The 959,902-nt window shown below is 37.3% G+C and overlaps 7 protein-coding genes, 1 long non-coding RNA gene and 2 pseudogenes across 44 annotated transcripts; 5 read left to right on the top strand and 5 right to left on the bottom strand.

Moving 5' to 3' along the window:
- Positions 1-21,769: 21,769 nt before the first annotated feature.
- On the bottom strand, positions 21,770-62,691 carry LOC106977398 (V-type proton ATPase subunit S1-like protein). 2 transcript variants are annotated; one of them, XM_015074910.3, is made up of 8 exons: positions 62,389-62,691; positions 58,903-59,214; positions 38,838-38,881; positions 38,521-38,582; positions 36,748-36,983; positions 30,707-30,757; positions 28,106-28,346; positions 21,770-23,731 (listed from the first exon to the last, which is right to left on the bottom strand). In XM_015074910.3, the coding sequence occupies exons 4-8, from the start codon at positions 38,560-38,562 to the stop codon at positions 23,429-23,431; spliced, it is 873 nt and encodes a 290-aa protein (XP_014930396.1). In that variant the 5' UTR covers positions 38,563-38,582; positions 38,838-38,881; positions 58,903-59,214; positions 62,389-62,691; the 3' UTR covers positions 21,770-23,428. The 2 variants fall into 2 exon arrangements, with proteins under 2 accessions (XP_014930396.1, XP_014930395.1); XM_015074909.3 differs by lacking the exons at positions 58,903-59,214; positions 62,389-62,691 and adding an exon at positions 45,932-46,335.
- Positions 62,692-62,739: 48 nt separating this feature from the next.
- On the top strand, positions 62,740-64,617 carry RPS23 (ribosomal protein S23). The gene is made up of 4 exons (XM_015074913.2): positions 62,740-62,974; positions 63,425-63,584; positions 64,180-64,300; positions 64,426-64,617. The coding sequence occupies exons 1-4, from the start codon at positions 62,755-62,757 to the stop codon at positions 64,570-64,572; spliced, it is 648 nt and encodes a 215-aa protein (XP_014930399.1). The 5' UTR covers positions 62,740-62,754; the 3' UTR covers positions 64,573-64,617.
- A 3,910-nt stretch (positions 64,618-68,527) lies between these two features.
- ATG10 (autophagy related 10) lies at positions 68,528-496,505 on the bottom strand. 16 transcript variants are annotated; one of them, XM_053224540.1, is made up of 12 exons: positions 496,294-496,505; positions 495,059-495,123; positions 412,642-412,778; positions 325,794-325,860; positions 321,077-321,182; positions 305,062-305,181; positions 273,111-273,194; positions 260,099-260,206; positions 164,489-164,627; positions 149,745-149,842; positions 77,374-77,471; positions 75,300-76,717 (listed from the first exon to the last, which is right to left on the bottom strand). In XM_053224540.1, the coding sequence occupies exons 6-12, from the start codon at positions 305,167-305,169 to the stop codon at positions 76,618-76,620; spliced, it is 735 nt and encodes a 244-aa protein (XP_053080515.1). In that variant the 5' UTR covers positions 305,170-305,181; positions 321,077-321,182; positions 325,794-325,860; positions 412,642-412,778; positions 495,059-495,123; positions 496,294-496,505; the 3' UTR covers positions 75,300-76,617. The 16 variants fall into 16 exon arrangements, 14 of the variants coding, with proteins under 14 accessions (XP_026894705.2, XP_026894719.2, XP_053080515.1 ...); XM_053224550.1 differs by having other exon boundaries at positions 495,063-495,123; XM_053224556.1 differs by lacking the exon at positions 273,111-273,194 and having other exon boundaries at positions 496,294-496,483.
- Positions 220,564-222,937, bottom strand: LOC106967945 (transcription factor BTF3-like; annotated as a pseudogene).
- Positions 496,506-496,969: 464 nt separating the features above from the next.
- On the top strand, positions 496,970-806,224 carry SSBP2 (single stranded DNA binding protein 2). Of its 14 annotated transcripts, none has more exons than XM_053224507.1 (19): positions 496,970-497,261; positions 585,246-585,318; positions 598,118-598,179; positions 612,258-612,342; positions 665,959-666,050; positions 666,269-666,341; positions 715,975-716,064; positions 737,407-737,466; positions 749,255-749,321; positions 750,056-750,126; positions 756,764-756,855; positions 763,017-763,065; positions 773,693-773,728; positions 775,532-775,586; positions 778,858-778,928; positions 781,913-781,991; positions 784,499-784,527; positions 798,501-798,599; positions 805,605-806,224. In XM_053224507.1, the coding sequence occupies exons 1-19, from the start codon at positions 497,200-497,202 to the stop codon at positions 805,632-805,634; spliced, it is 1,275 nt and encodes a 424-aa protein (XP_053080482.1). In that variant the 5' UTR covers positions 496,970-497,199; the 3' UTR covers positions 805,635-806,224. The 14 variants fall into 14 exon arrangements, with proteins under 14 accessions (XP_053080482.1, XP_026894799.1, XP_026894787.1 ...); XM_053224492.1 differs by lacking the exons at positions 496,970-497,261; positions 665,959-666,050; positions 666,269-666,341 and adding exons at positions 603,778-603,865; positions 605,493-605,616; positions 636,165-636,229; XM_053224490.1 differs by lacking the exons at positions 496,970-497,261; positions 665,959-666,050; positions 666,269-666,341 and adding exons at positions 603,778-603,865; positions 605,493-605,616.
- On the top strand, positions 525,077-527,278 carry LOC106967951 (suppressor of cytokine signaling 2-like; annotated as a pseudogene).
- A 27,699-nt stretch (positions 806,225-833,923) lies between the features above and the next one.
- ACOT12 (acyl-CoA thioesterase 12) lies at positions 833,924-887,688 on the top strand. 7 transcript variants are annotated; one of them, XM_027039044.2, is made up of 16 exons: positions 833,928-834,398; positions 841,526-841,595; positions 850,067-850,127; positions 853,655-853,756; positions 859,517-859,652; positions 868,038-868,194; positions 870,224-870,343; positions 871,191-871,341; positions 871,995-872,050; positions 872,361-872,424; positions 873,104-873,187; positions 878,122-878,255; positions 880,483-880,611; positions 882,195-882,321; positions 882,582-882,708; positions 887,326-887,688. In XM_027039044.2, exons 1-16 carry the CDS (start codon positions 834,272-834,274, stop codon positions 887,331-887,333), a joined length of 1,653 nt encoding a protein of 550 aa, XP_026894845.1. In that variant the 5' UTR covers positions 833,928-834,271; the 3' UTR covers positions 887,334-887,688. The 7 variants fall into 7 exon arrangements, with proteins under 7 accessions (XP_026894858.1, XP_026894839.1, XP_026894852.1 ...); XM_027039038.2 differs by lacking the exon at positions 887,326-887,688 and having other exon boundaries at positions 833,926-834,398; positions 882,198-882,321; positions 882,582-883,139; XM_027039031.2 differs by lacking the exon at positions 887,326-887,688 and having other exon boundaries at positions 833,929-834,398; positions 882,582-883,139.
- On the bottom strand, positions 884,620-892,101 carry ZCCHC9 (zinc finger CCHC-type containing 9). Its single transcript, XM_015064268.3, has 6 exons — positions 892,006-892,101; positions 890,482-890,891; positions 889,623-889,773; positions 889,297-889,389; positions 887,074-887,142; positions 884,620-885,807 (listed from the first exon to the last, which is right to left on the bottom strand). Exons 2-6 carry the CDS (start codon positions 890,863-890,865, stop codon positions 885,689-885,691), a joined length of 816 nt encoding a protein of 271 aa, XP_014919754.1. The 5' UTR covers positions 890,866-890,891; positions 892,006-892,101; the 3' UTR covers positions 884,620-885,688.
- On the top strand, positions 892,099-936,466 carry LOC113593581 (uncharacterized). Of its 2 annotated transcripts, XR_003413836.2 has the most exons (4): positions 892,099-892,341; positions 893,934-893,996; positions 933,948-934,301; positions 935,337-936,466. It is a non-coding gene; the product is annotated as an uncharacterized LOC113593581 (long non-coding RNA). The 2 variants fall into 2 exon arrangements; XR_003413835.2 differs by having other exon boundaries at positions 892,103-892,341; positions 933,948-936,466.
- On the bottom strand, positions 922,614-959,135 carry CKMT2 (creatine kinase, mitochondrial 2). Its single transcript, XM_027039076.2, has 10 exons — positions 958,985-959,135; positions 941,726-941,903; positions 940,101-940,299; positions 938,654-938,749; positions 938,058-938,279; positions 935,867-935,952; positions 934,873-934,996; positions 934,062-934,196; positions 932,828-932,953; positions 922,614-922,872 (listed from the first exon to the last, which is right to left on the bottom strand). The coding sequence occupies exons 2-10, from the start codon at positions 941,881-941,883 to the stop codon at positions 922,753-922,755; spliced, it is 1,266 nt and encodes a 421-aa protein (XP_026894877.2). The 5' UTR covers positions 941,884-941,903; positions 958,985-959,135; the 3' UTR covers positions 922,614-922,752.
- Between the last annotated feature and the right edge of the window lie 767 nt (positions 959,136-959,902).

Raw genomic sequence — 959,902 nt, 5'->3', positions numbered from 1 at the left:
ATTTAAAAAAAAGTGATATGACTCAAGACCAAAAAGCAAATAACCCAATTTAAAAAATGAGCAAAATACATGAACTGACATTTCTCCAAAAAAGACATACACATGGCCAACAGACACACAAAAAGATGCTCAACATCACTCATCATCGGGGAAATGCAAACCAAAACCACAATGAGATACCGTCTCATACCTATCAGGATGACTGAAATAAAAAAAACACAAGAAACAACAAGTGTTGGTGGGGATATGGAGAAATAGGAATTCTTGTGCACTGCTGGTGGGAATGCAAACTGGTACAGCCACTGTGGAAGACAGTATGGAGGTTCCTTAAAAAATTAAAAATAGAACTACCCTATGAACCAGTAATCACACTACTTGGTATTTACCCAAAGAATACAAAAACACTACTTCAAAAGGATATATGCACCCTTATGCTTATCACAACATTGTTTACAATAGCTAAATTATGGAAGCAACCAAGTGTCCATTGATAGATAAATAGATAAAGAAGATGTGATACACACACACACACACACACACACACACACATTCACGCACACTGGGATATTATTCAGCCATAAAAAAGAATGGAATCTTGACATTTGCAACAACATGTATGTATCCAAGAGTATAATGCTGAAAGAAATAAGCCAGTCAGAGAAAAACAAATATCATATGATTTCACTCATATGTGGAATTTAAGAAACAAATGAACAAAGGAAAAAAGAGATAAACCAAATAAATAGATTCTTAACTATAGAGAACAGACTGATGGTTGCCAAAGGGGAGGTGGGAGTAGTGGATAGGGGAAACAGGTGGAGGGGATTACAAATACACTTATCTTGAAGAAAACTGAGCAATATAAGGAACTTTTGAATGACTATATAGTACACCCAAAACAAATATAATGCTGTATGTTAATGACAATGGAATTAAAATTTTAAAAATGGGTTAAAAATTTAAACATAAGACATAAAACCATAAAACTCTTAGAAAAAAGCATAGGGAAAAAGCTGATCAACATCAGTTTTGGTGATGATTTTCTGGATTTCAGATGAAAAGCACAAGCAACAAAAGCAAAAATAAACAATTGGAATTACATCAAACTAAAAAGCTTCTGCATAGCAAAAGAAACAATCAATAAAATGAAAAGGCAACCTATGCAATGGAAGAAAGTTTTTACAAACCATATACCCATCAAGAGATTAGTATACAAAATATATAAAGAACTCATATAGCTCAACAGCAAACATAAACAAAAAACAACAATAGCAACAACAAATAGCCAGAGTAAAAAGTGGGCAAAAAACCTAAATAGATATTTTTCCAAATAAGATATACAAATGGCCAAGAGGTATATGATAAAGTGCTCAACATCACTAATCATCAGGTAAATGCAAATCAAAACCATAATGAAATATCTCCTCACACTTAGTAGGATGATTATTATCAAAAAGTCAAAATATAACAAGTTTTGGCAAAGATGTGGTGGTGAAAAGGGAACACTTTTACACTTTAGTAGGAATGTATTTTGGCATAGCCTTCATGGAAAGCAGTAAGGAGGTTCCTCAAAAAATTAAAAATAGAACTACCATATAATCTAGCAATTCCATTTCTGGGTATAAATTCAAAGGAAATAAAATCACTACTTCAAAGAGCTATCTGCACTCCCAGGACACAGGAATTGTTTACAATAGATAAGATATGAAAACAACCTAAGTGTCTGTCAACAGATGAATGAATAAATAAAATTTAACACACACACACACACACACACACACACACACACACACACAGAGTGGAATATTATTAAACTTTAAAAAAGAAAGAAATGGTGTCATTTGCAACAACATGGTTGAACTGAGGACATTATGCTAAGTGAAATAAACCAGAGAGAGAAAGACAAATACTGCCTAGTACCACTTATAAGTTGAACAGAACTTTTTACAGAAGCAGAGAGAATGGTAATTATTCTAGGCTGGGGGGTGGAGAAATGGGGAAATGTTGGTTAAAGGGTACAAAGGCTCAGGAATAAGTACATGTGGGGACCTACTGTACAGCATGATGACTGTAGTTAATGGTAATGTAATGTATACTTGAAATTTTCTAAAAGAATAAATCTTAAGTATCTTGCCACACACACTTTGTGGTAATCATTTCACAGTATATAAAATTAACACATTCTACTTTAAATATATACTTTTTATTTGTCAATGATACCTGAATAAAGTTGAAAAAAACAGGGGTCCAATAGGGCAAAACATGAAATAAAAAGTAAGGAAAGGAAAGAAAAGGAAATAGACCAAAAACCCCACCAAAAAAACTCCCCAAAAACATGAGCTATGAACCACAAACTTGTGAATCTTCCCTTTGGTTCAGTGGGTCCTACCATGGTCTCCTTGGCAAGGGAACACTCAACATTTTGAGAACTGATCAGTCTAGGTTCAGCCTGGAACGGAAGCTAAGACTGCCTTATTGAAAAAAATACAGAAACAGCCCAAGGGCTGCCATATAAGCTTAAAATCCATAATTTTGTGACATAATTTGTGCACATAAGAGAAAGTATGCCAGAAATATGAGTCTCAAAGACCAAGAGAGAACAAAATTATTCTGGGTAAAAAATAATTACATTTTGGGGCTTTTTAAAAATGTTTTATTTATTTTTGAGAAAGAGAGAGAGAGAGAGAGAGAGAGCAAGCAATGGAGGGGCAGAGACAGAGAGAGACACAGAATCCAAAGCAGCTCCAGGCTCTGAGCTGTCAGCACAGAGTCCAACATGGGGCTGGAACTCATAGGCCATGGGATCATGACCTCAGCCGAAGTGGGACACTTAACCAAGTGAGCCACCCAGGTGCCCCATTAAATTTTAAGTTTGTAAAAATCCACAATAATTCACAGTAGACTAAGATAGTCAACTTTAAAATAAAGAAACCAAGATCTCTTTTAAAGTAGCAATAAGGCTGACACATTCCGAACCTGGCTGAGTGACTAAATCCATTAATCTAAACCTAAATCTGAGTCAGGGCAGGAAATGTGGTATCATGAGGTCTACAGACTATTGAAGAGCGAGAACAGCTGCAGAACTGCCCGCCTGTTCTCCAGATTGAGGTCCATAACACTCTTCAAATCACATATAAAAGCTGTGAAAACAAGAAAATGCATTAAGAAAAAAAGTCAGCAATCATTATATATTAAATGGGTTTAGTGTATCATCTTTGGATTCATCCTGACTTCTATTTCTACATCTTCTAGAAAAGGTAACAGTAACTATCACTAATCCCAAACAGCCTGCCCTAAGAATTTCTATGTTAGTTTGTGCACAAAAAGGAAGGAAGAAAGACAGGGAAGGAGGGAGGGAGGGAGGGAAGATAGGAGGGAGGGAGGGAGGGCGAGTGTCACACCAGATTTGGAGCATTTGAAGAATTACAAATGATTGGACTGGCTATACAGGGCTTTATCATTAGACTGTGTACTTGAAAATCAGAAGATGAAAAACGTAGAGGAAAGCTGAGTAAAGACATAAAAGGCAACTAAGAATGGTTTATTTTAGGATATAATCATTCTTATGGAATGAACTGGAAGGCGGGGGGGGGGGGTTAGATGGAAGAAAGGGTGAAGAAATCCCAGCTAATTGATTTTGATATTTTAAAAAAATTTTTACAGTTTCACCACTAAATGTCAAAGAAATTTTAAACTGCCCACACTATTCCCAAACTATTTTATTCATGTTTCATCATTTGGTGAATTTAATCAGTTCCATAAAGGAAGCAGAAATGATGGTGAAATGAAAATATAAACTTCAAGAGCTTGGGAATCATCATTGAGGAGCCCTGCTTCTTCCCAGTAAGCCTGATCAGCTGTGGGCTTGGATAGAATGAGAACCTCTTCTGAACTTACATAACCTTAAGTCAGAAGATGAGAAGTGTCTAATAGGAGACAGATCGAAAAGGATGAGCTCTCAGTAATTACTCAGCCAAAGTTTTTATAGAAAGTAGCAAGAAAGGTTTCATATATTTCACACTTTTCCCTAGAATAGGTTTTACCAAATTTTAGTAAAGACACATGGAAAGATTTCTTTCTGGGCATTAACTTAAATCTCATTTTCAATTCTTATTTTTAGACGTCAAGTCCTGCGGTTGGCATTACAGAAGTGTTTCTGGAGGGTGGCCATGTTGCTGATGATTTTTAATGGATGCCAAAGAAGAAGAAACATTCCAACTTGGAAGGAATAATTTAGGCCAGAGAAGAAAGCACAGGCAGTCTAAACACAAACCATCTATGTTAAACAAATGCAGCCATCCTGAAACAATAGTTTGTACTTCAGACAAAAGAAAAAAAATATATGTATATATATACATATATGTATATGTATATGTATATGTATATGTATATGTATATGTATATATATATAGTGATACTCTCATGGGTTACAGAGAATCATATAAGAAATATTATAGAAATGATCCTTTTTGGTACTAGGAAAAATTAGAACATTTGCCTCAAATATTGTGCTGTGGTTAGAGACCCATTCCTAGCCCCAAGGCCCTTTCTCTTGCCAAACTAAAGTGGATAGACACATGAGCAGGAGGAGGAGGGGGACCAGCCCTTGGACACTTAGGTATGTGGGAAAAAATTGGATTAAATAATGTGAATATCACACAAGGAATTCCAAAGACCTGGGGTCTAGTTCAAAATCTGCTATTTACTAAATACGAAGCATGAATAGGTATCTTATCTGAGCCTCCATTTCTCATTAATAGAAATGGGATGATAATTCTTTATCTTTCAAAGTCCTTGGGAAGATCAAACGCTGTATCAGGTGCAAGGTTAAAATAAATTTGGGGACTAATCATAAGTCCTTGTAAACTGAAATTCCTAAGAAGAAAACATGTTTTTCTGGCTTAAAGAAGCAAGACGGAGCTTTAACTTTTCAACAAACTGTAGCAGAACAAGTAGGAGAGGTATCATAGAGTACCAACTAATGTTTAAGAAATGCAAGATAGGGGCATGTGATGGCTCCATCAGTTGAGCGTCTAACTCTTGATTTTGGCTCAGGTCATGATTCCAGAGTTGTGGGATCAAGTCCCTCCACACTAAGCATGGAGCCTGCTTAAGATTCATTCTCTCTCTCTCTCTCTCTCTCTCTCTCTCCCCCTTCCTCTGCCCCTCTCCCCCACTCATGTGCGCTCTCTTTCTCTCCCTTTCTCTCTCTCAAATAAAAAAAAATAAGTAAAAACAAAAAGAAAAAAAGACAAAAAAGAAATGCAAGATAATAAAAATGAAACTTTAATTTGATTTTTGGACAGTTCATTAAAGTTGCTTTCATGCCCAAGGCAGTGACAGGTAGTCAATTCAGCATTTAGGCATGCCCACAGTCACTTCTGGTCTCATATAGCATCACTCAATGCCATGTCACAGACTCCCAGTCAACCTGAGTCTTTCTCAGACTCCAACCTTCTCAGTGTCACTTGGATAAAGCTCTCAAAAAAAATGTCAGCTTATCTGACTCCAATAGGGTGTTAAGTTCCTCATGTCAGAGCTCTACAAGTAAGACACTATTCTTAGCAGGGCTTACTTGAGAAATATTTAGCAGTGGTTGTTAGCTATTCTAGGAATGACACTGAATTTGGATGGGATCAGGTTGGCGTCTCCACTAGAAGAATGTCTATTCTGGTAAGGAATGGAGCATAGGGATTGTAATTTCAATTAGAATATTTTAAACCATCTTGTGGGTAAACAGAAGTTCTTGCAGCCAATTCCTCAACATAATTCACCCATGGCTCTGAATTTTCTCATGAAAGGTGAGGGGTACTTCTAGTCAGTATTATCACCTTAACCATCATGGTAATTGGTTACATTCATATCTTCCATTGATAAAGACAGAAACTAGATGCAAGGAAAGTCAGTAGACCCCTTCTCAAAACACATCCAAGGTATCTCCCTGAATAGTTCACCATAATTTTTGGCACCCAATACTGGCATCATTGCATGGTCTAAGCTGGTGTTTCAGGTAGAAAAACTCAATCAGGAAACCAGAATGAGGCACTTGAGAAGGCAAAAAACAACCTTAGGCTAGTTGATATCTGAGGGCTGAATAACATGTGAACAAATGTTGCTTACCTGACAAATTTTCATAGACTGGGCTCTGGACATGAAAAACAGTGTATCACAGTCCATTTCTAGGCTTTCGTGTGTTCACAGAATATATGCAACCTTTTATATTCCCTCTGTTCAAGAAGGCTTATCTACAAAAGTTCTTCCTAAATGCACTTCCAGGGGTGCCTGGTGGCTCAGTTGGTAGAGCATCTGACTTCAGCTAAGGTTATGATCTTGCCTTTTGGGTTCAAGCCCTGCATCAGGCTCTGTGCTGACAGCTCAGAACCTGGAGGCTGCTTTAGATTCTGTGTTTCTCTCTCTCTCTCTGCCCTTCTCCTACTCGTACTTTGTCTCTGTCTCTCAAAAAATAAAACGTTTAAAAAAATTAAACAAATAAGTAAATAAATGTACTTCCAATCACTGGGTCATTTAATCTAGATGAATATAGGAGCTAGTATCTATAAAGGACTTAGAAAAATCCCTGGCACATAGTATTATCTATATAAATGTTTGTTAAATAAAAAATTTAAGCGTTTAGTACATCCATTTTTAAACAAGTCAACAAAATTATAAACTCCTTGGAAATTAAAAAAAAATTCCTTACAGTCCTATCAGAATTTTGGGAACATACCAGACATGTAATAAACTGTCTCCTTTCTAATATTTATCATCTGTCAGGTTATCCAATAGGAATTGAACACTTTTAGAGACCTATTGTTCAGTATCTTGTATGTGAACATGCAGAGAAACCAATTTGTAAAGAAACCACTGCAGTTTCTTTACTCTTGCAGATGCTCATTATGCATCCTGCATGTCACTTGGCAGGCCTCAAACCTGCATCTAATTCATTTCAGAAGCTGTGTAGCAGCACACCGTCATTGGCAGCCTTGATGCAGTCCTTCATGCCATCAGATTTGAGAGGATGAAGGGGTCAGAAGACAAGGTTCTTGACTTACCCCAAAAGAAGTCACATGGTGTGTGATCTAGGAGGTCAGGAGGCCACTGTTCCTGAGATGTGTACGGGGAAAGCTCTATATGTGGGACCACATGGTGGATTCCTTGATCCCTGATAGTGTGTTACCTATCATGTGAGCTACAATAGCCCTCCTCTTGAAGGAACTTTACTCTGAGTCTTAAATGCTGTTACTCTTTCTCCTTCTTCACATACTTACCCTATTTAAGGTACCCTATTCCTCCTGGGTGGTGGGGGTGCCCCTATTTTCATCTTTAATTCTTCCATTTACTTGTTTCTTTGAAACACTTCTCACTTTCCCCATTTGAATTGCTTCCTTCTGAAACTTCTCTCTGTCCATTTGCTCTTCTTGGGAAACAAGGTTCAGGTTAAAAGAGTCATTTTCCCAGTACATATAGTTTGCAATTCATCAGTGTCCACATAAGGAACAGCTTTGTTGTCCAATTAATTCATCAAATCTTATCCTGCCTTCCCTCTTCTTCAGATGAACTACATTTTCCAAAAATTATTTCCCAAGCTTCAGACTTTGTTGTCTCCCTGTGCTCACTGACACTAAAAGGCTTTCCTAATGTGACTCTTTACCCAGTATCAGTTACATGCTATTGACTTCTTTCACCAAATATTTCCAAAGATGTTCAATAAGCCTGCACCTCAGAACCTCTTTAATGACTGAGACATCTCTCTACAATGGAGTGGACATCTATGTAGTCTCAGACCTCAATTCTCATGGTCTGTTTCCACCCATGGATCAGAAAGTCCATACAACTTAACATATCTGTAACTCACTTAATAGGTGATAGTTCATGAAATCCCAAAAAGAATGCTGCACTAAAATCTAATCAAATAATCTCTCATTACTCTCTTTAGTCCTGTAACATATCTTCTGTACCAAGGACGGTTCTCAGCATGTCCAAATAAGTTGCTCACTTAGAAACACAACTATGTGCAAGACTGTTACTCATTCCTTTAGTGGCAAGCCCAAGGAATTCCAGAGATGAGAGAGGGGTTACCGCATGAATTCCCTTCAGAAAACTGACTTCCTTTATTTCATTGCCCTCAAGGAATCTCCTTTACTCCTCATTCCATGCAATAAAGAGATCTCAGAGGAAACACATTTTTTAGGCAAGGAAAGAAATGCAAAGACCTCAAAACAAAAAGACCTCAGAAGTGTTTTTCTGGAGTTGATATTTTCCAAGCTGGTGCTGACTTTCCTTCAGTCACTGAAAGACAAGGATATTTGAGCTTTGCTTTTCATTAATCTAAATATGACTAGCACCTTCATAGTACCCCTCACATATATATAGCTACCTTCACCCTTCAACAAAAATAAACCCATTCCTACCACCAGCAGCTACCTACTCTTTCACTAACATTGTCATCATGTTCCCTTTCACAGCCCTCTGCTCTCCGGGTGAAAGGGTGTGGGCAAGAAATAGGAAGACTTTCATCACTCTAACACCAGTATTACAGATTCCACATTATAACTGAATAGCTGTTAGATTCATGGATTAGAAAAATTCTCAAGGTAACTGGAGATTAGATGCTTAATAAATGTTACTTACTATTCCACCAGACTCTAGGCAAGGCCTGTATCTACATTTTCTCATTAATGTGTCTCAGCATCTACCAGAGTATTTGATGTATAATAAGTGCTTAATATCTATTTGTTGAATAAATGAACAAATAAATGAGTAAATGAATGAATGAGTAAATGAGAGATCACTTATTACAAATAAGTATTTTAAGGATGACAAATGCTATGTCGCATTAATAAGACATTTCATATTTACTTTGTCTTATAGCATTTGCAGTCTTAAATAATATAAAACTAATTTAAATGACTTGCTCAGTTTCTCATACTTCTAACACCAACTTTTTAGTGCTCTTAAGCTCAAAAAAATGTTGTATCTGGGAAATCAGCTCCAGCAACAAATTATTAAATATAATAATAGGGCCATGTGAATCTCTATGAGCTTATAAGCACAGATACTGAAATCAAAAATGTGTGTGATGTTAATAAAATATATGAATATTAATAAAATATGAGTATAATTTATGATATGAACTATAATTTAGATACTATTTTCCTACTCAGGCATTTGATAATCCCTGACTGCATAATCAATATCACCTTGACATTAATAAGAGAATGCCAAGCTGATGACAATTTTGATGGTTGATCAATGTTTGCTGATGAAAATTTTGCTAGTTGTTCAATATTGATAATTTCTTTCAAATTAGCTATAAAAGCAAAATGTCCTATGGGAAAAATACAAATTATGGGGAGACTAAAAAAACAGAAATAAGATGTTTTTATATCAGCAAGTGAAACAGTTATATCTATTTCAAAATTGCAGGGTTAGGTTCTATATCCACTAAAGAACAAAGTAGAGAATTTCACCAATTATCCAGGTATTTCAAAGGAGGAACTGTGTTTTGCTTAGTCTACTAAATATCTCATTTTAACTGAGGGCCGGTTTTGTTTCACATGATCTCAGAAATAGCCCCAGTTTTCTCCCAAAAAGCCGGTAGTTAGGTGTCATGGGCAATCTTTATGCCACGGGAAAACTTAGTTTTAGCGTGATTCACTGGTCTCCTATGCGTTGCATTTATTACAAATGGGTTGTATTTTATTATATTACTAATTAGAAATTAAAAAGCACATATAATGAACATGTTGATCTAGAGACAGGAAGGAAATAGCACTGCTTATTTACCCAAATATTACATAAGTATCATTTCCTTGACTCTAAATACAATGAGTCTGCCTTATTCTAGCTAGTCTTTGTTAATTGTCATGTGGACTTTAAGAAATCCACCATCCACACGATGGAGATAAAGTCTGCTTCATCCTGCTCTGAAACAAGTACTACCTGATGGAAAAGCAATGCATCATTAACTTAGTTTTCTCTGAGTAAGGAAGAAACAGATTGTGTGTGTTAATCCATCTATTTAAAAGGGAAATATTCTGAAATTTTTTAAAACAAGGCTTGGATCCCAAAAACAAATAAATGCAAATTTAGGGGAATCATTTATAGGAAAAGACTGGGTGTGTCTACATTTTCTGTACTGATGACAACCACTTAAATGATTTAATTGGCAAAACTTGTTAGTAGGACAAAACTGGAAACAAATTTACTTATTCTGACAAGTTTTCTATTAGAAATATCAGGAAATAACTGATGTCTCTTGGAAAGGACTAAAGACACACACCCTCTTTGGCAATCAATTGTGTCGCCTTTTGTTTGATTTTCCCTGGTTTTCCCATGGCAAACAAAATTTGCTTAAAGACACCTCACCCTAATCTGTCTTGTAATCTCCATGGGAATCAGAGCTCCTTATTTGGTGATGGGTCTGGTTTCCCACAGCAAAAGCGAATGACATCCTGAGACCTATTAGGCCTGTTCCTCCAGGGCAATGGGCACTTGAGTATAGGAACCGTAGAAACAAAAAAGGTCTTCTATTCCCGAAAGCAAATACAGAAAACCAGAAGAAAGGAGAAACCTTTAGTTCTGTGGTTGTAGAGGTTTGTTGCAATAATATCTGCCTTGTAAAGAGCATATAATGGAGGACACAATCTTTTTGTCTCAATGGCCATCTCACAAGGCCTACACTGTAAGGTCCCAAAGAAACTGTGAGTATGAGAACACAGGGCAGAAGCCTAATTCAGTTTCAGTTTTGACATTCAAACAAAGAAATGGGGCTGTCTGGGAGAACTTTCCTGACTACAAAGGAATCATCTGGGACTAATTATGACATCCAACCTTATTTAAAACCATCATTTCATTTTGATTTTGAATTCCTCTAATGTAGTTAGTTAAGGTTTCCCCTATCCCTACCATAATCATATACATATATTTCATAATCATATATATTTCATAATCACATATATATTATCTCTATCTATCTATATCTCCAAAGCATTTGTAGACCTGTGTCAAGATTCCTGCTATGAGTGGCAGAGAGTTGCAAAATTCTCCGTGATTTTTTAAAACTGTAAGTCATTTTCTAAGTCTTGTTCAACAGACAACAATAATAGTTCCAGGACAAATGAATGGGTTACATCATTGGAGCATCACATCTGGACACCACGAGTGCGATGCACTCTTATCCTGGCAAGCATGTGAGTTCTTTGCATTCAGGAAATACTGCAGATCCAGATTAAGTGAGGCCCTGCCCCCCCCCCCGCCCCCCTGTCTACTGAAAACCTGTGCGGAAGCCAAGAGTCACTCCATAAAGAGCATGTTTATCATCTCCTCTCCCAAAGGGTCAGGGACTGAACCAGGTAAAATAAAAACCTTCTTCTTGCAGGCTACTAGCTAGAAGTAGATGGTTCTGTGGTGGCATTCTTCCCATTCAGCTATATTTCAAATCTTCCATTCTTTAGAGAATAGCTTTAAAAGGCTTCAGAATTATCTGAAAACTGTCTACTTCTTTTTTCAGTTATTAACTGAAAACTGAATTTGGAAAGGAGTTAACATGAATTTTGGTGGATGTTCATCTATTAAATCATAAGGTAGGGCAAGACACCTTACCAAAGGAGTAGAAAGCTCCCACATATGAGCTGTAGTCAACATGTTGAGAAAATCGAATGACCTTTAGATTTGTGAATAAGTCTTTTGATTCTACCCTTCTTTTCTGCTGGCCATTTCTCCACCCCAGACTCTGGCTGAGCAAGCAGGGGAGAGAAGAACAACTGGACTACTTGTGGATCTCTGGCAGGTTTAGTGAAGAACAAGGTTCAACTTAACTTCTAAAATAACTTTTTCAAATATTATTTGGTACAAACTCAGCCTGTTCCCCATTACCACAGATACCAGGAATTAACTGTAATTTTGCTTCTATGTGATTCCCCGTAGGGACAAAACCACACTTTTAATGCCAACACATGCACATTCTAACATTACAGTAAACGTTTTTCTGACGCATTTGCAGATTCACAAAAAAAAAGAAAGATAAACTGAAACATTTGGCTGAGGCTTAGTTACTTCAGAGAGAATCACTAATATTTCAGAAAATGGTGAAATGTAGAAATTACTAAATCTATTCTTTGAAAACCCTCAGGTTAGAGTTTGAATTACTAGAAAAAGAAAGAAATGCAAATTGTTTATTGTTTTCACATGTACAGTAAATTCAGAAACTCATACTTCTTTACAGAACCATATGGGAGAGAGACTTTCTTTTCATCAGGAGTGGTTTTGCTTGTTGTGCCAAGAGCTAAAAAGATGTTTTTAATAGCCAAAGCTAGTTTGTTATACAATCTGTCTGGACCTTGCTTATAAGAGACATGAAGATCCCTTGGGTAGGAAATAGAGGGTGATGAGGGAGTTGTCAGAGATGACAGAAAAGTTGTGCAAAAAAAAAAAATAATAATCCAAAGGGAAGAATCTTTACCACAGAGTTGATAGAAAAATTGGTTTGCATATTTCATTGAGGAGCCATGGGAGGTTATGGAAACTCCTTTTGTAAATGTGACCATTTACTCTAAGAGGGGGAATGTGGCAATGAGCTCAGTGTTGCAAACATGTCTCCCAAATTCCTAAGGTTGGGATCCCAAGTGAAGGATTCACCCAACAGCTTGAGAAGATCTCAGAGAACATGACTGCTTCTTTGAGCATGACTTTGAAGCACGGGTAGGTCAGAACCCTACCTCAGAGTCTAGGAAAAAAGCACTCTGAGGAATGAAAGTGATGCTAGGGGATCACACAGACATATTTGACAAGACCAGGGTTTTAAAAACAGACATGGTGTTAACTAACTGGACTTTAAATAAAAACTTATAACAAATGATATGAAATGAAATGAAATGAAATAAAAATTGTTTAAAGACACATCAAAAACTAGCACCATATATGAAGAAGTTTTCATGGTCCATCATGAAACAAGAAAATTAAGGAAAGTATAGTACATTCTTCATAAAGCTAAATAAATTCATTATAAAGGCTAATCCTTTTTTCTAAGATTATATCCTTTGAATAGTTTTCAAGTTAAAATATGATTTCCCATATCACACTGAACCACAGGAAACTGCCAATATTCAACCATTTTTGACCTATAAAAATAGCAATTTCCTATGTTTCAATCCAACATTAAATGATGATGAGTGAATATGGGAGCTTGTAATGACCTTATGTGGCAAAATATAGACCTGGTAACCATATGTCAACACCCAGATTTATTTTTGAAAAATTTCTAGTCCATAAAATCTACGTAACCATAAACTGCCGCTAGAGAGTGTGTCAATCAGCGGCCTTTTAGATTTTGACTGTTATAAAACAAAACAAAACAAAAATAGAATAAAAAAAAGACAGACGCAGGTGCAGAATAGAACATTATAGGCACTAGAAGCTAGTTTTATACGAAGGAGAGGCTATAACTGCTGAATCTTGGGAGCACCAATAAATGCATATGAGGCAGGGTGCTGGGCTAAGAAAAGTGTTCTAATCCCTGCCCCAGCCTGATTAAGAAAGGAAATTGCGGATCATTAGCATTCATATTCCACAAAGGAAGGATACAGAAGTTGATCTTCTACTCAAAGACAAAGGTAAAAATCTATTGGTGACTTGCAGAAAAGGAGTTCCAGAAACTCAGGGTGGTGACTCCTGCCAGCTGTAGACATTAAGTAAAGAAATCCAATCCTCTGGTTCTAACAAAAGATGCTTGCCTGCCCAGTGTCCACAGAAGGGTATTTTTATTGGCCCTGCCAATTACTGTTTAAGCATATGTAACTGGACCACAGAGAACCAACTGGATTTTCTCTGGGAATTTGAATTTATGGAAAGTGAGCTAAAAGGTCATGAAGACTTGAGGCTGAGGCTGCTATTTCAGAATAGGCATGTCAAAGCTATGTGCAAGCAGAGAACTGAAAAGAGAAAAAGTGAAACAAATGGGCAGAAGTGATGCAATATCTTCTACCAAAGAGAAAGAGATGGAAACACCGCAAAGCAGAGGAAGCAGCTTCCTTGATTCCAGACCATATGCCAGTCCCAGGTTTAGTCATTCAAGACAGCCTGGCTAGGTCTTGGGATCCAGACCCTTGAGATCCATGAGATACCCCTGAAACTAAGGTACTTAAGGCAGGGTGGGAGTTTCTGAGTCTTATAAACAAAAGATTTCTCCTGCATTGTAAGGATTTAGTGGAAGAAGAAACTGAATTATAACCAGAACGGGCTGAGAGTAATAGCAGCCTGACTATATGTCCTTCTTTTATCTCTCTTCTCCTCCATATATGCTTCATCCTCTGTTCTTTCTTTCCTTTTATGTGGTAGGTATGATCATTCAGACATGGATTTAACTCCTAATTTGAGAGCACTTCTAGCCTTGATGACAAATTAGGAAGTTTTGGCTGCATAACAAACCACTCCAAGACATAGTGACTAAAACAACCATTTTCCAGTTCACAATTCCCCAGATGGGCAATTAGGTAGACTTCATTCAGCTTGGCACTTCTTCAAGTCTGTTAGTCTCACTTAGACATCTATGGTCAGCTGCTGGGTCAGCTGGAGGCTGGTTAGTCTAGCATGGCCTCAGCTCAGATGGCTCACCTCTCTTCCAGGTGGCCTCTCATTCTCTAGTAGGCTCTGCCCCATAATTGTTTACATGGACACTGAACAGGATTCCAGCAGAACAAGTGGGTGCTTAGGCTCAGAATCAGCCCTGCATCACTTCTGCTGCTTTCTATTGGCCTAGGTAAATCATCAGGCCAGGCCAGATTCAAATGATGGGGAAATAAATATATTCCACTTTTTAAGGGAAGAGATATCACAAGGGATAGAGATGAAAAGAGGGGAATAATAGTGGCAATTTGCAAACAATCTACTACAGATAGCCTTCCCGGCCCAGGGTAGGGTCTATTAACAAAAGAGATGGGGAACAGCAGCTTAGTACATCTCTGCTCTAAGACCTAAGGAGAAGATCTATTTTCCATTTCCCTACTGGCTTTCTGCTGTCACATACTGAGTCACAGGACACAGAGGACCAAAATCAGGGCATAGACTCACAAGGCTGACCTGTGTACTGGGAGGTTGTGAGACTGGAGGCTAAAAGCTGGAAAAATAGACACAGCTGGTTTTAATAGTCTAAGAGAAGACTTCACTCAAAGAGCGTGGGGACCTAATGCACATGTTTATTATAGCTAATAATACTATATTATATACTTGAAAGTTGCTAAGTGTTTTTATTCTATTTGTTCTCACCACAAAAAAACAAATGGTAATTATGTGACGTGATGGAGGTGTTAGCTAACACTATGGTGATAATCATTCCATAGTATGAAAGAGTACCAAATCAATACACTGTATACTTTAAACTCACAAAATGCTATATGTCAATTATATTTCAATAAAACTGAAATAAAAGAGAGAGTAAGTACAAAAAAAAGTATCTCTTTTGTGTACTATTTCTCTTAAAATCCCTTGGCTATAAAGATGGAAGTTCATCTTCTTTAAGTACCTCTCCCATTCCTGCATAAACTCACAGTCCTTCTAGAGACATGATCACAAACTCTACTTATCCAGGATATCCAGTCTTGAGACCAGCAACACTGCTTTGAGAGATATAGAGCATGGAGCAGCTGAAAATGTCTCACTGTCATGTCTCCATATCTTCAGAGTCAAACAAACTACACAAGAAAACTTAGTCATTTCAATGGGTGGTGGATCCTAAATCATATCCCTAACACAAGTTTGTACTTGAATGACACAAACCTTTGAAGATTTTGTAATCTGCCAGACCCAACAACAGGAAACATTGGTGGGCATCAGGGATAAGCAATAAAGGTCAGATAATGTCCTGCACATAGATTAGCATCCACCTGATGTAATTTGATAGCTTCAAAATTCCTAAGATTGGCCTGCCACAACACTGACATTTCTCCCATTAGAGTAATTCTTTATAAGGCTAAGACAATATGCAAAAGACAAACACTACAAAAACATAAATATGTTCTAAATATATTTTAAAATGTAAGTCACTGCTTCATTAATTAGCAATCATTTTTCCATTAGAGTTCAAATCCTAAGCAATACAAAAAAATTAAAAAGGAAGCTTGATGAAAGAAGTTGATGGGACAAAGGGACCACTTAGTAGGGACCTCAAGTAGCCAGGGGTTTATGTAAGGACACAGGGCACAGAAGAAGGGGTAGAAGGAAAAGACCTGCAATGAGGACCCACTCGCCATCCTTCATTAGTTTTCCTAGAGCCAATCTTACGGAGAATGATGGAGACTGGGGAGGGAAGGAAGCATTCACGGTGAGAGATTGAGAGAGAGAGAGAGAGAGAGAGGACTCTGCTTAGGCACTTCATTTTCTTTTGGGTCCAGTTTCACATCAGAGTTTTCTACTGACACTGTGACACAGTGCCACAAACTCAGTGGCTATAAGCAATACACAGTTATTATCTGATGGTTCTGGAGGTCAGAAGTGCTAGAATCAAATGCATTTCTTCTGGAGGCTCTAGGGGAGAATTTGTTCCTTTGCATTTTCCTACTTCTAGAGTCCATCTACATTCTTGGTTTATAGTGCCTTTCTTGTATCACTCTAACTTCTACTTCTGTTGTCACATCCATCTCTTCCCCTCTCTTTCCTGTCTCCCTTTTCCTCTTAAAAGAACTTTTATGGTTACATTGGGTCCACCTGGGATAATCGCCCATCTTAAATCCCTTAATTACATCTGCAAAGCCCCTTTTGCCATGAAAGCTAACATACTCACAGGTTCTAGGAGTTAGAATTTGGACAGCCATGAGGGAGAGGCATTATTCTTCTTACCACAGGGTCTACTTCAAACATACACACACCGAGTGTTTAGGGATTATGTACTCTTCCCCTAGAACTAAATATAATTAACAGTAACAAGGAGCAAAAGCGTCAGTTTTGTGATGTTGTGCATAAAGAATCTGCTCAAAGTGTCAGTGGTGGAGAGGCATGTTGTATGGAGCCTGTGACAGGCCCCTATTAGTGAATCACAAAGAGGACCCTTAGAATTTTGCAGCAGAGCCATGCCACCCTATGAAGATAACTACTCTCCTTTTCAGAAACAGCTTTTGGCTTTTTTACTTTCTACTTGACCTTAGTACAGATTGAACATCTGACCATGGGCCACCAAGTTACTAAGTGGCCTGAGGTGCCTATCGTGAAATAAATATCATCTCACTCACCAAGCCCACAAAGCTAGACATTCACAACAGCAGCAATCCATCATCAAATGAAAGTTGTATATGGAAGGCAGGCTCAACCAAGCCTTTGAGGCACAAGTCAGCTGCATGAGGAAGTAGCCTGGATGCCCATGCCCCCACTCTTACTAACTGTTGTCTCTCTCTGTCAACTCATACCTATGGTCTAATGGGCATTCCTCTCTGAGAAGCTGCTAAGGAAGAAAAAAACTCAAGCTTGGGTTACAGATGGTTATACTTAATATATGCAGGCAAAACCTGAAAGTGGGAGGCTATAACACTAACAACCCATGCCAAGTTAGCCTTGATGGACAGGGTAAAAGGAAATTCTCCCTCTGGACAAGACTTTTAGCAAGGTACCTGGCTGCTCATTTTGCCTGGAAGGAAAATATAGCTAAGCTAAACTATGTTTCCCAGAATTAATTTCCCTGTATGTTTCTGGTTAAGGTGGGCCACATTAGGAAGACCTATTTGCATGATTTAGAAGGTTGAAGTGAAGCAGCAGCCATATTGTTTTTAACCTCCAAATGGTGGAGTCAAGGTACGTTTGTAGCTCAAGCAAATTATCATTTACCTGCTGGCCCACCTTGGTGGCACACGGCAACACCCAGGCTGGCAAGTCCTCCAGCTTCTTGTGGATCTTTCTTCAACATCTTCAATCCCTGCGCCATTCATTCAGCTCTGGGCCATTGTTTTGACAAAGGACACTACTTTATCAACGTTGGAGGCAGTGAAAACGGACACAGGTTCCAGTTCATTCCTACAGTTCTAGCTCCTCTTCATGGATTCTAGCTTGTCCCTGCTCTCTACCACTTTATATCCATTTTCCCTTTCCAAGTGTCTGCTATGCAAGTTTTAGCATGCAAGTTGGTGACAACAAGCTCACACAGACTGGTTAGCCAGGGTCCACCATTGTGTATGAGGTCAAATCTCTGTAAAAATACACACACACACACACACACACACACACACACACACACACTCATTTATATAGGTCTCTTCCATGGCCCTGGAAGGGTTCTTGGCATTACATTCTAATAACTATGCTTTTTTTTTTAAAGCTGTAAAAATAAGCTATTTTTCAAATGCAGTCAACTTTCCCTGTTTGCCTATTACTGCTTGTCTTAGTTTGGATTTTCTGAGAAGCGGATCCTGAGACAAGGATTTAAACACAAGTAGCTTATTCTGGAGGTAATGCCAGCATCATTAGGAAATATCACTATGGGAGCAAGGAAGTAAGGCAAGGAAGAGAAGGGAGTTAATCAAGTGAACATTACCAAGCACGATATCACAACGGGCAAAAGAGCTAAGTCCTGCTGTGGCGCTCTAGGAAATGGTGTAAAACACACCCTAGAATTATTCTAGTCAAGGGACAAATGAGCTGGGGTGTTTATTCACAATTCCTGAGAGTCAGTCCATAAGGGCTGCCCCTGGGAGAAATTAATTCTTCAGCACTTCCAGCCTGCCATGAACACAGGGAGAGTAGCCTCAGAGGGCAGTAACTAACAATGGAGAGATGGGTCAGGATGCAATACAGGAATATGGGTAGGACACTGAAAGCTACATTTCCAAATTTCTAGTCCAGACCTCTTTATTTTGCCCCAGATTCATATACTAAACTGCCTGCTTGGACCTCTATTGTAGGACCTTGCCTACAAGCATCTCCCATCTCAAACTCCTACCCTCTGCTCTTTCTCCCTGATTGCAGAAATTGGTATTACCATCCACTCAGCACCCCAAATAAGATACCTAACGTCATTTGTGACTTTCCAATTGGTTCCCAAGATTTATTGAACCAACTTCCTAAATACCTCTTCTTGTTCTTTCCTCTCACCCCATTGTCTTAGTTTAGGTTCTATTATTTTTCATCTGAATGATTCCAGTTATCTCCTAAATGGTGTATGTGTCTCTATTCTACCCACACTTATATGCCACACAACCCTCTTGCTTCATATCTTCCGAAATCCCCTCAAGGGCCTCTCCATCGCCTCAAGATTGTAAGGCTTTAGTTGAGCACAATGACCTGTTCCCCCTCTTCATTTCCAGCTCCATCTCTCTTTCACTTGTTTAAATACATTCTATGTGCCTGCCCACAGAAATTTAGTCATAGTTCTCCACACATGATAAAGTCCAGTCTTTGCATATATGTTTCCTTCTGCCACATCTGTCCTTCCCACATTACCTTCCCAGTCAACTCCTACTCAGGTCAAACATTGCCATATTGTTCCAGACTTCCCAGAAAAACCAACATCTCTTAGGCTTACTCCTGCAGCACTAACAATTACATGGCAATAATCACATACCTGATGGGTTAATAATAAAGATATCTATGGAAATAGCATAAGTTCTTTACCTGAAGTGATACCAAAAAAAAAAGGCACCTAATGGACAAGCATAAAATTATTCATGATAATGCTCAACATTAGATATGAAACCAAAAACCCTTTTTAAGGAGGTCTCTTCAGTTAAGAGCTATCTAATTGAGTCATTACCAGACTCAACTTTGGGAATCCACCATGATGGGTGAAATAAGGCATTTTTATATGAGGATCGATTTTACTATGATTATACAGATGAATGAGTACTGTATGGGCTGCCCTGCTACAGGTGTCATAGATCACTTTACTATTAATAAACATGATCTAACCTGAGTAACATTCCTGCCCTACAGTCCCTTAAGGTTGCTATGTTGCTATCTGACCTCTGCCACTCCAGGATCCTAGCATCCCCACTGAGACTAAGGAATCACGAAGAGTAAGTATCTCTTACCTTCATCCACAGCCTGCAGAGGACAGCCACTAGAGCACTTTTCAAAAATGCTAGTGCTATGTTCCCAATGTATTTTTCAGTTCACTGCTATGACAACAGAAGTATCCTCTGGGCCTTCACAGAAAATAGTTTTGGGGATGGAGAGAAGGACATGCATGATAAATCCATTCCCACATCCCAATTCTCTAAATTGCTAAATTTATTTTCTTCCTCTATATTATACTGATAAATTTCTGGTCTATTTCACGTAGTGCATGTCACTGTTGAGTCCAGATTTTAATCAACCAGATGAGTAAAATGTTAGAAATACTCCCAGCTGCTCAAACCAGAATATTTAACCCAAAATTCGGTAAGAGAACCTATTTAAAAAGTTCAGCCCAAACTAAAATTATACACTTCCCTCTCTGAGCTAGCACCTGCAGAATCCATTCCCCTCATGTATTCCTCCAACTCTTTCGTTGAATAAATTAGAAAAACCTTGCGACTTTTATTCTCCCATATTTGACTTTGCGATTGGTTCCCTGGGATATGCTAGAGTGTGACTCCTATTGCCTACAGACACTGAGGAAAACTGACATCCCCTGGCAAGGTAACTATCTTTGGTGAAGTCAGAATAGCTTCATTTCACAGGATTGTTTCTGCTAGCAAGAAAAACTTAGTGGAATTTGGAATTCAATATCCTTAAAGATGTTTAAGTTCTCCCAAAGTTAGCGTTCTTATTTCAATTTTCTTCTATTTTGTAATCGATGTGCTCATATTCATTAAGAGACCCAGCAAGGTGGCTGTGAATTCCACCCACAAGGCAGTTTACCAATGTGCAGAATCAGACCTGTGTGTCTGATCTGCAATATGTCAGTTCTTTGGTAAGAGGTAAGAGATCCTTGTAGATCAGTCACAGAAACTCTCTGGCTTTTTTTTTTAACTATGCCTTGAGCTGTGAATGTTTTGTTTGTTTGTTTATTAGTAGGCTCCACACACAGCATGGAGCCCAACACAGGGCTTGCACTCACAACCCTAAGATCAAGACCTGAGGAGAGATCAAAATCAGACACTGAATCAACTGAGCCACCCAAGTGCCCTGAGCCGTGAATTTTAAATCTTAAGCTATTATTTTCTTTCTGTAAGCCCTCCAGTACAGTTAGAAAGAGACAGCTTGGGTGCCTGGGTGACTCAGTAGGTTAAGCATCTGACTTCAACTCAGGTCATGATCTTGCAGTTTGTGAGTTCAAGCCCCGCATGGGACTCTGTGCTGACGGTTCAGAGCCTGGAGCCTGCTTCCGATTCTGTGTCTCCTTTCTCTGCTCTTCCCCTGCTCATGCTCTCTCTCTCTCTCTCTAAAAATTAAATAAACATTAAAAAAATTTAAAAAGAAAAAAAAATAAAAGAAAGAGCCACCTTACCTTACAGGGTATCGCCCTGTATGGTATTATTATATCTAGGGTGACTATTTATCCCAGTTTGTCTAGCACCATCCTGCTTATATCTGTTACACTGGAATTGCTAATGACATTTTCACTTTTAAAAGTGTCTCAGGGGGCACCTGGGTGGCGCAGTCGGTTAAGCGTCCGACTTCAGCCAGGTCACGATCTCGCGGTCCGTGAGTTCGAGCCCCGCGTCAGGCTCTGGGCTGATGGCTCAGAGCCTGGAGCCTGTTGCCGATTCTGTGTCTCCCTCTCTCTCTGCCCCTCCCCCATTCATGCTCTGTCTCTCTCTGTCCCAAAAATAAATAAACGTTGAGAAAAAAAAAATTAAAAGTGTCTCAGTTGAACCATAAGTTATGTTTACCCTTCAAGTACCTTTGGCCTACCACAGCAATCATTTCTACTACCAATGGACACTCAAAGCGACCACAATGAAAATTTCATTACAGAATGACATGATCTTTCCTTTTCCCACTCTCTAATGCTAACAGAGTCCCCAATGGTTTTAGACTAAACAGATAAAATAATCAATCCTAGATTCCTATGTTCTTGAGGGTGTGTTCCCTATGATCAACTTTGGTATAAATAAGTACATGAATCAAGATTCTTAGTTATAGACCACAGAATTGACTGTAAACTCATTACCACAGCTGCCCAAAAGATGCAATTTCTCTGTGCATGACCTCTATCCCACATAGTTCCCATCAGCTTTCTAAGTTTTGCGCAGATCACATATGGAACCCTCTTTAGGGAAATGCAATTTACTCTCTATACATGATATCTCTTTAATATACAAGGCATGTTAGGGAAGCTTTGGTGAAAATCCAGAGCAAGTCAATCTTTAGTATCTGTCAAGAACTGGAAAAGACTATAGAGAAATCCATACGGAAAAAGGTGGTTGTAAGAAGAGTAGTGGTAACTGCAGAATTTCTATTAAAGAAGAGTTGGAGGAACACTATTTCATTGGAAGGGAGTTTACGGGATTTGCCTTGAAGCTGTTTGCATAGCAAGCACCCTGTTCTTAGCTCAGTTGTTTATTTCAGGTGGTACCTAGGAGGGTTAATGCAGGTCTGCACCAGACAAACGAGACAAGCCTGGCCACCACAGCCAGAAGGAAAACGTAAGAAACTCCAAAACTATTACCCCTCCTTCACAAATTGAACTGGACTGCCTCTGAACAGCAAAGTAAAATGACAAGACAGCCTTTGAATAAAGTGTTCTACCATATTGACAATACTCTTCCCTAAAAATCTCTGTAAAAGAGACTAATTTTTAAAACAAAATTGGGATATAATTTCTAAAAATACAAACTGTGACAGGGCGCCTGGGTGACTCAGTCAGTTGAACATCCGACTTCAGCTCAGGTCATGATCTCACAGCTCGTGGGTTTGAGCCCTGGTGGAACTCTGTGCTGACAGCTGGGAGCCTGGCGCCTGCTTCGGATTCTGTGTCTCCCTCTCTCTCTGTCCCTAACCCACTCGCATTCTGTCTCAAAAATAAATAAACAGTAAAAAAATTAAAAATACAAACTATTACAAAATGCTTAAAATTCAGAACTTCCAGATAACCTTTGTTTTTATTATTTCTGTACTTAGCACATCCAAACTGGCACAGACAAGGAAGACCAAATTTGTTTTCCCTGCTCTAAATGGCATCATTGGTTTTGGGTTTTGTTGCTGTTGCTGTTGCTGTTGTTGTTGTTGTTGTTTGGGTTTTGTCGTGGTTTTTTTTTTTTTTTGTCTTAATTTGAAATACCCCTTTGCTTTCAAAGTACATTTGGGGCAACAATCATATTTATTTCTGTGGGGTTCCTGGGATAACTTTTTCATTGCTTCAAGTAGGCCAGCGGACGCTCCAAAATGTATTTTTTGCATGTATTTCCTTTTTTTTTAAATCAAGCCATAAGGTAAAAATTTTATATCATAAGTCAAAGAGGACACAACAGAAATCGCTCCTTTCATTGGCCATTGTGGACTTCGTGAGGAAGAGTGGTCTGTGCTGTTACACATAAATTTTGCAGATCTGCTGGCTTCTCAGTTCATAGCACTCGACCCCCTGGCTCCTCAGCAGCTCCTTCTCTTCTGCGGCATCTCGAGGTTTCAAGTGGGGGAAGTGGGCCGGAGAGGTGATGAAATCATAGTGCTGCTCCAGATATCGCAGGTAGATGAGCATGTGCAGAGCGTAGGCTAGCACCAGCAGCAGGATCAGGGACATGGCCAGGCCAATCAGAATTGCTGGTGAGAAGGAAGAGGCACAATCTCGGGCCTTGGCAAACTGCTTCCCCTTGATGGTAAAGCCTTGGATCTGTCAAGGAGAAAAAGCTGAAGTGACATACTCTTTCTCTCCTAAGATCTACTTGTCAGTTGGGCTGAAGCTTCTGGGCTCCTAATTAATCAAATTTAAGGCACTGGAGCCATACTTCACTGAATGCTTTGAGCACATGATCCAACAAATGTGAGTGTGCTAATGGGCACAGTGAAACAATTTTTAATCAAAACTGACCCAGATACTCTGCGATGTATGTTTACCATAATTAAGAGGCTCAAGAAGTTCAAGGCTCTGAAATAAAACCTCTTGTCATCTGATCCTCATAAATACTCTAGTTCATCTAAAAACATAACTTAGTGGTGTCACTAAAATTTAAAGTGCACTCAAAATTTTATAAACATTAGTTATAATTTCACAAAGAATAATGCATCTCAGTTCCTCTGCCTTTGATTCTGTTGACAGGATGTGGACAGGAAGAATCTCTTAAGAGTAGATATTATGATTCCCAATGAGGCAAAATATAGCTAATAGTAAAGGCTAACAGTTACTGAAGATTTTTTATGTATTAGATATTGCCCTAACTCATTTAAAAACCACAAAAGCCTATGAATAAGTTACTGTTTCATGGATGAAGAAACGAAGGCACAGAAAAGTTAAGTAACTTGCCCAGAGTCACTCGGCATTAAGTGGAGTGAAGTTATTTTTTATTTATTTTATTTATGTATTGATTCTTTTAAGTGCAATGAAGTTATAATTCGAACCCAGGAAGTTTGACTTCAGAGTCACTTCTCAGTTTACAATTCCACAGCTCCTGGTATGTTCTGTCTCTTCTTCCTCCAGACGCTACCTCCCCCTCTTTATCAGTTGTACCATACAGACTTGGTATTGTTTTTGGAAGTGCTGTATACCAGCCCTTGTTTTACATCCTGCCCAGAGCATGGAAAGAAGAGCTTTCTCACATGTGCAGATGAAGTGGCTCAAATAGTTGGAACTACAAGAGGTTCAAATCGACAACTGGCTCTGTATCTAAATACTGTCGCAATGAAAGAAACTGGGCTACAGACTACTCTAAATAAGACCAATCTTTCATGGAAGGCAGCTCCCACACTTAGCTGGCTTTTGAAAAAGAATCCTACATAGCATCACCTCAGTCACCTAGTTGGTTTTAAAGGGATACATCAAAAAACTGAATTATCCATGAAGGCTTTAAGTGACAATTCATTTTTATGACTTAAGTAGGTGCTCTTGCATATTTTCATGCTGAAATCACTGTAGCCATAGACTTTAGAGGCCTTGCTTGCCCAGTTATCTGTGCACTAGACTGAATCTAAAACAGCTCCTGAAGGAGACTTTTGGCCTGGTTTCTGGGATCCCTGGCCTGCCTTTCTATGACGAGGCAAGGTGAGGGGCACCTGGGTGGCTCAGTAGGTTTAGGGTCTGACTTTGGCTCAGGTCATGGTCTCACAGTTTATGGGTTTAAGCCCCACATCAGGCTGTCTGCTGTCAGCATGGAGCCCCCTCTGGATCCTCTCTCTCTCACCCCAGGTGCGTGTTCCCTCTCTCTTCTCTCTCTCTCTCTCTCAAAAATAAATAAATAAATAAATTTAAAAAAAAAGGAAAGAAAAGAAAGAGGCAAAGGGTCCTCAAAGGGCTAGTGCCTGAAGAGTCAAGCTCTTGACAAAATGACAAAAGATGGTAACACTGAGCCTGCATTCCAAAGAAACAAAAATTAGCCCGTGTTGAATAAATACACTCCTTGTGATGCCGGCTACACTTTAGCAGTCCTTCAGTTTGCCATGCACGTGACATCACTCTGTACTTCTTAGAATAAGTCAGATGGGCAAAGCCACGTCTGTGGAATGCAGCCTTTTGTGTACGTACTTTAACCACTATGGACACCGCCACCTCTCGCCTGCACTGAGCTCTCATTCCGCCATCTGCTTACATTCAGGATGGCCTAGAAAGGCCCACCTCTGACATCCACTGCTGTGTTAACCATAGACTGCTGAAGACACTGGCACATGCGGCCCCAGACCAGGGATGAAAGTGCTCCTCGCAAGCACATTTTCAGTAGTCTTACGGACCTCAAGAACATGTAACTGAGCGATTCCTTCATATACTAGATGCTCCAAAGCTTTAGAGCCAAGTCACTGTGCTGCTTCTAGCCAGGTCAGACAGATGGCCTCGCAGATTTGCGTAATGGCCTCACTGGTGGCTGTAACTAATCTTTTCTTCCTTTTTCTTAAGCCCCATGTCTTTAACCTCTTTTTTGTTTGTAAAATATAAGTAACATAAAATCTACCATCTTAACCATTTTTAGGTGTACAGTTCACTGGTATTAAGTCCATTCAGATTATTGTGCAACTATCACCACCACCCATCTCCAGGACACTTTTTCATCTTGCAAAACTCAGCCATTAAACACTAATTCCCCATTCCCCTCTTCCCTCAGGCCCCTGCAAACACCATTTTTTTGTTTCCAAATAGGACTACTGTAGATACTTCATTTAAGTGAAATCATACAAATATTTGTCCTTTTGTGTCTGCTTTATTTCACATAGCGTAATGTCAAGGTTCATTCATGCTGTTGCCTGTATCTGAATTTCCTCCCTTTATAAGGCTAATATTCCATTGCACATATACACTAGGCTTTGTTTTTCATTCATCCATTGATGGACATTTGGGTTGTTTCCACCCATTTTTTGGCTTTTGTCAATGATGCTACTGTGAATACACAAATATCTATCTGTTCAAGCTTCTGCTTCCAATTCTTTTAGTAAATACCCAGAAGTAGAATTGCTGAGTTACACAGTAATTCTGTTTACTTTCTGAGGGAATACCATACCATTTTCCAGAGAGGCTACACCATTTTCAATTCTTACTAGCAATGTACAAGTTTCTAATTTCTCCACATCCTTGACAATGTGTGTTATTTTCTGTTTGGGGTTTGCTTCTTTTTGTTTGTTTGTTTGTTTTTAAATAATAACCATCCTAATAGGTATGAAGTGGTTTGTACATTTTTCAAAGTTAATTTCCGTACAGTGTTTCTATAAGTCACCTTAAAAGTCACTTCTGAAACAAGGTAGAGGTATAAATCAGGCAATTCCTCTGTTCCAATCAGGCAGGATAATGTGTGAATTATTCCATGTGTTCATTATTACTTCCTGCCCTTTGTGCCTGCTTCTTTTTCTAAAGGGCAAGTGAGAGAAATCTATATAACATATACTTTATAAACATTGATAAATACATCTGCACTATGTATGCTATAATGTGCCCTTGAAGTCAAATAGTCCAGAATTCAAACTCTGCCTCTAACGTTTACCAGTTATATCACTTTGAGAAATTATGCAACCATCAGAGCTTCAGGCATCTCGTTTGTAAAACAGGGATAATGACAACAATCTTGTGACATTATGATGAGGTTTGAAAACAAAGTATGTAAAATAACCACAACAGTGCTGGCAGACACAGAGGACTCAAAAGTAGTAGTTACTGTTAATCCAGGCCTGACACAGTCCTGGGTGTTGACACATATCTTAGGCCATGATTTCTTTACATCCGTAAAAGAAAGGTCAGAAATTAAGAGGGTGAAGTAGCTGACCCAGGTAGGTGACAAGCAATTTGAAACCAAGACTTGCTTTCAAACGTTAAAATGCAAGCTCTTTCCCTATCCCAAACTGCTTCTCAACACCACCCGTCTCCAAGCTGGGAGGAGAGGAAGTAAATCTATTTACTTTTGGAAAAGATTGGAAAGTGTCCACAAAAGGGCAAGCAAAACCCTGCCTATTTCAGTGAGTTGGAAGAACAAGGGAAGTTTTTTTAAACAGGTAAACAGGACAGAGGAAGTTGACAGATGTCCCTAAGCCTTTCCCCATGCCTTTCCCCAAGTACTTTCAAGAGGATCTTCTGGGATAGTTGTGACTCCCTGGCTGACAGTTCCATTCCTATGCTAACTGCCAAAGCTGTCACTCAGGCTACAAATGTACTTCTTATCTGTCCGGATAGGATCACTGTTCCACCCCCAGAAGGAAATAAAATCATTGCCCAGCAGCTCGTCTCCCCAGAAGGGCCTCTCCCTCCAGGAAGTGTCAGTTACGGGACTTCACACCACAGCTTCACTCCACTTTCAACTGCTGGCGTTCCTCATTGGTAGTTATTAGTGACTGCATAAATGTGAATGTAAAGGCAAGTGGGGAGGAGGCATAGGCGGTGGGTAGTGCATAGGGAGAGGAAACATTCTATCCGATTCCATTTCAAAACTTAGAAGATAAAGAAAAAAATACCAATATTATTTTAAAGGTATCCATTCCTCTCTTTTCCCTAAACATGTATATTACAGGTGTTTTCAAACACTGAGGTTTTTTGGCACCAAATATACAGGTGCACTGAGCACCTGTTTTAGTTTATTACCTGGAAATCAACAAAAGTGACCTCCCACAGGCTTGAAGTATCATCCACGTAGCTGGGCAACAAGAGGGCATCATAACGCTGCAGGCTGCTGACATGCTGGCAGTGGTAGGAATAACTCGATGGAGCATATATGCCAGTGGCATTAAAAGTTGCTTGGATCGAATTATTGAAAATAATCTCAACTCTGTGCAAACTAAACCAGCTCTGGATGTACCACTTTTTGTAATTGGTAAGGGTGAATCTGAAAAAGATTACAACAGTATCACTCCAGTATCACTCCTAAAGCACTTGATTTTTGCTACACAGGAAATCATCTATTAACAGAGCAATTGCACCCTCTTTTGTCAGGTAGTAGAACTGGCTCAGTGAGAGTTTACTTCTAGTTCTGGAGAAGAGTTTCCTGATGGGTAGGAATAAAAGTGAATGGTACAAACTCCTTCAAAAAGAAAAACACAAAGAAACCTGTTTTATTTTCTTTTGTAATCAAAACTTGATTTTACTTTGCAAAAGGTTGAGGAAAACTAAATGGACAATAACACAGAATTAGTTAAATAAATAAGGGTCAAAACTAATAATAAAAGCTTTTACTGTGTCAAGCACCCTTCTATTATTTAACATGAGATACACAATATTATTACCCTCATGTCATAGGTGATGAATCAAGACACAGTGGAGTTAAGGAAAGAACCTGTGCAAATTTACTCAGAGATTAGGTATGGGAGCAGAGCTTTGAATCCAATTTGAGACCAGAGCCCTTACTCTTAGCCATTTTGGAATGGAATACTCTCTAGCAATCAAAAAGTTATAATATGTCATGATCATTTCTTCATTAAAAAAATGTATGACTACACAGAAAAAATTCTGGAAGGACAGAGATCAAAATATTAATGATTACAAATGGAGGTTAAATTATGAATAATTTTCACGTTCTTTTCATAGATTAACATTTTCTGATTTTTCTGTTTTCTGGACATGTATTGGGCCCCTACAGAAGCAGACCCTGAGACAATGATGTGAATAGAAGTATTTGGGGAGGTGGTCCCAAACTTATTTGGCAATTTAGTCACTCAAAATATGTCAAACAGGAAAAAGAGAAATGACAGAGTAGAAGGCACCCCAAAAGGACACATTGTTAAGCAAGTTTCCACTATGGGCAAGTGGGGTTTGATGCCCATGGGGTACCCTGGGAGACAGGGTAGTTCACATGCCTGTTATCTGATCTGAGGGTGAGGGAGCTGGGGTGTTTATACACTTCTTTCAGTCACTGACTGAGAGCTGCTGAGGTAGGGATAAGAGGCAGTGGACCTCTCTAACTAAAGAAAGCTTCTAGGTAAGGAAGGGCTGACAATTCAAAGTTGAGCTGGTGGACTACAGTACTCTCAAATGGAAATGCCCAAAGCGACACAGCTAGGGTACTGACAGTGTCTGCCACATACCCTTATCATCAGAAAAAATAAGCATCATAAAGCTAATTTCCTTTTGGGGAAAAAAGGTGCTATTTGAATAAAAACTATTCCTCATTCCTATATGAAACAGATATGTGTATTTGGGTTTGTATATATGTTTACTCACCTTGTGGGATTCTATTTTCCTCATAAAGTTTCTCTGAAATATGATGATATGTATTTTTTAAATTATGATCAGTGAAACACTAGTGTTCCATGACATGTAGACAAATATTCTGAGGAAAGAGCTTTCCGAGATAAACACAGGAAACATGAGGTTAATCAAAGTTACCAAGTGCAGGAATCTTCCTTAAGAGCATGTCTTCATAGTAACGTTAATTTTATACATTAAATTTAATAAATTTAAGTTTAATACAAATTTATAGTGTCAATCTCCAAGAGGAGGACATGGAGTGCAGTCTTTCTCAAACACATCTGACCACAGAACCCCTTTCCTAGGAATCTTGTAAATATTTTTACAGAGCAGAAGTGTTCCATGGAACACAGCTTAGGAAAGACTACCCTACCACATCCTGCTGGTGTTTCAAGTAATGTTAAAGACACGGCTGCTTGTATCCATGAAAAGGTTGGTCCTATAGAAATGGAAACATTTCATTATTATAAGAAAAAGTATATAATGCCTTCAAATTGTGCCCCACTCCTGGAGCAGTTCCTAACTGCTTGGCAGATATATTCTTCCATACATAAGCAGAGCAAGATGTAAGCCTGTGTTGTCTGCTGGGAAATTCGGCTAACAGAGATTTTTTGCTATTATTAAATGACGTGTGATTCACTGTAAGGTATTATATAGAAAATAACTTCAAACCAGAGTCACAGCTTCGGAGCTTTACATATATTTTAGTCTTTGCTCAGAAGAAAAAGACTATTACATTCTCAGGTTCATGTGATTTCTAGGTCTTAACTGAGGAAGGAAAAACTACACAGATGCTTTGGTAGAAACTGAAGAAAGCATTATGATAGGATCCTACCATAAAATCACTGACTTTGTACAGTTAGTTAAATGTGGCATTTCATGTGTCACAGTGCTTGGCACATACGAGGTCCTTGATACTTACTACATGTTGAATGAGTAAATTATATGGAACTAAACTGGAGTGCTGAATTTATGACCTTTTAAAGTAGTATCCATACTTACCTTATATCAAGACCTTTGGGACTTTCAGCATCACCAAACTTCATAGATAAACTAAGAAAACAGAAAGAACATAATCTATCAAAATACAAATAAAATTTACATAACATTCTACTACAAAATTACCTCAAAATGGAACAACTAAAGCTATAAAACTTATAGAATAAACATATAGCAGTTTTGGAATCTTGGGGTAGCCAATGGTTTCTTGAAAAAAAAATAGAAGTATGAAACATAAAGAAAAATTGATAAACTGTACTTTATTAAATTCAAAATTTTACTCTTCAGAAATACTCTTAACAGTGTTAAGAAACAAAAAAAGGCAAGCCACAGAACAAGAGAAAATATTCACAATACATATACACAAAGAACTAGTATCCAGAATATAATAAATAACACTAACAATTCAATAATAAGAAGGCAACCAACCTAACTTAAAAATGGTGAAAAGACAGGCACTTCACAAAGGAAAATACACAAATAGCTAATAAGTACATGAAAAGATGCTCAGCACATCATTAGCTATCAGCAAAATATAAAATAAGACCACAATAAGATAAAAGCACCATGATACAGTAATCGAAATGGCTAATTTTTTTTTTTTTTAAGAACCGACTCTTAAGCTTTTAAAATCCATATTTATTCACACTTTTGTAAAAGTTAACAGGAGATTTCTGGGAGCAGAGACAGATTATTACTAACTCATAGCAATAACCATATTGGTTCCCCTTTTTTCTTAAAGAGTTTTTAAAAAATATTTACTTATTTTTGAGAGGGGAGGAGCAGAGAGAGGGAGACACAGAATCAGAAACAGTCTCCAGCCTCTGAGCTATCAGCACAGAGCCTGATGCGGGGCTTGAACTCTAGAGCTGTGAGATCATGACCTGAGCCAAAGTCGGACACTGAGCCACCCAGGTGCCCTGATTCCCCTTTTATCCGAATTCTTCTGCCTTAGAAACATGATGAGAGCCAGATATCATCCTGTACATACTGGGATTTGTAATACAGATGAGGAACACCAAAATTATGAATCTGGGTATATAAGAGGGAGACTGTGGTACCCCTTCATCTCCTGAGAGAGGAAGAAAACATTTGCTTCCATAGTGTCAAAAACTGTCCTGGAAACATGAAAAGAGAAGGGTACTAGTTACCTACCTCACAATGTAAGCAGATGAGTTTTATTAGCCTTTGAATGGGAGCAAATAGCTCATCTTAAAGGAGACAAACGGCTGCATGTCTAATACCCATGAATGTAAATAATTATTTCTAAGAGGAAGACAAGAAGTCTCTCTGGGTTTCCAAACCCTGCAATATGTCTATGGTCCTGAGGTTCAGTACTCCTGACAGGTAAACACTTTCTTCTAAGGAGATGAATCTAACTAAATTACTAACTAACTCCAAGGCTTATTTTTTAACCCAAGTCCCAGTAAAATTTGTCCAGAAATTGCTAACCATGCAGAAACAATAAAAATATTTTCTTTACAGTCTTACATTGACCATTCCAAGTGTTGGTGAGGATGTAAAGCAACCAGAACCTCCTCACACAAAGCTGGTGGGAAGGTAAATGGTACAAAAAAACAATTTGGTGGTTTCTTAAAAAGCCAAACATACATATACCATATGATCTGACCATTCCCCTCCTAGGTATTTATCTAAGAGAAATGAAAATATATGTTCGTATACAGACTTACACATGAACGTTTAACATGACTTTATTTGGAAAGCTATCTAAAAACTGGGGCAAAAACCAAATTTCCATCAAGAGGTGGATGGATAAATAAGTAGTGGTATATCCATACTATGGAGTACTTACTACTCAGCGGTAAAAAGGAACATAACTTTGACACATGCAACAAAGCAGAAGAATATCAAAATAATTATGCTAAGTGAAAGAAGCCAGACTAAAAAAGAGTATACACTATATGAGTATGTTTATATAAAATTCTAGAAAATTCGGGGCGCCTGGGTGGCTCAGTCGGTTGAGCGTCCGACTTCGGCTCAGGTCACGATCTCGCGGTCCGTGAGTTCGAGTCCCGCGTCGGGCCCTGGGCTGATGGCTCGGAGCCTGGAGCCTGCTTCCGATTCTGTGTCTCCCTCTCTCTCTGCCCCTCCCCTGTTCATGCTCTGTCTCTCTCTGTCTCAAAAATAAATAAAAAACATTAAAAAAAATTTAAAAAACATTCTAGAAAATTCAAACTCATCTATAATGATAGAGAGCAGATCAGTGGTTACCTGGAGGGGTGGGAGTGGCAGGAGAGAAAGATCACAAAAGGGTACAAAGAAACTTTTCAGGGTGATGAAAATGTTTGCTGTTTTGATTATAGTCATGGTTTCATGGGTGTACAAACACATCAAAACTGATCAAAGTGTATACTTTAAACATGTGCAGTTTAGTGTATTTTATTATATTTCAATAAGGTTGAAAAATAAAAATGAGAAAAAGCTAAATAACTGAAATGAGAAAATGTGAAAAATGTAAATACAGAAAGGATGGTGCTGCATCCTTTTATATATTATATATTATAAATATATATTATATAAATATATATAAATATTATAATATATTATGTATTATATATTATCTATATAATAGACATTATAATGTCTAGAAGTTATAACACCTCAACATATGCCATAAAACCAAAAAAGCAAAAGTGGGTAGCCATAAAATGTAAAATTACAAACTTGAAAAAAACCCACAAATATAATCTCATTAATTTGGTCCTACTTATCAAGAAATAGAAATGTCAGTGATTGAGCTAAAGTTTATCTTCATACTATCTATGGGGTAAGGGATATTTATAAAATAAACCTGGTAAATAAAGTCACTAAGAGAATTATCTTTATTTCCTAACATTATAAGCTCAGGCACCTTAAAAGCACTCATTTATAAATACTTTATAAGGTAATTTACTCAGTTAAGCAAGTCTCCAAAAGGCCTTTTTCTAATAATATTCTAATAGTTAACAAATTACTTAAAACTTCTAAGAAATAAATTGTACTCCTTGAATAGTATTTTATGAATTTGATTGGTCACTTACTCTAACAGACATTTCTCTACTTCTTCCAAGGAATCAGAATAGCTTAGTTATCTATAAACTGGCTCTGTAGCTGATGAACTAAAATTCAAAGCAAGGCCACACTGAGCCCACCCTAACGGCTTCCCCCTTCTGATGGAGCAGCTCAATGGCCTCTCTATGCTTCTGACCCTGCAAGAGTTCTCTCCAGCAGTCCTGGTTTTGGTGAAAGCTGTTAACATGCTCTGCTGCAGAGTAAAGAACATGCTTGATTTCAACAAAGCAAATTCGACAATCATTCAGTGAGGCTCTTAACTGCCAGCCACAGCACCATTACCTGAGAACACAAAGGAGAAATACAATCTAGTAAGTCACTCAAAAAAGAGCTGCTTTTTCTCTTCCAAGCGCCCTAACCTCCCACATTTCAAACGGACTCTGAATTCTCCAGACTATAATTGCCTAAACTCAAAATACACACAGATGCTCAGATTATGCTCTATTTGTAGGGCTTTCACTATTTAAAAAGACTTCCGTAGCAAATCTGTCTGCCAACAATTCGCCTTTCCCTGAACATTTTGTTTCCAGGCACTAAAACAAGGTCATATTTTTTTAATCTGTGCTTTTGACCCTACATGGTTATGTCTTTACTTGGGTTTGTTCTTTCAGTCACTCCCTTTCTGGTTCTTGAGAATAGAAGATTTCCTTGCCAGCACAGCAAATGTCCACTAATGTCCACAATTCACAGGAATGAGGGACGGACTCAATATCTGGTCCCTGCATGCTTCGTGTACTGGGAAGCCTCCCACTCATGCCCTTGGGTGGGCTGTCCTGGATGTGGGCACACTTGCCTGAGCAGTACTCCAGGAGGTGGGGGCTATTCACTCAGAACTTGTCCCAGTAGAATTATTACATTGGTGGCCAAGAAGAAAAGTCAGGTTCCACCCAATTATTCCTTTGTGCATTATGAAAACCAAAGCTTCCCTAAGTCCTTCCACCAGCAAACTAGGCACTATTTTACTCTAGTTTATCATTAGCATGTTAGGAAGATAATACTATCACTTTGAGTAGCCCCTGACAAGTTCTCATGCATACAATTCCCCATTTGATTTTAATGGTTTTTTTTTTTGAGAGAGAGAGAGAGAAAGAAAGAGCACTCACATGCAATCAGGGTAGGAGGAGGAGGAGAGGGAGAGGGACAGAGAGAGAGAGAGAGAAAGAGAGGATCTGAAGCAGGCTCTGCACTGACAGCTCAGAGTTAAAAGCGGGGCTCGAACTCACAAACTGTGAGATCGTGACCTGAGCCGAAGCTGGACATTTAGCTGAATGAGTCGGTAACTGAGTCACCCAGGTGCCCTTCCCCATTTGATTTTCATGATGCTATGAGATAGCGCCAAGAGAGAGGAGGTAAAATGCCACTATTAAAAACATTGTAGACCTCAGCTCTACTAGCAAACAAGCTGTATGATCTTATCAAATTTCCTAACCTCTACGAAGTTTGATTTCAGAATGTAATGGTCTGTGACTCAGGGACTTTTTCACAATAGTATTGTAAGGAATAACAAATATTGTGCCCGTGAAGTCCTTGCTCTGTGCCTGGTCCATGGCAAATGCTCGAGGCCTGTTACAATTAATAGATGCCATCACCTCCATTCACAGATATGATCCTATGGCAGCTCCTATTTGTAAAGTCACAAAGCTCACTGGCAGAACTGGGCCTAGAAGCCAAGTTTTCATTTTTTCTGTTTCTGGGTTCCCAGTGATCATTAAGATTTCTAAAGCCCAGCAAAAAAACTGTGGTGCTCTGATCTCCCCCACAAATATCCTGTGGTCAGAATAAATGGAATCAAGAAGGGCCAGTCAGCCACAGACAGGCAAGATGATCCCTAGGCAATCAGCCTCTCTCCAGGCAGCTGACCACAAATAAAGAGCCCTGTAGGGAATTAATTAGAGCCCAAGGAACAAGTCCTGAGCTCTCAGCAGTGCTGGAGTCTCTTTGGTAGTCTGTGCTGTAACAGAATAAACAAACCTGGGAGGACTCTGGATGCTTATACTTAGAATCCTCTAATTCTCTAATAAGAGACAATCATTCTGAATGGCAAGATGCTTACTAAAACTTGTAATATAACTTGTAATACTAATACAATCCATTTTCACCCATCATTAATAATTTTTAAATGAAATGTCAAGTTCTGGAGTAAAAATGCCACACACACACACACACACACACACGCACACACACACAAATACACAGTACACATTAGCATTCTGCCCATCTCAACCAGGCCAGAACAAATGCAGACAATCTTCCAAAAGCCTTCATTATACCAGCAAATGTTGAAAGCAAGGAGATTTACAGAAAGCAAGTGGGACATGCCAGACTTACTCCTTCTTGACCAAAACAAATACAAGCAAAAAATTTTTGCTCAGATGACTAAAAGCAGAGAAAGGTACAGGACATTGATTTCCTCCTTAAAAGGGATATTTGTTTAATCTGCTTATCTCAAATCAAAAGCAATTATTATAATCATTTTGAAGAACTGTTCTAAAGAATTCTCTGAAATTTGGCCATTCAAAGATACCCCTGCAAACTGGCAACGTTCCACAACTTCAGAACACTCTCTAGAATTGGGACTCTTCCTTGGCTAGAGTCAGCCTTCATGGTTTCCCCCAGTAGAAGACGTAGGACTCGGCTTGCTGATACACGATTTCCTCCCTGCTGGGACAAAAGTAGTTGGACACCTCACATCTGGAGTTGATACCAAGCCTGGGGTCCTCTTCAGTTTTCAGAATGAGTTTGGAAAACCTCCTCTTTTACAACTCTGATTTTCCTTGAGGTATTATAACAAGAAAATAGCTAGGAAAAGTAGTTTTTAAATTAATTTCTGATTTTTCTTTCATTGTAGATGTTAAACATTTCCTCAGAGATGTGTTTCAAGTTAACTACAAATGAACCTACTTCCATCTTCTGAAATGTCAGAAAACTCGAATGCCCAGTTAACAGACTACAATACTCTAATGGCAACTTACGTGGCACTTTCTTCACTGCAATTTGAGTTGCTAGTGTCCACTGCTGCCTTCTGGCCAAAAGCTTCATCTGTAAAATCCAGCCAGGTCTGATTCTTAAATTTTATTGTTATTCTTTTGGCCCAGAAAAGAATGCAAGGAATTCCATCCATAGAGACATTAACTGGGCTATGATGGCTGACTGCATTCCAAGCTTCTTTTTCCAAATGTCCTTGTCTGCTCAGCGTGTACTTGAGAGTCTAGTTAACCAAATAAACAAAATTTAAGAGATGGATTTGTTTCCATGGTACAAAAGGCTTCTCAGAAGTAAAAGGATTAATTCACAACCTATTGAAGCTCTGATCTCTCCAGCTCCAGAGTCCATACTACTGTGGGACAAAGGAGACAAGTAGACCCATCTTAATCATAACAAGCTAAAATGACAGGTATGTCTGAAAAGTATATGAAACTAGTTCCAAAAAGCACCCAAATTGGAAAGGACCAGATTGTTAAAAAAAAAAAAAAGATCCAATTTTGCAAATGATAATATTAGCAATATAGACTTTAAAAAGTCACCAGGCTGGGAGAGAAAGTGGGGATGAATAGGTAGAGCATAGATTTTTAAGGCCATGAAATAATTATTCTGTAAAACACTATTAACAGTAATAGATAACATTATACATTTGTCAAAACTCATAAAATGTACAACACAAAGAGTGAATCCTAGTGTAAACTATGGACTTTAGTTAATAATAATCTATCAATATTGGTTCATCAACTTTAACATACCAAACTAACACAAAATGTTAAATAAAGGGGAAACTGGAGTGGGGAGGGATTGAGAAAGCATATAGGAAACTTATATTTTGTTCAGTTTTTTTCTGTAAACCTAAAGCTGCTCAAAAAAAAAGTCTAGTAATTAAAAACAAAATTCAACATGCCATGAAAATCAGAACCTAAATAACACAGGACTTTAAAATAAAGAAATTAACATGTTAAACAAACAAAAAAAAAAACCAACAAACAAGAGGCTTCTAGATACCAAGCATAATTCTGCAGACCATTAGTGCCCAATAGAACATTCTGCAATACTGGATGTGTTTAATATCTGCAGTGTCCAGCGCAGCAGGCCCTAGCTATATGTAGCTCTTATGGCACCAAATGTGGCCAGTGCAACTGAGGACATTAATTTTTAATTTTACTCAACATTATTTCATTTGAGTTTAAATTTAAATAGCCACACGTGGCTAGTGGCTACTGCTTAGGACAATGCAGCTCCAGATCATTTAATATACATAAACTAACAGGGTATTCTAATATCAGTCTTCATTTTATGAAACCCTTGCTGATTTCTAGGAAGCTCAAGACAATGCACTTTGGTACTTGACCCTGGAAGTCACAAAGGCAGGTCTATATCTGAAAGAAGATCTACTTATCTACATCAACTATTTCATACCAATTACTCCAGGATAAGTACAGATAAAAGAGAAATTAAAGAAGCAGCAGCAATCCAAGCTTACTAGTAACCAAAGATAAACCGTTACTATAGTGATCCTGCCTAGAAAGTAACAAAAGTAAAGCTGAATATTGTAATGAAAATATACAAGAGCAAGTAAAACTTTAGTTTTTTTCTTTACCATAAGACTATTGTAATGCATTCCCCCACCCAAAGCTTAAGCAAGAATGTTAGTTATTAACAGAATTATTATTTATATTTTCACAGTGGCTCCGACCTGATTGAAACGTGTTTAATTTTTTTTTTTTAAGATACAATCTAGTTTCCTAACATATCCATACCTGTGTGATTGGTACTGTTGTACAATTCTGGGTTTGTTTCATATCTCCATTACTCTGCTGATCTGTCAAATAAATGATACGAATACAAAGGCTAAATGTAACTTATTTATTAATATAACCGAATGACAATAAAATGCTAAGCAATGTGAAATATACCAGGCTTGAGCCTCTTCTGACTGATAATTTAGAATATACTAGTTTAAGAGATTTTACATAAGAGACTGCTGTTCCAATCACCAGTGTTCAGGGAAGCCATGACAGACAATAACCTTCTCCTCAACCCTTCAAGGAATCATAAGGACAAATACAGATCTTACCGTTTACAACCACTTCTTTATTTGAAGATGTCTGAGAGATGAAACTAGAAAAAAACAAAAAGATGCTGAATAGCTAAATTTCGGATTTTATAAGAAGTTTTAAGGAGGATATCTCAGTTTATGATACATCAAAGTAGAAGGCAAAGTACCTGTCAAAACTGTTTACTTTTCCATAGCAAATTTCTGATTTTAAAAAGTAATACATGTTCTTCAAAGAAAACATGAAAAATTCAGATTTTTTAAATTTGTAAACATCAACCCTAATCCTTATCCAGTGAATATTATTACTGAAGGCCTACTATGTGCCAAGCAGTGTGCTAAACACTGAGGTTTAACCAAAAATAACCAAATAATAAACCAAATAGTTAAACAATAAAACATAATAAAATATTTTACCATGAAATTTTATACTCACTGTACTCAGTATATGAAAGCAAAAATATTCCATCATTTTTATTAAAAAAAAAAAAAGATGCACTGGGAATGCCTGAGTGGGGTTTGGGCGTCAGACTCCTGATTTCGGCTCACATTATGATCTCACCATTCGTGAAACTGGCCTCCATGTCAGGATCCACACTGAGTGTGGAGCCCATTTGAGGTTCTCTCTCCCTCTCCCTCTCTCCCTCTTCCCCACTTGCGCACTCACTAGCTCTCTCAAATGAAATAAGCACTTTAAATAAATAAAAATTTAAAAAAGACCCAATTGCCAAAAAGCTATTTCTGAAAATTATGAGGATGTAAATTTTTTTAAGTTTATTTTATTTATTTTGAGAGACAGAGAGAGAGTGTGTGCATGCAAGAGAGGGGCAGAGAGAGAGGGAGAGAAGGAATCCCAAGCAGGCTCCATGCTATCAGCACAGAAGATCCAGATGTGGGCTGGATCCCACTAACCATGAGATCATGACTTGAGTCGAAATCAAGAGTAGAATGCTTAACTGACCGAGCCACCCAGGCACCCCTAGGATATAAATTACAATATATATCCTTCTGTTGTTTGACTGTACACACACACACACACAAACACAGAGATGCACACACACAACACATATAAGTTACTTTTTATAATACTTAAAAACAGTGCAAATTTTTTCCACTTAAACGTATATCACAAATATTTTCTCATGTAATTATATATTTTTCTTATGTAATTTTTAAGTTTTTATTTTACTTCCCATTAGGTAACATATAGGGTCATATTAGTTTCAGATGTACAATATAGTGATTGAATAATTCTATATCACCCAGTGCTCATCATGATTTTCTGATATAATTTTGAATTCCATGTTAGTATTTATATCATACAAATGTATCAATTTATTTGACCAAATTCCTTTAAGTATTTAGATTGTTTCCAATTAATAAACAGTACTACACTGAACATTATTGTAGATTGTTTGTTCATATCCCCAAGAAGTTCCTTAAGATAAATTCCTAGAAGTGAAATTGCTAACTTAGAAAATCTACACATCTTTCTAACATGGAATACTATAAACACACATAAATATAATCATGGAATATTGAGAGCACACACATACAAACAGAAAAACAGAAGTCCTCTTCCCACCCGCATGTACTTGTACCCAACATCCAGCTTTAATAATTATCAAGTATAAGCAATCTTTTTTCACTTATGAGTTCACCTACTTCTCCTCTGTGGTATTATTTTGAAGAAAATACCAAAAATTATTTGACTTAAGTATGGATGTCTAAAAGATAAGGACTTTTAAAAATAATAGGCCAGTTATATCTAGAAAATATCAATAATTCTTTAACATTAAATATGTCGATTGCTTAAATCTCTAATTGTGTCATAAATGTTATAAAAAATTTTAGTTTATTGTATATTTAAAATTTTTCATAACTTGAACCTATAGTATAGGAGAGTGCAGATTAAACTCTATACTTAAGAGACTGCTAAGACCTATATGTATATATGATATTACATAAACTTAATATATTTACAATTAGGGATATATTACATATCATTATCCATATGTAAAACATAATTTTAGCTAAAGAGTTACTAAATCTGTATCACAGTAAAGTGCTTTAAAATGAATTACACGGAACCAATTACAAACTGAATGTACCATTCTCCTGGTAAGACAGTCTCTATTAACTAATGAGAATTTCTAAAGAGGACAAATAACTGACCATGATATGTACTCATTGCTATTAATAAATTCATGCATATATACAACTTTTTCTCACTTTATCAAGTTTACTGAGGTATAATTTAAGTACAATAAACTACATTCACTCAGTGTGTACAATCCGGTAAGTTTGAGCATATGCATACCACCATAATAAAGGTACAGAATATTTACATCACACAAAAGTTTCCCTATGCACTTTTGCAGGAAAGAGATGTTCCCTCCATTCTCAGCCACAGGAGAACTAAAGACTTGGTGTCACTTTAGATTAGTTTTGCATTTTCTAGAATTATAAATAGAATAATACATATTCTTTAGTGTTTGGCTTTTTTCAATCTTAACACAATGATAGGGATTCACTGATGTTACATATGTCAATATTTCATTCCCTTTTATTACTGAAAAATATTTCATTGTATGGATATACCACATTTTGTTTGTCTGAGCATCCACCAATGGACAGAGTTAAATGAAAGTAATAATGTAAATAATAATATATTGGAGGGCTGGAGGGGATAAAGAAAGAAAGGTGAGGGAAGTGTTGGAGACTAAAACTTTGTCAATAGTAATTGGAAGTTGTTAGATAATGTCTAAAATGTATTATTTGAGAAATCCGCTATGCATATTTTAATACTGTGGTAGTATGGTGGAGTGTATGATTGTTCCCAACTCCCTGGAAACAATCCCAGAGATTTATATATCCCTGCCCTTGGCCATATACCTTGCAGCACCTCCCTGTAGGTGGAGAAGATTCCCTGCCCCAGAGTTAAGTCTTGGCTATGCATCTTGGTTGAGACAGTGGCATATGAATGGAAGCAATAGGGTGCCAGTTCTCTAGAAATTTTCAGAGGTATTGCATGTGTCTGCCACCTCTTGCCCTTTCCCTCTGCCATGACAATGGCATGCCCAAATAGGGGTGCTCTTTCAATCTAGGTCTTGGAATGACAAGACATGGGAAACAGCTAGAGCAGGGCTATGACAGCCCACCTGTAGCTATCAACATGTAATATGAGTGAGAAATAAATGTTTGAGATCATGAGATTCTGGAAAGCTGGAGTTGTTTGTTACTAAAGATAAACTGACTAAATTTGTCTAATTTAGTCTTTTTAAAAAGATGCCTTCCTTTAAAAATTTATAAACTTGTATTCTGATTTATAGTAACTCTCATTTGAGTAGGGTTAGCATGAATCAGTCCTCTGAGCCCAATTACACCTAGGACCATTAAGAAATTTAATTTCCTGTAAATTTACTTTAATTTTCCAATCAGTAATCATGTAACCACAATACAGATGTGCTTTAGCTAAAAGATCTCTATCTTACCTAAACTCCAAACTCTGCAGTGAAAGTTACAAAGTAACTGAATATGTGAAAGAAACACTAATACCCAGGCAATACTGCTTAAAGAGCTTCAAGCTTTCCAATAACATCATCATACACAAACAGACTTTAAAATTTAACTTGAATCTCATTGATCAAAAAATCATATATCATGATACAGGGTTAAGTACTCAATCTTAAAATGTCTTAACGAACAAAAACTGAAAATTCTGAGATATAGTTTACCTAAATGAGACAAAAATGTATTAAGTCATTGTTACCAAGTCACTCGGTTCTCGTCCCAGATGCATCAAAGAACTGGAGACCCAAGACCAGACTGGGGAGATAGAGTTTCCTGAGTAGATCCGTATAGTACACTTTCAAGAGTGAAAGCAGACCAGAGCCGGAGCAAGACTGGCAATGGCACCAAGAAGCCCTAGCTGCATCCTTTTAAGCCTGCTTTCTGCACATGTAAGTTTGGCTTTGATTGACACTTTAAAAAAATGTTTATTTTTGAGATAGAGAATGGGAGAGAGCAGGGGGTGGGCAGAAAGTAGGGGGACAGAAGATCCCAAGCAGACCCCATGCTGACAGCAGTGAGCTGACATGGGCTTCGAACTCACAAACCATGAGATCAGGACCTGAGCTGAAGTCCAAGGCTCAACAAACTGAGCCACTCAGGTACCCCTGATTGACATTTTTGATTGACCGCTGGTGGTTATATCGTATTTTGGCTTCTGCACATGCACCTACCCATGATACATTCTGTGATAATTGTACTTATTTATGTATTGTATATTTACGAGTGTGTAACGAGTTTTTGCTCTGGCCTTAAAGGTTCTAAGGGGCAAGTTACACCTTTTGTGCTCATGCTCAGCGCTTCAAAGTCCCCTTATGGCTTTTGAGCCAGCACTGTGGCTAGGCCTTTGCTGTTGTGTTTAGCCCTTAGACTTGGCTCTGAATTTGGTGTTAACCCTCAGGGGTGGCTCAGAAGGTGTGGCCAGCATCTGCTCTACCTCTCCTAGCTCATGCCTAACTAACTGCCTAACAATTTGTAAATACAGTATCTGGTTTGCAAAACAGCTTAATATTCCTGAATAAAAGTATATGAATGAAGGAAGGAAGGAATGCATGGATGGATGGATAGATGAATGGATAAGCTACCATACTGATAATATGCTTGGCTTGACACTTTGCTCTACTCATTAAGAATTTCCATGTGTTCGCAAATGAAAAACTTTTAGAAGACAACACAGGCTTATTTTCATTTCGATGAATCTATGGTCGTGAATATACAATAACACTGCTATACTTCTTTTTTAAAATGACTGTAATTTAGATATGCCTTTCCCATACCCATAAGACTAAATTAATCAGGATTTATGGGATACCATAATCTCAACTAAAGATAAAATCTGCATGCATTTTCACATCACTACATAATCTCTTAACTAAAATAAGAGCTAAAGAACTACTGGTTAAAGTTACCTATGTGAATAAATTGAGAGATGCTGGTTAAAAAGAAATTTAAAAAATAAAAAAAATAAAAAACCTACACTGTCTCTAAAATATTCAGATCCTTGTCCAGTAAAAGAGATCTCTGCAATACCTTTGAAAAGTAATCAAGAACCCTAAGTTTGTGGTGAGTGGCTGGTGCCATATTTTTGATACATCATGAGGCTGCCAAGAACGCCTTCATGAAAGTGAAGGTGAAGCAGCCCCATCATGGTTCTATTCAGGAGGAAGACCACATTCCCACCATGACCTCTAAGGCCCTGAAAGACCTGCTAACTGTGCTCCCCTCATTTGACCTATTCCCCTGACTGTTCTAGCCAGACTAGCTTTCTTTTGTCGAGTTCCTTGAATGCTTCATCTTCCTTTCTTCTCTCATAAAAGTTTTAGCCTTGTTATTCCCTCTACCTGAAATGTTCTCTATCCTCCCCTTCCCCCTACCTCCTGGTAGTATCCTCCACATACTGCAGATCACAGCTTAAATGTCACTTCCTTAAGAACACTATTCTTACCATCTCAGAGCAGTTCAGATCCCCCTATTTATATGTGCTCATAGCCTCCCATACTTTTCTTTCACAACATGACTCACACTTGATTAGTGAGAGAACCTCCCCCACTAGACTTAAAGCTCCATGAAGGCAGGGGCTCTACCTGTTTTACCCACCACTGTAGACCCAGAACCTGGCACAGTGCCTAGCTATTTAAAAGCACCAAGTGTTAAAAATATATGTGTTACATATATGAATAAACTAACAGATTGATGAATGAACAAAGTCTGACAGGGAAGGGGAAAACAGGAGATCACACAGGAAGCTGTGTGAAAAGAAAAATATTTCCTTTTTGTTCAAGGAATTGCTTAAACCCAATTTGAGGAAGCGATATGTAAGGGAAGAGTGGTGACTCCTAGTCTCTCTTAAGCTCAAGAAACAAGTACGAAGCTTAAAATACAATCAACCTTCCTAGAGATGTAAGAACCTTGAATTGACCCATAGGACTGAAAGGTATTTTAAATTTCAGATCCATGATTTGAAAGACATTCATAAAACAGCAAGTGTTGTTTCTTTCATAATGAATTAATATGCTATATTTTTAGATTCAAATGATCATTGATTAATGTGATTTCTAGGATCCCTTCTGAAGCTAAGATTATTTAAACCTAATAAATTTGCTTCAGAAACAGAATTGGGACTTTATAGTACTTGCTGTACATTTTACCAGTGTAATATAGAAATCAGTCATTTCTGTATAAACAAGGTAAGGAAACATTACTAAGCTTTAACAATCTAATGAGTACAGGTCACCTATTATTTGAAAATGAACTTAAAGCACTGATTTATAAACAATGGGGAAAACGAACAGAAAATGCCTGTACTTCTAGTTTTTATTAGCTGGTGACAAAGATTCTTTAACACAAGTTCTGGCAGACCACCCTGCGTGGCAGTTCACACTAAATTCCCTGATGTATTTGTTGGGATGGCACATAATAAGCAATTAGGAGATTTGACATAAGTTAACTGCTATTCAGATTCTGAATATTCTCCCTTATATATAAATCTCTATAGTTTCCCTTATATGGTATGGAAAGAGCCAAAGGGACAAAGGAAACAGAAATAGAAATTTTGCTTGTTAATTTTAAACGGTATGTAATCTAAACAATTACCATCTCCTACCAGCTAAAATGATTCAACACCTCTTCTTTGAAGGACAGGTTATATATTTCTGAGGTTTTTAAATTCTTCCTTGTTCTATTCTCTCATAATAATGGCAGGAGAAAACCACGAAATCAACATTTACTTGTAAGTGTAAAAGAAACCTGAACACTGATTTGAGTCATTTTCTCATAGATACATACTTTGATACACAATACAAATATTTCTTGTGCATTTTGAATAACTCTTGCCTCTTATAATAAAGATTATATTTTCATCTCTTATTTATAAACTCTGGTTCAATGATTTTATTAGCTACTGAATGATCTAATCTAATATATCCAATTTGAATTATAAACAAATATAGCTATGCTACAATAAAAAGAAATTACAGAACCATCTAGTTCCACACTTGCATCGAAGTTAACAGATGCACTGAACTTAAAAATGTGCAATTACTCACCTTACATTCTTCCTGGCAAGTATCTGGTCAAAAGTTGCAGAAAATCCCATACATAAAAAAATGAGTGAAAAACTAAACAAGATTTTTCTTCCCATCAAGAAATTAATCAGTTTCTTCTAACCAAGCACATCTCCTAATTCATAAATGCAAACAGGGCAGAGGCAGTACTTTCCATGCCTTGTGACTGACAACATATCCAACCAATAAAAAAACCACGTTCCCAGGATGTATTATGTGGGGGAGAGGGTGGAGGGAGGGTCCTGATACTGCTTAATTTAGAGTATAGAGTGAAATCAGTGGGTCTATTTAAGATGTTTGCTTTTTCATGAAAAATTATTGGGGAGCAGATTTTCAATTAACCTCTTTTCAGAAACTGGCATTGCTTTGATACTCTAACTCTTAATAAGAATCTCATACTGCTTTTCAGGTAGCTATTAAATTGCCCTCAAAAAATCTATATGATATACATTATTACATGTATTTTTCAGGTGTATAAGTGAGTAAAAATCTCTGAAACTTATCTAATTTTACACGTGTCCTAGTTCACAGTGTACTGTTAAATTCATGATTCTCCATGTGCTGAGAGATATGGAAGGTAATGGTAAAGAGCACTGACTGTGGAGTCAGACAGCCCTCAAGTGCATTCCCAGCTCCAGTTTCCTCATCTGCTGAGTGGGAACAAAAGTACTTAACTCAAAGAGTTGTTGTGAAGATATACTGAGGTCCTAAATAGACAAATCTATCTTGGGAAGGAACAAAGCTGGATGTATCACACATCCTATTTAAAAATACATTGCAAAGCTACAGTAATTAAAATGGTACAGTACTGCCATTAGAAACTGACATAAAGACCAACAGAACAGAATACAGCACCTAGAAACAGATTCACACATACAGTTAACTGCTCTTCAGCAAGGGTGCCAAGAACACACAATGGGAAAAGGACAAATGGTGCTGGGAAAACTGGATACCCACATGCAAAAAATGAAATCAGGGCCTGATTTCACACCAGACAGAAAAATCAACTCAAAACAGATTAAAGACTTAAAACCTAGCTGAAACCACAGGGCAAATCTTCATGACACTGGTCTTGGCAATGATTTCATGGATATGATACCAAAGCACAGACAATGAAAGCAAAAATAGACAAGCAGAACTACATCAGAATAAAAATCTTCTGTACAGCAAAGGAAACCATCAACAGAGTGAAAGGCAACTCACAGAATGGGAGAAGATATTTGCAAAACATATATCTGATAAATCATTACTTTCCAAAATATTTGAGGTACTCTTACAACTCAATAGCGGAAACAACACAAATAACCCAACCTAAAAATGGGCTTGAATAGACAGTTCTCCAAAGATGACATACAGATGGCCAACATCATATAAAAAGGTGCTCAAAGTCACTAATCATCAGGGAAATGCAAATCAAAACCACAAAGAGATATGACTTAATGCCTGTCAGGTTGTGGAAACAACCAAAGTATCTGCTGATGGCTGAATGGATAAGGAATATGGAGTATATACAAACAACAGAATATTATGCAGCCTTTAAAAAAAGGAAATTCTGTAATATGTGACAACATGGATGAACTTTGAGGACATTATTATAAGTGAAAGAAGCCAGTCACAAATACTACATGATTCCATTTTCATGAGGGTTCTAGAACAGGCAAATTCATAGAAAGCAAAGACTGAATGGTGGTTACCAGGGGCTGGAGGTTGAGGAGGAAGAAATAGGTAGTTGCTAATCAACAGGCATAAAGTTTCAGTTAAGCAAGATTAATAAATTCTAGAGATCTACTGTACAAGATTATACCTATAGTTAACAATACTGTATTATACACTTTAAAAATTTGTTAAGAGGGTGGATCTCATGTTAAATGTTCTTACTACAATAAAATAAAATTTTAAATAAATAATACAATAGACGAAAGCCTTTCCTTACTTCAATGCCTGGCTAAATAGAGAATATCTAGAGGTGCCTGGCTCAGTCAGTTGAGCATCTAACTCTTGATTTCAGCTCAGGTCATGATCCCAGAGTCATGGGATTGAGCCCCGCCTAGGAGCTTGAGATTTCTCTCTCTCTCTCTCTCTCTCTCTCTCTCTCTCTCTCTCTCTCTCTGTCCCTCTTCCCAACTTGCCCGCTCTCTCCCTCTCTCTCTCTCTCTAAAATTAAAAAAAAAAAAGAATATCTATGGTTATTCTTTCCTTGCCAGCCTCCACTTCCACTCCCTTGCCACCTAAAAAACATGGAAAAACACAAACCAAAGAACAAAATCCCTAAGAGTTGTTTTACATTTTAAAAAATACAATTAAAATGCCACAAGAAAGAAAATCTTCCAAAATGAACATGTCAGCATTTTCAGCACTTAAGAACCGTGATCACTTTAATGGCAAAGTACTGGTAGCTGAAAGGCATCATATTTTAAGTGACACTTCAGGGATGATGGATTATAGGAAAGCTGGGGACTTGACCCTGAGGACATGTACTTTGTACACACACCATCCTCTAACATGGCTCTAGGAAGCCCTATAGAGAAGTGAAGAAGAGATGAACACACAACTAGGGATGGGGGAGGGGGATGGAGAAATAAGGAAGATGCTAAGAAATATTATAAAACAGAAGAGGTCATCACCATCAATGTGTCCTTTCCATGCTCATTTTATTTCTACTTCCAATATTTCCTTTTTTTCTCTGTTCTTTCACTCTGCCCAACTTCCACTCCCTACCTCTCCTTTCACCTTCCTGTCTTTTTCCTGATTTTGTGGAATTTCTGGTAGTAAGATGGGCCTGGACAGGAGGAGTTTAGTCGTAGGCAGGCTGGCCAAATAATACATAGGACACCCGGTAACAGGTGAATTTCAAATAAACAATAAATAATTTTAATAAGTATGTTCCATGCAATATTTGGATATGCTATATTAAAAAATCATTTGTTGTTTATCTGAAATTAAATTTAACTGGACATCTTGCATTTTTATTTGCTAAATCAGGCAATCCTAGTCTTAGGGCTCTGCTACTCAACTCTGAACATGCATACAAATCACATGAGATTTTGTTAAAATGCAAATTCTGATCCAGTCTGGGGTGGGGCATGAGATTCTTTGTTTCTAACAAGTTTCCACATGATGCTGATAATGCTTGTCTGTGAGGAGCAAGGACCTAGAATAGCACTCTTCAACAGAAATATAATGAGAGCTATGTATATAATTTAAAATTTTCTAGTAGCCACACTGAAAGAAGCACAAACAGGTGAGATTCATTTTAATAATATATTTTCTTTAGCCTAGTATATCTATAATACTATTTCAAACATAAAAATTAATAAGATATTTTACCTTCCTTTTCTGCTCTAAGTCTGAAACCTGGTATACAATTTACATTTATACACATCTCAATTCGAACTAACCAAAATTTCCAGTGGTTAGTAACCACATGTGGCTAACGGTGATCGTACTGGCCAGTGCAAATGTAATACATTGCCTCCAGCTGCCACAGCAATAGCTCCTAGTCTCCCATGGCAGCATCAGTAGGGTCTGATCCCAATGCTCCTCAGATCCTTGGTCAGGGGGAGGTAAGAGGCCAAGCCCATGAAGACCCCTGTACTGTGATAATAATGGTTCAGTTAACACTCAGAGACCATAGTGTTACCTCCTTGGTGCTTACTATGTAAGTTATATTTCCAGTTATATTTTCAGGTGCACAAATGTATACACAATTTTTATTTTTAAATCAAGTTTCATTTCAATATATTTTATGTCTTGATTCCTACATTTTTAACACAGCATTCCTTCTGTTGTTGAAATTTTCCTCCACTTGGTGAAGACTTTTTAAGGTAGAATAATTAGTAGCTAGTAGGTTTCACACATGTATTTTAAAATAGAAGTCACACTTAAGATGTGATTGTCAGAGAATAGCTCATCTGTAACGTTAGAAAAGCAATGATAAAAATGTTAATGTGATAATTTGCAGGCTGCAAGGCACTAAGATATCACCTGCTTGGCATTGTACCTTCCCGCTGATATGGCTGAAGGGTCCTTGTCCAGAACTGTGAAGGGTCTGACATTTTACCCAACTGATAAGCTAACAAGTCAGCTTGTTAGTTTCATGGATTCTGGCAGAAGACACAAGACTCCAGGGCCAGAGACAAAGAAGTTTATTACTCACCACATAGCAAGGAGCATAAGCATCAGTATATTGTGACAATACCCCTTGCCCATAGAGCAATACATCTAGGCCCACATGGACGTTTGTACACACAATGGGTTTCATTTCATGAGACAAATCCTGAGTTTCCAAGGCTGTAAGTAAACCTGCCCTTTGTAAGAGGAAGACACTATTTCTACCTATCAAGGCTGTTCACTATACATGCATCCTAAAGATAATCCAAAACAAAACGCAGTTTTGGATCCTAAAGATAATCCAAAACAAAACGCATTCTAATATTTGCCTGAAGGAACATCGAGCATTTGCCAGACCACAGTTTCTATTCATCCAAATGCTCTTAAACCAAAAATCACTTTAGTCAAATGTTCAAATCAATTATAGTAGTCTTTGCTAAGTTTGCAAACTGATACAAAATCTAAATCCATCCACCTCCTACAGTCTTGCATGGCCTGGCCCTTGCTGGTCTCTCTTGCTTCATTTTATGCTAACCTTTCTCCCGACCATGCTCCAGGACACTGGCTTAGATTCAGCTTTTTTCAACACCCTCCACATGCCAACATTTTTACACCTCAGTGACTGTACATATTGTTCCTTCTGTGGAGATTACCTCATCCCCTCCTAACTCTCCCTGCATTCTGTTCACCCTCATCATAACATATATCACATTTGTACTGAGATATTTACTTTCTTGTTACCTATCTATGGTGTGTTTCTTCACCAGAAGGCCTGCTCCATGGCAGCAGGGACTGCATCTAATTAACTGATACACCTAGAGTCTAAGGTGCTGCTGGTCCAAGATGATGCTCAATAAGATGTATAGAGTAATGAATAAGCCCAGCAAAAATGTCACATAATTAATTCTCACTTTGTGCACATGGTTGTGACTCCCAGAGCTTGACTATCTAGGCAACCATAACTAGAAAATCAACTAATTCAAGTATTTAATCAAATTCAGTAGCTTGAAATGCAAATATACAAAACCCAAGTTACATCAGTTCATTAGCAAAATACCAGAGTAGTACTTCTTGCTCTGTATAAGGGAGTGTGACTCTCTAATGGTTAATACATGTCAACTTGACTGGGATACAACGTGCCCAAATATTTTGCTTAACATTATCTGGCCTTGTCTCTGACAGTGTTTCTAAATGAGATTAATATTTGTATCAGTAGACTGAGTGAACTGCCTTCCCTAATGTGAGTGGGCCTCATCCAATCCACTGAAGGTCTGAGTAAAATAAAAACGTGGAGTAAGGGAGTTTTTACTTTCTCTACTTGTCTTGGAACAGAGAATTCAGTGTTCTCCTGCCTTCACATTTCCTAGGAATGGAGCTATACCATTGGCTCTCCTGGGTCTCCAGCTTGCTGACAACAGATATTGGGATATCTCAGCCTCCATAATTGCACGAACCAATTCCTATAACAAATCACGTATAGGATTACTTTCATATATATATATATGTATATATATATATATGTATATATATATACACACACACACACACACATATATACACAAACATACACATATATATGAATTTCATATATATACATACACATATATACATTCTATTCATATACATATATATGTGTATATATATGAAATTCATATATGTATGTGTGTGTGTGTGTGTGTGTGTATATATAATTTTTCTGGAAAATCCAGACTAATGCAGACTCTTCATTAAATTCAGAGTCCAACTGTTGCCATGATTTCTACTAATTTTCATCAAATCAACTTCTGAGTTGATTAGAATCAGATTAGTAAGTGAAATACTTACAAGTGCTTTTGATTTAAAATGTTAATTTGTCTTACTTTTGATTCCCCATTGACTTCTTGGAACATAAGTGATATACCAAATTAGTGGCATATATTTCTGTTCTTGGATCTCAAGCTTCACTGAAACAATAGTCCTGCTCTTTCATAAATTTGTCCATTAGACAAATATTGATTGCCATATGCTACCTGCCAGGAATACAAGATGAACAGGACACTGTCCTGATCCCCATGAGACTAGTAGCTCAGTGATGTGCAGAAATGTAAACAAATAATTGCTGGAGTAAACACCTTAGGGATGCTTCACATAGCAAACCAATGACGTCCACTGATATTGGCCACAACTCCACTCCAGGCAATGGCTGATAAGGACTGGAGGAAGGCAGTTATTTAATAGACTAGAGACAAGAGATGAGACATAACTCTTTTGAAAAGCTGAAGCAGCTTTCCAGTTCTTGACTCTACTTTCTTATGAGGTCAGTGTGTATCTCTTGGTGCTGAAGTGTGTGAGTTATCCCAGTGTCCTCCCAATAACTTGGCTTTTGGTCTTAACACAGCTTGGAATGGGTTTCCGTTACTTATAGTGCAAAGGAAACTTTATTGGAAGGGTTTGCTAAGTACTAAATTTACTGTGATAATTAGAGGCATGGACTAGGAAGGGAGGTCTAAGTGTTAAGAAGGACCTAACAGACCTGGGTTCTAAGGAGGAGAAGGCCTCCACCACTTGAAAAATGCTCTCACCAGGAAGATGCAGGACCCACCTTGACAGAGATAGGGTTTTAATTCACTAAGTAAAACTCATATTGAAAATATGTGCCATTTTGATGTTGCCATATACTTCAGGCCATCATTTATAACAGGCACAAAATAGATTCTTTGGACAAAAATTAACCAGCACACTTAGTTTCTAAGAGAGTATAGTATACAACCACCTGGTACAAATCCAAAATGTTTTCTGCTAAATTAGTTAATATAAATTTATAAATTTTAACTGAAAACCTATCTGAGTAAATTTTAGATATTCACTGGCACATAAGCGCATTATTCCATACTATGAAAAATGATACCCATGGTGGGGTTCTCGTTTAAGATGGTAATATTCTAAGATCTTGAACTTCTTTCCTCCCACAGACATGCTGAGTGTACCACTACATATGAAACAATTTCCTATTAAAAAACTTAAAGCCTGGCTGAGTCATGGTTACACATCAGGCAAATGAAAAGAAAACCAAATCAAAGTGGGTAGGAAAAGCTGGGACACAATTTCACCATAGACCCTACCACAGGTGTGGCAACCCACAATCAGGAGGGAACTCAAACCCAGAGCTTCCTCCTGAGTGGTAAAGAGTTCAAAGTCCACATCAGACACCTCAACTTTTAAGATATGTACTTGAGAGATGAGCCCCCAAAACATCTAATTTCGAAAACCAACGGGGTTCCTGTTTGAGATCCACAAGACAGCAGCGATCTAAGAAATGTCTCTTAAACGGCCCTCTCACTTGGACTGACTCACTTCAGGGCCCCCGGCTCAGAGGCAGCTGATCACCTCCGAACTTAAAATGAAGGAGACTCACCTGCTTATATTAAAACCTCGACGTGAGGGGCAGGCATCTGCTTTGATACACACATCTCTCTATGTTTATATATATTTGTTGATGGAAGGTTTTTAACTATGATGGATAAATGGATAAAGAAAATATGGTATATTTATATGGAATATTATATAGCCATAAAAATAGTGAAATCTTTCCATTTGCAGAAACAGGGATAGACCTCAAGGGCATTAAGCTAAGTGAAATAAGTCATAGAAAGACAAATGTACATGGAATCTAAAACACAAAACAACCAAATTCATAGATACAGAGAACAGATTAGTGATTGCAAGGGGCAATGGGTAGTGGAGGATGGGGAAAATGGGTAAATTGTGTTGTTTGGGTTTTTTAGTTTCAATAAATTTAATAAAAAATCCTTTAAAAATGAAAAAGACCATATCTATGAACTGGTTTCAGATTCATTCATTTGGATTATCTTAATAATCAGTAATGGCTGTGGCACCCAGGTGGCTCAGTCAGTTAAGCATCTGACTCTTGATTTCGGCTCAGGTCATGATCTCACGGTTTGTGAGATGGAGCTCCGAGGTGGGCTCCTTACTGTCAGCTTGAGATTCTTTCTCCCTATCTCTCTGCCTCTCCCTTGCTTGTGCTCTCTCTCTCTCTCTCTCTCTCTCTCTCTCTCTCTCTCTCAAAATAAATAAATAGATAATTGTTGTAGACTCTAAGTCTAAAGTTCTTTTTTGTCTAGCAAAAGAGTGGGACGCAGGATTGAAAGCGAGAGATGGCTAATGTCCAGGAAAAGACAAGAGCCCCGAATAAGGGTCCTTTGCCCGTTTTTATTAGGATCAGAAGGCTTACAAACATGGCGATGGACGTGCACAAAGGGACAATGAATCTGTGATCATTAATTTGTGGACATGAGGGAAAGGGAGTCTTGAGGATATTTGTGGTTAGGGGTTTGGGTTAATACCAAACAAACTCCGGGAGCTGGGCAGTCAGGAGGAAGGTTGTTTACAGCGGACATGAGGCAGCAGCTCTGTTTATCTTAGCTAGCCTAGAGGATGAGACAGATAGGGGAGTAACCTCAGGGTTGACAAGGCACCTTTTCTTTTGTTAACCATCTCCACTCTGGGCTGCTTTGCCTGCAGCATAGTGGTCCATAGTCTAATTCACCAATTTACCTAACCTGGCCCTACTGTCCTGTGAAAGCAGCTTTTCTGCTATAGTACTAAATTGGGAGTGCTTCCACCCTGAATATCTAATCTTGTTTATTTCATATACCTATGTATTGGGCACCTTTGCATGGTTTCTATTTCAGGCCTTTGCCTCTCCCTCTTTATTTTGGGGGCTCTGCACCCCCTCTCTATTTTGGGGTGCCTTTGCACCTCCCTATCCTAGAACCTTTATGCCTCCCTATTATCAGGGTGTCTTTACACCCCCCTATTCTTGGGGTGCCAATCTGATTTTCCCAAACTCGGTGTGAGCATTTTATAGCTTTGTATTTCTTTATGCCTTGTTAACCCATTGGTGTGAGCCCTGGGGATTCCTAAGCTTATCCCCCACAAATAATACATACATACATACATATGAACAAAGAAGCTCTTAACAATCAGTACGGACTGCTAGAACCAATAAAAAGTAGTATCAGTGGAAAAATTACTCTTGTCCTTTTCTTCCCTCATTTCTTTTCTTCCTCCCTTCCTCTAGCTCCTCACTCCTTTTTCTCTCTTGTTATTTGTTCTTTCAGTTTAAGGGGTGGTGGGGGGGAATCCTGTTTTACCTTATTTAAAGTCCTTTAAGCAATAAAGTCTTAGTGATATAAAATGCACATTTACTTTTATAGGAGTTTTTATATTTATATTATAATAACTTATATATTACACTTAAGTAATCTAGAAATAGTCCTAATGAAATTTCATTTTACTGGGGAGTGCGAAGCTGAAGAGTAATCTCTGATGACTCCCCATCACCAAAGATCAACTGGTCTTCAGTGAACTCACAGAGAACACAGATCTGGCCCACCTGACAGACTCTTTAAACCTCTCCAGGGAATGAGATTCTAAAACTTAATATTCTAATGAGTAAAAGAAATTATCTTTCTTTTCCTAGTGAGAGAAATGATCCTTTAATGTTTCTTACAACTCAAAGGTCTCTGCTGAAATAAAAGTCTATTTTCTTTTGTTTTGTTCTCAGCCAAGTTAGAGAATACCTGGGGAATAACTTCCAATATGCAGAGTAAAATAACTCCCTTCCAGGAACTTCACAAAGGACATCAAAGAGCAGTGTTGTCAATTCCCCCTTACCCTCTTACCCAGAGGTTTAATTATAATAACAAGATTTTAAAGACCAGGCCTGATTACTGTTAAGATTATATGATAACACACACATCTTTCTTTAGTTCCACCTTGAAATAGATAGGAGAACAAATATTAACTGCACCGAAAGTAGTTAGAATGAGAGGATAAGAAATCTCATTCATTTTGGATAAGAGAAAAATTGCATTTAATAATTTAATCAGGAAAAATGAAGCACTCAAAATTCATCACTAGTAGTTACACAGAGCAAGTAATCATTGGTCTTATTCTTACTGCTTCTTCTTTGTCACTTAAAGCTGTTATTTCAACTTGTCACATTTCCATAGCAACTAATACCTCAATTTTTATAGTTAAAACACTTGGAATCATTTCTAACTATTCTAAATGCTCCAATATATTGTTAAAACCCTTGGCTGCTCTTCCTAAAAAGCCAACTTCTCTCTCATATGGTACAAAGAATCAGCATCACCCTTGACCTAAATAAACCTCATCAACTGATCTAATTTTTGAAGACCAATCTTTTTTCTTAGTTGGGAGGGTGGAGGGACTCTGAGATAAGTCAAATAATGATATCTTTCTGCCCCACCTGAGTGCTACACCAGCTGAGAAATAAAACAAGGGGTAAGACAAATGGAGACCAAAACGCCACCTTCATTACTGTGAAAGGCCAAGATGCCAAAATTTAGTGCAGGAGCAAAATTAACTGAAACTGAACCCCTCCCCACAGAAGCCAGATATGACTGCCTGTCACGTCAGCAGTGGGTTCTCAACAGGGAAGAGAGGGCTGGTGCAGAAGAAATGGGAAAGGTCTATTCCAAGGGGAGGCTGGGTCTCAAAAAGGAAAGAAGGGCTGAACATACCCAGACAATTTTTCCTAATTAACCACAGATGTCATCCTTAGCTGGCATGGAATGAGTAAACTGGCAGAGAAATAAGGAGTTACATTAACTTAACTCCTTCTACTTGCAAGGGAATACTAGAAAAGGGAAATACTTACTCTTTTTCTTGCCCTACTCCTCCAACATTTCAAGAACTACTAAACACCATTCTTTCACAACAAAGTGCCTATCAGTTTGCACATACCTCTGGTAACCTACAGATAGCAGGTTGCAATTTATAAGAATACTGTAATCTTAAGAATTGCACCTCTTATTTTTCCCGATATTTTTCTGGCTAGAAAATTGTTTTTCACCATTGTGTGCCTTATTTACTTAACATGCATTAACATTTTTTCTGAACTACTTAAAAGTCAAAATTTTACTTTGTAACTAATCTGAAAACCAACAAACATGCTATAGTTAACTTAAGTCTTAATTTCCTCTTTGTAAAATGGTGTTAATAATAACACTTACCACACAGGTGTTGTTTTGAAGATTAAAACAAATTAGGCATGTGAAGTCCTATGCCTGGCACCTAAATAGTGCTCAATACCTATTAGAGATGGTGGTGGTGGTGATGTCATGATTTCACTCTTCCATCACGGTTTAAGTCCAAATTATATTCAGAATTTTATGAAATCTTCTCATCTCCAATGCTATTTCCTACAATCTCTTATCTGTGCTATTTCATCAGCCCCCTCCTTGGATAAACCGACTCCTCTCTTGCCCCTTCATAGTGCCCTTCCATAGCAAGCACAGTGATTTTTTTAAAAAGTAGATCAGATCTTGTAACTCTCTTACTTGAAGCCCTCCAATGGCTTCTCATTGTACCCAGAATAAAGTCCAAACTCCTTATCAGGGCCTACAAGTTGGACTTGAGCTGGCCCTGTCCAACTCTCTAACCTCATCTTCCTCTAGTATCCTGCTGACTGTCTATGCTTCAGCCATGGTAGCCTTCTTTCTTTCCCTCTAATTCCTCAAGCTGATTCTTATTCAGGGGGCCTTTTTAAGAAATTTAGGCCCAAGGTTGAGGAAAATTCTTTCCATTTCCAGGCTTCAAATTAAGTAATAAGCTCTTTCTTTATCAGAAAATGAAAAACTCAAAGCTCCAAAAACAAAAATTAAATCATTTTTTTTCTTCTCTTAGCTCTAGTAATCAAAAGCTTTCATTCATAACACACTGTGACCATTGGTTCATGCCTTGTTATTTGCTTTTCATAATAATATAATAATTAAACACAATACCTAAAATAAACCATAACCCAACATCCAACTATGACCTTCCCACATCCGCCCTCATCTCTCATCACTATTATCACCCTGAATACAGAACACAGAAGACCTGAACAGCACTATCAACCACTTTGGGCCAATGAACATTTATAAAACATTTTTCCCAACATCAGCAGAAAACACTTTCTTTTCAAGGTTATAAGAAAAATTCACCAAGAGTGATTATATTCTGGGCTATAAAGCAAACTACAACAAAAATTTTGTTAAAGTTCTTAGACCATAATGGAATTACACTAGAAATGAGCAACACAGATATTTGGAAAATCTCCACATATCTGGAAATTAAGAAACATAATTCTAAATAATCCATTGTTCAAAATTAGTAAATGTTTTGAATTGAATTAAAACTAGAATGTAACCTATCAAAACTCAAGGCATGCATCAAGCAGTGCTTAGATATTTATACCATTAAATACACAGAAAAGAACAAAAGTCTCAAATCAATGACCTAAGCTTTCACTTTGAAAAAACTGGAAAAAGAAGAGCAAATTTAAATCCAAAGCAAGCAGAAGAAAGTAAACAATACAGACAAGGCCAGAAATCAATGAAATTAAAAACAGAGAAACAGAAAATCAGTTAAAGCAAAAACTGGTTCTTTGAACAGATTAACAAGATTAAAAAACTTTTAGCTGACCAAAAATGGAGCGGGAAGACACAGCTACCAGTGTCAGGAATGGAAGACGAGACATCACTACGCATCTACAGATATTAAAAGAATTATAAAGGAATATTACTAACAACTTTATGGCCATACATTAGACAACTAAGACAAAATGAACACTTTCCTTGAAAGGTACACAACCAAAACTCACTCAAAAAGAAATAAATAACCCGCATAGTATTATACTTCCTAATGAAGACCTCCCAACAACATATATTTTTATAACATTCTTATGTTAATGCGTAATAGAAAGTCTGAACAGCTTTACGTAGTAATTATTAAAACTGAGATGAAATAGACAAACTCTTAGAAAACTGACTTACCAGATATGAATCAAGAAGAAATTGCAGTTCTATGAATGGTTCATTAATTATTAAAGCAATTTAGTCTGTATTTAATATCTTCCCACAAAGGAAACACCACATCCAGATGGCTTTGCAGCATGTTTTACTAAACCTTCAGGTACAGAGCATCCCAACTTTAGATGAACACTTCCTGTAAATATCAATTCAATTTGTAACTTCTTTATGCTTTCTTTCAGGTGTTTTTGTGGAGCACAGTTTCTTAATATGGTCAAATTAGCCATTCATTTCTTCTTATCCTGCATAGTTCATGAAGATATTCACCTTTGTTACCTATGAAGAAATTAAAAAATTTGTTGTTGACATGTAGGCCCTCAATCTGTCTGGGGGTGATTTTTGTTTTCAGCCTGACATGGTGATCTAATTTAATGTAAGTAACCAGTTTTTGTGCAACTCCACCAGTCCTTCCTTTATACATTGATCTGACATCTAGCTCTGTTATTTAATAATATTCTATATATAGGAGTCTCTTGCTGGCCTCTCTATTCTGTTGATTGGTCAATTTATCTACTTCTGTACTAAAACTGCACTATCTTATGTAACTTCATAGAAAATTCTCATATCTGGTAGGGCCAGGTCTTCAGAAGTGTTCTGACTATTCCTAGCTCTTAACTCTTCCAGCTTCAATCTCATGGTTCACTATGATCCTTGCCTTGCAAACACTCTGAACTCCTTTGCCCTTCCTCTGTCACATTCACCTGACTAGACCACACTCCCAGTCCTATTACCCAGCTCTCAACCTACTAAGTCACCATATTGAGTGTGAAGAAAACACAAAACCTAATCCCCAGTGTGATGTTATTAGTAGATGGGTTGTTTGGGAGCTGATTAGGTCATAAGGGTGGAGTCTTCATGAATGAGATTAAGGCCCTTATAAAAGGACCCCAATATGTCAATTATATCTCAATAAAACTGGAAAAATATGCAAATAAATAAAACAGGCCTCCCCGCCCCGAGAGCTACATTCGCCCTTCTGCTATTTGAGGTTATATTAAAAAGGGATGGATCAAGAAATGAGCTCTCACTAGATATCAAATCTGCCAGCATCTTGATCTTGGATTTCCCAATCTCCAAAACTGTAAGAAATAAATTTCTGTCATTTATAAGCCACCCAGTCTATAGTATTTCTTTAGATACCAAATCTGCCAGCACCTTTATCTTGGACTTCCCAATCTCCAAAACTGTAAGAAATAAATTTCTGTTATTTTATAAGTCACTCAGCCTATAGCATTTCATTATAGTAGCCTGAAACGACTAAGGCACTATCCCTCAGTATAACAGGTATAATAAAAGTGTTCACATTTTAGTGTTATTAGAATTAAGTAAGTTAATAAATATAAGTCACCTAAAACAGTATGTGGCACATAGTATTATTTAATACTAGTAGTGTTATTCTAGATGATGATTTCATACTCTATCCTCTCTCCTCTGTCTTTTCCCTACTCTTTCTCTGTACTGATGACCTTAGTGGTTTCATTAAGGAAACAGCAATCAAAAGAGAAGTTCCACATTTTCCCACCAACAAATCTTCCAATTTACTTGTAGTGGTGCCCCTATAGTCTGCCTTCTCTATTACTATAGATAAATTGTTATTATTCCTAAGGTCAATTCCTCCACTTGGGGACCCTTCTAGTTTCCCCAAGGACTTGTTCACGCAATTATCCCCTTTCTCTAATGAACTATCCATTTTTCTTCTCTATTGGAACAATCTCCTACAAAAATGTCATACAGTCTGCCATCTTAAACAAACTCATCCTCACTCCACATCCTCCTTCAGACAGAACCCCTTTTCTCTGCACATTATAGAAATATGCTCTCCAAAAATATGTCAATAACTTCTGTCTACACTATTTTATTTCCCGTATTGTCTTGGCTCCAATCCAGATCAGGCTTACATCTTTGCAACTCCATGGGAACCCCACTTAACAAAATCACTAAAATCCTCCACATTGCCAAATGCATGACAATTCTCAGTCCTCATCTTACTTTCCTTTCACACTTGCTCACTTCTACTTAACTTGGCTTTGATGAGAGTACAGAATCGGCCACTCTTCAGGCTATTTTGCTTCACCTCCCTTTTGTATCCTAAGTTTTAATGTGCCCAAGGCTCAGGTCTCCAACCTTTCTCTGTTCTAACTACAGTCATTCCCTAAGTGATAATACTTATGGCTATGGCTTTCAATACTGTCTATTCACTCACTGATAATTCCCTTGAACTCCCCCACATATATCCAACTACCTACCTCCCATACCTACCTAGAGGTCCAAAAGGCATCTCAAACTGACACATCGATAACTGAACTCTTAATTTCCCCTTCTAAATCTGTTCCTCTCCCAAAATATCCCACTTAATAAAGAACACCACAAATCACCCAGTTGCTCAGGTTGAAAATCATAATTCCTCTCTGACATCCTACAGTCTTCAGCAAATCTCGCCAGCTCAACCATCAGTGTATCAAATCCAACACTTTTTACCACCTTCACTGACAGTCCAAGCTATCATTACATGTCTCAACTGGACTATTATAACACCCTCCCAAATGGTCTCACAGATTCATCTCTTAGTTTTTTTTATAAGTGATCCTATATTTTTATAGGATCAAACCTGTAATATCCTATCATTACTCCCCTGCTCAAAACTTTTCAATGGCATTCAGTCACACAAAGAGTAAACAAAGCCTTTACCAGGATCTACAGGCTTCACAATTTCCTGTGCACCTTCGACCTCATCCAGTGCCACACTAGTCCTCACTCACTGAGTTCCCCCTCCTTGATTCTTCAGTTCTGAAAAAGTGCCCTCTCATTCTCCTCATTGAGAGCCCCTTTTCCTGAATGCTCCACCCCATATACTTTGTCTAACTGGTTCCTTTTCTTTAGGATCTCAGTTCACATGTAATGTCCACAGAGATGGCTTCTTAAACCCATTCCAGAGTAGCCACCCCCATCCCCAAGTCACCACCACCTGACGAACTTTATATCCTCTAGAACACTTATCAGTATTTAAAACCTTCCCACTTAGGAGTGCCTGGGTGGCTCAATCGTTTAAGCACCTGACTATTTGGGCTCAGACAATGATCTAAGGATTCCTAATATCACGATGGTGGTGGGGGCTTCCGGCTCACAGCACGGAGCCTGGTTGGGATTCACTCTCTCTCCCTCTGCTCCTCTCCCGCATCTCTCCCTCTCTCTCTCAAAAACTCTCTCAAAAAAATAATAAACTGCAAAAAAAACTTTCCCATTTATCTTTAAATACACTTCTATATTATTTCTGCCTTCTTGTACCTAGAAAATATTTTTTTTTAAGAACAGATAACTCTCCTGTACTAATGCCTGGCACGAAGAAAACAACTTTAAGAATAGTCATCTAATGAACCAACATCCCGGAGATCTCTCAAATCTATTTCATTCTACAGGAGAACCTTATGTTTAAAAAGTTAAATGAATCACCTAAAATGGCATCAGTTAAGTGACAGGTTTTGTTTTAAGGCTTGGTCTACTTCCAAATGTCGGTTTTACAATAAATGGCTTCACTGATTTTTTTTTTTTTTTTCCAATTTACGATGCTGCTTGAGTAGGGTTTAAAGCTCAGAGATCTAACTTTCCAAACTACAAGCGTTAAGGCCTCCACTCTACCACAAACAGCCACAAACCAGGTACCTCCCTTTAGTCCGACTCAACTCCACTAAATCCCGCCCCTTCCTGGGTTTGCCAAGAGCGCCGGCGCCTCCAGGGAGTCTCCATGCAAAGAGTTCTGGGATTGGTAGTCCACTTTCCTTCTGTCTCCAGCCTTGACATAAAACGAAATAAACAGCAATGCAAGTTAGGTGGTTCAGAATTTCCCACAAACTGAATAAAACTCAGATTCTGGAAAGTGGTGCAAACTTGTCATTTTCAAAGGGTGCCAGCTTCGGATCAGGCACCGCGCAGACAGTTGCTTGGGTCCTTGGCTGGGCGGAGCTTGTTCGCAGTGGCTTGTGGCTCCTTCCTGTGCGCCTTCCCTCTTTTGCTCGGGCCCGTGGTGCTGGCAGGATGGGTGAGCTGTCCGGGTTTTGGCTGAGGGGCCTGCAAGCTGAACTCGGGGGCTCGGGGACGGGCGGGAGAATAGAGACAGAACGGTGAGGACGCTACCGAAAGGCCCGCTGGGGAAGGCCGGGAAAGCGCTGCTGTGGCAGGCACATGGCCGGGTGCGGAAGGAGCCCATGCGGCGCGGAGCCCGCGGAGCTCGCCTTACCGACCGGCGTTGGGTAGCCGGTGCCGCTCTGGAACTTGACAAGGGGCTCATTCCTTTGGGAAAACGCACCAATCGGAGTACTTGTGTTCACCCTTTGTTGGTCCGAGGGATCCTTTGAGGTTGAGGTTTAGGCCATATGCTACATTGTAATGAAAGAGCCTATTGGCTTGTAGTCCAGGTGAGGCTAGGGTTTTAGAAGATGTAAAATGACTGGAGTGCTTGCGGAAGAACTCATAGGATTTTGAATTTTAGGCAAGTGTCGTGGTCTTCGTACTGCCAGGAAGCTCCGTAGCCACCGACGAGATCAGAAGTGGCATGATAAACAGTATAAGAAAGCCCATTTGGGCACAGCCCTGAAGGCCAACCCTTTTGGAGGCGCTTCCCATGCGAAAGGAATTGTGCTGGAAAAAGTGTAAGTGAAAGTCCACACTTTTTCTTCAAGGTTTCTTTTACTATGGTAACGCGAACCAAATACATCTGAAGTTAATTTTAGATATAAATTCTAAAGTATTTGGGTAGAATATTTGTCTGGAAGTTGGTAACTTAGGGGTTAGGTAACTAAGGGTTTTGAATCTCTTAGGGATGGCATTGGAGGGGGGTGGGTAGTAACAAGGGACGAGCTGTCTTAAGAAATTGCCACTCAACCATTTTATTCTTAGCAATCGCATCTTTCTAGTTGGGACAATTAAGGTAAAGAGAAGTTTCTTGCCTGAGGTTGAGCTGCATGAAGGTTGACTTTACAAAATGATAATTTTTAAGGCACTAATCAATGCACTGCCAGTCAGTAGTCTTTGTATCTCTTATTTTTGATTCATATTTTTTACAACTGGTAAGGGCCTAGAGATTTTCCCTGAGGGAAAGCTTGGTTGAAATCACAGGAGTTAACCAATTTAGGATTAGACCGACTAGGTGGAAAGAGCATAATGTCTAATGAATTCTCTGCCTAACAGACTAAAATGTATGCCTTCTCAGAAAGGCACCTCACTGCTGTGCTCTTTATGTTTTAGAGGGGTTGAAGCCAAACAGCCAAATTCTGCCATCAGGAAGTGTGTCAGGGTCCAGCTGATCAAGAATGGCAAGAAAATCACCGCCTTTGTACCCAATGATGGTTGTTTGAATTTTATTGAGGTAAGTGTTTTAGTCTGCTGTTGCTTCTGTTTCTGAGATGGTTTTGCCCGGTTTTTTTATATGAAGAACGGGTATTTTTAGTGATTGCCACTCACACCAGAAGTAAACTGTTGATTTTATTCCAGGAAAACGATGAGGTTCTGGTTGCTGGATTTGGTCGCAAAGGTCATGCTGTTGGTGACATTCCTGGAGTTCGCTTTAAGGTCGTCAAAGTAGCCAATGTCTCTCTTTTGGCCTTATACAAAGGCAAGAAGGAAAGACCAAGATCTTAAGTTTTGATGATGAAAACGTGACAATAAATTTTCATATACCAAAAATATGTTTTGTGTCTTATTTTCTTTAGTACAGAGATGCAGTGTATACCTTTCCATTTAAGGAGAATGGGAATACCGTTAATTCAGGATTCTCTACGGTAAATGGGATTCATAGTTTTTTCTACTCTCTATGGAATAAATGTACAGTTTTCCTGTATAGAGAGAGGGCTTCAAAAACTAACTGCACTTAAAGCAGGAATCATGTTGGGAAACCCTAGCAGTGTACTTTCTGAGATCCATCTCCCTGGGGACCCAGTATGATAAACGCCCTCAAGTTGCTCCCTGCTCTGGTGTTTGAGTATCTAAAGGTTCAAGATCCGTGTTGTAATTCTGTTTATGACAGCAAGAAAGGCACTAGATGATTGAGTGGAAGTGTATGCCTGGCAAATTGAGACATAGAAGAAAAACTTGTTTGGGGCTCCTGGGTGGCTCAGTTGAGCATGACTCTTGATTTCAGCTCAGGTCATGGGATCGAGCCCTACATTGCATCAACCTCCACACTGAGCATGGAGCCTGCTTAAGATTTTCTCTAAAAATAATTGTAAAAATCAAAAGAAAAAAGCAAGAATGTTGAACTATAGAATGATTAACCTCAGTGTTCTTTGTACTGACTGTCAGTAACTGATAGTTTGACCTTGAGGTTTATTTCATGGCACAAAGTAGAAGTGATCAGTTAGAAATGATCTAGAAGGATTGTAGCTTGATAATTGAAGCTGGGTATTGGGTACATGGGACTTTTTTGTCCATTCTTTCGGATTTTTATTCCGGTATAGTTAACATACAGTGTTCTCTTAATTTCAGGTGTACAGTCTAATGATTCAACACTTCCATACATTACCTGGTGCTCCTCACAAATGGACTCCTTAATCCCTATCACTTCACCTATTCTACCCCCTACTTCCTGTGGTAACCATTAGTTTGTTTTCAGTAGTTAAGAGTTTTTTGAGTTTTTTTCTTGCAGCATGGTGCAGTCTGTTAAGCAGCCAACTTCAGCTCAGGTCATGGATCTCACAGTTTATGGTTTGAGCCCCAGGTCAGACTCTGCTGACAGCTCAGCCTGGAGCCTGATTCGGATTCTGTATCTCCCTCTCTGTCCCTTCCTCGTGCGCTCGCTCTTTCTCTCTCTCAAAAGTTTGTTTCTTGGTAGTGTCCTTAACTCTTGTTTCAAAATTTCCATAGGAGAAAAATAATAAAATCTGTCTAAAATGAAGCTTATTAGCTTTCTCAAATTTTATTGGAGGAACTGCTGTTGGCAGCATTAGTAAATGTGAATTAATTTGCTCTTTGAATATAGCCTAGTGTTAGGTTATGTTTAGGATCTTGGAAAATGAGAATTCTTTGGCTTTGAATTTCCCATAAGACCAAAACCATGGTCCTTTCCACAGTATAGCAGATCGGTGTTTTGTCTGGTCCTTTCCTCCTCCAGCAGCAATGAACTCTGCCTTGCTCAAACTTGAATTTCCCAGGCAGTTTCAGGAGACCCTTCACATTCCACCTGCTGCTTCTCCCATCTCAGACCTCATTGATTTCCAAATACATCACACATCACACTTGTGTTTATGCTTGTCACAAATGATTGTGTGATTTGTCTTTCCACAAGAATGGGGAGTGGCTTTTTTTTTTTTTTTTTTACTGAAACACAAAGTCTGACATTTAATTGTGTAAATTTAATAAGTACACATATTAATTTGATACATTTATATGTGGTAATAAGACAAAATGGGCTATCCTTTATTTCTATTTCAGGGTTTACTAATGTGTGTAGTTGCATAGGTATCCACTAAGTCATTCTCAAAGGCTGACCAGATGCTTTCCAGTTGACATACTGACCCAAGCAGGGAGATCTCTGGGTCTTGTCTACCCGGCCTGAACCACAAGAAGCCACCAAGGGCCACAAGATCTCATCCCTGTGGTCAGGTGCAGTGTAGGGAGCTGGGAGGTGTTGCCTGGCAGTGCAGGAGGGAGGAGGCTTGGGGAAGGTGAGAAGGTGGGTGGCACTGACACCTACCCACCCCTCTGCAGTGTGTCCTTTTTTCTGCCACGTTGAGACCTCGGCCAAGTCTATAGAGAACACACCTGGGAGTTAAGACATTCTGTGACAGTGGCTCACTCTTGTCTGCTGGGTGCACCAGGGATGCCTGTTCTATAGCTAAATGACTGACAGACACAAATCCACCTCATGTACCTCAAACCCCAAGTGTTTGATCTGCTTCCTTCTTAACAACTCCTGCCTCCTGTGTATTTCTCTCACCCATCCCTCACCACCTTGTGACCCATACTGCCCTTCTTCGATCCACCTTGAAGTGTGTGCCTCGTCTGTGCCGCATGTGTAAGCTGTAGGGTGAGAGAAACGAAGCACTCACCTTGGGTGCAAAACTTAAGCAAAATCCCAGCAGATTTTTTTCCTGTAGAAATAGAAAAGCTAATTCTAAAATTTATATGAAAAGGTAAAGGAACTAGAATAGCTAAAACAATACTGAAAATAAAGAATAAAGGGTGGAGGAATCACAAAACTTAGTTTTAAGATTTAATTTATAGCTGCAGTAATCAAGAGGGTGTGGTATTAGAGAAGAGGTAGACAAAGATCACTAAAATAGAATCCATTAAAAGACACAGGTAAGACAAACTGATATTTGACACAGATACAAAAGCAATTCAATGGAGGAAGGATAGTTTTTACAGTATACAGTATAGACTTTAATTTGCAAAAAAGAACAGACCTCAACTTAAATTGCACACCTTATACAGAAATTAATTCAAAATGGGTCATAATATATGAGTGTAAAATATGAATGTAAAATATAAAACTAAAACTTGTAGAAGAAAAGCCTTAATGACTTACAGTTAGGTGAAGAGCTCTTAGACAATATATCAAAAGTACATTCCACCAAAAAAAATAAAGAATACACTGGCCTTTTTCAAAATTAAAAATTTTATTCTGCGAAAGATCTTGTTAAGAGGGTGGAAATATGGAAACACAGGGGTGCCTTGGTGGCTTAGTTAAATGTCCAACTCTTGATTTTGGCTTAGGTCATGATCTTGCGGTCATGAGTTCGAGCCCTGTGTTGGACTCTTCATTGGGCATGGATCCTACCTTAGATTCTCTCTCCTCCATTGTCTGTCCCTCCCCCACTCCCCCACTCCCTCCCTCTCCAAAAAAAGAGAAGAAAAAAAGGGATGAAAATACATATCAGAGACAAGCCAAAAATATTTGCAAATCATATACCCAACAAAAGACTTGTATCTAAAGTATATAAAGAACTTTCTAATCTCAAAAGTGATGAAACAAGCAGTCCTATTACAAAATGTATGAATTCCCTTTGTTTCACTCTAGGAACATGTCTGGTGGCAGGATTTGGTCATAACAGTCATGCTGTAGATAACACTCCTGCAGTCTGTTTCAAGGTTGTCCCAGTAGCTAACGTTTCTTTATTAGCTTTGCACAGTCAAGAAAAGAGACTGACATCATAAATTACATATTATGATAAAATTTTCACTAACGGCAGCTTGTATAATCTGTATTTTAACCGATAAAATCTGTTTCAATGGATCATTCAAGTTTCAACTCACATTTCTTATGACACTACAGTTGAGGGATTGTCTTAGCAGGTTGTACTAAGCATTCTTACTTTCTAGCACTGTCCATATTATTTGGTTAAGTGATGTTATGTTTGTTAGTATGTAAGAAAGATGAGTGGATTTCTAAAGCTTATTGTCATGATAATATGACCATAGGAGTTCTAGACCAAAGCATTAAAACATTAAAGCCGCATGATTTTATGTCTCATTAGGAGAAAGTCATTTTTAGAGTGACACATTTGAAGGGACCCATGACCACAGATAACCAACATTTCCAAATATGCACACACCCAGTGGCCACCTCATTCAGGTTGTCATTCAAGCCTTTAATGTCTCCAATGTGGTGAGGATCTGTGGATGGATTGTCCAGTCTGCAGAAATTACAAAATGTACATTTCACCTTCTGCCTTGATGGTACCAGCTGACCTCATGGAACAATGGGCCATTTTAGAGAAAAGTTCTCCAATATCACTGGCAAAGGCATAATCAGAAAAAGGGTGCAAAGCTTCACCTCAGGAGTAAAAGCAGAGGATAAGAACCCAAAGGTGTCATAACATGTAAGACTGCAGTAAAACTTGATAGAATAGATCAAATAAAAAATGTTCAGTATGCACCTGTAAAAACAAATGACATAATATCTGTAATTTTCTTTAAACTATCTGAGCAAATATAAAGTTTAAAAAAGGTTAAATGAAGCAAATATGGCAAAAATCTTGGTAATTACTGATTCTGCTCTATAAGTATGTGAGGGTTTATTATATATAGATTTTTTGCAGCTTCTGCACAGCAAAGGAAACAATCAACAAAACTAAAAGGCAACCAACGGAATGGGAAAAGATATTTGCAAATGACGTATCAAACAAAGGGCTAGTATCCAAAATCTATAAAGAGCTCACCAAACTCCACACCTGAAAAACAAATAATCCAATGAAGAAATGGCAGAAAACATGAATAGACACTTCTCTAAAGAAGACATCCGGATGGCCAACAGGCACATGAAAAGATGCTCAACGTCGCTCCTCATCAGGGAAATACAAATCAAAAACACACTCAGATATCACCTCACGCCAGTCAGAGTGGCCAAAATGAACAAATCGGGAGACTATAGATGCTGGAGAGGATGTGGAGAAACGGGAACCCTCTTGCACTGTTGGTGGGAATGCAAACTGGTGCAGCCACTCTGGAAAACAGTGTGGAGGTTCCTCAAAAAATTAAAACTAGACCTACCCTATGACCCAGCAGTAGCACTGCTAGGAATTTACCCAAGGGATACAGGAGTACTGATATGTAGGGGCACTTGTACCCCAATGTTTATAGCAGCACTCTCAACAATAGCCAAATTATGGAAAGAGCCTAAATGTCCATCAACTGATGAATGGATAAAGAAATTGTGGTTTATATACACAATGGAGTACTACAGGGCAATGAGAAAGAATGAAATATGGCCCTTTGTAGCAACATGGATGGAACTGGAGAGTGTTATGCCAAGTGATATAAGCCATACAGAGAAAGACAGATACCATATGTTTTCACTCTTATGTGGATCCTGAGAAACGTAACAGAAACCCATGGGGGAAGGGAAGGAAAAAAAAAAAAGGAGGTTAGAGTGGGAGAGAGCCAAAGCATGAGAGACTCTTAAAAACTGAGAACAAACTGAGGGTTGATGGGGGGTAGGAGGGAGGGGAGGGCGGGTGATGGGTATTGAAGAGGGCATCTTTTGGGATGAGCACTGGGTGTTGTATGGAAACCAATTTGACAATAAATTTCATATATTAAAAAAAATATACATATATATATAGATATATATATATATATAATATACATATCCTAATTGTTTAACTCCAGCTTTCTGGTTTTATTAGAACCAGTATATGGACAGTCAGCTCTGATGGAAGCAAAACAGAGATTTGGGGCAATTAAATGGACAATAAAAAAGCTGGAAAACTAACTCTAGCAACACTGAGAAATGCACAGCCTACTAGAAGAAGTAAGCTGAGAATCTATGCAAAATTTAGCAAGACATAAAGAAAAAAAGGGTCAGCTCAGTAATAAAAGCAAAGTAAAATAACATTATTTTCAAAGATTTTAGGGAAAGTAAAGCACAGACTACTGCTGGGAATGTAAATCATATAGCCTTAGTAGTGAAAAATTTAGGGACATGAATCAAAAGTCTTAAGACATTTCATATTCTTTGATCTGTTCATTCCCTTAGTAACAGTATAACCTAAAGCAACTGCTTCTGCACACATTTCTTACTGCATTAGATCTCTGAGGGAGGGGCTTTGTCTACCTTACTGACCACTATATCCCTAGCACAGGTCCTGACCATGCAGGAAGTATGTGCTTAATGAATGTATGTTAAATAAACAGAGAAGAATTAGAAACAACCTAAACGTCCGATAGAATTATTTGGTACATTTTGATACAGAAGATATACTAGTCATTGTAAGTTGGTTTTTCAAAGGATATCAAATGACATGGGATAATGCTGTCAATATAATGTTATATGGGAAAAATAAGAATGTAAAATTATATATGGAATGATCCTAATTAAATATGTCCAAACTAGTATGAGGAAATACAGCAAAATTTTAATTGCAGTTATCCATGGGTGATTTCCACTTAAGCACATTTGAAATGTTCGCCTTCAAATGTTTCTGTGGCTTCCAAGTTATTCATTAGGACAAAAATCTTTTCTAAAAATGAATTTTAGGGGTGCCTGGGTGGTTCAGTCGGTTAAGTGCCCAACTTTGGCTCAGGTCATGATCCTGTGGTCTGTGAGTTCAAGCCCCATGTAGGGCCCTGTGCTGACCTGTGAGCACCTGGGTGGCTCAGTTGGTTAACCGCATGACTCTTGGTTTCAGCTGAGGTCATGATCTTGTGGTTTCCTGAGTCTGAGCCCTGCATCAGGGTCTGTACTGGCAGTGTAGAGCCTGCTTAGGAGTCTCTCTCTCTGCCCCTCCCCGACTTGTGCTGTCTCTGACTCTCTCAAAATAAATAAACTTAAAAAAAAAAAAAGCATTGGGGCGCCTGGTGGCTCAGTCGGTTGAGCATCCGACTTTGGCTCAGGTCATGATCTCACAGTTCATCAGTTCCAGCCCCGCGTCAGGCTCTGTGCTGACAGCTCAGAGCCTGGAGCCTGCTTCAGATTCTGTGTCTCCCTCTCTCTCTGCCCCAAACCCACTTGCTTTCTGTCTCTATCTCTCTCAAAAATAAATAAACATAAAAAAAATTTGTTTTTAAAAGCATCAAAGTAATGCAAGAAATCATAAGTCAGCCATAGGATTTATTTATTCTCATGTAAAGTATATTTCAGGGTAGGAAAAAAATGTGAGTTTCCAGTTTGTTTTTTATAATTTATAAAATGGGACTTGGTGATCTGTAAAATCACTTTCAGTTTTAACAGCTTATAATACAGGATACTTGCAATAGGGCTCTTTTACCACTAGGTGCCGCTATTGACAACACAAAAGTTAAAAGCAAGGGCTTTATACACTGCAGTACTGCTTGAAAGAACACTACAACATTTAAGAATAAAAATGTGAAAGCACTTTTACAGACAAGCCCTATAAAAGGACCTATGTGCATATTTAAATAGCTCAGTTCCATGGGCACAATAGTAGTTAAGTACTGCCTATTTCCTTCTGGAAAAACCTTCAGCAACTTACTGGTCAGCAGTATAAGGGGGGAATCAGAGGGTCTTAGAATTGGAAGGGAGCTTATTTGTCCATTAGTTTTCAAATCTCTGTTTCCTGGAGTTAGAAATATATTTCCTTGCACGCGCAGAAATACACACCCATATAAACAGATTATATGTATATATAGCTGAAGCCAAAGTTTCACCAAACAGTAATATCCTTACCATGTGCAACCTATTTTTTCCATATATTTGTAAAATAAGAGAATATATAAATATTTAAATATATATATTTATTTATATATCTGCCCCCAGTTCTGGCACAGAGCTCCTAAACCCTTGTGATTTCTCAAGTGATGAGAACATGAGGAGCATTTCTTCTAATACTTGGTCTTTGATTCTGGCTCCCGACACTGACTTCCTAAATCCCTTGGAATTTCCTGGGTGATAAGAGTGTCTTTTGATATAAGGAGCTGACTCTTGGTGGGCTCTTGAACAGCTTCAGGATGGGGGCTGGTCACCAGAAAGACCAAGGTCTGATTCGAAGCTTGGGGCTTTCAGACCTGTTCTCCATCCTCTGGGAAGAGGGGAAGGGCTAGCAGTAGAGTTCGTGATCATTCATGCCTTCATGATGACGTTTCCATCAAATCCCACAAGTACGAGTTTGAGAGAGCTTCCAGGTGGACAGAAGCTCCTGCACCTGGCACTCTCCAGGCCTTGCCCTACGTAGCTCTTCACCTGGCTGTTCATCTGTATTCTGTATCATATCCTTTGTTACATAATCAACCGGTACACCTAAGTGTTTCCCTAAATGTTATGAGCCATTCTAGCAAATTATTGAACCCAAGGAGGAGGTCATGGCAACCTTGGTTTATAGCTGGTCAGTCAGAAATATAGGTGACAACCTGGGACTTGTGACAACCTGGGGTCTTACATGGGGAGGTCTTGTGGTGCTAATTCCAGGCAGATGGTATCAGAACTGAACTGAATTGCAGGACACCAGTTGCTACTGCAGGATCATTTGATGTGTGAAAAACTTACGCATCTAGAGTCAGAAGTGTGGTGAGTGTATAGTATGAGAGTAAAGAAGATAACACAGGGAATGTTTCCCAGACATATTCTATTTCATAAAAAATATACATATATACTAGTCATAAACTAATAACTAATTAGTGATCTAATACACTTCCTTCCATTTAATACATTAGGAAAGAGAGGCTCAGAGAGGTGCAGTGACTTGCCCCAGGTAACACAGCCAGGAAACAGGCATTCCAGGCACTGGCAGGTTTGGTTTTGTAAGGTCCTGGGTAAAAACTGAAAAATATCCTTGGCATACCCCCAGCCCTTTATGCACTCCTACCTTCTAGAGCCTGTGGGCCAGTACCTGCTTGTGATAAAAACTGACAAAGTAGTTGTGTGACTAGTTATATACAATCATCATTTAAAAAATACAGGATCTTTCCAAAATGCAAGAGTGATCATTTCAACTCTTCTACTTGCATTCCCTCAGTGGTTCTTTCTGTTTTTTAGGCCAGATACAAATTCTCAGTGTGGCAATAAATCTCCTCCAGACCTGGCCCCAGTCCTTTGAGCCAGCCTCACTCTTTGCCAGTTCCCCATGCATTTTCAAGGTCTTTCCTCCATTCTTGACCTGGCTAAATCTTAGATTATTCACAGCTCCACTCACATTCCTCTTCTGCAAACCTTCCCGGGCGCTGGCTTTCCACACCTTTGCCACAGCACACATCCTACTGTCCCTGAGTCTTCTTCTTGTCTGTGTTTTTCACTGGACTGTGGCATTCTTATGAGCCAGGGTCATGTCTTTCTGTTTGTCATCCCTGGCCACTAACACCGGGCTAGGTACACAAGAGAAACTCAGTTGGTATCCGCTGGACTGATTATTTGCATATTCTTATTCTCACATTTTAATCCTTAAAAAACCCAACTCACTGGAATATCAGCTGTTTGAATTATGTAAGAGCTGGTTCTGACAATGCAGATCTCCATTTTCTAATATCTTGAGAGTATGAATAAAAACTATACGTATCTCAGGAAAAATGGATGCAAAAACCCAGTTTTAACTTCCTTTACTTTAATACATCTTTATTTTAATACATCTGTGTTAGGAAGATGGTTAGTTTGGGTTTTTTATCCCCCAGTCTGTAGGCTATAGTATCAAATGATCAACACAGCTGCTGGCCCAATCCCCAGACTGAGAGCCTTCCCTGGATCACTTACAAAGGGCAGACAACAACTCTCATGTGCATGCTACCTTATAACATACCAAAGAAAGTGGGTAAGTTATTTTATTATCCATCATTAAGGAGGCGATCAGAGTGAAAGGGAGAAAATTAAATGCTACTATGACTAAGTGCAGTGAGTAATGAAGGGAGAGGTTGACCAGTGGGAGCTATGGTGGTCGGAGATGGCTTTGTAAGAGTGAATTATATAGACTAGGCTGAGAATTGAGTAGAGAGATGGAGAAGGAAGCATTTCCAGGTGGGAGCCAGCAAGAACAACACTCAGATAAGGATGTGGGTGGAGACAACTTGCCTGATGGGGGGGTGGGGCCCATTTGTGTTGGGAAACAAGGTGGGAGGGAGGGAGGGAGAATGTATGCTGGCTGACACTGGATAGGAGCTGGGGCTAATTATCCCAGATCACCCTTACTCTTGTGGCGTTATGTTGGTTATGAAGCACATTCAGGTTGACTTAGCATTTTGATCTCCTTCCTGCTCTTGGTAGGTGAGTAGGATGGATGTTAATGGGCTTTTTAAAAATAGAAATGGCAAAAGCCTAAAGGAGATTAGGAAATTTAGCCCAAGTCACACAGCTGGCAGCTCACCAACCTCACAGTCTAGAATTCAACACTTCTATTTCACAGACCAAGAATTACAGTCGGTCTCACAAATCACATAGCTGAGGACCAAGGAGGTGAAGTAAGTGTTCCAAGGCTACACAAAAGCAGTTTAGGATACTGTTTGGTAGCTTTAACCAGCACTATTTCTGATTGAAGGGGTTTTGCATTATATTAACTGGAGAAGAAACCCGGAGGAAAAATCCTCATATTGCAGAGAAAGAGCTGTTACTTTGACAAAACAAAATATTTTCTAATGTTTTATAACTGTTGGGATAACAGTCTGTTATGTAGCTGCATTCTTAAAAATGGAAATTTTTATCAATCAAAAATTAAGTTTTTTTAAAGCAAAAACTATTCTGAAAAGAAATAGAGCTGCCTGAGCAGAGATATCTATCTGGGGGGAGTGGTCTCTACAACCTACAAGAGCTTTTCAGAATTATTTTCTGCCACTGATGAATTTTAAGGTCTTCATCAAGCAGACCAAAAAAAATTAACTTGAAAACAACTCTGACACCAACAAAAACATTGTCCCTATGTGATTGATACTATCCCTCACAATCTGGTAGCAAAGGATAACTAATATTTCCAAACGAGTACATCATCCAGATGACACATTATTATAATTTATTTAGTTTTTTTACCCCAGAAATGACATGGTCTGAGAAATGACTTGCTGAGAAATCTGTGTTTACATTAGGGAGAGTGGATGGGGCGGGGGGGGGGGAGCGGTGGGTGATGAAAATCCCTGCAGAAGTTGAAAAGATGTTAAGTGGTAAATACCAAAATGCCCAGCAAGCATGTAAGCAGGCTCTCATCCCAGCATGAATATGTGCAGCTCAGCATTTTAAAATTTACTTTTAGCTTTTCTAGCAGTTTGAATTAACCCATTCTCTACTTCCACTCCCGGTGTGAGAGCTCAGCCTCGAACCTACAGACTATGAGTGCAGGCACAGTCTACTGTGATTGGCCAGTAGATAACCCCCTCACCCCATGGCTTCCTCCAAGTGGGCTGTCTCATGAACAAATGTCTCCTAGATGTTCTTAACAACCAGGAGGCCTGGAGCAAAGTCCAGACAAATGGTAGGAAGTAAGTCAGGCTTGCTGGAGCTCATACAGAACTGGAAAAGGCCGATTGGGAGACCAAAACAATACAAATAAATGCCACACTAAAGGTACGTCCAGATCAGAGGTTCTCCAGAAGCAGGTGGGTCAGAACCACCCCAGTGAGGCTGTTTCAGAAGATAGCCCCAAGCATTCATAGTCATAAAAGATCCACAGGTGATTCTAAAGTACATTCCTCATTAATAGACACCGATCTAGATTGTCTGAAGAGACAATTACATTTTGTCTTAGTTTCAACCCCTGGGCAAGTTAAAATGAAAAACAAAACAAGCAAATCCAAACCAAAAATTCTTCCAGATTAGGTATACAGTATATCAGTTACTACAGACATTTGCTTCCAATAGAAAAAATAATCCATGTCAAAGTCTTGGTGAGTCGAAATATTGCACGGTATTTGTCCTATTAAAACCGGGCTGGCCAAGTATACTTTTGGTGTCCTTCATGCCACAATTTTCTAAGTTCTTTGGCTCAACAGAAGAAAGTTAAGAACAAAAACAAAACAAAAGCTAAGAGAATAAAAGAAAGTTAACTGAGCAATAAAGAATTATTACAATTCTGAAATAAAGCCATCCACTCCTGTGTTTGGGTGAGTGTTATTGTAGCAAAGTCCAATGCTTCCTAAACGATGGGGCCCTGCCTGGCTGAAAACCTAAACAAACAGTCCATGTTCAGCCTATTAAAGATGAAAGAAGACTTAACATTTGATGGGGCCAGTGAAGACCCTAAGTGTAACAGAGATAACAGGGTCTTTGTCTTGGCAAACCATTCAATGCGGGCTTTCCTTTTTACCTTGTTGATGGACATTTCATTCATCCTCAGAAGCTGCTCTGGCATAACTCAGAGGTAGATTTAGCCCAACAACTGGCCCTACAACGCTCAGCCAAGATGTGATGTAGTTGACACTCCTAGGAAACAAGTGAAAAAACAGGAAACTCTCATGTTTCCATTGTAGTTGGGTGAGTGGTAGAAAATCAGTTACCAACAGAAGAGATGAGCTGTCTTCAAAGATATGTGCCCACCATGTGGAATTCTAGCATTTCCAAATATCAGCTCCATTACTTGACAGGAACTTGAGGTCCAAAGGGACTGAGGATCCCCAGTAAGGTAGTTAAAAGGGGAGTCAAGGCACTGGGACTCCTGACTCCCCTTGATGATTCCAATTTTACACTTAAAATTTACAGCATTTGCTAAGGTAGCATAGTGCAGTGGTTAAGAGCATGGCTCTGAGGCACAAATGCCTGGGTTCAAATCCCAGTTCTACCATCTAACTAGCAGTGTGAACTTGGCCAAGTCATTTAATTCCTCTGTGCTTTAGCTTCCTCTTCTGTAAACTGGGTAAAATAATGGAAATTAGCTCATGGGGTGTTATAAAAATCCAATGTCTTAATATATCTAAAATACTTAGAACAGTACCTAGCACACAGTAAAAATCAATAAACATTAGCCATTATTATTATTACAAAAAATATTTCTTTTTTAGCTTGGCTTTTAGAGTCACATAAAAAGATTTACACTTTTAAAATAAGAGTAAAAGCCAGTGTATCTTGATGGTGTTTCTTACCTATTGATTTTTTGAGAATTCTTTAACACAGGAGTCATGAATTCATCCGTCTTGCAGGGATGAAGTACAAAAAAAGGCTGCCCAAGTATTGGATGCTCCTGTAGGAATCAGAGTTGGTCCAGGATGCCAGTGTGAGTTACTTTGAAAAAGTTAAAACGCACAATCTGGTTTGTTAAAATAAAAGTTTGCTTTAAATTCCAAGTTACTAAATTAAGATACAGATCAATTGCAGTTTTTGAAATATAATTCATAATCCGCACATGATAAGAAGTTATGAATTGATAAAGTATAGAAGGGTACACAGTTTTCTTTACACAATACCAACTGTAGACAAATTTTATCAGTTTCCTCTCTTTGTCAACTAATGTTACTCTATGGCCTGTAATTATTCTCTGGTTTTTCCTCAAGGCTGTCTGTGAAGCCCAGTAGCCTGACCACGTGAACAACGTATTTCATTCGCCTCATTGTAAGGGAACCAAAATCTTTCACACTTTTTTTTTTTTTTAACATAAACTTTGCCAATGTGTTGATTGTTTCAAGCATCACTGCGGTGCCAACAGGCACATGTTCAGTGGGTAGAATGGTAGGGGAGGGGAGAGGAAGCAGGAGAATGGCTTGCATTATTTAAATTGTTGTACTTCTGTCTGTCTCTTTCTGAGTTTCCTCTGTTTATCTGTTTCTATCCTTCTGTCTCTCCCAAGCTTATTGGGCCATTTCTGTAAATCAAAACTCACTTGATGCAACGCCACTGCCTTCATAGGAGAATGACTGGATCCAAGATACAGGTCAGACCGCTGCCAGTGTAGCGATGTGGACATAATTTGGCCAACAATGGGGAGCCCTAGGAGATTTCTATGTAGTGAGTGATCCACGCACAAATTGTACCAATGCAAAAACAATTATAACAATAAATTTATTGATCGTTTACATTGTAGATTCACAACTACTCCAAAGACTGCAAACTCAAATACTGTTATGGTCTGAATGTTTGCATCTCCCCATATTCATATGTTGAAATCCTAAAGCCCGGTGTGAAGGTATTACAGGAGGTTGGGCCTTTAGGAAGTGATTAGGTCATGAGGGTAGAGCCCTCAGGAATGAGAATTTGGACCTTATAAAAGAGATCCCGCCCCCTAATTGCTAGTTCACCCCCTTCTGCCATGTGAGGACACAAGAAGTGTGTGACCCGAAAGAGCGTCCTTATGAGAACAGGCTGGTATACTGATCTCAGACTTCAGAATTGTAAAAAATAAATTTCCGTTGTGTGTAAACTACCCAATCTGTGGTATTTTGTTATAGCTGGCCAAGCAACCTGGGACAGATACCTACAAAGATCACACAGGTAGTGTGAAGGAGCGAGGTCAGTTAAATACACAAGCAGGTGACAGGGACTGTGGGGAAATGGAGAGTGTGCCCAGCCAAGGCTAGGCTTGCTACTCTGCTCCAGCCAATTGTGCCATGTGGGAATGTAGGTTCAGTGTGCCAGGTCTTCCCATTTGTCAAAATAACCTAGCAATCCAGATTTTTATGTAAAATCTCCTAAATTTAAATTTTGGCACTTTTTTTTTTTTTTTTTAAACATAGAGTGGGCCAAATAAAACAAGCCTGTTGGCTGGATTTGGACTAGGGGCCTAGCTTCTTCTCCTGGCTTCTTCTCCTCTTGTCAGCCAGTCCAAGGAGAAGCTGAACTCAGAGCATCCATGGAAAGAATTACGTGTGGTTGTTGCTGCTAACTCTACCCTCCAACCCCAAAACACTCATGTTGGTGTGCATGTGCACACACCTGCTCACAGGAAACAGAGGCACCATTCCACCATGTATTGGAGACGCTGGGTATGGATATTTGGGGATGTATGTGTGTGCTGAGGACTGGGGTATCCACTGGGTATGGGGCAGTGTATGTCTCCTGAGACTCCACCTCCAGAGTCTGCCTAGTGGCCTGACTCTTACAGCAGAGCCTGGGCTCCCTCTTTCCTGCTCTCTTCCCACCCCTCCTTCCCATTCGAATCTAAGCAGAGCCTAGGGTCAGAGCCCAAATGTGTTATGCCTATAGCAAGTCTTCCCGTCCAGCTTGATTCTGGCTCTCCTTATATGCCTTAAACTAGTATTTATTAATTCAACACATATCTACTGATCATGTCTTATGTGTCTGCCAGGAACAGTTCTGGATATAGTAATAGAGATCACTGTATTGCAAAGATAAACAAAGTCCCTGATCCCAGGGAACTTTCATGCCAGTGCAGGAGACAGCCAATAAATTTATAGAACAAATAAATAGACAAAATAATCCAGAAAATAATAAGCGTTATGAATAAAATAAAACAGGGTCCCTTGATTTTGAGAGCATTTAGAACCGAAAAGCTCCTTTTTGTTGTTAAATAAATCCCTTAAATATGTTGCTAATCATGGCCACTCTTCTAGCAGTGTGTCAAAAGCATCCATAATCACTTCCATGGTTAAACTGTATATGGCCAACACCCAATGCTTTCTCAAGTGTGTCAGCTTCTCTTAGTTGTGGCAAACTAACCAAACCATTAATTACTTCTCAGATACGGATGGAAAATTAATTTTTAAAATACTCAAAAATCCTGGCTTCTAAATATATAAGACTACTGAATACAGGCCTTAAGTCATTATGAATATAATAATGATTATACAATATAGAAAAATATAAAGTTTCCCCGATGTGATTAGAATTCATATCTTCCCTCATCGTTCACTTAGCAAATATTAAGTCTTCTTGTCTGACAATTTTATAATGACTTAACCCTAACTAACGGCAAATCTATAGTTTTAAAATGTGGCTAATCTTAGCAATATGTTAATGCTGCAGAAGTGACAGAATTCAAAGTGAGCCTTATGACCTGAGCTGATACTATTTTTTCAGTATCATTCAATCAGCTAATCTTGCAAGCCAAACAATTTATATTCAAAGTTACGGTAGAGAATTTACAAATAATTTGAAGTGTCTTATCAGTGTAGACAATCAATCTGGATAATATTCTCCAAAAGCCATTTTTCTGCACTGGAGATTTTTTAAGGTTCATGCCATCAGGAAACATTATCTGCATTTTCTACTTTCTCCTTCAGACAGCCAGAATCAGAGATGAAAGCCGTCTTTCATTTTTAGTTTAGGAATTACGAGCTAGAGTTCAAAAAAATCTAAAACCCTACACCTTATTTGTTTAACATACCATTTTCAGAAATGGAAGAACATCAAAACTGTCAGGATCTTTTTAGTGACATTTCTTAGATCAATTCAGAAGGTAAATTTGTGTGAAAGTACTACCATCTGCTGTCAGTACTAATGAACTGATGCAAATCTGCACTGAGAAAAATGTCAGTGTGGAAATACATGCAGCCAGTGAACTGTGTTAGGCTTACAACTCAATAAACACTTCTACTGGAACAAAGTTCTGCTAAATGGTTTTCCGTGAAAATAGAAATGATGGGTCAGATTTCTATCTCTGTAACTCCAGAGGAGTTATATAGGCACATTCTCCTATGAAATTTAATTTAGCAATGGTTAAATGTCTCATAAAATAAGTCTGACATGAATACTGTGAATTGGTTTCAGAACTATTAGATATGACTATCACAAGGAAATGATAATACTGCACCTTCATTCTTACATCTAATAAAGGAGATGAATTTCTTGGTTCATTTCTTAATTTTCTTGGCTCTCCAGGAGGGCACAAATATAATTTCACATATGAAGCTTTCATCCAGTTGCATATTCCAGACTGATCGAATTTGCCTTCCACTCAGGGTATATTCCTTAGAAATGGAGAGGGATATTTCCCTAAGCCTGCTTCCTCAAGCAGGGAAAGGAAAACGGCTATTGAACGTCTGCAGTATGAGACACTGTACTAAGTGCTTTGCACGGGGTCACCTATCTGAGTAATTCTTTGAGGAAAGCTTTATTGTTGCCACTTGGAGAACGGGTTCAAAGGGATTACACTTAAAGTCATCCATGTAGTAGGGAGCGAAGGACCTCTGAAGTGTGGTCTTACATTGCACCTTCCCACCCCACTGACCAGAGGTGTTGTCAGGGACATTTAATCCTCTCTCTAGTCCATGTCTGCAAAAATCTACTTACTTTTATTTCAAAATAATGTGTTTTCATAAAACTGTAAGGAAAATACATACAGAGAGCTCAGAAAATACAGAAAAGAACAAAGAAAAAAAGCAGGATAACCTAAGACTGACCAACTCAGATTTAATCACGATTTGGTGAATTTCAAACCTTTTCATGTACACACGTTTATAGTCTTCTATTGCTTTTTATTCAATGAACAGAAAGATATGTACCAAGTACCCACTATATGCCAGTCCTGCCATATGTGTTTTTTGTTGGTGTTCTTGAAGTTTCTTTGTCTTTTGTTTTGCAGATTTCTATACTTATTTTTTTTCCCTGTATATATTTTGTTCTGATTTATTTTGTTGTTCTTGATTTTTTAATTTTGCATGGGTACTTAAAAATATGCATAAAGAATATGTAATCTTGAGTTGTTGGCTAGAGTGCTCCCCATGTGCCACTAGATCTAGCCAGGTAATTGTGCTGTCCATGTTTTCTAGATTCTTATCTGTTTGATCTACGAATTTCTAAAAGAAGTTTAAATCTCTCATTAAAATAGTTGATTTGTCCATTTCTGCTTGAAGTCTGTCAATTTTCATTTTCTATGTCCTGAAGCTATGTTATTTGAAGGCACATATCCAGAGAATGAGGCTTTAATACAGTGATCATACTTATCTCTGATTATGCTTTCTTCCCCCAAAAGAACTTTTATCTGCTATAAATATAGCCACACCAACTTTCTACTTACCTAATGCATTTTAAAAATTATTTGCTTTTCAATCTGTGTCCTTATGTTGCATGTATTTCCTATAAAAATAACATAGATTCTTTAAGAAATCCACCTTAATAATCTATCTCTTAAATGGAGTGTTTAGTTCACTTGCAGGCTTTGTGATTACTGATATAATTTAATTTTATTTTTTCTATTTTAGACTTTTTTTACTTATTCTATTTTTAATGTTTCTTTTCCTTTTAATTTTTATTCCTCTGTTGCTTTCCTTTAGATTCAGTATAGGTTCAAATATTTTTTCTCATTGTTTTTTTTTTCTCTTTTTATTAATTTGAAAGCACAGGCTGTATTCCTAAACTTCTAATAGTTATCCCACAATCTTTAAGTAAATGTTTTACTTAATAAAATACAATTACTCAATCTATTTGCCTTTTCCCCAAATAATTCAAGTAACTTGGAATGTTTAACTCTGATCACTCCTTTCTGATTCCTGTACTACTGTTGTATTTCAGTTGTATCTTTGGCTTTTTTAATCCCATAAATTTTATATTATTAATTTTTGAACTCAGCGTTTGTTGAAATTTACTCACATTTGACTATTCTTTTTGCTTCCTATTTTTTTCCTAGATCTTCAGATATTCATTCTGGGATCATTTTCACTATCATTGAACTACATCCTTCAGAGCACCTCTTAGTGAAGATCTGTAGGTAGTAAATGTGCCACATTGTGAATGCTTTATCTTGTCTCCATTTTTGAAAAAATGAGTGTGGGTATAAAATTTTAGGTTACAATTATATTCTCTCAACACTTTGAATATATAATCCCATTTCCTTGTGGCTTCCATTTTCTTTTTTCTTTTCTGTTTTGAAGTGAATTATCGATTCTAATTGTCACTTCTTTTAAGATACTCTCTTTCCCTTCAGTGTTTTACCATAATGTGTCTATGTGTTGATTCCTTTTCATTTATCCTGCTCAGATTCACTGAACCTTCTGAATCTGAATATCAGAGTCCTTGCAACAGTCCTGGAAAATTGTCACCAACAGCTTTGTGAATATTCACTCTTCATTCTCTCTAGGCCCTCTTTCTGGAGCTACTATCAGACATGTGTTTCTCCTCCTCTCTCCCTAGTATCTCTTAACCTGTTATATTTACCATCTTCCTTTTAGTTTTTGCAACAATGTGTATAATTTCTTCAGAGTCTTCTAACACATTAATGCTTTCTTTAACTATCTTTATCTGCTTTCTAGTTAGGCCTTCTAATTAGATGCTTTCCTTTCTGAAGTTTCTATTTGATTGTTTATTACATTTACCTGATTATTTTTGATAGTCTCTTCTTCCTACATTATACTGTCAGTATTTCCTTCCTTTTAAAGAATCATATTCAACATATTTATTTTATATTTTGCACCAAAATTTTTTAACATATGAATTTGAGCATCTGATACTACAGTTTGTGGTTTTTGCTACCTCTCACTTTTAATGGCTTCTTATGAATTCTGTACTTTTTAAACTGTGACTGGGTTGCCTGGGTGGCTCAGTTGGTTAAGCATCTGACTCTTGATATCGGCTTAAGTCATGATCCCAGGGTCATGGGATCGAGCCCCACATTGGGCTCCATGCTGAGCATACAGCCTGCTTGAGATTCTCTCTCTCTCTCTCTCTCTCTCTCTCTCTCTCTCCCCCCCCCCTCCATCTGCCCCCCTCCCCTGCTCAGGCATGTACACTCCCTCTCTCTCTCCAATAAAACATTTTTTTAAATAAAAAAAATAAATTGTGACCTGGTAGTAGAACTATAAATCTAGTATTTCTTTGATGCCTAGGATTAAAAATGCATCCTTCCAGAGAAGTTTACATATGCTTCTCTCTGGTGCCTAGGGATGGAAAGGGAATAAAAGGGATCCTAATTCCACACTCACATGTTTAGGAATTTTCTGGGTCTACATCTTTCACTCTTTTTATATGTTCTATACAGAGTAAAGCAGAAAGGGTCAAATGGTTAAGAGAAAAAAAAAACTAATATATAGAGAATAATGGGGAGGCATGCTATCTTATGTAAGTTGGTGAGGGACGGCTTCTTTGCAAAGGTAACGTTTCAGCAGAGAGCTGACCAAGTAAAGAGCAAGCCATGTAATTCTTTGGGAAATGAGTATTTTTGGCTTGGGAAGAACAAATGCAAAGACACTAAGATTCTAGTGAGGGAGAGTGCTCGGAGTGTTCCAGAAACAGCATGAAGACCAATGTGGCCAGATGAAATGTAGGGTAATATTGGCAGAAGTAAGACTGGAAAGGTAACCAAAAGGTAAGATCATGTAGGGCCTTGCAAAGCATATAAAAGATTTGGACTTTTATTCTGAGTGTGATGGGGAGACATTGGGGGATTTTGGAAAAAGAAGCGACATATTCTGATTTACAGTTTAAAATATCAGTCTGGATATTGTAGAAGGAGAAGGAGAAGCAGAAGACCAGCTAGGAGGTGTTGTAGTAACTCAGATATGGTGGTAGCCTCTACTAGGTGATGGCAGTGTGGATGGGGGAGAATGGTCAGGTTTGGGATTTACTTTGAATAGAGAGCCAACAAGATTTGCTAAACAATTCAATACGCTGTGTAAGAAATAGAAAAGAACAAGGATGACTCCCAACTTGAAGTGTCTATTCATGTTTTCTTGACTATTTGTCTAGTGAGGTTTTGCAGGGGTTTATTATTAATATGTTTTAGCTCTTTTGTACCTTTTGAGGACACTGATCCTTTTCATTCACTCAACCATCACCGTGAGTCATGCAATGGTTCAAATGTTAGAAATATAGTGGTCCATAAACAGGTAATACCTGCTCCCATAAAAGATGCTGAATTACTAAAAATAATTTAAATTTCCAGATTTCTCATTATCTTTAAGTTTTATTCATGATGATTTATATGGGGAATATAACATTAGATAATTTAACATATAATTTTTCTTTCATTTCTTTTATTATTTTTGTGTTTAAAAATCCTATTCAGAATTAGAAAACTAGATATTTACTTATATTTATGTACAGTTTACCATTAAATTACTTGCTGTTCCCCAAACACTATTTTTCTTGCCTCCAAGCCTTCGTACATGAGGTTCTCTCTGTTGGGAATACCCTCCCACCCTTTCCTACCTACTAACGTCCATTTTTCTCCTACAGATCTCAGCTTTCTTTAAAAAAATTTTCTTTCTTTATTTTGAGAGAGAGAGAGAGCATGAGCAAGGGAGTGGCAGAGAGAGAAGTGAGAGAGAATCCCAAGTAGACTCCATGCTATCAGTGCAGAGCCTGATTGGGGGCTCAAACTGATGAACTGTAGATCTCAGCTTTCTTTTACCCCAATCGTGCATCAGTTGCCCTCCCTCTGTGTCCCCACTGCACCCCATGCTTAAGCCTACTGCTCAATTCCACACCATTCTGCACAGGTAATCGACCACTTACAGGAGCCTTCTGTTACTATACTGTAATTTCTTGAGGACAGAGAAAGTATTCTCATTACTATTTCAATCTCAGCATCCATAGCAGTGCCTTTCACCTAGTAGACACTCAATAAATATTAATGGAATGACTGCATAGACAAATACATGCTACTGTACCAAGATAAATTATTGGCATATGCAACCTATTCTGTAAAGGGGAATGTTTGTGTGGAATGCACCAGTGGCCTCCAATGCCACTGTAGGGATGTTAAAGGAAAAGAAACATTCTTTCTCTTTGTCACAAAACCAGGGGCAGAATCTTCTGTACATTTATAGGAGTCTCCAGATAAGATAAAATCTTCACTATCTGTGTTCCCAAATATTTCTTCCAAAGTACATCTAAGAACAAAGGAGAGGGTCTGAAGGCATAGTCAGGAATAACTCTCCATAGAAACTTATGTAAACTATGCACTATATTCTAAAATCTATCTATTGGCTTCCACACAAAAGATAATATCCTATATTACTACTGAAAAGAAGTGATGCACCAAGATGCATATTTTAATTCCCTGAGTTAGCCTATGCCCTGCCACACCACAGTATCCCCCTAAGGTGTGTTATCCAGACACCTTAAGAAACTAAGAAACACTACTAAAATGTATAATAAACTCATGACTTTCTACTTAACTCAATCCCATATTAGTTCATGTGTTTTTCTTTTCTTTTCTTTTTTGCTTCACTAATGCATTCAATAAACATCACTGAATACCTCCTGTGGGTAAAACTTTTGCTAAGTATTCATCCATCTATCCATCTATTCACCATTCATTTATTCAACCAATATTTGAGGAGCATCATTCCATACGCCAAGCACTGTTCTAGGCACTAGAGATATCAGCAGACTCAAGACAGAAGCAAAATCTACTCTCATGGGGTTAATAGTCTAGCTTTAGGTACTACAAAGATATCAAACAGCATCCCATTATCTCAACTCCTGGGGTTTACAGTCCAGCTGCACCCCTAGCACTAAAGTCCTGAGTTGCATCTCTAGGGGAGAGAATTCCAAAGGTCAGTAAGTTTTTCACCACTCACTCCCCTCTACTTAGGATTTCTAAAGAGAATGGAAAAGCAGATCCCTAGGGAGAACAGAAATGTCATTTGGCCTGATGGTGGGGGGTGAATCGTAGGACTTGTGAGCAGAAACCAGAAAAGCTGGCAGAGAGAGATGCGCTCTGTGGGCTGGGTTTTGTTTCATTTCATTTCATTTTATTTATTTATTTTCATCATTTGGAGAAGAGGCATCAGGAGGCTTCCCACCCCGGAGAAGATTGTGTGGGGTTCTCAATGACACTAGCAGAAAATGAGATGTTCCCCACTGTGAGATTGAGGGTATCCTGAGGAAGGCCTGCAAGTGCTGGAGGCCAGAGAGGAGGTCGCCAATAAATGAGAATGAAACCACGCTGCAGAGGCGGCCCAGCTGCGAGAACCCATGGATGGAAAGACTGTTTGTTCCCTGGAGTGATACTCATGGTGAGATCCCGATGCCTCCTCAACTCCTCTTGTCATTCTGCAGATCTAATGCTTGCTGTATTGTGAGGGGTTTCCATGACACTGTGTTGGGTGCCATGCAGTTGGAAACACCAGACTGTGCATGGGGTATGTATTTTCATGAGCTAAGAGGGACCTTGAGTCAAACTGAATAGGACATCTTCTCTTCACTCCTCATCTCTCCCCATGCTCATTAGGGTATCCGCAATTCAAGGGTTACAGAAATCACTCTCATACACAACAGATTATGTACCACTCAAAAGGTACAAATCCAGGAATATGGGAACTCAGACAAAGGAGAGTTCAGTTCTGACTGGTGGAGGAGGGGCAGCGAAGATTTCCTGGAGATATGGCACTTCATCTGTTCCAGGCCTTAACAGTGAGCAGGACTTGGAGAAGCCTGTGGCGGTAGGCTCTAAGACAGAAAGAGATCACCCCAGGTTTAGCGGAAAGGAAGTTAAGTAAGGGACACACAGATTTCCATCTTTTAAGAAAGACTGAGAAGTGTGGTTAGTTAGAGAAGAAAAAAATATTTATTTTTGTTTGTTGTGTTGGTGACATTGTTAAATAATTGAAGCGATCCCTATAAGATCCAAAGAATGCTCTGGAAGTAATCAACACCTAGACAAGGCAAAGAAGCAAGGTTTGAAGTACAAACAATCCCCTCTTATAGTTTTGAAAAGAGATTTAAAAAAAAGGTGGCGGGGCAGGGGGGAAGAGGTGGGAAATATCCCAGGACAGACTTCTCCCCACTGAGTGTGTGAGGATAAAGATACAAAGACAGTGAGAGAATATTTAAAAATAGATATATGTGGGAAAGAAATGAAAGTCTTGCCCAAGTACCCTGAAAGTCTCCTCAGTTCTTGGAGAGGCAGAGGGAGCCCAGAGAAGCTATGCTTTGTTCAAGTTGCACCTGTTGATATTTGTTGGCCAGTTAATTAGGAATAAAATTCTAATGATGTTTGGAAAGTCAGATTTAAAAAAAATAGGAGGGTTCTTCAAATTCATATGCTGCACAAAAGCCACCAGACTTCCCAGAATTTTTATTAAAAATTACAAACATCACAGCAGTAGTTCTTAGACACCACCTCGTCCGCTAACAAAAAACTTTCCTTTCATGGCTCCAGAGGGAGTCCAGAAACTAATTCTCCCACTCCTGCCTACATCTACAAAGGGCTCCCTCCCTAAGCTGCTGACAGTCCCAACTCCAACTCCTGGATTAGAAAGCAGAGTTTGAATATATTTATAGACTCTATACGGGTTGTTGCTTTAAGCAACACCGTTAATATGCCAGAATTCTGAGCTCCCAAACTTATTCAGTTATCAATTTGTTGTACATTATTTAATCTCTCAGTATTTTGATATGCAAAATAGAAATAGCACTGCTGGTACTTCACAGGGTGAAAGGAGATAACCAACAAGACCATTATGAAGCTTGCTGGGGGAAAAAGAGCTTATGTAAATGTCTATTAATTAAATAGGAACGGCTGCACAACTAGGTCAGGCATGATGATAAGACTGAACAACCCATCCCAGCCACCAGCATCAAAAAGAAGAAATGAACATTTAATCTGGAAAGCACTTGTTGGTTGCATTTTATAAAGAATATTAAATTGTAATATTCTGTATCATAACACAGAGTAGAGTATTTCAGACCATCCTCAAAGAATTCTTTGATAGAACAGAAACTTATTAGAGACAACAGCCAAAAACAAAAACAAAAAAGCAAGCCAATTACTAATGAAGAACTTGTAAAAAGCTAATCAAAGCTCTCATCCAGAGAAAATGAGAAAATCTGAGGCTCAGAATGATTTTGTATATTGATGAGATTTTTATATAGCGTCACAGAAAGAAAAATAAAGCAGATTTGAATGAAGACAAAAAGGACTCTAAGTCTCTGTTTAAAAGCCTTGTTGTGTTCCCAATCAACGTTTTTATTAAAATGTCCTGTTCCGGTAGAGACATCCATTTTTTAAAAATACCTGATCAGTGATGGTGTCAGTAGAGGACACTGTCAGTGTGTCTCTCTCTAGTCAAACCCCTAAGTGTTGCAAGAATGTTTATTTGGCCTCCACCCATTTTTGTAGAAAATTACTCAGAGGGGTGGCTTATCCAAGGTCATGACACTCAGAAATGATAGAGCTGAGACTCATGTCCAGATTCCAGAATAGAACGTAGTCTCTCCCTGCCATTGCCAAGCCTGCTAAGGACTAAATGTAGCACTTCAGCATGAAACAACTTGCAGGCATTACATTTATTCTATTTTTGTCTTAAAGGAAAACAATTGGGAGCTTGTTCTTTCCAAGCATTAATTCTTTTTTTCCCACTTCCACTACATTACATAATGGTGACCATTTTTGGCTTACCGAGTCTATTTCTGAGATACTCACTAAAACAGTGACCATATTTTAGAGCTAGGTATGTTGGGGCATAATAGAAAGGTGAATCAGCAATCACAAAATTCAAGGATTTTCAAGAACAAACTTAAAAACAACCTAATTCATTGATAATCAGATATTAATGTATGGCAACTACCATCCAGGAAGATGTTTTATGAGCAATACAAAAGAAACTAGCAGTCTGTTAGTTTTTAGAATCACTTTTTAGAATGGTGCCAAATAGAATTTTAAAGCAATGAAAAGGCATACAGATGAATCTTTAAGATGATTTCTTAATATCACAATGCTCTCTTCAGATAAATATAATCAATATAAATTCCTAATGAAAGCACCCTAGTTTACAGCTAACATTTATGTATTTCCTTCCTGCTTCTTATACAACTTTGGTAATAAAAAGATTCCCTTTACTCCCAGAAGCAGATTTCCCAGTGATTTGAGTTAAAATTAGTTTTTCTTTTTAGAATATCTCTCAAAAGAGACTACCTGAAGAAAATTCCTAAGGAGGTGATAAACCCATTATAAATCTGTTATTACTTACCTAATAATGAAACATGTTAGGGGAAGATATGACCTACAAAAATTTAGCTACTACTGGGGCACCTGAATGGCTCAGTCAGTTGAGTGTCTGACTTCAGCTTAGGTCATGATCTTGCAGTCTGTGAGTTGGAGACCCATGTGGGGCTTGCTGCCCTCAGCACAAAGCCTGATCCAGATCTTCCATCCCTCCCTCTCTCCACCCCTTCCCTGCTTGCATGCACATTCTCAAAAATAATAAATAAATCTTTTAAAAAATTATTTAAAAAATTTAGCTACTATGAGATATTTTTCCCACTTTTTAGACTACTAATAATTTGAAACTAGGTAACAAAAACAATGCTACTAACAGGCTATAGTATTAAGAAATTATACTCCTCTATATAAAACTGTAATCACAGATTTTCTTCAGACAATAATTGCATCCTGGTATTTGCAAACATATATTAGAGAGAGAAATAAACTGGTACATATGGGCAAGAATGGCAGTTTCTTATTTTTAAAGATATTTTATTAAAAATGTAAGCAATGTCAGGATAAAACAAATGTATATTTTAATCCAATTTCCCAACCAAATCCATTTTTTTACATTTCTCCATAGTAACTTCTGTTGGAATTTTAAGAACTGATTTTTATAGCTTGGATATAGTTCAGTATTTTCTAGACAAGAAAGTACAGGACACAAAAAAGAGAGTCTAAAACTGAAAAAGAAAACTGGTACTGGGAAATTCACAGGCTTTCCACATGGACTTAAGGCAGAGCTCAGAAGTCACTGTTATTTTCCCACATGTCCTCTCACACCAGCAGTCAATGAATCTCATGATTGCTTCAGACTCAGTCATCCTTAAGTTTTTGTTCTTCCTTTTTCTTAAAGGCTGACTGCTTCCCAAATTTATTGATATCTATCCTTCTACCTATCTTTCATAGTTATGTACACCGTGTATATATAATTTTGTGATTCATTTTTTCTTCTTACCTTGTAACATTATTTCATATATACTTTCCTATATTTTGCATACTCCTTTTAACTTTCTTTTTAGGTATATAATATTCCATCTGGTTGATATAATAGACTTTACAATTATTCCACTGTTAAATATTTAGACCGTTTTCCAGTTTTATACTATTATACATTGTGCATGCATGCATGTGTATTATGGACTACAGATTATTTCCTTATAATCAAATTTTAGGAATGAGTAAAAACAGTGGGGATGTCAATATAGCTGTTGATCTATATTATCACATTTCCCTCCAAAATTATAAAACTAATATAATTGCCACCAATACAAACTACTTGACTAATCCCTCAATGTTTTAAATAGCAATGTCTTAATGTTAGAATTTAAATCCTCCTTGGGAATATTTCACAAAAACATCGCACAGACTTTACAAAAACTCTAGGCAACTAGCTTAGGATTTATGCCATTTTGGACTTGGCCATAGGATGCAGCCCTTGGGAATTAGTGACTTGGTGAAGGACAGTAAATATATGGAGAAGGGTTAGGGCTCAGGGTGGGGTTTGGTGACTCTCTCAAATGCTTGTAAACACATTAAGTTCCTGGATGCTGCTTTTCCAGATTGGCTGGGGCAGGGTCAGCAACTTTTCACAAGCGGCATGCCAAAGTTCGATGTCTCAGAGGAGGCCTGCATTATCTGACCTGAGTCTCCAACAATTGATACCTGGGTCTCAAATGGCCATTAAAATAGGCCATAACAAATTACATTAAGTAAAGTTCGTGCTCTCCTCGGATTTGGTGGCAGTTGGTATAAATATGACTACAGTATTATCAGATCACTCCTCTAAAAGCTCTGGGCTTTCCTTGGCAAGGGTCTGGAAAATAATGTTAAGTGTAAAAACCCAGCACACAGCCTTGTATATTCATTATGATTACAACCATGGATATGCAGACACAAAACTTGCACACTAAGAAATTGGCATCCAAACTTCCATCTTGAGGCATGGCACGAAATAAGAATGTCAAACTGATGTAACTATAATCGTCAATAAACACACCTGAGGGAATGTGAATTTTCTTCAACACCTTTTTTTTTTTTTTTACATTGAAAACACTCTATTTTGAGCATGTTCCTCATGAGGCCCATTCTTTTTTTTTTTTTTTTTTTTTTTTTTGGTCTTAGCTGGTGGTCTTCCAGTAGTAGTAACAGCTGCTTTTCCAGCATGATGTAAAAGTCTCAAAGCATTCATCCAGCAGAAGAGTCTCCCCATTTTGGCCTCAGGACAAGATCCACTCTGAAAGAGCCCATTCTACAACTACAAACAGATCAAAGGACAAATCCAGCTTCCCCTTCAAAGGAAGGGCCCTCTCCCATGCGTCACATACTAATCAACTTGGGAGTGCATGTGTTGTCCATACACTGACCTTCTCTGTGAAGCACTGGAGATATTCAGCCGCGTTAGTCCACATAGAGTCAATTTGACTTTCTGCCAGGAAAGCCTCAGAATTCTAGAATTTTACTTAGTTTTCTAACTTGATAAAGGAGATGGTATTCTTTTTTTTTTTTTGATGTTTTAGTATTTATTTTTGAGAGAGAGCATGAACAAAGGAGGGGCAGAGACAGAAGGAGACACAGAATCCAGAGCAGGCTTCAGGCTCTGACCTATCAGCACAGAGCCTGTCATGGGGCTCAAGGATATTATTCTTAATACCTATGTTCTTAATACCTAGTGTTCATAAAACAGAAATTAAAAAGGTAATTTTATAACACTACTTTCACTTACATCTTTACTCCTACAAGTCAGTGTCTTATCCCAATGTCTGTGAACATCTTTGCTTATACACACCTACTCTTAAAAAATATATATCTTATAGGGGTGCCTGGGTGGCTCAGTTGGTTAAGTGTCCAACTCTTGATTTGGGCTCAGGTCATGATCTTGCAGTTTGTGAGACTGAGCCAGGCATCAGGCTCCATGCTGATAGCACAGAGCCTGCTTAGGATTCTCTCTTTCCCTCTCTCTCTGCCCCTTGCTTGCTCGTGCTCTCGCTCTCTCTCACTCTCTCTCAATGTAAAATAAATTGACTTCCAAAATTTTTCATTAAAAAGTTGCAAGTGGTATAATTTCCAGTATATTGTAAATATTCACCATTTTAAATATATGCTATTATACATATACACAATTGTAAGGATTATCATGTCACTCTCTTAAATGTAATCAAACATAAATGCCACAGCATTATAATACCCACTATCATTCATTTAAAAAAATATATGAACAATTGGATATTTTACATTTTTCTCCTTGAATTTATCTCCATTCTGCTTCTGTCAAAGAATTTTACCCTAATGTATATTTTATGCTTAAAAGCTTTTTATTGATCCTATTCTTGTAAACAAAAGCATATAGACAGAAAAGAGTTCATTTTCCAAAATTTCCCATGACCGTTCTCCTCTAAGTGCTAAATTAACTAAGATGTCTGAGTTTTAATTGTAATTATTAATATTATTTAGTTAATCAAAACTAAACATTTAAAATTTGGCAAAAAATAAAAAGGGAAATATTTTTGGAAATCATGATAGCACCACTTAGTATGAACTACAGGTCATACTTTTTTCATACATGTATGAACCCACTTAATCCTCACAACACTCTACTATTGTTATCTCCATTTTATAGATGCCAAAACTAAGGTTGAGATAGCTTAGATGACTCTTCTAGGTCGCAGAGCCTGGATCCACACACAGACTTTCTGGCTCCATAGTCCAGTCACTTATACACTGTCCTATACTTCTTGGCTCGTAAAAATAGAGATTGAGGGCAGAAGAGGGGGGCTAAAATAAAGGCATGGTCCAGTTGCTCCTTTTAGTGCCCCGGCTGAGCCATATGCCATGGTAAGGGATGCGATGGGTATGAGGCATGCCTTTGTTTTGTACAGTGGCAGAAAGGCAAAAAGGGAAAGTGGGAAAGGAAAATCTTGGCCACAAGTGCCTTTTCAGACAGATGGATTTTATGAGAGGGTGCATATGGAAGTAGAAGATCTGGAAATTAATTCCTTTAGAACTCTCCATAACCCTCCCCCACTACACACACACACACACACACACACACACACACACACACACACCCTTTGGGAGGTCTTCGTATACACCCAGGGGTACACATACTCCAGTTTGAATGCAACTGGTCTACTCAGTCTCTGATACAATAAAAATAAATTAGAGGTGGTGTTTTGTGAAACATTTTTAATGCTTTAGAAACAAAATTTAATTAAAATTTAAATTATTGTAACCCTTGAATTTTATTTTAAAATGGCAGTTAATTTTAATAATTTGGAAGGACACAAATGTTAAAATGTAACAGTATAGTAATAAGCATAACTATAATCTACATGGTAGTTTTATAATGATTAGATGTAATGCATGAAAAGATAGCAGGTCAGTAATAGAGCCATGCATAAAACCCTCCTCTCAAAATCTTTATTTGCATTTCTATTACTGAAATCATTTCCTAATAATGAAGTTGCCATGAGAGAAGCTCCATTACTGAGGAATCACTGTTACAGAAACAACATTATTAAAGCATTGCTAGGTACAGGAACTTTTATTAGAATGATACAAGTTGTATATCACTGTAATAAAGCTTCCATTATAATCCTAATTGCATAAAGCTGTGTTTGAGTATACCAATGCTAGAGCTATAGGACTTTTAATAAAGTATCAAAATAATGCTGTGGTAATAGGATTGTTTAGCATACTAATACTTCAGGGAAGGCTGAACTGACTAATGGATGATGTTTACGTCACTGATTACACACACTATACCAAGAATTAAAAAGAACTCTCATGTACTTTAGTAACATGCAGCACAGAAATGTATGTGTTGAGGTATACATACCAGCTCTCTTTGATATAACAACTCAGTATATCTAATTCACCTCCTGGTACAAAAGCAAATTGCTAAAATGGACGTTTGTAACTGTGATACTTAAGAGGTTTAATGTTCAGATCTACAGAGAGCTGCTTATCAAAAAGTTAATAATAAATTATATACACCCACAGACACCCAAACAGGCATATCTTGAGAACTGCCTGTTAAAAGAACTATTGGAGAATTTGAGTTTTTGTTGGTGGAAGACAGAAGGTGGGAGGGGAGAGGGAGGGAGGGAGGGAAGAAGAGAGAGAGATTAAATATTATATGGATAATTCACTCTAAAATGCTACTCTATATCATACATAAATGATACTATGATCCTTCAGAGTTACAACTAGAAGTTACTATCAGACTTAGGTTCATACCAGAGAATTTTAGTTTATTTGTACAAATGTTTGTTTTTGTGTTTGCTGTAATGGAGTCAAGTATTCGGCGGTTCCCTCTAGAAGCATATATAATATTCACCACCAGAGACCACCAGAGAGCCATCCAATCACTCAGTAGGCAGGGAGATTCTCCTTTATATACCTGCTGTGTGGATACCAGCAAGGAAGACACCAGGCCATCTGAAAAGGGCCTCAGTATAGGCTACAGCAGCAGAGGCCTGAAGGTGGCTCTGACAGTCATATTCAGGTAATGGGGCCAAAGCCATTTTGGTTTTGAGATCAATTTTGGCAGACAGATTGATCTGGAGTCTGCTTGGACAGCAAAGTACTTAAACTTTTGAACAGTGTCTCCTTTCCATAGCTCCCCCTTGACCTCTGCCTTACCGATGTCATAAACTGCAAACAGTTGGGTGAGGTTGACTCAAGGGCCCAGAAAGTTAATTTTCCCTACTGACTCAGGTGATGAAGCAAAATGTGAACATTCCCATAGTGTGATGCTTCCCATATCTTTGTATCACCTGAGAGGAAGGTACATGATTTTATTTTTTACTGTATGGTCAGCTGGGATATGTTATTTTTTAGGATTCTAATACTTTCTGATTAAAAATGATCAACCCAAACTAATTTGCACTGAAACAATGAGACACTGTTTCTAAACATTTTTTTTTTCAAAAAAAATTAAAATCTCTTGAGGCAGGAGTGTGTGACACAGACATAAAAGGGCTTAATTATCCAACTGGTCAACTAAACACTTGCAAAAACAGAAGTAACCTAAATATTTGAAGGTATTTCAACTTCCATGAATCTAACCAGAAATTTGAAATCAGATAACTTTGAACCAAAAACAAAAACAAAAACAAACAAACAAACAAAACCCCACAAACTTTGAATGTTGGCATTCATGCGAGTTTGCAGCTTTCAATTCACTGGTGTCCTTATTTTTAACACATGGGGGGGCATCCCAATCTTTCCAATCAGGCCTTGCAAGGAAGAGCTAAACTCTCACTGAGAAAAGAACAGATCCTTACACAAAAGCCTTACATCAGTGTGGCGAAGACTCAAGAGGCTTGAATAAATAAATACTGATTGATTGATTTCTTTGGAAACTGATTCTAACTTCACCACCTCCCATTTCCCAATCTTCTCCACAAACATTTGTTAGTATACCCCAGAGCATAGCTTTCCTTAAACCAACCCCTCTCCCTGCCATTTCCTCTATCTCCTTGAAGACAATCCAGTCCCACATACCACCTGTCTCCCTCTAGCCTGCCGCAGCCTCTTATCTGGTTTCCTTTGCTCCCGTCTCTCCACTCTCTCACCTTGCACAGACACTTGATTCATCACTCCAATTACCAATTTTACGTCACTCTCTTGCTCAAAATTATTCCTCATTACTCACTGCCTATTAAGCAAAGTTAATCCTTTTGGGGGCATGAATCCCTTTCAATATCCTAAAAGGGCCGTGGACCTTAGAATAATGCCTAATGCACACCGCTTTTTGTCTACAATTCAAGGGGTTCTCATACACTGGAAGCCTGGGCGGGGGGGTTGTGATCCTGAGATAAGAAATCCAAAACTATGAAGCTTGAACTATGTGGCCTTCTATTCGGTTTCCCTGCAAGCTGGCATCAAACTATCTTTAAAGCCTTCTATTTTATCAGAGAACCCCTGATCACAGACAAGTAGAGTGAGGTCTGCACTGAGCCCCCACCACATGACAGGAACTCCTCTTAAGCCCCAAAGACATACAGCAAATGAAACAACAAAAGTTCTTCTGTTGCTCATATTCTAGAAACCCAGTTATCCTGATGTGTCTTGTCACACCTTGCTACTACTGCATACCCTCAAAGGCACAGAATTTCTAGTTTTAAAACCTGGCTCTTCGTGTATCTCATACTCCTTTCAATCAGGTTTGTTCTCAACTCTCAGTATACCTTGTGTTTCCTCATCTCTGTGCTGATGCCCATAGAATAATCCTTCATCTTCCTCCCCATCTACCAAATAATCACTGACAATTTCAAGCCCTTCTCTCTCTCTCTCTTTTTAGGAAGTTTTTCTAGAACCATTTCAGCTCACAATAAATCTCTCTTCTTATAATCTCTATCAGTAATCTTGTACTTTTTCATACACTGCCTATAGCACCTCTTTAGAGCTGTCTTATTATAGAACTTATTATTGATTAATTCTGCTGTGTAATCTGTGAATTATCACCCCATCTTTGGAAAGGGAGACCATGCTGTAGATTTCTATTTCCTGGCCACTGCTGTCTATCACAGTGCTTCTCACACACACCACCACGAACTCTCTATTTGTTGGTTATTGCTGATTGATGGCAAGAGAAGACATCGCTGAGATGATAAAACTTCTCTCTAACTTTCAGGGGTGATCCAGAGAAATTTCAGAGAACCTTTATCTGCTTGGGGATGGATAATATAACCAGAGTGATGCACAACTTAGCAAACCAACCCAACCACTGTTATTCATCATTCTGACTGTGAGCCACCTATGTGCAGTCATCAGCATGCAGACAATATGTAATAAGGTTGTTTATATTCTAAATAATAATTTGCTTTTGCCATCTACATATGGCAGAGATTGGATGCATTCTTATCTGACCTAACCTTCATGTTAATACCTTAATCACAATCTTTGAAGGCAACAAAAGGGCATCTTCAAACAAACAAACAAACAAACAAACAAACAAAAAACCAGATAGCAGATGATAATGGTGTACTGAATGCAGTCTTGTTTGGTGCTATTAGTCACTGTAAATGCATTTGCTATCTCTGTCTGCATCTATAACTCTCACCATCATTTCCTCGCAGAGTAAACAAATGTTGCTTATAAACTTCATCGTACAGCCTGTCTTTGTAGGATTTTTAGCCTACCAATGTGCTTAACAGAATCAAATGCCTTGTTAAAACCAAGTATATGGCATACAAATTACAATGCTACTCTTAGGACTGTATCAGAGATGGTGTGACTAAATTTCTTAAGCATGATACTTGTTTTCTTTGAAACCTGAGAGAACAATATGTCTTGATTGTTATCCTGGGATGTACAGTTCTACCCCTGCCCATGCAACTGCATGGCTGATGTGCCTCTGAAATCCTGAAGAGTATCTTCTACCTTCCAGAGCCCAGGGCTATCTCCATGTGGGGTGCTATTTACCCCAGTGGCAGATATCCACAAAGCTACAATCACCAAATGCTCCACCAAATGATGATCGTTTGATGGCAAAAAAGTATGAGTGTATCTCTCTATAAGTATAATGTTATTTGTGATTTGATCTTATGTCCTATACTAACCACATAGTAGTATTAATTTTGAATTTGCTAAAATTGTTAATGGAGACTATGTTTATCATCAACTTGAGATAGGATAATTAACAACACTAACAACTAATATTTATTGTGTGGTTGCATACTGTGTGCAAGGACCTATTCTTTTATTTTTAATGTTTATTTATGTGTTTTGAGAGAGAGAAAGCACACGAGTGGGGTAGAGGGAAAAAGGGAGAGGGATAAAGAGAATCCCAAACAGGCTCCACGTTTAGTGCAGAGCCCGATGTGAGGCTCAATCTCACAACCATGGGATCATGTCCTGAGCCTAAATCAAGGGTCGGACACTTAACTGACTGAGTCACCCAGGCACCCACTGGGACCTATTCTAAATATTTTATATTTATTATTTTATTTAATCCATGCAACAACTCCATAAAGTATTGTCACTATTTTCCAGATGAGGAAACTGAGGCCTACAGAGGATCTGTCCCTTGCTTCACGACTAGTTTGGAAAAGCCAGCATTTGAATACAAGCAGTTTGGCACTAAATCAATGTTCTTAGCCACTATGTTTGTTATACTATGTTAGTGCACTTGACATCTGGCCTCTCATTTCCTTGGTTACATAATTGGTTCCAAATTGGGAAGCAGAGGTAACACTAACTCTACCTGTTTTTGCCATGTCAAAGGAAAAATGGTGTTAGATATTTATCATGATTCCAAACATATTGTGTTCAATGGGCTGGCCTATAGATGGGTGTCTAGTATTAATAATTCTGATTTTTCCTCCAAGAAACCTTTACCTTGACAACAAAACATGTTCCATGCAAGTGTTTTTATTATTGACTTTATGATGACCAATACTTTGTCTGACTAGATGGTTCCAGCTAAAAGAAGCACAAAATCACCATGAATGTTTCTGTTCCTTCTGTAACACTGGGGAGAGGGTACTAGTCAAACCATCACAGACGTTTTCTCTGATAGCCTCTGCTTCTCTAGCACAGGAAGAGATACACTAATCAATATCACATTTTGGTCTACTTCAAGCATGACTTTTCATGCAACTCTGATACAAGCTTCTTTGTTAACACCATTTACTAGAAGAGTAGCTAAACATTTATCTGGTGAATATTCTGATTGGAGTGCAAAATCAGGGTTTCGGGATAGGAAATAATGCTGAATTTGCTGACTACATACTCAAGGACTATTGGCCTTCTGTACTGCCTCTATATTCCTCTAGCATATATTAGTCTGAATCATTTATTTGACACTTAGTATTTACTTGCTGCTATTATTAATTTTACTCACTTGCATCTACATTTTTGCATGCCTACATCTTATATTGTCAGCATCAGGTCCATGAACCTTCTCCACAGTGTGGATTCAGTCCAGTCAAACGGCCCAATCAGTGTTGCCTTGGCTCTGGCTTCTTTGTTGGAAGAGCCTCAAAGTGAACAGACACTAAGACAAGTTGCCGGTGTTGCCCCATTCCTGTGATAATCAGACATCTGGGTGGTTTCTAAATTATTAGTGCACTTGGCATCTGACCTACAATCTGAAGGTAAAAAAATGTACGTACATAATTAAAAAAAAAACTCTATCAGATCATTTCATGTTAACGAACATTTATTAGCCCTCAGTTATACAAAAGTTACACACTGCTTATGCATGCTACAAAATAAAGTAAAATATAGCCACTGCCGTGGAAGCGGTTGCACTTAAGTAGGGAGCGTATATCTTTGAACAGTTTCCAGTTGGTATTGTAAACAGAAATGCAGCGACATCAGAGGGCTAGGCATGAAAACTCAGAAAGGATCACTAGGCCAGGTGGGAAAGTGCTCCAACTAGAGAGGAACAAAGGCTCGGAGTTGCAAAAACAGCCTGGTGTAGAGCAGGCCACAGAAAGATGGAGAACATGAGAGAAAAAAGTCACGTGTGTGGGGAAAAGCTGGATCATGTATCTCCTCAACCAGCACTCTCAGCCTCAGCCCCTTCACCGATTCTTACAAACTTTCCCTCCTAATATTTCCCTCTAACATTATTTCCCTCCTAATATTATTTCTCCATCCCTATGATTATTAGTCCCCTTGAGTAACCTTCTAATCAAAAACACAGGAATGCTAGCATTTCAAAATGAAGCTGGAGAATCACTGCATACATGTTGCAAAAACAAGCCTTCCATGATAGAGCATCTGTTCACTTGTCCTGCCCCATCTCTGACTTTCTCCCCTGTCCTGCACACATTAAGGAATGATTAGAGCCTGTTCCCGGCCATGGCTTTGGGATTCTGCACACACTGCTTACTTCCTTTTACCCTGCCCCCCTTCCCCATGTGTGTGACTAATGAACTCCTATTCAGCTCCATCTAGGAGGCCTTCGCTCATCCTCACAGACAGGAAAACTGCACTTGTTCCTTCCCTGTCTCTTTACACACTATCATGACGACTCTTAACCTACTGTTTTGCAACTGCTGTTTGCAGAGTCATCTCTCCACCAGAGTATAAGTTCTTCGAGGGCAAAGACTTTGTGTTAACTATGTCCTAACCTCAGCACTAACCATACCTCCTTGCTCATAATAGGTGCTCATTTAGTATCTGTGAATGAAAGAAAGAGAAAAAATGAATTACTGCTACTCTCTCCTCAGATTCTAATATTAAGCCCAGAAGTAATAAAGCATGTAGATCAAATCATATAATTTAAATCAGCTGTCTAGAAGTAATGTTCCCATGTGAATTAAGCCTTCTCTATGTGGCCAGGTAGACTCCAGCTAATAGCATGTTGGACTGTTTTAAGTGATTAGCTCAACAGTCCACATGGGATAGTGCACTGACTTGATATTAGGCTGGTAGCCTGACCCCCCAGGAACATAAGGCTCAGTGAAGGTGACTGGTGAAAATCTCTTCACTATCTACAATGACACAGTTGATCAGAGAGAACTATTTGGATTATAAAACCATTACACAACAACAACTGTAGAATCTAGTAAACAGTCAGTGCCTATTAAATGTTGACTACTAGTACAGTCCTTTCACTAAAAAGTAAGAGAATCAGTGGAACCATGGTTCTACCATGCTAATTAATTCTCTGTGTGAAAAGAAATGCTAATCTCCATTTTAAAACATCAATCATGGAAAATAAACTGAAATGTGACCAGATTTTAAAATGCTACTTGTTCTAAAATCAGATGTAAATTAAAGCTTCCAGGATTCTGTAAGAGGCGATTTTATGGTGCTAAGAAACTCCATTTAAACTCAATCTTCTAGGAAACTTTAAAATACTTTTTCCAGTTTGAAACTGTTCTCTAATATCACCCTTTATATGCTTTCCTTGTCTAAGAAGCTTTGCTCTATAAAAATTTCTCCCAATTTCTAAGTGAAATATTACAGGATTTCCCAGAAGCATTAGCGACGGTTTCTTAGCAACTGTTGATATGTCTCAAAACAACCTGAGACAATCTTCTCTGAGACATATAGTCTCTCCCTCTCTCTGCTAACAGAATTCCACAATATGGCACAAAAGATTCGTGTGGCTAAAAATAACTGCCGACACACATTTTTAAAGTTGACGGAGTTTTAATGATTTAAGTCTTCCATATCACAGCTTTGGATAGGTGTGCCTCAACAACAGTATATCAAAGGGTTCTGAACAGAGAGATTTTAGAATCTTTTTCTTTTTTAATCACACCATTAACACCCTTGACATTTCAGAAATAATGTTTATCGATTTTGGTGTTAGCACTCCCATAAATTAAGTGATGTAATGGACGGAATTATTGTGGTACTATAAAGAATGTGTCATTCAGATTGTTAACTACATATTAGAAAAAGCACACAGTCTAGATTCATGTAAAAATAGCCCCAGATCTGGGTAGTAAATAGGAGATGAAGGAAACTGACACATTCCAATGACTGATGGGTCTATCTTCACCATTCCCTCCTGGCTGTTGTACCAAAAACAACTGAATTTGTTTAATAAAAGCAAGCTATAATAGCAATGATCATTCTGCACACACATACACACACACACACACAGATAAAAATAAGACACATAAATTCAAGGTTATTCACCCCAAAGAAGTCACTATAATGAAAAGTATTAGGAATGGAGAAAAAAAAGCATTTAGAACCAGTAGCAGAAAAGAACCACATGGTACAGAAAACAAAAATGTCCCCTAATAATCTGTGAGACTACAAGCTTTCACAAGGAATTTGTGTCTTTCACTAGAAGAAAGAGTCTAACCAAATTCTGTGATTATGGTTCTGAGGTAGAGGTAGGTAAAGTTGAAAATGGCAAAATCACCATGTAATGGGCATATTGAAAGAATTTCACTGTGAGTATGTGTATGTGAGTGTGTATGATATGACATACATAGGATATGAATTGCATTTACACCTCCTGGGATTATTATGTGGAGTAAACAAAGTAATGCACAGAAAAATAACATAGTGCAGTATATAACAAGTGTTTAACAAATGTTAGCTGTGATCATCATCATCATCATCATTACCACCACCAACACCATCATTTGTCCCATTTTATATAGGAGGACACTGAGTTTCCAAGGAAGTTAAGTAACTTACTCAAGGTCACACAATTATCAAGGAACTAGGAAGAGACTGATGTCTGCCTAATTGCAAAGCCCGTGATCTTTCCACCTTCACCACAGGTCTAAATATTTTGCTTCTATGAAATGGGTTGCAAATAAAAACAGACCATAAGTTGCTGCTATGATCTTTATTCTTATAGTTGTAAACTCAAATAAATCTAGTAAAAACTCTTAAAAGCATGAGTTTTATTGGCTAGGCATATTAGAATAATCTATTGCTAGGCTAAGACATTTCCGGGTCATAGGTTAAGTATCTAGAAGTGGCTTGGGCTGAAGTATTGCCAGGCTGTCATTGATCCCCCCATTCTATACATATCCAATTAGCACTCTTGAAGTCATACGAGCTGCTGAGGTGACTAATTTGATTGCGTTATTTCAAAACAATAATAGTACTGTGGATATAACGAATAATTTTATCAAAATCCATTCACTCAGGAGTCCATCAAATAAGTCTGGATATAAGTTAACAATATCTGTCTATGTTCTAGTTTGAATATAGAGAGTGAAAAGTATTTGAAAATAAAAGGGCAGAAGGTTTATTTTTAGCCCAGGATATACTGAAGAGTTAATAGTCCTAAACCAGTGTGGCTCAGGGCCAAAGCAAAATTCACTAATTTGAATCTCTTTTTGTTGCCCTTCCTCTCTGCTCTCAAACAGACAAGCTAATAAGCATTGAGGACATATCTAGGAACTACAGAATATTTCTGTAGTTTCTATTTTCTAAATCATCAAGCTGTTCTTTAGTTTTATGGAGCAGTTTTTCAATTGTTGAGGATCTTTCTGCAGAAAGGCAATTTGATTTCTATCCTTGGCTTTTCGATTTTACATTCCATCATCACTAAACATTGATTAAGCTTGCTGCAATACACTCCCTTGTATTTGGGTCTTCAAATACTCTGAAAGTCATTATTTATTACAATGTAACAATCTGGAATTATTTTTAAAGTATGCTTACTGCAGGTGCTGTATTTATCAGTGATAACCTTTGTTTTTTTTGTTGTTGTTTTAGGAAAAAATGAACTGCTGTTTCTTAACAAGTATGGCACATTTAACTCAAATGTTTTTAAAAAAGGATATATAAAAATTAAAATTCTTTTACTGGGAATATCATTTAAAAAAAATCTCAAGGTCTGGTAGGCAGCTTTCTAAAATGGCTCAATAATCCTTATCTCCTGGTATTCATTCTCTTGTGCAATCCCCTCTCCCCACATGTGGGCTGGACCCTATTACTTGCTTCTAATGAGCAGAATATGGCCAAAGTGATGGGATGTCACTTCCACGATTAGGCTGAAAAAGGCTGTGGCTTCTGCAGCACTAGCACTCTCTCTCTTGATAACACTAACTCTTGTCCTCTCACTTCCTTACTCTGATGGAGCAAGCTGCCATGTTGTGAGGTGCTCTGTGGAGACTCATGTGGCAAGGAACCAAGGGAGGCCTCAGTCTAATAGCCAACAACCACGTGAGTGAGCCAGAAAGTGGATCCTTCCCAGTTAAGCCTTGACATGACTGCGGCGCAGTGAGAGACCCAGGGCTAGAGGACCCAGCTAAGCCATGCCTGTTTTCCTTACCCACAGAAAATGGAAGTAATAAATATTTTAAGACACTAATTTTGGGGGTAATTTGGTATACAGCAATAAATAACAAATAAAATCTCTAAAATGCATAATGACATCACTCATACTATTTATACATTTGTACTTATACATTTATAAGAGCCCCTCATGTGCCAGGCACTTGGCTAGGTTCTAGGAATGCTGTGGAGAATGAAATACATGTGGTCCTTGTCCTCTGTGCCTGGGAGAAGACTGCCCCGTTAGCCTTTCCCTGTCAGTTTGCATTTGGCTCTCCATAGGTACTCTGATGAGTGTTCACCGCATGCGATGAGAGAGGCCCCCTGCCTCAGAGATGCACTCTCCCTCAAAAGGCTGCCTGGTCTGAACAACCACCCCCTGCACCGAGGGGCTGGCAGTCCTCTTCTCAGGTACAACAAGAGCCCTTAATAGGCACGTAGTGACACTTTCTTACTCAGATTCTTTTACACATGAAAGGTAAGAACAAGCCTTGAATAAATTTTTCTCACACTAAAACAAACAAACAAACAAACAAACAAACAAAAAACTTAACCCATTAGTCTAATCATAATAGTAATTATAAAGAGAACCCAATTATAATTGTTGCAACAACAATGCGACTTCCAATCTTTTGTAAATGAATAGTCTTCATCTGCTTCTACTAAATTATTCCTATCAGGCTTATGGAATTTCATACACTTAGCTCATTGTCATGTCTATTTTGTTGTTGTTGTTCTAGTTTTACCTATCAAAAAAGCCAACTATATTCACATTGCTTTCAGATTTTGTGGCACAGTTTTTTGGTGGTAAATCTGTATTCCTGAAGATAAATTACATTTTTAGAAACATCTGAAGTCATTCATATTTAAGTATGTGTGGATTATGAAGTAGTGTTCAAAGATTACCATGTGGAAGTCCATAGGTATGAGCAGACATCTTACTCTTCTAGCTTTGAGAAGTATAATTAGGACAATGAGTAGGTTAGGAAGTACGTGGAAGTGACAGTGAGGCAGAGCCTCATAATCAAACTGTGAAATCAGCCCCAAATGTTTGGGATCAAACGTTTTCAAAAGTTACCTTAAAAGACAATATCTAAGGCCCAAAGTGGAGAGAACGCACTCCAGTGCGAATAATTCATAAGAACATGTCAACATAAAAGAGAGAATTAGCAGAGATCAGAGAAGAGGGGAGTCAGAGAGCAGACTTTGGCCATGTTCATATAGTACTGTCCAGGACAGAAAATTCTGGGAGGATTAATCCATGAGCTAGGCACTAGCCCTAATGGGGAGCACAAAAGATCTGGACTCTGCTATCACAAACTCTACATTTTAGAAGGGCAGATGACTAAGTGACTATTCTAACTGTTGGAGAAATGAATAAAGTACTGTGCCAAAGATGGCCAACGGGACTAAAACAAGTTCTGGTCTCTGGCTTAGAGGCCTCTCTTCTGGGTTCTTCTTGCCCTGTTTGCCATGCCCACGAATACACCCACAAATATGGAAGCTGACAACTATAAATTACCCTTCCCACTTGCATTTGGGGCTCAGATCTTTGGAGAAACAGTCTCCTCTGAGCCTGCCGGTGTTAAATAAATCTCCAATCCACCAAGATCTCCGAGTGCCACTTGGTTTTTCTGCCAGTGTTCCAGCGTGGTTCTGTAACATATTTGGTTCCCTGACCAGGAAATCCAACTGCACTGGCCCATTGTTGCCACCAGTTTGGGAAAACAGCAAGGCGGTGATGGAACGAGGGATTGTAAAGGAGAAGGCATGCCCTGCCTGAATTTTGGCAGTCTCCCGCTCGGTTGCCTCGGGCCAGCCCCGCTCCATCATTCCCACCGGACTCCAAGAGACCTGGTAGGTGAGGACCTGGACCTGATGTTGGAACTGGTAAGGCCGGGGCCCCAAAGTTGTCAGGCCCACCCAAAAGGGTGGAAGGGGGACCTGATCACTCCCCAGAGACTTTAATGGTCTCACAGGTAGAAAACTTTGCGGGAGGGAATGTAATAGACTCTGGTATGTGTGTTTGTGTGTGTGTGTGTGTGTGTGTGTGTGTGTGTGTGTGTGTATGTGAATGTGCAGCTTGGCCAGGCTTGCTAGTCGAGTTTGAGTGTGTGGCTCCATAGACAGGCACCCTTACGGTCCCCAAAAGTCTATGGAGTCTGAGTGGGCTCACCTGTGTCATGGTGACAGGCATATGGTCCAGAGCAGCATCAGATTAGACTCCGATTGCAAGTCACAAAGCTGAGGCCACTACCGCCAAACCTCACCTAAAGTTCCCCTCTGGAACGCAACCAGAGGAGTATCTGATTGATCCTCTCATCCTAGGGGATACCCTCCCTTTGTCTGTCTCCACCACATCGAACATGAGAAAGGAATTAATAATGGGATCAAAACAGAGTAAGCCTATGATTTTAGAGGTCATGCTCAAAAATTTTAAAAAGGGATTTTCAGGTGATTATGGGGTGAAAATGATACCCAGGAAGTTAAGGACCTTTTGTGAACCAGATGGCCCATATTCAATGTAGGATGGCCTCCAGAAGGGACATTAGATGCTCAAGTGGCACAGCAGATTTGGCTGATAGTCACTGGGAACCCAGGTCACCCTGATCAATTTCCATACATCAACTCCTGGCTTGAAATTGCCCAAAATCCTTCACCTTGGGTGCGATTCATCCATAGCAAGCAGAGTCAGGCAAAGGTTTTAGCCGCCTTATTCAGAGCCTCACACAGGGAACCAAAGAAGCAACCACTGCTCCCCTAGTGTTTACAGGAGGCCCGGAGGAAGATCCTATCTTTCCGTCACCTTATGACTCACCGGGCTCCTTACCCCCTGCCCCTGAGCTTGAAACTCCTCCCCATCTGTCTGTCCTCCAGCCCCGGATGTGCCGCCCATCTCTCCTCCCCTCCCGGACCTGGAGAACCCTCCCTGACAAGGGCCAGCAGCCAGACTGCACCCCAGACTCAGACCTAACGCTTTCCAAATGCCTGTAAGGGAGACGAGAGAACCTGAAAGACAGAATGAGTATGGAACAGTCCAGCCCAGACGTTCCATGATGTATTATCAACCTTTCTCTACAACCAACCTCCTCAATTGGACACACAACATTCCATCATACTCTGAAAAGCCAAAAGCAATGGTCGACTTGATGGAGTCCCTCTTCCAGACCCACCAACCGACTTGGGAAGATTGTCAACAGCTACTCCGTACTCTGTTTAATACAGAAGAAAGAAGAAGAATGAGAGAAACACGACAGTATCTAGAAGATCACGCACCTCCAGGGATCAATGACCCTGCTGTCTGGGCTCAAGTTGCCATGCCTGAAGAATGCCCAACATAGGATTTCATCACAGAAGAAGGACAAGCCCACACCCGACGATACCAGGAAGCCCTCTCTCAGGGAATCCGAGCTGGGGCCAACAGGCCCATGAACATGACTAAACTATCGTCAGTCACACAGCAGCCTGGGGAGTCTCCCGGAGACTATGAAAGACTATGTGAAGAATACCGTGCATACACCCCGTTTGACCCTGAGGCACCAGAAAGTCAACAAATGGTAAATACCTCCTTTGTGGCACAGGCTGCCCCAGGTATCAGAGGAAAACTCCAGAAACTGGAGGGCTTTGCCAGGATGAATATCACTCAGCTGATAGAGGTCGTCAATAAAGTTTTCATGAACAGAGAAGTTGCAGCCAAAAGAGAAGTGGAGAGAAAACTAAAAAAGAAAGCCACCCTTCTCGCAGCAGCACTAAAAGAAACAGACACTGCAAAGATGGGAAGACCCCAACTACCAAAAGGGGAGAAGCCCAGAGCTCCCTTAGCAAAGGACCAATGTGCATACTGCAAAGAGAAGGGACACTGGAAGAATGAATGTCCCAATCGGAAGGAGCCCTCAAAACCCAGCCGATATTGGGAGGAACCTCGAGGCAAGAAACTTGTTGGTCTAGCCAGGATAGAATCGGACTGAGGGGGACCAGGCTCTTTCTCTCTTGGCCCCCATGAGCCCACGGTCGCAATGAAAGTAGGGGGCCAAACAATAGCTTTCATGGTTGACACTGGGGCTGAACACTCGGTTGTTACTGCTCCAGTGGCCACTTTCAGCCAAAGGACGGCAACCCTACTTGGGGCTATTGGGACACAGGTGATGCAACAGCCCTTCTGTCAAGCTTGACAATGTGAACTTGGGGGTCACAAGGTCCAGCATGAGTTCCTCTACTTACCTGACTGCCCAATTCCTCTCCTGGGACGAGATCTGCTCTCCAAACTTGGGGCCCAGATAACTTTTGAACCCACTGGACACACTAGCCTCCAATTAAACCCAAGGCAGAAGGAAACCCTGGTCTTGGTGACTACCCTGCCAAGGAAAGACGAATGGAAACTATTCTGCACCCAGGCCTTACCCTGTAGCCCCTCAGAATTCAGGCTTACATTCCCCTCCTTTTAGGCTGAAGATAACCCACCTGGACTATCTTGGAGTCAGGCCCCCATCATTGTTGACCTGGTCCCTGCAGCCCAGCCTCAGAGACAAAGGGGTACTCCCGCTTCCACTCGAGGCTAGAATGGGTATACAAGAGCACCTGACCAAGCTCAGAGAAGCAGGTATTCTAATTGAGTGCCAATCGGCTTGGAATACCCCGGTCTTGCCAATCAAGAAGCCAGGAGGAGGATACCAACCATACAGGATTTGAAGGGCATTAACAAAGTGACTGTTTCTTTACACCCAGTGATTCTGAACCCGTATACCCTCCTCAGCCAAATTCTAGGGTCAGCCAGATGGTTCACATGCCTTGACCTAAAGGATGCTTTCTTCTGCCTTCGCCTGGTTCCTCAAAGTCAACCATTGTTTGCCTTTGAATGGACTGAGCCCATTACAGGGCACCAGATGCACCTGACCTGGACACGACTTCCCCAAGTCTTCAAGAACTTGCCCACTCTTTTTGGGGAAGCACTAGTTGCAGACCTCGCCAACTTTCCGAGGGAAACCACAGGGTGTGTCTTCCTCCAATACATAGACGACTTCCTCCTTGCCAGTGACACCCAAGAAGACTGTATGAAAGGTACCAAGGCCCTCCTGCAGCTCCTGTCCTACTCAGGGTACCAGGCCTCTTGGAAAAAGGCACAGATTTGTCAGCAGCAGGCCCAATACTTAGGTTTTCCTCACAAAAGGAAAAAGAGAACTAGGACCAGAAAGGAAGAAGGTTATCACTGCACTGCCACAGCCCCAAACAAAACGAGGCTTGCGTGAATTTTTAGGGGCCATAGGGTTCTGTTGTATTTGGATTCTCGGATTCTCAGCCATAGAGAGCTGCTCTATGACCTGTTGGGAGGGCCAGACCGGGAGCCCCTCACATGGACTAAGGAGGCAAGGGCTGCTTTCACAGAAATAAAGTTGGCTCTGGGACAAGCCCCAGCCTTGGGTTTGCCTAACATAGATAGGCCCTTTAGCCTCTTTGTACATGAAAAGGACAAAATAGCCCTTGGAGTGCTCACTCAGAGCATGGAGCCTTGGCAGCAGCCAGTAGCCTACCTGTCAAAAAAACTTGATCCTGTGGCTGCAGGATGACCACCTTGCCTCAGAGCACTGGCAGCCACAGTGCTGCTCATCAAGGAGGCAGACAAACTCACACTGGGACTAACACTTAATGTTTAGGTCCCACACGTGGTCATGTCCTTCATGAGCACCCAAAGATATCATTTTCTCTCCATTTCTTGGTTGACACAATACCAACGCCTTCTCTACAAAAACCCAAGGGTCACTCTTGAAAACAGTAAGGACACTAAACCTGGCCACCTTCCTTCCCATGGAGGAGGGAGAACCCGACCATGACTGTTCCGAAGTGGTGGATGTAATCTATGCCAGCTGCCCGGACATCCAAGATCAGGCTATAACAAGCCCAGAGATCACCCTGTGCAGCGATGGGAGCAGGTATTTACAAGAGGGCAGCTGAAGAGCAGGATATGCGGTAACCACAACCACCAAAGTTCTGGAAGCCAAGGCATTGCCAGAAGGATGGTCGGCACAACGAGCTGAACTGTACGCCTTAACCCGAGCCCTCATCTTTAGCAAAGGTAAACAAGTTAACATCTCTACTGAATCTTGGTATGCCTTCGCTACTGTGCATATACATGGGGCCATTTATAAAGAAAGAGGCCTCCTTGCTGCTGCAGGGAAAACTACCAAAAACAAGGAAGAAATACTAAAGCTTCTTGAGGCCGTATGGCTGCCAGACAAGATAGCTATCCTACACTGTAAGGGACATCAGAAAGGAGACAACCCCATAACTCAAGGAAATCGCCTAGCCAACAAAACTGCCAGAGTGGCCACCTATGGTCACCCAGGTGAAGCTCCTACCTACACTATGACTCTTGTGCCCCAGAGGGAACCCTCCCCACCCCTGTACACAAACAAGGGAAGAAGCTGGGCCTCAACAGAAGGAGGCACACTAAGCAAAGAGGGATGGTGGGTCATGCCAAATGGGCACATCTTTGTCCCGTCGTCTATGGGAAAGCACCCAGTGAAGGAATATCACTCACCAACTCACACACCTAAGGAAAACTGCACTAGAGGCCCTCCTCAAAAAGAACTACTATATCAGCCAGATGCTGGCATTACACTGAGCTGTCAGTGAACAATGTGTAATGTGTGCCAAAAACAATGCTTGGTCTGCCCCGTGGCCCCCGCCCGGCACACAAAGGATGGGGGCCACCCCTTTCGAAGACAGAGGTGGACTTTACCGACATACAACCAAATAAAGGATTCAGGTACCTTCTTGTAATTATTTGCACATATTCAGGATGGGTCGAAGCATTCCCGACCAGAACGGAACGAAGTCGCGAGGCGGCCAAAGCTCTTCACAGGAAATTGTGCCTCAGTTTGGTCAACCCTTAACCATACATAGTGACAATGGACCTGCATTTGTGGCAGACATTATATAAACCCTAACAAAGTCCCTCAACATTACCTGGAAACTGCACACTGCTTATTGACCCCAGAGCTCAGGGAAAGTAGAGCAGATGAATCGTACCCTCAAGGAAACCCTGGCTCAGTTTCACCAAGAGACTAATCTCCCATGGCCAGATTTACTACCACTGGCCCTCTTGCATGCCCGATGCATGCCTGGGGCACTAGGATTCTCCCCTTTTGAGGTATTATATGGGAGACCCTCCCCCTCCCCACCCCCCATGTTTAGGAAAACTCCCAGGAGACCTACACCAGATTGGAGACAAGGGAATAAGAGAACAGCTCCAGACCTTGGGGGCAGTCCTAAACAAATTACAGGGATACACCATAGAGAGGGCTCCAACTTCCTTAGGGACCCCCATTCACCGCTTTCAGCCAGGAGACTCTGTGTGGGTCAAAGACTAGAAGAGGGAACCTCTTAGACCATGGTGGACTGGGCCTCATACTGTTATTCTAAAAACTCCTACAACCCTTAAAGTTTCAGATATCACCCCATGGGTCCATCACTCCAGAGTTAAGAAGACCAACTCAGAAGAACCCGCAACCTGGCAAAGTGATCCAGATCCAGTCAACCCGCTTAAACTAACCCTCAAAAGGGACACTGGCGCCTGAGACCTCCAGCCCTGCTCCAGCCACACCCCGGAAGCTAGCTGGCCTGCGCACGGCAGAAGCTTGAGGAATCAACGCATGCACCAAGCCCAGGGGTTCGGATGCAACTCTGCCAGCCCTTGCCCTTTGCTGGTATCATAGCCCTGATCTTACTTCTTACTGTTGGGCTGATAGAGACTGTACCAACAAGCTGGACATGGGATAAAAGATACATGCTGGGTCTCACATACCTCCTCTGGATGGGAAGATTATTAAGTATTGCTTGTATATTATGATAACCTCTCTCACCTTCACAACTGCCACTTATCCACTTTGCCCCCAGGATTGTTATATGACAATAAGGGGGTAAAGGGCATTCAGCGCCTTCTCCTCCCTCCACAAAGATTGCTACAAGGGAAAAACACCTGCTTTCTGTCAGTTACCTGGTGCCCCAAGGACTAAGTATTAGACCGTAGAGATAACCCAAAATATTAGGAACCCATGTCACAACAAGGGCCTCCAGAAAGGGAAGTGGGCTTGCTATACTCACCTTCCTCAATGGGGAATCTCTGACGGGGGATGGATGCAAGACAGAGCCCTTCAAAAAGTTACAAAGGATACCCATGATAGGGTAATACAAGCCATAAAGGCGACTACTCCCCTGGCAGCCTAACAGGGTTTGAACCTTTCAGCCCTCAATCAGATGCTTACCAATTCCCCACTCCAGCATTGGGCCAACACTACTCTACAAGTCCTCCATAAAATAGATAATCACACCCAAACCTGCTGGATGTGCTTTCCCCTCAGCCAGAGGCCTTACTTAGCCACTCCCATCCCTTTGACCTGGGAAACTCCTGAAAATCTCAAAACCAAAACTTCTGTCTTAATTGGACCCCTGGCCACTGGGGTCTGTCTCACAAATGCTGACAATCTAATCTGTACAGTCCCTGAAGGTATGAATGGTACCTCTCTATGCGGAAGAAATATAACCTTAAAGAGGAGTACAACCCTATGTTCAACCTCTGGGGTGTTCTACCTGTGTTCTAGTTTGGCCTACCAATGCTTAGAGGTCAGCTGGATTCAAATATGTTATTCTGTCTTCCTAACCCCAGAGATATCCATATACACTGAAGATCAGTTCCTAACAGCCTTTAGCCCCAAGTCCCTGGCTAAATGGGCAATCCTGCTACCTGTTCCGATAGGAGTAGGAATTGCAACAGGAATAGGAACTGGAATAGGGGGCATAGGTTCATCTGTAGGACTATACCATGGACTATCTCAAGAGCTAAATGAAGACACAGAACAGGAGGCAGATTCTCTGATAACCTTACAAAGCCAAATAAACTCTCTGGCAGCAGTGACCCTCCAAAATAGGCTCACTTCAGAAAAAGAAGGGACTTGTATCTTTCTGGGGGAGGAATGTTGCTATTTTATAAACAGTCAGGAATAGTTACAACTAAGGTTAAGGAGCTCAAGAAAAGAATTGCAGGTAGACAACAGGAAAGTATCAATCAATGGAAAGGATGGGATCTCACAGATTGGGCATCCTAGATTCCTGCCCTGGCGGGGCCCCTCCTCTCCATAATTTTACTGGTATCCATTGGCCCCTGTATACTGAATGCCGTAGTATGTTTTACTGAAAACACTGTTGCTTGCCAAACTACAGCACATATCTTAGCCTTCTGAGGGTACCAACTTGTAAAACTAAAAAGTGATGCCTACTAAAAGTTTTTTTAAGGGCATCAAAGGGGGGGGAATGTTGGAGAAATGAATAAAGGACTGTGCCAAAGTTGGCCAACGGGACTAAAACAAACTCTGGTCTCTGGCTTAGAGACCCCTCTTCCAAGTTCTTCTTGCCCTGTTTGCCTCACGTAAAAACCCGCCGTGGATATGGAAGCTGACAACTATAAATTACCCTTCCCACTTGCATTTGGGGCTTAGATCTTTGGAGAAATGGTCTCCTCTGAGCCTGCCGGTGTTAAATAAATCTCTGATCCACCAAGATCTCCAAGTGCTGCTTGGTTTTTCCGCCAGCGTTCCAGCCTGGTTCCATAACATAACCAGCGGGAATGTGCATGGTGGAGTTGGCCACACCAGGTGGATGTTGCCTTTAAAATCATCAAACTCTGCTTGCTGTGCTTCTAAGCTCACTAGGTAATACACTCATTAAAAGATGGCTTCCAAGAATCTTCCTCTATGCTGATCAGCTAAGATGAGCTTTCTCATTCATCTGCCACAGTTCTAACTTATTACATTGACATCCTAAGCTTTCCCTATCAGACACTTAAATGATTAGAATTCTCTGAGTTTTTCCCAAAGAACTTAAGGAATGTGGTGGCCAGAGGTAAAAAGGTCACCAAGTAGGACTGGGAGAACCACTTAGAAGCAGCCAAGGTGGGGAGAGATGACAAGCCAAGACCATGATCAGGAAGAACCAAACCCCTAGCCTGTAAGATGATAACTTGTTTCAAGTCCAAAGGAAAAGGCTGAAATAGAAATTGGAGAGTGAGAAGCAAATTCAATGTCTTTGAGTTAAGATAAGCTACAAATAGAAAAAAGCCAAAGAATAAATAAAGGCAAAAAGTTCAGGTCTAAATGTAACAAAATATGTTACTAGTTATTTGTTTGTTTGTTTTCCTGAGAAACTGAGAGAATAGTGGAATCATTTACGGAAATGAAAAATGTTTGGTGAGGTGAGGAGTGGACTGGGGAGGAAGAAGGAACATCAATCCTATTTGGGCCGCTTCAAGTTTGAGATGTCATCAAACTATCACATAGACTGTTTAAATAAGTTAGTCTGGAATGAACAGGAATCTCTGGGCTAGACTGAACTTGAACCTCTGTCACATAAAAGTTACTTTAAAGACACAGAACTGGATAAAACTCACTTAGGAAGAGAATGCAGACACAGAATGTCTCCTAAGCCCTGGGGGGCACTCTAGCACTTGTAGGTCTAATACAGGATTAACCCCACCAGAGGGAATGATGGGTCAAAGGGTATATAAATTTAGTAATTTTTCTAGATGTCATCAAATTGACCTCTAGTGCAGTTGTACTTATTTGCTCTCAATAGCACAGTGTAAAAATACCCTTTTTTTCATATTTGCAAATGACATATCGGACAAAGGGCTAGTATCCAATATCTATAAAGAACTCACCAAACTCCATGCCCAAAAAACAAATAATCCAGTGAAGAAATGGGCAGAAAACATGAATAGACACTTCTCTAAAGAAGACATCCGGATGGCCAACAGGCACATGAAAAGATGCTCAACGTCGCTCCTCATCAGGGAAATACAAATCAAAACCACACTCAGATATCACCTCACGCCAGTCAGAGTGGCCAAAATGAACAAATTGGGAGACTATAGATGCTGGAGAGGATGTGGAGAAACGGGAACCCTCTTGCACTGTTGGTGGGAATGCCAACTGGTGCAGCCACTCTGGAAACCAGTGTGGAGGTTCCTCAGAAAATTAAAAATAGACCTACCCTATGACCCAGCAGTAGCACTGCTAGGAATTTACCCAAGGGATACGGGAGTACTGATACATAGGGGCACTTGTACCCCAATGTTTACAGCAGCACTCTCAACAATAGCCAAATGATGGAAAGAGCCTAAATGTCCATCAACTGATGAATGGATAAAGAAATTGTGGTTTATATACACAATGGAGTACTACGTGGCAATGAGAAAGAATGAAATATGGCCCTTTGTAGCAACGTGGATGGAACTGGAGAGTGTGATGCTAAGTCAAATAAGCCATACAGAGAAAGACAGATACCATATGTTTTCACTCTTAGGTGGATCCTGAGAAACTTAACAGGAACCCATGGGGGAGGGGAAGGAAAAAAAAAAAGAGAGAGGTTAGAGTGGGAGAGAGCCAAAGCATAAGAGACTCTTAAAAACTGAGAACAAACTGAGGGTTGATGGGGGATGGGAGGGAGGGGAAGGTAGGTGATGGGCATTGAAGAGGGCATCTTTTGGGATGAGCACTGGGTGTTGTATGGAAACTAATTTGACAATAAATTTCATATAATAATAAAAAAAAGCTACCACTATCAACCTAAAAAAAAAAAAAGAAAATACCCTTTTTTCCCTGTATTCTTCTCAAAACCATGTGTTTTCAAACTTGTATATCTTTGCTAATATAGTAGGTTAAAAATGGCATTTCAGTATAGTTTTAATTTTCGTTATTCTTTATATAAGTAGGCTTGAATATCTTTTCAAATATTTAAGATGCTTGTTTATACCTGTCTATGAACTTTCTGTTCATAATCCCCGTGGCAGGACGACAGGATGATGTAAGAAAGGAAGGGCATTACTGTGGGAGCCACATCCCTGAGAAGGAAGAGGATCCAGGGCACAAGAAGGGGCTGTTGGTTAGAAAGGGGCAGGTCCACTTTCCCCACAGTAACAGTAGTAAAAGTGGAGTGTGTGGGTACAGATGTCAGTAGGCTGGAGCACAGGTGCTGAGAAAATGAGGTGGCTCTCTCCTGTTAAGTTTATTTTCACTACAAGGTAAGGGGGTGGTGTAGGGAAGAGGAGCTTGAGCCATGAGAGAAGAAGTTGTGAAACAGGGGAGTAGGAAGGTGAATTTAGTAGAGGAAGGGCATCATATGATGTGGTCACCTTGCATGCTGTGGTCATCAGTTTGAAGTGGGCTTCAACAACATGGCTGTGTGACTTTTTCTCCAGAGATGTTCAGATTACTTGGAGATGGGCACAACATGAGAGAGATACAGGATATTAAAGGGTTTGGAACAGATGATTAATGACTTGGGTCATAGACTGTACACCAGGTACGGAGAGGTGTAAGAACATTGAGGTAAGGGTGGTGAGTATAAAAAGTAAAGGGGTAAGAGGACTGAAGCACTCAGTGCAGCCAGGGTCTGCTGGAGTGCAAATACAGGAGTACATGAGAGGCAGTACATGAAAGCAATCAGGATAGTGGGCAGTGAGCCAGTCGTGGCCACAAGGTGCTGTAGATTTTACAAAAGGCTGAAGGGGTCATGAGCCTCACGTGGCCATTTGAGATGTTCGGGAAAGAGAAGCCTACAGGGAAAGAGAGAGCCAGATTCAGTTAAAGACAATAGTGGAAAGGCTTGGAATAAATGAAACTTTCTCCCCCATGGAAGAGGAATTCTGACAGCACGGTGGAAAGTATGGCATGGAGAGAGAAGTGGGAAACAGAGTCGGGGCACAGAAGGGACAGAAGCGAATGAGTCTGAGGATCCAGGAGAAGTTAGATGAGTGGAGGCACTTACATCATGGGTGAGAATAATCCAGGATCTGTAAATTACATATAAGAAATAATAAAATCATAACACATTGATAAGATATGAAGAAATGAGCCAGGTTCCATAAATGTACTCTATGTAATGATCCACAGCAGATAATATTTCAACTGGTTCCCTTTGGACTTAAGATTTTAGAATCCCATTGTGCACTATGGAAAGAAGCCGGTTCAATGTTTTACAACTGGAAGCTATTGTGCTGAAATTAAAACCTGGAAGTTTTCTTCATGATGATATCCTTATCTCTACAGGTGAAATTTTAAATTCTAATTAAACTTATAAATTAACCTAAATGGAAGCCCAGCTCATTTAATAGAATTTCAAATTATCCTAGAATTTCAAATTATATGGAAACTTAGATGTCATCAAGTTCAAACAACTCATCCTAAAGAAAAAACATTTATATTGACCCTCCCCTCCTCTAAACTTTCCAACTTTCTCAGCCTCTTCTCAGCCTATATCCTTTAACTTTTGTCCTCACTAAAATCTGACAGCCCCTTAAGACTCTGTTTGCCTTGCAGCGCCTCTCAAATAGAAACTCAGTGCCAGGGCCGGGGCGGGAGTGGGGGGCTCTTTCCTAATGCCAGTTCCAAACAGCCCCCACCTAACCTTCTTCAAAAAGTCCCAGTTCAAACAAGTTCCCTGTCCAGCATGGTTCCCACTAGGAACTAGACAAGTTGGAAAAAATTTAACACCTGTTTGAAGGCATTTAAAAATTACAAAAACATGGGATTATAGGACAAAGAATCAGGAGAAGGAAGCCCAGCAAAGTGAAGTTGGAATTGGGAACTGTCTTTTGCCTTTGTGACTCTTGACTCTGAAAGTTCAGAGTCTACCAATGAAGAGGGCTCCTGGTAAAAACATACAGATTTTGGATGGGATTTAGAAGGACTACACTTCAAAAGTAAGGGTTCTGGAAACAGATCAGTCTTTACAGCAACTGAAACCCAGCTTTGATACATCCCAATCTTTAACTGTATCAATGTGATCAGAAATTGCTAGTGCCCCTAAACTAGCTGCCTGCTTGAAGCAGAAATAAGTCCTCTCTGGAGATAAATAACATTTTACAGAGCCTTACATTATCTCTGTAAGTTTTATACATACAACATCTGGATCCTAATAAAAAGAAGCAATTAAATATATAGATATATGAAAAGACTTGACCAAAACCCAAGAGAAAAAACAGACAATAGAAACAACCCTGTGATCTAGATAAGAATTTTGCAGACAGGGACTTCAAACTTCTATTAATATATTCAGGACAAGCTTGAGCATTTTGGTAGGAAACTGGACTTTTTTTTTTAATGAGCTAAATTAAAACGCTAGACCCGAAAATACTATAACTCAAATTTAGATCTCAATGAAAGGCTTTCATAGCATATTTACACAGATGAAACTGGAAGATAGGTCAGGGGAAAAAAAAAAAAAACTAGAATGAAGCATAGAGAAACAAAAATGGAAAGGAAAAGAGCATGAAAGATATATGATGTATGGTAAAGAGGTCTAAATACCTGTAATTGGAGTCACCAAAGAGAGCATAGAGAGCCTGGGGCAGAAGCAAAATATTTAAAGAGAAAATGGCAACAATTTTCAAAAACCAGTGGAAAACAACAAGCCAAATATTCAAAAGGAACCAGAATTTCAAGAAGGATAGATATAAATATGATAGAGAAAAAGAGGATAAAATAGGCAGAGAGGGAAAGGTTAAGACCTGAGGTCCCTGGGTGGGGAAAAACACATATTTTGGAACAATGCTAGGAGTGTCTGACCACAGCGAATTCCCTCAGGCTTAAGGTTCCTCTTAAAATGTAACAGACACACCCACTACCCCTCAGGTTCCCCTCAGGAATTTGACAATCAAAATCCCTAACCAAATAAGTAACCCATAAAACTTATGTTATATAAGGGACAGTATGACCATAGTCTGATTCCTCACACAATGGAATCGAGCCAATCAGGAATGGACAACCCAGCACCTAGAGTTATCAAGCCAATAACGGTAGAACCTGAGAAGAAACAGGGGGAAGGGGAGGGGAGCGCCAACCAAAACCTTATAAAACAAAGTCCCTTGCTTTTGTCATAGACATTTACTTTCAAATGCCCCCTCTATGGAAAGAGAGCTTTCACACAATTCTTACTTTCTAATCTTATACTCTAAATAAACTTTTGCCTGCTGCTTATTTTATTTTGTGTTCACCTCTTCATTCTTTGAAGCGGCAAAACAACAAATCCTGGGTACTGAGGTAAAAAAAAAAAAAAAAAAAAGAGAAAAGAAAAGAAAAGAAAAGAAAAGAAGAGAAGAGAAAAGAAAAGAATAGAAAAGAAAAGAAATCCTGCAACATAAAGACTAGAAAACATACATAAAATGGCTAAAAAGCAAGAAGTTAATCCTGAAGACAGCCAAAGAAAAATGAAGGATTACATTCAAAGAAGCCATAATTAGACTGATAGCTAGATAGTACTATATCTAGAGAAGAAATCCTATCTTTTGTTAAAAACCTTCCTATGAAGAAAATTCCAGATCCACGTGGCTTCATTAATTCTCCCAGATATTTAAAGAAGAAATAACATGGGGCACCTGGGTGGCTCAGTCAGTTGGGTGTCTGACTTTGGCTCAGGTATTGATCTCACGGTTCATGGGTTCGAGCCGCAAGTTGGGCTCTGTGATGACACCTCAGAACCTGGAGCCTGCTTTGGATTCGGTGCCTCCCTTTCTCTCTCTGTTCCTCCCCCACTTGCACTCTCTCTCTCTCTGTCTGTCTCTCTCTCAAAGGTAAATAAAGACTAAAAAAAAAATTTTTTTTTAATAAAGAAGAAATAACACAAACATAACATAAGCTCCTTCAGAGAACGGAAAAAAAAAAGATCCATTCTCAACCCATTTTCTAAAGGTAACGTAGCCTAAAACTGACAAGAAAGAAAAGAAAGAAAAATTACAGGCCAATTTCTCTTATAAATATGAATGAAAATGTCCTACAAAAAATATCAGCAAACAAAATCCAGAAATATAGTGAAAGAGTAGTATGTTTAAACCAAGTTGGATTTTTTCTCCAAGAATGTAAGGTTAATTTAACATTTGAAAATCAATATAATTTACCATATTAAGAGAGCAAAAGAGAAAAATCATTGATTATCTCCAAAGATGCAGATAAAGCATTTAATTTAAAAAATCAACATCTCAAAAATACCAAGTAAACTAGGAATAGGAGGAAATTTCCTTAATCAGATAAAGGATATCTACAATAAAACCTAACATAAACCTCATACCTAAAGTATTGAAAGATTTCCCTTAAACTGGGAGTGAGATGCCCACATCACCACTTCTATTCAATAGTGTACTAGAAGCCGTAGACAAAGCACGAAGCTAAGAAAATTCAACAAAAGATATGTGTGATCTATAAGTAGAATACTCTAAAATGATAATAAAGGAAAAACTTAACTAAATTAGTGGAGGGATATACCATATTCAGATTGGAAGAGTCAATATTGTAAAAATTTCCACTAACTCCAAGTTGATCTCTAGATCCAACTTAATACCCAAATCCCAGAATGATTTAGTGGAAATTGATAAGCTGCTTATAAAATTTAAATGAAAATTATGAGACAAGACTAGCTAAGGAAAAGAAGAATGAAATTGTTCAGTTTTTTCTAATGGATATCAAGACTTATTATAAACCTATAGTAATAAAGACAGTATGGTGATGACACAAGGACAGACAAACTGAATAAACAGAGAATCCTGAAACAGACCTACTCACATGTGGAAATTTAACATGCAACAAAGGTGACAGAACAGTGTATAAAGGGCAATCTTCTTGATAAATGATGCTGTGCTGCCAATTGGCTATTCATATGGAAAAAAAATGAAATTTGAACTATACCTCATACCATAAACAAACACCAGTTCCCAGTGGCTCACAGAAAATAATCTGAAAGGTAAATTAATAAAGCATCTAGGTAATACAGCTGCCCAACAGCACAATGAACAGGCACATGTGACCATTTAAATTTATTAAAGTTAAATAAAATTTAAAATCCAGTTCCTCAGTCATACTAACCACATTTCTAGGGCTCAAGAGCCACATATGTCTAATGACGACTGCATTGGACAGTACAGATATAAGCATCTGCATTTTGGATTACATTTCTATTGAACAACACTGGACACAGACTACCTTCATGACCTTAGGGTACACAATTATCTCAAACAGTCTAAAAAAATCACAAACCATGAAGAGTCATAGATTAGACTACATTAAAACAAAAACCTCTGATTATCAAAAGACACCAGCAAGGAAATCAGAAATCAGACTACCACATAGGATAAGCTATGTGCTACACATACATCCACCAATGAACTCATATCCAAAATACACGAAAAATTCCTACAAGTCAGGAAGAGAAAGACAGGTGCCCAAAAGAAAAATAAAATGGCAAAAGATCTGAACAGACACTTCATAAAAGAATGTATCGTCCTCATTATCAGGGAAATAAAATTTAAACCACAATGAAATACTGAAACAACATCCACCAGAATGGTTAAATTTTAAAAGAATGATAATATCAATATCAGAGATCAGAAGATGGTGCAACCAAAACTCCTTTGCCGCTGACAGGAGTGTTTATTGATACAATAGTTTCGAAAACTGGTATTACCTACTAGAGTTGAACATATTCATACTCTATGACCCAGCAATTCTATTCTTGGTATATAACTCAGAGAAGTATATATGCATCAAAAGACATGATCATAGAATGATCATAGATAAAACTTGGTGGTGGGGGAGTCATATGTCTGCTGACAGTACAAAGACAAATAAATTGTGGTGCAGTCATATAATGAAACACTGTACTACCTGGCAATAAAAATCAATGAATTCCTGCTATATGCAACAACATGGATGAATCTCATGAACATAATATTGTGCCTAGGTAACCAGAATTAAAAGAATACAATACACGGTATATGATTCCATTTGTATTTCAAAAAACAGGCAAAACTAATATAAGATTTTAGAAATCAGATAATGGTTTTATTTATAGAAAAGGGAAAGAAAACGATTGGGAACAGGTATGAGAAGGGGATTTCTGAGATTTCAGAAATATATTTCTTGACTGAATCGTGGCTACATAAGTAGCATTACTATGTGACAATTAATATCTGTATATATCAGATTTGTATACTTTTGTTAATGTATGTGGTACTTCAATAAGAAAATGTTAAAAAAAAATCAGCTCCTTTGATGTATATGCCATCAGATTCCAATACCTTCCACCTCCTCTTCATTGTTCTTATTTATTAATCTGGGCTCTAAAATTTTAGGATTTTATTCAGTCTTTCCTTCTGCCTCAAGTCCCACTCTCATCTTAGGTGACTCTACATCCATATGGATGCCCCAAGTAACACTCTGGCCTCTGTCTTGAATTCCACTTCAGCTAAGTACTCCAACAGCCTCACCGAGGAATTTATCCACATCAAGAGTCACTCCTCCTCTAAAACCATTGCCAGACCAACAAAATCCTATCTTTTCAGATCTCTTAGAAGATCCCCAAGACTTCAGTTCTTTAACTTAATGGGAACCTCTGGCCCACATTTTCCATGAACTCGCCTCCTCTCTTCCTACTTAAACTTAGATTCTATTCTTAGTCATTTCAATCACTTTCTTACCAATAGTCTCAATTTCTTTGCCTACTGTCTCTCCATTTTAACAACCTGGCAAAATCCCACTTTGGCCTGATTCTTTTGCACTTGCACCCAGGTTGCCGAGCACTGCTAGAGAAGATCATATAACTTGGCTTGCCTCAAGTGGACCCTCCATGCCTTCTCCTTGTCCTGACATGTTTCTCTAGTCTACTCTTCCATCCCCCATGGAAGGAAGTCAAATCTTCTCCATTCTTTCTAAAGCTATGAAATCCCTCTCTGTCAGCAGAGGAGTTTGCTTCCAACTTCACAGAAAATATAGAAACCATAAAATATCCTTTTCTTGCCAAACTAAAAATACATCTGAATCCATAACCATATCTTGTTCTTTATAACTTCTGTTAAAAAGGAAGAGCCGTCTCTTATCCCTCCATCGCCCCCAGCTTTTCTGGGACTTTGTTCCTTCAATTCTCTTCTTCCTGTATCTTCTCTCTCCTTTGGCTCTTCCCTATAAGTTTCTAAAATATCCAAGTCCTTTCCATCTTAAAAAGAAATCAATTACAGTGAAAAATAAAATCCTCCTTCCCTTCCATTTCTCTCTCTCTAAGAATCATCCTATCTTCCTTTCCCAATTAATGACAAGATTATTAATTTTGTGTGTACTCCCTCAACACCCTTTCAGGCATCACACAACACTCTGTTTACTCACTATAGCTACACAAATGGCCTGGCTGTTGCTGACCCAATGGGCACACTTCAGTGTTTCTTACATGGCTTCTCTGAACAATTTGTATGTTCACAGTGCTGAAACCCACCCCTCCCTAGGCTCCAGGGCCTGAGTTTCCTGAGTTTCCTCCTATACTTCTGGATCCCCTTTCTTAGTGCTTTCAATAGACAGTGTTCTTCTCCCCTCTTAAATGATGGAATGCTTCAAAATCCTCTTTTAGGCCATTTTCTCTTTCCTTTTTATATATGCTTGGATGACCTCATCTACTCCCATGGCTTCAGTTACTATTTACTGCTGATAACTTCCAAATCCATGTTTCTATTTCTGGCATGTCTCATGAGGTTCAGAGACATGACACTTGGATGTCTTGCATTCTCTGCTCTCTAAACTTAGGATCTTGAAAACTGAACTCAACCCATCCCTCCTTTGTGAGTGGTGTCATCCATCACCCATGTTCCCCAGCACCGTAAATCTACCTCCTAAAATATAGTTTCTCTCTCTCTCTCTCGTATCATCCTTTATTTCCACATGCCTCTACCCCAATCTAGGCCATCGTCACATTTTGCTCAGGTTACTTCTTCTTGCTCCTAATTGGCCTCCTTCCTCCAGTCCTGTTCCTTACTATCGTCTCCTTATAAGAGCCAGAGTAGGTAACTGCTTATTTAAACATTTGTCTTCTCATTAAATTGTAAGATTCATAAGAAGAGAGACCATGTCTATCTTGCTAACCTATCAATTACTGTAGTGTGTGGTGCAGTGTGAAACTCAAGAAATATTTGTGAAAGAGATAAACAAATTGGTATCATGGACTTCAGTAATATGGAAATAAGGTAGAAATAGCCCTAAAGAATTAATAGGGATGCCACACCTGTTTTTATTCTCCACTATACCCCAGAGTCTAAGGCAAGTCTGGCCCACATTTGTTGAATCAATGAATAAGAAAAAAAATAAAATATGAGAAATTAACTTGCTTTTCAAAATGATATATAAAGTGCTAAACAAGGAAACATACAAAGAATAAAGCTGTAGTAGTTCTCATGCAGAAAAAAAACTCTCCAGTTTACAACTGCTACCTCTACCCTATGACTGTTCTACCTAGCCCATTCCCTGCTTTATTTTTCCCATAGCAGACTATGTAGTTTACTTATTTATTTAGCTTATTAGTATCTTGCCCAGTACAATGTAAACTCCATTAGAGCAGTAATTTACATCTGTTCTGTTATGGAACACATACTAGATACTCAATGAATAGTATTAAATTAACTGTATCTGGGAATGTGCTAATTATGTTAAATATCTTACCTTATTAATCTTTATAGTAACACTCTAGTTAGATTCCTTTATCTCCATTTTAGAGATTTAAAGAAGAGTCTCATAGAAGTTATATCATTCCTTAAGATGTACAAGAATACTACAGGAAGAAACAAAAAGGTAAGACAAACAGGCACAAAAACAATGTAGGAAAAAATGGAAATGTCTCAGTCATCAAAATAAAAGTAAACAGATTAAACTCTCTGGTTTAAAGACAAAAATTATGGACTAGACTCTTAAAGTACAGTAATACTGGAAAACACACATAAGGTACTTAAACACACGAACACTCTAGTTTTGGTGCGAGCCAACATGAAGTAAGCCCACTAAGGCTATGTCTCTCATCAATTAAAACTAAAAAAACAAAATTTAAAAAGCAACTATCCTAGGATTCTGAAAACATAACAAATAGTAGCATATTAGAAAGAGTAGCAAACTTGAAGAAAAACTTCTGTGGGAGTAAGTTTCCTAGTTTCTCTTCTTCTATCTCCTAGCTTTGTCCCAAGGGTTGTCCCACTGTGGAATTGTGTAAGAAGCACAGACAACAAAAAACACTGGGATCAGACCCTGTTTAGTCAGACAACCAGGAAAAGGGGTCTCTGTGAGTTAAAGGTTAAAGAAGATGGGGAAAGATCCTCTGCTTTTTTTTTTTTCTCTTTCCTTCTTTTTTTTCTTCATAGTCCTGCCCCAAGGATGGTCCCAGTCATGGACCTGCACTGCGGTGGCAGCCTAAAACTTTGAGGAAAACAAACAATTAAATCCAAAAAACACGTTTCTGGTCAGCGCAACTGGAAAAAGGACACACTGTGATTTGAAGCCTGTGGAGGAATATACGTTCAATTGTTTGTTTGTCTGTCTGTTTTTCTTCTTGCTTTTCTTCCACTGCTTTGTCTCAAGGGTAGTCCCAGTCATATGGAACTATGTGCACAGCAAGAGGTTAAAACTCCAAGAGAAGCCCTGTCTTTCTAGGAAGAAGACCAGGAAAGGGAGCCTCTGAGATCCAGAGAGCATGCAAGAACTCCTGGATCATAGAGAGTTGGAGAAATGGATCCCCTCCTTCTGTATACAAACAGATACAAGTCCCAGGCTAACCCCTAAGCTGTGAATGTCCAGACAGATCCAAACCAGCCTAGCAAAAACTCTGAGAACTGCAATTTAAAATATTGCCCAAATCTCAGAGTAACCCCTGAGAAGTGCAAGCAAAGGAGAGATGCAAAGCAACAAAGCAAATGCTTAGAAAATTAAACTGACATTGGAAACACCACATACAGAAGATGAGACAGAATGTGCAGTCTGAACCTCATGAGTTGACAGCCTGCTAAGATACACAAACAACAAAATCAACGTTGTCTTCAGAATTTTAACAGGACCCAGAATTTCATGACTTAATGGTCAAATGACCAGGATATAATTTAAAATCATTTGGCAAACCAAGAGCCAGGAAAATTTTACCAATTCTCAAGGGAAAAGACAGATGCCAATTTCAGAATGTCCCAAATATTGGATTATTAGACAAATATATTAAAGCAGTTATTATAAACATGCTATAGGAGGTAAAGTTAAGTACTCTTGAAATTAATGAAAAAATAGAAGTTCTCTACAGATACACATAAAAAAAAAAAGAACCAAGTAGAAACTCTAAAAAATACAATTATTTGAAATGAGAAATTCATTGGATGGGCTCTCTGAAAGAATGAATAAGACAAAGGAACACATTAGAAAACCTGAATATAGGGGCCCCTGGATGGCTCAGTCAGTTAACCATCTGACTCTTGATTTCAAATCAGGTCAAATCAGCCCTGAATAAGGCTTTACCTGACAGTGTGGAGCCTGCTTGGGATTCTCTCTCTCCCTTTCTCTCTGCTTCTCCCCTGCTCTCTCTCTCTCAAGAAGTAAACAAAAAACTAAATAAATTTCAATAAAGAAAACCTGAATATAGACCAATAAAGAAATTACCCAATCTGAAGAAGGGAAGGAAAAAAGATATAAAAAAATTGAAGATCTATATAAAAAGGTCCAAGACTATTCATGTTCCCAGAAAAATATCAAGGAAAAAAACTGTTAATACCCTTCATGAAAATGAATATAAAAATTAAAGCAAAAATATATTAAAACGATAATATATCATGACCAAGTGCAATTTATCCCTGGATTGCAGACTTGGTCCAATATTTGAAAATTAATCAATGTAATTCACCATATTAATGGAGTAAAGAAGAACAATCCTATGACCATTTCCATAGAAGCATAGAAAGCATTTGACAAAATTAAACATCCATTCATGATTTTTAAAAAATTCTCATCAAGCTAACAAAGGAGGGAATTTCCTTAAGAAGCATCTAGTAAAGGGCATGCACAGCTAACCTTTTATTGAATAGAAAATACAATTAATTACATTTAATAGAAAAATATTGAATGATTTTCTTCTAAGATCAGGGAAAAGGCAAGGGTGTTGTCTGCTGTACTAATTAAGGTTCTCCAGAGAAACAGAACCAACAGGATGTGTGTGTGTGTGTGTGTGTGTGTGTGTGTGTGTGCGTGCGCATTGAGATAGAAAGACAGACAGACAGATAGATAGATAGATAGAGAAAAATTTATTTTAAGGAACTGGCTTACATGATTGTAGCAGGTTTGGCAAGTCCAAAATATGCAGAGCACACTATCAGCTTAGAGACCCATGGAAGAGTTGCATTTAGAATTCAAAAGCAGTCTGTTGGCAGGACTTCATCTTGCTTGGGAAAGTCAGTCTTATCCTATTAAGTCCTTCAACTGATTGAATGTGGCACATGCACATTATGGCCAGTAACCTGCTTTACTCAAAGTCTACTGATTTGTATGTGAAACTCATCTAAAAAGTATCATCACAGAAATATCTAGAATAATGTTTGACAAATACCCTGGTACCATGACCTAGTCAAGTTCACATATAAAATTAGCCACCACAACTCTCATCACGCTTATTCAACGTTATTCTGGAAGTCTTAGCCAGTGTAATATGGCAAGAGAAAGAAGAAAAAAGCATACAGGTTAGAAAGGAAAAAATAAAACCGTCTTTTTTCACAGATGACACAATTGTCAACACAGAAAAGCCTCAAAATTACAACAAAGTTCTTAGAACTAATAAGTGAATTTAGCAAGGTCTCAGGATATATGGCCAATGTATAAAAATCAACTGTATTTCTATTTCTCTATAATAGCTATGAAATTTTTAAAAACACTAATTATAATAGCATCAAAACCTGAAACATTTAGGTAAAAATGTAATAACTATATAGAAGATCTGTATGCTCAAAACTATAAAAAACACTGATGAAAGAAAGCAAACAAGACATACAAAAGTAGAGAGTTACACCTTTTCACATATTGGAAGATTCATTAAGATGCTACTTCTCCCCAAACTGAACTATATAGATCCAAAAGAATGCCAATTAAAATTCCAACTTTTGTGGGTATTGACAAGCTGGTTCTAAAATTTATATGGAAAGGCAGAGAAATGGCTGACACAGTTTTGAAAAAGAACAATGTTGAGAGACTTACACTCTGATTTTAAGACTTAATATAAAGCTACAATAAGCACGACAGTGTGGTATTGGTGAAAGGACAGAAAAATAGATCAATGGAAAAGAAAAGAAAGCCCAAATATAGATCCACTCATATATGGCCAATTGATTTTTTACAAAGGTACAAGGTAACTCCATCAAAAAAGAATAACCTCTTAACAAATTTTGCTGGATAACTGGACATCCACATGCAAAAAATAAAATAAAATAAAATAAACCTGAACCCATACTCATACCTTACACAAAAATTAACTGAAAATGTATCACAGATAAATGTGTAAAAATTAAAGCTTTAAAATATCTAGGAAGAATCTTTGTGATCTTGGGCTAGGCAGAGTTCTTTGATACAATACTAAAAGTACAGTACAAAAATATTTTTTGATAAACTGGATTTCTTATTATTTAAAAACTTTTGCTCTTTGAGAAACACTATTAAAAGAATAAAAAGAGAAGTCACATACTGAGGAAAAGTGTCTGTACATCACATATCTGGTAAAGGACTTGTATCTGGAATATATAAAGAACTTTCAAAAACCAATAATGAGAATACAAAGCATCCACTTAAAAAACGGGCAAAGGTTTGAAAAGATATTTCACCAAAGAAAATACAGGAATGGCAAACAAGCACATCAAAAACATATTCAAGGGGCACCTGGGTGGCTCAGCTGGTTAAGCATCTGACTCTGAATTTTGGCTCAGGTCATGATCTTATGGTTATCGAGCCCCACATCAAGTTCCAGGCTCTGCACTGACAGCATGGAGCCTGCTTGGGATTCTCTCTCTCCTTTTCTCTCTGCTCTTTCCCCACTCATGTTCTCTTTCTCCCTCAAAATAAGCTTTAAATTTTTTTTTAAATTAAAAACAAAACAAAAAGATACTCAATACCATTAGTCATTAAGTACATGCAAAATAAAACCACACTGCGATATTATTCTACACTAACTGATATAGCTAAAATCAATTTTAAAACCGACAATGCCAAATGCAAGTGAAGATGTGGAACAAGTGGAACATTCAGATTGCTAGTGAAATGCAAAATCGATCTGATACTTCAGAAAACAGCCTAGTGTTTTGTTTCTTTTTGTAAACACTCACCATATACACTAGTAATCCTACTCCTAAGTTTTATTCAAAAGAAATGAAAACTTATGTATGTCAACAAACAAACCATGTTAATGAATGTTTATAGCAGGGTTATTCTTTTTAGAAAATTTATTATTGGAGTATAGTTGACATACAGTAGTGTTATTCTTAAATGATAAAAAGTAAAACAACCCACGATCCTTCAGCTGGTAAATTAATAAATAAAATTGTTGTACTTTCATACAATGGAATACTATTCAGCAATAAAAAGTTAAAACAATCAATATATACATCAACATGAACGAATGTCAAAGTTGTGCTAAGTGAAAGAAACCAGACTCAAAACCCTGTACAGTATTCCCCCTCCCTTATCTGTGGGGGATACACTCCAAGACCCCCAGGGGATGCCTGAAACTACAGACAGTGTCAAACTGTATATGTCATATTTTTTCCTGTACATATATATCAATTATAAAGTTTAATTTATAAATTAGGCACAGTAAGAGATTAGCAACAATAATTAGTAATAAAATGGAATAATTATAATAATATTAAAAAGTATGATTGTGATCTCTCTCAAAGCAGAATTTTGTACTGTACTTACCTTTTTTTTTTTTTTTTTTTTTAGTATAGTTGACACACAACATTACATTAGTTTCAGGTGCACAACATAGTCATTTGCCAGGTTTATGCTGTATGCCATGCTAACCACAAGTATGCTATGCTACCACCTATCAACATACAAGCCTATTACAGTGTCATTGACTATATATCCTATGGTGTACCTTTTATTCTCGTGATCTGTTCGTTCTGTAAGTGGAAACCTGTATCTCCCTCTTACCTTCACTCATTTTGCCCATCAGCTCTCTCCTTCTCCCTTCTGGAAACCAGCAATTTGTTCTTTCTATTTACATATCTGTCTGCTTTTTGTTTGTTTATTCAATTTTTTTTTTTTTAGATTCCACATATGAGTGATATCATAAGGTGCTGGGAAAACTGGACAGCTACATGTAAAAGAATGAAAGTGGACCACTTTCTAACTACCATACACAAAAACAAATTCAAAATGGATTAAAGACCTAAATGTTAGACCTGAAACTAAAAATTCTAGAAGGGAACACAGCCATAGCAACTTCTTTCTACATAGGTCTCCTCAGGCAAGGGAAACAAAAGCAAAAACTAACTATTGGGACTATATCAAAATAAAAAGCTTTTGCACAGCAAAGGAAACTATTAGCAAAACAAAAAGGTGACCTATTGAATCAAAGATGTTTGCAAATGATGTATCCTATAAGGGGTTAATATCTAAAATATACAAATAACTTATACAACTTAATACCAACAAAATAAAAAATTTAAAAAATTAAGAAAATAATAATATGATTAAAACTGAGAAGAGGATCTGAATAGATTTTTTTTCCAAAGAAGACATACAGATGGTCAACAGACACATGAAAAGATGCTCAACACACTAATCATCAGGGAAATGCAAATTGAAACTACGATGAGCTATCACCTCACACCTGTCAGAATGGCTAAAATCAAAAAGACAAGAAATAACAAGTGTTGGCAAAGATGTGGAGAAAAAGGAATCCTCGCACACTGGTGGTAGGAATGCAAATTAGTACAGCCATTATGAAAACATTAGGGAGGTTCCTCAGAAAATTAACAACAGAAATATCACACTTCTGATGATACAGTGCTTATGTGATGAGATGAACTGAGGTGAATGACATGGGCACTGTGATGTACTGTCAGGTTACTATGACCTTCTGAGGACCTGTCAGAAGGAAGATCATCTGCTTCCAGACAAAGTTGACCAGAGATAACTGAAACCTCAGAAAGCAAGACTATGGACAAAGAGGGACTACTGTATATTGTATAAATCTATAAATGACATTCTGGGAAAGGCAAAACATAGGCACAGAGAACAAGGGTTGGGAGGGTAAAAGGGTTGACTACACAGAGAGGTGCCTGGAAGTCTGTGGCAGGAGAAGGAACTGTCAAGTATTCCGATTGCAGCAAGAGATACACATCTCCACGCATTTGTCAAAACTCACAAAACTGTACACCAAAAAAAGTCCATTTTACTATACATAAAATTTTAAAATAATTTTCCATTAGAAAAAAATAAACCAGAGAAAGATGAATAATTAAAAAGGTAGAAAAAGAGGGGCGCCTGGGTGGCTCAATCGGTAAGCGTCCGACTTCGGCTCGGGTCATGACCTCACAGTTTGTGAATTCGAGTCCTGTGTCTGGCTCTGTGCTGACAGCTCAGAGCCTGGAGCCTGCTTCGGATTCTGTGTCTCATTCTCTCTCTGCCCCTCCCCCACTTGTGCTCTGTCTCACCGTCTCTCAAAAATAAATAAAAATGTAAAAAAAAAAATTTTTTTTAAAAAGGTAGGAAAAGATTTATCAGACAAATACTGCCCAAAAGAAAGTTGGTGTAGGGATATTAATGCCAGGCAAAATAATTTTTGGGTGACTTTTGCCTGAAGACATACAGCTTGTAAGGGGCAGATCCAGTCTTCAGTCCAACTCTTTCTTGCTATAAAGCCTATGCTCTTTCAGTTTATCTTAATGTCTCAGATTCTTGAGTTATTAAGATTCAGTTACTAAGACTTAGGAAGTTTATTCATTAAAAAGAAAGTTGGAGATAATCCTTCACAAGCACAAAAATTTCACCATCAAATAAATGCAGTTTTCATATTTTGAGAAGAATCAGTAAATATTTTTCCAGAAAAATATTTATTTAACTAATATTGGTGATACTGTTTTTGTTTGACGTGGAAAATTTTCACTTTGTTTTCTTTTAATGATAATAGAAACTATCTATCTCTCCCACCCAAAATTTCAAAAATTTCACCAAGTTCTTTCTTAAAATTTTTTTTTCTGAAGTTGACTTTTTTTAAAGTTTATTTATATTATATTTATTTTGAGAGAGAGAGAGAGAGAGAGAGAGAGGGAGAGAGAGAGAGACTGAGAGAGAATGCCAAGCAGTCTCTGTACCATTAGTAGAGAGCCCAATGTAGGCTTAAACACCCAAACCGTGAAATCATGATCTGAGCTGAAATCAAGAGTCAGAGGCACAGCTGACTGAGCCACCCAGGCGGCCCTCTGAAATTGACTTCTAAAAAATAAATCAATATTAGCATTTAGAAAAAAATCAATATTAGCATTGAAAAATCCCTGTGGCTGAGATAAATGATCAAACGAACCTGCCTATTTTTAATTGAAACATATGCAAGAAAAACTAGGGGAAATTAGCTATGTAATATATCCATGTGAGAGCTGAATGGGCATATGTACCTGATAATGTTTGGGGCACATCATGCTCCTTACCAGAAACTAAGGTAAATTGCCATATTAAGTAAACACTTCCACTAACAAAATTAGGATGCTCAGTGTTTGGAACATTCAATATGAAAAGTCATGCAAAACAGCAATTAAATAAAGTTTCAAGCAAGTCCCCAAATCCCAAAAACCTATTCTAGTACTGTTCTCTTCTGGGATTTTTTTTTCAACTAAAATACAATAGCTGCCCATCCTTAGAATATTGCAAAGTGAGACCAATAACCTCTCAGACCACAGAATCAGGTTGTGGAATCTCTGCTTTTGAAAGCGAATTTAAAGTTGAGGTCAAAACTATGGAAAACATGTAGAAAATGTGCATCCTAATCCTAGACTTCTATTTTGGTTATTAAATGCAAACCTGGTTTATTTTGATCACCTATAAGTGGTCTAATTATACTTAGAATGTCTCTGAATAAAATCTAGAATTGGGCAGGTGAATTAAATGAAAACCCCAAGGGAAATACACTGTATTATCAGCTGAATCCCCTTAATCAACCTTTCCTAGGCCCATTCTTTCCCTGTCTCCCAATTTCCCTCATGTTTTCACTCTAAAAAGTGAAGTCTTCTCTTTTCCATGGACAGGGCATGTAACATCACACAGTTATCAGGACCTGGACAAAACACTCATAGATCAGGAAACAGACCTTATTTCCTGCTAAACACCACCCCTTTGCAAGAGTTCACAGGGCACTCAGACTCAGCTGAGGTCAATCACCTGAGCCCCTGAATGTGAACTTGGTATGGGTGCAAAAATAATTTTATTTATAGAGACAGACAGATAGACATAAAATAAGGGGACTTTGGGGTGCCTGGGTGGCTCAGCTGGTTGAATGTCCAACTGTTGATTTCAGCTCAGGACATGATCCCAGGGTCGTGGGATCCAACCCCACATCTGGGTGTGGAGCCTGCTTAAGATTCTCTCTCTCCCTCCCTCCCTCTCTCTCTCCCTCTCCCCTCCCCGCCTCTGCCCCTCTACCCCCTCGTTCTCTTTTTCTTTTTAAAAAGATAAAAATAAATCCATAAATAAATAAAATAAAGGGCCCTTAAAATTTCCAAACTATCAAACCATCACCTGGAAAGTCATCAGTGATTTTAGACAAACCTCCCATCTCAGAATGACTGGTTGGTTATGCTACACTTCAGATTTCTTTAGTCTTCATCCAATCCTGGTTGAAAAGAGTTTGGGATGGTTAGGAAGATCCTGACACATTTGTTGTTTGTGGGCCAGAAGAAGAGAGAAATTTTCTTAAGTAGCATAGGGAGCCAAGACCAAAGCCAATGATGGCAAGAGAGAGCTAAGGTTTGTACACCAGGAAGATCACTCTCAAATACCAAAGTCGTGGGACCAGAGGGTGTCATCATTACAGTTACACAACAAAATACTTGAAAACAGGCAGGAATGAGACAAAAGTAAAAGCAGACTTTGCACAAGACAAGAAGAAAGGGCATCCTGGGTGATTTTCCTGAGCTATGTTGGTCTGCAGATTGGCCATCGTATCTAAAGTACACGTGGGCTGAGTTAGCTGAAAGAAAAAAGGAGACACTACTGGCAGCTATAGAAACTGAAGATCCTCCATTTCCAAAGTTAACCGGATACATTTTTTTCCCATTATTCTAAGGGAGCTCCACACATACCCAAGGGGCCAAAAGTCTGTGCCTTGTGAAGTGGCAGGATGGCCAATTAATTCAAACACTCTGATCATCTTCCTTCTGAGTCATATCATTAGATGCTAGAAGTCATTTGTTTGACAGAATGAACTCTGTAACATCCAAGGCTATGGAATCTAAGAACGATTTTTATTCAATCACTCCACAAAATGACTTCAGCAGATGCAAAGGTAGGCCTGGCCACACTGATTTCAGTTAAGACGAAAAGGCTTTTATTTTCTGAGCAACCTGCTAGAAACAATATAGGCTTACATATTCCTGACTTGACTCTCTCAAAAGACAGACCTGGCATGTCTCAAAACTAAAATTCCCCTTGTCAAGGAACAGGGCAAGGTTAGTTGCCTAGCTTTAACTTGACAATTGTTTGAATTATATCTATGCAAAATATCCTCTAGCTCAGATGTTTTTGAAAATTTTAAAGCACCAGAACACTTTTTGGAAATAAAACCTTACAATGACCCAAAAAAACCCAGAAGGTGGCATACTTTGACTGAAGTCAGGTGGCAGTTTCCAAAGATCTATCTTGTTTACTTGGCCTCTCCCACATATGGCCTCTCTTCCCCCATGCATTCTCACAAATACTGTAATATACACAGAGAATAGCCCTGAGATAACCCCATTCACACAAGGGAATTTCCAGAAGCCAGTATGAAACACAAATTAGCTGACACAATAATTTCTGGAGATCAGAGTACACAAAATGATCATGATTTGATTAAAGCTTCATCAGTAGGAGAAAGATTTGTTTTGAGATTGTTCTATAAGGTTCACACCTGTAGGGACAGCTGTTTTGATCAATGGTCAAATTTGCGTCAAGTTATAGCTTAATTCTTCTAAATCAAAGTCCATGGGGAAACATCACCCACATATTCAAGAGACCAGCACTAATGATCATTTAGCCTTTCCTGGTGGCAACATTGATGTCAAACATGCCTGTGAAAAATTTAAATAAAATGTGGAAAAGAAGTGCATTTTGTTGATCTTTTCTATGTAGGAGATGGACTTTGAAGGATCAAAAGTGATCATTTTACAGGACTCTTAAATATATTTTCTCCTTTATCAGCTGTTTGAAATTAATTTGATTGTGGGACAACCTGCAAATCACGTTGGGGGGAGGAAGGCTTTAGGAACCTTTTAAATGGGTTATATAAGCACTTCTGTGATCTAAGGTGTATACTGTTCTGACCGCCCTTTCATGGACTTCCCCACAGGCTGCATATTAACAAATCTAAATTTGAAAAACCTGCCTTACTGCCGTTTGAGGATTTGAGGGACAGGCCACTACATTCTTGGTTATTAACGACTAATTGAATAAGGCTGGGGATGAGCAAGTGGATAGGGAGAAAGCCTGACAGAAAGGGTCATATTGATTAGAGGAAGCTACTTAGACATGTATTCAATTCACCTCCTTTTACCAGCAAGTGGTTTAAAAAATTGACGACAGTATCTATAGTATTCAATTTTAGATGTATTGTAGGGTATGCTAAGATATATCTATGTCTCAATAGGAAGCTGTAGGCTTAGCCACAGGTCCAATAACAACTACAGATTTTAGAATGAAGCTGCTCACATCATGGCTCAGGGAGAAGCGCTGTGGAGATGAGTTCTCACAGGCCCAGATGGGCTGCTTCTGCTCTCACAGCCTTGGGACACTGCTCCCATGATGTGTCAATCCCATCACATAAAATACAACACACTGAAATAGCTGAAGTTCTCTCCTGAGGAAGGAGAACTCTTTGAATGCTGTTTTGAATGAGAACTACAAAACTCTTTAATTTAGTTGACTAAGTAAATACAACTCCTAAGTACTCTAGGCAGCTCCTTTCTCAATAAACTATCAGTTTGTGCCTGTGAATATACTGCTGTAGGAAACTTGACCACAATTATCCTATTGACTATTGCAGTGCTATATTTTACACAAATCAGAAATTATGTCCACTACTTTTCTTTTTCACAGTATTAATGGATTAATGGCAATAAGAACTCACATCCTTAGTATCAACTATATGCCAAACATTATGCTAAACAGATCACATGCATGAATTCACATAATTCTCACAACAACCCAACAAGGTAGTCCTTATAATGGTCCCCATATACAAATAATCTCCCATTCTGAAAATGAGGAAGGGGAAAAGTCTAACAATTTGTTCTTGGTCACAGTGTTAATAAGTAGAACTTAAATAAGAATCCAAGTATTTCTGACTTCAGAGCCAAACTTCCAACCTGTTGAAAAAAGCTATCCTCAGGTCCAGCTATACATTACTGTAGCAATCAAGGTTCAGTTGCAACAAACATCTGACTAGCTGAAACCCTCATTGGGAGGGTTGAAAAACAAATTCTAAATGACTTTCCAAGAATAATTTCCAAATCCATACTGGAGAATTGGACACCACGGGACCTACTGCTTCTTTTCAGATCAGGAATCCGTCATTCTAGAATCACACCTCCACTCCCATGATCAGAAACTTGCCTCTACTGTGGCCATTGCCAGGGCCACACCACACCTGTTGCAATTCACACCAGCAAAATGATTGGCCATCCTCTCCCTCTTGACACACCCAAAGTTAGTGACCAATGCTGGAGCCATACAGAAAACCTCTGCAACCTGCAGTGTTTCCAACAAAGTGCAGCCTCCAACACCTCTACCTTCCAAATCCGGCACAAATGCATCTAATATGATGAACCTAAATCAAATTCAGACACCTCTCCAAAAAGGAGATGGAGAATCATGTTTCAGCTTTCCAATGTCTGCAGTACAGGAAGGGGAGAAGAGAAGCAGGATAGGGTGAATGTTGAGTTCTAATCCACAATGGCCATTACAAGTTCCAAGGATTTGGATGTCTTGTTGAGGGGTTTGCTGATTAGGGTTGCAAAATACTATATGTCTAGGAAAAGCCTCCAGAGTTTTCATCAGATTCTCACAGAGGCCCATGACCCAGAAAGGGTTCAGATCTACTTTAACATATCTTCAATATGATAACATCTTGAGAACAAGATTGGCATTGTGGGAGAAACAAAATAGTCATTAACACATGAGCTCTCTAGGTCATAAGCTCAAATTCTGATTCTGTCATTCAGTAGATGTTTGACCTTTAGCAGGTTATCTTATGACTTTGTGCCTCAGTTTTTCCTTCTCTAAAGTTTGGAGAATAGATTCAGCCTGTTAGGAGAGTTCAGAAGATTAAGTGAAATAATATGTGTATTCAGAAGAATGCCTGGTACTTGAGAAACTCTCCATAAATGTTAGCTATTATTACTAGAATAATCTTTAGGCAAGATAAATTCTAATCTTAAAAGGTTGTATAATAGAGTTCCATTCATGCCCCACACATAAATTTATTTCCACTTTCATATGGCTTTTAGAAGAATTGAATACTTGATTTCCTGTGGCAGGAAACAGAGAGACAAGCACCCGTCTATGTGGTGATGACCTTGTTCTATTTAAAGAATACATTAATCTAGCAGCTAATTATTGCCAGGAGGAACAGTTTAAGCACAACTGTGCCAAAATCAAATTTTTCAGTTTGGAAGATGTTCTTTCGAACCTAAATGGATACTACTTTCAAAGTATTCAAAATGCTAACTTTTAATTGTTTGCAGGGCAGTGTATTGATAGTTACATCACTTGGCAGGCCCCTTCAGATATAGTTTTACTCAATTACATACAATCTTGTTAAATGGGTACAGTGGGTAACTGATAATTCTTGCTGGCAAAAATCTTGCTCTCTAAGATCCTACCTTCCATACTTAAAGGAGCAAGACTTACAAGTTTCCATGAATTCTGTTCAATCATTTGTGCAAATCTAATAAGGCTTACATAAAAATAGAAGCCTCAGCCTTGCTGGCAGGTACTCCTGTGAGCTGCCTCTGGACAGCAGAAACAGTGCTCAGTGTTGGCAAGAATGGAAGTCAGACCCTTTAGTTACGACCTTATGTCAACTTACCTAGTGTCTAAAATGTATGTGCCAGTGAATTGCAAGAAAAATTCACATTTCAGCTATTCATCAGTAACTCAGGGTTCAAGTACAAGACTCCTGTCAGAAGCCTGGTTGACATCAGATTGTACCACTTTAAGAAGAACAATTGTGACCAGTGTCAGTGAGTACTTAGGACAATTAGTTCTCTAATATACTACGGGTAGTAAGAATTAGTACACATGGGAATATTTAACAAAATCTTTAAATGTGAATACTTACTGACTCACCAATTTGACTTCTAAGGATTTATTCCAAACAAATAATCTGACAACCACACAGATTATAAATACAAGGATGTTCACTTAGGAATTGTTTATAAGACAAACAATTGGAAAATAACTCAGTTCAAAATATAAAATAGGTTAAAATGATTATGGCATTGGCCTTAGAATTATACATAGTTATTAAAAGGAAAATTTAGGGGTACCTGGGTTGCTCAGTTGGTTATGAGTCTGACTCTTGATATTGGCTCCGGTCATGATCTCACAGTTTGTGAGATTGAGCCCCATTTCGGGCTCTGTGCTGACAGGGCAGAGCCTGCTTGGGGTTCTCTCTTTCTATCTTCCCCTCCCCTGCTCACACATGCATGCTCTATCTCAAAATAAACAAAATCAACTTAAAAAAAGGGAAAACTTAGATGTATTTAAGTATTGACATAAAAAGATGTCTGTGATGTAAATTTCAAACACCAGGTGCATAGTATAATCTCATTTGTATTTGTGTATGTTTATATATAATATATACATATATGTAAATATATATATTACATATGTATATATTTAAAATTTTTTTAATGATTATTTATTTTTGAGAGAGAGAAACAGAGCGCAAGCAGCAGAGGGGCAGAGAGAGATGGAGACACAGAATCCGAAGCAGGCTCCAGGCTCTGAGCCGTCAGCACAGAGCCTGACGCAGGGCTCAAAGTCAAGAACTGCGAGATCATGACCTGAGGTGAAGTCAGTCACTTAACCAACTGAGCACCCAGGTGCCCCCATATATATACATTAGAAAGCTATGCACTGAAAGGTTAACAATGGTACCACTGAATGTTTGAGATTATGAGTAATTTTTCATTTCTTCTTGCTATTTTGTATTTTGTTAAACATTATCAGTATGTATCACTTTTGTTAATCAGACAAAAACAGCCATTATTAAAAATGCAAGCCCAGGTGATAGCACTTTTATCTGAGGACAGTCCAAAATACATACCATGATTCACAAATTCAGAATCATACAGAATCTCTAAGATGTTTCTTTGCATCTTGTATCAATGTAGGAACAGGCAAACACAAATGCCTTTAGAAAACAGGTAGGCAAAGTAAATAAGCGTAGACAAGGTATGAAGCAATAGGGAGGGGAAGTGACCATGGTTAACTACAGAGCACATATCCAGTCCAAAGGCATTCAAATTCAAAAAAATTTCAAAGCACTCAAAAAACATCTGCAGGCTGACTCTGAACAGTAAGCTGCTAATAAGGGCCTTTGCCATATATATCCAAATGTGCAATATAGATTACTGTAACTCTCAGAATACCTCAACTTGACTTCATTCTCTCCCCATCTCCTGAAGTTGGTTTATGTGGTATCTATAAAGGAGACTAATTTTTCATATTTGTAAAATTATCTTACTAAAATTTAACACAAGAGAATTTTGTTTCTCCTGATAAACTTGTCTGCATCCTTCCATAACAGAATAAAAGCAACGGATTTAATTGGCTTTCCCTTTTTGTTACTTGTTGTTCTAGAAAACTCAGAAATCACCCTTAGCTTAGATGTTTCTGTCCCAAGCGTCTTTCCCCCTCCATCACTGAGTTCTTATTCACTTGCTTTGATGGCTATAGTATATGCATTATTATATTAGACTATATGTGTATATACCACTTGAAATACTTCTGAAATTCAGATTGGATAGAAGGAAGTAGAAATGAATTAATATACTGAAAAGATAATATTACATAATAATTGTAATGATTTGTACACCTGCTTTATATACTTTGGTATTATCCCTATTTATTGGCCAAATTTTAAACTATAAAATATACACTGCAAATAAAATATGGAGAATATAACAGCTCACATGGAAAAGAATCAGGAAAACAACAGGTGAAAAAAGAATCTGTAAAGGGTAGGAAGTGGAATAAAAAATGTGCAATAATTACATGGTAGAATATGTGTGTGCAGGCACCATGGCGTCAAAAATAAGATAAAACATGGGGCGCCTGAGTGGCTCAGTTGGTTGAGTGTCCAACTTCGGCTCAAGTCATGATCTCATGGTTTGTGAGTTCAAGCCTCACGTCGGGCTCTCTGCTGACAGCTCAGAGCCTGGAGCCTGCTTCGGATTCTGTCTCCTTCTCTCTCTGCCCCTCCCCACTTGTGCTCTGTCTCTCAAAAATAAATAAATGTAAAAAAAATTTTTTTTAAAGATGAAACAAATAGCATCTTTCTTAGGAAGCTTATACCCTTACAGGGGACTCAAAACCTACCTGTGAATATGTGTGTCTGCACAGTCCACCTGCCATCCCCCCTCCAGGTCTTGTGCCTGCTTTCTGCTCCCCCAGGCTTCTCTATCTACCTCTAGCTGCTTCTTCCTGCCTACCCACCATTAACCTCTTTCTCATAAACCGGAAATGAGAATACAAATGTTCCTCAAACATAAAGTTTTAGAACTAAGATGTTTATTAAAAATTAAAAATTGATGGTAATTATCAAAATGAAATGTGCTAAGATTAGTATTAAAATTAATTATAAATATTTTAAATGGCATTTTGTTTTTACATTTATGAGCTGCTCCTTTTTTAGAAAGAGAAATTTCAAGGATCAGTGAAATGCTGGCAAATTCCTTAAACAAAGTCTTATATAAAGTCAAGGCATGTGCTGAGTCAAAAGTGCAACTGTGATGGTAAAAAGCCAAGCAATATTCTGCTTAATCAGATATACATATGACAAAGTACATTAACCAGTCTCTTGTTTTCATTGCCTAGCGAAATAAATTTCAATTTAAAGAAATAAAACCCAAATATACCAATATAAGCTGGTTACTTATTTAAAAAAAAGCTTTCCTTGCTTATTTATGTGAACTCTCATTTAAATGGAATAAAACAAAACATCTTAGAAATTAATTTAGTAAGACAAGGGTCTTACATAATAAATCACACCTCCCCCAATTCTACTTAGACTATTCTGAACACTTAATTAGTGGCTAATGGCCAGAAAACTTTAAAAAGTAAAAGTTGGATGAGAAAATAATATCATACCAGTGACTAAATAGCATCTAGGATAAAGTTAAGGCTTTCTAAAAACATTTCAGGGTGTAAAATCAAAGAAAATTGTGAGAGAAATTAATTATTTAGTAAAAGATAAAGAGAACAAGGTTTCATATACTTCTTAATCTAAGGAACAAGCAAAACTTATGAAAATGTGTTTTTTACCCCACAAGAAGAAAAGCACAGTGGAGTGTAAGTGACAATGGATATTTCTGAATTGATTAAAAAAATGAATATGGAAAGTGAAGTACAGCATCAGCATTCAATAAATATTAAAAGTCACAATGCATGTGCAGACTGACAATCTAGAAATAATTACTAATAGAGACAGAGAAAAATAGCACTGTCATCATTATCTTAAGATACCAAAGAAAATGAGATACAGTGATGAAAGCATATTCTACTCTCGTAAGATAGTACGGTGTGGTAGAATCATTGAGTACTGTGAAAACACTGGAAAGTTTCTACAAAAAGTCTGCAAGCTAGATGCATTCACTACGGCACTATAAAACCTACCCACTAAAGTTACTTATGAATGTCCAGAATGAATACCTAGAAACCCAGAGTCAACAAATTAGCGGCAAATTACAGAGAAAACAATCACATGGTGTCTGCAGTGCCATTTAAATAAAACTGCATCATGAAAGAGTCTGCAATGGTGCTGGCAGTGATTTTGAAGCAGCAGCAACAATCCATAAAAGGCTTCTTAATTTTCTTGTCATTTAAGAATTAAGCCACTTCCAGTGCACACAGATCCTACCAGGTGCACTAAATTGATGTCATTATGAGCCATCAGGAAATACCCACAGAGACCTGTACCAACATCGAGAAGTTTTGTTAAACAGCTGTGTGTTTTAATTGATTTGTATTATTTAAAATAGGAACAGTTAAAAGTCAGTTATCGGATGTTGTGTAAAAGAGATGCCTAAAGACTCCAGGGAGACTGAGTTCAGAAGAAAGCCAATCACTGGAACTTCACTTGAGCACTTAAGATTATTACTAGAGGAAGCACAATTAAATCATCAGTTTATCAGCCATCATTATAAATCACGAGGCAACACATCAAGCTTCATTATTTAAGACTCCTTAACCAGTGACTTCCTGCATCACCGAGAGTCAAAAGCAATCTCTTCACCAAAAGGTGTCTAAGGAGTTTTGTTTTTTGTTGTGTTTTCTTTTTTTTTTTACCCTGAGAGATTATCATGGAAATACAATGAAAACTCACTGAAATTAATTACCATATTTTTGCATGTTTTAGACATGATGAAGTCTTCAAAATGAAATTAATGGTATTTGGGATATGTAAAATGTGCATTGCACAGGTTCCTCTTAACTCTATTTCCTGCCAATATTTAATCCAGTTCTCATATACTTATAAGGGATCACACAAGGAAACATAACGAGTTTCTTTCCAACTTTATCTACCCAATCCCATTCATTTATTTGTACTCACTCAGCCTTCCCCAGACATGTGGGATCAAAAAACAAAGTACCTCAAAAGTTTTGGTTTCCAAACTTAAAGTACACAGTTCAGATGTTAGAAAATATGTGCAAGGAGATATGGCACAGGATGAGTTTTGTATGCAACCCTCTTTCTTAGTCTTCCCAACAACTCTTGGTAGATGCTGTCATTATCTTTAATGGAAAAATAAGACACAGAGAGTTTCTGTAATTTGCCCAAATTCATACAGCTAGTAAGCTGTGGTATTCACCCTGTCTGGCTCCAGCACCTTGATAAAGGCTCTGAAAGAAAGCAAGCCTCTTTTGCAGATGGGGGGGGTTAGTCTGGGCATGAACTGCACGACATGAATGGGCAACCAGCAACAACTTTTCAAACCAAAAAGCTACTTGGGTTATATCAAAATAACTCAGGGGCCAACTTAAAGAGACTTTCAGTGGCCAAACATGAGGCAAATCAAGCAACCATAAAGATAATTACTATAATGAATTGAAATGCATAAAACATTTACATCCACAAGTCCACAAAGATACATAAGAAAAATTTCTTGGTCACCTTAGGATGCTAGAGAACCAGCTCATTATCTTAAATGCTAGAACATTTACCCTGCATTTTCTATACGAAACATACCTCAAGTAACTAAGCTGGTGAAGGAAACTGCTGTTATAAAGCAGTCCAGCTCATAAATAATGGATGATAGAAATAGAACATCACTATTTTGCAACCCCTAATGAGTTAATGGATCTAGGCAATAATCATGAATGGCTTCTAACAACACAAAAAAGAAAGATAACCAAACATTATGTGCCTCTTGATAGAAGTATCCAGAATCATCTATGAAGTATTCATGCCCCCAAAAACAAACCTGAATCTGATCAAGCCTCCAGGTCTAACTACAGGTTTAAGGAAAACGCAGGAAGGAACACACCAAACAACATCACAGAGATACAATCAGAAACAAAACAAAATAAAACAAAACAATAACAACAAAACAACAGACTACAAATACTACAGGACCAAAAACCTTGTTTCTCCAACAAAAATTTGTGAGGAAAAAAAGAGAGAGAGGGGAATGAGAATCTTAGTTTCAAAAGTGTTAAGGGTTGTTAAACATTTTAATTTATAAGCCTTATTTGAATCCTGATTCAAAGAAACTATAAAAAAACAATTATGAAAATTTAAGCATCAATTGCTTACTTAATATTAAGAAATTATTAATTTATTTGTGATAATAGAAATGTGGCTATGTTATTTTTAAGAGTTCTTATCTTTTTTTAAACTTTTTATTTTGAGATAACTGTAGAATCACATGTAGTCATAAAAATGATACAAAAAGATCATTCATGGGGCACCTGGGTGGCTCAGTTGGTTAAGTGTCTGACTTCAGCTGAGGTCATGATCTCACAGTTCATGGGTTCAAGCCCCACGTTGGGCTCTGCAGTGACAGTTCAGAGTCTGGAGCCTGCTTCAGATTCTGTCTTCCTCTCTCTCTGCACCTCCCTAACTTGTTCTCCCTCTCTCTCTCAAAAATAAATAAACATTTAAAAAAAAAAAGATCATTCATACCCTTCACCCAGTTCCCCAGTGGTAACATCTTATATATATATAGTACAATATAGTACAATATCACAACCAAGATACTAACATTGATGCACTCAGTTACAGGATATTTCCATTGATACAAGGCTCCCTCGTGTTGCCTTTTATAGCCATACCCTCTTCCTTCCCAGGAAGACCTTCTTCTCTAACACCCAACAACCACAGATTCATTCTCTAATCTATAATTTTGTCACTTAAAAAATGTTAGATTAAATGGAATCATATACTATGCAACCTTTTGAGGTTGGCTTTTTGTACTGAGAATAATTCTCTGGACACTCATCCAGGTTGGTCAGCATATCAGTAATTGGTTCCTTTGTATTACCTAGTAGTATTCCCTAGTAAGGGTGTACCACTTTGTTTAATCTCCATGCTCTGAAGGACATCAGAGTTGTTTCCATTTGTGCTATTATGGATATAGCTTCTATAAACACTGGTGCAAAGCCCTTATATTTTACAGATACATACTTAAATTTTTATGGATGAGATATCATATCTAGGATTTGCTTTAAAAAATTCCAGATTGGGTAAGACACTAAAATAAATAAGATTGACCATTAGTTTTTAAATGTATTATACTATTACCTCTACTTTTGTATATGTTTATAATTTTCCATAATATAAAGTTGACAAACAAGAAACTAGTACAAAACAATTACTTATCTGACCACTTACACACACACACATACATAAACACACACATCTTCAAGTAAAATTGAAGGTATACTTTCTTATATTATGACTTTTAGTCTGTGCCAAGATCACAGGAGTTCTTTACCTAAAACAGCCCACACCTATGAGTGATCATTATTGTAACATTCATTGTACCAATTTGGGCAGATCCAACCTAGGCATCTGTTAACTTACTTTCAGAAGTTCTTTATTAGGCTACAGGGTTGAGATAATAGGTAATTCGTAATATTGGACAAAAGCAGGTAAGTAATCACCATAATCAAATGTATGAGATTCATTAGTGGCTTGTCGTCAAAAGAGAGCATTCATGTCTGACATGAACAGGTCCTTATCATCAAGACAAATGCTGAGAGAACAGAAGTGTGATTACTAAAGATGAAGAGCAACAAACTATATGAGCACAATCAAGCCTTAAAATGAAGTGAAATGCATTTTATATTATGTGAGGGCTGCTTTTGTCTTTAAGCCACTCTGGAGGACAGGATATTATTATCACGTTCAGTCTGCAAGCTAATGGCTCTTTAGTATAATTCTGCAAAACGCTATTTACCATTCAGTGTCGCCAATCTTCTATCAGCTCATTCTCCCCTAGTGCTGCATCACACCATCCCCATTACCCTACTGAGGACACCCTACTTTTTCTCCAGATGGGCTTTACAAAAATGAAGACCCACTCTCTCAAACATCTCAAGCAAAAAAAAGCATGCAAATACCAACTCATTAACAAATCTAGGATTAAAAGCCAAGACCTCCAAAGGAGATATTCATGATGACTTTCACATGTCAGGAATGCAAAGGCAACAAAAGAGTTTCCCTGGCAAGGTCTTTAAACACTGGACATGCACCGTGACAAGCAATTCTAAAGCTTAAACAAAGTTTGTTGCCAAAAGTGGGATACCTGTCCACAGATCAATCCCCATAAGACAAGTTCCAAAGGAACAACTAAATATTACAGTTGTGCCGTACTTTGGTGATACCAACCATCCCTCCCATTAAGTGAGCCCCACGCTTGGGTGTTAACAATCAGCGCTTATTGTGATTTCATCATTACTACTATACTATGACAGGTAGGAAAAAGATGGTCTGTTAATAAGCTGTCTATCTGCCACTTAAGTATCCACAAATGAAAAGATATTAGTCAATTTCTTTAAAAACAATCCATGTACAGATTGGTTCATTTGGCTGGTTTAGCAACTTAGGATTCTATCAATAGAAAGAAATCTGTTGGTAAAGTGGTATTAGGAAACTAAGAAAATACAGTTGAGTCCAAAGTCTTGTTCATAGGTCACAAGTCAGAACAGAGGCACATAGAATTAAAACCCAAAATGACACAGATCACCAGGAATTGTGCTATGGTCTTGCACTGAGATTAATAACAGGGCTGCTAGTGGCAGAAAAAGGAAAAGGATAAGAATTGGGCTCAGGAACAAAACGCAAAATGGAAATTAAAAGGAACAGACAAAAAAGGCACTAAAGTGAAATACATGTGTGTTTCGGGATCTTTGTTATCTATCTTTTGCCTCTACTTTTTGCCATCTTCCTGGACTCTTGTAACCAAACATTTTCTGGGTCCTGTGGATTCTGACACTACAGTATACATTTGGAGACAGTCTGTGGTCACTAGCAGAACAATGGAAGTTGAAACTCGTAGCACTCAATACTTAAAGGTTAATCTAAAACGCTTTGCATAGGGGCATTTTGTGGCTCAGTCAGTTAAGTGTCTGACTCTTGGTTTTGGCTCAGGTCATGATCATGGTTCGTGAGATCAAGCCCCATGTCTGGCTCCAGGTGTGGAGCCTGCTTAGGGGATTCTCTCTCTCTCTCTCTCTCTCTCTCCCTCCCTCCCTCTCTCTGCCCCTCCCCCACTTGTCCACACACTCTCTCTCCCTCAAAATAACCTTTAAAAAATAAAAAAAATCAGGGCGCCTGGGTGGTTCAGTCGGTTAAGCATTCTGACTTCAGCTCAGGACATGATCTCACAGTTTGTGGGTTCGAGCCTGGCATCAGGCTCTGTGTTGACAGCTCAGAGCCTGGAGCCTGCTTTGGATTCTGTATCCCCCTCTTTCTCTGCCCCTCCCCTGCTCATGCTCTGTCTGTCTCTATCTCTCAACAATAAATAAATGGTAAAAGAAAAACAAATTAAATAAATAAAATGCTTTGCATAAAATAAAACACTCTTGCCAAAAATCTTTATGATTGGATTTGCTTATATAACTCTTTATCCTTCTTCATAGCAACCACCCATGCCTGGTCTACACTACTGGAATTTCAGAGGGGGTCACTTTTGTGAGCTGAAGTGGTTTCAAGAAAGAAACATGAGAGAACAAAAAGGAAATATAAAGATAGAAAAAGGCAATAGGGAAGTCTTTAAGTCTGAAAAGAATTCTAAGAACAAAGTGCACAGAATAGCTTCTGGAAAATGGAAAGCCTTGTTCAGAAGGAGCTGAGGCTATATAGAGTGGAGTAGGAGTAGAAGATCAGCTCAGAAGGGTAGGAAGGAGCCAGGGGATGGCAGCCATAGAGCCCCAGTCAGGCATTTAGACCACATGGCATAGGCTTTTGGAAGCTACTGCAGGTTTACACATAGGCAAGATAAGTGCACCATGGTTAGGAGGATGTGACTAATGGTAGGAGCAGGGAGGGAAGGAGCAGACCTGAGGTTCAAGGGCTTACTAATTGTTCCAGGTGAGGCCACAGGACTAGATCTATGTGTGAGTGCAATGATGGGAAGGGAAAGGAAAGGATTAATTTCAGGGACTGTGTACTTAAACCTAGTTTTGTCCCTAATTAAAACCTACAAAATGGTCCTTTGGAGTCACTGTCAAAGAACTACTTACAAGATACTAAGGATTCTTATGCTGATTGGAAGGTAAACTGTCGTTATTATGATCAAACACATAAGAGAGCATAAAGATTTTAATGGCTGATAAGGTCATTTTTAAAGGAGGCTTTGATTAAGCTTAACAGAGGCTGGGAAAAAATAAGATTTTTGATATAAGTAAAAATCATTTTTAAGGAGACCATGATTGGTTGCAAGGTGAGGAGTATTTTTAAATTTCTAAAATAATTAACTGCTGATTTTAGCAAGGCAGTAATAATGACTTATATGATTGACAGATCTATTTTTCTCTACTTTTACAAATCTACTTTTTATATCTACTTTTGCAGATGCATTTTCTCTACTTTTTTCAGATCACTTATTGCAAACCTATTATTAATCAAAAGTTAATTTTTTGGCAAACGTACCTATGAGTAAAACTCTGAAGCACTGTAGATGACACAAGCTAAATCATGTACTTCTTAGTGAATATGCCAACTTAGTTTCTATTCTCATTTCCTTCATACATTTTTATTGACCGCTCGCTATATGATAAGTACCGTATCAGTGCTAGGTGTACCATAAAGAGAAAGAAAACAGGGTCTGCCCACATGGGAGCACACGGTATAATGACAAAGAAAGACATTAATATGTTTTTTAAAAACTATCCAAATATATAATTTAAAATTGTGATAAGCACTATAACGGAAAATTATAGGATGTTTTGAGAGTTTATAACAGGAAGGCTAAACCAACTCTGGATCTGAGAAGGTGTTTTAAAGGAAACTGTTTCTGAACTGAAATTTGTAAGGATATAGGGAAATGAAATAGGCAAAAAGAGTAGGGGAGAGAATACGAGAAGAAAATACGAGCAGAGGGAAAGAATGACATATAATAAAATAAAAATATTCTCTAACCTGTTGGGTAATAGCGTCCCATGGCTCCTGCAGCAGCCTTGTCTTATAGCACTCGTGGATTCCTTCCCATATGTCCTTCAGAGCTAAAGGTCTTCCATCTGCAAAAGTGTATGGTAAAGACTGTCAGTAATCCATTTGACACAATTGTGCTTGGTGTCTATCTAAAACTACTAGAAGAATATTATATTTTTTAAAAAAATCTTTGCTAGTACACATATTACTTATGTATCAAAGAGTGCTATAGGAATTACTATTTTCTTCCTGAGGGAAATTTAAACAGTCAAGCTTCTCTCCTTTGTAAGCATCTAGCAGTTAAATTATCTGCTCATTCATTGCCTATAGGAATTCTGAAAAATAAATAAAATCCAAATGTATTTTAGAGATGACTAATAGATACAAGCATAGGAAAAAGACCAGGTAGACAGACTTCCATATTCACAAGGGTGCACTACGAATACCTCTGAAATCTTAATACTCCCTCTAGTTCTTAAATCAAAGACCATACACATGCTTCATTCACTCTCTCATTGACTAAATATCTGTAATGTTCAAATCACACTGCTGAGTACCATGGGGAATAGAGAAAAGGAAAGCACACAGTTTCTCCTAGTAAGAAGCGTACCATTTGCTAGTGAAACTATGACAAAGTATATCGAGAGTATATTGATACTAAAACACTAGGTAGAAAGAGGTCACTGCCAAGACGAAAACTGCAATTCTCAGACAGTCCAGAGGAGGGAGCCATTAACACCCAGTGTTTGTGACAGGTGGAGAAGGAATAGTTAAGGCTGGAGGGACATGAGAAGGAATCAGTATGAAGAGATTAAGACAATGTCTAGTGAACAAGAGTTCTCTCTTCCTTTCTTTAAACAGCTTTGACAATTCACCTATATTCATAACAATCCAAATAATTTATTTTATGAAGGCCACTATGGCATAAGGTTAGTAGAGAAATAGGTGTCTAAATTGGCAAAATAAAGTAGTAAGAGAAAATTACCTAAAGACCTTGAAAGCACAAACTGCTGGCAGAAGGTGGTCTTACTACTAGAATTTAATGCTACTGTCCCACTCAGAGCTATCAAGTCCTCAGAACTTATGAGTGTGCTCCCTTCTTTAGGCAAGTGGAAAATAACACTTAAAGAAAGCTCATCAGTACGTCAAATCATTAGACCTGAAGAAGTATTTGGTCATCAGGTTACAATAAAACTCAGAGAAATAATCTACTCAAACCACACCCCCAAAAGCAAAAGGTATTTCATTCAGACTTATGGAGTTTAAGTAGAGATGGCGAAGTGTAAGAGAAGATCTCTGGACTTGGGAGTCCAGGCTGAGTTTGAATTCTGCTGTTGAATTCTGTTGTTGAATTCTGAGTTTGAACTCTGCTGTTTGAATTCAGCACTCTCTATGTGACTGCAAGCTATCTGGCTTTCAACCTTACCTGTAAATGAGGATAATTATCCTTTTCAAATTCTGTTCACGTGAACAGGTGTGCATCAGTGAACACACCTGGGACTGGGTCAGGCACACAGTCAGAGCTTAATACATAGTAGGTATCTCCTCCTAGCTCCCACTGAACGGCTCCAGTAACTTTCACACTACAAAGCTAAGGGATTCACTTAAGGGCCATTATTTCTTAGAATTTTCTCATGTTCCTACACCATGCACATTGTGTTTGATGATATAATACATTAATACCATAGGCAGGGCATTTCTCATGTTTGACCTGAAAAGTTGAACTTTTCCTCAACCTTTATTTTCAATAAATAGCAATAGAATATTTTGATACATTTTCAATAAGTATCTTCATCTTGGCATTTATCTGGCGGCAGGAGACCATTATCTTGTGATAAATAGTTTTATTTCATTGACATTTCCATGTCTGTAAAATGAACAAGATTTATTCATCCAATTAACATTTGAATGTCATGTTTAGCTACAAGTTAAAAACAAGCTGCCTTCAGTATCTGTGTTATATTGTTTTCTGAACACATTTACAGAGCAGGGCCAAACTTTGCCCTTAAGATAAGCACTACACATCTTCAAAATATGTATGTGCACACGTGTGTGTGTGTGTGCGCACTGATGTTCAAAGAGGGGAATAGGATCTTAAGTACTTCAATGTTAAAAAGTAAACCAAATAATAAAATTATAAACAGATGACATGCTTTTAAAATAATTTTCAGATGTCAAAGTTAGAAGAAATCAAGTCGTAGGAGAATAAAATGTTAGAGCTGGTATAATTACTCAATTTATCAATAAGGCAACCAAGGTCTTGGGAACCATACAACAGCCAAAATTATGCAGCCAGTTCATGACTGCACTGGAGGTGGAAGTGCCCTTCCTGCTGTTCCCTCAGACTCTGAGGGCGGAGACCAGGTTTATTCTTTCCCCACTATAGTCCCACAGTGCAGTTCCAAGCCCCATCACTCACACATTGCAAATGCTTTATAAATATTTACTGAATAAATGATAAATGAAAGGACACCCTACTTAATCTTATTTCCTCTAAGACAGAGAAAGGCTTTGCAGACCTAGAGAAGAATGCTGGGTTTAATGTCAATAACGATTTTAATTTTACTCCTTAAAATATTCCACCCAACAACCTAAGGATGGGGTAAGTGGTTCAGATATTACCACTGACAAAAACCCACATATTCTGCTGTAACCATTCATACAAAATGCAATAATCAGCAGCTAGCAGCAATGTGGAAAGACCCAGAACAAATGGTATAAAATATTTTCATCAGATTTGATGCTAGAATTGAGGGTATGTGACATAAATTTTCAGACAACTCCAAATTTACAGGGAAAAAAGCTAACATATTACAACAGAGGAATTAAAAAAATGATCTGCTCAACTTAGAATAACAGATAATTACAGAGTTAAAAATAATAAGTTCAAAGCATAAAAGGATGCATGATACTCCTATATGCATGTTTGTAACAGTGCTACCTACCTGCTAGAAAGAGAACAGTGTTTTTTAAGTGAATAGATGTGATTAAATCCTCTAACGCATTTACAGACTGTTTAAAAACACACGTATTAAGACGCCTGGCTGGCTCAGTCATTTGAGCATCCGACTCTTGATTTCAGCTCAGCTCGTGATCGTGAAGGTATGAGCTGTGACTGGGCACATGGTAAAGGCTTAGAGAAAAGAACCCACATCATATTTCATTAACTCATTATTGTCTTATGTGTATGTGGGAGGCTTGTGGGATCAAGCTCTGTGTCGGGCTGCACGCTGAGCATGCAGCCTGCTTGAGATTCTCTCTGTGTGTGTGTCTCTCTCTTTCTCCCTCTCTCTCTCTCCATGACTCATGCCATCTCTCTCTAAAATAAAAAAAAATATATTAATAATATGCTTTAAAAAAACATGAATTGGGTGCCTGGGTGGCTCAGCTGGTTGAGCGTAGGACTTTGGCTCAGGTCATGATCTCATGGCTCGTGAGTTCAAGGCCCATGTCGGGCTCTGTGCTGACAGCTCAGAGCCTGGAGCCTGCTTCAGATCTTGTGTCTCCCTCTCTCTCTGCCACTCCCTTGATCACGCTCTGACTCTCTCTCAAAATAAATAAATATTAAAAAAAAAAGGATTAATGATGCTTAAATGAGTGCTTATACTAGCTACTCTGACAAGAGTGCCAATCTCTCCAGCTTCTGCTGACCATTTCCACTGCAGATGATTTGGGAAATATAGCTTTGCCTCCCGCATACACATATGACAATAATAACTTAATGAATTATGATGTGGGTTCTTTTCCCTAACCCTTTATCATCAATGTGCCCAGTCACAGCTCTTACCCTCATGATCAAAGACATACAAAAGTTAGTTTTATGATCTTTTATGCAAAAACAAAAATTTTTGACCTAATCATAAAATATATTCAAAATATTATTGTGACTCTAATTATTTCAAAACCAAATGGAAACTTCAGAAATTCCAGTGAAACCATTAAACTGAGATCATCAAATAGATTTAAAAAATCATGTCATAGAAGTAGAGCTTAAATGTTACAGTTCTTTAAAGAACTTTGTGATTTTTTTTTAAATTTTAGACAGAGCATGCACAAGCTGGGGAGAGGGAGAGAGAGAGAGAGAGAGAGAGAGAGAGAGAGAGAATCCCAAGCAAGCTCCATTCTCAGTGCAGAGCCCAACATGGGGCTCGATCCCATGACCCTGAGATCATGACCTGAGCTGAAATCAAGGGTCAGACATTCAAATGACTGAGCCACCCAGGTACCCCTGGACTTTGTGATTTTGAATCTATCTATTTATGAAAACCAAAGACCTGGGGCGCCTGGGTGGCTCAGTCAGTTAAGCGTCGGACTTCAGCTCAGGTCATGATCTCGCGGTCCATGAGTTTGAGCCCCACGTCGGGCTCTGGGCTGATGGCTCAGAGCCTGGAGCCTGCTTCTGGTTCTGTGTCCCCCTCTCTCTTTGCTCTGTCTCTCTCTGTCTCAAAAATAAATAAACGTTAAAAAAAAATTAAAAAAAAAAAAGAAAGAAAACCAAAGACCTGAAACTTTAACTTAACATAAAATCGTGGGCATAAGTAAATATTTAGTTAAGCTCATGAAACACATTATAATGTGCCTTCATGTTCAGTTGAAGGTATCTTCAATCAGAAACTTTAAATCATGCTAAGAGGGTCTATTTTTTCTGTCTGGCCTCAGTCAGATATGACATAAGCATACTCAATCAACAACTCCCTAGTTTTAGACCTAAGATATTCGATAGCACCAATTTTAACATGCTTAGAAATCTCATTAATCACACTGAGGCTGAGAAGCTCAGTAAAATCCCTTGCATACTTGAAAAATTGAAGTAGAAGCTGAAATAATTTCAGCGGCAACCTACAAAGCAAGCATGGTAAATTAAGGTCATTTATTTAACAAGTGTTAATAGAGTGCCTACTGTGTGCCTCTATCTCCTGGAATGACAATACACATCTGAGCTAAAGGAATATTCTGTCAGCAACCTAGAATGTCAATGACAAAAGAAGAAGAGACATTGGATGAAAAATAGAATAATTAAAAAGTACAATCTTTAGCAACTGCCAGTAGCATTTAATTTAACAATTTTCATATAAAATCTCTCAATTGAATAATAACCTACATGTCAAGTAATCTATATATTACTCAAAATGTGCGGCTCTCTAAATTAAATTTCTCAGGGCTATTAGTTTTCATGAATCAAATAACAGCATGAGATATTTCACCGGCACCACCTAACTCTAGCACAAGCACGCAGAAGTCACCTTTATCCTATTGTGCATGGTTTCACTAAAATTTCATAACTCCTAAAATGAAGATTACAGAGAGTATACATTATTTACAGTAAGTTGAATAATAATGTTCTGAACGTGGTCACTAGAAATAAAAAGGAAAGGGTGTATTATTCACAATGAAATCTGTCATTATTCAATATACTGTCTTCAAGAGAGGTTTGAAGGATATAAAATTCATGTCATACTCCACAGTAAGGCAGAGATGATGCTCCACCAAAGGGGAAAATTCATTTTGCTTCAGTGAGAAAATTATATTGTGATATGAAATGAGTGTTAATTGTTCATGTACATTCATACCAGAAACTATGCTGCCTAATTCTGTAATTTTTATTTATTCCTATGTACATTTCTATCATTTTGTGTCTTTATTAATCTCAGGAAACCTAAAAAAAATATTCCAAAAATACAGATTATGGAAACTTCTCTTTACTTACATACGACATCAGTTAACCTACATGTTTCCTAAATTTTGGTTACTGCATCATGCAGTAAAAAATGAGCTAAAGAGTTTGAGTCTCAACCCCATAATTTTCTATGTACCTTTGAATAAATCATTTAACCCCTCCGAGCACTCAGTTTTTATGCATGTGCACAAGGATAATACCAGCTCCTATTTTACAATGTTATTGTGAGGATCAAGATACACACCACACCTAGCATTATTTTTTTAATGTTATTTATTTATTTATTTATTTATTTATTTATTTATTTATAGCCCAATGCAGGGCTCAATCTCACTAACCACCATGAGATCATGGCCTGAGCGGAAATCAAGAGTCAGAAGTTTAACCAACTAAGCCACCCAGGTGCCCCAACACAGCTAGCATTATTGAAAGGTACTACATGCCAAGCCCCATTTCATGTATCAGCTTACAAACCTCAAAACTCTATGAAGTAGGTATTACTACTATGATTATTATTATCTCAAAAAAACTGCAGTTCGTTAGTAGCAGAGCTAGGAATCAGAACCAATGCTTTCTGGCTCCAGACCCTGCACTTTTACCGCTACACTCTGTCGCTACCCAGGAGCTCTGTGCAAACCATAAAGCAATGCACTCATATTGGTCATGCTGTTGTAGTTGTCACTAGTGGTCTCCACTAACACTGCCTAACCTAGGAGTATCTAGAATTTTGCCTTTCCTGGGTTTCTTACTAGGCTGTCCTGCTCTTTCACTCATCACTGCATGGACAAATCCCAAGTCCAGCCAAGATCTCTCTTAATCACTCCAGCTCAAGATAATCTCTGCTCTCTGAGCCCTGGTAGCAGTTTTCCCCCCAGCCTTACTGAGATATAATGGACATATAAAATTGTGTAACTTTAAGGTATACAACATGACTTAATATATGTATATATTAGGAAATGTTTACCACAAAAGGTTAGTTATCACATCCATCACCTCGCATAGTTAACCATTTGTATGTGTGTGGTTAGAACATTTAGAATGTACTCTCTTAGTTAACTTTCAGGTGTACAATAAAATATTGTTAATGATAGACACCATGCTGTATATTAGATCCCCAGAACTACTTATCTTATAAATGAAAATCTGTACCCTTGAGCCAACATTTCCTCATTTCCCCTACTGCCCAGCCCCTGGCAACCACCGATCTACTCTTCGTGGTGGCAATTTTTACCTCTATTATGGCTATTAACATATTGTCCTTGTTAGTGAATTTCAGACCTGTCTTGTTTCCCTCACTAGACCATATGCTCCTTGAGGGCATCATCCATCTCTGATTTCCTTTATTCATCTCTGTATTCCACAGACACCTTCATGCCTTGTGCACAAATATTTTTGAATGGTTGGATAGATGAACATTCAACATTATTCCTACAGCAATTAGCACAATTACTACTAAGAATAAAGACTGAACAATCATGATAAAAAAAATCACAATTTATATTAAAAAAAAACATGCTTGGGGGCACCTGGCCAGCTCAGTCAGTTCAGCGTCCAACTCATGATTTCCACTCAGGTCATGATCTCACGGTCATGAAATTGAGCCTTGCATGGGGCTCTGCACTGAGTATGGGGCCCGTTTGGGATTCTTTCTCTCTCTGCCCCTCCCCCATGTGCCTCTCTCTCTCTCAAATTAATTAATTAATTAATTAATTAATTTAAAAAACATGATTATATAAATCTATAGTATTAAGTAGATGCAGATAGAGTGGATATTTTATTTTTCAGTATCCAAACATACTTGCAACTTGGGAGAGAAATTCCAAAATAAGTAGAAGGCAGAGCCCCACTTCTCACCACTAAAGCCAAAGGAAGGCACACATTCCTGTCATTCTAATGCATTCAGATAACTCTAAGTTCTACCTTTCCAAGAAATCCTTTTTTGTTTATCATGGTCAGCTCCAATTATTTGCAACCAAGTATACCTAACAAATATAGCCCAGACAAATGGTTTAAAAGACTTGCTTAATCATTATGTATTTTTAAAATTACCAGTGCAAATTTTTTAAATGTTATATATTTGTCTAGTAATTTGAGTAGAAAACAAATATATCTTTCAATTACATGAGAAAGTGTATGTATGTTGCAATCTATTTTTATGAGAAATATGGCCAACAGGACAAAAAGGAGTAATTTTTTAATGTTTGTTTATTTATTTATTTATTTATTTATTTATTTTTATGTAGTTTTTTAATGTTTACTTTTGACAGACAGAGAGAGAGATACACACACAGGGCGAGCAAGGGAGGGGCGGAAAGAGAGGGAGACACAGAATCTGAAGCAGGCTCCAGGCTTCGAGCTGTCAGCACAGAGCCTGACATGGCGCTCCAACCCACGAACCACAAGATCATGACCTGAGCTGAAGTTGGATGCTCAACCAAAGGAGTCACTGAGACACCCTAATGTTTATTTATTTTTGAGAGAGAGAGAGAGAGAGACAGAATCCGAAACAGGCTCCAGGCTCTAAGCTGTCAGCACAGAGCTTGACACAGGGCTTGAACTCATTAACTGTTAAATGGTGCCCTGAGCTGAAGCAGGACACTTATTGAGGTAGGACACTATTGAGCCACTCAGAAGCCTCCAAAAGTACTGATTTTGAGTCACCATAAACAGTCCACATATTGTGTTAAAAACTAGTAATAATGCAAGTGATGCTATAATCTCTCATTTAAATTAAGTTAAATACTTACCTAGTGGAAGTACATACAAAACCTTCTTGAGGAATTTCTTAATCAGAAAATGTCCCAAGGGAAGCAACGTTGGATCCACAACATACCCAAGATACCGATTTTGAATTGATACCTACCTATTCATCAGCACTCCAAGGACCAAATCACCAGATGAATATCTACGAGGTTAGGTCTACTAGTTCTGAAACAGAAGGCACTCTACCCAAAGTGTTCTGAGGCTTTGATTCCAACCTCATGGTCCGGCATCCCAGTACTCAGCATTTTGGACTCCTGTCTCTCTTCAAACCTCGGTACCTCCAGCACTTGGACCTACTATGCTGTATAGAAGTACCTTGAGTATCCATCTAACTTGATCCTCTCCCTACAGAAAAGGCAGTCTCCACCTTCTTAGCATAGCACCTAATATATGGATTTAAAGAACTCTGCTTTGATGACTTTAAAGAAGGAGGAAAGCAATAACCTAGCTTCAAATTGAACAGTGGTATTTTTTCACCAGATTTAGAAAATAGGCAAATGAGTTTTTGTGCTGTGCATACAGTATGCACTCATGTATGTTTTTAAAGGCTGTTTCACATAGGACCCATTTGCCAAGAGTAAGCAAAGAAATATTTCTTCTTTATGGAGCACAACACAAGCATCCACCTGTCTAGGAAAGCTAAAACATAGTCTCTCACAGGTAAGAAAATAAACTTACCTTTTCATGTCTTCTTTTCATCTCTGGATCCACTTAAAATCTGTTGCTTTTTGTGAATGTGGTGTTTTGTACTAACACAAGTTAGAATGAACCTTTTGGCTAATTAGCTCTCCCTGTAGTTTTGTTTCACATTTCTCTCACATTTTTTTCTTTAATACATTCTTAAACCAGGGCTTGATTTTTCAATGGGATTCTATTCCCATCATATGTCCTAAGCCAGCATCTTAACTCCCCATATTGTTTCAAGCATTTACATGGTTCAACAAATAATTCTTGTTAAACATCCTCTATTGTTTGGATTTTTCAATTTGAATATCTTTGTATGAGTTAAATAGTTTTTCATTATTTCTTAATAACTTTCACTGTTTGCTCTTTAAATTTCATTTCAATCCCTAGAATCTCTTTTCAACTTACTAAAATTCATGTTCCATTCCATTATCATGGCTGTGGCTAGATTTACTAACTTATATAAATACATGAACTTCCTTAAAGATTCTCTGCAATCAAATAAGACTCTAAATTATGTCAAATAATTTTCTAGTTTCTGCTTATTGTAAATAATTAACTAGAATCATTTTTGCCTCGATCTTTAAATACCTCTCTAATCCAACTTTTCTTTACTGTTCAACAAGCTGCCTTAGCTCTCACTGTGCTGGCAACCCCTTCCAACCCATTATCTCTGTCATAATTTGACCTCAACATATCTTTAAAAACATTTCTTCCACAGCTCATCCTAAGGAAACCTGTACTTCAAACTGGTCTCTCACTGTTCCCCAAATATGCCATCCTCTCTCCAGCTCTATAGCTTGGCACTCACCCTCCTCATCTTCTCCAATGTTTTTCCCAGCCTCTTCAGAAAAACCAACCTGTTACCTTCCCTTCCAAGCTGTTGGACGGAGCTGTGGATATTTTACTTTTATTCCTCAACGTCCTCCAACTCCATCTTTCTGTTTTCCTGCTATTCTCTTCTATGGAATGCATAGAAGGCTATTCTCTTCTGTGGAATGCATTCCAAAGATGACTTCTTGTTCCAGACCATGAACAAGCCTCTTACTCTTCTTCTTTGATGATTTACACACTGCTCTAAGTCCAAACTTTCCATTATTCTCCCTTTATTCTGGCCTTTATCATGGTTTGGTTCATACTGCCTTTGAGAGTGAATCATTCTTTGGCTATTCCTTTCTCCCTGTTTCTCAATAAGCATCCTTTAGGCGTATAACAAGTAGACAAATCTTCCACATGAAATATCTGGGTTACATTTTTAATTCTATACACTTACTCCCTGGGCCAATAATAGAATGGATCTCCAGAAAGAACAGACATTCAGTTGCTGAATGGAGGAAATGTTTCCTTCCCTATTCAAAAGCAGCCCTACTGACTAATTAAAGAAATATGTCAAAACAGTTCCCAAGAAGAACCCATATGTCAGCCAAAGAATTAAATATTTTGAAAATGAGAAGAACCACTTGGTCTATTTTTCAATAGAGATTGAGAACAAAGGAAAAGAAGAAAGACAGAGCAGGAATAAATCAGAATTCAAGCTGAAATAAATATAGAAATCTCTAGTTGTAATGAAAAGGAAAAGTATGTAAGCTTAGGACTCTGGTGAAGCCCTAAGACATTATGTACATGCCTAAGGTTTTCACTACATTTCTAACACTTGCCATAAGCTTTTGACCAAAACCAAGCCCTCCAAAAGGAAAAATGGGACACAAAAAGGTCCTGAAATGATGGGCAATACACAAAGCCTTCTGCATGATATAAATATTTCTCTACCACAACGTGCTTCAAAAATAGTGGTGGCGGGGGGAGGGGAGTGCCTGGGTGGCTCAGTCGGTTAAGCATCTGACATCATGGCTCAGGTCATGATCTCATGGTTTGTGAGTTTGAGCCCCACGTCGGGCTCTGTGCTGACAGCTGGGAGCCTGGAGCATGTTTCAGATTCTGTGTCTCCTTCTCTCTCTGCCCCTCCCCAACGTGTGCTCTGTCTCTCTATGTCTCTCAAAAAATAAATAAACATTAAAAAAAATAGTAATTGGGGGGGCCGTTAGTGAGCACTTGAAAATGTCAGTGTTTTTCTAAGAATGGACTTCATAAACTGCCAAGCACTATTTGAATGTACAGTATTTATTATTACTACACAGAAGGGCAGTTACCTCTCACCCACTGCTGGGTAACAAATGTATTAAGTGTGTTCCACTGCCCCCTCCAAACTTAAAATTGGAAAAGGAGTTAGAAAAAGAAGAATACTGGGAAGGACTTAGTTCTTCTCTTAAACCCATGTTACCCCCTAGGGAACTGGGATCCTAAATGCCCAAGTAGTAGGAATGAGAGGTGCTCACTCAGCAGCAGAATGTGTCATAATTTGGCTGTCTGCCTTCAAGGAGCAAATAAAAAATATGTGTTTAAAGAAGCAGGGCAGCTGCCCAGCGAGTTTGGATGCCCACCCCTTGAGTACTCAGGACTCTTTTTTCCTTAGTCAACCACTCATGCAGTCTCTGAGACGCATCAGACTAAAGAGTAACGATATGTAGTTGTTTTGGGTCCTGAAGTTCCTGGAGACAACAGCATCACTCTCTTCCTTATAACCCTCCAGAGCAGTTCAAATAAGACCCCATCACAAGGTTTCCATCTTTGGGTTGTATGCAGAAATGGTTAGAAATTCTTCATCATTGGTTCATTCAATAATACTTACTGATACTGTATCACAGTTGATACTGTGGGTATCAAAATGAGTAAGAGAAATAACAAATGTCATATATGTATTACACACATGCACACACACACACACCACTGCTATGAATAAAGCTTATCACTTTGTAGGTTGTAGATACTCACTATCAATTTCCTTCCTCCCTCTTTTTACCTTACAGCTCCACCTTCTAACTTATTATTTTACAGGGGACAAGCAAACAAATAGTTCTGTTACAGTGAAACCTGTGATATTATATATGATATGATGTGAAATGATATGACAATAAGTGACCAGAGCAAGTGGCATGTTAGCTGAGTCCTAGGCAATAGTTGGCATGGTGGTCATTGGCCAGTACAGAGGAATAAGAAGTATTCCCATTCACAATTCAATGTGTCTGCATTTCAAGAAACACAATAAATATTTCTTCTGGAGTCTAAACCATAAAAGAAAAGGTCCTATCAATTTAAATGGGAACTATTACTACTAACTGCTTTACCTAAAAAACAAAACAAAACAAAACAAAACACAAAAAGAAATATCAGAAGAAAATTCAGATCAGAGCAGAGAAACTAATTTTTACTAACAATCAAATGGAAAAGAAATTCTAAATATCTGTGAAAAACAAGGCTAAGTGAACTATTTCTGAAGCAACAAAAAGACCCCTGAGCAAGAAATTTTATAATCATCCTCTTTCTAGGTCGGAACTCTCTCAGAATGAGACAAAGAAAAATCTGGACCTGGAATATGAGGAATACATTAGGAATCCATTCACCACACTAACAGACATTTGTTTAACAAACAGATGGAGGGCCAGAGTAATCAGATGTAACAGGAAATGGGAATGGAATAAGGGGAATACATGAAAAATTATGACTCTAGAATAAAGGGCGAAACATTTTTAGAATGTCCATTAGGTTACATTAGCAGAGAAGAGAAAAGAAATTCCTAGAATATGATAAAGGAAACAACCATTTTTCATGTTTCTCTACAGGAAAAAACCCAGTATGCTTTGAAAAATTAAATTTGATATTTTAATGTACCTGAATAAACACTAAACAAATTCTGGAATTTAAAAATTCCTGGGGCTCATTCCACACAACACAGAACAGGGAGGAAGGAACAAGGAATCCTGCTGTATGAAACAAATGACTTGTTTTGGCTTTCTTTCATTAAGCATAAATAAAGGGTGTCTTAAAAGTATATAGGTAGGATCCAAGAGAGTTAGTGGGATTTTTGTTTGTTTGTTTGTTTGTTTTTGAAGAAAAAGCAAACCATCATAAAGAAAAGATCTTGGGAAGTACACAAATTTCATTAAAATATAATCGCACTTGCAGGAACAATTACTGTGCTGTACTGTAAGGGGAGCTGTTGGCACATAAGAGCAAAGTGCACATATGAGCTCATCCACCAGCCTCGGCAAGACCCACTTCCAGCTAGAAGCAGTCATGTTTCAACACCTCCGATTCCCTAATGCTGACAAGCTAAACAACTTGTTTTGTCTCTGGGAGCTCTTCTCTGGTGATTAACTGCTTATGGTGAATACTAATTATATGAAAGTACAGTATTGAAGAAGTGGTGTCCTATTTCCTCTACCTGCAGCCTTGATATGTCTTTGAATCTAGAAAGGTACTGGGTAGAGACACTGCAAACCAAAAACAAGAAAAATATTTCCCTCCCCCGTGGTAAATGAATGTATCCCCTTCTACTTTTTAGTATAACAGAGTTCACTGACAAGAACCCTCCTTTAATGTTTGGACTCCAAACCAAACAGAATTACAACATAATAAAGTGGATGTTTTCAAGGCCTTTAATAATCATATGGATAAACCTGCAGCAAGAGTTCACAAATTAGTAACTATCAGTGTCCTCAATTCCCCATGTCCCATGTTGAAAATTTACCCCAAATTGTCAGTTCTTAGGAAGTGCACCTCAGATTAAAATCTTCTCACCAGGGAGTCTATGAGAATTTGTTCTTGTGTTTTAAATCCTAAGTGCTTGTTAAACCGCCAACACTGCAAAATTAGAGACCATTAAACAATATAAGGCAGCAAGTGATTAAATCTACCAAATACACATTCAAAGCAGCTTAAGCTACTTTTTAATTAAAAATAAAATATCACTGGCTAAATGCAGATGTCTTAGCTATCCAGAAAAAGTTAGAAGGCTGTTCAAAATGCAAAATGCTGCAGATAGGCCATATAGAAAAGGAGAAATAGGGGAAAGGGTAGGCTGGGGAGGCAGAGCCTTGCAATGCAGATCCGGTTTAGGCAGAGGACAAGAAGGGGGAGTCCTCATGGCACTATGGGGGGAGGACTTCATGTGGCTGCTGATTAAATAAGCTTTATCAGCCAAGTCCTCAGAGGAGACAGGGTGTTTCACCTTCTTTGGCAAGGAGAACGAGTTGAGTAACAGCATCTCAGAAAACTTGGGCACTGGAGATGTATAGATGGTCTAAGGAAATGTTAGTGCTATTTTTAAACATAGCTTGAACTAACTGATAAACAGTTCCTGAAATAATTATTAGCAATTGGAAAAGGAGGCGTGGGGGCTTTTGAGTTAATGGAATCGCTTACATTGAAAGAAATTTTTACTGTAAAGTTAGAAGTATATAAACATTGTAGCTTTAAGTTGTTCCTACTTGTTTAAAGAAAAGAAAAAGGGCCAGGGGGGCTTAGTCAACATTGGGCAAGAGGCCAAGAATCTGAAGATCAGACTTAAGGCTGGGATGATATCATTCACTCTGAAGTCTTGATACTCTTTCTAAAGCATGAGAAAATTTACTGGTAAAACCTTACCTCACCCACACTTTTCTTATTTTTAACTCTATTTTTTTTCCTCTCAGGAATAATTTTCTAAATCTGCTTTCTGCCTTACATATAAATGTTATGAATTTACATTTAGCTTCCGACATGGTCTTACCTAAAAAGCTTGCCCTAAAGTAAAGCACAGGCACTTGGTAGCTACAGGAGTATAAAACATGATATTCATATTTAATCACTTGGCTTCCCGTTGTGGTCTCAGTCACTTCAGAATCATCCAGGGGTAGTTCTAAAGCCTCCTGAAAAAGAGAGAGAGAGAGAGAGAGAGAGAGAGAGAGAGAGAGAGAGAAAATGTGTTTGTCATTTAAAGAAAAAAAAAAGTACATTAACACAGAAAGGGAAAAGAGGAGGTTTTCTTCTGGCAAAATAACAGTTAAACAAATATAGGACTATGAGGTAAGGAAAAGGGAGTTTCCAACATTAATGTTTAACATTTGAGTCGTGGGTAAATAGTAAAACCAGAAAACATTAGCATTAAGTAATTCCAGATTGTTTTTGAGAGACAAAGCAGCTCTGGGTAAAGAAACAAGAAGGGGGGAAAAAGGCAAAAAGATCTATTGCAACAGCAACTCTGAAAAATCTTTACTGTACAATTTTAGCAACAAGATGATGGCTATACAAGCTACCTTCTTCCCTACCTGTGAAAGCTAAAAACATCCTAACAATTGAACAAGAGGCTGTGAAATGTCCCTAAAGATTCTATTGTACTTGCCAAAAAATGATTCATTGTGTGCTGAACAATTCCCAGTTCCATTTTGAATAAGAAAGTTATTTTGCAAGAGGTTGAGTTTGTTAGGTACATTTCAAAACCTGAGATGAGTCTGTTTTCTTTATTATTGTGCTATCGGTGGTATATTTCTACAATAAATCTTGATATTTATAACAGAATAGATGGCAAATATTAATGTCAACTTAAATACAGTTTTTGTAAGCATAGATGGCTCTAGCCAGCTCACTTCTCACTAATCATTCCTTACTGGTGGATTTTTTATTATTTGTGAGTGTTTCTGAGGAATTTATCTTAATGTTTGGAAGCAATTAATTGGACATGTTGAGTCAGAATCTGGTTCCATCCACACTCACTTATTTATTTGGACTGAAGAATTTCCTTTGAAATTAAATTAGTAAAAGGAAAGAAGCAGGTTGGTTTGGCTCATTTCTACCTCTCATTAAAACAGTAACAACAATGAACAATTGGAAAGAGTTACAGGAAAGATTTCAAACTTTATCAATAAGAAATAAGGTTTCCTGTGGAGATAAGTAAAGCCACAGACTGCTCTCCAGATCCGTATCTGCTTTACTAATTCCCCACTCACAGTCAATGCATGGGGGGAGATATTACACTGGATAAATCACAACCTAAGATACGTACAAAATAGTTTTCACTATACTCCAGTAAACACTATCAATTAAACACAATGAATTAAATAACCAGAGACAAATCACTGAAATATATATTCCAGATACAGAAAGTTAATCCAGTAGCAAGAAAGAGGTTTTTCTGTTTGTTTATTTGAACTGTCATTAGGCAATGTTACCTGTACCTCCTTTTAAAGCAATTCTTCAAACCAAATTCTTTCTTTTTGGTCAAAGATTAGGTTGGTCAGCATTTATTTATAATTTCTTTTCTTTTTTAACATTATAAAGCATCATGTCTTTGTGACAAAAAAAATAATTGCAAACACTGCACAAGTACATAAAAAAAAAAGGGAAATCTCCGTCACCCTAGCCCTTCTATACCCCAGGTATGTAATAATTTTTAGCAGATTAGTGTATACTTTTAGAATTTTTTCGCCTACAAACACATTCACACACATACACCCACTCACCCACCCCTGATTGAATCACAACACATACACATATTCATTGATTAAATCATGGGCATCCTAGCATGTCCGCCATGTCAGTACTATAGATTTTGCCCTTTCTTTTGATGGCTTCACTGTATTTCAATACATGACTGTGCCATAGGTTGTTCAGTCATTTGTTTTAGTATGTCCATATTGCTAGATATTTTAGGCTGATTATAATTTGCTGCTACTACAACTAATAATTCAATACATATGTTAGCACATATATCCTTTTATACCTCTTTTTTCTGTGGTACAGATTCCGAAAGGGGGCATTATTTTAAGAAAGGGTATGTACATTTTAAATTTCAATACATCCTGCCAATCTATCCCCAGAAAAAAAAGGCTGTATCAATTTATATTCCCAGCAAGAATGTAGGAGAATGTCTTTTCCATATCCCATAAGTACTTGAACATTATTTGTTATTAATTTTGCCTATGTGATGAATTTTTATTTTTTTTATTTTGTGAGAGAGAGAGAACGTGTGAAAGCAAGCAGAGAGAATCTTAAGCAGGCTCTCCACACTCAGTGCAGAGCCTGACGTGGGGCTCGATCTCACAAACCATGAGATCATGACCTGAGCCTAAATCAAGAGTCAGACACTCCACTGACTTAGCCACCCAGGGGCCCCTGATGAATTTTTAAACATCATTTTTTGGTTGTAAATTCTAGATTCGTGATTACTAGTGAAAGTGAACATCTATTCATATGGTTATTGGCAATTTGCATTCTTCTTTGATTGCCCTGCTCTTATCCTTTTGCCTATTTTTCTGATATCTGGTTTGCATCTTTCTTATAAAATTATATATACTCTTTATATATTAGAAATAACATTATTGGATATAGATATATCTCTCTGCATCATAGAAAAAACAAAGGTGTGCAAGGATATGTGCGATATGTAGAAGTACATATATAAATATGTACATATAACATTTTCATTCAGCTTTCTTTTTAACCTTGTTTCTTATATATTTTATCCTGAAGATTTTTTTTTTACTTTTATATAGTAGAATCTGTACATTTTCTCTTTGCAGCTTCTGAGTTATCTGTCTTCATTAAAAGGCCTCCTACTTAGGCAAACCATAAGAGCCTCTTAAATACAGAGAACAAATTGAGGGTTGATAAGGGTGGGGAGGGAGATGGGTTAAACAGGTGATGGGCATTAAGGAGGGCACTCTTTAGGATGAGCACTGGGTATCATATGTAAGAGATAAATCACTGGGTTCTACTCCTAAAACCAAGGCTACACTGTATGTTAACTAACTTGACAATTAAAAAAGAAAGGCCTCCTACTTCACCCCCACCTCACTCTCAAAAATTACAAAAATGTTAAATTTTATTCTGCATACAAATACATGTTTTTAAATTTCATTTAGATCATTAATCCATCTGAATTGTGTTTTCGTGTATGGTGTGAGGTAAGGATTTTTTCCAGATGATTTCTAATAGTGCATTATTTCCCCCATTGTTTTTTAATGCCACCTTTACTATAAATTAAATGTGTGTGTGTGTGTGTGTGTGTGTGTTTATTCCCTATTCTTCTGTATTGAACTATTTCTCGTCTTAGACCATCATTGTCCAATTCTTAAACAAATACTGAATTGGGTTACTAATTTCTACATAAAACTTCAGATACAGACTGTCTGAGACTCAGTCCTGCTAGGGAGGATGAAATTCCTAGAAAGAAGTTTCCTTCACCTAAATTCAAATTCAACACTCAGGTATGCACTGGGGCTGATGCCAGATTACATGCCAGTAGTAATCAATTGGGCATAAATCCAGTTTCTCTGGAACAGTCAGGAGACCCAAGGAATAAGAGAGAGGGGACAGAACACACTTTCTGAAGAGCCATGAGAATTCTCACTGTAACCACTATTCTCATCAGCAAGATACCTCTGTGGGGATTGAAACTTGAGCACTCTCCTCATTGGGAGTGCTGCTATGTCTCCCAGTGCTGCTCTAGCTGCTCTGGGCAGCTAGCTATGGGCAAAGACATTTTTGCATCCTTAACTCATATTAAATGAATTTCAATCCTTGACCTGTGTCTGCTAGGATCCTTACATCATTCACAGTCACTGTTATGACGCCCATGAAAGTGTCATGCAATGTGGAAATCTCAGACTTCTACATCTTTTCTGCTTTCCCTTCCAAAAGTACCAAATGGTTGTAGACTACGGTTCTTGCCTTATTCATCTTTGTATTCCCAGAGACTCTAACACTGAGTTGAGAACCACAGTAAACAGTACTTTCTAATTCAGTAGCAAATCTGTTTCTTCCCATCTAAGTATTCTACAACACACTTCATAGATAATTCACCAGCAACACTATCCCCACAGCAAAGTCTGAAAAGAAGTAAATGGAGGAGTAAAAATGCAAAAGATCACCAAAAAAATAATAAACAAATGGCAAATAAAGATGTTTAACATCATTAGCCATCAGGGAAATGCAAATTAAAACTACAATGAGATATCACTGTGTATCTATCAGAATGCCTAAAATAACAAATAGTGACACCTTCTAATGATGGTGGAGATGCAGAGAAACTAGATCTTTCATACACTGCTGCTTAGATCATAAAATCATATGGCAATTTCTTATGAAACTAAAGATATAACTACCATATGACCCACCAATGTACTCATGAGCATTTATCTCAGAGCAATAAAAAAACTGTACACGAATGTTCATAGCAGTTTTACTCACAACAGCCCAAAACTTGAAATATTTCAAAGGTCTTTCAATAGGTCATGGTTAAACAAACTCTGATACATCACACTACTCAGCAATTAAAAGAGCAAACTATTTTGTTTTTGCTTTCACTTTTGTTAAGTTTTTAAATTTTAATTCCAGTATAGTTAACATACAGTATTATATCAGTTTCGTGTGTCCAAAATAGTGATTCAACAATTCTATACATTACTCACTGCTCTACATAATAAGTGTATTCTTTAATCCCATCACCTATTTCCCCCACCTCCCTCCTGGTAACCATCAGTTTGTTCTCTACAGTTAAAAGTCTATTTCTTGGTTTGCCTCTCTTTCTCTTTTTTCCCCCCACTTTGCTCATTTGTTTTGTTTCTTAAATTCCATATATGAATGAAACCATATGGTATTTGTCTTTCTCAAACAGGCTTATTTCACTTAGCATAGAAGTCTCTAGCTCTATCCATGTTGTTGCAAATGGCAAGATTTCATTCTTATGCAATCCCTATCAAACTACCAACAGCATTCTTCACAGAGCTAGAACAAACAATCCTAAAAATTTTATGCTATTACAAAAGACCCCAGAAAGCCAAGGCAACATTGAAAAAGAAAAGTAAAGATGGAGGCATCACAATTCTGGACTTCAAGTTATATTACAAAGCTGTAGGTTCAAAACAGTATGGCACCAGACAAAAATAGTAACACAGATCAATAGACCAAAAACCCAGAAATGAATACACAACCACATGACCAGTTAATCTTCAACAAAGCAGGAAATAATATCTAATGGAAAAAAGACAGTCTCTTCAACAAATGGTGCTGGGAAACCAGGACAGTCACATGCAAAATAATGAAATTGGACCACTTTCTGACATCACACACAAAAATAAACTCAAAATGGATTAAAGACCTAAATGTGAGACATGAAACCATAAAAATCCTAGAAGAAAATAGAGGTAGTAACCTTTTTGACATCAGCTATAGCAACTTCTTTCTAGGTATGTCTCCTGAGGTAAGGGTAACAAAAGTAAAAATAAACTAATGGAACTACATCAAAATAAAAAGCTTCTGCAAAGTGATGGAAACAATCAGCAAAACCAAAAGGCAACCTACTGAATGGGAGAAGATATTTGCAAATGTTATATCTCGTAAGGGGTTAGTATCCAAAATACATAAAATACTTATAAAATTCAACACCCAAAACAATCTAATTAATAAATGGGCAAAAGATATGAGTAGATGTTTTTTCAAAGAAGACATACAGATGGCAGACACATGAAAAGATGCTCAACATTACTCACCATCATGGAAACACAAATCAAAATTACAATGAGATATCACCTCATACTTGTCAGAATGGCTAAAATCAACAACACAAGAAACAGCAGGTGTTAAGGAGGAGGTGGAGAAAGGAGCATCCTCTTGTACTATTGGTGGGAATGCAGACCGGTGTAGCCATTCTGGAAAACAGTATGGAGGTTCCTCAAATAGTTAAAAATAGAACTACCCTACAAGCCAGTAATCACATTACTGGGTATTTACCCAAAGAATACAAAAACACAAATTCAAAGGGATACATGCACCCGGATGTTTATAGCAGCATTATTTACAATAGTCAAATTATGGAAGCAGACCAAGTGTCCATTGACTGATGAATGGATAAAGGAAGATGCAATGTGTGTGTAGTACACAATGGGTAGTGCAAACATTTTAACAATATTTGCTCTTCCAACCCATGAGCTGGAATGTCTTTCCATTTCTTTGTGTCCTCTTCAATTTCTTTCAGCAATGTTTTATAATTTTCAGAGTACAGGTCTTTCACCTTTTTGGTAAAATTTATTCCTAGAAACTTTATTTTTGGTGCATTTGTAAATGGAATCATTTTCTTAATTTCTTTCTTCAACTTTGCTATTAATGTATAGAAATGCAACAGATTTCTGTACATTGATCTTATATCCTATGACTTTATTGAATTCATTTATCAGTTCTAATAGTTTTTTGGTAGAATCTTTAGGGTTTTCTACATATATATCACATCGTATAGAAATAGTGAAAGTTTTACTTCTTCCTTACCAATTTGGATCCCTTTTATTTCTCTTTGTTATGTAATTGCTGTGGCTAATATTCCCAATAGTATGTTGAATAAAAGTGGAGAGAGTAGACATCCTTGCCTTGTTCCTGACCTTAGGGGAAAAGCTCTCAGGTGTTCCCCACTGAGCATGATGTTAGCTATGGGTTTTTCATATAAGGCCTTTATTATATTGAGGTATGTTCTCTCTAGACGTATTTTCTTAAGGGTTTCTATCACGAATGGATGTTGTACTTTGTCAAGTGCTTTTTCTGCATCTATTGAAATAATCATATAGTTTTCATCCTTTCTCTTATTGATGTGATGTATCTTGTTGATTGATGTGCAAATACTGAACCACTCTTGCATCCTGGGGATAAATCCCACCCACTTGATCATGGTGAATGATTTTTCTATATACTGTTGGATCTGCTTTGTTAGTATTTTGTTGAGGATTTTTCCATCTGTGTTCATCAGAGATATTGGCCTGTAGTTCTCTTTTTTTTTTTTTTTTTGTGGTGTCTTTATCCAACTTTGTATCAAGGTAATGCTGGCCTCATAAAATTCCTCTTCTGTTTTTTATAACAGTTTGGAAGAATAGGTATTAAATCTTTTTTAAATGTTTGGTAGGATTCACTTGTGAAGCCATCTGGCTCTGGACTTTTGTTTGTTGGGAGTTTTTTGATTACTGACTCAATTTCATTGCTGGTAATTGGTCTGTTCAAATTTTCTATTTCTTCCTGCTTCTGCTTTGGTAGGCTATATGCATCTTAGAATTTATCCATTTCTTCTAGGCTGTCCAATTTGTTGGCATAAAATTTTTCATAATATTCTTTTACAATTGTTTGTATTTCTGTGGTATTGGTGGTTACTTCTTCAAAAGAGCAAACTATTGATACACACAACTATCTGGGTGACTCTCCCTGGAATCATGCAAGTGATAAAGCCAATCCAGAAAGGTTACAGACTATTTAATTCCATTTATAGGACATTTTTGAAATGATAAAATTTTAGAAATGAACAAAGAACAGATTAGTGTTGGGGGGTGGGCAGAGGGAGGTGAGCTATTGTTACAAAAGGACAACATGAGGAATCCTTATGGTGATGGAAGGGTTCTATATCTTGACTCTGGTAGTGGATACATGAACCTACATATGCTAAAATGTATAGGACCAAAAATATACACACACAAACACAAAAAAACAAGTAAAACTGGGAATTTCAAATAAGATTAATGGATTGTATCAATGCCAATATCCTGGTTGAGATATTATATAATAGATTCACAAGATATCACAAGATTACCCACAGGAAAGTGGGTATAATGTACACGGGATCATTCTGATTATTTCTGCATGTGTATCTACAATTAACTAAAATGTTTCTATTAAGAAACGAAAAGATAGTGAGGCAATTTGAGTCTTGCTAAAAATAACCCAAAATTTCTAAGACCTCAGGTGCTAACAATACAGATGGCAGAGGGATCAGGTTAATAAAAACAGGCTAATGTCTGGGATTTGCTTTACAATAACACAGGAAAGGGGTCAGTGGACAAAGGTATGAAAAGGGTATCACTGGCCATAAGGTGGTAACCACTGAGGTTGCTTATTGAGTTTATTGGTATTTATTAGTATATCATTCTGTCTACTTCTGTTAATATTTTAAATTCTCCAAAATAAAAAACAAAATAACAAAGGTTTTTGACACCATGTCGCAATATAATGAATCACAGAACTCTAACAGTGAAAGAAACAAGAACCATTTCATATAGCCTAACACTCATCTTGCAGATGGAAACAACAAATCCCAGAAACGTTGGTAGTTTACCCAATGTCACCCCCAGTTAGAGGCACAGTTAGTTATAACCTATGTGGAAACACTGAAACCACTGCTCTTTGTACTGTAGTACGCCACTTCTTAACTATTAGCATACTTAAATTGGACTGATTTTCTGGGGAACATCAGATTAATATTAACATTTGAGTAAATTTGTTAAAATTTTATTACTTTCTTTTATTATGTTTTTAAAAAGGGATTTGGGTATATTTAATTTAAGAGTTACTAGAAAAAGAAGTCACATGCACTTTTATTTTCTTCAAAATGTTGCTATGTCATTATATTAGAAGATACCTGTGTTTAGAAAATTACATTCATTCAAGGAGCAAAAAGATTAAGTGGTTCACGTTAATTATAGAAACCTTGATTTTATTGAATTCAATTAACAGTAAGTTTACAGTGATCTCTCATTTAGAAAATCTGATATGAATTAAGCTTTACAACTAAATCCCATTAAAGAGGGATCATGGTGAAGACACTTCATAGATATTTTATTGAAAGCAAACCCAAATAGTGTGTTGGGCTTAAGAAATGAGATCCATATCTCTATTTAGCCTACAGGAAAAAGTAATTGAAGGAAGAAAAACTTTTCTTCTATCACTAAAAATATCTATTACTATTACTGAGCAAACCTAAGTAACGAGCTTTATTCGTAATGTCCCTTGAGGAAAAGAGAGTCTATTTGTTTATCTTCTACCAGTCAAGTTTTTTATTCAAACCTAACATTAACAAGCCAGAATCACAGCCAAGAAGCCAAAGAGTGACAAGGGGGCAGTGCTGGTTTAGAGGCAGTCTGTAGCTGTATCCATCAGTGGACACATAAGCCATCTACAATGGAAAAATGGGCTATGTAACAAACTTCATTTAGTTTCCTTCCTTCTTCCTTCCTTCCCTCCTTCCCTCCCTCCTTCCCTCCTTCCTTCCTTCCTTCCTTCCTTCCTTCCTTCCTTCCTTCCTTCCTACCTTTCTTCCTTTCGGAGAAAGCACACATGCAAGCTAGCAGGGGAGAGGGGCAGAGGGAGAGGGAGAGAGAGCATCTTAAGCAGGTTCCACATGGAGCCGTGAGGCAGGGCTCCATCTCACAACCACAAGATCATGATCTGAGCCAAAATCAATAGTTGGACTCATAACTGACTGAACAACCCAGGCACCCCTCATTTGATTTTCTTGAGCCAACGGCTTTTAATGTCGTCAGAAGTGATAAAAGCTGATGAAAGCTTTTTAACAAACCACTGAAAAGTCAATTCCTTAAAAAAGAAAGAATTTCAACTATTAAAACATTTAAAGTGAATTATAAAAATAATCTAGGTGGAACTCTAAGTAAAAGCAGGCCTTTTTTCCATTTCACTTGTTTTAGATTGGGGTGATCTTTTCACTATCTTCACTCCTAGAATGACTTTTTTCATGATCTCTGTGGCTTTTGAGTGACTCACAACAACCCTTCCAAGTGATGGCATTTTTTCAACAATTGTAAATGTAGTAAGTGCTGTGCAAGAAAGGGTTAAACACAAGGCAGACATCTGTCTTATAGTACTCAGGGTGAACAACAAAGGGTGGTCACCAAGATGATCCCAAGAATAGCATCTCAGTGATGCTCCCCCTGTTTCTAGGTATATTATCACTACTACTCCTGATTTTTTTTTAAAGGGAAAAAAAATACATGACTCTTTGCTCTTCCAGCTTCCACATAGGGGAGAGAATTAGCATCAGCATGGCCAATGTGGGTTCCTACTGAGATAAAGAATCTGTCTCCTGTGTGGGATGAAATCCTCCTCTGCAGCCTGGCGAGCTAAAGGGCAAGGCAGGAGGGAGGGGACCCAGAAACCCACCAAAGCACATCTGGCAGCTTTCTGCATGCTTACAGTTGTCTCCATAGTGCTTCTTAGGCCCTATTTCCTTTAGGACTGTGCAGGAGATAGCAAGGCAGCTTGAGCCTGAAGCTGGACAGCTAGCAAATCGGATGAGTTCAAGGCTGTCTCTTAGACTCCATGCCAGAGAACACAGCTCCCCTGGGGGGAGGGAAGAGTAATAGTGTTTAATAGCACCTATCATATGCCAATGACAATTAGCCCTTACATCAGAACAATATACAAATAACATTGTTTTCTGAGGAAAAAAAAATCAGAAGGGCTTACAAGGACTTCTTTAAAGAAAAGGATGGTTCTTCTCATCTACGTTTTAGGATTGCTGAGCAGCTACAAGCAAGAAGAGTTAGCAGGATAAGGGATTTTAAAATCAGAAATCCCTAATGGCAATCATGACTAAACGGAGAAAGGGAAAGACTTTCACCAGTATTCTGAGCTTTGGATCAGTCTAACATGTTCAGAGTTTCCCCTTTGCATGTTACATAAGAAAAACCAGCATAAGAGGCACCTGGGTGGCTCAGACAGTTGGTTAAGCGTCCGACTTCAGCTCAGGTCATATCTCACGGTTTTTGAGTTGGAGCCCTGCATCGGTCTCTGTGCTGAACGCTCAGAGCCTGGAGCCTGCTTCGGAATCTGTGTCTCCCTTTCTCTCTGTCCCTCTCCCGTTCTCTCTCTCTGTTTCTCTCTCTCAAAAGTAAATAAACATGACCAGCATCAGGTTTTCTGCTTCACTCTTCAAGGACCATCAGATCTGGGGCGTAGGGAATGTTATTAAACATTTGTGTTCTCAGGCGCCATCCCCACACTGTACCTTTGAACTCAGCACTTCTGGGATGGTACTTAATAATCTACCTTGTTTACCACATTCCAGGTGATGCTAATGCAAGTGGTCAGCAAACCACCCCAGTGGTTGCCTCACATATACATGAAGTGCCTACTTTGGGATTCTTTACTTTTAGAGTCTATGGGATTACAGTGCCAAGAAAGCCCAATCACCAAGACTCAAAACTGCAATAAACCAGCTTGCCTTCACTGGCTGCTCATCTATGTCTTAGGGAATATCACTAGCTCATTGGTCTCCTTTCAGTGGGATCCTATGCACCTCTGTTAAACTAAGACATCAGTTTATCACCCCCACTCAAGGTACAGAGTCTCTGGCCTTTTCCTTTATCTCCTCCTATCCAAAAAAAAAAAAATCCTTCAGTTTTTCCTTTTTCTTTGAATTAATTCTTGCTAAAAATATCAATGGCCATTAATGGCTTAGTATGGTACTCTTTTATTAATTATTACATTCAGTTGCAGATCTGTGGCTGATAGCCTTAATCACAAGGAATCTTTACTAGTGGAATTTGGGGTGCTAAAAGGAAGTAAGTTTTACACCATGCATGTAACCACCAATGTGTAAGATGTGCCTTAAAAGCCACTCTATGTTTTAAATCTAGAGTCAGAAAATTCTTCCCTGTGCTACAGGGTAAATCAGTTTCAACTAGATTTACCCTTGCAGAGAATTAAGAAATAAGAATCATCTTTTATATAATATACTCTCAAAACTATGAACCAATGTATTGTCTTCAGAATTCTCTTTCCCATATTAAACAAACCTAGTTCTTTTCCTTTTTTTTTATATCCCTGATTCCAGAGGTCTGCAAAAGCTTTCTTAAAGAGTCACAGACCAAATATTTTAGATTTTGTGGGCCATAGGTCTCTGCCATTGTAGCGTAAAAGCAGCCATTATCAGCATGTAAACAAAAGGACTGCAGTGAAAACTTTATTTACAAAAACAAGGTATGGCCCATAGACCTTTAGTTTGCCTACCCCTATGAGTCCCATCTTAAGGCCTTCTTTAACTTCATTTTATTATACTTTTATAATAGTAAGCAGAACCTTATTAAAGGAGGTATATCTCCATTTGGTGAACTTCCTCCCCCCCCTTTTCTACCTTCTTTTCCTATCTTAGGATGTTACATTAGATGTCCTGTGGGGATAAATTCTGAGCCTTAAAAGAATGATGATAATTGAATCCAATAGGCTGAAGTTTGGCTGAAGCCATTTTCTAAAGCAGAGATAGCACTACTCTAATTTAAAGAAGTGAGATTTTTAAATGTCTTGATGAATAAACTGCAAATTCCTTCAGCATATGAATGAACTTCTATACTCAATTCCAGAAATGGGTAAATTTCACTGCCAAAGGGTGAAAATGATAAGGTCTTGATAAAGAGTCCCAAAGGCAAGCATTGTAGTAATTTCAGAGGGCTGTGCAGGCTCTCTCGCCGTGTGCACAAGAAACAGCACATGGAGGAACATGCAAAGATCTAGTCTGCAGGACCTCCCAGTAAGCCAAGAGCTCATTCCACTTCTTCAAGACCGTGTCTGGGTTATGTGGATGTGAATACGGCTCTATTTGTTATTTTTTGTTTTTGTTTTTGTTTTTGTTTAACCAGGATAATCCTTAAAAAGTTCTACAGGTACCTGCACCATGTGCCAAGTCCTGTGATTGTGCCAGGACAAGTCGTGGGGTCCCTTGTAAATAATATTATTTCAGTAGCAATGAGAGCACAATGAAAGTTCTCATCTTTCTACTGGGGTGTAAGAATATATTCAAAATCAAAGATAAAAACACCAGATATTATGGAAACATAGTATAGTCAAATGTGGAAAAGGGTATGGAATTTAAAATTAGATCTGGATTCAGCTCCTGGCCCTGCCACTCAAGGGATAGACAGGTCCCTTAATCCCTCTGAGCCCCAGGTTCCTTACTTGATAAATGAAGGCACTTTCCTCCCACTTGTCCCTTGTTTGAAGTACATTAAACAAGACAGAATGTAAAAATCTGACACATAGTAGGTGTAGGGATTAACTTATTCATTCATTCATCACCAAATGTTAGAGAGTATCTTCTGTGTTCTAGATCAAAAGTCAGGAAATATTTTCTTAAAGGGCCAGTTGGTAAATACTTTAAGCTTCGTGCACCACATATCTCTGTCAAAATCACTCAATTTCGCATTGTAGCACGAAAGCAGCCTAGACAATATGTAAATTTGAGCGTGGCTTTGTTCCAATAAAACGTTATTTATGGCCACTAAAATTTAAATTTCATATAATTTTAATGTGTCATGAAACACTATTCTTTTTTCTTTTTCAACCATATAAAAATGTAGAAACCAATCTTAGCTTGTGAGCTGTACAAAAATAGGCAGCAGGCCATAGTTTGCCAACCCTTGTTCCCATACTGTCCTAGGATCCGGGAAGAGAGAGGAGAACAACAGATACTGTGCCCTAAAGGGAAGAAACATGTTAAACAATCACACAAATAATAATAAAATTATCATCATAATAAATACTACTAGAGAAAATGCTCATAGTCCCCAGAGTGCATATAATTTTACCACATCTATAAATTCAGTGTGTAAGATTTTAACCTTTTTTTGTTTCAGCTCTTTGAAGTATAAACCAATTTATGTAGCACAGACTTTTTAAATATCCTAATCACTATTTCCCAAGGTTTACTTTTAGTTCAATGACCATACCATCCACCTAGATAGATTTTTTAACCTTTTTTAAATGTTTATTATTTATCTTTGAAAGAGAGACAGAGTGAGATCAGGGGAGGGACAGAGAGAGATGGAGACACAGAATCTGAAGCAGGCTCCAGGCTCTGAGCTATTAGCACAGCCCGATGTGGGCTCAAACCCACAAACTGCGAGATCATGACCTGAGCCAAAGTTGGATGCTCAAATGACTGAGCCATCCAGGCACCCCTAGAGAGTAGATTTTTGTCCCCACATTCACCAGACTGCCTTATCACCTAGAATGTGTCACCTCTACCCATCCAATCTTCTTCCTGACAAATTCTTCTTAGAGCCTACTAAAAAATCTCCTTTGCTCAGTCGGTTGAGCATCCAGCTCTTGAGGTGGACACAGGTCATGTACTCAGGGTCATGGGATTGAGCCCCGAATCAGGCTCTGCACTGATAATGTGGAGCCTGCTTGGGATTCTCTCTCGCCCCCTCTATCTCTGCCCTGCTCACACACACACAAATGCTCTCTCTCTTTCTCAAAAAAAAAAAAAAAATCTCCTTTCACACTTCATTCTGCACTTCCTCCTGCCCTTAGCAATAGTTTTGACAATGTCCTGCACATTTTTTTTCTCAGCTTTACACATACTCACATATATGTGCACACGTGCACAATGTGTGTGAACAGAGCACATACACATTCACTCACTAGTGATTACTAAGCAACTACTATGTGTTAGGCATGGTGCTGCCACTGGAAAGATGTTGGTGAACAAAACAGACAAGGTCTTTGCTCTCAAAAGAGTTTATAACTACAGGAATTATAATTATTTCATTAAAGTCTTGCAAATATTGTAAGAATGTAAGAAACCATCTTGGGGCCTTATCTGGTCTAGGGTCAGGGAAAGGTTTCTCCTGCCATGGCACGCACACATCCTTTGGAATGTGAGTGCTTCATCGAAGGCAGGGCTTATGCCTATCTTGTTCACTCAGGTATCCCAGGCATCCTGAACAACACCTGGCAAATAAGAGACTTCCAATAAATATGTTAAGTGAAACAAATGAATGAAATGAGTAAAAATGTTCCGTTGTCATTTCCATCCTATAAATCAGAGGGCTCTACACTTTTTTTGAATGTGACTCCAGCACTCAAAAAATGTAAGCACTCATCTTTAAGATGTGCATATTTACCTTGTGATCAATTATGAACATTTGTTTCTGTATAATATATTACGTATATTATAAAACACATTAAAATTGAAAACCTCAGAAGACAAATATGAAGGAGAACTATTTTTCTAATAATTATTTTACTTAGGAGATGATCTGGGCACTGGCAGAAGCAGCTTTCCCACTGTGTGCTTCACTCTGAGCATCAGAGAACTTTCACTGGCACCCTGCTCTCACCTCCTCTTTGTACTGCTTGACCATTTGGCACTCAGCTTTCTGGGCCAGTGGCTGCGGCCGAATGAAATTGCAGAAATGTTGATTTTAAGGTACCAGTTGCAAAAGTTAGCACCTTATAATGGTCGCACACATAAACAGCAGGCAAATGAGCACACTGTTCCTTGCCTTTCATTGGGCTCCTGGCTCCAGAACCAGTGCTGTTAAAAAGCCAGGAACCAATCCCGACAGTCCTGGACAATCAGACAGCTGGACCCCAAATGGCCAGATGTCACCTGCCCAGCAGTCCTGCCTCTCTCTCCAGCACTGGGGGCACTGCCTCAACTCAAAACTGACTCTGAAGGACCTTTCTCTTCATAAAGAATCCCATTCTAGTCTGCACATAAACAAAGAGCCCTGGGTTCCAAAAGTATAATCAATACAATAAACAAACTGTTCTAGAAAAATATAGTTATTTTATTTATTAATGGTGCAAACACCTTTTTTGCCAGTAATATTTTGATAAAACCAATTTGATTGAATTTGTTGCAGTTGTTTTATTTTGTTTTGTTTTAAATCTTAATTGTGATATGGCATTCTAAAGTTCTGGCTTCAGTTCTTTTTCCATTTTTTTTGGATAGGTGATTTTAATAACTGCAATAGCTGAGGAAGATGTACAAATCCATGTGTAAGAAGTTCAGCAGTCCCCCCTCATCCACAGGGGATATGTTCCAAGACCCCCAGTGGATGCCTGAAACCTAGATAGTACTTAAACCATATGCATACTACAGAGTTTTCTCCTATAAATACATAACTATGGTAAAGTTTGTTTTATAAATTAGGCACAGAGATTAACAACAATAACTAATAATAAGTAGAATAATTATAACAGTCTACTGTAATAAAAGTTATGTTAATGTGGTCTCTCTCTCTTAAAACATCATGTGGTACTGTTATCACCCTTCTTGTGATGACAGGAGATGAAGCGAGGTGAATGACATAGGAACTGTGACATAACATTAGGCTACTATTGACCTTCTGAGGATCTGTCAAGAGGATCATCTGCTTCTGGACTGTGGCTGAAGGAAACCAGACAAAGCAAACACCAGATAAGTGCAGCTTATCCTTAATGACTGGATGTACTTCATCCATGACACTGACATTTCAATCTCCTCTAGCTTTAAAAGGTTTGTCTTCATGTTGTAGATGTTTTTCCGTGAGTTGCTAATCAACACAAATAGCTTCATACTATTGGCAAGCACAGCATACAGATGGGTTGAGGGTCATCTTTAACAACAGTGAATATAAACCCTATCTCAAGTAATCTTAATTTCAAATTTGGACAGCTAATTTGGATCTGATATAAGATCTGATCATATATTTTTTTACATACTGCCAGGGTTTTTTTTGTATGTTTGTTTGTTTGTTCATTACAGTTTCTTTGCAGGAATCTGTAGAGCCCCTAGTCTAACAAGTAAGAGATGTGTTAACTGAAACTGGACAGCATCATCCTGGTAAATCGAGGGCACAGAAAACTGAAATGTACAACAACACCTGAAGGAGTGAAGGCAACCACTATCAGCTCTTTCCTATCGTCTGGCTCCCACTATGCCTTTTAGTGTCTTGAGAAACATACAACATCGAGTCTTCTGACACACAAATTGTATGAAGACTCAGCATGAGGCCATGCTCAAGTATTATAAAGCTTCATTAAAAAAATAAGTAAGTAAAAGTAAATATAAATAGCAGTTCAAACGTTATTTCCTACATCTCAATGAACTGTTTTTGCACACTCTCTGGGGTGCATGCCTCCACTTAAAAAACTCTATGCTGGTGACCTAACCCAAAGTTAAAGAAAATATAAAGAAGACAAATTTTATCCTTGGCATCCTCTACATCTAGTTTTTCATGGCTTTGTTTTCCTCTTTCAGCACAAAGCTCCCAAATTCAGCCCTTCTGATTGGATCTTCAGAGCAAAAGAACCTACTAAATTTACCAGTAAATGTTTCAAGCAAGACTTGTTAATCCAACCAAGAGGCTTTGCCTTTGAAGAGAAGTTTCCCTCAACAGGGGAATCTTAATGAATCACCATTCACCATGCAGTTTCGGTAACAGAGAACATGACACGGGGTGGGGGGCAATGATGGCTTCCCCGGCACCTTTCAGAACACAGCCTGCGAATGACTGCCTACTGACTGAGAACACCAGCCCTGCCAAGGACCATGCAAAGGGGCATGTGGGCATCACTAGTGATCTGTCTCTCAGGCAACAGAAACTGCTCTGGGAAGGAACTATATACATTTGACTTCTAATTGCTGGATCCCCATTTCTCCCTGTTATCAAGCCTGGGCATTCAACCACTTTTTCCATTTGCAATGGTAATAATAAATCAACATTCAACAGAAGTTTCCAAAGAAGAAAATAAAAGAAGCTTAAGCTGGTAATACTGAATTAATGTATTTTCCTGGTTACTTACAATGGTAAAGCATTATTTGCATAGTAAGAAAAATGCTAATTTTATTAAAGTGCTATTCGATAAGGCTTTCAGACTAACTTGCAGAACCCTAAAAAATTATACAGGGTGACTTGATTTGTCAATTCTAACCTCTTTGGAATCATTTGCCTGCACAGTTGCCACACTTGGAAGAAAAACCAAATCCAGAACTGACTTGTTTCCTAAATGAATTGGGAAGTTGTCGTTAAAAAGCATCTGCTACTTTACTGCATTCATGTAAAAGCATTCTTGTGCGGCTATAACGGACTATTGAGCAGATGTTTTAGAGCACTCTACTCACAGCAATACGTGTATCATAAAAAAGATAAGGAGCTACAACATAATTAATGATTTCAGTTCCTCTATAAATGCATTTCACTTTTTTAAAAAAAATGGATTTAAAGTTGTGTCAAGAACCTCAACTTTTTACTCAAGCAATTCACTTGCAAGAAAGTGAACACAAAATCATTTACAACAATAAATAACGAATGGTCAGACTCGGCCTTATACCCAATGTGATGAAATCTGAGATTATAAGAAAGGCTTCTCCAGACCAAATCACCCTACGACCTCCCTGGGGATCAGCCAGATAATTAGCCACTGGGTATCAACTTCTTTGTGTTTTAAATGTCTTCAAGTCAGGAGAATATGTTTCTTCAAGCCAGAAGAATATGCAACACTTAAAATCATTATGAGCTAATTTTTTAATCTTAGCCAAAACTTTCAAACCGACAGTTGGCTCACAGCATGGCCTGTAGAAGCAGAAAACTACAGTATCAGGAAGGCCAGGGCTGTGTATAAACTTCAGCCATGGCAGTTATAAACTGGTAACCTGTTCCTCTTACTCCAATAAGATCCTCTAAGTTATGAAATTTAAAAACATGAGAAACAGTGGTTAACAACTACATCAAAGTCTGTAAGAATATTCTTCTTCAATCCAAGTTCCAGGCTCTATTTGGAGTCCATGTCTTAGAGTGGATTATTCCCAGAGTAGACCTTGAGAAGAAGATTTGAGTGCAAGTAATCTATTTGATGAATGATTTGAGGAGCACCAGTAAGGGAGTAAGGAAATGAGGCAGGATGGGAAAGAAAGCAATACAAATGTGGGCACTGGGGCTCATTCGAAATGGAAACATCTGGGGGGCTGTATGGAACACACTGCACACTTGTCCCACCTAAGAGGGTTCAGAAGTTGGGACGTGTATTCACCAATGCCTACCTGTTACTGATTGAGGACTGCTTTAGGGTGCTAACTGCTGGAGATGCAGGGCTACCTCACATTGGAGCCGAACATGCTCCTGCTGCCACAGAATGCCCTCAGGCAGAGTTACAGGTGCATTCAATAGACAGTGAGCACACAGCAACAGTAAGTGGCATGGGGATATGGACAGGGCTGGTGGCCACCACTGTAGATCTGGGCAAAAGCCCAACAAGTGCCCAATCTCTTATCCACAATTCTGAAATTGAAAAAGTTCCGAAAGATTTTAAAATACATTTTTTTCATAAATTTGGCACCCAAACTTATTCGGCGGCAAATTCTTACCTGAGTGATATTCTTATATTGTTTATTCATTGCACTTTGTATGAATATTGTTTCACTAAAGGAATACTAATACCACTGCACATGGTGTGCTACTCAGACACCAATGAGAATGTAACATAATACAGAACTTACTTTTATCAAATTATATTACTTTTCTAAAATTCCCAAAATCTGAATTCCAAAACACTTTGGAGCTCAAGGATTGTGGGAATATAGCTTTCTGGTTGCCTTCCACCTTACTGTTAGATTTGTCTAGAAGATTAACAAAACAGTACAGACAGAAGCATGTTGACCTCCTTAAAAGTCATTGAATAAATTCCTAGTCAATTACCACATTAAGAAATCTGAAAAACAGGGGCACCTGGGTGGCTCAGATGGTTGAGCGTCCAACTCTTGGTTTCAGCTTGGGTCGTGATCTCTCAGTTTCATAAGTTCGAGCTCCACGTCAGACTCTGCGGTGATAGCACGGAGCCTTCTTAGGATCCTCTCTTTCTCCCTCTCCACCCCTCCCCAACTCATGCTACCTTTGTCTCTCTCAAAATAAATAAGTAAACTTTAAAAAAAGAAATCTGAAAAATAAAAAAAAGAGAGAAAAGGAAATGAAGGGGAAAAGCATAGGAAGAGGAAGGAGGTATAGAGGAAAAGAAATAGAGAAGCATACTATGATAAAAAGCTAAAGGCAGCAATAAAAAGTGAGAGCTAAACTAAGACTGAACATAACAACAACACAAGCAAGTTTCATGCTGTTATTCTCCACTTATGTTATTGCCAAAATATAGTCTCCAAAACTGTGATATAAAAAGATAAAGGAGAAATAGACAACAGAGAATATATACATGGATGAAATACAGAAGAACTGCTTGAAGAATTTGATTATAGACAGCTATCAATATTCAAAAGAAAATCACAACCCACACATCCAGTAGAAATAATTCAACTCTCTGTTCCATAACCACCACTGCATTCACCAGCTGAAACTTTGCCTAACCCAGGTCTGCAAGAATGGTCTCCCTTCACCATGAGAACACAAGCTTCCTCCTTAAGGAATTTTGTCTTAAAGTTCTTCTGTCCTAGAACATCTTCATTGATTAACTCTATCAATCTAACGCTGACAAAATCTCCTTAACAGTGAAATTTTGCAATTATTATATTTGTATGTGCAAGTCTCTATGACCTGGACTTATTATGGAATGGCAGTTATGGTTCCTAGTAAAGCTTTTCAGCTATATGAGTATTTTTATTCAGCAGGATTCTTGTAACTTTCTCTTTACCACGGTCCACTGTGTTGAATAGTCTTAAACTTCTCATTTCAAATATTAAAGCTTTACATCTTCAAAACCTATCCCAGGAAAATAAAAACCCAACACAAAGGTAAAGATTTCAAAATATGAATATCAATAAAGATCTCAGTATTTTTAAAAAGGTGATCTAAATGAAAAACTCCATGTAAAACATTTAGTACATTCCTTAGCAAGTAAGAACATAATGTTAGATTATTGTTATCATTATTAGTTGGGTGGTGTAGTAATATGAAGCTTGGCTTTAAAAAGAATAATCTGGAAATGAACTAAAACATGGATAGAAACTTACAGAAAACATGGTAAGATGTGTTAGAACTAAATTTAAATTCTACTCAAATTCTATTCAAATAGAATGATCCTCAATAGAGGTCATATGAAACAAAAAAAAAGTTGGGGGGGGCACCTAGATGGCTGAGTCCGTTAAGTGTCCAACTTCAGCTCAGGTCATGATCTCACAATTCGTAAGTTCAAGCCCCGCATGGGGCTCTCTACTGTCAGCACAGAGCCTCTTCAGATCCTCTGTCCTCCTCTCTCTCTCTGTCCATCCCCCTCTTGCATGTGTTCTCTCTCTCAAAAATAAATTAAAATTTAAAAAAATAGTTGGAACCATATTGGGAAAGAGAGAACAAATGAGAAAGATGTTCCAAGAGAGTAGTATTTATTTGTGTAAGCAAATTACAGTTGAATGTAAAGGGCACAAAACAAGCCCATTCATTTAATACCAAGGTTTTGAGCCTGGATAACTGGGAAGATGATGGTGTCATTAACAGTAAAAGAGACATTAGCAGAAAATACTACTTTTGAAATGCCTATTTAAGATATCTAGGTCCTATGGGCCACTGAGTTTGTAGGCAAAAGTCGAAAGAGAGATGGGGACTGCAGAAATGGCTTTCATAATAGTTATCACTATTTGATCATTAACTACGTTATATGTATATGTTATATGCATACTATATGCATACTATAAGCATAGTTATATGTATAGTTATATGTATACTATATGCATGCCAATGTGCTAAGCAACATTATGAAATAAGGCATTTTTATTTTATCCAAATTAATAAATCCAATTAAAAAATCTTAGCTATATAATATGATCAATTATTAAGAGGTAGAACTAGAATTCTGCCTATGTATACAATTTAAAGCTTGGTTATATTTTGAATTTGAGTCATCAGTGTAAAAACAATAGCTGGAACAATTGTAGTAGATGAAATTTCTAATGAAAACAACAACAACAAAAAAAATAAGGTCAAGGAAAGATCTTGAGGAATGCCATCTGTCAGAAAGAGGAAAAGCAGGGAAGCTAGCAATACGAATAACTTTACAAAAAAGAAAAAGATAAAAATTACATGGAGATTATAGAAGGAAAAGCTTCCAGCAGATCATGGCCAATAATCTTGGATGTTACAGAAAAATAAAGGATAGTCTGAATAGGCAATTTGAACTGATGTTACAGTTGTCACCGCAGTCTTTTAAGAGAGTAATTTCAAAAACATACTGGGAAAAAATGCAAAACTGGAAAGAATGGCACGAACCTGTGTTGAGGAACTATAAGTATCGATAATACATAACCCTTATAAGAAAATACATAAAAAATAGAAAGATAACATATAGGTAGCTTGAGGGGATATCAATGTCAAAGTAAGAGCTTTAAAAAAATATATATGCCTATCTGGGCTTATCTGTAGGCTAAATGGAATAAGTCATTGGAGAAGAAGAAAGTTAGGATGCTAAGAGAGCTGCAAACTTAGTGACAGAACCAGAAGATGTGTCAGCAATAAGTAAGGAGTAAGTGCCTAACAGAGTGATCATCCTACAAATAACATGCATACATTCTAGGTGGAAAAACCTATAGGAGACTCTGGAGAGTTAACAAAAGTAGATTTCGGACAGGAGTCAATATCTGGAGCAAGTGACTTGGTTTTTGCAGTGTTTTTCCTGGAGGAAACTTCATTGGCAGTGGTGGTGGCAGAAGAGATGAAGGAGGGCAGTTAGCTAAAGTTCTGCCACCTTTCTGACTGAAGAGAACCACTGCTGGTAGAGAATAAAGAGATGCCCCAGAAAAAAAGGGAGCTAGAGAAGGAGAAACCCCAAATTCTATGTTTAAACTTAGGTTAAGTCTCTGGCTGACTCCAGAATCAGTCATGTGTGAAACAGACTGAAAGCAGCTTACAGTTAAAACTTAAAGAACTGAACAGAGATATAAGCCACTGCCCACTACACACATGACAGTTGGCATTTCAGATCTGACCAAGTTAACTAAATGATGAAAGGAAAACATCAACACTCTTTGGAAGAGTACCAGAAGTCAGTTGAGAGAGAGAATGGAGAAGAAAAATAATATATAAAGAAATAGTGGCAGAAAATGTCTCAAATTTGGTGAGAGAAATAAACTTACTGACTCAAGTTTAGAAAACCACAATCTAACACATGCAAATAAACCCACACACATAGGCACATTATAACTAAACTGATGAAAATCAAAAATAAAGAGAAAATATTAAAGGGAGCTAAAGAAAAACAACACATTACATACAGTGAAATCATGATGACAATACAATACTACATATTTCTCATCAGAAACAATGTAAGCCAAAAGGCAATAAGACAGTATTTTTAAAGAAACCTAGTCTGGTGAAAATACCCTTCAAGAATATGGATGAAATAAAGATATTTTCTGATAAAGAAACACTAAGGCAATTTATTATCACCAGACCCACACTACAGAAATGACAAAGAAGTTCTTCAAGATGAAGAGAAATGATACCATAGGGAAATTCAGATTTTGAGGAATGATTGAAAGCACTGGAAAAGGTAAATATTTGGGTACATAATAAACACCGTAATTTTATCTTAAATTTTAAAATAATACACATATTGGAGTGCCTAGCAGGCTCAGTTGGTGGAACATGCAACTCTTGATCTCGAGGTTATGAGCTCACCACATTAGGTGTAGAGATTACTTTTTAAAAAATCTTAAAAAAAATAATACATGTGACAGTTTTTAAAGCAAAAACTATAACAGTGTCACGTGAGGTTTATAAAGTAGATATAATATATATGACAACCCTAAAATAAACATTGGTGAGAGGGAGCAGCCAAGATGGTGGAACAGCATGGAAGTTTTGTTTGCATCTCACAGTCATGAAATACAGCCAAATCAACATTAAACCATCCTGCACACCTAGAAAACTGATCTAAGGATTAACACAACAATCTGCACAACCTGAACCACAGAGCTCAGCAGGTACGAGGCATGGAAAGGTGAAATGGAGGAGAGAGAAGCCAAGTAGGGCAGAGAGCTGTTTTTGCTTACAGATGGAGGACAGAGATGGGGGGACTACGGGAAAAGCACCCCCTCCCAAAAGCAGCTGGAGAGAAAGTGGAAAGTGGAAACAGCTGCAGAGACTGCACTAAAAAGGAAGAAAGGAGAAAGGAGAGGGTTTAAATACCCACTAAGACTCTATAAATAGGGGGAGCGCAGAGCCTGAAGTTCTGCACCTCAGTACCCAGAGGTGCTAAGGTGGGAAGGACAAATCCCCAGGAGCGGAGTGGGGTCCAAGAGGTCCTCAGGCCCTACGGGAGGAAGCAGTTCCACTGCTGGAAGGATATTTGGTAGAGGCTGTGCGGCCACCTGGTCCCAGCAGACACCAGAGAATAACCACATTCACTGGTGCTGGAACGAGGAAGTTAAGGGTGAAGCCTGGTGCCAGATGTGTGTTGTGATTTTCCATAATCCATGAAATGCTGCTGCTACAGGATCGTGTGAACTTTTTCTGGGGTGGGCTGGCACCAGACACAGTCTCTGGGCATTGGCAGCAGCACAGTCCCATGAACGTTGTTGGGTGCACTTGCCACCCAGCCATTGCTCAGTGAGACCCTCCCCCAGAGGATCTAAGCAGGTCAAAGCCGCAGTACCTCAGAAGTGAGGGGTCTGGAAACACAGCCACATCTGAGATAAAACTCAGGAGGGAGGTGCCCCCTGGCAACATGATGGCTTGGTCACAGACACTGTAAAAGCAGGGAGTGGACAGAAAGCACAAAGAATGGGTGCGCAATTGCTGGTTGGAGAGAGCACAGAGTTCTTATACTAGAAGATGGGTAGATGGGAGACTCCATTTATACTCCTCCTGCGCATATGCATACACACCTACAAGTGCCACAACAATCCACCCCAGTAAGCAAGGCAGCACCATCTAGTGGAGAACAGAGCTGTTACACTAAGCCCCACCCAACTGGGCCAACCTCATTCTTCAGGAACACCACAAATCTTTCCGACTGCCTAGTGTGCGGACTATAAAGTGCTTCATAGTATCACTTCTAGGGGAAAATGATGTAATTTCAATTGTATTTCAGTCTGTTCACAGGTCCATCTATTCAATTTTCTTTTTTTTTTTTAATCTTTTTTGTTTCTTTTCTTTTTCTTGAATACAGAAAGAGAAAACATTTTCATTTTCAGTTTTTATTAAAAATATTTTTATTTTTTTCTATTATATATTTATTTTTTGGTAAAATTTTCAAATTCTACCTTACTTCCATCATTTCATTTTATTCTATTTCATTGTATTCATTTTCTCAAATTTTAAAACGTTTTCCTTTTTTTCTTGTTTTTCTTCCCCCTGCCCCTTTTTTTCTATAATCTGTCAAACTCCTTTCAATAACCAGACCAAAACACACCTAGGATCTAGCATCATTTATTTTATTTCTGTGTGTGTGCATTGTTCTTAATTTTTTAATTTTAATTTTTTTTACCCTAATTCCTTTTCTTCTTTCAAAATGATGAAACTTAGGAATTCACCCCAAAGGAAAGAGCAGGAAGAAATGACAGCCAGGGGCTTATTCAACACAGATACAAGCAAGATGTCTGAACTAGAATTTAGAATCACGATAATAAGAATACTAGCTGGGATCGAAAATAGATTAGAATCCCTCTCTGCAGAGATAAAAGAAGTAAAAGCTAGTCAGGATGAAATAAAAAATGCTATAGCTGAGCTGCAATCTCAAATAGATGCCACGATGGCAAGGATGTATGAGGCAGAGCAGCGAATCAGCAATATAGATGACAAACTTATGGAGAATAACAAGGCAGAAAAAAAAGAGGGAGACTAAGGCAAAAAAGCACGATTTAAGGATTAGAGAAATCAGTGACTCATTAAAAAGGAACAACATCAGAATCACAGGCGTCCCAGAAGATGAAGAGAGAGAAAAGGAGGTAGAAGGGTTATGTGAGCAAATCATAGAGGAAAACTTTCCTAACCTGGGGAAAGACACAGATATCAAAATCCAGGAAGCACAGAGGACTCCCATAAGATTCCACAAAACCCGACCATCAACAAGGCATACCATAGTCAAATTCACAAAATACTCAGGCAAGGAAAGAATCATGAAAGCAGCAAGGGAAAAACAGTCCTTATCCTACAATGGAAGACAGATCAGGTTTGCAGCAGACCTATCCACAGAAACTTGGCAGGCCAGGAAGGAGTGGCGGGTTATATTCAATGTGCTAAATCAGAAACATATGCAACCAAGAATTCTTTATCCAGAAAGGCTGTCATTCAAAATTGAAAGGGAGAATAAAGTTTCCCAGACATACAAAAATTAAAGAAGTTTGTGACCACTAAACCAGCCCTCAAGAAATTCTAAGAGGGACTCTCTGAGGGGAGAAAAGGCAAAAAAAAAAAAAAGACCAAAAGCAACAAAAACTAGTAAGGACCAGAAACTCCAACTCTACAAGAAACATAATGGCAATAAACTCATATCTTTCAGTACTCACTGTAAATGTCCATGGACTAAATGCTGCAATCAAAAGACACAGGGTAACAGAATGGATAAGAAAATAACATCCATCTATATGCTGTTTACAGGAGACCAACTAGACCTAAAGACACCTTCAGATTGAAAGAAGGGTGGAAAAAAAGAAAGAAAAGAAAAGAAAAAAAGAAAGTAAGGGGATGGAAAACCAAGATAATGGGCGACAAAAAAAAGGCCCGAGTAGCCATAATTATGTCAGATAATCTAGACTTCAAAATAAAGACTGTAACAAGAGATGAAGAAGAACATTAGATCATAATTCAGGGGTCTATTCACCAAGAAGACCTAACAATTGTAAACATTTATGCTCCAAATGTGATAGCACCCAAATATATAAATCAATAAATCACAATCATAAAGAAACTCATTGATAAAATACCATAATAGTAAGGGACTTCCACATCCCACTTACAACAATGGACACATCATCCAAACAGAAAATCAACAAGGAAACAGTGTCTTCGAATGACACACTGGACCAGATGGACTTAACAGATATATTCAAAACATTTCATCCCAAAGCAGTGAAATATATATACTTCTCTAGTACACATGGAACGTTCTCCAGAATAGATCACAAACTAGGGCACAAACCAGCTCTCAACAAGTACAAAAAGATCGAGATCATACTGTGCATATTTTCAGACCACAACATGAAACTCAAAATCAACCACAAGAAAAAATTTGCAAAGATAACAAATACTTGGAGACTAAAGAACATCCTACTAGAGAATGAATGGGCTAACCAAGAAGTTAAAGAGGAAATTAAAAAGTTCATGGAAGCCAATGAAAATGATAACACCACAGCCCCAAACCTCTGGGATGCAGCAAAGACGGTCCTAAGAGGAAAGTATATAGCAATCCAGGCCTTCCTAAAGAAGGAGGAAAGATCTCGGATACATAACCTAACCTTACACCTTAAAGAGCTGGAAAAAGAACAGCAAATAAAACCAAAAACCAGCAGAAGACAGGAAATAATGAAGATTAGAGCAGAAATCAATGCTATCAAAACCAAAAAAAGAGTAGAACAGATCAATGAAACCAGAAGCTGGTTCTTTGAAAGAATTAAGAAAATTCATAAACTACTAGCCAGTTTGATCAAAAAGAAAAGGGAAAGGAACCAAATAAATAAAATCAGGAATGAAAGAGGAGAGATCATAACCAACACAGCAGAAATAAAAACAATAATAAGAGAATATTATGAGCAATTATATGCCAATAAAATGGGCAATCTGGAAGAAATGGACAAATTCCTAGAAACATATATACTACCAAAACTGAAACAGGAAGAAATAGAAAATTTGAACAGACCCATAACCGGTAAGGAAATCGAATTAGTAATCAAAAATCTCCTAAAAAACAAGAGTCCAGGGCCAGATGGCTTTCCAGGGGAAGTCTACCAAACATTTAAGGAAGAGTTAACACCTATTCTCTTGAAGCTGTTCCAAAAAATTGAAATGGAAGGAAAAATTCCAAACTCTTTCTATGAAGCCAGCATTACCTTGATTACAAAAGCAGACAGAGACCCCACTAAAAAGGAGAACCATAGACCAATCTCCCTGATGAACATGGACACAAAAATCCTCAACAAGATATTAGCCAACTGGATCCAACAATACATTAAAAAAATTATTCACCACGACCAAGTGGGATTTATACCTGGTTGCAGGGCTAGTTCAATATCCACAAAACAATCAATGTGATTCATCACATCAATAAAAGAAAGGACAAGAACCACATGATCCTCTCAATAGATGTAGAGAAAGCATTTGACAAAATACAGCATCCTTTCTTGATAAAAACCTTTAAGAAAGTAGGGATAGAAGGATCATACCTCAAGATCATAAAAGCCATATAGGAAAGACCCAATGCTAATATCATCCTCAATGAGGAAAAACTGGGAGCTTTCCCCCTAAGGTCAGGAACAAGACAGGGATGTCCACTCTCGCCACTAGTATTCAACATAGTATTGGAAGTCTTAGCCTCAGCAATCAGACAACACACCGAAATAAAAGGCATCCAAATCGTCCAGGAGGAAGTCAAACTTTCACTCTTCACAGATGACATGACACTCTATATGGAAAACCCTAAAGATTCCACCAAAAAAAACAGCAAGAACTGATCCCTGTATTTAGCAAAGTGGCAGGATATAAAAGCAATGCACAGAAATCAGTTGCATTCCTATATACCAACAATGAAGCAACAGAAAGAGAAATCAGGGAATCAATCCCATTGACAATTGCACCAAAAACCATAAAATACCTAGGAATGAATCTAACCAAAGAGGTGAAAAATCTATACACTGAAAACTACAGAAAGCTTATGAATGAAATTGAAGAAGACACAAAAAAATGGAAAAAATATTCCATGCTCCTGGATGGGAAGAACAAATAGTGTTGAAATGTCAATACTACCCAAAGCAATCTACATATTCAATGCAATACCTACCAAAATAGCATCGGCATTCTTCACAGAGATAGAACACACAATCCTAAAATTTGTATGGCACCAGAAAAGACACCGAATAGCCAAAGCAATCCTGAAAAAGAAAACCAAAGCAGGAGGCATCACAATCCCAGACTTCAAGCTGTATTACAAAGTGGTAATCATCAAGATAATATGGTACTAGCACAAGAACAGACACTCGGTTCAATGGAACAGAATAGAGAACCCAGAAATGGACCCACAAATGTATGGCCAACTGATCTTTGACAAAGCAGGAAAGAATATCCAGTGGAATAAAGACAGTCGCTTCAGCAAGTGGTGCTGGGAAAACTGGACAGCGACATGCAGAAAAAATGAACCTGGACCTCTTTTTTACACCATACACAAAAAGAAACTCAAAATGTATGAAAGACCTAAATGTAAGATAGGAAGTCATCAAAATCCTTGAGGAGAAAGCAGACAAAAACCTCTTTGACCTTGGTCACAGCAACTTCTTATTCAACACATCTCCGAAGGCAAGGGAAACAAAAGCAAACATGAACTACTGGGACCTCATCAAAATAAAAAGCTTCTGCACAGCAACAGAAACAATCAGCAAAACTAAAAGGCAACTGAGGGAATGGGAGAAGATATTTGCAAATGACATATCAGATAAAGGGTTAGTATCCAAAATCTATAAAGACCTTATCAAACTCAACACCAAAAAACAAATAATCCACTGAAGAAATGGGCAAAAGACATAAATAGACACTTCTCCAAAGAAGACATCCAGATGGCCAACCGACACATGAAAAGATGCTCAACATCACTCATCATCAGGGAAATACAAATCAAAACCACAATGAGATATCACCTCACACCCATCAGAACATTAACAACTCAGGCAACAACAGATGTTGGCAAGGATGCAGAGAAAGAGGATCTCTTTTGCACTGTTGGTGGGAATGCAAACTGGTGCAGCCACTCTGCAAACAGTATGGAGGTTCTTCAAAAAGTTAAAAATAGAACTCCCGTATAACCCAGCAATTGCAGTACTAGGTATTTATCCAAGGGATACAGGTATGCTGTTTCAAAGGGGTACATGCACCCTAATGTTTATAGCAACACCATCAGCAATAGCCAAACTATGGAAACGTCCAAATGTCCACTGACAGATGAATGGATAAAGAAGATGTGGTATATATATACAATGGGGTAATACCAGCAATCAAAAAAATAAAAAAAGAATTCTTGCCATTTGCAACTATGTGGATAGAACTAGAGGGCATTATGCTAAGCGAAATTAGTCAGTCAGACAAAGACAAATATCATATGACTTCACTCATATGAGGACTTTAAGAGACAAAACAGAGGAGCATAAGGGAAGGGAAGCAAAAATAAAATAAAAACAGGTAGGGGAACAAAAACATAAGAGACTTAAATATGGAGAACAGAGGGTTACTGGAGGGGTTGTGGAAGGGGGGATGGGCTAAATGGGTAAGGGGCATTAAGGAATCTACTCCTGAAATCATTGTTGTACTATATGCTAACTAACTTGGATGTAAATTAAAAAATAAATTAAATAAAAATAAAAATAAAAAGTTGGTGAGGGATGTGGTAAATAGATGTTTATATCCGCAGTTTCTACATTTTATGTGAAGTGGTATAACATTAACTTTAAATAGGTTGCAAAAAGTTAAGGATGTATACTGTAACATAATCTTTCATAAAATAATGCAAAGAGATATCAAAAAAAGTCAACAGATAAAATGGGATTCTAAACATTCATCCAAAAGAAGGCAAGGAAGAAGAAACAGATGATCAACAACGACAACAAAAAAGGAGGGGGTAACAGAAAAAAGTTAGATTTAATCAATCATATTATCATGTTAAATATTAATGCACTAAACAATTCAATTTAAAAGCAGAGATTATCTGAATGGATTTTTTTAAAAAAGGTAGTCTTTGCCAACAAGAGAAAACTAAGTAGGTTGAAAAAGATCATATGAACAATAAACAGGAAGTCTGCTGTAGATATATAGTACATATATTAATTCAGATAAAAGATACGCTAAGTTAAAGACAATGACAAAGAGGGATACTTTATATTGATGAATCTATTTTTCAGACAGACATCACTCATAAATGTATATGTACCTAATAACAATTCTTTGACAGGATTAAAAGGAGAAATAGAGAAACAATCATAGTTAGAAACCTTAGCTCTTGTTTCTCAGCAACTGATAGAAAAACTAAACAAAAATTTAGTCAAGATATAAAAGTTTATTTAACTTACATTTATAGAATCATATACCCCCATAAGAGCAAAACATCAATTATTTTTAAGTACACACAGTACATTGACCATAATAGGCCATATGCTTGGCCATGGAAGAAATCTCAATAAATCTAAAAGGACTGAAATCATAGAGTAACTCTGACCACAATGAAATTAAATTAGGAATCACTGACGATGAGATATTTAGGAAAACCCCAAATATTTCAAATTAAACAACACATTTCTAAATAATCCATGGGTCAAATTAAAACATCAGAAAGGTTATTATAAAATATTTCATACTTAAAAATACGACAAAATAATATCTGTGGAATGCAGCTAAATCAGTGCTTAGAGGAAAAACTGTAGCTTTTGTAGCTTAAAAAAGAAGAAAGGTCTAAAATCAGTGACCTAAGTTTCAACATTTAGAAGAGCAAGTAAATCCCAAGCAAATAAAAGGAAGGAAATAACAAAGATCAGAGCAAAATCAGCAAAATAGCAAACAGAGAAACCGGAGAAAAAATAAGGCAAAAATTAATTCTTTGAAAAGATTGATAAAATTGATATACTTCTAGAGAGACTGATCCAGAAAAACACAATAAAAACAATCAAAACCACAAATTAAAAAGCAGTTATCACTAAAGATCCTAAAGACATTAAAAGGATAATAAGAAAATGTTATGAACAACTGTATATCAAAAATTTTATAATCAGATAAAATGGATAATATACATAAAAGAGCTGTTACCAAAGTTCACTTAAAAAATAATACTTTATCTAAAGAGCTCTACATCTTTATACAAACTGGCCATCATTTAAAATCTCACAAAGGAGAGGTGCCTGGGTGGGTCAGTCGGTTAAGCATCCGACTTCAGCTCAGATCATGATCTCGCGGTTTGTGAGTTTGAGCCCCGCCTCAGGCTCTGTGCTGACAGCCTGGAGCCTGGAGCCTTCTTTGGATTCTGTATCTCCTCTCTCTGCCCCTCCCCTGCTCACGCTCTGTCTCTGTGTCCCTCAATAATAAATAAATATTTAAAAAAATTAAAAATAAAATAAAATCTCACAAAGGAATTCTTTATATTTTCTTAAATATGTATATTGATTGTGTAATTACCCCATAATAAGAATTTTGGATTATAAAAATATATATGAGAATGATCCTTAAGAGAGAAGAGACTAGCCTGAGACAAAGAAGGAAATTCCTGACTCTTAGGCATAAATTTTATATAGTCATTATTATTTTCCTTTTTTTTTTTCTTTAGCCTCAAGTAAGCTACATTTGCTGGAATCTCTGGGCATTTTGCCCATTTTAGCTTTTTTTTTTTCTCATCTGTTCAATATTTTTCTGCGTATATTGTGACTAATACTTTTAAATGAAAATTTAGCATTACTTCTTCATTTTTATGCCCCCTTACAAACTAGAATTATGACTGAGATTAAAAGAGGGCATTAAGAAAGAACCATTTTCTGCACAGTCCACATATATTTTATGTAAAGGACACATCAAAGTTGAACACTCAAAAGCAATTTACTTAATTAGCTTAATTAGTAATGACTGTGCTGAAATCAAGTGTATCAGTTCAAGAAACCCTGTACAGCATAATAGGTTTCAATAACAAAAAAATTTTAATTACAGGTTATTAATTCCTATACCCTACTCTAATTTCAATCCTCATTAGATGGCTTCAACTTTTGTTCTCACCAAAATAAATCCCAAAATTCAAATAGTAACATTCTTATTGATAATACTTTCTACAAACATGCCAAAAAATTTATCTGCTGGATATACTAAAAAACATCCATGAGTATAAAGGGAATAAAACAAGAATTAGATAGTTTATTTTTAACCCAACCATTTCCTTTCATTTTAACAAGTGATTTGGGTTGGATTAGGTTCTACAAGCTCCACCTCCAACTTCTAAGTATAAAAAGCAGTCTCCATAAATCAAGCAAAGATATCCAAAGGAAACTTGGTGTAATTCACAGCTTTGCAAAAGGCCCACTCTATGCTTCAGGTTTAACTGTGAGCAGACAAATTAGAAAATGTGTGAAGAGGGCATTTGTGTTCTATGTCACTCTCTCAGTGGCTCCTGTTGGCAGGAACACAGTACTGAAGTAATCTACAACCACGTTAGGAATTTCCAAGATCTCTCCCCTGCCAAGTTACAATTCCTTTTACCAAGCTGAAGAATTATCTATTAAAGAACTGGGGGCATGACCTCTTCAGGAAAAGTGCTCAGGAAAAGGTATAACCCTTACTCTTAGGTCCATGTTAGGGTTATTGAACTCTATTTTGCTGAATGCAATTTTATCATTTCACTCATTTAACAAATATTTTGAAGACTTGTGAGCATAGTTCATAAGATTTTCAAACAAATTCAGGGTAATAAATATGGATCTTCCTACCAGAAATACTGTAACCTTTTAAACCTAAATGGGCAGATAACACTTACACTCTCAAGCCTGGCTCAGGCCACTTGACCTCCATACAATCTTACTGACTCTTGTCCTAAATCTTGACTGAGTTTCAGTCATTTCTCTCAGCCAAGTACTTAGTTTTTTGTTCAGCCATGGGAGATAAAAATGTTGCCTAGAAAAGAGTATACTATCAACAAAGAGTGAAATTTGTTAGAAGAAAGAGGTGGGACTAATAAAAACAAAACAAAGAGAAAATGTGAAAGCAAAGATTCCCTTTCATCTCTTTTATCCACCACCAAAATCATCCTCCATCAAGAGACCCTGGCAAAGGTGATTAGATGAATTCCCCTTAATTGAGTCATTTCCATCATATTCAAGATTTGCCTAAATTGAAAACACAAATACTCTTTCTACACTTTTCCCAAACCTAAGTCCTAGATATGTATTTAGTTATTTTGTGACTATTTTGTGACTTTTTCCTCATGCCTCAGCTTTTTCCACAGGCTCCAAAAGTTCCTGCTGGGCTAATGTTCCCTGGGAAGACTGCGGCATTGAATACGTTCCCACAACCTGGCCAAAAAACATCAGTGGATCCAACCTGACTACCAATTATCCAGGTTAGCTTCTACTATATAAAACAACTAATGGAGAATCACTAGGCTCTAGATTTTGTGTAAATTGCAATGAGTCAAACATTTCTGAAACATTAGGTAATTTCTAAGTCTTGTCAACAATCAATCTTTCCACCTAAACTTACTGATCATCTAGTGGGTGCACACTACAATCCTGGTGGAGTCTATTTACAAGGAAATCTGTCATACTACAGGAGTAGCAGCCCCTCCAATCTATGAATTCAGAGCTATCAAACAGCTCTTCATGAGGACACACACACACACACACACACACACACAACACACACACACACACACACACACACACACACACAATAAGCAGTAAATTCCTGAAGCCAAATAATTCAAGTGTTTCTGTTTCCAAGGAATTTTTTTTTCTTTTTCTTTTTTGGTCTGTTAGTTCTCTCTGACTACTTGAATGTTAAGGGACTATTCTATTGTAAAATAATTGTTTTTCCAAAGAAAATCATGGGAATAAAATAGTGATCTTTATTGTTTAAAAAAAGTCACAGTAACTCAGAAAGCCTTACAAATCAAAGAATCACAGCAACCCCATTCTACCACACACTGTAGTATATGCACAAACATTATAATAATATTCTTATGCATTAACAATAATTTATAATGGCTAAAAATTCATTTGTCTTTTAATTGCTTTAAAAGTATTATCACAATTGAAAAGTAAAATTTATTCAAGTGAAAGGAGCACTGGTCCATGAAAATTTGAAGAGAAAATTAGTTTAGGACATATATTTCATCTAAAATAGAAAGCTCCTTCCAAATTTTGGTCTTCTCTTCTTGCAGTTTATAGTCAGGTGACAATCTTAAGGCTTTATTAACTGAACAATACCAGTATTGAAGGAATTTTATTTGAATTTCATATGCATAACGTAGCTCAAAGTCTCCACAATTTAGAGTCAGTAATATGATTATCAATTAAAGAGTTCAGACCTGAATTCTAAGGCGAAACAAAAGATAGAATACTTTAGGAATCCATGGCCTTCCTAGAACTCTTCGAGGGATTCAAATTTCACTAATACTGCATCCCAAGACATATGCCTCCTTGAAACTCTCCCCTCTCTTCCCTTTAATGATAACCCTACCCCCTGACTTTTCTCCTAAAACTATGGACATCCTTCTCACTTGCTTTAGTTAACTCTTTTTTTCTCTACTTATATTTTAAATATTTCTTTCCCCCAGATTTCTGTCTCCAAACATTAGTATGCTTCACTTTACTTACTCTTTCTATTAATCTCAAACATTCCATGACTTCAGGTTTTTTTATATCCAGATATGAATCTCCTACCAAGATCACTCTTTTGAAGTTTAGATAAATGCACATCTCCAACTGGATGTCCCATGGCATCTCAGTTCAGTGTGTCCAAAATACAACCCATTATCTTTTCACTGAAACTGCTCATCCTCATATCTTTCATGTCTTAGTTAAAGGTGTTAAAATTCATCTACAAGCATGTCTGGCATTCAGAAGAATTTAAATTTGAAAATAAAAATTTACTGAATTCATGAAACTGGTCAGCTGGTCAACAACTATTAATTGAGTCTATTACTATAACCAGGCACTATGCCAGGTGCTGGGGAATATAGATATAAGCATGAAAGACAAAGTCCCTGCCCTCATGGAGATTAGTCTAATGGAGAAAACAGCCATTAAATAATTACAAGTATAATTAATTTTTTCCATTAATTATACTTGTAATTACAAGGAAAAAAATAACCTGTCCAATCACCCAAAGCAGAAAACTCAAAAATTTCTTCAATAGTTTTCTTTCCTTCAAATTCAATTTCTAATTAGTACCCAGATCTTATTAGTTCCCTCCCTGAAATCCATCTGATTTATACCTTGCTCTCCACCATTACTATCTTGCTCAATTCAAGCTTCATCATCTCTTTCCTTTAACTGGTCTCCCTGACTGCAACCTCTCCTCTTTCTGTTCTAGTAATGACACTGTTATCTTTACACATTATAACTATGATGGTGTCACAATCCTCCTGAAAACCATTTATGGGTCCTATTTAGCATGAAGATTAAAGCCCCAGATCCGTGGTTTTCGTGATTCTCAATGTCCAGCCTTCATCTGCCTTTCCAAACTTATTACATCTTTCTCAATCCCTCATACCCTGGTCTCTAGCCATATCGCACCTACATTCTCTCAGAACTTCTTTTTCAAATACTCAATCTGTGAAAAATAAAATCGGCTGGAAGACACTGGATTCCTGCCTTTAGAATCCTGGCAAAATCATATGAGTAAAATTCCCTTTTCTTGATGCAAGAGGTCAAGGAGGGAGATAGTTACCAAAAGTCATGTACTTTGAGAGTACCAGGCCAGATTAAGAGTAGACAGCTCAGTGGGGCACCTGGGTGGCTCAGTCAGTTGAGCACCGGACTCTTGACATCAGCTCAGGTCATGATCTCATGGTTTCATGATTTTGAGCCCTGCACCGGGCTCTGCGCTGACAGGGTGGAGGCTGCTTGGGATTCTCTCTCTCCCTCACTCTTTACCCCTCCCCCACTCATGCTGACTCAGTCTCTCTCAAAATAAATAAATAGCCTTAAAAAAAAAAGACTCAAAGCTCAAAGTCAGGTCAGTTATCTAAAATGAATATGATGTCAACCAGGATATGAACAATAAAACCAGACTGGACAGACATCAAACATTGTAGAAGAAAAAGTATCTAAGGCAGACAATGGGAAAATGAAACCAAAAGTAGTAAGTTCAAAGCCAAAGGTAGATGACATCAATGGATTTTGTAAAATCTGATTCACACAGTTGCCAATATTAGTATTGGCAATTTATTTTTTTAATGTTTATTTATTTTGAGAAGAGAGCACACACACACGTGAGCAGGGCGGGGGGTGGGGGTAGGCAGAGAGACGGGGAGAGAGAGAATAGGCTCTGCAGTCACCAACTGCGAGACTGTGGGGCTCGACCTCACCAAACACAAGATCATGACCTGAGCCGAAATCAAGAGTGGGACACTTAACCGACTGGACCCCCCAGGCACCGCACTATTGGCAATTTGTTCTTCAAGATTCCTCTCCATGAAAACCATCTGTCACCCAACCCCATTCTGTTCCCTAGCTAATCCTTTTCTCCACAAGGCTCCCAGATTCCTTTGTATTTGCTGCCATTATGACAATCAGCACACTCGATCACAATTACTTGCTTACAGGTCTGTTAACTCAGGTAAAATATTAGCAACATGAGGGAAGGGGCTATGTTTTATTCATCCTTTCATCCTCAATGGGAAGACACAGTAAGTTTGTTAAATTAATGAATAAATATAATGAAGTTATTAGTGAACAAATAAATGAGTACAGTAGTCCTAATTTAATGGTACCTAATAAGTACAAATATCTATTAAACTTAGAAATTGACTTTAGAAGCTTGTTGCTCTTGATTATAGAATAGTGTGGATAGAGGAGAGAAAAAATACTTTTTCTTGACTTTAACTAAAGAATTCAGAAGTGAGACTCAAAAAGAAATGTTCACATAACTCAAGAAAGGTGCAAGTAAATACAGTTAGAAAATTATCACAATGTCAATATGAAGTGCAAGAAAGGTGCAAGTAAATACAGTTAGAAAATTATCACAATGTCAATACGCTGCCGTTCAATAATGCCTTGTTTTGCTTTGCTTTTAAATAGTTATATCCTAGTGAGGCAATGATATAACACACATTCCACTCACTGGTTTATTCCTAAGCATTAATGGCTTAGTTGCTGAAGCCACCCTCCCCCTCAACATTCCTGGCATGAAATATAAAACACAAACACTTGCAATACACATATAAAATGTATACACTGTGGCTATTCATTTACTGATAAGAGAAATCCTTGCTTACCATTAGCCCTGAGACTAGAAGCATAAGTGTAAATACAATTCATAAATTATATTTCATAAAACAAATTTTATTTTATAAATAAATAAAATTATTCTTCTCTACTTTAACCAATAACCAATTTTAACCAAATATCTGCATCACTTGAATAATCATAACTACTATTTACTTATCTCAAAATCTTCTTGCAAACATACACAACTGAAATTTTATAATCTTTATGGCACATAATTCAATGCCAACTACCCTTTAGAAATGCAATATGAATTTGATAATACTTAGAAATAAATGGGTTGGATTAGATGACCTCAACAGTACCTTCTAGATAGATTCCATATTATTTTTTTAAATTTTTTTAATGTTTATTTATTTTAGAGACAGAGCGAGCACAAGCCAGGGAGGGGAAGAGAGAGCCAGAGACAGAATCTGAAGCAGGCTGCAGGCTCTGAGCTGTCAGCACAGAGCCCGACGTGGGGCTCAAAACCATGAACCGTGAGATCATGACCTGAGCCAAAGTCGGACACTTAACCGACTGAGCCACCCAGGCACCCCTGATGGATTCCATACTATTACAATTATTTTATATTAAATAAATAGAGACTATCAGGTAGAGCGGAACAGGCATTTTACAATCAAGAATATCAATCTGGCTATATGCCAAGTTAGCAAACCTGCCTTTAAACTACACAGCCGTGTACCAGCAAGAATTATCAGTCAGCACCCTTACTTTTTGTACATGTTATGCTCTCAGTCTTTTGCCTGGTCCCATCTTGTACCCATTCCAAGTCTCTTAGGGAGTCTGACCTTGCTTATTCCTCTCCTGGATCTGCAACTGCTACTGCTCCTCTGATGTCCCTCCCAAACTAGTGTCTGTACTTGGCCTTCAGATCTGGATCCAGTAACATCCCAACCTGATCCAATTTGCCATGAAAGACTCTACCCTCTCCTGATCTATGTGACCAGCTCTATGACTAAATTTGGCCTTACCTACCCAAGAGGGAAATGTGCAAGATAACTTGTCAAGGGTCACAGAGTAGGTGGGATGGAGAACCATGTATCTAAAATATGATGCAGTGTGATGTAATAGAAAATCAATAGAACTCAGAGCTGAAGGACAGATTTGAATCCTTACTCTGCCTTTAATGGCTGAGGACATGAACCTGGACAAAATGTTGAACTATATGACATACAAAGAGTTCTCCCTATTCAATACAACTTACTATGAAAACTTTTTATCATATACAAAAGTATAAAACCAGTAAAATGTCCTTGAGCCATCTGTAGAACTATGAACACTGGCCAATCTTGTCTCATCTACTCCCCCAACAATACTTTTTTCCCCTAAAGCAAACTCTAGGTCTCATTGTTTATCTGAAAATTTCATTTTTGTATATTAATAACACAAATCAATTGTTATTATCAAATCTAACAAAGTTAACACTAATTCCATAAAATCACCTAATGCCAAGCTACGTTTAAATTTCCTAAATTGACAACAAAACTAAAAGGCAGCCTATGGAATGGGAGAAGATATTTGTAAATGACATATCAGATAAAGGGTTAGTATCCAAAATCGATAAAGAACTTACCAAACTCAACACCCTCCAAAAAAAAAATAATATAGTGAAGAAATAAGCAGAAGACATGAATAGACATTTTTGCAAAGAAGACATTCAGATGGCTAATAGACACATGAAAAGATGTTCAACATCACTTATCATCAGAGAAATGCAAATCAAAACTACGATGAGATACCAGCTCACACCTGTCAGGACGGCTAAAATTAACAACACGAGAAAAAAGAGGTGTTGGCAAGGATGTGGAGAAAGGGGAATCCTCTTGTACTGTTGGTGAGAATGTAAACTGGTGCAGCCACTCTGGAAAACAGTGTGGAGCTTCCTCAAGAAACTAAAAAATAGAACTACCCTACAACCCAGCAATTGCACTACTCGGTATTTACCCAAAGGATAAAAAATATACATTCAAAGGGATACATGCACCCCAATGTTTATAGCAGCATTATCAACAATAGCCAAACTATGGAAAGAGCCAAAGTGTCCACTGACTGATAAATGAATAAAGAAGATGTGTTATATATATATAATGGAGTATTACTCAGCGATCCAAAAGAATGAAATCTTGCCATTGCAATGATGTGGATGGAGCTAGAGTGTGTTATGCTAAGTGAAATAAGTCAGTCAGAGAAAGATAAATACCATATGATGTCACTAATATGTGGAATTTAAGAAACAAAACAGATAAACATTTGGGAGGGGGGAAGAAAAAAAGAGAAAGGGAAACAAACCATAAAAGACTTTTAAAATATTTTTTAATGTTTATTTATTTTGGGGAGAGAGAGAGAGAGAGAGAGAGAGAGAGAGAGAGAGAGAGAGAGAGACAAAGCACAAATGTGGGAGGGGCAGAGAGAAATGGAGACAGAATCCAGAGCAGACTTTAGGCTTGAACTGTCAGCACAGAGCCTGACGCAGGGCTCGAACCCATGAGCCACGAGATCATGACCTGAGCCAAAGTCGGACGCCAAACCACTGAGCCACCTAGGAATCCCTAGAGACTCTTAAAGACAGAAGACAAACAGCATTGATGGAGGGAGGCGGGTAGGGGATGGGCTAGATAAGTGATGGGTATTAGGAAAGCACTTGTTATGATGAGCAACGGGTGTTGTTTGTAAGTGATGAATCACTGAATTCTACTGCTGAAACCAATATTGCACTGTTTGTTAACTAACTAGAACTTAAATAAAAATTTAAAAAAAATTCCTAGATTGAACACCAAAAATGCAAACAATTCAATTAAAAAATGGTCAGGGGGCCTGAACATTTTTCCAAAGATGGCCAACAGACATGAAAAGGTATTCAACATCATTAATCATCAGGGAAATGCAAATCAAAACCACAATGAGACACCACTTTACACCTGTCAGAATGGCTAAAATAAAAAAGACAAGAAATAACAAGTGTTGGTGAGATGTGGAGAAAAAAGAGCCCTTATACACTATTAGTGGGAATGTAAACTGGTATTGCCTCTGTGAAAATAGTATGGAGGTTCCTCAAAAAATTAAAAAATAGAAATACCACATGATATAATAATTACACTGCTGGGTATTTATCCCCCCAAAAATGAAAACACACATTTGAAAAGATAAATGTATTCCCATGTTTATTGCAGCATTATTTATGATAGCCAAGACAAGGAAATAACCCAAGTGTCCATCAATAGACAAATGGATAAGAAAGATGTTAGGCACACGTGCGTGCGCACACGTGCACGCGCGCGCGCACACACACACACACACAGACACACTGGCATATTAGACAGCCATACAAAAGGATGAGATCGTGCTAGGTACAATAACAAGGATGAACCTAAAGGGTATTATGCTAAGTGAAATAAGTCAGCCTGAAGAAGACAAATACTGTATAATTTCATCCATATGTGGAATCTAATAAAACAAATAAACAAACAAACAAAAAGCAGAATTAGATTGATGGTTACCAGAGAGGAGGGGGTTAGTGGGCAAAATGGATGCAGGGGAGAGGGAGATACAGATTTCCACTTTCCAAATGAATAAGTAACAGGAATAAAAGGTACAGCATAGGGTATACATCAATGACACTGTAATAGGCTTATGTGGTGATAGATGGTAGCTACAACTGAGGCAGGCACAGCACAATGTATGAACTTGTCAAATTGCTATGTTGTACACCTGAAACTAATGCAATATTGTGTATCAACCATAGTCAATTTAAAAATGAAATCATGGATTGTCTAAAACTTTTCTTTTAAATTTTTCATAGTTTGTTTTTCCTAAATAGGATCCAACTAAGAGCTACACATTCTATAACATTTTCTATTAGACAGTAAGGGAGAAAGCCTCTAACAGGCATTAACTTGACTTGTTAAATCTGTGATTTGTTATGAAATTGAGGACTTCACTCATCAAAAATCTCTAGATCTATGCTGTTCAAAATAATAGCACTAGCTACCCGTGGTTACTTAAATCAACTAAAATCATGTAATATTAAAAATTCAGTTTCTCAGTCATACTAGCCACATTTCAAGTGCTCAATAGCCACATGTAGCTAGTAGCTACCATACTGAATGACCAAGCTACAGAATATTTCCCCCATTAGTAAGTGAATAGTCATATGATATCCATTTTACATCACTGCAGGAAATTTGATTGGGTTATGCTGCACTAGTATCTGAAGAGAAGACATACCTATGCACCAATCATACTTTCACTTCACAGAACTTAGAAAACAAGTCTCAATATAAACCTAATGTGCAGAATTATTGAGGGCTCATTAGAGTCATTTAAGACCAACTAGACCATTTCTGGTCCAGGGTCCTTAGATGTGGCTTCTCAAAAAGACTGACCACCACAAAATAACCTACAATTGGGCTATGCCTCCAAAGTTTACTTGTAACTTCTTTTGAACTTTAAATTATTTTGTTCAGGTTCCAGGCTACTGTTAAAATCTCAATTAACTCAAAACATGGTTGGGACACCTGGGTGGTGCAGTTAAATGTCTGATTCTTGGTTACTAGTCAGGTCGTGATGTTGCAGTTCGTGGGATTGAGCCCCATGTGGGGCTCTGCACTGACAGCACAAAGCCTGCTTGGAATTCTCTCTCTCTCTCTCTCTCTCTCTCTCCTTCTCCTCCTCCTCCTCCTCCTCCCCTACTTGCTTGTGCACTCTCTTTCTCTCAAAATAAAAAAAATCAACTTTAAAAAATGGTTGAGGGGCACCTGGGTGGCTCAGTGGGTTGGGCATCCGCCTTCAGCTGAGGTCATGATCTCACGGTCCGTGGGTTCAAGCCCCGCGTCAGGCTCTGTGCTGATAGCTCACAGCCTGGAGCCTGCTTCGGATTCTGTGTGTCCCTCTCTCTCTCTCTGTCCTTCCCCCACTCATGCTCTCTCACTCTCTGTCTCTCAAAAATAAATGTTAAATTTTTATTTTTAATGGCTTAAATTTTATACAAAGAACAGGAGGAAAAAAACTATTATTGGTTGCTATTGTGGACTAGCCTGGAAACCTAATAATTGTGTATAATGTAACTTCAGTTTGTAAAAGTGCCCTGCAAGGGGGAGAAAAGACAGTGTCATTGGAAACATGTATCCCTCTCCTTTCTCCCCTTCTTCCACAGTGAAAAAGTAGAAACAAGGAAAGCAGAATGTTGGAAGACGTTTTATTTGGGAAAAGCCCTCCCCAGGCTGAGGTAAAATGGCTTGTCATATACATGGGATATATGTAAGTTAGGCATTATAAATAACAATCACAATTTCTAACAAAGGTAATCCCTTATAATTTATTTAAACTAAGGAATATAAAGGCTTTGCCTGATTATTCCCTCCTACACCACAGTCTCAAAAGAAAATTTCTTATTATGTAGGGTTAGTATAGGCCTTTCAAATCTTAAAAAAGATAGAAATCTTAGACTAAAAAGATTACTAGATTTGACTATACTTTTTCAATTATCTATGCCAGAGGTGCCTGGATGGCTGAGTCCGTTAAGCGTCTTACTTCAGCCCAGGTCAAGATCTCATGGTTTATGAGTTCGAGCCCCATGTCGGGCTCTGTGCTGACAGCTCAGGGCCTGGAGCCTGCTTCGGATTCTGTGTCTTCCTCTCTTTCTCTGCCCCTCCCCACTCACACTCTGTCTCTCTGTCTCTCTGAAAAATAAAATAAACATCAAAATAAATTTTAAATTATCTATGCCAAAAAAACATTGCAAACCAAGTTAAAATACAAAACCCAGGCAAAATATTTGTGACGTACACAACAAAGTGCTAACTAACATCCTTAGCAAATAAAGAATCTCAAACCAGCCACAAGTGAGTACCTTCATAGCAAAATGGATGAAGAACAAGAATAAGCAATTTATAAAGCAAAAAATACAAATGGCTAAAAAAACAGAAAAATTTTCTAACTTCACTGATAAACCAAGAAATACAATGAAAAACAAAGAGATACTTCTTTTTCCTATTGAACACACAAAAAGAAAAACTTGATTTTAATTGGTAATCTCTAGCACTCACTAGAAGAGAGAGAGCTGCTAGAGAGAGCAGAACTACTGGCACCTCTAAGGTACAACTAGTGTCTTTCTCAGCCCCTAAGAGAGTATAATACACTTGGAAGTAAGTCTTCACCCCAGTAAAAATGCAAAATCCATCACATCAATGTAAAGCATCATTCTCAATAGTTATGGTGGAGAATTTTATTAAGGGAAGGGGCATGAAAAACTTAAAAACTTTACTTTTTATGTAATATTACTTTATCTCTATTATATTTCACATTAAGGCACTTGAAAGCCCTTTTAGTCTGCTAGTCGGCATCTTCTCTGCAATGCTTCTTGGCACTGACTCATTAAGTATTCTTCATCTGATTCAAGGCAAAATATGCTTCTGATCAAATATGCACTCACATGCTCTTTGGCAAGCTACAAACCAAATTAGAAAAATCATAAATCTGGTGCTAAATGTTCTGGAGGGATGGTATATGCTATACCTTCCTTATCAGAAAAGCACACATATGGATTGCAATATGTCAACAAACCCCGTCTGTGACTTTTCTCACTCCTAATTTTAAAAATCATAGATCAATAAAATAAACTATATTACTATATTTGGATTAATAACTAACAAACCTAACTCCTTACTTCTCAAATGGAAATCATTCAAAATTACTTTGAAAGACACTTGAAATGTACTTGAAATGTACATTTCAATAACTAGATCTGCATAAAAGTTAAAAATAAATACATTTGATATCCCAATTTTAATATCACTAACCACTTATACATATGGTTCTCCAAAGAAAGTTTGCTGTTAAATAGTCTATAAAATCATTCTATCACTGTGAATATGCCCTTTCATTTAAGAAAACCTTCAGTTTCCCAATTTACATCAATAAAAGAACATAACAAAAATGAACATCACTAACCTTTAACCATATATGCAAATGTGCATTTTCATGCCAGTTTTGTCATGCCAGTTTCATTTCACATGAAAATCATTTTAAAGGTTTTTCAATAATTAAAGCATTAGTGTCCAATAAACCATGTACATGGTAAACAAAATTCTTTGCAATTCATAAGGAATCAGGCAGGGTCTAAAAATACAATTCTGTAAATGATCATCTGGTAAAATGAACAAAGACTGAATTTTGCAAAATGAGACTTAGGTATATACTTATACTGCAAAAGAATGAATCTTTCAATTAAAAAATAAAATGCATTAATCAAAATTCTGCAAATAAGACTATCAAAAATTACTTTAAAAATATATATAATAATCTATGATCATTAAAGTGTCTATACAAAAGATGCTAAAACCTCTCAAATATATTTCATAAAATAATGGTTATCATCAATTTTAGAAAACTCATTACAATTATCATTCAGTAAATATTCACTTCAGGACCTCTACATGCAAAGTTCTGAGCTATGCACCATGAAGAGCAGAGAGATGGTAAGACATCTTTCTGGGACTTGCCCAGGAGAAAACAATCTAACAGTAAGGATAAGACATAAATATCCTAGACCCATGGAATTCACAGCTCAAGAGAGATGTTCAAGTTTATTTAACCCAATATATGTAACTACTCATGAAAAATCTTGTGTTCCAAACAGGAAAATTTCTTTCTGATTTGTTAAAAGTTCACTTTATGCCTACATAAAATAATCAGAAGCCTTCTCTTCTCTTGAATCAATTATTCCACATACCCTTTACATGCTTACCTTTTATTATGTTGATTTTATCTTGAACAAAACACACATACACATACAGCAAATATTTATCATCCATTATTTGTTGTGAATATTTTACCTGCTACAATTTTTCCTTTAACCTTATTCATATTTTGCTATTGTTTTTTGTTTTGTTTTGTTTTCTCTTTTTGATGCAGGAAAATCTACAGATCATTTCTTCATGGTTTCTATCTTGAGGCCATTCTTAGAAAAATTACAGTGTCACCAGTGTTTTCATCTACTAGTTATATGGGTTCATTTAAAAACTGTGTAACTATTCAGTCCATCTGGGGCTTTATTCTCAGGCATACTGTGATATAAAGGGTTCAATTTAATTATTTTCCACATGCTTATAACATTAACACTGAATAGAAGATAACAAAAATGTTTTTTAAGGGAAAGAGAAAAGAGAAGAAAAGAAACAATGAGAATCATGTCCAAAAACAAGAACAATTAAGCTAGCATCAGATTTCTCCACAGCAACTTTCGACAACAGAGGACAAGTGACCAGTGTTTGCAGAGTTCTGAAGAAAAGAAATTATGTCCCAAGAGCAGTCTGCCTAACCAAGATGACTACACAGGATAAATACAACAAAAGACATTCTCAACATGAAACAGCCACCACTGAGACCTTCATAAAGAATTCTGCTTAAAGGGGTGGCTCAGTTGGTTGAGCGTCCAAGTCTTGATTTTGGCTCAGGTCATGATCTCACAGTTCATGGGTTTGAGCCCCATGTCGGGATATGCACTGACAGCATGGAGCCTGCTTGAGATTCTCTGTCTCCCTCTCTCTCTGCCCCTGCCCCACTCTCTCTCTTTCAAAAATAAATAAAATATTTAAACAATTTTAATATAATTTATTGTCAAGTTAGCTAACATACAATGTATACAGTGTGCTCTTGGCTTCAGGAATAGATTCCCATGATTCCTCACTTACATACAACACCCAGTGCTCATCCCAAAAAGTGCCCTCCTCAATACCTATCACCCATTTTCCCCTCTCCCAGCCTCCCCATCAACCCTGTTTGTTCTCTGTATTTAAGAGTCTCTAAATGGTTTGCCTCCCTCTCTGTTTGAAACTACTTTTCCCCCTTCCTTTCCCACATCGTCTTCTGTTAAGTTTCTCAACTTCCACACATGAGTGAAAACATGATATCTTTCTCTGACTTATTTCTCTTAGCATAATACCCTCCATTTCCATCCAAGTTGTTGCAAATGGCAAGATTTTATTCTTTCTCATTGCCAAGTAGTATTCCATTGTATATATAAACCACATCCTCTTTATCCATTCATGAGTTGGTGGACATTTGGGCTCTTTCCATAATTTGCCTATTGTTCATAGCACTGCTATAAACATCAGGGTACATGTGCTCCTATGAATCAGCACTCACTCCTATATAACCTTGGGTAAATTTCTAGTAATGCTATTGCTGGGTCATAGGGTACTTTTATTTTTAATTTTCTGAGGAACCTCCACACTGTTTTCCAGAGTGTCTGCACCAGTTTGCATTCCCACCAACAGTGCAAGTGGGTGTCCATTTCTCCACATCTTTACCACATCTGTTGTTGCCTGAGTTGTAAATTTTAGCCATTCTGACCTGTGTGGTGTGGTATCTCACTGTGGTTTTGATTTGTATTCCCCTGATGATGAGTCATGAGTATCTTTTCATGTATCTGTTGGCCATCTGGATGTCTTCTTTGGAAAAGTGTCGATTCATGTCTTCTGCCCATTTCTTCATTAGATTATTTTCTTTTTGGATGTTGAGTTTGGTAAATTCTTTATAGATTTTGGATACTAACCCCTTATCCGATATGTCATTTGCAAATATCTTCTCCCATTCCATCAGTTGCCTTTTAGTTTTGCTGATTGTTTCCTTTGCAGTGCAGAAGCTTTTTATCTTGATGAGGTCTCAATAGTTCATTTTTGCTTTTATTTCCCTTGCCTTCAGAGATGTGTCAAGTAAGAAGTTGCTGTGGCTAAGGTCAAAGAGGTTGTGGCCTGTTTTCTCCTCTAGGGTTTTAATGGTTTCCTGTCTCACATTTAGGTCTTTCATCCATTTTGAGTTTATTTTTGTGTATGGTGTAAGAAAGTGGTCTAGTTTCATTCTTCTGCATGTTGCTGTCCAGTTCTCCCAGCATCATTTGCTAGAGACTGTCTTTATTCCATTGGATACTCTTTCCTGCTTTCTCAATGATTAGTAGATCATACATTTGTGGGTCTGATTCTGGGTTCTCTATTCTATTCCATTGGTCTATGTGTCTGGTTTTGTGCCAATACCATACTATCTTGATGATTACAGCTTGGTAGTAGAGGCTAAAGTCTAGACTAAAAAAATTTTTTTATTAAAAAATTTTTTAATAATTCTAATAACAGAAACTAAAATATAAATCAAATGTAAAATTCAAGGGTTAAAACGTCAAGGAAAAAAAATCATAGTGAGTACTGAATTCTAGTTAATTATATTCCAGTTAAATACAGAACTAGAATTAAACAACTATAAACCTTAATTACAAAACAGAAGGTAAATGTTATAAAGCTCAAATAAGTAAAAATAATGTGTAACAACCAAAAATAGGGAGAGGACAGGAAGGTAGAGTATATATGCACATCTTTCAAAACAGATCACATATAAAGTCTAAACAGAAATTTGCATCTTAAAATCATGGCTCTAACCTCATGTATCCATAATCTCTTTACAGATATTCCAAAATATATACTACCTCTTACAGTGAAGTACATATTTGGAAGTTCAACAATTATTTAAGTACTTTTAGTATCCTTTCTTTTTTATAAATTAAAGTGAAAATACATTGAATCCTTTTTATTTACAGTAACAGACATAGTATGATCAACAGATCAATGGGTTACCCCTTTTTTTTTAAGATTTTAGTTTTAAATAATGCCTATACCCAACATGAAACTTGAATTCAACAGATCAATGGAAAGGAAAGAAAAAGGGAAGGACGAGGAAGCAGAGAGGGAGGAAACTGTATTTCTCGCTATCTAATGTATTATGGTGGGTATCTGAGGGGTGATTTTTGAATTTCTTCTTTGTATTTTAATTTTTTATAATGAACTTACATCATTATACAAGGATAACAGTGATTTTTTTCCCTGTTATAAAAAATCAAACTAAAAGTAGACATAAAATAAAGACAAATAACCAAGATTACAAGGGTATTACAATCTTCTGGAAGCTACAAAATTGTGTTTGATACATAAACAACAAACCTGGATATCAAGATTATAGTTCATACATTTGAGCCAAGAACCTCTCAGATTTTTTAACTTCTTATATACAGAGTTGTGAGGTAGAAGTCCACTTTATGGGGTGCCTACGTGGCTCAGTCAGTTAAGCCTCGGACTCTTGATTTGGGCTCAGGTCATGATCCCAGGGTCATGGGATCAAGCCCTGCATGGGGCTCAGCATTGAACATGGAGCCTGCTTGGGATTCTCTCTCTCTCTCTCTCTAGGCCCCTCCCTAGCCTCAAATTAAAAAAAAAGTTTTTTTAATCCTTTGTATTTTAGGACACTACTAAAGCTCTGTGCATATTTAGGAAGCCTGATCACCTGAGTAAACAAACCCAGTGACCTCTGCTCAGTCCCATCTCCAACCGTCCTCTGCAACAGTGGACTCTGCAAAGACACCCTCCTTTACATTCTGGACAGTGCCTTGCACACAGCAGCCACACAAACATTGTTAAGTGACGAACGGGGCATTCTCCTGACTGCTCTGATCTTTGTCAGTGTCTCTGCAGGCTTCTGCCCACACTTCTTTCTCTCCTTGCCCGCCTACACAGAGGCGTCCCCCAAGGGTGGCTCTCACTTCACTCCTCTTCTCAGTCTAGTTTCCCTGAATTATCGCATCCACTCTCAAACTCTAGGTCTGGCTCCTCTTCTGAGCTCCAAAACTAAAATGGGAAGTTTGTGCTAGACATCTCGACAAAGATGCTGTCCAGCATCCTGAATTTGACACGCTGAGGTTGAATTACCTTTCACCCACCCGCCCCTCCCCCTGTCTATCTCTCATCCCATTGCCAACCAGCGTCTCCCCTTAAGTCTCAAATGGGGGCAGTGGCAGCATATTCAGCTTCCTGGTCACAGAGAATGAGAACCTGGCGGCTGTTTTCAACCCGTCCTTGTCCTGTGTCCACTCCTTTTATACCTCCATAATGTCTCTCACACACATTCCATCCTTCCTGCCCACACTGACATCATCTAACAAAAGCAGCACCCTATGATGAAAACACTACCAGGTCTGGACTCAAAAGACATCGCATTTGAGTACAAGCTTTGCCCTGAATTTGCTTTGAGACCTTGTATACACTGACTAACATATTTTTAGTACAAATCTTTAAATCACAGGATAACTCTGAAATATCAAGTTATCTCCAACCTTAGGAACAGTAGTATTGTATATACTATATGTGTGTGAATACACACACACATATATACATAGATGGCTATAGAAACACATGTGCACACACACAAACATGTATGATATCTATACAAACACATGAAAAGCATTATTATTATCTAAGCTGGTATAATATCTCATCTGATCTTGCACAAAAATGTTCAGTTTTAATCTCGGTTCTCCAGGCAACCTTTTACCCTGAATGAAGGATTATTTTATTAAAACATCATTTGCTTCCTTTTAATGGTCTGAAATTTGTTCTCCTTTGCCAAAAGAATAAAACCAAAACTCTTTATATAGATTTCATAGTGCTCCTTTATCTGACCCCACCTTAGCTTTCTGACCTTATCTCCCAGTACACCCCCTCTATCACCCATGTTCTATCAAGACACAACACTATAACTTCCTTTCCCCAAATACACCCTGCGTTTATACTGTTCCCTCCAGTCTAGAATTTCCATTTTAGGAAACCTCTCCTTCAAGGTCCAATTCAGATATCACCTTCTCAATAATATCTCCACAGATCTTCATCAAGATAAGTGGCCCATATTTTTAACCTTGTAAATAGAAAGATCTTTATAATTCTCTCTTCAACTAGGTTATAAATTCCTGAAGGACCGAGACTATGGCATATTCGCCTTTGACTCCGTTGCTTGTCGAGTCTAATACAGTTTATTATGCATTTAATGAACGTGTGTAGAATGGAAATGCACAAATAAGGCTCCTTTAAGTCTTTTAAATTCAAAGAATTAGAAGCATGTAGAAAGTTAAAACTATATTATATAGTGAAAATGTATAATCAGTAAATGATTAGGTGTACATATCTTTTTTAATGAAAATGGTGAAAAAATTTTAAAAATACATCATTAAAGCTTCAAGCTAAACAAAAAGATTGTTTGGTGCTCCCTCTGCTGGCTTTGCAGCAAGCTAAGAATATTGAACAATAACACTACAAAGAAGTAAACACAGATTCAGCTCATCTGCTCCCAGTATATACCTCCTACAAATAACCACAGTTGAAATTTTTAATTGAGTTCATTTGGAAATAACCCTATCTGCCAAAAAGTTGGTCTAAGAAAATTGTTTAAAAAGAGACCAAACCGATCTTATGATTTGAGTGGTAATAATTACTGCCAGAATTCCTGTTCATACCTTTGTTTTTTAACTAAACAACCTACTTTATGTATAAGAAATTTTCAAATTTAGCTGAAACTACTGAGAAACAAAGTAATTAATATATAGTGTTTAAGAACCGATGAGGAGCATAAAAGGTTAAATTCTCCCTGTGTTTCTAAACAGAGTTATTCTGAGTACCCTGAAGGCATTTAATTCCAAAACAGGAAGCCACATAGAGGAACACTTGGTTACACTAATGTTATGCAGATCTTTTGGAACATACTTTTCTAAACACTTGCTGAAAGAACCTTTTCTATACTGCACGCTATCACATGAAGTTGGAGAAGGGTCCCACGGATACTGTAGTGCACATACTGCTCAAATTGCCCTTTGTTACTTCTCTGTTTTCCTCCACTTTTCTTACTTTAAATGGTCTCCTGCTTGCTCATAGAAAGAGCGGTAAGAAAATCAGGTTGGGGTCAAGGCATGTTTATTCACATACCACAGTTCTGTTGTTTTGGCATATACGTGGCATAAGAGCTATGATACGGCTTATGGCGGTCAACTGTTTTAAAAAATGATTTAGAACTGGTGTCCCAGAAAGATTAACCTGAAACTAGCAGAGACATCTCTGCTAAAGGCTAGTGTCTTTTCTAATAAATTCGTGTTTCCTGTGCTTAAGGTTACTATAAAATCTCTTTAATCTAAAACATGTTAAATGAGACCTTACCCTTGTCGTTGAACAAAGGATAATAGTAAACCATAGGTGAGGGACACAGCAGTGGATTTATGTAATTGAGTCGCATCGATGCTGGAGCTACCTCTGTTACAAAGCAAGCCACTTAACATGGTAGGCTCCATTTCCCTACCTTTCAAGTAAGGGTTAGACTACTAGTGACCAGAAAGATACTACTTGTGATTCTGTGACTAAACAAATGAACTAGATCCTAGGTCCACTTTAAATTACAGGTATAAGGCAGAAAAAAAAAAAAAAAGCTGAGTGCATTTTTCATATGCCATTTGATCTCACACACCATTTCAATGCCATCCATGTTTAAAAATAGCTCTTTTTCTTAGTTTCTATCCTAGTTTATATTCAGTTATGTTTTAAAGAAAGTAAATGATCACTGAGCAATTATCCTTCTGTGTTGGAAATTAAGGTTTCATGCACATTCTTGATTATCCATAAAAGTGAAATGAAGTTAATATTAAAAGCAGCAATATTAAAAGTCTAGTCAGAAGAAGCCCAATAGAAAAAAATAGTCAATATATTTCGATCTGCTTATACTTACTTTCAATGAATTTATGAAAATATTTATTCCATTCATAACATTTAGGCAGTAAGAATTTTGTTGAAATCAGCTATGAGAATGTCAAAATAGTATTTTTAAGCTATTCCACAGAGATTGGAAATTATTTTTCCTTAAGAAATCTCCATGTGAACAAGAACAAGGGTTTTAGCCATGACAGTGTACTACTGACAGCATTCTTGTGCTGGGTTACACAACATTTACCCCCACCCTCACTGGGATTGCAGAGATAAGAGACTGGTTGGTGAGTGGGTACCATCCTGTTAGTGCCTCAGGACAACAGCAGCCAGGCCTAGAGGAAGAAGCAGAAGGTCAGAGCACAGAGGATATTCCCAGGCTCACTGTGACTCTGTCATCCAGTGCATGGCAAGTTCTAAAATGCTGAGCTGCTGTCTTTTGAGCAGGGCTGTCAAATCATTAGATTTGTTTTTGGAAATTCAGCTCATGAATATGTCCTCTAATGTTCAGAGGGCATCCCTGCTAAAATGTACAATTACATATAAGGCTATAGCAAAGAAACCCTTACAACCCAAAAGATTTATCAGCAATTCATCATACGGTGATTTATTTCACTTTAAATTATTGAATGCTCTATTCAGAAATGATACAACAAGGTTTCAGAGCTGTAAATTAGCTGGCAGTTAGACAATATCTTAAAAAGCATTCTGAAGTGTAGAAGAAAAATATTCAGAATATGTGATTCATTTTCATTTAACATAATATATATTCAATGTTGAATGAACAGAGGAAACATGATGTGGTTTGTTGTAAACTGGAAACAGTAATATCCAATAAACGTTACGCTTCTTTCATTCCTTATGGTAATCCATTTACCCTATTAGCCAATAGCAGTGCAGTAAACTATTGAACAACTTGTGAACATTTCTGTAGAGAAAATTTCATTCCTGAACGAAATTACTGACATTTTCTGCAGAGAAAATGTCAAGGAAGGCCATTTATCAGGCTCCAGCTGTGTTGATGTCATTATGTGCAAGTGTGTGACATCAAACACTGATATTATAAGGTGTTCATCATAATAATTCAGCCCCTTCTAGACTCCATGGACGCAGTATAAACTGATAACAATCAACTCATGTTATGTCACATTTATTTCATAACACCTACATCAATAAATACTACATATTTTGAAATAAAAATACATATAAACAAATATAACTTTATATCCTAAATGTTTTTCCTATGGAAAATAATAACAAAAGATTTTATTAATGATGATTCACTATAATTTCACATAGAACTTCAGTGATAAAACTTAAGTTCTATCTCCCGTTTAAGACCAGCAGGCCTCTAAAAGTATACTTCCTTAGACTCTTGCTTAAAAGTGAATTTAACGGGCGCCTGGGTGGCTCGGTCGGTTAAGCGTCCGACTTTGGCTCGGGTGATGATCTCACAGTTCGTGGGTTCGAGCCCCACTTTGGGCTCTGTGCTGACAGCTCAGAGCCTGGAGCCTGCTTCGGATTCTTTGCCTCCCTCTCTCTGACCCTCCCCTGCTCGCTGTCTTTCTGTGAAGAGTAAATAGACATTAAAAAAAAAAAAGTGAATTTAAGAAAATAAGGGTGTTTAAGAAAAAAAATCAGTTGTTGTTTTTTTTTTTTTTTAAGTAGGCTCCAAGCCCAATGTGGGGCTTGAACTCACAACCCTGGGATCAAAGAGTTGGAGGCTCTACCAACTGAGCCACCCAGGCATCCCCAAAACTATTAGTTTTAAATTGTAACTCTATTCTATTGCCTTTAGCTAATCTCAATATGGCAGCCAAAACTAGTAGAGTAACTGGTTAATTTACATCACTATTTAGTTTGACTGCAAAATCAAATGTTAAATCAGTTTCCTGAATATTATACAGCAAAACAGGTTACTTTCATTTAATTTTTTATATTGATATTTTGTAAATGTACAAAGTTAGATCCAAAACCAATAGAAAATATTTTAGTATTATCTAAAAACATGTTGCTGAACAAAATAAGACAGATACAATATGCACTATGTGATATATTTATATAATGTTAAGAAAAAAGAGACAAGGGCACCAGGCTGTCTCAGTCAGTGGAGCATGAGACTCATGACCTCAGAGTTGTAAGTTTAGGTCCCATGTTGGGTGTAAAGACTATGTAAAAATAAAATCCTTAGAAGAACAAACAAACAAACAAAAGAGGCAAAATGAGTCTAGTGTAGAAGTCAGATTAGTGTAACGATTAGACAGCAAGTACTGACTGAAAGTGTCAAGAGGGGGGTCCTGTGTTCTGTTTCTTTATCTGGGTATTGGATACATAGGTATCATCACTTTGTGATGAACACTCATTGAGCTTTAAACAAAACAAACTAAAACCTGTAGGCAGAAGCAATTGGGGAGTCACTGAAGTCCACCCCAGGCATACATACATGCACTGTAGTTTAGTATGGATGTCTAAAAGAAAGATGAATCTTTTAGGAGGGAAGCAGGACAAGAGAGACAAGCTGAGGAACGGACCTATTAACAAGCCACAGATATGTGGTAGAAAAAGAAAAAGAAAGGGGCAGGCACATTTATGTAAGACTCAATCCCAATCCCCTAAACACAGCATGCGATAGATAAACTGAGAGGTTCATGGAATAAGGGCTGGGACTATGGACTCAATGGGGTCCCTGTTATATTAGGACCTCATTTTAGAATGCACAGGGAATCATACTTGTTGATCTCCATGTACCAGATACTGTGCTGAAAGGTTTACAAAGAAATTATGTTACCATTTACTAGACCAAGGATACAGAAAGAGCTCAGAAGATGTTTACTAAATTTAATTGCCATAATCCTTACATAACAGATATTATTATCCTTGTCTGCAGATAAAGAACTTGAGGCCTGATGAGTTAGTTATTTGTGCAAGCTTTTAGAAAAAACAGGTGGTGGAAAAGCTCCGTCCTTTTTTCTTTGGGAGGAGTTGGGAAGAAACAAGGAAAGTGGCAAAAGTAACCGACCCTTCCATTTTAATTTGATCTTTCTCCCTGCAAAACAAGTCATGATCTTTAGAAGGCATGGTGCAAGTCAGTTCAACACAGTGCCTATCATATGAGTTAAGGATTTCATCTGGGGATCAAATTAGGATCCCTCAAATGAAAAGTTTTCAAATTGAGCGTGAGATAAGGCCTAGAAGCCAAGAAACAGGAGGACCAAACAGCTGGGATCCAATAGTTGCTTTCCTGAAGCAGAGCTGAGCTGTACACCATCTAACACATATCATGAAAGGGCATCAGTTAGGCACTGTGGAGGACCGTCTCCCTAAGAGCTCCCCGCAACCCTGTCCTTCTATGCCTTGAACCATATGAACGCTAGGTTGAAGCAAAATGCTTTCCAAAATTATTCACTATAACTAAAATGAATAGGTACAGATACAGACACAGATATAAATAATCAAAACTATGCCTTGAAAATATGTATAGATAGGCCAAGTGTGGGCAGTGTGTTTATATTCTGGAAAATCCATTTAAGTCTCTAAAAGACCACAATCTAACAATGTCTACCAGAGTACTGTTAACAACATTTGATTTACCTGTTTGGAATCTTGGAAACAAAGTTTCTTTCTTGTTTTCTTTTCTTTTCGTTTCTTTCCTTTTCTTTTCTTTCTTTTTTTTTTTTTTTTTTGCTAGGCAGAGAACTTTACTAACCTTGTTTCAAACTTTATTCTCAGGCTTCTTCAGCTTAATTAGCTGCAAAGAATGAATTGTGTATAAGCAAAAACTGAAAAGAGCTGCAGTGTCCAAGAGACTTGGGCTTAAAAATATTAGAGATCTAGATTTTATCAGATCCATGAACAATATTTTAAAAAGCAGTCATAATATAAAATAGCTCCCAGTAACTCCTTCAAGTTTTATCTTCTTCAGAAGGTGCCTCTATTCATTTGCTTCATGCTTTGAAGCTTCATCCAAGTTTTCCACAACATCTGGAAAGTCATCATCGCCCTCCTCTCCGGTAGCAAGCGGTACCTTTCCATCCACACACTGTGTGGGCAGAGCTTCAGCCAGTCCTAAACTAGTCAGACTGTCTGCCCGTCTGCACCAAGTTGGTTCAAGAAACTGGGTAGCATTTCTGTCAGCTGCTTTGTCTCAGCGTGACCTGTAATGGTGAAAGTTTTCGCTGCCAGGGATGCCTGAACTTTAGGGTTCTTAAAGTGGACCCCTGTTCCTTGGTTTGTGAACATATTCACTTCTTCAATACCAGAGATATTGTTTACCCCCAACTTCTTTAAGGAGAACTGAATTTTTTTTTTATCATCTGCTGTAGCTGTTCTAGGAGCCACCTTCTTCTTTGCGTGAACAGTTCCCTTCCCACCAATGCGCACTTGTGCTTGCAGTTCAGTGAGTTTCTTCTACTTCAGCTTCTTTCATCTTGTTGGAACAGAAATGGGACCGCGTGCAGGGGATGTTTGCACTCGGGGTGCAGGGGGGATTCTCAGGTGGACCAGCTGAGATTAGATACACACATATGGGGACACAAGAGGATACTAGAGCCAGAGTTTCTTTTTTATATGACATTTTTCTAATCTGGCAAGCAATAGATTTTCTCCTTCTGTTTCTAATGGAGTAGGCATCCAATAACTATTGTGTCTAACTTCTCAATCTTATCTGTGTCAGCGAGAATGAGCACGGGCCTAGACATACTAGTAGAGTGTGTTCAGTCTACCTCCCACAGACTTATGGTGCAGACAGGGTAGTATCGTTTAAAATTACAAAACTCATAACTTTAATATGTTAGATCTCTTAATTATACAATTGTGAATACAAATCCAAAACACCTACCACATTAATATCTTAATATTTTCTAAAGAAATTCACACAATTCAAATACCAAAGGAAAATAAAAATCCACCACAAACTGAAAGATACTATACATTTCATGTGTTACAAATCTTATATCTTGTATCTTGTGATACAAATGTATCTGTCCTATAGCTATATTGAATGAAATCTGCTTTAATCAATTGATCAATACTTCCTATAGCAAACAAATCAGTAAGAAAATTCATAAGGCATAAAACTTCAAGCATCAGAAAGATTGCTAAGTGTGTGGGGTCATTATGTGTCCACAGAATACTATTTCACTAGTGCTTTCCATTAAAAGAAAATGCTGGCTTCTGAAAAACATGAAAACAAGACTTGTGTAGTATTTACTTTAAGCAATATTTGTCATTATTGAGATGTAGTAAGTAAAAATCTAATTTTATCAAAATCTCTCATAAGAAAAGTTAAACTAAAACTCAGTATGGCCTGTGCACACATATGTTGAAATAATCCTGGCACATCGTATCAAAAGGAACTGTACCTATCACGTCTCTCCCTAAAACATCCCTGATAGGCAATTTTCTAGTTTGTTTTTGAATGTTCAACAACAGTTACATTGGTATCTCTAAAAAAGCCCATTCAATTTGGGGCACACAAAACTATTAGGAAATTCTTCTCTATATTTAGTAAAATTTGTCCTTTTTAAGCCGCCTACTGCTACCTACTGCTTTTATTCTGCCTCCATGGCAGCCAGGTGTGGCCATAAGACTAAGTTGCCAAAAAAATGTCAGTGCAAATTCTGAGAAGGTTTCTTAAAAGAAAGAAGGTGTGGCTTTCCCCCACACCATACTCATCATCTTCTTGCTGTCTGGAATAGGGATGTGACTACAGGAGTTCCCGTGATTTACCATGAGGTGATCCTGAAGATGGAAATAATCATTCGGTGAAGATATTAGAGTCATAGTCCTCAATGACTTTGTGGAAGTGTTGCTCTAGCCCTGGACTATCCATCCCCAGACTTCACTTACACAAGGGAATAACCCTGTGTGTGTATACTCATAACCCAGAACTTAGTTAGGAACTTAATTCCTACTCACACACTGAGTCTGCAGATATGTTTTCAGTATTTGAAGAACAACATCACATTCTACCTACATTCTCCCTACTTTAAACTTTCAACACTTTCAGCTTCCTCATCATCTAAGTTACCCTCTTCTATAAAGATTCAAGTTTTTCAGACTTATTCTTAAAAGTTTCAGAACAGAACTCAATGCATCCACCAGATGTGAGCTGACCAACAGAAAACAGATGGATTATTAACTTCCTTTGTTGTCTTTATAAGACATAAGATGCATTAGCTTCTTCAGCAGTCCTCAAGACTAAAGATTCATACCGTGGTTACAGGTAGCCAAAAAAAGATCTAGTTTTTACTTTGTTTTGTTTTTCACTGCAAGTACTATTAACCAGACTTTCCCTACTTTGTATATGTTTAGTAATTTGTTTTTTCTCTTTAAGTGTAAAATTTCAGATTTCTCCTTATTACATTTCTTCTTACAGTCCATTACTCCATGCAATGCAAATAAACCTTGAACCCCAATTTTGAAATTCCACCTAATTAACTATCCTTCTCAGTTTCCATCTTCTGCTTATTTAGTTAGCAAGGTTTCTCTGTCCCAACCAAGTCCTTGGCAAGAACTTGACATAATCACGGTGAAAGAAAGAGCCCTTCAGTGATCCACTGAAGACTTCTCTGCCAGTGGACAAGCAGCAAATGATCAATACTCTAGGGAGGCTGGTCCAACCAGCTGAGTCCCAAAGGTCCATTCCTTCTTTCAACAACTCAGACTCAAAGACAGGGCCATAGGAGGCCACAGGTGGCGCTCAGGAAGCCTGGAGCCTGACCACCACCACATAGAAAGAGACTGGCAGCATGGGCTGACTCACTGTGCTGGCAGGTAAGTATGAAGAGGTAGAGGCAGGAAAAGCTGTAGCACTTGTTTATATAACAAATAAAAGGAAGTCTCTTTCTTTAAAAAGAAAAAAAGTTTTCTCCTTAAAAAAGAAAAAAATCTATGAGTATATTGAGTGTAGGGGGGAACTTGACTAGTGATTGATTGACAAAGCAGTGTAAATTCCATAACTACCGCATTTGCATAGATATTGATTGCAGTGGGCTTCAAAAGACTGATTATGCGGCTTCTTAGATTTGAAATGAGTGTCTTATACCTTAGCCCTACAGAAAAACCAAGAAGCAAACATTAAAAAACTTAAATATGCACATGTGAAAATGTATTTATGATTAATGATAATTTATTAAGTGCAATACTGTGCTAAATTAATATATGCAGAGTAAGACTGACTTGTGCTGATGGAATTATCTTGTTTATGATTACCGTTATTGACTTTAAAAGAGATACACCACTATTTTCTGAATAAGAGGTATAGTCCAACATACACAATATAAAACATTACATATTTACTCTACTGTCACTAATCATTAATTTGATGTAGTCTCAGTCATTGTAAATTAAAGGTTCCTGTATCTATAAATGTCATTCCACTTATAGAAAAAGAATATACATAAATGATATTTAAATATACACTTATTATTTCTGATTCTGTATGAGAAACATACATAGTGAATTATAATACTTTATCAATTCATAATTACACCACTATCCCTTAAATACATTTCATCTTAACTGAAATTACTCAATATATGTAAGCACTTACTGTTTTTAAAGTAATTATTAAATATTGGTAGCAATTAAAATACTTTTTAAATTTATTACACTACCATGAAATAGAGGACAAACTGCATCCACTCTTTTCTCTGGGAAGTTATACTTTTTTTTCCAATTAAATAACATATTGAGGTTGGCTGACAAATCATTTAGATTTTTCTTGTTTTTATGGTGTTTTTCCAATGAGTAATCTAAGAAAATATAAATCTAGATAGGTTGCAGTTTGAACCACTACTCAGATAGCTTTTTATTTTCCTTTTGGTGAGGGAAAGAAGATCTACAAATTAGTATTGTTTTGTCTAGTTTTTGGTCATGGTTCAGGTCAGTTTTAAGTCCCTACTTAAATCTAAATTAAATTAAATTCAAAATGTAATGCTGCTTTATTGCTCTTATAGATTCATTTTTCTGTTTTACTTCAATGCTGTCAACAAGTCTATGTGTTGTGGGTAGGATGAACAAAGTTCCATGCAATTTGGTCAGGGTGGCTTATTGGGGACCATTTAAAAGAGAACTATCTATTCAGTTCTTGTTAACTCATATTGTTCTTGCAGCTGACTAGGACTGTTTGAATAAATATAATTCTTAAAGGACCTAAAAACTTTTCATTGATCCCACTAGCTAACAGCTTTGTCTTTAGATAATCAAGTATGGAAGTCTAGAAACAATGATCTCTCTTGATCTGCACAATGTTAAAACTAACATTAGCAAATAATTAAAAAGAAAAGGCGGAGCTCAATAAAAATAAATTAAGTTCACTATTACCATATATTCTATTTCTTTAGATATTAAAATACTAAACCTAAGGAGAGACTAAATGTTTCATTCTTCTGTCTCAAAACTAATTAATTAACCTAAACTAAAAGTATTTAATGCCTTTACCTGATGAAGTTCTGGAGTGATGGGGTTCATGGGGTAAAGAGCTGATGGCCAAGAAAGAATTCTTGAAGATGTCTTTGGTGCAAAAAAAGTGATTTTATTAAAGCAGGGGGACAGGACCTGTGGGCAGGAAGAGCTGCAGTGGGGTCATGATGGGTAACTCATTATAAACCTCAGGTTGGGAGGGAGTCAGGGATAGAGTTAAGTCTCGAAGGAATTTTGGAAGCAAGGTTTCCAGGACCTTGAGGGGCTAACTGTTGCTAGGGAAACACCATTTTTTACCATTTAATAAAACCTCAGTCATGAAACCTTTTAGATGTATATGGGGGGGGGGGGGCATAAGCTTAGAGTATGATTGCTAGCATATATCCTGGGGCAGCTGAGATAAAGGAAGTAGACTTACAGGATCCTCAAGGTTGGGATAATGTTAAGCTAAGGTTCTCTTTTGCCCCTAGCAAACTGTCATCATTGAGGCAGCTGATCTCCTAGAGGGAGGTCACTCTGCTGGGTTTCAAGGACTTATCAGTGGGCTGTAGGCAGTAAGGGAATTTAATTTTTCATTTGTCTTTGTTTCTACATTACCATGGCAAGCACTTAAACTAAACCCCTTTCCTTTGTTCTTGGGTAGCCAGGAGTATTTGAGGAATATCACACATATTCCACCTGAGGGGGTGCTGGTGGCAGTGGCTGTGCCAGCCTGTATTTTGCCCCTCAGCCTGCCTCACACTCCCTCATCATACCTGGACTTAGCTTCTGAGAGCCTAGGCTGAAAGACAACTTTCCTCAACATCTTGAATGAGACAATAAAACTACTGCAGAATCTATACTGAATGTCACAGTGGGAAACAAGATTTCTTTAGAGCAACAATTGATTCATTTCCATATGGTAACTTTATGGGTTTTTGTTTTGTTTTGTTAAACCAGTGTTAAAATGTCAATTCTCTTCCTTCTAGTTCTCCAGATCCATACACCAATTTTCTCCTAGGCCCACAATACTGTGAACAGGGTATAATAAACACCATCCCAATTTTACAAGATTGGTTTGTTTGGCTTTGTGAGCAACATGAATGACAGTTAAGGAACAATAAATCTACTAGAGTAGAAATATGCCTATTATTTTACACCTTATAAGTCTGGCATCTTCAACTATTAAAATGGAGCCACTATCATGGGAAATTATTTGAAATGTATTTTTAAATTAAATGAAGAAAATGATTCAAGTTTCTAGTTTGGGTTTAGGTTTTAAAGATGGCTACCTTGTTGCTGAGGTTAAAATTCTTGCAGAATGAATCTGTTGTAAGTTCTCTTGAGACTTCTTTGGGCAAATATTTTGTTGTAATTGGAGATGGTCCTAGATCTTTCGATAAATCTTTTCACCTAATTTAAGCAACTGTAAAAAAGACTTTATAAATACTTTGATATTTTACTACTGAATCATCACAGCTCTGTGACCTTTGATCTTTATTGATGAATGTTTGGGTTTGGCAAAAGGTGTTTTTAAATTTTAATACTAATATTTGGAGGGATAAAGGTCATTAGCACCCATAACAACAATAAAAATGCTTTGTATTTACATGATATTTCTTCCTCAAGAAAGAAAAGAAAATTCCTTCTTCAAAAAAAAAACAATGTTGACTGGAAATTTTGTTTTACAAATTTATAACAACTTTAAGATATTTTAAATATAACTGGCTGTAATTTTGCAGGGGATCTAATTTTGCTATATGCAAAAATAAAATATATTATTGCTTCAAAAACCGTACACAACTACCAAGCAAATGGAGCGAATTTACCTTAATCTTGAGGTAACTCATAAGATTTCTTTGTATGTAATTCATAGGTATCTCTTTGTATGTATTTTCTAAGTATAGTTGAAGACATATATATATTTATATATATGTATAATAGTATGAATATTAAAGACAGTAGTTAGAAGACAGAAGATATTATTTGATCTGATTATTTTACAACAAAAATTGGGGCAGTGGGGTGTGGCAGAGCACAGTTATAAAAGGATATGGAATTACTAATTGGTTATTTCTTTTGCTAAGGAAGTCCATTAGTCTATGTAATGTGTTCATAGAAACCTCCACTTTAGAATGAAATGCTAAATTACCAGGCCTGCTCACAATTCTCACTAGGATGCTAACATCAGCTAACAAACTTTGTCATATTTTAGATAGATGAGTCTCATTATGAGCTCTCAAGACTTCAGTAATAAAGTTGGCCTAGTGAGCCCACAACCTATAGACCCCTCCCCTCGATGCCTCAGAACCTGGCACAGGCACCCACCAAGGAAATACAATAATGGAAAGGAGAGCCAAAGGGCTAGAGGGCAGCAAAACAAATTGCAAAGCAGTGTCGATACCACGAACTGGAAAAGACTGTGAGGTATTAAAACAGCAATATTGCAACAGGGGAAGGGTTCCATTTTGAGCTAATTTTGGATTTAAGTTATTCCACAAAAAACATATCAGAGAGAAAATAGGCTACAAGATTTAAGCTGTTCTAAAATAAATATGAAGTTAGACTTATAAGAGCTACCTTTTAAGCTCCTCTACTAATAGCAAAAATGGCTGAGATTGACATCTGCAGAAAATTTAAACCCAAATCATATGACAAAATAGACAAATCTTAGAAATAAATGTGCAAGTGCACCCGCTTTTCTCACAGCAGAGCATAAAAATATTCCAAACCCAGACAGACTGTAGAAGTGAAGCTTTAGGAGTCTTTATTGGACTATAGAAATGATATCCATGTGAACACTAATGTGCCAGTGTTTTCATTTGAAAGGTCAGTAATATCTTTGATAATAAACCCTGGTTCCTATTGTACAATATTAGTGGCAAGCCAACTACATCTAAGGCAAAGGAAAGAAGCTGACAGAATGCTTGTCTCTGCAAAGTTTCAAGAGTTGGTCTGTCATAAGGGTGCACAGAGATAAAGAAATGTAAGAGTTCAAGTTCATTAATGTCTGTTAATTTTCCCGCTAAAGTAATACACCTTATTGTAAGAAACACAAGATTTTTTCTTTAGAAGACAGGTTATATCTAGGAGTAAAGAAGTGGTTTAGAAACTGAGAGAAAGCTGAGAGACTCTCAGGGGGAAAGGCACCAAAACACTGGCCCAACTTCTTCAGCAGTGATATAAACCTTGGTGCTTCCTGTCTAATGCCATCCCTCCCCAGCCAGGAGGAGCCAAGCAGGAGCCACGGTGGGCTGTGACGTGCTGGGGGAAAAACAAAATACTGGCTGCAAGTATATATACCACTCCTGGTTAAAATAAAACAAAATAATCTGCAATTCTTTATTTTTTCTTTTTTATTTTTTCTTAACGTTTTTATTTATTTTTGAGACAGAGAGAGACAGATCATGAACGGGGGAAAGTCAGAGAGAGAGGGAGACACAGAATCTGAAACAGGCTCCAGGCTCTGAGCTGTCAGCACACAGCCTGATGCGGGGCTCAAACTCACGGACCGCGAGATTTAATACATCTATACATAACATCATCTATACATAATAGTTTATAACTTGTCTTCCTCACTTAATATGTTGAAGACATCTTTTTGTGTTAATAAATATCTATCTACCTCATTGTTTGCAATAGACTAGTCATAATCTGAATGTATATACATACCTATATTTAACAACTGAGGAAAATAACTGTAAAAAATTATAAAAATAATTACTGTAGGATTTAAAATAAATAATTGCATATATAAAGATTAATCACTTGACTAATAACTAATACTCAAGTTATTTCCAGTTTTTATCAGTAATTCTACAATAAAATTTTTTGCTTATAAATTTATGGGATTATTCATTAGGACAAATTTTGAGAATTAGAATTGCTAAGAAAAGTAACTATTTTAATTTTCATACATATTACCAGATTGCATTCCAGAAAGGCTGTACCTGTTTTGTCACCAATGCATATCACCATTTGTTTTCTTCCTTGGCAATATGATAGATGAAAGTGGTATTTCTGTGTCATTTCTATTAGTATCTCTTTGATATTATTAGAACAGAAAATCTTTTCACATATTTATTGGTCATTTTAATTTGTTCTTTTGCCAACTGCCCACTAATAAAAGCAAATAAACAAATAAAAATATCATTTTCATTTTTCTATTGGGATTGTTCATCTTTTCCTTATTGATTGACAAGACCTGCTTATATATTAGAGCTATTAATCCTTAGCAGGGTACGATAATTGCAAATGCTTTCCCCAGTTTGTCATTTGTCTTTCAACTTTGTTTACAGTATGTTCTATAGCATTGTTATTTACTTTTAATGTAGGGAAACACAAATATCACTAGGCAAGAGGAAGTAACAGAGAAGAGATTTATCTTGCCACCTGAAACAACTAAAACACTTAACAAAATATATGAAAGAATGATTTTTCAAGACATTGGACATCAAGCAGCAAAGACATGGGATCCCTGAGATGTGGGAAAACAAGAAAGTAAGTCCTAAGATTGTTCCAGCTTATTGCCTAGAGAGAGTTTTCAGGCCACAGTGCAGGGAGGCATAACTCAGGCCGAGCCAACCAGGCTTCCTGACTGTAGGAGATGGAACTGAGAAGCCAGGGAGGCCATGATCGTTAAGAGCTTTCAGGGCAAACAATCAGAGAGGAGAGAGCAGCACAGAAAAAAGAAATCCCTCACATCTTCAGCTGAGTATGGATTAGCTCATATGTTTGAGGAAAAAACTCAGGTCAAGAAAAGAGCCATCCAAAAGAATTAGAGAAAACTGATACCTGCATAGGGCTGAGAATAATTTGGGGTCCTCCTAGCCATAATTCATGGGGCACTGGATAAAGTCCTCTGAAGAGATTTATCTCATTAATGAGCAAAATCAACCCCACACAAAAGGCTGCTCTGGTCCCATCTAACAAACCTTAACTTTCAGATTTGAAAAGGATCAAACTGTTTCCAGATAACCTAACTGTATCCCAGAACAAGGTTAAAAAATATTTAGAATAAAACAAAAATAGGGGTGCCTGGGTGGCTCAGTCAGTCAAGTTTCCAACTCTTGGTTTCGGTTCAAGTCATAATCTCACAGTTTTGTGAGTTCGAGCCCCATGTCAGGCTCTGTGCTGGCAGTGCGGAGCCTGTTTGGGATTCTCTCACCCTCTCTCTCTGCCCCTTCTCAGCTTGTGTTGTCTCTGTCTCTATCAAATAAATAAATGCAAAAAAAAAAGAAAGAAAACAAAAATACCCAGCACATACTAAGTAAAATCCACCAAGTCTGCCATCTAATTTAAAAAAAAAGCATGTAAAAAAGCAGAAAACTACAAGTCAAAATGAAGCAAAAAAAAAAAAAAAAAAAATCAACTGAAAGTAACCCAGAAATGATATCACTGATAGAATTAATAAACATAGCAGAACAGTTATTATATGTATTCCACCATTATGTTCAAGAAGCCCAGGGGTCAGATTTTTTTTTTCTTTGTTAAGGGCAGGATAGTACATAATTTAGGTTTTGCAGGCCATACAGTCTCTGTAACAACTACTCAACTCAGCCACTGTAATGCAAAAAGCAGCCACAAACAATATGTTAATGAATGGACATGGCTGTGCTTCAATAAAACTTTATTTACAAAACAAATCTTGTGGGCCAGATTTAGTGTATGGATATCAATTGTCATCCCCTAAACCAGAGGAAACATTAAACATGTTTAGTAGATTTTCAAAAAAAGACCTTTGGAACATGAAACTCATAGAAGAAAGCATAGGAATAAAGCTCCTTGACATGGGTTTTGGTAATTATTTTTTGGATATGACATCTAAGCACAGGCAACAAAATTAAAAAAAAAAAAAGAAACAACAGATAGGACTCCATCAAACTAAAAAGCTTCTGCACAACAAAAGAAACCAACAACAAAGTGGAAAGACAACCTACAGAATGGGAAAACAGTATTTGAAAACCATATATCCAGTAAGGGGTTAATATCCAAAATATATAAAGAAGTGATACAATTCAACAGCAAAATATTAATAATAATAATAATAACAACCCAATTTAAAAATCGGCAAAAGACCTAAAGAGACATTTTTCCAAAGAAGATACACAAAACGTGAGACGATACAAGAGAAGATGCTCAGAATATATTCATTAGGGCAATGCAAATTAAAACCATAATGACCTATCACCTCACACCTGTTAGAATAGCCATCATCAAAAATACAAATGATAACAAATGCTGGTATTGATGTAAGGAAAGAGAACTCTTGTGCACTGTTGGTGGGACTGTAAATTGGTACTGTGGAAAAAAACATACAGGATACTCAAAAAATTAAAAATATAACTATCATATGACCCAGCAATTCCAATTCTGGGAATATGTCTACAGGAAACAAAAACATTGAAACAAAAAGTTTCTACACCCGCATGTTCACAGCAGCATTATTTACAATAGCCAAGACATGGAAACAACTTAAGTGACCATCAGTGGATCAATGAATAAAAGTTGTAGTATATATAATGGAATATTATTTAGCCATTAAAAATTAAATCCTGGGGTGCCTGGGTGGCTCAGTCAGTTAAGCGTCCAACTTCGGCTCAGCTTATGATCTCACAAAGTGTGGGTTCTGTGCTGACAACTCAGAGCCTGGAGCCTGCTTCGGATTCTGTGTCTCCCTCTCTCTCTGCCCCTGCCCTGCTCACACTCTGTCTCTCTCTCTTAAAAATAAATAAATGTTAAAACAAAATGAGGAAATCCTACCACTTACAATAACACAAACAGACTTTGATGGCATTATGTTAAGTGAAATAAGCCCAAGACAAATACTATATGATCTCACTTAAATGTGTCATTTTTTAAAACTCATAGAAAAAGATCAGACTTGTGATTACCAGAGGTGGAGGGTGGGAGAAGGAGGAATTAGAGGAAGGTGGCCAAGAGGTAAAACTCTAGTTATAAGGTAACTAAGTACTGTGGGTGTAATGTACAACATGCTTACCAGAACTAACACTGCTATATGATATACAAGAAAGCTGTTAAGACAGTAAATTCTAAGAGTTCACATCAGAAGAACAATTTCTTTTTCGTTTTTTCTTTCTTTTCTTTTTATTTTATCTATATGAGAAGATGGATGTTAGCTGAACCTATCATGGTAATCATTTCACAATATATGTAAGCCAAACCATCATGCTATACACTTTAAACTCATACACTGATATATGTCAATTATATCTTGATAAAACTGGGGATGAGGGAAGGGAGCAGGAAGACCCAAACCAAATTTATAGAGATGAAAAACACATCTGAGAAAGATCAGCGCAGAAGAAAAGATCGGTAAACATGAAGACAAAGCAATGAAACTACCCAAAATAAAACAGAAAAAAAAAAGACCAAATAAAGAAATGAACAGCACACCAGTGAGCTGGGGCAACTTCAAGTAATCCAATATGTGTGTAAATGAAGTCCCCAAAGGAAAAGAATGGGGTCGGGGGAGATAAGTAAATACTTACAAAGCTATAAACCCACATGTATAAGAAGCCCAATGAATCCCAATCACAAGAAACATGAAGAAAACTATACCAAGGCAAATCATAATCAAACTGCTTAAAGTCACTGAAAAAATTATTTCAATTATGAATAAGGGTAGTACAGATATGGTTGGCAAGTTCAAAGAATAAGGCTACCACATAATCCAAACCTATTTAGACCTTAAATTGTAGAAAGTAAGCAGTAAATGTTCAGAGGGTAAGGGATATATCTAAAATTTTACCCAAATCTACTTGGTTCCTGTTTTCAGGCAGTGTCTAGATAGCAAGAGATATACTGGGGGAGATCATTATAGTAATGGATACCAAAAAATTATGCCTCATTATGGCCATGTTACTTTGTAATGAGATACTGCTACTCAGGAAATGGAATCTATTTACTTACCCCCTTATATCTGGTTGACCTTGCAACTTGTGACCAATACAATGTGGCAGAAGTGTGACTTCTGGAGCTTAGGCCTCCTAGGCCACCTAGGATGGGTTCTGCCCCGTACCTTCTGATTTACTTCCTCAGGACCCAGCCACCATGTAGAGAAGCTTGGGCCAGACAAATGAATAAGACACAACAAAGAGGGAGATATTGCAGCCTCTTAGACCCTTCAGCTCCAGCCAATCCACCAGACAAAAGCAGCCTCATAAATGAGTCCAGGTGAGACCCTGGAGCAACAACCTAACCAATCTACAGATCTTAAGAGAGATACAATCACACCATTGTTTTCAGTCACTAAGTTTCAGCATGGTTTGTTACATACCAATAGAGATCAGTAACATATTTTTTTTGTTATCAGTGTCATGTTTAGAAAGCCCCTGCCTCTTCATATTATAAAAATATAAACCTATAGTTTCCCTTTAGCACTTTTATATTTGAATGTGTGCATTTAGCATATGATGTTTTGGCATATGATATGAAGATGGTACACAATCTTGTTTTTCCAAGTAGTCATCTGGCTATTCTAATAACATTTAATACATAACCATTCTTTTCCTCCATTGGTTTGATAATTACTTTTACCATATACTAAATTTAGAAGATAACTTAATGGGACAACCCAAAATAAAAATGTTCAAACTGATACTCAAATATAAAAGCTATTTAATCAAATTTGTAGCATTTCTATAAAAATTCCATATTTCCATTTTAAGTATGTAGATGCATCTATTATAAATACAATTATTTTTACATTCCAAGAAGAAAATCAGACAAATCCAAACATTTTGTTATGGAAATAGTCTTATTATTCAGAAAGCTTTTTAGTATTACATTCTCTATAATATGATTTCACTGGTACTAATTAACCCTGGCCTTATAATGTGGTTTCTACAGCTCCCTGACTATGTATTAACCAAATGACCTTAAGTCAGTATTAATACAACTGAAAACACTTCTTGAAAAGCCTTCACTGCAATCTATAAATAAGAGATATATAATTCAAGTCAATTTTGTCCACATTACAAAAATATGGGAAAAATAGATCTTGTTAAATTTTAGGTAGAAGTTTGTCAACATGCAGGTATCCTGGGAATTTCTTAGTTCACACTAAGGTATGAAATCTGTAAGAAGACATTTTATGGAAATTATTGTAATAGCAAGATTAAATCCTATCTCCCTACCAATAAAGCATGCTAATAATATTAAAGGAGAAATCCAATTCCTAACTTCAAGTGAAAAAGTATACATTCAAATGATCACTCCTGAGTTGCATCCTTCTAGTGCTACTCCACTGTCAAATTCTTCCTTGAATGTCATGGAAGGCAGAGAATTGAAGGAAGGGAAAAAAAGGCTTAAAAAGGCATGGGGCACCTGGGTGGCTCAGTCGGTTCAGTGTCTGACCCTTGGTTTCAGCTCAGGTCATAATCTCATGGTTCAAAGAATCGAGCCCCATGCTGGGCTCAGCACTGAGAGCAAGGAGCCTGCTTGGAATTCTCTCTCCCTCTCTCTCTGCCTGTTCTCTCTCTCTCTCTCTCTCTCTGTCTCTCTCTCTCTCTCTCTCTCTCTCTCAAGATGGATAAATAAGCTTTTTTTCTTTAAGCCTTAAAAAGGCAGTCTGCAAAAACAGTATGGAGGTTCCTCAAAAAACTAAAAATAGAACTACCCTATGACCCAGCAATTGCACTACCAGGCATTTATCCAAGGGATACGGGTGTGCTGTTTCAAAGGGACACATGCACCCCCATGTTTATAGCAGCACTATCAGCAATAGCCAAAGTATGGAAAGAGCCCAAATGTCCATCAATGGATGAATGGATATAGAAGATGTGGTATCTATATACAATGGAGTATTACTCGGCAATCAAAAAGAATGAAATCTTGGCATTTCCAACTACGTGGATGGAACTGGAGGGTATTATGCTAAGTGAAATTAGTCAGTCAGAGAAAGAAAAAAATCATATGACTCTACTCATTTGAGGACTTTAAGAGACAAAACAGATGAACATAAGGGAAGGGAAACAAAAATAATACAAAAACAGGGAGGGAGACAAAACAGAAGAGACTCATAAATATGGAGAACAAACTGAGGGTTACAGGAGGGGTTGTGGGAGGGGGTGTGGGCTAAATGGGTAAGGGGCACTAAGGAGTCTACTCCTGAAATCATTGTTGCACGATATGTTAACTAATTTGGATGTAAATTTAAAAAAATAAAAAATAAAACAAGTTAATTTAAAAAAAGGCAGTCATAGCAGAAAAGCTGATTTCTAAATGAGGTCCCTAGAAAGAACACCTGCCTATATATTACTCCCTCCCCCAAAAATGTCCTACATTACTAAGATTGCTCCACTTGATCTGGTCATGTTGCCTGAAATCACGTGAATTAGAGATCCGTTTCAGTCAACAAGTTTTCTCTTACTACAATATAAAAAAATTCTAAGATGTTAAGTGCCTATTAAACATCAGCATATTTGTGTTAATTTATTTTCATTGGATTTTTCAAATAAGTTCTGGAAACCACCCACATTAAAGGGATGGGATTTTCCCAGTTATATTAAAAAGCACCTTCATTCTCCTTTTTATTAACTTTGAAATCTAAAATCATTTTTTAACTAAACTTTTAATCTTAAAATGATTATAAAAACACATCAGATATACATGGATTATAAAAAAATAATACAAAAAGTCTATCCTTTACTCAATTGCCATCAACTGTTATATCTTGCAAAAATAATGCAAAATTAAAACAAGGATATGAACACTGATACAGGGAGGATACAGAGCATTTCCATCATCACAAAGATCCCTTGTGTTGTACTTCCATAGCCACACTTCTCTCCTTGCCTTCTCTCTTGCCTTAACTGGCAATCTGTATTCCAATCTATAATTTTATCATTTTAAGAATGGTATATAAATGGAATCATACATTACATAACCTTGGGGGACTGGTTTTATCTACTCGGCATATTTCTCTGGTGATTCATCTATGTTGTGCATATCAGTACTTTGTTCGTTTTTATTGCTGTATACTGTTCCATAGTATGGCTGTGCCACAGTTGTTGTTGTTTTCTAACTATATACCCGTCAAAGGGTTGTTTCCAGTTTTCCATTATTACCAATAAAACTGCTATAAAAATGTGTGTGCAGGTTTTTGGATGAACATATGTTTTCATTTCTCTAGGATAAATGCCTAGGAGGTAACTGCTGCATTAAATGACAGTTGAATGCTTAGTTTTTTAAGAAACCACGTATCATTTTACATTTCAACCAGCAGTTGTATCAGTGATTCTCTTTCTCTGTATTCTTGCCAGCTTTGACGTTGAAACTGTTTTTCTGTCTATTTAAAATTTTGTCTTAGCCATTTTGATAGGTGTGTACTGATATCTCATCATGGTTTTAATTTGCATCGTTACATCCTCTCCAATGTCCCTTCATGTCTTTTGCCTATTTTCTATTGGACTGTTTAAGTTTTGAGAACTCTTTATATATTCTCAATAAAGGTCCTTTGCTGGATATGTGGTTTGTAAATAATTTCCCAGACTCTGGGACTTTTCTTTTCATCCTCTTTTAAAAAAAATTTTTTTTTAACATTATTCATTTTTGAGAGACAGAGACAGAGTGCAAGCACAGGAGGGGCACAGAGAGAGAGAGCAAGAGAGAGAGGCAGAATCCGAAGCAAGTCCAGGCTCTGAGCTGTCGCACAGAGCCCAATGCGGGGCTCGAATCCATGAACCATGAGATTATGGCCTGAGCCGAACTCAGATGCTTAACCGACTGAGCCACCCAGGCGCCCCTCTTTTTATTCTCTTAACTGGGTCATCTGCACAGCAAGAGCTTTTAAGTTTGAGAAAGTCCAAGTTACCAATTTTTCTTTTTATGGAGAATGCTTTTGGTCTCAAGTCAAATAATTTTTTGCCTGGTCCTAGATCCCCCCAAAAATCTCTATTTTCTTCCTAAAAGCTTTATAGTTTTATATTGTAGTTTTAAGTCCATGATTTATTTTGAGTTAATTTCTGTATGAAGTGTAAGATGTAGGTCAGGGTTGGTTTCTTACCTCTGGGAGTCCAATTGCTCCAGCTACATTTGTTGCAATAGCTATCTTTCTTCAACTGAATTGTTTTTGTATTTTTGCCAAAAATCAGGTGAACATATTTATATGGGTCTATTTCTGGAGTCTCTATTCTATTTCACTGAGAACAATGTGTCTATCCCTCCACTAATACCACAAAATCTTTACTATTGTTGCTACATTAAGTCTTAAAATCGGGTAGGCTGATTCTTCCCATTCTAGTTCATTTGATTTTTCAAAAAAAACTATAGGACAATATTGTCTATATCTACAATAAATCTTACTGGAATTTTGATAGGAATTGTGTCAATCTATATGTCTAGTTACGGAGAATTGTTATCATCTCTGTCTCTAATCTTCCAATTTATGAATACTTTCTATCTCTCCATTTTATGTAATTTTCTGTTATTTCTTTTATCAGCATTTTATGGTTCTCAGCATATAAGTCCTATTAACATTTTATTAGATTTATACCTAAGTATTTTCCAATTCTTTAGAGCAATTATAAGGGATATTTTTAAAGTCATTTCCACACATTCATTGCTAGTATACAGAAATACAATTGACTTCTGTATGTTTTCTTGTATCCAGTGAGCTTGATAAACTAACTTATTAATTCTAGGTTTGCTGCATTTTTAAAAATAAACTTCTTAGGGGGCACCTGGATGGCTCAGTCAATTGAGCATCCAGCTTCGGCTCAGGTCATGATCTCATGGCTCGTGAGTTTGAGCCCCATGTCAGGCTCTGCACTGAAAGCTCAGAGCCTAGAGCCTGCTTTGGATTCTGGGTTTCCCTCTCTCTCTCTTTGTCCCTCCTCACCACCCCATCTCAAATATAAACATTAAAACATTTTTAATAGATTTCTTAGAATTTGCTACATAAAAAATCATGTCATGTCATCTGCAAATTGAGACAGTTTTGTTTCTTCCTTTCCAATCTGTATCTTTTATTTCCTCTTCTTGCCTTATTGCACAGGCTGGACTTCTATCACTATTTGAATAAGAATGGTGAGAAGAGATAATCTTGACTTGTTCCCAGACTGAAGACAATAGCATTCAGCCTTTCACCATTAAATAGAATAAAAACTATACATTTTATCAAATAAAGAAAGTTTCCTTCTGTTTCTATTTTTCAGTTCGTATCAAGAACAGGTGCTGAGTTTTGTCAAATGCTTTTTCAGTGTTGATTAATTTGATATCATTTTTCTTCTTTAATCAGTTGACATAGTGGGTTGTATTAATTTATTTTTCAAATATATAAACTAGTCTTGCATCTCTAAGATGAACCACATGTGGTCATGCTGTGTAATTTTTATATTGCTGAATTCTTTGTTAATATTGGTTAAAGATTTTTCCATCTGTATTCAGAAGGGATATAGATCTATAGTTTTATTTTTTGTACTATCTTTGATTTTAGTATCAGTATAATAATATTAACTTCATAAAATGAACTGAGAAGTGTCCTTCTTCTTATATTTTCTAAAAGAGCTTGTATACAACTGGCACTAATTCTTCTTCATATGTTTGGTAGAATTCTCATATTTAAATCCCTTTTTCTTACACGTCAGCTCTTTCCCTTATGACCTAGGTAACCTAGACACATTACTCAACAGTAAAATGAAGACAGTAAAATTTACCCTACACAGTATTTTTCAGTTAAAGGTAAAGAGCTTAGAACAATATCTGCACAGTGACAGGTGTAATTATGATTATGATTATTTCCTGTATCCAATCAGTCACTAAGCCCTTCAATTTTCCCTTTAAATATCATCTCCAGAGTGAAATCTAGGATGAGATAAGAGAGGCGCCTAGAGCACAAAATTTAAGGAGGTACTCATCCTAGGTGGGTATGCCTCTCTTGCCTCACCCTAGTACCAACCCTACTCTTCTCCATCACTTCTTTCTACTCCTGCAATCAGTCTAATTTGCGCCTTTATTCACCCCTGTGCTTGGACATTTTAACAGCCTTCTAATGGTGAATCTAATTCAATCTCTCCTTGTTCTAATCTAATAAGACATCTCCAAATCTTCTTAAAAATAAAGCTCTCTGTTCAAAAATTGCCAAGAGTGCCTTACTGATTACACAATATAGTTCAAATCCTTTAGGAACCGACATAGGTATACAATACTGTCTTAAGGTTCACTGGCTGCAAGCAATAGAAACTGATTCTGGAGCTAAACTAAACAAAAAGCAATTTATTGAAAGGATAGGTGCTAGTTCCTAGAATTTAAGGAAAAATTTATCTCTGCCTGGGGAAAGACAGGAACCATGTTAGCTCTGGGGATGTAGATAAAAAGATCTAATAGACTCCTCAGGGCATCACATTCAGAATGAGTCTACTCCATCCATTTTCCATCCTTGGGCCTCTATTAGGTTAGTCATATGCTCACCCTAGGCCGGGGGAGGACAGGACACTTTGATTAACTGTCTTAACAAAACAATTCCCAGTTGGGGAACGTAGGGGAAGATACCTAAGGGCTAGGTTTTGACAGTGAGATTCACCACTATATCTCTAGCATATAGAACAGTGTCTGAAATACAGTATGAGCTCAGTAAATATTCGCCAAATGAATCAGTTGGGAGAAAATAAAAGTACCTAATCAGAGAAGTGAAAAATGAGTGGTGAACAGGGGAAAACAACAGATATCAATATAAAAGCTCTCTGCAATCTAGCCATACCTTACATGGATGTCTTCCATTCATTTTGGGATGGATCTCCTAAGTCCCATTAATAACAATTGCTATTATTACATAGCACTTTTCAAGATATTGAGTGATTCTACATACTTGAGTTTACATCATCCTTGGACTTTTCATTTGCCCAAAATTTCACCCAGTCTTCAGTCTTTAGCTTAGTTTCAATTCTGTTATGAAGCCTTTGTAAATAATTTCAAACCATATTTATCTCTCTCTTCCTTGAAAACTTATGTCACTGCTGTGGGTTACTATTTTACTCTTGATGTGTTGCCCTTGCCTCAAAAGCTAATATTTGTTTGAGTTCTGGGTCTTGTAAAGTAGGATCTTATAATTCCCTGTATTTTTCCCCTAATGAATTGGGTAATACTCTGCACCCAGAATATATTCAATATATATTAAAATGAAAACATTAGGCAAATATTTTTGTAAGATTTATTTTTCTCAATGCAATTAAAACCCTTACTAACCTACAGATGAATATATAATTCAGCCATAAAATATTGTTCTTTATAAAATTAGCATGAATTTTAATTTTGGAAGTATGCTGATATAAATTTTATCAAACATATGATGCTTATAATGCACTTATGAATGAATACTACACATTGTAGTAGCTCCTCCTTCCTCTTTCTCCTCCTCCACCTCACAATAAGCCATGTCTTCTGAGTACATACAGGCTCCTGTGTGGTTTCCTGCCTTTGAAACTGGGAGATCTGAGACTCATTTCTGACTAAGACAATGTGAAAAAAGTGATGTTGCATGATATATAAGGTTAAGGTTGTAAGAAGTCCTTGAGGTGCCATGTGGGTCTCTTGGACTCTGTGTCCTAGGAGAGAAGGCCAGAGGTAAAAAGTCTACCTACTCTAAAACATCCATGCTAGAGGAAGCCCAAGCTAGCCATGTAGAGAGAAAGAGATGTCTTGTCAGCCTCAACTATTCCAGCCATTTGAATTAAGTTGTCATACATGTGATTGAAAAAGACATCTTGGGTGTGTGGTCCACTTGAGACTTCAAGTGACACTAGTCTCAGATTGTTACTTAAAATCATTACATTTTGCAGGGCACATGGGTAGTTCAAGTAAGTGTCCCCCTCTTGGTTTCGGCTCAGGTCATGATCTCACAGTCCACAATACTGAGTTCCACATAGGGCTTCTCACTGACAGCATGGGGCCTGCTTGGGATTCTCTCACTCCCTCTCTCTCTGCCCTTCCCCTGCTCACACTCATGTGTGTGCACTCTCTCTTTCAAAATAAAGAAACTTTAAATAAATAAATAAAATAAGTAAATAAAGTCACTATATTTTGCAGGTACTTTTAGGCAGAACATATAATCAAAATACAATCTTAAAACATAATCACTCAGGCACATGCAAAACAGTATTATAATATACATATATTTTGTATTTCAGTTATATCCCTAAAGCTATTACTATTTTGTCTATTGTTGTTTTTCATGGTTTTATTTGTTAATTCTATTGCCACTTTTAGTTTTATTCCATTATTTAATATTATGAATTATAATTGGCTTATTAATAACAGTAACATAGTAACAGAAAATATTTTCTCTTTGTAGAATCCACTCAAATGTTTATTAAGATATGTAGCTTTTAAATAATTTTTGAAAGTAGGAATAACGTCTTGATTTTTCTTTATACTAAGTAGTACAAAGTAGTTATCCAATAAAAGTTGAGAACAGAATTGATGAGTAATGGGAAAGGATCCTTTGGTGAAAAATTCCTTCAAACGCCTTGTAATGAATCCACCACTGACCCTGTTAATTTTTTTTAAAGACTTTTTATGTGACATCCATAGTCACATCTGTTTAAAATTCTTAAGTTTTTATTCTAATTCAATAGTACCCATTCTAATTCATTATTACTCCAAAATGCATATTGTAATTAACCAACAATCAATTCACAAGTAAAAATAAAATATTTTGACATTTTAAATGCATTTGAGGGCCTAATATGAAATAATTAGAAATAAATACAATAGTCCTTTAACACAGCTTTTGAACAAAGCTAGAAACACTTTTCTAAAAGCCTTTCTTAAACTTTTTATCAAAGTTTTGCAAATGTCCATTGTTATTTTATAAACTTAATAGAGCAATAGTTTCTTAGAAATTAAGTGAGTACCTATTGCAATTCTCTTTTCTATATGTACCATTAATAAGTTTGAATTTTCTGCTATAACTGTTTATATACCTACTTTACAAAATCAGTCTCTAAGAAAATCTTGATTGTGACTATCTGGAAAAATAACAAATATATCTCTATTTACTAAAACCTCAGTCTTCCATACTTACTGATTTGCTTTCTAGTTCATGAAAGTAAATAGATTTCCAACCATTTCAGTAGTTTAGTTAAGAAAAGAAAGAAAAATCACTAACAGTTGTATAAAAGGCTGAGAACTTATTTATCTCAGTGCATTCACAGTGTACTTTTAAAAGAGAAAAATCTAGATGTCCATCAGCCGGAAAATATATTATATAAGGGACTGAGAATAAATTAAACATGTGCAAAGATTCTCAAGAGGGTCTTCAAAATGAAGCTGCCCATGAGACATGATGTTAATCAAGTAATTGAAGGAAAAAAAAAAACAGGCTAGCTAAGTACCTATTTACTGAGCTATTTCTGGGTTCAACAAATTGGGAAGATCTAAGAGATAAGTATTTAGGTATTCCTAAATTACACCTCTCATATTTTTACTACTGTCTTTAAAATTTCTCACACAGTCGCTTTACAGAATTCCTGGAGATATGGATTGCTACAGCCAAGGGGCCTGGGGGGCGGGAAAGTCTGTTTCACCCTTTTTTATCTTCATAAGACAGAAGTTTAATGATTAGGACTGGAAGTCCATCAAAAAACCTGACTGATTGGCTTAGTTCGGATAGAACCATACAGCATCATATCAAACTGCAAAACAAAGGAAGAAACACCAGGAATTTGAATCAAACTACAAGGGCAAGGTCAAAAATAAATGGAGATTCATACAGGACCAAGTATAAGGAAAAGCAGAATGGTGGGCCAATCAAGATGCAAAATTCAGTGTCAGGTTAGGAGAAATAGGTCAGGAATAACAAATTCAGATCCCAAAGTGGGAAAGTGAGGCACTGAGGTTTGGAGTCCTGGGCTGAACCAGGCTCCCTGGTAGAGAGGAGAAGGTTCCAAATGATCTCTTCAATACACCAGATTGTACTTGATATGAGTTACACCTCTACCTATCCGTAATGCATAGGTTAATTCCTAAACACCTAGCCCCAAGGGTCCCAATATAGCCTTTACACACTTTCCACAGCCAAATGTTAAAGAATTTTCTCCTGGCGTTCCTACAGCAGTGGTCACAGCAGACAAATGAATGATTACACCTTTGCATGATTCTTACTTATAACTGCTTATGTAGGAGATGACCAAGTAACTCTGAAGAGGTAAAATAATCATTTTATCATCTAAGATTTCTAGTGTTCTCTTCTTTGGATATAAAAACGTATACTAAAAACCTACACTGGACATTAAGGTAAAAACTAAAAGGAGGGAAGCTATCAATCTAAGAAAGTACAGTGGATAGTGGCTAGACAGAAATATATATCCTTTGAATAATATAAATCATAAAACCTCAGTATTAAAGACCCTCCAGCCAACTGAGATGCATGGAAAGATTATGATGGAAGAAAAATTATTGTATTACACTCAAGTTAGAAAGTCAGTATTCTTCCATTCGTAAAAACTATGATCCCAATGCACCAAGACCTCACTCCCTAATAATAATTGATCAAAGGAGAGTGATTTCACTGCTTACTTGCACTGTAGTCAGTGAAAGATCAGAACCTATAAGAACCTGCCAACAAAATACTCCAGACAAGTGCAAAAATCTATGAAGTGTAAGGAGTATAGCCCCCACACTATAAAGAAAAGAAAATCTTACAGCTTTTTCTAAAGCATCAATCAAATCAGAACGAAGTGCCACAGAGAGGATTTTGCTTTATGAAGTGCTGGCTTCCTTCAAGGTCATTCATGACCGTGATGCAAAGATGTCTGCAATACTGTGCTTTCAGTCTCCGCACCAGAGGAGTGCCTAGGGTCCTTACTTAATGAGTTTACTAGCTGGGCTTCATCTTAATAGAAGCAGTTGAGTTCTAAAATAAAATTTTTTTAATCTCAGCTCAGTGCAGTCTAACAGCTACAAAAAAAATAAACAATACTCTTATTATAAAATAATGCAGAGTAAAATAAATGTGACATCCAAAGGGTCACTAAATATTGTCATTACTAACCTCCGTTTCTCTCATTGTGCTCTCTCATTATTCATCACTGTGCTCAAAATCTACAAAATATTTACCTTTTAACATCAAATTTCATAATTGTTGCTCTCCTTTCTCCTGAAGACACTGTTCATTTACTAAACTTCAAATCTTTAAAAGATAATCCAAGTTGCAAAGGATATAAAATGTCTAAACCAATAGATTGTGAAGTAAGATTAGAATTAGGGAGCAGATAAATCTGAAAATGTGTGGACCTAGCATGCAAATTTTTTTAACAATCAGAATGTACTCGTACTTCCACATTAAAAAGGAAGGAGGAGCGACTGGGTGACTTAGTCCATTAAGCAACCAATTCTTGATTTCAGCTTAACTTATTCTTGACCTCACAGTTGTGGTGCTCAAGCCCTGAGTCCCACTCTACACTGACAGTGTAGAGCCTGCCTGAGATTCTCTCTCTCCTTCTCTCTCTCTCTGTTCCTCTCCCACTCACACATGTGCAAATGTGTACTCTGTCTCAAAAAAATACACCTAAAAAAAAAAAAAAAAAAAAGGAAGGAGACCAGTGAGTACTCTCTATACATTTAATATATTATTCTATCCCTATCTTATTGAAGGTGTCCAATTTAGTCTATTATTCTATTAATGTGTTTTACTTGATAATGCCATCTGGCCTTGTAGTGTTAGAGTCATCACTGATATTTACTAAGTCCTCTGGTTATACTTAAGTAATTCCATGGTAAACTAGCTTCTCTGAGAATATTATTATAATCAGAGGCCTTCAAAAGGATCACCAAATTTTGCTTCTCCACTGAGATCCTCCTATCACACTCAGCATATAAGAACTGAATGGCCAGGAAAACCAGGTAAATTCCAGACAGGTTATCAATGAGGACCCTATCCAGGGTCATAAGAGGAGCCACAAAATTCTAGCTGTATTTTTTTTTAATTTTTTTTAACGTTTTTTTTATTTATTTTTGGGACAGAGAGAGACAGAGCATGAACGGGGGAGGGGCAGAGAGAGAGGGAGACACAGAATCGGAAACAGGCTCCAGGCTCTGAGCCATCAGCCCAGAGCCTGACGCGGGGCTCGAACTCACGGACCGCGAGATCGTGACCTGGCTGAAGTCGGACACTTAACCGACTGCGCCACCCAGGCGCCCCTCTAGCTGTATTTTTAAGTCTATGTCTATTAAAAACAATCCAAATAACAGTGCTGAAAAGAATTTTATAATTTAAAAGTGCCATAAAAACTAAAGACAACAAATAATACAGTAATCAGTACAACAAATAATAATATTCAACGCTAACAATGAAGAAAACCTAGAAAATCTAACACAGACCATAAAATGCCAGCAAAACTATTTTCATTTTCCAAATTCTCCTAAGAAATGCATCACTACCTCCTAGGAGTGCTTTATTTCTTTTGGTACCCTTTAACACAATGCCTGGTGCTCAACAGATATTCAAAAAAATATTTGTTGAACAAAGCAGTGAATGAAAAAAAAAAAAAAGTAAATTAAGTAAACTATAGGCACTAACTCCCTGAGGTTAGTCAAGTACCATTTAGTACGTGGAAATAATCTTTCACAAATTACTTAAAGATAACCAGAGAACTTAGCATACATGGATTAGTCGATATTCAAAGACATTTTTGTTTTGAAAAAAAAAGTATTTCACTGGAAAAATTTTAATTTATTAACTTCAAAGTCACTTCTATTACACTAAACAATAAACCATCTAACAGAAAGCAATATCTGTAACTAAACATTCTTTATTAAAATATAGATTAACAAATTCTAAATCTACCAAATTTCATATATAATAGAGAATAAAACCTTCCAAATGTAAAGCAAATACAAGCTAAATAACTTCTCTTAATAACCTCAACCATGTTGAAAACATGTAATCCTATTATTTGACATGGTTGTTGGATATCCATTCACAACGTCCTTTAATTTCTCTCACCTGCAATGTTTTCAGGGACTGAAAAAACCCTAGTCCAACCTCTCTATGTTCTCCCATGCAAGTTCTTTATATCTTGCCCTCATGGTATTTCCAACTGTCTGCCTTAAACAAAGAGTCCTTGCTGGCGTTGGCTTGTTGCTAGTCAGTATTTAGCTCTCTCTTTCTGTAGCTAAGAGAGAACAACCATCTGCTTCCCACAGCTTTTCATCCCTATGATAGCTTTCTGCTCTTTCCTCTTCCAACTCAGAAACAGAAAGCAAGAGATAAAACAAAGCGTCTTAAGTCCACAACAAGATGCAGAACACCCAGGAGAGTTCCCTCCCAATCAGGAAAATGCTTCCTTAGCAACCAAATTACTAAGGCTAAATAACCTCCTTTCTCTATCAATATTCAATTTACATTAAAGCCCTTTTTGGGTAAGCCCTTCAGTTTTACAATGAGCTTTCTGGCTGAGAAAAAGGTGTTTCTGTCTTAAAGGAGCCGGGCCTTTTCTTCTGAATGCCTGTAAGGGTGATTTGAACTTAACACAAGCATTAGAGTATTTCTTAATGTGATGGAAGCGTCTGAAAACAGAAATGTCAGAGAAATTAAGTACAATCAACCAACATATGCCTAACGTGAGACTGAGACATTTCAGAGCAAGTAGAGACTGGACACCGTGGAAAATAAGACATAAAGATGCTTTGTAGCTGCCATTGCTTCATACTTGCCTTGGCTGATTTATATCCCTTTCCATGACCAACAAAGCCCAGGTTACCACTAAATAATCACAATATCAGTACAACTTCAGAGAAAAAAATGCATGGAAGAGAGGAGCACAGACAGTATAGAGACCAAGAAATTTCATTTCAGGTGAGAAAGTTAAAAATTGGAACTAGCGAGGAAACAGCACTTCAAAGTCATGAACTATTTCAGAAGTAGTAAAAACTATAACACATTTAAACAAAAGGAGGTGGTTTTAGAACCATGTACAATTGTACAATGAAAATTCTCCCCTCTCCAAGACTTCATGCAGTGAGATGAAGGTTAAATTTTTTTTTACCCTCACAATTACAGTAATATACTGTATTCCGGTTAAGGTAAAGAAAATTTCACAAATATTATACAAGAGGTAATTAGTTGTCTTCTGATATTCATTTTCCAGGTCTTGATGAAGTAAAATCCTTTGTTGACTAATTTTAAAGTTTCTTTAAATTCTACACATGATGTAAGATGGAACAACTTGTATACAGCAATTTATAATGGGCTCTGTTATAAATCATCCTTTGGCAGCTTTGGTAGCAGCTCTCCAGTATCAACACACGATACCACTGTATTTCAAAATAATCCTTGCTGCTAACAGTCACAACACAACACAGAAATTCAGCACCAGTTTTGTTTCCCAGTGTTGTCAATTAACCTTGTAGAAGTCTATCCACTTGCACACATTTACTCTGAAACAGTAAAGCTGCCTTAAGTTGCATTAATAAAAATTAACATTTGTTAATCCTTGCACCCATTATCCTATTTGATCCTCATAAACCACCCCTTGAGGCAGGGACTGTTACAGTGCCCTTCGACTGTTGATATGTTTGATGTTGAAAAAGAGCGGAGAAAGGAATATAAACTTTATGAAGCACTGTGTTTTATTTTCACAGCGCTGGCCAGTTGTTTCTTCCATGATATCATTTAATGCACACATCAACCCCACTTATGCTCAGCCCCCAATTCCCCACCTCCTGACTCCCTTAAGTATTTGGGGCCCAGGTTTACAGATGAGGGATTTGAGGCTCAAAAAGGTTCAGTAACATGTTCAAAGTACACAGCTAAAATGAGGGAAGGTTGGGATTTAAAACCAAATTTGCCCAACTCCAAAGCCCTTGCTCTTTCAACCATGCCATGCCACCTGCTACCCAAAGCCCACGGCGGCCCCATTACACTACTCTCAGAATCCTTTCAACTAACATTAGCAATCACCAAAAGTCTAGGCAGTATTTTCCAAATAAGAGTCATAAGCCATTAGCAGGTTCTGAAATCAAGTGGTGGGCCTTGACGAGCATTTTTTTAAAAATTAAATACAGCAGAATAACTAGTAAAACAGGCTATATTTTTTAAAAAAAATTGTTTCATAAGCCTTGGTTTCAGGTATGTGCATATGCAATATACTGGGTCCTACTATAAAATGCATTTCTTATTGTGGGTTTATATCAAAAAGTATGAAAGCCACTGGTCTCAAAGGATGCACACATAGACACAGGACAGGGAAAGACTTACCAAGGGACTGGAAACTATTCAATGCTCAGTTCTGTTCACTTAAATAACATCAGGAAACACAAGACAGGAAGCCCCTTCTCAGACAAGGCAGAAAAAGGATTACCTAGAATCAGCATAGGAGGAGGATGCTGATTATATAATTACACACCTCCTTCACAGTAGCTCCAGTCCATCAAGTAGATAGTATGGTTTATTTTTTATAGCACTAATTATGCAATTATCCATAACATTAAATCAGTTCCACCTGGTTCAGTCTAGCACAGGTTTCCTGAAACATTCATTTGTTTATTATTTTTAAAAAGAGCACTAAACTACCAATCATACATACAAGTATGGAAGCTGTATAAACTTTTTTCAAAAAAGATCTTCTGTCGAATATGATATTTTTGGTCTTTTTGGAAAAATCGAAATTTCATGTTAATATACTTTGGAGCTTCTATAAACAACATATTTCAGACAAGTATATTCTCACTTTTTTTTACCTTTTTATTTCACAAAATACCTATCATAGAGCAATAATGCCACACTGGATATTTTCACAAGAAAAGCCTTTCTATAGAATAAAACTTTCTATTGGTAGTTCTTTATAATATTTTTTCTGGTAGACCCCTCATTCAAAATGATTCTCTGAGAAAATGCTACAGGGTAAGTTTAAGCTATGAATCCTATGCTCAAAGATTTGAGCAGTTGAGTAGGGGGATAACACTAGACTACAGCTTCCACTAAGTTGCTTCCTATCACCTCTAAGCAAAGATATAAATAACCCTCAGCTACCAACCAATATCGGCAACAGCTGTAGAACATCCAGAAAGACTCACCAGATACCCTCAAAGAAACAATAGACTAAAACAGGGAACACAGACAAGGACCAGAGCTAGGAGAAAGCACATTCAAATTATAGAACTCATCTGATTCTCCTACCCACATATTCACACTGCCTTTTGACTCCTCCTAACTCTTTAAACTTGTCTGACACACTCAAATACTATTCATTCGTGAAATGCAAAGAAGATCCAGCACACTCCAGAATGGCTGAGGCAATCACTCATGTCCTCCTTATTCCCCACCTAACCTTACTGCAGTTTCATCTCTGCCTAACTTCAAACCAGTGACACCATCATTCCCTCTAATTTGGGGGGAAATGTTTGTACTACTCTTCTTGGTGTTTGAATCTCAGCTTTCATTAATAGATTCTGACTTGGTCTGTCTCTCTGTTTCTCAGTCCTCCTCATTAACTTGCATGGAGATCCCAGATTCAGGAACCTAACAACGTACCAACAATCTGGTCAAGGCCCTAACACAGACAGCCTATTGCTCCTCAGAAGAGGAGATTTAGTCAAACCATATTAAAAACTCTAACTACTTCTCAAATCATCTAAAGTCTCAACACTCACATGTGCAGCCCCAAATTACTTTTAATGCAGAGCCACTCTTGCTTACCAACATTCCCTTCTACACTCACCACCATGTAGATCTCCGACAGCCATTCCCCAGAACCTGAGACGTAATAAGTGGTTAAAAAAGAAAGAAGGAAAGAAAGAAAGAAAGAAAGAAAGAAAGAAAGAAAGAAAGAAAGAAAGACAAAACAAAACAATCAAAAACAAAAACAAAAAAATCCCCAAGATACTAGACTTCCTGCCAGGTCAATTCCAACACCTTGTGTCACCAAATGAGTATGATTTGGAAAAACATTTTGGAAGTTAGTATCACACTTCAAGAATGTCCAGCATGTGCTACAGCCTCTTCCCTAAATATTGAAAGTCAGTGTAGAAACAAAGATTGGTCAATGGGTTCATAAGGCAGCCAAAGGGACAGAGGAACAGATGGAATCCCAGCCCTCAAGTTTCTTGTTGCCAGATTCCACCCATGTGTTTTTAAGTCAGTCTGATTTGTCAAAATGCCAGCTGTCAAACTGAAAAGCTATGGGCACTTCAGCTTTATTCGAGGTAGTTGCCCAAGATCCTCTGATTAGTTCTGTAGTCATGACTCTTGACTTGGCTTCTCATTTTCACCTCCACCCTGCCCTCTGGATTCATCTTTGTTTGTATGAGTTGACCTTCAGCACTCCCCAAGGATTCTGACTTCGGGAAGATATTAGCAACAGAATAATAGTGATAATAAACTGTTAGAAAGAGAGAATAAAAAGAATACTTTGTCACCAGTGTCACAAAGTCAAAAAGGAGAGAGAATTTATGAAGACAGGTCTTAGTCAATAGCGTCAAACGTTGCAGTGTGGTCAAGGGGGAAAAGAACACTAGATGTGGTGATTACAAGGTAACTAGTAACTTAGAAGAAATCAATTTCCATAGCTTGATTTTGATAGAAGTCAATAGAAAAAGACTTGAAGTTGAAATGAGTGACAAGAGTGAAGGTATTACAGATTGCTTATTCAAGAAATCAGGTAGTGAAGGAAAGAGGTGAGACAGGATTATAGAAAAGAGAAGTGGAAACATAAGTGTGGCATAAAAATGTGGGACCATGGAACTTAGGTGTTGTGGGCATTACTGAGACGGCAAGGTCAAGACTAAGTAAGAAAGCAAGAGAAATAAAAAAGGGACTGATATCATGGAGGGTCTTGAGACAAAAACACTGTACAGAGCACATTCAGAGGGAGAAAAGTATAAATATAGTTAAAAATAAGTCTATAAACAGGAGAATTACATAGTTTGAGATCATCATGATATTTTTTCTCTTTTGTTTCACATCTAACAAACCCAAAGTGATGCTGAGGGTGAACTACTTATTTCAAAAATAGTTACTGGAAAGAAAGCATTAATAATAGAACTTCAAGATTAGTCAATGGCCATTTTAACTCTCTCATCCAAGAGTCTTACAACTTTCAGATTACAACTTCTCTTCCTTCAAAATATGCTGGGGATGAGCAACAAGAGAAGAGAGACCACATTTAATTACCCAGGCTGCTGTACCCTCTGACCCACCAGCCAAAGAAGGCATTCTTTTAGGCATCCATCTAGACATTCTTTATGTAGCACTGCCAGCTTGATAGCCTTCTTACTCTTTCCAGTCCATTCTAAACTATAGCTGAGACAAACCTGTACTCTGCAACTAAGACTCCTTTGACGTCAGCTAGAACTAGATGTAACTTCTCAATGCTTATCACAAATACAAAAGACTAACAATGCGCTAAGAGCAAAGAATACCTCTAAAATAACAAATTTGCAAGCACCATATGGAAAAACATTATTGAAGTTCCCATGTTCCATTTATGCAATCAGAAGCAATATTGTTAAAAGCACTTTGATGCCTTATTCTTAGTTTTTCCTCTTAGCTTTTCACTTTGAAAACCTGTAACAAAGTCCAATACTTCATTTTTTCCACAGTCTACTACCTTAGGCACATAAATCCAGAAATAAACTTCAATAAATATTCCCCAAAACTTTGTAAGTTAATAATGATAAAATATTTATTCGAACAGTGCGGCCTTTTAGTTAAGTTAGCAGTATATTAGATGGGAAATTCTAGAGAGTTCAATCTACAAAAATTAAAATACAGGCTATATTAGTTTCCAGCATTTATATGCCAGACACTGGGCTAGATTGTAAGGACACAGTGGTGATCAGAGTAATCTAACCAGATCAGTGCTCAGACTTCAGCAGTAGGGTTTGGAACCACTAACCCAATTTGAAAATGTTTTGCTCTCTCCCTGAAAAAAAAAAAAAAAAAAAAAAAAAATCTATCTGTGTTTTTAATAAAGCTCTTTAATAGTGGGCATTTCAGGTACTAGTGGGAGAAATATGGGGAGCTATAGAGTCCTACTATGTAAGTAGCCATCTATATGCATAACTGTCCCTAGTTCTGAGCAATGGTTCCACAGTAAAATAATATTCTGTACAACAGTTAATCTTTATCTGATAGTTAAAAAAAATCCCAACAAGTAACTAATTTCACTCAAGCTACCAAGAAAACAACCCTCTAAACATCTAGAAGATTACAGTTCACCATGAGATCACACATTTCCATTGTAACATTCAATTTCTTTAGAGTATATGACAACATTGTTTTTGAGCCCTGCATAGAAAATTATGCTAATGGATATTTCTTTTACTCCAGAAAATAATCTTTTAATTAACTTTTTCAATTTAACTAAGGGAAAAAAAAGGATTTTAAATATAATTAATAATTCTGAAAACTCAAATATTTTAGATTCTATTTAATCTTTTGTAAGATCAAATCTCATTGTAATATATTCCAAGCAATGTATCCTATCCCCAACCATACACTGAGTTTCCACTGGCTTAAAAAAAAAAATTCTGGGGTCCCTGAGTGGCTCAGTCAATTGAGCATCCAACATTTTTTTTTTAACTTTTAATGTTTATTTATTTTTGAGAAAGAGAGAGAGAGAGACAGAGTCTGAATGTGGAAGGGGCAGAGAGAGAGGGAGACACAGAATTCAAAGCAGGCTCCAGGCTCCGAGCCATCAGCAGAGACTGATGCAGCAGGGCTCAAACTCACAAATTGTGAGATCATGACCTGAGCCAAAGTCCAGGTGTCCTGAGTGTCTGACTCTTGATTTCAGCTCAGGTCATGATCTCAAGTTCATGGGATCAAGTCCCGCAAGAGGCTCCAGGCTAGGCATGGAGCCTGCTGAAGATTCTCTCTCCCTCTCCCCTTCCCCTGCTTGCACTCATGTGCACTCTCTTTCTCTTGTTTAAAAAATGAAATTAAGTAAAAATTTTTAAAAATCAAAGGGGGAGAAAGAAGTGCAAAATAATGGTTTCACTTTCATTTATTTTAGATTTGACTGTAAAATCAAGATATCCTGCTCAGAAATTCTCCATGAGAAAGTACCCAAATAAAGTTTGAAACCCTCAATCAATCCATTAAGTATATTTCTTAAAGTATTTCGTGGAAAGCATCTCAAACTCATTATAAGAAACAGTAGGAACATACAATTAGAACAACTAAAGTAATACATTAAGTGTCCTTCCTCAGAAACAATTGCTTCCTGTTAGACCTTTATAACTGGACATAAACATTCCACATTGAAAGCTTGTCAGATTTTGATACAGAAATACCAGTTCAGGGATGCCTGGGTGGCTCAGTCAGTTAAGTGTCTGACTTTGGCTTAGGTCACGATCTCATGGTTTGTGAGACTGAACCCCACGTGGGGCTTGCTGCTGTCAGCTGAGAGCGTGGGGCCTGCTTCGGATTCTCTCCCTCTCTCTCTCTCTCTCTCTCTCTGCCCAACCCACAACCCCCACCCCTGCTCGCACTCTATCTCTCTCTCTTAAAAACAAACATTAAAAAATTAAAAAAAAATATATCAGCCCAGTATTCTCTCAAGTACACATCTATGGCTAGAAATAACCTTACTTTTGATTTTTAAAAAGCCTCAATATTAGAGCTATACATAAAGGAAACTTTCCAATATAACTTGCTGCTGAGATAAAATACAATGGCCATGCCAGGTGCCTTTACAAAAGCTTTTCTACTAACTTGATAAATAGAAAAAAAATTAGTTATCTACCTGAATTGACTCATCTTGATTTCTCTCAAAAAATAGATTCTCTCTTTGCCAAGGAAAAAAGAGTACAGAGAATTTCCAGCGTAGAACTAACCTTAGGAAGCCATTTAGGGGAGCGGCTGGGTGGATCACTTGGATGACCATCTAACTTCAGCACAGGTCATCATCTCATGGTTCATGGGTTCAAGCCCCACATGGGGCTCAATACTGTCAGTGCAGAGCCTGCTTCAGATCCTCTGTCTCCCTGTCTCTCTCCCCCTCCCTCAGTCTCTCTCTCTTTCTCTCTCTCTCTCTCAAAAATAAATCATTTTTTTAAAAAGACATTAAGGCTATAGGTTCTCAATTAACCTAACACACTCTGAATTTTGCAAAGTAATATTCATTCAGGTACGTAGGGCCTAGAGAAGAAGGAAGATTCAGGAAAGTGAAACATTTCCCTGTACGACTCCCTGGCTTCACAAGAGAACACTAAGTTGCTTTAACACCCCTAAGATTTCATTAGATCAAGCAGTTCTAGTGCCATATCTTTATACGTACTTCCTGGCGAGTATTAAGAATAACTTAACAAACATAATTTTATAATAAATAATATAAAATATAAAATATTTTATAATATAATATATTTTATAATATAAAATTTATAATTTTATAATAAATACTATATTTAGTGTAATAATCCACAGTTTAATTACAGCTGCAAATCCTAATCGGACCTGGTTGGTTTTGAGCATATCCTATACTCCCCACTTTCAAATACCACATCACTCTATGGCATATTTACACTCTAAATAAAATAAAAATTTGCTTTGTCTTTTAATTTTATCAAAATACTTCAAGAAAAACACAAGAGTGCAATTGGATCTGCTGTATTAATAGTTATTTTCTTTAACAACCCATTTATCTATCAGTGTTAAATTCATCATATCAATAAATAAAAACTGACTACTACACATGTGTCCATTTGTATCAATGCACATTAAATATAAAAGGCTTTCTGGTATTCTAACATTGCTTTAATAATTACATCTTCAAATACTAAGGGTAATCATGCTTATTACTCATTAGTTACATTTACCAACAGGTCTATACTTTAGTCTAAAAATAGCAGTTGCTTTACAAAGAAATTGTTAATACTGAGAGCCGTTGCTTGTCACTTGTTCCATTATTAAACACACATACACACAACATTATGACATAGGAGTCTATTTTGGACATACAAAATAGAACTCATCCTAGAAGCCACTTAATAAAATCCTTAGGGCAAATGAGTATATTTGAAGACCTGGTACCTCAGAAGATCATCATTCTCTTGAATATGTTCTTTTGGCAATTGAGATCATCTCCAGTTACTGATTCTCGGCTTTATGCTTCAGGGAATTTATGATAGGTTGTTTTTGTTGAGGGCTTTCTATAATATTCTACCTGCCCTGGACTAAGGAAAGTCCCAGTTAGTGAACTACAAGGCCCTAGGACAAAAATCCTTTCTCCAGTAGCATGCTATTGCTATCTTTATGACTCTATCATTTTCATAGTTTTAAAAAATGTAATCTGAAAGTACAACCTGAGGCTCTAAAGTAATGAAGATAGTAAATGAATAAATAAAATATGCTCCACACCTATCTCTGACACCATTTCAAGAGGAAAAATTCATTTATATCAAAGATTTTAAGTTGAGGCAATAGATTTCTTTTGGTGACTGCTAAGGAAAATACCTTGCTTAAAAATTTCCAAAGTCTTTGTTGTTATTTCACAAACTCAGAAATGTCACAAGCAAATCATATTAACTACTCTCAACAACAAATGTCCTTTTTTTTTAAAAGAGAGAGAGAGAGCACAAGGGATGTGCAGAAGAAGGAGAGAAATCTTAAGCAGGCTCCACACTCAGAGTGGAGCCAAAGCAGGGCTCAATCCCACAACCTTGAGATCATGACCTGAGCTGAAATCAAGAGTTGGACGCTCAACCAAATGAGCCACCCAGGCACCCACAACAATAACTGTCTTATCTAATATGACTAACCTATAAGAATTCCTATTCCTCAAAGCCGACTCTAAACAGCATGCCATTATATTTCAGAGAATTGTGTATACCCTCTCGTTCTCTTAACTACCATTTTGAATTACATTTTAAAAATTTCAAAAAGGATATAGATTGTGATTTTCTCAAATTACTTCACTTATACATTCCATTATATTTCACTTTGATTTTTAAAATCCTATGATTATATACATACCATTGGAGATAATTTTGTAGTCATAAAAATCATGAATCCAGCTATCTTTCTACAATCAAGAATGCTGGTTCTGGTTAGGACAAGGAAGTGAGTAGATTTTCCACATCATACATGGCCAAAATAAAAACAAAACAAAACAAAACTGAAGCAACTATTAGCAAAGTCATTCCTTTAAAAACTTTTAAATCAGAAATGTACAGATTTGGAACTTTTGGGCTTTAAAATCTAAAGAGAACTTAGCAGTCCCCTAGCTTAGTCTTCTATACAATAAAAGACTTCTTTCTATAATAGAGGCTAGGTTACATGCTGGTGGCCTGAGGACCATGTGCAGCCCATAGGTATAGTCTGTGTGACCTGCACAATTTTGTTCTGTTTTGTTTTCTTTTGTTTTAATTAAGCCAACACACAAAAATCCAGGTCTTTGCCTTGTCTTGAAAATCCACCTGGAGCTGTATGTCTGCTGCCCCTATTGGACGAGTCATGCCATGTCCACTTCTCCACAGTCCTGCCACTTTTGATACACCCACTTCACTCATTCATCATCTGCCTGGTGCTTTAAGCATCTCAGCATTTCAGTCAATGACCACTCACTATTCCAGACAGAGGGTTATCCACTCTGTTGCTGAATATCTCCACAAAAGGAGAGGGAGTATACAACTCTGCAAGTTGACTGATTTCACTGTAGGCAACACTAAACATTAGAGAGAATTATCTAGAATATTTTACAAACACAAACTAGTTCTATCCTCAGAAGCAGAGTAAATTTACTCTTTCTTCCACAGAAGAGGCTTCTAGGTATCTGAAGACAACTAACTTGCCTAGGCCTTAATTTGCAGTTTAATGTCTCCAAAGCCCCAGATATTCCTCATAGTAATCTTTGCAAGCTCACCTGTGGCCCCTGAGATGCTTCTCTGCATGGATGAATTCTATTTATGATTTATTTGTTTTAACTCTTACTTGTGTATTCATTTATTATACATTTTAGTTATCAGTGTTCTTCACATGTAATAATGTAATAGTTCCTTGATCTAGATGAGTGGTTCTCAAGCTTTTTGGTCTCAGGATCCCTTTTCATGTTTAAAATTAATTGGAGATCCCAATGAGCTTTAAAGAAAGTTGTTATCTATTGGCATTCACTGTATTAGCAACTAACACTAACATTATTAAAAAATATTATATGTATTAGTTCATTTCAAATACATGTTAACATAATGGCATATTTCTATGAAAAATAAACACATTTTCCAAAATAATATCATCTCCCTGCTTTCACCTAAATACAGAACTTATATAAATATTTCGCTGTAGATCCCATTTTGTTGGTTTCAGGTTACTCTTTGGCAGTGGACACTGCTGAGGCCCCACCCACCTCCCCTTAAGGCCAGTGTACCCATCCCCACTTAGCTGTTTTGATTGTTGGCTGATAACACAAAGCAGAATACCTAGTAACACCGGAGACACCCTGCTTGGGAAGCTATGTCTACCTCTACTTCATCCAATGAATGACCGACAAGCCAATAATTGTCACAGAGTACAAAAAGACCCATCCCAATGACACAAAGCAGAAGTAAATCTAGGTGTAGTTTGTGCTCCAGAGCTTCCCATGGGGTCAGACCCAAGCTAGTTTCTAGCTGAGAGCACATTCTTCCTTAGCTTTTATCCCTTGTCCTATCCTGCTTCTGTCACTCACCCCCTTCTAAAAGTTATCCCTAACAAATCAGTGAATAAGCACCTCCATCTCAAGCTCTGCTTCTGGTGAACCCAACCTAAGATATCTCTCATCTCACCAAGATTACTGCAATATCGATGCTGTCATACATCAGTTCAACTAACCATCTCAGCTGCGCAGCATCTCAATATGCTAGGCATTCTATTATAGAGCAGTGCACTGGTTCTCAAAATGTGATTGCTGGCCCAGCAGCAGTAGCAGCATTCGGGAACTTTTTAGAACTGCAAACTCTCAGGCCCATTCCAGGCCTACTGAATCACAATTGCCATCACAGAGATGTGCCATAATTAACCAATCCATTATTGTTCTGTATTTCCGCAGTTTCCATTTTTTGCTAGTATAAATAATGGTGAAATGAATGTACTTGCAGTTAAATCTCTGTGTACATTTCCAATAATTCTATGAATATTTGTCTTCAATTTACTTTGAGGTAGAAGTATTAAATTAAAAAATAAAATGTACTGATAGATGAATAGAGGGACAGACATGTAATAAAGCAAGCACAGCAAATGTCAATGAAAGACTCTAGGTGAGGAGTATATGGATGTTGACTGCTAAATTCTTGCAACCTTTTCATGTTTCAAATTTGTTAGAAAATGTTGAAAAGATTTCTATTTTATGAGGTTAATTCCTAGAATTGGAATAGATTTTTCGTAGTATGTGCCTGTCTTTAAGCTCTGTGAAGTTAAAACATCAACCAGAAAGTGTCAGTTCCCTCACACTGTCAACACTGCTTTTTAGTTCTTTTCAAATCTCCGCCAACTTGTTAGGCATAAACTGGTAATTCATCTTTTAAATCACCATTTCTGTGTGCATTTTTTAAGTTAATATATAATGAATTGAAAAGCTTCCTAATGCGATGTTGGTTATTTGAACTACGAAGCAGTAATCAGGATTTGAGCGCCTACCCAGGGGCACTTAGCTTATTACCAAGCACAATACCCTCAAGAATAACTTGCAAACTGAATTATATTGGCAAGAGTTACTTCTAGGCCAGTGTCATACACAGGCAGTGGGGAAAGAGAGGTGGGAGTCTAATGCCAGATTGCCAAATGGGTCTGACTTAACAGGTCCTAGGAAATGGTTCTTTCTTCCTTCACAAGAAAATCGTAATCTCGCATTTTACCAGAATGCTCAGAATTCCAAGCATTAGTATTTTCTTCCTTTGTGTTGAGGCAATTAGATCCCCATCAATTCTATTTTATAATTCAAGTACTTTACTTCAGAATGGGCTCTACAAAATTATGGTGTATCCAAAGGATGAAATGCAATGAAGCCATTTAAAGAACTATGGAATTCTACATTTACTGACATGTAAAGAAGTCTATGATATATTACTTGTGCATTGAAAAAAAAAGAAAAGTATGTACATGTCTGTACGACAGAAAATTTGTGGAAAGATATTTATTATAATAGTGGCTACATCCAGTTAAAGGACATATGGCAGTTTTTGTACTCTTTACATATTTCTTGTTTACTTTTGCCATAAATATATAAAAATTTCTTTATTAACAATAACAATATAAGAAGGCTATTTGCATTTTGATAAAAATAAAATTGAAAGTATCCCAGAAAACCACTAAGCCATCAGCACCTTATTAAAATTTAATTTAGGAAGATTTTTAAGTCAAGGTTAAAGTGCCCTAAGGAATGAGACCCAGATCCAGCATAGTTTAAAAGGCATAGAGTTTTAAAGGGAAAAGAGTTAAAGGCAGACTAGGCAAAGAAGTCTCCAGCTATGTATTAATCAGCTAAGGGACATGTCTGTGTTGTCCTGGGAGGATTTCACTGGAGAAAAATCAATAGGCAATGGAAGTCATCTGTGGTCTTCAGATCCAAGAGAAACCAAAAGGGTGAAGGCTCAGAGTCTGTAAGGACTCAGTAGATCTTTACACTACCACAATTCCTGCTTTCGATATTATAGAAGAAAATACTTCCTGACCAATGATATTCAATTTTTGCCTTATAGCAGGCCCAGGATCCAATGCCAGTTAATGTTTTCAAATATATGTTTAAGATTTAAATTGTTTCCTTTATACTTCAAAAAGACTGAAAAGGAGAATAAGACATATTAAACCACTTACCTCAATGGGTAGACATGTCTGTACACAGGCAGATGTTCCCGAATGTGACATCAGAGTCTCGGATTTAATTTGAAAGTGTGTTTTGCACATGTAGCCTTCAGAAGAGTCCTGTGTTGCATCACCAAAGAATACATAAGAAAATGCCAATTATTTTAAGAATTCATCATTTTAAGCACTATAGTTTTCCATAAGTTTCAAACTGAGCAATAAAAAACTAAATACATTCAAAGAAATGAGATAATATGGATAAAGAAATTCATCCAATAAACCCTGGACATAGTAGCTACTCATTGAATAGAAGTTTTAATCCTCTACCATTCTCACTTATTAATGATGTTTCCCCCTTCTCTTAGATCTCCCTGCTCCTTCCTAAGCAGTCCATAGCACATAAGTCATAGAGCAAAACTTCTGGTTGGCAGCTGTTAAAAAGCATTTAAACTTAAAGAAATATTTCATCACATATTAATATTGATTTCATGGCCTATATAAAAAAAATTTAAGGAGAACTTGCAACAGATCTTGAAGTTAGAAGGGACCTTCCATTTTGACTTCTTGTTTAAGACAAGATCTCCATTAAACGTCACAGGGAAATAATTATGCAGCACTTGCCTGAGCACTTCCAGGAACCCACGCTTTACTCACTTACATGACTACCGCCTCCATTTTCATACATAGTACATTGTTCATTGAGAAAGTATTATACTGCATTGAAATGTTTATCTTTAACCTTAACTCAATGGTTTCAATTCTGCTCTCCAGAGTCTAAACTCTTTTCTACAAAGCCATTCATTCTTTAAAACCTTGATGACAATACCACCATTTTCAAATGTTCCATGGGGAAGATGGGACTTCCAAGCCCTTTACCAATTTGTACTGCTAGCCTCTTTCTTATATTTGCTCTTAAATACAGTAATGGATAATGTTTATCTAATTGTGGTCAGTTCCATTTTTTTAAGCAAAATTTGGTTGAATTCAATAAGGTCCTGTATATGGGGCGCCTGGGTGGCTCAGTCGGTTGAGTGTCCGACTTCGGCTCAGGTCATGATCTCGCGGTCTGTGAGTTCAAGCCCCGCCTTGGGCTCTGTGCTGACAGCTCAGAGCCTGGAGCCTGCTTCGGATTCTGTGTCTCCCTCTCTCTCTGCCCCTCCCCTGCTCATGCTCTGTCTCTCTCTGTCTCAAAAATAAATAAACATTTAAAAAAATTTTAAAAAAAAAGGTCCTGTATAAAAATGTTAACACCTCATGTACAAACATACCTACATATCAATGAATATTATTAATTCTCCACCAAACTATCATACTAACATTCACATTTTAACAGAAATAGTTATAATTAATGAAGATGAGATTACTGATTCTGACGCAGCAGTTAAAATACAGAATAGCATTCCAACTAAAACAATTCATAATTCACTTAAATACTTTTACTAAGATTCAAAAATCCAGTTTTTATCTATAAAATAAGAAAAGAAAAATTTTATAGTACATTTTAATATTGCTTTTTTTTTTTAAATTTTGTGTCATGCCAACAATGTAAGAGCATTGGATTTTAGGTACCTGAGCTAGTTTGAATAATGTCCCTTCTAAATTCATGTCCACCTGGAACCTGTAAATGTGACTTTATTTGGGAAACAGGGTCTATGCAAATGTAATAAAGTTAAGAGGAGGTCATACTGGAATAGGGTAGACGTGAATCCAATGCAACTGGCATCCTTACAAGAAGAGGGAAATTTGGTTACAGACACACAGATACACAGTGGAGAAGGCCACAGAAAAACACAGGCAAAAACTGAAGTGGTGCATCTACAAACCAAAGAATGCCAACAGTTGCCACCAATCATCAGAAGCAAGAAGAGGCAAGGAAAGATTTTTCTCTAGAACTTTTAGAGGGAGTGTTGCCCTGCCGACATATTGCTTTTCAACTCCCAACCTCCAGAACCATAAGAGAATGTACTTGTTTTAAACCATTCAGTTCATAGTACTTTCTTATGGTCGCCCTAGGAAACTAATACAGGAACTATATTTTCTGAGAAATCTGGCGGCACCTTTACAATGCCTCCCGGTTGCCTGGGCTGACACTTTACCAGCACTCACAAAAGAATGCTGCTGTTTGGTCCTGATCAGCACCAGTTCTAATTGGCTGGATCCAACTTGTTATGATTGGTTGATACCACTGCCGCAGGTTGTTAAACATTTTGAATATCATTCTTCCCTGTAAAGTAAGCTATTAGGTATCCAATATAATCACCTTTTATTATTTCATTCAAGTTATACATTTTGTAGAATTACTCATTTTTTTAAATTCTAGTTCTGCATCATCTAAACGCAAAGTACTTCCCCGATGTCCTTCTACCACTGAAATCTCTATATTTAGACAACATAAATGACATTTAATATTGGTTTAAATTGAGAAAGATATATGTAGTGAGTGTAGTTGTTGTTGCTGCTTTTTACATCAGGTATTTATTGCCCCATCTTCTGGAAGAGTAGTCAATTATCTTCTATGGAAGCATTCCCTACTTCCCTGTCAGTGTGGACATGGCCTCCCAACTATGAGAATGATCAAAGAACTCTGATCTGGCCAATAAGGACATCAGTCCTGCTGACCTCAGAAACTCAGACGGGCAGTCTACTCAGGGCCAATGAAAACAGTTCAGGACTTCAGTTAGGGGACGGGGAACGGTATTCTCTTTTCGACTGGATTTCAACCAGGAAGACAGGCAACCTTGGCAGTGCTGGCAGCCATCAAGTAATTAAATGGAGCCTGAGAATGAAGCCAATGCAGAGGAAAGCAAAGCCATGAGATGCAGAAAGACCAGATCCTGATTACACTATTTACACCACTCATACTTAAAGTTAGTTCTACCCTCAAATTTTGCAATTACCCGGCTTCAAAAAGCCCCTCCTTGGCTTTACCCAACTTGGATTGGGCTTTCTGTCACTTGCAACTAAAATAATCTTTCTATAAAATGACCTATATTGTGTTTATTATGTTAAAACTAGATGAGTTTTCCTGCTGTTGAGAATGGGCCTCCTATAACCACAGAAAGAGGCTCCTAAATCATGAAATAGTTTGACTTGAATGACTAAACTAGATGGTTTTCTACTATATTGTATGATCACCCTCATTATACTAGATAATCAATAGTTGATTATATAAAAGATTTACCAAATACAGTAAAACCATAATGATACGTGTTTGTGAGACAGAAAGTACTGGCAGTCTGCAATTTAAAAATAATCTAGCTATAGAGGGAACAAAAAAAAACCCTTTAGACATTCAGAGAAGAGTTAGAACTGAACTGTGTGTACTGAATCTGATTCATCAAATGAAGGTAACTATTCTGTTTCATGAGGGCTGATCATACAACCTCTTCTTACGGCAAATTCTAATACAAGGCAAAATACATCTCCTTTGACACCAAGAGGTTAAGTCAAAAATTCCTATACACCTGTGTTATAAAATCTAAATGTATTATCTGATCTCTTAGCCGATGAATTAAGATAGAGAGATGTGTCATTTTTAATATTACTTGTAATTTAAGGGATGTTGTTTCTATTGTGGGTACTTTCTGATACTACTTATTGGTGTCTATAAGGAGATACATGGGATTTTTGACACAGCCTATATATACAGTAAATTTCTTTTCAGTATCAATCTCTTAACAGTCAATTAAATATAGAAAAAAAGAGTTTATAGAATATTAGCTTCCTTTCAAACATTTACTTTCACAGAAGTAAATGTTCTCCTATGCTGTTTTAAGGCAGAAAAATATGTTCTCCTCTTCACTGTTGAAGGTTGCTTTTGTAGAGACAAGCAAACATAAAAGCATGAGGAACTGCCCCCTGAGCTAGTACTACAGTCTGTCTGGCCCAATAAATGATAATTAACTCAAATCTCAACTGACTTTCCTGGTAGACACTCAACTCTAGCTTCCTTGCATTCGTTCTGTAGTTATGATAGCTTACAATTCAATGTCAAGTTTTCTTTAATTTTTTAACATGTGTTAGTTTTATTTTCCCTAAGCAATCCAAAGTTAAGACTAGGCCCAGCCCCTGGGGAAGAAAGGGTCCTAACTACAGAGTCTGCTTGCACATAAAACACTGGTTCCTTGTCTCCACGGAGTCTGAAAACACTCTGGACCAGAACAGGAGAAGGCAGGAACAAAGGAAACCTTGCAGTTTATCCAACTCAACCCTATTGTGTTAGAGATTAGAGGATGAAGGACTTAAGTACTTTTAAGAGATCTGTCTTACAACTAATTGGGGGAGCCACTGGAACTGGAAAACAGGCCATATGACCCCAGTGCTCTCCATACCACACTAAGCAATTCTGCCAGAGATCAGCATCATGGTAGAAACATGCTTACTGACTGTTGTGGAGTGGTGAAAGCCCAAACTTTGCACACTGAGTAACAAGCTGAAGCACTCAAGGGTGATCTGGGAACCAGGAGCCTCCTTGTCATCTGGGAGCTTGTTAGACACACAGAATCTCAAGCTTTGCTCGGGAACCTCTGAGTCAGAATCTGTATGTAACAGGATCCCAGATAATTTGTGTGCACTTTTGGAGGCACTGAGGCAACATGTACTGCAATCCCTGATTCAAAGGGATTGCAGACTGATTACATTAAACAATGGTTCTCAACCTTAGCTGGGGTTCCCAGTCACAACTTCCCTGTAGTCTGTAATGCAGCATCCAGGATTGAGAATTACTTCACTTAATTCATTCAAGTTCCCATTTGGAACTCTAAGAACAGAGTCAACCAAGTAATCTGTAGCTGTCTCAAGGGAAATGGCCACAAACAACTCCCAACCTTTAGGAATAGTATGCTCACTTGGAGCTCTCCATATACTAAACTGGCCTCTGCAAACACTCATCTTGAGCTGTGACAGTGCTGAGACTGCTTTTTAAGTGGTCTTTACTACTACCTCAAACCTTACTTTCTGGCAATTTGCCCAGCCTTAACCTAGGCCTCTGTAACTGCCATTAATCTCATAACTTAAAACTGTCACTGTCCTGTATCTAACTACACTTCAGCCATCAGAACTCCGTGCTGCCCATCTGCCACAAAGCAGGTTGCTTCATTCCATCACTGCAGAAGAGAAACTAATAGAATGTGTCCAGGTGCTGTAAGCCAAACACCAATTAAAAAGAGAACACTTCCTCTGCACAGTCAAAACTCAAGTTATCTCCACAGAATGCCCTTCACTTTATACCAAAATAAGGAATAAAGACTTAAATGAGAAAAAACAATGCCATAAATGTGCTAGATGAAAACACTAGAAAATATATGTAAATGATTTTATATTTGTATGTTTATATATATATATATATATGTATATACAAAGATATTTTAAAAATAGACAAAAACTTCACAGTCATAATAAAATATTGATAATTTCCACTCCACAGAAAAAAAAAACCTAACACCATAAAATCAAAAGACAAACATCAAAATATGAAAAATAGACTTGCAGCCATATCATAGAAAAGGACTAATTATGTCAATATATAAATAGCTTTAATTTCTACAATGTATTGACAGTTCCAATAAACCAATAAGAAAAAGACCAGCAACTTAATAGGAAAATGAGTAAAGGATATAAACAGTTCACTGCAGAGGAAGTACATAGGGATATTAACCATATAAAAATAGGTTTAATGTTTCCCATAAGATAAATGCAAATTAAAACTGTGTGATACCATTTTTTTACCTATCAGATTGGCAAAGATAAAAAAAAGCATGAAAATATAGCGGGTAGATAAAGATATAAATAAAATGGTAGACACTGTCCTATGTTGCCAGGGCAGGGTAAATTAGTATAATCTCCTCAGGAACAAGTTGGCAATACCTATACACATTAATAATGCACGTGTCTTCCACCCAGAAATGCATCTTACAAATAGAGTTGCACATGTAGGAAACAGACTTCATGGAATGATACATATAAAGTATTGCTTCAACAGCATAAAATTGAATATAACCTAAATGCCTATCAGTGAAGTTAAATAACATTGTGGTATATCCAAATAATGGAATGTTATGTAGCCATAAAAATTGAGTAAGTTCTACAAGTAGTGATATGGAGTAATAACTAAAATAGATCTTTAAGGGGAAAAATGTGCAGAACAGTATGCGTGTGTGTATATTATGTCATCATTTGTTTAAATACAAATGCATACGCTTTTGTGTGTACTGAATATATCTGGAAGGACACCCAAGACACTGATATCAGTGGTGACCTCTGAAAGTGTGGGTGAAGAGGGTAGTAGGGTTAGGAAGGAAACTTACTTTTTTAGTATACAAAGCCTTCTGTGCCTATAAGTAACAAATACTTCATTGATTGTTAAACAAATCCTTCATTGATTGTCCTTTGAACATATGTCTCCAGGCTATCACACTGCTGTAATAAATCCCAATCTTGAACTTCTAGGGAGAAAATGTCTTGGAAGCTGTATAGAAAGCTATAGAGACAAGTTTTCTAGTGTGGTTCTGATTGTGTATTGGAAGGGGATCTAAAGATTTCTTAACAGAACATGTTTGTGTCTGCTTTCTCACAAGTTGCCATGGGCTATGCCACCCAGAGAGCTGTTATGCCTTTTGGAATCCAGCTATCCAAATAATTATAGGGCTTCTGTTGTTGAATTTTAATAAGGTTTTAATGGTCTCTAGCAAAACACTGCTATCTAAAAAAAAAAAAAAAAGAAAAAGAAAAAAAAAGGTGGTTACCTAAGGACCTCAGCTCTGCTTTGTAGTAGTCTTGCACATAGGACTCAAACTCAAGTTAACAGCCCAGAATGGCAAGGTTGCTGGGGAGGAATTAAGGGATGCAGAAGTTTCTAGGTCACTGCCAACACTGATCAAACAGTCCCTTCAGGGTCAGTGGAACCCTGAATAACAGGCCAAACCTAGGCCACAAATCTCAGGTGGTTATTCTTTCCTTCTGTAAGAGATCAAATCAATACTACCAGTAGCTGCCTATAGCTGATTAATCTAAGGGGTGAAAAAAGAAAGTAAAAACTGCCTCTGGAAAACAAAGATTATACTGGGTAGATCAGATGTTAAACTAGTACCTGTCCATTTTTTAAAAAGCCAAAGTTGGTGTAGGAAAGTAGTTAAGGATTTAGAGATCCTCCAGAACACAATTCTAAAAATGTTAATGTGTCCCCACCTCGTGCCCACCCCTCACACCCACCCAATCTTACTAACTCTGGTTCAATTTCTGATATCATTATACCTTCCAAATGCATTTGGAATGCATTTCCAAAAATTTCAAAAGACCAAAAACTCAAGAAACCAAAACCCAAAAGTAAAAATGAGGATATAACATATTTCAGCTTTGAAAAAAAGCTTTGTACATCTCTAATTTTCCCTGGTCTTTTAGTATTTTGGAGTTTATTCAACATAACACAGTAATTTATTAAATAATCTACCCTTACCTCAAAACTTTCTAGGGCAGAGGATTAGAGATGTACCTCAGCTCCAGCTAAGGAAGCTGGGGCTGTCCTTGTGGGGGAAAAAAAAATTCTGGCTGGGTCCCATCCAATATAGGCTGATACCCCCTTGCTTCACCATTTTCACAACACAACCCATAATTATTGCTTTTTTCTGTTTGACCTAACGTGTGAATGCCTACTGAACATATTTGTTCATTCGCTGGAAATCAAACAACAAAACACACGTGACCACAGGCCCTTGACTGGAGACTCTCTGATTCTTCCCAATTAAAAGAGCTTTCTTAAGCAAGGCCAAGGTATGAAAAGAAAAGATAATCTGTAGGAGTTTGACTGAAATATTCTCTCCAAGGCAGCAGCATATCAGTGGGTTATACTGCCTTCTATCACAATACCTAGTTCAGCAGTGAATCTTGCCTACATTAGCACACTCACTATATACTTTTATTAGATTTAAATTCTAATCCATCTGTAAACAAGACAAAGAGAAATAATTACATTATTATTAAATATAATAAACAAAATCTAAATATTATAAATCTTGATGATATAAAAATAATAATATAATTTAAAAAACAGAAGTAGAACAGGAAGGAATGTGGGAGATAGTATAAGCACATTTAATTCTTCATCTATCACAACAGGAATCAATTTTTATTGTCCAAAGATGAGAAATCAGGAAGCAGATGTACATTATTTAAGGTTAAAGGGATAACTATGAAAATAACACAGATGTTCAATAACTCACAACAAAAGATGCCATGATATAGTATTAGGTGGAAAAAGTAAGTTACAGAACAATGATCCCATTTACATAAATATATTATAAGTGTGCATTCATATATTTATATTTACATAGAAAACAAACTACATATCTGAAACAGAGGAAAGAAAATATTTTCTTCTGTATTTTATATATCTATGTATTATAAAAGTTTTTACAGTGACCATGTACTGTTTTTCCTTGTAAAAATTAAAACAAATAAAGTAAAATAAAGATCCAACCCATGTAAGAAAACACTATTCTAGGAAGACTAAATAAGGAAAGTTTTAAACTTTCCTTCCACTCTGAAATCAAAATTATTCTAAAAACCACAAATGTTTTTACATATACTAATTTTTGTTTTTCTCTCCTTTTTAAACTAACCCTCTAGTTGGTAAACCAAAACAAGGTCAATACTTCTTTCCTAGAATTCTAGCATATCTTTGGCAAACATCTTTTTGGCTACTTAAAATTCCAATTTTAAGGGTCTTCAATTCTTTGTTTCATTCAATGAAGACATACCGAGAGGCCTGTCACTCTGCTCATTTGCCTAAAAAGTTGGTTTTCTAACAACAGCTCTGCTCCCTTTTCCTGGCAGGACTCTCAGACCTGCCAAGTCCCCCCTCTTTTCACCTCCAGCCCATTCCTGACTTCGCAGATGAGCAGGAGAACACACTACCCTCCCCTTCCCCAAATGCAGGTCAAACACAGAAAAGCACACTGGCCCCAAGAAAAAAAAGGCAAAAGAAAACCAGCTACTTGTCAGACCAGAAAAGGTTACTGAACCAATTTAGTGACCTTATCTGATGGAAGCATGCATTTCTGTGTTTACACAGACCTACACAGCCTGCTTATTTCACACACGTTTTTAAACAATGATTACAGTTTAAAGGATGCTAAATCCCTTCTCTTTCTTGGAGCCAAAGCACCAAAAAGTAACTTTAAATCACATCAGTTCCATTTTCCTTTTTAACACTTTCAACAGGTATCTGTACAATGTTAAGTTTCACTATAAACCATTTTGTGGGATTTCAGTCTCTTTTTCTTCTTTTGCTTTCTTAATAATGTTTGCAGGTTTTCCAACTTAGCCATTTGGAGTTTTCAATTTTCAGATCATAGATATGGGACCTCCATCTGTGCCTCATACTTTTTTTATATTAAACAATTTGGTTTTGCCTCCTAGAGCATTCCGGCTTATCTGTGCCCAAGGAATGGCCAACAGCTACTATAAGTGATTAGAGGGGATGTGGGAAACCTGGTGCAGAAAAATATTTTTTTTCTCTTTGCTTCTACTTCCAATTTAACTTTATAGAGATTTACCATATTTTGTTCACTCTAGTTGAAATCTTCTTAAAGTTTTGTCATTGCTTTTCTAATATCATAGAATAAAAAACAAACATATAAATGACACAGGTTCTGACTTTCCCTGTCTTGATTTCTAGATTTAAATTTACTCCAAATCTGATTTCTTTCATAAATAATTTCTGTTTTATAACATTATCTCTTCTAAGCAAACCATTCAAGAGAATTAAGAGTACTGAAGTTATTTTATACTGAAAAGTAAACTGAAAGAAATGTGATAGTCTGACACTAGAAAATTATCAGGGTAGCAAGTTGTCACTTTGATTTCAAAGCATTATTCTTGCAAAGCAGTACAAACAATTTGTTAACTTTACTAGTTTCTCACAAAATAAAATGTGCCTGACCTTAAGCAGTTTAACTCAGAGAAGGCTCCTGCTGTGAGGGTGGGAGGAAGAGAAAGGGAAAGTGAGAAAGGTCTTCCTTTTGTATAGGTGCCATACAAAGTACTACAAAATGGGTAGCTTAAAACTAGAGATATGTATTATTCTCTCACCATTCTGAAACTGGGGGCTTGATGTCCAAAATCAAGGTGTTGGCACAGCCATGCTCTCTCTTTAGGCTCTAGGGGGAGAATCCTCCCTTGACTTTTCCTAGGTTTTGATTGTTGCCAACCTGCAGATGCATCACCCCAACCTCTGCTTCTGTTTTCATGAGGTCTTCTCCCTGGTGTGTCTGTATCTGTATGTCCAAATTTCCCTGTTCTTATAAGGACACCAGTCATAATGTACTTAGCACTCTAATCCAGTATAACCTCATCTTAACTTGATTACAACTGCAAAGACCCTATTTCCAAATAAAGTCACATGCACAGGTTCTGGGTGGACATGAATTTGGGGGGACACTATTCAACTCAGTATAGATAGCAAAGCAGAAAGAGGTGAGTGAAAGGCAGTCACACAGCTGCTGCACAGAACACAGAGGCAGCTTGCCCAAAAGAACAGCCAAGGTAGGACAGAGTCTATGGTTAGTATTTCAGAAGCTGTTCCAACCTGAGCACAATAAGCCAGATTCTCACGGCTACTGCTGAAAACCAAAAGGGTTTTGACCAATCATAGGGAAGAAGATACTGACAGCTTTTAGAGAAGGCTGCACAGTACTAGTACAATCACTGCTTTTTATACATGAGGCCTGAATACTGTGAGATTGAAGACTTTACTAAAATCATTCTACTTGCCAAAAAGAGCATTCAATATCCACTAATTGGATCAATATCAGGAATGTGGCAAACTCACACTGACAGAAAAGAGGGAAGAGGAAGAAAAAGAGGGAAGATGTTATCCTCTCAGTCTTTTTTATTAATGTAACAAAAGTTTCCTGACATATTTCCCAGAATGAGTCACAATCTCTGCCCTCATAGTCATCTCCATTCCAAGCCTGTGCATGTTTAAAGCTTTTCTACTGAATGCCCTCTCCTTCTGTATCTTCTATCAGAACTCCTGCTTCCCAGAGCATGACATGAGCAAATCTCAGAAGAAGAAGGAAGTCTGTTGCCTCTGTATCAAGGCAAGAGCTATGTGAAAGCTGGGCCAACACAATAGCCCACAATGCGACAAATCTTAGGGAGACATCTTTTAATACCTCTTCTTCATTTCCATGAGTTAATCATGTTCTCCCACTGCTCTGCTGCCAATCTTGGTTTGGAAACAGAACAGTTGAACTGATGATCATATATATCTGATAATATCTTAGGTTAAAATCTATATTTATTAAATGTAAATGTTTCATATAATGGCAATACACACTAATATCCTTCAAGAAGTTTTGCATTCTTCTGTTTCTTTAGTAGTTCTATAGAATGGAGACTAGATTTACCCTCCCATCTTAAGCAACTAGAAAGCTAAACAAAAAAACATGAAACCAGAATTTTCAGATACTGGGACACAGGCAGTGCAGGACAGTAATCTCTAAGAGATTGGAAATATACAAGGTGAGGTCTACAAGTGTCCCAACTCATTGTCTGGAGAAAGTTCTTATAAAAGAAAAGATAAAATGGCAGACGGTTCCATGGTGTGCTTAAATAATCTAAAGAATCAACAGAAAAAGTAATAAAAATAAATAAGAGAGTTTCAGAGAGTGTCCAGGAAGATCAACATATAAAAACAATAATTTTAGGGGCACCTGGGTGGCTCAGTTGGTTAAGCGTCCTGCTTAGGTCATGATCTTGCACTGACAACAAGGAGCCTGCTTGGGATTTTCTCTTTCTCTTTCTCTCTCTGCCCCTCCTCACTTATACTCTCCCTCTCTCACTCTCTGTCTCTCTCCCCCTCCCTCCCTCTCAAAATAACTAAACTTAGAAGAAAATTTTAAAAACCAATAATTTTACAAATATAGTAGTAATCAATTAAAATCATGAAGATAAAATACACCATTCCCAATATGAACAAAAACATGTCAAATACCCAGGAATATATGTATCATGTCAGGAAAACTCTACAACTTTACTGTAGACCATGAAAAAAATCCCAACAAGTTTTTTATGAAACTTGTAAAATGATTCTAAAATTTATGTTTAAAAAATGCACAGGGTAGTTGATTTTTTTTTAAAAGAACAATGAATGGTATATTTATCAGTTATCAAAATCAACTAAAGGGCACTAGTAATAATTAAAATCTATGTAATTGTGACAGACAAGTAAAATAGATCAAGGATTAGAATATGGAGTGCAGAAGTAGACTCATATGTTGGAATTTAATATATAAGAAAAAAATTGGATCATAGATGGAAGAATGGATGAGTCAATAATAAACATGAAGTCATCTGGTTCACCATTAAATAAAGTAAACCACATTACTATCTCACACAATCTCCAAAATAAATTCCAGATGGATTAAATCTCTAAATATAAAATAATAATAAAAATAACGGTCTAGAGGAAAATATAAGAGAATATTTTCATAATTTGAAGTTAGGGAGGATTTCCTGAGCAAAACAACCCAGAAGCCATAAAGCAAAAGAAGGCAGATTTGTTAAAAATTTAAAACTCCTATATGACAAATGACACTATTAACAAAGTTAAAAGAGAAGTGGCAGTCTAGGAAAAAATATTTGCAATACATATAAGAAATGAAGGATTGATAGTCATAATATATAAGTTACTCCTACAAATCGATATTACAAAGATAAACAACCCTACAGTAAAACAGACAAAGGACATAAACAAAAAATTCCTGGAAGAAATACCAGTGACCAATAAGCATATAAAAATATGCTCAACATCAGTGTAATAAGGAAAATGCAAATTAAATCAATATATCATTTTTTACCTTTTAGAATGAAAAACTTAAAAAGATCAGTAATATCTAATTTTATAGAGTAGGAGATAATGGGGATACTCATATACTTTTTGATAGGAAAATTAATTGCTACAGTATATTTGGAGAGAAATTTTGTCTATGTTTTCATTCATTCAACAAATACTATTAGCACCTACTTCATGCAATATATTGTACTCAGCCTCAGGGTTACAGTAGTGAACAGAAAGTGAACAGGTTCTTTTCCTCATGAAGCTTGCATTCTGGAAAACAGGGAGCAGGGTAGAGGAGATAACAAATAACTAAATATGTAAAGTAGGTGGGATTAAGTGCAATAAAAGTAAATTAGAGTAGGGATGCCTGGGTGTCTCAGTTGGACCACTGACCATCTCTTGATTTCGGCTCAGGTCATGATCTGACGGTTGGGATGGAGCCCCCCGAGGAGTCCTATGTGGGATCAGGCCCCTGCTTGAGATTCTCTCTCTCTCTCTCTCTCTGCCCTTCTCCCTTCCTTGCTTTCTCTCTCTAATAATAAGTAGTAAGGGGGTGCCTGGGTGGCTCAGGCAGTTAAGTGTCTGACTCTTGATTTCGGCTCAGGTCATGATCTCACAATTTGTGAGTTTGAACCCCACGATGGGCTCTGCTCTGATTCATGGAATCTGCTTGGGATTCTCTCTCTCCCTCTCTCTCTGCCTCTCCCCTGCTCCAGTGTTCTCTCTAAATAAATAAATAAATACACTAAAAAATTTTTTTCTGTTAAAAAATAAAAATAATTAAGTAAATAAATAAATTTTAAAAAGGGGTAAGGGGGACTGAGTGATAGGATTAGGAAGATGCTATTTTACATTAGGTAGGCAAGTAGTAGCTCCTCACTGATATGGTGAGCACTGATCTAACAAAATAAGGGAAGAAGTCATAAAGCTATCTAAGAGAAGAACACAACAGACAGTAGGAATGGGAAGTGCCAAGGCCCCATGGTGTAAATGGCAGGGATATTAGTATGGCTGGAGCAGAATGAAAGAGTGGGGGAATGACAGAACTTGAGACTAGGGAATAAAGGGTGTAAGAACTGATTGGACCTTGGAAGTCATGAACAAAGCTTTGGATTTTATTCTAAAACTGAAAGTCATTGGAGGGTTCCGAGCCACAGACTTATATGACCAGACTCACATTCTTACAAGACCACTCTAGCTGCTGTTTAAAGACTAGATTCTAAATGGGCATTAATTAGGAAGCCACTGCAACAAGCCAGGTGAGAAATGATGCAGCCTGGGCTAACGTGGTGCAGTCAAGGTGGTGAGAAGTGGTAGATTATGGATATATTTTGAAGATGGAGTTAGGATTTACTAAAGGACTAAACATGGATGTAAGAGAAAGAGAGGAGTCAAAGGTAACTTCAGGCTCTTCTCCTGAACATTTGGAAGCTAATATTTATTGAGATAGGGAAGTATGTAGAAGAAGAAGAAGGTTGGGGTAGAGAGGGAGAAGCTTTAATAAAAATGAATTAAATGTGCAATACCTTGTACACATTAAAATGGAATGTCAATTAGGTTGCTGGAAATAAAAGCCAGAAGTTCAGGGACATGATAGGCACTAAAAATACAATTTTTAAGAGATATCAGTGAATGTATAGTATTTACAGCCAAGGAGCTGGGTAAGATATCCTAGAGAGGGAGTCTAAATGGAGAAGAAAAGAAGTCCAAAGAATGAGCCCTGGGGCACTCCAGTGTTCAGCTGTTGATAGATGAGAAAGAACCAGCAGAGGAAGCCAAGAAGAAACAGTCTCAAGGTAGAAGTTAACTGACAGGTTTATGTCCCAGATGCTAAGCAAAGAGTATTTCAAGAAGAAAGTGATAATTGTGCTAATTTTGCAGTATCCGTCAAAATGCAAAATGAGCACACTCTCCCATTCAGCAATTCCATTTTGAACTATTAATTCTACAGATATATAAGTATATATAAAAATTGTTCTGCATGGGTATTTATTAAAGTATCATTTGTTATAGCAAATTAAATGCTCATCAATAGGGGACTGTTTAAATTATGGTGTATTGGACCTAATGGTGCAATAGGGGACTGCTTAAATTATCTTGCATTGAACAGGAGAATGAAATGCAATAATTTGAAAAAATGGAAGAAGTAAGTTACTGAGATGGAATGACCTCTGAATATTAAGTTAAAAAACTACCTGAAGAATAATCATATGGAGTAATTGATTCTAGACACAGGGAAAAGAAAACATATATGTGTGTGTTACCTGCAGAATAGGAAGAATAATGTGATGAGAGAAAACATGAGTTCCAAATCACACTTCCTGGGATATAAATTTGGCTTGTCACCTTGGACAAGTTTCTTAACTTTTCTTGGCCTTCCTTCCTCTTTCTATAAAATCCCTCAAGGGGAGGTTATCTAAGGATTAAATGAATTAATATACAAAAAGGATCAGTGTCTGATACATGGCATTCAGTCAATAAGTGTTAGATATGAATAATACCTTAATAATGTACATTATTACATATAATAACCACACATATAAATTCATAGAAAGAGATTTTAAAGTTTACTCTCCACACTGGTTTTCTCCGAAGTTTGGGACTGGGAGTTGGCAGAGAAGGTGAGAAGTGGCCAAAAACACTTTATCATATATATGTTATATTACTTGAACTGTTAATAATAGACTAATGCAAATTTTTACAAAAGTAGATATGCACTCCTTGTGAAAATTTTTAACTTTTTTTCATTTAAAGAGGAAAAAACTAGTAGGAATTTATGAATCTTAATGGCTATTTTTGGTGATTTTCATTCAATAATTTATGGTTCAGCTGACACTAATAAGATAAATCAAAGAATTAGGATAATGTGAAGCAGGCAACTTAACATTTTCTAGTCATTTCCAAGAAATATACACAAACAAAAGATAAACAACAGTGGCAATAAAAATAGAAAAGACAGAGAAAAAGAGCCTGAATAAAATGAAATAAAGGGAAGAGAATGAAATTGAGCACAAATTCATAGACTCTGAGTCTAACCATTCAGGCAAATCAAAAACCCTATCTATCACATTGGAGAGAGGCAGTCACACAGCATCTCTGACACATTTCCAGTGGCATGTATTATTAGTCAGTTATACTCTATATTAACCAAATGTAGTCTTCTGTTGGTCCTACTTATCCCACCTGAAACAACACAGAATTAAGACTCTCTCTTCACCAAGACTGACTTTTGGCTACATATTCTGGCTCCACTACTTTGGATGGGACCAGTCCTGTCCAATGTGAGCAGAGAGGGCATTCCAAACAGCAGGTTGCTACAGTTGCTCCAAATCTAAGGCAAATATAACAAAGATTCTTTCCATTCATTGATACCAACAGATAGAACTGTTAAGACAATGTGGACGTACAACTGCATGACTTCTGATTTTGACTAAGTTCTGCTTGGAGAAAAGACAGGTATTTGCAGGAGGCAAATGTTAGAGTATGCTCTGTGCAGACTCAACCCTTTTATACATAGCTCAAAGTCTTTATTTCATTACCTCTTTCTTTGTCTTCAATACAAACCCTTCACCAGTTCTTCCCCAGACCTTCCCAAGGTGGAGCTCACCACTCCATGTATGGCTCTGCCTCTAATTACTATTTACTACATTTGCATGTGTTTTTTTTCTCATTATAATGTCATTAGCATGCGAGGGAGCCTGGTTGCCAGGGCAACCAGGAGTGGTGAATGCACTGCACAGCCTTTAATGAAAACTTAACCCTACTTCATTTAATTCCCACTGTGTTTTTTGGCTCACTTCACTTTTGTGGTTGCAAGAATGAAAATATCCTGTAGTTACCCCTGCTTATGTAGAGCTGCCCCAAGGTCTGGGGAACTTCATGTGTTCCCCTGAACATACTAACAACACTTTATATTTATCGTAAGTAACCTTGATAGCCTCCTCTGATAACAATAAATTATCATTCTGATCAACACTGCTCACTCAACACAGTCCTTTGAATTTCTTGAACAGTCTATTTTTCTCAGATTAAATAGGTTTTTCAAATTTGATATGATTTTTGCAGTCCTTATTCACCAAACTGCCAGCCCCTGAAAACAGTCTAAATGATTTGGTTGAGATCAAACTCACTACTTCCATAGCATCCTGCCCATCTGGTAACCGTCTCAAAACAAAACAAGAGATTAGTTTGACATGACTTTTTTCAGCCAACCTACAAAGGTATGCTTATCAAAGCTGGGTATAATAATAATAATGATGGTTTCTCAGCTGATCAAATCCACATTTAATTTAAAAACAAAGCAAAACCTCCATTACGACAGGCAAAAATGAGATTATACTCAGTATGAATAATAATCAAATCCTAAAATTGGGTTCAAAAATCCAACTACACACCCATAGGAGCTCTTGCTTATTAACAGTAATGCACACTTTTAAGCCACAAGAGCTAAGATGCCTTCAAGTTCAACAGAAGCCAAAGTGTGACAGGCTGTCATGTACGGATTTCTTGGAACACAGTTTGTCATTGTTATACTTGCAAAGTAAGGTAAAGGACAGCAAGGTCAACAGTATTGTAGCACTGTTTTAAGAAAGCATATCTTGTATGAACCAGCAACTAATGACCATAAAAATCTTTTTTATTTTCTGGTATCGCTGTCTTTTACAATATGAGGAAAGACAGTGGAGCCAATCACTGAAGTAAGGCAGCCTGAGGAGTAAGAAGCCAATAGGAAATGAGCTCTCACTTCTTATGTAGCTGACCTGGAGAAGAGGAATGCTACTGTCCAATGAAACCAGCTGTGATGACAGAAAACTTTCTTGTGCTGTGCAAAATGGTAGGCAGTAGCCACTTAAAGTGTGGCTTGTGCAACTTTAAGGGAACCAAGTTTTTGATCTGAGTTGATTTTACTTATTAATTAAAATTTCAATTTGAATTGCCACACGTAGCTAGTGGCCACCATATTCTAAAGCATAGCTACTTAATAAAATGATGGGGTATTGCAAAGTAAATGTTCTGATGACATCTTAATTTTGGACTATATTCATCAACTTTCCCCCAAACAAGCAACTGAGTCATAATGTTAAGAGGAAGTTCTAGTATAGCATCTGTTGTAGGCCACTTCCTCCACAGGAGAAGGTCCAGGATATGAGAACAGTCTGTGTTGAGGTCAAGGGGGGAAATTTAGGAGGAGAAAGGTAGTTAGATACACTACAGATTTGAGAGGCAGTGTAGCATAGAGACAGGTACAGAGATTCTACAGCCAGACTGCCTGAGTTCATGTACCAGCTCTACCATGAACAGGAGTGACCTTAGCTTCCTCACCTGTAAAATGAGAATCATAATGGTACTATTACCAGCCAGTGTAAAATTAAACTGAATTAATACATAGAAAACACTAAAAATAGAACCTGACACAAAGTAATTACTAGTATTTTTTTCCAAAAAGTAGGTTTCTCCTTCAAAAGTTGACTTGTTTTGATCAATCCCCATGAGTGAGTTATAGAAGGCTAAGAAACCTATTTCTCTACCCAAGCCTTTATTCTTCCACATAATTCAGAGACCACCAGAACAGCTATTTGGCTTTAGTCCAGATGAGTCTGGTTCATCATCTTCTTGCCACCTACCCATCCCACTACTGCTGGTCCTTATTCCCCACCTCAGTAAGACATAGGTGACAGCAGGCTCTCCCCCATCACACTTGCCCAGTTAGTAAATGTATTTCCTGAAATCTTACCCTCTCCCAGTCTTTGCTTTGTACTCTATTCTCCGAAATCATTTAATGACTGATTTTGAGACCTGTCACAGTTAACATTCTTGCCTCAGCTTTCCAGACTGTTACAGCTTTCAGTCCAGTGCTTCCTAACCCTTTCAAATCATGACACACATAAAAATTCATATTTGAACAGTATAATGGAGTAAACTTGATGGGATTTGGTGGTATCTATAAGGAACTCAGTGAAAAAAAATCTTAAATACATTTTCTTTATATTACAAAATTATTAGTCAATCTCCACCCCTACCAGCAGCCCCAAGCTACTTTCCACCTCTACACAGACAAATGATAGAAACTCCTTTCTCATCACTAACTAGAATTTGGATAATTCAAAGCTAAATTGTACTTCAAAATTGTCATCATTCAGTAAATCAAACAACTCTTCCTTTACTTTCATCAACAAGTGTAATGTGAAAATTTCTTAGGATAGCATAAATTGTGAATACAACTGAAATCATACACTTAAATCCATGATGCCGCTTTTCCTTAAGTATGCAAGATGTTGCTCTACTCGTCTTAATGATCGTTCTTTACTATTGAAACCATGCAACAAACTAAACGCCACAAATGAATCGTTTTTAACCCCACGTTTCTGAGGCCAAATTTTTGCACTAACTCCATAAATTTTATCAGCACATGTGGAGACATTATCATGAGATTCTGGCAATATTCTATTAGGTTTATTCACTCAGCTAATGAAGCTATTTTTTCAAGCCAATAACTACTTTTTAACAAATCTTCAAACAAGAAGTGTTTATAGAGCAAGTCTGAATTCTCCTTCTAGCTCATAAACTTTTGACAGAACTCTTCTTTGGACATATACCATCCAGAGTATGAAACAGTGGGAAGCTTATTCCAATCCCATTTCTTCACATGCAGCTAAAAACAGATGTGAATAAAGCAGTTTCAGGTATATTGTATTCTCCATTTAGAATACACCAGACTATGTGAAATTCATATGGAGGCAGACTTTTACAACAGAGCTTCTATGAAAAGAAAATATCGTATTATTTGAAGCTCAGTATTTTCCCAACTTTTGGTGTGCAGCCATTACATCCTCCTGTCCCTGCACTCACTCCATCAGTATACAAACCCAAGCATGTTTCCATAATACCTTATTTGTTTCAAAGTATGAATTCACAACCTTCAATATTTCACCCCCAGTAATTTCTTTTGGTATTTCTTTATAGAGAACTGATATTCTTCCCAGCATTTCTCTTCAGGAATTCTAACTGTTCCAGAATTTGGCAGTTTCTTAACAGGTGTTTATTTTAATAATAATCTGCATTAATAATTTCTTTGTACCATCTGACATATCATCAACATATTTACAAGTGTTACTTGACAGTACCACTGTTTCCATCTCTTTTGCTTTCCTGGCCTCAATTTCTAGACTGACGGGTAAAATGAGGGCTTCTATCCATCCTACGTTGAGGCAGTTGGCTTTAGCTTCGAATGGGGTGATCTTGTAACTGGTTTATTTAGCTTTATCCTAATAAACTGTAAAAGTTTACTGTTCGAACCAATCTCAAAAAGTTTTGGTTTTTTGTATTACTTGTGCAACACTTAAAGATGGTCCAGTCTCTTCCTGCCCGGGATTTTCTGCAGTGAGGTGCCAGTGCAGTTTGCTGTGTACCTTGTCTTTGCAATCATTTTCCTGCCAGTAAGGCATTTAGGCTGAGGGGGGAAAGTTACTAAGCACACATATCCAAGTTTGAGATAATTTTCATTTCATTACCTAACTAGTAACTTCAATTTATTTTTTATGTGAAACTGAAGGCTTTTCCGCTTTAATGAAAAGTTATCCATTAAACTGATATATTTATATCAATAAATATATATTTATAGATATAGATATTGACAGTATCTGTGAAATTTAAATATTTTTCAAATATGAAAAACTAACGTGGCCTATGTAGACTTTTACGACTACATGAAATCTATTTACAGGAATCAGGAAATTTCTGTGTTCATTAAAATTTTTTTAAAACAAATTTAATAAAAGTTCAAACAATTCATCATTGATTTTTGTTTATTCCAAAAATTAAAACTTTGACATATTCACATAACATATATAATATGTAAACTGATGTGGGATTAAAAATATTTTCACAAGGTATTTTATTTTTGAAAGCTAGAAAGCTTTTTAATGAATAAACTTAATTAAATTACATTCAATCATTACTTGATTTTTAAAAAAAATATTTTTTAATTTCTAAAAACAAATAGTAATTACTAAATTCTATCAGGAATGTGACTTTGGCTAACTATTAACACCAAAAGCAAAAACTAAGTAAGTAAATTAATAAATCAAGAAGTAATAAAATCAATGTTTTATTTAGCAACACTCACTATGAGAAAATGGTAATAAAAGTAATAAAAATAATCATATATAAATTCAAAGTCAGCAAAACTATAAAATAATGCCAATGGTGATAAACTAAACTGAAATTAAAATACAAATATTTTACATAGAGTGAGAGACAAAATTTTTAACGACAAAAGCAATCCAAATATCCATCAACAGATGAATGGATAAATAAAACATCATTTCATCATATATACATATATACACACACATACAATGAATTATTATTCAGCCTTAAAAAGGAAAAAAGAATTTGAAATGTACTATAATATGGATGGACCCTGAAGATGTTATGCTAAGTAAAATAAACCAGTTATAAAAGGACAAATACTATGTAATTCCATTTACGTAAGGTACCTAAAGATATCAAAGTCACAGAACAAAGGAAAGGGGTGGTTGTCTAAAGATGGGTGGAAGGGGGAATGAAGAGTTGTTTCATGGGTACAGAGTTTCAGTTTACTAAGATAAAAAGTCCTGGAGAATGATGGTGGTAATGGCTGTATAACAATGTGAAGGTACTTAGTACTATTAAAATGTTTTACTGAATTGAACCACTTAAAGAGGAATTAAGATGGTAAATTTTGTCATGTGTTTTTTACCATAATTTTTTAAAAATTAATTTAAGTGGTTAAAATGGTACATTTTATGTTATATATACATACATATTTAGCATAATTTTAAAAACTGAAAAAAATACTGATGACAAGTATATCATAAATATATAATCAGACATACTGGGATGATTCAAGGTCCAATGTCATGGGTATATGCTATATGACAAGGCTACTACAGAGAACTTGCTGGCCACAGGTGCCACATCTGAAGTTTTTTGGTCCAAAATAACTGCTTAATTTAGGGAGTTTACATATGGAGTCATTTAAATAGCACTCAAATATAATTTCAACTACTATAAATTTCTGAATTGTTATAAAAGACATTGTTAATGAATTATGACCATCAGTATCTTAAGCCCGCTTGTAGCTGTTCAAGTATTCAACTTCCAACTGTCTCCCTGATCAGCCTTTAGTCTCTCTCCCAAGCTCAACATATTATTGGATAATCCAATGGGTAAGTCTCATTTTAGCTCAAATAGGGCTTGGGATCTCTAATTCCTGAAGGCTATCTCAGGATATCTCCCTCCCAGCATCATGGGCATGAACTCATACCTCTAGTGGCTACAAAAAAGCTGCCTTACGAGAAGCAGTATCTGGAACAAGGTGAATTATATGACCTTCTACTCTAAACTTCTATTTCTATGACTTATGAACATTTTTATGACTCAAGGTTATATAATACATAAATCTCAGCTTTATATTCTGATTGCTTGTCCAGGTATCAGCAATGGATAAAATGCACACCAAAGAAGCATCCCTTATCATGATTTTCAGTAGCATTAAAATCAACTGGGTAAAACTGAAAAGTAAATTAAACTTGCTATGGATGCTTTCCCGTTTCTACCACCATTTTGTTGTCAAGGCCCACATATTATCCCATGGTGGTTCAAAGTTCCTAACCCTTCAAAAGTACCACAAAGTATATAACTCAGCTTTCTCTGTTCTTCCCTATCCTCCACCTAAAACTTTGCCCTAATTTTTTAAAATCTCAATTTGGCATTAGCCCACCTCCATTTGGACACAAATCCTGGTCAGGCTTTCTGATTTTCTTATGAGAATGTCAACACCAATTCCCACTCAGTGGTCACTAGAGCATATGAACCTGTCCTTAATGGGGAACACAGAATATCTCCACTTCAGGTTCTACATCCAACCCTTAGCTCATTGACCATTTAATGTCATCAGGCGGTTTGGTTAGGGTACTGAAATTATAAATGATAGCCTTTGATTTTTATTCAAATTTTAATATGTAATGGTATGTAACGGGGCAAAGGAACATAAATCAACATTTGAAAATCTCATCCTAGACCAAATGCTTTTCAAACCATCTGTGGTAAAAGATCAGGAATTTTATTTCCAATCTGTCATAGACATGCTTTTGTGAAAAACACTAAAATGAATTACTAGGAAAAAAAATGAAATAAAAAAATCCAAAACATATAAAATAGAAGTCCCAATTTAGAAGAAGGAGGAGGAGGAGGAAGAGGAGGAGGAAGGTGGGGGAAGGAGAAGAAGAAGGGGAATTATTTTATTCTTTTAGAGCAGTTTTAAATCCACAGCAAATCTGAAAGAAAGGTACAGAGTTTCTCCCATATGCTCCCTGCCCCCACACATGCATAGCGCCCCCCCACTACCAGTTTCAAATTTTAAAAATTATATTTCACAGATATAACATTACTCATTCACATTATTTACAAGCTTCTAAGCACTCATTTTCAATTTCTGCACTTACCTGCCTGCACTGGTACCAATCTAGGACCACACTTTGGAGTAGCATGGCCTCTCACATCCCAACCCAAATACCTACCTCTACCCTATCACCAGAGTAAAAAACAACCCTCTCCATGAAAGAACCGGGAAGACACAGAATGGCATATGCTATGGTTAGTGAAAAAGCCACTGGGGTACATACCCATCTGCCATCTATATATTTCCAATTCATGGAAGCTGATCCTTTTTCATAAGCTATGCACCAATCTAATACATGTTCAAGTTTATGAGAGTAACAGTGTACAGGAGTCTCATACATGCCTTTCACTTGGAAACCTCTTATTTTTTTTAGGGTAATTAAACCCCTATTCTGGTTCTTGAGTATTTACATAATAAAGATCTATTTAAATGCACACGCACTACACCCTCCTGAAGCCAGCAGGAGGTGGACATGAAGATCTGAGACCAAACTTCTCTGTATGTGTGCAAAGCATGTTTCCATTGTGCAATCACTTTACAAATAAGAAATAAGTACTGGGTTTATAAGACTTGGAAGAAAAGGTTTATAGCTTTGACTGTTTTCCATTACTGGAAAATTTACATGCTGAAAAGTAGCAAAAACCAGTGCAAAAGAATAAACAGTGGGTGCACTTCAAGGGCTTGTTTCTTTCAAGGATCAGGAGTAAAACTGGGTTTTATTAGCTGTTTCATTAAGTTTTACTTTGAAGAAAAACAAACAGTGAAGGCATATGTGCAACATCTGATGAAAAAGGATTTTATTCTAAACAGTCTCTGTACAAAACTCATTAATATAACATTAAATGTGAAGACTTGTCTAGCAATTTTAGGATAATTTTACTCATTTTAGTTTATTTATAATTTCTGACACAGTTTATTTAACATACTCTAATCTGTAAATCACCATGTGTACTAAACTAATATATTAAATCTGTCTTTTCAATGACATTTGCAATAAATATCTACAGCAGCTGTTAAAAGCAATTAGTATATGAAGTTTGTTTCAAATTTAACACCTAAAAGTAAGATAATACAGCTGGATATTGATAACTTGGAAAAGTAATGAAAACAGATCAGTTCTTCTTAATCAAACTCCTAATTATAAATACTTGCCTTATACAACAAGATGCTACAAGTATACTTTTTAAGAAACATCTAAATGTATGTGCTATTATAATCCAGTATCTGGAATCTAAGCATCTCATGTATCAATGTATTAAGTAAAAGTAAATATTTTTTCCTCAGAGTAAATTTGGTGGTAATTTATTCCTCAGAGTAAACATGGTGGATATTCATCATATTCCCACTGGAAGAATTTACTCAATCGCTATTTTTCCTTCTCAAGACTAAATGTTAAGAAGCAACTAAAGTTTGTTAGTAGGAAAAAAATACATATATCCTAGTTCCATTGTGGGGGTTATATAATAGTGTGAACCTCTGGTATGGAGAAGATTAAACTTCAGCTTCAAACTAAGTGAATGAATTAAATATTAAACTACAGGTTAGGAGTTAAGATCATAATCTTTGGAAGCAGACACACCTTGGTTCCAATCGTGACCCTGCCTCCTACATAAAAGACTATGTTAACACTGGCTGGACAAGTCACTTAAATTCTCTAAGCCTACACATCTCATCTGAAGTAGAAACAATAATAGCTAACTCATAGGGATATTGTGAGGATTAAATGAAATCAAGTATATGTAAATAACAGGACGGTGATGATGCTATGAAAAAGGACTTTTCTTTTTAAAAAAATTATTACTCATTTTAATCAAAGTAATATAACACACTGTGTTAAAAGTCAAACAGCACTAAAATGCATCCATAACACAAAAATCATCAGTGTCTTTCTTAGCCCCCCCCCCCCCCCCCCACACACACACACACTGTGGTCAGTCGACCCAGAGGCAACGGCAACTTTCCTTGTTATATCTTCTGGCATCCAAATTCCATACATTTTATGTATACAGCTTTCTGCTGATAAATCAAATTTAGATAATATCTGTTGACTTATTATGTAGACTATATATATTCAAATCCAGGGTAACCCTCAGACTAAACAACCATAATCATTAAAAAAAGATTTCTGTTAACTTATACATTGGAAAGAACATATAGAAGAAACAGTCTGTATCTTAGGAGCCTATGTAGTCCAAATCAATTGTATCCTGTGATTAAAAGGTCTCTACTCCTCAGAGTACAGATATGAAAAATTTTCCCCCATAAATGCTCATAACTCTCTTGTGTGGAATCTCCTCTCACATCTGGTAAGTGTAGCAGACTGACTGCATTAATGACCCCAATTTTTCAAGGCTCCCTATATTCTAACCCTTTGGTAGTGCTTTCTCACAATGACTCTGAGCTTGGCTCCCCAAGGAAAGTTTAATTAGAGGTCTTAAAGAGAGCTTGAGTGTTTCTTTTTTCTGTGTTTGGACCCTTACCACCACCATGAGAACAAGAACAGGCTACTAGCCTGCTAGAACATAGAACCAAGTTGAATCATCCCAACTGAGGCCATCTTAGACAAGCCAGCTCCCAGCCAACCCTCAGCTGAGTGTAGATACATACACAAGCCCTGCAGACATCAACTAAGCCTGTCACAGAATCGCAGAATGGTCTAGCTAATTATAAGCTTCTCAGAGATAATAAATGGTTGTTTTAAACCACTAAGTTTTGTAATGATTTATTATGCATCAAATACCTAACGGATATATCAAGGATCCTTAAACAACAACTTGGTGCCACACCATAACTTCTTAGGTGCTTTCAGTTATTAGAACTGTATCTTTCAGATAATCAGAACTCAAACTTATTATTATTTTTATGATTTTGAAGACTTCAGACTCAAAATCTATTTGAAGCTCTTTTCTCTCTAGTTCAATTCACACTCTCTGCAGCTTGGAATGTAAAAGTGAAGCAGAGTCTTGCTTAGAGGAACCTGTTGTCCCTCACTACTTCTTCCAGGAGCCCATGGCTTAAGAACTGGAAGTAGGAAGGACTGTCATCCCCTGGCTTAAGTAGATGGAGTCACAGTACCTTCTTTGTTATTTGCTCTTGCTTCTCTAGCTGATACTGACCTTGTATATGACAGGCAAGCAGCTGCTAGCTCCCTCAGAGGGTGACTGTATGGGCTCTTCAGAAGACCCTGCAGAGAAACCACCTCCTGGACACTTACCTAATATGGGCAATGACCTTGTACCCTCTACCACTGCAAAGGTCCTTTTACTTCCTGGCTTGAGGAGGACAATAGGAAAACAGGCCAAACCTAGCTACTCTCTGAAGTGACTATATTAAATAGATTAAATAGTGTCCTCCACCTTTGTAGTATCATCCTCAACTCTATTTAGCACTGTTCTAACAGAAAACGGAAGACTAGTCAGTCCATAGCTAAGCAAATGCTCAATGAGACAATGAAATGACCTTCCTCTTGACTTGAAGGCATCCCGTACTCTTTATAAGCAGTTCCTTGGACAAGGAAACGAGGGGAGGGGATTGTTTCTCATTACAGACTCTGCATTTCTCCTCTGCTAAATCTTATTCTCATGCTGGGATGGGGTTCTTCAGGAATGGTCTCTGAGAACAGTCTCTACAGGCAGCATTCTGGTCCCAGTGGCTAGTAGATTATTCATAACAATCCAAATACAGAAAATTAGTTACTCAGGGTATTTTGTCTTCAGCTTAGGGCCTTAGCTGCAATTCTGGAACAAGATAAAAAGGTCCCACTCAACATACTGTTACACGGTTATTTTTAAATCTAAAGTATGCATTAAATTCCACTATACTGCATATCATTATAGAAAAATTCCATTTTTACAGAAATGCCAGTTTTATTAAAAAGACTGCCCTGAAGAGGTTATTTGAATGATACTTATTAACTTTTTATGTAAATTTTATGGTGTTTTCATGGATCCTAATTCACCAATTAAGGGATAAAAGAACATTGGCATTTTTAAAAATTTCTCATAATTTTTCAAATAACTTTTCATCTAATTAAGTTCTTCAGAGAAATTGTGAATTTTTATTTTTTATAGAAAACCAGATATTCAACCATTAATTTAACATTATTTGTTTGTGTACCTACTTTATATTTGGTGATATCCTAGTGGCATTGGGCATATTAGCAAACAAAACAAAGATCTCTGTCCTCATAGACTAAGCCGGGAAAGAGAGACTTTAAACAATAAACATAATAAAAAAGTAAATTACAGAGCATGTTAGAAGGTAAATAGTGTGAGAAAAAGAAAACAGCAGAATAAGGGAAGTCAAGAGTGAGGGTGGCAGGTAGGGGCCCAAGTGTCTCAACATGTTGAAAATATGGTCAGAAAGGCTTTATTAAGAAGATGAAAAGTGAGCGAACACATGAAGGATGGGAGGGATGGCAAGAGGACGGTGGTCAGCCATATCTGGAAGAGGACTGGTCTAGACAGAGGGGCCAGCCAATTTAGAGGCCCCAGGCAGGAGTTCCTGTCTAGTGTTTCTCTAGTGTGTCTGAGGAACAGCAAGGAAGTCAGTGTGCCTGGATAGTTGTGAATGAAAGAAGGGAATTAGGAGGGGAAGCTAGAAGAGTAAGAAGTGAGGAAGGAGCATATCACACAGTTTACAGTGTATTATAAATGTTTTGGCTTTTACTTAGAGTTGAGAAGTGACACAGTATGACTCGCATTTTAAAAGGGTTACACCATAGAAAGGCAATGGTGGAAGCAGGCAGATAGTTAGGAAGGTAACCCTAGCAAGAGTAAATGGTTGTTTATAGCAGAGTGGTAGCAGAGGAGATGATGAGAAATGGTCTGATCCTAGATATTATGAAGGTGGAGGCAACAGAATGACCTAATGGATTGGACACAGGGTATGAGAGAAATAGAGAAATTAATGTAAACTCCAGTAGCTTGAACAACTGGAAAAAATGGGGTTGCCATCAATTGAGAGAAGGTCAGTTTGGGTGGTACTAGGTAAGTTTGGGAGGAAGAAGACTCAGAGTTTAATTCTGGACATGTTGACTTCAGGATCTGAGAGGAGACATTCAAGCAGAAATGTCAAATAAGAAGTTGCCCTTATGGGGCGTCTGGGTGGCTCAGGAGGTTGAGCATCTGACTTTGGCTCAGGTCATGATCTCACAGTCCATGAGTTCGAGCCCCGTGTCGGAGTCTGTGCTGACAGCTCAGAGCCTGGAGCCTCCTTCAGATTCTGGGTCTCCCTGTCTTTCTGCCCCTGCCCCCCATCTCTCTCTCTCAAAAATAAATAAACATTTAAAAAGTTAAAAAAAAGAAGTTGGCCTTATGAATCGAGAATTCAAGAGGGAAGTGTGGGCAGGGAATATACATTGGGGAGTAACTAGCATTTGATGCAATTTAAAATGATGACATTCAGGTTCATAGACAGCACAGTCACTAATATTATGAGGCTGTAAAAAAGGAGACTGAAAAAGAGTGAAGAGTAATATAGGAGGTATGCACAAAAGTGAGAACACCAAATGAAGAAAGTATATCAAGAACACAATGATAAATCCTGTTAACAGCTACTAAAAAATTAAATAATTTACCAATGAGCTTGGAAGTAATGAACTAAGAGTTCACTGACATCATTACATAATAACATTGTATCCAATGGTTCATTCCACTAAAAAGGAGTTTTGCTATTTAATGAAAATTCTTCTCAAACAAATAGGTTTTTAAACACTACTCAATGACCCACTTATTTCAAATAATTCATTTTACAATGAAATGAAATACAATGACATATATATATATATATATATATATATATATATATATATATATATAAACCTGGCCAAACTCCTTGCAATTTATAACATTTTAACTCAATTAAACAAATGCATATGGAGTATTTACTATGCTAATCACCAAGGATATAGAAGCGAGGATATAAAAACAAACTCCTGGCAGTCAAGCTTTCAGACTACTATTGGGGAATCAGGCAAGTAAGTATACAGATAATCACCACACAGAATTGTGCATCAATTATACGGAAATACAGAGAAGGGGGAATCTAAGTCAAACTTAGGGGTGACAGGTGCCTATCTCAAGAAGGTGATGCTTAAATTTAATCTCAAAAAAATATGTAGCAACTATGTACAAAAGTCACAAAAAAGGTATCAACTAATAAACATATGAAAATATGTTCAAATAAACTAGCTTTTAGGAAAATGCAAATTAAAGTTACCATGTGGCCTCCGGAGGAAGGACTTCAAATACTCTTCCCCAAAAAAATGACTTTGAAACTGTTCAAAATTGCTAAAACCAACCATTTCAGGAATCTGGCAATTAACCAAACTTAAATAACATATTAAGAGGTACTTATTCATGAAACACTTGTTGAAATTCGTTCACGAACGGTAGAAATCTGTGGCACTCCTGCTTGTGGCTACTGCCATCCCTTCCTAGTAGTGGTCAGGGTGAGCGTTCTCCCTGGACCACAGCTAGGATAGCTTTAAGGACAGAGAGGCTCAACTGATCCAGAGCCGAAGGTGAAAGAAAATATGCCATTCAGCGGTGTCTCCACTGAAAAAGCCCTCCCACCAGTAAGACTGAGGTAGCCATCCCATTTAGGACAAGCAACCAACCAGCAACATAATGAGAAAGGTAACAGAATGATCCTGGTAATAAGAGACCCACAGAGGGACCTGAACTCTGCAAACAACCTTCTGTCTTCCACCCACATGCCTTAAGGAAACCAAGCTGTCTTCATGTCCTGAGCTGATGGTGAGGCTGCACACATGCACAGAGGACACAGGAGAAATTAAACTTTGTGTAAAATCTATTGCTTAGAAAAAGATAGCTGCTATATGGAAGTATGGAACTGTAGTGGTCTAACACCCCAGGGTCTTGCTCCAGTTCTAGCTCAAACTTGGGCATATCAATTGCTTTCTTGGTTCTGAAGTCTATCATTTATTCAAGTTGGATACAAAATGAAGAAAATAAGACTGCCCCATATACTTACAAGAATGCCAAAAGCATAAAAAGAATGCTGCAAAACAAGAATACATTTGATTGCTGCTATAACACACAATTTGTTCTGGAAATTGTAACTAATAATATGACCAAAATAAAGCCATAATAAATATTGGAAAAGAAACGATATTTTCACTATGTCAGATGACCTGAAAGCACCATATAATTATTTTTAAAAGTACTAGAAGTAGGGGGTCCCTGGATGGCTCAGTCGGTTGAGTGTCTGAATTCGGCTCAGGTCATAATCTCACAGTCATGAGTTCGAGCCCTGCATCAGGCTCACTGCTAGCAGTGTAGAGCCCACTTCCTCTTCTATATCCCCCTCTCTCCCTGCCCCTCCCATGTGCTCACCCACTCTCTCTCTCTCTCTCTCAAAAATAAACAAACATTTTTTAAAAAATAAAAGTATTAGAAGTAGAAGACAGTTCATTTAGGTAACCAATTCCAGAAGATACCTAGTAATATCAATCTTTAAAGTGAAAACTTACTGTTTTCCTAAAAGGTAAGACAATGTTACAGATATGTAAGTTCACTCCAAATTTATAAACTTAAAAGAACACTCATTAAAATCCCAAATGGGAAATATACATATGAGGGAAATTCACCGAAACAATCACAACTGTACTAGGGTAGTATGATTTTTTATTATTTCTTTCTCTATATTTTTACAAACATCCGTGATCATAATAATATTGTCTGTAGTTGAAGGCCTTTTCCAAGGCTTTGGAAATAAGCATTTTTCAAATTGAAACATGAAATTAACTCATAATAGGTCAGAGTACAGATATCTAAAAAGACAGAATGTCTCCTCAGCCAACAAGATTTGACTATAATCCTATGACAACCAAAAGAGACTGGTCAATCATTACAACTTAAAAAAAAAAAAAAATGAAATCAGTGAAGGAAACGTCAGCAGTGTCATTACACTGTTCAAGAGAAAGATTCTTACTCTACAAACCTGAAATTACAACTTGTCCTCAATGCTCTTGCAGAGCAACATGTGTGCCACTCTTAGATTATGCCATTAAATATCTCACTTATACAACTACACATGAGAATTTGTACTCATTCTGTGCTCATACAATTGTGATTGGCCCACCCACAAAACAGAAATGAATCGTCATGATGACAGGAGCAGTCTAGTTCACTTGATAATTCTATTTATTATAAATTAATAAATTAGATTCTAATCTATATATGTTTTGAACCTCAGGGTAAGATTCTGGGCTTTATAAACTAAATACTGTAAAGATAACTCTCCACAAGGATTTTTGAAATACAGCCTGACACCCTGCCCAGTGAGCCCAAACATCACTGTTAGCTGAGAATGTACTTTAAATTGTTAAGTGTGCATAATTACTATCACAATTTAAATTTTAATTTATAAATTTGTAAAGTATTATAGTTTTCCTTTCTCTGACACTCTTGATAATCTTTAAAAATGATGCTCAAAAATATTTAATTCATAAGTGATACAACCTGTTCTTCTTGAAATGATTGCTTAAGATTTGCATATGCTTAAGTGACAAATCATATCATAACACACAATAAATTATGAATGAAAAATCTAGTATAACTGACTATGATTCAATGTTTATTACAAAAACACAGCATGCTGCTCCAAGTGCATTTTTCTCCTAATTGTCAAAGATAAACTTAAAAAAAAAATAAAAATCTACTTTAGTCTAATCAAGAGACTACACCAATACAATATATTTAATCTTTATCTAGTGACATTCAGGCCCATAAACAATATTTCATTAATGTATACTGGATGGCTTAAGTAAATATAGCATTACACCAATTTAATAGAAGTAATATGCTCATAACTTCCCTAAAAAACAAGTATTAATACAGGGATATATATATATATTTTTAAATAAGCTGGAGAAAAAGAAGAAAAGTTAAGCAAAAATTAAGTATTTCAAACCAGCAAATGTATTTTTTACTGACATAAAGCAACATATCTAAGAAACCAGTGAAAAATGTCTTTTAGTAAACATTAAAATTGTCATTTAACTTTAGCAAAGAATCGATCGAAGCATATTCTGTACACAGAGATTAAAAAAGTAGGTATTTAATATTTCACTTTTGAAATAAAAATAATTACTTCCAGCAACTCAATGTATAAATATCACAAAAGTGAATGGGTAAGCAAAGTAACAGTAATTAAGATACTAATTCCATTATTTACTCTCTAATTTGATTATGTTTCTGATAGAAATATCTAGTTGAGCTTATATATTATCAGCAAATTTGAGACATAGTGAAGAACTAGTCTTGTCAAATATACATGGAAAGCATTTTTAATCTCTCTTTTTTTTTTAAGTTTATTTATTTATTTTGAGAGAGAGAGAGAGCACAAGTTGGGTAGGAGCAGAGAGAGAGAGGAGGGAGAATCCCAAGCAGGTTCTGCACTGTCAACACAGAGCCCAATCCAGGGCTTGAATTTACAAACCATGAGATCATGACCAGAGCTGAAACCAGATTCTTAATCGACTGAGCCACCCAGGTGCCCCTAATCCTCTTTAATAATGATGCACCTCAGAAATAATAGAAGTGAAATCTCTTTAACAGAACGAGGCTCTGCAATTCAAGATTTCATCATCTAATAGAAATTCACTCCCAATTGTCTGTTTAGCTCTCCACTTCATAAAAGTCTAAATCAAAATTTGTAGAAATAATGGATAAACTTGGAAGACATTATGCTAAGTGAGAGAAGCCAGTCACTAAAAGACAAATACTGTATGATTCCAAATTCACAGTAGCCAAATTCACAGAGATATAAAGTAGAAGAGAAAGTATTCCAGAGGCTGAGGGAAGGGGGCAATAGGAAATTAGTATTTAATGGGTACAAAGTTTCAATTTTGCAATATGAAGAGTTCTGGAACTTAGTTGCAAAACAAGATGAATGTACTTTACTGAGCTGTAGCCTTCAAAATGGTTAAGATGGTATATTTTATATATATTATGTACTTCATAATTTTAAAAATAAATTTCAAAATTGTAGAAATAGGAGCGCCTGGGTGGCTGAGTTGGTTAAGCATCCAACTCTTAATTTTTCTCAGGTCAGGATCAGAACCCCAAACCCCCTCACACTAGGCTCTTCTGTGCTGACAGTGTGGAGCCTGCTTGGGATTCGCTTTCTCCCCCTCTCTCTCTGCCCCTCCCCTGCTTTCTTGCTGTCTCTCTCTATCTCAAAATAAATAAAATGAACTTTTAAAATATTAGAGAAATAATATTTTATGTCTCTAGAATCTTTTCCTGAGTTCGTTCATTAATTTTTAATATATAATGATAAATAAATTTAGAGTGGACTTGAAGTACTGATAATTTGAAGACAGATGGGGAAAAAAGAAAGCCAAGTTAATCATTTATTTTTTACTTTTTTTTAATAACCTACTGTTGTATTTGATTCTCATTTAGTGAGCATACCTTATGTTTCTTTTCTTTTTATGAACTTTATTGTCAAATTGGTTTCCAAACAACACCCAGTGCTCATCCCAACAGGTGCCCTCCTCAATGCCCATCACCCACTTTCCCCTCCCCCCCCACCCCTCATCAACCCTCAGTTTGTTCTCAGTATTTAACAGTCTCTTATGGTTTGCCTCCTTCCCTCTCTGTAACTTTTTCTCCCCCTTCCCCTCCCCCCCTGGTCTGTTGAGTTTCTCAGGATCCACATACGAGTGAAAACATGGTATCTTTCTCTGCCTGACTTATATTACTTACCATAACACTCTCCAGTTCCATCCACGTTGCTACAAATGGCCAGATTTCATTCTTTCTCATTGCCAAATAGTATTCCATTGTATATATAAACCACATCTTCTTTATCCATTCATCAGTCGATGGACATTTAGGCTCTTTCCATAATTTGGCTATTGTCGAAAGTGCTGCTATAAACATTGGGGTACAAGTGCCCCTATGAATCAGCACTCCTGTATCCCTTGGGTAAATTCCTAGCAGTGCTATTGCTGGGTCATAGGGTAGATCTATTTTTAATTTTTTGAGGAACCTCCACACTGCTTTCCAGAGCAGCTGCACCAGTTTGCATTCCCACCAACAGTGCAAGAGGGTTCCTGTTTCTCTACATCCTCGCCAGCATTTATAGTCTCCTGATTTGTTCACTTTAGCCACTCTGACCAGCGTGAGGTGGTATCTCAGTGTGGTTTTGATTTGTATTTCCCTGATGAGGAGTGACATTGAGCATCTTTTCATGTGCCTGTTGGCCATCTGGATGTCTTCTTTAGAAAAGTGTCTATTCATGTCTTCTGCCCATTTCTTCACTGGATTATTTGTTTTTCAGGGGTGGAGTTTGATGAGTTGTTTATAGATTTTGGATACTACCCCTTTATCCAATATGTCATTTGCAAGTATCTTCTCCCATTCCATCGGTTGCCTTTTAGTTTTGTTGATTGTTTCCTTTGCAGTGCAGAAGCTTTTTATCTTCATGAGGTCCCAATAGTTCATTTTTGCTTTTAATTCCCTTGCCTTTGGGGATGTGTCAAGTAAGAAATTGCTGTGGCTGAGGTCAGAGAGGTCTTTTCCTGCTTTCTCCTCTAGGGTTTTCATGGTTTCCTGTCCTTTATCCATTTTGAGTTTATTTTTGTGAATTATGTAAGAAAGTGGTCTAGTTTCAACCTTCTGCATGTTGCTGTCCAGTTCTCCCAGCACCATTTGTTAAAGAGACTATCTGTTTTCCATTGAATATTCTTTCCTGCTTTGTCAAAGATGAGCTTGCCATACTTTTGTCGGTCCAATTCTAGAGTCTCTATTCTATTCCACTGGTCTGTGTCTGTTTTTGTGCCAATACCATGCTGTCTTGATGGTTACAGCTTGGTAGAGGCTAACGTCTGGGATTGTGATGCCTCCTGCTTTGGTTTTCTCCTTCAATATTACTTTAGCTATTTGGGGTCTTTTGGGGTTCCATACAAATTTTAGGACTGCTTGTTCTAGCTTCAAGAAGAATGCTGGTGCAATTTTGATTGGGATTGCATCAAATGTGTAGATTGCTTTGGGTAGTATTGACATTTTAACAATATTTATTCTTCTAGTCCGTGAGCACAGAATGTTTTTCCATTTCTTTGTTTCTTCTTCAATTACCTTCATAAGCTTTCTATAGTTTTAAGCATACAGATCTTTTACATCTTTGGTTAGTTTTATTCCTAAGTATTTAATGATTCTTGGTACAACTGTGAATGGGATCAGTTTCTTTATTTGTCTTTTGGTTGCTTCATTATTAGTGCATAAGAATGCAACTGATTTCTGTACATTGATTTTGTATCCTACGACTTTGCTGAATTAATGTATCAGTTCTAGCAGACTTTTGGTGGAGTCTATCGGGTTTTACATGTATAGTATCATGTCATCTGTATAAAGTGAAAGCTTGACTTCATCTTTGCCAATTTTGATGCCTTTGATTTCCTTTTGTTGTCTGATTGCTGATGCTAGCACTTCCAACACTATGTTAAACAACAGCGGTGAGAGTGGACATCCCTGTCGTGTTCCTGATCTCAGGGGGAAAGCTCTCAGATTTTCCCCATTGAGGATCGTATTAGCTGTGGGCTTTTCATAAATGGAAAGCCAAGTTAATTAAATTGAGATATGTTACATCATTTTATATATGCTAGGGGTGCTTTAAAACAGTCTGTACCTGGCTGTGACTTGTTAATTGTGGGAGCTAGGTGATAGGTACATGCAAATTCATTACACTATTCTCTTTACTTTTGCACCTTGAAATTTTGTTATGGTAAGACATTAAAAATAAAAACAGCTGTGCAAATAAGAAACGTGTAAAATTCAGGAGGGCAACAGGATTGATCATAAAAAGATCATAAAAGCCATTTATGAAAAGCCCACAGCTAACATCCTCACCGGGGAAAAACTGAGAGCTTTTTCCCTGAGATCAGGAACACGACAGGGATGTCCACTCTCACCGCTGTTGTTTAACATAGTGTTGGAAGTGCTAGCATCAGCAATCAGACAACAAAAGGAAATCAAAGGCATCAAAATTGGCAAAGATGAAGTCAAGCTTTCGCTTTTTGCAGATGACATATTATACATGGAAAATCCGATAGACTCCACCAAAAGTCTGCTAGAACTGATACATGAATTCAGCAAAGTTGCAGGATACAAAATCAATGTACAGAAATCAGTTGCATTCTTATACACTAACAATGAAACAACAGAAAGACAAATAAAGAAACTGATCCCATTCACAATTGCACCAAGAAGCATAAAATAGCTAGGAATAAATCTAACCAAAGATGTAAAAGATCTGTATGCTGAAAACTATAGAAAGCTTATGAAGGTAATTGAAGAAGATATAAAGAAATGGAAAGACATTCCCTGCTCATGGATTGGAAGAATAAATATTGTCAAAATGTCAATACTACCCAAAGCTATCTACACATTCAATGCAATCCCAATCAAAATTGCACCAGCATTCTTCTCGAAGCTAGAACAAGCAATCCTAAAATTCATATGGAACCACAAAAGGCCCCCAATAGCCAAAGTAATTTTGAAGAAGAAGACCAAAGCAGGAGGCATCACAATCCCAGACTTTAGCCTCTACTACAAAGCTGTCATCATCAAGACAGCATGGTATTGGCACAAAAACAGACACATAGACCAATGGAATAGAATAGAAACCCCAGAACTAGACCCACAAACGTATGGCCAACTCATCTTTGACAAAGCAGGAAAGAACATCCAATGGAAAAAAGACAGTCTCTTTAACAAATGGTGCTGGGAGAACTGGACAGCAACATGCAGAAGGTTGAAACTAGACCACTTTCTCACACCATTCACAAAAAGAAACTCAAAATGGATAAAGGACCTGAATGTGAGACAGGAAACCATCAAAACCTTAGAGGAGAAAGCAGGAAAACACCTCTCTGACCTCAGCCGTAGCAACCTCTTACTCGACACATCCCCAAAGGCAAGGGAATTAAAAGCAAAAGTGAATTACTGGGACCTTATGAAGATAAAAAGCTTCTGCACAGCAAAGGAAACAACCAACAAAACTAAAAGGCAACCAACGGAATGGGAAAAGATATTTGCAAATGACATATCAAACAAAGGGCTAGTATCCAAAATCTATAAAAAGCTCACCAAACTCCACACCCGAAAAACAAATAACCCAGTGAAGAAATGGGCAGAAAACATGAATAGACACTTCTCTAAAGAAGACATCCGGATGGCCAACAGGCACATGAAAAGATGTTCAACGTCGCTCCTTATCAGGGAAATACAAATCAAAACCACACTCAGATATCACCTCACGCCAGTCAGAGTGGCCAAAATGAACAAATCAGGAGACTATAGATGCTGGAGAAGATGTGGAGAAACGGGAACCCTCTTGCACTGTTGGTGGGAATGCAAACTGGTGCAGCCACTCTGGAAAGCAGTGTGGAGGTTCCTCAGAAAATTAAAAATAGACCTACCCTATGACCCAGCAATAGCACTGCTAGGAATTTATCCAAGGGATACAGGAGTACTGATGCATAGGGGCACTTGTACCCCAATGTTTATAGCAGCACTCTCAACAAAAGCCAAATGATGGAAAGAGCCTAAATGTCCATCAACTGATGAATGGATAAAGAAATTGTGGTTTATATACACAATGGAATACTACGTGGCAATGAGAAAAAATGAAATCTGGCCATTTGTAGCAACGTGGATGGAACTGGAGAGTGTGATGCTAAGTCAAATAAGCCATACAGAGAAAGACAGATACCATATGGTTTCACTCTTACGTGGATCCTAAGAAACTTAACAGAAACCCATGGGGGAAGGGAAGGAAAAAAAAAAAAAAGAGGTTAGAGTGGGAGAGAGCCAAAACATAAGAGACTGTTAAAAACTGAGAACAAACTGAGGGTTGGTGGGGGGTGGGAGGGAGGGGAGGGTGGGTGATGGGTATTGAGGAGGGCACATTTTGGGATGAGCACTGGGTGTTGTATGGAAACCAATTTGACAATAAATTTCATATATTAAAAAAAAATCAGTTTAAAATTTTAAAAAATTTTTTAATGTTTGTTTATTTATTTTTGAGAGACAGACAGAGCATGAGTGGGGGAGGGGCAGAAAGAGAAGGAGACACAGAATCCAAAGCAGGCTCCAGGCTCTGAGCTGTTAGCAGAGCCTCATGAGGGGCTCAAACCCACAGAACTGCAAGATCATGACCTGAGCTGAAGTTGGACACTTCACCAAATGAGCCAACCAGGTGTCCCAAAAATCAGTTTAAATTTCTAAGAAGAAAATGAAATTGCAAAATTTTACTCTATCTAAATTAGGAAATAAGCCCTTTCAATCAACTATTCCTGAGCTATAAAGAAAGTAATTAAAATATTTCTAGTGTGTTCCTATGTAAATTTCAAAATATAATCAAGCAGGTTTAATGAGAGATGGGAATTAATGTTGGTGGGGAGGCCCTTTAGTTCTTCTTCAACAATAACATATAAAATAGTATTAACCGTATAAAATCCAATCTCAAGATTAGGTAGAATGGTATTTTGTCTGCAGTATCTGAATATCTCTCTTGCTATTTTTGTTATACAAAAGTGAGAGAAGAAAGTTGGAAACCCACAGGAAATTATTTTATCAATAACCTGTGAAAGGTCAAATCACAGAACTGAGGTCCTAAACTAATGTATTCCTCTCTAGCAGGTAAAAACAGAAAAACAAAAAATTTAGAAGGTAAGTTGCTTTGAAGTTTTAAACTCTGCACAAATACACAAAGGGGGTCTAAATCTAAGATAAGGCTAAGTACAGTAATTACTAACAAAGTTTAGGGTAAAGAGTAAATTATGACAAGATAGAAGAAAAGGAAGCATATATGGAACCTACATAAAAGTAGACAAAATAGTACCAAATTCAAAGCTATATATACATTACCCATACTCAATACATATTAAGATTTTGCCTCATTTGTTTCATCTATCCCTGGTTTGTTTTTTATTTTGCTAAGCTAAACTGGTATCATTTTATACTTTATTCCATAATCAAATATCCCTATCTTTAAAAAGGCCCTTTTACAGTTGATTTGTTTGAGTCAGGATCACAAATTACATTAGGTTATGTGTCTTGAATTTTTGAATTCCAGAGTAGTGCTGCTTCAAGTGTGGTCTGAATTGGTGTCTGTTCACGTACTGATTATTGTTAGTCCAAAAACTATTATCAAAATCCTCATACTCTTTGCCATAGGTCAAAACGATAAATTCAGAAAAGAAAAGTAAAGACTTAGAAACTTTCATAGCAAGTTGACACTGTCAAAACATCCAAGTGCATGGTCAGTGGACCTGTGACCCTGAACCAGGCTGGTGGTCGTCACTGTCCCATAGTGACTCACATATGACCTAAGCTACATACTAGTCTTGCACATGGGGACCACTTACTGGTCACTGCCCAGAAAGGATATTTTAATAACAAACTTGCTAGATAGAGATGCAATCCTCTCTTCACTTCTTTATCCAACCATTAAATTTTTAAGGAAATTGGATCAGCTGTCCTTTAGATTTCTGTGTTTCCCTATTTGTTTCCTGTGATATCAATTAACTTGGTTCTCTATCAACTGACTTCTTTAATTGATTTCTATTCAGGCTCAACATTTTGAGCAAGAATATTTCATGGACTGTGCTCTGTGATTCAAGTTATAAAACTTCAGCAAGTATGGGGCGCCTGGGTGGCTCAGTTGGTTGGGCAGCCAACTTCAGCTCAGGTCATGATCTCACAGCTCGAAGCCTCGTGAGTTCAAGTCCTGTGTCACGCTCTGTGCTGACAGCTGAGAGCCTGAAGCGTGCTTCCAATTCTGGTCTCCCCCTCTCTTTGTCCCTCCCCTGCTTGCTCTCTCTCTCTCTCAAAAATAAATAAACATTAAAAAAAAAAAACTTCAGCAAGTATATCATATCTGGATGCACTATTTTTAGTAATGTCATAACTAATCACTAGGTTCACGTGATCAATCCCTCCCTCCTTTCGAAATTCCCCATCAACTTTTCACCTAATAGTTTCATCCAGTGATTACTATCACTTAATTCATTTCATTAGACATTGAAAAGTAATGATTTTCTAATTCTACCATCATTTCTATGTTTATTAGATGGAATTTTGAAAAAATAAAAGTTCCCTTATCACATTAGTCTATTTAGTTACCATGAAATATAGATCATACACAAAAAGTAAGATAAATGTTTATCTCTTTCCTTTTGACTAATAATTTTCTAACAAAAATCTTGATGTCCTAGATTCTCCCAATAATGTTCAATGGAGACTCTTCTACTCTATTCTCTCCTGTGTCTGTTCATTCTATCATTTTCTCTCTCTGTCTCTCTTTCTCTTTTATGAACTCTTGGATTTTGAAGAGACTTGTCTTTCAAGCTGTTGCATTCATTGTTATTTGCCATCTTTTGCACTTCCTTATCCTAGAAGACTCAGAATAATATACCAAGGCCAGTACAGTTGGTGCTAAATACACTTAAACAGAACTTTGTGAAAAGTTAACTGCAATTTCATTTATAGCATTATTTCTGTAATAAAAGACACTGAAAATTTCAAACAACTAGCTAAAAATTATAACCATAATTTGGCTTTTCATGTGCCAGAAACAGTGCTAAACTCTTTGAATGTAAATCTCATTTAATCTACACAACTACGATGTTGTATGGTGGGTATTATTTTTATTCCTATCTTACAAAAAAAGAAAATAAAGGGTACATAGGTGGCTCAGTTGGTTAAGCGTCTGACTTCGGCTCAGGCCATGATCTCACAGTTTGTGGGTTTGAGCCCTGCATCGGGCTCTGTGCTGACAGCTCAGAGCCTGGAGCCTACCTCAGATTCTGTGTCTCCCTCTCTCTCTGTTCCTCCCCAACTCACACTCTTTGTCTCTCAAAAATGAATAAACATTAAAAAAAATTTTTTTTTAAAGAAAAGAAGTTTGGAGACGTTAACTAACTTGGCCAAAATCCAGCTAGTAAAGGGTAAAGGAAGGATTTATAGCCATGTTTAAGTCTAAAGTTAATGCTCTTAAATTGTATCTTTAATATCTGACAAAACATTCTGTTAAACAATGGCTCTCAACAAGAGTGTACCACCTCCCTGACAGGTTTGTAAATGTTGGGGGTACGGAAACAAGAACAGTCCTGTCCAGATGCCAAGAGCATGCATTCCACTGAAAAATAATGACTTAGAACTATTCTCCCTATTCCACATACCTTTAAAATATAAAAACTGAAACTATTTTGATGACTTTAAGAAACTGTTTTATTTTTAAATTTTTAAATTATTTAGATGTTTCATTAATTCACACTGCTCTTCTCATTAACTTTGCAGGGGAAGTAATGTTTTGCCTTATCTGTAAAGTTGAATTTAACCAATTCTCTAAATATTGTCATAATTCTTTTAAATTTAAGAAATAAAATGGATGGTGCCAAATCTATTTATAAACAATCCTGAAGGTATGAGTGACAATATGGGTACTCCTTAAAGGAGACGCTCTATATAGGGATAAACAGGATTCTTCTTAAAAAAAATTTTTTTTAAATATTTATTTACTTTTTGAGAAGAAGAAAGAGAGAGCATGAGCAGGGGAGGGGCAGAGAGAAGGAGAGACAGAATGAAGCAGGCTCCATACTCTCAGCTTTCAGCACAGGGCCCGACACAGGGCTCGAACTCATGAACTGCAAGATCATGACCTGAACTGAACGAAGTAGGACACTTAACCAACTGAGCCACTCGGGCACCCCACCAAGATTCTTCTTAAATATAACTTGCAGGAAAAAAAATAATGGTTTTTAGGGGTGGAGGGAGGCATTACGAAGGTATACAAGGATATACAAGGTGATGTATATGTTCACTCTCTTCAATGTATTGAGGGCTCATAGGTCTATATACACATCAAAACATCAAACTGTGTACTTTAAATATGTTCAGCTTGTTGTTTCCCAACTATACTTAAAGACAACTGTGTTTTAGCAAAATAAAAATAAACTTCTGGAGCCTATAAAGTAAAACAACAGTGTAAGTATTCTCCTCAACAGTCCCACAAAAAAAATGAGATATAATACATATGTAAGGTTTGAAAGAAATAACCAAGTGACTGATTCATAATCTACTTCATAAAACTAACACAAAACTGCAGAAATTAAGTGGCAAAATACTAACATCCCAAAATTCAGAAGAAAGGTATGTGCTTTGCCTAGAGCCCCCTTTACTAAGATCAACACCATGCACTGAGGCAGGGCGAGGTAAGAAACCACAGTCCTACCACACACACACACCCAATCCCAGAAGTCATCAACTGGCCACACATATCCTACATACTATACATCACCGGCATGTTGGATTTGGTCCTGACTTTGAAAAGTCTTTTTTAATTAGTTACCAATATTTGAAAATTTAGAGATTTCTCCCCCCTAGATCTTTTTCACTTTTCTTGGAAGATCTGGTAACCCCTGGGTCCATGTTCCCAACCTGGCAATAAGACAAGCACTCTGATCAGCTACAGGCCATAGGATTCAGTGTCCATATTGTCTTGTACCTAGCAGCTTGACCCTTTTATGTTACCATGCCCAGATTTCAAGGCTTTTGAGTTTGCAGTTCTTGCCCTAAGGCTATAAAGATTTTCTCTAAACAGTGTTTTGTTTTCTTTTGGTACTATCTATGGGCTCACCCCCACATTAAAGAAAACTGCCCTTAATTAGAGATGCAATTCTCATTCCAAGGGTAGGGAACTTTCCTAACTCAGCAGGCAGTGGCAACAAACAAGGAGCCAAACACAGCCATCCCTATCTATTTCTGAAGCAGAGGCGAGACAAGAATAAAAACAAATCCTGGAAACTAGTTTCTGATGCACTAGTTTCAACAAATTCAATGAGGAAATTTCGAACAGGTATTTAAGGATTATTTTACGAATCTCCCTCCTAGAGACCTACCCCAGCACCCCCCAACATGTGCATGCATGCAAACACACACACACACACACACACACACACACACACACAAACACAGTCCCAGCTCCCTCCCTAACCGATTCAGGTCACTGAAATGGTAACTGGAGTATCTATTATTCTACCTCCAGCTTAAGACAAAAGAAAATTTCTTTTTAAAAAAATCTGGTGAGGGACACCTGGGTGCCTCACTGGGTTAAGCATTGACCTCTTGATTTGGGCTCTGATCATGATCTTGCTGTTGGTGACTTCAGGCCCCATGTTAGGCTCTGAGCTGACAGTGTGGAGCCTGCTTGGGATGCTCTCTCTCCCTCTCTCTTTCTGCCCCTCTCCCGCTCATTCTCTCTCTCTCAAAATAAATAAATAAACTTTTTTAAAAAATCTGGTAAAAAGGAAAACTTTCAAAGAAATAACCATCAAATTATTACAGGTCAAAAGAGGTCAGAAAGCTATACTCATTCAATGAATAAACAACCAGCACTTTCTAAAATCATTATATATCAGAAACAATGATATTAAAGTTAATGAAGGAGATATGTTATTATTATTACTTATTTTTCAACTCAATTCATAAAATAAGAGAAATATTACAAAGAAGGCAACAAAAATTCCTCATTTGCAGATGACCTCACTCTACCTTAGAAGTCACAAGAGAAATCACTGACACTAAAAGGAGAACTCAGGTGATGGTATGGTTACAAAGTTGACATACAAAAGCAACTCTTTTATATGTCAATAATCACAGAAGAAATAAGATTAATAAACTCAAAAAGAATAGCAAACAAAATTATAAAATACTCAGGAAAAAGATTAATAATAGGTGCTAATAATAAGGTCATGTTATCCTGGAGCAGGAGATGCCACAGAGGCTTAAGAACTGTCCAATAGGGCTGGAGTCTCCCCTGACACTCCCCACCCCAACCCCCATGAAAACTTAGCTGGCATATGACCCAAAGGAAATCATGGCTTCTCTCTCCAGTGGCACTCTAGACTGAATCAAGACCTGGATTTCCCTGGCCTAGTTCTGAATCATAGGAATCAGTTCAAAACTATTCACATTTCTCAGAATTCATACAGAAAACAGCCAATAAGCAAAAAAACAGGAATCACCACTTTTTTAGGAATGAGATTAAGGCATCAAGCAAAGGAAACATCCTCTCTGAAAATTATCTCAATGAACTCTTTAAAAGCTTGTGGCAGAGAATCTTAACTAAATGTCTGTGTGGAAATAGATAAGTACACAGAACTTTCACACTGTTATTACCAAACAGAATCAAAAGAAAGAATGTTTTGGAATGTGTTTACGATATTAAGAAATTCCCAATTAATTCAGTTCTCAGTATTTCAGAATTTGTGATTGTTTGACTATGATTTGGTTTCAGGATTATCTTTCCACTCTCTGGACAAAAGTACTTTCCTAAGAAAATTAATAGTGTAAATAAATGGTTTGAAGCACCACAGAAGCATCTGTTTACATTCAGATAGTTAATATGCTAAGCATTCTTATCTATTAAATTAAAGCAGGTCACCTAAGGACTTTTCTAGATAATACTTCATTAGCTTAATTATAATGAGTATATATAGTTGAAGCAATAAAATGGACATCTGTTTTAAAACATCTTCAATTCAAGCCTTTTACTAAATCAAACTAGCTTTCACATATTAGTTTCAATTACTGAGGTTTACATGGTCAAAAAAAAAAAACCTTCATTTATATAGAATATAAAAATTTCTGTTCTTACCTTCAAAGTTCTCCATTCCCAGCCATCACCTATCTGCTGTGAATGTCTAATGAACTCTGCACAACAATGCTGGAATGTTTTTTCTCCAAAGAACTCATCTTCTTCCATACTAAATGATAACTGCAATATAAAAACTAAGTATAAGCATCAGCTGTGGAATGAATGCTAAAAGTAATTCTGCTAAATCACTTATTTCTTCAAACCGAAATTTGGGACACTGAACGGAAAATATTCTCAGAGCCATTCCAAAAAAGTGTCACATTTCCATCTTTCTCAGTCTATCCCCATTTTTTAATCAGGAAGAAAATGTGGTCAACATGAAAACTGAAAACCTAGATTTATGGGGCGCCTGGGTGGCTCAGTTGGTTATGCATCCAAAAGCGTCCAACTTCAGCTCAGGTCATGATCTCTCAGGTTCATGAGTTCCAGCCAGGTATCAGGCTTTGTGTTGAGTAGAGCTGAGCTGTTCTTCACACTTATTAGAGTTCACCTCTCTAACAAATGATGTTCTAAAGCCTGAAAGTATTAGTTCTTCAAGGTGTAAAGTTAGGATCACCTTAGTAATTACCTACTTTATAGAATCTACAAATGTGACAAATCAAGGAATAGCCACATATTTGTTACATAAGTATGTCCAAAACATAAAGTATTTATAAAAAGAGAATTTTAAAGCTAGAAAGAAACTGATACATTATGTAATTCAAGTCCCTTAATGAGAAAAATTAGACCAAGTGAATTCCCATGGTCTCCTCTTTGGTGAAAAGCACCATCAAGAAAATTAGCACTTGTTGACTGCTTACTTTGCCAAGCACAATGCTAAATACTTTAAATTCCCATTTAACCCTCACACAACCCAAAGACTATTGTTATCCTCATTCCCCAAATGAAAAGGAGAAAGTAACCTGCTCAAGAAATGCAAATGAGAAAGGATTCAAACCCCAGGAGGGCTCCAGGGCCAATGATCTGTCTATACTAGCTGATTCTCAGTGCAGTATTCTTTCTGATTATTCAAATTTAGTATGACCTATACAAGCATTTGTTCACTCATACAACAAATATATACTTAATATCTATAGCAGGTACTGTGTGTGGTGAAGGTTAGATATACAAAATGAAAAATATGTATATATACAGCCCCTGCCTTGTATGAGCTCACACTGTAATAAAGGGAGATAAGCAATAAAAAATCGTTACAGTAGAAACTCCCTTAACCAACTTCCATTCAACCAACTTGCCAGGTTAATCAAAATAGTATCCATCCCCTCAGTAAAACACTGACTGGTGTCTACAGCATTCTGATCATGAAGCACCTCCCTTCCCATCAGTTAAGTTTATGTTAACAAACCACATGTGTATATTATAAATACTACTTTAATTAAATACTCCACAAACCAAACCAATAAAATATAGGTAAAAAAAAAATAGTAACTCTTATTTCTATGATTTAATGCCTCAGAAAGACTTTATAACAGTAAGTCTCCATAAGAAAAAGAAACTATCATTGAAGTAGGTATGGACAATGTAACCAAAAAAATCGGTGGGGGAAAAACCAAAAAAAATGGTTGGAGGAAAACCATACAAATCTAGGATTCCATGCTCAGATTGCTACATGAATGGCTTGAATTCTTTCTTTTAAACCAAAATTGGAGGGGCTCCTGGGTGGCTCAGTCGGTTGAGCATCCAACTCTTGATTTCAGCTCAGGTCATGATCCCAGGGTTGCAGGATTGAGCCCTGCACTGGGCTCTGCACTGAGCTTGGAGCCTGCTTAAAATTCTCCCTCTCTCTCTCTCTCCCTCTCCCCTGCTTGTGCTGAAAAGAAAAAAAAAAAATGGAAATATAGAGGATGCATTCTGGGTTCCAAATTCATGAAGGAAGAATGAATTCCAACCAATTACCCATACTCAAAGAAAACCCCTTAGTCATACATGAGACAACTGGCAAATGAATGTATTTCTGTTCTAAGTATTTTTCTTAAGTATTTTAACTCTAGCTTTAATCAACGTCTTCAATTAATTGCTCAACTCTTAATTCTGACAGCACTGGAAAACAGGACTTCTATTTAAAGTACACACAAATGATGGAGTCCCTTATAAAGAGGGGCTAGTGTGGGAGGGTGCGTGGGTGGGCGTGAAGATGAATCTTTAAGGTATATAAGAGTTTTTGTAGAGCAGATTGTCAGTGGGTGAAGCACAAGGGTTAGAACAGTAGTCTAAGCAGGAAAAATGGTATGAACAAAGGCAAGTTAGGGTGTAGAGAACACTAAGACTGATGCCAGAAACATGATGCAAGAAGTATAGAAGGTATAGGGAGATAGAGATAGTCTAGTCATATGCAAATTAAACTTGGCTGCCCTCTACTGGGGCTGAAAGACAGAGTGAAGGCCTCAAAGATACAAGATGGAAGAGTTCTAAACTTCTTGAAGGGAGGTTTGTGTGCCATGCAAGAGTCTGGACTACAAGGTGGTTGTGATTACCTTCAGCAATAATCAGTTCACCACATATGGGAACCAGCAGGGAGCTGCAATGGGCACACATGCAAAGCTAAGGTTTTGCTGGGTGGATTCAGTGTATGGATACATATAGAAGAAGGAATAGAATATGCTAGTGAGAATAGTTCAGAGTTTAGGTAGGAAACATACCAAAAGAAGACTGAAGGGGCTATGAAAATATGGTAGTATCAAAGAGTATTAAACACAAAAAGGGCTAACAACAACCATAGTGAAAGGAAGGAAAAGGAAGCCTAGGAAGACTATGAGACTTTAGAACTTCAGGAGAGCTTACCAAGTATATAAAGTAACTTAGAGAAGAAGGTCACTGGATCTCAGTAAGTTTAGATAATTATGAGAATTGAAGTGCCTGGGTGGCTCAGTTGGTTATGCATCCGACTCTTGATTTTGGCTCAGGTCATGACTCTGTGAGGTCGGGCTCTATGCTGACAGCACAGAGCCTGCTTGGGATTCTCTCTCTCCTTCTCTCTCTGTCCCTCCCCTGCATGCTCTCTCTCTCTCTCTCTCTCTCTCTCTCTCTCTCTCTCAAAATAAATAAATAAACATTAAAAAAAAGAAAACTATGAGGCTTATGTTTGCTGTTTTCCACATGGATACTGAAGTTACTTAGAATTATTTGGAGAGCTGGTGGGGTGGAGAGCTCTTTAAATAAGGTGGAAGATCAAATGAAAAATTTGTAAATGACAAGGGACAAATGGTAGGAAATGGAAGAGCACAGAGATGATAAGTGATACATGGTGTATAATCCTGAGTTCATCAAGAATAAGCACTAATAAACATACATGTGATCCTGATGAGTTAGAACACAGCCTTGGATTCCTCCTCAAGATGGTGGTAAAAGTAGCCAGTAGGGACAGTATGTAAGGAAAAAAACAAAAACAAACAAACAAAAAACCTAGCTTGCTATGTCTGGTGGAGCTGAATTTCATAGGATACGAAAGTCCTCAAAAAGAGCTTCCAAGGAGCCTCAAAGGAGCAAGGATATTGACAAGAGGCTAGAGAAGCAGTGACCTAAAATTGGCTCTGGGGTAGGTAGTGGAGGCTACCAGCAGTCTCCATACCCTGAAATTTATAGGGTGGAGGAAGCAGCAGCTTCCACTCAAAGAACTTCAGTTTTTGTTTGTTGTTCTTTGTTTCAAAGCCAAGTTTCCTTTAAAACTAGTTGTGGAAGCAATGACCTATGAAGATGTTAATGTCATGTGATATGTAAGTGTGAAAACTGATCCACACTACATCCACTCGGCACCCCCACCCTAGAAATTCACAATACACACTGTGGTGGGGAAACTACTAACTTGGGGTTTCCTGATGCTTTTAACCATAAAATTCTTTTTCTGGGAATACTTAATTTACTTCACAGAATGTAGTAAAGACAATAATGGGTTTAGGATTTATATGTTTGTTTATTGCAGATGTGTGCTCCTGAAATCACAATGGAAAATCTGAGAAGGTAAGAAAACAGTGGGAGAATAGGTTTGGGAAAAGAAAGCAGCAAGTACAGGAATGGAAGTACATAAGAGACAATAAAGTACCAGTACTCAGTACTTCTACTGAGGCAGTCATCAAATGTTTCAGGTATGGATGACAGATCTCCGGGTTACATACCAAATCCCGGTTAAGGAGCTTCAGTGCATACACAAGTTGAGAAAGTGATACCTAAGAAAGAAGACACTAAAAGGAAGAACGGAAGCCAACTTAGCAAAGGAGGGAGGCAAAGGAACAGAATGCACAAAAATCTGAACGTAAGGGAAGGTCTGGTAATCGAAGAACTCTTGCTTAACTGAAATACAGACGTAGAAGAGAGGTACTGAGAGAACTACTGCTGATGAAGACAGAAGAGCCTGGTACCCTGAGGGCTCAAAAGGGTGTTGAAAGTGGGGGGAATCTGATCATATTTGCATTCTGGCTTCCAGGAGGGACTACAGGCTTTGCCTGACTAAATGAAGACCAGTTGATAGTCTCTAGCAATAATCCAGGAAAGACAAAATGATGCTAAACAGAGCCAAACACTGGAGGTAGGGTAGAAGAGGGAGGGATTCAAAAGACATTTTGCTGGTATACTCATTACAACTGGTGATCTTGATATGTGAGGGATAGATGAGAGAAAAGATTTAAGAGAGATTCCCAGCTCTTCACCCTAGGTAGTGGTGCACTGAGCAAGAGCAGGTTTGGGGACTGAGATGGGCTTAATTTAACCACACTGAGCTTGAGTTTAAAAAGCCTGTGGAATAACCACGTGAAGGGAATCTAGCAGGCATTTGGAGATGGATCTGGAATTCAGAAGCAAAGAGAGATCTGGGCCAGAAATATTGATTGTAAATCAACATTACGTAAATAAGAGAACACATATGATCACTCAGAGAGAGGATACAGAACTAGAATAGGGAGACCAAAAAGGAGCAGTCAGAAAATTAGGGTTTTTTTTTTAACTATATAATGACCGTGGCATATATTGAGATACTGAATCAAACAAAAATTGAATGTAATTCATTTAAAAAAATACTAATATATTTTGGCATATTTTATAAATTCCAAACAAACCCTTATTTAACAACAAAATTGAACTAAAGTAAAAACACTCCATTCCTTAAGCCCCCCCCCCCCCCAGTTACTTGAGGTTTACCTAACTATTCAAAATGTTAGTTGAAACATAAAATTTCACTCAATAGCCATAGTTTATCTAATTAACAGCTCTGTGCCAGTAGCAAGATGACAGCACATCAAAGCACCAATTAATATTCGGTTGAATACTTTTAAAATTATCTAAGGACTGGGCTTTGCTGAAGGATGTTACATATAATAATACATACACTTATGGCTTGATTACAAAATTAAGAACTATATTATATTAAAATGATATCCATCTCAATTTGAATCATTATATCATAATGAAATATCACTGAATAATTATTGTCTCTTTGCTCAAGTAAGAATATTTCAACTTTCTAAAAATGAAAACATAATACAATCAACATTTTTATATACACTTTTCAAGCTGTAATACACTGGTCTCTACCAAGTTTATAGACTAGTAGAGGCAGAAATGAGAATATTAGAACTTCCTACTATGAGATGCCTAAAATTATGGCCAAAAATGGAAATAACCACAACTGCAGCTTAATAAGCAAAAATGGCAAGAATTTATTTTGCAAATATAAAACCTTAGACATGTGAACTTCCTCGGTTTCCAGACGTAAGCTCAAAAATAAATTCAGACTTGGGGCGCTTGGGTGGCTCAGACGGTTAAGCATCCGAGTTCGGCTGAGGTCATGATCTCACAGTTTGTGTGGTCAGGCCACACATCAGGCTCTGTGCTGACAGCTCAGAGCCTGGAGCCTGCTTCAGATTCTGTGTCTCCCTCTCTCTCTGTCCCTCCCCCACTCGCACTCTGTCTCTCTCTGTCTCTCAAGAATAAATGTTTAAAAAAAATTAAAAAGATAAATAAATAAATAAATAAATTCAGACTAGAGGTGACAACAGAACACAAGTGAACTCTCTCTCAGTAAAAAGACTAATTCCAATTCTCATCTCATCCTAAACAATGAACCTCTCATTTCTTATTATAAATAAAAGTTAGAAGGGAGTCAGAGCTCTTTCGTGCCATAAAATGTAGGTTGTTAATACATCTATTTTGCTGGAGTCTTACTCCTGCTGGAAAGCTATTTGATTTTTTTTTTTAAGCTCAAATAATCAAAACCTTTTTTTTTAACTGCTTCAGCAGAGGCTAAAGATTGGGAAGGTAGAATAATTTTTCTCCCCATCAAGTGAAAGCAGTCTTTCTAAACTAGAGGTTAACCCTAAGACTAGACAGTGTGAAGAAGCTTATTCTGCTGCTATTAAATATCTTTTCAGAAAAACAGCCCCTGTGAATTCTAATACTGCATATAATCATTGCTCAAATGATCCTTTTTAGTTAGAAACAATTTTTTTCACTACCATTCTCCACTTTTTTCATGTGCTTTTTAATCTAATGTGCGGGGAACTGATTGGTTTTAATTTATTTTATTTTAGTTTTAGTTTATGTCAAAGACATTTCTTTTGATGAACCTATAAATCAATGTACATTAGAATCAAAGTGAGACTAAAACACTTAAAGAAATATAACTAAGTTTCCCCAGAACTCAAGATCATTTACAAAAAATGTGATTATAACAGAATATACCATGAATACCTTTAAACATTAAAGATAATTTTTAATACTAGGAAACCTCCTCTGTATTTGTCCCTCCCTGCAGCAATACCACATTATTATATAGATTTAGATTTAGACTCTTTCCAAAAACAAAACAAACAAACCAAACAAAAAATACATGTAATTACTAGATAGGGGTGTTAAACTGAACCCAATACCATTATAAGAATTTGGTTTGAATTCATTTAGCTAATCACTTACCTAGCAAGGCTCTTGGGCAGTGGTCCTCAAATTTCAGAGAGCAAAGAAGCAGTCAGGGTACAAATTTAAATGTGGAATCTAAGGCCCAGATCAGGGAGATTACCTGATTCTGAAGGCCCCCAAACACACATTTGTAGTTAGCACCAGAGATAGTTTCCAGGAAGAAGTATGTTAGGAAATTGAGACAAAAGACGGATTATTTTGATATGGCTAGCGAGTGTCCTGGATTTCAAGGCATTTGACAGCCTGGCTGGAGCACAGCAGGGATAGCCCTGGTAATCCAATAAATAGCATGGGGAAGCAGCAAAAGGGAGAAAGTTTGGTTCAGTCACTGACCAGTGACAGCCACTGACCAGTGAGCCCAGCACTCCCTTCCTGCCATCCCACTAAAATATGTATCCCAAATGAAGTTCAAACAGGATACAACATTATACCTGGAATGTAACTGAAGGATGTTAATCGGTATCTGATGCTGGCTGTGGCCTCTAGCAGCAGGAAGTCCAGTTAGGAAGAATATAAAAAAGCATCTCACTCTACCTCATTCTGTATTTCCTCAAAAAAAAAAAAGAGCGTGAGGTGCCTCCTCCACTACTGGTTTCCAAGCCCATTAGTGATTCTCTCTCAAGGCAGTTTTCTCTCAACAATATAATGCTCATGACCAGAGCTGGAAGGTAAAGCCAAGTGGAGCACTGCATGCTATGGTGTAAAGTCAGCCCTAGGTAGCTGTGGGGACAGGAGGAGCACTCAGAAGAGTGCGACCTTACCACTATCACTTCCTCTGCAAAAACTCAAAAAACAGTAAACCATTTCAAATCACACAAAATCACTCCCCTTGTTATACACACAGGACAGAAAAATGAAAGAGTAGGAAAGGAAGGAGTACACAAAGGAGTACACAAAGATCTGTCATTCATTAATTTGACTGTATCTTTGCACACTCTCCTACCTCACACGTAGAGGAAGAGTGCTGCCTTACCTAGATGTAGGGAGAGTGGTGCAGAGAGCTTGCTCACTCTGACCAGAGTCAGACAGTCCCTACACTAGTCCCTCTTCTGTCAAGGTAAGAAAATCAAAAAAATCAATAACAGTATGGGACCAAGGTGACGCTCTTGCACTGTAAGAAAAAAGAACACTGCCATAAAGAGAAAGAGAGAAGGGCACCTGAGTGGTTCAGTCAGTTAAGCATCTGACTTCAGCTCAGGTCATGATCTCACAATTCGTGGGTTCGAGCCCCACATCAGGCTCTGTGCTGACAGCTCAGAGCCTGGAGCCTGCTTCAGTCTGTCTCTCTGTCTCCGCCCCTGCCCCACTCATACTCTGTCTCTCTGTGTCTCAAAAATAAAATAAAAACATTTTAAATAATCAAGATGATTGTTAAAAAAAAAAAAGAGGAAGAGAGAAAGCTTGCTTCTGTGTTGGGCTTACACTGGGAATCTGGAGAAAAACTTGGAAATTATCTACTTTACATTCCCAATTGAAAAAGAAAAAGGGAAAAGAAAAATACAGCCTCCAAAAGGAAGGGATGAGGGAGGGGAACAACAGCTGAGAGTGTAAAAGAAAGTGGATAAGAAAAAAACCAGGAGTTCAAATATATAATAATAGTAGAGATTTAAATTCTATATGAGAGGCAATACAGAGAAGTACAGAAGCTGGAAAAAATCTAATTAGTATTTTAACATATACATGTGAGTTGATCTCCTAACACAGAAGGAAAAGGACCAAGATGTAAACAAAGCATATTGATAGATTAGAGGACAAAGACCACAAATCCAACCTACAAATAACTGGCATTTCTGAACTGAAATCATAGGCAAACATACCACTAAAAAATTACTCCTGAGCTAGAAAAAAAAAATCAAACATATTTACTTTTATAAATTGAGAGGATTCACTGTGTTTCTGAGAAAACTGTTGGGGGGAAATATCTATGCCTAGAGGTAGCAGAGTGGAATATCTTATTTTAAAAAAATAAAAAGGAGGGGCACCTGGGGGCCTCAGTCGGTTGAGCGTCCGACTTCGGCTCAGGTCATGATCTCACAACTTGTGGGTTCGAGCCCCACGTCAGGCTCTGTGCTGACAGCTCAGAGCCTGGAGCCTGCTTTGGATTCTGTGTCTCCCTCTCTCTCTGCCCCTAACCCACTCGCATTCTGTCTCTGTCTCTCAAAAATAAATAAACATTAAAATAAATAAATAAATAAATAAATAAATAAATAAATAAATAAATAAAACAAAGATGCGGAAAAAAGAGTTTATCTACACAGGAACAAAAATTAAAGTAGCCTCAGCCATCTCCTCCACAGCAAGGAACACCAAAAGTCGATAGAGCAATGTCTAAACATCTGAAAATTTCTGACTTACAAGTTTGCATCTTAGCACCTATAACACAGTCAGGCATACTGTAAACAAATAAAAGTTGCAATGAAGAAAAGAAAATTAAAAATTTAAATGAATTTATTTTATATATCTCTACCTATTGTACCCTTCTTTTACTTTCAAGTTTATTCACCAATTGGTCTTTTCCCATTCAAACAACAGATTTATATGACATCTAATCTTTCTGATACCAGTGTCATTTTTATAAGAAGATTATCATATCTTTATATAAAACAAGACTTTTCTGTAAGCACACAAGAGAAATTGATCCACCATTGGTGATGATTTGAGCTCTTTGTGTTTTTGAATACTGAGTGGGACTTGTAGAGACTAACTTGTCTGCATGTATGCTAGTTAGGCCAGAACCAGGAACTAATGAGTCTGACCAAAGTTATTCCACAAATAAGAAGATACAGAAAAAGTCTGTATCAGAAACTATAGACTCTGCTATTCTGAAAATAGATGATAAAGCCATATATTTTTAAAATATACTACCAAGTGCCATTAAAAAAATAATTGGTGGGGCACCTGTGTGGCTCAGTTGGTTGAGCATCTGACTCTTGATTTCTTTCCATTCAGGTCATGATCCCAGTGTCACGGGATGGAGCCCCATGTGGGGCTCCACAGTGAGCATTGAGTCTATTTGGGATTCTCTCTCTCTTAAAAAGAATTAGTGTTCAACATTTTTTAATGAAAGAAACATTCCCTTTTTCTTCACAAAGTCTTCATTAAAAACTAGATGGGGTAGCTGGGTGGCTCAGTCAATTAAATGACCAACTCTTGATTTCGGCTCAGATCATGATCTCACACTTAGTGAGATGGAGCCCTGCATGGGCTACTAGACAGTGTGGAGCTTGCTTGGGATTCTCTCTCTACCTCTCTCTGTCTGCCCCGCCCCCGCTCACACATGCTCATTCAAACGCTCTTTCTCTCAAAATAAATTAAAAAAAAAAAAACTAGAGGGGCACTATGTGGCTCAGTTGGTTAAGCATCTATCAATTTTGTCTTGGATCATGATCTCACGGAAGGTTCATGAGTTTGACCCCATGTGAGGCTCTGTGTTACTGCAGAGCCTGCTTGAGATTCTCTCTTACTCCCTCTCTCTCTGCCTCTCCCCCACTTGCATGGGCTCTCTCTCTCTCCCAAAATAAACTTAAAACAAAAAACTAGATTAGCATACCTTCTTACTTCCACAAGCTTTCACTCATTCACCTGGCACCTGCAATATCCCAGCACTTTGCTGTGTGTGTCCTCATAGAAAGGAATGTCAAATGTTTCCTGGGAAAATCAAAGACTCTAAAAGAAGGAGTCTAGAAGACTTGAATCCAGTTCTTAAAGAATTGAATTCTGATACATGAATGAGGGCTTACCAAGTAGAGGCAAAGTCATGTCAAAGAAATGGAAGAGCTCTTCAACAAAGGGCCTGAAAAGTTTGCTAAGTTTTAAAAATAAAGTGCCAATACATGTGCATAGATTGGGTAAAGCATAGGCTGATATGGTCCAATGGTTCCCAACATTGGGAGGGACCATTCTCAAAGAAGTTGTTTGGAAATGAGTGAGAACATAGTTGTCACAAATAGGAGGGTGTGTAGTTTGCTATTGCAATTTAATGCTCAGGGAACAGATACAAAGAGCATCTACAAGGTATGAAGCAGCTCCATAAAAATGCCAGATGAGCCCCCATTAAGAAACACTAGGAAGTGGGTTAAAAGTAAACAAAGCCTTGAGGTGCCTGGGTGGTTCAGTCAGTTAAGCATCAAACTTCAGCTCAGGTCATGATCTCATAGCTGGTGAGTTTGAGCCCTGCAGTGGGCTCTTCACTGACAGTGCAGAGTCTGCTTGGGATTCTCTCTCTCTCTCCTTTCGCCTCTTCCCCTCCCCTACCTCTCAAAATACATAAATAAACTTGAAAAAAAAATTTTAACGAAGTCTAGAAAACTAACCATAGTGTCTCTTAGCATATTTTTGAAATCTGAGATCACAACCTGCATTTCTGTCAATAAATATTTACCTCTCAGAAAGCTGTGTTTTTCCTGAGAAGTGGTATGCTTCTTTCTTTCCTTTGACCACCATGAAGATGAGAACTTAGTCTACAGGAAGGTCAGGCAGTAGGGGAGTGGGGGGGAGGGAGGAAGGGAAGGAAAGCAGTTTACAGATAACTCCAAAACTCTATGAAGAAATTCCATTTAAAACAGTGAGCAATCAGAAACCACTGTAGGTTCTTGAGCTAGCATAGAGATTATTTTAAAAGTTTTCTCTGAAGGCTATTACATGACAGTGATATGAGACAACCCTAATCTCAAAGATAAACTTGTATTAGTATGTTCCTGGGTTCTGCAAGCCTATAAGATCAGCTCTTCAAGGACTGAAGTACCAAGCTCTTTAGAGGTACCTCTGGTTTTACAGTTTTCAGCAACCTTTCCCTATTCTGGATGCTTTTAGGTAGGATTTATTCTCCATTCCCCTACTTTCCAATCCTTTTATACCCAGTCTGCTTGGCCCCTGAAGACATTTGTTTTCAACACATAATCACTAAATAATCTCTATGGCACTTTGTTGTTGTTATAGTTCCTGACTGTGTTTATGATTCAAACACTGCCTCTAGGGTCCCAAACATCTCTAGGCTTCAAAGATATTAAGAATCAAATCAAACTCAGACTCGAACAATCTACTTATATAAAGCAGACATATTTTTCCTTAAAGAGTTGCTTATCTTTCTCAGAAATGTATAAGCATTAAGACCTGCTATCAATTTAGAATTTGTCATAAAACGTTATGGCCATCTTGATTGCCTCATCATGTAGCAGTGTCTCATTTAATCCTAAATAAAGGGGGAAAGGAACTGGCAAAGGGAGAAGAATGTAAGGAGAAACAATCCTGTAAGTCTACCTATATCCAAATGAAACCAGGGTAGAACCAGAAACTGTTTCCACTAACTTCCTCAATTAAAATAACAATAACAATGTTTAATTCTTGGAATTGCAATCTCTTAATTTGCATTTCTCAATATTCAACATTTCTTTTGAGATCAAATTTTCATTTTGTAAATGTTTCCTTTCGTCCATATTCAACTCTTCAGAAGCAAGAAGTAAGGATTCTACTTGGGGTCCAATAATGTTGTTGAGGGACTATGTTTTTCAATTCTGAAAGTATAAACTTAAGCTTTTGTCACTAAAGAGTGAGGCCACTGTTGACGCGCCTGGGTGGCTCAGTTGGTTAAGCCTCCACCTTTGGCTCAGGTCATCTCAAGGTTCACGTTAGGGCCCCATCACAGGCTGGGTGCTGACCGCTCAGAGTCTGGAGCCTGCTTCAGATTCTGTGTCTCCCTCGCTCTTGCTCTCCCTCTCTGCCTCTCCCTCACTTGCACTATCTCTCACAAAAATAAAAACATTAAAAAATAAAATTTAAATTAAAAAAAGAGTGAGGCCACTATTAAATTTTAACTTTTTAAAGTTATAAACATGATTCACACAAAGTGAGCCTGTGGCAAAGATTTATTGAACTCATGAAGGAGCAAGCTGAATGGGAAAAATTATAAAAATCTTGGAAATAGGGCAATAAAATCACAACCTTCAGGAGTACTTTTTCTACCAGTAAAAAATAATTTGCATCTCCATTAGACAAAAAAAAAAAAAAAAAAAGTAACTGCTGAGCCTGGGCCCTAATCAATAACGGTCAAACAACGGTATAGTCCGCTATATAATTAATTCATCTTCAGGTGGGCTTCTTAGACAAGGTTTCATTCTGAGCTATCCTTTTGCTTTTGCTAGATGTTTATAATTTTTGCCATCATAAACGTGTATCTATAAACCAGTTAACTACCCCATTCATGATTTGATATTATAAGCAGATAATTTGGGAAAAGAAAAATTGTTGGCTATAAATATTAACTTATTCCTCCTGATCCTTAATGAATATGAAACCCCTTCAAGTTAAGTGGAACTTGGACATTGAAATCACTGGTAATTTAAGACCCTTTGTTTCAAGGTCACACGGACAAAGACTTGCTATCCCCGCGCAGGCTTAAACACATGGTAGTAACCACCCACGTTGTCCGTGAGGGCTCTGTAGTGGCCAAAGAGAGCAGGTCACACTGGGTGCGCCCCCTCCTTCCCACTGCGACTCCCCACGCCCAAACAGAAGCTCGTCCCACCACCGCTGGGACGCGGCCTGCATTTCACCAGCAAGCGCCCCGCTTCCCAGTCTTTTGTTCAGGGCTGGGCTGTTAGCCGCCCACCCGCACCCGCCCTTCCACCCCATCCCAGAGTACGATGAGAACCCTACGGTAAGCAGAGCCGGGAAGAGGCGGCCAGCCAAATGCTGTGGGAATACTCACCCAGCTCCGCTCGGCCCCTGACCCCGTCGCCCAGCCCAGGACGGGCGGGGCAACGGGCATGGGGGAGGGGAGCCGGGGTGAGGTGCCCATCGCTCTGCCCGCTGCCGCCCAACCGGCGGCCTCAAGGAAGTGAATAATGGGCTCCCGAGGGCTACGGAGACCGTAACAGACGAGCAGAGCCCACGCGCACAGAGGAACACCAAAAGAAAGGCCCAACCCTCCCTCGGCCACCGCTACCGAGGCGACCGAGTCAGAGCATGCGCACCAGCACCTCCCGCGCACCATGGGACCAAGCTCGCGCCCGTGCCTGACGTCGCCAGCCGCGCGCTCAGGGCCCGGGCCAGGGGGCGTGACCTCCCGGTTGCCCACTGCCACTGGAGCCGAGGCCCCGCCCCTCATCTCACCGGCCCGGGGAACCGAACGGCTGCTTTGCGCTCCGCGTCCACAGAGGCTGCCCACTTGGGGAGGCGCGGCAGGCAAACCCAAACCTGAGAGACGGGTGCCACATGTTCTAAGGGTCGTTCCACCCCTTCTTCCAACAAATAGTCAAATATCTGGAAAATAAAAGGGTAACTAATGGAGAAAGGGTCGAGCAAGAACCTTCACGGAGGTTGGGGAATCAAACCGACTAACACCCTGACATACATACACACACTGTAAAACTACTGTAAGCGTCACAATTAAGCACAGGCAGGACTACCTCCTTTAAAACGGAAGACCAAAGTAGAAGTTAGCAATTCGAAAATTGACAATAGTACCATCTGTGATACATATCTTAGGGAAAAAAAAAATCTAGCAGCAGAATTAAATTGGGGGTTGGGGACGGTGGGATAAAGAAAAGACCACAGAAAGATGTATGAGTAACAGGGGTGATCGAACTGAAATACTGAAAATGCAACAGAAGACATCTGAGGGAAAACTAGCATCTGCTCCTTTTAACACAACAGAATTAAATTCGTGTGAAAAGAAGAGAGTAAATACAGGCAAAGAAGTGAAAGGAAAACCTGCCTTCAAACGTACAGGGAATGGTTATGATCTTGTACCACAGTTATGTAAGATATCACCATTGGAGAAAGCTAGGTGATAGGTACATGAGATTCTGTACTATTTTTGCAGTTTCTTGTTACTCTATAATCATTTCAAAATAAAAAGTTCTTAAAAAGGGACAGAACACCCATCAATAGCGATCAGGAAAAGGAGTTGACTAAAAAGGAGCTTGAGGAAATTTTGGGGGGTAATGGAACTGTTCTATACCTTAATTGTGTTGGTGATTACACCTGTTGTTTTGTTTGCCAAAACGCATAAATGGGATAGATTTTACTATATGTAAAATAAAACTCAATGTAAAAAAAGATACTGCCAAAAAAAAAAAAAGATACTGCTCATAAATGAATTTCCTAACATACTTGAGCAACTGTGGATATAAATGAATAAGATAGCTGCCAATTAAAAGTATTCACTGGCTTTTTTTTTTTTTTTTAAGTATAGGGCAGTGAGTTCTGAGTGAGAACTTTAGTGGATGGGTGTCGCCTTCAGCTTTAAGCAGTTATTTGAAAAACATAAAACTTTCACATACAAAAATAAGAATGCATTGCTTGGCACTGTATTCAATAATCTAGACACACTTTCATGCATCAACAATACCATGTTAAAAAATTATGCATTTGAGATTTTTTAGACTACTTTTAAGTGTTTATTTATTTATTTTGAGAGAGAGAGAGTGGGTGCACAAGAGCGGGGAAAGGCAGAGGGAGAAGGAAAGAGAGAATCTTAATCAAGTTCCACGCTCAGATGGGAGCCCCACTTGGTGCTCGATCCCCTGCCCGTGAGATCACAACCTGAGCCAAAATCACAAGATGGACACATAACCAACTGAGCCACCCATGCGCCCCTGCATTTGACATGTTTTTAAGTTTCATAGTTCATCTGCCAAAAACAAAAACACAAAGCAAAGTAAATCAGCTAACTTTGATATACTTCCTTTCATCTTATCACTCTTGGCAAGGAATAGTACTGGCCTGTTTGTGTTTACCCTACAACACTACACAGTGCTTTAGGGCGGAGTGTGTCATTGCATAGCCAGCCTCTAACAGAGTTCCTCACTAGTAATAAGTATTTGCTGAATAAAACAATGAATTAATCACAAAGAGAAGGAAACTAAAATTCATTGAGAACCCTCCATAAACCAGAAACATAGTTAACTGTATGATAACTACACAAAGATACCCATTTTATAGACATGAAAACTGAGACTAATGATCAAATTCCTTTCACTCCTTATTTCATTGGATTTCTCCACTTCATTTGGACATGTTGATCACATCTAGAAAGTCTTGTTTCCCTTAGCTTCCATAAAACTACAATCCCCTGAATCTCCTCCGGCTCCCTTGACCTTCCTTTACTTACCTTCACAGGCTTCTGGTTGTCCACTACATTTTAAACCCATGTTTCCCACAAGGCCTCATAGAAGTTAAGCCTTCTGGCTTTTTATTTGTTTTGTTTTATTGAGACACTGTAAAGTAAAAAAAAAAAAAAAATTCAAAATAAGTTTATCGAAGCTTTGCATTTAGCGTTTTCCTTTAACCAATGAATATTTTTATTACCAAAAATTACAATGCAGTATAATTGTGCCTTTCACATTACGGGAATTATCTTGTAATATTAATTCACAATATCCTTAAGGTAGTATGGCCCAAGAATCAGACACAAGTATAAAATTGCATGGGAAATGTCTTATTTTCTCAATCTTACAAGAAAGTACAATCATATCACTTGTACATAGTCTTTCGGCTCATATCCCACAGGCCACACCAAGATACAAGGAAGGTGGAAAATGCAGTCTCTCGCTAGGTAGCCAAGGGCTCAGTCAAAGCTTGACAGAGTGAGATTGTTTTATTATTAGAAGAAAGAAGGGCAGAATGGATACTGGGGAGAATAGCTCTCTCTGCCACCGTGTGTAGTAGGCAGATCTCTTCCACCACCCTCCAGGAGGTCCTCAGGAAAAGATAAATTATATAAAAGAAAGAGTTAGGAGAGGCAATCTGATTGGATGGCAGAGGTAAGAAACATAAACCTGTGTGTACATAGCACTTACCCAAAAGAGTGAGAGAAAAAAAAACTGTAGTTGGCAAAACTATAGAAACAGTAAAAAGATCAGTGTTTGCCAGAGTTTGGGGGAAGAGGGCAAAAAGAGAAGGTATGAATATGTGGAGCATACAGCATTTTTAGGACAACAAAATTATCATTTTGACACTAATGGTGGATATATGACATTATGCTTTTGTCAAAACCTATAAATCTATACAACACAAAGAATTCTAATATAAACTACGGACTTTAGTTAACAACAGTCTATCAATATTGGTTCATCAGTTATAACATATGTACCACACTAATGCAAGATGTTAATAAAAGAGGAAACTGTGACTGGCATACATAAGAATTCTCTATTATCTGCTCAGTTTTCTGTAAACAATATTTTCTAAGAAATAAAGTCTATTAATTTTTTTTAATGATACTGAAAAAAAACCGCAATAGTCATTATTAAAGAATGGGGTTTCAGAGAATTGATAATAATTACAGCAGGGTGATTCAAACTGCCCATCATGCCACTTCTTATTTGTTACCTTTTGTATACCCACAGCACATACATATTGGGGGGGGGTCTTTGTTTTATTTTTATTATCAACCTTTTTGAATGTAATTTATATAAGATAAAATGCTCCCATTTTAACTCTACAGGTTAGTACATTTTGACAAACAGATACATCTACGTAACCATTACTACAATCAAAATATAGAACACTTTCATCATCCCAAAGAATGAACTACTACTCCTTTGCAGTTCATCACTTCCTTAACTCTCAAAGCCTTAGTAACCACTCATTTCCTCTAGATTAGTCACTCTAGTTTCGCCAATTCTAGCAAGTGGTATCATACAGTACATACAGTACCTATGTGTCTGGCTTCTCTTACTTGGCATCTATCTGAGATTCATTGATGCATTTATCAGTAATCAGTTCTTTTTTATTACTAATCAGTATTCCACTGCATGACTATACCACAGTTTGTATATCTAGTCATCTAGGAAGGACATTTAGGTTGTTTTCAGCTTCTAGCTATTATAAATAAAGCTGCTATAAATAATCATGTACAAGTATTTTTGTGGACATATATTTTCATTTCTCTTGGGTAAATACCTGGTAGACATATTTTTTGGGCTCAGTATAGAAATACAAATTGTGTTCTTTGACTATAATTCTGTATTGATGACATTCCTTAGCTTAGGGCTTGCCTTATTTCATATTCTAATTTAGAGAAACTTTTGTTGCTGAACTTAAGTTACTGTATGTTTCATTTGATTTTTAGTAGTAGGCATATGTACTCAGAGTACCTAAAGTTGGGGACTGTGGCATGACACTCATGGATTCAATCATTTGTATGGAAATAGCAATGGAAAATTGTCATTTTTTTAATGACAATCTGTAATTATATCTGTGTTTCCTAAGAAAACTTTCTTAGAAAATTTCTGAAGGTTACTGAAAATTAGTTGTAAAAGTCTTGACGATAGCAAAGCATAAAGTTAACACAGAATCACAGCAACAAGGTACTACAGCTAACAATGGATAGCAGTAGGATTGGATAGCTGTGCTCGTATTTTGAGGATCTTATCTTTGAGGGTCTAGTTTGTATTATGAAAGGTATATATAACACATTTCAGGAAATAAGCCAATTTGAACTGTCTGAACAAAGGTTGGAATACTGTAGTGCATTTTGTTATTTGTCTGTCTTTGTTTTATAATATTCTTATTTGGACATTTCTATCTTTCAAAACACTTGAGGACATTTCAGAACTATACATTTGTTTCAAATTTGTCAGAGGAATTCAGAGTTCTAAAAGCATCACTCTGGCGGTGATCTGATATTACTCAGGTTGCTGGTTTTTTCCCACTGAAATTGGTTGACAACGCCCTTTGTTCTTTTATTTGGGGAGGGGGTCAGAAAAAACTCTGCATATCTCTAGCATATCCTTCTGGGTTATCAGATTCTAGCCTTGTTCATTGTCTGTAAGCAATTTTGCTGTTCTTTGTAAATTGTAGGTTATATAGATATATATAGATATATAACTTCTGTCCTGCCTGGTAGTGATTTTAATTGATTCCCCCATGTTACTCATGGAAAAATCAGTTCTATATCATTTTGCCTGGTTCCCTGATATCATATGAGTAAAATGAATTCTTTAACATATATTCGTTTTTATATCTGCATGAAAGGCATGATTTTATCTTTCTCTAAATGTTATATTTTAATAGAGGCCTAGCAATTTGTACCTACGAACCCCATAGGAATAAATTCTTACTGTACACTTTCAGTCCCAAGTCTCACTGAAATGCTCAGTAACTTTGAAGGGAAAAGCAGTCCAGAGTCCATAACAGGGTAGCTGCCCAAGCAAACCAAAACCTTGACCAAGATAATATGAGGCCCAAGAAGAAATAAATTAGGGGCGCCTGGGTGGCTCAGTCAGTTAAACATCCTGCTCTTGATTTTGGCTCAGATCATGATCTCAAGGTTTGAGATAGAATTGAGTCCTGCCTTGGAGCTCCATGCTGACAGTGCAGAACCTGCTTGGGATTCTCTCTTTCCCTCTCCTTCGGACTCTCCGGTACTCACTCTCTCTCTCTCTCTCTCTCAAAATAAATAAATAAACTTACAAAGAAGAAGAAGAAAGAAATGAGAAAGTAGATAAGTAGCAAACCATGAATGTGCCACACCTTTAGACTACGTGGGGAAAAAAGATTCAAACACAGTATTTGCAGCACCCTGTATCCAGAATGCATTGATTTGTAAAGCAATGGGTAGAGAATAAAGAAGCAACTACAAAATCTCAAATTCTTCAGAATTTTTGGTTCAAATTCCCTCTACCTTCTAGGCCATAGGTTAGATTCCTTTGAACTACACAGCAAGATATTCTCCCTTGCTAGACTTTCCACACATCACCCAGCAAAGAACATACCAGGAGGGTAATGAGACAAGATCAATGTACTTACATAGGGTCTGCCTTTTTGCTCACAAGGACTTGAATGTCCTGGTTCAATAATGACCTGTTTCTTTTAATGTTCTATGGCTATGTTTACAGATCAGGAATTTATTCTGATTGTAGTATTCAATTGCATATTGATATATTGGTGTGTTATAATGATGTTTTGCATTAAGACAAGTTCAGCCTGCAGCCCTGGAAGCCTTTGTGCAGTTTTAATTCACGAAGCTGCCCTAGATTCAGACCAAATCAGAAGTTGCTCCCAAGGCAATAATTCTCTTTAGACTGCCTCTTAAAATAAATAACAGTAATGTGTGTTTCCTCGGCCCCTTCATCTGCATTATCTTATTAGAGAGATGACAGGCACACTGTGGAAAGGGTACCAATGTGGCATCAAGAAGTCATAGAGCAAGCTTTATTTCTGCACTCACTTGGTATGTAGATTTCGAGCAGTCACTTATCCTCTCTGAACCTTAGGATCTATGTATCTACAAAATGGAATTAGCAATAATTCCACCTTTGCAGGGGTGTGAAGAACAAAAAGATATACATTTTCAAACTTATGAGATTGATACATAAGAGTAATAGAATAATACAATAATTAATATAATCATGTTTTCTAACATAGAAAGAAGGCCAGGTACAAAACAATATGTTAAAGTATAACTTCATTTATAGTCCTATAGAAAAATGATAAAAGGTTACAACCAAAAATTAACAATGGCCATCCCTAGGTAAGGGAATTAGGAATGATTTTTCTTCATCATACATTTTTGGTATTTCAGATTTAGAAAAAATAATGTATCATCAATGTGTTACTTTTTATAATAAAAATAAAGAATGCTACCTCCAATAAAAAAATTAAAATTGATGTCTGTGATTTTTAGATGGGAGCAAATGATATTAACTTTACTGAATATATATATGACACAAAGAAAAGAATGTTATTGATATAAATTATATCCTGTTGTTCTGTAAAGGAAATAACACTAGAGGCAAAAAGGTCAAATTTAAAGGGACAAAAAGCCAAAAGGTGGTGACCAGCAAAAGACGATAACGGGACATTCCAAATGTATAATTTCTTACCTTCTGCAACCCAGAGTTGGCCACAGAGAATGTCCCTTCATTGTTCAGTCTTCCTCAAATCAAGGAGCTAATGGAATAAATACATAGGCAGAGATAGTAGAAAGATACAAAAAGGCATCCTTATTCTATATGTACTCAAGACATGTCAAGAGGCATATTACAAAACATGAATAATGACAAAAAGAAAGAGGACAAATGTTAAATGTCGAATGAAATAGGCCACAGTTGAGTAGTGTTGCCACATCTTTGATGTAATGTTTGACTGCTTTGTATTATGATGCTTTTAATTATTTATGCTGTTTGGTATGTGTGATAAAGAGGAGGTAAAGCTTACTGCCATACAGATTTGTCTCTGATATTGGTTCTTAATACACACAGCACACACCCTACTTATAATAGTCAAATGTTCATTATGGTCAATGAGGAAATTTCACTTGGCTGATTGGTCATGATAGCCTCATGAGGATGGTCTGTGGAGTGACGTAACAGCCACTGGGTGAACTACAGCACTTTAAAAGGCCAGTAAAGAATTGCAATGCCTTCCTAGATGCTTATGAATTCCACTAGTTTCAATAAAGCTGTTTAGCTGGAGGTTACTGGCTTGTGTGATACTTGGCTTGGAGATTCCACCAATTGGCAGCTGCCTAGGGCTCTAGCGAGGCTGTATAATGCTAGAAGACATCTTCCTGGAATAAGAACATCAACCCAGAGGATGAAAACACTCTACATGTGAGCTATAGCCCTGCCACATCACTATATCCTTCTAATAGGTGCCTTTGCTAAGCAGCATATGAGTATGTCATATATCTTCAGCTCTCAGAAATCTAACTAAAACAATCTGGATTGGTGGTATATCCAAAAGGGGATATTTGATAGAGAGGTCGGGCTGAAAATATATATAATGGATTTATCTCCTATATCTACTTAACTTATATTAACTCTGCTATATGTGTTTGGCCAAAAAAAAAACAAAAAACAAAAAACAAAAAAAACCCCACACTTTTCTTATAACATGGACCCTAAATGCAAGCCAACAACTTCATCTGGTGTTCAACTCAAGAAACAACCTTCTGTTCCAACAACAGAGGAAAACTGGCTGTGTACGATTTCTTGACTGATAGTATACACACTCAAAATCATGTATACAGTGTTCTAGAGATTTTTTTAATGTAATTTTAACTCTATTTCTGCCTTTCACACTGATTTTAGGTCCTAACCCCTTTAGAAAAAATCACCTCCAAAGCGGTATTTGGGTGTCACTGATAGTTACAGCTATGGTCACAGAAGACACACTATTCAAGGAAGACTAGATACCGTGAAAACAAAGTTCTGAGGGTGGAATCCTAGAGAACATGAATATTTTAGAAACAGGTAGGAGAGTCCATGAGGATTCTAAGAGAATTAGGAGGAAGACAAGAAAGAATAGATAATAAAACACCAAGAAGAGAGTTTCCAAGGAGTGCTTAACAGTATCAAATAAAAAGCAAAGAAATTAAGGAATATAAATACTGAAAAGTGACTATTGGATTTGGAAATTAAGAAGACACTGATAACTTAGCAAAAGCAGCTTTCATGTTATGGTAGTGGTCTCTTTCTGATGGATTGCAAAGTGGATGGGTCTTTAAAAAAATAAATAAGGGAATCAAGGAAGTAAGGACTCCAGCTTTTCTATGAAGAAAAGAAAAAAGATAGAGTGGCCGGTAGCAGAGAATCAGAGGCAAGGGAGGGTATCTTAGTATTTCACTTTTAAGTGTGTGTGACTTGATCCAGTCTGCATGCCAAGCACAAGAACCAAAAGGAAAGAGGAGACAATTGAGGTACCACAGTGCCTAAGGAAAAAAGAAGTTGAATCCCAAGTACTAATCTGTATTATCTGGAAGGAGGACAAAGGAGACAATGTAATGGTAGGAGTAAAAACATACATCTTTTTTATTTAGGAGAGAAGAAGTGCAGTGGAGTAGGACTTGAGGAAAGTTCATTTCTGATAGCTTCTGCATTCTCTGAAATGGGAAATTAGCAGAGCCATTTCTGAAAGTGAGGAGAGGGGCTTAAAAACACAAGTAAAATTTTGTAATTGTCTTTAAAATAAATAAGAGAAGGTGAGAAAGAATATATATGATTTGAGGGTCTAGCTGAGACTGGATTCTACCTTTGTGTAGCTACTACTTTCTACACTTTGTGTGATTGTTTTTTGTTTTTTGTGTTCCTTCAGTACCATTCATCCTGCTTGTGTGAAGAAGTATAAAAAGTAGCCGAAAGAAGAGTGAATGAATTGCAGGCTTGCAGGGTGCTGAAGAGATCTATTAGGGTAGAATCAATTAAGGCTGCTGGTACAAGAGTAGCAGAAGTGAGGGTCTGATCAGGATGATAAGGAAATGATGATAAGGGGACATCAATAGAGTTGGAATAAGGAAAGAAATCAAGGGACTAAAGATTATCATGGTGTCATTAAGAGAGTAGGCTTATGGAGACAGAAGATGACCAGCAGAATAGAAGGGCATGTGTGGAGAAGAAGAGATGGATGTGCAAGGTTTCAGGTGTATGTATCAGTGAGTCCCAGGTAAGGACAAGGCCCCTGAGGTCAATCAAAGGTAGACTGCTGAAGTAGAATGGAAGTGAAGCCATAAGCATTGAATAGACCATAGTAGTCAATGGGTCATTCATGAAGGCCTGGAAATTTCTGCAGGAGTTGTGTTGGAGAGAAAGATAGTGAGCCTGGTACCAAAAATCTAAATAAATGTGGACCATTAAGAAAAAGATGGTGATGAGGAGCATAAGAAAGGGTACAGATGGGTGGGTATAGAACCAACTCAAGAAAAATTTTCCTTTATAGGAAAGTAAAATGATCTGGATTTGGCACTTTGGAGCTAGGATAATACTACCATTACTTGCAGGCTATGGGTAAAGGAGCCAGGCTAAAGAAAAGTCTAGGGCTCAAAGAGATACGTGTTTCAAATGGGTGAATGTATTAGTCAGGGTTCTCTAGAGAAGCAGAACCCATAGGATACATATAGATATGCAGAAGGAGAATCATTATGAAGGATTGACTTACAGGATTATGAAGGCTGAGATGTTCAATGATCTACCTCCTGTCAGCGAGAGGCTCAGGAAGTAGTTGAAGTTCAAACCCAAAGCCTGAGAACCAGGAGAACCAATGATGTTGGTACCGTCTGAGTCCAAAGGCCCAAGAACTGAGGGCTGATGACCAAGATAAAGATGAATGCCCCAGCTCAAGCAGAGAGGGCACATCACCCTTCTTTGACTGTTTTGTTCTATTCAGGCCCTCAATTGTATGAAGCCCACCCACATAGATGAGGGTGACCTTTTTTACGCAGTCTATGGATTCAAATGCTAATCTTTTCTGGAAATACCCTTACAGAACCACCCAGAAATAATTTTTATCAGTTATCTGGGCATCTCTTAGATCAGTCAAGATGACATATAAAATTAATCATCCCTGTAGGTCTACATTCATACTGGCTCTCTCTCTGTGGAAAATAGAAACTGTTAAGCCTACTAACATTTATCCATTCTTTTCACAAACTTATAGAGAATCTAGTGTATGCCAGGCACTGTGCTAGGTGCTATAGAAATACAAGAACAAGACAAGCAGTGCCCCTGCCTTAAAGGAGTTTAGAGTTTTTAATTAGTAAGATCTCAGTCAAATAAGCAGAAAAACTTCTCAGCCTGACCATGTTATGAGGCTCTGTAGATCTGGTGGAGGAATGTTAAAAGCTAAATCAACCAAAGGATTCCTGAGAAAAAAGATATGCTCACAATCTGTCAGGCACTGACATCGATAATATTGATAAGCCTGCCCACATCTTTGAAAAAGTTACTGATAGAGCTGTTTACTAAAGAGCAAACACTAGTTTGCTGTATCTTTAGGGGTTATTTACATTACAGCAAGGCATAGAATCAATTGATATGGAAATCAGTTAAGAATGTTTTAATAGCAAAACAACCACAGAACTGTATAATCTTATTCGAAAACATAATACCTAAGAATCACATGAAAGCTAAATTTAAATGTTTTATGCATGCAAGATGGAACATTTCTTAGATGCTTTTAGAAACATCTAAAAGCATGCTGATAGATTGCTATTCTGAGTACCAAATGATAAAAGCTGTGAAAAGAACTACATATGAATTATAGGTAGATAATATGTGGCTTATATGTATACTACATGTAAAATCATCATTCCTTTGACATTGGCAAGCTTTACCCAATAATAATACTTCAATTACTATCAGCAAATTTCAGAAATACTCAACCATTTTAGATCCACTTTGAATAAATTTTCTTATATCACCAAATCTACAAATATAATCAATATATGAATAGTTTTTGATTAAAATAAAACCAATAATGGGGCACGAGGGTGGATCAGTCGGTTAAGCGTCTGACTCTTGATTTCAGCTCAGGTCATGATCTCACAGTTTGTGAGCTTGGCCCTATATCAGGCTCCTCACTGGCAGCATGAAGCCTAGTTGGGTCTTCTCTCTCCCTCTGTCTTTGCCCCTCCCCTGCTTGGCTCGTGCTTTCTCTCTCTCTCTCAAAATAAATAAATAAACTTAAAAAAAAAAACAGTAGTGTCTTGAAGATAAAAAGTAAACTAACAATGTCAAGCTATCAGAGACAAAACTTTCCTTTAAATAAATGTAGTAAAAGGATAAGATATAAAATTAAAAACAAAAAAAAATCATCAGAACATTTAAAAACAGATGACTTGTGCTGTGGAAAAGGGGAGAGAATAAAAAGGAAGAAGAACGAACATAAAGCAACAAAAACTTTTCACAATACACCCGTATTCCTAGAGTACAAAAATGTTCAAGCCTCAAATCCTGAAGCCAACAGCACTCTTTAGCCTTCTCAGCACACCCTCACAACCTGAGGCTTGAGCATAAGCTTTTAGGGCTGAGTAAAGCCTTTGGGAGGCTTGCCATCTCAGGTTTCACTGTGGATAAGGCTCAGTGAACAAATACCAGACTGAAACACAAGCTGACCTTCCCTTAGGAGGAGGGATTTGGCTTAGGATGGGTTTAGGGATTTCAATCCTGTGTTTGCTTTCCCAACCTCCACGTGATCGCGCCAGAGGCCCCCTACCTTTCTGCCACACTACAAATCTTTCATTGGTATCACTTGTCTCATAGAACACATAAATTCCAGAAAATGTTCCTTAATATTTAATAAAATAACTGTTCTTCTGCCATATGTTAAATAAAATCAGGATATGGTCAAACAGAAAACATGCTTGGGCAAGGTGTAAAACATGAGAGTCACCTGGTCATTCAACTACTGATGCAGTAAGCACAAAACACTCTGAACAAAGCATAAAAAGAAGCTCTTGATCACAAGCAATAGAAACTGACTGGCTAATTTTAGCAGGAACTTATGGGCAGAATATCAAACAGCTCATAGAATCAACAGGAGGACTGAAGAACCAGGCTGGGGGGAAAAAACAAGCAGGAACTAACAAGGGCAATCAGATAGTAAGAACCACAAGGTCACACGCAACTTTGGTTAGGATACTTCTGCTAACCCCACCATAGGTAGACACTGCTAGATACCATGCCAGAACCATTGGCCACTGGGAACATACTTTAACCATCCTTACCCACTTAAATGATTCACTTGAGATTCAAATTCCCAAATCTGCTTGGCCAAACCCAGGTTTCATGATCATGCCCTCTCTGCTGGGGTTGGGAAGAAGGGAGATCTCACTAATTGGGCTTTTAGAGAGCGAGTCAGGGCTCTAATGCTCACCAAGACCCACAGAGGGGAATTTCCCTCAAATCAGAAGAGAGTCTAGATGCTCCATGCCCAAAGGAATTGTAAATACTCACTTCAATCCACAACTTTGACCATTCAACATATACTTTTGCCCCCGTACTTCCCCAAAAAGATGCTGTGGGCATCACTGCTACAAATTGTCAGTATGCCATATTTTTCAAGGGAAGTAGGGATGATCTACCAGACAATATCTCATTATTGCCTCCCCTGACCCTCAGAAATTAATTTGTTCTCCATAGAGACAACTACTGAGCCTGTTTTTGAGGTAATATTAAAGTACATTTTCTATAGAAGCATCACTATTGAGGGGGAGGGGATTATAATGAGTTCATGCTCCTAGTAGTAAAACGATCAATTTTAAAAAATGCATTTTGGGGGCACCTGGGTGGCTCAGTTGGTTGAGTGTCCGACGTCGGCTCAGGTCAGGATCTCACGGTCCGTGAGTTCGAGCCCCGCATCGGGCTCTGTGCTGACAGCTCAGAGCCTGGAGCCTGTTTCAGATCCTATGTCTCCATCTCTCTCTGACCCTCCCCCATTCATGCTGTCTCTCTCTGTTTCAAAAATAAATAAATGTTAAAAAAAATTTTTTTAATGCATTTTTTGGAGCTCCTGGGTGGCCAAATCGGTTAAGCGTCTGACTTCAGCTCAGGTCATGATCTCAAGGTTTGTGGGTTCCAGCCCCGCGTCAGGCTCTGGGCTGATAGCTCAGAGCCTGGAGCCTGCTTTGGATTCTGTGTCCCCCTCTCTCTCTGCCCTTCTCCCACTCGCACTCTGTCTGTTTCTCTCTCTCAAAAATAAACATTAATTTTTTAAAATAAAAATATAAAAATAAAAAGTGCATTTTTTCAAGGTGTTGATCCATAGTGGAAAGGCAAACCCAAAATCATACAATAAAAAGAGTATCAAAGGATACTGGTACTAGCATTGTGTTAGAATTGCAAAAACAAACAAGAGACGCCTGTCCTCCAAAAGCTTAGAGTAGAGCAGAGTGACAGACATTTGAAAAGACCTTTGGAATGTAATGTGAAAAGTACTATAATAGAAATATATGCAGAATTTGATGGAAGAATGTAGGAATGACCCTAATCTCAAATGTGGGGAACAGGGTGGTAAGGGTGGCAGGGAAGACTCCCTGGAGGATGTGAGGACATGACAACTTGAGCTATCTCCTGAAGAATGAGTAGGAGTTAGCTTCTATCTTGTGAGCGTATTTTATAATCAGGAGCAATAAATCACTCAGACAGCAGTTATGGTGCATTTTTATTGAGAGCACTTCCAATAGTGCCCTTTATTTCACCTATCATAATACTTATCATGCTGTATTGTAACCACCTGTGCTCTTGTCTGTCTCTCCACCAACCTTTAAGTGCTGTGGTGACAGGGACCATGCCGGTCCTGGGCATAGCTGCATTTTGGGCTTCCAGCACAGTGCCTGGCCCAGGGAGATAAATATATGTTTGCCAAAGGAAAGAACAACATCAAAACATTTTACATAGAGAGATAATTCTTGAAGAAACACCCTTGACAATTAGTTAAGGTACTATTAAACTTTAGATGCAACTTGAATATAGCTTACTTTTAGTCAGTACTTATGACAGCAAAGTCATAAATCCAGGGTTATATCTTTGATCTGCTGTAAAAGATCCAAAGATTCAACTACTGCTCACTAAATAAAAATGCAAAAGAGATTAAGAGTAATGGTGTTCATCTTTTTTTTAAAAAAAGAAGGGTTAACTTCCAAACTCTTTCCTTTGCCATTAAATTAAATGACAGGGGTTCTTTAAAAAACCAACAAAAAACAACCCAGATCTTTAAAGGGAAGTAATACTACATACTGCAGCATAATAGGAAGTTGAAGTTGAAAGGGAATCTAATATTCCTGTCCTAGCTGGAGAGGCAATAAATTTAAGCTTGAGGGTTAATGCTTTACGACTCATGAAAACTAACTATGGTCACATGGAAAACAACACCCCACTCCGTAAAAAACATTGGTGTTTGCAGTAAATTGAATCCTAAATAGTTGATACCAATGGTTCTCAGTTAGGGTGCATCAGAATTACCCAGATTATTAAAACAGAGATTACTGGGCTCCATCCCCAGAGTTTCTGATTCAGTAAAGACAAAATAAGGCCAAGAATCTGTAAAAATATGATCATACTAAAGATATTAAAAATCCAAATCATATTTTCAGGAATGAGAAATTATAGAAAAGAAGAGGTTGATTTGAAAAATAGTATTTTAAGAAGTGAGAAATACTCACTACAATTTTTAACAATGATGGCTAAAGAGAGAATTAGTAAACCAGAAGAAAGATATGAAACAATTACAGAGAATGCAGCTACTATAGAGACAGAAAGTATGAGAAGTTACGAGTAGGGTGACAAACCATCCTGTTGTGCCCCGGGACTTTCCTGGTTCCAGTACTGAAAATTCCACATCCTCAGAAACCACTCAGTTGTGAGCAAACTGGGTGCCTGGCCACTCTAGTTATCAGATATAAAGAAATAAATGAGAAGGACCAAACACAGGAATTCCAAGACGAAAGATATTCCAAGAAATTAAGGGTCACCTGGGTGGCTCAGTTCTGTTAAGCATCCAACTCTTGGTTTCGGTTCAGGTCATGATCTCACCATTCGTGGGTTTGACCCTGTGTCAGGCTCTCTGCTGACAGTGTGGAATCTGCCCGGGATTCTCTCTCTCTCCCTCTCTCTCCTCCTCCATCTCCCTTAAAATAAATAAATAAACTAAAAAAAAAAAAAAAAAAGAATATTAAGAGTGGGAAAGAGGAAGTACATAAAGAGAAGGTGAATGTGAGTTTTCCATAATTTATGAATATGAGTTTTAAGAATAGAGGAATAAGAATCTAAGATCCAGGGATCACAGACACCAAGAAAGATTGAAAAAAAAAAAAAGAAAGGGGGCGCCTGGGTGGCTCAGTAGGTTGAGCGGCCGACTTCGGCTCAGTTCATGATCTCTCAGTCCGTGAGTTCAAGCCCCGCGTCGGGCTCTGTGCTGACAGCTCAGAGCCTGGAGCCTGCTTCAGATTCTGTGTCTCCCTCTCTCTCTGACCCTCCCTCGTTCATGCTCTGTCTCTCTCTGTCTCAAAAAAAAATAAACATTAAAAAAATTAAAAAAAAAAGAAAGAAAAAGAAATATAACCAGATGAATCATAGTTAAATCTCAGAACATCAAAGACAAAGAGCAACTATTCAGAGTTACCACAGAGAAAAAACAGATTACCTACAATGGGATAAAATGTAGACTGACAGGACAAAATAAGAATATTATATAGAAGTCCATATGATAATAGTTTTAAAAGCCTGAGATGAAATACCTTGCCACCAAGGAGTCTATACCCAGCTAAAAAATAAGACAATACCTGCATTCCCACCCCATGAAAATCTAGTCTCACACTCAACTATCATAAAGGGAGGGTTAGGAGTGCCTCAATGGATCAATTGGTAAAGCATGTGACTCTTGATCTCAGAGTTGTGAGTTAAAGCCCCACAATGGACAAAGAGTTTACTAAAAAAAAAAAAAAAAAAAAAAAAAAATAGAATAAATAAATAAATAAATAAATAAATAAATAAAGGGAGGTCTAGCTCCGCAGTGTATCCTTCTACACCCCAGACTAACCTTGGCTCTTCACCAGATAGTAAGAGATTGGGGACCTATATACCTGCTGAAAGCCTTTGCCAAGTACTGTTGGTGTTCACCTTGAGACTCTTTGTACGACATAGAGAAATTCACACTTGATCTTAGCCAAAAGGCCAGGAAGCAACTGTACAAAATAGGGAAATCCAAAGTAACCAAAAGTGAAAAGAAAGCTGAAACCAGAATGATAAGGAAATCACCACTGGCTAACCTGAGAGATCTGTCAAGAAAAGGAACCTAAACCTTCACAGTGAATAGTAATGTAGGAGACAGGAGAGGATACCTTGAACTACGGGGTGGAGAGTCAGGATTGAGGCCTTTACAAACATTAGCCAAGATCTTGGAAAGGCTACAGTGAGAGGATGAGAGAAAAAAAAATCTCTGTTGGGAAGAAGAACCATTAAAGGAAAACTGTCTTGCACAGTCCTCATCATGCAGTGAGGTGGGAGATTTACCTGGTGAATTCATAAGCACAAACCTGCCCATACTGGGTTTGGTATGCACATTAATTTGTGTGGTCTAGGAAAGTTTGTTCCAAATGCTTCTGGCTCAGTAATGCCCCAAGGCATCCGGCAGAAGCAAAGGCAATTCCTCACTAGAAAAAATGTACCTTCAATTTGGGTTTTGCCATATTCAGTTCCACCACAAAAAATATAAATGTGACTGTGTGTGTGTGTGTGTGTGTGTGTGCGTGTGTGTGTGTGTGTTTTATTGATGTAAGTTAATAGCTCTTCTGATGTGTATTATGGAACTTTGTTATTCAAGCAGCTCAATATATCATTAGTGCTAAAATTGAACTCCTTTTAGAATTCAATAGTTGCCAGCCTATTTGTTCAGGTGTACATTCCCGAAATCTCTTGCTCCACATTTTATAAAGGCATTATATGATGTTCAATGAACTCCCTCATTTGTGATAATCAATGTTTGACATTCTAAAAGTTTAAGTCGTTTGATCTATAGTTAGACTTTAATAAAATTATACAATTCCCTGGATCTTTAATTATACACTTACCAAGCCATATATAGCCAATCCTTCTAAAAGGCTTCTTTTATTCAAAATAATAGCCTTCTTTTTAGTGTTTCCTCAACAACTACTAGCCTCTAATAAAAGTTGTCATGACTGTTAGGGTTTTTAAAAAAATTATAATCTGATCCCCCTTTTAATACCTGGCATAGTATGAATTATGTGATGAATTATTTAATGTCTATGTGATTAGAAAAAGAGAAGGGAAGAGGAATTCAGGATATGAATGCAAGTAGAGAGAGGTGGTTGTTTTGAGTATTAAGCATTAGCTTAGCTCCTGAAATTTTTTGGAAATGTAAACCAAATGTCCCAGGCGTCATCTATGTGCCTTTTATAACTGTGGGACCTCAACACCTTGCCAATACCTCCCTCTGCCTGAAGTCCTTCTGATAGCCCCTGGGGTGGTAGTGGGGGGGGTGGTGGTGGTGGTGTTTCCAATATATTCAAGAGCCTGTGCTCTCCTACTTTTACATCCAATCTTCTCTGTACAATCACCATGTCTGCAAACTCCTGTGGGTCCCACAACCTGCACTGGGATGCTTCTTTTGCTCCTTGGGAAAGAAGGTGACCTGCCTAGAGTGCCATCTCCTTCAGCAAAGCCTTCAAGGTATCACAGTAACACCTTCAATCCTCCCTATATTGGAGCCAAGCTCCTTACATGCCTTTTAGATGTGGAAATGGGGAGAATGAGAATTCCACAGGGATTAGTCCTGGCCTCTGGGCAGGTCTGGATGATCAGATGCCATCTTATACCCTCCATCTCATTGTTGCTTTGGCCCCTGGCCCCGAACACACAAAAAACTTCTCTACTCTCCACTCCAATCACTTAATAAATTGGTGTACACACTCCAGTTTAGGCTCAACTGGGACATCTAGCTACGAAACGTTTTCTTATTCATTCATAAAACATCTATGGAGTACCTCTTATGTTCAGGGTGCTATGCTAGAAGCTGTGGTAGACACAAAGAGGAAGTAAAGGCAGCTACTTGGGCATGAGACTGACATGTTTCCATCTAAAACAGATGGCCAAGGAGTCCAGTTGTAGTGTCTTCTCTTAAAGAATCTCACCAATCCTAATATCAACCATGCTACATTTTGAAATTTGACATTTAAAAATCTGACTTAGGACAATGGGAGTCAAAGTCAAATAAAGAAAAGCCTACATTGCTCCCAAAGAGTAATGAAAGATGGTGAATTTTATTATTCAGAAAATGAATAAAACTTCAAAGCAATTTGAATCAAATACATACCTGATTATAAAGAGCCATTATCTCCTGGTACCGAAGCTCCCACCAAGTCATTAGATATTTTTGGAAGCTGTACTAATTCTCTGGACAGTGAAGGGCTAGGGTTGAAAAACATGGCTCCTCTAATTACCATATGCCTTATCACCTTGTCCTGTAATGGCAGATGGCAGCAGTTCTGCATCACTGTGGAAAAACAAATGATTCCTATCAAAAAAGACATCTAACTAACTGTCAGGAGGAACTTAAGGCATAATGATGACATCTAAGAGATGCTTACTACCACAGGGAGAAAAAACATAACAGAAGTAGTTTCCTGCTATGTGAAAATGTATGGATGTATTTAATATGATAAAAAAAAATCTACATCCCGGATTTCTCTTCCCTCTGAAACTGGGACTTATAGTCAGATATGAATATTTTAGACCTGTGCTATCTAATACACTAGCCACCAGCCACATGTAGCTTTTGAGCATCGGAAAGGTGGCAAGTCTGATTTGAGATGTGCTGTAAGTGTAAAATATATGCCATATTTCGAAGACCTATTAAAAATAAACAATGTCGGGGCGCCTGGGTGGCTCAGTCGGTTGAGCGGCCGACTTCGACTCAGGTCATGATCTCGCGGTCCATGAGTTCAAGCCCCGCGTCGGGCTCTGTGCTGACAGCTCAGAGCCTGGAGCCTGTTTCAGATTCTGTGTCTCCCTCTCTCTGACCTTCCCCTGTTCATGCTCTGTCTCTCCCTGTCTCAAAAATAAATAAAATGTTAAAAAAAAATTAAAAAAAATAAACAATGTAAAATATGTCATCAATATTTTAAAATATTTATCACATGTTGAAATAAATATTTTAATTTAAGTAAAGTATATTAAAGTAATTTAGGGACAGCTGGTGGGCTCAGTCGGTAGGGGATCCAACTTTGGTTCAGATCATGATCTCAGAGTTTGTGAGTTCAAGCCCCACGTCAGGCTCTGTGTTGACAGCTCAGAGCATGGAGCCTGCTTCGGATTCTGTGTCTCCCTCTCTCTCTGTCCTTCCCTCTCTCACATTGTCTCTCTCTGTCTCTCAAAAAAATGAATAAATGTTAAAAATTTTTTTAATAATTTAACTTGTTTCTTTTTCATTTTTAAGTGTGATCACTAGAAAACTGTAAATTACATTATAGCTTGCATTATAATTCCATTGGATAACACTGCTTTTGACATAGCTGTATTTACTGTATGGAGATAATAACTTAGAGCTGGCCCTTTGGTGTTTAGATAAAATGTCCACTAATACCACTTCCACGGGGTTATTCTCATAAGCAAATGTCACTGCTCAGTATTCTCTGACACAGATAAACAGTAACTTGTGCCTTAGATAAGATCAACGTTATCTCACTGAATTCAAAAGAAGGCTCACCATGATGAAGCCTACAAAACAGGACCTTTTCATATCGTGGCTTCAGCTAACATGAGCTAGCATAAAAAGTTAAATTAGATAAAACTAGAGATTATCCCAACAAGACCTTATGGCCACTAAGAACTCATACTATTTGGCCCAATTTGAAAGAAAACTTCTGGGGAAATTAGTAGAATTTATTTGTGCTTCCCAAAGCTGGGGGACTGAAAAGTCAATGGCACTGAAAGCACCCTTGTATAGACTGAATTTTGTCGTCTCCATTCAAATGTTGAAACCCTTACCCATGGCGTGACTGTATTTGAAGATAAGGCCTTTGTGGGGTAATTAAGGTTAAATGAGGTCATAAGGATGGGCCCTAATCAGATACGACTGGTGTCCTCAAAAGAAGGGGATGGGACACTAGACCAGACCTCTCTCTTCCCACCATGATCCTCAAGTGAGCACAGAAGAAAGGCCATGTTAAGATACAGTGAGAAAGTGTCAATCCACAAGCCAGGAAGAGAGTCCTCACCAGAAACTGAATTTGCCAACACCTTGATTATGGACAAGCTTTCAGAACAGGGAGAAAATAAATGTCTGTTGTTTAAACCAGACTGTGAAATACCACCGTCTGTGGTATTTCATTATGGCAGTCAGAGCAGACTAACACAACCCTTAATGGGAATTCTGGAGAAAAAGTTTATAAAACCACTTTAGTGGGCCTTTTACTGCCTTTCTTTGTTGCTGGTGTGACGCCACATAATGTAGATTGGGTCCTGATGCCTTAACAGTGACACATCATTACTGAAGAAGTCAGCAACACAGTCAAAGGTTCAAGAGTGGTAACTTTCCCATCCCTGAGAGGATATTTTGAAAATTTTAAATTCTGCAGAAAGACGGCTGAAATATCTGTATGTTCCATGGGACCTTTCTAAAAATTTTCTTGCTGAGAAAGTACCTCAGAAATTTCAAGAGAAGCATAAAATCCTTGCTGTAGATGTCATGCTAATGAATACCAAAGAGATTTTTATCTTGTTCTTTTATCTTGTATTCAAACTAGCCCTTAATTTAAGACATCTTCACCTAAGTAGTTCTCATTAATAAGAATATGCTCTAAAATCAGGCCATTATCTATACTAAATTAATGCAATGGAACATTTATTTTAATTCTAGACAGGTGCGTATCAAACTTTTCGGGCGTTAAGAATCATGTGTGAAGTTTGTTAAAAATACAGATTCTGGGTTTCCATTCTCTGGAGATTTTCACCAGGGAGGTTTTGAGGGTGTGGCCAGACATTTAAGTTTACATTTAAAATACACCCCAGGGAATACTGACTTAGGTAGTCCCTAGAGGACACTTTGAGAAACACCATTCTAGGTGTCAAGCAAATTTGAACAACTTACCCTAAATTTAAATGGAAATACACATAATGTTTTCTGCATGCTTGCCATGAGTATAATTATACTTTGAAATGCATATGGGTCCTCATTTTTTCACTCTCAGTTATATCCTCAACAATGGCAATTTTAATGAAAGGATTTTGTGCATTAGTTTCACTTACTGTTTCACACACAAACTATGAGCTAAAAATCATGTCAACACTCCCATCTGAAGGGGCATTTTTAAAAAGGTGTAAAGAATATTTGCATTCCACAGTAAAGTTTTGATCTAAAATGAGCAATGAAAGGAAAAGAAATATATTTATTCATACAAGTATATATTGGTGACAATATCAGTAATACGTATCCATTTAGGCCACAAATACATATGTGCTTTGTGCTAGCACTGGGGGAGAGGCAAAGATGCATCGGAGAGAGACCTGTCCTCAACGGGCTTACAGTCTAGTAGAAGAGCTCAGGCGTGGGCACAGGCACCGACACGGAAGATAAGTACTATCACATAATAAGTACAAATGAAACACTATGGGAATTTAGGGGAAGGCGTATTCAGTATGATTGCAACAAAAGCTGATGTTGAGAAATGGTGAAAGATGAAGCAAGAGAGTGATGGGCAAGAGACAGATCATGAAGAGTCTTGTGTGCTAAACTAAGGGCTGATATTTATCCTAAGAGATATGAGGAGGCATCAGTAGATTTCAAGGAAAGGAATAACGTGTTCACTCCTCCAGTAATTACTGAACACCTGCTACATATCCAGCACTGAGTGAAACTGCCAACCAGAGTCGCCTGTGAAGTTTTAAACCGTCTGTGGGCCCAGACCACATTCAGACCCACCCAGTTAGAACCCCCAGGGCTGGTGAACAATATTGTGCTATTGAAAATCTCTCTCAATGATTCTGATGCATAGCCAAGTTAGGCAACCACCATTAAAGTAGGTATTTGAATACATATATGAAAAACTCTTTGCCCTAAGGTGTCTTCACAGGAAGAGCATTTGAGCAAAGGAACTGAGCTAGTGATAAAATCACTTACGTGGCAGATGTTGCTGAAATCAACAGGAAGCAGTGAGAGGGAAGCTGGGCAGGTAAGGTAGAGGTCAATTGATTGGGTCACTTACTTCTTGAACAAGGAAAAGATGGTCTGAAAAAGTTATTTTAGGAAATTGTTTTGTCTGTGATGTCCAGAATAGATTAGAAGAAGAAAGTGGAGGCAGAGACCCAAGAACTGCTGATCCCAGTAATCTAAGCATAGGATTATGGCAGATGGCTAAGGTAACAACAGAAGTGATAGAGAAAAGTGGATGAAATGAGTGACAGTGCTTGGAAACTGCCACATGATTTGTAATATGTCACTAGTGAGAAACGAAGAAAACACAAAAAAGTGGGAGAAGGAAATAAGCCTGATCAAAAGAAAGTGGACCAGATAGTGATGAAACTTGCATTGCAGAAAAGATATTTGGGTCTAGAGATGTAAACTGCTAGCTGTTTGTACATACACAACCTTTAATGTAAGGTATCTGAAACTTTACTGAAAGTTGCCACTTCGCAGATGGAAAACTGAAGCATAAAATGACAAATATTCCAAAATGTCAAGTAAAGGTGGCAACTTCTTTTGAGACTCAGACTTGAGGTTTATTATTGTTTTTACTTTAAAAATAAATACTATACCTGCAATCTTGCTACTGTTTTTAAATTATTAATATAAATGATTACTATTTATAGATTAATTTTTTTTCATTAAAAACCTAAAACTACCTCTCTGTTCCTCTATCCCTTGCCTTGTCGAGGTATCTCTCCTCATGCCCACGCTTTGGTTGGAAGTCAATTATGATAACAAGGGTGAAAAGGGAGTAAGAAGCATCTTGCCAGGGCCTCCTGCCAGGAACAGATGCACTCGCTCTCTGTTGCTTCCTGTGCACAAAGGATGCTTAAGCTTTAAACTGAAAGCTTGAAAGAAAACAAGGCCACATACATGTGTGCAGGCTGTGCACTGCACAGCTCTGGAGCGCTGTTCACCTCTGAAGATTTGTATATTTAATTTCCAGCAGATGGAAATCAAATGTTTGAGGGAGGGCTGCCTTTATCCAATTCTCACTAAGGCACTATAGGTGAGAAACAATGCTAAAGAAATCCTCTTTTATCAATGTTTCTCAAACATGATCTTAGGACTAACTGCATTAGAATCCTTCAGGAACTGACTTAAAAATAAAGATTTCTGGATCTCACTTCAGACTACTAAGAAGGGCCTTGGAATCAGCATTTTAAACAAACTCCCATCAGGCAATCCTCACATTTAAACACAGCTTTTCACTTACATTTCAGTGGCCTCATCTTCCTTCAACAAATCATAGTGACATAAAGAACTATATATATTTTAAACCATTTTACTATAAAAGAAAAGAGCCAGCACACCAGTTCCTAACTGCTTTTCTGTTTTAGAATCAAAATGTGAGAATGAAAATACAGAAGAAAGGTCACAACTTCAAGTCAGAGATAAAAAGAGGTGCCTCAAAATGATGTAGGAAATGCCATACTAGGTCATATGTCTGATCTGCTCAACCCAAAATGTCAGATTTATCTCTCTCTATGATCCTAAAAGTCAATATCAAGAGTATCCCTAATTTGTCCATTATGGATCATTGATCAATATTTATAAACTCCCATCAAACATATTTATGTTCTAAGTCTATACAACCCATGAAACAATACAGGTATTGTTTATTACTTAATGTGTACATTTTCACCTACTTTTCTGTGTGCTGAGAGGAGCTTTGTCAAGCTCTAAGTAGCACTCTTAGTGGCTACGCCACGGGACACGAGGGACAAAATAGTACTTGCCCTAGCCTTCCCATTGCTTCTTGATTTACAGGCTGCAGTGAGCCCCTTGCAGAAAGAAGAGCCATAATCTTTTCAGTCTATTCTTGTAATAAAAACCACCATTGCCTTTTGGTCATTTTCATTATCCTTACAAGGATATTCTTTTGTTTTATCTGTACTGTCTTTTTTAAGCTTTGGTGACCTGAAGTATACACAGTTGTCTGTGTATCTATATATACACCAACATTTTCTCATAAGTATAAATCATGCATGTGTTGCTTCTAATATAATTCCTCATCATGACATCACTTTCTGACCTTTTGAGCTACTGTTTGAGATCTAAAAAAGCCATCCCAGATATTGAAATATCAGATATTGAAATTTGATAAAAAATGGAAAATTACCCAGGTAGAAGAGCCAGGATGAATTGAACAACATTAGCCACCTGTTTTCCCATGAGCAACATCACCTTCCATCTTACCTAGACTCACCCTCAGCTGCTTGGCTTCCGCCCAAGACCACAGTTGGGCCAGGAACATCCAAGGCAGGAAACAGTGCTGCAGGGACATGGTGAAAGGGAAACATCCAACAAAGCATCACCTGGACAGTGATGATACTGCTTCTTCCATATGCCTCATGATTACTTAAAAGATTTCAGATCCTGACCTCCACGAGCATTCATCCTGTGGCATGCAGGTATTGATAAGTCGTTCTTTGGGGGAGAAATGGCCTAAAGAACAGCACAAAAAGCTCAAAGCTGAGCATTTTTGTGCCTTGCTTTACAGCGAGGCACAGACTTATGTGCCATTCATGTTGAAGGTTACTGCGTGTTTTGCAGTGATCGTGCAAGCCAGCTAAGACAGCAGCAGTGGCATCCTGAAATCCGTCACTGGGGTACCAGATCTTTCTGTCCCACTTTTGATCACCCACTGTTCTGATCTTGGATATCAGTTCTTCAGACTGGCTTCTCTTTAAATAAACCCTCTGGTTCTTTATTTGGTTTCCCCTTTCAGACCCCCATCTGGGATGACTTAGGAGACCTTCTTACATGAATACCCACCCAGGCCCCCACTGTTTGCCTCAGCTGGTGATACCCAATTCTCAAACATAGCTTCAAGAGGAAAAACATACTACCTTCATCCACTTAGCGGGCTCCATTTCTTCTGGGTTTATTTGCTCCTGGATATGACATTTATATGCTATCTATAAACCAGGAAGCTTGCTCTTACCAGACACCAAATCTGCCGGCACCTTGATCTTGGACTTCACAGCCTCCAAAACTATAAGAAATAAATGTTATTTTTAAGCTACCACAGACTAAGATGGATGCTCAAGGCAGAGGATTCAGAAAATTAACCTAATGTTGGGGGAGAGGTAGAATCAGAAGTAAGGAGATTCAACAGTACATAAAAGCACCAAGGCAGTGAATTAAGATAAGGGCAGTGGGAATTGTAGGCACATTTTAAAAAGACCCTAGGGATGAGCCCCATGCTACAAAAGCAGTACCTTTCAGGGTTAGACTTCAACTTTCTTACAGTCTGAGTTTTCAATCAGCCTTGCACACTGTGTTCTCATTTATTCCTGATGTCTTCAGCAACAACTCCTTGCCTCATTGTCTTTGTATACCTCTTTCTCACATTTTGCTCTGATCCTGATCTCTGACTCTCTCCATCAGTTCACATTGGTCCCCATGCCTTACCCAGCTGAGCATCTTCTCCAGAACAGCGAGGCTACTGCTGAACAGCCTCAGCTCAGGCTACTGTGACAAGCATTCTCTCTGGGTCTGTGCTGACTTCAAAACCAGAACTCAGTTGTCTGACAAACTGGTCGGGCATGAGTGATAAGACATTAGTAGGGAGGCTATAATCCTGGAATTTAGGATCTGAGGCGGAGGATTGGTTGAATGGAATTTCTTTATATAGAAGTAGAAAGGGAAGGAAAAGCCCCTTGTCCCGGAGATAAAGTGAGGCAATCAGTTTTCACACACAAATTAGAGGTGATAATGGGACATTCAAATGGAAATGTATGACAAGCAGTCTGACTTACTGGGTAGTCACTAAGGAGAGAAGTCAGGACTAGAGTCATAGCATACACTCAGGCTCTGCATTGCCTACTCCAAGGAGTGGCATTCACAAAGACTAGGATGTACATGGCACCCCCTAGAGTTGTACAAAGCCACGATCTTGGTCATGGCAAGGAATTACCACATGGACGAAATTGATGAAGCCAGGACATAATAACACTAAAGGGAGAGAGCAAACAAAGAGAAAAGCACAACACAAGGATTGCATTTTGAGGAAAATGTAGGAGGCAAAAGAGAAAGTATGTAAAAGGATATAGAAAAATGAAGTAGCATCATGAGTTTGGAGGATTCCAAGGAGGAAATAATAATTGCAAATGCCACAGGAAGGTTGCAGAAAAGAAAACATAGAAAAGAATTTAAGAAAAACTATACAGTAGTCCCCATCTGCCAGGATATGTCCAAGATCCTCAGTGAATGCCAGAAATGGCCAATAGTACTGAACTCTATATAGACAATGTTTTTCCTATACATGTATACCTATGACAAAGTTGAACTTACAAATTAGGCACAGTAAGAGATGAACAACATGGGGTGCCTGGATGGCTCAGTGGTTAAGTGTCTGGCTTCCACCCAGGTCATGATCTCATGGTTTGTGAGTTTGAGCCCTCTGCTGTCATCACAGAGCCTGCTTTGGATCCTCTATCCCTGCTCTGTCTGATGCTTCCCTGCTCACATGCTCTCTCTCTCTCTCTCAAAAATAGTAAATAAACAAACAAACAAAAATAACTAGCAATAGAACAATTATAACAAGATACTATAAGGTAAGTGATGTCAATGTGGTCTCTCTCTCACACACAAAATATCTTGTCGTAATGTACTGTAATCACCTCCTTGTGATGAGTGAGATGATAAAATGCCTGCCTTATAAGATGACACGAGGTGAATGACAAAGGCACTGTAACATAGAGGTAGGCTGCTATTGACCTTCCAAGTAGTCAGAAGGAGGAGCATCTGCTTCCACACAGGTGTTCGCCATAAGTAACTACCCTGTGGAAGGTGAAACTGCAGGCAGGTGGGGAAGACTGCAATGTGGTGAAGAGGATTGACCTGGAAGTGAGGAATCAGGCTTCCAGTCTTGGCACGTCGTGCCTTAGGTAGGGATCCTCACATCAGTGAGAACTTTTCTTGTCTGTGGGTTGTTATGGATAAAATAATAATATTCTGGGGCTCCTGGGTGGCTCAGTAGGTTAAGCATGGGGCTCTTGATTTTGGCTCCAGTCATGATCTCACCGTTGAGTGAGTTTGAGCCCCACGTTGGGCTCTGTGCTGACAATGCGGAGCCTGCCTGGGATTCTCTGTCTCTGTCTCTCTCTCTGTATCTCTGTCTCTCTCTCTCTCTCTCTCTCTCTCTCTCTCTGTCTCTCTGTCTCGCAAAATAAATAAGTAAACATTAAAAAAAACTACTTAAATTTTTTTTGTTATAAAAATAATAATAGGGGCAGGGCAGAGAGAGGAGAGAATCTCTCAAAATAAATAAACATTTTAAAAACCCAACAATCTTCAATTGAATGTTTCTATGTGCCAGGCACTGCTATAAGCAGTGTCCATATTAACGCATTTATTCCCCACAACACCTTTGTCGTAGGTTTCTGATATTACCCCCATTTTGCAAGTAAAAAACCTGATGCACAGAGAGCACTGAAATAAAGCCTAAAGTGACACAGCCAGAAAATGGCAGTGCCATAATCGGAAAAATAAGATGGCTTGGCCAGGTGGAGGAGGATCTTCTATCTAATATATACAAACTAGAAGTTTCCTAGTGACCTTCCAGGATGTGTTCTGAAGAGAGGTGAGAGAGAGAGAGAGAGAGAAAAAAAGCACAATGATAATGAAATAAAGGATATGTGGTGATAAAAAGGAGAAAAAGGATTTCGAGCATTAAAAGCAACAGGGTCAAGTAACAATTGTTTCAAGAAAGATGAGACCTGTGTACAGTGTTGCTTGAGGGAAAGGAACTAATGAAGAGGAAGAGATTGAAAATGCTGGAGACTGAAGAAGAATGACAGAGCAGCAGTCTAGAGAAGACAAGTTAGCCTTGAAAAGGGAGAGAACATCCAAGATGGCATAGAGAGACCAGCATTTAGAGGCAGGGAATGGGAAAGATGGGAAATTTCAAATCTGATGTCCTTGCCTTAAGGAAATAAGGATTAAAAGAACAATCAGCTAAAAGTAGACATAGGCTCTGCGGGATTTTTTTTCATATTTTATTATTATAGAAGTAAAATGTACTCACTGTAGAAAATTTATGAAAATTGCAGAAAAAATAGAAAGAAACATCACCTAAGTCCTGGGAAACAAAGATATCACTAGAGTATATTTCCAGACAACTGGGTGCTTTTTTCTTCTCCACATATTAACATTAGCAATTCTAGTTATTATTTAGCTTTCATAAAGCTCACATTTAAAGGTCATTTAATATTCTACCAAGTGGATGTACTATAAAATCCTTAATCATTTCCCCCATGTTAGCTGCTTCCAATATTTTATTATTTTATAAATAAAGCTGCACTGAACATCTTTGCACATAAAATGTATTCTATGTTTAAAATCATTTACAAAAGATAGAACCCTAAAAGTATAGCTACTAAATCAATGACATTCATATAAATGCAAACATCTTTAAGGCATCTGACACTTCTTATACCATTTTACATTTTGCCAACATTGGGTAAGAATACTCAATTTTCCTAATCCCTTGCCAGAATTAACCATTTACAAAACAAAAACAAAAACAAAACACTCTGTTAATTTGATAGATGAAAAAGTAGTACTTATTATATGACATTTCTTTACTAATAGTGAAGCTGATTAATTTTTCATATCTGTGGTTTTTTTTCCTACTTTGTGAAGTGTTTATTTTTGTCCTTTTTACATTTATCTTTTAGGTTCATAGTGTTTTAAAATTTTAGGAGTTATTTGTATAATAAAGATATTAATAGGTTTCCATTTTAAACATCTTAACTACTAGATTTTAACTTTAATCATTCGTTTTATAAAATTTATTAATTAAAATACCTTTTCTTATTATTATAAAAAGTTGTATTCTGAGCCTGGTTCATCAATCTCCCTTTAATCAAATGAATTCCCCCATTTATTTCTATTCAGTTCCCGTTTGGCTCAAGTTGGTCAGAGTTGGTGTCTGTGGGTTACAACAAAGAACTCTAATAAACCCAGCAATAATCAATTAAGGACTGCAATAAAAAGAAGCTGATATATGTTAGCAACCAGAACCATAAAATATCCAGGAATAAATTTACGAGCAAGCATGTTAGACCTCCAGGAAGAAAACCATAAATCTTTGCTGAGGACATAGGAAAAAATCTGAATGGAAGAGGAGCAAATTCTTTTCCTGGTGAGAACTGATTGTTATGAAGACATCAATATTCCCCCAAAAGGTTGTGTAAATTCAATGCCATTCCAATGGGATTATTTGGAATATGACAAGTTAGTGTAGATCTTAAAAAACTAGTATGTGAGAGTATCCAGAAACTTTTTGAAAATTACAACCTAATATAAGGCAATGGTTAATACAGCACCTTGTTTGTGCTTAGGGCAGAATAGGCAGGTAGAGTAGAAGACTCTGGAGATAAACCTGGCTAAACATTTCTTTTTTTAATATGATAAAAGTGGAATTTCAGATCAGTGGGGAAAGGGATGGGTTATTCAATAAACTGTATTTTGGAATTGTTGCCTCATGACTTCCAAGACACCACACTCTCGAAGCTTTCCCTGTAAATAATTGGCTGGTCCTTTCTGTCTCATTTCCTGGCTTCTCCTTCTCTTTGTACACCAGAACTTGAACACGGACCTCATTATTTTCTTTTTTAGATCTACCTTAACTGAAAATCTGACTCTAAATACCAACTCTGTACCTATGAGTCATAAATTAGTCTCTCTAGCCCTTACTTAACTCCTAAACTGCCTATTTGACATTCCACTTAAGATATCTAAAATTTAATATTTCTAAACTACCCCCTTCCACTACTACCTTCCCCACCACCATTACCAAACATATAAACACAGATTATAGTATAGATTATAGTTCCCCTAATATTTCCTATCTTAATAAAGAAACCACTATCTACCAAGGTCATCAGTGCAAAAGCTTGAACCATCTCTGATTTCTGCTTTTCTTTCAACCTCCAACATTCATTCTACCAACACATCCAATGGTTTCTGCTTGAGAGAGAATAAAAATATTGCTTAAGCACATGAGCCCTGGAACCAAGCTATCTAGGTTCAGATCCTGGCTCTATCATTGACCAATTCTATAACCTTGGGCAACCTACATACACTTGATCAAGTTATCATCTGTGAAACAAGGATAACACCATTACCTAAGCCATTGGGTAATGGTTGGGATAATAAATTCTTAGGAGATTAGCACAGTAGCTGATGCATTGTATGTGTTCAATAAATGTCCATTATTATTATTGTCTCCAAAATATACCTTAAATCTGTACAATTTTCTCCATATTCATGTGTACCTCCTGAGTTCAAGCCACTATTATCCCTTATCTACTGCCCTACTATAATCTGTTCTCCACATCATAGTCATATAGTCACAGCTTACATGTTTTCAAATATACATTGGACCAGATGTTCTATTACTTAATAACTTTCACTGCTTTCTTTAATGTGGCCTGAAAGTCCCTGCATGAACTAGCCCTAATATAACTCTCTGCCTCATTTGGTGAAATTCTATATCTCACTCACTTCACTCCATCCATAGGGGAGTTTCATTCTGTTGCCTGAATACACTAAGCTTACTCCAGCCTCAGAACCCTTGTCTGTGCTTGCTTGCTCCTCTACCTAGAACACTTTTCTTGGATCTTCCAATGGCTGGATCTTCAACACAAATGTACTATCTTAGAGGAGCCTTCCCTTACCATAGCATCTAACAAAGCTCTATTATTCTCCATTACATCACCCTGCTTTATTTCCTTCATTGCACTTCTAGCTATCTGAAATTACCTTATTTATTTTATTATTTAATTTTTTGTTAACTTTTTCTTTCACATAAGTTAGAACAGGGACCTTGTCTGTTTTTTAAAAGTTACATTTATAATGCTTGGAATGGTGTTTAGCATTTTGCAGATGTTTAATAATTTGGTTGAATGAATTTTAATAAGTTGTTGAATTACTAAATGACTTTTAAAAAATGGACCATTGGGTCTTCACCTTATAGCTTGTATAAAGATAAATTCCCAATTGATTAACTCTCTACACATAAAAAAATAAAATAAAATAATTATTATATTAAAGAAAACTATAGGCAAAGAGTTTTATGTTCTTGGAGTAGGAATGATCTTTCCCAACAAGAAAAAAAATACCATGAATCCATAAGGAAGTACTGACCAGTTCAGTTGCATAAAAGCTAGAAAACTTTGCACTGCTAAAGACATAATTGGCAAAGTTAAATAGACAAAAAAGGCTGAGAGAAAGCAAAAGATAAGAGGCCTTAAGATGTAGATGCAAAAATCCTCAAAATACTAACAAACCAAATCTAGCAATATATAAAAAAGATTATATACCATGACCAAATGGAATATACCCTAAAAATACAAGATTGGTTTAACATATGAAAATCATTCAGTATAACATGCAATATTAAGAGGATAAAAAACAATAAACATACATTCAACTAATTAGACATTTGACAAAATTCTATACATATTCATGATTTTAGAAAATACAAAATCTATTAACCATCTTGGAATAGAAGAAAATTTCTGCAACCTGACAAAGGGCCTCTACAAAAAAATCTACAGCAAAATCATTCTTTATGATAAAAGACTGAACACTTTTCCCTATAATGAGGAATAAGACAAAGATGACTGCATTCACTTCTTCTGTTCAGCATAGTATGGGAGGTTCTAGCCAGTGAAATCAGGCAAAAAAATTAATCTATCAATCAAAGTCATCCAGATTGCAAAGAAGTAAAATTAGCTCTGTTATAGCTGCAACATCTGATCTACAGAAAATCCTAAGGAATCCACTAAAAGACCAATAAACAAAAAATGTTCAGCAAAGTTTCAGGATATAAGATCAATATAAAAATCAATTTTATGTCTATACACTGACAATGAACTGCCCCAAATAAAATTGGCCTAGGCAACCACAAATCTACTTACTGTCTCTATGGATTTACCTATTCTGGACATTTCATATAAATGGAATTATACTGTATATGGTGATTTGTGACTGATTTCTTTGACTTGGGATAATGTTTTCAAGTTTTTCCAGTTTTGTAGCATGAATCAGTTCTTCAATTCTTTTTATTCCTGAATAATATTATATTGTATGGATACAGCACATTTTGTTTAATAGTTCATGAGCTGATAGACTTTGGGTTTTTTCCACTTTTTCGCTACTATGAATGATGCTGTTATGAAAATCCCTATACAAGTTTTTGGGTAGACACACATTTTCAACTCTTTTGTGTTTATACCTGGAAGTGGACTTTCTGAGTGATATGGTAACTTTATGCTTAACTTTGTAAAGAACTGCCAAATTGTTTTCCAAAGTGGCTACACCATTTTACATTTCTAGCAGCAGTGTGTGAGGTTTCCAGTGAGGTAACCAAAACTTGCTATTATCTTTTTTATTAAACCCATCTTAGTGGGTGCGACATGGATCTCACTGTGGTTTTAATTGTATTTCCTAATGACTCATGATGTTGATCCCCTTTCACCTGCTTACTGGCCATTTGAATATCTTCTTTGAAGAAACGCTTATTTAGAAACTTTGTTCACATTTAGGTTGTCTTTTTTGTCGTTGTCAGTTCTCTATTTTATCACCTATATAATCTGCTAACATTTTCTCCCCTTCTGTGGGTTGTCTTTTCACTTCCTTTTTTTTTTTTTTTTTTTTGGTCTTCTGATAAAGAACTTTATTTATCTGATGTGATAGTTATTTTTTTTACCATTTTTTAAAAATTCAAGTATAATTAACATACAGTGTTATATTAGTTTCAGGTGTCACTTTTCACTTTCTTGATATCCTTTGATGCGCCAATTTTTTTAAATTTTGATTAAATCTAACTGATCAGTTTTTCTTTGGTAGCTTGTGCTTTTGGTGTCATATCTAAGAAACCATTACCTAATCTAAGGTCACAAAGATTTGTTCCTATGTTTTCTTCTAAGACATTTTGCTCTCACTCTTCTATTTAGATCTATAACCCATTTTAAGTTAATTTTTGCACATGATGTGAATTAGGAGTCATATTTTATTTATTTATTTTGCATGTGGATACCTAGTTGCCTAAACACCTTTTGCTGAAAAGACTTCTTTTCCCAATGAAGTGCCTTGGCACTCTTGTTAAAAATCTCCACTTTAAAAAATATGGTATTTTGTTTTAATAAAAAGTAGTAGGATAACAAATGGGTGTTCTTTGGCCTCTTGGTGACTTGTGACATTCAGTTGAACACTTGTCACAGGTGTCATCAATATCTGTAGATGGTTTTCATCTAGAGAGACTGCCAATCCTACAACTCATCTAACTAAAAAGGGGATTTTAAATGGAACTCTATCTCAGTTTCAACCAGGGCTCCAAGACAATAGGTGCCTGTGCAAATCAGCAAAAAAGCAATCCCAGTGGGTAGGTGAATTATAATAAAGTGCTCCTTCTGGTATCCTGTGTTGCTAGAGGAGCAAGAGCTGAAATTCGGCATTCACTCATCCTCTTAACTTAATACCTTTGTGTAGGCTACAAACTGCATAATCACTTGCAGTTGTCTTGGATTTTATCTACAGCAACTTTCCAAAGTGAGTTTCAAGACCATCTAAGCAGGACTTACAGAAGAGTTGGTCAAAACTGCTAACTCCACCCTAAAAAAGAGGTTAGAGAGGCCAACAGACAAGGTATCTTTGGAGACAGTTGTGCTGAGACTCTAACTCCCTTAAAGGTTAGGTGGGGTGGGAGATACCTCCTCACTTCAAATGTGAGAGGGCCCCTTCTGGGACCACCCAGAAAGTTTCCCATGTATTCTCAATAGTATGGGAACTGCATGTCTGACACAGACTGGAAAAATATGTACTGGCCCAAGATTCTGTTAGCTACAGAGTAGAGGGGAATCACTATAGTAGTATAAGTGACATCAGATCAGCATTTTGTAGACCAGATTAAGCCATGAATGAACGAGTCAGGCCAGAGCTGTCTAAGGATCTTCCCAGAAGGACCACCTGGAAAGGTGAGGACAAGCATAAAGGGGTAAAGGTTTTTTCTAGATACTCCAGAGCTAATGGATGCATAATAAAAGACCAACTGGAGAAGACATGTTTCTATTGTTAAAAAGTCCCTTCCAAGTAAGAGATCCCCAATGATTTGGGAGAAATCAATCAATCAATCAATAGATGTGCCCATGAGAGAAAAAGTTGGGCTTAAACATTCACCAGTTCTGAAGAGGGCCAACACTAGCTCAGGAGGGTACTAGTCAAATAAACCTTTGCCTGTTTCCTTACCTCTTTTTTTCTCCCTCACTCACATCCCAACCCTGGAGGGGTCAGAAGTCACAGTGTGTGGCAGAAAAGAAAAGGCAGAATAAAGAGAGAAGTCAACTTCTCCCCATTTCCCACTGGTGGCTCAAACTAGGAAAAGATACTTAACTTTAAGTCAATGTTTTAACTATTACATGGGATTAGAATTAATTATTAACGTAAGGCTTGCTTTAGGTTAAAAGTGTCCAAAAGACATTTTGTTAGCTAAATGTGTATGTATGTATGTATTTATGTGTGTGTGTGTGTGTGTGTGTATATATATATATATATATATATATATATATATATATATATATATATATATAAAACCCATCCCTTATGGTCCCTCTCCAAAGGCAAGGGGAAAACTACCTTCACAGAGTGGATTTGAATAGGCAGTGTGGGAGGAGGGAGGAGAAGTAAAATTGTATTTGTGTGCACTCTAACAGTGCCACTCATTCAATGTATTCATTCCTGAACTTTCAGAATCAATAAACTACAATATGAAAAGTAGCCATGTCTCTTTAAATCAGATAATGTCATTTTAAGAATCTCTGTAAAAACAAACAAACAAACAAAACCTTGTTTCCATTCAAACAATACTTTAAGTAGTTCCCTAAAGAAATAACTGTACTGTAATGTGGGCATTGATAGCTGTAACACGATTTAAACACGGCTTTACTTTTTTGTCTTAATACGATTCCACCCACTGCATCCTTCTGTGCGTTGTTTTGATGATCCTGTCACTTAAGGCTCTTTGAGCTAAGTCTTAAGGAGTCAACAATGAATGAAATGAATTCAGCATTGGGATACATTTTTAAGAATTCTCAACATAGTTTGAAACCTTCCTATATAATTCCATCATACTTGATTATAACATGAATGGAAATAAAAAAGCTAATCATGACATAGAAGCAACTTCATGTCAAATAATATCCATGAATGAGCCAATTTAGTAAACTCTGAATTTACTTAGCCTATTTGAACATCCATAAAGAGGACTTAGCAACAACAGTATTTCCATATGCCAGGTGAAACCCTCAGAGGGAATAGGCCTCAGTTTAATAATGAAAGAGAAGGGAAAGGGCTGATAATTATTCTGTCTAAACAGTGTTTTGCGGCCTAACATTGATTGTGTCTTGAAATCTCCTTTGGGAATGGAACAGGCAGCTTTTCCTTTGCTTTCACAAACCTCATGCAAATTATTTAAACATTTTTGCAATTATTTTCCTGAAACTGAGTTTTGGCCCAAAGCCTAGAAACACTGAAAAGTGACATCACACTGTACCCAGAGATGTAGGTTCCAAACAATTCTCTGGGGATCCTCACAACTAACTGTTTGGAGGCCTATTTCCATATCACCATGTAAACATGGGAGTCTATTGGTACTTCTGCCTTTAGAGAGTCTCCAGATAAGGATACCACAAGTAAGCAAATGTTTAGGCAATTTAATTCTAGTTATCTTGTGATAACTTGACTGTATGTGCAGTTTCTTTTAATGTCCTTTCTAACTCTGTGTGAAAAAAATATTTCTGTTGGCACTTCCTTAAATCCTTGATGTGTCTATGACTCCCCTTTTAAATGTTAACCACAGAAAGAAGCCTGCTCCCCCCTTTTCTCTATCCCAGACCTTATATCTGGTTATTCATAAGGATAATTTTATAATTAATGCAGATGACTGGCCTAAAAATGATGACCCTCTTTTGTACTATTACTTCATGCTGAGGACAAAGAGGATACAGGAAAATTACTCCTTGGCCCAGGAAGTTTATTAAAATGCTAAATGAAGGTCTGGCGGCAGCTCAAAGAACTTTAAATAACCTTGTGGTGGAAAACCTCCAAAACCTCTTTTTACCGTCAGCTTAAACTAGGCTGGCTGTGACAAAGAGTAAGAAAATAAGTAGTTTCAAGAGTGCAAAAACACATCTATTTTTAAAAGGTAGGTTCATCCAATGGTTGTGGGCAAATGTGACACAGTCTTCTGAGGAATGATGACGATAATTTATCGTACTGTGGTTTTACAGGGTTCACAACCAGTCCTGGGAAGATTCCACGTGTCAGTCGTGAATGAAGTCATGCAGAAGGAAGTCTAATTACGTCGTGGTCAATGCAGCATTCTCTCTTGGTAGTCAGTGCAAAACATGCCACAAACACACTCTCAGCAATGTTCTTGTGGATAAAATTCCATGAAGTGAAAACAAAGCTACATGAAGTAGAATGACAAATGCTACTCCAATGAACTCCACTCTAGTACCTGGGGGCTCTAACTCCACATGTACTTTGTTCTGTGTTGCTGTGCTGGATCCTTCAAACATTCAACAAGTTGCACACCATCTAAAGGATAAGAATCTGCAGGCAAAGTCATTGAGACATGGTATCTGTAAATTATTACTTGGGCATGTAAAAACTGTATTAGAATTTTCAAAAAACCCATGGGGATCAAGACACCTTATATAGGTGTCAGTTGAGTGTCCGACTCTTGATTTCAGATTAGGTCATGATCTCATGGGTTGTGGGCTCCAGCCCTGTGTAAGGTTCTGCGCTGACAGCGTGGAGCCTGCTTGGGATTCTCTCTCCCTCTCCCTTTGTCTCTCCCCCACTCATGCTCCCTCTCTCTAAAAAAAATAAAAATAAAAAAAATAAAAAAGACACTGTATACAAATATACAAATTGAAAAGGAAGAGAATCTGACTTTTTAATGTGGTCACAGGGAGAACAAAAGAGGTAAGCTTCCACAGCCTCTGAAGAGCCAACAACGACAGAGAGAAGGCAAGTTTTTCTCAGAGCCTCCATATGGAATACCTGTGTGCTTTCTTTCCAGTCTGACTTCCTGACACACAGATGCACAACCTCAACTAACAGGGCTTGTCTTCCATGGCCTTGTTCTGAGCCCCTGAAGCTGTTCTTACTGGGAATCCCCGGGCCCTGTCTGTGACTTAAGGTAACTGAGCCCAGAATTCGATATCATGCTGCTGGCCAGCTAGCACAGGATGTCTGCTTTAGTTCTGATACCCAGGCTTGTAAGACCTGGTCCTACCCTATTCACCGGTCTTGTAACTGGGCCCTGCTATGTTTCTTGTCCTCCTTTTGGTCACTTATCTATTATGAGTTTTTCTAGAACTAAAACCCATCTTGCTTGCAGCCCCAGGCTGCTCCTGAATCTCAGGCCAAAGGCTAGAATTCTCAATCCAAGACTATCAACAGCTTCCAGATGGATTCTTCCTTCCCAACATGCTCCAAAGCTGGCAGTCTCCTGACTGAACTACTACCAGGTTAGATATAGAGTTCTCTTCCTTTTGGACTGAACTCCCATTCAGCTCCTGCTGCTGGGCCTGTGCCCCCACTGCCTGCCCCAGCCTAGCAAGGCAGAGGCAGCTTCTGAACCTGTCCCTTCCAGTCAGTCCTGCCTCATTCAGGTTAACTAGGTCATTTCAGGCAGTGCCCCAAGATATGAAGTCAGCTCAAGAGGCTGACTTCTCCCTGCAGAGTGCTAACTAAAGGTAGAAAAATAATTCAGGTAGCTCTGTACTAAGATCGATGCTTCTACCTTTGTAACTGCCATGCTTTTCAAGCCTTATTTAGGATAGCTAATATCACATATGCTATTTACTGATCAAATCAAGACTGTTATTATAGAGTCACTGGAAAGTCTTAATTTTGGAAAATACTTCATGTTTTAGGAAAATAGTCATGATTTAATGTTTGAGAGAAAAGCAGGATACAGAGCTATATAAAGCTGTATGAGCTCATTGTGGCAGACATCATGTGTGATTTTGGCTGCTCAGCATCTAAACTCCCATCCCAAGTTTGGGGAATTTCCCACCATGTGATTCTTCTTGTGAAGAAGAAGATGCCTTCAGTGAAGGCCTCTTACCTTTACAGAAGCAAAGGATTAAGAACCTACATGTCATTATTCCCTGATAGCTGGAGTAGGCATATAACCTGAACTTGATCAAGCACCCAGACTGACCCAGACTTGGAATTGGGGGCCAGTGACCCCAGGAGCAAGGATGGCAAAAACTCCATTCCATCAGTGAGACAAAACACTTTCTGGGGCAGGAGGGCCAGCAGGACCCCCATCAGTGTCTCGACCGGCAGTAGCAGAAATATTGGCTTCAGGGAAAGATCTTTATCATGGCAGCATGAGAGCCTCCCCAGAATAATTCTATTGTATTTTCTGGTTATCAACCTCCCTTGGTCACTTCTCCTCCTACTCTTTTCCAGGACTGGTCCTCCAGGCTTTCTTGTGAATTTCTGAGCTACCAAATATCTTTTCAATAAATTCCTTTCTACTTAAAGGAGTGACTACTCTTTCTGTTGCTTGCAGGCCAAGAATCCTGATTAGTATACCAATGTTATTTAAAATACAACAACAACAAAAAGATGTACACCAAATGTTAACAACGGTTATCTTTAGGTGTACGCAATCACAGATAATTTTAATTTTCTTCTTTCATGTACATTTTCTAAAAATTTTAGTAAAATGGTATTACCTTAGTAGTCAGAAAATAAGTAAATTTTAAAATTTGAGATTGCTTTCGATCTCTTATGTCTTTAATTGGTAGAAAGCACTTAACTTGATTACTCAGATGGAATCCATTTTGCTTCTGTCAGGGCACCCAGGGCATCTGGGTGGCTCAGTTGGTTGGGCATTTGACTTTGGCTCAGGTCATGATCTCATGGTTTGTGAGTTCGAGCCCTGTGTCAGGCTCTGTTCTGGCAGCTCGTAGCCTGGAGCCTGCTTCTGATTCTGTGTCTCCCTCTCTCCGTCTCTCTCTCTCTCTACCCCTCCCCCACTCACGCTCTGTCTCTGTCTCTCAAAAATGAATAAACTAGGGGCGCCTGGGTGGCTCAGTTGGTTAAGCGTCCGACTTCCGCTCAGGTCGTGATCTCGCGGTCCGTGAGTTTGAGCCCCGTGTCATGCTCTGTGCTGACCGCTCAGAGCCTGGAACCTGTTTCAGATTCTGTGTCTCCTTCTTTCTGACCCACCCCCGTTCATGCTCTGTCTCTCTCTGTCTCAAAAATAAATAAACATTAAAAAAAATGAATAAACTATAAAAAAAAATTTTAAATAAAAAAAGAATAAGGTACCTGATGACTTCCACATTGACTGAGGCAAATCATAGGTACTGGGGTAAGAGAAATGCCAATATATTTTATTAAGAAAAATTCCTGAGACCAGTTCTTATTTCTCAATTTTGATCTACACATTGTTTGGCTTATTTGTTTTAGAATTCAACAATCCTCTGGAGGGTGGCCTAAGAAAAATGGACTGTGTTTAGGGAACTTTAATATAATCGGAAGCCAAAAGGAATTTCTTTTTAGCAATGATGTTCACAAAAGTGCGTATAAGCCCAGAAATGCCACTTTTATGATTCTTTGTTGATTTCCGTTAAACAGACACCCCAACAGTTTTATGAATACTAAGAATAACAGTCTAGAATACTAGGGTATTGGACCTATCAGTAATTTATGCAGTGTTTACCAGCAATTGTGTGAGTAGCACAGAGGAAAATATATAATAGTGTCATTCCTTAGAACAAAATCCCAGCTACCAAGAGAAAACACAGACCACCATTGTTAGGAAGCAATGATAGTCTCATTCCTCCACGTAAGGGCACACAGAAGTTTTCAGTACCCCTCACACTACAGACTGCCTGCTTTGGACCATGAGTAAAAGATCAGAATTACATGGGATAAGGGTCTCTTGCCCTTCCATCAACATTACTGAGAAACGAGTCAAGAGAACTCTGTGAATCTGAACAAGTTAGGGTCAGATGTACTGATCATGTCAACTGAAGCAGCAACACACAGTAGAGTGAAAGGGATAAAATTTAGTCCAACAGACTTGGCATTAGATCTCAGGCCAAACATCCATTAGTTGATTGCATGAGTTATTTGACCTCTCTGAGCCTCAGTTTCACCACAGAATGCAGATAGGAGAAATATCTCGTGGTGTTAAAGGAAATAATGTACATTAAACTCCCAGCACAGTTTCTGGCTTATAACTGGTAGCAGCAAATATAAGTTCTCTTCTATCTAAGAACTTGCCCTCCTTATTTTTCTGGGAAAATCTTTACCTTTTTACAAATTTACAAAGACTGAGTTCAGATGTAATTTTTGCATTAAGAAAGTTATTTTTTTTAAATCTCCCAAATGTGGTAAAGGCTATGGTTACTTTTTAATTATTCCTTGGAAGGAGATACCTTGCCAAACCATTAAAAGTTATTGGTAAAGGGAAACATTCTCAATTAGCTGAGTAAATTACCTATGCCAATATCACATGTGACAAATGGATCATCATTTAACATGTAGGAATCAGAATGAAAATTCAGGAAAAAGGTATTAGAGCACACAAGGTTAAATAGTGTAACAAAAGAAGAACTGAATTTGCTTGGCAAGCGTGCCAAGCTTCAATAGATAATCAACATGTTCTTCTGCTTATTGAAGAAGATAAATACTCCATATTGAGCAAAATGCCTTCATAAATTGTTTAGGTGTGGCTAATTAGCTTGGACATTAAGATACAGTTTCCCATACTCTTCCAAACAGGATTTTCTTGCCAACATGTGAATGGGACTCCATTCTCTGAGAAGGTGACTCAAGAATAGAAGTGCATAAAACAACGGAAAACCAAACTAGAAAAGAAGCTCTGTACAAAAAAAAAAAAAAAAATCAATAATTTTGCTACTGAGAAATTGCTACCATCCTTACCAAGAAGGAGTGGAAAGGTCAGACTAAGCTAACTTGCATGATAAATGAGTTTATAAAGTAGCCTATATCAAGAGACTAATTTAATTGGCTGCTTGAAGTGTGATAATATAGAGTACTTCCTATAGATATTTTCATTTATTAAAATCTTAAAATTAAACTAAGTATAAGGCACCAACTGCTGCTGGGGCATAAGTATTCAATAATATTATTATTATTATTATTATTATTATTATTATTATTATTAGCAATACCTACCCAAAATATTTTTTAAATGAGATATTTTTTTCTTCTTGACATTAGACAATTGCAAGTCATACAGAGACAAAGAAAATATATTTTTGCTCTATCCCCCTGGGATATCACTAAATGCCCACTGTTGTTACTCCCAAAATGCAAATTAGAGACTTAAATTAAGGAGTTTTGACTGTATATACTTACAAATACCTACATATGCATTCTCAGGTTTAAAACTCAATTTCCCTCGGGGCACCTGGGTGGCTCAGTCGATTAAGCATCCGACTTTGGCTCAGGTCATGATCTCGTAGTCCGTGAGTTCGAGCCCCACGTGGGTCTCTGTGCTGACAGCTCAGAGCCTGGAGCGGGCTTTGGATTCTGTGTTTCCCTCTCACTTTGTCCCCTCCCCCACTCGTCCTCTGTCTCACTCTCTCAAAAATAAATAAATGTTAAAAAAAATTATTTTTAAAACTTGGTTTCCCTCATCTCTACTAGTTGTATGTTATCAACGTAATTCATATTCCACTGGTTGTCACCCTCAATGTTGAGAGAATAAGGTATTTGGGAGATGTAATTTTAAACATAATTTTACACAAGTTCCCCACCTTTTTTTTATAAGAATAACTGGTAGATAGAACAGCTCTGGATTAGGAAAACCATTAAAAACACTATAGAACAATGTAATCTAGGCAATATTTGCCTCCTAGAATGATAACAGAAGGGATAAAAGACAGTGTTAGGTTAAGTCCTCATGAAGTCCTCATGAAGAACTGTGTTGGTGCACTCAGTAAATGATCTGGGCTTAGAACCTGAAAACCTAACTTTTATGTGTAAGGGAAATAGGAATGAGAGGGAAAGATCTAATATAGTATTAGATCATGTTTTCTGGGGATAAGTGATAAAGATGGTAATAGATATTATACAAAAGAACCATCAAAAAGGAAGAAGGTCAGGGGTGCCTGGGTGGCTCAGTCAATTGAGCATCTGACTTTGACTCAGGTCATGATCTCATCGTTCATGAGTTTGAGCCTTGCATCAGGGTCTCTGCTGTCAAGACAGACCCTGGAGCCTGCTTCAGATCCTCTGTCCCCCTCTGTCTCTGCCCCTCCCCTGCTCACTCACTTTCTCTCAAAAGTAAACATACATTTAAAAAAAAAAAAAAGAGGAAAAGGTCAACTACAACTAAGGTTAGGAAACTGTTAAATAGGGTGGAGCAGGTTTTTCCTCTCCTGTTTTTTGTTTGTTTCTAATTTCAATAATCTTCTAAGCTTCTAATAAGTAAAGATGCACTGAAATTTTCAAAAGGGTAGCAACAATACTCAATAATGGTAAAGTTCTCCTTGTGCAAGAAAAAGCTAGGTTAACATATTAAATGTAAATCATATTACAAAATAAAACAGGTAGCCTGCTGAACATTTCCCTGAATTTCCCAAGCTTTCTATAGTGAACATGTATTAAAGTTTTCATTAGGGCAAAATAAAAAACTCTCTCCTTTCTTCACTCTGATATTCAATCCAACAGTAAGTCCTGTCAGCTCTACCTCTAAAGTGTATCCTGACTCCAACTACTGCTTACTAGCTCACAAGAGCACAACCCTAGTCAAACCCCATCTTCTTTCTCCTCGATTGATGGAGCATCCCCCTGATGTGGTCACTGACACCACTTTTGTCAACCTTCAGTCCATCTGATTCCTCCATAGAGCAGCCAGCTAGAGGAGTATTCCTGAAGCATAAATCAGACTACTTTTCTCCTGCTTACACCCCTCCAAAGACCTCTCCCTGAACCAGAATAAAATCCAAACTGGGTCCACAAAGCCTTACTGATCTGGCACCAGTCTGTCTTTCTGTTCTCACAGCTCACCCTGCTCCCTTGCTCCTGTACTATAGTCACAAGGGATTCTCCCTGTCTTCATACAAACCAAGTCCATTCCACTCTTGAAGCCTTTGTTCCTGCAGTGCCTTTTTACTAAGAATATGTTTTTGGGGGGCACCCTGTGTGGCTTAGTCGGTTATGAGCCTAATTCTTGGTTTCAGCTCAGGTCATGATCTCATGGTTTGTGAGTTTGAGCCCCACATCAGGCTCCATACTACTGGTGCAGAGCCTGCTTTGGATTCTCTCTTTGTCTCTCTCTCTCTCTCCCTCTCCCTCTTCCTGCCCCTCCCCAACCTGGGCACTCTCTCTCAAAATAAATAAATAAACGTTTTTAAAAGCAATACGTTTCTCTGGGAGGAGACTGGGTGGCTTGTTGGTTAGGCATCCAGCTCTTGATTTGGGCTCAGGTCATGATCTCAGTTCCTGAGTTCAAGCCCCACATCAGGCTCTGCATTGGCAGAGTGAAGCCTGCTTGGGATTCTCTCTCTCCCTCTCTCCGCCTCCCCTGCTCGTGATCTCTCTCTCTCTCTCTCTCTCTCTCTCTCTCTCTCGCTCTCTCTCACTCTCTCAAAATAAGTAAATAAACATTAAAAAAAAGAAAGAATAGTTTTCTCTGGATCCTCACCTAACTTCCTCATGTTCATCATTCAGATATCAACTTACAAGTCAGCTACTCAGAAAGCTTCCCCCTGACAACTCTACCCATTTAATCCTCTTCATTTGCATCTATTGCAGCCTGAAGTGATCATATTTACCCTAGCGGGTTTATCATCTCTCTTTCTTTACAAGAGTATGATCTTCTTGAGAACAAGGACCCTTACTCAACAATGTGTCCATAGTGCTTAGAATGAAGCACAGCACATTGTAGGTCCTCAATACATCTCTGAAAGGGAAGATTCAGAGAAAAGGATATTTACTGTACCTCCTATGATACAGCGCTAAAAATCTGATCCTTTGCATAGAGGATTCTCATTTTATAGAAAGGAAAACTAAGATTAAGAGAGGTTAAGCAACTTGTCTAATGGCCCATTAGAGTTCCTGTGTGTTATACCAATAATAACTGGGGAGAAGATGTAGCTATTTCAAAAATTTTACTTCCTAGCCCCCCCCCCAAACCTTAGCAGTATAAACTCTCCAACTTCTAACAACTACTACCACAACAAAGCCTGCAGCTTCACTCTTTATTGCTATTGCAAAATATATTGATATTTCACTTACAAGGCTCTTGACTGTTCTAAACAAGTGAATTTGTCAGATAACTAAAGCTTACCTTTTAAATATCAAAATCTCATTTATTTACATCAGGTTTGGCAAGATGTTTCTAAAGGTACTGTATATTTCTCAGTCTTCTTAGAGAATATTTAGCAAGATTTAATGTTTTCTGAATAACACACAGTAATTTTTAGAAATATCAGTTATTATTCTGAACAAAAAGAATTTTCTAGTCATCAGAACAGAATTGGCTACATAATGTGCAGAGCCCAGTGCAAAATACAAATGCAGAGGCTCTTGTTCAAACTTAATAAGTATTTGAAAATGACGGCAACAGAACATTATATACAGGGCCCTGTACGACTGTACAGGATGCACACCACGAAGCTGGTCCTGCATCATACCCCACATAGTATCTTATACATAATAGGGATTCATAAGCATCTATTGAATAATGAATAATACCTTTAGGGTCTACTGAGTGGTATAGGGCTCATTGCTCTAAATGAATCCAAATGTGATAAAATAGTAATAACATTAATTGAGGTATGTGTCAAGCATCATGCTAAGTGTTTTACATTTCTTTTTCTATCTGATCCCCAGAAAACCTTGAGATTCATTTAGGATTTTATGGCTGCATGTAATGAACACAACTGGAGCGGCTTAACAAAATTAGTTCTATTTTCATATATTTAGTAAGGATCTAGTATCCAGAATATATAAATATAGAAAGAACTTTAACAATTTATATAAGTCACGGTTCTCCAGAGAAACAAAACCAATAGAATATATATGTGTATATGTATATATACATATATGTGTGTACATATATATATACACACACACATACACAGTGTATGTGTATAATGTATATACATATGTGCTTGTATGTAATATACAAACGTACTTACATATATACACATGTGTTATATATATAATATGTATATATAATACATGTATATACATACTTATATACAAACACACACATACATATAAAGAGATTTTTTTTAAGGAACTGGCTCACATGATTATGGGTCTGGCCTACAGGCTAGAAACTCAAGCAGTACTTCTAGCCTTGAGGCAGAATTCTTTCTTCTTCAGGAAACCTCAGCTTTTGCTCTTAAGACCTTCAACTGATGGCATTGAAGTCCACCACTAATATCAAGGGTAGTCTCCTACTTAAAGTCACCTGTAAATGGGGGGCTCCTGGGTGGCTCAGTAGGCTGAGCATCTGATTCTTGATTTCAGCTCAGGTCATGATCTCATGGTTCAGTTTGTGGGATTAAGCACCATGTCAGACTCCATGTTCATAATGTGAGGTCTGCTTAGGATTCTCTCTCTCTGCCCCTCACCTATTCATGCACATATTGTGTGTGTGTCTCTCTCTCTCTCTCTCAAAATAAATACATAAACTTAAAAAAAGTCAACTATAAATGGTAATTATGTCTACAAAATTTCTTTACAGCAATATGTAGACAAGTGTTTGAGTGAACAATTGGGCACCATAGCCTCTCCGCGTTGGCATATATAATTCACGATCCACAACTCAATAACAAAAAGACAACCCAATTTAAAAAATGACAGATGACTTGGCAATAGACATTTCTCCAAAGAATGTTTACCATGTAAAAAAGATGCTTAATATTGTTAGCCATCAGGGAATGCAAATCAAAACTACAGTGAGGTACCAAGTCACAACCACTAGGACAGCCATACTTGTTTTGTTGTTGTTGTTGTTTAAGGAAAACAGCAAGTACTGTAGACGATGTGAATAAATTGGAACACTCATACAATGGTGATGGGAATGTTAAATCAAGCCACCACTTTGGAAAACAGTTTGGCAATTTCTCAACAAGCTAGCTATATATAGAAAAACCATATGATCCAGCAATTTCACTTCTAGGCATATACCTACAAGAAGTGAAAACAGATGTTCAAATAAAAACTTGTACACAAATGTTCAGAGCAGCTCTATTCACAATAGCCAATAGGTGGAAATGACCCAACTGTCCATCAACAGATGATCAGATAAACAAAATGCAATATACTCAGACAATGGAATATTATTTATCTATTTTAAAAAATGATGTACTGATGCATGGTACAACATGGGGAAACCTTGAAAACATTATTCTAAGTGAAACAGACCTGACACAAAAGGTCACATATTGTTTGATTCCATTTATATGAAATATCCACAATAGGCAAATTCATAGAGACAGAAAGTAGATTAGTAGCTGCCTAGAGATGAAGGGAGGGGAGTAAGGAGAGTAACAGCTAATGACTTTGGGATTTATTTTTGGGGTGATGAAAATGCTCTGGAATTACATAGTGCTGATGGGTGCACAACAATGTATATAAACTAAAATTCACTGCATTGTACACTTGAAAGATCAGATTTTATGATATGTGAATTATATTTCAGTAAAGCTGCTATAAAGAAGAGTCAAGGGCCTAAACATTTTGATAAATTTGGGAGTTTAGAAGCCTTTTTATTGCTCAACTTCTGAGTACAACAAATAAGCCAATTGATTGATGTAACCACATAAGGGGGCTCCAGATAAACAAATTCTTTCAGAATAAAAGCAGGAAATTCAGACAGAAGGGGCAAGGGAAGAGGAGAACAGTTCCTCATGCTGGAGTCCTTGTCTCTGCTCCTCTGATTTCTCTAATGACCTTTCCAAGTCCTAAATTCAATTTGAGAAGCACTAGTCAAAGTTCTTTGGTAAAGCCAAGATAATGCGTATCAGTGCCTCATATTTAATCCGAAGGACTGTAACGGGTCATCTGAAAGTATTAGGAAGGGTCTGGAGTGCTTTGACACTCTTGTTAGAAGCCTAGTGATACAGAAAGACACGTTGAAGAAATCTAGTTGCCTAGAGGTGTTAAATGCTTTTGTAGATAAGTATCTTGGTTCTATACTTTAAAAATAAAACAACTTGCAGTCATTCACAAGCTTTATAGAGAAACTTGAATGAACTGAAGCCCAGTGATATTGCTAGAGACTCATAGCAAGTGAGGAAACAGAAAAGCTCTTTTTTCATTCCATAAAAAAACTCAGAAAAGCTTATAATAAGCAAAATCTTCTACACCAAAACCAAGGTCAAGGAGAGAGACTTGTGTCATCAAGAAGGGAGGAGGGGAAGAAAAAAAAAAAAGTTAGAGAGGGAGGGAGCCAAACCATAAGAGACTCTTAAGAACTGAGAATAAACTGGGGGTTGATGGGGGGGTGGGAGGGAGAGGAGGGTGGGTGATGGGTATTGAGGAGGGCACCTGTTGGGATGAGCACTGGGTGTTGTATGGAAACCAATTTGACAATAAATTTCATATTAAAATAAATAAATACATAAATAAATAAATAGGTTGAAACTAAAAAAAAAAAAAAAAAAAAAAAAAAAAAAGAAGAGAGATGTTTAAAGGTCTTCTTCTGGATGCTTACTTCTACTGCCCCAGCAGAAGAGACTTACTTCTGATATAGGGCAATCTTGATTTTTTTGCAAATTAGAATTAAGGCAATTTGAAATTATGTGATATAAAATAAGCAAGATTTCATGCCCCAAATGGAGAGAATACAAATTCTGAAACTGCTTCTACATTTATCAAGAACCTCAATTTTTCTTTTTCTTTCTTTTCTTCTCTTTTTTTTTTTTTTTTTTAAGAATCTCAATTGCAAAGCTAGTATGTATGAGATTTATAAATTGGGTTTAGGCTATCACTATAGTGGTGCTACCTTGAGCTGATAAGTAGGAATACCCGTCCCTTTTTGTCATAATTAGGCTAGAATTAAAGGAGCATTGGATTATACAAGATCTTTAGAAGTTCTTCCTTCCTGAAATGCTACTGCCTGATACCTCAAACAAGAGACTAATCATGGGAATTCTAAACTCTTGGATCTCAACAGAATAATGATGAAAGAGGAAGTTCCACAGAGACCCTTTTATCAAATGCAATAAGGACAGGGAATTGGTTGGCTAATAGAAGACATTGGTTAAAGAAATGAATCATAAAAAAAATTGTAGACACATACATTGAAATTTTTATTTTAAATTAAAGTAACTGCATTCTTTTGCCAAGTTTTTGATATAAAACCCAGGCTTTTTCTTTGAAAGTTAGTCAGTTGACTGGAGTTTGGCCTAATCTTTCTGTCATGAACCATGCCCATTATACATCCTTTACTATTTCCAATGATAATTTCTTTAAAAGGAAGCAAAAACATTTTGTTGGGCAAACTGAGTGCAGAGTCCTTCTAGATTTTTATAATTGCTTTTCTACTTTAACCATTGCTCAGCAACTTATTTTCATTGAATCTTTTCAAAATATTCAACCAAATTCATAGAAAAAACTCCTTTTTGCACTGACATGTTGTATGTTTATGTAACATTTAATTTAGATTATTAATAATAATGACAAGTTTAACTGGCACAAGGCAGGCTGAGGAACAAATAACCTGGGTCTGGGTAGGTACAGAACTCGACAAATGGTAGCTTGAAGGGCATGGGAGTTCTAGAGAATGGCCATCTGGCTGTGGCAGCTATCAGTTGGTATGTTTCCCTGCAATATGGGGAACACTCAGTAATATGTCTCAGGGACAAGTGGAGCTGCTCTACACCACCACCTCTGCCCTGCCCCACTACCTCCCTCTTCCTCACTACTTAAAGTTCATCTGCAAGCTCAGGGACCTCCTCAAATGCCTTAGTGATGGCCAGACCCGCCATGCTCAGTGCCTCCTCGAGATCAAGGCCTACGGAGTATATGACAGCATGTGTCCATTTGCTGGTCATCATCATGGTGTTGTGGTATGACAGTTCATGTACATACCCAGATGTTAATATATTATCTGTGGATGGTTTGGCCACATAGCTCTGTAACAGAAGAAACTGTTTCTGAAATCTGAATGGTCCCGCAAGCCCAGAGCAGGTTTAGCCACCATATAAAGTAATTTGGTTGGAGTCTCAAGATGACATGGTAGAGGGTACAAAATGCAATGAAAGCCTTCTTTTGATGCTCCCCCTGCCTAGCAGACTTCACATCCTGTAGAGCTGACCCTCATCAGCACCCTAATACATCTTCTGTGGTGGAACTAGGGAAAATAGATGCACATTCATTGAATCATGACAAACCTGATATCATCTCTTATCTTCATTGACAACTGTATCATTTAAATTTGGAAGGGTAAAGTCAATTTGCATAGTGTTATGTGACAGAGTGTATGGCCTCAACCACCCTGAAACCCTGGGATAACCAATTCCACAGAATACTAATTTCTTTTTCCCTCCTGTCCTAATCATCTTGCTGGTCAGCTCTCCTAGATTTTTTTTAGGGGTGGAGGTGGTAGGGTAAAAGATGGGAATACAGTTTTTTAAAGGTTTAATGTGAACACTAAGGGAAATGGGAAATCAAAGGATGTGTTGGGCCAGAAAATTCTTGAGAATCACTAATACTAAAAATGGAATCAAATTTCAAAGTGATGTGTGTATAGTAGAAAAGAGGTTACACATACACAGGAGTTATCCATTTCAGAATTTCAGAGAAGAAATAACAGACTTTGAAAAAATAACATTTGGAAAATGTCTATGAAATAATTAAACCAAAAAAGGAAGGGTTACTAGGCAGATAACCAAGTCAATGGATCCTGAGGGCTCCATCCTCCATGGTGACATAAAGAGAACAGCTTCCAGGTTATAGGTTAGGGTGATGCTTCTTTCAAGGCTTCAGGTCCTCTTTCTATGTTTTCCCTTTGTCAACTTTATCAAACCCTTTTCAAATTACAGCATGATTTCTATATTGTCCCCAAAAAGGTAACACTACATTGGATTTGTACTCATACTCATCTCTTATGTTCCCAGAGAATACTCCCCCCAAATGTTCAGGTACTTGTCCTTCTAAGGGCAACCATTTCTTCCTCTGGATCGTTTTGATACTAACAAGCTACAACCTCCCTAGCCCTAATGTTCCTAAAGGTTTTACCTTTGTCCCTGAGTGAAATCCCTCCAAAAATGTTCCTTCACACAATATTTCCCTTCTAGCCTACCTTGAGCTGGACTAGACTCCTTGGGCCTCATCTGGTGTCTTTTGAGGACTCTCCTAAACCTGCATTGCCAGCATACCTCTGTGACATGTTTGAACAAAGTAATTTCCATTCTCTATCCCAGTCTTACATACCTACAAATTCCCCACTAATTGCATAATCCATATAGCAACTGTCCCTTTCTGTGCATGGGATAATTTAGCGCAGATTACACTGATGCAATGGTCAACCCTTCCCTCAGTAGCTTCCAGGAGTCTGCAAGCCAGCACAGAGTTCCCTCCTCATACACTGCCTCTACGCCCAGGCTTTACTAGCTCTATCCTCTAGTTATTTTCTCCAGCTTGCAACCAGGAGCTATTTTCCCCAGCTTACAACCAGGCCTTGAGGCTGCTTTCTACCCTACTGTGGTCTTAAAACATCTTCCCAACAAAGGCTGGTCTCTTTCTACAAGGCAATTCTCTCCTGGCAGCTACTATGGGAGAAACAAAATTGAAAACTTCATACCTCTGATTCTCACTGGTTGCCCAACTTCTGCTTTGCCCACAACTCTTGATGGATGCCTGAAATGAGGTTCTGTTGCTCCCTCTGCTGCAGCAACCCATCTTCTTTTCGGACTTCTGATTTTTGGCAGCTGTCTTTATAGGCCTACCGTGACCTCAACCCAACCTATCACATACTGCTACTTTAACACATTCTGCTACAAGAGTTATCAGCATTAAGAACTATCACTCAAACAGGACAGCAAAGCAATTCTCCAGGGGTGTCATTCTTGGTAACAAAAGAAACTGTTTCATTTATTTTGCAATAATTAGCCTTTCCACTCCACCATCATGCAGGTTATCTCCAATGTTCTCCTTAAGCTATCTTCTGGGGTGGTCTGGTATAGTTCTAGATTTCATCCTGGTTATCTGGTTAGATTCTTTAACTACCTCAGATTCAACTGAATCCTTGACCATTATACATCCTAAGAAACCACAGTGTGATTGTTCTAAAACGTTAGGCTGCACAAGAATTTCCTGGAGAGTGTGTTTAAAAGGCAGGTGTCCAGGCCCCTCTGCAATTCTGCTCAAGTAGATCCAGGAAGCTGCCTCTTCCTCTACTACACCTAAGTGATTGTGAAGCCAGTATAGGAGGAACATATTCTTTCCCAAAGTGGGCCACTCATACTGTGGTGGCCCAAGACATTTTAATAGTTAGGTGTTTAATTTACATTTTTAAAAATCCATAGAATAGTAAAAACATGATTTCATAGACACTACCTAGGAGGCTAAGTAAAAACAATGAGTTAATTTAAAGGATTACTAGTAAATAATGAGTAGAACTCATGTGGCAAGAAATGTGGAAATGGCACATGATGAAGCCAGAGAAACACTGTGTCAAGGATTAGGACTGCTTCTCTGAACCCTCAACATGGTTATTTTTTAAACTTCCAGGATATTTCTTTGATATATAGCACGTACTTTTTTTTTTATTATAAAAGCTACATTTTCACTACAGAAAGTTTGAAAACTTCACAAAAATAGGCAGAAGAAGGTAACAATTACTGCCATTGAGAGATTACCACTTACATCTTGAAACTGCCTTCCTGTCTTTCCTCTCTCGGGCTTGCTCATGCTTGCTTTCTCTCTCTGAGTCTTGCTCAGTCTCTCTTTCTCAGTCTTGCTCAGTCTCTCTTTCTCAATCTTTTATTCTTCAAGCTTTTAAAATTGGGGACATGCTGCACATACAGATTTGCCACTCTTCTTAATTTTTTTTAACACTTTGCTGTGCCATTAAATAGTCTCCAAAAAGATTATTGTAATGGTTTAATAACATTCCAGCATGGAGTAGTCAAGAGCACGTGGGCCAACCTGCCTGGCTTCAAACTCTGGTTCTACCTTGGGTACACCATTCAATGGTTCTATGCCTTCGTTTTGCCATTAATGATAAGGGAATAATAGCACACCTAACTCACAGAATTGAAGTAAATGAGATAGAATACTTAGAACACAACAATACTTGAACAGTTTAGATATTATTAACCTACGTGTATTACCATATTTAAAGCATTTCTGTATTTTTTTTGATGTTTTATATCCTTTAGAATGTTTGTGATTCCTATAGGCCCTAATCCTAGGGTCACAAAACCCATATATACTAATGTAGGTGGAGCAACAGCTCATATGCTCATGAATTTCCATGGCCTGTCTACTTTGGCTCTTTGGTTTTTATACTTCTCCTAACACTGACTTTTTCTGCATATTCAAAATATCTTCCCCTTCTAGGTTTAAGCAAATATGACCATTCTTTTACACCACAGGTAGGTGGCTCTGTTGCCATCATATACAGTTCTTATTACTTTGATCCTATGACTACAGGATAAACCAACATGGGGGGATTATTGTCTCGAATATAATTTGTTTCTGCATTTTCTCTTTGACTAACAGCAAAGAAAGCTATGTGTTTGAAGAAGAGACTTACTACACACAAACCTAGTCAATCTCTAAAACAGTCATTCTCAGTTATTCTGCTTAAGAGCTGGATGTGTCTCAATCAACCTTGTAAACAGAAAATCAGCCTTAGCCTCTCTGTTATACCTTCTCTCCTTTGTGAATGTTCTGGATTGTGGTTTGGACTGTACCTTAATGGTTAGCGGGGATTCTAGCAAGCACCCTTCAGGCCCTGTCAAAATTCTGCTCTTCTCCATGTCCTCCCGCCATGACCAAGTTTCATTACAATCTAATTTACTTAAAGATATTGTGGCTGCTTCTGCTTTATTTTGCAAGAGAAAATCCTTAGATACCATTATGTATTACACAAAAAATCTTAGTGTTTTGCTATAGGTAGTGGCTTTGTGAGAGAATGAAAATCACAAAGCAAACTTATTTCTAGATGACAGAGGACAATTGTGAAGTCTGCACTGAATGGTCCTATATTGCATAGATCTGTGTAACAGCAAATTAGGAAGAGCAATACCTAGAGCTCTGGATATACCTTTACTTCCCTCAGCTTTTATCTAAAAAAAATTACAAACCTGCAGAGAGTTTCTAAGAAGAGTACAATGAACACACATATAACATTTATCTAGGTTCCCTGATTATTAATATTTTACCACATTTGCTTTGTCTGTCAGGATATGTATTTGTTTATATATGTGAGTTAAATAAATATATATGTGTTTATATATATACACACATAAATATATTATTTTTACCATTACTATTTTGCTGACATCGTACCCCTACTAATAAAGATATGCTCTTACATAACCATAAGACTGAAAACATTTAATATTGATAAAATACCATTATGTGTTACACAGGCCAAATTCCCCAAATATCTCTGTAGTGTGTTTTAACCTAAATTAGTTCCCAGCCCTTCTTTCTCTTTTGCAATATTGATAGGCATATTTTGTTGTTGATGATGATGTTTTGTTTTACAGAATGTTTTTCAATTTGGATTGCTTTGATTGCTTTCTTATAATTAGATTCAGGTTAAATTGGGATTTGGGGAGGTGGGACAGAAATACTACACACATGACCTGGCGTACATCAAATAAAAACCTCATGATGTCAGTTTGGTATCTCATTGGTGGTGCTAAGTGTGGTCTCTTGGTTAAGGTGATATTCATGAGATTTCTGTATTGTTAAAAGTGTATTTTCCTTTTTTTTAAATTTTTTTAACATGTATTCAATATTTTTTGAGAGATAGAGCGCAAGCAGGGGAGGGGCAGAGAGAGGGAGATACAGAATCCGAAGCAGGCTCCAGTCTCTGAACTGTCAGCACAGATCCAGACATGGGGCTCGAAGCCACAAACCGTGAGATCATGACCTGAGCCAAAGTTGGCCACTTAACCGACTGAGCCACCCAGGTGCCCCAAAAGTGTATTTACCTTTTGTGGTAAATATGAATGCATGGGATTAAATTATTTGAATATCATATTCCCCAATGTTCTTTCATCCAATGGTTTTAGTATCCGTTGATAATTATTGACTAAATAATTATAATTACTACGGTGGCTGTAAAATGATAATTTCCTATGTATATTATACGTTATACATATATTAATTGGCATCTTTCCCAAAGAAGAGCTTTCCCTTCTCCTCTTCTTAAATTTATTTCCTAACCTGTATGAATTCATAGATATTTTAAAAATTCAATGTTCACTCAATTTCTGTCGTTGTTCATTCTGATGCATGGGTTATTCCAAATTTGGCCAGAGGGAACCCCTTCAAGTTGGTCAATATGTTTTTTATGAAGACTCTGTACTCAAAGTCTGAATTTTGGACAATTATACTCAGGAGCACAAGGGATAGAGGGGACTAAAACTCATCAGCTCTATGGTAAACACTCTACACATATTGTTTCACTAATTCTTACAAAAGCCTATGAAGTAAGTACTATCTATAATTCATTGAGATATTTTAAAGTTCTGTAATTAACATAAAAGTCCTGATACATAGATATTACAGCACAGATGGACATTCAGGATAAAACTCAAGGATATAAACAGGTAAACAAATGGAAACTCTCAACAGAGCCAGAACAATGCCTTTATCCACAACTGATGGAACTATTTTTGCTTTTAGGTATGTGTTTGTGTGTGTTTAACCAGTTCTCCAGTGATATTAATTCAGAATCACATAGCATATTCTGGGTAGTTAAAAACACATAATCTAACTCCTTAGCTAACTTTATACAGTACAAGCTCTTAACTACTTACACTTAACTAACTTGCCAGATCCACAGATGCTCTTCCATTCCCTGCAAACTGAATTTTCTGCTACACACAACATGTTGAGCACTTGAGGGCAGTAACTACTCTTCAATACACCAAGGACTTCTTTCCTTTTTTAAGTGTATTTATTTGGAAAGAGAGAACACACATGTGCATCCATTGGAGTAGGGCAAAGAGAAAGGAAGAGAAAGAATCCCAAGCAGACTCCGAGCTGTCAGTGCAGAGCCCAGCATGGGTCTCGATCCCACAACTGTGAGATCCAAAACCAAGAGTCTGACACTTCACTGACTGAACCACCCAGGCACCCCTATACCAAGGATTTCTGTTCCCACCCTGCTGTAGTTTACTACCCCAGAGTTAGTTGTATTTGTTCCCAAGCCTGTTTGGGTTCATTAGACTTGTGATTATAATATTTTAATTAAATTAAGCATATTTTAATTAAATATTATGAAAATTGACAAACAAGGAGAGCAAAGAAGAGAGTACTTGTTATTCTGAAAATGAAGCTGAGTGCTTGGGACTCAATGATTCCAAGTCACTTTTAAAACAAATTACTAGCACCATGGGTATGAGCAAGAAAAGTTTCGGGTGCCTGAGTGGCTCAGTCGGGTAAGCATCTGACTTCGGCTCAGGTCATGATCTCACAGGTTGTGAGTTCAAGCCCAGCATCGGACTCAACGCTGACAGCTCGGAGCCTGGAGCTCGCTTCAGATTCTGTGTCTCCCTCTGTCTGCCCCTTGCACTCTGTCTCTCGCATTGTCTCAAAAGTAAATAAACATTAAAAAAAAGAGAGAAAAGTTTCAAAGACTGCAGTAGGAATCATGAAAGGCCTATCAGGTTCCAGATTTAGGTTGCCTCAGAAATGTCTGCTTTAGCTTAAATAAATTGAAACTAGAAATAGATGCAGTATAAATATGATTTATGCAAGAAAGTCTCCAAAATACAGATCTACACTGGGGGGGGGGGGAGGGGCGGAGATCTGGACTCTACATCAAAATATTGTCAAATGAGGAATCATGCTTTATTATTGCATTTTTTAGGATTCCAGGCTTTAACTGAATTTTTTGATTAATTGACTCATTACTGCTTTTGGTCTTACCAAATAAGAGTTTCTACATTCTACAAGGGTTTCAGTCATTTTTATTTAAGATTTCTATGTCCTTAAAAAGTCTCAAGTTAAAGAACCATTTTAGGTTCTGTTAAAAATCAGTATTTGGTCAGCGTGCCTGGCTGACTCAGTCAGAAGAGTATGCAACTCTTGATCTAAGGATTGTGAGTTTAAGCTCCATGTCAGGTATAGCGATTACTTAAGTTGAAAAGAAGAGAAGAGAAGAGAAGAGGAAAGGAAAGGAAAGGAAAGGAAAGGAAAGGAAAGGAAAGAAAGAAAGAAAGAAAGAAAGAAAGAAAGAAAGAAAGAAAGAAAGAGAGAAAGAAATCTATTAGGACTACAGGGACCCAAATGACCACTGCAGCCTAGCCTCTGATGCTCAGAATGGATCCCCCAGTAAGGTGGCGTCTAAACAACATTTATGTCTACTGAACATAACCAAGCAGAAAACCTATGGAGTCTTTATATACTATCTAAATATCACATTATATGTTGTATATTTTTTATAGGTTAAAGTTTCTACTGAACATCTGTCTTTCAGGAATGGCTATCACTTCTTTTGAATCTCCCTAAACACCTAAGGCTGTTCCTCCTTTTCCTAAATCAGATCTTCAGAAAAATTAGCTGAGAATATAATGTCCAAACGGGGTGTCTCTTGATCAGATGGGGGCCTCCAAATGTGGGGCAATGATTGCATGGAACTCAAAGGCATTGGAGGTGAAAGAATTCATCTGATGCAGAACAGAGGAGAGAAGTTTATAGAATACACTGCAAGGGAGTGGCAGGCAGGATAGCAGAGAAGAGGCTGTGCGCCATGAGGTAGTGGGAGAGGGCTGTTTTTAAAGGGGGAACATGAGGAGGGATGGCAGTGTTCCCTTTTTTGGTAACCATGCCTAGCTGTAAGTAGCCCATTGGTTAGTTAGGGCCTATGGATATTTTGAGGTGGGTCACCTGATGGCCCTGTTTATATTCAGCCAGTTGCTGTGGCCCTTTCTATGTCCCATTGTTCAAGCCTATTTGCCTAAAAGCAGCCTCTACAGAGAAGATATTATATAATAGTACAGCATTCAAAGGCAGTACTGGAAATGGCCTATCTACTGGGTGGACCATCATTAAAATTAGCCCTTTCCTATATTGACGTGAGTTCAAGATTTTATTTGACTTCTGGCTTTGATTGCTAATTTATTACCAATCTAGAGCAGGGCAAAACTACTGCTGGTCATGTAGGAGGCCCTTAACAAATATTTATGGAAGATAGTGTTTCTGTCTTTCACATCTGAAAATATTCAGGAGCTCAAATGATGCCTAAATAGCCAGGACACAAAGGCCACACTCAGCAGCTACACTGTCCCTGGGGGGGAAGGAGGAACACACCCAAATGACCCTTACTGTGCTCTGCCCTCTAAATAAATCTGTAGTACAGAACCAATCTCTCCCACAAGGGCTGGAGAACCAGCCTCGGCCTTTCAGAAACAGAATGAGATGAATACAAAAGCATGGGCATTAGAGCATAAACAGAGCAGTGTCATCTCACATCATGTCACATTGACTTGGATAGAGCCCCACTGCTGACTGAGTCTAGTCCGGACTCCTCAGGCTGACATCCCACCTTCCCAACTTTAGTCCCTCAACTCCCATGGTGTACATACACCATGTTCCAGCAAAACAGGAAACTCTCTTCTCAAATGAACCCTGTCTTTACTTGAATTGCTTTCCCCACCCTATTCAAACCAACCCATTTCTGCCTATTGAAATCCCACCCATCCATCAAGATCCCTGGTCGCAAGTCACTTTTCCTTGAAGCCTCCCTTGATTTCTCTACTCATGGTTATCTGTCTCCTTTGAACCTTTAGGCCACTGAGCATATTTTGCACCATCTTATGATCATTTTTTTTTACTTTACCTGCTATGCTCCTTGGGAGAAGACACTAGGTTTTACAAAATTGCATTTCCTGCAGGACCTTGCCCAATCGGAGTCTTGCACATAGAGTTGTTTAACCTCTAAATAAATGTTTGATAGCTGTTAGTTGAATTGTATAAGTTCTTGACTCTATAACCAAGCAGTGTGGTGCTGGAAAAGTTTAGGACATATTTTTAGGAGGTAAAAGGCACACAGATTTGGAATGAAAATAGTCTACTCAAACCATGAAATCCTCTGAGCTGAAAAATAATACTTAGAATTCAGATAGAATATTTGACTTCCAGAGATGTTCCTTTACCTATGCTATAAATAGATTGTGTTTATTCTAAGGCAATTTTTATTTATTGAACACTAGGAAAAATATTACTTCTATTTTCTTGACACTTCTAAGTTCTTGTCTTCAATATTTTTTACAAGTTTGATTATTAATTATCAAAATATCAATAGCCTTAAAAAATGATTTAAGACTGTCTACTTTTTTTTGGCATTGAGTGGTCAAATATACAATCCTAAAGACTGATACTTCAAATAAATACAGGGAACTGCTTCTTATATATGTATAAGTCATCTTTATAATTTATTATTGATATATTCTATAATGACATATCTATTTCCTCCTTGCTTTTCTGCCACAGAGTTGGGTGGCAGGCAGCTGAACAAGCACTAAAAAACTTCCCCTATTAACTTTATTCCGCTGTTCAGGATGGATTGTGACATTGACAGCATTATGGATCACTCAGCATCCTCTCCTACCCTTTATTTTTTTCTAGTACTTTGTTCTCTTGGGGCTGTGGGGCATTTCAAGGTGGGTTCAGTGCATTAAATATGTGTTTGGTCTTATACAGTACCAGGATGGTATACACTAATGATCTCATTCCAGATTCTGGCTTCATCTTTATCTCTCTGTGTGCAATGCACTCAGCTAGATCATGATCAGCCAGACACAGTCCCAATTCCACTCATCTTGCTTATTTGCTAAAGGGTTTCCACATGTGCCATCCACACCACTGTATTTCTTAGATTTGGGGGCAAGTTCCCTTAAATGTGGTCACCAAGTACAGATTTGGAGCATCTGAAAATGAAATAAATGGATTAAAACTACAAAAGAGAAAAAGAATTATATTCTCTTGGCTTTAGCATGATGACTAGGCTTCATTGCATAAATGCAAAATTGCCAGTCTCTGAGTGATAGCAGAAAATAGTTTAGTAACCTCTGTCCAAAATTTTGGCCCCACAATGATCTATAAAAGGAGATCATGTTTGGTCAAACTCAATACTTATAGATAAACGACTAGAGGTTCTGAATGATGTATAAGAGATGATCAGTCATTTTTTGGCTAAGTGCCCCTTTTCATATAAATATGGGAGTTTAAGTCTTAAACCCCTCACTTTTTGTCATCTCAGGGTTTCCAGAGTTTTCATATAAGACAGAAGGCTTTGTATTTGCTGTTCCTTTTGCCTAAAAGTCTCTTCCTGCAAACATGCACATGTCTTGTTCTCTCATCTCCTTCACGTCTGTGCTCAAATGTTCTCTTCCTTCTCAGTGGGAGCTTATGTTATATATTGCAAAGATTATATCTCTCTTCCTTCCCTGCTGTACTTTCTCCATATAGCACTTACTACCACCTGAATGATTATACACAATTTTGTTTATAGGCTGTCTGTCTCCCTCCACCATTGGAAGGGCAAGAATTTTTGACTACTGCAGTGTCGTATCCCCAGTCCCAAGAAAAAGCCTGGCATATAATAAGTACGCAATAAATATTTGCAAAGTAACAGTGAGTAAATTTAGTCTTTTCTCCCTTTCATTATTTTAATATCACCTTGCCAGAACATAAATCCAATCATGTTACTCCCATGCTTATAAACTTTCAATAGTTCCTCATTACCTACAGAATACAATTCCAATGCCTTTCCTTGGCATAAAGAATTCCAACCCAACTCTCCAATTTTTCCTCTTAGCACTTCACCACTCAAGATTCCCCAAACCTGCCTTGACCCTTGTATCTCCAAGCTTTTGTACACACTGTTCTTTTCATCTACAATGCCTTTCCCACTTTCCTATTTGGACAATTCTTAATCATTCATCAGGATCCAGCTGAAATTGGGGATCCTCTAGGAAGCTTTCCTCATCTATTCCAGGCAGAATCAGCTTGTCTCTTACCTGGTTTCCTACATTTATTATAGCACCAATGACATGAGGTTACAATTATTTATACATCTGTGTTCTTCTATTAAAGTGTGATATTAGCTTTTGTCTTTCTTAGTCTCAGTCATTAATAAGATTATATATATAAAGCTTTGCAGACCAGTTAAAATGCAGTTGGTGTTTAATCTCTCTTCATTTCTTTCTTCCTGACCATGCCTCAAAACTGAGCCTGCTTAACATGACATATAGAGTCTTCAAGAACTGTAAACATTGTATAATAATCTTTGAACCCTAGTGAGTTCTACAGAAACTGACATTTTACAAGATTTTTGAATGGAATAATGGATGGAAGGATGGATGGATGGAAGGATGGATGGAAGGATGGATGGAAGGAAGGATGGATAAATTGATGATGGATTGATGGATAAACAAATGGGCCTCCAGAGGCCAAAGTTTCAGGTCCTTTCTATGACCTCATGGTTTTTGTTTTTGTTTTTGTTTTTGTTTTTTGCAATACTACTTTTCTTCATAACCACTTCATTACCATCCTTTTCATATGTGCCCAATTAGGTGATTCCACATATTGCGGGGATATAAATGGTTAATTGCAATCTCAAATAATTCACTTTGGAGACCTAAAATATATGTTAAAAAAAAAAAGGTTCATCTGAGGCCAGGCTGAAAACCTGGACAAAAAAGTTAAAGGTACTGTGTACAAAACAGCAGCTTGCAATTTTTCAACTTCTAAATGTATTATTCAGTCTTTGGGGAATAAACAATGAGCAAAGAAAGTTAGAGCTGAATGCATTGGAAATTGTTTTATACTTGATTCCAAAAAAGGATTAAAAGGACTTGACATAGAATAGAGCGATTTTATCAAGGCAGAGGACACTGTGGAAGAAAGGTCATAGAATGTAGCTGAATACAGCCATAAATCACGTTAGCAATCAACACACCCAGTGTTCTATGCCCACCAGCAGTGGCCTGTATTTGAAAGAAAAGTGTAAATCCCTCACCCAGCACTAAGTTTTGCAATCCTAAACTGTAAAAAACCGCTTCTTTCTAAACCCATCCAGGGATCAGAATATGACCTGATAAAGAGCTTCATTTTATTTTAGTTATAAAATACATGGGATGGGAAAAGCAATAGCATCAACAGTGCAGGATCATGTGACAACAGCCTTCTGTACCAGTGGTTTCTACATGTAGGACTTATAGCCCTGTGTTTTCTATGTCTCTTTTATTCTGGGAATCTCATCTATCATTACTCGACTCACCAAGCCAATTCCTGCCCAAATCCTACAATAATACCTTGAACATCAAAAGCACTCTCTCTAACCACAGAGTTCTATCTCTTTTCTTCTATCATGCCTTCCCTCCTACTGAACCCATCCTCTTCAGGACCTCTTGAACCTCACTTTGGAAAGACAATAAGAATGCCAGTTTTCCTCCAATACTCCCTTCTCCACCCTCAAAATAATAGAAGCCCCAAATTTTATCAGGGCACATAATTGTTCACAATAAAGGCTACCTTTTCTTGCTTTCCTTGCAATTAGATGTAGCCTTGTGACTAAGTGCTGGTCAAGAGAATGGTAACAGAAGTGACAGGGGCAATCTCTAAGTTGTTCCTTAAAAGGAAGAGAGTGTGCCATCTTGCTAACTAGAATATGGACATAATGGTGAGTTATTCTGAAGCATGTGAATGAGAGCAAAGCAACAGGATAAAAGGACCTTGGGATTCTGACAACTTTTCAGAGCAAAGATGCCATAAGCTCAGTGTATAATATAAAATAGAAATAACTTTTACTGTGTTTAAGCCATTGGTATTTGGGACCTCTGTCATAGCAGTCAACTTATAGCCCAACTAGTACAATCCTTCACAAACTGACCTGTCCACCAAACACATTTTTCCACCCTTGTTTTACAAAGTTTTCCATAACCATTGGTAGTTCTCAATGTTGGCTGCATATTGTAATTACCTGGGACATTTTTCAAAAATCTTGATACCCAGGGCTTACTTCTAGATCAATGACATCAGAATTTCTGGGAAAGACTCAAGCATCAGTATTTTTGATGTTATCCAGGTGATTCTAATGTACAACCAAAGTTTAGATACTTTAGATGATCTACTGGTATCTTGAGAAGTTGGAAGCTGGTATCTTTGAAGTTGGAAAAAGTAAAGAAGGTAGTAGAAAGTATATAGAATGAGGATTCATCATGTTTTTTTTTAATGTTTATCTATTTATTTTAAGAGAGAGAGTGGGTGGGGAGAATCCCAAGCAAGATCTGTGCTGTCAGTGCAGAGTCCTATGTGGGGCTCAATTGCACAAACTGTGAGATCATGACCTGAGCTGAAATCAAGAGTCTGATACTTAACCAACTGACCCACTCAGGCACCCCTCCTCATATCTTTTGCTGAAAAACTTGATAGAGCTACCCATTATCTTGCTGGAAGTTTTGAAAACTCTCAGTTTACCACAATGGGAACTAAGTAGGAAATACATTCCAATTAAAAATAGATCTACTCTACGACCCAGCAATAGCACTGCTAGGAATTTACCCAAGGGATACAGGAGTGCTGATTCATAGGGGCACTTGTGCCCCCGTGTTTATAGCAACACTTTCAACAATAGCCAAATTATGGAAAGAGCCTAAATGTCCATCAACTGACAAATGGATAAAGAAGATGTGGTTTATATATACAATGTAATACTACTTGGCAATGAGAAAGAATGAAATCTGGCCATTTGTAGCAACGTGGATGGAACTGGAGAGTATCATGCTAAGTGAAATAAGTCAGGCAGAGAAAGACAGATACCATATGTTTTCACTCATATGTGGATCCTGAGAAACTTAACAGAAGACCAGGAGGGAGGGGAAGGGAGAAAAAAAAGTTACAGAGAGGGAAGGAGGCAAACCATAAGAGACTCTTAAAAACTGAGAACAAACTGGGGGTTGGCGGGATGGGGGAGAGGGGAAAGTGGGTGATGGGCAATGAGGAAGGCACCTGTTGGGATGAGCACTGGGTGTTGTACGGAAACAAATTTGACAAAAAATATGTTTAAAAAATCATTCAGTTCAATAAAAAAAGGAAATACATTCCAAAGCAGTGTTTTGATAACTCTTTTATTTACTAACCTTGATTTTTTTCCATTTTTTTCTTTCATTAGTAATATAGAATTGAACCCCAAATTAACATCTTGCAGAAAAGTGCACAGATAGAAAACAGGGGCCACAGGGGAGCACCAATCACCAAACACCGCACTGTATAAAAAAAGTAAAGTTTAGCCCAAGGAATGACTTAGGTACTTGGTAGAATTTTTCATTCAATGTTTAAAATACACAGACCACTTACTATATTGTACACCTGAAATTATATAAACACAGCACTGTATGTTAACTATACTGAAATTAAAATTTAAAAACTTAATAAAAATTAAAAATAAAAACTAAATTTACAAAATACACAGACCCAACAGTCACCAGGCCTGAGAGATTTGTAATCAAAAAGACAGACAGAGAGAGAGAGAGAGAGAGAGAGAGAGAGAAGAGAAGGGGAATGTGGTGAGGGGAGAGAGACTGAGAAAGATGGGGTGGGAGGGAGAGAAAAGACAGAGATAGTGGCAGAGAGACAGACAGTTATAGCTCTTGAGGGGCCATTAAGGTTCAATTCCCTTGCCACACACCTCTCCCTCCATTCACTCAGCTCCTGTAAATGACTTTTCTGATTTACAGGGCAGGGAAGGGGTTATTCATTTCCTGTGTATTATTCCGTTACTTACTAATATCTGAAACCAGACTGAAAGATGGTATAAGCTGAATGGGAAGAGAGGTTGGGGGAGAAGTTATAATTGTATGAATTATTCTTTTGGATTTCTTTCTTTCTTTCTTTCTTTCTTTCTTTCTTTCTTTCTTTCTTCTTTGCCAATGGGGCTCATTTAATCTGATATTTGGTATGGCAAAAATACCATTGTAATTTACTTAAACTATGAAGGAGGGAAAGGCAAGATTTTTTATTTTAAGTGCCAAGGAAATAGCCCGTAGGACTTGATCACTTTTTAAAATTTAGTGGAGATCCAAAGTCTGAACTAATACTCATTGTCATCACCTTTCTAGGCTGTCCTTGGCTAATGTTCCTTTTGAAACTAATGTTCCTTCTAAGAGGATATTCAGTGGGAACATGAAATAGTGTGTCTCTGGCTAGATCTAGTGGGGGCTCAAAAGATGTCATTTATAAAAAAGCAATTTGTCACAACTTAGACCTAGTTTTAATGAAACAGAGCAATGACATAAAGTCAGCTATCAATGAGATATAACATGGAAAGAAGGCAATTTGCAATAGCCTTCATTTAAGTTAGAAAGTAGGAGTTGGTTCTTAACTGTTTCTGTTTGTATCATCAAAGCCCAGCTTAGGTTAGGAAACTAATTTTTAAGTGGCTTAAGAGAAAAGGCTGATAACTTGACAAGAGCTGTATACCTTGTAATTAATCACAGAATTTATACTTGGGTGGATAAGAACTTGTTGACTAAAACATTAAAATAATCATTTCAGAGGATCAGTACTTCACAAAAGAGAAAACAACCACTGAGTCATAGATTGGACATCCTTCAGAGGGGATAGAGGCAATTGGCTTTTAATGTGACTTTTTTTTTTTTTTGCTATACTATATAATATTTTACTTGCTGACCTACTGGGTTTTTTGGTTTGTTTGTTTTACCATAACCTTACAATTCAGACTATAGTTTTTAGAATCTCTCTTTTAAAAATCAAGGATAATATTTCTTTTGTATAAAGTCTAGCTCGTGAACTATTTTTTTAATGTTTTAATTATTTTTGAGAGAACACATGTGGGGTAGGGGCAGACAGAGAGGGAAATAGAAGATCCAAAGCAGCTCTGTGCTGACAGCAATGAGCCTGATATGGGGCTTGAACCTATGAACCATGAGATCATGACCCAAGCCAAAGTCAGACAGACTGAGCCACACAAGCGCCTCTCATTAACATTTGTATATATACATTCGAATATCTCAGAGCGATACCATCAGGGAATTTTCCAACAGTCTCCCCATCCTCCTTTATTCTAATTTTTAAAATGCTGATTTTGTTCGGCCACATGAAATGAACCATGATTGGTCTAAGATTCTTATGGTACAGCAAGGACCTCTTTTGCTGGCTATTTATTTTCTCAGCAGTAGGTGGTGACCATGTGATCCAACTCTTGTCAATCAGATGTAAGAGGGAATCTCCAGGGGCCTTCTGGGTAATATTTTGCTTTCTGACAAAAGGGATGGATATTTAAGGAGATTTTCTTGGAATGTTGCTATTCTTCCTGTCTGCGATATGGATGTAAAGGCCTGATGCTTGGCACTGAAACATACATCTAATTACTGACTGCCCACGAAGCAAGAGCATGACAGAAGATGAAGATAATGTCAAAGATACTGAACCAAGCCCTAACACTGCTTTATAGTTACTGTTGTTGTTGTTTTTTGAACTTTAATATTGTTGAGCCACTGAATAAACTCTGGAATTGCCTAAAACTAGGCTCTTATTAAATAAACAATAAAGGGGCGCCTGGGTGGCTCAGTCGGTAAAGCGTCCGACTTCAGCTCAGGTCATGATCTCACGGTCCGTGAGTTCGAGCCCCGCGTCGGGCTCTGTGCTGACAGCTCAGAGCCTGGAGCCTGTTTCGGATTCTGTGTCTCCCTCTCTCTCTGACCCTCCCCCGTTAACGATCTGTCTCTCTCTGTCTCAGAAATAAAAATAAACATTAAAAAAAATAATAAATAAATAAATAAATAAATAAATAAATAAACAATAAATATCCCTTTGATAAACCCATGTGTATTGGGTCTTCTGATATTTGCAATCAAAAACATCCCAACCAACACAGTTCTTCTTCTTTCAGGTCATGAGGTTTTATTACTTTGTCATATAGTTATGGAGATGATTCTTCATTAGTTTCCCTTTTTGGTTTATTAATCCAAATTTCATATAACCGGTAACCTCAAGAAAAGAAAGAGAATCGTTCTTTCCCTGAAATCAAATAATTATTACTTAAAAATATTAACTAGCTATATGGTTAACCATTAATACACAGAATTGCAATCATTTCCTGTTGAGAATTTTGACAAATTTGACAAGCATTCATCTGAAAGGTTAGTACTATGACTACAATAGTACTGTTTCCATGTTGAATGGACATTGTTGTGCATTTGCCATAAAGAAGCAATTTTTTAAATTTATATTTCATTTGAGAGAGAGCGCACATGAGCTGGGGAGAGGAGCAGAGGGAGAGAGAGAGAATCTCAAGCAGACTCCATGCTCCACACAGAGCCCAATGCAGGGCTCAATCCCATGAGCCTGGGATCATGACCTGAGACAAAATCAAGAGTTGGACACTAAAATGATGGAGCCACTCAGGCATTTCAAAAAGTAATTTTTGGTTAGATTTCAAAGTTTACAGACTAGTTCATATTTCACATATTAGCTCAATTGATTTTCACAAAAACCTCACAAGGCAGGCATTATTTTTAGCTTAGTTTTACACCTAAGGACACCAAGACAGAAAAACTAAGAGAACTGTTCCTGCTAACTCAACTAATACCTGGAAGAACTTGGATTTAGAGCAAAGACTATGTTTTCCACAATACCATGCCATGGGGAACAGTCACTTGGACAGTTCTGGGGCTCTCAGCCATCAGCCCAAATATTCCCAGATCTCATGATGTGTTATTAGTATTTATATTGAACTTTATAGAACTTAAGAATAGATATATATCTGCCATTCCCATATAATTGCTAGCCTAATGTAAGTTTTGGTAGAACTTACCAAAGTTGGCTTAAAACAAATTTTGCAAAGTCCCAAGAGGGTACCAGGGTGATACCTTCTTCGGTTCACAATGGGGTTACATCCAATAAACCCATTTTAAGTTGAAAACATCATAAGTGAAAATGCATTTATTATGTCCAACTACTAAACATCATAGCTTAGACTAATGTACCTTAAACATGCTCAGAACACTTACATTAGCCTACAGTTGGGCAAAGTCATGTAACACAAAGCCCATTTTATTATAAAGTGTTGAATAGCTCATGTAATTTATTGAACACTGTACTGAAAGCGAAAACCAGAATGACTGTATGGGTACAGATGGTTGTAAGTGTATTGGTTGTTTACTCTCCTGATTGCATGGCTGATGGGAAGCTGTGGCTCCCTGCCACTGCCCAGCATCGTGAGAGAGCAAGTATTGTGTCACCTATTGCCAGCCCAGGAAAAGATTAAAATTCAAAATTCAAAGTATGGTTTCTACTGATACTGAGTGTCCCATCCTAGAGTTGAAAAATTATAAGCTGAACCATTGTAAGTCAGGGACCATCCGTATTTACAGGCATTCCTTCTCCTGACACTTTCATAGTAATTTTTCTTGCTATTATAATCTTAGGTCAAATTACAATTAATATGTAAGCCCATCCAGGGCAAAGACTCTCGACTGGTTGTTTTTGTCTAGCATAGTGCCTGCCACATAATAAGAACTCCATAATATTTATTTTTTAATGCTTATTTATTTTTTTTAATGTTTATTGAGAGAGAGAAATTGCATACACATAGGGGAGGGGCACAGAAACAGGGAAATAGAGGATCTAAAGCAGGCTTCACATTGTCAGGCAGAGCCCAATGCGAGGCTGGAACCCACAAACTCTGAGATCATGACCTGAGCTGAAGTTGGACGTGTAACTGACTGAGCCACACACGCACCCCCTCCATAATATTTATTTAATCAACAATGAATTACTAATCTAATTATGCATAGAGAGTGAAATACTTTCATCTTTTCTTTCTTAAGCATGTTAGTGTATTGTCTCAAAAATTTACTTTGGAAATACAAAGCTCTCAGCAGTTTCAGGAAAGAAACCATTATAAATAGAAGCAAGGTGAAGTTTCTTCACACTTTGTCCTTCTTGAACTGGTGCAAATATCCAAAAACAAGAGGAAAGCAATTAGTTTTTTCCAGTAGTAATGGTAGTTTCTAGAAACAGCTTATCCATCTTCCATTGGGACCTGTCTTCTTTCTAATCACTTTCTTCTCATGCTGGATTAGTTTAGAAACATCATTGCCAGAGTTTAGTCCACGCCTTTGGGTTTTAATATTGCAGCCACATCACCACATGTAGTGAAGTAAAACAGCTGGATTGAGGAAAGTTATACATCTCTTAAAGTGTCAATGGAGCGCATTTATAGCTCCAGAAAATCTCAATTCTCTGTGAAAGTTAAAAAAATTTTAAGGAATGGGGCACCTGAGTTGCTCAGTCTGTTGAGTATCTGACTTTGGCACAGGTCATGATCTTGTGGTTCACGAATTCGAGCCCCACATCGGACTCTGTGCTGACAGCTCAGAACCTGGAGCCTGCTTCGGATTCTGTGTCACCTCTCTCTGACCCTTCCCTGCCTGTGCTCAGTCTCTTTCTCTCAAAAATAAATAAAAACATTTAAATTTTCTTTTTTTAAGTTTTAAGGGAAATGAATGGTATTTTTGAAATGCGCTTCTGTTTTCATAGAACTTAATTGCTCTAATAAAGGGAAGTTCATAACTGGAATTCAAAATGTTTGTGAATTATCACTGTGCAAACTGAGTTTGTCCCAATGGGGAGAACAACCACTCCAAGAAATATTCACACTTGGATTTTGTTTTTTGTTTTTTGTTTTTTAATTTTTTTTAATGTTTATTTATTTTTGAGACAGAGAGAGACAGAGCATGAACAGGGGAGGGGCAGAGAGAGAGGGAGACACAGAATCTGAAACGGGCTCCAGGCTCTGAGCTGTCAGCACAGAACCCTAAGCGGGGCTCGAACTCACGGACCGTGAGATCATGACCTGAGCTGAAGTCGGACGCTTAACTGACTGAGCCACCCAGGTGCCCCAGGATTTTGTTTTTTTTAATAGTCTACTCAAATTTATTTTGGCAATCAAAGTCTTTTTAGAATTAAGGACAGATGAAATGAAATGAATTTTTCAATGAAAATTTTCACACAACAAATAGTCTAAATTAACTTTGAAAATATCAGTTGATTAGAAAGTCAGAAAGCCTATAGGAACTAAAATATATACCATTCCATGACCCCAGGAAAACATGGGTAGCTATAGTCACCATAATATTAGAACGGTGACTCTTACTATATTAATAGCAATATGCAAGGAAACTGAGGAAAATGTGTGCTGTCAGTAATTAGCTATTAATCAACATTTGCATTCCTAGAGAAGAAATTCTTGAGAAGGAATAAACTGTGAAAATAAATGTTCCTGCTACATAACAGTATGAATCTCACAGGTTTCTAGCCATTTATGTACCAATACATCAGGTTCCCACAAGGTGACTAGGGTGTCAGTTATTAGAAACCTAAACTTGCTTGTTTTTTATTTCATCTCAAGACATCCACCATATTTTATTTCTCTTCATTTTGAAATAGCTATGTAGCATGGTGGCAAAGTCAATGAGAAGGCTGCTGATGGTGAAGACAGCAAAAAAAAAAAAAAGGATTTGATTCAGTTTATCTATATCTCCATCTTTATCTGGAGCAACATGTATGATGTGTTTCCTTAAAGAACTAATTTAAATAAAAATATATGAAATGAACATAATTTATAACTTCATACTAGTATTGAGTAGTTGCTACAGAGAAAAACAATTCAACCACCATTGGATGGATAAGGCATGGTTATCAATTTTTTAAGTACGTATGTTTTAACACTGGGATCCTTTTCCTTCGTTTAAATTTTTAAGTAGAACTGCAATATTTAAGATGTTCAAAAGTAGTATCGTTCTAATTGAAGAAGATAAGGAACAATCAACTCTCTCCCCCCAGTAGTTTTAACACACCTCCAGAGACCCCTAAAGCTCCCAGATAGACAGTTGGAAAATCACTGGGAAAGTAGCTAGACTTTAAAGCCAGACCCTATATCTGGCTCAATCACCAGACCTATAGGACTTTGAAAAAATTTTTTTGCTCCTTTGGGCCTCAATTCTCTCACAGAATGAATGATCTCTAAGAGTCCTTCCAGAGCCAGTATTTTTTTCTGATTACTAAATATAACTATTCACATTAAAAACTTGCAAAGAAATCTATTGGAAGTAATACAGGAAGAAAGGCACCCATGATTTACATTAGCATTAAAAGCATGTTGTTCTGAAATATGGTGTACTTATTTACTCTTGAAAAATACAACAAAAAGTCATCCAAACCCTTAGGGTCACATTTCTTGATCTACAATCATTATATTCCATCTCCAGCTTAAACCATAGCACATCACTACACATCAGAGAAAATATTTGTTACCTCACATGTCTACAGCCCTTAATGTCTTACAGCCTTTAAGATTACATATGTAATATTTTCAATTTCACATTAGCAAGTTGGCAAGTATCTCATTTTCACTGGGAAAAGTTGCCATTATCATTCTATATGAACAGCATATGATTTGGTCAGTGGTATTTGCTTGATTGGTCACCAAAGTAATTACATATTTTTATTCAAAAAGTCTACACTCACCTTATAGCTTTCTTCACAAGTTGATTTTTTGTTTCTCTGCACAGCTGTTCTATATTATGCAACTATGTTGTGCAGTATTTCACATATAAATAAATGTTCAAGTACACCTGGTAAAATTAGAAATGCTGTGGGTGTCGAGGAAGTTGTAAGGGCAATGCTGAAGTGATTGCCCAGGCTGGGTAGAAGATAAATATAGTCATAAGGAATTGGTAGGCTAGATAGAGAGGAAGGAAAGTATCAAGGGATTTTACATCCTAGTGTTATTCAAGAGCAAGGAGGAGGGTAGAAGGGATGGTCAAAGGAGAGAAAACCAAATGTCTGGTTCTCAAAGGCAGAGAAGAGCTGAGCTATGAGTTCCAGGTATAGATTCACAGGTTCATTGTTGAAAGGGAGAGAAGGAAGAGACATCTGAGGTCAAAAGAAAGTGAATGCTAGAGACTGAATATTTGTATCCCTCCTCTCCCTCCAAATGTATATGTTGAAATCCGAATGCCCAATGTGGTGGTATTAAGAGGTGGGCTTTTGGGGTGATTAGGTCATGATGGTGGAGCTTTATGTTTTGAATGCGATTAATGCCCTCATAAAAGAGACCCTTCCTTTCCCCATGTAAGGATACAGTGCCAGCTCAAGCTATGAACCAGAAAGAGAGCTCATATCAGGCCACAACCACCCTGATCTTGGTGCCTGATGTGGGACTTCCCAGCCTCCCAAAGTGTGAGGAATAAATGTCTATTGTTTATAAGCCACCCAGCCTATGGTATTTTGATGTAGCACCCTCAACAGACTAAGATAGTGAGTCTGGGGGTGTCATAGATCATCAGGAAGGATCTAAAATGGTTGAGGCATAACCTCAGAGTCCATACATGGAAACATTGCCTCAATAGTTACTACCACATCACCCAAAGTGTTCAAGCATGTCCAGATGGCCACCAATAGGATGTGTTTTTCACATCATGTGGGAGGTTGAAAGGATAATTCTCATATCTCTTTCTTAGCCCTAATATTCCATTATTTCCACCAGCAAAGTAAATTAATTAATTAATTAATTAATAAGTTAACCTGATCTTGCACAAAGATAAGCATTTATGAGTCAAATTATTCAGCATATATGGCAGTTAACTAGAGATATAAATAAACCTTTAAACTGATAGAAGCTGAGAGATCCTAAAGTCCTGTTTCTCCATTACACAGAAGAGAATACTGAGGTCCAGGAAGAACACATGATTTGCTTAAGGTCATTAGACAGGTTTGATGACTCTAGACTCTGGATTAATCTCTTTTTTTCCACTATATCATGTTGCTTTTAAGCCATTTAAATTTTGTGCTGATTTGTGAATTGAAGATAATAGATGCCATTAGCTGGCCAGATCTCTTTGAACAAAGAGAATTGAAGATTTGAGACAACTATGCAGATAATTTTGCTTCCCAAGATGTTATAAAATGTTTTAATGAAAATATCCAGATAATTGAAACCTGACCATTTTATTTTAAAAGTATTTTTAAAAATAAATACCCTATTGTCCACTTCACTTTACTAAATGCTCAATGAATGGAGATATTGGTCTCATCTCTCTGAAGTTCCCATAATAAATGATTCACTTGAGAAGTGCACTAAAAGGGAGGTAGACAGAGACAGAAAGAGAGAGGGAGAGGGAGAGAATTGATCAAATTTAGCATCACCATTAATGGAACAAGTTTTTCATGTTCTGTACTAGGAAAATATCTCATGTAGTATTTTTGCCAAAAATGTTTAACCTGAATCCAACCATAAGGCAACTATCAGATATATACTGTGGGACATTTTACAAAATGATGGGTCTGGATTCTTCAGAAATACCAATGTCATGAAAGTTTTTAAAAAGCAAAGGGACTGTTTTAGAGAAAGGAAGACTAGAGAGACATAACTAAGTACAATGCACGATTTTTGATAAGATCCCAGTGAGAAAAAAAAAAAGCTAAATTAGACTTAGGACAATTAGGGAAATTTGAATATAGACTTTATATTAGATACTTTTATTGTATCAATGCTAAATTCCTTGAGTATGACAATGATATTGTGGCTGTGTAGGAGAATGTCTCTATTCTTAGGAGATACATGTGGAAGGATGAAGGGATGAAGGGATGATGTCTGCAACTTATTTTCAAACTGCTCAGCTATAAAAAAGTGTGTGTGTCTGTGTATGTGCGTGTGTTCATGATGGGGAAAGATAGAGGGAAAGACTCTGTGTGTGCGCGTGTGTTCATGTTGGGGAAAGATAGAGAGCATATGTGGCAGAATGTTAATGATTGGTGATCTTAGGTGAAGGGTATGGTGAGTTTTCACTGTACTTGAAAATTTTCAAAATAAAAAAGTTGGGGGGGGGGAATTGAAGGCTCTGTAAGCTGTTTTCCTTTATACAAAATATATAGTAGGAAATGAATAAAATTAGAACCTTTATACCTTGTCCAGTAAATTATTACTTGCCCTGGGCAAGCATCTATTAACAAGGCTATGATGAAGCATTTTATAATACTTGATAACATGCTAAATAAATGACAGATCTAGTTGTGTATATTTCCTTAAGAGAGTCTCTCTCCAGTTATAGGAGTTCAAATTTAGTAACCATGCATTTCAGAAATGATGTAGATAAGAAAATCCAACTTCTAGAATTGCAGATCACCAACATTCCTCAGTCACAACTAATCAGAGGCAATGAATATGGCCTTTTCTTCCCTTTAAAAAAAATCCCACCATACCCAAATAGGTCTACATTTAGCATGTAACAAGTATTTCTCCCCCAAACTGTACAAATAACTATAGAAAGCATCATCTAGTACTCAAACATTTTTGAGTTATTCTTTGACAAGAATTATAATGGTTAGTGTAGAACAGACAAATCAAGACTCATCCTTTGGAACTGGAACAAAGATGGATGCCAGCTTTCCTTCAAGCATATATCTTTATAGAATCATGTGGATACCTGAACAAAATTGGAATTCTGTTACTAAGGAAGAAGACAGGGAGAACATTTGTTGAACAGGTGGCCATCAGTGTCTATTACAAGGAGCAAATCAATTCGGTAAATATTTTGGAAGACCAACAAAGTGTTGGGAGGTGAAGGTCAGAAGACAAAAATGGTACTCAAGACTTTAGGCTTGCATCTCTGGAAAATCATGGCACTATGAACTGAGATAGAGAATATAGCAGGGAGAGCAGACTTAGGAGTAAGATAATAGGTTCTGTTTTTGTTAAGTTGAATTTGAGATGCCCTTAGAACATCAAGATGTAAATATATAGCAAATATTTGAAATTCATTTCAGTGTCATCAGTATATGGTAAAAATGAAAATCATGAAGCAGTTAGATTACCCAAGAGAGTATATAGCATGAAAAAAGCAGTGGACAGAAGAATAAGTTATAAGAGAATAGAAAAGGAGTGGCTAGGAAGGTTTTAGGGGAACTAGGAGAGAGCAGTGTCTCATCTCAGAACCTAGGCCAGAGAGATGGCTTTGAGAAGTAAAGTGAGAGACATTGTCAAATGTAAAAGAGAGGTCCAAAGATGTTAATGGACTTGCCAATATGAAACCACTGGTGACCTAAAGTGACTGGAATATGAAAACAGTATGCAGAGAAGGGAATGGAAGTGGAAGTAGAGAAAGTGATGTAAACTAACCCTTTGAAAAGTTTTGGTGAAAAAGGAAAGATAAAGATGGAACATGTTAGAGAAGGGTTGGAAATTAGTGCATTTTAGGCTAAGAGTAAAGAACAGAAGGAAGAGAGCAGTTGGGGATACAGGAGGGGGGCAAAAGGGTAGGGAGTGAGCCTTGAACCAGGGGGTGGCATTCATTTTCTGGGCCAAGAAGAAATGACATAATATTGAGAAATGTACTGATGAAGAAAATATCAAGGAAAGAAGTTCACTGTCCTTCATTTTATCAGTGATTAGGAAGTATCGTAGTCAGGACCTTTTCAACTGCAAGTGATACAAACCAATCTCAAAGAATTTAAGAAAAGAAGGACATACATTAGTTCACATAACTTAAAAGGAGTATATGATCATCACCTGTAGTTAGAACTAGATACTCAAGTAGTAGAATCAAGATCTGTCTTTTTCTTGGCTCCCTTGTCCTCTGTTGATTATATTTCATTTCCAGGCAGGCTATGTCTACTTAGCACTACTTAGCAGCAATAACATCAAGAAAAGAAAATGTCTCTTTTACATTCATGCTTCTGAGGTCTTAGGAAAGGTTTTGATTGGCTTATATTGGGTAAAATGCCTACCATTGAAACAATCACCATGGCTAAGAGGATATGGCCATCCACATAAACCAGACATGAGAATGGTGAATGGGGCGGGGGGGGGGGGAATGGGGAGTGGTAATTAGCAGAGTAAAAGGGGCTTGGACAGTGAGCAAGCAACAAAAGATGTCCACTATCAAGGTCATTTGCCAATGGCAAGGGTATTAGGAGTTGAGTAAAACACTTCTAAAGAATAGAGATTTGGAATAGTCCTAAAAACATAGATGTGAGCTTAACTTTGCCAAGTAATAAGACTGACAGGCAGGAAACATTGAGGATCCACCTGAAGTTGATTAAGTCAGTACAGACAAGATTTTCTCCAATAGTGCTTAGCTCTCAGGGATAAACAAAAACAATAATACTATGTATGTGTGAGGCATTTCTCAGAAAGTGCATGTACTGACTTATTAAATCTTTATAACAACTCTCTGAGAGTGATGTAGGAATCAGGTTGTATGTGAGTAGAGGAGGCTGATCATAACACTGAGATTTCACTGATGGATGCAGTGAAAGTAGAAGGCTCTGAGGGAATCAATCCTTTGTGAAAGCTAAGGACAGAAGTGAGGCTGGAAGGAGGCCAGTGGATAAAGAGAGTAAGAAGTTGACAGTCTCTGTGAGGCTGATTGGGATTGGGAGTGAGAGAAAGACAGACTTGGAAGAACAAGAAATTGTGGTCAGAGAGCAGAACATTAGAGTTTGAGATTTTAGGGGGATTTCAGATTCATTTCTGCCTTTCATTTATATCTGTAATCTACAAAAGGAGAGTCTTAAAAATCATCTATACCTATGTCTGATTGAGTCCTGGCTTTACATGAGTAAGCTTGAACAAGAAATTTAACTTTTCTACACAAAAAGTAAAGAGAAAGGAATACAAACATAATACTAAAGAAAGCCACCAAATAAAAAGAGAGAAACAGAAGAAGAAAGGAACAAAGAAGAACTACAAAAACAACTGAAAACAAGAAATAAAGTGGCAATAAATACATATCTATCAATAATTACTTTAAATGTAAAAGGACCAAATGCTCCAATTAAGGCATAGGATGAATGAATAGATAAAAAAAACAAGATCCATCTGTATGCTGCCAACAACAGACTCACTTCAGACCCAACGGTACATGTAGACTGAAAGTGAAGAGATGGGAAAACATACACCATGCAAATAGAAGTGGAAAAAAAGCCAAGGTAGCAATACTTATATCAGACAAAATAGACTTTAAATAAGACTGTTGCAAAAGATAAAAAAGAGCACCACATAATGATAAAGGAACAATCCAACAAGAGGATATAACAATTGTAAATATCTATGCACATAACACAGGAGCATATAACTGCATAAAGCAATTATTAACAGACATAAAGGGAGAAATTTACAGTAATATAATAAGAGTAGGGGACTTACATTAATGGATAGATCATCCAGACAGAAAATCAATAAGGAAACAGTGGCTTTGAATGATACAACAGACCAGAAAGATCTAACTGATATATACAGAAATTCCATCCCTAAACAGAGGAATCCACATTCTTTTCAAGTGCAGATGGAATATTCTCCAGTAAAGTTCACATGTAGGCCACAAAAAGTCTCAAAACATTCAAGAAGACTGAAATCATATCAGGTATCTTTTCTGACAATAGTATGAAACTGAAAATCAACTACAAGAAAAATTCTGCAAAGAACACAAATACATAAACGGTAAACAATATGCTACTAAAAAATGAGTGAGTAAACCAAGAAATCAAGGAGGAAACCAAAAAAATATATAAGGACAAATGAAAACAAAAATACAATGGTCCAAAATCTTTAGGTTGCAGCAAAAGCAGTTCTAAGAGGCAAGTTTATAGCAATACAGGCCTACCTCAAGAAACAAAACAAATCTCAAATATAACAACCTAACCTTACACCTAAAGGAGCTAGAAAAAGAAGGGGAAAAAATCCCAAAGCTAGTAGAAAGAAGGAAATAATAAAGATTAGAGTCAAAATAAATGTGAAATAGAGACCAAACACACACACACACACACACACACACACACACACACACACACACACACACACATACACTCACACTAGAAAAGATCAATGAAACCAGGAGCTGGTTCTTTGAAAAGATCAACAAAATGGATAAACCTTTAGCCAGATTCAAGAAAGAAACAGAGGACTCAAAAAAAAAAAAAAAAAAAAAAAACAAACAAAGAGAGAGAAGAAAAAGAAAAGAAATTTAAATTTTCTGAAACTCCCATTTTTCAACCATAAACCAGAAAACCAGAGGTGATAAAATTCTTACCTCATAAGTTGTGTGAAAGTCAAGTGAACTGATAAATATACCTACATTTTATTGTATCTGATTTGCCATAGATGCTAAATCTACTCTGAACATTTACTATCCCTTTTACATTATCATCATTGTCATCAGCTTATACATAGTTAAGAGAAGCTTTAAAGAACTCATAAGAGCAACAGTCAGTGTCTTATTCATCATGTATTCTTAAGACTTAGCACAGTGTCTGGCACACAGGAGGGACTCAATGAATGGATATGGAACCCAAGTTATCTGCTGCCTTCCATTTCAAGGATCACCTACCTCTAATGCCTTTGAAGAAAAATAGTTTATTCTCATATCTGCTTCTGATTCAGTCCACACCAAAACTTGCTCTCTGCCTGATTTTATTGAACAATTATTTGTTGAAACCCACTTTGCATCTGGCACTAGGAATATAATGCTGCAAAACAGCTCTCATAAAGTTTCTGACGGCAGGGGAGGCAGACATTACTGAGATAATCTTACATATAAATGTAAAATTATAACTATGATATGTGCTCTTAAGGGGAGGCTATCGATAGCCTAGGAGATTGACCTAGTCAGGGAGGTTGGGGAAAGTTTCCCAATGTAAATGAAACTCGAGTTGAAGATGAGAAAGAATTTGATGAAAGGGAATGGAAGAGCTCCTTTACACAAAGAAAACAGCGTAATTTCTGTAATAAGGAGGAGATGAAGAATAAGCCCTGTATGATTGGAGCAGAGAGAAACAGAGGATATGTTGTGTTAGATAATGCTGGAAAGGAAAAGTGGTATCTCCATTCATTCTGCCACTGGTGACCACATGGAATTATAGGACACCATCTAAAAATGAAGAAAATGTCTTACTTCACTATACTCTTTCCCTTAATTTTCCATTCACCACTAGCCCAAGACTCCTCTGAAGAGTAGAATTTTTATACAAAGTTTTGAAGTAAAGGAGGGGGTAACATGATATAGCTTAGAATAGAGGACAACTGAAAACTGGATAGACATTATTAGTCTTAAAGTGTTCCAAGGCCATCTTTCACTTCAAAGTCAGCTAGGATGGTAATTCAAGGCCATCTACTCTGGGTTCCTACTCCTAGCAATGCAATTGCCGCCATTGTTTCTGCTGGTGTTTTTTCTCTTCAGCCTCTCCAAAGTCAGGCTCTTAAGCCTGACTTCCACCACTACAGATGAGAAGAGACAGTATGTACATTCGTGAAGGAAGGTTCATTTCTTTGAGTTTATTTCTTCCATCACAGTGAATAACCAAGAACTCCTAGGTTAGCACACTGAAAACCAGTCAGATGACTTTGTACAAGCAAATTCCCTTTAACAAAACAAAAAACAAAACACAAAACAAAACACACCAAAAAAACCCCAACCTGCTCCACTTACAACTTGCCATTCATTTAACAAGCATTTATACAGCACCTAAAATGTGCCACCAAATGTGCCAGTTTCTGACATACACAAAGATGCATAAATCGTGGTCCTTGGCCTGGAAGTGGTCACAAGACAAATCATTTCAATATAATATCTTACGATGGTGCTATAATGGAGGTTTAACTCTGTGTTGTGTAAGCACCCAGGAGAATGATTATCTCTGGGGAAATGGGATGGAGGGACTTCATGCAGACAGCAACATTTGAGATGTGGCCTTGAAAAATGAATTGGGGCATCCCAGGAAGAGAGAGACGTATATTCCATCACAAAGAACATGTGGGAAGGCGTACTGGATGTGTTGGAAAGTCTGTCTAGGGAGATGAACCAGGCAAGGTAGACAGACTTTATGGCCTTAATAAAGCAATGATGTAACCAAATCAATTTCTTAAAATGGACTTCAAAGCTCTGGAAATGCCATGTGGCATCATAGCTGCTTTAAGAAATTTTCCTTAGATGTTGTATACATTAGTCAAGAAAAATTCAGCCAGTTATCCTGGGTGTTTAGAAAATATTTTTAGATTCTATCCAGATTGGCATTAGAAAAGCCAGCAATAGATTTCTAGCCTCTCTGTGGTTTGTTCACCTCCCATTTACTGTAGTCCCAAATCAGAGCACTGGACAGACTAGGAAATAACTTTCTTGTACAAAATAAGGATGCAGTAGGTATGCAGGTGAAATTAAATGTAATCCTGAAGCTGATTCAGAAAGTCCAGTCAATTACTGGTTATCTCTGTGTGGATTATCCATTATTAGATTTACTCCATTACTTGGTAATAGTAAAAGCGATAATTTATTGAGTGACTATTAATGTGTCAGGAGCTTTATTTATGTTAATATGTAACACACATACCTTCTTGAGGTAGGTTTTGTCCCCATGATAGACACAAGAAAACTAAAATTTATAAAGATTATATAGCTTGCTCAGAGCAGAATGATTAGGAGGAGGGACTCTAATGCCACAAGTTTGTGTTTTAAACCTGGCCCTGCCACTCATCTTGACCTTGGGAGAGTTGCCTGACCTCTCTATGGCCAAGTTTCCTCATCTGTAAAATGGGGATACTTACCTAAGCACTTAGAAAAGTTAACGTCTTCATTTACCTTCATGACTGAGGATAATGGAAGGATGACATTATTCTTGAGCTATATGACTGTAGCTCTCAAAATTCAGCATGTATAAAAATCACTAGTGAAACTTGCTGAAGCTTCAGATTCCCAAACACATTCTCCCCTCCCCACCTAAAGATGCTGGTTCAGGAGGTCTGAAGTGACTAGTGCGTTTCACTGTCATGTCTTACTTAAGTAGAGAAAAAAAATATGCTTTTGTATTTTTGTGTTTTTCTTTCTGTTAATTATATAAGCCACTAGCTGAAATCCCCTGTTATTAACCTGAAGCCCATTTGGATTTCTGCAAATCCAAGGCTTCATTCTCTTTCTTGTTCTTTTGGCCCCAACACAATGCCTGGACTCCCCAGCGTCCAGAATTCTTTAATAAAGCTCAGAACTATTTTGCCTTCCTCTAAGAGTATGGAAGTGGCACTAATTTACCAACTTTTAGCCCTTAAGAAATAGCTGTCGTGGTTTAACACATCAAAAATACGAGTCTACTATCGTAACAGGATGGGAATTGATCACAGTCCTCAATGTTTATTTTTCTTATAAACACGGTAAGCACTAAATAGAAGGAATGAAATAAGAGGCTAAGAAAATTTTGCTCTTCACCTTACCCTTTCAAAGAAACTTCTTGAAATAAATCCCAGGGTAAGGAAGTTCTAATATTTTACAGAAATTATAAAGTGTTAGGACTCACTCTCACAGCCAAGACAAAGCTGGCCTGGGAATTATAAGTTGATGAAGGGTTTCTCTCCAGCGGGGATATGCCAGACCTCGCCTCTGTGCCTTCCTGAGCTGGGTCCTTGTGCACTGCATACTCCCTGGACTCAGTCCCACCTCCACCAGCCCCCCAGGCAGGAGGAAAGCCAGAATCTGCTCTATCCTGGGTTGCCACTGACAACTAGAAACTGTAGGCCTGGGAGACAGCCTCCTGGGCAGCCTGTTTTTGCTCTTTCCCAATCTGTTCAACTCAGTTTCCTGCCGGCAGGAGTGTTCTTTTTGTGCCAGCTTTAAACCACTGAGTGCCCTGGGCATGGGCCCGGCCTCTGGAGCCTCGCCCAGTGCTTGGCCCAGCTCTTGGCCCTCTGCCCAGGAGTTGTCAAGTGTCTGCACCGGTTATCTGTCCCTTCAGTCGCCTGTCCTCCAATCTTCTCCTTGGAATAGTGGGATGAGAAACATCCATTCTTGTCATTTTTCCAAGCCTACCCAAAAGCTACTTCATGCCCTTGTTAAGGGAATGGGCCCAGTGTGGTTGCAAGCACTGGCTAAATGAGAAGGGAGCGTGCTGGATTTTTAAAGGCATTTGGGGATTCCTCTACAGACCCCAGGGATCACAAAACATTTTAAAGGGCCTTTGGGCCCTGGACTGTGGATTCTTCAGGAACCAGAACCTGAACACAGCCTCAGCTTACAGGCCTCTTGTAGAACTTCTCCATCCTTCAGATCCTTGGGCTAAACATAGCCTTTTAGAAGAAGGGAGGGGGAGCGGACCCTGGCTAATTTTAGCCTTAAAGAGCTTGTATGTGAGGTTAAACCTGTCAAGCTATACCCCTAGGATGTTATACAGCCATTCATCAGCTGCCTTCTGGGTGCCCCAGACAGGCCCAGTGGGTGCACACTGGAAGGGGATGGCCTAGAGGGAGAGAAGAGTCAAGTGTGTGGGATGGAGAACAAAACATGGACTTGGAACAAAGACTGACATGAACTGGAGTCAAGGCTGGAGGCTCTTGTGCCTTCAGAGTTTCCACACCAGGTTCCTGAGCACAGAGATTTATGCCATATTTAAATCTCCAAAGTCAAATGGGTTCAGGAAATTGTAGGAAAGTAAACATATTATTTAACCACTAGGTGGGTGGTCATCACATATGTTACATATCTGAAAATTTAAGTCAGAACAGCTTGAACCTTTCCATATCTAATTCCCAATAGTAGTTTAGCTGAGTTAGTCTTGTTTATTAACAAAACCAAGGCTTCTTCTTTCCTCCTACAAAAGGCAGCCCTTTGATATAAATCTATATATAAAAAAAAAATAACCCTTGGTTTCCAGAATCGTAAGAAAGAGAGCCAATTTTTTTTTTCTAATTCAAGATTCTTTGTTTCCACGTGTAAACAGAAAAAGATGACTATCTTGATTTTCAGAAAGCAAGTTGAGTTTGCAGAAAAGGCAGTTGGAAAAATCTCATTTGTACCTTTTTATACAGAAAATTTGGAAAAAAAAGCACCGGTGGACCAAAAGTCATATTGAGTGCTAAATGTGATTGTCATGATGACCCTGACTATACCCACAATCGAAAGATATTCTAAACTTTAAGCTCACAGTTTAGTTGATCACTTCTTTTTCACATCTACCCATTATATAACAAGTCATAGAGTAAATGGTCATTTCAAGCACTATTTATCAAATTCCCACATTCACAATAGCTGGACCTACTTTCTACATTCCACTTTTAAAAAGTCACTAAAAATTCTTTGGCTCACAGGAGTAAAACTAAACATCCTGCCATGGATAATGGTAAGTGAAATTGCAATCTGTAGTCTTAGGTGTAAAGATTAGCTTCACTCCAAAGCATTTCCAGGTAAAATAACTTCAAATGATAAATTTTTCTTTAATATTCCTTATGGACAAAGAAATTCCATAATAACTTTAGAAAAAAATTATACTTCCATGCAGTATTAAAATATTAAAAATATTTTTATCCATAAAACTACAGTTATTATCAGGGGTTTACTAAACCATTAGAATTTTAGAGTCTTTACTGTCTAATTTAACATAACTTTTTGGCTAAACACATAACCTCATAATATCAACACAGAATTTTTACAGCAGTAACAACAACACTCCTAAACATGTAAAAACATGTTACAGGTTATAAAACAGCACAAGATTTCAACTGTAGTCAAAGTAATCTTAGATTAAAACTGGCATTAAGTTCTTATAAGCACATTCACTTACCATATAACACTAGAGATTGGACTGACTATTAAAAACAACGAAGGAAAAGAGAAGTAGGACACTAGAGTATAGTGTGTGTGTGTGCATTTAAACATGCATATATGTATATTTATACATGTATATGTGTTCATATATATATATGTGTGTGTATATATATGTATGTGTATATATATGTATGTGTGTGTATATATATGTATGTGTATATATATGTATGTGTGTGTACATATATATGTATATATATGTATATATACACACATATATATGCATATATATATATATACATATATATATATATATATATATTTTTTTTTTTTTAGTAGAAAATTCCAACCAGCCCTATGGGGAAGCAGGAACACCTCTCTCTCTCAGAACTGCTTTCATTTTGACCCAAATTTGCTGGCTTGCTTGAAATGATTCTACCTTTTGCATTACAAATTCATTTGAAGTAAAACTGTTGAATCTTAGAAATTTAGAGCATCAAAAATTATTTATCTTATTGAATGGATGCCATCATTATTTAATTTTTATATACTATTTCTTTTCTTTTTGTCATTCATTTGTTAAATTTTGTAATTTTAGTTTAATGCCAATCAGTAATCTGCCTGGGCACTTGCCTTAGTAGGCACATGTCCAGATCAAAAAATAGCCTATCTTATGGAAGAAATGTACGCAAACATTTACACATCATACAAAATAAGGTTGAAATGGGTAGGGCCACTGGACTGACACCCATTTGTCACTTTCATTGCAAAATGCTGTGAGCAGCTTTCAATATGCTTGGACAAATTTAGATGAATGGAAGTGCTGACTAATGATGCCATTTTCTATATACCAAATATATATGAAGGCCTGAAAATCCTGAGTCATTCATGTGAACTACTAAAATGACAGAGGAGGGGAACTTAGAAAAATGATAACAAAATATCATGAGATGGCAAATTAATAAAAAGAAATAGCATTCAGACATGTAAAAAGATAAAATATGTTTAGTTTTGGGGAAGAGATCTAAGTCTAGTAAACAAGGCCAAGTCTTATTAATTGCAAAAATTGCATTATGTACAAGCTTTTTAGCAACAAAACTATTTTAACCATCAGAAACTAAGGGCTGTTATTTTAGGAAAATGGAGTCAATACATTTGTTTTTCCTAAGGCAGGCAGGGGCAGTATTGTGCTATTCATGAACTTCATTAATATTCATTAATTTTTAAAGCAGTTTGGTTAGCTTTGGCCATTATCTATGCAGATAGTTTGCCTTTAAATAAAAATAATTTCAAGAACATCATTATTTAAAAATGTAATTAGCATGAAATTTGAAACCTATGTTTTCATTGGCAGATATTATATATTGAAGGGTATATATTTTTCAGAAGGATATGTTTTAAATGAATTCCTGGGGTAAATTCTAAAAATCATAGTGACCAAAATAACCTAAATGTAACCAAAAGTAAACTGGAAATACTTTTTAAAATTATTCAAATTAATTCCCTCTTTAAAGAATACCATAGTTGACCCAATTAGCTCTGCAAACCAATTCAAAATCGGGTGTTTTAGCATTTCACAGTAGAGTATTTTCACCCGTCCAGCACCTTAGATCCCCAAAGATCCCAGTGCACATTTAGTGATATTTACCTTATGAAGTAACTAAATCCAGATGAGCGTAGCGCTCACATCACTGTAAAAAGAAATTGTTTCCTCATGCTTATGGCTCCCATTGGGGAACTAGAATCTGAAAACTCTGAAAATTATCTTTGTGCAACCAGGAAATTATGGACAGAAATGGAAAATAGTTTTATTTGTAAAGAAGTCCAACCATAGAAACCATACACTACTTTGTTCTGCAAAAGTCCTCTAGCCTTTGTAAATCAGGTTTTTTACACTATGACAGATTAACAACCAGGGCAAATAATTCATGCATGTGGAGTTGGAAATGGAATCCTCCACGTGTCCTTGTTGATTCATGTCCACACAGAGGTATAACAATGTTGAGGAGCACTTTGTGGATTACAAAAAATGAATAAATTAAAATTAAAATGCCACCCGAAGAAAAGAAGTCTAAATAATGCAGGGGAAATTTTGAGGCATGGCCAACAGGAAAATTCACTGTAGGGAATAAACTTTCAAGAAAACACATTTCTTTGTGTGGGTTTGTATTACATTTTATTTTATTTTATTTTATTTTATTTTTAAGAACTGCCTGCTTCATAAGTGTATTTGAATCAGTTTGATTTGTGTTTGTCAAAAGTATCTTCCAGTCCCTGAGAAACACCTGAATTGCATTTTCTTTAGATTTTGTTTTTGGCCTTCTGTTTTTGTTTTGTGTTTAAGGTAAGCTGGTCCCTTGGGAAGGGTACAATTTTTTTTTTTTTTTTTTCCCCCTGTTAAGGACATTTTGAAAAAAAAGAAAAACTGCCTTCCTTCTTGTTATCATAGATACATGACTGTAGATATAATTTTTCTAAAAACATGGTTAAAAACAGCCAACGAACAAGAAGAGTAAATCAAGTGTTTAGCTTCCTAAATGGATCAAACTTGCCTCCCCACTCCCCCACAATATCCTAGTGGGATAATGGGTAATAATCTCTTCAGAGGCATTCACTTTGACTTATTTTTGAAGAGTAGAAAAGAATTTTCCTGCACCCATAAATGGACAGATTTCCAATTCAAGGGAGCAAGGTTGGGGTTGCCTACTTTGGGTATACTGAACCCTCTCAGCCACCCATTGCAGACTTTAGGTTAGGTCGGGATACAGCAATTCTCTTTCTGATCTCTCGGCACTGAATGCCCCTTATGTGATCTTTCAAACCAGATACAAAGTTACTATCACTGCCTGAGGTTCCAGCTCCTCCTCGAAAACCTGTGGCCCTCAAGTGGCACTGCTTCGTGAATGCGTAGGGTCACAACTCTGCAAGTCAGGCCTTGTCCTCTCCAGCAGTCTGTGAAGGATTGATCAGTCCAGATAAAAGTATGGAATGGAAAGGGTTAATCAGCATCCCCTTCTTCCCCTCCTCCCCAAAGCTGGGCTGGGGGGGTGGGGGGGTTGGGGGTTGGGGACACACGCGCCAGGAGCACCTCAGCGGGGAGCAACTGGAAACCATGAACACCCAAACTGGGTAGCAGCAACTTGAACTAAACCTGGAGACCTGGCTTAGGGAAAGGAGTTAGTTTAGACCGAATGGTTTAATCAAGATATCAGAAGAGACCTATTAAAGACAGAAAAGGTAGTACACCCCTGCCCTCAAATCTCAAGGATTTCTTTTATGTAGCAGTTGAAGCCTCAAAATACATTTTATGACCCTAATGCCCTTTATTCTGAAAGATCCCAAGAGGTGTCTACAAAAATGTCCTACAGGAGTGTAGAAAGAGCAGTGAGAGTGTAGAAAGCTCCCCTCCCCCGGCGTCTTTACTTGTCCAGAGATTCCAGGTAACCTTTGTTGCCGGGTCTGGGGACGCAATGCAACAACCTTGGCCCCAGTCGGTGTAATCTCCAAAACAACGGCAGTCGAGACACTGCAGGACCAGTTCTCCAGCCCCAGCCCTCCACCCACCTACCCAGCGCTCAGCTCCAACCGTCCCGCAAGCCCCTCCGCAGCCCCTTCCCCACTCCCCACCCTGGGGGCCGCCCCTTATCTCCCCCAGAAATCCGCAAGCGCTCTTAGCACCCACCAGCAAATTTCTAACAGCCCCAGCCTTCCAGGAAGGGGGAAAAAAAAAAAGACCATGACATCACGGGCAGGTTTATTTGGGTTTGTTTGTTTGCCTGTTGGCTCGATTAAATACTCGTGGAAGGTGAACGTACCCCACACAGGAGAAGTTTGATGTTGACAAACTTCTGGTGGCAGCGAGACTGTGTCAGCACAACTTCCGGGATAATGAGAGCTGCTTTGCAGGGAGCGCGGCAGCGGCGGCGGGAGGCGGCCGCAGGACGGAACAGCAAATGCTATTCAGCCCGAGCAGTTTCAAGCCGCCCGAGCTGGGGAATTACTGTAGTCGAGCTACGGCTCTTACCACCGGCGCTGGATCTGGGCGCGCGTTAGGGGGGGAAGCTGCAGGCACAGGGCGCCGAGAGGGGAGCTTTCAAGTTACTTTGCTCCATCCCTGCACCCGGCAGAGGCTTGCAGGCTGCGTAGTAACTGCAAACATCTTGTTCCCTGCTTCTTTGGGCGGCCTCCCTGGAACCAACCAACTTTTCTCTCCTCAAAAACTCCCTCTTTGTTTCAAATAGGACTCTCCAAAATTTATTCTTGGGAAGACTGACAGCCGGGGTCAAGAAACAGCTGTTGAAGTTAATGTTTCTTCCTCCCACTTCGTCTGATGGTTGTGCCCTGCCAAGACAAAGTGAGAGGCACTGCCTGGTGGCTCTTTAAACAGACATGCATTTAGCCAAAAAAGGGTGGGGGGAAGTTGTTGAGGGGGTATATTTTCCTGCTTAACATACAATCTGATCAGAAATGCGACAGCATGTGCCTTTCAACTTGTGCTGATTACTTGCTGAAAAGATGTTGCAGCTTGTAGTTTTGAACACTTTGAGCAGTGGGGGCAGGGATGGCGGGAGATGGGGCTGACACTTGCCATGTTTTGATAAAGGGGTAAAAATTTTAAACCTTCCTGAAACGCACCTCGCACCCCCTAAGAATAGTAGAATGGCCTGCGGGAGGGAGAAAGAGTTGCATTCCTTTGCAGGGTTTAATTCACATTTCAGAATTCAAGTCATTATGCAGAACAAGGGCTTGCCTAGAGCTAGGCAAATTGTTTTTATTTGGGGACCTAGGCCAAACCTGGCTGGTGCTACTAGCTTGGTGTCTTTCTTTTGGCCTGCCTCCTCTCCCCTTCTCCAACCCAAATGCTGTGCCTTTGCCCAGAGGACTTACTCTGGGGAAAGCTACCTTCTTTCTGCTGCTTGCTTCATGAAGATTGGTTAGCACAGCCCTTTCCCTGCTTGCTCTGCTTTTTAGAATGCCCTGTGGACTGCTGAGGGGCCCCTTGGGGCTGTCCTCCTGAGACTTCAGCCCTTGACTGAGCCCTCCCCAGGTATCCAGGCTCTGCAGTGGGAGTAGGTGGATGGGAACTCTGTTCTTCCACATCAGAAAGCTTAACCACTGTTCCAGCTGACCCATCTTCCTTTGGGAATGCTCCGATCACCTGGCCTCTCTCAGACACAATCCTATGAAGACATAAAAGACCCTCCTTCCTCACCATCAGGTTATCCTGTCACCACATCGCAATGCAATGCCATCACAAAGTAATATTGCATCAGGCCCGTGGATATTTTAGGAAGCTCTCAAGCTAAGTCTAACAAGCCTTCCATGCAGGCATCAGGGCCACACTGCCAAAATCAGGGCTGTGGAGCTGTCGGACAGGTGGCAGTGATGCCCTCTCTATTCTAAGCTCCATTACCCACTTGCTCCTCCATCCTCCAAACCAATCAGATCCACTTGGTGGCTTCCTCACCCCTCTCTTTGCCTAAGTCCCAAATGCCGCCACCTTTGTTTTCCCTCATCTCTCTTTACAAAGTATTCAGGTCCACTTTCTGATGCATTTCCTGTTTTTCTGCCTATCATGGTTATTCACTGAGATCTTAATTTGTATCAGTTCTCACTATAGATCAACTGAATTACACATGGAGTGGCACTGGCTGCTACACACACAGCCTCCAACTTGGGCCAACTTGGGGGTCTGCAATCCTTCCTGTGGCTTGTTTGACTTGGGTGAACTTTTCTCATTTTCTCAGACTCTGGATACCCCAGCTGGGTTGGCACAATGGCAGCAGCCAAGAGTCAGTGCAACACCCTCAGCCAGTGCCCCCTTCTCTAGTCCTGCTAATGCAATCCAGCAGCCAATTGACTTAAATTCCTTCTGCTTTATTGTTCTCTGTCCTCAGAGAGGCCAACTCTCAGCATAGAGCAAGGCTGTGAGGCAGACCTCCGCTGATCCTGGAGTTGTAATTCCCCACTGCTGGCTCCTGCAGTTTTATTACGGCCTCCTTTTTTCTGAGATTGACAGACGTAAACCTCCAGTGTAGAGGCCTGCAACAGCACCCTTAAAAGGCTTCTTTGTGTGGAAATGTAACCTTAGGGCAAAGTCTGCCCAACTCCAGGAAAGGCACATTATCCTGCTACAGGGCAGCACTGTGCTGGGAAAATGCCAGATTTCTCCTTCTGGATGGCTACCGGCAGCCTCTCAGGGACAATTTTTTTTTTTTTTTTAAGTTGGGGCTGGGGGGGTGGGGATTGGAAGTACTGTAAAGTGGAGACCTGTAGTGGCTGTCCAGGGAACTCTACATGCAATCAGAGGAGTCAGATGTCTTTCCTTCAGTCAGTGGGTCTCTAAATACAACCACTCCTCAAGGACCCACACACTATCCAGGTCAGGATGTCCTCTGGTGGGGTGGCAGATAGCACCATTTGCTCTACCTTGCCTAAATGGAATGCCTTTGGATTGCTTAGAGAATCTGATCTATTTATGCAGGTGCTGGGTTAGACAAATTACTCCAAAAAGCAAGGGTGAAAAGATACAGAATCTTAATTTATCATGCAGGATTAAAGTCAGATTTAAATCAAGTAGAATTATTAAGGGATTTAGAGCCCCAGTCTTTTTCCAAAGAGGTAAAAGGAGTAAAGAATCCTCTTTGTTGAAGTAAAGTCAGGAATGTAGCATCTTATTTTTGGAGTTTTTTTTTTTAATCTACCTTTTAAATGTTCACTTCTATTTTCAGTCAACTTGATTATCAAATGCATATGATTAGGCATTAACTATTCCATATAGACAAGTACTAAAAAGGTGAGATGAAGGTGTGCGCTTGTCATTACAGAGGGTTCCCTGTAGGAACTGGGACAGTGCCTGGATTAAGGGACAGGTAAGATATAGCTAGTTAGAGAAGATGAATTTGGAATCAGGGAGAGGTTGGAAAAATACCAGTATAGTTCATATGGAATCTAGTTGAGATGTTCAGTCCTGTAGCCCCAGGAGCTGGAGTTATTAGGATTGAGAGTTTAACACAATGGTTTTAGTCAATGTTTTTGAAAAATATATTCTCAGAGTCAAAAACATGGATAGTGAAGGAAATGGAAAAAAAGAGATGTCCTTAGATAGTGTCTGAGATTACAGAATGTGGACAGAAATAAAAATACACAATGCAGTTATTTTCCCCTTTCCATTTTCCTCCTAAATTTAGGCAGTATTTTAATTTAGAATTAAAAGCTTAACTGATCTAGCTTCTCCTCTAGTTATCCCATCCACACTCCAGTTCTGGTTTTGGGCAGAACTACAATTGTCCTTTGTAAGGAATTGCATGATCTCCTGTGCTGGGTTTCTAATGTGGGAAAATGTCTACTAGGGAGGCTAAGACCACCAAACTAGTTTCATTATGACCCAAGGTACCCTTAAATCCAGCCTTTCAGTGGTGGGCAACTGGCCCAGCCCAGTCTTCCTCTATAGGGCTCATTAAAATGCTATTTACATTTTACAGTATGGTCCTAAGCCATAAGTTGGGATTTTATCTTGGCAAATAGAAAAAGAATACTCTTGTGATATCTGGGCCTGCAAAGTTTTAACTTCTACTATGGGCCTGCTGGTGATTTGCAAACAAGGTGGTAGCATATGAAAAAGGGATCTTCCATTTTAGTTCAAAGGAGTTGGCAGGTAAGTGAAGAACAAAAGAAAAACCCATGATCACAAAATTAAACTTATTAGCCAAATAAATTTTAACTTTTGCCTTCCTCTTAAAAGTGAATTTAATGTTATCCAAAAGTATGCAATCAACAACTCTGAAGAAAGCAAACTTTATACTTTAGTCCTGAACCTACTGCAAAGGCGGTGAGCGCATCTTCATAACTAACCTCCATCTCCTTGCCTTGGAACTCTCATTCATGTGACCAGAATTATTCTAGATCAAAAACAGTATCATTAATCCCACTCACTTTTAGGTGAACCAAACTGTCTGGATTCTTACCTCAACATGCCAAATTAAATTAACATTTTAATGATGTGTTTCTGGCATTGTTCAGGCTTCATAAAGAGTAACTCACTTTATCTAACTCAAGGCAATAAGACTAAACAAGTGATTCAAAGATACGAATCTTTTCCAGGTTTGGAAATTACATTTCCTTGAGTTCTTCTGAGACAACAAAGATTCTTCAGAATCTACAAGTCCAACTATATGATGCTACCACCTTTCCACAACAACCATTAAGAATTACAGTTAAATAAAAACTTAAAAAAAAAAAAAGAATTTCAGCTAGAACCAGTTATGAGAATGATGTTTTGCAACATCCTCATGAAGGCCAAATGAAAATCAGAGGTCATCTCTCAAATGGCATTAGGCCAGAAATCTAAGACCTCTGAAGATGCTTGACATCTTGCCATGTATCATCATAATCAAATCCTGGACAGGGTATTCTCATCTGAGTTTCACCGACTACCAGTAAGGGGCATGTGCAGAATAATAAGTGATTCAGCTTCAATCTCCAGTTAGAACCTAACATACCTAATAACATGGCATAAAATATAAGCTCTTCACCTATCAACAGCCTGGTGATATCTGCTTGGAGAGCCATCTTAATTCTGTGGTTTATAAAATTCTAGGATTATTGTGATTGTTATGTGGAACTCTCAGTTAAAAACAATGAGCCCTTTCTCAGCTGCAGAATGGTGAACAAGGTCAATTACAGAGGGTTTTTTAAAAGCAAAATTTAGAGGAAAGCAACTACTTCATGGACCTAAGAGAGCATTTGTTGACAAACACCAATCTCAGACCCTGGTAGTTATGTAGTACATTTAGGTTCTCAAGGAGCTTATCCCCCAAAAGATCACAGTAATATAATATTTTCTTTTTTTTTTCTAACCAACAGGTGAAACCAGAAGGTGTCTTCCCATCTCTATTTACAGAATTCATGTGCCAGTCTGCAGAGAAATGCCTGTATATGCAGGGAGACTTCAAATTTATAAGTATATCAAGAGGCCTCCAATGTCATGCATCTAATTACAATATAAATATAATCTAAATATAAATATATTTTTAAATATAAAAAATATGATAATGAAAATTAATAAATGCCATCATTTTTTAGCAGTGCACTGGCAGTTGACTTTCTTTTCAGGGCCATTTTTACAAAGAAACAAAGTTATTATCTCTTCTCAGGATTTATTGCAGATGTGGCGATTATAGAGAACCGTAAGATCTTGCTTAAGCTGTGAATACCAGGTGGATGGCTGAGCCCACTCACTAATCAAGTGATTTGTTCTCAGACAATAATGTTTGGGATTCTGATGCTTGCCTCAGCAAAACTGCAGATTGTTTTTTTTTTCATAGACCTTTGAGGTTGTCCATAAGTCATTGCTATGTTCAATGCCAACTCCTCACATTCTCAGAGATAAAGAGGGCAAAGAAGAAGAGAATGTGTAGCTCATTATACACAAGTTATTTTCCTATTGTTTAGGATGTTGAGTACTTTTTAGAAATTTTTCAAGGCAGTGACTCCCAGACATTTTCCATTAGAAGGGGGTATTTTTGCATTTCACATACTAGTTTGTTTTCACTCTGCAACAAGGGAAGCGACCTATATAATTTGTCTTCTATTTTATAATGATCACAGTAGTGAACTAAAACCTTTTTTTCTATATTCAATTCTTCTATGATACTATTTTTCAAGGTAATACATATAATAAACTTTTCCTAAAAGATCAAATGATTTTTAAAATTTTTTTAAATTTTATTTATTTATTTACTTACTTACTTACTTATTTTTGAGAGAGAGAGAGAGAGAGAGAGAGGCAGAGAGAGAGTGAGGGAGACAATCCAAAGCAGTCCCCATCCTGTCATCAGAGTGCCTGATGCTGGGGTCCATCTCACAAACCATGAGATCATGACCTGAGTTGAAATCAAGAGTCAGACACTTAACTGACAGAGACACCCAGGCGCCCCACAAAGGATTTTTTTTTTAAATATACAGTTTTTTTAAGTTTTTAACTCTCACTCTAATAAGGTCATACTTTCCCTGTATTTTGAAGAGCTGTAAAGAACAAGTTGGTACAATAAAGTGGTAAATACTACAGCACACTACATTATTGCTATATGTTATATAGCACATATAAAGCACTTTTATCCTATATATTGAATATGCCATACAAAGTGAGTCTGTAATTGAAGTGTCTCAACAGCATATTTTTCAAAGTGAATTTTGTTGCAACTAAATTGAGAATCCAAAGAACTGCTGATTGTCTACTGCTTAAGCAGAAGAGAGGCAGAAGAGAAAGTATTACTCTGTTTATGTGCTTCAACTCTGCCCTAAATGGATTATTTCCAGGAGTGAAAAGGAAGACCAAGTCTACAGAAATCTTGCCAACTTCTTATCCAGGAAGACTATAGAGATTTCATGGATCTTGTTGTTGTTTACAAGGAGGTCTTACCTTTCTCCAAATTCCATCCACACAGCTGGTTTTCTCTTTTCTCCTGGGGTAAACTTCCCAGTAAATATACACATTGATCAGTGCCATGCCAAACATCTCTTCCTTCCACAAGTAGCAGGTGACAATTAGACTATAACCTGCAATGAGAAAGGAATGGATTATAAAAATTAAGACAGCAGGCTCTAGAGTCACAAGTGCTAGGCTCAAATCCTGATTCTGTCCTTAGCAGCAGCGTAACCTTGAGTCAGCCTCAGGTTTCTCATTCATAAAATAGGGCAGAAGAGTAAAAAAATAAATACCCTCCCCCCCTGTTTACCACCTCATTTCAGTATCCCCATCAAAAGCCCCCTGAAGCCTTCACAAGATCTGAATGGAGCTCTAACTGGTCTTTAACAAATCTATGAATTTCTTTTCCCATGGAGAATGAAGAAACTGCATTCTTCTCTGAAGATGAGTATCTATGCTCAATTCTGACACTCACCCAATGCTTGGGCGCCCAGAATTCTAGGCAGCAGCAAAGGCTCTGAAAACTCAACTAATCACTGTCTCCACCTTGGCACAGGTGTACCATCTTGCTGAGACCTTGGGTCCTGGTGATCAGGTGCTGTTGCCTACTTCGTTCAGTCAGGAGCCTCTTACCAAAAAGGTGTCAGCTTTTTGAGGACAGGCTCCAGTAGTCTTATAGATCTTTGTATTCCTCTGAGCGGTTAAGTGCAACGCAGTATCATGAAAATAACAGATTCTCAGTAAATATTTGTGGCTTGACTATTGTGAGAATGAGTTCTGGGGTGTTTATAACAAAACAGGTTTATATTGAAGAATCCCATTATGCCCCTTCAAAATGGGTCCGCAAAAGCTCTTTCTAAGACTACACTCTTTGGACATTAATGTAGTGGCAGCCCATCTTTCTTTTCTTTTTCGTTTTTTCTTTTTTAACCTCTGGACATTTCTAAGCTGTATTAGTTAAAAATATTTTTAATTGGCTTTTATCAGATTTAAAAGTGTAATAAATTACTCATTAAAAATAAGGCCACCAAGATGAGCTTTCCTCCCTGCCCCACACCTCTTGGAAATGACTGCTAATACAGTATACTTTTCTAAGTTGTTTTATTTATTTATATTTTTGATGCATACGCTAACCTTTACTATTACTATTTCATGGAAATATTGTTATGCTATTCGTATCCTTGGAACTTGCTCTTTTCATTTAACCATGCATTGTGAAACATTTTTCCATGTCAAGACACAACTCATTCCTTTTTAGTGCTGCATAGTAATTTCTTGTTATCCAGCTATTCATTATCATTATCTGAATCACTAGTTGCTAAGTTGTGTAGGAAAGCAAAAATTGGTCATAACAGAAAATATCCATTAATAAACTGACCACTTACTAAATTAGTCTCTACTTAAATAGTCCTCCTGACTTAATACCAGCATCTATCCCCACCCAGTCAATTTTACTGATGGTAGATATTATAAACATCTAACAATACAATGTAAATAAAATGCATTTCAGTGGCCACGTAAGATTGCTAATCTTGCAAAAGATGCAGAATTTTATGAAGTCATTGAAAGTGATTTTGGAGAACTGTTCCATAAGCAAATGAGTATCTGGCAGTGTTAGACCAGTTAACAATTAAAGATGAGAAAAACAACAAGGATGATAAGAGGATAAATTCTTCAAAAGGAGAATTATTTGAATATCAAAGGATTAAGAGAAGCTCTCAGGAAAACTGATGAAGACTTCACATCTTTTTTCAAAATGACCTTTGTATGATTCTGCTCTAAAAGTCAGCATGAAGTGAAGAGTGTCAAAATTTGCTATCATACAATTTTGCTGGAAAAATTATCCCCCTAGCCAAATCAATACTTGATTCATTTTTTTGTTTATTCTAAAAATTAGAGCATTGTTGCAATTAGAGTTGTTATCTGTATGTCTTCAAAGATAAATCACATTTAAAGATAAGATAATCTTTACTTTTACTTTTTTAAAACAAGTCTCAATCAAACCTTTTTTTTTTAATCTTTATTTTACAATGCTAGACCCTATTTATTACTTTTGCAGCTTTCAACAGTCATATTATGGCAAACAGAAGCAACAGACGCTGAAAATAAGGCTTGTAATAAACTAATCAAATTCCCTAGTTCTCTCTCCATGAGGCATTTAGAAGCAGGACTGGCCACTTTGCAAAGAGTAAAGCCTCAGGGTGGTTGTATAATTAAGGGGAGGGAAGAGGCCTTAAGAAAGGAGACAGGCAGTGGACTTCCTCTGGCACTAATCGGGCACATAGATGTTCAGGCCTAATAAAATTTGAAAAAAAGAGAAACGATGTAACCTTATTTGTGTCCAAGCTGTTAAAGCAAATTATACCAGTTAAACGTGGGTATATCAGGAATTATTTTTACCAGTTACCTACTGACTGTTATTTGGGTTGTTTCCAGTTTTTTGCTACTATAAGCCATGTAGCAATGCACAACAGTGTACAAATATATATCTTGGTGCACTTGTACAAGCAACTCTGTAAAAAAAATCCCTAGAAGTGAAACTCCTGAGGTTGGAAAAAGGTATATTAAAAATGTTAACAAGCAGTAAGTAAAACCCTCCTATCATGCCACCTACAGTATCTGAGAATGTCTATTTTCCCACACCCTTCACAATGAGACTACTACCTTCCCAATCTGATTGTTGTATACATTGTTGTTTTCATTTTCAATAACATAAATTCTTGATACACAAGATAAATATTGTTCACTGCCTGCTTAGAATCTTTAGGAAGAGCCTCATTACAGACTCTGGAAAATCTGCATGATAGATACAGGGGGAGATCATCTCATCCCCTGTAATGGGTAGGGTAAGAATGCAACTTAGCTCAACATGCATTCTTCTGCTTAAAAATCCCTCTTTGAAACAACTATAGTCATTGCTTACACAAGCTTAAGTGTTTATAGTTGGTAGTGGAAGATGGAGATAATTGTTTTTGCAAATTCCTAATTTCAGGACTGTGAGATCTTTTACAGATTTCAAAATATGAGAATTAGTAAGGTCAGTAGATCCTGAAAATGAATGCCTGGTGTCATATAACACCACACTCTTTCCATCAGGATTCTGGTTACAGAAAATGTCAGCATTCTAACTGAAAAATTCTTACATATATTAAGGACCTAAAAAAGAAACAAAAAAATATCCACTAGAGTATGCATTTGCCACAACCCATCAAACTGTAGATTAAGATGTGTGTATTTCACTGTGTGTAAATTTTACATAAAAAAGAAACCATAGAGTCCTCAAAAAATTATATATAGAATTACCATATGATCTAGCAATTCCACTTCTGGGAATATACCCAAAAGAAGTGAAAGCAGGGACTTGAAAAGACATGTGTACACCCATGTTCATAAGAGCATTATTCACAATAGGTAAAAGGTGGAAGCAACTCAAGTGTCCATCAGTGGATGAAATGGATAAACAACATATACTATGCACATACAAGGGAATACTATTTGGCCTGAAAAAGGAAGGCAATTTTGACATACGCTACAACGTGGATGAACCTTGAAGACATTATGCTAAATGAAACTAGCCAGTCACAAAAGAATAAGTATTGTATGATCTCATTTATATGGGTACCTTGAGTAGTCAGATTCACAGGGACAGAAAGGAGAATGGTGGTTGCCAGGGGCTGAGAGGGGAGTGGGGGGTTCTTGTTTAATAGATACAGAGTTTCAGTGAAGGAAAATGGCAAGCTCTGGAGATGGACAGTGGTGATGGTTGTACAACAGTGTGAATGTACTTAATGCCACAGAACCGCATATTTACAAATGATTCGAATGTAATTTTTTTATGTTACACATATTGTACCACACCAAAAACATTTTTAAACCCATAAGCAAATATTGAACTCTAATGATATGCATGCTGAAGTGTTTGGGGGGGTCGGATGCACCGATGTCTGCAACTTCTTTTGAAATGTATCAAAAAATGAATGTGAAGTGATAGGGTGATAGAGGAATAAATGTGTATGTGTTAAAGTAAATATAGCAAATGTAAATCATATAATCTGGATGGTAAATGTACGGGTATTCATTGTGTCATTCTTTCAACTTTTCTGTATGTTTTCTTGGGCACCTGGCTGGCTTGGTCAGTACAGCATGTGACTCTTGATCTCCCCATGTTGGGTGTAGAGATTACTTAAAAGTAAAATCTTTAAAAAAGAAAAGACAAGACAAGAAAAGAAAAGTTTCCTTAATAAAATGTTGGAGGGAAATGACCCAAGCTAAAAACATTACTAGCAAATGAGAGACTCTTTTTACCACAAATTCATCTTTTAGCTTTTGTTAATTATGGGGAATAATTGTGCTGTGAAGAGATTTTCAAGCAGAATTAAGGAAATAGGACTGATTTTTTGTTTGTTTTTAATAATGACCAGATAAGAACATTGATTTCACAAGTATCAAATAGGTATTCATTTACAAGTGACTCCATGATATTAAAAATGAACTCAGTATCACCAAAGTTGATAAGTATCTCTCTCTATATATCAAAGGCCAGTGTCATGGTTCAGGCTTTTCTTCCATTGGTAGGATTGGAGCATGTGTAGAGGGGAAGAGTCCCAGCCTACTCAATCCAATGAAAAAACGACACAAATAGACTGGCTATGATGGCATACAACTTTAGAGCACTTGAGAGACTGGAGGTCCTCCTAATAAATATCACCTCATTGCAGAAGTAGACTATAAATAGCAGCTCTTCATGTCCTCATAGAAACATTTCAGAGAGCTTTACATTTTTTCCTTCAGTTCATTAAAAGGTAAACAGAGAGAGATGGCCTTCATTTCTGGGATCTCTACATTGTAGGCGTGCTTAGGCAGTTTTTTATAATTGTCAAAGCACATGATCATCCTATACCAATAACACTCTTATTGCACTGGAATAAACATCCAGAGTTTCAGAGGTGCAAACTGAATGCACCCAGGGGCAAGGAAGTAGCCCTAGTGAGTAACACAGGCAAGTCCAAGTAGGAATTGTGGTCTCTTGGAAAACCCTTATCCTGACAGAAAGAGGAATCCATAACACTGTCCAAGCCAAGTGACACAAGATAGCCAGATATGTCAGTTTTCTAAGAGCAGTCTGAGACCTGTATTTTTATATAAAATCTTCCAAGTTTAAATATGGGCAACAAATTCAAATGTTTTTCAAAAACACCGTATGGGTTAAAGGAAATACCTTTGTTGATATTCTGGGGTCTATAGGATCCCTGTGTGTGACCTCTAATGTCTGTGTGCAGGATGCAATGGTCCAGCTTTCTTTCATGTTAACGTCCAGTACAATTCAGATTTAGCATTGTTTCAACTCTTTGGGATTACATGTGCATCTCCACCGTCCCCAGTTTCTCCCCTGTAAATATGAAATATGTTCAGGTCTTTATCACTTTAAACAAAAAACAAATATTTGATCACTGCAATGTTTGCAATATTCATGCACTAAGTGTGTTTTAAAAGTCTGTTTTGGGTCGTGGACCTTTTGCAAAGAAAAGGTAAAACAACAAAAACATAGAATTCATGGAGCCCTCAATTTATTTACATTGTAATGATCCCAAAATATATATGTTTGGAACTAGGAACATATTTTTCCATACAATGACAGTTAATGAGTGCCACCTCTGGATCATGCACTGTGTAAAGCCCTGTTTAATTCTCTATCATTATCTTGACTGTACAGATGAGGAAAACAGGCTGGGAACAGGTGCATGACTTGCCAAGCTAGTGACTGCAGAGATGGAAATCACACACACGTGCGGGTCAAGCTCCAAGGCCTGTTTTCGTTCATTCATCAGTACAGCGCCCGCAATGCAGTGCTGGGCCTGATGTTAAGGCTGTCAGGACAGACTATGAAATACTGTTGTATCCATAGTGTACTTGTAGAACTATATTCCTAATACTCTGCTTCAAAAGAACCCACACTCAGGTACAATTATGCTTCTTTTTTACCCCTCTTGCTTTTACGTGGGAAAATACGTTTAATTACCCAGGTGATACATAGATACATTCTCAGTGTGAAATATCCTAACAACACAGTAATCTACAGGGCAGGAAGGAAAATTCCCCTAGGCTTCTTCCCCCACTCCTAATCCCACTCCCTCTCCTATTTCTGGTTCTACCACTATCAACAGTATGGCTTGTTCCTTCCAGACTTTTCCTATGCATTTACATACATATATGTACATACATAAATATGCATGGAGCTATGTTTCTATGGTAAATACATTCAAAATTCCACCTTGGGATGTCAGAACACTTTTCTGTTGTGGCCCTGGCAACTTCCCCAGCTCCAAGCCAATGTGGGAGGGTGGGGATGAAGGCAGCTTTATTAGTTATCTGTTGCTACGTGACAAACTACCCCACAATTTATCAGTGTAAAACAATGAACATTTATTAGCTCACATGGTTTCTGAGTGTCAGGAATCTGGGAGCAGCTTAGGAGGATGGCTTGAGGTCAGGATCTCTCATGAAGTGGCATTCAAGACATCAGCTGGGACTGGAGTCGTCATTTTGAGGATTCACTGGGGCTGGAAGATTCACTCCCAGTTTGGCTCACTCGGTCATTACTTGCTGGAAGGCCTTAGTTCTTCACTGGCTGTTGGCAGGAAACCACACTTCCTTGCCATGAGATCTTCCCCATAGGGCTGTTGGAGTGTTCTTATGGCATAGCAGCTAGTTTCCCCCAGAGCGGGCAGTCCACGATTCACAAGACAGGACAGGGAGGAAGCTGCAACCTCTTTTAGGACCTAGTCTTGGAAGTCCCAGACCATCTCTTCCACCAAATTCTATTTAATAGGAGCAAGTCACTACATCCGGCCCACATCCCAAGGGCGGGGACAGTTAGGCTTCACCTTTTGAAGAGAGGAGTGTCACAGGATTTGTGGACATATTTTAACACCACTACTAGAGCCATTTTGTGTGGGAAGAAAAATGAGCATGGCAGAGTCTAAGATCAGAGCAAAATAGTCTCAGTAACAGGGCGGAGGGGAGAGGTGCAGAGATAATGAGTTAACAGGATAGTGAGAGGTAGAAGAGCTGGGTTGGCAATCCTGGCTGCACATTAGAATCACCTGGGGAAATTTAAAAAGTACTCCTGCCCCCAGGCCCCACTACAGATCAATTAAATCAGTATTTCTGGGATTGAGGCCCAGGTATCAATATTGCTCAACAGCTCTCCAAATGATTCTAATGTGCAGCCTGAGTTGTGAACCATATAAGAGCAGAGGTGCTGGAGTCCAGCCGTGCCTGGGCTCAAGTCCCAACTATGTCAATTAAGTAGCTGTGTGATCTTAGGCAACTTAATTAGCTTTTCTGTGCTTCATCTGTAAAATGGGGGTATTAATAGTACTTCCTTATAGGATTGTTGGGAGAGTCACCTGAGTTAATAGCCCATGTAAACTGCTTTGAACAGTTCTCTGCACAGTAAGTGCTGCGTAAATGTTACTGTTGTGATGATGAGCGGCACTGCTGGACTTTTCCTCCCTCCTGCTGCCCCTTTCCAAGTGCCTAAGCCAGGATAGGAGTGTGGCTTCCTATGCTCCACCTCCCTCCCTTTTCCCTTGAGAAGGGTACTCTTCAACACTCTTCTCAGTCTCCGCAAGCCTTGCCAGCCTTAAGGCAGATAAACTGAGAAGCTGAGCTGTTGCCACTGACACAATGGGTATAGCTGCAGAAGGATCTTCTGCATCTTTAGAGGTGGTGAGACAGAATAGCACCTGGGGGTAGTGACAGGAAGGGAAATCCCCCTTCAGCCTCAGAGAGAATTGAGGACAACCTCGTATATATCAAAGGAGCAGAATCTGCACATACGCGTTGCAATTCCTTCAAGAAGCCTTTCCTTATCTATTTCTCCGAACTCGTATACTATGAACATGGCCCCTAAATTACCTGCTGCCTTGTATATTTATTTATTTACCTTCTATGTTTCCTCTCCTTCAGATAGTAAGTTCTTTTAGAGGCAAGGACTGTATCTTCTGGGAGAAGTATCAGTAAAAGCAAGGAGAGGAAAATGAAGGAATAAGGGATATCTTGTTTGGATTATAGATACCACTTTAATCCTTAAAAATGTATATATGTGTAGTAGAAAATGACTCTGCTTCTTTAACTGCCTCCCCCTCTCCCCCAGATTACTTTATCCCTAAAACACCCCTAACCCTAACCACCATTTTCATGAAAAAGAGCGTGAGTGTTACACTTCTGCTTTTACAGCAGAGGTTAATAAACTGCCACTATTACAGGGTATTCCAGTTGATATTGGTGATGCAGGTACAGAAATAAGTTAATGAGTTAGTTCCTATAAAGAAATGTGTTTCCTGCCACCCCCCAGACTTTTAAATACGGAGAACAAACTGGTGGTTGCCAGAGGGGAGATGGGTGAGGGGATGGGTGAAATAAAGATTAAGAGTACACTTATCTTGATAAGCACTGAGAAATGTATAAAATTGTTGAATCATGATGTTATACACTTGGAACTAATATAACACTATGTGTTAATTATACTTGAATAAAAAATAAAACCTCAGTAAAAAAAAACAAAACAAAACAAAAAAGAAATGTGTTTCCCAAGCATAAATGCACAACTCTGTAGATTTAGCTTTTTTAAGCTTACTAGGATAGACGGGGTGGGGAGGGGGCATGCAACAAATAAAATAATTAAACTATAAAACAATTGCTGACAAAATTTCTACAAAGTTTTCTCCCTGTTTTCCAACATTAAAATAATAATGATGTGGGGCACCTAGGTGGCTCAGTCACGTAAGAAGCTGACTCTTGATTTCAGCTCAGGTTATGATCTCAGGGTTCGTGAGATCAAGCCCTGTGCTGACAGCTCAGAGACTGCTTGGGATTCTCCCCCTCTCTCTCTCTCTCTCTCTCTCTCTCTCTGCTTCTTCCCCACTAGAGACGAGACAGAGACAGAGAGAGAGAACCACGCAAACTTCAAAAAAGTCACAATGATCTGAACAGACTCTATCTTTTTTCTTTTTACCCATATTTCTGCAGGTTTATAATTTGCATCCCAAAAAGTTAAAGATCTTTTTAATAAAATGTATTAAGCAAAAACATATTTGGGGCTCAGCTGGTTAAGCATCCGACTTTGGCTTGGGTCATGATGTCACGGTTTGTGAGTTCAAGCCCTGTGTCAGGCTCTGTGCTGACAGCTCGGAGCCTGGAGCCTGCTTCGGATTCTGTGTCTCCCTCTCTCTCTGCCCCTCCACCGCTCATGCTTTGTCTCTCTCTCTGTCAAAAATAATAAACATTAAAAAGTTTTTTTAAAGCATATTAAAAGCTCCTGCTGTTTATTAACTTAGATAACATGGTTTTAACAGTTAAAATTATGACAATAAAGGGCCTAATTTCAATAGCACTTGAGCTTAGTTTTAAAACACAGAAATGAACATCATGGCTAAAAATTCCATGTAGGTGGGGCCTGATCTCATGTACATCAGTGGTGTCAAAACATGAAGCTATCTTGTTAGCAAGTATGTAGATGCCAGAAAGGGGTCATTCTAGATTCTGATTTCTCCTGGCTGAGTTCATTCATTTCTGCCAAAGAAGGGAATCCTGAATTTTAAGCCTTATAAGCTAGAAATAAAATTATCCTTAAACCTAAAAATTATTGTAGAGAAATATGGCCTTGGTGGTTGAGGTTACTATAACTGTTACATACATAAATAGCTTATTTTATTGGTCTGATTAAATGATTCCCATGCGTCCTTCTGAAACTTTCTGCAGTCATTCCTCATTGACTGCCATCTCAGCCAGAAGAAAAGAAAAAGTGAAAAACTCAAGGCTTCTTCATCAAAGAGCTCAGTCAGTAAGCCAATAGAGAGTTCAGTAGGCAACACTGACCTTCCCAGGAAAGCTACCAGCATGAAAACTGAAGAAACATGGCACAGAAACACAGCAGTAAAATTCAAGAGACTAAAATAAACTCAGTGAGCCTGCCTGGTCGCTAAACACTGAATACATTTAAGTGCTATTTTGACAAGAGAGCATGGCGGCTTTTTAAGAATTTCATTTTTAAAACTCTAATACGATTTTGTTCTTCTAACAGCATCATCCTGTGTCTGTGTTTGTTCCCAGTGAGGTCATTATTAACTGAATTGAATTATTGTTCTGTTCAAATGACCTGTGCATTCAACGTGCGCCGAGCTCTAGCAAGAAATGTTTTATGTATTATTGGGAGATGGCCATCTGGGGCACAAGCCGGGCCTCCTAACATGCAGAAATGTGGGGAGACAGTTTATGTTCAGTCTTATCTATGATCAGAATTCCATTTATAAGCTTTTTTCATCCACTTGTCAACACTGTTCACTATAGCAACACTGAAAATGGCCAGAAATGAACAGATTTATCAGAACAATGTGAGGTCAGACTGTATGTTTCAATTACTGTATATTGGATTTTTATCATACATTTTAAATTTTGTCCATAAAAATAGTAACAATGTAATAAAAAGTAAAAAGGGAAATAGTTTTCTTTGATCAACTTCCAGTCAGTGTAAGTTACAAAGTGAATAAGATAGATTTCATGACTTTTATTAGATAATGGGTCTCACATTATATATGTATATTTTAAATATAACATTGGTTGTCCATGCCAAGAAACATGGATTAATTTTTTCAAGTCTGAAAAATACTACTCTTCCCTCTCCTGCATATTTAATGAAACAGCATGGCAGTATGTAAAATTAAATTTTAAACTTGAAGATTATATTTAAGCCACATCCTCCCAACCTTTTCATATATTTTTCAAGTGAACTTTTGATAATGCTAGAGGCATGCTGGACCAAATGAATGATTTTACATTATCTTACATAAGGTCTCTGCAAGATATGATTTTATACTATCTTGCATAAAGTATATATCTTACATAAATATACCCAGATATTCTGTATTACAAAATGAAAAGATTTTTAGGTATCTTTTTCTGGCTTTTTGTTGTTGTTATTGCACTGATACATCAATTAACAATAGGAATCAATCTCTTTTATAACGAGGTATAAAATCTTAAAAGGAAAAGACTTTTACAAGTCCTTCCTTCTTCCCTTCCTCCCTCCCTCCATACTCTTTTTTGCTTTCCTTCCTTTCCTCCTTCCTCTCTTTCTTTTTTAAAATAAAAATCTTCTAAATTGTGTAAAGTAGTATTCACTTGGCACATATAACTGTATAGTTTAAATATATTAGGATTTTAATTTTACTTCTAAGTGGGAGATGTTTGTTAGAAAATGACTAGTATCAGCAAACAGGTAGAGAGATAAGCTTTGTTCACAAATGTATCCCTGGAGTCATATTACACTCATTCACCTTGAAAATATTATAATGAAAATGATAATGATGATGATGATGATATAGCAATGATAACTAGCATCCAATGAACACTTTGTGCCTGCAACTAGGCTAAGTGTTTCACAGGCATTGTCTTATTTGTTCTTCATAAAAACCCTTTGAAAGCCAATAATGTCATCTTTAGATGAGGAAACTAAGGTTTCAGAATCTAAGAAACTTGCCCACGGTCAATTCCTAGAACCCCACTCTAGATCGGTGTGACTCCCCCACCACCCCCACCACAACGCCAGTTTTTTGGAGAGATGGGGGAAAGGGAAGAACATGTGGAGGCTATCCTCATTTTCCACCAGTCAGAGAGTAGAGGTCAAGCCAAGTAGAGGCCAGAGACTTTGCTGTGGCTGTGAGCAGTCTCAGCCTTCTGCACTTAGAAGTGTCCACCCTGGTCTTGCTTTTTCTAGGACCTGAAGCCTTTGGCTCTGACCCAGATCACTTTAGCAAGTCCTTGACCTGTATCTTCCCCATACCCACCTCTCTGGTGCACTTTCAATGTTCTGTTGCAAATGTGTTTATTTAATATTTGCTTGATGTTGCATGCCATGATTCTTCATTCCTCCTGTTTTGGAACACACATCTCCTACAATGGACAAAATGGAGTGTCTGCCTCCTCCTAAATTCCCCAGCTTTTTTATTATTGTTCAGAGGAAGGTTCTGATGGGACTAGAGGTTGTGCCTCACCCGGAGAGGTTGGCTGGCCACCCACAAGTGGTCAGGAACAAGGGGCCCTGCGCAATACGAATAGCAGCGTCACTAGCCGACCTCCTGGGATTTGGACTGGAAAACTGGCAGAGTACGGCTCAAGAGGAGTAAATGGAGAATGGAACAGACACTCCGAGAAGCAGCAATGACATGCAGAAAAGGCTAGAAGAAAGAGACCTAGAGAGTAGCTGGTCCTAAACCTGTCTCAGCTTTTTGGTGGCATTCCTCTTTCAGTCTCTGCATATGTGTAAGTGGACTTTCTCTTAAGGAGACCTTGGTGAGGCTCTGCTCCTTGTAGCTGCAAGAGCCTGGCAGTCTGTGTGAGCATCCTATCACTAACACCCTTCTGTGCCTCTTCCACCTCTGTCCTTCAGAGTTTAATTAAGAGGGATAATAGTCAGGATTCTCCCCTTTGCAAGTGACAGAAAACCAATTAAAATCACTCTCAGAAAGAAACAGACAATAAACCAGGGTGACAGTAAGGAGATGAGAGTTAGAGAGACACTGATGAAGAAATTGTTGCAGAACCCAAATAGCTCTGAGCCCTTAGTGACTGACTAGGTGCAAAGATTTATTGCTGACATGGTTCACTTCTCTTCTTTCTTTTTGACTTTTGTCTTTTTCATTCTCTTGAATATTCTCCATGGTGGGCCATATGGCTAACACATTTGAACATATTTGCAGAGTTCTGCACAGAAATCGAGTTAGAACTTTCCTGACTAGTAAAATGTACAAATTCCTGAGGAAGAACTCTGATTGGCTAGACTTTGGTCGTGTCCCACAGGAATATTTACTAAGGGAAGAAGGTTATGCACCCACATTTATGGCCCAAGAGCCTAATGCTCTGATTCTAAGCCCACCAGAAATGAGTGACTGGAGTGGAGGAAGAATGGATCTGCAAGGGAGCAGGAATGCTGCTTGTGCAGACAAAACAAACAGGATGTATGAAAAGAAAAGAGGGGTAGCTATACAACTTTACTTTACCATTTACAAAGAAGGAGGAGAGCACACTGCTCTCTTTGTCTAATTTCCCAAGGTCTTCGTGCAGACCTATTCCACACTCCCTGCCCCATCTCAGATCGCTGGCTCATCTTCATTACTTGAAGGCATTCACTCATCTCTACCTTGCAGTCAGCCTCACCACTGGGCCCAGCAACTTGAATGAATTTGAGGACCTCAGAAGAGAACAGTGAAGGGTCTCTTTCCTTTAGGCTCTTAGCGTGTGATCCCTGGACTAGCAGTAGTACTTGGGAATTTGTTAGAAATGCAGATTTTCAGACTTCACCCCAGGCATGCCAAATCAGAAACTCTGGGGATGGGGTCCAGGAATCTGTGTTTTAATAAGCCTTTAAGTGATCCTGAAACAGGCTGAAGTTTGAGGATTTCTGCTTTAAGCTTTCAACAGCCTCTTGTTCAGACGGTTTATCCAAAGCATTCCTGAGTGAAGACTGTTGGGTCCAAAAATGTTGGCCTATCATCCATCACCACATGTATTTCAGCAGATCTCTGTGTGTCCACTGTGTGGTGCCACTAGGCACTAAGCTACTACTATTCATCCATTCATTGCCACCTGGGTCATCCACATAGATCCCAAAGAGAATTTGAAGGATACAGGGAGGGCATACAATAACATTCTATAGGGTTCTCTCATATGGCTCATTCATGGAAAGGTACACTTTCCATGAGGATGTGCACTTTCCTGTGTGGATACAAACACATACATCTAATGTATACTTGGGGGCACTACTTTGTGTCAGCTACACAGGCTCATTATGGGCCCCGAGACTTTAAGGGTGGTTTCTTGGAGAAATGTCATCGTCATCTCATGCATCTAATAGGACTTGCTTAAGAAACCTCACAGGCTTAAAGAAGAAAACTGAACACCAACAGTCTTCCTGCCCTATTTTCCTTTTCATATTATTAGAAACCTGAGAGAATGTTTTTTCTGCACTGTGAACATCATTATAGTATCTTGTAAGTGCTATGCATACAATGAGTGTGAAGGAGATAAACTCTGGTGGCCCCCACTGCTCTTGCTTCAAACCAACTCTGCTGGTTTCTGGCCTCTTCATTTGGAAATAGCTATTTGCACATTTTAAAGTTCCTAACATTAAAATGTCCCTACTTACTACTTAACTAGAAAATATTGCTAAGATTTAAAACAGTTTTATATTTAGAACATGACGTTATCAATATGTACAATATAGACCCATGTTTTGAGCAAGTAAAATTATTCAAAAACCCGACGATCGTAAGTACAAAAAACAAATGAGTTTTAATTTTTGTCCTTAGGGTGCAAGAATTCTTGTACAAACATCTAATCCACAATTTCACCTTTAAGCCGAAACTGCTTCTGCCAGGAAGGAGTTCTCATCCCAGAGTAAAAGGATTTGCAAGCAAGGATTCATAACCAAAGTGCCATTTCAGCCTTATTGGTGGGATTGCAAAGTGATAATTTAATTTAATTACATGATAATTTAATATCCCCCGTGTTTCCCTGTGAGTACTTTGAGGACAGTGTTTGGAGTGGCAGCTAGGTCTCTGACAGCATAGTTACACGAGTCGAAGGTGAGATTGTACCCATAATTCCTAGCTAGGTTTTTTTTTAATCTCAATTTCTGAAAACATCTAGCTCATGTTAACTAATTTTTTTAACATAAAATAACAACATTATTTTTCAAGGTCATTCATTTTCATTCTTATAAACAGAGTTAGACTTCCAGAAAATAGTTGAGAATTTATTTGCCTGACGACCACTGACTCAACCTTTCTTCTCTAAAAGAGAAAAAAAAAAACAAAAAACCCAGCACCTCCTCATTCCTTAGTTATATCACCAGTTTCCAAACTGCCTAGAAATCTGTTGTCTTGGCTTCTTCAGTTAATTCAGGGAGTAAAAGACAGATAGGATTTATGCCAGATTTCATTTTGTAGTGAATTATTTAAAATTGTTTAAAAGGATAAATATGCTGGAAATTAAATGTGACAGACTGTTAAAAATCGCCCAAGGCAATTTTTAGAAATCTTCAGATTTCTACTCTACTACCTTGGGTAAGGAAAAATGGTGATGCTGATTACAAAGAGAGGAAAGTCAGAAGAAAAATTTAACTTGTTAAGAAGAGACTGAGTTTAACTCCCACGTGGTGAATTTGTGGTATAATTCAGGGTAGTGGGCTTTATGGTGTGCCACCTAAATTCCACCTTCAGGACCTAGGCACTTATTCTCCCACCTATTAGGATGTTACCTGTTGATGACTCAGAGCTGAGTCCCTCTCTAGAAATGGCCCTCAGCCAAAAAGAACGGTCTTGCCCAATGTTATGTTTCTTTCTGCAGAGGTAGCCCACATCCCATGACTGGTGGATGACAGGCAGCAAGTCCAGGCTCCCTTGCCTCAATCTGGGGATCTCTCTCAGGGGCAGTCCACATTCAGACTTCAGGGATTGGCCGCAGGCTTGTCGCAACAGAATCACAGTTCAACTTTGCCTTCTGCTCCATCCTGCTTCCCTCACCCACTTACAAGTGTTGTTTTCCAAAGCACATCCTGATAAAGATTCTCGCACACTTATTTTCATTTGTATCTCCTGAGGAATCAAATCTATGATACCCAAGAACTAAACAAAGATGTTAATATAGGAGGAGGGGGCAAGTATAAGGAGTTACTCCTTCAATTTTAATAAAGTAAAGTTCTTTTAAGTTATAAGCTTTCAATTTGTAGCATCCTTTAGGACTGATTTGATGTATTAATGTGAATAACACCAGTGTAAATCAGTCAAGTGTTTACTAACCACCCATAAGATAAGTAGTTTCTGACTGGCAATCTCCATTAACACTGTAATATAGCAGTGTAATTTGCCTATAATACAATATAATATAATTGGTACTATTCAGATGATTTTTCAGTTTTGATTATAAGCTCATTTTATTTTTTATTTTATTATTATTATTTTAATATAATTTATTATCAAGTTGGCTAACAGTATATACAGTGTGCTCTTGGTTTTGGGGGTACATTTCCATGATTCATCGCTTACATACAACATCCAGTGCTCATCCCAACAAGTGCCCTCCTCAATGCCCACCACCACCCATTTTCCCTTCTCTCTGACCCCCACCCCTATCAACCCTCAGTTTGTTCTCTATATTTAAGAGTCTCTTATGGTTTGCCTCCCACCCACTCTGTTTATTTTTTTCCCCTTTCCCTTCCCCCATGGTCTTCTGCTAAGTTTCTCAAGTTCCACATATGAGTGAAAACATATGACATCTGTCTTTCTCTGACTGACTTATTTCATTTAGCAAAATACCCTCCAGTTCCATCCACATTGCTACAAATGGCAGGATTTCATTCTTTCTCATTGCCAAGTAGTATTCCATTGTATATATAAACCACATCTTCTTTATCTATTCATCAGTTAATGGACATTTGGACTCTTTCCATAATTTGGCTATTGTTTGTTGAAAGCAAGTAAGCTCATTAAAAAAAAAAAACTGCATAGATTATAAGACCTTGTGATTCAAAGAGCATAAATGTAAATTGCTGACCCAGTGTGGACCTCATCTGATAGTTCCCCATAAGCAATCAAAGCTATGCACATTAGCTCCTCATGAAATCTATTAAAAATATATTTTTTTTTTGTTTTTTAACAATATAATGGGACAAAGTCCAAGGTCAAAGTCCTCCATGTAATGATTACATCCAGTGTGATGAAGACATATAGTTCAGTTTTATAGATAATATTGTGAGAACCAAGTTGGATTCATTGAAAGGCAAGTATCTGAATACAGTACCCCTCATCCCCATGCTTCTTCCTCATTAACACTCATTCCAGGGCAACAAGAGCTGCCCTACTGTTCTACTGTTACCTATGCCAGTGAGAACCCAATGCAGGTGGCCCAGCAGGTCTAGGGGAGACCACAACATTGACGCCCACAGCATACAATGTACAGAATGGCTTCTGTGATTCATTTCATTTTTGTAAGCCCAGATGTTCAGTATTTGCTCACTTTCCAGTGATGTCCTGCAGGCGTGGGTTTAGGAATCCAGAAAAATAGCTAATTATCCCAACTTTTTAAAGTGATGAAGACGTACATATTTCCTAGAACTTGTCATTATTTCAACTCTGGGACCTTCAAAATCTGTGGTGTTTCCTGTATAATGCAGCACCTCTCAACCATGACAGATCACATGTACTAAAATGCTGAGAGAAATACACTGCACAGAAGACAAATTTTAGCATTTTCTATCTTTCTGTAATTTGATATTAAAATAGTGATTTAACATTTTAATGTGACATAGTTGACAACGCAGGTTTGCTCAATGAAAAGATAATTGCTATAACATTTTAAAATATTTCATTATTGCATTTTTAATAATAAAAACAGTAAAATGCTTTTGCATTTTAGTCTCAGACTAAACTTTAATAATCATTCTTATTCAAATGACAGGATGTGGAACTGTTGAATGTTGTATATATGCCCATGAATGATTTAGGGGAACTATGAAATTATATTAAATTTGAAAAATACAGTTTTGTGTAGGGGGGGATAAAAACCCTAATGACTTCACAGGAGAAATATTTATTGGAATATCACGTTACCTTTGTTTGTAGCATAATGGTCTCAGAGGGGCCAAGTGAGATTATTTTGATGGTAAATTTATTACACGGTTTTTAGGGCCTGGGCCTGAGGGATCTTGTTGAAAAGGGTTTTGTGGTCTCAGAAGCTATAAGGAACTTTGGCCTCTGGCACAGTCTCCACAGAGTGAATCTGTGTCCTTGGAGAAACAAAATAGATGCCGCCCAGGGAGGGGAGCAAATGTTTCAGGTTGGTGTTAGCTCACCAAGGAAGGGAGCAAACAGCACATATTTCACTTCTGTCAAAAATGCTGTATTTCCTTCCAGATAGAAACTCCAAAGCATTCTTTGTCTCTTCACATTAAAATATCAGGCTCGAACACAGAGCTACTTGAACTGGAATTCTGGGTCTACCATTTGCTGGCTATTTGATCTTAGAAAGTTACTGGATGCTCTGGAGCCTGTTTCCTCATCTGTAAAATAGAAACGATAATAAGATGTGCCTCCACAGAGTTGTTATGAGGACTGAATGAGGCACTCAGTATGTGGCACACAGGTATATACACGGAGCCTTGGCACATGATTAAACTCTCCAACAATGGTAGTCATTATTATTATTGTAAATGAATTCTTTAAAATTTTTTCTAACGTTTATTTTTGAGAGACGGAGAGAGAAAGAGAGAGAGAGGGAGCGAGAGAGAGAGAGAGAGAGAGAGAGAGAGAATGAGCAGGGAAGAGGGGCAGAGAGAGAGGAAGACACAGAATCTGAAGTAGGCTCCAGGCTTTGAGCTGTCAGCACAGAGCATGACACAGGGCTCAAATCCACGAACTGCGAGATCACAACCTGAGCCAAAGTCAGCAGCTTAACCAACTGAGCCACCCAGGCACCCCATAAACTCTTTTTAAAGTCCTGTTTTGTCTGCATGTGTGAGGAGCAGAACCATGAAGGCATGACTTGTGAAATAGGGTCTGTATTTTAATGTTCTAAGTTCCAGAATAGAGCCAGCATAAAGGCCAGAGGTGCATGACCTATCTTGTAGCCACTGTACAACCTGGAGGTTTAGAGGAATCAGCCTATACCAGAGAGCCTTTCAGACTCATCTCTCACTATTCACATTTCTAGTATGGGTCCCAGGGAGCCCAGAGATTCTAGACTGGTTACAGGACACAATGACCATGTGTCAGAATTTGCCCCACCCCTACCCCCGCACCCCATCCTCCAAAAAAAGTCATTCTCCCAACTGTACTTGTAAGAATTTGCCTAGTTCCTTCCCTCTACTGCTCTTTTCCACACCAAGACCCCCATCCGGAATCGTAGCCTTACTCCAGATCTGTGACCAATCTTGTCCTTACTCAGAGGGAGGTGAAGAATAAGGATAACTTTGATGATTTGACATCAGGACCACCCTGTTGATTTGTGATTGATTTGTTTATTTGTGCCACTTATAATAATAATAACAATAATTAACTTTTTTTTAACACTTAGTCTGTGCTAGCCCTGTTCTCAGCCCTTCACATATATCAGTTCATTTGCTTCGCACAAAAACCCTATGAGGTAGGCATAAGTAACTTGACCAAGGTCATACAGGTAGTAAGTGACAGAATGGAACTTTGAACCCAGGCAGGCTGGCTGTATAGCCCCACCACTCAATCACTTCCTCCTTAACAAGCTTCCTTTTTATTCCATTACAAAGATCAAGTCTCCAGTTTGTTCTATCTGCCTAAGGGCTGGGGTCTTAGGTCCTCACCACAAACTGCTGGGGGCTAAAGCCCTGCCCCTGAGCCCTAAGCCAGTAACTTTGCTCCTTCTACCCAATTTTAGGCCTCTCTGCCCTAGATCCCTGCTTGGGATTCTACCTCAAGTCTATCTCCAAACATCTGAGATGCCACCTTTCTGGCAAGGTTCTCTCCATCATCCACTGGGACTTTGGTCTCCAAGCCTCTGCTTATCTACATTGGATGTCTCACATCTGGGGCTGAAGCTCCTCCAGGCATAGATCTGACTAAAGGGCCAAGCTCTGTGCCTGATGTGCCACACGAGGGTAGTTTTTGCAAGGAGTGCTGTGAAAGAAAGTGGCCACATCATTTGCACACCTGCTAATTCTTCTCCCTCCTTCCACAGCTAAGTCTGGAGAGGGCCTTATAAAGAACCAGCATTTGAGCTTTCTTAAGATATACAGAATGAGGTGAGAATCCCCTAAAAACTTCTCTGTACTAGCACATGTTAAGGTTATTGGTCTGTCCAACAGGTGTGGACAGGTTTCTAACTTTGTAGACAAGAAGAGCAAAGATGACTAAGCCCCTCAAAAGATCAATAAAAAAAATATTCAAGATGACCTGAAGACTGTACCATATTCCTCTGAGTAGGAAAGGGGAATTTAGGATTACCATATGAAAATGATCCACTAGATGCTTTTCAATTTAATACCTAAGATATCAAAATGTCAAGTATCCCACAACGTTTTGCTAGGCCAATTGAAACTAACTGAGCAATAAAATATACCGAAAGCAGTAGGAGAGTTAGGGGACTCCTGAGTCATGAAAGCACATATTTGATGAACAGGTCAAAAAATTCCCCTGTCTAAAAGTCAGAATGTTAAACATTTTGAGAGGTAATAGATTCCCAACCTAGAAGGTGAAAGGGTCACCACCTAAGATAATTAGCCTCCAGAGCAGAATCAGACATGTCTCAGGGTCAAGCACATCTCTGACATGAGAGGAAGATCTGGGACATCAGAAGCTGCCTAAAAACTCAAAGGATAGTCTGTAAAACCCTTGGTAAAGGCACAGAAAGTCCTTAAAAAGAAAAAATGCAGGCCTAGTTCATTCAGCAGGGAGGTTGCAGGAAGGTAGAGAAGGTAAAGGTCATGGCAGAGTTGTTAAGATTGGAAATCATAAAAGAAGGTATTTTTAGAAAATTATACTCACCAAAAAATTAAATTCTCTGTAAAGCTAAGAGCACTACAGAGAAAAAAAAAAAGTTAAACAACAAGCTAGTTATAAGGGCCTCTCTACCCTGCCCCCTCTCTCTGCCTGGCCTCTGACTTCCCCTTCCTATGTTAGCAGAACTGTCCACTGTATGACTCTAGATTAAACCAGGACCTCCTTACCACTGCAGGAGACAAAAAGCCCCCATAGTCAACTTTTCAACTCCTAGGCAACTAGGATGCTGGCTGTGACAAAAGTTTGGCAACCAGACACTGGCCCAGGACTCTGAATCAGAGACACAGGACAATCCATTTTGGTGGTAGTAGCTGCAAGTCTCCAGGGCCAGTGAGGGCAGAGGTGCTCAGAGTGGCTTTCAGTGCCTAGTGTCAGTGTCAGCAGGGTCCTTACCAGGCAGTTCCTAAGTGTGGTTTGGGCCACAGTTCACCCTGCCTCCCTTGGTGCTGCTCTATATTCAGAATCCACTTTCCTAGGTTTTCCAGTGATTCTGTGATCTACCAAATATCCTCTCAAAACATTCATTTTCTGCCAGAATAAGCTAGTTACCTTCTGTTGCACACCCTCCAGAACCCCTGACAATACAGTGGGAAACCTACCTGTAGTGTTTGAAGGACAAGAGCAAAATATCCTGAAAATACACATGGTTCTATCAAGCCACTAAGGAAAGATGAGTATTCCAATACAAAACAGCGCAAAGAGAATTCACTAAAAAGGAAATATAAGTGGCCAAAAAACATAGGAAAAGACATTTACCCTCCCATTTCCAAGATGAATATTTTCCAAATACTGTTGAGAAATCATTCTTCCCATATCATATTGACAAAGATTAAGAGTGCCAATACTCAGCATGGTGAGCTTGTGGGTAACAAGTGGTTTGGGGTATATATTGACATAACTGTTCTGTGGGGAGGGGAGACATCTGATATTGTGTATCAAAATTTATTTTATTATTTTTTATAATATTTATTTTTGACAGAGAGAGAGAGAGAGTGCACATCGGAGGGACAGAGAGAGAGGGAGACAGAAGACCCAATTGAGGGCTTGAACTCACAAATATGAGATCATAACCTGAGCCCAAATGACTGAGCCACCCAGCACCCCCTCACCACCACCCCCGCCCAGGTATCAAAATTTAAAGGGTTCCTTTTGGCCCAGCAATTTTGCTTGTAGGAATCTATTCTGAAAAAAAGGCTATGACCCATGAATCTCAGGTCCTAAATCTCAGGTGTATTAAAATATATAGTTCAGGTGCGCCTGGGTGCCTCAGTCGGTTAAGCCTCTGACTTTTGCTCAGGTCACGATCTTGAGGTTCGTGAGTTTGAGCCCTGCATCAGGCTCTTTGCTGACAACTCAGAGCCTGGAGTCTTTGAATTCTGTCTCCCTGTCTCTCTGCCCCTCCCCTGCTCATGTTCTGTCCCTCTCTCTTTCTTTCTGTCTCTCTCTCAAAAATAAACATTAAAAAAAGTTTTTAATATATAGTTCATAAACTCAAAATAAATTCATAGTTCAAAGTAATTTCAAAATAACTCACACTTGTTGTTTACTTATTGGCGTCAAACACCATGGAAAGGATGGGCTCACAGAATTATATATTAGATCCCTTTTCGTCGTCTTCCCCAATCACTATCCCTGTGCTTTGAAGCTGCACTCCTCAAATACTCTGCCCTAAAGTACTCCTCCTGCCTCTACCCTAAGTAACTCTCCTCTCTTCCTCTGGACCGAGAAGACCAAGAATGTGTCTTCTTCCATGGCAAAGGACCAGGAGATATGGAAGGAAAGAGGTAAAGAATGGTAACATTCACAAATTGATAATCCTTGTTTTAACCCTACCTAACATTAAGTAGAGAAGAGTTTCAAGAACTGTATCTCAACCCCTATCATCCTCCCTCTCTCTCCACGCTAGCCACCCTGACTGCTCACTGTTCTTCAGGCCTTTGCACTGCTGTTGCTCTGACCACACTGCAATTCTAGATAAATAAATAGGGCTTGCTTGACCTCCCGTCCCAGTCAGGTCTTTACTCAGATGTCACCGATCTGCCCTGGACACGGACATCCTATTTAAAATAGCAACACGTGTCTCCTCGGTACTTTCTATCCTCCTTCCTGGCTTTATTTTTCTCTGTGGCACTTATAAACTAACATTCTACACATTTTACTCATTCATTCATTGCCCATGTCCCTCCTTACCCACTAGAATATAATCTCCCTGAGGGAGACATTTTTGCGTGTTTTGTTCAGTCCTTTATCCCTAGTGCCTAGAAGAGAAGTTGACACACACATACCAGATGCTCGAAAAATATTTGTTAACATTTATACTAAAGAAAAACAGAACACCCTGAGAGTGTTCTGTAAATTGTAGATTAAGTATATTACACTATGTTTACACAATGGGGGTTGCTTAGCACACTGTGGTAGGCAGAATAATGTTGTATTCTGATAATAAGATACCTGATAATAAGATATCTGGCCCTAATTTCTAGACTGTTAAGGTAACCTCATTTGGAGAGGATCTTGAATGTGTGATAACCTTAAGGAATTTGAGAAGGAGAGATTATTCAGGATTACTCAGTGGGGCCTAAATGCTATCACACATAGTGGCTTTATAGGAGAGAGACAGAGGGGGAATAAACATACACACAGAGAAGAAGGTAACATGAAGGCAAAGCAGAGATCTGAAGATTGGAGTGGTGTGGCCACAAGCCAAGGAAAGCCAGCAGCCACCAGAAACTGCTGACACCCTGATTTCCACCCAGTGATACTGATTTTGGCTTTCTGGCCTCCAAAATTGTGAGAGCATATATCGATGCTGCTTTGAGTTAGCCTGTTTGTGGTAACTTGTTAGAGTGACCACAGAAAACCAATACATACTCTTAACTTTTAATTTAATTTAATTTAATTTAATTTTTCAAGAGAGAGCATGCAAGAGGGGGAAGGAGCATGAGAGAGAGAGAGAGAGAGAGAGAGAGAGAGAGAGAGAGAGAGAGAGAGAATCTTAAGCAGGCTCCATGCTGAGCATGGAGCCCGACATGGGGCTCAATCCTAGGATTCTGGGATCATGACCTGAGCCAAAATCAAGAGCTAGACACTCAGCTGGCTGAGCCACCCAGGTGCCTCCCCCCAACGTTTAAATTACTATTTTGGATTGTCCAAGGAATGAAATTCTTTCTACCAGTATAGACAACTCAAGTGTCAAAAATGCCTCAACTCCTTTAATTTTTTAAACTTTTTATTTTGAGATAATTGTAGCTTCATATGCAGCAGTACAAAATAATACAGAGAGATTTTGTGTATCTCTTACACAGCATATAAGGGAACATCTTATTCTATTTTCACAGTAAGGTCCAGCACTAATGAATATCCTGACTCCGTATTTTGCCTTCTTTAACACTGCTTTGGCTGTTGTTGGTGTGGGTATAGGTAGGCTACAGTTTTTTCTTCTGTGTTTGGCTAGAGTAGAACAGTTATTGTGTAAAAGTTTTGCTTTCCTGGCTGCCCCTTTCCTTGTCCTTTGGCTACAGAGAGTAGGCTTTTTGTGGAGCTCTCTTCATCTGTGCTCATTAGTGTTTGGGGGTTGCTGGCTTCTTCAGTTACAAGCCTAGGATACATGTGCATAAGAAACCCAGGGCACTCACCACATTGTTCCTCATATCCTGAGGTCCCTATCAAGTCTACATTCTCTCTGTCTTTTAGAGTCTTCTTATTTTTATATATAATATCGGTGTTTTCAACTGTATTTAGTTGGAGGAATAGGGAAAACTACATCTACTCCAGCTTCGCAGCAGTGGAAAATTCTCAGTATCTTTTTTTAAAATAGATTTTATTTTAAATCATTTTTTTTTTTTAGAGAGAGAGAGACAAAGAGAGAGCTAGCAGGGTGAGGCAGACGAAGAGAGAGAGAATCTTAACCAGGTTCTATGCCCAGTGCAGAGCCCAACGCAGGGCTTGATCTCACACTCATGAGATTATGACCTGAGCCAAAAGCAAGAGTCAGACGCTTAACCAGTTGAGCCAGCAAGGCACCCTAAATTCTCAGTATCTCTGAGTGTGAACAAGTTCTATTTTATTTGGGGTTTTCCATGTATAGAAAGAATGAAGGAATAAAACATTTGGAAAGCTCCAAAAAGCAGAGAAAGCTACTTCTTTTTAAGCTTTCCAGTCCTATAGTCATGCTGACCCTCTCTTAATACTTCATGCATAGTTTCCTTGTATAACATTATGTTTGCACATATTTTCAGCTATTTCTTGTAAGCCTGATTTCACTGTTAAGTCTTTGGCAAAGAATACATCTTCTATTTCTTTTTTTCAACCTGGTTAACCACATAGGAGGTGTCTAATAATTGTTGATTGAATACATAATAAGAGTATCTACCACAGAACTAGCAATATGGGAGTCTTAGAGAAGTGTACAGGAAAAAAAAAAATCACCATGTACTCAAGGACCTTACAGTCTAGCACAGAATGAATTACCCCTGGCATATCTTTTATGTCAGATCCACCAACTTAATTTCGTATGACAGAAATGAAAAGTTTGGTCACTGTACAGGACATGGAACCCAACCCCTATCATACCATGTGGTATTCTGGACTGTTTATAAGTTGACTGGTGCTTGAAAATGATCAAGTCTGGTAGATCTTATAGTTTCATTTGCTCACCCATTTCTTTTTTAGTTTTTGCTCTGGAAAAGGCTCAGATACTCTGTGAAATCTGGAATAGGCAATCCTTACAAAGTTAGCTCTTTACCACACAGTGAGGTATATGTGTAGGCTAATCCATATGTTAGTTCCATAGAATACTTCTGACTAGCCCTGAGAAAGACCAGGGCAGATGCACCTATATGAAAACTTTGCACTTGTATATTATCTAGAAGACTGAATTCTTTCAAGCAATGACTAACAGCTTCAACAGGCTGTCTGAAGTGGACAGAGATGGTCGTAGGTCTCTGGAACCACCATTACCATTGGAACACAGCAGGGATTACGGCCTTCAAAGTTTCTTTCTTAATACCAATACTCCATGGACAATTTAAACTTGGTTTCTCTGAGTCTTTAAGACTGAAATATCTCATCCACCATAGGCTTTAACATGAATGGATAGAGAAACAAAATTATCTTTGCATCTAGAATACAGATAATGCCAGGGCTGAGGCCATCTTTTTCTAATTTTGACTCCTCCTTGACTTTTTTTATAAATTGTTTAACCTCTTTGCACCTTCTCATTGCGATGTCATAAAGATTACCTCTTTACTTGAATGTGGTAAATGAGACGTTTATATCAGCAGAGATTTTTTTGATGTGAGGTACACTCATAAGAAAAAGTACTGTCCTTGGGTTTCTAAACTATAAAGTTTAATCTTCAGTCCCCAGTGTCTGAACTCTTGGTTGATTAATTCATATAAAATCTTCACACTTTCAACAGTTTTCTCCTTTTCATTCCCAATCCAAACCTCAAGGACAATATACAGAAATTAATTTTTGAGTTAGAATGGGAGAAATTGTGTTAAATTCCTTCAGAGAATTAATGTGAAGTTAAATGTAATATTTGCCGACTCTACAATGCTTTTTCTAGCAGTTGTCCTTGCCATTTTCATTTTAATCCTTTATGTGCTTTTACAGCAACTATTTTAATTTAGATTTTCAAGTATTTTACAGTAATGTTAAGTAGAGAGGGGGAAACGGCCAGTGTACAGGGACAATCCAGTTACTACATTGGTTGAACATTGTTGAGTGGGTTGCATTGTCACCACTGCAACCTGGAATGTGGAGCTTCTAGGTGACTAATATTAAGAGACACTTTCTGTGATGGATAATTCATAGTCCTACAAAAATAATACGGTTAACTGTACTTTTTAATAGCAAAATCTTTGTTCCTCAGATATTTAAGTACATTTAAAGTTGTGATAATCTGAAAGAGTTTGGAAAATTGGTATTTGGCATCCTCTCTCCTCCCCTGGTTCTAATACTGACAATTTTTGAATGAATTGGGTTGTTGAGTTCTAATGATTCGTTTACCATCCCTATGTACCCGCAGAGTATTACAGGGAAAAAAAGTGAAAGGACGAAAATGAAAGTAATTTATAAGTTATGAGGGTAGTTTAACGTTATACTCTTTATAATCTTGGAAATCATTGTCATCATCACCAGTGTCAAGTTGCACCTTCACTATTGCCAACTCATTTTCCTTCCTCTCTTTGCTTCAGTCAGTTCAAAATCCTCTGTGAGTAATCTTTCTCTCCCCTCACTCCAGTCCTATCTCCTCCTTCAAAGCCCTCCTCTGTCTTCCAGATTAAGCAACCTCACATCTTTCCAAAAGATTCATTTTCCCCATTATAAGGCTTTTTCCTTGACCATCACAACAATCTCAAAAATGCCCACTGTCAGCGATGACTGATGGCAGAAACTAATCTCTCTCCCTGTCTGTTGGCTTTGCCTTTCACACATCCCATTCTTCTCAGTGCAAATGCTATTAGCATTGAGAGTTCCAGAGGAGGACTGGCCTCCCTCATCTAATTTATTATCAGTAGTATCATTGCTACTTATGGGTGAGGCACAGTACACATCAACATGTCATGTTTTTGCTCTAGAAAGATGGTATTGAGGACCAGATTCCCTGGGCTGCCCACTGGGGTTGTTTTCTCAGTTAAAGAGAAATGGTGATGAGGCATCACCCTCGCTCTATCTCCTCTTGCCCATAAGCACACATTTAAGAAACAGGATTGTAGGTTCCCTCTGTCACTGTGGGATAGTTTCCCTTTGGCTTCTTTTCACACCCCTTTCCATACCTCTCAGCTCCTGGAATGCCTAGGCTAAATACCCCATTTTTCAGAAAGTGGCTGGCTCCAACTTTTGACCTCTGATAATCTAAACTGTAGGTGCTTAAAAGTTATTTGCAGAGTTGAAGCTTATTTAAATGTATTGCAATTCAGAATTTCCCCCAAGTCTTTTTAACTACCTTTTCTTGCTGTCCGAATGATAACTACTATTTATTGCATAGTCACTATGTAAGAGGCTCTATGCCAGATGTTTTACATATATGTCTTTACAACAATCCTGTCATTTATTCAATCCCTATTTTATGGTACAGGAAATTTGGTACCTGAGAGGCTAAGAAATTTGCACTAGGAAGGGAAAAAAAGAAAGGCAAAGAATAGATTCATATCCAGGCTGCCTTTTCTACCAAACCACTTAGAGACCCCCCCCCCCGCTCCAACCAAATTTGGTGCCCCAAACCACAAAAACCTTTTTCCTCCTCCCTAGTTTTCCTATTCTTTATAGTTTTTATTGTAAGGAAAAAAGTAAGACAACTGCCCATCCAAATTAACTTATGCTAAGGTATTGATGACTCTTACCCTTAGAAGAATTTGTCAGGTAAGTTAATCATTAATTTGTGGAACATGTGAGAAAATTATCTTGGTGTAGTGCCTTTCTGTCCTACTTTACACAGCGCGAGTCACCAAAAGCACCTCCACCCAACATTTGCATATGCTCAAGCACACACACATACACACACACACACACCTGGAGAACAAGAGGTTAACAATTTGAAGCTTGTTTTGTGCTGACCCAAGATTTAGCCAATTGAGTTAAGTAGTTCCGCATGTATTGACAAACTAAGACCTGAGCCCTGGCTTATACATGGAATTCAAGGTTCATTTTAATATTAGTCTAACTCAAAAAGCTACTGGCATTTCCAATTAACCAGAGACTATAAGACATTTTATGTTCAATACTACAATTTTAGCCACTAGAGAGAAATTATTTGAAAAGAGAACTGCTGAGTGACCTGGCAGAAGAGGTACCGCATCAATAGATGGTCTTTTTTTCCCATGTCTCTCTCTCCCTTTCTGTGACACTTGCCAGACCCCTCTGAAGCCCTTTGAAATTTTTGAAATCATATATGTTAAGGCTATATAATTAGAATCTGATCATATCCTATATCTCTTTGAAAACTTTTACTTTAAATTACACAAGGAATACATAAATACAGTCTCTGTTAAAAAAAAAGCCTAAAATACAGAAATATAGAGAATTAAAAATAAAATTATTTGTCATCTTCATTCCTATTTCATTGCTTTCCCCCAAATAAATCAGTATGCATAGTTTGGTGTATAGCCTGTCTGGACATTTTTCTACCATTTATGTGCAGTTAATTTATACACAGATGTATTTCTTTTTATGTGACTGAATTTATACTAAATATAATCTGAAATTTACTTTGTTTAGTGTATCAGTGTATTCATGCTTATATGTTCTCAGTCAAGTCTTTTAATCTCTTAAGCCTCAGTTTCTTCCTTCTGTCTGCTGTAAAAAGGACAGGCTCACATTGGCAACGGCTCTTGAAAGCTAATTGTGTGCATCTATTCCCAACTCCTTGTTCACATGTCAGGTTGGAAGCCTGAAGTTGACCTTGGCTGAAGTATTTACACCATGGATATCGGCAAATACTACAAATTAGGGTTCCCCTAGGCCAACATGCCAACCTTAACCTCCTGACGTTCATGAGCATGGCTAACGCTAATCCCTCCCTCTCCACTTCTGATGAACACTACATTACTATTCCAATTCAAATTTGGTTCTTCCCCTTCCACTACATCTCTTCCCCTCCCCCACCTGCCCTTATCTCCTCAGATACCTGCTTTTTTCCCTCACCCTTCCCAAATGCCCTGGGGTAGGGGAAGAAGAGAAATGGAAACAGAAACCTGTAACGTAATGCCAACCACACTTGATCGAATATATTTTACAACGTGAATTAAGCAAAATCTTCTATTAATCCAATAGAGGTGTTTATGAGAAGAGCAGGTACCTGGATCATCAAATCACCATTCTTCATAGGAAAGAAGTAATTAGGGTGTACACTGCTTCGCACAGGCAGTAGATTAAAGTGGTGTAGTTATTCTGGGGCTTGATGTCCTGTTCTACAATATAAGTCACATCCATGTGACTCGCCTGGACGAATTCCTCTCTGATTGTTAAGCATTTGCCATTGTGCAACTGCTTACGCTATAAGTTGTTAGGAAGATTCTATTAAATGCTATATACACCATGCCTGACACACAGGAGGTGTTCAACAATATGTTAATTTCTTTACCGTTTAGGTGAGGCACAGCTGGTTACTGACAAAGCAGAGATGAGGGTCTAAGGCCTCTGACTCACAGGTAGAAGTACTTCTATAAAACCAGTAGTTCTCAAAATGTGGTCCAAAGAGTCCTGTGCAAGTCTTCCCTTTTCCAGTTACATATTAGTGTGAGGTTAGGTTTTCTTTATATACTTTAATCAAAACATAGCATAGCAGGTCAAATGCAGAAGCAGATATGATAATCCTACCATCTTCTATTAACTCAAGTATTAAAGCGACTTGCAAAAATGTAAAAGAGTGCCACTCTTCTCACCAATTATTTTTGTTTTGGAAAACAGTTGTTTTTCATAATATGTTATCTATGGCTAACATATTTGTTAGCATTATTATTTTGAAATAAATTCAAAAATATATTTTTAATGTCTCATTTTCATTTCTAATATGATACACATATTTCTGTAAGGTATAGTATCAAGAGATATGGCCCTGCAAACAAGCTTTTTTACATTCTTAATTTTTAAGAGTGTAAACGGGTCCTGAATGCAAACAAATTGAGAACAACCATATGAAACTACCCTCTCCCCCCAAAATAGTACAATGTTTCTGTGTGTCTAATAAGGGGAGGGAATTACAACCATGATCAATCTTTAAACACTTGAATAACTTGAAATGTGTTAGAATATAACATTTTGAATCTGGGAATTCTGGAAGAATGCCAGAATTGGGAAACAGTTGGATTAAGGTTGGTATGTTGGGGAAGGCCACCTCTGGCTGTATAGAAGATATGATGAATTAACCATGGCTGGGCCATAGCATACCCAGATATTTACTCAAACGTTATTCAAGACGATTCTGTGAGGGTGTTTTTGGATGAAAATTACGTTTAGATTGCCGGACTTTGAGTAAAGCAATTGCCCTCCATAATATGGGTAGACCTCATCTGCATCGCACAACCCAACAATCAGTTGAAAGCCTGAACAGAATGAAAGACTGATCTCCCAAGAGCAAGAAGGAATTTTGCCAGCACACAGCCTTCAACTATAACATTGGCTGTTCCCCAGGTCTCCAGCCCAGTGGTCCACCCTACAGATTTTGGACATGCCCGCCTCCATAATCATGTAAACAAATTCCTTAAAATAAATCTCAATCTCAATCTCTCTTCCCTTCTCTTCTCTTCTCTTCTCTTCTCTTCTCTTCTCTTCTCTTCTCTTCTCTTCTCTCTCTTCTCTCTCTCTCCTATCAGTTCTATTTCTCTGGAGAACCTGATAAAAAGAAAACCTCAGGCCGCAAATGGCTTCATTTAGGCCAAGGCCCCAAAGTGGGGCTTCATACCTAACCTAATTGCAGTTTCAACCTCCCCTAGAAATGTAGTCTTAACTGGTCAGTCAAGAATTTTCTGATCAGCAGGGTGTAGTCAACCCCCCAAAGGAAATCTGCATGATAAGATTCCCCTCTTTCCTCTAAGGGATGGGACCTGGCCTGGAACAATCCTTCTTGCCCCACCCTCCTTCTATAAAAACCTTCCATTTTATACAACTGCTCAGAGCTCCCTTCTACTTGCTAGATGGGGTGCCGCCAGATTCATAAATCATTTAATAAAGGCAGTGAGATCTTAAAATTTACTCAGTTGAATTTTTCTTTTTTTTAATAACTCTGACCAATACAACAGTAAAGTGGGGGACAGAATGAAGCATAATGACCTAGTGGGTTGAGGCCTGTCAGTTCCTGTTAGACAGGCAAGCTTCGGTGCTGAGAGGATAGAGGCATCTTTATCTCAGTTGCTTCAGGGTCAGGTGTGCCCTGTAGGCAAGCCAGACTAAGGGTCCTTTACCCCTGCCACTCCCCCACCAATTGCTATGCCACATTAAGGGATTAAATTAAGGTTCCTTGAAGTCCCTTGATCCTGTTGGAAATTTCTTAAAGAAAAAAATTACATTAAAAAATATTACACATTAAATATATATAATAAACTAAATTAAATTGTGTATATTTTATATAGCGCATAATATATATAATTTTATATATTATATATAATGTATATAATATAATATATATATTATATATATCCCCCACAGGAACACTTCTGTGAGAATGGGTTTTATGTGCGGTGTCACTTATTTTACATGCTATCAGAATCTTGTCAGGGGGGTTGGGGGGTTGGGTTGAGAAAGGAACATAAGGACAACCACATGCTCAAAGAGAGGACTGTTACCAGGTTCTGACAAGGGAGCAGAGCAGGGAGGCAGGGGGCTTAGGAACAGACATTTTTTTTTTTACCCTTTTCAATCATGCTTACAGTTGGTTAGCCCTGCCTGTGCCCATGCAGATTAATTTGGTATGGTATACTTGTGTTTTGTTTTGTTTTTCATCTGAATATGCTGGAGCTAGTTTCCTGGAGGATTCATCAGTTGAGATATCTTAGACTCTTGGTCATGAGCCATAAAACACACTTGACCTGAGTATGATATAAATACCTTCCACCCCATTGATGTATTGATTTGTTTTCATTTTGCTGTCTCTATGTACCATATACATCCATAACCCAGCCTACGTTCCCAGAGACAAAGGGCTAGCTTAGAGCAACTCTTTGAGCAATATTAAGAACCCAAAATGGGAAAGACTTCATATTTATCCAGTACCTAAAATTTGGCAGACAATTTAAATATTAAGCATATTCAGCATGTTTAATAGATATGGAAACTGAGGCTCTGACAGATTACATGTTTAATGTAGAATGTTATTTTAAAAAGCATTTCCTGGGGTGTGTGGGTGGCTCACTTGGTTGAGCATCCAACTCCTGATTTCTGCTGAGGTATGGTTTCATTGTTTGTGAGATAGAGCCCCGTGCTGGCCTCTGTGCTGACAGCCTGGAGCCTGCTGGGGTTCTCTCTGTCTCCTGTCTCTCTGCCCCTCTGCAGTTTTCTCTCTCTCTCTCTCTCTCTCTCAAAATAAATAAATAAACGTTTAAAATAAATACAAGAATAAAAAGCATTTCCTGCTGTCTCTATTTCTTGGTAAGTTAGGGGTTTACTGTTGCTTGGTCTGTCTTCTGGAAGCTCTAATGCCATCAAGAGATGAGAGATGAGACTGAGGCTGTCCAGCCTAAGGAAGGGAGGAGGAGCACAAGAAAGGGAGAAGCAGGTAAAAGGGGAGGAAAGAGGGGACATAAACCCCCCCAAATAGACACTTTGAAACTGAAAATGCTGAGTAGGGTTTAATGTACTATTTTAACTTTTTCCCTACTTCTGAGTGGGAATGGGAGCTAGAAACTAAGTCATCAGTATTTTTCAAACTTCTTTGATTATTACTACACTACCCACAATAAGCAATATATTTGACATTGTGACAGTAAACCTATCTGAAACAAGTCTCATGCAACAACACTTAACCCTTACCATATGCAAAACAAAACAAAAAAACTGTTATTTTCTATGCAATTCTTTTTTAAAAAATGATTGTCAAGCCTATAAATTGATTTCATGACCCATTAATGATCACCAATCTTAGAAAAACACACTTATTGAAAAGTTATTTTTTGACCAACTTAAGCAGTTTGCTCAAGGCCATGTAGTGTAAATGGTAGATCTGGGATATTCTCCATGTTTATTATGCTGAGTGTGAATAAGCCTCAGGGAGAAGTCCCACCTGGCATTCAGAGATACCCAAGACAAAACCAGTTCCTCATCTCACAGACTTTCCCAGTTCGCAGGGGTTATACACTTTATCCTCTCACTACTAGGATCCCATCTGCTTTTAGCTACAAAATGTTTTTTCCTAGACAAATTAGGGAACTACAGAGCTGCAAGCAAAATCTGAAGAACTTTAATCAGGAATTATCAAACAGAATAAAATAAAAGGACATTTTCCCCATTGCAAAGGGAACTTCCCATGTAGTTGTGCCTTTGTTGAGGAGTAAAATATAACATTAACCAAGTTGAAGGAGGATAGGAGGTAAACTCTTCCCTCTGAGCCACCAAATTCCACACCCAGCCAATCCAGTCTCCATTAGGATAAGGATGATGGATGATGGGAAGCACTGACAAAAAAGGGGCAATCTTCCCTTCTAAGCTCTGTACCTTCTTGGCAGCTTTTTCCCCCTCTTTCTTTATTTCCTTCACATTTTTCAACTTGTAAATTTTACTTTGGGGTAGTCTATAATGTTGAAGGAAAAAATGAAAACCAAAAACCCTCTCTTTCCATGAGGCAGGTGAATGATACTTCTTAGGGAGAAAGCCTGGCTGCCCAGGAATGTGACTTCCCAAGCATCTCCTTTGCCCAAGTTGAAGTCTTTATTCTCAATGTACACATTCCTTTCCCTGTAGAGTGTTTCTAGGCTATGGTGATTCCTTTGGGGAAGATCTAGAATAAACCTGATCTGAAATCCTCCTCATACTTTCAGTTCTCATCTGTTCTGCTACCTCTCTTAGATTCCTTTCATTCCTCCTGCTGGAATAGGGCTGGGGCTGTCTTGACAAAGCTGTCAGCTCCTAATATGCCAAGCCCTGAGTCATCTGGCCCTGCATGTTGCTTTCTTGCTCAGGCTTTGAGCTAGTCACTCTGGTCTTCCAGTAGTGTTTGGAACAAAATGAGCCCTTTTCTGCCTCAGAGGCTTTGCGTAAGTTCCACTTCTTGTAAAGCCTATACATTGGTTCTTCACATAGATAGCTCCTTATCCTCCTTTGGGGCTCAGCTTAAATATCACATTCTCAGAGTTTCCTCTATCATCTCCTCTAAAATAGGTCTCCTCACTTCTCTAAAGAAGACATCCAGATGGCCAACAGGCACATGAAAAGATGCTCAACATCGCTTCTCATCAGGGAAATACAAATCAAAACCACACTCAGATATCACCTCACGCCAGTCAGAGTGGCCAAAATGAACAAATCAGGAGACTATAGATGCTGGAGAGGATGTGGAGAAACGGGAACCCTCTTGCACTGTTGGTGGGAATGCAAACTAGTGCAGCCACTCTGGAAAACAGTGTGGAGCTTCCTCAAAAAATTAAAAATAGACCTACCCTATGACCCAGCAGTAGCACTGCTAGGAATTTACCCAAGGGATACAGGAGTACTGATGCATAGGGGCACTTGTACCCCAATGTTTATAGCAACACTCTCAACAATAGCCAAATTGTGGAAAGAACCTAAATGTCCATCAACTGATGAATGGATAAAGAAATTGTGGTTTATATACACAATGGAGTACTACGTGGCAATGAGAAAGAATGAAATATGGCTCTTTGTAGCAACATGGACGGAACTGGAGAGTGTGATGCTAAGTGAAATAAGCCATACAGAGAAAGACAGATACCATATGGTTTCACTCTTATGTGGATCCTGAGAAACTTAACAGAAACCCATGGGGGGAGGGGAAGGAAAAAAAAGAGGTTAGAGTGGGAGAGAGCCAAAGCATAAGAGACTCTTAAAAACTGAGAACAAACTGAGGGTTGATGGGGGGTGGGAGGGCAGGGAGGATGGGTGATGGGTATTGAAGAGGGCATCTTTTGGGATGAGCACTGGGTGTTGTATGGAAACCAATCTGACAATAAATTTCATGTATTAAAAAAAAAGTGATTTTAAAAAGAATAAAGAAAAAAAATAAAATAGGTCTCCTTTGTTCTTCCCTATCCTGGCCCTTGGTTTCATGATACCAATCATAATTTGTTAATAGTTTACTTAATTGTCTTTGTGTCTTCCTCCTCCACTATAATAAAAGTGTCCAAAGACATAACCAATTCTATGAAGTAGACCCCATCCCCTCCTGCCCCACTCCCACACACATACATTAGGAAATCTCATTTGTCTTGCAGTGAAGATAGTGTTGGCAACCTTCAACAAAGTGAGCTCTTTGCCAGGCTCTTCTTTCTCCCCAACTAAAGGCATCCATTCACTCATTCATTCACTCATCCTGTCAACAGATATTTACTGAGCTCCTACTTACTTTACTGCAGACACTGGGACAGTGATGGACAAGGCGGTTCTTGCTCATTTCTCCACGCTACACTAGCCACAATGCTCATTTTCAAGTGCATTTCTCTGCTAAAAATCTTCATCAGCTTCCACACGCCTTCTGGATAAAATCTGATCCAGCAGTTCAGGTCTTCTGTGACCTGACCTCTCTCTCCTCCCCAAACACATCTTTTGGTGTTGTCTCCTGCCCTAGGCTCGTGGTAAACTAACTACAGGAGCTCCTCTGGAAGGAAAACAGGTAGCAACAACAAAGATCCCCTGGGCTTGCTTTTTCTACTTCTCTCTTGCAATTTCTCTAGCCACCCATCCCCTCACCCCTCCATGCACACAAGGCCTGGGACAATCACTTACTACAATGGGCTCTAGGCAGCTCATGGAGAATCTCAGCAGGTATATTTCTCTGCTTGTTGGGTCAGACAGCCTTTTGCTACTACCTGCCAGGCTGTGAGATTTTTCTAATTGAGATCTCAGTCCCAGAGCAGCAGGTCAGGGGTTGAGTTGGCCCTATAACTCTAGGGCAGATCTCCATAAAGGAACTCCACTTTGCCAGGTCACTCTGTGGCTGGTGGTGTCAAAAATGGCATGAACTTCACTTGCTCCAAGGATACTAAATGTCTACCAAGTGCTAAAGAAGAGAATGCCAGGAGTTACAAACCTAAGAGCTTTGTTACAAAGAAGCTTTTCCTCTGGAAAAAATCAGCACCTTTAATTCATGCCTTATTAGAAGGGCCAGAGAAAAGGGGAATTTAAGTTTCTGCAAGTTAACATTTATTTCTTACTTTTCATCCCATGTCTCTTCTGGATTGCCACTATAGACCATTATAGCACTTTCCCCTTTTCATTTTGTGCTACTGGGGACTTGCTTTTATTTATTTTTCTTGTGGGAATATCATGAACAAAGGACTAAGAAGGAAGGAAATTCTTCAGCTTTTCTGGAAACTTGCTATGGCTTGTCTTTTAAATACTTTATGCTTCAGTTTCTTCATCTATAAAATGGAGAATTAGCAAAATTAATGAACCTTTGTCTTTCATAAAATGTCTTATAGGATAGGTGCTGTGCAAGTAATATGCTATGGAATGATAGCATTTTGTTAGTGTTTATAAACATAATTTGAATTTTCCACTAATTGGAATTAATCCTGTTTATAAGGAAAGACCTTTCCAATTAAATCACTGGTGTGAAACTTTGGGTGGCTGAAGCCTTCATTCTGCTTTACTTCTAATAAAATGGGTTCCTACTCTATTTTGGGTAAATTCTTAATTTGGATCTTCCTTTGGTCACTTTCAATGAAGAAGTCTCACTTTTTATTTAGTCTCTCTAAATACTCTTATCTGTATTTGAAAATTTTCTTTGATATTATGCCTCAGTATTGAAAATCATTTTACAGCTGAAGGTTAACAGCAAGTTTATTCAAGGTAATGCTACTGTGTGCTTTAAGATTTTAAAATAAAAACAACCTTTCATTAAGTCACTATTATAGTAAATTATATTTTATTTTCATACTGGACTTATGATGATCCTTGTTCTTAATTAAAATTATTTTGAATACTATTAGCCAAAATGGTAATGAACTACAAACCTATTCATGCTTTTAATTTTGTCATAAGTAAATATTCACCTGGTTCTAATGCTGACTTGTTTTAATGCTATTTCCCCAATTACAAGCCTTTTAACCCATGTAGAGGCTTTTTTTCTCTTGAAAAGTAGAAGATTTTTCAACACTCCTTAAATCTAAATCTGTTACTTTCCAAATACTGTTAGTCACTGAAGCCATACATATATTATATAACCTGGAGTATCAATTTGTCCATTTCTAAGTGTCAAAAAAAATTACCTACACAGTGGGTCAGAGTATGTCCTGACCTCCTGTGGCCTATTTACTAACTTTATGGCTTTGGGATACCTTGAATTTAAACCCATTTGGCTTTGGATCCAGGCAATTCATTGCAGATGGGAACCACCACTGATTTCTTTTGACTCGAGAAGATTATTGGGCCAAAAAAAAAAAAAGCGTTCTAGATTATCCCTCCCCCATCTTAAAATGAGAAGTTCCAAAGAACTCAGGGAAAGGTACAAGCTCTCCTCTACGAAACTCTTCCTGTTTCCCAGGTACCATGCTAAATTGATTAAAATCCTGGGAGTGTATTTTTATAATGATATTTAAGGTATTTAGTCTACAACTGTCAATTAGTAAGGTCTTAATAAGTAATAGCCACCCTTCTCTGAATCTCTGGGATTGGTACAAACTTGAACTAGGTTCTCTAGGATATCTCTAAATCAAGATGGTAGTTCAAACTCAGTCTAAACAAAATTGATTTCATGCCTCAAATAATCTCCCTGTAAATCTTTATGGCTGGGATGCTATAGATTTAAGCAAAAGTCTGAATGGCCCATAACCAGGTAAGGTTCCTTAGTCCATTGTCTCTTTGCTAGATAACTACGGAAATGCATGTGTCTGAAGTTAACTAATATTAAGTATTTAGCATGATAGATGGCTTGAAAATGCTTAACACATATTAGTGTTTTCTTTTGTTCCTTCTTTTGAGAGGATTTGAAGTATAAGAAAGCTAGGGAATATGTGGCAGGAACATGGCCAATAGACCCCACATCAGGCAAAAGGTATTTAGCTTCATTTTCCCTCAGAGAGCAGAAGAATCCCAACATACATATCTGCTAGCTGCCACCCAACTGTGCTATACTAGATGTGGGAAGAAGAACAATACTGAGTATAAAACTGCCCCAGTGCAAAGTCTGGGGTACTGAAGATCAGAAATCCTACAAAACAACAACAAAAAAAGTCGGAAATGTGTGATTCTGAACAGTAATTTTATGCAGTCTGAGAACAAAAGGAATTGAGGAATAAATACTGCTACAATTGCCCCCGCATAAAGCCTTCTGCATAGTCCTTACAGTTACTTTCAAGTCATTTATAAACACTGATGGTGTGAGATAAAATCCACTCAAACCAAATATATTAATCAGTCATATAGAATTTATTAGTTTGGAAGGGAGATCAAGGAAGGTTTTACACTGTACCTTGGACATCATACACTGTCATAAACCCTTTTTCCCAGAGGGCCTCTCTGTCTGCATCTGTGTGGCATGACCCATGATGCGTTAGACCCACACCACAGCAGACCTCCTTTTCTTTTCTGACCTACTGTCCCAATGTAATATAATGCTCAGGCTTCCAAACTCCACCCTTCCTTTCCCAATCTCATAATTGCTTTAGAAATAGCCATTTCACCAAATTTCTCCACTTTCTCCAATCTTGCCTAGCCACATGCAGTACTTAGCACAACATAACTCTTCAAAAAAACACTGAGCTTTGTATGGTTGTATGATATGCTGGGTGGGTTTATCTCTCAAGATGTAATCAAGTGAGCCAGCTGATCCTTGCTGAATCCTGTCTCCTCAGGGAGGATAGATCTACATGATCTAAAGACAACTTTGGGTTACTAGTACCTTCAAATTACAGGCTCTTAGGAACCTAACTTGCTTGGAAGTCAATAGAGAGACTCGGGAAGACGTATACTTTAAAAAATGTATAATAACCATATGTTGATTTCCCTTTTGTTCTCTTTGAACTTCCTAAATCACAAAACTCTTTACACAAAAGTACCACCTAGAAACAACTTAATAAAGCCCCTATTATGCATTTTCTCCCAAAGTCCCTTTATGAGTAGACCATCAACTGAGATCTTTTCTTTGACCCCTTCTTCAGGGAGCCCTGCATACTCTCCAGCAGGGACCTTGCACCTACCCCATATCAGGCTTGAAAGAGTGTGTATAGCAAAGCAAACCTCTTCGTACAAAGGAACTCTTACCAGCTGGCAAGAAGATAGTGTTTTCTCCGTGTTTCACATCCTATATTATTTGAAAGGTAGTATCATGTTTATCGAATTTAAGCATGTAGATTCAGATTCATCTTTTCAACAGACAATTAGTAAGGGTCTCTTACCTACCAAGCAATGGGCTAGAAGCTGGGGCTATAGCAATGAGCAAGTCACAGTACCTGCCCTCAATGAGATTATTGTCTATTATGGAAGAAGGAAAAGAAAATACATATTTCAACTCAGAGTGGTAAGTGTGATATTGGGGGATATATTGGTTGTTATGAGAACACTTTCAAGGGGCACCTGGGTTGCTCAGTTGGGCTTTACACTGGTTGGTATGGGGCCTGTTTGGGATTCTCTCCCTCTCCCTCTGCCTCTCTCTCTCTCTCTCTCTTAAAATAAATAAATAAACATTAAAAACAAACAAAAAAAAGAGAACACTTTCAAGAGTCCTACCACCCCATTTTGAGGGAGAAAGTCTAGGAAGGCTTTCCAAAAAAAGTGACATTAGCACCAACCAGCCAAATGAACAGTGTTTAGCGAAGGAAGAGGGTGAAGGCCGCATTCCATTAACCAAACAACAGGCCCAAAACCCAGGAGGAGAGGGAACATAGTCTGCCCCAGGCTGGGATAGTTCACTGTGGCTGCAGCTACAAAGGGCTAGCAGAGGAAGAGTGCAAAAAGATAAGTGTGCAAAAGGAAGTATGGCTGATCATAAATGGCCTGGGATGCCACATCAAAGAGTTTGTGCTTTTCTTTTCCTTTTTTCATTGCCTGAAGTTAGTGGGAGAGGTTCTGAGCAGACAAGGAAGCATATTTAGATTTCAATCCCTTAGAAAACAATCTCAGTGGATGAAATACAAGCCAAACTAAGCCAAGCCAAACCAAACCAAGGTATACGTGTGATAGCTGCTACCTCTGAATTGTGTACAATGTGCCATGAAAAAGCTGTGAGGGGCTAGGTAAATCCTGTGGCTGGGGCGGGGGGAGAGGGGCTCAGGAAGGCCTTCTGGAGCAGGTGGTCTGGTAGTGAGGGGGGATGTCAGCAGTGCAAATGCCCCACCTCCAAAATGTATTGGTTTTATTCCAAAGCACATCCTTTATTCTTGAGAATTTTGAAGACAGTATTACTCAAGCATCTCCTAAAGTCACAGTCCCATTTATTATTTATCTGAAGCTCCTGATGGCTTTCTTTCTTGTCAGGGGTATGAATCTGAAGGAATTTTAGAACCCAGATGATAACTTCCTTGAATAAATTATTATAAAAATTTCAACTCTGAGGAAAATTATCAACTATAGAAACAACGTTAGGAGTCTTAATCTAATTTTGGTGTTGTTTCTTGAATGATCTACAAAATCCTCAAATCCTACAAAAACACTGAAGAATGAAGTTTGCACGATCATTAATTTATCTCTTTAAAAGAGAAAGTAGCTTCTCCCCTCTAATGAGAGAAATATAATAAAAAATTGACTCTATTAAGAGAGATTTGGGCATGTAAAAAAATAGTTTTGAAGAAATGGATGTCAAATTTTAATTTGTCAACAAAGAGCTGTTAAAAGGAATAATAATGTTGAACATTACTTGGTGCCAAGTATGATGTTTGTATTTTGTCACTTAATATCCAGAACAGTCCCGTAAGCTACATACCAGTAGTACCAGCATCCCCGTTTTACTGACAAGGAACATTGGCTCAGAAAGGATATATAACTTGCCTAAAGTTATGCAGTTACTAACTAGAAGAGCTGGGATTTTGATGAAGTCTGTCTCCAGAGGTTACCTTTTATTGTTTGTTGCAGTGATTCTTGTGGTGGTGATTAAGGGGTTAGGTTCACTGTCTCAAGCTGTCATCTATAAAATGTGTCTATAAGAATCAAATGTCCACTTAGCTATGTTTCGTGCTCAAAACTAGGTGATTTTTTAGTAATATATCATTTGCTAGAACCCTCAACTCCGTCCATTCACTCTTCTGTTCACAGGTCTCACTGTGGGCTTGAACCTATGCCATAGACTCAAAGGTTATATTTGCCTTTATAGCTCAGGAAATGGGTTGGTTTTTAGGCACAGTGCCAAAAACTCTGAGTATAATACACACTTGAACTCAGACAAATGACAAGTTTATCCCCTTGTTTGCTGGTTTATCTACTGATTGATTTTGAGAACACACGGCTTCTCTCAAAACCAGCCAGGCTCCCTCAGTGGCAGTCTGGAACGGGTGACTATTCCTGCCCATGCACAGTGTTGGGCCTATGTGTAAAAGACTCAGTGATTCCCTTCTTCTTTTACATATAACTCACATGCCATAAAACTAATTATTTTAAAAAATATAATTCAGTGGTTATTAGTATATCCTCAAGGTTGTGCAACTATTACCACTAGATCTGATGGAAAAACAACATTTTTGCTTACTATCTATTTACCTTTACATAAGTTGCTGGTGCAAAAAAAACCCCAAAAATCCAGATTTCTGACTACAGGGATTTGCTCTCAGGTCACTTTAGTTTGTATATTAAAGTTAAGTTCATTGATACAAATTACGGGCATATTCCTTTTTATTTAGATGTCTTCTCCACTTCCAACGATGAAAGGAATGATTTTGAAGTATAGAGTCTACACATTTCTTCTCTTTTCAAACACTGAATTACTTTTCTTCCTGAGTATGTATAACATACACCCAGAAAAACATCCTTTCATAGGATAACACTCTAGTCCCCCATTTCCATTACCTGCTAATATTGTCTTTTCTTATCAAGTAGAGGTAGACACATTAAGACTCATATTGCTTCCTTATTTCAGTGATCCCACTCATATATGGTAAAAAACAAACAAACAAAAAAAGAAAAAAAAGAATTTCTTTTTGCTTCTCTTATTTTTTCAAAATTAAATGACACTATCTTTTTTTAAGATGTGGATTTTTTTAAAGAATTTTTTAAAGTAATCTCTATACCTAATGTTGGGCTCGAACTTAAAACCCCAAGATCAAGAGTTCTAAGCTCTACTGACTAAGTCAGCCCAGTGCCCCTAAAATGTGGATTTAAAAAAAAAATTTTTTAATGTTTATTTTTGAGAGAGAGAGAGAGAGAGAGCACAAGTTGAGGAGGGGCAGAGAGAGAGGGAGACACTGAATCTGAAGCAGGCTCCAGGCTCTGAGCAGTCAGCTCAGAGCCCGAGGCAGGGCTCGAACTCATGAACCGTGAGATCATGACCTGAGCCAAAGTCATATGCTTAACCGACTGAGCTACCCAGGCACCCCTAAAATGTGGATTTTTGAAAGAGTAGGCAAATATATGCCATGTTTTACATATAAAAATGATACTATGGACCACTGGTATCCATGTAGAATTGTTTTCCACTTGTAATGAAGGATTTATATCAATGATACTTTTATAGGGAAACATAAATATCCCAGGCCAGAAGAGTATCAGCCAGTTATGCCATTGCAGTCAGCATCATGTTGGCACAAATAACCTTTCTGTTATTGGTTGATATTAAGTTGGTTGCTTTTTTAAAAAGTTGTATTTATTTACTTATTTTGAGAGAGAGAGAGAGAGAGAGAGAGAGCTCTAGCTCAAGTGGGGGAAGGGCAGAGAGAGGAGAGAGAATCCCAAGTAGGCTCCATACACTCAGCGTGGAGTCCAATGTGTGCTCCAACTTCATGCACCATGAGATCATGACCTGAGCCGAAATCAAGAGTAGGACACTTTACTGACTAAGCCACCTAGGCATACCTAAGTGGTTGTTTTTTGAAGAAAGCATCAGGGATGAACAAAAGAGGCTAGAAGATTTCACAAGATAGGCTTCAGTTTCACACTTGATTCCTTCAAATGATGATAAAAAATGGTGATGAAGGATAAAGGCCATGTTAATTGCAGTTCAACAATTCTAATGGTGCCATTGCTATATATTAGGACAATTAGATTATATTTCACATCTAATTCTATTGCAAATTATTCACTTGTTCTAGTGTTTATTAAACATCTACGATGTATAAAGCTTTGTGTTGTAGACTATTTTGTTAAGGATCTGACATCCAGTGGAAGAGTCCATACACTTTCACACAACAGTTATAGTTATAAGGTCAAATTCCATTACTACAGAATTGAAGGAACCTCCAAATTATTTATTTCACTAGAATTGTATTGTGTATGCTTGAAATAAGTAAGTTACTGGCTAAGGCTGGGAAATCTTTTTATAATAGTGAGGTTTTCATTATGATGATATTTATTGTAAGGGGATCTGAACTGTAATATAATACAATTACAATCATAAATATAATTATGAGTGTGTAAGTGCTGAGGGAATACAGTAGAAAAGATTAATTAGAGACAGGTGGTTCTAGGACTCCTCAAAGGGCTTCTGATTGATTCAGGGGAGATCCTGGTTCTCTCTAGACTTGTCTTTGCTCCCAAGGGACCCTACTACACTGAGTGCTTATGATGAAGAATGTAAAGATCTTTGCATTTGCACCCAAATCAGAAGGATCTTTGGCTTGAGCTTTTAAGAGTCTCACCTTATTTCTTTAAAATAATATTATTAGAAAGTATTCTATTAACCATTTAAAAACTTATCTTTGAGACCTCTGGTTACAGAAGTTTCCTCCAATGTTGAATAATAATAGCCTTTTGAAATGAAGCTACATGCAGAAGACTGGGTTTAAATCCCCCAAACTCTGTTGAGGAAGGCATGCTTCACGATGGACCCTAAAGTTATGAAACATAAATAGATCCTGACATGGCCCTCACTCGGGCACCATGGTCACTCTCATGCATATTACTTAGAGTAGAGATATAATCACTCCACATCTTTTTGTCTTCCCATACACCTAACACATTTCACAACCTTGCATTTTGATAAAGAGACTCTCCTAACATTGACCTATGGCTGAACTGCTGAGTATAAAATCTGTTTAATAGTAAGTTATTCATGGGGTGCCTGGGTGGCTCAGTGGGTTAAGTGTCTGACTTCATCTCAGGTCCTGATCTCACAGTTCAAGAGTTCGAGCCCTGCCTCGAGCCCTGCCTCTGGCCCTGTGCTGACAGCTCAGAGCCTGGAACCTGCTTCAGATTCTGTGTCTCCCTCTCTTTCTGCCCCTCCCCTGCTTACCCTCTGACACACACTCTCTGTTTCAAAAGTAACTAAACATTAAAAAAAATTGTTTAAAAAAGTAAGTTATTTCGGTGGCTGTAAATGCTTTGACCATCATTGTCATGAAAGATAATTTAACATCTAACTCAGGGAAACAAAGGTAACACTAGGTTTTGCTGGGTACTCTTAGCATTCAAAGCTTCAGAATGCTTATGCACAATGAGCAGCAATTAGAAGTTCCTGTATGACCTTACTTATACTGCCCTTGGTCTTGGGATTGTTTTAATGTATCGATACAGGTTTAATCACCATCAATAAGAAGTTGAAACAGAACTAGTCAAAGCCCAAGTTAAACCAGAAAAGAGAATTTTGTGGAGTTCTAACTCTAAAGGAAATATAATCAAATGTATTGTGCTGACCATCAACTGTCAGGAGCAGAGTCCCAGCTTCAGCTTGGTGATGATCTCAGGTGAATCACTTAAACCCTCTGCTCCTCAGTCTCCCCACTCATCAACCTTTAACATGTATGCAAAGACCTTGCAGAAGAAGACATTTTAAAAATGACCTGTTTTCAAGCATGTGAGTGGGAAATCATTTTACAGGAACAAAGAAAAGAAACTTTTCTTTCTTTTTTTTTTTTTAAAAAGCAACTTCCAGCCCGGGTTGATTTTACATCAGAACTAAATTACAGTCTGTTGCCATACAGGTTTAGAAATCAGTGGTCAAGCAAAAGTGAAGTTCCAAGAATCTGCATTGTTAAAGTGCCAGCAAGCAAAGGTAGCCTGTCATGTTTCTAAACAGCCAGCAAGATGGGAGCAGGCTGAAGCAAGCAGCTAGGAAAACTAGGCAGGATGTAACAGAGCCCCAGGGTTAAAAAGAGGAGGTAAAGATGAAATGCGATGTATGGTTTAACAAAGTGGTTAACTGTCATTATATGATTCAGATATGTTTATTTCTTAAACTTTCACCCCAGACTGAAGTGGGTAAGAGAACTCTTTTTAGCTACAGATGACTATTAACAAAAAACAAGAGAGAAAGAAAGAAAACAATGAATGAAAAGAAGAAAAGGATTGTGATTATTTGCATTATCAAAAGTGATCAACAAGCGATTCTTTAAAGGCTGTCAGCACAACATTTTACCATTATTTTCCAGCTCCAGCGACCAGCATAAACTCTGTATAGAAGGAAGCTCACAGCAGCTACACAGACAACAGAGAAGGAAGCTGATGGCTGCAGCCGGCACCTTCAGGATGACAGACAGCCAACAGGGCATTTCACCCTGAAGGTGTATGTGTGATTACACAAAACCTTCACTTGGTCATTTTTTAGATGTTTTAATAATGCTGATGCAAAATAAGAGTAAAATTACAGGTGCCAGTTCCCAGTGTAGAATGCTGATAAACAACTTACCATTTTGCAGTGGCTGGTCACATCTGGAGCCTTTTGGGATGCAAAAGTACTGGAAGGATTATTGCAAAACTTAAAGACACTTTTGCTGCCATTACTTTGTTTTTAACCTAAATTAGTGAGGGTTTTGGTGGAGGGGGGGGGGATGGAGAAGGAATGCTTTTTTAGAGAGTCATAATGCTTATATCATGAACTTATTTAGTTAAACACTGATCAAATAGCAAAATGGAAGGGGGGGTTAGGTTTAGGGTAGTTGCTTGAAAACTTTTCTAAATTGACCTTAAATAGACAGAGGCTGGTATAAAACTATGAGCCAGTGGATTATGGTTTATTAATTTGGGTATGCTATCAAATTTCCCAATTTAAATAACCTGCTTAAACTTGATTTGTCATTGTTGATACCTTTCCTTACAATGCTGGATTAGCATGTAATGTACACAGTGTAGGAAAAATAATATAAATAAAAGGGCATTGTTCTTATTCTTTATGGAGTCATGGTTTTCCATAAGCACAAAAGAGCATTAACATAAGAATATATTAGAGTATTTTGACTCATTTTTAATAAAGTTCTTCTTTTAGGATATAAATGTCTATATTTTATTTTACTTCTTTAAGTTTACTTATTTTTATGAGAGACAGAAAGAGAAAAAGAGACAAAAAAATTCCCAAGCAGGCTCCATGCTGTCAGCGCAGAGCCCAATGTGGGGCTTGAACTCATGAAGTGTGAGATCATGACCTGAGCCGAAATCAAGAGTTGGACACTTTCTGGACTGAGCCACCCAGGTGCCCTTCTATATTTTACACCCACTTTAAGATTATTTGAGCCTGACATCAGGACTACACATGAATGGAGAGAGTCTGGAGGGTACCCTTAGAAAAGTATTTCATCATTTTTGCATGTTTTCTATCAGGTTGTTTCAGGAATAATTATTAATGTACATAGCTAATAGTGCATCATCTTTTTGCCCTCTTTTCTTTTTGTGTCCTTCCATTGAAAACATGCAATCTGAATCTTAGGCAGCAAATTGGTCATAGCTTCTGAAGTCTCGCTTCCAGGAGATTATTCGCTATAGCTATCGCATAGGAAATCAGACATTTTAATGATCACACATGTTTTTCTATAGTGTTTCATGGACTGACAGGGCTGGAGATGTCTGAACTGATTCGGTTAGACTCATCACCATCCTCCAGAAATCATTTCCTGTGATATCATGTAGTACATTTCTCATAGGGCTTCCTTGTCAAAGAACATTCCTGTTTTAAGCTAAATAATAACTTATGGAGCTGAATAGATTTTATTACTGAACAATGAAGTAGTGTGCCCAGTATGTGAAGCATTCTAGCTTTCTTCATGCAAATGAGCAGGTATGCTTAACAAGTCAATCTTGAATTTATGTGATGAAAAAAAACTACTTTGTCGGCTGTGCCCTCTTAGTACATGTAGACACAAGCTCACGCCAGCTTGGACATGTATTAGCATCAGATGTATTGCAGTGAGAAAGTAATTTGTTGACCAAATACGCACTTCTGAATTCAAGGAGGTCTCTGTGGTTCTCTCTTCAGTTCCAGTCACTCTGCCTAAAATCTGATTTTAAGCCCTATGTATTTCCTTTTTTACACAAATGTAAGAAACTTGCTGGCTAAGTAAAGAAGTCAAAAATAGGTTTGTTTGTTTTTTTTTCCTTTCTAGTTTCCATACACTGCTTATTAATTTGCAATAGTATTACGTGGTTGGTTGTGAAAAAAAAAAAGACTCACATGGTGAATGAAGGGAAGGAGGTGAACATTTGCTGAGGATCTGAAATATGTCAAGCTCTTTCCATAATTTATTTCATTTATTCCTTACAACAAACTGAAAGAAAAATATTATTATTCTCAATGTATAGATGAAGAAACTGAGGCTACGAGACATTAAATAACTTGATCAAACTCATGCAGCTCTAAAGGAGCCAGAACTGCCATCTGGATCTAACTCTAAAGTTTATGTTATTTCCACTATACTGTGCTGCCTTCTTTGGATTCTGAAACTTCATTTAAGGAAGACCAGTAGGAGAGACTTCATTTGGAGGGTAACTTCTCAGAATATGTGAAATGTATTTTCAAACCCAGTGGGTAAGTCCATGCTGCAAGTTAGGCCTGTTATTGAATCTTCTGTGGTCCAGTTTGCCTTTTACAATTGGAAAAGCATAATCTGGAAAGAGTTTCATGTTGGTAGCTACAAAGGACAGTTGGAAACTTTTGGTTTTCATACAATAAAATCTACAGTGTTCTTGGTAATGACCTTTTCAATTGTGGTATTAATGTTTTAGCCAAAGTTCTATTCATTGCCAGGAAGAGAAAGCCACTCCAGGGGAGTTTATTGTGAGGTGGCCATCCTAGAAAATAAAATCAATGCACAGTCCATGGATAGACTAAGAAATAGACCTAGATCCAAGGTACTTTCCTCTGCCTTCCCTGTTACCTCATAATTTCCTTTTTGCTTATCTCTGTACATCTACTCCATTCTCTAGCGTTCTCTGCCTACTTCAGCATGCTTGTGGTTGAAAATGGCCACCATAGATCCCAAATTCTCATGATCACCAGACTGCTATCTGGTATTAATGTGCCATTAAAGGACACATTTAAGTCTCTTTAATTTTAAGAGAAGATCTGATTTGTCATTGCCATTGGGTGTCCTTTGCCAGTTGTCCAACAGTGTCACCAGGGAAGGAAAGGCAAACATGTTTGCTCTTTAGTAAGGGTTACAAGTATGGGCATTTCCTAGAGAAGGGGACTCTGAGTGAAGCTGGCACTCCAAATACATCTCTACCTGTAAACAAAAAGTGTCACTATGGCTTTACAGTTTTTGGAGTGTTTTCATATAGTCTCCTTTGATCTGAAATTATTTATCCTCATGTGATCCTTAGCAAAACTATGGTTTTTGATCTGTTGAAGGTCATTTAGCAAAGTAAATGGGGGTACCCAGGCTAGAGACCAAAGCCTGTGTCTTTCCACCAAATTCGGCTGCCTCTTTGTCCATGAAAATGAACACAATTTTCAGAAGAAAGGTATGGTGTGGTTTTAAATCTACTGTTTAATTCATAATTAACATTCATAAATGAATTTGCTAATCTGAAACTACAATGGGTTTGAGCTTCCCTTTGTAGTACTACATTTTTTGTTGTACCTAAGATTGGTACTGTATTCTATCAAAAGCTTATAAATGCATTTTCTTATATTGGCATAGATGAACTTGCAGGAATTATGGAGACCATGAAAAGAATAAGGTGAATAGATAGTTTGGGGCTGTAGAGTAATTGTAGTTCAATATTTTACGGGAAATAGAAGATGTCTTTGAAATGTCATGTGACAGTTTTGTGGAGCTGGAACATTTTATGGAGGTGCAGTCTCCATAAAGGTGGGGATGCCTTTAAAGAGCATAGATAAATGAATCCTTAGTCAGATCTACACCCAGACACAATTGCAGTAGTTTTTTTCAATGACTCCTGAAGCTCAAACCAGAAATCCAGGAAAAAAAAAAAAAATGAAAGAAAATGCTTGGAGTTATCCTCTTGGCCACAGAGATAATGCAATTTCCCTATGCTAAATTCAATTAATTTTTCCAAAATTTAAAGAAGGGATAACATTTTAAAGATGAAAGGACTTTATTCCTGTTCTCAAAAAAAAATCTAGTGTAACAGACATATTGAAATGCATCAAAATATAAAACATTTCTTTATTTCATTGCTAATAGACATATCTGTTGGCAATGAACCAGGATGGCAAGAAATGGATGGTAATTTTTCATGCGAGAGTATTACAAATAAATGCCTGTAGTGCTTTAAATGTCTAGAAAAGTCTCTAGAAATGGACCTTAAATGGTTACACAGTTAACATTCAAATATCAAAGAATTCAGCAAAATAGAAACTGTTTAAATATTAAACACCAAATTTTCCTTCTTTCAAAGGACTAATAACTTAGCAATAAAAAATTGTCTTTGAATCTTGACATCACAAGGTCTCAGTCAGGCAGTGGATTTTTAAATAAAAATCTGCAAGCAGTTCCTATTTAAGCAAAATTAACAGCTGAGCAAAGAGGAGTGAATTAGGAGCCTGCCCCAAACTCACCTTGACCAGACAACAGTCCACCTCCTTTGCAGCATAAGCTCCTCCTCTGTGGAGCTGCCTGCAAAGCGAAACCGCCCAGGATCGATGCTGTCAGGGAAATGTGTCTGCACAGAGGCAAGGCACTAATCAAGTTCTCCTGCAGCTGCTGACCTAGCCCTCAACACTAAGTGAAGAAACAAGCAGCCATGAAAGAGAAGCAGGTGGTGGACAAGGGATCAGAGGAAATGGAAATTATAAAGGAAGAATCTCTGGACTTGAAAATAATGGGGAACCCCAACAGCAAAATCCCTTTGTCCATAGTGATGAGGAAATAATTCCTTAAGATGTTCTCACCCATGTGGAGTGAGAAGCAAAGGGTAAGGTGACTTGCTAAGGGTGTTCCTGGTTATCAGTTCCCAAGTGGCAGCCCTGTCACTAAACCAAAGAGGGAAGGTAGGGCCCAGTCGAAAGCAGTAGAAGGAGTCATAAACTGGGGAGAGTGGAAAGTGAAAGAATGCCAACACAGGTTTTCTGTACTTGTGCTCCTCTGAAAATTATTGACTACACTCGATTCTCAAGAACACTCATAAAGAATCACAATGTCATAGAATCTTGAACCTGACAGTAAGCTAAGGCTTTCTAGATCAAATGCCTTTCTAGACAGGGAAAGGGAGATTCAGGAGGATTCAAGAGCTTCCTCAAGGTCACATACAAATTAGGGGCAGTGAGCTAGAAAGAACCAAAATCAATTTCTCCTAAAGCTTAGGACAGTGCTTTTGGAGTTCCAGTAAATCTCCCACACTTCTGAAGCCCTTTCAGCTATGGGCTCATGTTGGAACACTTCATTTCAATAAGTAGACTGAAATGAAACACTCTGGGATAGTTAACAATAAAACTCATTTTTATAAATAATGACCTCTATAGGAAATATGACCCCTATCAATTAAGATATGACCTGCATTTTGGTTTTGCAAATGATGAGGTAATTGTGTCCCTGTTGGGTATCAGGGATCCTTTTCTAGTTCTTGTCACCAACTGGGTTAGGTGTTCTAGCACAGACTGATATTTGCACCTGTAAATTTCTACAGTGAAACAAGGAATCCAGAGAATCCGAGCAGCAGTATAGATAGTACCGTTGCTTCCAAAACCCTCACTTTATTCCCCTAATTTATTTTATTAATGCATAAAAAAACTGTAAGAGTTGTAAGATATCAGAAGAGTGGTTTGGCTGAAGTAGCTTGCATATTAAAAACTTTTGCTCTGGAGGTCTTTAGGCAAGTATCATGTTTTTATCCCTAAAAGAACAAATGGATCACTGTAGAGGCAACCACTTTTTTTTTTTTAACACATGTCAAAGATTTCATTTAATTTGTTAATTAATAAGGGAACCACAGGGCACCTGGGTGGCTTAGTTGGTTGAATGTCTGACTTCGGCTCAGGTCATGATCTCACTGCTCGTGAGTTCGAGCCCTGTGATGAGCTCTGTGCTGACGCTCAGAGCCTGGAGCCTGGCTCAGATTCTGCCTCTGTCTCTCTGCCCCTTCCCTGCTCACGCTTTCATTCTCTCTCTCAAATATAAAATAAAAAAAACATTTAAAAAAATTTTTTAAATAAGACAACCACTAAGATGTTACAATGGATTCAAAGGAAAATTCATAATACCACTTATATGTGGCCACATAAGGTATGGTGAAATGAATTTTAAAATAGATGCAAAAAGAAGAAAACTGTACTAAGGTTCACAAGCAAATAATTGATTTCATTCTACCAGATACAAGTTGAAGTTTTATCATCAAGAATTACATTTTTATCAGTTTTCTACAAGTTATAGAATTATAAAGTAGCTCAAAGACAATGAAAAGTGAGAGATTATAAATCAAATAATGTAGAAGAATATGCTAGACATATATGCCTTTTTTTCAACTGAAAACATTCAGTAATCTTTGGGCCTACCAAAATTCTTTGACAATTTTCCCTTCAACTCACATTTTACAGATTAAGTAACTGACCACAGAGAGGCAATAGCCTAACCTGGATCCCTGAGTGATAGAGCATGAATGAGACCCAAGATCAGGGACACTCGTTTGACCTACAGGGCAGTAGTCCTTACCCGATGGTGAGTATATGTCTCAGTATATCTGGCAATGCCTGAAGACATTTTTGGTAGTCACAATTTGAGATTATTTCTAGCTTCTAATGGATAGAAGCTAGGGATCCTGCTGAACATCATACAATGCAAAGGACAGCCCCCACAACAAGGAAATCACCTATTTTTGAAAAGTTTCTGCTCTTAAAAGCTGATACTTCCTTTGGATATGTATAGGATATAAACAACTGAGAACCCACATGCCAAAGCCACTCTAAAAAGCAAAAAGCACACTTTTCAGAGAAGAATCTTCCACTAGCATGTAAATCATTAAAGAATTGAAAGGACTAAGAACAACTGGTAAAATGCAGTGAGAACTTGTGATAATTGGCACAGCATTTTGACTAATATCACAGTAGTATTTATTCAACTTTCCCACAGGCACTACTTAGGGGATAGGAGGTCGTGCCAAGGAAAGTATTCAATTGGCAACATTATTATGAAACTTACCAGCATTTGGCAATAAAGGTAGATGAGTAGTATATATTTCAGCATTAGATACAGAATAAGTTAGATTCTGACATATATGTAACAAATTTTCTTGTAACAACTATTGTGCGCTAGGTGCTAGGGATATATGAAGATAGAAGTTTATGAACTAGTAGAGAAGATGAATATGCACATAACAGATTATAATGCAACATGATCATTCCATGATCCTGACAGAAAGCAAGCTTAAGACTGCAAAGAGGGGGCGCCTGGGTGGCTCAGTCAGTTAAGTGTCTGACTTTAGCTCAAGTCATGATCTCACAGTTTGTGGGTTCGAGCTGTCGTGCTGACAGCTCAGAGCCTGGAGCTTTCTTCAGATTCTCTCTCTCTCTCTCTCTCTCTCTCTCTCTCTGCCCCTCCCCCACTCATGCTCTGTCTCTGTCTCTCAAAAATGAATAAACGTTAAAAAAAAAAAAAGACTGCAAAGAGGAGGGACAGAAGAAAACTCAGCTGATCCTGAGGGAATAGACTAGGAAAACCAGAGTAGAGGGAGGGGGAATTCTGGGCAGATGGAATTGCACTTTCAGAAGCATAACGTGACAGAGACTAGTGTGTTCTGAGAGTATAAATTGAAGGATGGTAAGGGCAAGGTGATTCATGCAAGATGACATGACAACAGAGAGATCTCATCAGGAAGAACTTCCCCTTTGAGTTGTTTCCACTTTTTTTGGCTTTAATGAATAAAGCTGCTATGAATATAGCACAAGTCTTTTGTGAACATATTTAAAAAAAATTTATCTTGGATAAACACACTCAGGAGTAGAACTGCTGTATCACAGAGTCGATATATATTTAACTTCATAAGAGATACCATACAATTTTTCAGAGTAGTTGTACCACTCTGTACTCATACCAGCACTCATGGCAATTCCTGCTACTCCATATCATGGCTGAAACTGAATGTTGTCAATCTTTTAAATCTTAAGATATTTTAGTGGATCCATACCGGTATATCAGTGGATTTTACTTGGCATTTGATTAATGATGTTGAGCATATTTTCATGTACTTATTGGCCATTTATAAGTCATCTTTGTGACACGTCCAAGTCTTTTGCCTATTCTTTAAGTGTGTTGTCTTTTTATTATTAAGTTGTAGATATGCTTTATGTATTATGCATGTAAGCCTTCAGCCAAATACATGTGTTGTGAATATTTTCTCTTATTCTGTACACTATTTGTTTTCCTAACAGTGTTTTCTGATGAGCAGAGGGGTTTGTTTTTGACTTTGATAAAGTCAAACTTATTGATATTTCCCTTTTACAATTAGTGCTTTCCCTGGCCTATCTTTGCCCACCCATCATTGCAAAGATTTTCCCTTACATGTTTAGGTCTATGATGCATCTTGAATTAGTTTTTTTGTGTATGATGTGAGATAGGGGTACAGGTTTTTTTGTTTTTTGGTTTTTGTTTGTTTGTTTGTTTGTTTGTTTTTTTGCATATACAGGTATCCAATTGTCTCAGAATTATTCGCTGAACAAAACCATCCTTTTAACCATACCACTGCATTTCTTTGGCACGCTTGTTGAAAATCATTTGACCCTAGAATTGTGAGTCTATTTCTGAATTTCTCTATTGTCTTCTGAAGATTTATCTATTTTACCTTTTGTCATTACTACTCCATTTTGATTATTATAACTTTAAAATAAGTTTTGAAATAAAAATCCAGTAGATTAAGTCTTCCAACTTTGTTTTTTTCCTGCCCAAAATTGCTTTGCCTATTCTAGGTCCTTTGGTTTTCTATATATATTTTAGAAATAGCATGCCAATTTCTACAAAAAAGCCCCATGTAATTTTGATTGGGGTTGCAGTGAGTCTATAGATCACTTTGGTGAGAACTGACATCTTCACAATATTGAATGTAATCCCTAAACATGTTTATTTCTAGTTAGGTCTTTTTCTTTTCAAATTTTTCAGCAGTATTGTATATTTTTTCAGCACAGAAATCTTGTACTTCTTTTATTAAATTATCTCCAAATGTTTACAATGCTTTTGGATGCTGTTATAAATTTTATTTTCCAATCCTATTTGCTTAAAAAATGAAAAAAATCCTCATTGTTTCCTCATTATGGAAAAAAATAAAGATATAGAGAAGAAAGTACCAGTTATAATATGACCACCCAAAGATAATTATTATTAGCATCTTTGTGCATATTCAATAGTCTTATTTATATGCATATCTACATACGCATATTTAAAAAACTATAAATAGTAAGTCTGTTCTTTAGAAATAAAAATGAAGTCAAACCAACACCAGTATAACCCAAGAGGCATTAAAAGGCAGCCCTAGACCTACATCGGGTTGTCTTTTAAAAATCTTTATATACATTCATTGTTTGGAAATGAGAACACATTTTTCCCATAGAAACAATGTGTAAATGACAGATTACCAATTCAGGCCAAAAAGAAAAAAAAAAGCAAACAAACTCCTACTTACTCCATAATGGCTTTTAGCCCTCCTAAAAGGGCTTTATGAGTCCCCTAAAACCCTATAAGGAAAGAGACGCAGGATGGAGCTGGTAGACAAGGGCGAAGAAGTTTTACCAAGAGCAGGAGATCAGAGTCATACAAGGAGTCCTGTATCAACAAAGACTCTGGGGCTCCTGGATATAAGCTTCAGAAGTCACTTGGGCTCTGGCAGCGGGAGAACTGTGTAGTAAGACAAATTTATCTGTATTCATCATCCCCAAAGTAATTGTACTGAGGCTGAAACTCAGGAGGTCCACTCTCATGCTGTCATCTTGTCCAAGAAACCTGACCCAGTGACAAAGGTAATCTCAAAATAATTTAAATATTGCCTCTCTCAAACACCGTGCTATCAATACATAGCCTACAGAACTGTTTTTGTTTAAATCTTTTGCATTCCTATTGGCATCATCCTGTAGGTTTTCCAGAATTCTCTTCTCCCAGTTACGTAAAACTTTTTTCCTAGCCACATCCCAGAAGACTTTTTTCTTCTCCGATCCTCTTTCTCCCAGGTCTGTATTCCCTAAGCCCAAAGAAGCATCCTGGTAATGGCAGAATACTTTCTGAATAGACAGGGTTAAGGAAAATGCTGGAAAGGACTCCACATTACATCCTCTATTGCATCTCTCTGAACAGAAGTTTTCTAAGTCAAGAAGAGCCCATGTCACTGGGAAGATATCTAGAAAGTCCTGGAGGCTGGGAAAAGATAAGACATTCATAAGGATGGGTTTTTATTCTTACATGTAAAGATAACAGACACATAAGAAGGTACTCTAGAAGCAAGTCATTTTCAGAAACTTTTTATCCTATTCCCTTTGAGCCTCTATTGTTTAACCACCCAACACATTGGCTCAGGCTTGTTCTCAAGGAGGGCCTCCGTTTGGAATTCCTGAGGAGTCATGCAGACACAGGTCAGGAGGGAGCTGCTTTGGCAATGCAAAACAGGGAAGCTGGCACAGTGGCCATCCACACTGTGTTGATCTTTGGTCTGATACTTGTTTTTAGTTTCACTTTCTTTTAATTATGGTCTCTCTATATCTGACCTGAACAGCACTATTCTTCTGGTTTGTTAGTTAATTTTAATGATAACAGCATATTACCATTAGAGTGGTTTCTCAGGTCACAGTGTATTGCAGAGAGCAGATTGTTAATTAAATGGTAATGTTTTCTGAATTTTGAAGTAATTCCTAAAGTTAATAGTTATTAGTTACCTTGAAATATAAAAAATTAAATCAGTATATAAAATAAGTACATAATTAGCAAGCTGCCCTCCAAGAAGCAGATCACATCACACTCTGTCCAAAAGGAACAGCTTTGCTGACGAGGCACTGACATAGTTAAGAGAAACCATGAATCACGAGGGGCCAGGAAAATGGTGCTGCCCAGCTCACATTCAGAGGCAGCATAATTTATGAAGCACTGAGGACAGTGGGAGGTAGGCTGTCAGAAATGCTAAGTTCTCTGCGGAATTATTACATTCCCTTTGAAAGATTCGATGTCATTGAAACGAGGTAATCTGGGGAAGCTTGGAGGTTCTATGCAATTGGGAAAAGTGCAAAGATACTTGGAAATGAAGCCAAATTTCTTCAGCCTTTTTCCCACTGGAAATCAGACCCAAGGTCTTATGAAAACAGACTTTCTTTTCAAGCATCAGGAAGAAATAAAAAGATGCCCATGGCACTTGAAAACTTCCAGATTCACCAATACCAGAACAGTCAGAAATTGCAGCGACTCTGTTTTCTTTAATCCTCAGCACACTCTTTTTAATTACTTAAGATCAGATATTGTCTATGGGTTCAAGGGAAAGAGAAAAATGTAAAAAATAACAATATATGTTGATGACTTGAACACACTTATTATTAGTTTTACATTTATTATTCCTTTTGATAAGTAATAATTTCTACAATCACTTCAGTACTGAAGTTAAGTGCTTTGCATGGGTTATTTTATTTAATCTTGACATAAAAATAAACACCACCTTCAGTTTAGAAATGGAGAGACTAAGGCTGAGAGAGGCCAAGCAACTTTCCCAAGATCACACAATTTATCAGTGGTGGAGCCTATATTCCAGCCATTTCCTTTAGCTTTTATAAAGGTATCAAGTTTTAATCTAATAAAAAGATTAAAATGACTAAATCTACTTGACATTTTGGAATGGAATATGATTCACCTTGAAGAAGAGCACTCTGGATTTTGGCATAGCAGACTGGCTATTTCTTTTTGTCAAATCATTTTTATACATCCCCGTCTGGTCCATAATGGCTCTGTAGCATGTACTCCCTGAATATAGATGAAATCACTCCAGTGTTAACACCTCAACAGAATGTTCCCTCAACAAGAGAGGAAGTTTATTTAACTTTGGAAAGTGGTATTTGCAAACTACTCCAAAAGCACCTCATACTACTTCAGACCACTTTTTCTCCCTACCTGTCCATATACCTAGTTTGTCCAATTGGAAGGACTTGGATCATAAAGAGACTTCTTTTAATGGGTTGTATTATTTTCTGACAAGCAGCCATTTATTTCCTTGGGGGTCCATTATACCCACTATCTATGTCCATGGGAGTAGGTAGCCCTGTTTCTGAGGTATTTATATGAAATTTTATAACAGTTTCTATGGTGACAGAAGATGAGAACTTTACCTCAAACCATTTAAAATGATAATTCACCCAAACAAGTGCATACAATTTAGTTTACTACCTGGCCATTGAAAGGTCTAAGGTAACTTTGTTGGCAGTTTGAAGCAACCTTTTATTCCACACTTTTTTGTACCAGGTAGCTACCTGGTCAGAAAATTGATTTCCAGAAACATGAATGGCCACAGACCAATTTTAGCAACAGTTTTAGCTGAACTTTTGCAGTAAACAATGCCATTTCCTAGGTGCAGAGTGATTGGATTTCAAAATGAACCATCAAGCCCACAGGCAAGCTTAGTACAGCAAGCAGGCCTGCTTTCCAGGCTAGAAGTTAAGCTTTTCTCTTCTGAATCAAATATCAGAAATAAGCCTTTCCCATTTATGTATGATACCAAAATAAATAGAGGTCCCTCACAAGGAAAGCCTTTTGAATGAGTTCAGTTCAACAGATGGTTATGGTTATGGTTCAGTTCAACATGATGGTTCAGTCCCAACATCATGGAAAGACAGCAGGCTGGGTGCCCACCAGAACTGGATTCAAATCCTAGCTTTATTTGTGGAGCCCTGAGAGAATTAGTTATCTGCTTTATGGGTCTTACTTTACCTGGAAATTAAAGACAGTAATGCTTCCATTGGCAGGGTGGTTCAAGGATTAGAAATAATATATATGTAATCTGGGACCGCATGTTCCTATCTTGGGGACCAAAAAGAGGTTAGAAGCAGTTAGAAATAAATCATATCCTTTACTTGGGTTTCTCAGAGCACAACAAAGGCGGTCTCATTTGTAATCGACCACAGTATTTCCTAAATTAACCTCTCCCCCATTATCCTCCCCAAAGTCCTTCCTTCATAGGGCTATCCTTTCTTTCTCTCTCTCTTCCCCCTATCTCATTAGTTCTGTTTCTCTGGCTCCCAGTCTCTCAATTCTTTATCATACATGTCCAGGAATCTGGCAACAAAGTCTGATTCTCCTCAGAGGGCAGATAATAGAAGCTATATAGAACAAAATCAGAATTCTCTTTAGAAGGTAGAAGGGGTGTGGCAAGGGCTGTGAGCACACACTATAAGGAAATTCACTCTTGTCATATACATATAACACTTAATTCAGTGTCTGGAACCCAGTTGGTGCTCAATAAAAACTTCTAAATTAGTAAGCATCTACAATATGTCAAATACTTGTTTCATGACCTTGGGGGTTAGACCCCAATTTTAAGTAAGATAAGATCCCTGCTTCAAGGAGTTCACAGTGAAGAAGTTATTCTTGAATTTAGGTGTCTGTTTTAAGCATCTACGTCACCACTCAAGTAATGAACCTGTGTACCCTGTGAACCCAGTTATTTCCATCTAATATTTTAGGTATAATAAAACATTTATATAGTAGAAATGACAAATTAGCATATTAGTTATATTCCAGGGAACTAATTGTAAAGTGATCAGACAACACTTCTTAAAAAACAAATAAACAAAAACCCAAAACAACCCAAGGAAAGCAAATTATTTAATAAATGCATTTATTAGTTTTAAAGTTAGCAACAAATGCTATTTGTGGGTTGCATGATAATTGAAGTTCTATCAATGTAAATAAATTGTGTCATTGCTTTTTATCAATTACTTCATCCACTCTTGGATTAAAATGATAAACGCAGATATCTCATTCATTAATTCCTTGCTTCTTTCCTCTTTTATAATTGTTACTTTATTCTAGTCCTAAATGGATTGTGGGGTCTGAAATGAGCTACTTATTACCTATATTTTGTGGCAAATTATTTAACATCTGAAAGTAAACCTCTGTTAAATGGGGTTAAATTTCATAGTTTCTACCTCATGAGATTGTTATAAAGATTAAATGAAATAATGTATCTTCAGCATCTAACATAAGTCTGGCACACTATGCCAATAATTAACAAATGGTTGTTATTATTATTGTCATTATTATCATTATTATTTATTATTGCTGTCATATTAATTTATTATAGGAGCTGGGCTCTATGAGTTGCAAACAGGAAAAAGCATTATTTTTAAATTTCATTGCCTTCAAACATGTTTGTCTTACCTTCCTTTTCTGCCCCTGGATGATATCTCAAGCAGATACTGTGTACTTTTTTGTTACTTTAGCATATTAGACAACAGTCTCATTTTCAGAATTTAAAAAGCCTAGTCCAATCTAAATCAAAACTTCCATTTCCCATCCAGTTTAAAGCTTCTCCCCTCACTCCAGCTTAGGCCTGGCCAGGGAGTCCCCAGATCACTGGTGGGAGTAAAACAGAGTCTGTTCCTTGGCCCTCCTTACTTTCCCCATCACCTGCTTCTACTGGATAGGGGTGGAGGGGACTAGAGGAGATGGTACCTACTGCTTCTTGTACTTCCTTCCTGGTTCTCTCGTGGTATACTCTCTCAAATGGTCTCAGTCCTAGCAGCTCTCCAATACTGGCCCTTTCTCTCATGGAGTATTTTTGTGTGTTCTTCAGCAACAGTCACCCCTCCACCTCCCTGCTGTCAAGAATGCCAAACACTGTTCTGTTCTCCAAAAAAAAGTGATATTCTGGCCCAGATTGCAACCCTGGAACCCAGCTCCCTTCCATGCTATATATTTGGCTTGGGGGGAAATTCACTCCCCTTTTCTGGTCAAATTCCAGAAGGTCAGAGTCTCCATTGCTATTCTCTCTGTCCTTACCCACCTTCAGGTAAGGGTCAGTTATCAGCCTCTCTGTTTCCCAAACTCTAGAGAACATGTATTTGAGAAGAGTGAAAAACCAATGCACTTCCAACTTATGCAAATCCCCTTATTTCGCAGACTCTTCTCTTTAATGATTCAGTAACTTCTCTTATATAGGGTGAGGCCATGATAGAATGGACAAAGAATCAGCAAATCACGCATGGATGTGTTTAGCAACTTTCTTTAGAACGTGTGAACTCTTATTGCCTATTGTCCTCAGCTGTGGAGCTTTGGCGGAAACCCTGAGACAACAGGAAAAGTCCCATCTAGCATCCTGTTACATTTTTATTATGCCTGAACTTTTACAACAATCTCTTAATTGGTTTTCCTGCTGCCCATCGCCTGCTATATCATTCCATCCCATACCTAACTGCTATATTAATCTTTCTCAAAACACACTGATTCCTGTCATGTTTTTCTTTTCGGTCCATCATTGTAGCTGGCATGGGTTGTCTACACCCCATCAGCCCTTTCAAAAAAAACAAAAAACAAAAAACAAAAAAAACAAAGCTTAAGGTCTCTAAACTGAATGTAATCCCGGATGTTTAATCCAGATACCACAGGAGTAAAATTTCTGGGAGTCCCAAAATCTCCTGTGACACTGGTTTGCTTTTAACTGTTTATTATGTCAAATAAGCTCCTAGGCCACAAACATAAACTCCACTAATTCATTGAGGTATTTACAGAATTTTGGAGAGAACATCTAACTCAACCTTCCTGTTTTATACTAACAAAATGGTGACTCAGAGAGGTTGTAACTTGCTCAAAGTCACCAGGTCATTTGAGAACCTAGAAGGAGCACCCAGGTCTCCTGATTCCTAGAGTCAGGTTGATTGTGGCATCCCAGGTGACAGCTCGCCACTTTGTTTCATTTCTTTGTAAACCACTGGTCCAATGACTCCTTGTACTGCAGAAGGTAACCCACCAATAATGGAAAGGGAACATTCTTTCTAAAATTGGTATTAAAGTTTTCTCTAATAGCATGAAGGGTAAGATAATAATTACTATTAAAAATAACTAAAATGGACTGCAGACACAGAATCTGTCTCAAAAAAGATGCTGATGGATCTTTTTGGTAATGAAAGGGAAGGCCGAGGACATATCCTGGAGGGGAAAGGCTGAGCCAAACAAGCCAAATTGCTTTAAATAATAAAAGTAACAGGAATTTTCCATTTCCAGTGAGGATTCGGAGGGAGGTATTTTGGCAGGCCTGAGACTCAAAGAAGAGAGAATAAGGGGGGAAAGGGTCCCTGGAGATGAGGAGAGTGGGCAGACCAAAGGAGAAAACAGCTAAAAAGAAACTCTCTATGGTCAAAAACATGAGAAGCAAAGAAATTTTATATTCAAATTTAAGTGCTTTTCTATACTGTACTATAGGTGATCGCAACCACCTGTTGCGATCCACAAATCTTCAGTAAAAGTCTGTTATGTACACAATGAGTATTAGAGCTACTTTGAGAAATAAAGGATGATGCCATTCGCCTATGCCTGGGCAAAGGGGACTGGGGAGAATAAAAACATCACGGAAGGTCCTAACTGTTACATTACTGTGCTAAGCACAATAATAACTCCCCAAACATGTCCATGTCCTAATCCCAGGAACCTGTATGTTACTTACATGGCAAAGGAGAATTAAACTGCTTGCTAACTAGTGTATCTAGGTGGCTCAGTTCATTGAGCATCTGACTCTTGATTTCGGCCCAGGTCATGATCCCAGGGTGGTGGGATTGGGCCCTGGGATGAGCATGGAGCCTGCTTAGGATAGTGTCTCTCTCTCTCTCTCTCTCTCTCTCTCTCTCTCTCAATCTCAGAAAAAAAAAAGTAGTTGCTAATTAACAGATAGGGAGATCCTCCTGGATTATTCAGATGAGCCAAATATAATTACTAGTACCTTTAAAAGTGTAAGAAAGAGGCAGAGGAGGTAAAGTGATGCAGTGTTAGAAGGACTCCATCTACCATTGTTACTTTTGTGGACAGAGCAACGGGGCTATGAGCCAAGGAATGTGAATAGCCTCTAGAAGGTGGAGAAGACGAGGAAATGGGCCTTCCCCTCAACCCTCTAGAGAAGAACGTAGCCCTGCTGCCACCTTGATTTTAGCCCATTGAGACTTATGTTGGACCTCTGACCTACAGAACTGTCAGATAGTAAATTTCTATTTTTTTTTAGGCCACTATATTTGTAGTAATGTTTTATAGCAGCAATGCAAAACTCATTATAATTGCCTACTTTGGATTTGATAAGAATCTTAATACATATTTATATTTAACCCAAATGTTTCCAAGTCCTTTAGCGTTCTGGGTTCAACGTTATGATAGTGCAAAACTGGCCCCAACTTTTCCAAAGATTTCCAAAGTGGCAAGTGGTTGTGGTTGTATTTGTGGTTGACTCGGGCTGCTACTATACAATCAAAGCTCTTGATTATTTCCTGAATTATTTCCACTTGATTTACATTGGCATTCAAGTCCCTATACAGGCTTGCCGCTACTTGCTTTTCCCACTTATTTGCCACCATTTCTCTTCACAAATCCTAAATTCCTGCCAAGTGGGACCATGCTCCTCATGCTACCACAAACAGGCTTCTCTCTACTTTTGCTTGGTGCTGTCTTATCACCCAGAAAGCTCTATCTTCTTCCTGCACTCCAGGCCTGATAATTAATCTTCTTTTTTTTTAATGTTTATTTTGAAAGGGAGAAGGGGGCAGGGGCAGAGAGAGAGGGAGAGAGAAACCCTAAGTAGAGAGAGAATATGCACTAAGAACATGGAGCCCAATGTGGGGCTTGATTTCATGAACCGTAAGATCATGCCCTGAGCCAAACCAGAGTCAGACATTCAACCACCTACTGAGCCACCCGGGCACTCCCTGATAATAATCTTTTTGTCCTTCCCACATTGCCAAATTTCCAGAGCCTTTCAGGTCAGCCCTCTTCAGAACTTCCCCAGCATATGTTCTTAGCTCTCTAGATGACCATCTGTGATAATTTACTTGCAGCTTTGGTCATTTGAATCTCTTAATTCATTGTGTTGACTGGAGGCTCCTTGAGGGCATTGATGTGTACTGCTTATCTACAACCTCCACAGTGTTGAGCACAGGGCTTTCCACACCACAGATGTTCAATACATGTTTGCTGAATGGGGTCATGAGAATATTTTGGTCTAAACAACTTATTTAAAGTAGAACCCATTATAGTTCACACTATTACCACAAACATACATATCTTTTATATCTTTTTTTCTAAATGCCATGATTCATAGTTCAGAAAGGAACAGCATATAACTTATCGCAGGCACTAATTTCGTGTGCCTGGGATGCCCCAGTTTACATATGTTGTTCTCGCATGGTTATTAACAGTGCCACTTTCACTCCAAAAGTGTCCCAGTATGGATGATACATTGGATGCTCATCTGACTCTTGGAGGACATAGGCTATAAACGGAGTCTCTGGCTTTCTTCCTTTTCTTAACATGGTAACTGGAAAGTCGTTGCTTCTACTAGGTACCCTCTTTGCTCCACCTCTATGGCATGTCTCTATTCTCTGTTTTTTCCTTCCATGGCAACCATTAATGTTTGGGTCCACCCCTCCTCTCAGCCTCATCCCTGCTTCCTACCCTTGGTTTGGTCTAGGAAAGTGTCTATAGCAGCAGGATTTGAGAAAGAAGAAAGGAAGGTAGGATAAATTTCCAAGTTAGCTGCTCCCTTGTCACTCTCATCATTCATGTGTCCCCAGTCCCATCATCTTGGTTTTATCTCAGTGTTCCCAGGCATCATTCCTATCCTTTATTGTTCTCTTCCTTATCGTTCAGTGTCTGACCCTGCTTTATGTCTCAACATCCATGGCTGATTTTAGCTCCAGACTGATATTATGGGAATGATCCACAGAACCTATCTTATATTCAAGGTAACCCCCAATTTCAGAGCAGCAGAGATGCTCCTAACATCTTAAATTGTGACAACATATTTTCCTACAGCAGTAATGTCCAAAATGTGTTTTGGGGAACTCTAGTTTTGGGTGTTAATATCTGTTACTCAGTGAAAGGGTTTCAAAGTCAAAGAAGGTTGATGAATTCTCAATGGAACAATTTTAAGCAGTTTTCTTTCCTGCAGAACTTCTTAAAGCCTTTAATATGCAAATGTACATTATGAATCTCTGAGTGGGATATATGATATGCTGTGTTTCCCAAACTTATTTGGCCTTAGAACTTTTTTTCCTTGAAACTTTCTTAAGGGAATATTGGTCTATGAAACATACTTTGTCTTAAAGGAACATATTTAACTCTTGTGGGTTAGGCATAGGTTCTTATGAAATGACATAGGGGTCTATGGAAAATAGACATTACTGTTCTAGTGGGACAATGCATTCTAAGTTCTACAACTGCATTTTTGGAATACAGCAGGTTATGAAGTGGACAACAGCATGTAAGAGCCTTTCAACTATGAACTTTTGTGACTGTCCCAAAAGCAGAGGCAGATGACCAAGTAGAAGGGATCTGGGATCATAGGTTAGAAGACCCGGTATCTAGTTTCAACTTTACCACTATTGGCTGGGTATTCCTGAGCAACATTTAACATTGTGCCCTCAGTTTTTTCACCTATAAAATGGAGTGATTAATGATGGTGTTAAGATAAATAATACCTGTTTAACATCTCACAGGAATTTTAGGAGGATCTAGTGAGATGGTAGCATAAAAGCATTCTGAAAACAGTAGACTTTTCCTAGTAAGTATATATTAAAACACCTTATTAGTGCTTAAGTAGCTTGGTTTTGCAATAGGAACAAGTATACAAACCCATAGATAACTTTCAAACCTTTTTCCCCCCAAACACTTCAAATTATTCTCCTCAACCCTGGTAATAACAAGTAATTCATAAATTTGAATTTCATTTTTTTTCTTCTTTCTAGATCTTCTCTCTGGTGAAGGGAAGTGTAGTGGTCAAGACAAAAATAAAATCAAGGAAGGGAAGTAGAAGTCCTCCATTTAATAAACTACATAACCAGTATAAGATACATCATTGTCACATTTGGGCTTCAAGTGAGACCTGACTGATTTGGAAACAATGCAAGTGGGGGCAGAGTCCATCCTCAGATTTTCAGGCAACTTTGGATCCAAAGTTATTAGTTGTCACTTAACATTCCCACTGACAAAAACAGCATGCCTCAAATGACAAAGCCTAAAATATCACCTGTGATATACCATGAACATATCATTTCACAAAAAAGCGGGAAATATTAGTTACCACACTTGTCCACTATCTCTCTCTAGTGGTGGGGCAAAACATGTCACTGGGTCATGGGCAACAACAACATGGGTCTGTTTCTTGGTCTTCTTAGCTTTAGGACACAGAGTGATCTATTAAATTATCACACTGCATTCTGGGTATTCTTGAGCAATATTCAACCTTCCTGCTTCAGAAACTTAGAGGAGGGGAGCTCTGAGTAACCTTTTAAAATATAATTTATCTGGAAGATTCTGGTATGTTAAGTCTGAGTTAGCAATTAAGTTTAATTCCTTGCTCTATGTGTTTGAAATGGAACCTGTTGCAAAAGTGAATGTGCTATACTGACAAGTATGTTTTTTAAAGTAATCTCCATTGTTTATTACCCTAATAGTAGAAATCATGGATGATTCTAGGCGGCGAATTATAAAGGCAAACATGCATCCAAGGAAGGGCGCTTCCTACCATAGTCACAAATGCATTTATGTTTAGTGGTTACTTGGGGAAAGGGAATTTCTCTGTAGATAACACAAATTAGCATCCAATTTAGAGGCATTTTCTTTAAATTATCTGGTTGCTTCCTCTTATCAGAAACTGTACTTTGAATACTCCCTTTTATTTTTTTTCACTTTTATCATTTGATGTGAAGAAAGTAACATTTTATGAGCAAGCATGGCTTACCTGGGACTCCTTCTAAATTGTTTTATTATATATTACTATCTTTACTTGTTGCCTTTCTTCTTAAACAAAGGATCTCCAAGAATATTATGCAAATTCATCATTAATATGAATAAATGGGGAACTATTTGCCATTTCATAGGTATAATTTACTCTTGGTTTTATCCACAGTGACTCAGTGTTAAAAAATGCTAACTAGAACCTAAGTACACTTTACTTCTCTGCTTTAGGTTCTACTTTGGCCACTTCTTTATTTTTTTTTTAATTTTTTAAACATTAATTTTTTTTGTTTTTATTATTTCTGAAAGAGAGAGAAAGGGAGACAGAATGTGAGTGGGGGGAGGAGCAGACAGAGAAGGAGACACAGAATCCAAAGCCGACTCCAGACTCTGAGTTGTCAGCACAGAGCCCGATGCTGGACTCGAACTCATGAATCATGAGATCATGACTTGAGGTGAAGTCAGACGCTTAACTGACTGAGCCACCTATGCTCCCCTGCTTTTCTTTAATAATTTTTTAAAAATTTTATTTCTTATTTAAAAAAATTTTTTAATGTTTATTTTTGAGAGAGAAAGACAAAGTGTGAGCAGGGAAGGGGCAGAGAGAGAGGAGACATAGAATCTGAAGCAGGCTCTGGGCTCTGTGCTGACAGCTCAACGTGGGGCTTGAACTCACCAGCCATGAGATCATGACCTGAGCCAAAGTCTGATGCTCAACCAACTGAGCCACCCAGGCTAAAATTTTTTATTTTTTAAGTTTATTTGTCAATCTGTAGAGAGACAGAGACAGCATGAACAGGGAAGGGGAAGAGGGAGAGAGAAAAAAGAGAGAATCCCAAGCAGGCTCTGCACGGTCAGCACAGAGCCCAATGTGTGGTTTGAACCACAAAACCTGAAACAAAGAGTTGGATGCTTAACCAACTGAGCCACTCAGGTGCCCCCCACCTTCTTTTTTTAAGTTTATTTATTTATTTTGAGAGAGAATGCATGTGTGAGCATGAATGGGAAAGGTGTAGAGAGAGAGGGAAAGAGAGAATCCCAAGCAGCCTCCCCACTGTCTGCACAGAGCCTGATGCGGACTCGAACCCATGAACTGTGAGATCACAACCCGAGCCAAAACTAAGAGTCAGACACTTAACCTATCAAGCCACCCAGGTGCTTCCTACTTTGGCCACTTCTTAGCACATGCCACTAGTTCTAGGCATTAGGTTGAATTTTTCAAGAGTGAATTAAATAGCACACATTCCTTGTTGTGGTTAAGGATGGAGAGCAATTGAAACACAGAAATAAGATTGAGAAGAGTTGAGGGAAATAGGTTATTTCATCTTTCAAAGACAAAGTTCTGTGGAAGGAAGATTCTTGGTGCTCATCAGGAACACAAACCTCTATGTATGGAAGAATGGGGAGCAAAAGGAATTTCAATTATTTCTTCATGAAATCTGACCCAGAGTTGAACAAAGAGAATTTGAAAGCTCTTGCATATGCCATTTGTGGGGGGCTGGGGGGGGGACATCAATATTTCCCCCATTTCTCTGGTATTGCTTGAACAAAAAGAATTATTGAAATTGAACTTTTCAGGTTTTTTATAAATCAAAATGTCAACAAATACAAGCACTAGTCTAGTTACAACAAGAGACTGTAGTTTACAGAATAAAACTAACCCTGTTTCTTTTTTTTTTTTTTAAGCTCTACAAAGAACACATTGTTTATTCTTGTGTAAAAACGTCATGTAAAGAAGCTCTCTGTCAGGTAGTCTATTTTTATTTAGTTGTTTCATAACTCAATTATCATGTTCCCCTCTGCCTAATAATTAGCATATGCATAGTAACAAGGCTTGAAAACCTGTTCTTTTCCCCACTGTGTGTCAGTTATATTTCCAGGGTGTTTGGAGAACGGGTTGTGCCTGTGTAGGTGAGTCGTCTTTCCCTGCTGCTCTGGCAGCTTGCCCCCGTGCAGTGTTGGGGGTCAGCTTTTGGAGAAAGTCCCAGCCAGAGGCCTGAGCAGGGACTTCCTGCCATCTGGAACAGTCTGGAGCACAACGAAAGATGTCAGCAAGAAGTGCTCAAATGACTCCTCTCCAGCTCCCTGGGGATGAGCAGTATTTCCCTCAGTTCCATGATTGGGGAAATTTAACCATCACTACCAGTAATTTGATGCGCACATTTTGAGCTCTGTATTTGGTTGCCTTCCATGTTCTGGCTTTTCTGGCTGCTTATCACCTTTCGGATACTTTTTCTATGTTTGAGGAATTCCCCAAGCATGAGTCCTGCCTTCCCACCGCATAAGGCCCAAATGCGTTTTCCCAGCTTCTTTTATAGCAACGGCGCACAAGTTACGACCTAGGCTCAGGCAATCCACCTTGCATGTAGGAGAAATTGTTTTGGAAGAGAACAATGAGAGGAAGTAGGTGTCTTACAGAATACATTTTCTGGCAAAAGTGGCAGTGGAGGCTTCTGGCTTTGGAGGGAGGACAGCAATGGAGGTTCTGGCATTCAATGTCCAGAACTAACAGTGAACACTGAGATGATGGAGGTAGGGCCACAAGGGTCTTCTATGGCAATTGTGATGGATGCAGTGTCAAGATCTTGTCTGCAATAATTAAAAACAATTAAAAAAAATTTTTTTTAACGTTTATTTATTTTTGAGACAGAGAGAGACAGAGCATGAACAGGGGAGGAGCAGAGAGAGAGGGAGACACAGAATCTGAAACAGGCTCCAGGCTCTGAGCTGTCAGCTGTCAGCACAGAGCCCGACGCGGGGCTCGAACTCACGGACCGTGAGATCATGACCTGAGCCGAAGTCGGACACCTAACCGACCAAGCCACCCAGGCGCCCCAAGAGTTTTTAAAGACATCTAATGTAATTGCTGATTAGACACATACATTCTGAAAATCAAAGCAGTTAATTTGATTAGTGGATTTTTTTTAAGCTATGACAACTTTTAGGAATGACAACTTTGAAGTGCATTATTTTCCATAGGCAAGTAATATATTTCGTGAGGAATAAACTCCAAGACCAAGGTGTTTGTGAGAAACTAGTGAGGGGTGGTTACTCTTCACATGTTTTGGGAGCATATTCATTTAGTTTGCATATTGTCATTTACCCATTTCAGAGCTCCCTTCTCCCTCTTCTTCCACCTTCTTCTCAGATCTATATTATTGCTCTAATCTGGTTTTACCTAGGGTTGGATGGACAGACATTCTCTGGTATATAGGAAGGAATGCAGAACCCCACTAGTTGGGGTAGATAGAGGGTTACAATGAAAGAGGAAGACAAAGGGGTGCCTGGGTGGCTCAGTCAGTTGAGCGTCGACTTCGGCTCAGTTCATGATCTCAGTTCGTGGGTTCGAGCCTTGCATCGGGTTCTCTGCTGACAGCTTGGAGCCTGAAGCTTGCTTCAGATTCTGTGTCTCCCTCTCTCTCTGACCCTCCCAAACTCACGCTCTGTCTCTCTCAAAAATAAAGAAACATTAAAAAATTTAGAAAAATAAAAAAAGAAGAGGAACAGAAAAACCCATCCAAATCAATAGAAATATATATATTTTTAAGTAAAGGCTATTTATTATTTATTTTCTAAATAGTTTGCATAATGTAAGAAAAAGTGGTATTTGTTAAGAATAGGTCAATTAGGTTTAAAAATGTAAGTCATTATTGGCCCATGGTAATGGGTCATGACCACAGCTGACATTATGGAAATATAGGCAGACCCAAAGTTTGAAGACATGCTTGGACAATATTAGTAGGCTCCTTCTTTTCAGGGAAAAAAAAAATAATTATAAAATATTTTCTCAGCCAGAATGACACACTACAACTGTATTACTACCGCAACATGACAAATTTATGGAATCTAAATCAGTAAGTTTTAACCATAGAGATAAATTCTGAGGGATGAGGAATTTATGAACTCAGTGCATAGTCCTAAATTATAGGAATTACAATGAAAGATCCTATTTTCTGCCCCTCACTCTGCCATAATGTTGAAAAAGACTGATATTCTAAACTCTGATGAGCCATTTTTTTCTTTAGTCATCCTATTGGCTTTTAAAATTATCTCCCCTTCCATCTTGTACCTTGTGGCATAATTTCAACATGATAGTATTCCTGTTATGAGTACTGTTCAATTATTAGTGACTCAAGCAAAGAGAATTTAAATGCCTTCATAAAGGTCCCTCAGGTAGGCTGTAACTGACTGGATGCAGAAAGGAAACCACAGTTGACTTGCATAGTTCAGGAGAGCTCTACGCCAGTTTCTAATGTGCTGGATTCCATGAAGTGATGTAATTACTTAGTATATTTTATTAAATCTGTGATTTTCCACTGTACATGTAGAAAGGTAAGATAACAATATCCTCACATCATTTTTTTCTTTTTTTTTCTTTTAATTCCCACTGGTATTTTATTATTAATAAATAACTTTAAACTCAGCTTTCAAATCTTTTCTCATTTTCTCATTTTTCTATAATTCTGAAAATAGCACTTATAAGGTAGGAGATCTAGAGATATGGTTGAGGTGATGTAGGTATGCAGACTTAGTTCTACCAAGGCCAGGAAGATGGCCTGGTCTGTCTTCAAGCTCTATCCAAACGTTGGTGTGCAGGTGTGGCATCCACAGAGGTCTCCTTTCAAAGAAGGACCTGATATCAAGGGGGAGTGCCAGCATCTTCAGGGGTTGCCTCAGCTGCTAAGAACCACCTCTCCAGAGATCATGTCCTCCCTAAGGCAGCTCTCCTCAGATGAGTGAGACTAGGGCATAAAAGCCAGGCCATTTTGGCAGGGCCACAGGATATCTCTCTAGAGATCTGCAGTATATTGGCTGAGGCTTTGTAAGGCCTGCACTGGGGCTGACTTCTTCCTTTACACAATCCTACTTCTTCCCCTCTCCTTTCATGGAGTTGGTGCCTAGTAAACATGGTGTATTTCATACTCATCTTAGACTCTGTTTTCAGAGAACCTAACCTTCAACAGCAGGCAAGTTCTATAGGATCTGGAAGCTTTTCCAGTCAAGGTCTAAATGATCTAAGCCAGAATTTTGAAATGTTCCTTATCCTGAATCTATCAATGTATCTATGTAACTTTTAAAAAAGATGTTAGTTTATTTTGAGAGATAGAGCACCAGCAGGGGAGGGGCAGAGAGAGAAGGAGAGAGAATCCCAAGCAGGCTAGGCGCCCATCAGCACAGAGCCTGATGTAAGGTTTGATCTCAAGGACTGTGAGATCATGACTTGAGCAAAATCAAGAGTCAGACACTTAACCAACTGAGCTAACCAGGTGCCCTTCTGTGTATCTTTTTTTAAAAATAATTTTTTTTGGGGGGCGCCTGGGTGGCTCAGTTCGTTGGGCATCCAACTTTGGCTCAGGTCATGATCTCACAGTCCATGAGTTCGAGCCCCAATCAGGCCTGTGCTGACAGCTCAGAGCCTGGATCCTGCTTCAGATTCTGTGCCTCTCTTCTCTCTGCCCCTCCCCTGCTCATGCTTTGTCTCTCTCTGTCTCAAAATAAATAAATAAATAAATAAATAAATAAATAAATAAATAAATAAATAATTTTTCTTTGGTTTGGCTGTGGTTCTAATTTTTGGTTTATTTTTGTCTGTTTGGGAGTTTGTTGGGAGGAATTCTAGGAAGCTCTTTATACGTTAGAAACCTGAAGGGAGGGGCACCTGAGGCATGCACATGCTCTCTCTCTCTCTCTCTCGCAAAATAAATAAACTTAAAAAAAAAAAAACCTAAAGAAAAGAAATAAAAATGCGGATTTCCCCAACAACTTCCATTGTTATTGAAAAGATGTATTCTCACTGAAAAATAAAGTTGGTTTTATCACATTAAGTAATTTATAGTTAAAGGACTTGTACATGCAGTATATGGAGTAAACTCTCCTTGTCTATGTGAAAGATATGTGAAGATGGTCAAATAGATAATCTTTGCCTGATCTTATGAAATGTATACACAGTAGTCCCAGTTCTCCTTTTTCTCCATCTCTATGTCATATGTGATTCTCTCTTTTCCATCCCTTACTGCACCTAGCTTGGGTCCTTCCTGCATCAGTTACCACCTGGATCCTTGTAATAACCCCTCCGCTTCCCTGCCTCCATTGACTCTCCCATCTCTCCTTCACACAAAGGTCAGAGTGATTTTTCTAAATTACAAATCTGATCAGGTAATTCCTCTGCCTAAAATCCTCTAGTGGCTTCCCAAGGCTACTCAAGGATTTAAAGCCCAGTCTTTTTCATAGTGCTCATACAAAACTCTTCATGAATCAGTCTTTGCTGACTCGCCAGCTTTATCTCCACAACGGTCTCCAGTCTTCCCACTACAGGCAAATTCCTTGTAGCTTCTGGAATGTGCATGATCTCTCTTCCCTTTCTGCCTTAGTATACGTAGCTCCCATTGTTGAAATGCCCTTCCCTGTATTATTTTTTAGGTTGTTATTATTATTATTATTTTAATTTAACTAAGCTTTATTCCTTAGTCCAGGCTCCTCTCACCTGTCAAGCAAACTCCAGGTAGAAGTAGTCCTCCATGACCCAGAATACCCAGTGCCACTAACATCCTTCATAACACTTAAAATGCCATACTGAAATATAAGGCTGGTATACTCCTCTCTAGATTATGAGCTCCTCAAAGAAACTTTATATGTGCATCCTCAGCACTTAGCGCAGTGCCTGGCTCATGGTAAGTATTTAGCAAAGCTTTGTGTCTTTCTTTTAAGTTCTTTACGGTGGCTACTGCTTCTAACAGATTTTTCCATCACCCCCACCTATTGCTTAGCAAAATACTATGTTGCTCTATACTACATACGGTAGGTATTCAATGAATGCTTGTTGAGTGGATGACTATACTGCTACTGTTTTAAGTATTACCATTCTACCTTTAACAAATGCTTAAAAGATTCCAATTACCAGGAGTAGCTTAGAAAAACATTTTAAGTGTTGATTGACCAGTAGAAGTCTCTGAAGATTTTATTTCACTCTAGAGCAGTTGCCTAAACCATGAACTACAAGCTAATAGTATTCACAGGAGAGAGACTTTGTCTATTTGCCTAGACCGTCTGTGATATTAGCTATGCAAATAAATATTTTGATTGTTCATTTGGGAGAAGAGGATTACTTGATGACGGTCTTGAAGTATATGCAGGCTTATTATGAGGAGGAGGATGACTTAATTTTTTTCCCATTGCATTGCCGATTCAATGAGGAAAAGTACTTAACATTGTATTAACAGTTAAAGATAAGAGTTTCTTCACTGGGATTAAGGAACACTGTGGAACATCCTTCTTTGCAGATTTGACTAAATGACATCAAAATTCTTGTTTTCACCCTTGAATCCATGAAACTTGGAATGACGTCATCACAGTGACCAACTGCAACCAAGACAGAAGCTGTTGAATTTGGCATCACGTTTTCTAGTTACTAAATTCAGATAAGAGATAGCAGATGCATGCTATCAATATAGGACCATCTTGGGCTCTGCTAAAGAATCACAATTATTATCCTTACAGTTATACTCATTTCAGAGATGAGACCCAGGAACTGTTAAGTTCTAGTAAAAGGCCACTTATTATGTGTGATATAATTATAAGAGCAGAGAATGTCTTTCAAAGGAGTTAAGAATTGGATAGGACTAGGGAAAGTCATGCAAGGCAAGAGGAACTCATAGTACTCATGATATGATATGAAGTAATACAGTGTTGACAGATGTGCCAGGTATATTTGAAAAGTAACAGACCACATAGGGCATGCCCCAACTCTGAGGAAGAAAACATTCGCTAAGCATGTATGATATGCCAAGCTCTTTGCTAGACCCAGTATGTGCATTCTCTCATTCACTCCTCATCATAACCCTAACATACAGTAGTAACATCTCAGTTTGCAACTGATAAAACTGAGACACTGAGAAGTTAAGCGACTTGGCTAAGATCACACAGCTAATAATGGAGCAGGGAATCCAAATCCAGGTTTTTAGACTGCAGCTACTGGAACTAAAATTTAATTCCAGAAACATTAGTAATCATTTCCCAAAGGCAAAGTAGAAACTGGGGTAGGAATTGTAGGGCTTGAAAGCAGGGAAACATCTTCTTCAACAATATATTCATATATTCATATAAGGCTCATATAAGGCTCAACATGTAGGTATTCTATAAGCGTCTGTGAATGAAGAGGCTGTTTTCAAGGAATATATACTCTGGTAGGGAAGACAGACATGCATAAATAACTACAACATAGTGAAGGCTGTAGGTACTGATGGATCAGATTAGATTAAAATCTGAGGGGAGAGAAAGTTATCCTATAGGCAGTGAGGAGGCATTGAAGTTTTTGAGTAGGAGAGTAACATAATGAAAGCTTATTACTGAAAACTAATCTGCTGACTATGTGCTACTTGTTTCCTTATTGTCAGCAACATTAAGCCACTTGGAACTCTAAGTAAGTTACATCTGTGGAGATACAAAAGAGGAGAAAATACTTCTCTCTCTCATGTCCTGCTCACCAAGATTCTGCTAAATTGATTTAGATGCTGGAACAATAAATTGGAGTAAGAGCAGAAGCCTAAAATCTGAAGGTGTGCTGGTACTCTCTGTCCAATCACTATTGTTTCTAAAAATATAAGGATCCCCTGCATTGGAGCGGTAGGGCAGAGGGCTGGAAAGATTGCATGTTGCAAATATCTAAGTGAGCTAGGATCTGAGGTTACTCATGTATGACTGTTTTATTAGATTCATTCATTTATTTACTCATTCATTCATTCATTCATCCATCCATCCATCCAGTCAGTCCATGAACATTTGTTTAGTGAGCGCTGCTGGGTATCTGGTACTGTTCCAGGTCTTAAGACATAGAGATCTAGTATGAGAAGAAGGATAAGACCACTGCCCACATGGACTATGCAAGCCAACAGAGTAATTCAAATCATGGATATTTTCAAATATGACATGTGATAAAAAAGAAAATAAAACAGAGCAGCAGGAGGAACAGTGACTGAGGATGGGGGAATAAGCACTTTAAAAAGGAATCTTAGAGAAAACCTTTCTGTGGAAATGACATTCCAGCAGACTTAAGTATGAGAAAAAAAAAAAAAAAACAACTATGCAAAGAACAGAAGGAAGAACGTTCCAGGCAGAGGAAACAGCCAGGGCAAAGGCCCTGAGGTTGAAAGTTAGAGGAAGAGACAGCAGAAGTTGTGGCCTTTTGTTATTAGCCACATTCAGAACTCTGAAAAGCATATCTGAAATACTTCCTTTTCAAATATTACACCACTAAAATATTTTAACAATTAATAATTTGATGATTCTCATTATTAGCTTTCTTCTTAATAACCAATTAAAAATTTCCATCCGAAAAAATAGATACTAAAAATATTAATTTGAGTATAAAATGACAAACAACAAAAAGGAAATAGAGGTCATAGATAATAAGGATGAAGGATTTCAGAAGATCACCTTGAGGAGTGGGGTGGTGGTGACGGTTGGAAATGAAAGGCTGAAAATCATGTACTATTTATTAATTTAATAAATCTGTCTTGATGTCAATGTAATCGAATGTTGCCACAAAATAATGGTCTCCTGCTGCTACATAAATGTTGAGGCCAAGCTCTGATGTTTATTTTCAAGACAGGAGACATTGATCCTTCACTAATAGAATATTACAAGTTTATTTCTATTATGCTAAGTAACCAAAGTTGATTTCATTGTTTGATTTGATGGATGTTGGTGCTGTCAGAGTTCAGAATGGTCTGGGATTAGGAGGCCAAAAGGATGAATTTTTTCCCCCTAATTAGGCATCCTTGGATTTCATTCTAACATAAAATCAATAAAGGAAAATTTTAGGGATACTTAGTCTCTGGGATCTTTCTTCTGATGCCCCAGGGATTCTAACTATTTGGCACAAGATTGTTTTCCCCTGGGACTAAAGATACTCTAGAGCCAGACAGTGAGTGAATTGGATGGGGGCCCCACCCAATTGGAAAGGCAACAGGAAAAGTGATGAGAGGAAAAAGACATCTACAACAATAGAAGGAGGAAGTGAAGCCAAAAAAAACAAAACAAAACAAAACAAAGAAGCAAAGGAAAGGTAACATGAAATACAATAATCTACCAGGAAACAACCCACACTGGGGGGGAAAAATCCCAAAACAACAACAAAAAACAACCCTCAAAGGAATCGCAATCTACTTATTTAGATGCAGGGAAACAGTTTGTGATCATTTCCAGAGGTAGGGCACATATTTATAGTGATCCAGTGACTGGATGGTGATGTGACCCAGTGATCCAGGTCTCCCTTAACCTAAGCAGAATGTGAATTAAAACAAAGATGTTGGTTTTTGGGTTTTATCCACTACAGATCTCAGAGCCACCTAGATCTGGGAAATGTGATTAACTGAAAGAGAAATGAACAAGGTGAAGATTGGAAAGAAGACATGAATTGAGCAATCTAGTAGGAATACAGAGAATATGTATCTCTTTTAAATATCAAAAGAGAAATAGAGTCATACCAAATCACTTCTTCTTTTAATATCCTACAATAAGCCAAGGTATTTACTTTACAATAGTCAAATGGGAGGAAATGATGTACTTGATAAAGTCCAAGGCTGAAATAAAGCAGGGTGTGGCTTGGTGTTTCTGATTTTGCCTAATCAGGATGTTTAGGTGTAAGAACAGAATTCACTGCTGCTTACCATGCTGAAGTAAGATCCCATAAACCCTGCTTGAGTGGTCTTGCCTGTATTTAATCCAACCTGAATTCACTAAGAAGCTTGCATTTCTAGAATTGAGTACATGAAAGAGTAAATATTAAGGGGCAAGAGTGGTTGGAAGGATCTCTGTATTGGATTCTGAGAAGGCCTGAACAGATAGGCTGCATGGATGTGAATTACAATCCCATCATTCACTAGTTGTGTGAACCAGCAAAATATGTGAATAATAAAACCTACCTCTAAGGATTGCAAAGATCACTGAGCGAGATACTCTGTGTAAAGCACTTGGCGCCCGGCATATTATAAAGCTTGATAAATATTACTGTTGTTAATACCTAAGAAGTCTGTGATGTGGCTTGCAAGAACTGAAATTCTTGCATAGTTGAAGTTGAACCACGTAACACTGTTAAGCAGTCAAACATTTTTGACTTACAAAAATAGCAGTTTCATATATTTTCAATCTAATATGTTTCCATGAAACTTCCCTATTTCTCTCACCTTTGTCCTTTTGTCAGGGATTGGGGGGAAAAGAATGGGAAGAGGGAAGACAGAACAGGTAAAAGAAGGAATGGAAAGATGGGAGGTTATGTGGTAAAACCCTTTGGAGCAACCGACACAGGCTAGAAGCTGCAGAGATGTAGTTCTGTTGCCCATCTCTTCCCCCTCTCCTCCGCCTCCTCTCACAGCCCTTTAGTGAAGGTCTTTAGAAGGTTCCTGAGACATGTATGTGACATATGCCTCCTTGTGCCACAAATGACAAATGCTCCTTTAAAATGAAGAAAACAACCAAACTAGACAACAGAGCTGGTACCTCCTAAAAAGGCACAAGAGCCAAGGCAAGAACAACGGAAGCAGTGCAAGAAAGTTGGGATATGGGGATAACTCTTCCAGAGGGGTGGGTGAAGGTGTCCAGAACTGGATTCTTCCTTGGCTACCCTTCTCTGCAGACTACCTACTTTCATTAACAGAGTGAGCTGTTTGTCTACTTCCTTCCTAGAAGAACCAGACAGAAAAGCCAGAGTAAACGTATACAGTATTGCTAAAGATTCTAATTTCTGGGCACCTCAGCCTCAAACACTGTGCCAAAGAACAATATTCCATGGGTCAGTGTCCTTGGCCACAATTCTCCTTAACTCAGAGCAACGAACTTAGCAAAGCAACAACTTTAGCCCTAAGTAGTGTTCATAGGACTATAGACAGTGATCAAGGTTATCCTCAAAGAAGTAAAACTCCCATGAGTGTTAGAGGGAAGACAGGGTAGAAGATAAGCAGAGTAGTAGCAGACCATTTCACAAAAATGTATTCTTTCTTAACTTTCTTAACACTGGCCCCCAATACCACAGACAACTTGGATCTTAGAAGCTAAGTGAGGCTAATGGAGATTTGCCATGCAGTAGTCAATAGCTCAGCACCATGTGGCAGGGAATCTGTCTATCCTCTGCTTCAAGAATTTAGGTCCAAGGAAAAACACCTGGAGAGTTTGAAAAGTTGATGATAACAAGATTATAGAATTATGTGTCTGACGAGGAATCTGGTTTATACATGTATAATCTAATGATGATGATGCTAACAGGTAGCAATTGCCACCACAGAATACTTACAAATCTCCAGATACTGGAATATATAGAAGGAGCCCAACTGGTTTCAAAGACTTTTTGAGCACACCAAAATAAATAAAATGTAAGTACCTTCTGTATCTTTGACAAGTATACATGACCCTGCTTATTATTGGCAATGGCTATATTCAGCGCCTTTTTTTTTTTAATGTTTGTTTATTTTTGAGAGAGAGAAAGAAAGAGCCTGAGTGTGTGCAAGTGGGGGAGGAGCAGAGAGAGGGAGAGAGAGAATCCTAAGCAGGCTCCTCGCGGCCAACACAGCCCAACACAGGGCTCAATCTCACAAACCGTGAGACCTTTACCTGAGCTGAAATCAACAGACACTTAAGTGACCAGGTACCCCAATTCAGTCCTTGTCTTAAACATATTTTTAATACAGCTAAAGAGGTTAAAATATGTATCTTAACCCCTTATAGTCAAACTATTTCAAGATAAATAAAATATAATAGTGGAATAATTTATCACCTTCTTTTTTTGACATACTTCGTTGAGAGGACCCAATAATGTTGGAAAATAATGAAAAACAAATGAGTAGTTATTTTTCCCCCTATGTTTCCATTTCTAACAGGAGGAAATGACACTGCCTGGAATGTTCACAGCCTCCTTCATGAGACTGGGGCCTTTGTCAAATCCAAGAGTGCAAAGACATCATATTGGCATAACCTTAGTAGGTGAAAAATCATTGTGAAGATTTAGGAATGCACTGAAAAAATAGTAATACTTTTGAATAAAGAACACTCTTTGGCACACTTTCTATTACATAACTTTCAACATTTAATGACAAAAAGCCAGCCAGTGAACACTGCAACACTCGGGATTTGTTTTGCAAAATGTGCTAAAGTGTGTGAAATTGCAATACGTGGTAGCCCCACTTTTTTTCATTTTTCATCATCTTCAGCTTATGTGCAGTTTTTTATATCAGGATTATTTTTTTCTAAGTTATTAAATTTGAAATCTTGATGGTGCTAAAAAAGACTAGGCACTCTAGAGATGGAACGGTTTAGAACCAGTAGATCTGTACAGTCTCTCCTAACCCATTGGTAAATGTTTATGTATAGCTAAATTGGGATTTTAAAAATCTAGGGCAATAGGTTAAGAAAACAGTCATTGCCTCAGATTAAACCAATAACAGTGTGTCAAATAATGTTAATTTGAGGCCCCATTTCATTTATTATTCTGGTATAAGAGACCACGTTGCATAGTATTACAGTTGTAATGACTCTATTCATTCAATTACTTTGGTACATGGCATGTAAGCAGTTTGTGAATCTAAGCATGCTAGTCTGTTCTGCCTGGGAGTGAAGTTTCATACAGTAGTTTGAGTGACAAACATCTCAGAGCTTGCTCACATTCCTCTGTGGAATAGTCACTTCTGAGAGAAAGAGGTGCGGCTCCGTGGTCTGAGAACAGTACTGTCAGCCAGGAACACAGAGTTCTCATCCTGGAACTAGTTCTGTTCTCTTTATGGATCAGATCATGCTAATAAATCTTTCTAGGACTCAGTTTACCCAGTTAAAAAAGCTGGTTAGGAAAATTTAATTAACAGGTATAATGACTATTCACAAACAGATATCTGTTAAATGATTTGAAATGAAAAGTGATATGAATGTAAGATATTTTTCATAAACTAGTTTATGAAACAAATTAATAATAGAAAATTTTTGGCCTTTGAAAAAATTACCCCAGAACAAGAAAATTAATTTTAATACATTTCAATGTTTATTTTAATTTTTCTAAACATTTTCTACTCTAAATGTTTTTTTTCAAGTTAACATGCTAAGTATACTCTGTGATGCAAATAATTAAATTCACCATTAGTTTCTATTTAAAGTTAAAGAGGTAGCCTCTTTGTTCTATATAGCAAAGGGAAATCTTTTCTAAAGTTCCATGCACTATAAGAATGTGGACATTATTAACCTTAATGTTTTATAGAAAAAACGAGGATCAAAGAAATGCATAATCTAGAGCAGGGTGGTATACAAACTGCCTATTTTAAAATGATAAAGACTTCCAAGAATAAGATGCAATTTCCAAAAAGAGAAAATTGTGCATTTGTACACAACAAAACCAGGGCAGGGGAGAAAGACCTAATGATTGAGTAATTGTGGTGTTCTATATCTGAAAGAATAAAGAAAAAAAAACCCCTCAAATACATGTGTTTCATTCTGGTGGCTCAGCTAGTCAGCACTCTCTTTCTCTCTTCCAGCCCCCCCAGATTAATCAGCCTTATGTGTGAGGTTAAAAAAAAACCGATTAACTTCTAAAAAATATATTGTGGTTATTTACAGGAAGACTTAATCTCCTGTCTTCTCCTTTCTTAAAGATGAAAACAAACAGACAATGGATCTTCAATTCTGTGTCTGGGATCTCAAATTTGGCTGTGAATATGTGTTTCAAATCTCATTAATTACAATATTGGCCCCACGAGATACAGTTGCTGATGCAAAGAACACTCTTTGTACTCAAAATAATTTGAACAAGGGCAAAGAAGCATTTTATTTACATGTGTAAACATTAACAAGAAAATAAAATAGAGATGGTTCAGATAGCTGCTGAGATGTTTTAATGACAATTGATTTGATTACTACTGAAGCTTTAAGGTTACCACGTATAGGGATAGTCATGTTTTCACTTAGTGTATTTGTTGGATAATAACGTTCTTGTAAAGTTAACTCTGACATTAACTTGGCAAGTTCTGAACTAAGACCTTTTCGTATTTTATTCTTTCTGGATACTAAGACCAACCATATTATTCTGAATTCCACACCCTACTGTGCAGATTTACAATTTATTTATTTCTTAAATATCAGAAAATATGCCATTACTCAAAGGACTTTTCCATGTAATAAATGTGGGTGAAAACCAATCAAATGAATACATTGCAGCAGTAGACAGGAAACAGCTTCTCTTGTTTTCTTTTCTCTTTAGGAAATAGTAAATTAAACCATAGCTATTTGTGGTCTTGTGCTATAAGATCACATGTGGTCATACATTTTCATCCTATTAACAAATCTGTTGGCTCAGTGGGTAGAAAGTAAAGTCCACTGTAAAGATGTCTTAATGCCTTATGTAGGGAGGGTCATCTGCTGTGTATAGCCACAACCTAAAAATCTTGCTTTGAGATCTGATTGTGTTTATTGGCTGTGTTTCAATGGACACTGAAGAGCAGAGTTAAGCAGTCCTAATTACATATAAGAATCACTTGGAGCTTACAAAAAAATACAGAAGCCAGGGTCCATCCACAAAGTTTCTGAGTGAGTTAGTTGAGGGCGGGGGCAGGGGATGTCCCAGAAACTTGTATTTAAAACCAAACCAACAAAACCCAACAAAAAATAAATCCTCTTAGGGCAATTCTAATGTGCCATGACTGAGAACCATAGAGAATCCCAACACTAGTGCAAGGATAATAACGAATTTGTTTTTAGATAACAGTACAAAGCCCACTCTTGATCTTTAATGGAAACCTTAACTTAGTCCAGGTGTGGGCATGGATTGGCAGCTGCCATAGCTCCCTCCTTGACAGCATTCTCAAAGCAGTCCCTTATAGGGAGTGTTCTATGGGTCATGGAGCTTTGAGATGCTAATTTTCTGGGTTAAAGCCAATGAAAGTTGATAACTGAACAACAAATTATATATGCTAACTCTGAAGGTAGACTCTGTAAAGAGTGGCAGCCTTACACACATGTGAGCACTTTGAGCAAAAGTTCATTAAAAGAGAGACTTACTCACTCAGCATCACTCCTTCCCGTTCTTCTGAGTCCATGAATGTCATGTCTCCACCACCAAATCACTATAGTTCATTGTAAACAGAAAGGGGGATTTTGAATTAGAAATGGCAAATTACTTCTCTTGGAAATTAATCAACGTAAGCCTATGTGATTTCTCACTTTCTTCATTCTTCTATGGGATGGATTTTTGTCCTTTTAATAACAGCACTTTTATTTTTCTTCATCCTTCAATAGTAACTTAGGTCCTTTATTGTTTTTGCCATCTTTTGCTATCATAGTCTATGGTTTCATTTAATCCTATTTCTTTTATTCTTTCCTACCTTTTTACACTTACCTTTTCCAATTAAAAAAACAAAACAAAAAAACTTCTCTAACACTAGAATAGCGGGTCCTTCTTCATTTTTCCCAGTTTTTGATTTATGTTTGGTTGCCAACCTGTTTTCCGAGTCTCTTTCTTTATTACTAACTGCCCTTCCTTAACCTTCTGTTGATGTTTCATTCCTATCACTTGCTGATGTTGGTCATAAAGCCCATTTCTTTCCATTCCATTTATCTTTGTATTTCCATAAGCATTTTTAGGGTCCTACTACTAAAAGCTTAAAGCTCTGTGAGAAACAGAAAGGTAGCTTTCCCCATCTAAATCCTATTTCCTCTCCCCTCCCATAGCCGTTCCATGTCTATTCACCCTTTCCTGATGTTTCCCCCAGTCTGACCCCCACCTGCACCCCTCTTCCTCTGTCACTCCCTATTTGATGCCCATGTCTTCTTTCTAACCCCATTTGCACTCTGATTTTGCATCCAAGGATCTCCACAAGATAAAGGATGGAGTTCTATCGGGAACCAGATTGTGTTACAGAAACTTTCTGCACATTTACTGAAATGGGATTAGGGGCTTTGATCCAGAAATATTCTCAGGCAGCCTTTCAGATGTGGCACAATTTTGTACACCTTGAAGGAGGGTTGGGGCCTACTCTGATGGACAACAGCTGAGCTGTCTTTAAAGGCCTTCTGGGGCCCTTTCCACTTCAAAGGTTAGGATGAGTAGGCATCACCGACCAAGACTGGAAAACCAGGCCAGGTGGGAATGCCTGGGGCCCTTTTCTGCAGCATTTCTGGCAAGGGAGCTGTAGCACGGCGTGCCACAGAGCTTCGAGGGTCCCGTGCAGGGGCCAGGGTAGGGGGCCAGTGAGTCCCCAGGAATCACTGGGCCATTTTGGGAGGGGGAGGCTCACCTCTAAAGAGGGGAGGCAGGCCTGAGGCAGGGTGTTCCCCAGGGAAGCAGGGTGCGGCCCCGGGGGCGAGGCGACGCCACCCCAGCGGCGCCCGCCGAGGGCGGGAGGGACAATCTCTACCCAGGAGGGAAAGCGAGACGCTCTGGGTCGCTCAAACAGAAGGTTCAGGGAACTGCGCGTGTGTCCCCTGCCTGCGGCCCTCTGGGAGCAGGGCGTGGTGGGGGGACGGGGGAGGGGGGTCGACACCCCAGGGAGAACGGCTGAGGGCTGTAGAGGTCAATCCAGGGTACTGGCGCGGGGTCACAGACAGGAGAGGAGCAGGAGGGGGCTGGTGGGGGCTCCCACGAAAGCTGGGGCCGTATGTCTGTCTGTGTACTCGGCGGGCGCCCCAAAGTCTGGGGCCGCCACAGCTCCAGCTCCGCCGGCTCCTACCAGCGATTCCAGGCCGCACTTTCCCCTCCTCCCGGCGCCTTCTCTCCAGTGAGGAGCCGAGCGCGGGCGGCGCGGGGGGAGGGGCGGCGGCAGAGAGAACAGCCAGTTGTTTAAAATCCTTCTAGAGCAGTTTCTAATTCCCCCCTTGCGCCGGGGTTCGGAGGGGGGAGGGGGGAAAGAGAGCGGGAGGAGGGAGGAGAGCGGAGAGGGAAGGAGGGAGGGAACCCGGGAGGGAGGGAAGGAGGGAGGAGACTGCCGCTTAGGCTGTAGCCGCCACCGCGCGCTTCGGAAGGCCGGAGGGAGGAGGAGGCCTGTCAGTCTCGCGCGTTGCCTGGGCGAAGGGGGCGGAGCTTTAGCGTGGGGCGGCCAATAGTGGGGGTGGCTGCGTGGGTCGCCATGGGGACGGGGCTGTTCCCGGGGAGGCTGTGATGGGTTGACAGGTGCGTGACAGTGGGAGCTGCTCTCGGCACAAGCATGTACGGCAAAGGCAAGAGTAACAGCAGCGCCGTCCCGTCCGACAGCCAGGCCCGGGAGAAGTAAGTGTCTCCGCTTCTCACCCACCTCCGCCTTCACACGCGCGCACACACACGCACGCACTCGCACACTCTCTTGGAGACACACAGACCCAGACACTCTCCGCCCGGGGAGAGCCGGGGGTGGGCTGGCAGGGGGAGGGGTACGCGAGGTGGGGGCGTGCGGTGCGGGGAGCGGCTGTTTCCCAGGAGGTGCTCGCGCGGGGCGGGCGGCCTTGGGGGGCTGCCGGCGGGAGGGAACGAGTGTGCTGGGGGGCGGTGGCGGTGCTGGTGCCGAGGACGGAAACTTGTTTGGGTGATTGGGGGAAATAACCTACGGGTTCACCTCCTCACAAAGTAACTTTAGAGCTGGGGTCCGGGGCTGGGGGGACCCAGAGCGCTGCCGAGGGTCGCGGAGGGGGCGGGAGGGGGCAGCTGCGTGGAGGAGGGCTCGCGGTGGGAATGTGGGTGTTTGGAGCGGCGGGCTGGGCTCAGGGCAGGCAGCGCGAGGGGCGCTGCGGCCGGGGCTCCGGCGCCGGGATTTGGGGCCGGGATCGCCGGACGAGTCGAGGGCGGCGGTGCCGGGCGCGCGGCGGGCGGAAGCCGGGAGCGGAGCGACCGAGCGGGGCCCCGCAGGGCGCGGAGACGCGCGCTGGGCGCGGAGGGCGTGTGCGGGCGTGGGCTGGGTGGGCGTCCGGGCTTTTTCCAGCCCGCGGAGGGACTGGGAGTTCGTGGTGCCCCGTGCTTAGCGGGACCGGGGTGGTCGGGCGCCGCTGAAGTTTGGGAGACTAAGAAGGACCGAGTTCTTGGGGGAGGAAAAGTGTGCTGGCGAGAAGTGGGATCTGCTGGAGCAGGCTGGTGTTTGTGCCTGTCGCAGCAGACCCAAGTCCGTGGCGGCGGCTGGAGAACTTTTTTTGGAGACTTGCCGCCTCCCTTCCAAACGTCTGGGGGCCGCGGCTGCCTCGGCACCGGGCGGGGCGGCCCCCGAGGGGCGGTGGTCGTGGGGCGCGTGGAGTGAGAGTTGTGTGAGCTGCAGCGGCCGGCGGGAGGAGGTTTGTCTGGGGGTGCGCTAGGAGCAGTGGTCCGAAAAGGGATTTGCCGGAAGGGGAGAAGCGTTGAGTGGGGAGACACAGGTGTTAACTCCGGTGGGAGCCCAGAGGAGGCCTGCGAGAAGAGAACCCCTCCCGTCCCGGGATGCCACCGTCACGGCACACTGCGAAGCAGGGCTGTTTGCTGCTATTCTTACGTACTTGTAACGGTGATTTGGTTGTTACTAAAAATGAGAGCGAATAGTGACTGTGACCACTGAGGAAGAACCCCTCTTTTCTGTGCAGCAGATCAGTGACTCCCAGTAACCACCTCCATCCACTCTGAGGTTTGAGGCTTATCCTTGTCATTGAACGCGCTCTGCCTTTCCGAGGGGGTTCAGACTGGGGGAAAAGTCTGAGAGCATCTTTCAAGAGCTACTTTGGTTACCTAGCGCTCGGAAGTAGCTGCCTGAATAAAAACCAAAAACTGAGACGACCGAGTTTCTCTCCTTGCTTTGGGGAGTTAGTAGGCTTCTGAAAGTTTCTTTTGCCCTAGGGATGGGAACGTTTCCTAATCTTCGTGTTGGCAGCAACACACACAATTCCCGTAGGATTTAGGGGTGGCAGGCCTTGATGTAGCAAAACAAACAAAATTAACGGAGCGATGCTGCTTTTGTTTTGTTTTCCAGAGATATTTTCTGAGGAGATAGATTTAGAATTTAGTTGATGTGCCATGAAAAATACAAAAGACAGTATTCTAGCCTTGTTAAGAAATAGCAGTTACTAGAACTTAAGTTTTGAAATAACAGCCCAATTTATGTGCATTAATCATTTGGTTGTAATAGACCTGAAAAGATAAAAACAAGATGTTTTAATGATTACAGAGTATTGGGATCTCATATTACTGAGAGTGAAGGAATTGAACTGTATTGAGACCTTTCGGGGTGGTTGAATTTCAGAGTCAAAGTAATGTTGGATTTTAGTTAGGTTTCCAGGAATAGTTGAATCTAATCTGTATCCTGATAACTTTGTAAAAAAAAAATATTATCTGAGATAAAAATGAGAATGTGACGTATTTGTGGTCCTTTCTAGCCTAATTCTGTGATTCTGCCATGAAAAATAATTGCCACTTTTGCTGTCCAATCTACCAAACTGAACACCAAGTAACATCTACTCTTGTAAGCAAAGTGGTGAGGGTTCTGCTAGATGGTGCTATTTGATTTAAATATGTTTCTTCCATTCATTACAATTGGCAGCAGGAATCCTGGACTAGCTTGCCTTATGAACTATATATAGATGAAGAGGCCACTTTTGGGGAACTGACAATGACTGCTCTGAGTTAATTGTTGTTGCATTAATTTCTGGGTGAACGCTGTTTAAATCTAAGACAAACGTTGAGGTAGATTCTATTTCATACAATAAACTTAGTTTCATTTTGATGAGAGCATTGATTTGATCTCTCAGTTTTCCCCTTTATTATTATTCACTTGGGACTTTAATGGCACTGTTCTACAACAGTGTGCTAACTTCTGAAGATAAGAATCTTGAAGTTGTCTTTAAAGTGGATATTACCAGATTAAAAATAAAACATAAGGTGGCATATTTAAAAGGTACCTGAGCAAAGAAGAGTTCTCTTTTAGTAAGGAAATTAGAATTGTTCTGATCTTAAAAATCACAGACATAATTTGTTTTTCAGTAATAAATATGTAAGTATTTTAATAAAAACATCCTAAAAAATGAGTTAAAATGAATAATGGGATGTATATGAAAATACTGGTTTTGTAATGTGTCAGGAAATGCATTTTCTAATGAGTTCATGGCCTAATAGCTGACAACTGCTTATTATATCTTTGCTTTCTCTTTCATTAAGAACCCACTATGTGGAATACTTGAAATTAATTTGTAGGTTTTATATAGCAGGTATAGTTTCAGTATATAGTTCTGAACATAAAAATGGCCAGAATCAGGTTAATTGTTTATTTTGTTGTTTGAAAGATGGGACAGATCATGTCTATACAAAGATTTTGATTAGGTTTAATTGTAGATGGAGTGATTGAAAACCCTTGGTGGGAGGTGGGATGTTTGTATAGAAATTTAAATTCTGATCCTGTTAGGTCATTTCCCACTTTAGCAGGCTTTCTTTGTAACACTGATCACAATTGTAATTAAGTAACTATGTAATTGCTTGCCTAATGTCTGGCTTCCTCTAAAATGTAAGTTTTTTGAGGGCAAGGGATGATGCTTCTAATTTCTTCTCTGAGGTATCCTTGACATTAAGAATAATGCTTTCATATGTCTGAAGCACCAAATAAATACTGTTGAATAAATGAAGATGTTAGACTCAAAGGAATTTCTTTCAGTGTGGAAAAAAAAAATTATTTCAGTGACCTCCAAAATAGGGACTTTGAAAGTTTGAGTTCCACATTCTCTAGGTTAGTTGTATTTCAAAAATAGCCAGTGGCAACAAAACAGTAATTATTATTTATTTCTTTTTCTATGTGCCTGTCGCTGTGCTTGGCGCTTTTTGTATATTTTCTCTAATTCTCCCAACAATTCTGCAACATAGTAGTGTTTTTTGTTTTGTTTTGTTTTTAATTAAATAAGAAGACCCAGGGACACATTGCTAGTTGGATTTCCAACAACGATTTCTCTAACTTTAGAACCTGTGCTTAAAGCTGAAAGATACATTTTTCAGTGTACCAGATTGCCTTCCTGATCTCGGGTAGGATGCTACAGGTTTAGAGAACAGTATTACATAATCATATATAACACACTTTAGAAATTTAATCACATATGAATTCTCAACCTTAGGTGCACCTTGATGCTTATAACTTCCATTTTAACAGACTGGGCAAGGCATAGAAATTTTAAGAGTAAAAAGTTGGAAACCTAAAATAATGAAAGACGCTTGTTCATTTTTTTTTTCATCTAGGAATTTTGTTTTACCATTCAAGTTTTGAGATAACACGTAGCTGTGAACAATTGGTGTATGAAATGTTACTGAGCTTTAAGCCCCACTGTATGCCACATTGCCACTAAAAGAATAACTGGCACCTGTAAATAGATGAGTAGTGATACTACTCTCTTCGTAAACTAATTTTATCTTATAAAATTATATAATAGAACAGAGATGAATCTTCTATAAAGCAAAGTTGAACATAAGATGCACATACCAAACAATGACATCATATTAAGTAAACTTGTGAGAAACTACAGAAATCAAACTATGCATCTAACCTGAGTCTCTGTCTGAAAAGTAACTTTGGTTTTTCAATTATGAATCTTTTTTTAGTTGAATATACCAAGAAACAAATACCATGTGCTCATTTTTAAGTGGTTAAAGTCTAATGAACATTTAAATACTGCTCCATATAGTGAAGTGTTTATAGGAGTTAGTATCTGCAGCATGATTTTATTCCCCTCTTTTTTTTTTTGTTACTCCCCTAAAAAAATTATAAACTTTTTTTTTCTTTCTTCCTTTCTGACAGAAATAAAGTTAAGACAAGTGAAGTTATACAAATCTCTTCAGAAACTTGATTGATGGCCAGTTAACATAGTTCAATCAAGCCTTTTGGGGACTGAAATTTTCTGTATTTTATTGACTCCCCCTTCCCAATCCTCAGGGTGTTTCTTCCAGATACCTATGAGAATTTTTCTTTTGATTGATCTCTTTTCCATTATTGTAGGAAAATCTAAAAACCAATTTTTGAAGGAACAAACCTAAAGAAAAAAATATGTAAGATGTTGAGAGTTAAAATTTAGTATTGTTTATCCAGAAATTTATTTTGGCTCTTAGAAATAGTATTAATGTTGTAATGTATGTTTTCACTGCAACGTGAAAAGTTTATTCCCAGTCTTTAGAACCAGTTCGCCATATAAAACCAAATCAGGATGAAAACATCGTTAAATTTTAGTTGCTCTGCAGTAGTGGACCAAATGTGTCTCACATTCTCAATTATTACTAGAAAAGAGAATTATGTTGTTTTAAAATTAAAACACATTCTGTGGGTAGGGGTTGAAATACCTGGGTTGCGGTTTATTAACATTTCAACCCAATAGGTTAGAGTTAAAAGTAAACTTTGGGAAAAAATAATTTTGAATTTAGAATCTTTTTTTTCCATAGAGATCACAACTGTTACATTAATGTTGGGGCTTAGGATTGAGGGTTAATGTACTGGATTTAGAAGATCGTACTTCTCAGAATATATAGCTTAAAAATATGTATTGAAGATAATTATAATTTTATTTTTGAAATATGTAGTGATATTCTCTATTAGGATAATGTACATTATTGCTTTGACATTGGTATGGGAATGATGAAACATTTGCATGCTGGTGACGTTAGTTTGTAATTGTAATACGTGAACCTCTGTAAACATGCTAAAATATTAATTTTATTAATAACTTATTGTTTCCCTAGGGAAGGACTTAAAATAGCATTGGAGCAATAGAATAAGATATATTTGTTAATACCTGAAGAGAGTTTGGAATAAAAAATAAGTGCTTGGATTTAGATTTTAAAATTTACTTATCCAATTTTGTATATATTTTACATATTTAACATCTATTCATGTAAGGTTTTGTTAACATCTGTGTATAACTTCATATGACTAGGACTGTGAAAGTTATTTGACTGTTATACCAAAATCCTATGTGTACTACCAAAATGATCTGAAGAGTGGTCCATCAAAATTTATGTCTTGTTTTCAGTAATGGTAGAGTAATAGTAGAAGCTATTCTTACCTCCCCCAAACTGTTTATCTTATTCACTGTGTGAGGACATTGAAAAACAGGTGGAAAAATGGTCCAGCCAGGGAATAATAGGGTTTTTCCAGGTGACTTTTAATAGCTTTGCAGGCTGTCCAAATTTATGGTTGGTCATAATGGGTAACTGGTAATTTTTGTTAGAGTAAGTTAATAGTTAAAGATTTTTGAAAAGTGGAGCTAATAACGTTATTGGAATATTGACACAACTAAAAATTTATCTGGACTCAGAAACACCTGGACAGTTCCGACGCAATGAAAGAATTAATATTCATTTCTTGTTCATCTTTAAAAGAGAAACTTCAGTTGGTGTCACTTTTAGTAGTCATGAAACTACTCTCACATTTTACTTTAAGAATTTTGATGATTCTATTTCATTTAGGACCTAAACAGCTTTCCAGCAGTAATGAGCCATCATAGCATTTCACATCACAATTCAGCTGGAGTGAGCTTGAACCAATGACCTGGCAATCTCCTGTTTTTGATCTGCATTAATTTTGCTTCATGGAATATCATATAAATAGTTCGGCACAGAAAAAATTGTAGAGACTGATGTATAATATTTTATCCTTTTTTCCCTATTTTTAAGGATTTTTTTGTAATTGTAAGTATAAGACAGTTTTAATACCTATTATAGTTTTAAAATAAAATTTGTTTATTGAGAGAGACAGAGAGAGGGACTGAGGGGGAGAGAGAGAGAGAGAGAGAGGGAGGGAGAGAGAATGAGTGGGGGAGGGACAGAGAGAGAGGGCAAGAGAGAATCCCAAGCAAGCTCCACACTGTTGGCACAGACCCCGATGTGGGGCTCCATCTCATGAATCGTGAGATAATGACTTGAGCTGAAATCTAGCAGATGCTTAACCTACTGACCCACCTAGACACCCCAATAACTAATATAGTTTAATTATTAATTAGTATAATCTAAACCATATGATAATACTGATGAAATATTTGTGAAGGTAAGAATAGTAGATGAAAAGTTATATGTGGCTCTGTCCATGTAAGCTCAGAGAGGAGTTGGTGCTCAAAACAGGCTCTTGCCTGAAATTGATATGGTTATTTTTTTTTAGTGATCTGATATTTGGCTTGAATCTTCTTTTATTTACCTACTTCAAGCTTGAGAAAGAACCAAAGCTACTTCACTGATAGAAGAAAGCTAGGTAAATTCATTATTCTATTAAACTTGATTTTATTTAAACAGGATTAAAATAAATGTTTTCTGTAAAATAAAATCCTAAATACTTCATGAAGAGCTTGTGGAATTTTGCCATAGAAAGTTATTTTTTTATTATTAACAATGACAGCAGTGCTATCATTTGCGTATTTTGTTTGTTTTGGCCTTTTACTTGCATTGTGTCATTTAATCCCTCGAAGAATCCACTAGATTCTAGGTGCTATTTTCTGTTAATGTTACAGAAGAAACAGAGGCTTAAGAGTTTGTCATGCTTTTGGCGGCAGGTATTAAGACAGGAGATAGAAAATGGTTTAATTGATCAGGGTTTAAAAATAAATCTCACATACCAGGATGTCTGGAAGAGGTAGTTTCAGAGTTGATTCAGTGCCTCAAGAATATCAGGGATCATTTTCTTTATCATTCCTCATTGTTTCCCTCCAATCAACACAACATCCCTGCACCACATTCCCAGTATCACTTCCTGGTGCAGCCAAGTCAAAGGCGGGAAGAAGGGTAAGGTTTTTCCTTGTGTCTAATTAATTAAGGAAGAAAACCTTAAAGTTACTTAGCAGATATCTTCTTAGGCCATATGGAAGAGAATTGCAACATTTCCTACCCCTACTTTAAACCAATTACTGGCAAAGGTCATGGGATTATTATAATTGGCTTAAATAGGTTATCTTCATCCTCTGAATCGGAAACCTTGTCTCCATTGTGCCTGAACTGCCTAAACAAAACTGTAGATCTTTGGCCAGGAAGATGTATCTTGAGGATATGGAGAAAATACAATGGGTCCCCCTTTCATGGGTCTTACCTTCAAGGTTGAAGGAAAAACATATAATAATAAACAAGTAAATAAATGTGGTAGGCAACTTCAGATAGTCAAAGGAGCTAAAAAAAAAAAGTAATAAAGTAGGGTAATATAGACTGTGAGTGGGAGGCGATGTTAGACTTGGTAGTCAGGGGAAGGTTCTTAGAGAAGGAGACATTTAAGTAGGGTCCTGAGTAATATTTAAAGTATCAGTCATGAGAAGTTTAAGGGTTAGAGCATTTCAGATAGGTCTAATAATTGAGGAAATCTTTTAGCATCAGCATAATTAATCAAAGATTTATAAAATATTAGTCAAATTTGGAAAAAGAACCGCTGCTTCCTAGAGCCTGGCTTTGTTTTTTACTGAGGAATTGGATGGTGGGTCTAGTTTTTCTGGGCTTTCCTAGCTAATAAGATTGACTGTCTTTCATTTCCTGAACGCAGGGATGTACTTGTTCTAATAAGAACAGTGGAGCATATGGCTTTTATAATAATGTTGATAGAAATAGCAAAGATTTATTAAACACTTAAAACCTATCGTTTTGGGAAAGGATGGTACAACTGGTGTAATTATTTCCCATAAATTTCCCAGGTTGGATTAGACCCTCTTATTTATGCAACCTCTCCTTTTCCTTTTCACATCCATCATAAATTAATGAATTATTTGTATGATGTTTTGTTTAATGTCTCCTCTCCAGGTTAGATTGGAACCTCTCTGAGGCCAAGAGCCACAGTGTCATCTTCTCAGGTGTATTCCTACTGCTTAGCATAGTGCTTGGAATTCTGATTAGGTATTTGTGGAATAAATGGATTCAGGATGTAACCAATTATAAAAATATCATAACAGGATGTCACTATATCTGGTTTATTTTCTTTTCAATATTCTAATATTTGGTACCAGTATTGTGAGGTAATTTCTAAAGAAGAGTTTTCTGTAATGTGGGAATTTAGTGGTCATTTTGTGAATTTCGGGACTATAGGAGACTACCTATTGTATTACTCAGAGAAATGTGTGTATTTTTAATATGAATTTTTAATATGAATTTTCAATTAATAAGGAGAATAATCTCCTTTTCTTGTTATTTCAACAAATTTAATAATATAAACAGAATTATACTTTATAGTTTCAAGGTATTTTAATATACAATATTTTATTGAAGTCTCATAATAATTCTGTGAAATAGATGATAATTCTCATTGACTCTTGATATTTATAGGTAGAAATTCTTACTCAGGTAGGGTAATAGAGATGTGGGAGAAGTGAGGCATATTTAGATTTTCTTTTGGTTCCAGGGTCAGTGTTTCTTTTATTATACTATGGCTACCTCTTTTAAAATGAGAGATTAATGTATATTTTAAGAAGGCTTATGTATGGGTTTGATTAAACCTAGAATCATGGATTAGATAATAGTTAAAAGTATATGTCAGTAGTTTGGTTAAATGAAAAATATTGTTATAGTATGAGTTAAACACAATCTTACACAATTATTTAACTCCAAGAATGCTACATTATAAATAAAATCCGATTTTGGTTTGAATCCTTATGCTTTTGTTATGGAAGTTGGTTTGGAATTTGGGGTAGGTTGGATTTCTAATTTATGAACGTTTAGGCTCTTTGATCAAGGAACTCTTCTCTATTCCTTTACCAGTTAGTTTTGATTTGGAGAGCTGGAATAGCAATAGAGAAAGGGAACATCTGTAATAAGGAAGGGAAAGTCTTGATATGGATTAATGATAGACTATTCCCTTGTTGTTTTCTTTTTTATCGTGATAAAATAGTACAACATAAAATTTACCGTTTTAACAAGTTTTAGGTGTACGTTTTAATGGCACGTTCACATTGTTATGCAACCATCACCACCATCCACCTCTAGAACTTTTTCATCGCCCCAAACTGAAACTCTACCTATTAAATAACTACCCACTTCCCCTTCCACCAGCCTCTGGCAACCACCATTCTATTTTTTGTCACATGAATTTGACTACTGTAGGTACGTGTATGAGTGGAACCATGCAATATTTGTCTTTCTGTGTCTGGCCTTTTTTTTTTTTTTTTTTTGCTTAAATCCTTAGCACCTTCATGAAGTAGGTATAATTTTCATTTTACATATGAACAGAGTCTCAGTGAAGTTATATACTTTGTCCAAGGCCTTAGTAAGTTGCATCGTCTGGATTCAAATTCAGATTTCTTCCTTCAGTGCCAATTTTAACCATTTTGCCTGAGTGTTTCATTGCTTAATAATGGGAAAAATAATGGGAGTTGTGAGGGTGGGGAGTGGGAGGGAGTTTGGTTAGTTCTCTTCTCATATATCCATCATTTTTAGTTGGGGTGGGATGCAATAGAAAAGAGAGACGTTAAGGAAAGCATCTTACATCTGCCAAAAAGGTGGGCAGAATTATATAGCTACCAAAAGTACTCCACAGATAGATCCAAATTCTTTATGTGGTATCTGAGATTTAACAACTTGAATGTAATGCTTGTCAGAGGAAGATGCCAATTAGGCGCTCAGGTTATAATTTCAGGTAAAGCATTTTCTCCATTCTTCTTGTATGTAGAGGTGAAGTAATCTGGCATAAATTGCTTTCCTTAGTAAATTTTAGAGTCAGAAATAAACAGATGAGGAATATGTAATGTCTCAAAAAAAACTTTCTTCTCTAATTATGAGTCTTCCAACCAGCATATGACTTGTTGGTTTTTTTGGCTAGGGCATCTGGAAAGTTCCATGTGCTCTAGGAGCAACAGCACAACCATACTGAGTCTAGTACTATAGTACTATAGTACATTTCTATAGTACTAAATATTAGAAAAATAGAAACATTTCCTTTGTTCATTTTTTTACAGCATCATGAGCTGCTTGTCATTTATAACTGGATTAAAATTATGTGATGATTATGCTTTATTCAGTGCATTTAAGCAGTAGTAGTTATTATGAAGCTATTAAAAGTATTTCAATTAGCATTTTTAAAATCTTGATTTAAACTGAAAGACTGATATGGTTATTCTTTCATTTAGAAATACTGTAATGGAAAAACTTAAGTGAAGTTTCTTACCATTGAATACATTACATGCACACAATATATGTGTGTGTATGTGTATGTAGTGGGAATAGTTTTTAGGTAGGAGTTCATCTTGGGAAATGACTTAATAATTCATTTTGAATTCAAATTGGTGCTGGGTCAATTATGTAAGTGAGTTGGATTTATAAATTCAGGACCAAAAAGATTTGAGTGTAGGCAAGTCTGTATTAAACATTAAAGGGTGCTGATGCTTTTCCATAGGATGAGTATATCATTAGCCAGAGAACTCATAGCAAGCATTGGCAAAAATGCTGTTAGTTGCCAATTATTTCTGTGTTTGTAATAGCTCGATCCCCAGCAGGATTGCTCCTTCAAAAGGAAAACCGGACAGAGTTTAAAGCAAGTATGTTTAAGATTAAAACCCACCAGGGATGGAGGGACACCCAGGAGTTAGCAACAAGGGAAGCTTTACCCCTCTTAGTTCTTTTAAAAAAAAAAAAAATTTTTTTTAACGTTTATTTATTTTTGAGACAGAGAGAGAGCATGAACGGGGGAGGGACAGAGAGAGAGGGAGACACAGAACCGGAAGCAGGCTCCAGGCTTGGAGCCATCAGCTCAGAGCCCGAGGTGGGGCTCGAACCCACGGACCGCGAGGTCGTGACCTGAGCTGAAGTCGGACACTTAACCGACTGAGCCACCCAGGCGCCCCTACCCCTCTTAGTTCTGAAGGGGAAAGGGGGCAATCTACCACAATCTGGTGAGTGCTATGGTCATTGCAGAAAGACCACCCTCCTGGACCTGAGATTTTATGAAGAGGGCCACTGCCACTGTCAAACCCCCTGTAAATAGAGGCTGAAAGCCCAGCAGGGAAGAGATCTTCTCTCTATTCCTACCATCTGATAAGCTGATGCCTCCTTTCTGTAGAACCCAACTAGAGTCCAGATGGCAAGGGAAATGAGATAATATACTCTTTAGAGATCAGCCTCTTAGGTCACAGCAGGACAGAAAGGGTAGAGAGTAGATCTGTTTGGGGTGCTTGAGTGGCTCAGTCGGTTAAGCGTCTGATTCTTGGTTTCATCCCAGGTCTTGATCTCATGGTTCATAAGATCCAGCCCCGCATTAGGCTCTGCACTGACAGTGTGGAACCTGCTTGGGATTCTTTCTCTCCCTTTCTGCCCCTAACCCCCTCAAGCTCACATGCTCTTGCTCTCCTTCTTTCTCAAAATAAATAAATAAACTTAAAAAAAAATGAAAGAAATGTTAACTGTCTCTCTTTGTCAGCTTACCTTGATCCTCCTGAATCAGATCTGAATAACAATGCAGTCTCTGCCCACCAGGACTTTACTTTCCAGATGGGACTCAACTATTGGTCCCGTTTTTTTGTTGTTTTTTTTTTAAGTTTATGTGCAGCTGAAGCAATCACATGAGGGAACTCATGTTACCTTGCTAGGAAACAAGCACTATGCGTATGTAGAAGGTGCATGGGAATTCTGAAAAGAGGCATGAATCCAGCATAGGGCTATGATATTCTCAGGAGATATTCCTAAGAGGATGTTTATTAAACAAGAAATAAGCATTAGCCACATTTGAGTTCGTTGGGGGCACAGAGTAAAGAGTATTCTAGGAAGTGAGAGAAACATGTACAGAAGCAGGAAAGTATTAAGGAGTATGCTATATTCGGTGAACTATAAGAAAGTTTGGTATGACTGGATATGCTGTAGAATAGGTGTAAGATAGGCTGCCAGATACGTTTGGCTAGTTAAACAGGAGCTATTTCAAGAATGACCTTGAATGACAGCTTGACCTGAGAGAGAAGCAATTTTAAGCAGAAAAGTGGCATCATCTGAGGTACATTTTAGAAGAATCATTCTGGAAGTAATATGGAAGGTGGGGTAAAGGGTGAGACAGAAATGTTAGAAAGCTATTGTAATAAGTAAGCCGTGGTAATAATACATCATGTTTCTACCCTAGTGGCAGTCCAGCAGATGTCTTAGGATATAGAATACAGAGGACTTGGTGACTTAAATGTGAAAACATTAGAATTTTTAAGATGGCTGTAATTATGGATAGAAGTTTCATTCATAGCCTTGGAGGGACTACAGAAGGAACAACAGATAGGAGGTGTAAGGAAGAAGATGATGAGTTCTGTTTGAGGTGCCATTCATACCTAGAGATGGAGCATGTTCAGAGGAAATCAGATATGTCGTTCTTGAGCTAGGCTGGGAGTGTAGGGAGGTTTCTAGGCTGGAGGTACAAAATCAAGAAAGGATGGGGAAAGAGAAGTAACACTTCTAAGCATAAGGTACCTGTGTTTCAAGCATTGTGCCAGACACCTTTGTTTATATTTTATGTCATTCTTTAACCAGTGCTGTGAAAGCCAAGTCACACATGTCACACATGTCACACACATCTGAACTCAGGTATAGCTCATTCTTTGTCTCTTAAAAAAAAAACAACTTTAGGGGTGCTTGGGTGGCTTAGTGGGTTAAGCATCCGACTTTGGCTCAGGTCATGATCTCATGGTTCATGAGTTCAAGCCCCCCTTGGGGTAAGCATGAGCCCTGCTTTGGGTGAGCCCCAGTTCTATCTTTCTTCCTCTTCTTCTCTCTCTGTCCCTCATTCACTTGTGCCCCCCCCCAAAAAAAACTTTATTGAAGTATGACATTCATGCAAGAAAAGTGCCCATATCATATGTGTACAGGTTGGTGAATTTTCACTAACTGAACACACCAGCATGACCAAATACCCACATCAAGAAAAAACTTCACCAGCACCCCAGAAGCTGCACACATACTGTGCACCTTCAGCCCCTCAACATTTAGCAGCAGAAATTGGTTTTCTTCCTTATACATGGCCTAATTTTCTTCACTAGTATAATCAGTTAAAGCCGTGAGATGGGAATGAAATCATCCTTCATGGGAATGTCCAGGGAGAAAGTGTGAAGAGACCACAGATGGAACTTTAGGGAATATTTAAGGGACAAGTGGAAGAGGAATTTGAGGCAGACTGAAAAGGAATACCAAGGAGATGATAGGGAAACTCCTAAGGACTGGTGTCACAGAGGTCAAGGAAGGGGACTTTGGTGAATGGAGGCCTGAGTTACTGAGTTATGCCAGCTATATAGTAGAATGAATGAGGAGGTTAAACAAGGGTCCAATTTTTAGAATAAGAGATTATCTGTGAATTTAGGGAGAATAGTTTCACTGGAGTGGACCTAAGCTAGCATGCAGTGTTTTAAGGAATTGAATATAAAGAAGGAAGGTGGAGACATCAAATGTGGACAGCCTCACTTGAGAAAGGAAGCAGAGAAAAGACTAAGTACAGAAAGATTGAGATTTTTTTCTTGGCTAATTTTGTATGTGCGGGTGTTAGTAGGGGGATGCTATTTGATTCTGTCATCTTGTAAAGAAGTTTTCTAGAAACAAAGTTTCATTAGTACTTTAGTTGTGTGGGTGGAGAGGGGTGATTTTGGAGAGGTGGGGGAAGCTACATGGATCAGCTAAGGCAAGCTTCTGAAAGCTAACAAATTCTGTGTTCATCCTGAGGCTATTTGGGATCCACTATAAGGTTTTTTACTTTATTTTTGAGAGAGAGAGAGAGAGAGAGAGAGAGAGGGAGAGAGAACATGCGTGAGTGTAAATGAGTGGGAGAGGGGCAGAGAGAGGGAAAGGATCTGAAGCAGGCTCTGTGCTGACAGCAATGCAAGGCTGGAGCTCACTAACGGTGAGATCATAACCTGAGATGAAGTCATGACCTGAGCTGAGGTCAGCTGCTTAACAGACAGAGCCACTCAGGTGCCCCTCACTGTAAGGTTTTTAAGCAGGGAAGTAACTTGAACAGAGTTTTCTCTCTACCCTTGTGAAAACAGGAAATAAGTCGTCTGAGATGTTAAAAAATGTCAATTCCATTTTACCCAGATGTAATAATGCACAGATGAGTTGATAAATATGTTTTGTTAGTTTTAACAGGACAAACGTAAGCTCAGAGGAAAGCAGTGGACATATTGAAATGATATGAAGTATGGTTTATTATTGATCTTCCATTTTTATGTAACATTTCACAATAAAATTTGTAACACTTTGGCACTGTCAACAGGCAAGTTTACAAAATATGTTGTGAAATATTTGTAAAACACTAATTCCATATTATTACTTATTTAAAAATATATTTCAGTTAATTTTTATTTATTATTTTTATTTTATTTTTTAATTTTTGATACAGAGGGAGACAGAGCGCGAGCGGGGGAGGGGCAGAGAGAGAGAGAGAGAGAGAGACACACACACACACACACACACAATCTGAAACAGGCTCCAGGCTCTGAGCTGTCAGCACAGAGCCCCATGCGGGGCCTGAACTCACGAACTGTGAGATAATGACCTGAACTGAAGTCAGACGCTCAAGCGACTGAGCCACCCAGGCGTACCTTCAGTTAATTTTTAAAGTATAAGTTAGATTAAGTCCTGTGTAACATATCATTCATAGCATAATTGCCTTTTACATAAATCTCATTACTGTTTTCTTAGAGGTTTGAAATGTAACTGATAGGATTAGGGTTGTTATTTATTTTTTTGTTATATAGTTAAAAGATATATTAAGTTTTGTCAATATGTATTTTATTTAATTCACAACATCCAGCATGAGATGAATTAAAGTTTACAACCATTGCTGTTCTAAGCAAAATCCCAAAGTACTTTCCCTTGGTCATTAATGTAGCAACGCTTGCATTCAGGTAAAATCAACAATGAAGAGCATATGCAGGTCAATTTGATTTTTCTTGTGGGAACTTGAACAAAGTGGCATTTATTTGAAAGATCTTCTAGTAAGGGCAGTGGTCTTGATATGAATTAGAAAGTAACCAATTATTGATTGGAGAGGCAATGATGATCCTGGCTTAAAGATTGTATAGCCTACCATCTTTGAATGTTTTCTTTATAAGTGCTTATTAAATATAGAAAAATCTACTTAAATTCATGAGGCTCTGTATGTAGTAAGTCCATTTACCTTTGCTGGTTGGTTGCTTATATGGTGCATAGTAAGAATTTATACTATGGATATACTTCTTATTATCTGTTTTGCTTCTCCTCTTGCCAAGGCTAGGAACTTTGAAATATGTAAGTTACTTATGTTGTGTAGTAGTAGCCTGCTGTCATTTAAAATACAGTTGAGGGAGGGAGATGCTTGCATTGAACTAAACAAAAACCAAGGTGAAAAATATCTTATTTTAGGTTTACCAGGCCTTTAAATTATTAAAGATGGCTTTGAGATACTTTGCTATGTTGTCTATTTTATTACATTTTTTTTCTTGCTTACGGTTATTGTGGAAGTAATACATAAATTAAACAATGATCTTTTTACCTATGTGTTGAAGAAATTATAAAGGCAAAGTAACAGGTACAGGTACAAAGTAACAGGATTTTGCTTCTCCGTGTTATCTACCAACTCATTTAAGTAGCTTTAGCCCAAATAAAATAGTCTAAATTATCAATTCTAATCAGAAAATATCATTCTTGGGGCCCTGGGTGGCTCAGTCAGTTGAGCGTCTGACTTGATTTCAGCTCAGGCCCTATTCTGACAAAATATAGCCACTGTCACATGCTTTGGGAGATCTTTCAGTTTCCTAAGCTATATTGCTACTGGCAAATGCTGCCTAAAATTGTGACATTTGGGCAGATCAGAATGAGTTATATAGAAAGAGGAAAGGAATCAGTAAAAATCTAGGGTTAATAATTACTTAGATTTCTTAACAAATAAGATCCATTAGCAAAGTTGGAAGACACTATAAAGGACAATTCTTGAACTTGTTTGATTTTAAATAAAATAGTCTACTTTAGGTAAATTCTAATAAACTGATATTATGTGAAATATATAGCTTATCAGTGAGAATATTTCAATTTTAAGTCTAATGAATTACTACTTGTGTGGCTGAATTGGGGGTTTCTGACCTTCTCTTCCAGCTGTTGATGTATTGATGGGGATCCCTATAATCATAATTTATTATGAGCAAAGGAGACTCATTTTTCTGATGTCTGAAAGTCATGGGAGCCCTCTCTATTCCCTCTATGTCTACTACTATATGACTAGTTCTCCTCTGGCTGACTTCCAAGTTACATTTTTCATTCAATGGAATACTGAGATTGTTGGGGTGTTTAGATATATATATACATACACACACATACATATATACACATATATGTGTGTGTGTGTGTGTGTGTGTATATATATATATATATTGTGTTGGTGACTGATAGTATTTTATCTTGCTGATTGATAGTATTTTTATCTTGTTGTTTGACATTAAAATGAACTCAGGAAGACCTTTGTCTATTATTGGGAGATTCTAGATGTATTTATTTTGCTTGACAAAGAAGGCTACAATTTTAACAAGTTTATTAGAATATTTTAGAAATTTAAATATTTTGATCCAAATTGGAGGGTCTTATAATTTAGAATTACTTTCTAAGACCTCTTTTCTTCCAGTTATGAGAGAATTATTCATTTAACTTTTTTAAAGGTAGAAGTTGAATGCTTTTTGAATGTGCTGTTTCCTAATTGTCTAAAATGACAAGAGATAACTTATAGCAATGTACTAGGCTGCTAAAATAGCTGACTGGAGGGAGTGCTTTTTTTTTTTTTTTTTTTTTAACTACAAAGGGCATAAGATATTCTATTTTAGTGATAGGTGTATCTGCATAAAACTCAATTTTACCTGTAGTCAGGGTTTCTTATATGTGAATCTTTCAAAGTAACCAGGCTGCAGAGCTTTATGCCAAAAGCAGCTTTGTGGTTTGACAGTGTTCAGATTGCTTGTTTTGCTTTTATTTATTTGCATATGTAATTTATTGTACCTGTAAAAAGGGAAGTTCTTATAAAAAGCAACAAAACAGGAAAAACAGCAAGTTGTCATTTCTTTTGGTAGATTGTGATGTAGAGATTAGTTCAAAAAATTAAGTTTGAGAGATTGCATTTAATCTTGGTAGAGTTTTGATAGGAAGTTGAACATGTAAAAGTAAAAGTATTTTATTTAAAAATTAAATTAAAAATTAAGCACATTATTTACAAGATACTAAGAGTAAACTTACAGAGTACATTGGCATCAGTATTTATTGCATGTGTTGAATTCCAGAATATAAATTATAACTTTGTTCCATAAAGGCCAGTAATTTTTAATACATGTTTATATATTATTTATCTATCCTATGGGTCATGGATTACCACTTTATTTTGAAAAAAGAGAACTATGTTTTCATATTTACAAACTGAGAAAAAAGAATTAAGAAAAAATTGAAGAGCCAAATGGTTTAACATCATATATCATTGATTTTTGGATGTTCTTGTTTAAAATAATTTTATATTATGCTTCTGATTATGTTTTTCTACTTTTGATGTAGCTTTGTAAGGATTACTATTAAGACTTTCTAATTCACATAAGTGAATGATATCAGAGATAATCTTGATTTGACATAAGATCAAATCAAAGACCATTTTTTTAAGTTTATTTACTTGTGGGGAGGAGGGTAGAAATCAAGAATCCGATGCTCACCCAGCACCCCTCAAAGACGATCTTTTGGAACCAGTTTTAAATCCTTGAAGATAGAACTTCTTATTTTTCTATTTAAATTAATGTAATATAAGAAAATTCTGTTTTGGGTTTTATCTTATCATCTTCCCAAGTTACATAGAACCAACAGGGAGGAGAGAAGCAAAGTCGTGGATATTATCCCTCCCAAGTAATCTACAAATAACTGGTTCATTGTTTCTAAAGGAAGGGGAAAGGATATGTTCTAACTTGGATGATGGTTTCTTCTATAGATGTGTTGAAACCTGGAAATGGAAAAAAATCACATTAACTGAACGGTGTTTGGATAAGGTAGATGACTCTATTTTTTAAAGTTCTTTACTGGAATGGTTACTGGAACACTTGAAATGGATAAGCATTACTGCCTGAAGCTTATTAAGGCAGCCAGGAAATCTTTCACCCTTGCTTGGCATAAGTAAAGATACTTTTCCATAGGATATTGCCAAAGATTCATTTGGCTTTGCAATCACCTGGACTGTTGTGATTACTTCTTTAAGGCAATAATTATACTCTATGAAAATATCAATCATTACTTTTAAAATCTGGTCATCTAAAAAAGTTAAAGGGTTAATGTATAATTTCTTAATAAACTATTAAGATACTTGAATGACGTAAGGAAAATAAGATATTAAAGTAATGACTTCATCATCATCTTGCAGTCCGAATGAGGTAGATGTTACACTGTTTTATCCACAAAGAATCTGAGGATTAAGCAGTTAGAAACTTAAGGTCATACATTTCAGTATTTATAGAATATATGTGAACACTTTTTCCATCAAACATTTGTTTTTTAATGGATATAAAATTTCAGTGTTACTAGATGAAAAAATTCTGGAGATGTTTCACAACCATGTGAATATACTCAATACTACTTACTGTACACTTAAAGATGGTTAAGATGTAAATTTTATGTTATGTATTTTTTTTACCACATGCAAAAATACTATTTAGAAGCGATTTCATTTTTGTTTATTAAATACATTTTCAGTGAAGAATAACATGATGTAAAATGTTCACTATTTTAGTTTGTCATCCAAAGTGAAACTACTGAAATTTTATTGCTTAAGAGTAACCTGAGTTTCTACTAGTTTTGGCCTGAGCTATAAAAAATCTAGTTTTTTTTTTCTTTACTATCAGAAGATTGTTTTTCTTTAAAAAATCTAGTCAATGATAGAAAGTTAAAAGATAAGATATAAATGAGAATTATGGTAGCACGGAATAAGTGTATTTCAGTTTGTCACTCTGAATGAGAAGTACACGTTTCAATAGAGATAAAATTCAAATAAGCTTGCGCACTTTCAGAATTACATGTTTTTGACTATGTGAAATGTCGTTTTTTTTTTAAGTTTATTTATTTTGAGAGAGAGAGAATGCACGCATATATGGGAGAGGGGCAGAGAGGGAGAGAGAGAATCTTCAGAAGGCTCCTAGCTGTCAGTGCAGGGTGGGAAGGCTTGATCCCACAAACCCCTGAGATCAAGACCCGAGCCAAAAGCAAGAGTTGGTTGCTTAACCCACTAAGCCACCCAGAAACCTCTGTAAAATGTCTTTTAAAAATACAATTATTTGGGGGTGCCTGGGTGGCTCAGTCATTTAAATAACCAACTCTTGATTTAAGCTCAGGTCATGATCTTACTATTGTGAGATCCAGCCTGAGTTGGGCTCTGCACTGAGTGTGGAGCCTGTTTGAGATTTTCTCTCTCCCTCCCCCTCTGCAACTCCCCCATGCACGGGTGTGCTCTCTCTCTCTCTCTCTCTTTCAAAAATATACAATTATTCTGTGGCTGTTTTTCTTTTTTTTTTTTTTTTAATTTTTTTTTTAACGTTTATTTATTTTTGAGACAGAGGGCGAGCGTGAACGGGGGAGGGTCAGAGAGAGAGGGAGACACAGAATCCAAAACAGGCTCCAGGCTCTGAGCGGTCAGCATAGAGCCTGACGTGGGTCTCGAACTCATGGACCGCGAGATCATGACCTGAGCCAAAGTCGGCCGCTTAACCGACTGAGCCACCCAGGCGCCCCTCTGTGGCTGTTTTTCAATAGTGAGAGTAAGGCATTTGTTTTCAAATACACTGAAAAGTGTGTACTTGGTAGTTGTATAGTTTGGTGATGCCAAGTTAATTTTGATGCCTTTTCATGTGACAGAACAGAAATACAACATCTCACTCAACTAAAAAACAACCAACCCATGGAAAAAGCCAGTCTTTTTTTCTTTTTTTTCTTTTTTTTGGTGTCTCTCTCATGACTATCAACATTTATTTTATGTACCTATATTTTCTAAAACTATTACCCTTTTTAAAAAATCTTTTAAAAAGAAAGATTGATAATATTGAGCCAATCATTCATTTAGAATTTGATATTTTAAATTATAAGATTTGGTGCATTTATCTCTGTAACTGTGCATTTATTAATTTTGGCCATAATTATAGAGGTCCAAGTTAATAATATTCCTCAGTTCGTGGCACAGTATCATCTTTGGTCCATCTCAGGCCTTTCTGCTATTTAATTCACATTCATTCACTCATTCATTTGTTCTTATCTACTTTCATGCCCCATTTCTACAACTCCAGCCCCATAGGTCTATCCAACTTGCCATATATATATATGTATATATATATATATGTGTATATATATATGTATATATATGTATATATATATATGTGTATATATATGTGTATATATATGTGTATATATATGTGTATATATATATATATACACACACACATATATATATACGTTTATATGCATATATACACACACACACAGTCTCTATAACTACTGCATTGGAGATTTGTTATTTTGCATTGTCTAACTGCTTGAGAATTTCTATCTTTGAGGTATTTCTTTTTTCCTTTTTTTTTAAAGAATTATTTATTGTCAGATTGGTTTCCATACAACACCCAGTGGTCATCCCAACAGGTGCCCTCCTCAATGCCCATCACCTACTTTCTCCTCTTAAAAAGAGAGAATCTAACGTATCTGAAGCTAGGATAGTTCAGATGAAATATTTAAGGACAAATACAACCTAACTCAGTGATTTATAGGAAGTAAATAAGTTTAATGTGTTGAAAGCATTGAGAAATCTAAGAGAGTATATTATTTACTCTTTTATTAACTCATTGACTTTTTGTAACTCACTAAGTAATTAAAAGATAAATAACATTTTCCATTAAAAACCAAATTTGGTTATTCTTTGCAATTGGTTATAACATTGCATGGGACCTCATAGGATTCAGTAAATGTATGGTGTCTGTTTAATGCCACACCCACCAATTTCCTTTCTTTCTTTTCTTTCTTTCTTTCTTTCTTTCTTTCTTTCTTTCTTTCTTTCTTTCTTTCTTTCTTTCTTTCAGATTTTATTAAGTGATCTCTATACCCAATGTGGGGTTCAAACTCACAACCCCAAGATCAAGAGTTGCATATTCTGCCAACTGAGCCAGCCAGGTACCCCCACATCTACCAGTTTATAAATTGCCTTGACCTTTTGCAAAACTTAATTCATGCTTGGGGGCCTTAATTGTTCAATATGATTTGGACATCAGTCAAGCAAAAAGAATTTATTTCATAAGCAATAAAATATGTAGTTTCCAGTTGATTGGTTGGTGACAACCCTCCCCCTTCAACATTATCACTTTTTTTCTTTTTTTCTAATCTTTTATTTATTTTTGAGAGAGAGGGAGAGAGAGAGCAGGTACATGTGAGCAGGGGAGGGGCAGAAAGAGAGGGGAACAGAGGATCTGAAGCAGGCTCTGCATTGACAGCAACAAGCCCAATTCAGGACTTGAACTTACGAACCGTGAGATCATGACCTGAGATGAGATCATGACCTGAGCTGAAATCTGACACTCAACTGACTGAGCCACCTAGATGCCCCCAACACTGTCACTTTTGATCCACACTACTATTGTGTGTGGTAAGCATGTCAGATTTATCTCTATTTTAATAAAGGAGAAGTTGAGACTGAAGACTTCAAACGACTTGCACAAAGTTACTTTGCTGTGAAGTCATTGTCAGGACTAGGACAAATCTTCTGATTTCTAGGCCAATGTTCTTAATTCTGTAGCTGTGTTTCCATACTCTTTTCCTGAAAGAACTGAAGGAGGTGACAGTATGAAATCAGGCCATCTTAAAGTGGCTCCATTACTAATGTTTCTATTTAATGTGGCATAAGAAATGGTTTTTTAATGTTTATTTTGAGAGAATGAGAGGGAGAGAGAGGGCACATGTGCAAATGTGCAGAGAAAGTGAGAGAGAGAATCCCAAGCAGGTCCCTGCTGTCAGCACAGAGCCTGACATGGGGCTCAAGCTCATGAACTGTGAGATCATGAACTCCTGAAATGAAGAGTCGGACGTTTAACTGACTGAGCCACCCAGGTGTCCCAAGAAATGTTTTATTAAAAAAGAAAAGTGCTATTCCTTTTGACAAAACTTTGAAAATCATTGCTGTGTATCATTGTTGCTGCTGCTTTTGTTTTGGGATGGAAGCTCTAAGTCTAATTAATCAATGTTAACTCTACAAAATAATAAAAAAAAGTCTGTGATTCCTGATATACTTGGTGCATTTAAATCATCTATCTTGTCATGTCACACTCCTCATTACATTTAGATTAAACTCAAACTTTTTATTGTGGCCTGTAGGACCATGAATGATCTGATTCTTGCCTAAGTCTCTCTCCTATAAGACAGAGTGAAATTAATTAATAATTAGTAGACTCCAAACTCCAAGAATGCAGAGACTATGTTTATCTCATTTACTATGTATTTATTTATTATTTTTAAAGTTTATTTATTTTGAGAGAGATAGAGCATGAGTGGGGAAGGGCCAGAGAGAGAGGGAGACAGAGAATCCCAAGCAGGCTCTTCACACTTGGCACACAGAGCGTGACATAGGACTAGAACTCATGAAACCCTGGGACCATGACCTGAGCAGAAATCAGGAGTCGGATGCTTAACTGACTGAGCCACCTAGATGCCCCTCTGTTTATTTTTACATGTCTTGTTATCCCAGCATAATTAGTATAGTTTTTCTCCTCAGCTTTATGGAGATATAATTGACATATAATATTATGAAAGTTTAAAGTGTACAACATGCTGATTTTATATACTCATATATTGCAAAATGATTACCACCATAGTGCTAGCTAATACCTGTATCACTTCATATAATTACCATTTTGTGAGAACATTTAAGATCTTCTCTCTAGTAACTTTCAAGTGTGTAATACAGTATTATTAACTATAATTACTGTGTTGTACATCAAGTTTCTATAACTTACTCATTTTTTAAAATTTAAATGAAGTTAGTTAACATACAGTATAGTATTGGTATCAGTAGAACCCAGTGATTCATAACTTCCATATAACACCCAGTGCTCATCTCAACAAGTGCACTCCTTAATGCCCATCACCCATTTAGCCCATAGCCCCACCCGCCTCCCCCCCAGCAACCCTTAGTTTATTCTCTGTGTTTAATAGTCTTTTATGGTTTGCCTCCCTCTCTTGTTTTTATCTTTTTTTTTCCCTTCCCTTCACTTATGTTCATCTGTTGTGTTTCTTAAATTCCACCTATGAGTGAAATCATGTATTTATCTTTCTCTGACTTCACTTAGCATAATACACTCTACTTCCATCCATGTTGTGCAAATAGCAAGATTTCATTCTTTTTGATTGCCAAGTAATATTCCATTGCCAAGTAACATTCCATATATGTGTATATATATACACACACACACAATGCAATATATATATACATATACATATACACGTATGTACATATATACGTATGTACAAATATACATATATATATACAACAGAATATATATATATATATATATATATATATATATATACATACATATACCACATCTTCTTTAACCATTGATCTGTTGATGGACATTTGGGCTCTTTCCATAATTTGGCTATTGTTGATAGCACTGCTATAACATGTGCCGCTTTAAATCAGCCCTTTGTATCCTTTGGATAAATACCTAGTAGTGCAATTTCTGGATCATGGAGTAGTTCTATTTTTAATTTTTTGAGGGACCGGCATACTGTTTTCCAAAGTGGATGTACCAGTCTTCATTCCCACCAACAGTGCGAAAGTGTTTTCCATTCTCTGCATCCTTACCAACATCTCTTGTGTCCTGAGTTGTTCATTTTAGCCCTTTTAACAGGTGTAAGGTGGTATCTCATTGTGATTTTGATTTGTATTTCTCTGATGATGAGTGTTGAGCATTTTTTCATGTGTCTCTTAGCCATTTGGATGTCTTCTTTGGAAAAGTGTCTATTCATGTCTTCTGCCCATTTCTTCACTGGATTATTTATTTTCTGGGTGTTGAGTTTGAGAAATTCTTCATAGATTTTGGATCCCAACCCTTTTTCTAATATGCCATTTGCAAATATCTTCTCCCATTCCATCAGTTGCCTTTTAGTTTTACTGATTGTTTCCTTCACTGTGCAGAAGCTTTTTATTTTGATGAGGTCCCAGTAGTTCATTTTTGCTTTTGTTTCCCTTGCCTCTGGAGATACGTCTAGTAAGAAGTTGCTGTGGCTGAGGTCAAAGAGATTGCTGCCTGTTTTCTCCTGTGGGATTTAGATGATTTCTTGTCTGACATTTAGGTCTTTCATCCATTTTGAATTTATTTCTGTGTATGGTGGTAAGAAAGTGTTCAGTTTCATTCTTCTGCATGTTGCTGTCCAGTTCTCCCAGCATCATTTGCTGAAGAGACCATCTTTTTTCTATTGGATATTCTTTCCTGCTTTGTGGAAGATTGGTTTGCTATATAGGTTCTGGGTCCATTTCTGGGTTCTGTATTCTGTTCCATTGATCTATGTGTCTGTTTTTGTACCAGTACCATGCTGTTTTGATGATTATAGCTTTGTAATACAGCTTGAAGTCCAGAATTGTGATGCCTCCAGCTTGGTTTTCTTTTCAACATTACTTTGGATATTTGAGGTCTTTTGTGGTTCCATACAAGTTTTAGATGGTTTATTCTGGCTCTGTGAAGAATGCTGGTGCTATTTTGATTGGGATTGCATTGAATGTACAGATTACTTTGGGTAGTATAGACATTTTAACAATGTTTAATTTTCTAGTTCATGAGCGTGGAATGTTTCTCCATTTTCTTTGTGTTTTCTGTAGTTTCTTAAAATTTTTTTTAATGTTTATTTATTTTTGAGAGAGAGAGAGAGACAGACAGACAGTGCGAGTGGGGAGGGGCAGAGAGAGAGGGGGAGACACAGAATCTGAAGCAGGCTCCAGGCTCTGAGCTGTCAGCACAGAGCCCAAGATGGGGCTCAAACTCACGAACCATGAGATCATGACTTGAGCCGAAGTCAGATGCTTAACCGATTGAGCCATCCAGGTGCCCCTCTTCAATTTCTTTTATAAGCTTTCTATAGTTTTCAGTTTTCAGATCTTTTACCTCTTTGGTTAGGTTTATTACTAGTTATCTTAGGGTTTTTGGTGCACTTGTAAATGGGATCAGTTCCTTGATTTCTCTTTCTGCTGCTTAATTATTGGTATATAGAAATGCAACCAATTTCTGTATGTTGATTTTATATCCTATGACTTTACTAAATTCATGTATTAGTTTTAGCAGATTTTTGGTAGAGTCTTTTGGGACTTACGTGTCGAGTATTGTGTCATCTGCAAAGAGTGAAAGTTTGACTTCTTCCTTGCCAAATTATATGTCTTTTATTTCTTTTTGTTTTCTGATTGCTGAGGCTAGGACTTCCAGTACTATTTGGAACAACAGTGTTTAGAGTGGACATCCCTGTCGTGTTCCTGACCTTAGGGCCAAAGCTCTCATTTTTCCCCATTGAGGATGGTATTAGCTATGGGTCTTTCATACCTGGACTTTATGATGTTGATATATGTTCTTTCTGTTCCCACTATCTTGAGGGTTTTTATCAAGAAAGGATGTGATGCCGTACTTTGTCAAATGCTTTTTCTGCATCTGTTGAGAGGATTATATGGTTCTTATCCTTTCTTTTATTAATGTGATGTATCACGTTGATTGGTTTTTGGATATTGAACCAACTCTGCAGCCCAGGAATAAATCCCACTTGGTCCTGGTGAGTAATTCTTTTAACATATTATGGGATTCAATTTGCTAGTATCTTGTTGAGAAATTTTGCATCCAGTTTCATCAGTGATATTGGCCTGTAATTCTCCTTTTTAGTGGGGTCTTTGGTTTTGGAATCAAGGTGATGCTGACTTCATAGAATGAGCTTAGAAGCTTTCCTTCCATTTCTATTTTTGCAACAGTTTGAGAAGAATAGGTATTAACTCTTCTTTAAATCAATGGTAGAAGGCCTCTGGGAAGCCATCTGGTCCAGGACTCTTATCTGTTTGGAGATTTTTGATAACTGATTCAATTTCTTTGCTGGTTATAGGTCTGTTCAAAATTTCTATTTCTTCCTGTTTCAGTTTTGGTAGTGTGTGAGTTTCTAGGAATTTGTCCATTTATTCCTGATTTCCCAGTTTGTTGGCATATAATTTTTCATAGTATTGTTTTATGATTGTATTTCTGTGGTGTTGGTTGTGATATCTCTCTTCTTCATTCATGAGTGTCTATTTGGGTCCTTTCTCTTTTCTTTTTGAGAAGTCTGGCTAGGGGGTTATCAATTTTGTTTATTCTTTTGAAGAACCAGCATTTAGTTTCATTGATCTGTTCTACTGTTTTTGTTGTTGTTTCCATGTCATTTATTTCTGCTCTAATCTTTGTTTTATTCTCTTCTGCTCGTGTTAGCTTTACTTGCTGTTCTTTTTCTAGTTCCTTTAGGTGTAAGGTTAGGTTTAGTATTTGGGACCTTTCTTGCTTCTTGAGATGGGCCTCAATTGCAATGCATTTTCCTCTTAGGACTGCCTTTGCTGCATCCCAAAGGGTTTGGACTGTTGTGTTTTCATTTTCATTTGCTTCCATGTTTTGTTTTGTTTTAATTTCTTCTTTAATTTCTTGGTTAACCCATTCATTCTTTAGTAGGATGTTCTTTAACCTCCATGTATTTGAGGGCTTTCCAAATTTTTTCTTGTGATTGATTTTAAGTTTCATAGCATTGTGATCTGAAAATATGCATGGTAGGATCTGTCTTTTTGTACTTGTTGAAGGCTAATTTGTCATCCAGTATGTGATCTGTTCTGGAGACTGTTCCATGTGCACTCGAAAAGAATGTATATTCTGCTTTAGGATGAAATGTTCTGAATGTATCTTTTAAGTCCACTTGATTCAGTGTGTCTTTCAAAGCCATTGTTTCCTTGTGGAAATTCTGCTTAGATGATCTGTTGTTGTAAGTGCGGTATTAATGTCCCCTACTGTTATGGCATTACTATCAGTGAGCTAGCTTGCTTGCTTGCTTGCTTTCTTTCTTTCTTTCTTTTCTTTTCTTTTCTTTTCTTTTCTTTTTTTTCTTTTCTTTTTTCTTTCTTTCTTTCTTTCTTTCTTTCTTTCTTTCTTTCTTTCTGTTTATTTTTGAGAGAGACAGAGACAGAGACAGAGAGAGACAGAGGGTGAGCAGGGGAGGGCAGGGATAGGGAGATAGAGAATCTCAAGTAGGCTGCAGGCTCTGAGCTGTCTGCACAGAGCCCAACATGGGGCTCAAGCTCACAAACCATGAGATCATGACCTAACCTGAAGTTGGACATTTAACCAACTGAGCTACCCAGCTGCCCCTCAGTGAGTTTCTTTATGTTTGTTTTTAATTCTTTTATATATTTGGGTGTTTCCAATTTGGAGGCATAAATATTTACAATTGTTAGCTCTTCTTGATGGATAGACCCCTTAATTATGATGTATGCCCTTCTTCCTCTCTTATTAGAGTCTGTTTTAAAATCTAGTCTGTATGATATGAGTATGGCTATTTCAGCTTTCTTTTGACATCCATTAGCATGATAGATCGTTCTCCCTCCCCTCATTTTCAATCTGCAGGTGTCTTTAGATATAAAATGAGGCTCTTGTAGGCAGCATATAGATGAATTTTGTGGGTTTTGTTTGTTTTTTATTCTTTTTAAATTTTATTTTTTTAGTTTACATCCAAATTAGTTAGCATATAGTGCAACAATGATTTCAGGAGTAGATTTCTTAATGCCCCTTACCCATTTAGCCCATACCCCCTCCCATAACCCCTCCAGTAACCCTCTGTTTGTTCTCCATATTTAAGAATCTCTTATGTTTTGTCCCCTTCCCTGTTTTTATGTTATTTTTGCTCCCCTTCCCTTATGATCATCTGTTCTGTGTCTTAAAGTCCTCATATGAGTGAAGTCATATGATATTTGTCTTTCTCTAATTTCACATAGCGTAATACTCTCTAGTTCCATCCATGTAGTTGCAAATGGCAAGATGTCATTCCTTTTGATTGCTGAGTAATGCTCCATCGTGTGTGTGTGTGTGTGTGTGTGTGTGTGTGTGTGTACACACCACATCTTTATCCATGATGAATTTTGTTTTTTAATCCATTCTGATACCTTGTGTCTTTTGATTAGAGCATTTGGTCCATTTACATTCAGAAATATTGTTGAAAGATGAGCCCCTGCTTCAACTGAAAGTGGCCATTGACCTTTCAAGCTTTTGAGAAGTGATGCAATAGAATAGTATTTCAAAGAAAAATGGTTATCGAAATTTGGGATCTGTTTTTCCCTCCCTGTGGCGCTAGCCCTGCGGGGGAAATCGCCAAGAGGAGAGCTCTTGGGACTGCAGGCACAGGAGGTTGGCTGTCCAGCACCACCCGAGTGCATAGGTAAGGGCACCCCTTCAGCAGTCAGAGCAGGCAAACTGTGCATGACCGCGCCTGCGGGGGACTTTGCCATCCGTCCACCTTTGATCTGGGGAGGAAAAACCAGAAGCTCCGCATCCCCTCCCCCTCCACCAATTCGGATACCCCCCAGAGACTCGTTTTGGGGTTCTCACTGACTTCCAAGAAGGACGCGTGCCCCTCTCTGGTCCCGGCATGGGCAGCTACTTGTTTTTGCTGCCCTGACCCCTTTCCCATGACCCTACGGTGCCTCGAGTTCTCCGGGAATGGAGTGGAAGGGACGCAGAGCTAGTGTGGGACCTCAGGGTCCGCGGAAGAGCCGTCCCCGGAGGCGGCGCGTCTGGCGAAGGCTCTATAGGAACTCAGTCAAACAGGTTGGTACTGGGGAAGTATGACTGTTAATGAAGCCAAGGAGAAATTTAAAAAGGCACCAGAAAGAACTTTCTTGATTAGAGATAGCTCTCATTCAGACCACCTACTAAAAATATCTGTTAAAAGATCAGCTGGACCAACTAATCTGCGAATCGAATACCAAGATGGGAAATTCAGGTTGGACTGTATATCATATGTCTCAACTCCAAGTTTAAACAGTTTGACACCGTGGTTAATCTGATCGACTACTATGTTCAGATGTGCAAGGATAAGCGGACAGGCCCAGAAGCGCCCTCGAACGACACCGTTCACTTTTATCTGACCAAACCGCTCTACACATCAGCCCTGCCTCTGCAGCATCTCTGTAGACTCTCTGTTATGGAGATGCACCAGTATCATCTGGGGACTGCCTTTACCAACAAGACTAAAAGATTACTTGGAAGAATATAAATTCCAGGTATAAGTGTTTCTCTTTTTCTAAACATGCCTCCTATAAAGTATCTCCGAATGCAGCTATGGTAAAAAAATAAATAAAATAAAAAATAAAAGAACCAAAACTTGAGTCACTACTCTGGATAACTATTCGGAATTCTAAAAACAGCTGAAGTCCATCTAATTTAAATGTGTGAGGAGGTAGCTAGGTATTTAAAGTTTCCCCAAATGTTTTCACCTGAGTGATGCTTCCCTTCCTAAGGCTGACCAAGACCAGCAGATCCTTTTAAGTTGAAAGCAAAATGCCGTGAGTGGAGGCTGGAGGAATATTTTATCAGAATGCCTTGCCTTCCCCAGGTTTCTGTTTGTTAGGTGGAAGGCCCAGGCCCTGGTAGTAGAGAGAGAACTCCATGCAGGACCACTGAAGAAATAGAAGCAACAAACTGATGCAGGCTTAGCTTTAATTTCACATGCCTGGTGATCAGAGTCTACTTGAGGACATTTTCTGTTTTTGCATTCTGGACGTACCTAGGTGTTTCGTTAAACAGATACTGCTTGTGAGTATTTATCCTTCTTTTTATGCAATTAACCAAATCAGCCAAAAAAGTGACCACGAAATCCTGAATTTGACTTTTTACTACATATATGAACTCTCTCATGAGTACCTTAGTAATCCATTTTAAGGGAGCCTTATTTCAGAAATATTTCAAACTGGTGCAAATGGAAAAGACTTTGTTTTTTCCTTTAAGGCTAAAGACAAGAAGGTTGTGCTCTACAGATGCAACTCAATCCCTGTTAATAAAACCATGTAGATACAGGCATTTTATCCTTTGAAGTAGCTGTATCCCAACCTGTTGCCATTGACTTTTGGGAAATGGCTTTAGAAATTTCCAAGTTGTCCTTGAATTGTGTGACCAGGTAGAATACTTCGACTTAATTTTCTTCCAGAGATAGGGGGATACCTGCCTGTTTTTCAAAGTGTTTATTTACTGCTGTTACTATTTGATTAGAATGTATTAAATAAAAATACTTGGCTTAAAAAAAAAAGAAATATTGTTGAAAGATGAATTTACCATTCTTACATGTAGAGCTGTTGTTTCTGGTAATGTTCTCTAATTCTTTATAGTTTTTGTTGCTTTGGTCTTCTTTTTGTTTTTCTCCACTCACAGAGTCCCCCTTAAAATTTCTTGCAGGGCTGGATTAATGGTCATGGACTCCTTTAGCTTTTGTTTGTCTGGGAAACTCCATCTATTCTGAATGACAGGCTTGTTGAATAAAGAATTCTTGACTGCATATTTTTTCCCATTCAGCACATTGAATATTTTCTACCACTTCCTTCTGGCCTGCCAAGTTTCAGTGGACGGGTCTACTGCTAACCTTATATGTCTATTCTTGTAGGTTAAGGGCCTTTTGTCCCTGGCTGTTTTCTGAATTCTTTCTTTGTATTTTACAGGTTTCATTATGATATGTCATGGTGCTGACTTGTTTTTGTTGATTTTGAGGGGAGTTCTCTGGCCTCTGGGACTTGGATGTCTGTTTCCTTCCCCAGATTAGGGAAGTTGTCAGCTATAATTTGTTCAAATAAACTTTCTGTCCCTTTTTCCCACTCTTCTTCTGGGACTTCTATGATATGGATATTGTTTTGTTTATGGAATCACTAAGTTCTCTAAGTCTCCCCTTTGTGATCTAATAATTTCGTCCCCCTCTTCTTTTCAGCTTCGTTATTTTCCATAATGTTATCTTCCGTATCACTTTTCTTTCCTCTGCTTCTTCAACCCTTGTTGTGACTGTATCCAGTCAGTATTGCCTCTCAGTTGTAGCATTTTTTTATTTCAGCCTGACTAGTTTTTAGGTCTTTGATCTCTGTAGCAAGGGTTGTCTGATGTCTTCTGTGCTTTTTTCAAGCCCAGCTATTAGTCATATTACTGTTGTTCTAAATTCTTGTTCAGATATTTTGCTTATATCTGTGTTGAGTAGGTCCCTGGCTGTGATTTCTTCTTGACCTTTCTTTTGGATTGAATTCCTCTGTCTGGTCCTTTTGGTTAAGTTTCTGTCTTTTACATGTTTTAAAAGCTTGTTATGTTCCCTGCACCTGAGTGTACTTCTGAGAGTCATACACTGTCTGGGGCCTGGCCCTTCAGGAAATGTTTCTGGTATATGCTGTGTGCACTCTGCTGTTGTGTTTTCACTGCTCTTTCCCACCAGTCAGTCTACTGCAGAGCTTATCCTTGATTGCAGTGGGGACTGTTTGGACCTTTAACTAGGTGTGCTTTGATTCGTTTTTTTGAAGTAAGCCTGGAAAAAGGGGGGAAAGAACCCAAAAAAAGAGAACAGGAAAGGGAACAACAATAAGAAAAACCAAACAGAGAATCAAGAACTTACGGTTTTTCCAAAGAAAAGGGGAAAAAAGAAAGAGAAAGAAAAGAATAAAAAGGCCTGATCCAAAAAGAGAGAGAGAGAAAAAAGGAAATGAAAAAAACAAACAAGAAACGATGAGCCTGATTCCAAAAGAAAAAAGTTAGAAGAAAGAAAAAATAGGAAAAAAAAAAAGAATTAACCCTTGTCCTATTTTCACCAGAACTACAGGTATCATTTTGAAGCACTCGATTTTCAGTACACTTGGTGCATGGGGGGTGCTGGCTGTGCTAGTCCTCTAGAGGAGACACCTGCTGTGTTGGCTCAGAGTAAGTCTTGTCCCAGTAAATAAGCAGTTGCCAGGCACATGGTGGGGGAGGGTGGGGTGATGGGGGAGGTGGGGGATGTGTGGTTTGGTGTATGCAGGTCCCACCTCCATTGGGGGCCATTGTGTTGCTCTCTGAAGTTATACTGTATTTGTCTTGGGGAAAATGGTGCCACCCCAATCTCTCATCCCTGGACAGGTGATCTCACAGCTCTCACTGTTCTAGCAGCCATCACAGAATGGCAAAGACAGCTTGCCCAGTGCCACAGCTCTCCTGCTTTTTCCTTTGGCACGCGGCTGGGATTCAAAACCTGATGTCTTAAAGGACCTGCCCCTGCATAGATCTGCCCCCCTCCACTGTAGTAGAATCTCTCCATGCTGTCTGAAGCCCCCTGAACCTGAAAAACAGTCCCATGCCTGTATAGTTTGCAGAATCAATAGTGTAGCACCGCTAAAGGCGGCAAAGTTAAATTCCTTCTGGGTGTGCCTCTGTCCCCTATTGATGAAAGGCCTTTGGTGCCTGCAGGGTCTTTTATTAGGGAGGCAATATACCCTTTTCTAAAAGTACTCCAGGAAGGGGAAACCTCTCTCTGATTGTACCCCAGGGACCAGGCACCACAGCTCCCCTCCAGAGAAAGTTGCTCAGTTCTAAAACCTCAGAGTTTGTGCTCCAAATGCTCTTTGCAACACAAAGACCCCTGTGGCACTCAACCTCCTGTTCCCAATTCCATGGTCACTAGAGATTTCCTCTTGTGTGAACTGGATGCCACACTTTCTCAACCTCTGTCTTTCTCTCCCTTTTGTTTCTCCATGAAAAGAGTTCCCTCCTGTCTGTGGCACCACCGTTTTCCTTTCCCCCAACTCACATCCACACACTGTACACCTGCCATGCTGTCTCCCTCCAACAGTGGAGATCCTTTCTCCATTCCACAGATCGATTTCCTGGGTATTCCAAGTGATCTGACCTCAGTATAGCTGTGTTTGAGGGATGAGGAAAGCCCAGTCCCCCACGTCCCCCACTTCTCTGCCATCTTAACCCCTCCTAACATTTTCATCTTACAATTGGAAATTTGTAACTTTCGAGCACCTTCACCCATTTAGTCCAACCTCCACCTTTGGCAACTGCCAATCTGTTATCTGTGCCTATGAGTTTGTTTTTGTTTTTATTTTTGTTTTGATTCTACATGTGAGATCACACAACATTTGTTTTTCTCTGTCCTCCTTCACTTAGCATGATGTCTACAGTGTCTGTTCATGTTGTTGTAAACTGTGGAATGTCCTTTCTCATGGCTGAATAATATTCCATTGTATATAGATCTTTATCCATTTATCTACTGACAGACACTTAGGTTGTTTCAGTATCTTGGTGATTGCGGTTAGTGCTGCATGAATATGGGAGTGCAGATGATCTCTTAAAGATCCTGTTTTGGGGGCACCTCACTGGCTCAGTTGATAGAGCATGTGATTCTTGATTTTGGGATTATAAATTTGAGCTCCATGTTGGGTGTAGAGAATATTTAACAGTAAAATCTTAAAAAAGGGGGGGTGCCTGGGTGGTTCTGTCAATTAAGCGTCTGACTTTGGCTCAGGTCAAGATCTTGCCATTCATGAATTTGAGCCTGCATCAGGCTCACTGCTGTCAGTCAGTACAGAGCCCGCGGAGGATCCTCTGTCTCCCTCAATCTCTGCACCCCCCCCTCCCATGCTAATGCGTGCTTTCTCCCTCTCTCAAAAATAAACACACATTTTTAAAAAGATTAAAAAAAAAAATAAAGATCCTCTTTTTATTTTCTTCAGGTATATGTTCAGAAGTGGGATTGCTGGATCATATGATAGTTCTATTTTTAATTTTTTTAGGGTATACATTTATTAAAAGGGTCAAAATGCAATCTGTTTTTAAATTTTTTTGAAAACTCCATTCTGGTTTTTTTTTGTTTTTTTTTTTTTTTTAGTACCTGCATGAATTTATATTTCCACCAATAGTACATCCTCACCAACACATTTTATCTCTTGTCTTTTTGATAACTATTTTAACAGGTGTGTGGTGATATCTCATTGTAGTTTTGATTTGTATTTCTTTGAGGATTAGGATTCCTTTTCATATCTCCCTTGATAATTTGTATATCTTGTTGGGAGAAATGTCTGTTTCAGTCCTTACCCCATTTTTAAATTGGCTTACTTGGGGGTTTTTTTGCTATTGAATTTTAGGATTTTCTTACATATTTTAGTAGTTAATCCCTTATCAGGGATATGACTCGCAAATATTTTCTACCATTTTGTAGGTTGCCTTTTCACTCTGTTGATTGTTTCCTTTACTCTGCAGAAGTTTTTTTTAGCTTGATGTAGTCCCACTTGCTTGTTTTTGCTTTTGTTGCCTTTGCTTTTAGTGTCATATCCAAAAAAGTTACTTCCAAGACCGCTGTCAAGGAGCTTACCCACTGTGTTTTCTTTTAGGAGTTTTATGATTTCAGGTCTTAAATTCAAGTCTTTAATGCATTTTGAGTTGATTTTTTTTTTGTGTGTATGGTGTAAGATAAGGGTCCAGTTTCATTCCTTTACATGTGGCTATCTAGATTTCCCAGCAACATTTATTGAAGAGACTATCCTTTTCCCTTCTATATCTTGGTTTCTTGGTTGTAAGTTAATTGACCATATGTACATGACTTTATTTCTAGTGTCTCTAGTCTCTTCCATTGATATATATGTTTTTATTCCCATAACATACTGTTTTAATTACTGTAGTTTTATAATATAATTTGAAATCAGCAAGCATGATGCTTCCTTTCCTAGGATTCCTTGGTTATTCAGGGTCTTTTGTGGTTCCATACAAATTTTAGGATTATTTTTTTCTATTTCTGTGAAAAATATCATTTGAATTTTGATAGGGATTGCATAAAATCTTAAATTTTTTTTAACGTTGATTCATTTTTGATAGAGACAGAGCATGAGCAGGGTAGGGGCAGAGAGAGAGGGAGACACAGAATCCGAAGCAGGCTCCAGGCTCTGAGCTGTCAGCACAGAGCCCAACATGGGGCTCGAACTCACAGACCGTGAGATCGTGACCTGAGCTGAAGTTGGATGCTTAACTGACTGAGCCAGCTAGGCACCCCTGGATTACTTAAAATCTTAGATCACTTTGGGTAGTTTGGACAGTTTAGCAAGATTAATTCATCCAATCCATGGACATGGAATATCTTTGCATTTATTTGTGACCAGTTTTTTGAGTGATGTATGATAGGTTTCATTGTAGAGATCTTTCACCTTCTTGATTAAATTTATTCATATGTATTTTATTCTTTTTGATGGTATTCTATTATTATTACTTTTATTTATTTTTAAGATTTTAAGTAATTTCTACACCCAATGTGGGGCTGGAACTTACAGCCCTGGTATCAAAAGTCACACTCTCTGCTACCTGAGCCAGCCAGTCACCCCTACGTGGGATTACTTTTAAAAGTTTCTCTAACAGTTCATCGTTAGTGTATAGAAATTATTTTTATACATTGATTTTGTATCCTGTACCTCTACTGAATTGATAAATATTGGATGAATGAATGTTAAATGAATGAGTTTCTAAGTGGTGGTTTATTTACATTCACTGTCCTGTAATAAAAATCTCAAAGTATACATATTTGATGAATTTATTTTGTTTTAGTGCACAATAGCAGTTGGAGTTAATTTGTAGCCATTATTTAAAGAAGGTTGTACCAGATTTTTTCATGTGATTTCTTTAATAATCCACAACAATTTTGTGAAGTTAGTATATCCCCTGTTTACAGGTGATGAAACAGTGTTGACACTTCCCCAAAGCCACTTAGCTAGTAAGTGGCAGAACTGAGATTTGAACCTACATCTATCTATAACTAAAGTCAACACTACTCAACTTTGCTGCTTCCTAAATTAATGATTAAGTTGTCTGGAATATCTGCTTCTGATGAACACTTTCTTTTCCCAATGATGCTGGATAAATGAGGTGTTACTGTAATAGGTGTTAATTGAATGGCGCAGAGAGTAAGTGCAAAAGATATTAAAGAAGGGAAAGGTGTTTGCCGAAGTCATCAGGGAAGCTTCTTGGAGTAATTGTGGGACTTTAGTCACTCAATTAGTGTTGTGAAAGTGTTCTCAGTGCCAGAGCTTTTAGGATATATGGGATATAAATACGTATAGAGGAGAGTAGAGGTATTCAGTTTGGAGAAAGTTCTTAGGGGCTTGGAGGTGTTGTGGGTATTTTGAAAGAAGTAAGGAGGACTAGTGTGGCTAGAAGAGAGGACTTATGTTGGAGAAAAGTAGGATATTGAAAAAGTGGGTGAGGATGATTGGGGATAGTATATAATCTATCCAGAATTTAATTTTGGGGGAGATGCCAGTAACAGTGGCATTGTGGCATAAAGTTATATTTTAGGAGGGTCAATCTGTTAGCAGTGTGCAGGTTTTAAATTAGAATAGTGCAGCATTGGATGCACAGTGACTGAAGAGTGGCACTTCTGGTCCTGGGCTTGAATTGCACCTTTCCTACTTGCTATTTTATGAGCTTACAATGTTATTTCACTCATTGTCCTTCCGTTTGTCCTCTGTGAAATGAGAATTGAACCTTTTGCCTTTTGCTTTTGCCTTTTGGGTCCTAGGTATGGGGAAGAATTACTCCCTTCTCTCAGTTCAGATTTGTATTTGTTTAGTGTTTTCTTTTCTTTTTTTTTCAATGTTTGTTTATTTTTGAGAGAGAGAGAGCACGCGAGAGCAAGCGAGCTTGGGCACATGCGCTAACACGAAGAGGGGAGGGGCAGAAGAGAGCCTGAGACAGAATTAAAGCAGGCTCCAGGCTCTGAGCTGTCAGCACAGAGCCCAACGAGGAGCTCAAACTCACAAACCATGAGATCCTGACCAGAGCCAAAGTCGGTTGTCCAACCCACTGAGGTGCCCCTGGTGTTTTCTTTTTAAACCTCAGGTGAAACAAATTCAGTTAATCAGATTTCTCAGATAATGGCACAGTATTAGCTTTGGCAAGTACAGGGCTTTCTTTTGTTTTATTTTATTTAAAGTAGTTTGCATTTGGGTTGCCTGGCTGGCTTGATTGGTGGAGTGTGCAACTCTTGATCTCAGGGTTGTGAGTTTGAGCCCCGTGTTGGGTATAGAGATTACTTGAAAATTAAACATCTAAAAAATAAAAAATAAATTAAAAAATGTAATACCCCTAACCCCACTCCCCTTAGGAAAAAAAATTCTCATATATCCACAATTTCTATTCTCATTCTTTGTCTCCGTAGACATCCATACGAATGTTTTTGGGTATGTCTGTGTCTTTAAAAAAATGTGGTGTTTTGTGCACATAAGTGTTTTTAATTTATATTAGTGATATTCTGGTATAGATCTGTTTCAATTTTCACTTAACCCTCTAAAAATGCCTTTTTGATGGAAAACTTCATACAAGTGTGCAGAAAGTACTATAACTCCCATGTATCCATCATCCATCATTGGCAATTATCAACTCATAGCTAATCTGGCTTAATAAATATTTCAAATTACTCCTCCCTTTGCCTCCCCAACCCCCACAACTTCACCTCTACATACTATATTATTTCAAAGAAAATCAGAGATTTTTTTTCTGTATTTCAGTGTTCAATACTTTAGAAAAATCTGTTTAAGTCTGTATATATTTCATAACTTGTGCCTGCTGTAGCTATTTCATAGTATATATCTGCCATATATATCTTCCTCTGGTGATGATAACCTAGACTGCCTTTAATTTCCTGATACCACAAACAACTCTATGATTTCCATTTTCATACAAGTCTTCTTTCATACAAGACCTTCTTGGAGAACTCTGATTTTCTAGAGAAAGATCTCTGGATCACAGGGTAGAACATACTTCATTTCGCTAAGTGCTGTCAGCTTGCTTTCCAGAATGGCTGTAGCACTTTACACTTTCACTAACAATACATGAGAGTTCCCCTTTCCTTCTACTTCCACTGATACTTGATATTATCTCACATTGTATTTTTGCTGGTCTGATATTTACAAAGTGGTATGTCATTACTTACTTTTTCATTTCTTTGGGGTTTGGTTTTTTGTTTTGTTTTTTTGTTTTTTGTTTTGTTTTTGTTTCTTTTGAGAGAGCGAGCAAGAGGCGGGGCAAGGATAGAGGGAAAGTGAGAGAGAGAATCTTAAGAAGGCCCATGCTCAGCAGGAGCCGAGTCGTGCTGATGTGGGGCTCAATCTCACAACTCTGAGATCATGATTTGAGCCAAAATCAAGAGTCGGACCCATAATAAGACTGAGCCACCCAGGTACCCCCAAACTCTTTTTTCTTATTCACTTTGTTCACCCACTTTATTTGGATTTCTGCTTAAATATTATATCTTTGACCATCTTATTTAAAGGAGTACTCTTCATCATCTTCTATCTTTGTTTTGCTTTATCTTTCTTTATACTGTTTATCATAAAAAACATCGTATATTAATCTTATTATGTATATTTCTATAGGTATTTCCAGTGCTCAAGTGCCTTCCTTTGAAGGATGGGATCTTATCTATGTTTTATATACCTGTAACTCTTGCCCTTAAAATGTAGATGCTCAATATATATTTGCTGGGTGAATAAATGTGAATTCACTGTTCATATCCTTTACCATTTTCCCTACTCAGCAGGATTTCCTTGAATATTCTAGACACTAACCTTGTTGATTATAGACACTGTAATATAGTCTGTTAATTTTGTCTGTGGTGTCCTCCTTTGATAAGGAATCCTTAATTTTCTCTTTTGTTTATTTTGAAGTTTATTTATTTATTTTTGAGAGAGAGAAAATGCAAGTGGGGGAAGGGCAGAGAGAGAATCCCAAGCAGGGTCCATTCTATCAGGGCAGAACCCAATGCAGGGGTCAAACCCACGAAGTGTGAGATCGTGACCTGAGCCAAACTTGGACACTTAACTGACTGAGCTACCCAGGCACCCCAGGAATCCTTAACTTTCAAGTGGTTAAATTGTCTTATCACAACACGAAAATCAGTACATTGTGATTCGTGTTGTTGTGGTCTGAAGAAATCCTTTTCTATCTTGATATCACACATTCCCCTATGTTTTCTTCTATTTGCTTTACAGTTATATTTTATATTATTTGTATTTTATATTTGTTGTATTTTACATTTGAGTCTCTAATCCCGTGTAAAAGTAAACATGTAAAGTGTCGTGTTTGATTTTATTTTTCTTCCTGCAGAATACAAGCACTTTGTACTTTTCCTATTTACTTGTAGTACACCCTTACCATATATGAGTTCTTTCTCACATTTCATTGATCATTTGTCTGTTTCTGTCTAGTATCACAATGTTTTTATGACAGTGGCTCTTTGCACTATGTCCTAAAGTCTAGTGGAGCAATTGACCTAGCAATGTATACAACAATAGCAACCAATACAATCAAATAACTAAACTGAAAAAAATTGCATGAGACTATTATAGAGGAATTTTAAAGCTCTATTAAAGGATATAAAAGAAGACATAACTAGTAGGAAAGAAGTACCATGGGATGACTTAATGTAACAAAGATGTCATTTTCCCCAGATTAATCTATAAACTCAAATGCAACTGTAATAAAAATTTCAGTAAGATATTTGAAGACCTCAGCATATTTATTCTAAAATTTACTTGGAATGTTTTATAAGTAATGTTGCTTTTTGAGATAAATGTATACTTTCATAGTACTTTGTATACTATGTTTTTTAGTGACTAGCTTTTCCATTCTTACAGATGGGCAGTTGATTGTAGACAGCATAGGAGGGAAGAAAGCAGCAGAGATAAGTGTTTGGATTAGCAGTGATAGAAATTGTGGTAGTGGCAGCAAGTAGCACTCTTAGCAGAGAAACAGAAAAGATAGAGAAAGAAAAGTGAGTTGGAGAAATATATAACCCTTCCTTGGCTCTGGGAAAATGAATGTGGTAAGACCAGAGGACAAATAGCCACCTGTAATGCTCCTTAATATTGTGCCTTATCTATGCCATGCTAATGACTCATATACCGCATCCAGTTCAACAGTCTGTGTGGAATACTTAACTCTCTGGGGTATAGCGTCTGTAGCAGGTTTCTGTGAGATGTAGCTTTATAATAGATGCTCATAAATTATGATGATCGTGTGTGTGGGGGGGGGGGAACGTATTTATATGTATACACATATATATAAATATACATATACACACACACACATATATATATAATTTTTTTAATATTTTATTTTCTTTTTAAGTAATATCTACAGCCAACGTGAGGCCTAAACTTACAACCCCAAGATCAAGAGTCACATGCTATGCTGAGTGAGCCATCCAGGCGCCCCTCTTGATGTTGTATTTAACATGTCAGGGAAATAGATGTTAGTTTCAATAAAAACTAGTTAAAGTAAAAATAATACCTGTACTTGGGTACAGGTTTCCATTTGGAAAACAAGGGCATCTAAAGCTATTCATTCCTTCAGTTTTCAGAGTCAGACTTTTACTTTGACTTACCTGTATTTTGTATATATACAATTGGATATACTCACAGCCTGAACATAGAATAAAAGCACTCTATATATTTATGGAGACCATAAGTTGAAAAAGAATGGGGTTGAAGGAAATGAACCTTTATATTCTACTACCAACAATAATCAACCATATTGATAGCCTTCTATTAACTGGTCATTATGAATCTTTCCTCTTCCAGGAAACTGAGAACCTTCTTAAAGGACAAATTTATGTACACACACACACACGGAGTTACATATAACTCTTACTAACAGTGTGTAACAATTTGGGTAGGAGTAATGTAATCTCAGACAAGGTGCTAACTATTCATTTGTAACTCATATAGAACCTTCTTTGCGTTATTCATGATAGTTCTTTTTTTTCTAAATGAGTGAGTTTAAAAGAGATTTGTTTTAGTTTATTTTTAAAAGCTTCCTCATTTGGCAAAAGTAATAAAGGGTTTCTGATTTTTAAGTTGATTTTTCACATAGAGGACATAAAATTTGTGTACAAATAACCACAATGTTGGGGTGCCTGGTTGGCTCAGTCGATTAAGCACTGACTTCAGCTCAGGTCATGATCTCATGGTTCATGAGTTCAAGCTCTGTGTCCGGCTGTGTGCTGACAGCTCAGAGCTTGAAGCCTGCTTCAAATTCTGTCTCCCTCTCTCTCTGTCCCTCCTCCACTTGTGTTCTGTCTCTGTCTGTCTCTCAGAAACAAGTGAACATTAAAAAATTTTTTTGATTAAAAAAACCATATAATCACAATGCTATTAGAGAGGGACTAGCAAAGCGTTACGAGATTTCAAAGGTGGAAGAAAACACTTGCTGGATATGCTGGGGAAGGATTCATTTGAGCTGAACATTTAAAAGTAAATAAACTTTTGATACTGTAATTGTGTATGCACTTGAGAAGGTAGGTGAGTGACAGTTTTTGTCCATTCTTCCATTTTGCACTTTTATGCTTTCTTAAAGGGAAGAGACCTACTGTGTATTTCTACCACATAGCACACATCATACCAGGTCCTTCACTTACACTGGTATACTTTACACTTAGAACAGCCATGTGAGGTACATCTTATTAACATATGATAAGTAAACAAAGGTTTAAAGAAATAAAATACCTGCTCAAGGTCATGTAACTAGTGCCTAGAGTTGTTTCTATGTTACAGAAATCTTAGGATATCATTTGCTAGCTATTATCTCTGTGTTTCTGGTTATAATTAAAATGATTACTACTTGAAGAATAATACACAGACTCTGCCTCATTACTGCAGTTATTGTTAAGGCTGTTCCAAGTTTTAGTGTTTTAAAAGGTTCACCACTGGCTGATAAAAGCCCATTGTTTCCACCCTCCACAGCCTCCCTTTTCCTCATTTCTCCACTGCCTGTCTTCAGCAGTGTGTTGCATTCTTGTGAAAGAGTGTTATAGTTACTAAATAGGAGAAAGGTAGGTCTTCTAGTTTGGAAATGAGAATTAAGTGGAAGGATTAGAATTATGCTCTTGGCTTTGATGTGAAGAGAATGAAACCATACAGAGAAGAGGAAGAAAATGACCTTCAGCTGGGAAGCATGGAACTCTCACAATGTACCTGTATAGTTAAATTACAGATTTGGCATGCTGTAATATATTTATCTTAGCAATATTTCTGACAAGACCTTCATGTCATGGATATTTGCTAGCTGTAGTAAGATCCTAATGCTTAATTAGAATGTAAGCAAGGATATTTTATATATTTTTTGTTGTTTATTTCCCTTTTATTTTCTATTGATACCTGGTAAAGTCTTTTTGAAAATTCCAATGAATAATTTAGTACTTGGCGTTTAGTATTTGTGCAGTAAATATTTGTTGGATGAATACTTGAATGTGTCAGCTATACTGATAACTGAAGAAAGGGAGGTATTTTGTGTGTGTGTGTGTGTGTGTGTGTTGAGACCATAGTTAATTAATTAATTAAAAGTTTATTTATTTATTTTGAGAGAGCAAGAGAGAAGGAACGGGAAGGAGCAGAGAGGAAGAGAGAATCCAAAGCAGGGCTTGATCTCACAAATTGTGAGATCATGACCTAAGCTGAAATCAAGAGTCAGAGGCTTAATCGATTGGCCTACCCAGGTGCCCCAGACCATAAATGTAAATAAGGATCAGTATGCCCTGATGGATCCATGTAGGGGTAGAGCAGCAGGGAATATATAAAAACCCTAAAAAAGGAAGTGATATCTGTGGGCATAGAGTCCAATTTTGTTGGAACAACTGTCCAGTTTTCATCAGTGAATCTTGGCAATTTTTCATTTTAAGTTTTACTAAGGTATTTGATTCCTTATGATGATATTGATGAACTGGTTTAGGAAACCAAAATGTCGTATCTGTGATCTTGCACTCTATTAGAGAGTTCCATTGTTTGCTTGTCTGAGTTGTCTGAGTTCTCCAGAACTTAAGAAAGATATTTGGAAATGTTTTTTAGATACTGGGATTCTCAAGGCCGTTAGAAGGATTAAATAGCTGATTTATGATGAAGTGTAGGGATTGGATCATCGTGTTCTGTTGCTGGTTGCTGTGACTAACCATCCCATCAAGTAGGAGTCACATTATTTTCTTATGGTACCCATCCAAACTGGATTAGTTGCTTTTTTTCCCCACTTAGTTTTATTTCTAAACTAGCATTCTACCTAATATTTTTTTTCATGATGATTATATTACCTAGCAAGCATGTCTGTGATTGTGAAAAAAAACATAGCAAAAAGAAAATCCCTGGTAATTAATGTTACTTGTGTATGTGTTGTAAGCAGATCTAGTTTTACTTTTATGTTGAATAATCAGGCAGTGTGTTCAACAGTGAAATCACAGTTCAATAGCAAAATGCATCTAACCAGTTAAATCAGTATAAAGATTGAAGTTTTCCTATGGTTAAACATCTGTACTGAACAATGGTTAAAGCCAAATTATGAATTCTTACAGTGCATGACTGATGGCTTTTTGAAGTAAGACAAAAATCTTGTTCAGGAGCTTAGCAGCAGAGGAGAGGGGGAGATGTCTTGATATTTATCTAGTCAACTTTCTTGCCTTTTTTTCTAGAAGATGATAAACATTAGTGGTGTCTTTGAAATCCTGAGGTATTATTTTTGTGTTCCTTTTGTTGAAATTTTATGCAAACATCTCAACAGTAGCTAAAGGTCTAGATCAAAAAGCTTAGTATGTATGCTTTTTTAGTACATGAAACTTTAGTGTTCTGAATGATTCTAACGGCAATAGTATGACTTCTTCACAAGTTGTAGCAAAGACCATGCCATCATTTTGATGGATTGTAATACACATTTCAGATTGTGATGTAAACAATCAGTTTGAAACAAGGGAAGACTATTTGGAGTAACTACTTTGATATATTTTCCATCAGTGCATGCTAGTGGTGACATAAGGGAGAGGTGGGTTGGGGGTGCTTCAAGGAAGAAGTGCATTAGTTCAAGGAAATTCTGGAGCTTAGACCAGGCATTTATTTAAAAAATGCAATCTAGATGAACTCTGACCTCAGAAGTACATTCTGGGCTGTTAACCATATCTATATGTATATCTATAGATATTTTATTTTCTGTATTTTATGATGCTTTAGCAACTTGGGATCTTGCAGGCTGGTGATGGGTTGCCCCTCCCAGGGCTTGCTAACTACTAAAGATAGTTGGGATTCCTATAGATAGCACTCCCCTGGGTGTGTGCCTTTCATATGCAAACCGAGGAGTCCTGGGCCACTACATGCCACCTTTGTTGCTTTCTCCCAGGCTGAGCCACCTGCCCTAGCAACACCTCAGGGCAACTAGCAGTCAACTAAGGGGCAGTCTCTACACCCCAGAGCCTGCTGAGATTATTCAAACTAGCTAATCCAGAATTAGTTACCCTATCCTTCCTTGCCTTTCCTGAGAAAATGACATTAAAGGCTGTGCCCATGTTTCCCCCTCATTCCTTTTGTGCAGACCAAACTGGTGCTTTCCCATGTGGCCTTGTATGAAGTGGCTTGTCCTCTCCACCTGGGAATTATGAATTATGAATAATAATAATAATAAACTCTTCTTTCCAAGTCTCTCTCACTATACCTAATGAAAACAAATCCTGGGTACATTTTAAAACATGGGCCCAGCTCTCTTCTGGGGTCTCCTTAACTACCTCTCAATTCTAGCTTCTAATCAAGATGGGTAGAAATAAATTGGGCTCCTATGGTGGTTCCATTGTTTTTGCGGTAAGCCATGTTCTACACCTTTTTCCTTCACCTCCCCTCGTTGTGGATACTGAGAAGTCTATGAAAGGCATTTCTTTTGAGAAAAAAGTAACAGAGTTTGTTGGATGAAGATAGTAATCTGCCCCCTTCTCCCTTGAGATTGGTTTTAACTCTTGGAGGATGAGGTAGGGAGTTACTGTGGGGGCAAGGAGGAGCAGTGGTGGCTGTAGTCCTGGAGAAAGGATGCTGAGTGACCTGCAACTGCTCACTGCTAAAGATGACACAGAGCAGACTTCCCATATTGCTGCTGCTTATGACCTGGTAACAGCCTATGGATTTCTGTAGCAGGAGGTTACTATCATACTTTGTTTTGAAACCTGTGGTGACCTCATCTGGATCCTAATGTATAAACAAGGATGCTTCAGTAGAAAAACATTTACTCAATAAAGGATGATATTATATAATTGAGTCAAAGATATATTCATGTTTTTAAAAAAGTTGAGGGAAAATGGAGAAAAATCATAGATCTAGTGTTCTTTATATATCAATTGTATTTTAAGTGAAAGATTTAAGTAAGTGGTTTATAGCAATGTCTAGATTAGAAATGGCCTTAGAAGTTTACATGAGAGTTTCTGTGGCCTCAAGTGCTTTTATGTGTTAAGGAAGCTACAGCCCTATTTGCTATGGCATTACTTGTAGCTGCCTATTAAGGAAGACCCTTGTGAAGGTCTTCTATAGAGAGTCCCCTAAGGATTTAGGGAAGATTGAATATTGACAAGTTGACATATTCTTTTTTCATGTGTGGCACTCCTGGGAATATCTGAAATGTAAAATTTATATTCTTGAGATAGTTGTGTTAACATATAAAACTACTGTAAACGTCAGCGAGAGCTTGCTGGGTGAAGCTGGTGAAACCCTCAGCCTCCACCAATTTCCTGATCTCAAGTCCCAGTTGCTTCCTTTGCATGTGGGGAATTTTTTCACTTAAGTTTGCCACCAGTATGAGCTCTGCTTCCAGTAGAAGGCTTACTGGTAGTTGCTGGATGACCTCTTTTGTGAGCTAGCTAGCCTACTTTGCCTGTTTTCAAAGCTAATTAATGTCTCTGGGTTTGTTGTTTTTTCCTTATCACTGTTACCTTTTATATTTCTCAGCTTTGTATGGGTTTTTCTTTGCTAGTCAGCCACTTTGAATCTACTCATTCCAGTTAGTCCTCTGAATTCTATCTCTGTGTGTGGGACATAATTTATATTATAGCCACAATGAAAAGCCTTGATAGTTTCTTCCTCCATCCAACCTTTCTTATGTAAATTCCTAAAAAAAAATTTCCTTGTTGATAATATGTCACTATGAGTTTCCCTTGTTGCCTTTCCTTGTCTTTTTCAGAAATATAGTTTCATAGTTAATTGCTTAATGTCTGGGAAGGTGGGAAGGTCTATTATCAAAAAGGAATACTTATAAATAAATGATGAAAAAAAGCCTCTTTCCATCCGGAGGGTGATGCAAAGAATTCTCAGGGCTTATAAGATTAGAACTCAAATTGGAAGAGATACCAACATGCTTCAGCTATCTACTGACAACCTTTTATGTGGAAAGATGACAACCATGTATGTTCCGTTAATTGGTTCTGGTAACTTTTCAGCAGGCTTTGTGAATTGTTTGGTTGTGGGTTTTATAACTTATGTTTAGAGAGACCATAGACTGGAAAACTCTTCTGCTTTAGGGAACATATAGAATAAAAGAGGAAAATGAAAACACAAGTAGAATTATGAAGTTTATTTGGGGAAAAATAATTGAAACAGTAAAAATAAGCTGGTAGAAAATCTTGCAATGTACAGTAAGTTGAATTTTGTGGGGAACCTGGATTTTCATATATTATTTTGTGTAACATGAAGAAGAAATGGTAGTATTATTCAGGTTTAAATGTATATTTGATTGTAGGGGTCTGTAAATTGCCAAGAGGCAAATTGGTACGTTTTGGATTTGTTTTCAGTCTACTTATTAGTAGCCTATTAATGTTTCATAGGTGCTGGTAGAAGACATGAGACTCCTAGGTCAGAGACAAAGGACTCTATTTACTCCTGGCACAGCAAGCAGCATAAGCATTAGCATATTTGTTTTAGTTCTCCTTGCTTCAATGTCCCATGGGAGTGACACAATATGGTCAGATAAATGTACATATAGTGGATTGCAGCTGAGGAGCAAGACTTTTCTTTACCTCATCCCTCAAGGTTGCTTACTGCACACACAACCCAGAGAAGTGGCCCTGCTAGAGCATGCTCAAGATCTTGAATTTGTCGCATACCCAGGAAGATGGAGAGGAGTGTGAAAGACCCATAGCAGATGGTCTACCTACTGGTGCTATGAAGAGTCAGGAAATATTCTTCTGTTTTTCTTCAATTTTGGAACTTTGAATATAGTATTTAAAGAACAATAAAGGAGATTTTAAAATGGAAAAGTCTTCTAGTGAGGTTCAAGGTATATATTGCCTTAATTGTATAAAAATTACAAAATTTATATCCAAACATGTCACCAATGATGTCATTACATTGACAGTCATGCTGCAAATTATTTTGGGGGCTTACTATTTAATAGATTTTGGCAATACAAAGATAAAACAACATGTAGCACTTCTGTGTAATTAGGATCAAATGGAGAGGCAGGTAAGTTATGTCATTGTGTAATAAATGCTGTGATACCCAGGATACTGTGGAAACACAGAGGAAGGGCACCCAAGTCAGCCTGGGGTGATGTGGTCAGGAAAAAGGTCAACATACCTTTAAGTTGAGTCTTAAAAAGTTAGCAAAATGAGTAAGAGAGGATGGGCATATTGACAGAGGCACTAGAAAAGACAAATGCACAAGCAATAACAGAGTTTATCGTATTCAGCAACCCACCCATAGTATAGTAGTATTGCAGCAGCAGTAGTTCACATGTAGGGAGAAGATCATTGAAGAATTCTAAGTGTGGGAATGATAGGACCAAATTTGTTTTAGTTTAAAAAAAAAATCATTATGTTGGCCCTAAGGTTAGAAGACAGATGAGTTTGATGCTGGATGTGTGGAGACTCCGTATTAAGCTATGTAATAATTGAGATAAGAATTGGTAAGGGACTGAACTTATAGCTGTGACAAAATAGGTGGAAAAGAGGGGACTAATCTAAGCAGATTTGAGGAACAGAATTGACAGGGTGCCATTAATGAGAAGACAGCAGGGGAACTAGATATAGAGGAGGTAATATTTGACAAACTAGTTAAGGTCTGAATATGTTGAGTCTGAGAAAACTATAGGAGATACAGGTGGAGATGGTAGTTGATTATGTGGATTTAGAATTTAGAAGAGTTTTGAACACCAAGATAGAGGTTTGGGAGTCACTGAACCATTCAACAAATGAATCTACTGCCCAAAAGGTACTTTGCTTGGTGCAGGGGGGCCAACACTGAACAAGACTTGTTCCTGTCCAGTTTATATTCTCATGGGACGCAGACATTAAACAGAAATATTGCAAATTCTTTTATTAATGTACTCCCTATCTTAGATTTCAGTGTTGCCCGGCTCCAGAAGCAGTGTTTCCATAGTATAAAACGAGCAACTTGAGGGTCTTGTTCAGGGTGAATAGGAGTTTGCCAAGAGGTGGAGAGGGAATTGTTTCAGGCGAAGTGAGCAGCATGTGCCAAGGCCTCCAGGCAAGAGAAATCTTGAGATGTTTGAAGAACAAGAAGACTAGTGTGGCTGGAGCATGGAGAACCAGAGGGAGAGTGGTGTGGAATAAAGCTGGAGAAGTTGGCACAGGCCAGATTATATAGGACCTTATAGGTAGGAAAACATTTTGGAATTTGTTCTAAAACAACAGTAAGCTACTGAAGGGTTTTAAGCAGGGTGCTATGAGATTAGGTTTCTGTCTTTAAAAGATCATTCTGACTGCTGATGTGGAGACTGCTTTGGAAGGGGGCAGAAGTGGAGTCCAGAGATGAGTTAGGAATCTAGGTTGGTGATAATGACGGTTTGAACTAGATGGAAATGACTGATAGAAGCTGGTAGGTTCAAGTTATTTAAAAGGGAGAATTAACAAAACTTGGTGATTATCATTTATCAGGATATAGTGTTGTTATTGGAGTCATCCAGGGTGAAGAGAGAAAATGAAGGATGAAATTGTGTGGGGCACCAACATTTAAGGGGTAGGCCGAGGAGAAAGATTCCACAAAGGAGAAACAGAAGTGGCTAAAGAGAATCTGGGAAGACACCACAAGTCAAGGGATGGGAGTTTGAGAAAGGAAAACCTTATTAACTATATGCTAAGGAGTTAGTAGGAAAATGGTTAAATACGTGATGCCTGAGGATGAGGAGGAATGTGTTTTTAGAAAATATTTAAGGACATCAGAAATGTTAATGATATAATGTTCATTAAAAAAGGAGCATGTAAATTTGCATATTCAGCAAGAATCTGAAGCTTTGTTTTTTAAAAAAATTACATGAGTGTGTGTTTATGCAGTAAAAATATTCAAAGGCAATACAGCAATATATTAATAGTTTTATCTGGATGGCAGAATTCTTTCGTTATTAATTCCTGTTCAGTTTTCAAATTATATGAACATCTATTAATATTGTAATTAGGAAATTATATTTTATTTTGATTAACTTTATCATTATATATATGCTATTAATATCTTACAGTGTATAAATATATTGTTGAAAGAGTGCCAAATAGTTCTGTGAGGCTTGTGATGAGAAACTACATTGTCTGCTCTCACCCTTATCCCATTTCCTGTTTCTTAGGATCAACTGTGGTTAACTCTTTTAGTTGATTCTTTTGCTATTTATTTTCATATCTGCAAATAACAAACTTATATTGCTGCTACTTGATTTTTTTAGATACTGTCTATTGACTTCCCACAGTGGAAGATAAAAATTTTGTTATTCTAATTTTGGTTACAGTAGTATTTACTTAATGTTTACATTATTATAACTCTGTAAATGCTCTTCATAGCTCTGCCTGTAGTGGTATTCTGTGACTGCTTTTTCTTTCTTGTGTGGTTTTATTTTCCCCCGAATACATTTATTTGTGAAAAGGCAGCTTAATTTTCTATGTACTTATCATGAATTTACCCCCAAACTCTCTCTGGTTGTCTAAATATCTTCTTAATTATTTTATTAATCTCATTTTTTTAAAGATCTAGCTCTCAGACTCTTCTGACCTGTTCTAATCTGCACTGGATATTCTTGTGGTCTTTGGCCTAGGTATTGTAGACTTTACTTTTGCCACCATCCCTGTCATCCTAGGGATTCATTTTGCTTCTTTTTTTGTGTTGGATGCCCTATTACCTGATTTCCTCTTTGGTGGGCCCTCATTTCAGTGAAGCACGTTCGCAAGTAGCTTCTTCTGACATAGGAAATCATGTGCAGTTCGCAAATAGCTTCTTCTGACATAGGAAATCATGTGCAGTTCTGGGCATTTTTTTGAGTTAGTTCTTTTATTTCTTTCCTTTAATTTTCTGTCTCCACTCACTCACTCACTCACTCACTCACTGTTTTTAGAATTCCTGTTTTCTTCGGATGTTGTAGGAACTTTGTGGGCTGGTCCTCTAATTATTTTATCTTTTTTCTTCAATTATTTTCCACATTTTGTTTTGTTTTACTTTATTGGAAGATTTTTTTCGGTTTTATTTTTCAATCTTCTGTAGATTCAAAATAATTCTCCTGTTAATAGACCTCTACTTTTATTTAATGACATTCTGTTTTTGTTTAATACATTCTTATATTCTTTTATCACTTTGAAGGTTATTAATGATAGTTTTGGAACATTTTCTTCCCTTTACGTGTCTCTTTCTTCTAAGTTACTCTTTTTGTTTGCTTGATTTGGTCTTTATCTTTCCTATTTCAGGTTCTCTTTAAATGTGTGACGGTTTCTGGCTAATCTGTTCACTTAAGCATTCTAAAAAGAGTTTTTTACAAAGCTGCAAATTAGTTCTTTGTGGATGAGGCTTGTAGATTTATGAAATAAATTTCAGTCTCATTAATCTAACTTTCTGAATAATCTGACTGGACTGTCTGAATGAAGACTTTCTGATATCCATATTTTTAGGTGTTTTATTTTAGTGCTTAGATTCCCCTGAGAAGAATCTTTGTTACCTGCCTGGAGGGTGTAAGCCTGTCTCAGTGTTTTGCAAACCAAATATGGGAAGAAGCACATAGACTTTCTTTTTATCCCTCTCTTTTTTTAGTGTGCGTTGTCTGCTCTAAACTTGCCTTATGTCATCCAGTAATAGTAAGACCATTTGAAAAATGAGAATAGGGGCTGAAGAGAATAGCCCCTGGGGGGCTCAGTGGTTAAGCGTCTGACCTCGGCTCAGGTTATGATCTCTTGGTTGGTGAGTTTAAGTCCCATGTTGGGCTCTTTGCTCACAGCCTGGAGCCTGCTTTGGATTCTGTCTTTCTCTCTCTCTCTCTCTCTCTCTCTCTCTCTCTCTCTCTGACTTTCTCTGCCCCTCCCTTCCTCGCTCTCTCTCTCTCTCTCCCTCAAAAATAAACATTAAAAAAAATTTAAAAATGAGAATAAACCCCTGGTGTTCTGCAGGGGTGAGGAGGGGCGTTCGTCTTGAGTGAGGGAGAGAGAGGTAGAGTTGGGAATTGGGAATCTAACAGCTTTTCAAACAGATTTTTAATCGGTCCTTCTGTTCATCTTTCTCACTTCTACAAGTACGTGGTACTACCAGTTTAGTCTTTCGGAGATTCCATCATATAAATTGAGTTGCTTTTACTTAATCTTTGCCTGGCTAGTATTCAGATTTCTGGGATCTGAGAAGTCATTTACCATGATTTTGTTAGTGTTGTCTCATCTTTGTCCTTGTGGATTTACACCTTAAATATCCTTTTACTGTCATATGGTGGGAGAATGTACCTATAAATAGAAGATCAGATCATAACTTTTGGTATTTTGCATGAGGAGCTAGTGGTTAATAATAGCTACAGTAGGCAATCTCCAAAGAAATGTCTGAAGCTTCAGGATAGCTATTTAGTCTATAATAATAACAACAGTGATAATAAAAATAGTTTAAATAGCTTACAGTTGCATTCCAAATGCCGGGCACTAAGTTCTCCATTTATGTATTAACACATTTAAGCCTCATGCCAACTTAGCAGTTGGTCCTATTATTACCACCCCTTGTATAGATGAGGTAATTAAGGTATAGAAAGATTATAGAACTTTTATATAGACAACACAGCTAAACTAAGAAGCGGAGGAGTAAGAATATGAATCTAGGTAGTGTCATGCTCCAGAACCCACAGTCTTAACCAGTGTGCTGTACTACTTCTATATGCTGCTGGAGTTATCTCTTTTGTTTGAGAATAAGATTTCAATTTTCTCCTATCAGGCAGAATGATCAAGTTTATTTGTCTCCTACAGTTTATATATTTCTTTATATATCACAAATAGTCTACAGATGTAAAACTATTTTCCTTTTGGTGATTTATCTGAAGATAAATTACTTGTTACCTTGGATTTTTCTGGCATGTCTTAAAAGGCTTGACTTTTTCTCCCTTATGCAATGGATATATTTTTGATAATCATTTTTATTGAACTTTCATTGATAATAACTTTTCCAAGACTACCTTCTGCTTCATTATACTGTTATCCAAGCATATGGTAAATTTCTGGCAAAGTGATAAGCTATAGAAAAATGTTTCCTTTTTAAATTATAAATATTAATTTTCTTGAAGGAATTATTCATATTTTGGTGTATTTAGAACAGATATTTTCTTGAGAACTTACAGAGCAGAATCAATTATTTAGCTGAGTTTAGTCCTTTAAAAACATAATCAGGCTGTTTGTTTCCTTTGTTTTAGTAGGAGATATAAGAAAGGTGCTCTTAAGGACAAGCACCTAATTATTTAATTCTTTTCCTGTATCAAGATGTGAACACTTTATAGAGTTAAACTTGCTCTACTTTAGGTTTTCACACCCTCTTAACTATTTCGATTTATGCCTGAAAGAAAGAAGAATCAAGTTAATTAATTTTTATTGTTATTCAATGAATTTTGACATCAGTGAATTTTGACAGCATTAGATGTAGTCATATTCAAATGTACGTATAAAAATATATATTCTCTTGCCTTCTTCTTTAGGATTTATTTATTGGGGTGTGTTAAAGACATTAAAATTAATTATTTATTTACATAAAACAAATGCTAGAATCAAATTTAATTTTTTTACTTGATTTACAGATTTTTATTCTTGTTCTCATGACTATAATGTTCTCTCCTCCTTGCCCATTTTTGCCTGTTTCCTATATTAAAATATACCTGTCTCATTTCTTCTTAGAAATTTTCCTTCATTCCTATTCCCTCTTGTAAGAGTGATGCTTGGGATCCCCTCATTGTTTATGTATTCATACTATATTTGAGGCAGTGTTTTGTTTTTATGGAAGTGTGCTTTTTAGTTTCCTGTTGATAGGTTTGTATTCTTTAATTAAGGAATGAGACGCTGTTTTCTAATTGAGATCTTCCAGTTCTTTTTTCCATTCATTAGTCCCTCATATTATAGTTTGGCTTCTAGAAGATGATCAATAAATGTTGATGTAGAAATTTTGGAAAAATTTGACTAAATCTCATAATTGTACAGGTCTTTATCATGTCTCATCATCATTTGTCCGGTTCTAACCAAGAGCAACACTAGCCAATGCTAGTCTTGATTACACAGGTCCTTGTTCGAGATTAACTTAGGACAAAACTGATGAAAGATGAAAAGGCATATCAAATTAGAGTAGAATACGGTAGTAAAGGCATATCAAATAAAAAAGCACTGCCTTGGGGCACTTGAGTGGCCCAATAGGTTAAGCTCCAACTTCTGCTCAGGTCCTGATCTTCCATTTCACAGTTTGCGGGTTTGAGCCCCCTAGTGGGCTATGTGCTCACAGCTCAGACTCTGGAGCCTGCTTCGGATTCTATGTCACTGTCTCTTTCTCTGTCCTTCCCTACTCACACTCTGTCTGTCTATCTCTCTCAAAAATAAATAACCACAAAAAAAAAAAAAAAAAACAAAAAAAAAACCACCCAAAATAAAAGCACTCCCTTTGTGAGACAGCCACATTTTCCCCTCAGGTTATCTAGTAGACAATCCTCATTTAGCCATCTCCATTACTTAATTTACCTTTTACATTCCATTATAGTTGGGCCATAATTACCTTTGTATCTTATAATCTTACCAATTCATGGCAGGTAGGATCAAGGGGGTTTTGTCTGTCTTGTTTTTTAAAGTTTTATTTATTTAAGTAATCTCTACACGTAATGTGGGGCTCAAACTCAGTGGGGCTCAAACTCACTACCCTCCCCCACAGATCAAGAGATGCGTGATGTTCGCTCTTCTATTCTTCTGACTGAGCCAGCTGGGGTGCCTGTTTTGTTTTGTATTGTTTTTAAATCAACAGGGTATTCTCAGTTGGAATTCTTTCAATAGATTTTTTTAAATTCTCTTGAATTTTTTTCCCTTCTAATTTAATAGAGTAGGTTTGCTGAATTTGAGGACACTGCAAGAACCAGCTATTAGTTGAATATTTGAATTAATAGTGTAAAATAAAAGGCATAACCAAAAAGTCTTGGTAAGAATTTATGTCTGCATATTTTCCTGTCTTGATGAATTTTTAATTTTTTAAATTAAAATTCTGAATTGAGTGAAAACTACCCAAACTGACTCCTAACATATACAAAAGAATAAGTCTCTAAGTGTTTTACATCTGGTTATGATGGCTTTCATATATTTCTTTTCATTTGATTATTTTTTGCATTTTTTTTTTTTTTTTTTACTTTTGGAAAGAAAGGTTTATAAAGAAACTGTTTAATATGAGAAAATGGCCATGGTTTTAAATTTTCAGGAAAAAATACCTACGTTAAATTCGTGGAGATCACAGTTGATTTTGTATATATATTTTTTCCTTTCTACATTTATCATTGAATTGCTTAATTTTTGGAGATCAAATTAGGCATAATATGGTAGATTTCTAGGGTTTCTCTTTTGCTTCTTTATTACATTTTCATATGTCTGTATTTTGTATGACATATGAGCTAGATTAAAATTTGATGATATGAGTTCTGATTAAGATATTATTAAAGAATTGATAGTAACTGCATGCAGTGGTGAAGAAAATGAAGGAGACTATGTGTTTAAAAGGTATTTCCTTAACTACACTGTAAAAGAGAAAGCAGGAAAGGGGAACGGGGTGTATGGAAAAGAAAGGTAAAGAGATCAAGAGAAAAAATGGGAAGAGAATTACCCACATAGCAATAGTTGATTATGTAATTGCTTCTGTTTCAATTTACGTATTTTACTTGTTCTTTTCTCATTGAATTTTAAACTTCCAGAAAATAGGGGCCATTACTTCTGTTTCCTTTGCAACTTCTAGATCCTAATAGTGTCAACTCAATTATCCATGGAGAGATTATCTGCTTTGTATTTTAGCCTTTGCAAATATAACTTTCAAGTTCTTACTGACATAAGTAAACAAAGAGGGTGATAAAGACTTTTTGAATCCTTTCACTATTTCATGCTTGGGCTTGTTTACACTCTGGTATAGCTTGGCTCTTAGACCAAACTATTCATTGTCATTCTTTAACTTAGATTCACAGTGGATCAGTTATCTCACATATTTTTTCTTAGTAGATTTAATTGACTTGAAATTGACTTTTAGCCCTAACCTTTCCTAGCTGTCTGTCACCTAGGGCTAAAGATCAGCCCAATATACTGGTCTTTCGTATTTAGGGTTGCAGAACCATGCCCAGATCACTGATATTCAGTTGACTTCTATAGACTTGAAAAATCTTTTGCCATCTAAGACAGCTTTAATTGGGATACACTATCCATATATGCAAACTAGAGAAGGATTTTAGAAGGATTTTCAGTAAGAGTTGAAACATTAATTTTTTGCTTTTCTCTTAAGAAAATAAATATCCAGTTAGTGAGGTCTAACTATAATCCTCTTCATCAATACAAGAGAATTACACAAATGAGGCACATTTAAAGAAAAACAGTTTTTATTTAAGCCTGCTTTATTTATTTATTTTTTAAGTTTATTTATTTTGAGAGAGAGACTGTGAGAGCCAGTGAGTGAGGGAGGGGCAGAGGGAGAAAGAGAATCCCAGGCAGGCTCCATGCTCAGTGTGTGATCATGACCTGAGCTGATACCAAGAGTCCGAGCTTAATCAACTGAGCCACCCAGGTGCCTATAAGGCTGCTTTAAAAAAATCTGAGAGATGATGTTCTCTGTCTCTAACAGGAAGCAACGATCAGCAAAGAGCTAAGGAGGAAAATTGAACAACTTCAGTTCATTAAGGTGTTGTTATACATGTTGTCTAAAGCATTGTCAAATTCAGAAAATTAAACATCCTATTCAAATGTAGGCACTAAAATATGTTTCTGTTCTGTTGTACTATGTACTTGTCATAGCTCATATGGATCTTTATGTAATCACTTCCTATTTCCTTTGTTATAGAGGGAACTCCATGAAATTAGAACCTGTTTCTTTGAGTTCTGTATCTTGAAGCTTTAATCCGGTTTCAGGAATATAGTAGATACTAAATAAGTGTTAGATGAACGAATTGTTTTGTGAGCTGCGAATGTTTCTGGGTGTTGTTTGTTTGTTTTTTTTGAGGGGGGGGGTTGCAGGTTTGAAAATTAACAAATAAAGAAATGTTGACCAGGATGCGCTTTAACTTGTACTGTGCATTTGACATAGTTTTTGATTAAACATTTGAAGTCATTATTTTCTCATTTCTGAGGAAAAAAATGTGGGGATCACATACATACTTTGTAATTTTGCTGCTTTTCTCACCTAAAAGCTTAGTGTGTTAAGTAAATTTTAAATGTTGGATGATAACATCCTCTATTTGTTTAATACTTTGTACTTTTCCAAGGACATTCACACACATTATTAAGTCTTATCCTCGCAGCAACCTGAAAGAGGTAGAGATGAGAAAATGGAGGCAGAGATTTATGCCAAAGCTTACAAATTTAAAACCTAGGTTCTGAGACTTTTGGATTTCTAGTTCAGTGCTATTTTGCAATTACACTATAGATACTTTTTTTAAAGTTTATTTATTTTGAGAGAGAGAGAGAGAGCACAAGTGGGGGAAGGCCAGAAAGAGAGGGGGAGAGAGAGAATCCCAAGCAGGCGCCTTGATGTCAGTGCAGAACCCGACGCAGGGCTCAGAGTCACAAACCATGAGATCGTGACCTGAGCCGAAATCAAGAGTCGGACGCTTAACCAACTGAGCCACCCAGGCACCCCACTTTATAGACACTTTTAAAATTATTTTTTTTTAATAAAAAAAAGTTTATTTATTTTTGAGAGAGAGTTCTTGCGTGCATGAGCAGGAGAGGGCCAGGGAGAGAGGGGGACAGAGGATCTGAAGGGGGCTCTGCCCTGACAGCACAGAGCCCAATGTGAGGCTTGAAGTCACGAACCATGAGATCATGACCTGAGTTGAAGTCAGAGGCTTAACTGAATGAGCCACCCAGGCACCCCTAAAATTATTTCTTGTTGCTTATTGTATTAGTTTGCTTGGGCTGCTGTAACAAAGTACCACAAAGTGGGTGGCTATAAGAAACTTTTTGTTTTCATAATTCTGGAGGCTAGAGTTTGAACTCGTAGTGTTGGTAAGGTATGTTCCTTCTGAGGGCTGTGAGGGAAGGATCTGTTCAGGCCTCTCTTTTCGACTTCTACCTGTATTTCTTCACATCATCTTCCTTCTACATGTGCCTGTCTAGATTTCCTCTTTTTGTAAGGACACCAGTCATATTGGATTGGGGGCCCTCATTGTAACAAATTATATCTGCAACAAACTTGTTTTCAAATAAAGTCACATTCTGAGATACTGGGGCTAGGATTTCAACATATCTTTATGGGGGGGGGGCATACTATTTAACCCAAACATTAACCTTTTAGTAAAAGAACTATGGCTGGAGATATGGACTTTGTTTCCAGTAACTGAATAGAAACTCTCATTTGATCCTCACTATTCTGTTACCTCTCAGATTAAATTAATTTAGTACCCAGGAAGGCATTTTTGACAGAATCATCCCTGTTGTGCTTCTTAGAGCCATAGAATTATCTAATGATTGGTTTGTGGAAATACCCATATTGATAATTTTATTTCCCTGGAATTTTCTTATGTTGGAATACACAAAGTTAACTGAGAGCTAAGCACTTCTCTTGGGGCTAATCTCTTAAAGTTAATCTATCTGTCACCTCATGCTACAGCTATTCTCCTGTGCTTATAAATGGCCACACTTCCCTGGAGAACTTAGGCAGGTGATAGAAGAGTCTCTGAAGGAAAGCTTAGGTTAATCAAACTATCAAGTAGCTAGCCTTTTTTTACCCCTAAGATTATTCCATAAACAAATGGTGAGAAGACTTCTTGAACAGTAAGATTCAGAGGGAGTCAAGGAACTCTTTACAGTTATTTAGATAAATTCTTATTAACTAGAACTTGGGTAACTGGCTGTTTAGTTTGAGTACCACCCCCGCCCCCCAACCCCCCCATCATGCTTTAAAAAGGAAGAAGTAAGTTACACAAAATAAAGGCTGTTTTGGGTCAGTAGACATTTAACCAAATCACTTATATATTATGTGTAATATAATATGTGTAATCATCATTACTGACATTTTCAGGATGGGCCAAGGATTAATAATGAAGTAAATGTTAATTTTTAGGCAATGCAAGGTTCTTGGTTATACACACAGATTAGCTTTTTGTACTTACCCAAACTAGAGAGTGATCAAATATATTTTAGCACAATTTCTTTCTTTTAACATGGGCTAAAACAAAGAATACTAGGTTAGATTCCTGCACTTGGATTCTTGCCCGATTCAGTTCCCAACTGAATAACTTGTGCAAGTGTTTTCACCTTTGTAGGCTTTCTCTTTTATTTGCAATGAGAGATTTGCAGATTCAGCTGTGAAACTTGATTATTCTGTGAAATAATTTGAGTGCTTACTCTATTGAAGGTTAGTGCAGCTTTCAAAGAAGGAAAGTATTATTCCTTGCCTTCAGAAAGATTACAGTATAGACAGATGGAAAGCTGTGATACATAAAAAGTTAAATAGGAGTATAAAGTAATAATATGAGGTATAATATTAATACATGCTATGAGTGATGTGGACTGTGAGCTATGCATTCTGAGGTAGGTGAGTATATATCTGTAGGGTAGAGTCATCTGAAAATAATTGCACAGAACTGGGGATTGAACTGATTTCAGGAGGGTGTGTTGACCATGCATACATGAAGGGAAGAAGGTAGGGGATTATGTCAAAGGTGTAGAGGCCCTAACTGTAAATAATACTGACTTGAAACAAGACAGTGTGTCTCTAAATTCCAGCACAGACTCAGCACGGGTATGTTTGGTTCCCAACATGTCCAATTTACAATGTCTTACTACTTTAAGGTTTTACTTACTAGGAGCATTTATGGTCAAAGAATTTAAAGATTTCCCCTATAGTTTTGCAGTATAGAAGTCAGGAATAAGATGAAGGAAATGAAAGAAGAACTTGACTTACAAAAATTCTGAAGTACAGGCAGTGGTTTTACATAATTGGTTTTGCAGAGTTGTTGATTAGTTGAATCTAATTAGGGTACATTTCATGGTCTTAATGTGTTTATAGTTTTTAAATCCTAAAGTATATATTTAAGTGCCATTTAATTTTTAGACTGAAAAGGATCAGTTGTTATTTTTTAATTCAGTTGCTTTTGGAAAATTGTATATAATAAAAATAATTTGAATACATTGGTGAAATTTAGTATTAAAGTGCTTTTGTAGAATAAATGTTTCCTTGGTTTACCACTTATAATTTCTTAAGGGGGGCCAGATATATTTTCTACTAACAGATTCTTTAAGAATTTTAATTTAGTGGCGTTTTTAACTCAAATATTTTATAAGGAGAATAGTAAGAAAGTAATAGGAAATGTGTTAAACATATTTCCAGATTTCTTTATCTCCTCTAGCACCAAATACAGAACTGTTCACAAATATAATCACTCTATATACCTGATTTCTGTTGGCTGGCTGGTGGGATGGGCACATAAATGGGTGAGTGAATAATCAGATTTGTTTTTATCCATATTTATATACATATTATATAGATATGCATATTTGTTTTATAAGTTAGAATTATAATGTTTTGAATAGTTTGGATAAGAGTTTTCCAAGGTGTATGCTGTGATAGTGTTCCATTAAAAAGGTCTCTAGCTGAACAGATTTAGAAATGTGGCATATTATATTTATGTCAAGAAATTTTTAATATAGATGAGCATGTTAAAGGTTTTGAGTGGTCCAACAGTAAAGAAACTCATCCAAATTTAGCCCAAAATTTCTAAAACAAAGATGGAGTATATTTAAAATGCTAAATTGCGTGTGTATATGTGTGTATACTTACAAAATCTGAAGAACGGTGGGTTTTTAATGTAATGAAAGTAGTAAAGCTGTATAGATGGTGGTAAGCTGGTGATGGCATTTCATAAGACCTATAGGTAACTAGGAAAGCATATGTAAGATTACAGTTTTCCCAGGAGTCCGTGAAATAGAGATAGTGAAAGCCTAACATACTTTTCACATATTGTAATCATGCCGTCATTAATTGTAAACCACAGTGGAAGGATTCAGAAAGGAAAACTAAGAGCACCAGATTACTATGGAGGAGAATCCCCAGCCCTCTACCTCATTGCTTAGGTAACACAAATACCAGCACTACTTTGTGACAGTAGTGGTCATGTGACCATTCCACATGGCTCAGATTGCCTGGCTTTTGGCTTGGCTTGGGTGTTCACTTCCTGCCTCAGCTCTCAGTTTTCTGTGGGAATGTTGAAGGAACTAAAGCAACAGGAAAGCTCCATAGCCAGTACTACTGGCATTTATTCATTTTAGGTAGCAAATATTTTCAGCTCTACCATGGTACATTTATTACACAGTAATATATAATAAAATATAATAAACACAATGTAGAATTTGTCAATGGGTACTGGAAAAATTTGAACCAAATTCTGGATCTGTGGATTAAATAAAAACTTATTTAAAATAAACTGAAAGAGGGGGCGCCTGGGTGGCTTGGTCGGTTAAGCGTCCGACTTCAGCTCAGGTCATGATCTCACGGTCGGTGAGTTCAAGCCCCGCATCGGGCTCTGTGCTGACAGCTCAGAGCCTGGAGCCTGCTTCAGATTCTGTGTCTCCCTCTGTCTCTGCCCCTCCCCTACTCATGCTCTGTCTCTCTCTGTCTCAAAAATAAATAAATGTTAAAAAAAAAAATTTAAAAAAAAATAAAATAAAATAAACTGAAAGATAATCTGAAATGAGATGACGTTATTAGGGTCCTTTTTAGGTTGTTTCCTTTAAGAGAAATCCAGTTTTCCATTACTGGGAAAATAAACACAAGGCTCAGACTCAGTATTTGACAATTAAGTGAAAGAGGAATTTAATTGAAACAATTTAATTTAAAAATAATCATCTTGGGGCACCAGGGTAGCTCAGGCAGTTAAGCATCCGACTCTTGATTTTGACTCAGGTCATGATCTCACCATCTGTGGGATCGAGCCCTGTGTCTGGCTCCATGCTGGCAGTGTAGAGCCTGTTTGGGATTCTCTCTCTCCCTTTCTCTCTGCCCCTTCTTGATCTCTCTCTCTCTCAAAATAAATAAATAAAAACTTAAAAAATAATAAAAATAAAAATAAATCGTCTTGACTTCTTTTCCTGGAAATACATATGGTGAAATATTCCCTCTGGACCTTAGATAACCTGATGTGCTTTCCTGTCACAGGGAATCACTATATCATTGCCGAGTTTTGTGTGTTCATCTGATGGACACTGAAGATTATGGCTCAGGATGCCTGAGCTTTGGGAATCTCCCTTGGTTACTGGCACTATACATATATTGTATCATTAACGGTGCATATATTTTGTCATGGCTTAATATCATCAAAATAACTTGTATGTTCTCAAAGCTCACTTTGAAATCTAGTTTTTAAACTTCCATTATGTTATTTAATTAATTTTAAAAGTCTATGTAAACAGTGAAGGTTTTTATAATTTAATGGGCATACTGCTTTACCATTTAATCCTTAATCAAATATTGAACCACTTTAATAAAGTAGCCACCGCACGAAGAATACTAAATAAGAAATTTGGGGAATAAAAGGGGGAAGAAAGCCCCCCAAATCTCTTATTAAAATGACCATCTTGGGGTGCCTGGGTGGCTCAATTGGTTAAGCATCCAACTCTTGATTTCAGCTCAGGTCATGATACCAGGGCTGTATCTGGCTCTGTGCTGACAGCACTGAGCCTGCTTGGGATCCTGTCTCCCTCTCTGTCCCTCGCCTGTTTGCTCTCTCTCTCTCAAAATAAATAAAAATAAACTTCAAAAATTATTTAAAAAAAATGATCAGCTAGTCTGTTATAGTAAATAGTAGGGACTGTATATAAATATCTCATTCCCAGTTATTGGAGCCTGAGTACATTAAGGTTTAGCCATAGCAGAAGAAATCAACATTCTTTAGTAGTTCAATATGAGATGTAAATGACAGCTCGGAGTGGGTCTCAGGTAGCTCTTAGTTGGCTAAAGCCTATGAAGATAGATTGTAGCTCTTTAAGGGGGCGTAATTGAAAGAAACAAAAAATAATGATCTATCCTCGTATAATAAAATGACAGAAACATGTAGTGACCCACCTTGAATAGGCATTTGGGTCAGGTGACATAAGGGGTACTTACTACTGGGACTGAACACCTGAGAGCTCATGCTCAAAAGACTGGATGCAAGAATAAAGTAATAATTAAAAAAAAAAGAAGAAGAAAGTAATAAGCTCAGTTAAAAAAAATAGCATTCCTGCATTTGTTCAGAACTTAATGGCATTGTGTTTCATATACTTTGTATTTTCAGATTCCTATTTTGGAACTTTCATTGCTTTGCTTCTATTGCTTTGCATGAAAGCCCTGTATATGAGTAACATTGAGTAGCAGGGAGAATCTATCTATAGTTTTTCCTCTTCTAAATATTATAAAATCTTATATTATTTTTATTATTATTATTTTATGAAACCTTTTATTATTAAAAAATTATGTTGATTTCTTTCAGTGTATACCTTATTAGTCTTAGATATCTTTAGAATTAAGTAACAAAGATGTCTAATGCTTTAGTACTATTGTATTTTGGAGGGCTTGTTTTGATATGACTAAAATATAAGAGATTATGAGATTAGCCTAGTCAAAAAGTTCTTTTTCAGTTGGGGCATCTCTAGTAGAATAATTTAGCATAGTGCTTGGCACATAGTAGATGCTTAATAAAGAAAATTTTTGTCAAGATTGATCTGGGATAGACAGTGAAATACAAAGAGTTTAGAATTAGATTGGGTTCTTGTAGTGTTCAGTTTTGTTTTGTTTTGTTTTTAGAGAGAGAGAGAGCACGAGTGAGGGAGAGGGGCAGAAGGAGAATCTTAAGCAAGTTCCATGCCTAGTGCAGAGTCTAACATGAGGCTTGATCCCATGACCCTGTGATGAGGACCTGAACTAAAATCAAGAGTTGGATGCTTAACACACTGAGCCACCCAGGTGCCCTGTGTTCAGTATTTCTCTAGAATACCTCCTTTCTTGATTAATCCAGGAATTATTTTTTTTCTAAACTATCCCTCTGGCTTTGTCTGGTTTCATGTATAAGGTTGTGAGGCTGAGGGTAGGAGACTGAGCAGCGTGGACACCAAGGAGCTGAGGAATTCTGAAATCCTGAACCCAGCTTTGCCTGGGACTATAGTAGAGCTTCATCCTATGGAAGAATTTTCCTTTCTTCTCATGCATGAGGTATTTTGTTTGTGCCCTTATAGTTCCACAGCTGAAGGTGCTACTGGATTGAAGTAGGCAGGCCAATTGAATTTACCCCCATAATATTCCTAAACTTGAGAAATCTTGAAGGCTTTTACATCTTGGCGGGTTATATTTCTGCCTTAAGGCTTCCTTGAAGGAGAATGAACTATATTTTCATAATGTGGTCACGTTTATCTGTCTATCAGTATATCCAAAGTACTTACCCACAATAATAATCGTTAGTATTTTAACCATAATGTGCCAGGCACTGTGCTTTGCACTTTATGTAGATGATATGCAATTGTCACAGTGACCCCAAGTGATAGTTACTAGATAGTTCAATTTTGTACACAAGATACGATCTCTGAGAAATTTATATTGTTGCAGTTCTTTCCATAAATTTGTCTGTAATTCATTTTTCTAAACTTGTTTTTAAGTCTTCAGTGAGGATCCAGTGGATTGGAAAGTAACAGTAGGGAAAAAAACCTACTTACTACTCTTCTTTTTAAACTCACTCTTATTTTTACTCATTTACGTATTCTCATTTTTTTACTGACCCATTGGATTAATCAGTTTTTGGCTTCGTGTTTTGCACATATCTTGCGTAGAGGTAACCCAGTGGAACAGAAAGATGCTTGCCAAGGCCTGTTTCTCCCTTGCCACTTCTTTCATGGAGAGGGAGTTAGGCATAGACAGGGCTGTGGGGGGTTGTTTCAAAGACCAAAGTTATTGAGGGAGTGTAAATCTGTGATGGTAGGATAATCATTTTAGGCAAAACTAGTGGCACCAGGGAGCTGCCTGGGAGTTCTTAGTGGTTTTTTTCAGTGGATTTTTTTTTTTTTTTTTTTTTTTTTTACGATGTGGGAGTCGAAGAATGACTGTCCAGAGCAGTTTCATTGAACATGAAGTAAGAAGACCAACATTACATCTTACATCATTATACTAACAATTATTTATTTGCACTGTTGCGGTATTTTTCCTGTTTTGATCTTGAATCTTAGTCTCAATTTAATAGTGTGTCATGAATAAGGACTCTGTAACTAAAGAAGTGTTATGTTAGCTTAGTTAGTTAAACTAAGGGATGCCAATGTCAATCAAAGTACCTAAACCTATTTAAGCAGAATTCTTTTGCCAAATCCTAGAAGCTTAAATTATGTGCCGATGCTCTTTTTGCTATATTATTCATTGAACTTACTCCTGGCAGACTAAAGTTGTAAAGGTTTGTTAGATCCTCCTGTCAACCATTGGCTATTTCATTTTTCTACAAGTTGCACTATGGAGTTTGGCATTTATTAATTTACTGGAACTTGGCAAAAACCTCGCAGTTGAAAATTTTTTTTAATGTTTATTTATTTTGAGAGAGAGAGGGAGGAAGAGAAGGAAACAGAGCACGACCAGGGGAGGGGGCAGAGAGAGAGGGAGACACAGAATCTGAAGTAGGCTCCTGGCTGCTGGAGGGGCTGGAACTCATGAAATGTGGATGGAGATTGTGACCTGAGCTGAAGTTGGGTGCTTAACTGACTGAGCCACCCAGGTATCCCATGGTTGGTATTTTACATTTAAAACCTTTTACTTCATGTGTATTTATCTTTGTAGTTCATTCATAATACATTGCTAGTCATAGTCATTATTTTAAATAGACATATCAATTTCCTGGTATCATCTTAAACTTTTGAGGAGAGAATGGTGTCTGGAAAAAGAAATTTAAAGTAAATATCTGTTGGGATATAAAACACAGTGTGAAGAACTTCTTTTTCAGAAGAATATATAGATAATATTAAAAAAAATTTTTTTTAACTTTATTCAGTTTTGAGAGACAGAGAGAGACAGAGCATGAGCGGGGGAGGGGCAGAGAGAGGGAGACAGAATCCGAAACAGGCTCCAGGCTCTGAGCTGTCAGCACAGAGCCTGATGCAGGGCTCGAACTTACGAACTGTGAGATCCTGACCTGAGCCGAAGTCGGATGTTCAACCGACTGAGCCACCCAGGCACCCCGTGTAGATATTTTTAGATAAATAATTTTACTTGTGGGGCAAATAATTATGGTTATATTTTTGTAATGTTAATATTTGTTCATTTGATACATTTATTCTAGTCTCTTACTATATCATTTGGATATTTGAGTAATTATTACTGGATATAAGGGATTTACACTTATAACAATATAATATTATAACTCAATTTTTATCTTGCCTATTTTGAGAACTTTATTTCTTCTTAAAAAGTTTTTAGTGGTCAGAGAACCTGCGTGGCTCAGTCAGTTCAGTATCTGACTCTTGATTTTGGCTTGGGTAATGATCTCTCAGTTTGTGGGTTCAAGCCCTGCATTGGGCTGTGTGCTGACAGTGGGAGCCTGCTTGGGATTCTCTCTACCTCTCTCTCTGCCCCTCCCTTGTTCACATGTGCTCTCACTCTCTCTCAAAATAAATTTAAAAAATAAAAAGTTTTTAATGGTCTCCAGAAAAAATAGATAGCAGCCCTGTGTCCTTAGATCTTGCTTCGCTTTCTTCTTCAAAATCTTTGCCTAGGTCCTTTGAGAGACAATAAGATTAAAAATATTTGGGCCAGTAATCATGATTGTTAACTATCATATTTACCTTTTTTGCTTTATTTCTTAAACTGCTTTTATTTCAAATGATGTTTATCTAATTAAAATAGAAGATCAGGCAAGCAATGTTAATGAAACATTCTATGTAAATAAACACTAGGTTGTAAATTCCAATGAAGCTGTCATAGTCTCTTATAATAAAAACACACCTAAGAATATAACTATTTGAGTGAATAAAGTAACAAGTAGAACCAAAAAACAATCAATCTGAATAATTTAATCTGAAGAAGTTTTCTACTGTAGCTAGTCTTCTTTCTCCCTTGCTCCTAAATTTTATATAGAAAAATGTCATCAACCTTCCACTTTATTTTTCTGAGTGGTTAAAATTGAAAGCATTTATCACATTATTTTGTAGTGCTCCCAGTGAAAGATGACTTAACATCTCAAGTTTCAACTGGACAGATGTAATTTTTGACAGTCTGTCCTGGGAGGATAGGATTTTAACCCATGGATAAGTTAGGATTATTCAAAAAGGAGTCCTTACTTATGTGATGTAACCTGAAGGATGAAGAAGGTTCCTTTCTTCTAGATCTCTGAAATATCCTGCATTCTCCCTTACCTAGTCATAGGCACAAGTTCATCATGGATGGGTTCTCTTGGGGATGTTGGGCTTTTCTTCTTCCCCAACCTACCCCCACCTTTTTTCTCCAGATATTTGTTGAGTGCTTAAAGTGTGGCCAATGCTGAGTGCAGTATAAAATCTGAAACAAGGGGCGCCTGGGTGGCTCAGTCGGTTAAGCGGCTGACTTCGGCTCAGGTCATGATTTCGCGGTCTGCGAGTTTGAGCCCCGCGTCGGACTCTGTGCTGACAGCTCAGAGCCTGGAGCCTGTTTCAGATTCTGTGTGTCTCTCTCTCTCTGACCCTCCCCCGTTCATGCTCTGTCTCTCTCTGTCTCAAAAATAAATACACGTTAAAAAAAAAAATCTGAAACGATATGCGAGGCTCCTGCTCTTCAGCCGCTTACAGTTTTATCTCTCCATAGTTTTTATTTAGTAGTATAGGAAAATATGAATAAATAACTCAACATGCTGCTCCCAGTGTTTTAAGTAGGTTGTCTTTCAAAATGTGGTCTGTAAATTGTCTTGTTTGGTACAGAGAAATATCCCTAAAGAGAAAATTATAATTACATTCCCAGTGGTTCCCATAATATGGCTGAATTACAGAACTAACAATATTATGGTTTCCCATTGTCTTGGGGATATGAGTTCCAACTGTAAATCTAAAATTTAGAGAGTCTATTTAGGTATACAAGCAATTCTAATAACCAGAAGAATGCCCCCCCCCCTGCCTTTTTCCTGACTTCCATACCCCTAAATACAACAGGGAGTGTTTCCATTTCTTCTCCAAGCCCCATTGGCAGTGAGAGGATATTTCGTCACTCTGTGGTAGTGGCAATGAGAGAATGAGTGACCTCTGCAGCTGTGACAGGAAGGAGACAGGGACTTATGCAAGTTAGGGAAATGGGTGAAGTAATTGTACCTGGAGACAGATATATGAAAGATCATTCTAGAGGTGGAGAATCTTGGCACCTAGAAAAGGAAGGATGGCAGTTAAGGAAGGTGGAATATTATTGGGATGGGGTCAAATTGGCCTTACAAGAGCAGGGTAGAATAAGTTGGAGACTAGATGGTTGAACAGGGAACTGTAGGGGAATGTTTAACAATAGCTGCACAAAAAGGACCTTGAATTTTGGCAGTTAGCCTAGCCAGGGGCTTGCATTTCTCAGATGTGGTAGATTTGCCAGATCAACCTTTGCAAGTCAGGTTCTGCCTATACACCGTTTCTTTCTTTCTTTCTTTCTTTCTTTCTTTCTTTCTTTCTTTCTTTCTTTCTTTCTTTCTTTTTCTTCTTCTTCTTCTTCTTCTTCTTCTTCTTCTTCTTCTTCTTCTTTAGTTTATTTATTTATTTTGTGAGAGGCAGAGACAGCATGAGTGGGGGAGGGGTAGAGGGAGAGGGTGACAGATAATCCCCAGCAGGCACTGTCAGGGCAGAGCCTGATGCTGGGCTCAAACTCTTGAACCATGAGATCATGACCTGAGCCCAAATCGAGAGTCCCATGCTATTGGACTGGCTGGTTGAGCCATCCAGGTGCCCCTACACCATTTCCTTTTATAGACACTTTTTTTTCCCTATAATATCATTAGGAAATATTTATATGTCCATAGAACACATGGGTTTGTTTTTAAAATGTTACTTTCACACACTTGAAATTATTTATTAAATTTTCCTTTAAATTGCATAATCTTTGGAATCTTTTCAAAGATAAGTATTATATTGTATAGCATAAACTAAAAACAGTGTAAAATAAATTCCATTAAAAGAAGAAAGTACTATTAAATAAGAAAATACACCAAATAAGCCTCTTTTAATCAAAGTAAAGAGAGAAGTTTCTAGCAATAATAATCTGGTTAACTTACATTAATTATCCATTTCTGCATGTTGTCTACCATTCCATTAAAGCCCTCAGGAATAGTAATCCTATTTTTAAAAAAATTCTGGCCTGATAATTCCAATATTCTTGCCATATCAGACTTTGGTTCTGATGCTGTTCAGTTTCTTCAAATTGTGTTTTTTTTTGCCTTTGGTATACCCTGTAACTTTCTGTTGAAAGATGGACATGATGTGCTGGGTGTAAGGAACTATATTAAATAGGCATTTGGTAACACAGTGGAAGAATGTATGAAGGGGGCAGGGAGGTGGAGATATTCATTCTGTAGTCCTAGGATTAGGTCTTGGTCTTTTGGTGATCCTGTGCCTCTGGACTCTGAATGTCCTAAGTGGTTCTCAGGATTATCCCCTCTTAGGTGGTGCAGGATGCCTAGAGGAGACTGGACTTCTGTGTTTCCCTTACCCCATTTAGAAGGCTAGAGATGGTTGCTGGATATGTCACTTCGAGTTGGTTATGCTCTGATGAAACTCCAGCAGTTTAGGCTCTAGCAAAATAGTTTCTCCTGAGAGCAGCCTTTAAAGAAAAATAGGGGCACCTGACTGGGCTGAGTCGGGAAAGCATGTGACTCTTGATCTTGGGGTTGTGAGTTCAAGCCCCACATTGAGTATTGAAGAGATTACTTAAAAATAAAATCTGAGAAGAAAAAAAGTAAAGAAAAATAGAATGCTCTAGAGTATTTCAAGATGATTGCTTTTCCCCTTCTCATGCTTGAAGCATGAGGGGATTTTTTTCTGATACTTACTGTGAGAACCAGGTTGGGCTCATGGAAATAAAACTCACCATCGTATGGACACTCCCTGTGATTGGATTCTCTGGAGTGTTTGTCTCTCAGACTTGCCCATGCTGAGCCTCTAGCAATTTGTCAGTTATAATTCAGGTTTCCTACCCACACATTGGTTCCTGAAGAGATTCCTACTCAGGGGTTTCTGCTGTGATTAGTTGTATTTTTGTATATCTGCCTGTCTATCTCTACAGTTTGGGGGCAGTAGTTTGCTCTGTGACCTCTTCTCTCTTAGAGATCTCAGCACAGTTGTTGATTTTTCTCTTTGTTCAACTTGTTGTTAAGATGGAGCATGTGACTCTTGATCTTGATCTTAGAACACCTCTAAGTTTCTTACTTGCCAGAACAGTAGCCAGATGTTTGATAGGCAACTTTTTATGCTTTTAGGGCACATTAAATTTATGAATAAATTCCCTGCCACTCTTACAGAAAGTGGAAAGTATTGAAATATTGGGGAAAAAGAGTAGACTTGAAAGGAAGTGTATTGTACTGAGACTGAACTAAACTTGAGAGACAGATGGAGGTCATACTTTTTATCCAACATTTTATTTTTTAATTTTTATTTTTATTTTAAAGTTTACTTATTTATCCCCAGAGAGACAGAGACGGTGTGAGTAGGGGAAGAGCAAAGACAGAGGGAGACAGAGAATCCCAAGCAGGCTCTGCACTGTCAGCACAGAGCCCAGCATATGGCTCAGATTCACGAAACTGTGAGATCATGACCTGAGCTGAAACCAAGAGTCAGACGCTCAACTGACTGACCCACTCAGGCTATCCTACATTTTAATTATTGGGTTATCATGAATAAATCTTGAAATCTTCCTGGGCCTTAATTTTCCTCTTTTGAGTTGTTAGGAGGATTAACCAGATGGACTTTTCCCCTTTTTCTTTCTTTCCCTTCTCTTTTTTTCTCTTCCTTTCACATCCCTCCCTCCCTGCCTTCTTTCCTCCCTTTCTTCCTTCTACCAATACCTACCAGGTGTCAGAGATATACTAGGAATGCAAAGATGATTAATATTTTTTTCCAGTCTCAAATTCTAAAAGAGAAACTAGATTCAATATTCTGTGCTAATTATTTATTTGCATAATTTCTATAACAAAGCTACAGTGGTGTCACAGAGGGAAGGAAAATTAAGAGAGAAGATGGTGGTCAGGAAAGGTTTCACAGTTAGGAAATAATTGAATTAAACTTTTCAAGGAGGAGGAGCCATTTTCCTAGTTTAGTAGGAGGGGAGAATTCCATACGGTAGAATTGTACAAAGGCAAGTAGTTGTGAAGCAATACCACCCATTTGGAAACTCTTCCATTTGGTTTCTATATAGGTGTGCTAAGTGGGTTGACATAGATGAGATTGTAGAAGAGGGTATTAACAAATCTGAACAGGCCACTTTTGCCATATTCAGGTATCTGGCTAGCCCTTATTCCCTGAGAATGCACTCATGACCAGGGAAGCAACTTTAATAGTTCAAAACTTTGTAATGATCTTTTCATTTCACTATGGAGAAGAGTGAGGATGGGTGGAAAAGAAGACCAGTTACAGTAATGTGGGAAAGTGGCTGTGAGGGGATTGCCAAAGGAGACAGATATGAGTCACAGCCTGTAGCATCTAGAATATTTAGTGACTGCATATCAGGCAAGAGTAAGGAACTGAGGAATGACCATCATGTTTTTGGTTTGGACACAATGTATATGTGTCATTGAAGAGGTAGAAGAGAGAGGAATATGGCATTTAAGTTGCCAGGGGGCGAATCAGGTGGGTTTTCCCAGTAAACAGTTGAATAAATCCATCTGGAGCTTTTCCCAAATTGTGAATTGGAGATGTAAGTTGGGTAGTGGAAAGCATTGACTCTTTTCTATTGACTGGCCTAGTCAGTCTGAGGAAAACCTGTAGAATGAGAAGAGGACTATGAAGTAAACTTAGGGAATGTCAGCAGTTGAAGGGTAGGTGGAGGAAGAAAAGCTTGTAGGAAAAAAGCAAATCAAGGATTTAAGATATGGAGGAGAATGAGTAGAAAGTGATTTGATGGTTTAGGTCTAAAGGAGGAGTTATCACCAGAATCACATACATTAAAGAAGTACACTAAGATAAAGATTGTGCAGTGACCACTTGTGACCCTGTGGTTTGGGTTGAGTTGTGAGGAAGTCAGTATGGTGGGAAGGCTAGACAGGAGGCCTGACTTGTCAGCACATTTACTCCTTAGGAATTGGTTAGGTTGTACATGATTGAAAACTCTAAATAATAAGATAAAATTTATTTCCTCTCAAAGAAAAGAAGTCTGAAGATTGAGAATTGAAGGCTGCAATGGCAGTTCCATGAAGTTGTCAAGGGATCTATGCCCCTTCTACCTCTTGACTGGTGTTTTAGTCAGCTCAGGCTGCTCTGACAAAGTACCATAGACTGAGTAGCTTATGAAGAACAGAAGTTTATTTCATACAGTTTTGGAGGCTAGAAATCCAAGATCAGAGTGCCAGCATGGTCTGGTTCTGATGAGGACCCTCTTGATGCCTGTAGATTGCCAACTTCTCTGTGTCCTCACACAATGAAAAGAAAGTAGCTAGCTTTCTGGCCTCTTCTGTCAGAGCACTAATGCCATTTATGAAGACTCCACCCTCCTGTACTAACCCACCAAGGTCCTACCTCCAGATACTATCACATTGGAATTAGGGTTTCAACACATGTATTTTGGGGGTGGGGTACACAAACATTTAGTGCATTGCATCTGGTATTCCTAAAGTAGTCTCCTTTCCATGATCCAAGATGGAGGCTAAGAACCCTTGTATCCTCCTTACCAGCTGTGAGCAGGATAAAGGAACTAGAAGAATGTACCTCCTTGTATAAGTCTTCCAACTTCAGTCCATATCTCTTTGGCCAATCTTCAGGCAAGTGAACATACCCAGCTTCAAGGGAAATAGGGGAGCAAAAACGTCCAACTAAAAATGTGGTTTCTTACTCTGATGAGAGAGCTTGAAGCAACTAATCTCTGCTATAGAAGAGGTTAAAATTATTTGTATGTGTGTGTGTTTGGGGAAGGAGACTAGAAACTTCTGAAAGCTCTGTAAATTTGGTTAATTTACTGTTTTGGCACTTTCATGGTATTTCTCTTGTACGCTCTGATAATCAGAAGGGAACTGTTTAAAGACAAGGAGAGATTATGCATTTGACAGTGTTTGTATCTGCAGACCATTCTGCTCTCAAACACATTTAGTTTTGCAGACATTTAGGGAAACCAATTATGAAAGGCAGACCTTTGCTAAAATATTTTACTTACAATTTATAAATTATATTTTGATATGCCAAGAAAACATTGCAGTGGCATAGTAATCTGATTTAACACCATGAACCTATTATAACACATTTTCTATTTAGCAGGCTTTGTAATTGTCAATATTAGTGTAATTTATCCCCTTCAACTGTTTTGGAATAAAAAATATGGTTTCTCATTATAGGGTGGATTAGGTTAAAAGGATTAAACTAATATAGGATGTAACAATTCTCTAAGCTAACATCTGGGGGAATTTGGAAAGAGTAAATGGGTTTAGAAATTACATATTCTCTTAGAGTTGTCTGGTGATATACCTCTTTCTATTTATTGATTGGAACTCTGCTTGCTCTGATTTTACCCACTGAACCAACGCACATGGAGTCAGTTGAGTAATTTTTGATTGGTAGGGCTAGAATTTTCTCATAGGCATATCTTTTATCTTACATTTTTGGTTTGGAAACGGGAGTATTTGTCCACGCTGATCTGTAGGAACCACACAGTAGTATATTATGGAAAAACAGAGTTTATCTTCTTAATGTTTGCACGTAGGAGCCGGGTGGTGGGAGTGGTGGTTGTCCTGGAAGTTACCTTAGGTTCAACTTTGACAGGTGAGCTTGCCACTTTGTCCTTTACTTGGTCACAGAATTATATTTCTTGGATAATAAAATTTCTTTGAGGATGATGTTGAATCGTATTATACAGTATTTTTCCTAGATATAGTAGTCTAAGCTTTAAGAGTGACACATCTTAATCTCAACTCTTCTAAATAGTTCTGTTGTTCTGGAAGTTGTTCAGTTGCTCTGGGCCATATTTTAGTAACAGTAGGATTATATAATCTTGCACTTGGGAAGTAACTTGAAAGGTCATCGAGTCCAAACTTCTGTTCAATGAATAAACCCTCTTCAGTATCCCAATATTCTACCTGTTCCTTTACTTATTGGACACTTACATTTCCTATTCCCAAAATGGTTCTTTCCTAAACCATAACAGTTTTGGATAGCTCTAATGTTTACTTTGTTACATTGAGTTAGAATTTGCCTTCCTCTCACTTGAATCATTGGTTTTAGTTCCACCCTTTGTAGCCATATGAAATTAGACCAATCTCTCTAATAGTTGATAACATATTAAGTTAAGTATTTGGGCCTTTTCTTTTTGCAGGCTAGGCATCACTGACACTTTCAGTCATTGTTTATTATTGTCTTTCTTTTTTTTTCTTCCTCATCTTTCAAGGAATATTACCTCTCCTCTCTAGTTCTATACTTTATTAAAACCTTTAGAGATAAAATTAGCACTTTTGGTAGGGCAGTTAAATATGCTATTAATTCATAAACTTACAGTCAACTAAAATCTGTCTTTTTACATGAGCTATTATTAAGTTATATTTGTCAATCCTGTACAAGTTTTTTGATTCAAGCACAGGATTTTACATTTATTTTTGTTGAACTAATCTTAAAAAAAATTTTTTTATAATGTTTATTTTTGAGAGAGAGAGAGAGACAGAGTGCGAGCAGGGGAGGGGCAGAGAGAGAGGGAGACATGGAATCCGAAGCAGGCTCCAGGCTCTGAACTGTCAGTATAGAGCCCACATTGGGGCTTGAACTCAAGAACTATGAGATCATTACCTGAGCTGAAGTTGGATTCTCAACTGACTGAGCCATCCAGGTGCTCCTTGTTAAACTAATCTTAATCAGATTTAGTGCAGTGTTTCATAGTGTCTCTTCTTTAGGGATGTGAATTCAGGAATCTAAATATTTTAGTTATCTCCTAAATTTTATTTTCAAATTTGCTAATTATGCTATGATTGCTTATCTAAAATTAAGGAGTTAGTTTGCTTATTTCTATCTGGACTTAAGGAAGTCAGGATTTCTTAGCTCACTCTCTTTTCTTTGATTTAGGCACTCATGAATGCTAAATGCTTTCTTAGTGCAATTGATTAGAAATTGACTATCTGGAGATGAATTTAATAGAGCTTCATGTTGTGTTTTATCTTGTTTCTTTTCCCTCCTGCCTGCTTTTCTTTTTTGGCTTCTTATGTAGAGATACATTTTAAATATTTGTCTTAGATACAAATATAGCTGAAGCATAAAAATAACATTATCTAAATTTGAAAAATATAGATTCTACTTTCTGATATTAAAAAAAATAAAAAGTGGGTTTTTGCTCATGTTTTTGAATAGAAAGTAAATTTCTGTATTCTAAAGCTTTTCATGATAACCTACATTTCATTTGGGAGATTCCATAGGTAAACATTCTTCTAGATAAACATTTTTTCAATTACAAATGTCATAATAAGGCTCATTTTAATATAAGTTGAAAAAATAATTAAAAGAGAATTATGTAAAAAAATTCTTAATAAAATAAAATTACTATAAATGGCTAATGATAAATGACTTTCATATGTGAAAGCATTTTATAAGCTATAAAACACTATAAATATAAGTTGGTATTGTTACTATATTATATTCCATAATACTGGAGTAAAATCTTTCTATTGTATATTGAAATGTAGAAATCTGTGTCAGTAATAGAGTATCTTACAAAACCATTTTATTACTTTCAGGTACATAGAAAATTTTATTTTGACAGTGTTGAGTGTAATACAGATAATTCTTTCATACTATTACACTTTTCTTTAAAATCTCCTTTTCTTCCTGCTTATCCCATTTCCCTTAATACCTAGATTAAGTGCTATTTCCTCTGTCAGTTGAAGCCCTTTTGTCAAGAGTCTCTTATAATGGTCTCTTCCTATTCTGGTTTCTTTATGTTTTGTTGCTTGCATACCCATCATATGCTCCTTTATATTACCAATCTTATTTTTAATTATATGTTTCATCCCATTAACAAGTCTGAAAATTACCTGAGAGCAAAATTTGTATCTCTCTCCCTCTCTCTCTTTTTTTTTTTTCTAACACCTAGAACAATAGTAGGAGCTTATTAACTGTTGATGGTGATTAGCATAAGTGTTCATTTGTAAAGTTTCTCAGGATGTTTGAAAATTGTTTTTGTTTCTAACATCAGATATTTAGAATTATTTTTGCTACTAGTTAAACTCTTTCTTGATGTAAAGATGCATTCTCTGACTCTATTGCTACAGATTCTACATTAATAGATCTTAATGATATTTCATTGCTTCTCAGTACTTTACACAAAATAGATGCTTAAGAGTTGCCTAAGAAAGAGAGTAATAAACAGTCTGAAAGACCAAATGCTGTAAGTGTCTAAATATTTCAAACCAATGCTAGGAAATAGATTAAGACCTGGGGGTGAGGGGGAAACATAAAGTTCTGATTATCTTATATGGATCTTTAAAAAACATTAACTCAAAAAAATTAAAATAATTACCGTGCATTTATATCCACTGAAAATCATACGGAAAGAATTATCCTGTGTCTTTCCTGAGTTGGAGTTTTTCCTTTGAACGCCTGCCCACTTCTTTCTGTAGTGTTAAGAGTTCTGGGTCCTTATGTCTGTGGCTGTATTCTTCTGAAGCCTTTCTTTCCTGTTCTGCCTATACCTTAAGGAGTACAGATCAGAGACATTGCTAGAATTTGTTATGAGAAAAACTCTTCCAGAATTATTCTAGGGAAAGTGGAAAATGGATCATAAGCACTAGCCTGACTTAAGGGTGCATATTAATGTGTATGCTTTAAATATGACAATAATGAGTAGGTCCAAGTAAAGACATTACCAAGTGTGTTATAGCTAGATGATCATAGGGTTTGGCTGAGGATAAAGAAGTTGGAATATGGGGAAACATTAAAAAAGAAGGTGCAAAAAGTAGTGGGGAATGTAAAGTGAATGGGAAAAGAAAACAAATATAAAGTAGAATAGGTCTCAATGCCAAAATGGCATGTGCAAATATAACAAAAGAGAATTAGTAGGAAGAATTAAGAAAAATAAGAGTGGTAAAGCCAGAAAAAAATTCTGAATAAGTTATTTTTGGTGCTTAGTAACCAGCAGGAAAACATTAGACATCTTTTAAATATTTTCTAGATATCTTAATTTCTTGGATATATAATTTACATTACTTAGAAGGAAGATTTTCTTTGTTATAATATATTGAAATAACATTATTAAGCTATTACTGTTAATCTTGAGGAAGTGTTACATGTAGATAATAAGCTTGGGGAAGGAGCTATGAGCTCATGACTAAGTTTTAAAATAATTTTTTCTTGATTATAGAAAATTTGCAAAATACCGAACAGTACAGGAGGAGTAAGGTACAGGAGAAGGAAGTAAGAAACTGCATTATCCATCACATCCACCTTTTTGTTTTAAAGAGCAATTTTAGGTTCACAGCAAAATTGAATGAAGTACAAAGATTTCCCATATACTCCTTGCACCCACTGGCCAAGTCATTTACCAACCTTAAAGCTATCTTAATATCTCTGAGTTGATAACCAGTATCACTTTTTTTGTTTTTCGTACTTATCTTTACTTAAAGCTACTTTCTTTCTGGCCATATCAATCTGGCTAGACTTGTATACTGTTAAAACCTTGGTTTAGGTGGTTAAAATTACTCACCATTGTGAGGCTTCAGTCTCCTTTTACTCTAACACTAGTTTAGTCCTACCTCTGATGTGTGACCCGTGGTGTGACCCATGGTTCTCTAATGAATGTTCTTGAGCAGTGTTCTTTCCTTGGCCTGGTAAAGTTTCACCTCACGCATGGGCAACAAGATGGTTGGAGCTTTTTCCTGTGTAGTTCCCTCCTGTCTAATACTCTGCCCACAAATTCCAGCTGCCTAAATCCCTCTCAGATTTGATCAGATATTATATCCAGTTTTCTAGTTGTTTAAAGAAAGAGAACAAGTTCAGTTCTACTTACTCCTCCATGGCATAAGTTGAGGTCTGGTGTCTATGTTAATTTTGATGTTAAAACATTGAAATAGAGTACAAGAAGATCTCCATGGTTAATCAGCAAGGATTAAGAAGCTACTAGTATTCTGGGTGAATGTAAAGGAAAATCTACTCTGTAAGGATAACACCAACAGATAGTAAAGACTTAAACTGTATATATCAAGATTCTGTAAGCAAGTGGGAGCCTGGGTATAAAGTATAAGATTTTCCAGCTGGATTGCAGTGGAATAAGTACTGTTATCAAGTACAGTCAGTACTGTATTTCTAGTGTTTATAGATTAGATAGAAGATTGGATGGAAAATTTTACTGTGAATTTTCAGTGAGTAATTGTATTTCTACAAACTTGATTAATTATTTTTTTATTAATTCTCATTTTTACATCTTAGGCTTTTTAGTTCCCCCAAATTGATTGTAGTCACTTTAATCCTGAACTTGCCTGTCTATATAAGACAAGTGTGTTTTTTTTCTAAGTACACCATATCACTTAATTTCAAATCATATTCCCAAATATTACTTGTCTCATCAATGAGACATCAGCAGAGTTAAATATTTTTTGTACCCAGCTATTCATGTAATTGTTTAATCTTTCCTTCCTGTCCCTATTTTAACTGATTCATTTATCCCTGCCCTAGAACATTTAGTATCTTCAGTATCTGTATATATATCATGTATCTATTTCTTTATGACTGATATTGAGAATATTAAAAATAATAGGAATTTTAGTGTGCTAAAACAAAGACTGGGTGTTAGTCAAATGAAGTCTCATTGCATAGACAGTTTTGACACTCTAAATCAGTTTTTTAGCTTCACTGTTAATGATGAAGAACTTTTAAAAGACAATGTTAGAAAGAGATTTCTAATTTTTCACACCTCCTTAGCACTAGGTTGTAAACTCTGTTGAAAATTTGATCAGGCTGATCTAGTGTCACTGCTAAACTACTTACAGTCTCATGAGCAGCCTCTCAGTAGCTGTCAAATGCTCCTTGCTACTTGTTAGGTAGCTGTGATCCAGCTAACTACTGGCATTTTATCACCTAGGAGTCACATTTGGACACTGATACATGTCTTTGGTCAATACTGGAATTATACAGTGGCTCAGGAATAAGAGAGATCTCTTTTGTAGATCCAACGTGACTGGAAAAGACAGAACTTAATTTGCTTTTGGTCTGCTTTCAGTTCTCTATATCTAAGTCTTTATGCTTACTGACATTGGGATTTAAGGACAAAAGATGGGGACTAAATTTTGGATGCAGCATTTTGGATACCTGTAATTCACTGGTGTTAAATGGCCATTGCTAGACCATTCTTTACAAAATACCCCTCTTGTAGTCCTCTACCATCTTTTTGTTTTTTTTATTTCCTAACCTTGATTTCTTTTCTCTTAAAAGGAAGTAAAGCAGAGAGAAGGAGGTTTTTGTCATTGGGGATTAATTTTATTAAAAAAAAACAAAACAAATTTACCACCCATAACTAAATGGACTAACTTATTTCTGTAAAAAAGTCTTTTTTTTTTTTTTGCATATAGGGATTAAATCAGTGTGAAGGAATTGTTTTGGCAATGTTATGTTGTCAAACTGTAGTATTTTATTTGTTATTTATTTATTTATTTTTAATGTTTATTTATTTTTGAGAGACAGAGAGAGACAGACTGTGAGTGGGGAGTGACAGAGAGAGAGAGAAAGACACAGAATTTGAAGAGGCTCCAGGCTCTGAAAGCTGCCATTTAATATAAGAAAACATCCATCCATTCCAAACTTCAGTGATGAAAACTGTTCACATTTTCCCGTCTTCTTACATTAAGCAAGGAAAAAGAAAAAAAGATTCAAATAAAGCCTTCATATTAATAGACTCCCATTTGTAATTTTAAAATTCATTCAGTTAGGCCCCCCCCAAAAAAAGAAAAAATTCTTATGGTTAATTCACTGTATGTATAAAGGTGGAAGGATGACAAGATTGTATTACAACTTAAAAAAAAAACACAAAACACAGCTTATTAGGGTACCAGAGTGGCTCAGTCGGTTAAGCATCCGACTTCGGCTAAGGTCGTGATCTCACAGTCTGTGAGTTTGAGCCCTTTTCAGTTTCAACACTACATCTTTTTGGAATATTAAAAGGATAGTGTGAAAAAGACAGGTTCTGTAATTGGTAATAGACCTAAGTTTGAAAAGTAGATACAGGATATTACGGGCAGACTGATAGACGTGGTCATTTATTGGTAGTTGGACTTTCCACTATATAGACACTTACCTAATAATATTTTTACATAGTTCATAACTCTGTCTCCCTCACAGGAAAATTGTGAGGTGTAATAAAATGTTATCCACACATTACAAAAATGTGGTACGTATTATAGTATTTATTCCTGAAAAGTTTTGTAAATATTAAATTACTTGTTGGGGTGCCTGGTGGCCCAGTCGGTTAAGTGTCTGACTTCGGCTCAGGTCGTGATCTTGTGGTTTGTGAGTTTGAGCCCCATGTCAGGCTCTGCTGGCAGCTCAGAGCCTAGAGCCTCCTTCAGATTCTGTGTCTTCCTCTCTGTGCCCTCCCTCCCTTGCTCACGCTCTGTCTCTCTCTCAAAAATAAACAAACATTAAAAAATTTAAAAAACATTATATGTTATTATAACTGGCATATGTAATATAAAGGAAACTTAATGAATCCTGTTCAGCAGATAAACATGTCCTTTCTATAATATCAAGTCATATCCACTTTTAACTGTTCTATAAATTTAGATTTAAAAAACATTAGGCCATTTTTATTAGCTGACTGTTGTGAAATAATGATTTTTTTAAATTTTATTTTTAATTTTTTTAAATTTACATCCAAATTAGTTAGTATATAGTGCAACAATGATTTCAGGGGTAGATTCCTTAGTACCCCGTACCCATTTAGCCCATCCTGCCTCCCACAACCCCTCAAATAACCCTCAGTTTGTTCTCCATATTTATGAGTCTCTTCTGTTTTGCCCCCCTCCCTGTTTTTATATTATTTTTGTTTTCCTTCCCTTATGTTCATCTGTTTTGTCTCTTAAAGTCCTCATATGAGTGAAGTCATGATTTTTGTCTTTCTCTGACTCATTTCACTTAGCATAATACCCTCCGGTTCCATCCACGTAGTTGCAAATGGCAAGATTTCATTCTTTTTGATTGCTGAGTAATACTCCATTGTATATATGTGTGTGTGTGTGTGTGTGTGTGTGTGTGTGTGTGTGTGTGTGTGTGCATGTTTATGTATATATATGCCACATCTTCTTTATCCATTCATCCTTCAGTGGACATTTGGGCTCTTTCCATACTTTGGCTATTGTAGATAGTGCTGCTATAAACATGCGGGTGCATGTGTCCCTTCGAAACAGCACACCAGTACCCCTTGGGTAAATGCCTAGTAGTGCAATTACTGGGTCATAGGGTAGTTCTATTTTTAGTTTTTTAAGGAACCTTCATACTGTTTTCCAGAGTGGCTGTACCAGCTTGCATTCCCGTGATACAATGATTTTTAAAAATTTTTGTAAAGTATATTTATTTATTTTGAGAGGCAGAGAGAGCAAGTTGAGGAGTGGTAGAGAGTGAGGGGTAAAGAGAATCCCAAGCAGGCTTCACACCATCAGCACACAGAGCCTGATGCAGGGCTTGAACTCATGAACCATGAGATCATGAACTGAGGCAAAACCAAGAGTCATATGTTTAACTGGTTGAGCCACCCAGGTGCCCCAAATAATGTTTTTTAAAATAAAGATGTATTAGGGGTGCCTGGGTGGCTCGGTCGGTTAAGCATCCGACTTCAGCTCAGGTCATAATCTCACGGTCCGTGAGTTCGAGCCCCGCGTCGGGGTCTGTGCTGACAGCTCAGAGCCTGGAGCCTGTTTCAGATTCTGTGTCTCCCTCTCTCTCTGTCCCTCCCCTGTTCATGCTCTGTCTCGCTCTGTCTCAAAAATAAACATTAAAAAAAATTTTTTTAATAAAAATAAAAAAATAAAGATGTATTATACACACACACATAGATAATTGATATATGTACATATACATGTATGTAGAGAGTTAGGAATTAGCTCTGAACTATAGAACGCATTCACCTTTTATTTATGCATACCTTGGAAACTTGTTTGCAAATTAACAATCCTGTCTTAAAAATCTTTTTAATATCTTGCCTGTAGGTCCTTATTTTCTACAATTTCCTTGGAGGAAGAGATTTAATATCAAATAGATTATAGAAAGAATTGAGTGAATTTAGGTCTTTATCCCTTTCTCAGACCGTAAAGTACTTCATTTACAAGGATAGTTGAGAATTCACTATAAGACTCATGAGTGACAATATCTCTTGTAGATGCTTTATTAGTATATACTTAGTTGTTCTAGTACTGTTAAATGATAGGTGTGTATTAGAGTTCATTCATATGAATGGTAAAAATTTGTTTCTTTGTTAAATTTTATAATTTTCACGAAGTAAATTTGAAGTAATTTTACTTGCTCATGTGGTAGTGACAGTTTCTTAGATTTTTTTTAATGTTTATTTATTTTTGAGACAGAGAGAGCATGAATAGGGGAGGGTCAGAGAGAGAGGGAGACAGGATCGGAAGCAGGCTCCAGGCTCTGAGCTGTCAGCACAGAGCCCGTCGCGGGGCTCAAACTCACGGACCGTGATATCATGACCTGAGCCGAAGTCGGATGCTTAACCGACTGAGCCACCCAGGCACCCCGACATTTTCTTAGATTTTTAAGTTCAGGAGTTAAGCAGAGAGAATTCACTTAAGTGCTTATTGAATAAATTTGTAATTAAATTCTGAATTATATTTTCAAACATGAAATTAACTAATGTAAAATATTTCACTGTAACTTCAGCTAGTTTCTTCTTCATTTCTTCATCATTCATTCATTCATTCTCTGTTCTGTATAATCTTTGGCTAAAAATTATTGTGCATTAAGCTTTTCTACATTTAGGATAATTTCTTTAGCTAGATTCCAGTAATAGAATTACTGGGTCAAAGTTTATAAAATTTTTTTCCAAATTCTTGATGCATATTTATTGCCAAATTGGTTTTGAAAGCATAATACCAGTTTATTGTCCTCAGCATTATTTGAGTGTCCATTTCCTCACATATTATGTGTTTAAGTGAGAATTTAAATCCTATTATTTCTTTAATATATATTTCTTTGATTCACAATGATATTTAACTTCTCCATGTTTTATTTTATTTTATAATTTATTTTAATGTTTATTTTTGAGAGACAGAGAGACAGAGACAGAGTGTGACTGGGGGAGGGGCAGAGAGAGAGGAAGACACAGAATCTGAAGCAGGCTCCAGGCTCTGAGCTATCAGCACAGAGCCTGAGGCGGAATTCAAACTAATGAACTGTGAGATCATGACCTGAGTTGAAGTCAGACTCTGAACGGACTAAGCCCCCCAGGTGCCCTGACATTCTCCATGTTTTAAAATTAGTCATGATATTTGTTATTGTCCCTGCCCATTTATCTATGTGTTGGGCATTTTTTCATATTAGTTATTTCTATATTTTCTATATATCAAAAGTACCTAAATGCCCCTGCCCCGGAAAAAAAAAAAATCACTACCCAAATTAAGTCAAACAACAAACTGGGGAAAAATGTTTGCAGAAAGTATTATCAGAGGTTTAATATTTTTATATAGCTAAATATCTTAGATTTTTGTGTAGTGTGAGTGGCATAAAATTTAAACTTTTGTTGGAGACATAAAACTACCATTATGATTCTTAATTAGAGGACCATGCTATAAGAAATGTTGCCCTCAGGCCTTCTGAAGGACGTAGGGGCGTGTTTGTTCCCACTCTAAGTAGGCCATAGGTCTTAATGCTTTCTTTAGGTTTTCTCTCCCCATCTGTACTAATAAGACTTAATTTGTTACTTCTTATTGTTATTAATGTTTCTACCAGTAGCTGTAACTCACGTTTCTTTCTATTCTTTTTCTATACACAGTATGTATACATATACGTATGTATATGTGTGTATAAAATATTATTGGATGATTCTTAATTTTTTATGTATTTGGATCACACTATAATCCACTAGGTTAAATAGCCACTCTAAATCATCAAAAATTACAAATTTTTCAAGGATTCCCAAAAAGGAAAATGAAGTTAATTTGAGAGTATACATGGTTTAAATATTTGCATATTCAATATTTACTTTAAAATTTTTACTGTTCAGTAGAAATTGAATCAAAATGTTGTCTTATGTTTGGTAATATCATGCCAGCAGGCAAGGGACCATGCCATGATTTACCTGCATGGATGGGTAAGTGTTACTCTCCAGTCTTGGAATCATCTGTGTTCAAATGTTATCTTTAACTGCAGGGCTTTCCCCCAGAACCTTCTGGAGTTTCTTATTTCTAGTGGCCCTGATGCCTCTACTATGAGAGCTAATTGGAAATACACAGTACCTGTATCTGAAGCTAGAGCAAATGATTCTGCTCTTGCTGTGGCTCCTAGTGGTTCCTCAGGGGTAGGCAGGGGGATAGAAAGAACTGGCAAATGTGGGAGAGATTGTGACATTAAGGTCCATTACATGACTTGGTAATATATTACTGGATGTGAGAGAATTATGTGAAATTTTAACAGTCATGGGAAAATATTCTTCCCATTTTACAAATGAGGAATTGAAGACTCACATTCTATTTCACTCAAGGTGAGCATGGGTACTATAAACAGATGGAGAAGATGAATTTAACTTTGGATGTGATCAATTTAAAGAGAAGTATCATGTTAGGAACTTCAAACAGTAATTTAGAGCAGCAGGTTTGGAGTGTAGTAGAGAGGATAGGGCTAAAGAGATAGGTTTGGGAAGTCTTTTGCCCTGAGGCGATAGTTAAAATATTGGAGATTTGCTGGTGATGTATTATGGAGTGGTCATGGTAGCAGAGCCACTCTTTCTGGAGTATAGATCTTGACTGCCTGGCAGCATTAATTTTGTTCAAGGGAGGTTATAGAACTTGGACATATGAGCTAACATTATGGATAGGTTTTTTTTTCTGCCCTATCCCACTGTATCACTCTGTTGGTGGTGATGTGCTTGTACTCCACACATTCCAAAGGTTGGAGGACAAGCATACCATGTAGAAGATGCTTCGGAATTTTTAGTTATGTAGTTTGAGACACCTTTTCTCCATTGATTCTGTGACTCTTCCAATAGTTGGTTTTTTTTGGCTTGTTTGTTTGTTTTTGAAAGTGAGAGAGGAGAGGGGGAGTGGGAGGGGCAGAGAGAGAGAGAGAGAGAGAGAGAGAGAGAGAGAGAGAGAGAGAGAATCCCAAGCAGGCTCCATGCTCAGTGCAGAACCACATGAAAAGAGGCTTGAACTCAAGACCTCAAGAAATCAACCGTCAGATGCTTAACCAACTGAGCTACCCAGGCTCTCCAGCCAATACATTTTTTATAATCACTGTCTTAGATCCATAGAGAAAGAGTAGAGATTGTTGCTTTTAATTCCACTTGTAAAGAGATATCCATTTTATTACATAATTGAGAAAAACATAGTAGAAATATATTAGCTCCTTTAATATTACAAAGAAGAGATTACGAGGAAGTGATTTGCTTAACTTGGAATGAATGGTGTTCATTGCAAGGACGCAGCAACACTTGTGCTGTTCTGGGGTCTATTCCCCTTCCTCCAAGGCCCACCTGCTGTCTCTGCTTCATGCTCTGCCTCTTGCTTCCTACTTTTCCAAGCTTGGTGGAACATCCTTATTGTTGAGCCTTTTCTTGTTTAGTGGGTAACACTGGTTTGGTGCCAGGCCCAAGATTTGACCAACTGTAAGAAATTGCTTTGGGGCCAGGTTTCTTCTCAGGCAGTAGGGTGACACTGTCACTAGCAAGCAATTTTGAGGCTTCATAGTCTCTTCAGGAAAAATTCACAATTCTTTTTTGAGGTGAGATTTGCCACTGTGGTCAGAGAATCATGTGATAGGTTTGGGAGTAGTTAGTGGAAGGACAGGTTGTGTGGGATACGTGTATTTAAAGAACATGTAGTAAGAATCACTAGTAGGTGGGCGCATGGGTGGCTCAGTCGGTTAAGCGTCTGACTCGGCTCAGGTCATGATCTCGCGGTTTGTGGGTTCGAGCCCTTTGTCGGGCTCTGTGCTGACAGTTCAGAGCCTGAAGCCTGTTTGAGATTCTGTGTCTCCCTCTCTCTCTGCTCCTCCCCTACTCACGCTCCATCTATGTCTCTCAATAATAAATAAATATTAAAAAAAAAAAAGAATCACTAGTAGGGATTGTTTGCAACTATAGGAATATTATTATTCCCATATTCATTATGTACTTTGGGGATGAGCCATGTTTCCACAGGAGATAAGGCAATCAAAAGGAAGATATCATGTTCCTCATGTGTGTTAGGGTAGAAAAAGTGTTGAGAAACACGATCTAAGAAATGTCATTCAACTTGAAGAGGTTAGGAGATGTTTCTAATAGCATACTTTTTATCTAAGTGTAATTTTAACAGATGTCTACTCTCTTGTGGTACTTGGTAACCACGGAGTAATTCTCATTTTGAGTGTTTGGCAATTCTGGAATGGGAAAAGAATTGAATGGACAGAGCAACTGAATTTCTACTAGCTTTCTCTTTTCATGACACGCATGATATTTTTCATGAAAATGAAGAAAATATTCATTTTTGCAAATGCTATCAGTCTTTAACAATCAGAAATTCACTTGGCAAGAGAAATGGTGTAGCTCTACAGAATTGTGGTTATTATTACATTGTTTTGTTTACTGTAAACCTGGCTTAATATTGGTAAATATAGTGTAGCAGAAACTGAACTGTTGTGAGCTATCTGGGCATCAGTCCAAGATATAATTAAAAATACTGCCTCAGACTAATTTGAGTTTATGAATAATATTTTGTTAACAGCTCAACTGAAATTGAGCCACATGGTGTAGCTTAAAATTCTGAATCCACAAGATAATGAGAATAGTACAAGTGTATAGTGCATACTTAATAGTCTATATTTAAATGATAAATTTATATGTAATTTTGTGTTAACCTGTAAACTATAAGCATCCAAATGCTTAATATGATTTGCTGTTTTTAAAGTTTGCTTAATGTTGTGGTTTGCTGATAATTTGAATTCTTACAAACTAATATACTATGTTGTTGGTTTAATAATCATACCTAAAGACTAAGGACAGGTTGCCTGAACAAATATTAAAATGGACTTTGAGTATCCATATTAGCATAGAGATGTGCAAATAGCTGGAATTTATGTTAATATTCACCAAGAAGATTGAAGGATATAAACTTGTTGGAAAGGTCCAATTACTTAATTCATTTATTTTAATAATGAAAGATAATAATTATAACAATAGGTTATGGAGATTATTAATGTTGAGTTATAAATTAGCAATTATATTAGGCATGACAAAGGGAACGAGGTTATGATAAGTGACATGATCAAAGACAAAATCCCCTTTTAGATGTTTCTTGTCAAGAAAAGCTATATTTGCTTTTTTTCTTTGTGTGCTATTTTAATTAGTTTAAGTTCTTTCTGAACAGACATGTATAAACTCCCATTAAATAGCAATGGGAAGAGTTGTTTTTCTGTCACTGTTAGTGTGTAAGATATTTTTGTAATGAAAAGGTATGTGCATTAAAGAGTGAATTTTAAATATACATCTTCTTGGGGCGCCTGGGTGCCTCAGTCGGTTAAGCTGCCGACTTTGGCCCAGGTCATGATCTCGCGGTCCGTGAGTTTGAGCTCCGCGTCGGGCTCTGTGCTGACAGCTCAGAGCCTGGAGCCTGTTTCAGATTCTGTGTCTCCCTCTCTCTGACCCTCCCCCGTTCATGCTTTGTCTCTCTCTGTCTCAAAAATAAATAAACGCTAAAAAAAAAAAAAAAAAAAAAAAAAAAAAAAATTTTAAAAATATACATCTTCTCAATACATACTTTATTTATTTTCCAGGTTAGCACTCTACGTATATGAATATCTGCTCCATGTAGGAGCTCAGAAATCGGCCCAAACATTTTTATCAGAGGTATGTTTTCTTTATTTTTTATATTTTATTTTAATATCTTATAGAAGTGGATGCAAATATTCTGTAACAATTATTTGGAAAAACTGTCATTACATACTATACAGAGAATGCTCAGTTATCAGTATGCCTCATACTCTTTGTAGATTATTTGTAAGCATTTTTAGTACTGCATTTTCATGCCAATAAGCTTCTACTCAACTTTTTAGCCATTTATCCCCCTGTAGAAATAGAAACTAATATTAGCCTTGGCAACAGTAATCAAGAAAGCAAATTTGCTTTAAAAAAAAAAAAGACAAATATCACCATATCTCTAGTTTTAGCAGTGTCTTATTTTGGCATTATTCATAATTTTGGAAAATATGAGTTTTGTTTGTTTTTATTTTGTATGGATAATAGTGGATTTATGACTAAATTTAGTTAGAAAACATTTTGATAATCTTATTTCAGGTTTTTGTTTCTTTGTGTATTTTTCTCTTCACATTTTTCAGTTTAAATTTCAGCTTTCTTACAATGGTACTTTTTCTTCTTCAATTTATATAATGATGAGGATGAGGAGGGTTTTACTGACTTCTGTTCCATGTCAGGCACATAATATGCCAAGGTACTTTACATATATTATCTTGAATTCTTTTAAGAAATTTGTTAGGCAGATGGTATTATTCATGTTTACTGATAAGAACAGCAGGGCTCAGAGAATTTATATAACTGGCTCATAGTCATGTAGCTGAGTGAATTGCAGAATTGGAATTCAAACTTAGATCTTCATTTATTCCAAAGCTTCTGGTGTTCCCCCCATATTGGTTCTGTCCAGTTTGCTATTCATTAGCTTTATGTGGCTTTTTCAACGCTTGAAATACGACTAATCCTGTACACACTGGATTTTGAAGATTTAGTGTGAACAGAAGAATATAAAATATCAGTCATTTAAACTTTTTGATCGCACATTGAAATGATAGTATTGTAGATATATTGGGTAAAATAAATTACTAAAATTAATTTTACCATTTTCTTCTTTTTTAATGTGGTCACTAGAGAATTTAAAGGTACATATGCAGCACTTATCTGTGGCCTATGTTTGTATTTTTATGGGACAAGTCCTAGTCAAAATAATATTTCTAGTGATCTCGTTAGTTTGACCTCCACCAGATCAGGGACACGACAGGCTATTCCTTGACCAAAGTGCCTTGCTAGAGTACAACCTTCTTGAGAATCACTTATTCCTAAAACAAATACACAAGTAAACACATATAACCTCCAATCTTGTATCTAATTAATTAGTATATGTGAACTATTAGGGCCTATTTGCAAATAAGGAATTTGAGAGGTATGTCCAGAACATGTAAGAAGTCAATAATTTTAACGTAGAATGAATATATAGAGTGTAATAAAATTGGATTTTAAAGTTTATTCAAATCAAAACAGAAGTTTAGTGTATTTATATCTTCTTAAATCATTAATTAGAAGACTTTGTGTATGACCTTTCTTGCCACATTGACTGCTGGTTTTTTCAGAGGCAGTGACTGAGATTGTAAAAAGGATGCTCCTAATATTTGTATGCTTAATCACTGCTAACTTCCAGTATGTTTAAAAGAAACTAAAGACAGCCATGCAGATTTAAAATTATTATTTTAGGGGCGCCTGAGTGGCTCAGTTGGTTAAGTGTCCAACTTTGGCTCAGGTCATGATCTCAAGGTTTGTGAGTTCGAGCCCTGCCTCATGCTCTCTGCTATCAGCACAGAGCCTGCTTGGGATCCTCTCTCTTCCTCTCTTTTTCTCTCCCTCCCCCACTCACATGTGTGTGCTCTTTCCCTCAAAATTAAACATTAAAAATTATTTATTTATTAAAAAATAATTTTTAATATTTATTTTTGAGAGAGACAAAGAGTGAGAGAGAGGCAAAGAGAAAGGGAAACACAGAATCTGAAGCAGGCTCTAGGCTCTGGGCTGTCAACACAGAGCCTGACACCCAGGCAGCCCCCAGAAAAAATTTTTTAAATAAAATTTTTATTTTAATGCAGTTGAAAACATGATGAAACTTTAATGAAGAGATTTACTGATCTCTTTCCTTAGGTCAGGGAACATTTGGAATTGACTCATCTTGCTGAATCCTCAGGGGTTCCCATGACTATATTTTCTTACCAACTTTATAATATGTCAGATGCAGTGATTATTAAACTTCATCAAAAAAGAAAAATGTTGTTTATTTAAGGAAGTTCAGCTGTTTTGACTCAAATGGATCATGTGGATTGAGCATAACTAGGTTGAGATAACTAGATAATGTACTGATACACCTTGAGCTCAATGGAAAATGGATATATAAATTTTCTAGGGCTATTTGGTAAAAATAAAATTACAATTTCAGAAGACATTCACACTTTTCTGACAAGTATTTACCAAGATTTTATTTTCTCTGGCTTCATTTGGAATACAAAACTGAAGTTTCTCTGAATTATCAGTCTGGTTCAGTTTCACAAGAGGAATCAATTAAGCTGAAAACAAACTATTGTCACCAAGAAGGTACATTATTTCTGGATTTTGGAGATGAGTGTGTGTGATTCCGAGAACCGTTCTTTACTTTCTAGCTTGCCAAACTCTGAGTGGCACTGTGAAAATACATTCTCATTACCTAAATATCCAATATAGTGTTTGCCATATTGTAGGGAATGGCTAGATTAATTGAGGTGTAAGTTTGCCAAAATGTAAAAGAATAAGTTAGATCTATTTGGACTTAATAGGATAGACTTCCAAAACATTTTCAAATAAAAGAAGCAAGCTGAAGTATGCCATTTACATGGAAACCTTTGAACATCAAGGAACATGATGCAATACTGTGTATTTTTGTGTGTACATATTCATGAGTGTGAAGTATATTGAGAGGTCTGAAAGAATATACATGCCAGACTAGTTTCTGAGAGTAGGAATTTTAAAGTGATTAGAGGGGAATTTTATCCTTACTTGCATATACATATATGCCACATATGCCATACACACACACACACACACACACACACACACACACACACACATATATAGTTTGTACAGTTATTTACAAGTAAAGATAATAGAAAATACAAAATTATCTCAATTTTAAAATGGAAGCCTGGAGGTTGATTTGTGATAGGCCATTTGAGTGCACCCTAAAGTTCTAAATAATTTCATTTGGTTAAATTTCGGTACTTTTCTATCTCATACTAAGTACTAATTTCGGTACTAATCTCTCTCATACTAAGTTTTCACAATACCTAGCTGCTTGTATTTGCCTATACATAATATAGATTTCTATCTCTGGGCTTTACTCTACCTAATCCTCACCCTCCTCACCTGACTAGCTTAGAAGTAGCTTTTCCTAGGAATGCTTTCTTAGGCTTCACTTCTTTAAGTTGATAGTGCACTCCTACTGAAGACTTCTGATACTGTTTCAGGAAGCTTGGACTTGATCTTCTTGGAAAAGGGAGCTTTTGAAATGTTGTTGTTGTTTTTAATTTTTTTTAAGTATGTATTCAGTTTTGAGAGTGTGAGAGACAGAGCGTGAGTGGGAGAGGGACAGAGAGAGAGGGAGACACAGAATCTGAAGCAGGCTCCAGGCTCCGAGCTGTCAGCACAGAGCCCCACGCGGGGCTCAAGCTCACGGACTGTGAGATTATGACCTGAGCTGAAGTTGGACGCTTAACTGACTCAGCCAGCCAGGTGCCCCAGGCTTTGGAAGGTTTTTAAGTATAAGAAAAACATAGTTTGGTTTGTACTCTGGTATCTTTGTGAAGGGTGGTACCCCTCCCCTCCCCTCCCAACTATGGTTTGTAAAGAAAGGAGAATATAATCTTTTAGAGCTTTGTACCCTAGTTAGCATTGCTTTCTCTCTTATTTTTACTTGGATCATATGGAAAATTTAAGTTGGCTTGTTGTAGAACCAGTTCTTAAGTAATTTGAGAAATAAAGGACCATCTTATCTAAATTCTGGTGAGTCTATCCCCAAGTATTTTTACATAATTCACAAGAGTTACACAAGGAACTTAAAGAAAAACTAGGGAGACCTGTTTATTTGGGTTGGGTATTGTGATAAAAAGGAAATGTTTGAAATAGCACCAATTACTCAGATGTTCAATGTTCCTATATTGAAGAAGTTAGAATCATGAGGGTATGGATGACTATGATGTTAATGAGCCCTTTGGCACCAGGATTTGCTGTGCTGGGCCATCTCTTTCCTTAGTATGGGTTTACTTATGCATGAAGTTGTGAGAAAGTCAAATTGGAACTCTCCGTATCATCTGAACAAGTAAACTGTGTATCTCAGCAGCCCAGGCTGTCACGGGATTTGGCCTTTCTGATAATGCCCTTTGCCTGGTCTGTCAGAAACTGAACTGCTCTTGATAGTTTTTATTATCAGCCAGAAGAATAGGGCACTATTAACCCAGCATTTTTTTTTTTTTTACTAGTTAAAAGAGGTAGCATTGAACTAATGATAGAAATCAAAACATCTCTCTACCCAGGTTATGTTAACTAGTTCATTGTTAGATCTGATTCATGATAGATTCTAAATCATTACCTGAATGTTGTTTTCTACGACCTTAACGTTTCTACGACCTTAAATATTTTTACCTTCAACAGGACAAAATTGAAAATTCTTTAGAAATGTTTTCAATGTAGAGCTCTTCTTCACCTTTATCTTTTATTATCCTTCAGTATTCAAAAATTACATACAGAATGTTAAGAAATATTTACAATTTGGGGAGGGGAAAGAAAAGAAATCTTTACAATTCTGTATCAATTTTTTGTCACTTTGAGTTCATTGGAAACTATCCTTTCTTGGTTATCTCATTTCATTATGCAAAGACAATTCCAACTCATACCTGAAATTTTGCATGGTATTTATCATGCCTCCGAATAAGGCTTGGTGACCTCACCAAATAAAGTTAAGAATTAGAATGTTGCAGAGATCAAGATTTTTCCCCCTTCTTAAGAATTTTACGTTGTTTAGATTTCTAGCCCTTATTTGGCATAAATTAGCCTGTAAGTTAGTCAGAAAGAGAAGCTTGAAAACATCCAACAGATTGCTTCTTCAGATTTTATTAGGAATGCTCAGTTATTGAACATAATAGATTCTAAAATACTTTTCTTTCTCTTTACCTTTCACTGAGAAGAGAAAATAGCAACAATTTCCTAAACAGTTTCTTGAACTATAACTTGGAGGCAACATAGTATTGTGGGTGAGAGCAATTTCTTTGTGGCCAAACTGCTGAGTTTGAATTATGTTCTACATTTTATTTACTTACTCAGTTTTCTTTTCTTTTTCTTTCCTCCTTCCTTCCTTCCTTCTTGAGAGAAAGTGTAAGCAGGGGAGAGGGGCAGAGGGAGGGAGGGAGGGGGGGGAGAGAGAGAGAGAGAGAGAGAGAGAGAGAGAGAGAGAGAGAGAGAGAGAATATCTTAAGCAGGTTCCACATTCAGCACAATTCCCGTTGCAGGACTGGACCCTACAACCCTGGGATCATGACTTGAGTGGAAATTAAGAGTCAGATGCTCACCTGACTAAGCCCCCCAGTGCCCCTACTGATTCAATTTTCTTAATTATAAGAAGAAGGTAATTGCGATAATAGAGTTGTGCTGAGGTTTAAATGAATTAGTGCATATATATATATATGTATATATATATATACACACACACATATATATATATACATATATATTTATATATAGTACTTAGAAGGGTCTAGCATGTAGTACACACTCAAACGTGTTACCTTTAAAATTCTTGACCAATTCTTTTTTATCTTGTGTAGTTTCTCTACTACAGTACAAGTGTAAATACATGGCTCTGTACACCTGTGTGCTCCAGGTATCTCCACTTGAATGGCCTGCAATCCTCCTGCCTTGTGTGGTTACCTTTCCTATCAAAATAGCTCCAGCTCGGGGCGCCTGGGTGGCTCAGTCGGTTAAGCGTCCGACTTCAGCCTGGGTCACGATCTCGCGGTCCGTGAGTTCGAGCCCCGCGTCGGGCTCTGGGCTGATGGCTCAGAGCCTGGAGCCTGCTTCCGATTCTGTGTCTCCCTCTCTCTCTGCCCCTCCCCCATTCATGCTCTGTCTCTCTCTGTCTCAAAAATAAATAAACGTTAAAAAAAAAAATAAAAAAAAATAGCTCCAGCTCTCATCCCTAATTTATAGGTTCCCACAAGTCTTCTCTGACATCTCCAGGCCTTCCTAGGGGGAGAGGGGGCTTGAGGTTCTCTTTGCTATAATTTCTTGCCCCACCATTACAGCCCCACTGCTTCTCCTTCTGTGACTGCTGCCTTTTCTTTGCTGAAGTTTCCTGTTTCTCTCATAGCCTCAGAGCTCCACTGATTTGTTGCTCTTGTGTATAAAAGATTCTTATTGAAGTTAGGGGAAAACTGAAGGGTATTCAGCCTTGTACTGTACAGGCAACAACATCGACTTGAATATCAGACACAACTATTCTTAAGCTTTTTGGTCTCCTTGCCACAGGGAATGTCTTACTTGCTGTTTTCCTGTGGACTCCATTTGCCTTACGTCTTGTTGATTCCTCACAACCTCTCCCGTTTTCTCCTTTTCTGAATCCTCCCAGACTCCTCAGACATCTTCTTCCTGAGAGACTGTCAGCAGCCTCTTAAACTCTTGTTACTTTATCATGTAGTATATTAGGTCTTTGTTCTCTACTTTCAAACCATTCCCAGGGGCCTCTATCTTTCTAGGCCAAAAAATAAAAACAAAAGTTAGAAGGAATCCATCAGGGAGTTTTCCCAATAAAAGGTATCATCTTCGAAAATGGGATGTGTATCTCAGCAGCCCAGTCTCTCAGCTGGGTGTAGCCTTTAAGATGACTTCTACCTTCTAGAATGGAGCACCACTATTCAATAAAACTTTATTTGATTAGGAGATGATCTCTAATCTGTGCTTCTAATAATTTCTCTACTAGTATCATGTAACTATGGAGCACTTGAAAAGTGGCTAGAACAATTGAGGAACATTCAGTTAACATAATTTTAAATTTAAAGAACCACATATGGCTAGGGGATACCATGTTGAATAGCACGGTTTTGGATTATGTGCTTTAAAATATGAACAGATTTTGGGGTGCCTGGGTGGCTCAGTTGGTTGATCGTCCGACTTTGGCTTAGGTCATGATCTTGCTGTGTGTGAATTCGAGCCCCGCATCAGGTTTGCTGCTGTCAGCCTGTCAGTGCAGAGCCTGCTTCGGATCCTCTGTCCTCCTCTCTCTGCCCCTTCCCTGCTTGTGCTTTCCCAAAACTAAATAAATATTAAAAAAATATATATATATGGACAGGTTTTTCTTTCTGTCTTATGTCTGTTTGGTTAATTTTTAAAATTAAAATGTCATTTTTTTCCGTTTTTTTTTACATTTAGTATATCGATGCATCTATACATGGAAGATTTTAGAAAATTAGTGTGAAAACTAGGTTATATCAAAATTAAAAGACTCAGGAATTTTGTCTAGGAACAAACATATACATACATGTACAGGTTCTTTTTATTAAAGTTTATTTATTTTGAGAGAGAGAGAGAGCCTGCATGTGAGTGGGAGAGGGTCAGAGAGACAGGGAGAGAGAGAATCTGAAGCAGGCTCCGCACTCTTAAGTGCAGAACCTGATGCGGGGCTTAAAACTCATGAACCGTGAGATCATGACCTGAGCCAAAATCAAGAGTCAGATGCTTAACTGACAGAGCCACCCAGGCACTCCTACAGGTTTTCTTTTTCTTTTTCTTTCTTTTTTTTTTTTACCTTTCTCTTTTATTTATTTATTTATTTATTTATTTATTTATTTATTTATTTATTTATTTATTTATTTTTGAGAGACACAGACAGCATGAGTGGGGGAGGGGCAGAGAGAGGGAGAGAGAGGATCCCAAGCACTCTATGCCTGTCAGCACAGAGCTTGATGTGGGACTTGAACTCATGAAACCCACAGATCATGACCTGAGTTCTGGCCAAAAGTTGAATGCTTAATGCTTAGCTGACTAAACCACACAGGTGTCCCACAAGTAGTTTTTACTTTTAATGAGAAATCCTGTGACTATTATCTCAGACTTTAAAGGCAAGGAATTAGGAAAAGTATATGACATGTTAAAAATGGCTAACACATTCTTTTATAACTGAATTTTTTTCTCAAAGAAGATTTAAAAAGCACTACAGGTTCTTAACACAGAAATTAGCTCTATCTGTTTATGGTATTAATAATTTTGAATATTGGTTCTCAAGAAGTATGAAAGGATTTAGGAATACTCTGCGAAGTTTGGAGCTCATAAGCTTCAAAACTACTGCTGTACTATTGGAGACGCTGTCGAAGTGGGTCTGGATCATTCAAAAAGGTCCCACATTGACAAGGCTAGAACCTCTGAAAAGGTGCTGCTGACATCCAGAATTGTCCCCTGCTGCTGCTGCTGCTGCTACAACAGCAACTACTTCACTTCTGGAGCCAGGGGCAGGAAGCTTCTCTTCTTCCCCCTGCTCTTTGGTCTCCAGCGACTGTCCTTCTGCTGGCAGAACTGAACAGGAAACTAGCTGGCAGGGAGCCTGAGAACTGTAATTTTCAGAGTCCCAGCACCTAGTGTAGAATGGAGTATAGAAGGTGAGTGTGGGGCCTAGAGATAATAGGTGAATTACCAATATCCCTTGCCAGAAGCAAATAATGATGAAAAGTTCATCAAGTGCGTGTGTGTGTGTGTGTGTGTGTTTGCATGTGTTTGTGTGTATCAGTTTTTATTTATACAAGTACTAATTTATTATATATACTGTAACATGCTTTGATTTTTGTTTCGTTTGTTTGACTTCACTTTGGTTCATGAAACTTCATAATTTTTTTTTAAGTTTATTTATTTTGAGAAAGAGAGAGAGAGAGAGAGAGAGAGAGGCAGGGAGGGGCAGAGGGAGAGAGAGAATCCCAAGCATGCTTTGCACTCTCAGCACAGAGCCCAATGCAGGGCTTGATCACGCAACCCTGGGGTCATGACCTGAACCGAAATCAAGAGTTGGGCATTTAACTGACTGAGCCACCCAGGCGTCCCACTTCTTCATTCTTTTTACGATGCTAGGATATTTCTTTCTATGAAATGTGCTGTGATATATTTTACCATCACATTTAGGTTGTTTTGCAATTACGAACAATGCTTCACTGAAAATTATTATATTTATGATTTTGCACACACGATCATAGGATACATTCCTAGAAGAAGAATTGCTCTTTCAGATAGTATGGGCACTTGTAAATTATAATTCTCATTTATAAGCCATATGGCATGTCTTACCCCTACCAATTTACTTTTTGTTCATTCAATATTTAGTGCTACACCTATGTAGAAATGCTGAAAATCCCAGGTCATATAGTAGAGACACAGCATAACCACAGACAGGGCCTTTAAATGTAGAAAATGGCAGTGGGAATGGGCATCATGATTTATGCATAAGTTACCAGAGAATAGCGCTTTCAGCTGGGCAAATGATGGAAGGAAGGAAGGTGGATGATTCAACAACAAAAAGCCCTAGGACAAAGAATACATATTGGAGCTAGGATAATGGAAGAAGGAAAAATAGAATTAAGAGAGAAAAATTATTTGCATAGATGTCATTCAAACACCAAAAAAGCCTGAAGCCTGTGAAACTCAATACAACAGAAAATGCCTTTTCATAAAAAGCAGAATTGTTTCTAAAATGACTATTGACATTTAGAAGTATTTTCTGGCCATTCCTCAACCATATCCATCATTAATACATGTTTGCTAAAAAAAATTAAATTTCAGAGATGAATATGATATTAAAATAAAAGTCACCCTTTACCCTTTTCCAGAGGTAATAGTTGTAAGTTTGGTATGATTTCTTTAAATGTATACACCAAAATGCACATATACATATGCATACATTTTTTTAAAAGAAAAGGTTTATATTATATATATTATTCTCCAATCTTCCACATCTCCCACTTGAAAAACCAATATAGCATGGCTCTCTTTCATGTAGGTATGTTGTATTCTTTTTAATGATTGCACACTCTTCTATAGTATGCAAGTATCAAAATATATTTTTATATTCACTATTGGTGAATGTTTTCAGGTTGTTTCATTTTTTTAATGTTTATTTTTTTTGAGAGAGAGAGCACACGTGTATGTGAGTGGGGGAGGGGCAGAGAGAGAGGGAGAAAGAATCCCAGCAGATTCAGATCTGTAGATCAGCATCATCTCATGCTTCCTATAAGCAAATAATACCTGGAGTAGTAATTAGTTTGGAGGCAAAAAACAGCATTCACTATGGAAACCTATTCCTATGTAGAACCCTTTCTTCTTTAGAAATACCTAAAGCATTGATTGTTTATTCAGTAGTTATCAAAGGATGGCTTTTGTGTTAATTTCAATACGATGGACCAAAGTTTTACCTGCTTCTGTCACATACTTGAAATTTAAAGTGAGAAAGATGAACTTTACGTAGTAAAGAATTTTATAAGGATGAAAAAAGATGATGCATGTGAAACATTTTGAGCTTCTCTGAGGAACAGTAAGATGTAATAACTGTTTAAAATATAAATGCATTAGTTTAGATTCCTTTCACAAAAGTGCCTATTGAGTGTAAACCACGTAGGTATTCTCCCCAACTACTTTATCTCGTGAAATTGCTGATGGTTGGTTGTGGAAGTCCAGGAAGGAAACTGCTGAGCACCAGATATGGAACAGTGGGACTCATGTTAGACTGCGAGACTAATCCTGCTGCCAGCACAGTCTGGCACTGGAACCTAATCATGCCACTTTAATGTAAGTCATCACACCCTCTCATTTTATTTGAGAATAGTGCTGTCTGCTTTTTTTTCATAGTCATATCTGTAAGTCAGGATGACCTGAGATGAAATGTAAGGATGCTACTTTAAAAAGCTCGCTGTTCATCTCATTAGGATGATTCCAGGAATTAGGAATATTTGTGTGTCTGGGCACATCTGTGAGGGTCATTATTATGCCCTCTCAAGAAGACATCAAAAAGTGAACAAAAAGAGAAAAGATTGAGAGATATATGAGACACAGGTTTTTGACTAAATTATAACTTTTGCAGGACATCAGAGTTTTGTTATCCTAAGACTCATTATGTACTACCATTCCTTTTTTCATGAACTAAGAAGATACAATAAATGATTAATTGGAATTCAGATAAAAAGTAGTATTGATTTAAAAATTATTTGTGTTGGGGTTCCTGGGTGGCTCAGTCAGTTAAGTGTTTGACTCTTGATTTTGGCTCAGGTTATGATCTCACAGTCATGGGATTGAGCCCCATATCAGGCTCCATGCTGGGTGTGGAACGTGCTTAAGATTCTCTCTCCCTCTCTCCCTGCCCCACCCCTGTGTGTATGCGTGTGTGAGAATTCAAGTTCGGATTTGGCTTTTATTTCTATAACATATTCTGGTTCATTGTTCATATATAGATAATTTCTTTGTTTTTTGAGAGCAAATTACTGCAAAGCTTACATTGGTTTACATTTTGTATATTTAAGAACTCTAAAAAAAATGATGATTTCAGTGATTTTAATTATGTTTTTTCATCTTTAAGCAGTTACTTTTTTCTTTTTTTAATTTCAGGCCACTTTCTGAGTTCTATCTTAAAACTTTTTTTTTTTTTTTAATCCTTTAGAACAAAAATTTCTAAGTTCTTCCATAGTAGGTGATAGAAAGAATTCCTTGTTTTTTTTAAAATCTATAATTATGTAGTTTTTTTACTTCCTCTTTGTATTAAGATCCTATGGGCATATTTTGCTAATTGGGATATTGTTAAATAATTTTTAATTATTTAAACTAAAAAACTAAATCATACTTATACATAAAGATAGAACCATGGGTTTGTGACTCATGACCCCTGAAATCAAGAGCCCCTTCTCTGAATGAATCAGCCAGGCACTCCTACATAAAGATTGTTTAGGAGACCTTTCTGGATCACCTTAGTTAAAATTATAGCTCACTTCTTACTTTTTTCCTTTTTTTTTTTTTTTTTTTTTTTTTTTTGTCCTTCTCTGCTTTGTTTTCCTCCTTAGCATTTGTTGCCTGCTACTTCTAATATAAATACAATCTCCTTTTTTTTCTTTTTGCTTTGTTTATGGTCTGTCTTCTCTATAAAGTATAATCTCCCTGAATGCAAAGATTTTTATCTTTTGTTTACTCCTATCAGTGCTTAGAAAAGGCACTGTATAAATCCTACCCAGTTTTCAAATCTCTAAATTTAATTTGTAAACAGTATTTAGTGAGAAATTTTAATTTTTAAGAGATACTGACCTTGTTTTAAATTTTTGGTAGTGAATGCCAAGCCATCTGAAATATAAACATTGGGAAAGTTAATATCATCTTTTTTAAACTGTTATTTTATGGAAGACATATGCCTTCTTACTCTCATCCCCTCAAATCAGGAATTTGTTTAAAATATCAATCCTCAAGGCATCATTGGGAGTCTGCACATATTAAGCCCAGACATTTGCAAATTTCTGGATTAGTGGTGATTAATTAAAATGCAGTTTTGATGTGCCTTAAGATCCTGAGATACCTCAAATTCGAGAAGTCTCTCTTAAAAATCCGGCACAGTGGGAAGCAAATTCAGGAAAATACTGCTGGCATCTTCTCTCATAAACCACCAAATCAACAAATAACTATGTAAAATGAGCTCTTGTAAAACTTGAGTAAAGAATACTATCAAAATGATTAAAATCTCATATATTAACTTAGTATTTTTAATGGGGAAATATTGCTTTGTAATATGTATGGGAAAAGGTATTATTAAGAAAGTATTTAATATCTCTTTTATTCATTTTAGATAAGATGGGAAAAAAACATCACATTGGGGGAACCACCAGGATTCTTACATTCTTGGTGGTGGTAAGTATCTTTTATTCCATTTTTATTAGATTGATGATGTATTCTTATAGGCCTGCACTATACCTGTTTATTATTTCATGTTTATTTTTAATTTTTTTTCATTTTCTATAATTATTTTCTGAAAGATAGCACTTAAAAAAAAAAGTCAAAGTCAAAACCAGAATTAGTGTTCTTTAACTTAAAGACACTATTATTAAGTCAAACTGGAGTTGGGTTTGGTATGGAATCTCCAACTGTAAGTATGATTTGGTATTAGTCAGCTTGGGCTGCCATAATATTAATTGTATTTATTTATTTTTTTTAACGTTTATTTATTTTTGAGACAGGGAGAGACAAAGCATGAACCGGGGAGGGTCAGAGAGAGGGAGACACAGAATCTGAAACAGGCTCCAGGATCTGAGCTGTCAGCACAGAGCCCGACACGGGGCTTGAACTCACGGACCGCGAGATCATGACCTGAGCCGAAGTCGGCCGCTTAACCGACTGAGCCGCCCAGGCGCCCCGTGGGCTGCCATAATAAATTACCATAGACTTCTTGGCTTAAACAACAGAAATTTATTTTCTCACATTTCTAGAGGTTGGACATCCAAGATGAGGCTGTTAGAATGATTTCTTTCTGGCGAGGTCTCTCTTCCTGGCTTTTGGAAGCTGGCCTTTTTACTGTGTCTTCCCATGGCAAAGAGAGAGAGAGAGCTCTCTGGTGTCTCTTCTTATAAGGGCACAAGGTCATCATGAGGGTCCCACCCACATAAGCACATCTAAGCTGGGGATACTGAAGGTGGAAGTGGTGGTGAATTTTTAGGACAGTGAGGAAAAGTTAAAAAAAAAACTGAATTAGTTCAATATAGACTCAGGGATAGAACTGTGTAGGAACACAAAAAAGACTCTCAGACTTCCCTGAAGACCCAATTGATACCAGAGCTTATCAATTTCATTGTAGTACCAGTATGTCCAGATATGTGATTTTTCTGCAGCAGCATTGGTAGTTCAGGTGTCTGCATGGACAAGTTAGGCTGTTTGTTTGTTTCCACTTCTTCAATTAGAAGTATTTCCTCTTGAGGGGCACCTGGATGACTCAGTTGGTTAAGCTTCCAATTCTTGATTTCGGCTTAGGTCATGATCTCTCAGTTTGTGGGATCGAGCCCCACATGGGGCTCTGTGCTGATGGTGCACTTGGAGCCTGCTTGGGATTCTGTCTCTCCTCTCTGCCCCTCACCTGCTTGTGCTCTCTCTCTCTCTTAAAATAAACAAATAAACTTTAAAAAGAAAAAAAGCATTTCCTGTTCAGTGGTTCAGTTATTTAAAAGAAAAAACAAAAGCTGTCTTCTAGTGTCATGCACATGGTATCCTTGGTACACCTTTTAAACGTCGCTCCTGAAAGCATGCCTTACTAGAAGTTTTGTGGTGAATGGAAACGCACTTGATCAGTTGTGGTTTTCGGTTTCCCTTGTTTGTCTCACATATGTATAGCAGAAACAGGTGCGGTCCTTTGGCTCAGAGTTGTTCCTGTATTTGGAACAACGGTTTATTGCAGTTAAGTGCTATCATTGTGCTGTTTTCCTGGAGATTAAGACTGAGCTCTTATAATGTATAATATTACAAAAGTCAACTTTTCATTTTACATAGTATGCATTTATGATAGCTAGATCTAGATTGTAAATATTTAGCTGTTTGCTGAATGTAATTGAGTCCCCTCACCTGTTGACACCTTCTATTTTTTATGTTTCCAATTAGGTCTACAAGGTAGCCTAAGAAACCATTTTAGGAGTCTGTGTCTATTGGATTAGTAGGCTGGGTGAGGATTTTGAAAAATTTCCATTAAAGAATTAATTTTATTTCTTGCACCTGTTTCTCATTTGCTCCATTTCTTATGAATGTAACCTGTTTTCATACAGTTGACAGTTGATATTACCTTTAGCTTTTTTGGTCTTAACTGTCAGAAGATACAGCTCTTAAATCTGCCATTGCTCTTCCTTTTTCTTGGGCTTTTAGATTCAGGGAAGCTCTTCTTCTGTGGTTTTGGTATTTAACTAATTTTAATTTATGCATAGTTGGAGATATCAAAGAAATGATAAATGGACACATATTTTTTTAGAGTATATTTGTTCGGTTTAAATCTAGCACATGCAAAATATATAGGTACAGTATTTTCAGTTTTTAAAAATGTCCTCCCTTAAACTACTAATGTACCCTTTGAGGTCCCTATTTCATCTTCGTAAATAAGTGGTTCTAAATGATTTTGAGATTATGGGATCCTCTGAGAACTGATGCAAAGCTGTGGATCCTCTCCTTCAGAAAGCTGCCCAGATCCTAAGCTTTCTTGATCTTTGTGTGTAACCAGCCATGACTGTGGGCCTTAAATCCAGCAGATGCTTCATCTTTTTTTGTTGTTGTTAACTGTTTCAGAGGTCTTTTTGATTTTCCTTCCCCTCCCCCCTTTTTTTTTGATAGGACTTATTTTTTTTTTTTTTAAGAGCAGTTTTTAGTAGTTCACAACATAGTTGACAGGAAGGTACAGATATTTGCCATATACCTTCTACCCCGACATAGGTATAACCTCCCCCATATTAACATCCCCCATCAAAGTGGTACATTTGTTATAGTTGATGAACCTACACTGATACATTTATAACTACCCAAAGTCCGCAGTTTACATTATAGTTCTTGGTGTTGTACATTCTGTGTTTAAAAAAAACCTTTTTTTTAACATTTATTTATTACTGAGAGACAGAGACAGAGCATGAGCAGGGAAGGGCAAGAGAGAGGGCAAGACACAGAACCCGAAGCAGGCTTCAGGCTCTGAGCTGTCAGCACAGAACCCAATGCGGGGCTTGAACTCACAAACTGCGAGATCATGACCTGAGCTGAGGTCGGATGCTTAACCGACTGAGCCACCCAGGCACCACTTTTCTGTGGGTTTGAACACAATGTATAATGACATGGTCCATCATTACAGCATCATACAGAGTATTTTCACTGCCCTAAAAATCCTCTGTGCTTTGCCTTTTCATCTCTCCAACTCTGGCCCCCCTGGCCACCACTGATCCTTTTACTGTCTCCATAGTTTTGCATTTTCTGGATTCTTTTAGTTGGAGTCATACAGTATGTAGCCTTTTCATATTGGCTTCTTTCACTTAGCAAAATGCATTTAAAGTTTTTCTGTGTCTCTTCATGGCTTGACAGCTCATTTCTTTTTAGTGCTGAATTATATTCCATTGCCTGGTGGTACCATGGTTTGTTTACCTACTGAAGGACATTTTGGTTGCTTCCAAGTTTTTGCAATTATGAATACAGCAGTTATGAACATCCATGTATAGGTTTTTATGTGGACATAAATTTTAAATTTCTTTGGGTAAATACCAAGAACCATGATTGCTAGGTCTTACAGTAAGAATATTTTTAGTTTTGTTTTTTTTTAAAGTTTTTTAATGTTTATTTACTTTTGAGAAAGAGGGAGAGACACGGTACAAGCAGGGGAGGGGCAGAGAGAGAGGGCGACACAGAATCTGAAGAAGGCTCCAGGCTCTGAGCTCTGAGCTGTCAGCACAGAGCCCGACATGTGGCCCAAACTCATGAACCGTGAGATCACGACCTGAGCCAAAGTTGGATGCTCAACTGACTGAGCCACCCAGGAGCCCTATCCTTACTCTTTAGAGCTGTGCTTTATTATATGTGCTCTAGGTTAGGGATTCAGGGCTGTACTAATATATATATTTTTTTTAAACCAGGAAAGCAGTTACTGCTGTTGAATTCGAGATGATTAAGATAATAGGTATTCTTCTAAAACTTACTGCTTGCTAATTTGGTCAAATGCAAGGTCCCTGTTGGATGGACCAGTTGCAATTTTATGACTTCTTCTCACTTCTGTATTTTTATAGAATATTTGAAAATGGAGTTGTCCTGTTGTTTAAGCCTCTTCATCAAATATTTACAAAGTGTAAAACTATGCTGCCCTCAAGGAAATAAGTATAGGAGAGATAAACAATTAATAGTATTATAACTGAGGTATATATTAGTTACAGTAGCAATTCAGGGGGAATGCTTACTTTAGTTGCGAGATTTAGGAGAGGCTTTATAGAAGAAAATCTGAGCTGAGCTGGAAGTTGAGTGAAGGAACGATATTTTGGGCAAGGAATAGTTAGAATGAAGCCTCAAAAGGAATGATTGTGAATCCACGACATGACTGGTAGCTTGGATCAGTTGAATTGCAAGTGCAGTACTATGAAGCAATAGAATAAATGAATGAAGACAAAGGCAGTGGCCAAATGATAAAGTCCTAGAGTACATCAAGGATTTTGGATTAAAACTCAAAGATTTTAAACATGGTATATGACATGATTAGATTTGTCCTTTTAGACATTCACTTGGCAACGACAGAGATGGATTGAAGAGGGTTGAGAACAGAGATGGAGTCTAGTTACAAGACAAGTTTAATTGTCCAGTTGAAAGGTGATAGGTGATTGATCCCACATAGGAAACAATGAGTAGAATAGTTGGCATGTGAAGGATGAGTTTCCTAGGTTTTAGATTTGGATGGTGGGATGAACAGTGCTATCATTGACTGAAAGAGGAAATATAGAAAGAGCAGCAGGCTTTGGGGAAAAAAATGCCATTATTTATGTTGTACAGGTTAAATTTTGAGATGCCTCTGTGACACTCAGATAGTGATGCCCTAACACAGAGTCAGAGGTCTGGGTGTATAGCTCAGAGACAAGTCCATAATGGTTTGGAAATAATGAGCACAGACCATACTGAAGGTGAAAACTGCTTACAGATTCAACTGCCCGGTGCAACCAGTGAGACAGCACCTGGGGTTAGAACCCTGAGGAAAGTCAACATTTAAGCCTGGGTGGATGAAGAGCAGCCTCAAAGGAAAATAATTGGAGAGGGAGAAGGGTAATCAGGAGAGAATAATGCATGGGAACCAGGAAAGGCATTTAAGGCAGAGATTAAAGTGTATAACAATTGTAAGTAAGAGGACATAAAGATTTTCCTGAATTGAGAAGTAAGGTGAATTTTGGTGGTCTTGAGGAAAATAGTTTTGGTAAAGTGGTGAAAGAAATTCAGAAAGCTTCTGTAATTTATTTTTCTACCTCGAGGGTTACTGAGAGTAGCCGAAGTGTGTGGTGGCATATGTAGTTTCCAGATTAACAAGAGAACACGACCTAACATTTTAGTTTTTAAATTTATTTTTTTATTTTAAGTTTATTTATTTATTTTGAGAGAGAGACAGGGAGAGCAAGCAGGGGAGGGGCAGAGAGAGAGGGAGAGAGAGAATCCCAAGCAGGCTCTACGATGTCAGTGTGGAGAAAGATGTGGGCATCTAACCCGTGAACCATGAGATCATGACCTGAGCTGATACCAAGAGTCGGTCTCTTAACTGACCGAGTCACCCAGGTGCCCCAATAGCCTTGTCAATGTGTATAATTTATTTATTTATTTACTTTTAAAAATACTGACTTTTTATTTTATTTTAGAGAGAGAATGTGAATGCTGGCAGGGGGAGGGGGAGAGAGAGAGAGAGAGAATGAATGAGTGAATGAATGAATATCTCCCCTGAGCTGAGCTTGGAGCCTGACTGTGGGCTTCAACCCACAGCCCTGGAATCAATGGCCTGAGCCCAAATCAGGAATGGGATGCTCAGCCAGCTCAGCCAACTGAGCCACCCAGGACCTCCTCAATTTGTGTAATTTAAATTTAAGTCTTCTTATTTAATGTTTTAATGGCAGGAAATATGCTTTATTCTTATTTAATTTTATATATAAAACACCTTTTGAAATAACTTTGTTTCCATGTATTTATATACTGAAATAACTATATATGATATCGCAGAGAAAATAAACGAATAGCTAAGATTATCATGAGAACTCAGTTTCTTTCACCTGGGAGTGAGAAGTCAAATCTTAACAGTATGCTAACACTCTAATGATTTTAGAGTCTAATGGATGAATATCAGGTATAGCTAAGAATAACCAAGTACCCATGTAAAAACAGTAGCTTGAATTAGTCAACTGGTCACCTGAATGGTATAATAATTATCATTGGCAGACTAATTCTTACTCATGTTACATGTCTCTCCTGTAATAGGCATGGCATAACTTTTTGAATTGAGTTAACATAGGGTGGGGGGATGGGTGAAATAGATGATGGGGATAAAGGAGGGCACTTGTGATGAGCACTGGGTGTTGTATGGAAGTGTTGAATCACTATATTGTACACCTGAAATTAGTATTACACTGTATGGTAACTAGCTGGAATTTAAATAAAAACTAAAAAAAAAAAAAAAGTTAAACAGCAATATAAGATAGTGCAGGTGACAACTAAAATAGGAGTATAATCATGGTGAGAAGGGAGTAAAAAGTATTACAAGAGAGAAATAAAACAGGTGATTAGGCTAAAAAGAAATAGCAAAATGTTCCTGGGAGCAAAAAAAAAGTAAAAAAATAGGAAAATTTGGTGGCGAGAAGATACTATAAATAAATGATGGAATTTTCCACTAAAAACAAAGGATTAGAAAGGAAACTGAGGCAAATTTTACTCTGTTAATAGGAAAACTTATTTTCTTGCCATACTAGTTTTGAGACTTTTCTAGAATATATATATTTTTAGTACCTTTATTCTTCTTTTTTTTTAAATTTTTTTTTTAACATTTATTTATTTTTGAGACAGAGCATGAACGGGGGAGGGGCAGAGAGAGAGGGAGACACAGAATCAGAAGCAGGCTCCAGGCTCTGAGCCATCAGCCCAGAGCCCGACACGGGGCTCGAACTCACGGACCGCGACATCGTGACCTGAGCTGAAGTCGGACGCTCAACGGAATGAGCCACCCAGGCGCCCCCCTTTATTCTTCCTTTAAAAGTACTTTTGCATATACCATCTCTTGTATCTGTACAAAAGCCTGTAAAATACATTAACAGATACTGTTTTCTCTCTTTTTACATAAAGAAGCTAATGGAAGGAAACTATTTTCTCAAGGTCAGATTTAGAATTAGAGCTGAAATTTCCTGAATTGTAACCAGTGCTCATCTCAGTAACAGATGATATTTCTTAAACACAGAGCAGATTTTAGTGGCCCACTATTAATAAGACATTAATTACAGTTCCCTTTTGAACATCCTGAGTGGCTAATTCTAGACAGTACATAATGGGACTCAGAAAAGTTGTCTCTTCTGAGTCTGGTCTATATTGAGGCATCTGTACATCACTGGCAGCTGCATGTAGGGTGAGGGGGTGGTTGCCATAGGATACTCAGGAAATGAGTTGGAGTATGAGAGTCAAAGGTAGGATAACAAAGTGTTTGCTGTCTTATCTAGGACAGGTATCTACTACACTTGTAACAGCTGATGCTGCTTGGCCTGCCAGAGCTGCATAAACTTGCCCATAATCAGCATGAGCCATCTTGAAATGAAAACTCTTCATACCATACTCACATTAGAGGTAAAATAATGTAAGAATGAAAAAGTTCAAGCCCAGCTCTGCCACTAACCAACTGTGTGACCCCTAGGCAAATTATTTAACCTTTTTAAGCTTTGGCTCCCTCATTGATAAAACAGGCATAATAATGGGAGGATTAAATGCTGAATGTATGATGCTTAATATATGATGCTTGAATTTAGCACATAAGCTATTTTAATGATACTTTAAATTATTAATTTATAATTAACCCAAGAGTATTGTGAGAATGATGGTAGTGGGACAAAATGTAATTCTTGCGTTTTGTAAACTATTAAATAATGCTTTGGAATCAGACATTGCATGTATGTCTTCATGCTCTTCATCTAAGATGATTAGCAGGTACATGTATATTTTACATAAAACCCTCTTTAGTGTTATGAATAGTTTTCTTCAGTATAGATTATGAGGATCTAAGAGTCATTTAAAATACATTTTTGGGTCAAAGAGAAATAACTTCCTTAGCTATTAACAATTTGAAATTAAAGTAACATGGCATGCTCCTTAGAAAAAAAAAATTTCCCCTGTGTTCTTTTCTTCTTTTAATTTTTATTTTCAGGTAGTCCCGAATGTGGCCAGTGGATTAAGGTTATATAATTATGTTAGCATCCCATCTTCTGGACACTTCTGACATGATTATTCACCCTTGTAGACTTTTCTGACAACCATTTTGCGTTCCTTATTCCTTAGAGATATTGACAGCTAGTGAAGTCATCTCCACTCACATCCTCAGAATAGAAGAAAAACAGTTAATGTATTAGTGTTGAAGAATCTTCAACTTGGAAATCTTATGTTTTCCTTTGATTTATGTGGGGGAAATTTTAATAATTACAAATGGTACAAGAACAAAGATTTTAATACTTTGCAGGTTTTGATTCCTGTAGTTGGTCTCTAACCTCTTCATTTGTAAAATACTTATTTTTCACTTGTTTCTGCATAGGAACAAAGAGACTGTGTAAATCTCAACCATTACTCATGATGATGAATCCACCGCATTTCAAGGATAATATTTTCATGTCCAGCTTAATAGATGATCTGTAAAGATTTGAAAAGCTCCTTAGCCGCTAGCATTTATGGTTGTTAAGGGAAGTCTGTGTCTATAGAAGTCCAGAATTTTCTACCCTTGGCCCTCATGGGAAGCAAGGAACCAGTTCTGTGGTTCATCAGAAAAGCTTACTAAAGTAATTAACGAAATTCCTCCAGCTAAGAACAAATCAAGTATTGCTATGACTCTTACCTACTTAAAAAGCCTAATTTTTCCTCTAGGACATACGTCCACATTTTCATATGGTAAATGTCATATTATAATATCAGCCAAAAGTCTTTGCCCAGAGTATTGTAAAATTTTAATAATATATGAGAAGTAACTTCCACATAGGGTTGTATTTGGGTGCTTTAGGAAATTGAGTCTCAATTTTCAATTCAACTCATCACTAGTTTTGGATCCACGGTCACATATATGCCATGAATTTTATATCTTCTTTTTTCCTCTGTGAAGCGTATGACATAGCATATTGCATAGATTATGAGTTAATATACACTTGAAATATTAATAGGAGAAAATCATAGTTTAAAATGTTAATTTATGAAGGGTTTATAGAGGTCTTCTCATTTTAAGCTTGTTATTTTCTAAATTAGGTAAGTGATTTGTCTACTGTCCCACAAAACCAAGCATGGAATAATTGCAGAATGTGAACTCACATTTTGATCATCATGCAGCTTTGTTGTTGTTGTTATGATTATAACTAGTTCTTCTCAAATATTGCAATGATATTGTAGCAGTCACAATATACTCTATGAATCACATAAACTAGTGCAAAACATGGGTTGGATTTTGTAGAAAAGGTAAACTTTTGAAATATCTTTCCCATTTGTAATGACTTCTTAGGTAAGAACATATAAATACTTATAAAATAGATGAAATGTGTTTAACATGAATATCATAACACTAAAAATAAATTTGTATTTAATTTTTAAATTCATTTTATACTTAGAATTTTGTAACATATTTTACTTTAATTATGAAACTCCTAATGAATAGGGTTTATAAATTGAAAATTTACCTTATTTTTATGATGAGTATTCTTTATTATTAGTATCTCATAGGTTTCTGGTGGTCTCCTTAGCTGTATGGTCTTTGAAGTGATGGAATAGAGATTGCGAATACACAGAAAGAATTAATATTTGTTTTAATCACTGTAAAATGGTACCTAAAACAGGGCTGGCCAGGATACTTTTTTTTTCCTCATTTTTTTTCAAATTGTGGCAAAATACACAAAACATAAAATTCATCATCTTAACCATTTTTAAGTGTACAGTTCAGTGGTATTAAATATATTCATAATGTTGTGTAGTCTTCACCACCATCTGTCTCCATAACTCTTTTATTTTGTGAAATTGAAACTCTATATCGATTAAACAATAACTCTCCATTCATTCCCCACTCTTCCATCCCCTGTCAACAACCATTCTGCTTTCTTTCTTTATGATTTTTGGCTACTGTAAGTACCTCATATAAGTAAAATCATGTAGTATTTGTCTTTTAGAGACTAGCTTCACTTAGTGCAGTGTCCTTGTGGTTCATCTGTATTGTAGCATATGTTAGAATTTCCTTCCTTTTAAAGGCTGAGTAATTTTCCATTGTATTTATATAGTATGTCTACTTAACCATCAATGGGTACCTGGGTTGCTTCCATATTTTAGCTATTGTGAGTAATGCTGCTATGAACCTATGTGTATAAATATCTCTTTGAGACTCTGCTTTCAATTAAAAAAATTTTTTTTAACATTTTATTTATTTTTGAGAGAGAATGACAGAGCGCAAGTTGGGGAGGGGCAGAGACAGAGAGGAAGACACAGAATCTGAAGTAGGCTCCAGGCTCTGAGCTCCACCACAAACTGTGAGATCATGACTTGAGCCAAAGTCAGCCACTTAACCAACAGAGCCACTCAGGCGCCCCTGCTTTCAATTTTTTTCTAAGTTTTTATTTTTATTTATTTATTTTGAGAGAGAGAAGGGGAGAGGCAGAAAGAGGGAGAAAGAGGCACCAGGGTGGCTCAGTCAGTTAAGCCTCTGACTCTAGATTTTGGCTCAGGTCATTATCTCCTGGTTTGTGAGTTTGAGCTCCACATTACACTCCATACTGGCAGTGTGCATCCTGCTTGGTTTTCTCTCTCTCTCTCTCTCTCTCTCTCTCTCTCTCTCTCTCTCTCTCTCTCTGCCCCACCCCAGATTGTTCTAAGAAAATAAAAAAAAAATGAAGAGGAAGAGCAAGAATCCCAAGCTGGCTCTGTGCTATTAGCACAGACCGTGACGGGGAGCAGGGCAGGAGGCTCGATCCCACAATCCCATGAGATCAAAACCAATATTCCAATGCTTAACCCGCTGAGCCACCCAGCACCCTGTGCTTTCAGTTCTTGTGGGTATAAACCCAGAAGTAGAATTGCTAGATCATATGGTTAAATTTATTCCTGGGTGTGTTACTTTTTTTGATACAATTGTGAATGGAATTGTTTTCTTAATTTTGCTGCCTCATAGTTCATTGTTACTTTATGGAAACACAGCTGATTTTTATGTATTGATTTTATATCCAGCAACTTTACTGAATCCATTTATTTAGTTCTAGCAGATATTTTGTTGATGGTGTCTTTAGTAATTTGAGTCTTCTATGTCTCTCTCCCTTTTTTTAAAGTTTATTTGTTGTGAGAGAGAATGTGTGTGTGTGAGCAGAGCAGGGGCAGAGAGAAAGGGAGAGGGAGACTCTTGAACTTAGAAAGCATGTGATCATAACCTGAGCCGAAATCAAGAGTTGGATGCTTAACCAACTGAGCCACCCAGGCGCCCCTTTCCTCCTGTTACTGATCTCTAACTTCATCCCATTGTGGTCAGAGAAGATACTTTGTATGATATCTAGATTCAAATCTACTGAGACTTAATGTGTGCTTTAACATATGGCCTATTCTGGAAAATGTCCCATGTGCACTTGAGAGGAAGGTATATGCTGTTCTTGCTGGGTGGAGTGTTCTGCATATGTCTGTTAAATCTAGTTACTTTACTGTGTTGTTTAATTTCTGTTTCCTTGTTTATCTTTTGTCTGGTTGTTTTATCCAGTATTGAGAGTGGAGTATTAATATCTGTAATTATTATTGTAGAACTGTGTATTTCTCCCTTTGGTAAATGTCTTCAAAGGGTGTATTTCTTTAACTTTATTCAAGGAGATCATGTATGGGTAATGTATTATTGTCAGAAAAATACCATATAAAAAGTTATCTCATTTTAGTAAGTTGTTTTATTATCCCTCATCTTGATCTTGTAAACTTTTAACCTTATATTAAATCCATAAAGGGAAACTTAAAAATAGAAATAGAGCAGTGTTACTGTTCCAAGGTAAATATTTAATTTAATAATATGTGTATAAATAATTATTTATTGATAGTTATTTAATAACTTTTAGGACATAGTCTGATAAGAAATTATTAGTTTTTTTCCAGTCCATTTTGTAAGACAACATTTTAAAAGTAAAAATGTAATAATTTCCAAGAGGGTTCTTACAGCATTTGCTAGGAAATTAGTGAATAAGAAGAGATATTAAGATGTTTGTCATAATATTGCACATAGTATTTTCTGTTTAAATACAATTTAAAGACGACCATTATAATTTTGTTTTTTAAGAGCTTTGAAGTTCCTTAATAACATGAACATAAGAAATAATAATTACAATATACTATAACTCATAACACACTTGATATAGGCAGAAAACTTTTACCTGTATCTTTGTATACCTATAATTTGTATACTTTTTGTCCCAAAAGAAGACCAAGTGCAACTTTTAATTGCGTTATTGTTTTCCTTATTTTCCTTGCTTATTGTGGAAACTTCAAAGGAAATTAAATGGCAGTACTCAATCATTCATATTTTTTACTGTTGAAGATAATCTTATTTTACTGAACTAGTTGTGTTATAAGGCCTACAGAATGTTTTCTCCTAGCCGTGGAGAGAGAGATTCAGGCTGAGTCTCCAGGGGTCAAACCAAAGAGGCCAGGTTTAATTTATCTTTTTTTTTTTTTTTTTTAATGCCAATACTTAACCATCTATGTTCTTTTTTCTTTTTTTGATTTTTATTTAATTATTTTTTAAAATTTATATCTAAGTTAGCATGTAGCGGTAACAATGATTTCAGGAGTAGATTCCTGAATGCCCCTTACCCATTTAATCCATCCCACAACCCCTCCAGTAACCCTCTGTTTGTTTTCCATATTTAAGAGTCTCTAGTGTTTTTGTCCCCCTCCCTGTTTTTATATTATTTTTGCTTCCCTTCCCTTATGTTCATCTGTTTTGTATCTTAAAGTCCTCTTATGAGTGAAGTCATATGATATTTGTCTTTCTCTGACTAATTTCACTTAACATAATACCCTCTAGTTCCATCCACATAGTTGCGAATAGCAAGATTTCATTGTTTTTGATTGCCGAGTCATACTCCATTGTATATATATATACCATATCTTCTTTATCCATTCATCCATCGATGGACATTTGGGCTCTTTCCATAGTTTGGCTATTGTTGATAGTCCTAACAATATGTATGCATTTTAAACTTTAATGCAAGCTAATCATAGTGTTGATTATATTATTGATAATATGCTTACTCTGTCAGATGCTGGATTTATGTTATATAATTTAATTTTCTCAACAATCCCATTTTATAGAAACAATCCTCTTAATAGAAAGGAGGAAATTGTGTTTCTGATCTGTTTAAGCAATTTGAGCTAGTAATTAATTTACAGAGCTGGCTTCTGAGAAGTGTCCTGTTCCAAAACCTGTGCTCTTAACCAATTGATTAGTCTATTTTCCATTTCTGTAGAGTGGGAAATGTATAATAAAAAAAGATTTCTGTTGATCAGTATAATTGCCTTTGCTGCCAGTGTTTCTAGATATTTGCTTTCCTGAATTTGAATCCTTTGCTCATGCTCATTGTTAATTTCATTGATGGAAGGATGATCAGAGACATAATTTTGTAAGCAGTATAATTATTTTTCCCAACCGGTTCCACCTTACTTATTCCCATTGTTTTTGAATAGGAGGGGAAAAAAGAGACCATGGATTTTTTGAATTTTCAAAATTACTAACCTATTTTGGTAATGGCAAGGACAAAAAGAATATTTTAGGAAAATGTATTTGTTTGAACAGTGTGATTAAATGGTCAGGATATTGGCCTGGTAATTGGAAAACAAAATTACCTTGAAAAAAAATAATGTGTCACTTTATTCCTTAATGATTAAATTAGGATATTATTTACTGTTTTTTTTTATGAGCAAGCTGTGAAAGGCATTGTAATTATTTCAATCATGTGTTTAAGCTATATAAACAGATAATTTAAAATGACAGTTTAAAAGATGTTTTAATTTTTTTTTAGAAAAAAATCTTAGCATTTCTGAAACATAGCTATTTCTGAAAGATGTTATTGCAGGAAGAACCCTGCTTGATTTAAATCTTTCATAGAAACATTTGTCCTGAAGAAGAAAACACATTTTGTATAAAGAGTAATACATGTCTTCTATTTTTGGAATTTTGATCTCTCATTTGGTGTTATCTGCTTTTCTTAATGTTACCATAATTACTTTTTTAGTGTATTTTGGGATCTCTACTGTGCAGCTCCAGAAAGACGGGAAACATGTGAGCATTCAAGTGAAGCAAAAGCCTTCCATGATTATGTGAGTTAATGTTTAATTGAACTAAGTTATATTGTTAGTTTTCTTTTTAACCACTACTCTTGAAAAATTCATTGGACCATCTATTCTTTTTCTTTGGTTTTAAGAAACTGGGTGTTATTTTTTTCTTAAAAATTAGAGTTATAACTTTAAAGCGAAATACAAATGAGTGTCTGTCTTGTTGAAAAGCTTAAGATACAAGGTTAGTCTTAATTCCAAGTTGCTAAACGTATTTTTTTACCTTTAAGCATGCCTGATTTGTGAAATTTCAGATTTATAAAAATGAAGTAGTAATTCTTTATTTTACAAAAGGAGTCATGAGAATACTACAAATGATAAGTTTCTCTTTTGCACATAAGATTTAAAAAATACATAAAGATACTATTTTCTTCTTTTTTATACCTTTCGGTTACATATCAAAACTATCCTTTATACTGAATTAATTTCTACAACTAAAACTTATTGTGAATTAAGGGAAACAGCAAAAGATGCTATGCAAAAATGAAAATGTGATTTTTAAAACTTTTTTTAATTTTTTAATTCTGAGTGGAGGACAGTAGATTGTCCCTGGCTAAGTGATGTATATTGAGAATTTTGTTAGAATAACTGCAAATGTGATTTTAGAGAGTTGATGGTATTAGGAAGTAGAATTGTAGAAAATAGGAGGGGGGAAAAAACAAATTTTTTTTTTTAGGGAAAAATTGCATTTAAAAATAAGATAGTATTGTGACGGGTCTGGGGAAATACTGTTTGTAGAACTGACCATAAAGGAAGGACATCTTGAGTTTGGGAGGAAGGAAACCCAATGTCCTTAGCTTGGAGGAGGTGGAAATGGGGCTGGAACCTGAGGAGATATCTGATGGTAACTACCTAAAACTTAACCAGAGGGTTATTTGTTATTTGTTTACTTGGTAGAAGGGGGACATCATTCTGTGTGAATAGCCTTAAAAATGAAAACCAGGACTCAAAAGGGAAAAAGACCTTGTTCTTCCAAATGACATACTTCAGTCTCAGACTAAAGCGTTGAAATAGCCAGGAGAATTACAGCCCTAAAAGTAGCACTAGGAACAGTGTGCAGGCTGAAGAGAAGGGAAAGTTTGGGCATCTGGCAGGGACTGTGTAATACTTTAACTGTGTACTAAGCTGATTAAAGTGACTGCTTGTGCTTGCCTCATCTGACATTGATTGTATTCATAAAGCTTGCTCCGTACCAAACAATAGCTCTTGGGTGAGTGAGTGAAATGGATGCTTTTGCATGTAAAGAAAATGTAGAGAAAATCCAGGTAAGGCAGAATCTAGGACACAGTATTTATGGCAGAAAGTAGAGCAGAGATCCAACCATGATGATGATAAGGAATCTGGCTAGAGTGGGATACTTGCATCTCATCTATCTCCTACACCAAAAAGACATGTCTAGCTTTGACCTGCCATTCATGGGAAACATTTTTGAAATACCCAATAATTTTGACAACTAGATGGCATTCGATAGTGCCAGTATTCTACTCCAAAGGACAATAATATTTGTGAATCTACATTTTAAGGAATGAATTATGTAAATAATTTTTCAAAATTCCATTGTATAGAAAAATGCACCCTACTGTTTACCATAGAGATCTTACAGGGAATACTGAACTAATTTAGCAGGTCTTAGAAGCATTAGATAAATCATCATTGTCATAGCCTCCTCCTCTACCTCTTCCTCATCATCATCCTCATCATCATTGTCCTATTAATTTTGCATTCATGAGGCATTTTCAGTATTTCAGAGAATATTCACACTTGTTAGCTTTAGAAACCCACTTAAAATTCCAAAGTTTTTGAGCATGAGCATTGGCTAGAAGTACAATTGAAAGTAGAATAGATTTTCAAGGAAGAATAATCCCTTAGCATGTAATTTGGTCCTAAAAAATGTAGTTTAGAAAAAAATTAAGTATTTGGATTTTATAATTCATTATGAATATTAGCACATGCTTTATCAGATGTTTTCTAATTTTATCTTAAATATTAGTTTTAAGAGATTTGATTTATTTTAGGCAGCATTTTTATTATACCTTTAAGCCAGTTTAGTTTCAGTGATAATATATCTCCAAAATTGTCTTTTAAATGAAGGTTTGTGAAGAGGTTGACTTACATAATTTTATGTTATAATTGGATTTTTAGAAATACATTTTTTTGTAGCATAATTTTATGGTAATTTTCATGAGTAGGATTTCCTGACTTCTTAATAGTAGATAGTTTCTGAAAATAATCAACACAATTCATGTTTAATGTGCAGATATAGAAATTTGAAAGACTCAGGGAAGAAAATGGGAAACAGGAACAAACAATAAGATTGTGGCAAAATTCTAGAATTCTGTATTTCTTTATTAGAGTTCATGATGGGACCATTTCTGTAATAGTAATTAATATGTATACCTACTGCCTTTCAAGGTAGCTCTCAAAGGAGCATTCTGAAAATATTTTGTTCAAGAGCTTCATCTTTAGAATAAAAAAGTACTTGCATGCATAAATTCTCATATGTTTAAAAAATAGTCTTGTTACTTTATAGTCTTTGTTTATATGATTGATAATGGATAATGAAAAATAGACTACTTTTTTAAAAGAAATGATAGAGGCGTAATGAGGTGAATAATGAATAATCTTTTTAATTAAAAAATAGCCTAAAATGTTAAAAATGATTACCTTTTGATATTGGGATTATGCAAAATACTTTCTGTATTTTCCAAATACTTACAGTTAATTTTATATTCGGGAAATTTATTTTAAAACAGAGAAACTCTTACCTTTCAGTGACTACCTTACAATGTCTCTTCGAAATTAGAAAATAACTAATTTAGTAAAATATCACATATTTGAGGTGGTTCTGTGTTTTTAAATGCTGTAGGCATTTATGAAAGACTTTTGCTTTTTGTATGTGCACATATACACATACATATGTATGTGTACATATGATCTATAAACTGAATAGATGTAACTTTTAGGCCATTGTATAACTTTTAATAAACTCTTTTTTTGGTAATTATTATCCCAGAAACATTTTTGGCTTTTATTTAATATTTTTTTGGGGGGGGTTGTTTTTTGACCTCTTTAGAATATGGATTTTTGTCACTCTATTATTTTATTTGCCAAGTGATCATTGATGCAATGTTCATACCCTTTCCCTCAAAAAATTACCTGTTCATACTTCCTGTGAGAAAAAGTGAAAACAAAATAAAACATTTAAGATGAGTAAAACCTTGATCTTCTTGGATTTATATTTAAAACGTATTAAAGATTTAGCATCTATATGCAGTGCTATTTGTAAAATAATGACACATTTGGAAATCAACAGTAAATAGTGTACAGGCATGCACTTTTGGGTGACAAAGAGAAAACACAAGGAAATGATTATTATACAAGTTAGAATATGGGAAATGGGAAGAGGTTATGATTGGGATGGGGCTCATGGAAAAGGCTTTTGAGATATTTGGCAAAATTCTATTTTGCCTGACCATGGTGATGATTAATTTATAATAACCATGTGCTTGCTTTATAATATTTCATAAAAATGCCATACATTTATTTTGTATTTTTTCTATATTTGTAATTTTGAAAAATGTTAAAATAGCAAGATATTAAAATATAGTTAAGGTAATTAACTTTCGAAAGGAATAAACACAGTATTTTCCAATGTATTTACGGGTATTGCTAAGGTTCCTCTTTGAGAACTGATGGCAGGAAAATACAGTGATGATCTCCAAACAAATCTGTTTCTTCTCTGCTATGGTAGATAGTGTGAAGTTATGTCTACCTGTTGATTTTCTAGAGGGGAGTGGAAAATAAGATCAGAAATGCTGGAAGAAAGTTTAATAATTAGGAATTTATCATATGAGAGGGTATAGAGATTTTACTATGGAGCCATTATTTTGCCACATGACTGGGAGATAACTAACTTGGTACTGTAATTTTTATCCTGAGTGAAAACTAGGTTTATCTGAGCTGTAAAATTATTATTAGATGCTACAATATTATCATTAAAAGTAAGCCGTCACCTCACATGATTAAAACTAATACATGCTAACTTGTAATGTTTATTGAACTAGCTTTTCTTTTCTCCCCATTAGTATGTTTCTGTTTTACTCTGAAATCACAGGCAACGCTTTTACGTGGAATTAATTAATATTTACTAGATTTTTTTTGTGCTTCAGATTAACATAGAGTTGTTTTATTTAACAATTCGTTTCTAATTTCATTCATTTCCTAAAAAAGTATCAATATATACTATTAAACTTAATGAGAAATGTATACAGTGATTATAATTTTAGTTCTCTGGTATGAATGAAGATTCCTTAATTGTCCTAAAGCAGTGATAGAGCCAAAATATATCATTGCTTTAGTGTGGTGGTAATGAAATCACATTATTACAATGAGCTCTTGGAGAGCACAGTATTCGATTTGTTTTTCCCTCGGGTCTGTCAAATAATAGATAGTTCGATAAATGTTAACAGAATATAGTAGTCTGTAAGTCTGGTAGACTGGAGAGGTTTTAAGTTGTTCAAATGTTCAGATAAAGTTGTAGGCTTAAGTTCTGATTGTTGATAACATGATGCTGATTTTTGTATTCTTACCTAAGAGAATGTTTATAACATCTAGAAAGGATTATGTTATAGGTTTGTCATGATAGGATACTTTTAAAAAATGATACACAACATGTAATATTATGTAAATAAAACAATAGGGGAATGTTTTTATTCATACCTTATGAAAATTGTTTTTGCAGATAATCATATATTATATAGGAAAATACTTCTGTAGAAAGTATAACATAGTGAATATAGTCAATAATTTTATAATAACTTTGTATGGTGACAGATAGTAACTACACTTATGGTAACCATTTTGTAATGTATATAAATGTCAAATCACCATTTTGCACACCTGAAACTAATATATTATATATCAGTTATACTTCAATTAAAAAATACATTTTTCTAAAAAGAAAAAAAACTATTGCAGAGAGTTAAGTACACCCTTTGCTATGATAACATCTTCTGTGTACCTCCCTGATATTCCTGTATATTAGATTTTTATAATGGAATGTTTTCTCTAATGATTGGTGAGCTTTCTCAGGGAGGAGGCTTTGTCTTGTCTTTTTCATCCCCTGTGCCCGGCATGGTGCCTGACATGAGATGTTCAAATAATGTGTGGTGTTTACATAAATGAATGATTAAATAAAATATTATCTAAGAAGTTTTTGTTATTTTTTAGTTCAATGTAACTGGATATGTAGTTTTAGGAAGGTCATTTAATACTACCTTTATTCATTTTGTATTTCAAAACAAATTTAGATAAGACAGTAATCTGTAAAGACATAACAAATGAATCAAAGCAGGTAGCAAAGCCTTTATATCTCAGGAGGCACGGCACTAGGGAATCTAGCTTGAACAAAATAGATACAATCCCTATTCTCATGGGCTACCATCTAGTGAAAGAGATCTTTTCTCAAGAAGTTTGAAATGTCAAGTAGTAAATTACATGGAGAAACATGTTATAGTCTTAGATTGTTAGATCAGTCAGAATGTGTATTTAAGACTATGGAGAGAGATGGCAAGTACACATAACATCGGATGGGGTTGTTTTCAGTGTATAGTAGCTGTAATTAGTACCTGCTCAAATTAATGTATCACATTAGGCTATGATTCTCCTACACAGTATAAAGTAGAGTTGTTGTTTTTTTAATGTTTATTCTTTTTTTTTTTTTTTTGGGAAAGAGAGAGTGTCAGAACATGGGTAGAGGAGGGGCAGGGAGAGAGGGAGGCACAGAACCTGAAGCAGGCTCCAGGCTCTGAGCTGTCAGCACAGAGCCTCATGGGGTGCTTGAACTCACGAACCGTGAGATCATGACCTGAGCCACAGTCGGATGCTTAGCCACCTGAGCCACCCAGGCACCCTTAAACAAGAGTTTTCAATAGGATAGGAACAAATAAACTTACATTTAAAATCCATTAAGATAATAAAAACTGTTGTAGGTGTGTATTAATGTTTATCAGTCAGTATATACACATTTGTTCACCTCAACAGGTTCACTTTTCACCTTATATGCTGTCTTGTTTCTACCATTGTTTTCATTTCTTGATAGGATCTAGTTTAATTTCTTTTGCAATGTGTAAACTTTATAAACCACCTTATATTCTTTCTAGCATAAGGTAAGTTGTTTATTTTTGTTTTTGTTTTTGTGTAAGCTGTGTCCATTTAAAGAAGCACGTCTACCACTTTACATGTGGTATCTGTGTGTCTGTAATCCCAGCTTGTCACTGTGCCTAGGAATGCTTCTGGGTGGCTTCAAAGTACTGCAGATAACTATATCAGCTATGTTTCTTATTTCTTTTGATCCTGTGGATTTCCTGTAGGGCAATATGTTATGTCAGTCATTTGATAGAAGACATGAATAATAGGAGTCAAGCAAAAAAAGTATAGGCATTTTGGAAGAATTCTACTTAAAAATATTTTATAACATGGGTGGCTCAGTTGGTTAAGCGTCGGACTCTTGATTTAGGCTCAGGTAGTGATCTCATGGTTCATGAGATTAAGCCCTGAGTCAAGCCTGGCATTGAGCTCAGCGCTGACAATGGGGAACCTGCTTGGGATTCTCTCTCTCCCTCTCTGTCAGCCCCTACACCCCCTCAAAATAAATAAATAAACTTAAAAAAAATTTTAACCGTAATTTCTAGCATTAGATAGTACAAAATCCTTAAAGAAATAAATGGAGAAACTAATATGGAAAAGAGATAAACATAATAAGTATGACTTTATTGACAGCTTGTTTCATTGTGAAAAATAATTTATTTTTTCAAAGTATATGGTTTAAAGGAATTTCATCTTTTTTTTTTTAGATATTTATTTATTTTGAAACAGAGCACAAGCAGGGAAGGGGCAGAGAGGGAGGGAGGGAGGGAGGGAGGGAGGGAGAGAGAGAGAGAGAGAGAGAGAGAGAGAGAGAGAGAAAATTCCAAGTACGCTCCATGCTGTCAGGACACAGCCTGATTTGGGGCTTGAATCCACTAAGTACGGGATCATGACCTGAGCTGAAGTCAGACACTTAACTGACTGAGCCACCCAGGTGCCCCTTCTTTACTATTTTTGATGCTGATATTATACTACCTGTGATTATGTTGCCATAGAGTAATAACATAAAAGCAAAACTGATAGAAATAGGATACTCTTTCAAAAATAATATATAATTCTAATGTACTATTAGAGATACGAAATTCATAAATTTAAAAGTCATATGAAATAAGTTATTTTAGAGGTTTTTAAAAGGAAAAACAAAATGTGTCTAAATACTTTAGATTTGTAGTGTGATATTTCTGTAGCCACTTTGTTTTCTGTTTATATGTTACATGACTTGATTTAAAATTGGTATATTTTGGGGGGCATCTGGCCGACTCAGTTGGTAGAGTGTGTGACTCTTGGTCTTGGGGTTGTGAGTTCCAGCCTCATGTTGGGTGTAGCAATTACTTAAAAATTAAATCTTTACACAACAACAAAAAAAGTCCTCCCCAAAATTGCTGTATTTTGTAGACAACTTAATACAACTTTATGAAAGTCTTACCTTGTTTTTATTCCTTTTTCCTTTGATAAGAGGGAAAAAAATTAAAAATACTGGAAAAAATCATGTTTACTTTACCCCAATCTAGTTTTTAATTATTATTGTATTTCTTGGATTTTGTAGGCATTGGTAGTGAGGTTAGGGGTCCACATCTCTTTTGTAAAAAAATAAGTGCCTCACAAATTTAGGTGTTGTATCTTTGAATATATACTAGAAATTAAAAAAAAAAATAGTTACTTAGCCAAGAATTAATGGGCAGGGCTATAATGATGTGACATGCTCTTTTGTATGAATAAGAATGTGTTATCTGTTTTCAGACTTCATGAAATATTTATACATTTGATTCCATTTATTTTGAGTATAAAGGGCTTCCCCCCCCCCACATAAATATGAACTGATACTTTACTCTGTCTCTTGGGTTTAAAACCACAAACAACTATTATAATATAGGGAGTTATTTGCAGCCAGCCACAGTAGATAGATGTTGTCAGTTGTCAAAGTTTAGATGCTAACTTCTGAATCTTTGAACTTTCTAAAAGGACATTGTCACAATCTCTTCAAAAAGAAGGTACAGATATTTTTTAAGTGGTTTTTATGATTTTTCTTATGAAAGTCAAACTTTAACTTTAAAATGTGTGGTATTTTGGAATGCCTGGGTGGCTCAGTCAGTTGAGCATCTGACTCTTGATTTCATCTCAGATCATGATCCCAGGGTTGTGGGACTGAGCCCTGCATCGGGCTCTGTGCTGTGCATGAAGTATACTTTGGGTTCTGTCTCTCTCCCTCTGCCCCTTTCCCCTGGTCGCTCGCTCGCTCTCAATAATAAATAGATAAATAGATAGATAGATAGATAGATAGATAGATAGATAGATAGATAGATAGATAAATAGTGATACATTAAAATATCTAGATTTTTAAAGAAGAAAGGTGTACAACTATTCATCAGTGTAATTCTATGCAGAATTATCACTGAGACGAGTGATTTTGGTAGCTATAACTTAGAATTATTCTGTCATTTCTTTATTAACTCTTTTTTGAGAACCCATTTATATACAAGTTATTTTGAGGCTGTGTAAGAGGCAGAGACATAAATATTTCTCTCTCTAGGGATTCATAATTTGGACAGGTATATGAGCTATATATCATGAGTTAGTTGTTATGAGTATAATATAGATAACACCTGTTATACTGTATGAGTTTAAATAATCTGAATGTGCACTGACTTTTGAATGACAACTAGGATTTGGATGAGAAGAGATGTGTGTGAGAGGGTATATCAGAGAAACAGGTTGACATTGGAAAAATATAAGGTGTACTTAGGGAATAGTAAGCAGAGCTGTTTGACTATGGAGTAGAAAAATCAAACACAGGATTAATGCTTAGCTAACAGATAGTAAAATTTTAAAACTGTGAGAACACTATGAAATTATCCTGCCATTGCTTTTATGTTGAGTTTCCCAGACTCTTGGCCTACAGGTGAGAAGGAAGAGAACACCCTAGACGAGAGGCTCTTGGCCTCTTCTGTTTTAACTGAAGCAGTTTAGTTCTCCTTTCCCATTTCTTTCAATTTTCTCTTTCTAATTAAATGGAATGAATCTCCATTTAAGTCATTACGCATGCCATAAATGAATCTTTTTTTAATCCCGGTGATTGTTCTCCTTTGTCCTTGACTAGTCATCCAAACCAGTCAAATCTATTGCCTAAACATTCCTTATGCATGTCTTCTCTCTAATCTCACTGCAGATGCTTAAGTTCAAGTCTTTATCATGTCACAACAGCCTTTCACAGCTGTTTCTGCATCTGTCTTCCTTTACCCCCTGCAGGGTTCAAGAACTCTTCCTTATGGGTTCTTGGTAAGACTCTTAAATAAGTATCTCTGTCTCTCTATCTCTGTGTCTCTTTATTTTTTATATATTGCCAGTGTCAGAACCCAAAACAGTCCAACAATTTAAAATAAAAGAGTTTGAAAATGCTTATTTGGTCCAACCTACTTATTTTACTAGATAGGGAATTTGGTACCCAGAGAAGTAAATGATATGCCATTCTTTAAAAGTTGAGCAAGGTTTTGTGAGGAAAACTCAGGTTTTCCAAATATTCACTGATAACTATTTCAACTATACTAGATGAAACTTTTGTTATGCCTGCAATGGAGAATCATTTTTTGAGCATATTCAAAATATAGTAAATTATATTTTAGGACGATTAATATGAGGGCATTGTGTGAGAGGAACTGAAGAAAGGGAAAGGCCTAAAGGTGAAAACTGGGGAGAGGCTTTCCTAACAGTCTTGGTAAGAGCTGAAAAGCCTTCGAATGAGGGTAGCAGCAATTGAAATTGAAAATGAGAGATGAAAATGAAGGATAATAAAGAAGAGTTATAAGAATCAAGGAAGACATAAAAATTTTTTAAATTTGTAGTCAACACTACCGATGGACTTTGTGATGCCATTAGCAGAAATCTGAAATTTGGAAGGAAGAACATAGAGAAAGTGTATTCAGCTATAAGAATGGGTTTAATAATGAGAGAAAAAAGGTGAGTTAAGAATTGAGGCCTCGGCTCACAGTTTGTGAGTTTGAGCGCCACATCGAGCTCTCTTGCTTCGGATCCTCTGTCTCCCTCTCTCTGCCCTTTCCCATCTTGTTCTCTCTCTTTCTCTCAAAAGTAAATAAACATTAAAAAAAAGAAAAAGAATTGAGGCCTGGGGATGGAAATTTATTTAAAAAAAAAAAGCCCACATTTAGGGGGTGATAGGAAGGAAGGAGCTAACATTAAGACAAGGGGAAAGTACCACTCAGTGAAAGGTAAACACTTATCACACTAAGGGTAGACTCACTTAGATAGCTTGCCTGGTGTGTTCTATATAGCCCAGGAAATTTCTCAGATCTGTTCACTAGTTCAGGTACTTCTAATTTGAACTCTAGGGCAACTAATAAAATTTGTTTGGTATTAATGTACTATGTTGAGTTCCTAAGATATTCAAAAGCTGTTTATGGTTTTTGAAGCAAGACTTAAGACTCAAGCATTGTCAATGCCTGAATGATCTTTATAGGCCACAATTTCATTTTAGAAAGCAGTCATGTATTGTATAGGGGGAGAAGTAGATTCAGATTTAGGAGGAAAACTAAATGGACTTAAATGATCCATGACTTACTTCTTCCAGAAGTTTTTGAAACTTAGATTAATAGGGAAATCTCTGTATGTTAGCTCTCTTTCTTCATTACAACTTTGTTTTAGCAATCATGTATTGAATTGCTTATTAAGAGCAATGTAAAAGTTCTCATACCTAAGGGAAGTAAACATATAGGCTGTAAAAATATATCATGTTCAATTTTGTAGTCTAGTGTCTTGTACTTAATTGGTACTCAATATTTGATGAAGGAATCTAAATTCTTGAGGCATGCTATTTATAAACGAAGTGCCCTACTTCCATGGGAACATTGTACTGCTCATATATGACCCATTCAATATTCCTTTTTCTTGCTTTTCCTTGGTCATTATCTTATCTTCTGTATCACCTTATCTTAGCCCTCCTATCATCATTATCCTTGGTTTGTCAGCTCTGAGATAGATATGAAAAGAGAAAATAAAGGAAAATATGTCAGAGCTGAATTCATATTATAATTTTTATTATGGACAAAAGCCCAAATACTAAGAGAAATGGAAAATCTTTAGATATCAAAAATGACTTCTGTATTGCTTACAATAGGACACTTTAATGTGTATTAGAAATTATGGGGATGTTTTCCTTGTGCAAATCTCGTCAAAAGATAGCCCCATACACTAGACTATCTTCTTTCCTTTTTTCTCTAACCTGGGATATTCTTGTGAAAGGACATTGGGAGCTTGCTATAAATTAAATCTGTAAACCTATCCTATCACAGGTCACCTTCCTATGTACTCTTCTTATCTTTTCCAGACGATAAACATAACCTTTGATCTTTTTTCACAATTTTCCTTTGTCAGTTTTTCCTTCTACAGGGCCTACTCCTTTCTTTATGTCTAGGATTTTAATTTTATTCACTACAGAGACATACATAAAGTAACAATATGAACACTGGGAAGTTTGCAGAGAATTGGGAATCTCAGCAGGATTTTATGTTTGAAATATAAATAGAAGTTACTTGGTTTCATCTCCATGTCCACATTCCCAGTGAGATTATTTATTTACATTTACTTACTTGAGGGGCTGGTGGGGTGGGGGAGTGGAGTGGGTGGGGCATTTTAAGTCTCCTATTTGGGAATCATTCTTACCTAACTCCTGTCTTGATTGGTTGAGAGCTCAAGTTCAGACCAAGGTAGGTTTGAGCTGGCACCTCTGCCTGGTCCTTTAGAACTTGTGGTGTGCTTGGAAACCTCTCACTTTCTAAGTGGTCTCTCCTGGAGGGCGCAATGAATAAGGAGGGCACTTTGCTAGCTGACCGTCCCTCAAGGTTCTTTTCCTGCCCCTTCAGCTGCCTAACACTTAGTTTTCCATCAGCTTGTTCACTTGCTGAGACTTCCAGGCTAATTCTGCTGGTGAGAGAGAAACTAGGCTTTTGTGTTTTCAATGAATGTTTGGTATTAGTTTCTTCAGTTTCTTGGCATTGTTACTGAGGGAAACTTTCTGCTTTTTATTACCATCTTCACTTGCTCTTGACCAGCTCCTATATTTTCCTGTGTCAAAGTGGTGCATCCAGTTAGATCATATACTGAGGCCTCTTTCTTATCTGAGAGATGCTTGTTTCTAGAACAAAAATGATTCCTCTCCTTAGGAACCTTCCTGTTCCGATTGTTTCCCAGACATTCTCTGAATCAAACTCCTGGGCTTCTTTTCCAAATTTGAATTCTATTAAACATTGATAAACTTAAGCAGTTTCTACCCATGGAAAAAGATAGGCTATCCTCTTAAATCGTTTGCATAACAAATCGTACAAGTAAAATTCTGCCTGTTCAATAAGGACTTTCCTAACTATTCCAACGTAGGTAAATTGTCCACATTATATATTTAAAATGTGAGATAGGCTGTCTGCGTTCTGATTTTCTTTTGAATCAGATTATTAGCTTAAAATATTTTCCCTTATTCTTTTTAGAAACTTTTAGAGTTAAAGTCATAGCAAGGCTGAATTAAAACAAACAAAAAATTCATCTCAGTAATTTTCTTTGAAGTAAAAAAGAGCCAGTAGGATTTTTTTTCTTCTTTTACGAAATTTAAGAAGTGATAATTATATATAGTTTTCTGTAATTTAAATGTGTATGTCATTCTCATGGGCTTTTAATATCTATCTGGAACAAAAGCAGCTGTTGCTTACCTTACTCATATCAAAAGACTAAAATAGCAATAATGGGAGGTGTTTAGGGAAATAGAGTTGATTTACTTAATTTGGATTTTTAAAAAATGAGGACTTTTTAAAGACTGCAATTTCGCTAAAGCCCTTTTAATTAGTTAGTTAATTAATTAATTTTTACCCAATAATAGAAATTAATTAGAAATCCAAAGAAGGAATAATAGATCTTGTTATTAAATATTTGTAGAGAAAAAATTGTGCATATTTTTCCCTTGAGTAAAGTATAAGTAGATAGATACTTACTTTACTCTAGTGGTGCTGTCAAGAATAAAAATATAAGAGCTGTCTTTCTGTTTTGGAGAATCAATGAGTTGAGTCAGAGTTAATTCATAAGGTAATTCAATTTAAGGTTTTTATTTTTGTAATTTTTTATTTAAAAAGAGGAAGTTGTGTTTTTTGTTTTTTTTGTTGTTAAAGAATCTTCTGAGGGAGGATCACCTTTTAAAATAAATAACAAGAAATACAAATTCTACTTAATAAAATATTTTTTAGAAGATTTAATTCTACATAATGAAAATTAGAGAAAGGAAGAGAATAGGAATCAAGGATAAGACCTTGATATTTAGGCAAGCTCTGAAAGTCAAAGGTTAATTTATATATTAAACTAATGTTCTAATGAGAAAAAAAAATTCAGCCCTTTAATTCAAATATATAGGTAAATAGTGATCAGATTCATTTAAAATACTTAAAATTCTTATCACATGAGATCTTTGTATCTTTTCATTTTAAGTGGAGAAAAAAATGCTCTTTATTTTATTTTTTTTTTTTAGTTTATTGATTTATTTTGACAGAGAGCATGGGCACAAGTTGGGGAGGGGCAGAAAGAGGAGGGAGATTATTCCAAGTAGGCTCCTCACCAGCAGTGTGGAGCCCAGGTGGGGCCCAGGAATTGTGAAATCAGACCTGTGCTGAAACCAAGAGCTGGACATTCAACTGACTGAGACACCCAGGTACCCCAAAAATGCCCTTTAATTAACCTGGTCCAGAATATTAAAAGATAAGTAAAAAGTACATTTTTATCATTTTGAAAGATTGGAGGAGATACTGTTAGATTTCTCAGTTAATATTTTCATTTCCAATGAGAAATAATATATATATATATTATTTACTATATGTATGTATATACATACATATACATATATTCTTGAGAGAGAGAGCGTGAGTGTGTGCTCATGCCTAAGCAGGGGAGGGGCAGAGGGAGAGGGAGAATCCCAAGCAGGTTCCACACCCAGCATGGAGCCTGACATGAGGCTCGATCTCAGGACCGTGAGATCATGACCTGAACTGAAAATCAAGAGTTGGATGCTTAACTGACTGAGCCACCCATGCACCCCTACAATGTATTTTATAATATCTTGTATATTCAGTGATGTCATTAAAAAGATCTGATCATCAGTGCGTATCTGTATGAAATATTTAAATTTTAAAGCTGTTGAGATATTTTGTTTTGTATTATGAATTAAAATATTTAGTGTTTAAGGCCTTTGTTACCACTTTACCTAGATTTGAAACTATGGTAGCCTTGTGGCCAAATTTATTTATTTGGCTTAGTGAAAATATAAGCAAGACTATGCAAACTAATGCACCATGTTTATATTTGACATTTAGTTTATAGAGTTTAATTTACCATACCTATGCCCTGTGCTCAGAAAAAAAAAAAAAAATAGAAAAGATTTTGTCTTTGGAGCATCTGACAATTTTCAGAATGAAAAAGACAATCTGTAACTTCCTGCCTGCTACTCATTTCCAATAATTTTAGAAAACTCCTCTCCCCTTCTAATTTTAAAGCTGTTTTTCTCATGGATTTTCCTGATATTACTTGAATAAGATCAGTACAAACGATACCACATTTTATCAAACTTATTTGATGATGTATTAAGAATGTATCTAAAATTTAAGAATTTCTTCTCAGGTTATAAGTCAAGTGATTTATCAAGAAAAATCTTGTTTTTTGTTATATCAACACACTATGCAAAAACAAGTAGAGATATCACAACATTTATACTCATGATCAGTTGAATTGTGAAGGTTTTATATAATAGCATCCTTCCTATTAAGTCAATGAGCACCATATTTAAACATTAATGTCTTTAAAAAAAATACATGTGTTTTTAAACAGCTCTGAAATGGATATGCATCTCATGAACAACTAAGAGAGTTTCATGCCATGATCTAATTATCTGGCAGTATTTTTCTGTCTTCCTAATGATACATAAAATAATTGTGATCATTGTGAGTATTAAGATAATGGCCATCTTATTGATGAATTGTGATTCTGGTAGATACGTAGTGTTTCTGGACAGAGAAAATAGTAGTAAATTACATTTTTTCAATAGTCCACTCATCTTTTATACTTTACAGTACATGTTTTGGAGTGCCTGCCTCACTCAGTCAGTAGAGCATGTGACTCTTGATCTCAAGGTTGTGAGTTCAAGCCCCACATTGGGTGTAGAGCTTACTTAAAAAAACAAACAAAAACACCAGGCAAACAAAAAACCAAACGTGATTTTTTCCTCATGTGCAATGTGGTAAATTATTTTGAATGATGGGATATACATATTTTCATTACTAGGTTCAAATTTTGTGTAAATTGTTTAATAACATTAAGCTATTCAGAAGAACACTTAGAGCCTTATTTGTATATGTTCATTGTATATACTTTTTCAAAATGATAGTATAGAGGCCACAGAAGTGTTTTCATAAAATTTAACTAATAAAAACAGTTTTATGTTAAATGGTGAACCCAATAACAAATAATTGTCATAATTTCTAGTTTTTAAGTTTTTTGAGAAATGATTGTAGTTTTGTTTTTATTGTACATATTGTTATCATTTCAGGAGAGCTGTTACTGGTTGAAGCCTCAACTTTTTTCCTCTTGAGCCTGATCAATCTTTTCATATCCATTGTGACTTTTTACATTTTTCAAAGATGGTGACAGTATCTCCCATCCCCCATATTCTTCTGCTTGTGACCTTGCCACTCTTCCATCAAGAGGTGGAGTCCAATTTCCTTTCCCTTGAATCTGAGCTGACCTTAGTGACTTGCTTGTAATCAGTAAAATATGAGGGAAGTGATGCTATGTGACTTCTGAGGCTAGGTCAGAAGAAGTCTTGCATCTTTTGCTTTGGTATCTTGGAATGCTTGCTTTTCAGCCGTTGCTTCTCAGGATGCTCCCTCTTAAAGCTGTATCACCATTCTATAAGAAATGCAGTCCCAAGATTAGCAGTGTCTCTACCTTCCAGTCGTCTGAGGAAGAGCCATTAGTGAAGAAGCCATTAATGAAGAAGTCCTTAGCTGTTTGAGTTTTCCCAGCTGAGGCACAGATATCCCAGTCTGTAGAGATGGCCATTTCTACTGTTCACTGTCCAAAGTTCTGAACTACATAACCCATGAGCATAATAAAAAAGTTGTTATTTTATCTGCTACTAACTTTGGGAAGGTTTGTTATACAGCAATAGATAATGAGAATAGTACTTAGTATCTGGAAGTAGGGTGCTACCGTAACAAAAAGAAAAGGACATAGTATCAGCTGGTGGGTGGACAAGAAATCATGAAACTTGAGATAAATTCATGGAGACTATGAGGGCTTGAAAGAAAGTAATGCCAGTATTATTTGAAACTGGAAATAAGAATATCTTTGTTATCTAGTGGCAGAAAGTTTAGGAAAACTGTCCACCTATGGTAACATGGAAAATAGAAAGTGTACTTAGTGAACTGATGCATCTGGCAAAGGAGGGTATGATAAAGAATGTCCAAAGTGTTTTCAACTGTTTCTTTTAGCTATACCTTATGAAATGTGGATGGGGAGAGAGGAGTTAAAAAAGAAATTCTTGTTTTCAAGCAGAATTTGGAGGAAATGTAAAGGGCTCAGGAAAGTTTTTCCAGCCTGCAAAGGTTCTCAAAGGGCCTAAGAATGAAGATCAAATCCAGAGCAAAGTTTGGAAAATGTGGTCTCAAGGTAAAAATGAAACTAAAGTGTAACTATAAAACCTTTTTTAAGATCTCAGAAAAATTTGAGGCCGCCCTCATAGATTCTCTTAGACACAAAAAAAAACCTTTCAGGAATCTTAATGGCACAACTTCCAGTTTTTCTCTGGTAAACAAAAGGGCTTCCAAGAATCTTCAGGACCTTGTCCCACAGCAGCCTCACAGAGGGCCCAAGGTACAGAAGGACTTATTTCAGTGACATCTGTGGGCATAGCATTTGCCTGAATGAGTGGGCTTATAAAATATGTTTTTGAAACATAAGAAACCTATAAAGCTTTTTAAAAGAATTCTATCAGCCTGGGGTGCCTGGGTGACTCAGTTGAGTGTCCAGCTCTTGATTTCTGCTCAGGTCATGATCTCACAGTTTGTGAGTTTGAGCCCCATGTGGGTCTCCATGCTGACAGCACAGAGCCTGCTTGGGATTCATTCTCTATCTTCTCTCTCTGCCCCTCCCTTGCTCGTGCCCCTCCCACCCCATTTAAGCAAAAAACACTGATATAAATACTTAATTTGTTGCGGTCAAGTTTGTAGAAAGACTCAATAATAGTGTAATGCCTTTTGCTTTTATATTTTAAATATGTATACCCTAAATGTTGATATTTTTTATTTTCTATTGTTTAGCATATTTAGTCAGAGTTTGAAAAGTTATAAGGAAAGCATTTCTGAAGGAGAGAATTGCCTTTCTGTACTAGTCTAATGTCTATTCTACTATACTATTTTGTTGCTATGGTAAGAAAAATAGGCAAAATAATTTGTAAGGATTTAGTATTTTTCCTTTTTAAATTTGTGATTACTAGATTATATCTGGTTTCTCCCTTCCTTTTTCCTGTCTCATATACTCAGCTGTTCCTTACAGTCTTTTCCTGTGATTCTGAATTATTTATAACAATGCTTAAATTGTTATAGAACATTGGTGTGGATTTTATTTTCTAACTAAGATACATGTAGGATCTTTAACTTTGTAGTTCCTTAGTATATGTTATGCATTATTTGTGATCCATGATAGAAATATCTAAAAATTATTACATGTGGTTTATCTTAGATTTCCAGCATCTAATCTATATCTTTTATTTTTAAAAAGGCAGACCATCTCAACAACTTTTAAAAAAATTTGTTCCTTCTTTAATTAAAAATATATTTATTGACCTTGCCAGACACAATCCTTAGTGATGAAGATATGGAAATAAAACAGAGCCCCAGTGTTTAAAGAGCTTCTGTCTCATAGGGGACATAAGTCAAAAGATGATTGACAATAAAATGTGCTCTGGCAAAAAAAATAAACAGCATATTATGGAAACATTTGGGGGATGGGCTTAAAAACCTAGCCTGCACAGTTGACAGAAGGCTTTCAGGAGGAGCTTTGGAGGAGATTAGAACTGGCTAAGTTTCATGAGTGCAGAAAAATTGAGATCATATTCTCCTCTGTCTCCTCACTGCCTACTACAGTGCCTAGAATGTAGTGCATATTTGATGGTGATTAAAAAGCAGGGATATCTACCTGAATTTTAATAGAGCATTTTGGGATGAGTTGAGAGAATAAGTGAAAGACACAGCCTGTAGAAAAGTTTTTGTCCTTGGAAAAATCCTCTCCTGAACCAGAGGCAGGCCTATTCATTCTCTCTCCCTCTCTCTCTCTCTTTCCCTTTCTCTTTCCTTCCCCACCCTCCATGATATCTACAGGCTTTGACCATTCACTGTCTATTGTTTGTAAGCAAATTGCTATGACGTCTTGGTGACTTGTCCTAGAAGTTAGACAATAAAATTTAATATTTTCAGCATCCCTGTGAAAAGGCCCTTCTCGTCTAAAAATTATGTTCATTTGTTTTTGTTAAAAGTGTTTTTATTGAAGAATAGGGGGGAAATAGAAACTTACTCCTTTCAGTCTTGAATAAAGTAAAAATGATGTAACTGGACTCATCATAAAACCTTTAATGATATAACTGGCTAATAACATCATTAGCCTGGAATTTTTGGCCTGGGCAAAAAGAGGTTAGGCATGTTCCCCTTCTCCTAACAGTGGTCCCATTGGCAAAAGCTCACCTTCAGATGTCAGGTTATCAGGCACTCCCTTTGCCATACATTCCCAAATGGCAGCCCCACTGTGGGGTCCTGGATCTTTCAGATGATTTAAGATTTACTCTCCTCAGAAGAGTAAGAGCAGCGGTGTTAATACCAGGTTACTGCTTGGTACTATACATGTTTAGAGAATAAAGACAGTCAGATTTCTTTGCATTTCTCATGAAGGAGAGGTTACAGTTTTTGTGATTAAGGATCTAAGTAGGGTTTGACCAGACTCTTTTTTTTTTTTTTTTTAAATTCATTTTTGAGAGACAGAGAGAGACAGAGCATGAGTGGGGAAGGGGCAGAGAGAGAGAGACACACAGAGAATCTGAAGCAGGCTCCAGGCTCTGAGCTGTCAGCACAGAGCCCGACATGGGGCTCAAACTCATGAACTGCGAGATCATGACCTGAGCCGAAGTCGGATGCTCAACCAACTGAGCCACCCAGACGCCCTAAGCACCTGACTTTTGATCTCAGCTTAGGTCATGATCTCACAGTTCCTGAGGTAGAGCCCCGCATCAGACTCCATGCTGACCGCATGAAACCTGCTTAGATTCTCTCTCACCCTCTCTGCCTCTCCTGTGACTCGGGTGCACATGCACATGTGCACTTACTTTCTTTCTCAAAATAAATAAATATACCTTTTTTTTTTCTTTTTAAATTCTGAAACACACACACAAAAAGTCCACTCAGGTATCAGGGTGGGTTGGAGGAAACAAAACTAGAGGTAGGGATGTACAGACTGTTTTTTCACTTCCTGTGTCTGTGTAACAAAATTATACCAGGAACATAATGGTGTAGAGCTTTTGTTATGCTGCTGGATTCCTTCGTTGCGGAATTTGGATAGGGTGTAGTGGGGATGGCTGGTCTCCACTCTGTGATATTTTATACCTCTGTAATAAAAGATATCACTCCATTATCTTCTGTATGGCAAATTATTATCAGAAGTTTGTTGTAATTCCTTTTTTTTTCTAGATGCCATCTATATATAAATATATATTTATTATGGGATTTGAATATAATACATCTATGTATGATACTTACCCTGCTTGATGCTTTCTGAGCAAGTCGAATCTGTGTTTTGTTACATTTTACTAATTATGAAAAGTTGTCAGCTATTCAAATATCTTCAAATATTTTTTTCTGTAATCTTTTTTACCTCTTTTCCTTACGGGTGTGTTACACTTTTATATTGTCACATAGTACTTGAATGATCTGTTCTCTTTTTTATTCATACTTGTGTTTTTTATTTTTTTTAATTGTGGTTTTTTTTTTTTTGTTTGTTTTTAGTTTACTCTGTGTTTCACGGTGAGTGATTTTTATTTACTTATTTTCAGGTTGACTGATGATTTCCTCACTGTGTTGAGCTTACTGATGAGTTTGTCAAAGGCAGCCTTTATCTCTGTTACCGTGTTTTTATTTCCATCTTTTGATTTGATTTGATTTGATTTTCTTTTATAGTTTCCATCTCTACTGAAATTTTCCATTTGTTCTGGGTTTTGGTCAACCTTTTTACACTGGAATATATTAACATATTAATCACAGATACTTTAAATTTCTTGCCTGATAATGCCACTAACTTTCTCATATCAATTTATTTCTTTGTTGGTTGACTATGTGCTTTTTTTTTTTTTCCTTCTTTTTTCATATGGCTTGTACTTTTTGACTGAAAGCTAAATATCTTGTCTATGACAGTGGAGACTGAGATAAATTTCATTCTGCTTAAAAATTGACATGCTTTTTTTTTCCTAGTCCTTTCATGTATGGGGAGAGCAGTTAAGTTAATATAGTCAGGGGTTTTGCTGGGGTCGGGTTTTGTTGTTGCTTTGGTATCAGTGCACTGTGGGCTTCAGATTTCTCTAGCATTATTTTGTGTTCAGAATAGAGGCTGGTTTGCTCAAGGGTTTAACCCAATATCCGGTCTATCTTCACCCCAAAGTCTTTAATTTGTTTCTAAGTCTTACACAGGGTCTCTTGTTACTATCTGGAACCTCCCCTAGAAGTAGACTCTTTATTTGTTACTTGATAATTACTGGCCTGGCAGTATAGGACATGGGGTGACATGCTTTGTTCTGAGTCAGCCTCAGTGTTACTGGAAGGTTGTTTCCCTGAGTGTCTTGGGTGTCACATTGTGAGCAATCCTGTCTGATCCCAGTGGTGGAGGACCACTAGTAGTAAATTCCAGATGTTTTTTTCTTCCTCTCCCTCCAGGGATGGAGGGCTTTTTTTCTGTTCTTTTCCTTCAGCTTGACTCTTCACCTGTGCCCTGAGGGCTACAGGGGTTTTTGACCTTTCATCCTTAGTTTCAGGTTTTTTGTTTTTTGAGGGGAGAGGGACTAAGTGGGACTTTGTGCTTTTTTCACAGTAGCTGCTTTTCCGGTCCTCCAGGCCTCCTATTTGAGGGAGGTCTCTCCAATCTCTTCTTCCCCCCCAACTTTTTTTGCCCTCTGAGGAATGTGAGAAGACTTATTGAGTAGATGAGCATTCATTCCCCTGATGTTTCTGTCTCCCAGGGATTCTCTATTCTCATGCTGGTTCACACTCAGCCTTTAGCAGTTTGTTAGAAATTTTAGCTGAGTCCTTATCAGCCTGTATTCCATCTGTCATCTGCTTCAGGTAGCCAAGTGCTCACGTCCTGTTTCTCCTTGGAGGTGTCTGTCTGTCTTAGATGAGCTCTCTTAGGGGCTCAAGAAAATTTGTAGATTAACTGCCTTTTTTGTTTGTGTGTGATGAGGTTGGAAACAATACTGTTTCCAGCTTTCTACATCTTATGTGGAAAGCATATGAGTAGGTCCCTCAATACATAATCACTATTAAACTGCATCACTTACAGTACTTACTGGATTACACATATGACCTGAAAGATCCACAGTTAATTACCACTTTGATTTTCCTTCTGATACATTCCTTTTAAATCTCTGGCAAGAGCCTGATAATTCCTCTTTGCAACACTTCCCTCCTCATTCCAAACATATCTCTAAGTCCTCTTCTGAGAGACACAGTTTGAAATACATTGGTGGGGAAAGGAAAATCTCATTTTTAAGAAGTAGAGAAATCCGGGCCCTAATATAAGCTCTTCTTTTATTGATTCATCTGACATCAATCACTTATCCAGATGAACCTCTTTTTTTAACTTTTAGAAAGGGATGTTAAAATGTTCACTACTCTTACAGGATTGTTTTACGACTCAAATGACTATGGTGTGTAAATGATCTCTGAGAAATGTAAAAGTCTATGCAAATTGTGATTTTTATTATTGCCTTTTCCTATATAATTTCTACTCATGAGTGCGTTTATTTTTACCAAGATTAAGTGGACCAGCTATAATCTATCTGACTTCCTGTTTTTGATTTATTTAAAGAACTTTTTATTATTGGTTAAAGGCATGGTAAGAGCTTGAATTGTTTTTTTTGTTTTAACTAACTTCTAATTTGAACCTCTCATGCTCTATTATATAGACTTCCCTGTTTTTCTTTGTGATCAGAATTTTCTTATCTCAAATTATAACTTTTTACCGTTAAAGATCTTTTTCAACTGTTAGTTGTCCACGTAAAGGTTCATTTGCTACCATTTGATTTTTTTGAAGCTCTGAATTTTTGATATGTGATCTTATTTCTTTTTTGTTTCTAATAAGTTTGTTGTAAAGTTTCTAGGCATCTTGTCATTAGTTGTTTTTTAAAAACTTCTTTGAAAAGACTATCTCATTTATTCATAATTTTTTTTGGAAAACTTGGTGACTCCATGGCTATTTTAGGAGAAGATTGAGCTTGGTTAACAAGTATTTACTAAGTACTCATCTACTTGCACTTCAGATGTCAGTAATCGTCCTTCATAGGGACTTAACAACCAACATGTTCTGCACCACTATGGTGGCAAACACAGAGAATCACTGGACTCGGCATCTCCCTCTACCACTGCTTTCTTCTTCATAGAAAATGTTGTTCCAGGTTTCCTTCGTTTCCTTCTATTACCTTGAACCCTTTTTGCAACTCACTTTTCAGTTTATTCTATTTCAAGCAGTATTTTTCCCCTCATATGTACACACATCTTATTTAAATTTTCTTCTTTTCTAAATATGGTTTAGTTATTATACTAAAATATTTCTCTTTTGCTCATACTTTTACGAAGAACCTCAAACAAACTTAATCACAAACGAGAAGGATCAAAATGCAATTACTACTTTACTTGTATTAAGAATGAAATATTCATACATTTAATGGAAATGAGACAAAATATAGTAATAGCCTGGGGCAGGGAGCCCCAAGAACCCCCGGAAATACAGTGAGTTACTAGAAAGATTCACAGAACTCAGCATATAGCCACACTTGCTGATATAATTATTATAGCAAAACTTATAAAGAAAAAAAAAGGCAAGGGAAGGATGGAAGAAAAAGCAAAAGGCTCACAGGAGGAAGTCTGGAGGATTTCAAATTTAAGCTTCCAAGAGCCCTTTCTTAGTAGGGTCACACAAGTTGCACTGAATTACTCCAGCAACTAGTTGTGGTCACAAATGTGAAACATCTACCAGGAAGCTCATTTGAGCTCAGTGTCAAAGGTTTTTATGGGGGGAGGGGGGGGGGGGCGCTAGTCATGTAGACACCCTCTGCCTAGTATATACTAAAATTCAAACTCCTAGAAGGAAAGCAGATGTTTAGTATAAACCATATTGTTTGTGCAAGCAGTTTAGACATAGTGAGCCACCATTTTGTGAATGGTGTGAACCCTCCTGAAATCAAAATTCCCAGCAACCAGCCAAAGGCTGTCCTTACACCCAGGCCTTTCTAAGGATGTCAACCTAAAGCCTGCGATGTTAACCTTTGTCTCTCTCTCTCTCTTTTTTTTTTTTTTTTTTTTTGTATACTGCAGTTAGACTTTGAAAGTCCGTCCAGAAAGCATCCAAAAGTTGTATTCAGAATCAGTACAGAACTCTGGTATGTTTCCTCATGTTCTGCTAATTGAATAAACACTAGCATTTATTATAAGCTATAAGAATCTTAGGAAATAATTTTCTATTACTTTTCACCTCAAATAGTATTTCTATTATTGTAAATTTAAAAGGCTTTTTTATTGAAAGCCTGGAAATTTTATAACATGTTTTCTTACATAAAAGAAATTCTAATTTTCAAACAACTGATTTGCAAATGAAATTTTATAATAAAACCTAGTTTTAGGATTTTCTTAATTGTAGTTTACACAGAAGGAAAAAATTTGAGTAGATTGTATTCACTGGGGAAGGCTTTAAGAAGGAAATTGAAATTGAACTGAAGCAGGGTGGGGGGAAAGGACAAAGAATATGCCAGGGAAACCCAATAGCATGACTAAGGGAAGATTGAGGATGAGTGGCTTGAAGAGGAGAGGTACTCGTGTATTACTATTCAGAAGCAAACAGAAACTCACAATTATTTTTTGCATCCATGCTCCTGAGGCACAGGATATATGTATTTTATGTTTTTGTTCATTCTAAAACTATAGGATGATCTACTTTTCTTATTTTTTTAATGAAGCATATTATATATTTCTTTTGTTATGTTTCATAATCTTAAACTATTTAACTCACAGGGTTGTTTTGAAGATGCAGTAAGATGTGTGAAAAAGACATGTGAAAGTATTTATGGCCATCATTTAAAAAAATTTTAACTGTCTCATCCTACTGAGTTAAATTAGGCATATACTTCACATATAATTTTATTATGTATGGAATTTCTGGGCACAGCACTTTGACGTATCTCCCTCAGCTTGCTCTTACTTGTTCTCCTGCTACCTGACTGAATATTCATGCTGTTACAGAACCTAGTCTGGATCACCCAGCGGAAAAGCCAAGCAGCATTCAGAGATCTTGGGAGGCGGCAAGTTTATTTCACACCAGCAGGCTCAGAGGAGATCACTCTCCAGAGGTCTGAGCCCTGAGTGTGTAAGCAGAGGGAACAATTTATAGTCCGTTACTTCTGCATTCCTCATTAGTCGTAATTTGGCATGGGCAAGTGGGGTAGGAAGAAGAACCCGGAAGGGGAGTCTGGTCAGAGACTGGAATTTCCCTATCAGTCCTGTTGGCCATCTAATAACAGATTTTTTCCCTATCAATGCCAGAAGGTCTTCTTGCTGCTAAACATTACAGTTCTTTAATTCTATAGTGTAGCATAGGTGTCTAGTATTTATATATGTGTTGGTTTTGGTTTTCATGCTTCTTCATATCATATAGTTTCCTTATTTGGCCTTTGTTTCCTGTGTTTTCCTCTGGCACACCACTCAACTATTTGGAGAGCAACTTTTATAAGATCCAATCTTCAGTACTTTAGTTTCCTTGCAATACTTTTTATGGTTAAAATAGAATTTAAAAGTGTTGTCAATTCCAGGATAGCAAAGCTATATAACAAAAGTCCTTTCTTTGTGCTAATAAGAGAAGTAAAATATTTCATGAGTGCCTAGTGCCTAGCCTAAAGCTGTCTTACACATTGTTATTATGTATGACTATTTGACTCATTATGAAAAATTGAGTATATTATCTAATTCTTTCAAATGTAAGATATATTGCAAGAATTATTAGAAATTCAGCTAAATAATCATTGCCTGATAATACAATAAAACTTTTGGTAAATATCTAGATAAATCATTAAAAATTTTAGGCCAAATATTTGAATATGTCACTGATCACTCCAAAAAAAGCCACGTGGTTGTTAACAATAGCTCAGTAATTGGCTGATTTATTCTCTTCTCTCCAGATTTCTGATGTATGTAGAAATATCCTTAAAGTTCATTAAATAATACCTATTAATGAGCAGCAGAGGGGCAGACAGAGAGGTGGACACAGAATCTGAAGCAGGCTTCAGGCTCTGAGCTGTCAGCACAGAGCCAGGTGCAAGGGTCGAACTCACGGACTGCAAGATCATGACCTGAGCTGAAGTCTGATGCTTAACCGACTGAGCCACCCAGGTGCTGCCTCCCCGCCCCATTTATTCTGTTTAAAAGCCAAGAAGCTGTGACTTGGTAATAGTTTTTATAATTCTGTTCTCCTTAATCTAATAAATTCTAAAACTCATTGGGCAGTGATAGGAAACCATATTTCAGATGGAAAATGTGTGAAGTGTCTACTTTTTAGGATGAAGTAGAAACATACATGAGGATAGCACCTATTTATGTGTTTGATTAACTAGTTTTCAGAATAGTTCCTTTGTTATTTATATTTTGAAATGTTATCTATATGTTAAAACAGGATAGTAATACATCTGATCATGTGTTTACTATCAGATTTCAATAATCATTACAAAATTATCTTTACATTTATGTCACTTGCATATATTCTATAAATGACAAATATGTGTTAGAGAATTATACTGTGTAAAAGAAGTCTAATACAAAATTGAGTACATATACATTAGGTTTAATATAAATTATTTTCAGAAGAATGCTTGCTTTTTGTGAATTTACAAGAATACTTATTGAACCAAATATTATTAAATGATTAAAATGGAAGAAGTAGCATCTTTTGTACCATAAATTGTTTAAAGTATAATTTCATTAAAATAAAGAGAACTTAATTTTGTTAATTAGCTTATTTTATTTTTAATATTTTTTAAAGTTTGTAAAGAGAAAGAAGTAGCAACTCGTCATAGAGCTAACCCCTAAACTAAGGCAAATACTTTTGTCTTGTGAAGATGGCTTTTCTTAGACAAAACAACCAGAGCTTTAACTTAATACTTAAACAAACTGTGCTTATATTTCAAGGGAAAAGCTATTTACTTTGAGATTCAGTTTAAGAGCTCTTCATAAAACTGGGAAAAAGCAAAGCCTTAGCTGAGATAGAACTTGATTGCTACTGATAAGGACATTTCTGTTTCTGATCTAGTGATCTTTACATCTAAATTTCTGAATAAAAAAAAATTAGTTAGAATTTATAGCTAGAATGAAGTTAAATTAATCAAGGTATTTGTTTTTGAAACAATTATATAAGCTCATGTTTTAGATTGCTTTTCAGTACATATTCTTGCTTGAAAGGAGCCAATCAAATGGGAAATATTGAGGAGACAAGGCACAGAAAGAGATTGTGTTATAAGAATAAGACTATTCTTTTTATAGTTTTCTATAAAACATAAAATACACTTTATTTCCTTGTACTCATATACTTAAAAATCATTGTACTATGCTCAATTTTAGGCAACCAGTAGCTATAAGTAATAGATTTCCCAAGCAGAAACATTTTCCTCTCTGTCTTCTATGGGCCAAGTCATTTTTCTGTCTACTATCTTTTAAAAGGCCAAAATTGAATTTTTCAACTTAGTAGTTACTCTTACTCTCAGTGGATTCTTTCTTCTTGGTTCTGAAGGTTCCTATTAACATGGTACAGACTCCACAAAATTGTAAGGTATAAAGTAACTGATGTTTGGGGCTGAAGGTGACTTTTCAGATCATTTAGTCAAACACACAGTTATATTACATTTAACCCAGGTGTCACTTGAAGCCTTCTACCAATCCTGTGGCCTCTGTAGTATTGCTGCATATATGCCCTCAGGGATTATATGCTCGTAGTTACTTCCAGCTTCAAATTTGGACCCAGGGGACTTTTCATCTTACTTGCACTTTATCTACTAATCATTTTCTCTGTGTTTGTTATAGACCTTGGCAATAAATGGTGTGATTGAATTGTAATCAGTTGGTACTAGGTACTAATACTAGTACATTAGGTACTAGATCATTCATGTACCTATGAGAACCAAAGTAGTGGACTGTGTATTTGACCTATAAAATGTGTGTTTTTATTTAATTTTCACCTGGATTTCTTGGTGTTCTAGGTAGAAAAGCAGAATATTTTGTATTTGGTTTATATGTTGTCCTTCATTTTTAGATCTGAGATATTAAGTGATAATTAAATTGAAGATTACCTTTAATCATTTACACCTTAAAAATAGGGTACTGGGATAAAAAATAGACCAGAAGCTGATAGACCCAGAAGCTGAGCACTGTAAAATTACCATTGGATATTAATATATGGTGTCATCGTATGTCCTTGCCTTCTGTTCACAAAACATTTTTTATCCTCACACATGAAGTCTTTTTTTAAGGAGAATCCCAGTTAAAATATTTTGCATCATAAATGCCTTGACATGGAACACACTTGTACTTGATATAATATGCTTGCCTGAAAATGTACTTAAGATATCTGGGTTGTTATTGTAGCTGTCATCATCTCTGATAAGGTATCAGTCTTTCTCATCCAGAACCAATTTATCAGGGTTACATAGTATTTCTAATACAAATCAGAAATTTGTGGCTTTTGTATTTTTAATACAAATCAGAAAAACAATAAAGTGTGGGGATATGAAAATCCCAGATTGGGACACTAGACACCGTGATGCCATTTCCCCAACCAAAAATTAAAGTTTGCAGTCTGAAATTAGAACTAATGTAGAAAACTAGTGTGTGTCTTGATTTTGCATTAGATATCTTTAGGCCAAATTGTCAACTTATTTATCCTTCCCTACATGCCTGGCTCAGTAGGTGCTCAGTAAATATTCATGAGCTTGAGTTGAATTTGGAGTTAACATGGCTGATGGTGTTTTACTGCCCACCTGAGCAAAGCCAAGAGTATGACCTAATATACTTTTCCACTGTTTAGGATATATCACTCTGAATATGTTGCTTCTCCTACCAGCACAGCTTCTTTTTCTTCTAATTGCTGTACAGTTAGATTTTTCTGAAAAAAAATTCGACAGTAGTAAACCATTTCTTTAGTTCTGCTTTAGTATCTTGATTTATAGAGACTATACTTTGATGGAAATACAGGCATTTCTATTCTGTGAAAAGCCACTTAGCCCAACCTCATACCACTCCTTCCCTAAAATTCAAATTTTCAAAATGGAAACCAGGAAGCAGTAATTTTTGTTTGTTTTACAGCAAATTTCTTCAAGGCCTTTGAAATAGTAAGCTTTCTTAAATACATTAAATGTTATTTCTAGAACATTAACTCCTTAACTGGGCTGGAGGGTAGATAAACTGAAAACTAAATTGTTGAATTACTATCAAATTAAGGTCAGAAATTAAAATAAAGCATCTCTTAAATTAAAAAAGCATACCTACTGGCAAGTTCTTATGAATACGTGGTGCAAAATATATAATTATAATTGTATATTTATATATATAATTTAAAATATATATAAAATATATATATATAATTATAATTAATGTAAAAAATTGTTGCTGGCAGTTAATCATGACAGGAACTGGCAAAACTATTCACCAGGTAGTATCTAGGGGCTCTTTGACAGCTTCCTTTCCTTATTGTGAAAGCCTTTATCCAATTACTTAATATTGTGCATGTGTGTGTTTGTGTGCTCGCACATGCATGTGTGAGTCAGTGCGTGTGCATGCCTGCGCTGAAGGGCCAGGTGCTATTTTTGCTGTTAGTTACTTGAAACTGTAGGGTTGAACGCATATATTTTGTAACCAGAATATGTCCACTCCTATCTGTACAGTAGATGAGGACAGAAACAGCTAAGGTTAAAATGAAAAACATAGTGAAGTTACTCATCTTTAAATCATCCATAATGAGGTCTGTACGTATTAATGTAATGTGATCTCTTTTTCCTTTGTCAGTCCTCTTCTTGCACCTTAATACTCAGAACTGCTTCCATGCTAATTTTTCTCTTTTGCCCTCATCATTGATTTTGTTATCCTCAATAGGATGACTCTCCAGTCCCTCTCAAGCTTTAATCTTCTCTCTCCATTTGGTCTCTTGGACATTTACACTTGTGTATCAGTCTGCCACTTTCAATTCAGGGTTTTAAAAGCAAAATCACCCCACCCCTAGCCAAACCTAAACAAAGAAAATGTGAAAAAACAATAAGAAACTTGTTTGTCCCTTCTAGATTTCACAATTCTTTTTCTGATGTAATCTTTCTTCTATCCTCCCAGGATTTGAAATGAATGTTTGACTCCTCCCCCTCTCTGCCAACATCCTCCAAATGATTTTTGCCTCTTGCTACCTTCCCTGATACCAGACTAATAGTTCCAAAATTATTGCTTTAATCATGTAATTCCTGTGCTCAAAAATGTTTAATGATTTCTTAGTACTTTCAGGAAGAAATCCACATTTCTTTACCTGGCATCAAGTTTCATGATTATCTGCTTCTATTAGTTCCATTAGTTTCTACTCCCATCTGCTTCAGTCATGTTTGCTAGAATGTTTTCCTGTGTATATACATTAAAGCTATGCTTAAACCCAGTACTTTAAAACATCCAGCCCTTTCTCAGTCACATGGCTTTGGAAATGTTTCCCTGATGTTTTCTAACGGTCAAACCTGTTAAACTTAATCCATCTTTTGAGCTATCCTAGATACCATTTTCTTCATAAAGCCTTTCTTGATTCCTTCAAAGGATATACTTCTGTATAGGAGTTACCTTTTATTTATGCATATATGGCAATGGCTAAGATCAAAAATAAATTTTAATTATTGGCATAATTTGTTACCGCTATACAGTTATAAGTTTCTAGTACCCAGCACAATGCCTAGTGCATTTCATATAAACATTTAATATATATGGAATGATTAATTATTTTGGTGCACTTCATTTGAGTGGAAGACAGAATAGTATAATCACCAAAAGCAGCCAGTGTCTTTGGAGTCAGAGAGATGAATAGATAGTTTGTATCCAGGTTCTACCTTTCTTATGCCATGTGAGCATGTAACATAAGCACTATGTTAATGAAACTTTCTGAGGCTCATTTCCTGACTTTTAAAATAAGTGAATTTTTATTAAAGTATAGCACACACACACACACACACACAATGTAAACATGTATAAATATTTTTAATTCATTCATCCTGTTACTTTGCTCTAATTGCTTTTTTTAAAAAAAAAGATTATATATTTTGGGATAGAGAGCAAATTTATTTCACTGAAGTTGATTGATTGGCCCATTTTCTATTGAGATACATCTCAATTTTCTACTGAGAGTACGATCGGAGAGGAAGGCAGTATCAGAGAAAGTAGTCATAGCTTTGGAGTCTGTCCATTGCCAAGAGGTGATGGCAAGAAATTCATCCCAGGTCACAGTGTTATTCCTTGACTGCCTCTTTGTATTTTCTTCCTCCTCACCAGACTGAGTGGAGCATGCATGGGAAAAGTATAAGTTGGTTTTTTTCTAAGGTATTATGATAATAAGTAATAAATTAATTTTTGCCTGAAACGTTCTAGACTCTATTCCTAGAGTGTTCCCAGATATCACTACCTTTAATGACCAGAGTTCTTTTTATTTTTTGTTTTGTTTTTTAACAGCAATTTATCAACAGCTCACATAGGTGATTATTTAAATAGGTTCCATTTTCATTATTCAGTACCTTTTTTGGCATATTAAAATTTCTTCTCAATTTTTAAAAACTGAAGTGATGTCTAAAACCAGTTGCAGTGACAGGAAGGTTATCACCATTTTAATTTTGTGCTACAACAGTTCTGGATGACTCAAGAACGTATTCAAGCATTCTTGGTAACTAGTTTGACAGAATGGATGGCTGTTCTTGAACGTGTATAAAATGAAGATTTTTTTTTCCAGAAGTTGCATTTTATATGTTTCCACTTAGGTTCCTTGGATATATTTTCAACCATTCAGAAATGAATTGTGAATTCACAAACCATTGAATTTGGGTTTGTATTAAATACTTAGGGTTAAAGCATTGTTCTTAACTGTGTTCATAAGTAATAAATTCCAGGTTTTAGGGTGAATGGAGGTATTTATATAAAGTTATTTAGGGGCGCCTAGGTGGCTTAGTCGGTTAAGCGTCCGACTTCAGCTCAGGTCATGATCTCACTGTTCAAGGGTTTGAGCCCCGCGTCGGGCTCTTTGTTGACAGCTCAGAACCTGGAGCCTGCTTCAGATTCTGTGTCCCTTTCCCTGCTCCTCCCCTGGTCACACTCTGTTACTCTTTCTCAAAAATAAATAAACATTAAAAAAATTTTTTATTTTTATTTAAATTTATTTATTTAAATTATTTATTCATTTATTTAAATTTGTATGTTTATATTTATATATATTTACATATAAATTATATTTATGTAAGTAAAGGAATATTAGCTTGCAAAAAAGACCACACAGAAAAACGTCATTTTTTAAAATAGAGGTATAATTGACCTGTAACATTATATTAGTTTTAGTTATGCAGTGTAATGATTTGTACATAGTTATAATTTTTTTTTCCTTGTGATGAAAACTTTTAAGATCTAGACTCTTAGCAACTTTCAAATAAGAAAACATCATTCTTGGGGTGTCTGCTGGTTGGCTCAGGGGCTTAAGTGTCTGACTCTGGGTCTCAGCTCAGGTCATGATCTCACACACAGTTCATGAGTTTGAGCCCTGCATCCGGCTTTCTGCTGTCAGCTCGGAGCCCACTTTGGATCCTTTGCCCACCTCTCTCTGCTCCTCCCCTCACCTCAAAAAGAAACAAACATTAAAAAAAATAAAGACAGTATCATTCTTTTTTTGTTGTTTTATTGTAACAAAGATATCATTGGCAGGTTGGAAAGAGCTTCTACCTTTGACAGTTGTAAGTAATATATTTAACTTTGAAAGGAGATATGCTTTCTAATGTTATATTGTGGAAGAGTAATGTAAAGTGATAGTATATTAAGAAAATACATTTAAGGATAAAATAAAATACTTTCAATATTTTTTTTTCAACGTTTATTTATTTTGGGGACAGAGAGAGACAGAACATGAACGGGGGAGGGGCAGAGAGAGAGGGAGGCACAGAATCGGAAACAGGCTCCAGGCTCTGAGCCATCAGCCCAGAGCCTGACGCGAGATCGTGACCTGGCTGAAGTCGGACGCTTAACCGACTGCGCCACCCAGGCGCCCCACTTTTAATATTTCATATAACCATTTAGGCTCTTGAATTTTAGTCTGTGTACTTAAAAAAAAAGTTAACAGAGAAAGGTAATGTGAGTAAATGAATAGGGTATCAAATTAGTATTTTCCTGATCTACAAAATAGTGAGCACTGTCTGAATAGCTACCAAAGAACAGAAATCTAAAAAAACAGTAATGAGACCTATAGTAAGTAGATGCTTACAAAAAAAGAATGGTCATAGACACAGATTTTTCTCTTTTTTTGTTTCTTATTTTTGCTATTAGTGTGTTTTATGATTTACCTTTACTTGTGTAAATTACTTTTGTACATTTGCAATTTACTTTTGTCACTTTTTGTAATCTTTCTCATTCTTAAATACTCTACTTTTCTCTTTATCTAGTTTCTTCTCTTCCTTTTTTGTACAGGTTCCCTTTCATGTTCTTTCTTTTACATTGTTTTCTGCACCTTTTTAAAAAGTTTGTTTATTTGTTTATTTTTACTAATCTCTGCACGCAGTGTGGGGATCAAACTCATGATTCTGAGATCAAGAGTCCCACACTGTTCTGAGTCAGCCAGGTGCCCCACTTTTCACACCTTTTAGTACTTTTATCTTTGGCTTTTTCTTATTAAATTTGCACACATTAAAAAAAAAACTAGAAACAATGTAAATTCAATCATATAGCATCTCTTTATAAGTAAAATTTATTTTCTAAGTAACATACTAGGTCATTGTGGTTTTCATAATGCCACCCTGATCCTTTCCAAGCACTGAAATTCTTCAGGATGTTGGAGTCGCAAGGAAGAACAATACCAAGAGTACTTCACAGGGGGGCGGCAGTGTGGGTGGGGCTCTGTGGCTCTGTATTTCAGGCAGCATCTGATTGTTATTTGGAAGTAGTCACTGATGTGGTATCCTTAACCTGTTTTCTAGGCTATTCATATGTAATTGCTGAATAAAGGAAAATTTAATTTAAATGAGTAGTTATAAAATTACGACATGCTCTTATTATATTTTTGAAAAGTTTATAAGTGTACTCTTTGCCTGTCTTGCTGGGTTTAAATCCCATTTGAATCATTTACAAGCTGTCTCATTTTGGACATGTTTCTTAATTCCTCTAAAGCTTTTTCTCTATTAAATGGGGCTAATAATAATATGTATCTAATAGAGGTGTTAGGATTAAATATGGTAATTGATATGATGATGACTATGCGTATTGTGATGAGCATGAGGTAATGTATGGAATTGTTGAATCATTATATTATACATCTGAAACTAAAATAACACTGTATGTTAATTATACTTCAGTAAATATTTTTAAAATATGATAATTCATATAACGTTTTTAACACAATCTGGTGTGTAGTAAGCATTTAATAATGTTAGCTGCTGCCTCTGCTATTGGTATTATAACTAATACCCTACTATTTTTATTAAGTTCTTGTATTGCATTTGAAAGTTACTCTCAACATGAGGCATAAAAGTTGGAAAAGGATATAATAATTTCTGTGGGGCTGCTGTTAAACTGTTTTTGGCTCAACAAGTTATGTGGAAATTGTAATTTTTATATGGGAAAATATGAATGAGTTTCACTGCAAGACAAATGACTTTGCCCTCCTAATTTTGTTATACTTTTTTCTTTTCTTTTTGCAAGCCACTACATTGGATATTTTAAGTTTATTCTTCTCAATTCTTACTTTAACTCTAAACTAGTCATTGATGGCCACTGTTAGGGTGAGAGCCATGTAAAAATAAATAGCATAGCATTTATGCTATACAATATTATTTTGAGGAAATCATATTGTGTTTTCTTTATAAATAATCTATAACTTTTAAATAATCCTTAAATGTTGAGAAGTTTTTCACTTAAAGGCATATGAATATATCATCTGATTTGATAAATATTTATCAATATAAAAGATTTATGGTAAAAAAGGAAGGGAGGGGCTCCTGGGTGGCTCAGTCTGTTAAGCATCTGACTCTTAATTTCAGCTCAGGTCATTATGTCACATTTCATGAGTTCAGGCCCCTCATAGGGCTCGGCACTTGTGGTGTGGAGTCTGCTTGGGATTCTCTCTCTCTACCCCTCCACTGCCCTTTCAAAAATAAATAAATAAAACTAAAGAAAAAAAGAGAGAAAGAAGAGAGTCTCCTTAGGCCAGTGAGTCAGTGACAATGTTAAACAATACAAGAAAAGAACTCACATTAATTTAGCATGACAATATAACACTGGGAAACTGAACACCCTATTGATGAATGTAGCTCCAAATGAAGAATGACCTTTTGCCTTGCTCAGTAGAGGTAGGTGTTTCTCCTGCACAAATGCCAAGAGTCAGAGATAGATGAAAGATAAGAAAACTTCCAGACTGAATTAAAAGTAGAAAAAATTTCATACATTTCACAGTGGACTCATATAAGCGGAAAAGTTTGAGGGGAAGAGTTCTTAAAGTCAGTGTCCATCTAGACTTCTAGACGAGGGTGAAACCCACCGTGCATGGCTCAAAAGGGAGTCATATAAGGCCAGGTTAGGACATTGCCTCTTTGCCTTAAAGTTTTCCTTTTTTCAGTCTAGTGTGTAAGGTTTTGTGGTTGGTTGCTAGATCACAGCTTGGAGATTTGGCAAGTAATTCTAAAGAATCGTTTTGGTTCCTCTCAGTTAATGTCGAGAATTTTTTTTAAAACCTTCTTCAGGTGTTCATTAGAAACACACAAATCCAGGTGGACTCAGCTACTTAGATTTAATGTAATTTCATTTAGAACTTTGGTTAGTATCCTGAATTAATTACCCATGGCACATCAAGTTTGTCATCAAAAGCCATACTAAAGGGTAGTAAAGAAGAAGTTCGGGATCCCTTTCCAAAGTACAGCTGTCTAGTCAATAAAATGATTGTATTCAGGAAAGTGTTTGAGAGAGGTTTATAGGTTAAGCTTCCCTGGACTGATTTTTAAGAAAACAAAGGAATCTCACATTAAAAAAACAGAGAAACAAGAAAAACCCACATTAATTAAGTTCCAAGAGGGCAAGCAAACTTATTAATTAAATGTTTAGTCACATCAAACCTGACATGTTAATCTTAAGTCACATTTCTGATATGCCATGTGTAATTGCAATACATGTATTTTTATGTTTACATATAAGCCTGTATAATCAATGTGCAGAACGTATTTATATGTATTTTAAAAAAATTTTTTAATGTTTATTTATTTTTGAGACAGAGAGAGCATGAATGGGGGAGGGTCAGAGAGAGAGGGAGACACAGAATCTGAAGCAGGCTCCAGGCTCTGAGCTGTCAGCACATAGCCCGACGTGGGGCTCGAACTCACAGACCGTGAGATCATGACCTGACCCGAAGTTGGAAGCTCAGCTGACTGAGCCACCCAGGCACCCCTGTATTTTTATATTAAATGTATCATAGCTTTATATTTTAAGGGAGTTTAATGGTATTTCTTAAATTTTGTGGCTTTTTAATTTATATCGCATTGTACTTTTATGTTTACTTTGAAGTTGACAATGGATAGGAACATGTTTTTTAATTATAGCTTTTTGTGTGAAAACATAATCCACTTTATGATAATTTACTTTCCAGTTCTAAGTTAGGTAGGATTCATGGTCAGTGTCTGAACTTGAGAGATCTATTGCCCCCACCTGCCCCAAGAAGATAGAAGTTCATTTTTCTCTCATAAAAATGTCTGGGGTAATTTGAGGGCCCCACAAATGCAGAGAACCAGCCTTCTCCTTTCTTGTTGCTGTGCCAGCGTCAACACAGTCTTTATCTAATGGCCCAGTTTTACTTGTATTCCAGTCAGCTAGAAAGAAGAAAGAAGGGATAGGAATGGGCATACCCTTTTCATTGAAAGGAATGACCTGGAAGTTGTATATACCGCCAATGTTCAGATTTCTTTGGCCAGAACTTAGTCATATGCAATATCTAGCTACAGGAGAAGCTAGCAAATGTAGTCTTTAGCTATATGAATGTGTGTTCAATTGAAAATTTCTATAATTTTATAAGAGGGGAAGGAATTTGGGGAGAAAACTAGAAATGACTATTAGAAGTATATTGAAGCCTAAAACAACTGCTTTTAACTATATGGAGAGGTCTGATAAAATTCCTCATTTCTGTGTATTGGGAATTAGACATAGAAATGGGAAATGTCTTGCCAAGGTCAGACAGAATTCTGGTTTGTGGTAAAGCCCACCTAAATCCCAGTCAAGAACTTCTTCTAGTTGCTTAAAAGCACTGACTCTGAAGCTTAGGTTCCATTCCTAGTCCCTCTTTATCTGTGTGATCTTGTTAATTAATCTCTGTGTGCTTTATTGTCTACACTGATAAAATAGGGATATCAAAAATACTGATTTTGAGCATTTGATGAGTTAATATTTATAAGATACATAAAATAGTGCCTTACATATCCTAAGTGCTATGTGTGAGTTATATGCTATACTTGTTGATATTTTAGCAGATTGACCTTAAATATTTCACTTGAATATAAAAGTAGTCCAGAAAAAATTCATGAGAATTTTTAAGTTTTTGAGAGTAGTGGAGAATCAAAATTATTCTTTTAGAATCTCTTTTTAAAATTTTTTACATTTTTTTAACTTTATTTTTAAGGACAAACAGAGCACAAGTGGGGGAGGGGCAGAGAGAGAATGAGACACAGAATAGGAAGCAGGCTCCAGGCTCTGAGCTGTCTGCACAGAGCCCGGCGCGGGGCTCAAACTCCCAAACTGTGAGATTGTGACCTAAGCCGAAGTCAGATACTTAACCGACCAAGCCACCCAGGCGTCCCTTCTTAATTTTTTTAAATGTTTATTTATTTTTAAGAGACAGAAACAGAGTGTGCGTGGGGGAGGGTCAGAGAGAGAGGGAGACACAGAATCTGAAGCAGGCTGCAGGCTCTGAGCTTTCAGGGCAGAGCCCGATGTGGGGCTTGAACTCACAAACTGAGAATTCATGACCTGAGCCGAAGTCAGAGACGCAACCAACTGAGCCACCCAGGTGCCCCTCATAATTATCCTTTAATAACAAATGGCTGAGAAAGAGAGAGAAGGAAGACAAGGAAAGAAGGGAGGAAGGAAAGAAGGGAGGAAGGGAAGAAGGAAAGGAAAGGAAAGGAAAGGAAAGGAAAGGAAAGGAAAGGAAAGGAAAGGAAAGGAAAGGAAAGGAAAGGAAAGGAAAGGAAGAAGAAAGGAAGAAGAAAGGAAGAAGAAAGGAAGAAGAAAGGGAAACAAAGACCATGCAACTTGGCATTGGGGAGTTTGAATGCTAATATGAACTAAACTCTCCACTAATTAGTGATGTAACCAGAATCTGGGCATACTGTGATCTCTTTGGAGAGTTTTTAAAGAGAAAACTTCTGTTCCCTCTTTTTTTCTTTTTTTTCTTTTTTCTTTTTTGAAGAAAAATCTCAGTGTCTTCTTTTTATTTCCATATGGAAAACTGAACTGAAGCATCTCTAGCATCTCAGGTCTGATGTTAAGGTATGTGGTATGTGCATTGAATTGACAAGAATGCAAAGAAGTAGAATTCTTGCACAAATTCTCCTTTTATCAGTGCTTTATCTCCTATCAGCTTTTATATTTTGCGTTAAACTCTACTTTCTCTGGTATTAGACCAGTTTTTTTTTTTTGGTTAACATCTACTTAATATATCTTTTTTCTTTTTACTTTCAAATTTTCTGTATCCTTATATTTAAGACTTGTTTCTTACTATTGACATTTACAGTTGACCCTTGAGTAACCCTCCCCCGCATAGTTGAAAATCTGCATGTAACTTTTGATCCCCCCAAAATTTGACTACTAATAGTTAGGACTAATAGTCTGCTGTTTACCAGAAGCCTTATAATAACATAAATAGTAAATTAACACAGATTTTGTATATGTATTATTTACTGTATTCTTATAATAAAGCTTAGAGAAAAAATATTAAAAATCATAAGCAAGAAGAAATACATTTACAGTACTGTACTGTAAAAATCTGCATGTAAGTGGATCCATGCAGTTCAAACTTGTGTTATTCAAGGGTCAACTGTAGTTGGATCATTAAAAGATCTACTTTTATAATTTTTTATTTTAATCAGAGTATTTATTTATATTTAATGTAATATTTGAGTTTAAATCTACCATGTTACTATTTTCTTTTCATTCTGGCCATTTTGTTACTTGTTCTTTTTTTGCTTGTTTTATTTCAGTTTGATTAGTTTTTCTTGTGGCATTTCTTCTCCTATTTCCTATCATTAGCTTGTTATATTTAAGTCTTTACCTTTTTCTTTTCATGGTTACCCAAAAGTCTACACTGTCTATCTTGGATTTATTAAAGTATGATATTAAGTAGTATTATTACAACTTCCTGGGCTGTGAAAGAATCTTCCACTTTACTACATTTAACAATCCCTTCCCCCAATTCAAATGTTGTTGTGTATTTTGATTTTATACATATTTTAAACTCCAGTAGGCATCACTATTATCACTGTTTTTATAGAAGACATTCTGTGGATATACTGGTGATATATTCTTTTAGTTTTTGTTTGCTTGAGAAATGTCTGTTTTGGGACACCTGACTGGCTCAGTTGATTAAATGTCTGACTTCAGCTCAGGTCATGATTTTGCAGTTCATGATTTTGAGTGCCACCTTGGGCTCTATGCTGACAGTTTGGAGTCTGGAGCTTACTTCAGATTCTGTGTCTCCCTTTCTCTCTGTCCCTCCCTTGCTTGCTTTCAGTCTCTCGTTCTCTCAAAAATACACGAAACATTAAAAAATATCTATTTCACCTTTTCTTATGAAGAGTGTTTTTGCTGGGTATGGATTTCTAGGTTGACAGTTTTCTTTCAGTGTGTTATAGATATCATTGGAGTATATGCTGGCTTTCATTGTTCATCTTTAGGTTTCTGCAGTCAGTATACTTGCACCTAGTTTTATTTCTGGCTGCTTTTAAAAGTGTTTTGCTTTTATTTTCATCGTTTTTTATTGGTTTAATTGTTTTTATCAGTTTTTACTATTAGCTATTGTTTATTATTAGCTGTTGTTTTCTTTGTATTTCCCCTGTTTGCAGTTTGTAGTGCTTTTTAAATCTGGGGCTTAATGTCTTTAATCACTTTTGGAACTTTTTCACCAATTGCATCCCCATATACTGCTTCTACCTCTATTTTTTTAATCCTTTCATTCTGGGGCTCCACATTCCTGTATGCTAGATATTTTACCCTATACCAAATATCACTTTTACTCTTTTCTTTCTTCCATATTTTAGTTTGGATATTTTCTTCTCACCTAGTTTATGGTTCACTAATTTTTTTCAGCTGTTGCAAACTATTAAGCAAAATAGCCCATTCACTATTTTTTTTAAATTTTTTAAAATATTTATTTATTTTTGAGAGAGAGAGAAAGAGAGAGAAGATGAGCGGGGGAGGGGCAGAGAGAGACAAAAGACACAGAATCCAAAGCAGGCTCCAGGCTCTGTGCTGGCACCACAGAGCTCAACGCAGGGCTCCAACTCATGAGTCGTGAGATCATGACTTGAGCCAAAGTTGGACGCTCAACCAACTGAGCCACCTGGGTGCCCCTCCACTAAATTCTTTAAAAAAAAAAAGTTTATTTATTTATTTTGAGGGTAGGAGGGGTAGAGAGAGAGGGAGAGGGAGAGACAGAATTTCAAGCAGGCTCCACACTGTCACTACAGAGCCTGATGCAGAGCTTGAACTCACAAACGGCAAGATCATGACCTGAGCCGAAGTCTGATGCTTACTTGACTGAGCTACCCAGGCACCTCATCCATAAATTCTTAAATTCAGTGATTGTATTTTTAGTCCTGTATTTTTTAGATGTTTTTATTCCTCCTTTTTGCTGATGTCCTCAATATTGTTGCTTAATTTATTGGTCACATTAAGCAAAATAGTTGTTTTTAATGTTTATTTATTCTGAGATACAGTGCAAGCCAGGGAGGGGCAGGGCGGTGGGTGGAAAGAGAGGGAATCCCAAGCAGCCTCTGTGGTGTCAGCACAGAGCCCAGTACTGGGATTAAAGTCACAAACTTGAGATCATGACCTAAGCTGAAATGCAGTCAGATGCTTAACTGACTGAGCCACCTAGGCACCTGGAGCAAAATAGTTTTTAAGCTCACATCTGAAATCCCCATTTTCTGAATCCATAGTTGATCTGGTTTCTGTTTTGTTTTTCTTGTCTTCCAGATACTTGGTATTATTGTCTTCTTATATACCTGGGTATTTTTTTTATTGTGTCCTATATGCTGTATATGAAAAATAGTATAGAAAACTTGAGAATCTTCAATGATATTTCAAAGAAGATTTATTTTTCCTTCTGGCAGGCAGCAAGTTTAGGGGCACTACCAATTCCAGATCATTGTAAACCAACCAACGGAGTGAAATGATTTCATATGGCTTTATCTCCTGTGAGTGATGATCTGTATCTAGATTTATACTTCTTACTGCAGGGTATAATCCTTTGAGTTCCTAACCCATGCCAAGTTTTATATTCTCCTTGATAGGCTTTGAATGTTAATTTTTATGCCCCAGCACTATAAATTTATTAAAAACTCTGCTCTCCTTTTTGGCCTCTCAACCATGTTTTTGATGTTGACAGAAGCCTTGAGCACAAAATTGCCTTCAAGTGTCTCTCTGAGTTGACTTCCTTTCCTAATCATGATTTGTTTACTACCTCACTAGCCTCTGGTGCCTTAAAAGATTTTTTTTTAATATTCCATCCAACTTTTTAAGGCATGCTTTTGGTAGGATTGGTCTAGAGTACCTAGTTTGTTAATCTGGAAGTGCAGCTCTCCAAAGAGTGTATTTTAATAATGATGATGAGTGTGATAATGATAGCTAGTACTTTACTGAGCACTTATGTGCAAGGTATGGTTTTCATGCATTATTTTATTTAACCTTTATAGTACTTAATATAAAGCAACTAATTGTTATTCCCGTTATTACATATGAGGAAACGGATTTAAAGAGCCAGTGTGCACGGTTAATATATGGCAAAATGGTTTTGAACCTAAGGCAGTTTAACTCTAGAAACCACAGTCTGAATCAGTGCTTTATATTACAAAGTACATATGCCACCTAACTAAATCCATGATAATAGTGAGTCCATGATTTATAATTTCAGGCATATCTGTAATTGTGTATTATCCCTAATCCCATATGATTAGGGATTCTAGCTTTTTAAATTTTATTACCAAGTTTTTATGTAACCTTTAAGCCATTCAGTGTATATATATCTCCCTTTAGCATTAACACAGAGGTTCTCAAACTGGCTCAGTTTACAGATCCTAGTATCTTGGTTATTTCTTTATTCAGCCCTTTGGCAAAAATAAACAAAACCATAACAGTTCTGTTATATAGTTAGGTCCAAACAACTAAATAAGTGTTTATGATCTAATAATTTAATAGCCATTAAAAAATAGACATAAATTAAAAGAAAAAAGGTATTTTAATTTCTTTTTAAAATAGTCATAATTACTTACAGGATCTGAGCACCTGTTAGGCACTGTACAACTTTTCAAATCTTGGCATCAGATTGGATACCACCACCCTCATATCCTGTTTCACACTGATTTTCATACAGTCTAATGTCAGAAATGGGAATTGGCTTACGCTACTAGTTCACATAATATTTAACATACATTGAGTATTCCTGGGTTTCCCTCAAAAATGTAAGATATTCCATGGTGCAAGTTTTTGGGACGTCGCATTGACACATTTATGTTTAGAAGTTGTAAGTCTGAAAAAGCTCCTTAGCCCCCAGATTTTGGAGTCAGGGAATATGCCTTTATCTTCTAGATGAGAATCCAAGCATTGCAGGTATTAGTAAAGTATTCAGTCTAGTTTTTGGTAAAGGTAATTACATATTAAAACATTTAAGGGGTTCCTGGTTGGCTCAGTCAGTTAGGTGTCTGTCTTCAGCTTGGGTCATGATCTCACAGTTCATGAATTTGAGCCCCATATTGGGCTCTGTGCTGACAGCTCAGAGCCTGGAGCCTGATTCAGATTCTGTCCCTCCCGCTCTCTCTGCCCGTCCCGTTTGTGCTCTGTATCTCTCTCTTTCAAAAGTAAATAAACATTAAAAAAATATTAAAACATTTATAAGAATGCTTTTGGAAACAATCTTTTGATAATCTTACTAATGGCCTACAATAGAGGTGACTTGGGTGGCTCAGTCGGTTGAGCGTCCAACTTCGGCTCAGGTCATGATCTCGTGGTTCATGGATTCGAGCCCTGCATTGAGCTCTGTGCTGACAGCTCGGAGCCTGGAGCCTGCTTCGGATTCTGTGTCACCCTCTTTCTCTCTGCTCCTCCCCGGCTCACACTCTGTCTCTCTCTCAAAAATAAATAAAGAATAAAAAAAGAATAATAATGGCCTCCAATACATTTGTTTATAATGTTTGGGAATAATGAGCAAAGGAATTTCTTAGGCTACTCAGAGCAGTCTGTTTTACATATGCCAGGTAGATGTCCATGAAGTACAAGACTGTACTTAAAAAATTTTTTTTAAATAATTAAATGATTGACCTTTGAAGGTGCCTTTATTTCTTGGGGAGTGGGAGGAAGAGGCTGTCATTATGGCTATTTGTCTTGTTCCTTATTCTTGGGGACACAGGCTACCAGGTCATAGAGGTGACAGGGATGATAATAGTGTATATGTTGCATTCATGTACTGAAAAGCAACTATGTGACAGTCTATGATGGTGGTATTGTCTTGTTAGGATGTTGTTTTATATTTACTAGAGATGAGGCAAACTAAAAGAGGAAAAGTGTAGAAGTCCAATTTCCACTTATGGCTGTGATCTTGGACAAGTCACTTTACTTCTATAAAATGAAGGTATTTCTACGTACCTCTTATATGAACTCTGAAGTTCCTTTTCAGCTCTAAAATACATTGAGCCTACAGTTCATCTGAAGCTTTTGCTATATTCTTTACTATAATAGGCCATTCCTTTACTGCTAGAATTTATTTGTAAATTTGTAAATCTAATGTAAATAAGCTACCTTCTTAATGACCATTTAAATCTTCCTCCTAGATTCATCCATGGTGCCATAATGTTTACTGACATGCCTTCCTGTGATGTGGTTTTTAATTGGAAAGCACATCTTATAAGAGAATTATAGTCTCCAAATGGGATAATTCCTGTGGTTTAAAAGTTGCCACAAAGGAATTCACTGGCATTAGAAACCAGAACAGATTTACTCCTCAATACTTGTCCTCGAGGCTCTAAAATGTTACTATAAACTCAAAACATGTCTATAGTTACCCAGATTTATTTTCAGGTTAATTGGTGATTCAGTATTTTCCTGAAAACCCATTAATTAATATCCTTTAGAAAGTACATATGTACTGAGCCATCAAAATGATGTGAGAAATTGAATACATTTTTCTTAAAATGTCTCAAATGATATTACGTGCAGAGATTTGTAGTTGATTTTCCCAAATTGATGTTTTTCTATTATTTTTTTTAATTGAAAAAATTTATTTTTTATTATGCAACTCCTCAGTTTTATTGGGGTGGGAGAGTTAGAAAGCACAGAAAAGTGCAAAAGTTTACTTTAAATTAGAAAAATTGTCATGACCATTTAAAAACTAAGTTCACATTTTTTTTCTGAAGGCATTTTTCATTTGTAATGTTATTAAAATTTAAGTCCCTTTTAGTTTGTTAGAGCTCTAATAGGAAAAGACAGCCAGGAAAATAGGGAGTATTCTACTTGTAGGACTTCCTTACAGATACTATTATTGAATATTTTAATTTATGGGGCGCCTGAATGGCTCAGTCGGTTAAGTGTCAGACTTTGAGTCAGGTCATAGTCTCACGGTTCACAAGTTTGAGCCTGGCCTTGGGCTCTGTGCTGACAGCTCAGAACCTGGGACCTGCTTCAGATTCTGTTTTCCTCTCTGTCTCTCTGCCCCTCCCCCGCTGATGCTCTTTCTGTCTCCCTTTCACAAAAATAAAATAAAAACGTTAAAAAAATTTTAAAATATATTTTAGTTCACTTTATTTACCTTTATCTTTAAAAAAGAAACTGAGTCTTTCATCTACCTAATTGAACTTGTATTTGACTTTTTAAAAAATACGTAATTCAACATTAGTTACATAAATAAAACCAAGTTTATATTTAAGTTAAAAAATGAAAGGTACACACATCTAGAGACGTAAGTAGACAGCAGCTTGTTAGGGAAAATATAACAGAGTTTTCAATCATTGTGAGTTAAATACAGCATAGTAGGTCAGTGTTGTAAGAAGGATTAGTTCCATGCTAATTTGTTTTTGTTTGTTTTGATTTCTTTCTGCAATGGCCTTTTAAGGAAACTAGCCCAGATGCTATTAGACAGCTCCAAAATGTATTGTTGCTCCCTGCACTTCTACCCTAAAGCCTCACTAAAGCCATCCCTCACCAAAAAAAGAAATTAAAGAAAAAAATAAAATCAACAAAGTTTGTTTAAAATCCACAAGCCAATGCCTCAAAGCTTAATTTGTGGCAGAAACCAAGTGAATGCCATTATCTATCTTTGGTATAATTGGACAAGTAATAAGAAGACAAAAATCATGTTACATAAAAGCTAAGTAGAAACGGGTATGTTTGCTCTACAAAAGAAACCTAAGTCCTCTAGCTTGTTCCGTGTAGGAACTCTCCGGAGTAGCCACTGCATAGAAATATGTCTTATAATAATGAATGAAAGGAACTGAACTGATTTGCAGTGAAGAAGAGGAGAAAAACATATGATAGCTGTCTTCACAAGTCCTTTAGGATTATCGTGTATAAGAGCAATAACTGCAAAGGACAGAATTTTCAGGGTGATATAATTTGGCTTATAACATGGAACAACTTAATGGTCTGTTTATGGGCATGGATATGTCCAAATATGATAGATTTCTTTAGGGGGAATTGGTAAGGCAATGACCTAAGATTAATTCTGACTTTAAGATTCTACCTGAGACTTTCCTCCAATAGTAGTACATTAAGATGCTTTAATGATGGGCAATGTAATATTTTTGAAAGATTTTTTAATAATATTTTACTTCACATTTTCTGTGGGTTACCCTGCGGGAAAACTAGTGAAGTGGGTACAATTTCCAGGCTCTTCTGCTTTCTCAGCCAGGTGCCCTGTACAGGGAACAATGTACATACCTGTACATCCATACACAGCATCTCTGTTGAGTGGTCAATGTACTTAGGTCATTTCTTTGTAGACTGATTGCTGGTGTAATGTGATCTTGTTAATGTCTCTGATTGTTAGAGTAATTCACAAAAATAAGTATCATTACTCAAAGGTTTGCTTTCTCTGAATGAAAAGTTACAAAATTCGCCTGACTTTAGATAACTGGAAGATTTAATTTTAAAGAACTCTGGCATTAATTCATTTTACTAATGAACAAAAAAATATTAATTGAGCCACTATGTTTGATTATAATTATAACACCAATTATATTATTAATATTAGAAGTAGTTGCAGGGACTTCCCTGCAGGTATGTGTACATGAAAAAAATATATATATTTAATATATATAAATAAGCCTATAACTTCATTTAGGTAAAATGAATATACAAAAAACTGAACGTATGTAATATATAAAATTTAATTAATTTGGACATATGCATACACCTTTGATCACTGCAGTTAAGGTAATAAACATATACCTCACCTTCAAAAGTTTCCTTGTGTCCCTTTGTTAGTAAGAAAATTTAACATGAGATCTGCCTACTCTTAACAAATTGTTACATGCACAATACTGTATCAGTAACTATAGGGGCTATGTTATATAGCAGATCTCTAGATTTATTCGTCTTGCATGATGGCAACTTTTTTTTTTTACATTATGAAATTTATTGTCAAATTGGTTTCCAGACAACACCCAGTGCTCATCCCAACAGGTGCCCTCCTCAATACCCATCACCCACCCACCCCTCCCTCCCACCCCCCATAAACCCTCAGTTTGTTCTCAGTTTTTAGGAGTCTCTTATGTTTTGTCGCCATCCCTCTCTAACCATTTTTTTTCTTCCCCTCCCCCATGGTCTTCTGTTAACTTTCTCAGGATCCACATAGGAGTGAAAACATATGGAATCTGTCCTTCTCTGTATGACTTATTTTACTTAGCATAACACTCTCCAGTTCCATCCATGTTGCTACAAAAGGCCATATTTCATTCTTTTTCATTGCCACGTAGTATTCCATTGTGTATATAAACCACAATTTCTTTATCCATTCATCAGTTGATGGACATTTAGGCTCTTTCCATAATTTAGCTATTGTTGAGAGTGCTGCTATAAACATTGATGCACAAGTGCCCCTATGCATCAGTACTCCTGTATCCCTTGGGTAAATTCCTAGCAGTGCTACTGCTGGGTCATAGGGTAGGTCTATTTTTAATTTTTTGAGGAACCTCCACACTGTTTTCCAGAGTGGCTGCCCCAGTTTGCATTCCCACCAACAGTGCAAGAGGGTTTCCGTTTCTCCACATCCTCTCCAGCATCTATAGTCTCCTGTTTTGTTCATTTTAGCCACTCTGACTGGTGTGAGGTGATATCTGAGTGTGGTTTTGATTTGTATTTCCCTGATGAGGAGCAACGTGGAGCATCTTTTCATGTGTCTGTTGGCCAACATGATGGTAACTTTATAGAACATCTCCCCATTTCCTCCTCCCTCCATCACCTGACAACCATCGTTCTGTTTTGTACTTCTATAAGTTTGGCTAGTTTAGATACTTCATTACATTAAGTATCCACTTACAGTGGAGTTGTGCAGTATATGTCATTCTGTGACTGACTTATTTCGTATAATTTCCTCTGGCTCTAGCAATTTTATCACAAATAGTAGGTTTTCCTTTTTTTTTTTTTAAGGCTGATTGATATTTCAGTGTACATATATACCACATTTGTCTTTATCTTTACATCTGTCAGTGGACATGTGGGTTATTTCCATATCTTGGCTGTTTTGAATAATGCTGCAGTGAACCCGGGAGTACCTATTTTTTTCATATCCTGATTTCAATTCTTTTGGATGTGTACCCAGAAGTGGTATTGCTGTGTCGTATGAGTTTTAATATATTTAGAAACCACCGTATTGTTTTCCATAGGAGCTGCACCCTTTTACATTCCCACTAACAGTGTAAAATGGTTTCCGTTTCTCCACAACATTGTCAGCAATGTTTTGTTTTGCTTTGTTTGTTTCGTTTTGTTTTTTGATGATAGCCATCCTGACAGGTGTGAGGTGATATTTTATTAGTTTTGATTTGCATTTCCCTGATTATGAACACCTTTTCATATGTCCATTGGCCACTGACTATGTCTTTGGAGAAATGTTTATTCAAGTTCTTTACACGTTGTTTTATTCAGGGTTTTGGGCTATTGAGTTGTAGAAGTTACCTATTTTGGAATGTAACCCCTTATGATTTATGGCTTGCAAATACTTTATCCTGTTCCATAGGTTGCCTTGCCCCTCTTTTGATTATTTCTTTTGCTGAGAAGAAGCTTTTTTAGTTTGATGTGGTCCCATTTGTCTATTTTTGCTTTTATTGCCTAAAATTTTGATGTCATATCTATGAAATCATTGTCAAGAACAATGTCATGAAGCTTTTCCTTTATGTTTTCTTCTGGGAGTCTTATAGTTTGACTTCTTTTGTATATGTTTTTAATCCATTTTGAGTTGATTTTTGTGTATGGTGGTCAATAGGGACCAACTTCATTCTTGAGCATATAAATACCCAGTTTTCCCAGCATCGTTTGTTGAGGAGACAGGTATTTCCCTGTGGTGTATTCTTGGCACCCTTGTTGAAGATCAGTTGACTGTATATAGATGAGTTTATTTCTGGGTTCTCTGTTGTGTTACATTGCTCTGTATATCTGTCTTTGTGTTAGTACTATACTGTTTTAATTACTCTAGTTTTGTAATATATTTTGATATCATGATATCATGATATCCAGGTTTGCTATTTTTTGCTCAAGATTGCTTTGTCTATTTGGGGTCTTTTGTGGTTCCATATGCATTTTAAGATTATCTTTTCTATTTGTGTAAGAAATCCCATTGAAAATTGATGAGAATAGCATTGAATCTGTAGAACACTGGGCTTTTGTGGACATTTTAGTAACATTAACTCTTTGGGATATCTTCCAATTTATTTGTGTCTTTAATTTCTTTCACCAATATTTGTAGTTTAAATGTACAAGTCTTTCACCTACTTGTTAAGTTTATTTCTATATCTTTTACTCTTTATGAAGTCATCATAAATTAAATTCTTAATTTCCTTTCTGAATAAGTCATTGTTAGTATACAGAAATTCAATTTAATTTTGTATGTTGGTTTTGTATCCTGCAACTTTACTGACTTGTTTTAATAGTTCTAGCAGTTTTTTTTGTGGCGTCTTTAAGGTTTGCTATATATGATCATGCCATTTACAAACAGATAATTTTACTTGATCATTTCCAATGTGTTTGACTTTTATTTATTGCCTGATTGCTCTAGCTGGGGCTTCCAGTACTATGATGAATAAAAGTGGTGAGAGGGGGTATCTCTGTCTTGTTCCTGACCTTGAAGAAAAAAACTTCAATTTTTTCACCTTTGGGTATGATGTTAGCTGTGGGCTTGTCATATGTGGCATTTATTATGTTGAGGTCCATTCCTTCTTTACCTAGTTTGTTAAGCTTGCTTTTATCATGAAAGAGTACTGAATTTTGTTAATTGCTTTTATGTATCTATGGAGATGATCATGTGATTTTCTTTCCTTCATGACGTTAATATAGTATATCACACTTACTGATTTGCATATGTGAAACAATCCTTATACCCCATGGAATAATCCACTTGATCATGGTGTATGATTTTTTTAGTGTGCTGTTAAATTTGGTTTGCTACTATTTTGTTGAGGATTTTTGCACCTATGTTTATCAGGAATATTGGCCTGTGGTTTTCTTTTTTGTGGTGTCTTTGTGTGGCATTGGTATCAGGTTAATGCTGGCTTTGTAAAATGAGTTTTGAAGTGTTCCCTCCTCTTAAATATTTTAGAAAAATATGAGATATTAGCATCAATTCTTTAAATGTTTGGTAGAATTCACCAGTGAAGCCATCTGGTCCTGGGTTTTTCTTTGTTGAGAGAGTTTTAATTACTTAGATTCAAACTCCTTACAGACCTATTAGTCTATTCAGATTTTCTATTTCTTCATGATTCAGTTTTGATAGATTGTATGTTTCCAGGAATTTCTTCTAGATTATCCAATATATTGGCATATAATTGTTCATAGTAGCCTCTTACGATCATTTTATTTCTGTGACATTGGTTATAATGTCTCATCATTCATTTCTAATTTTATTTATATGAATCTTCTCTCTTTTTCTCTTAGTCTAGGTATAAGTTTGTCTATTTTGTTTATCTTTTCAAAAAACCAAGTCTTAATTTTGCTGATTTTTTAAATTGTCTTTCTAATCACTATTTCATTTATTTGTCCTCTAACCATTATTATTTCCTACTTTTGCTGATTTTTGGTTTGGTTTGTTCTTCTTTTTTAATTACTGTAAGGGTTATGTTAAGTTGTTTGAGTTGTTTTTTTTTCTTAATGTAAGTACTTATTGCTATAGAATTCTCTGTTAGGACTGCTTGTCCCACATCCCATAAGTTTTGATATGTTTTATTTTCATTTTTGTCTCAAGATATTTATTTATTTTAGTTGTTTTTTTAACATTTGTAATCTCTTTATTCCTTCATATAAAAGAAAATTAAGCATTGACTAGAATAATAATACTCTAATATTTGACAGAGTTTCTGGCGTATGACTCAAAGGCTTCTGTAACAAATAAGGTGGCATATGGTAGTATACCATTTTTGTAGTGGGAGCATGTCAATCTCCAGAATTAAAGTATTGCAAATAGCAAAAATTTCAAATGCTAGAAAAATTTGGGTAAGGTTGTAATGAGAGAAAATCAGGAAAGGCAATTATGATTGCTTCTGATCTGTATTTTGTTCAAAGGCATTTTTTATCAGCCAATGAAGTTTTAAATATTTTATTTTAAAGTAATCTCTACACCTAATATGAGGCTCAAACAGACAACCCCAAGAGCAAGTTTTGCATACTCCACTGACTGAGCCAGCCAGGTGCCCCTCAAGATATTTCTTGATTTCCCTTTGGATTCTTTGGTCGCTTAAGAGTGAATTGTTGAATTTTTTATATCTGTAAATTTTCCAGTTTTCCTCCTGTTTTGATTCTAGTTTCGTACCATTGTGGATGGAAATAATACTTGCTATGATTTCATTCTTTTAAATTTCGTTAATACTTGTTTTCTAGCCAGCATATGATCTCTCCTGGAGAATATTCCATGTGCATTTGAGAAGAATGTGTATTCTGATGCTGTTGGATAGATTGTTCTGTATATGTTTATTAGGCCTATTTGATTTATAGTGTTATTCATGTCTGCTGTTTCCATATTGATTCTCTGTCTGCATGATCTATCCATTGATGAAAGTGGAGTATTCAAGTTCCTTTCTATTATTGTCTTGCTGTCTATTTCTCTTTTCACTTTTATTAATATTTGCTTTATATATTTTTGCTCCAGTATTCAATGCATGTATATTTGCAATTGTTATATTTTATTGATGAATCGACCCATCTGCATTATACAGTGACCTTCTTTGTTCTTTTTTTTAATTGAAGTATAATTGACACAGACTATCCTGTTAGTTTTAGTTGTACATCATAGTGATTCGATAATTTTATATATCACAAATGATCCCCACAATAAGTCTAGCTACCATCTGTCACCAGTTATTACAATATTATTGACTATATTCCCTATGCTGTACATTACTTCCTCCTTATTTATTTTGTACCTGAAGTTTGTATGTCTTAATCTTTTTCATTTATTTTATTTATCCTCCCCAATACCTCCCCTCTCAGGTTAGTTGCCTGTACCCATGATTCTGTTTCTGTTTTGTTTAGTTTGCTTGTTTATTTTGTTTTTAGATTTCATATATAAGTGAATTCATATAGTATTTGCCTTTTTTTTTTCTAACTTATTTCACTTAACATAATACCCTCTAGGTCCACCCCTATTGTCACAAATGGTAAGATTTCATTTTTTTTTCTTATGGCTGAGTAATATTTCAATGTGTGTGTGTGTGTGTGTGTGTGTGTAGCACACCTTCTCTATTTATTCATCTATCAATGGATACAGATTGCTTCCATATCTTGGCTATTGTAAATAATGCTGCAATGGACATAGGGGTATATATATCTTTTTGGATTAGTGTTTTCATTTTCTTCAGATAAATACCCAAAAGTGGAATTGTTGGATTGTGTAGCAGTTTGTTTTTTTTTTTTTAATTTTTTAAGGACCCTTCATACTGTTTCCATAGTAGCTGTACCAATTTACATTCCTACCAACAGTGTATGAGAGTTCTCTTTTGTACATTCTTGCCAACACTTGTTATTTCTTGTCTTTTTTATTCTAGCCAATCTGATTGGTGTGAGATGGTAGCTTGCTGTGGTTTTGATTTGCATGTCTCTAATGATTAGTGATGTTGAGCACCTTTTCCTGTGCCCATTGGCCAACTGTATGTCTTCTTTGTAAAAAAATGTCTATTCAAGTCCTCTTCCCATTTTTAATTGGCTTGTTTGGTTTTTTTAATATTAAGTTGTATAAGTTCTTTGGATATTTTGGATGCATGATTAGCAAATATCTTTCATTCAGTAGGTTGCCTTTTCGTTTTGTAGATGGCTTCCTTCTCTGTGCAGAAGTTTTTAGTTTGATGTAATCCCATTTGTTTACTTTTGCTCCATCTTTATTTATTGTGACTTATTTTGACTGAAAGCTTATTTTGTCTGATATAGGTATTGCCAACTCTGCTCTATTTTGGCTACACTTAGCAAAATATCTTTCACCATCTCTTTGTTTTCAGTCTGTATGTGTGGTTTGTTTTGTTTGTTTGTCTGTGTTTTTAAAGCCAAAGGAAATCCATTGTAGGTGGCAAATAGTTTGATCCTGCTTGTTTAATCTGTTATTCCACACTCTGTGTTTTTGTTTGGAAAATTTAATCCATTTACACTTAAAGTAATTATTAATAAAAATTTACTATTGCCATTTAGTTAATTGTTTTCTGGCTATTTTGCCATTCTTTTGTTCCTTTGTTCCTCTCTTGCTCTTCCTTTGTGATTTGTTGATTTTTTTGGTATAGTATGCTTTGATTCTTTTCTGTATGTTTTGTGTGTCTGCAAGAGGTTTCTTTGTGAATTTTTCAGTTCAGTTATTCTGTACTTCATTTCCAAAATTTGTTTGGTTCTTTTCTTTGGTTTCTGTTTTTGCTCATATTCTCATTTTTTTCCATGAATCGCTTTTTTTTTTCTGATTTTATTGTCTGTGTTTTCTTGTAGCTCACTAAGCTTCTTTAAGATGATCATCTTTTGGTCAGGCAATTCCTAGATCTCCATTTCTTTATACAGTTTGTTATTGGAGATATATTTTGTTCCTTTGGTAGTATTATATTTCCTTTATTCTTTGTGTTCTTTGTAAGCTTTACACTGGCATCTGCACATTTGAAGAAACAGCCACCTTTTTCAGTCTTTATTGAATGACTTTGGCTGGGAAATTCAGGGAGTTTCTCCAACCTTTATTATGAATGTGTATATTCCACTCTTCTTCCTCCCTCCTGGAGGGAATTCTCAGTATTGTACACTTTCTTTCAATCCCACAGAGTCATTATTGGTACAGAGAGCCACCTGCCCCTTCCTCCTAGAGCAGTACATGGAGATCCTGAGGTGTTAAGTGCAAGTTCCACATCTTTCTCTTCTCCCTTTTCCCTGAAGAAGCCTTAGGATTGTCTACCTCCTCTGAATTTCACAGGTCAGATCTACTCTGGATTTCTACCACCTGCTGAGACCACCTCTGGCTGCTGAGATCTCTGCTGGCTGCTGTGGTCCACACCAGTTGCTGAGGTCTGTGCTACCTGCTGTGATCCATGCCATCCCCTGGGGGCCTCAGAGTCTATTGCAAGCCAACTACCCCTCTTTGTTGTTCTTAGCTGCCCTGAGGCACTGTAACTATGCTGGGTCTTTCAGTAGTACTCTGAATGAGGCTAGATAGGAACGGTACTCTGGGGCATTGCCCGAAGGGCTGGGGATGTTGGATTCACCCCTGACTTTCTCTTTCCCAGTGGAAGAAATTGCATGTTGAAGGGATCTTTTTTGGCATTGTCCTATGCTGACATGGGCTGGGGGAAGACACAGGTAAAGTGAAACTGCTCTTTTTACCCATGTTCTTGTTTGTTTGTTTTTTTTGTTTTTTGTTTTTTGTTTTTTTTTTTACTCTTCTAGGATGTTGCATCTTCTTAACTGGATTCTGGGATTCTCATAAGGGTATTCCAGTCTGTATATGTTTGTTACTAAATCAGTGTTTCTGTGTGGGGAAGAGGACTGGAACTTCCTATTCCTCCATCTTGCTAATGTCACTCTTATATTATTTTTTAATTGTTGTGAATGTCAGAAAACCATAAAGTTAGGTACCCCATCCATTCCTCTGTTGTGAGACGAGTAGTGTATCATTTTAGTGGAAGGACTTATTGTTAATTTATTATGTTTATGGAATGTCTTTCTTTTTTAAAAAATCAAAATTTTAAACATTTTTAAGTCATTATAGTTTTATCTTAAAGTAAGAGTTGAAACTAGCCAGAATTGACAGTGACATAATTGATATCATATCTGAAGTCTCAGACTTTGGGTTTTTCTAAACCACTTTACACTGTCATGATTATTACCATAACAAGCCTTAATTTGGTGTCACTTTGAATTTAGGCCATGATGTCAAAGTGTGCTAAAAGAAATTCTCCAGTGGCTAGAACTATTCAGTAACAGCTGTTGTTCTACCTGCGAGAGGATTTTTTAAAACTTGCCAGCAAAAGAGCAGTTTGATATGCCTTCTAAATTATTACTATACTAGTTGTTGCTTATATATGTAGAGGTTGACTTCAATTGTGGAATTTTTTTTTAGGATATTAGTTCTTTAATCCTGTGGAACAAAGTAGATTTGGTATGATGGTATCAGCAGCGGAGGCTCTCAGTATTGGAGACCAATCAGATGTTGAGAGAAAATCATCAGTCTGATTTTGTATTTTATTTTTCTGTGTAACATCATGGAGACATGAAGGATTTCTTCTGGGATATAAACGTGTCTCCTATATAAGTGATTTTTAAGAGTTTAAATAAAAGTAGTTATCTCCCCACTCCCCAGTCTTTGTTAAACTTTTGAAATAGTTATTAGAGGATGATAATCAACAGATGCTAACTTCTGATTAAGAGGCCAGTTTCAGATATTGTGCTCCATAATTGGACTGTTTGCAGAAAAAAATTCCAACTTTTTTATGTGGAAATATATTCCTAGAAGAAACTGAAGAATTTAATAAATTGTTAATACTGTATAGTAAAGTATCATTAAACATCACATATGGAAAGGAATATTGAGAGGCATATGTATACAGAAAACTGAGACAATCAGCTGCATATAGTCTTTAGGGATGATGATCCCAGGAGAGAGTTTTTCTGAAAGTGGTTAAGGTTAGAACAAGCAATGAAACATGTTTAATACACCATTTTAAGAAAAAGCAATTGCATTAAAGAACTCATAAACTGAATAAAGAACTGAAACTAGAAAACTGTTAGGTGCCAAGGCAGCTCTAGGTTCTAGCTAGCCTCTTTCTCTCTCTCATCACCCAGCCATTTCATCCAGACACTCTCATGACAAATATGTTCTCTCCTCACGCATACTCACCCCTTTCTCCTGCATGCCTACCATCATTCACATTACACTTGTCTTTTCCTTTTGCCACTGATTAGCCAGTTTTCTCTTGTTTATATCTGAGAATATTCAGTCTAACTGGCTAAACAAATTACCATCACTTTTTCTACGCAGAGTTCTTCAAGCCTGCCTACTTCACAGATCACTGATTAGCGATTGGCTACCCCTGAGACAGTAACTACTCCTTGATAATAATGGATCAATGGTGCATCACCAATTGAGGGTTGTGGCAATATAAATGAGATGGGGAAGCTGATGAAACTAATTCATGCAGATTTTCTAAATGAGAAGACTATTCTTTTGAGAAACAGTTACCTTATATTCTTAGATCTGGTACTTTTAGAAAAACTTTGGTTTTCAGGAAGGAGAAGAAGGAGGAAAGGAGGGAATATTCTTGGAACATTTAGAAGCCAGGTGATGATCTAGGTGCTTTTTTGTTACTTCTGTATAATCAGCTAAGGTAATTTAGTGACATTACCTAATTTAAGTGAGTAGCATAAATAAGATTTGAAGTTAGGCCTGTGTATCTGTCTGTCCCCAGAGTCCATGATTTTTTCCCCAGACACACTCTAGTGTCTTATTACTTTGACTATACGTTGGTGACATATCTTGCTTTATGTTGTTACTTTAAGTAGATATGTATTTAATATATGAGATGAGATGGTTTTGAGAATAGGGAGCATACATGTTCTATTCACTCTTTTATAAAACCTGTATATACAGTAGTTTCTCAGTTTTTAAATTTTATTTTAAATGTTATTTTACCTACTGAATGATAGAATATTGCCTTATGGCCTTATGGTAATATAATAATAATAATATGCCTTATGGTAATAAAATCTTAGTGTCCAAGACTAGTTGAAATGTGAGATGAGGTATTTAAACCTACATACATAATACTAGTTGATATTTGAGATCATGCTTTTAACTTATATTTATGATTATTAATCATAATTCATAACCTCCATTCAGTGTGTAAAGTTAGTATTGAATATTTTTCATTGCCCCATTATAGAGGGTTTTTTTCCTACTTTTTATATTAATGCATGATATAGTAAAATTCACCCTTTTTGGTGTACTACTCTGAGTTTTGATAAACACATGAAGTAACGCAATCACTCCTACAATGAGTGATTGTAGTGATCACTCCCCCAGCCCTTTGTACTTAACTACTCCCCCATCTCCAACCACTGATAACCACTGATTCATTTTCTGTTCCTATAATTTTGCTTTTCTAGAATATTGTATAAATTGGACCATACATTATGTAGCCTTTTGAGTCTAGCTTCACTCACTTAGCATAACGTATTTGAGATTAATCCGTGGTGTTGCGTCAGTTAGTAATCTGTTCTTTTTTACTGCCGAGCAGTATTACATTGTATGAGTATGCCACAATTTGTTTATCCATTCCTTACTTTGAGAGGCATTTGAGTTGTTCCAGTTTGGAGCGTTTATGAATATAAACATCCTCAAGAGTTTTCTTTTTTTTTTAAGTTATTTTATTTTTTTGAGAGAGAGAGAGAGAGAGACAGTGGGCTAGCGAGGAGGGGAGTGGCAAGAGAGGGACAGAGAGAGTCCCATGCAGTTCCACAATGGCAGCCAGACATGAGGCTTGAACCCACAAATCATGAGATCATGACCTGAACTGAAACCAAGAGTTGGACACTTAACTGACTAAGCCACCCAGGCACCTCCTCAAACAAGTTTTCATGTAAACATAGGATTGTTGTGGTGGGGTTTCGTTTTTGTGTGTTTGTTTCATTTGAATAAATACTTAGGAGTAGGATTTTTGTTTCAAATGGTGCTGTGTTTGACTTTACAAGAGACTAGCAAACTATTTGCCCAAGTGTTTGTATCATTTTACCTTACCAAATGTATGAGAGTTCTAGTTGCTCTGAATCCTCATCAGTATTTGTTATTATCAGGTTTTTTCTTTGTTTCTTTTAGCCATTCTAATAGATATGTAGTGATTTTTTCATTGCAGTTTTGTTTGCATTTCCCTATTGACTAATAATGGTGAGCATATTTTCATATGCTTATTTGTCATCCCTATATGTATGGCAAGGAGTCTGTTGAGATCTTTTACTCATTTTTAAATTTGGGTTATTCATTTTCTTATGTTTTGAGAGTTCTTTATGTAATCAGAATATAAGAATTTTATCAGAAATGTGATTTTCATCTATTTTCTCCCTGCTGTGGTTTGTCTCTTCATTTTCTTAATAATGCCCTCCAAAGAGTAGACTTAAAATTTTTTAAGTGGTTTTATTTATTTTTATTTTTATTTTTATTATTGTTTTCAATCTGAATTTCTTACTTTTGATGAAGTCCAAATTATCAGGTTTTTCTTTTGGCGATATATGTAAGGAATGTTTTTTTCCTGTTTTCTCCTAGCAGTTTTTATAGTTCTGGGTTTTACATTTCATTCTATGATCCATTTTGAGTTGGTTTCATATGTGCCTCCAAGGTTTGGATTAAGGTTCTTTTTATTTTTTGTTATATTGATATCTAGTTATTCCAGCACCATTTGTTAAAAAGACTCTCCTTTCTCCACTGAATTGCATTTGCATCTTTGTCAAAATCATCATATATGTGTGGATCCTCTGTCCTTTCTCCATTACCATGTTGTCATTGCTGTGCTTTATAGTTAAGTCTTGAAATCAGGTAGGGTAGACTCCCATCTTTGCTCTCCATTTTCAAAATTGACTTGCCTATTTTAGTTCTTTTCCTTTCTATATAAATTTTACAGTCAGCTTTTGATTTCTGTAAAACAGTCCTGTTGGGATATTGGTTGGAATTGTGTTGAATTTATAGATAGTTTGAAGAGAATTGAAATAGTAACAATATTAAGTCTTCCCATTCGTGAGCACTGTATATCTTTCCATTTGTTTAAGTCTTTTTAAATTTCTTTTGTTACTGATTTATAGTTTTTGGTGTGGAAATGTTGGAGTTTGGTGGAAATAATCAAGAAAGAATTCTTGAGACATCTTTGGTGCAAAAAGGTACTTTTATTAAAGCATGGGGACAGGACCCATGGGCAGAAAGAGGTGCCCTGGGGTTGTGACTGGTGACTGATTATATACTTTGAAGTTGGGAGGGGGTTAGGGATGGTGTAAGTCTCTAAGGAATTTTGGAAGCAAGGTTCCCAGGACCTTGAGGGGGTTAGCTCAGATCATTTATTACTGTCTAATAAACCTTAGTCATGAGACCCTTCAGATGTATATCAGTGGGCCATATGCTTGGAGGATGATTGCTAACATATATCTTGGGGGAGAGAGATAAAGGAAGTTTCCAAAGGAATTTTTATATGTTAAAGGAGACGTACAGGATCCTGGAGGTTGGGATAATGTTAAGCTAAGATTGCCTTCTGCCCTTAGCAAAGTGTCAACATCAAGGCAGCTGAGTTCTCAGAGGAAGGTCACTCTGCCTGTCTCAAGGACTTATCAATGGGCTGTAAGTTGTAAGAAATTTTTTTTTCTTTTCCCTTTTTTCACCACATCAGTTTCCAGTGCACATATTCTTGTTAAATTTAGGGTAAAATATTTTTATAATTTTAGTAGTATTGTAAATAGTACTAATATCTAATTGTTATTAGCCATATACAGAATAGTGATTTTCTAGCTTGCTACGCAACGAAATTTTAGTTTTAGTAACTTTTTTTTGTAGTTTCTTTTTAAGTTTGTATATAAGCAATGATACCTCTTTAGGATTCCAAAAAAAGTACATTTTGTTTTGTTTTATTCATGATAACCTTAGCTTGTTCTGATATATATACCATATGGTTAGGTAATTTTTGTGGTTTGTTTTGCTTTTTTATGCTTGAATGTTTTTAGTGTCAATAATTTGGTATCAGAAACCAATTTAATCAATTATCTCATATAAAATATCATATTCTTATATAGTTAGCATATGTGTTTGCATGAAAGGTAACATAGGGAAGTGAATGTTTCTTACAGTCTTCCTGTTAATGGGTTTTGAAAGAATGTGTATCTTACTTGCTGTAGGCAACTTAGATAAAATAACAAAAATGGAAAAATACCTTCTTGCTACTTGGTACTTCTTTTTGCACTGTTTAGTCATTATTGTTCTATAAGTATAAAAAGGTGTAAGCATTTTAATCATGTTAAAGACCACTTTCATATTTTACATGATTTTAAAAAAGAGTTGTGACAGTGCTTTAGTGAGTCCTCAAGACCTTAAAAATGAATCTTTAATTTGGGTAGATTATGATGAACGAGAGGTGTTTACAGTGTACAGTGGCTATCTAGATGCAGTTCTGCTCCATAGTGTTTTATTGATTTCTTTCCTTCTGCATTGCTACAACGCAGGATTTCTTCTCAGTACTACTGTAAGGTCGTTGAAAACAAAATGCAATTCATTCTAACTAGTTTTTCCCTCCCTCAATCCAAAGATTTTTTTATGTTTATTTTTTTTTTTTAATTTTTTTTAACGTTTATTTATTTTTGAGACAGAGAGAGACAGAGCATGAATGGGGGAGGGTCAGAGAGAGAGGGAGACACAGAATCTGAAGCAGGCTCCGGGCTCTGAGCTGTCAGCACAGAGCCCGACGCGAGGCTCAAACCCACGGACCGCGACCTGAGCCGAAGTCGGCCGCTTAACCGACTGAGCCACCCAGGCGCCCCATATGTTTAGTATTGAGTAGAAGAGTTTTATCTAATAACTTTGCTTGCTTGCTCATTCATTCATTCATTCATTCACTCACTTACCTGCCTATTTATTTGTGGGCATATATCCTAAGCCTACTGGTTTGGACTAAAAGTTATTAAATAGAAATATATTTTTTAGGATTGATAAATGGAAAAGCATGAACTGTCTTTTTCAGAAAATTACATTGCTATCTCTTATTCCCCAAAATAAGAGACAAGATACTTTCAAGCCACATTTTAGAGATAATACCCATTGTTTTTTAGGCTTTAAGAGACTATTAGCAAAATTTCTGCTTTTATTTATTTATTTATTCATTCATTCATTCATTCATTCATTCTGTTTTCAATCTTATTTTCCTTCTCTGGTATTGTATGATGATCCTGTACTAAAACAGAATAGAAACATTCTTGGGGAAGGATTTTTCACAGAATTTATATTATTTGGTGTGATATTTTTCTCTAGCACTTTTGGGTGTTTATCATTCAAGTAAAAGAGAAAACTAATTTCTGAAAACATTAATTGTAGAAAAATATTTCTGGGAATAGGAAAAATTATTTTGATCAAAGAACGCTGGTGTGAAGTCTGAGGAGTGGATACTGGAGGATTTGTTTATGTTTTTGTTTCTAGAGTGTTCTGTAGCAATTGTAGTGGTGCTTAAAAGTTTTAAAATTTCTTAAACACGTTCTTCTCTTTGGAGAACCCAAAGAGAACACGTTACTCTTTGGAATACCCAATAAAAATATAACTTAATTATGGAATATAACTTCATAGTCAAGTCTGCTAAAATGTATCTTCATGAAATCTAAGAATTCTTAGACTTTCCAACGCTACTTCTCTTCAGATGGAGTGTAATGAGACTAAGGAGTAGAAAAATATGTACCATGGTAGCTTTCTGTTCACATCTAGCAAGAGTAATACTTAGGCTACCTGCTTGACCATAACACCCACTCTGTCTACAAGTGGATTTTGAAGTTCTTCCAAAGAGCTTTTCCTTTTTTTTTTTTTTTTTGTCAGGAAAAGATTAAACTCTGGCTGTGTCCCCCTCCCCCCACCCCCAAACCTTTTGGCAGTGAAGAGTTTATGGTCTCATCTTTTTCCCTATCTATACAGGGAGCAGAGCAGTGAAATGTAAAGGTTTCCTCACTATTAATCTTGGGGCATGATGTTTTATAACCCAAGAAAATTATTGATGCTCTTGCAATGTACAAACAACCTTGAAAAAAAAAAGGAAATAAAATAAGAATCCAGTAGCAATATGACTCTTGTTTGTAACTAAACAGGAAGTGTTAATTAACCATGGCACTTGATGTTCCATTGTATTCTTTTATTTAGTATACTTTATTAAAGTTTTATTTTTCAGAGGAAACCATCTTTTTTTCATTTGCTGATTGTGGGAATTTTACATGTTGAAATCACAAAATAATTGAAAGAAGTTGAACATTAGTATAATCAAGATAATTTTGCTTTCTTTCAAAAGCAAATTAAAAGCTTATTTAAGAATTTCAGGTTATCTGTGGACAAATGAAACTAGACTTTGGATACCTGACACAATACTCTATCAGGATAGATTATTTTTTGTAAGTCAAGTGTTTTTACAATCTTTTATTTGAGGAAACTCAAGATTTTGATAAGTTGCTTTGTGTAAAGACATAAAAATATAGATGTACAGACTTAAATATACAAAAGGTTTCATTATTACTACAGTGACATGTATTACAATGAAGGATCCATTTTAGAAATGTGGTTAAGTGAAATTTTGATAGGAAGGCAAGTTGATTATTTAAGGCAGAAATAATTACTAGTTTGCACTTCATTTCCATTGTTTCTTAGAACATTATAAATACATTTTTAAAAAACATCTTCCTAAGCATACTGAATTTCTGGGATGTTGTTCTGATCATTCTAGGCATCAATACACTGTTTCAGAGACTAGAGGTCCAGTTCTGACAAGCTACAGTAAATGTAGATAGTACTACCACTTTGTAGAATAAATCTTTTTGCTTGACCATTATTTTCGTCTGAAGCCTTGTGTCAAAGGGATAAGACAGGAAGTAAAAGGTATCTTGAAAGAGGTAGAAAGTAAAATACAAGTTGAGGCAGACTTTTACACTCATGTATGCAGGTGGTTATGATTTCCTGAGGAATTAAAGTATATCACTCTGTTTAGAAAGTCATGTGAGGTAGAGAAAGGATAGTTCAATATAAAACCATTGATTTGGTTTTTTTAAGTTTATTTGTTTATTTTGAGAGAGAGAGAGTGAGCACTAGAGCAGGGGAGGAGCAGTGAAAGAAGAAGAGAGAGAATACCAAGCAGGCTCCATGCTATCAGTGCAGAGCCAATCCAGGGCTTGATATCACAAACTGTGGGATCATGACCTGAGCCAAAACCAAGAGGCGCTTAACTGACTGAACCACCCATGTGCCCCTAAACCATGGATTTCTGGTACAAATTTAGTTTACACATGTAAAATTTTGTATTTTGTCAATATACACATATGAATGTTCTTCTATGTTTGACTAACATCTACTATGCCAGGATTATGCCAGGTATTAGGAACACAAAATATGCATTGCTTAAGTATGAGCTTGAAAAGCTACAGTGTAGAGAAAGAGATAGATAATGAAAGGACAATCAGATAAGTAATTTCAATGAAGTATGTAAGGGGTGTTTGTTTAAGAAAAAGTACAAGGTTCTATAAAAGTTCATATCAGAAAGAATGTAAAACCTCATAATTCATAGGCCATGGGGTAACTTACTCAGAAGAGCCTTGCTACAGTAGTAGAGAATAGACTATTTGCTACTTTACTCCCACTTAAAGTATCTTAAAAGTGAGAATGTAGCACTCTGTACTCAGACATATGAAAACTAAAAAATTCATCACTAGCAGACTTATCTAAGAGAAATATTAAAGGAGGTAGTTTAGGAAGAAAGAAAATGAAAGCAAAAGGAAGTATGGATCTACACAAAGAAATGAAGAAAATCAGAAATTGGAACAATGTGAATAAATATATGATATTTTTATTATTCAAATATCATTAAAAGATAAATGACTTTCAAGAAAATGATAACAGTACTGTCTGTGATTTATAATATATACAGATATACAATGTATGACAAAATGTATAGCACAAAGGCTGGGGGGAGAAAAATGGAAGTAGACTGTTACAATCTTTTTTTATACCATACATGAAATGGTAAAGTATTCTTGAAGATGGGCTGTGAAAAGTAAAACATGTATACTATAAACCCTAGAGCAACCACTAAAGTAAGGAAACAGAGTTAGAGCTAATAACTCATCAAAGTAGATAAAAAAGGAATCAGTTAAAAACTTTCAGTTAATCCAGAAGAGAGCATCAAAGAGGAAAAAAGGTGCGAAGAATAGATGTGACACATCATAAAGTGACAGAATTAAACCTAATCACGTTAAGGGTCACGTTAGATATAAAAAAATCTAAACATCCCACTTTAAAGCAGAGTTTGTCAGATTGGATGAAAAAGCAAGATCCAACTATATGCTGCCTACAAAATCCCACATTAGATATAAAGAAACAAATAGATTAAAAGTAAAAAGAATGGGGGGCACCTGGGTGGCTCAGTCGGTTACGCGTCCAGCTCTTTTTCTCGGCTAAGGTCATGATCTGGTTCCTGAGATGGAGCCCCAGACCCACATGGGGCTCTGCGTTGACTGCACAGGTCCTGCTTGGGATTCTCTCTCTTCTTCTCTCTCTGCCCCTCTCCTCGTGCACACATGTGAACGTTTCTCTCTAGATAGATAGATAAACAAACTTAAAAATTTTTTAAAGAGTGGAGAATACTATTCAAAACAAAGTTTCAGTGGCTACATTAATGTCAGAAAAGGGCTTCAGAGCCAAAAAATAACCTGGGATATAGAAATTTATTTCATGATAATTAAAGGGGTGGCCTTTATCCCCTTTTTCCTGCCACCAAAATGAGACGGCATTCCAATAAAGAAAACTAAGGACCAGTGTCTCACATGAATATAGATGCAAAAAACTTTTAACAAAAATTGAACAAACAGAATCCAACAGAAAAAAATAAAAGAAAAAAGAAAAAGATGATGTATAAACTGTGAGCAAGTGGGGTTTATCCAAGGCATTTTAAGATCAGTTTAACATTGATGGACGGTGGGAGGGAGGGGAAAGTGGGTGATGGGCATTGAGGAGGGCACCTGTTGGGATGAGCACTGGGTGTTGTGTGGAAACCAATTTGACAATAAATTAATAATAATTTAAAAAAGATCAGTTTAACACTTGAAAATTAATCAATGCAGTGTGTCATTTCAGTAAACACAGAAAAGACATTTGATAAAATCTAACATTCATTCTTTAGAACTCGTAGCAAACTGGGAATAAAAGGAACTACCTCAGTTTGATAAAATCCTACCACTAACATATTATTTCATGGTAAAATACTGAATGTTTCCCCTCTACCATAAACAATAAAGCAAAAGTGTCAACTTTTACTACTTCTGTTTATCATACTGGCACTTCTAACCAGGGCACTCAGACAAGAAAAAGGGAAAAGCAAACAGAAATGAAAAGGTAAAATTGTAGATGACATGATTATGTAGAAAACCTGAAGTGGGGAGAAGGTGGAGATGTGACACGAGACTCGAGGTAAATAAGGGCCAGGCCATGAGGGCTTTTTAAATCCACATTTAGGAGTGCCAGAGTTTTATAAGGACAGTGTGTAACCATTAAGCTTTTGTTCTGCATTAATCAGCTTGTAATTAGAGGGTATATTTTGATAGCATTATAGAGCATGTGTTGAAGAGGACTTTAAGACTCTGGGCAAAGACTTTAGTTAGAAGTTTATAGAAATAATGGAGTGAAAGATAATAGTTGCCTAGTCTAAGGTAGTAACAGTACGGATAGAGAAATGTGAACAGATTTGATAACCACTTAAAAATGTTATTGACAGGACCCTTACTACATGTGGAAGATGGTGTGTGATGAGGAATCTAGGTCACCTCACATGTTTCAGGCTTGGCGAACTTGATGGATAGCAGTAGTATTCACTGAGCTAGGTAACACTGGAGAGGGAATAAGGTTAGGGGTGGGATCTGAGAAGGTGAGGTAGGTTTTAGATAAGTGTAACATGAGTGCTTTTTGATAGCCTAGTAATGATGTACTAGAGCCACTTTATACAGGTATCTAGAAAAGGAGGGAAATTTTGATAGGAGATAATAGATTAGAAGACACCAGGTGGAAACTCAAGCAATGGGAATGGAAGAGATTGTCTGAGGAGAGGATAATGTGAGTAGGACAGTGGGCTTGGAAGAGAACTGCCTTATAAAGGAAGAGTAATATGAAAGGAAGATTAGGAAAAATGAATCCAAAGGGCAATGAAATAACATAGGTAATGTTTCATTAGAGATCCTTTCAGTAAGGGGAGAGAGGGTAATTGTATCAAATGCTGCTAACTAGCATCTATATAGAGTTTACTATGCACCAAGCACTGTTGTAAACAGTTTTGCACTCATTATTTAAATTTTCACAGTAATCTTTTGATCTAGATATTACTACATCCCAATTTTGCAGATGAGAAAAGTGAGGGTACAGAGAGGTTAAGTGACTTGCCCAAGAAAATGCATAGCTAGTAAGTGACACAATCAAGCTTTGAACTCATGCAGTTTGACTCTGTAATTTGCACTCTTGACCAGCAAGGTAAAAGGTGAGCTTAAAGGTAGATTTAACAATAAGATTGCACTGATAACATTAGTCAGTTTTAGTGATTGAATGGGGCAAAACCTGACTGAAGTGAAATGAGGATTAAATAAGAAAAGGGAAGTGTAGACAATTCTTTCATGAAACTTGGGAATGAAAAGGAAGAGTAGAAACAGTAGGGACGGTACTATTTTAAATTTAGGAAGGGCTTTCTTAAGATAGGCAAATCCTACATAAGTTTAAATAGTGATGAGAGAGCAAGCGAGTAAAGACAGAGGGATGGGGCTTGAAGAGACATGAGAGAGAGAAGGATTAAAATGAGAGGTTCTGAACCATGGTGAAAAGGCAATAAGGAATAGACTCTATACAAAAAAAAAAAAAAAAAAAACAAAAAAAATTGGAGCCCTAGGAGGAGAAAAACCTCTTTTGTTGTCGCAGTGGGGAAGGAAGACAGCATGGATATGGATGCATATAAACTTACAGGTGTCCTGCTATTCCAACTCCTTCAATATCAATTTCTCTCTCTTTCATAGATTTGAAACAGGGATGAAAATTCTCTGTGTCAACAAGTTACTACCCATTTAACTTGGACCTCTGTTGGCTAAAGGGGAGAGGGAAGAGCACCCTTCTACTTTGCTATTGAAATACAGGTTTCTAAGACACAGACTGGGGAAGTCTTTCTGGTACCGTTCCAGCATGCAGGATTTTCTACCACTTTTGAAGAATCACATTTGCATGTTACCACAGGAAATGAACATATCCTTGGGATTGTGTGCTGGGGTAAATCTGTACTAATAGAAAAAGTTGAGTATAAAGATAATCTGTAAAATACTCAGCTAGAGGTGATAGTAATCATGATGTGCAATATTTTTTATACACAATTGTCTAGAATATTGGGTCAGCAAACTACAGCCCACTGCCTGTTTTTGTAACTAAAGTTTTATTTGAAAAAAAAATTTGATTTTTAAATTTACTGGGACATAGCCACATCGATTCTTGATGTATATTTGTGGCTCCTTTTACACTTCAATACTGGAATTAAATAATAGTAGCAGAGACCACATGGCCTGCAAAACCTAAAATATTTACTGTTTTGCTCATTACGGAAAAAGGTTTGCTGACCTCTCATTTAGAATTATTAAGTAGTAAAGACTTGGAAAAATTGTTTTGAGAAAGAGAAAAATTAAAATACTAAAAATGTGAAGGGAATGAGACAAGTAGAAGATATTCAGGATATATTACTCAATGAAAATATCACTTAACAAACCCATAGAAATTATACCTTAATCTCATTTTTATTTTAAAAATTTGTCTTAAAATGTTAACAGTAGTTGTTTCTGAATAGTGAGATTACACTTGATTTTTATTTTCTTGTTGGTTCTTACTGTGTTTCCTGATTTTTTTTCTACAATGCACCTGTGTTCCTGGGTTAATAATAAAACCAACTAGTAGTAGACTGGGATGAAAACATAGAATTCAAAGCAAATTAGAACATGAAGAATGGAGAATTTGGCAGGGTCAGGCAAAGATGAGGCATCTTGGAAGAATGAAGGAAATCCTTCTTGCTGGTTACCAGGAAAGTTGGAGAAAGTTTTTGATGATGCCAGTGAGAACATTTTCAGGTCCTTTAGTTCCTTCGATTTAACCAGCATCTAATATGAGCCCTGTCTAGAAACATAGTTTGCCACAAAAAAACAAAAAAGAGAGTTATGGAAGTTATAACTTACCTGTACACTTTGTTTCTCATTTCCAAAGATACAGATTTTTGAAGTTTATGGAGATTTTCTTAACTTTTTGTGACGTGTAGATAGTGCTTTATAATGGACATTTATTTTTTAATCCAAAAAAATTAAATTACATTATTTAGCTATAAAGCCAATACTTTATTTTTTTTTAATTTTTTTAACGTTTATTTATTTTTGAAACAGAGAGAGACAGAGCATGAATGGGGGAGGGACGGAGAGAGAGGTAGACACAGGATCGGAAGCAGGCTCCAGGCTCTGAGCCATCAGCCCAGAGCCCGACGCGGGGCTCGAACTCATGGACCGCGAGATCATGACCTGAGCTGAAGTCGGACGCTTAACCGACTGAGCCACCCAGGTGCCCCATAAAGCCAATACTTTAATATATGATAGAAGTTGCAGCTTTGTTTTGTTAGGTCCCAAATGTGCCTTAAAAAAAATGGTGAACAGCCTTTATTTGGGCAAAAATAAGTCAGAAATTGCAGAAAGTAATGTTTTCAATGAAGTAGTGTTATTAACCAGATGAATCCTGAAGTAGTTTTACTGTGGTATTCTATTCCAACATCTGTATTGTGCCACTACCCAGATGGTCGCTATAAAGTTCAATGGATCTTGACAAGCATTAAGTTGATTTCAGTGGCTTTATTATATTAGGAGTCATTGAAACAGAAGAGAAACCAGTTTTTTACCAAATCTCATCTCTCAACTTGACATGTTTTTTTAAATTTAAATTGTCACTGTGAATGATATTTATTATCTCTATAATGACCAAATCAGTTGTTAAAAATCCCAAGATTGAAGCTTAGGGTACAAATTACTTTGCCAATAAATTGCCATGTAGAAAACCCGGAAAACCAAATCAAAAAATAAGCCCAAAACCCTTGTTCTAGTTGTCCTTTAAATATTTATTAAATAGGCTGATGATTCATTGCCTATAAAATGTAATTTGTAAGAATAATTTTTATGTAACCTTGTTTAAAAGAAAAAGAATTAAATTAATAGATAATGAACCTCAGAATAAGAATATATGTGAATATATATAGCATTTTAATGTAAAATGTAAAATTTGAGCCCATGTGTCAATTAAATATGTAAATAATTATAAAAAATTAAATATATTCAGTTTATACTTATAATCAAACACATATGCAGACGTGCATATGTGTGTGTATACATATGTATGTATATGTGTGTATGTGTATAATTATATCCATCCAATACACTGACTAGTATGACAATGAATAATGGAATGATTTTGAATGAAAAATTTCAGTATTCAGTATATTTAAAAGAAATTTCCTCTTAATAGAATTTATAATGTTATGCAATTATCTTAAAGGGAAGTGGTAGAGGTCCCACTGCTTGTTATTTAACAATGCACTGAAAAAAATGCACACAATTGTTGGGAGCAAATGTCATTGGCCATAGATATGCAAGATGTCCTAATAGATCTTATCCATATCAGACATTTATTATTCAAGTTGATTTAATCATAATGTAGACCGGAAACTGTTTTCATTGCTTATGCAAGTACCCTCTGGTTTTTTGTTTTTGTTTTTTTTTAATTAATGTGTTTCTTATTTCTTCAGGAAGTTTCCAGTGGCATTTGAGGGAGGAGAAACCTATTAGCTTCTGCCCTGAGTAATGCAGTTTTATTGTTGAGATAGTGGGCTCAGCCAAAACCCAATATTGAATGGATAGAAGGAGTAAGGAAAGGAGGATGGGAGACAGGGAGGGATGAAGGGAGGAAGGAATAGGAAAAAACAAAAAAGGAAAATAAAGTTAACTATATAAACACTTAGTTCACTTGTATAAAAATAATAAGAAATTGTGAAACGTTTTGCTAAAACAGCAAGATCCTGTCATTTTCTCATCTCTACTCCCTGCTGCCCTGGCGATATAATTTTATTTACACATAAATAAATGAAGCAACAAGTATATTTTTGGTGATGATATTGTTACTGAATTTCTAGGTAACTGAAACATAAAGGAGAGTTGTTCTGCTTATACTTTTTTCTGAATTTTCATATGACCAGTGGAAAATAGCTAGGCATCACATAGAGCTGTCTAAGTTTATTTCAGTAATGATGTTTACTAATGTTACGAGTAGCAAAATATCCTGCCCAAATTTGGGATTTGAAGGACAGTTCATAGGACTGAGTGGAAAAGTGTAGGGAGGAATGTATCAAAATCTGGTTGGGGAAAGAGTTTAGGCAGTTGAAAATACATATTTGATATAACTGTTTTTATATTAAAAGCTATAGAAGATAAAATGTAACAAATAATCTTGATAGGGACAAACAAAAGACAGAGTGAAAGGTCCTGCAGGAGATAGATTTTAGAAGGCTGACAAGCCCTACTCTGAGGTATTAAAGGGACACTTTCTAAATCATTTTTAGAGTTTTTATTTCAGTTTGTTTGTCAAAGAGCCAGTGTCTAGTCTCTTTTCATAGCTTTCAAGCTAGTCCCTTTTCTCTTTCAAGCTTTGTTTCACATGAGGTGAAGAAACCGTAAAACCAGTATTTTGGAGGGTTTCCTCCTCCTCTTTCTTCTAAAATAAACCTTTTTCTTGAAAGATTATTTTTATTTTAGAATTAATTTCTCAGCCTTTGTTGTTTATGTAAATATACAAGTTGTCATAAAGGGAACAAAACATAAAAAGTCTTTACAAAGACTAGGGTCACGAGTAAAGGAATATGTATTAATTTCACATCTCATCAGGGCTCTATGTAAACTTACAGTAAATTTGCAAAGCAAGTAAACTCAATGTTATTTTTTAATCAAATCACTGAGAGTTTAAGTGACTCACCCAAGGCCACATAGAAAATGGGTGACTGGGGCTGGAGTGAGAATTAAGCCTTCTCTTCTGATTCTCAGCAGTAATGCAGTCTCATTATTATCATCATTTCTTGAACCCCTACTGTGCTAGTTTTCCTGGCAGTTTGTATCCTCCATCAGAAGCTGTGACCTATTTTTAAAGTTGCCTTTTCAAGTGAAGAGACAATATTGCATGCTGTGTTTTATACATTGTTGTGAAAAATGGATGAAGTCAATTTTATAAATTCCGAATATACTTGGCGTTTTTATGCTGTTTATAATTACTAAAAGTCTATCGTCATTTGAGCCATAAGTTAACTAAAAAATTAAACCCCAAACTGTATTGTGTTCTACCCCTCCTCTCAACATGCACACCTTTACATTATTTTCTCTAAGTCTTGTTTTACTTTGTTTTCACTGTGTAAATCTCTGGTTTCTTCGTATAGTTTCTGATTATTATTATTCTTTTAAAAAAATGTTTAGTTGTTTATTTTGAGAGAGAGGAAGCATGAGAGCCAGAGCAGGGGGCGAAAGGGGTGGTGGTGGTGGTGGAGGGAGAGAAACTTAAGCAGGCTCCATACTCAGCACTCATTGTGGAGTCAAACATGGGGCTCGATCCCATGGAGCCCAACACCGGGCTCAATCCCATGACCCTGGGATCTTGACCTGAACCAAAATAAAGAGTCAGACACTTAACTGACAAAGCCATCTAGATGCCCCCTTTGTTTTTTGTTTTGTTTTGCATGGAGCCCAACATGAGGCTTGAACTCATCACTGTGAGATCAAGACCTGGGCTGAACTTGAGTCGAATTTAACCAACTGAGCCAACATGGCACCCCTCTGATTATTATTAAATATGTGGCTTATCCTGCTTCTTAAATATGGATATCCTAAAAATAACTATGTGAAATCAATGGAGTCATAAGGAAGAAGGTGACAGCACTAAACATACTCTATAGACTCTTAGTAGCTTATGTATCTCTCAATACAGAATTAACACAAATATTCACACCTTCAAGGACTTACCCAGCTAATGTTATTAACTTCATGCTACAAAACAAAATAAATCTGTATCCAAGTTTTCCCTAATCCCCAATGAATATAATTGGAAAAGGAATGTGAGAGTATTCATAAATATTTCTAATATGTACTTAGTAAAATGTGAGTTGACCACTTATATCTTTTAATATTTAATTGTTTCTGTAAAGTAGCCTGCTACAAGTTCTTAGAGATTCTCTGAATTGTGTAACTAGCACAAAAAGCATAATTACTTTAGAAATATTTTATAGGTATCAGCATTTTAAAAGAATAATCTTGCAGGTATTTTTATAAGTACATTATCTTCAAAAGGAGAATGGCATGAAAATAAGCAATTCTAATTGTTTCTAAATCTGATAAAATATATAGTTTTTAATTCTAGAAAATTCTATTTGATACTGTTTTCAGTAGTGAAATATAATTATTAGATTATTTCCTTGATTGTTAATCATCACAAAATTTAAGGAAGATTCAAGTTGAGAGCTTCGCTGAAAGAAATGTATTACATTCCTTTATGTAAAAAATACTTTAAACAAATAGGTAAAAGTATATAGTAAGTGTAAGGTTTATAGGTAGGTATAAGTAGAAAATTTCCCTTAGAGGGTCATTTGTTATTCAAGCTTTCCCACTGAGAAAGAGTGATTCTAGACTTCCAGAATTTTATAGGTTAACTCTGTATCAAGCAAGCATTTGTATTTCTAAAAGTTTTTAAATTGTGACTATAATAAAACTGCAACAATGGGATTCTTTAGGTACCCATTCACTTCACTTGAAATACCATTAATTAGGAAGCCTATGCTTATGCATGTGTTAAATATCTTCTGAATACAGAATTGTCAAATTTATTGTTATGAAGCAAATGTGTATACTTAAGGAAAATAACATCTCATTTTTCTAATTCCTAAAACCAAATGTATTTTGTAATGAAATGGGATAATACAGAAGAAGAATCGTAGAGGCTAGTTAATTAGCTGTTTTAACAATAAAAAGTAGATTCTTAGTTAATTACAATAATAATTAAGGTTTTTCCCCTATCCTTATTATACTTCTCTTACAGTAAAGTATGATGCTTGTGTTTTGGGAGCTCAGAACTAGCTTGATAAATTTTTATCTATGATTCCATATAAACAAGAAGCCAATCCTGAAGTTCTGTCTATGTGGCTAAGTCAAGTAGAGATTTGTAGATCATGTTAGATTTATGTAGAGAATCAAATTTTCTTATTCAGCTCCATTAAAAACAATTAAGATTATTGTGAAGTTTTAGACCATTTGGGCAACTTGAAAATGAAGGCTAAATAATGAATCATTGTGATTTTTTCATCCCCCTCTTTTTTCTTTTATTATTTATTCTGAGAGAGAGACAGAGACAGAGCGTGTGCATATGGGGGAAGGGGCAGAAGGAGAGGGAGAGAGAGAATCCCAAGCAGGGATTCTCCATTCTCTGCAGAGCCCAACTAGGGGCTCTATCTCACCAACTGGGAGATCATGACCTGAGCAGAAATCAAGTGTTGGGACACTCAACTGACTGAGCCACCCGGGCACCCCTCCGGCCCCTCTTTTTAAAATCTTTAAATTCATTAATAAAATTATTTTGATAAAATTTTGGGATAATTTAATATGTTCTTATAATACTATTTACTGAACACCTATTAAATGTAAGGTGCTGAATGGAGTTTCATTAGATAGAGAATATAAAGCATTATTGTAGTCTTCAAGGAATTTGCTATTTATTTTTTTACAGTCTCTTCATTTTGAGAGAGGGAGTGGGGGAGGGGCAGAGAGAGAGAGGGAATGAGAAAATCCCAAGCAGGCTCCATGCTGTCAGTGTGGATCCCAATGAAGGGCTCGCTCTCAAGGACTGTGAAATTAGGACCTGAGCTGACATCAAGCTCAATTATGACCTGAGCTTAACCTACTGAGACACCCATGTGCCCCACGGAATTTGCAATTTAGATAGAAAGTCAAGACCCAAATACATGGAAGTTTAAATACACACACACACACACACACAAATGAATGGTAGGTAATATCAGAGAGAAAAATAGTATCAAAAGCATAGTTGGGCTTTCCAAATATCAGAAAAAAGATTTGGAGTATAAAATATAGGTTAAGTACTACAAGTACTGCAACATAGGCTAAAATTCATTTACAGTGAAGTTTAATCAGCTCACCAGCAAGCAGGAGTACGTATATGAAAGTTTGAACTGTGAATCTGGACATCTGTCTTTAAGATGGGGAATGGGAAAGAGAGTATAACATAAAAAAAGAAGGGTATATGGTATCCTCTGGAGAGAAGATTAGTGTTTAGGAAACGAGGGCACAAAAAGAGAGGGTAGATATACCAAAACCCAACTGACCTTAAGATTATGACTTCTTATGATACTTAAATAATTATATTGCCATATTAGCAGTGAATCAATCAATATTCAGTAAAATTACTGTCATAACTCTTCAACTGAAATAATTTTTTGTATTAACCATTCATTCTCTCAAATCGATACTATCATATCCCATTGTATATGGAGAATATTGAGGTAGGCACAGTTGTTTCTTCCAAGGTGCCTACAGTTTTAGGTTGATGAAATAAATGCATTTAAGTACACAAAACTAACAGGATGTAGGATACATGTAGGAAGGTAGTGGAAATAAGGCCTGGAAACCCAGTTCACTTTCAGAGAATGGAAGGTTTTATTATAAGGTTAAGAAATGTAGAATTAGTTTAGGTAAATGGGACTCATGGAAGATATTTGAATATATCAATGACATAATTAGAGATATTTGACAGTGTGGCTTGACACTGTAAGAACAAAATGAAGCGTTGATTGATGACACAGATAAAGGCAGCAAGGTAGATCAGATGCTATTTTCTTTCAGTGATATAGTTAAGGTATGATAACGGCTGAATTAGGCCTTAAATATTATAGATTAAAAGTAGAAAGATGATTGTGAAAAATTTGCAAATTTAGATTTTTTTTAAGCTTTGAAGCCAGGTAGTAGCTTATGAGTTAGAAGCTTACTTTGATAATTAAAAAAAAAAAAAAATGTTTATTAAGCATTTAGGTTGCTCTTCTATAGATAAAAATAAATTCATATGCTAATTAAGTGCATGAAATTTCAGTTTATAAAAGTTTAAACTGCCTAATAGTATATATTTTAATGTTTATTTATTTTAAATTTGTTAAAGTTTATTTATTTGTTGAGAAAGAGAGAGAGAGCAGAGGAGGATCAGAGAGAGAGAGGGAGAGAGAGAATCCCAAGCAGGCTCTTCACTGTCAGCACAGAGCCTAATGCAGGGTTTGAAACCACGAAGTGAGCTGAAAACAAGAGTTGGACACTCAACCAGCTAAGCACCCAGGAGCCCCAATGTTTATTTTTGAGTGAGGGAGAGAGAGGGTGAGCAGGGCAGGGGCAGAGAGAGAGAGAGGGAGAGAGAGAGGATAAGAAGCATGCTCTGCCCTGACGGCAGAGAGCCAACCTGGGGTTTGAACTCATGAACCATGAGATCATGACCTGAGGCAAAGCCGGATCCTCAACCGACTGAGCCACCCAGGTGCCCCAAATAGTATATATTTTAAAAACATTTCATGGACCCCCAGTAGTAAATCTAATGGAGGAAGAAACTGCAAGGACTATTTTTTACTCATTTCCCTTTAATTCATACAAATGTCATGAAGTATCATTTGGGCAAATTATTGTACATTAGATCTATAGTTAGAACATCTCCTTCAGAACTCTAAGCCTCACGTAATGTTGTCTGAACATGTATTTTGTGACAGACCCCATGTACCTTTTTTGGTCAAGATTTGCCCTTTACTCTGAAAGCCCAAACTATGAGTGGTGGTTAGTGAGCTGAAATCTCCTGCCAATCGTTATCCCAAGAAATTCCAAGAGAATTTGTAAGTGGTTTTTGAGAAAATGTGTATATTCAGACTCCTGAATGTATTGTGGCATTTAATATTTTATGTTCATAAAATTGGCATTGTGTTAGCAGGCAAATTGCTTTTGAAAAGTCATTTTTATGAAAATAGTTGATCAATAAATCTGCTGATTTTTCTCTTTGCCACGAGCCTACCCAGAAGTTAGCTACAATGGATTAGTAGTATATACTAAAATTAATGGAAAGGAGAAAAGGAAATGACACTTGTTCTAAGAAGATCAGGGCCTTTTTAACAAAGAGTAGCAGTTTTATCTTTAGACCTGTATGAAGAATTCTGTTAAGAATTTTATCCTTTAGACCTCAAAGACCTATTGTTATGAATGTAATTTAAGCATAAAAGGACTAAAGGTCTTGAAAGTTAAGGTTTATGACACTGAAAAAGTATTCATACATCTTAGGGTAGCAACATTCTTTTCCTAGTTAATGCTCTTACATGGAAAAAAAAACATTTTTGAAATTTACCTAAATATTGACTTCTGTACCTGTATAATAACTTCACCTGTATAACATGGATTAAAGGTTTGATTGGGTTGAGGAATAGATTAATCGGTCTGAAATGGATCATTATGCAGCATAGCTTAGAGATGAAGAACACAAGCTTTGAAATCAGAACTGAATTTAAAATTGTGGTTTTGTCTGAGGGCTGATGGGGGGTGGGAGGGAGGGGAGGGTGGGTGATGGGTATTGAAGAGGACATCTTTTGGGATGAACACTGGATGTTGTATGGAAACCAATTTAACAATAAATTTCATATATTTAAAAAATAAAAATAAAAAAAATAAAATTGTCGTTTTGCTACCCACTACTAACGTGGCCTAGATAAGGTAGACAGTGTATTTGTGCCATAAAAAGTGGAAAAGATAAATAATGATATTTATGTCTACTGTAATGATTAAATGAGATCACATAAAGTACTGCGATGTCTATCACCCAGTAGAGGTGCTCGGTAAATGATAGACATTGTTTTGTTTTTAATAAGATCAGCTAGGCTTATACTTTCCCTTTAAAGTTAAAGACGTTAAAGGCAAAAGGAAGGAAAGGGAATTTCATTTGCTAGCTTGCCAAAAATGGAATGGGTATTAGATTCTGAGAACATAGATTTATGATAAATTAAAAAGAAAATATTCTCTCTGCCTTCTTGCAAATCAATTTTTCTCTTCTTGATGCTTGGATAACACCTTTTATGGTGTCATAATTAAAGATTTTGCATTAATACTGTTTTCCCTCCTAATGTGGCATGTATTGCTTTTTGCATTATACAAGGGTTATTTTAACACTTGCATAAGCTGCCCTGTTATGCTCCTCAAAGCACAAAAATGTGTCTTATTATTATATATCCCTGAGTACATCACACCTAATATGTACTCAACAAGTATCATAAATAAATTCCCTGAATCTCGGTTATTTTGTATACTTGTGTGAGACTTAGGGATACTTGGTTATTTTAGCAGCTTAACCACAATAAACAATGTAGTGTTATTTTCAGACTTCATTCACAAATCTAATTAATTATATGACTGTAATTAGTGTTATTGATACTAATTATTTCTATTACAATTCCTTAAAATATTTTTATGTTTTATACTAGTCAAGGTAGGCAAATAGTTGGAAAAATAATCTAAAATCTCAGTGCCTTAATACAAAGTAAGTTTCTTACTTATATCCATCTACTGCGGGTAGGATTGTCAGAAGAAGGATGCCCAGGGACATCGATATTAACATCATGGCAGCGTAAGACAACCCTTTTTTTGTCCCTCCACCCCTTCAACAACAAAAATTTGACATCTATCCACAAATAAAAGTGTCTTTGTGGCTGTTGTGGAACCTAGTGCTATATGCCAAGGGTTCTGAGAGGAGCCTCAAACTACCAGTTTATTAGGTAATAGGCAAATGGACTTAGGCACTGGCTGTAGAACCTTATGTGAACTGATTCTGGCTCTCTCAGCTGTGTTCTTGGAGCACCTGCAGAACAGTGACTTGGGTAGTCACCTTTGGATGAGAGAGCCTTTGTAGAAGTACAATTTTCCAGAGAAGTTACAGTACTCTTTTAAAAAGAGGGGGGAAAAAACCAAGTTTGGACAGAGTGAAGTGGGAAGAGGAGCAGCTCGGTATTGCTGGCATCATCCCTCCCCTAAGATGGTACAGTTTAGGGCTAAACTAGAGAACCTCTGATTTCTTCTTCAGGGAAAAGGAAGAGTCCATGAGTGAATGCCTGGCTTCCCCAGCTGGGTGTGCGAAACAAACTCAGCATCCAGAGGATTAAAGAGGGAGTTCCATGACTAGGGGAAGGAAGTAGAAATTTTATTAAAATTTTATTTTGCAATGATTTGTTCACAGCATATTGAATTTAATCAGCTTGTGTGTGTTGTCCTTGTGTCCCTTGATCATGTTAAATTCACTTATTCTAGATACTTTTTTGAAGATTTCTACAAACATGATCGTGTTGTTTGTAAATAAAGACAGCTTTATTTCTTCCTTTCAATCTCTATGACTTTAATTTCTTTTTCTTGCCTTACTGCACTGGCTAGGGCCACCAATAAAATGTCAAGTAGAAATGGTGACAGTGGACATCTTTGCTTTGTTCCTTACCATAAGGGGAAAGCAGTTAGTCTATCATCATTAAATATGACTCTTACCTATAGGTGTTCATATATAGGACTTTACTGGATTCAGGAGGTTCCTTTCTGTTAAGTTTTTTTGTTTTTGTTTTTTCTGAGAGGTTTTTTTTTTTTTTAATCATAAACAGGTCTTGAATTTTGTCAAATGCAAATGCTTTTCTATACCACTGAATTGATCATGTGTTTTTATACCTTTATTCTGTTTAATATTAATTTTTAAATATTAAACCACCTTTGGATTTATGGGAAAAAATCTCACTTGGTCATGATATATTATCCTTTTCATATGTCACTGCATAAGAGATATTAGTGTGTACATTTTTGGGAGATATTGATTTGTGTTTTCTGATATTTTCTTTTTGATATTAGAATGATACTGGCATCATAAAATGAGTTACAGAGTTTTATTCAGGCCTAAAATTTTCTTGGTGGGAAGATTTTTATTAACAATTGAATTTATTTATTATGTGTAGAGGTATTTAGATTTTCCATTTCCTTTAAGGCCAGCTCTGGTCATTACTTTTTCTCTCAAAGCATTTGTTCATTTCTTCTGTGTTATCAAAGTTATTGGCATACTATTATTCAGGATACTTCCTTTTCACTTCAGTAGGATAGCTTTTGCCATCACCTTATAAAGGTGATTTACATCCTCTCTCTTTTCTTGAGTCTGGTTTATCAATTTTGTTGAATTTTCAAAGAGCCTGTTTTCCGGTTATACTTTTTTTTCGTTTTCTACATTTTGATTTCTGTGTTTTGTTGTCTCCTTGCTGTACCATTAATCTGTTCTTTTTTTTTTAGTTTTTTAACATGGAAAAATTTGATTGTTGATTTTAAATCTTTTCTTACATAAAATTTAGTGCTATACATTTTCCATATAGCACTGCTTTAGCTACATCCCACAAATTTTGATATATTATTTTTTTATCTTCATTCAGTTTATACTTCCTAATTTCTCATGCAATCACTTCTTTTATTCATACATTATTTAGAAGATTATTGTTTAATTTCCAAATATATGCATGCAGATTTTTTAAATATATTTTTAATTACTAATTTAATTTTATTTTATTCAGGTAATATATGTTGTATTTTATCTTTTAAATTTATTGAGACATTTTACAGCACAGCACATGGTCTCTTTTGGTGAATGCTTCAAAAATACACTTTGAAAAGAATGTATATTTTGCTGTTATTGTGTAGTGTTTCACAAATTCAACTAGATCTAGTTAATTTATAGACTTATTATAGTCTTTTATATCCCTATTGATTTTCTGTATACTTATTCTTTCAATTAATTGAGAAGTGTTAAAATCTCTACCTATAATTGTGAACTTGTCTATTTGTCTTTTCAGTTCTGACAATCTTTGTTTCATGTACTTTGAAGCTCATTAGGTGCATATACATTTAGGATTGTTTTGTGTTTTTGATCCATTAACCCTTTAATTATTATAAAACTGTCCTTCTTTATCTTTGATATTCCTTGTCCTGAAGTCTAATTCATCTGATATTTATATAGGTACTCCAGCTTTCTTATGATAATATTTACAGGTATGTCCTTTTCTATGCCTTTGAATTTAACTCATATATATCTTTGTATATAAAATATGTTTTTTGAAGTAGCATGTTCTGGATCTTGTTTTTTTTATTATCTGAAATCTATGCCTTTTTATTGCAGTGTTTAGACTGTTTATATTTAGTGTAATCTGTATTTTGGGGTTGTCTTATATCTTATTTTCTGTTTATCTCATTTAATCTTTGTCCCTCTTCTTTTAATTTGACCTTTTTTTCTGCTTTTTTAGTATTTAATTTTGATATGCCACTTTATCTCCACTATTCCACTATTAGCTGTACTTTTTTCTTTTTTCTTGTCTTTTTTCCTTTCTTTTTTCCTTTTTTTTTTTGTTTCATTTCTTCTCTTTTCTTTTGATGCTATAGAGGTTACAGTATCTGCAATATACTCTTCCTTAGGAAAAAAATTCAAAGTTTTATTGCTGATGTGGTCTGTGTGCATCATTGACTAATCAATTACCAGAATTTTAAACTAATGAGGTTGTAGTTTGAAGGTGGCAGTTTTAAAGCAAGAATTAATGAGCATTACTTTATAAAGTTCCCTATTAATCTTTCACATATGGCTTTGATTGTATTACCACTTGTTTCCTTGCATTAAGGAGCATCCTTTTTTATTTAAGTTTATTTATTTATTTGTTTGGGGGGGCACAAGTAGGGGAGGGGCAGAAAGAGAGAGAGAGAGAGAGAGAATATTCCAAGAAGTTTCTGTACTGTCAGTATGGAGCCCAATGTAGGCTCAGTCCCCCAGACTGTGGGATCATGACCTCAGCCAAACTCAAGGGTCAGATGCTCAACTGACTGAGGTACCCAGGTACCCTAAGGAATATCCTTTTTTATCAAAGAGACTTGGTTTTTCAGTTGTAATTTCCCAATAAAAAACTTGGCTCTGTATACACTTGGCAATACTACTCTTTACTCATTAGTTGATAGTTTTACTTTTCCTAGCAACTGTTTCAAATATCTCATTTCTAAATGCTGTCAATTTCATTTCCTCTCAGTAACAGTGGATAAGGTCGTATCCTTTTTGACAGAGAAGAATGAGGCCATCTGGAATGAGTTGCATGATAGACTGCTTTCACCTCAACCTATTTCTATGTTCTTTTTCTTTTTCCTTTAAAAAAATTTTTTTTTAATGTTTATTTATTATTGAGAGACAGAGAGAGAGCATGGGAGGGGCAGAGAGAGAGGGATACACAGAGTCTGAAGTAGGCTCCAGGCTCTGAGCTGTCAGCACAGAGCCTGAGGTGGGGCTCGGACTCACAAACCATGAGATCATGACCTGAGCTAAAGTCACATGCTTAACCGACTGAGCTACCCAAGTGCCCTAATTTCTATTTTCTTTAACAGAAAGTGATGATAATCTCATCTTTACTTGTAATCTCAGAAGTGATGCCTTTTTCCTTTCCTAGATTGTGCTCTGAATTTAATTTCTTTGTCTCTTAGAGACCCAACTCTCAAAATGTATCATCATATTGAACTCCTTCCCCAGCTGAAAAAGACCTCTACGTGACTGCCTTGTTATTTTTAACTACTTTTTGATTTCTGCTTTCTTAGCCAACACTTCTAAATGAGCAACTGTAGCTACTCCCTCTATTTCTTAGCAACTCACATCCTTCTTCGTATCTTGTAATCTAGCTTCTACACTACTACCTCACTGTAACTATATTTCTTGGTCTGGTGAATGCTTGCTTACTTCAACACTAAGTTGCAGAATAATCATTCAAGAAGCCTTCTCCAAATGACCAAGATGGACTCCTTATGAATATTTTTTTTCTTATTACTCTGTGTGTGTAGTTCCCACTTTATATTATGTTTACTCCTTTAGATCTAAAATCATGTCTTATTTACATTCACATTTGAAGTATATGATATATAAGCTCATAATTAATTTTTTAATTGAATTGAAAGTATCTTTTGTTTTCCTAATGTTTTTTGATCAGTGTGTCATTCAGGATTTTTAACGATCTACTTAAAATTGTCTTCTCTCTTGCTTCTAAACCTTTCTGGTTTATTTCCTCAACATTCTTTTTTGAGAGGCTATTTACAAATGTTTGCTTGGCCCTGTAAGTTATCATTATGTATGTTTATGTAGCTTTGAGTGAATGTAACTTTAACACCTCTCATGCACCTAGGCACAGGAAATTCAGTGATTAATAAGGGAAACTCCTTCAGCTGAAAATTTTGTTGACTTCAAGGAGAGAAAAACACTCCAATAATCATAATAAGTTACACAGTAACACCTTGGTTTGTGAGCATAATTCATATGGGAAACACCCTTGTAATCCAAAGCACTTGTATTATCAAAGCCAATTTTCCCACAAGAAATAATGGAAACTCAGATGATACATTCCACAACCCAAAAGTATTCATATAGAAATGATTACAATATTGCAATATAATACAAAATAATAAAGAAAATACAAAATATAAAGAAAAACTAACAAATTCACCTACACTAACCTTTGAAAACCTTCATGGCTGGTGTGAGGGAGACAAGAGAGAGGAGGGTTATTGTGTAGGATGACTTTCACTATCACTGGTGGAATCACTGCTATCTATTGGCTCAGTTGAATCTTTTTCTTTTCGTGCAACTTTAACAGGAAATCTATCCAGTGATGTTGCTTTTGCCTCCTTTTGAAGATTTCATGGAAATATGACATTGCACTATTGTTAGACTCATTGCTCACACTGCTATAGCGTAATTTGGGTGGTGCTTTTCTACAAAATTTTGCACTGTTTCCCACATCTTACACATCTCTCTAATCTCATTTGAAGTGAGGGGTTCCTCCGCCTTTTCCTCCTCCTCCTCTGCAGACGAGATACAGATGCAGACTTTATAAAATCTTGCAATTTCGGCCACTCGCGTACCTTGTTCATACTTCTCAGTGATTTCCTTCTTAACTTCCACCATAATCATCTCCTTCTTCTTACTGCCTTTCTTTTCAACCTTTGTCTGCAGTGGGCCATTGTATATGCTTGTATGGATGTTGACTACAGTACAGTATTAATAAGCTCTTGTCATATACTGTATTTAATGTAACTGGCAATAAGGCAGCAGAGGAAAGGGTCTATGTCTGCAGGCACCCTGACCTAGAATGAAGCAAAGCATTCCCAAGCTTACTCTTACATGGAAAAGCAAGGGACTGTCCGTAGGTGCTTTGAAGTAACAAAAAATACACTAGTGCCAGTTGTGAACACCTTCCAGTGTTCTGAAAAATCACTGATTTCTGCCAAACACTGTGGCCTGAGACCAAGCATCAGAGCATGGAAGACGATACTGGCAATCCTGCAGTGAGAGAGAGAAGAACCATTGGCATTGGCTCAGTTGTGATCATGTGACATCTGGTGCCACGTACTACTCATATTGTAACACATCACTCATTTATCAAGTTAAAATTTATTGGAAATGTTTGCTTGTCTTGCGGAACACTCACAGAACAAGTTACTTGCAATCCAAGGCTTTACTGTGCATTAGACTATGATGAGTAGTCTAGGCTTTCTCCTTAAGGTTTTCATGTGAAGCAGTGATGGCCACATTTGTGCTTATTAAATGTTAATTAGTGGGGCGCCTGGATGGCTCAGTTAAGCGTCCGACTGTTGATCTCAGCTCAGGCCATGGTCTCATGTTTATGAGATCAAGGCTTGCATTTGGTTCTGTGCTGACACTGTGGAGCCTACTTGGGATTCTCTCTCTCCCACTCCCTCTCTGCCCTTCCCCTACCTGTACTCTCTCAATCTTTCTCAAAATAAGTAAACTTTTTAAAAAATAGTTAATTAATGCCTGCCTAAAATGTGGACCTGAATAGAAAGAGACGTGAGAGAAATGTTGTTGGGTGTTTTGTTGTTTTGTTTTTTAATTTTTTTTTGACGACAAAGAGCAAGTGTGAGAGGGACAGAGAGAGGGAAATACAGAATCTGAAGCAGGTTTCAGGGTCCAGGCTGTCAGCACAGAGCCTGACACGGGGCTCGAACTCACAAACCTTGAGATCATGACCTGAGCCAAAGTCAGATGTTTAACCGAATGAGTCGCCCAGCCGCCCCTGTTGTAAGTCTTTTGTAAAAGACGATGAAAGACTTGATTATGACAATGGCAACAGGATGAAAATGGGAAAAATACCAAAGATATTTGTGCAGCTTTGTCGTTTCATCCATGTTTGATTTGTGTTTTCCCGCTGGACTCTCAGACACCTCTACTAGTATATCTACTATTATTTCTAGTATGTTACTAGAAATAAGTAATGATAGTAATAATAGCTAATATTTACTGACTCCTTACTTTGTGCCAGATATTATTCTAATTGCTTTATCAAAGTTAACTCAATATTCCTTTGACAACTCTAAAAGGTAAGTAGTATTATTATATACATTTTCTGAAGAAGGAACCATTGTACAGAGTTTCAGTAACTGAATAATGTCACACGGGATCCTTATTCTTTTCTTTTGTTTTTTGGGGTTTTTTTGCTTTGTTTTTTACCCATAGTCCTATATTGTCTGAAACCCGAATTATTTCTCTCTTAAGTTCTTTTCTATGTGCTTTCATTTGTCTGTATCGCTATTTCTGCCATCCATTTTTCCAGCCTGAAAGCCCGAATTATTTTAAGCGCTGATGTCTCTGCTTCCAGTTTTTCCTTGTGCTTCTTTCTTCTTCTTACTGTGGGAGAAATATCAATATCATCATAGTATTAAGTTGCTTCATATCTTGGATACATATAATAACTTCTATCACTTGTTGAATCAAATATATCTTGGTGTTTAAGAATTCCCAGCAACTGTTGTTATCTTCTACATGCAGTTCTTTTGTACCCTGATCAAGGAGGGAATAGTTTCCTGTCTTCTGTAGTTCTTTGTAATTCATTGTTTCCTTTGCACGTTTTCCCATGTTCTTATTCTGATCCAAATTATTTTTATTATTATTGTTCCTTTCCATACTATTAGCTTTTCTTTAAGATTCAGTTCAACCACTACTACCAAAGTAAAGACAACCCCAACGTTAGGTTGGTTTCCTGTTAATGTGATTTCCTGTAGTACTTATAATAAGCTGTGTTCTGAATTACCTGTGCTTTTGGTGGGGTGCTGGTCTCCTGAGTATTATAGAGATGAATGAGACTACTCTGGTGATCAATTTACATGAACTGCATCAGGGAGTTAGTGTCTGGAGAATAGGCGACAGTGCCTCTGCTTAGGCATAAATACCCAAATATCTCACAAACATGTAAGAAATAGGTAATATTTTTACCAAAGCAATGCAATGCATTACAATTTATGATAAATTTTCTCCCAAACTAAATGGTGTTTGTTTCCTTCTGGAACATTTCTCTTTACTATTCCCTTTCATGCAATTTCAGGGCTTAGAACACACAGAATGGTTGGCTTTACCCAATAGTTGTGTTTTTACTATTCTATATTATACTTGATTATATGTATTGCCTTACAGTATGTAATAATCATTTCTCTCTTTTTCTGTTCTGCAATAAACTTAAGAATAGATTCTTACATTCTACTTCACTCAACTGTATCTGGAAAGTACCACACCCAAGCTAGAAACATAATAAATATGTTTGTAAATTGAAATGGAGCACAAACAATAAGCTCCCTATATTTATTACTCTTCAGGGATAAATGTAGAATATCTAATTTTCTAACTTTTCTATCACCTAATGTACACATTTAAGCTATGCACTTTCTCTAAGTACTACTTTAGCTATACATTATAAATTTTGATATAGAGGGTTTCTGGAGTTGAGATCCAAATAATTGTCTATTGTGATTTTATATATTTAGAAAAAATGTATTTTTACTTTCTGGAAGTATACAGGTTTGAAATAAGTTTTTTTTAATTTAATTAACTTCTAATTAAGTTTCTAAATTAATTAATTTCTAATTAAGTTTCATAATTTTATAGCATTATACTCAAAGAATATCATCCATATATATATTCTTGGCTATTTTTTGTGCTCTTGTGGCCTAGTTTGATCTATTTTTTATGAAGATTCTAGAAGTGGTTTTAAAAAAATGTATATTTTCTATTTATGGATGCTAGGTCTTATAAGTGTCCTTTATTTTTTTAATTTTTATATTTTAATGTTTATTTTTAAGAGAGAGACAGAGAAAGAGTGCAAGCAGGGGAGGGGCAGAGAGAGAGAAGGAGGCACAGAATTCAAAGCAGGCTCCAGGCTCTGAGCTGTCAGCACAGAGCCTGTTGTGGGGCTTGAACCCACAGACCACCAGATCATGACCTGAGCTGAAGTCAGATGCCCACACAACTTGAGCATGTGCCTTTAAATGATAAGGCACCATGATAAGTGCCTTTAAATCAAGCTTATTAATTGTGGTCAAATCTAATTTTTAGCCTGTTTAATATACAAGTTTTTGAGAAGTCTATTAATCTCTCATTGTGATTATGGGTTTGTTCATTTCTCTCTGTAATTTTGTCAGTTTTGGTATATATATTTTAAAGTTACACTGTTAAATGCATTAAGGATGCATTATAACTTGCTTGTTGTAAATTGTCCCTTTTATTATTAAGTAAACATTTTTGTATCTCCTAATGCTTTTTGCCTTAAACTTTACTTTGTTAGACAAAACATCTAGTCTTATCTATTTGAATAATCAGTAACAGTGATTTCACAGTGAAAGAAAGGATTATTTTATGGCTCCATTTTCAAAATGGTGTTTAAAATAAAGTTAACTTAATGGCATATGTGATTGGCAACTATATATTAGAATTTGATCTTGAAAATTAATTATGTGGTCATCTTTTAGTAGTCAAATGATTATTCAGATGAAATGATACTAAAAATAAGTTGACATTTCCTATGTAATAGCACCATTGATTCACCTACAGCAAGTGCTAACATGAAGATTGTATAACTTATTCTATTTTAGTGTCCTTTAAAACTATCTAAACTTATTTAAAAATAGTGAAGCAAGTATCAGCTACCTTGACTTCTGTCAGTTTGTCACCCAGGAACTTGATATGCTTACCTGATCTAAAATAAAACCGAGGGGCTCCTGGGTGGCACAGTCGGTTGAGCGACGGACTTCGGCTCAGGCCATGATCTCACGGTTTGTGAGTTCGAGCCCCTTGTTGGGCTCTGTGCTGACAGCTCAGAGCCTGGAGCCTGCTTCACATTCTGTGTCTCCCTCTCTCTCTGCCCCTCCCTCACTCATGCTCTATCTCAGAAATAAACAAACATTTAAATAAATAAATAAATAAATAAACAAACAAACATTTAAATAAATAAAATAAAATAAAATAAAATGAAACCAATTACTATAGATTTAAGATACTTACTAATTCTGTTTTAGCCAGAAACAAAACATGTAATAATAGCAGTGATTCCGTCCAGCCAGTTTTTACTGACCACATGCCAGGCACTGCACATGCTGTATATACAAAGGAGGAAAAGAGACCTGGCCCTTTAAGGCTAAGTATTTTCAGTCTGAACAGAGACAATCTCAATATAATGTGGTTGGTCCTACGATAGAAGTTATACAAGATTACAGAAACCATAAATTCTTATTCATCTTTTGCTGATGAAGGTATATATTGCTAAAATTACATTCCTAAGGTGTGGTCATTGTTTTCTCTGTAATATAAGAAAAATAGAATACAAGGGACTTAGGTGAAAAGAAATGGATTTAAAACAGAAGTTCAATAAGATTGTTAAATAAGTTAGAGGGTGTGGAATTTCCTTTCTGAAAATAGTAAGGATTGGCTTGTTAGTAAACCTTTTTAATGTCTCATGCATTCTGAAGTGAACATATGCTTCTCTCTTTTTCCCTCCTTCCACACTTGATATAATCTCTGTACCCCCTCGTAGGACTTGGACTCAAAACCCTGAGATCAAGAGTCGCATACTCTACTGACTGAGCCAGCCAAGCGCCCCTGAAACATTTTTTATCCATCCACATTTATTTTCTATTGCTGTCCAAGCAACTCAGCCTATCATTGTGCTACTTCAGAAGACATCATTTCTTACCCCCTTTATTTTAGTTTCTCAAGGGAGCTATCATAGTTATCTATTTAAAACAATGTATCTGATGATCATGTGCTTTTTCCTCAAAACTCTCTGATAACTTTATATTGATCCTCTGATAAAGTTAAAATCATGCCACACTTTGAAATCACTGTGACTTAGCCATATTGACCTTTCTTATTATTTCTTATATTCTGCCACTCTTGCTCACCATAGGGTCTTTACTTTTGAATTCTTTTAGTTTATAATATTTAAGTTATAATGGCTCACTTTTTCTTTTTTGCCCCTTTGTCACCAACTCTTTCTTCAGCTTCTCTGTGTAAGTGTTACTTCTAGGAAACATTCTGTAGCCCTCCAAAGTACATTTTTCTCTCACTTTGTATTTTTCTCTTAGCATTTGTCACATTGGTAAATGAATATGTGTGTAGTTATGTTTCTTCCTCTAAGATTGTAAGCTCTTGAGAACAAGAATAAGGTTTCCTTGGTGTAGTATCAGATATCTAGTAGGCACAAGTATTTGTTGGTTTAAAAAATTGTACTCATGAATGAAAAATATTAAGTAAAAAAACTGATTTAAAAATATATAAAAACCTGGGGTGTCTGGCTTACTCAGTCATTGGAGCATATGATTCTTAGTCTCAGAGTTGTAAATTCGAGCTCCACATTGGATACAGAGATTACATAAAAATGAAATCTTTAAAAAACATAAAATAAATTTAAAAAATGAAAATATATAAAAATCTAAAACATTTCTTTCAATCATGGTGTCATTTTTAAACTTCAGATTTTGACAATTGAATTTCAAGCCATTTTATATTAAAAGGCTCTCCTGTTAAATTTTTTAAAAGTTTATTTATTTTCAGAGAGGGAGATAGCCCTTAAGAGCGGGGGAGGGAGGGGCAAAGAGAGAGAGAGAGAAACCCCAGCAAGCTCCGCACTATCAGTGCAGAGCCTGATGTGGGGCTCAAACTCACGAGCTGTGAGATCACCCCCTGAGCAGAAGTCAGACGCTTAACTGACTGAGCCACCCAGGTGCCCTTCTGTTAATTTTTTTTTTTAATTTGAAATCTTTTTATCTTTCTTTACTATTCACTGTTACAAAACCCTAAACCAAATGAATTTTGCCTGCTTCCACAAAGCAAATGAACTGTTTAAAGATAAAGACTTCTTATCTTGAGAATACCCAAAAGAAGGTGGTACAATGTCTGCAGCCATATAGCTGCAAACAGGAATTCCAGGTGTTTTGAGGACTGCTGGCACATTCTAGAACCCAATACACCTTTGTACGATAAGATTTGATATAGCTGTTTTTAAAAAATACACTAACTCTTTTTGTTGAAACTATACCATCTTTCTCTGATGACTGAATATGTTACAGATATCAAAATGATGAACATCAGTGATTACTATAGAGCATTATAGTTGAAGGTTAGAAGAAATGATGGGTGAAGCTTGGTCAAATGGGTCTCCACTACTCTCTCATAAGATTGATTTATTTTTTTCTTTTAAAGTAACTTTCTAATATGATCTTCTTTAGTTTTGCCTCTCTCTTCCAACAGAGAGTTATCTGCTGAATTTCTCATTTTTTTTAGTCTAATTAACTGTATTTTTATAGGTGTTATCTGTAGATCTGTGTTAGGACATTTTTTAGATGATCTCTCCACCAAAACATTACACAGATGGAAAAGCATCCTTTGCAGGTATTCCTTAATCTGTATGTGCCAATATATAGTAATGTTTTGTTTTGCCTTATGGCTGCAATTAAATAATTTCAAACCCAGTAACAGGATAAAGCATAGTTATATGCTATATTAATAACAAGATTCTGGGGCACCTGGATGGCTCAGTCGGTTAAGCATCCGACTTCGGCTCAAGTCACGATCTTGTGGTTCATGGGTTTGAGCTCCACATCGGGCTCTGTGCTGACAGCTCAGAGCCTGGCACCTGCTTTGGATTCTGTGTCTCCCTCTCTCTGCCTCTCCCCGGCTCATGCTCTGTCTCTCTCTGTCTTCAAAAATAAATAAAATGTTATAAAACAAACAAACAAACAAGCTAGCCCTGTTTGCAGTTTGCAGCCTTTGTAAACAAGTATTTTCATTTATTTTTTTATTTTAGTTTTGTACTTTTTTATAATTAGTCTATTATACCACTTTTAAGAAAACAGTAACATCTTTTAAAACCAAACAATAGAATTTCTGCTCAAATCACTATCAAGTTCTTTTTGTTCATAATAACTTTGGGGGGATATGAGATACTTTAAATAACTAAAGACAATTAAAGATTCAAACTTTAAAAATCAATCTTAGTATGGAAATCATTCAAAATTATTGTGATGTCATGAAATAACTTGAAATTTATTTTGTTGATCCTATTAAAATTCTGAAGTATATTTAGTTATTTGTTCTAGGTAAAACTTAAGAACTTTTAGAAGTTTGTTTTACTAGATGCATATTGTTTCAAGTCTATGCCAACAATACTATTAAAAGAAAAATCTGAGAATTATTGACTTTGCACTTCTCCCTACCAAAGCTGTAAATTTCAAAAGAAATAATGTATTTCAGAGGAGATATGCCTTTTTGCAAAACTTTTTAACTGACTCACAAGTGACATCACTTTTTTTTAAAAAAAAATTAAGTTTACTTATTTATTTTGAGAGACAGAAAGAAGAATCCCAGGCAGTCTTTGCACTTTAAGTACAGAGCTCAACATGGGACTTGAACTCACAAACCATGAGACCATGACTTGAGCTGAAACCAAGAGTTGGACGCTTAACTGCCTGAGCCACCCAGGCACCCAATGTTATGACTTTTAAACGATGAGTATACAATGATTACCTTCTTCCTGGAAAAATCAAACATACAACCAAAAATTAAGATGATTCATATTATCAATAAAGAGCTATACCTCAATGACTATAATCTGTTCTGTGGCAAAGATTTTTTAAAATAACTTAAAAATAGAGGTTCTCTGGTTATGTGATCAGAACAATTATGCCTTGGATTCTAAGACAAGGCCATTTAGCATAACAGAGTTAGCAACTGAGAAAGGTCCTAGTACAGAGCATTGAGAGGAAGTCAAGAAAGGTTAATAGATCTGCCTTGGAGATCTTGGAGGCTAATGCAGGCAATAGATGGATGTATGTGCAAGTGGTTATCATTAGGATGGTATCAATGAATAATGGAAATACTCTTCAGGTGGCAAATTCTAGGCACCAGGGGTTCGTGGCAAGAAGTAATGAGTAGATATCGAGATGGGTGAACTATTGGTATCTAAGGAATCCAGTTGCAAATGGTGAGGACTCAGCTGTGGAAATGGAAGTTCAGTGACAGAACATACCCCCTCAGAATTAATATAAGGAAAGAACTCAGTAGAATGTTTTGCTCTAGTCTCTGAGACATTGAGCTGCTAGTTAGTTGGGAACTGAGGCTGGAAGCCCAGCAAATGGAAGGAAGAAATGGACCTTATGCCGCAGGGATTGAGGCTGGATCCTAGTTACTTTTAATCATCGTGCAGGGTCAGAACAGGGACCATTAGCAAACTCGGCATTATGGCGAGCCCTAAACTCTGGTTTCAGTTGTTTTTATATTTTCTCCACCAAAGAGCTAGCTTGGCTAGAGTCTAGATGGCTTTAGTGGGACCTGCAGTTAACATTTAAGGAGCCATTTCTTTGTGGATAAGAGGAAAGACAGAGTTGGAGCCTGGCACACAATTAGAGTTGAAGAGGAGATACTGCCTTTGCCATTCTTCTCCTTTCTGTGCTTCTCCACTGCGGAAGAGGAAAAACTGATTCACATGCGTCATGCTTCAAAGCCACTAAAAAAATTGTGGAACCAGGAAAACTACAATACCTAACCTAGGGGAGCTGTATGTGTGTGTGTGCGTGTGTGTGTGAAGTTTATTATTGAAGTATAGTTGATATACAATGTTCTTTTAGTTTCAGGTGTACAGCATAGTGATTTGACAATTCTATGCATTACTAAGTGCTTACCATGATAAATATAGTTACCATCTGTCATCAAAAAAGTTATTACAATATTATTGACTATATTTCCTGTGTGTACTTTTCAACCCTATGACTTATTTACTTTATAACTGGAAGTTTGTACCTCATGATCCCCTTTACCTATTTTTCCCATGTTCCCACACACCTTCCCTCTGGCAGCCACCTGTTTGGTTCTGTTGTTTATTTTTCATCAGGACAGTTAATGTAATCAAAGTGGTAGAAATAGCAAGTGCATATTATGCAACACATCAGGTATAGTAACCTCTAAGGGTTGTTAGTGTTCCCTAATTTATAGATGCCCCATGAAAAATGTTCTTCAAAATGAAATCGTCATTTTAGGGGACACTTGTATTAGTTTTCCATTGCTGATGTTACAAATTGCCACAAATTTAGCATCTTAAAACAACATAAGTTTATCATCTCACAGTTCTGTAGGTCAGAGGTGGGAGTTGACTGGGCCAGTTTCTCTACTCCAGGTCTCACAAGGCTGAAATCAAGATGTGGGCCTGCTGGGCTCTCCTTAGGAGGCTCTGGGAAGCATCCACTTTCGAGCTTATGTAGGCTGTTTATAGAACTCAGTTTCTTGAGGTTGGTGAAGTCACCCAAGGCCTCCTTTCAGCTTATAGAGGCTACTGCATTTACATGCCCTAGGGATTAGAGCATGGATATCTTCGCGGGGCCATTCTGTCTACTACAGAGAGAATTTTTTTCCAAGGGATAACTCTGATAATTCAAATTCCCTTACTAGGTGCTAATAGGAATAGTTAAAATACCTAGATTCTCAGACAAGTAGAAGCCCAGGGATTTTTATATTGAATCAATAGTATAAAAACAAGACAAAGGCTTACATGTGTATTTTTTTAAAGTTTATTTTTATTTTTGATAGAGAGAGGGTGAGGGAGGGGCAGACAAAGAGGGAAACAGAGACTCTGAAGCAGTCTCTAGGCTCTAAGGTGAAAAAGGAAAAGTAGGGCAGTCTACTAGAATCTATAATGGTTAAAAACTTGTGAAAGAGGTTACATTAATATTTTTAACATCTTTTTCTTGTGTTTTTCTTTAAATTGTGTATGGTATTTTGAAATACTGGTGAAGGCTACATTATTAAGTGACTAAAATGTTTGTGGGTGGGGAGGAGGAGTATTAATGAAAAAGTTCAGATAGGTCTGTAGGTTGACCATGTAGTCATAATGCAGGCTTATTGCTTTAGTAATAAGTTACCTAACTTCTGACATTCATATGAAGACAATACTTCTTGAGGGCTGAATGTATGCAAATGCTAAAAATGCTGTCATAGATATCCCCATTACATTTTATTTAAAAAAAATTTTTAATGCTTATTTTTGAAAGGGAGACAGAGTGTGAATGGGAGAGGGGCAGAGAGGGAGGGAGGCACAGAATGCGAAGCGGGCTCCAGGCTCTGAGCTGTCAGCACAGAGCCTGACGTGGGGCTCGAACTCACAAACCATGAGATCATGACCTGACCCAAAGTCAGATGCTTAACCAACTGAGACACCCAGGTGCCCCTTTATTTTATTTTTAAACAAAAATTTTATATACTATTTGTATGTTTTCCTAGTAATTCATAGTTATCATTTTGAGGAATAGTCACACCAACTTCAAAATTTTGTGTCACAAAGAATCCGTGAGTCTTAAAACAGTTCCAAGCACAGTGAGCACCTAATATTTGGGTTACATATATAAATGGAAAGATATCACCTTGAACTTAATTGTCTCAAAACAGATCTCTTATGTCAGCTCTTTTTCCTTATAATCTACCCTTTCTAATAAAGCTAAATATAGAATTCAAGGAACAAGATCTCTGACCCATGGTTGCTCTTGTGAAAATTAACAACTAAATTAAAGGCTGCCTCCTGAAAGTTTCCTTTAGGAATAAAATCATTTTTGTGTTTATCAGGATCCTTCTGCGTTTCTCTTGCACTTAAAAACATTTTTTAGCACCAGTAGGTAATTCTCTTCTGTTGCCTATCCATGCTTCTTGGCCTTCATATGAAAAAGTTAGCTTTTTGTCGAAATTACCAGGCAGTCAGAGCACTCTTTTTCTTCTGTATGGCAAACACCAGCTATAATATTTATATCACCAACTCTTCATCACTTTGTATATTTCTAGGTGTCAGGGTCTCACTGAAGTTTAGTTTTTGTTACCTGATTTTGCTTTTAATGTTATTTCTGAGTCTGTCCCTCTTTTGGAAGCCCAAGAAATTATAATACTATTCTTTGGATAATTAAGGTTTTGCAAAAGCAACAAATAAAATATCTTTATAATTTAAAAACAGTCAGTGATCTTGGTTCTCCAGACTCTACGAGGGTGACTGAGGAAGGTAGACTGGGGTAGACCATATAGTGCTAAGTATGAACTTGTGTAATCAATATAAACAACTGCCCAGTAATAATGTAAGTGATTTTAAGATTATAGCTAGGATCTAACTTTACAAAACAGAAAAACTTTTTCTTTGTAGTCTCAAATTTAAAATATTTTATATTTTATTTTATTGAAATAAGACTTCATGTTTAAGTTAGAAATATCTACCTGTTATTTAACCTTAAATTTTAGGGATTAGGTTTGTTTTAAGTAAAGTTATTAGCATTTGGTCCTTTTTTTTTTTTTTTTAAGTTTATTTTCTTTTGAGAGAGAGAGTGTGTGTGTGGATAGGAGAGGGGCATAGGAGAGAATCCTAAGCAGGCTCTGTCTAAGGGGAGATAGAACCCCATGTGGGCTCAGTCTCACAAACCATGAGATCATGACCTGAGCAGAAATCAAGAGTTGGATGCTTAACTGAGCCATCCAGGCACTCAGCATTTGGTCCTATTATATAGCTATTGACAAAACTGGCAGTGTGTATATTTAACATATAAAAATTTTTTATGTTATAAATAGAAATAATATGACATTTCAGAAAGTTTGTAGGAATTTTATTCAAATATCACTTATATAATTCTAACAGTTAACTTTATGCATCCACCCACAGTATTTCGTGGGTTATTTTTTATCATTTGCGTAATTATAGTCATGCTATACTCAATTCTGTATTTGGCAGATTTCACATAGCATTATATCATAAACAAATTCCTATGTTTCCCAAATAATTCCACTCGTAACCATTATTTTTAATAATTGAATCATGTTTCATCGCTTAGATGTACTACAATTTATTTAAGCATTGCATTATTGCTGAATTTTTAGGTTACTTTGAATATTTCTTACTATAAATATATGACCATGAATGTATTTTATGCATACTATTTTTCTCATAGTTCAGAACTTAAAATTGAATAGTATCTGAAAGGAAGGATCACTTAGTCAAAATTTATTAATTTTTTATGGCACATGATATATACACGTAAAGTGCTTTCTATAAGTGTACCAGTTTCCCATGCCACCAATAACTTGTGAAAATCCTTTCCTGGCAAGATTCCTCAACATATTTCCTTAGTTATTAAAAATACCTTAACTGTTTACTTAGTAACGAATGACATTTGCAAAGAATGACCCTTTGAGGTTTGTCAGATCTTACACCTGTTAACTGAAATGATTTCCCAACTTTCTAGCATTAGAAAAGAATAACCCAGGTAAATGATCACTGAAAAAGTTCACATAATTCTAGGCAAGTAACTTAGAAATAGAGTACCTAGATATGGAATTGAAACATTTGGGAATTACAAAAATCAAGAAAACATCCTCCAAATACCTGGAAGAGAAAAATAGATTACATCCCTAGGAACAAAAATCTGGACAGTTTCAGACTTTTGCAACCCTATTCAGACAACAGTGGTATCTGTAGTTTTGATGAGAGTCAGCAAAGACATTTGCATATATAAGGATTTGGAAAATAATATTTATATATCCTCTAGTCACCCTTGAAATGTATAAGAATTAAAACTCATGAGTAGCAAATGTTTTGTTATTTTTAAGAGACTGATAGGGAAAACAATATATAAAATTGGAGTTCTTTATTTTTAATGCTGAAAGTATGGTTGCAAAACTGAATGTAGAGGTCAAAAATTATTAGTGAAAAAAGAGGTGATGGAAACAAAAAGTTTATACCTAAGACTCCAAGTGTTTATAACAAGAATTAGGAAGTGGAAGAGGGAGATGTAGAATAGGAAGATAAGCTAACTTCATTTTTCACTGAGAAAGGTAAATGATACTGTTCGTCTTAACTTTAATACCTTGAAAGCTTAGGATAAAGAGAATTTGTGGGGTTTTTTTCAATTTTATTTTAAAGGACATCTCATTAGATTCATATTACAGGGCTTTTCTTGCTCACGAGTGAGAAATTACAGCATAAAATTTAAAAATAAATGGATAGGAAATTTAAACACATACAAAAAAAACTTACAACATTAATTTCAGACAAAGTAGACTCAAGGCAATGATTATTAAACGTGAAAAATAAGTGAGAAATGGACAAACAACAATTGTAGGGTATTATGTATATTTGAACGGGCAAGGGGACAAAAAATAGAGACAATATAAGGATATTACGCAAATGGGTAATAATGTAGACTATGGATATTTTATTAAATATCCATGGGAAATTATGAAAATTGATCATTGGTTAGACCACAAAAAATTGTTCAACAATATCCTCAATATAAAAATTGTATAGTACATCTTACCTAGACATAGTTGGGAAAGCTAGACATTAAAAACAAAAATAAAGCCTCGAATTAAATAAAGCCTATTTATTATAAAAATTGTATAGTACATCTTACCTAGTCATAGTTGGGAAAGCTAGACATTAAAAACAAAAATAAAGCCTTGAATTAAATAAAGCCTATAAATTAAAATATATCTTTGCTTACATCTATAAGATTTGATGTTGGTGTTCTCATTTTTTTTCTAAATCATCTAATCAGTATAATTTTGGTTTCCAGTTATATCCAGTAACTGTTTAGGAAATCAAAATTATACTGATTAGATGATTTAGGGAAAAAATCATAAGCATCAACATCAAACCTTACAGATTTAATGAAAGGTAAATTCAGAGCCAAACTTTATAGTTTTATATTCTTTGCATTAAAAAAAAAAGAAAAAATTAGTTACTAATTTAATTGAGAAGTTTGAAAATAATAAAGCCTAAAAAAGCATGAGAATAGAGATAATAGGAGAACAAAAGAAGTTAACAAATTAATAAAACAGAAAAAGAAGTAAGCAGTTTCTGGCAAAAACAATGATGATAATGCTAATTCAGTTTAGGAGAGAGAAAATGAATCCTCATCATCTGTTTTAGAGCCAACAGTTCAGTAAGACAGTCCATGGCAGGTGAAATCCACTCCACAAAGTCATCCAGACACTGAGGTTAGTGGCACTCTGCCATTGTACAGGGCATTGTTTTTGTCAGCGTGACAGCAATTAGATCTCTAATTAAAAATAAGTAGGATGGGGCGCCTGACTGACTCATTTGGTAGAGCATGTGACTATCGATGTGGGGTTGTAAGTTCAAATCCCACATTGGGTGTAAAGATCACTTAAAAATAAAATCTTAAAAAAATAGAAGTAGAATGTGTTCCAAACTACTTAAGACCAAGGTCTGGATGTGGCACATACCTCTCCTGCTCACATTCCATTAGTAAGAACCTTAATTCTTGGTGAGAATAAGGGAAACAGAAGTATGATGTAGTTGGGCTGCTGCGTGATTGGCTACATTTCTAATACCATGGAAAAAGGAGAAAACAGATGTTTGTTGTCTGCTAGCAATCTCTCTCACAGCTGCTACAGAGGACTTTTTGTAAGTATGTGAAAGTAGTGTGTATGTGGATAAAACTAATAATCTCAATGCAATGAAGTGTTCTGAGAAAAATGTAAATGAACAGAATTGAAGCAAATAGAAGTTTTAGAAAATATAAAAAGAATAATGACCATAATTATTTCCAAAATTGCCTTTGTATTCAGGCAGTTTTACTGCTGAATATTTTTTTAACTTTCAAAAAGCAGATAAACACCATACTATAAAACTTCTCCAGAGCATTATAAAAGATAGTTTGCCATCCAATTCATTTTGAGAAAGTAGAATAATCTGGATGTTCAAGTTTGAAAAAGATAATACAGCAAGGAACATTCTCAACCTGTCTCATTTAGAATATAGATATAAAGATCCTGAATAAAATATTGGCAAATATAATTCATTAGCGTTATTAAAAGAAGGATCACCCATGATGATCATGCATGGCTTATCTCAGAAATATGATGATGCTTTAAGAAAACTATCAATATATGATTACTTATATCATGCTTCCCACAAAAACAAAACAAAAAAAATATCAAATATAAAAAGGCAAAGCATCTTTTTTTTTATTTCTGATTTCTTTAAAAATTGTTTTTAGAATACTAGGCATAGAAAGATTTCTTAGTATAATAAAGAATATGTTTTCAATCAACAGTCAAATATTTGACCGTGCTTTGCATTAAAATTCTGAAGACAAGATACCAATTACAACCATTTTAAATGTTTCTCAAAAAAACCCCCGCATATGGCTTAAAAATAGTACAGATAGCTTAATAGTAAAAGTCTACAACTCCCTGACCAATCTCTTCCTACTCACGCTTCCTTTTTTTTTTTTTTAAGTATTGTTTTCTTTTTAGGGACTCTTTTTTTTTTTTTTAAGTTTATATATTTTTGAGAGAGAGAGAGAGAACGAACACAAGTTGGGGAGGGACAGAGAAGGGGGGGATACAGAGTCTGAAGCAGTCTCCAGACTCTCAGTGGTCAACGCAGAGCCTGATGTGGGGCTTGAACCCATCAGCTGTGAGATCATGACCTGAGCTGAAGTCGGAAGCTTAACCGACTGAGCCACCCAGGCGTAACTACTCACTGTTTCCTTTAATCATCTTTCCAATTTCTAATAATTTTGTCACTATTTTAGTTCTTATGTCATTACCTTAATAATTTTTCATATACTTAAATATTTTTTCTATTGTACCAAATACAGACTTCATATTTTGATTCCCTGATAGGCAACTGATTCTCTAACATCCTTATTAAATAAAACTATTAGTTATTTAATCTTGATAAATGCTAACTAATTTAGTAATCAATTATATCCTAATTTTATTTTTAAACAAAATTTTATTATATGCCTGTTGTGAAACCTCCATATCAAACTATATACAACTTTTTTTTTTCCTACCAGAGGCCACTAATGATAATAACTAAGATTAAAATAAGAAGTCTTTTGGTTTTAATTTCAGATTTTTATTTAAGAAGATAAAATATAAAATAACAGTGTATCTCTCTATTCTCTAAATTCAGAAATAGGGAATTAAAGAGAGAACAAAAATATTTTTTAAGTGCAGTTATACAACAGCATTTAAGAGAAAGCGGAAAATGGGAAATGGTGCTGGACATATATACAAGGGAAAAATAAACACCACAAAAAGAAGAAGGAAGGGGCACAAATTGACTTATGCCTTCTTAAAGGGTAGAATGATAGAAGTATAGGAAGTCCAAGAGAGCAAAGTGGCCACACAGACTTAAACAAAGATAAATATATAACAACATGTGAAGATTTCATGGTAACTCTTTAAAGTTCATTTTTGTATGTCTTTGGGAAAGCAAGTGATTCCCCAAATTTAATACATTGGATACATAAAAAGTAGGTACAATTATATTAGTGATTTGGGAAAATATAAAAGGAAAAGTAAAGTTGTCACTCTCAAAAAAACCTTGAAATTTAAGTCCTGTGACAAAATAAATGATTTAAGACTAGTTAGAAAATATCTGAAAGTATATACTGAAAGCATATAAATTAATCCAGTGAAGAGACAAAACACTTTTAATGAAGATTTTTTCACATTTGCCCGAAGTCTTATGTATTTAGTTTAGTAAAAAGAAATATTTTAAAACCATAATATTTTCATGTTTTTCTTTTTATGAGAGAGAGAATATAAAAAGTCAAACCTAAATAATCATGCATATATTATATAATAAAGGATTTTCCATGTTATTCTAGTGGGAATTCACACAAACCCAGTGAAACTAATACTTTCTAGTAGTTCTTAATATAGTTAAACTACTTGCACTTTTTCTGTGATTTAGTCACAACTGTCAAGAATAATACATACTTTATCAGAGCCAACAACTTTCTGTGGATCCTCAAGTCAAGAGATAATTTTTTTTTTTAATTTTTAAATTTATTTTTGAAAGACAGAGTGCAAGTTGGGGAGGGGCAGAGAGAGAGGGAGGGAGACACAGAATTCAAAGCACACTCCAGGCTCTGAGCTATCAGCACAGGGCCAACATGAGGCTCAAACCCTCGAACTGTGAGATCATAAACTGAGCAGAAGTTGGCGCTTAATCTACTGAGCCACCCAGGTGCCCCAAGAGAGAGAAATTTCTTACAAGTTGGAAGTAAACTTGAAATGTCTCAGAAATTGTATCAATGAAATGAAGAAATTTTGTATTTTTCTTCTACATAAATTATTAATTCTCAAAACTTGATTCTCATTTTGTTTACAGTTTCAAAGCATATATTATTTATATTGCTATAAGTGAGCAAGTTAAGCAATTTGAGAAATATACTCTTCCACAATGCTTGAAGTGCCACTTAGTGTGTATACCTCTGTAGTATTTATTATCAGATTAGTATTTGTTAATTTACATGGTGTACCAAATGGTACTCTAAGCTTGAGTCCACACAGTACAATAAACAGTGAATTATCCTTTGTCAATAAATCCCAGAAGACTGGATACATAATTTAGCTCAAAAATGTGGTCCACAGAGTGAAGTTTGGGCTGAAATGCTCTGAACTAGTGCTTTCTATGAGGTAAACAAACTGGGTAATTATTAAGATTCTGTTCACATCACTTTGTATCCTTAAGCCAAGGATAGAAATTACTATCACACCAGAAAATGAAATCATGCTCTATACTATAAATCATCTACCTATAAAATAAAACTCTTCTGTTTTCAAGACACTTCTATTATTATGCCCAAAGTATGATTACTTTTTTTTCAAAGTATGATTATTAAGAAAGAAAAAATTCCACAAAATTCTTGTGCCACTGTAAGGGAATAGGTACAAATGAAGAATTTGCACATCTTGAAATGTGGGAAGACATCCTCAACAACAAAGCAAGAGTCATATTTAAATAAGTTGATGGGGCACCTGGGTGGCTCAGTCGGTTAAGCATCCAGCTTTGGTTCAGGTCATGATCTTGCGGTTTGTGAATGCGAGCCCCGTGTTGGGCTCTGTGCTGACAACTCAGAGCCTGGAGTATGCTTAGGAATCAGTGACTCCCTCTCTCTCTGCCCCTCTCGCACCCAAGCTCTGTCTCTCTCTGTCTCTCAAAAAATAAATAAATGTTTAAGTAAAAATTAAAAAAAAAATAAGTCACCATAACATGATCCATTCGTTTATGTGATTTATTCATTCATTCCTAAATATCCTATTTATTTTTTTAAGTGCTTATTTATTTTTGAGAGTGAGAGAGCACAAGCAGAGGAATGCAGAGAGAGTGATTGAGAAAGAGACACAGAATTTGAAGGCTCCAGGCTCCAGGCTACATGCTGTCAGTGCAGAGCCTGATAAGGCACTTGAACCCACCAACTGTGAGATCATGACCTGAGCTGAAGTCTGACACTTAACTGAGGAATCATCCAGGTGCCCCCCCCCAACTCTTCTATTTAAATTTATAATCCCTATCCCTTTATTGGGAATTCCCTATTCCTTGCTCTTTTTTTTTTCTACATAGCACTCACCATTATCTTTCTTCTTTCACTAGAATGTTAACTTCCAAATAGCAAGGATTTTTTTCCCTATAGCGTTAACTGCTGTGTTGCAGAACTTAAAAGACTTCTTGGCAATTTATATTTTGACTGAATTTATTCTATAATTTTGAAGTCATAAAATGAAAACTCAAAAGGCATTTTAAAGGTTTAATTTGCTTAAATCTTCATCTGAATCATGTATTTTGTTTCACTTTTAAATAATAGCTGAAAAAAACAAACAAAAGGGAGCACATATAATGCAGAACATAGAAGGAAAAAAACCTAGCATATTATATGCCTTTAAACAATATAGTCCCCAAAAAGAAAACAAATAAAGGAACCAACGATGACCCAGTATTTTACTTGTTGAATTTTAATTTAGATGCAGACAAACTTTTTCTTTTCCTTAGGGGAGGCAAAAGCTTCTTTTATGTACTTTCTAAGCAATTAGAACTGAGGGGAAAATAGCATCTTTGAATTACACTAAGACGTTGCAGTAACCCATTGAATTCTATTTTATTTTTTGTAAACCTGCTCAAAGTTGTAATACACAACTACAGTGTTATTTTTTCTATATAATGTAGTATATTTTTTCTATAAAAATATAGGTGAGAGTAGTTTACAAACTTGTCTCAAAAATATTTCTCTTCTGCAATTAATTAGAACAATAGTGACATCTTATCTCTAGCTCTTAGTACTGAGAGCAATTTGCCCATGACAGTAATTCACTGTCAAAGGATCTAGATCAAATCTTTCTTCCTAGATCAAGCTGTAAGCATATATATTTAAACTGTCACTGTAACATTGTATATTAAAATTTTACACCAGTTTAGTTAAATGAAAAAAAAATATTTGCCTTTCATTTTTTAAAAATATGAATGTTGATACATAAAGCAAAATAGAACACTTTCTGTCAAATAGTGGGTATTTAATGTACATTAATGAAATTGCATGCTTTTGCTTAAAATAGAATAACAGATAAATGTTTCTTCTTAATATCTAAGATATATTATTTCTCCTTTTATACTTATCTGCTTTATCAGAAGCTTAGAATTTTGGCATTCATAGGTAAGCAACATTTTAGATAACCACATTTAAGTCTACATTTTCTCAGGAAACACTCAAATCATTGGCCTTCATTATCAATAACTACTAGTATTATAGAATAAACACGTGTTAGTATTTTTACAAATTTATATACCAGGAAATGTGGGCTATAAATATATTGATATTGCATCTTCTAATGGAATATTAATGCATGAATGACTACCCTGATGTAGAGGCAAGGACAGTGGGACAGATAGACTAGATCCATTATTTGTTTTGAGTTCTTTCGTAGCAGAACTGTTGGATTCATACTGATCTTTCTTCAGCACATTTCTGATCTCTTGACTGTTCTTAGGATTTATAATATGTCTAACCAGGTAGAGGAATGAAAACCCATGATTATAGAATAGTGATATGTATATGAATAGTATATGTATTATAGAATAGTGATTATGTATAGAATAGTGATATGTAATACATATAGGTTTTAAATCTAAAACCTATATTTAATTACAAAGAATCTAACTCAAAATTTTTCATTCTCCTATTTCATGAAGCTCTAGTGTGCCATGAAATAATTTGTAAGTGAAGTAGACTGAGTTTTTCAATGGTTTTTTTTTCATAATCTGTTTATATGAGACTAATCTCTCTAAATCGAATTCTTTTCTTTTATTCAGTCTCCTAATTACTTTTTCATCCTCACCACTTTGTTTTTGCTAACAATTCTATTTTGGCTGCCAGTTATAGCATATCAGAAATTGAATAATGTGTTACCACCTATAAGCAGAAAATTAATTGTATTTGTCTGTGACAAAGCAAAGCATAATCTTAAAAAAGAGTTCTTTTTTCCAACTTCTGTAACCACCATTTTCATACTTACTACCGACATATTTCCATATTTGTTATTAATGTTGTCATTTCAGATGCCTGTGCCTTAAATAAAGCATTTACTTAAACTTTAATCTTTTTGTCATATTATTATTTGCCTTTTATATATCATTGAAAGATACCATCTTCTTCAAATCCTGTGATTTCAGAAAGTTTTAAAACACTTGTTTAAACCAAATAACTTAGTCATATATAAACTAACTGTTGTATCTTTACCTCTGGAGTGGGGGAAATTACTAATATTTATTCCTGGGAATGAAAGCTTCCCTTCCTACAATCTGTTATCGTTAGTCTGGTTTTGTGCCTTCGTTGTAATGATATAGGTTTGTTTCTCCTTTATTCTTTGCAGAGTGCTGCCGCAGCTCCCAGCCCAGTGCTAGGAAACATTCCCCCAGGAGATGGCATGCCAGTAGGTCCTGTACCACCAGGGTTCTTTCAGGTACTCAGAGAAACTCTGACGAGGAATGTTAAGGCACAGGAACTCCTGTTTGCTTTTATTGAAAGATATGAACGAGAATGAGGCTATTTTGATTCTTAAGGTAAACGTAATGTGTGCAGCCAACTCTTGATTATTCAGAGACTGGTTATTTAGTGTATAGATTAGCCCTTCCTTCCTGTGTTTTTATTTGTTGTCAAATTTTTATTCATTTATTTATTTTGACATTTCCTTGTTCAAGTAAGAAAGAAAGAGAGTGGAAATGCAAACTGGCCCCTTAAATTAACTGTGGTAAAGATGTGATGGGAAAAGAGGCTGAAGATAAAGTTCTGTAATCATATATAGATTTCAACTACTCCAGCCATCCAGATCTCCACAGACCAAAGATAATCAAGATTTGGCTGTAATTTCAAAATATGGCTAAATCATAACCTTTTCATTTATCAAAATTACAGGCTATATCGAGATATTTTGATAATCATCTTTTTGGCTTTTAAGCTAGAATTGTTATTAATATTATTATGTGACATTTTAAAATCAGATTTTTAAAATACAAATGCTAGTATTTTAGAATTTCAACAAGGCCACTTATTTTAGCAATGATGGTAATGATTTTAGAATTATAATACATCCACTTTTAAATTTTATTTTATTTCCATTTAATTCTAACAGTTTTCTAACACAAAGAAGTATAGACTCTGAAGTTTATTATTTTTTTACTACATAGTTAATTTTATAACATCCTTTGAGAAAATTAACAAGAACTTAGGAGTTAAGAACCAGAATTGGAAGGCATTATGGGAATTAGTGTAATGTGCTATGTTGTTAATGAATTACATTAGGTACTTACAAACTAATCTGTCACTTTAGTGTTTTTATATTTTCACAGTCCTTGATAGTCATTTGCTACTTAATCCATACCATCATTACATTTCTTATAATCTAGGAGCATATTATAACTCTTGATTAGTAATTAAACAATCTCCATTTAAGATGATAATACTAGCTAACACTTATTAACCACATACTATACGTTATGCTTTGTTCTAAATGATTCCATATATAAACTCTTAATTCTCACCGTAACCTTAGGTATGAAGTATGTATTATTACTGTTCCTATTGCACAGATGGAAAAACCAAGGCTTGGTAGATAAGTGGCTTGCACGAAGTCAGAAAGTGACAGGGTCAAGATTCAAATCAAGGCTTTGTGGACTTCTGCCACAGAATTTACCTTTTAAAGTTCATAACTGATCATTATTCATAATATTTTTAGCTCATTTAATTTTTTTCCCTCATGTTCTCTTTCTTTTGCCAAGGAGGAATTAGAGTTAGTGAATAAATCAGAAGGGTTTATTTACATATAAGAGTTAATAGAAGCTCTCTAAATGGCACTTTTAAAAAGAGGGGTGGGTTGGGAAGGAAGCCAAATACTTCTAGGGTAAAACAAACATGTATAAACCCATACATTTTAATTTTCACATTTTGTTAAATGAACCATTCTTCTCTTACCTGTCTTGTGCCTGATTCTTGGTAAGAGGAGTTGAAACAGAGTTAACTTTGTTTTAATTATTCCAGTGTGATACATACCTAAGAACTACTACATGCCAGGCACTGTGGTAAGCATCTAAAAATGAGTATGGTAATATGTACCTTCCCAAAGTTCATTGTCTAGCCAGAGGCATTATTAAAAATAAATAACTGTAATATAGCAAGGTATGTGCTCAAGGTAACAGACTCAAGTGTAAGGTTCTGTGATAACCTAGAAGAAGAGCTGTTAAGTCTGCCTGAACTGAACCTGGGAGTGGTTTAGAAAACATTTTCCAGGGGTAAAAAACAGAGGAATGATATTCCAGAAAGTGGAAGCAATATAAGCAAAAGTATAAAGGCCTTCAAAAAAGCATATATTGTGGTTAAGGAGAGAGAGACAAGGCAATTAGAGTATAGAAAAAAATGGCTGTAATAAATGAGTGGAGTGTACTCTTAGAGCAAATTAGGAGGCCACCAAACCCAATCTTGGGAGGGTCATTGTCAGGGAAGTATTCTCAAATTAGTAAATGAAATCCAAAGTGGCATCTAAGGATGAGTTAGGCAAAGAGACAAGGAGAGGGAAGGAATATTCCAGGAAGAGGGGAAAGAGTTTCCAAAGGCCCAGAGGGGAAAATAGAGAAACTAAATATTAAAAAACAACACAATGGAGCTTAATTGGCTAAAGGGAGAGTAGCTGGTGATGAGGCTCCAGAGGAACCTAGAGGAGCTTGTAGGTCACGTAGGAATTTGAACTTGATTTTAAGGACAGTAATAAACTATTGGAGGATTTGAAGCAGGAGAGAGGCATGTTAATATTTGTACTTTTAGAAAAATCACTCCAGTGTGGCCAGGATTTCTGAAGCCAGGTCTGAAGGTAGGAAGACTACTTAGGAGGCTAGTACAGTGATCCAGGTGGGATTTAATGATGGCCTGGACTAAGAGAGTGGCAATGTGGAGAGAGATGAACAGACTTAAGAGACAAATAAATGGAAAGGGTATGAGTAAAAGAATTCAAAAATAATACCCTGGTTTCCTTCTCTAACCTGGGCAGATGGGGATTTTATTTTCTGACATAGAGCCCACAAAACAAGGAGTAGGTTTGAGGTGGGACAGATGAAGTTCCTGTGGGACCTCCAGATAGAGATATCCTTTAAACCAGTGAACATACAGGTTTGAAGCCTAAGGCAGCGATCCAGGCTAGAGATAGTCATATTAAGGGCACTTGAGTCCACAGAGGTAGATTAATTATCCAGCAAGAAAGTATAGAATGAGAGAGTAAGAGAGTATGCAACTGAAATCCCAGAACACTAACACTTAAAAGGTAAACAAAGGCAACAGAATTCATTAAAAAGAATGATGCAAAGGTATCACTTGGTTGACTAGTATAGTAAGCCTAGGGAAGAGATCTTGTGACCCATCAAAGAGTAGTGGCAATAAGATTGGAAAGGAAGAAGCAATTCATAGTTATGTTTGATAGGCTTTAGTTGATTAACAAAATTAGGGTTAGAGGAAAAAGAGTTGGACGATTCAGGGATCGTTCTGAGGTTCCTATTTTGGACTTCTGGAAAGTTTCAATGTCTTTATCTGAGTTAGGAAAGACAGAAGGTAGAAAAAGCTAAATACGTTTGAGTTTGGTATATGTCATTCCCCTTTATCCAGGGAGACCATTCTACCTAATCCCAGATACTCTTTTACCCCATTCAATGGGCTTAATGTCCAATCTCCCTAGGAATACCTCTTTGAAATAATGAATAACTCAAACCATCAAACTTTTAAAAAAGAAATGGAATGTTATCATCTTTTGGTACATATAATGATGGAGTTAGTCTACTCAAATGTTTCCTAAATATCAGCCTTGGTTTCCTACAGTGATTGGTCAGTACTTCAATGTGATCCTGGCCATCATGCCTGTTGTTAATGAAAAGTACTACCTTATGTGAGTAGAAATAACAGCAGACAACCACAATTCAAGCCCAAATACCAGTTTCTAATTCAATTCTGAAGAGACATTCAACTCCAAGAATTATCCAGAGTAAGAGAAGAATAGTTTTGAATCCTCATTCTTAGTGAGGAAATGCAAAACTTATTTGGGCTCACCTGGAATGGGAGTAGGTTAGGAAAGGATTGAGCCTATTAAATGTAATAAAAAAAATGAAACTAAGGAAAGAAGAGGATGTCATTAGCACATAAAGCACCTGCATCAGTAGTTCTGAGTTGTTCGCTATGTGATGATATCGTAAAATTTAGATTAGTGTTTATTTGTGACAGATATTAACATGGTTCATTCTTCAACTTTGATATTTTTATTGAAATGGGAGAGCTTCTGTTATTTTGTTGGAGGTCAGTTAAGTAAAATCTAATTGGAATAATAGGTCATGCAAAAGGAAGTATCAATTTAGTAAAATAAAGCCATTTAAAGTAAGATACATATTTATTTAGAGTTTTTTCTCTAAGGAGTAATTGGTATACAGACCCCTATAAATTTTCAAAGTGACCTGCCATGGAACCAGTGAGTGACTTTAGAGCAGCTTTATTTTTTTTTTAATTATTAAAAATTTTTTTCATGTTTATTTATTTTTAAGAAAGAGGAAGACAGAGCACAAGCAGGGGAGGGGCAGAGAGGAAGACACAGAATCCAAATCAGGCTCCAGGCTCTGAGCTGTCAGCACAGAGCCTGACTCAGGGCTCAAACCCACAAACTGTGAGATCATGATCTGAGCCAAAGTCAGATACTTAACTGACTGAGCCACCTAGGCACCCCTGCAGCAACTTTCTTAAATTGGCAAGTCTTGCTACTGGGTCAGAGGGAAGACCATAGAAGCGGCCATTGATCTAACTAGAATTTGGCAGTTTTAGTGGAAGAAAATGTGTTATTGTGGCATGGTATGGGTACACATAGTAGGCACTCAGAATGAGTCTCTACTTTGAGTCTCCTATCCCTGTACTAGAATCTTACTCAAAGTTTTCATTGTATGCTAAAAAATATTAATTACGTATTGACAGCATCAATCTGCTATTCATTCATTTTCATAGCATTCTTATGAAAAGACAGGCAAAGTTTGATTCCTGCAATTTATTGAATAGGTAGGATTGTTCCTTGAACCAATGAGATTTCCTTCTTGCTTAAATATAACAATCAAAATGGTTTAGTAAAATGCATAAAACAAAACAAAGTTCTTGTTCTTTTGTGTTTAAAAAATTGGACTCTTTGTCACCTTATGAAGTTCTGTAATTTTATAGATTTGAGTAACAAGAAAGCCTTTCTTGTGAATTTATTACAATTTGTGTACCACATTGAAGACGGGCATTTTATATTTCAACCAGGAAAATTTGAGGGGGGCAGGTGGTGAAAATTCTTTATTTTTACCTCCTTTCTGGTCTTTACCACAAGAAAAGTTTTAAGTAGGAAACTATATCTTGTATTTTTGTCACTATAACTAAACATATCTTTATCTTTTATATAAAAACATAAAATTTTAATAAGTGCTAATGTAGATATCTTTAAGTATGCAGTTAATGTGGGATATGCTTGTAAATTTTGAACTCTGTAGCCTTTGGTTCATTTTTACCATGTGTGATGTTTTGTTTTGATTTTTATCTTGATAAATTTGCAGTACTGTACTCACTAGATCTTTAGTTTTCTTAACTGAAACAGTTGAAAACGAATAATATATTGATGTTGGGTTATAAATTTAAGACTGTGACATCAATAAGATTATAAATATTTGTTGAAGATAAAGGATACCAAGCAATTTATTTGCAGACTGAGGTGGTCGTCCATATTTTAAAATCTGAATTGATCGTAACTCTGATATGGTAGAAAACATGTTGCAGCAGGTTTGTAAGTCATATTTTGTTTGCCTGCATAATGTTAGCAATGGGAAAGCTGCTTTGCCATCTAGTGGTGGTTTGCAGATGTCTCTCCTGGTTCCGGGTATATTTTCCAAAGGTTCTATTTTTAGCAAGACTGCACTGTAGCAAGCTGACCTAATGCTTTGACATAGTAATAACGCAATAAGAAGAATGAAAAATAGAAAGAAATCTTCCCTTTTCTCCATGGTGTTGCTATTGACCTGAAAAAGCTGAATATAAATGACATTCATAAAGCAATGAAGACAAAAACAAAGCTCAGGGTAATACAATATTCTTGATATTTTAAAAGAAAAAGCTTCAAAATGAATGAAAAACTCAGAAAAAAAATAATTATTTAATTTAACAATCTCATGGTCTTGAAACTGAAAAGAAAAAGAAACAAAAAGAAAAACACATTTACAAGCCCTCGTTATGTTTCCTGAGGTGGATATTTAATTTATTTCTGGAGATAAGTGGTGTATTTTGAAGATACCTTTTGGGGCGCCTGGGTGGCTCAGTCAGTTGAGCGCCTGACTTCAGCTCAGGTCATGATCTCACAACTCTTGAGTTCAAGCCCCTTGTCAGGCTCTGCGCTGATAGCTCAAAGACTGGAGCCTGCTTTGGATTTTATGTCTCCCTCTCTCTCTGCCCCTCCTGCACTTGTGCTCTCTCTCTCAAAAATAAATAAACATTAAAAAACGTTTTTTTTTTCAAACTAAGTACACTCATCTGCTGTGCTGTTCCTATCCAAACTTCTATACAACTATTCTAACCAGTAGCACCCTTTTTACCCTGTTATTTATACAGAAAGTTAAATAGTCTACATGCTTTCTCAATTCCCTTTTATCATTAACCTTCATATTGTCTTTACTCCCAGTGATTTTCCTTTCCTCTTACCGTTCCTGACCATGGCCATTTCAGAGTTAGTTTTAGGTAATAATCTAAACCAGGAGAAACTCCCCTTCCCTCTCCCTACAAGTTATAGATAGCATCTCTAATCTTAGATAATGAGCCAAAAAATTAGTATATCTTTTCTTAGTTTGAATCAGTAGGGTACTGAAAATCTCAGGTAGACTTGACTTACTTAACTGCAACACCTAACATTTCCAGTATATATAGTTTAAAAATCCAAATATTAAAAATAGTATTTTTCGGGGCGCCTGGGTGGCGCAGTGGGTTAAGCGTCCGACTTCAGCCAGGTCACGATCTCGCGGTCCATGAGTTCGAGCCCCGCGTCAGGCTCTGGGCTGATGGCTCAGAGCCTGGAGCCTGTTTCCGATTCTGTGTCTCCCTCTCTCTCTGCCCCTCCCCCGTTCATGCTCTGTCTCTCTCTGTCCCAAAAATAAATAAACGTTGAAAAAAAATTTTTTTAAATAAAAATAGTATTTTTCATAACTAAATACACTGGGATTTGGAGCGTGGAAGTGGGAAGGTTGCTTATTTACCAAAAGTCAAGACATAAAAATTAAGTTTAATTTTATTTTTAAAACACAATTTTGAATCTTTAAAGAACAGAGATTCTAAACATCAAAACTAAAACAAGTCTTTCTCTAATACAAAGATAAAAGGAGCCTAAAAAAATAAAGGTGTCTAGTAGCTGCTGGCTTTGATAATGCTTTCCTGCAGTTGTGGTAATAGACCAGGTAATGGCAACTTGTTCTGGCCTCAACTATTAGAACAAATTAAAACTGCTCAGCTTGAGTAACCAAGTAAGCTTTTTTTTTAAATCACAGTTTCAAACAACTGAGGATCCTATAGCAGTAACTAGATGAACAGAGAGCAAAGAAGAGTGTATCAGGGCTTCAGAGTTAATCCATGGGTTTCTAGTTAGGAATGAAACTGTTTCCTGTTAGAAACCCTACTGTTTGGGTTTATTTACCAAAATGAATATTTAGGAAAAAGTTAACTTGGCTATCCTAGACCAATGTTGGTTTTCCTTTCGCTTTAATGCCCTTTCTGCTGGCTAAAGATGTCAGGATATTTTGTGTGAAGCAATAAAACGTCATATTTTAAAGTTACATCTGTGATAGCTTATCTGTTTTTCAGCTAATTTGAGATGACGATTTTTCTTTTGAAAAGATCTCATTATTGAAAATCTTTCCTGGAGTGCTTCAGTTTTTATTATAGCTACTTTGGTGTGTGTTGCGGGGGGGCGAGGATATATAGCAAATTGCAAATATACAAAGGCAGTTTATAACAATTTTAGTTTTTTATTTAATGTTGGTTACAGAAACAAAATGGTCACCATTCTTTGGGGAATTAAAGAGAAGAATAGGTTATTAAATATATTATAAATCCCCTCTATGGGTGGGATAGATTTGTCTTAACTATACATTAGGATGCCTTCAGCCTTTTTAAAAGGTAGCTTCTCACTAGGTGGTGTTCTGAAATAATGTATCGCTATATAAGGAGTTGAAAGATTTTTTCTGTAAAAAGCCAGATAGTAAATATTTTAGCCTTTGGAGGCTTCGAAGTCACAACTACTTAGCTCTGTTGTTGTAGTGTCCTTGTAACGTAAAAGCAGCCATGGACACTGTGTAGCGAAACTGTTCAGGGAAACTTTATCTACAAAAACAAGTGGTGGGCCACATGTAGTGGGTAAGCCAAAATTGCCCACTCCTATTCCATCTGAATATGGTCACCACTAGATAGCTTGTAAGAAACCTAAAAGGTAAAGACTAAGAACAGTGTTCTTCCAAGTGTGTTCTTTGTAGTACTCACAAGAGAGTCCTGGAGCCTCCCCAGCTTCCAGTGTGTCAGAATCCTTGGGGATGGGGAGAAGTGGAGCTGGAAACCTTTTGTGGTTTTGTTGCTGTTTGTTTGTTTTGAACAGATGAGTCTTACAAACTAAAATTTCAGAACTACTGGCAAAGATGGCTGATGACATATAGCAGCAAACATTTACTACAACTCAAGGAAGTTGGTGGCAGGGGTGAAGGATGAGGGACTGAGGCTGCAGGTACACAGCTCAGTGAGAGGTGGGCTCCTAGAGACAGGACTGGGGCCTGTGAGGCTGAGTGCTGTACCAGGGCCAGCTGCAGAGCCCTGACCTTGGGCCACCTGCGCCCTTATGAATTAAAAAAAAAAAAGAAAGAAAGAAAGAAAAGAAAAGATAAATAGAAATCCCTGTCCGCATAGAACTTAAAGTCTATTAAAGGAAACAGTAACAAAATAATTATTTTTTTTAAATATGATATATTAGATTGTGATAATGAGGGAGAAAAATGAAACCTAAAAGGAAAATAGGCATTATTGCCAAAGTTTTGGATAAGGTGGTCAGATATATAAGGTCATTATAGGAATTTTGGGCTTTACTCTGAGTGGAGGGTTTTAACAGTCTTATTCTGGCTGCTCTGTTGAGATTAGTCTATAGGAGGGAAGGGGGGAAATGGGGAGACTACAGGGAGATTGCTATGTTCTGGACTAAGGTAGTAAGAGTGGTGAGAAGTGGTTGGATTCCAGATATATTTTCAAGCTTGAGCCAACAGATAGTGGTGATTGTTTGGATATGTGTTGTGAGAGAAAAAGACTACAAGGGTGACTACAAGGCTTTTGACCTACTCATATGGAAGAATGGAGTTGACATTTACTGATGTAAATCAAACTTCAAGAGGAGGTATGAGGGAGAATACCTGAAACTTAATTTTGAACTTGTTAAGACTAAGATGGCTATTAGAGATTCAGGAGATGTTGAGTAGGGAACACAATATCAGTCTGAAGTTTTATGGTTCAGGCTTGGGCTAGAGTCATTTAGGAGTTATTAGCATGTGGATAATATTTAGAGCTCTGAGCCTGGAAGAGAACACCAAGATAGTATAGATGGAGACAAGAAGGTCTACAGTGGACCTAGTGCACTCTAACGTCAAGAAGCCGGGGAGATGAGGAGGGAGCAGTGAAGAAAAATGAGAAGGAGCAGGCCAAGAGATAAGAAAACCAGGTAATGTGGTATCCTGGAAGCCACATGGAGAAAATGTTTCAAGGGGAGGAATATTCAGCTGTGCCAAATGCTACTGATAGTTTAAATTAGTTGAAGACTGACAATTGACCATTGAATTTTAACAAATAGGTAATTTGTGGCCTTGATAAGGCCAGTTTCAGTGTAGTGATGAGCATGAAAGCCTGCTAAAAGTAGATTCAGGATAAAGTGGGAAGAGAGAAAGGGGAGACAGCAAGTGTGCCTAACATTGAGTTTTGCTCTAAAGGGAAAGCAAGAGATGATGCTGTAGTTAGAGCGAGAAGTCGGGAGGCCAAAGAAATGCTGCTGGGAGTGAAGTGTTGGCTATTATAAACTGTTCATCCCTGCCGAGGAACAAAGAAAACAGCTCTGCTGGTGCCTGTGAGAAGAGCATATAGGCTATTGCGAGGTATCATCCATTACCCCCAGCAAGCTGGTGTAATCTTGAGTCGAAGATAGAATGCCAGGGAATAGACTAATCGGAGCAGTAGGATGCTTTTCAGAGAAAGTAAAATAGAATTAATTGTTTGCAGTGCTTGCAAATGTGAATGCTACCTGTTATCTGTCATTTTAATATTTTATAATAGATTGTAGATACTTTGGCATCAGTAAATATATTTTCCAGTTGAATTTGTCTTATCACTTTTGTGTACATATATCTATATAAGGCTTGTACATAAAAATGTATATTTTAAATTGGAGATGGAGAAAAAACTTTGTGTAGTTTGAATTTTCTCATAGTGCTTATTTCTATAGATTTTAGCATTAGTCAAATTAGTAAGCTCTAGTTTCAAAACAGACTTTCTGATGCATTAACAATTTCTGTAAAAACCTGTTGTGTAGAAAGACTATTTCAAATAGTTTAGACATGAATTGAGAATAGAGATTTTATGTTTATAGGTAAGTAACCAAGTGAATATGAGAGTATCATTTCATTTTTATTTTTTTCAACGATTTTTATTTATTTTTGGGACAGAGAGAGAGCATGAACGGGGGAGGGGCAGAGAGAGAGAGGGAAACACAGAATTGGAAACAGGCTCCAGGCTCTGAGCCATCAGCCCAGAGCCCGACGCGGGGCTCGAACTCACGGACCGCGAGATCGTGACCTGGCTGAAGTCGGACGCTTAACCGACTGCGCCACCCAGGCACCCCTCATTTCATTTTTAAAGAAAGCAAATATATATATATAATTCACCACTTGTATTAGAAGACCAAGGTTATAGGTCAGTTTGTTTAACAAACACTGTTACTGCTACTTGAGAATTTGAAAAGACTACTGCTTGATCAGTGGAAATGTCCCTACCATATTATCAGAAGAATAAGAACGAACTAGCTAATTTCTTTCCTCTTCCTTCCTTCCTTCCTTCCCTCCTTCCTTCCTTCCTTCCTTTCTTTCTTTCTTTCTTTCTTTCTTTCTTTCTTTCTTTCTTTCTTTCACAATGCTACATTAAGGTACATTAAAGTACCTCTCTCCTATACTGTCATGTGAAGCAAATTTACCTGTAAGTATGAATATAAAATAGGGGAAAGGAAGAAGGGAATCCTTTGGCATTCTTCAATGAAAAACTATGAGTGGTTTTGAGAAATGATTGCTTTAGCTTCTTTTTTGATGGAGTCAGTGTGATACTTTATCCTAAATTATAAATCCTAAATTTATATACATATAAATATGTATTTTCATACCCATAGTGTCATTTTTTAAATATACTAATATGGGTTGATCTGTCAGGGACTTTAGTTTGTAGCAAGAGGCAGTACAGAGCCAGATTTAGCTTATGTAGGACTCCAGCCACTTGCCTCACAGACACACACACACACACACACACACACACACACACACACACAAAAGTGTGTCTGTATGTATTTGTGAATATAAACTGATCTAAAACAAATTATTAAAGTTTTTTGTAAAATGTTGTCAAACTTTTATAGACCAGCAGACAGCATGGTCCCCTTTCAGAATCCAGAAGTCCATTGCCACACACCTCTAACATAGGTAATGAAGGGTTGAAAAATAGTCTCATCTTCTTGAAAAGGCCCATAATGTAAGTGAGCAATTTTTATGCTTAGACTAAATCCATATTAAAAGAATCAACCTGCTTATAATTCTGTGCTGAATTGGATTAGCCTTGCCAAAATAGCATCTAGAAAACTGGATCTGGTAATACTTTACAGTTATTTTATATGAGTTATTTTAATTAAGTGTTGATGATGATAGAATATCTAAGATGTATGGGAGATAAGCTACATATTTATGCTTATCAGCAGAATGCGCTAGCACAAGTATGTCATTTTGTGAGCTAAATTAGTTTAATACTGGTTGGAATTAAAATGTGTTAATCAAGAGTATCTTATCCACTGGGGTGTCAGTAATGTCTGATGGAGGTTTTTATGGAAAACAGAAAAGAAACTAAACAAATTAAGATATATGAATTGTAAAGTAACTTTGACGAAATTCATTTGATGTATAATTTATGCTTCATTACTTTTCTACAGAAAACTCATGAAGCATCTCATGGAATTATAAGAATTGAAATATGTGAACAGTTTTACTATATGAAAGATGGCTGTAGTGAAATACAGAAGTCACAACCCTAATGGTTATTCAAAATAATAATCTCAGTATTATTTATTATTGATAGCTCATGACTTTAGGAAAGTTAGAATTAAGATAAAAATTTACTTCTGAGTCAGTTAAGTGTCAGACCCTTAATATTGGCTCAGGTCATAATCTCATGGTTCCTGAGACCCATGAGATCATGAGTTCCAGCCCCACGCTGGGCTCCTGTGCAGATGGTGAGGATCCTGCTTGGGATTCTTTCTCTTTCTGCCCCTTCCATGCTGTCTCACTCCCTCTCTCAAAAATAAATGAACTTAAAAAAAAGATAGAGATTTACTTGTAAGTGAAATATGGAATAGCAAAGTAGAGAAATCTACATAGGAAAGTTGTATACAGTAAAGAGAACTAAATTAATTAAAAAATAGACACAGAATGAGTAAAAAGTAATATTAAGTGTTTAAAAGAATGTTTATTCTTTGGATAAAATAGTATAGTGAACATATTTTTTACTACCTTTCCAGAAGTATAAAAAATAATTATAACCTACTTTATTTATCATTTCTAAAAGTTTTGTTTCAGAGAAGTTTTTTCCTTGAAAGATTCTAGAATAATTTTCATGTCATAAAATTGTGTGTTATTCCCTTTGTATGCTTAAAACAGTGCATTAAAAATAGAAGAAGAAAGATTAAATCTGTCTAAAGCCATATCTTCACAGGACCAAGTGAGCTACATATTTGATCTTTATGTAATTAATATAATATTTTTTCTGTCTATATGTAACTTTGCGTCTTTTGTTATTGCCTAAATAGTGATAGAAGCAAATTACTCCTTGGCAAATAACCATTTTCTTACAGATTTTTGGACTAATGGTTATGTGCTAAAAACAATATGATATTAAGAAGGTAGAATGTTAAATGTTCTTACTCAAATGCTGAGCTTTTCCTTAGTGGGAAAAAAATCTGTATGCTTAACCATGTTGTTTCTGAGACCTGAGGATTATCACTCTTTGAATATATTTCAGTCTAGAAAGAGGAGGTAAGGTTCCCTGTGTAAACACAGCACTGTATGAGACAGCTGAAAAATGAACTGCAAATGAATTGTTAGCAGTTCTCAGGGCTGGTCTGAGCTTCAGGAAAAGTTCAATTAAGTCACCACAGTTTTGTTCTGTTTTGTTTGTCTTGCCAAATCGTATGTAAGTTAACCTGATATCCTTTTATACCAAAAACTGGCAACTAAATACTGCTAGTCTATAAAACTAAGAAACATTATTTTTAACCCTGACACCCAGAAACAGTAAAAGAAACCCGAAAGTGATAGGAGGGAGTAAAAGGCCTTATTAGTCATCTAAATTATAAATTCTCTTAGATGTTGATAGGGATATTGTAATTATAATGTAGTATCTTGTTGGGGTCAACACTTTGCTCCTTACCTGTCCTCTGGAAAATATAAATTATCCTACTTAATCAAGCAGAATTCTCCCCTCTAATTTATAACTATGTTCTCACTAGACAAAGCAGATATACTGTGCTAATACTGTGGCTTACTGTTTACATTGTCAATAGATATTGTGTATTTAAAAAAATTTTTTTAATGTTTATTTATTTTTAAGAGAGAGAGAGAGAGAGCAGGGGAGGGGCAGAGAGAGAGGGAAACACAGAATGCAAAGCAGGCTCCAGGCTCTGAGCTGTCAGCACAGAGACCAACGTGGGGCTTGAACTCATGCACTGCGGGATCATGACCTGAGCCAAAGTTGGATGCTTAACCAACTGAGCCACCTAGGTGCCCCAATATTATCTATTTTTAACAAGACACATTGGTCAGGGGAGATTTTACACAAGGGAACGAAACTTTATTTTGTGCTGGTTTTTAGTCTTCCATCAAAGTTGTTCATTCTTTTAGTCAATGAACCAGCTATGGAACCAACCAAATATTTACTGAATGCAGCTCTGTGCATTCTCTCTTAGAATGTGCTAACTGCTTCCTTTCCTTTCTCATGAACCTCACTATAAGTTATCATATTATAATGAACAGTTTGATTATAATGGTGATACACTTCTAATCATTCCACATCCATTTATCACCATTCCCCACTCATCTTCTATTCCCTTTTGGCATGTGACTTAAAAACATTAATAAGTGCAGTCAAGACAACATATATTATCAAAACCCTACCGAAAGTATTTAAGAGAGCTAGAGGTTACTAAATTTATTTTATTTCAATTGTTGCATTGCTTTTGGTTCGGTGAATCAAGAGCACATGCTAATTAGTGCTTTGTATGCAAATAAACTTACTTACCTGAAATACCACTGCCTTTTCAGCTTTTCCTGGTTGAGTGGTAACTAGCAAGGGTAAAGAATTCTGCATTAAGTGAATGGTAGCACCATTGCTGGGGGGCCAAGGAGAAAGTGCCAAGTCAGGCAGTTTATTTATGGTCCCCCGTTTGTATGTGTACCTGCCTTCATTCTGTAAAGGTATTACTGGAACTGTTTTCTCTGTAAGAAAACTAAAATGGCAGGTAAAAAATTACGTCTTTGGTTTTCTTTACAGAGTAAGGAGGCTGATCTAGTAAACTCTAAAAAGTACAACTTTGTGCTATAAAATGTGTCAAAAAGTTACATTCAAATAAAATTTGATAAGTCAGATTTTATTATAATTGTACAATAGAAAGCTTATAAAACTTCCATTGAGTAATTTTGTGAAGAAGTCACTGAGTATTCATTTTTTAAATATTTTTAAGTTCATATTTTCTTAAACTTGGTAATTGTTTCTTTGTATTTTAAAAAGATACTATTTCTTTCAAAATTATAAGCAAATCTTACATGAATAATTTTGTCCTAAAAAATTTCAGTTATTTTATGTTAGGTAAGTCCTGTAAAATTGTATGTTTTAGAACAATCTTCAAAAGAGCAATCTAACTTCCAGGTAATATGAGGAAAGAGAAAGAGCTGGTTTCTTCTAATTCTTGTTCTAAATGTTATGTTTGTCCATTCTAAAGAAATCAGTATTATCTTCCCTTTGTCACTGATTTTTTGTAAATTGTGGTTTGAAAATAAAATATAGTATATAGAAAAATTGTATAAAGAATATACAAGTATGTAGTATATATAGTATATAAATGGTACACAGAGAATGCTTAAGTGGGATTTTAAAGACACTCATTTTTAATGATTTTAAATGTTCTTTATTATCAGTTTATTCTCAAAGGCTAATATTTAAAGAGTTTCTAAAGCCATTCTGAAATATTTAAAATAAGATATAAGGTGATTTATCTATTGCCACCTCAATTTTAAGGATTCTTGTGAATACCAGTTTTATTTTATGGATTAATTTCCCTAGCATTAAGATAATGACTTGCTCTGCTATGGTTTTGTGTTCTTTCCTCTGAAGTGGATTTCCTTCACACCAGGGCACACATTATACTACAGTGTACGGAATCCTGTATGATGATGGTGTGAACAAAGTGCTGAAGAAATAGAAGGAAAGTCTTGATTTTTAAACAGACCCTTGGGGGATTACTAGAAATTTACTTGACAGAGAAAGAATACATGGTAATCTCAAGAAGGAGAGAATATTCTAGTGTTGAAAAGTCATATTTATGTTTTCTAAAAACTATTAAAATATTAGAAAATATTATGGTGAGGGGTGCCTGGGTGGCTCAGTCGGTTAAACGTCCAACTTCGGCTCAGGTCATGATCTCACAGTTGGTGAGTTCGAGCACCACGTCGGGCTCTGTGCTGACAGCTCAGATTCTGTCTCTCTCTCTTTCTCTGCCCCTCCCCCACTCACACTCTGTCTCTCTCAAAAATAAACATTAAAAAAAATTTTTAAAGAAAATATGATAGTGGCAGATGGTAGTTGCACTTGTGAGCACAATATGATGTATAAACGTGTTGAATCACTGTGTTGTACACCTGAAACTAATGTAGCATTGTATGTCAACTATGCTCAAATACGTTTAAAACTATACTCAAAAAATAAACAAATATTTTTAAGTGTTTGTGTTGAGAGAGAGAGAGAAAGAGAGCACATGTTTACAAGCGAGGAGGGGCAGAGAGATAGGGGAGAGAGAAACCTAGGCAGACTCCATTCTGTCAGCACAGAGCTTATTTCTAGGTTCAGTTTCACAAACTGTGAGATCATGACCTGAGCCCAAATCACGAGTCGGACGCTTAACCAACTGAGCCACCCAGACACCCCTTACCGTATATATACTAAAAGAACTTAGGGCTTAAGTGGTTCTTAGCACCTGTAATTTCAGGACAGGTAAATAAAACAATTCCATTGGGGACACTTGGCACCTTCAGAGAAGCAAAGAATCAGACTGAGCAATCTAACTTCCAGGTAGTACGAGGAAAGAGAAAGAGCTGGTTTCTTCTAATTCTTAAGGAATTGTGATAGAGCACTAGGGTTTATGAAACATCAAATAAGAGAGGCAGACTACCCTCCACTACCAGAAAGGGCAAAGAATAAAGGAAAAACTCTCTTTTAGGGAAGCAGAAGTTTAAAATTCCATGAATAATTCTTGATATAATGGATAATAGAAATCCTTTAAGATTGAGTGACATTCATTCTGGAATAAATTCTGATTCTAAATGGTATGATCTTTACTTAGGGGAAATGAACTGGACACTTGGTTGGTATTTCTATTGGAGGGTTGTTTTTGTTTTGTTTTGTTTTGTTCCTATTCTCTTAGTCACCAAATTTTATTGATTTTTTGGATTTGTGCATGCATGCTTTTATTCCTTTTACTTTGAGTTATTGCATTCTTTCTGGGAAGATGGCTGAAACATGTAGAAAGGAGAGTTTATGCCTTTATGGAAATGTAGTTTCCACATGTCAGAATACTAACAGTGGTACTCATTTTATCTTGTGTTATAAAGAACCTGACTGCGTGAGTTTTGCCTAATTTGGAAAACTTTTTAAAAGCATAGCCTTGACTTTCATTCACTCATAGCACTGCATGTTCTATCAAGTAAGGATGATGTAATATGACTTCTGAGTGAAGGCACCAGATTGAAATACTATTTTTTGCGGGTTTTCACTGGTACTTGCCATTTGGTGAAGAGAACATTCTATTTCTTTAAATTAGTGGACTAATAGAGAAAACAATTTTTCCAGAAAATTGTTTTTCCCACTAATTATAATAGTAGAACCTTAAAAATTCTAATCCGAGAGCAGTGGTCTTCATCTGCTTTGTTCACTCATATGTCCAATGACTTACTCCATTACTGCTTTTGTAGGTATTTAATATATATTTGTTGAATAAAAGAATCACTAGTATACTTTTTAATTGATAAGTTGAATTTTTTTTATTCTTCCAATGGGCCTTTGATCGGAACCAAATGCATCCTTGTCTGTTGGAGTATTTTTTTTTCTTTATGTTTTCCTTTTCTCTGGAAAGCATAGGAATAAGTTTCTCCAGCTCCTTGATGAAGATGGTTTGTGAGTTGTGCCCATCCCACCCCTACACATTTCAAATATTTGTAGCTATTTGCAATGTAGAAATCTGTATACTTAAGGGTAATGCTGGAAATAACAGAATAATGGAGTTTTGTTTTTCTTTTTAATTTTCTATGGGACTTTAGAGATTGTCTAGTCCAACTCTCTCATTTAAGATGGAGAAAATTAAAGGCCGAAGATTTTTTAGCTCAGGGCCCCTCTGCTAATTAGTGTTACTACAAAACTAGAACCCAGTCCCCTGACTCCCAAATGTTTTTTTCACACACCTTATAAATAGCCTTTTGTAGATAAAGACTTTTTCCATTTAAAATATTGATTCACCATCATGACATCTTCAAGCAAATATCTTAATGCACAAACTATTTAAAAAAAAAAAACTTTCTCCCCCAAGTAAAAGAGTATTTCATAGCCAAAAATTCTTTTCAAAAACCTGTTCTTCCCAGGCTATTAATGCAGAGAGTACTAACATGTCTGTCAGTAGATATACTCTATAGTATCAGTAGGCAATCTCTTATATCAATAATTTAAACTTGTTTTCATATCTTGAATTGTATTTGCAAGGAAATTGGCTTCTGAATAGTGGAGTACAAATATTATTACAATATTCTCAGTTGCTAATATGCAAACTCTTTGGGGTTCAGTTGCTGTGTCTCTGTCTCAACAAGCAGGCAAGTGAGGACCTGTGTATTTAACTAGATAACTTAAGGTAAGGATCAATCTGAATATTAAGAGCTTATGTTATAACAGCACTAATTTGATATCAAAAGTACTCTACCCATAGCAGTCTTTGTATTTTAAGTAAAAGTAGATTTTTATGTCATCTAGCTTTTTTGTCATTTTTGCTTTAAGTGGATTGTTATTGATTAGAATTTATAAATGGTTTTCTTTTCTTTTTCCAAAAACACCTGTAAATTTGAACTTGGAGGAGGAGGGCATGCATAAGAACTAAATTAACTAAAGAGAGAATCTTTTTCTCTCCCAGTCTCATTCTGTAGAGTTTTGTATGTTCCTAGGTACCACATGCACTCCCTGTCCTCAGTAGTCTCTTGATGGGTCCTCACAGTCAGATAGGAGTGTATGACAGTCCCATTAAAAGACACTTTTTCATAGTACTATTGATGAGAGAAATTCCTCTTTTCAGATAGTCCATTAAATTAACACTATAACATCATTTTACATTTGGACCAATATGCAAATCTCAAATGCTCTATTTCAAGTAAGGTACATCTCAATTTTTTCCTCAGTATTTGATAGTTAGTAATATTTTTAACATAATTTCTACCTCGTATTCCATTTCAAAGTGAATTTAATAGACAGGAATCATCAGTAACCTATTTTTATTTCTCCATGTCTCAAAAAGTAAATTGATAAACTTTGGATTCATGAGTATGTCATAAAACATCACTTTGTGAAAGAAAGGCAAACATTCCAAAACCAATGACACAATACTTAATTTCCTAGTTTTTAAAATTAGTCCAGAATTTAAAAGGCAGTTCCATAAATGAAACTGGGTGATTAGAAATATAGCAGACGGTGTGTGAGTATTGGGATAAGCTTCTAGTTGGCAGTATAGTTAACTAACTAATTCAATTTAGAGTAGAGTTTAGAAAGGATTAAAGAGAAACAGCTTTGATCAAATATGTGAAAACTAACATTATTGAAATGTTAAAATTGGAATACCCACTTTGTCACCAGAGATGACAATAATACCTGAATAAACCAGTATTTCTGTCCATTTAAAATAGTATCCTGATTAACATAGAAGATTAGGATGTAAGAATATATGATAATTGTATGATTAACATATAAGAACACAGTAATAAAAAAACTGAATTGCTTGTTTAACTCTAAAGTTCCTCTTGTTGGAAATTATTATTTCCAACAATTACAATTTCTTGTCAAAATTATCTAAAATAAAATCTTCCAAGAGATATTATAGAAGTAGTCTATACAGCATTAACTTGTTAGGATTTTATTTTTCAGATGCTGCTTTTTAAAATAACCCTGCTTTTATTTTATTTTTTTTCAATAAGTGAAGTTTATTGTCAAATTGGTTTCCATACAACACCCAGTGCTCATCCCAAAAGGTGCCCTCCTCAATACCCATCGCCCACCCTCTCCTCCCTCCCACCCCCCATCAACCCTCAGTTTGTCCTCAGTTTTTAAGAGTCTCTTATGCTTTGGCTCTCTTCCACTCTAACCTCTTTTTTTTTCCTTCCCCTCCCCCATGGGTTTCTGTTAAGTTTCTCAGGATCCACATAAGAGTGAAACCATATGGTATCTGTCTTTCTCTGTATGGCTTATTTCACTTAGCATCACACTCTCCAGTTCCATCCACGTTGCTACAAAGGGCCATATTTCATTATTTCTCATTGCCACGTAGTACTCCATTGTGTATATAAACCACAATTTCTTTATCCATTCATCAGTTGATGGACATTTAGGCTCTTTCCATAATTTGGCTATTGTTGAGAGTGCTGCTATAAACATTGGGGTACCAGTGCCCCTATGCATCAGCACTCCTGTATCCCTTGGGTAAATTCCTAGCAGTGCTATTGCTGGGTCATAGGGTAGGTCTTAAAATAACCCTGCTTTTAAAATGTAGCCAAGAACTGCAGGTTCAGTTTCTAAAATGTTTATAGAAAATACATTATAAATGTGGAATTTAATTATGTAAAATACTAAAGATTTGGCTTGCCCAAGCTTTTGTTAAATTGATCCTTAGTTTATATTACTTCATTCTTAATATATTACTTCATGATATGCAACCATTTAGAATGGATAATTTACTTATGTTACATGAAGTAATAATCTTGAATTTAAATAAATTATATAGTGTGATGTAAGTAGACAAAATTATAGAATTTTTCTATAGAAATGAAATTTTGAATAATTTTAGGAATACACTGAAAAATTTGATACACATAAACTTTGAAAAATTTGGTGCCCATATCTGAGTGATCAAAAATATTCATCCACTCATTGTTGGGATGATATTTTTAGGATATTTTTCAGACATTTTTTGAACTGGATGGAGTCAACATATCTTAGCAGGATCTGATTCATCTAACAAGATAAACTGCCTTGAGTTTTAATATAAGACCATTTTTTTCTTTCTTTTAAATACACAGCTCATAATCTGCTAAGCTTAAAATATGCAAATAAGTTATTTCAACTTTAAAATTTGTAATCTATTTTGAATTATAACAAACACTTTAGAAAGGAGAGGCAAAGCTCTTTTTAACCACAAAGGACATATGGAAAAGAAATTTCTTTACCATTTTAAAAAGCCACCAAAAAAAAAAAAGGTAAAAAATTTGGCAATGTTAAAATTATTAAAGGAAATTGATAACCAAACTGGATAATTCAGTCCAAACTATATGTTCAGAACCCAATTTACATAATGATATAGTCAATAAGTCTGTTCCTGAAGTCTTTGCTAAGATTCAGTTGCCTAAATCTCCTAATCTTTTTTTGCCAATTAAATGTCATTATCTTAATAAAATTCACATTAAAAATTTTTTTTGCTTTAGTCATCTTTTTTTAATGTTTATTTCTGAGAGAAAGGGAGAGCGTTAGTGGAGGAGAGGCAGAGAGAGAGGGAGACAGAGGCTTGGAATCAGACTTTGCGCTGAAAGCAGAGGGCCTCGTAGGGGCTCGAACTCATAAATCATGAGGTCATGACCTGAGCCGAAATCAAGAGTAGGACACCTAACTGACCAAGCCACCCAGGAGCCCCAGCTTTACTCATCTTTGGTGTTTTTATATTTTCTTTGGAAAATGTTCTAGATATTCTACAAAATGAAAAAATAGGACGGTAATTTTTCTTAAAAGAGTTTATTCTACTGAAAGCAGCCACATAGGGAAATAAGTTGACTTATGTTTTGTATAATTCTCCAATTCTTTAAAACAGTTTATTTTCAGATCTCTATTTTACATTGTGTCATTTATGTTTTGTTTTATTTATTTGTTTGTTTTACTTCAATAGCCTTTTATGTCACCTCGGTACCCTGGAGGTCCAAGGCCCCCATTGAGGATACCTAACCAGGTAAGATTCGTGTGCTGCTTAAGTTTCTGAGTTTTGTTGTTGTTGTTATTGTTATTGTTTTTAAGATTCAATAAAGATCTTAAAAATTTCGTGAATATTTCTTACCTATAAAAACATTAAATTCTTCTTTCTCTATCCCATTTAATGCTACTTCTAGTAACATATAATCTATTTCAAAAATTGGCAAACTACTGTCCATATGTTGACTGACTGTTTTTGTAAATAAAGTTTTATTGAAAAATAGCCATGCTCTTTCATTCATGTATTGTCTGTGACTTCCTTTACACTGCAGTAACAGATTTTTGAGCAGTCAGATATTTACTATCTGGATCTTTACAGAAGAAAAGTTTGTTGAACCTTAGTGTCTACTCTATACCCTGAACTTAATTGTATATGTATGTGTGTGCGTGTGTGTGTGTGTGTGTGTGTGTGTGTAATTTTGGTAAATGCTAAATACTTTTATTTAAAGATGGTAATAAAATTTTCTATAGAATGAACATACTTTGGTTTATTTTTGTATAATATGCTCTCAGCATCATGGTTGCAATACATCAGTTTTGCCCAAATATAGTGATATCTCGGGTATATAAATACCTGCTTGTGGAAGGGTTAGATCTATTAATAAATACATTGTTAGCAATAGATCTTCCAACTTTTTTTACCTACTAGAGCTCTGCGATTTCATAAGCTTTTATCCTTACATAGTTCTTTTATCAATACCATAAATACTTATTTGCTAAAGAGAATAATGCACAGTTTTTACTTGAAAGGAGTTTATAGTTTAGTTTCAGGATACAGAACGTGTGCATTTACATAACACAAGAAGAAATTAAATGCCTAATTTTATGAAATAGTTATGTCAAGATAATTGTTTTGTTACTTTCTTTAATTCTGTTATTGTATACCTCAGCATTTTCCACAATCTAAAGTAAACCTTGTTATTCCACAAAATTCTTTTTCATTCTTACTCTCTTTCTGTCTCCACTTCCTTTCTGACCAAAAATACAACAAGTTGTGCTTACTAACATATTTCATAGCAACAGAGTTCTGCTTCTCCTCTACTAACTCTTACTGAAATTATGCTGTGTCCTTGAAGTGTCCCAGTTTGCTGTTTTTTTTCTGCTTTTAGTGCACAGCAAGGAGTGCCAGCACCCACATCCACCCCCAAGGGAGAACTTGAAGCAGGCAGTGGTGCTGGATGATCTCATGGTTATAGTGCTGGGAGGCCTCACATTAGCAGCTGGAGGAGTTTTTTCCTTCAGACTGAATCTGCATTCAGTACATAGGGCCAGGGAAACACGGCATGAAATAGGAAAAGGAAATGCACAGATGCCAAGTGTTCTAACATATGGAGATTTTATTTTCTCTGTGGGTGAACCTATGTATATTGACAGTCAAATCCCCTTATATAGGTGCCCGAATCTTTTAAATTTCCTTCTAAAGGATGGAAAGTTGTATCTTTCATTGGGGTCTTCATAATGTTTCAGACATCCCATCCATAGCTTTGTATGTTATATAGATCTAAGAGGTTCCTTGAAAATGTGAATTAGGGAAACGTGAATTTCTTGTACCAAGTATGTTATCAGAAATTTTGACTTCATATATTCTGTATCAATAAGAAATTCTTAAGGGATTATTGCTTTCGCATCCATTTGACATTGTTGAAATGCCTGCCATGTCTAACATACAATGCTAGGTTCCATATGTACAGAGACTTATATAATGAAAAACATACTTTGTGAAAGAGGAATAAGTTATGGAATTGTAAACCTAGACTGAATTTGTTTTTAAGAACAAGTATAGGTTGCTTTTGGATTTATAAAAATGTTTTAAAAATTTAAAGATAATAAAGAATTATCATACAGGCTCTTTTTCCTCAAGAATCTTAAAGTCTTTACCTAAGTGTTTTTTAAAATAATTGTACTCATATCTGAGTGGCTCTTTTTTGTCTACTCACCCCCCCCACATTTATATAGTTAAACTTTATTAATTCAAACATCTATCTTTCAAATTTATAATTTTACATTTATACTATTTTAAAAAGAATTTTCTGATCAAATTAATTGTGTTAATAGTGTAAACATAATGTTTTACAAAATGTTGAACCTAGTTAGGAGCATGACCTTTCCAAGCAACAGAATGTTTCTTCAATTTCTTTACATAGTCACTAACGTAGAATCAGAAAAACTATATTTGGTGATTAATTGGAATGTTGCATATAAAAACAACACAAATATGTTTTTTATTTCATCTTCATTTAAAATGATCATAAACTAATTAAAATTTGTTTTATTGATAGATTATATCTAAGAAAATAAAAAGTGAAATATTCTTCAATGGTGTTGGCTAGTCATTTTGAATATGTAAAAGATATTCCTTTAATAAACAGATTCTTCAGAATTTATAACTACTAATGATTAGACTATAGATTTTTTTTAAGATTTTATTTTTAAGCAATCTCTACACCTAACACGGGCCTCAAACCCACAAGCCCAAGGTCAAGAGTCACACACCCCACCAAATGAGCCAGCCAGGTGCCTCTAGACTGTAGATTTTCACTTGAATTCTCCTGAGATGGTTTTAATGGTTCTCAAGTAACTTCACAACGGTTTATACTGTATATATATTTATAGTACAGGGTATTTGGAACTTGTTATAATATCACTCTGCCAAAGGAAAAAAAAATACAAGAAGGGGTAATGGTCTCTAAAATGATGGAAGAAAAGTGGGGCACCTGGTGGCTCAGTTGGTTAAGTGTCTAACTCTTGGTTTTGGCTCATGTCATGATCTTGCGGTTCATGAGTTCGAGCCCCTCATTACACTCTGCACTGGCAGTGTGGACCCTGCTTGGTATTCTGTCTCTTTTCCTCTCTAGCTGCCTCTCCCCTGCTCACTCTCTGGCTCTCTCAAACAAATAAACTTTAAGAAAAATTTTTTAAATAATAATAATAAAATGATGGTAGAAAAGTAAAATGATAAGCATATGCAATGTTGTAAAGAATAAATACATATTAAAACATATGAAACATAGAAATTAAGTCCAAAAAGTATATTTGACTATACAGTTTTACATTGGAATTGGTTCAACCATCGGAAGAGATCATTGGTGTTGAAGCATCTGTAACCTGGAATAGAACAAGTCTTTATCCTTCTCTTAGGTAAAACGTTTAACCAGAAAAATTCATAATGTTTATTGAACACTGTGCTGAGGGAACCAAGGCAGCCAGAATACAGAGACTGTTAATGATACCAAGCATAAACTATTGATTTATTGATCCTATAGAATTTTGAGTTTATACTCTATTTTTGACCATTCCTGAAACTCTGTAAACAGGTATGTGACATAGTTAATGCTGTTGACCATTTTATATTCCAAAGCTGATTTGGTATTCTAAAAACACAGTGCGTCTGACTATTCTATTGAAAGTCTCAAAGGTATTTCTCCATTAGCAGATGAATAGTTAAATTATGGTATATCCAAATGGTGAAATAATATGCAGCTATTAAAAAGCATATTATAGAATTACACTTATTGATATGATAAAATGTTAATGATCTATTACCAACTGTAAAGAAGGCATAATGGTCATGTAGTATATCACCTTTTCTTTATCACTATACAAACTCAGTTTCCCCCACTCATCATACACAGACACACACACACACACACACACACACACACACACACACATTTGTCAAAGATTATCAAGATATGTCCTTTATTTCTGGATAGTAGAATTATGAGTGCTTTCTTTGTTTATTTCTGCATATTTTTATTTAAAAAAATTTTTTAATATTTATTTATTTTTGAGAGAGACAGACAGAGAGTGAGCGGGGAAGGGGCAAAGGGAGACAGACAAAAACTAAAGCAGGCTCCAGGCTCTGAGCTGTCCACACAGAGCCCAACATGGGAGCTGAACTCACAGACTGCAAGATCATGACCTGAGCTGAAGTCAGATGCTTAACTGACTGAGCCACCCAGGTGCCCCTATTTCTTCATTTTTAAAGTTTGCATTGAAAAAGTATTTCATTTGTGATTAGAAGATATTACTAGTTAATTTTGTACATAGATAAAAGTATAGATGTTTTATTCTTTTAGTTATTCAATATATAAGATTATTCTCCATTAATATTGAATATATAGTTCTTACATGATGAAAAGAAAAACATAATATATGCTAAGGATAGGCAAATCTTTTAAAAAAAGACTTTTCTTCATCACTTTTCATAGAGAAACTATCAACAGGCATTTGAACAGAAAAAAATTGTTGGGATGTTTTCTCAGATACTGAAAATAAATTATACATTTCCTGTATAACAAGGTATCTATATTTTAAAATGCACTTTGTGTTCTATTTTCAGGATAAATGCCATTTAGCATGGCTTTTCCCAATAGTTTTATCTTGGTAAAATTTTCCATATACAAAATCCTACTTTTGTTTAATGATATCAGTGTAAGAACATAAGAAAGACCTCAGCTGCACAAGGCAAAGTATGTTGTACCTTGAGTAAATAATAGTAGTCTTCTAGCTGCAATTGTAAGGATGACCATAGTAAATCTTTAGCTATAAAAATTAAATGTTGCACCTGTCTAATATAAATACTTAATAAAGTATAGTTTTTTTGGCCAGTTCAAAATATTCCTTTCTGTCATTGAGATATTATTTCTTTGTTGTTATGATAATTACACTATTAATGTATTTAAATTATTATTTGAAATCCATTGAAACACATTTAAAAACCTATTTTCCTTATAACTTTGAATTATGAGTGTATCCTGAGATATATACCCTTTCCAATTCCTACCTTTGTAAGACACAGGAAATTAACAAATTCAAAATGTCTGGAACAAAATAAACTTCTTTCTCCTTCCCAAACCAAGAAAACTTTACATAGTAAATGCTGTGCAGTCTTACTCAATTTAAGTTATAGGTATATAGAACTTTTTGGTATAATAATTACTTCTTTTGCCAAAACATCTTATTATCTTATAACATTTTTATCACAGATACTCCCTTTTTAGACATAAACTAATACAAAAAGTGCATTGCCATGTATTTGATTGGAAACTTCTTTGGACTATATGACATCTCTCAGAAATATTCAGGGGCACCTGGGTGGCTCAGTCATTTAAGCACCTGACTCTTTTTTTTTTTTTTTTAATGTTTATTTGTTTGGTAAGAGAGAGAGAGAGAAAGCATGAGCAGGGGAGGGGCAGAGAGAGGGAGACACAGAATCTGAAGCAGGCTCCAGGCTCTGAGCTGTCAGCACAGAGCCTGACATGGGGCTCGAACTCACGAACCATGAGATCATGACATGAGCCAAAGTTGGACACCCAAGTGACTGAGCTGCCCAGGCGCCCCTAAGCGCCCGACTCTTGATTTTGGCTCAGGTCACAATCTCAGGATTGGTGAGATCGAGCCTGGCGTCAGGCTCTGCACTGACAGCTTGCAGCCTGCTGGGGTTTCTCTCTCTCTCCCTCTCTCTCTGCCCCTCCCCTGTTCTCTCTCTCTCTCAAAAGAAATAAACATTAAAAAAGATTCAGTCATTCAACAGATATTCGTTGAGGTTTAGTATGTGCCAGACACCATTCTACTTGTGGGCAAACATCAACAAACTAATGAGAATCCCTCTTATTGTGGAGTTGGCATCCTAATGCAGTGCTGCCCAATGGAACTTTTTAAAACTTTATTAATTTTAATTTAACTGGCTGCATGTGGCAAAGGGCTGTATATTGGATAGTGTATTTGCAGTGGTTAATACATAGAAAAAAGAGGGCACCTACATATCTCCGACTGATTTTGGCTCAAGTTGTGGGATCAAGCCCCACACTGAGCATGGAGATTCTCTATGTCCCTTGAGATTCTCTCTGTCTCTCTCTCTGCCCCTCTCCCCTGCTTGCATGCACTCTATTTTTTTTCATTTATTTATTTATTTTGAGAGACAGAGTGAGCAGGGGAGGGCCAGGGAGAGAGAGACAGAATCCTTAGCAGGCTCTGCACTGCCAAGGTGGAGCCTGAGATGGGGCTCAAAGCCACAAACCATGAGATCATGACTTGAGCTGAAGTCAGATGCTTAACCAACTGAGGCACCCAGGTGCCCCATGAATTGTGCTTTGAAGACAAATATCTTTCTATACTGAATGTAACATTTCTGTATTTTGATATCTTTTCTACTGATAGTGCCTTTTTCCAGGAAAAAAAAAAAAAAATGACTGTGGTGTTGTTGAAAGGACCTCAGTTGTGTCAATCATCTTAGGTCCAAATGCCACCAATGCCCAGAAATGCATGACTTCGAGCGAGTCATTTAACCTTTATGGGTCTTGATTTTCTTAGCAGTAAAATGAGAATAGACTCAAGTATTTTTAAAATCCTTTTAAACTTTCTTAATTATATGATTTTACTTCATTTCATATAATTGAGGGGGCCTATTAAAAATGTTGTAGTTCAAAATTATTAACTAAATTATATCATAAAAGCCTTGATAAATTCACTGTTTCTAAAATCATCAGTGAGCATCTAGTCTCTATGAGTAGACAGTATATGTAATGATATTCAAGGAAATATGTACCACAATCTTAAGTTCCTTGTGGGGTTTACCACTGGAATCATGCAATGAATCGTTTGTAAACTAATTTTTTTATGAAGCAAGAAATTCTTCCATTTAATTGTTTCTATTTAAGTGAAATTTCGTATTATTTCATTTATTTTAAATCCTAGGAGTTAATGCCTATATTTAGAACTTTTGGAGTATGTTGACCTGATTTGAAGCCTTGGCTCTGCTACTTAACAGTAGTATAACCATCAACAAATTAACAAATTATTTACGCATAGTGGTGCTCCCTTATCTATAAAGGATATCTTCCAAGATCCCCAGTAGATGCGTGAGAACCACGGATAGTACCTAATTGTTTATATACTATGATTTCTTCCTATGCAAACATACCTATGATAAAGTTTAATTTATAAATTAGGTAGAGTTGTATAACAACAATAATAAAATGTAACAAGTATAAAAATGGTAAAAGTTTTATGCATGTGGTACACTCTCTCTCAAAATATCTTATTGTACTGTACTCACTTTTTTTATGATGATGTGAGATGATCACATGCCTACATGAGGAGTTGATGTGAGGTGAATGACGTGGTCACTGTGGCATAGCTTTTAGGCTGCTCTTCTGTTTCAGGACCAAGGTAGACCATGGTAACTAAAACTACAGAAAGTGAAACCATAGATAAGGGAAGACTCCTGTATTAAATCTGTTTCTTCTCATCAGGAAGGATTAATAATAATAACTTCATGAGATGTTGTAAGCATTGAGTTAAATAATAAATATAAAGAACCACAAGTGTATATTATTATTGATACTGTTTGTTATTATTAAACATCCTTATCATTAGTGTTATTTTCTCTATCCAAGTGAAGATCTTTTATAGAACAAAGACTGTGTGCCAAAATTTGTGACTAGTTAAACAAATCCTAATAGAATGTAATTAGCATGGTAGAAAATATGAAAATAATATCAACCCCAAAATGTATAAATTTATTTTTCCTGATATTAAAGTTTTAAGAAATGTAACAATTATGGTCTTGTTTATACCCAAAACCATCATCTGGTAATCCCAGGACTGATAAAAATTTTTTAAAAGTTAGAAATCTGACTTAACAAAAGACAAACACTGATGACTAAAGAGTTAAATTTAGGAAAAGGACACTCATTTTGAAAGACAACTTGATATTGATCGAGATTATCTGTATTTTTAAGTGATGAATAGAAACTAAAAGACTTGTCAACTATTCTGATATTCTAAGATAAACAACAAAAAGTAAAATTTTGAAGAAAATGGTTTCCAGGGCTAAAACATGATGCCTTTAATGAGATTTAGAAATTCAGAAATCAAAGTCCAGAGTATAACCATTTGGGGACCTAAAAAAAAGCAATAATTCCAGACTCACAATTGAAGATAATGCCAATTAGTCACATATTTTCAGTGTTCCAAATTCATTTTTTACATAACTTTTGACAATGTTGACTACTTCTGCCTTTTTAAAACTTACCTTGTGCATTCTGGAATTTTGGTCTTAGTCAACTTTCTAATTTCATACCTATTCAGTTTCAGTTTTCTTTCCTATCTCTCCTTGGTATTTTTTTTTAATTTTTTTAAATGTTTATTTTTGAGAGAGAGAGAGAGGGAGAGACAGAGAGACAGAGTGTGAATGGGGGAGGGGCAGAGAGAGAGGGAGACACAGAATCTGAAGCAGGTTCCAGGCCCTGAGCTGTCAGCACAGAGCCCAATGCGGGGCTTGAATTTATCAGCCATGAGATCATGACCTGAATTGAAGTGGGATGCTTAACCAATTGAGCCATCCAGGCCTCCCTCTCCTTAGTATTTTTAAAGAATTATATTGTTGATCTTTTTTCTTCTCTTTGAAATTAGTTTCATTCTTAGGATTTTATCACTGATGATTCCTAAAATTGCCCAATCTAAACTTTATTTCTTTTAGTCCTTCAGTAAATACTTCTCTGAACCAGAAGGCACAGATAGGTTCTACACTTCCTCAGAGTTTACAGTCTTTTGGAGATACAGGAAGAAAAATGAGCCGTGATTGTATTTAAGTTCTATGAAAGTAAAGTATAAAATCCTATAAAGGCACATAAGTGGCACCTGGATGGCTCAGTCAGTTAAATGTCCAATTCTTGATTTCAGCTCAGGTCATGATCTCATGGTTTGTGGGTTTGAAACCCACATCAGGCTTTGAGCTGCCAGAGCGGAGCCTACTTGGAATTCTCTCTCTCCCTGTCTCTCTCTGTCCCTGTCTCTCACTCTCTCAAAAATAAATAAACATTAAAAAAAAATGTACGCATATAACGAGCCCTTACCTCCCCTGTATGCTAAGACATTCAGGGAGGAAGGAAGGAGTGGCCCAGAGGTGACAAAAAAAAGAAATGGTTGTTATAGTTGGGAGATCTGTTATACTGAGCAAATAAATACTTTCAGCAAAAAAAAAAAAAAAAAAGATATTGAAGACAATGAAAGCCTGGTTTCCCACTGTTAGAGAAAACATTTGAACATAAAAACGAAGAAGATTAAATATAATCCTGAGGTTTTACATTGGAATTGGAGCTGTTGACTTGGTGTTGGAGAGTATGAATTTATGGTATACACATACCACATACCACATACACACAGATATGGAGTTAGAGATGTATATATGTGTGCATATAAATGTGTGTACATACACACATAGATTTTTGAGTGCAGCATCTACTGGCAGAGCCAAAAGGCAATGTACCAAAGTTACAACGAGCACTCTGAGATCTCAGATCTTGATGTCTACATGTTGTCCTCCACTAGAAGGAATCAGGGCCCTGGGCCCTTTGAAGTAAGGTCTGATTTCAGAGCTAGGCTAGAAAAAATATGAGATGAACTTGAACCATCTTGTGCCAGGAAGAAAATGCTCAAAATATGATGAGGTTGTGTCAAAAGATCACCAGAGCCATCTTGAATATTTGAACACTGGGCAAATCTTGAATATTAAAATAAGTGATGATAGTAATAAATTACAACCATTGAGTAAAATAGGAAGAAAAAGAAAAGAAAGAAAGACAGAAAGAAAGAGAAAGAAAGAAAAGAAAGAGCTGTTCCTTACAGTATATGCCAATTAAACAGCATAGAAAGAATGATAGACATAGAATATCTCCATTTGGCAACTATCCTAGTACTTAGGAGTTGTCAGTGGATGCTGGTGGGTTGATAAACTATTGATGATGAATGGGATGCTGACAATCTTGGAATAGCTCTAACACTGAAATTAATCAATTACAAAGAGTAAAAGTAATGACCTTATGGTGTACAAACCTGGGAGACACTGACAAGATTACATGAGAAAGGTTAACATCCCAGTAATGGGATGAGTAAGCATGATGTGCCTCTGATGAGTTTCACTGAGAAGAGCACAGCATCATTGCTGCAGTATTCCTTTTAAGAAAATAGGACCAAAGTCTGGAGCATGAAGAGGCATCAGAAGATCATCCCATAGAATTTAAGATCCATTCTCTAGAACTGTTAACACGACAGAGACTAAGGAATAATTCTTGCTTGGGAGAGGGTGAAGAAATATTACAGTTAAATGCAACATGTGGTCCATGAGATCCTGGCCACAGAAAGTAAAAAGGAACATTGCTGAGACAAATGGCAAAATTTGATTGAGATCTGTGGCTTGGATGGTAGTGTTATATCAATGTGGATTTCCTGTCTTGGAAAGTTGTGTTATGGTTATGTACAGGAATGTCCTTGTTTAGAGAACTATACTCAGCAGTACTTAGAGGTGATGAGGCATAATGTCTGTAGCTTGCTCTCACACAGTTCTGAAAAAGAGTGAGGATAACAAGTATATAGAGAGAAAGAGAAAGGGTAATGGGGCAGATGTGGGGAAATGTTAACAGTTGGGCAATTGGTGTCAGAATATATGGGAATCCTTTGTACTGTTTCTGCAAATTTGAAAATTAAAAAATTACATATACGTTATCTTAAAGCAAATGGAGAACTTATACCAGAATGGGGTTAAATGGAAGAATTTTGTTAGGAAGTGATCCCTAAACTGAGATCTGAAATATGTCAGCAAGGGGCACCCTTTATTGAGCTTCTTGAGAAGAGAGATTGTTTCATTTTAGTTTACTTTTGTTTTGCTTTTAATGGTTGGCATTTAGGTATTATTGATTAAATGCATGAATTGAAAAAAACTGAAGGAAGTTTTCTATGGCTGGAAGTTAGCAAGTGTGGTAGTGGCAAGAAATTAGGCTAGTAAGGTAAGCAGAGAACAGGACATATAGTAGCATATATATTCAGTACACTTATAAGAAAATAAAATTGAAAGAATTTCAAAAATGGCTTAAGAAATGGCAGCTCTCTACTATATCCCAAGTGATAACAATTACGAAAACAGTTCTGATCAGATATTTATTTTTTTTGATGTTGAATTTCTTTTGAAATTTTTAACTAATTAGACAAGATTTATTCTGCTGTAGGTTAAATTAGTGGACCTTTATAGAAATTCTTGCCAGTTGTCAGGCTTACGTGTACATATAAATGAATACACGTATACTTCATAGGATCAGAAAATTTGAATCATGTACGGTTTGGCCCAGCTCTAAGTGCTGCTCAGACAGCTGTTAGAAACTTTTGATTCAATATATATCCAGTAGCACACCTTTCATAAAATAAACCCTGTCTGTTAATCTCTCCACCTTTTTCAGTTCTAGTTTTCTTTTTTCCATTCGGCCAAATTGTTTGAACTTAACTATAGAGTATTATTTTTCTAAATAGTTTCTTAGGGAAAATGTACCCCCCAAAAAATTCATTGGCCCCTTGGTATTTTAGTCCTGCTGCTATTATAATTTCAAATGAGTAAAATGATCTGTAGAATGTAGAGAGATTACATTCAAGAAGCGAAATCAGTTATTTTCGTACCGTTAGTAAATTAATTTTGGGGAAAGGCATAATACTTCTCAGGAAGAAATAGGGCAATTTTTGCCTAGATATTTGTTCCCAAGAAGTACTTACTTTATTTACCACAAAATTGGGCAAGGTAGAATCTATTTAGAACTAAGAACTTATATAGGGATATAGGGCTATAAAATTTATAAATTAATGTGAAATATAAGAAATCTTGCAAAATACTCAAATGTATTCTGTAATTATAGGAATTTAGAAAGAGAATTGTTAAAGTGTGTATTTTATAATTATTTACAACATTTCTTTTTGTTTTCTTTTACAAAATATGCTAGGCACTTGGTGGTGTCCCAGGAAGTCAGCCATTACTTCCAAGTGGAATGGACCCAACTCGACAACAAGGTGATTACTTTAAAGTAAAAAAGTGAAACTGACATGCAGAATCTCAAAGGAAATCCTTTATTTTTTAAGGACAATCTTATTTGTATATATGTTTTATAATTATCCCAGTTGCATTTTTGCAGGTAACATGGCCAAATGACTTGTATTTTCAGCTTACTCTCACAATTATGCATGATAGTGAGGGTAGTAATAATAAAAGAAATAGTAATTAAATATCCAAAATCCATATTTTAACTAATAACTTCTAAAACCTTTTATATAACTTCTAACAAATGGAAATTTAAATGATTACATCACATATGATATCTTCTGCCTTTTTCAGATAGGTTAGTCCATCTGAAAGATGAGCAGGAGGAAAGAAAATGCTAAGCAACAGTAGCTTGATTATTTTAACAAATCAATAATTCGGTCCTTCCAACAGAGATATTTAGGTGCCACAGATAGGTATGGCTCTAATACACTGTTCCAAGGTAAAAGGAGCAAATCATATGAGAGATGTATTTCAGTACAGACTAGGAAGAAGAATTTAATCTCAGTGAATGGAGAGTGTAGGCAAGTAGCAGTAAGAGGCAAAAAAGTAGCCATGGAAGCCAAGATGAGATGATGTCAATAACCCAGTCCCTTACTAAGTAAGATTTAATGTCAAGCAGAGAGGAGGCTACTGGCTCCTGGTTTAGCGCTCATGCTCATTACTTTGCTAGTATCTTCATACCTTTTTTTTTTTTTTTTTAAAGGACATCCAAATATGGGTGGGCCAATGCAGAGAATGACTCCTCCAAGAGGAATGGTGCCCTTAGGACCACAGGTAAATAATCAGCACAAAAAGCTAGATGCTGAGTTTTCTGCCTTCATCTTCTATAAATAAACTATATCATTTGCTGGCTTTTATTATATGCATTAAAGGCTTGATATAACATAATTATTAGGTTCTTGAGGAACAGAATATCTGTGACGTGTCCAAAATGATGTGACAACAAACCATATTTTAAGAGTGCTATCACATATGCCTTTAGTACATTTGAAAAAATATGTAGAAATACAATAAAGTAATTATTATAAAAAATAACTATTAATTACCTTTTTGTTAACTATGCTGAGGAAATATAAAAATATTGTAATAATTATTATAAAAGATAAGCATATAAGTTAAATAAAATGCAATTGAGCTAAGCTATTAAATAGAATAAGCAGCATAAAATATATTTCTAGAAGTCTTGTAAAGAATGCCATTGGCAATTTATTATATTCATATTCATAGAATATGAACATAATAGCTATTTAGAAATAAACATTAAAATGGGTGTTAGTGAACAAGCGTAATCCTATCAGTGTATATCAGATGTTAGCCTTCTTCTCTATCAAAATTTCCCAGAAGTACACAATATGAGTTTGAATCTGTCCTACCTGTTGGTGACATATATTTTTTTAAAATATGGTGTTATAGAATAGCAGTTATTTTTGGTAAAACATCCTTTTGTCTCTCTTGGGAAAACTGCATAAAGTAGAAATTAATGTTATAATGTTATGTTTCAAGGAAGCTAGTCCTAAATCCAGAATTTTAAATTTCTATCTGATGGGTCAGAGGTTAGTATGTCATAATACTGGCTAAAAGAGTGAATTAATTTATTTTCTTTATTCTTTCCAAGAATAGCTTTATAAGTGACAGTTTTAGGAACTTGTTTTATGTATCTACTTTTTAAAAATTAATATTTTGTTGTGTGCCCAAAGGAGTCAGAAAATCAAAAATCTAACACTGAGATAATATGAGTTAGACCTAGGAGTTTCCAACGAACATTGTAATTATATAGGTATACACACACACACACACACACACACTCATATATATATATATACACATACAATTATATATATATGTATAAATATATATATATACACACATATATACATAAATTATATATATATACACACACAGTTATATATATATACATGTATATATATATATATATAATTATATATATATATATGTGTATTGAAACACAAAGACCATGTAACCAAATTTTCAAAGATACTATATTTCATTAAAAAAATAAAACCTAATATGTAAATATTTGACACCCTCAGAGTCAGAAAGAAATTATTTGTTTAGTCTCATTTATTTCCTAGTATTTTCTTAAGATCTTATAAAACTGATTTAGATATTTAAATCATTTTCCCCTATGTCTATTCATGTTAGGGTTGATGATGTATGTGATCAACCATCAGAAGCTATTGATATCAATTAGAATTCATAAGATCTACAGGATATTTCATTGACTCAATATATATTTTAGTTTTTAATGAACTAAGCCAGTTTGACTATACAGAACTTGAAGGATTTTCCCCCCAAAATTTCATAATAGATACATTTTTTTTTTAATGTCTATTTATTTTTGAGAGAGAGACAGAGATAGAGAACAAGTAGGGGAGGGACAGAGAGTAGGAGACACAGAATCCGAAGCAGTTTCCAGGCTCTGCACTGTCAGCACAGAACCTGACAAGGGGCTCAAACTCATGAAGCATGAGATCATGACCTAAGCTGAAGTCAGACACTAAACCAACTGAGCCACCCAGGCGCCCCTAGATACATTTTAAATACACATAAAAATGTGGTGCCTGTAATTTAGTTACCGTTCTTCATTCAGTTCACTGATTTTTAAACTAGCGGCTCTTTAAACTTTTGTCCTCCCAAACCAATATTTTCAATACTTCTAAAAACTAGAGTCTGATTTAAGGGTCAGCTTTGCAGTGTTTGAAAGATAAAACAATGGTTACTTAAGTTATATGCGCACTTAGATCTCATTTGGAAATGCAGAAATAGAAAGCATACCGGTCTTTATGTTTTATAAATACCTAGCTGTTTATGTGTTTTGTGTTATAAGTAAATTATAATAAAAAAATAAATGAGTAGATTTCTGGTATGTAATCTCTTATTGATGAGTTTTAATACCCAAGTTTATCATGTAAGTGTGAATTCTTTCTTTGTATTTTCAAAATCAGAGTAGTTTATTTCTGCCATTTGGATTAATATCCTTGCTATTTATATCTTCATAGTTTGAGGTAGATAAAATGTTTTGCTTCGAATTTACTTCAGAAACAAGAACTACCTACATTAACGTCTTTAAATCACAGTATACAGAGTGTCAATGGTTAAAGGAAATTATTTATACATGCCATTACTTGAATGAAAAGGAATCCTATTAATATGAGTGGCAGAATAGGTAAAATGTGAGGTAACATAATTTGGAATGAAGGATTCTTTTGAGATATTTATCTATAACACCTGACATATGAAACTTAGGCACTATAAACTATGAGGTTTGTAAAAGTTATCTGTGTTTCTTGAAAGATGAGAAAAACAATTCTCATAGCAGGTATTTAACCATACAGATGCTACCCAAGAACAGAATGCATCTGCTTTTTTCTAGTTGAATTATGGAAATAGTCTCTGTAATATTGTTTCTAGTCTTTTACACAAACATAAAATACGTCTCTTTTTTTTTATTGTAGATCTCATTTCCATAATATTTTGAGCTTAAGACAAGTATAATGGAGAAGGACAGTAGTTATCTGTTAGAACAATTGAATTCCTAAAACAAAGAAATATATATAATCTAAGGATTTTTAGATAAGGCTGATTTAGGCAGATCACACCTACATTATAGTAAACATGTGCTTAATGTTTATCACATGAATGAAGAAATAACATCAGCTCTAAATCTTGACATATTTTTCCCACCTCTTCACCTATTTTATTTTTTTATTTTTTTTATTTTTTTGGTTTTTTATTTTTATTTCTGAGATAGAGGGAGAGACAGAGCATGAACAGGGGAGGAGCAGAGAGACAGGGAGACAGAATCAGAAGTAGGATCCAGGCTCCGAGCTGTCAGCACACAGCCCGATGCGGGGCTTGAACTCGCCGTGAGATCATGACCTGAGCCGAAGTCAGATGCTTAACCGACTGAGTCACCCAGGCGCCCCCCCACCCCGCCCCACCTTTACCTATTTTAAATTTGAGTTCAGGGATAATATATACAGTTATCTATTTAATTAAGAAAAATATCTTAATACCATATCTGAAGACATTTTTCTACTTGCTTTTGTAATAAGATATACTTAGCTTGTCTGTGTTCTTATGCTCACCAGGTTCCATATGACTAACAGAAAAATTTGCCAAGACTATATAGTTAGTTCTAGTTCCTCCAGAAATCTGAAGGATAAATGAGTTGTATACAGGTAGGAACATACCATGATTTCCAAATCAAATACCTGGCTGGAGTGGAGAAATAGTGAGATGGGAATACATAGTAAGTTGTCATGTAAAGAGAGTTAACTTTTTCTTTATTTTCAAATTTAAGATAGGAGGTAGAATTCAGTTCAGTAAAGGGAAGAACTTTCTAGAAAGTAAACTACCCAATCATGGAGAAACTCTTTATAAACTTTCCAAGCAGAATCTGAACAGCCATTTTGTCAGGAACATTGCATTGGGAAAGAGATTAAACCAGATGGAATTGTATAGCTGCCATCCGCTTTAAAATTCAGTGATTCTAAATTAGCTCTTACCATTCTGCCTTTGTTGATACCACTTGAAAAGCCAGTTGTTATTCTTTCTTATCTTCCTGTTTTCTTTTGCTTCAGATTATTCACAAAATGAAAATATTTTGTAAATCTATCAAATTATGTATTGGATAATTTCTTACTCATTTCCTGTGATACTTGAGCACTGGATATACCAAGATGAATAAAACAGATTCTACCTTCAAGGTACTTATTGTTTACTAGGAGACACAAATACATAAAGAAAAACTGTCATATAGTAGAAAAAAAATCTAGAAAAGAAATATGCATACTCTGTCAGGGAATCATTACACAAACAAGCATATAATTCTGTTACAGTTGAGGGCTCAAGAGAAGCTGGTGAGATGAGGGCTCATTTAAGTTGGTCCCTTATTAATGGCGACAAGCAAGAGCAGCTACAGTGTTTGAGCATGTGGTGTCATGCTTTTAATGCACCGAGCACTATGATAGCTGTTTTAGATGATTTTGTTTTGTCTTCCAACAAGCTTTTAGAAGACATGATAAGGAAACTAAGGCTGAGTGGACAATTGGGACAAGTATTGGCCCATGATCACACATATAGAAAGAGGGACAGAGGAAATGGGGCAGTGGCAACAGACGTTCAAACCAATATCTTTCTATATCCAGAGCGATAAAGAAAACTAATGTTTCCCTTGATAAAATGAAATAGATCTTCTAAGACCAAAAATGAAGGGATACTTTTCTTTTGAAGCATTTCTATTATACTTTACCATCCAGATTTTATTTCCAATGGCTAACTTTCTTCTCAGACTTCTTGCTAATATTGCTGGTGCCACTGCCATGCTTGGTCCAGAGGTTAAGGGAAATGACTATCATTTTAACTAATGACTCAAGTATGGATAGAAACCTTTCTGTCCCATAGCACATACAATTGGGATGTTTAAGTAAGATTTCTTGAAATTAAAAGGCAATAAACAATGAGAAGAACGTGTAACTAGGTCATTTATACACTGTGGTTTACTCCCTGGAGTTAACAGTCTCATTGAGTATTTCCTTGTCATCTTAGTACCTACTACACAAAAGGCCATGCTAGGAGTTACCATGAGTGTAAAAGTGTATTGCGTGTTTCTGAACTACAAGAAATCCAGTAGGCTGGAGGGTATAGTTGGGAGTAGGGGAAGAAGGTGAAGATAATAGGAAATGAATACAGGAAATACAGGCTAGGGCTGATCTGCAAATACCATGATAGAGCCATGCTAAGGAATAAACATTTGATAGGCAGTGTGGGTCATCATGGCTCTTAAGTGACATAAATAAGAATGAGTTTTAATTTTTTTTAATGTTTATTTATTTTTGAGAGAAAGAGCGCATGCATGTGAGCAGGTAGGAGGTGGGGGGGCGGGTTGGGCAGAGAGAGGGAGACACAGAATCTGAAGCAGGCTCCAGACTCTGAGCTGTCAGTACAGAGCCTGACGCGGGGCTTGAACTCACAGACCATGAGATCATGACCTGAGCTGAAGTTGGACGCTTAACTGACTGAACCACCCAGGCACCCTTAGAAGCATAGTTCTGGAGGCAGCATGAAGAATAAATTGGGAGAGGGGAAAGGCTAAGTCAGAGAGACCAATGAAGACAGTACATTAGTCTCAGTAAATGACAAAGATTAGTGATATGATGGAAAGCACTATTTCAAGAACTATTTCACAGGTGGAATCAATACACTTTGGTAACTGACTGGATTCGGGAATTGAAATAAAAGGAAGAGACATCATTGAGCTCCCAGAGGTTCTTAGCCTCGACTGTTGTACAGCAGGTGATGCCACAGAACTGACTGGAGAAACAGTGGGAAGAATGCAGTTGTGAGAAGAGAACATTGAGTTTACTTTTAGATATGTTGAACATGAAGTGGTATCCAGTTAGAAACAGTCCAAATGAAGTGCAATATAGGAGTTTTCAGGAGTTTAGGAGAGATATCATGGCAAAATTTAACACATTTGGGATTCCTAAATCCCAATGAATGGTTGAACTAATGGTACCAGATAAAATTACCTATAAGTGTGTATTTATTTAAAGGAATGCTACGGCTAGAACTTGGAGAAAAGCAACTTTTAAAGAGTGCAAAATAAAAGGAGCCAGCAAAGGAAATTGAAAAAGAGTAGTCAGAAAGGTTGTAGATAAAGTGCTGTGAGAAAGCCAAGCATGAAAGCAGTTGATAGTGTCAAAATATATTAACGTAAGAATGTTAAAAAAAATCTTTTGGCCCTAATGGAAACTAAAGTAAGCTAATATGATATGCATGTTAAAACATTAAAATGTTTTTCTCCTTTGAATATACATAAGAGAAATTGACAGAAGCCTATTGAGTGATATGATTCATGTATACATACTTTAGTTTTCATATATTGTTGTACATGTTTGTATTAGTGCATTTCTCTATAGGATGTATTATTTTGTAAGCAGAAATAGTTTGCATTCAACTTTCTTGTTGGGTTCACCAGTCTGTTTTTTTTCCTTCAGATTTTATGTAATTGTTCTGGGTCTGACAATTTCAAACATGTTAACTAAGTCTTTTCTTTAAAAGTAGAGTTTTGGATTTATAAAATGTTTTATTTGTAAACATTCACTGTTATACAGATATTAGGACCTTAATAAAGATATGTTGAATATTATAATTGCAGTTGTACCTTAATCATTTAACATGCCCCAATGATCTTACATAGTCATGTAGTTTTTAGAAGACACAGAGCAAAGTAATTGTTAAAATAGAAGCAATAGTACAAGAGTGGACCCTTCAGAGAAAGAATTGCACAGGCCTTATCCAATCAGGAGTTATGTAGGGAAATCATTAACCTGCTCTCCTTTCTTTCCCCCCTCCTCTTTGGTTTTGTTTTTTTGTTTTGTGGTAGTCTGACCCTTGGTTATCATTACAGAACTATGGAGGTGCAATGAGACCCCCACTGAATGCTTTAGGTGGCCCTGGAATGCCCGGAATGAACATGTAAGCAAAATGCCATATTATCCTGTTTAGTATTCTATTTTCTGTCTTCTGAAGTCACACTAATTTGTAACACACTTTCAGCTCCTCAATTTCTGTGTAGTATAAAATGGAACTGGTGTAAATGAACTAAACATGAGCAATAGTGTCTGCCTCGTTTTCACAACATACTCCCTTTTTCTTCCTTACCTTGCAACCTTTAATTTTTTTTCCATTTTCAAATGCCAAATGCCAACTTTTAGCCTGGTTTTCATGGTTCATTTATTTAATTAAAAATGTGTCTTTTATGTATAAACACAGCCTCCAGATAGTCTATACAAAACTGTAAAGAGATGCGGACACGAGGACCAGGACTTCACTCCACAGAAACAGACAATTGATACTAACTTCATTTTAACAGATACTAAATGATTCCTAAAAGATCTTAATTCTTATATATGAGTCTTTACTTTTGCTTTGTTGGGATCACTCTTAACCCAGGAAGCATTCTTTCTGGTATTATCTTCTATATTAAAAAACTTTCCATACTATAGGGTCATTTTTTTTATTTTCTTTTTAAGTTTATTTATTTTTGAGAGAGATACAGAGAGAGAGAGAGCAGGCAAGGGGCAGAGAGAGAGGAGAGAGAATCCCAAGTAGGCTTTGCACCATCAGCGCAGAGCCCAACTCAGAGCTCAATCCCACGAACCATCAGACCATGATGTGAACCAACATCAAGAGTCAAACACTTAACCAACTGAGCTACCCAGGAGCCCTGATAGGGTGAATTTTTGTTTGAAAATTAAGATGTGCAGATAAGGTGTAAACTGACAGTATTTTGGTTTGTTTTTTACTGAAAAGTCCTTTCAAGCCCAAAGAGCATGGTTGTTTCTATTACACCAAATAACGCCATCTATTAAGGAATTTTAACTTATTTTTCAATATCTAACTTGCCCTCAAAGTTCCATATACACCAGGTGTTTGTGACTTTCATTAATTCACTAAAGGGTCAATTCTATGATGTGGCCTAAAGAAAGCTTACCAGAAATAATGAAACCTTTCCATATAGGGTTGTGGGTAGTTTCCTCTAATATATTTTCCCATTAGTCCTTTGGTTACTTACATATCAAATTAGACAGCTCTGCCATCATTTAATGGCATTGAAGATATAATGAGACAAGTTCCTTTGATATAGATAGGGATTTTTTAAGTTTCTGAAACCATTTTCATGGAAAGCAATTTTGCCTAAAATAGAAAATAGGTTAATAAGTGGCTACCAGCCAGACTCAAAACTAACAGAACAAGGGGAAAAAAGTAGGTCAAATTTTCCTATCACGTCTTTTTACTTTTAAAGTAAAAATGGGTAGACATGAAGTCTGACTTTTCTTAAATCTCTCAAAGGCTTAGCCTTTATTAATGGTTGTTACAAAAAGGAGTGATATTTTATGCTTAAATCAAAAGCTGCAACTCTTACCAATAGGATTTAGATGTATATAAAATTTACCTACCTGAGATTCTGACTTTAAAATGCAATAGCTTTTAGAAAATATAATTTTAAATACTATGTATAGATGTAAGGAGTATACATTTTGAATATTATGATCAGTTAAAAATTAGCATTAAATGGTAAGATTGTACCTAATGTCATTTTGTGTACTACACTTCATTATAATTAGCCATGTGGTCAACTTTAGATCAACCTGTTTTTGTTAATATAAAGAAAAAAGTTATTTTTATGTGACCATTAAGAAACTCAGCTGCTTAAAACTGTCTGGTTCTTTTCTCACATACACTTAAATAAACATATATGGGTGCATTAAATTCCCTAGACTATGGACACTAAAAATATGGTTGGAATTTTTAATATTATTTTTGCTGACATTTGCATTTGGGTTTCTCACTTAAATACACTCAGATCATTTAAAATATTTTTATTACCCTATATTGTATTATTCGTATAATTTCTGCTTTTTAAAGTGACTGAGCCTTAACAGACTCAGATTTCCATTATTTCTTACTATTGATTTATTTGTGGTCTTATGTAATTTTCAGTTTTCTATAAATTAGTATATTCTTAAAGAACAATGAAAATGTAAATATTTCCTTTTAACAAGGAAGTTCTGAAGTACGTAAGATCCAAACAGACAGAATAATTCATGTGTTGATATTGGCCCCAACAAAGCAAAAGTGAATTTAAAGAGACATAAAAAAATAAAATGTATCATCTTCATTGTACTCAATAGAGTAAACTTTTTTGAAATTCACTTCATAATTTAGTATCTTTAAAACATATACTAAATTCATGTTTTGACAAATAAGTATTTCTAACTAGCATTTGTGGCTTTCTTCACGTCACTTTTTTACATGTTGGGTAATTTAAAAATTAAAGGTAAAGGCATTAGAATAGTGTTACTTTAAGCTATGTTTTTAACAGTCTTAGATATTTGCATGTTGGAGTCAGGTGAGACCTGCTGGCGAATCATATCTGGATGAGTTTTCTTTAGCTTGTCACTTTTTCTTGTTTGCCATGAAAATATAATGACAGTGAAAAATAATACCCAACTGTGCTGACAGAAGTAATTAAATACTGTATACCAACTGGCAAACTATTTGGAACAAAATTTTGGTAGTTTTATTTTTACAATTATTGGTTGTCTCCATAGAACATAGTTATTCTGACATAATTTTTATATTTCAGTGCTCTGAACTCAAGTTATTTATAGTATCATCTAAAATTAAAGAGTATACTTCTAATGTTTCTCTAACTACTATTGTATTTTTACAAATAAAAGCCTAATATCAATTTCAGTACTTTAAAGTAGAATTTACAAACTACAGCCACAATGTAAATGTTTTCAAGTGCATTATGGATAAGTTTTCTAAAAGAAACTATTTCTAAATTAACCACATTTTTATAAATTTCCAGAGAGTTTAGGATTCAGCATTATAACATTTCTAATTCAACTTTGTATACATTGGTATTTTGTAAAACTAAGAGGACAAATAATTTCAAAGGATCCAGACCTTCTTGTTATCCTATAGAATGATAAATTTTCCGTAGTTATTGTCTTGAAATAAAATGACTGTACAGCAAAAAAATTTTTCTCTACAGTAATCATAGTTGCTTTTATTTTATCAAGTCCGTATACACTTACCAAAAAATACATGCTTCTTTTAAATTACATTTTTCTCTCTGTTTTTTAAATGAGGCTATCCTGATTCTACTTCAGACTATACCTATATAGAAATCTCCATTCAAAATAACTCCTGTATTATAGTGTGTAAATTACTTTCTTGATAATACTGCTGGTCCTCAAAAGGAGTGGGAATTACTGAGCTTATATGGTTGTTCTAATAGAACTTCTCGCTAATATAACCCCCATTTTATTTAGCACTATTTGTGAAACTTTGTTTTCAATCACAACGGCAGTGTTGGGAGAAATTTGGCTTATCCACGTGAATTTTTGTTTTTAGTTTTTTTTTAATGTTTATTTATTTTTGAGAGTGAGAGAGAACATGAGCTGGGTAGGGGCAGAAAGACAGGGGGACAGATGATCTGAAGCAGACTCTGTGCTGACAGCAGAGACCCCAGTGTGAGACTCGAGCTCACAAACTGTGAGATCATGACCTGAACCGAAGTCAGTCGTTCAACTAACAGAACCACCCATGGGCCCCCTCCATGTGAATTATTAATACTTAACCTATCATATTAAAATGCAATGGGGGCACCTGGCTGACTCAGTCGGTTAAGTGCCTGACTTTTGATTTCAGCTTAGGTCATGATCTTATGGTTCTTGAGATAGAGCCCCATGCCAGGCTCTGTTCTGGCAGCTTGGAGCCTGGTTGGGATTCTCTCTCTCCCTCTCTATCTGCCTCTCCCCTGCTCATGCTCTCTCAGATGGGCTCTTTGTCTCTCAAAATAAATATATAAACACTTAAAAAAAAATAAAATCCAATGTGATATGAAATACATAGTGTTCTGAGACTAGATTAGTATTTGTCAAATAACTGAAATGTGTAAAAGGTATTGTTATTGATAATGTAATATTTAACATTTAATTTAATGCTGTTATTTAAGTAAAATGTTTAGTTATTTAACATTTAATTTAGCATGTTAATTTAACATTAAATAATTTTTAAATGATAAATAAATATGATATTTAATCTTATACCGTCCTATTTTAAAATTATGAGATCATTATCAACTTAACATCATTGTATACAAATTTTTGCCATGATTTGTATATAGCATTTTTTTTAGATAGAAAGCATGAAGGTGGGGGAGAGCGAGAAAAGGGGAGAGAGAGAGAGAAAAAGAGAGAGGGAGAGAGAGAGAGAAAGAGAAAGAGAAAGAGAGAGAGAGAGAATCCCAAGAAGGCTCCATTCTCAGCACAGAGCCTGATGTGTGGCTCGATTCCATGACCCTGGGATCATGACCAAGCCGAAATCAAGAGTATGATACTCAACCAACTCAGCCACCCAGGCACCCCTGGATATAGCATATTTTTTGTGCTGTTTTAAGATAAATATTTCCCAATTTCTTTACTATGTTTTATTTAACATCACACAAATTATGTGGATTAACATCAAACAAATAAAATGTTTCACTTGGTAAATACATACCATATGTTTTACCTCACTTTCTGTCCGTTAGGACATTGAATCCTGTATGTAAGATCATCTTTCTAAAGTGTTCCTATAGTTAAGTGTAAAATCGTCATCATCAACCCTATCTTAATGAGGCAACAGGTTCCAGAGACAGTACAAGTACATGCCCCTAACCTTCTCCCTGTGCACAATACTTTGACCAACTCCTCTCTGGCATCTCATTTTCTCCTTAACTCCTCAAGCAGAATAGGAGAAAATTGTATTTGGGTACCCTAATAGAGCCCAGGGAAAGAATTTTCATGTACTTCCCTGCTGTTTACATCCCTGGGGAATTCCAAACAAAATGAAAAACAATTCTAAATAGTCCAAGCTAACATGGGTAATATAGCTAACTTGGACAGCTTCTATCTAACATATGAGAATTTCAGGGTTAAGGTCTCTGCAATAAGAATCAGGGGACATGTTTTTTTGTTGTTGTTTTTTTTTTTAATTAAAAATTTCCTGTCTTTTTGCTGCAGTTAGAAGGAAAAGGGAATCTTGAGTGACCCTAATTACAGAGGACCTGCTAACAGTAGTCTACTTTTTATCAAGCAGTATTTATTTCGGTATACTTAATACTGAAGCATGAGTACAAGAGACTTTTTCACTTAATTTTGTTTTAAAAGATTCATGTCCTTTTAAGCTATAGAATACAAAACCTTATCCACCACCCTAAAGTGAAGTAATATACTGACGTACATTGGATTAGATTATTTCCTGTTTATCTCAAGATTTACTCTGGCCACTGTCTTGACCTACAATTATGAAAACAAAAAAAGTGATCCTTTTTTTAAAAAGAAAATTGTCTGGGCACCTGGGTGGCTCAGTCAGTTAAGTGTCTGACTGTTGATCTCAGCTCAGGGCTTGATCTCAAGGTCATGAGTTCAAGCCTTGCATTGGGCTCTGCACTAAGTATGAAGCCTACTTTAAATAAATAAATAAATAAATAAATAAATAAATAAATAAATAAATAAATAAATAAATGTAAATTGTCAGTGGCACTGAGAGATAGATTAATACATGTATAAAGTAATCTGATAGTCTATGTGTGTTTTAAAAGAAGTCAAATTTAGTCATCTTTTATGTACATATATATATTTGTAGTTTAGTAAAAGCAATTATTTTATAGATATTGATATTTTAAAAACAATTTCACTTTAATTTTTAATGATATACAGGTGGCAGTTATCTTTGTGTCATAGGATTATACTTTATATTTATTTCATAATTAGTAATTTTTACCCATGTTTTTACTGTTACAGGTGATTATCACTTTTAGTGGTTATTACAATAACTGAACTTAAAATAAAATTGGACCGACACAAAGTAGTTTGATTTGGGAAGAAAACTATATTGTGAAATGATCAAAATTTTTGATTTAAGAAATAAAAAATTTGTGAAAATACAGAGTAATTTCAGTGCCGACCTAGAACTGCATGGTAACTAAATTGTAAATGTTATATTTTATGATTTGTTATTGCTTATTGTGAAAGATTCAAAACATAAGTTAAAATTTCATTGATCATATTGTCTTATAGGGGTCCAGGTGGTGGTAGACCTTGGCCAAACCCAACAAATGCCAATTCAGTGAGTATATATATATTTTAATTTTCTTTGCACTTTCTAGCATTGAACAACAAAAATCCTGTTGCTTTTGAAAGCCCTGCAATTGGTTATATTAACTTTTTTTAAAAAGTAATCATTCAAAAAATATATTTCACATATATATTTTTAAAATATGTATAATTTTTGAAATGACGAAGTTTTTTACTTCACAGTCTAATGTAAACATGCATTCTATATGGATAAACAGACTTCAAAATTAAAATAGAAAATGTGATTTAGGTATACCACAGTAGCCTATATTTATTATAATATATATTTATCATAAAATTATTTGATCTTCTAAAATAATTATGGTAATCACTAAGTTGCCAGATAACCTCAATCTCTATCAGAGTTATTATGATTGTATTTATTATACTAGTTACACCTAGGTTTGCTCTCTCACTATTCCTGGAGGCAAGTACGCATTTGCCCTGTCCCTATTGGCTGAATTGGTGTTCCTACACATCTATCTGTGTATATGACATGCTGTGAATTTTCCTTACATGTTTTGTGATAGTGGTTTAACTGCACAAATATTTTTCTCTCTTAATAATAACACATGAATATATGCATAATATGAAAATTAAGCTTTCAGTCTTAAAATTAATATGATTTAATTTAATGATCCTGGTAATATTTTCCCTTCTTGACTTTGAACCCTTGAGTTTCTTCAGTATAGAGAGAGTTCTGCAGTGTACCTTTGTGTAGTGTGTGCACTGCACAAAGGTTCCTGACTCAAGGAAGTTGGTAGGGTACTAAAATACAGATTGTGCTCCACTTGTAAAGTCTATGAGTATCTGACCCAGCAAGGATGCCTTTTGCTAATATGCACAGAGGTACGCCCATTGACTAGCAATGCCCTTAATGCTAAATAAACATGAAACGGATCCAATGTTTAAGGTTAATTTAAATTTCAAGAAAATGTGAAGTGAGGTATATGTGGTATAGAAAGAATTATCCTAAACTTATAGCTATTCTAAAGCTGAATCACTTTCTCCTCAAGTAAGCAATTATCATATTTTTAGAGAAAAAAATAATTTATGTTATCTTCCTGTCTCTTAGTTTTAATAGCTAATTGAAATACAATTTGGAGTGGAGAGAGTGATAATCTTGCTTACATTTGGATCTTCAGTGTACTATTTAATCTTAACCAATCTTTCTTTTTTTTTTAATTGAAATTTTTAAAAATATTTGAGAAAGTGAGTGTGAGCAGGGGAGGGGCAGAGAGGGGGGGGAGAGAGAGAGAGAGAGCGCGAGAGAGAAAGAGAGAGAGAATCCCAAGCAGGCTCCATGCTCAACACGGAGCGTGACGCGGGACTCAATCACATGACCGTGAGTGACATCATGACCCAGGCCAAAATCAAGAGTCGGTCTTCCAGTCTACTGAGCCACCCAGGCGCCGTTTAGCAAATCTTTCTAAAATACTTTTTATCCAGATTATGTTATAATGTGAATGTGAATTCTTTCCTCTTCCAAAATTCTTTTAGTTTGCTTATATCCTTTTGGAGAGTTTACATTTCTATTTGCTTCTTGCTGCATGCCTTTCAAATTCATTCAAGATTTCACTTTAAAATGGCATCTGGCTAGCAGCTCAACATACAATTCTTTCAACTCCCTATTAAAATACCCATAAAGGTACAGGAAAAAACAATTTTTTATAATACTGAAAACTGACTCTTCCTATTGCCAGAATCTGGAAAGACTTTCTACTCAGAATCTGCATTTCTGTCGAAACTGGATTAAAAAGCACAATTAATGGCACACCTTAACTATGTGAGCCTTCCCACCTAGAAGCAAGAAGACTCTTCTCTCCTTCCTCACTGTCAGCTCTATCAGTTATCCCTCTACTGCCCCTTGCAGACAGCCACGTGTAATTCACACCCGCCACAGCCTTCCTACAGCATTACCTCCTTTTACACACTCATCTGGAGACTCTGTCATCCAAAAACTACTTGGGAAGGTGAGCAGGATTTGATATTGAGGATGGTGCATTGTACCAAGCAGGTATATTATCCAAGTAAGAGTATTGGATAGAGGCAGAGATGAGGAGAGACTTCTGCATTCTGCTCATGTTTAGTTTTGATGCACTCCACCTCTTCAGAATTTCATGGAGTGAAGCACTGTGGATAGGAGAACATACTATATTGGGTCAGCAGGTCTGCATTACTTTAGACCCTGAGAAACACTAGGGTAGGAGGTATGCATATCAAACTGCCATCCTATAGTCAGTATGAAATGGGCATTTGACTAGCATACATGCGAGAAATAGAGTTGAAAATAATCCCTTGTGTTAGTATATATCACGTGTGGATACATCTCCCCCTCACTGAAAGAAATGTGAATAGGGAGGGGCGCTTGGATGGCTCCGTCGGTCAAGTGTCCAATTTCAGCTCAGGTCACAATCTCATGGTTTATGAGTTTGAGCCCTGCGTCAGGCTCTGTGCTAAGAGCTCAGAAGCTGGAGCCAGCTTCTGATTCTGTGTCTCACTCTCTCCCTGCCCCTCCCCCACTCATGCTCTGTCTCTCTGTCTCTCTCTTTCTCTCTCTCTCTCAAAAATAAGTAAGCATTTAAAAAAAAAAAGTGAATGGGGAAAAAAAGTAGGGAGGGCCCAAAGCTTTCTTTCCAGAAACGGAAAGGGGGTCATCATCCTGAATACAGAAAGGCAAAGTGTTCCTCTGAGAAATGATTTATTATGAGAACAAGAAAAAAAATAATAAAAAACTGATGACTTTTCTGGGAAAAACATAAGGCTTAAATGAAACAAAGCAAAAACAGTTTAAGAGGGATTTTTTCTCCCTAAATGCTATCGATTATATTCTAGTGACAACTTACCTATACTGTTTTGATTTCCAAGTTCCTTAGACTTCTTGTCCATATGTGTAATTACAAATACTTTTTGTTTTTTATCAATACAATAAGTCTATGACTCTTGAGGGTTGCATATTAAAGTGGTTAGTTGTTTTGTTTTTTGCTGTTTTCAAATATGTCTTATATTTGTTTGATCATATATACTTTTTTTTCATTTTAAATGTTTATATCAAAGTAACCTTAGATTTATAGAAAAGTTACAAGAATAATACAAAGAACTTCCATACATGCTTCATCCAGATTCCCAAGTTATACCACTTTTGCTCTATGATTTCCTCTCTCTGCATGTACATATTTTTTTCTGAATCATTTGAGCTGTATTTGAGTTGCTGACATGATGACCCTTTATCCCCAAATATGTCAGTGCATGTTTACTAAAAACAAATACATTATCTTTCATAACTACAGTAAAGATCAAAATTAGAAAGTAAACATTAATGTAATGCTGTTCTCTAATCTGCAAACCTCACTCACATTTCCCCAATTGTCCCAATAATGTGTTTCATAACAAAAGAAAATCCCAGTTCACTTGTTACATTTAACTGTCAGGACTTTTTGTCTTTAATCTAGGACAGTTCCTCAACTTATCTTTTTCTTAACCTTGCAGTTGTGTTTAATGCAAATCAGTTATATTGTAGAATATGCCATAATTTGGTTTCATCTCATGTTTCCTCATGATTAGATCCAGGTAATACATATTTGGTAGGAATACCACAGAAGGAGTGTTGTGATTTTCTCAGTGCATCATTTCAGGAAGCATGTGATAAAGATTTGTCCCATTGCTTTTACTGTTAACTTTGTTCACTTAGTGAAGGGTGGTGCTTGTCAGGTTTCTCTACTATAAAATTACTGTTTTTCCTTTTGTAATTAATAATTTGTGGAGATACACTTTGAAACTACAGTAAATAAATATCCTCTTCTTCCTCATACTTTCACCTGCTACTTTCGGCATCCATTGGTGATTCTTGCCCCAAGTGTTTTTTTGCTATGTTGGTTGCCAAATGGCTGTTTTCTGTCTTTCCTTCTTCATTTATTAATTGACTCTACTACAGAGTTTTTCTTTCTTCATTCATTCATTTATTCATTCACTGTATATCAAATATGTCTGTGGACTCATTTTATTCAGTAGGTTTTTGATGCTAAAGTCACTCCAGATTTAGCCAATAGGAACCCCTTCAAGCTGGATCATGTGTCCTTTTGACATGTTTCCATTATTTGAGCATTTTGAAACTCCTCTTGTATTTTCCCAGTGTTGGCTCTGAAACAGCCATTTCTTTAAGGAGCCATGGTTCCTTTAAATGGAGAGTGGTATGTAGAACCCATCAGAGTGATACAGATTCAAGAGCCTCCCCACAGAAATAACTAAGATACAGATGGATGTTCATACACATTCCCATACACATGTATATCTTTCTGTATCTATCTATATGTACTAAAACCATTAGTACACACTATTGCTTCAATTTCAGTACAACACAACAGGATATATTGTAGACTTTCTGCTTTTTTACTTCTTTGAAAGTAAGAAATATGCCTACCATTATGTACAGTATATTCATTTATTTGCTTAATCTTTATAAATCCACAGTTTTTTGTTATAAAAGTATTTTAATCAAAAATGTTTTTGTACCCTTTTACATGACAGTACAAAAAAATTTTTTAAGGAAAATTCATGTTTTTAATTCAGAATAGAAGTATGATTTTCACTTTTAACTTCCTTTGACCTGAGCATTACAGTATTAGCCTCAGATTCTTATTTGGAAGTTTATTTACAAATCCACCAATGAATTTTCCTTTTTTATATTTTTCAAGAGCTGTGCACTTGAGTTTAGTTATGTACCACATTCTAATCATTAAGTAGCAAGCACTTTTATTGAAAATATCTTAATTATCTTTGTCTGGAGAGACTTTTAATTATAAGGTACAGAAAAACAACCAAAGTAGGCTCATATTGAGAGCATATCACTGGATTATATATCTAAAAAGTACAGATATAAATTTATTTTGGGGCACATTTGATTCCAAGGGTCCAGATCATGCCATCAGCACCTGGTCTCTATCACTTGCCTTTGTTTTCCTTGCCATGACAAGAAGGCTGTGTGGAGCTCCAGACTTATATCCTCAGAGCTCTCAGTTGAGTACAAAAAAGCACAACTCTTTATCAGGTAAATAGAGGTATTGGGAATAACCAGCCAAACTAGATTTGTGTAGCTTGGGTCATATGTTCATTCATGAATTATAACCTGAGGGTACAGTGCTCTTTCAGCTGGGTCAAGGTCACACATATCCACTCCCCGAGCCCCACCCAAACCATAAGAGGTATGGTTCACCAAAGAAAATTCAAGGAGTTGTCAGCAAAAGAGGATATAGGCAAAACAAATGTTCAGTATAGCATTGTAGTAATCAACTGTATTATTGTGACAGGAAAAAGAAAGAAGAAACCCCTTGAAGGGAAAAAAATGACAATCTATTATAGTGATTAAACCCAAGGGAAATACAAATATCTTACTCCAGAAGGCTCTGCTCTAAACAAATGTATGCTCTTTTTTTTTTTTTTTCCAAAGCACTAAAGGGGCTCTTGGGTGACACAGTTGGCTGAGTGTCCAACTCTTGATTTCAGCTTAGGTCATGATCCCAGGGTCATGGGATTAAGCCCCACATTGGGCTCTGTGCTGAGCATGGAGCCTTCAGTTTCTCTCTCTCCCTCTGGTCCTCTGCCCTGCTCATTCTCTCTCTCTCTCTCTCTCTCTCTCTCTCTCTCTCTCTCTCTCTCTGAAATAAATTAGGGGCACCTTGGTGGCTCAGTCAGTTAAGTGTCTGACTCTTGATTTCAGCTCAGGTCATGATCTCATGGTTCTTGGGATTGAGACCTACCTCAAGCTCTGTGCTGACTGCATGGAGCCCACTCTGGATTCTCTCTCTCCCTCTCCCTCTGCCCCTCTCCACTTGATGCATGTGCATTCTCTCTCTCTCTCTCTCTCTCTCTCTCTCCCGTCTCAAAATAAATAAATAAACTTTAAAATAAATTTCTTAAAAAGCACTAAAGAATAATAGAATATTTCCAACTTTACAGTGGCACAGATAATGTCTTAATGTTATCCTCTCTGGTTTCTAGTAAACCAGTTCTTCTAAGGTAGTTTTAAACTTCACAGTTGAAGAAAGTTACTTAACAAATATGTTGCTAATCATTAAAAACAAACAAACAAACAAAAACTCAGGGACACCTGGGTGGCTCAGTCCATTGAGCATCAAACTCTTGATTTCAGCACAAGTCATGATCCCATGGTTTGTGAGATTGAGCCAGCATCAGGCTCCACATGCAGTGTGAAGCCTGTGTGAGATTCTCTCTCTCCCTGTTCCCCTCCCCTGCTTGTGCTCTCTCTCTCTCTCTCCAAAATTAAAAACAAACAAACAACTCCAAATCTCTAGCTACTTTGCTCTTCCCCTGCTCCCACACCACTGTCATGGATATTAGGAGTCAGAATATTTCAGAATATCTGAATTATCAGTCACAGCTCTTGAATTATCAATCTCTTGAATTATCTGTATAAAGGATTCTTCTAATTCTGTGATTCTGATCTTTAGCTCTTTGATCTTCTACATCTGCATTTCATCTTTCAATTCATGTTAATGGTTATTTTGTATCCAGGGGAAGGAGGTGATTAATTAGATTGGAAGAATTTGGACACTAGAGGTAGAGAAAATTTTGTGGAAAACTAACAGAGGAAATACCAAAAATGTTTGAGGAAAAATTATTAGACTGTTAGCTGATAGGGAGAAAGATTGTTTGGGAAGGCATAGAAGGTGACAAAACTGAAAGGCAAAAAAGGGAGCCCTGGTGTGTACAAGGCTTTGGAATGGAGAAATCTGAAATTTATCACCTATATGGGAGGGAGCTATGTTTTAGGAAGATAGTTTATAAAATGGATGAAAAGTAGGGAAATGAAGTTAGGAGATAATAGTAATGGCCTTTATAAAATGTTATCAGACCCTGAGGTAGAGTGGTGATCAAAGGAATAATGAGGATGCATTTCACACATAGAATAAAAAACACCTGATGACCTTGAATTTGGGAATAAAGAGAAAAAGCTGAAGGTGATTTCAAGTCTTTGAATTCAGGTATCAGGGAGAATGGGAAAACACAAACTCAGCTAGAAATACAAGAGAAGGAAGTTTAGAGGGTAGATGGTGAGCTTTGTTTTTGGAATATTAAATCTATCACTAAATATAATAGAATCCTAGATCAACTGTTATGTCCAGCACAGAATGGAAATGTATTCAATTGAAGCTTTATCTCTAGTTCTAATCTCTAGTAAATTCTTGATCTGTATTTCTAAAAATCTGTTGATCGGTCTACTTCACTGTGCACTAGTGCTTTAAAATTCAACATGTCAGATATTTCCCCAAACTTGCCCCCCTTCCTGAATTCCCTACACATGAATTAGTGGCACCATCATTCACCCACTCACCAAGTTGGAAACCTAGGTATTACCTTAACTTTTGCCTTCCCTTGTCCACCACACCTAGTTCGTCACTGTGCTCTGCCAAGTACATTTGTGAAGTCTTTCAAACTTTCTTACTCCTACTTATCTTAATCAGTGCTTCCTAGAACACTCTATCATCTCTTGCCTAGACCTTTTGCAATAGACTCTTAACTTGTATTTGTATTCTGTGATACCTCTAGGGTTATCTTACTAAAATATAAATTGGAATATGTCTCTCTAAAACCTGTGACTTCCTGTTTCCTACAGTATAAATTCAACAGTCTGACCATATATGCTTATCATTTATTTCAGTTTCCTATAAGTACCACATTATAGCAGCTGGGTAAAATTATATGCCATTTCCCTAATAATCTATGTACTTTTATATTTTGTGTTTACTTCTTTCTTTCTTTCTTTCTTTCTTTCTTTCTTTCTTTCTTTCCTTCCTTCCTTCCTTCCTTCCTTCCTTCCTTCCTTCCTTCCTTCTTTTGATCCTTCTCTTTGTCTTTCTGGTGATAATCTATTCTCTATAAGTCAGCTATCCAGCTCAAATATGTCTTCTGGACCCACATAGTTCTTCTACCTATATTGTTATACTTTATGTCACTCACACTAGACTCTCAGATGCTACTAGTAACTTTCAAGAGTGTGTGTTCAGTAAAGTGCTACCAGGAGTAGCAGTCCAAATGATCTTTTTCTTTTAATGAGGGCATCAAAAAATATGAAGTAGAAATAGTGACTATAAGCCAAAATTAAAGACTTTGTCAGGACAAACATGGAAAAAAATTGAACTACATGAAGTAACAATTTTTTAAAGTATTTTTAAATGTTTAAAAACTGTGTTTAACTGTGTTTGAAGGAACCATGAAGGAGAAATTTAAAACTATAAAAGGAGCAAGGTGTTAGGAGGATGAGATGGGGCTAGCTTTGGAAGCAAATAGAAAGATTATCTTTTTTTCTACGTGGACGAATGGATGAAAATTTCAATCTATAAGTTTGGAGTGTTGAGTTGAAGATGAAGGTATAGTAAGAATTTGATAGCTTTAACATATGACACAAGGGCAGACTACCAACTCACCATGTTATAATCACCATGACAGCCAGCTCATGAAAGTCACTTGTTAAGTATTTAGGAATTTTTTGAGTTAATTGTTAAATCATTGGTAGCTTACAAATAATCCAGAGAAGAAATGGGCAAAAGACATGAATAGACACTTCTCCAAAGAGACATCCAGATGGCGAGCAGACACATGAAAAAATGCTCAACATCACTCATTATCAGGGAAATACAAATCAAAACCACAATGAGATAACCATCTCACACCTATCAGAATGGCTATCATTAACAACTCAAGCAACAAGAGATGTTGGCGAGGATGCAAAGAGAGAGGATCTCTTTTGCACTGCTGGTGGGAATGCAAACCAGTGCAGCTACTCTGGAAAACAGTATGGAAGTTCCTCAAAAAATTAAAAATAGAACTACTCTATGACCCAGCAATTGCACTACTAGGTATTTATCCAAGGGATACAGGTATGCTGTTTTGAAGGGGCACATGCACCCCAATGTTTATAGCAATGCTATCGACAATAGCCAAAGTATGGAAAGAGCCCAAATGTCCATCGACGAGTGAATGGATAAAGAAGTGGTATATATATTCAATGAAATCTTGCCATTTGCAACTACGTGGATGGAACTTATTCTAAGTTACACTAAGCAAAATTAGAGAGAGACAAATATATGACTTCACTTACATGAGGAATTTAAGATACAAAACAGATGAACATAAGAGAAGGGCAGCAAATATAATGTAAAAACAGGGAGGGGGATAAAACATAAGAGCCTCTTAAATATAGAGAACAAACAGAGGGTTACTGGAGGGGTTGTGGGAAGGGGGATGGTCTAAATGGGTAAGGGGCATTAAGGAATCTACTCCTGAAATCATTGCTGCACCATGTGCTAACTAACTTGGATATAAATTAAACAATAAATAAATTTTTAAAATTAATAAATAAAAATTAAAAAAAGAATCATTGGTAGCTTGAAATATTTCATGTGGGAATATTCATACCACATAAATTGATAAATGCTACAGATTGGGACCTTTTTCTTCCCTGAATTTATTCGGTTTATTGGCACACCACAGAATGCTTCTGGGCTTCCATGAAGGCTGAGCCAAAATGCTTCCAGTTATTAGTGAAGACTAAGTAGAAATTGGAGAACATGATTATATTTTGGACCTTGTCCCTTATTTTGTGTTTCTCTCTGGTAAATCTCTACTGTGAAATAGAAAAGGTGGCTAGGGGATGATCAAAGAGATGGAAACTAAGTAGGCTTTGAGATAATGAATTTAAAATATTGGAAAGAGAAACAAAATGCCGACAGTGGCATGGGGGAGTGGCAGAGACAATTTAGCAGGAAACTAATAAGGAAATAATGGACTTACAGGAAATAAATACAGAAATAATAGGGAAAACATGGAGGAATTGTAATGGAAGAAGATTCTTGTTGGAATATAGAATAATATATTTGTGAGTGTCATGAGGAATAAGAAAGATGTCAGGCAAAGGAGTTGTTTAGATCTCTGTGTAAAGAGTTCTGGGATGTGCTCATACTCACAAATGGAGGAGAAGGAAGTATATTGTGAAATGAAGGAAGGCAATAAAGTATAAATTCCAAAGATTTAAAGGGTGGTTAGCTCATATGTTAAAGAAAACCTTTTTCATTTGTTATATTAGTTTCTAGTAGCTAATTAGAAAGGAAAGGGGGGAAACATGAGGTCTATAGATCAAGTACTGACCTGTACCACATGAATGTAGTAGCCTGAAACCCATCTTAAAAATAATAATAATGCATCCCAGAATGCACATAAATTGGAAGTTGTATCTGTAAAAGCTATTAATTTGAAAAACTCTGGTTTCTGGTTTTTCACTGCACAAATATATATCTTTCTAATTACAGAATAAGTGTCATTAGTATCAAGCAGTGAGTATAACTGCTCTAAAACCAGTAAAACTTAAAGCTAGAAATCTAAATTTCTCTTGACCTAAATCCACTCTTTTTTATAAAGTCAAAATAATGTTGCATTTATTCATTTTCCAGCACTCAGACAGATATAAACGGCTTTATTCTTTATCATCCTTTGTGATACATTTTAAAACTCGATAAAAGTCAGAATATAGATTCATTGTAGGTAAGTTTCCGTATTGTCACATGAATCAAAATATATATTTCTTTGTCCTATTCGTGTTCCAGATACCATACTCCTCAGCATCTCCTGGGAATTATGTAGTAAGTACATTTGGGATTGTTTGCTCATAAGAATTGATGTTATGTTTTATTTGGGCAATGAAATAGCTGTCCAGATGTTAAGAAGAGCCCCTGTGTATTGGCCAAGAAGTGAACATCTGATATGTATTGAGTTTTTCGTCTGCCAACCTCAGTACATATGTTGATGTTCATTAGTGAGGCAGTTATCAATCTGGCCAAAATTGCCCCGAGTACTGTGTTTTACTTTAGCATATGTTTCTGTAAACCAATACAATACACTCCGTCCAATCATGAAGAAAGCCATACCCAGTTACACAATGCCAAGCTTGAATTTGCAGTTCTCCAGGAGAATGAGGTACACCCCCTCCCTCATACCACTCGCCACACACAAAGTTTAGGAAGACATTAAACTGTTTCCTGATCACAAAGGGAGTCATATCGCAGAATAATGACTAGTCATTTGGGGGCCGGGGGCTTTTTTATACTTTGATATTGAAAGCACTTATTTTTCTTCTTATCATTATTTAGTACATGTTAAAATTTTCCAATAATTCATTTACACCTAAAGTCAAATTAGTAGGTTTTACATGAGCTCTTGAACTTACAAATGACCTTTTAACCCTCATAACATTATAATCCTTGCTACATCTCAAGGCCACCATGGAAGATAAATTGTTATAATATTTAGGAGTAAACGCCTAACAGAAGAGCAAAGATAAAATGGTAAAAAGGAAAATCTTTCCTAAAGAAATTTTCAGAGGTGGTGGCTAACTGGGGTAGGAAAAAAGGAGTGCCTAAGAAGATCAATGAGCATTTTACTCTCCGTAGAAATAGTGTTTTATGAACATAGTAAAAAGCACATGCTGTTTTGGACCTGTGAACTTAGTGCTCAATGTTCTCTTAAGCTATACAAACTAAGAGGCCTAACATTTTTCACATTCTCTATGAAACAAAAATGAAAGTAAATGTGGGTAAAACCTATTTTTTTCTCAAATCACTGAAGAATAAGCGTAATACATAGTTTTATGAAATTATAGAATTTTATCTGAAAGAAAATTTAAGTTGCTTATTAAATAGCAAATATATATATATATATATATATATAATCTGAAATAATTAGTGCGCTATGTCTACACCTTCAGAATGAAATACAAATTTATCCACTTAGTAATTTATACAGATTACTTTAGAGCTAACAAATTCTAAAACCCTTTACCTGAATTGGTTGTCTGAAATAACTGAGTTAACCTTAGAATCACCTAATTTCCATTTCCAGTTGATTAGTAACCCACAGCATTAGTCAATGTTGCCCCTCATTTCTAATTGATATGATAGCAGAAGGTTCCATGCTCTGGAAGTGTTACAGTTGATACCAATAGAAAAAGAAATAGCATCAATGTATTTTTTAAGCATATGAATATCTTTGAGTTTTTAGTTTCCTATAAAAAATGATGATACAAAATATAAGAAAATTATAGTCACAGATACACATGAATGATTCTGTTTTATGGATTTGTAAAGGCCCCAATAAATGGTTTCTCCTTAACCTCATTATACCTAATATGATTAAGTCCTGAATAATACATCAGTGTTACAGGCTCATTGTTTTTGGAAACTTATTAAAACAATCTTAACATATTTAAGCTAAATCATATCTTGCATAATAGTGAAATGATTGTGCATTCAAAGAAAATAAATTATGGAGAAAATTCCTCTGTTATTTTCAAATTGGACTATTATAGATAAGCCTAACTTTTCTTCTGTTTTTCCTTACATTGTTTATGAAATGCCTTATTTTTACTGAAATTTTGTATAATTATTTAGGGTCCTCCAGGAGGTGGAGGGCCACCAGGAACACCCATCATGCCTAGTCCAGCAGGTATTGTAATCACACCAACCACACGGGCATTTGATTATTAGAATAAAACCACAAAATATAGAAATTGTTATGACAGAGAGTCAGTAGTATTCATTATCTCATTGATGGTAACAGGAAGTAGACTAGAGATAGCAAGTAGGAAGAAGTAGTGTTCTTAAAAATAACTGTTGTCCAGTTACTTTAAGTCTGTAGAAAATTCCTGTCGTGTGAGTAATAGATATAATCAGATTGCAAATGGTGTTGATCTACATGAATTGCCCAATAATTTATCTGACACAAAGATTCTTTGAGACTCTGAAAAAGAATCCAAATCTCACAACTTAGAAAAATTCTGCATAACACATGAAATACATGGATGGATCCGTGTAAAGCCAATGGATTAGCTTTAATCAGACCCACCATATCTATTATCTCACTAAGATATCAATAGATATCAATATGCTTACATGTCCATATGTACTTATTAGCTAATAAATTCACTGTGTACTGGAGGAAGATTTTTTTCTTTTAATATTTTTAAACTAAAATGCCTCAGTATTTCTGTGATCATTGAATATAATGATTTTAAATAGCTTTATCCTTTCTTTTCAAGACTTTAATATAGACTATTAAATGTGTTGCTTCTTGAGGACTGTAATGGTGGAAGTTTACATTGGTACACCCCTCCTAGAAACTGCTCTGGCAACATGTATCAAGAGCCATGAAAAAGTTCATATTCACTTTTTTCTATCATCCTGCTATGAGAATAATTAGAGATACAACCCGAGATTTATGTAGAGGGTGCTCATTTTTTTATAGTTAATAGTGAAATAGTAGGCACAAACCTAATACAATTTTAGCAAAAGTAATAAATTAATTTTTAGGAATATAATATAGCCATTAAAATTATTATCAAAGAATTGTTAATGACATGGAGAATAAATGTTCATGATTCAATATAATATGATTACAATTTTATTGTAAAATATATTTAATACAAAAATGTAGAAAGACAAAGAAATAGGCTCTAAGGCTTTATCAGTGTTAACCTCTGGGTAATGAAAGAGATGAGAGATTTTTATAATAAAAAAATACTGAATTATGTTACAATATTAAATTCATATGTTCTTAGCTGGTTTGTTGAAATCTAAGATGTGTGGAAGCTTGAACTTAACTATCATTGATCATATCAATAAATAATAATTTTTAATTTTTGAATCTTCTTAATTTTGAAAAAGCATCAATCTGATAATTAACACAAAATTTTGCTTTGCTTCACTACTGATTTGGAATATAGCATAAATATTTCATGGATCTCTGTCCTCAGAGCATCTTCATTGAAGTGAAACAATTCATTCAAGATAGAATTAGGCGAATTGAACATCTTGCGCACATTTGCATTCTTATATGTGAAGTTAATGTTTAATTTATGAAGGTAGCATGTGATTAATAAACACTTCACCACAATATAAATGAAATTTTTTGGAGAAACCACTAAACTTTTCAGGTGATAAGTAATCTGATTACTCTCCATCCTTCCAAGCCAACAAATTGCCACCAGTATGTCTTCCTAGCCTTGTGCATACTCCTGTGGGCTCATCTTTTGTATAGTCATTCCTAATTTGAAGCCAATGCTCTCCCTGCCAAAAACAGGTTCCATAAGGTCTACTTTATTATAAAGTTTTTCTGTATATAAAAAGAAGTCTAGAAAATACCAACCTTACTTCTCTTGGTGTTTCTATAGATGAAAGTATGTTTTTGATTGGTATTAAAAACAACAAATTTATTTTTCTTTCTATATATTTAAAATATACAGCCTATTTTCCTTCCAAGTTAATTATTAAAATTAGTTAAGTAAAATTAGGCTAATAAAGATGAAAAACCATTTGAAGATCTCCTGTGTTTAGTCATTAGTAATGACTGATTTTCTGAAAGATACATTTTTATGGGATAGAGTGTATTCCATTAGTTAAATCTCAGCAGATATTTATTGTCTGTGGCACATAGTATAAGACATGATCTCTTTCCTTCTCTCAATGAACTCACTATAACAAAGACAAGAACAAGACAAAATGTTAACTAGAATGCAAAGCAGAATTCAATGATGAGGGGGCATGCATGAATTCAGAAGTTTCAGAAAACAAAATCTCATGAAAGAGGTAACATTTGCAGTGTGCCTGGGGTAGTGAGCAGAATTTCAGTAGATGGACACTGGGGAGAAGATACTTGGAGGAATTAAGAACAAAAATATGGAGATATAAACGGTTGATCATACACAGGAAAGAACAAGCAGCCTGAGTTGACAGGAATATAATGGACATAAGGATGTAAAATAAATAATTAAGGCCACAAAAGTAGATCGGGACCTTACTTAGTATAAACAAATAGAGATCTATCTGAAGTGGGCATTTCTGCTTTTTCAGCAGTAGGATATATTAATGTAGATTTGAAACTTTTTTTTTCAGAATGGAGAGGCCTGATACATTATATTTAAGAAAATTGTATAATTGTGGGAAAATAGAAAAACATATTTCCTAAATGTAAAATATATGGCCTTTTACTATAGATAATACATTATAAAAACATATGTACTCAGAGACTTTATTAGAATTAGCTAATAGACATGAAATGTAAATTTTTTAATATTATAAAGTGGTACTTATTTTATATGGATATACACTACAGTTATTTTTACTATAATGAATCAAGAATAAAATGAATAAAAAAATTTCATCAAAAGCTGTACTGGAAGAAGCTGACTTTTACTTCAAGCAAGAGAATTTTTCATTCTAATTGTATACTCTCTTTATGTTGGAATTAAGCCATGATATCCCACCAGCTATTAATAATTATTAGATAAATAAACTGTTTTAAATTAGTATATAAGAAGCCTAAGGAAACAATGAAAACTGAAAAGCTACTGAATTTGAATTTTTGGAGATTTTTGTTATACACATTGCTTAATGAAGTCAAAAAGTATCCATGTTTTTTAGAAAAGAAAAACTTTACTGTAATATTTGAGATTTTTAAAGTAATGTTCCTTTTGACCAGAATTATTCAAGTGATTACCCCTTATATATTAGGTAAATATTCTCATTTACAACCTCAGAATGGTAATTTCTGAGTTGGAAAATGACTTACAAGTATTTGTTTCTGAACATTAGTAATGACTATTTTAAGTGCTGCAGCTATTAATATGTATGTGTGTGCAGATCATCTCTGATTATTACTTTGTGATGACTTGGGTGTAAATTATAAAGAAAGATATTAATTAGGTAATGTTTTGTTTCAGATTCAACCAACTCTGGAGACAACATGTATACTTTAATGAATGCAGTACCTCCTGGACCTAACAGGCCCAATGTAAATATGAATTTTTTTTTTTAATTTTGGAATGTATTTCAAGGCTCAAACTCCAAGTGTAATGAATATTCCTAGATACTATTTAAGCTTTCTCTTTTACTATCCAGAAACTTACTAGATATCCAAAAATAATCAAATCCCTTCTATGTTCTGGATTGACAAAAAATATAAAATACAAAAATGTATAACAAAAGATTGCACATCATTATAACTTAAATGTAAAACTGAACCTAATCAATTATAAAATGTTGGTGTGTGGTTTTATCTAAAATCTCAAATAGTTAATAATTAACACTATTTGAAATGACAGTTAATGTGTAATCATTGACATTCGCCTCATTTTTAGCATCACTAAATTTTTCATTGTGATTGTTTATTTCTTTTATCCTGATAAACTTGAAATAAATCAGGAAGTTGGATTTGCTTGTTTTTCTTTAGATTTTTGAAATCTGGAGTTTAAATATGGAAATGCAGCAGTTCTACATAAAGAATTTGAGTGTTCTTAATAATGCATCTGGTTGTTATTTTTCCATGAAAGCTTACAGAAAATTATTTATCTATAAGACCTACATATTAACAAAAATATTTATAACAAGGTATAGTTAATACACAGACATGTATGAATATAAGTCTGCTTAGTTTAAATAAAAATCAGAAGACATAAAGGAATTTCCATAAGTATACCAAAAAACAGGAATGAAATAATTATTATAATTGAGCTTCTTAGCAGTAAAGACTTTAAAGGGAAACTTGAAATCCATCCAGTATAATATGATACTTGAAATATGGCCAGTCCAAATTGAAATGTGATGTATAAAATATACACTAGACTTTGAGGAGTTAATATGAAAAAAATAATGTAAAAGATTTTATTAAAATTTTTATACTGAATATATGCTGAAATAATTTTGATATGTAGGATAAATGAAATATATTATTAAAATTAACTTGACCTGTTTCTTTTTACTATTTAAACATGGCTGCTAGTAAATATAAGTTTACTTATGTAAGTTTGTGTTGTAGCTCGTATATTATTTCCCTTAAGCAGTACTGCCTTCAGTTATCACTATCCTCTTTATATAATCAAATAAATTGGTTTTCAGGAGAAAAGAAACAGTTTCCTATCAGTAATGTCTAAAGGGTGTTTCCACAGTGATCTTAATGAACATTGAATATGATAATGAACAATGTTCATTTTAGAAATTTAGCAACAATATAGAAAAGCTCTTCATAGTGCAGTTTCATATCTTAGAACTTGATATTTAAAATGGAGGGAGTGCGAGAGGAAACCCAGAGCATATGGCACTGAAGACATTTCTGTGGGCAGCTAAGCTGATACCATCCAAGTATGTTCCATTCTGGTTCTCTAACTCAATACAAAGATAAGAGATCCAAGAAAAGTAGAAGCTGATCGTGTCACTTTTTCAAATGCCATTCATCTCAGCCAGAGGTAGTAAAAGCAAATGCCTGCTGAGGGCTAGGACTGCAGTTTTTTGTGCTTCAAGCATACATACCAATAGTCTTTGTGTCTTTTAAAACACTGTGGGGGCCAGATGAAGGGACCTAACCAAGTAAGTTCAGAGGGTGTTGGCCTTACCAGCACTAGTTTTTCAGCCCAGATCTATACTATGCTTTTGACAAAGGCTGAATAAAACAGTAAGTTCAAAGTTAATTTCTTTAAGCTATCATTCTTAAGCTACCTCAAATGATAGCTTAAAAAGTTAATATTTCTTTAATTGATTTATAAATTAAATTTCTAAAATTAATTCTAAGTAAACAACTTAGAATATATAGAATCTATATATAGAATCTATATAGAGAGAATCTATAAAATATTTATAAACCAAATAGAATATATATAAATCAATCTGTATGCTTTAAGGCTACAAAATTTTAGGCAACAGAAATGACATTATCCTGGGAAAATGTATAAGCATGTGGCTGTATGATCCCAGTGATAGAAAGCCATCTTATTTCCAAACAATCATATATATATTATATACAGTTACTGGTTGTCTGTTGAGGGCAATTGTTTTTCTCCCAAAAGCCTATTTGATTAGTAAGCATCACCACCCCATCTACACACGTAAATACACACACACCACATTCAGTATTCTGTACCATACAACATGGAAGAAATGCTTTTGGCATCAGACATTTTAAGAACAAGTGGTTTTCAGTAGGCTATTTTAACTGTAAACATAAGATAATTATAGATAACTTGTCTTCAAACTGGGCTCTAGATTTCCTCAGGAATATTCCAGGGAGATAAGGAAAAGACTGAGTGGGCAGGCCATGGCTTCTCCACCACCTGCTCCACCATCGTATATCAGTTCACATCTGTTTTGTACTGGGCTTCCAACTTAAAATAAAATAATCCCACTACTTTAAAAAATGTTAAATATAACTGCTGTAGAATGTCCAATTGTCATTGAACTGACATAGTTGAGACTGCCAAGAATTAACTATATTGAGCTGTCCCCAAGGAGCTAAATGTATTTAAACTACAAGATGGAATTATTTATTATGTCCATTTGAACAAAGATAGATTGGCTGCTAAGAAAAATCTTAATGTTGGCATAATAATGTTGAATTATTCTTATTAATAAGTCAATACTTTTAGCAGCTTCCTAGGAATCATCTCTGGCTTATATAGCAAGATCTGTCAATAGCAGAGAAGAGAATGTTTATCCTCTAATTTGCACTGGAATGTATGTGCTTTCTAGTTGAGAATATCTGAAGAAAATATGGATATAAATGAGGATTAACCTGAAGATCCAGAATATAAAGCAGATGGTATGAGGAAAGTAGGGCAGTCAGTTTCAGAATCTGTAAGGCTGAAAAAAATCTAGGAAAATAACCTCCATTATTTGGAAATGAAAATAATTTGTGGAAGTGTCTTACAATGTTAAAGATAGATATTGTAACATTAGATAAATACTTGTTTTCAGTGTGATCATAGAAATTCTCTTCATTTTTTAAAGTTTCCAATGGGCCCTGGGTCAGATGGTCCCATGGGTGGATTAGGAGGAATGGAGTCACATCACATGAATGGCTCTTTAGGTAAGGATATGCAATTTGATGTTTAGAAATCAAAACAAAACTTTTATTCTACAGAGTGGATATTACAGTTTGCAAATTGCTTTTGTATACCTTTATTTACTTTGAATTTATTTTAAAATGCTTCAACTTTCACTTCAGACTGAGACTTTACAGAATATTGGTTATGATAACTGGAGATCATTTGAAAATCAGAAATGTGAGGATTGTTCTAACCTAGCTCTTATTCACAGGTATTTACTTTCACCTATCAAAATCTGAGTGTTTTATGATAAAAGGAGATATTGCTGCTCTGAGCACATATTACATATCCCTCACCTGGAGAGCTACAGTATCTTCTGAGCTGGTTTGTCTACGAAGGTCTATAGATGCAGTCTCAGAGAAACTTATGTTCTCTGCAAGAATTTCTTGACTTTGTTTCTGTATTTTAATGTTTGTCTCTTTTAAAAATAAAATTTAATTATATTCTGGATTATCTGGATGATTTTCTTAAAAGAGAGCAGTGCCACATACTCGTGGCAAAGCAGATTTCAAGTACTATGACTAATAGTTGAAAACATACCTCATAAATGATGCCTTCTTACCAAATGAAGCCCAGTGTCTTCACGGAGAACAAAGAGTTTCACAACAGTGAGAAATAGAGATGAGTGGCACAAAACTGATTAGATCACACAGTGCACTGTACATATAGGCAGTCCAAATGCAAATCCAAAACAAAACCCATAAAACAACAACTACACTTATTTTATGTTTATATATGTTTTAAGTAACAGTAACATAAGCTAGAAGTTGACAATGGGGATAGACACTTATGATCTTTTTTTTCTTTTGAAAAAGAACCATCTTTTACTTAAGTTGGAATAACTGTGCCCATGAGTAACTTAGGTTGTACACAGATTCCACGACTCCACCCAAACACCAGCCTCTAATACTTTGAAAAGCTCTGTAACTTCAATAATCAAGAAACTATTTGCAACCTGTTGCTAGACTTCTGAGCTTTTAAAGTCCATACTTGTTTTATATACGTACATGTGTTGCCTAGATATCAAAGCCTTAATTTGCACTGTTCAATTATGGTAGTGACTAGCCATGTGTGACTATTTAATTTTAAGTCAAAATTAAATAAAATGTAAAGTTTACTTCCTCAGCTGCACTGCCTCCTATCAAATGTACATGGCCATGTGTAGCTAATGGCTACCATAATGAAACATAGAATAGAGAAACATCTCCATCATCACACAAAGCTCTACCTGTCAGCACTGTTCTAGAATTTTATTTTTTAATGTATTGCAACATAACTCAGTTTCCAATCTTTTAATTTGTAAAATTATTTTTAAAAATATGACATTTGGTCATAGAAAATTATCAGTTATTCACTAGAATAGAATTTGAGGAAGAGTTTCACATATGCTTGGCATGTGGCTTATTACTTTTTATAATAAACATTATTACACATATTTATATCTACATAATTACATATGTGCATTCAATATGTATCAATGTACTATGTATGTTTATAAGCACTAACTTTATTTGTGACTATAACTGAATGTTTTACCATTAAAATAGTAGAATATGTTTATGCCAAAAAATTGTTAAAATGGTTAAAAATAAAGCTAACATGTGGCAAAGATCTGATTATTGTTCCTTGTTACCTAATGTATGATTCCACTTCTTAAGTAACAAATTAGTACTGATTTTTCATTTCTCCCAGGAATCTACTTAAAATTATAGTATTATAAAGACATTCTTACTTTTGATGGATTGCCATGAATATTGATTGCTGTCAATTTTTTAATGTTATTAAAAATTCTTCACTTTGGTTATTATAGTAAAATATGGCTCATAATATTTTTAAATATTGCAGTTGTCCATCTTATATTTTGTCAGATTTAGAAGCATCATTTCAGAAAATATATTTATCTCTCGCTGTCTATATATATACATACACGCATACATTTTAAAAATTTGAATTGAATACGATTTATAAGTGATCTCTCTTACATTTCATTTTCAGGAATTTATGATAATGATACTTTTCTTAATTCTACCATTACAATAATAAAAAAAGATGGTTCAGAGCGAGAGGTACAGCTCATCCTTGCATTGCCATCGATGATACTTACTCACCAGACAGTATAAGAGAAAACGAATTTTCTTAAGTTTATTTATTTATTTTGAGATAGAGACCCTGAGCAGGGGAGGGGCAGAGAGAGAGAGGGAGAGAGAGAGAATCCTAAGCAAGTTCTGCACTGTCAGCATGGAGCCTGATTCAGGGCTCAAACTCAGAAACCATAAGATCATGACCTGAGCCAAAACCAAGAGTAAGGTGCTTAACCAACTGAGTCACCCAGGCACTCTGAGTAAATAATTTTTTAAGATTAAAAAATTAAGGAGATACATACTGGAAAATACAAAGAGTGTACTGCATTTATTTATATTAAAGGAATACTTAATTTGTATATGAAATTATTATCTAATAAACATTTTCTTTTCATATTTTGTTTCAGGGTCAGGAGATATGGACAGTATTTCCAAGGTGAGTGTTGTATAATCTCTGGGTTTTTTGTGCTTTGGGTTGTTTATGTTTGTTTTTTGAGAGAGAGAAAACAAGCACACATGAGCAAGGGAGGGGCAGAGAGAAGGAGAGAATCTTAAAAAGGCTCCATACCGAGACAACAAATAGAGGGTTACTAGAGGGGTTTTGGGAGGGTGGTTGGGCTAAATGGGTAAGAGGCATTAAGGAATCTACTCCTGAAATCATTTTTGGACTATATGCTAACTAACTTGGATGTAAATTAAAAAATAAAATTAAGTAAAAAAAAAAAAAGGGTGGGGGGGATGGCGCTCCATACCGAGCACAGAGCCCAGACACAGAGTTTGATCTCACAACCATGAGATCATGACCTGAGTCGAAATCAAGAGTCAACCAGGCAACCCTCTGTGTTGTTTTTTATTTGTATTTCATTCCACATGGAACTCTTATTAAGATTATTAGAATAACCTTACAAATTTTGTTTTTGAACAAAGTGTTTTTTTAATATGAAATTTATTGTCAAATTGGTTTCCATACAACACCCAGTGCTCATCCCAATAGGTGCCCTCCTCAATGCCCATCACCCCACTTTCCCATCCTCCCCAACCCTCAGTTTGTTCTCAGTATTTAACAGTCTCTTATGGTTTGCCTCCTTCCCTGTCTGTAATTTTTCCCCCCTTCCCCTCCCTCCCCAGTCTTCTCTTGAGTTTTTCAGGATCCACATATGAGTGAAAACATAAGATATCTGCCTTTCTCTGCCTGACTTATTTCTTTTAGCGTAACACTCTCCAGTTCCATCCATGTTGCTACAAATGGCCAGAATTCATTCGTTCTCATTGCCAAGTAGTATTCCATTGTATATACAAACCACATCTTCTTTATCCATTCATCCGTTGATGGACATTTAGGCTCTTTCCATAATTTGGCTATTGTTGAAAGTGCTGCTATAAACATTGGGATACAAGTGCCCCTATGCATCAGCACTCCTGTATCCCTTGGGTAAATTCCTAGCAGTGCTATTGCTGGGTCATAAGGTACATCTATTTTTAATTTTTTGAGGAACCTCCACCCTGTTTTCCAGAGCGGCTGCACCAGTTTGCATTCCCACCAACAGTGCAAGAGTGTTCCCATTTCTCCATATCCTCTCCAGCATTTATAGTATCCTGATTTATTCATTTTAACCACTCTGACCAGCATGAGATGGTATCTCAGTGTGGTTTTGACTTGTATTTCTCTGATGAGGAGCGACGTTGAGCATCTTTTCATGTGCCTGTTGGCCATCTGGATGTCTTCTTTAGAAAAGTGTCTATTCATGTCTTCTGTCCATTTCTTCACTGGATTATTTTTTTTTCAGGGGTGGAGTTTGGTGAGTTGTTTATAAATTTTGGATGCTAACCCTTTGTCTGATAGGTCATTTGCAAATATCTTTTCCCATTCCATTGTTTGCCTTTTAGTTTTGTTGATTGTTTTCTTTGCAGTGCAGAAGCTTTTTATCTTCATGAGGTCCCAGTAGTTCATTTTTGCTTTTAATTCCCTTGCCTTTGGGGATGTGTCAAGTAAGAAATTGCTACAGCTGAGGTCAGAGAGATTTTTTCTTGCTTTTTCCTCTAGAGTTTTGATGGTTTCCTGCCTCACATTCAGGTCCTTCATCCATTTTGAGTTTATTTTTATGAATGGTATAAGAAAGTTGTCTGGTTTCATTCTTCTGCATGTTTCTGTCCAGTTCTCCCAGCACCATTTGTTAAAGAGACTGTCTTTTTTCCATTGGATATTCTTTCCTGCTTTGTCAAAGATTAGCTGGCCAAACATTTGTGGGTCCAATTCTGGAGTCTCTATTCTATTCCATTGGTCTATGTGTCTGTTTTTGTGCCAATACCATGCTGTCTTGATGATGACAGCTTTGTAGTAGAGGCTAAAGTCTCGGATTGTGATACCTCCCGCTTTGGTTTTCTCCTTCAAAATTACTTTGGCTATTTGGGGTCTTTTGGGGTTCCATACAAATTTTAGGATTGCTTGTTCTAGCTTTGAGAAGAATGCTGGTGCAATTTTGATTGGCATTGCATCGAATGTGTAGTTTGCTTTGGGTAGTATTGACATTTTGACAATATTTATTCTTCTAATCCATGAGCATGGAATGTTTTTCCATTTCTTTATATCTTCTTCAATTTCCTTCATAAGCTTTCTATAGTTTTCAGAATACAGATCTTTTACATCTTTGGTTAGGTTTATTCCTAGGTACTTTATGCTTCTTGATGCAATTGTGAATAGGATCAGTTTCTTTATTTGTCTTTCAGTTGGTTCATTATTAGTGTATAAGAATGCAACTGATTTCTGTACATTGATTTTGTATTCTGTGACTTTGCTGAATTCATGTATCAGTTCCAGCAGACTTTTGGTGGAGTCTATTTGGTTTTCCACATATAATATCATGTCATCTTCAAAAAGTGAAAGATTGACTTCATCTTTGCCAATTTTGATGCCTTTGATTTCCTTTTGTTGTTGGATTGCTGATGCTAACACTTCCAACACTATGTTAAACAACAGCGGTGAGAGTGGACATCCCTGTCATGTTCCTGATCTCAGGGAAAGCTCTCAGTTTTTCCCCATTGAGGATGATATTAGCTGTGGGCTTTTCATAAATGGCTTTTATGATGTTTAAGTATGTTCCTTCTATCCCGACTTTCTCGAGGGTATTTATTAAGAAAGGACACTGAATTTTGTCAAATGCTTTTTCTGCATCGATTGACAGGATCATATGGTTCTTTTCTTTTATTAATGTGATGTATCAACATTGATTGATTTGCAAATGTTGAACTAGCCCTGCAGCCCAGGAATGAATCCCTCTTGATCATGGTATATAATTCTTTTTATATGCTGTTGAATTCGATTTGCTAGTATCTTGTTGAGAATGTTTGCATCCATATTCATCAGGGATATTAGCCTGTAGTTCCCTTTTTTTGCTGGGTCTCTGTCTGGTTTAGGCATCAAAGTAATACTGGCTTCATAGAATGAGTCTGGAAGTTTTCCTTCCCTTTCTATTTTTTTGGAGCAGCTTGAGAAGGATAGGTATTATCTCTGCTTTAAATGTCTGGTAGAATTCCCTAGGGAAGCCATCTGGTCCTGGACTCTTATTTGTTGGGAGATTTTTGATAACTGATTCAATTTCTTCACTGATTATGGGTCTGTCCAAATTTTGTATTTCTTCCTGTTTGAGCTTTGGAAGTGTCTGGGTGCTTAGCAATTTGTCCATTTCTTCCAGGTTGTCCAGTTTGTTGGCATATAATTTTTCATAGTATTCCCTGATAATTGCTTGTATTTCTGACGGATTGGTTGTAATTCCATTTTCATTCATGATTTTATCTATTTTGCTCATCTCCCTTTTCTTTTTGAGAAGGTTAAAAAAAAACCTGGCTAGAGGTTTATCAATTATGTTTATTTTTTTCAAAAAAACAACTTTTGATTTCATTGATCTGCTCTACAGTTTTTTTAGAATCTATATTGTTTATTTCTGCTTTGATCTTTATTATTTCTCTTCTTCTGCTGGGTTTGGGGTGTCTTTGCTGTTCTGCTTCTATATCCTTTAGGTGTGCTGTTAGATTTTGTATTCGGGATTTTTCTTGTCTCTTGAGATAGGCCTGGATGTATTTTCCTCTCAGGACTGCCTTCACTGCATCCCAAAGCGTTTGGATTGTTGTATGTTCATTTTCCTTTGTTTCCATATATTTTTTAATTTCTTCTCTAATTGCCTGGCTGACCCATTCATTCTTTAGTAGGGTGTTCTTTAACATCCATGCTCTTGGAGGTTTTTCAGACTTTTTCCTGTGGTTGATTTCAAGTTTCATAGCATTGTGATCTGAAAGTGTGCATGGTATGATCTCAATTCTTGTATACTTATGAAGGGCTGTTTTGTGACCCAGTATTTGATCTATCTTGGAGAAGGTTCCATGTGCACTCAAGAAGAAAGTATATTCTGTTGCTTTGGGATGCAAAGTTCTAAATATATCTGTCAAGTCCATCTCCTTGTTTCTTTATTGATCCTGTGTCTAGATGATCTATCCATTGTTGTAAGTGGAGTATTAAAGTCCCCTGCAATTACCACATTCTTATCAATAAGTTTGCTTATGTTTGTGATTAATTGTTTTATATATTTGGGGGCTCTTGTATTCAGTACATAGACATTTACAATTGTTAGCTCTTCCTGATGGATAGACCTTGTAATTATTATATAATGCCCTTCTTCATCTCTTGTTACAATCTTTAATTTAAAGTCTAGTTTGTCTGATATAAGTATGGCTACTCCAGCTTTCTTTTGAGTTCCAGTAGCATGATAGATAGTTCTCCATCCCCTCACTTTGAATCTGAAAGTGTTGTCAGGTCTGAAATGAGTCTCTTGTAGACAGCAAATAGATGGGTCTTGTTTTTTATCCATTCTGATACCCTGTGTCTTTTGGCTGGAGCATTTAGTCCATTTACATTCAGTGTTATTATAGAAAGATATAGGTTTAGAGTCATTGTGATGTCTGTAGGTTTCATGCTTGTAGTGATGTCTCTGGTACTTTGTGGTCCTTGCAACATTTCACTCACAGAATCTCCCTTAGGATCTCTTGTAGGGCTGGTTTAGTGGTAATGAATTCCTTCAGTTTTTGTTTGTTTGGGAAGACTTTATCTCTCCTTCTATTCTGAATGACAGACTTTTTGGTTAAAGGATTCTTGGCTGCATATTTTTCTGTTCATCACATTGAAGATATCCTGGCCTGCCAAGTTTCAGCAGATAGGTCTATTACCCTTATGTTTCTACCTTTGTATGTTAAGGCCAGTTTATCCCTCGCTGCTTTCAGAATCCTCTTTTTATCCTTGTATTTTGCCAGTTTCACTATGATATGTCATGCAGAAGATCAATTCAAGTTATGTCTGAAGGGAGTTCTCTATGCCTTTTGGATTTCAGTGTCTGTTTCCTTCCCCAGATCAAGGAAGTTCTCAGCTATTATTTGTTTAAGTATACCTTCAGCCCCTTTCTCTCTCTCTTCTTCTTCTGGATTTCCTATGATACAGATATTGTTCCATTTGATTGCATCACTTAGTTCTCTAATTCCTCCTTCATACTCCTGAATTTTATCTCTTTTTCTCAGCTTCCTCTTTTTCCATAATTTTATCTTCTAATGCACCTATTCTCTCCTCTGCTCTTGAATCCATGCTGTGGTCACCTCCATTTTATTTTGCACCTCATTTATAGCATTTTTAATTCATCATGACTGTTTCTTAGTCCCTTGATCTCTGTAGCAATAGATTCTCTGCTGCCTTCTATGCTTTTTTTCAAGCCCAGCAATTAATTTTATGACTATTATTCTAAATTCTTATTCCGTTATATTGCTTAAATAGGTTTTGATCAATTCGTTAGTTGTCTCTACTTTCTGGAATTTCTTTTGAGGAGAATTCTTCTGTTTAATCATTTTGGCTAGTTTTCTGTCCCTTATGCGTTTTAAAAGCTTGTTGTGTGCTCTGCACCTGTGAGCACTGCTATATTCAAGGTCATACACTGTCCAGGGCTTGGCCCTTCAGGAGGTGTTTTTTCAGGGGTTGTTACTTGCTCTCTATTGTTGTGACTTTGGTTACTTCATTATCCTACTTGTAGTAATGTTTTGGAACCTCCACCAGATGTGCTTTGATTTGTTCCTTGGAGTAGCCCTGTAAAGGAAAAGAGATAGACAAACAGGAGACAAAAGTGAGCAAACACACAAACAAATAACACGAACAAACAAATAAACAAAAACAAAAACCTAAAGACTAAAAACAAAAAACACCAAAACACCAACTACAAATAAAGAAGAGGGTGAAGCAGTGCTGATGGAAGAGCACATACAAAGAGTGAAATGACAGGAGCGGGGTTGGTGGGGGGGGGGACAAAAAATAAACATTGATTAGGCAGAGAGACTAAAAGGCTTAATCCAGAGAGAGAGGAAACTAAAGAAGGAGGCAGGGAAAACGAAATGAAGATAAAGTTACCCAGACAGAAAAACTATATGGCTCGATTATTCCAGAGAGAGAGAAAGGAGTGTAAAGCAGGAGGTGTAGAACATGTATCAAGAAAATGGATTAAATATGTCTGTTTAGACAGACCAATAACCAGAGTAACCAGCCTACAGGAGGGAAGAGATAAGGAGAAGAAATGGAGGGGTGGGGGTGGGGGGAGAATATATCTGTATATCCAGAATTGACCTAGAGTTAATCCAGGTAATGCTGCATCGCTTGTAGGTAGTAGCTGTCTGCAGAGTCTGTGTCGCTCCAGTGGATATGCAATTACCCAGTGCAAAGGGTCATGGTTTGGCATATTCTGGACCCACCTCCACTATGGGCCCTGGGAGTGATCCCTGAGGCCCCACCTTGGTGGTGGTGGTGGTGGTGGTGGATGGAAATGGTGGTTCCCCAGTATCTTCTCCATGGAGACGACCCAGTGGACTCAGTTTGAGTCGTCCTCACTGTGCCGCGGGCACAGATGGGGCGGTCCTTCTCTCTCCACCAATCCCCTGACCCTGCACTTGGCTAGGATTCAAAGTTCTGCTCCTTGCACTCTGGTGCTGGGGAGGCGCCTCTCAGTGTGGTGATACGTGGTCCGGCTGGCTTTGTCTGTGCCACAGCACTTCAGGGAGGATGGCCTTCTCCTCCTGCAGACTGAGCCGCCGCCCTTGCCTCAAGCCCCAGGGGTGGCAGACGCAGGCAGCCTTTGTCTTTTCCCACAGCACTCCAGGGAGACAGCTGCCTTTTCCTCCTGCGGACTGCGCCCTCAGCCCATCCACTGCACCCGGGGGATGGTGAAGGCAGGCAGGTTCTATACTACTGCGCAGCTGTCCAGGGAGGGAACCACTTTCTCCAGCTGCAGACTTAGCCCCTGACCTACTACCGCACCCATGGCTGGCTCCCCTCCTCCCCAGGTGCAGGAAGAGGGAGCCAGCCCCAGTCCGAAGAAAGCCCCGCAGTTAGAGATCGGATCCCTCTGTCTCAGTCCCAGGTCTTTCTCCTGTCCAGATATGGTCCTGCACTTCTCTAGCCACTCTTTCTCTTCCGTTTGTCTCTCTGCAGAAGGGGTCCCTCCCCTCCGTGCCCACGTGGGCTTTTTTTTTTATCTCCCCCAGTTCACAGTTAGGCACCTATCTTTTTTCCAGCTTTCCCATTTTCTTCCTAGTAGATTCGGTCTCTTTTCCTCCCAGGCTCTGGTGTTCAAAGTCCTTTGGCTTCTACACTTATTTGTTTGAGAGACGTGGGAAGTATGGATTCCCCCTACTTCTCCACCATGTTGGCCCCTGAACAAGTGTTTGAAAATAGAGGTCCAGATATAATTAAGTGGAAGTTAAAAATGATCAATGCATATAACGGGAAAGGGTAAAATTAGTTTTTTAACATGGTAAGATTCATTTACAAGACATACTGTATACATGATTAACTGATACCCAAGTAATAACCAATTTAACCACCTTTATTATGTCACTCATTTATAAAGCAAATTGACATAGTGTAGATAATCTTTTGAAAATGTAAGGAAGTCTAGAGCAACTTAAGGAGAGAGGGACTTGGAAAGATGTTGTTATACGTTATATGTTATAAGGACATTGCATTTATACATCTCATTTGTCTTTCAGACCTTTATTAGGCAATGCTGACATCCTCAATTATTATTCTAGTTCCCCAGAATAGAATAGGAAAGTAATTAGAAGAAAATTATATTAATACAAGTAGGAAAGAGAGCCTTCTAATAGCTTCTGTCTGTGTTTTTCCTCCTCCGATAGTTTAAGTATTTAAAATTAATCCTTTGCTAAGATGCCTTACTTTTTTTTTATGAAGAATACCTAAATACTTTTTAGGTCATGATAAATTTAAAATAGTTCTCTGTGGGTCAAAATATATTTAAAATGGCTGATAAGAAATAATTATTAACTACCATTAGAATGATTCTCTTAGAAGTATGCTTTATATCAATAAATACCAAAATTCATTAAAGGGCAACTTCATTTTTAATCCTACTTCTAATTTATATTCATGTATAATAATTGGTGCCAAGAAAAATAAAGTAAGATTGATTGAGCTACAAAACCTTTTAAATGAAGACTTCAAGCTAAAAAGAAAAAAGAGAGAGAGAGAGACAAAGAGAGTGTAACTGGCATGCCAACATTACGTCTACATTGCCTGGCAGCTCGGCCTTGCAAGTAGTATATGCACTTTGCATATCTATGTTTAGGGACCATCAGGAAAGTCTTTTTCTTTTCTTAAAATAGATAAATATTTGTTGTCATAAATATCATTATAAAGAAGCACTAGCTTACTTATGTGATGAATGGGTAAAACTGTCAAAAGGCCTGTTTTCAAAATAAGATTCACTGTATAATTCCATTAGAACCATCTCTCTGGGAAACACCTTTACAAGTCACTTGACCATGATTGTATCGTCTGTCTTCGATATCTAACAATTGGTATTAGCTGAATTATGCTTTGTGGTCACCACTAAAATTTCTAATTTTGTATTTGAGAAGTGTATTCTAGTGTCTAAAGATGATTTTTTTTATTACATGAAGGTGGGATCATCCAGAGTGCTTAACATCATCTTTCTGAAATTTCCACTAATGACCAGTATTTTTGTACACCAGACAGATGTAAACAAAATTCTATATGGGAAGGTACACTTGGCTAATACATTGTTAGATCCCTAAGACAGCCAATACAATTTGTTTTTTCAAGTTTTTATTTAAATTCCAGTTAGTTAATATATAGTATAATATTAGTTTCAGGAGTACAGTTTAGTGATTCATCACTTACATATAACACCCAGGGCTCATCACAACAAGTGCTTTCCTTAATACCCATCACCCATTTAGCCCATCTCCCTGTCCACCTCCTGAAAAAGTACTTTGTAATTTATAAAGCACTTTGGAAATTTTAAAGATTCATAATGACAAATTAAATACCATCTTCTAATCTGCCCTCATATCAGATCTATTGTGATTCCTTCCATGCTAATTTTTCCATTCCTATTTCCAGAGACAAGTTTTTCCACTATCCTGTGCCTACTGCTGATAACATTCTCTTGCTTGGTGATGTAGTGCTTATTCTTTAAGCATTAATTGACTACCAAGTGTGTACTTTTGTAGCCTTGTGCACTATGTGGAGATATAAGAGACTTCTTCAAATACAAACATAATTTCTGTCCTCTAGTGGTTAGGCAGGAGTTCTTTCACTCAGTAAACATTACTGTACCAAGGCATTATGTCTGCCAGGCTCTGAAAACCCGAAGTTAAACAAGGTATGATCTCTGCCCTCCAGGAGCTCAGTATAACTGAGCAGACCAAAGACAATAAGGAAAAACTTACACAAAACAAAGTTCAAATACATTTCACTTAACATAAGAGTTTGCCCCAAGTAATAAACATGTCATTTAACAATATTCTAGAAATGAGTAGTTGTGTCTGCCTTCCGATGAGCTCCTCTGCAGCTCATTTCTGCACTGCCCCTGTTCCAGGTTTGTGGGGTTCAGGGCTCTAACTGCATGATGATACCACTGGTGTCTCTTGTATGTCCACTACCCTTTTTTCTTTAATCAGCAGCATCATATATATCTCCGTCACCCCCAATTATTTCTCTCCCTACCTCTTTCCATTCACAGCCTAATTATTTCAGATTTTTGTTCCATGCTATCCATGTTATCACTAACTTCATTTCCCCACCTTCTTCCTTTTCCAGCAGAAGACCAGTTCTCTCAAGAAACTCTCCTCCCTTTTCTCTTGTTTCCTGGGTTCATTCCTTTTCATCCTATTCTTTTTCTAGCCATTTTTATTTGTGAATCATAAAACAGTTTGGGCCATTACTGCTTAACAGTTTTGTTCAAAATCCCTCTTAGGTTTCCAGCTACATCTTTTTTGTTCTCCAATTAGACCTGTATTTTGTTAAGTGCCAGTATTACATTTTTTAAAAATTTCTTACTCCTTTTTTAATGTTGTTTACTAGTACTACTTATATCCCTTTTCTACCTTTTTATTGTAAAATACTCTATATTATCCTTCTTATATGTAAGCTAATAAAGAGTATTGAACCTCTGAGAATCAGAAAATTTGGTTCTCCTACCTAAAAATTGGGGCAACATGTTATTTCATTTCTCTTAGGCTTAGTTTCCTTAGCTGTAAAATAGAGCTTGTAGTTCATCCCCTGTCTTCTTCATAAAACTGTTGAGAGTAAAGTGTGAACATATGCTAGGGCTCTAAAGCAATATACAGATATTAAATATCTTCCTCCTCACTAGTTATGCTGTCTTTTGTCAGCAAGGCTAGACACACTGTCACCTGCATTTTGATAGCACTGTTTCAGTGGCACAATGAGCTCAGAACTCCAAATGGAGAGTTTTAAAATTATTTCTTGCTCGGTTGAGGATTACTAGTAAAACTCACATGCATCTCTCTCAAAATGCAGAATTCACCTTTAATTTAGGAGTCCAGAAGTCACCCATTTAATCAATAGGACAAAAATATTTTCCCTTGGAGTTCTTTTAGGAGTTGGGGATTGAGACGAGCATATGGTTTATCTTCTTAGAAGGAAATAATGTAAATAAATTCTGCAGTTCACATTAACATACTTAACACTTATATATTTAGTTTGAAAAAAAAAACATATCAGAGAAGGCCAGATCTGATCATATCACACTTAATGAATTATCCAAGAGGTCTTTTTAACCTAAAGGTTTCTGAGTCAAGAACCTCAGTTCCAGTTAAATATCCCACACCCTTCACAGAGGAGCTATTCAACACCATAGATCTCTGCCATCTTCTCAGTTTGGCTTGGGCTCTAGCTCCCTTTTATCCCCTGGGAGAACCATGACTGACATTTTGTTCTTTTGGGGGGCTGGCAGAGTCAAAACAACACTCCATAAAACTTGTTATTGGCAGGCTCTGAGGAAGTGATTCAAATCCACCTCTAGAGGGCTTCAAATACTATCAATATTATTTTATTCCAATTATGGGCCAAGTCAAAATTTATGTACATGTGCACTTTTTTTAATAGCTTGAAAAGGCTGGAACAATTTCTGAGGGTGGGTAAAAGAAAGGACAATAACTTACTAATTAAGAGATGAGGTGGAAAAATACTTGCAAGATAAAATGAGAGAATAGAGGGTCTAAGAGAATTAAATGTGTAAGCCAGAGGAAATGTGTGTGTGTGTGGGTGGGTGTGGGTGTGCATCCTCCCCCATATAACATTCATATATGAAGTTATAGCTTAAGAGAAAAACATTCCAGTTTGAAGAAAGGGTAATTGAGAAAGTAATAAAATCCCTTGAAGATGGGATCAGTATAATACTAATTATACTTTTATAAGCTAAATTCTTAGAGTGTAAGTAGGAAATACAGTACATTGTAACTGAAGTAAGAAATGTAAACAGAGTGCCTAATGTAGTTAAAAGTGATCTTTACTTGGTTTTTCTTGTACTCCCTTCTCCCTATGTGCTCAAGCTATCAGAGTGCCTTTTTGATCTAAGCCCTTTTTGTGTGTATTATGTTCTTGCCTTGATGAAATCTACTGGAAACACTGCAAACAAACATAGCTATTGTTAAATATAACATACACACAGTTCATGGAGACCCACACTCATAACCTGTTTCGAGCTGGTGTTTGGAACCACTGTCTTGTTTCTTAGACACCAGTAATAAGTGTGTCTTTTAGCCTGTGTCATTATCAGGTTATTCACTGATCGTGGATAGTACAATTTTCATAAGACTCTGCATTAAGAAATTTTTGTTGTTTTCACATTTTGCAGATTACTTTAGGTTAAAAAAATAATAATAACAAACAAAGGTTTGTCCTATCATTTGAAGATTTTCAAATATGCTCACTGAGCTGAATAAGTTTCAGAGATCTGATATTAGCTGTTTTGTATGTTGAATGTGTCCTTTTAATCTTCCTCTCAATGTTCTTATACATCTTCCTCCCACACCCAAAAAGCATATACTGGTGAGCCACCATGCGATGAATAGATTGCATGGAAAACAGAAACAATAAGAGAGGTGTTGTGTAAATATTTAAATAATAATGCAGTGTCATTTTCAAATTTTAAATATTTTGAAATCAGCATTTTGAGTCAAGAATTAGACTTGAAGTTAGCTAACGTTCAAAATTGTAAATCAAGAAGTGATGCATGGGACAGTATGGAAGAAACAGGGAGCACCCTAACTGCATCAGAGATGTGCTGCTCATTTCAGGGTACCTCGGGTACCACGGGAAACATGTTAGTTACACAGGAATGAAGAAGTTTGCAAGTGCATCTTTAAATACCCTTATATAGAGAATTATTTTTTATTCTGGGATTACCAGTTTCTTAATTATATATAAATTAACAGACATCTGCTTTCACCAAATAGATTTTGGCTAAGCCTTACAAAATTTGTATAAATTTAGTTTTCTTTTTGAACCAAATCAGCATTAACATTCCTGTTTTCAAGGAACAGTTGATTATTTAGTTAATAATTTTAATAATTAATGAGCTATGAAATGATAATACACTTATTTAAATTTTACTTAAATTTTTTTTTCAGGAAATGAAGTTATCTATGTTCATTTGAAAGTAGTTACTTTTCTGTATACTTGGGGAACTAACATATTCAGAGAAAAATTTATCCAAAAAAAAAAAAAGAATCCTCTTTATGCTATTAACTGTGGTTCCCCAGCCCTTGGGGTTCATTCGCAAATCGAGCTCCTATGGACTTCAGAGGATCCTTGTTCTCAGATCTTCCCTGTAGGGTGCACAGCAGGACAAGATATAAACTGTATTTCCACCAGTTCATCTACCTGTCTCTGCTTTACAGTTTAACTATATTCCAAAACAGCATATATTCTTCTGAGAATAACTCATTCATGAAATTTTAATTTTTATGACATAACTTTGTTTTAGTTAAGTCAAAATCTTCAGAGAAATTTTCTTTTAAAAATCTAGAACTTATTCAAAAACAGAATATAAAATAGAAATGGCTTAGAAAAACTCTAAAATCTGTCTTCCATTTGAAATAACAAATAAAAAATTTTAACCTTGAAGTTGGTTTCTACAAGTCAATAAATTAGACCTTGAAAGAGTCCCTCAGTCACAGTTGCAGTGCTGTGTGAACATGCTTTATATGGCAGTGCCATTCTGTATTTCCTGTTGGTATGGAGTAGCAGATGACCTCCCACAGCTAACATTGCACAGTAATAACAAGACTAGCAAATTTAAGTAGAATATGAAGCAATATGCAGCTAACTTATTAGTGTTTGATTAGATTGCTCCTATCAGCCATTTTATCTTAAAAGAGCATTTCAAAGTAAATCTACTCAAACTAATGATAGGAAAAGATTCTAAAGCAGTTTACTTTGGGCCTTCTTTTCCTCTACAAGTGCACATTGGATTCACAAGTCCTCAGGTAGTTCTCTTGTTCCTAACTATACTTGTCAACCATCTTCCTTTTTCCCTACAGTTCATATAAACAAAAATAGTTGAAATAGTGTTACTACGTAAGCCACATGTAGAATTAAGGGGAAATATTCTCAAACAGTGAGCTTTTGAAGTTTGTTTAGTAAAATCACCAAGGCAAGTTACTGTTCCATCGTTCCTGATCATCGGTACTCTTCATCATGCCCCTGCTGAGAATGTTTTTTAAACTCTATGGTTCTAGGAACTCTATAAGCTGAGGGTGGGAAATTGAATAAACATTGATTCTGAGACGAAGAAGAAAGTTGTGGTGGGTTATTTTGGGGTTTTGTTTGTTTGTTTGTTTTTTAATTTCCATTTGGGAAAGCATTAGTACTTGTCAAGGTGTAAAGAATGAACTAGGATGCACAGTAGAAGTCTAAGATTAGAATTATAAGTCTGCTTTGTCCTTAGAGATGCTGCTGTAGATTTCATTTTTGAAACACTACAATGCAAGAGGGAAATTAAAATCTTTAACAATGCCTTGTTTTCTAAATCTTGTTTACAGAATTCACCCAATAATATGAGCCTGAGCAATCAACCGGGCACTCCAAGGGATGATGGCGAAATGGGGGGAAATTTCTTAAATCCTTTTCAGAGTGAGAGTGTAAGTATTCCTTTGCCTACATTATTATGTCCAAAATTGATTTCTGAAGCTTTCCTTTTAGAATTATTCATAAAGCCATTATTATGATTATTTATCTAGAGCTCAGCAGGTTGATATTTCAAAAGTTAGAAAATTAAGTGAAATTTCTTTGGAATAATTAAAAAAATAAACTTGTTCTTTTTTTGCTCCTATTCTGTACACATAGTTACAAAAACAAAAACTATAAAACAAATTTTCTTGTACAGAACATGCACTATAAAGGAACAATGCTGGAAACAAGTTGCATATTGGATAGTTTTTACAAGTTTTCACATTACTAAAATGGTTTGAGTCACTGCAAAACCAGGTCTGTTCTCAGATCTAGACTCTGAATGTCCTCTGTAAGGTATCTACTTCATGCACTAGACATCACTCAAGAGAAGGCCAGTATTGGTGGTCATTTAGCCTGTTATTTCCTTGTAACCTGAGCTGGACACCAGAGTCATTTTTTGAATATGATTACTGCGTTAAGCAAAGGCAGTATTCCATATCTCCAGAGAAGCAGACAGGAGCAAAAAGAGAAGTAATAAAATTCATTCACTCATTTAACAATTACTGAGCACTTAAAAACAGGCCAAAGCAATATGCTACACACTGGAGAGAACAAAAAGACAATATGGTATCTTTTCTCAAGGAGTTATTACATAAAACAGTGATTTTTTAAACCTAATATTTCACACTAAATACACCTACAGAATTTTTAAAAAATACATTTTCCCAGAACTCTCCCTAGACCTAGTGAATCAGAATTTCTAGGAGTGGTACTGGGCATTCTTGAAAATGAAAAAGCTTTGTCAGTGATGCTGATGTACATTCTCTGCTAATAACTTCTGAATTGGAATATAGCATAAAGGATTTCAAAATCCAAACTAATTTCATCTTTATAGCATCAGTGCCCACGCATACGGATTTCCATCATTAAAATGAGAGGAGAAAACTTCCCTCATTTTGCCCTAACACAACCTTCACTAGAGGTGATACTATTAGAATTTGAAACTGTGGCTGGTAACAAATATGCTTTTGCAAGGAGTAGCTGCTTTGAGCCTAAGATTGGGTGTTCTGTGGGTTCTTTTACTTCTTCCTATCAACCTAACACCTCTGCGTGGGATAAGACTTTCCCTGTTTTTAGACTTTAGTTCTGTTAAAACTAGAAATAAAATTATACTAATCTTTATCTGTATAAATCTTATACTGATCTTTATCTGTACATGATTAGTGAGGACAAAGAATGTACACATAAAAATTCATATAAAAAAATCAGAAGACTAGCTTGTCATAATGCTTAGGATTATAGGAACCATTTTTTAGATACTGGTTTTCACTAGTTTGCTTCAAGACTATGGACAAAAATTAAATGGACTACCATTTTAATTAGTTAATGTTGGCTTTATCTAATTAGAAACATTTATTTCCTTTCTTGCTAATTCTTTCAGCAATAAAATGGTATAATTCAGTGAGGTATGTGATACTTAGTTTAGTCCAACATTTCTTGAGCCTCTAATATGTAACATGCTTGGTTAAGGACAAAGTATTCTGAGATAAATATAACACGTCACTAACCTCAAAGAATGCCATTTGATGGGAAGAACATGGTTAAAACTAATTAAACCCTAAGTCAGATTAATAGGTGTTATAATAGATATAAGCCAGTTTGTTTTTTAAGTATAAAGGAAATTATTAATTTGGGATTGGAGAAGAAAACTTTTTTAAAAGGTCCCAAATGACTGTTGTTTCGGGGACAGGGACAACAGACCTCTCCCCTCTCCTTTCCTAGATTAGTCCTTGGTGACTGCTGCCTTGTTGTACATTCAGCAGAGAGGTGCCACTTTAGAGCTGGCATCAGAGAGCTCTCCATGGGATCAAAGAATCAGATATCACAGGACCTGAGAAACTTCTTTGCATGGAATAAATAAGAGCCTCACCCTTTAACCTTAACTGGACTATGCACATGCAAAACAGTCAGTCTTTTTCTAAGTATGTGCATAGGAAAGAGAGCATCTGGAGCTGGGCTCCTCCCATCCCTGACTCCTGGCCCAGCCTTACTATTCCAGAAGCCAAGAAGAAGGTAAAATGCCAGACTGCTGTACAGAGTTAGCAGAAAACAAAAGCTCCCTCCCGTCCCTTCCTTCCCTCTGTCCTGTCCCCACTTGAAAAGCCCCCAAAGGAAAAACAATTGGATGATGATTGAGGAACTGTACCACTACCTGGAGACAGTGCAGCCTTGTAAGCATGTCCACACTAGCTGCTCCACTCTTTTGTCTGCCCGTTGAGGACTCTGCTGTATTATGAATGATGCAATTGTTATCCATGGCTTTCTGCATCACATCACCACACATTTTTGTTTAGACCTTTTTAAAAGTTCAAGAAATGAGGAGCAGAGAGAAAGGAAGACAAAAGACAAATCTGAGGCATTAAAGTAAATTAAAGTAAAAATAGGCTAGGTATCCAATAAGTTAGCTTTCCCGTAATCAAGGAAAAATAGAACCATATAAAGAATTCAAAAAGAAATCATTTTTGAATGAATGAACATGTATGTTCTAGTGTTTTTATAATGTATATAACTCTGAAAAGCACATACTTTGGAGTAGTCTGCCTTTTGAGGATTTGTCAGTCCTATCTTGAAGTCAAACCACATAAGGAGGCCTGGAAAGAGTGAACATCTACTGAGTGCTTTTTATGTAGCAGCCACTATCCTAGTCACTTCACACATGCTACTTCATTTAATTAATATTTATAGAAACAAAATACCCAACCCAGAGTCAGAAACCTTGCAGTGCCAACATGCAACTCATAGAAAAATCTGAATCAAATGTTTCACTACTCAGCCTTTTTTTGGAATCCTAAACAAGACCATTATTTCAAGAAACAAACACGCCCCCTAGTGTTCAAATTCTGTAAAATGTTTGTTTTTGAAAATCTAGAATGCAAAAAGGCTTATTTCAGAAAGTAGTTTTTCATGCTTCTCCTGTAAAGAAAGCAGTTAGTCTTATTTATTGAATTAATTTAGCAGAGTATTTTACTCCATGGCAATGAATGGTAATCAATTGAGTAAAAGTGATATTAAAAATCATGGTCTCTACTAGGAATTATAAACAAGATGATAGGTCGTCTCCTATTACCCTTACTCCCCTTAGTCATTTTCTGTTATAAAGGTATCATATACATCCAAATTTTCTTTTATACAGTCACATAAACACTGAATTTATTTCACTTTAGTTCAGTTCAGAGTCGCTGCACTATTCTTTATCTCTCATTAAGAAAATAAAATATATCTAGATGCTTAAAAATAGAAATGATGTAAGATCTGAAGTGTTCTCGAAGTGTGTAAACAGGAATTTATGCACACTGTGCAAAGACTGAATGGGTGTTTGGTGGGTTCCATGCTTTGTGAACTGTGTATAGTAAGGGGAAAATCACAAATTCGCTAGTTTATACCAAGGCATGCCATTTCAAAATATATTTTACATAAAAAAGTAAAATCAATTAGTGTACATTTGAAATTATATCTTTAGGGTTTTGTTTGTTTGTTTGTTTTTGTTAAACCAAACAGTTAATGACCTTGTAAAAGCCATTATATCATCTGATTAAGGAGAACCAGACTCACAGAATTGTTTGGAAGCAGGGCAACCTCATATCACAGCATTTGGGCACAAACATTACGATACATCATCCCATATTGATGCAGCAGTACAATAGAAACATTGTAGTGTCGTCTCCGGACAGTACACCATGAATATTTTATATCTCTAGATACGAGACGCCATTTAACACCTACTCTTCCTTTACTTTAGGAAAACCGTAAGCCACTTCTCTTACATGTTGAAGAATAGTAATCAATACCCGAATTCCTTTTTGCTTGCACATTCTGTGAGTCTTCCTAGAAATTTGTAATTTCCCTTATTTTACTTGGATGAAGCAGTTTCAATAAAAGCAGTAGCAGATGAGCAGTTTACAACCTCAGCAGTGCAAACAGCACATTGCCCATATGGACGCTCACACATCTATACATATCTACCAAACCAAATACACTTAGAGCATCACTTTGCAGTTACTGGTCCTATTCAAAAATTATATTAAATGCTTGGGACTTCTTCTGAGTTGTATTGCATGAAGCAGATGCTTCTATCTTTTCTGACTGAATCTAGCCCTTATTTTTTTTTAATCCTGATCATTCAGAATGTGTATGAAAAGAGATAGTTTCTAGAGTTAATTATGACTTATCTAGAAATTTTTTTTCAGAAACTTCTTTTGAAGTGCTTTCTGAAATGCTTCAGTATCTTTTACTGTTTTTAGATGATTGCCACCATATACCCATAAAATCCTTTTTCTTAAAACAGTGATTGATGATCTTGCTATGGTTTTTTTTTTTAATTTTTTTTTCAACGTTTATTTATTTTTGGGACAGAGAGAGACAGAGCATGAACGGGGGAGGGGCAGAGAGAGAGGGAGACACAGAATCGGAAACAGGCTCCAGGCTCTGAGCCATCAGCCCAGAGCCTGACGTGGGGCTCGAATTCACGGACCGCGAGATCGTGACCTGGCTGAAGTCGGACGCTTAACCGACTGCGCCACCCAGGCGCCCCTTGCTATGGTTTTTAAATTTAAATTAATTAAAATAAAATTTTGATTTTAAAATTTTCAGCTCCTAAATTGCTCTAGCTAAAGTTTAAGGGTTCAGTAGCCATATGTGGCTAATGACTCTTACATTGAACAACAAACAGAATAGAATGTATCCATCATCACAGAAAGTTCTATTGAACAGCGCGGACGGGATCACCACTTTTATTGTAATAGTAGCCATAGAAAGCATAGATTACACTTTCCCATGCCCACTTTGCCATATTCTCTAATTTCTTCTATTTAGTTAAAGCTTGGTATCCATGTATTTTCTTTTTTAATTCTTCCCCCTAAAGGTCATATATGCAGATGTAATTCTGTTTGTGAAAGGCTGTGGATAGTTCACTGAAGCTTGCTGTCATTATTTATAATGGGAGATTTGCACGGTATCTTCTGTTGAAATGAAGGCATATCCCCCTCTGGCACAGGGGCAAGGTGGGCTCCATTTCATCAGGTTTTGTCTGGTTGCTTTGGGATTTAGGTATTGCTTTGTTCTGCTGTGCTTTTTTGCTGCCACTATCAAGGGTGAAGACGAAGAGGTTTTTCTGTCAAACTGCATCCCCTTCTCTTTGGAAGTCTCCCCCTTTTTATCACCCTACTCACAATCCAACATTAGAGTCAGTGACATATATAATTTAGCTTTCCTAAAAGGAAATTTGAGGCTATTAAGTGATTATCAAGTAGATTTTCCATGATTTGACCTGCATTTAAAGGATTAACAATCATCCGCCTATGATCCAGTGACCCGTTTTCAAGCCCACTCATCCACCTTTTCTCAGGATCAATGACGGTTTTGGCTTGAGCCTAGATTTACCCCTAATGACTTTCTGTCCAGACTTCTACCAGCTGAGCCATTCCCCGGGGCATCCTGCTTTCCCTGTAAAATCTATCCTTCTCTCAGTACACACATTACACCTCATTTCTGGTTCCTGCAGTACCTCAGCTCATCTAGAATTTACTTCATTCGGTTTGGCCTGCTCTTTTTTTTAAAAGTTCACACTCCCCTTTCCAAGATCATTACTTTTCCTTTGGAATGCCCTACTGCCTGGAACCAATGTCCTTGACTTCACCTGCCTCTTTCCATGAGGCACAATCCTTATTAACATGTTTAAAGGAATTCTCCTTTGGCCTGGTCCTCAGCAAATATTTTTTTAACAAAACATTTAAAATATCTAAGGGTTTACATTTACATTTTCATCTAGAAACCCTGTTCATCTGGAGATCATTGCCATTTGGGAGTGGATGCCCTCCCCACATCTCAGACAGTCTGGCACTATGCTGTCCAAGATGGAACCCACCAGCTACATGGGAATATTTAAGTTTAAATAAATTAAGTAATATTAAAATTACAGTTCCTCAGCCAAACTAGCCCATTTCATGTGCTCAGTGGCCACCTGTGGCTAGTGTCTTCTGTGTTGAACAGCACAGGAGAAAGTGTTGAAGAAAGTTCTGTCAGACAGTATTGCTCTGGAGCTTTTCTGTCACACACAGTCCATTCCTCAAGAATACAAGTGTAGATAGGCATAATTATCACAATAATTGCCATCTGTTCCTCTCTCAATAATTTCTGAAAGCCTCACCTTTTACCAATTGTCAGCCTCATCAAACTGAAAAGTTATGTGTAACAACAGTACCCCCTGCTCCCACCCTCAAAATATTATGGACTGAAATTGGAACCACAGATTAGAGGAAGACACTTACATCCTTAAATGTAAATCAGACTCTTAAGTATTCTAAATACTTTATGAGAACGTCCTAGGGCCAGCTGGGAGTTGTTTTTTGTTTGGATTTATTCTGTTTCCCTTACACTATTAATTAAACATTTACTGAACACTTTCTGTATATTCAGTAAATACATGGTTTTAAAGATTTTAGATTTAATACTCCCCAAGTTCCTTTAAGATAAATGCTATTATTAAACCCATTTCACCCATGAAGAAACTGAAGCACAAAGAGGTAATATAGTTACTAAGTTTACATAATTAGTAGGTAGTTAGGCTGTCCCTCATACTTATTTCATTATGGATTGGATTTACCCAGATTGTTACAAATGCCCACAAAACATGAATCTGGCTAGAAGGAGACGACTGAGGGCCTGGGTAGTTATCAGCCATCTGAGTGCAGAGAGAGAGGGAGACTGGTCGCTTTCCAGAGGAAATATTATAAATTTCAGGACTTAGTCAATTCTATATAAATTTACTCTTTTATAGCTTCTTATTTTTATGTTAAAGGCTTGAGCATAAAAGATTTCAAGACGTTAAAATCCATGGTTACTACTGTTTACCAAGAAGAACATTAGTGGTCTGTAAAAGAATTGTTGTTAAAATATGGATTCTTTTTTCTTTCTAGTACTCCCCTAGCATGACAATGAGTGTGTGATCCATTACCAAGTCTCCTCATGAAAACCACAGTGAGTCAGCCCTTCACAGAACTACTACGGAAGAAAATTATTCATCACAGTGTACAGTTAAACAAAGGAATCTCAGTCACACCAAACCAACCTTTTTATTTCCTGCTCTCTCCCCTATTTTTTGAAGAAAGCGGGTCCAAACGTGATTCAAACAACTGTACAGAGCGGCATATTAGAATTGCCCTAAACTGAACTGCAAATAATTATCTGTGTATGTATATGTGTGGGTCAGAGAATGTATTGTATATGTGTATGTTATACGGACATATGCACATACATACATTGACCCACAGGACATTGTAAAATATTATTACATGACATCTTAAGTAGAAGTAAGTAGGGACTTTTATTCCATCCTTTTTTTCACGTTTACATTTTAATTATTAAAAGTTGCTCCTGCCCCTCCCTGAACTATTTTGTGCTGTGTATATCACTGCTTTATATAAGTTATTTTTTAAGGTGAACTCAGATGTTATGGTTTTGTAAATGTCTGCAATCATGGATAGGAATAAAATTGCTTATTTGAGAGCTTTCATTAAATTGCGTCTGATGCAAGTTACCCTGTGAATCACAAAGTGTACTGTCTCAAAAAAAAAAAAAGAAGAAGAAGAAGAAGGTGTGTCCTCATCCTCTTTCAGATCAAACAATTTCTCAGTTACCTTTAGTGAAAAGTATTTTGTAGTTTTTATTTAGGAAAACTACTTCAACTGGGGCCCAACATCATATATTTCTGCAAGAATTGCTTTAGATGGAATTCTTGATTTGTCTTTGATGATACAGAAAATCATTAATTAGCCCCACCTGCTTAGACCATAGCAATAAAATGACAGGGGTCGTCATATTTTTAGAAATATATTTTCTGTCTAACATGATGGAGCCCAGAAGTGATAACAAAACCATTTGCTTGAAATTGTCACTTCTCACCAGGAATAGTAGAGCTAAATTTTTAATAACATGCTAATGGAAAATGGTATCTGATTTTTACTCAGACTTCTTGTGAACATTTCCACATAGACACTGCAAAGAATATACATTCAAATGACTGAGACTTTCAGCAGAAGGGGAAAAGAGTTTTTACTGCACCCAAGGGGCTCTGAAGTGCTGCTTTTCTATCTGGGTAACTTGCTTACTAGCCGCAGAACTGACTGGTAACAGTCCCATCTGTGAATACCTCACTAGCAGCAAAGCCCCTGCTCTGTTCCCAGGATATAAGACTTTTGTTTAGAGGGAAATCATTTGTAGTAACTATATTCATCTGGCCATTGACTTCAGCAGGCTAAATCTGCATTGTGTAACTGTTCAGAAAAGAATGCATAAATGTTAAAAATTAAAGAAAAAAACAAAATACTTCCCTTACGCTAAAGCACATTGTTCTGTGGCGCTTTGCATATCTTTTGGGGGTTTTGTGTTCAGTCTTACATACAGACACCGAAATTATAATAGAAAAATGTGAAGACTTTAATTTTAGACTCCACAAGATAAGTTGGCGATCCTTTCTGTTAAAATTGTGATACAAATAACCATTGGTAAACATCAACTACATATCCAAACTCCAGAGCAAAGAATTTGAAAAAGTATTGTTTAATCGCAGGTAAGAGGAATCCTCCTTCCTTTAGGCTTATGGTCTCCAAAGTGAAAATTTAGCAGTATATTTGCTACTTCCTTGTCCCAGATGACTTATTTCTCTCAAATCCATAATGATTTATTCCCTCTGAAAATAAGATTTTGCCTGTGCATGACAGGGATGCTGGGCAGAACTGTTGAAGGGGGAAAAAGATGCTGAATTAAATTTATGTCCCAGATTTAAACTCTAATCAAATGAGTCACCATTAATCCAACAGTGTGGGGGAGCCTAGGACTGCACACTGGAGAACAGCTTCAAGTCTTCAAGCTGCAGAGAACTTTCATGAAAAAGTCAAATTAGAAAGTCTTTAACTCAAGCCAAGGTAGTCTGAAGACACTTCGTATAGACATGTGAATTTACCAAGAATAATTTTAACTTTCACTGTTTATAATTGTGTGAACATTTTCAACCCTGTGATTATTAAGCTTAATCTTACAATGCTAGACATTTCAACATTTTTTGACTATTCATTCCATTGTTACTGATCTTGAATTTCTTTCATTTGCCTTCTAAGAAGGTATTGTTTCTCACTATCACAAAGAATCATGAACCCAATTATACTTCTCCTTATTTCAGGGGTAATATTAGAAGATAAATGGCAATATGGATTTCATTACTTCTAGCCCACTTGGTCAAAAAAAAGTAAAATTGGATTTTTCAGCATATAGCAATTTATCATAAGTATTTATTTCTTTTTCTTTCTTGGAGTCCAGATTACAAATAGCTATTGCAATTTTTTTTTAATTCCTGAAATAGTTGAAAATTTATTTTTGAAGAGAAAATTGTATTTAAGAAAACCATAAAATAAGAATACTTAATTTTAATATCAAATAACTTTCTCATGCACCAAATGGAGGATAGTAAGTCTGTACAGTAATTTTTGTTTAGGTTTTGGATTATCTAAACTTTATCTTTTTCTCTTGTAATAATACCATTTAACCCTGTTCTCTTATGTTGGTGCATCTCCATCGATGAATGTGTGTTGGTCTTGATATATACTACCTGTTCCTGAGTTATTTTTACATATTTCACCTCACAGGAATAGCATCAGTAATTCTTGCTTACACTGAATACATAAAATACACATATGAAATGTGAAAATAAATAAGTGAAAACATTAATTTTCATTACTCTGCCTTGCATTCTGGCAAACTCACTACGTTAAAAATACATGCCAAGTTTTCTCCAGAGTCTTACAGGAAAATTGGCTGTGGGAACAAAGGCTATGGAGTGCCCTTGATCTGGTAACACCCCACACATTTGATGGGTGAATCCTAGCACTCTGTTACAAGTGTTCTAGTTTGGACTCGATTACTGATGTATAGGAATTGCACAACTGGGAATCTGAGGTTACTATTTCTCTGCTGCCCAAAATATTGACAAATCAGTTCTGCTCCCTGTGCCATGAAAAGTGCCCAAAACACCCTTTTCCTTCTAGGAATATAGAGAAAACTTTGATTTCTGTTCTTATGATTCTCTAGGACAGCTGAACTCTGGTGCATTTCATAGGATCATTCAGTTAACTTTCTTCCTATAGCTTAAAAGGTGATAAATAAAAATAAATGAGTTCACTTTGGGACATGAGGAAGCTGTACATCTGCCCACCCCTTTTCTTTATAGTATTCTGGGAATGTGCAGCAAAGCATTCAAAACTGCTCCCTGGCATAGAGTGTTACACAGTCCTTAATACCGTGAGGTCTTAATTGGCCTCTTCCATGTCTTCCTACATTGCCTCCTTCCCAATCCCTGCATCCTCCAATAGAAATAAGGTACAGACTGCACACTTTTACCTTTTCAGCCCCTACAGTTTTCTTCTTCGTGCATTGTATAGTTTTTCCAGGGGAAATAAGTACAATTTCCTCTTCTTGATTATCACTGTTAATTAGAAGCAGTGCCACAAATCATAGCTACTTGATTTTGGAATGCTTTATAGTATTTTAACACTGGTTTTGCCTTCATTTTTATTTTTTTTGTACTATAATACTCTTTTCTTGAAAACACTAATTGATGCAAGTAATGTATGAGTGTGTAGTGTGGTAGTGAGAAAATGGGAGTGGGGGGAGAATTGCCACATATATTCCGAAAGGTAAACTAGCCTTTTTTTTTTTAACTCCCTGTCCTAGTGGTATAAGTTTCTTGTTGACAATGAGGAGCAGGAGTCTGCATTTGCTTAAAACAATGGTGCCCAATCATACGCGTGCGTTAGAGGCACCCTGGGTCTGTGAAGTATAACTTGAGAAATACTGGAAAAGTCAAAGAAAAAATGGTGAACCACCATTGGTACCCTTCTGTTTTGCATACTAAACACTTGTGTGTGGGGGAGGTGTGCGTGTGCGCACATTGTGTATATTGGACTGGTATGCAGTTTGCTCACAAAACACTCCCACTATGATTTACATTATGTTATACCATAACTGGTAACTATTAAGCATAATTCTTTCCTCTGATTGCTTTTTATTTCATTGGTAAAGTAGCTGATAAAAGTGATTTGGGATGAAAAGAGAGTAATACAAGACCTAAGCAGATGGAATCTCCCGTGCCCAGCTTTAACATACCCATGTTAGCTTTTCCACCTCAGACCTTCTTAGGAAGGCACTGCATCTAAAGGTAAGAGCATAAATGATCTTTTATTCCTTGGTTACCTTAGTGCCAGGAATCATACAATAATTATAGTTTTTCTGTGTAGATATTTGTTGATAAGAAATTGAATGAACATTATTAATTTATTTCACCAAAAGCATCAACTTTATCCTTGAACTCTAAGTCAGATTGAAAGAGATGACCTACAGATGAAAAACACCTTAGACCCTTTAATTACTTCTCTAAACTATTCTAAAGAGAAATTCTCAGTTGAATAAGTCTCCTAAGGAGAATTTCTTGTTAAGTTTCCTGTTAATGTAATTGGTCTTCCTGAAAGAAGAAAATAATTTCTGTAAGTTTAATGTGACTCGCCTTGCTAACTACATCCTTAAAAATGAAATGCAGTACTATCCATAGATATTGCAAATTTTGAAGTGGGACTAAGTGTTTTCATGTATAGAATTACAGTTTGTCTCTTCCCCCTTTGTGAATTTACTCTCCTCGGGATAAATTGCACTTGTTTTGATTATCCTAGTCATTGAAATATTATGTTCCTAGAAATATTTAGCACTTCATTTTTTAAATAAAATGTGCAATTAACATGAGAAAACTATTAACATTCCTAGAAAAAAATGATATCGAGGATTTATTCCTAGTTAATATTAAAACTTTATCCCACATTGTCTTTTGCATCATATGACCTCAGGACATTGCCAAGGAAGTGAAATTTGGATTCCTCATAATGTTCTCAGAACACAATACAATATGTTGTCAGCTAAATTTCCATCATGTCCTGGTAAAATTGCTCAGTAATGTTTAATTAACCATCTACTTATTAGGAAACAATTCAAGTAATCTGTCCAATTTACATAATTTGAAAACAAATCAACTTTACATTTAGCAATACCTTAGAAATTTTCTTAATAAAAACTACTGATTAAAATGTGTATATTGCTTTCTGTCAAATCATATTTCAAGACATTTTACTTTCCATGCATTGGGACAACTAAAATCTTCACAGAAACTGTATATTAGAATGATATATAAAGGACATGCTGTTGTTGTCAACATGGAAAATGGAAAAGACTTTATTCATAGAATTCTTTATTTATGATAACTATCAGATTATTGAGGTATTTAATTTAATTATGATTTTAAGAACTTAATATGTTTTTTTTTACCACATGTATTAAATTGTTACCTATAATGTCATCCTGGGAAAATAGAATTATTTGTAAGATTTTTACAAAAGCATAATTAATGTATAAATACAATTGGAATCTGGGATGATTCTCGGTAATCTACTATCCTTAATTCAACCGTGGTCATCAGCTACCTGACCCATTCTGTAAATTTAGCGTACACGCATTTGCATGTGCGTGCATGCACACGTGTCTGTGATTACATTTATTCTCAAATGGACTTCTCACTTAACGTTTTTGTACAAATACTTGAGCTATTCATGTAATGGGAAAAGTTGACATAAAAATGTACATAAATGGCCCTTGATTTGGTACCTGTTTTCACATTTAATTTTAAAAATACAACTTTTCATTTATAGTTTCTACCCTTTCATTTCTAGACTCTGCTTTATTACCCATAGAAAAAGTAAAGAAAATTGTTTTGTATGAAGCTAGCATTGTTTCTGAATTATAAATCAAAATATAGCTAATGTGGATCTGTGTATATGACTGAAGCAGACATTATGCCTCATGTAAAAACCAGGAGTCTATACTATCAAAGAATTTATATGCCTTAAGAAACGGCTATGTGTAGCGGGTTCTATGTGGTCAGATAACTAAACCAAATACCAAAAATAACTAATATTGTTAGCAAATATCCGTTAATGGATAATAGTTTTATATTTTGTTCCAAATAGCATTACACATGATGTGGAAATCTGAAGCAATTATGCAGATAATTCATGCAAAACTATGCTTCTCCTCAAGTGCATTTATCTTTCTGGTGAATTGTACAGATGGTTGTCTCAGTTCACCATTGCCCAAATAAAGATTCTGAAGCAGGTTCTGTATACTCCTCTGTAGATAAATTAAAACTTAGGAGGAGGAATATCTATAATTGAAATTAAAAATTCATCCTAGATTTAAATTAAATATAGAAATCTGTTTTCAATAAATTCTTTAATACTGGTTACACAGTATTTAAGAGTAGTTAAATACCAAGTGTTTTGAGTATTGTGGTTTTGATCCAAATGAGGTTTTCTAGTTCAGCGAGGCAGCACATTTGAACATAGTGATTAGAAAGAAAAATGTTATAAATTCTAATGGCCAGACACTTTACTGAGCCAAGGGTTACCTAAAGTAACTTGTCTGGCAATTTTAGCAAGGTGTCTGGATTTCTGGGAGATGGAGGGTAGGTAGCAAGGCAACTGAATAGTACCTGAATTTAAGACAGGTAAAAGTCCTGTAACCAAGAACTTTTCTGCTATTTTTAATTGTGCAAAAATGGTTTTTAGTGATAGCTGCATTATGTAGATTCGGGGCAAGATTGGCACAGAGAGATAAAAGCCAGCAGAATTAGTTCAGTTCCCCCTCAGCAACTCTTGGTGAATGAAACAACAGTGTAAGAGTCCAAAATTAAGGAAAAGAGGTTAGAATGTCTGCATATCCAGCCCCAAATAATATGAGTAATCAAATATTTGTTCTCATAGCTCAATATGTTCTTTATGTATTTTAATAAAACTTTATTTACAAAGGTAGGCATGTGATTCACAATGAAGTGAATTGTCAACTCTAGGTTGCTGACTTCTATATAAATAACACTATTATCACAACCAAAGTTAACAAAAATTCCCTAATATTATCTAACCAGTTGAAATTTTTACAGTAGTCCCCAAATGTCTGTGTTGCAGCTGTCAGGTTTTTCCCTATTTTTACTGAGAAATAATTAAAATACATCACTAAGTTTATGGCATATATAGCATGACAGTTTGATTTACATATATTGTGAAATGATTACCACAATAGGTTCAGCTAACATATAGATATAATAAAAAGAAAACAAAGGGAAAAAATGTTTTCCTTGTGATGAGAACACTTAGGATCTACTCTGTTCATAACTTTTCTATTTATTATACAGCAGTGTTAGACACAGTCACCATGTTACACATCGCATCTCTAGTACTTACTGATCTTATAACTGGAAGTTTGTACCTTTTGACCACCTTCCCCCAATTCCCCCTCCCCCCAACTCTCAATATATTCTTAAAAGTAAAGAAACCCTATACGTCAAAAGAGACATACAGATTTATTTATTTACTTATTTTAATCTTGTGTCACTGTACTTTAAAACTCGTTTATTTCAATCCTTGCCGGTTCTGACCAGAGCCATGAAGATTTATAAGGAAATTCCAGAAGTTTTACTTCCTACGCAGATTGTCTGATAAGAAACATGGCATCCCTTTTTGGAAAGATCTAGAACCAACAGACATGCTACATATAAATGTTTAGCTGTCTCATTTAGTTTGCAAAGCTTCCCTCGCAGTGCGTATTGGCTCTGCTTCACTACGCGGCCCTTCTCAATGTACGTTGATCTCAGATGAGAGAGGGAACTCTTGACGTCTAGTCATGTCACATGAAAAAAATTTGCATTTAAATGTGCTTACAATATAATCTCATTTATCATATATAATATATAAATTAGGATAGGTTGCATAAAAGAATTCAACATTGCTTATTTACGTAAATATTGTTTCAGAGAAAGAAATGACTTAAGAATTGTAATTATCATATGTATTCTCTATACAGTCTTTTGTGGTGCTCACTGTTTTGTCATCAAGTTGGTTATTATTCACTTGTGACTAAAGGGATATTACACATACTTAATGGTCTCAAAATTGGTTCAACAGAACATATTGTTAATCATTGAGAGTGATTTTAATTTTGAAATTAAAACTCAGCATGGTATTATGACAAGCAGTTACTAGTCAAAGATTTTATACATTTACTTCATCTTTATTTGAGAAGTATTTACCTAAGCATACTTTTTGATTCAATGAAAAACCCCCAGAGAGCTAAATTGATACCTGTTGAAAAAAGAGAATCCAGTTAACACTTTAAAAAATATAAGGCATATATGAAAGTGTTAAATGAAAATTGGAGCATTAGCAATTGCAGGAGATCTGTCTCACCATAAAAGTTCTCATACTAATATCCAGATTCAAACCTGAAATGCTCAGTATAACAGTTACTAATAAGAAATTTGTTGGACCAAATAGATAACCAAATCAAAACCAACATAGAAGCCAAATCTAATTTACACCAAAGACAGATTTGTACATCCACTGCCGGTATTTCTAAGGTAATTACTCCACAAAATCAGGCCATAACCAAATTCTCAGTATTGACTCATCAGAGTTTAAAATTCAATCCATTTAGCAAAAATACCATGTGAAATAGAGCCAGCACAATAATCTCGGGCTCTTCTCAAAAATAGTAATCTTGCTGAAAGATTTCTGGGTGCAAAATTGCATGGTCCAGTAAAGCTCACTTTAGAATATAAAGCATGCAAAGCCCCAGTGTCTACAGAACTTGTATGCCATGAGTATCTCTAAAATGAGCTTCTTAAATCATCTCAGAGGGGAAATGGTTCAGGGTGAAGAGAGGTCTGGCAAGCTGTCTGATTGCCTCACTTCCCAGATGATTTAAAACCTTGTTTGGAAAGGTATTTGCTACCATATTTTCAAATGCTAGAAAGATTTGCATAATGTTTCTGTGTAGGAGAGAGTTACTGAACTGTGTATTTGCAAAAATGAATAACTAATAGCGACAGTTTTTCCTTCAAGTAACCAGAAATATTGTGTAGTTTTGCTCTGGCAACAGGCACTTCAGAAAACATGAAATACAGATTGGAAAGGTATATGTTCTAGAAAACATAAATGTTCATTTGAAATCTGTTTAAAATATCTTTCTGGTTTACTTGGCAGGACTACTTCTCATCAAGTTTACCCTGGGCCTCAAAAAGGAGGTTCTGTTCATCCTACTTATGCATTAGAGTGGCCCTGGAAATGTATGAGTTTATCCAACTGAAGAGGAGTTTTGTAGCAGACAATGATTAAGTCAGATAGTCTTCCCTGTCGTTTCACGATAGATGTTCTTACTCCTGTGAAAATTAATGAAAGGAAACTTCATTTAAGAAGGGGGAGCGGGGACACCAACAGGGGGAGCTCTCGTGTTTTACTTCTAGTGGTCGATTGTAGACCCTTCCTAGGTCTAGAATACCTTGCATTCCTGACAGAAAGAAGCCTACACTTCACTACCCCAGCTGAAGGCAGGAAGGTTTTCTTCTTGCTTAGCAACAGCCCAGCCAATGAAAGACTGTCACAATGCAGCCAGTGAAAAGCCACTACCCTTCAAACTCCCAGTCTATTCCAATGGATTTTTTGTTTATAAAGGTCCCTCCCAACCACCCTCTTTCCTCTAGAAAAAGAGCTTTCCTCTCCTCTGTTCTCCAGTCTTGCCTTTGGTTTTGCCATGACTTGTAGGTCCCAAACTGCAATTCTCTCCTACTCCCAAATAAACCATTTTTACTGGTAAAATAACTGATAGCTTTATTTTTATGGTTAACACTCCTAATGAGTAGAAAATTGGCATTTACTAAGACGAATGATTAATCATAAACTGCCACATAAACTTCAGTTCAGAAGTTAAAGGCATAGTGTCAATTCCTAACCTATTATGCAGCATTTCTTCCAGCTGTAGATGAAAATGTATACTCTAGGCTTTATATTATAGAACCCGTTGTGGTGATCTTGATTACACTTGCTAAAAATAAGCTACATGGTTTCAACTGTTTTTAGATATAAATGTCAATAATTAACACACTTCAAATCTATTTCTGGCATAAAAACCTATACACAAAAAATATACAGAATTCAGAAACTAGGAACTTGACCAAAAGAGATTTTTAAAAAAACACCTAAGTAATTTTGGCTTTGGAGAGAGTATATATGTGCAGTGACTTATTAACATATTTCAACTTTCAAACTCTTCAGAGTAAATGCTTCCTTACTTTATAAGTTGAATTTATATTTTACCATTTGTTTAAAAGATGAAAATGAACTTAAATATTCAAAATGTGCTTAGAGTTCAAGACATTCCTTTCATAGCTACTTGGCTACTAATTTTTATTTTCAGTGATTATGTTAAAAGAGTATATAGAGGGGTGCCTGGTGGTTCAGTTGGTTGAGCATTTGACTCTTGGTTTTGACTCGGTCATGATCCCAGATTTGTGGGATCAAGCCCCACATTGGGCTCTGTGCTGAGCATGGAGCCTGCTTAAGATTCTCATTCTCCCTCTCTCTCTGTCTCTCTCTCTCTCTTTCTGTCTCTCCATCACCCCCCCCCACTATCTTCTTCCCCTTCTGCCCCTCTCCCCAGCTCATGCTCTTTCTCTCTCAAAAAGAAAACAAAAAGAGTATATAGAAAAAATTTTCAAACTCAAATATAATACAAATCAGAGATGTGAAAACCTGTTTTCTGAGAATCTTTGTATGTAGAACTGTTTGAAATGGAAAATATAGTCTGCACAATTCTGGAATGCAAACAAAGAATTATAAGTTTAGTTTCTCATTAGGAGTTCTTTATTCTCCTCAGATATTTAGCCAGTACCCTGAGATGTAAAGGTGACTGTGTGAAGTTTCCTTTGACCTTGATATTGCAGAAGAAATGAGGCTAGAGGAGGAGTCTTAACTGCAAAGGACCAGGGCATTTATTTGCAAGGTTGGCTCCTCCATCCATCTTCCTTTGAAAGAATTCTATTCGCTTACCTGGCCTGAGCACAACACTCCTTTACCTGTGGCTAAAAGTTGGACAGCCTCTGCCTGCATCACAGGACTCATTTCTCAAGCCAAGTCTAAGGCAAAGGGTGTCATTAGGGTGGGAGTGGGAATAGAAACATCTAAAACAGGACTAAAAAAGAGATCTATTTTCCTTTCACAGTAGTAGAGTGCATAGAAAATACTCTTGCAGGTCAATGAAGAAATATAAGTTATCCAATCATGCATTATCTTGCAACTGAAATCTAACTTGCTCAGGAAGAAATTCACATAAATTTCATGAGTAGAACTGCATTAAATCCTCTCTATGTATCTACTTCTCTCTCTCTAGTTATCACTAGTACCTACAGTTAGTCCTTGTAGTTAAGGTATTATTTAGAATTATTGAAAAGTTAATGCACCTTCATAAGTAACTATTAGTTTAAATGGATTAATGTGGCTCTTGAAAACACCTACTTTATTCCTCAAGAAGTAACTTGGGCACTGGGGGAAAAAAAAGTCCAGTCTTTTTTGAAATATTATAAGACAAAAAAAGACTCCAGGAAAACATAGTTAACTAAAAGCCAAGTCGATCAGATCTTAAACTACCATAGTAAGTGGTAATGGCCTCTCACACAATTACTGCATTTTTTTCCTGTGGTGAATGATTACATTTTGATAAAAGAATTCATTTCTCCATTAAGCAATTTTTCAAGATGTTTTGCTTTGGCATAAACCAAACTCCCCATCTCTACCACAAGACCCACTGTTTACATCCAGGCCAGTTGACAATAATCTTTCTCAATCTCTTACTACTTTTGTCTCTCCCCATTGGTCCCTGGAGTCCTATTATAGAAACAATGTTAGTAAACACTTATCAGGTTGTTCCTTCAGTCAATACAACACAAGTTAGCAGCTACTTAGCCTCGCTTAGCATCACTGCCTCGCTGGCACCAATGCTCCTCTGTTAGTTCTCACAGAAACCTACACAACCTGTTGTAAATCTACCTTTGACTTCTAATTCCTTATTAAGACATTTTTAGGAATTTTTAGTTTATATTGTATAACCTTGGTTTTATTTCTTGGGGTTTTGTTTTGTTTTTACTTTTATTTGCCCACCTGGATTTGAGCAGTTTTTAGGGAAAGAAACAAGGGAAGTGTTCTGTGATTGGTAGAAAATGAGAGCTCAACAATGAGCTGGTTACATTTTGTTTTTCTTAAACAGGATTCCTGGTTTCTACAATAAATGTTAGGTATGTAATATTAGGGAGGCATATGATTTTCTGAAGGTCCTGAGTTCTCTCTGCCTTTTAATAGCATAGTACAACATTGAAACAAATGCCTATTAATATTTTATATCTTGTCTGTAATGGAATATTATGAAAGTGTGGTAACACTTATCAATGTTTTGAAACAATAGGAGAGACCAGAGGAGAGAGAGAGCATGCCCACTCATCTGTAATTATTGGTCTTTTACACGAATGAAGTATGACCTGATTGCTTTATAAAAAGCCACACTCGCCTCTTCAATCAACAGCTCCTAATTATGATTTACAGTAAATGTATCTAGGCTTCTAAGACTCACAAAAATCTGTACATATAAATAATCTAAATCTTTTTGAGATGCATGCTCATTTTACCTATGAACATTTTTTCTGTAAATCTATTTCATCAAATCATGCTATTACAGTATTTTCATGCAAACACATTCATTCAGTTACTTCAACACCTGACATAAGGGGAAGGGGCAGCTGTTGGCAGTGAAGCAATCATACCTAGTTACAACTGATTAATTGTTTGGCTTTCAAAAATTAAAATAGTATGTTCTTAAGGAAAATAATTAAATCATATTCCTGAAACCTGATTATTTAATGGTTGTTTACAATAACTAACTCCTATGTCCATGAGATAAGACTTCCTCCTTTACAGATAGGCAAGTAAAATTAACTAGGGAATATGCTGATTAAAATGGGATGAACTTATTGCATCCCAAATGACTCACATGTACACTCAAAGGCTAAGGTTAAAGGGTGAGGGGTAGGCAAGGTAGAGAGTGCACGCAGACAGCACCTCTGGCTGGTATTGCAGACACAGCTGCTGGGCAGCAAATGAGTATGCACACACTCGCTGCCAAAGTTAAGTTTCCTCTCCCTGAACATAAAAGGTATGTGAGAGCACAGAGGTCTCGAGACATAGCACCATTTGTATATTCCCAGTGGGTGACTGACATCAAAAAGCCGTAAAGTTCTTAAAACTTTTAAAGCTTACATGTTTTTTTTTTCTTTTTGTTTTGTTTGTTTTAAACCATTTTACTGAGGTATGCTTGACAGGTAAAAAGCTGTACATATCTAATATATACAACTAAGTGAATTTGGAGATAAGTATACACTCCTCCCACCCCTTGATTATTATTATTTGTGTGTGTGTGTGTGTGTGTGTGTGTGTGTGTGTGTGTGGTGGTAACAACAGTTAACAGAAGATATACCGTCTTAGAAATGTTTAAGTCTATAATACAGTATTGTTAGCTATAGGCACTATACTGTGTATCAGATCTCCAGAACTTACCTTGTACAATTACAACTTTCTACCCTTTGTACATCACCTCCCCATTTTCCCCTTACCCCAACTCCTGGTAATCACCATTCTATCCTCTGTTTCTATCAGTTTCACTATTTTAGTTTCCACCATAAGTAAGATCATGCAGTATTCGTTGTTGTTTAGTTCACTTAGCATAAAATTCTCCAGATCAATCCGTGTTGTTGCAAATAGCAGTATTTCCTTCTTTGGTTTAGCATAAAATTCTCCAGATCAATCCGTGTTGTTGCAAATAGCAGTATTTCCTTCTTTGGTTAAGGCTGAATAATTTTCCATTGTATATATAGATAACATTTTTTAAATCTAGCCATTTAGGAAGTTTTCATATCTTGGCTATTGTGCATAATGCTGCAATGAACTTGGGAACAAATGGATGTCTCTGGAATCCTGGTGTCAATTTCTTCAGATAAACAGAAACAGGATAACTGGATCATATGGTAGCTTTATTTTCAATTTTCTGAAAAACCTAAATAATGTTTTCCACAGTGGCTGCACCAATTTACGTTCTCACCAACAGTATACAAAGTGTCCCTTTTCTCCACATCCTTGTTAACACTTTTTAGCTTTTGTTGTTGTTTTTTTAATAAGCTACATCCCAACAGGTGTGAGGTGATATTTCACTGTAGTTTTGATATGCATTTCCCTGATAATGAGTGATGTTGAGTACCTCTTGGCCATTTGTATGTCTTCTTCAAGTCTGCCCATTTTTTAATCAGGTTATCAGATTATTTTGCTATTGAATTATAGGAGTCCTTTTATATTTTGAATATTAAATCCTTATCAGATACAGTAAAACCTTGGTTTGCAAGCATAATTCATTCCAGAAGCATGTTTATAATCCAAAGCACTTGTATATCAAAGCGAATTTCAAGAACCATTGGCTCAGTTGTGACAATGTGATGTTCAGCCTCATGTACTACTCATATTGCAAGACATCACTCGTTTATCAAGTTAAAATTTGTTAGGAATGTTTGCTCATCTTGTGGAACACTCACAGAACAAGTTACTTGCAATCCAAGGTTTTACTGTATATGGCTTAAAAATATTTTCTCCCATTCTGTAGGTTACTTTGCCATGTTGCTGATTGTTTCCTTTGCTGTGCAGAGGTTTTTTAGTTTGATATAATCCCTCTTAATTACTTTGCTTTTGCTGCCTGTTCTTTTGGTGTCCTAACCAAAAAACACTGCCAAGACCACCGTCAAAGAGCTTTTACTCTGTTTCTTTCTAGGGGTGTTATGATTTCAGGTTTTATGTTCAGGTGAAACAAAACATAAAAATTTGACTTCCCCCAAACAGGAAGATGGAATATGTGTAACCTCTAGGAAAAAAAAACAAAAAAAAAAAACCTTCAGATACTGACTTTCTATATTACTTTTGCTTATTAAGAATATCTTGATTACCTAAAAATTAAAAAAAAAAGGAAAGATCTCCTATTCTAGCACTGTAGGTAGTGTCACAGAGAGACAAACCACAGTCTCAGCAGAGAGAAAATGTGGGTTATACTCTGAACAGGTTATTTATGTTCCCTGCAAGCCTCAGTTTGTTCAGCTCTAAAATAAGAACACTGGTTTGAAAAATCTCTAAGCACCATCTCAAGGAATTAAAAGTGATAAAATACTTCTTAGTGCTATTACATTTTGATACTATAATAATGCTGTATCTAACATAATTAATGTGAAGATAAGGTCTTATAAATAGCTAGAAAATTGTATTGATGTAGAAAAATAATCAGAAAAAAAGTTTTAATCTTTTTTTTTATCTGCTAATAAGAGCACGTTTGGGGGTCTGGTTTATTGAAAATTTACCACTTAATTTTAAACTTAAATTTACCACCTTAATTTTTTAAGGTCATTTTCCTGTATATAACAGTCAATTCTCATTGAAAATGCCAAGAAAATAGTCTAATAATACCAGTTTTTTCAGATAACTAGGTTTCTAAATAAAGAAGCACTTAAGAAGTGATGAGCCAGAAGTGACATGATTAACTATGTCCTCTGCCCATTGCATTAAACCTAGTCACATATTTAATAAGAATGAAAAAAAAATGCCTACGTCTGGACAAGGATTGTCCCCTTGACTACATTCTGAACTTTTATTGTGTCTAAGCTCTAAAACGTTAACCTGGTGAAGTTGCTAATAATATTTCAAGAACTGAGGTATTAAAGCATAAAAATACATTTCTGTGATGTCATCTTGTTCTTTTGGAGATTGCCTATTCTTTTTCATTCATGTGAAGAGAACTTTAAATGTCCACTTCAGGGAAGAAAACTCCCTGAAGAATATACTGATGTAGTAATGAGATTTTAATACCTGAAATGTTTAGAATATGAAGAAGACATACTGATGAGAAAAAGATGTCACAGGAGAGTAATTTTAATGAAAAAGTCTTTAAAAAACCCAGTGTCTAAAAGGCATGCAAGTGGTTAACATCAGACTTGACAGAACTTGATTTTGTACATAGGGAAAGAGGAAGAGGGAGGCAGCTACCAGATCATGTAATCGTTGACAGTCATTTTATAAAATCTTTGATCTTTTGTGTATGATTTGTTACGGACATTTTTCCTTACTTCATTGTGCAATTTGCTCTGAATTAGACTACAGTTAATTTGGTGCACTCTATATCTGCACAGATTCGTTAAAGGTAGATACATACGGGGTTTTTTTGTACTTGAATTCACAGTTTCTGTATAGTTTTGGATTTTACTTTGACTATGTTTTGGGAATTACACAAGAATTAATGTACATAATTTAAACTGTTTTAAAGCAAAAATTTTTAATTGGGTTTTATTGATGAAGACTTCTTTAAAAGGCTAAAGTTATATTTTGTATGTTTAACCATCCTCTATTATACATTCACCTGTTTCAGTGATACTTGTGTCTTGCAATTTTGGATATGTTTTAGAATAAAGGTTCATTTTACAGAAAAAAATTGATAAATTATGCTGAATTTCTGAAGTTATAATAACTTAAAAAACCCAAACTCTTAGGGATGAAATAAGTTTCAAATTAATTATTAAAATAAGAATACAATCATGGCAATATTATAAAGAATAATAAATAAAATAGTACAAAATATCCAGAAAACTATTGTCATAATCTCAAGCACTAAGTTGACTCTGAAGTCAGTTCAATTGCTGGCTCTACCATTTCCCATTATGTAACAAGGTATTAACTTGTGCTTATTTTCGATATATAAAATAGTAATTATTAACAGTACCTACAAAACTCCATGCAGGGCCTCATGACAATTACATGGAATCATGCATATAAATCACTTTGTATACTGTCTGGCACACACAACTATAAATATTGCTAAGATTACTAACAAAGTCTACTGATTCTTTATAATTAGAACATTGAAAATTCTTAGGTTGATTTAATTATATGAATTAATATTTATTGTTTATCAAAAAAAATTATACATGCATATTTCTCTTAAAATCAACTGGTAAATTTCCTTTTAATTTGAAAAAAAATAAGATTTTGCTTTATTTCAGCCTATAAGATAAACTGGCTAAGAACTTACAACTTCAAGTATCTTTAATTAAAAATCTCATGACATGTGTATAGGAGTAAAGAATCACATTCTAAGTAGGTTTAGCTTTTTAAAAATTTACCTAGCTAAGTTGTTATAGACAATCAGTTATAGACAGAAGTCTCAAAGACATAATTTGCTATTAAGTTGCTGCTTGAGAAAGAGAAGCAGAAAAGTAAGCTAATATAAAAAAATCTATTAGAGCTATGTATTTTGTAGGGTATGTTCTGGATTGGTCTCATCACAACATAATCTACATCTACATTCTATGCATTAATCACGGTGGCACAACATCCATAAGAATAAAAGATTTTATATTTGTGATACTATAGACTATACCAAGAAAGTGGGCCAAAGTACTTAAGTTCAGCAAGTACTGAAGTTTAAAAAGTGGTTTTTCTTAACCCTCTAATATCAAGAAATCCAGTTACCTTATGTGCCCAATGTTTGCATTATTGCTTCCTGTTCTTATTCTGGGTCTCAGCCCAAAGGTCACCTCCCCCAGAGAGCTCCTCCCTGACCACACAGCCAAAGGTGTCTGTTCCCACCCCCATTTCATGCTTTATTTTCTTTTTAGCATTCATTTTGATGTTAAATTATCTTACTTATTAGTTAATCTGTGTGTTTGTCTTTGGTCTTTTCTCATTAGCATGTGAGCTCTCTGAAAGCAGGAACTCTGACTGCCTTGCTCATTACTGTGCCTAGAAAAGCTTCTGGCACATAGTAAGGGTTCAATAAATGAAAACAGTGGCTGATTATCAATCACTAAACAGTAGGTTTGCATCCTCATCATTGTTCTCTACTGGGGCTTGGGGGTTGGAGGTGGATAAAACCCCACATAGATTCCCACCATTGTTTCCCAGATACCTGTCCCTATGTCATAGAACAATGAAGTGACAATGCCCTTACAGCAAAAGGGGCCTCTGCCTTAATCCTGCACTTAAAAAAAAAAAAAAAAAGGTGTTAGTGTTTATTTTTGAGAGAGAGAGAGCAGCGGAGGGGCAGAGAGAGAGAGGGAGACACAGGATCTGAAGCAGGACCCGTGCTGAGAAAGGAGAGCCCAGTGTGGGGCTCGAACCCACGCACCGTGAGATCATGACCTGAGCCAAGTAGGACGGTTAACCACTGAACCACTGCACTTTAAAGGGCCCCACATATCACAAGTTCACTCACCTAAATTAGTATTAAAGTATATGAGATACTCTGCCTCAGGATCTGGCCTTCGGCACTGACATGGCATTATCCTTAAGCCTAAATATCCACTCTGATGGTAATACTCTTCAGGCCCTAGGAAAATGCCTCTCCACCTTGTTTGCCTTATGTTCTCAATCAAAAGGGGGCTGTGTTTGAATTTAATAAAGGTTTGTTTTTTTTTCAGTGTCAGCAATAAACACTGCTTTAGAGAGTATGGGAATCTGAGTGAGAGAAATTCTCAGGTAAGTGAAAAGAGAAATTAACTCACTTGCCAAAACTTTACTGTGGGATGGTTATGTATACAATAGACTCTATTGCATACCAAGATATTTCCCAAGAATGCTATCTCTGCCCTCCGTCCTCATGTTCTAATTCCTGACTCAGGAGATCCTTGGGAATTAAGGCAGTACTTATAACAGTGGCACATAGTAGCCGTGTAACTTTCTGCGATATGGAACAGTTATTCATCCAAACATCACCAGCCCATCAACAGAACAGACATGTATATCATTAATTAAATTCAGTTGTGTTTTACATTTTGCCAACTTTCTATTTTGTCATCATGAATGTATATTTTTAAAATGAGATGACAGCACAAATTTTATTTAACAATTCGCTCACTTGATATATAGTCTTAAATATTTAGACATATGGTATATGGGGCTCCACTTGGACTTTTGCTCTAAGGCCCACAATTTTTAGAGACAGGACTACAAATAAAGAGAGTATGCTCTGCCTTGGATCCCTGTTCTGGTTACTATTACTGCCTAACAAATTACCCCCAAACTCAGCAGCTCACAACAACCATTTTATTATGAAAATAATTGTGTGTATCAGCAATATAGGAACTCTTTGGGTAGTTTTTGCTTGGTGTCTCTGATGCATTTGTAAGAAGATATCAACTGAGCAGTGTCATTCTCAAGGCTTGACAAGGTTGGTTATCCAAGAATGCTCACTCAGTTGACTGGCAGTTAAAGCTGGCCATCAGCCTGGAGCTAAGCTGGGACTATTGACCAGAGGCCATTACATACCTCTTCAACATGGCAATTGAAAGGAACTTGGATTTTACAGGCTGGCTGCCTCCAGAAAGAGTCCCAAGAGAACCAGGCAGAAATGCATGGTCTTTTATGACCAAGCCTAGGAAGTCACATAATATCACGTAGTCACAAAGTATGTACCCTATTGTAGGAAGCTGTCACAGTCCTGACAGATTTAAGGAGAATGGACAAAGACCCCATCTTTCAATGTGAGAAGTATCAAGTCCCCATTCTTCTTAGGTTACTTTCTTAGTCTCCCATAGGGGCAGGAACTGATCTGGATCTGTTTGACACTGCTTTCCATACCCAGTAGCACCCATGTACAGCTGGTGAGGTAAAGCCCAGTGGAAACTGACCATTTGCCTGATTTGAGGACACACGGATGACTGTGTAGGTTCCTGCATCTCTAGCACAATTAGCTACATGGTTGAAAAATTGATTTCAAAATTGATGTAAGAAAAAACGATTTCCAATATAATGTTTCCTTTGTTTTATTAGGATACTACACAGGGTACAATCCAACATCATTATACAAGTATATCACCTATCTGAGACAATTGACTGAAAATGAAAGTATGATATTATAAGCTAGATTGATCACTCACCTGATATGAGCTAACAATGAACAGCCTGATGTCACTCAGAGATTGAAAAATAGAAATGAATATTTTCGTAGGAAATAAAAGAACAGCAATTATAAAAGCATTGTGGTGGTGTAGCAGCTAGAAATCTTTTGGTGACACATGACAGATAACCAAAGGAAATGGTCTTAAAGGACTAAGAGGGGGAGAGAGAGTAGAAGGGAACATAGGAAAGATTTATTTGTTCATGTAACTGGAAAGCTCCAAAGTGATTTCAGGTGAGACTTGATCTAGCAGTTCAACAAAATTATCAAGAACTTGCCCTTTCCTATAGTCTTCCACATGCTTGAATACCCCTGTATGGCTCATTGGTAATTTTAAAATTTTGTCTTGCTTCCACTCTCCATTCCCATTCAGAGCTCAATCTCCTTTTAGGAAATAATTGTTTAATCTTAGTGAAAAGGCAATTCTAGTTACTTGTCTCATGTCTACTGAAACTGAGAGAAACTGATTTCACCCCTTCCTATACTTTTTTCTTCCTAAGCCCTAGGGTCATGAATAGGCATATGACCTAAACTTGGTCAGGCAAATGTTCTCTCGGGTCTTTAGATCTTGACCAAGGTCTACCAGGAAGGAAAACGGGCAAGATCATACCAGAATCTTGTGGTATAATAAGCAACTTTGCTATGCTTCCCAGTCCTGAAGCACAGCCTTTGTTTCTGCCTCCTGTCAAGCCTGGTTTTCCAAATCTAGTCAATTCTGAGAGCAGCAAAAGCATCTTCCTTGCTTAGGATGCTTAGGCCCTGCTGCTTGATTACCAAAGCAATGAAGACTTCTTGGACATGGCCATCCAGAAGAGAGCTTCCCATCTCTGTGTCTCCATGGCACTGTATATCCTATCCTTTGATAGGCCCTCACCACATTACACTACTGACTTATCCACCTGTGTTCCCTACCAGACTGACAACTCCCTGAGAACAGGGGCCTTGGCTTATGCTTAGCCCAGTGTGTGGTCAATATGACGTATATAAAATAATGTATTTAATTAATTAATTAATTAAATTAATTAATTAATCTATTTGGAGAGAAAAGACATGTCGGTATTAAATGATTCTAAAATTTAAGGCAGTATATTGTTAAGCAGAAAGCGTAAGGGCTCTTTACAAAGTGTGGAACTGCCAGAAAGAACATTTTTAGGCTGTTTTGTGAGCAGTCATTGCACACTCTTTGTTTCCCACTAAAAGGAACCAGTCTTCCTTAAAGAAATGCCTAGTTTCAGGGCTGGGGAAGCAAAAAATACAAGATGAGCCTGCAACATCTGTTTGTACTGGGAAATGAAGAATAACCAAAGGAGAAAAGAGGTATTTCAACAACAACAACAACAACAACAACAACAACACAGAAGCCAGCATGGGGGGGTTCCCTCTGACCCAACCGAGGACAATTTGAGCTTCAAAATGAATAATTATAATAAAAGAGTATAGCCCATTGAATAAAATAGGAAACCTTGAGTCCACAGAGATATAAATAATGTATAAATCTAAATTTTAATGAAGAATGAGATATTTACATAGTTTCAAAGTACCTCCACACAAAATGCTTATAAATTAAAAAGCCTGGAGATACCACCTCAATCAAATGACCAAAATGAACATCATTGAGGCATCTGGCTGGCTCAGTCAGTTGAGCATCTGACTCTCGATTTTGGCTCAGGTCATGATCTCACAGTTTGTGGGATCAAGCCCCATGTCAGGCTCTGCTCTGACAGCGCGAACCTGCTTAGAATTCTCTCTCTCACCCTCTCGATGCCCCTTTCTCTCTCTCTTTCTCAAAATAAATAAATAAACTTTAAAAAAGTTATTTTTAGAAATGAAAATCATCAAAAATGGGACAGACTGAAACTGTGCAGGGGCACCTGGGTGGCTCAGTCGGCTGAGCTTCCGACTTCAGCTCAGGTCATGATCTCATGGTTTGTGAGTTCGAGCCCCACGTCCGTCTCTGTGCTGACAGCTTGGAGCCTGTAGCTGCTTCAGATTCTGTGCCTCCCTCTCTCTCTGCCCCTCCCCTGCTCACACTCTGTCTTTCTCTCTCAAAAATAAATAATACACATTAAAAAAAAAAAGAAATTGTGCATTACCTGATAAAATGCACAAAGAATGCAGCATCGTTTTTTGCCACTCCTGCTGAAGATGCATAAACTCTATCTAGTTACAAGGAGACATCAGACAAACCCAAATTGAGGGTCATTCGACAAAAATTCTGGCCTGGAACCTTCAAAAGTGGCAAGGTCATGAAAGTCACAAAAAGATCGAAGACTCCTGGACTGAAGGAAGACGACAGAAATGACAACTGAATGTAACACAAAGCACTGTCTCCCTTGGGACCATTGGTGACACAGAAAGGAGCCCAAGGATCAGTGGTAATAAAGTGTAAATGTTAACTTCCTCACTTTGGCAGTGTATTCTGGTTAAACAGGAGAATGTCTGGCTTATAGGAAATTCAAACTATAGTATTTAGGAGTAATAGATCATCAAGTTGGCAACTTACTCTCATATGTTTTAAGGAAAACATTTGCATGGGTACTTCAACTTTTCTGTAAGTTTGTGATTATTTAAAAGACATGGAAGCATGGGGCCCCTGGGTGGCTCAGTCGGTTAAGCGTCCGACTTCATCTCATGTCATGATCTCACGGTTTGTGAGTTCAAGCCCCATGTCGGGCTCTGTGCTAACAGCTTGGAGCCTGGAGCCTGATTTGGATTCTGTGTCTCCTTCTCTCTCTGCCCCTCTCCAACTTGTGCTCTGTCTGTCTATGTCTCTCAAAAAATAAATAAATGTAAAAAATAAATAAAAATTAAAAAAATTTTAAAACATGGACACAAATCAAGATTGATCTTTAGTCTAGTAAATGGTCAGTGGAAGGATACAATCTGAAGAGTTGCCCACAGCCAGCTTCCATCCATATTTATCATTCTGTCTCATCTTTATTAGAATGATATGTGTTTATGTAGCACTTTCACATGTGCTGTAAACTCTATAAACTCTATAAACTATAAATTCTATAAAGTCAGAGATTCCATCTGTCTCACTTACCATTTCATTTACCCAATGCCTAGAATAGTCTCCGGTTCACAGTAGGCACTCATGAATGTGCACCAGTTGAATGATGAATGAATGAGTGAATGAATGAATGAATGAATGAAGTAGCTTAGACTAGAAAAAGCATGACCTTTGGAGTAGCTGAGACAACAGCTAGACTAATGGGTTTGAATCTGGGATCTACTACTACCTTATATGGTCTCGGGCAAGTTGCTTCAGTTTCCTCATCTATGAAATGGCAACTATAATAGTTCCCACACTTCACAGGGCTGTGTAGCACGTTATGAGTATTGATGAAATTATCTGGGCTTGAGTTCTTAACTCAGATCAACTGAGTGACATATTCAAGGTCAACACCAGTAAGAGGAGAGTCCACCTCAGACACAAACACATCTCCCTGGACCAAGACTGTGGCTCTTTCTCCTGCATCACTGCTTCCTTTAGTGATTGTAAAGGGCTCCTTTTAAACTGAATACATGCTCGGGAAAAGATTGCGATGAAAGTTCTATCTCCTTGACAAAAGACAAAAGCAAACATTAGTGTGCAACAGAATCACATGCAATTTTTGTTCAAACACAGGTTATTGCCCCCACTCCACAGTTTCTAATTCAGTATTCAGTATTGTATTCAGTATGTATTCAGCATGTCTGGGAAGGGCCAGAGAATTTTGCCAGAGAACAACTGCCAGGGAGGGAATTAGTTGAGAGTCAGCTTAGAAAGCAAGGAAATGCTGAGGGCAGGAGATTGAAGGATATGAGTGAACCTAGAGGCAAAGGAAGGTCAGCTTCAGGGGCTAAGAAGAGATGGGAGGGCTCTGCCATCAGATGTTAGCTCAGTCTCTACCTTTGTCTCTGAGACAAAACAGGCCAATTCCTCTAAAGCCACAAACTACCAAAACTCAACCCATACCAAATAACATTAAGTCGAGTAGCTCTAAAACTATTTATAAAATTTGAATTTATAGTTTAGAAACCTATCAAAAAAAAATCTCCAGCATTCAGATGGTTTCACTGGAGAATTCTAGAAAACATATAAAGAACACCAAATCTGCACAATGTCTTCCAGAATATAGAGGGAATGCTTCCTGATTCACTTTATGAATGTAACATCAAAACCAGACAAAGACAGTAGCAAGCAAGCAAGCGAGAGAGAGTAAACAAACTATAGACCAGTATCAAAAATATAGATACAAAAACCCTTAACAAAATGTTAGGAAATAGAATTCGGCAGTATATAAAAAGAATTATACACCATGACCAAGAGGGATTTATTCTAGGATGAGAGCCCGGTTCAATATTTGAAAACAATCACTGCAGTCCCCCATATTGACAGGTAGTGTTGGTGGCATCCAGGGGACTCCACTAAGCAGTGTCTAGGATGTAGGTGGGGCCTAGCAATTTTGGGGAAGTGAAAAAATTAGTCTGTATGTACACAGCTTGTGTTCAAACAAAATAAAGTGCTACACTCCACATGCATAGGTGACTCCCAGGTTTCACACCTAATGCTTGTCTCTCTGAGAGCTGGGGCCACTGGAAGCACAGGGACAAACAGGAGAAAAGTTGGCTTGAGGCCCCAGGTGCTAAATGGGACAGTCCAATGGCCCCAAGGGGAGACTGATCCCAAGAGCAGAGTCCAGGAGTGAAGAAGAGGAAGAGACCCTGGAAAAAGTTGGCAACTGAAGTATAAGAAAGCCCATTCTGGAATTTTTGCTTAGGAACTCTGTGTTTAAGCTTTGAACTGCATCCTTATAACTGAAATTTGAACTTGAAAACATTGGCCTGACACCATGCATAACATACCAAAGGTAGAATCGAGTCTGATAACTAATAAAGTTCATCTCCATATGAAATTCTTTGAGTTACCAAACTTTCTGCCTGGGATTCGTCTCCTAAAATGAAAAGACTCCCAGCTGCCTCTGATATTCAGCACAGTGTAAGTATCATGGCTTTCTGTGCCTTGCGTGAATTCCCTCAGCACCCACTATGCCAGTGCCCAGTACACACTGACAGTGTCTTAATGCCTACTGATGCAATGCTCTGAGCGCCCTTGCCCTGCAGTCAGCATAAGTGCTGGGGAGTTAATGCTCCCCAGAGCAGCCCTTAGTCAATGAAGTCTTTATCCTCCAGCTCCCCTTTCTCCAGGAGGGGTAACTTAGGCTGTTCTTCACAAACTTTAATGTGCTTATGACTCACGTGAGAGTCTTAATAAATTTCAGATTCTGATTCAGCAGGTCTGGGATGAAGCCTGAGATTCTGCATTTCTAACAAGCTCCCAGGCAGTGCCCATGCTGCTCGTCTGGGGACCACACTTTGATTCCCCTATTAATGCCCTCTGCAGTTTCCTCCCAAATAAACTGTTTGCTTTCAAATTCTTGTTGGAGGGTGTGCTTCAGGGGAAGCACTTTGTTCCATCTCTCTTCTTATATTTTATGTCTCTTGTTCTCAGTTTTCTAAAAGGCTGACCTCTACCTCTAAAAGGCTGACCCAGGGCAAACACTTCATTTCCTCATCTCCAGAATGAGGGGGTTAGACTGTCTGGTTTCCTTCCTACTCCAAAATTCTAAACAAGTTCTCTTTATTCTAGTTATTATCATACTTTCCACACTCCTCCCGATCTGCTTTCCTGCTCTTGTGCATGACCTTTTAAAATCAAGCTGGCTTCACATTCTGCTCATCTTCAAAAGATGGCTCTAAACAGAAATGGAAAATGGAAGCCTTTTCTTTAAACATAATAGCAAAAATCCTTGACAGATAAAGGATACAGCAAATGTTCACACATGCAGATGACATTTTCATTGTGTGGGAGAAAAAGAGACCATTCAGAAAAACATAAGAATAGTAGTTTCAGGCAGAGGCTGAAAACAAAAATCAGTGAGAAACCAACAAAAGATATGAAACCATAATCAAAGGACATCTAAATAGGAGATAATACACATAGAAAACACAATAATGAGTGTGTGAACTTGTCTGCTTTTGGATCAAACATCCCTTCACATACATATGCAGATACAAGCTGCCTGCCTCCGATAGTCCCTTTGGAAAGCTACCTTCTTACACCTATGCTTAAAACAGTTTGAAATTCCTCTAGTTTACAAGAAACCAAAGAAATGAACACATATATAATATTACCACTTTAGTCGCCATTTTTTAATGCAAAATAAACCAACAGGACAAAAACCTTATTTTTGGTAACTTCAGGCATTTCCTAAAATATTAATACATGAAATTCATACATGTAACCGTCAGTTATGGCTGTGCAACAAATAATCCCCAAATCACAGAACCTAACAACAATAAGTAGTTATGTCTCATTCATGAGTGTGTGTGCCTGCTGGGTAGCTCAGCTTCATGCTGCAAGTCTGTAGGTTGGGTGCCTGGCTCTGCAATAGGTGGATCCAGTATAGCACCCAGATGCTGATATGGAAAGCCGCTCAGGCATATGAACTTCCCATGGCAGAGGTAAGACATACCCAAGAACAGGTACATGTGGTGCTTTGAAGGCTAGGCTTGGAACTGGTACCCCCTTAACTCACTGTTAAGCATTCCAAAGCAAGTCATGTGGCCAAAGCCCAACATTAATAAGTGCCTCCCGTGAAGTTACCAGCGAACAGAATGAATATGTACTGAATACTGTGATCTGCCAAAATGGCATTAACAACTCTAGAGGCATTTTCCAAGAAGGGGTGATACGAGTAATAACACTGTTATTGAAATAAGTATGCAACTGCATATGAGGACCATCTTGGAGGCATGGGTTTGACTTTGTTTTAAAAAGTCATTTTTATCTGTCCAACTTCAGTTCAGGTCATTATCTCACAGTTCACAAGTTCCAGCCCCGCGTCAGGCTCCATGCTGACAGTTCAGAGCCTAGAGTCTGCCTCTTTCTGTGCTCATGCTCTGTCTCTCCTTCTCTCAAAAATAAATAAAAACATTAAAATAAACAATTAAAAGTCATTTTTATGCTTTATATAAAAGCCAAACTTAATTCTTGCCTAATAATGCATCCAGTTTGTATGTATGCTTATGTGGAAACCTCTTTCAAAACATATATTTTTTAAGATTTTTATAGCCCTGTTATTTTTTTTAATATGAAATTTATTGTCAAATTGGTTTCCATACAACACCCAGTGCTCATCCCAACGGTTGCCCTCCTCAATGCCCATCCCCCCCCCCACCTCCCATCAATCCTCAGTTTATCCTCATTTTTAAGAGTCTCTTATGGTTTGGCTCTCTCCCTCAAAACATCTTTAAAAGGAAAAGCAATATATTGAAAAAAAAAAGAAAAAAGAAATATGGATCTTTGCAAAAAAAAAAAAAAACCAGAAAAAAAAAAAAAAAGGAAAAGCAAAATTGCCAGAATGTCCCATTCCAACGTCTCTAGGCTGGGGCTTAGCAGGCTGTAAAGGAATGAGAAAGCATCACCAATTTGTTGAAAGCGATTAGGTTTTGTGGTAAGCTACTTTGGACAATCAGGAGCCCCAAGTTTAACACATGCTCCTACTTTCTTAGCTGTTCCTATTATGTCTGACAATGTTGCTTCATCTCTCCAGGCTTCCATTTCTTCACCTGCAAATGCTCTCCTGGGTGCAGCCACCCCTAACAATACAATAACTATGAATCTATTATATGCTGGAGGTTTTCTGGTGTCTCTATTTCCTGAATGAGAACTGCTTTGTAAAGTCACTGATTTCAGCTCTAGAAAGTGTAATGGCTGCTTTGTGTTAACAGCTGAGAATGAAAATTCTCATTTAATATTCTAGATTTTGTCTCCTGAAAAGAGTCTCTTGGGATTTGCTGGCATCATTAATAGTGAGGCGACAGTTTCTAATCTTAAATTCTCTAGATTAAAACCAAAAGATTGCCTTTCTTTGTTGAGTGACTCTCATGTCCCTGCAAACATCAGCACTTTGTGTCTGCTTGGCAGTGGGGGTAATTTCACAACAAACTGATCAATAACAAAGGGTTTGGGGGAGCTATTTTAACATCCTAAGAACCAGAAGGTGTATTTTGAACTAGGGCTTGAGGAGTGAGGGTCCACTCTACCTGGCAGTCAACAGCCAGGGGGAAGAAAAGGTAGTCAAACACTCTAAAATCAGTTTCTAAAGCAAAATGTCCGCATTCTCTGGACAACATTTAACAAATCAATCCTTAACCTCCCACCGTCTGTCCAGTTCTTCAGATGGCTGTTATCCTCACTACTTATTTACTTAGCAAACACCTGTATTACCTCAACCAGGCACACGCTGAGTTACGTACATTACTTCATTTAATTCTGTCTACAGTCCTCTGACCTAAGTACTGCTGTCCTCCCTTTACACTTGAGAAATTCGGGCTGCTTCCAGCTTTGCCAAGCTTGGTGGCCCCGGATTTGGCTTCTGACACCCAAGAGAGAGCTCTTTCGCGCTCCTCGCGATATTCCCGGCACCTCGAATCCCACTTGCCAGTGCACCGGACGGGCCCTGGCGGCCCGCGGGGCGCGGGGCTCGGGCCGAGGGCTGCGGCGCCGGCGCCGTGCGGAGCGAGCGTGGTTTCCGCGCTGACCTGCTCGGCCCGACGCCCTCAGCCCAGGGGCTTCGCGGCGGGCCCGGCTATGGAGCGCCCCGAGCCCGCCGAGGTGCGCATGAGCCAGGCCATCCAGCCCGCGCACGCCAACCCGCGCGGCGAGCTGAGCGCGGGGCAGCTTCTCAAGTGGATCGACGCCACCGCCTGCCTGGCTGGTAGGGGGCCGACGCGGAGGGACGCTGCGGGGGGGGGGGGGAGGGGGGGCGGAAGGGTAGCGCGGAAGGCCGGCGTGGCGGGGGTGGCCGGCCGGCTTGGATACCGGGATGTAGGGTGGTGGGGGTCGGGACATGAGAGGATCCCGAGGCCAGGGGTGCAGGCCGACCCATCCCAGTACGGAAGCAGACGCTTGGCGCCCCAGTCCTCACCATTCCTGGACCCGGGGTCCGTGAGGAGAGAGAGGCAAGGAGAGGGTATTTCCAGCTGTGAGTAGTTGGGGACCCTAACGGTTGCGGTAGTTCATCCAACACCGGGAATGACCTAGACCAGTGATTCTCAGACCTTTCAGCCTCAGGACTCCTTTACCCCATTAGGTAAGTGAGGACCCCGCACTTTTGTTTATGTGGGTTATTTTGTTGATATTGACCATCACCGAAATCTTTTGTTATTTTTTAAAATATTTATTTTTTGAGAGGGCACAAGCTGGGTTGGGGCAGCAGAGAGAGGTGGGGGTGGGGGGAGGGACAGAGGATCCCAAGCGGGCTCTGGGCTGACAGCAGTGAGCCTGATGATGGGCTCAAACTCAGCAACCCTGAGATCATGACCTGAGACGAACTTAGATGCCCTACTCACTGAGCCACCCAGGAGACCCTCAAAATCTTTTAAAATGAATTCATTTAAAAAGAACAAGAATAAACCCATGACATAATTTTATTGAAAAATAACTATTTTCACCAGTAATAAAACTATGCTTAAAGGCATGCTCTTGGTTACATTTTTGCAAATCTCTTTACTATCTAGTTTGATAGATTACTCCTTTCTTACATCTGCTTCTGCATTCAGTTTGTTGCTACCACACCTTATTTCGTCTCCTCTCAGGACCTTTGCACCTGCTTCTCATTTTACCATTATGACCTTCTTTTGCCCTGTCCATGCATTACATCTCAGCTTAAACAGCCTTTCCTCAGAGAAGTCTTTCTTGACCACTTGTTTACATTTGTACTCTTCCAGCGGTTTTAGCAGAATGCCCTTTTTTATTTCCTTCCTACTGCTTAGCACAATCTGTAATTATTTTGTGTGTTGATCTCTTCACCTCTTTATTTTCTGCCTGGCCAATTCACATGTAAGCTAAAGTTAGTTCTCCAGTGCTTAGTAAGCACTAAACAAAAACCTCTGCTTTCATGGATAGGTAGGTTGGTGATGAATGGGTCTAGAACTTGGAATCTCATTTCTGAAATGAAGTCAGACTTTGCAAAACGCAGGAACAGACCCGGCAAAGGTATATTGTGAAGGAAAATATGTTAAGATTAAAAACTAAAGCTGGAAGGAGCTTAAGATCATGTTTCTTAGGACTCTTATTTTACAAAGGACAAAAGTAAAGTTCAGATGATGACAGAACCCCGCTTTTCTCACTGAGTAGCAATAGAGTTTCTAATCCCGTGTGTTAACCGCCCCCAAAATTTAGTCATATATTCATGCCAATCTGTTTGTTTGTTTTCTGTTTGTTGATAGGTCTGTTTGGTTTCTCTCTTAACAGTTTTTATCAGTATTTGAGGTTGATTATAATAACATAAATAATGGAAGAATAAATGTAAAATTAATTCCCATCTAAGGGAAACAAGTGTAAAAATCACTGAGGTTGCTAATAAAAATGATGCCTATTGCCAAGGCAACTGAATACATTATGTGAATAATGAAGTGATCATTTTGTGCTTCTGTCCTGTAAAGAATAAACAATTGCTGTGCTGCAATTGTCAGAAAAGTGTCTGCCTTTTTACATCTTTGGAAACTCAGGCCATAGACTGATTCAATTGATAACCAACTGCTTTGGATTAATAGCTCTGTTGCTAATAATACAACATTAAAGAAACCTTTATGATAAAGTTAGTTTGGAAACATGGAAATACCTGTGTTAAACACTCTATGGTGAGAAGCACCACATAAGCAAGAGACGTTATTTAGTCAAGGTGCAACAGAATCTGTGGCAGAGAAATGCTCCGCCATAGTGCTGTCCTTTCTTTGATAAGAGTAGTACAAAAACTGGTTTTCCTGGCATTTTCCCAGCCAGAGTTCCTTGTTGACCAGCACTTTTCCACAGGCCCATTACTATGATAAATAATGATCCCAGCCATAGACCTAAGGCTCTTCTGTGACACCCAGACACTGCTAGATTCCAAAAGATCTTCTCAATATTTAAATAAAGATTAAATATGTTCACTATCATTTTGGCATTAAACCTCATTTCTGTCAGTAGTCCCATTTTTCTAGTCTTTCCTTAAGCCTAGAGGAATGAAACCATATCTGAGTCATTCTCCACCCTCTGTATACATTTCTTATTTTGAAATATCACAAACTCACCCTTTTCTGTATTGCATTTCTGAATCTTGTCCAGGGTTCACTCTCTTAGGAATGGCATGCAGTCCATCCAGTAACACAAGTCAAAAATCTAGAAGTCATCCTTCTTGATACCTCTCTCTACCTTGCTTCCCCCTCCACATACTCAACCCATGAACTAAGTCCTATCAGTGTTACCTTAAAGAAATCACTCAAACCCAACCACCTTGCTGTGGCTCCACTGCCACCACCTAGGCCAACCTATCATCATCCTTCATATGAACTTCAGCAGTGGTTTCTAAACTGATCATCTCCATTCATTCTGGTGTCCTCTCCACACTACATCTAAAATATTTTTTGAAGGTGCTAATCTGATCATATCATTGTTGTTTATCTCCCCCCCCCACCCCCCCGTCTTCTTTATCAAGAGTTACAAGCATTCCTCTTCTGGCATAGTAAGTATCTCCTATTAGAAAAAAAAAGGCACATAGATAACTGTTATAAACTCTGGATAAAACAGTAAATAAAACCTACTTATGGGCAACTGACAGGTGAAAAAAAGCAGATTTAAACACTTGGAAGTCAACACTTGGAAGAAGAGAATGGTACTAGCTAACTTTCTCTGTTTTGTTTTAGTTTTTTAATGCCTTTAAGCCTGAAGAAAGACCTTACTCTGCTCCCAGCCAAGTTTTTGATGGAAAACCCACAGACTTGCTGATTTGAAGAGCTATAGGATTTGGGGAAAACACAGCTACTTAAATGTGAGGAGGAAGTTTCAAGAGAGGAGAGAACTGAAGAGGCAGAGCTGTATAATCTATCTATATTTTTGGCTCAAATCTCTGGTGAAGCTTGAATCATGCATGCATAGAAGAAACTCCAGCCTTGCTAGATGATGCCAAAAGAATTGGGAAAGGGCTGTTACAACCTCTAGGGAGATAGAGTTTTATAGTGGGAATTTAGTTAAGTACTTACTTGGAAAAACAAAACAAAACAAAACAATACTGTTTAGAGAAACATGTAAGAACCCATAATTTCTACAATGTATCACTCACAATGGCTAGGATATAGTCCAAAATTACTTTATATACAAAGAAACAGGAAAATATGATGCATTCTTAAGTGAAAAGATAATGGTGATCAAGCCTCGATGATCCGAGTGTTAGAATTAAGCATCCATTATTCTATAGCAGCTATAATAAGTATGCTTGAGGATGTAATAAAAACTCATCATAAAATAAAAATCATCATAAAGAATGAAAAGATAGTAAGTCTCAAGAGAGAAGTAGAAACTAAAAAAAGAACCAAATGAAAATTCCCAAACTGAAAATTACAGCATCTGAAATTTAAAAATTCACTGGATAGGGGCGCCTGGGTGGCTCAGTCGGTTGAGCGTCCAACTTAGGCTCAGGTCACGATCTCGAGGTCCGTGAGTTTGAGCCCCGCGTCGGGCTCTGTGCTGACATCTCGGAGCCTGGAGCCTGTTTCAGATTCTGTGTCTCCCTCTCTCTCTGACCCTCCCCCGTTCATGCTCTGTCTCTCTCTGTCTCAAAAATAAATAAACGTTAAAAAATGTTTTTAAAAAAATAAAAATTCACTGGATAGGCTTAACAGCTGATTGGAGGAGAGTAAGTAAACATAAAGATGGACAATAAAAATTACTCAGTCTGAAGAAAAGGAAAAAGATGAATTTAAAAAATGAACAAGTGAACAGATATATCAAAACCACATCAAAAAGTATAACATACATGTAAAAGAAGCCCCAAAAGAAATGAGACAAAGTCTGAGGCATAAAACAAACATTTAAAGAAATAGTAGCTGAAATTTTCCCATATGTGGTGAAAGACATACATTTACAGATTCGAGATCATAGGACACCAAGCAAGATTAATACAAACACAAAACAAAACAAAACCTCACATCTATCACAGGCAAACTATGATGAAAAGAAAATCTTGAAAGCTGGCAGAGAAAAACACTGTGCTATACATAGGAGAACACTGGTTAGAATTACTTATGACCTCATCAGAAACAATGGAATCCATAAGACAGATATTGAACCAATATCTTCAATAATAATTATAAAACTGTCAACCAAGAGCTTCAAGGCCCTGTGCATAGTCCATTCTCAGCCGACCCTTCAGCCTTACCGTACCAGCTCTCCTTCTTGCTTTCTGCATTTTATCCTTAAAGACTTTGATCAGGATCTTTGCAGTTCCTTTTGCTCAGTGTGCTCTCCTTTTCTCTCTTCTTCCTCCTCAACACATCTATTTTTATCCTACTCATCCTTCACATGTCAGCTGAAGCATCCCCTCCACTTGGACATCTGCCCTGACATCCTCGCTAGGTCTAGTTTCTCATGTTATGACTCCCATAAAATTGATGTTTTCTTCAGGGCACTTAATTCATTTTGTTATTTATTCCTTTAATTAATCCATGGCTTCCACTAGTCTCCAAGAGAACAGAGATCATGGCTGTTTTACATTTCCATCACCTTACATAAAGGCTAACACAGCACAGGTATTCAGTCAATATTAGTTAAAGGAATGAATGAATGAAGATGCCACCATTTTAATCAGTCATCATCTCATACCTGGATTACAACCACTTACCTAGTCTGCTACTGTTTCCAGCTTCTCTGTTTCCCACGGGAAATCAGTAATAGCTTTAGAGTTTCTCCACTTTGATTAGCATACTGTATGAAAGACAATCAAAATCAAGAACCAGAGCAAGCTGGTCCTGTTAAATTAATATCTGACACACTTGTAAAAAAAACAACTGCATATAATCACACATAAAAATTGTGATCATATATTGGTTCCCCATATTTCTATTTTCTATTTTTAATTTCATGACCCTTAAAAGTCTATAGCGTAAACCATGGCTGTTGAGCATCTGAAGCCCATCTTTAGCTAAGCACTTCTCTGAAGAGTGTTCCTTGGTTGGTCTTTTCTGAGAGTTCCTATTGCTTCTGTAGTCAAAATCACTATTTGGAACATTGTATTCAATCTTTCCAAGCCTGGATTTCCTCGTTTGTAAAATGAAACTAGTAATAGTACCAACCTCATGTAATTGACATGCATAAATACTTAGTTCAGTGCCTGGCCAATAATAAATGCTTAATAAATGGCAACTATTATTATGATAATATTTGTTCATGATCCCTAATGCAATCTAGTATAGTGTTGTATATACATAATAGATACTCGATATATACAATCAAAATATATAAAAATAAAAAAATTAGTCTTATTGATTATTGCACTTTAGTTATCATTTAAATCATTCAAAACTGGTTATTCATATTGGCATACATGGTAACATTTTATTAACAAGAATAGTTTAATAAACTCAACATCCTGTTCTCTCAGGTAACTGGAACGAATGTCTATTAGGTACTCCTTAGTGAATGTCTTATAGCCTGTATTTGCAAGGATCTGGTACTTCTCTGGAAATCTTAAGCTCTAAAATGGCATCTACTATAACTGGCTCTCTAATTGCCACTGAGCAGACTTATTAAGAGATAACACTGACTTCTCAGTATTGGGAAATCAGTAGGAATTTAACAAATGTTTGATACACTGAATTCAATTGAGCCCATCTTGAGTATTTCTAGAGTCTGGTACTTTTACATTCCCTTCCTCTCATTGAACTTTATGGCTGGGAAGGCAGTCATTCCTTCTCCATCAATCACACACTAACTATGGTTAGTTTTCTGGTAACTCAGTTTGTGTTATGTGCATGTTTGGAAGAACAGCTAGTTATTTCCAACTTATAAAACCAAAATGTGCAATTTTCTACAAATTAGATTATAGAGAGGAGTGTTCTAAATAGCTGCTCTCTGGAGTATTTCCCCATGTCTCTTTACCTGGCACTATCAAGTAATATTGTAGTTAAAGTAATCCACACAAAGAATACAACTATAGTATAATTCACTGACTTTCTTTTTCATGTCTCTAAAAGTGTGAAGAATAAAGAGTGAAGTCTCCAAAATTAAAATGAGGTTCAAAGCACCTAAAAAGCCGGTGCAGTCTGTTTGGGTTTTAACTGAATGTTCGTCAAAATCAAATTCTGACAGAAGCACATGTCAACATTTTTCCTAAAGAGATTAAGTTATGATATTTTTATATAAAGCAAAATCAACAATCAAAAAATATCTCAACAAATTAAATGCAGGCATGGAATATGGATAGCTAGGGTTCTTCCCTAATCTCCTTATACCCTATTTAATATTCTCCTCTCCAACATAATTACTGCATACAGAATTTGGTAATAATGAACAATAAATATTGACTAAATATCTAATAGATGCTGAATATTTCTCTGCTACTCAAGAGAAGTTGCTCTGCAATTTGGGGTCTGATGTCAGTGTCTCCTATACTATTCAGTACTTATACTTGTTAAGTAGTCTAAATATAATCAGCTTCTGGTTATGTGGGATAATGGATACAGCTTTGATGAATTGTTTTTAAAACAAAAGAAGGGTCATATTTAACAAAATATTTAAAGTTGGTACTAACTTAATAAAATTGCTATTTAAATAGCTAGATATACTAGGTATTGGTTTTGAATTTCAAATCAAAGACAGTACAATAATTTCCATTCAGTAGAAGTACAACTTACAGAGCAAAAGAACTGTCATTGATCCAGATCATCTCTAAGTGTGGGCATAGTGGTACTTCACTGAACCAGAGGATGATTACTAGAATACATCCATTTAACTTTTATTCTTTTCCCTTATGCTGAAATATTTAAACATAACTATTAATTAACACATTTTTGCCTGTTTTTGAAGCTGAAAAGCATGCTGGGATTTCCTGTGTTACAGCCTCAGTGGATGACATACAATTTGAGGAGACAGCTAGGTAAGTGGTATTGCTCTATCACACCTTTCTCCTGGGCTTTTTGGCTCATTTGCAACATATATTTGCATTACCTATGCTTGTTTATTTGGAGTCAATGATCCAATTTGTTAATTAAATATTTGACCTAATGTAAATCAATAAAATAGTAATTGCAGGACCTACTTTTAGTAAACACTTTGAAGTAGAAATTCATAGTCCTGATTTTATTGAGAAATAGCTCTCCAAATGGATGCATTCTGGTATGAGGCAGAGCTGGATTTCTAAAAGCTGATTCTTAATGGCTCCTTCCTCTACAAGAAGAATAATTAATGATAATAAGAGTATGATGGTGAATTTCATCATTAAGTTGTTGAGTGAACGTTAATTCATGTGAATACAAATGTTAAATTATGAAAAACATTTAATGTGTGAGAGTGTTTATGTGCTTTACCATCTCCTGTTGTAGAAAATTTCAAGATTAACAAATGTTTCAAACATATACAAAAATAGAAGAGTACAGTATATCCCCAAGGACCATCACCTGACTACAATAATAATAAGCTCATGGAAACTCTTGTTTTATCACTACTTCTCCATACTTCCCCACACACCTAGATTATTGTGAAAGGAAATCCCAGGCATCATTTATGAATATTTCATTATATATTTCTATATGATAAGGACTCTTTTAGAAAACATAATAATATAATAACAATACCATTAACAGAAATCATTATTCCCAATGACCTCAAAAGATATTTTTTAAAAAATTAAACAATTGGTTTCTTGAATCAGGATTGAATATGGTTGATAGGGCTTTTAACATAAAATTTCGCTTCTTTCTTTTCTCCTAGTTTTTTTTTTTTAAAGAAACCTGGTCATTTGTTCTGTAGAGTTTACATTTTGTATTTGCTCATTGTATCCCTGTTTAACCTGTTCACCCACCCTTTGTATTTCTTATACAATGATAGTTACATCTAAAAATTGGTCAGATGAAGGTTTGATATTTTGGTAAAATTAGTTCTTGTCAAGAGCACGTAATGTCTAATGATCATTACTTAGAACCATTATTTCATTACATATTGGCAGAATGGTAATGTGCTAATACTATCATTTGTTCTTCATTTATTTTCTGAAGTATTTGTGTAGAGAGACTCATTATCTCATTAATTACTTGGTTACCCTTAAGTAAAGTTTGTCTAGGAAAGACAAGCTTAATTCTTTCTCTTTATTTAGTGTCATTGTAAGCCCATGGATTTTAACATATTTGATGCATTTCAATTCTGACAAGATGGGCTCATCTTTTACATTTCCTTACAAAAACTTAGTCATAAATTTCTTCAAAAGAAATTGTAAGTAGAGATCACAATTTGGGCAGAAAATGTGCTCATTTATATAGGGTTGGTCATTGTTTCTAGATTTTTTCCAGTGGACAGAATTAAGAATTATTTGTTTTTTTAAAGAGTTTATACTAGGGGTGTCTGGGCGGCTCAGTTGGTTGAGTGTCTGACTCTAGATTTCGGTTCAGGTCATGATCTTCTCGTTTGTGGGGTCGAGCCCCACATGAGGCTCTATGCTGACAGCAGGGAGCCTGCTTAGGATTCTTTCTCTCTCCCTCTGCCCATCTGTCCCTCTCGTGCTGTCTCTCTCTCTGTCTCAAAATAAATAAATGTAAACATTTAAAAATAAATAGTTTATACTAATAACTGTAATAAATTAGCATTATATGGTTTTTTTAAGGAGGATTATATGTTTTTATGTTTGTATCTCTGGTTTTGTTTTTGTTTTTCCCTGAATATCTTGATCCTTGAAGACATGAACATAACTTAAAAGGAAAAGGAAGAGAGAAAGTCATCTGTTTCTGGTCTTGGATGGTTCTCAAGGACCATGGGGGTAGTTGGCATTGTTTTCAAGCCCTAAGTAGTCTTGTCCAATGAGATACTCAGTTTATCTCCCCAACCTTACTGTTTACATTTACCTGTTTGGCATTTATTTATTTAGATACAAGCAAAATTAAATTAAATGAAACCACATGCATAAAAAAATCACTTCTTCAAAGCTGATACAGAAGAAATTTTTGGTAGAAATTAGAATCATAGACATGGAGAGACCTTTATAGGTCAGCCCAGCTTTCTCTTTGTAACAACAAGAAACTGAGGCCTAATTCCCCAAGCAAGCCAGGAGACAGAGGGTGCTTAGAGTCTGGATTTCCTTATGCTTAATCCAGTGCTTTTCCCAACCCACTGCTTCTGCTTTTGTGATCAGCAACTTTTACTGAACACTTCTCAATGGTTGTTCTCACAGGCAGCTGCAGTGTCACTGAAAGAGCTCTTGACATTCTAGAGTCTTGTAGATGCAGATAGAGACCCACTGACTAAACTCACATACTAGCTATGTGATTTTCCTTGAAGTAGAAAAAATTGATAAGTGTTTGCATATCAGCAAAATTACAAATTACTATAAACCCAAACTTACTTAAGACTAGATGAAGTGCCATTATTAATTTAGGAGTTCCAAAAGTGTATTGTAATAAAGTATCTATCACATACTTTCCAAACTTAAATTCTGTAACTTACACTTAACTAGCAATCTCATCACCAAAATATGGGTTAGTTTTTTTAAGCCATTTTGTGTTGGTGTTATCAAAAAGGATTTGTGGCCACTAACATCATGGAAAGGGTCCTTCTTCTATTTTTTACATGGGACCTGAATCATAAAAAGAGAAAATTGAAAGCTACCTACAGAAAACCATATATTGATGGATTGGGAGAAGATGGTGGCATACGAGGACACTGGGCTCACCACGTCCTGCTGATCACTTAGATTCCACCCACATCTGCCTAAATAACCCAGAAAACCGCCAGAAGACTTAGGCGAACGAACTCTCTGGAGCCAAGCGTAGATAAGAGGCCCATGGAAGAGGGTAAGAAGAGCGGCGGCGAGGCGGTGTGCGCTACACGGACTGGTGGGATGGAGCCGGGGCAGTGGAGGGCAGCCCGCCCGGCAAGGCAGAGTCCCCAGAGTCTGTCTTGCAAAAGCGGAGGGGCCGGACTGCGTGAGTTCTGACAGCCAGCGGGACTTAACATCTGGAATGTTAAAAGTCAACAGCTCTGCTTGGAGAGCGGGAGGGCGAGAGGACACTGGGAGGGAGAGGTGTTGAGCCCTGGAAGTCAGAGCTCAGCTTGGTGGGGAACAAAGGTGCTGGCTAGTGCCATCTCCCTCGCCCATCCCCCAGCCAAACTCCAAAGGGAACCAGTTCCCCTCAGGGAACTTGTTTGCACTGCGCAAACACCCAACGCTGTGCTTCTGTGGATCCATCCCTCCGACAGATCTGCCTACCTCCCAGTGCCACAGGGCCCCTCCCGAAGCGGACCACCAAAGGCAAGGCGAGCTGAGTCTGCCCCTCCCACCCCTGTGCACCTTGAAGATCCACCCTGGCTAATACACCAGATCCCATCAAAGCAGCACCATAAGCCTGGCAGTGTGCAAGTAGCCCAGACAGATGCAGGGCTAATTCAACATTTGCAAATCAGTCAATGTGATACATCACATTAATAAAAGAAAAGAACCATATGATCCTGTCGATGCAGAAAAAGCATTTGACAAAATTCAGCATCCTTTCTTAATAATAACCCTCGAGAAAGTCAGGATAGAAGGAACATACTTAAACATCATAAAAGCCATTTATGAAAAGCCCATAGCTAATATCATCGTCAATGGGGAAAAACTGAGAGCTTTCCCCCTGAGATCAGGAACATGACAGGGATGTCCACTCTCACCGCTGTTGTCTAACATAGTGTTGGAAGTGCTAACATCAGCAATCAGACAACAAAAGGAAATCAAAGGCATCAAAATTGGCAATGATGATGTCAAGTGTTCACTTTTTGCAGATGTCATGATATTATGCATGGAGAACCCGATAGACTCCACCAAAGTCTGCTAGAACTGATACATGAATTCAGCAAAGTCGCAGGATACAAAATCAATGTACAGAAATCAGTTGCATTCTTATACACTAATAATGAAGCAACAGAAAGACAAATAAAGAAACTGATCCCATTCACAATTGCACCAAGGAGCATAAAATACCTAGGAATAAATCTAGCCAAAGGTGTAAAAGATCCGTATGCTAAAGACTATAGAAAGCTTATGAAGGAAATTGAAGAAGATGTAAAGAAATGGAAAAACATTCCGTGTTCATGTGTCGGAAAAATAAATATTGTCAAAATGTCAATACTACCCAAAGCTATCTACACATTCAATGCAATCCCAATCAAAATTGCACCAGCATTCTTCTCGAAGCTACAACAAGAAATCCTAAAATTTGTATGGAACCACAAAAGACCCTCATAGCCAAAGTAATTTTGAAGAAGACCAAAGCAGGAGGCATCACAATCCCAGACTTTAGCCTTTACTACAAAGCTGTCATCATCAAGACAGCATGGTATTGGCACAAAAACAGACACATAGACCAATGGAATAGAATAGAAACCCCAGAACTAGACCCACAAAAGTGTGGCCAACTCATGTTTGACAAAGCAGGAAAGAATATCCAATGGAAAAAAAACAGTCTCTTTAACAAATGGTGCTGGGAGAACTGGACAGCAACATGCAGAAGGATGAAACTAGACCACTTTCTTATGCCATTCACAAAAATAAACTCAAAATGGATAAAGGACCTGAATGTGAGACAGGAAACCATCAAAACCCTAGAGGAGAAAGCAGGGAAAGACCTCTCTGACCTCAGCCGCAGCAATTTCTTACTTGACACATCTCCAAAGGCAAGGGAATTAAAAACAAAAATGAACTATCGGGACCTCATGAAGATAAAAAGCTTCTGCACTGCCAAGGAAACAACCAACAAAACTAAAAGGCAACCAATGGAATGGGAAAAGATATTTGCAAATGACATATCAGACAAAGGGCTAGTATCCAAAATGTATAAAGAGCTCACCAAACTCCACACCCGAAAAACAAATAATCCAGTGAAAAAATGGGCAGAAAACATGAAAAGACACTTCTCTAAAGAAGACATCTAGATGGCCAACAGGCACATGAAAAGATGCTCAACGTCGCTCCTCATCAGGGAAATACAAATCAAAACCACACTCAGATACCACCTCACGCCAGTCAGAGTGGCCAAAATGAACAAATCGGGAGACTCTAGATGCTGGAGAGGATGTGGAGAAATGGGAGCCCTCTTGCACTGGTGGTGGGAATGCAAATTGGTGCAGCCACTCTGGAAAACAGTGTGGAGATTCCTCAAAAAATTAAAAATAGACCTACCCTATGACCCAGCAATAGCACTGCTAAGAATTTGCCCAAGGGATACAGGAATGCTGATGCATAGGGGCACTTGTACCCCAATGTTTATAGCAGCACTCTCAACAATAGCCAAATTATGGAAAGAACCTAAATATCCATCAACTGATGAATGGATAAAGAAATTGTGGTTTATATACACAATGGACTACTACTTGGCAATGAGAAAGAATGAAATCTGGCCATTTGTAGCAACGTGGATGGAACTGGAGAGTGTTATGCTAAGTGAAATAAGTTATAGAGAGAGAAACAGATAACATATGTTTTCACTTTTAGGTGGATCCTGAGAAACTTAACAGAAGACCATGGGGGAGGGGAAGGAAAAAAAAAAAAAGAGAGAGGAAGGGAGCCAAAACATAAGAGACTCTTAAAAACTGAGAACAAACTGAGGGTTGATGGGGGGTGGAAGGGAGGGGAGGGTGGGTGATGGGTTTTGAGGAAGGCACCTGTTGGGATGAGTACTGGGTGTTGTATGGAAACCAATTTGACAATAAATGTCATATTTAAAAAAAAGTTAAACAAAACCATGTATTTGTTTATAAACCATATCAGATATTAATTAAGTAATTAATTAAATTAATTTAAATTAAATTCTTAAATATTTATTGCCTATACAAAAAATACTGCAGTGGACTCAGTAAGATACATAAGTATTTGATTATGGCACAATTTTGAAGTGGAGTGGTCACTCAGTCTGGTGAGAGTCAGACAAACACATAATCATCAGAATAGAAAGCATGCTAGGATGCAGCCCTTGGGTGAGATACAAACTCCGTTCTGTGGGGTAGTTTAAAAGGTGCACATTTTGATTAGAAAATCAATGAGAATTTTACCATAGAGGAGTAGCATTTGATGTGTGCCTTAACTGAGGCATAGACTTTTTTTCTGGTGAATAGGAAAAGGACTTCACACAATGAGGCACTTGTAAGAACCTAAGCACCAAGATGGGAAGGAGCAGAGAGTGTTCAGGAAGAGCCTGGTCTGCAGAGAGGTGATGCCCAGCAGTGGACTGGAGCTACATAACAGAAGACCTTGAATGCCATGCTATGAAATTGGTTTTATTTAGTTGAGATTTCAGTTATTCCATTCATTTGACATTCAATATCGGGAGATTGGTGTGGAGAGCCAGGTTCTTGGAATTCTCCTACTTTTAAAGGCAGGACAGATTCACAAAACAAGAAAAATGGCTTCTGCTCTGCCCCCACCCCCAACTCCAAGTCTGAGAGACAGAGAAGCAAAACATTTTAGTAGTTGATGAGTACAAAGTATCACAGTAGCTTTGGAGAGGGACTCTAACTCTGCCTGGCACTATTACAGCAAATCTCTTCTAGAAACTTTACCAAACAGAGCTAGGAACTTTAAAAGGAAGAAATATAAGAAAAAAGAAAATTGGTTTGGTTGCATATGCTGGATGTGAAGATTAAGTTAAATTGGGAATGTGTGTGGAGGTTGTTAACACTAAGTCTAGTAGAGCCTCCATAACTATTAGTTGAATCTGTTGAGAGAATTTGGAAATATGGCTCTGAGTTTCAAGAATGATGTCCAGGCTAAAGATGGAGATTAGAGAATCATTTTAATAGAGATGACGGAATCATGGACAAGAACAAGGTCTTCTAAGAAGAGGGTGTAGTGAGAAGAGAATAGGATAAAGGACAGAAATTTAGGAGATGTTGACCCTGAAGGGATGGATTAAGGAAGAGAAACCAGTGAAGGAAGCTGAGATAGAGAAGAGAACACTGGTCTGGAATCCAAGGGAAGAGAAAGCCTCCTGAAGAAAGACATTAAAGAGGTGAGATGTTGGATTTAGCTTTTAGGAAATGACAGGGACCGGAAGTGAGATGTGGAGGCAATAGCCAGGTTCAAGTGGCTGAGAAGTAAACGGGAAACGAAGCCCTCAAACCTCTGCACCTGGCAAAATCCTCATCTTTGAAGACCCATCTCAAACATCACCTCTTCTGTGACTCCTTTCCCAGCTTTCTGAATTAGCTTCTTCTTATGGTTATCTTTGTAATACTCAATCTTTTCTTTTGAAAAATTTCATGGCACTGCACTTCATCTGTTTACATCCTGGTGACCTAAGTGAAGACTGGTCTCCTTGAAGTCAGGAGCCTCATCTTGTTCATCACGGTATCCTGAAGTCTTAGCTTAATGCCAGCACCAGTTGTAAACATTTCTTAAACATTTCAGTAAACATTTCTTTTTCTTTCCCTGATTTGTGTAAGCTTTATTTTTTTTCCAGAGGATTGACTCTAATTTTATTATTTTATTTTATTTTAAATCTGTGAGTTAGAAAAAGAAATGAGTATTTTAGGAAGTTTGAATATGGAGAAGAAGAGAAAAAATTTGAGATAGAATCGGCTTGAGAGAAACGTTTTTAGAAAGAAGTAGCCTTGGACATTTTCATAGACTAGTAAGGAGAGTCAGGGAAGGGGCAGAGGATGAGGGTACGAAAGAGGAAAGAGCTGACTAAGCCGGCCATGGTGGCTGAGAAGAGGTAACAAGGGCACAGGTACAGAAAGAGGTTCTGAAAGAGATCTAACGTTCTTCCTCTGAAACAGAAAAGTAAGGAGGATATAGTTCAAGTTTGAAAGTCATTGAGAAAAATTGAAGAGGATTGCATTAGGAAGACCCTTACCCTTACCTTCTGCTAAGGTTAAAGGATCAGTGGTAACTGAGGGGACTGAACACAGAAGGTTTGGAATAACTTCAGACTATATGACCAGAATCCCTATAATCATGAAGAGTGAATGGAGGGTCCATGTAAACCTGGTGAAGTTGATCAGTTTGCATGTTTCTCCATGTATTTGTTAACAGACATTTAAAAAAGAAATGTCATTTGTATAGGTTTGCTTGTCTATTTTAACTTCTCTTAAGGAAACAGCTGTGAGACAATCAAAGTATCCTTTGCAGGTTGTGGAAGTCCTTTTGCACACCAACTTTGCAAAGGCCTCTTTCTGTTTGAATAGAAGTAGGCAACCAACATATGTGTGGTTTACAATGACTGGCATCTGTTTGTAGAACTGTCTTTTTCTGTTATCATTAACCTGAAGTTTCATGCATAATCATTATCAGCGTGATAAGGAGTGATTGCACATGCATTTAAGTGAATCTTTAGGTCTGAAATGAGAGGTACTAGGATTACTAAGGTCACTCCCTCTTTTTTTAACTAGAGTTGGACAAGTGATAACCATCAAAGCGAAAGTTACCAGAGCATTCAGCACAAGCATGGAGGTAAGAGACCTCTTTTCTTACTTCTGCCTATTGGTGCTCTCTTTTCATTGTGTACAGAGGGCAGAGCAGGAGGCCTGGCATAATTTGGAGTTCATGAGGTTCTGAATTCCAGAAGATGCTTGAACCTGGAGTCAGTGTCACAGGTAAATAATAAGGACCTTGAGTTTCCTAGTCAACTCTGCTAAAATTAAATGTGATGCGACACACTATTTTTATATAGAAGGATACATAGGAAGTAAACATATAAGGGAGAAGGGCACTCTCTTGGTTCTTTACAAGCCATGGGTCTTATTTCTTAATTACACTGACTCTGCTTTTTCTCCATCTCTGCACCCTCTAGTGGAAACTAGCCCCATAATTAACTAGTTTTTGAAAGGTAGAGTAACTGAAGTGAGAAAGGAAGTTTAGATTTTTCTTCTTCACCCACTCGGTTTTATTTTCTTTACCATAGTTGTGAATGCAGCATTCTCAGGGGCTTTTGAATTTTCTGTTCTGATTGAACCAGTAGCAAAGGGTTTACTGGATCCCATTTTGCAACTTCCAGGTTGGTTTGTAGCAGTCCCTTTGATCTTTGGGCACAAAAGACATATAGGGACTTATATTTGTTTGTTAGGGCATAGCAGAATACCACAGACCAGATGGCTTAAACAACAGATATTTATTGTCTCACATCTCTAGAGGATAGACGTGCTAAATCAAGGAGTCTGTAGGGTTGATTCTTTCTGGGGGCTGTGTGAGAGAGTGTGTCCCAGTGCTTTCTTCTGGTGATTTGCCTTGGCTTCTGCCACATCATCCTGATCTCTGCCTTCATGTTCACATAGTGTTCTGAGGGTCTGTGTCCAAATCCCTCCTTTTGAGAAGGACATCAGTCACATTGGACTAGGAGCCCACCCTACTCTGGTATGACCCCACCTTAACCAATTACATCTGAACCGCCCTATTTCCAAAATAAGGTCACATTATAAGGTACTGGATTCAACCCATATTCCTATTCAACAGAACTATTTGACAGTAACCATACCTAATGGTGATGGTTTTACCCTGAGTTAGTCACTTTCCCCCAGTATCCATATGAACAGAATACAAAACACTTGAAATCAGAAAGGAAATCTTTGTGTTAAAAGTCAGCTCTGTCAGCAACAATCGTGATGGTACTTTCTCAGCCTCCCTACTACAGGCTAGCACTCTACCTTATATTCAGCCCAAACACATATAACAGCTCCTTTTCTTTTATCCTTTTCCTCCGATTCCATGAGAAAACGTAGAATTTCCAAAGGAAATTTGATTAAAAGCTAAGAAAAGAAAAACCGGTGAGTTTAAAAGCACAGATTTCTTTTTTAAATGTTTATTTTTTTGAGAGAAAGAAAGAGAGCATGCACGCATGCTCGAGAGGTGGGTGAGGACCAGAGAGAGCGGGGCGGGGGGTGGGGGGGGTGCAGAGAAACCTAAGCAGGCTCCATGCTGCATGCTGTCACCACAGAGCCCAACAAGGGCCTCTGTCTCATGAACCGTGAGATCATGACCTGAGCCAACATGAAGATTCGGACACTTAGCTGACTAAGCCACCCAGGCACCCCTAAAAGCACAGATTTCTGATCCCAAGGAAAGTAAATCCTAGCCTTGACTAGGGCTAATTTAGTCCCTCTTCCAAGTTGAAGTCTTCTGTGGTCTCTGCATATGTTGTGTATTCAATAAGGTCTGGCTGGTGGGAACACCAGACTCTCAGTTCTGCATAAGTTCTCGGGACTGCTCATGTTACACTCCCCAGGAATCATTTTTGCCTCAGAAGGTGCTCATGTCTGGCCTTGTAAATGTCCACCTTGTAAACGTCAGACTGGTGTCATCCCAAACACTTAACAGGACTCTGTGCAGATTTTTGGAATTCTTTCCTTTTGTAGTTACACTTTTTTCTGGGAATGCCCACAAATCCCAGGAGCGTTGGTCTTGATTTCTGCCTCCTCATTTCAGGAAGGTTCAGTTTCCCCTCCTTGGCCATAGTCTGGGACTTACCTTCTGGCTGAGAGCCCAGAAATTCAAGTGTTCCTCTTATCTGTTTCCCTCTTCTTAGTGGTGACATTTCTACATTGTCTGCTATTCTAGTGTGAAAATAGTTGGTTCAGTTTTCTAGTTGTTTTTGCAGCGTGTAATTCCAATCTGACCTACTTTTTCATGACACAAAGTGAAAGTCCCCCTTACGTATGTTTTTGAGACATTTGGCCGTCATACATAACTAAGTTAACTGTTCTAACAGAAGACAGTGTTTGGAACTCGTTTAAACTCTCCAGAATTGTGGGCTTGAGAATGGATGGTTTAAATTTGGTTAACCACTGTCGAGTTAACTTGAGTGTTACTGTGAAAATACTCACTTGCATTCGTAAGGTAAGTGATGTAAAATGAATTATGGATTATTGATTATTTTTGCACATGAGGTAGTTGGTGAAGATGTAGAAACAGCTGTTCTCTATAGTTAATAATACAGTGCTAAGCTAAGAGGCCTGATGTTGCCCATGAGTCCAAGAAGATAGTGTTACATATCAGGGATATGTGGGGCAAGTGTTTATTAGCCAAAATCTAACAACAGATTCCTGAGTTTACCAATACTTGTACAAAGTGAAATCCTCAGGACCTAAGCTTCAGATCTTTTCCCATAAGGAAATCCATTCCCTTGTAGTGTCACCAAAAAGTGCCTCAGCCACCTTCTTGCTCTTCCTGAAAAACAAAATTTCTGAAAAAGGCAACAAAGCTACTGATAACATGATGCAGTTTGTCCATGTTAACTCAGTTATAAAAGCCAGAGACTGAAGATTCAAAAAAGTTATGGTGTATCTCCTTAATGGTCTACGAGGCATTAATTAGTATCTTGTTTTCAAAAGCACATATAGTAATAATGGGATTAGAAAATACTTGTCAGATAATGCCAGTTTTTAAAATTATAACATGAAACTGTAAATATAGTGTGATAATTTTATGTAAATACATACACACACATAAAATGGGAATAAAATTCACCTAAACATTAGTGATTATTAATATGGGTAATGGGATTACTAATAATATTTACTCTGGGTAATCAGATTCCATTTTTATCATTTATGTATTTTTATGTTTACCAAATTTTCCATGTCAAATATCTATTTTTCTAATAAGAAAAAAGTTTTTTTTAAGTTTATTTATTTTGAGAGAGAGAGACAAAGCATAAGCAGGGGACAGGCAGAGAAAGAAGGAGAGAGAGACTCACAAGCAGGCTCCGTGCTGTCAGCACATGAACTGTGAGATCATGACCTGAGCCAAAATCAAAAGTTGGACACTCAACCAACTGAGCCACCCAGGTGCCCCAGAAAAAAAGTTATATTTTAATTTTATGGGACATCACTGAAAGAACAGTATTGCTTAAAAATAAATTAAAATGCTGATTTAATTCAAAAACAAAAGAACATTGAAATGCATAACTGAATTTTGATTGCTGTGATCTCATCTGTTTTCTGGATGGCTGAACGTTTACTTATTTATTTTTCTTTTCATTTTAGATCAGCATCAAGGTGATAGTACAGGACATGCTCACTGGTATTGAGAAACTTGTTAGTGTGGCTTTCTCTACATTTGTAGCCAAACCAGTTGGAAAAGAAAAGGTAAATTTTCTGTCTGAAGAAGTATCTATGATGTAATTCAGGGACATAGTAATGATTGCATCAGAATTATTATGGAGAAAAAGACATTTCTTGTTACTGTGCAGTATGCTTTCCCAAGATTTTTTATCCATCAATATTTTTGTAAAATTTGTCCTTCTGTGGTAATACAGTGTTAAGCACCTTAGAGGAAGGGAGATGTAGTCAGTTTGTTAAAGAGGAAAAAAACACTGTGTTTTAAATGATCCAAAGTGCCTATCAGTTTCTCAAAAATAGTGTTTACTGGGTTACTTCTTTTCTTTTATGGTTATATAACTCAAAATTGAGTTAAAATAATTTTTTTTTTAAAAAGGAAGAGCAGTTTAGTCAGCACTTGCATATTATAGTCCAATCATTTGTTTATACCTGAAGGAAGAACGTCAAAGAGGCTGAACTGTTGAAGTTTAGAAATAAACTTCAGGGCATATGGAGTAAAAACAACCTTAAAATATATGCATTATTCTGATATGTGTATGTGTGCCCAGCAGGCCTGCCTGGCTATGGGCCCAGAGCAGCTTGTCTATAGTCTGCTGGGGGTTTACTCATTGTTTCTTGGCTTTCATTTTTAGGATCAGGGGGAGGGTCCCCATTTAGTCTAAAGGTAATAATCCAATTTAGAATTAAATCTCTCACTGCAAGGATCACTTCAAACATGGGCATAGTAGCTTCTCCTAGTTCCATATTGAAGCAACAAGGGGTACTTCTTACTCTGCAAAAGTGTTCTTCAGCCTGCATCCAACTTTAGAGCCGGGACAAAGCCGTATTTTCTCTGTACCCAACAGAGATGACAGTAGGGCAGTACTCACCAGCAGCTCCTTACTTGGGCCAACAGGCAAAGATATAGATGGATCTGACGCAGTCCATCCTGATGCCTGGGTGGTAGGTGTCCCTGAAGAATTTTGTGCACCACGGAACTTCTCCCAGTCTCTGTCCAATATTAGACATTCAACAAGACATATTCCTATTGCCCAAGGGCATTCTATTTGAAACTGAAGTGCATATCAGCTAATACTGAAAATGCAGCTTTCTGGGCTATGTCTCAGACCTACTGAATTAGAATCACTAGTATAGGAACTTGGAATCTGTACTTTGACAAAGCATCCCAGGATCCTATGTTCACTAAAATCTAAGACATCGAGATAGGTCTTGCAAACCATTGTTTTTTTTCCCAGAGTCCCCCCAGATCTCCAAACCCTGAGAATGAGAGACTATGGGGGTGATTGCAGATTTTCCATATCTGAGAAAAAGTGACAGAAAGGAGTCCACATCACCATCCCATCCTGTTCCTTCCATGGAGAAGAACACAAGGACTATCGTTTTTCCTCTCAAGCTTGAGACTTCTCATTTTGGCTTCAGGGACTCATGAAATAAGAATACTATAGTAGCACTTCAGTTAAACCTGTCCTGAGCCTGAAGAAACTTTTTCTGAGAGCATTTCTGGGAAGTCAGATGCCTTATGGTCCTGCCATTATAGGTTGGCTCAGATAACCTTTATTGTAAAACAGCTTTCCCAAACGAATTATTTTCCAGTTAGTAATGTTCTTGTTCAGGGGCACATCACAAAGAGAGCCACAAAAAGTCAGTGGTTTGGTATGAACCAACAGGCCTACCTGCATCTGTATCCAAAGTGAGTTTGTTCCAGGATGAGACGGGCAATGGTTAACTAGGCATATTAGTTAGTTCATCAGTTTCATAGGCCGGATCATTGAAGGACTCACAGAACACCACAGGGTATGCTCGGGCAGGGCCTTACTAAACTAGAAGAGGTTGTTTGTAGGAGAAAGAAAGCACTGGCGAACAGCAGAGAAGTTTAAGACTTCAGGCATAGCTCTTGGGGTTCTTTTCCTTTATTATTATTATTATTATTATTGTTGTTGTTGTTATTATTATTTGTTTTTCATCATGATAGGTGTACTCTTTAATCCCTATCCCTTATTTCACCCATCCACCCACCCAGCTCCCTTGGGTGGAATTCTCTGTAATTAAGTCTGTTTCTTGGTTTGTCTTTCTCTCTCTCTTTCTCCTTTGCTCATGTGTTTTGTTTCTTAAATTCCACATATGAGTGAGATCATATGGCATCTGTCTTTTCTCTGACTGACTTATTTTGCTTAGCATAATACATTCTATATCCATCCACGTAGTTGTAGGTGGGAAGATTTCATTCTTTTTGATGGCTGAATAATAGTCTATTGTATATGTATATACCACATCTTCTTCATCCATTCATCTATCAGTGAACACTTAGAATGCTTCCATAGTTTGGTTATTGTAAATAATGCTGCTATAAACATAGGGATGCATGTATCCCTCTCAATTAGTGTTTCTGTATTTTGGTAATAAATACCCAGTAATGCTATTACTGGATCCTAGGGTAGTTTTATTTTTAATTTTTTGAGGAACCCCCTCTACTATTTTCCACAGTGGCTGCACCAGTTTGCATTCCCACCAGCAGTGCACAAGGTATCCTTTTTCTCCACATCCTCTCCTAACACCTATTGTTTTTTGTGTTGTTGATTTTAGCCATTCTGACAGGTGTGAAGTGATATCTCATTGTAGTTTTGATTTGCAGTTCCCTAATGATGAGTAATGTTGACTATCTTTTCATTTGTCTGTTGGCCATCTGTATATCTTCTTTGGATAAATGTCTGTTTATGTCTTCTGTCCCTTTTTTATTGGATTATTTGTTTTTGGGTGCTGAATTGTATCAGTTCTTTATATATTTTAGATATGAATCCTTTATCAGTTATCTAATTTGCAAATATCTTCTCCCATTCAGTAGGTAGCCTTTTAGTTTTGTTGTTTTCTTTATTGTGTGGAAACTTTTTTATTTTGATACAGTCCCAATAGCTTATTTTTGTTTTTATTTCCCTTGCCTCAGGAGACATATCTAGAAAAATGTTGCTATAGCCAATGTCAAAGAAATTACTGCCTGTGCTCTCTTTAAGGATTTTTATGGTTTCAGGTCTTACATCTAGGCCTTTAATCCATTTAGAGTTTATTTTTGTATATGGTGAAAGAAAGGGGTCCAGTTTCATGGTCTTGCATGTGTCTATCCAATTTTCCCAACACCATTTGTTGAAGACACTGTCTTTTTTTTCCATCGTATATTCATTCCTTCTTTGTGAAAGCTTAATTGACCATGTATTTGTGGGTTTATTTCTGAGTTTTCTGTTCTTTGCATGGTCTTGAATTTCTTTCATCAGTGTTTTACAATTTTCAGAGTACAGGTTTTTCACCTCTTTGGTTAAGTTTTTTGATAGCTGTTTTATTGTTTGGGGTGCATTTGTAAATAGGATTGTTTTCTTAATTCCATTCTCTGCTGCTTTATCATTAGTGTATAGGAATGCAACAGATTTCTATACATTGTACACTGCAACTTTACTGAATTCATTTTTCAGTTCTAGTAATTTTTGGGTGGAGTTAAGATTTTATATATATAGTATCATTTCATCTACAAATAGTGAGAGTTTCACTTCTTCCTTACCAATTCAGATACCTTTTATTTCTTTTTGTTGTCTGATTGTTGTGGGTAGGACTTCCAGTACCATGTTGAATAGAAGTGGTGAGAGTGGACATCCTGGTCTTATTCCTGACCTTAGGGGGAAGCTCTCTGTTTTTCACTCTCACAGTCCTTTTCAGTTATACAAAATATGCTTCATCTGGATGAAGATTGGAGAGCCAAGGCACAAGTTTACTAGGTGGACTTTTACACCCTGCTGGTCACATAACTAAAACAAGGTTGTATAGAGCTAAACCAGTGTAAGTTAGCAAGTCTCTATATATTCCTAAACAAATTAGACAAGGTACTCCAGGGGAATCTTAGACTTGAAAGCAGCATATTATGAATCCCTTAGCTATTTTGTAGTCTTGGCTAAGGGTCAGTGCCAGCCTTTAGGTGTCCTGGAAACAAGCATGGAATTATTCCCATCCAGCTGCAGGGTGACTTTTTCATGCACGCAGGTTAGCAGACAGGCTTTTCTGGCAGAGCTTGAGCCCTTCATTCTGCTGCACCATAGTTCCAGATTTCTGGAGGTCAAATTAAGCTTTGTTCTGACCTACTGATTATTTCAATTTGCTTATTAGACAATGTTTTCACTGTGTGATGAAATTTCCAAATTAGAAATCTCTCTCAGTACATGATACATTTCTCGAGTGCATCTTTATTCCCTTCCTTTGAGATTTTAATTTTGCAAAAAGTAGAAAACATTTCATAGTAAGAATTCAGCGGATTCAAAGTTCCTCTCCTCATTCATTAATTTGAAGAATTTTTTATTCTGTAGGCCTGTTGAAAATTTTGAAAATCAGGGAAAATTAATATTTGGAAAACTCTTTAAAGCATGTATTATATGAAGAAATAATTATGCCTATATTGACTTTTTTAGTTTAAAAATATTTTAAGAAAAAAACTTAGTCAAATAATGTGTGTGAAAACACCCAGGAATGGTCTATTTCAAAAATTTTTTTAACTTTTTTAACATTTTATTTATTTTTTGAGACACAGAGACAGAGCACAAGCAGGGGAGGGGCAGAGAGAGAGGGAGACACAGAATCCAAAGCAGGCTCCAGGCTCTGAACTGTCAGCACAGAGCCCAACACAGGGCTTGAATCCACGAACTGCGAGATCATGACCTGAGCCCCAGTCGGGCGCTTAACCGACTGAGCCACCCAGGAGCCCTCACGCATCATTGTTTTAATACCAAATTTTGAAAACAATATAAATGTTCACACAGATGATTTTATAACAAAATAAAAAACGTTCATGATATTTAACTTTATAAATGCAATTTTCTAAAAACCTCCTGGTTATACCATACTGCCCCTGGGAGAATCAGAGTCTTATTTGGATAACTTCAGTCCCTCACACACTATAGGAAAACTGGGATGGCAAGGTCATGGTGAGAACAACCATCCTAACTATCTTGCTATTGATTCAGGAGTTGAGCACCCCTGTATCTAGAGACTGGGAAAGGGCTGTCACTGGAATGACTGTTTGATTATGGCAGAGGAAGTGGCATCCTTCTGGACTCAGAGCAAAACTAAAATGTGCATAAAAAATACACTGTAAGGGTACTTCATGATGACAACTATGATATAACAAGACTAGATCTTTCTACTGAAGAGAGAGATGTACACATAATGTATTTAAAGAAGATTATTACTGGTGGCTCAGTCAGTTAAACATCTGACTTCGGCTCAGGTCATGATCTCACAGTCAGTGAGTTTGAGCCCTGCATCGGGCTCTGTGCTGGCAGTTCAGAGCCTGGAGACTGCTTTGGATTCTGTGTCTGCCTCTCTCTCTGCCCTCCCCTGCTCGTGCACTGTCTCTCTCTCTCTCTCTCTCAAAAATAAATATTTAAAAAAAATTTTTTTAAGTTTGTTTGTTTGTTTGGTTGGTTGTTTATTTATTTATTTATTTATTTTTGAAAGAGAGAGAGTGAACTCAAGCCGGAGAGGAGTAGAGAGAAAGGGAGAGAAAGAATCCCAAGCAGGCTCACTGTCAGCACAGAGCTCAATACAGGTGCCAATCCCACAACCATGAGATCATGACCTGACCTGATATCAAAAGTCAGATGCTTCATGGACTGAGCCATCCAGGTGCCCCCAGAAATACTCTATTTACTTGGAGTTAGAAAACAATGTAACATATCATTGGTTTTGCAAAATCCATGCTGCGCTGTTACAATTTAACAAGGCAATGAAAGATAAATGTTTTTCTTTCTCTAGATTCATTTAAAACCAGTCACACTTCTGACTGAGCAAGATCATGTGGAACATAATCTGGCTTCAGAGAGAAGGAAAGTTCGATTACATCATGAAGATACTTTTAAAAACTTGATGAAAGAAAATAGCGAGTTTGATGGTCAGTAAATCTACTTATGGGAACTTTAATTATATGACTGTGATAAGCAGAGGGGTCCTTTCTTAGAGTACATTTATTTTCACCTTGTTATTACAGTTCAGCCCTGGCAATGGTAGGTGTCTTCCCCAACAAACTCAGTGGCTGGAGAAGGAAGGGCCTGGCCAATTCAAAATATAACTGCAGTTATCTAAGACCTCTTTAAATTGGAGGATCTACAGGGGAGGAGAGAGGAAAAGAAGGGTCACAGGGACCAGGCAGTCCTTATTGGTAAGTATGCACTCAGTAGTGACCAAAGAATGGAGGAACAACAGCACAGGGATATGTCCATCTGGTGCTTCACAGTTTACTAAGCAGGCTCTCTTTCATTACTTCGTATGAACTGCTTATAATACCAACAGAGGAGAAAATGGAAAGTGAGCCGTGATGAGCCTTGCTAAAGATCACAGGAGCTATGAATGGAAGCGATAAGATTCTATTTCTGTTTCCTGGCTCTTCCCCCAATAGCACTGTTTGATTAGCCAGAGTGTCTTAGTTCTCTGGCTGCGAACCCCCAGGCTCTTGGAGGCCTCATGGGGCCAGAATGGCATGGAAAAGAGGGCCACTTTGCCCCTCCCCTGCCCTTCCTTTACTTCTGACCCCATCTCCTTCAGCCCCAGGGGAGATGACCTTTCAGGGAGAGCAAAGTGGTGAAGGGGAGGAAGTGGAGTGGTCTAGCTTGAGCCACTCTGCTCCCAGTGGTGAGACAGGAAGTTCCCAGAAGATTCAACTCTCCTGGGCTCCAAGGCAGCCACTAGTAGAAGAGGAAGGAAAGGAGAGGAGAAAGGATCAGAATGAGAATATTAGAAGAGAGGAAGGAAGAAGAGGAGACACAGAGGCCAGAGGAGAGAGGAAAGGCAGAAGCAGGGGTGACCTGTGTGTGTGGGTTTTATTCTGCCCTGCATGACATCATCATGGCCTGGGGACGACCTTACAGATGACCTTTCGGTTGGAAAAAAGTTTTTCAAAGGCTTCTATTCTTGCAGACCTTTTAAAAGACAATGCCCATTACCAAGCTACTTTTTAAAAATTTATTTATTTTAAGAGAGATACTGTGTGCTCATGGGAGCGAATGGGGGAAGGGGAGAAAGGGAGAGAGAGAATCCCAAGCAGGCTTTGTGCTGTCAGCCCAATGTGGGGCTCAAACTCATGAAGCATGAGATCATGACCTGAGCCGAAATCAAGAGTCCCGATGCTTAATTGACTGAGCCACCCAGGCGCCCTACAAAGCTACTTTAGAAGAAATGAAGACTTCATCATTAAATTACTATGCTGAGAAGAGTCCATCCTTTTGTAAAGATGGTCTCTGTACCAAAATATATTTTAAATGCATTTTTGCTAAAGTAATAAAGTGGCCGAACCATGAGAACAAGGGCAAACTACAAAGAAAATTCAAGGTGGAAGGAGGCAGTACATGAAAAGATAGGACTGTATCATAGAGGCTCTCCTAGGTCAAGTTAAGAGGCTTAAACTTTATTCTCTCCTTAAAGAGAGCTGATACAGATTTGGGCACACTTGTTGCATGATTAGGCTGGCACTTAATGTGGTTATTCTGTGTAGAGGAGAAGAGACTATATGCAGGGAGACCAGGCAAAAGATGAGGAGTGGCTACTCCAGGCAGTGGTAGTATAGAAAGGAGGAGAAAAGTCCAAAACTATACAAGGGGTAAAATCAGTAGAATAGGGTCACTGATGGGGAGATGGGTGAGGAAGAAGTTCACAACAACTCTCAGGTTTCTGGTGTGAGCAACTAGCTAATTAATGGTAGTATCTTGAACTGAGGTCATGCATATGAGGGGCAGGAGAGGGGCAGTTTTGATGAGGTGGATGATGAGTTCAGTTTAGTCTCATGTGCTTGTGGAACAACCAAAAGGACAAAACCAGTCTGGGGAGATTTAGTTTGAGACACAGCAGCTTATAGATGGCAATTCAAATGAAGCCAGTACCTACAGTCACCCAGGGAGGGCTCATAGGGGCAAGAGGGTGGTGGGCCAAGAGTGGAACCTGCAGAACATGGCCATAAGAGATAATCAGAGGAGGAGGATGGATCTACAAAGAAGACCTAGAGGGACTAGTGGGAGGGATGCAGCGAGAACCAGAGAGACTAGCATCATAAGTCAAGGGAGTAGAGTTACATGAAGAAATGAGTGGTCAACTGTGTTCCAGGAAGTGAGGAATAAAAACTGTCCACTGAATTGGGAATAGAAAAGTCATTCTCACATGCTACAGCCATTCAAATGTAGAGGTAGAATGATTGCAATTGACTTCAGTTTCAGTGTGTTAGGAAGTTGGGCAAGATCTCCTCTATGGGTCTGGTTCAGTTTAGAATTACAGATTTTTAAGGGGTGGCTCAGTTGATTGAGTGTCCAACTCTTGATTTCACCTCAGGTCATGATCCCAGAAGTGCCACATCAGGCTATGTGCTGAGCGTGGAGCCTGCTTAGGATCCATTCTCTCTCTCTTTCCCTCTCACCCTCTCTCCCCCTGTCCCTCTGTCCCTCTCTTCATCTCTCTCTCTCTCTCCTCCTCTATCTTTCCTTCTCTCCCTCTTTCCCTCTCTACCTCTCTCCCTCAGCCCTCTCCCCAGTTTACACTATCTCTTTCTCTCTTTAAAGTAAAAAAAATACTTCAGAAGTATAGATTTTTAGAAGTCCGTTTCTATCATGTTTCCTCTAATCTGCTGTAAAAGTGGATTATTCTACATTCCTTTGTACAATACAACTTTTAACTTAATTTTGTTGATTTTATCTTTTTAGAAATTTTACAAGCTTGCATGCCACTGAAGCAACCATAGAACCTAAAAGCAATTTCTCTTAATGTCAGAGCCAGACCCCAGAACTTTAAGTTGCCCTTGAGTGCGTGTTTTGTCCACCTGCTGTCCAGTGTATCTGATAGGGTTTGTCTTGAACTGGACAATACCTTCTGAAGGAAGACAGCTAGATCATCTCTGTTATTGAACAGTGTTTTTAGAAAACCCAGGGTTCTAACATTGATAGTAATATCAGAACTAATTGGAATCTCTTTTAAGATTTTGTGTGATTGAAATGCATATCATTGGAACAGTGAGAAATTTTAGTTAAAATCATATGCTTTCAGAAGAAAAGGGAAACAGATGAGATTAGATTACATAAAAGCAGGACTTCTTTGGAGTGTGTTCTTGTACCACTGAGTCACTGTTTGGAGGCTTGGTATATAGGAAAAGACTTCATATTTGGAGCATTAAATTATTTTTTTAGTGAGAAATCAAATCTTTATGAGCATTATCCTGTGTTAATTCTTTCTGGTTGTGAGAAGGAAAACAACAGTTAAAATGACTTCAATTCAGGTCAAAGTTCCTGACCTGAAATTGTAGAATGAATGCAAAATTGTCCAAACAGAATGATGACACAATACTTAACGAACATCCAAAGTACAAGTATTGTAATTGACCTCTGGACAGGCATGGTCTTATTTGGAAGTCTGTAGAAAGGGTGAGGTTTGTTTACCATACTTGAGTACACAGACAGAACTGTGACCTGACTTGGTCTCTGAGCCTACGAGAGCTATATTTCTCCAATGATTTGCAGTTACCTGTAAATAAGCATGCTTCTACGCTGAGATCACCTGTACTCAGTATATTTTTGCATCCATGTCGTAGGTCACCTGTATTCAGTATATTTATGCATACATGCTTATGCATACATGACCTGCCCTAGTACCCACCTCTTTGTATCCCAGTGTATGCCATGTATGTCTTTATAAGAATCGAGTAGCTTTGTCTTTAAAGTTATCCCTCAGAAAAGAAGGAATTGCCTTACATTTGTGTCTTTACAATGTTTTCCATAATATATTGCCTACTCAATTTTTTATTCTATCATTATTTTAAATTATTTAAAAATAGGTAGCACACATGCACAGGGTGAAAGTTCAAAAGGTATGAGGGCATTCAGTTAAAAGATAAGACTTCCAGAGCGCTTTGGTGGCTCAGTTGGTTGAGTGTCCAATTTTGATTTTGGCTCAGGTCATGATCTCATGGTCATGGGATTGAGCCCTGCATTAGACTCTGCACTGATGATGTGGAGCCTGCTTGGGATTTTCTGTCTCCCTCTCTCTCTGCTCCTCCCCAACGCACACACATGTGCATGCTCTCTCTCAAAATAAATATTTTTTTTAAGAAAGCTACGACTTCCTGCCATCAGTATCTCCCAGTTACCCAGTTCCTATCTTGAAAGACAACCAATATTACACACACACACACACACACACAAACACACACTTAGAGCACAATATTCAATTAGCTATGCACTTTTCTTTTTTTTGATTTAACAGTGCATTTTAGAGATAGTTTATATTTATTTGGAACAAAAAAGCAAGAGATATTAACCTAAAAAAATCAGTACAGTTTTAGGTATTAATAGGACATCATCTGACAATGTCAGTAATGGCAAAAAAAGAGAGAAAAAAGAAGTTGAAAGATTCAAGATTTCATGTGTGTTTAAATATCACTTTAGGAAGCAGTCCAATTCTGATTACAGCAATATGGTGGATTTGGTGTCTAGAACAAGCTAAAATTTCTGGATAAAATATTTACAAACATCTTTGCAAACACATCTCAGCAGGAAGAAGAATAAGAGAAAATCTTGAAGTCCGGCCATAATTGGAAAACACAAATTTGCTTGGGACTCTGTAGATACTAGAAGACCTAGAACTTGTGTTTTAATGGGCCTGCATAGGCTCAGGAAACAAAGCCAGTGGCCCATGATAGGTGGAAGGTTGAATCAGGGAACCTTAAATGGAGCTGCAAACCTAAAAAAATGATACTTTCAGTGAGTCAGTTGAAAAAAATCCCAATCCTCAATGAGCTTTGGTAGGGGTGCTTTCCTATCTCATTGAGACCTTAACCCTAGGTAAAACGGGTGGGGTTGGGGATGGGGGGACCTGTTTTCCTTTGAGAATTCAATCACAGGTACATTCTTAGGTAGATTTGGTATCAGAATCCACATCACTTGTTTGTACTGAAACAGACCAAGAGAAATTTATTATGAAGTGGCACTGTGTTACAGTACCCCCAGGTGACTGGCAGCCACAAATGCAAACCTCTGGAGACATAACTTTAAGCCCCGCTCTAAAGAATTCCCACAGATACAGATCCAAGGCATATGAACTCCTAGTCAAAAATCCTGAAAAATAAAAATAAATAAGTCACCAAAATCTAGAGGAATCACCTTCTGAAGGTGCTTTGGGGAGGTGGGCCCCCTTTGAGGAGGCCCACAAAGACTACAATTACTGCATTTATCATATAAAGAATGTTGAAGTAAAAACGTTAATATATTTTAAAGAAATAGAATCAAAAGTATTATTCATGAATTAAAAAAATTACCTAGAAGGTTTGACAAAGAAAGAGAATTTCTATACAAAAATATATATAATAATTTAAATTTAAAACTCAATGAATGAATTGAACAGCAGATAAGACAGTAACTGGAAGATAGATCTGAAGGAGTTACCTAGAATGCAGATGGATGGGCAAAGAATTGGGAAATATATGAAAGATTTGGAGACATAGAGAAAGGAGTAAGAAGTCTAACATGCATCTAATCAGAGTTCCAGGAAGAAAGGATAGAAGAATGGGAGAAAAATAGCATTTGAAGCAAATGACATAGACATTTCATTCAGAGGTAACAAGAAAGTTTGGTATCCATATGAAAAGATGATGGACCACATTAATCAGGGAAATCCAAATTATAACCAACATAAGATATTTCACACCCACAAAACTGGAAAAATTTGAAGAGTCTACAGTATTGTTTAAGTGAAAATGCAAAGCAGTAGGAACTCTACTAAACAACATACAAAAGTGTACATTGGTACACTTTGTTACCTGGAAAATTCTGTTGAAAGCAGGGACTATGAATGTGGAATAAATCAGCAAAATTAAGTTCATTCATTCATTCATTCATTCAATAAATATTTACTGAGTGCTCATATTAAGGAATTATATTAGAATTTAAAAAGAAAATCAGTTCTTGTCCAAAGGAGCTTCGGATCTAGCGGGTCAAAGATCACACAAAGAAAAATAAAAGTATAGTTATAAAAGAAAGATGCATGTGTGAGCTCATAAATGGGAATTAGCTGTTAGATCTGGAAGGCTTTCCTGAGGAAGTGTTGACTGAGATGAGCCAACATAGTGTTGAGGTGGAAAAGTTTTACTTTATAAGCTTCTTCTAGCTGGTCTGGGAATTAAATTGTCATGAGACAGATTAACAGGAGAAAATCAAACAAAAGTTTAATTACAGGATACTGCCTATATACATGGGAGAGATCCAGAAAAAAATGAGTAACTCATTGAAATGGCAAAGCCAAAGACAAGAGATGATATTGGGGGTGGTGGGTCAGTTATGGGAGGTTACCGAGGAAAGCACAGTAAACAAGGATAAGGTTATTTTGTAGATTTAAATCATTGTCTTCTCTGGTAAGTTTCTAGATTTACAGTCATCCCCCTCTTTCTGGTACAGCAAGGGAAATATGCTTACAAATAGAGATTTTTCTTATACACATAAATGTCTCTTACCAAAGGGTAATTTCTACTGGGTTTTCAGAGCTTCTCTATGGTTTCTTAAAATAATAAGCCTAAAAGAAGCAACATGCCAAAGAGGCATATCTTGAGGTGGCAAAATTTGCTCCCCTATAAAAATAGGGGATAAGAGATAAGTGGAAGAATGTGATAGTCCTGCTGATAGAGCAAACAATATGTGCAAATTCCCTGATGTTGAAGACAGTACTTAGTTATAGGACTGAAAAAAGGCCCTCATAGCTAGAACAAAGAGAGTGAAAGAGAATATGATAGGAGGAGAGTGGTAGTAGTCGCAATCAGACCCGCTGGGACTGGAGAAGTAGACAGACCAGACAAGGAAGGAAGGACTTCCCTAGCCAAGGGAAGGATTTGGGCTTTTATTTATTTTTCATTTAGTTTTAATGTTTTAATTATTTTTGAGACAGAGACAGAGTGTGAGTGGGGGAGGGACTGAGAGAGAAGGAGACACAGAATCTAAAGCAGGCTCTAAGCTCTGAGTTGTCAGCACAGAGCCCAATGTGGGGCCTGAACTCAGAGCCTTTGAGATCATGACCTGAGCTGAAGCCAGCCACTTAACCAACTGAGCCACCCAAGCGCCCCTGGGCTTTTGTACTAGGGTGTTTTTGGAAGTTTCTGACATGTTTTCAAGTAGGAGACTGAAATGATCAGTGAAATGAAGGGGAAAAAAATTAAAAGACCATCAATTAATTATAAATCTAAAAATTTCATGAGGAAATGCAGTTCAGGTCTTTGTAGCCACACTTCTCTGCTCACTTATGTGTGACTGTGCCAAGAATGGCCCCATTCCCAGTTCCCAACAGCTGCCTAATCTATGCTCTTGGGCTGCAAGCTCAGCTCTGCCTCTGACAGGACAACCGGGATGGTCCCCCTGATTTGTAAATCCTCCCTCTACTTCCTCAACAAAGGCACACAAGATTTAGGCCTAGCTGATGATTCACTAGATGATGCAAGACGCATAACTGAATACATTTTACTGCTTTGCAGCCAGAGTAAATGATTTCTCCATTGTTGAGAGTAAAAACCAATTTGTCAGTAAATGAAGCAGATATGATTCGAAGGAAGCAGAAGGACACTGAGAAGTACAACTCATTGTGCCATTTCTGTTCGTGACTGCATTCATTGCAAAACAGTAACTATGGAGGCCACATTCCCATTCTGAAGTTTATACTACAGCAAACTATTCCAGATTTTCTGTATCTTTGGCCCTTTATAGCTCAAAGTCCTTTCATTTTAACAACTTTATTGAGGTATAATTGATGCACCATAAATAATATTATGCATACATAATGCAGTTATAAATAACATAATAATTATTATAATTATAAATAATAACTGGTATACCCTAAATTCATGTGCTCATGAAGTATACAGTTTGTTTTGAGACGTGTACACCCATAAAACCATCACCACAATCAAGATAGTAACATACCATCAACCCCCAAATTTCTTTCTGACTTTCCCCACACTGATCTGCCCCTTCTCCACTCCAAACAACTCAAGTTTAAATTTAATCATTATTTTAATCAAAATTCCAATGAACTTGTATGATAGATTGGAATACAATCTCTTTCTAATCAGCTATCCAATTCCCTGGAATTCATGAAGGTCACTCTTTAGAATCAAACCTGTTTATTTCCTCAGGAGATTTAAGTCTTCAGGAATAATTTAATTTTTCTAAAAATCCCATGAGTTAAGGGTACAGCTAGGAAGGAAAAATAGTAGTCCCAGTTTGTGCAGTTAATTCCACCAATATTAATGTCTGCATCCCTCCTTCAGATCCCATTTGTGATGAAGAGAAAGGAATGGTTTCTACAGGTGGCACTGCTGTTCAGAGCATTGAACTTGTCCTCCCACCCCATGCAAACCATCATGGAAATACATTTGGTGGCCAAATTATGGCTTGGATGGAGAGTCTGGCTACTATTTCTGCAAGGTTCTTGGTTTTGACTTTTGGTGTGTGATGTTGTGTCCAGTGGGGAGAGATCAGAAAGGGTCTGAGTCCTGGTTATTGAGCTAGGAGAGAAGGAGAGGAGCGTGTTGCCATTTATTAAAATGAGAAAATAAGTCATTTATCTGTTTACCTTAGGATTAATCTGTCCTTTTTTTTTCATTTTTTAAGTTTATTTATTTTGAGAGAGAGAGAGAGAGAGAGAGAGAGAGAGAGAGAGAGAGAGACAGAGCATGAGCAAAGAATGGGCAGAGAGAGGGAGGGAGAGAGAGAGAGAGAATGAAAGAGAGGGAATCCCAAGCGGGCTCTGCATGTGGAGCTGGGTGTGGGGCTCCAACTCAACAAACCAGGAGATTATGACCTGAGCTGAAACCAAGAGTCGGCCACTTAACCTGCTGAGCCAATCAGGTGCTCCTAATCTGCCCTTTTGTTTAAAGGTGAATGTTTATGTTCTTGGCTCAAAAATAAAAATGAAATGACAGCTCTAGTACTTTATTCTGAATTGTAAATGTTGATCTTGTAACGCTGCAGCTTCTTGTAATGATAGTTATGACATGGTGGATGCAGAATAGAAATGGAAGACGACCTTTACACTTAAAAATACTCAAATTGCAAACTTTTTAAAAGACACTTTACAATTTGGTCTGACCTTTGAAGGTGCTGGTTAGAATCATTATGGCCAAAGGATTAACTGAAAAATAAGATAACAAAGAGAGGAACTTGAAAGAATACTTTTAAGTACTCCTCAGTTTCAAAAAAGGTATTTTATTATTAATGGAACCATGTAGGCAGTTGAGCAGTTTTAAGGAACACTGTGTATTCAGAACATGCATTTGAACAGGAATTGCCCTACTGACAATCTTGTAACCATGGAACATTGTTAAGATTTTATTTTCCCAAAATGAAAAGAATTTTATGATGAGTATGTCTATAATTATGACCATAGTTAGAAACCTGTAGTAATCCTTCCTATAAATTATGCGCAAATAAGAGAGCTTGTTTTTAAAATGAGATTGTCGTTCTCAATGGCAATAAAGAATTTGAACCTGTTCTTTTTTAAGGCTTACAATATAATTAACTGTGGCAGAATCTGTTCACATAGTGTTGGCACAATTCCTTTGAGTAATTGAATGACTACCGTGGGGATATAAAATGTAGAAAATTACCAAAGTAACTTTCTGAGATTAAATATACTTTACAAAATTTCAAAATTTCACACACACACACAAAATTGTAAAATGTGTACCTTGTAGCCTTTCAGGCTTTGTGTAGCAATCTAGGTAATTTTCCAATAGAAAAAAAATGAGTCTTTTGATATGTGAGTGAATTCAGTTGAAGCTAAGAAACTGGTGTGAATAGCACTAGTTGGTAGTTCCTTCACTGTGCTCCCCTCCAACCTGAGAGTTACAACTTCCTGTGATTGTGGCCATGAGCTGTCAGGATGAATAGAACCCTCAAATGAGGACAGAAGACCTTGGTTTGTTTTTCAGAGGGACTGAGATAGGGAACAAAACAAGAGCATGACTGTCACCACAAGAGCAGAAGCACCAAGCATCTCAGTAAAGACCCTCCAGCTCGGGGACATAGTATTTCCCAAAATGTTTGCAGGGATTGTACAGACCCACTCTCAACTTATGTAATGTACTTATTTCATTCTTACAAGAGTTAAAAGATGTTTATTTAGAAAACACACTGAGGGGCTCCTGGGTAGCTCAGTCAGTTAAGCGTCCAACTTCGACTCAGGTCGTGAACTCAGGGCTTGTGAGTTCAAGCTCCGAGTCGGGCTCTGTGCTGACAGCTCAGAGCCTGGAGCCTACTTCAGATTCTCTCTCTCTCCGTCTCTCTCTGTTCCTCTTCTGCTCTCTCTCTCTCTCTCTCAAAATGTAAACAATTAAAAAACATTTTAAAAAAAAGAAGTATTTGTCCGTTCCATTTGTTACGCAAATTAGCAGTTCATGAAAATACTTTGAAGAGTGACCTCTTTCTCCTCTCTCTCTTCCCTTTGTTTCATCAGCCGCCTCTGTAGGGCACACCCCCTTCTAAAGTCCGTGGACATGTTTAAGTTTCGAGGACCATCTGCTGTTGGAGATCGTCTTGTTTTCAATGCCATTGTCAACAATACATTTCAGACCTGGTAAAGCATTTTTAGTGCTCTTAGCCTGCTGTGGACAAATTCAAACTTGCAAATGAATAAATTTTCTTATTTCAGAGTAGAGGTAAGTGTAGGGACTACTTTAAAATAACCAAGTTCCTTCTAATTTTTTTTTTTTAACTTCACTCATCTTCAACATCTATAGACAACTCATTTTAACTCTGTTTTCTTCTTGGAGCCTCTTTGCACTTAGTAAATTGTGATGGGTTGGTTTTTGTCTCATAATAAGGGTGACTCCCAGTTAACCCAGTACCATCTTGGTGTGTACCTGTCATAATTATTACTCTTTTTTTCACTCTCAGAAGAGTCCCAGTGACTTTATGGTCAGCTGACTCCTAATGAACCTGTTATTTATCACCATGAAGCCCGAACCACTTCCCAGTTATTTTTTTCTTGATACACAATGAAAAGATTTAATTGCCTTAAGTCTTTTAAAATGTGAAAAAGAGTATGTTTCCTATCCAATTTTAGTGTTTGATGCTTTTAAATATGGAACTGTTAGGTTTAGGGGAGAAAGCTTGACTTTGGCACTATCAACTCCCCCATTCCCCATTATCAAAATATGTTCATGAAGGTATAGAAAGTCCTTCCTAACTGGCCTTTTTCCCACTTGGTGGGAAAGTGAAGTGGGAGTTCTCCCAGGGGCTTCTGCATCAGATTCATCACTCTGATGAAATGGATTTTAACAGTTGCATACATTTGCGATGACAAAAAGAAAAGCCCAGAACCCTCATTCTTTTCCTCCCTCAGAAGCGGTGATGGCTGCGTGGGCAGAGGAGGCCTGGCAGGCTCTGGTTCTCTGCCCACAGCTCTGTGTCGCCCTCTGCAGTGTTGAAGTGGGAGTGCGCGTGGAAGCCTTTGACTGTCAGGAGTGGTCTAAGGGCCAAGGCCGTCACATCAACAGTGCTTTTCTCATTTATAATGCTGTCAATGATAAGGAAGAAATGGTCACATTTCCCAGAATCAAACCCATATCAAAGGTCAGTTATCAGCACGTGAGTTCATTAATCAGACCACTTATTCTGGGGGAAGTGGTGGGTTGCAGAGCTCTACCCAGAATCTCCCCACACCAGCAACAACTTCCAAGGCTATTCCTCTTTAGATTTTTTTTCTTTTTTACATTACAAAGTAAAATGGACTTTTTCTCCCCCTGCCCACCCCCGATCACTCTCATCATTTGTTAGAATGATAGAGGCCCTAGAGACCTCACTTCTGTTCCGCTATGTGCTGCTGTGGGAAGAACATCATCTTCCGTGTCCTATTTCTGACTCTCTTCTCCCACTTCTTTACTCCAGCTCTCCATGGTTCTCTACATGCAATGGAACTGTATCTTCTCCCTATCTGAGAGGGGCCTTGCTGCCCACCCTCACCTTTTCTAAAAACTGTATAGTGAGATAGATGTATAATTCTGATAACAGAAATGATAAGTCACCACTTTAAAAAAGGGAAAAAAAAACAGGCTGCAAAGGTTGTCTTTATCCATGCACTTGCCCTTTGTGGGTGTTGAGTATAGTTCACACAGAGACACCATGTGTGTTCCAACTAGCCCCTTCAACTGAATTCAGAGAGAGACACTTAAGGATTGTACCATTAAATTAGAAATGTATTGATTTTAATTTGTTTTTTATTAAAGGATGATTTTAGACGGTATCGTGGAGCTATTGCACGCAAGAGAATTCGCCTAGGCAGGTAAGGGATGTGGGCATAAGGATTTGAGGCTATGTTCTCTTATCTAACAAATTATACAGCAAAGGGCCCCTCTCTAGGTGTCTGTTCCCACATAATGTAACATGAGACAGTCTGATATTTTCTGACTTGGAGGCTAACTGTGACAGATTTTTTTTTCTTGATTGTTCCACTAGTAAAAGTAGCTTTTAAAACTGCTGATTTCAGTTCAAGAAAGTGTCATGGTGACTGTTGTGTGCCAAATGCAGGGAAGAAAACTTTATTATTATAACATTATTATAACATGTTAAGTAACATTTTAATTTTTTTCCAGAAAATATGTTACTTCCCACAAAGAAGAAGTGCCAGTTTGTGTACAATGGGACATAAGCAACCAGGTAACCGTTTTATGATTTGGAGCTTTTCGTGTAAAAAGGGAAAAGGGTATCATTATAAACATGAAAGTTCCCATGTTTAACTGCTTCAGGTTGTGCCTATACAAGTTAGATGAAAAGGTAAATTATATCAACCAATCATCTCAAAATAAAACCAAACTATTAGTAAGTGGTTACCAACTAGTAGTTTCTGTGCCCTGTCTGAATTACATGTACAGTTTCCAAACTACAGACTCAGAATGATCTGCCATCAAATGCATTCAAGCAGCATGACACTGAGATACGGTGTCTCTCCATAATTTGTGCTGAAAAGACATGCCTTCCGGCTTGCATTTTTATAACACAACAACAAAGTATTAGTCATTTTAAAGTTTTTGACCATAAATTATAAAAGGAGATCCAAGTTTACTGATTACATGTTGATTATAAGTCATACTGAAAGGTTATGTTGTCTTTGCTCAGGACACCAATTAAAATGATACTAATTTGCTAAGCATGCAGGCCTCATTTTATTTTGTCTGAATTCTGAATTAAGTGTTTGAGACAAATTATGTTACCGACAGCTTGGTTCTGAGCTTAGCATTATCACTTTGGCTCTAACAGTTCCCGTTTTCTAAGCAGAAACTGTTTGATCACATATCTGTGGACCGAACTCTCAGCTTTTACGATATTTGTGTTTTAGGTATCCCTGAGTAATGCCAATGTGGAGGCTCTCAAAAATCTGGCAGCCAAGAGTGGCTGGGAGGTTACCAGTGCTGTGGAAAAGGTAGGAGGCATCCAGGTCTATGTACAACCTGCTGTCCATCACAAATGAAAGTTGTCATGCTGCTGGTGGTGGTTCTGCTTCTACTGCTGCTTTTAAGAAGGTAAAAAGTCTTTCTGGGAAGCTATTTCTAAGAGGCAGGTATCTTTCCAGGGCTGAATCTACTGCTCCGTGCCGGTTGATTTGTGGTCCTCCAGGCTGCCCCACACATTCCTGCCTCTGAACTTAGTTGTCATATTCCACTCCTCTCTCTTTCTCCTCTCCATCTGCCTCAGTCCAACCTGGTCTTCAAGACCAGGACAAATGCTTTCTGCACAAAGCCAATTCCTATCATCCTGACTGAAGGAACTTCCCTGGAGGAACCCCCTTAGCAATTACTTTTTCAAAATTAATTTGTCAATCAATTATGCCCTGTCTTGTGACAGTGCTTCCACTGCTTTGTTGAATTGATGTTGATGTCTTACATAGTAATTTAACTTTTTACACATGGCCTTTTTCCCTAACAAGATTATGAACTTTTGAAGAAAGAAGCCTTGTCTTGACTTCTTTGTGTCTCTCTTAGCACCTTTTATACTATTTTGCAGGTCATCAAATTTAAGTAAACATATATAATTTGGATTCTAATTTTATCTCATTTCAGAAGTGGTTAGGAGACCCTTTGAAGCTGATGCCCACAACTAGACTAGACTGTAAGGTCTCTGTGGGCATTTAGCTCACCGCTGTAGATGGTCCCAGAACATAGCAGTGCCAGGCACTCAGGACGGGCTCAGTAATGCCAGTTCTTTGTGCTCATATTTCAGTGTGTACTGTTGTTCAGCATCAGTGAAGCAGCAGCACCTACCAGAGGGGTGACCATATTCCTGGTTGTCCATCATAATTGGTGATTGTTCCATCATCATCTGATGTCTTGTCATAAATATTGATAATGCCTCAGTGCCCAGTTTGGGCAATAAATTATATGGTCACTTACCCTAAAATTGAAGGAAACTGAGATGCTACTTTACTGATTGTTTTCACCTTGACCTTTTGTCAGTGTTTTGTTCTGGTTTGTTGGCTTTTAGTGTGTTTTTATCTTTTCTTCTGTATCCTATCAGGGTCTCTCTTACCCTGTTTGGATCCAGTTAGGTTTCCATGTATACCAAATTCAGTGATGCAGAAACACAGGTTAAACGTAATAAAATGATCTTCTTCTCTTTATCCCACATAAAAGATGCTTTAAGGCTTTGTTTTCTTTTACTAACATGCAGTCTGTTTCTTGCATCATTGCTGGCATCTAAGCAGTGTTGGAAAGGGCAGACTTGTGTCTGGAATGAAGGAAGAGCGCACATTTTGTGAAATCATATAATATATAAAAACTTGAGTTCTTTGGGAGTTTGGGGCCAGAAATAAATCTAAAGTAATAAATGGTGTATTGGCTCATATCTAAGGAGAGCCACCAATAATTAATTCTTAATTTTTGTGTGGATACTTTAGAAGATATTATATAATTAAAGCAACATTGTTATGTCATTTCTGTTGAATTTGAAGCCCTCCAATTCTTTAGATTGTATTTATGATAAAAATTTGATTTTTTTTTCCTTTCTGAGTTACCCTCCTCTTCTCTCCTACTTTTTAAAGTGCTTGTATCCTTTTAATTTTAAAATACAGCTCTCTTACTTTTTTCTGTCACCTTTTAGTTGAATAATTCTTCCAATTATGTGTTAGGAGTCATATTTATTTCAGGGCTTAAAGTCTGTACTTATTTTTGATACAAATTAGTTAAATGGAAAAAGTAAGATTTTTGATATCTGTAATTGGGCAGTACTTATTCTTTAACTCATATTTCATTTTTATGTATGATCGTGGAATTAATCATAGTATAGTAATACAAGGAGCAAAATGTGTACTCTCACCTGAAAGGAGCTTGTAGTTGCAGTCTATTTGGGTAACATCACACATACACATGGAACAGCTGAAGAGTAACTTTAAGGTGGTTTATAAACAAGTGAGAGATTATAATATTTAAATCATAAAGGTCAGCTCTTAGGCACTTCAACAAAGTAAAGCAAGACAGTTATTTACAGAGGACTTTGGAGAGGGGGTGATTCTTTTCTCCTTGAAGATGGTGTAAGTAGATTGCTGGAGGGTGAAAGGGGCTCTCTAGGCAATGAGGAGTATGATTCCAGTCATCGTGGTAGAAATCAGCATGGGTAGGAGACTGACCTGACTGGAGTAGCCTTTTATTTAGGGGGCAGCTGAGAGTGTACTGGAAAGGCTGTGATGAAAGCCAGAATGGCAAGGACTACTTGGCAACCTTTACGCTGAACAAAGCCAAGTACAGGAAACAGACCAGAGGAGCTATTCTGACTGAATCTGGGGAGAGTCTGGGTCTCACAGCTCCCCCTGACCAGTTCTCCTCCCCTTCGCCCCTGGGGGTTCCCAGGGAAGGTCAGGTCACTTCCTCTCACCACAGAGGCCTCTGTAAAAACCAGTTTTGTTCTCCTTTCCACAATGTTGTCTCCATAGCATATTGGTCAACAGATAGTATAAAATTCTAAAATTATACTCTTTCCTCTTGTGCTGTTTGTATAAGATATCCAAATCCATTAAGCGGAATCTTATTAGAATGAAAAAGCAATATCATTATAAAATGTTAGCAATTTTGAGCTTATTTACTTTCAGCTTTGTTTCATAGAATAAAATTCGCCGGACGTCAAGTGATAAAATGTTTGAGTTGGTTCCAGATGGAATTTAACCTGTACTCTTCTGAGCATGAAAGAGAACATGTTTTCTTGAAGAGTTGGTCTTAGAGAATTTTTTCACTAAGCAGAAGTTGGCTTTTCTAAAATACTAGGGTTTAAAGAGATCAACACCAACAGCTGCCTTTACTCGTCTGCTCTGTCTACATCAGTGTCATGGGTTCCCACAGCACAGCAGTGAGCAGGACTTCCTGCTCCCTTCATCTTCTGGGAGAAGGATCAAAATATCATTCCCTCATCTGATAATGTACTCAGCACTGGATAAGCGTAGCAAGCTGTGTGAGGCAGTTTCATGGTGGCTATTCAGCTTGGTGTTTGCCTTGGCTCCAGGATAGAAAGCAGCAGTATGTGTCTGTGACTTGGGGAGCAGCTTCCTGAAAAAGTACTGTGATCATTTCCTAGGGCTCCTGTAACAGTACCACAGAATGGGTGGCCTAAACAACAGAAATGTATTGCCTCGCAGTTATGGAAGCTGGAAGTTTGAGTTCAAGGTGCTGGCAGGATTAATTCCTTCTGAAGTGAGAAAGAATCTGTGCCTCTCTTGTAGCTTCTGGTGGTTTGCTGGCAATCTTTGGTGTTCCTTGGCTTGTAAATGTGTCACCTGATTTCTGCCTTCATCTTCATATGGCGTTCTCCCAGTGTTCACGTCTGCATCCAAAATTCCCCTTTTTATAAGAACATCAGTCATTATTGGATTAGGGGCCATCCTACTGCAGTATAACCTCATCTTAACTAATTATATCTGCAATGACCCTGTTGCCAAATAAGGTCACATTCTAAAGTACTGGGAGAATTTTAACATATGAATTTGAGGAGACACAATTCAACCCTTGGCAAGTGCTTAGCCCAATATTACATCCTTTTCCATACTGCTTCCATCAGTGTAGACTATGGCTGCCCCAAAGTCTGATTCTGACAGAAGGTGAGGAACTTACCCTGGCCACCTACCCTTGCCCCCTCTGAGACTATAGAACCCAGAAACCTGGCTTAGAGCCACATGGCCACCAAGTTTTGATAAGATAACTTCCTTCTGGATTTACACCAGGGAACCTCCTTTTACTTCCTCTGTATGGGGAGCGAAGTTAGGCATGGCCATTTTGGGGTGAGTCTCAGCCCCCCACTGGAACTGCATTCATGGCTTTCTGTTTCACGTGTCTATGGCCCAGGCCATGTCCTCCTCTGTGGGCTTGATTTAAAGATGGTCTTTGCACAAAGGTTAACTAACTGGAGAGTTAACATGTGTAAACAAATTGATACTCCCTTTCTTTCTAATCTGCTTTTAGTCTGTTTCTTACTTCTTCATTCTCTTGAAGATATTTATGTTTAAATAAAGGTTTTCTCCCTCACAGCCTGACTTGTCCATCTGCTTGATTCTTGCAGTGAAGTCTTAACCCTCTGTTTGTTTGTCTTCTCACAGCTTGTTGCCATGGGGATGATTATAAGATGGCACATTTCAACACCAACTTCAAAGCACCCTGAAAGAGATGGAGAAAATGGGCAGGACAGAAATGTGCTCTTAGCTGAGCACATATCTCTGATTATTATCGAAAGTGCAATGGCAGGAGAGTTTGGAGTAATAGGGGATATGTATTGTTTTAAGTATGTGTCAAATGGCTCCCCAAGACAGGCCTCCTCTTATCTAAGGCATAACAACATTAGAAACCCAGGAATTGGCTCTCAGGAAGATGAGCCCTTGTGATTCACAATTGAAAGAATGCTTTGTGCTGAAGAAGCATGGTGCTTTCAACCCTTTGCAAGGTTGAGTTGGTTCTAGAAGTGGTGGCTTACTTTCTGGGACCCGTTGGCATGCCTGACAACCTGGGAAAGTGTCTAAGGTGTCTGAAGGGAGATGAAACACTGAGTTGCCTATCAGCCTGGTGATATTTTCTGTTGTTATTTGAGTCAGGGAAATATCTCAAAGAGATAAAAAGAGAAATGCTTACATTCTTTATTTTTCTAGAGAAGACTGTGGCACAATAATTAACCTGTCACATATTGTTTAGAGGGCACAGAGGATATCACCGTGGTCCAAGCTCCAGACATCCAAGTATTTGAAGGGAAATTGCCATCATTTGGCTTCATTGTTATTCAGGTGCCAAGATGCCTTAGCCAGCACAATCAGCCTGTGACTGTGTGTGGTGTTTAAAGTGAAAACATCCATTTTTATTTTGTAATTTATTTTTTGTTATTATATTTTAGATAAAAATATATACCCTGGAAGAGCATGACCTTTTATCTGTTTGGGTTGAAAAGCATGTGGAAAGACCAGCACACTTGACTTACCATCTCCTGTCTGACTTTACCAAGAGACCTTTGTGGGACCCTCATTTCATGTAAGAATACATTTGAAGTATTTTCTTAAGCAACCCTGACTTCATGTAAAAGATGACCTCCATGTTGCAGTCCATCTCCATTGCCCAGTGTATGACCCATTGCTTATTAATTAAAGAGTATGTTTTAAAACTTGCCCTGCACAGAAAACTGCATCAAGTGCTACTGAGAGACGTAAAAACAAAAATTTTCTTAATACTTCGTTTAGCGTTTATATTGAGTTAATGTGCTTTACCCACATCTGTTGTACTCCTCCCAAAAAACTCTTCAAGTTTGATATTATTCCCACTCAACGAGAGAGGTTCTGAGACTTGCCAAGATTGCACAGGCAGGAAAGCAACAGAACCCAAATTGGAACCCAGATCCATCAGGCTTTGAATTCCACACGCTTGCACACAGCTTCAGTGTACTTGAGAAAGTGATTACCTAATTGTCTTCCCACTTTCCACTCTGGATATTTAATTAGCGGTTCCTTCTTTTTCTGTGAAGCAGCACTCCCTGGTGAGAAGCTGAGACGAAGCTGTGTGAGTAACTGAAGTCAAAGGCATTCCTGCCAGCTTTTCCTGTCTGATCAGGGCCCACTGTCACCCTCAGTCTCTTCCTTCTGTTACTTTCTGTCTCCTGCATCCCAATCGGGCCTCTTCCATTCTTGCTCCTTTCCTGGATTGCAAGGCACTTGCACTGACTGGATCTGATTACACTCAGGCCACACCCCCTCCTCCAAGAAGTTCCAGCTCCTGGGGCTACATATAGCACTCTAGGGCCTCACTGGGCATCTTGCTGAAAGGGAAGGATTGGTGACATGGGCTTCCTATTTATTAAACGTTACCATTTACTTCCTAATCTTGATGAAGTAGAAGCTCATTTTTAAAATGACTAAACCTTGGGGGCACTGGGGTGGCTCAGTCAGCTAAGCATCTGACTTTGGCTCAGGTCATGATTTCAGGGTTCATGAGTTCGAGCCCCACATCAAGCTCTCTGCTCTCAGCACAAAGCCTGCTTCAGATCCTCTGTTCCCTTCTCTTTCTGCCCCTCCCCCACTTGTTTTCTCTCTCTCTCTCTCTCTCTCTCTCTCTCTCTCTCAAAAACAAAGAAGACATTTAAAAATAAAATAAAATGGCTAAACCTGGGACACCTGGATGGCTCAGTCGGTTAAATGTCCAGCTCTTGATCTTGGCTCAGGTCACGATCTCATGATTCTTGGGTTCAAGCCCCACATTGGGCTCTGCACTGACAGCATGGAACCTGCTTGGGATTCTCTCTCTCTCTTTCTCTCTCTCTGCTCCTCCCCTGCTTGCTCTCTCGCTCCCAAAAATAAATTAAACTTTAAAATAAAATAAAATGCCTAAACCTGATTATGATTAATACCATGTAAGAGGCAATGTAGTATCCCTAAAGTGAAACACCTTTGGGGTCATGTGTTACATTTGCATAGATGCCAGAATAATACTTCATGGTTAATGCTATCATGATAAAACATTCTGAGAGAAGAGGAAATATTTCATGATTTTCTCGCATCAATGTTTGTAGATATTCTGTAGGTACAAAGCTTTTATCAAGAACAATGCCTAAATTTTGTGTTACTATTTCCTATGTCACCTGACATTCCAGCCAAACTGAACTTGAATGAAGGGAGGAATGAATGAATGAATGCTTACTTGTCTTGTGTATCTACTGTGATTCAGGCCAGGTGTTTTCATTTAATCCTCACAATAACCCCATAGGTATGGGGTTTTAATTTTACAAATGAAAAAAAACAAAGTGACTTACCTAACATAACATTGATATGAAGTGTGTGTATGGGATTCAAAGACAAAGATGTTTGGCTCTGAACTTAGTACTCTTTCCAGTGTACCATATTCATTTACCTGAGTCCTTCCTTGACATCCAAACAATTCACTAGTCTTCAAATATTGTTACCTGATTCTAGAGAAAAATTATTTTGTGTTAAACAACCATAAATGCTGTTCTCTGAAGTGTTGAGGGCAGTGACTTTAGAATCACACACCCACCAGTCTCTCCATCACACGCATAATTATTCCTGCTGACCAAACAGCTTTCTAAAGACAGACTTTGAGAAATAATGCTGGCTTTGGCAGGATAGTTATGTGAGCAGAAGAGTGAATGTGGACCTCAGTAATGAAGTTTTACAAATAAACAAAAGAAGCGAATGCCTTATTCAAGCAGGTAGAAAAGTGTGGCCTTTCTTTCACTGTTGTATTTACGTAGGTCCTGTGAAGTCATAAACTGGGTGAGTGAAGGTGATCAGATATATTATATCACTTGTCCTATAGTGAATGGTGACAAACCCAAAGACTTGGTAGTACTTGTATCACGAAGAAGGCCTCTCAAAGATGGGTGAGTATATGCAATTCAAGTGCCGTATTGTTTTATAGAAGAGGGTAAAATGAAAAAGTTGATAAGAAAAGAAGGCAATATAGGCATTTCTGATCTTGAATGATGTGCATCTGAATTTTTTCTAGATGGACCTTTAGTCATCATTTAAAAACATCACCTACTAAATGCTGCCTGTGTGCAAGATTCCTAAAGCAGTTCCTTTCCTTTTGCCGTATGCACATATAAAATTGGTATTTAGCAAACCTTGGGAACCTTCCAGTATCAGTAAGAATGCAATGTGACTACCAAATAAAACATTAGGAATAGGTTTAGAATTTAGAAAGGCTCAATTGTGCTAGACATCCAAAATGTCTGGCTGCTAGGTAGGGCTGTTGATCGGAGTGTTTGTCCATGACTTTTCTCTGTGGGCATGGGACTTTTCATGGCACAATGTCTGTGTTCTAAAGAGAAGTGTCCTAAGAGTCAGTGTTCAAATAAATAAGAAGTAGAAGCTTCCAGGACAGTTAAAGTCTACACCTGGAACTGGCCAGCATGATTTCCAATGTGAAAGCTGGCCTATAAGAATAATCGAACATGTGTGAATATTATTAATGCACACGGATGTTCAGTATAGTACCATTTATTATGGAAAAAGAAATGGACATAAACTGAGGGTCCATCTTATAAATTATGGTAGAGCCATATTGCAGAGTACTATGCCATCATTTTTTTAAATGTTTATTTTTGAGAGACCAGAGCATGAGTGGGGGAGGGGCAGAGAGGGAGACAGAGGAGCCCAGGGGTAGAGAGAGAGGGAGACAGGGTATCCAAAACAGGCTGCAGACTCTGAGCTGTCAGCACAGAGTGCAATGCAGGGCTGGAACTCTGGAAGGGCGAGTTCATGACCTGAGCCAAAGTCGCTTGTTCAACCAACGGAGCCACCCAGGCATCCTGCCATCATTAAAAAAGATGAAGTAGCTATAGAGGTGCTGATACAGAAATACCTCCAAAGATTTATTGTTAGGTGAAAAATCAAACTATAGACCGATATTTATTAAATGATAATATTTATGCAAAAATCTATATTTGCATTTGCTTACATCAATGTTATATATTTATAAAAAGGTCCGGAAGGCTACAGAGCAAAATATTAACAGTGGTCATCTCCAGGATGAGAATGGACTGTGGCTAGGGTGGACTGAGGAAGACTGTTTTCTAGTCTATAAGGTTCTCTGTTGTGTGAAGTTTCTTTAAATCAATGGGTTTTGTTTTGTTTTGTTTTTTAATTAAAAAAAGAGAAGAGCCTGAAATTACAACTCATTAGGGCATACATAATAAAGCATGCTTGGAAGTTGATTCCACTTTGTAGAGTTACGCAAAGTATTAAGTAATTCTTACACAGGCAGAAAACACCTGTGGCCCTTATTACCTTTCCTACACTTGAATGTAGTCTACTTGAATGTAGATCCCTCATCTAGAAGATCTGGGTCTCTATAGTTTCACTTTTACCTACGTACATAAGGTTAATTAACTCTAGAAATTTATTTTCTAACCATTGTTTTAATCTCTCACAATAACTTAGAAAACGTCCTTTCATTTTTCAGTAGCACTTACACGGTAGCAGTGAAATCGGTTCTTCTGCCTTCAGTCCCCCCTTGTCCACACTACATCAGAAGTGAAATCATATGTGCTGGATTTCTCATCCGTGCTATTGACAGCAGCTCCTGTACTGTAAGTGTGATGGAACATCTGCACATGAATTTGCTACTGCAGATATAGAGAGAAGGCTTTTACCCACATTCCCTAAGTAATTGAAATTCTGTCATGTGTCCACATCAGGGGAATCCTGAGGTCATCCTTGTAGATCATTCCAGAAAGTCCCCAGAAGATTAGGGTCATAGCCTTCCCTATACCAACAAGATTCAGATCCCTGCTGAAAGAAGCTCCAAGTCAATAAATAATTAAAATAATGTATTTTCTTTTTGAAACAGGTATCATACTTCAACCAGATTTCTGCTAGCATCTCTCCTTACTTTGCTGGAAATCTTGGTGGCTGGTCAAAATCCATAGAAGAGACAGCAGCCTCTTGTATAAAATTCATAGAGAATGCTACTGATGGTGGGTTGATAAACACATTTTAAATAGTAAACTGTCACTTACTTCCAGTTTTATTTACCACTCTCAATTCCACGTACCCTTAGCCCTGACACTTTGGCAAGCTTTGGGGCCACAAAGTAATTTAACATTGGCTGAAGCAAAATGCAGTTAGGAAGGGGTTAAAAAATAAAATTCATCTCAGGTCAAACACCAGTGATTTGGACAGCATTATTTAAAGAGCTTTAAAACTGTTTTATATTGTCTGTGGCTCTGCTTCCTTCCAGGGACACAGGCAGTGGAAATTGCCCATATTCAATTTTGTGTGTCCTGTAAAATGGTACAAATATGGTTTAAAATGATCATAAGCATGTTTAGGCTATGGAGATGAAACATGTGTTCTGTTTAAAATTGTACAAAATTTTACAAAATAAAAAATGATAAGTTGGCTAGGTGATTAATAGTGTGGGATTATTCCATATATGGCGGATATCTGTATGTCAGGAGCAACTGACAAGATGTATTACATAGTTTAGAGCTTTAAATTAGGAAGACATTAAAACATAATGGAATCCAATCAATTTTAGTAATAGAAACTACTTTACTAGTGTCATTTAACATATATTCAAGGTGGCTGGCCAATTTAGTATCTATTGCTATATATACACACAGAAAAGTACCTGCACAATGTGATGTCGCAGAGAAAGAATATTAACTGAGCTCTTCTTTCATAACCATTACATTAGCACTTTATTCCCTAGACTTCAGCATTCATTACTCTACTCTGTGATTTGTCTTAACCCGTAAGACAAACCAGCATATGTCAAGTTAGCCTCCTCTACAAGACAGCATTTAAAAGTTGAAGGACTTCTCCATTAGAGTTTAGAGCACTTAAGAGGTTAGGTACATCCTGCTGTATATCAGATCTCTACCTCTGCTTCCCCAGCCTACCCGCTTCCCCAACCCATCCACTCACCCAGCCTAGGTCTGGTTGTTAATTAGTTTTATTCCGTGTCAGCAGGTTTTCATTTACATAAACTTTGGACTGTGCTCCAATTTTATGAATTAACACTTACATACATTAAGGGTGAATATGTAGATTTAAATGCCTATACATTGCAGAAGCAGAAAAATTTTTTAGAATATTTTTAGATTTTAAAAAGCAAAAAAATTAGCTATAATGGAGTTACTTAACTAAAATTTTGTATGGTAAAATTTCACACCTCTCCTACAATTGAGACACTTCCAACCTCTGCCTGTCATAGGTCTTTGAATTTATATTGTTTTGAAAATTACTGCAGTAATGACTTGAGGTATTGGTGGAACATCCAAGTAGGAACTGTAATTGAGGATATTAGGGCCAGATGGATTTAGGAGTCAGCCATAGAAAAGTGAATAAGCTTGTAAGAGGTGACATTTCCAAAGGACTGAAGGAAGAGTGATTAATGACCAAGTCTTAGGCGATTCAGTAGAATATTTTTAAAGTGTAATATCTGATATTTTTCTGATATACTGATATTTCTGATATGCATCTCTCCCCAAGTCTCCTCTCCATCCTAAAGCCTCATTAGAAAGCATGTGACCTTGTCTTCATCACTGTCACAATCCCTAGTGCCTAAGAGAGTACCAGGAATATAGCAGGTACTTGGGAAATATTTAATGCTTGCCTTTCTTACTGGAGACAGGTTTTGACTGGCCAGAGTCCTTGACACCTGATAGGATAGGTGAAATAAATCTGAGTGTGTTTGGGCTAAATGACTAAGGCAGCATTGCTATCCTTTTCCAGCTACATGACTTGTGTGATTTCTTTTAAATGACATTCCTTTCCTTACATTCTGGGATGCTGAGTTGTATTCTGTCATGTTTACCTCTCACACCAAAAATAAAACAACAGCTCCTATTAAGACTAGAACTGTTGAGCTTTGCAGACATTAAAACAGAGAAAAGTGTTTCTTATTTGGTAAATATTTTGCTTTTGAAGCTACAGTAACTAATCACAGCTGTTTCCTTTAGTTACAAATGTATCCAATCAGGTAAAATTCCAAATGAAACACACAATCCACTAGAGTCATTCCATTACAATATGAGCCCTAGCCTTGTGAAATACATGTATTAAGTATGCATGTATTCATAAAATCCAACAAAGAAGCTAATGGGTCTCTGATTAGCATTCTAACTCTATTATGGTGATACCTGCATCTCACCCAGACTCATCTAAAACACATGAACAAAATGCTATTAAGTGTGATATACAATCTGTTAAGTAACATCATTCTGGTTAAATACCCCAAAATAATTTTGGCTAGAATTTCACTCTTGAAAATCCAGGACAAAGAAGGAGCTGTTGTTAACGTATTCTTCTATGTTACCTCAATAATTTGTGCTTCTTTATGTCAAAACTAAAACAAAAATTAACCAAAATTAATCTCATCTAGAATTCATAAAAAGATTGTGTTCCCAAAGGGATTACCTGGACATAAACAGACAATGGCTAGTTCAATCCAGAATGAGGTATTCAGAAAAATAAGTACATAGCAAATGATTTTTGAATTAAATATTTTAAAAATACAGTATTGTGGCAACTTATAAATTCCTAATATAATAATAAATTGATATATTGAACCAAGAAAACAGTATAACCAAAACTTCATTTCTAAACGCAAAAGTTATACTTTAAGGGTGGTTCACATTAATGCATAGTTTTTAAGAAAAAGATGATTGTTACAATCAAGTATGTAACCACTTAGTTATACCTACATTCTACCTGTTAAAAATATTCTTTTAGAGAATCCAATTTAAAAATCTTATACTTTTCTTCAATGATTTTCTCCAGTGATAGAGGCACTCTTTAATGGATAGCACTCAGGAAACTATCTGACCATATGCACATCATACTGATGTCTACAACACAGGTCTCCAAGGGAGCTCAGCTCCAGTATATGAGGTAGGCCCAGTTCAGAGTAGCTCACAATGAGGTGGTAACTAATGATAGTACTAATCATTATCAAAAATTAACAACTTTAGGTATCTTTGTTTTGGGTTTCTGTGGTTCAGGCACATCCAAAATTTCTTCATAGTCTGCACTCATTCCCATTGCCCAGCGACCAACTGTGACCATTCGATCTGTTAAGGAATGAAAGTTAGAATGTAAGAAAAATGGTAATCAAATACATCCACCCAGATTGGTACTAGCTGAGCAAAGGAATTAGTTTTGACATGAATAATCACAAGGAGGGAAGACTCCATCACTAAAGGAGAGTGAGCAATTCTGTAATTGATTATAACACTTGATTTTGGAGTACCACAGGCAATTTCTCATCCCAATTAGGGAAATGCAGCAACTGCTTTGCAATGCAGAAATTGATGAGAAAGCTCTTTCATTCTTTCCCAGAGTTCATCATTATAGAGTCAATGAATTCTAAGAATCTGTAAACAGTAAGACTTATGAAGCATCAGTTTTAAATGCACAAGATTCCACCTGTGAAATTATACAACATCTGCTTGTCAGTCTTGTCATTTGGGAATGGCAATCCTCCCAGGAGGGAGAATTCAAACTCCACTTCCATTATTTCAGTCTCACTGGCTACAATGTAGTGAAGATCGTCTTCTTCTAGACAAGATCATAAACAAGAACTCTTGGTTTTCAAATTTAAGTGTTCGGGTAGGAAGAATGGGCAGACTTATTGGGTAGTACTGTGACTATCTGAAATAAAAAGAAATGTGTTTTTCCTTAAGAAGGACTACTGCTATCCTATCTTGCATTCTTTTGCTCAAGATTATCATCATTCTAATTTAGGTAAACTAATATAATAATGGTCTCCACTTCCCCCCAAACCTGCAATAGGTACAGCAAACATTTATGAAGTTTTTGGTGACGAAGGGTATTTCATTAGGAAGAAAATGTATCTGGCCAGATAGTGTACCTAACACAATTTTAATATTTTTGGCAGTTTTTACAACCAACTCTGAGTCCTTCAGGTATACACAAAGCAAAGCATATATGAGGATGGTAATCATAAAAATATTGAGTTATTTTCATATTTCTGATTTTCTATTAGTGAATCAGTATTTTTCTTTTAGTAACAGAATTGGCTCCATTATTAAATTCATTAGTTGCCAAATATGAATGTTTATGAATACAATGCTTTATAAAATCAAGGTCTTCTAGGACTTAGTGGTCACTTTTTTTTCCTCACCTAATAATACTAGCTAACACTCAGCTAATACTATTGTGTCTACTCCTGACAGAGAAATGATTAAGTCATCACTGTAGTAGGAAACCAGGTTGCCTTAAAATCAGTGGTACCTCAATGAACTCTTCATAAAAAAATTCAAGAAAAACAAAGAATACTAATCCCTTCCCTTCTAATGGAGGCCAAGAGATCTCACCTGAATTCTGACTCTCAGGGCAATCTTTCTTAAAATGTTCCACAGAGCCACAAAGTCTGCAGCAACCACCTATTAAAAGAACAAAGTCACTGAAAATCTCTCATACTTAGGAGGGGTTATAATGTCTCAAAACACTTTTCTTATTTGGTCCTCACAACTTTGTCAGTTGTAAAGGTAGTTGAAAACAGGAACATAGGTAGGTGCCACCATTCCAGTTAGTAAGTCCATCGTCCATTCCTTTTGATCTCACAGAGCACTGAACTGTACCTACCCACCACTTCTCGTACCTGGCCTTCAGGGGAGAAGGAGGAAAGAGAAGAGAGACATAATGGAAGAAGATACGTGTCCTCTGGAGTGTTCGAGAGCCACTGCACACAAGACTAGACCTTAAACCATGATTAGAAAGGCAAAGTGTTGGGGCGCCTGGGTGGCGCAGTCGGTTAAGCGTCCGACTTCAGCCAGGTCACGATCTCGCGGTCCGTGAGTTCGAGCCCCGCGTCGGGCTCTGGGCTGATGGCTCAGAGCCTGGAGCCTGTTTCCGATTCTGTGTCTCCCTCTCTCTCTGCCCCTCCCCCGTTCATGCTCTGTCTCTCTCTGTCCCAAAAAATAAATAAACGTTGAAAAAAAAAAAAAGGCAAAGTGTTGTGAACTGTTGAACCTGTAGGCAAAAGTTGTGTCCAGATGCATTTTTTGAGGAGGATGTCTGTAATTCTTATCAAATAAATGACCAATAACCTCAAAAAAGGTTAGGACCCACTGCTCATCTGTATAGGTCAGACAGGGGTGAGCAGTTACAAAAGGAATGAAATTAACTTTTGTTTTAGGGCCTTCTGACTGCCAGGCAGCCTCATCCTAATAAAAATGCCTGTCTGCCTACTTTAAGCAACATTCCAGGATTGTGAATTACAACACATATGGTTTCTAAGATTAGCTTAATGGTCAAACACTGTTACTTAATGGTCAAGCATTGTAAGTATGACATGCTTATAATGTTAAGTGACTTATCCAGAAAAATGACCCTACAGGATGTAAACGTGGCTGAATTCTCAATTCTGTGTGATCTGCTTTCTTTGCTGCACTTTTTAAAAATACCTAGTCATTTTGCGTAACCATCCAAAACCATCTTTGCCCATTACTCATGTCATCTGACCTGTGTCATAAGTTCAAAACTGAGAGGCACCTTTGGGCATTTTCCAGGGTTAGGCTTCCTTACTGTTGTAGATGTCAGTGAAATAGAAGAGGTACTTTTGAACAATATATTTTAATTCTCATAGCTCTTCGAGGTAGATACCATAGTTCATCATATCTAATACACTATTGATTATAATTATTTTACATACCTCTCAGGAAAAAAAATCTGCCAATTACATGTCACTCACCAATGGTAAGATACATTCTGAGTACAGGGACATGAAAATGTGAAATAATGTTCATCTTAGAGTCCATGAGATACAGTTTGTCATCTCCATTTTACAGGCGAGGGAGGAAATTGAGATGAGAGAAATTAACTGACTCAGCCAGAGTCCCACAACTAGTGAGTGGTGGTACTGGAGCTGTAACTGGTCAGCTTGATTCCAAAAGCTGTGCCTTTTCACTGGACTTGTCCCATGGAACCCAGGACATGACACACAAGAGATGTCTAGAATCTGATGGTACCAGCTATCACATGAGCACATTATTCACATTACCAGAAAATTTCCTCCTTAAAGCTTTAGAGATCATAGACTTTATTCAGGGACCTTAATATGTTAGCTGAGCTACAGACAAGAAAGTTACAGGATCCCATGCTAGACAACTGACCAAGGAAAACACTCAGAAATAAAAATTACTACAAATATTGAAGAATGTGTACCAGCCCATCTATCCAAAATGGTATGCTAGCCTGTGATTAAATTCACAACACTATTTTTTAAATCTTATATTAGCTTGAGATATAATCCCTTTACTTCTGTTATGTTTAAAAGTAGATATTTATAACCTACTCCCACAAATGATGCTGAAAGCACAATGCTTGAAATACACACTTTAGTTATTTCTGATTTGATTAATACATCCTCATATTACACATCAACTCGAGTACAAAGAATAGTTTGATAAAAATTAAAATTCTCAAGGTTTTGTTATTTGTTCAAGAACTTATTCAAGAACTGATTGAGTACAAATTAAATCACAACTCTACATGGTAACTCACCTTTTCTGACATATAAGGTTAACAGTACTCACCATCAGCATAAAGTCCTTTGGGATTATCAGGACAAGATCTGGACAGATGTCCCATTTCCCCACAAACAAAACATTTTGCAAAAGGAAATTCACCTGTAAGGATCAACATTTCCTATTAAGTTGGCTAAGTATAGAACAAGTCATGTAATTCATATTATTTTAAATACTCTGAAAACCCCTATTTTTAATACAACTTAGAATTCAGTCTTGATTTCAAAATATTAAGTGGCATACTCATGATAAATTCTGTCCAGAAAAAAAACCCAGTTGGTTACGTATTGGCCACTTCTGACATTAACCAAATCAAAAACCGATAGAAAACGTACCAAGAGCTGGGTCTACTTTGGCTTTGCACTTGGTTATTTCATGCTCTGTGGACCCACACCGGTAACATATTCCAGTGCCCATATCTTGATTCTCAAGGGCGGCTGGGCAATCTGCAATTCCATGGCCAGGTTTTCTACAATGGAAACATACCTGAGAAAACAAAATATGAGTTTCCATGTTGTAAATCTACAGTGGCTTTATCAATGCTTGTTATAAAAAATATCTTTAAAACATTTGTCATTTGTGGGGCACCAGGGTGGCTCAGAAGGTTGTGTGTCTGCCTCTTGATTTTGGCTCAGGTCATGATTTCTCAGTTCATGAGACTGAGCCCTGTGTAGGGCTCCGCTATAATAGCAAGGAGCCTGCTTGGGATTCTCTCTCCTCTCTCTGCCCCTCTCCCGCCTCACATTCTCTCTCTCAAAATAAATAAATAAACATTAAGAAAAAAAAGGGGGCGCCTGGGTGGATCAGTCAGTTAAGCGTCCAACTCTTGATTTTGGCTCAGGTCATCATCTCATGATTCATGGGACTGAACCCTGGTCAGGCTCTGTGCTAACAGTGCAAAACGTGCTTGGGATTCTCTCTCCTCTCTCTCTCTCCTCTGTCCCTGTCCCCTTGAGCACGCGCACATGCTTTCTCTTAAACTTAAAAAAAGATGCTTTACAAATCTAGTACACAAGAGCAATCATACTCTGGCATATATATATATATATATATATATACACACACACACACACACACACACACACACACACATACACATACGTGTGTGTGTGTGTGTGTGTGTGTGTGTGTGAATGTATGAATAATAGTTTTGACTTACATAAAGTAACCGTTTGGTGGAAGCAATGATCTTACCATTGCATTTTTCTTTGCTGCTTGTCTTTTTAGTCTTCTTCCTTCCCGGCGACTATCTTTCTTTAAAGCAACTGCAATTTCTTCCCTTACCTCCTGACTGTCTGTTGCTATTCTCTCTCCATTATGAACCATCTGTGGGTTTTGCCTTAAGTATTCCAGGAATCCATTTACATCTTCATTTAAGTACTCCTTTTTCTTTTTGTTCTTTTTGTGTTTTGCTTGAGGCGTATCATTTTTAGCAGAGAGCCTATTGGCTTCAAGTTGTTTACTCTTTGGTAGGTTTTGGCCTTCTCCCTCAAGGGACCCCTTCTTCATGTCCTCCCATGATGTTGCAGCCAAAGGTCTCTTGCTACGTGTGGTAGTAACTCGTGCCCACCTGGTCATGATTTCATCAAAGTTACCTTATCAAACTTTAAGACAAGCATGGCTGGTTAATAACCATTTAAAAAAAAAACCCACTAAATATACATAGTGTATCACATTATGCCTATATGTTGACGCTTTAATTATTAAAACTTTTTACTTCGTGTATATTTAATTCTGTAACATGCTGCATAGATATGCCTATGAAGTAAATCTAGCCCTTACCAGAGAAGCTACCACACCAGATAAAGAAACACAGGTATATAAATGCTTAAAACTGCAAAACAATTCAAGAAAAAAATTACTTTGTAAAATATTATGTATCACATAGTAATACAAGTGAATGAAGTTACTCTTCCCAATTCTGAAGGTTTCCTGGCTGTTTCCCCTCTGTAAATCCCAGGTCTACTTTCTCCCCATCATATTGCTTAGTCTGTCAGTTCAAAGCAATCAATTTGCATAGCAAATTAAGTATACAGAAATCCTGTCCTTGACGCAAAGTTTGTCATTACAAGTCTTCCCAATAGACTGACAAGTAAGTGTTTGCGGTCACGTGTTAATGCTGGTCTTCTAATTAGAGAATAAACTGCTTCCAGCCCAGCGGTTTCAAATCATTTTCAATTAAGCCGCGCCCCTTTTAGGGCGGCACCCCGTGTACCAACCAGAGTTAAAACTTCAGCTCTCGTCCTCAGTAACATCCGCAACACAAGCCGAAGGGTGGAATCAGTGAATAGGTGAGACGTTGCACGCTACTCTACATGCCACGCGCGCACACTCATCATTGCAGAGCCTGCGACTATCACAGTAGGGGCTGGAGCTATTCAGGAGGTGGACTAGCATCACCCTGAGTACCCGTGAAGGGGGAAGCTTTGGGTATGAAGGCTGAGGGGGCGGGACCCACTCCCACGGCGGGGGCCCCAGTGGGTCTAGACGCGCCAGCTCAGGCAGTGAGCACCCCACAGCTGAGGCCGACCCCTGCGCCCGCGCCCTCAGCGGGCCGCGCAGCTCGGCATTCCAAACCCATCTGGCGCTGAGGGCTGTTGGGGGCCTAGCAGTCAGTCGCTGTGCCTTCCCATCACGTCCCTGGGAACGAACGGGAGGACTCCACGGCATCTGGCGGTCCCGGGGTCCTATCTCGCTCAGCCGTTCACAAATTCTTACCGCGCATGAATCCTCCAGGACAGCCGAGTTAGCGAACCAGAGAAGTCTGTCCCCCTGCAACCGAGTCGGCACTGGGGACCGGAAATACGTTGTCGCTGAGAGCGCGTCACTTCCGGCGGGCCAAGCTGGTCCTGAAGGCGGGTGCTACGGTCTCTTCCCGGGCGGGTAAATGAATATGAGTAAATATTTGTGGAGCGTCTAGCGTTTGAAAGGTGCAGCGCTGCCCAACGAGGACACAGAGATGAAGTGTGTCTGGAACCCACAACTAGTTGGAAGAGATGCACGGCGGGATTGGGGGGAGGCGGTGGAAAACACTGGGAAGACTTCCTTGAGAAGGTGACCTTTGAACTGTACTTTGAGAAGCAAAAGTCTGGTGAAATTTGGGGCGGGAGTGAGTTAAGGGCTTTCCAGGCAGATGTAAGGTAAAGTCTTAGCATAGTGGTAGTGGGTCACTGTGATAGAAATATAAAAGAGACGTTTAGGGCCCTAGTTGGTGGAAGTCGGTGACTAATTGTCCTGCCACTGCTAGTTCATTGGAAATAATTCTAGTTTGTAGTCAGACAAGTTCTCTTTAAGAGGAAAACCCTAGCCTTTTAATTCATTGTCTCAACAACCTCTCCCAAACAGCTACCACCACAAGTTGTACTTTGTGGGAAAAATGGCATTATTACACCCACTCAGTTCACTAGGTCTGCCACTTTGATGCCCAGCATCGTGATCAATCCATTTTACCCCTTAACTATCTGTCCACTTTATCTCAACTGCCACTGACTTTGTGCCAGGCTTCATCTCATCTCACCTGGATTACTGGTAGCTGGTCTGGGCATCCACTTTTTTCACCACTTCTTGGAATCCCTTTCCATGCCTTAGCCAAGTGAACTTTTAAAGATGTAAATCAGATTGTTATTCTTCTGCTTTATATCCTTTAATAGTTTCCTGTTGTTCTTAAGATGAACTCCAACCTTAACTTGGTATTAAATCCTTGACTACTTCTCTATCCTCAGCCTGCGCAATTTCCTCTTCTTTGACCAGTTTCTCAGTTTCTCAAATGCTGCATGTACCTTGCTATCTCCAGGCCTTTACATATGCTGCTCTCTTTGTACGGTGCTTCTTTTCTTCTAGTTAAGTATTTCACCTTCAGGGCTTTACACATTAGATTCTTAAGTAAGCTTTCCTGTACCCCTCCCTGCTCCCCTCCCCCCCCCCCCCCGCCATTAGACCAATCCCCTATTTGTAAGCTCATGGCAATCTTTGTTTACAGTGCTTCAAATTAGTAATTACATAATTAATTGTGAATAAGTTGTTTATTGTCTTCCCACTGCCTAGTATATATAGTTGGTGCTCAGTACGTTTTTGTTAACTAAGTGAAGAGTAAGTACGTTTCAATGCTTGTTACAGCAAAGTCGAAAGTGACCTGGTTTTCTTTAGGAGGAAAGATTAAAGTCAATGTTGTAGGGATACTAGGATTTGGTATGGTGAATATCAGAAATATCCTAGGTCTTACAGTGGGGGAAGTTTTAAAAGGTAAAAAATTCCTCCAGCTCTTGAAGAGAGGGAGCTTCCTAAAAGTTGTATGATCATCCTCTTCATACCATGTTCTCAACCAGCTGGCTTCAAGGTCTAAGCACCAACCTAGTGACATTTCATAAAGAGGTTTTCTTTTGTAGAAGCCAGGTACTTGCATGTAATGTACACCACTAGAGGGTGCATTCAACTAAAACTTGTCTTTTTAGTATTATGTTGAATTTTAAACTCGAAAATTATTCATTTCCTGGCAGTGAAAGAACATGATCTCAAATTGTTTTTGTGGAAATACACCAAGTGAAGATTAGTAATTAAGTAAATAGGTCATAGAAATGCTGTGGGGTTCAGAAGAAAATATTACTGTCAATACTAATAATAGCTAACTTTCATTGAACATTTTATAGGTACCTAGCACTGTGTGCTGAATGCTTTACAATCATTGCTTCCTTCACCCAGTATCCTGAGAGGTAGGTACTATTCTCCATTTTTACAATGAAGAAACAAGCTCATAAAGATGAAGTAACTCACCCAATGTCACACATCTAGTAAGAGGTAGAGTCAGGACTTGAACCAAGATCCCTGTTCAAAAGTGTGAGCTTCCCTACATTGCAGTACTGCAGGGGATTGCCTGCCTGCCTGCTTGACCCACTTTAAAACAGACTTAAGTTATCCGTGCCCATATAATACTTTATTTTCTTAAGATGTATTCACTTTTAGAGTGGAAGGTATTATCTTTTTATTAAGTCTTATCTATTCAGATATTATTGAAATACTACAAATATGCTATTTTCATAACACTATCATCCACAGGGTAAATGTTAAATGAGGCGCTAAAGTTTTGGTTATGAAGTGCTGAAGTACCTCATTTTTAGAAAATTGTGAAGTGTATTATGCATACAGAAAGCAATATAAAACATCTGAAGTAATTACAAAACACAAGTTCATGTAAACACTACCCAGCTTAAGAAGCTGACCATTGCCAGATTATCTTAATGTAATTTTTTACATGGGCAACACATTTTTATGTTTCAAACAAAATAGTTATGATGATATAAGATTTCTATAAACCAACTCTTATCCTGATAACTAGAAATTCTGGGAAGAATATAAAATTCACTGTGTGAGGATCCTGAAGAGTAAGTAAAAGCAGACCCTTGTGGAGGGGAGTCAAACTTTGAAGAAGCAACTAGCACATGGGTTAGCGTGTGTGTGTGTGTGTGTGTGTTTGCCCTGAAAATGGGCCACCGTCAAAAAGTGCATGAGCAGTTAAAACTATAACAGAAAGCCTGCTGGGCGCCTGGCTGGCTCAGTTAAGTGTCTGACTTCAGCTCAGGTCATGGTCCCATGGCTCCTGAGTTCGATCCTCGTGTCGGGCTCTGTGGGGACAGCTCAGAGCCTGGTGCCTACTTCAGATTCTGTGTCTTCTCCTCTCTCTGCCCCAACCCCGCTCATGCTCTGTCTCTCTCTCAAAAATGAATACATGTTAAAAATTTTTTTAAAAATTTTAAGAAAGCCTGCCATCATTTTTCTGGCTGCAGGAACCAGAGAAAAAAGGCAATTAACAGCCATACCAGGATAGTGAGGGGGAATTTTGAAAGGGAGAGAGCCATAAAAAGGATGCTTCTACTTCTATACATGAAGTGTTGAGCTAGGCTCTAACTCCACATGCACAAGACAAACTCAGAGGCTTAAGGAAATGAACTGAGATTTGAATGGCCACTCAGAAAAAATGAGTCAAAGCCCGTAATGCCAGTCTAAACAAGTTAATTGCCTTCTTAAATGTTTTTTTCATGAGAAGTAAACCAATTCAGAGTATATACAAAATAACATCCACAATGTCCAGGATAAAAATCCAGAATGTAAACTTAGCATTGGTTCAGTGATACTTTGAATTCTGGTCTTCCATAATTTGCCTGCTACTACTTATTTTTTAAGTCTTCAAATAGCTGATCTATGCTTTATAGATGGATTCAGTGGGCGACACAGGGTGGAGTGTGCTGAATTCATCTTACCTGAAATTGGAACCGCTCCCATTAGAATTTTGAAGCTTCACTCTTTTTTTTTTTTTTATTTAAAAAAATTTTTTGATGTTTATTTTTGAGAGAGACAGAGCTTGAGCGGGGTGGGGGGGGCGGGGAGGGGCAGAGAAAGAGGGAGACACAGAATCTGAAGCAGGCTCCAGGCTCTGAGCTGTCAGCACAGAGCCCGACGCAGGGCTTGAACCCATGGACTGTGAGATCATGACCTGAGCCAAAGTTGGATGCTCAACAGACTGAGCCACCCAGGCGCCCCTTGAAGCTTCACTCTTGATTAGATTGTCTCAGAGTGAGAGGTGCTTGGATAAGCCTAGATGCTGCAGAACTAGGAGTGTCTAAGGCCCAGCCTCAGGGAGCTGGCCCTCTGAGTCTCAAACCAGTGTGAGCAGCTTCAAAACAAGCTGTTTGGGGTAACTGGGTGGCTCATTCGGTTAAATGTCTGACTCTTGATCTCAGCACAGGTCATGATCTCACAGTTCACGGGTTTGGGTCCCACATTGGGCTCCACTGACAGCGTCAAGCCTGCTTGGGATTCTCTCTCTCTCTCTCTCTCTCTCTCTCTCTTTCAAAATAATGTAAAAAACAAGCTGTTTAACTGTAATTTGGAATGGAAGATAGTGAATCTAGAAAGGATGGGTGGGACCAGATTTTGTCAATTGAAGTGTTTTTTTAATGCTAAATCAAAGTGTTTGCATTTTGGGGCACCTGGGTGGCTCAGTCAGTTAAGTATCCAACTTTGGCTCAGGTCATGATCTATCTCAAGGTTCAGGAGTTCAAGCTTCGCATCAGGCTCTGTGCTGACAGCTCAGACCTGGAGCCTGCTTCTGGATTCTTTCTTTCCCTCTCTCTCTGCCCCTCCCCAACTTGTGCTCTCTCTGTCTCTCTCTCAAAAATAAACAAACATTAAAAAAAAACAAAAAACAAAATGTTTGCATTTTGTCCTTGACAGCTTAAGCAATGAAGAACTATACATATTTTTTTAGATTATACAGTGCGTCTCCTAAGATAGATGTAGAGAAGAGGGTTACGTACAGTACAAACATGTACCCAGTGCAGTGTTCAGAACACTGACACCTGCTGAACTTCTTTGGACTCTATAGAAAAATACATGTAGAGAGAGAGAGGAAAATAATTAATGACCCTACTGTTGGAAATAAAAAAGAGGTCCAGACCAGTGACATTCTAACAGCTGCTTTCTTCAAAATCTGTCAATCATTTAAGCTGCTTTAGAACCCTTACAATAAGGCTAATGGGTAAAGAAATTGAGTTCCTTTTTTCTTCTTTCAGCATTTTACAAATGCTCTTTAATGAATATGCTTTACATTTAGAATTATTTTTTTAGGTTTTTATGTTTTATTTTTTTTTTTTAATATATGAAATTTATTGTCAAATTGGTTTCCATACAACACCCAGTGCTCATCCCAAAAGATGTCCTCTTCATTACCCATCACCCACCCTCCCTCCCTTCCACCCCCCATCAACCCTCATTTTGTTCTCAGTTTTAAAGAGTCTCTTATGCTTTGGCTCTCTCCCACTCCCTCTTTTTTTTTTTTTCCTTCCCCTCCCCCATGGTCTTCTGTTAAGTTTCTCGGGATCCACATGAGAGTGAAAACATATGGTATCTGTCTTTCTCTCTGTGACTTATTACACTTAGCAGAACACTCAAGTTCCATCCACATTGCTACAAAGGGCCATATTTCATTCTTTCTCATTGCCACGTAGTACTCCATTGTGTATATAAACCACAATTTCTTTATCCATTCATCAGTTAATGGACATTTAGGCTCTTTCCACAATTTGGCTATTGTTGAGAGTGCTGCTATAAACACTGGGGTATAAGTGCCCCTATGCATCAGCATTCCTGTATCCCTTGGGTAAATTCTAGCAATGCTATTGCTGGGTCATAGGGTAGGTCTATTTTTAATTTTCTGAGGAACCTCCACACTGTTTTCCAGAGCGGCTGCACCAGTTTGCATTCCCACCAACAGTGCAAGAGGGTTCCCGTTTCTCCACATCCTCTCCAGCATCTATAGTCTCCTGATTTGTTCATTTTGGCCACTGACTGGCGTGAGGTGATATCTGAGTGTGGTTTTGATATGTATTTCCCTGATGAGCGACGTTGAGCATCTTTTCATGTGCCTGTTGGCCATCTAGATGTCTTCTTTAGAGAAGTGTCTATTCATGTTTTCTGCCCATGTCTTCATTGGATTATTTGTTTTTTGGGTGTGGAGTTTGGTGAGCTCTTTATACATTTTGGATACTAGCCCTTTGTCTGATATGTCATTTGCAAATATCTTTTCCCATTCCGTTGGTTGCCTTTAAGTTTTGTTGATTGTTTCCTTTGCTGTGCAGAAGCTTTTTATCTTCATGAGGTCCCAATAGTTCATTTTTGCTTTTAATTCCCTTGCCTTTGGGGATGTATCAAGTAAGAAATTGCTGCGGCTGAGGTCAGAGAGGTCTTTCCCTGCTTTCTCCTCTAGGGTTTTGATGGTTTCCTGTCTCACATTCAGGTCCTTTATCCATTTTGAGTTTATTTTTGTGAATGGTGTGAGAAAGTGGTCTAGTTTCAACCTTCTGCATGTTGCTGTCCAGTTCTCCCAGCACCATTGGTTAAAGGGACTGTCTTTTTTCCATTGGATATTCTTTCCTGCTTTGTCAAAGATTAGCTGGCCATACTTTTGTGGGTCTAGTTCTGGGGTTTCTATTCTATTCCATTGGTCTATGTGTCTGTTTTTGTGCCAATACCATGCTGTCTTGATGATGACAGCTTTGTAGTAGAGGCTAAAGTCTGGGATTGTGATGCCTCCTGCTTTGGTCTTCTTCTTCAAAATTACTTTGGCTATTGGGGGCCTTTTGTGGTTCCATATGAATTTTAGGATTGCTTGTTCTAGCTTCGAGAAGAATGCTGGTGCAATTTTGATTGGGATTGCATTGAATGTGTAGATAACTTTGGGTAGTATTGACATTTTAACAATATTCTTCCAATCCATGAGCATGGAATGTTTTTCCATTTCTTTATATCTTCTTCAGTTTCCTTCATAAGCTTTCTATAGTTTTCAGCATACAGATCTTGTACATCTTTAGTTAGATTTATTCCTAGCTATTTTATGCTTCTTGGTGCAATTGTGAATGGGATCAGTTTCTTTATTTGTCTTTCTGTTGCTTCATTATTAGTGTATAAGAATGCAACTGATTTCTGTACATTGATTTTGTATCCTGCAACTTTGCTGAAGTCATGTATCAGTTCTAGCAGACTTTTGGTGGAGTCTGTTGGGTTTTCCACGTATAATATCATGTCATCTGCAAAAAGTGGAAGCTTGACTTCATCTTTGCCAATTTTGATGCCTTTGATTTCCTTTTGTTGTCTGATTGCTGATGCTAGCACTTCCAACACTATGTTAAACAACAGCAGTGACAGTGGACATCCCTGTTGGGTTCCTTATCTCAGGGGGAAAGCTCTCAGTTTTTCCCCATTGAGGATGATATTAGCTGTGGGCTTTTCATAAATGGCTTTTATGATGTTTAAGTATGTTCCTTCTATCCCGACTTTCTCGAGGGTTTTTATTACAAAAGGACGCTGAATTTTGTCAAATGCTTTTTCTGCATCGATTGATAGGATCATATGGTCCTTATCTTTTCTTTTATTAATGTGATGTATCACGTTGATTGATTTGCGAATGTTGAACCAGCCCTGCATCCCAGGAATGAATCCCACTTGATCATGGTGAATAATTATTTTTATAAGCTGCTGAATTTGATTTGCTAGTATCTTATTGAGAATGTTTGCATCCATATTTATCACGGATATTGGCCTGTAGTTCTCTTTTTTTGCTGGGTCTCTTCTGGTTTAGGAATCAAAGTAATACTGGCTTCATAGAATGAGTCTGGAAGTTTTCCTTCCCTTTCTATTTTTTGGAATAGCTTGAGAAGGATCGGTATTATCTCTGCTTTAAATGTCTGGTAGAATTTCCCAGGGAAGCCATCTAGTCCTGGACTCTTATTTGTTGGGAGATTTTTGATAACTGCTTCAGTTTCTTCACTGGTTATGGGTCTGTTCAACCTTTCTATTTCCTCCTGTTTGAGTTTTGGAAGTGTGTGGGTGTTAAGGAACTTGTCCATTTCTTCCAGGTTGTCCAGTTTGTTGGCATATCATTTTTCATAGTATTCCGTGATAATTGCTTGTGTTTCTGAGGGATTGGTTGTAATAATTCCATTTTAATTCATGATTTTATCTATTTGGGTCACCTCCCTTTTCTTTTTGAGAAGCCTGGCTAGAGGTTTATCAATTTTGTTTATTTTTTCAAAAAACCAACTCTTGGTTTCGTTAATCTGCTCTACAGTTTTTTTAGATTCTATATTGTTCGTTTCTGCTCTGATCTTTATTATTTCTCTTCTTCTGCTGGGTTTGGGGTGTCTTTGCTGTTCTGCTTCTATTTCCTTTAGGTGTGCTGTTAGATTTTGTATTTGGGATTTTTCTGGTTTCTTGAGATAGGCCTGGATTGCAATGTATTTTCCTCTCAGGACTGCCTTCGCTGCATCCCAAAGTGTTTGGATTGTTGTATTTTCATTTTCCTTTGTTTCCATATCTTTTTAAATTTCTTCTCTAATTGCCTGGTTGACCCACTCATTCTTTAGTAGGGTGTTCTTTAACCTCCATGCTTTTGGAGGTTTTCCAGACTTTTTCCTGTGGTTGATTTCAAGCTTCATAGCATTGTGGTCTGAAAGTATGCATGGTATGATCTCAGTTCTTGTATACTTATGAAGGGCTGTTTTGTGACCCAGTATTTGATCTATCTTGGAGAAGGTTCCATGTGCACTCGGGAGGAAAGTATATCGTGTTGCTTTGGGATGCAGAGTTCTAAATATATCTGTCAAGTCCATCTGATCCAATGTATCATTCAGGGCCCTTGTTTCTTTATTGACCATGTGTCTAGATGATCTATCCATTGTTGTAAGTGGGGTATTAAAGTCCCCTGCAATTATCACATTCTTGTCAATAAGGTTGCTTATGTTTGTGAGTAATTGTTTTATATATTTGGGGGCTCCCGTACTCGGCGCATAGACATTTATAATTCTTAGTTCTTCTTGATGGATAGACCCTGTAATTACTATATAATGCCTTTCTTCATCTCTTGTTACAGCCTTTAATTTAAAGTCTAGTTTGTCTGATATAAGTATGGCTACTCCAGCTTTCTTTTGACTTCCAGTAGCATGATATATAGTTCTCCATCCCCTCACTTTCAATCTGAAAGTGTCGTCAGGTCTAAAATGAGTCTCTTGTAGACAGCAAATAGATGGGTCTTGTTTTTTTATCCATTCTGATACCCTCTGTCTTTTGGTTGGCGCATTTAGTCCATTACATTCAGTGTTATTATAGAAAGATATGGGTTTAGAGTCATTATGATGTCTGTAGGTTTCATGCTTGTAGCGATATCTCTGGTACTTTGTCTCACAGGATCCCCCTTAGGATCTCTTGTAGGGCCGGTTTAGTGGTGATAAATTCCTTCAGTTTTTGTTTGTTTGGGAAGACCTTTATCTCTCCTTCTATTCTAAATGACAGATTTGCTGGATAGAGGATTCTTGGCTGTATATTTTTTTGTTCATCATATGAAGATTTCCTGCCATTCCTTTCTGGCCTGCCAAGTTTCAGTAGAGAGATGGGTCACTAGTCTTATCGGTCTCCCTTTATATGTTAGAGCACGTTTATCCCTCGCTGCTTTCAGAATTTTCTCTTTATCCTTGTATTTTGCCAGTTTCACTATGATATGTCATGCAGAAGATCGATTCAAGTTATGTCTGAAGGGAGTTCTCTGGAGGATCTAGGGAAGATGGTGGCGTAGGAGGACGCTGGGCTCACCACGCGTCCTGCTGATCACTTAGATTCCACCTACACCTGCCTAAATAACCCAGAAAATCACCAGAAGACTAGCAGAATGGAGTCTCCGGAGCCAAGCGCAGACCAGAGGCCCACGGAAGATGGTAGGAAGGGCGGAGAAGCGGTGCATGTTACACGGACTGGCGGGAGGGAGCCGGGGTGGAGGGGCCGCCTGCCGGCCAAGCAGAGCCCCCGAGTCTGGCTTGCAAAAGCGGAGGGGCCAGACAGAGTGTGTTCCGACAGCAAGCAGGACTTAGCATCTGGGAGGTCATAAGTTAACAGCTCTGCTTGGAGAGCGGGAAGGCTGGAGGACAACTGGGGGGAGAGTTGCTGAGCCCCGGGATGACAGAGCTCAGTTTGGTGGGGAACAAAGGCACTCGCCAGCACCATCTCCCTCGCGTATCCCCCAGCCAAAATCAAAGGGAACCAGTTCCTGTCAGGGAACTTGCTTGCTCCTCGCAAACACCCAACGCAGTGCTTTTGCGGAGCCACCACTCTGGCGGCGGGTCTGACTCCCTCCCGCTGCACAGGGCCCCTCCTGAAGTGGATCACCGAAAGAGAAGCGAGCTAAGCCTGCCCCTCCCGCCCCCGTGCACCTTGCCTATCCACCCCAGCTAATATACCAGATCCCCAGCACCACAAGCCTGGCAGTGTGCAAGGAGCCCAGACAGGCCACGCCACCCCACAGTGAATCCCGCCCCTAGGAGAGGGGAAGAGAAGGCACACACCAGTCTGACTGTGGCCCCAGCGGTGGGCAGGAGGCAGACATCAGGTCTGACTGTGGCCCTGTCCACCAACTCCAGTTATACAAGACACAGCACAGGGGAAGTGCCCTGCAGGTCCACACCACTCCAGGGACTATCCAAAATGACCAAACGGAAGAAACCCCTCAAAAGAATCTCCAGGAAATAACAACAGCTAACGAACTGATCAAAAAGGATTTAAATAATATAACAGAAAGTGAATTTAGAATAATAGTCATAAAATTAATTGCCGGGCTTGAAAACAGTATAGAGGACAGCAGAGAAACTATTGCTACAGAGATCAAGGGACTAAGGAATAGTCAGGAGGAGCTAAAAAACGCTATAAACGAGATGGAAAATAAAATGGAAATGACCATGGCTCGGATTGAAGAGGCAGAGGAGAGAATAGGTGAACTAGAAAATAAAATTATGGAAAAAGAGGAAGCTGAGAAAAAGAGAGATAAAAAAATCCAGGAGTATGAGGGGAAAATTAGAGAACTAAGTGATGCACTAAAGGAAATAATATATACATAATTGGTATTCCAAAGGAGGAAGAGAGAGGAAAATGTGCTTAAGGTGTACTTGAAGAAATCATAGCTGAGAACTTCCCTGATCTGGGGAAGGAAAAAGGCATTGAAATCCAAGACGCACAGAGAACTCCCTTCAGACATAACTTGAATTGATCTTCTGCACGACATATCATAGTGAAACTGGCAAAATAGAAGGATAAAGAGAAAATTCTGAAAGCAGCGAGGGATAAACGTGCCCTAACATATAAAGGGAGACCTATAAGACTCGTGACTGATCTCTCTTCTGAATGATACATTGGATCAGATGGACTTGACAGATATATTTAGAACTCTGCATCCCAAAGCAACACGATATACTTTCCTCCCGAGTGCACATGGAACCTTCTCCAAGATAGATCAAATACTGGGTCACAAAACAGCCCTTCATAAGTATACAAGAACTGAGATCATACCATGCATACTTTCAGACCACAATGCTATGAAGCTTGAAATCAACCACAGGAAAAAGTCTGGAAAACCTCCAAAAGCATGGAGGTTAAAGAACACCCTACTAAAGAATGAGTGGGTCAACCAGGCAATTAGAGAAGAAATTTAAAAAGATATGGAAACAAAGGAAAATGAAAATACAACAATCCAAACACTTTGGGATGCAGCGAAGGCAGTCCTGAGAGGAAAATACATTGCAATCCAGGCCTATCTCAAGAAACCAGAAAAATCCCAAATACAAAATCTAACAGCACACCTAAAGGAAATAGAAGCAGAACAGCAAAGACACCCCAAACCCAGCAGAAGAAGAGAAATAATAAAGATCAGAGCAGAAACGAACAATATAGAATCTAAAAAAACTGTAGAGCAGATTAACGAAACCAAGAGTTGGTTTTTTGAAAAAATAAACAAAATTGATAAACCTCTAGCCAGGCTTCTCAAAAAGAAAAGGGAGGTGACCCAAATAGATAAAATCATGAATTAAAATGGAATTATTACAACCAATCCCTCAGAAACACAAGCAATTATCACGGAATACTATGAAAAACGATATGCCAACAAACTGGACAACCTGGAAGAAATGGACAAGTTCCTAAATACCCACACACTTCCAAAACTCAATCAGGAGGAAATAGAAAGGTTGAACAGACCCATAACCAGCGAAGAAATTGAATCAATTATGAAGGGAGTTCTCTATGCATCTTGGATTGCAATGCCTTTTTCCTTCCCCAGATCAGGGAAGTTCTTAGCTATGATTTCTTCAAGTACACCTTCAGCACTTTTCCCTCTCTCTTCCTCCTCTGGAATACCAATTATGCATAGATTATTTCTCTTTAGTACATCACTTAGTTCCCTAATTTTCTCCTCATACTCCTGGATTTTTTTTATCTCTTTCTCAGTTTCTTCTTTTTCCATAATTTTATCTTGTAGTACACCTATTCTCTCCTCTGCCTCTTCAATCCGAGCTGTGGTCGTCTCCATTTTATTTTGCAGCTCATTAGTAGCATTTTTAGCTCCTCCTGGCTGTTCCTTAGTCCCTTGATCTCTGTAGCAATAGATTCTCTGCTGTCTTTTATACTGTTTTCAAGCCCAGCGATTAATTTTATGACTATTATTCTAAATTCACTTTCTGTTATATTGTTTAAATAGTTTTTGATCAGTTCGTTAGCTGTTGTTATTTCCTGGAGTTTTTTTTGAGGGGACTTCTTCCGTTTTGTCATTGTGGATAGTCCCTGGAGTGTTGCGGGACTGCAGGGCACTTCCCCTGTGCTGTTTTGAATAACTTGCGTTGGTGGGCAGGGCGGCAGTCAGACCCTATGTCTGCCCCCAACTCACTGCTGGGGCCACAGTCAGACTGGTGTGTACCTTCTATTCTCCTCTCCTAGGGGTGGGATTCACTGTGGAGGGGCGTGGCCCGTCTGGGCTCCTTGCACACTGCCAGGCTTGTGGTGCTGGGGATCTGGCGTACTAGCTGGGGTGGATCGGAAAGGTGTACAGGGGCGGGATGGGCAGTGTCAGCATGCTTTTCCTTCGGAGATCCGCTTCGGGAGGGGCCCTGCAGCACGGGGAAGGAGTCAGAACCGCTGAAGGGATGGATCCGAAGAAGCACAGTGTTGGGTGTTTGCATGGTGTAAGCAAGTTCCCTAACAGTAACTGGTTCCCTTTGGGATTTTGGCTGGGGGGATGGGCAAGGGAGATGGAGCTGGCGAGCGCCTTTGTTCCCCACCAAGCTGAACTCTGTTGTCCGGGGCTCAACAACTCTCCCTCCCGTTGTCCTCCAGCCTTCCCGCTCTCCGAGCAGAGCTGTTAGCTTATAACCTTCCAGATGTTAAATCCTGCTTGCTATTCGAACACACTCCATCCGGCCCCTCTGCTTTTGCAAGCCACACTCGGGGGGGGGGGGGGGTCTGCTTTGCTGGCAGGCTGCCCCTCCACCCCGGCTCCCTCCCGCCAATCCATGTAATGTGCACTGTCTCTCCACCCTTCCTTCCCTCTTCCGTGGGCCTCTCGTCTACGCTTGACTCTGGAGAATCTGTTCTGCTAGTCTTCTGGTGGTTTTCTGGCTTATTTAGGCAGGTGTAGGTGGAACCTAAGTGATCCACAGGACGTGGTGAGCCCAGTGTCCTTCTCCGCCATCTTCCTCCTGATCTTTTTAAGTTTTTATATTAACTTTGAGAGCACATGCATGAGAGAGAGCATGCACATGAGAGGGGGAGGAGCAGAGAGAGAGGGAGAGAGAATCCCAAGCAGATTCTGCACTCCATGCCACACTACACACAGGGCTCTATCTCATGACTGTGAGATAGTGACCTGAGCCAAAATCCAGAGTCAGATACCCAATTGAATGATCCACCCAGGCAACCCCTAGAATTTTTACTAAACAGTTTTTTAATACATGAGAATTTTGAGACCACACATGAGAATTTCCAATATATACAGATTTATAGAAATACATACCTTTAAAAAATCTATTCTTGTTTTACAGGTCAGTAAATGAAAGGACAGAGAAGTTAAGTGACTGTCACACTGACAGTTTTATTACCTGACATGCACATGGATATGACCTTATTTTTTTATTTCTTCAATTGCAGTGTTGGTTTTCTCAGGAAGTTAAAAGCAGTACTGCTTTCTTTCAGAAGTGAGAGTGTCTGGGTGGCTCTAGTCAGTAGAGCGTCCAACTCCATTTCAGCACAGGTCATGATCCTAGGGTCATGGGATTGAGCCCTGCACCAGACTGCACACTGAGCATGGATCCTGCTTAAGATTCTCTCTCTATTCCTCTGCTCCTCTTCCTTGCTTATGCTCTCTCTTAAAAAAAAATGGAAAAAAATTGTATCTGAAGGGTTTAATAAGAGAAACCCATTAATGGAAGTTGCTTGAGGTGGCTAAGCAATAGGGAATAGGAATAATATGACGTTTATATTCTCCCCTGAAAAAGCTTGAATCTTTTCTTTATTCTTTGCTTAAACATGAGTAAGAATAGTATTGGGAGGCTCCTGGGTAGCTCAGTCAGTTAAGTGTCCAACTTCGACTCAGGTCATGATCTCACAGTTCATGAGTTCGAGCCCCGCGTTGGGCTCTGTGCTGACGGCTTGAAGCTTGGAGCCAGCTTCACATTCTGTGTCTCCCTCTCTCTCTCTGCCCCTCCCCCACTCACACTCTCTCTCTCAAAAATAAAACATAAAAAATTAAAAAATAAAGAATAACATTGGAAATATTAATCACAAAAGTAACGTGGTGTTCTGACTCAACTCTAACCCTCTTCTGGTGTACCTCTCAAGTTCAAGTTCCTAATCATGCTTTTTAGCGGTATGACATCAAGTGCTTCAAGTGAATACTTAAAGCGAAATTAGATGTAAGTGGTGAGATTTCCAAGCTCTCCTCTCTGAAATGAGTACTTACTTCTCTTCCTCTTATGTCTGAGGAAATGCTACCTGATTTGGGAGCTAGATGGTCCCTTCATAGGGAGCAGTGGGAGGTCTGTAGTTACGAATCCTATAAAATGGGGTAAGTGAGGAAGAAGCATTTTTTTAAATAGGAAATTTATTGTCAAATTGGTTTCCATACAATACCCAGTGCTCACCCCAACAGGTGCCTTCCTCAATGCCCATCACCCACTTTTCCCTCCCTCCCACCCCCATCAACCCTCAGTTTATTCTCAGTTTTTAAGAGTCTTTTATGGTTTGGCTCCCTCCCTCTCTTTTTTTTCCCTTTCCCTCCCCCATGGTTTTCTGTTAAGTTTCTCAGGATCCACATAACAGTGAAAACATATGGTATCTGTCTTTCTCTCTATGACTTATTACACTTAGCACAACACTCTCCAGTTCCATCCATGTTGCAACAAAATGCCAGATTTCATTCTTTCTCATTGCCAAGTAGTGTTCCGTTGTATATATAAACCATAACTTCTTTATCCATTCATCAATTGATGGACATTTAGGCTCTTTCCATAATTTGGCTATTGTTGAAAGTGCTGCTGTAAACATTGGGGTACAAGTGCCCCTAGGCATCAGCACTCCTGTTTCCCTTGGGTAAATTCCTAGCAGTGCTATTGCTGGGTCATAGGGTACATCTATTTTTAATTTTTTGAGGAAACTCCAGACTGGTTTCCAGAGTGGCTGCTCCAGTTGGCATTCCCACCGACAGTGCAAGAGTGTTCCCTTTTCTCCATGTCCTCTCCAGCATCTATAGTCTCCTGATTTGTTTATTTTGGCCACTCTGAACTGGCGTGAGGTGATATCTGAGTGTGGTTTTGATTTGTATTTCCCTGATGAGGAGCGACATTGAGCATCTTTTCATGTGCCTGTTGGCCATCTGGATGTCTTCTTTGGAAAAGTGTCTATTCTTGTCTTCTGCCATTTCTTCACTGGATTATTTGTTTTTTGGGTGTGGAGTTTGGTGAGTTCTTTATAGATTTTGGATACTAGCCCTTTGTCCGATATGTCATTTGCAAATATCTTTTCCCATTCCGTTGGTTGCCTTTTAGTTTTGTTGATTGTTTCCTTTTTTTTTTTTAATCTCTACTGTATGTCAGTACCTTCTTGAATCCTAGATACACAAAAACAACAGAGTCTACCCAATAGCCTTTGAGAGTAAGGCATGCAGATTCATAAACGACTCGTAAAGCGGTAAGTGAAGGAATTACACTGTAATTATTGTCAATAATTACACTGTAGTTAATTTTACACAATTTTTATTTACACAATAATGTAGTTAATATTACACAATAATTACACTGTAGTAAAGATTACAGATGAATTCATACTTTCTGGGAGATTTTAGAAAACTTCACAGTAGAATGTGTTGCAGACAACTGGGGAGGAAGATAAGAGAGGTGATGGGAAGGAGTCAGTAAAAAAGCCCTAGTCAATTTAATCATTCTCTCCAGTAAGCTGAAATGCTTTGGTAAATGAGGTGTGTGCACAGAGGGAGGGAGAAAAATTTAAGCTAATGCTTTAGAAAGGATGAAAGTGAACATAACTAAGTGATCAAAATGTGTAGTACAGATTTAATAACTACATAAGAAATAATCTACCTTCAAGTCTCTGGGTAAAAAATCATAAATGACTTAGGATGAACTAATGTAAGAGCACCACATAGTAGGGAAAACATAGCCCTCCAAAAGGTTTGGCATAGAAAATAAATGGTCTTGGGAAAAAGGTCCTGCAAATATTTTAGGAAATATTTATGGACTAGGAATATGTATAAAATCATATTGTGTATATTCTGGAAGATGTGACCATACAATGGTGAGTTCTATGAAGACAAGTTGAGCCGTCCATACCTCCAGAAAAACAGTTAAGCCAGTAATACCCCAAGGCATAAGTGGAGGGCAAATGTGGAATTGTGTCCAGGTGTGCCCAAAGCAGCTCAATATGGTTATCCCTCGCTAGTTTTCAAATAGAACATTAGCTATATTGGGCATATGTTGCCTTTAGATATCTAAACAATGTGTGTTGGAGCAGGAAAGCAAACCAGATAGTGGGACTTCTTTTAAACCAGATTTTACAGTCTTCAGTCTCTAAGTGTTGCTGCTTTTCCTGTTATGGGGGATTTGTTTTAAAAACCTATTTAGGATAGTGGTGCTGGTTATGGAGCACTGTGAGTGTGCTTAGTACCACTTAATTGTACACTTAAAAATGGTTAGGGGCTCCTGGGTGGCGCAGTCGGTTAAGGTCCGACTTCAGCCAGGTCACGATTTCGCGGTCCGTGAGTTCGAGCCCCGTGCCAGGCTCTGGGCTGATGGCTCAGAGCCTGGAGCCTGTTTCCGATTCTGTGTCTCCCTCTCTCTCTGCCCCTCCCCCGTTCATGCTCTGTCTCTCTCTGTTCCAAAAATAAATAAAAACGTTGAAAAAAAAATTTTTTAAAAATGGTTAAAATGGTAAATTTTATGTATATTTTACCACAATTTACAAAATAGAAAAACTGATATTTACCCTTTAAAAGTAGTGTTTTCATTTTGATTCTCTTTAAGCTTGCTTTCACATCTTTTATTTGCTGTTTAAGAAGCTGTTCTTTAAGAATCAAGTTGTTACCTATGTATAATCTTCCTTTCTTATAAAAAATCAGTTATCAATTTGAATTTAGAAAGTATTATTTGTGGAGAACAAAGCCCTTTTTGAAAATCCTATTTATTAAGCATTTTATGCTCTAAAGCTTCCCAGATAGTTATGAATGGTACTACTCATTATATACTAATACTTGTGCACAGTAATAGTTATTTACACTGGGGAAAAACTTAAGGGGAGCGTAACTAACATTACATTTTTCAGAACTGGATCCAGGATTTAAAATGTCTGGTCCCTTTCCTGTGCTCAGAGATACGGCCATGTCACCTTCCTGTGGTTGCCTACTAATTCATTCTCTTATTTTTCAGGTACATGCTAAAGTACATTCATGCCTGAAAAATATTCACCAGTCCTTCCCAGTTTAATATTCTGCTGAATCTCATAGTGGAGTCCTATTTGGAGGTGGTTGGGCTCCCTTCCCCATCCCCCACCTCTGACACACACATACTCATGATGTGTCTACTTCTAGAAAAGACAAAAACAGGGCCTTATTGGCTTGAAAGGTACTAGGAGCTTAAAAGAGAAAAAACAACTCATCAGTATAATGAGAAAATTTGGGATCTGAGAGAGAACAGTTGTTTAGTTTCTTTTAAAAGGCAGACATGATGGCAAAAGATAAATTGATCTGTTTTAATTAAGTTAAAGCATTAGACCATTTAAGTGAATGTTCAGTTGTGCCAGGGAGTGTGTTGAATATAATGTGTTACTTAAAACTTTTAGTAACTAAAACTTCTTACCTGTTTACAAGAGGAATGTGATAGCACTGTCAACCAAATTGTTGTGAAATGAATAAAATGCATAAAAGACCTTAAAACCATTTTTAAGGTCTCTTTTACTCATTAAAGTCTTGTGGTGCTTCATTAATTTTAATGGTATAATCTGGTTCTGATTGAAGTGCACCGGAATGTAGTTAGTGCCTCATCAGTACTGATGAGTTCCCAGTAATTCAGGCTATGATGGCAAATTACATGTCTCTGTTTACATCTACTCCATGCATGTTTGCCCATGTCTTCAGCACAGCTTTTACATTCCAGGATCCCAGTGTCTTCTTTTTGAACCTCACCTATGTTATTTAAAATAGATTTCTATTTTCAGAGATGCTTTTATACAACTGAGTTGTGTACAAATATTTTGTGGAGATGCTAAAACAAAACATTTCTTCCCCATATCTTCAGATTCAATATACAGATAGCCTATATGAGTCCAATGCCTTTTTGAAAAGTAAGGAGTCTGATGTATATGTTAAAAAGCAAATAACAGGATCAGTTCATTGCATTTCCACTGTAGCTCTAAGATTCATAAAAGTAAAATTTTTAATTCAAGTATAATTAGTCTACAGTATTATATTAGCTTCAGGTGTGCAACATGATTCAGTCATCCTATACATTTCTCAGTGCTCATCATAAGTATACTCTTAATCCCATTCACCTATTTCACCTGTTTCCTTCCCTACCCTACTTACTTCCCCTCTGGCAACCACAAGTTCTATATTAAGAAACTGGTTTATTTCTTTTTTTTCTTTAATTCTATATATGAATGAAATCATAGAGCATTTGCCTTTCTGTGACTGATTGCATTTAATATTATACCCTCTAGATCCATCCATGTGGTCAAATAACAAGATTACATTCTTTTTAATGGCTGAGTAATACTCCATTGTATATATATACCGCGTCTTCTTAAATCCTGCTTTTACAATTCCTTAGTTATAGCTCTCAAACTGATTTACTCATTGTCAAACATAAGTTACTCTTAAAGAAAGGATAGATAATTATGGTGCTACCTCTTTAATCTTTGACCTCTCTTGTGGGCATTTTTACAGCACTAGGATAAGTGACTCAATAAACATAGGGGTCCAAAGCAGGTAATCAAATGGTCTAATGCCATCCCTACCAGAGGAGGAAACAAGAGTACTGAGACATAAGTAGCAACTGGGAAGGGCTTTCTTGTGATGTAAAAGGCCTATCCACCAGATGTGACCTTCCCTTTTCTAGATTCCATGATAACCATTCGCCTTCTCTTCACATAAGTTTTGTTGTTGTTATTGTTGTTCTTTTGTTTGTTTTTTTTGCAGAAAGGATAAAATATAGTTAATTTGGCTTCTTCTGAATCACCTGATTGTAGACTTGGAGTTCTTTGGTTTGGTCTTCCAGATGACTAGTCTCCATTATGTGCAGATTTTTCTAGTTTAATTCTCAGATGACTTTTTATTTACCTTTTTTTTTCTTGAGGGTGTTGAGCCTCCCTCATATATGCTTTGTATCTCAATTAAATTATAAGCCCATGTATAATTACCTACCTATATTAAATAATTTTGGTTGACCTTTGAATAGCATGGGTTTGAACTGCATGGATCCACTTACATGTAGAATTTTTTTTTAATTTTTTTTTTTAACGTTTATTTATTTTTGAGACAGAGACAGAGCATGAATGGGGGAAGGGCAGAGAGAAAGGGAGACACAGAATCGGAAGCAGGCTCCAGGCTCTGAGCCATCAGCCCAGAGCCCGACGCGGGGCTCGAACTCACGGACCGCGAGATCGTGACCTGAGCCGAAGTTGGACGCTTAACCGACTGAGCCACCCAGGCGCCCCACATGTAGATTTTTTTAGTAGAATATTATGAATGTATTTTCTTTTTAGGATATTCTTGACTTTTTTTTTTAACTTTATTATAAGAATACGGTATATAGTACATATAACATACAAAATCTGTGTTAATTGACTATGCTCTCTATAAGGCTTCTGGTCAACAGTAGGCTACTAGTTAAGTTTTAGGGAGTCAAAAGTTATACATAGATTTTTGACTGTGCAGGGGATCGGCACCCCTAACCCCCACATTGTGTAAGGGTCAACTGTATTTTTAATGTGGAGAGATGGTGATTACTTCATTTCTACCTTGATTATTGAATCAAATACAATAGATAGTCCATAATTTATACCAAAGTTTTATTCTATTATAATTAACAACAGCTACATATCTCTTCACATTAAAAAGTTAGACTTGATTCCATTTTAAATTTTAAAAAGTAGTTACGAAGTTTTTTTGACATTCAGAAATGAATAAGAAATTTATTTCTGGGTACAAGCAAGTGAGAAGTGGTCACGTTTGTGGAAGGGATAATCAGTCGTGACAGGAGAAGGAGGTACAGAGCTGCTTTTATACAAAGGGACAGGGAGAAATAGGTGTGGAATTCAGATGTCCACTTGGAGGTACTTGGAGTACCTCCTGGTACTCCGTTGTATTGTTGTAACATTGTAAAACAAGACCGATGCAAAAAGGGTGCAATTGCCAAGCCTCAGGATTGAAGGTTTTGCTCACACAGAAGAAAAGGCCCTAACGTCAGCCAAGGTGATAGTTGAAAATGAGGAAAATTTAGAATGGATAATGGATGCAGCTGAAGAGAAATACCAGTTGCAACAAGGGGGATTTAGTTCATACCACTAAACTGTCTTCTAAGATCTTCTGTAGGAAGTGAGATTCCTGGAAGCCACAGAGGAGCTTCTTCTAGAAGTAAGTGTATATGATACAAAGAGTAGATGGTAGTGGCCGTGAAAATGTATTACTGAGATTTTCTCTTGCAGGGGGCATAATTGACAGCTCCAGGTACAGCCCCCCTGGATCAACCATAATGTTCGTACTGAGGCCAGTGTTCTCATGGTCTGCTTGCAGCCCATAAATGAGCAAGGCCCATTCTTGCCTTAGGAGATACATGACTCTTCTAACAGGTGTGAAGACCCCCCATTGGCCTGCATGAAACTTTCCTGGACCTGTGTTGTAGTCTGGGACTTCCTTTTTTCTCTCTGTCTAGTGTCATGATTCAAACACATCTGCTTGTCCTGCTCCTTCCTACAAATAGCACTTTCATGTTGAATCCTGCCATGGCATCTGCTTTGCCTGCAGATCCATACACAGTTGAGGTTTAAGTCCTTTGAATTCTTCCTGATACTTGGTCAGCTTGTCCTATGGAATACTGAGAAAGGAATGTTGGGTATTTGTTTATTTCCTCTTTAAGTTTTGTCAGTTTGGGCTTCATGTATTTTGAAACATACTAAATGGATACATATTTAGAATTTTTAAGTTTTCTTAGTGGATTTGCATGTGTATAATTATAAAATGTCCTCCCTGTATCTTTTTACGACTTAAAACAAGGACCATTTTATTATCTTTTATGATTATTTGGGTTGCCTGGGCTTAGCTGAATGGTTTTTTTTATGTTTTGGAGATTTATCAGTTTTTTCGCATGCATCCGTAGTTTTTTGTTGTTATTTTCACTGAGTAGGATTCAGACTATTATTAAAATCAGCATTTTTAGGGGGTGCCTGGGTGGCTCAATCAGTTAAGTGACCAACTTTAGCTCAGGTCATGATCTCATGTTTTGTGGGTTTGAGCTCCGTGTTGGACTCTGTGCTGACAGCTCAGAGCCTGAAGCCTGCTTCAGATTCTGTTTCCTTTTTTCAGTCCCTTCCCTGCTCGCTTGCTCTCTCTCTCTTAAAAATAAACATTTTTTAAAAATCAGCATTTTTGCATTTTCCAGTGTCTTCAGGGTATCAGTCTCCTGACTTACTATGTTTTTAAATTTTTAATTCCAGAAGAGTTAGTATATAGTGTTACATTCATTTCAGGTATACAATCCGGTATACAATTCTATACATTACTCAGTATAGAACAATTCTATACATTACTCAGTGCTCATCAAGATAAGTGTACTCTTAATCCCCTTGATGTATTTCACTCATCCCCCTCACTCACCTCCCCTCTCATAACCGTCAGTTTGTTCTCTGTAGTTAAGTCTGTGTTTTGTTTTGGTTTTTTTTCTTTGTTTTGTTTCTTAAATTGTACATAAGAGTGAAATCATGTAGGATTTATCTTTCTCTGATTTCACTTAGCATTATGCTCTCTAGATCCATCTATTTTGTTGCAAATGGCAAGCTTTCATTCTTTTTTATGTCTGAGTAATATAATGTAGTATTTATATATCACGTCTTCTTTATCCATTCCTCTATCAGTGGACACTTGGGCTGCTTCCATAATTTGGCTATTGTAAATAATGCTGCAGTAAACAGAGAGGTGCATATGTCTTTTCAAATTAGTGTTTTTGTGTTCTTCAGATAAATACTCAGTAGTGAATTTATTTGATCATATGGTAATTCTATTTTTAATTTTTTGAGGAGCCTCCATTCTGTATTCCACAGTGGATACACCAGTTTGCATTCCCACCAACAGTGCAACAGGGTTTCTTTTTCTCCACACCCTTACTACAGTTGTTTTTATGTATTTTTTATGTTAGCCATTCTCAGAGGTGAGAGGTGCTACCTCATTGTGGTTTTGATTTATATTCCCTGATGATGAGGAATGATGAGCATCTTTTCATGTGTCTGTTGACCATCTGTATATCTACTTTGGAGAAATGTCTGTTCAAATGCCTATTTTTCAATTGGATTATTTGTATTTTTGTGTTGAATTGTATTAAGTTCTTTATAGATTTTGAGTGCTAAACCTTTAGCAGATACATTATTGGCAAATATCTTCTCCCATTTGGTTGTTCATCTTTTAGTTTTGCTGATTCTTTGCTCTTCTGTGCAGAAACTTCTTATTTGATGTGGCCCCAGTAGTTTATTTTTGCTTTTGTTTCCTTTGCCTCAGAAGTGATACCTAAAAAATGTTGCTATAGCCAATGTCAGAGAAACTGCCTGTGCTCTCTTTTAGGATTTTTATGGCTTCTGGTCTCACATTTATATCCTAAATTCATTTGGGGCTTATTTTTGTGTATAGTGTAAGTGGTCCAGTTTCATTCTTTTGCATGTAGCTGTCCAGTTTTCCCAACACCATTTGTTGAAGAGACTTTTTCCCAGTGCGTACTCTTGCCTCCTTAGTCAAAGAATAATCGACCTTATAATTGTGGGTGTATTTCTGGGCTCTGTGTTCTATGCTATTGATCTGTGTGTCTGTTTTTGTGCCAGTACCATGCTATTTTGATTACTGCAGCTTTATAGTTTATCTTGAAATCTGAGTTTGTAATGCCTCCAGTTTTATTATTCTTTTTCAAGATTGCTTTGGCCATTTGGGGTTTTTTTGTGGTTCCATACAAATTTTAGGATTATACCAGCTCTGTGAAAAATGCTGTTGGTATTCTGATAAGGATTGAATGAAATCTGTAGATTGCTTTGGATAGTATAGATACTTTAGCATTATTCTTCCGATCCATGAGCATAGACTATCTTTCTATTTGTGTCATCTTCAATTTCTTTCATCAGTGACTTAAGAGTTTTCAGAGTATAGGTCTTTGACCTCCTTGGTTAAGTTGATTCCTAGGCATTTTATTATTGGGGGAGGGACAATTGTAAATGGGATTGTTTTCTTAATTTCTCTTTCGGCTGCGTCATTATTAGGGTATAGAAATGCAGTGGATTTCTGTATTTTGATTTTGTATCCTGCAACCTTATTGAATTCGTAGTAGTTTTTTCATGGAGTAATTAGAGTTTTCTATGTATAGTATCATGTCATCTGTGAATAGTGACAGTTTGACTTCTTCCCTTCTAATTGGATGTTTTATTTCTTTTCCTTGACTGATTGCTGTGGCTAGGATTTCCAGTACTTTTTGAATAAAAGTGGTGAGAGTGGACATCTGGTCTTGTTCCTGATCATAAGGGGAAAACTCTGAGTTTCAAAAGGGATGAAAGACCTAAATGTGAGATGTGAAACCATAAAAATCCTAGAGAAGAATACAGGCAATAAAGTCTGATGTTGGCTGTAGCAACTTCCTACTAGATAAATCTCTGGAGGCAAGGGAACAAAAGCAAAAATGAACTATTGGCACTTAAGATAAAAAACTTAAAAGGCAATCTTTGGAATGGGAGAAGATACTTGCAAATTACATATCTGATAAAGAGATAGTATCCAAAATGTACAAAAACTTATAAAATTCAACACCCCAAAAACAATCCAGTTAACAAAAGGACAGAAGACATGAATAGACATTCCTCCAAATAAGACATACAGATGGCTAATGGATAAATGAAAAGATGCTCAACATCACTCACCATCAGGGAAATGTCAATCAAACGTACAATGAGATATCCCCTCATACCTGTCAGAATGGCTAAAATTCACAGCTCAGGAAGTAACATGTTGATGAGGATGCAGAGAAAGGGGAACCCTTTTACACTGTTGATGGGAATGCAAACTAGTAAAGTCACTCTGGAAAACAGTATGGAGGTTCCTCACAAAGTTAAAAGAACTATCCTATGATCTAGCAATTGCCCTACTAGGTATTTACCCAAAGGATACAAAAATACTGATTTGAAGTGATATATGCGCCCCAATGTTGATAGCAGCATTATCAATAATAGTCAAACGATGGACAAAGCCCAAGTGTCCATCAGCTGATGAATGGATAAAGAAGTTGAGGTATATTGGGGCACCTGGGTAGCTCAGTTGGTTAAGCATCTTACTCTTGGTTTTGGCTCAGGTCATGATCTTACGGTTCATGAGCTCAAGCTCAACATCAGACTCCATGCTAGCAGTGCAAAGCCTGCTTGTGATTCTCTTTGCTCCTCTCTAGCCCCTCCCCCACTTGCTTTCTCCATCTTTCTCAAACTTAAAGTTGTTATATGTATACTGTATATATATGTATACATACATATGTAATATTGTGTGAAATATTACTCAGCCATCAAAAGAATGAAATATTGACGTTTGCAATGATGTGGATGGAGCTAGAGAATATCATACTAAGCAAAATATGTCATTCAAAAACAAATACCATAAGATTTCAGTCACATGGGGAATTTAAGATATAAAACAGATGAACATGCAGGGGAAAAAGAGAGGCAAACCATAAAACAGACTCTTAACTATAGAGAATAAACTGAGGATTGCTGGAGGAGAGGTGGGCAGGGGGGTGGGTTAAATGGGTGGTAGGTATTTAAGGAGGGCACTTGTGATGAGTACTGGATGTTGTAACTAAGTGATGGATCACTAAATTCTACACCTGAAACTAATATTGCAGTGTATGTTAACTAAATGGAATTTAAATAAAAACCTGAAAAAGAAAAAAATAAAAGTTTGGGAAAAATTTGCCCTCAGTCATATAGTCAATTAGTGGCAGAGCCTGAATTTAAAGCAAATCTTTTGACCTCAAAACAACGTCTTGTGGCTGCCTCCAAAACATGTTCTTCGGTGACTTTTGGCCTGAGAGAGAATAACCAATTCCCTTTGAGCCAACATACTTATGATGATGATGTGGCAGCACAGAAGTCAAGGAGAAGGACAACATTTCTCTTCCCCACGGAAGAGGGCCAGAATGATTTCTCAGCTGCCAAAGCTTATTCTTTCTGCATTCTGCTTCAGATACAAAGATCGTTTCAAATTAAAAAGGTCCTGTGATTCAGAACAATATTCTGTGCACATCATTGCTTCATGAATGTTGATTGAACTAGATCTTAGGAAATGGGAACTACTGGCATGCTATGACTACTTTGGCTGAAATATGACATTCAACTAGAATTTTAATAGTTACAAGTCTCTCTATCTCTTTCAGGAGACTCATATAAAACATCTTTTATTTGCACTATAATTTTGCCAATGTGCTTGTTTTGTGTGCCAGAAGTATAACTTAGCACAACTTCTGCAAACAGGATTATATCTATCAAATATTTGGCAATGCTTGAGGAGAAAGAATGTTCTCCTATCTAATTAAGATGCTGTTACATGATCTGAAAATTGTCTGAGGAGCAGTCAGCGAAGGATATTTAATGAATATGGAGATTTCAACAAAAATTGAGATGCCAGATTGAGCATTAGGAATTCATTGTAGACATGGTTATTAAATGCATGTCTTTAGATATGAATATCTTGTTCTTAAAAAGGAAAGTTACAGATGAATAATTCCTGGAAATACAATAAAGGTCAAATAGCCTTATAAATCAAGAATTTCAAATGTAGGTAAGATAATTAAAGTCTGTGGGCAAACTAATATTCAATGCAAATGTGGTTTTGATATTGATGAGTAGAATTAGTGGCAAAGGTGACAAATGAATTCAGTAAAAATACAACAAAAAGGAAGAGATACTCGCCATACATTCTGTGCTGTTAATTCTTCCTGTTAATTATGCTGTTGAGGATGATGTAATACAGATTTCAGAAATTTGTTTTTTTTTCCCCTGTGACTATGTTTCCATTACTGTACTTCTCATGTTATTGGGTTTTTTTTAATTTTATAACGGGAAGTTTGTAAGTCTTAATCCACATCACTTATTTCAGTGATTCCACACGCACATTCTCACCTCTCCTCTGGCAAACAATAGTTTCTTTTCTGTATTTATGGATCTGTTAGTTTTTTATTCTTTTGTGTTTGTCATTCCACATATAAGTGAAATCATGTGGTATTTGCTTGTTCTCTAACTTACTTCACTTAGCAAAATACTCTCTAGGTGCATCCATGCTGTTGCAAAGGGCAAGATCTCATTCTTTTTTATGGATGAGTAATATTCTGTTGTGTGCATAGATGAGCTCTTCTTAATCTGTTCAACTTCTCAGTGGACACTTACACTGTTGCTACATCATGTCTCTTGTAAATATTGCTGCAGTAAACATAGGGGTGAATATATCTTTTCAAATTTGTGTTTTTGTTTTCTTTGGGTAAATAGCCAGTAGTGGAATTCTTAGATTTTATGGTGTTTACATTTTTAATGTTTTCAGGAACCTCCATAGTTTTCCACAGTGGCTATACCCATTTACATTGCTACCAACAGTGCACAAGGGCTCCTTTTCTTCTACATCCTCACCAACACTTGTCATTTCTTGTCTTTGTGATTCTGGTCATTATGACAGGTATGAGGTGCTATCTCATTATGATTTTGGTTTGCATTTCCTTGATGATAGTGATGTGGAGCATATTTTCATGTATCTGGCCATTTGTATGTCTTCTTGGGGCAAAATATCTATTCAGGTGCTCTGCCCATCTTTTCATGTGATGATTTGTTGTTTCTTTAATTGTGTGAGTATTTTGCTATTTTGGAAATGAACCCCTTATTGGAAATACCACTTGTACATATTCTCTCCCATTTGGTAGGTTGTCTTTTTGTTCTATTGGTGGTTTCCTTTACTGTGTAAAAGCTTGTTGTTTTGTGGTGGTCCCAATGGCTTATTACTGCTTTTGTTTTACTTGCCTGAGGAGACCTATCCATAGATCTGCTGAGGCTAGTGTCCAAGGATTTACTGCCTAGATTTTCTCTTAGGAGTTTTATGGTTCCATGCCTCACATTTGGGTCTTTAATCCATCTTGAGTTTATTTTTGCATATGGCATAATAAAGTGGTACAGTTTCATTCTTTTGCATCTAGCAGTCCAATTTTCCCAGCACTATTTATTGACTGTCTTTCCCCCATTATATACTCTTGTCTCCTTTGCCTGTACATTTACTGATCACAGGATCATGGATTCATTTCTGAGCATTCTGTCTTGTTCCATGGACCTATGTGTCTCTTTTTCTGCTGGCATCATAGTGTTATGATGACTATAGCCTTGCAGTACATCTTGAAATCTGCAACTGTGATAGCTCCAGCTTTGTTTTTCTCTCTCACGGCTGCCTTGGATGTTCAAGGTCTTTGTCGGCTTCGTGGAAATTTGGAGATTATTCATTCTAGTTTGGTGGAAAATACTAGTAGTGTTTTGATAGGTATTGCATTGAATCTGTAGGTTGTTTGAGCAGCCCAGACAGTCCAATGATATTCATTCTTCCAATTCATGAGCATGTTATATCTTTCCATTTGTGTAATCTTCAAATTTCTTTGATTAGTATCTTCCAGTTCTCAGAGTATAGATCTTTCACCTCCTTGGTTAAATTTATTCCAGTGTGTGTTGTTTTTGGGTGCAATTGTAAAAGGGATCGTTCTTAATTTCTCTCTCTGCTATTTCATTATTGGTGTGTAGAAATGCAACTGATTTCTGTATATTAATTTTGTATTCTGCAACTTTACTGATTTCACATATTATACTTTCTTCCTGTTTTTTGTGTTTTTTTTTTTTTTTGATGGGAACTTTTGGGTTTTGTATGTATAGTATCATATCACCTGCAAGTAGTGACAGTTTTACCTGTTCATTACCACTTTAGATGCCTTTTATTTCTTTCCTTGTCTGACTGCTGTGGCTAGGATGTCCAGTACTATGGTGAATAAAAGTAGTGAGAGTGGGCATGCTCATCGTGTTCCTAATCTTAGAGGAAAAACTTTCCATTTTTCACCTATTAAGTAGTATGCAGTTAGCTGTGAGTTGTTCATATAAGGCCTTTATTATATTGATGTCTGTTTCTCCTGAACCCACTCTGGTGAGAATTTGTATCATGAATGGATAGTATATTTTGTCAGATGCTTCTTCCACATCTATTGAGATGATTATATGGTTTTTATCCTTCCTGTTATTAATGTGGTATATCTCATTGATTTGTGGATATTGAATCACTGTGCATCCCAGAAATAAATCCCACTTTATCATGATGAATGATCCTTTTCATGTATTGTTGAATTTAATTTGCTCATGTTTGTCCAGGGAGTTTTGCCTGTATTCATCATGGATGTTGGCCTGTGGTTTTTCTATCTTCTTGTGTCTTTGGTGTTGGTATCAGGCTAATGCTGATGTTGTGGAATGAATTTCACTTTTCCTTCCTCTTTGGGTTTTGGGAATAGTTTGAGAAAAATAGGTATTAACTCTTCTGTAAATGTTGTGGTGTAGGTTTAGATCACAAGGGTTGCTTCCTTTTTATATCAGTATCCCTATATTTTTATGCCAGTGCTGCTTTTCAGCTCTTATTCCAAAAAAAAAAAAAAAAAGAAAAGAAAAGAAAAGGAATAATGTTGGCATATGCCCCTGTTGTTGGGTCTCTTCAACTCCTGTATGCTTATGTTTCTCTTTAGCTATATGTATTTGCCTTCATCTACCTATTTTCATGTAAGTCCTTTCAGAAGAGGGATGTTGATGTCTGTTGGTTTCCCCAAAGGACGGTTTAAGGGATATTCAGAGATCAGTTATCATAATAATACAATATTGGTTCTTAAGTTATTATGCCTTCTTCTACAAACCCCTTACATTGTACATGCAATGTGATGAGCACTTCTAAATGCACTTCCCAATGATCACTGTTCTGCTCCCAGCAGCCCTATGAGGTGTTCATGATCATTGTGCTCATTTTATACAAAGGAAACTGAGGAACGCAGAAACTAAATCATTTGATGTCATGGTGGGAAAGTTGGGACTTAGGCCTAGTCAGTCTGGCTGTAGAGTCAACATGCTTGGCCAGGATACCTCTGTTCTCTACCCTTTATCTTTCTGCCCCTAGAATGCTCATTACTACGTGAAGTTCTGATCTCTTATCTGTCTACAGGCCTCGGTTGGCAGAACAGCCCTCTACCCCATCCCATTCAGGGTACTTAACATAATATCCTCAATTATATTGGGTCCAGTTTCCTTGTCTAAATTTTTACCACATACCAATTTGCCATTCATAAATTAATGTGGTGCTTGTAAGCACTAGCATGAGCACATTGTTTTTTTACTCTAGCATCTGCAGTGTCACCTACAGAATGTAGAATTTGATCTCATTCCTGTCATTGAAGTTAACAATTTTTAATGTTGTGGTACAATTTCTTAACTTGCTACCGAGTTCTCAACTCTTCTGTCATGCCACTTCATGTTTCTGACATCACTTCATGAATGTAAAAGCATAACAAGATTTGAAATGAGGCCATTCAGGCTTAGGGAATAATCCTCGATTTGGATTTGGTGACCTCAATCTTCCCTAATATTTTTACCCTTCTTCCACCTCAGGACCAACCAAAGGAAGACATATATGCTTTTCAAACCAGTTCTGTTGGATACCCCATTTCCATATATTCTGCCTTCAGTTTCTCCAGTGCCTACAACCCCAATCAGGGTATATCTGAAACTTTCCCATATTTGTCACCAGAATGCTTTTATATGCTTATCTTGAATTTGTCAGCAACTTAGTGATTGTGGCTGACTCCTTTTCTGTAGCCATCCCTAAGTAACCTCTGTTTGTCTTCATTTGTGTAGTTATAATTATTTCCACACTCTCAAGAAAATGAATTTCTTCTTGTTCTAGTTGCCAGAAACATGATTGGGAAATGAGGAATTAATCTACCAATGTTGTCCATAAAGTTTTGTTACAGTGCTGATATTGTAGCATCTAGATGAATGGAGGGTTTTTAGCTTGGTGTGTAAGTGGTCTTAGAAATGTGTTTTATCAGTGCCTTAAAACACTTTCGCCTGCTGCTACTTGTAATTTCATGCATTTGCCTTTCTTAGGATTTTAAAAAATCGGGGAAACTAAACATATTAAGGAGAGTTTTATTGTAAAGATAGGACATACAATGTTACATTTTTGCAAGTCTATAAAAACTCTCAGAGTAAAATACCTTCATGTCTGTCATACCAGCAGACAGATTATTTACAGTTTGGAAAAGAGAAAGTTCACTTTCTGCCAAACTGAGGCAGAGGCGGTGGGACCTTAATATCTTGGCCTCTCTCCAACTTCTTTTCACAATCCACCAGATAGTTGACTCCATCGATGACTATCTGAACAAGCTCAACCTTTGATAGTGAAAAAGACAAATGATTAATTTGCATAGAAGACACATGCAAGGCCTTAATTAATAAGAACAATACTGGGACAAATAAATGCCATGTTAGATGGACTTGAGAGAAATAATCAGAAAGAAGAAATTGTTACTAAGTGTTGTAGAGGAGGGATATCTGATGGTCATTGCCAGAGATGAAGAGCAGAGATATTACAGGGCTACTCAGTCTTTTTTTTTATTATTATTTCAAAGATGGAGTTACTACATTTGAGAACTCTTTAAATATATGAAAACCATTAATGTGCCTCTCAAACCCTTTTTTCCCCATCAGTCTCTGCTATGAGTTTATCTAAAAGTAAAATTACACTGACACCTTGTTTTGTTCTTTGACCTGGATCTCTCTTAAGACCTGCCGCTAAGCTGAGCACTCAGTAATCTGTAGTTCAGATATTATTTACACAGTGGATAGCTCTCTGAAAAATTGTTTAAAATCAAATGTTTGGCAATTAAATCATGTGTTCACTGTATCAAGTAAGTTTGCTTTTTTTGAAAAATTTTTTTCAATGTTTATTTTTGAGAGAGACAGAGACAGAATGCGAGTGGATTAGGGGCAGAGAGAGAGGGAGACACAGAATCTGAAGCAGGCTCCAGGCTCCAAGGTGTCAGCACAGAACCCTACACGGGGCTTGAACTCATGAGCTGTGAGATCATGACCTGAACCGAAGTCAGACACTCAACTGACTGAGCCACCCAGGCGCCCCAAGATAAGTTTGCTTCTTAAAGGAAAGTTTGTAAGTTATATTATGATAAACTTTTAAAAATTCCTGGTTTTTATAAATTTTTGTTTTGAGAGAGAGAGAGAGAGAGTGTGTGTGTGTGTGAGCAGGGGAAGGGCAGAGAGAGAGGGAGACAGAGGACTGGAAGCAGGCTCTGTGCTGACAGCAGCAAGTCCTATGTGGGGCTCAAACTCGCAAATGGTAAGATCATGACCTGAAGTTGGATCCTTAACTGACTAATCAATCAGTGCCCACCCCACCCCCTTTTTATAATTCCTGCTTTAAAAGAAAGTTAGAACTTTGATTCACAAATACTAGTTTTTATTAAATTCGAGCACATCTACCTACAAATTTCTTTTTCCTGTGATCCTCTACCTAATCAATTGTACTGTTCCTAAAGAAATGCAAACTCTGGGGCGCCTGGGTGGCTCAGTTGGTTGAGCCTTCGACTTCGGCTCAGGTCATGATCTCACGGTCTGTGAGTTCGAACCCCGCGTCGGGCTCCGTGCTGACAGCTCGGAACCTGGAGCCTGCTTCTGCTTCTGTGTCTCCCTCTCTCTCTGCCCCTCCCCCATTCATGCTCTGTCTCTGTCTCAAAAATAAATAAACATTAAAAAAAAATTTTTTTAAAGAAATGCAAACTCTGATAGTATGCAATTACTTAATTCCAGACAGCATTAAAATGCTTGATAAGAACTCAAGAATGAACAGCAAGGATGGAAGGGATTATTGTTACAGCTGAACATACCTTAGGTAGGATTGACTGTAGTCCCTTCCCCATTCCTTTTCATGCATAAGGAAACTGAGCCCCAAAAGAGGATTCAGTCAGAAAACTAGTCATTGAAACACATATTTTTTTTACTTATCTCATTGACCTATCTTGGTGTTTTTGAGGGTTTGTAATGAGATGATTCTCTCGTTGACTGCCACGAGGACTCCATCTTGATACAAATCTTCTTTGGTCTTAAGGTCCCTTCATCTTTAACCTAGGAATTCTTTTCTTAAAATTATATCCTAACTAATAATCAGAGTTGTGATTAGAGTTATGTATAGATATGGTTATAGAATTATGTATAGATATGGTCAAATAAAATATCAAAAAATCAGATTAAAAAGATAATGGAGTGTCTTTACTGTCACTAAAAATGTTTTTAAATACTTATTATAAGAAAATGCTCATGATGGAACAGTTATAGTAACAAATATATGACTAAATTTTGTTTTTAAAAGAGGTGTTTGAATAACTGCAAAAAAAAAAAAAAAAAAAAAAATAGAAGGTATGCTTTGTGCTTGGAGAGCCCCAGGGCAGCCCCAACACAGAGTGCCTTGGGAACCCCAGCCCATCCCAGCCACAGCTGCAGCCATCCAGTCGCCAGGCACACACACAGTCTACATATGGGAAAACTATACGTAAGACCATTCTTTCAAATTTAGAAGTAGCTGTTCCACCCAATTCAGAGAAATAAAAAGTCAAAAAAATTGGGAGACAGAAGAATATACTCCAAACAAAAGTATAAGATAAAACCTCAGAAAACTGAACTAAATGAAACAGATAACCAATCAACCTGATCAAGAGTTCAAAATAATGATCATAAAGACGCTCACTAGATTGGAGAGGAGGGTAGATGAACTCAACTTCAAGAAAGAGAAAATCTAAAGAAGAACCAGAATTGAAGAATGCAATAAATAAAAAATATATTAGGTGGAATTAACAGATTAGAGGATACAGAAGAACAGATAAGCAGTCTGGAAGACAGGGTACTAGCACCAGAGCTGAACAGTAAAAAGAAAAAAGAATTATAAAAAATAAGGATAGGTTAAAGGATCTCTTGATCAAGCAAAGAAACATTTGCATTATAGTGGTTCCAGAAGGATGAGAGAAAGAAAAAGGTGCAGAAAATTTTTAAGAAATAATAGCTGAAAACTTTCCTAGCTTGGGGAATGAAACAGCCATCCAGGTTCAGAAACCATAGTTCCCATTAAGATGAACCATAGATAGTTTCCATTAAGATGGACGTCCATACCACAACCATGATGCATAACGAATGATACAACCTGTTATGTATAAGGGAAACCCCATAAGGCTATCAACCGATTTTTCAGCAGAAACTTTGCAGGCCAAAAGAGTATGGCATTAATATATTCAAAGTATGACAGGAAAAAATCTCCAACAAGACATACTTTATCCAGCAAGGTTATCATTCAGATTTGAAGAGAGAGTGTTTCCCAAACAAAAGTTAAAGGAGTTCATCACCACTAAACTGGCCTTACAAGAAATGTTCAAAGGATTTCTTAAAGGGTAAAAGAAAAGGCCATAATTACAAGAAAATTAGGAAGGAAAAAATGTCATGAATTAAAGCAAACATGGAATAAATGCAGTAGAGCAGTCACTTATAAAGCAGGTATGAAAGTTTTATGACAAAAGTAACAAAATCAATTATATATTTAAAAAACTAAGGGGATACACAAAATAAAATGTTTTATGTCTATGTTACATTAACACGAAGGGGGCAGTATAAATCAAGTTCTTTTAGAATGTGTTCGAACTTCTGTGGCCATCAATTTAATAGTCTCCTATGTACTTAGAATGTTACATAGGAACTTCATGGTAACCACAAACCAGAAACGTGTAAGAGATAGATGGACACACACACACACACACAAGAAAGTCATCAATCTTGAGGAAAGAGCAAGAGAAGAAGAAAGGAACAGGTAAGAACTACCAAACTACCAGAAAATAGTTGACAAAATGGCAGTAAGTACATATCTATCAATAATTACTTTGATTGGAGCATTTATACCACTTAAAGGACAGTAGGTGGTGGAATGGATAAAAAACAAGACTCCCTTCAGACCTAAAGACACATACAAAATAAAAGTGAAAGGGCAAAAAAAAAAAAAAAAAAAGACATTCCATATAAATGGAAGCCAAAAAAAAAACAAAAAACAAAACAAAAAAAACAACAACCAGGCAGTGATACTTCCATCAGATAAAACAGACTTTGAAACAAAGACTAAACAAGAGACAAAGGACATTATGTAATGTTCTAAGGATCAGTCCAACAGGATATACCAACTGTAAATATTTGTGCACCAAACATCACCGTTCCTAAATAAAGTGAGTATTAGCAGACATAAATGTAGACATTGATGATAATGCAATAATAAGGGACTTTAACACCCCACTCAAATCCATGGACAGATCATCCAGGCATAAAATCAATAAGGAAATAGTGGCTTTGAACAATATATCAGACCAGATGGACCCATTCCATCAAAACCAGAATACACATTCTTTTCAAGTACACATAGAACATTCTCCAGGATAGATAACACGTTAGGCCACGAAACAAGTATCTGTAAATTTAAAAAGACTGAAATCCTATCAAGCACCTCTTCAAACCACAACAGTATGAAACTAGAAATCAGTTACAAGAAAACTAGAAAAAACACAAGTGCAGGTTAAACAACATGCTATTAAACAACCAATATTCCTCAACAAAGAAATTGAGGAAATTAAAAAATATATGAATACAAGTGAAAATGAAAACTCTGGTTCAAAAATCTCAGACTGCTTTCACTGTGTCCCAAAGAGGGAAGTTTACAGCAATACAAATCTAACTTCAAGTAATATAAAAAATATCAAGTAAATGATCTAACCTTATATGTAGGGGAAGAACAACAAACAAAATCCAAAGTGAGTAGAAGGAAGAAAATCATAAAGACCAGAGCAGGAAAAAGAGACTTAAAAAACAAGAAAAAAAAATTTAAAAAGCAATGAAACCAAGAACTACCTCCTTAAAGATTTAAAAATTGATAAATCATAAGCCAGAATCATCAAAGAAAAATAGAGGATCCAAATAAAATCAGAAATCAAAAAGAAGTAACAATTGACACCATAGAAATACAAAGGATTTTACGAGACTACTATGAAAAATTATATGCCAACAAATTGGATAACTTTGAAGAAGTAGATAAATTCCTAAAAACATATAATCTTCCAAAAGTGAACCATGAAGAAATAAAAAATTTGAACAGACTAATTACTAGTAACAAAGTTGAGCAGGTAACCAAAAACTGTCAAAATTCCTGGACCAGATGGGCTCACAGGCAAACTCTACCAAACATTTAAAGAAGAGTCTATACCAAAAAACAGAAGAGGAAGAAAACCATCACAATACATTCTATGAGGCCAGCATTACCCTTACACCAAAACCAGATGAAATCACTACAAGAAACCTACATGCCAGTATCACTAATGAACATAGATGCAAAGATACTCAACAAAATACTAGCAAACCACATTCAACAGTACATTCAAAAGACGATTCACCATGATCAAGTGGGATTTATTCTAGGGATGCAAGATTGGATAAATATCCATAAATCAACCTGATATATAACACATTATAATGGTATATAACACATTAATAAAATGAGGATAAACACCCTAAGCAAATCAAAGCATCTAACAAAATACCATATCCATTCACAATAAAAACTCACCAAAGTGAGTTCAGGGAGAACAGACCTCAACATAATAAAGGCCGTATATGACAAACCCACAGAAAAACATCATCTTCATACTCAGTGGTGAAAAAACAGAGTTCTTCCTCAAAGATCAGGAAAAAGACAAGGATGCCTACTTGAAGTACTTTTATTTAACATAATACTGGACTGCACCTAGTCACAGAAATCAGACAAGAAAAAAAAAATCCAAATTGGTAAGGAAGAAGTAAAGCTGGCACTACTTGGTTGCACATGGCATAGTACTGTACATAGGAAACCATAGAAACTCCATCATAAAACTAGATTAAGTGAATTCAGTAAAGTTGCCCGATATAATATTAATATACAGAAATCTTGTATTTTATACAATAACAAAGTAGCAGAAAGAAATTAAGAGAACAATGCCACTTAAAATTGCACCAAAAAGAATATAATATCTAGGAATAAATCTAACCAAGGAGGTGAAAGACCTATCCTCTGCAAACTAGAAGACACTGATGAAATTTGAAGATTACACAAAAGGTATGCCATGCACATGGACTGGAAGAATGAATATCATTGGAATTTCCATACTGCCCAAATCACACTATATATAGATCAATGGAATCCCTACCAAAGCACCACTAGAATTTCCCACTAAACGAGAATAAATAATCTACAAATTTCCATGAAGGCAAAAAAGACCTTGAACAGCCAAGGCAGCCTTGAGAGAGAAGAACAAAGCCGCAGGTATCACAATTGCAAATTTCAAGATGTACTGCAAGGCTATAGTCATCATAACAGTATGGTGCCAGCATAAAAAGAGACACATAGATTCATGGAACAAGACAAAGTGCTCAGAAATGAAGAGGATGTGAAGAAACGGGAACCCTCTTGCACTGTTGATGGGAATGCAAACTGGTGCAGCTGCTCTGGAAAACAGTGTGAAGTTCCTCAAGAAATTAAAAATAGATCTACCCTATGACCCAACAGTAGCACTGCTAGGAATTTACCCAAGGGATACAGGAGTGCTGATGCATAGGGGCCCTTGTGCCCCAATGTTTATAGCAGCACTCTCAACAATAGCCAAATTATGGAAAGAGCCTAAATGTCCATCAACTGATGAATGGATAAAGATGTGGTTTATATATACAATGAAATAGTACTTGGCAGTGAGAAAGAATGAAATCTGGCCATTTGCAGCAACATGGATGGAACTGGAGGGTATTATGCTAAGTGAAAGAAGTCAGGCAGAGAAACACAGATACCATATGTTTTCACTCATATGTGGATCCTGAGAAACTCAACAGAAGACCATGGGGGAGAGGTAGGGGGAAAAAAAAGTTACAGAGAGGGAAGGAGGCAAACCGTAAGAGACTCTTAAAAACTGAGAACTGAGGGTTGATGGGGAGTGGGGGAGAAGGGAAAGTGGGTGATGGGCATTGAGGAAGGCACCTGTTGGGATGAACACTGGGTATTGTATGGAAACCAATTTAACAATAAATTTTATATATAACTACTAGATTTACTACAGTAAATCTAAAGACAAAGGAGACAAGAGTATACAACAGGGAAAGATAGTCAATAAATGGTGCTGGAGAAATTTGCTGGATGCAAAAGAATGAAACTGTACCACTTTATTACACCATATGCAAAGATAAACTCAAGATGGATTAAAGACCCAAATGTGACTGATGGAACCATAAAACTCCTAAGAGAAAACCTAAGCAGTAAATCCTTGGACACTGGCCTCAGCAATAGATCCATGGATAGGTCTCCTCTGGCAGATAAAACAAAAGCAGTAACAAACCTCTGAGACTATGCTAAAATAATGAAACAACAAATCAGATTAAAAGATGGGCAGAGCACCTGAATAGACATTTTCCCCAGCATGACATACAGGTGGCAACCAGACACATGAAAAGATGCTCCACATCACAAGTAGCAGGGAAGTGCAAATGGAAACCAAAACAACACAATCATACGGTATATCCGTCAGAATAGCCAGCATCATGAAGACAAGAAATGACAAATGTTGTTGAGGATTTCAGAGGAAAAGAAGCCCTCATGCACTGTTGGTGGCAATGTAAACTGGTGCAGGCAGTTTGGAGGTTCCTTATAACATTAAAAATGTAAACACACACACACACACACACACGAGGAAGGGAGGAAGGGAGGAAGGGAAAGAAAAGAAGATGGGGCGCCTGGGTGGCTCAGTGGGTTAAGCATCCGACTTCGGCTCAGGTCACGATCTCATGGTCCTTGAGTTTGAGCCCCGGGTCAGGCTCTGTGCTGACAGCTCAGAGCCTGGAGCCTGCTTCGGATTCTGTGTCTCCCTCTCTCTCTCTGCTCCTCCCCCGTTCATGCTCTGTCTCTCTCTGTCTCAAAAATAAATAAACATTTAAAAGAAAAAGAAAAAGAAAAGAAAAAGAAAAGAAGAGAAAAAAAACACCAGGGGCACCTCGGTTGAGCATCTGACTTCAGCTCAGGTGATGATCTCACAGTTCATGGGTTCAAGCCGCTGTCAGGCTTTGCACTGACAGTGCAGGGCCTGCTTCAGACCCTGTCTCTCTCTCTCTCTCTCTCTCTCTCTACCTCTCCCCCACTTGCATTCTTTCTCTCTCAAAAATAATCATTAAAAAAAATAGAAATACCATATGATCCAGTAATTCCATTACTGGTATTTACCCAAAGAAAACAAAAAACACTAATTTGAAAAATTATATCCACCCCTACATTTTTTGCAGGATGATTTACAATAGCCAAGATATGGAGGCAACCTAAGTGTCCATTGATAGATGAACAGAGAAAGATGTGATATATGTATATATACATACGCACATACATACAATAGAATATTACTCAGCCATAAAAAAGACTGAGATCTTGCCATCTGTGACAATATGGATGGACCTAGAGGGCATTATAAGTGAAAAAATCAGAGGAAGACAAATATATCATTTTACTTATATGTGTAATCTAAAATCACACACACACACACACACACACACACACCAGAAATAGGCCCATAAATACAGAGAACTAGTGGTTGCCAGAGGCAAAATGGGTGAAGGGAAGTGGGAGGTATAGACTTCCAATTATAGAATAAGTGACAGGATGAAAGAAAATATAGTGTTATTATAATAGCACTTTATGCTGACAGATGATATCTACATTTGTGGTGAGGATAGCATAGCACAAGGAGTTGTCAAATAACGATGTACACCTGAAACTAATGTAACATTGTGTGTTAACTATACTTCAATAATAAAAAACCCAAAATGACCAGATTCCATAGCACTCAGGAAAAAAGAGTGAAGTTCAATGGATGCAGCAAAAGAAAAATGAAGTCCAGACTCATCTGGAGCAAGGTGATTTACCTGATACATTGAGGAGAATCACGGTTTTCCTAAATAATAGCTGTAAACTCATGAATAAATTTGTTCATATGAATAAAAGTATACAAAAAATAAATTTTACATAAAACAATCATTTAAAAAATGGAAGACAATACAGAAAAATGTTCACAATGGTTTTCTTAGTGTTAAGTTAAATAAGTAGTGTTATTTTAAAATGTTTTTGGCATTTTTCTAGCTTTTATAATGGTCTCCTATTAACTTATAGACTTAAAAAAATGTTTCTAAGTGGTGACTGCCTTGCTTTCCAGTAATAAAAATCTAGTTAATATTAGAAGCAGATAGGCCTAGGCTCCAGATCTTCTTTATTCACTACACTATACATTATTCAGTAAATTTCAGAAGCTGTATTTATTTATAGCTCCTTCTTCCTCAAGTACTTTACCAGAGGTGGGAGCACATAAGGTGATTTGTTTTGAGTGTTTCCTCCTTCCCTTTTCTCAGTTTTTTGGTAGGGATACCAATAGGCAATGAAATATTTGAAAGCTGGCAAGGAAGAAGAAAGAGCATCAATAATGCAAAGATTTAATAACCAGCCAATAAGTTATTAAGATTTGTATGTTATAAGAGGAAGAGACTTTTAAATTAAAAATGGGCATAATACGTTCAATAGGACTATATCCAGATAAATTGGTATGACTTACGGGGATCAGGACTTGCTTAGGATTTAGCTGCATGTTATCTAAGTGTGTTCTTTATGCTTCGTCTCCTGTATCACTCCCGGCCTACCTACAGTTTATGAATGCTGTTCATCCTATGTATACACAGAATCTTACTTTATGAGCACAATCTTGTATGTACCTAGTGTATACATTATTTGCCATCTTTAGCCCCCAAAAATAAAATTTTAGAAACTATCAAGGATCTAAAAATGCAGCATGTGGCCTTCACCAAAGTAAGTTCAGAATCAAAAGAAAATTCCACTATTTTACCACCCTCAGAGAGCATACATGTTCCGTGATATCACAGTGATAAAATACCACCATCCTTTTGCATAACTGAGCTCCTAATGCTGAAAGATTGCTGGAATACCTCTCGGGTGAGGGACTGAGAACAGTCCCACCGTGAACTCCTTTACTCGCCTATACATTCTCAGCGTATGCTGTGCTTACCTTTATGCCGTTACTTCCCATGTAGGAACGGTACTATGGAATGAAACACTAACAGGACTCGGGACAAGGCTCTTTAGTGAATAAGGCGAGGCTCTTTAGGCTACTTCTCTATTCCCTTTTTCTCTTGGGCTAATACTCTTAGCTCGTGTTTGGAAAGTGAGAGAGATGTTAGTTACCTCTGATCGACCAATTCGATCTATGTTGGAAATATCATAAACATCTGCCACTGCTGCCGTGTCCACACCACCTGTGCCACGTTTCTGGAGCCTTAGATTTTCCAGGATCTTGGAAAAGCGTGGATCCTGGGACAGGGGACAATACTGAGTGTCATAAGAAGCACAAAAGATTCACCAGCATTGGCACATTCATTTAGAAAAGATGTACTGTAAGAGATAGTAACAGTATTTATTAAGCTCATACTTACTATGTGCCAGGCCACTATGCTAAAACCTTTATACCATGAAGTAGGTATTGCTTTCATTCTCATTTCACAGATGAGGAAACCAAGGCTCAAAGGAATTAACTTAATCAAAGTCACACAGAAGGTAGCAGAGCTGTTACTAACTTCTGTATCACTTCTGACATTTGGATGCCAACTTTGGTGAGGTGATTATTCATCTGTATAATAGTTTTCACTGTATAATTAAAATCATGAAGTTAAATCACATCAAATAATTTTCTTAACACTGGAATAATTTTCATTCTGTTTTTGGTAGGAAGCTCATTTTCTTAAATTGTTTTAAAGTATGTGATTTGCTAGTATTATTTGCCTACCAGAATCCTTTTTCTTACTAATACACACATGGAGCTGAGGAAATAACCACTAGCTAAGTTCTTACTAGTGGAATGAATACAAGTGGTGTGCACACTTCTAGGCCTAGACTTTAAATCTTTACATGGACACACATCCTCTCTCCCCTTTGCACAAGCTGGAACATGAGCCTGACTGTGACCATGCAAAGGGGACACTAAGACAGTGGTCCTCAAGGTACCGTTCCCTGACCAGCAGCATAGCATCACTTGTGAGCCAAGCTATCTGTTTTTACAAGTCTCCAGCCTTGAGTCTGCAGGTTCAAGTGTGAAAACCCCTACACCAGGAGAGACAGAGATGGAAGGAACTCCAAGGGGCTGGGCAGAGCAGCCTGCCTGCCCATCCTGACTTGTAACATGAAGGAGAATTTAAACTCTGTGTTCTTGAAGCCACATCTCTTTGTTACAGCATTTAACCTTTGGTCCTAACTGATACAAGTGTCTTTTGAAGTAAACTTAACCCTTTGTTGTTATTTTCTATTGTAGGTGCAGAAAGTAACGGTTAAGGAATGATCAGTGACCATTTCTTCCTCCACAAAGAAGGCATGCCTGAGCTTATCCTGACGGAACACGACAGGGTTATTGGCTACATGACATTACCTTGCTGAGCTTGGGGATCCTAACATGGACACCAGCCCGTAATCCTGTGCCAAGGTTTGAAGGGCAGGTCAGGATGTAGCCTAGTCGCTCATTCCACATGAATTCCCAGCCTCGCTCTTGGATTAGGCGTTCTACCTACAACAAGGAACAAATGGAACTCTTAAATATCCATCTACTCACTACATCCCAAACACCAGGAAGAGACTTGTGTACTGTATGTTTGCCGTGAATGAAATTTAGGTAAATTTGTATTACTTCCTTAATAGAAAATGATATTACTATTATTAAAATAGTACTAAAATATTAATAGTATTTAAATACTATTTAAAATATTAAAATGGTCCAATCCAATTAAATTAGATGCCCATGTAAAGCATTGAATACAGTATCTAGCACAAACTAAATATTCAATAAATGTCAGTTGCTGTTATTATTTTTCATGTGAGAATAGGAGAATATAGGATTTCTCAGCAGGTAAGGTTGTGGTCAGTTTACTTATGAACATAGTTACATCCTATACTGTCTCTATGCTTAGAATAGACAAGAACACTGTTAAAGAAATTGGTAAATAATTAAAGATCCACAGACTTTTCCCTAAAACATGCTGGACTGGGGAGGGAAGCATAGGAACTTACTAGTAACAAAAAAACAGTCACCTATTTTTTGAAGCACTACCCGGTAGTCCTACCCCCAAAGAGTGCCATGATTCCTAGAAAATATTAGCCCCATTTTGGAATTCATCATAGTGTCTTCTTTCAAGAATGAAAATGTGATTTTAATGAATATTCAGAAATCTCTGATAACATCTTACTTCTTTTAGTCCACGACAGAATCGCTCAAATACTCTTTTCATATTGCCTCCTTTTTCCATAGAGATTACCCTGGTATGGTCTTCCTCATTAATCCAGATGAGAAATGTCTTGTCATAATTATGCCTAATGAAGAGAGAAATATGGTGTTGCACATTAACTACATTTGTTTCAACACATGAAAATTCCCTTTACTTCTGTAGCTTGATTGTTTCATTTCACCTTCCTCATTTCCTAGAAGGCCCTAATTCTTCCACTGTGCCTGAACAAGTAGTACAAAATGATGTTACCTTGACATAATGAAGAATAAGACCAACTCTAACCCTTAAAGATATATTTTTGCCCAACAAGATTATAATGGATGACAATAATTCAAATATGAATAACGTTTGGTTTTGACACTAATTCTAATAAGTTCAACCAAAATCTTGTGCTGCTTAATTTTTTTTTTTTTTTTTATCTACAGCCCAAGATGTTTGGGGTATAGAAGATTTCACATATGTTTGCTGCATGGATTCTTACTATCCCCACACACTGAGCAAGTGCTCATGAACACTTCGCTCCTTTGGGTAGTATCATAACAACCTACCAAAGTACAGGAATCAAAGTGGACTGAGGACTGCTGGCCAAGATAAAATACGTGTATACTCGATATCCATTCTTCCATGTAGGGTTTTGCTTAAATCCTCAATATATTTCATTTTCTGCTCTTTTGTTTTAATGTCATGAAACAGATTCTCTGTGAGGTCAAATAATAGGAAGCTAATTTTTCTTAAAAATAGTCTTTTTCTCATGCATAATTCATATGAACCAGCATACATTCTTACACATGTTAGAAACATTACGATACTTTGGTATTATACACAGACACAATTTCCAAATACTCTCTTCATTTAGCTCAAGCCAGGCATGCTGTCAACTGCAGGTTAGGACAAGCAGGTGATCTGAAGGAAATCCTCTGCACACATTGCAAATGTGAAAATGCTATGTCCATACCAGATTCCCCTGGCATCTGGCCAGTCACGGGCCATCCCAGCACATGTTAATAAAGGGGATACTGGCTTATCAAATAGAAAGTGGTCCTGCAGGCCAAAAGGGACAAAGCAGAAAGGAGAAATGGATGAGATCAGACACAAGGACAAGTGCTACACGGCCAAATTTCAACTTGGTTGAGGTCTGTCAGGCAGTGGTTCTCAGGCTTGGCTGCCCACTGGAATAATCTGGGTGCTTTGTAAAAAATACTGATACCCAGTTCCTGCCCTCCCCCAGAGACTGTCTTAATTGTTATGGGGTGCGGCCTGAACAGTGGGATTTTTAAAAGCTCGTCAGATGGTTCTAGTGTACAGCTAAGGCTGAAAACCGTTAGCTTAGCCCAGATAGAAATACTTAATCACTATAGATTATGTTTACCCACCAGCACCAATGCTATGCCCTGACAGAGTAGGCCGTGAGTGAGGGACACTATCTTGAAAAGTCTGTTATCCACAGCCATCATTCTCTCTATGTGTCTGGCATTCCTGGTTCTTTTATTATCATTCCTTCTACTACAAAGTATTAGAGATGTAAAATAATTTGTAAATAAAAATAGCTATCATTAATTTAGTGGTCACTATGTGCCAAGTCTGTGCTTGCATATTAATTAATATGCTTTTAATTTTCTTCAATCCTCACAACACTATGAGGCAAGTATAATCATTTTATGAGTGAGGAAAACTGATTCAGAGTAAAAAAACAACCTACCTACTATTAGGCAGCTAGGAAGTGACAGAGCCTAGATTCAAACTTGATCTGTAGGACTTCCAAGTTTGTGCCTTTAACAACAGTACACTAATCTTCATATCAAAATCAGTGTCAAGAGACTGGCATTTTTCTGTGTGTGTGTATACAGTAACAACATGAATATGGATACCATATATTCAAATATGATTACATTGAAGTAAGAAATAAAGACAATATGGAGAGGGAAGTCCCTTTATAATCTGCATTAGAACAGGCTTGGTGACCTGATGCTGGAAACCTCAAGTGGCCACCTGAGGCAGAGTTGGGCTTGTCTTAACAGAGCAAGCAGAGGGTTGGCCTGATGGCTACAGAGGCCAAGAGACTGTGGTCTGTAGAGACAAGCACGCTAGTTCATCTGGTTTGGCGGTGGGACTTACTTTGTGGCAGTGCATGTCCTGAAATGGCAGATACTGGTTTCTGCTTTTCCTTAGAGTTTAATTAAAAGTTACTCTTGAAGGGCACCTGGATGGCTCGGTGTAGTTGAGTGTCTGACTCTTGATTTTGGCTCAGGTCATCATCTCATGATTCATGGGATTGAACCCTGCATCAGGCTCTGCACTGTCTGCTTGGGATTCTCTCTCTCTCCCTCTCTCTGCACCTCCCTGGCTCATGTCCCCCCTGCCGCACTCACTCAATAAATAGACTTAAAAAAAAGTTACTTTTGAAATTGCCATCCTTTTTCAGCTGTGCTAAAAAAAAATAAGGGAAAATAAGGACTTGGGTTTTTGTCTTCCCCAGTGTTAGAGTGAAGCTTTAGAGGACTCATGGAGGCGGCAGGAATCCCAGAGCTGGCTCCAATGGGAGTCAGGGCTAATTTCCTTTCCAGATTTTCTTACTTTCCAGGACTTTATTTGGGTGTGTCAGTGGAGACCATCCTCCAGGTACACACAGGATTTCCACACTTAATTGTTCCTATTTATCAACAAGCAAGGCGATCCTCTATTAACCCCCACCCATGGATCCCCAACCCACCAATTCCTTATTGGAGTTTTCTCGGCAGATTGTAACCACAGACTACTTTTGTGGCTTGGTCTCCAGTTTATTTTTTATTTTTTTTTAATGTTTGTTTATTTTGGGGGGAGAGAGACAAAGCGGGTACAGGGGAGGGGCAGAGAGAGAGGGAGACACAGAACCTGAAGCGGCCTCCAGGCTCTGAGCCGTCAGCACAAAGCCCAACTCAAGGCTTGAGCCCACGAACCATGAGATCATGACCTGAGCAGAAGTCAGATGCTCGACCCACTGAGCCACCCAGGCGCCCCTTGATCTCCAGTTTTAAGGCCTCCTCTTCCTTCCTTATACTAAACAAGATGAAGTCCCAGCAGGCTTCCTGTGAGGCCTCACTGTACCAACTAGAGCTCAGGGCGCATCCCCACCCCCGGCAGGGTCAGGTGGTTCAAGGGCCACTCACGTCTATGAGCCGTTGCTGGTCCTGCTCCGTCATCTCAGACAGCTTGTAGTAGCGGCCTGCCAGGTCTCCTTTGAGGCCCTCCAGGGCCGTGATGGCCACATTCTCTACCTCCCTCCGCTCAGCCCGTGTGCAGGCAGGTGGCAGACTCAGCCCGCGGATGCTGCGGCCTGTACGCACCCGAGATGACAGCACGTAGCGCTCATCAAACTGCCCCTGTGTGATCTGCCAAGCAGAGCGCAGGGTTACCACGGCCAGCTGTGGACTACCGTCCCGCCACAACCACTGTGGGTTCCAACCCTCTGACCTTCAGGGTCCCCTACAGGGGGCCCTCAGGCACAGTGCAGGACATGCTGAGCACATTTTGGAATTATGGGGGCGGAGCCTTATACACAAGGGGCAGAGCTACTTTATGCAATGCCATCTGGAATCCTTTACTGCACTAGCTTTGGGATTTAAAAAAAACAAAAAAACAAAAAAACCCTTTAGGAAAGGCTTACAATTCTCAGTGATCAACACCACCTTCCTGTCAGGTGCTCCTCACTTCAGGCTCTGGCAGGCCAGCTTCCCGGCAAAGTACACAGGGGGCTGCAACCTACCTTGGATGCATCCAGATCCGTGGGGTGCTTCATCACCCTGGGGTCATAGCCATTGTGCCTTAGTTTGATGACAGGATCAAAAAGGTCAGCAAACACCTGCAGGAGGGAAGATGCACCTGTTTCCTCTTTAATTCGTTCATCTATTGCAAGGCCATTCCTTTCATTTACCCCTTTCTACCTTCAGGGCCAAAGTTGATGCCCTCCTCTGTAATTCTCAGGGCTACCATGCAGGAAATGGGCGTGAGTGGATTGATGGTTATCAATAATAATAATAGGCTTATACCACCTCCCAGTGATTCTGCCAAACTCACTGCCATGAGACTAAGCAAGAAAATCTTGTGTTTAAAATTTGAGGGTTTTCCTCAAGTTCTTGCCTCTGTGAGATCAAAGAAGCTGACACAAGCAGTTTTGTGGTCCAAAGGGATGATCAGTTTCTAGAGTGTAAGCAACATAATAAATTCATGGAAAGCTAGCTGCACTACAAGCAACAGTCAGGGCAAATCTGGGAGTGCTCACCCTGTGAAGTCCATCCCCAGCCCAAACTATCTGGTGCCAAATCTTTTTTTCTTTCTTTCTTTTTTTTTTTTTTTAATAAAAACTTCAGATATATCCTTTAAGAAAATAACATTAAGAGAAGTCCTAATAGGGTTCCTGCCGCATTTGGGAACTATGGGAAGTGGGCAGGCCAGGGGTGGGGAAGCATGCTAGGTCCAGGGAGCCAGCTCCACTCTGAAACTCTGGGAGCCCAGAGTAGTGCAGTGCTGTATGTGAGTGAGCTACCCGTCTGGTTTATTTAGGAGGACGCCCTCCCTCCTCTTGATAACTGTTTTCCCAGGGGACTGCCTTCAGTTCCCTGCAACAGAAGGACACAAAGAAGTCTCCCTACAATTTGCTGCGACAGAGAGGCTGCTCTGTGAAGAGGGCTGCGTGGTGGCTGAGCTGCACTAGCAGCAGGCCATTCTATGCTTCTGCCTCAAGGATGAGGACACGGGGACGGTGGGATTTCTCAGAGAGACTTGGTGAACTCGATAGCCGAGACTCCAGTGGCTGTGCAATCAGTAACTCCCAAACTAAAGACAGAGACCATCCTCCTTCCTCAATAAAGTCTAGCCACAAACACACGATTCCCCAATGTTTTACTGGTAAATGTACATCACCAATTACAAGATTTTTTTTCTGTACCAGTTCATCCCCTTGACAGTCTCCGAGCATGCTGTCACGCAACTCATTCCTCCAAGGGGTGGGATACTAGAGTGGCAGCAAAAGAAGCCTTGTCCCTGGGAAGCTAAAGACCTCCTTGTCCAGAACATTCCAGCTGTTCTGCTGACGCTGGCTGCCCTTTATGGGACCTTTCCTGAGCAGGCAGAACAGGGGCCCACAGAGAAGAGGCGAACTCTGGGACCCAGAGCATCTCCCCCACTTTCGAATCAGCAGCGAATAGTTTTACCTCATAGGACTCCTCGTCACCAGCCACCATGCCCACAGTCTTTATGAAGGGATGGCCTGGGTTGTCCACTCCAGTCTGGATACACTGGTCCAGGGTGTAGCCATTGGGGGTCACCTTGTTGCGGAGCTTGGCGTAGATGGCTGGGGTGAGGCACTCGGCCATACAGTTGTTGTGCTTGCGCAGATCAGGGTAGTCCGCACTGCACGCAGACGAGAGAGGCTTTCAGTGATTTCAGTGAGCAGTGCCTGAGGGAAGCGGCCTAGGAAAGTGCTTTGTTTCTCGCCATCCTTCCCCCAGGCTCTCTTTAACCCGGAGTCAAGACTTAAGTAAGACAGATAAAAAAGGGAAAACACAGTCCCCTGAACAGCCAGACAAAGGGACCTGGCCCCGCTTAAGGATTCCAAGATGCCGGCTGCAGGAGCCCACAAAACTCTGCCTTAGGTTCGTGTAAAGAGCAGAGTGAAATGCTCGCTTCGGCAGCACATATACTAAAAAAAAAAAAAAAAAAAAAAAAAGAGCAGAGTGAAAATGACAAAATAAGTGGAAATCCTACGCGAACTTTGTTTTTTTTTTAAACTCAAAAGTTTTGTTAAAACACAACAGCCACATTTTGGTCCCTTCGGTCTGTGGTAGAGAGGTTAGAAACCTGCAGATGGAACTACATAAACATTCAGTAATTTATCTGTCCTCTACCTACGACGCAAGCTCCGGGACAGCAGACACTCCTGCGTTGCTGAGAACAGTGCCTGGCTACTGAAATAGGCATTCAGTACGTATCTGTTGGAACAGTACACAGAAAGAAATGATGTGAAATAAAATCTTTTGCTAGGATGTGTACTGGTTGAAGATAGGGGATTCCGGACTATCACGGGCTCAAACACAAGGAATCGCCTTCAGGAATTCCTGAAGTACATGGTGGGTGATGATGACTCCCTCAGAGATTCTGATTCCCACAAGAGCCAGTGAATGTCTCTGAGCGAAACATCGGGCCTTCCTTGTCTCTCTCCTCCATACCTGCCCACGCGGAGCCTCTTCAAGTCACCACTGCACGCCAGCTCTATGCCGTGTGTGCAGTCTCATTCATGGCAAGGTTCCAAGGGCCAAGAAAACATGTCCGTCTTCATGCCACTCCCCCACTTTCCCTGTGCGGTGTCCTTTAAAGCTGATGCTTCATATAAGTACTAGAGCCTCATTTTCCAGAAGGTGGGACAGCAGTGGATGATGGATAGATCTAGAATCAGGGTCATCGGATTTGCACTCGGCCACACTAGCTGTGTGAACTTGGGCACTGTTTAATTTTTCTAAGCCTCCACTTTATCACAAAGGGATGCAAAGATGAATAAAGTAGATACTCCATATACAGCGTTTAACACACAAAGATGCTCAGTAAAGGTTAATTATTACTATTATTGCTGTTGAACTAGACCACCAGTTGTGGGCAGGAATGAAGACACTGTACTTCCTTGAGTTCACCACAGGTCACTGTGCTTAGTGAGTCTTAAAACTGTTAGTCTGATTTAATCATTCTCAAAAGCAAAAAGAGGGACCCTGGCTGGCAGTTTCCAGCAGGGGAAAGCATATTTCTGGCTGACACTTGGAGGTTTTTTTAAATCCCAAGGACTTACCTTGGTGGGAACAGCCTGTGCTGCCCCCGGGCCTCAGCACACAGGTTCTGCCGGTTCAGCAGGTAGCCGGTGGTCAGGGCCCCGGTGCCCACGCCCACGGTAGCAAGTAACAGAGAAGCATTGCGGCCAGTTAGCAGCTTAGAGAAGACACTGGCCATCCTTCCTCTTGGATGAGTGTCTGGAAGCAGAGACACGGGATTAGACAGCCTCACGGGATAGACACTTACCATATAGCACAGAGACCACCAGGCAAGAGAAAGAACTTCAGGAGCCATCACCTCTCTTTTGGTTTGCTTTGTGTTTCTCTTTCTTCTTTCCTTGCCCACACCCCTTCACACTGGTTGGGGAAATCTGGGTAGTTTTAGACATTGTGAATGTCAAACTGCCTCAAGTCTGTGCCATTTTCTCCAGTAATAATACAGAAAAAAAGAAACAACAGAGTTTCTGTTTCTGGCTATTTGACACACCAGGTGCTCCGTCAGACCCTGCCATTGCACACTGAGGACAGCCTGTGTAAGACAGGTTCCTGGGCTTGGAAGAATACATCTCTGAGGACTACCCTCCTACTCCACTCAACCCAAATGAGATGGTGTCACAGCTCCAAGTAACAAGCCAGGAGGTTTGGGTTATCTTGAGGACGGTTGTCCATCTGAGCACTAAGGTTGGGATACCAGCAGTGAGTTGGAGAGCTCCATCTGTGACTCCCCTAGTGAATTAGGACCCTTGAGAGGAGCTAAAGTGGTCCAAGGTCAGCAATCACCCCCCCATCCCTGGCTTCCAGCAGAGCATAATCAGGAAAGTGTACTCAGTGTAGGCTCTGAGTTCCTACAGATAGATGAAGATCAAGCAACAAGCCCTCAAAGATCAAGCACACAAAGAGGAATTAGGAGCCAACAGAATCAAACTATCTTTCAAAAATGAGAATGAAAAGAAAGCGTAGATCAGTAACAAAGGAGCCACTAAAATACATACTTTAGGAAATAGAAAAGCAGACAATAGAAGGACAGCCTGAGATACAGACAAAATGGAGAAAACATATATACATCTAAACAAGTAATTACATGATATCAACAAAGAATAAAAATCAGGATAAGCACATGCCCAAACAGATACCCTGCTGTGTGTGCTATTGCCCAGAGATCAGAATGACCAGTTAATCCATCATCACCCAGCTGGGAGCTTTTTAATATGGGTTGTTGAGTAGAGAACAATAGAGCAGGTCACTCTAAGTACTCTTGCATTATACTGATCTCTAGGATGTCCACATACATGGAGTGCGAAATTTTTTCCCTAAAATTGAGAAGGTTCCAGAGACTCTGTTTCAAGATCCTCCAAGCTTGGCTGGGTTGGATGGTGCAGAGAGCCCACTGTATGGCTGTGGCTGAAACCCTGGGCCACCCAATGGAAGACAGACTTTTAATAGGGTCAGGGTGACATGGCTTACACACAATTCACTTTGGAGATCCACTCTCCTCCATGATTGCATTTTGGAACTGGGATCAGTTTGAACTTTTTATGCTTCCAGGGTCTCCACCTGGAAGTCTCTATTTAACATCATTTTAAGCAATACTATAGGGAAACTTGAACGTCTCAACAAAAGGCACCAAAGTCCTTGAAAAAAGTGAGGACTTTTTTTTTTTTTTTTTTTTTTTTTTAGCCCAGGAAATCAGAGAGCCTTTCCTCTATGCTAATGCCTCAAAACAATTCCCTAAGTCTTAAAGACAACAGCAATTACTTTATTAATCAATAGGCAAGAGAAATGGGCCATTCTTCAAGATGTCCTAGGGATTTGTAATGGCCCAACATTAATCCCATCACACAACCTGGGCTATTACTATTGGTCTCTATCCAAGAGTAGGTGAGGGCTTCTCCAAGAACTGCACTGATACTTCCTGACCCTCGGGTGTGGCAGGCAACACTAACCTCCATCTTTAGGGTCTGTTTCACCTTTGTCCACACCCTCCAGTCTACTCCCTGAGCAGAAAGGCAATGCTGTCATCTCTGAGATTTATCAGAGAACTCTGATAAAGAAGTAAAAGAAGCTTTGTCCAAATGCTTTTCAAGCAATATATGGGCCAAAAAATAAGCTAGGACAGTTCAGACAAAGAAAGAAATGCATTATTTCTGAGGCTGACTCAAATGTCATCTTTATTTTTCTTTCCTTAATTTGCTTGTACACAAATATGTATTCACATCAGAGTCTGTTTGAGAAGGTCAGTTTTTTTTTTAATGTTTATTTATTTTTGAGAGAGAGAAAGAGCACAAGTAGGGGAGGGGCGGAGAGAGAGGGGACAAGCAGGCTCTGTGCGGGCAGCAGAGAGCCTGATGCGGGGCTGGAACTCATGAACCATGAGATGATGACCTGAGACGAAGTCAGACGCTCAACTGACTGAGACACCCAGGCGCCCTGAGAAGATCAATCTTGAGCAGAGTCAGGAGGAAGGGGAGGGAATGGTGTCTGTGTGTAGCCAACTGACAACCAGTGGTCTTCAAAGGCCTTCCTGTGAGGATGAGGTGTAGGAGGGTGTCTGACTCAGAATATTAATGTTTGAAATGTCATCTTATCTAGATTCTGGTTTTGGAAATAACGTTAATTTACATCCAAGAGTTCCAACATTGTACTCCTGTCCGAGCAATGGCGTAGGATCCCTGCCAGTAATCCTGCGGAGGCTTTGGGTGCAGCAAGCAAAGCAATCCTGGAGCTCAAAGTCCTCAGTGCTCTTTCTGTGATTCTGACACAAAGTTTTAGTGAAGATTCGTACATCATTGACTCTATGTCGTTCACTCTTCAAGACACGCAGGAACAATGAATTTCACGGTTGAGGTCCCAATTGATACACTTGGGAGTGAGACTGAGCCAAGGGTCTCAATGAATGGCCTGGGGACCTTGGGTACAGCTGCTCCCCAAAGAGCCAGAGCCAGGCTTGCATTAAAACCATTTTTTCCTCAGGACGCCTGGGTGGCTCAGTCGGTTAAGCATCCGACTCTTGATTTCAGCTCAAGTCCTGATCTGGCGGTTTATGAGGTCGGGCCCTGCGTCAGGTTCTGTGCTAACAGGGCGGAGCCTGCTTGGGATTCATTCATTCTCTCTCTCTCTCTCTCTCTCTCTCTCTCTCTCTCTCTCTCTGCCCCTCCCCAGCTCATGCTCTCTCAAAAATAAATATTGAAAAAAAATTTTTTTAAGCTACACAGGAAGAACATTGCTTTACTTTACCCAGAAGGCCCCAAATATTACATAAGCACTATCTACAGCTGAAGCCTCTACTTAGAAGAGGCTGGATTTGTTACCTACACAGATGGTAAGATGATAGGTAACATGTGGCATAAATAAGCTGGAAAAAGGTATATGAGAGATAATCCATGTCCACCAAAGTGGTCGCTATTTGGCTTTGCCTAGTTTCTAAACATGGTGATTTTATAAGTCAGTATATCTTGTGAAACCATCAGGACAGAGGTTTGACGTGTAAAATAATCTGAGGCTTCCTTGCAAAGCTTTTTAATTTTTTTGGTTCTCTCCATGCCCCAAGCATTAGTGTAACATACTGAACTGTTCTGTGAAGAGATGGCTGGAGACAGGAGATGCGGGGCCAGAGCAGCTGTGGTGCTTCTCCAGGGACAAAGGCCTCCGCATCCAGGCACCCTCACCACAGGGAGAGAGGGATCCACTTTAAGGTTTTGGTTTTTGCTCTTCTTTTTGCCTGACAGCTTGCTTGAAATTCGGCATCATTCCCAGTTTCTCTGAATAATACCCTGTTTCCATCTTGGCACTCATCCCCACCTATAATTATTTTATCTGTTTTCTTTTTTATTGACCATCTCCCCCAAATAAATTATAAACCCCCAAAGGAAGGAACTTGGTTCCTTTGCTCACGGTTGCATCACCATTGCTTAGCACAGCACCTGGCACTTGGTAGGCTCCCAGTAGCATTATTTCATAAATGAATTGTAAGCTTCTTGCTGGGGTAGGAAGCCACTCTGAGGCTGCCGGGATCCACATGAGAATGCGGGCGTCAACTAAGTGGATAGAGTGGGGGATGCGAGGCCAGAGAGCTGAACAGATGGGCACAGGAACACAGGCAACAGAAGTTTAGAAGCCACTTTCCCTCAGCATTATGATACTCAGTGGCCAGTGTTCCCTGGGAGAGGAATCCTGACTTATCTGGGGGGAGAGGCACAAATGTCAACTAAATAAACTCATTAGGAATTTTGGGAAAGCTCACGTGGCACATGTACACACACAGTCAGGGACTGTCATGGGTGCCCCAAACACCACACACAGTGCCCCAGCCTGACTCTCAGGTTGAGAGCTATAGATCTCAGTACCAATCTCTGTAATATAGATATAATATTATACCATATATCTAATATTCTAGTATCTATATATATAATATAAAATAAGATATATTTTAAAATATCAGTTTACTTATATGTGGTTTATGTGATAATGCAATAAACTACACAAATTTGTTTTTGTAAAATCATTACTGTTTGGTTAAAGTATTGTTTTTTACTGCCTCTCTAATTTGGACTTTACTCTCCATCTTTCTCCTGACTGAACCATAGCCTGGTGCCTCAGTCTGCACAAAACTTCTCTGTGCCCCTCTAGCCCAAGGTGACTGCTTTCTCTCTGAATTTCCAAAGCCCTCGTGGGCTGCTCATTCATCTGCATGTACCCTACACAGTGTTTTGACACCTGTTAGTGAACTCAACTGTCATATATCTCCTGGCATGTTAAGGAACTGCTTACTATGTTAGCATTGCCTTCCCAGCTGATGGCCAAAATCTTTAATGATGGGATCCTTAAACATAATAGCTGCTCAATAAACATTTCTTCTCTGACTTAATTATTTGTGAGCAGTGCTTTGCCTGATTTCCAGGAGGAGGACATCTTACCAGCCTCCTGCTTATGTCCTTTCAGACAATGCATGTAGTTCTAAGGGAATGGACCCTTTACCTTGGGCTATTCCCAAAGGCACTTTACCCCTCTTGCCTGGCTCCTTTGCTCCCAAGTAATTTGCACTTTTAATTTGCTATGAAGCCCCAGGCCTGGTATCCAAGCCAACTTAGAATCAATTTTGTAAGCTAGCTTCCTCGGTCAAAACTTAAGGAAAAAAAAAAAAAGTCTACTTATATGAAACACATCCATTTCAGCCATTGCTTTTGAAATCCTATCATAAAAGCAACCAAGCGAGACGAGTAGGCTGGATTTCAGCATTTCCTTGCTCAAGTTCCTGGTCTCTACAAGCTGCCCATGAGGAGAGGAGCCCAGTGCAGGCCTCTGATCTCTCTGCCATAACCGACTGAGCTCTCAGAGCCAATTGAGCCTGACTTCAGCTGTTTCCAAGGGAGATCCAGTAGAGGCTGTCCCACAGACAACAGGCAAAGCCTCCCAGCAGAGCAAGAAGCCTAGCATACATTCTCTTCCTTCCAGCAGGAATTCTCTGACTGAGCCGGCAGGCGGGGAAGGAGATGGCAGACGAGGAGCCAGTGCTGGGTGTTGGGGAAATTTAACTAAAATCTGTCATCCAGAAATGCCTCTCCACAAATTATAGGAAAGAAAGAGAAGAAATTTATTGCTGACTACGCACTAAGCCAGACTGTGATACATATTACAGGCAGTCTCCTAAAAGACGTTGCAAAAACAGAACCAAATCTCACCCTTTTATTGAGCCATGCAGATACGGCTGTTACATACATGCTCTCGAGGTAACTCAAGTAAGAGGACATAACAGCATTATTTGTCACACAGAGCTTATTCTAAATTCATCTCAAACTGGGGTAGCCATTTGTGTTAGCTAATTGCCTCTATCCAAAAGAAAAATAAGCTTCTCTTGTTGCTATGACAGCAGGTAGTTTTACAACTTGAAGCCTGGCATCTTGAGACTGGGAGGTAGGGGCCTATCCTTCTTGATGTATACATTTCAAAGAAATGCTCCCAGGCCCTCAAGAAAAACACTTCTAGGTTGTAAAACTGGATGGATCCTTGCTTACTCTTAATAAGATTTATATATATCTCAAAGGGACAGAGAAAGAACTTACAAGTTTTCTAAAGAAAATGCTCTAAAAAAGGGGGAGGGGCTCTTTCCCTTTTTTTCACTAGGAAGCAATAATTTTGTTTTCTCCCCTTCCTATGGGTGGGGGAGTACTGCGTCAGCAGCTCAGCAGGGCTCCAGCCAAGGGTGGACATCCCTCAGAACTGATCCCACACTTCATAAAGACCCAATGACCATAGGACGAGGTCACAATTCTTCTTGCTTCTCAAGCCCACTGGCCTGTGGATGAAGGTTTGCCATAAATGCTAAGTGAGAGAATGAACATGGTGACTCAGAGTCAAAGGGACTTCAGTAGTTGGCCGGAGTGCAGGCACCCCCTTCCCCTCAGCCTTCCTCCAACACCAGCAGAGCAGGGCATCTCACCACTTCCCAGAGCAACCCATTTCACTGTTACATAATTATTGAAAATTTTCCCATGTCTCAATAAGGGGGGCAAATCAAAATTAGGGAGTATGTCTAAGGGCCAGGTACTTTCTCCACAACAGCCTTGAGGAGCAAACATCTTGCCCCATGTCACAGATGAGGGAACTCAAAGACAGAGGTTAACAAACAGCTCAAGGTCACACAGATGAAGGTAAAGTACATATAGAGTTTTAGTAGGCACTCATTTAAATGAAGATCGTGTTTTTACTTATAAGATTTAATAATCAAAACTACAGTACGTTTGGATGGAGCCAACCTCTGGTCTCCCAAGGAATGTAGCTGCTAGTCAGTTCCAGCTGTGTTGGTCCTTCATGGTTTCTTAGGGATACTGGATGGTTTCTCTCAGTCAGGGTTTCCACAGGGAGCTCACGGCCAAATTGCCAGCCAACACACAGGCATCGTTCTGGGCACCCCGGAGGGAAAGCAGAACCAAAGAGTGTACACTCAATGCTTCTTCCACCCTCCAGGAACATCTTGACAGCGAACTCCCAGAAGTAGTCTGGTGGTGTGGGTCAAAGTCACTGTGAATGACACTGACATGCTTCAGGTGGAGAGAAGTCAGAGTGAGCAGCGATGAAGGGAGAGGGAAGACAGGATGATGAGGTGGTGATGATAGGTATCTTTTTATTTTATTTTGATAAATATTTAAGTGTTTATTATGGGACAGGTTTTACAGAGCTCAGAGTCTGAGGGGAAAATTCCTATGTAGCACTCATGTGCTGGGCTTTATGGCTATTAGCCCATTCAATCCTTACAACAGACTCATGAGGTTGATGCTCTTTTTTTTTTTTTTAAGTTTGTTTGTTTGTTTAGAGGGAGGGGCACAGAGAAAGAAATAGAGAGAGAGAGAGAGAATCTCTGCTTGGGGGATAATAATCCGTGCTTGGGGCTCCATGTTGATGGTATGGGCTCAAACTCATGAACCTCCAGATCATGACCTAACCTGAAGTCAGAAGCTCAAACAACTGAGCCACCCAGGTGCTCCGGTTGATGTTCTTATTATCCCCACTTTACAGATGGGCAAATGGAGGCAAAGAAAGGTAACATAACTTGCTCCTGGAATTCAAGGCCAGCAGTTTGTTCTCACAGTCTATGCTCTTAAGCAGCACCATTCCTGGGTCACTATAAGTCATGGGAGAGGTGTTCTACCAGGGAAGCCAGAGCCCCTTGGGAGCTCCTGGGAGACCACAGTCTGATTTGGGACCACACCATTCAGCTACAATGTACTTGTCTTGTGTTATTCAGACCAAGGTATTTCTTGCCCTTGCCTGCCCTGTGACTGGTACCAGGTCACGAACCACAAAGGAAAAGAGCAAAAACAATGACCAACACTGCACACCCATGTGCATAGACACGGCTGTGGATGCCTGCATGCATTGCCTCTTTCTGGCCAGCTGCTTTCCAGGCATCTTCCAAGTGGGAGAATGGCCATTGCCCTTAGTACACATGAGACTTACTCTACCTTTGAATGCTGTAGAAAGGGAGACAGGGATCAAGGCTAACTATACCCCTGTTCTCTGCCTGGGTCCAGAATCATCAGGATGAAGACCCAGCATCCTGGGCCAATGTCACTAACCTAAATTGGGCTTTGGAGGGACTCTATGGAAAATAATTGCCCTAAAATTTCTAGAGTTGAATTAAACTGGGACTGAAACTGCCTAGGATTTGTGGTGGCTGCCTATCCCCAAAGGTCCAAGGAAAACCCCATGATTTAGGGACAACCTTGACTGATTCTACATTCTAGAACACCTGTAGCTTTGAGGGACATATCCGAACGAGGTCAAGACCAACCCCTCAGTGAGTGACCAATGCAAAGTGTGAATGCAGTGGAGAGGGTCACACTGCAGCCTGAGAGCTAGCCTTGAATCTCATTTATTCATCCACCCGTTTGTCCACCTGTCTGTCTGACTATCCATCCATTGAACAACATTAGACAATCAATTCCTGTGTCAGATACTGGGGCTGCCCTCCCGAAGCTCATGGTCTGGTAAGAGAGACAGAGTGAGAGATCATTGTAAAAACAGATTATAATCACAAGTGACATAAGCAAAGAGAATTAACAGGGGAGAAGACCCAAGTCTGCTGGAAGATCAGGAGGATTTTCCTGGAGAAGGTGAAAAACCTCTGGGGATGTCACTTTGCCAGGAGGACACTGCAGACAGAGGACAACATGCAGAGGCAGGGAGTCATGAGGGCAGTGGGCAGCCAGGGAGGTCAAAGGCAGGGGTAGAGACTGCAGAGAGAGCCGTAGAAGCCAGAACAAGAAGAACGTCACTGTGAAACCTGGAACTTGATTCCGAGATGGTCAAAGGACAGGGTTTTTCGCAGAGGAATAATTTTACTAGATTTATGGAAGGTTGGCTCCAGACTAACGCTGCCAAGGTGTGGTCTGTGGACTGTTAAACCATTTCATGATGAGAGAAGTATAGAAACTGAGAGTAAGCATTTAGAACACTTATGACACATTGATAGAGAAATTTTAATGAAGAAAATTCAAGCTGGTATTTTGTGGGTCTTTTATTTTTCTAGTAATTGTGTCTTATTGTGTTTTACAAATGTATTGGTGTACTACGGATTAGATATTAATAACAGATTTTGCCACAAATTGTTTGAGAAGTGTTGCTCAGTTTCCTCACCTGTACAATAAGGCTAATCATAGGCCCTACTCATAGAGGTTTTGTGAGGATTAAATGAGCCCTTAGCACAAATACTGACATAAAGGCATTAGTCGTTCTTCTGGCTCAGGGTGCCTGGGTGGCTCAGTTGGTTGAGCATCTGACTCTTGATTTCGGTTCAGATCATGATTTCGCGGTTCATGGGTTCGAGCCCTGCGTCAGGCCCTGTGCTGACAGTGCAGAGCCTGCTTTGGACTCTCCCTCTCTCTCTGACCCTCTCCTGCTCATCTCTTTCTCGAAATAAATAAATAAACTTAAAAAAAAAGTCCTTGTGGCTGATGTTACTAAATTGGTGAGGAAGGGAAAGGGGTCTAGAGGCAGAGAAATGATGTCCTAGTGTCCTGGAATAAACTAAGCAGGAGATTCTCCAGGCTTCTCCCCATGGTGGTGGGGAAGGTTTCATGGAGATAGATGGCAGAATTTCCAAGATACTTAGTGCGTGGGCCCACAGGGCTTTTTTGACCAATCAGGTGTGGACTGAGAATTTCTTCTGACTTGAGAATTTCACTTGACTGGGAATCTTGGCTGGGGAGCAGCCTTGGGGTCAGGCAAAGACAGGACGATCAGGTTGAACAGAAGGGGTCTGTGATGTATTCTGGAAGGAATGTCTTTCTTTTCTTTCTTTCCTTTCTTTAAAGTAAGCTCTACCCCCAACATGGGGCTTGAACACACAACCTCAAGATCAAGAGTTGCATGCTCTACCAACTGAGCCAGCCAGGCACCCCTGGAGGGAATGTCCTTTAATGTGATTGAGGGCTTATAAGAGAGGTCTAGTCTGGAAAGGATGGCAATTGTCCAGCTATCCACCCTGTTTCTAAATCCTCTCATTCAGCCTTCCTGGGTGCTCACCCAGGCCCTGTTTGCTCACCCAGGCCCTGTTTGGACACCAGAGTGACAGGGAACTAGTGACAACAGACACAGGTGTAGTATCATGATTGGAGGCTCTGAAGCCAGAATCCTGGATTTATATCCAGCTCTGCCACTTACAATTCTCTACTGTCTTGAGAAAGGTTTACTTTGATTTCCAAGTCTTACTTTTCTCAAATATAAAATGAAAATAATAAAAATGAGAAAGGATTAAAAAGGAAGTCCATGTGCAACCTGGACAACAGTATCTGGCACTTATTAAGGGCTGAACATGTGTCCACTTTTGTTAATATTACTTTGTGCTACTTTTGAGAGGTTACCCCTACCTGCTGCCACTGTGTTTGAGAACATTGTCCCTTCACCTCAGCAAACAGCCCAGCTTTGTCCCAGGGAAGTGGTCTGAGGGCTTCTTCACTCCTTACGACTGACAGGGTTACCAACTGAACACACAGAAAGCACCCACCAGTGACCTGGGAAGGTCAAGGGGATGATTGTGGAGCCTGCCTGGAGCCACATAAGGTTTTTCCCAGGGTGCTTTCTCAGGCCACTTTCTGGGTCAGGCTGTCTTCTGGGGTTTTCCTGGGTTTGTACAGCCAAGACTGAGCCTTGTCCCTAGGCTCCTCACTGTCCCAAGGATGCCTGGTACTTCAGGGATGCGCTGTTTCTGCCCTCCAGACTGCAACCCTTCTGGTAACTGTAGTTTCCTCCCAGGCACGCTCATTTTCTTCAGCCCTGACCTGATATCTTCTCCTTCTTGGCCCCATCTACAGGGACTTCGTAGGTCTGCTGCTTGCCCAGGGCACCCCGAGGCTGGAGAGCAGGACCTTTTCTACAGGACGATTACACTTAGCTACTCCAAATCAGAAATTTTGTTTCTGTGGAGACCACTAAATAAAGATCCATGCTATGCAGATGGCCCACAGACACATGAAAAGATGCTCTATCACTAATCATAAGGGAAATGCAAATCAAAACCACAATGAGATAGCACATTATATGTATCAGAGTGGCTATAATCAAAAAGACAAGAAATAACAAGTGTTGGTAAATATGTAGAGAAAAAGGAACCCTTGGTGCACTGTTGGTGGGAATGCAAATTGGCACAGCCACTGTGGAAAATAGTATGGGAGTTCCTCAAAAGACTGATAATAGAAATACCACAGAACCCAGTAATTTTACTACTGGGTATTTACCCAAAGAAAACAAGTAATAATTCAAAGAGATATGTGTAGTTCCATGTTTATTGCAACATTATTTACAATAGCTAAGATACGGAAACAACCCAACTGCCCATGAATAGATGAATGGATAAAGAAGAGAGGTGTGTATACACACACACACACACACACACACACACACACGTGAATATTACTCAGTCATAAAAAAGCAGGAGATCTTGCCATCTGCAACAACATGGGTGGACCTAATAATGTGAAGTGAAATAAGTAAGAGAGAAGAAGAAAAATACCACAAGATTTCACTTATATGTGGAACTGAAGAAAGAAAACAACCGAACCAAGAAAAAAGAGACAAAAACAAATAGACTCTTAAATACAGAGAACAAACTGGTAGTTGTCAGAAGGGAGATAGGTGGGGGATGGATGAAATATATGATGGGGATTAAGAGGTACAAAATTTCAGTTATGAAATAAGTTACAGAGATGAAAAGTACGGCATAGGGAATATAGTCAATAATACTAATAACATTGTTTAGTGACAGGTGGCGACTACGCTTATTGTGATGACCACAGAGCAATGTACTGAATTGTTGAATCATGTTGTACACCGGAAACTGATATAACACTGTATGTTAATTATACTTCATTAAAAAAGATAAAATAAAATCAAGATGTAACTATTTGTGAGGATGTAGAAAAAAGGGAACCTTTGTGCACTGTTGGTGGGAATGTAAACGGATTGGTATAGCCCCTATGGAAAACAGTATGTAGATAACTCAAAAATTAAATAGAACTACGATATGATCAGCATTCCCACTGCTGGTTATATGTCCAAAGGAAATGCAATCAGTATCTCAAAGAGCCATCTGCATCTTTGTGTCCATTAGAGCATTTTTCACAACAGTCACAATATGGAAACAACCCAGGGTCTGCCAAAGGATGAATGGATACAGAAGATGTGGTCCGTATATATATTTATATTTATATTTATATTTATATTTATATTTATATTTATATTTATATTTATACTTAAGTCAAACAAGGAATACTGTATGATATCACTTATATGGGACCTAAAAAATGAACTCCTAGAAACAGAGTACAGTAGTGGTTACTAAGGATGGGGAATGGAGGACGTGGACAGATGTTGGTCCAAGGTACACATTTCCAGTTACAAAACTAAAAACCTGAGTATCTAATGTATACTATAATGAGTATAATTAATAACACTGTATTATATCCTCAAAAGTTGCTCAGAGGGTAGATCTTAAATGTTCTCACCACAAAACAGAAATGGTAATTATGGGATGCTATCAAGGTGTTAGCTAGTGCTATGCTGGCAATCACTGGACAATAGAAACATGTACCCAACTGTATACTTTAAAATTATACACTGTCTTATGTCAATTTCACTGCAATAAAGCTGCAGGGAAGCAGTAAATAAAGGCCCATGCAAAGGACAAGGAGAGGCTTTCTTTAGGTCTCAAAAGGCTCCTGCAAGAGGGTTAGGGAGGCAGGAGTTGACACAGGGTGTGGCTCTGCAGGGCCCTCCCCTCATCTGCTGTGAACAGAATCACCTGGACTGCTCAGTGAGCCGCTACAACCATTTTGGAAAGTGAACCGAGAAACATCTATGAACATGCGCATACCCGCTGGCCCGGCATCACACTTTGGGAATCCATCCTGCAGCAATACAGCTGCCAGTACATAAGAAGAGAGTCCCAGGATGAGGGAGCACTGTTTGTAGTGGCAAACAAATAAACAAAACCTGGAGGCCACCCGCCCATCAGAAGGGTTGTAGTAAGTGTGGCACATTCAGACAGTGGAATATTCCTCAGCTATTCAAGAATTAGTTAAAACCACCTCCACTTAACCTGGATAAACATTTATGCCGTATTTTTAGGTTCAAAGGAAAAACTACTTGCTTAATAATGACTAGGAATGGTTCCAGTTTTATAACAATATAAATATATATGCATTTGCATATATTTAAGTGAACATAAGTATTGAAGGTTATTCACACTAGTTATTCAAACTGCTAAAAGGGTTATTTCAGAGCAACAGACTGGGGGGAAGCAGACTATTAATTTTTCTTCATAGAACTCTGTATTGTGTCACTTGTAAAAACAGCATATCTAACTTCGTGATTGAAAAAGGTAAAAAGCTAAAAAGTAAATCAACTCTGAAGTGTGTTAAAAATCCAGATTTCTAGGCTCTATCTTTTGAATGAGTTTCTGCAAGAATGGAGCCATCACATGTGTCTGTCAAAGAGCTTCACAGGTGATTCCCAAACCTCACTGGGTCTGGGAACCTGAGTGTGAGCAACTCCATCTATATAACAGGGTCAACGAAACCTCTCCCCATATGTTGTAAGGATTAAGGGACAGGCTGCAGCAAGCACTGAATATATTTGAGTCCCTTCTCCCTAAGGACCCTAAGGTTATGGGACACTTACCACTCTCTCCTCAAAGCCACCCCTGATTATCTCGACCGGCACTGGTCTGCCCCTTCTCTGAATGTTGGTTAATTTTAGCTTACATTTTTAGCATTTAAAATGTTTCATTCAATCGTTTTATTTGTAATCTGAGAGCAAGACTACATTCTAGAAGGAGCCCAGTGCGTACTTTCAGATCCACTGATCATGCTCTGAAAACCAACATCTGAGTTCAGTAAATGGATTTAACTAGTGGGGCTGTTAAATTCTCTGACACCTGTTATCAGGGGATCTTACCCCTAGCTGACAACCCCTCACCTACCTACTACAACCTTCAGGCTTCACCCACTTCTAACCCTCTGCTCTACCTTTCCACCTGGGATGTCCTTGCCGCCATCCCTGCGTGCCCAGTCAAACCTGTCTTTTTTTTTTTTTTTTAAACATTTATTGAGCTCCTACCATAAGACACCACCATGCAAGAAGTCTTACAAATTGTCTTTAGTCTTTGCAACAATCCTGCCAAGTAAGCATTATTTTGGAAATGGGGAAACAGGCTCAAGAGAGATTAGGTGACCTGCTCCAGGTCTCACAGCATGTTGACTGAGCTGGGATTTGAACCCAGGTGTGTCTTTCCTTTTATCATGACAGCTCCTGGGGACAGGAACATTACCTCAAAGCGTGTGACTCCCCAGAGTCCCAGAATATTATAAGCCATTCTCCTTCTTTGTCCTCACACTCCTGAAGTGGCCCAGATGTCAGTGTTCTCCACTCACACACCAGGTGCCCAATGTGCGTGCCAGCCACGTAGGGGACACTGAGCCAGCCTCCCTTTTTCTTTTTTTAAATTTTTAAATTTTTTATTTTTGAGAGAGAGAGAGAAAGAGAGACAGACAGTGGGGCAGGGGCAGAGATAGGGAGAGACAGAGAATCCAAAGCAGTCTCTAGGCTCTGAGCTGTCAGCACAGAGCCTGACACGGGGCTCAAACTCACGAACTGTGAGATCATGACCTGAGCCGAAGTCAAATGCTTAACCGACTGAGCCACCCAGGCGCCCCCCCCCTGCCTTTTTCTTAAGGAGATAGAGCTAGTCTCCCTCCTTCCTCTCTCCTCCCTTATGCAGAAGTAGGGATTGCAGAAGAGAGGAGGGAGGTCGTCTATGGCCCTCACTCCATAGAAGCTGTCAGCCTGTTTCCCTAACTTGGAACACCTCTATGACTCTAGATTTGAAAACCATTGGTTACACCATCATGGCTAAAATCTGGCAGAATTCCAGGGCTCCAAGCCAGGGAGGTTTCTCTCTGGGGTTCAAGATCACAGCAAAAGGCCTTAATATCATGTTTGTTGCTACTTGCCCCTTCCATTAAAAAATAAGAACCACACCATATTAAGTCCTTTGGTCAGAGTGCATAAGAGCTGTATAGCTCTCCGTCCTAGGCTAGACTCAGAGTCTGGGGTCTGGTCTAAGAGTTTTGTCCAGTTCTGTCACATCCTGGAATGTGGAGGCCTTAGATTCTGTCACTGCCTCAAGACTGAGATTCCTGGATAGAGATGCCACGGGTGCCTTTCTGCTGACTCAGAGTTATTTCTAATCCAGCTGTACATGGTGTCCATGTGTTTGAACTCCTTGGGGCTGGAGGGCAGTGGAAGGCCAAGGGGAGGACCACGTGTCAGCTCTCGTTCCACAGAGCCACCCCAAAACAGAGCACATCCTTGGGGATGGACCAGCTCCACAGACCACTCTCAACAAATTCCCATGATGCCGGTCTACTAGGCCAGCAGAAAATGGCTGTCCCCTCCCAATTCTCCCAGAGAGCACAGGGGTCAAGCTACTTCCCCACCACTGGATATACAGTCACTCTAATGGGCACCCTTGGTCATTTCTGTTCTATTTAGCAAGTAGCAAGTGAGAAGCAGGAGATATTTACAGTCTTTCCCTGTAAACCAGAGGCCTTTCGTAGGCCTCCTGATAATGAAGACATAGGACTATTACCAGACTCGCCTCTCATAGTTAAATTGTTTTCAAGAAAAGATTAAGTTAGGAACCATCTAGTCCTTTAAAATGCTATAAAGGAGTAGCCTCCTTCCCTGCCCAGGGATAGGCTCCTCTGTGGCTTCCAGGCAAAGGTGGGTATGACCTCTAACTGTCACCTTCAGGCCTGGCTCCCTGCAGTGAGACCCAAGAAGACAAATGGCTCCTCCAAGCTGTAGCAGACGTGGAGACCCAGGGGCTCTCAGCCGAGGCAAAGTCTGTCTCAGAACCAACCCTCCTCCCGCCTCTGAATGCCCAGGACTCCCCATTCCGCACCCCACCTCCTAACCCATGATTTTCTGAACCTCCCAGGTCAAGAAAACTGACCTGGCCTCCGGTCCAATCTCTACGGATAGGATTTGATCATGCAACTGGCAGAGTCCACGGGTGTAGATGGCACTTGTGCCCTTTGCTGAAATGGAGCCTTAACCCAGAGAAGGCTTAACTCTAAAGGCTGAAGTTTTGGGGAAAAGCACCTACAAATGGAGAGGAGGAAGTAGGCTGGGCACACAGCTATCAACACCCATATACTCTCTAAGAGCCTGCCTGGCCAGGAAGCCCCCTTGCGAAGTTCTGAGGGTGGGTCTGTTCTCCTTGAGCAGAGAGGAAACAGACCAATGACAGGGGTTCGGAAACAGAGAAAGTGTGGGAGTTGCAGACAGGGAAAGTGGCACTTCTGGAAACAGGGCAGCAGCTGAACCGGCAAAGCCTAGTCACGAGGGCACTAAACCCACCTCATGGGATTCCAGCTGACCCTCTGCGGGGTCGCAGAGCCAGGGCAACGCTCGAAGGAAGGTCTAAAGGGCAGCACTGAGGAGATCTGAAGAATCTGGGTTTGTCCCTGCACATCACTCTCCAAACCCACCAGAGCATTTGAAGGCAGAGATGTCATCCACTCAAGGGACAAAAGCAGGGTTGACACTAACCCCCTGCGAGCCAACCGAGCAAATAAGATGAAACACGTTTAGGCCAATTGCGCAGCATTTTTACTTCCACTGGGGGCAAAACAATTACTTGGCTCGTTATTAATGGATTAGCGATTTCAAAAATGAATCTCTAGTAATAGTGTTAACCAGTTTAAATTGGGTCCAGCTGTTGGGTTAATTAGCAATTAGCTCCTTTCGAGGGCCTCAAAATGTTCATTTTCCACCTACTTATCCCAAGTCACCGATTTGCACTTTGATGCCACTGAGGTTGAAAACCAATCCCAGAAAACATTGGATTCGTTGAAGAGTAACGTCCCAAATTCAGAGACATGGAGGTTTCCCATCAAGAAAAATTCCTGATTTGCCGACAAAAACGAGGACACAAACAAGGTGCGGATGCCAGCACCTCACTGCAGGGCTGTTCAGAGAACGGCCACCTGCGCCTGTGTGCGGGAAAGGGAGGAGGCTGCGGCTAGGGCCCAGTCTGAAGGCTTCTTCAGACAGGCACCACCAATTCCTCACCCGGGAGCAGTGCCCACGAGAACCAACTGTTATCGCCGGACTACGAGGTCCCGCCCGCAGCCCTCGGCCCACTGCACACATGGCCCCTCACACTGGCTGTAGCAATGCCCCCGCTTTGCAGGAATGAAGCCTGGCTTCGTGGGCTCACTGACCTTGGAGCCGGAGTCTCCCGCGTCCCGCTGCCCGCAAACAGCTGAGAAATGTACCGGAAGCTGGTGGGCCTTGGCCTTGAAAAAGCTCCCAGGCTGGGCGGGGCTGGGGCGTGCCTCCGCCAATCGCGTCTCTCCCGTCGGAGGTCAGGACGCGCTGGATCCCACAGCGGTGCCCTTGAACGCTGGCCCGGGACTCTCCCCACTGGGCTGTCTCTAGCACCTGCCCTTTCTCTCAAGCGTTGCCCTCCCCCAAGTCTGGTGCTGGAGGCGGCCTCTCCCAGGGCTCTTCCAGGTTCCTGGGCCTGCAACCTGGCTGACTGGCCGCCCAGCCATGCAGCACCGGGCTTTGGCATGGAAGCGCGCGGGCAGGGAGACTGCCTCACCTGTTCGGGGATTTGTTTCCTCCTTCCCTCACCAGCGCCATCTCGGGGGCCCCGGCTAGCTCTGGAGAATGACTCCCTACGTCCTCCCCCCGCCCACCAGCTGAGGTCTGAGAGGACGACGTCTAAAGTTCCCTCTCGAGCTGCTAATCAGGCTCTGGGCGATTAGCAGGGACCAGACGATCTTCCAACTTGTTGTCTAGGGCCTGGGTTCGGGGACAACAATCACGTTTCTCTTTTAGATCAGGCAATCTGAGGTGGACTGCTAGACAATTTCACTTTCAATCGTTACCAGTTTAATATATCGCCCAGAAGGCCCTGCAGGCCACATCCCTGCTTAAAAATAGCCCTCCTTGGGACTTGCGCCCCAAACCGGAAAGGTTGACTGTAAATAGCTGTGACCCACGAGGACTTTGGCAGCAGCCCTGACCTTTCAGAGGGAGCTGCCTAAGTCTCTGGCGACTGTCACGTACCCAGCTTCTACGCCAGGGGCACACCACCACCAGCTGGTTCCTTTCCCTTTTTAATCAGGATCCAA

Source organism: Acinonyx jubatus, chromosome A1 (genome assembly GCF_027475565.1).
Source record: "Acinonyx jubatus isolate Ajub_Pintada_27869175 chromosome A1, VMU_Ajub_asm_v1.0, whole genome shotgun sequence".
NCBI classification, from domain to species: Eukaryota; Metazoa; Chordata; class Mammalia; order Carnivora; family Felidae; genus Acinonyx; species Acinonyx jubatus.
This window is presented reverse-complemented; position numbering and strand designations above follow the sequence as displayed.

Coding starts and splice junctions, on each gene's coding strand:
- CKMT2 (XM_027039076.2), bottom strand. CDS start 941,883: ATGGCCAGTGTCTTCTCTAAGCTGCTAACTGGCCGCAATGCTTCTCTG. Junction 934,997..935,866: donor CCAGATGCCAGGGGAATCTG/GTATGGACATAG, acceptor TCTCTTCATTAG/GCATAATTATGACAAGACAT. Junction 934,197..934,872: donor TCTGTCGTGGACTAAAAGAA/GTAAGATGTTAT, acceptor TCCTTGTTGTAG/GTAGAACGCCTAATCCAAGA.
- ACOT12 (XM_027039031.2), top strand. CDS start 834,272: ATGGAGCGCCCCGAGCCCGCCGAGGTGCGCATGAGCCAGGCCATCCAG. Junction 868,195..870,223: donor CTGGCTACTATTTCTGCAAG/GTTCTTGGTTTT, acceptor TTGTTTCATCAG/CCGCCTCTGTAGGGCACACC. Junction 880,612..882,194: donor AGAAGGCCTCTCAAAGATGG/GTGAGTATATGC, acceptor TTCATTTTTCAG/TAGCACTTACACGGTAGCAG.
- ZCCHC9 (XM_015064268.3), bottom strand. CDS start 890,865: ATGACCAGGTGGGCACGAGTTACTACCACACGTAGCAAGAGACCTTTG. Junction 889,774..890,481: donor CAGCAAAGAAAAATGCAATG/GTAAGATCATTG, acceptor TTGTTTTCTCAG/GTATGTTTCCATTGTAGAAA. Junction 885,808..887,073: donor CCCTGAGAGTCAGAATTCAG/GTGAGATCTCTT, acceptor ATTCCTTAACAG/ATCGAATGGTCACAGTTGGT.
- LOC106977398 (XM_015074909.3), bottom strand. CDS start 46,026: ATGGGAAGAAAAATCTTGTTTAGTTTTTCACTCATTTTTTTATGTATG. Junction 38,583..38,837: donor TAAAGAAGTGGTTGTAAACG/GTAAGATCTGTA, acceptor TTTATTTGACAG/ATCAGCAGAGTAATGGAGAT. Junction 30,758..36,747: donor TGCAGTGAAGAAAGTGCCAC/GTAAGTTGCCAT, acceptor CTGTTTTCTTAG/TTTATCTATGAAGTTTGGTG.
- SSBP2 (XM_053224507.1), top strand. CDS start 497,200: ATGTACGGCAAAGGCAAGAGTAACAGCAGCGCCGTCCCGTCCGACAGC. Junction 666,342..715,974: donor TGGGCTGGGGGAAGACACAG/GTAAAGTGAAAC, acceptor TATTCTTTGCAG/AGTGCTGCCGCAGCTCCCAG. Junction 798,600..805,604: donor ATCCTTTTCAGAGTGAGAGT/GTAAGTATTCCT, acceptor TTTTCTTTCTAG/TACTCCCCTAGCATGACAAT.
- RPS23 (XM_015074913.2), top strand. CDS start 62,755: ATGCAAGTTAGGTGGTTCAGAATTTCCCACAAACTGAATAAAACTCAG. Junction 62,975..63,424: donor CCGTGGTGCTGGCAGGATGG/GTGAGCTGTCCG, acceptor TTTGAATTTTAG/GCAAGTGTCGTGGTCTTCGT. Junction 64,301..64,425: donor GTTGTTTGAATTTTATTGAG/GTAAGTGTTTTA, acceptor ATTTTATTCCAG/GAAAACGATGAGGTTCTGGT.
- ATG10 (XM_053224520.1), bottom strand. CDS start 318,955: ATGGTGCGCGGGAGGTGCTGGTGCGCATGCTCTGACTCGGTCGCCTCG. Junction 305,182..318,670: donor CAGGGGCCGAGCGGAGCTGG/GTGAGTATTCCC, acceptor TTTATATTGCAG/TTATCATTTAGTATGGAAGA. Junction 273,195..305,061: donor GGGAATGGAGAACTTTGAAG/GTAAGAACAGAA, acceptor CCTGTTTTCCAG/AATGCAAGCTTCATGAGGAA.